This window comes from Rana temporaria, chromosome 1 (assembly GCF_905171775.1).
Source record: "Rana temporaria chromosome 1, aRanTem1.1, whole genome shotgun sequence".
Classification (NCBI taxonomy): domain Eukaryota; kingdom Metazoa; phylum Chordata; class Amphibia; order Anura; family Ranidae; genus Rana; species Rana temporaria.
In genome coordinates, this window is record NC_053489.1 from 541,104,495 (window position 1) to 542,257,927 (window position 1,153,433).

Below are 1,153,433 nucleotides of genomic sequence, written 5' to 3' on the forward strand. Positions count from 1 at the left end.
ACCCCTTCCCTGTCAGTGACATTTATACAGCCATCAGTGCATTTTTATAGCACTGATTGCTGTATTATTGTCATTGGTCATTGTCATTGGTCCCAAAAATGTGTCAAAAGTGTCCGATCTGTCCCCTGCAATGTCGAAGTCCCGATAAAAATCGCAGATTGCTGCAATTACTAGTAAAAATAGTAATAATAATAAAAATGCCATAAATCTACCGATGAAGAATATATACCGATGAAGATTTTTTTTGGTGGGGGTTGGATATTTATTATAGCAAAAAGTAAAAAATATTGTGTTTTTTCAAAATTGTTGCTCTTCTTTTGTTTAAAGGCCCCCTTCCAAAAAAACACAGAGGTGATCATATACCACTAAAAGAAACCTTTATTTGTGGAAAATAATAATAAAAATCACAGAAATCTATCCCCTATTTTGTAGACGCTATAATGTTTGCGTAAACTAATCAATATATGCTTATTGTGATTTTTTTTTACAAAAATATGTAGAAGAATATATATCGGCCTAAACCGATGAATACTTTTTTTTGGAGGGGGCATATTTATTATAGCAAAAAGTAAAACATATTGGGCCAGATTCTCGTACAATTGCGGCGGCGCAACATAACCCGTTTATATTACACCGCCGCAAGTTTTCAGTGTAAGTGCCTGATCCACAAAGCACTTACCTGTAAACTTGCGGCGGTGTATCGTAAACACGTCCGGCGCAAGCCCGCCCAATTCAAATGGGGCGTGTACCATTTAAATTAGGCGCGCTCCCGCGCCGGACGTACTGCGCATGCTCAGTTTAGAAATTCCCGCCGTGCTTTGCGCCATGTGACGTCATTTTTTAGAACGGCGACGTGCGTAGCATCCATTCGTATTCCCGGACGTCTTACGCCAAAACAAAAAAAAATTGAAATTCGACCCGGGGACGGCGGCCATACTTTAACATGGCTCGACTAAAGTTAAGCCATGTTAAAGCAGGTGTAAATTTGCGACGGGAAAAAATTACTAGCGACGACGTAATGAACGCGAAAACCGTCGTGGATTGCCGTAAATGCTCATTAGCATACCCGACACAGGAAAACGACGCAAACTCCACCCAGCGGCGGCCGAGGTACTGCATCCTAAGATCCGACGGTGTAAGTCAATTACTACTGTCGGATCTTAGGGCTATCTATGCGGAACTGATTCTATGAATCAGTCGCATAGATACTCTGAGAGGTACGACAGCGTATCAGAGATACGCCGTCGTATCTCTTCTGTGAATCTGGCCCATTGTGTTTTTTCAAAATTGTCGCTGTTGTTTATAGTCCAAAAAACGCAGAGGTGATCAAATACCACCAAAAGAAAGCTATATTTGTGGAAAAAAAATGACATAAATTTTGTTTGGGTACAATGTCACACTACCATGGAATTGTCAGTTAAAGCAACGCAGTGCCATATCTCAAAAAGTGGAGGGGTGTTTTTGCAGTGAAAACTGGAATTAAAGCATTAACTAAAATGAGAAAGCAAAAAGAGAAACTGCTGAAGAGAATAACCAGAAAGGTTGCTAAGAAGAGAACAGAAATTAGACAAGAGGAAAGTCTTTTTAAGACTCAGTCAGAAGACAGTTCTATATTGTGAGCAGGAGAGAATTAATTCTCTCTCCCCTGATTGGGAAGGGTCACAGGAGAATGGGGAAAATATACAGTTAATAGAAGAAGTTCACAAATGTTTACAAATTTATAGTATGCTTTTATCACATGTTATATTTTTTTGCTTGTTAAGACTTTGCGGCTTCTAATATCTATTGGTAACGTCGTGGAATGTGAAGGGCTCATATTATCGAGCACATTCCCAATGCACTGTTAAATTTGAATGCTTTATGAGAAACGTGACATCACTACTAAATTACATGTATTTAATGGTACCAAAATTCCTCTCCTAAGGAATCTGATCAGCTAGATTTAAATCTTAAAGTGGAGGTTCACCCAAAAACTTAAATTTTAACATTAGATTGATGCTCATCGCGTCATCGCGTCACAATTTTCCGAAAGTAGCCGAACGTCGGTGCGCAGGTGCCGTATAGAGCCGCACTGACGTTCGGCTACTCGTGACGCGATGTATGTGACCATCAGAAGCCTGTCGGAAGCCTGTCAATCAAATAGGAACGCCCAGTCCCGAAGACCATACCCGGAAGCGGCGGAGAAGATCGCTCTCTAAAACGGTAAGTACTGCTTCGATTTTAAAAAAACTACCCGATTGCCCTTGACAAAATGAGCATCAATCTAATGTTAATTTTTTTTTTAGGTGAACTCCAGCTTTAAGAATACTACAATTGAAAATTTTAAGGACAATTAAGTGTAAAATACTGTTTTAATATAGGTGTATCACAAATTTTATCATCGACCACACAAACGATGACACTAATCCGCTTATAAAATGGGAAGCACTTAAATGTGTTCTACGAGGCACGTTTATTAAACATGGCTCCAGATTAAAAAAAAAACGCCAGGCAGATACTAATCGCCTCTTGGCGATCATTGCTTCTTTGGAGGACTCTAATAAGCGTTCCCCTGATGCATCAAAAATTGTGGATCTGGTTAATGCTCGTCGGGATTTACTGCAGATTATTGCCGATCGATCTCTGGTGGCTAGAGACAAAGGACGATTTTCATATTATTCCCAGGCTAATAAATGTGGTAAACGACTGGCAAATGTACTAAACTCGCCCCAGATTAGGAAACATATCTTGTTCATTTCCTCCACGGGTAAGGGTAAACTGACGGCTAGCTCTGCTATTGCAGAGGAATTCCGCCAATATTACTCAGATCTTTATAACCTTCCTCCCCAGACCCCTCTATCTCCACCGGACCATAGTGGTCTACCACCAGATATGTCTGCCTATATTACTGAAACCTCACTCCCACCCATCGCAACAACGGACTCCGATGAACTAGAACAACCCCTTACAGATATTGATTTCTTATCTACCATCAAAGAATTCAAAAACGGTAAAAGCCCTGGCCCGGACGGGTTCACTTCCCGTTTTTATAAAACATTTGGAACACAACTGGCCCCTCTTCTAGCGAAAGCTTTCAATATCATTAGTGAACAATGTTTTCCGTCTCCCTCTCTTTTACTGGCACAGATAGTGGTTATCCCTAAGCCAGGCAAAGACCACTCCCAGTGCTCTAACTTTAGGCCGATATCCCTCCTGAATGTCGACCTAAAGTTATTTGCAAAAATTCTCGCAGACCGCCTCGCGCCATTCCTTTCAAATATTGTGCACGGAGATCAGGTGGGGTTTGTCCCTGGCCGTGAAGCCAGGGACAACACCACCAAGACTCTCCATCTGATTAGTTATGTTCAAAATCACCGGATACCGGCGTGCCTTCTCTCCTGTGATGCAGAGAAGGCATTCGACAGGGTCAGTTGGCCTTTTTTGCAAGCCACACTCACTCAGATAGGGTTGGGACCGAAGATGCTATCCTGCATTATGTCCTTGTACACTTCCCCTCACGCCACTGTGCTGGTGAACGGTGTTCAGTCAGGCACGGTGTCGATCGGGAATGGCACTAGACAAGGCTGCCCCTTATCCCCCCTCCTCTTTGTGTTAGTTATAGAACACCTGGCCCAGGCACTCAGAACAAATCCTAGTATAAGAGGAATACAAACACCATCCTCCAACTGTAAATTATCTCTATATGCAGACGACCTGCTTCTTTATGTAACCCATCCCCATACAAGTATCCCGTCTATTTTGCAAGAATTGGCCAGGTTTGGTAGGTTTAGCAACTATAAATTAAACCTAAACGGAAGCTTTAAACCTATCTCTACCTCAATCAATCCTCAATATCCTCAAATCTAATTTTTCATTTCAATGGAGGGAGAGCTCTATTTCTTACTTAGGAACAGCCATTCCTGCACAGCTATCGGAGGTTTATACCCTAAATTATTGTCCTCTTTTAACAAAATTAAGACGCCTTATGGAGGATCGTATAGACCTTCCCATATCTTGGTTTGGGAATGTTTTGAAAATGGACGTCCTGCCTAAGACACTATACCAATTTCAGGCACTCCCGATAGCGCTGCCCTCTGCTTTTTTTCGTTCACTACGATCAATGGCCATCCGGTTTGTCTGGAGAGGAAATACTCCAAGGCTAAAACATAAACTTTTATGCTCCCCTGTTACTAATGGAGGAACAGCCCTCCCTGATTTCGAATTATACCACACTTCTGCGGTACTTTCTCGTGTTCTAGAGTGGTTTCCTCGCCCCCTCTGTAAAGTCTCCACTATGGTGGAGCAAGATCTATCCCCTGTAGACATCAGGGCCCTACCATGGGGGTACGCCAAGACATATAGGTCTTTCAGAGGGTTGTCTCCTTTGACTTTAGACGCCTTGGATATCTGGTATAGGAAGAGGGAGGCATATGCCCTCTCAACTGACCCAGGGCCTCTGACTTCATTGTTCGACAATCCAGCCCTTCCGGAGAGTAGATGTATTTCGACAATAGACAACTACAAGAGAGACTCATGGCCTACTGCCAACTGCTACCTGAATGCTTCGTCCGGGATATTTATTACATCTAAACCCATGATCTCTTCTCGTGTGACCTGGCTTACCCGACTACACCTTTCAACATACTGTAAATCGCTTCATGAAAGCGGCCAGGTTCATAGACCATTGACTAACTTTGAGCAACTATGCTCGGTCTCACACACTCCGCTACACACCTTATCCCAGATATATAAATTGATCCTGGGTCATACACATGACTCCTTACCCAGGTTTGCCGCAGCCTGGTCGGAGGACTTAGGCAAAGATATCAGTGAGGCAGACTGGCGTAAATCTTTTTTTTATACACACAAGTCTTCCATTTCGAGCTATGCTCAAGAAAAAAACTACAAAGTATTGGCAAGATGGTATCGCGTCCCAGTCACCCTCAAGATCATGTTCCCTTCCGCTTCTGACTCCTGCTGGAGATGCAATCATGATATTGGTACGTATTGCCATACATGGTGGGACTGTGACCTAATTCGCCCTTTTTGGGAAATGATTTTTCAGATCTATGGAGACCTCTATGATAAAATACTAACCCCTTCTCCTTTTATAGCCCTCCTTTCCATCCTCCCCGGTTCTTTTAAGTTTTAAAATCATACCCTTCTGAAATTCTGTGTCAGTGCTGGTAGACAGTTGATTTCCAGACATTGGAGATCTGCTGCCCCCCCCGACTCTGGTCGAATGGGTAAGCGAGATGAATAATATTATGCTTATGGAGGAAATGCATGCCAAATCTCTTGACATCCAGGCTAGATTTCTTTCTATTTGGAGTGTATGGAAACAGTATAGCACCTCGGATAGATTAAAATCTAGGTTGAGCTCATCTTAACCCCTTGTGAATTACCAAAAATGCCGGCCTATACCATCTTACCAGGATGAAAGGCCGCCTTGAACTGGAAGACGCCGACTCCCCCCCCCCCACCCTCCCCTTCTTCTTTCCTTCATTTCCTTTCTCTTTTCTTTTCCTGCTTTTCTTTTTAGCCTTCTCTTCTCGACCCCATCATATATGTTTAGTTCTGTTCTATTTTTGTTATGTGGCCTCTACTTAGGGTTAATTAAATTAAATAGATCATACTTTGTCCTTATCTGTTGTCTGTGGGCTTGGTACTTTTACCAGGTTCCCAGACAACAGTGTTTCTATTTCTTGGTTCTCTCTTCGAGCCATGACTATATAAATACTATAGATATCTCCGCCCCAGTCTCGGCTGCAGTAGGTTCCCAGAGGGGCAGCGGGGACTGGGGTGGCTTTAATTTCATGTTTGGTTAGAACTTACCAGGTATTATCCATATATGTATACTTTATTAATCTGTTTACCAAACATTTATCTCCATGTATCTTTCTTTTCCAAGCACTGGCTACGGTAATTTAAATGTTATCCATATCATTTATAACAACATTTTCATCTAATTTTATTAATCGGGTAAACCGATGTTGGGTTTATGATCCGGTTGTTGTTGTTGTTATGTTTGTCTAAAAATTTGAAATTAAAAATTTATTGAACTCTTAATATAGGTGTAGAGTTACGCCTTAAGAGAGTGGGGGTTATTTACGAAAGGAAAATCCACTTTTCACTACAAGTGCAAAGCGCACTTGAAATTGCACTGAAAGTGCACTTGGAAGTGCAGTCACTGTAAATCTGAGGGGTAGATCTAAAATGAGGGGAAGCTCTGCTGATTTTATTATCCAATCATGTGCAATCTCGGATGTACAGCAACTGCACTTCCAAGTGCACTTTGAGTGCAATTTCAAGTGCATTTTGCACTTGTAGTTTGCACTTGTAGTGCAAAGTGGATTTGCCTTTCGTAAATAACCCCCAATGTCTTTATTTGTTTAAAATATTTTGTGAAATTGGGAAGTTAGCTTAGCTTAGTTTGTGTACTGCTTATGTAACTGCTTAAAGTAATAACTGTTTATATGTACACATGCAAATGGTATATTGTTAAGTAGATGTATTAATGTGACCCTGAGAATCCCAGATGAGAAGCTTGAGACGATCTGGGAATTTCTGATAATCAGCCAACTGAGGTAGGCTTTTTGCTTACATTGAGTTATCAGACTTCCTTGAACGGTAAAGCATTTTCGGGACAAAGGGTATCCATTTTATTCTCCTTATTCCAACTGTATTGATTGAAGTTTATATGTTATGTTAGGTTATGTTGTCACTGTCTACTGTCCATTGGGGTTTTATAGATAAAAAAAAAAAAGAATAGTGCTGTTAACAGGTCGTATGAAGCACACATCTGCTGTAATAGTAATTTAGAGGCAAGAGGCTATAGGTGCATGTACAGTATGAACCGGAGATGTGGTTCCACCTATACCAAGCCCCTAGATAGTGGTTAAAGTGGACAGGCACCCACAATGGGTAACAGGATTACCAAAGTTCACAGGGACTAAGACTCATGCATATTAACTAATGAGAGAAACATCTATGTGAGCACGATGGATACAAAGTGACATGAAAAAAAAATACTAGACATAAAGGGAAGTAGTGTTAAGTAGTCTATTTGAATTTAGGGTCAGGCACTACATCTAGAAAAATAAAATAAAAATGAAAATGCCAAAATAGAGAAATAAGGATCAAACTGTATGGGAATTGTGACCGATCTCAGATACCCCAGACCTGTGTCTCCTGTCCTCCAAACGCACCCGCAGCCTGCAGATTCGCCATAACCAGCCATTAACCCCTCAATCACGAGACAATCCACACAGGTGTTGAGGGTTAAACATGCAGAGCACAAAACTGTTTATTAAATCCAAGACATACGGTTTTACACACAGTTAGGGACACTCCCCTTAGCCTTGTCAAAGAGGGGAGGGGGACAAGGAACAACCAATGGGAACTGAACATTTGTACATTGAAACAGGCTACAGATAAACATAATGAGATTATGGTAAGCAGGCTGCCTCTCAATACACATCCCCTGCGGAGAGACGTCTCCAGTCCAGACCATTGTCTATGTGCAATGAATCAAGACAATTAGACACAGCAACAAGAGGGGGGGTGATGGGGGAGAAGGGATGTAGCATTACATTACATTATCTCAATGACAGCTTGTCTTCAGGTCTCCAGTATCTCCAGTATTCTGGGCCATAATCTGTGGGTTACAGGCCCGCCCACAGTCCCTTCCAAAACACACAGTGACAGTGGGTTCTGTCACAGGAATGATATCATTTTTGGCCCAGGCCCAAACAGAATACTTTATATGAGAAGGAAGATGGAATGAGCATTATGGCTGCCCGTCTAATTATAGAAGCTAGAGTTAAGTTTATTACAGTAGATGGCATCAAGGGCCTATTAGAACAAAATAAGGAAAGCAGATTTTAGAGAGGTAGGAGTAACTTAAAGTAGGGAAGTGTTGGAAGAGTTAAAAGAAAGTGATAGAATGATATGCATGTGTTGTGTACAAATGGGAAAAATTTAAGCAATTTTAGAGAGATAATCATGTATGAGTGTGAATAGTGGAACTCTTAGTTCTACATCTTGTGTGTGGGTCATGTCAGCTTGGTATATACAGTATGTATATATATATATATATATATATATATATATATATATATATATATATATATGTGTGGAAAGTTTATTTATATGGCATATCACTGTGAATTTGATTAGACTAATTATGATTAGAACAGCACACTGATTGGCTTCCTATATTCTTTTAACACATTCATGGAAATGTGAGAAGTGCTTGCGGCTGACACTGAAATGCATGTATATTCTTTGATGATTGCTCCCAATATTTTAGTTTCATTTACCGTATATACTCGAGTATAAGCCAAGTTTTTCAGCACATTTTTTTGTGCTGAAATTGCCCCCCTCGGCTTATACTCGAGTCACCTTTTTGCTCCTCATCTCCCGGAATTTGGGGACCTGGCACACATGTAGCCCCACTCTTCCTCTACAAGTGTGCAAAGTTTGTTGTCTAGGGGATCTATGGCTAGGGAGCTCCGAAGCCGGGCACCCCTTCCATAGACTCCCATGGTAAACGTCAGTCTGGTCATGGACACAGTGAGGCATGGGCACAGTGAGGCATGGGCACAGTGAGGCGTGGGCACAGTGAGGCATGGGCACAGTTAGGCATGCACGACGACACAGTGAGGCATGCAGATGGACACCCTAGGCTTATACTCGAGTCAATACGTTTTCCCATTTTTTTGTGGTAAAATTAGGTGTCTCGGCTTATATTTGGCTTATATTCGGGTCGGCTTATACTCGAGTATATACAGTACTTTACTGGGTACTGCAGCACTCTTGTGGACAAGCACAAATACTTGCTTAATGGACAGTGAGTCTTTACACATTGCAAAAATATTCCTCTTTCTTGTTTCCTTGGCCTCAATCAAACTGCTTGAATTTGAAGGTGTTTAATGCATTTTGGGGTTTTGTTCAACTTTTTACACAATCCAGCATGTTGCTGATTGAAGATCACAACAAGCTGACATTGATAGATAGATAGATATATACATTTTTTTGGCACAATTTTTTGTAAATGAAGAAATTAAAAAAAAAAAATGTTCTTGATTTTTTTTTTACATACTGTGACCCTCTAGAGCAGTAGAGTGTTACCATTGTGTCACTTTTCTGCTCTAGAGAGGTGATCAGGATTTTTTTTTACACTATGATTGCTTATTACAGTGATGATTACTATATAAAAGCAGTAATTTTTATTAATGGCATCCATTCATGTGCCATTGTGTGCTATTGTGATAGCTGTGACTTAGAACTGCTGTGCAGGGACTTGCAAGTTGCTGATTCCAAGTCAACATTAGGTACTTGATTGCATAAAAAAAATACATTTAATGTAATAAAAACAGAGCTGTGTTGTTGCTTTTTGTGACTTTTATATTTACCTGTAGTTTAACTTTGTATAAATGATTTCACTTTTAATGTACTTAAAGTGTTACTAAACCAAAAACAGTAAAATCAGTCTGTATATGCGGCATAGCATGCATGTTATACTCACTGTGGACCTTAAGGGGTTAATCCTCTGCATTGTGTAAAAAGGCTGTTTTATCCTGTATGAACATATCCTCCCCCTCCTGCATTGTCTATCTAGGGAAGGCCAGCTAACACAGGCAGTGTAGCCGACCTGCACATGCTCAGTTGTGTCTTTTATGTTGTAGAGAATAATTACTTGTTCTCAGAGATAGCCAGGTCACATGATATTGACATCACACATGTGGGCGCGTATACAGGCTGAAGTGGAAATCTCCTTCTTCCTAAACTCTCACCACTGGAGAAGCTGTGCAGTTTATCACTGACCGTGGTATACAGATCATACAAAAAGGTATATAGTGGCAGTATTTTAATAAAAAAATAACATTTATAAGCCGTGGGCACTGTGGGAGGCGGAAAAACTATTTTGATATTACTGGGTTTAGTATTTTTCTTTAATATTTTTTTGTAATTTTCAATTTTTATACTGCAACATGCTGCTTTGTATTACAAACGGATTTATTCAATAAAATATAGTCTCAATAACACCGTATAATTGTATGATTTGATTTGTTTACCAAACCTTCATTCATATAGATTGTATTGTATATACATGCTGTGTAAGAGTGTTATTATTTAGCAAGTTGAATTAGTGTTGTATAATAACTCATGTAAGACATGCTAGAAAGGATAAGAAAATATGGAATTTCTTGTGAAATAAAATATAGCACACAGAGTGTATTTTTCAATTTTATTTAAGAAAACACAATGGGAAATAAAAAAAATCTATTTTGAGGGAAAGGTCATTACATTTCTCCAAGGGCAAAATCACATACCATCAAGCCTGAACATAGAAAGAGTGACCCTGGAGCAGATGGGCTGCACATGTTACCTGGGCTCTGTGATGAATGAGAAGTTCAGCTGCTGTCATGAAAACTGCAGGAGTCTAGCAATTTCTCTCTGAAGCATCTCCTATCTTAAAACGAATTGTAGGGATGAGTGCAATATAAATGACTAAGAAACACCAAAATAGAATATTTAAAAATGCTGTACTGGTGTTAGGCTTATATTCAGGACACTTTATCACCATGGTGATATCATCTTAGTATTGTTTTTACAGGACATAATTTTCAAATTTGTAAAACTAAATTAAAAGTCAATAAATACAAAACATATTATTTCATTATCTGTGTGACAAAGTTGAAAAATGATCTGTGATTTCTGACTTCATTTTGAATTCTAAAATATTTTCCATTACCATTAATCCATTTTTCATGTAAACTACATGTCAGATGCACAGGAGGTTTCTTGTGTCCACATATTTTTATACTCTCAGTGAGCATCCTGTCTGCTCTTTTTCTTACTATGCACTTCCACACTGGGAGGCTGCCTTCAGCTTTACACAATCATGATTTGTGTAAGATTTCTTTCTCTACTGTGTTACAGCGAGTGAGTAACTTGTATAGCGATACAAATGCAAACTAAATCGCCTCAAGGCGCTGTATCCAATGTCGTCATCCAGCCACGCTTCAGAATAGATGGGTCTTACGGGCCAGATCCACAAAAGAGATACGCCGACTTAACTCGATTTTTCTAAATTTACACGGCGTGTATCTTTGCGCCCGATCCTCAAAACGAGAAGCGCCTGAAATTACGGCTTTTCCGTCCTACCTAAAATAATTACACCGGCGCATTCTCGGGCGCAAATTACGCTAGGCACGCCGCTTTATTTGATAGGCAAAGATGCAAATGAGGGAGATAGGGTGATCCACAGAATTAAGTGTGTGCGCCGTAGATTACGCCCTATGCGCACCTGTTAGTTTCCCGGTGGGAATTTACACTTTATAAAAGCAGCCCTAATTTTGCACATGCCGTCTGAATGTCTGCTGAAGCAACACCATTGAGGAAGAGCTCAGCACACACACACTTTCATGACTAAAATCTGTCTGCCAAAATGCCAGGACCATCAATGATCCTAGCTGCATTAGTGTCTATAGAGACACAAAGAAGGAGGAGGGCACAGAGGAGGAGGAGGAGGGCACAGGAGAGGGTATACCGCCCACGCCAAGATTTGTTTGGCATGCCAGCTTCTGAAGTATTCCGCAACTGCAGATTTACCCGTGAGGCCATCCTGGAATTAACAACAATACTTCAGGATGATCTTACCAGCCAAACACAACGCTCCCATGCACTGCAGCCACTCACCAAAGTACTGGCAACTTTGCATTTTCTTGCCACTGGCTCTTTCCAATGCACAAGTGGAGGCGTGGCTGGGATGGCACAATCCTCCATCAGCAGGTGTGTGCACCAAGTGGTCCCTGCAATCCTGCGGCGCATGGGAAATCAATTTCAAAAACCCACCCAGGAGGACCAGCGTTTAAAGACCATGACAGACTTCTATCACATTGCCAGATTTCCACGCACCATCGGGGCCATTGATTGTACCCATGTGGCACTACAACCACCCCATGATACTGAGCACATGTTCCGGAATTGTAAAGGCTGGCATTCCATAAATGTGCAGGTGATCGTAGATGCCCATGGCCTCATCTGGCACGTCTGTGCTAAATTTCCGGGATCCTGCCATGACAGCTATATTTTCAGGCAAACACAGATCTCCAGAGATTTGGACCAGAACATGTATGGAGACAGCTGGCTGATTGGTGAGTGACATGTGTGTCAGGTATGTCCCCCCCCATGATGCAGACATCACAAGGGGCACATGCATGACTAATATCCTCCTGTCTTTTCCCTTACAGGTGACTCAGGATATGCCTTGGGACCTCACATGATGACCCCATTCAGGAACCCCCAAACCCCAGGAGAACAACGCTACAACCAGGCGCACATACGTACCCGGGGAGTGGTTGAACGTACATTTGGGCTTATGAAGTCCCGCTTCAGATGCCTGGATAAGTCTGGGGGTACACTACTGTATTCCCCAGACTTTGTGTGCCAGATAATCGGGGCATGTTGTATACTCCACAACTTTGCCATGAGAAGGGGCCTGGAGATTGACTTATGTGATGACCTGACCCCCGACCCAGGCAATACCCCCCCAACCAACTCTACCCGGTCTGCTGAGGGCACAGCAGCCAGGAGACGCCTTGCAGAAGGCATTTTTTCCCAGTAAACGTACATGAATAATGTCACAATAAGAATGTATCTTTTCCCTGTAAATGCACATCAATAAAGTCACAATGATAATGCATAATGCAAATTAAATAAAGACACTTCGCAAAAACAAACAACAACTAGACTCTCCAACTCCTCAAACACTTTTCTCACAAACACAACTTACCAACACACAAACAAACAGAGCAGAAGCAAATTGCTCATGGAGGGGAAACAATGGGATATACTTTTGCAAGGGAAGTGTGTGTGTGTGGTGCTTTTTACACACAGGGCGATCCTCAAACTAAGTACACTTGGCCTTTTACCTATCTCACTGATTGCGCCGAGACCAGTTCTGCACATGCCCAGTGAGGTCCCGATTCGTGCGCGCATGCGCAGTACGGCCGGCGCCTCATTTGCATGGGGTCACGGCTCATTACAATGAAGCACGCCCACTTCCTTCCCACTTGCAAAAACCCCGCCTTAGGCCTCTGAATTTAAGTTACGCTGGCGCAAATTTAGACGCAAATGCGCTGTGGATACGGCACTTACGACACCAACTTAGGGCAACGTAACTTAAATGACATAAGTTAGGACAAACTAAATTTGCACCGCTGGCTGAGGATCTGGCCCTAAGTTTTTTTCTGAAGGCCCGATTGTTTTCTACCTTGTGAATGTCTGTAGGTAGAGCATTCCATAGCCGTGGTCCTTGGACTGCGAATCTTTGTTCTCCTTTAGATTTGTAGCGGGACTTGGGGATGTGGAGGAGGTTCTTGTTAGTTGATCGTAGGGCCCAATTTGGGGTGTAGTGTTTTATTTTCTCGCATAAGTATTGCGGCACGTTTGCTTGCGTGTATTTGTGGGTGAGGCAGAGGGTCTTGAATGTCACCCGATCCTTTACGGCTAGCCAGTGGACCGGAGTGATTGGTTCCCATGTTTTTTTACCCGTTACCAGTCTGGCTGCAGTTCTGGACGACTTGTAGTCCACCCCTAGTCACCTCTCTCCTTTGCAATGCAGCATTTTGCTATATGTCTGATTGTCTCCCTCTTTGTCATACTGTGTTCTCACTAGATCCTCACTAGATAGAGGATATACTAGGATATTGAGACTGTGGGTCACCTCCACCTACAGCATGCAGCAAATGGAATGGGCACACTTTCAAAAATGTAACCTTTTTAAATATGTGCTCAAAGCACAGGTTACACAAAGCATTATTTGTGCATTGGGAAACAAATTGTGAACAACATGCAACATGAGCAATACGTTTTGTAAGGCTAAAATGAAAACCTACATTCGCTTACATGGTGTCAGGTGGTCTATAATTTTCTGCAGCAGGTGGAGCTGGGATCAGTGGCCAGAGGGAAGCAGAAGGAGGAATGTCATGCTGTTCACTCACATTGCGCTATGTTGCCAAGGGACTGAGAGTTCCTGCCTGTAATGGGCCCTTGCTGAACTAGAAACATCCTGCTAGTTCCCACAGGAGTGAGCAGCAGGTGCTGTGCACTGGAAACCAAGTTTGTGCAGGAGGAAGGACAAACAAGACTTTTTGTAAATAGGGAAGAAGCTGTCGCCTTTTTCATAGTTCTGGACTTTTTCAAGTTGGGTATTCCACATTTCCCTACACCATCAGTTATCAACCCCTAATAAAACATCAAAAACAAGCCAAGAACTGTTTTCTGCATTGGAATGTATGAAGGAAATCCTGTGTGACTGGCTATACAGCAGTGGGGACCCGAGACATTAGCATCTCCTATGGGGGTAGTGCTACACATTGCTGTATCTTCTACAATATCTTATTTCTTGTAGTAAAATCCTAGCCTGTGCTCTTTTTACTGTAGTGTAATTTGGCTCATAATCCCTAATTAAAAATAACCTGCTACTGGCCAATGTTACTCTACTAGTGTCCAGAACCATTATATGCTGCCACTGAGCCTGTTCGTGAAGATTATATTGTTCTGTCATTCCATGTACAACTTTAAGGCACAAACATGTTTTTAAAGCATTTACAGTTTTGCCTTCACATTTTTTTGTACTTTTAGTTTTGCATTGTTACATGTCCTCCATAACCATGTCCAGCTTCACAATACTTATTTTTAGAGGCTTACTTTATTAGTTCTATTCAGTCACAAATGTGAATTTTCTAGACACCAGAATTTCTTCTAGGGATGACAAACTGCACACTTCAATATCCAGGAAACCCATTAACCCATGCAGTTATTTCTTCAGTTCCAGCTTTCATTACTAGGACACTTAGCAAGCCATTATACACCCTAGCCTACAAAGCCAAGCCACTAGATACCACTGCACATGCTCTGACCCAGAAGACAGAAATTTACATCTCAAAATACTAGCAGGAACCTTCTATAAAAAAAGTTTACAGCAACAAAACCATCTGTACAAGCATAAATGGTGCCTTGAAACCCAAAGAAAATATAAAGCAAATAACTGTGTTCCTCTAGTAAGCATATACAATCCAGCACTGGAAGGAATAAGAACGATAATCAATGAGCTGCAACCCATCATAACAGGGGATGGGATGCTAAAAGAAATCTTCCAGCAAACTCCAATGCTGGCCTTTAGGCAACCAACCAAACTCAGACATTTATCACCAGGAAACTTAATTCTGATTGCAAGGACTCCAATAAGAGAACAAAACAATGCAACAATAGATGCTGCAAAACCATACAGCCACCAAAATCCATAAAAAAAAATCACAAACACAAAAATAACCTTCAACATTACTGGAGCCTACAGCTGCACCATCAGTAATATGGTAAATAGTGTTGGGCGAACAGTTCAGGTTGAGAAAAAGTTTGGTCCGAACCTCACCTGTTCACCTGCCAAATTTGTGGGGTGCTCGGCTGGATGTTCGCCTGCCAATCGCCCCATAATGCACACCGCTGGTCAGCTGCAAGGTTTTGCCAATTAGGGCAAATAACACTGTCAGAGCTCTGACTGGACAAAGTTTATCGGCAAATACTGCACACTTTTTTGCTCTGAAAATCAGGGCAAAATCGTAGGTGCGCGTTATACGCCGATACTCGCTCCTGCGCTTAGTTTGAATGCCTGCGCCGACATATACCGAGCGCAGTACACTCGGGTACATTCGGCCAGGCTCGGCTTCGCTCGTAGTCACGCTCTGTGACGTTTATGCGTGAGAAGCTGAGCGTGCCCGAATATAGCCGAGTGTACTGCGCTCGGTATATGTCGGTGGAGGCTTCAAACTGAGCGCGGGAAGCAGGATTCGACACAGAGACAGCGCGGGAGAAGCCGGGAGGACACCACCGAGGCCGCAGATGGACGCTGGACCGGCGAGGCCGCCAATGGACGTCGGGCAAGACACCAAAACTGGAAGTAGTAAAATGTAATAAAATGTTTTTTTTACAGGATTTTAGGGTCAACATTAGGGGTGCGCGCTATACGTCGGAGCGCGCAATACCCAGATAAATACGGTATATTTATTTTGTTTTTATTTAGTCTTTTTTTTTCCTTCCCCTGCCTACCACTTTAAAATTGTCAGCTGCAGTTTTTCTGATGCGATGCTGGTGTTCCCATTTTTTTTATATATATTTCTACATTTATATCAGCATCAGTCCTCAATTTAAAGCGTACCAAGCATCACTTTTCATTCAATAATGTGTAAAAAATGTGGTAACACTGCGCTGTCAAGTGGACAAAAAAGTGAAAGATTGCTGCAGCTTTAAATGTGAGACACGCACAAATTGGATTAATAAAATATAAAATAAGCCGCGCAAAAAACGTGATACTTCAAACATAAAACCAATAAGCATGCATATTGCTATTCATTGTGCTATGGATATGTTGAAAACACTATAACGAATAGGTTACCCTATCCGCAATATATTCCAATAAGTCCCAGTGAAAAATTGCTATAAATAAACAAATCAATGTCCTATTTCAAAAGATGGACGCATCGGATGATGGTTTATTTGCTGAAAATACACTGCTCTCCTTCACATAAATTGGTGACATCAAACGAAAGGAAACCATAGAACAGTGATAAGATAGAAAGGAAATCCTCCACCTTCCAAACAGACTGCCTCTTACCGAAAGGGAAGATCCCAACCAGAGATCTTCTGTTGGCGTGTGGCTTTCTACCCAGCCTAGGGGTCTATGCAGCAGGATATCCTTTGACCAGTATCCAATAGATCTCTCACAGCTCACAGATGATCATTAATGATTATAGCCAAGGTGAGGAAGGAAAGAAGACTGACATAGCGTAATCCAGAAAAAACAATTTAATAAAAAATATTTAAAATCGCACTTACAATAAGTAGATAAAAATTTGCATGTGAAAGTATGTAGCCGGCTGGCTAACACAGCCCTTTCACTCCGGGACACTGTAAGTAGTCAGCACGCCGCTACCCTACGCCGTTTTGTCACAATTGACTTTGTCCTGGGGCACGAGCGGCATGCTGACTCACCGCTATTTATAAGGCAAATATAAGATCATATAAAATGATAAAAAACATAACAGGCTGTGTGCACAAGAGAAACAATCACACAGTCTCCAGTCGATCACGAAACCATATATCTGTACTCTCTCATACACATCCTGCCCGCCAATAAATGATCAGTTAGAAATTGGAAAAAGGTATGTGTGTACGTGAGATACATTGAAAAAAAGAAAAATAGGAGAGCATTGAACGTTGAAGTTTGAAAAAAGTGTTAACATTTGAGGATTATCCGGGAGCTCAGATAAGGTTCACAATCTTATAATCAGCTATTGTCTATAAATGCGTTGACATCTATGTTGATGTTCAACCCATAGGGTGTGTAGCACCGTACCCGATGGATCCATGCCATTTCCATCCTAGATATCTCTCTGACCAATAAACCACCCCTCCAATGAGGACTATACCGATCTATACCCAGAATAAGAGTGTTAGCAGGGTTGCGCTGATGGTAGAGATCATAGTGTCTGGAAACCGAATGGTCTTTATAACCAATTTTTGTTTGTTATATGTTCCCCTATGCGTACCTGCATTGCTCTTTTTGTTCTCCCTATATATTGAAGCCCACAAGGGCATTCCAACAGGTATACCACACCTGTGGAGCTTCAGGTGACAAATGACTCAATCCGGTGTTCCCTTAATGTACTGGTTGATCTAAATGATTCCGTTTTCCTATTTCTGGTTCTATTGAGAGTGCATAGCTGGCATTGATGGTAGCCGGTAAGTTCTTTTTGGAAAAAGGACACTTTTTTGGGGGGCAGATCTACTACATTAGGTGCCACCCTGTCCCTAAGAGAGGTGACACCTTTGAAGATCACCTCTGGTTTTGTTGGTAAAAATGTGCTGATGATTCTATCATTTTCCAGAAGATGCCAGTGTTTATGGATAATCTTATTAACCATAAAATGTTGAGAGGAATGTCTTCTGGTGAGCGTGTACATCAAATCCCATGTAACAGGTAGGAAACCATTTTTATTAGATGTGAATAAAATATATTTTTTTATCTGATATATAGACAATACTGACACCTAAGCCATAAGGAAAGTATGGGAGGATGTGTATAGGCCTTCTACCCATATCAGCATAAGTTTTTTTCCCTCTTCCAAGATGGCTACCATAGCTTCAGGGATGCTGGGAGCTCAGATGGGGGCAGTCCCATCTGTGTATAATAGATTTAAATAGCGGTGAGTCAGCATGCCGCTCGTGCCCAAGGACGAAGTCAATTGTGACGAAACAGCGTAGGGTAGCGGCGTGCTGATGTCATCACTACATACAATGTCCCGGAGTGAACAGGCTGTGTTAGCCGACCAGCTACATACTTTCACATGCAAATTTTTTTTTACTTATTGTAAGTGCGATTTTAAATATTTTTTATTAAATTGTTTTTACTGGATTACTCTGTCAGTCTTCTTTCCTTCCTCACCTTGGCTATAATCATTAATGATCATCTGAGAGCTGTGAGAGATCTATCGGATACTGGTCAAAGGATATCCTGCTGCATAGACCCCTAGGCTGGGTAGAAAGCCACACGCCAACAGAAGATCTCTGGTTGGGATCTTCCCTTTCAGTAAGAGGCAGTCTGTTTGGAAGGTGGAGGGTTTCCTTTCTATCTTATCACTGTTCTATGGTTTCCTTTCGTTTGATGTCACCAATTTATGTGAAGGAGATTTCAGCAACTAAACCATCATCCGATGCGTCCATCTTTTGAAATAGGACATTGATTTGTTTATTTATAGCAAATTTTTTTCACTGGGACTTATTGGAATATATTACAGATAGGGTAACCTATTCGTTATAGTGTTTTCAACATATCCATAGCACAATGAATAGCAACATGCATGCTTATTGGTTTTATGTTTGAAGTATCATGTTTTTTGCGGGGCTTATTTGATATTTTATTCATTCAATAATGTGCATCCAATCAGACATTTCCCATTTTCTATTAAATTTGTGCAATTAGCCCCTCCATCATGTCTGGGAGGCCAACAGGGAGAGGCAGACGTTCCCAATTCGACTATGAGTGGGGCAGCAGTGTCTGTGTCCACAGGCAAAGGGGGATGTGGTTTGTCCTCAGGCAGGGCACATTTGTCTCTGTTTAGTGATGTTGCCTGTGCTATCCAGCCACAGCATGCAGAGGAGGTGGTGAACTGGCTTACTAAACTATCCTCTTTCTCTTCATCCTCTATCACACAAGCTGGTGCGCAGTCCACCGCAGCGACTAGAGCGGCTTATTCTGCCTCCTTGTCCACAGCTATAGCCCCAGCATCATGCATGGAGGAGTCAGCTGAATTATTTAAACACAGCGTCAGCCACTTGCTTCTTGACGATGCACAGGTATTACTTGATTATTATGTTTGTTCTGAGGTTGAGGAAAGGAGTAACATGAGCCTACAAAGAGGGGAGAACATTGATAAACAACAAATTGGCAGTCATGTTCCCCCAGCCGCAGCGTATTGCCAAGTTGGCTCCAGTGATGAGGATGTCGGAGGGGATGATGATGGGGAATTCACTAAGTTTATCTAAAAAAAAATGTTAATCTTGGCCTGAGTGTACTATGATTTGGCTTCTTCCATGAGGCTTGCTAACTGTGGTGCAAATATTTGTTATTTCTATGCAAAGTCTGCCAAAGAGGCAACAGAATTTATCCAAAAAATCTCTAATCTTATTTCCGAGTACACTAAATTGTGGCCTCATCATACAGGCTGGCTCCCCAATCTGTTGTTTACAAAATTATGAAAGCTTGTAGGGAAAATCAATTTAAATGCAATTTTCTTTTCTTTTTTCCTATAGACTTCAATAGGGTTCAGATTTCGAACCCAAACTTTTGCAGTGTTCGAGAGTTCTGGCGCAAACCGGACCAGGGGGTGTTCGGTCCAACACTTATGGTAAACCTTATTCCACATAACAAGAGCAACCAGTACAAAGAAAAATCATAGAACACAAGGAAGGAGACTATTGCACACCTGTAGAAATTCATTTCTCCCAACCAGACCAATTTATGGAAGATAAATGTGGGGATTTTAAAAATTAAATTTTCACATTTTCGACTCTCTCTTTGACATGGGCCTGTAAGGGATTCGATTTTTTAGACCATAAAGGTATCAAATTATGTATATATATATATATATATATATATATATATATATGTATATATATATATACAATTTATTGAATATGGAATATTTATGAGTGATAGTGGATTATGAATTACCAATATATGTTTCAGATATAATTACATTTACCAAAATTTTTGTTGACCCATCGAGTACTCCATTCAAGGTCCTGCCTTTATGGTTTAACTTATACCTGTTGCTATAAATAGATTAGCAGAGAGTTGAACTATTCACAAAACAGCTCTGTAAGTCTCTGCCTATGTGGAGGGGGGTGCCTTTCCTCCAATCAAATGCCCAGACTTCACTTCCAGTGCTGAAGAGGAAGAGAATATATAAAGCTCAAGACAGCAGATATGCATGTAGGGAGATTTGTTTCATTTCTGTGTATCATCTGAGGCTGATTTTAATAATGCTTAAAGTGAAACAAGTGAAATATTCCTTTAAATTTCGTACCTGGGGGGTGTATAGTATGCCTGTAAAGCAGCGCTTGTTTCCCATGCTTAGAACTGTCCCTGCACAAAGTGTCATTTCTGAAGGAAAAAAAGTCATTTAAAATCACTCGCGGCTATAATGAATTGTAAAAGTGAAAGTGAAAAATCAATTGTAAAAAAAAAGAAATACGTGGGAGTCCCCCCAAATTCAACACCGTTGGGAAAGTCCTTTATTAAAAATAAAAAATAAAAATTAAAAAAAAAGATTCCAGCGGTGGTAATCCACTCTCGGTCTCCAGTATTTTTATGAATGGCTTTTCTCTGTATTTGCAGGAGCTGACAATTCAGAGTGATTTTAAATGACTTTTTTTCCTTAAAAAATTACACTTTGTGCAGAGACAGTTCTAAGCACAGGAAACAAGCGCTGCTTTACAGGCATACTATACACCCCCCCCCCCCAAATTTCCAAATTTAAAATATTTCACTTTTATTGTTTCACTTTAAGCATTATTAAAATCACTGCTCCCGAAAAAAAACATTGTTTTTTTAACTTTTTTTTGCATTGATACATGTCCCCTGGGGCAGGACCCGGGTCCCCAAACACTTTTTTATGACAATAACTTGCATATAAGCCTTTAAAATGAGCACTTTAGATTTCTCCCATAGACTTTTACAGGGTGTTCCGCAGCTTTTTGAATTTGCCGCAAACACCCCAAATTGTTCGGCAAACAGCGAACAGGCAATGTTCAAGTCGAACATGAAGTTCATCCCTACCTGCTATCTTGAGAGGCAGCGTGTACAGAGAACTGAATGGGAGGTAGAGGGTGGAGTTGAAGCTGAAGGCTGTATTTGCTATGTACAGTGGGTGGCTCAGACCAAGCGAGAGGTATCAAAAAGATGTGAAAGATATTGACCACTGACACATGCTTAGACGCCCCCACCTTTATTACTTTTAAACTACACATGTAAGTCAAAAGATACCAAGCCGATATCAGCCTTCAGTTTGGACACTATAGTATGTCCACCAGGTACTTAGTTGTTATTATTTCTTCATGTCATTCATTTTAGCCTGATCTTTTTTGTGCCTCCTGCAATCACGTGATGTGCTTCCTCCATGGCGGTGCGGATGGTCGTGTTGCTTATCTTTGGCAATAAAGTGAGTAGGCTTTGATTGGGGCAAACAGAGCAAACATTATACAAGGAATATTTTTCTACTTCAATCTAATATGTATATGAATGAATTGATGTTTACTAATTGTGCTATTTTTGTTATTTTGTTATGTTGTTGTTCACTGAAACTTATTTGTATATATATTTCTGTTATAGTTGGTTGACTATTGATTGTCTAAAATCCCCTGAGGAAGCCAACTTTTGTAAAACATGTTAGGATTATACATTATATAATTACGAATTAATCAAAGCGATCGCCGACTGTGAGCCTATACTGGATATGTGAAAAATTAAAATATAGAATTTCTATATCATGTTAATTATGTATGAAAAAAATGTCATTACGTTTTATATCTAAGACTGCTTTACATTTTTTGGCACTGTTATAATCCCACTGGTTACTCCTCACGCTGTCTATACAATTAAAGGGATGAGGTGCATGATGTAACATTGTCACCAAGCTACAATACTATCAATATTACAAGTGTATAATGACTCTTTCCATAGAAAACAACACATGCCTTTTAATTATTTACTACATGAGATATATGCTCAAAGGTTATAGCATGCTTGTAAATGTAAAAAAAATGCAAGGGAAGAGAAAGACCAGTTTGAAATATTGTTATGACTGCTACAACAATAGCAGGTATAATAGTAATTTAAATATATACATGATAGCGATTGACTTGCTTGTTTCAAGTTATAGACTGAATCATAGGGCATTCGCTCAAAGGACATTTTTTTTATCTAATTATACAGAGGAAGTGGAACAATCAAGATCAGTGTAAAACCTTTTTTTTAAAGGATTAATGCCTTATCTACAAATTTAACTACTGATCCAAAATCACATATTGCTCTGCAAACTGAAGATAATTTCACTTATCTCTATTAATAGATTAAAACACCATCGACCCTGGGCCTTTGTGAAGGATAATTGCTCTCCCAGCTCTTCGGACAGACATGAACAATATGCACATTGACTTTGTTGCCAAGGATGTTGATGCTTCCCATAAACTAGCCTGATACTCTATTAGTTGACCTGAAACATCTAGACAGGTGTGAAAGCTTTTTAGACATGTGTTGCAAAACCATTCAGTGTAAGTGATTCATGACAGTGATGTATCAGTAACATTTAGATTTCCTCAGAAGAGAATTTCTCATTACGTGATTAATTAAACTCATTGTGCTGATAAGCCACATAAGAGTCTTTCATGTCATTTTCTCTTTCACATTTGAGCTATAAAAATAGCTTAGGGTTTTTCAGGTAAATCCTATTTAAAGTATTGAGAAGAGTCTTTTAAAACTACATTAAAGACTTTGGTTATATAACTGTGCAGTGATTTGTGTGCATGTTCAAGGTGGGAATCCCTGTAAAACTACTCTGAGATGTACCTAAATACAGTGGGCCAGATTCAGGTAGAATTGCGTAACGTAGAGGCGGCATAACGTATCACATTTACGTTACACCGCCGCAAGTTTTACGGGCAAGTGCTTGATTCACAAAGCACTTGCCTGTAAAGTTGCGGCTGCGTAGCGTAAATCCGCCCGGCTCAAGCCCGCCTAATTCAAATGGGGCAGGGACCATTTAAATTAGGCGCGTTCCCGCGACGAACATACTGTGCATGCTCCGTACCTAAAATTTCCCGACGTGCATTGCGCTAAATGATGTCGCAAGGACGTCATTGGTTTCGACGTTAACGTAAATGGCGTCCAGCGCCATTCACGGACGACTTACGCAAACAACGTTAAATTTCAAATTTCGAAGTGTGAACAACGGCCATACTTAACATTGGCTAGACCACCTAGAGGGCAGCTTTATCTTTACGTCACGTATCTCTACGGAAACTACGTACATTTACTGCGAAGGGCGTACGTTCGTGAATCGGCATAACTAGTCGTTTGCATATTCTACGCTGACCGCAATGGAATCGCCACCTAGCGGCCGGCCTAGAATTGCAGCCTAAGATCCGACGGTGTAAGTCACTTACACCTGTCGGATCTTAGGGAGATCTATGCGTAACCTGATTCTATGAATCAGGCGCATAGATACGACCTTCGTATCTCAGAGATACAACGGCGTATCAGGAGATACGCCGTCGTATCTCTTTTATGAATCTGGCCCAGTATATTTTTTGCATCATAGCTAAATAAAAGAAGACTGTGGAGGCTCTAATTCTGAAATAATTTTTGCCTGGCTTTCATGCAAATCCAATTAATTGTTTATGTTCACTTTGACTTTTTAAGTTGCATGATTCTTTAAGGTCTGTGATTCAGAATGTACAGAAGCCAGAAACTTCAAAGCAACTTGCATTTTAGTGATCAGTGTTGACATGTAGCCCACGTTTCTTTATTATCTGTAAATTATTTGTGAATAATATCCCATTCATGCAATACAATTGCATACCATTTAGATAACACATTTCTTTAAATGTCCATACATCGATCAGTCATAACTTTATGAACACCATCTGATATTGAGTAGTTCCCCCTTTTGTCCCCAAAGCAGCCATGTCCCGTCAAGGCATGGAGACTACTAGACTTTTGAAGGTATGCTGTGATATCTGGCACCAAGCCATCACTAGCAGATCCTTCAAGTCCTGTAAGTTGCGAAGCGGGGTCTCTCCGTGGATGGGATGCAGGATTGGATTGAGATCTGGAGAATTTAGAAGTCAAGTCAACACATCAAACGTGTTGTTGTGTTCCTCAAACCATTAATAAACCATACTGATTCCATGAAGGGTGTACTTGGTCATCAACAATGTTTAGGTAGGTGGTACATTTCAAAGTAACATCCACACATGAATTGCAAGATTTCCCAGCAGAACATTGCCCAAAGCATCATGCTGCTTCTTCGCATACTGCATCCTGGAGCCATCTGTTCCACAGGTGTGACACACACACAGTCATCTACATGATGTAAAAGAAAATGTGATTCATCAGACCAGACCACCTTCATCCATTGCTCTGGGGTCCAGTTATGATATTCACATGCCCATTGAGGGTGCTTTTGGCTGTGGACATGATTCAGCATAGGCACCTGACCGGTCTACGTCAATAGCCTCATACACAACAAACTGCATTACCCATTTTTTATGCTTTCAACACATCAACATCAGGGACAAAATGCACACTTGCTTCCTAATATACCCCACTGCCATTCAGATGACATGGGAATGAGATGAGATTTTCAGTTAACCTGTCAGTGGTCATAAAGTTATGACTGATTGGTGTATTTCCTGATTGCATGTTGCCCTTTCTCCTTTTAAAGTCTTTAGCGAATTCTGAATACATGACCAGTAGGCCAAGAAGTCTGGCCTCTCATTGGCTCAGTAATCACAATGTTAAGATGCAATCAATAATGTGGAATGGGAGGGGCACCAAAATATATCATAGGTAAGGTTTTTTACACATCTTACTTAACCACTTACGGACCGCCGGCCGTCGTTATACGTCACTATTTTGAAGAGGAATACCGTTGTTATGGTAGAAGCTAGCTACCATAACCCCAGTACCCTCTTCAAGAGCGGGCGGTCCTCTTTCAGATAAAAGCGGTCTCTGCAGCGAATACTCTGCAAGAACACTTTTATTGGCAGAGGGAGAGGGGCCCCTCTCCCACCGCTCTCCGGTGCCCTCAATTGGATCCTCTCCCTGCCTGGGTATGGAGACGAGTGAGAGGAAGATGCTGTTGAAGGGACATTTTTTTTAATCACATTTTAGTCTAAATATGAGATCTGAGGTCTCTTTGACCCCAGATCTCATATTTAATGTCATGCTTTTTTATATTACAAGGGATGTTTATATTCCTTGAAACAGGACTAAAAAGTGACCCAATTTTTTCTTAAATAAAAAAAAAAAAAAAAAAAACTGTTTTAACTTGTAATACCACTAAAGGAAAGCTCTATTTGTGGGGGAAAAAAACAGACATAAATTTTGTTTATGTACAACATTGCATTACCGCGCAATTGTCAGTTAAAACAAGGCAGTGCCCTATCGCAAAAAAATGGCCTGGTTAGTTCCTTGTAAGGTTGCCACTAACACCAAGAACTTTGCAAGTATGCGTACCTTAAGTAGCTCAGCAAAAAGTATTTCATCAAATGGATTGCACACATTTTTTGCTTCATCTGGGGTGCTCAGAAGTGGGCTCTAGATCTGTCTAAGAGAAAGTTTTTACATGTCCTGAGTTAAAAATTTTAAAGCTGCACTCCATATTTTCTGAGGTATTTACAGTAAAGCTCATTTGTAGGTGAGGCCATTACCTTCTATAGAACCAACCATAGACGGTTGGTTCTCTTTTCTGCAACCACGGGTCAGTGTTGATGAGAGAATCCCTCCCGTGAAGCTATTGTGTGCTTCGTCTCAGCAGGGGGAACACACAGTAATTCTTTCTAGCGTCTATAGCTGCTGGCAATAATCACATGAAAAATCCATTGTTTGATCTATCAACTTGGGTACAATCAGATTGCCCATGCATGGTTTGAATCTCAGCCGGTCCCTGATTCAGGATTCAAACTGTCTATTGCCAGCTTAAGTTTTAGAACAGGAACAAAAAACATCAATGGGGTCTTAGTTTATGATTATGCCAGCTGGCCTTGAGACTTTTATTTGTGTTGATACTGTTACCACACAGCATGGGTGCACAATCTATCTTGATAATTCATTATTTAAACTTGCTTCGCAGAAATTATGAGGATTTGTTTTCCACTTATAATGAGAGTAAAATTACTTGTCTACCCAATAGTCATCTGTTTTTTCAATATTGATGATGTTATTATGGTTACATCAGGTTATTGATAGCGAAACAAGGCAAGCCATACTTTGCAGTAGATCTTTTTCCTCTCCTTTGTCTTGCAAAATAGCCATAAAGATGAGCATAGTGACACTGGTTATTTTGCAATTCTGATCAATCTGGTTGTGTCTTCAAACAAAGAAGCCTAAGCTCCTTGTTTTACTCTTGTTCAGTAAAACAGGAATTTTTACTTACCATAAAATCCTTATTTCGGAGTTCATTAAGGGGCACAGGGGGATAAAGTGTATGGGTTATACTGCCACCTATTGAATACTTGGACATTGGCAAAAAAAAACTGTTAGCTAGTATAACCCCTCCCACTCTCAACATGCTTCAGTTTTGGGCAAAAGCAGTAAACATATGGGGCCAGATCCTCAAAAGAGATACGGCGGAGTAACTGCTGTTACTCCGTCGTATCCCTGGTCCTAACTATGGAACTGATCCACAGACTCAGTTTCCCATAGTTAGGACGAAGATCCGACATGTGTAATTGGATTACACTGTCGGATCTTAAGGATGCAATTCTAGGCCGGCCGCTAGGTGGCGAGGCCATTGCGGCCAGGCGTAGAATATGCAAATGACCAGTTACGGCGATCCACGAACGTTCCGACGGGCCCGTCGCTCTAAATCTACGTCGTTTACGTCGAGTTCCGCCGCGTAAAACTAGGGCTAAGCCCTAGTTGTCTTAAGCCATGTTAAGTATGGCCGTCGTTCCCGCGTCGAATTTTAAATTCTACGTCGTTTGCGTAAGACGTCCGTGAATGGCGCTGGACGCCATTTACGTTAACGTCTAAGCAAATGACGTCGGAGCGACGTCAGTTAGCGCAATGCACGTCGGGTAATTTACCCGACGGAGCATGCGCAGTACGTCCGGCGCGGGAGCGCGCCTAATTTAAATGGGACTCGCCCATTTGAATAGGAACGCCTTGCGCCGGACGGATTTAAGTTACAGCGCCGCAAAATTCCAGGTAAGTGCTTTGTGGATCGGCACCTAACTTGGGAATTTTGCGGCGGAGTAACTTAAATCAGAAAAGTTACGTTGCGCCGCGGCTTTGTGGATAACCCCCAGTGATCCTAAGACAGAGGGTGGGACCTGTGTCCTTTAAAGCTGAACTTCAGGGAAAGTAAAAATCCTCCCTTAACCACTTCCTGCCGGCCGTACGACTTCGTACGGTAGCAGTGTGGATCCCAATTGCCGGGAGGCCGTCTATATATGGCCTCCAGCCACTGGGGGGTGCGCGAGCGCTGCCGGCAGCGGCGCACGTGTGCCCACCACATTACTGAGATGCCGATGCGCGTGCCTGCCGCGATCGGTGGTTACACAGACAAGGACGTGGATCTGTGTGTGTAAACACACAGATCCACGTCCTGTCAGGGAGAGAGGAGACCGATACTGTGCCCTTGTACATAGGGACACAGATCGGTCACCTCCCCCCGTCAGTCCCCTCCCCCCACAGTTAGAACATTCACTAGGCTACACATTTAACCCCTCCCTCGCCCCCTAGTGTTAACCCCTTCCCTGCCAGTCACATTTATACAGTAATTAGTGCCTTTTTTATAGCACTGATCGCAGTATAAATGTGAATGGTGCCAAAAATGTGTCAAAAGTGTCTGATGTGTCCGCTATAATGTCGCAGTCCCATTAAAAATCGCAGATCGCTGCCTTTACTAGTAAAAAAATAATAATAAAAAAAATAAATAATTCTGTCTCCTATTTTGTAGGCGCCATAACTTTTGCGCAAACCAGTCGCTTATTGCGATTTTCTTTTGATTTTTTTTACCAAAAATATGTAGAAATTGGGATATTTATTATAGCAACAAGTAAAAAATATGTATTTTTTTTTTCAAAATTGTTGCTCTTTTCTTGTTTATAGCGCAAAAAAAACCCGCAGAGGTGATCGAATACCACCAAAAGAAAGCTCTATTTGTGGGGAAAAAAGGACGTCAATTTTGTTTGCCCGACTACGCAATTGTCAGTTAAAGCGACGCAGTGCCGGAAGCTGAAATTTCGCCTGGGCAGGAGGGGGGTATATGTGCCCAGTAAGCAAGTGGTTAAAGTGGTAGTAAACTCTGTACTACCACTTTTACCTACAGGTAAGCCTATAATAAGGCTTACCTGTAGATAAAAAGAATATCTCCTAAACCTGCACGGTTTAGGAGATATTCCCCTTGCAATGAGCCGCTGACTGCAGCGGTGCATGCGCAGGGGGGTTCCTCGGCTAAAGGTCCGGCAGCCGCAGAGCCTTTGCTGGAAAGAAGTCTCCCGCGCCAGCCACTCACAGCGCTGGATCGGCGATACCCGGAAGACACGCGGAGGCAAGATGACATCTCCCTCGGCATGGACCAGGTAAGTTACAAGGTAAGTATTTCATAATGAGCTAGTTTGCGGTGCATACTAGCTCATTATGCCTTTTGCCTTACAGGTATGCAAAAAAAAAATGCTGCGGTTTGCTACCGCTTTAAATGCTTGTTTACATTTAGGGATTGGGAAAAACGGTTTTACTTACTCAAAGGTCCTCAGCACTGCAAGAACAGTCACTGCAGCCTCTACTCCCCTATGCTCCAGTGTTTGGATGCCCTCTGACATAAAAAATTCTATTTTTTTCCCTGCCCTTAGACATAAGCACAATTATTATAATCCCTATCAGATATTGTAAACCTTCATATGTGAGCCTTGTGTTTTAAAACTGCATAAGATGTACATTGATCATGTAGTAGTTTTTTATTATTTTTATAATACAGGTTATATATAGCGCCAACAGTTTGCGCAGCGCTTAAAAAAATAAAGGCAGACATTATAGTTACATTACAATTTGGTACAAGAGGAATCAGAGGGCCCTGCTCATTAGAGCTTACAATCTAAAAAGGGAGGGTCAATTGATACAAAAGGTAATAGCTGTGGGGGATGAGCTGATGGAGGAAGTAAAACAGCGTTAGTTAGAAGCAGGATAGGCTTCTTTAAAGAGAAGAGTTTTTAGGGATCGTCTAAATATGGATAGATAAGGGACAGTTGGACAGACTGGGGTAGGGAGTTCCAAAGAATGGGAGAAGCTCTGGAGAAATCCTGGAGGCGAGCATGGGAGGAGGTGTTAAGGGAGCTAGAGAGCAGGAGGTCTTGGGAGGACCGAAGAGAGCGGCTTGGTTGGCATTTTGGGACTAGGTTAGTGATGTAGCTGGGGGCAGAGTTGTGGATGGTTGTGTAAATTATTGTTAGTACTTTGAATTTTATTTGTTGGGTGAGTGGAAGCCAGTGGAGGAATTGGCAGAGAGGGGTGGAGGACACTGAATGTTTGGTAAGGTGGATGAGTATTGCAGCGGCATTCATGATGGACTGAAGGGGGGATAGTCTATGTAAAGGTAATCCAATGAAGAGGGAGTTGCAGTAGTCAAGGCGAGAGATGACCAGGGAGTGAATTAGAAGCTTGGTGGTGTCATTAGTTAAAAAGGGGTGTATTATGGATATGTTGCGGAGGCTAAGGCGGCATAAGTTTAACAGTGTCATTTGTTGCCCCGTATGCACAGCCTTTAGTAGAGCTCCAGTGTCAGCAGTTTATGTTTGTGTTCAAGCATGCTGCATGTTACTGCCCAGGTTAATGCATTATCTACTATGTGTCTGCACTGTCCTAAAAGTCTTTTTGAAGCTGCAGTAAACCAGTCTCTTCCAGTTGGGGCCGGAGTGAAGTTGATGATTATAGCCTCCTGTCATGGTTATGCAATAAAGTCTGGCAGCTTACCTGTCTCATTTGTCCATTAGAGGCCTGACCCTCTTTCTGGCTGTCTTTTATCACCTTCCACCCTGTATGGCCCTACCCAGGCCATCCCATGAAGTCTATATTAACTGTTGCACTACAGGTCTGCAGTGCTGTTCAACCTTTGTTTGTAGCTTGTTCATGTCTGCAGTGTGTTACCTTTACCTTCCGGTGTACCGACCTTGGCTCGTCTCTGACTTCTCCTGTTTGCCTGTTTCCCTGACCCTTGGCCTGTTCCTTGTTTACCCTGGTCTGCCAGTTGCCCTGATCTCGGCTTACCCATCACTATCGCTTGTCCTGGTTGCTGCTTCCCCTCTCTCCCTGCGGAGCGTGACCTTGGGGACCCCAGGGGTCGTGACCTGGGTCCTGCTGCAGCGAAGGCCATCCTCACCACCAGAGGCTCTGGTGAACACAAAGCTGGGTCTTAGACTCCGTGCCCTGGGACGCTTGGGCTCACGCTTCATCTCTGATCGCAGCAGTCGGCCATAGGGTTCACTACCTGTGGTGCATCCCTGACCCCAATGGGGTGCACTTGTCAGGTGACCTAACACCTCCTTCTGGAGGGTTTGGACAACCATCCTCAAAGATCAGTGGGTCCAGAAGACAGGTGGGAGTACAAGGGAGAATTCCAAAGTTGACCACTAAATTCATTTAATTTATGTTCAACAGATCTCAGAAGAGAAAATGTTTGCAAGATTTTTATACTGCTACAAGGCCATCATGCCAGTGATGCCAGAAACATAGAATCACCTGTGGGCCTTTCTCCCCAGTTGTTCTAGTACTTAAGGCAGGAGCCTTCTGGTCTGTTTCAGTTTGAGGGAATCGAATATGTTCATACACACCAAGAGGTTCAAGATGAAGTCCATGCAGACAGTCACAGGGTCAGTTCAGCAGGAGGACCAGTTGGTATCAATTGACCGGCCGACCCATACTTCCATGTACCAATCCATGCCAGGCACCAGAGGCGTGTGACATTTGCGGTGGCCAGATGTCACTTCCAGTTCAGGTGTCTGCCTTTTACAGAACTGGCACAGCCCCAATAATCTTTTTAAAGATATTGTTGGCAGAGGTGGTACCTTGGGCCAGGTGGCACATGGGGGCGTTTCAATTTGCCTTCTTTAGCCTATAGATCAGAAAATCTTTGTGCCTATACTAATTCAACAAGAACTATAATTTTGGACATCACCACTGTGCTTCTTTCGAAGGCATGCCTCTCAGCACAGGAGATAGGATGATCCATCTGATGCCACTCTCTGGGGCTGGGGAATCCAGTGAAGCGCAGACTCCCCAAGTATCTTGAATGGAAAGAAGTCTTTTCCTAGCATTGCAAGCCTTTCAAGATCTTCAAGGAAGCCTAAATAAGGTTGACAACAAGACAGTAGTAGCCTACATTGCCTGACAAGGGGACACCAAAAGTATTTTCTTGTTACATCTTGCATATAAACTTTTTGTGGGGCAGAGAACCACTTGCAGTCAGTTAAGGTTCGTCTTCTTGCCAGGGAAGCAAATCCGATTATTGGTTCAGTTAGGCAGAATATTGCTCTAGCTAATATCCTTAACATTTTACAGTCAGCGCCACAGGTTGGTCTGGCATACAATTCCATTTAAGGAACAAATCTATACCTAATCTTTTCACAGGTTGCAGATGGGTGCAAAAGCCAATAACCAGGTGCTTCTTCCAGATGATAATCTATATATGATCTTGATGGAAATCCTCGTTCCCTCTGTGGGACTTAGGCTTGGATCTGGGAGCACCCTTTGCTTCAATAGGTTTTATTTACATTAAAGTGTTTAAATAAAAGTGCAGCGCTAGGGCAAAAAGTGCAATTCATGCAAATCACATGTGATGTGCATACATCCAAAAAATTGTATAATAGTGCAATTGTGCAAAAAATATTACAGTTTGAAATGAAATAAATCATAACATATGTGCAAGGTAGTATCACATGTGCAAACAATGTGCAAACAAAAAGAAAAAGAAAAAGTCATATGCAGCTGATTTTCATCAGAAGGAGTCCCATGAAGGGGGATGTATTGAAAATGATGATCAAATGCTTGGCAGCGTGATACCCATCACCACAAATAAAATTAAGGCTTACCAGAAAGCCAGCGACCCCCCTTATTTAGGGAGGTCACAAAGCACTTTATTGGATCTGTAATCCACAGAAAAGGTGTCCTGATGTCTCTCCACAGTAGCCTTAGAAGAAACACACCAGGAACTTCACAGCTGATCAGGGCGTGGTGTTTTAGAAAAGCCTCAGAGCCGGAGTATATAGAGAGACAAAAAGACTCCACATAGTGTAATATTGTCTCCTCTGCAGTTCATTAGCAGCAGTGCATATACACAAGATAGCAACAGCTCAACTGAGAGCATGTCTCAATTCAAACAATCCAAAAACATCCTTGAAACTTTAAAATCCAGACAGCGATCGCATAAGCATATGTACATGTCAGTCCCGACGATCGTTTCGTCATAAATTACATCATCACCCCCGATGATGTCATTTATGACGAACTGATCATTGAATGATCATTGAATGATTCAGTGCCAATTTCAGTTTTCTCGTCTGTAAAAGGGTAGCACATCTTCATATTTGGGGTTTTATTTTGTGTTTGCAAAAACATTTGTATATGAACAGTTATGCCCTGTACACACAATCGGTTCATCCGATGAAAACGGTCTGATGGATTTTTTCATCAGATATCCGATGAAGCTGACTTTCATCAGTCTTGCCTACACGCCATCAAAAAAAATTATCGTGTCAGAACGCGGTGACGTAAAACACAACGACGTGCTGAGAAAAATGAAGTTCAATGCTTCCGAGCATACGTCGACTTGATTCTGAGAATGCGTTGATTTTTAACCGATGGATTTCCCCACAGACGATAGTTTTTTTCTATCGTTTTTTTAACCATCAGATTATTTTAAAACAGGTTCTAAGTTTTTTCACAGATGGGAAAAAAAACGATGGGGCCCACACACGATCGGTTCGTCTGATGAAAACGGTCCATCAGACCGTTTTCATCAGACGAACCGATCGTGTGTAAGCGGCATTACAGTTAAAGTGTTACTAAACCCAGGACCCTGCATTCACTATATCTGGTCTCCAAAAGTACAAACAACAGAACATGAAATTATCTTAACAGAAATGATATTAACAGAAATGCAAATATTTTAGTAAATATAAACTGCTAAATACCTTTTATCATCACCAGAAAGTCGGATCAAACAGCCTTTCGACACCATGCAGAGGATTGACCCCTTAAGTTCCACAGTAAGTATAACAAGCATGCTTTACTGCATATACAGACTGATTTTACTGTTTTGGGTTTAGTAACACTTTAACCACTTAAGGACCGCCTAACGCCGATATACGTCGGCAGAATGGCATGGCTGTGCCCAGGCACGTACAGGTACGTTGCCTTTAAGAGCCAGTAGTGAGTCACGCGACACGGTCCGAAGCTCCATGACCGCGCCCGCGGGACCCGCAGGCCCGATTGCCGCCGGTGTCCTGCGATCGGTCACAGGAGCTGAAGAATGGGGATAGGTGTGTGTAAACACACCTTCCCCGTTCTTCACTGTGGCAATGTCAGTGATCGTCTGTTCCCTGATATAGGGAACGACGATCACTGACGTCACATGTCCAGCCCCGCCCCCCTACAGTTAGAAACACACATGAGGTCACACTTAACCCCTACAGCGCCCCCTAGATGTTAACTCCTAAACTGCAATTGTAATTTTCACAGTAATCAGTGCATTTTTATAACACTTTTCACTGTGAAAATGACAATGGTCCCAAAAATGTGTCAAAATTGTCCGATGTGTCCGCCATAATGATGCAGTCATAAAAAAAAACGCTGATCGCCGCCATTAGTAGTAAAAAAAAAATATTAATAAAAATGCCATAAAACTATCCCCTATTTTGAAAACGCTATAAATTTTGCGCAAACCAATCCATAAACGCTTATTGCGATTTTTTTTACCAAAAATAGGTAGAATAATACGTATCGGCCTAAACTGAGAAAAAATAATGTTTTTTTGGGGATATTTATTATAGCAAAAAGTAAAAAATATTGATTTTTTTTCAAAATTGTCGCTCTATTTTTGTTTATAGCGCAAAAAAAAAACGCAGAGGTGATCAAATACCACCAAAAGAAAGCTCTATTTGTGGGAAAAAAAGGATGCCAATTTTGTTTGGGAGCCACATCGCACGACCACGCAATTGTCAGTTAAAGCAACGCAGTGCCGGATCGCAAAAACTGGCCAATAATTTGTAAATTTGACAAATACAGAAAAAACATCAGATCAGTAAAAGTCCAACATCCTTCTTTAAACAATCTTTTCTGTTTAAGCATAATGGATTTATATGTCACAATTATGTAATTTATTTTCATATTGTTTAATATGCCTTCTGATCCTAAAGCAGGGGCTGTTGTGAGTACCCCTGCTTCTCAATCCCTCTACCAATATCAAACTTACTCTGCTCAGTGTTATGCCTTCTCCTCTTCCTTTCAAGCAGATGAAATTCATTTACCATGTACACTCAAGGTCAAATTAATTTCCTAATGAGAAAAAGAATGACAGGTATGGGCAGTTAGTAAACTCTTTATAATAGGACCATCAATGGCAAAGATTCTCCAGCACAAACTATTCCCCAAAATCACTGTATAGTTACAGTATTTTGGTAATTACCACAAAGAGTCACGAGTGGTTACAAGAGTCTTTATTTTGCAAACTATACATAAACTGTATAAAAGAAAATGCATTTTTTTCTTCATTATACATAAGATAAACATTAAATTTAGTCAAGAATACTCTGTAAATCAAACAAAGTATATGCTTTGCAATAATGTGGAAAGAAAAATAAGAATTTTCCAAGGGACCAACTTTGAAAGTAAACTGTGTAGAAATACACAGCTGTTCCCACGTTTTGTGGGTATATTATTGATATACAAGAAGGTAGTGAAGTTTTTATAAAGGTCTTTACAATGAAACAACATGCCAACATAAATATAATGATTAAAGTAAGCCTTATACTGTTACAGATTTAATGCAAACATACACAGTAATCATAAACATTATCAATTTCACATGGTAGTTACATAACAAGAAAAGAACAAAAAAAAAAGTATTTTTTCCTTCGGCTTGGCTGTAAATCAGTAAAGTGGTAGTTTAGTTTGTGTCCAAAAATTTTTTTGGTGTATAAAGTTCCTAAAAAAAAAAATGTTTGATAAAAAACTATAAATGATGAAGCATTTGTTGTAATCAGCTAATTCATAGTAATACAATACCTGTATTGCATCTGTGAATTTTGATTAGCCTGTTCAACAAGTAACAATCTTTATTGACCAGTGAGCCAATACCTTCCAGAAAATGGGAACATTTATAAATTTTCCTTTACTGTCAGAGTGTCATGCATGATGAGATTAACAAACGAATGCATGTCGATTTCTCAGTTTTTTTAAATCCTATGGTCAAAAATTCACCCACAGTTATATTATTTATCAGCCTACATGTTATAATAGAACAACCACAAATCTTAAAATTTTTGTGCAACATAGGAAATGTTGCATTAATCTGGTCAATGGCCGCATGGAAGATGGTTTACTAAAGTCACATAGGTTGTTCCCTTTGCAAGGGAAGTAATTGTGGTGAGAATTCACTTTGCAAAGAATTGCCAATTTCGCCCAAGGAAAAGAGAAACAACACTTGTCTTTATTAAATCAACCCCATAGTCTGTATTGGTGCAGAGGATCTTTGTGGACTAACACCAGGGGGTTGATTTACTAAAACTGGAAATTCCAAAAAGTTAGAATCTGATTGGCTACCATGAAGAGCTGCACCAGATTTTACACTCTCCAGTTTTAATACATCAAACCTCAGGTCACACACTGAATGAATAGTGTGAGCAGTATTCTTATGTCAGTCCCACAGCAGAAACTTTAACCTTTTGTACGTATTTGTAAATATACTGTAAGTCCCCATAAAGTGCAACTAAACTCTAAAGAAATGAAGCTATTCTACACCTAAATTGGCCATAGAAAACATATTAAAGATTAATAAAAGTATAGGGCCAGATTCAGGAATAATTACGGCGGCGTAACCTATTCCCTTTACGTTACGCTGCCGCAAGTTTTCAGCGTAAGTGCTTGATTCACAAAGAACTTGCCTGTAAACTTGCGGCGGCGTAGCGTAAAGCCATCCTGCGCAAGCCCGCCTAATTCAAATGGGGCGTGTACCATTTAAATTAGGCGCGTTCCCACGCCGAACTCTCTGCGCATGCTCCGTTTGGAAATTTCCCGCCGTGCTTTGCGCGAAATTACGGCGCCCCAACGTGTTTTTTGAACGGCGACGTGCGTAACGTACTTTCGTATTCCCGGACGTCTTACGCAAAAAATTTAAAATTTAAAATTCGACGCGGGAACGATGGCCATACATAACATGGATGGTGTAATTTTACACCATCTAAATAGCACTCTTAACTTTACAACGCGAAAAACCGACGTAAGAGAATGCGACGAACGCACGTACCTTCGTGGATCGCCGTAAACAGCTAATTTGCATACCCGACGCTGGAAAACGACGCAAACTTCACCCAGCAGCCGTACGCCTGTCGGATCTTTGCCAAAAGCCGTCGTAGCTTGGTTTGAGGATTCCAAATCAAGATACGACGTGGCAAATTTGAAAATACGCCGGTGTATTACTGCTGTGAATCTGGCCCATAGTTCTTTGTGCAGGCAGTTCTACTGATTGGACAATGATGCTGACTCTGCTCAAGGCACCTTCTGCGCTTGACCCCCCTTCCATCCTGGGCATGCTCCCAGCCACAGCATCAAGTCTCAGAGAAAGCTTAGACTTGGAAACATTTTAATATTCTAGTTGGATATTTAGGAAAATGGGTGTAGAACAGCATAACTTTTTTGGAGTTTGGATCAACATTAACCACTGCAGACCCGGAAGGATTTACCCACTTCCTGATCAGGCCATTTTTTGCGATACGGCACTGCGTTATTGTAACTGACAATTACGCGGTCATGCGACGCTGTACCCAAATAAAATCAATGTACTTTTTTTCCCACAAATAGAGTTTTCTTTTGCTGGTATTTGATCACCTCTGTGGTTTTTATTTTTTGCGCTATAAATAAAAGAAGACCAACAATTTTGAAAAAAATTTAAACAAAATATTTACTTTCTCCTATAAAACATACCCACTATTTTTTTTTTTTAAAGAAAATCGAATTTCTTCATCAATATAGGGCAATTTGTATTCTGCTACATATTTTTGATTTAAAAAAAAAATATGCATATATTGATTGGTTTGCGCAAAACTTATAACATCTACAAAATAGGGGATATATTTATGGCATTTTTATTATTATTATTTTTTTGTTACTAGTAATGGTGGTGATTTGCAATTTTTAGCAGGATTGTGGAATTTCGGTGGGCAGATCGAACATCTTTTAAATGTTTTACACTTTTTTGGGGAAACAGTAACATTATTACAGTGATCAGTGCTAAAAATATGCACTGAAATTGTACTAATGGTACTTGCAGGGAAGGGGTTAACATCAGGGGCAATCAAGGGGTTAATTGTGTTCCCTGGGTGTGTTTACTAACTATACCACCCCCTATACTTACTAAAGTATAGGGGGTGGGTTGCCTAGGACAACACACAGATCCGTCTTACTGGGCGGGTGGACATCGAGTCCAATGGCCAATCAGCGCACCCACAGAAAGCCGCGTACAAGCCAACGTACACTTATGGTGATTCGTGCAGCTGAACCGACCTGCCGTGGTACAACTGTGGTGGCTGATCGGCAAGCGGTTAAACTGGACATGCATATGCATCGTAAATCTAAAGTGATCCTCCATTCTGGCCAATGGTGTTTACCATAATCCAAAGTCGAAGCTCAAGTGCAGCAGTTAGCAGCTGTTAAATGTTCTGTAGCATCTCCACTCTCAAAATATGCACTCTTTTTCTAGCCGTGACTTCACTTAAGCATTTGTCAGTCCTTTGTTGGAAGATATAAATGCAGTATAGATATATATACTGGGCTAGATTCAGATAGGTGAGCGGATCTTTAGATCCGCGTAACCTATCTCATTTACGTTACGCCGCCGCAAGTTTTTCAGGCAAGTGCTTTATTCACAAAGCACTTGCCTGTAAAGTTGCGGCGGCGTATCGTAAATCCCCCGGCAGAATTCAAATTCGGCGGGTAGGGGGTGTGTATTATTTAAATGAAGCGCGCCCCTGCGCCGACCGAACTGCGCATGCGCCGTCTTAAAAAACCCAGAGTGCATTGCTCTAAATGACGCAGCAAGGACGTCTTTGGTTTTGACGGGAACGTAAATTACGTTCATCTGTATTCGCGAACGACTTACGCAAACAACGTAAAATTTCAAAACTCGGTGCGGGAACGACGGCCATACTTAACATTAGCTACGCCTCATATAGCAGGGGTCACTATATGCTGGTAAAAGCCAAACGCAAACGACGTAAAAAAAAAAGCGCTGGGCGGTCGTTCGTTTCTGAATCAGCGTAACTCCTCATTTGCATATTCCTTGCGTAATAATACGGAAGCGCCACCTAGCGGCCGGCCTGGAATTGCAGCCTAAGATCCGACGATGTAAGTCACTTACACCTGTCGGATTCGGACTCAGAGATACGACGACGTATCAGGAGATACGCCGTCGTATCTTCTTTCTGAATCCGGGCCACTATATATATATATATATATATATATATATATATATATATATATATATATATATAGTGTCCTGGTAACAGGAGTGCTGTGGAGTAGTTTTTTCGGGTTATAAATTTAAAGACCTCAGCTGAGCAACATGATCTGAGAAGAAGCCCTTTACAATAAATGACTTACTCACATCTTTGACTTCACATTGTGCCTATCATCACTCAATCAATTGCTCCATGCAATACATGCTCAAGTTATTTTTATTTGTCATGACAATGCATAAATATAGAATGGTCTTTTTGTTGGAATGTGTAAATGCTAAAACATACCCAAACGGGAGGATCATATCATATTATATCAATATATAAAGTATCAAGTTAAAAATAAAAAAAATATAGAAAGCAAATAAGTGTTCCATAACCAGTATAAATGCACAAGGAAGTAATAACGCCTAATAATGAATGATTCATTTAAGAGATAGACAATGCTTTACAGTTTTGAATGACTTGAAAGGTACGCTACCTTCCTAATGTACCTTCTTACCCAGATATTGCCAGCTTTCTAATAAAATTGCGTAGGTGTTAATATGCATTAGTTTAAAAGCATGAGTCAAATATTTCATAACTATAATTTCCACTTAATAGTGAAGTTTAAAAATAGGTGTACATACTTCAGATTAACTAAGCAAATATGTTTTGAATTATAAATATTAGGTTTAATACTTTTTTTTTCTTCTAGGTTGAAAGGTATGAAAGTGTGCAGGCATAAACCAATAAAGCTTTTATTTTTTTTTATTTTATTTTTTTTACTACAACTCGTAACATTCTGGTGCCACTGAATATAATAAAAAACACTATATTAACATATACTAACAAAATGAAAAAGAAAAAATAGTAATAAGAAAAATACTTCTGGTTTTAAACACGCAGGCAACTTTTGCCAGCTGGTCCCAACTTGCCATTGCATTTGTGTAGGATTTAGTCCTAATACTGAAATAAAACACCTACTACAATCATTGCTAATTTGCATAACTAAAATTATAACATATAAAAATGAGAAAACAAAATGAAATACAAAAGCTCAATCTCAAACTGCTTGGACCCGAACAGTAAGTTTAAAATGTTATATTAACCTGTGTTTTCTTAACCACTGCTCTTGTTGTGGACCATTATTTCAATTTAGTAGGGATGTCATGGAAAAATGCAAGAAAGGCTTTTATTAAATATGGAGCAGAAAAATAATGGCTAACTGCATATGACAATACTTGTACATATTGTAGCATATTCTTGATTATATGACTGGTGCTGATTATCTGCTCAAGTAAACAGTTTTCAAAGAAGAATTGTGTTGGCTAGATTATACGTATCATCATGCTTCTCTGCTAATAACAAAAATCATACAATGCTTCTAAAATAATAATAAGAAAAAGCTAACATAATAAGACAACAAATCTAACAGCCCACTAAACAATAAACAAACACATTTCTGCATAATCTGAGGAAATAAATGTAATCAAAAATAAGGAAAAATTTTCATTGTCAGAGTTTTTCACTAACATAAGTTCTTACTTTGTTTTAGTACTCATTTGTCAGTAAGGAAACGCACAGGCGTCTAGTCAACGGCCACTACCTTTACACTTTGTTGAACTATTTTTTCTTCAACTGATGCGCAGGTTGTTTTATTTTCTTTAGGTTATAATTCCAATGCATTTTTCTTCTTTCCAAAAGCATAGAAAAGCTTAAAAGCACATAAATGACTCTGAAACATAAGTCTATGACTCCAGCTTTAATAACTGATATGATCATACAAAATATACATGTTTAGTTTTCTTTTCAAATCCTTTTTTTCTTGGTGGCGATGTGAGCAAAAGGTATTTCCTAGGGGATGTCTTTTTCTTTGTAGACATGAAAAATAGAATTATTTTGCATTATGTTATGTCAAATGTATCCATCTTCATCTTCATCATCATCGCCTCCTTCATCCTCATCATCATCTTCAATCTCATCTTCATCATTCATCATTTCGTCGTCGTCTTCATCATCAGACCAGTCATGAAAGTCTCCACTTCCAAAATCCCCTGATGTGTCCGAATCACTGCCTGCCATAAAATATTAATCAATAGATACATATTTAGATTAAAGAAACATTAATTTTTTTAATTACAATAAACAAAAACTATCAGACCATACATAGTTACATAGTTAGTCTGGTTAAAAAAAGTCCATCCATTTCAACCAATAGAAGGAAAAAAATATATACACTTAGCAAAATTATAAACACAACACTTTTGTGATTGCCCCTATTTATCATGAGCTGAACATAAAGATCTAAAGCCTCGTACACACGCTCGGTTTATACGACAAGAACCAGCAAGAAAACTGCTGGCAGAGCTTTCTTGTCGAGTATACCGTGCGTGTGTATGAAGCTTTCAGGTTTCTCATCAAGAAAACTGCCTAAAATCTTGACAAGAAAAATAGAGAACCTGCTCTCTATTTTCTCATCGTGATTCTCGGCAGTGTTTTCCTGCCGAGAAATCCGAGAGTGTGTATACTTACCTGTCGCCGTGGAAACCCACGCATGCTCGAAATGACTTTGACGCATGCGTGGTAGCTTCCTAGGCATAGGTAGGGTGCAGCAAGATGGCGGCGATGGCATCGAATGTGACGAGTGCAATGACTTCACCGCGTTCTTGCCATTCAAAAGAACCGTGGTTCTTTTGAATGGAGTGTCTGTATACTCGGGTGGCAAGAGATTCTTGCCAAGAATCTCTGCCAGTTTATCAAAGATTTTGGCCTGTGTGTACAGGGCTTAAGACTTTTTCTATGTACACAAAAGGCCTATTTCTCTCAATTATTGTTCACAAATCTGTCTAAATCTGTCAGTGAACACCCCTTCTTTGCCGAGATAATCCATCCACCTCACATGTGTGGCATATCAAGATGCTGGTTAGAGAGCATGATTATTGCACAGATGTGCTTTAGGCTGGCAACAATTAAAGGCCACTCTAAAATTTGCAGTTTTATCACAGAGCACAATGCCACAAGTTTTGAGGGAGCGTGCAATTGGCATGCTGACTGCAGGAATGTTCACCAAAGCTATTATCCTTAAAATTAATGTTCATTTCTCTACTATAAGCCATCTCCAAAGTCGTTTCAGAGAATTTGGCAGTACATCCAAACAGCCTCACAACCGGAGACCACGTGTAACCACACCAGCCCAGGACCTCCACATCCAGCATCTTCACCTCCAAGATCGTTTGAGACCAGCCACCCGGACAGCTGCTGCAACAATTGGTTTGCATAACCAAAGAATTTCTGCACAAACTGTCAGACTGACAGAAATCGTCTCAGGGAAACTCATCTGCATGCTCGTCATCCTCATCAGGGTCTTGACCTGACTGTAGTGTCGTCGTAACCGTCTTGAGTGGGCAAGTTCTCACATTCAATGGCGTTTGGCCCTTTTGAGAGGTGTGTACTTCACGGATGAATCCCGTTTTTCACTGTACAGGGCAGATGGCAGACAACATGTATGGCGTTGTGTGGGTGATCTATTTGCTGATGTCAACGTGTGGATTGAGTGGCCCATGCTGGCGGTGGGATTAGGGTATGGGCAAGCATATGCTATGGACAAGGAACACAGGTGCAGTTTATTGCTGGCATTTTGAATGCACAGAGATATCACGACGAGATCCTCATGCCCATTGTTGTCCCATTCATCCACAACCATCACCTCATGTTGCAGCATGATAATGCCTGGCCCCATGTTGAAAGGATATGTACACAATTCCTGGAACCTGAAAACATCTCAGTTCTTGCATGGCCAGCATATTCACTGGACATGTCACCCATTAAGCATGTTTCGGATGCTCTGGATTGACATATACGACAGCGTGTTCCAGTTCCTGCCAATATCCAGCAACTTCCCACAACCATTGAAGAGGAATGGACCAACATTCCACCGGCCACAGCCAACAACCTGATCAACTCTATACGAAGGAGATGTGCTGCACTGTGTGAGACAAATGGTGGTCACAGCAGATACTGACTGGTTTTCTGACCCCCAATACAGTAAAACTGCACATTTTAGAGTGACCTTTTATTGTGGCCAGCCTAAGACACACCTGTGCAATAATCATGTTGTCTAATCCGCATCTTGATATGCCACACCTGTGAGGTGGGAGGATTATCTCGGCAAAGGAGAAGTGCTCACTAACACAGATTTAGACAGATTTGTGAACAATATTTGAGAGAAATAGGCCTTTTGTGTCCATAGAAAAAGTCATAGATCTTTGCATCAGCTCATGATAAATAGGGGCAAACACAAAAGTGTTGCATTTAGAATTTTGCTCAGTGTATATATAATCCTATATATACATTACATAATCCTATGCTCAAAGTTGATCCAGAGGAAGGCAAAAACCCTAATAAAGCATGATCCAATTTGCTCCAGCAGGGGAAAAAAATTCTTCTTGATCCCCCAAGAGGCTATTCCCTGGATCAACTTTACCTATAAATATTAGTATCCAGTTATATTATGTGTATCTAGAAAAGAATTGAGGCCCTTCTTAAAACAATCTACTGAGATGGCCAGAACCACCTTTTGAGGGAGTCTATTTTATCAAAATATTTGTCTTTTATCCAAAACTCACGATAATGACAGTTTTTCTTATTATCTTTTTTAGATAAAACTAGAATTTTACTCAATGATTTGCAGATTGTGTATGTGTCTACTGTTCAGGATTTGGTACCAGTGGGAGATTAAATTACAAGCTGACCGTTGCGAAGAATTCAAGTACACCATTCCAAAAAAATATGAATTTTCAATTATAGATTGAGTCTAGGAGACTTAAAGTGTAAATTAATTATTTTTTCTTCCTTCCCCACCAGTATTAAAATAAAAGGTGTGAAAGGGAAACTTCCCCTTTGCACACCCCAATGCTGCCATCTATATTTTACTCTGCAGCCAACAGCTGGAACTCTTCTGGGTTAAATGATGGTCAGAAATGTTCAACCCATTGCCTGTAAGCCTGGGCTGTCATGGACACACCCCCTAGAAGTGCATCATAACATGGCCTAGGCTCACAGCACTCTGGTACTGAGCAGCAATCACATGTCCTTATGTAAACAATGCTTAGTACAAGAGGAAGGACTGCCAATTTGTGGAATTGTAAGAGAACAGGAAGAATCAATGACATCACTGGGCTTGCCAGGATACTGCAGGAATAAAGGTATATACATGTTTTAATTTTTAAGTAGCAGAACCTCATGCAGGGAAGGGAGGTGGGGGCAGTAGGAAGATGCTTTAACTACCTGTGGGCTTCTTATATCTTATTAGGACTGCAACATTGTCATCATTACTTGCTTAAGGCATGATCGGATAATCTGACAACAAATGTCAGACGGACGTGTTTTGTCTGACAATCCGACCATCTTTTTGCTTCATCGGACAATTGTTGTCGGAATTTCCGACAACAAATGTTGGCTGTACATGCTCTCAAATTGTCCGACAAAACATGTGTTCCGTCTGATCATCCAATCATGTGTACACAATTCCGTCAGACTAAAATCCAAAGTGTAAAAACCTGCATGCTCTGACCAATGCTAAACATCAGACAACAATACTATAAGTTGCCCAAAGGGTGGCGGTAAAGAGGTAAAAAAACACATGGTTTGGTGTATGTTGGCTAAAAAAGTTCTGCCGTGTGTATGCATACCAAGTTTATGGCCAACCCCCCCCCCCTTGCACAAAAATCCATGGAGAAATCTGATGGATGTCCGCTCGTGTGTATGAGGCTTAACACATACCCAGTGAAATGACTGGCCTAACGTGATACACAGAAATCAAACACATTCTCCTACATAAGTTATATATGTTTATCTGCAGTCTTCTCTTCTCATTAGCCAAAGTTATACTATGTAGAGCTCAGTGATGAGAGCTCTACAAGCTGATTGGAGAGAAGTGACACACCCTCCTTCACACAGCACATAGGAACATAGCTGAGGCTGTCAATTAGCTGGAGATATCTCCATGTCACCTTTTTTCTCTTGGTGTCAGGAAAACTTGTCAGAAGTGACTCATGCTGATAGCAGAGGAATAAAGCAGCAGCCATAAATTATACTGAGTGCTCTTAATTGAGACAAGTACTTACTATACAGTGATATGCTTTTTACATATTTTGTGTCTGGGGTTTAGAACCGCTTTAAATATATGTATAGTATCTGAATAGGTAAATCATTTTGTGCTTTAATTGTAGCACAGTATTTTCAGTTAACTCATCTTAGTGAACGTAAAAGAAAATTACCACATTCCACTGAGCCAACTTTTCTGGATCCTGTCACTTCATTTCCATATCTGTCAACGCACCAGCACTGACCAATGCTTGCATGACACTGAGCTGTTTTGTAATAGCCATCCTCATCACATGCTGGGATGTAATGTCCTTTGGAAACAAAACATTTGTAATGTATAGAATTAACAAAATTAATCAGATTTTTCTTTTGCAAATTAAAAAGGTTGACTTTAGAGACATGTTAAAATCGATTTTCAACTGTTAACATACTGCATATCAACAAAGATTCTACTACAGTCTAAATGAAAGATTACGCTTTGTTCGTTTTTATAAGATCTTTTAGAAAGGTCAACATTGTACTTGGAAATACTGGAATGGAAAATAGTAACTGTTCTGCTTCACTTCCCGCATAGACTGTACACTAAATGCCCTACCCCTCTCTAAACTCCTTTTCAAAGTTCAAAATAAATGCAAAGATGACTTCAGATGCAGGATATGATACTTTTGTGCTACTATTACATGTCCAGGTACTACAGTACCTTGTATTAATAAAGCCAGCCACAGATGGATTGAAATTTGGTGGTTCAGCAGGAACCGCCCGAATTTAGATCCATCTATGAGCAGGATGGTTGTACTGAAGCCGATTGACTTCAGTACAACCAGCCTGCCAGAGGGTCTTCTTCATATGCGATTACTTCCACCGGATATACAGTATCTGGCAGCAATAATCATTGTATTCTGACGGTGGGGAAACCTCCTGCCGTCAGAATACAATAGCAAAGTAGGAAGGATAAATGTGTTGATGGGGAATCAAGCAACTTTTAATTCCCTTCAACCCATGGTGGACCAGGGCCACTTACTGAAAAATGCAGACTCTAACTGCAAGCCACAAAAATTCTCAGATGAGGAAGGAGATCGGGACACTAATGCCAGGAAATCCCAAAGTCATTCAAAACCTTTGTACTTTGAGAAATTTGTTGAGACTCTTTAAATCAAAAAAATGGATGAGCATCTCCATTTGGCTTGAAATCATAAACAGGTATGAATAAAAGCTGAGAACCCCTTCCTGTTCTGGAAGTGGCATGATTACTTTCTTGAACAAACACGTGACAAGAGAGACACCCTCTTTCTTGGAAAGAAATGCAAAAGCCTGCAAACATCCCCCTACCTGAATAATTCGGGACAACTTTTCATATAGAGCAGGGATATGCAATTAGCGGACCTCCAGCTGTTGCAGAACTACAAGTCCCATGAGGCATAGCAAGACTGACAGCCACAAGCATGACACCCAGAGGCAGAGGCATGATGGAACTTGTAGTTTTGCAACAGCTGGAGGTCCGCTAATTGCATATCCCTGATATAGAGGAAGACCTCTAATCAGATCTTTGCTGCTCTCAATGACCAAGTTCTTTTGTGGGGATAAGGTTTGGAAATGGAGGATAAGCCCTGTGAGAGACAAAAAGGGTGCCTCGAGGAAAGCTTTTACAAGATAACCTTGCTGACCTGTATTTTCAGCCAAATATCCTATGTGTGTGTGAACGGACAAAATTCCCAAGCATAAAACCTGCTAAGTGGAACCCTTCAGGGCATCCATATTAAACCAAGAGTCTAGGTTAACTCTGCTAGGTTTCCACTTATGTCACGTTCACTGTCTGTGAAATACAAGCTCCTAGACAAGTGCTTCATGTAGCCCTAAGACTCTGACATACACCAAAACACTGCCACAGTATAGCTGGCCCAGCTATAGAAAAGGAGGCCTTCTGCAATGTTTTGAATCTCTTATTTGCTGGATCCTTGAAAATGGCAAAATCATCCACATGGCATGTCACATTCTTGTTAAGATAGCAAAACAGCTGCCTCAACTTCTTAACAAATTTTCCTCCATAGGATGCAGCTGATCGAACCCTTTTAAGAGGACATAACACCTTATCAGTGTGAGCCCCTTCTGCAAACATCCCCTCCTCTATGTAAGAGGAAGCAAAAAACTGGGAGCTTTGCGTTGGTCGTCATGAACTTAAGTTGCCCTAAAGGACTCTGATTCAGAAAGTAGTCAATTTAATCTTTAAGGACAATCCCAGATAGTGACTTTGCTAGGCCTCGCTCTACCTAAAAAAACATCTTGAACCTGAGGTTACTCAGACAACTGCAAACAACTGAACCTTCGGCATCCAGCTCCGCCACATCCACTATCTACCTGTCATCCACTCAATCCTTTTCCAAAAAGTAGAGGGGACCAGCGAAAGAGGGTGACCATGCTTCTTAGTACTTAGCCCCATTGAGGCAAACAGTCTGGCAAACGTATTCTCTACACTCACCAGAAGCTGACAAATCCTTCATAAGTCATGTAGACATCCTTCTTTTAGCCACAAGACTAGACTGGCATAGAGATTCAGATTATCCCGATACTTTTGGCCTTCATCAGCCTGAAAAGTAACAGGACCTGTGTCTAGCCACTTCCCGCCCAAGGACGTCATATGACGTCCTTGACTTTCAGTGGGGATATCTGAAAGATGCCTGCAGCTACAGGCATCATTCAGATTTCCATCTCTTCAGCCAGCGATTCTGTGCACAATAAGAATGATCATAGCGACAGTTCCACCGCTTGATCGTTCTTATAGGCGACGGGAAGGGACATCCCCCCTCCGCCGCCATCCGGTGCTTCTCTGGGCTCTCCCGTGCCATCGGAGACCTGGAAAAACTATCTGCCAGCACCGGATGGGAGGCATAGAGATGACTGGTGACCAGATGGTCACCAGTCATCTCTATGATCGTCAAAGACCATCACACCCGGGTATGGGAATGTAAACAAAGCTGCAATCGCGGCTGAAAGCATGAGATCCGTGAATTTTTTTTCACAAGCTCATGCTTTCCAGCCTGGAGGAGAGATGTGGGGTCTTCTTGACCCCGCATCTCTCCATAAAGAGTACCTGTCACAAACCATTCCTATTACAAGGGATTTTTACATTCCTTGTAATTGGAAAAAAGGGGCAAAAAAATGTAAAAAAAAGTGTAAAAATAAAATAAATTAAGTAAAATAAAAAATAAAATAATAAAAACATTTTTTTAAACGCCCCTATCCCCAGTAGCTCGCGCTCAGAAGCGAACGCACATGTAAGTCCCGCCCACATATGTAAACGCCGTTCAAACCACACATGTGAGGTATCGCCACGTGTTTTAGAGCACCAGCAACAATTCTAGTACTAGACCTCCTCTGTAACTCTAAACAGGTAACCTGTAAAAAAAAAATAAGTTGGAGCCATTCCATGAGTGTGCGCAATTTAAAGCGTGACATACTATTTACTCAACGTAACTTCATCTTTCACATTATACAAAATAATTGGGCTAACTTTACTGTTTTGTTATTTTTTAATTCATGAAACCGTTTTTCCCCCAAAAAAAGGAGTTTGAAAAATTATTGCGCAAATAACGTGCAAGAGAAGTGCCAAAATTGGCCCGGTATGGAAGTGGCTAGACAAGACAGCCCCCCTCAGCATTTTACAAGACCAAAAGAGAGTGGCTGTGGTCAGTTATGAAAGCTATACCATCCACTTTGTTAAGGACATGTAAAAGAAGGTCAGATGACATAAAGATCATGCAGTGAAGATATCTAAACTCTTTTCCATCCAGTTTGGTGTTTAACTACTGTGTTTCTGCCTCCAATGCCCTTCTATGTTATCTTCAATAATGAGAACAATAAGGTGCTGAAGGGCAATACAAAAGGCTTGGGTTTTGAAGCCTATCTGTAAGATCTTGAAATATTTGGTTGCTATTTCACACATTGAAAACCAGGAATCCAAAATTGAAAGATCCACAGAAAGAGGCAAAGCAAGCTGACTTGAAAATGAATGAACACAAAAGTTAACAATAGCTTCAACCAGCCAATTATTCTGTTTCTTGGTCAGCTATGTAATTAAAGATGAAAGTGTCACTGATGTCACATCAGTAGTAAAATATAAAAATTGGGGCAGCTTTTTTCCAACTGCAAGCAACCTCAAGAATATGTCAGCTTGGCAGAAATAATAAAGAGCAAATGGGTTTGGGACATGAAATAATAAAGAAAAAATTGTGAACAAACTACAGACGTTTATCAATATATCACTTAGCTGATTCAGTAATTTAAATCAGAAGTTGTCTTCAGTGCTGAATTTTGGCAGCTACGCACCAAAAATGTTCAAAGAATGAAGGCTGGTTCACACTAGAATGTGCGCATTTTTGTACGCTTCATTTTTGATAGCTCATTCATGTCAATGGTCTGCCAAATGCATGGGAGCACATAAAAATCCAGGCAGGCATTAATTTTTAAAATCATGACGCACCAAACAACATGGTATTGCACCACATTTGCTAGATGCGTTCAGGGTGGCATTAATGCTTAATGGCACCCGCACACCTTTATCTAAGGCAGTGTGTTCCGTCCAGGAAATGCATTTTTCCCACCTGCATTCTGGTGCGAGTGGGGCCTTAAAGTAACCATCAGAAACATGTACATCATAACCTCATGTTCAATTCAGTGCGTTGCGATTTTCAGCCTATTCATTTGAATAGGCAGGGTGCCAGAAAAAGTCCTGCCAGCAGCTTCTTTGGAGCGTATTAGCAGCGGTGAGCTCACCGCTGCTAATGCGCTCCTGCCAATTGAAATCAATGGTCGGCGCTGCTGTATCACCAGCAATACGGCGCTGTAGTGGCGCATTATGGGCGGTTTTAACCCTTTCTGGGCCGCAAGCGGGGGTTTAAAGCACCCCGCTAGCTGCCAAAATGCACCGCCGACGCTATATGCGGCACAGTGTGAAAGGGCTCTAAAAAGTAAAAGACAAATTTGAAAATATACAATTGAGTAAAAATTTTACTGTTCAAATGTATGTAAACTTTAAAACTTCAAATGAAAATTAATATTTAGCCAAAAACTATCATGCTTGCAGAAATGTACCACTATCTTGTCTGACATCTTATGCAAATTAATTAATTAAAAAAACGAACCTTTCACCTTTTAGTAGTGTCTTGGCAAATATGATAAACAACAAGTTAACTAATTTACTGTCAATCTATAAAGTTTGGTTCCCATAGTAAGGTGCTAATGAATTCTTAACAATTTAAATACATTAAATGCAGTGTTTTTTTTTTATGATATAGCCTAACAAATTTAGTAATTTATATTCCTGTATAATGTTAATTTGCAGAGAAAATGCTTGTAAAATTATTTTTTACAATTTGCTGATTTTATGTAATTTAAACTAATCATTATTTACAAAAGCTAATAATATGGAATTGAATGTTTAATGATTCGGACTTGGGCCTCATACACACGACCGAGTTTCTCGGCAAAAACCAGCAAGAAACTTTATGGGAGATATTTTTTTGCCGAGGAAACCGGTCATGTGTACATTTTCGTCGAGGAAACTGTCGAGAAACTTGACGAGCCAAAAAGAGAGCAAGTTCTCTATTTCCTTGACGGGAATGGAGAAACTTGCCTTGTCGAGTTTCTCGACAGCCTAACAAGGAACTCGACGAGGAAAACGATGTGTTTCGCCCGTCGAGTTCCTCGGTCGTGTGTACGAGGCTTAAGACTGGCACTGGATTGGCAGATATCATCTCAAAAACAGTAGGAGAGGAAATACTGTCTGATTCTCAAATGAGTAGGCTGAGTGACTGGCCTGCGATGATATCCACTCAATGTTGACAATGTAACATATTTGGTGACATAATTGACTTATTGAAAAGTTTGTTACCACATATGTTATTCAGAATATCCAGCTCTTTAGGCTGTGCTGTACATTGCATACTCCTGACAACTACAATCTGCAACCTTATTGAGAGACGATACCGCTCTAAAAACTGCTGATCCCTTGGCTTTGCTTCCGTCCCACTAAACCAAAAAGGTGCTGGCTATGCACAGGTGCATTGGATAGAAGAAGATCCTGGACTGCCGCACTCCTTAAAACGATGTCTTTATTGTTCAAATAAAATCCCAAAAACAACCAAAGCGATGCAGTCAAAATTAAGTGAACAACAGGAAAAAGATGGCTGACATGTTTTACATCATGTGTGAAACATGTCAGCGACCTTTTCAAAATATGGGGTGAACCACAGTTCAGTGTCATAAGGAAATGCTCCAGTGAACAGCCATCAGAATATACATAAAGCTGTGCATGTCTGCAAGCTAGTGCATGAGATATGTAAATAACCTGTCACTCAAGCAAGGACTTTGGTTTTCATCTGCAAGTCTGTTTTATTTCACTGAACAATAAAAAGAGGATTGCTCAGCGCTGGATTAACTCTGTATGGCAAGACTGGGCACAGATGATAGGAAATATTATTCTCTACATTGTGACATAAAAAAATTGGGGTTTACATCCACTTTAAGATTTAGTAAACCCTTGCAAATCTATACTTAGCTCAACGTGTGCAAAAAGTACCAGACCATCTTGTGCCCATATTGGTGCTGAATGCCAACTGTTCTGTGCCAAGATCTACAAAATTAAGGTCCCTTTCACAGGGGGAAGATTCCATCTCTGATCAGTAAGGAATTTGATCACAGATCCCCTGCTGATCAGAGCAAAGAAGGTGGATGACAGGTCCGCGTCCACTCAGTTTATGTAGCATTGACACGTTGAGGATGACCAGATATAAACGTGCAGCGATCCACCTAGACAGAGGAGGAGAACGTATCCCCTTCCATTTGTTTTTAGCAGACCAGATAAGATTGGAGGTAGGTGGTTGTAAATGAACACAAGTCCATTTACATCCACTGGTCCATAGGGATGAATGGACCATCTGACCAGGTCTGCCTGAAAAACTGACAGGCAAATGTGATTGGAACAGTTGTGTAAATGGGTGCTGAGAACTAATCATTTAAAGGTTGATTCAAATCAAGTGAAAAACATGCCTTTTCTACAGTTATTTTGGTAGGAGCATTTTAGGTGAAAAATAATACCAATTATTATTATTAAAAATAAAAAATAAAAAATAAATAACTTACCAAGAAGCTTCTTTAATCCTTGCTGCTTCTGAATATTACTGAGCTCAGTTTGACAAGGAGGATCTATGGCAAACGAAGAACAAAACAATGTTATTACCAATCCATTTGCATTAAAGTAAAATTAAATCACCACAGCAAATGGTAAATTCTGCTCCACAAGGAGTTTTTTGCCATATTATGCAAGTTTGCACAATATAGCGCACTTGAACAGAAAAACAATACCTTCCAGCACTGCAATGTTTGCACTCCACTCCATGGCCAGTGCGTCCATCATTACAAAATTTTTCCTGGGTTTTCAGTCTATGGCCGTCTTGAATGGCTGGCCTAGGATTACAAAACTCTCACGCATGCGCTTGATGAGACTGTACACTGTGCTGTGAATGCGCAGCTCAGTGTAAACCTATGCTGACAGGTGGATAGAATCATCTAAGACATACAGTACATTGTCTTTTCTGTCATAAATCCTACATATCATTTCTGTCTGAGAAATTAGCAAAAAATTGGGTGATATGGTGCACTCTGGTTATGATTCAATGATGAAAGGAGAAAATATGGGGAAGGGGAGGGAGAACGGGATGGTAGTAATGTTATTATTCAAATAGTTCCATGTAAGGTAAAGGATAACTGTTCAAAGAAGGCAGCCAGTTCAAAAACGTAGAAGTAAAAGAACTCATCCAATGCCTGAAGAAAGAGTAAGAAAACTCTGAAAGCTACCACCACCCCGCTGACCCAACCCGCAAGTGACCAGACCCAGAAGTGAAGTGGAGCCGTCCACTGTGCACCTCTGATCATGTTCCATCCAGCCGGAAGCATCGTCTCCAGCTTTGTTCCCGGAGGACAGACCCGACTACGGACACCCGTCTACAACAGCGACGCCGGACGCACATTCTCCTTCTCTTTGCACCCGGAAGTCGTAGCGGATGATCTTTACAATGCCTGGGCCAGATCCACGTACAGCGGGCGCAACTTAATTTTTGGGATTTAAGTTACACCGCCGCAAAATTTCTACCTAAGTGCCCGATCCACAAAGCACTTACCTAGAAATTTTCAGCGGTGTAACTTAAATCCGTCCGGCGCAAGGCGTGCCCAATCTAATGGGGCGAGTCCTATTTAAATTAGGCGCGCTCCCGCGCCGGACGTACTGCACATGCTCCCGACGCGATTTTCCCGACGTGCTTTGCGCGAAGTTACGTTGCGCCGAGTTTTGTGAATCGCGCCGGGTAAAAAAAGTTGCGTCGGGAAAAAAAAGAGATGCGGCGGGAGAAAAAAATAATAATTTTGACAGCGTCGCGGGAAAGAAGGGTCTACTTTTACATGGTGTACTAACTTTACACTTTGTAAAAGCAGCCCTAATTTTGCGTTTGCAAACTAACAACTTACGGAGACTTCACAAAGGGAAACCGCTTCGTGGATCTCCGTAAGTGCTAATTTGCATACCCGACGCGGAATTTCGACGAGAAATGCCCCCAGCGGCAGCCGAGGTACTGCATCTTAAGATCCGACAGTGTAAAACTATTACACCTGCCAGATCTTAGGAAAATCTATGCATAACTGATTCTCTGAATCAGCCGCATAGTTAGAAACAGGGATACGACGGCGTATCAGCGGATACGACGGCGTATCAGCGGATACGACGGCGTATCAGCAGATACGCCTGCGTATCCCTTTTGAGGATCTGGCCCCCTGTTTCCACTTCAATCCTGTGAGTGCAATCATTTCAATTGTGTCTTATTTATAAGTAATCACTGCACTTGGAGGGCACTGTTCTCTCTCCCCTTCTTCCTGAGAAATTAGCAAGCCAACCACACAAACAAGAAATTACATTTCTGAAGGAAATTCTGTATACCACCAGAGTAAAAAAACTCATCCAGGTTGCCATACTGCAGTAATTTTTTGTAATATTAAAAAAAATTACATTGGCTGTAGATGGAAATGGAAAGTTAAAATTGCAAACTGGCTTGTGCAGCAATTTACAATCAATATTAATATTTTTACTTTGCAGGTACTAATCCGACTTGTACCATATAGAAGGCAGTGGGGTGGATTTACTAAAGGAAAATAGACTGTGAACTCCACAAGTGTTGTTGCATCAATTTTCCCCAAAGCTTAGTAAAATTCATTTCCATCATCAAATCATGTGCAAGCAAAAATGCTGTTTTTCTTATTTTCCTTACACCTGTTTGGGTATTCATTACAAAGTAAAGCTTCACTATGTTAACAAAGCTCTGAGGAAAATTTGTGAGAGAGTCCAAAAGAACCAATTGTATCAAAACCAGTGGTCAGGGAATAGAGCTTAGTGTAGCATCACCTATAGTCCTATTCCTATAAAGCCTATAATGTCTACTGGTGTGTGGCTGTTCCCAGAAATGTCATGTTCATTGGTCAGGAATTACAGGAGGCTAAAGAAAGGAGAAACGAAGAGATGGCCCCTGCCCCCACCTATAACTGGCCTTTACAACAAGGAGCAGATGGAAGGACAGAAAAGTAAAGGTTATAGCTACACTGGTCTGCTGACAGTGTGGCTGGTATAGTGGTGATATGAGAATGGTGACACTGTAACTACTGCTACTACTACTACTAATGGTAGTATTGGGGGCATTAGTGGTAGGTTGACTAAAGCACATAAACCCGAGGTAAGTAGAGTAACAAGTACTAAATGCAATGTCGGAAAACCCAATAAGAGGACAGTATGTGACCAGTCTAAACTACATGGCATGTTCACCAATGCTAGGAGCTTGGCGGACAAGATGGGTGAAGTAGAGATACTGTTGAAGAGGAGGATTTAGATTTTGTGGGAATTTCAGAGACCTGGTTCAACAACTCTCATGATTGGCTGGCAACCATTCAAGGGTATTCCCTTTGTCGCAGGGATAGAGAGGGTAAAAAATGGGGAGGGGTATGCCTATATATCAAGAATAATTTACAAGTGAATGTGAGAGATGCCATCATTAAGTGAGCTAGGGATGAGGTGGAATCCTTATGGATAGAGCTCCAAAGGGATAAAGCTAAGAGTAAAATAATACTGGGAGTATTCTATAGGCCCCCTAACCTGAGGGAGGAGGGGGAGACAGACCTCCTATCACAATTTTAATTAGCAACAAGGATGGGAAGTGTTATCATAATGGGGGATTTTAATTATCCAGACATAGACTGGGCGGAGGGAACCACACATTCGTCTAAGGCTGATCAAAGACACTGCGACTGGTGCAGTGGGGATTAGGGACACTAAGTGGGTGTCAGTGGTTAGAAAACTGATTGTTGATATTATTATATTTATAATTATATAATTTTTACATTTATTTTATTTTTTTTAACTTTTTTTTACTATCACGAGAATAGTGCAGTGTCATCATATTCTCCGGGTGGGTGACTGTGATTTTTAGATTTTTGATCACTGAAAAGGAAATTGTTGTAACTGTCAGGAATGCCTTTCATTTATGATTCACTGTTTACTATTTTGATTGCTGTGATTGACCCCAGCTATCACATGGTACAGGGCCACGGTGTCTCACTGTGACCAATCACAGAGATCACAATATTAAACAATACTATCATGAATGGATACCATTAATGACAGTTGTTTCTAGTGGACATGTGATCAATGTGATTGGTTACAGCGGTCACATGGTATAGGGACACCGTGGCCCTGTATCATGTGATAGCTGTGACCAATCACAACAATCAAAGTAGCCAATCAAAGATCCACTGTGTCCGGTAGACAGCAAGCTGGAGGACCAACAAGTATGTAGTTGCAGAACTAGAGAGCACCTTCTCGTCCGTTTATATACATTGGCTGGGTGGAAAGTAGTTAAGTGTGGTGAAGGAAGTACTACTAGAGATTAGTTTGAGATTCACTGAGTGTTGTTCAGGATTGAAGAGCAGCTTTTTTTTTATTTATTTTTATTATTTTACACTATTTCACTGAACTTTTATTGAAGTTTTGCACATAGTCTTTTTATATGGACACATGATTTTAATATTTATTTTATGAAGTGGTTAATTTACTAAAACTGGAGAGTACAAAATCTGATGCAGCTTTACACTGAAAAATTTCATTTTTTTGTCAAGGCTTAATTGAACAAGCAGAAGTTATAAGCTGATTGGCTACCATAGTAAATAAACCCCATAATTTCTATCTTTTAGATATGTATTTGAAATTTTAATATTTCTTTCATTTTACATTTGTAGTAGAAGGATATAAACCACACTGCTTCCAGGCTGATGGTCCCTGTATCTAACCTTACAATTTATGAGCAAAACTGGTACTCCTTGCAAGTGACTTTTTTGACCAGGATGGACAAATAAGAATAAAGGAAAAAATACTGAAAGTGAACTTACTCTTAACCAGTTCACCTCTCACACCTGTATAATTCTTATAGACTTGAGTATTAATTGCATTTCAGCTATGGGTGATTTGGTGATAACATTTTCATTACATACAAAATTAAAATAATACATATATTAGTGTATATAGTGTTGTGGCATTCTCCTTTTTCACCATGGAGTGTGTACTACTGTCGGAAAACAATGCACAAAAGAACTGGCATAGCTGGCAAAACCCAGCGGAATCACAGATGTGCAAACAGAAATTTGAAAATGCTAATATGCATACGCACAGGGGCAAGAATATATATTCGCCAGTGCGCATGCGCGTACGCCAAAGAACATGCAATGCGTGACAGACTCTGGTGCCCAGTGGCCTATTTAAAGCCAGTAGCAGCAACCACTAATTGCTGGATGATCTTCAGCTCCCCAGTGTGTCCTGGAGTTATGTTCCTGTTGTTATTTGGATTTCCTGTTACTGACCCGGGTTGCCTTTGACCTGTCTTGTCTCCACTCCTGGCATTGACCCTTGGCTTGTTCCTGTAAATCCCGCTCCTGCCTGCTGATCCGTGTATGACCTCTGGCTTGCTCTTCTGACTCTGCTTGGTGCTACCCCTGACTGATACCCCGTGAATGATTTCTGGCCTGACTCCTGACTTTGCTCCTGGCTCTCCCTTGCTGTCAAGTCTCAACTGGTACTCCTGAAGGACGTCTGCCCAGCAGTGCATCCTGCTCATCAGCCACCATCTAGTGGTCATTGCCTCATCACCTCAGCCTATTGCAGCTGGCAACCCCTGCTTCTCTGAGCATAGCACTCCCTGTTACCACCTTCAGGGGCGGTCTGCACTTAGCTGCAAGGGAAGCCCTCTCAGCACTTCGGCCTGCGACCAGGTATGTGACAACTACACAGTACACACGGTTAGTGTAGGCCACCCTTTTTTGAATGGTTTGTTTGATTCTACTGTACTCTAATTTTTTTCACACTAATTTTTAGGTTTGAGTTGGTGTCCTGGGGGGAAGTGTTGGTTTCCATTGGATATTGGTGGCACCAGTGTTGGTTTTCATTGAACATTGGTGGCACTACTTTCTACAATCAATATAGTGTACGTTGCATGTCTATTCACCCTTGTTGAACAGGGAGTTATTGTTTTCCCTTTTTCATATTTTATTCACACACTATCTTTGCATTGACTGCAGTCCACGGACTGCCTATTTTTCTTATGGAACCACCTATTCCTGTTATTTAGTGCTGTCCTTTGGTATTACAGTCAGGGGCGGACTGACCATTGAGTCACTCGGGCACTGCCCGAGGGCCCCATGCCACTAGGGGGCCCCATCAGGGTTGCCAGGCTCAGTAAAACCAGGGACAGTATGTAAAAATCTGTGTTTTTTTTAGATCTGTCCCTGATATTTCCGAAACTGACATGCTTTTAATGTGAATATCCCAAGATTTTAGCTGCCCTGCCTCTGCACTGCCTCCTGGCGTGGTGGCCATCTGTAAGCCAGAGGGGCCCCATAATCTTCTATTGCCCGGGGGCCCCATGAGTTGTCAGTCCGCCCCTGATTACAGTATAACAATAATTTTGCCTTGAATACAGATAACATTGTTGATGAAATATATTTTCATGTGAGTAATGCCTGTAGTCTTTGCTGATCTTATTGTAATCTGGGTAGTATGTTTTATTGGAAACCATATATTGCTGTTTTAGAATCTACAATAATTGGGTATTATCTATACTAACATATATAGAGAAGTGATGGCCAATTCTTGCCCCAGTGTCCGGCCGCCAGACTTTTCTTTGTGTGGTGTCTCTCTAAAAGCCAAGAACGTAATGTGACCATATTATTTGGAGTTGATATTCTTACATATTGTATTTATTAATTTTTCATTTTGTCTATCCACTATCATGATGAAGCAACTCCCTTGTGAAACACGTTGACACAACATCTGGATACGGAGAAGCCTATCCTTACAAATGTTTGCTTTATATAAGTCTATTATTTTGAATTGTATGCTTTGATTTGGCCAGGAAGCAGATACCAAAAGCCGGACAGTTTGGTCTGGTCCAGAACAGTTTATTCAGTAATGGGTATTGCTTGTAACCTTGAAAAAAATAGGGGCTATGTTTCCTGAATGTTAATGGTTTATTTTATTTAAATGCGGTTTATTAAAAAATGTAATATGTGCCTTGTGTTGTGCCATTAAAGTCTGTCATCTGTAGGTGGTTTATTAGGGGGTTGGATTCACCTTTCTTTTATCCCACTGTATTTTCTCATTTTCATTTTAGGACAAATAAGGTTTTATCTTGGCAATATTATCTTAAAAAAAGTATTAAAAGTGTTTTAGAGAATTCGCATTCCTGCCAATAAAAAGCACATAATTTAATTTATAGTTCTACTGTGTATAATTACACTTACATTTTTTACCTTGAAACATTGCTTTAACTGACACCATATGCAGACCAAAGGATGACCTGCTGTGAATAAACCATAGAAGTTACATTGAAGCAATAATAATATTGCTCCATTGTAACTCTGCTTGACACTACATATGTTGTTCTATGAGTGTCAGTTTACACAGGAGCAGAAAGATCTGTAATAGGAAGAAAATAAGCCCTAGCTGTCATTTTGACATTTTTGACATTTTGGAATTGGTAGCAAATATGGCCAGAGTGCAAGTTAAGAGGAGGACTGGACATGACACACACACACATAGCAAAGTATATTAATTAATATATTTAGGCATGTGTAGTAATGTTCCCAACTGTTTAATCGCTTGACAACCACCCCACGTATATATACTGCGACAGGGTGGCCCTTAAGCGCAAGATCACCTACCTGTACGTGATTCCTCTCTTCAGCTCTGGGGTGCATGCACGTGCCACCGGAGCCCTGCTCCCGCTGTGATTGGAGCCAATCAGTGGGTATGGCTGCCAGGACCCACCCATCGTTCACAGGAGAGGCAGAACTGTGGTCTGTCTATGTAAACAAGGCAGACCACCATTCTGTGAGGGAGGAAGAGGGAGATCTTGTGTTTCTGTTAAACAGAAACACAGATCTCTGTTTTCCTCCTGTCACAGCATTCCCCTCACAGTTAGAAAGCACTCCCTAGGAGCACACTTAACCCTTTGATCGCCTCTGCTGATAACCCTTTCCCCTCATTTATACAGTGATAGTGCATTTCTTTGAGCACTGATCACTGTATTGTGTCACTGATCCCCAAAAAGTGTTACTTAGTGTCAGATTTGTCAATGTTACAGTCCCGCTAAAAATCGCTGATCGCCGCCATTACTAGTAAAAACATAAAAGTTAAAAAAATGTAAAGTCCATAAATCTGTCCTATAGTTTGTAGACGCTATAACCTTTGCACAAACCAATCAATATATGCTTGTTTGTTTTTGTTTTTTTACCAAAAACATGTAGCAGAATACATATTGGCCTAAATTGATAAAGAAATTATATTTTTTATATTTTTTTATTGAATTTATTTAAAAAATATTGTTTTGTTTTTTTAAATTGCCTGTCTTTTTTTGTTTGCAGCACAAAAAAATAAAACCGCAGAGATGATCAATTACAATCAAAAGAACGCAACGCATTTCAGTACCGCAAAAAACAGCCTGGTCAGGAAGGGGGTTAAACCTTCCGGAGCTGAAGTGGTTAAAACATTGTTTAACCACTTAAGGACCCCTTCACGCCGATTTACGTCGGGAGAATGGCACGGCTGGGCACATCAACGTTTATGTACGTTGCCCTTTAAGCCCAGCCATGGGATCGCGCATGCGCCACAGGCGCGTGCACGGGACCCGGTCCGAAGCTCTGTGACCACGGGCACGGGACTCGCGGACCCGATTGCCGCTGGAGTCCCTCGATTGGTCCCCGGAGCTGAAGAAAGGGGAGAGCTGTGTGTAAACACAGCTTCCCCGTTCTTCACTGTGGCGCCGTGATTGATCGTGTGTTACCTTATATAGGGAATCACAATCGATGATGTCACACCTACAGCCACACCCCCTACAGTTAGAAACAGACGTGAGGTCACACATAACCCCATCAGCACCCCCTTGTGGTTAACTCCCAAACTGCAATTGTCATTTTCACAGTAAACAGTGCAATTTAAATGCATTTTTTGCTGTGAAAATGACAATGGTCCCAAAAATGTGTCAAAATTGTCCGAAGTGTCCGCCATAATGTCGCAGTCACGAAAAAAATCGCTGATCTCCGCCATTAGTAGTAAAAAAATAAAATAAAATAATGATTAAAAATGCAATAAAACTATCCCCTATTTTGTAAACGCTATAAATTTTGCGCAAACCAACCGATAAACGCTTATTGCGATTTTTTTTACCAAAAATAGGTAGAAGAATACGTATCGGCCTAAACTGAGGAAAAAAAAATTTGTTTATATATTTTTGAGGGATATTTATTATAGCAATTTTTTAAATTGTTGCTCTATTTTTGTTTATAGCGCAAAAAATAAAAAACGCAGAGGTGATCAAATACCACCAAAAGAAAGCTCTATTTGTGGGAAAAAAAGGACACCAATTTTGTTTGGGAGCCACGTCGCACGACCGCGCAATTGTCAGTTAAATCGACACAGTGCCCAATCGCAAAAACTGTCCGGGTCCTTTAGCTGCCAAAAGGTTCGGGTCTTAAGTGGTTAAAAGGCATCCTTGCTAAAGCAAAGCATTTTCTTATGCCGCGTACACACCATCACTTTATGTGATGAAAAAAAACGACACTTTCTGTGAAGTAAAAAATGACGTTTTTGAAACTTCAATTTTCAAAGACGAAGTTGCCTACACACCATCGTTTTCTCACAATGATCTTGCAAAGTGAGGTTACGTTCCACCACGTTTTACCATTGAAGCTTGCTTCATAAGTAGCTTCTGGGCATGCGTGGATGAAAAAACGTCTTAGAAAACAACGTTTTTTGCTACACACGGTCAATTTCTGTGAAGTAAAAAGTGCACTTTTGAAAAACGACACATAAAATTGAAGCATGCTTCAATTTTTTTTGGTCGTTTTTTACAAGACATAAAACGACATTTTCCCCCACACACAGTCAATTAAAGTGACGTTTTTAAAAACGTCATTTTTTTTCATCACATAAAGTGATGGTGTGTACGCGGCATTAGAACACAATTGTCTGACAGGTTTATCACTGAGATGCCAAACAAAGCACTCTATTCTCTATGTACAGTATAAAAAAAAAGAACATAAACACGCTACAGATGTTAGAATTTCTGTTAAGCACTTCGAAAAAGCAATATTTTTCCTTTAATGAGAACAGTAAGTTTTAAAAGTCAATTTATTTTATTACTATAGTATTTTTTTTATTTTAGTTACCTTGCTGCCGCTGGAAGCAGTAGCACCACTCATTGTTGGATATTAAGCTGTCCTTGTATGTGTCACATGTATTGAAGAAAGCCTTGGTACATTGTTCATTCTTGTCAATATAAATGCTTCCCAGCTCAGACTGATCCAGTAGCAGGTCATAATTTCTATCAAGTCTATTAAACATCCACCCAAGAGAATCCCTGCATATTGGTAGAATGCTGGTATCAAATCCTGCAAAGGGTGATAAAGACACGTTAGCCTGTGTTCAATGTGTACATACATCATTGTTTAAAGGGCAAAATACCATACCAATGTTATATACATTTTACTTCATTAAATAACTATAACGTATATAAGTTCTCAAATACTCTGTCATGCTCAGTTTCATCTATTATGTATAACAGTTATGCTGCTTAAACTACACATACAATGCAAAACTATGAGTAAGGATTCAGCTGAAACGCATTAACATCTTATTGTCGTGTTGTTCCTATGGATGCTAAAGACTGCTTGAAATGGTAAAGAATAAAGCATTATTTAGGATTATATGTATACTTTTGCATTATTCGGTGAACATACAATACAGTAAAATCTTGGTTTGAGAGCGTTTTGCAAGACAAGCAAAATTTTTAAAGAACCTTGATACACAAGCAATGTCTTGATATACAAGTAGCGTCACATCAGTATAAAACAGGACAGATGCGCCTCTAAGTGTAGCAAAATGGAAACGTTTAATGAAGGTACAACATTTAGCAACTTACATGGTTGATGATTAAAACAGACACATCTAAGTATGCAGACATCCGGGATAAAGCTGTCCACATAGATCATCCTCGGCACCGCCATCTACATCATCCCTTCCATACTGCGCTCTATGAGCGCTTCAAGCCTCACTTTCAAATCGCTCTACTGCAGGGTAGTCTTCCTGGTCACGATTGCAGACTGACAGCGGTGAGAGCCGGCGATGCAGAGGATGGTCTATATACACAGCTTTAACCAGGATGCCTGCATACTTAGATGTTCCTCTTTTAACCACTTGAGGACCGCCTAACGCCGGAATACGTCAGCAGAATGGCACGGCTGGGCACAGGCACGTACAGGTACGTCGCCTTTAAGAGCCAAGCCGTGGGTCGAGCGCGCACCGCCGGGCCAAGGCTACGTGACCGTGCCCGCGGGACCCGATTGCCGTCAGTGTCCCGCGATCGGTCACAGGAGCTGAAGAACGGGGAGAGGTGAGTGTAAACACACCTTCCCCGTTCTTCTGTGTGGCAGTGTCACTGATCGTCTGTTCCCTGTTATAGGGAACAACGATGAGTGATGTCACACGTCCAGCTACGCCCCCCTACAGTAAGAATCACTCCCTTAGGGCACACTTAACCCCTTAGCGCCCCCTAGTGGTTAACCCCTTCACTGCCATTGTCATTTTCATAGTTATAGCACTTTTCGCTGTGAAAATTACAATGGCCCCAAAAATGTGTCAAAAGTGTCCGATGTGTCCGCCATAATGTCGCAGTCATGAAAAAAATCACTGATCGCCGTCATTACTAGTAAAAAAAAAATATTAATAAAAATGCCCTAAAACTATCCCCTATTTTGTAGACGCTATAAATTTTGCGCAAACCAATCAATAAACGCTTATTGTGATTTTTTTAACCAAAAATGAGTAGAAGAATACGTATCGGCCTAAACTGAGGAAAAAAAAAGTTTTTTTATATATATTTTTGGGGGATATTTATTATAGCAAAAAGTAAAAAATATTGGGGCAGATTCACGTAGAGCCGCGTAAAATTGTGCGGGCGTAACAAATCTGATTTACGTTACACCTCCGCAACTTACACGGGCAAGTGCTGTATTCTCAAAGCACTTGCTCCGTAAGTTGCGGCGGCGGCGTAGCTTAAATTGGCCGGCGTAAGCCCGCCTAATTCAAATTTGGATCAGGGGGCGTTTTATGGAAAACTACTGTGACCCAACGTGATTGACGATTTTCGGAACGGTGCATGCGCCGTCCGTGGAATTTCCCAGTGTGCATTGCTCCAAAGTACGCGGCAAGGATGTCATTGGTTTCGATATGAACGTAAATGACGTCCAGCCCCATTCACGGACGACTTACGCAAACAAGGTAACTTTTTCAAATTTTGACGAGGGAACGACGGCCATACTTAACATTGGCTGTGTGTACGTTCGGGAATTCGCGTATCTAGCTAATTTGCATACTCGACGCGGAAATCGACGGAAGCGCCACCTAGTGGGCAAAAAAAAATGCAGTTAAGATCCGACGGCGTAAGAGACTTACGCCTGTCAGATCTAATGGATATCTATGCGTAACTGATTCTAAGAATCAGGCGCATAGATACGACGGCGCAACTCTGAGATACGGCGGCGTATCTGGAGATACGCCGTCGTATCTCGGTTGTGAATCTGGGCCATTGCTTTTGTTTCAAAATTGTCGCTCTATTTTTGTTTATAGCGCAAAAAAAAATTTTGGTGGGAAAAAAAGGACGCCAATTTTGTTCGGGAGCCACGTCGCACAACGCATTGCCGAATTGCAAAAAGGGGCCAGGTCCTTAACCTGCATATTGGTCCGGGTCTTAAGTGGTTAATCAACAACCATGTGAGTTGCTAAATGTTGTACCTTCATTAAATGTAAGCATATTGCTATACTTAGAGGCGCCTCTCTTCTCTTTCATACACTGTAGCTCCTGCTGGATTTTGCTTCTAATCCCCTTGTGGAGGCTTCCATTTGTGGATGGACATTTTATGGTTACACAACCTATCACATTGCTATAATCTTTTTATATGGACTATAAACTAAAGGACTTATGAATAAATGGTTGTGGAACAAGTCGTCAGAGTTCCTATTATTTCTTATGGGGAAATTTTTCTTTGATATACAAGTGCCTTGAATTACAAGCATGTTTCCGGAACAAATTATGCTTCCAGTCCAAGGTTTTACTGTATACAACACTGTGAATAGGTGGTGACAACAGTGGCTGGAAGGAGATGTTTAATGTTGATAGAATAAAGAGATTACCATAGCTGATTTGTCCTTTTTGAAAATGCTTGTTATCTAGCTATCATGATGATGTGCTGGCCTCATTAATCTCTGAGATATTCACCTGGACCAATAATACACATTAGAAGTTCTGACTTTATTGACTTGTGTACAGTAGGTGCACGCGATATTGTGTCAATCTCACTCCCTTTCTCAGCGAGATTGAGCACCTACGAGCCCCATCGCGGGAGCCAGCGCCGAGCTGGCTTGCCGCGATAGAGACAAAGCCGTCATAGAAGCGACGGGAGATCCGACTTGGATTCCTGCCAATTCTACACGTGTGCGGCGTTTGTTATGAATCCTGAGGGGGAAGTCCCCGCCGGATTTTAAATAAAAATCCGGCATGGGTTCCCCCCTCAGGAGCATACCGGGCCCTTAGGTCTGTTATGGGTTGTAAGGAGAGCCCCCCTTACGCTGAAAAAACAGCGTAGGGGGACCCCCTACAATCCATACCAGACCCGTATCCAAAGCACGCTACCCGGCCGGCCAGGAAAGGAGTGGGGACGAGCGAGCGCCCCCCCCTCCTCCTGAGCCGTACCAGGCTGCATGCCCTCAACATGGGGGGGTTGGGTGCTCTGGGGCAGGGGGGCGCACTGCGGGGCCCCCCCACCCCAGAGCACCCTGTCCCCATGTTGATGAGGACAGGGCCCCTTCCCGACAACCCTGGCCGTTGGTTGTCGGGGTATGCGGGCGGGAGGCTTATCGGAATCTGGGAGCCCCCTTTAATAAGGGGGCCCCCAGATACCGGCCCCCCACCCTAAGTGAATGGATATGGGGTACATCGTACCCCTACCCATTCACCTGGAGGAAAAATGTTAAAGTCAATAAACACAACACAAGAGTTTTTAAAATAATTTATTAGTCTGCTCCGGAGGCCGCCCCCTGTCTTCTTTAGCTCTGTTTACCAGGGGGGGCTTCTTCTTTGACGTCTTCGGGTGGGGGCCGCTCTTCGCCGCCGTCCGGTTCTCTTCCACCGCCGGGGGGGGTCGCTTTTATAAAAGTGCCCACTCCTCGGCGGGTTTCCTCCGACGTCTTCGGCGGGGGGTGGTGTGCTTCTTCTTCCGCTATCTGGGGGGATCTTCTTCGGCTATCCGGGGGGTCTTCTTCACTCTCCGGGGGTCTTCTGCTATGTTCGCCGCTCTCCGCTGTTGACTCGGCGCACCCCGGTTCTTCCTCCAGCTGTCCGGTGCCTTCTCCTTCAGTGCTGAACGTCTATCTTCTTCTTCCGTGCTGTGACGTATTCTTCTTCTTCCGGGCTGTGACGTCATCTTCTTCTCTTCTCCAGATTAGGATGAAGGAAAAAAGCTGGGACAGCCGCACTCCAAAAAAACTCCTCCTTTAATTAAAAATCACAAAATACATGCCACAGCAAAAAACAGCACAACAAAAGAAAAGCTGACGTTTCGCACTATGCCTTAGTGCTTCTTCATAGCTATGAAGAAGCACTAAGGCATAGTGTGAAACGTCAGCTTTTCTTTTGTTGTGCTGTTTTTTGCTGTGGCATGTATTTTGTGATTTTTAATTAAAGGAGGAGTTTTTTTGGAGTGCGGCTGTCCCAGCTTTTTTCCTTCATCCTAACCTGCATTTTGATTGCACTGCCTGCACCCTTGGCTCGGACCACAGGAATCAGATTACCTGGTTCTCTTTGAGCGGTTACCCACTCTCTCTTCTCTTCTCCAGATGTTGACACGCCGGCTCTTCTCGCTGAAATGACGGATGCGCGGCTTGCATCGGACCTATATAGGCCTCACAGTCCCATCATGCTCTGTACCTACCCATGTGATACCTACCCACGTGGGTAGGTATCACATGGGTAGGTACCAGAGCATGATGGGATTGTGAGGTCTATATAAATCCGATGCAAGCTGCGCACCCGTCATTGCAGCGAGGAAAGGCGACGTGTCAACATCGGGAGAAGAAGAGAAGTGAAGAACATGATATCACAGCACGGAAGAAGAACTCACAGCACGGAAGGAGAAGAAGACGTACAGCACGGAAGAAGAAGGCACCGGACAGCGAGAGGAGGGGTGCGCCGAGTCAACAGCGGAGAGCGGCGAACATAGAAGGAGACCCCCGGAGAGTTGAGAAGACCCCCCGGATAGCGGAGAAGACCCGTCGGGATAGCGGAAGAAGAAGCCCCCCCGCCGAAGACGCCGGAGGAAACCCGCCGGGGGGTGGGGGCTTTTTTAAAAGCGACCCCCCCAGCGGTGGAAGAGAACCAGACGGCGGCCCCCACCCACCCGAAGACGTCAAAGAAGAAGCTCCCCCTGGTAAAAGAGCTAATAAAGAAGACAGGGGGAGCCTCCGGAGCAGAAAAATAAATTATTTTAAAAACCCTTGTGTGGTGTGTTTATTAACTTTGACATTTTTCCTACAGGTGAATGGTTAGGGGTACGATGTACCCCATATCCATTCACTTAGGGTGGGGGGGCCGGTATCTGGGGGCCCCCTTATTAAAGGGGGCTCCCAGATTCCGATAAGCCTCCCGCCCGCATACCCCAACAACCAACAGCCAGGGTTGTCGGGAAGGGGCCCTGTCCTCATCAACATGGGGACAGGGTGCTCTGAGGTGGGGGGGCCGCAGTGCGCCCCCCCTGCCCCAGAGCACCCAACCCCCCCATGTTGAGGGCATGCAGCCTGGTACGGCTCAGGAGGGGGGGGGGCGCTCGCTCGTCCCCACTCCTTTCCCGGCCGGCCGGGTAGCGTGCTTTGGATACGGGTCTGGTATGGATTGTAGGGGGACCTCCTACGCCGTTTTTTTCGGCGTAGGGGGGCTCTCCTTATAACCCATAACAGACCTAAGGGCCCGGTATGCTCCTGAGGGGGAACCCATGCCGGATTTTTATTTAAAATCCGGCGGGGACTTCCCCCTCAGGATTCATAACAAACGCTGTACACGTGTAGAATTGGCGGGAATCCAAGTCGGATCTCCCGTCGCTTCTATGACGCGCTTGCTGGGATGTGCTGTCACTATTCCAGTGAGTGCGAGATCTCGGCACCATGTCGCCGAGAATCAGCGCGATGCTGTCGTGCTAAAAACACAATATTACAAACACCTACTGTACTTGTTCCAGGTAGGAAAGTAGTATTCTTACAAAGAGGCAAGCAATGGTAGCCTCCTTATTTTTCTCAAAACAGGTTTCATTTATTGCTTTTTCCATGATTTAAAAAAAAATGTATCTTGAAAAGCAAATCCTAGCAAAGATTGGACTTTTATTAAGTACCTCCACTGCTGCTTATGTAAGAAAGTGTACTAAATGTAACTTATGCATGGGTCGATTTCCATTTGTTGAATGAAAGACGTAAATTTTGTTTTGTTTTGTAATCTGATGGTGCCACCATTGATTTTGAAATTCCACCAACTAAGCCTTTACTTTGCCCTCATGTTGTTACGTAAAAGAATGTTTGTGGCCGGGAATCTTCTGTGTTGCTCCATCAGTTACAGCTCAGTAATTGGACTCTTAAGCTGCCTAGCAGTATTCCCAAGTATGGCTCGGGGTAGAATTTCAGCACCAATAGAGGTAGCCCAGAGCCAGAATCGGGATCGCATTGCGGTATCCAGGCATGGAGTTACTTACCTTGTCCCCTGGATCCTGCGATGTCTCCCCGCTGTGTGATCGAGCTGTCTCCTCGCTCGATTCACACAGTGCCCTGTGCCGCCGAGCTCTGTTCCCTGTGACGTTACGACGCACGTGGGCGGAGATCAGCGCCAAATTTAAAAAAGTTAAAACACAGTACACATACAGTATACTGTAATCTTACAGATTACAGTACTGTATGAAATAAATACACACCCCCTTGTCCCTAGTGGTCTGTCCAGTGTCCTACATGCACTTTTATATAATAAAAACTGTTCTTTCTGCCTGGAAACTGTAGATTGTCCATAGCAACCAAAAGTGTCCCTTTATGTCAAAAGTGATTTTAGACCAGCTAGAAAACAGCGATAATTAATTAGAATCGCTTGCAGAATTGAGCAATAGCGATTTGTGGGGAAATTCGTCATCAAACACTAAATCTAATGACAGCGACAATTCTGCAACTGAGCAAATTTCAGTGTTTTTGATTTGATTACATTATTGAATAATTTGTATTACTATTATATTATTATTATTTGTTTTAATTATTTATAGTTATTTATTATATTATAATTTATGATTTTGTGTTTCAAACTTTATCATACCTGGGATGTCTACTAGACTCTTGCTTGGACAGAATTATTCCTAGGAATTACAATATAAAACGCCAAATTTCCATGTAAAATAATGGTACTGCTTTCAGCACCTAAAATCTGAAAGAATCATACCGCCAGGGAGGTTAATAGGCAAGAGTGGATGTAAATATAGGTGTGTATATACCACATTAATGGTTCATTTGGACAGAGTTTAAAACTTTTTGAGCATAATCATAGGCTCAGGAACCATGGGCCAGATTCCCGTACATCCTGCGGCGGCGTCGCATAAGCTATTTACACTATGCCGCCACAACTTACAGGAGCAAGTGCCGTATTCCCCAAACACTTGCTCCGTAATTTGCGGCGGCGTAGTGTAAATGGCCCGGCGTATGGCCGCGTAATTCAAAGGGGGTGGCTAGTATTCAAATTAAGCGCGCCTCCGTCGAACTGCGCATGCGCCGGGCTGAAAAATGGCCCAGTGCGCATGCTCCAGCTCACAACGGAAAACGTCAATGACGCCGACGTGAGCATCATTGACGTAAAGTCGTATTCAAGAACGACTTAGGAAAACTATGTAACTGACGGAAAAAGCCGACGCGGACCCGACGCCATACTTAACATGGCATACGGCGGACTGGCGTAAGGTTACCCCTCATATAGCAGGGGTAACCTTACGCTTACGGAAACGACGTACGCGACGAGTACGCAACGCAAATTCGTTCGGGAATCGGCGTATCAGGCTCATTTGCATAGTCAAATGAGACCTGAACGTAAACGCCACCTAGCGGTCAGCGTTGTATTGCATTTAGGATCCGACGGTGTAAGTGACTTACACCAGTCGGATCCTAGCCTAATTCCGGCGTATCTTGTTTTGTGAATACAAAACAATGATACGCCGGCGGGAATTTCGAATTATGCTGGTGTATCAGTAGATACACCGGCATAACTCTTTTGAGAATCTGGCCCCATGATTTTAAGGGTACCTGGTTTAGTTTGTACATAGAAATATGCGCAGTGGGGCAGTGTTAGAAAGCTGCTGCAAATATAACTCATATCAATCTAGATGGAGCTGGACACAGTGCTGAGCCCTTTGTGTTTTTTTTTTTGAGAAAAAAAAAAAACAGGAACACAGAGACAGAACATTACATTATAACTATGCAGCCACACTAAAAAGAAAATTGCAATATGCAAGTAATGAACACTACCACCTATTGGCAGACCTACTAATCACAGCATAATATATAAGAATTGTCGTTTTGCCTATTATTATACGAACAGCATGTCAACATCTCTAATCAACAACTTCTTCTCATGTAAGTCCCATCTTTTTTTGAAGTTCTTGAAACTTTGGCTTTGGCATTGGCCGCAATGTATACAAGTATTTGTTAAAAAATAATAGTGTCCTCTGATGTAGATCTATCGTTCATCATGATGTCAACGTCACCACCAGACCCGAAAACAAACCCGCTCTGCTGTCAACTTAGTCAAACCGCCAAATGCCTGGCTTGCCATTTGACGGTTCTTATATAGGTAAGGGCGGGCCACCTGGTGACACGACACCCCTTGTGATATCACTGACCCAGAATGCACCGGTTGGTGATATCACAAGTAGGGGTGGTGTCACCCGGTGGCTCCACCACATGCTTATATAAGAATTGTCAAACGGCAAGCCAGACATTCGGCAGTTTGCCTTAGTCTGGCGGTGGCGTCTGTGTCGTGATTGACAATGGATTTACATCGGGGGAACTGTTTTTTAATGAAGGAATTGTCAAAAACTGTCTCTGTGTTTTTATTACTTTTTAACACTTTTTTGGTGACTGGGTAAAATTTGCTTTGGGGTGGGGGGCGCAGAGCCCCCCACCCCCCATTTTGGGGTCATGTCACCCTCCTTTCCTGGCCTGCATGCTTAGATAAGGCGACCAGGTGATGTTCGGGCTGAACATTTGCTTGGCCCGAACCATTCGCCCAACTCTAGTTGAGAGATGTCATCTCTTCATCTGCAGCCTTAATCTAGATCTACTTCTTATGAACAGGTAGCTTTTGCACTTCTTTTCTTTTTGCTAGATCAGGCTTTGGTACTGTATAAACCATATATGACAAGCATCTAGCTGGAATTCCCTTATTGGATCTCATAGATTTTCTGACTGAGGTTGCAGGTGGTTCAGCTTCTTTCTTTTCAGAAGATACATAATCAATGCCAATTTCAGTGATGTTCTATTCCATTTTCTCTAGTATTGGTGGGGCTTCTTGCTCAGGCTGTTATTCTGACGGTGCTGACTGTGTCATTTTGTGAGGCTTTTGACACATACTGTAGGTGATTCACTAATGATTACACATCTGCTGATCATTAGCTTATTGGTGTCTGGATGCAGAATTCTGTAAATCTTTTGAGACTTGTTGTTGCCAATATATTCCTTAGCAGAAGGTTCCCATTTTGTATGCTTTTCTTTAGAAAAGTGTACATATGCTTTACTTCCAAAGGTTTTTTATGTGTTTTAGGTCACTCTTTGTTCCAGTTTACAGCTCATATGAAGTTTTTTTTTAAAGTGCTGTCATTTACAAACGAAAAGTGGTTTTACATTTCTAGCAATTAAATTAACCTTCTGGCTTCTATCAAAAAGTAAATAAAGCAGCACACATAACCCTCTAAAGGCCCCCCCAAAATACATAACAGCCTGCCATGTATTTTAGGAGACTTTTGGAGTGGTTTGTTTGCTGGTATTTCTTAAAAAGGAAGCCAGCAAATAAATGTCCTTTAAATTGTATGGCCCTGTACACACGGGCAAGAATCTCGTCAGGAAAATAACGTAATTTTCCCTGACGGGATTCTTGGCAAGAAACTCTTGCCGCCCGAGTGTACAGACTTTTATTTCAAAAGAACCGCGGTTCTCTTGAATGTAAAGAATGCAGTGACATCATCGCAAACGACGAGCATGCGCTCGTCACATTCGATGGCGTCGACGCCATCTTGCTTCACCCTACCTATGCCATGGAATCTACTGTGCATGCATCAAAGTAATTTCGAGCATGCGCGGGTTTCCACGGCAACAGGTAAGTATACACACTCTCGGGTTTCTCGTCGGGAAACAGGCCGACAAGAATCTCGACGAGAAAAGTTTCTCTTTTTTTCTCGTCGAGATTCTGGCCAGATTTCCTGACGAGGAACCTGAAAGCCTCGTAAACACAAACGATTTTCTCGGCAAGAAGCAGTTTTCTTTTGTGTACGAGGCTTAAAAGTTTGCTGTAGCACATCCTACAACAAGAATAGGAAACAAAATGCATAGAGTTCCCCCTAAAATGTTTACCAGACCCTTTGAGTTTGGTATGGATTAGCGCAGGGGTTGGCAACCTTAAAGAGGAGGAGATCTACCTGAACAACACAGGAGAAGTCAAAGACCACAGGGCACAGTATTGCCTCCTCACACTTGATTTGAAATTCTAATTGGAGTACTACTGTGTCGCAAATGTGTGCATTGCATTGCATTAATGGGTGGTGAGAAGGCAACATATTGTCTCCTCACCACCTATCAACACACACTCAGATCGCATTTCAGAGGAGCAGCACTTGAATGAGCCCTTAGTTGCATTCAGCACCGTAGGACTCGTTTACACGTAAAGTTGGGGGGGGGGGGTGGTAAAACAGTAGGATATAAAATAAATCTATGGCTAAGCGCAGCAAACCCACAGTAAAGCTGCAGGTGTATTGCACTACACCCATGGTGTGGGTAAACTGCAGCACATCAGTGTGAAAGCAGCACTATACTATTAAGCCCAGTCTATTGCTTCACTGACCTAAAAATCTTTTATTTCCTGCTGCTGGCACCACTCTGGAGGCAGCTACCTGACATAAGAGATAGAGTGCAGTTGGTATCATTCCGCATGGGACAGGAGTGGCACTACAGAGGAGATATGCGGCACTTGCTCCCTTCTACAGCTCTAACTTTATAAGTAGTTCCTCTGCATTGCACTCTGTTTGATGCTTTGAAATCTACCAGTCAGCTGTCCGAGATCTACTGGTAGATCATGATCTACAGGTTGCTGACCCCCGGATTAGTGGGTACCCCATGCAAACAAAAACAGAAAAAGAGTGCATGAGGTCCTCTTAAATACCCATACCAGACCCTAAAGCAGACACGCACGATTTTTTCAGTAAAATACAGCAAAAAAATGCTGGCAGAGCTTTCTTGCTGATTAAACCATGCGTGTGTACGAGGCTTTGAGGTTTCTCGTTAAGAAAACTGTCCAGAATCTCGACGAGAAAAATAGAGAACCTGCTCTCTATTCTCTCATTGTGAGATTCTCTGCAGTGTTTTCCTGCCGAGAAACCCGAGCATGTGTATATTTACCTGTCTCCATGGAAACCATGGAAACCCGCGCATGCTCAAAATGACTTTGACGCATGCACGGTAGCTTCCAAGGCATAGGTAGGGTGAAGCAAGATTGCGGCGATAGCATCAAATGTGACAAGCGCATGCTCGTCGTAGTCGATGACGTCACCCCGTTCGTTTCATTCAAAAGAACGGCGGCTGATTTGAATCGTACGTGTGTACACTCGGTCGGCAAGAAAATCTTGTGTATAGGGCTTTAATCTGAGAATACAACCTGACTGACCAGGAAAAGTGAAGGATGAGAGCCCCAAAACCATACTAGGCCAGATGCCCTCAGCATGGAGGTATGCTTTGCCAGGGGGGATTGCTGCCCTGGAAGAACAATGTGCATATTAGCAGAACTGTGCTCAGACATAATTCTGCTCTGGGCACACTTGAATGATGAGCTGAGTTTGTTAAGCTCCGGCCTTATGTGTCATGTGATAGACAAGCTATTGAGTAAATCAAGTGGTCTTTATAATATGAGATCCTTTAGAAAGCACTTTAAAGACCACCAGAAAATGAAAAAGATAAATAGTTTTGAACTACTGTATACAGATCCTTCTGACTTCAGTTTGCTTGCCAAATTTAGCCAAACATGGTCAGAAGTGGCCACAATTTGTAACGTTTGAAGCTTGGTTCTGCCCTCTGTAATAGTGTTGCAATTGGTGTGAAGTCAACTAAAATTTATACTTTATACATCTTCTCTGAAAACCTACCTTGGTTTTAGCTTTTATGCAAGTAATGATCTTTAATTTATGTTCAACTACTGTTTGCTATCAATTCTTTCAGAGGTAATTCAATTGTTCCTATCGCGCTTCCAAGTAACCTCTTTACATAAATGAAGCATATTAAGGCTAACAGCTGTTTTTAACAGATCAGTTAATGGAAAACTAATGTAATGTAAAAGATGATTGCCTCTTAACATCATATTAATTCACCAAGCAAATCTTTTTTTTTTTCACACAGCATTTATCATGCAATGGATGATAGCCTTATTCTGTGACAATATGTCCTTTTCTAGATTGTCCTCTTTACTCACCTCTATTCAATAAGTAGTAGCTTCCTATTCTGTTTTCAATGTTCTCCTAGTAGAAAATGTATTTCTGTGAATTAAACTGCAGCATCGCATTTGATGTGTTAAAGTGGCCCTGTAACCACATGGTCACTTGTATACAAAGCCATACAAAACCATACCTGCAGTTTCACTTTACTTTACTTCCTAACTTTGCCCCATGTACATTTACTGCAGCAGGGCAGCCCTTAAACGCAAAGTCACATACCTGTTCATGATTTTTTTCAAGGGCTTTGTGGCGCACGCAGCCTAAGCCCCACTCCCACTGTGATTGGACCCGGGGATTGTTCGGAGAGAGGCCGAACGGCGGTTTGCCTTTATAAACAAGGCAGATCACCATTTTGCCTGTAAGAAAGATGGAGATCTTGTGTTCCTGCCAAGCAGCCTTTGATCGCCCCTGAGGTTAACCCCTCCCTGCCGGTGTCATTAGTGCTGTGACAGTGCATTTTTTTAGCACTGGTCACTGTATTGGTGTCACTGGTTCCCAAAAAGTGTCACTTAGTGTCAAATTTGTCTGCCGCAATGTCGAAGTCCCACTAAAAATCACCGATCGTAAAAAAATGTTTTAATAAAAAGTCCATAAATCTATCCCATAGTTTGAAGATGCTATAACTTTTGCACAAACCAATCAATATACCCTTACTGGGATTTGTTTTACCAAAATATGTAGCAGAATACCTATTGGTCTAATGCGATGAAGAAATTTGATTTTTTACATTTTTTTATTGGATATGTTTTATATCAGAAGGTTAAAATATTGTTTTTCTTTCAAAATTGTCGACCTTTATTTTGTTTATAGGTATAAAAAATTGAAACGACAGAGGTGATCAAACACCACCAAAATGAAAACTCTATTTGTGGGAAAAAAAGGACATTGATTTTCTTTGGGTATAGTATCGCACCACCACGCAATTGTCAATTAAAGCAACGTAGTGCAGTATCGCAAAAAAGAGCCTGGTCAGGAAGGGGGTAAAACCTTCCGGAGCTGAAGTGGTTAATGAACAGCCACTACTAGTAAATCAACCCCACAAAATAATCCTTGGGTGACCTGCAGAAGTGTACCATGTCTGTATATTGTCAGTATTTTATAAAAAAAATGAAAGTTCATTCTGTGCAACTAGCAACTAAGTAACTCGAGTACATAACATGATGCACAAAGCAACTTGCAAATAACCTTGAAAGTGTACTTTTCATATTAATGTAACACAGATGGCAGCCATAGACTCTTTTGTATATACTTTCCTATGAGGTTTCAAGCAAGACAAAAGACTCTGTAACAGTGTGAACACTCTTAAGCATGCTCTAAATTGAACCTGTCATGCTGGCTTGAAAAATGTTATTTTGATAGGGAAATTCATCTTCTGTCATTTATATCACCCAGAAAGGTGTGCTTTGTTATATTTCTCTTGGATATGGCAATAGATAAGCTCGGATTAGATGTATGCATGTATCTATGCATCAGAACTGCTGCCACATATAAGGACAAAGAAAAGATGGAAATCTACTTGTTTTTTTTTGTAAATTTTAATTGAAATTTACATCTTTGCATGTACACACTGTTTGAGAAAGAACAGCTAGAAATATTGGTCCTTAATTCAGGAGATGAGAAATGATACAAACTGGAAAGTTACATTTTTAAGTCTTAAAGAGGAAGTTTAGGCCCAGATTCTGAAAGGGCTTACGACAGCGCAACGCAATGTACGCCGTCGTAAGTCCTAATCTGGGCCGTCGTATCTATGCGACTGATTCTTAGAATCAGTTACACATAGATATCCATTAGATCCGACAGGCGTAAGGCTCTTACGCTGTCGGATCTGAAATGCAATTTTTTTTTCTGCTGCTAGGTGTCGTCTCCGTCGTTTTCACCGTTGTGTATGCAAATGAGCAAAATATGCGAATTCCCGAACGTACGCGTGGTCGACGCAGTGAAGTTACGATGTTTGTGTTTGATCTGCGACGCGTAAAGTTGCCCCTGCTATATGAGGCGCAACCAATGTTAAGTATGGCCGTCGTTCCCACGTCGAAATTTAAAAATGTACGTTGTTTGCGTAAGTCGTTCGTGAATGGGGCTGGACGCCATTTACGTTCACAACGAAACCAATGACGTCCTTGCGACGTCATTTAGCGCAATGCACGTCCGGAAATTTTAGGGACGGCGCATGCGCATTACATTCGGCGCGGGAACTAATTTAAATGCTCCACGCCCCCTACCCAGCTCATTTGAATTAGGCGGGCTTGCGCCGGGGGATTTACGCTACGCCGCCGCAACTTTACAGGCAAGTTCTTTGTGAATAAAGCACTTGCCTGTAAAACTTGCGGTGGCGTATCGTAAATGACATACGTTACGCTGCCGCAGTTTTACACCCAGATACGAGAATCTGGGCCAAAGTCTTCCTTTTTAATTGTACCTGCAGGTAACCCTATAGTAAGGCTTACCTTTAGGTACGGTAAATGTCTCCTAAACTTGCACTGTTTAGGATATATTTACTATATACGCTGCCACCGACGTCATTGGTTCATGCGCACTGAAGGAACGACCCATTTGTGCCATTTCTTCAGTACCTGTGCCGTGACTGGCAGCACCAGCGAGCATGCATGCGGAAGTGATGTCATTGCGCCTCTGGCTAATCATTGCGCCGAAGCCCATCAAACCGGAAGTAACTCCAGGAAAGATGTTGGCCATGGGATGGGAGAGCGGGCGGCACTGAGGGCTTTGTTCTAAGGTAAGTATTTCATAAGGAAATAGTATGCAATGCATACTAGCTCATTATGCCTTTGTCTTGCAGGTTTTTTTATCTTTTTTATTTTGGAGGTTTACAACCTCTTTACAAAATAGTATAAACTATAATATTCCTCTTTCATTTTCTAAACATATTGTTCATCAATAGGGATGAGCCGAACACCCCCGTTCGGTTCACACCAGAACCTTTGAACGGACCGACCGTTCGCGCGAACATTTAGAACCCCATTGACGTCTATGGGACATCTAAGTTCGAATTCAAAAGTGCTAATTTTAAAGCCTAATTTGCAAGTTATTGTCGTAAAACGTCTTTGAGAACCCAGGCCCTGCCCCAGGGAACATGTATCAATGGAAAAAAAGTTTTAAAAACGGTAGTTTTTTCTGGAGCAGTGATTTTAATGATGCTTAAATAAAAAAGAAAAAAAAAGAAAAATTCCTTTAAATATTGTACCTGCTGGGTATCTATAGTGCACACTGCAGAGGACACGGGCAGTACACACTACGTAGCTTTAGGCGCAATCTGCAGAGGACACGGGCAGTACACACCAAGTAGCTTTAGGTGCAAACTGCAGAGGACACAGGCAGTACACACCAAGTAGCTTTAGGTACAAACTACAGAGGACAAAGGCGGTACACACACCACGTAGCTTTATGGTGCACACTGCAGAGGACACAGGTAATACACCATGTGAGAATACTGCAGCTAGCATAATCACCTGCCTGCCAGTAAATTAGGAAGAGCTGATCTAGCTAAACTATACAGTGTATAAATATATATACAACACCTGGGATGCATATATATCCTCTACACACTTTAACTTTAACTAACTAGCCTGCCTGCCTGCCTGCCTGCCTGCTCTATCTACCTACTAAAAATGACACTCTCTCTCTCTTCTCTCTTTTAACCACCGCAACACACTACACAAGGCCGACCTGCAGGCGGCCTTTTATAGTGTGGGGCGTGTACTAAACCCCATCATCCCTATTCATCAATACATTTAGTGGCAGCTCCAACATTTTCCAATACACTTAATTTGCCCAAAAAAGGCCGGCAGCCAAGAAGAACTCTGGGTGAGGCCTAGCCAAGTGACACCACACCTTTGAAAAGAGCCTGCTGACCAAAAGAGGGGCCCCTCCCACCAGGGAAAAATTTTGCTTGTCCTGTTTATTTTCCGGCCAGCAGGATCATAAACTCCTGCTGAGAGAAAAAAATGTGTGCCTTGCTATTTGTCTTTCTGTCAGTAGGATCATAACCCCCTGATGACAGAATGTGTGTACTGTTAGTTGGTAATTAGTGGTAGGATATATATAGTGTGTTTTTCTCTGTTTTGCAGGTATGTTGAGAGTGGCGGCTCGCCCTGCTATCAACAGACAATATCTTCCAGTGGGTGGAGGACTTGCTTTGGGGGGAGGGGCTCTGGCCTTTTGTGTATGTTTTGCAATACTGTAGCCAGGATGTATATGTGGTGTACATATATGGTTTTTCAAAAAGATGCTTGTATATATTTTTCTACTACTATTTAGTTGTATTATAGCCTTGTCCCAGTTTGTTCCCTCTTCCCCTTTCAAAACTGAATCTCTATAGTATGCCCTTGCTCCTGGGCCCAGGAGAATCTTTTTGTGAATTCCCATTAGGGGGGGGGGTCATTGTAGCACCCCCTAGTGTTGCTAGTTTTCTAGAGTTAGATTGTTTGTGAGTTGAGTATAGGTACATTTGTGCAGGTTGGGCTGGCAGCCAAGCCTGTGTGTTTTTTCCTGGGTGTGGCAGAGGCAGCATCACTGAGACTTCCCCCTTACATCTGGAACTCACTAGAGACTTCCAGAAGAATGGAAAGGGAATTAAGCTGGATCTGCCTGGAGTATTTATGAGGGCCCAGACCAATCCCCAACAGATTGGCAAGGGGCAGGCAGGATGGAGTGTTGGCTGTCTGAGGCCTTTGAAGGGTGAAGAAGGGACCCTTTTAATGACACAGGCAGGGATCCTGACCAAGAGGCATGGGAGCAAAGAGAGGACAGCAGGAGGACACTGCCAGGCAAATCTCCAGGGAGGAAGACAGTCAGTCAGGAGAACTGAGAGGCAGCCTGAGAGGACAGGGAGAGAGCAACCTGGGGTAAATACAGGCAGTCAGGATGAGTGTGGTGGAATGGGCAGCAGAAAGGGGCAGCTGGAGGTAGGTGGGCTGGCAGTGCCTGAAGAGGTGGTGGTGGGAGCAGTAGCCACAGATAGAACAGCCATGTACTAGGACTTTCTTTGCTACACCAAAGGGGCCTGCAGTCCCTGCCTGTAAAAAGGCATTTGCTACTGGTCTAACTGAGCTTTGTGTTAAACTATTCAATTAGTGGCATCTGGTCCTGGATGCTGTAGTTCCATGAGTAAGAGTTGTGCTAGAGGCGAATGAGTAGATCTGCAGGAGACAGAGGATTGCAGGAGGCAGAAGAGTGTGTGTATACTGAATGTATATAGTTGTCCCTTAAGACTTTACTACACTAATCAAGTGGGCATCCCATATTCCCTATCCCCATACACTTTAAATCCCCAATTAAAACAAAAACCAAACAAATGCTCAGACTGTTTCCTGACCCTGTGTGCTGTGGAAAATGCAGTGTGCCTGGCTGTGATGGGTGGGGGATCCTGTTCACCAGCGGCTCCTATGGGGTAGCGCTACATATATGCAGAAGTTAATCCCTGTACAGATATCATTCCAAAAATATTTCAAAGACAGGGGCCTACGGATGCATACTATGAGTATTAAAAAATATCCACGTGGTTGTGGCTGCCTTTATGTGAGAACTGATCTCAAAGTGGGTGTGAAAGAGGACCTTGCTTATGGAGAATGTGATGATGCTGAAGCATTATAGGTGGAGCAGTAAATAGGTGTGCGTCAGGGGTCAAGTCCTGGGGAAAAAAGTGTGGGAACTCCCATCCAAGATCCACTCCCCCACCAAAAAAAATAATAATTATTTGCTCATATGCATAATTACTAAACCGCATGTTTTTTTTTTTTCAATCCACTGTACCTTAGTAATCCTTTATGTTACCGGCCGCTTCATGTATTTGGATTCATCGGGTAGCAAGTTCTTTCTAAATCCCGCGATAACTCTTGGCAGACCTCCGCAATGTCTCCTGGGAACAATGATAAAAGCTCCCAGGAGACATTGCGGCATCGAGGAAGTGACAGAGTACCCGCACACTACTTGATGAATCCATATACAGGAAGCAGCCAGTAACATAATGGATCACTAAGGTTCGCCTGCCCCTGACAGTAACTCGAGCTGGGCATTGCCGCTTAGTGAAGGATTGGCTCAGGCGGCTCGGCTGCTCTAGTCCTGCAAAGGGAACTGAGTTCCTGCTGTGAAAAAAGTGCATGAACTCCGTTCCCACGCGTTCCCGCAGGACTTGAGCCCTGGTGTGCGTACTTTAAAATTAATAATTGGAGTTTTTTACAGACTACCCAGCATCAATGAGGAGGTGGAGCCTTGGACAGATAGAAAAGGCTGCAAGGGCTGGGACAATGACAATAATGGGAGATTTTACCTACCCTGAAATTGACTGGAATATTGGCCCCACTGGAACAGTAAAAAGGAGGACATTTTATAAAACTATTATAGGACCTGTTAATCGTAAACCACATGGAGCTTAATACTAAGGTCCAAATAAGAGAACATCTGGGTAGCAGTGGCCATTAAATGATTTCAGTTAATGTAAGCTATAAACAATAAACATATACTGGAAAGATAAAAACACTTTAAAGAGAGCAAATTTTCCAAGGCTACTCTGGCAACCTCATGATAATGCCATGAAGAAAGGCAGCAACACAACTGGTAATTTCTGGTCCAGACTGAGGCAGTGGATCACTGTCACCACTCCACGAAGAGGACATGACAGAGGAGTCATGAGCAATGGTGGGATCAAGGGCTCTAGATGTTGCCCAGATGGGCAATATAGTTTGACCAAAGATCAGGCTGTGACTATGACAGGACAATAAAAAATCAGTCATTGTGTTCTCCTGCAATCAAGTAACTTAGGTTGATAATACTGTGATAATACTGTGCACTGCAGCAGAGCTGACTAGCTTTTTCTCTTTTTCTATAAAAATACTTGTGATGAATTTTTACTGCATACATAACTGGACTGGTCTTTCATATCTTTCTTCAAATCTGCGGTAATTATCACATGCTCTAGGACAATAATATTATCTTACTGCTTCTTTCTGGTCTTGAAGTAGATTTAGTCTTCTTTTTCTGGAATCCACTTTCATGAAGTGCTTTAAACCATTCTCTTAGTCGGTTAGCTATTTCCCTGAACTCCTGATCAGTGCAAACTGAAAGAAAAAAAAATATAAAGAAATAATATTTTTTTTATTTACATAACGTATTTGACTTAAACAATAATATTCACATTAAAAATAGTCAGGGTACTTTTACATCACAACTCGGCATATGTGTTTTGTGAGTTGCCACCAGTTGCAGTGTACTGTGTTAAATTCTTTCATATTAAATAGGCTGGAATACACCTTAGTACATGAAAAAAATAGGTGCTGTCTGAGTTTTTTCTCCAACACACAAGACACCATGCATTTGCTGCACTGCAGACCATTACAGAGCACATACATTTTGGAGGTGTGTTGGGGGCCATTTACAATAAATGACACTGTAGCACACATAACCTGTATTACTGTGCTTTGTGGTAATGTTAACATTTGTCACAACATGATTGCCTTGAATAGTCCCTAACATACAAATACAATTAGTATACTCCCTTTTAACAAATGCATGTGTCAGTTTACCATACATACCACTATGGAGTAGGCGCATTGTAAGTGCTATAAAGCATAAAGGTCATTCAAATATTAAACATTTATTTTAAATATTTTACATTTTTATACTTTCCACATAGGCATAATTTTAATTAAAAGTATGTGTAAGATTCTTGCTTACAGTATGTAGCAAATACTATTTTTTTTTTACCAAAAAGGATAAATACTAACATCTTCAAAATTAAAATAAACTGAAAACATAAATCATAATTCATACCTCAAACCAGGAAAATACAGATAAGCTTGAAAGGAAGAGAACAAGTAAAGTACTTCAGTTACTTTGAAAACTTGTGTGTCCTTTCTTCCTTTTGAGTAACTACTGTACATGGCATTTGGAAATCTCACCAAAGAAAAGTGAATGAATTGGTGTTTTCTTATAACTGATTTTTATGAAGCTTGCGCAATAATGCAGGTTATTAATATCCACATAGGACTCAGTACAAATATCATTGATCTGGAAAATCTAATCAATCTGTGGCTATAGCACCTGCTTGAATGTTACAGGAGTTTGTTAATAAGAATTGTATATATTTTTCATTTTAAAATACATAGCCCTATTGTATTGCAAAATCTATTATTGTTTGCTCCCTAACTTCAAAATGCGTCATTCAAAGATCTCAAAACCCAAAGTGTAAAATACAGTGAAAAGGTGACAAACTTACAAACAAAAACACACAAAGAAAAAAAAAATGCAGGAAAATTTGTAAAAAATAAATAAAAATCTTTGATGAAATGTCCTTCCCTTAGCTCTTTCTCTTAAACATTATAGACTATGCCAGAATGATAACTTTGGGGAAAAAAGGCTATGGCAAAAAAAAGTAGAATACTGCCCAGATCAGTTTTAAACTGTTTTAAATAAGCAACATGAGTTAAAAAAAACTATAGGAAGGAAGCATGAAAAAATAAATCAAATACATTTGTCACATTAAAAAAATTATTGGATGAAAAACAGGGAGATATTCTTACACATTTCTACTCAGCTTTACTTCTGTAAGCTTCTTATATCATTAATTAGATGCTGCAACAAGTCAGAAAGAGTCCACCTCATTTCCTGGCTTTAGGATGTCCAGCTTCATTTAGCTATTTCCTCCCCGACCTTACTTTCTATGGCCTACGTCATTCACTGGATTTTGGTTCTTTCAATCATGGAGACTCAGCATCACATGTATGCTTTATCTAGGGAAGACTACATGCAAAGGCAACCAGACTACATGCAAAGGCATGTGTATGCGTCGGCCGCCTAGTGATGACGCGGCGCACAGGATTAGGATAGAGGACGCAATGGCATCCCATACCATGGTAAGTTTACATAGTTCCCTCCTTACCAGATTCCGGCTTTTTCCTTTTCCCGCCCGTCTACTAATTATGATCAATAGGAGGTGGTGATTACCAGCTGAATCTGGGACCATAGATAGTATTTAAGGACGCCAGTTTAGCATCCATTCCTCTCCTAGCTCCTGAAGGAGTGGGAGCGTATGTATCCCTGTGAAATTGTTCCAGGTCTTTATTGTGGGTGGACTGAGCTCTTTTGGAGCATTGCCCTCTCTTAGACTGGTAAGTGTATTACTTCCACCAACTCTTCCTTTTTTTGTTGTTGGATTTTTTATATACACTTCTTTGGATTCTTGGATACTTATAGGCATATACCTATATATTCCCTTTTTAGTTGCATTACAGGACAGGAGTTTTCTTTGGATGCTGACCATAAAGGAATTTTTTTCTTCATTCCGCCCCCCATGGTTTTGGAGTTTGGGCAATCATCGGCCCTTACACGGTGTGTGTATTCCGTGGCTTCCTCTGCTTGGTTCGGGGGGTCCCATATTTGGGTCCTAGGTGCATTCTCTCTTCCAGGAAATTGTCCTGCACGCTCTTAATCCAATCCTTGGGCATGCAGTGACATACAGTATTATCTTCACAGTTTTTATGTCTGTTTTTTCTACTTTTGTATTTTGAATATATTGATGTATTGTAATAAATAATAATTTTTTATGACCTCAGTTGTCACATATTTTTGTTGCCTTAAAAATCCCACCCACATGGAGGTATTCAGTTCTTTAAAAGGCAACCAGTCTAAGAATGTCCACTCCTCTGGATGGAATTTTTCCAAATAGAAATGTAATTCAATTGAGAATCAGCACCACATCCCAGGAAAATGGACAATACAAAAGAAAAAAAAGGATGGACTTTGCAAGTGCTAATAAACCTCCCTTTACAATGACTAATCGTACACCATATAGAGTAAAAATATAATTTTAATTAATAGATAAATAATGTGTCTCATAAGACACCACACTAAAAGACATTGTGAAAGCATCCCCATACACTCCCCCTAGCCTCCAATGGGTATTTGAGCCTCTGATAAAAAAATACAGCATGGCTAGCAAAAGGGAAATCGGTCGAGGGAAAATATGAACCAAGGAGACACCCACAGCCCAACATGTTTTGCCTTGTCGGCTTCTTCAGGGATTCTAGTGGAGGGTAGATGGTTAAGTAGAGATGATTCAATATATACTTATTCTGGGGAACCCAATGAGGGTATAGACACACTTTCACCAAAGCTATTAGATATGAATCAGGTGTCTGCTACATATCGAGTGGGCAAGTACATCAGCCCAAAAGGGGGTTCCTCCCACATAAGCCAAAAGAGAGGTCAAATGCATAAAGATTAGCAATTGGACTAATACAATTTCATATTCAAAACACAGACACTAAGTTCTAGTCACATAGGTGTAAAATTGGCTCTATCATCAAAAAGTACCTCCAAACAGAGACCCATGGTTTATCAGCACTTGCAAAGTCCCACCTTTTTTCTCTTTTGTACTGTCCTCTGGATGGAAATCTACCCCACAAGACATTTTATACTTTGCATAACGCCCCTAAAAGCCAGCCCACTGCTTGCCCCAGGCCATTGGGCTTTTGAGAGGAGTGCTGAGGCAATCATTGGTGATGTTTTCAGGAAGCCCTGCCAGTCCCAACTACCAGCCTGCATTATTGTAGAGAAGCACAATGACCCACTGATGACATCACTGGGATATAAATTAGGAATGGAATGAAAAGGGAAATGTTTTATAAGAAAAAAATATTTAGCATGTTGGTAATAGGGGGATCCGGAAGGCAAAATATAGGCAGATAAAACTTCAGCTCAGATATAAAAAACAGCTAATTTTTAATGCAAGCAGCATATACTTGAATTTTACCCACTATCTCTTGCAGCCCCTGTACAGTGAGCTGCAACGTGAGAGGAAGAAGCAGTAAAAGGAAGCAGTCAGTTCATGTACTGACAAGAAGCATGATGGTAGGAAGCAATAGCAAAATGAACAAAAGGTGAGCTCATTACTGTGCTGTTTCTCCTTTCACTGTCCATTCACAGGCATTAAGTGGTAATGAGAGACAAAGGAAAGGAGATAGACCGACAGTCAAGAGAGAGAGAGAGAGAGAGAGAGAGAGAGAGAGAGAGAGAGAGAGAGAGAGAGAGAGAGAGAGAGAGGAGGAGAAAAGTGCCAAGATTGTCAAGTAATTAATAAAAATGCTCTTATTTTTCATAATATCCAAAGAAGCTTTTAAAGTACAATCAATAATAAAAAGAACACTAATACTACAAAGCAAAGTTTTACTTGTTGTATAAGAATGTATGCTGAATTTTCAGAGTACTGTCAGAACAACAGAATTTCAACCCTTATGCCGCGTACAGACGGTCGTTTTTTGCGATGAAAAAAAAACGACGTTTGATGTGATGAAAAAAACGACGTTTTTGAAACTTCATTTTCAAAAACGAGGTAGCATACAGACCATCGTTTTTTGAAAAATCTCTAGCAATGCGCGCTGACGTCCATCACGTACGACGGGACTATAAAGGGTAATTTGCATGCGGAAGACGCCCTCTTTTGCTGATATCGTGTTGCTGCGTGTTAGTAAAAGTTTGGTGAGAGACGATTCGTGCTTTTCAGTGTTTGTGCTTAAAATTTCGTTTTCTGTCGTACAGTTTGTGTATTTGTAGTCGGATCTGTGATACAGTGCTTGTATTTAGGACGTATTTGTTTTGCAAGTGCGTTCTTGTGTGCACGTTGCTGTTTTGCAGGTCGTTCTTCAGAGGCCTTTCTGTACTTCAGGGCAGAATTTTTAGTCCGATCTGATTTGACGACCGTTTTCTAGCCATGTTGCGGGTACGTTCTCGTCGCCGAGATCGTGCTGTGCATGTTGTTATGATGTGTGCTGCATCCCGGCTCCGGTCCTTGAGGAGGAGGAGAAGGACTTTGTGGGCCAAGAACTGGTTTCTTTGCAGGGACCAGTTCTCTCATATGCCTCTGCTGCGGGAGATCCAAGAAAATAACCCTGATGATTTCAGGAATTTTCTTCGGATGTCTGACCCCGTATTCCAGCAGCTTTTGGCTTCGGTGTCGCCATATATCACCAGGCAGGACACCAATATGCGGGAAGCCATAACTGCTGAGCAGCGGCTAGTTGCTACGTTGCGATACCTTGCAACAGGGAGAAGTCTGCAGGACTTGAAGTTCTCGACGGGCATCTCCCCCCAGTCTCTGGGCGTCATAATCCCGGAGACGTGTTCTGCCATAATCCAGGTTTTGCAGGAGGACTATATTAAGGTAAGTTCTGTCCTTTAAATGCATAGACTATGTTTCTTCTTTTGTTTTTTAAACAGTCCCTAATTAACCTTTTTTTAATAATATGCTGGTAATGTTACCTTTGTCTCCATGCATGTATTATTGTATTTTTTTTTGGTCCTACATGCATTTTTTATCTAGCCCACATGTCCATTTTGGGTTATTTTGTTAGTGGCAAACCCACCTAGCTTAGTCCCTATATCCCCCTTGATTTTTTTCCTCCATTGTAGTGCACGACCAACCCCCCCCCCCCCCAATGTTATTTTTGTAACTGTCTATTTGTATTAATTTGATGTTAAACCATCATTTTTTGGAGGTCACAAACTGATCTTGGGGGGGGGGCCCCCATCACACTTTTATGTTAATTTTTCTTACCATGAGAGGGTGTGATTAATCTGCTTAGTGATCCCTTAATATTGTTGTTTTTACAATAATACCTGAACTAATATTTTTTATTTTTAGGATCCAATAATCTTTGCTGATATTCTGTTAGTAATGTACTATCTTAAAAAAAAAATTCTGCTTTATTTACAGTTCCCCACAACACCACAGGAATGGCAGACTGTGGCAGCGGACTTCTCTCAGCGATGGAATTTTCCAAACTGTGGAGGAGCTATTGATGGCAAGCACGTCCGCATCGTGCCACCACCCCATTCTGGATCCCATTATTTCAACTACAAAGGGTTCCACAGTGTCGTACTGATGGCGGTGGTGTCTGCCAATTATGACTTTCTCTATGTTGATGTGGGGAAAAATGGGCGGATGTCAGACGGCGGGGTCTTTGCCGAGACCGAGTTTGCCCAACGGCTTCAGGCGGAGGACCTTGCATTGCCACGTGCGGAGGATAATGAAGAGGGGCTGCCCTTCGTTTTTATTGGTGATGAGGCATTTGCCTTGGGTCCCCACCTCATGAGGCCATTTCCCCAACGTGCCCTCACCCATGAGAGGAGGGTCTTTAATTATAGGCTGGCCAGAGCCAGAAGAGTGGTTGAAAATGCGTTTGGCATTATGGTCAGTCGATTTCGCTTGTTTTTAACCGCCATAAACATGGCAGAATATAAGTGGAACAATATTATTTTATGTTGTTGTATATTACATAACTTTCTACGAAGACATTCTTCAAATTATTTGACATTATTGCCTGATGAGGGAGTTGATGTCCCAGAGGCGGCCCATGAGGCAGGCCATCCAGGCTTGGCCCCCCGAAACGCACGTGCAGTGCGCCAGGCATATGTTGACTATTTTATGGGTAGGGGGGCCATTCCAATGCCTGATCTTTGGTGAATGAACATAATAAATATTTTATGCAAGAAACATTGTATTTTTTGTTCTTATTGTTTTGAATGTTTGTGTATTTTCTTTGTCTCCTAGGTTATCATAGTTGCATGTGTTTTGGATGGACTAAATATCCTTCCTCGTTCTATGTTCCCAGCCTAAATTTCACTTTTTTTTAGGTTTAATGTCATCATTGATCTAAAATAACAAGCCACAAATATATTGATCTGCATAATTTTTATTTTACATATTTTGTGAAACCAATTTTTCAGTCTCACATGTGTTTTTTGGTTGGTCGAACAAGTAAAATCACATATTTTTTTTTTTTTTTTGTTTTTTTTTATTTAACAATCAACATATAAAATCATATTTTTTCATTTTTTTGTATTTTTTTGATCAATCAACATATAAAATCTTATTTTTTCATTTTTTTGTATTTTTTTGATCAGTAAACATATAAAATCTTATTTTTTCATTTTTTTGTATTTTTTTGATCAGTAAACATATAAAATCTTATTTTTTCATTTTTTTGTATATTTTTGATCAGTAAACATATAAAATCTTATTTTTTCATTTTTTTGTATTTTTTTGATCAGTAAACATATAAAATCTTATTTTTTCATTTTTTTGTATTTTTTTGATCAGTAAACATATAAAATCTTTTTTTTTTTTTTATTTATTTTTTTGATCAGTAAACATATAAAATCTTATTTTTTCATTTTTTTGTATTTTTTTGATCAGTAAACATATAAAATCTTATTTTTTCATTTTTTTGTATTTTTTTGATCAGTAAACATATAAAATCTTTTTTTTTTTTTTTTTTTTTTTTTTTTAAATTCAAGAATGAGATGAAATCATTTTTTAATTTTTTTTTTGGTTTTTTTCACACCCTACCCAAAACATCCAGTAAATTTTTCAACTGGACCTCAACACTTTTTGCATTTTTTATTATTTTCCGGGCTGCTATCTGTAGGTCTTCATTCTTTTCCCGGCAGGACCAAATTTCGGCAATGAGGAGCTGGGCAGTGTCCCTGTCAATTGAGGAGCCAGCACGAGTTGCTCCTGAAATGTGCAAGCAAACCATGTATTACAAATATGTTTCTCCTACATCTACATTACCTGGGTATCTTTTGAATATGATACTTTACCAGATGTGGTGGCAGCTTCACATTCATCAAGATCCCTCGGGGGTGTGGCTTGTGAACTTGCGTCCTGCCTTGATGCTTCCTTTCGCCCTACGAGATTGAAGAAAGGGAAAACACAATGGAAAAATTTTAGATGAAACTTTAGCTCACAATTTTCAAACAAATAAATCCCTATGTGTATAAATCCTCTGCTGAGTATACTGTCCTTTTTGTGCATATTTTATATCGAAATTATTAAGATCTAATTAGGTAAACATGTACATAAATGTTTACAAATTGATGTCACATTAAACCCAATAAATTTTTTGAAACTGGAATATTTGGGAACACAGGAAATGGTCGTATGAGTCGTCGTTCGTTATAACATAAATCAGACAAATACGTTTTTATTTGTGGCTGATACAGTGATTGCACTACAATTTGTCCATGTGAAATAGGCATGTTGCAAATTATCGGGAATCTCGTCGTTTTATATTAGTTAAATTAACGAATGAACGACAACACATACGACAATTTTTAGTGCCCACACAAATACATTTCAACCTGAATGGAAAAGCACATGGCACAAAGAACAAACACCTAAAATTAGGGAACATAAAATTCACTTACTTTTTGCTCGAATCAATCTTTTTATTGCCCGAAGTTGCTCTGGCTCTCTTTTTTTCAGGTCTGACCACCTCTTTCTTATTTGTTCTTTTGACCTGCATTCACCAAATTTCTGCCGGAGCCTTCTGATTACTTTATCAGTAATGTCCGCCTTAACCTTATTGGGGTGCAGGTAAGGCCCGTGCTTCCCATCATAATCTTCATTAGTGAAGATGGTGACCATCTCTACCATCTCCTGGAATGCCATGTTTTTGGCCTTGTACCTCCGCCTGGATCTTCCTGTTGCCTGGGCCTGGCCTACCTCATGTCTTGAGCCTGACATTTTTTGCTGCTTGTCTTCCAACACCATAAATCACACCCACAAAAAAAGAACGAGAAAGGGGCGTGTAAAGGACGAGACGGAACGTCAGGGGCGGGGTATCATGCGTTGCGTCACACGTGCGCAGTGTTTAAAGGGATCCGACGTCATTGAAAGCGACGTATACAGTCTGAAGAAAAAGGCGGAAGTAAACGATCGTGAAATACGACGGTACGTAACTCTATTTTTGACATTTCTATTACTGAAGAGTGGATCAGTTTGTGGGCTAGATGATATGGTGTAAAACAGGGAAATGCAATTCTCGGACCTCCAGCTGGTGCGGAACTACAAGTCCCATGATGCATAGTGAAACTCTGACAGCCACAAGCATGACACCCAGAGGCAGAGGCATGATGGGACTTGTAGTTTTGCAACAGCTGTAGGTCCACTAATTGCAGATCCCTGGGGTAAAAGCTTGTTGTAGTAGTAGTGGCTTTACTGACACTTTGTTTTTTATTTAATTTTTACATACAGAAATTATGGACCCCTTCAAGGAGCCAGAATTTTTCACGGAGTTTATACAACGCTGGAAAGAACTTCCTGTGCTCTGGCAAACAAAAAGCAAAATAAACAAAAACAAAGATGCCAGGAAGCAAGCACTGGAGACCCTGCTTGCATTTGTTAGCCCAAGGCTCCCACACGCAACTACTGACACGGTCAAAAACAAAATTAATTCGATTAGGGGCACCTACAGGACCCAACGGTCACAAGTCCTGGCCTCTATGAGATCTGGAGCTGCAGCTGACAGCATCTACAAACCCAACCTGTGGTACTATGGTCAGATGCAGTTCATTGATGACCAGCTCGAAACACGGGCATCCGTGTCTACCCTTCCCCCAAGGAATCAGTCCAGTCTTCCCGGCAGCCAAGAGCAGGCTACATCTGATGAAGATCTAGACTTCATGGAGGACACAGATTGTGACCCATCGAGCCAGGTATTGCATTTTAATACTAATTAATGAAATGCAAAGTATAATAATGATTAGAAATGTAGGTTACAAGTGGTGTAAAATTTAGCTGAGTTGTCAAAACATTGGTAAAATAGCAATAGCCAATACGGCCAAAACAGAATGGGGACAAGATACATAAATGCAGAGGTCATAATGATTGTGGGTAATTTTATGTTACGCCATTAGGGGGGTAAACGCTAGACACCTGGAAGGGGTCACAGATATCTAACAAACTTTGTGTTCATTAACATTTTTTCTACTTTTCTTTAACTAAACAGACATTCCTAGCTTTGAGAAACGCACCCTACTTAGCAGGTTCAGTCAGCATCAACCCCCCCCCCCCCCACACAACTCCAGGGGGCAAATATCTGAAGCTGGGTAAGGGGCAACATAATTAGGGATGGCGGGCCTCATTTAAATCTATTTCCGCATTCACTTCGCATATGTCATGATTTGTAAAATGTGTGTGATTAATGAAGCCAAAAAATTAAATAAGATCCTTTTTTTTGTAGACACACACAGAGCAAAGCCAGGAGGAGGCAGGCCCCACAGGGAGCCAGGGTGAGGCAGAGGCCACTCGGAGCCAGGAGGTGGCAGGCCCAACAAGGAGACAGGGTGAGGCAGAGGCCACTCGGAGCCAGGAGGTGGCAGGCCCCAGTGGGATACAGGAGTCACGCAGGCGGGATTGCATCTCCCAGATCCCTCCTTTTCGCGCTCCAGGAAAAAGAACAAGGAGACTGATGCAAATGGAGGAGGAGACCCAGGCCATTCTCCGTCAAGCAGCTGCGGCCATCAGAGAACAACCATCTGAGGAAGAGGGATTCGCAGCGCTCATCGCAGCCAAGCTACAAAATCTAGAGCGGGCCCAGCGTGTGCGCTGCGAATACATCATATTCAAGGCCATAAGCATGGCCTCACTGGGCAACCTACATGAAAATATAGATCTTGGGCTGATTCCCACTCCTGTGCTTTCTGCTCTTCCTGCTCCTTCTCCTGCTCCTGATCCTTCTCCTACTCCTGCTCCTTCTCCTACTCCTGCTCCTTCTCCTACTCCTGCTCCTTCTCCTGCTCCTGATCCTTCTCCTCCTCTTCCTGAGCCTGCTCTGGTTCCTGCCACAAACTTGGCTCATGAAACCCAGCCCCCGAGGAGGCAGACTGCAGGGAAGGCTGCAGGGAAGGCTGCAGGGAAGGCTGCAGGGAAGGCTGCAGGGAAGCCTGCAGGGAAGCCTGCAGGGAAGCCTCAACCAAAGAGGAAGAAGTGAGGAGATGGTGCCCCTAATCCCAAAACATTGGCATTGCCAGCCTGGATTATTTGCTTGCTGGACCCTTGCCTTGCAAAATCCAAGCAGGGTCTCCTTCACTTTATTGCGGGCTTTTTTTTTTTTTTTTGATATGTTTTGGTTTGACAGATGTGTTTAAGTTTATTTTATTTATTTTATACATGAATAAATGTATTTGTTTGTTTCTGAAAAAAGTTCACATGTGTTTTTTTTAAACATATATAGAGATCATTAGTGAGGAGGCAAACACATTTCACCAAAAAAAAAAATAAAAAAAAATTAACAAGGGACAACAACCTCCTTGTGGGTAATTTGCATAATAAGATATTATGTTGTTGTGGTGACTTCACACACTCCAAAATAACAAACATTAAACATGGTATTCATTTGCTCAAATACATTAAACAACCCAAAATAAAAAAGGGACATGGAGATGTGCATAAACAAAAAAAAAAGAAAATTAACAAAAATAATTCAAAAACAAAAAAGGTTGTCAGAACTATGTAACAAGATGAGCCACAACAAACTAGGGTTTTAGTGTAGCATTTAAATGCATTGTGTCAAATGCTGCGCAGTCTTTTCTTCATTACTATTAAAACGAACGAATGTGCTGAAGCCATTCTGGACAGTAGATTTACCACAACAAGCGCTCCCGTCTCAGAAATTGCTTCTGAGCAGGCGCGGGTTTAAAACGTCGTTTTCAACGTCGTTTTGCCCACACACTATCATTTTAATTGACACAGAAAACGACGTTTTGAAAAACGACACAAAAAATTCGAGCATGTTCGAATTTTTTTTTGGTCGTTTTTCTCAAGACATAAAACGACGTTTTCCCCACACACGGTCATTTGAAATGACGTTTTTCAAAACGTCGTTTTTTTTCATCGCAAAAAACGACCGTCTGTACGCGGCATTAGGCTTCCAGTTGTTCACCCATTTAAAAACTGTTTTGTTTCTCTAGTTGGTGCACATGAATTCCGTTATTCAACTTTGCCTGACACACTGTCAAATTCTTACACACAGTTTTGTGATATACAGAACAAATAAAATGAATTATAGTACAAAGACTGTCAAATTGATTTTAAAAGAAGTCTACTGGATTAAAAAAAAAACAGTCTTTGTAGATCTAAAATATTTATTATACTTAGCTTTAAACTGAAGAAAAATATAAAATGTTAATATTTAAGAAAGCCTCTAGTTTGAGAGTGTAAATGTTTATCAGTTGCTACAGTCTAAGGCCTTTTTACATTATGAGGTAAGTTCATTCATTTTTGTAGCTCCTCTTTATGGGTTAGGATTATATTACCTAAAATTATATTTTGCAAATCTAAGCTTCCAGGATAGAGATCAATATAAATTCAGAACTGCATTTATTTTATTGCCTTCATACTATATAGTACATAATAATACTACAATACGTGGTAGCAACATTTGCACCTTTCTTAACAGTGCAAGCTTAACAGAAGGTGGAGAGACATATATAGCGGAAGGAGAGAATGGACCATAAATGCATTCAACCAAACAGAGATTGGGGTCCTCAAACTTTTTAAACAGGGGTCCGGTTCACTGTCCCTCAGACCGTTAGAGGGCCGGACTATAAAAAAAAACTATGAACAATTTCCTATGCACACTGCACATATGTTATTTTGAGCCCACCCTCACCGTCATTTCAAGCCATCATTGCAAGCCCACCCTCACTGTCATTCAGACCATCATTTCAAGCCCCCCCCTCACCACCATTTCAAATTCAAGCCATCATTTTAAGCCCCCCCTCACCATTGCAAGCCCCTCACGATCATTGCAACTAGACATGTGCACAGAAAAAAAAATCTTTTTTTTTTGTTCTGTTTCGTATCGTTCCGTAGGTTCGTTTCCGTTCGTTTTTCGTAAGACGCCCGTTTTCCTGTTCGTTCCCGTTCGTTTTTCGTACGACAACATTTTTTCGTATTCCGATAGTTTCGTATTTTCGTTACCGTTTTATTTTCGTACATGCGGGATGGTTCGTTATTCTGTTTAATTCATGTTTGTTACTTGTTAGACAATAATTTTCGTGAATTTTCGTCAATGATTTGCATTCTGTGTTTTGGATTCCTTTTTCTGTTCGTGTTTTCCGTCGTGTGTTCGTGTGACATCTATGACAATTTGTTGTGGATGTCATGTGGGCATGCGACTGAAGATACGAACAGAAAAAGGATTTTCGTCATTTTGTACTTTCGTAAATATATCGCGGGGATTCGCGGCACTTTCAACACGCGGCTCATCCATATTAATGATTGTTAAGCCCCATACACTTGGTCAGACTTTTTTAACAACAAACATAAAAACGATCGTTTTCCGTTCGTTCTCAGAAAATTTGTTCGTTTTTAAACTCCATCAGAAAACCATTTTTGGGTTCAAAAGTCTGGCCAACTGATCTCCCTTCAGATGAAAATCCACAGAAAAGTTTATTTGGCTTTACTGTACTACTCAGCACAAAATAGAAGCTGCTTTAGCTGCTACACTCACTGCCCATTCAAAAAAACGAAAATTACATCTATAATAAAAGATTTATATTCTGTATTTTGGGTCCTTTTTCTTTTGGTGTTTTCGGTCGTGTGTTCGTGTGACATCTGTGGCAAAAGATTTGCATTCTGTTGAATCCAAAATACAAACAGAAAAAAGGAATTCAAAATACAGGGTGCGGGACTTTTGTTGTGGATGTCGTGTGAGCATGCGACTGAGGGTGAGAACAGAGAAGGGATTCAAACAAGATACAGAGTGCGGGTCTTTTGTTGTGGATGTCGTGTGAACATACGGCTGAGGATACGAGCAGAGAGGGGATTCAAACAGGATACAGAATGCAAATCTTTTGTTATAGATGTAATTTTTGTTCTTTTGCCATTTTCGTTTTGTCGTATTTTCGTCAGATCGTTCGTTCGTATTTGCGGTTGTTCATTATGCGGCTCATTCGTAATCCTGTCGTTTTCGTATTTTGGTGCTTTATTTTTTTCGTATGTACACATTATTCTGCGGGTACGAAAATGAAAATTTTCGTATGAAAATAACATTCGTACGAATGGGAATGCACATATCTAATTGCAACCCTCCCCCTTAATCATTATAAGCCCCTCATTGCAAGCCCCCCCTCACAATCATTAATTGCAAACCGATTATGATCATTGCAAGCCCCCCCCCACCTCACCATCATCATTACATTATCATCATCATCCCCTCATTGCAAGCCCCCCTCGCCATCATCATTGTAAGCCCCCTCATTACAAGCCCCCCCTCACAATCATTAATTGCAAGCTGATCAAGATCATTGCAAGCCCCCCCCAATCATCATTACATCATCATCAGCCCCTCATTGCAACCCTCCCTCACCTTTGCAAGCCCCCCTCGCCATCATCATTGTAAGCCCCCTCATTGCAAGCCCCCCTCACAATCATTAATTGCAAGCCGATCAAGATCATTGCAAGCCCCCCCAATCATCATTACATCATCATCATCATCATCATCAGCCCCTCATTGCAACCCCCCCTCACCATTGCAAGCCCCTCATTGCAAGCCCCCCCCACCTTCATCATTACATCATCAGCCCCTCATTGCAAGCCCCCCACTATCATCATCATTACATCATCATTTCATCATCATCAGCCCCCCCCCCACCATCATCATCATTACATCATCATCAGCCCCCCCACCATCATCATCATCATTACATCATCATCAGCCCCCCCCCACCATCATCATCATTACATCATCATCAGCCCCCCTCACAATCGCAAGCCCCCCCTCCCTCCCTTCCTCACCATTGTAAGCCCCTCACAGCGTTTCTCCTTACTGTGCCAAACTGCTGTGACGGTGCCGCTGTGTCATGAAGCTCACAGTGTTGGCAACAGTTCTGGCACGCTGTGATAAATGTCCTGCCCTCCTCCTCCTAGACCAGCTTGTGTGATAGACAGAACACTCGCTCTATCACACAAGCTAGTCTAGGAGGAGGAGGGCGGGACATTTATCACAGTGCACCCGAACTGTTAACACTGTCATCTCCGTGACACAGTGGGATCGCTGTGTTACAACCTGCAGTGTAACCGGCGTTGCCTGTCAGGGTCGGGTGGGCCGGTTACAAATCCTCTGCGGGCTGCATGTGGCCCGCAGGCCGTAGTTTGAGGACCCCTGGTATAGAGTATACAACAGAATGATGGATAAACAATGCACTGAAAAAGGTGGGCACATTATTGAGGCTAATTAAGGGGTAATTTTTTTGAGAAGGTAATGGGATGTAACTGGGGAAATAATGGGGAGTAGTCTTCTTAAATGTTTAATTATCTAAGGATCTGTAGGCCACCCAGTATAAAGGGGAAGTGGAAATTGAGTTAACACAAGCCCCACACAAAAGTCTTTTTTTGTATGTTCAGAACTACTTTAGCGAATATTACTTAAATATTTTACAGTGCTGCACAGTCAACCAAAAATATGTGCTGTCAGTAGACCACTACAAGTGTTGTCAGTGTGGCATCTTCGTTGTGTCTCCTTCACTATAACATGTGATCTCTCCATTGGCCCATAGACCAGTGTTTTTCAACTCCAGTCCTCGAGGCGCACCAACAGGTCAGGTTTTCAGGCTTTCCATTATTTTGCACAGGTGATTTGATCAGTTTCACTGCCTTAGTAATTACCACAGCCGTTTCATCTAAAGGAAATCCTGAAAACATGACCTGTTGGGGCGCCTTGAGGACTGGAGTTGAGAAACACTGCCATAGACAGCACACATTTCCCTGAAAAACACATTCCAAACTGCAAACTAAGTCGAAGAAAAGTATGGTCTCCACACTAGCAAGGAGATGTGGTTTCTCTGTGAGAAGCTTCTAGACTATCCTCAGGACTGCCTCATGATAGGGTAAGAAAAGCAAAGTTCCAAATCAATGGGCAAAGATGAATGATCTCATAAAACAGGGCAGGTGACATACTGGAAATATTAAAACAAACATAGTGATCAGGCCAGGTGGAAAACACAATGCATAGTGGGTTTCCAGGAGACGAGGGTCATAAGCAGGGGTGTCACATTCACCTAAGCAATGCACCCCAGGTCTTTTGTCTGCTGCCCTGCCTTCTTTAGGCATCCTTCTACAGGCTGATCTTCCATCCAGCTGTGCATAAATAGTTCTAGCGCTGACTGTATTTGCTTATCTCCTATGTACATCATCACTGAGACCAATGAGGAGGTAATCTTTCAAAATAATTATTTCTACCACTGGCAGCAATGATAAGGCATTGTTGTGCCCGCTGATCACTAATGCTTGGGTGTTTTTAATCCCACTTGCCACCATTTTATGTGGTAAGTAGGTTACATACTCCTATAAAGAATGTTGTATGCCACATACTCCTGACCACGGCATTCTATATGCTATGCTACTCACAAAGGATAAAGCTGCTTTTAAGACCAATGCAGTCCTGAACTCCAGCTTGCAGTTGCTTACTCGTCCAGGGGTCTGTTTCTCCTATACATCATTTAATAAAGCCCTGGAGCCACCCACCACCTCCAAGAAGGTAAAATCAAATTTATTATTCAGCACTTTTACAAACACTCTGGCCCGGATTCACAAAGGACTTACGACGGCGTATCTCCACGTAAGCCATCGTAAGTCTGAATGTGCGCCGTCGTATCTTTGCGACTGATTCATAGAATCAGATACGCCTCACTGTTGCCAAGATACGAGCGGCGTAAGTCTCCTACGCAGTCGTATCTTGGGGTGCATATTTACGCTGGCCGCTAGGGGCGCTTCCGTATATTTCCACGTTGAATATGCAAATGAGGTAGATACGCCGATTCAGAAACATACTTGCGTCGGATTTAGCTACGTCGTTTACGTAAGGCGTCGGTCCAGCGTAACTTTACCCCTCATAAAGCAGGGGTAAGTCATGTTAGGTATGGACGTACGGAAACGTTGGAACAGCGTCATATTTTACGTCGTTTGCGTAAGTCGTACGTGAATGGGGATGGGCGTAGGTTACGTTCACGTCGACTAAGCATTTAGCCGGCGTAACTTAGGGAAAAAATTCGATGTGATACTGAGCATGCGCACGTTCGTTAGGCGTGTCATTTACGTGGGGTCACGATTCATTTCCATACAACACGCCCCCTACCAGCCTACTTTGAATTACGCAGGCTTACACCGGCCCATTTACGCTACACTGCCGTAACTTAAGGCGCAAGTTCTTTGTGAATACGGTACTCGCCTCTCTAAGTTACGGCGGCGTAGCGTATATGAGATACGCTACGTCAGCAGAAACTTAGGCCATTCTTTCTGAATCCGGGCCAAACACTCCACCCAGGATCCCCACTCAGAGGGAGGATTCTAGTTGGAGTGTCTGTATTTGTGCATATGCTGAACAAGAAGTTGATTTTAAAAATCAGAGTCTGCGCTAGTGGTCTGTAACTGGGAAACTAGCAAGATATCAATATATGGTAATTTCCCAAAACATCCAACAAATGTAGCACTTACCAATGAAAATAAATATATAATTACGGGTGCATCTAAAAAAAATAGATTATCATCAAAAAGTTAATTTATTTCAGTAACGCAATTCAAAAAGTAAAAATCATATATTATATAGATTCATTACACAGAGTGATATATCTCAAGCATGTATTTATTTTTATTTTGATGACTATGGCTTACAGCTAATGTAAACCCAAAATTCTGTATCTCAGAAAACTAGAATATTATGAAAAAGGTTTATTGAGCCTTTAAATGGTCTCTCAGTCTGGTTCAGTAGGCTACACAATCATAGAGGAAGACTGCTACCTTGACAGTTGTCCATAAGGCCATTGCTAAAGAAGCTGTCTGTTCACAGAGTGCTGTATCCAAGCATATCAATGAAAGTTGAATGGAAGAAAAAAGTGTGGTAGAAACAGGTGCACAAGCAACAGAGATAACCACAGACTTGAGAGGATTGTGAAGCAAAGGCCATTCAAGAATTTAGGGGGAGATTTACAAGGCTTGGACTACAGTTTGTGTCAGTGCTACAAGAGCCACCACACACACAGACATTTCCAGGACTGTCACATTCCTTTTGTCATAGAAATTTGTAAGCAATCATTGGCGCAAATGCTGGATGGGAGGATGTGTCTACATGTAGCTTTAAATACTTTTAAGTTGATACCACCTTTATACATTAAGGCCATTCTTTCTGTACTCTGTGGCTGCATCATTCAGGTCCCTGTCCACATTTGACCTCAGTGCTCTCCACTGTCCTTCACCCCTGTGTGGGGTTAGCATCATGAGATTGCATCCCTATAATTAAATTACATTATGCAGTTTTAAGATCTATTGGATGATGAGCCATTTGAGCAAGAAGTTCTGAGATATAGTCCTCCTATGTGTTTCTTGATTTTTAACAAAATGTATGCAATGTTAGTCTGTGACACCACCATAAAAAAAATATATGATCCTAGCCCTCAAACATCCCTGAAGAAGGAGATACTTTTACTCTGAAATGCATCGTAAAAATTAGGATCATATTCACAATGGTGTAATCTGATACCGATATTTACTCATTACATTTTAAATGTTTTCTTCTGTTTTTTTATATTTTCAAAAGAAATACTACTTTTCTATAGTACATACTTTGTTTATGCAATCAGTACCTTAAAAGTCCAACCACAGGGGTATTTAGTTTGGCTCATTCCTTGTGTCAAGCCACTCCTGAACCAGAGGCATCAGAAGTGTCTTACCTGGGCTAAGGAGAAAAAGGACTGGACTGTTGCTTAGTGATCCAAAGTCCTCTTTTCTAATGAAAGTCAATTTTGAATTTCATTTGGAAATCAAGGTCCCAGAGTCTGGAGAAAGAGTGGATAGGCACATAATCCAAGTTGCATGAGGTTTAGTGTGAAGTTGGGGAGCCATGTCATCTTCTGGTGTTGGTCGATTGTGTTGCATCAAGTCCAAAGTCAGTAGAGAATCTGTGGGGTATTGTCAAGAGGAAGATGAAAGACACCAGACCCAACAATGCAGACAAGCTAAAGGCCGCTTACAAAGCCACCTGGGTTTCCATAACAGCTCAGCAGTTCAATCAGGCTGTTCGCCTCCATGCCATACTGCATTGATGCAGTAATTCATGTAAAGGAAGCCCCAACCAAGTATCGAGAGCATACTATACTGTACATGGACATACTTTCAGCAAGCCAACATTTCTGTATTAAAAATAATATTTTTATTGGTCTTATGTAATATTCAAATATTCTGAGACACTGAATTTGGGTTTTCAATAGCTGTAAGCCATAATCATAAAAATTAAAAGAAAGATATGGTTGATATATATCACTCTGTGTGTAATGAATCTATATAATATATTAAGTTCACTTTTTGAATTGAATTACCAAAATAAATTATCTTTTTGATGATATTCAAATTTTGTTAGATGCACCTGTATATAATCACTCCTGGCATCCATAAATTGAATTGAGACAATATATACTGTACATTGAATACATTAAATAAAACCAAGTATTATACCTAAAAAGGCAGATTTACTAAAACTAATGCACACAGAACTTTTGCGTATATGACTCCTTGAACTCTAAAAAAGGTGTTTCCCCTCAGTGTCATAAATTCACACATTTTTCTTTGAAAATAGTGAAGTGATGGGTGACATGGAAAAACAAAAAAATCCAGAATTTGCTGAACTCCTTGATATCTTTATGGTAATATTAAAATAACATCACAGGCACAGCAGGAACAAAGGTGGTTATGACTATAAGGCCTTATAGGCTGAAACGCATCAACTGTTCTCATTTGCGTTTGTTCACTGTGGCTTGTCAATCAATATGATGATTTTTTAAGAGCAACGACCAGAGTGCGGATCATCTTTACCTCATAGCAGGAACAATAGATGGTAATGCGTTTCTCGCTAAAAACAGCGATGTCTCCAATGGGGTGACATGGATCACATTGACAGTTGGTGCAGCTGTGCATAATAACCAAACAGATTCTAACTTCAGCTTGTTCAATTCAACTTTGACAATAAAACCTAGAAGCTGATTGGTTATTATGCACAGCTGCACCACATTTTAGTAAACCTCCCCCATAGTGTCCATAACCAGTTCATAAATATATCAATTAAATTCAATAAATGAAATAGCACCATGTTGTCATACATATATGGGCTGATTTACTAAAACTTTAGTAAAGTGCAAAATCTGCTGCAGTTGTGCATGGTAACCAATCAGCTTTTAACTTTAGCTTGTTCAATTAAGCCTTGACAAAAAACCTGGACATTGACTGGTTTCTATGAAGAACTGCACTAGATTTTCTAGTCTCCAGCTTTAGTAAATCAACCCTATAGCGTACAACAGTTCATAAATAAATTAATTAAACAAATCCATTGAAGTGTGACATGTCATCCACCAACAGGGGTAAAAAGTGCACCATGACATCCAAACCCTGGATCTACAGAGAGCAGGAATAAAGCACACAGACACCTGAAGGTAGGTATTACGCTTACTTGAATTATTACCTCCCAGAGACAAATAGCACATTGGTTATTATCCCTGGGATGGATGGATCTCTCTGTGCCTCATATACACTGAAGCCCAATCCACAACAGCTCCCACACAGCAGCCCTTCATTTGCAGCCTTGCCTTAGTGTATATATGCCACTCAATACCACAATCGACATTAATTGAGCTTGCTGACGTCACATGCTGCTGTCCGGAGAGGCAGAAGCGACTTTGTAAGTCTTTCAGATGGTGTTTATATTTTGTTTATTTGGTTGGTTTTAACAATTAAAGATTTTAATGCTGCACTATGAAAGCCTCCTTATCCTACATGCGTATTTAGTTTATTTATTGTTTCAATTAACTTTAAGGATACCAAGATTGATTATATGATTTCATGTTTTCTGCATTGCACTGCATATTTGATTTAGTTGTTGGGTGCTGCATTTGTTTTGAATAAAGTTGATGATACCCTTTGTAAGTGGTGTACAGCTCCAGGACGTTGCTAAATACTCCATATGCTATGTATTAAATCGAATGAAACTACACTAAGCACATTTTTTTGAGCCCAGGATATATCCCATCAAATAATGTAAACACACAAAAAATCAGCTGCTGTGTGAAACTGTGAAACAATATGCTGTCAGGTGTGAACACCCTTGTGTCCTCTTCACTGTAACATGTGATCACCCATAGACAGCTTACAGTTTCAGAAACTAGCAAAAATTCATAAAAATCTGCAACAAACAAATGAGCATTAGTCGGGTTAAATACTGGTTTACTTTTTACAAACATCTTTGTATATCCAATTTGTAAAGTATGTGATTTTTTTAAATTAAACATGTTTACCATTAAATAAATATGGGTCATTAATGCAACAGAGAACTAACAACATAAATAAACAGACAGGGAGTATGACGGTCTCATTTATGCCATCGCTCTCAGTGTAGCACAATTTAATTTCATTTAATTCTAGCTTATATGAGAACAAAAATATTCAATTGACAGCACATATGTTTTGCAGGAAAGATAAGGTACCAGCAGATGGGGTTTTAGGCTGGGTTAAATAATATCTACTTGTCACTTTGACATTTTAACAGTATATACATATATATATATATCTATCTATATATATATCTATATATATATATATATATCTATATACATATATACATATATACATATATATATATATATATATATATATATATATATATATATATATATATATATATATATATATATATATATATATATAAACACATAGGGTTTCTTTAACCTTTAATGCCTAATCGTAAATTCACTGACAGTAATTTGGATCTATTAAAGCTATAATTTTACTTGAGAGACTGACAAATTAATATTTAATGAAAAAAGACAAGTACCAAAGGTTATAGAAGGTTACATAGTAATCAAAAAATGCATACTTAATTAGATGAATTCCTCTGCCAAGAAGTATTTTTATAATAACTAAAGGTATTTCTAGTATTCAAACCAATTTTTCTAGCTATAAAACAATGTTGAATGTGGAAAAGGATAGTGGGACTTTAAATGAAGCACATAGGTATATGAAGATACATTTATTGATGATAATAATAACAGCAATATTCAAATATATAATAGTAATCATAAAGCATGATGGAATCACTACGGTTGATATAAATACACACAAATATAATAGAATAAAAACAAATCATCACATAAAATAGGCAGTTGATATCTCATAACAAGTAGAAACACGGTACTAAACATCTCTATGGGTTACATGGATTTATCCAATCTTCAGGAGCATGCATGTGACTTGGAGCATGTAATATATGATAGTAGAAATATCTATATGGTCTGACCCTGCCAAGGAAAAGGGATTGGTAATGGTATATATCAGAATATTGCTGTTACTATGATCATCAATACATTTATCTTTATATTCCTATGTGCTTCACTTAAGGTCCCACCACCTTTTCCCCATTCATTTAGGCAGGGATGGAGGCACTGGACCTTACCATGTCACCACCTTATATAAAGTCCCAAACTGTTTTTGTTCCTTTTATATAAAACAATGTTCATACAAGTCAAATTTAAACTAGTAAAATCATTATATATTGTAATTAATAGTTAACAAAACCACATTTTACCAGGTATCTTTTTTGTTCAGAATATAGATCAGCAGTGGGCAGCCACCTAGAATTAGGAGACTTTTAACCACTTCAATACTGGGCACTTTCGCCCCCTTCCTGCCCAGGCCAAATTTTAGCTTTCAGCTCTGTCACACTTTGAATGACAATTGCACGGTCATGCAACACCGCACCCAAACACACATTTTACCACTATTCACCACTGGATTTTTTATTTTTTGCTAAACAAATGAAACATTATTTTTTTTTAATAAAAGTTTGTCTTTGTTTCTGTTATAAAATGTTGTAAATAAGTATGTTTTCTCTTTCACTGATGTGCACTGAAGAAGCTGCACTGATTGGGATGCACTAATATGCACCATTGGTGGGCACTGATATGCAACACTGATGGGCACTGATAGGTGGCACTGATGGGCACTGATAGGTGGCACTGATGGGCAGCCTTTAGGGACACTGATGGGTGGCAATGATGGACACTAATAGGCAGCAGTGATGAGGAGGCACTAGCAGGCATCACTGATGGGCACCAATTGGCATCACTGGTGGGCATCACAGGTGGGCACTGGTGGAAATTGCTGATAGGGCTGCACTGATAATCACTGCATTGATTATAAGTGCAGATCCCCCTGACAGGAGAGACGCTTATTGGCTCTTTTCTATTCACACACTGTCAGCGCGAATAGAGGAATAACGATAACTAGCACTTTCCAGTCACACTGTGAGTGGACACAGCTGATCTCGTGGTAAAGAGCCTATGTCATAGGCTCTTTACCACTTGCCACCCAGGCCAATTCTGACATTTCTCTCCTACATGTAAAAATCATAGTTTGTTTTCTAGAAAATTACATAGAACCCCCAAGCATTATATATGCTTTTTTTTAGCAGCGACCCTAGAGAATACAATGGCTTTTTATCTTGCACGGTATTTGTGCAGCAATTATTTGAACACGTTTAAAAAAAACATTTATAAAAACAAACAAAGGGCCAGATTCACAGAATAGATACGACGACGTATCTCCTGATACACCGTCGTATCTCTTGTCCTATCTATGCGGCTGATTCATAGAATCAGTTCCGCATAGATAGCCCTAAGATCCGACAGGTGTAATTGACTTACACCGTCGGATCTTAGGATGCAATACTTCGGCCGCCGCTGGTGGGATTTCGCGTCGTATTCCAGCGTCGGGTATGCAAATGAGGATTTACGGCGATCCACGAAGGTTTTCGCGTTCGTTATGTCGTCCTTAGTAATTTTTTCCCGTCGCAAAGTTACACCTGCTTTAACATGGCTTAACTTTAGTCGAGCCATGTTAAAGTATGGCCGTCGTTCCCGGGTCGAATTTCAATTTTTTTTTGTTTTGGTGTAAGACGTCCGGGAATACGAATGGACGCTACGCACGTCGCCATTCTAAAAAATGACGTCACATCGCGCAAAGCACGGCGGGAATTTCTAAACTGAGCATGCGCAGTACGTCTGGCGTGGGAGCGCGCCTAATTTAAATGGTACACGCCCCATTTGAATTGGGCGGGCTTGCACCGGACGTGTTTACGATACACCGCCGCAAGTTTACAGGTAAGTGCTTTGTGGATCAGGCACTTACACTGAAAACTTGCGGCGGTGTAACGTAAACGGGTTACGTTGCGCCGCCACAATTGTACGAGAATCTGGCCCAAAGTTTGCAGAATTTTAAGTTACGCTGAGTAAATAGATACCTAACATGTCACGCTTCAAAATTGCACAAACTCGTGGAATGGCGCCAAACTTTAGTTCTTAAAAATCCTATGACTAAGCATTGATATCCAATGCAAAACGCATCAGCTGTTTTTCCCACTGTGTGCTGATACTTGTAGTGCATTTTTCCTTTGCCCAATAAAGGGCACGTCTTTTTTAAGAAATTGGAGTGCGGCTGTCCATATCTTTCTTCTTTTGCATATCCCGTGCATTGCCGGCACCCATTGGTTCCTGAGTGGACATTGATTGTTCTAGTGTGCTCACCTGGAGCGGCAGCCTTCCTACCTTAAAAATCCTATAGGTGACGCTTTAAAGATTTTTACTGGTTACATGTTTTGAGTTAGAGAGGAGGTCTAGGCCTAGAATTATTGTTCTCACCCCAAAGTTTGCGACGATATCTCACATGTAAGGTTTGAACACCGTTTTCTTATGTGGGTGGGACTTACGTATGCATACAGGGACGAGGGAGCTTTAAATGTTTTCTTTTTTTATTTTACTTTTCTTTTTTTAGTTTGACACTTTAAAAAACAAATTCTGATCACTTTAATTCCCATTACAAAGAATGTAAACATTCCTTGTAATAGGAATATGGAATCGGCTCTCTTTACAGTGAGATATTGGGTCAATAAGACCCCACATCTCGCCTCTAGGCTGGGAAGCCTGAAATAAAAAAAAAAAACAATCTCGGTTTCCCAGCCGAGGCAGCACCATTTTTTTAATGTAGAGGTCGTGCATGACGTCATAACATCGCGCCCGGCCTCTGAACGATCATAGAGACTCCGGCAACCATCTGGTTTGCTGGAAATCTCTATGGTAAACATCCGGGGCTGGCAGATCCTGTCACTGACTCATTGATGGCAGCGGTGAGTCGATAGAAGCACAAGAGGGCGGCGGGAGGGGGGTTGTTACCTCTCGCCGCCCGTAAGAACAATCAAGCAGTGGAACAGCCGCTATGATCGTTCTTATGGTATAAGGAATAGCTGGCTGAAAAAGCCGATATCTGTATGATGCCTGTAGCAGGCATCATTCAGATATACCCGCACAAAATCAAGGACGTCATATAACGGCGGGCGGGAAGTTGTTACCAGGATCTGAGATGAGGCGTGTCGGAGGGACACACCACACCACCAATCGCCGCACTGTATGCCGGTGGAGCCACCCCCTGGCCATGATTTTTCTATTGGCTGGTGGGAAGTGGTTAATTAAGCTTTTGAGACCTCCTCCAAAGGGTTGTAAATAGGTTTTCTAATTTTGCTTAGCATTAGATAAAATCAGAAAGAATATTGTTTTTAGTTGCTTCATTACTGATAACACCACACCTGCTTTGGAGTGCTGATTGTACAAAAAGTAACCAATTAGACTCATGCATTATTATTACAGGCATTGTAAACATTTCTAACTGCACCTTGTGTTTTTCACCTAAACAATATGTGCATTGATCATGTAGTTTAATGGTGTCATTTTTAGACCTGTACACACAGCCTATTGTAAAGTACATCTTCATATTTCTGTGTCAACAATTTTAGTTTCTGTAAACATTTTAGGCGTTTGGCATGGCACTGCACAGGTTAACTCATTACCTCTGTCTGTATTGTGAGGATTGACATTTCCTGGGAATAAACTACATTCCACAATCCCTGAGTCTCTCAGTCTCAGTCTAGTGATATGCAGGTGAGAGCTACACAGGATGCTTGCCATGCAGATAGAAGATGTGTTTTTCATATATTAGCACTCCCATATTTGTGATGCAACACAGAGGAGATGGAGAGGCATGAACTGGATGCTGTGTGACCCAGAACAGGAAGTTGTGCTGTCCACTTGGCAGATTGGTACAGGGTAGCTGAAGCAATATATGAACATATGGGGAATCAATCAGCCATGACGCTGCAAACTACAACGTGAGCCCATCATTACAAGCTAAGTTAAACAAACAGCACAGGAAATATAACTGCACTAATACCTAGTTAAAATAATGAGAGTGTACAATACCTGTGAATTCTCATTAGCAGTGCACTAAATGCTTGTTAGTGTTAACCACTTCAGAATATCAGCCTTATCCACATAAAGTACCAGAACGTTTTTCTTTATCTCAGAGTATGTAATTTTAAGCATTTTGCTTTTGTAGTTTGTTCCAAAATATTTGCGTGGTGTGCGTTCCTTTTTTTGGCTTAAAAGAGGATTTAAAAAAAAGTACCTAGGTGGATGAAGCATCTGTTTTCTGATGCCTCCAAGATTGGGAATGGAGTGATCTAACATGGCCAATTGCTTGGTTCTCAAAACTCCCTGAGCAGAAAACTAGTAACTGCCAGTCAGCAGCTCTCTGTTCTGCCCGCCCCATGCTCACTGGAGCGCTGGGCCATTAAGGGGGCTCAATAAGAGGCTGAGTCAGCTGCCAGTCCAGGCATTTGGGCAGATCCTGACTCCATTGTTGCGATCTTGCCCTTGGACGACTCTGTGATGCCAGCAGACAGCGGACTTCACTGAGTGCAGAATGGGCGGTGGCGTCACAAGAGGGTGGGGGCTCCAGATGACATCACCGAGTGGCCCGCCCCATAGCTATATAAGTAATGGCACACGGCAGCCCTAGCATAACAGTGGGAGAGAGCATTGGGAGAACATCGGAGGAAGGACAGAGGGAGAAGACAGCGGAGAGGGGGGCAGCAGAGGGAGAAGACAGCAGAGAGAGGAGAACCAGCAGAGGGAGAAGACAGCAGAAAGAGAGGAGAATCGGCAGAGGGAGAAGACAGTGGAGACATCAGTGGAGGGGTAAGAAATGGGAAAAAGAGACGCTGGAGCTGCTTTAATAAGTATATAATACTTTGTCAAAAACCTGTGTACTGTTTTTATTTTTGACACTTTTTTGGGGGCGAATAAGTAGGGGTACAATGTACCCCATTCTCATTCACATTGGGTGGGGGGCCAGGATCTGGGAGTCCTCTTGACCTGCCGGGCTGTGTGCTCAGATAAGGGCCTGGTATGGTCCTTGTTTTATTGATTGCATGTAATATTCTAATTTTCTGAGATTGTGGATTGGGGGCTTTCATGAGCTGTAAGCCATAATCATCACAATTATGACAAATCATGGTTTGAACTAGGGTTGTCCCGATACCGATACTAGTATCGGTATCGGGACCGATACCAAGCATTTGCCCGAGTACTTGTACTCGGGCAAATGCTCCCGATGCTTCACCCAATACTTGTACTGTCGGCGGTGATCAGTGCGCGGGGAAGTTACAAGCACCGATCACCGCTGATTTTAAAGCAGCTAAAAGCCCCCGTGTATGCCGCCGTGTATCCCGTGTATGCCGCCGTGTATCCCGTGTATGCCGCCGTGTATCCCATGTATCCCGTGTATGCCGCCGTGTATCCCGCTGTGTTTCTCTCCCCTTCCGTGCTCCTCCTCCACTCCCTGGAAATGTCAGGATGGAGAGCGGGGTAGGAGCCGACTCCTTACTGCTCCGAATGGACAGAGTCAGTGATCACTGACTATGTCCATTCACATAACTGAAACATTGTAAACTTTGTTTACAAATGTTTCAGTTTATGAATGAAGAGAAGACGCTGTCTTTACTCCATTCAATTTCAGCACAGCTGATGCTGCTGAGAAAGGGACTGGGGAACACGTGTCCCTAGTCCCTTTCCCTGTCTCAAAGGGAAGATGTCAGAGGTCTGTTAAGACCCCTGATATCTCACCAAAGCCCCCCCTAACAGGGCTGAAAAAATTAATAAAAAAATAAAGACTAAAAAAACAAAAGAATAAAAAAAATGATTGTAGAAAATAAAAAAAATAAAGAAAAAACACACTGACACTGTCAACCCTCCCCCCCTTAAAAAAAAGGAAGCATTATAAATAAAAAAAATGTAAAAAATTAAAAACAAATTGTTAAAGATAAAAAATAAAAAAAACATACTGACACATGTGCCGCTGTCACATGAGATTAAAAAAAAGTATCGGTATTCGGTATCGGCGAGTACTTGAAAAAAAGTATCGGTACTTGTACTCGGTCTTAAAAAAGTGGTATCGGGACAACCCTAGTTTGAACTATTTTGCTTTGCATGTAATGAGTCTATCTAATATATTAGTTTCACCTTTTAAGTTAAATTAGTGAAATAACTGAACTTTTGCACCATATTAAAATTTTTCAAGTTACACCTGTATTATTAACTAAGTTAGTGAGTATTCCTGCTGAAAGAAAATGTTTTTTCACATAAAATTTCCTTACAAATCTGTTGAGCTCTACATACAGTATGTATTACATTTGATAATAGCCCCTTGTAGTCATTGCCGATCCTGACCTCCCTGGGGCCCTAAGCACAATGACCTGGCACATTAAAGCGGGGGGTGCTGACGACAGTGACATGTCACATTAAAGAAAGTTGAGAAGCTGTCGGAAATGACATCTTACATTAAATTGAGAAGCGGGGGATGCTGACTTCTTACCTCTTCTCCCATGCAGCCAGTGAGTTGAGAAGCGGGGCGAAAATTACTTCTCACCAGGCGGGGCCACTAGTAATTTGGGGGGCCCTTTGTAGCTTTGCGGGGCCCTAAGCGGCTTGCATAGTGAGCCTATAGGGTGGATCGGCCCTGCTTGTAGTGCATATGTAAATCTAAGACTTTCATTTTTTAATCATTTAAAACTATTAGGCCTCATGTGCACTGGATGTTTTTGGACGTTTTTACAGCAGCTGTTTTTGGCTTCAGACTATTTTTTACAGTCAACAAACTCATCATGTTATCCTATGTGTCCCTGCACACAAAGGCTGTTATCAGCGTTTTTTGGCTTAAAAAAACCCCCAAAACTAGTGGGTTCTGAGAGGAGTTTTTCAGCTGTTTTCAGCTCAAAAACGAGGCTCACCAGAGTTTAGCGTTTTTGATCCATTAAAAAATTATATATTAAAAAAAAAAAAAAAAACGCTAAACATCACTAACGCGGAAAAACACTAAAAACGCTAATAAACGCTATTGCAAAAACATTAAAAAACTCACTGCAAAGCTACAGGCGTTTTTATAACGTTATTTTAATGTCCAGTGTGCATGAGGCCTGAATGTTTAAGCCCTTCACTTCTTTGACTGAGGAATTTCACATACCTAACCACCACTTCCTTCATGTTCTGCAATTCTGATGCCGCATACACACCATCACTTTATGTGATGAAAAAAAACGACATTTTCTCTCTAGTAAAAAACAACGTTTTTGAAACTTCAATTTTCAAAGATGAAGTTGCCTACACACCATCGTTTTTCTCACAATGTTCTAGCAAAGCGAGGTTACGTTCCACCACGTTTTTCCATTGAAGCTCACTTCATAAGTAGCTTCTGGGCATGCGCGGATGAAAAAACGTCGTTTTAAACTACGTTTTTGCTACACACGGTCAATTTCTGTGAAGTAAAAGTTGACGTTTTGAAAAACGACACATAAAATTGAAGCATGCTTCAATTTTTTTTGGTTGTTTTTTAGAAGACATAAAACGACGTTTCCCCCCACACACGGTCAATTAAAGTGACGTTTTTAAAAACTTCATTTTTTTTCATCACATAAAACGACCGTGTGTACGCGGCATCAGACTTTATTCGTAAAACCTGCCCAAAAAAAGTCTAATAGATTTCGACCATCCTTGATAGACAAACTACTCAATCAGCAACAGTACTCGAATACAGACATCTATAGCCCACTAAATTCCCTCTTTATGAAACCGTTACACCACTCCTCAGTTTAATCTTGGAGTAAAGATTTATCTGGAGAGGTTGCCCTAGACAATATTCTGCAAGGCTATGCTATTACACAAAAACTGGTAACAAATGAATCCTGGAGAGAAACTTCTTCACTAAATATTAAACCTCCTCATGGCACTTGTCCTTGGTGCTCAGTCTCGAGACCATCTTTATTTCACCGTCTCTGGACATGTTCATCCATCTCAGACTACTGGGATTGAGTGATAACATTTATCTTCAGAATAACCAACTACCTAAGGACCCCTTGCTTCTCCTGTTTGGATTTCCAAAGATGTGGCATCTTTCCAATGGACTTCAAACCTTAACCACTTAAGACCCGGACCAAAATGCAGGTAAAGGACCCGGACAGTTTTTGCGATTCGGCACTGCGTCGCTTTAACTGACAATTGCGCGGTCGTGCGACGTGGCTCCCAAACAAAATTGACGTCCTTTTTTTCCCACAAATAGAGCTTTCTTTTGGTGGTATTTGATCAACTCTGTGGTTTTTATTTTTTGCGCTATAAACAAAAATAGAGTGACAATTTTGAAAAAAATTCAATATTTTTTCCTTTTTGCTATAATAAATATCCCCCAAAAAATATATAAAAAACGTTTTTTTCCCCTCAGTTTAGGCCGATACGTATTCTTCTACCTATTTTTGGTAAAAAAAAATCACAATAAGCGTTTATCGATTGGTTTGCGCAAAATTTATAGTGTTTACAAAATAGGGGATAGTTTTATTGCATTTTTATTAATAATTATTTTTTTACTACTAATGGCAGCGATCAGCGATTTTTTTCATGACTGCGACATTATGGCGGACACATCGGACAATTTTGACACATTTTTGGCACAATTGTCATTTTCACAGCAAAAAATGCTATAAAAATGCATTGTTTACTGTGAAAATGACAATTGCAGTTTGGGAGTTAACCACTAGGGGGCGCTGAAGGGGTTAAGTGTGACCTCATATGTGTTTATAACTGTAGGGGGGCGGGGCTAGACGTGTGACATCATTGATCGCGTTTCCCTATATCAGGGAACACACGATCAATGACAGCGCCACAGTGAAGAACGGGGAAGCTGTGTTTACACACAGCTCTCCTCGTTCTTCAGCTCTGGGGACCGATCGCGGGACTCCAGCGGCGATCAGGTCCGTGGGTCCCGCGGCCGTGGTCACGGAGCTTCGCGACCCACGGCTGGGCACTTAAAGAGGACGTACAGGTACGTGCTTATGCCCAGCCGTGCCAATCTGCAGATGTATATGTGCAGGAGGCGGTCCTTAAGTGGTTAAAGTTCCAAAACAACTACCAGTGGACACTCATATCTCTTCTAGTTGCTTGTAGCATCATCTTTAAGCATTGGATTTCCTCAGCAACGCCCATCATCTCTGAAATCAAGAGAGCTCTTAAAACACTTCTATTCAGAGAAAAAATAGACACCATACTGCATAATTACATGTGTATCAAACCCTTTGAATCCAGGTGGAGCTCCTTCACTGACAAGAGCATAACGGCTTCTGAGGAATCCTCACTACAGACTCCATTCATGTTTGCATCTACTGTAGTGGTATTATGACCCATACAGAAAACTCTCCATAGTTAACAAGAATATGTTCTCTACTAGGTTATCTGGTCACCCATTTATATTGGTATACGAAATGGTAAATACTGCGCTGTCTGATAATGTGAAATAAAAATTGACTAATAAGCTGATGTGGCTAGTAATGTGAGATATACACAATAAAAACAATATAGAAAATAAAGAAGCTGCACTGCAATAGAGTGTACTCTAAATGATGACCGTGTACACCTAGATTCAAATGTGCCTAATAACACTAATGAAACATGAGTGAAAAAAAAACACATCAAATAATGAAATTGAAGTGCAACACAGTTCATTACTTTCTTTTACCTCCTATTCTTTCTTTATCCATCCATGTTTACACCTATAAACATTTTGAAAATGTAACGGGAGGGAGTAATTTGTACAGGGGCGGACTGACCATTCGGTCATTCGGGCAGTGACCGAGGGCCCCAGTCCACTAGGGGGCCCCATCAGGGTTGCCAGCCTTAGAAAAATCAGGGACAGATTGTAAAAATCTGTGTATTTTTACATCTGTCCCTGAATTGTCTGACACCAACATAATTTTGAAGTGAGATTTCGGAGGCAATAGCTGCTCCACCCCTCCACTACCTCCTCAGCCAATGGGAACATGGTGCACACGCCCCCTTCCCCCGCGCGGCTTCTTTGAATACAGAGCAGGAGATTGCCGACAGCTGGAGGAGAGGGAGGCAGGGACGCAGCATGGAGTGTGGGATGGACTTCAGGCTGATGCAAGGTAAGTTAAATGTCGTTTTATCAGTGCTTTCTCTGGTGAGGGGGAGGGGGAGGTTGTGTTTACTCTAGCAAAGCTCCTGTCTCTGAGGCAGTTCGATCGTTTTTCTGTGTGTGAGAAGTGCACTTCTCCTGGAGGAAGCATGTTCTGAACTTCTGCCCCAATCTCTGCTACATCTCCCTACAGATTACCTGCCCAACAAAACACAGGCTAAGCCTCCTCTCCTGTATTACCACCGAATGTGTCTGTATACTGCTGGGGAACTACAAGTCCCAGCATGCCAGGAGATGGGGGCAGCAGCAGTGTGTTCAATTAGGCTGATTTCTAGATGAAAAGTGTGTATACTGTGTGTGAATGTATATGCTTACTGTGTCTGTGTGTATACTGTGTGTATACTGTGTGTGTGTCTGTATACTTTGTGTGTGTGTCTGTATACTGTGTGTGCGTGTGTGTGTCCGTGTTTGTATATTGTGTCTGTATACTGTGTGTTTGTATATTGTGTCTGTGCCTGTATATTGTGTCTGTATACTGGGTTTGTATACTGTGTCTGTATACTGTGTGTGTCCGTGTCTGTATACTAGACATGTGCATTCGTTTTCGTCCAAATGCATTTTCGTCCGAATTTCAGGTATTTTCGTTATCGTTTAAGCACAGAAAACGAAAACCGAAAGATCCGACATAAAAAATGCTTTATTTTCGTTTTCGTTTTCTGGTCGAATGTGCCTAACCTTAACTATTAGTCCAATAGTGTTCTACATAGAGAGAAAAGATTCGACATAGAGAGAAAAGATTCGACATAGAGAGACCTGAAGAGTCAATTTTTTTTTTTTTTTTTTAAGATTCTATCGACCTGGGTCCTGTCCCAGGGGACATGTATCAATGCAAAAAAAGTTAAAAAAACGTCAGTTTTTTGGGAGCAGTGAATTTAATAATGCTAATAGTGAAACAATAAAAGTGAAATATTACTTTAAATTTCATACCTAGGGGGGGTGTAAAGTTAGCATGTGAAATAGCGCATGTTTCCAGTACTTAGAACTGTCCCTGCACAAAGTGTCATTTCTGAAAGGAAAAAAGTAATTTAAAACCGGCTTTGCGGCTATAATAAATTCTCGGCTCTGGCAATTCAGAGCGAATCCATTTATAAAAAAAAATAAAAAATAGCGTGGGGGTACCCCCAAATTCCATTACCAGGACCTTTAGGTCTGGAATGGATATTAAGGGGAACCCCGCCATCAATTTAAAAAAAAATGACGTGGGGTTCCCCCCAAATATCCATTCCAGACCCTTCAGGTCTGGTGTGGATTTTAAGGGGAACTCCACCCCAAATTTTTTTAAAAAATGGCGTGGAGTTCCCCCAAAAATTCACACCAAACCCCTTATCCGAGCACGTTAACCTGGCCGGCCGCAGAAAAGAGGGAGGGACAGAGTGCGCCCCCCCTCTCCTGAACCGTACCAGGCCACATGCCCTCAACATGGGCAAAAAACCCTATTCGACAGACACCAAAAGCCTTCAATGACAGATTCGACATAGAGAGAAAAGATTCGACATAGAGAGACATGAAGAGTCAACATTTTTTTTTTATTTTTTTTTTAAAGATTCTATCGAATCTTTTTTTTTTTTTTTAGAACATTCGACAGACACCATAAGCCTTCAATGACAGATTCGACCTTAATTTGGATTTTCGGACAAATGCATTTTTTTAACGAAAAACGAAATAAATAAAAACGAATTTCGGGAGTAACTAAATAAATAAATTTTTTGGACGAAAACGAAACTAAATATTTCAGTGTGCACATGTCTACTGTATACTGTGTGTCCGTGTTTGTATATTGTGTCTGTATACTGTGTGTGTGTGTCCGTGTTTGTATATTGTGTCTGTATACTGTGTCCGTGTCTGTATATTGTGTCTGTATACTGTGTGTCCGTGTTTGTATATTGTGTCTGTATACTGTGTGTGTGTCCGTGTTTGTATATTGTGTCTGTATACTGTGTGTGTGTGTCCGTGTTTGTATATTGTGTCTGTATACTGTGTCCGTGTCTGTATATTGTGTCTGTATACTGTGTGTCCGTGTTTGTATATTGTGTCTGTATACTGTGTGTGTGTCCGTGTTTGTATATTGTGTCTGTATACTGTGTTTGTATACTGTGTGTTTGTCTGTGTGCATACTGTGTCTGCATACTGTGTCTGTGTCTGTATATTGTATCTGTATACTGTCTCTGTATACTGTGTGTGTGTCCGTGTTTGTATATTGTGTCTGTATACTGTGCGTGTCTGTATATTGTGTCTGTATACTGTGTGTGTGTGTCCGTATATCTCTGTATACGTGTGTATCTGTGTCTGTATACTGTGTGTGTCCATGTTTGTATACTGTGTGTATGTTCGTGTTTGTATATTGTGTCTGTATACCCGGATTCACAAAGCACTTGCACCGACGTATCTCGAGATACGCTGCGTAAGTGCAAATATGCGCCGTCGTATCTGTGCGCCGTACCCACAAACTAAGATACGCCTAAAAACAGGCTTCATCCGACCGACGTAACTTGCCTACGCCGGCGTAGAGTGGGCGCATATTTACGCTGGACGCATTTGGCACTCCTATTGATTTTCTATTCAAAAATGCAAAAGAGGGAGATGCGCGTCTATCGAATCTTTTTTTTTTTTTTTAGAACATTCGACAGACACCATAAGCCTTCAATGACAGATTCGACCTTAATTTGGATTTTCGGACAAATGCATTTTTTTAACGAAAAAGGAAATAAATAAAAACGAATTTCGGGAGTAACTAAATAAATAAATTTTTTGGACGAAAACGAAACTAAATATTTCAGTGTGCACATGTCTACTGTATACTGTGTGTCCGTGTTTGTATATTGTGTCTGTATACTGTGTGTGTGTGTCCGTGTTTGTATATTGTGTCTGTATACTGTGTCCGTGTCTGTATATTGTGTCTGTATACTGTGTGTCCGTGTTTGTATATTGTGTCTGTATACTGTGTGTGTGTCCGTGTTTGTATATTGTGTCTGTATACTGTGTGTGTGTGTCCGTGTTTGTATATTGTGTCTGTATACTGTGTCCGTGTCTGTATATTGTGTCTGTATACTGTGTGTCCGTGTTTGTATATTGTGTCTGTATACTGTGTGTGTGTCCGTGTTTGTATATTGTGTCTGTATACTGTGTTTGTATACTGTGTGTTTGTCTGTGTGCATACTGTGTCTGCATACTGTGTCTGTGTCTGTATATTGTATCTGTATACTGTCTCTGTATACTGTGTGTGTGTCCGTGTTTGTATATTGTGTCTGTATACTGTGCGTGTCTGTATATTGTGTCTGTATACTGTGTGTGTGTGTCCGTATATCTCTGTATACGTGTGTATCTGTGTCTGTATACTGTGTGTGTCCATGTTTGTATACTGTGTGTATGTTCGTGTTTGTATATTGTGTCTGTATACCCGGATTCACAAAGCACTTGCACCGACGTATCTCGAGATACGCTGCGTAAGTGCAAATATGCGCCGTCGTATCTGTGCGCCGTACCCACAAACTAAGATACGCCTAAAAACAGGCTTCATCCGACCGACGTAACTTGCCTACGCCGGCGTAGAGTGGGCGCATATTTACGCTGGACGCATTTGGCACTCCTATTGATTTTCTATTCAAAAATGCAAAAGAGGGAGATGCGCGTAAGTTGTACATCCGGCGTAAAGTTAAGCCCCATAAAGCAGGTGTAACTCAGCAGCAGACATGGAAAGGTCTGCACCAGGGAACTCAAGCCCGCGTTTTTCACATTGGACGTGAATATGACTAGGCGTAGGTTACATTCACACCGTAGGCAGTGATCCGGCGTATCTTAGGCAGTTGTTCCGATGTGATTGTGAGCATGCGCATGCACTCAGAGGCAAGTTATGAGACAAGAGCGCTCGTTCTGGTAAAACTAGCATAATAATGGAATCGTAATGGAAATAGCACATTCATCACGCTATAACAGACTGAAAAGCGCGAATCCTCTCTCACCAAACTTTTACTAACACAAAATCAGCAAAAGCAGCCCCAAGGGTGGCGCCATCCGAATGGTACTTCCCCTTTATAGTGCCGTCGTACACGCTGTACGTCACCGCGCTTTTCTAGAGTATTTTTTTTTCACGATCGTGTGTGGGCAAGGCCGGCTTAACAATAATCGGGTTGAAAAAAACGTTGTTTTTTCTAGACCATTAAAAATGGTCGTGTATACGCGGGAATTAGCCTCAGCTCTAAAAACGCCCAACAAGACAAATCCCATTCATTTCAATAGCCCCTGTTCACATCTGAGAGTTTTGTCATCTGAAGCAAAATGTCTGATGCTCAAAAAAGTACAGGAACTTATTTTTTTGTCAGATTACAGCATTCTTTTAATGCAAAGCAAATTAAATAGTATGTTTATCACATCAATGTAAACTTGTAGGTATATCTCTTATGCCACACACTTCTTAGTCTGCTATTTTCTTTATATATATATTTCAGCTTGTCTTTTGAAGTTTTTCTATTTCATCTTGCCAGCAGGTAATTTTTTTTTTTTTAACCACTTCAGACGTCACCAAAAGGAAAAACACGAAACTTGCTCACGTTTTGCTTGCTTATAGCGTCTCTACTATGGTTTCGCATCATTTGTGGTTCACCTTTAATTCACTTTAGCTTTCCTATTTTTGTTTTCTCTTTTTTTTTCTCCTTTTTTTAACTTTCTCTTCTTTTTTTCACACTCTTAGGGCCAAATCCACAAAGACCCGGCGTAACGGCGAAATTCTAATTTAAGTTACACTGCCTTAAAATTTCTACCTAAGTGCCCGATCCACAAAGCACTTACCTAGAAATTTCTGGCCGTGTAACTTAAATTCCGCCGGCGCAAGGCGTTCCTCATTTCATGGGGGCGATTCCCATTTAAATGAGGCGCACTCCCGCGCCGGCCATACTGCGCATGCTCGTGACGTCATTTTCCCGATGTGCATAGCGCGAAATTACGTTACACCGGGCTTTGTGGATTGCGACGGGTCAATAAAGTTGCGTCTAAAAAAAAAAAAGATACGGCGCGAAAAAAAAATTCAAATTCGAAAAAAAAAAACGCGTCGCTAGACAGAAGGGTCTGCTTTTACATGGTGTACTAACTTTACACCATGTAAAAGCAGCCCTAATTTTGCGTATGCAACTTAATACTTACGGAGAAAAAACGAAGCAGAAAAGCTTCGTGGATCTCCGTAAGTGCTAATTTGCATACCCAAGGCGGCATTTCGACACAAAATGCCTCCAGCGGCGGATGCGGTCCTAAGATCCGGCAGTGTAATTCAATTACACATGCCGGATCTTCTCCCTAACTATGGAAAACTGATTCTGTGGATCAGTTCCATAGTTAGGACCAGGGATACGACGGAGTAACAGCAGTTACTCCGTCGTATTTCTTTTGAGGATTTGGCCCTTAATTTTTATTTTCCTTACTTCTCTCCTTCCAGTCGTAAATTTACAAATACAAGAGAATCAAAAATATATCCATTTACAAACATTTAAGGGAAAAAAAATAAAAAATATCAGAAGTCTACTCAATTTTATCCCTCAATACCTCCCCCCTCCCCCTGCTACCTCACCGTTACATCGCTTATGACCGTATTTTATTACTCCTTCCTACATTGGCCCCTATCGGATCTTCACCCTAGGGTCACTAAAGGATTTTTTTTTTAAGCTAAATAGCTTTCTTTACCTTACTGCAGTCCTGGTTTCATGTCCTCATTGTTCGTTTTTGCTCTGATGTTGCTGTAATCCTTCTCTGTTCTGAACAGTCTGTTTCCTAATGAAAAAGTCATGGGAGCTTTCTCTGTGTGGTCACTAATCAAGGAGGTGTGATTACTGTTTGTCTAAAACCCCTCAACACCAATCAGTTTCGTTTTACAAACCATCACTGCCCTGTATTTGCTCTTTTTCTCTGTTCATCACAGAAGCATGAAACAGCATGCCAAAACGAAACTGAAACTGTAGGTACATTATATGATTGATTTGTATCTATTTTTAACCATTTTTAAAAGGAATCAGTTAACTTTTATGTCTCTATACCCTGTAAACAGTCATTTCAGCAAAAAAAAATTTCCTTTACAACTCCTTTAAATTTTCCGCATAGCTCCATGATTCCTTAAATTCCTTCCAATGTTCCCATTTCTCTTTTTGAGCTATTTTACCCTCCTCTAGACTACTCCTTAGGCCTTCCATGTTATACGTCTCTTCTACCGAGTCGATCCACTCCCATATAGATGGGCTTTCTACCTCCTGCCATTTTTTGGGAATTAACCTTTTAGCTGTATTTAGCAGATGTGGTACTAGAGATTCCTTAAAAGATTTTGCCGCTTCCTCCCCTCCATGGAAAAGTACAGTCCACGGGTCATTCTTTATTTCCTTCCTGGTGATGACTTTTATAAATCCTAAAAAAAATCCCAATATTTTTTAACTTTTGGACATTTCCACCATAAGTGGGCCATTGTACCAGGGGACTTACAGCCCCGCCAGCAGTCAGCTGACTGGCCCTCTTTAAATTTACACAATTTGTCTGGCGTTATATACCAGCCTGTTATACACTTATAATTATAATTGTGATCTTATCCTTCTGTGTTCCTCATTCCCATTCCCATTTTTTGATTAATGGAGGCATCTCCAGTTCGTCCACTGCTAGTAGTATCTTGTAAAGCCTAGATATAATTCCTTTAGGTTTATCTGTAATACATACAGTGGGTGACTGCGATATTGTGTCAATCTCGCTCCCTTTCTCGGCGAGATTGAGCACCTACGAGCCCCATCGCGGGAGCCAGCGCCAAGCTGGCTTGCCGCGATAGAGACAAAGCCGTCATAGAAGCGACGGGAGATCCGACTTGGATTCCCGCCAATTCTACACGTGTGCGGCGTTTGGTATGAATCCTGAGGGGGAAGTCCCCGCCGGATTTTAACTAAAAATCCGGCATGGGTTCCCCCCTCAGGAGCATACCGGGCCCTTAGGTCTGGTATGGGTTGTAAGAAGACCCCCCTACGCCGAAATAACAGCGTAGGGGAGTCCCCCTACAATCCATACCAGACCCGTATCCAAAGCACGCTACCCAGCCGGCCAGGAAAGGAGTGGGGACGAGCGAGCGCCCCCCCCCTCCTGAGCCGTACCAGGCTGCATGCCCTCAACATGGGGGGGTTGGGTGCTCTGGGGCAGGGGGGCGCACTGCGGGGTCCCCCCACCCCAGAGCACCCTGTCCCCATGTTGATGAGGACAGGGCCCCTTCCCGACAACCCTGGCCGTTGGTTGTCGGGGTATGCGGGCGGGAGGCTTATCGGAATCTGGGAGCCCCATTTAATAAGGGGGCCCCCAGATACCGGCCCCTACCCTAAGTGAACGAGTATGGGGTACATCGTACCCCTACCCATTCACCTGCAAGAAAAGTGGTATAAACACAAATAAAAAAACACAGGGTATTAAAATATTTTATTAGTCTGCTCCGGAGGCCGCCCCCTGTCTTCTTTAGCTCTTTTCACCAGGGGGGGGGCTTCTACTTTGACGTCTTCGAGTGGGGGCCGCTCTTCTTCGCCGCCGTCTGGTTCTCTTCCACCGCCGGGGGGGGGGGGTCGCTTTTATAAAAGCGCCCACCCCCCGGCGGGTTTCCTCCGACGTCTTCGGCGGGGGGTGGTGTGCTTCTCAGGGGGGGCTTCTTCTTCCGCTATCCGGGGGGGTCTTCTCCGCTATCCGGGGGGTCTTCTCCACTCTCCGGGGGTCTTCTGCTATGTTCGCCGCTCTCCGCTGTTGACTCGGCGCACCCCGGTTCTTCCTCCCGCTGTCCGGTGCCTTCTCCTTCAGCGCTGAACGTCTTCATCTTCTTCTTCTTCCGTGCTGTGACGTCTTCTTCTTCTTCCGGGCTGTGACGTTGTCTTCTTCTTCTCCCGATGTTGACACGCCGGCTCTTCTCGCTGCAATGACAGGTGCGCGGCTTGCATCGGACTTATATAGGCCTCACAGTCCCATCATGCTCCGGTACCTACCCATGTGGGTAGGTATCACATGTGTAGGTACGGAGCCTATATAAGTCCGATGCAAGCCGCGCACCTGTCATTGCAGCGAGAAGAGCCGGCGTGTCAACATCGGGAGAAGAAGAAGACGACGTCACAGCCCGGAAGAAGAAGACGTCACAGCACGGAAGAAGAAGAAGATGAAGACGTTCAGCACTGAAGGAGAAGGCACCGGACAGCGGGAGGAAGAACCGGGGTGCGTCGAGTCAACAGCGGAGAGCGGCGAACATAGCAGAAGACCCCCGGAGAGTGGAGAAGACCCCCTGGATAGCGGAGAAGACCCCCCCGGATAGCGGAAGAAGAAGCCCCCCCTGAGAAGCACACCACCCCCCGCCAAAGACGTCGGAGGAAACCCGCCGGGGGGTGGGCGCTTTTATAAAAGCGACCCCCCCCCGGCGGTGGAAGAGAACCAGACGGCGGCGAAGAAGAGCGGCCCCCACCTGAAGACGTCAAAGAAGAAGCCCCCCCCTGGTGAAAAGAGCTAAAGAAGACAGGGGGCGGCCTCCGGAGCAGACTAATAAAATATTTTAATACCCTGTGTTTTTTTATTTGTGTTTATACCACTTTTCTTGCAGGTGAATGGGTAGGGGTACGATGTACCCCATACTCATTCACTTAGGGTGGGGGGCCGGTATCTGGGGGCCCCCTTATTAAAGGGGGCTCCCAGATTCCGATAAGCCTCCCACCCGCATACCCCGACAACCAACGGCCAGGGTTGTCGGGAAGGGGCCCTGTCCTCATCAACATGGGGACAGGGTGCTCTGGGGTGGGGGGGCCCCGCAGTGCGCCCCCCTGCCCCAGAGCACCCAACCCCCCCATGTTGAGGGCATGCAGCCTGGTACGGCTCAGGAGGGGGGGGGGGGGCGCTCGCTTGTCCCCACTCCTTTCCTGGCCGGCCGGGTAGCGTGCTTTGGATACGGGTCTGGTATGGATTGTAGGGGGACCCCCCTACGCCGTTATTTCGGCATAGGGGGGTCTCCTTACAACCCATACCAGACTTAAGGGCCCGGTATGCTCCCAAGGGGGGAACCCATGCCGGATTTTTAGTTAAAATCCGGCGGGGACTTCCCCCCTCAGGATTCATACCAAACGCCGCACACGTGTAGAATTGGCGGGAATCCAAGTCGGATCTCCCGTCGCTTCTATGACGCGCTTGCTGGGATGTGCTTTTACTATTCCAGTGAGTGCGAGATGTCGGCACCCTGTCGCCGAGAATCAGCGCGATGCCGTCGTGCTAAAAACACATTCTCGGCGGCAGGCACTGTAATCTTTCCAATGCTGAAAGCTGGTCCCCAGACCTTAATGGTTGGGGTAACTTTTGAACAAAGTGGCTTAGCTGTCGGTGTCTCCATTCATCTATTACCATTAAATCTTCATTGTGTTTTAATTCCTGTAGTGTTATTAATTTCCCTTTTTAAATTATATCCCTTAGCTGTGCTTTATCTTTTTTGATCCAATTCCCACCTACTGTATTTTTTCCTGGTGCAAAATATTTGTTTTCCTTTAAATCAATGAGAGGTGAGTTGTATTCCTTATCAATTTGTTTATGTAATGTGTCCCATATTTTTAGTGCGTTCCGTTACCTCGTGAGTGTTCTCATCTAGTGCTCGAAACTGAGGGGGGTTCCAAATTATACTTCCTAGTTCAACCTTAGACAGTGCATTTTCTAACTTTACCCATCTTTTTTCCTGGTTGTCTCTGGCCCACTCCACAACCCTAGACAGCACCGCCGCTTCATAGTATTTTCTGATGTCCGGGACCGCAAGTCCCCCATACTTTTTTTCTTGTTTTAAGACCAGGAAGGAAATTCTGTGTTTTTTATTCTTCCAAATATAATTCATTATCAAGTTTTTAAGTATTCTAAAGTAGGGTTTTGGCAATGCTTTTCTCAGGGTACAACAAGAAACAGTGTGGGTTATCTACTAAAACTGGAGAGTGCAAAATATGGTGCAGCTGTGCATAGACACCAATCAGCTTCCAGGTTTTATTGCCTAAGCTTAAAGTGGATGTAAACCCTAACATATACCCAGTGAAGTGAATAGCCTCAGATGATACACAGAGATGAAACAAATCTTCCTACATAAGTTTTGCATGCATATCTGCTGTCTTCAGGTATCTACATTCTTTAGAAAGTGCACATCATGTTAGAAATCTTTTTTTCTGTTTCAGCAGTGGGTGTGGGTGTGGAGTCTGGGCATACACTGTGTGAGAGCTAAATGGAGGAAAGGCACACACCCCCATTCCACATAGGCAGAGGAATAAAGAAACTTGCATAGCTGCAGTCTGAATAGACAGGGTCTCTGCTTATCTATCTGGAAGTACCCTCCCCGACACACATTTCCAGCTGCTGTGTCAGAGAACTTGTCAGAAGTAATCATGCTGTTAACAGAGGAACAAAGCAGAAGAAAGACACCAGACATAGAGCTTAGTTGTATAGTTGGGTAGAACTCTGCTTTAAGGTTAAGGACATGACTTATGTTCTTAAAACTATTTTTATCAATAGTAAAAAAAAAAAAATAATTGCTTAAATATTAACTTTACTCAAAAACAAAAATTATGAAAATAAAGCTGGAAGAGTCTATTAAAATACATCTCATGAGACAGACAGATAAAACCATATATATGGGACTGTTAGTATTTTACTGAGCTTTGCGTTTTTGTTTTTTTTTCATGCTGAAAAATAATCGTGTGTACGCGGCATCAAGCCCTGTACACACGGGCCAGAATCTCGTCAGGAAAAAAAACGTATTTTTCCTGATGAGATTCTTGGCAAGAATCTCTTGCCACCCGAGTGTATAGACACTCCATTCAAAAGAACCGTGGTTCTTTTGAATGGCAAGAAGGCGGTGACCTCATCAAGTACGACGAGCATGTGCTCGTCACATTCTATGCCGTCGCCACCATCTTGCTGCACCCTACCTATGCCTAGGAAGCTACCACACATGCGTCAAAGTCATTTTGAGCATGCACGTGTTTCCACTGCGACAGGTAAGTATACACACTCTCGGGTTTCTCGGCAGGAAAACACTGCCGAGAATCACAACGAGAAAATAGAGAGCAGGTTCTCTATTTTTCTTGTCGAGATTTTAGGCAGTTTTCTTGACAAGAAACTTGAAAGCCTCGTACACACACATTATACTTGACAAGAAAGCTCTGCCAGCAGAAGTGTTCTTGCTGGTTCTTGCCGAGTAAACCGAGCGTGTGTATGAGGCTTGTGCCTATTCAAATTTGTATTGGCCCTTAAGGCTAGGCTCACATCTCAAAATTGGCAAAATCAGCAAGTGTCATTTTCAGATGTGTGGATATATCTTGTAACTCTGATCTTCTCCTTTGCTTTTCTCATATTCAAATACATTGTATACATTGTCCATGGTTCCATCAATAAATCAACAAATAAACAAACTAGATTTTCTCTGCCGTCTATCAGGCTCATTGTCAATTTAATGCATACTGTGCAGCTGTAGGAATAACAGTAAAAAATGTGATGTGCGTTTAAATATCAGACAGACACTGCTCTATATTACATCTCAGAGGGTATACCATTATTTTACACGACTAAACATATTTGTGTTTAGAGACTTATTTTGTAAATGTAGCAGTGCATATGACAAGTAAAATGAGAGGTAGTCACTTTCTAAGATGTCTTAGTCGCTAATGAGGTGTGATTAATGAAAGACAAGACTCTGAATTATAAAAGCAGAAAGGTCGTGTAAAGAATTGTTAATTCTGTTCAGCATAAATATAATCAAGGCAGAAAAAGTATCTTCCAATACTTAATGTTTTTCAAAGCATTGAGAGGAAAAAAAATCGAAAACACTTAGAAAGATAATATTGTCATCGGAATTGGTAAAGTGATTACTGATTTAAACAGAACAATGTCATAATCATAATCTTACATCTTCTGATTGGCAGACCACTGCCACACACCATAAGATACACAGCTAAATGGTGTAACTAGTTTAACCTAAATTTAATTGAATGCCACTTCCTTATTCAAAGTTTTCGTTTCACTATTTCCCTAGATGTAATCTTTAAGCACTGTACATCAGTTAGTCTAGGTGGGTAATTTTTTTATTTTGTATAATATATATATATATATAACATAAAATCATTATTTCATTAATTTTCTGGATTATTAGACAAAAACAGCTACAGATCAAGTAGACCTGAAAAGACCATGCAGCTCTCCCTGGGAGACTGGAAGACATATTTAATCCTCTCCGTGGGCTAGATTCAGATAGGTTAGCGGATCTTTAGATCCGCGTAACCTATCTGATTTACGATCCGCCGGCGCAAGTTTTTGAGGCAAGTGCTTTATTCAGAAAGCACTTGCCTCTAAAGTTGCGGCGGCGTATCGTAAATCCCCCGGCGGAATTCAAATTCCGCGGCTAGGGGGCATGTAGAATTTAAATCAGGCGCCTCCCCGCGCCGAACGAACTGCGCATGCGCCGTGCGCTAAATTTCCCAGCGTGCATTGCTCCAAATGACCTTGCTAGGACGTCATTGGTTTCGACGTGAACGTAAATTATGTCCATCCGTATTCGCGACCGACTTACGCAAACGACATAAAAAATAAAAAATTTGACCCGGGAACGACGGCCATACTTAACATAGGATACGCCGCATATAGCAGGGGTAACTATACGCCGGAAAAAGCCGAACGCAAACGACGTAAAAAAAAAGCGCCGGGCGGTCGTTCGTTTCTGAATCCTCATTTGCATATTCGCGTATACAAACGGAAGCGCCACCTAGCGGCCAGCGTGAGATTGCAGCCGCTGTGGCTTGAATCCTGCTCATTTTGCGAGACAACACTAGCAAACCGAGTCAGGAATTTTAAAAATACAGTGCTCATATTGCAAAACGCTCGTTAACCGTGTTACTCGCAATCCAAAGTTCCACTGTACTATTTTTCGAAAAATTTGTCTGACAGGAAATATCCTTTAAGTCATAATGGCTTTATAAATGAAACCCTCTGTCCTCTCTCCCTAATCTTATTTAAAATACGGATCCCATTGTTAAAAGCATAAGATGCAACCCATAGAATAAATGAGATTGATAAATGAACGCACTGATAAACTTGGCCTATTTGCAAATTACATAATACTAATAGTCCGTGAACCAGTTCTTTCCCTAACTGAAATAAAGAACATTCTTAACTTGTTTGATTACTTTTCCTACTATAAAATTAAACTCAGACACTCTTAAATGTAAAAAAAGCCACACTCCTCCAAATTAGACCAACAGTCCTGTTAATAAACTTTAAAGCTATGTAATGAGAGGTAGGACCCTTAAAAAAAAAAAAAGATCTTAAAGTGGAGGTTCACCCAAAAAATACATTTTTAACATTACATTCAGCCTAGTTGTCCTAATGACAATCGGCTGTTTTTTTTTTTTTTTTTTGTACATACCGTATTTTTACCGCCGCTTCCGGGTATGTCTTCTGCAGGACTGGGCATCCTAATTGATTGACAGGCTTCCGACCGTCGCATACTGCGCGTCACGAGTTGCCGAAAGAAGCCGAACGTCGGTACGCAGGCGCCGTATAGAGCTGCACCGACGTTCGGCTTCTTTCGGCAACTCGTGACGCGCTGTATGCGACGGTCGGAAGCCTGTCAATCAGATAGGAATGCCCAGTCCCGCAGAAGACATACCCGGAAGCGGCGGTGAAAATACGGTATGTACGGGGAAAAAAAACAGCCGATTGTCATTAGGACAACTCGGCTGAATGTAATGTTAAAAATGTATTTTTGGGTGAACCCCCGCTTTAAGCGAGAGGTAAGATAAAGAGTGATGTGTAGAACGATTCCTATGAAATCTTTGTATTCACACATCAGTGCCTGGATCACCCACCACATCCTTGCTGGGTTTAGCCAGAAACAGCAGTGAAGGTACTGAGTTGATATTTTGTGAGTAACCTTCTACAGGGTAAGCTTTGCAGATGAGGTGTTGTATCCTGAAAATGTTATTATAAAGTATAATGAAAATTACATGACATTTTCACTTGGCTACTCTAAAGAATGCACACATTAATGGGCTGCGCTGAAGAAGATAAGCTGCACTTTGAAAGAAGCTTTAACTCTGTTTTCCTTAAATTCCTGTATTATGCATACCACACTTGAACACATTCAGACTTTTCAAAGTCTGTCTAAAGAAAAGGTTTTCAGCCAAAACCTTACAAATGGGTTTTGTTAAAGTTTAGTCATGCTCACAGTTCTTATATTTGTATTGTAACCATGGATTATATTTTGTTGTAACAAATTAAATCAGTTTTCACAAAGAATGCATTATTGGTTACATAGATCACTATCTATAAGGCATCCCACTTTAATATAAAACATGCAGATTAAGAAAAATAATTCAAAACAGCCCATGAGACAAAGTCAGCTATTGGGTTGTAACATTACTTGAAAACTTTGTTTCTGGCTTTATTCCACATCAGTACATTTTGTTCCTGTTATAAACTTTTGCCCCCTATTTTTAAAGGGTCCGTTCTCCTAAAATGTATATTTAAATTATGAGTTAACCCTAGTGGTCTGGATATTTAAAAAAATTACTATAAGGTAAAAATCATCTTCCATATGAAGATTTAATTTACACTACTTGTAGCCAGAAGCTGAAGTACAGTGGATATAAAAAGTCTACACACCGATGTTAAAATGGCAGGTTTCTTTGATGTAAAACAATTGAGACAACAATAAATAATTTCAGAACTTTTTCCACCTTTAATGTGACCTATAAACTGTACAACTCAGTTGAACAACAAACTGAAATATTTTAGGTGGTGAGAAGTAAATAAATAAATAAATAAATAATATGGTTGCATAAGTGTGCACACCCTTAAACTAATACTTTGTTGAAGCACCTTTTTATTGTATAACAGCACTCTGCCCTTTTGGGTATAAGTCTATTAGCATGGCACAGCTTAAATTGGCAACAATTGCCCACTCTTCTTTGCCATAAACACTCCAAATCTGTCAGATTGCGAGGGCATCTCCTGTGCACAGCCCTCTTCTGATCACCCCCCAGATTTTCAATGGGATTCAGGTCTGGGCTCTAGCTGGGCCATTCCAAAACTTGAATCTTCTTCTGGCGAAGCCATTCCTTTGTTGATTTGGATGTAAGCTTTGGGTCGTTGTCATGCTAAAAGATGAAGTTCCTCTTCGTGTTCAGCTTTCTAACAGAAGCCTAAAGATTTTGTGCCAATATTGACTGGTATTTGGAACTGTTCATAATTCCCTCTACCTTGACTAAGGCCCCTGTTCCAGTTAAAGACAAACAGCCCCAAAGCATGATGCTGCCACCACCATGCTTCACGTTGGGGATGGTGTTCTTTTGGTGCTGTCCAGTGTTCTTTTTGCACCCAACATATGAATTTTTTGGAACTTATGAATGTGAAACTTTTGGAATTATGAATAAAAAGTTCAGCCTTGGTTTCATCAGACCATAACACATTTTCACACATGCTTTTCGGAGACTTCAGATGCGTTTTTGCAATTTTTTTCTGAGTTTGGGATGTTTTTATTTGTAAGAAAAAACTTCCACCCTGCCACTCTACCCCATAGCCAGGCCCGTCGGAACAGGACAGGCAAAGCAAGCAACTGCTGGGGGCCCCCGAGCTGGCCAGGGGCCCCCAGCAGCCACTTGCTATAAGTGCTGCAGCCTGTAGTGTAGGCTGACCAGACATCCCCGGAGGACGTTTGTCCCCGCTTTGCAGGGTCGGGGAAGTCCGGTCACTGACAGATCGAGAGAACAGACTGATTCTGCCATCCGTAGGACAGGAGAATCAGTCTGCACATTACGGGCTGGTGGCTGCAGCTGAGTGGAGTGAGTGTCTCTGACAATCCTCTCACACAGCCCAGCGAGTTCACTCCCCCCTCCCAGCATCGAACATGAGACACCACAGCTCCTCCTCCTGTCTCACCTATCACGATGTACAGCTGTGTGCAGGAGAGAGAGGGGGAGATGTGCGCGGGAGATATGAAGAACTGCAGAGACCTGACTGCTACACATTCCAAGCTGTGTGTATGATGTCTGAGCCACCAGCTTCCAGCCTCGTCCATCCAATGAGTGAGCTCTGCATTTACACTTTGTTCAGTGAACTGTACTTTACACTCTGCATTTACACATTTACACTTTGTTCAGTGAACTGTCCCTATCTCCTTCCCTCCTCTATCTATCACCCCCCCTTGTTGTTCCATTTAGAACTTTTATGCAGCAAATACTTGTTGTTTGATTTTTTTTTTTTTTTTTTTAAATCAGTACACCAGTAAAAATATATATATGATCCAGTTCCCTCCAAGTGGATGGGAGAATTCTCCCACTTTTCACCAATGGCTGAACAATCAGGGTTTCGGTCCTACCCCTGTAATTGACAGCGCTGGTCTCTGTCTCTATGGCAGAACAATTAGGACACAGTGCTGGTTATGTTATGGGGCTGATAGGCACATGTGCAGAGCGCAAGTACAATTGGCTATAGACAGGCTATGTCTGTGTTAAGGATGAACTCTGGCGTGTTCGCATATAACACGTGCAGAGCCCGCCAGGAAGTGTGCACGACGCTGTGCTAATCACAGCCAGGGAGATATTGTCCCGATGCTCGGCTGCAGGGATCGTGAAATGTCTTCCTGGCTGTTATTAGCGCAGCACCGTGCACACTTCCTAGCGGGCTCTGCGCGTGTTCTATGCGAACACGCCAGAGCTCATCCTTAGTCTGTGTACTGTTGGGAACATTTCCATTTACTTCCTGTCACAAGGATGCAACAGGAAGTGAAAGGAACTCATAAAGTGAGGGAAATTCCCCTCTAGGGGCTCATTCGCATGTGCAGTATCCCATGAAAAGCAATCCACTTTGAATCATTCTTCATAGTGCATTTGGCAGGTGACGAGGTGTTATGTCACTTTCTCACTGCTTGATTTAACCCCGTAAATGCCGCACTAGTGTGCTGCAATCACATGCATTGCATTCAGTTGTGGGGCAGTTGCGGCACTCCCCCTTAGACTTGCATTGGTTGGTAACACCCACCTAATGTGACATGCTATTTAATTTTTGCCATGGCATTGGTACAGCTCTGAGCGGACAGACTAGCAGGCTCAAGGGCCTGGTTTTACCATCCCCCAGCTGCACATGTGAATGAAGCCTTAAGCCCTTTTCACATGGGTCCAGAGAAGAGCAGGCAGATGACATATTTGTGACCGCTTAGTATCTATGCTGTGGTTCTTGTAGGCTTTGCGTGCGGGGAGGGTTGGGGGGGCCTCCATGTCCAATTTGCTTGGGGCCCCCAAATTCCTTCAAACGGCCCTGCCCATAGCCCAGACATATGAAGAATGTGGGAGATAGTTGTCATATGTACCACACAGCCAGTACTTGCCAGATATTTCTGCAGCTCCTTTAATGTTGCTGCATGACTTTTGGCAGCTCCCTGACCAGTTTTCTTCTCATAGTTTTATCAATTTTGGAGAGACATCCAGTTCTTGGTAATGTCACTGTTGTGCCATATTTTCTCCACTTGATGATGACTGTCATCATAGTATATCTAATGCCTTGGTAATTCTTTTGTACACTTCTTCTGATTGATACATTTTTAACAATGAGATCCCTCTGATGCTTTGGAAGCTCTATGTGGACCATGGCTTTTGCTGTAGGATGCGACTAAGAAAATGTCAGGAAAGACGTACTAGAACAGCTGAACTTTATTTGGGGTTAATCAGAGGCACTTTAAATGATGGCAGGTGTGTACTAACTCCTATTTAACATGAGTTTAAATGTGATTGCTTAATTTTGAACACAGCTGCATCACAAGTTATAAGAGGGTGTGCACACTTATGCAACCACTTTTTTATTTTTACTTCCCCCCTAAAATAATTATTTTTCAATTTAGTTGTATAGATTCTAGGTCAAATTAAAGGTTGTAAAGGTTCTGAAATAATCCATCATTGTCTCATTTGTTTTACATCACAGAAACATGACATTTTAACAGGGGTGTATAGACTTTTTATATCCACTGCGTTTGAGGTAGCTCTTTATGCTTTCTGAGCCATTTTACTGCTACACTGTGAAAAGTCTGAATAATATATGGTGATTTGATCTCCCACTGTTCAGGTTTATTCCTAACACACATCAGCAGTGGTAAACATCCCATCACTGTCATATTCCATAGGAATTTATGTTTAGAAAAAAAATTAAATCTTACTTAAAAGACAAGTTCACCTTTAAAAAATAAAAATAAAAAACATTTACATCTTTTTGCAAGTAAAAAAATGTGCATTTATTATTATTGTTTTAATGAGTGAGTGAGTGAGTGAGTGAAGAACTTATATAGCGCAGCACATGCGAATTAAATCGCCTCTGGGCGCTCGTTGTTCCTGTCTCCTTTGATATCAAAAGAGATGAGTTTTGATCTTTCTTCTAAAGGCCAAGTGATTCTCCTCCAACCGAATGCTGGTTGGTAAAGCATTCCATAGTCTGGGGCCTTGGAGCGCAAATCTTCGCTCTCCTTTGGACTTGTATTTGGCTTTGGGTATCTGGAGCAGATTTTGGTTGGTGGATCGCAGAACGCGATTGGGGTTGTAAGCTTTTATTTTTTCGCATAGATACTGGGGGGTCTTCCCATGGATGCACTTATGTGAGCCTGCAAAGCATTGCACACATGATCAGCAGATCACAGATGCAATGCAGGACTCCTGCAGACTGTCAGTGTAAGCTATCTGCTAGTGCCTTATACAAACAGGCAGTTACACGCTCTGTGAATGAATGATGTGGCTGGGTGGGCAGAGCCTTTACTTTTTCAAATTAAGACAGCAGGCACAGAGAGAAGATACTCTGACTCAGAGGGGGCCCAGTGGAAGGTGCAACAGTAACATGTTACACCCTAAATGTGATTGTAACATGTTATAAAATGGGAACCTATCCTTTAAAAATCCTAGTATGCAACACAAAATGCTACAAAAACATTTAACATTATAGTAGATGAAACCCAAATCATTAAATTCTCATACAAACTTTCTATAATAATGGTATTTCAAAACTTTTTTTAAACAAATTTTATTAAAATAATACCTGGTGTTACAGTAATCACATAATCCCAGTCAGTCTTCCAGGATTTACAGTATTCCTAGGACCTCCACTACCATCAGGTCTTCCAGAATTTCCAGAGCCCACATCAGTCTGCATGTGCTAATAGCACTGGTCGTGTCCTCTGACCAGAAGTGTATTTGTGTCTTATTGCCAGCTTCCTGAGAACTGAAGAGCCAGTTGCCTGTTCATTGATGAACTATATTGACCTGACCACTCTCCTGCTTGATGCTCACCAAGACCCCTGCCTGGACTATTCTTGTCATGCAGCCTGCCAAGACCTTTGCCCATATCTAACTATTGTCCTGCACCCTTGCCTTGTGAACAGTATGGGCATAGCTCTCTCGTCCCAGCCTCCCATTGGTGGAACCATCCTGACGGCCATGACCTGTTCCCAGTTTTCAGCAAAAGACTGGTGGCCACAAGGGTCTTAGGGCCATCATCCCTCTGAGGTGCTCTAGTGAAGACCAACTATGACTAAACCCCACACACTTCAGGTAAACCTGTGCCATTTGCCAGGGGGCATCATAACAGTAAGACACAGCCATGCACCTAGCTACTAGAGGCAGTTCCCTATTTGATTAATTCTTAAAACAGATTTCTGAACTCAAGACTTCTATTGAGAATTATTTTAGTTAGGGAACCACATCCAATTCTTTGTTCAGTTCATCTGCATCTGTTGCCAGTCCTGTTGTTCCTTCTGCCTCAGTTTAATCTGCCTCACCTATGTCCAAGGTACAACTTCTAGAAAGGAGAACTGAATTTTGAAACTGACATTTTTGACAGCATCTCCTCCCAGTTTGAGGCACTGACCAAACTTTACAATGACCCTTGAGTTGTCACTGCAGAGTCTGCTCTAGGTAACCTTCATCAGGGCTGCAACTTATGGAAGAGTACATTTCTGACTTTCAGAGTGTGTTTGCTCAAATGAATGATGTTGCCCTCAAGCAACAGTTCCACCTCAGCCTCTTGAAACAATTAAAGAATGAACTAGCTTGAGTTGGAATTCCGGGTTACATTTAATGGGCTAACTCAACTAGCTAACCAGATCAACCATATTTTCAGAGGGCAAAATCAGGAGAAAATGGGAATTTGCAGCTCCTCCAGATTTACCACCTAACCTCCTGATTCTAGCATGGAGAATACACTATTCAGTCCCAGGGAGTGTAAGGGACTTAATGAAATTGTTGGAAAAGCAGTTTAACCACTTGAGGCCCGCGCTATAGCCGAAATGAAGGCTACAGCACGGACCTGAAAATCCAACAGGACGTCAATTGACGTCCGCCCCTTTCCTCGTTCCTTGGACACAGCCAATCACAGATCGCCGTGAACGGCCAATCGAAGTGGCCGTTTGGTAGGCTATCTGTGCGGCCAATGAGAGATGATCTCATATGTAAACATATGAGATCATTTCTCATTGCTGGCTCTCGCAGAGACAGCGTGCTGTCAGGGAGAGAGGAGACCGATCTGTGTCTCTTGTACATAGGGACACAGATCGGTCACCTCCCCCAGTCACCCCCCTTCCCCCACAGTTAGAACACTAAGCAGGGTACACATTTAACCCCTTCCTCACCCCCTAGTGTTAACTCCTTCAATGCCAGTCACATTTATACAGTAACTAGTGCATATTTATAGCACTGATCGCAGTATAAATGTGAATGGTGCCAAAAATGTGTCAAAAGTGTCCGATGTGTCCGCCATAATGTCGCAGTCCCAATAAAAATGGCAGATCCCCGCCATTATTATTTAAAAAAATAATAATAAAAAATAGTCGCTTATTGCGTTTTTTTTTTTTTTACCAAAAATATGTAGAAAGAATACGTATCGGCCTAGACTGAAAAAAATGTTTTTTTTTTTTTTTTTTAAATTGGGATATTTATTACAGCAACAAGTAAAAAATATTGTATTTTTTTTCAAAATTGTCGTTCTTTTTTGTTTATAGCGCAAAAAATAAAAACCGCAGAGGTGATCAAATACCACCAAAAGAAAGCTCTACTTGTAGGGAAAAAAGGACGTCAATTTTGTTTGGGAGCCATGTCGCACAACCGCGCAATTGTCAGTTAAAACGACGCAGTGCCGGAAGCTGAAATTTCACCTGGGCAGGAGGGGGGTATATGTGCCCAGTAAGCAAGTGGTTAAACTTAAAAAGGGTAGGGGGTTTTTCACTGTCAGAGCTGTATGGGTGTGGAACTCCGTTCCACAACTGGTGGTGTCAACTGGAAGTATAGATCGTTTCAAAAGCCTCTTACATGGCTATCTTCACGAACACAGTTTACAGGGATATGGGAAATGTTTTTTGACATGAACACACACAGGTTGAATTGGATGGACTGTTGTCTTTTTTTTTTTTTCAACCTTACCAACTATGGACCAGATTCAGAGAGAACTTACGCTGTTGATATGCCACGTAAGTTCTAAGATGCACCGTCGTATCTATGCGCCATATTCTTGAAACCAGATACGCCTGAATTCTGGCTCCATTGCTTCCGTTGATTTACGTGTCGAATATGTAAATGACCTAGATACGCCGATTCACAAACGTACTTGCACCCGTCGCAGTAAGCTACGCCGTTTACGCAAGGTGTACGTCCGGCGTAAGTTTACCCCTCATAAAGCAGGGGTATGTCATGTTAAGGTATGGGCGCGGGAACAGCGTCATATTTTATGTCGTTTACGTAAGTCGTACGTGAATGGGGCTGGGCGTAGGTTACGTTCATGTCGTACGCATTGAGCCCTTGTATCTTAGGGAGTATATGCAACGTGATTCTGAGCATGTGCGCGCATGCGCCGTTCGATCGGCCATTCATTTACATGGGGTCATGGTTAATTTCAATACATCACGCCCACTACCTGCCTACTTTGAATTAGGCGGGCTTACGCCGGCCCATTTACGTTACGCCGGCGCAAATATGGGAGTGAGTGCTTTGTGAATACTCAGCTTGCCTCTCAATGTTACGTCGGCGTAGCGCATATGAGGTGCGCTACGCCGGCACAAAGCTACGCCAATGTACCTGAATCTGGCCCTATGTAACTATGTTTGTAACTATTTGAAAACAAATTGAAGTGAAGGGGGAAATAAGAGCTTAATTTAGGAGATCAGAGGGTGTTACAAAGAGGTAGAATACAAAGAATGAAACAATTTAATTAAACATAGATTTCAGAGCCATTAAATACTGAATGTGTCTGGATTATTTTTGGAGAATAAGGATATTGTTTAGTGTCACTCTAAAGTTTTAAGAGAACATTGTGATCTCAAACATAGAGGCAAAATTCTAAGAAAAATCTGCACAACGTAGAATGTTAGAGGAAAATGTATCTAGTCATAAATGCACTTGTTAATAACAAAGCATGGACATTATTTGAACTAACTGGATGTGTTGATTATCAGCTCGATTGCTTTTAACTCAAAGGATCTGTCATACTCTATTAGCCGTGTGCTTCTTCTTAGCTCCATGCCAGTGACTCAACAATGAGTGTATTAAGTCCTACAACTGCATCACCATTCTATAGTGCTTGATAGATTTGTGAAACAGAGATTGATTGCTGTGTCATGATGACATCAGCAGTTCTTCACTCTGAAAGTAATCTATCTGCAGTTTGCGCCTAAAGAAAGAAAATAACAAATGGATCATCTTTTTATTGTGCCTGGGCCACGGCTTCAAATAAATTCATGAAAACCCACCAGGGAATAGTCGATATATCTTTTTATTTTTCAAGTTTGACAGTAGCTGCAAAACTATTTTTTTTTCATTTGTATATTTTTCCACCTGAGTTGAAAGTTTAATCAATATTGGTGAATTATTTACATTATCACAGCAGGGAGTTTTATTTATTCTAGGATAAGCAGTATAAGGCAGTAGAGTGTACTGTTGTACAGGGTGCTGCTTGTCATGCTGAAAAATGAAAATACTCGATGAGTGTCATTTACTATCAAGATGTTAAAAAAAAAAAAAATCAAAGATGGTCAAGATATTTTCAAAATATATGTCTACTTTAAGTTCATCTGCACCAAATTTTGTTTTTTTCTCAAATATTGCCAAGCTGCCCACACAGGAAGCGCATCATTAGACATAATACACTTTAATTATAGCTATACAGTTTCATCCACTGCTATTATCCAAACAATGATTACTGACCATTTACTGAAAAATACTATCTACTCTATACTGGACTGATAGATTACTTTAGCAAAGTAAACTGACATCTGAACAGACAGGTAAAGCTGAGCACAACATATATGGTTTACAGTTATATACATCTTTTCAAAGGAGGAGGAAGTTGCAATCAGTTTAAAGTAGAACCAAGAGAGACAAGATATACAAGTAAAAACTAATTTGTATCCTTAATATCCGCTTAGAGTTCATCTTTAATACTTATAAGCAAACTTGACAGTCCGGACATGTAGTGTCTGTAAAAGCCCTGCATTAACCACTAGAGGCCCGCGCTATAGCCAAATGACGGCTACAGCGCGGACCCCAATTGCCGGAAGGATGTCAATAAATGTCCTTCCCTTTGCACGCGCCCCCTTCAGGGCACGCACGGCGAGCGCTGTGATCACCGGTCCCGGCCCCTTACCACATGATCAGCTTTCGGCCAATGACAGCTGATCGCGTGATGTAAACAATGCTCAGGAATCGTTTTTTTTCTCCTCGCACTGACAGTGTGAGGATAAAAAAAAGCCAATCACCGGCTCCTGCATAGGAGACATTGGTCCCCAGTGGAAGAGGCGCATCAGCCTCATTAGTGCATACCAATGCCACCTGCCAGTGCCCACAGTGACCACCAGTGCCACCTGTCAGTGCCAATCAGTACCGCCTATCAGTGCCCACCACTGCCACCTATCAATGCCCACCTGTGGTGCCAGTCAGTGCCTCATCAGTGCCACCTAGCAGTGCTGCATATCAGTCTCACCTACCAGTGCTGATCAGTGTCCATCACTGCCACCTATCATTGCCCATCACTGCCACCTATCAGTTCCACCTATAAATGCCACCTATTAGTGCCAATTCTCAGTGCTCACCAGTGCCACCTATCAATGCCCTTCAGTGCCACCCATCAGTGCCACCTCTCAGTGTCACCTCTCAGTGCCCACCAAAGCTGCCTCTCAGTGCCCACCATTGCTGCCTATCAGGGCCCACCTGTGCCGCCTTAACGGTGCCCACCAGTGCCGCCTATCAGTGCCCACCAGTGCAGCCCATCAGAACCCATCAGTGCAGCCTATCGGTGCCCATCAAAAACTGTCTTTTTTATTTATTTTTTTACAAAAAGGTGATCAAATACCACCAAACGAAAGCTCTTTTTGTGGGATAACAATTATAAAAAAAATTCATTTGGGTACAGTGTTGTATGACCGCACAATTGTCAAGTAAATAGTGAGAGTGCTGAAAGCTGAAAATTGATCTGGGCAGAAGGGGGGTTTAAGTCCCATGTAAGCAAGTGGTTAATCTACCAGCATGTAAGAAAAAAAACTACCAAGTCAGTAAAACAGTCCACAAAATTGTAATGTTATCTCTTTTAGTGCAAAGCATCGTTCACTTCTTTCATTGAAGAACTACCTACCAAAAGTTTCAATGCGGTAATCAGGGCTCAAGTCCTGCGGGAACGTGTGGGAACGGAGTTCCTGCACTTTTTTCACAGCAGGAACTCAGTTCCCTTTGCAGGACTAGAGCAGCCAAGAGCAGCCGAGCCGCCCGAGCCAATCCTTCACTATGTGGCGATGACCAGCTCGAGTCACTGTCAGGGGCAGGCAAACCTTAGTAATCCTTTATGTTTCTGTCCCCTTCATGTATATGGATTCATCGGGTAGTGTGTGGGTATTGCATCACTTCCTAGATGCCGCAATGTCTCCTGGGAGCTTTTGTCATTGTTCCCAGGAGACATTGCGGAGGTCTTCCGCGAGTTATCGCGGGATTTAGAAAGAACTTGCTTCTTTCTAAATTCCGCTATAACTGGCGGCAGCCCTCCGCAATGTCTCCTGGGAACAATGACAAAAGCTCCCAGGAGACATTGCGGCATCGAGGAAGTGACGGAATACCCGCACGCTACCCGATGAATCCATATACAGAAAGTGGCCAGTAACATAAAGGATTACTAAGGTACAGTTAAATCGGGGAAAAAAAAAACATGCGGTTTAGTAATTATGCATATGAGCGTATAATTTTTTTTTTTTTGGTGGAGGAGTGGATCTTGGGTGGGAGTTCCCACACTTTTTTCCCCAGGACTGGACCCCTGGCGGTAATCATTCACAGTAATGTGATTGCCCCAACCCCGGAGCGCCTAAGATACTGGTTGATGCTCTTAAGAAGAAATAGAATAGCCCAGTAGTTGCAATCAATGCTCAAAATCAGAATCAACATATGCTTTTATTTCTCTTAATTTCTAACAGTAAGATTAGGAGCAAATGAGTTCAGAGATTGTAAACAGTGAACTTATCGATAGTGATGATGGGGTGGGTATTACCGCGCTTACCACAAGAGTGGGGGGAAGGGAAAAGGAAGGGGTACAGCTGCTGCACTAAATAGTGTATCAAACCAGGAACAAATGAAGAATAAAGGGGTAGTGCTGCACTGTGAATAGGGAGTGGGATAACGTGCAGAGGAAGTGTAGCCAATCCTTATATATGGAAAAAAATGGAAAATAGAGTCTGGCTACTAATCATGAGTAGCAATAATAAAAAATGATACTGGTATACCATACAAATAAATATCATCAAAATAAACGTGCTACAATGCAGCCAAAGCTAGCTGAAGAAATGTGAAATACAGAGTGACAGTGCTGGTGTCATATAGTGAAATAAATAATAACAAACGTACTGATACACAATAAAGTGTACAGCGTGCGAAGCACACCAGTGACTGTAATAAACTAGGTTAAATGTCCATGCAGCAGATAAGTATAAACATAGCAGCAGGCAAAATCCAAAATAAAAGTGCTGGTGTAGATGCCAAAGTGACGTGACAAAAGGGGTTGATTTCCTGTGTTTTCTTCAGAGTAAGTGAGGATGTCCCCTTACCTTACTGCTGTAAGGTAACAGCATAAAAACCCAGGTACACTTTTCTGGTCTTATCCACATAAGGTGTCATCAAAATGGACTGTAATTGGAAAAAAATAGATCCCTCTCGGTAGTCACGTCCAAACCGTGACAGTGACTCGCACCCAGGGAGATGAAAGTGCCAATAGTGCAGTATCGTTTTAAAATTGGGTTTATTCAAACAAAATAATACACTAGGTACTCACATTGTTGTGATAAAAGCAGGCATATAAAAACAGGGCGTTCGCCAACGTCACCTCCGGTACCTCTTGGTAGACTCTATGTAATACTCTTACGCGTATTCGTCACTTCTCGTAACTTCTTCAGGAGTGAACTTATCGATAGTGTTTTTATATTTTATTATTTTATCATCTCAACTCCCTCCAATTGTTTAGTGAACAGTCTTAGCAGTCTCTGCCAGGAGGTCTATATATGGTCTGTGGACCTTGAGTTGAATACAGCCGATGTATATCAAATACTGTACATGGTCATTGCTTTGTACTATTTAACAGTAGTTAATATTTTTGGCAACAGTCCATTTTATTACAATTACTAAAACATATTATCTTACCTCTTTTTTTATTTTTATTTACACTTCTTGATTTGCTTGAAGAACATGGACAGTGTCCCTCACATTTCACTGTTATTTGTTTACCCAAGATGCAGGCTTGATATTCTAATTTACACTAAAAAGTGAAAAACAAATCAGATAATTAGATTGCAGGTAGAGATGAAAGACCAACTAAACAAAACCACATTTCCCATACAATTGCAAAGATGGCCATACACAGTTCGAATCTCAGCCAATACAGCAGGGACCGTGCAAGATTCGAACCATGTATGTGCAGGTTGATTGTATCGATCAACTTGGGTACAACCAGCCTTGATTCAATTCGTAATTCCTACCGAGGAGCTATTGTGTTTTCCTGGCTCTCCCCGCCAGGAAAACACAATAGCTCCACAGGAGGAATTAGGAATCAAATTGAGTGATTTTCTTTTGCTTCATATATAGCCAGCTTAAGAAAAAGAAAGACAAATATATTATGGGGCTTTTTAGTGATATGAGCATGATTCCTTGATAACGCAGTAAGAACAGAATGGTTGGCAGTCGTTTATGGTAAAAAGTCACTAATTTTAAAAATATATTTTTCATATTTTTTTTTCAGGCATCATGTTCACAATTTAAGGAGAACTCAATGCTAAACATAAAAACAAAAAACAAAAAAACCCATAGTTCCAACAATAAATATCACAGTATAAAAAAAACTCAAAACAATTAAACGCTATAAAACACACTTCAAATAAAATCAACATTCGGGCCTTTTGGGATTAATGTTCTTAAATGATAATTCCATAATTTTTTGGTCTGAATAAACTACTAGATCACCAACCCTCCACTTTGTTCCTACTTTTTGTTTTGCTAAAAAATGTAATTCACTTGGATACACCCACATTATTAACAACACAGGGTCAGACTTTAAATTAAAGATTGCTTGTTTGCGTGGGGAGGTACTGATGAAGGTTAGCAGAAGTTTATAGATCTGTTAATAATAATAACTTAGAATTTACCACTACCTACAGCAAGCAGTTATGGATTGAAGATTTCCATAATGGTTAATACTAAGACCCCTTTCACACTGGGGTGGGTGTTGACGGTAAAACACTGCTAGTTTTAGCGGTGCTTTACCATAATTTTTAAAGGCGTTTTCGGGCGCTAGCAGGCCACATTTATCCCCGGATTGTGGCCGAAGAAAAGGTTAAATGTCATTGTGTAGCGCAGCTGCTGAAGTGCTTTGCAGGCGCATCGGCAGCGGTGCCCATTTATTTCAATGGGCAGGAGCGGTGAAGGAGCGGTGTATACAGCGCATCTTCACCGCTCTAACAATTACTTTTTTTAGCATCCTGCCAGCGCAGCATCCCAGTGTGAAAGCACTCAGGCTTTCACACTGGGACTGCAGGGGAGGTGTTTTTAAGGCGTTTATCAGGGGCTATTTTTAGCCAAAAAGCTGCTGAAAAACGTCTCACTTTGAAAGGGGTCTTAAAGTATAGAATGAATTGCTCTAAAAAAGAAGTCTATATACACAATCTGAAGGTCTTAAACAGACCTTTTTGGAAAACAACTAAAGTTTGGAAAAGGCCTTTAGTGGAAAAGGCCTTTAATTCTAAGTTACATTGTTAAAGGAAACACCTATTGGAAGATAAGAGAAATGAGAGTAAGGGTAAGAAAAATGTAGAGTGTGTTCTCTCTTACTGTAAAAATAAATAAAAAATTATCAATATCATCAGGAACTAAAAGGCCCCCCTTTAAGAGAAAATGTACCTCCTGTACCATTTTTTTTTAAAAGGGTATCAAACGGCGTTTGGCGTGCTATGGGGACCTCATTTTCATCCGTGCCTCACGGCAGGTGGAGGGGTCAGTTTGGGGTCCTCCCCTATGTCCCCCATGTGCTCCACAGTGGCCATCTTCTGACAGCCCTATGTTCCCCCAGCGTTGGAGTGAGTTTGCTGGGGTTTTTTTTTCGGGGGGGGGGGAGCTCATAGGAGGACCTGTGTTGGCCATCTGACTTGTTACCTATCAGGTGTGCCCAATTATAGCATGATACTTATACTACTAGATGGACTCTTTGGGATTCTTTGCAGATCCCAGACAGCCACCACAAGGAACAGATCCCTACTGGTATCTAGATGAAAGTAAGTAATGCCTGACACTTTAGGGCCTCTTACTAGAGCTCTGTTTCCTTGTATACATAATTTTTACTTAATTTATTTAATTACTTATCTTGGACCTTCCCTCTAATGGATTCCTTCAGGACAACCTGTTATTTCTTTACTTAATAGCCCAGCAGGTATCCCATTTCTTGACCCTCACACTATCTCTTTTTTTTTTACCATTCACACTCCAATACATTCTAGTCCCCACTTTTTTCATCATGCATTTTTGCAAATTTTTTTCATTCCATTTTCTCCTTACACTTTTGTCTCAGTCAACCACACTCACACTTTTCCACACTTCATTTCACTCATCACAGTCACATTTCACATGCACCATCTCTTCACTTACATTCTTCTCTGCACCCCACATTCACCTATCTCGATACTCTACTGGGTTTCTTTATTAATTATATTTTCCATTGCAAATTTTTACTGTTTGCTATGACATTTAATTATGGCTTCAATTATTTTTCCCATATATTTTAGTCTATCATTATATTAGTACTACATTTCTCCAACTATTTTTGCATACTATTTTTTACTTTATATTATTACTTCTACAGCTTGGGGTGCCCCCCTTTTCAGTTCCAGTCTTTGATGTCCACCATTTTGGTCTTTTGGGTCTCTCCCTCCGGATCCCCCCTCGCCCCTCCACGCGTGGGGTATCAGTGCGGCCCCCCCAGGCTCGGAGCCCTTTTTTGGTCTGCCCACTCAGCCAAGCTTTTTCCATCTCAGCTCCCCCGCCTCCACGGGGGTCGTGCTGTGTTTTGGCGGCAATCACATGGTTCCCAGTCGGTCCACAGTCGCAGCACATGGGAAAGTGCTTTTACCCTTTCTTTTAGCCGTTAAAGGGTAAATATATTCATTATTCACAATATTGTCAATATGGTAGATGTTTCTCTGTTGAGAGTGTTTTTGCTTGTTTTTTAACAATCTCACATATACAATGTATTTCATTCTAGAGCATCTCCTTCCTACCCCCTGAAGATGACCGCCCTCTACAAGGTCGAAACGCATTAGAGTTTTCTAATATGTATCATGTTCATTATGTGTACCATTGTTATAACATTATGCCATGCTTTTGCAGGTTTGCCCCTACGGCCTAATCAACATAGTGTTTATCTTGTATGTACATGTTTTTATTGCCATTACTTGACTGTGTTTTGGTTAAAAAATACATCAGATACGTTTCCTTGTGAGACATATAAAACTACATTAAAACTTTTGTATTAACTAAATAATATCTATTTATCTATTTTTTGCTGCAATACAAAGCCCCCCGGGGTAAATTTCCTTTCTCTTCTGCAACAATTTGGGGGTGTGCAGCACTTTGCCCACTTTTTAGTATCGCTTTTTTTTTGCTAAAAGTTTTAATATTAGAAGCCCAAGGTGGAGGTTGTATTCTTTATGTCATTATAGAAGCAGTGGTGTAATTCCTGTTAAGTCCATGCAGCCAGCTAACAGTACTGACCAGATGGAGTGAATATGAAGTGTGCAGAGAAAATATTACCTAGACTGAATGTACTGGGGAAACCCATAATGAGGTTTGGATAATGCAGACCACCTGTGTGGGAGCTGGATTGTAGTGCGATAACTTGTAGCTAGAGGATCAGGAGTTAAACTGTATGTTAAACCACAGTGGAGCAGTCGCAGCAGTATCTTTTATTGAGGTGATTGGGGGAAATGGAACACCTAAATTCTAAGGGGAACAGACTATGTATGCAAATAACTAAGCTATGATTATAGTGGCAGTTCCCTACAGGGTGTACTGCGCTTTATCTTTTTGTAGTTGCTCGTTTCTCTTTTGAAGCTGCCACAAAAATAACCATTGTCAGAGTCTAGAGGTAATGGTGACAACATCCCTCCATCATGTGACTGTATTTGGGTCTAACAATTGGCTGCTAGGCATTTTGCCAAAATTAACATTGCGCTGGAGTATAGGTGTTGGTGTCATTGTGCTTGAATGGACAAAGTGGCAGTGTCTCCTTAAGTAAAAAAAAAAAAACAATATACTGTAATTGGTTGTTCAAAGTGCTGCAACTAGCTACATTGTATTGGTGTTTGCTTACATTTAACACAAGACAAATATGTTTCTGCTGCTCAGCACTAAAATAGCAAGCAATAAAAGCTCTAACACACAAATCAGGACCTGAGCTGTCAAACTGACAGCAGGCAGCTACACATGTGAACCCAGCAGGAAAAAAAATCAGGATATACCTGGTGCTTAACTGGTCAAATAAACTTGAAATGCTAGACTGCACAGCATGTGCAATGAGAATTTAAAGATATTTTTGTAATAATACACTTTTACTTTTCAAGTCACAGACCTTGACCCACAACAGTAAAAAACATGACTGTTTTGCAAAATAAAAATATGATAAATGTGAACAGCACACAAGCCACTGTATCATTTTGAAATAAAAGTATTTGATTTTCCATTTCAATCTGTAGCCTTCTTTGATTTTCTAAAATTGCTTAAAAAAAGCATTTTTGTGTGCATTTTATTTATTTACCAATTACCCTCTCATAAGCATATAATGCAGAATCCCAGCATCTAGATCTTTAACCCTTTGTTAGGACAGGTAGTGTTCAAATATAGTTTACTTGTGATAATGATAGCTACCAGCATGGTACAGACAGGGTCACCTATGGTAAATATTACAACCGATCACCAAAAAAAGTGAAACATTCTTCCTTGCAGTGGGACTGCCCTTGCACTGCAAGGGTACGTGCTTGTTCAGGTCTAGGGCACTAGAAACAGCTGTTTTTACTTTACTTATCCTCCACTCTTCCATCAGTCCATGCTCTCCAGTTCTCCCCTACCCAGTGATGGTGGACTGTTCGACACCCTCCTGTCAATTGCAGGGCTATGGGCTCTGCAATGTATTTGATGATGTGAGGGGACGTGAAACCACTTGAGCATAGGGGAGAAGAGGCTGCAGGGACTGGTCTAGCAGCATGAAGTGAGTGAGTAAGTAAAGGTTCATTTTAGGATCCCAAAAACAAAAACTAGTTTTTAATTTATTTAGTATGAGGCCAAATGGAGAATTTTTCTTTAACAATCCAAAAAATGTGTTGCACTGTGAATATACTCAAAAAAACATGTATTCAACTAATTAAAATCATGTAATGCTCATACACTGATGAGAATAAAGTAATATAAGTGCAACAAAAAAATGCCTCCATATATACATATAAAGCTGCAAACATGTGTATTCATAAATTATATTTTTCAACAAAGTGCCAAGTAAGGTTTACAGATGGAATATTTTCAATTAAAGTGACAATTATTCTGTGCAAAGCATAAAAAACTCAAATAATGTTCATTCAAAATGCCAAATCTTTAAATGTGTACATTTTGTTTTGCACTTATACAGTATCACTTTATTCTTATCAGTGTATGAGCACTACATGATTTTGATTATTTGAATACACGTTTTTTTAAGTATATTCACAGAGCAAAACTTTTTTTGATTGTTATGGTTTAGTATTGGGATGTGCAATACAGTGAGTGCAGGCATTTATTAATCATTAATCAGTGATTTTAGATCATGACACTTATCGCAGATTATTTTCTGTGTTTAGAACTTATTTTTCCTAGGATTTCCACCTTAACTCCCCAGCCCCCTCCATACAACAGAGAAAAACCTCAGTTTTGGAGTTTTCAGAAAAAAAACAAGCAAAATTTAAGATTTTTTTAAGCTATGCTATGTGTATGAAAACATGTAACAAATATAAAATAAGTGCTATCCCTGGCTGTAACGGTGGAAATACACATTAAAAGCTTTACCAAAAAAACTGTTTACTGATCTGAATAGCTAAACCTCAAATTACACAAAGCTTAATGAATAAGATAAATTACAACCCTACTATACCTGCTCTGTTCTGACAGGACCAAGTAAAGATTTAATTAGAGAGACAGTAAAGGCTTCTGTTTTGTACTCCCTTTAGAAAAAAACTGAATTCTCTGCAAAAGCAATTTTATGAGTGTATACTGTTTTAACCTCCCTGACGGTATGATTATGTCAGATTTTTGATGCTCAAAACTGCATGGAAATTTGGCATTTTATATTGAAGGCCTGTAATTCTTAAGAATAACAAACTTAAATGGGTTCAAATAAGAGTCTAGTAGACATCCTGGGTATAAAATCATAAATTATAATATAAATAACTATAAATAATTATAACAAATAATAATAATAAAATGTATTCAATAATGTAATTAAATCAAAAACACAGAAATTTGCTCAGTTGCAGAATTGTAGCTGTCATTACTGTCAGTGTTTGATGATGAATTTCCCCACAAGTCACTATTGCTCAATTCTGCAAGTAATTCTAATTCATTATCACTGTTTTCTAGCTGGTCTAAAACCGCTTTTGACGTAAAGGGACACTTTTTGGTTGCTATGGACAATCTCAAGTTTCCAGTAAGAAAGAACAGTATATATAATATAAAACTGCATGCAGGGCACTGGTCAAAGCACTAGGAACGAAAGGGAGATGAAATAATTTGATACAGTAATGTAATCTGTAAGATTACAGTGTACTGTATGCATTAGGTGTTCGAAGGAAATTAAGCCCGGCACTGTGATAGATCGAGCAGAGTACACAGCCCGCCGTTACAGTGGGAGGACATCACAGGATCCTGGGGAAAAGGTAAGTAACTTGGCCTGGATCCTGCGATGCAATCCCGAGTGTGGCTCGGGGTTACCGCTTTTAGTAATGTAAATTCTCCTCCTGAGCCACACACGAGAATTTCCCTAGGGAGGTTAAATAACAATTTGTAAATTAAAGATTTTATATTAATTAAAATGTGCCCCTTACATTTTTTTTCCTATTTCAACAGTACTCCATTAGGATGATTTACTAAATGATTTGAAAATATTCACACAATAAAATGTGTGAACATCTATTCCTTTTTCTTTTCTGAATTCTTTATTTAGTCAGTTTAAAGTGAGATAAATAAAATATCCAGTCTTACATATCAAAATGCAAAGCAAGTACAGAAGGTAAAGCAAAGCATAGATTTTCTTTTCATATCACTGGATCACTGAGGTGAATCTTCACATATTTTATTGTGTAAGCATTCTCCAATCCTTTAGTAATCAGTCTATATGTACAGGACTTACCAGAATCCCAAAACATAAATAGTACATATTTTAATAGGAATCAATTTATTTCTAAAACGTACATTTTATTTCTCAGTCAAACAATAATTTCAAGTCTTCTCTGATGTTGAACAAATATTCTCTGATGTTTATACAGTGTCTATGGTGTACATTCTTTACTTCTAAATGTAAAAAAAAAAGACCCACCCAAATTCAAAATAGGATTTGTATAATGCTATTCAATCAAACTCAGCATTTAAAAAAAAAATGTTCAGTAGATCCAGAGATAAAGGATGCTAATGCTATATGCAAAACATTTCCAGTAGAAGACTTGTTGGGCCCAGCTCTTTTCATTCCCAAAACTTCCCTAAAGGTCGATAAGGTCTCCCAACACATTAAAGGTCAAATAGAGAGATTTCTGAGATTGAGTGGAATAGGGCCACATTCAGGTATAAAGTATTTACATATTTGATTGTTTTCAGCAATCCCATTATCTGTTGCGCTAAATATTAGATTGTCAGTCTCAGTCTGGAAATATTTTGCTAATTTTTGCATATTCATTTTATAATCCTACTTTAACCTTTTCCATGATTTCTTTCATGCTATGGCTAAACATGTCCTCCTGTCTTAGGGATTCTGATTAGAAATGGCAAAGGTTACCATTATAATGTGCTGATTTATGTGGAAATAACACATCCAGCTTAATAAGCCTGCTTAAAATGTGCTAGCATCAGAATCTAAAATTCCACACTATAGGACTTAAAAGCTGACATTCACTGATTACATTTCTGATTATTAATCAACTTCAATTTCTGTAATTATATAAAGTCTGTTGCCATTTGTAAAACATAAATGCAGTAACATACTTAAAAAAAGATGAGCTTTAATAATTTTGCTTCTTCATGAATTTGATTTTATTGCTTCTTAAACACAGTAGTGCTGACGGATTACAATAGGGATGACTTAGCTCTAGATTCACTTTGCAAGGGAATTATCCATCCATTCAGTGAATGAGGCGAAGCTCTGCTAATTTCCATAATCAAATAATATGAAAGTAAAAATATTTTTGTATGGATATTTTATTATGTTTTAATAGTTTTATTATCATTTTTTAATAATTCTAAATATAATTTTAGAAAGTTGCATACATTATAATTTTTATGTATGTGCATCAAAAATATATAAATTGATGTTTAAGTTTTAGAAAGGTAGTTGATTGTTGTTGTCAATAGGTTGTAGTCCCATTACAATCAATGTGCTAACTAGATGTATTTGAGGGAATGGTAGACCGGCTGGAGTGATTCTAGGTATCGGCTTGACGGTGACCCCTCCTACCTTTGCAAAAGTCCATTCTCAACATAACAAGTTAGGTAGGTGTGGCTTGTGATGTCATCACGCTGGGCAGAATTACTGCAGGACATACAGAGATTGCTGCTTGGCAACAATAGTGATTGGAGATACACTATGAGGCTGTTTTTTTTTCTAAATTGTGAGTTTTTATTTTATTGCTTCACTAAAAAAAATATATACAGTGAGCGCACAATGAGGTCTCTTTATATCCCCCCTATGAGTTATACTATACCTATATCATTGGTGAGAAACTGGAAGAGTAAGGACCTGGCTGCTGAGGGAGAGTCCTGAGGAGGTTGAATCTAATCCTGGTTTTGACCGTTTATTAAGATTGAGGTCCATCCTAATAGGTGAGAACGCATATGAAGAAGACTGTTATTTGGGGCTTGTTTATTAATGTGGACTTTGTGATGTAAGATTTCTCATGTTTTTTTTGTTTTGTTTTTTGCACAAGCTATATTCATTATTAGATAGTAATTCATTTGTTTTCCACTGCATGGCTATTCGAACACTGTATGTTTCTTTGCATGTGTGACATAATTTCGCAGAAATAATTTTTTGATATCATCTACTATTTATCTATTTTTACACTGGAAATATTTTTTACTGTTTGTTTATTTATATAGAAGGAGGAACATGGTTAAGTAAGGGGTCACATGGTATAAGAAGGAGCAATGCAGAATAATATTTGTATTCATTTATTATTAATATATTATTCTTACTATTATACCGCTCAGTGCTGCCTATCAGTGTCACCTACCAGTGCCAACCAGTGTCCATCAGTGCCATCCATTGGTGTCCATTAGTGCTACCTATCAGTGCCACCTATCAGCGCACTTCAGTGCCACCTATCAGTGCCACCCATCAGTGCCACCTCTCAGTGCCCATTGGTGCCACCTCATCAGTGTCCAATAAGTGCCCATCAGTGGAGCAGCATCAGCGCACATCAATGAAGGAGAAAATGACTAGTTTTCAACATTTTATAACAAACTATGTTATAACTTTTTTTTTTCTTTTTTTTTGCAAACAAAACAGCAAGTGATTAAATACCACCAAAAGAAAGCTCTATTTGTGTGAAAAAAATGATAAAACTGTAATTTGGGTACAGTGTTGCATGACCGTGCAATTGTCATTCAAAGTGCGACAGCGCTGAAAGCTGAAAATTGGCATGGGCAGGAAGGGGGTTTAATTGCCCAGGAGGCAAGTGGTTAAACATTTGTTTTAAAAATCAGTAAACTCACAAATACATATGAAACAAAAAAAAACCTCACAAATACAAAATGTATGCAAAACCAATAGATTTGTATATGTTGCATTCATATAGGCCAATGTGTGAATAAACATATCATTTTATAATCATCTAGTGCCTAGTGAATTTCAAAATAATGTAATAAATTATATTCTCATTTTGTATATCATAATCAGACATAATTCTAGGAAGTGTGGTGATAAAGTAATGTTTTCTTCAATGTTACTTCATTTGGCTTAGATGACTGAAATTATCAAAGAATGGCATGGAATCAGCTGACATGTCATCTGAATTCATGGTGTTTTGTTTCAAATACAGAAATACATATTTATCAATAGAAGTATTATTCTATGTCCCTAGTTATTGTTTTTAATGGCACATTTACTCAACTAGCTAGTTGTTTTGGTGAAATCCATCGCAACACATTTTGGGAAGATGTCTAGATAAAAAATGGTATCCAAAAAAATCTTACACCTGTGCCGGATGAGCAGGACCTCATAGGAGTCTCAGTAGACTAGCATTTCAAACATCAGGGGGGAATCCTTCGCATCCGTGGGGTGAAAAGAATGGGGCACTAGTCACTTTAGTATGTTAATGAGAGTTTATTACACTACAATAAATTCAGGAGAGATCGTTTGGGCACAGGACGTTGCGGGACGTCTCTTCCAGCAACAGTCAAATCATGCTATGGGCCTTTAAGCCAACACCAGCATTTTTTACTAGTAGACTAATGAACACAACAACATAACACATGTACCTCTTAGGACCAGCTGCCAGAACTTCCTGCCATGTCTATCCATCACAGTATGTATCCAGCTCTCTGATACTGTTCAGCAGGGAAGCCTCTTCCAAGATATAGGCAGTCATCTTTCACTTTTTCTGAATTTACCCTCCAGCAAGTCAGCATACATTCCCTAGAGCCTGGCTTAAACCCATTTTCAGTAAAGGCTCTTCCTAAGCAGCACGCCTAGGAGATACAGATTTCCAGCAAGAACCCTTCTCTAAGTGTGCACCAAAGGCAATAAACCTAGTGATCTGTCAGAGAGACATACGGTGCATATTCACAACTGAACAATATCTACCAGGGAGACTCCCAAACAACAACAAGATGCAAACAATATCCTGAGCCTGCGGTAAAACCAACGCATACAGAAACAATACCACCCAGATGCCAACTAAATTTGCACTAAGGATACTAAAGATTAAGGCAGGGTTCCTACAACTGTGAATATTTGTAACCATACTAATTCTAATAAACAAACTAACAGAAGTTAACGATTGGTGAAAAATATCAGTACATTAATGGGAAAGTTTGTTGCAGTGCATTATCACAGACAGTCTGACTGAACTTTTAAATATAAATGCAGTTTTTGTAAAAAAGCTGTTGTCGCAAAATGTAAGCTGTTTTTTTTTTAAAAGAGCATTGTCAACGTCTTAGCAATGTATATTAATCCTATGTTTTTAAATTCTAAAATATGTATGACCCTGAAAACAGCGTGAAGAATAATAACTATACAGAGTTTTTTTTTACAGATACTTTAGAGGCATAATTGTGCATTCTAGCTATATGTTTAATGAATAATTGAAGCTCTCAACTTGTTAATACAGTAAATGGCTGATTCTGATCACTCCATGTAAGCAACATATCCTGGGATTTGTAAGAAGTCAATCTTACTTTAGTTTTTGTGTCAAATTAACTAGTTGGAGAACTTGAAAACTCCCAGCTTGTTACAATGCTAAAATAATGAATCTCATTGAGACATGCGTTACTGTGTACCCAAGGGGTGCAGAGTTGGAGGTTGGGTAATCAAAACAGTTTTATTTTGAATGACGAGAAACCATGCAGCAGTTGACAGTGGAACTCTGTTCAATTAAACAAGGCAGCAAATAACGAGTTGGCAATGTTGGACTTGATTCCCTTAGAAAAGGAAATAAAGGGGGGAATTTCTTACTTGAAGTGCATTTCAGAGAAAAAATATGCATTACATCTCTGCAATACTTTTTTCGCCATGATTTATGTCAGCAGTGGGAGGGCTTTACATTTACACTTCTAAGTGCTATAGCAGCTGGGAATGCATGCAAAATTTTACAAGCCAACTGTCGGTTTTCAGATGGAAGTGCGCTGGTGGCTGTACAGCTACGCAATTTCTTCCAAGGGCCTCTGGAATGGCTGCATGCCCTGAAAGACGCCTCCCCCACCTGCTATGTTTTCTGGGCTCAGCTGCCTATCTGTGGGCTTGAGAACTGCAGGACAGGTAGAGGGATGAGAGATAAGTGAACCTCTGTTTACTATCTCTCCTATCTAGCATGAATCCAGAAGATACTTGGATTTTGTCATTTCTAGTTTCAGCTGTCACTTTCCCTGGCCAGGGAAAAAGCAAATGGAGCATGGGCTGTGCTATATTAGTTTCAGAGCCGAATCGCAAAATTGGGCCTGGTACTTTAGCAACAAAATGGTCGGTGGCTGAAGTGGTTAAATATGAGATCTGGGGTAAAAAAGATCTCAGATCTCATATTTACACTTAACTGCGAAAAAAAAAATGGCCCATCATTATCGGAAACCAGACCGCCTGCTGAAGAAGAGGATACCTGGGCTATGGCAGCTAGCTTCTGCCATAACACAGATATAAATCAACAAAAAATTGACCACATCCCGATAGGGTTGCTGCTGCATAGATCTAGGTATCCTATGAGTAGTCACTCCACCTATATGGGGTTACTGCCGTAGCCAAAACATGCATACAAAAATAGCTATCATACAGTGAGATTCCAAGATGCAGAGAAACCCTGAAGATAAAATAAGCTGCTAAGGCAGTAAAGGACTATACTAATATTTATGGAAAAAATATAAACTTTAATAATAGGTTTAGAAAATCCCTACATCAATAAAATGCCAGCAAGAGAGCTACCAATAGCCAATCACAAAGAACGGGCTACTAAATGCCAGGCAGTGTTGCACCAGCAAACAACCAAAGTTTGCTATGTACATGCAGACAAATAACCTGTAAGGACATAGACTAACATAAAACAAAAATAACAAAGACAGTCCGGACGCTTAGATGTCCGCACTTGTTGGGGTCCCCAACGGTAAATCACTGCGTGACTGCATTAAATAATAATGATGTATGAATATAGGGGACAAGCCAACAAGTGCGTCCCCGTGGGGATAATAAGGAGATGGCAGTTATATAATGAGGGTATTGGGGCTGTGATACTGTCAACACCATGGAAGCGCCACCTAGCGGCCAGCGTAAATATGCAGCCTAAGATACGACGATGTAAGATACTTACGCTGGTCGGATCTTAGGGAAATCTATGCGTAACTGATTCTACGAATCAGTCGCATAGATACGACCCCGCCACTCAGAGTTACGACAGCGACAGAGATACGCTGTCGTAACTCCTATCTGACTCCAGGCCTTTGACATTAAACTTGCTATGATTTACAAACATGCAAATACAGATACTACTTATTAGTTAAAGAAAACATTTAAATGTCAGAATCACAGTTACAGCGCCAAGCCTAGATGCTTCTGAAACCATCTGTATTTTGAAGTCTTTTAAAACTGCTTGCTAAAATCTAGCCTCAACAAAAATCACTTTTTAGTTTGTGACTTTGCATGAGAAGTGAGAAGGAAACTTTCTTTGAAGCAACTGTTATAAATAAAAGCATTGAATGTTTTCTAAATAAGAATAACTGCACAGCTGTAGGTTCAGTGTATCAAAAACAACCATATGGGATGCCCATCTCACAGCCGTCAATGTGTTCGCAATCTATTGCACATACAGAAGCTTTAGTTCTAAAACTAGATGGGGAACAAACATTTTGGAACATTTTTTTTCAGTTTAACCACTTAAGACCATTATGCAGGTTAAGGACCTTGCCCCTTTTTGCGATTACGCACTGCGTCGCTTTAACTGACAATTGCGCGGTCGTGCGACGTGGCGTCCTTTTTTTCCCACAAATAAAGCTTTCTTTTGGTGGTATTTTATCACCTCTGTGGTTTTTATTTTTTACGCTATAAACAAAAATAGAGCGACAATTTTGAAAAAAATGCAATATCTTTTACTTTTTGCTATAATAAATATCCCCAAAAAATATATAATTTTTTTTTCTCAGTTTAGGCCGATACGTATAAAAATAGGTAAAAAAAATAGCAATAAGCGTTTATTGATTGGTTAGCGCAAAAGTTATAGTGTTTACAAAATAGGGGATAATTTTATGGCATTTTTATTAATATATATTTTTTACTAGTAATGGCGTCGATCAGCGTTTTTTTTCGTGACTGCGACATTATGGCGGACACATCGGACACTTTTGACACATTTTTGGGACCATTGTCATTTTCCCAGCGAAAAGTGCTATAAAAATGCACTGATTACTGTGAAAATGACAATGGTAGTGCATGGGTTAACCACTAGGTGGCGCTAAGGGGTTAAGTGTGCCCTAAGGGAGTGATTCTTACTGTAGGGGGCTTAGCTGTAGGCGTGACATCACTGATCGTCGTTCCCTATATCAGGGAACAGACGATCAGTGTCACTGCCACACAGAAGAACAGGGAAGGTGTGTTTACACACACCTCTCCTCGTTCTTCAGCTCCTGTGACCTGATCATGGCAAATCGACAGCGATCTGGTCCGCGTGTCCCGCAGGCAGGGTCACGGAGCTTCGGACCCATGGCTGGGCTCTTAAAGGCGACGTCCAGGTACGTGCCTGTGCCATTCCTGCGATGTATAGTGGCGTTAGGCGGTCCTTAAGTGGTTTAAAGAAAAAAAAATTGTGTGAGTTGGAAAATCTCATTGTAATGCCCCGTACACATGATCGGAAATTCTGACAGCAAATGTCAGATGTGAGCTTTTGAACAGAAATTCAGACCGTGTGTATGCTCCATCAGACTTTTGCTGTCGGAATTTCCCCCAACAAAAGATTAAGAGCTGGTTCTCAAATTTTCCGATCATCTGTAGCAATTCCGACACGCAAAATTCCGACGCATGCTCGGAAACAATTCGACGCATGCTCGGAAGCACTGAACTTCATTTTCTCAGCTCGTCGTGGTGTTGTAAGTCACCGCGTTCTTGACGGTCGAAAGTTCAGGGAACTTTTGGGTGACTGTGTTTGCAAGCTGAGCTTGAGCGGAATTCCGTCGGAAAAAACATCCAAGGTTTTTCCGACGGAAAATCCGATCATGTGTACGTGGCATTAGTGTCATGCGCAACATATATTTTTAAAAACACTTTCTTTGTTTTAAATATAACTGTTGCATTTTTTATACAACAGAAATGCAAACGCTTCTTCATATTACTTTCTTGCTAAGACAAACAAAAATGTGAGGGTTATATACAAAAATAAATAGATGTCTTCATTGTTTATATCATTATTTGTAAAGGAAATGCAAGAAAATAAATATTTTGTGAAAAATATAGCTAATGCTTGTTAGTTTCATCAAGCTTCACCTGCTGCTTTATGTGCAATGATTTAAAAAGCATGTATCCTAAAAACAAAAGTAAATTAAAATACATAAAGCACAAACATTTCAACACTTTATTTTATGCATACACAACAAGCCTAAAATATGTGTTATAAAGTGATTTATCCTTTACAATATTACTGTTGCATTTACTGATAATACTGTGAAGGTTTGAGTTCTTTAAAAGTAAATCCGTCATGAAAGAAATATAGGGGGCTGCCATTGCTGGACTCCTTCGGTTGATTGCCTGAATGTTATGGCTTCAGTTTTATCTGAGTGATTGACTGAACAAGTACTCAGAAATGTCACTTCAAATGCTTTCATCTGCATTCTTCTTGAAAGCTCAGTTGGCAAAAGACAGCAGGCACGACAAGCATGGCACTTGCATTTTCAGAAGAGGTCAGCAATGGTAGTCACCACTGGTAGAACTAGGACACTCTGCAGATAGCAATGATCTAGTGCACCTGAAAAGGGGTGTACATGTCCCCATTGCACTTACAGTAGCGGGGGCTTAAAGGTACCTGAATAAATAGTACCTAAGTATACCCAGTATACCAACTTCCAGACCACCCACTGTATAAATTACATAGTTACATAGTTGGTGAGGTTGAAAAAGACACAAGTCCATCTAGTCCAACCTGTGTGTATATTTTTATGTCAGTATTACATTGTATATCCCTGTATATTTGGTCGTTCAGGTGCCTATCTAATACATTAGGACTTTGACGTTATATATATAAAGTTAATTGATATTTTCCTATATATGTGTTACTTTCTACAGTTGTCTTTACCTCTCAAATCTGTACCGAGATAGTCCAGTTGCCTCCTCTGTTCAGAAATTTGGTTTGAAGATCAAATAACTCAGATTTCTATATCAGCATATAGTACAGATTAAACACACTTAAACCCCGTACCCTTTGGGAGCCCCTAGCAGGAGCGTTCACATGTCCGCTGCACATGGCCAGTGGGCGCAATCGCGATAGTGTGCGTGAGTGCCAGCAATGGGATTTGTGTATGTAAACACACAAATCCATGTTCTGTCAGGGGAGAGGAGACATATCGTTTGTTCCTACTAGGAAAGAACGGCGATATGTCTCCTCCCCCAGTCAGTCGCACCCCCCTGCAGTTAGAAACACCAACGAGGGAACACATTTAACCCCTTGTTCGCCCCTAGTGTTAACCCTTTCCCTGCCAGTGACTTTTACACAGTAATCATTGTATTTTTATAGCTCTCATCGCTGTATACATGTCAATGGTTCCAAAAATGTGTCAAAAGTGTCCGATCTGTCCGCCGTAATGTCGCAGTCCCAATATAAATTGCAGATCGCCATTACTAGTAAAAAAAAAAAAATGCCATAAGTCTATCCCCTATTTTGTAGATGCTATAACTTTTGCGCAAACCGATCAATATACGATTATTGCAATTTTTTTTAACCAAAAAAATGTAGAAGAATACATATTAACCTAAACTGATGAATAAATGTGTTTAAAAAAAAAACATTGCAGATAGTTATTACAGCAAACAGTAAAAAATATTGTTATCGTTTTACAAAATTGTTGCTCTTTTTTTGTTTTTAGCGCAAACAATAAAAACCGCAGGAGGTTATCAAATACCACCAAAATAAAGCTCTATTTGTGGGGGAAAAATACGCTAATTTCATTCGGGTACAGTATCGCACGACTGCGCAATTGTTAGTTAAAGCGACACAGTGCCAAATTTTAAAAAGTGCTCCAGACAGGAAGGGGGTAAAATCTTCCGGGGCTGAATCAGTTAAATAAGGTGAAGCTACATTTATTGTGACTAGTCAAAGCATGCGCATGAGAAAAAAAAGCAGGCTTTTCCTTTGCACATGATTAGCTATTCAAAGTGAACACAGCTTTGCCCTATTTAACAATATTTACGTGGCTAAGAGAACATCCTCTGTTTCTTTAGTAAATCCACTCTTATAGATCCAGTGTGTGCCAGTTAAACTGCTGTTGTACCACAGCTTACAAAGCAATTCAAAGGTGCTAAACATCATGCAAAGATTGATTTTAGGGCTTTAGAAGTTCAAAATTAGTTTAAATAAAATCCTACCTGAGATAAATATGAATGTCCATCAGACCCACATACAGGATTTGTATAAGCAACTGGACATTGCTTGCAACTCGACGTAAGAGGAACACCTCTCCAGTACTTATACGTTAATCCAGCTTCTTTCATGCTGTAATAAAATAATATCGGTTAGATCTACCTATAAAAGGAAACAAATGGCAAATCCATACTTTAGCTGAAATTTCCATATAAAATGCTGCATTTTAAACACTAGCCACTAGAAGTTAGTCACATTGAATTTAAATGTTGCTAGCCACCATGTTGAATATGACAAACTACTGCTATATATGACATGACCTGGATAAATGAAAACTTTCTTAGACAATTCTAAACACTTATACATTTTTTAATATGCTTATATTAATAATCAATATATACATATAATATTACTTTATTAAAGTAACCAATCAGAAACACATGTCTGGTTATGGAAACAGCCCTCTTTCTGACTTTCCAGCAGCATGCTACTTTTAGGATACTTACAGTACAGTACATCATTTGGATTGAAGCTGAACAGCTTAATGAGAATGTATTACAATTTTTTGTTTAGATTTTGTTTAGATTTTATTTATTTAAATATTACAGTCAGCATGGGAAATTACAATGTATTCACCTCAAGACCGGAGACTTTCACCTCCTTCCTGCCCAGGCAATTTTTCAGTTTTTGGCAGTGTCACACAAATTTTTTTTGCTATAGAAACGAAAAAAATACCCGAAAAAAAAGTTTCTCTTAGGCCTCGTACACACGATAGGTTAACCAGAGGACAACGGTCTGATGGACCGTTTTCATCGGTCAAAACCGATCGTGTGTGGGCCCCAAAGGTTATTTAACCATTGGTTAAAAAAAGCCAACTTGCTTTAAACTTAACCGATGGATTCCTAACCGATGGGAAAAAAACGATCGTTAGTAGGCACAACCATCGGTTAAAAATCCACGCATTCTCAAAATCAAGTCGACGCATGCTTGGAAGCATTGAACTTAATTTTTTTCAGCACGTCGTTGTGTTTTACGTCACCGCGTTCTGACACGAATGTTTTTTTAACCGATGGTGTGTAGGCGCGATGAACCTTCAGTCAGCTTCATCGGTTAACCGATGACAACGATCCATCAGACCGTTCTCATCGGATGGACTGATCGTGTGTACGAGGCTTAAGATTCTCTTATAAAAGTTGGCAAAACTTTCCAATGGATGCATTCTCCCAGAATGACGCTTGTCCTGAACAACCACATATGCACAGTCCTCAAGAGGAAAGGAGTTAAAAAAACTAAAATTTTTAGTTAGGCAAATTAACATTTAGCATTTTCATTTTCAACAAAATATTGGAGCTTTTACTTCCTTACCACATTTACTTGTCTATTATTTTCTAAGTAGCTGGAAAGTCTATGGTTTACAGAGCTCAATAGCAAAAGCTGAAAATACTGAGCAGTAACTAGCCCCTTTCCTGTTTTATACAGTTGGCTTCCTGTGAAATTTCAATTATAAACAAGGAGCAAGCAGTGTATACTGTGCTGTTTTTAGAAAACCTCTAATGCTCTGTTAATGGGTGCATGTATTTGTTCAATGTTTATTTGTAAAACAAAGATGTTTTAGAAATAGTAAAAACATTTTTTTAAAGCATTAAAATGTATCTAAAAAGCATCTTAAAATATATTTCAGTGCACCAATAATGCTATTTTTTTTAGGATTAACAGCCTATGTATATTAGTTTTATTGTTATTAATATTATTTTTATATTACATAGCATACATAGTTTACTAAAAAACATTTTAGCAGGCATTAGATACTTCAAGTTTTGTGGATATTTTAAAGACACAGAAACATCTTTTTAGAAGTACCAAAGGACATATAAATATCACTGAATGAAAAACTTGGATCCCAAAATGTTAAAACACTGTGTTCTATAACAACTCCTTAACTAAAGTTTGAACTAAGGAAGCTTGTTTTGCATGCCAACATACACATAGGAGTATATTTATAATGAAGTAAATCTGGCATTTACCAAATATTTGTTGCAGGGGAATCTTCCTGGTCATGCTCTTTGTGATTGATGAGGGTCTAAATTGCTGGATGATGTGACTGACAATGGATTTACTTGGTGAGACTTTTTTTGAGGGTATTATTTTTTAAGAAAGAACTTATCTTAATTTACTGTATCCTATTTTGTGGATGAGTAGTGGTCAAGGAAATAGGCCCTTGTAGCCATCAACATGGGGACAAGGTACTTTTCCAAGTGTTCTCCTCTTAGTAAGGCACCCCCCATTTTGATGGCATGTGGCCTGGTATGGTTTGGGGGAAGCAAGCACATGCTGGTCCTTCCTCTTCCTGACCTATCAGACTACATGCTAGGTTTGGTATAGACTTTGGGGGAAAACAGATGTGTTTTTGTTAATTTTTTGGAGTTGCCCTTTAAAATAGACATTGTCAAGGATAAGGGTCCTGGTATGGATTTTAGGGGTGGAGCCCCCATGATATTTTATTATTTGTAAATTTTGCTGTAGGATGTATTACATCAAAATATTTTTTTTTAAATAAACAGTAATAGCCAAGTGCAAAGAAATCTGTGGTTAAATTAGGAGTCCATAATCATGCTCAACATCTGTTAAAGTGGATGTAAACCCTCCATACACCCAGTGAAGTGAACAGCTTCAGATGATACACTGAGATGAAACAAATCCCCCTACATAGGTTTTACATGTATATCTGCTGTCTTTACATTTATATACTGTTTAGAATGTTCAGATTGTGTTAGGAAATTTTTTCTTCCTGTTTAACACAGAGTGTGATGTCTGGGCATACAGCCAAGATAGTGAAAATTGCTGATTGGAGGAAAGGCACACACCCCCTCTCCACATAGGCAGAGACCCTAAGGCCCCGTACACACGATAGAATCTATCCGCAGATAAATCCCATCGAATGGGTTTCTGCGGATAGATTCTATGGTGTGTACACTCCGGCGGATATTTATCCGCGGATATTTCCGAATTCCAGCAGATAAATATTTGTCGACATGCACAGAATATCTATCTGCTGGAATCGGATCCCACGGATGGATCCGCTCGTCTGTACAGACTCACCGGATCCATCCGTCCAAAGGGATTCCCCGCACGCGTCGTAATGATTTGACGCATGCGTGGAATTCCTTATATGACAGCGTCGCGCCCGTCGCCGCATCATAATAGCGGCGACGGCGCGACACGTCATCGCCAGAGGATTTCAGCGCGGATTTCAATGCGATGGTGTGTACACGCCATCGCATAGAAATCTGCTGAAATCCTCGAGAGGATTTATCCGCGGATACGGTCCGCTGGACCGTATCTGCGGATAAATCCTCTTGTGTGTATGGGGCCTAAGAGGTGTTTTGTAACAGGGCCAGCTCCCTGTTAATCTATTTTAGCAACCTCCCCTGGCAGAAATTTATGGCTGCTTTTATCTGATGTGTCAGAGAATTTGTCAGGAGTTATCAGACTGATAACAGAGGAACGGTTCAGGAGAGAGCTGTGGGACTTAGCTCTTTAAAGAGAGATAACAAAATAATGCAGATGCATGAGCACAGCTCAAATTTCACAAGATGGGTTTACATCCACTTTAAGTAAAATCACTTGCAAAGTCTCAATTCTATAATATTGTTGGCATTAAAACAGGTACAGCTCCAAGCACACTAAAAAACATAAAGGAACAATGTTAACTTCAGAAAGAAGTCAGCTTCACTTACATTGGGATTGTGAACTGAGTGGTGTTTTAAACAGAGTACTTGTGTTTGCTGAGATATATTGAGTGCTTGATGACTGTTTTTGGTAAATGTGTTTTCTTCTTTGCAGTATTTTACCTGTCTCCTTTTAAAACAGCTTTTTATTTCATTTTATATCACTTTTTTTTTAAAACAATGTTTTTTTCCCCCATCCTTTCAGTCTTCCAATTATAGCCAGCTCTTCAATTCACATTTGAGCTTGCCCACATTGGGATTGTGAACTAAGTGAGATCTGTATGTGCAGAGTTTAAAACACAACAAGTCTTCAAACCTGTACATTTGAATTTTCCAGTAAGTAGTATAAATATTGTGACTGGGATTATGAGTGCTAGCATGGTTAATTGTTTTGTCCAGTGCAGATCGTGACACATGTTTACAATAATGGAGCACCAGCTCCAGAATGAAGATTGCAGTGACAGATGTGAGCAGATTGTCCATGTAGAAATCTGGGGATCTGGATCTGATCTGGACGAATGAATTGCAATATTACGGACAACTCTGAAAGAAGTGTTCTGATCACTAAACAGGGAATTATTGGGGTGGATGTAGAGGGTGAAGGGGAAAGCCAGAATGATCAGATAGAAAGCTGGAACCCATATTCTTATCAGATGGATTTTTCCTGATAGACTACGATATGCCCGAACCTGGATCACTGAAGAAAACCACGCTATGCTCAGCCATCCCACTCCATCCTGCACGGATCTGATGTGGTGCCAGCTTTACAGGACTTGCTGTGACTTGCAGTCCCACTTTCATCTCTTCAGCCCAGCAACCGGATTTGAATGCAACTTACCTGTTCTCCATGTGAGTGGATGTTGTTGTTTATTAAATTATTCTTATGATACATACTCAGAGGCGCCCCTCTTCTTGTTTTTTTCCTAGTATACCGGAACCGGCTTTTGGTTTTCTTGGTGGCTGCCCTGACTGATACCCTGCCATATAGTTCTATGTGTGCATATATATGTGTATATACACACCTTCTTACCTTTGCCCTTGGACTATTGGGTACCACTACTTGAGGTACCTGTGCTGTGCACCTTTTTTACTTGTTTAGAATTCCAGAGATATGCCCAGCACAATAGGAAGGTTGGAAGCTTTGGTGCATAAAAAGCACTATGATTTAACTGGTACTGCTCACATGAGTGGGCTGTAAATATTCTAGGATATGCTCTCTTTTGAGAGGGTAAAACAAAAAAGGTGGTGATATCTGTCTCTATGTTAAAAGTGATCTAAAAGTGAGCACGAAAGAGCACATTATTGTTGAAAAGTATGATGGTGCTGAGGCATTATGGGTGGAGTTGCATGTGAGTGTGCATACTGCAAAGATAAATAATGGAATCTGTTACAGGCCCCCTCAGTGTTAATGAGGAGGTAGAAATTCAGCGATTTAAACATAAAATAGGCTGCAAGGGCTGGGACGGTGGTAATAATGGAAGATTTTAACTACCCTGCCTTTGGCTAGTGTAATGGCAAAAGGGCTAATGTTCTGCTGGACCTGGTAATCTCAAACAATACAACAATACAGTGTTAAATACAAATGTCCATAAAAAAAAAAACATCTGCATAGTAGTGACCATAACATGGTTTTATTTAATTTAAGTTGAAAACAACCACTGCATATTGGAAAGATAAAAAAACCTTATTTGAAGATAGCACATTTTTCAATGCGGAGAACAGCTCTTTAAAGAATTAGACTGGGAGGGAATATTGTCATCAAAAACACAGAACAGAAATAGGAATGTTTTAAATCACCTATATGTAAACACCGCAAAATACATTCCCAAGGGCCATATGTTTAAAAGGCTAAAACTAAAACCTATGTGACTCACATCCAGTGTTAAAAAAGAAAAAGAAAAAGGAATTTAATAATGTAAAATTGAAAGCTACAAAGAAAATAACAAATTATGTAAAATCAAAATAGCAAAAATTCTAAATGAAAGACAGGTTTCAGAGGAGATTAAAAAAGCCCCACGGAAATCCTTTAAATAAAAAAAAATAAAAAAATTTGCTATAAATATAAAAGACAACTCAGAGTTGGCGACTGGCGACCAAGGGAAGGTAAATGTATTAACCACTTCCAGCCCTGCCTGGTGATGGGTTCCTGGTAAAAGTAATCTATACTAGTTCTATAGTCATCAAATCATTGTTATGGGGCATGAAAGGGGCCCCCTCCTGCCACCACCCCCTGCCTTTCTGGCTCTCCTATTCCACTGGGTATCTTGGGACACCCATAGACATGGAGAAATATCAGTTCCTCCCCTCCTCTTCCAGGTTCAGTTATTGGTTTACTGGATGTTACCGGCCAGGCAGGCATCTGCTCAAACCATTCTTGGTTTGATCAGGTGCTTTGGAGGGCAGCGGAGGGATCAGGATCTTATAGACCCCTGAACTCTCAATAAACCTGTCACTGTTCCAGCTATCACCAAGAATGTTGTTTATCCCTTGTGTTAGTAATAAAGTTAAAGAGAAAAATGGAAGAAACAGTGTAAAAAAAAAAATTTGAAAGAAAATAAATTTTAAAATGTAAAAAAAAAAAATCACATCTAACTAAACTAGTAACCTGTAAAGGCTGTTAAAGCATGTGGACTTTTAAATCTTGACGTGTTTGGTATGTGTTTACTCTGCACAACATAATCTTTTATATTTTATCAAAATTGTGTATTATATTTTGTTTGTGTGCATTAACCACTTAACCCCCGGACCATATTGCTGCCCAAAGACCAGAGCACTTTTTGCGATTCGGGACAGCGCCGCTTTAACTGACAATTGAGTGGTCGTGCGACGTGGCTCCCAAACAAAATTGGCGTCCTTTTTTTCCCACAAATTGAGCTTTCTTTTGGTGGTATTTGATCACATCTGCGGTTTTTATTTTTTGCGCTATAAACAAAAATAGAGCGACAATTTTGAAAAAAATTAATATTTTTTACTTTTTGCTATAATAAATATCCCCCAAAAATATATAAAAAAACATTTTTTCCTCAGTTTAGGGCGATACGTATTCTTATATAAGCGTTTATTGATTGGTTTGCGCAAAAGTTATAGCGTTTACAAAATAGGGGGTATTTTTATGGCATTTTTATTAATATATTTTTTTTACTAGTAATGGCGGCGATCAGTGTTTTTTTTTTCGTTACTGCGACATTATGGCGGACACTTCGGACACTTTTGACACATTTTTGGGACCATTGGCATTTTTATAGCGATCAGTGCTATAAAAATGCATTGGATTACTATAAAAATGCCACTGGCAATGAAGGGGTTAACACTAGGGGGTGGGGAAGGGGTTAAGTATGTTCCCTGGGTGTGTTCTTACTGTGGGGGGGGTGGCCTCACTAGGGGAAACACTGATCCTCTGTTCATACATTGTATGAACAGAAGATCAGCATTTCCCCCGCTGACAGGACCGAGAGCTGTGTGTTTACACACACAGCTCCCGGTCCCCGCTCTGTAACGAGCAATCGCGGGTGCCCGGCGGCGATCGAGCCCGCTGGGCACACGCACGGGAGTCGGGAGGAGAGCCCAGGAGAGCCGACCTGCCGCCGTAGAATGATGGCGGTTGGTCGGCAAGTAGTTAAAATAAATTTAAGTGTATTTTTTTCTGAAAAATGTAATTTGATAAATGGCTGTATAAGGAACACGTGACAAAAAAAAATGCTACAAAACCATTATATTCCTCAGGGCCCCTGCTTTTAGATAATATACAGTATAATGTTTGGGGGCCTTAAGTAATTTTGAATGTAGATTTTTACATATATGTGAAAAGTTTATAAATTGCACTGGGAAAAAAACGGTTAAATACCTTCTTCAGCTTGGTGTATACAAAGAAAAACGCGGAGTCAGCTCCATAATAGGGATAGCATTGTCACAGCCTCAAAATAATCAAAATGCTGTAGCTCATGCCGCGTACACACGATCAGTCCATCCGATGAGAACGGATCGATGGACCGTTTTCATCGATTAACTGATGAAGCTGACTTATGGTCCGTCGCGCCTACACACCATCTGTTAAAAAAACAATCGTGTCAGAACGCGGTGACGTAAAACACAACGACGTGCTGAAAAATACGAAGTTCAATGCTTCCAAGCATGCATCGACTTGATTCTGAGCATGCGTGGATTTTTAAATCGGTGGTCATGCCTACTAACGATCGTTTTTTTCCTATCGGTTAGGAATCCATCGGTTAAATTTAATACAAGTTGGCTTTTTTTTAACCGATGGTTAAATAACCGATGGCGCCCACACACGATCGGTTTTGACCGATGAAAACGGTCCATCAGACCATTCTCATCGGTTTAACCAATCGGCATCAAAGTTTATATGATCCAGAAACAGTTAGAAAAAAGGTGTATAATGCACCTGGATCGGATGGCTTACATCCATGTGTCCTCAAAGAATGGAGCACTGTTATTTTGAAGCCACTGTTTAATTTTTTAGAGACTTTTTAAACTACTGCATGATACCAGTGGATTGACACATGGAAAATGTGGTGTCAATATTTAAAAAGCGCTCAAAGTCTTTACAAAGTAAGTAAAGACCTGTTAGCTCATCTTCTATAGTTGGGGAGATTATCAACACTTTGATAAAAGACCATATACATGAGTTTTTGCTAGAAAGCAATATACTTAGTGATAACCATTGCATGGTATGGATGCACAAAGTTGACAAACAAATCTGATCTCTGAAAGAAGCACAAAAACATAGGAATCAAAAGCATGCATTTCTGAATATGCAGTGAAAAGCTTTGTAATTTATTTCACATCAGCATATACATATTATGATTATTGTTATATCAGTCATATTTAAACACCATATGTCACAAAAACAGTGTAATTCTCACATGGAGGACTTTACGTCTTTAGCAGAACAAAGGTAAATCATGAAGTGCCAGAATGCTCATTAGTTTCTATAGCAATAAGAATTCTCAGCAGGTGTGATATTGCAATAAAAACAGTATGGCTATCATTTTCAATGCACCCCTTGGGAGATTATACAGGTATGAGCAAAACCAATAGAATATAGCAGAATGTTGGTGCTATTTGTTGGAGCATTATGTAAATATTAATTAAACCTTTTTCATTGGAGGACCCCCAGGGAACACTTGTATTGAATCTTCACATGTATTGACCTTTTTAAGTTAAAAAGGAAGATAACTAGATGTTAAAATGTAAAGGTCTGTGCCTATGCAATTAATAAAATACCCAACTGATCTTATTTTTGCTAAGCAAACGTTAAAATGTATGTATGTGGGGGCATGTCTGGCCAGCTCAGTGGATGTTTGGCAAAACTCTGCCTGGACCCCTGCTCTTCAGTGGCTACATACCAGCTATTCAGTGAACCAGCACATTTACCCAGGGCCGATCCGCCCTATAGGCTCACTATGCAAGCCGCTTAGGGCCCCGCAAAGCTGCGGAGGGCCCCCCAAATTACTAGAGGCCCTGCCTGATGAGAAGTCATTGTTGGCCCTCCACCCCGCTTCTCAACTCGCTGGCTGCATGGGAAAAGGGGTAAGAAGTAGAGCTGCACGATTCTGGCCAAAATGAGAATCACAATTTTTTTGCTTAGAATGAAGATCACGATTCTCTCACGATTCTCACGGCGTAGAATCTTTTACATTTATACCAAAAAAATGGTCTAACTTTACTGGCTAGTTTTTTTTTTTTAATTCATTAAAGTAATTTTTTCCAAAAAAACTGCATTTAAAAAGACTGCTGCACAAATACAGTGCAACATAAAATATTGCAACAACCGCCATTTTATTCTCTAGGGTCTCTACTAAAAAATGATATATTTGGGGGTTCTAAGTAATTTTCTAGCAAAAAAAATAATGATTTTAACTTGAAAAGAGCTGTCAGAAAAAGGTTTGGTGTTTAAGTGGTTAAACGTTCCCTAATTTACATTCAGAAGTTTATTCCTATGATGTGATACAATGTTTAGACTTAACTTTCCACTGATAAAGAATGTTTTCAAAACTTGGCAGGCTGCCCAGACTTGGCAGATTGCCCAGACTTTGACTTTTGGCTGAGAGCAGACAGGAAATTCTTTGCATACCAAAGTGCAGAGAGAAAATTATTTTCATGTCAAAGATCATGAAACCCTGTGTCAAGAATTGCAACGGGAAAAAGATCGCGATAACGATTCTTGACGATTAATCATGCAGCTCTAGTAAGAAGTCAGCACCCCCCGCTTCTCACTTTAATGTAAGATGTCATTTCCAACAGCAGAACACCCCCTTTCCACGCTTAATGTGATATGTCACTGTCAGCAGCGCCCACCCCCCCCCGCTATTCAACTTTAATGTGACATGTCATTTTCGGCAGCCCCCCCCCCCAGCTTCTCAACTTTAATGTGACATGTCATTTTGCTTGGTCATGATTGGTACTGCATTTACCATGTTTGTGACCCATCTGCAACCCTTCACAACCAGGTTCAAGCAGCGAAAACTGACCAAGCAGCCACAAAAACTCACAGGGCCGGATTCAGATAGGTTAGCGGATCTTTAGATCCGCGTAACCTATCTGATTTGCGATCCGCCGCCACAAGTTTTTGAGGCGAGTGCTTAATTCAGAAAGCACTTACCTCAAAACTTGCGGCGGCGTATCGTAAATCCCCCGGCGAAATTCAAATTCCGCGGCTAGGGGGAGTGTACTATTCAAATCAGGCTCGGCCCCGTGCCGATCGAACAGCGCATGCGCCGTCCGGAAATTTTCCCAGCGTGCATTGCTCCAAATGACGTCGCAAGAACGTCATTGGTTTCGACGTTTACGTAAATTACGTCCGGCCATATTCGCAAACGACTTACGCAAACGACGTAAAAAATTCAAAGTTCGTCAGGGGAACGACGGCCATACTTAACATTGGCTGCGCCTCATAGACCCAGGGGTAATTATACGCCGGAAAAAGCCGAACGCAAACGATGTAAAAAAAAAGCGCCGGGCGGTCGTTCGTTTCTGAATCAACATAACTCCTCATTTGAATATTCCTCGCGTATACAAACGGAAGCGCCACCTAGCGGACAGCGTAAAATTGCAGGCTAAGATCCGACGGTGTAAGTCACTTACACCTGTCTGATCTTAGGGAGATCTATGCTGAACCTGATTCTATGAATCAGGCGCATAGATCCGACCGACGGAACTCAGAGATACGACGGCATATCAGGAGATACACCGTCGTATCTCTTTGTGAATTTTTACCCAGCGGTAGGTCCTGAGTGCAGCCAAGATGGCACTTGCAACTCACAGGGCTCCACGTTGCACCTCTCCTCAGCCAGCAGCCTGGGACTCGGATAGCTCCCAGCTTCTCCCCTCTTTAAAGCAGCTGACAGGGAGTCTACACATCCCTACCTACCCACCACTAGCAGCCCAGCTAAATCTAGGGCACAGAGAGAGGAACAATCTTTTGCTACTCTACTGTTCCCTTCGCCTTCTCTACTGCCACAGTGACCCAGCAGTCCTTCCCTGCCTCTGACCAACCCATTTCAGAGCAAACAATGAACTGCATGCTAATATCATTGCGGTAGACACTTCATGCTGATTTAACTGCAGTAGTTACCACTATCTCCACTACTATACAAGATCCAGAGAAGCATATCTGCCATATTGAATCCAAGATGGGCAATCTATTTTCTGCGCACAATGACCTTGTGGATGCCCATTCTGACAATGACTCAGAATTGCAGCAACTAAAATTAAAACTGGCGGACTAGAGGACCGGTCACACCGGAGCAACATTAAAATCAGGGGTATCCTGGACACAATTGCTAAAGCCGATCTGGTTCCCTACCTCCAACAACATATGCAGGCTCTGCTGCATTCGATAACAGACCTGAAATTGGCTATAGATACAGTAGGTGTTTGTGATATTGTGCTTTTAGCACGACAGCGTCGCGCTGATACTCGGCGACAGGGTGCCGAGATCTCGCCGACATCTCACACTCACTGGAATAGTGACAGCACATCCCAGCAAGCGTGTCATAGAAGCGACGGGAGATCCGACTTGGATTCCCGCCAATTCTACACGTGTGCGGCGTTTGTTATGAATCCTGAGGGGGAAGTCCCCGCCGGATTTTAAATAAAAATCCGGCATGGGTCCCCCCCTCAGGAGCATACCGGGCCCTTAGGTCTGTTATGGGTTGTAAGGAGAGCCCCCCTACGCCGAAAAAAAACGGCGTAGGGGGTCCCCCTACAATCCATACCAGACCCGTATCCAAAGCACGCTACCCGGCCAGCCAGGAAGGGAGTGGGGACTAGCGAGCGCCCCCCCCCTCCTGAGCCGTACCAGGCTGCATGCCCTCAACATGGGGGGGTTGGGTGCTCTGGGGCAGGGGGGCGCACTGCAGCCCCCCCACCTCAGAGCACCCTGTCCCCATGTTGATGAGGACAGGGCCCCTTCCCGACAACCCTGGCCGTTGGTTGTCGGGGTATGCGGGCGGGAGGCTTATCGGAATCTGGGAGCCCCCTTTAATAAGGGGGCCCCCAGATACCGGCCCCCCCACCCTAAGTGAATGAGTATGGGGTACATCGTACCCCTACCCATTCACCTGCAAGAAAAGTGGTAAAAACACAAATAAACCACACAGTGTATTAAAATATTTTATTTTTCTGCTCCGGAGGCCGCCCCCTGTCTTCTTTATTAGCTCTTTTACCAGGGGGGGCTTCTTCTTTGACGTCTTCGGGTGGGTGGGGGCCGCCGTCTGGTTCTCTTCCACCGCCGGGGGGGGGGTGGCTTTTAAAAAAGCCACCACCCCCCCGGCGGGTTTCCTCCGGCGTCTTCGGCGGGGCTCTTCTTCTTCCGCTATCCCGACGGGTCTTCTCAACTCTCCGGGGTTCTCCTTCTGTCTTCGCCGCTCTCCGTTGTTGACTCGGCGCACCCCGGTTCTTCGTCTCGCTGTCCGGTGTCTTCTTCCGTGCTGTACGTCTTCTCCTTCCGTGCTGTGATGAGTTCTTCTTCCGTGCTGTGACGTCATGTTCTTCACTTCTCTCCTTCTCCCGATGTTGACACGCCGGTCCTCCTCGCTGAAATGACGGATGCGCGCCTTGCATCGGACCTATATAGGCCTCACAGTCCCATCATGCTCTGTACCTACCCATGTGATACCTACCACGTGGGTAGGTATCACATGGGTAGGTACAGAGCATGATGGGACTGTGAGGCCTATATAGGTCCGATGCAAGGCGCGCATCCGTCATTTCAGCGAGGAGGACCGGCGTGTCAACATCGGGAGAAGGAGAGAAGTGAAGAACATGACGTCACAGCACGGAAGAAGAACTCATCACAGCACGGAAGGAGAAGACGTACAGCACGGAAGAAGACACCGGACAGCGAGACGAAGAACCGGGGTGCGCCGAGTCAACAACGGAGAGCGGCGAAGACAGAAGGAGAACCCCGGAGAGTTGAGAAGACCCGTCGGGATAGCGGAAGAAGAAGAGCCCCGCCGAAGACGCCGGAGGAAACCCGCCGGGGGGGTGGGGGCTTTTTTAAAAGCCACCCCCCCCCGGCGGTGGAAGAGAACCAGACGGCGGCCCCCACCCACCCGAAGACGTCAAAGAAGAAGCCCCCCCTGGTAAAAGAGCTAATAAAGAAGACAGGGGGCGGCCTCCGGAGCAGAAAAATAAAATATTTTAATACACTGTGTGGTTTATTTGTGTTTTTACCACTTTTCTTGCAGGTGAATGGGTAGGGGTACGATGTACCCCATACTCATTCACTTAGGGTGGGGGGGCCGGTATCTGGGGGCCCCCTTATTAAAGGGGGCTCCCAGATTCCGATAAGCCTCCCGCCCGCATACCCCGACAACCAACGGCCAGGGTTGTCGGGAAGGGGCCCTGTCCTCATCAACATGGGGACAGGGTGCTCTGAGGTGGGGGGGCCGCAGTTTGCCCCCCTGCCCCAGAGCACCCAACCCCCCCATGTTGAGGGCATGCAGCCTGGTACGGCTCAGGAGGGGGGGGGGCGCTCGCTAGTCCCCACTCCCTTCCTGGCTGGCCGGGTAGCGTGCTTTGGATACGGGTCTGGTATGGATTGTAGGGGGACCCCCTACGCCGTTTTTTTCGGCGTAGGGGGGGCTCTCCTTACAACCCATAACAGACCTAAGGGCCCGGTATGCTCCTGAGGGGGGGACCCATGCCGGATTTTTATTTAAAATCCGGCGGGGACTTCCCCCTCAGGATTCATAACAAACGCCGCACACGTGTAGAATTGGCGGGAATCCAAGTCGGATCTCCCGTCGCTTCTATGACGGCTCTGTCTCCATCGCGGCAAGCCAGCTCGGCGCTGGCTCCCGCGATGGGGCTCGTAGCTGCTCAATCTCGCCGAGAAAGAGAGCGAGATTGACACAAAATCGGGTTCACCTACTGTAGCGCCCACAGAATTCGAAGCCCCAATAATTGTGTGCAACCACGCCTCAAGACGTGTTTGCTTGCATCCATTTCTTTCACGTGAATGTTAGTGATGTTAGCAGCCAGACACAACCTGACACTACCAGATACCCTTTCAGGCGTCAAACTTTATGCTGCCCTCTCCCAACTAACGCTGCTCAACAGAAAGAAATTGACAACCATTACCAAGGCTCTTCACAACCACAGGATTAGCCACCAATGGGGCTTTCAATGAAATTGTTGGTCACTCATCATGGCAGATCTTTCACTATCTGGAGCCTAGAATCCGATCTCCAACTTATAAGAGAATGGAAAATCCTCCCATCTAATTTAAACTGACCATCTGCTCATTCTCCACACCTCATGGACACCAAATTGTCACAACCAGGTTAGTGGCCTTCCAACATGACAACACATCGCACTATGGGCCAGATTCAGAGAGACTTACAACGGCGTATCAGTAGATATGTAAATGAGCAAGATACGCCGATTCAAAAACGTACGTACGCCCGTTGCAGTAAGCTACGCCATTTACGTAAGACATACGTAAGATAAAACACCTCTGTAGGTGGTGTAGCCCATGCAAAGTATGGAGGTCAGAACTGCCGTCAGATTTTACTTCGTTTACATAAGTCGTACGTGAATGGGGCTGTGCGTAAGTTAGGTTCACGTCATACGCATTGAGCCGTCGTATCGTAGGGAGTATTTGTGACGTGATTCTGAGCATGTGCGCGCATGCTCCGTACCAACGGCCATTCATTTACATGGGGCCACGGTTACTTTACATGTAACACGCCCACTACCTGCCTGATTTGAATTAGGCAGGCTTACGCCGGCCCATTTTCGCTAAGCAGACGTAACTTAGGGAGCAAGTGCTTTGTGAATACTGGCCTTGCCTCACTATGTTACGTCGGCGTAGTGGAAATGGGATACTCTACGCTGGCCAAAATATGAGCCCAGGTACGTGAATATAGCCCTATGTGTTAAAATAAATCCGCTCAAGTATATTTAAAAACACCAGTAACAGCAAAAGTATTTGGTATTGGACTAGGTATGGTTGAAGGCGATCAGTGGACAGCTGCCTCTACTAATTGCTTCCACCTAAGTGGAGCAAGAACGTGTTGCCTGGAAACAATGTGACATCGCACTAGCCTCAGCCTACCTCCGCTGGAGTACTGCAGCCTTTTTCATATGTGCCTATTGTTTGAACATTACTGTTGCCCCAGATTAGCTTGCTTTTCTTTGTTACCCCCTCAAGTTACCCCCAGGTTTGCATTACCAATTACTGCTCATTGCTCTTGTCTTCCTGCTTTTTTATATATTTTTTTGTTCTGTTTTCCACTACGCCCGTACACTTCTTCAGTCGCAGATTCATGATTACAGTGCATCATCTTATCTAGTACATTCCATTTATTGCTGACTGTGCAGCTACAAAAGCACTGCACTCACTGAACTTATATTTCCTAGTTCCACAGAAAAACTATTTGCCTTTCTCAACCTCTACCTGGACGCTGAACCCTCCTGTTATATTTGAGTGCCTCCCTACCTTTCACCGCTCCACTACTGGATAATGGCATTTAAAATCCCATACTATCTATAAAAGGGTGAATTGAGAGTATGGCTGTTTATGTTCATGTTGCTGTGTTTGATAGTGGGTGTTTTGGTAGTAGGAGTTGTGTTGATTCTTCATCTAATCACAGATAGATAGGCATTACTGTAAACTGTAACATTTATTTCAAAAAATGTCATCGTTAATTTGTTTTCAACAAATACAAATGACCACTGGGAACTCAAACATATGAAAATGCGTTCAGTTTAATGGATTGTTTACCACCACCACAAATAGATTCGGATCCACTATTCGGATTCCTAACACGCAAACGTTACTTGCTCAACCAATAATAAATGACATACAACATGTAACTAACTGACTGAAGTTGTTATAAGGGAAGAAACATGAGTGGAAAGAAAATAGTTTCTTTAAATTTGCTGTCTACCACAAGTAAGGCCCCTTTTAGCACCTAAATACCGCCTGAAAAAATCCTGTCCTGCAGTTTCAATGTGAAAGCCCGAGGCTGCTATACCGCCACCACACATCGCGCCCCAGTGTGAAAGGGGCATTAATAAAAAAAATTATATTTTAATAAAATAGCACCAGGATCATTTAATAAACCAAAGAACCATGTGCAAAAGTGAAATCTGAGCAATAAGAAATTAGAATTCAGATTTTAATAATCTTTTTTAACCACTTCCGGACCGCCACAGCAATTTGAAGAAGGATATCTTTGTTATGGCAGCGGCTAGCTGCCATAACCCCGATATCCTCTTCTTTAGCGGGCGGTTTCTGATAATAGTGGTCTCTGCAGCGGATTTGCCACAAGAACACTTTTATCGGCGGCGGGAGAGGGCCCCTCTCCTGCCACTCTCTCGTGCCCTCCACCGCTTACCGGAGCCACCGGCAGTGGCGGAGGCGATCGTGTCCTGTCTCCTGCTTGGTATGGAGAAGAGTGAGGGGAAGATGGCCCCTACCTGTCTTCATACCATCGCAGGGCAGAAGCGACGTCAAAACGCCACTTCCACCCATAGCTCTTTGACACCAAATCTCATATTTAAGCGGTCCGGCCATGCTTTTTTCCTATTACAAGGGATGTTTACATTCCTTGTAATATGAATAAAAGTGACACCATTTTTTTAAAAACAGTGTAAAAAAAGGTAAAATAAATAAGAAAATAAATATTTAAATGTGCCCCGTCGAGTTTGCGCGCAGAAGCAAACGCATACGTGAGCAGTGCCCGCACATGAAAACTGTGTTTAAACCACACATGGGAGGTATCGTCGCGATCAGAAGAGTGGGAGCAATAATTCTAGCCCTAGATCTCCTCTGTAACTCAAAACATGCAACCTGTAGAATTTTGTATACGTCACCTATTAAGATTTTTAATGGTAAAGTTTGTCGCCATTCCATGGGCGCAATTTTGAAGCGTGACATGTTGGGTATCAATTTACTCGGCGTAACATTATCTTCCACAATATAAAACAATGTGCACTAACTTTACTGTTGTCTTATCTTTTAATTAAAAAGAAGTGTGCTTGTAAGACCGCTGCGCAAATACGGTGTAACAGAAAGTATTGCAACAACCGCCATTTTATTCTCTAGTGTGTTAGAAAAAAAATTATAATGTTTGGGGGTTCTAAGTAACAGTTTTTAACTTGTAAACAACAAATCTCAGAAAGAGGCTCGGTCCCAATTGGTTAAGTATGCTGAAATTTAATTGGTTATTATGGGTTACTAAACGTTACACGGGATCATTGCCTTTCACAATTTTTAACAATTAATAAAATCACTTGAATCTTATATTGTTTAACAAAAAAAATTCAATTTTTGAGAACATTTACACTGCTGAGAATTCACAGCCAATGATTGACTGATATAATCAAGAGGAAATAAAAATGCAATTTGTTCTTGTGGAATCCCCTGCAGCTTAATGCTTTCATTAGTGTACAACTCTCAAAGCTTTCATATTGTTTTATATGTGTGGACCACCTTGTATTTAAGTTAAAGACAAATCCTTTAAAACCCATTGAAAATTAGACTGTTTAAAACATTCAATTCAAATTCAATTACTGCTCTCAGCAAGGATTTTTTCATGTGAAATAGAAATTATACTTAATTTCTTCTATTTACATATTCAAAGCCTAATACACATTCCATTAATTCCAAGTTTTAGCTAATGTCTTTTTGAGAAGATATTAAATGCTAGACATGTGCACAGAAATTTTTTTCGTTTGTTTTTGTTCTGTTTCGTATCGTTCCGTAGGTTCGTTTCCGTTCGTTTTTCGTAAGACGTCCGTTTTCCTGTTCGTTCCCGTTCGTTTTTCGTACGACGTGATTTTTTCGTATTCCGATCGTTTCATATTTTGGTTACCGTTTTATTTTCGTACATGCGGGATGGTTCGTTATTCTGTTTAATTCATGTTCGTTACTTGTTAGACAATAATTTTCGTGAATTTTCGTCGTTTTGTACTTTCGTAAATATATCGCGGGATTCGCGGCACTTTCAACACGCGGCTCATCCATATTAACTATTGTTAAGCCCCATACACTTGGTCAGACTTTTTTAACAACAAACATAAAAACAATCGTTTTACCCAACGTTCGTTCGTTTTTAAACTCCATCAGAAAACCATTTTTGGGTTCCAGGTTCAAAAGTCTGGCCAACTGATCTCTCCCTTCAGACGAAAATCCACAGAAAAGTTTATTTGGCTTTACTGTACTACTCAGCACAAAAGAGAAGCTGCTTCACTAACTACACTCACTGTCCATTCAAAAAAACGAAAATTACATCTTATAACAAAAGATTTGTATTCTGTATTTTGAAACCAAATTACAAACAGAAAAAAGGAATTCAGAATACAGAATACAAATCTTTTGTTATAGATGTCATATGAACATACAAACAGAAAAAATATTCAAACAAAATACAGAATGAAAATCTTTTGTTAGATGTCATATGAACATACGACTGAAAATCAAAATACGAACAGAACAAGGATTCAAACAAAATACAGAATGCAAGTCTTTTTCGTTCTTTTGCTGCTTTTGTTTTGTCGTATTTTCGTCGGATCATTCGTTCGTATGTGCGGTTGTTCGTTATGCGGCTCATTCGTAATCCTGTCGTTTTCGTATTTTGGTGCTTTAATTTTTTCGTATGTACACATTATTCTGCGGGTACGAAAATGAACATTTTCGTACGAAAATAACATTCGTACGAACGGGAATGCACATATCTATTAAATGCCCACAAATGTTCATAAATGTGGCACATGGTAATTATCATATGTTTATATAGCACCATGTACATCCTTGCTTTAAAAATAATTATTATAAAACCATATATTTAGAATTAAAGTTTTATTCTAAATATATTCTACTTATTATAACAGACCCATTTAAAAAAAAAAATAACTAATATGCACATTTGACCTGAAAACTCTTTACATATCAAAAATAAATACTGTCTAGGATTCTATTTCTGTAAATAGTCAGTGAACTAAAAAAAATAACCTTTCTAAAATGTACCACTTAATACCAAATTTTCTAACTATGTGTGCATGAAAAACAGTTTAAATTTATTATCAAAAGGATCGTAACAGAATTAATAGATTGATTAGTAAAGGTTTTATAAATAGTTTCTTCCAGCTTTTTTGGTGCTGGTGCTGTTGAAGTGGTATACAGTGCCATTGAGACCATCTCTTTTATAGTTCAACATGGTTGTCTTCTAGAAAAATTGATTTCGAGATGAATATTATAATTTAACTATATCAGTTACCCATTTAAACTAAAAAAAAAAATGCCATAAAAGCTCTATCACATTCTGAAAAATCCTGGAAAGTGCAAATGTGCTTTTAAATTTTAAATTGATCTCTCAGTAGCTGAAAAAAATAGCAACGTCTTGAAAAATGACAGTTAATGTTGAACTAATAAAGCGAAATGCAAAACTGAATTGGGTCTTTGAGAATAATATGACAAAGAATAACTGAATAAAATCTGTTTTTATCTCTTCTTCTCTACAATTGCTATATCAAACAATTCAGTCAAACAATTAAGTTATGTTTTATTATTTGACCTATGTCTACATGCAGCTAATTTTCTTCAACCTACCGACTCTCATTTTTTTCTTTAACATAAAAATACCTAGTATAAATATTGATTTTTGGGAGGTAAATGTTATTTAGAATTTTATTTGCTCTACAATGCAATGATCTTGCCTTGTGAGTCAGGGATTCACTTTAATTTGAATACAACAGATATTAAAACTAGATGTCAATCCAAACTCTTGTTGCTACCCTTATCATGCCTTCTCTTATATCAGTGTATAAATTGTGTAGCTCATGGGCGGATGACAAGTTGTCTTCACTGTACCATGTTTTCTTGACTCTAATGCCCTGTACACACAGTGGATTTTTTCATCAGATATCCGATGAAGCTGACTTTTATCAGTCTTGCCTACACACCATCGGTTAAAAATCCGATTGTGTCCAACGCGGTGATGTAAAACACAACAACGTGCGGAGAAGAATGAAGTTAAATGTTTCCGAGCATGTGTTGACTTGATTCTGAGCATGCGTGGATTTTTGACCGATGGATTTCCCCACAGACGATCGTTTTTTTTCTATCGGTTTTTTAACCATACGAAAAATTTAAAACATGTTTTATTTTTTTTCACCAATGGGAAAAAATTCTGATGGGGCCCACACATGATCGGTTCTTACGATGAAAATGGTCCATCGGTCTGTTTTCATCGGAGGAACCGATCATGTGTATAGGGCATAACAGTTTTTGTAGAGTTGGAGAGAAGCATTTATGTCCAATACTTTGGGTCTTAGTATGATTAATGATTTATCAGAATGAACTGTTCTGTCACATGGGACTGCAGCCTTCCCAACTAAAAAGCGAAAGTTATATAAAGGAAAACAAAAAGAATACAGGAATACTTTTGATTTATAGCAATTCTACATGTTCAGTTAAATAGGTTTATATTGAAAGAAAATAGGTTTAATAGTTTAATATAAGGGATAGAGATGTCTACAACAGCCAAATAATATTAATTGGGATATTGATATTGAATAACTTGTAAGAAAATAAATGGCTTCACATCCAGGAATTCTGATTGCCTTTTATTGTTTAAAGTGATAACACTAACATAAAAGGCAATTGGAATTCCTGGGTGTGCAGCCATTTCTTTTCTTACTAGTTTCCCATGAAGCGGGCCAGGGCTGGAACTCTACGAGACATTCCACCTTAGGTTATCATCATACACCTGGAGCAGAGGCTCTTTTTTTGTATGTTAATATTGAATAAAATCTTCCTATGATGACGTCAGTTATGCTTTTATTTCTGCACTTGTCAAGTAAACATACAGCTAGATTCCAAATGTTCAATTCTGATACATTTTTGCATTTGCATTTTTGCTACATAAACATAGGGTTACATTGGGTGGCCCCTAATTTAATATGTATTGGGTACCCTTTTCAAAGCAAACTAAAATATTTAATATTAATAATTAAAGTGGATGTAAACCCAATTCCTGAAATTTGAGCTGGGCACATATATCTGCAGTATTTTGTTATCTCTCTACAAAGAGCTATGTCCCATAACTCTCTCCTGAACCGTTCCTCTGTTATCAGCCTGGTAACTCCTGACACATCAGATAAAAGCAGCATGAAATTTCTGTCGGGGGAGGTTTCTAAAACAGATTAGCAGGGAGCTGGCCCTGTTACAAAACACCTCTGAGAGTCTATGATGAGAAGGGGTGTGTGCCTTTCCTCCAATCAGCAATTTTAGCTATCTTGGTTGTATGCCCAGACATCACACTCTGTGTTAAACAGGAAGAGAAAATTTCCTAACACAATCTGAACTTTCTAAACAGTATATACATGTGAAGACAGCAGATACACATGTAAAACTTATGTAGGGAGATTTGGTTCATCTCTGTGTATCATCTAAAGGCTGTTCACTTCACTGTGTGTATGGAGGGTTTATATCCACTTTAAGGACTGTATGGCGAACCAAATTTATACACACTTTCAGATGGGGAGCATATAGCAATGATCATGCGAAAAATGCTTTACCAAAACAACAACTAATTTAAAACATATTATGACTAATATGACTTTAGTAAATAGGATAGGAACACAATTTCTGATCTGTTCTTTGTTCATTGCCATTGCTTTCTTTACCATCTTACTGAATTACTGAAGATAAACTGACACATAAAATAAAACAAATAAAAAGAAAGACTTGCTGTCCCTTTTATTGCCAATCTCACTAAAGAAACCCAACGTATCTCCATATTTGAACTTTCATGGTTGGGCCGCCTTGCCTCTTTCAAAATGTTCAAAAACTTTACCGATCCCAATCAAACGAGGATACCTGATGGCCCTAAACTCCCTACTTAAACACTTCATCCGGAAATCCACACGACCCAGATGTACACACATACACACACAACTCATAAAACTTAGAAACACAGGAGGCAAGGGCATGATTGATATCCAAGATTACTTTATAGCAACACATCTTACCCAACTCTAACATTGAATCTCCCCATCCCGTGAAATCCCATGGAGAGATATAGAATCAACTTTCAGCTCTGATGGCTCCCTCTATAACTCTCTTCTAATTGATATATGGCGCACGTACATTTAAAAAAATCTTCCTCTCACAAGTCAGGATTCACTGATGGCATGGAGAGCATTTCATGCTTCCACCACGTCTTCAGCCTCATACACACGACCGAGAATCTCGTCAGGAAATACCCGTTCTTTTCCCTGACGAGATTCTTGGCAAGAAACTCTTGCCGCCCGAGTGTACTGACTTTTGTTTCAAAAGAACCGCGGTTCTCTTGAAAGAAAAGAACGCAGTTCTTCGCGCATTTTGAGCATGCGCTCGTCACATTTGATGCCGTTGCCACCATCTTGCTTCACACTACCTATGCCGTGGAAGCTACCGCGCATGCGTCAAAGTAATTTTGAGCATGCGCGGGTTTCCATGGCGACAGGTAAGTATACACACTCTCAGGTTTCTCTTCGGGAAACCGGCCGATAAGAATCTTGACGAGATAAAAGAGAGCAGGTTCTCTTTTTTTCTCGTCGAGATTCTGGCCAGATTTCCAGACGAGAAACCTGAATGCCTCATACACACGAACGGGAATCTTGGCAAGAAGCAGTTTTCTTGCTGTTTTTTGCCGAGAAACCTGGTCGTGTGTACGAGGCCTTCTCCTCACAAAACCTTACTCCCCATCACACTTACAACCATAGAATCTACCATCCCCAATATAAAAGTGGTCCGGCAAAGGGATCATCTCCCTTACTAACTTATTTTCCCAAAGATCTCTCAAGCCTTTCTCCAAACTCTAATAGGAGTTCCAAATCCCTTCCACTGATCACTACCTCTATATACAACTCTCTCATTTCCTCAACTCACTAGCTTCCCCTGAAATATATATTTCCACACAAGTATGGCAATTCCTTCAAGACACATCATCTAACACGAAAGTCGTCTCCCTCTTTTACAATTTTTTTTCAGAATAAGTCTCCCTTTCGTAAGCCCACTCCATACACTAAATGGGAAGCTGACTGAAAGTGGAGGTTCACCCTAAAACAATTATCTAACATTACATCCAGCATCCAGCATACTGCCGACATGAACAGTATGCTAGTATATATTTTGTTCTCCATACATACCGTTATATTTTTTTTTTCCCCGGCTTCCGGCTTCTGATTCCCGCAGGACTGGGCGTTCCTATTTAGGAGGTAGATGATTGACGTCTGGTGAAAAACTTCCCAAGGCGCATAAGGCGCGTCACCAGTTTTCCGTAAATAGCCAACCTGCGAGTCGACGGCGCCTGCGCCCGCCGTGTAGAGCTAACTGCGCAGGCTTCATATAGAGCCGACTCGCAGGTCGGCTATTTACGGAAAACTGGTGACGCGCCTTATGCACCATGGGAAGTTTTTCACCTGACGTCAATCATCTACCTCCTGAATAGGAACGCCCAGTCCCGCGGGAATCAGAACCCGGAAGCCGGAGGGAAAATGACAAAATAACGGTATGTACGGAGAAAAAAAATACCAGCATACTGTTCATGTCGGCAGTATGATGGATGTAATGTTAGATAATTGTTTTAGGGTGAACCTCCACTTTAAGAGAAACTTTCACTCTCAAACTGTGGCAGCTTGCCTTTAGGACAATCTCCCAATCCTCCAGGTGTGTAAACCATTGGGAATTGTCACAAAAGATTGCCCTTAGGTGGTACTTTACACCTTAAAGAATCTCAAAATTTCTCCCATCTCAATCTCCCTTATGCTGGAGAGACTGTGGCTCAGTGGGCCAACTTATGCATATTTTCTGGACCTGCAAAAGCCTGACAAGCTTCTGGAACAAAATGTTTTCCATAATCCTGGATATCACTGGGACTCTTGCAGCTCCCTCTCCAGCATTGGCAATCCTAAACTTAGGTGTAGATTGATTTCCGCCGAATTGCAGAACAATTGTTACCCATCTGCTGTTAGCGGCCAAATCGCTCATAACCAGATGATGGGAAACAATTCTATCACCCAATATGTCTGAGGTACTAGACATAGTGAAGCAGAATTTTGTGTATGAAGGCTTGCTTGCCAATAAGCATGGTGGCAGGAAGGTCTTTGACTAATGCTGGAATTTGTTGCAGTCATGGATTAAAAATCGCTAAATGTAACTAATATTTTGATATGTCAAAATATATGTCACTCATTTTCAAAAATGAAGTTGCCTACCCTCTTTATACAATTGTTATACAATTTCTAATATAACGTCTCAGTCAGACCTAATCTGAAACTGTATTCCCTGTTGATGTTATGTTTGCTTTTTGTTTTTGTTTGCCCATTACATTCCAAAGATGAATTGTGCTTCTAATCACATGCTAAATTCTATTTCTACAACCCCCTTTCGGGACTTGTTCCTTATTTCATTTTCATGTTGTATTTCTACAAAATATTTCAAACAATAAAAAGGAATAAAACTAAAAAGTAGAACTAATACAACCAAATCTAAGAACTGGAAAGCTGCCATATATTAACCACTTCCCGACCGCCTCATGTAGATATACGTCGGCAGAATGGCACGGACAGGCACATCAACATACCTGTACGTGCCTGCCTAGACGTGGGTCGGGGGTCCGATCGGGACCCCCCCGCGCGCTACACGCGGCGGTCGGGTTCCCTCGGGGAGCGATCCGGGACGACGGCGCGGCTATTTGTTTATAGCCGCTCCGTCGCGATCGCTCCCCGGGGCTGAAGAACGGGGAGAGCCGTATGTAAACACGGCTTCCCCGTGCTTCACTATGGCGCTGCATCGATCGAGTGATCCCCTTTATAGGGGAGACTCGATCGATGACGTCATTCCTACAGTCACGCCCCCCTACAGTTGTAAACACACACTAAATCCTACAGCGCCACCTGTGGTTAACTCCCAAACTGCAACTGTCATTTTCACAAAAAAGAATGCAATTTAAATGCATTTTTTGCTGTGAAAATGACAATGGTCCCAAAAATGTGTCAAAATTGTCCAAAGTGTCCGCCAAAATGTCTCAGTCACGAAAAAAATCGCTGATCGCCGCCATTAGTAGTAAAAAAATGCAATAAAACTATCCCCTATTTTGTAAACGCTATAAATTTTGCGCAAACCAATCGATAAACGCTTATTGTGATTTTTTTTACCAAAAATAGGTAGAAGAATACGTATCGGCCTAAACTGAGGAAAACATTTTTTTTTATATATGTTTTTGGGGGATATTTATTATAGCAAAAAGTAAAAAAATATTGCATTTTTTCCAAAATTGTCGCTTTATTTTTGTTTATAGCGCAAAAAATAAAAACTGCAGAGGTGATCAAATACCACCAAAAGAAAGCTCTATTTGTGGGGAAAAAAGGACGCCAATTTTGTTTGGGAGCCACGTCGTACGACCGCGCAATTGTCTGTTAAAGCGATGCAGTCCTGAACTGTAAAAACACCTTGGGTCTTTAGGCAGCATATTGGTCCGGGGCTTAAGTGGTTAAATCATTGTTCGTGGGTTTTAGATATAACATCCATTTAGCTTTTAGACCACCTCCTGCTCATTTTACTGCTCTGTTTCCATGTGATATTTTGTCATGTGCAGGTTTTAAATTCATTCAAAGTCAAGTTACAATATATAAAAGTTTAAAACAATTATACAACAATTGAACACAGATTAATAGCAAAGTATATTAAACTAGCGTATATTAAAATATATATTACTTTTGGTATGGGCCTATTCGATTCCAAAGTTTTGACATTAGACAACAGAAGGGCAGCTCACCAATTCTCAGCTATTTGCTGCTTTTTTATGTTACAACCTGGCAGTCAGACCTCTGAATTATCATCAGTCATGGAAATTTTTCAGGTTCAGATGGGTCCAAGTGACAATAAAAGCACTTGAATGATTATCTCATGTACATGAATATAATGGGTACATAAAGGTATCCATATATGGAGAGACAGCCAACACTTGTTGCAGATTGGCAAGACCACAGCTAAGAAAGTGAGGATTTCAGGGACTGTGATGCATTTTCTCGAACCGTATATTAGCTGAACACGTTTAAAAAAAGTCAAAGATCAAAGAAGTTTGATCAAAGAATCAGTTCTTATAAACAATATATTTTATTATTACATACTTACTTACAGTATACAGTACTTTTACAATGCCCACAGTGAATTCATATTATATTTGCATATAAATTCATCCTACATATGTACAGTATGTGGATGGTCAGATTTTTTATTTATTAGCTATGAATCAATGTGTAGGTGTCTGAAAAAAAAAACGCCCAGGCATGTCATACTCACATAAAATATGACCAATTGAAAAAAAACATCTAGCTGAGAACACACTGTATCTTAAGAAAGCTGCAGTTATTGTACCCAGTATAAGTTCACCCAATAAATGTATCAGTTTGAACTCAGAGACAGCTGTCATTTCCTGGGATAATTCAGCAGGATCTTTTCTTTTACAGATATAAAATATAATTATAGGTATGTCATTCACTTTACATGCCCCTAAGCATGCAGTGATAGCGTTTGCTTATATACCAAAAATATTTTCAAAAATAGGCAACAAACTGACTGACACTATTGTTAATATCAAATAACACTCTGAGTATATTTTAGTACACTATCCAGGATGACATATTTCTATTTAATATGACTGTCATACTCATATTTTAATTTCACTGGCTCACTCATACAATATTTTTTATGACTTTGTTTTCTTCTCATGGTTCAAGAGTCATCATTGCATATAAAATTGAATTGACCAATTTTAAATTAGATGTGTTTTTGATATCTGGCATGATAATAGGTTTTTGGCTGCTGTTACAATTTTGTAATATTGTTTATTTTATGTGTATCATCTTCACAGTCAGTAAAATCTTGAAAAGCTTTGGGATGAGACTTCCTCTTTGTAGTGTAAATCCAAATCTTCCCTATGTATGAAACCAATAACAAATCAGCCTTTAAAACTAAATAAAAGTTTTTCTTTTTAATCTTTTACATCTACACTTGCTACAGCAATGGTGGTCATTTCCATAGGATATGAAGAACATATTGTACAGATACTAGAAAATCTAAAACACATGTAATGCCTAAAATTGAATATTTCCAGCAATGACACATATTCATAATAGAATGGATGCTCTGAATAATTTTTTGTGGATTAATTTCTAAAGGCAAAAAATACAAGATTAGAATTCTTCTCAGTTACTAGAATATATCATACAGACTTTTCATCAATATGCCCTTAGGTTTACATATAGAGCAAACCATCTTCACCTTGTGAATAGAAATTGTAATACTGTTATACTTATATAGCATCTCAGGTTGACTGACAATCTAGGCTGCAGAATTAGACATAGATTAAGCATTATTAAAGGCATTTTTTATTTTATTAAAGAAACAAACATGTTACACTCACTTGTTCTGTTTTTATTGGGGGGGGGGGGCAGAATTTATGGTTAATGCAGAATCCCTGAGACCAACATATTAAATATCATGACTGGGCTCTTTATGACGCTGTCATTCACAGGCAGCCTGGTCTCCCCTGCTGACCTGCCCAAGCCGGGCACGGCATGTTACATTTTATGGTGAAAATATTGAGTTGGAAATGGTTGTAAACAGTTTTGTAAGCATTGCATATCTGCCAGTGACTACTTTATGCACCACAAGACCTAGTATGTCTTCTTTGGAGCCGAAGCATTGACAGCTGATCAAACATAATGTCACCTAATGAGGAACCTTGAAAAAGTAAGTGTATTTGTCAATAAGAAAAACTGTACATGAGTAATAAAATGTAATTCATTTTTATTTAGAGAAAGTGCTGACATTAAGGCAGCAAGGTAAGACAAGGTTTATGAAAAAAGCTATCATACAAAAGGCAGTTAAAACAAATAAATATATGTGGTTGTCCTGTAGGGGAGAGCTTTTTATCTGACTTTGCATGAAAAGAAACACATTTTAAAGTGGTTCTAAAGCCTTAAGGTTTTTTACTTTAATGCATTCTATGCTGCAGCTGCTCCACAGATTACCCTTTTCCTTACCTGAGCACATCCGATCCAGTGATGTGCACATGCGCAGCAGCCCCTGCCGCTGTCTCTCTCCTCATTGGACAGACTCATAACAGTGGGAGCGATTGGCTCCTGCTGCTGTCAAACAAAACCAGTGACAGGGGAGCGGGGGTGGGGCCGAGTCCCACTGTCTGTGTCAATAGACTGAGCAGCAGGGCACGGGAGAGACAATGCATGGGTGCCCCTTGGGGTACTCGATGAAGAACAGAATTTGTAAATTCGAAAATCCAACTAACTTACTAATAATAACTAACTATTAAATTAGAGGTATTGTGAATTCCTTTAAAATGTGGCTGTTCGTGAACATAACGAATACAAATTTATTTGAAGTTGCAAATAATCTCAAATAACGAATGCCACATTTGAACGGATGTAACGTAGCAAATTAATAATAAATAATAATAATAAAATGTTTTTATTATTATTATTATTATTTATTATTAATTTGTTACGTTCAATTCGTTTAGACACGGCATTCGTTATTTCGTATAATTCGTAACTACGGGTAAATTCTTATTCGTTACAATTACTAATAGCCAAATTTGAAAGGAAATTTCAATGGCCCGAATTCACATACATCGGCGCATATTTATGCCGGCGTAGCGTATCGAATATACGCTACGCCAACGCAGCGCACAGAGGCAAGCACAGTATTCACAAAGCACTCGCCCCCAAATCTACGCTGGGTTTCCTCGGTGCAAGCCAGCGTAGGTGAAAGAGGGAGTGAGCCATGCTAATGAGACGTGACCCCATATAAATGATGGACTGAGCGTCATAAAGATACGAATAACGTACGGTGAATGCGCCGTCCCGTGGACGCATCCCAGTGCGCATGCGCAGAATCAAATCGGAACTACTCCCTAAGATACGCCGGATCACTGCCTACGACGTGAACGTAACCTACGCCCAGCCCTATTCAAGTACTACGTAAACGGCGTAAAATACGGCGCTCTGTTCCCTGGTCCATACCTTTGCCTGAGTTGCGCCTCATATATGTGGAATAACTTTACGCCGAACGTACGCCTTATGTAAACCGCGTATATTATGCGCCAGGCGCCAACTACGTTCGTGAATCGGAGTATCTCCCTCATTTGCATATGTGCATAGAAAATCAATGGGAGCACCCCTTGCGGCCAGCGTAAATATGCGCCCACGATACGCCGGCATAGGAAAGTTACGTCGGTCGTATGCAGCCTATTTTCAGGCGTATCTAGTTTTGTGGGCACGGCCCATAGAATACGACGGCGCATAGATAGACTTACGCGGGGTATCTCGAGATACGTCGGCGTAAGTGCTTTGTGAATCCGGGCCTATATCTATAATTTAATAGTTAGTAATAATTAAGTTATTATTAGTTAGTTATTATTTCAGATTTTCAAATTCTTGGGTTTTCACATTTTCGAATTTCGAATTTATGAATTTTCTAATTTACAGAACGAAATTAATTGCACATGTCTAATTAAGTATTCAATAATGTGATTAATAAAGAGGAACAAGGCATTATTTAGATTTAATCTGGTTTACAAGAGCAGCTAATTTACAGTATATATAAACTTTGCTCTCCTATCTGTGAAAGCGAAAGTAGATTGTACTTTTTGGCATTTAACAATCATCTCTTTAAATGTCTGCAAATCTTTGTCAGTGAGCTTAAAGAACAATTCTACTTTTAGTTTCAAACTATACGGCACAGCACAAATGCGTGCCGTATATGCATTTTCTTTCTTAATACACCTATATTTAACCTAATATGTTTCACCTTTGTAGCTATGTCCTCGGTCAACGCAGCTAATGGTTGGATCAGTGGGGCCATTCTCTAGTTAATTTCAGCTTAACAAAAGAAGGGATTTTATTTGTTTCTGGTTCACAGAAGCATAATCCTTAACAATTCTATGTATCTCACTAAATACCTCTGATTATTGCTTATAAACCCTAAATTAGACTAAAAAATATATGTTATCATACTGTTAGCTTGTATCATGACATACAGACATCCAGAAACATGACATTGTTGCTCAATACAGCCAAAAATGTCCTGACAATCTCAGGTCTGCGGGAGTCTATTGTTTCCCCACTGCCACCACCACCATAAGCCGGTACTTGCATTGACTTTTTACTCTTCCTTCCTGCCAAGCTGTATTGAACCTAATACTGGCCATATGTAGCTTGCATTTGTCTGATTCCTGCTGAATTGGCTGAAATTTGAGCTGTGAGTTACCTTGGTGGTACCCTAAAGCACACCCCTTCCGTACCTAACTAATCCCTGCAGCACCTCTATTATTATTATTATACAGGATTTATACAGTGCAAACAGTTTACTCAGCGCTTTACAATATAAAAGGGAGACATTACAGTTATAATGCAATAAAATACAAGAGGATTATGAGGGCCCTGCTCAGAAGAGCTTACAATCTAATAGGGTGGGGCAGGTGGTACAAAAGATTGTAACCATGGGGAATGAGCTGATGCAAGTGGTAAAAGATTAGTTGGAGATGTGATAGGCTTTCCTGAAGAGATGAGTTTTCAGTGATCGCCTGAAGGTACAAGAGTAGGGGATAGCCGGACAGGTTAAAGGTAGCGAGTTCCAGAGGATGGGAGAGGCTCTGGAGAAATCCTGGAGATGAGCATGGGAGGAGGAGATGAGAGAGTTTGAAAGTAGGAGGTCTTGAGAAAAGCGGAGAGGATGGTTTGGGTGATGTTTGGAGACAAGATTGGTGATGTAGCTTGGGGCAGAGTTGTGAATGGCTTTGTATGTTGTGGTTAGTATTTTGAATTTAATTTGCTGGGTGATTGTGAGCCAGTGTAGGGATTGTAGGAGAGGGTTGGCAGACACTAAGCGGTTGGTAAGGTGAATAAGTCTGGCAGCAGCATTCATGATAGATTGAAGAGGGGATAGCCTATGTAGAGGCAGGCCAATGAGAAGGGAGTTGCAATAGTCAAGCAAGAGATAACAAGGGAGTGAAAGAGGAGCTTGGTGGTTCCATTTGTTAAAAAGGGGCGGATTTTAGAGATGCTACTGAGGTGAACTCTACCAACTTTTGACAACAATTGGACTTGAGGCTGAAATGACAAGTCAGAGTCTAGGTATACACTTAGTACCCTGGCGTGAGGGGAGGGACTGATGGTTGCATTGTTTTGATGGAAAAGTCACAGAAGGGGGCACAGGGGGCTATTAGTTTTAGAGAGGTTTAAAGGCAACATTGAAGAAGCGCTGTGATAGATAGGCAGAAAACCAGAATAGAGCAGGGAATGTAGTTTATTGAGAAGGAGTGGGTGGTTAACAATATCAAAGGCCGCAGAGAGGTCAAGTAGTAGGAGAATGGAGTACTGGCTTGTGGTTTTAGCAGTTAGTAAATTGTTAGTGAGTTTTAGTAAGGCAGTTTCTGTGGAGTGCTGCGAGTGAAAGCCAGACTTTAAGGGGTCAAGAAGGTTATTTTCACTGAGGTAGGAGCTACGGTTGTAGACACAGGCCCAGATTCTCAAAGGAGTTACGACGGCGTATCTCCAGATACGCCGTCGTAACTCTGAGTGCGGGCCGTCGCAACTCGGCGCCTGATTCATAGAATCAGATACGCCTCACAGTTGCCTAGATACGAGCGGCGTAAGTCTCCTACTGTAGGTGACCACGATATTGTGTCAATCTCGCTCCCTTTCTCGGCGAGATTGACCACCTATGAGCCCCATCGCGGGAGCCAGCGCCGAGCTGGCTTGCTGCGATAGAGACAAAGCCGTCATAGAAGCGACGGGGATCCGACTTGGATTCCCGCCAATTCTAGCGTCAGCATTTGGTATGCATTCCTGAGAGGGAGAACTCCACACCAATTTTTAAATAAAAAAACCGACATGGGTTCCCCCCCAGGAGCATACCAGGCCCTTAGGTCTGGTATGGGTTGTAAGGAGACCCCCCCTACGCCGAAAAACCGACGTAGGGGGTCCCCCTACAATCCATACCAGACCCGTATCCAAAGCACGCTACCCGGCTGGCCAGGAAAGGAGTGGGGACGAGCGAGCGCCCCCCCCCTCCTGAGCCATACCAGGCCGCATGCCCTCAACATGGGGGGGTTGGGTGCTCTGGGGCAGGGGGGCGCACTGCGGGGCCCCCCACCCCAGAGCACCCTGTCCCCATGTTGATAAGGACAGGGCCTCTTCCCGACAACCCTGGCCGTTGGTTGTCGGGGTCTGCGGGCGGGGGGCTTATCGGAATCTGGGAGCCCACTCAAATAAGGGGGCCCCAGGTACCGGCCCCCCACCCTAAGTGAATGGATATGGGGTACATCGTACCCCTACCCATTCACCTGGAGGCAAAGTGTTAAAGTTAATAAAAAAAACGACACAGGGTTTTTAAAATAATTTATTAGTCTGCTCCGGAGGCCCCCCTGTCTTCTTTAGCTCTTTTAGCAGGGGGGGCTTCTTCTTCTGCTCTCCGGGGGGTCTTCTGCTCTCCGGGGGGTCTTCTCCGCTTTCCGGGGGTTCTTCTCCGCTTTCCGGGGGTCTTCTCCGCTCTCGGGGGGTCTTCTTCTATCTTCGCCGCTCTCCGCTGTTGACTCGGCGCACCCCGGTTCTTCTCGCACTGTCCGGTGCCTTCTCCTCCTTCAGGGCTGAGCGCCGCTATCTTCGTGTGTTAGCTCAATTACTAGCAGGTGGCCAGCCCGGCTCTTCTGTGACGTCGTCTTCTTCTTCTCTTCTCTTCTTCTCCCTTCTTCCGATGTTGACCCGACGTCTCTTCTCGCTGCAATGACAGGTGCGCGGCATGCATCCGACTTATATAGGCCTCACAGTCCCATCATGCTCCGGTACCTACAGACGTGGTACCTACCCACGTGGGTAGGTACTGGAGCATGATGGGACTGTGAGGCCTATATAAGTTGGATGAAGGGAGAAGAAGAGAAGAGAAGAAGACGTCACAAAACAGCGGCCTGAAGGAGAAGGCACCGGACAGCGGGAGGAAGAACCGGGGTGCGCCGAGTCAACAGCGGAGAGCGGCGAAGATAGAAGAAGAACCCCGGAAAGCAGAGAAGACCCACGGGAAGTGGAGAAGACCCCCCGGAGAGCAGAAGACCCCCCGGAGAGCGGAAGAAGAAGCCCCCCCTGCTAAAAGAGCTTAAGAAGACAGGGGGGCTCCGGAGCAGACTAATAAATTATTTTAAAAACCCTGTGTCGTTTTTTTTATTAACTTTAACACTTTGCCTCCAGGTGAATGGGTAGGGCTACGATGTACCCCATATCCATTCACTTAGGGTGGGGGGCCGGTATCTAAAAAATTGGCATGGAGTTCTCCCTCTCAGGAATGCATACCAAATGCCGACGCTAGAATTGGCGGGAATCCAAGTCGGATCCCCGTCGCTTCTATGACGGGCTCGCTGGAATGTGCTTTGTCTATTCCAGCGAGTGCGAGATGTCGGCACCATGTCGCCGAGAATTAGCGCGATGCTGTCATGCTAGAAATACATTCTCGGCAACATCTACTGTACACCGTCGTATCTTACGGAGCATATTTACGCTGGCCGCTAGGCGGCGCTTCTGTATATTTCCGCATTGAATATGCTAATTAGCTAGATACGCCGATTCACAAATGTACGTGCGCCCGGCGTAGCAAGATACGTCGTTTACGTAAGACATACGCCGGCGCAAAGTTACCCCTCATAAAGCAGGCTAAGTCATGTTAGGTATGGACGTCGGAAACGTACGAACAGCGTCGTCTTTTACGTTGTTTGCGTAAGTCGTCCGTGAATGGGGCTGGATGTAAGTTGCGTTCACGTCGAAAGCATCGACTATTTGCGGCGTAATTTTGAGCATGCGCACTGGGATACGTTCACGGACGGCGCATGCACCGTTCGTTAAAAACGTCAATCACGTCGGGTCACGTTTCATTAGCATAAAACACACCCACACTAGCCTACTTTGAATTACGCCAGTTTACACCGGCACAGTTACACTACGCCACCGTAACTTTGGGCGCAAGTTCTTTGAGAATACGGGACCTGCCTCACTAAGTTACGGCGGCGTAGTGTATCTGAGATACGCTACGCCTGCCTATAGATAGGCGCGTCTACGAGAATCTGGGCCTAAGCGTTCTAGAAGTTTAGAGGTGAATGGGATCAATGAGATGGGTCTTAAGTTGTTCAGATTAATGGGGTCAAGTGAGGGCTTTTTAAGTATTGGAGATCTGCGCATGTTTTAGAGGGAAGGTGCCACTAGCATAGGATAGAAGAAGATGGTGACCATAGTAGTTGTGAGGGAACAGGATCCAAGGGACAATTGGTTAGGTGGGCATCTGATTGGTTAAATGGGCTTCAGCAGTAGTCAATTCAAAAGAGGAGAGTGTTGAATGTGCTGTTAGACAAGATTGTTACCTCACTCTCTACACTTATTCTCCCACTGATCCTGACCCCCCTGCAAAATGATCCTTCCCTGCAGGTTGCAGCTTCCCTCCTCTGCCCCAGTATATGAATGAATGGGAGCCTCTATGCAGAGACTTAAATCCATTCATACAGTAATGCCGCGTACATACGATCGGTCAATCTGATGAGAACGGTCTGATGGACCGTTTTCATCAGACCAAACCGATCGTGTGTAGGCCCCATCAGTTATTTATCCATCGGTTAAAAAATGTGAAACTTGTTTTAAAATTAACCGATGGATACCTAACTGATCGCTTGTAGACACGTCCATCGGTTAAAAATCCACGCATGCTCAGACTAAATTAGGGGACGGGAGCGCTCGTTCTGGTAAAACTAGCGTTCGTTATGGAGATAGCGCATTCATCACGCTGTTACAGACATAAAAGCACAAAACGTCTTTTACTAACACAAAATCAGCTAAAGCAGCCCCAAGGGTGGCGCCATTGGATTTGAACTTCCCCTTTATAGTGCCGTTGTACGTGGTTTACGTGACCGCATTCTGACACAATCAGTTTTTTAACCGATGGTGTGTAGGCACGACTGACCATCAGTCAGCTTCGTCTGTTAACTGATGGAAAAATCCATCAGACCATTCTCATCGGATTGACCGATCGTGTGTACAGGGCATTAGTATTGCAGCTGAGCCTGCTGAGAAAGGAACTAAACTCTCTTCAATCTCTTTCTCTGTCTGAAAAAAATAGACATTAGAGGTCTGTTTAGACCCCTGATGTCTCTCCACAGACCCCCCTCCCCCCAAATAAAACAGAAAACAAAAAAATGAGCATTTTCATTCGATCATATCCGATCCACCAGACGGATGGAAAATAGGACCACCATCCGCCTGTTTATGCAGGCATGATTTGATAGCGGCGGATGTCAGCGGACATGTCAGCTCTGGCATCCACCACTTCATAGGGGGGAATGGAAGGTCCGATTAGGTCTGCCTGAAAAAACAAACAAACAGGCAGACCTGATGGGATAGCCTTAAGGGTAGATTTAGACATGTGGCTAAATCGCCATTGCCTCTGAAGCCTAAGGCCCCGTACACACGGCCGAGGAACTCGACGTGCCAAACACATCGAGTTCCTCGGCCAGTTCAGCCCTGAAGCCGCCGAGGAGCTCGGCGGGCCGAGAGCTCCCATAGAACAACGAGGAAATAGAGAACATGTTCTCTATTTCCTCGTCGAGCTCCTCGTCGGCTTCCTCGGCCGAAAGTGTACACACGGCCGGGTTTCTCGGCAGAATTCAGCCAGAAACTCGGTCGGAAGCTGAATTCTGCCGAGGAAACTGGTCGTGTGTACGGGGCCTAAGGCTACATTCCAAAGGCTACTGACAGTCTGTGAGGAAGCGATGCAATGCCTCCTCACCACCTGTTTTAATCCTATTTTTGCAGACAAATGCTCAGCAACTGTATGCATTGCATGCAGTTGTGGGGCATTTGCAGTGCTTCCCCATTAATTTGACTGGGTAGCGTTCGGCAGGCAGCATCGCTACTAGTCAGGTCAACTTTGCCATGGGGGCAAAGCATTGCAGCCCCAACATGTAAACACCCCCGTCCGTTGCCTATTGCAGCATGAGCGGTGTGGTTGGTGGATGCCAGAAACGCAGCTCAATCATGCATTTTTGTGCCCCCCGCCCCCACAACCATATGTCAGAACAAAGCATTGTTCACGTGGAGATCACTACTACAGGGCTGTGTTCATCTGCAGAGGGATGCACAGGCATTCTGTGCATCCCCATGCAGGCAGTCCTGTTGATTTCAATTGGGACACAGCAGCTGCAAGAGAATGCACAGGTATTCCGTGCATTCCCATTTATGTCAATTGAGACACAGCAGCTGCAAGGACACAGCCACTGCGCCCAACTTGACATCCATGTGGGTGTGTTTGCCTAAACCCATACTGTCTGCTTTTTGGGTCGACGCACCTACACCCGCATGGATGTCAGATCTGTCCTTGCAGCTGCTGTGTCCCAATTGACAGGAATAGGACTGCCTGCACAGGGATGCACAGAATACCTGTACATCTCTGTTCAGGTAAACATGACCCTTCATGGGTGTATGTATTAGCAAACCCCACTAAACGAGGCCTTAGTAGGAATTTAGCAGGAAATTCATAAGTTATATTGTCTTTATGTATGCAAATAAGGATTTTAGTGTTATTTTTAGTGAAAATAGTGATTTGATAAACATTTGCACAAATATCGCGGGGCCTTAAAAATCAGTAGTATTCTACAGGACATGTGCTTTCAGAAATTTTGTTTACAAATTCTTAAAGCTGTGAGGAAAAAATTAAAACATTCAGATATTTAGAGAAATTTGGATATTTACACTTTTGCGTTTGTTCAATTTTCACCATTTTGCAAAAAAGTGCAATTTAAACGTTACAGATATTTGTTATTTATTAACTCAATACAGGTTAAGCTTTTATATTTGGTAGGAATTAAGGAATATTTGCTGTGTTTTTATTTGCTAATAGGGGTTTTAGTGTATTTTTAGCAAAAATATTGTTTTTATACACAAATATCGTGGGTCCTTTATAATCAGTTGCACCTTCTTTTTATTCTACTGGTCCTGTACTTTCAAAAAATATATGGTTTGGGGGGGGGGGGGGGGGGGGCTTTTATGAACTCTGAAAGCTATAAGTGAAAAATAATAAAGCAAAGGAAAAATTGCAAAAATGGTTCAGCCAGCTGAGTTTAAAGTGAAGCACAAAGCGTGGCAGCAAAAAGGTTAAATGTCCTCTTAGCAGTTAAAATAGATACCAGTGATGCATTATAATAAGAAATATAGTCATTGTGATAAACACAATGGTAAGTAATTTAGCCTTTTTCTGTGGACATTAAATGAAATTGCCCAATTTTACAATTATGTTTCCTTAAATCGTTGCAGTCTGTGGTTTACCACCTGTTCTATTCATAATCTTTAATATATATTTCAGTTACATTCATTTTTTTGATACATATTTTTGTGCAGCAACAATTTTTTTTTTAAAAGCCATAGGCATTACTGAATCTAAGAATAAAAAAGGTTATATAATTAAAAAAAATACTGATGTGTATGAACAGCAGCGACAAAACTATGAGATATCTCAGTAAGACAAAAATATATGTATACCAAAGTCGTGCTTTGTTGAAAGTGAACTACAACATGTTATCAAAGGTAATCCAATTTGTGATAAAATAAGTGAATAAATAATATTGAATAAATAACTACAGTATATATATGACAATAAACAAATATATAAATTAATATAAGAGTCTCTACAAGATGAAAGTGAAAGTGAACTCTTGAATCCACCGGTGACTTCTCACAATTTAGAAAAAAAGTTCCAACAGGGTAAATGTTCCAAGATAATCCACCATCAAGGGAATTGGAGTGTTCATGAAATAGCCACTCTGGGAGTGGAAACTCTTACCAGAAACTGTGGACCTAATTTATGAGCGAGGTCGTGAGTTCTTGCAGATATAGCCCTCTGCAAGGTCAGATGTTTTGCCTCGTCCCGGGAGCTCCCTGGTAACCACCGAAGGTCTTCCACGACCCCCCGCTTGCATCAAAATCACATCTGGGGATCTCCATCAGCTGCACCTATTTGTGCATATCATCGATGCACTGCAGAATGAGTAGGTGCAGGAGATCCCCAGATGTTATTTTGATGCAAGCTGGGTATCGTGGAGGACCTTCGGTAGTTACCAGGGAGCTCTCGGGAAGAGGTGAAATATCCCTGGTGTGGTGAAGTGCTGTGGCCTGGAGACATCATAGGAGTGCTGGAGCTGAGATATCATCTGTATATATGCCTTGTTTGCTGATTCCATCATGCAGCTTGGCAGTTGGTGAGTGCATAGTGGTGCTGGTTGAGGACAAGCTTGGTGCTGTAAAACTAATTGGTTGTGGAAGCTAAGAATCAAGACACAACCATTGTTCTAAGTGTATTTTATTGATCTTTTGCTTAATGATTACCTGCACTATTTTACCCTGGTGGAAGATAATTACTGAATATATTAGTTTTACACAGTGGACTGGACATCTATTTTATTTTATTTTTTATTTAGTAGAATTATTATTATCTCCTCTTGTTGCTAAATGATTGTACACTTTAAATGAGTAGCTGCTAAGAAAATACAGGTTCTAAATTTTGGTGCTGCTTGTTTACTTGTTTACCATGTTTTTATTGTACAGGTCCTCTGCTTTTAGAAAGTGTATAGTTTGAGTTGTATTTTACACATTTTCAAAGCTGTAAGTAAAAAAATTGTGAAATAATAAAAAATAGCAAAAATGGTCCAGCCACCTGAGGTGAGATCAGGTCTTGAACAAGCAGCTCAATGTACATTGTGCAAATCCATTTATTTTATTGTATGTCTCTTCTGCAATAACGATCATGCCTATTCACATTTTTTTTTATTCCACTTTAAGTGCCTCCCTAGTCACAAGATTTTATTACTGAACCTTTATAAGAAGTTTTGGAGAGCAGAGAGCAAATACGATTTCAAACTCGTTCATTCCTCAAAGGCTAGAGGTTTTACTTCCTGGACAATGGTTCAATGTCACAATACGTGAAGTTCAAGAGCCAGACTTGTACGACAGTCATTAAACATGGTAAATCCTTACCCTATCCTATGTAGTTTTTCTATATTTGAAAAGAAAGTGGAAGAGAATAAGAGGTTTGGTTTTACAATATATAACAGAAAAGAAATATATGTGCAACACACTACTCATTTCAAGTTTTAAACAGATGCTTTATTGCAAAATTGCTAATTTATTGCAAAGTATCCTACAAAAATAGCAATAGCAGCTATAAAATCATATTACTGCTGAGGGACTGCATATATAATAAAAATATCATTATATTTCCATTGGATTTAAATTAATATTGAGTAGCCACTGGTTATCCTGGGTGAGTGACAGAGTAAGTGATCCAACATTGTAAAAAAGGAGATTTAATGAAATTGCAGAATAAATTACATTTTGTGAGTAACTTATAGCACAATTACAAGTGGAAAGACAGAAATTAGTAACAAAGGGCAAATTGGACTTGCCATAAGGACCTGTGCCAAGATATTTTAGATCCCATTTGTTTCAAAGTAAGTGACACCGAACTGTGGTTTAGAGACTTAACTCAAAAATGCATCTTCTATTTCTTTCAGCCTTCTCCAAATTCTTTTTTCTCCTGCTTCTGCGATTTGACTTCTTGTTAGAGGGTGGTTAGGTTTGTTCTTTATGGTCCCATTGTATGTAGGAACTAATCCACCCTCTCTTGCCTGCTTCTGAGATGACTATTGGCTATGGAACATGCAATCGGTAGTTAGCATAGAACACTGCACATGACCGCAACTAATGTCCACTGCTCGTTTAAAGGAAGTGAGAGAAAAAAGGTGAAGTTCGGGTGGGCATTACAAAGAGGCAAAATAACCCAGTAAGAAACAATTTCATTAAAAAATATATTACAGGGCCATTAGGTAGTGAATGTGTATAGATTATTTTTGGAAAAAAAGGATAATGTTTATCGACTAAAACCCTTAGTAAATAAGTAATGTTGTGCTTTAGTTGAGGTTTTTTTATTTTATCCTTAAAAAAAAGACCCCACAGGCTTGTACCCATGCTTTGGCTGATATGCTTTTTGGGCATGGCAAAAATAAAACAGAATGTTGCATTCAGCAGATGGAGTCACTGCTGAACATGGTCCTGTCAAGTGAATGGGGCAAGGCCACAACCATTATACAACCATTGAAAGAATGCAGCTGATCATGTTGGGGGGGGGGGAGGTGGCAATGCCAATGCAGCGTAAAGAGCTCATCACAAGTGCCGCAAAATCTCTGATACCTATTCTGTGGAAGAGCACAAATCCCCCTTCCATTCGAGATTGGCTCAAAAAAGTGTCTGACACATGTTATATGGAAGATAATTCGGCACAAAATTCAGACAACGTGGAATCTTACCACAACACATGGTCTGCGTGGCTCGCTTTCAAGGCCTCCCCAGAGTATGACTCACTGTCAACCCCCTGAAATACTCATTAACTAGCGGATGCCAAGGTCCCGGGTACTGACCAGAACTGCCCGAATAGATACTATAATCCTGCAGCAGTCACCAACTGCTTCCCCTTACCACACCCACATCTTCCCTTCTTTTTTTTCTCCCCTCTTTTCTTTTTTCTCCAAAGCTCTATAGACTACATGTTGTGCCATGTTTAAACGGCACCCTTCAATAATAGTGTTGAATGTTAAATCTTACCTTAATAATAGTAACTGCCCAGTGCCTTCATGGGCAAACAGGTAAACACAATTTGCCTCGCATTTGTTTTGACATGGGATGGACCTTTATAGGTGTACCAATAGAATCAAATGTAATGTTTTCTTTACACTGTCATTCTATGTAACACTGCATGACATGTCTATTTTATATTGCCTTATGTATCGCAATTTTTGGCCTTAATAAACTTTTGATGTTTAAAAAAAAAAGAGCTCATCACAATTTATATTTTTTATTTGTGCCAATTTTATTGAAATGTCACAAGTTCTATTGGCTTCTATGTAGTGGAATTCAGTGGAATGTTTCACATCAAGCTGTGCTGAAAAATGTACCACATGCTGTACCCTTTTTCAGTGCACACCAACACGGTAGTATTGGGATTGCGCTGGACAAGCTATTTACTGTTTCAAAAAACATTATAGAGAAGCAAAACCAAACACCTATTTATATGCAAGGTACGAAGACATGATCTACCTCAGCTTTTGTTGTAAAGCCATTTCTTAGTGAATCAATCTTTCAGACATTCTCTTTTATTAATACTGTCAGTGCTAAATTAATCCATGCTGATTGAAACTATACCAAACAATACTCCATTCAGACCATCCTAGTGACCTTGGAAATATGGTAAATTGAATGATATCAATAAGACTACTTATATCTCAATTGTATCTTTAGTCGCTACAACAGAACTTGCCAGGTTTTTGAAAGGATATACATTTTAAAACATGTTTTCCGATTTACTGCATAGTTGTAAGAATCATAGAAAGCAGAATCCCACTGAGGAGGATAGTTTAAGGCATTGAAGAATTTGCTTTTCATCAGTAAGCAAACAGCTTTTATGAAGTCTTTCATGCAGCCAGCAGGTGGAGCTCCAGGGTCTTTTCTTTACTCCTCTACTCTCTCTACTGTGGTATACATACGGTAGATACATTTGAAATGTACACACACATAGTTTACCAGTTAGAAACACATTCATATACAGTACCTTAATTTCTAATTTGATTGATGGCAGCAACATGTCTCAAAAAGGTTTGGACAGGGCAACAAAAAGCTGGCAAAGTACAACCTCAATTTCAAAAATTGTGACAGGGCCATGTTTACCACTGTGTAGCACCCCTCTTCTTTTAACAACACTCTGTAAATGTCTGGGAACCAAGGAGAGCAATTAGTGAAGTTTGCAGGGAAAAATGGGCCCCATTCACAAAAGTAGATTGCATGTGGTAATGGGGTGTTTTGCCAAATACCACATGCAATCCTGAAAATGTCAATTCACTATTGCTTTATGCAGTATTTGACGCAGAAAGAAAAAAATATTGATAAATAATGCAAAAAATATGAGTGAAACTCAATTTACAAAAGAAAAAAAATGCATGTGGTAAATAAGCTGTGGTCTCGGCATGTGTGGTCCCCACCAATGTGGGGACAAGGTGCTTTGGGGGATGAAAGCAACCCCCCATGTTAAGGGCATGTGGTCTGGTATGGTTCAGGAGGAGCTCCCCTCCCTCCCCTCTTTCCTGACCTGCTGGGCTGCAAACTTGGTTAAGGGTCTGGTATGGATTTTGAGGGAGCCCTATGCCATTTTAACATTTTTTTTTTACAGCTGATGACTCATCGGTTGTTAAGGACGTTGTTAACAATCATGTTTACTGGTTGTTAATGATAGCGGCAGCTACCCGCTCCTATTCTGCTATTTACAAGTTTTGTAAAGGACACCGGCTGCTGCTGACAGAACACTACAACCATATACTGCATGACTTCAGAAAATAATGCATGCAGTATTTTAGTAGCATTTTTTTGTAAATGCCAAAAAATGTCTGGATCATGTTCAGATAAGGCTTCTCCATTGCATAATATAACTTGTATTTTTGAATATCATGACGAACTGTGTTCACAAACAGTGATTTTTTAAAGCATTCCTGAGCCCATGCAGTGATGTTCATCACAGAACAGCGTAACTATAGGGGTCGCTGCAGTTGCACTTGTGACTGGGCCCTGTCGTTCGGCTGCTGTGGGGGGGGCAAGACCCGGCATTTCTCCTGCACCTCTGGCTGTCCATTTAACATTTATGTGGTGGGGGCAGGTGGAAGGTTGCAATCGGTAGCTGTATGGTGCCCGCGACCCCCGGGATCTCCCTGGTGCTTGTAGTTCCCTCTCTGAATATATACAGTGGAGAGGGGAGGGGCCTCTGACCTAGGCATGTATCGGCTTCACTCTTCAGTGAGTCGCTCTGCTTCTACACTGTTGCTGATACATGGCCAGGTCAGAGGCCCCTCACCTCTCCAGCCAGTGAATATAGTCGGAGAGAGAACTACAAGCCCCAGGGAGATCCCACCGCCCGTGGACACCGTACAGCTGCCGATCGCTGCCTGCTCCCTTCCCCCAGGTAGGGGGGGTACAGAGATGTGCTGGGGGTCCAACGGAGACCGGCCAGGTACATGGGAAACAGGGGAAGGAGGGTGACAGGGGACCCTGATATAAGGGGGGCTCTCTTGGTCCTCTAAAGTAAGTGGGACTCTCTGGGGACCCGGATGTAAAGGGGGCTCTCTGGGGACCCTAAAGTAAGGGGGCCCTCTGCGGAACCTAAAGTAAGGGGGGCTCTCTGGGGACCTTAAAGTAAAGGGGCCCTCTGGGGATCCAGACGTAAGGAGGGACCCTAATGTAAAGGGGGCTCTCTGGGGACCCTGATGTAAGAGGGGCTCTCTGGGGACCCTGATGTAAAGGGGGCTCTCTGGTGACCCTGATGTAAAAGGGGGCTCTCTGGGGATCCTGATGTAAGGGGGAGCTCTCTCAGGACCCTGATGTATGGGGGAGCTCTCTGGGGACCCTGATGTAAGGAGGGGCTCTCTCAGGACCCTGATGTATGGGGGGGCTCTCTGGGGACCCTGAAGTAAGGGGGGACTCTCTGGGGGTCCTAAAGTAGGGGGGATCCACACTCATATATGTAACAATATATATATATATATATATCTATATATATAAAACTCAACGTGTGTATGTATGTATGTTCCAGCATCACGTCCAAACGGCTAAAGATATTAACATGAAACTTGGCACACATGTTACTTATATGTCAGCAACAAACATAGGATAGGTGGTTTAACCCTTACCCACCCCCATTTGCCATGGTCGGGGTTTTCCTTTAAAGTCCCATTCAACTCTATGGGAAATACATGTTACTTCATAACTTCCAAACGGCTGTACATATTTCGATAACACTTGGTCACATGTTACTTATATGTCCACTTAAACTATAGGATAGTTAATTTATCCCTTAACTACCCCCATTTGTGAGGGTCAGGGTTTTTGTTTAAAGTCCCATGCAAATCAATGGGAAATGTATGTTCCCACATAACTTCTGTACGCCTGGAGATATTTCAATAATACCTGGTACACATATTACTTATATGCCAAATAAAAATATATGACAGTTAAATTAACCCTTACCTACACCCTTATATAAAAGATGGGTATATTTATATTACTATGATTTTCCTCCCCAAAAGGTTAAGATAGGAAGACCGGGCAACGCCGGGTATTCAGCTAGTCTATATATATAAAACTCAACGTGTGTGTGTATGTATGTATGTTCCAGCATCACGTCCAAACGGCTAAAGATATTAACATGAAACTTGGCACACATGTTACTTATATGTCAGCAACAAACATAGGATAGGTGGTTTAACCCTTACCCACCCCCATTTGCCATGGTCGGGGTTTTTCTTTAAAGTCCCATTCAAATCTATGGGAAATACATGTTACTTCATAACTTCCAAATGGCTAAACATATTAACATGAAACTTGGCACACATGTTACTTATATGTCAGCAACAAACATAGGATAGGTGGTTTAACCCTTACCCACCCCCATTTGCCATGGTCAGGGTTTTTCTTTAAAGTCCCATTCAACTCTATGGGAAATACATGTTACTTCATAACTTCCAAACGGCTGTACATATTTCGATAACACTTGGTCACATGTTACTTATATGTCCACTTAAACTATAGGATAGTTAATTTATCCCTTAACTACCCCCATTTGTGAGGGTCAGGGTTTTTGTTTAAAGTCCCATGCAAATCAATGGGAAATGTATGTTCCCACATAACTTCTGTACGCCTGGAGATATTTCAATAATACCTGGTACACATATTACTTATATGCCAAATAAAAATATATGACAGTTAAATTAACCCTTACCTAAACCCTTATATAAAAGATGGGTATATTTATATTACTATGATTTTCCTCTCCAAAAGGTTAAGACAGGAAGACCGGGCAACGCCGGGTATTCAGCTAGTATATATATATATATATATATATATATATATATATATATATATATATATATATATATATATATATATATATATATATATATATATATAAATATTCACACACACATATATGTTATATACATCTGTATGTATGCCTGCCCAAGCATATGACTTTTACTTTGCTGCTATGGGCTCTAGCCCATGATCTTTTGTAGACCTAGCAATGCCCCTGGTGGGGGCCCTTCAATGCTTTCTTGCACTGGGGCCCTGAAGATTCCAGTTACACCTCTGTCACAGAATCCTACATTTCAGCCTTATCTCCTGTGAACAGAGATTTCTCCAGATTCTCTTAATCTTTTTTATATACTGTAAATGATGATATATTTAACGTCTTTGCAATTTTACGTTGACAAACATTATTCTGAAATTGTTCTACAGTTTTTAGATGCAGCTTTTCAGATTGGTAAACCTCTGCCTGACTTCTTTATGTCTGAGACACTCATAACCAATAATGTTACCGATCTGTTGTCAATTAAACTCATTAGTTGCAGATATTCTTTCAGCTCTTGCTTGTTAGTACCACATACTTTAGCAGCTATTTGTTGCCCTGTCTCAAATTTTGAGACACGTTGCTGCCCTCAATTTCAAAATTAACCTATTTCTTTTTCTTTAAAATTTAACATTTTCTCAGTTTAAAAACATTTGCTATGTTTAATATTTTTTATTGTGAATAAAATATGGGTTTATGAGATTTGCAAGTCATTGCATACTATTGTTAGGTATATTTTACACAGCTTCCCCCCAACTTTTGTGAAATTGGGTTTGTAGAAGTCTTCACTTGCTTCTGGGTCTCATGTCGAGCCGCTTCCTTGCTACATTCTGAACACAGGAGGTTGGCCGCTCAGCGCAGGCATCATTCAGAGAATGCTTAGCATTTTCTGAATGAATGCAAATTGTTCTCCGATTGGACGAGGCAGTGGGCATGAGGTTATCATCCCACCTTTCTACCTTGTCCAGTCAGAGAATGCAATGTTTTTTTCGGAGAAAGGAAGAGGTATAACTAGGGTTGTCCCAATACCACTTTTTTAGGACTGAGTACAAGTACTGATACTTTTTTTCATGTACTCGCCGATACCGATTACCGATACTTTTTTTTAAATGTGTCCCCAAATGCAGCCATGTGTCCCCAAATGCAGCCTTGTCCCCAAATGAAGCCTTTTCCCCAAAGGCAGCCTTGTCCCCAAATGCAGCCTTGTCCACAAATGCAGCCTTGTCCACAAATGCAGGCATGTCCCCAAATGCAGCCATGTCCCCAAATGCAGCCATGTCCCCAAATGCAGCCTTGTCCCCAAAGAGAAAGCCAAGCCTTCCCCCGCCGCCGTTGTCGCCGTCTAGTTGATCAGCGCGGGGAACATTACAGCTTTCATCTGAATAGCTGTGTGTTCCCCACCGCGCCTCGTCATATATAGCCCCTCCCCCTTGTCTGGGCACTTTGATAGACAGATCACCCATCCAATCCTGGGATGGATGATCTGTCTATCAAAGTGCCCGGACAAGGGGGGGGCTACATATATGACGAGGCGCGGCGGGGAACACACAGCTATTCAAATGAAAGCTGTAATGTTCCCTGCGCTGATCAACTAGGCGGCGGCGGCAGGGGGGAGGGCATGGCTTTCTCTTTGGGGACTAGACAGCGGCAGCGGCAGCAGCTCTCCGCCCCCCTCTCCATCCGCTCTCCGTCCCCTCTTCACCCCTGTCCACCCCCTCTCCACCCCCTCTCTGAAAAAAAGAAAAGTATCGGTGAAGCATCGGGAGCATTTGTGCAAGTACAAGTACACGCTACGATTTTAATTTTTTTTACGTCGTTTGCGTAAGTCGTCCGCGAATAGGGCTGGACGGAATTTACGCAATGCACTGGGATATGTACAAAACGTCAATCACGTCAGGTCATCACACATTAATATAAAACACGCCCCCTTCCACATTTGAATTATGCGCACTTACACTGGCCCCATTTACGCTACGCCGCCGTAATTTACGAAGGAAGTGCTTTGTGAATACTGCACTTGCTCCTGTAAGTTGCGGCGGCGTAGCGTAAATACGACACGCTGCGCCGCCATTAAAATGCGTGCCCCTACCTGAATCTAGCCCTCTATATTTACTTATACTTTAACTCAACAAACAGATCTGGCTACTAGAGATTTAAAAAAAAAATTGGATTAAGGATGTATTCACATGAACTGTGGTAAAATAAATGGTTGAGCTACGCTTTTACAGTCCCCTTAAACCACAGTGGTGGCCAGACAGAGTTTTACACATGCTGCTTTGCTTTAGATGTGCACCAAAATTATACCCTGTGTGGTATTTAGTGTGCAGTACCACCTCTGGACTCCGACCCATTCAAGTGCAATACACAAGGTTTTAGTGAGGTGATGTGGGATTTTCAGGTTCAAAACAGGCTGTAAGGGGAGACATATAAACTTTCCTTGACCATCTGTAAAGCGATCCATCGCGTATTGTTTTTTAAAAGTATGGCAAAGGCCGCCACAAGCTTTAACGAGCCATAAAGGAACAGTCAATCCAAAAGCAATCCATTTAAATTTAAATGGAGCCTGTGTAAACCATGTACCCCTATCCTCTTATATCTCTTGAGGACTATGAGCTAGATTCATAAAGGAGTTACGTCGGCGTATCTCCAGATACGCCGTCGTAACTCCGAATGCGGGCCGTCGCATCTCGGCGCCTGATTCATAGAATCAGATACTCCTCAATGTTGCCTAGATACGAGCGGCGTAAGTCTCCTACGCTGTTGTATCTTAGGGTGCATATTTACGCTGGCCGCTAGGTGGCGCTTCCATTGATTTCCACGTAGAATATGCAAATGAGCTAGATACGCCGATTCAGAAACGACGGCGCATTGTTTTACGTCGTAAAGTTACCCCTGCTATATGAGGTGTAGCCAATGTTAAGTATGGATGTCGGGACAGTGTAAAATTTTGCGTCGTTTGCATAAGTCCATCGCGAATAGGGCTGTGCGTAAGTTACGTTCACGTCGAAAGCATTAACTATTTGCGGCGTGATTTCGAGCATGCGCACTGGGATACTTTCACGGACGGCGCATGCGCCGTTCGTTAAAAGTGTCAATTACGTGGTGTCACGATTAATTAGCATACAACACACCCCCTACCAGTCTATTTTGAATTAGGCGGGCTTACGCCGGCCCATATACGCTACGCCGCCGTAACTTTGGGCGCAAATTCTTTCAGAATACGGGACTCGCCTCTCAAAGTTACGGCGGCATAGCGTATATGAGATACGCTAAGCCCGCCTAAAGATAGGAGATTCTTACTGAATCTAGCCGTATGTTTGCAAAATGTCCTTTCTATAGTTCCAGTTACAGACCTTCTTCACTATGGTCACAGCCACTCTGCTCTCTGTGTTGCTGACAGTGGTTACTTATACTGTATGTGAAGATCAGAGGAATGTCCCTTGATCTGCACAGAAGGTCATTTTCAACAACTTCTTAGGTAAAAAAAAAATAATAATAATAATAATAATAAAAATAAATATATATATATATATATATATATATATATATATATATATATATAAAATAGCACTCTAATGCTTATTGATGAAAAAGGTAAATCCATTCAATAAAATAAAGCACAAACAGCGCTAATCATTAGGTGGCGTAATCGCTACCACCATGAAATCCAAGGTAGATGTAGAACAGCAGATGAAAATTTTTCCAAGAAAGAGTGTTTAAAAAGAAGAATGTAGCAGAGTGCACCTTCCACTAAAATCCTCTTAATCCACCACTGTGAACACTCGCCCCGTCGGGGTTCAAACTCACCACAATGAAATAAATGATAAGCCTTTCAATGAATCAAACTTCATTGACCATGGACCTCTGCAGACAGCATCTATCAAGGAGCCACTTATGATAAGTAGGGATGAGCCGAACATACCCGGGTTCGGTTCGCATCAGAACGTTCGAACAGACCGCGGGTTCGCGCGAACATTTAGAACCCCATTGAAGTCTATGGGACTCGAACGTTCGAATTCAAAAACGATCATTTTAAAGACCAATATTCAATTTAATGTTGGTAAACGTCTTTCAGAACCCGGGTCTTGCCCCAGGGAACATGTATCAATCGAAAAAAATATTTTAAAAACGGACGTTTTTGCGGAGCAGCGATTTTAATGATGTTTAAAGTGAAAAAAAAAAATGAAAAATTCCTTCAAATATCACACCTGCTGTGTGTCTCTAGTAGTGGCACATGTTTAGAAATGTCCCTGCACAACATTAAATTATTATAAGAACAAAGTAATTTAATACTGGTTGCGCACGTGCTGTCTGGGAACAATATCTCGATTATTTTAGGGGTGGTGGGGGGGTGGCATTATCTTTTTGGAAAAGCAAAATTGTAGAAAAAAGGGCACCCCTCAAACATACTGTAATTGTAGCGCAACAAAGAGCCACGTGCAAAGTATTGCATCAAAAATTGTTATTAGGCGCCCTTGTTACAAAGGGGCATAAAAATGTGTCCGTAGGCGCAACATAACACTGCAACCCCTCCCAATATCTGTAATTGGAGCGCAACAAGGAGCCACGTGCAAAGTATTGCATCAAAAATTGTTATTAGGCGCCCTTGTTACACAGGGGCATAAAAATGTGTCCGTAGGCGCAACATAACACTGCAACCCCTCCCAATATCTGTAATTGGAGCGCAACAAGGAGCCACGTGCAAAGTATTGCATCAAAAATTGTTATTAGGCGCCCCTGTTACACAGGGGCACAAAAATTGTGCCTTAGGCCACGTGCAAAGTATTGCATCAAAAATTGTTATTAGACGCCCCTGTTACACAGGGGCACAAAAATTGTGCCTTAGGCCTTAGGCCACATTCAAAGTATTGCATCAAAAATTGTTATTAGACACCCCTGTTACACAGGGGCAGAAAAATTAGGCCTTAGGCCACGTGCAAAGTATTGCATCCAAAATTGATATTAGGCGCAACATAACACTGCAACCCCTCCCAATATCTGTAATTGGAGCGCAACAAGGAGCCACGTGCAAAGTATTGCATCAAAAATTGTTATTAGGCGCCCTTGTTACACAGGGGCATAAAAATGTGTCCGTAGGCGCAACATAACACTGCAACCCCTCCCAATATCTGTAATTGGAGCGCAACAAGGAGCCACGTGCAAAGTATTGCATCAAAAATTGTTATTAGGCGCCCCTGTTACACAGGGGCACAAAAATTGTGCCTTAGGCCACGTGCAAAGTATTGCATCAAAAATTGTTATTAGACGCCCCTGTTACACAGGGGCACAAAAATTGTGCCTTAGGCCTTAGGCCACATGCAAAGTATTGCATCAAAAATTGTTATTAGACACCCCTGTTACACAGGGGCAGAAAAATTAGGCCTTAGGCCTTAGGCCACGTGCAAAGTATTGCATCCAAAATTGATATTAGGCGCAACATAACACTGCAACCCCTCCCAATATCTGTAATTGGAGCGCAACAAGGAGCCACGTGCAAAGTATTGCATCAAAAATTGTTATTAGGCGCCCTTGTTACACAGGGGCATAAAAATGTGTCCGTAGGCGCAACATAACACTGCAACCCCTCCCAATATCTGTAATTGGAGCGCAACAAGGAGCCACATGCAAAGTATTGCATCAAAAATTGTTATTAGGCGCCCCTGTTACACAGGGGCACAAAAATTGTGCCTTAGGCCACGTGCAAAGTATTGCATCAAAAATTGTTATTAGACGCCCCTGTTACACAGGGGCACAAAAATTGTGCCTTAGGCCTTAGGCCACATGCAAAGTATTGCATAAAAAATTGTTATTAGACACCCCTGTTACACAGGGGCAGAAAAATTAGGCCTTAGGCCTTAGGCCACGTGCAAAGTATTGCATCCAAAATTGATATTAGGCGCAACATAACACTGCAACCCCTCCCAATATCTGTAATTGGAGCGCAACAAGGAGCCACGTGCAAAGTATTGCATCAAAAATTGTTATTAGACGCCCGTTACACAGGGGCACAAAAATTAGGCCTTAGGCCACGTGCAAAGTATTGCATCAAAAATTGTTATTAGGCGCCCCTGTTAAACAGGGGCAGAAAAATTAGGCCTTAGGCACTGGTGGCGGAGCACAGAAAAACAAAATTTCTTACTAGCTAACAGCATGAAAAGTGAGGAGGAGAAGGATATTCCATCAGCAGCACAACAGGACAGTCACTCAGCATCAGCAGTCTCAAAGGGATCTGATATTTCAACACAAAATTCTTATTCAGTAACATCAGCATCAGGTGCTTGGTAGCCGGTGTTGATCCAAGCCTGATTCATTTTGATGAAGGTCAGTCGATCAACAGAGTCGGTGGAGAGGCGTACCCTGTGATCGGTCACAAAGCCTCCAGCAGCACTGAATGTACGTTCTGAAAGAACACTGGATGCAGGGCAAGCCAGTAGCTCAATTGCGTACTGTGCAAGCTCTGGCCAGTGATCCATCCTCAAGACCCAGTAAGCCAGAGGATTTTTCGTGGGGAAGGTGTCCAAGTCGGATCTTGCCGCTAGGTATTCCCGGACCATGTAAACCAGACGCTGGCGATGGTTGCTGGAACCGGTCAGACCTTGGGGCTGCGGACTAAAAAATTGTCTGAACGCATCGCTCAGACGGCCACCTTCTCCACCGCTCCTTCTCTGACTCACCGAAGCCTCAGCAAGACGTTGTCCAGGGCCAGGTTTTGGTAATCCCCCCGGTTCTGGGAACGCATTGCACAGACCCTTCTGCAAGGCCTCCCGCAGTAGTTTCATTTTCTGCTCCCTCTGCGATGGCAACATAAGATCCGTTACCTTACTCTTGTAGCGTGGATCAAGGAGAGTTGCCAGCCAGTAATGATCCCTCTCCTTGATAGCACGTACACGAGGATCCTTACGCAGGCTTTGCAGAATCAGGGAGGCCATGCAGCGTAGGTTTGCAGAGGCATTCGGGGCACAGTCCTCTGGGTCACTGAGGACGACAGGATCCTCAGCCACCTCATCCCAGCCACGTAAAAGTCCACGTGTTCCTTGGGACTGTAAATGATCCCTTGAAGACTGCTGCTGTTGATGCTGAGTGCTAGGCTCCACCTCCATGCTGCTGATACAATCCTCCTCCTCCTCCTCCTCTTCCTCATCCTCCTCCTCCTCTTCCTGTGTTCCAGGTGGGCAAGCAGGAACAGTGTCTGGATAAAGGGGGCCTTGAGAGGTAAGGAAGTCCTCCTCTTCCTCCCTCTGTTCTGCCTCAAGGGCCCTGTCCATTATTCCACGTAGGGTGTGCTCCAACATGTGAATAAGCGGGACAGTCTCACTGATGCATGCACTGTCACTGCTCACCATCCTCGTGGCCTCCTCAAATGGTGACAGGACAGTGCATGCATCCCTGATCAAGGCCCACTGGCGTGGTGAAAAAAAACCAAGCTCCCCTGAGCCAGTTCTGCTGCCATATTGGCACAGGTACTCATTGATGGCCCTCTGCTGCGTGTGCAGCCGCTGCAGCATGGCCAACGTAGAGTTCCATCTGGTGGGCATGTCACAGATTAGGCGGTTCTTGGGCAGGTTGTATTCCCTCTGGAGGTCTGTCAGCCGAGCAGTGGCATTATATGACCTCCGGAAATGCACACAGACTTTCCTGGCCTGCCTCAGGACATCCTGTAAGCCAGGGTACCTGCCCAAGAACCGCTGCACCACCAAATTGAGAACATGCGCAAAACAGGGCACATGGGTGAGTTTTCCACGTCGCAGGGCAGAGAGGAGGTTGGTGCCATTATCGCTGACCACCATTCCAGGCTTCAGCTGGCGTGGCGTCAACCACCTCTGAGCCTGCCCCTGCAGAGCTGAAAGAACCTCTTCCCCAGTGTGGCTCCTGTCTCCCAAGCACACCAGCTCTAGGACCGCATGGCATCTCTTGGCCTGCATTCCTGCGTAGCCCGTCGTACGCCTACGGAGCACGGCTGGTTCTGAGCCAACATCACCACAGGAAGAGGCCACAGAGGAAGAAGAAGAGGAGGGGTTGGAGGAGAGAGGTGTGTCACAAGCAGTTGTAGTGTTTTGGAGGCGTGGTGGTGGAACAACCTCCAAAACTACTGTGCCTTGACCTGCGTCCTTCCCAGCTGCCAGCAGAGTCACCCAATGGGCCGTAAAAGACAGGTAACGTCCCTGTCCATGCCTGCTGGACCATGAGTCAGCGGTAAGATGCACCTTACCACTGACCGCCCTGTCCAGCGAGGTATGGACATTGCCTTCCACATGCCGGTAGAGAGCCGGAATCGCCTTCCGTGAAAAAAAGTGGCGTTTGGGTACTTGCCACTGAGGTACTGCACATTCCACAAACTCACGGAAGGGGGCAGAATCTACCAACTGAAAAGGTAGCAGTTGAAGTGCTAGCAATTTTGCTAAGCTAGCATTCAACCGCTGGGCATGTGGATGGCTGGGAGCGTACTTCTTTCGGCGCTGCAGCAGCTGGGGCAGGGAAATTTGTCTGGTAATATCAGTAGATTGGCCGGATGTACTACCACTACTACGTTGTGACACACCTATTTCTACACCTTCGGTGCAGGCTGCAGAGAGGACTAGGGGTCTAGTGGGGTTTGAGGTCACAGAAGGGCAAGGGGAGGACCGCTTTGGTCTTTGGTGTGGGTCTTTCTGGTATGCCTGCCAACGAGCTGCATGGCAGGTCGACATATGTCTGGACAAGCATGTGGTGCCCAAGCGGGTGATGTTTTGGCCACGCGAGATACGCTTGAGACATATGTTGCAAACAGCAAAGGTAGCATCTGATGGACAGGTTTCAAAAAAGGCCCACACCAAAGAACTTTTGCTGTACCGTTGAGACACAGCAGCGCCACGTAATGCAGTTGGTGTACTGCCCTTAAGCTGACCCCTGGAGGGCTTCCTGCCTCTTTGAAGATGTGCCTGTGCCTCGTCCTCTTCCTCCTCCTCCTCTCTCCTACCAGGCACCCAGGTAGAGTCAATGACCTCATCATCCCCTCCCTCCTCATCATCACTGGCGACAACCTGGCAGTATGCTCCAGCTGGGGGAACATCACTCCCAGATTGTTGTCCCTCTCGGCCACCCCCTCTCCCTGGGCTCACATCAATGCCTTCCTCTATCAGTGTTCCGTCATCGGAGTCTTCAAAACGCTGTGCATCTTCAGCTAGCATGTACCCAACACTGTGTTGAAACAGTTCGGGGGACTCCTCAGGAGGACACGGTGGGACTAGGGAAGGATTGTGTGATCCCATTGTGCAGAGGGTAGAGGACGCCGTGGCAGCTGCTTTGCCAGACAAACTATAATCAGTCTGTGTGAGAGAGGATGAGGAGGATGAGGACGGCTTGGTCATCCACTCAACTAATTTCTCAGCATGTTGAGGCTCAACACGGCCAGCTCCCGAAAAGAAGGACGAGCGGCCACGGCCACGTGCTGAAGAGGATGCACCACATCCATCACCAGCGTTACCTCTAGATGCAGAGCCTGCTTGCCCTCGTGACTCTCTGCCTCTCTTTGTCCTTCCAGCCATAGTTATGCGTTCAGGTGTTATGTAACAAAATAGTCGCTGTCACACCAACTGCGTTCAGATGGTATTAAACAGCAACCACACAGTAAGAGCGACTTGGCTCAAGTGTAAAGTAACAAAATAGTCGCAGTCACACCAACTGCCTTTAGTTGCTATTAAGCAGCACGCACGCAGTAATAGCAACTTGGCTCAAGTGTAAAGTAACAAAATAGTCGCTGTCACACCAACTGCGTTCAGATGGTATTAAACAGCAACCACACAGTAAGAGCGACTTGGCTCAAGTGTAAAGTAACAAAATAGTCGCTGTCACACCAACTGCGTTCAGATGGTATTAAACAGCAACCACACAGTAAGAGCGACTTGGCTCAAGTGTAAAGTAACAAAATAGTCGCAGTCACACCAACTGCGTTCAGATGGTATTAAACAGCAACCACACAGTAAGAGCGACTTGGCTCAAGTGTAAAGTAACAAAATAGTCGCTGTCACACCAACTGCGTTCAGATGGTATTAAACAGCAACCACACAGTAAGAGCGACTTGGCTCAAGTGTAAAGTAACAAAATAGTCGCTGTCACACCAACTGCCTTCAGATGGTATTAAACAGCAACCACACAGTAAGAGCGACTTGGCTCAAGTGTAAAGTAACAAAATAGTCGCAGTCACACCAACTGCCTTTAGTTGCTATTAAGCAGCACGCACGCAGTAATAGCGACTTGGCTCAAGTGTAAAGTAACAAAATAGTCGCTGTCACACCAACTGCGTTCAGATGGTATTAAACAGCAACCACACAGTAAGAGCGACTTGGCTCAAGTGTAAAGTAACAAAATAGTCGCTGTCACACCAACTGCGTTCAGATGGTATTAAACAGCAACCACACAGTAAGAGCGACTTGGCTCAAGTGTAAAGTAACAAAATAGTCGCAGTCACACCAACTGCCTTTAGTTGCTATTAAGCAGCACGCACGCAGTAATAGCGACTTGGCTCAAGTGTAAAGTAACAAAATAGTCGCTGTCACACCAACTGCGTTCAGATGGTATTAAACAGCAACCACACAGTAAGAGCGACTTGGCTCAAGTGTAAAGTAACAAAATAGTCGCAGTCACACCAACTGCCTTTAGTTGCTATTAAGCAGCACGCACGCAGTAATAGCGACTTGGCTCAAGTGTAAAGTAACAAAATAGTCGCTGTCACACCAACTGCGTTCAGATGGTATTAAACAGCAACCACACAGTAAGAGCGACTTGGCTCAAGTGTAAAGTAACAAAATAGTCGCTGTCACACCAACTGCGTTCAGATGGTATTAAACAGCAACCACACAGTAAGAGCGACTTGGCTCAAGTGTAAAGTAACAAAATAGTCGCTGTCACACCAACTGCGTTCAGATGGTATTAAACAGCAACCACACAGTAAGAGCGACTTGGCTCAAGTGTAAAGTAACAAAATAGTCGCAGTCACACCAACTGCCTTTAGTTGCTATTAAGCAGCACGCACGCAGTAATAGCGACTGCGGTCAAATGCGATTTAACAGCACGCACGCAGTGACACCAACTGCCTTTAGTTGCTATTAAACAGCACGCACGCAGTAATAGCGACTGCGGTCAAATGCGATTTAACAGCACGCACTCTGTGACACCAACTGCCTTTAGTTGCTATTAAACAGCACGCACGCAGTAATAGCGACTGCGGTCAAATGTGATTTAACAGCACGCACGCAGTGACACCAACTGCCTTTAGTTGCTATTAAACAGCACGCACGCAGTAATAGCGACTGCGGTCAAATGCGATTTAACAGCACGCACTCAGTGACACCAACTGCCTTTAGTTGCTATTAAACAGCACGCACGCAGTAATAGCGACTGCGGTCAAATGCGATTTAACAGCACGCACGCAGTGACACCAACTGCCTTTAGTTGCTATTAAACAGCACGCACGCAGTAATAGCGACTGCGGTCAAATGCGATTTAACAGCACGCACTCAGTGACACCAACTGCCTTTAGTTGCTATTAAACAGCACGCACGCAGTAATAGCGACTGCGGTCAAATGCGATTTAACAGCACGCACTCAGTGACACCAACTGCCTTTAGTTGCTATTAAACAGCACGCACGCAGTAATAGCGACTGCGGTCAAATGCGATTTAACAGCACGCACGCAGTGACACCAACTGCCTTTAGTTGCTATTAAACAGCACGCACGCAGTAATAGCGACTGCGGTCAAATGCGATTTAACAGCACGCACTCAGTGACACCAACTGCCTTTAGTTGCTATTAAACAGCACGCACGCAGTAATAGCGACTGCGGTCAAATGCGATTTAACAGCACGCACGCAGTGACACCAACTGCCTTTAGTTGCTATTAAACAGCACGCACGCAGTAATAGCGACTGCGGTCAAATGCGATTTAACAGCACGCACGCAGTGACACCAACTGCCTTTAGTTGCTATTAAACAGCACGCACGCAGTAATAGCGACTGCGGTCAAATGCGATTTAACAGCACGCACGCAGTGACACCAACTGCCTTTAGTTGCTATTAAACAGCACGCACGCAGTAATAGCGACTGCGGTCAAATGCGATTTAACAGCACGCACTCAGTGACACCAACTGCCTTTAGTTGCTATTAAACAGCACGCACGCAGTAATAGCGACTGCGGTCAAATGCGATTTAACAGCACGCACGCAGTGACACCAACTGCCTTTAGTTGCTATTAAAAAGCACGCACGCAGTAATAGCGACTGCGTTTCTGTGCAATTCAATAGCCCAGTTGCATTAACAGCGACTGCGCTTCTGTGCAAATAAATTGCACACGTGCAGTAACAGGTAATGCGTCTGTGTGTGCAATTAACTAGCACACGTTAAATAACACAGAATAATTATATTTAAAGTAAATCCCTAATGCAGGCAATACAACACGTTAGAGCGCTGCATGTAGAACAATCTCCTGCCTGACAGATAATAATAGATAAACTAGCTGAGCTGTACAGTTTATAAATATATTGACAACACCTAAGGATGTGAATATATTCTCTACAAACTGTACTTTTAACTATACTGACTACACTTCCTACTCTATCTATCTATCTATCTATCTATCTATCTGGTTAAGACACTGTGTCTCTATCTCTCTCTGTCTGACTGACTGATCTTCTCTAGAACCGCCAACACACTACACTAGGCAGCCGTGCAGGCTGCCTTTTATAGTGGGGGGCGTGTACTAATCCCCCTGAGCCATAATTGGCCAAAGCCACCCTGGCTTTGGCCAATTATGGCTCTTCGTTTTTTGAGCGCTGTGATTGGCCAAGCATGCGGGACATACAGCATGCTTGGCCAATCATCAGCGCTCAACGCCCCAGTGAATTATGGGACGTTTTGTGTCATTCGAATTTGGCGCGAACGACCCGTTTTGTTCGATTTTCGACGAACGATCGAACGACCGATGTTCGATTCGAACATACGTTCGAATCGAACGCGGAGCTCATCCCTAATGATAAGGAACCTCAGGTGAGACAAGTAAAAACAGAAGAAGCCACCACAGCTCCTTTTATATTCATATCTATATATATGATATATGTTATTTTTCTATGTTTTTATCAGATATGTATGTTTAGATTGTGTTGCAATTCTACTTTGTCTGATAATTTATTCTATGATGAATTTTAAGATTGAACATTCGTCATTGCCAGCTATGGTATGATGAATGCTGTTTCTGCGGTATCCAGTTTATAAGTATCAATTGCATTAATTTGCTTTTTATAAACTTGCTTTTTTGAGCAGGCTGGCTGAATTTAAACTAAGTATGGGCCATTATGTGCTATATGTGCCATTAATGTTGAATAGATAATACCCAGAAATGTATGTGTATAACTTGTTCGGTTGTATATGTCTGATCCCTTTCCCCGCTCGTAGTAAGAATCATCCCGGACACACATTACCATGACGTGACGTGCACTCATTGTCACGCCTGGTGATCAGTGATTGGTTGCGGCGGAGTGGAGGGGCGGATTATGTTGAGCCAAATCAGTCGCGTAGCCATGCCCTCCGTAGAAGTCAGCGAATGACGAAACTAGTCAGGGCGCTGGCTACACGACACGCTGAAAAGATTCCTGCGCTCCACTGAAGCTGGACTAGGAAGCTTTGTTTCTGCCTGGTATCCTATCGGTGGTGTGAGCAGGAAATACGGACCGCATATGGATCTGGTGACTTTCCAAATGTTCATTTGAATGTACGTTCAATGTATAGGGAAGCCTGATGTGATGGGTCTTGAGGGTTTATGTTAATTAAAAACTGGATTACGCTATGGTGGCTTCTTCTGTTTTTACTTGTCTCACCTGAGGTTCCTTATCATAAGTGGCTCCTTGATAGATGCTGTCTGCAGAGGTCCATGGTCAATGAAGTTTGATTCACTGAAAGGCTTATCATTTATTTAATTGTGGTGAGTTTGAACCCCGACGGGGCGAGTGTTCACAAGTGGTGGATTGAGAGGATTTTGGTGGAAGGCGCACGCTGCTACATTCTTCTTTTTAATCACTCCTTCTTGGACATTTTTTCATCTGCTGTTCTACATCTACCTTGGATTTCATGGTGGTAGCGATTACGCCACCTAATGATTAGCTCTGTTTGTGCTTTATTTTATTGAACGGATATACCTTTTTCATCAATAAGCTTTAGAGTGCTATTTTGTATATGTTTTCTTTTTTAAACAGCTGCTTCCGTTTAGGTTGTCTGTTATTTAATCAGCAGATATTTTTATATTTATATTGTTATTTTTTACTCTTTGTTTATGCATTGGTATTTATATCCAGGTGGCGCTAAGCAGTGTATATTAGGCCTTCTTATACACTATTGCAATATATATATATATATATATATATATATATATATATATATATATATATATATATATATATATATATATATATATATATATATATATATATATATATATATATATATATATATTTTAACCATTGTATATATTTAACACCTTATTAACCCTAATTAATCTTCCTCCTTAAACTAATATTATGTGACAGCCCTATTCCCCTTCATTTGTAAATGTTTTAATTTTTTTTAAATATCCCTCTTTTGTTGTTTGTTTTGGTAGAATCACATTCAAAATGTAAAAATACAAGTCTTTCTAGAATTCACTTACTGATGTAACTGATGAAATTAGACTTCCTTTCATTTATGGTTAGATGGAGACCCATGCAGACAATGAACATGGATAAGTTTCAAAGGGAATGGCGGGGTGGGGGGAATGGTGTGGTAAGTTTATAACTGGCATGAATAAAATATATTTTCTTGAACAGCTGTGGAATGAAAATGCATGAATCAGCTAAAACTGAATCATCCTAGTTGAATTCTCATGGTCAATCACTCGCAAATCCTGCCTATGGGATTTTTTTGCATCTCAGCGCTGCTGTTCTCCTTTTTCAGTCATGTCCTGTCTATATGCACATGCTCAAGAGTTGGATTCACATCATAGCTTTGGACCTACTTCCTGATATTACAACAGTGGACCATGTGTGCTGGAACAGCTGCTTGTAGATTCCACCAGAGGGCACACGCAGGAACACAATTGGAATATAGTTGTCACCCCCTAACAAGAAGTGCCTTGATGGGTGTATCACAAAAAAAATTAAAGCTTCAGCAGAGACTGAAACCATTTTTTTAAAATAATCCAACCCAGGCTTCCTTTAAACTGGGTCTTTATGCTGGTTACTAAAGACTGGGAGATGTTTCAAAAGCTCAGTCACTGTGCTTGGAACACGCAGCGTGCGTATTCTCAGTACAGACACCTCAGAAATCCATGGAAGCATATGTGTGGCAGATGGGCGTTAAAGCCCACCCTCTTTACCATCGCACATATGCATTACAGATGTTGTAAACCTTCGTGTTTTTTCACCTTAATGCAGCCTATGCATTAAGGTGAAAAAACACCTTGCAGTCACCGCCCACCCCCCCAGCCCCCGTTTTACTTACCTTAGCCCCGAATCTCCGTGTGCACGATCCCGCGTTGCTTTCCCCCTGGTCTTGTCGGCTATTCATTGGATGATTGATAGCAACACAGCTATCAATCACATCCAATGATGCGACCACCGGGGGGGGCCGGGCCGAGACATTCAATTGGCGTCTATGGATGCCGATTGTATGGCACAGGAGTGTGCCTGCAAGCTAACCCCCTTGGGAGAGCACTTCCCAGAGGGGGTTAGCTCTTGTATGGAGGAGCCGCGAGAGCCACCATGGGACTCCAGAAGATGAGGAACGGGCCACTCTGTGCAAAACGAACTGCACAGTGGAGGTAAGTATAACATGTTTGTTTTTGTTTTGTTTTTTATAATCTGCAAACCTTTAGTACCCCTTCAAGTGGGCAGCAAGAGCTTAACATGTTGATGCCTATTTCATTATTTATTGATTGGGTTTAGATCTACTTAAATCACCAATTCCAGATAGAGTTATTTAAAAAAATTAGGTCAGCCATGGTTAAAATAAATAAAATGCAGCTGTTTCTGCAATATTCACCCCATAATATGTCTCTTCAGGAGCCAGTTAACATTTACATCTAGTAGAGAAAAATAACATCCAAAATGTTTCCATTGTAAGTTCCACTTCTTAAAATAGCAGCATGGATTCAAGGACTGATGCTGAGTTGTGACTGTTTTGACGTAAACCTTACAAAATAACTACATAACATACATATTTAAGTCATCAGAATGAAATCGAAATCATCACATACCTGTGGGTAAGTCTTCTGTGACTGACACACACTGCAGTTTCCTGATTCTGGGCAATGCATACTTTATGCCGATTGCATTTCATTTTTAAACATGGATCTTTTGCTGGATCCAGAGCTGAAAAAATAAACATTTAATAAATATTATATTGTGGTGTTTGATCTCTAGAGTCTTGGCAACAATAAAACCATGTTTCTACATTAATAAGGTATCTACAGTATAGTAAATTAATTATATTTAACATTTTAACTGAAAAAAAATATATAACACATTTCATACATTCTGAATGTACTATAAAGAAAGGAAGACATGGAATAATAAAGATACAACAACTATACCTGTACATTATGTCTCATATGTTTATTATGTTTACTATTTGTGTAGCAGAATGTACACAGTGTTCCAAGCACACATAGAAAAGCTTTGCAAAAATGGAACCAGCAATGCAATCTTCATATTCATTTGTTTGTTCTTTGTTGTTTTCCAAACCTTTTGCCCAGGGACTCTTAAGCCTTGTAATTATTTACAGATCATGCTACCAGTATTGCTTCCCTAATATGCTCTGATTTACTAATGTTAAAATATTCCTTGTATGCTTTACCATTTATATAGGGTCATTTATGGACATGCAAGTAATTATGCCATGATTAATATTATTATAAAGTGATATTAAAGTTTTTTTTTTTTTTTCTTGTTTAAAAATAACAAATATGTTATACTTACCTGCTCTGTGCAGTGGTTTTGAACAGAGCAGCCCAGATACTCTTCTCCTTGGGTGCCTTGCTGGCACTCCTGGCCCCTCCCTCCTGCCAAATGCCCCCACAGCAAGCAACTTGCTATGGGGGCACCCAAACCAAAGCGCTGCTCTGTGTGCCCATTCAGACATGAAGCCATGGCTTGGCCCAGGCCCCTCTCTCTCCTCATTGGCTCACTGACTTAGGTTGACAGCAGTGGAAGCCAATGGCGCCCGCTGCTGTCTCAATCAATGAGGAGGGAGGGTCCCGCACATTTGAGATATCACTGGATAGAGATGGGCCCAAGTAAGTATTAGAGGGGTTGAGGGGGGCTGCTGCACACAGAAGGTTTTTTATGTTAATAGAAAACATTATAGAATGCATTAGCATAAAAAGAAAACCTTCTGCCTTTAGAACCACTTTAATGCATATATTAAAGTAGAAGTTCTGCCTAAAACTAACCAACTCTAAATCTACTGGCAGTCACATTCTAAGACAAATGTATTTAACCCTGTAAAGCAAAAATAGCTATACTTACTTTTTCTGCAGCCGATCCGGCCTGGTCTCCAGCATCAGATGCAGTGCGTAAGAGACAGCTGACAATGGCTGGGAAATGCCTGGGAAGTGATGTCATCCAAAGACTTACTATGGGGCCTCCATTTTTGGCTGCCTCTCCTGCACAGAGAAGCCGCCGCTGATAGCTCATCATGGGACTAGACTGGATGGGATGTAGACAAGGTATGTATAGCGATTTTTTCTTTACATGTTTAGATAGATTAGTCTTAGAATGTGGCTGTGAGTGGATTTAGAGTTCGTTAGTTTTTAGGCAGAACTTATACTTCAATTTCTTTTTCACCATACCTGCAGTGCTCTCTAGCAATTTCTAGATAGGGATTACTACTTTTATTTATAATCTGTAATTCCAGTCGAAACCTAGCTAAGCTTAAATAAATTTACACCCCCTTCTGAGCCTATCTACCCTGTAAAGGGAAAGATTCCTATACTTACCTATTTGGAAGTCACATGGTCTGGTCACATGATCTCTCCAGTGGTGGTTTCAGTGTAGAGAAAAAAAGTAGCAACAAAAGCTGCAGAGCCTGGGCCATGACATCATCCATAGGCTTACTATGGGGCAGCTGTTGTCTCTCCTCTACACCAAAACTGGCACTGGGAGCTGATCATGTGACCAGACCGAAGCATTCTATATAAGTATACACATCTTTCCTTTCACATGGTACATAGAATAAGCTTAGAATAGGGGTGGGAGCAGGTTTAGGCTTCTTTAGGGTTTGACTGAAAATAACACTTTAAAGTAACAAATCTTCATTTTTAAAATTATAATAATAAAAACATGTTATACTTACCTGCTCTGCACAATGGTTTAGCACAGAGCAGCTTGATCAATTTCTTCTAGGGTTCCCGTATCGGTGCTTCAGGATTCTCTTTGGTGAGTGCCCCTATAGAAAGCTGCTGTCTATGGGGGCACCCGTGTGGGTTTGCTCCCAAGCCTCTGTGTCTGTGTCCATTGACACAGACCAGGCAGCTCGGCACCATGCGCCCCGCTTCCTCGTCACAGCATTTGATTGAGAGCAGCAGGAGCCAGTGGCCAAAAAAAGGTATGCAGTCCCTATTAATTCTATACAAGACCCTTATTCAGGCATGAAAGTAGGGACGAGATTTTACCCCAACCACCCCAAACCATACCAAGCCACCTGCCCTCAAAATAGGAGGTACCTTTTGGGGGGGCATGCAAATAACTTTTTCCCCAAGTTGGTGAGGACAAGGGCCTCTTCTCAACAACCCTGACCCAGTGACAGTGGGGGTCTGTGGGCAGAGGGCTTATCAGAATCTGGAAGCTTCCTTTGACAATAAGGGGGCCCGCAGATACCACCTCCTCATGTGAATGAGTAAGGGGTACAGATCTAGGGAAAAATCAAGCCTTTGTGTTCCACTGCCCAGGCCCTTCTATTGGGCCTATAATGAGATGAGCAGCTTCATTGACCGACAGATAGGCAGAAGGGCTGGGCTGAATTGATACACATCAAAATGGAGCATCTTTACAAAAAACTAAAAAAAAGAACAAATGGATCCAGGACACCAATAATGCATTGATAAAAGAACTATTGGCTTGATATGTTGATAAAGATAAGAAAAGAATAATCCAAAAAAAAAAACAATCACAACCTGTAATATTATTGTAAGGAACTAGCAGGCTTTTTTGAATTATACAACAAACAATATTATAGTAAAATACAATTTTCCCATTGCAGACAAGACGACAAAGTAATATCTAAAATGGCTTTAAAAAATAACCTGCAATATCTTTAAATCATAGCAAAACTGTATTTTAGGAATGTGATGACAAAATGGTTTCTAATTATAGAAGAATGCTGATACTATAAGCAACTGTCTAGAGACACTTTTGATGAAGATGTGTATGTATACACCATACTTTAAAGTTTATCAACCCTGTAGTACAGGGACTCCTGACTATTCCCAAGATCTTTCAGAACCTAGATAATTCCTCTAGAAATTTAAACTCACTTAAATTAAAGCAAGTAGCATGTGTTAAGTTTCCCCAAATGCATTTCAGTAACAGCATTCTAGATGTTTTAACAGTACAAGGGATATTGAAGAATGACAACCGACAACTGTTTTAATTTTTCAGGCAGTCTTCCTTATCACTACCCACTCATTAGTATTAGCACTCAGTTTGCCGCTGGTGCACTTGTTAATGGCCCTGCTTTTTATTGTGTTAGTCATAATCACTTCCACTCTTCTTATTTTAAACAGAAGTTAAATATATTTATAGCCATGTGGTAGACTGTGTCTGACCGACGTACTGCAAAAGTAACAGTTTATTCACACCAATGAGGTGTGAATGTGGACCCTGGTGAGAAAGGAATGTGTGTGATTGGGATCTATTGAACTTGCAGTGAAAATTGTTGTCTGAGAGGTTGCACTTTCATGCTACATTCACTCTAAGGCCCTTTTCACACTGGGGCGGGAGGCGCGGTGGCGGTATAGCGCCGCTCAAAATAGTGGCGCTATACCGTCGGAATTGCTGCGGGATTCGGCCGCTAGCGGTGCAGTATTAACCCCCGCTAGCGACCATTAAAGGGTTAATACCGCCCGTAATGCGACCTCCGCAGAGGCGCATTGCGGGCGGTATTACTGCGGCTTCCCATTGTTTTAAATGAGAAGGAGCGGTGAAGGAGCGGTATACATACCTCTCCTCTCACCACTCCAAAGATGCTACTTGCAGGAGATTTTTTTCTCTCCTGCCAACGCATCGCCTCAGTGTGAAAGCCCTCGAGCTTTCACATTGAGAAGGCTGGGCACAAGTTTTTCAGGCGGTATTTAGGTGCTATTTTTAGCGCTGTACCGCCTGAAAAACTCCTCGGTGTGAAAGGGGTCTAAGGGGCATAATTCTCCAACAGTGAAAGCACAGTGAAAGCAGCTCTTTTTATAATAGTCTCAGAAGAACTGAGACTTTTTTTATTACATCTATTTTACTTTTGAAAATCTAAAAACCAAGACACGTATACAAAAAAAATCCTTTTGACATGTTCTAAGAGATACATGACATCATCCCATTTCATTACTGTACTTGTACAATTCAACAGCTACTCAACTGCACAAGTATATCCAAAAATTAAGCCTAATAAGCTGACACTCATTGGCAGGTATCTTACTGTAACTGTCTCAATAAATATTCCAATTACACACCTTCCTGGAGAACGGCCAATAAGAAAAAAGGGTGCTGAAGCGATCACCAGCAGAAAAGTGCCTGACGAAGAGGTCCTGTGTGACTTCAAAATGTTGCTATTTTTGTGATGGTTTCTTTGCAATAAATCTTTTGGACGTTTTTTATACGATCCTCGGTGTGCTGGCGAATATATTTACATCTTACTGTAACTGACATCTTATTTATTAAACATGCAAAAGACAAGCTCACTGTTGAAGTATAATACAGGGAACGCAGCAATTTGTCTCAATAATCAGAAAATATGCTTATGCATATCGATTGTAAGCATAGATGGTAAACTCAAAAGCAAGTTTATAGCACTGAGACTTGTACACACCCACATGACAAATATGGCTTAATCGCACGCAGCTGGTAGCTAAGGTAAATTCATTGGATGACATTCCAAAACTTGAACTATACTGTTTAAGAACCTTACCACAATAATTCTAAATCAATTAGATATTATGAAGGAAATGTATAATTATCAATGTATGTACATTGATTTATATTACCTAACAGCCTCAATTAATGATGAAACTATATTAGCAATTTGTAAAGACGATTATTTGTTCTTTTATCATCTACATTGTTAGTTCTTTCTTTCTTGAAAGTATTCTGCAGACTCCCAAAAAGAGAAGCACCTTTTGAGTCAATTGCACAACGAGTGATAAGCATGTCATGTATGGGACATACATGACCATCTGTAAAATGCCATGTATGGGACATACATGACCATCTCTAAGCATCAGTCTTCTTTTTAGAAAACATATGTAATTTATGACCTTATTATGAAAATGCTAGGATTTGTGCTAATCCAGAGGCGGCCTTTATGCTTCCACAACACAGGTGTTTCTTTATTGTGAATGTCAAAGCAAGCCCTTGCACAATATTTGTTTAAACATGGGAGGATATGGTAGTCACCTGTCTGGGGTGAAAAAGCACTAGGCTAGAAGCTTGTGGGTAGTTTTGACTGTATCAAATGATTGGTATAGTGTGACATTTCTCTATGGGGCTCCTAGGGATGGAAATGGAAATGGAAAGAATGAGAATGAAAAGGGGGCATTAATTAGTGCCCACAACATGGGGAGAGTGGCTGGCAAAATAAATAAAAAATAAATAAATAAATTAAATTTACAGTAAACGTTATTATATGTCTGTTTAAAAAAAAAAAAAAAAAATGGAGTCCTGTCAGCTTCACTATGGCTGTCAGGTATAATTTGGGCGGGCAGAAGCCTGGTTTTGGGCGGCAAAAACGTGTTTTTGAGCGGGAAGGCTGAAGTCACGTTTTTCCCGGTCTTTTCAAGTCACGTTTTTCCCGGTCTTTTTCAAGTCACGTTTTTCCCGGTCTTTTTGGGGCTATATAAGCCCAGCACCCCGAGGCATTAACCAGCTGTAACCTGGATCAGCGTGGTGTGCTCCCCCCCCCTCGTACCTTGGAGTCATGGAGTCATTGGTCCGGAAGATCCTGGAGCGTGCGGCAGCTGAAGGCGGCGAGGAATGGCTGAGGAGATGCGTGTCTGAACCCGAGGCGGAGTTCCCTCTCGTTCCCGAGGAAGAAGAAGACACAGCGGGTCTTTCTGAGGTAACTCAGGACCCTCTCCCTCTGCAGCCATCTTTTCTCCCCCACAGGTCTCCTAGGAGCCAGCCGCCTGAGCGCCCGGCGAAAGCATCGGTGTCCCGGACGGAAGAGGAAGCCAGCATGAGCTCAGCCAGCGTCACACCTCGCAGCAGTCTCCGGATCCAGAAGAAGAAGCAGAAGAGGTCGGCCTCTCCCTCTCCTGTGCGCGTCACTGCAGGGCGGGGTAGAGCCCGTCAATCACAAGCAGAAGAGAGGCCTTTTTTATTTCCTTTGCAGGTTCCATCTTCATTGGAGGACTCCTCAGCGTCACTAGTCTCCAGGCAGAATAGGCTGGATGAGGTGATGGCTCAGCGTCATTCAGAAGCATCTGTACAAGCCTCAAGCTCTCAGAACAGCGCGTGCAGTACTACAATTTCACCACAGGTGGCAGCAGCGTCCTCTGTAGATGGTGAGTCTGCTGGCCATTCAATGCTAAATCAATTATTAAATTCTATTAACAAATTGCAAGATGTCATTAGTAGCCAATTAAATTCACAAGTGTCCCCAGCTAATGTGTGGTCTAATCAGGTTAACCCTTCGCTGATCCCTAGCATTTCTAACATTAATTCTTTGCAGGATCCCGTTTGTTCTTTGCCAGTCCCTGCGCAAGTCCCTGAAATTTGTTTTAAAGAACCCTTGCCATGCGATATTTCTCCGTTAGGTTTTCATCTGTCAACTAATATTAAAGAGAAAATTTGGAAGGGTGATTTTATTGATTTATTAACTTTACTTCCTGGCAAAGAATTTTCTGGGAAGTTTGATAAAAAATTAGATGAGGTTACTGATGATAGGCGTCGCACGGTCCCAAAATTTTTTTATAATTGGCTTCAAGCTTTTTGTATTTTTTCTGCTATTATGGGAGAAAAATTCCCTGATAAATGTAGCGGTTTATTTCAACATTTGGAAAATATTTTGGAAGCCTATCGGAATTTTGGCGGATATGGTTGGTTCAATTATGATGAATCTTTCCGCCAAAAAATGTCGGTTTACCCCAACTTGAAGTGGGGTATGAAAGACGTAGGCTTATGGCTAAATTTAATTCTTCCTCAAAAACCGGCTTTTGCAAGACAATCGCCGGCAAGTCAAAATAGTTCAATTAAGAAAGGTCTTTGTTACGCTTTCAATGAGTCCCAGTGCAAGTGGTCGACCTCGTGCCGTTACAAGCATGAGTGCTCCTTTTGTTTTGGGACCCATCCAGTCACAAAGTGTTTCAAAAGAAATTATCCACATTCACAACACAGGGATAATTCCAAAAGCTTGCACGCCGGTGAAGCTGGAAAGAATGCACCCTTGGCTAATGCTGTTCCCAGACAGGGAGAAGGCGGAGGCCTTAATTGAAGGTTTTTCCTTAGGTTTTAAACTACCAGTGTTTTCAGGTGTCGGTTGTACCATGGTAAGCAATTTAAAATCCGTTTTGATGCATAGCCAGGTAGTGAGGGAGAAATTGATAAAGGAGATAGCTGCCGGTAGGGTTGCTGGTCCTTTTGTTTCTCCTCCCTTTAAAAATTTTCGCATTTCTCCTTTGGGTGTTGTGCCCAAAAAGGAGCCTGGCTCATATCGCTTGATACATCACCTTTCGTATCCCAAAGGTGATTCATTAAACGATGAGATTGATGGCTCCTTGGCCTCCGTTTCGTATGCAAGTTTTGATGACGCAATACGACTCATTAAAAAATTCGGTAAGGGGGCCTTGTTAGCAAAGTCTGATATCAAATCTGCGTTCAGATTATTGCCTATTTCCCCTGAATCCTTTAGCTCATTGGGTTTTTGTTTTGAAGAAAAGTTTTTCTTTGATATGTGCCTACCCATGGGTTGCTCACTATCGTGTAGTTATTTTGAAATGTTTGCCACGTTTTTGCAATGGGTCATCACCCACGAGTCGGGTTGCGACGGCGTCATCCATTACCTAGATGATTATCTTTTTATTGGACCGCCAAATTCTCCCGTTTGTTTTTTATTATTGAAATTATTTTTAAATATCTCGCAATATTTCGGCGTTCCTATTGCCACTGAAAAAACGGTTTTGCCAGTTACAGTTATAGAGTTTTTGGGTATCTCCATTGATACCATGTTATGTCAGTATCAACTTCCTTTAACTAAAATAAATAAAATTCAAAGTTTGATTTTTCTTTTTCTAAGAAGAAGGAAGGTCCTGTTAAAAGAACTTCAGTCCTTTTTGGGATTATTGGCTTTTGCAACCAGGGTCATGCCGGTTGGCAGGATTTTTTCCAGACGGTTGTCTTTGGCAATGTCTGGATTAAAATCTCCTTTTTCTCATATTCGCATCACTTCCGAGCTGAAAGATGATCTTTTGGTTTGGTCTCAGTTTTTGGAAGATTACAATGGTCGTACCTTTTTTCAAGAAGATTTTATTTTTTCAGCGGATATGGACCTTTACACTGACGCAGCGGGTGCACATGGCTTTGCTGCAATTTGGAGCACCCACTGGTGCTGTGGTAGTTGGCCTCCTTTTTGGGTGGCCAATAAGGCAACCAAGAATATAGTCCTACTTGAATTATTCCCTATAGTGGTAGCCTTTGAACTGTGGGGGAATATTTTTGCAAATAAAAGAATTTTGGTTCATTCAGACAATAAAGGTGTTATTTTTGCACTAAATTGTCTTTCTTCAAAATCCATTTTGGTGATAAAGTTACTGAGATATTTTGTTTTATTATGTCTAAAACTTAATATCTGGGTTAAAGCGAAGCATGTAGCTGGGAAAAGTAATCTGATAGCGGATGCACTGTCTCGTTTCCAGATTGCTCGTTTCAGACAACTCTTTCCGGAAGCGGACCCAGTGGGCTACACTTGCCCGAGTCATTTATGGGATTTGATATAACTCCTGTTATATCAGCCATTAGAAGCTCTATTGCCCCCAAGACATGGATCGATTATTCGGTTGCATGGAGGAAGTGGCTGTTGTTTCATGAGGAAGTAGGTTTATTTGGTTTTTCCCCTACGGAACAGACAGTCCTGGCATTTCTTTGTTCTCTTATGCAACAAAGTTTATCCTATCACTACATCAACAAGAGTTTGGCTGGGATTTCTTTTTTCCTGAAGTTGCATAATTTGCCGGCCTGTAACAGCTTCTTTTCAGTACGTCAGGTCCTAAAGGGTTATAGAAGGCAGACATTTACACCAGATACGCGTAGGCCCATTTCCATAGAGCTTTTAAGGAATATTTGTTTAGCTACAAGTAAAGTTTGTTGTTCAGAATTTGAATCCTTACTATTCCAGACAGCTTTCGTGTTAATTTTCTTTGCAGCTCTCCGCATATCGGAGCTAGTTCCAAACAATAAAAAAGGTAATTCTGGTTTGCAAGTAGGGGAAGTTTGCATCTCGCAAGGGAAAGTACAAGTTTTTGTCAACAAGTCAAAAACTGATATTTTTGGCAGAGGGCATTGGCTTACCCTGCATGCCTGCGGTGATCCTATTATTTGCCCTTATATAGTTTTATCCAAGTATTTTTCAGTTAGGCCTTCATGTGCAGGTAATTTTTTGGTTCATCTTGATTTTTCTCCATTGACAAAGTTTCAATTTTCTACCATATTTCGGCGCTGTTTGGTTTCTTTAAATCTTGGTCATTTAAAATTTTCCCCTCATTCTTTCCGTATTGGAGCTGCCACGGAAGCTGCTAGAATGGGTCTTAACGATTCTGTTATTAAAAGTCTGGGTAGATGGGAATCTAAGAGATTTAGTATATATATTCGCCCTAATCTATCTGTTTGATTCTAGGTTCAATATCTTCCGTCTGGATAATTGGACATTCATTTGTTCACTGGGCTCACAAAAGGGCAGGTCAACGTTGCTACTCTACTAATCTTTCTTTACCCTCTGATTCTTTTAAAATCTTCTGGAAAGGTATTCGTGGCCTCCGGTGGAACAATCTTTTTCAGCATATTTCTTTGCTTTCTAATGTTTTGCCTTACCCGGATATTTTAATAATTCACCTAGGAGGGAACGATGTAGGTAAATGTTCAACGTTGGACCTAATTTTAATGATAAAAAATGACTTGCAACGTATTCATTTATTTTTTCCAGGTACCAGAATAATTTTTTCAGAGATGATTCCTCGTTTGATCTGGTTATCTTTGTCAGAGAAAAAATCTTTGGAGAAGATACGTAAACGAGTTAATCATTCAATTGAAAAATTCATGCCTGTGTTGGGCAGTTTTTCCTATAGGCATACTGAATTGGAGGGTGGCTTATCTGGCCTTTACAGGCCAGATGGTGTTCACCTATCTGATATAGGTTTAGATATTTGTAATATGGATTTTCAAAACATGATAGAAATGGCCACGGTGGTGGGGTAGGCCGCTTTTGTTAGCGGACAAAAGCGGCTGGTGGGGACTTGTATTTATTTATTATTTATGGTATTCGCTCGAGTTTTATGACTGAGCGAGATCTTGAGAGAGAATTTTAAGTTTGGAAAGTTATTTTAAGAAGTTGAATATTGAAAGTTTTATTTATTAAGAAGTTAAATTATTAATTGGATTATTTATTTATTTATATATATTTATATATTTACCAATAAAGGTGCCGCGGCCATTTCTATTACCAAAAAAGAAAATGAATAAAAAATAATTATTATCAATAAAATTATTTAAATACACTTTGGTATGTTGAGTTTTTATTTATAGGTATTAGTTATATTTATTTGGTACAGCCTACATTCCCATGAAAAGGGGGCATTAATTAGTGCCCACAACATGGGGAGAGTGGCTGGCAAAATAAATAAAAAATAAATAAATAAATTAAATTTACAGTAAACGTTATTATATGTCTGTTTAAAAAAAAAAAAAAAAAATGGAGTCCTGTCAGCTTCACTATGGCTGTCAGGTATAATTTGGGCGGGCAGAAGCCTGGTTTTGGGCGGCAAAAACGTGTTTTTGAGCGGGAAGGCTGAAGTCACGTTTTTCCCGGTCTTTTCAAGTCACGTTTTTCCCGGTCTTTTTCAAGTCACGTTTTTCCCGGTCTTTTTGGGGCTATATAAGCCCAGCACCCCGAGGCATTAACCAGCTGTAACCTGGATCAGCGTGGTGTGCTCCCCCTTCCCTCCCACCCTGTCGCAGCACCTGTTATGTATCATGTCACCCTTGAAGTCAAGGGGGGACTTGTATTTATTTATTATTTATGGTATTCGCTCGAGTTTTATGACTGAGCGAGATCTTGAGAGAGAATTTTAAAGTTTGGAAAGTTATTTTAAGAAGTTGAATATTGAAAGTTTTATTTATTAAGAAGTTAAATTATTAATTGGATTATTTATTTATTTATATATATTTATATATTTACCAATAAAGGTGCCGCGGCCATTTCTATTACCAAAAAAGAAAATGAATAAAAAATAATTATTATCAATAAAATTATTTAAATACACTTTGGTATGTTGAGTTTTTATTTATAGGTATTAGTTATATTTATTTGGTACAGCCTACATTCCCATGCCAAGCCATAGGATATGGTACAGATACACATTTTTATAAAAAAAAAAGAAGGTACTAGCAAACATTGACATACAAGGGGCCAGATTCTCAGAGGAGATACGACGGTGTATCTCCAGATACGCCGTCATATCTCTGAGTCCGGCCGGTCGTATCTATGCGCCTGATTCATAGAATCCGTTACGCATAGATTTCCCTTAGATTGAAAGGCGTAGGTCTCTTATGCCGTCGGATCGTAACTGCATATTTACGCTGGCCGCTAGGGGCGTGTATGCTGATTTACGAAATATGTAAATCAGCTAGATACGCAAATTCACGAACGTACGCTCGGCCGATGCAGTACAGTTACGCCGTTTACGTTAGGCTTTTCCCGGCGTAAAGTTACCCCTGCTATATGGTGGCGTAAGTGCGGCGTACCAATGTTAAGTGTGGCCGTCGTTCCCGCAACGAAATTGGAAAATTTTACATTGTTAGCGTAACTCGTCCGTGAATGGGGCTGGACGTAATTTGCACACTGGGAGATTTCCACAGGCGGTGCATGCGCCGTTCGTGAAAAGCGTCAATCACGTCGGGTCACATAACATTAACATAAAACACGCCCCCCTGTCCCACATTTGAATTAGGCGGGCTTACGCCAGTCGATTTATGCTACGCCGCCGCAACTTACGGAGCAAGTGCTTTGAGAATACAGCACTTGCCCGTCTAAGTTGCGAAGGCGGAACGTAAATCGGATACGTTACGCCCGCGCAAAGATACGCGGATGTACGAGAATCTGGCCCAATGCGTTTTGGGTATCATGTAAAAATGTCCCTTTATCAAGAATAAAATACAAAAGGTGTGTGTCCTATAACAGTAGGTATGGTAACACAGTTGTGTAAATACATAATTGTTTCCTAACAAATTCCAAAAAACATTTAAAGTGATACTAAAAACACACTATAAATCATTCCTTCTCTTTCTATATGTGGAGGACGGCACTATAATTATTTTAATAATAAAAAATAATAAATAAAAAATGTACAGTAAGTACCCTTTTTCCTAATCAATACACAGCTGTTACGTGACCCAACTCGTTCCCAGCCTGTCGGTAGGAAAAGAGTAGCAGGAGGAGCCTCTAGTCCTGTTATTGGTCACATGTTCAGAATAAAATAATAATAATAAAAAAAACAGCCTTTGAGATACAGAGTTTAATGAAATAATTAATATCAATACACTGTTTTAAATTTCATACAAGTATATATTTGAAATTAAATCTTTATTATTTTGGCAACAACATGGTATGGGTCGATTTCATAGGCTGTGTCATGCCCCTCCAGCCTGTGTCTTAGAATAACATGGAGGTGAGGCCACAATTATTCAAGATGTAATATCCTACCCTCATTGGTTTTACCTGATTGGTTGGCATGGAGAAGGGGGGAGGGAGTGGGCTGTCATTAATTACCACTGTGTAATGTCCACATATGTGGCTCTATAGTCAAATGGGCTGCTTAGGTGTGATAGGGAGGAAATGCTGGGGCTAGAAAATACACTGAAAAGTGGGGACCTGGACAGTGGGGACTGCAGTGGGGACCTGGACAGAAGATGTAGATAGAGAACAGCAGGATCAACCAGGTATTTTCAGAGTACAGATTGCAGAAAATGAATCCCATAGTGACTGAGTTAGTATGCACAGCATGTAATACACCATGTATTAATAGTTGTTAATGGTGTGGGTTTAATGACACTCTAAGACATGATTTCAATTAGCCAATTTCAAAAAATCAGCTTCCTGATGTACTTTTTTTGAACATAGGCAACTGAAGTCATGTTTTTAATTTGAGTCATGTTTTTAATTTCAAGAATTGTTTAACAAAATGTATGGCCCTGATGAAGAGGAATTTGTGCTTGACCCGCAAAACATGTTGGCTGTCAATTTCTAAAATACCTTTTCATTGTGAAAAATACAAATGAATATCTTGGCAAATCCCTATGGCTTGGCGCTCTCACCCTTTATCTTCATACCTGTCTATGTAAGGACAGCTTCATTTTATATTTAACGAACAAAGGTAAAGGAAAGTGATTGTGCGTAGACACAAACGACTTTGAAAAAAATCATACAAAATATAAAACCTGACTGTTGGTTAGATACTGGAATAATTCACAAGGGATTGTGGATACATTTTTCATTTTCTATTTATTTCACAAATACACATGAATCACACTTAATCAAAGCATAACTATATTTTTTCATAAAATCAATGATGTAGATATTTTATTTTGCAAGTGTAAAAATATGCAGATGTCACAACACGAATACAAAATATCCCAATGCATGTAATCCTTGTTATAAATACATATGCTATTAAATATTAATCTTTTAATCTTAGCAAGAGCAAAGAAAATGGTTATTATCTTTCTGAATGTAATTGCATATTCACTAGACTTATTCATGCATAAAAGAAGAAGAAGTGACCCCTAATGTCACCCTAGTTCAATATTTTATTCGTTTTAAAATAAAGCAGTTTTTAGATAAAAATAGTATAATTATTCTTACTTATCAAATTTACTTTTTTTCCTTCTCAGGTAGTCTTTGCCTGCAATAACAACTCAAGCATCTCTCAAAACAGGGGGGAAATTAATTAAAAACATCTGAGACAAGTTATATTTCAACTCCTGACTGTTGCCTATGGCAACCAATCAGCTTCTTTCTTTAATTTTTTTCACACAGCTTAGAAAATTAAAATGTAAAAGCTGTTTGACTTCAGTCCACGTTAGAAAAAAAATAAACACTTTTTATTAATCCCCCATTGTGTACATACTATTAGTGAAGCAGAATGTAGGTTTAGATGCAGTTGCTAGTAGTGAGAAAAAAAATAGTTTTACTTGTATACTGTAGTGTCAATGTATTACATACTACTTTATTATATGGTACTCATAACAGCATTGACAAAGACAGTAGTTTCTGTTAAAGCGGAGTTCCGGCCACAATTTCACTTTTTATATATAAATACCCCTGTAATACACAAGCTTAATGTATTCTAGTAAAGTTAGTTGGTAAACTAAGGTCCGTTTTGTTAGGTTGTTACCGCATTTAGACACTTTATAAAATAGAAATTGACTGGGGTCATCTTAAGTGTGGGCATCATGAAGCCAGACTGTATGACTTCCTGGATTTCAGCCTTGCAGATCTCGCACATGCTCAGTGCTGCACAAGCAGTGTAATAGGTTTCAGATCAGGTTTCAGCACCTGTACTGTCCAAGTCACATGATTCTTCGAGACTGGGGAGTGCACAGACTCCTGGAAAGTTACACCCACTACATTCCCAGGAGTCTGTGCGGTGTAGGTTAGGAAGCTTAAGCACCTAGGTGCAGGAAGAGGGAAGATTAACTATTCTGCCTAGCAACAACACTTTGAAGGCATCTAAAAAATTGTTTTTTTCTTAAAGGACTAATGACATTTTTTTAAAAACTACTGATGTAATGTTATATGTATGGGTGGAACTCCACTTTAAAGCGCATTTAATGTGACCCAGCACCTAAGCAATATCACTGGTGCACAGCACACTGGACTTACAGACACACTGTTTGGTGTTAACAACTACAGAAGCAATTGGCTGGAACTTCAAATTCAGTGGACCTTATTGTCTACTGGACATAGCCTTAGCAACTTCAACCTACGATAAGACTGCAGTCCCCCTATAGTATGGGCTTCTAATAAGATCATCTGATATTAGATTTATTTTCCAACAGTAGTGGTGCTTTCTGATATGAATCTATGATTCTGTTAACTTAGCTATGATTGAGGGAAGCATTTGGAGCATATGTGAATATATGGAAGCTATAAATTTAAATATGTAGGCTTAATTCACACAGCTAACACACCAAATATTCTCACCAAAAGTGACAGTTATTTTAAGCTTAGTCCAATGAAATTTGAAAACTGTAGTCATATACTGTAGATTAAAGAAATTTCTTCTTGTATTACATCTTTGTTAATTGTCTTAAGCTGCAATAGATGGGTTGAAATTTGTCCAGTTCAGCAGGAACAGGATGAATTTTGATCCATCTATGGCCATTCCTGTTCCAGAGAAGTTAATCTAAAAATTGGCTTCTCTCGAACACGCCTGCTGGAAAATTTTCCCTTGATCAGCGCATGCAGCCACTGATTCGTTTATTCTGACAGCAGAGGAGTCATTGGTGTCAGAATACCAGTCTGACAGACTTTTTCCATCGGAAAACATGTTCTCTTTTACTCCGATGGAATTCCGTCAGAATTCCGATGTGAGTTTGGTCGACCAAAGCCAGTCCGTGTGTATGGGGCATAAGAGTTATCCTGGGAAAAAGGTGTCTCCACTGAAGCTTTATCACTAATCCTTGTTTCCACAACAACCCAAAATGTTCAAAATCCAATTGTCACAGGGACAGAAAGTGAGGTGAAATCTTCTGAACAGGGGCACAGACAGCAAAGCCAATGTTACAGAGGCGTTAACACTTCCCTATGCTATCAAAAAAATGGAAAATCATTTTTTTGACTGGAGTTACACTTAAAAAATATACCTGTTCCGAGCTACATACAAATTCAACTTATGCACCGTACACACGATTGGAATTTCCGATGGAAAAAGTCCAGCGGACTTTTTCATCGGAAATTCCGACCATGCGTATGCCCCATCAGACTTTTTTCATCGGAAATTCTGAGGAATTTCGTCAGAGTTTAGATAGAGAACATGTTCTCTTTTACTCCTATGGAATTCCATCGGAATTCCGATGTGATTTTGGCTGGTCAAAAGTCTGAAGGTGTGTATGGGGCATAAGTCTTAAATCGTGTTTGTAACCTGGGGACTGCCTGTTATTTGGAAGGTGATTGTCTTGGTTAGATTCCATAACTATGACACATGCACAGATACACATTTTAGACCAGATTTTCATAAGTCAATAAGAGTAGCAGCTGCCAAAACAGAGAACCAGGAAGAAAGCAACACAAATATAGGGTAAAGAATATACAAACTCCATGTAAGTGATATGATGTTAACTCTGGATACAAAAAGCTGCAAAGCAATTATGCCACTTAACAAGACCACCTTTAACTTCATGGCAGTAAACTGCCAATACAATTCATAGTGAAATCAGAAAGTCTACTCAATTCTAATTATTCAAGGTATATAAAATTTCACCATAGCATCACTGATGCTATGCTAGAATCATGCTAACAGTGAATGGATAGCATGCAAGTTTGTTCCAAACTTCTTAAATGCAAATTTGATTAAGACATCATTACTGCCATGACATGGCTAATAAACACCTAATACCAGGTTTGATCTACAGTGCCATAGAACATGTAAACAATAAAGCATCCTGTTAGCTAAACTTTTGTCATCCTAGGGCAATTAATTATTACAACAAGATTACTATGCAGACATGATCCTGTAAATTACATGGATTAGTCAATGTGTTGACTGTTTTGGAACTGAATAATAAGTTGTTAAAAATCTCCTACAGACAGGTGATCTTTGGAATAATACAATTTAAAAGTGCCAAGGCAGAGCGGAATCCATTAAAATCCAGACTGAAAGTCTCCAGTTTTGAGAACATTATGAGAGATTCAAGTAAATTGCCGTACCATAATTGCAGCAGTCAGACCTCAGTGTCAAGAATTGAAAAGAGGGCAGTTGTGAAACATTAATCAAAAACAGGCTTTTGTCGATCACCTCTCAATCAGAGAAGTTTGACACAGTAAGAAAATAAGAGTGTTTGCTGGAGGTATTATGGAAAGGTGAATCAGATCACAGAATGCTTTCCATTTGATGGCCAGCCCTTACAAATTTGCCATGGCTGTTAAAATGATATGAATCCTTGTCTACATTGAAGGTAATGCTGCAATAGCAGATTTAGAAGACCAGGTGAGCAAATATGAGGAGGAATCTTTCTTATGGCAGGCAGTTTAAAGAGGAACTGCAGTCTGCTCACTTAATTTGTAATAAAAATATCTTTGCCATTTTGAAGCTTCCCTCCAACCACATATTATTTAATATATAATGTAATTCTGTACTTGCAAAATATGCTACAGAAATCTCCCTCCACGGAGTCTGGTTGCATCCATTTTAACTGTGGGAAGCTGAAGCTGCTGCCTGTTCACTTCCTGGGTTCACACAGACACGTCTACAACTCTGCAGCTCTCATTGGCCCTCTTATGACTCAGCCCACCTCCCTTCCTGGCAAACTATCACAAGAGTAAGAGCTGTGCATGATGTTATAAGCCTAGGCTTTTTTACCAGACAAGAAACAGGAAGTGGGCTGTATAAGGTATTTACTGGCATAAAAAAAAAAAGTTTTACTATCCAAAGTTAAAACAAGGGCAGAAGGTTTAATAGATGGAAAGTTGAAAAAATTACTGAAATTCCACTTTAAGTTAATTTGTTTCTTTTACACCAAGGCTTTTCTGCTGTTAGATCTCAGCACAGGAGTTTATAGTTTCAATGCTTTTTACATCTGATAAGGTAAGAACATATTTTTAGGGGCTCACTTGTGCAACTCTAAATTGGTAACCTGTAAAGGAGCTTAGGGCCAGATTCACATAGGAGAGCGGCGGCGTAATGTATCATAGATACGTTACACCGCCGCAATTTTTCATCGCAAGTGCCTGATTCACCAAGCACTTGCGATGAAAACCTACGCCGGCGGCCTCCGGCGCAAGGCGGGCCAATTTAAATAGGCGTGTGCCATTTAAATTAGGCGCGCTCCCGCGCCGGACCTACCGCGCATGCTCCGTTTCCGAACTCCCGTCGTGCATTGCGCGCCGTGACGTCATTTTTTCGAACGGCGACGCGCGTAGCGTAGTTCCGTATTCCCGGACGGCTTACGCAAACTACGTTGATTTTTAAATTTCGACGCGGGAACGACGGCCATACTTTAGACAGCAATACACTTGCTGACTAAAGTTAGGGCAGCTAAAACGACGACTAACTTTGCGACGGGAAACTAGACTAGCGGCGACGTAGCGAACGCGAAAATCCGCCGTGAATCGCCGTAACTCCTAATTTGCATACCCGACGCTGGTTTGCGACGCGAACTCCCCCCAGCGGCGGCCGCAGTATTGCATCCTAAGATCCGACAGTGTAAAACAATTACAGCTGTCGGATCTTCTGGCTATCTATGCGTAACTGATTCTATGAATCAGTCGCATAGATAGAAACAGAGATACGACGGCGTATGAGCAGATACGCCGTCGTATCTCCACTGTGAATCTGGCCCTTAAAGCGTCACTTATGGAAAATTATAAGCACCATAGTTTGCCGCCATTCCACAAGCAGACGCAATTTTAAAGCGTGGAATGTTATGTATCTATTTACTTGGCGTAACATCATCTTTCACAATATACAATACAATTGAGGTAAATACTGAGCAAATGCTGTGTGATGTAATTTTTTCTTAGCAATGTAGGTCCAGTTATCTCAAGATCACAAGAATGCCATTGTGATCAAAGATTTTCTGCAACGGGTCCAAAGCCCTAGGGTCTCCATCTTAGGCACCAATAAAAATTCAATGACATAGTAAAATACAAAAGAAGTTTATTATAATAGATTAAAAGCCAGATTATATATAAAATTGCATAAATACAACAGATACATATTCTATAAGAAAAACAAGAACTGGAAGAAGAACAGAGAGATCTCCATCCATCATTAAAACATTGAAACCCAAGGGGGATCCCTACAGGTTTCAACTCGCTGAGTCTTCTTCAGGGGGTTCTTTTAAACAATGTAATGGATAGATTGATGTATTGGTTGGAACCAAATGTATGCAGACACCACCAGATAGCTTAGCGTCCTGGAAGTGATTCAAGGGACAATGGCTTGATGGGTAAAATAGACCATGTGTGTCTAGACAGAAGGGATGTATATAACGTTGCTGGAAAAAGATTGTAGAGGAAAAGGCAGTAGTGGAAGCCAAAAAGAATGTGGCAGATTTATCCCAATAAACCATTCCAACCAAACATATTGAACATTCTGAACAGACAAGAAAAATGCTGCTGAAGAAAGGTTGTAGAGGAAAGGGCAGTAGGTGAAGCCAGAAAGGATGTGACAAATGTATTTCAAAATACAATTCCAACCAAACACACTGAATGTCCTGAACACACTGGAAGGTCCCAATGTGTGTATATACGATTTTACATTTTAAAAAGTTTTTTATTTTATTTTTTATTTTACCCTTTAACTTAGTGAATGAGGTGAAGCTCTGCTGACTTCCATCATCTATATACTGTATGTGAAAGATTTTTTTTTTCCTTCAAGCAAAGCGATTTTTTCCCACATTCACTAAGGTAACAGAAAATTCCCTTTCAAAGGGAACAACTTATTTACCTTCAGTAAAGCACTAACTGTAATAAATATTTCACTTCATAGGACAAGTTTATGTTAGCCCACCATCTGTCTTATCAATGCAGAACTTGCTGTAGGTGTATATGACTAAGGAGGACTGTTAGGTGTGAGACAGTTACCTGCATTTTTGGCATCTACAAGAAGGAATATAGATTATGTTAAGAAGTGACTTATTTTTAAAGCAAAATTCCAAGCATTGTTTTTAAACTGCAGTATAAACATAAATTAACCACTTAAGACCCGGACCATTATGCAGGTTAAGGACCTTGCCCCTTTTTGCGATTCGGCACTGCACCGCTTTAACTGACAATTGCACGGTCGTGCGACGTGGCTCCAAAACAAAATTGGCGTCCTTTTTTTCCCACAAATAGAGCTTTCTTTTGATGCTATTTGATCACCTCTGCGGTTTTTATTTTTTGCGCTATAAACAAAAATAGAGCGACAATTTTGAAAAAATGCAATATTTTTTAACTTTTTGCTATAATAAATATCCCCCCCAAATATATAAAAAAAACTTTTTTTTCCCTCAGTTTAAGCCGATACGTATTCTTCTACATATTTGTGGTAAAAAAAAAATCGCAATAAGCGTTTATCGATTGGTTTGTGCAAAATGTATAGCGTTTACAAAATAGGGGATCGTTTTATTGCATTTTTTTTTCTACTAATGGCAGCGATCAGCGATTTTTTTCATGACTGCGACATTATGGCGGACACATCGGACAATTTTACCACATTTTTGGGACCATTGTCATTTTCACAACAAAAAGTGCTATAAAAATGCACTGTTTACTGTGAAAATTACAATTGCAGTTTAGGAGTTAACCACTAGGAGGCACTGTTGGGGTTAAGTGTGACTTAATATGTGTTTCTAACTGTAGGGGGGCGGGGCTGGACGTGTGATGTCATTGATCATCTTTCCCTATATCAGGGAACAGACGATAAATGACACTGCCACAGTGAAGAACAGGGAAGGTGTGTTTACACACACCTCTCCCCGTTCTTCAGCTCCGGTGACCGACGCGGGACACCGGCGGCGATCGGGTCCACGGGTCCCGCGGACGCGGTCACAGAGCTTAGGACCGGGTCACGAGCGCGCAACCCCGCGACTGGGCTTAAAGAGACACATACAGGTACGTGATTGTGCCCAGCCGTGCCATTCTGCCGACGTATATCGGCGTGAAGGGGTCCTTAAGTGGTTAAGATGTGTATACCACTTCAAGTATGGTTGTATCTTGTACATTTTTACACTTTCATTGAGGCCTGGGATTATAGCTTTCATTTTTTTTAAACTCTACAAATATGATGCTGCATTATCTTTTGTCTGCTGTCTTCTCCCCATGCCCATTACCAGAACACTTTGTTTTCTGTGAACTATTGCACCCATGTTGCAATCTGAAGATGAACAAAATTTCAAAAATCTACTTTCACTTTTCTTTACAAGTTTTTAAAATGGAAGATCCAGGTTAAACCTCAGGCTATTGTGTATGCAAATATGGGAGGATCAAGGGTCCAATAACATTTCATCTGATTGGGTTTACTCATATCTGGTAGTTTTATTACAGAAAGTTTCCTACCAAACAGAGGTAAAAAATGTCAGACCACTTAGCCTAGATTCACACTGCTGTGATTCAGCACATTGGCATTCTGTATGGCTCAAATCAAACTTAATTGAAACACATCTGCACCAAAACGCATCCACGCCAAAATGGGGCAGGACCTTTTTTTAGCTGTACTGGAATCAGATTTCATAGGTGTTCACACCCATGCGATCCGACTCAGGCAAGCACATTGGGCCAGATTCTCAGAGACTTACGTCGGGCGTATCAGTAGATACGCTGTCGTAAGTCCGAATCTGCGCCGTCGTATATTTAAGTGTATTCTGGAAACCAGATACGCTTTAATTTGGCTAAGATAGATTTGACTAAGATAGTAAGTCTCCTACGCCGTCGTATCATAGGGTGCATATTTACGCTGGCCGCTAGGTGGCGCTTCCGTTGTTTTCCATGTTGAATATGCAAATGAGCAAAATACGCCGATTCACAAATGTACGTACGCCCGTCGCAATTAGTTACGCCGTTTACGTAAGACATACGCCGGCGTAAAGATAAAGCAGGTCTCTAGGTGGCGTAGCCCATGCAAAGTATGGACATCGGAACAAGCGTATCTTTTTACGTCGTTTGCGTTAGTCGTACGCGAATAGGGCTGTGCGTAAGTTACGTTCACGTCATAGGCAGTGTTCGACGTATCTTAGGCATTCTCTCCGACGCATGTGCATTGGGATACGTCCACGGACGGCGCATGCGCCGTACGTTCAAAACGTCATTTATGTGGGGTCATGCTTTATTTGCATAAAACACGTCCACCTCTTCCCAATTTGAATTAGGCGTGCTTACACCGGCACATTTACGCTACGCCGCCGTAACTTAGGACGCAAGTGCTTTGTGAATACAGCACTTGCCTCTCTAAGTTGCAGCGGCGTAGCGTAAATACGATACGCTACGCCCGTCCACACTTACGTCGGGGTACGTGAATCTAGGCCATTGTGTTCTGTCACCTGTATTTAGGGTGTCCCTAACTTTTGTTGACACCCAAAGCCGATCATATGAACACAATGCAACTGCTATGCGATCCGGGGAAACACAACAAATGTTATGCATTTCCTGCATTGTATGAGTATGAACCAGGGCTTAAGTTATTCTATTAAATGGATATAAGCTAAGCAGCAAGTGTTTGTTTTTGTCAAAGCTTAATTGAACAAGCTGAAGTTAGAAACTGATGGGCTATCACAGCCCTCAAAAAATCCACTCGCCTGCTCGCATTTTGCGAGGAAGGGCTGCCTGGGAGCCGGGGGGCGAGCACCACCGGCAGACTGTGTGTAATGGGAGTCCTTCTCCCAGTGACCGTGGAGGGGGAAGAGAGAGAGCCATCCGGATGTTTAGAGTGCAGTGCGGGGAACAGAGGATAACAGTTTTCATTTTAATTGCCGTGTTCCCCGCCGCTCGCTGTCAGATCCAGCCCCGCCTTTGTGACAGGTGATCTGTCAAACAAAGTTCCCCCGGCCAGGGTGCGGGGCTGATAATGACATTTAGCGGTGGGAACACGGCAATTAAAATGAAAGCTGTTATCACTGTGTTCCCCCTGCTGTGCTCTGATCACCTGGGCGGCTCTCCTGTTCCTCTCCTTCCTTGCACAGGTAGGCTGCATAGTGGGCACAGACTGCATTTGGTAAACACAGGCTGAATGGTGGACACAGGCTGCATTTGGTGGACACGGGCTGCATGTGGTGGACACGGGCTGAATGTGGTGGACACAGGCTGCATGGTAAAAACTGGCTGCATGTGGCGGACACAGGCTGCATTTGGTGGACACGGGCTGCATGGTAAACACAGGCTGCATGTGGTGGACACGGGCTGCATGTGGTGGACACGGGCTGCATGTGGTGGAAAAGGGCTGCATGTGGTGGACAAGGGCTGCATTTGGTGGACACGGGCTGCATTTGGTGGACACGGGCTGCATTCGATGGACACGGGCTGCATGGTGGACACGGGCTGCATTTGGTGGACACGGGCTGCATGATGAACTTGGGCTGCATGGTGGACACGGGCTGCATTTTGTGAACACGGGCTGCGTTTGGTGGACACGGGCTGCATTTGGTAGACACAGGCTGCATGGTGAACACGGGCTGCATTTGGTGGACACAGGCTGCATTTGGTGGACACGGGCTGCATGGTGAACACGGGCTGCATTTGGTGGACATGGGCTGCATGTTGAACACCGGCTGCATTTGGTGAACACGGGCTGCATTTGGTGGACACAAGGCTGCATTGGTGGGCATAGGCAGCCTGCATTGGTGGGCACGGATACAGTTGTTGTTAATATTTATTTTTATAACTTAATTCTGCATAAAACATTTAAGTGTCATTTCATGAGATAATTTATGAGGGCGTGTTTAGGGGCGAAATTAGGGGTGAGGGGGGGGGGCTGGGTGGGGCAACTGGTGGCAAGTAACCCTTGAGGCCTGGCTAGTAGCTCGGGACTTGAAATTTTTAGCCCTGGGCTATCATATATAGCTGCACCAGATTTTGCACTCTCCAGTATTAGCAAATCAACCCCTTTTGATAACAAAGAACGTGAACCGGCTGCCACAGTAAAAAAAAAAAAAGAATACTTTTCTGCAATGAGGCCTACAAATGGCAGAATTCTAAATATTAGTGTGAAGATTACAGTAAATTAAAACATATAAACCAAAGGCATGCACATGCATCTTTAACAACAGCCCATCTACTTTATAGAATGGTGTCGGGAGGAGATGTATGTATCTCAAGCAGTTTATCTGGAATAATTTTTTTAGTTTCTGAAGTTTACAGTGTTCTGGAGCAAATGCCATTTGTGGCCTTTGTTTTTGTTATTAACTAAGATTATACATCAGACAGGAGGCTCATATCTTATGCATTAATCCTTCTTTATTAATGCTCACAGCAGAAGTGTAAAACCTTTAACGAATGTAATAAAAGAAAAAACTGGTAGAACCACACCTCCCAGCAGTCCCATGGCCTAAACCACTCCCATTCTAGTCTCTATAAATGGACTGCTCTCACTAGAATCTTCCTCTTTCTTTCTGCTCACGGCGGAGCATAAGATAAGTATACCAGATTATTAGATATTGATATTATTATTATATATATTATATATTTCTATATCTATTGTGGTGCGATTTTGAAGAAATCCCATATCTTCTTGATACCAAAGCTTTTTTCCAAGCTCTTTTTACCTTTAGTGTACTGTACCTTACACCTCTTTATCCTTAGCATTTTTCTGTGCCTCTCTATATTTCTCCTTACCTCCGTTCCGCTGGGACCGCTGCTATTGTCAGATCTGTCAGCGATCTACGCACCCCTCCCTCCCTCTTCCTTCTCCTATGCGGCGCGCCATCTTGGGCAATCTCCCCCTTCTCTCCCCTCCATAGGACGAACGCGCGTCGCCAAGTAGGCGGAGCCTCCCCTCGCTCTACTCCTGCAGAGCCGCCCCCGCCGTCCTATCGCTTTGCGCGCTGGACCCGGGAGACGTGCTCTCTCACACCTTCCAACCAATAGACGCCTGGGGGCCGTAGTCTCGCGAGACTTCGCCCCCAGAGCGCAATCGCTCCCAGGCTCTCCTCCCGTCGCGTGCCAGTCGGCGCTGGTGACCGGAGGGAGAGCCTGGTATAGTCTGTTCACTGCACATCTTCTCCTGGGAATTTAATTCCCATCCTTACCCTGTGCCCACATTCTACTACCCCAAAAATTCTCACAGAACCTTTAGGTGTGCCTGCCTGCCATACATTATTTTCCCAGATATCTGCAAAACTTTCTGTGCATTATTAACCCTTGCACCGCTGCCTCTACTCTTTCATTACCATGACTGAAGAGGGCTCCCCCTCCCCCATAGGGCAGGAATTGGTCCTGGAACCTACTCACCTTCTCAGTACTTCCCAATTACAGGACCTTATTAACCAGTCTGTCCAAGCAGCACTAGCAGTAACTGCCGCTTCTGGACCTTCCCAATCCAACTATCCCCCTGTGCCCGTACCACTCGGCACAGAACCGGCCACAAAGAGGGGAAAATCCTCCTATAAAAGGAAGAACGTGGTGACGGTTTATGACTCCCCGGCAGGGGAAGCTAACAATATGCTGCGAGCAGATCCTTCCACGGACTGCCACCCCACGCATCCTACAGACCCTTTTCAACCTCTGAGCCTCAGAGAGTCAATAAAAAGGCATGGTTCCGCTAAGAGAGCCAAACCAGACTCTTACATCATAGAGTCAGACGACGATTCATCCGCCGAGTCGGATAAATCAGAGGTCTCAGGGTCTGATTGTTATGAGGAAGAGGATGCGGGGGCTTCGGCAATCCTCCCGGATGCCAACCCTGACAACCAGGGCAAGGACGTATTAGACGCCATGGGGGAACCCCTTTTCAACCCAGACACTATCTCACATCCCCGCTCGGGGGACTGGTCTCCCCTGCCCCATGTGTCCCAATATGTAGAGCTCTGGGCACGGAGACCATTGGATAAATCCAATCGCAACAAACTTAGAGCGGAGTGCCCCCGCCCGCATATCCCTATGAAAGCGGTTGTCACACCTACAGTGGACCCTATACTAATGAAATACCTGCTTAAAACAGGAAAGATGCCTAAGAAAGGGATTGATCGGTCCTTCACAAATATCCAGGATCGTATCCTGGACCTGTTCGGGCCCCTGACCAAAATTCTGAATCTGGCGGAACAATCCGCAACAACCGGCCAAGGGGTTGATCTAACTCAACTGCGCGGTTGGGCCCAAAGAGCCATATGCCTTACGGGCAACGCCAACACCGCCTGTTCAGTCGAGCGCAGGCGCTCAATTCTCATGCGCCTCGACCCGCAGCTGGCCCATCTAGCAGAGTCCGAGCCAGGCCCCTCAGCAGAGGGCATGCTTTTTGGCGAGTCCTTAATAAAGGACATTAATAAATTTGTTGGCATGTTCAACAGCCTGGACAAGGCACAAACATCCCTGAAGAAAACCAACAATGCCAGAGTTTTTCCCCGGGCCGGCAGAAACAGGGGCCGTTCTGCCGGCCGATACAACACGGGCAGACCCTTTCAGAGGTCTTCTGCCCAAACACACTATAACCAGGCTCCCGCCCACTATACCACCACCGTGCAACCGGCACCATTCTTCCCTCCCCGTGGAAGACCCTGGAGAGGACGCGGCCAAAGAGGATACCCTCGTTCACGCCCGTATTCCGGTGAGTACCACTCTCATTCCCTTTCCCCTCATACCGGTGGGAGGCCGCCTAATGTTTTTTACGCACGCCTGGTCTGCGATTACGGCAGATCCCTGGGTTCTGAACACGGTAACGGGTTTCCAAATAGACCTAGTTTCCCCACCGACTCTGGGGATTATACCACCCCCTATCCATTTTTCAGAACAAAATGTGACCCTTATAGACACCGAACTTCGGGAATTGTTAGCCAAACATGCGGTCACCGAAGTCGTCACCCCGTCCCCGTCTCCGGGCTTCCTCAGCAACCTCTTCCTGGTCAAGAAGAAGGGGGGGGGTTATCGCCCGGTCATAAATCTCCGGGACTTGAACCAACATGTCGCCTATCGGCATTTCAAGATGGAAGGCATTCACTGCCTCCGGGACCTACTCACCCCCGGAGACTGGTTAGTGAAGGTAGACCTAAAGGACGCCTACCTCACGGTTCCCATGCATCCAGATTCTCAATAGTGTTGCTCACGAATATTCGCATTGCGAATATTCGACTCGAATATAGCATATTCGAGAAATCGCGCTATATTTCGAAATTCGCGGTGAATATTCGCAATTCCGAATATTCGATTTTTTACAATTTTTTTTTTGAATCAGATCACATCCTAGATATCTCCATCGACGTCTAAAAGCATTGCTGGTATCATTAGAGACCCTGGGCCGAGTAGCTGAAGCGTTCATTGAATTTTCCAGAAAGATCGCAATGCGATTATTCGGCAAACGCAATATCGCGCGATTATTTTCCTCGCCCCGATCTTCCGCATCAGAGCGATTTTTACAGTTTCATTTTTAAAACAGATCACATCCTAGTGATCTCCATAGACGTCTGAAAGCATTGCTGGTATGATTAGAGCCATTGGGCCGAGTAGCTGAAGCGATCATTTTATATTGCCGAATATTCGCAATGCGAATATTCGGCAATAGGAATATTGCGCGATTATTTGCTCCGCCCTTTTGCATCAGAGCCAATCAGAGTTCTCCTTCCACACTCGTCACAGGTTAGCAACCAATAGGAACCTGCCTGCATGGACATTATATAAGCTCACTCCCAGCACCATTTCATTGCAGATTCAGAAGCTTGCTATAGAGTGTGGAGGCTGTTTCTGTGTTCCTGGTTTCCTGGTTTCCTGTGTCTTTGTTCTTGATTGATTTAGATCATCACCAGCATTGCTATTTAGTGATTCCAGTGGATCTTTTCCAGTATATCAACTGCTTTTTTCAAAGCAATAGACCCAAGAGCTTTTTTCAAAGCTACGTTTTGTGCTGTTTTGTGCTGTTTTTTTCATTTGTGTTACTGTTTGATCCTGCAATCCTCCCTGTTCAGTTATATTTGCAAGAGATTTCAGAACACATATTGATCTGAGCTTTATAAAAGAGCTTTTCTAAAAGCTAAGTTTTGTTCATCTTGTGTTACTGTCAGATCTTGCAGGTTCACTGTTCAGTGATATTTGATAGGCATCTCAGTTCAAATTTTGTTTAGTTTTCCCTAAAGAGCTTTTATAAAAGCTAAGTTTTGTGTTCAGTTTAGTTAAATTTTGTGTAGTAAGTGTACACACTGTTAGTGTACATTTATTTCATCTAGCTTAGCTTAGTGTGTGTTTAGTGTCTGTGTTTTGTGTTTAAAAAAAAAAAAAAAAAAAAAGTTAGTGTTTGTTTAGTGCTTTTTTTTTTTTTTCTTTAATTTTGTAGTCCTTGTCTGGTGTACTACTTTTCTTATAGTTTAGTAGCTGTCTGTGTACGTCTTTGTCTGCGTGCCTGTCTTGTAAAAAAAACACAAAAACACATTTTGTTCACATTTTCCCCCCCAATAAAGTTTAACCCCCCCACACACATATCAGCAATTATGAGCGGCATCCGTGGCCGTGGCAGTAGGGGTAGGGGAGTTACTCCCAGTGCTGGATCGCTGCCAGCACGGGGTACCTCTCGTGCCCCTACTAGTGGTAGAGGATCGGGTGCAAGGGGAGTACGCCTGATCCGGGAGTTCTTCCCATCGGGCAGCCGCCCGATATTGCCATCTCAGGCTCAAGTAGTGGTGGACTACATGGGGCACAGCAGTGCCACTGAGTCGTCGGTCCCGACTCACAGTAGTACCACCATTACACCGTTGCCTGTACTACCCCCCCCCAGCCCCCAAGAGTCCAGCATCTTACTGTTCGACAGCGACAGTGATAGGGATCTCTTGGGGGAGGCCATGCATCAGGCAGACCTCCAGCTCTGTCCTGATGGTCAGGACCTTTTTGAAGGGATGGATGAGGAGGATGGGATACCTGCTGGCAGTATCCCAGAGACATCCCTTCAAACTGGTGCTGCTGTTTTGGTGCAGGAAACAGCAGCACCTAGTCAGACCCAGGCGTGGGTGAGGGGACAGCGGAGCCAGGCTAGAGGCTCCATGTCACGTGGTTCCCTCAGACCAACACATCTCAGCCCTTGGTCTGACATCTCTGGGGGCGAAGAGGGTGACCCATCATGGTTGCCATCTGACGCGTCGGCTCACTACGTCAGTGACGACGGGGAAGGTAGGCACCCTGGTGAAACGGTGCGCCAGGTCACCACCAGGGAGACCATCGTCAGGGTCTCCACTGGTGATGGCAGCAGGAGGTGTCAGGAGGAGGAGCAGCAGCAGCAGCAGCAGCAGCAGGCAGCTCCACCTGTGCGCACCGAATCCCAGCAGGTGCAAGTAAGCGTCACCCCATCTGACAGGAGGGCGGTGCTGAAGTCACCTGTCTGGAATTTCTTTACCCTGGTGGCAGACAACCCTACCGTGGCCATCTGCCGGATTTGTAAAGTGAGGGTGAAGAGAGGGAAGTGTTTGGCTCGGGTGGGTACCACAGCCCTGAACCAGCACCTCAGGATAAACCACTGGGCGTTGTATGAGGAGATGAAGCGTGGTGGTGGTAGCAGCGCCACCACCACAAGTGAGCAGGGTACAGCAGCCCCTGCCACATCTTCATCTGTTTCCAGCAGGTCATGCCCCCCCGCTCCCTCTAGTAGAGGTACTGGTACCGGCAGCCAGACCTCTACTTCCACAGCACCCTCCACGTCTGTGTCCCGCACTGCCGTCCGGCGCCAGGCGTCGATTTCAGACGCCTTTGACCGCACCACTCCCTTCCCCCCTGGAGACCGACGTGTGCGTTCCCTCAATGGGCTCCTGGCAAGGGTTATTGCCCAACATCTGCTGCCCTTCAACATAGTTGACAGCAACCCCTTCAGGCAGATGTTGGAGCAGGCCCAACCCCAATGGCGTGTCCCCAGCCGCCATTTCTTTGCCAGGACTGGTGTCCCTGCCCTACACCAGCACATTGTTCAGAATGTAACCCTGTCGCTGGATCACGCTGTCAGCGACAGGGTTCATCTGACAATGGATGGCTGGACCAGCAGGCATGGGCAGGGACGCTACATCAGCTTCACGGCCCATTGGGTTTCCCTCCGAGGCGTCGGTGAGGGATCGTCGGCAACCGATCTTGTGGTGCCGCCCCGGGGTGTCCAGGGGAGAACTGCTGGTCTCCCTCAAGCCACTGTCTCCGCAGCTGCTGAGCCTCCCAGCAAGCGCCCCCGTAGCTACTCAAGTGTGGGGCACGTGCGCTGTCAGGCCGTGCTCCAGCTTGTTAGTTTAGGGGACCGGAGACACACTGCAGAAGAAGTGCTGAAAGCACTTCAAGCTCAGGTCCAGAAGTGGCTGACACCCCGAAGGCTCCAGCCAGGTATGGTTGTCTGCGATAACGGCAGCAACCTACTCGCCGCCCTCCATGCTGGCAGTCTGACGCACGTGCCCTGTCTGGCACATGTCCTCAACCTGGTGGTGCAGAAGTTCCTGCGCACTTATCCAGGGTTGAGTGACATTGTGGCAAAGGCGCGTAGGATTGCCAGCCACTTCAGGCGCTCCCCAACCGCTACCGCGTCCCTGTCCAAATTGCAGCGGAAGTACAATCTGCCCCTTCACAGGCTGATTGTGGACAGTGTGACGCGGTGGAACTCCACCCTCCACATGCTGAAGAGGTTGTGGGAGCAGCAAAGGGCGGTGAGGGAGTACCTGATGGAACTAGGCACTCAGAGGGCTTCACCACAACTCCCTTTCATCGCCTGTGCGCAGTGGGGGCAGATAAACCAGGTCTGCCAAGTGTTGTCCTCCTTCGAGCAGGCGACCAAGATGGTCAGCAGTGAGCAAATTGGCCTCAATAGCGTGCTGCCAATACTGTTCATGCTGGAGAGGACACTAGATCGCCTGCTCGAGGCTGGGGAGAGTGCCTTGGTGGAGCAGGAGGAGTCAGCAATGCTCCACCGAGACCAGGGCCAGGACCAGGAGGAGGAGGAGGAGGAGGAGGATGATGATGAAGAGGAGGAGGAGGTGGTTGCTGGTGTCGTCCCGGAGTCAGGGCCTGGTCAGGAGGGAGAGCCGGTGTTGGGGGCACCGATAGTCCGGGGGTTGGGCATGTCTGAGTTTGACCAGCAGCGCCTCAGGGAAGAAGAGTCGCACCTCATTCACCTGGCCAGCATTGAGGAGTCACAGCGGGCTGTGCTCTTCCCCATGGCTGCCCACATGCTCAGATGCCTCAGGAGGGACCCCCGGGTTAAGACCATCAAGACGAGGGATGATTTCTGGATGGCCACCCTTTTGGATCCCAGGTGCAAGGGGAAACTGGAGCAGTTCATCCCAGCCAGCCGGAGGCAGCACCGGATGGAGGAACTGCAGGCAGCCATTGTCAGACGGTTGGAGCAGGCAACTCCCCGGCCTCCAGTTGTCCCCCCTCATCTCACCCAGCAGGTGGCTGCACCCAGCTGCAGCCGAGCAGGGGACCTAATGGAAGAGATGAGGATGTTCTTCCAAACCGAGCGACCCAGTACCACCACCAGCAGCAGCAGCAGCAGTCACCACCAGCGGCTGGCCCACATGGTGGCAGACTACATGGCGTCCGTCGGTGCTTCTGACAGTATGAGCACCGACGACCCCATGGAGTACTGGGTTGCCAGATTGGACACCTGCCGCGAGCTCGCTCAGTATGCGCTGGAGTTATTGTCTTGCCCCCCCTCCAGCGTACTATCTGAGCGGACATTCAGCGCGGCAGGTGGGGTGGTCACGGACAAGAGGACCCGTCTGTCCACAGAGTCCGTGGACAGACTCACATTCATAAAGATGAATGAGTCCTGGATCGGCGGTGACTTTCTGGCACCCGTCGTCGGTTCAGGGCGCTGAAGGGTCCCTTGCCATGCATTCCCTGATGAAGCCCCGGACCTGATGTATTTACAGTGCTGAATATAACTATTTCAACATCAGAGAAAATCAATGTTAATATTTGGTACAGTAGGCTTTCTTTGCAATTACAGCGGTCAAAAATTTCTTGTAGTTTTACACCAGCTTTGCACACACTGGAGGAGGGATTTTGGCCCACTCCTCCACACAGATCTTCTCTACATCAGTCATGTTTCTGGGCTATCGCTGAGAAACACGGAGTTTGAGCTCCCTCAAAAGATTCTCTATTGGGTTTAGGTCTGGAGACTGGCTAGGCCACGCCAGAACCTTGATATGCTCCTTACAGAGCCAATCCTTGGTTATCCTGGCTGTGTGCTTTGGGTCATTCTCATGTTGGAAGACCCAGCCTCGACCCATCTTCAAAGCTCTAACTCAGGGAAGGAGGTTGTTGCCCAAAATCTTGCAATACATGGCCCCGGTCATCCTCTCCTTAATACAGTGCAGTCACCCTGTCCCATGTGCAGAAAAACACCACCAAAGCATGATGCTACCACCCCCATGCTTCACATTAGGGATGGCGTTCTTGGCATGGTACTCATCATTATTCTTCCTCCGAACACGGTTAGTGAAATTATGATCAAAAAATTATATTATAGTCTCATCTGACCACATGATTTTCTCCCATGACTCCTTTGGATCAGTCAAGACAATTATGTCAGCAGTTATTTCACACCCTATATACTCTTATTAAGACTGCTGTACATCATGGCAACTCCTGCCCATGTGATATGACTCTGTATCAACTACTACTGTTAATACTACTACTGCTGCTTCTGCTGCTGCTGCTGCCCAGTCAAGACACCTATGTCAGCAGTTATTTGACACTCTATATACTCCTATTCCTACTGCTGTTCATCATGGCACCTCCTGCCCATGTGATATGACTCTGTATCAACTACTACTGTTAATACTACTGCTGCTTCTGCTGCTGCTGCCCAGTCAATACACCTATGTCAGCAGTTATTTGACACTCTATATACTCCTATTCCTACTGCTGTTCATGATGGCACCTCCTGCCCATGTGATATGACTCTGTATCAACTACTACTGTTAATACTACTGCTGCTTCTGCTGCTGCTGCCCAGTCAAGACACCTATGTCAGCAGTTATTTGACACTCTATATACTCCTATTCCTACTGCTGTTCATCATGGCACCTCCTGCCCATGTGATATGACTCTGTATCAACTACTACTGTTAATACTACTGCTGCTTCTGCTGCTGCTGCCCAGTCAAGACACCTATGTCAGCAGTTATTTGACACTCTATATACTCCTATTCCTACTGCTGTTCATGATGGCACCTCCTGCCCATGTGATATGACTCTGTATCAACTACTACTGTTAATACTACTGCTGCTTCTGCTGCTGCTGCCCAGTCAATACACCTATGTCAGCAGTTATTTGACACTCTATATACTCCTATTCCTACTGCTGTTCATGATGGCACCTCCTGCCCATGTGATATGACTCTGTATCAACTACTACTGTTAATACTACTACTGCTGCTTCTGCTGCCCAGTCAAGACACCTATGTCAGCAGTTATTTCACACCCTATATACTCTTATTAAGACTGCTGTTCATCATGGCACCTCTTGCCCGAGTGATTTGACACTGTATTGTCAATGTCTACTACTACTATTACAGCTCAGTCAAGACACCTGTGTCCCAATTTTTTGGTACACTATTGACTACTATGACCACTACTGATGCTGTAAAGTATTCCCCAAGTGTTTTTATGCTATGTATTACTATTACCACTACTGCTTGTAAATCATGCCTGTGTGATACTTAGTGGGAATGCTTTAATAAGCATTCCTAGTATGGATACCCGTAAATGTATTAATCTTAATTAGTGTGAATGCTTTAATAAACATTTCCAGTATTGATATCCGTAAATTTAGTAATCTTATTATTCCTTAAGTTTTTTGGTTCTGCGTAACTTCGGCATACTTTCAACTATTGAGACCATTCAACTGTAAAAATGTTCGTCTCGTTCAGCTAATGATGGGACTTCTTCAAGTTTTTTTCTACTTTTTACACTTTTATAAATTTTAAGCTTTTAGACCCTTTTTTTAAACATTGAAGTCAATGAGAACATCCTTTTCCCCTTTGAATTCACATGCCATGCCAAAAGTTTCAGCTACTTCATACTTTCACTTACAGACACTGAAAAAACTTTAAAGCGGTCACAAAATATTTAGCTATCCGGCTATGACTTTTCAAATCGTTATCGTTTACAATTTTTTGGTGAAAACGCAATTTACGTTTTGCGAATTTTTCACAAAAATGCAATAGGTTATAATGTAATCCTATGGAGGGGATTTAGAGTCTGTCAGGTGACCTTAACATTGGAGATCTTTGTAATTAAAAATATCTTTACAAAAAGGGGAAACAAATTGGTCTCACGCCCACAAGATCTACTTTTCATACACAATTTTTAGATCAAAACGTAGCTATGCTTGTCTGGTTTATGGCAATGTGACCAATTCTGCGATACGTATTTTAGTTTTAATTATTGGAGCAACAGCCAGAAATTATGTCTCATAGACTCTCATGTGAAATTATCTAAAAAATGTTGCTGCAGAACTCACAAAGACGCTCTTTTCTAAATCGCAGAAATGGCCACATTTTTAAGTTTATCTACATAAATTTCATATCGATGCGTTTACAAGGGCCGTGTATTTCAAACGGTGTAGTCGTTGTATCAATTGCATGTACGTTTGAGGATTTATTAAGCTTTGTTTGGAGGCTTAAATCATGTATTAGATCTGTGAATTAAAAGCGTTTGTAATGTTATTTCTTTCCATAAATAACTTTCCTGACCTCAGTGCAATATTCCTCCTCACTGACCTGGGGGGGAGGGGAAACCTATTGAGGGGGGAGGGGCGACCAGGAAGTCAGCATACTCTATACTTTGCAGATAGAGAAAGAAGCTGTGTGTCCTAAAGATAGTGTAGTGGTTATGGTGAATGTCTTTGGCAAGGGGCTCACCAATTAAGCTATTCAGCATTCCCACTCGCATTTTCCTCAGGAAATGCATTGTCTAGTTATATTATATTTTAATACTCCTGCTGCTGCCTCCATGCTGAGTAAAGCTTCATGACCTTTCTGGCACAGCGGATCCACCAACAGCCTCCGCTACAAGCTACCAGACCGGACTACCAGACCGGATCTAAACAGCAAGTGTAACTATAACAATGAACCTTATGTTAAACCCTGTTTTGCGGCATTTATACTGCAACCATTGGGCTGACTGCAAGAGCTCATCTGCATTCTCTCTCTTTCTTGCTCTCCCTCTCTCTCTCTTTGTATATATATATATATATATTGTTGCTTTTGTTATGTTCATTTTTCAACAGTTTATTTTGTGTTCGTCGTGTCTGTGTCGTGTGCTTTAGTTTGTCCTAGGTTAATGTTAAATAAAATAATAGTATAAAATGTTTTTGCTTATTATGAAGTTAAATGTGTTGATGTTGATTTGTTTGATGTGAAGTTAGATGTGTTGAAAAACCTACAACTCTATCTCAAAAAGAAATGAAACATTTCCAAAAAATAAGTTTTTTTAATACAAAAATAAATTTAAATATAGCTCTCAATCCGTTTTTGAATGCGGTGCATATCCGCAATCTGACCCGATAGCTGCTGCTCTAGCAGAGCATTTTGTTGGTTGAGGTAGCTCATCTTACGCTGGTTCTGAAGGATCTTCTGGTGCGTCTTTTCAATGAGTATATTTTGCCTCTTCAGATCTCTTGATGCTTTTAGGATATAATAAAAAAACATTTGGATTTCAAATAACGTTACCAAATAAATAAATATTTTTTTTTGCTTATTAATCAATCATTATCATGTGTATACACTTGTTATGTGTCTAACACATCCCGGGAGTGCAGAATTATTAGGCAAATGAGTATTTGGACCACATCATCCTCTTTATGCATGTTGTCTTACTCCAAGCTGTATAGGCTCGAAAGCCTACTACAGATTAGGCATATTAGGTAATGTACATCTCTGTAATGAGAAGGTGTGTGGTCTAATGACATCAACACTCTATATCAGGTGTGCATAATTATTAGTCAATTTCCTTTTCTTTGGCAAAATTGGCCAAAAGAAGGATTTGACAGACTCTGAAAAGTCCAAAATAGAGAGATATCTAGCAGAGGGATGCAGCACTCTTAAAGTTGCAAAGCTTCTGAAGCGTGATCATCAAACAAAAGAAGCGTGTGGAAAAACAAAGGTGCAAAATAACTGCCCATGAACTGAGAAAAGTTAAGCGTGCAGCTGCCAAGATGCCACTTGCCACAAGATTGGCCATATTTCAGAGCTGCAACATCACTGGGGTGCCCAAAAGCACAAGGTGTGCAATACCCAGAGACATGGCCAAGGTAAGAAAGGCTGAAAGACGATGACCACTGAACAAGACACACAAGCTGCAACGTCAAGACTGTGCCAATAAATATCTCAAGAAAGATTTTTCTAAGGTTTTATGGACTGCTGAAATGAGAGTGAGTCTTGATGGGCCAGATGGAAGAGCCCGTGGCTGGATTGGTAAAGGGCAGGGAGCTCCAGTCCGACTCAGACGCCAGCAAGGTGGTGGTGGAGTACTGGTTTGGGCTGGTATCATCAAAGATGAGCTTGTGGGGCCTTTTCGGATTGAGGATGGAGTCAAGCTCAACTCCCAGTCCTACTGCCAGATTATGGAAGAGACCTTCTTCAAGCAGTGGTACAGGAAAAAGTCACCATCCTTCAAGAAAAACATGATTTTCATGCAGGACAATGCTCCATCACACGTGTCAAAGTACTCCACAGCGTGGCTGGCAAGAAAGGGTATTAAATAAAAAAAAGTAATGACATGGCCTCCTTGTTCACCTGATCTGAACCCCATTGAGAACCTGTGGTCCATCATCAAATGTGGGATTTACAAGGAGGGAAAACAGTACACCTCTCTGAACAGTGTCTGGCAGGCTGTGGTTGCTGCTGCACGCAATGTTGATGGTGAACAGATCAAAACACTGACAGAATCCATGGATGTCAGGCTTTTGAGTGTCCTTGCAAAGAAAGGTGGCTATATTGGTCACTGATTTGTTTTTGTTTTGTTTTTAAATGTCAGAAATGTGTATTTGTGAATGTTGAGATGTTATATTGGTTTCACTGTTAAAAATAAATCATTGAAATGGCTATCTATTTATTTTTTGGTTAAGTTGCCTAATAATTCTGCACAGTAATAGTAGTCACCTGCACACACAGATATCCCCCGAAAATAACTAACACTAAAAACAAACTAAAAACTACTTCCAAAAAAATTCAGCTTTGATATTAATGAGTTTTTGGGGTTCATTGAGAACATGGTTGTTGTTCAATAATAAAATGAATCCTCAAAAAATACAACTTGCCTAATAATTATGCACTACCTGTATACTTCTAGCATCAATACCATATTATGGTTATACAATCTGACAGGTGCGCTTTATATGTTGTCCATTTTTATATCTACATTTTGTTGTTGAAATGTTATTAATCATTGTGCACATATTTACCTTCCTGAATGAGGCTCACAGGACCGCTCTCTTCCTCCTGCTCTTCTGCTTGAGAAGTTGGGGTGGTGGGGGGGGGAAGCTCCTCAGCTTGCTCCTCAACAGGAGCTGGGGTTGGGGAGTGGGAGGGCCCTGGCTGCTCCTCCTCATCCATGTCCTCCTCTGCCGCATCCTCCTCTGCCGCATCCTCCTCCTCCTCCTCATCGGCCTGGCGCCTTCTGCGCTTGGCGCGGACAACTGGCATTGGAGCTCCTATAATAACACAATGTTCATATATTATAAAAATGTTTTCTAATGACGTATGCAAATTCTGTGTACTGTGCTGTATTGTATATGAATACAAATTGATTTATATAGACAGTTAACCAATGGGACAATGTTATATTAAAGGGTCTTGTGGGCACTACAGGGGACTGAGCGTGAGCTGGGATGCAACCATGTTAAAATGAGCTGTTTTTGTCTCCTTTGTTTTGTTCAGACCATCTCATGTTAAAAAAAGGGCCTGATGGAGCACACGGGATTACTATAACAACCCCACTCCTAACACAGGAATTTAGTGGTAATCTATATATATAAAACTCAACGTGTGTGTGTGCATAAATGTATGTATGTATGTATGTATGTATGTATGTTCCAGCATCACGTACAAACGGCTAAAGATATTTATATGAAACTTGGCACACAGGTTACTTATATGTCAGCCACAAACATAGGATAGGTGGTTTAAACCTTACCCACCCCCACTTGCCATGGTCGGGGTTTTTCTTTAAAGTCCCATGCAAAGCAATGGGAAAATTATGTTCCCACATAACTTCTGTGTTCCTGTCTGCTGCCCCATGTCTTTTTTCAACAGTACTATGAATACCTTGGCCGGTGGTGATATATGTTAGCACAACATGGCATCTTGGTTAACAACATCTGACCTTACATGAATTACATATGACCTTACATAACTGTCACCAAAGGAGCTGCGGTGGCTCCACGCGATTGCCACTGCACTGACAACTGATTCACCTCTGCAGCTAGGGGTTCGGATCCCGCTCTCGGCTACCTGTGAATTGAGTTTGGTGGTCTCAGCCCCGCCACTGGTGGGTGTGCTATGCGAGGTTGGGTTGGGAGGACCCCCTCACACCCGCCATTGCCAACCGGGGCATGGAGAAAGGTGGCAGATTGCCTCTGGGGGAGGCCTCCCAACTCCTGCAGGCCGGCTCCTCTCTCTTTCGAGTTCACGCACAAAATACACTTTTTTAAAAAAAAACATAACTGTCAACAATAACTTACCTGGATGATATTTAGCCCGAAGACGTCTGACATTACCCATTTGGCGCCTCTTGAGGTCAGACCACTTCTTAACAATGGCCTTGTGGTCATGTTGGCCGCCAAAGTCAGCGATTAGGGCGCTGACCACAGCCCTTTTCTGTGGCTGCCGCCGCAGGTCATCATATCCTGTTTCCAGGAACTTCTGCAAGATGAAGAACAAAGTATATTGTAATACTTCTGTTGACAGCCTTATGGATATATGACGTAAATGTATGCTATTCAACAATTGGAAGCATTCTCGCCTTATTAATCAATGACAGGGGTAACATGAAAGATTTTATATCCTGCCATTTCGGTCGCCACCTTTTTTGCATAAATATAGCAGCCATTATCATTTGCATAATTATGAATATATTATTAACAACACAGGATACACGTATAGGGGAGATATGCGTTGCTAACTCTTTTCCCTGTCAGGAGCCTAACGCCCCGGGGGGTCAGAGACGGGACCTTTTTCGGAGGACCACTGACGTATGTACCAGTCGCAGTTTTTTGTGATGTCACTCTTTAGGTGTGTGCACATTTTTCACTGCATCCGGGTGGAGTTTTTGGGTTGTGTTTTGCACGCCACAGGCTTTTCAACAGGAAAAAAACAGCTGGAGGCAGAATGGTTGCAAAACACTACGTGTTTGTTACTTAACTCTGGGTTTCAAGACCAGTCCACCTCCAGCTGTTGCAAAACTACTACTCCCATCAGCCACGGTCTGTCAGTGCATGCTAAGAATTTTACTTTTGCTGCATTTAGGGTGCCACAGTTTAGAGACCCGTGCATAAAGGCCTGAAAAATGGGGGCCTGCAGAACTTACAATACTAGAAGTGCCAGCATTCCCAGGCATGCTGGAAGTTGTAGTTCTGCAACATCTAAAGGGCAATATGTATTCGAACGTCCTTGGGCCTTGAGGACACTGAAGTCAGGACGTTCGCATACGTCCTATGTCCAAAAAAATTTTAAATTCATTATGCTAAATAACAAGGAAAAGTGCCAATATACACATTTGCCAACCAGGGTGTCTGCAGCTGTCCAGGCATGCTGGGACTTGTAGTTTTGTAAAAGCAGGAGACACATTTTTTGTGAAATACTAATATATGATCATATATACTAACTTTTAAACTAGACTTAAATGCTGGGCTGGGCTGGGACTTGTAGTTTTGTAAAAGCAGGAGACACATTTTTGGTTAAATACTAATATCTGATCATATATACTAACTTTTAAACTAGACTTAAATGCAGTTGAAGATGATGAAATAACAGTGGTCAAAATACTTACACAAATCAGCAACTTTTCCTCAGACTTAGTGAAATTGCTTCCAACCATGTTGCTGTGTGATTGCGCTGCGATCATAAGTTGGAAACTGGCAAGGCTCCAGGAAATGGTCGCGTGTTGTTCGCGTGTTGATTGCGCTGCTTGGACCGAGATGGGTCCATATGGCTTCTGCTGTATGGACCACAGTAACTCTTTTCCCTGTCAGAAGCCTAGGAGCCTAACGCCCCGGGGGGTCAGAGACGGGACCTTTTCGGAGGACCACTGACGTATGCAACCGTCGCAGTTTTTTGTGATGTCACTCTTTAGGTGTGTGCAAATTTTTCCTTGCACCGGGTGGAGTTTTTGGGTTGTGTTTTGCACGCCACAGGCTTTTCAACAGAAAATAACCAGCTGGAGGCAGAATGGTTGCAAAACACTACGGGTTTGTTACCTAACTCTGGGTTTCAAGACCAGTCCACCTCCAGCTGTTGCAAAACTACTACTCCCATCAGCCACGGTCTTTCAGTGCATGCTAAGAATTTTACTTTTGCTGCATCTAGGGTGCCACAGTTTAGAGACCCGTGCATAAAGGCCTGAAAAATGTGGGCCTGCAGAACTTACAATACTAGAAGTGCCAGCATTCCCAGGCATGCTGGAAGTTGTAGTTCTGCAACATCTAAAGGGCAATATGTATTCGAACGTCCTTGGGCCTTGAGGACACTGAAGTCAGGACGTTCGCATACGTCCTATGTCCAAAAAAATTTTAAATTCATTATGCTAAATAACAAGGAAAAGTGCCTAAATACACATTTGACAACCAGGGTGTCTGCAGCTGTCCAGGCATGCTGGGACTTGTAGTTTTGTAAAAGCAGGAGACACATTTTTGGTTAAATACTAATATCTGATCATATATACTAACTTTTAAACTAGACTTAAATGCAGTTGAAGATGATGAAATAACAGTGGTCAAAATACTTACACAAATCAGCAACTTTTCCTCAGACTTTGAGAAATTGCTTCCCACCATGTTGCTGTAATATTGGGAAACTGGCAAGGCTCCAGGAAATGGTCGCGTGTTGTTCGCGCAATTGCGCATGCGCGATCGAAAAATCGCAATCGCAATATGTATTTTGGTTAAAATATCATACATATTCGATTTCAGAGTGCTGCTACAGCAGTTTTCAAAATATCTGCAATAAATTTCGCATTCGCATGTTGCGATATTTCGATAAAATATCAGGAATATTCTGAGCCAATCAGAGCGCTCCTCCAGCATATCTCGAAATTGCGCAATAAATATCGCATTCGCATGTTGCGATATTTCGATAAAATATCAGGAATATTCTGAGCCAATCAGAGCGCTCCTCCAGCATATCTCGAAATTGCGCAATAAATATCGCATTCGCATGTTGCGATATTTCGATAAAATATCACGAATATTCTGAGCCAATCAGAGCGCTCCTCCAGCATATCTCGAAATTGCGCAATAAATATCGCATTCGCATGTTGCGATATTTCGATAAAATATCACGAATATTCTGAGCCAATCAGAGCGCTCCTCCAGCATATCTCGAAATTGCGCAATAAATATCGCATTCGCATGTTGCGATATTTCGATAAAATATCACGAATATTCTAAGCCAATCAGAGCGCTCCTACCGCAGTTATTAAAAAATCGCAATTATTTTCGCATTCGCAATAGCGAAAAATCGCATTCAATTAATTTCGATAAAATATCACGAATATTCGAATTTAGCGAATATATCTCGAATATTCGAATATATATTCGAGATATATCGCGAAATCGAATATGGCATATTCTGCTCAACACTAATTCTCAACATCTCCTCCGCTTCAGATGGTGGGGTCGCATCTGGCAATTTACGTGCCTACCGTTCGGCCTGTCCTCAGCCCCGTGGTGCTTTACCAAGCTCCTGAAACCGGTCGTGGCAGCGCTGAGGAGCAGGGGAGTTCGTCTGATCATTTACCTGGACGATCTCCTCATAATGACTTACTCCAGGAATCTGGCGCATCGTCACATGAACTGGACCATCGACCTGTTACAAAGCCTGGGCTTCGTAATCAACCGAGAAAAATCGGTTCTCGTCCCTGCACAGGAGATGGAATTTCTGGGTTTCTCAATAGACACCCAACTCGCTATCCTGCGACTTCCCAGCGAGAAATTGGCTCTAATCCGAAAAGAGATCAGGGCGGTTCTGCGCAAGGGTTCCCTATCCCTACGCATTCTAGCACGCATAGTCGGCCTACTAGCTGCATCCATCCAGGCCATCTTCCCGGCTCCCTTACATTACCGGGCCCTCCAGAGGTTAAAAATCTTACACCTGCGACGGGGCCTCCGCTACGCGGACGAAGTGTCCCTATCCCCAGAAGCTCAGGTCGAGTTACGCTGGTGGCTCCGCCACGCCACCAAGTGGAACGGCCGGACAATTTTCAATGCACAACCAGATGTAGTCATCGAGTCGGACGCGAGCCGACATGGCTGGGGCGCCCGCTTGGGGCTATTGTCCACAGGAGGGATCTGGTCCAGGGAGGAATCCCTGTTACATATCAACGCTTTGGAACTCTCAGCGGCTCTCTTCGCCATTCAGAGTTTCCTGGCAACACGGACCAACTGTTGCGTATTATTACGCATGGACAATATTTCAGCGGTTCAATACATCAACCGCCTGGGAGGTACCAGATCCAAGATTCTAGCAGACATCTCCGCGGAGATTTGGCATTTCTGTCTGTCTCGAGACATCTCTCTGCTAGCAGAATACATCCCGGGGGTCTCCAACACAGTAGCAGACTGGAACTCTCGATATCTGGTAGACTCCAGCGACTGGGGTTTGGACCGTTCGGTTTTCACCCAGATAAATTTACTTTGGGGACCTTTGGGCATAGACCTTTTCGCCTCTCGCCTCAACCACCAACTGCCCCACTTCTTCAGCTGGAGACCGGACCCAGGGTCCTCGGCAGTGGACGCTTTCCGCCACTCTTGGACAGGGGGTACACATTATGCGTTTCCCCCGTTCTCAATGATCCCCAGGGTCCTTCGGCAAATCGCCAATCAGAGAGCAACGGTGGTTCTGATCACACAGTGGTGGCCAGCTCAACCTTGGTTCCCTCTGCTGCTGGACTCGATCATCGACCATCCCAGAGTCCTTCCCCAGTTCCCTCGTATCCTGTTACACCCGACCAAGGGCATTCACCCCTTGGTGGAAGAAGGCAATCTGATGCTCCTAGCATGGCTGGTCTCTGGATGCCAGACCCGGGTGACGGCCTTTCAAGCTCGGCTAGAGACCTCCTCACCATGGCCTGGGCCCCGGGGACTCGGTCGGCATACCGATCAGCCTGGCAACTCTGGGTACGTTGGTGTGACCAACGGCAAGCTGATCCCTTGCGTGCCCCTATAACCATCATTGCGAACTACTTGGCGGAGTCTTTTTCCTCCGGCAAGGCTTACAGTTCCATCAATGCTTACAGGTCGGCCATATCGGCCTATCACTATCCAGTGGATTCCAGGCCTGTCGGCAAACACCCCCTGATCTGCAGACTCCTGCGAGGTATCAGGTTCAAACGACCCCCGCGGCCTAAGTATCAGTCCACTTGGGACGTTTCCAGGGTCCTTGTCATGCTCTCGGGCTGGGAAGACAACGAGTCGCTGTCTCTTAAGATGCTGTCATTCAAACTTACTATCCTGCTTTGTCTGATTTCTATAAAGCGCGTCTCCGATGTTAGAGCCTTGGACATCTCTAGGCGCCAATTTTCACCTCAAGGCGTCAAGTTCACGATAGTCCGCAGGACGAAGACCGGCCTGCACTCGGTTTTTTATCCCTTTTTCCCTACACACCCACGACTCTGTGTGGTTAGATGCCTACAAGCATACGAAGCTAGCACCGCGGACCTACGTAGTCCGGGCTCCTCTCAACTATTAGTTTCTTACATCAGACCTCATCATCCGGTCACAACCGCCACTCTAGCGCGCTGGGTTAGGTCCACCATGGCGTTGGCGGGTATAGACATCACGCTGTTTGGAGCACACTCGGCCAGAGGGGCCATGGCTACCAAGGTGATGGCGACCGGAGGCTCACTCTCTGAGCTGTTAATGGCGGCTGATTGGTCTTCTGAATCAGTCTTCCGCTTTTTCTATTTCAGACCGGAGGATCATGTTGCCATGTCTGTTTTATGATGTTTGATTGCTATGTAATGTTTTGATTTTTTCTTGGTATATATATATATTTATGCCGTGTTAGCTTTGAACTTGCATAAGATATGAGCCTCCTGTCTGATGTATAATTCGAGATTTTCCTAGCTTGTGACGGAAAATATTGATTATATGAAGACAGGAGGCGAGTATCTTCCCTCCCTTCCCAACCCTTTCATGTTTTGGGTCTTCTATTTCAGGCTACTGATTTTTTCGTTTACCTGGAGTCGTTCGTTCGGTTGACCTATGGTTAGGGTGATGTTCCCCTGTTCGGTTCAATCAACAAGTGCTGTGGGTCGACACAGTCGGGGCCTACGACCTTCCTCCTTTGAAAGTCTTCGGTTACAAATCGTGGGCCGGCTGGCCGAAGAGTCGGTAATCGGAGATTAGGAAACGACACCTCGTACTCATGCAAAGAAAGAGGAAGATTCTAGTGAGAGCAGTCCATTTATAGAGACTAGAATGGGAGTGGTTTAGGCCATGGGACTGCTGGGAGGTGTGGTTCTACCAGTTTTTTCTTTTATTACATTCGTTAAAGGTTTTACACTTCTGCTGTGAGCATTAATAAAGAAGGATTAATGCATAAGATACTCGCCTCCTGTCTTCATATAATCAATATTTTCCGTCACAAGCTAGGAAAATCTCGAATTGTTTTGTCTTACTTTCCCTCCACATTTTTAATTGAACATGGAAAAAGCTGACCAATTGACACAGGGACACAACCTGTTCTTTTGTAGAAAAAACTGATCCAAAATCTTTTTAGTAACATTTCCTAACTCATCTTTATGGTGTGGACATTGCACTCTAGCTTGCCTTTTGCTTTTTTCTGCTAGCTGTGCAACACTCATTCCTAAAAGGCCTCATCTACACTGGACGTTTTTACAGCTGCTTCTAGGTCAGTGTTTCTCAAACTTTTTTGTCTTGCTACACACCAAAAAGATCTTAAAATATCCATGGCACACCAGAAAAGATTTACATTTTTTTTGTGTCGAAGAACGTATTTATTTTTTACATACATATTAAATTTTACATTAAATGTGAAGGCACTGCGCCAACTGATTTGTGGCAGTTAATTGGGGCTAAAGTCTTTTTTTTTCATAAGCGGATGAAAAATACAGAATCCATCTGGGCCAAGTGTTGAGGCAGACTCCTATAGCCAGATTCACAAATAGTTACGCCGGCGTATCAGTAGATACACCGTCGTAACTCGGAATCTAAGCCATCGTAAGTTTAAGTGTATTCTCAAACTGAGATACACTTAAACCTAGCTAAGATACGACAGCCTGCGCAGTCGTACCTTAGGGTGCAATATTTAGGCTGGCCGCTAGCTGGCGCTTCCGTTGAGTTCGGCGCAGTATATGTAAATGCCTAGATACGCCGATTCACAAACGTACGTGCGCCCGTCGCAGTAAAGATACGCCATTTACGTAAGGCGTTTTCTGGCGTAAAGTTATTCCATCAAATAGCTGGTGTAGTCAATGTTAAGTATGGCCGTCGTTCCCGCATCGAAATTTGAAAATTTTACGTTGTTTGCGTAAGTCGTCCGTGAATAGGGCTGGATGTAATTTACGTTCACGTCAAAACCAATACGTCCTTGCGGCGTACTTTGGAGCAATGCACACTGGGATATGTACATGGACGGCGCATGCGCCGTTCGTAAAAAACGTCAATCACGTCGCATCACCCCCCATTAACATAAAACACGCCCCCTCATCCTCATTTGAATTAGGCGTGCTTACGCCGGCCCCATTTACGCTACGCCGCCGTAAGTTAGGAGGCAAGTACTTTGTGAATACAGTACTTGCCTCTCTGACTTAAGGCGGTGTAGCGTAAATACGATACGCTACGCCGCCTTAAAGATACGCGCCCCTACCTGAATCTGGCTATTAATCTTAAGTTAACACTGTAGTGTAGACAAAAGAGAAAAAGGTCTCTAATGCCGCGTACAGACAATCAGACATTCCGACAACATAACCGTGGATTTTTTTCTGGCGGATTGTTAGCTCAAACTTGTGTTGCATACACACGGTCACACAAATGTTGTCGGAAATTCCAAACGTCAAGAATGTGGTGACGTACAATGCGTATGACGAGCCGAGAAAAATAAAGTTCGATTCCGAGCATGCATGGATTTTTGTGCGTTGGAATTGCATACAAGCGATTGGAATTTCCGGCAAAAACTTTTGTTGTCGGAAAAATTGAGAACCAGTTCTCAAACATTTGTTGTCGGAAATTCCGACAGCAAATTTCCGATGGAGCATACACATCGCCAGAATATCCGACCAAAAGCTCACATCGAACATTTTTTGGTCGGAATTTCTGATCGAGTGTACGCGGCATAAGACACTAAGACAGTGTAATAGTATCTCACAACATTTATTAAAATAATCAACTCACATAAGGGAGGAAGTATACAGGCACATCATAAAATAAGTGCTTCTGTGGCGCTGGTGAAGTTGGTACAGAGGTTGGTACACAAGTACAGTGTTCGAAGAGATTGAGAAAGGAGCATTTTGGAGAGTTAAAAAAATGTCCAGTATGCATGAGGTGTAATGTTGACTTTTCTTAGAGAGTGTCCTTGGATTTTTTGTTTTCTTTGCATGTGTTACATTTTTCATGTTTTTATCTGTACTGTTTTAATTTTTTCCCATTTTACTCAAGTATTGTTTGCCTGATTTACATTTGTGCTTACAAGACAATAGAGGGATGCTAATACTTAAACAGGAGAAGGCTAATTATTTTGGTCAGTTTTGGAAACCACCAAATGTCGTCATGTTGCTTTATCTAACCCTTTGTTGATGTGTTATAGGTAAATGCATTCTGTGTTAAAAAAAAAAAAAAGCGATACTCTATTTCTTACACTTGTGCTGACAGCTCTGCAATGAAAGAAACCACAGCTGAGCTGTCTGTGGCAATAACTCATGATCTGATTCAACAAGCTTCCTTCTCTCTTTTCACCAGCATCCTCCAGTTCTGTAAAAAGTATACTTGGGAGACAAGAATGCAATATAGAGGTTTTCAAGGGCAAGAAATTTGTTGTTTAGCTGTGGCCTGGTCGCAATGTCTATTCCATAGTTATTGCACATCAAAATTACATTTAATTCTTAGGCAGAAAATATACTACTAAAATGCAACACATTGGGGCTGTAATACAATGAGACCCTGTATAGTTATGTAATGATAGAGGGGTATAGCCTCAGGCAAATGTGATTATGTTTCTATGTACTAGTATCAAGTTATTAAATTAAATACAACACATTTAAAGTTCTTTAGAGGCATTCTGCTTGTGCACATGAATTATTTAACCCAAACATCAAATGTATTCAACATATGTAAATAATTCATTTTATGTTAAGTAACTCTCTAGCAATTCCTGGTGATATACAATTTTAAAATGCTCATAAGTGCAGGCCAGTTGTATTATATTATCTGAATAAAAAAATGTATTTTTTTTTTTCATTTGAACTTTAAAAACGTATATATCATGCTCAAAGTGCACCTTTGCCAAGACTATGGACATTAAAATATTTATATAATCTTAGCCCACAATCACTCTCCTGTGTTTTGGCCTGGCAATGTGTAGATGGATAAAAATCAGTGGTGGGGTCCCAGAGATTTGCTGCATGAGGCAGTCCCAATAAAAGTACGGTAATGAAAGGCTGCCGACTTTGACAACTAACTGCAGCATCTCTCATGTAATTGCTATGTGGTGATTACCTGCATGCGATCTGCCATAGATGCAGTCTGCACTCAGGGCTGATTACTCAACGATAATTGCCACATAGGGATTGCCTGCAAAACCTGTAGGGGACAGAAGTCTCCCATTCCTTTCAATAGGGTAGCTAACCGGCCTAGACCCCACTCTAGGCCGGTTGGCTGCCCTATTGAAAGGAATGGGATTTAGATGCCCTATTGAAAGGATGTTGATGCGATTTTCTCGCATCTACATCCTGCCAAGCCAAAACACAAGTGTGACTGTAGAGTAAAAGTATATCTAAAGTCAAAACTTTTCTTTTACATTTTACATAGAGTGAAGGATGATTTGTTGCCATCCTGTACTAAAGAACTAAAAAAAACACTCTATTGAAAGATTTACTCTTTTAGGTTGCTAGGAAAATTAGGTTTTTCTATCTTTTTAGATCTTAAAAAGGTTGAACATCCATTTAACTACATCTCACTGGTTGCAACTGCTTGAATGTAAAACTTTGGTTCTTTAATGGTTTCCTTAATAAATATATGCTTTCTGCATTTTAACTGGTAAAATTCAGTGCTTAACTGTTGCTGTCACTTGTCATTTTATTCTTTGAAACTGAAATGTTACAGCTTGCACCATAAAAATACAACCAGCATGTAACACAAAAGCTGAACTTTTAAAACCTAGAATCTAAAATAGCCAGGATTTATAACCGCAAGACATTAGTTTAAGCTGCACTTTTAGACTGATCCATCCCCAGATGCAGCATACAATTATGTTGTAAATTGATGTCAATTGGAATAATTGCTAGCATACCACATCATGGCCTGGTGTGAATTGGGCTGGCATGTGAGAGCATTGCTAAGTAAAATCTTTTTTTCCCAAATTGTTTTAAATTGTGTCTTGTTATTCTTGTCCCACTTTTTTTTTCTAATTTCTAAAGCTCGGTACAATTGGTCTTGCAATTACAACATCTACCCTTTAGAAAAATGTCAAGACTGTGCTATACTTTTCACATTTCCAGGTAACAGTTTTAGGCCATTTTCATAAAATAGTCATGTGTTTTTTTATACATAAGCCAGATGTAGGTAAAGACATTTTAGTGGTAGTAATAAAGAAAGTGTAACTCTTAATTTGTACCAAAACTACAACTCATAGCATGAAATAGAAAAGCTTGGCTTAAAGATTTAGACCAGGGGCCTATACACTTGTTTAACTGCTTGCCGACCGCGCACCGCCATTCTACGTCGGCAAGCTGGCTCTCCTGGGCGAGAGCACGTCATTCTACGTCGGCTCTTTCAGCCGCCACTAGGGGCGCGCGCGCAGCCAGAGGCGCGTGCGCACGCCCCCCACCGGAGGCGCGTGCGTGCGCCCCCCGCTCGCCCCTGACTCCCGTGCGTGTGCCCGGCAGGCGCGATCGCCGCCGGGCACACGCGATCGCTCGTTACAGAGCGGGGACCGGGAGCTGTGTGTGTAAACACACAGCTCCCGGTCCTGTCAGCAGGGGAAATGCTGATCTTCTGTTCATACAATGTATGAACAGAGGATCAGTGTTTCCCCTAGTGAGGCCACCCCCCCCCCCACAGTAAGAACACACCCAGGCATACTTAACCCCTTCCCCGCCCCTAGTGTTAACCCCTTCACTGCCAGTGGCATTTTTATAGTAATCCAATGCATTTTTATAGCACTGCCAATGGTCCCAAAAATGTGTCAGAAGTGTCCGAAGTGTCCGCCATAATGTCGCAATACCGAAAAAAAATCGCTGATCGCCGCCATTACTAGTAAAAAAAAAATATTAATAAAAATGACATAAAAATACCCCCTATTTTGTAAACGCTATAACTTTTGCGCAAACCAATCATAAACGCTTATTGTGATTTTTTTTAACGAAAAATAGGTAGAAGAATACGTATCGGCCTAAACTGAGGAAAAAAAATGTTTTTTTATATATTTTTGGGGGATATTTATTATGGCAAAAAGTAAAAAATATTCATTTTTTTCATAATTGTCGCTCTATTTTTGTTTATAGCGCAAAAATTAAAACCGCAGAGGTGATCAAATACCACCTCTATTTGTGGGAAAAAAAGGACGCCAATTTTGTTTGGGAGCCACGTCGCACGACCGCGCAATTGTCTGTTAAAGCGACGCAGTCCCGAATCGCAAAAAGTACTCTGGTCTTTGGGCAGCAATATGGTCCGGGGGTGAAGTGGTTAAAGGAGGGCCACATTGTACATTAAAAATATTTGAGGGCTGAAAAAAAAAACAGTTTTAGGGTAAATTCACACTAGAACATAAAGTTGCCTGAGTGCTTTACCTCTCCGGCCAATGTCTATTCCTGACTGCGGTAGGGGCAATGTGGTGTGTGACTAAGCTCATCACACAGCTCCCTATTTTTCAGGTGTACAGAAGTACACTTCATTAATGTCACTCTACAGCAACACGATGCACCTCGCTGTTGTATAGTGTCATGTGGTTCTGTATAGTGTGCTGCGATAAAATGCAACATGCTACATTTTAGCACAGCTGCATTGCAGTGTGAATCACACACAGAAAACAATTGTTTTCTGTGTGTGCTTGGGATGACAGGTGTTTTACAATGCAGTAATGAATAATTGTAATGCATGAATTTGTTCTTATAACTGAATGAATAATATTGAAATATATGAAGAAGTTTTACTTGGAGATTGCTGTAATCAGCATGATATGATTCAGAACAACAAAAAAACTAAGAACTCCAGTAAAACAAAGCAAGGAAAGGCAAAAAAATCATAAGCCCATCAGAGTCCCCATCAAAGTCTTCCCCTATATCAGAGTCCCCATAATAGTCCCCCATTACATCAGGGACCCTAGCAGAGTTCCCCCAACAAGATCCTGGTCCCTCTAAACGTGAATGAGTATGGGGTACATTATACCCCTACTCATTCACCAAAAAAATGTAAAAAATTAATAAAAACAGAGACGGTTTTTGAAAAATCCTTTAAAACAACAAAAAAAATAAAACAATGTCCCCCAAGCTAAATCCAGCTTTAAACACAATGAACGCTGCCACCGCTGACCCAGAATAAAAAAGGAGGTCTGCATTTGACACTGACTCTCGCCATCTGACAGCTCCATCACCAAATAAACTAAGGGGTAGGGCCACCCGATGATGTCACTGGGTGGCACTGCTGTGATGTCAAAAACTGTGCACTTTCCCCCCCTTTCCTGGCCTGCCAGGCTGCAAACTCGGATAAAGGTCTGGTATAGATTTTGGGTGTGGGGACCACACACTTTTTTTTTATTTTGGCATGGGGCTCCCCTTAAAATTCATACCAGTCCCCAAGGGCCCGTTATGGATTGGGGGGCTATCACACAGTTTTTCTTTCTCAAATTATAATTGCCGGCAATTCTTTCGTTTACATTAAGCTGTCAGCAGGAAACCCCACTGACAGCTGAGTCAGCGGTTGTTAAGGATGCATTGGTCAGCTTGCTGGCTTATTCCTTAACAACCAGCTAAACTGCTAAGTGCCGGCAAAACACTCGCACACAAAGGGGAAACATGCCAACAAAAATAACTCATATTGAGTGTTTTTTTTACAGCATTTGTCCAGCTTTTTTTCAGGTTCTAGTGTGCATGGAGCCTTAACATTAAAACACCTTATTCACTAGGGAATAGCTTTTAGTCCTTTAGTAAATGAGTCCCAGTGTGTGTGGTCAGACAGGCCAGCTAACATGAAGATTTTAGGAGGTCACTGATCCTCATTCCCTTCATAATATCCATACCCATATTTCTATCATGACACGTTCCTTTAAATTTATTGACAAATCTATGTCATACTAGCAACTCACCCTCCATAGAATCACCAAGACAGCAGACAGAACACTCACCTGCTCCACTGACATCACTTACACTTTGCTCCATCATTGCTCCCTTGTTGGCAAGCAAGCCTGCAGCATTTTGGCCAGCAAAGTATTGATGTCATTGAAGAGCAGGAAGAGCAAGGAAGTACTCTCTTTAGCAATCCTGTAGGTGGCAAATTGCTCTCGGCTACAGGCTCCTGAGTGTGACATGACCCAAAAATGGCAGATGTGAGAGATCTGAATTACGCACCCCACACCCATCCTTTTCTCTCTAGTCTGAAAACTGTACTGTAACTCAAGTACCATTATACAAATTACATGAAGTCATAAAACAAGAAGTATATTAGGGCTTTTAATATTCATATCAGACACGAACAAAGGGAATTACAACACACTAAGCTACAGCCCCTTTAATGATTATCACTATAGCTTTTATTTTATTTTTTCAATTGCTTGTCACTTTCCATTTAAAGCAGACCATTTTCCATTACAGCAGAGATAATTGTTCTCTGTTACTATTCTTCTGTGATCATCATTTCACTCCTGAAGTTGTACTTAGCAATGGGGATTGACTTTACAATTACATTAACATAAACCTGCATCTTCTTTTGTATGCTCCCTGCTTCATGCATTGATAGAGTCACTGATCTGGAAAGAGGAAGCTCCTGTAAACATCAAAACTTGGGACTGAACTGTAGATAATAATATCTGGCCCATGCATACTGCCATGATTTATAATCTTACATGTCATTTTCTTCTTGACCTTTTCTATTCATTGCAACCTCATGCCTCTCAAGTGTCCCTGAATTATCATGTTATATTAATTGCCAACATATCTTCAGAGAGATTGCTCGCAAACTCAACTCTCATTCTGCAAATTAGTTCTTACATTTTCTCTTTCTCTCTGCCACCTTCAGCAAGACCTTTTGCCTCCTATTATCCTTATGTTTCATTCGATCAGTCACAAATATTCCTCCAGTAGGTTTTATCTTAAACACTCAACTTGGAGAAAATGAATTTCAGCCCATGGATGAGTGAGTGTTTTGAATAAAGTCTTAGTTCATAAAATGAACATAAATCATAGCTTCAGGTCAATATGTTTTGCCACACAAAGTAAACCACACATACAAAATTACAGAGTTTTAAAGAAATTAAAATAAATCTGTGAGAACTAAAATTTAAAAATATAGAATTTGCTATTGCTGACTTTAAATCTGCAGACTCCGGAGTCATCATCCTAATCATGGCTTTATTATTCCATGATTCAGTGACTAGGAACAAGCAGGTAGGGTGGACTTTAAAAGTTTAATTTTCCTGGGGTGCATGCTATTTAGTAAAGCAAGGGTCATGGTGATATCCATAAAGACTACACATGTGATATGCAGCTCCAGTCACGAAATACAAAGTTCCAAAGGTGCTAGGGTAATGCCATTTCCTTTCTTCATGAATCATACAAAGATAACTCATTTGTCTAGACTTTGGATTGACCAGTGGAACTCATTGGCACTTTAGAAGTTGGCTAGATTTCAACATGTATGAAAATGTTGAATAAACTACACATAATCATAACACAGTTGTACAAATGAATATTGCATTTTTTCTGCTGTGTTTTACATGTCCTCGGTTGACAGTTGTGCTGGATAGCCTCGCTTCACAAATTGTCCATACCTTTTCTCCCATTGTTTTAGAAGTTTATAGAAGTTTATAGAACCACATAATTTTCTCCCACTATGAATTTTAAAATGAAAAAAAAAAAAAAATAATCTAAATATCACAGCGCCCCAATCAAAAAGTTGTCAGGTAAAAGGTTAACATACCATAGTGGGATTATAATATGCAGATACAATAACACATCAGAGAAGTGTACTGTACAAGAAGCCATTTGTAAAAACGTCTGGCTATGGACCCTATGAGATCTATCACAGTGTCAAATAAATGGAAACACCAACCAAAACAATGTATTTGCTTTGGGTAGAGTTGAGCAGCATTGTGTCTTCCCTGACGTCTGAGAACTTGGCAGTGAAATCTCTGTCCCATCATGATGTAGCTAAGATATGCATGACATGGTAAGCCTGGTTGAGAAGCTAGGCAACTTGATGGCATTGACCTGTGGACACATTACACATTCTTGTGCGTTGTTTTATGAGTACACAAGTATGAACTTCACAAGGGTGTATCAGAAACACCAAGGCCAGTAACAGCAAGAAAGACCTAAAGGAGGAGTGAGCCTTTCTCTATCAAAACAGAGAAATTGTTTGTGTTGATTTTTAAATCAAAGTCAGTAATTAGCAACACTGATCACCAGAACATTTTCAAGATTGTACATTTATATTTCACATACAGTATCCATAAACAATATATGGGTGCATAAAGGCTTGCATGACCTTCGTTTTAACAAACAGGAATGCCGCGTACACACCATCACTTTATGTGATGAAAAAAAACGACACTTTCTGTGAAGTAAAAAATGACGTTTTTGAAACTTCAATTTTCAAAGACGAAGTTGCCTACACACCATCGTTTTCTCACAATGATCTTGCAAAGTGAGGTTACGTTCCACCACGTTTTTCCATTGAAGCTCGCTTCATAAGTAGCTTCTGGGCATGCGTGGATGAAAAAACGTCTTTGAAAACGACGTTTTTTGCTACACACTGTCAATTTCTGTGAAGTAAAAAGTGCACTTTTGAAAAACGACACATAAAATTGAAGCATGCTTCAATTTTTTTTGGTCGTTTTTTACAAGACATAAAACGACGTTTTCCCCCACACACAGTCAATTAAAGTGACGTTTTTAAAAACGTCATTTTTTTTCATCACATAAAGTGATGGTGTGTACGCGGCAGAAGACTGGCAGTCGTTGTTTTTTTGTGTATTACCATATTGTGCCGCTATTGAAATCAAATGATTGAAATGATTCTAGTTATTATCTACCCTTAATCATCATTGACTGATTATTTCTTCTGATTTTCCAGAAACATTGATTTTATTTACAAGACTGCAATGTATATAGCGCTTATTCATAAATCTCACTTATATAGAACATCTGTTCAAATCAGCGTTTATAGAAATAGATAAGTACGTTATAGACACTGTGAAGGTCATGTAAAATGTGAATGTTACCTGAAACATCTCTAGCTCAACCCTTTGTAAGAAGCTAAAGCACAATAACCACATCCTGCCATATTAATGAACACTTTAGCTTATCACAGTATGTTCATGAGATTTACATTAATGTGCAGTAGTGTGGTCACTATTCCTGTTCTGTTTTATAAATCTATTACAATGGATAACATGTTTACTTGTTTTACAACTACTATGAAGCATTGGAATCCTTAGCATTAGCTCAGAAACAAATTTCTGTTTAAATGTTTACTGTAAACCTTTTAACAGATATTGGGGGGTTTATTTACTAAAGAAAAATAGGCTGCTCATGTAGTAAATGTAATTTTCTTTGCAACAGGATTTTCTTTGCTTTTAAATGAGGTACGCTCTGCTGACTTCCATCATCCAATCATGTGCAAGTTAAATTATTTCGATTTACCGTATTTGCCGGCGTATAAGACGACTGGGCGTATAAGACGACCCCCTAATTTTCCAGCTAAAATTTTGGTTTTGGGATATACTCGCTGTATAAGATGCCTCACTGTGCCATTGCATACCTCACTGTGCCATTGCATGGCTCACTGTGCCATTGCATGCCGCAACAATCCCATACCTTATCCCTGTAATGCAGAGTCAGTCAGACTGCGGGCGTCCATTATTCAAAAGCCGCCGCCTCCTCCTCGTGCTGTTCCGTGATAGGCGGAACACTCAGTTTCCCAGCAGCGCCTGTGTTCGGTGATCCACCTATCACAGATGTCCTCTCGTCCGAGGATGAGAAGACAATCGTGATAGGCGGAACACCGAACAGAGGCTCTGCTGGGAAACTGAGTGTTCCGCTTATCACGGAACAGCACAAGGAGGAGGTGCAGCATTTGAATAATGGATGCCCGAAGTCTGACTGAGACAGGTACCGGCATATAAGAGTACCCCCGAGTTTTGAGGCAAGTTAAGTACAAAAGGTCGTCTTATACGCCAGAAAATACGGTACATTTTCCTTGAATGTGATTTGGTATTCTTTGAAAAGTGAATGTTAATTTCCTTTGCAAGTGGAGAATGCTTTAATCCTTTTGTAAGTCAACCCCATTTTGTCACCTTGAAAATTCAGTGCAAAGTGACAGTCTCTAAGATCGCTGCCTTCCAACCCAATTATACTCATCATTTGTGACTCTGTTGGAGTCCTTTTGAAATACTTGGTGACTCTGGATATTGAGGAGCATGCAACTACTTCTGAGGATGCAATTCACGGGCCTGAACAGACAATCACAAGGCTCGGACGCTGTCAGGGGTGGGCTTCCATTAACCCTTACGTACGCTCCAACAACATTGAACATGGTGTTTTCACAAGGTTTCAGTTCCAACTACAACAGAGAAGAAGAGCTGTGGGGAAGATGAGCATAGCTGGTAAGGGGGAAGAGATCAGTGGTTTCCCCAATAATTTAATGGTAAGCAGAATGAGGTCAAAGGTGCACTTATTAGGTACATTGCACCATTTAGCGCAAAATTTCTCTCACCTCTTGGGATGTTTTTGATCCTGAAAACTCAGTGAATGGTACCCTGAAAGCGTCACTCTCTGAGAAGGATAGAGTTTAGCAAATGTGCTGTCATCTGCCATTTCTAAAATAGGTATAGAAATTTTGAGAGGGCAGATGAGACTCCATGAAATCTGATCCAGCATAATATTAAATGTCAGCAAGCATAATGGAGAGTCAATAAACCAGTGGAGAATCACATAAAGTAGAGAGATGGCCAACACACCATTGTAACATGCCGGGGTGCAGAATAAGCACAAAAATAACACAGATAACCTTTATAAGTGTAGTTAATTAATGTTGACATGTTGGTTAGGTGCAGCCTGCCTTTCTTAAGACAAAATTCCTAATGATAACACAAGTTTCAAAAGTCAAAAGCCGATAAAATACATAAAAGTGCAAATATAACAAAATACAGCACTGTATCAGTGGACATAGGGGGTAATCCACAAAGATCCGGCGTAACGTAAATTTTCCCAATTAAGTTACATTGCCTTAAAATGTCTACCTAAGTGCCCGATCCACAAAGCACTTACCTAGAAATTTTTGGCGGTGTAACTTAAATTCCGCCGGCGCAAGGCGTTCCTCTTTTAATGGAGGCTATTCCCATTTAAATTAGGTGCGCTCCCACGCCGGCCGTACTGCGCATGCTCGTGACGTCATTTTCCCGACGTGCATAGTGTGAAATTACGTTACGCCAAGCTTTGTGGATCGCGACGGGTCAATAAAGTTGCGTCGGGAAAAAAAAAAGATACGGCGAAAAAAAAAAAATTCAAAACAAAAAAAAAATTGCGTCGCTGGACAGAAGGGTCTGCTTTTACATGGTGTAAACAGTTTACACTTTGTAAAAGCAGCCCTAATTTTGCGTTTGCAAACTAAAACTTACGGAGAAAAAACGAAGCTGAAAAGCTTTGTGGATCTCCGTAAGTGCTAATTTGCATACCCGAGGCGACATTTCGACACAAAATGCCCCCAGCGGCGGATGCGGTACTGCATCCTAAGATCCCGCAGTGTAAGTCCCTTACACATGTCGGATCTTCTGCCTAACTATGGAAAACTGATTCTGTGGATCAGTTCCATAGTTAGAAACAGGGATACGACGGCGTAACAGCAGTTACGCCGGCATATCCCTTTTGAGGATCTGGCCCATAGAGAACACTGATAAAAAACAAACTACTAACCACTCCCAGTCCACATTGGATGGTTGAGACACAAACATGAACTCCAATAAACATGGGTGTGTAGCACAGTGGGAGAAGTCAGCCTGAGATAGATTGAGACTGCAAAAAGAAAAAAGGCAGACGACCATAGGGAGGAATCCACATTTAAACTAACAAAAGCAACAAACATGCTGCCAAAAGTACAGTTTGAAAAGTGACATAAACAGAAAAATCTCACAGTATTCATAAGACCCAGCAGAGGAAAATATACAGACAGTTATAAAGAAACAACACTCAAAGTCGCCATAAAAAGTACCCAAAAAAGAGTAACCATAGAAGTAATATGAAAAACACTGTGTAAAAGGTAGCTACCTGTAGATATCCAAGAGGTGAAAACCCAAATCTCATGGGTATTGTAAGACAAACTTGTCATTTGGTAAGTTCTATTGCTTAAAGTGTAACTTCACCTTTACAGAAAAACTGTCTGGTGAACTTACACTGCCACCCCCCCCCCCCAGTCCCACTATACCAGAAGAGTCCCACAATCACCCGCTGCAACACATCGGGTCTCTACTTTACCGGTCCAGGGATATGAAATCCTGCGGCTTTCTCTCCTCTTCTCCAGCACTGACAGGACAGGCTAGGCGGGTCCTGGTAAGAATGGCTCCTATATGTACCTTTACGAGGTACCTTTAGGAGATTATTTCAAATCCCCTGACCGGTGAATCCGCGACCCGATGTGTCACAGTGGGTGACTGTGGGACTCCAGATCAGCGGAACAGAGGGGATGAAGTAGTCAATGTAAGTTCACCTTACAGATTTTCTGCAAAGGTGAACTTACCCTTTAAGGATTGCACCTGGTGGTGGAGGAAGCGTTCAGTGTCATTTGAAGGACAAGGAAATATGGTTTTAAAAGCACATGGATGTACTGTGTTAGGACTGATTTTGGACATTTCAATTCAATTCTGCCATTTTTTTCCACAGATTTATATGCCATTTGCACATGGGAAGTGTTTTATTCAGGTTTGATTTATTATATGAGGTTGTTATTTCGAATTGTTATTTATGAGCTATTGTTGTTTAAGTGTAGGCCAAAACCTATAACATCTGTATGAAATACATAAATGAAAACTGTTTTACCAGTCGAGACAGTTAAAGGGATACTAAACCTACAATATTTAATTGTCTAGATGCCATCTATTTATGTATAAACATCATAGAAATAAGCATCTTACTGTATAACCTAAGTACCTATTGCCACCTACCACCTATTGCCACATCTACTAAGCATGCTCCAGTTTTAGTTGCAGTTGACCATTCTGTTCAGCAGTCACATGCCGTTTCTCAGGTCTTCCCTGTCCTCATGGTAAGATCTGAGGCCCCGTACACACGACAGAGGAACTCGACGTGCTTGGCACGTCGAGTTCCTCGTCGAGTTTTGGGATGAAGCCGCCGAGGAGCTCGGCGGGCCGCCTTCTCCCATAGAACAACGAGAAAATAGAGAACATGTTCTCTATTTTCTCGTCGAGCTCCTCGGCGGCTCCATCGAGCCAAAACTGTACAGACGACAGAGTTTCTCGGCAGAATGCGGGTTTTGACCGAGTTTCTCGGTGAATTCTGCCGAGAAACTCTGTCGTGTGTACGGGGCCTGAGAGAGGAGTTTCTACTCCTGAAACTTGAGCATGCTCAATAGATGTGGCAATAGGTGGTTTACACAATCTCAGGGACAAAGACAAGCAAGGAACAGGGAACAGCAGAATCAACCAGGTATTCTCCAAAGGCAAAGTGAGCATGCAAAATGAATGCTCTAGTCGCAAAGTGAACATGCACACAGTGTAATATAGCATGTATTGACTAAAAAAAAAAATAGCTGCCAGAAATGCATCTAGCTCATAAGTCCTGTTGTAGGCTGGCAACACACAGTATTTTTGTGTAATGAGTGGAGTCGCCTAGTGCTAGTCCCTTGTGTTAGTGTCAACTGTCCTAGTTGAAATTTTCCATCCTCTGTTGCCCCAACACTAACAATCTTCTGGTGCTGTAGGGGTTAATACAGCCGATAGACCTGTCATAGGCACTCATCAAAAGGGCGCTGCCTTTTTTATGGAAGCTATACTATATACTTCCATCAATGAAAAGCGATGGAGGCATGAGTGTCCGCTCCATAGGGCAAAGGGGGGCAATTTACCCCCCCTGGAAAATTGAGAAGGTGTTGAAGAGTCTCGCGGCTGTGGGCTGTCTGAGCAGTCCCAGGCCAGATGTCACACAGACACAGCGAGCAGAGTGAAGCCGCCTCCCCCTCCAGTGTTTATGTGTACACAGGGGGAGGGAACCTGCTGTGCCCATGCCGTGCTGATGGCTGATCTGAGGTACTGAATTGGATGGGGGAGGGGGGTCTGTCTGTGCTGAAGGGGGGGTTTGTGCTGAATGGGGGTCCATCTGTGCTGAAGGGGGGGGTCTGTGCTGAATGGGGGGATGTGCTGAAGGGGGGTCCATCTGTGCTGAATGGAGGAGTTTGTGCAGAATGGGGGATCTGTGCTGAAGGGGGGGTCTGTGCTGAAGGGGGGGTCCATCTGTGCTGAAGGGGGTCTGTACATTCTCTAGGCTATATTTATATGGGCATAGAGTGAAGCTGAATTATTATTGTTTTAGCTGCGCTATTTGGCCGCTAGCAGGGTGCTTTTAACCCCTGCTAGCGTTTGAAGAAAGGGTTAAATGTGACTGTGTATCGCCACTGCGGAAGCGCCCCCCCCCCCTGAAAAAATTTCAGCGGACGCCCATGGATGAAGGAGGTGGACCGTCCTCTTTTCATAGAGTGCTTTTCTATACTATAGTATGGCTTCTATGAATAGAAAAGGGGGGCGGAAAGGGTGGGCATAGTTGTCACTCTCGACAAGTGCCTATGGCACATCCAACAGCTGTATTAACTGCACAACACCAGAAGATTACCTCTGCAGGGGTAAGGGGAACAGAGGACAGAAGAGTTTACCTAGGACAGCTGGCACCAGCACAAGGGACACTTATCAATAAATACAAATACTATCCCCTGTGCTGATTAAAAAACTAAAAACTAAATTTAAAATAATAAATAAATAAATGTATTTATAAATAAAATTAATTTTGACTGAACATAGGCTTTACAGAGAAAATAGGAGATTACTTGATAGTCTTTACATACACTTATATAGGTAGATTAAGTATAAGGAATATGAAATAATGAAATATTGTTATTGCTACTCCATTTTAGATTTAAGGTTCCATTTTGTATAACATAGGTCTCTTAAGAGACATTGCAATATGTACTTTATTCTTGTTTTTCTTCTACCATTTAAGCTTTGTGGTTTTTGTCATAGATACAAATAGATTATGTGTTAGACGGCTAGCTGAAACTTGTGAACTTGTTTCCCTTTTCTCTGAACATGTAAAAAAGGGGGAACTTCTGTATGTGTATATAAACTCTATGACAAATATAGCAAGTTGCAATTTTTAATACAGCATATCGTGTCTGTGTTTTAATTGACCAACCGGTGAGGGGGTTATACATCCACCTGTCCAAGGTCCAGCCTAGGCAACGGAACCAGAACCGAACCTTACATTCAGTAAGAGTTAGGCCGACTTATCAGTAGATAAGCCGACCTAACTCAGAATCTACGCCGACTTATGTTTAAGCGTATGCTCAAACAGAGATACGCTTAAACATATCTAAGATACGACGGCTTGCGCCGTCCTATCTTAGATTGCAATATTTTGGATGGCCGCTAGGTGGCGCTTCCATTGCGGTCGGCGTAGAATATTTAAATGAGGAGATACGCCGATTCTCGAAACGTACGCCTGGCCAACGCAGTACTTTCATGCCGTTTACGTAAGAGATAGGCTCTATTGGAATAGTAATGTCAAGTATGGCCGCCGTTCCCGCGTCAAAATTCGAATTTTTTACGTTGTTTGCGTAAGTCGTCCGTGAATCTGGATTTATGTCGTTTACGTCCACGTCAAAATCAATAGGCCCGTGCGGCATACTTAGCCGCAATGCACACTGGGAAATGTAGGCGCCCGGCGCATGCGCAGTAGGGAAAAACGTAAAAAACGTGAGGTCAAGCGCCATTAACATAAAACACGCCCCCCTCAAACACATTTGAATTAGGCTACGCCGACGTAACTTAGCAGGCAAGTACATTGCGAATCATGTACTTGCCTCGCTAACTTACGGCGGCGTAGCTTAAATTCCTTAAGCTACGCTGCCGCAAATTTACACCAACGTACCTGAATCTAGCTATGAATGTCTAATAGATGTGGGTCCTGTCTGGTTTAAATCTACCAGGAAACAGGAGTTGGAGTGTGTGATTCATTTACCAGTCTGTATCATCTGATCTTCTTAGCTCCCCTGCTCCTGAGCCATTTTTAAACTGCTGTTTTGCTTGGAGCTCATCACCTGCTTGCTACAGCTGGTACATATTCATATGTAATATTTTTACATTTAACTGATCCAATTAAATAAAATCCATATGCTTAAAATGTTATATTTCAGTTTTGAGTAGAAGGAATATACAAAACACTCTATGTATATTTCCATTAATATACCCTGTCATACTTATTTCATTTATTCACACACGTATTCATACAAGGTATTATTTATTATATACAAGTTAATCTCTGCATAAGTCATCCACCTTGGCAGTGCTATTTATTTTAAAATGCCATGGAATTCCATTACACTCACATGGAGTACCTGAATCCCAGATGTTACAGAGATCTAAACCCTGCAGCAGTCCATATATGATTCTGTTCAGCCATCAATGATTCCCATGCATCAGAGATTTTACAATTTTCTCTACATCAGTTGCCAGTATTATAAGATCCCCAAGCAATGCAGAAGATTGGAACGTCATTTTTAATACTATCTTTCCCTAGGAGGTGCTCAGTTATCCAGTGCTACATTTGTAAGAACACTGCATGGAGACTTTAACTGGAACTAATCCTTAAGGTTTGTTTTCTTTCATAGATGGAAAAGGTTGTTTTCTTAAACACATTATGAACATAAAGCTAGTTCCAAATTTAAGTAAAACCTGACATGACACAATCATGTGAGCTGCCATTCCTGACCTGCTTCTGAAATGGCAGTCGACTGTATCTAGTTTAACCGCTTGCCACCCAGCCGCCGCAGTTATACTGCGACAGGTTGGCTCGGCTGCGCAAATCATCACAGATGTACATTGGGCTTGTAAACAGCGATCTGTGGGCCCATTAGCTAGTGGGTCTGGTAGACTCGATGTCCGCCGGCCGCCTGCGATGGTTCCCTGCAGTGACAGAATGGGGATCTGCTATAGTAAACAAGGCAGATCTATGTTTTGACAGGGGATAACACATAGATCCTGTCTTTAGCAGGAAGACGGATCTGTGTGTTGTCCCAGGCAGCCCATCCCCCCACACAGTTAGAAACACACTAAGGGAACACATTTAACCCCTTGATCGCCCCTGATGTAAACCCCTTCACTGCCAGTATCGTTAGTACAATGTCATTGCATATTTTTAGCACTGATCACTGTAATAATGCCACTGGTTCCCAAAAATTGTGAGCTAGGTGTTCATTCTGTCCGCCGCAATGTCTTTCCCCTATTTTGTAGACGCTATAACTTTTGTGCAAACTAATCAATATACGCTTATTGTTTTTTTTGTTTACCAAAAATATGTAGCAGAATACATATTGGTCTAAATTTATGAAGACATTTTTTTATTGGGTATGTTTTATAGCAGAAAATAAAAAATAATGTATTTTTTGCAATATTGACAATATTTTTTTGATTATAGCCAAAACAATGAAAACTGCAGAGGTGAACACATAAGACCAAAATAAAGATCTATGGGCCTGATTCTCAAAAGAGATACGCAGACTTAACTGCTGTTCAGCCTGCGTATCCCTGTGCCTAACTTTGGAAACGATTCTCAAAAGGCTTTTTCCAAAGTTAGGCAGAAAATCTGACATGTGTAAGACACTTACACGGTCAGATTTTAGGATGCAGTACCGCATCCGCCACTGGGGGCATTTCTCATTGAAATGCAGCTTTGCGTATGCAAATGAGGACTTAAGCAGATTTTCAAAGCATTTCAGCACTGTGATTTCTGCGTAAGCTCCGAATTTGCCTGCGCAAAACTAGGGCTGGTTTTATATTATATTAATGTGGAAAGTTAGTCGCGCCTTGCATCCCATTTATATAGGCATCACCGTCCCATCATGCTCCGGCAGGTACCCACGTGGTGGGTGCCTACCCACGTGCACCCACCACGTGGGTACCTACCGGAGCATGATAGGACGGTGATGCCTATATAAATGGGATGCAAGGCGCGCTTCCATCATTACAGCGACAACAGGCGACGAGTCAACATCGGAAGAGAGAAGAACAGAAGACCCTGACGTCACAGAAGACCGCGCCGGCTGCCTGTTACTAATTGAGCTAACACACAAAGATAGCAGGCAGCCAGCGCTGAAGAAGAAGGCACCGGAGAGCTGCAGAAGAACCGGGGTTCGCCGAGTCAACAGCGGAAGAGGGGAGAAGATGGAAGAAGCCCCCCGGAGTCCGGAGAAGCCCCCCCGGAGAGCGGAGAAGACCCCCGGAGAGTGGAAGACCCCCGGAGAGTGGAAGACCCCCGGAGAGCGGAAGAAGAAGCCCCCCCTGGTAATTGAGCTAATAACGAAGACAGGGGGGGCATCCGGAGCAGAATAATAAATTATTTTAAAAAGCCTTGTGTTGTGTGTTTACTAACTTTTACTTTTTGCCTCCAGGTGAATGGATAGGGGTACGATGTACCCCATATCCATTCACTTAGGGTGGGGGGCCGGTATCTGGGGGCCCCCTTATTAAAGGGGACTCCCAGATTCCGATAAGCCCCCGCCCGCAGACCCCGACAACCAATGGCAAGGGTTGTCGGGAAGAGGTCCTGTCCTCATCAACATGGGGACAGGGTGCTCTGGGGTGGGGGGGCCCGCAGTGCGCCCCCCTGCCCCAGAGCACCCAACCCCCCCATGTTGAGGGCATGCGGCCTGGCACGGCTCAGGAGGGGGGGGGGGCGCTCGCTCGTCCCCACTCCCTTCCTGACCGGCCGGGTAGTGTGCTTTGGATACGGGTCTGGTATGGATTGTAGGGGGACCCCCTACGTCAATTTTTCGGCATGGGGGGGGTCTCCTTACGACCCATACCAGACCTAAGGGCCTGGTATGCTCCTGGGGGGGGGAACCCATGCCGTTTTTTTCTTTGAAAATTGGCATGGAGTTCTCCCTCTCAGGAATGCATGCTGAGCGACGCTGTAATTTTTTTTTTTAATTATTTGTTTTCCCGGCGTGTCTTTTTTTTTCACCCGTCGCAACTTTAGTGTCCCGTCGAAATTCTCAAAGCCGCCCGGCGTTAATTACGTTCGCGCGCTGCACGTCGGGAAAATTACGTCACACGCATGCGCAGTACGGCCGGCGCGGGAGCGCGCCTCATTTAAATTTTAAACGCCCCCAGGAGAGGAGGACCGCCTTACGACGGCGGCACTTAAGTTACACGGCCTGAAATTTCTACCTAAGTGCTTTGACGATCAGGCACTTAGGTAGAAATTTTAAGTCAGTGTAACTTAACTGCTGAAATTTAAGTTACGCAGACTTTTTGAGAATTTGGCCCTATATGTGGGAAAAAAATAATATACATTTCATTTGGGTACAGCGTAGCACAACCACACAATTATCAGTGAAAAAAACGCAGTGCTGTATTGCAAAAAATGACCTGGTCAGGAAGTGGGTAAATCCTTCTGGGCTGAAGTGGTTAGTCACTTTCCGACCAGTGACGTACCCGCACACAGTGCTGGACTTTCAGTAGTTATCCAGGGATGATGACGGTTTTTAGAGATCACTCACCAGCTGCTTGATTACTATTACAAGCAGTGGGAGGGCACGCCACCCCTCCCCCTTGCGACTCTTTGGGGCTCTCCCGTCCCACCGGGAGACCCGATCGTCAAGCCGACGCGTCTGATGGCAGGCCAGACAGCCAAACAATGCTGGGATCAGCTTTGATCGGCTGTTCATAATAGTACCCCAGAAGGAATAACATGACATCCCTTTCGGTTTACTCGGAAACCATTGGCACCATTTTCTGAGAACCAAAAGCATTCAGAAACACTGATCTTGGTGTTTTGAAGAGTTTAGCTCCAATACTGTGTTATTTTATCTTATAGCTAATAAAGTTAAAAAAAATCTATTATTAACCACTACCGCTCCCCCCTCCTCCAAGTCTCCAAATGCCATTTTTATGCTGCTGTGATCCAACTTCTAGTTGGAGGGTGGCTGAGTTCATCCTCTATGGGCCCACTGTACATAGGGGCATAGCCACCCTCTCTTGCATGCTCCGGAGATAGACTAGGGATGTGTAGTATTACATGGAGCAGTACACATGATATTTAATGTGCACTGCTTGTTCCAATCAAACTAAAGTGATGGGAAAATGAGAGGTTTGAGGGCTCAGAGAGAATGTTAGAAGAAAGCAGAAAACACAGATGGAAAGCATTTCATGAAAAATTGATTACAGGACCATTAAGTAGTGGATGTGTATGGATGATCTTTGGAGAATAAGGATATCGTTTAGTGTCACTTTAATAAATGCTTAACAAAGGATATGAATGCTGAATTATATCGGGATTTGACCAGGTTCACAGTAATTCACACAAATGCAATTTGGGAATTATACTTGTTCTTATTAATTAGGAGTTAAATAGTACCATCATCTCTTGGTATTCTGGCTCAGGTTCTGAATACAAATGAGGGTGAAAATACAGATAACAAAAATACATAAATTGTTCCCTATGACAAATACAAGCTTCACAAAAGTGTACACAAAAGCATAAAGATGCATGAGAATGGCCCTCAAATGTAAGATTTATGTACGATTTATTGTCACAGCATGCCCCTCCATTTTATAATATCACAATTGCAATAGCCGTACTTGTAAAATCTCCTTTCATGTTGTGAGTGTTGCCTGTCTGGTGGCCATCTCTTTCCACAACTTCCTGGATTCCCTTCATGCTTTGCAGCATGCCCTCTACTGTTTACTCCAGCCAATTTTCAGCGTTCAGCACTGTGGCACTTTAAACGATAATTGCGCTGTCATGCCACACTGTACCCATATGAAATTTCTCATCTTTTTTTCTACCCGCGCCTTGTCAGCCCGAATGGAGGAAAGCCGATTACGTGATAAAGTTGTTATTCTGCTATATGGCGGGCGGGAAGTGGTTAAAGCAATACATAACCCACAGTACCTTGCTACCTGCAAACAGTGATTCCTGTACTGAATCCGCCTCCTCAAACTCCTCCTCTCAGCACCTCTGTAGTTCAGAAGGCAGGCTCTGTGAAATGTGTGACACAGCAGTGCCTATTCACAGTACATAGTGAATACATGCCACAGAATTCAAGGAAGTTAATGTGTGAGGATCTTCACAAAGTATGGGGTAGATTCATAAAGAAGTTACGCTGGCGTATCTATTGATACGCCGCGTAACTTCTAGGATGCTCCGGCGTATCTTTTTTCTGTATTCAGAAAACAAGATACGCCGGAATTTGGCTAAGATCCGACTGGCGTAAGTCACTTACGCCGTCATATCTTAGTTGCATATTTACGCTGGCCGCTAGGTGGCGCTTCCATCGATTTACGCAAGGAATATGCAAATTAGGTAGATACGCCGATTCAGAAACGTACGTCCGCCCGGCGCATTTTTTTACGTCGTTTACGTTAGGCTTTTTCCGGCGTAAAGTTACCCCTGCTATATGAGGCGTATCCTATGTTAAGTATGGACGTCGGGCCAGCGTCGAATTTTCCGTTGATTACGTCGTTTGCGTAAGTCATTCGCGAATAGGGCTGTGTGTAATTTACGTTCAAATCGAAAGCATTGGCTTTTTGCGGGTTAATTTGGAGCATGCGCACTGGGTTACGTTCACGGACGGCGCATGCGCCGTTAGTCAAAAACGTCATTTACGTGGGGTCATGTTTTATTTGCATAAAACACGCCCACCTCTTCACAATTTGAATTAGGCGCGCTTACGCCGGCAGATTTATGCTACGCCGCCGTAACTTAGGGCGCAGGTTCTTGGTGAATACAGAACCTGCCTCACTAAGTTACGGCGGCGTAGCGTATCTGAAATACGCTATGCCCGCACAAAGTTACGGCGGGCTATCTGAATCTAGCCCTAAGTTTACAAACTTCAAGAGGTGACCAAATACCACCTAAAGAAAGCTCTATTTGTGGAAAAAAGGACAAACATTTTATTTGGTTACAGTGTTGCATGACCTTGCAATTATCAGTAAAAATATCACAAAAGATGGCCTGGTCATGAAGGGGGGTAAATATTCCAGAGCAGAAGTGGTTATATGTTTTTACATCTATACTAACTAAAGTGTTTGTATAGCAAAAAAAATAAAAAATTCTGTTGTGGTTAGCTTAGCAAAGGATTAGAAGCTTTGTCAAGTTTTTATTGCTACATGTGTCCTCTCTAAGTAGATTCACCCTTTCTATTTTTTTCTGGTGACCATTGATAGTAGGACTGAAAATTATGGGAAATACTAATTATACAATTGTTACCAGAAGAAGAGTTTTCAAATTTGCCAAATAGCCAACGTTCAGACCAAATCTCATATCGGTCTGAAACCAAACCTCATCCTATTGGTGACACCTTTCTCTATTTGCATGGATGCTCATATGCTTTGTGGTATGTACAAAGTAAACAAGCAGTCCCATTCATACACACATATAAAATAATCAATGAATCATCGTTTATAGGTTTTGATGAAATCCAACCGGTCTGCATCTAGGGACTTTGTAAGGATTTGGCTTCATTAATTATTTTTCAAATCATCATTCAATATTAAAATGGTTTACCAATTCCCACCCGCTGGCTGTCATATTACGTCCTTGACTTTGTGCAGGGATATCTGCAGCTACAGGCATCATTCAGATATTGGCTTTTTCAGCCAGTGATTCCCTACACCATAAGAATGATCATGCTGTCCTGCCGCTTGATCGTTCTTACGGGCGGCGAGAGGGGACGTCCCCCCTCCCACCACCCTCCGGTGCTTCTACCGACTCACCGATACGATCGATGAGTCGGAGACAGGATCCCCCAGCCCTGGATGTTTACTATAGATTTCCGGTGGACCAGATGGTTGCCAGAGTCTCTATGATCGTCGAAGGCCGGGCGCGATGTTATGATGTCACTCCCGGCCTCTACATTCAATTTTTTAATTCAGGCTTCCCAGCCTAGAGGTGAGATGTGAGGTCTTATTGACCCCAATATCTCACTGTAAAGAGGACCAATCATGCCATATTCCTATTACAAGGGTTGTTTACATTCCTTGTAATAAGAATAAATGCGATCAAACATTTTTTTTGTGTCAAACTAATTTTTTTTTAGCAAAATTAACAATAAAAAAAAAAAAAAATTTAAAGCGCCCTGTCTCTGTGTGCGAGCACGCAGAAGCAAATGCATACGTCATTTTTTTTAAAGCGTCACCTATGGGGATTTTTAAGTACCGAAGTTTGGCGCCATTCCACTAGCGTGTGCAATTTTTAAGCGTGACATGTTAAGTATCTATTTACTTGCCCTAACTTCATCTTTCTTATTATACAAAACATTGAGCCAACTTTACTGTTTTTTTTTAAAGCTCAAAAAAAAAAACGTTCGAAAAATTGCTGCACATATACCATGTGGGATGAAAAGTTGCAACGGCCCCCATTGTATTCTCTAGGGTCTCTAGAGTCTTTGGTAAAAAAACATAAATACAAATGTTGCTATATATAATGTTTGGGGGTTCTATGTAATTTTCTAGCAAAAAAAAATATGATTTTTACATGTAGGAGAGAAATGTCAGAATTGGCCTGGGTGGCAAGCGGTTAATGAATATGGCAAATGTGAGCAGGATATGCCCTAAATGGAAACTGGCAGATTAATAACATTGATACTAAGGCTAATTGTTTGCAAATCCTGCTATCTATACAGTAGTAGGCATGAAGAAAACCAGACTTGCAAAAAGATGCCGACATTCTAAAAGCATGAGCAGTCTTGTAAGGTTGATTTACATATCTGTGTCCTTTTACTATGATTCAATATACATTCACATTAAAAAAAAATATTGTAGGTCTGTAGGTCCCTACTGTGGATCATTCCTTGGATGAGCACACAACCTGTGAATGCTATGATATTCAATAAGCATTTTTACCCAACACAGTAAGCACCCTAATGCCGCGTACACACCATCACTTTATGTGATGAAAAAAAACAACGTTTTAAAGGAGTTCTCTAAGCTAAAACGTTTAATCCCCGCTGTGCCCGGGCTGTAAAACTATACAAAATAAACTTTCACTTACCTGCCTACGATCCCCCGTTGTTCCGATATCGCCGTCCCGTTCTCCGGTCCCGGTCTCTTCCACTTCCTGCGGGTCGGTGACTCACAGTGCGCTCAGCCTATCAGCGGGCGCGACGGGACATTGCTGCGGCCGCTGATAGGCTGAGCGCACTGTGAGTCACCGACCCGCAGGAAGTGGAACAGACCGGGACCGGAGAACGGGACGGCGATATCGGAACAACGGGGGATCGTAGGCAGGTAAGTGAAAGTTTATTTTGTATAGTTTTACAGCCCGGGCACAGCGGGGGTTAAAAGTTTTAGCTTGGAGAACTCCTTTAAATCATGAAATAAAACTACGTTTTTGAAACTTCATTTTCAAAAACAACGTTGCCTACACACCATCGTTTTTTCAAAATGCTCTAGCAAAGCACGGTTACATTCAACACTCATTTCCATTGAAGCTAGCTTCATAACTTGCTTCTGAGCATGCGCGGGTTTTAAACGTCGTTTTGCCCACACACTATCATTTTAATTGACACAAAAAATTACGTTTTGAAAAACGACACAAAAAATTGAAGCATGCTTAAATTTTTTTTGTCGTTTTTTACAAGACATAAAACAACGTTTTCCCCCACACACGGTCATTTTAATTGACGTTTTTCAAAACGTCGTTTTTTTCATCACATAAAGTGATGGTGTGTACGCGGCATGAAAGTACAACTTATGCCCTGTACACACGATCAGAGTTTCCGTCGGAATAAACTCTGACAGCTTTTTCCGACGGAATTCCGTTCAAGCTGTCTTGCATACACACGGACACACCAAATTCCAACCGTCAACATCACGATGAGCCTAGAAAAATTAAGTTCAATGCTTCCAAGCATGCGTCAAATTGTTTCTGAGCATGCATGTTTTTTTCTCCGTCGGAGTTCCATACAGACGGACATAATTTCCTATAGAATTTTTTTTGCGTCGGGAAAAAAAGAGAACATGTTCTCTTTCTAACTCCGTTTGAATTTCCGACGGAAAAAGTCCAATGGGGCATACACACGGTCGGAATATCCAATTAAAAAATTCCATCGGACTTTTTCCATTGGAAATTCTGATCGTGTGTACGAGGCATAATGTTTTCCTTTGGGGTTCGCCTAACTAGGAGAGGAGGAAATGTATCCATACAGATACATAACAGTCATCATACATACATGAAATCAAAGTGTTGAGGCTCAAAAGCTGTAACAATTGTTTTTTGTTATAATTACCACTATTTCCATCAATGACAGCTAAAAGTAGTGATCACTAAGTCAAATAACACATGCAGTAAAGCTGTTTGTTAATACCCTGAAGGTATCAATGCCAAAATACTGCTATTTTCATATATACAGTATGTAATATGTAATTAAGCACTTGTTTTCAATATATTATAAAGCAGATGGCTTGTGTAATTGTCATTAGTACAATTTGTTAGAGGTAACTTAATTTTTTTCTTCCAACCTTTAACTCAGCTAATTAAATAAATTACTTATATTCTAGTTCTATTCAGTTACATTTACAATCAAAGGTTTTCCACAAAAAAAAAAATGCACAAAAAATGCACAAAATAATCAAATGTAAATAAGCAATGAGCATTCATATGATCAATAGTAATTTGTTTTGTACATTTGGACACATTTAATTTTCCTAATCCTGTTACAAGTTTGAGTTATGGCTTCCTTCTAGAAAATGCTAGTTGTTTGGCTGTTTTTCTGATTTACTGGCTGCAATGCTTTCACTGACTAGAACACGTTGAATGTCCTTATCTGCATACTTGTGCCATGCCAATAATGCAAAGTATAGTAGCAAGATGCTCAGTCTGGCAGGTAAGCCAATTGCATTTTTAAAAGGAAGGATCAGTAACGTCAACATTCATGTTTGCACCGTTACAGGAGTGGGCTGATTGATAGGCTAAAACTTGTGAACCAGCAGTGGCAATGCAGATTGCCATAGACCCTGCAACAATTTTGTTCACCCCAGTGTAGTTCAAGCAGACATAGCTTACATGGCTGTCGCAATGCTGCTTGGAAATGAGTAGCAGTGCAGCAATGTTGCCACACCATAACAGGAAGCTATCTTAAAGTGGTTGTAAACCCACTTTTTGTACTTTTACCTACAGGTAAGCCTATAACAAGGCTTACCTGTAGGTAAGGAGAATATCTCCTAAACCTGCACGGTTTAGGAGATATTCCCCTCGCAATGCGCCGCTGCGCATGTGCAGGGTGGATCTACGGCGAAAGGACAGGCAGCCGCCGGACCTTGCCGAGTTTTAAATCTCCCGCGCGCACGCGCGGGAGTGACGTCATCGCCACTCCAGCCAATCACAGCGCTGGAGCGGCGATACCCGGAAGACACGCCGAGGCAAGATGAAATCTCGCTCGGCGTGAACCAGGTAAGTGCTACGCACCTCGTTCTGAGGTAAGTATTTCATAATGAGCTAATATGCGGTGCATATTAGCTCATTATGACTTTTCCCTTACAGGAGGAAAAAAAAAAAAAATGTCATGCGGGTTTACAACCGCTTTAACTGAACTTTACTGGCAGAATCAACACGTTTTTGTAGGACTTTGCAGGGGGCCAAGAGAAAACTGCAAGTGGAGATGCAACGCTGCAGCACATTTTTTGTTTGTTTGTCTACAGGAGACGATAGTAGATAGTAAACAATGAGTGGTGTGAAATGTACTATGGATAAGGCTACCTAAAAACTTATAAACCTATTCCAGATTCTCGCCTTTTGGGGAGAATAGGCATTTAATGCTAAACCTCTACTGAATGTAGGAAAAAATAAATGAATAAAAAATGCTACAAATGTAGCGCCTGTGTACTTTCAGTACAGGTGCTATCCTAAATTTAGAGGGGGATGAGAGAGTTAGTTAGCTCTCATCCAGGTAATTTGTGTAAATTGAGCCTCTGTTTCAGCTGGGCTCTATTGTGTGTTCATTCTGCATTCCTGAGGTGCTTTTCCACCCCGGGGCGACAGGTGGTGCCGGTTGAGTCTAGGTGGGAGTGCCTCTTGCCAGCAGCCAATGAGGAGGGGTTTTCCCTCGCGGGGCATGCTGGGGGAGGATACTTTAGGAACAGACGCCATTCTGGCGGGGGTTTCGTTTTCTTCTGGTTCCGGGTGCGGCACCCACCTTCAGGGTGACCACACATCACGGGCGCGAGCGATATGGCCGACCAGGCCGGGGCGCACGTGCTACGCGGTGTTCTTAGTTCCGGGACCCTGATGGCCCGGAGCAACTGAAGCTATGGTGGGGCCCCAGCAAATCGGCTGGGTCTCCAAATTATGAGAAGAGATCACAAGCGAGTTGTGCTGTTCGGTGGGGAGTCAGTCTGAGGAGAGCCAGAGAGGCAGGCGATCCAACAGGGCCTAGACAATCCACTGGGGATCAAGGTGACCGGACACTGAGAGGTTGGATGTCAGCAACCTGTCAGTCGGTGACCAAGTGAGAGCTACCTGAGGGAGATTCAGGCACTAAATTCACTGGGGAAGATTCACTTCATAATTCTACGTACGGGGGAAGGGCCGGTGGCAGAGGTTCTTCCCTGATATTCATTTGCACCAGGTCTGTGGCAGAGACTTGTTTTTCTTCCCAGTGCTCCAAGTGATACCCTGGCTGCCAGGTCAGTGTGAGAGGCCTGTCCAGGTACACTATACCCCCTCGGCTGGAGGGGCGACGAAAGTAGAGTGTCATTTTGAAGCAGGACTGCTTCTGTTCTGTTGGGTCTGAATCTGCTATTCTTCCTCCTCACCCATCTTTGATCTGTTTACCTCCAGTTTACTGTTTGCCGTGTTGGGCAGTAATAAAAGCACAAGAAAGACACCTGCTGTTTGGACATTCTGTCATTGCTACTCTCATCAACTACCCTAGACGTCAGAGCCATAGAGGTAACACGCCATCCCAATCTATAACCAGCGGCTCCTGCGGGGGTAGCGCTACACAAAAAAAAATATATATATATATATATATATATATATATATATATATATATATATATATAAAAATATGTTTGTAAATATATAAAAAAAAGCAGCTACCACCCCACTGTGCTATCACTACTATACCATAAAATGTTTTAAACTATTCAAGTAGTGAAGCGCTTTCAATCTCTTAATCTTTTCTTACTGTGACATATACTGATTGTATGTCATGCTTTAGCTTTTCACAGTAACTGCTACAGATCGCGTTAAGCTTGGCCTTATCCATAACAAATTTTTTCAGCATTTTTGCACTATACATTTGTATTGAACATTTCATGATAAAAGCTGATATATGATTCTAATGCCCTGTACACACGATCGGTTCATCCGATGAAAACGGTCTGATGGATTTATTCATCAGATATCTGATGAAGCTGACTTTCATCAGTCTTGCCTACACACCATTAGTTAAAAAACCGATCGTGTCAGAACGCGGTGGCGTAAAACACAACGACCTGCTGAGAAAAATTAGGTTCAATGCTTCCAAGCATGCGTCGACTTGATTCTGAGCATGCGTGGATTTTTAAGCGATGGACGTGCCCACAGACGATCAGTTTTTTCTATCGTTTTTTTAACCATCAGATAATTTTAAAACAAGTTCCTAGTTTTTCCACCGATGGACGAACCGATCGTGTACGCGGCATTAGCCCTTAGCTCATCGGTTATTTGTTATGGATCGGCCACTAGGGGGTGCTTATTGTACTGTGTGATGATGTTCATGTTGTATGGTTTACATGATTTTAATCTTTAGGGGCCAGATTCACAGAAGAAGTACGCCGGCTTATCTACTGATACACCGGAGTACTTTCAAATTTGCAGCGTCGTATCTTTAGTTTGAATCCTCAAACCAAGATACGGTGCAACGTCATTTCGCGCAAAGCACGGCGGGAAATTTCGAAACTGAGCATGCGCATTTCAATCGGCGCGGGGACGCGCTTCATTTAAATTAATCACGCCCCCTACCCGCCCAATTTGAAATACGCGCCGAGAAATACACTACGGCGCTGTAACTTACGGCGCAAAATCTTCCTGGATTCGACTTAGAGCCAGGTAAGATACGGCGGCGTAGCGTATCTCTGATACGCTGCGCCAGGGCAATTCTTTGTGAATCTAGCCCTAGGAGTTTAACAGACAACCTCAGTAAAGTCTCTTCTTTTTTTTTCTTGTCTTTGTGTCATGTTCTTGCATTGGATATTGAGATGTGGTGTAGGATCTATCCACTGAAACCTGCTGTTTTTCCTAAAAAATTCTTCAGATCCCCACTTGATCATCAATCATTTAGATTTAGACTGAAATTATTTTAGATAAATAGCTGTAAAACATTGTCAAAAATACCAGCTTAAGAACATAATTTAAAGCAAAAAAAAAAAAATATATATATATATATATATATATATATATATATATATATATATATATATATATATATATATATATATATATATTTTCCATCCTTTGATTTTTTCAACCAGGAAATAGATTTTTATTGAAAGCGGCAGCTATGACTTCTATTTTCATATTGTGCTTTTCATTTCTTCATTTTCTGTCAGATTTACAGAACAAAACCCCCTCTTCAAACACAGGGATAGCAGGGACTAATAGTCAATGACATAGATTTTAGATAAGCCTTCTATATATAAATGTACTATTTTCTAATAAAAAAAAACTAAGTTCAAGAAGAACCTGGAGGTAAGTGTAACTGTGCAAAAAATAATATGACACACGTTTCCCCTTACTAATATTCAAAGTTTAGAATTCTATTGTATCCAACTATAACGTAACATCAGACCTTGAACAGTATAAAAACTTGGCTTGTTGAATCAATAGAAAATATATTCCAGGTAAAAATCTTTAGCTGGCTTGATTTAAAAATAAAATGCCCAGAAATATTAAGGATTTGGATTTAACAGTGAAAAAAAGCTGACATTATAATATGCTCATACTTATTTTAATAAAAACATAAATGCTATAATAGAAAAATATACATTTAATGATTTTACAATTCATAAACCCAAACTCAGATGTAACTTCTATGTGGAAACATGAGTCTGTCTTTTCACAACTGGACATGTTATCTTTAGGTGGTCCCTGACATCACCAAGGCACATAATATTTAGGAAACGTAATGCTGCAGAAAGCTGTAAGAGACTGTAGACATGCATTAGGAGATGGTGAGAGACTATACAGTATAGACCTGAGATTCATTAAATGAGATTGCTGTAGATAACTGTTATTATTGCCCCTTTACAAATCAATGCTCCCACAATTGTGCTCCCTAAAGTCACCTTAGAATTTACTTGTGCCATGATTGATATTTTTCTCAGCAAGATCTAATATATCAAATCTGAGGGGAAAAATATAAAAAGAGTAAAAAAGATTGACAGCACAAAAAGTAAGATAGTATAAAATAAATAAATAACGGATTTAAAGCAGACCTTGAAGTAAAATGTAAGGCACGCTTACACTGTCTATGGCTCCACCCCATTATAAATAACCTACTATTAGTAAATGTAAAATGAAAAAAAGTTAGTGTATATACTTCTGCTTGTGATGCCTAGGCGAGAATGACATCACACTTCTTTCAGCTAGATTCCAGAGAATACACAGCAGTTGAAATCTTGGAGTGTCTCTTGTGAGAGTCGGCCTGCTCTGCTTTCCCTAAGAATCATTCTAAAAAGATGGTGATGGAAAAAAGGGTAAGGTAAGCATGGATCTAATGTTACAGCTACTACCAGTAGGTGATTTGTAAAGGGTGTGGGGAGAAGCAATCTCGGAGAGGGCCTTGCATTTTACTTACAAGGTCCACTTTAACTACTAAATTTTATTCTACAGAATATTTTCCTTTACTGGCTTAATTAGGCATACTTTTTTTGAAGCCGATCCTACATGATCCCACACTGAGCTGTCAGTGGTGGCTTTGCTGTGCAGGCAAATGCAGAGGAGGCAGCCGACAACGGAAGCCCCATAGTAACGCTATGGGTGACATCACTCCCCATTCATTTCACAGCTGTTGTTGGCTGTGTCCTCTTCATTGCTTCCGCCGCTGGGGACCGGATGGGATTGGCTTCAAAAAAGGTATGTATACTAATTTCTTCTTTACAGGGCTAGATAGGTTAGTATTAGATCTTGGATGTTTGTAGATGCAGGGATTTTAGTGTTAGGATGGACTTCTACTTTAACCGCTTAACGCCCGCCGCACGACTATTTACGTCCACAGAATGGCACGTACAGACAGAAGGGCGTATATATACGTCCTTGCCTTCTAGCGGGTCGGGGGTCCGATCGGGACCCCCTCCGCTGCGTGCGGCGGGCGGCTTACCTGCGGGAGCGATCCAACTCGAGGGGACGGCTGTTCTTTTCTGTCTGCCCCCTCGTGATCGCTCCCAGCCAATCCCGCGAGCCTCCGCCATGTCACTTCCTCTGCCTGTAAAATGTAAACATAGGCAGAGGAAGTGATGCAGCTCTCATCTCGGCGGTTTGAAAATATGAGAGAAGACTCTCACAGTAAGTCGCACCAACACTACACTGACACCACACACATAGGCACACTTAACCCCTTCCGATCACCCCACCCCCCTGTCACACTGTCACTGAATGCAGTGATCAGATATATACTGATCACTGCATTTAGTGTCAGTGTGATAGTTAGTATGACAGCCAGTTAGTGTTAGGTCCAGGGTAGCCCCGTACCCCCCCAATAAAGTTTTAACCCCTTGATCGCCGCCCTAGTTAACCCTTTCACTCCCTATTGCCAGTGTCACTAAGCGATCATTTTTCTGATCGCTGTATTAGTGTCACTGTTGCCGCTAGGAAGCTAAACTTTTAGTTTATTAAATTTTTCTAACAAAAAGTAAAAAATATAGATTTTTTTTCAAAAATGTCGCTCTATTTTTGTTTATAGCGCAAAAAATAAAAATCGCAGAGGCAATAAAATACCATAAAAAAAGCTCTATTTGTGGGAAGAAAAGGATGCAAATTTTGTTTGGGAGCCACGTCGCACGACCGCGCAATTGTCTGTTAAAGCGACGCAGTGCCGAATTGTAAAAACGCCTCTGGGCATTTAGCAGCATATTGGTCCGGGGCTTAAGTGGTTAACTAGGTACCTACTTAAGCCAGTAAAGAAAATATTCTGTAGACTACTTAAATGAAAACTGAAAATAATGAAAAGTATGGTCTAAAGAGGCCCCAAGGTGCCACAAACTAGAGTAAACCACAACTGCGGTTAGGGAAAGATTTCAATGCACTTCTCTATGCAATGTGATTTTCAGTACTGGACCCCAGGTGTCACTCTAATCAGAGAAAAAGAGTTTGGGGGTTCACTACATCATCTCTCTCACATATAGGAATGCATTGAGCTACTAAGGGAGGAGATATTACAACATACCTTCAACCCCTAGCCTTAAAAGTTTACGGTGAACGTGAGTGAAGCAGAACTGCGTTAAGCAAAAGATTTCAATACACTTCTCTATGTGAAGTGATTTTCAGTACTGGACCCCAGGCATCACTCTAATCAGAGAAAAAGAGTTTGGGGGTTCACTACATCATATCACTCACATATAGGAATGCATTGAGCTACAAAGGGAGGAGGTATTACAACATACCTTTAACCCTTATGCCGCGTACACACAATCATTTTTCGGCATGAAAAAAAACGAAGTTTTCCGGCATGTAGAAAAAACAAAGTTTTTCAACTTCATTATTAAAACGACGTTGCCCACACACCATAGTTTTTAAAAAATGCTCTAGCAAAGCGCAGTGACATACAACACTTACGCCTTTGGGCTGCTTTAGCTGATTCCTTGTTAGTAAAAGACGATTCGCGCTTTTCTGTCTGTTACAGCGTGATGAATGTGCTTACTCCATTATGAACGGTAGTTTTTACCAGAACAAGTGCTCCCGTCTCATAACTTGCTTCTGAGCATGCGCAGGTTTTTAACGTTGTTTTAACCCACACATGATCATTTTTACAACCCGAAAAAACGTCATTGTTTAAAAAATGCAGCATGTTCGAAAAAAAAAAATGTAGTTTTTCAGAACCCGAAAAATGATGTGAAGCCCACACATGATCATTTTTTAAAAACAATGTTTTTTTCATGCCGAAAAACGATCGTGTGTACGCGGCATCAGCCTAAAAAAGGTATAGCGAACATGTTCAGTATATTAGGCCGGGAGGCCGTATAGTATTAACAACAAATGTCAAGCATGTAGCATATGAGAATACTGCATGCAGGTAGCATATACTTGAGAGAAGCAACTGAAGATTAATTGGTTTAAGAGTGTATGTCCCTTTAGGATATGCCACAACTGTTATATGAAACCATAATAACTAATCCCAAGCAGAGCAGTAGTGTAAACTTGAACCAGGTTCAAAGACAGTACTTAGTTAATACAATATGTGAACAGGGTAATTGTAGAGCAATAAATGTAACGTAGTAACGGTACTTATCCGGTTGCAGAGAGGAGAGTTCTTCAAACATTAGCAGAGTATTGTAGCAGCAATGGGATTCTGTAATGGATGGTCTCCAAGTGGTGAATATCTTAGGGTGTCCCCAGAGCAATGGCAGTAAGCATGGCAGCGTGAATCCAGATAGATGACACTTAGTAGCGTTAGTTGTAGCCCAATGCTGGCATGGTTCCTGTGTGCGATGGCCCTCAGCTGAGGGGAAATACCACCAGTAGTTTGGTGCAGCGTGGATAATAGAACAGAGTGTAGTAAACACGCTGTTCTGTTTATAGGAGAGAGGCACGTGTGCCGATTAGAGCGTTGATTACACTCGGCACTTCTGCATTCCACGCTGGAACACACGCGGCGCCGGGTGATGACGTCAGTGGGAGCTCGCCGTATGCGTTCCATTGTGGAACGCAACACGGCGACGAAAGCGCTGTTTATACAAGGGCTGTACAAAAGGCCTGGTACACACGATCAGATTATCAGACACATTTTTTTGTTGCTACATGCTAGTCTCATTTTGAAAAAGTGAAGAGGTTACTCAACATATGAAAATTCACGTACGACTGAATTCAACTTCAGAAGTGATGTAATGTGTTAAATTGTTTTGTATGTGTTCTTTTGTTTATGAGCATGCGTAGTCTTGCTCTTATTTTTTTCTTTGGACGGAAACTGTACTAATCAAACGAAAATCGGACGTTGTGTTCACATACGACAAAAATTTTAAAGCCTGCACATCCAGTTTCTCATCCAAAAATTCGGAATCAGCTGTTGAAAGCACCATACTAACAATCAGAAAATTGGCAGATCGGACGAAATTTTATTTCCAATTTTCTGATCGTGTGTACGGGCCTTTAGGGTTTCAGTGTTAGGGTATTTTATTTTTCTGTCCTTGCATAGGAGATCAAAAGCATTAGTAACATCATAGTAGTATTTACCAAGAGAGAAAAAAAAACATTATAAAAAACTTTGAGTGTCGGGATTGAAAAAGCAGTTTGAAGCATATGGTTAGAGATAGGGAAATTAATGGATAAAATAGTATTTCTTAACTTTCGGTTCAATTAAATCACACATACCCATGGCTTGACAAGTCTAAGGCCTCGTACACATGACCGTTTTCCTCGGCAGAATCCATCAAGAAACTTGGTGGCAGAGCTTTTTTGCCGAGGAAAACGGTCGTGTGTATGTTTTTCGTTGAGAAAACTGTTGTGGAACTCGGCGAGAAAAAAAGAGAACAAGTTCTCTTTTTCCTCGTCGGGAGTTTCAATTTCCTTGTAGTGTTTCTCGTCAGGCTGGTTTACGATGAGAAACACGTTCGTGTGTATGCTTAGAAACCTGCGCATGCTCAGAATAAAGTATGAAATGGGAGCGTGCCTTCTGTAAAAGTAGGGTTTGTAATGGAGATAGCACGTTCGTTACACTGTAACAGACTGAAAATTGTGAATCGTCTCTCACCAAACTTTTACTTAACACGCAGTAACATGAGATTAGCAAAAGTAGCCCCAAGGGTGGCGCCAGTGGAATCAAGGAATGGGGGGCTGTTGGGGTGCTTGCCAATAATTATAACAAAAATAGTAACTAGCAATCAATATTATAAAGTGCAATGTGCTCACTGATAATGAATAAATTAATGCTAACCAATAATCCTGATGGCTATAACAAGACTACTGTCACTAGTGATTACCTAGTCACATATCGTTATGTACTCCTTGTCTTTTATGGATAACGCTTTCTCACACTTTGATTTAAAAAGTACACCCCACTTATTAGATTAGCGCCTAATTTGAGTTTAAAGGATGGGTTCACTTTTAGTAATATGTCACTTGTTACACCTGTATTTAAGGTGTAACATGCTACCAAAGAGCACCTGCCCGCACCCTTTCAATACACTGCTGTGACAGCATCATTCATTCACAGCGATATGTGACCACAAATACTGTCTGCCACGTGGCAGATGGCTTATAGTTCTCAATGATCTGTGAGGGCGCTGCTGAGCACTCTTGTAGTTTATTGATCTTCCCACTATCCAGTAACTGCCCGTATGGGAAGTAAGGGGCAGACAGCTATACTGAGATTCTGGAAGAATGTCTTCTGGACAGCCGCACTCCAAATAAAATTGTCTTTATTGTAAAATCCAACACAGCACTACAAGTCACAGCACACTGGAAACTGACGCGTTTCATACTATAGCTATGATTAAACACTAAGTACAGTGTGACATACTTCCTTTTTTTTTACTTGTACTTGCATTGCCTGCACCCGTGGTTTCTGTGAGCAGGAGCACCTTTGAAGATGACCACACCTGAGCGGCTTCCCTTTCTGTATACTGAGATTCTGCAGGAGCCTGGCATCGAACCCGTGATCTATTGGTTTGCAGGCTCCAAAAAATCAATATTTTGTTTTCACCTGCATAAATATGTGCATGTATTATCATTATACGAAAAAAGAGGAAAGGTCTGGTGTCCCCAGTAACACACTTCCATCCCTGTTACATATAGTCAAAACAAAAGGATTCGCCGCCAGTAAAGATAACAGTAATTGTATAGTATATAATTGATTCAAGTAAAATTGTTTACATGCGTAAAGTAAAATTGTTACATACATAGATAACACCAACAATTGCCAATTGAAACGATACATAAACAATAAATATTAGTACACAAGTATAATAGTGGACAGAGTACACGGGCATCGTACTACCCGACTAGCCTAGTTTCGCAAGATCCAGCTCTTCAGGGATGTGTAACACTGTACCTAGGATGAAAAAGTATATATGTTTGGCAATCTGGCACAGTATTAGTTGTAAAGGCACAGGGCAGGAGGGGTTGTGGGTCCCCATACTCACTACTGAGCTTGACCATGGCTACAAGTGTGCGGCCCCAAGACGGCAGCAGCAGGTGCCTCACCCGGGAGCTGAGGGGACGGAGTCAGAAAGGGACCCCCTTCAGGGGCCAAACAGAGAGCAGGCATGGCATAGGTATAGTGATGAGACCTCATTGGTCCATAAAAAGTAGTGGGCTGTGAACATAAGTATGTTTTATCAGACATCTAAAGTAGTAAAGTAGAATCAATCAATATTAGCATAGAATTATGTCTGAATGAAAGGCCTGGGCCAAAAATGGTAGCGAGATGGTTAGAAACATGAGATATCAGAGGGATACTAGCAGATGACAGGATAGAAGAGAAAGGTGAACTGTGATTGTGTGTTTTTTCTGTGTGATAAAAATCAAAAGACTATTGTTTTCCTGCTGTATGACCAGCAGTGTCTGCCCAGCACTAGGCTGTGCCAGATCCCTAGATAGGTTCCTGTGTGGTGAAGATAGATGCCCCAAGTGGCCAGGGTTTATTTTATGTTTGATTTTGTTTATGCTGTTTGGATGCTTGCACTTGTTTCCAGCAAGATGGAAGAATAAACCAAAATCTTTGTTTTCAACCGTCTTCGACTGCCTGTCTGTATAAATTCAGTGTGTGGTGAACCCATCCAAGGGGTCACACACCCTGCTACCGAGCTAACCCCTTACACATGGTGGAGTGCCGCGGGCAATTAAAGTAAACCCAAAATGGAGGAGATACTGAAACAGCTGGCTTTGGCAAATGCAAATCAACAACAGACGAATGCAGGTTTGCAGCGGAGCATTGCAGCTCAAAAACAGAGCCTTGCAGCTCAACAACAGATTTACCAAGAGAGCATGGCAGCTCAAAAACAGGCTCACGCAGCTCAACAACAGGCTCACCAAGAGAGCATGGCAGCTCAACAACAGGTTCACCAAGAGAGCCTTGCAGCTCACCGAGAGAGCATTGCAGGCTTGAAACAGAGACACCAGTAGCAAATGGAGGCCATCGTGAAACAGCTTCAGAGACAGCGGACCAAGGCTGGGAGTCAGGCCAGTAACATACCGACTTTTCAGGTACGACACTTATTGCCAAAGATGAATGCGGATGAGGACCCTGAGATGTTTCTGACCACGTTTGAGAGAGCAGCGGAAAGAGAGTTGGCCAAAAGACCAGTGGGCTGGACTAGTGGCCCCCCTATTATCTGGAGAAGTCCAAAAGGCATATTTCGATTTGGAGCTTGCAGACGCAAAAAAACTATGTTCGATTAAAAGAGGAAATATTGGCACGTTTCTGTGTAACCCTGGATGTCTGTGCTCAGCGGGTCCACAATTGGAGTTATCAACAGAGGAAGCCACCTCGGTCGCGGATGTATGACCTCATCCATTTGGCTAGGAAATGGCTGCAGCCAGAAACTCTGTCCGGACCAAATATTTTGGAGCGAGTAGTCATAGAAAAAATTCTTAGGTCTCTTCCTAACACCCTGCAGAAATGGGTGATGGTGGTCCGGAAACCGCAGACAAACTTGTACACCTGGTCGAAAGGTACCTAACAACTGAGAATTTGTCCTCTTCCACTAGAGACGCACAGACTTTTCACCCCAAGACCAGACCCTCCCCACCTATAGGTAAGACTGCATCAAGGGATGGGGGTGGAGAGAGGGACCAAGGAGCAACTAGAGGAATTATCGGGACTACTGCTAATGTTTGGCAAGAGCGGCCTGGAAGACCCATCCCACAGGAGAGGACCAAAAGGTTGATTTGTTACTGTTGCCGGGAAGAGGGACATGTAGCAGCGGTTTGCCCAGCGGGTAATGAACCCATGCAGTGTGACTATCTGATAGAGAGACGACAGTCCCTTTTTGCAACCACAGGGAAATGAGAAACCTTTATATATAGAATGTGCTTAGATGGTAAAAATGTTGTGGTATTGTTGGATTCAGGTAGCCTGGTCACCTTAGTGAAAAGTGATCGAGTGGTGGGAAAAACCTTACATCCTAGGAAAATGGCTGTAGTGTGTGTACATGGGGACACTCGAGAATATCCAGTGACTACGGTTTCCTTTGAAACCTCCCTCAGTAAATTGTGTCACCAGGTGGGTTTAGTTCCCAAACTGCCACATGACTCCATTGTGGGAAGGGATTTCCCAAAATTCTGGGAACTCTGGGACTGCCCAGATTCCCCAGTAGGTGGTTCTTCTGAGTCTGAACTATCTACTCCAGAAACCTATAACTGTGAGAATTCTCCTGAGTTTCCATTCTCAGTATTAGCAGGGGAAACACCAGTTCCTAGGGAGGAGCCTGCTACCTCAGAAGAGGAGCAGCGGCCGATAGGGTTTAATTGACCTCGAGGTGCACAGAGAAAACTTTGTCACTGAGCAATTGAGGGACCCCACATTGCTAAGAGCCCGGGAGAATGTAGTGAAGATAGATGTGGAGTTAGTTAACCCTGACGAGAGGGTTGCCCTCCCTTACTTCATTATTGAAAGGGACCTGTTATATCGGTGCTTAAACCGTACCGCAAGATGGTTTTGGAACTGGCCCATGGGCACATTCTTGGGGGACATTTGGGAGCGGAAAAAACCCGGGAGAGGATCACCCAGAGGTTTTATTGGCCTTGGGTCACTAAAGAAGTGGAATTGTACTGCTCTTCCTGTCCAGTGTGTCAGATTACTGCACCCATGCCACATTTCCGCAGTCCGTTAGTACCCCTGCCCATTATCGAGGTCCCTTTTGAGAGGATCGCCATGGACTTGGTTGGCCCCTTACTGGACTTCACGGGGTGAAGTCCAGTAGAGGGCACCAGCACATCTTGGTAATAATGGACTATGCCACCCGGTACCCAGAAGCGATTCCTCTCCGAAACACCTCTGCTAAAACAATTGCCAAAGAGTTATTTCAGGTTTTCAGCCGTGTGGGTCTTCCTAAGGAAGTCCTAACTGACCAGGGCACCCCGTTTATGTCTAGGGTGACCAAAGAACTTTGTAAACTCCTGAAAGTGACCCAATTACGTACATCAGTATATCACCCTCAGACAGACGGGTTTGTGGAAAGGTTTAATAAAACCTTAAAACAAAATGTTGAGGAAGGTGGTGGATAAAGACGGAAAGAATTGGGATTATCTGCTTCCTTATCTGATGTTTGCAATAAGAGAGGTTCCCCAATCGTCCACAAGGTTCTCTCCGTTTGAGCTACTGTATGGGAGGCACCCCCGGGGCCTACTGGACATTGCCAAGGAAACATGGGAGAGTGAGAGTTCCCCTCATCGAAGTGTGATTGAACATGTGGCCCAAATGCAAGACAGAATTGCCCAAGTGATGCCGATTGTGAAGGAACATTTAGCCCAAGCCCAATTGGCTCAACAAAGGATTTACAATCGTGGGGCCCAGGTCCGTTCCTTTGCACCTGGTGATAGGGTGTTGGTGTTGGTCCCCACGGTCGAAAGTAAATTCCTAGCCAAATGGCAGGGTCCATACGAAGTGTTGGAAAAAATAGGAGTGGTGAATTATAAAATTAGCCAACCGGGAAGACGAAAACTTGAGCAGCTCTATCACGTGAACTTGCTGAAACCATGGAAGGATAGAGAGTCCTTGGTCGCTAAGACTACCCGATTTTTTGCTCCATTTAACCTGGCTGTCCCTGAAGTTGGGATAGCGGATACTCTATCCAAAACCCAGAAACAGGAGGTTAAAGAATTTGTGCTCAGTAATAAGGAGAAGTTTTCAGACCTGCCAGGTTGGGTCTCCGGAGTTGAACATGACATTATCACCACACCAGGGGATAAGGTCACGTTGAAGCCTTATAGAATTCCAGAAGCCCGGCGAGAGGCAATTCCCAAGGAAGTAAAACAAATGCTTGAGCTGGGGGTGATAAAAGAGTCAAATAGTGATTGGTCAAGTCCCATTGTCTTAGTGCCCAAACCAGATGGAAGTTGGCGGTTTTGTAATGACTTTCGCCGCCTGAATCAAATCACTAAGTTTGACACCTATCCCATGCCCCGCATAGATGAACTGATTGATCGCCTAGGCACTGCCCGATACATGACAACGTTAGACCTGACCAAGGGTTATTGGCAAATTCCTCTCTCGGAGTCGGCCAGGGAAAAAACAGCATTTGTAACTCCAGACGGATCTTTCCAATATCGGAGGATGCCTTTTGGGTTACAAAATGCTCCCACCACATTCCAACGCACCATGGAATGCTGCATACCTCGATGATATTGTCATCCACAGTGAGTATTGGGAATCACACTTGCCAAAAGTTCAAGCTGTGTTGGATTCCATCTGGAAAGCCGGGTTTACAGCCAATCCAAAAAAACGTACCCTTGGGCTAGAAGAGGCGAAGTATCTGGGGTATACCATTGGAAGAGGTCGAATCAAGCCCCAAATAAATAAAGTTGAGGCTATTCAGGATTGGCCACGTCCCACCAACAAGAAACAAGTTTGTGCATTTTTGGGGATCGCGGGCTACTATCGCCGCTTTATCCCCCATTTTGCCTCACAGGCTGTTCCCCTGACCAATTTGATCAAAGGGAAGGAGTCTGTAATGACCAAATGGACTCCCGAAGCAGAAACAGCTTTTCAGGCTTTAAAACAGGCCTTATGCAGTCAGCCAGTTTTAAATTTGCCTGATGTTTCACGGGACTTCGTGGTTCAGACAGATGTGTCAAATGTGGGCTTAGGAGCTGTACTGTCTCAGATTATCAAGGGGGAGGAACACCCTGTTATGTACCTCAGCCGAAAGTTGAAAGCCCATGAAGAGAATTATGCCACCATTGAGAAAGAATGTTTGGCGGTGAAATGGGCTTTGGATTCTCTCCGGTACTACCTCGTGGGTAGACAGTTTGAACTGGTGACGGATCATGCCCCATTGAAGTGGATGGCACAGAACAAAGAGACCAATAGAAGAATAAATAGCTGGTTCCTGGTCCTCCAGGAATTTCGTTTTTTTTGGTAACACATCGCCCCGGTGCTAAAATGGGGAATGCAGATGGGTTGTTTCCCCGAGTGCATGCCTGCCTGGCAACCTGTGTCCCAACCCTAGGGTTGAAACAAGAGGGGGGGGTATGTGACAGGAAGTCAGGTAAATCTGTGGGTGTTGTCACAGACGGGACATACATTTCTGCCTTGTTTAGACAATACACCAATTGTTATTAGGCGTCGGCTGCAAATGTAGCCAGAAAAGGCTAAAGGCCGTTGGAAAACTTCAGCTGTCAATCCTTTAGTGATCCTTTAAGGCCTCTATAAGTAGTCCAGAGGATTACCACTAATTTGCTGCATCCTGAGACTTTGTGAGTAAGGAGAAGCAGTGTACTGAAAGTCTTCTGAGGAGGTGAGGAGAGGATTGATTTTTCTGTTTGATAAAAATCAAAAGACTATTGTTTTCCTGCTGTATGACCAGCAGTGTCTGCCCAGCACTAGGCTGTGCCAGATTCCTAGATAGGTTCCTGTGTGGTGAAGATAGACGCCCCAAGTGGCCAGGGTTTATTTTATGTTTGATTTTGTTTATGCTGTTTGGATGCTTGCACTTGTTTCCAGCAAGATGGAAGAATAAACCCAAATCTTTGTTTTTAACCGTCTTCGACTGCCTGTCTGTATAAATTCAGTGTGTGGTAAACCCATCCAAGGGGTCACACACCCGCTACCGAGCTAACCCCTTACAGTATATATATTGTGTATATATATATATATATATATATATATACACACACATATATATATATACATACACACACACATACACATACACACACGCGCAATTTTTTTATTTTTGAGGCGGGTGGGGAATCTTGGGAGAATTCCTACACTTTTTTTCCCAGGACTTGACCCCTGATGACACATATTAGCTGGGGCATCAAATTCTTTAATTTTTAGTTAGAATCCTGTAAAGGATCTATTGAAAATAGAGTTTACAATTTGCAGAACAGGTTGCATTAATGGAGCATGAGGGCCAGTTTCTGCAATCTGAACTGCAAATTACAGCACACAGAATAGATTGCACTTTTTTCCTGCCTATGGCTACTGCCTGTGACAGCTCTAAAAGTGTTGCATGATACAAAACAGGTTAGTTGGAACACATGGCTATATATCACTTGGGAGGTAAAGAGTCAGCAGCTTCATGCTCTTAGCAGTTGTTCATGACAAAGGGGTTTTCTTTTAATGTACAATCCGTGGAAGGCCAACATGCCTAATTGCCAAGTATTCAGTTAACAGATGAGTACTAGAATAAATGTAAACATTGTTAAGCTGCAGCAGCTAAAAATAATAAAGAATGTTTGTGCAAAACAGCATGTGCAAGGAAAGTGCAAATTGTGATATGAAGATTTATTGCTTTATTTTAGGTATATACATTTTTAATTGTTCATCAGTTAAATTGTTTTTGTCTCATGGTTCTTGACACTGGGTTTTCAGCACTAAAGTCAAAATAAAATAGTTCCCGTAAATGTTCCTAACCTCTGACCTATCCCTAAGAATTAAAGTATAACTGAAGAAAAATCTTTCTTCAGTTTTGGATAGAGTGGAGATGGATTAGGTCTCTATTGCTATCTGTGTCCCCATTAGGAAGATTCACTATCTCTTTTTGTCCTGTGACCATTGTTACCAAAAATGAAAGAAAATATCACATTTTGAGTGGGCAGAAAACAAAATTTGCCTTCAGGTCTACTCTAAGCAGGTCCTAACAGCTAAAGTGAGTGGTTGCATATTTGCGTGCAATAGCGCCCATAGAGCTGTGCTGAGAGGGTGCCCCCTGCGCACTCTGGGCACAGTGACCTGCAGCTCATGGAAAACTCCTGATTGCTGCTAGCGATTAGGAGTTTTCTGATCATGTGACCATCGTGACAGCCAATCACGGCAGTCACATGATCACAAGCCCCGCCCCACCTCCCGAAATTCCAAACCCGTTAAAGGACCGATGAGATTCAGTGCCAAGGGGTTAAAACTGAAATATCACGACAGTCTCTTGGCCCGCCCTACCTCCCGGAATTCTAAACCCCTTTAATGTCCAGCGGGAGTAAGCCCCAAGGGGTTAAAACTGAAATGAAAGGCACAATATTTGTGTATAGATTACATTACATTACAAATACCCTTTTTCCCCCTTTTATTATTAATTATTTATTTTTATTATAAGTGATCACATTCCCTCTGTTCTCAGCTGCATAAGAGCTTGGGGAGGAGAAGCAACAGCACACTGAGCTTACTAGTGAGAGGCTATGCAGAGGGGGCATATCAAGACAAGTCTGATTATAGGAGGAGAACAGGCTGAGTTTCCAGCATAGCTAAAGAACTGACCACGGTGTGCTCTCCTGCTTAGTGTAGTACGTTTTTAATAGGAAAGCAGGACTGGCAGGATCACCATGGATTTCACACAAAAGAAGCATTACAAAGAAAACAGGATACATTCTTATACAAGTACATGGTACAACAGGTACATATCAGCAATATGAAATGCTGGGGTAACAAACACTTGGTACACACTAGTGGTTTTATTTTGCTCCACCCAGTGGGCTGAATAAAAAAAAAAAGAAGCTTAGGAGTCTGATGTTAGTACAGCCATTTCCCCTCCTAAGCTATTTGGTTTTGAGAGGGGGAATCCCCCACCGCCACCCCTCTCTGGAACACACTGGTCAGTGCTGACTATTTTTGGTCACGCACCTTCGACAGAAACCAGACATTTGGCCCGACTTATGTTGGACTGGCTGCGGTTTCTATTGAACCAGCCAATGCCGTCCGATGTTTGGCCCGTGTGTACAGCCCTTTAATTTCCCCCCTACCCAAATCTAGCACCTAACTAATAAGATTAAATCTTAACTCCTAAACTACACTATCACTTAAAGTTAAGGGCCTGTTCACACATAAATGTGCATCAAAATGCATAGTAAATGCTATGCAGTTTTATGCACACTGATGCACATTTTAACGCCATAAAATTGCTTTGCATTTTGCTGATTATTTCCTCTGCTGTCACCTTCTTTTCCTGTTTGTGGGTTGAGATAAGGAGTAAGGGAGAAAAATGGAGAGAGACAGAGACAAACACATTTTTGTTTTGTAGAGGTATTGACCAATGGGATGTCTAGCACAACAGCCCAATTCATTGTGATTGCTCTACGTATATTGAGGAGGAAGGGGATGAGGTGATTGGGGCAAGCCAAACAATGCTATTGAGTGCACCCACTGCTCACACAACGTGAAAGTAAAGGGCAATTTTTTACCTTATACCAGGATTTACAATTTCACTCAACTATTTCTTTAAATCCTAATACTGAAAAATCTCACTAGCCAGCTTTCCATGGCACACTCTCTAATTCCTCTCTTAAGCCTTGTACACACGATTTGATTTTCCGCAGACAAAGCATCTGACTTTTGTCCGAAGGGCATTGGCCAGGAACTTGTCTTGCATACAAATGGCACACAATTGTCAGGTAACAAACAAGAACATGGTGACGCACTACATTTTCCGGCTCTTTAGCGCCACCCTTTGGGCACCTTCTGCTAATGTTGTCTTTAGTCTCGTACACACTGGAGAGCTTTTGGCCGGGAAAACCGGACGTGTGTATGCTTCCTCGCAGTTTTCCCGACAGGAAAACAGCTGGGAATACCGGCTGGAAAATAGAGAACCTGCTCTCTATTTTCCCGACAGGAATCACCGCCATTTTTTTTTTTTTTTTACCAGATCTACTACTTACCTATGGGAAACACAGCGAGACAGTGCCCATGGGCCATACACACGGCCAAGATTCCTTTTTTTTTTTCAAAATTGTCGCTCTATTTTTGTTTATAGTACAAAAAAAGGTGATCAAATACCAAAAGAAAGCTCTATTTGTTTGGGAAAAAAAGGATGTCAATTTTGTTTGGGAGCCACGTCGCAGGACAGCGCAATTAATACAAACGAAATAACTGCGCTAACCAAATAATAAAAAAATATTGTGCATCAATAAAGATCAAAGGCAGCAGTTTGATGAGATAAGCATGAACAACATAATATAAATAAAAACAGCGCTAATGCAGGAAACCAGCCACCACGATTAGCACCGGAATCAAAAAGAATAAAGTCTTTATATCCCAAACCTAAATGAATAGTAGGGAAAAATAAATAAAGTCCCAATTTGTTGAGTAAATCACATCAGAGCCCACAGACAGGATAAAACAGCACCACCGTGATAACGACTTCTGTGAAGAAACCACCACCTTATGGAAAGCCGCTTACCAGAACAACCAGATTCATAAGCATTAAGCATGAACTCCATCCATGGGTTAGGACACCGGACTGCAGGGATTCCAACGAGCAGATATCCAAAGATAAGCTCAATTGCTCATAGAAAAAGGTCCCAGTTCATAGGTATAGAAGAAAAACGGACCATAGTGTAATTCCGTAAAAAAATAATAATAAAAAACAAAGAAGAATCGTACTTACAAACATGTAAAGTTTAAAAGCATGTAAAACAAATGCCGGCCGGCACTATAGGAGCCCTTCCTCCTTCTGTTGAGCGCGGTAACGTCAGTTTACGCTGTTCCAGACGCGTTTCGTCATCAACAGACGTTCTCAATGGGGATGGGTGATGCACTGAATCACCGCATTATAACCAGACCTTGTTCTGACGTGCAAGGAAGAGGCTGACTGAAACCGCCATGATAGCTTTGGGAAAAAGCAGCGCTCCAGGCTATGACAATGCCAGAACTACTCGCCATCAAACAAAATAGACTTACCTAATATAACAAAAAGGCAATAGTGAGTTAGTACTGAAAAAAAGAGTAGATTACTCCTTAAAAAGGACGTGTTTTCAAACGCGATCCCTTAACAAGAATTATGCAACCAAAAATGTAATATTCCCAGACTACCACGGATCATCATAGGAGCTATATCTAGCAACCAACTACCCCTGCTGGAAAAATTTAATAAATGCCTGTATATGTTGTCTCATACAGACTAAGATTAAATCTGCACAGGCTGATACAACTCCGCCTCATACAGGTGGGGGGATATTAGAACTAACGGACAATCTTCATACTACTGTGTGGGTGATGAAACCTCTTGAATAAACTAAGTAGTTATATAGTAAAATTAAAAAAAACACAAAAAAAATGTGGCCCATAGATTACCCAATGTGAAACCAATCACGATGTGGTTGGGTGACTAAATATATGAAGTGAAAATAAAAATACAAATACAAATATAAAAATGTAAATAGATTACTTATGAATAGTAACCCTTAAGAAGTGAAAAGATGTATGAATATGAAGTGAAAAAATAAATAAAATGAAAGATCATAAGTCCACAAACAATTGGATTAGTGAAAAAATATTTTGTATGATTATGCGTGCAAAAACTGTCCATAATAAAAAGGGCCCATCCTTGCATGACACAACAGGTGCACAAAAAAATTAAATTAAATGAAGTAAATTAAAGGACATCAGGCATTATTAATAAATGCATTCGCATCAGTAACAATGTTTAGGCCGTACGGGTATAGGTCTTAAGACAGTGTATCCAAGCCATTTCAAGCTTGGATATCTCCCTAACAAAAGAACTCCCCCTCCAATGAGGCCTAAACTTGTCTATTCCATGAAACGGATCTCGATTATGAACTGTGAGATAATGTTTAGATACTGAGTGGTTTTTAAACCCTGTAATGATGTTCGTGATGTGCTCGTTTAGACGAACCTGGAGTGGATGTTTAGTTTGGCCCACATACTGCAGGCCACAAGGGCACTGCAGCATGTAGACTACCCCCTCGGTAGCACAAGTAATAAAAGGTTTAATACTGTGTTGTTTTTGGGTGGCAATCGATCTAAACACCGTAGTCCTTCTACCAGTGCAGGAATTAAGGGAACATACCCTACATCATCTGCACTTATAGTAACCAGTAAGTTGATCAAAAAAAAAAAACTAGTGGTCACCGGGGGGTTCAAGACGTTAGGTGATATACGGTCCCGTAAGGATGTTATCCCCTTAAAAATGACCCTCGGCTTCTTAGGTAGGATGTTTTTGCAAAACAGTATCATTAGTTGCAATATGCCAATGTTTGTTGATCAGCTGTTTAATGCCCCTATGTTGAATAGAGTAGGATGTAACAAATGGAACACCCAAAGGAAACTGGTCACGATCCCCGGGTCCCCTTTCAATCAGTAGGTCCTCCCTCACAGTACTTTTTACAGACTCCAACGTGTCCCTAAGGAACTCACTCTCATAACCCTTTTCAAGGAAGCGGTTTGTCAGTACCTCTGATTGCTCCAAGAACTCACAGGGATCAGAACAGTTCCTCCGAAGTCTCAAATACTGGCTCTTAGGAACCGCCCTGAGCCAGGAGCTATGATGACAACTGCTCACTGGGATGAAAGAGTTCCTATCCGTAACCCTAAAGAAGGTGGAGGTAGAAAAATGATTGTTTTTAATCTGTATTTTGAGATCCAAATAATGAATCTCTGACTGGCTGGCCTCAAACTTGAGTTGAATACCTCTCTGGTTGGAATTTAGGAGGAGGATGTAATCAATATACTTTGCCAAACAGGTCGAATTTATTATGATTTTGCTTGGTTTTGCAGCAGCCTCTAATTATTTTTGGTTCGAGGGATGTTTCTATAAGCAAGGAACAGGCGTGGCTATGGGGGCTAAATATGCCCCTGGCCTAGCCAATCTTTTTATAGCCAAATGGGAGGAGGATGTCATCTATTTGAAAAATATACCTCAAGTAGCCCTTTGGGCAAGGTATATTGACGACATCCTCCTCCTATGCGATGGCCCTTTAGTTGGTTTAGAGGAATTTATTACTAGTCTAAATTCCAACCAGAGAGGTATTCAACTCAAGTTTGAGGCCAGCCAGTCAGAGATTCATTATTTGGATCTCAAAATACAGATTAAAAACGATCATTTTTCTACCTCCACCTTCTTTAAGGTTACGGATAGGAACTCTTTCATCCCAGTGAGCAGTTGTCATCATAGCTCCTGGCTCAGGGCGGTTCCTAAGAGCCAGTATTTGAGACTTCGGAGGAACTGTTCTGATCCCCGTGAGTTCTTGGAGCAATCAGAGGTACTGACAAACCGCTTCCTTGAAAAGGGTTATGAGAGTGAGTTCCTTAGGGACACGTTGGAGTCTGTAAAAAGTACTGTGAGGGAGGGCCTACTGATTGAAAGGGGACCCGGGGATCGTGACCAGTTTCCTTTGGGTGTTCCATTTGTTACGTCCTACTCTATTCAACATAGGGGCATTAAACAGCTGATCAACAAACATTGGCATATTGCAACTAATGATACTGTTTTGAAAAACATCCTACCTGAGAAGCCGAGGGTCATTTTTAAGGGGGTAACGTCCTTACAGGACCGTATATCACCTAACGTCTTGAACCCCCCGGTGACCACTAGTTTTTTTTTTTATCAACTTACTGGTTACTATAAGTGCAGACGATGTAGGGTATGTCAGACTGACCCCTAGATGGATCGTACTGGGGTACATACTGACATGGGGGGATTATACTGGGGGACAGACTGACCTGGGAAATGGGAGGACTGTACTAGGTAACAGAATGACTTGGGGTGTGGGATTATATTAGGGGACATACTGGGTAATCACAGTGTGCACAAAAACAACCTAACCTCCCCACACAGATCAGTCTGTCACAGTGTACAAACCCCCCCCCAGATCAGCGAAACATAGTGTGCACCCCCCCCCAGATCAGCAAGTCACAGTGTGCAACCCCCCAGATCAGCAAGTCACAGTGTGCAACTCCCCCAGATCAGCAAATCAGTGTGTACAGCCACAACCTCCTCCCCTAGATCAGCGAGTGACAGTGTGCATAACCACAATTCTTCTCTCCCCCCCCCCAAGATCAGGCACTCACTCCCCCATCCATATTTACACACAGTATGTGGCATGTGTAATTTCTTCATGAGGAGCTTGTGTCTGTGTAGATTCCCCACCCCTCTCCCTCGTCTGCTCTCATGTGTAGAGCAGAGAGGGTTCTAAACAGCCGCTGACAAAGCAGAGCAGCCAGCAAGTGACCAGCGCAGGTTGAAGAACTCTGTATTAAAAAAAGACCTAGCGGTCAGCATCGTGGGTTTCAGTGCAGCTGCTTTGGGCCCCCAACAACGATTGGGCCCAGGGCAGCTGCCCTCATTTGCCCTGCGTTAAAGACGGCCCTGACTGTCCCCAGCCAGCGGAGTGCTTCCTTACATCTCAGGTGTCATTGTCCCCAGCCAGCGGAGTGCTTCCTTACATCTCATGTGTCACTGCCCCCAGCGGAGTGCTTCCTTACATCTCAGGTGTCAATGTCCCCAGCGGAGTGCTTCCTTACATCTCAGGTGTCACTGTCCCCAGCGGAGTGCTTCCTTACATCTCAGGTGTCACTGTCCCCAACAGAGTGCCTCCTTACATCTCATGTGTCACTGCCCCCAGCGGAGTGCTTCCTTACATCTCAGGTGTCACTGTCCCCAGCGGAGTGCTTCTTTACATCTCAGGTGTCACTGTCCCCAGCGGAGTGCTTCCTTACATCTCAGGTGTCACTGTCCCCAACAGAGTGTCTCCTTACATCTCAGGTGTCACTGTCCCCAGCGGAGTGCTTCCTTACATTTTAGGTGTCAATGTCCCCAGTGGAGTGCTTCCTTACATCTCAGGTGTCACTGCCCCCAGCGGAGTGCTTCCTTACATCTCAGGTGTCACTGTCCCCAGCGGAGTGCTTCCTTACATCTCAGGTGTCACTGTCCCCAGCGGAGTGCTTCCTTACATCTCAGGTGTCACTGTCCCCAGCGGAGTGCTTCCTTACATCTCAGGTGTCCCCCCCCCATTAGAGCCCTTCTATATCCCAGCAGGCAGCAGTAGTGTCTCCGCTGCCATTACTGAAGACTGAGGGGGAACAAATTAGAGGCAACCATTTTCCAGGCTATGTTAGTGCAGGGGGCGGCCGCGAAAGCCGAGAAGTCGGGAGCGGCCTGGCCTCGGTGGCCTTGTGGGAAATCCGGCCCTGTCCTTAGGGACATGTTGGAGTCTGTAAAAAGCACTGTGAGGGAGGACCTACTGATTGAAAGGGGACCCGCGGATCGTGAACAGTTTCCTTTGGGTGTTCCATTTGTTACGTCCTACTCTATTCAACATAGGGGCATTAAACAGCTGATCAACAAACATTGGCATATTGCAACTAATGATACTGTTTTGAAAAACATCCTACCTGAGAAACCGAGGGTCATTTTTAAGGGGGTAACGTCCTTACGGGACCGTATATCACCTAACGTCTTGAACCCCCCGGTGACCACTAGGGTTTTTTTGATCAACTTACTGGTTACTATCAGTGCAGACGATGTAGGGTATGTTCCCTTAATTCCTGCACTGGTAGAAGTGTGGTGTTTAGATCGATGGCCACCCAAAAACAACACAGTATTAAATCTTTTATTACTTGTGCTACTGAGGGGGTAGTCTACATGCTGCAGTATGTGGGCCGGACTAAACGTCCACTCCAGGTTCGTCTAAACGAACACATTACGAACATCATCACAGGGTTTAAAAACCACTCAGTATCTAAACAGTATCTCACAGTTAATAATCAAGATCAAGATCCGTCTAACACCCTGTTTCTTGGAATAGACAAGTTTAGGCCTCATTGGAGGGGGAGTTCTTTGGTTAGGGAGATATCCAAGCAGACCTATACCCGGTACGGCCTAAACATTGATACTGATGTGAATGCATTTATTAATAATGCCTGATGTCCTTTAATTTACTTAATTTAATTACATTTTGTTGTGCACCTGTTGTGTCATGCAAGGATTGTCTCTTTTCATTATGGACAGTTTTTGCACGCATAATCATACAAAATATGTTTTCGTTAATCCAATGTTTGTGGACTTATGATCTTTCGTTTTATTTATTTTTTCACTTGAGATTTTTCACTTAATTAATATTTAATAATTATAGTTCATACATCTTTATTATGTACATACTCAAATTTTTTTTTTTGTGAGATTGTTAGCACATGTTGAAATAAGGGGATTTTTAATATGCCCTTTTTTCACTTCTTAAGGGTTACTATTCATAAGTAATCTATTTACATTTTTATTTTTTTATTTTTATTTTCACTTCATATATTTAGTCACCCAACCACATTGTGATTGATTTCACATTGGGTAATCTATGAGCCACATTTTTTTTTATGTTTTTATTTTTTATTTAATTTTACTATATAGCAACTTAGTTTTATTCAAGAGGTTTCATCACCCACACAGTTTTTTATAATTTTTTTTAGGGAATTACACTATGGTCCGTTTTTCTTCTATACCTATGAACTGGGACCTTTTTCTATGAGCAATTGAGCTTACCTTCGGATATCTGCTCGTTGGAATCCCTGCAGTCCGGTGTCCTAACCGTGGATGGAGTTCATGCTTAATGCTTATGAATCTGGTTGTTCTGGTAAGCGGCTTTCCATAAGGTGGTGGTTTCTTCACAGAAGTCGTTATCACGGTGGTGCTGTTTTATCCTGTCTGTGGGCTCTGACATTTGGGACTTTATTTATTTTTCCCTACTATTCATTTAGGTTTGGGATATAAAGACTTTATTCCTATTAGGACCGCGCAATTGTCAGTTAAAGCGACGCAATCGCAAAAAGTGCTCTGGTCTTTGGCCAGCCAAATGGTGTGGGGCTTAAGTGGTTAACGAAACCTACACTCTATCCCTTAACCCCGTAATCCATTACCTAAAAGAGGATCTTCACCCTAGAAAGAAAAAAAAAGAAAAGTCAAAAGCTACAAATACTGTAGCTGCTGACCTTTAATAAAAGGAAACTAACCTGTCCAGGGATTCAGTGTCGTCCTCACCTAGGTCGGTTCTTCACCGGCATGCTTACTGTGGGAAGCCGGATCTGACTCCTTGTGGCTTCCCACGCATTGTGAATGGCCCTAAATGTCACATGTACTGAGCGCAATGATTAATATTCACGCTCAAATTTTTTTTTTATCAGAATGTATTTTTTTTCAAGTCCTGTACCTTTTTCTGAAACAGAACACTTATGCCCCATACACACGATCGGAATTTCCGTTGGGATAAACCCAGACGGATTTTTATGACGGAATTCCTTTCAAGCTGTCTTGCATACATACTGTCACACCTAATTCCGACCATCCAAAACGCGGTGACGTACAACACTACGACGAGCCAAGAAAATTAAGTTCAATGCTTCCGAGCATGCGTCCACTTGATTATGAGCATGCATGTTTTTTTCTCCGTCAGAGTTCCATACAGACAAATGGAATTTCCAATATACATTTTTTTCATCGAAAAAGGAGAGAACATGTTCTCTTTCTAAGTCCGTCGGAATTTCCGATGAAAAAATTACGTCTGACATTTTCCATCGGAAATTCCGATTGTGTGTACAAGGCATAACAGTATCGTATGTGATGTCTTTCAAAGCTACCTTTACATGTGGCAACATGAACTTTTCAAGAACTGGTAAAAATATAGTTAACTCATCATTAGGTGTTTCTTCTTGCAGTAGCATGCTAATTGTGCTCCACCAGAGCTCTTTGTGAGATCAGCAGAAACAATTTTCATTCCCAGTTCTCCTCAATCTGTTTGTGACTCAGCATGAGTAATTTAGTACCCAAACTCATTACAGCTCCAGTAGTTTTCTGTGCATACATCTTTCCTTATTTAGAGGTTTATTTCATATTTTAAAATGAAATAGCTTGTGATGAACGATCATATGATTTCAAACCTCATTTAATGAAAGTCCACATGGTCCTATATTTCCTTGCTTAGTGGCATCAAGCTTCCCAGAGACATTAATGGGGCACATACAGTAATAAGGTAAATTTACAAAAAAAAAAAAAAAAACACGTCACAATTTTTTTTTTTTTACTTTGCACTGTGAATTTTCACTTAGCTTAGTTAATGAAGTGAGACTAAGTGATGGTTTGCTTTGGAAAGAATACCCAATCGTGTGCTGGGAAAACATAAAAAAACAAACATATTTGCTCACACATGATTGGATGACTGAAGTAAGCATAAGTTCACCTCATGTCCTAGGGTAAGTGGCCGAGGGAGCATCTAAGCTCACTTATTGGTGTCTGTGTCTTTTTGCTAATTTTTACAACAGCTGCTGGCTGCTATGTAGTCACTAACTATGTTAATGACGTTTTTCTTCAAGGTAGGCTGTGTGCAGAAAACTATATGTATTGGAAAAGTTAAATTTTTTACAAGATTGTGCTGAGGTTTGTACTGGTCTGTTAGACCTTTGCTTGAAACATATTTAAATTAAATCATGAATAAAGAATATTTTGTGGGTACAAGGACTGTTGTATTTGTTACCGTATACAGAGTAGGTAGGCTCTAAACAGTTATAAGCCCCTCCCACTGTTAACACAATTTTGCAACTTTCTTCAGATGACTGTACCTGGACTAAAAAAATAAGTGACATCATCTAGAAAATTCCCCCTCCCTCACTCCTAAGTAACTTTTTTTAGCAATACAACAGGTTAATCATAAACAACAGAGGGGAGGGACCCAAATACTGGACTGTATTCTAGGAAACTTTAGGACATTTTACTGGTAAGTCAAAGATTATATTTTCTTAGTTGTACAGTACAGAGGACATTATTTCTAGTCTTTATCTCTTTGAGATTCAAAAACAGTCGAACTAAGGGGTAGTCAACACAGCAAACAAATACCAACAGGCACACATCACAAAACTGGGTTTCAACCTTGCAAATCTGAGAAACAGATCCTGAAACAACCAAGAAGCACTAACAAATCTGGCAGAGTACACAAGGAAGGGAGTAACCTTATACCAATGAATCAAATAGGGATAGGGAAGAAGAGGAAAGGAAACACCAAGACACAGGGAAAGGGAGGGCAATGGGCAGGGAAAGGGAAGGGTAGGACAAGATACACAAGGAAAAGCACTCACATTGGCCACATCCGTATACAGCAGAAACAAGGAAAAAACACAATCACTAGAGTGAATAGTGGTCGGACTTTGAGGCAAGACGGAAGTATGTATAAAATATATTATTTATTACAAAAGTAGAAAAATACAACATTGATGAAAAGTAAGTAAAACCATCTAGATGAATAATTCATTAATAATACACAAATCCTTTTAAGTCGCCATCTTGCCTCAAAGTCCGACCACTATTCACTCTAGTGATTGTGTTTTTTCCTTGTTTCTAACCCTATACCAAAGACTAGTGGTCTCCAAACTGTGACCTGTAAGCCAGATGTAGCACTCGGATTGCCTTTATCTGGCCTGTGAGGCACTGTTACTCCAACTTAAATGAGGCCCCATTCCTCCCACGTACACCATTAATAAGGCACCATTCATTTCTTTGAAACCAACACAGGGCCACTATTCTTCCCACTGTCACAAACGATAGTGCATATTTCCTTCTACTGACACCAACAATAGGGCACTCTTCCTCCCACTAATATCAATGATGGGGCACAATTCCTCCTCCCATTGACCACAGGCACTATGTATGGAAGAAAAATAAATTGGTTTTGCTGATTGCCCACTGCAAAACACAGATAGCATTGATGAGGAGGAAAGATGGGAAGTGCAAGTAGGCATCCCAAATGTCCAATGAAGACATAAAACTTGGCTTATTCAATACAGAACTTTTTAACCCACAGGAATAGGTTGTGAATGTTCCGATTCAAAATTGAAAGTATTCCTCCATCTGCCGGTGGTCGGTGTGTCCGGTGAGTTTATCATACAAAGTGGGGTTTAGGAGTAGGGAGGAAGCCATTTCCGGGAACTTCTACCCTGTGAGTCTACTTCAGCTGACTATAGCCGATTTCTGAATCGAGCTTGCCTTTTGGTAAGCGGCTTTGATACTTGGTGGTGGGTTTTTACTTAAGTGTGGAACATCTGTGAAGTCACTGGTGTGAAGTTTTGGAGTACAAATTTCAAGCACTGACTATTTGTGTACACATTAAATAGTGTACACTTGGACTATATACATATAGCTTAATATTTTGGTTTCAGTGGACTTTATGCTTGGTTCAGTGGCGCAGCTTTAACACTTTTCTATTTGCTTTTGTGTTATCGCACGCAAGCTGCCGCCTTCCCTATAAATCAAATTAATTCAATTTACTTTTCTGAGCATTTTTAATGTTCTGATTGTTATTAATTTGTAATTAGCGCAGTTTTTACTTTTTTCCTATTCCTCCATCTGGTTTTGGAACTGTGAACAGCTTCAAGTAGAAACCCTGAAAGCATTCCTCATGTAGTACAGAGGCAATGACCTACTGCAGCGTGAACTGCCTGAAAACTGCAACATAATCAACCCAATTTTCTGGGAAGCAAGGCAAATCTGAGAGCATGAAGCAAGGAGGCGGCAGTGTTACAAGATACAATTTAAATACCCTGAACGACATTCGGAGATTTCCTGGAACTAGAAGGCTAAAGGGTCAACGACAACAACAAACAACCCCCCACGTGTGGCTGTGCCCTATCACTGAGGAGAAGGTTTGGAGCCTGACTTGGATTGTTTGAAGTGAAAGTTTGTTCCAGATTTAGACTTGGAACTGAATGCCTGAATTTTTCATAACCTCAGGAGTAAAAGATATACCTGGAGAAGTCTAAACCTTCTTTTTCTGGGAGAGGAGTGTACTTCTACCCATTGTGATCTCCTTAATGTACTTAGGAAGGAAGAACCAAACAGACTTTCTCTTTAAAGGGTAGATGTTTCTTGCATGGGAGCTTTGCAGACAAATATTTGCACTAAGAACTCCTCCCTATATGAACAGATCGGGGGTTGTCCTGGAGATCTGGTGAAGTACATTTGCCTAGCTGTTCATGCAGTAGCATGAGGACACAGGTTAAAACTCTAGTGGATGATAAAAGGAAGATCTGTTAAGATAGAGCTATGGCCTTGGGCCATGTGCTTAGTCAGCAAGAGTGTGGAAAACTGCCATAAAAACAACCACTGATTGCAGAGTGGAGCCTGTTAAGGAAAGTAGGGCCTTATAGTGGTCCTACCTTTTGTAAACTGGGTCCTTAAAGACAGAATTATCCTTTACAGGGATTGCGTCTTGTTAAAAGATGGCAAGGTCCACTACAGGAATGACCCATTTTTGCATGAAGCTACCATCATTAAGGTATTGCTGCTTGATATGATATTGCAGTGTCCTGTATTGTATGCAACACTGTATCCTGGCCTAGGCCAGCACGGAAAGAGTCCCCGCTGGCTTGCACCACACTGTTAGTGTAACGCAAGCTGCTTCTAATTTTGACTGTCCTATCATCCTGGACCACAAACCTTCATCAATGTGCTATATGTTTTCTGCTGCACCATTGGCATGGTTATATCTTCTAAGTCCTCTCCAAAAAATTATCAGAAATTTGTGCTTAAAGTAGAACTATAGACAACACTTTTTTTTTCATTTTGGATAGAGTAGGGGAGGGTTATAGCCCCTGTCAGTTTATTTTTTACCCTCCCTGTCCCATTGCAGAGATTTCCCTTCACTTCCTGCCCCATAGTCAAACAGGAAGTGAGAGGACATCTATGCAAATTAAGGGAATCCAATGCCCCCCCCCCCCCAGGCCCTAAGAACTAGTATCCCCACTCGAAAATTTCAGAGCAGGTCTTAAACTGAAAGGGGTGTGGCATTGACAGGAAGGGGTGGATCATGTTTAAATTAGGGAGTGCACGAGTTTAGTCAGGCCTAGGGTGCCAAAAAAACGAAATACACTACTAATTGTATGTCTAAGCAAATCAGTTATTGGCTAGAGTTGTGCATATTGGGTTCACAGATCAAGTCAGTTCAAGAGTACAAGAGGATTCAAAAGCAGATTTCAGGTAGGATTGTAGTATTCACAGTTAGGTTTGGGTGTAGGTCTGAACTGTAAAACCAGACATAGGCAGGCCTTTACTATAGGTGTCATTCAGCAGGAAGTGCAGAAGTTTACTGCTCTCATCTACTTGTGCCAGGACTCCTAATGCTACTTTGAATCTTTTTGGTGATTTCCCACAGACAATTTTCATCAGTCATCAAAGCTTGCAATATATGTGAAGTTTAGGATCATAGTCTGTTTGCTGCCTGGAAGCCTGATGAATCCTTCATGCACGGTTCTAAAGAGTGATAGAGGAGCAAAGCTTTGCAATGACTAAGATGTTCCTTGCTCCAGGGGTTCCAGCCTGCTTTTCTAATACTTTTTCATCATGACAAATATATTAAAGAATATTAGTCTTCTATTTTTAAAAATAACTTTAACATGAGCTTTTAAGTATGCAGCACTTAACATTTTCTACTTCAAAACTACTTGTTTTACAATGAGCAAGACTGCTACAAAGGTAATCCAAGCATTTGTTATTCTGCTGAAGATGTTATAAAAACAAGGTAAGATTTACCTGATTATAATTCTAAACTTCAATGAAAGCAACATAAGGATTGCAGGACAAAAGTATTTGTCTGCCTTCAATAAAAAAAAGTGGAATCATGTTTTTTTTTAACCTAAAGCTGTTTATTAAATACAATAAAGCACATCACAGAATCAAAGATTGTGTAGCCTAATTTGATAAACTAGAACAAACTGAAAATTAAAATGTTATAAATAGCATAGATTTATGTCACATAGATTCCGAAATGGCTTTTATATGTTAAGGTGATCATCATAAAATACTCAGCATTGTAAAAAAGAAACACAGACAGTGAAAACCCTTACATTGGTGGTCAGTGATATGTCTCTTGTAATTGGTGGTCAGTGGAGAAATGCCCTCTTACATTTGTGGTCACTGACAGAATTTACATCTTACATTGGTGGTTAGTAGGAGAAGACCCCCACTACACTGGGAAGTCAGTGTACTCAGAAAAAGGCTACTTATATTGGAGGTCAGTAGTAAGAAAGCTTCTAACATTGAGGAACAGTGGAAAGAATGTTTCTTACATTAAATATCTTTTGGAATAATTCCTGATTATTGTCAATGGTAACAATTCCAGGAGTTATAAATCGCTTAAGGACCCCCTAGTGATCACCAATGAAACCCTAGAGTTCCAATGAACTTTGGTTTAGAAATACTGTTGCAACCAGTTACATGAAATTAATTAAAAACATAATAAAGATACACTTCAATCTAACATAAAATGTCTGAAGTGACTAATTTTCCTCCTAACATTCACCTTTTTCAGTCAGATTAATGTAGATTTAAATGCTAACTGGATACACTGTGTAACATTAACAATTGACTTTTATATTAAAGTGTTACAATTGGAGAGATTTCGCTTCACTTCCTGTCCCATAGCCAAAACAGGAAGTGAGAGGAAATTCCTTCAAAGTGAGGGAATTCAGGGCTCACCAGAACTAGTGTCCCCATTTGAAAATGTCCCCTCTATTCTTGTTCCAATTTTGCCCCAAAATATAGGCTTTTCTTTTACTTGCACTTTCCATGATGCCGGTTACAGCACAAATATAGAAGGTTAATCTCTCATGCCGCGTACACACGACGTGAAAGATGCAATTTTTTTAAATGATAATGAAAAATGATTGTGTGTAGGCTCCAGAGCATTTTTCTCGACGTGAAAAATGGGCATTAAAAATTTAGAACATGCTCTAATTTTTATCGTCGTTTTTCACTATGTGAAAAACAGTCGTGTGTAGGCTTTAATGACTGGAAAAAACGTGCATGCTCAGAAGCAAGTTATGAGACGGGAGCACTCATTCTGTTAAAACTAGTGTTCGGAATGGAGATAGCACATTCGTCACGCTGTAACAGACTGAAAAAGCACAAAGACTGAAAAGCGCGAGTCGTCTCTCATCAAACTTTTACTAACACAAAATCAGCAAAAGCAGCCCCAAGGGTGGCGCCATCCGAATGGAACCTCCCCTTTATAGTGCCATCGTACGTGTTGTACGTCACCGCACTTTGCTCAAGCATTTTTTTTCACAATCGTGTGTATGCAAGGCAGGCTTGACAAGTATCACGTCGAGAAAAAGATTGTTTTTTCTAGGACATTAAAAACGGTCGTGTCTACGTGAAATCAGAGTTGCTGATCTCTTCCTCAGTGTCGCTGATCTCTTCCAGCCTCTTTCAGGCACTTCCTGTCTACACGTACTTGCTCCAGTGTCATCTGCATTATGAATGGCTTCCTGTTAGGTAACATGACAGATCATGCCCATGCAATGTGATGATACAGCCACTTATAGTCTTCATCAGCCTGAACAAGGATCTTTTTGGCAGTATTGCCAGGTATTATTTTAATGAAAGCCTCATATTGATAAAGATTAAAAACAACCTTGGAAATTACATCAAGGCTTATATGAATGCAATTATTATTACATGAAATAAATGTTATTAATATTACATTAAGGCATATATGAGATTTTAGTTATTGGTCTTAACTCATTAATGTCCTATGATGGTCAAAACCTTTATTAAACTTTTCATCTATGGTTAAAGTAACTCACTATCATAACTACAGATACTGGTACATGATAGAGATGTTGTACAGATCAGACTTATAGGTCTAAAGTCCTACTCAAAAGCTCTGTAATAAGTCAGATGAATCACAATATGGAACTATACAAACTTTTTTACTTTAGGAAGGGTGGCCATAGATTTTTTTTTCTTTGGCAATGCAGTCCCCCAGGGAGCTAGCTACCTTTAGTTCTGCAGGCCCCAGCTACATCACAAACCTCATCTGCAGATATCGCCCAAACCTCCTGCTCTCTAGCTCCCTTGTTGCTTCTTCCCATGCTTGCCTCCAGAACTTATCCAGAGCTTCTCCCATCCTCTGAAACTCCCTTCCCCAGTATGTCTGGTGAGCCCCTACCCTGTCCACCTACCCTGTTTAGGTAATCCCTGAAAACTCACATAATTCTCATAAGAAATATACTCAAGTCACCTCCATCAGATCATCCCCTGCAGCTATTACCTTTTGCACCACCTCTCCCTCGCATTAGATTGTAAGCCACATGAGCAGGGCCCCCTATTCCTTCTGTCTTGAACTGTATTGTTATTGTGCTGTACAGGTGGTCCCCTACTTACAAACAACTCCTATTTACAAATGGAGGGAGACAACAGGAAGCGAGAGGAAATCTACCCCTAGGAAGGGAAATTCTCTCCTGTAATAGTTAATATGGAAAAAATGTGTCTCCACTGATGCTTTATCACCAATCCTTGTTACCCTAATCATTTTCAAAATCCAATTGTCATTGGGACAGAAAGTGAGGTGAAATCTTCTGAACGGGGGGCACAGACAGCAAAACAAATGTTACAGGGGTGATAACCCTTTCCTTTGCTTTCAAAAAGCTTAAAACTCGATTTTTTTGGGCTGGAGCCACACTTAAAAAATGTACCTGTTCCAACATACAAACAGATTCAACTTAATAACAAGCCTACAGTCCCTATCTTGTTTGTAAACCGGGGACCGCCTGTACTACATTGTAAAGCACTGCATAAACTGCTGGCATTACATAAATCCTGTATAATAATACATTTTTTTACAATAGCTATTGCTTATCCCAAGGTCAGGATAGGGTCGAGCATTTATGCTTGCTCTCTTATTGCCTTCTTCAAAGAAATAACATGCGTTTATTGGTGGTTTGTGCATGCATGTTAATAAGATAATTGGTAAAAACCTAGCTCATTTAGCAGTCAAATGTGGTCATATGTCTCACTGCCCTTTTTTGTCTATCAGCCAGGATCGAAAGCTAAAAGATATTGTGTCAAAACTACTCACCTTTCTTTATTTATTGTATCTCAAAAAAGCAAGTACACCCCTCACATTTTTGTAAATATTTTATTATATCTTTTCATGTGACAGCACTGAAGAAATGACACTTTGCTACAATGTAAAGTAGTGAGTGTACAGCTTGTATAACAGTGTAAATTTGCTCTCCCCTCAAAATAACTCAACACACGAAATAGGGCCAGATTCAGAAACAACTTACGACGGCGTATCTCCATATATGCCGTCGTAAGTCTGAGTGTGAGGCGTCGTATCTTGGCGCCTGATTCAAAGAATCAGATACGCCTCACGGTTGCCAAGATATGAGCGACGTAAGTCTCCTACGCCGTCGTATCTTGGGGTGCATATTTCCGCTGGCCGCTAGGTGGCGCTTCCGTTGATTTCCGCATCGAATATGCAAATGACCTAGATACGCCGATTCACAAACATAGCTCCGTCCAGCACATCTATATACGCCGTTTACATAAGGCGTCGGTCCGGTGTAACTTTACCCCTCATAAAGCAGGGGTAAGTCATGTTAGGTATGGACGTCGGAAAAGCGTCGTATTTTACGTCGTTTGCGTAAGTCGTCCGTGAATGGGGATGGGCGTAGGTTACGTTCACGTCTACTAAACATTGAGACGGCGTAATTTACGGACACACACACCTCTCCCCGTTCTTCAGCTCGGGTATTTGTGTCATTGCACGATAAGTCCTTTGGGCATCCGTTTCGGTTGAGAACTTTTTATATCCATTTCCATTGACCTATCAAGTTTCACCATAATACCACATTGGGACTTTTATTATTTGCACTGTTCACTTTGTGTTCCATATAGACCATCAGTGTCTTCTTATTATATCACTTAGCGCTACTTTTTTGTTTATTATGTTTTACCGGACAGTCAGAAATAATTGTATTTGTCAGTGAAAAACAAGAAATAGCAGTGGGAGTTCTGACACAGTACCTGTGATCATGGCAGCGCCCTGTGGCGTACCTTTCAAAGCAACTGCCCACTGTAGCTCAGGGTTGGCCACCTTGCCTGTGGGCCATCACAGCAACAGCCCTCCTGGTGGCCGAAGCTGACAAGTTGTTGCTGAGTCAGGAAACCTGTCCGAGTCCCACAGCAAGTACAGGAACTGATAGATTACAAGGGAAACCACTGGTTCACTAAAGCCTCATACACACGACCGAGGAACTCGACGGGCGAAACACATCGTTTTCCTTGTCGAGTTCCTTGTTAGGCTGTCGAGGAAATAGAGAACTTGCTCTTTTTGGCTCGTCGAGTTTCTCGACAGTTTCCTCGACGAAAATGTACACACGACCGGTTTCCTCGGCAAAAAAAATCTCCCAGCAAGTTCCTTGCTGGTTTTTGCCGAGAAATTTGGTCGTGTGTACGAGGCTTAACAGCTGAATGATCAAAAACCAGTTAAAATTCTGAAACCAGCCAATCTGCTTCCCCTCCCCCCTCACAAGGGTCCCCAACACATGATTGTCTCCAGGTAATAAATAAAGTCAATGCAGACTTGAAAGACAGCCCCTTTGGGAAAGCCAGCTGCTGAGTACTTCACTGATGGCAGCAGCTTTTTAAAAGATGGAGTCCTCTATGCAGGTTATGCAGTTGTCACACAGGAGACAGTGATTGATAATTTAAGCAGATAAAGGAATTGCAAAAGATAAACTGCTAAAGATACAGGAAGTTTTTGCAAACAGTATATGCTATGCTAGCTTTATTTATATTAAGATGGTGAAAGAAATTAGCTTTTGCAAGAGGAAGTATATTGTGACGTAACTGCAAGTTATATTTATGCTCATGGTGGACGCATTCAGGTACCTAGCATTAGCTGGAGCTGGGTGTGACACCGGCCGGTGTGAAATAAAAGTTTGTATTCCTTTGGAGTCTGTGTTCGGAAGTCAATCCTGATTATCTCCTGCTTTAGTATGTATACATTTTATGGGGAAGTTACTTGTAAGCCATTGAATAATCATAAGATATGCAGGCAGCTATCATTTTCAGAAAGAGAGATCAATAATAGTAGCCTACATATTTCAGTCAATGAAGGTTTCCTCTAAGTACGTCAATAATTAAAAGAGAAAAGCTGGCAACGCTGGTAGTGGGAGCCATAAAAAAATAGAAACGGAGGAAAGGATTGTGCAGAGAACACATTTCAAAAGGGCTACAGCTTAGCAACAAACCTCAGAACTTGAATTCTTATAAAACATGCATATTCCAATAAAGGTGTCAGCAGCTTTGAGACTTACGAAGTTCAGCACTATATCAAATAAATGTAAGAGGACTAATAAATCACAACATGAAAATTAAGCAGGTAATATGTCTATAGGATACTGCTTGTCTTGGAACTTTGGCTCATTGCTTTAGGACATTATGCTGTAGCTGGCCTTATATTATACGCTGCAATTTGCCCAACTTCAAAGTAATTGTTTCCTGCTGGACATCACCTCTATAATCAGTCCTGAGTCATTGAAATTCACCCAGAACATTCTATATTTAAATCTTTGCTTTCCTGGAAAATCTATTTGATCAGATTTGTGCTTAATATTAATTAAAGTATATTTACAAAAAAAGTATACAAACACACCTGCATTCAAATATTATCTTCCTTAGGGGATATAGCTAAATGAACCCAGCTGCTGCATAAAGATGTACCCATAGTACATCAAATAGCATTTATCCTAATGTGAGAGGTATGAGAAGCAGTGCCACTTTAAAATTATCGCTCATCGCACCGATTTGACCCCATACATAAAAAAGAAGGTCTTGATGCGCTTTAGAAAACACTTCAAGATTAGATTATGCTGCTTCTCATGTCTTATGCCTCGTACACACGACCGGTTTTCCTGGCAGGAAAACTGCCATGAGAGATTTTGGCTTGGGAATCCCGGCCATGTGTATGCTCCATCGCAGTTTTCCCAGCTTTGAGACTTACGAAGTTCAGCACTATATCAAATAAATGTAAGAGGACTAATAAATCACAACATGAAAATTAAGCAGGTAATATGTCTATAGGATACTGCTTGTCTTGGAACTTTGGCTCATTGCTTTAGGACATTATGCTGTAGCTGGCCTTATATTATACGCTGCAATTTGCCCAACTTTAAAGTAATTGTTTCCTGCTGGACATCACCTCTATAATCAGTCCTGAGTCATTGAAATTCACCCAGAACATTCTATATTTAAATCTTTGCTTTCCTGGAAAATCTATTTGATCAGATTTGTGCTTAATATTAATTAAAGTATATTTACAAAAAAAGTATACAAACACACCTGCACTCAAATATTATCTTCCTTAGGGGATATAGCTAAATGAACCCAGCTGCTGCATAAAGATGTACCCATAGTACATCAAATAGCATTTATCCTAATGTGAGAGGTATGAGAAGCAGTGCCACTTTAAAATTATCGCTCATCGCACCGATTTGACCCCATACATAAAAAAGAAGGTCTTGATGCGCTTTAGAAAACACTTCAAGATTAGATTATGCTGCTTCTCATGTCTTATGCCTCGTACACACGACCGGTTTTCCTGGCAGGAAAACTGTCATGAGAGATTTTGGCTTGGGAATCCCGGCCATGTGTATGCTCCATCGCAGTTTTCCCGACAGGAAAGCCTGCGGTAATCCCAGCAGGAAAAAAAGAGAACATGTTTAAGCTGCAATTTCCCTATGGGGAAAACCTGCGGTGGAGCAAACACACAGCTTGGTTTGCCAACCAAAGCTCTCATGGCAGTTTTCCTGTCAGGAAACCCGGCCGTGTGTAGGGGGTGAAGCCTCGTACACACGCTCGTTTTTCACAACAAGAAAACTGCTGGGAGAGCTTTTTGCTGAGAAAACCGTTCGTGTGTATGGTTTCTTGTCGAGAAAACTGTTGTGAATCTCGACGAGAAAAAAAGAGAACCTGGTCTCTATTTTCTCGTCGGGAGCAGGGCCGGATTCCAGACAAGGCCAACAAGGCCAGGCCTCGGGGCGGCAGTGGGTGCAGGTGCGGCACTGCGGCTGAGAGGAGAGGACACTTTTACTTTCCCCTGTCATGCGGATGGTGAGAGGAGAAAAAACAGAGGGAAGAGGAGGTGAGATAGTTCTTGGCAGCAGCAACTGCCCCTCCCAGTTCTCAATGTCATTTTGTCATTCATTTTCGGCAGCAACACCCCCCCCCGGCTTCTCAGTGTCCTGACGAAGAAGAAAAAGTCCCCCGGCGGATAATGCCCCCCCCTGCTGTACTGCGCAGGCGGGGGCGGCATTGAAGGACCTGGCCTTGGGGCGGCAAAGGGAGTAAATCCTGGCCTGGTTGGAGTCTCAATTTTCTCGTCGTGATTCCAGTCGGGCTGGTTTACGATGAGAAAAACGTTTGTGTGTATGCTTTTCCGAGTCTTAAAAACCCACGCATGATCAGAATCAAGTATGAGACGGGAGCGCACCTTCTGGTAAAACAAACGTTCGTAATGGAGATAGCACATTCGTCACGCTGTAACAGATTGAGAAGCACGAAGACTGAATCGTCTCTTACCAAACTTTTAACATGTAACATGTGTTCTACCTCACCACGTTTAAGAACGACGAGATTTTTTCTCGAGAGTGTGTATGCAAGAAAAGCTAGACAAGAATCCCGTCAAGCTTGACAAGAATCCCGATGAGAAAAACTTTTTTTTTTATGACGGGATTCTCGGCTGTGTGTACGAGGCTAAAAAGTTACAAAGCAGGTTCTCAGTTTTCCCCTCAGTTTTCCGGGCAGACTTTTTACTGCCGGGAAAACTGATCGTGTATACAAGGCATTAGAATAAAATACATTTAAACCCAAGAACAAAAATGTATATATTTCTGCTTACCAGTCAATAGATGTGAAGGCTGCTTTATTTTTCTATTTATTTTTCTATTTAGACCTCCAGTTGTTGTGAAACTACAAGTCCCACCATGCCTCTGTCTGTGGGAGTCATGCTGGTAACTGTAATGCCATGTACACACGATCAGACATTCCGACAACAAAACTCTGGAATTTTTTCTGACGGATGTTGGCTCAAACTTGTCTTGCATACACACAGTCACACAAATGTTGTCGGAAATGTCGAAAAGTCAAGAACGCGGTGACGGAAAGACGTATGACGAGCCGAGAAAAATTAAGTTCAATAGCCAGTGCAGCTCTTCTGCTTGATTCCGAGCATGCGTGTACACACACAATCGGAATTTCCGACAACAAAACTTGTTGTCGGAAAATACACCTGGATGGATCTTATCCAGAGAATGTTTGAAAAAGGCACACTCTCTGCTTTATAAAAATATATCTATGTGTTTATCTTGATATATATGTCAAAATGCAGTGGCCACAGTGGTGCAGAAATAAACCTGAGACCATTTATCTTCCCAAAACAACAAGGTATGTAGGCTAAAATTAATGGTAAGTACACAGTTGCTATCAGCGCCAATGTGCTCTTATTTGTGTTTGCACTAGTGGAAAGTGAGGCAGACTGTAATAGCAAGAAAGCTGTTCATGAAGAAAATGTCTGGCTCAGAGTATAATTGATAAAGATCTTTAAATTAAGCCAAAGCTGTTCTTGCATGACAGGTTCACTGCAGACTTTTGCTGGGAAAAAAACAACCAAATGGTATTAGAAAGGAAAAAAAACAGCAGTATGTTTGTTTGTTCTCTTTCACATACCTGTAAATAATAATCTCACATTAAACATTGCTTCTTGTTTTAATATCAATCCCTAAATCAAAAATAAATAGCAAAAAAGCAAAAAAAACCTCTTACGCTGGCCATTCATGTATCGCATTTTTGGCTGATTCCTGCAAAGTCATCCAAAATGTCTCTTCTATTGGCACCACCTGACTCAACAAAAGTCTGTTTTAAATCACCTTTTTATTCAGAGTAGCCAGGCAGAAAATTCTCAACTTTGTAGTGTCTGCATTCAATCAGATCCAGGTACTGACAGCCACAGGTGCCGCTGTTTAGTGCAGATGGGGGGATCAAAGTAATTTGGGGGAAGAGAAGTAATTTCTCTTGTGCATCCAATGTGAATGAATTAGAGAAATCTTAACATGTATGACCAGCTTTTACCAGATTTTAAATTGTGGTGTCACTGCTGGGGCCTAGTCTAAGGCCTCGTACACACAATTGGATATCCGTTAGACCAACCTGTGGATTTTGGTCCGAAGGGCATTGGCAGGGAGCTTGTTCTGCATACACACGGCCCAACATTTTCAGCCAACATTCACGAAACTATGTCGTTTTTATGCTCTTTAGCGCCACCCTTTGGGCAACTTCTGCTAATGTTGTCTGATAGTTAGCATTGGTTCGGAGCATGCGTTTTTGTACTTTGGATTTTAGTCCGAGGGACTTGTGTACACACGAACGGATAATCCGACGTAACACATTTATTGTCATAGAAAGAGGCCTAGGCCTTTTACGCCTAGAAAGTGGCGTAGATGAAGAGTACACTGCGTGGGTCATAAAAATAAAGCATAACACATAAAATACAGCCAACGTGATCCCCAGGAGGTAGGGAGTTGACTAAGGAAAGAGTATGGACTTTAGTGTTGGACTTCATTGGTTTTTCTATGGGGCCTCATCACACTTAGCTACCTTCCTGGTCTCTACTGTTGATGCAGTTAATGCATACTGAGTTCATTTTGACATGAATGATATTTGGAAGGTAAGAGGGTTCCATTTTTTTGTCAAGGAACATAGAAACATAATATCGTTTGCTTTTCAATTACAGGTCATTGCTTTATGTATGCACTAGAATACACATAGTACAAGGTTTGTTTTTTGGTTACCGGTGCCTTTGCTCTCCCTGACTCTTCTGTGACACAAAGAAAAATTCACTGAAATTCATGCTGAGCTGATAGCAGGTTTTTTCAGCTCAGCATGAGGAAAAGAAGCTGTGATTTTCAATTAAGAAAATAACATTGCATTAAACAGTTTGTTTCACCTTGCCCTTACACAGTATAACCCTAACAGTAACCAGTGCCTAAATATATTTCAAGCTGTCTAGGCAATGAGAAACTAAAGAAGGTGAGGATGGTGCTGATGATGACAGTCAAAATTAACATGAAGGTGAAAAACTATTCATTTAGAGAGAGTAAATAAGCTCTCCAGACATGGCAAGTACCGTAATATATATATATATATATATATATATATATATATATATATATATATATATATATATGCATTCCTGTATATGCATATACATCATGCATATACATCAATGAGCCACAAAATTTACAGGGCAAAATTTACAGGGCAAAATATTGAAGGTTGTATTTTTATCCTACCTTGATCAAATGGTCTTCCTGGATTCCAAGTGCGGAAGTAATCATCCTAAAAGATAAACAATAAACGCATAATCAATCAACATAAAAACACCTTTATTATGAGGTATTATGAGGTAGGTAAAACATGCAGTACATCAACAAGCATATGTATAAAAGCAAAAATGATACAAACCTCTACTTCCTGAGTGGGCAAGCAAGCAAAATAGATAAGAAAGTAAATGACAGTGAGAACAATACAATATAAAATACCCTTTAATATAAAGTGTTTTTCTTTCTTTTGCTGGTTAATTTTCTATTAGTCACACTGAATGTCAAACTGTTTCACTGTGTATTTTGATAGGGTGGCGATAGGAAGAAAATAGCACATAATAACATACTTAAATAAGATATCATTGATTATGCCTTGTTTCATAGAGGAAAATTTGCAACAATGGAATTCTACAAGAAAACATTGAACAATATAGCCAACAAGCTGCAGGAGACTGTGATTAAACGAACAAGGTATGTAATTTTACTGGTACAACTTTAATCATTTTAGCCACAGTTGCTCTTACACCCATGGAGTGTAGAAAATGATTGCTTCTATAGCTCAAAGACATGCTAGAACAAAGATATCTGCAAACATCTAGTGCTTGCACATTTCATTTAACTGGCCATTCTGGTTAACTGACCTAACTATGACAAGTCATAAGACATATTCGTATATAGACATACAACTACTCTTGTATCGCAGAATAATACTTTCTGTGACAAATCGTGTGTATGATGCTACTTTTTAGAGGGTAGTTAATAATATATCATAAAAAAACTAAAGACAGCTTTGACATTGATGTGACTTGAAATGAAAACGGACAAGAAGTAACATGAAATGCATACATTTTATTATATTAAAAATGTAGGGAATACTAAAACGTGTAAGGAAGGGTCTTCTTCCAAATGATGATTCCTGCAGGTTATAGTCAGCAACAATGTATACCACCTTGGATGCTCTCTCAGGGATTATGTAAAAAAATTATGCAGTAGCAAACCTATCGGACCAGAGGATAATGCCGCGTACACACGATCGGTTCGTCTGATGAAAACGGTCTGGTGGACCGTTTATCAGATGAACCGATTGTGTGTGCCCCATCATTTTTTTTCCCATTGGTGAAAAAACTTAGAACCTGTTTTAAAATTATCTGATGGTTAAAAAAACGATAGAAAAAAACTATCGCATGTGGGGAAATCCATTGGTTAAAACTCAACGCATTCTCAGAATCAAGTCGACGCATGCTCGGAAGCATTGAACTTAATTTTTCTCAGCACGTCCTTGTGTTTTATGTCACCGTGTTCTGACACAATTGTTTTTTTAACTGATGGTGTGTAGGCAAGACTGATGAAAGTCAGCTTCATCGGATATCTGATGGAAAAATCCATCAGACGTTTTCATCGGATGAACCGATCGTGTGTACAGGGCATTAGAGAAGATATGATCCACTCCCCTTTGCTGTACTATACATAGGGGTTGATTTATTATAGGCAAATAGACTGTGCACTCTGCAAGTGCAGTTGCTCCAGAGCTTAGTAAATTAGGTACTGCTTCACTTTACAAAGAGTACCCAATCACGAGCAAAGAAAAAACAAAAATTTTGCTTGCACATGATTGGATGATGGAAGTCAGCAGGGCTTCTGCTCATTTACTAAGCTCTGGAACAACTTGTTCTCAAGAGTACAATTGCACTTTGCAAAGTGCACATTGTATTTGCCTTTAATTTATCAACCCCACCGATCCACAGAGAACCAAGATCCAAAAAAATAAGTTATGTCTTGTACACACGGAATTTCCGATGGAAAAAGTCAGAAGGGATTTTTTTATCGCATATTCCGATCGTGTGTGTGCCCCATCTGAGTTTTTCAATCGGAAATTCTGACAGACTTAGAAAGAGAACAATTCCATTCGTCTGTATGGAACTCCGATGGAGAAAAAAAACATGCATGGTCAGAATCAAGTCGACACATGCTCGGAAGCATTGAACTTCACTTTTCTTGGCTCGTCGTAGTGTTGTATGTCACCGCATTTGGATGGTCGGAATTTAGTGTGACAGTGTGTATGCAAGACAGCTTGAACGGAATTCCATCAGAAAAATCCGTCGGAGTTTATCCCAACGGAAATTCCGATTGTGTGTACGGGGCATTAGGTAACACTTCTGAAACAAACATTGCATCCTCAAATACAGGTAAACAATTGCTGGTAAAAATACAAATTCACAATAGAGCATCAAAACAATTCAGAGTGAAGTCAATGCACATCTTTACATCATCCTGGGTCATCCAATTAACTGTGGTTTGATCTTAGATGACAGCATCCCACCTTTATTAGAATGATTTACTAAAGACGTTCTTTCTTACACTTAGCCCAGCTAACCTACATTTGCTTCAAGTATCATATCTTATTTTATTGCACCTTATTAGTTGTTTGTTATAAATACAGGTCCTCTAGGATAACAGACTTTTGTTTTTTTTGTTTTTTTTTTCCAAGAAATGTATTGGGTTTTATGCAAGCAGACTTTTGTGTGATGACAAGATCTTTTTTTGTGTATCAAATTACTAAAGCGCTGCTATGTGTGCTAAATAAACCATTACTGAAACACTCAGAACGGCTGCACCATTTAAAACAGTGATCAAATTAAAAATTGAGAAAAATTATGTGCTTATTTCACAATATTTGTGACAATGAAAAATAAAGTGATAAATAAGTATTAAAATTGACAATAATAGTCCCATATAAATAAAGTAAAATCCTTGTGTGGACTTTATGCTTCTTTGAGTGCCTCTTCAGGATAAAAATCTTCAGTGATATGTGACACCACCTCCATCATCAGGTGAATTAACCGCTCACCTTAGGGAGCGACCCCAATGGGTCTAGTCATGCCTTTAAGCTTAGATGTTCCTAGCGGGGAAATGTTGCTGCATATGGTCTCTTTACAGCCCCTTTGATGAAAAGCACCGGATATTCTCTGGAGTGGCTCAGAGTAAAAGAAAGGCTTTCATCGTGAAGAATTGTATATACAAATGGATTTATTTAAAATAAATAATTGCCCACTCACATAATAATCATCTTTTATAGAGCAGAAATATCCTAAAATCTTCCAAGGCTCTCCTCCTCATTGCTACTTTCCCCTTAAAAGTCACACGATCTGTGACGCAACACGTCAGAAGGAGTCGGTGACATCACTTCCGGTGTTGTGGGTACCCGGTAGTAGCGGTGAGGAGGATAGCCTCGTAAGATTTTACTTTATTTATATGGGACAATTGTCAATAATAATAATTATTTATCACTTATCACGTTCTGGCTGTTCACGTTTAATTTTCATGGTGAATCTATTTTAATTTTTTATTGTCACAAATATTGTGGAATAAGCACACAATTCTTTTGACCAACCAGAAGCACTGTTTCATTTTAAACTGCACTACAGAAATCAAAGCTAAACACTACTTGTTTGCTATATTTTACAGAAATGTTATAGTTAACAGTTTTACCTAAGTGAAACCCAAAGTGCAAACTGTATTTATAAAATGTATGATACTATGTGCACTGGGATAACAGGAAGTATTTTTACATATGCTTACCAAGTGTCATTGCTATACATTTTGAACTGAAAAACAGCTGATTTATGGTTCTGCCCCTCTGTTAAATACTATGGGCCAGATTCACAGAAAAAGTACGCCAGAGTATCTGCTGATACCCCGGCGTACTTTCAAATTTGTCACGTCGTATCTTGATTTGGAATCCTCAAACCAAGATACAACGGCTTTTGGCATTGATCCGACAGGCGTATGTCTTCGTACGCCTTCGGATCGTAGGTGTAATTCTTCGGCGCCCGCTGGGTGAAGTTTGCGTAATTTTCCGCATCGGGTATGCAAATTAGCAGTTTACGGCGATCCACAAAGGTACGCACGTTCGTCGCATTCTCTTACGTTGTTGCTAGTCGGCTTTTCCCATCGTAAAGTTACGAGTGCTATTTAGGTGGTGTAAAATTAGACCATCCATGTTAAAGTATGGCCCTCGTTCCCGCGTCAATTTTTTTTTTTTTTTTTTGCGTAAGACGTCCGGGAATACGAAAGAACGTAACGCACGTCGCCGTTCAAAAAACACGTCGGGGCGCCGTAATTTCGTGCAAAGCACGGCGGGAAATTTCCAAACGGAGCATGCGCAGAACGTTCGGCGCGGGAACGCGCCTAATTTAAATGATAAACGCCCCATTTGAATTAGGTGGGCTTGCGCCGGACGCAAGTTTACAGGCAAGTGCTTTGTGAATCAAGCACTTGCGCTGAAAAGTTGCGGCGGTGTAACGTAAATCACATACGTTACGCCGCCGGAATTCTATGTGAATTTGGCCCTATTTGCTTTTTACACCCTAAGTGAAAACGACTCCTTTTCAATCATCCTTCCAAGAGTTGCCAACAACAGCAAAAAAATTAGAGCTTTCACACGGTTGACCCAGTAATTTTGGTCCCATTATCTAATATACTTTTGACCCACTATACACACATTGTATGCATAACTTTGAGTCTCATTTCTGAATAGATGGATGAACATGCAATAAATGGAATGCAAAAAGTTTTGGTGAATTCTGAAACAAGCTTTATCTAAAAAAAAAATCACAAAAACTACACATACTAGACAAATTACATAATGACTATTTTATTTGAATGCATTGCTATGATTTTTCACATTCTACAACATAACTTTCAAAAGGTTTACATATTTTTAAGGCTTGAAAGTCCCAATAGTGCTTTGTAAATCTCATGTTGATGTAACAACAGCCATGAAAGCTATGGGTCCTATTTCAAAAATAGTTTCAACTACAACACACATATACAAATTAGTTTGCTTAACACATTACATGCAAATATTACCATTTGGTATAACAATTAAACAGTTGTAGACACCCACAGTGTTAAAGTTAATGTACATATACAAATTCAATAAGACAATAAGCTAAGCATTGACTTGATCAATTCTATAACACATGCATGCAGGGTATGTAATCCATGATGATATATGTTTTCCCTCTTTTACCCCCTTCTTGCCCAGGCAAATTTTCAGCTTTCAGAGCAACATTGTACCCAAAATATTTTTTTATCATTTTGTTCACACAACTAGAGCTTTCTTTTATGCCTTGTACACACGGTCGGACTTTTGACCATGTAAAAGTCCGCCGTGAGCCTGTCTTAAATCCGACAGAAAGATAGAGAACAGGTTCTCCATCTAAGGTCCGTGGGACTTTCAGCAAAAAAAGTCAGATGGAGGCTACACACGGCCGGACTTTCCGAGAAAAAAAGCCCGTCTGACTTTTTTCTTGGAAAGTCCGGCCATGTGTACGAGGCATTAGTGGCATTTAATCATCATTTTTATTTCTTTGCTAAAGTAACGAAAAAAGACCAACATTTGGGGAAAAAAGTTTTCCTTTGTCGAAAATCAATAAGCTTGCTTCATAAATGTAGACCAAAATGTAGTCTGCTACATTTATTTGGTGAAAATAACCCAAATCAGTATTTATTATTTAGTCAGTAGGAAAGTTATACAGTCCACAAACTTAGGTATATATCTGAAAATTGATCAGTCTTGATGTACTGACACCTTATCTAATTTCTTAAGGCCCAAAAATGTCAGGACAGTACAGATATAACCAAAATGGTTCCCTTTCTAGGAAGTAGACAGTCTAAGGTATTTAGTAATAGTAAATGTTTTGTCTTTGTTCTTTTTGTTTTTTTAATGTTTTTTTCTTTTTTACATACTGTCACCAGTGCAGTACAGCATCAAATAACTAGTGTGGCGGTGATCAGGGATGCTGACTGGTGACTGTACCGAAAAAAAAAATATAATTTATATTTTCTTTTTTACATTTTGACTAGAGCAATATAATGTTACCATAATATGGGAAGTGATCAGTATTTTACTGAATGAAATTGATTCATTCAGTTTGTTTTGTTGTGATTAGCTGTGATTGGCCACAGCTGATCACATGGCACAGGTGGGCTGTGATTGGCCCAGTTTGTACCATGTGGGCCGGTGCAGTAATCAGTCATTGGCAGTGACAGATGGAACCGCAGCGTGGCCCTGTGGGCGTGCGTGGGGTGCAATCCAAGAAGACTACATATTGCATCCACCCAGATCGACGGCTGGGCGAGAAGTAGTTAAATATAGATATTTTGAGCATGGTCTGTGATGCTTTTTTTTATTTGAACCAACACCCCCCCCCCCCTCTTTGAGACCCAAACAGTGCTAATGCAAAACGTTTTAGCAGAATGTTAGGTACGACAATCTGAGGAAGAAAAAATTCAACAAACAAATTAAATTAAATTAAACAGTAATTAAACTGGTATGTTTAGTAAGACCTGGAAGGGAGAGGGCTATGACTGGGAGAGGGAGCAACAGTCACAGAGTTGAGGGGGGTTCAGAAAACTGTTGGATAGGGATTTAGAAAACCGAGGTCCACATTTAGTCAATTATCTTTTGTGTCAAACAGAGTTATAATTCTTAGTTCAATAGTTTTCATTTCCTGAGTAGTTTTATTATTTATTTTATAAAAAAAATAACAATAACCCTGAACTTATGGATAACAAGCAGCTTGCACACAATACTGGCAGCAAAAGGTTACATGATGTTTTTTTATAACAATTACCCATTGGGTGAATCTAGGATGACGTGATGTCACCATCCACTGATGTCAGCTATCTTGTTGGTTGTAAACATCTGTTTTTATATATTGATTCACATGCAAGCTTTTTCTTCTGTATGGTGAGTGTGTATTTTGGAATCTGTTTTAAATACCCCCCTTTTTTGAACATACTGCACCATGAAATGTCTATCTGCTTTGTTGATATTATATATCTGGCAGAGTTTCTGTCTCATGGAATCTATCTGATGTGGAAGGAATTCTTTTGACGTTTCATATCGGAGTGACCTGCAGTGATCTGATTTGTGAAGAGTGCCAGGGACCACTTTATAGGGTGTTCCACAGTTTACGGTAAGAGACAGAATGTTCATATCCGCTGGTGGAGGATTCCTCACAAGATTTCTTGTTCACCATTTGGAATCACAATATCTGGACTCTTATCATTATGAACTTTATACTTTATATTCTCCTTTAACCACTTACCGCCCCCAATATAGCAAAATGATGTCGGCAAAGTGGTTGTGTTATCTTGACCGGACGGCGTATGACGCGGTCAGGATAACAAGCTACTGTGTGCCCCTGGCAATTGTTGCTGCGGCATGTCAGTCTGACACACTGCAACTCCGATCTAGGTAGAGTCTCTTACAATAACGGCTGATCACGATGTAAACAGGAAGAGCCGTTGCTCGGCTTTTCCTCACTCGCACCTGACAGACGAGAGTAGAGGAGAGCTGATTGGCTGCTCTCCTGACGGGGCGTCCTGCGCTGATTGTTTATCAGCGCAGCCCCCCCTTGGATGCCCGCCCAGGACCACCAGGATGCTGCCAGGGCCACCAGGGATGGACACCACACTGGACCACTAGGTATGCCATAATAGACCGCCAGGGAAATACCAATCAGGGCCCAGGCAGCTGCCAATAGGTGCCCAGGCAGCTGCCAATGAAAAATGCCTGCCAGTGCCACCAGTGATGCTCTTCAGTGAAATATATAAGTGCCAGCCATCAGTGCCACTTTCCAGTGCCTATCAGTGACGCCTATCAGTGCCCAGCAGTGCCTTCTATCAGTGCCACCCATAAGTACCCATCATTGCAGCCTTTCAGTGCCCATCAGTTTCACCTATTAGTGCCAATCAGTGCAGCTTATCAGTGACCATCAGTGAAGGTGAAAACGTACTTACAGTAAAACCTTGGTTTGCGAGCATAATTCGTTCCAGAAACATGCTTGTAATCCAAAGCACTTGTATATCAAAGCATTTTTTTTACAGGGTATAAAAGAGAAGACAGGCACCTCTAAGTGTAGTAATAAGTTGTTAAATGTTGTACCTTCATTAAATGTAACAATATTGCTACACTTAGAGGCTTCTCTCTTCTCTTTTATACTCAGTTGTGACATGACGCTACTCTTATATCAAGACATCGCTTGTATGTCAAGGCAAAATGTATTAAAACATTTTGCTTGTCTTGCAAATTGCTCTCAAACCAAGTTACTCTCAAACCAAGGTTTTACTGTATTTACAAACGTTATAACAAAAACAAAGAAAAATATATTTTTTTCAAAATGTTCAGTCTTTTTTTTATTTGCTTAGCAAAAAATAAAAACTGCAGAGGTGATAAAATACCACCAAAAGAGATCTCTATTTGTGGAAAAATGTATTTTGAACAGTGTAGCATGACTGCGCAATTGTCATTTAAAAAGTGAAAGCACTCAATGCTGAAAATTGGCTTGAGCAGGAAGGTGAACAAGTGACCTGAATTGAAGTGGTTAAAACACCCCTTTTTTAGAGCTGCACCTTTTGTGTTTATATTATTATTTATTTTGTTATGCCCGCAGGCTGGATTAAACCAATCTATTATTGTTTGTCCAGGTTTAGTTCAGCCTCCTTTCATTTAATTGTCAAATATATAGATATCCTTCTAGCCACGAGGTTGCAATTAAACCATCAAGAAACTTGGTGGCAGAGCTTTTTTACTGAGGAAAACGGTCGCGTGTATGTTTTTCGTCGAGAAAACTGTCGTGGAACTCGACGAGAAAAAAAGTTCTCTTTTTCCTCATCAGGAGTCTCAATTTCCTTGTCCTGTTTGTTGTCGGGCTGGTTTACGACGAGAAACGCGTTTGTGTGTATGCTTAGAAACCCGTGCATGCTCAGAATAATGTATGAGATGGGAGCGTGACTTTGGAAAAAGTAGGGTTTGTAATGGAGTTAGCACATTTGTCACGCTGTAACAGACTGAAAAGTGCGAATCGTCTCTCACCAAACTTTTACCTAACACGCAGTAACATGAGATTAGCAAAAGCAGCCCCAAGGGTGGCGCCAGTGGAATCGAACTTCCCCTTTATAGTGCTGTCGTACGTGTTGTACGTCACCGCGTTTGAGAACAACAAGATTTTGTCTTGACAGTGTGTACGCAAAGAAAGCTTGTCAAGATTCTCGACAAGCCTGACAAGGAACTCGTTGAGGAAAACAATGTTTCATTTACGACGAGTTCCTCGGTCGTGTGTACGAGGCCTAACTCCTTCAGCATACAGATACGAAGCATACCAAAGGTATTTGTAGTTACCTTATAGCTTCTAAGCATAAGCAGTACAGGTGATTTATAAATTCTGCAAACCATGACAGCTGTGCTTTCAATAAATCCTTCTAAGTATACTTACACACAATAACGTATTTCTTAGTGTGTTCTAGAGACTAAAATAAAAGAATTCAATCACATTCTTTCTAAAGCCTGGTTAGAGATATGTTTTAGTAATTATAGTACATAGAAATTTAGAGCAGATGTAACATTAATTTCTTCTCATTCCCTAAGGAAAGCTATCTGGAGTACTGTGAACATTTCCATGAATATTTAATTAAGAATGGTGAACAAATCAAAGCTACAGCACCTATGAAAATTCTGCATTTCCTGACTAAGCAAAATTGATCATGACCTATATACAGCACTCTACTGCAAACATTACGATACATTTTTCTCTTAGTTTCCACTATTACAGAAAATCTTCTAATACTAACGTATGGTTTGATTCACAGAGGCCAGTATTTTGTGTTTTACTAATGCAAATAGTGCAGTAAACATCTGCCTCTACCTGCGAATAAAAACAAGTGCTATTATCAATTGCTGTATGCAGTACATTAGACATAAATTACTAGGTGCCCCTGTCCTGTATTAACAATGGTATATGCACTGATGAACTGATCAATTTACTTTACAATTCCATACACAGAAAAATCTTTGCTATTAACATAAATATGATAAAACAATCAATTTAACCACTTGCTTACTGGGCACTTACCCCCCCCCCTCCCTTCCTGCCCAGACCAATTTTCAGCTTTCAGCGCTGATGCACTTTAAATGACAATTGCGCGGTCATACAACACTGTACCCAAACCATTTTTTTCCCACAAATAGAGCTTTCTTTTGGTGGTATTTGATCACCTCTGCGGTTTTTATTTTTTGTTAAAAATAATTAAAAAGACAGAATTCATTTTGTTATTATTATTTTTTTTTTTAGATTTTGTTATAAAATTTTGCAAACAGGTAATTTTTCTCCTTCATTGATGTACGCTGATGAGGCTACACTGATGGGCACTGATCGGCTGCACTGATATGCACCGATGGGCTGCACTGATGGGCTGCACTGATGGGCACCGATGAGGCAGCACTGGTGGGCACTGATAGGCGGCACTAGTGGGCACTGAGAGATGACGCTGAGAGGTGGCACTGATAGGCGGCACTGGTGGGCACTGAGAAATGGCACTAATAGGTGGCATTGATAGGTGGCACTGATAGTTGGCAGTGATGGGCACTGATAGGTAGCAGTGATGGGCATTGATGGGTGGCACAGATGGGCACTAATGGGTGGCAATAATGGGTACTGATCAGCACTGGTAGGTTACACTGATAGGCAGCACTGCTAGGTGGCACTGATTGGCACCAATGGTGGGCATTGATAGGTGGCACTTGTGGGCATTGATAGTTGGCACTTGTGGGCATTGATAGGTCGCACTGGTGGGCACTGTGAACACTGGCAGGTGGCGCTGGCACAAATTTATTTTAATAAAATGATTTTAAGATTATTTATCTAAAGATTTCTATTTAAGATACATTAATAATTGTGTTTATTCAGCATGAAATGGAGCTTAGTCATGTAGCATGAGGCTGTATATTCTGCAATATTTTCATTTTTGGTAACCTTATTCAATGAATTCAAGCTCTGCAATCTGAGATAACATGCACTGCATTGATACATTCATGCAATTTCACAGTTACCATGAAATAAAGCAAAGTTCAGGAATATTCCTTTATTCCATTGTTTTGCAAATCTATGTACACTGAAAACTGTATGATTGAATCGGTTCTCATATTGATGTTTTACTAACCTGTTAGCTTACTATTCTAAATAGGAAATCTTCATTTTATTTGCAAATATTAAAGATTCTAACTTCAAGCAAGAATAAGTCTTTACCTTAAAGGAGCACCTGTCATTTCAGATCCATCATGGCAGCGTCTGTTAGCGGACATCCACTCACCTGCTGCTGCCACGTCCCTCACCTTGTTGTGCCACTGCCGCATCACCAGTCGTCCCATTAAGGTGAATGGAACTGTTGGTCAACAGTGGGTCTAAGGAGGGGCCGCTGCAGGACAGAGATGACAGTTGCTCTTTAAAAATTATGATTTCAATCGATTTGATTTAAATCAAGCATTTTAACTAGTGATTTAAATTGACTTGATTTAAATTAAAGCCACCCTGTTAGTTCACAGCTCACAATATGTAGCAATACCCAAATTAATAGAAAACATACATTTATAGAAGGTATAGATTGTTATCCAGCTTAAAAATTCCCTAGAAACTGCCCAGAAATGTTCTGACTGTGGAAAACATATATTACACTTGCAAAGTAGTCATTCAACATGGACTCCTTATAAAGATTAATGCCGCTAGGCAGTTCTGTAACCATTCAAGGTACAAACAGCAACTATTTAATATAGTATATTAATATAGGATTCAATGGAAATCTGTGCAAAGTTGTATATGAAGTTCTAAGTTTCCTATACTGATTAACCACTTGGACTGAGCCTCTTTCTGAGATTTGTTGTTTATAAGTTAGAAACAAGTTTACTTAGAACCCCAAAACATTATACATTTTTTTTTCCGAAACACCCTAGAGAATAAAATGGCGGTCGTTGCAATACTTTATGTCACACCGTATTTGAGCAGCAGTCTTACAAGCAAACTTTTTGTGGAAAAAAATACACTTTTTCGAATTAAAATATAAGACAACAGTAAAATAATTAGCCCAATTTTTTTTTATTTTGTGAAAGATAATGTTACGCCGAATAAATTGATATCCAACATGTCACGCTTCAAAATTGCGCCCGCTTGTGGGATGGCGACAAATTTTTACCCTTAAAAATCTCCATACCTCACGTATGGTTTTCATATGCGGGCGCTGCTCACGTATACATTCGCTTCTGCACGTGAGCTTGGCGGGACGGGGCGCGTTTACATTTTTTATAATTTTTTTAGGCACTGTGGACACTGGCAGGTGTCATGGGAGAGAGGTGGGAGGGGGGCGATAACGGTGATCTACAGCAGAGACCACCATTATCGGAAACTGGACCGACGGCTGAAGATGAGGATACCTGGGTTATGGCAGCTAGCTGCTGCTATAACAGAGATATCCCTCATCAGATCCGACAGGTGTAATTGTTTTACACTGTCAGATCTTAGGATGCAGTACCGCGGCCGCCGCTGGGGGGAGTTTGCTTCGTAAACCAGCGTTGGGTATGCAAATTAGGAGTTACGGCGATTCACAACGGATTTTCGCCGCTAGTCTAGTTTCCCGTCGCAATTTTAGTCGTCGTTTGACCTGCCTTAACTTTACACAGCAATCGTATTGCTGTATAAAGTATGGCCGTCGTTCCCGCATCGAAATTTTAAAATGAACGTCGTTTGCGTAAGCCGTCCGGGAATACGGAATTACGCTACGCGTGTCGCCGGTCGAAAAAATTACGTCACAGCGCGCAAAGCACAATGGGAATTGCTAAACTGAGCATGCGCAGTAGGTCCGGCGCGGGAGCGCGCCAAATTTAAATGGCACACGCCCATTTGAATTGGCCCGCCTTGCGCCGGAGGCCGCCGGCGTAGGTTTTCATCGCAAGTGCTTGGTGAATCAGGCACTTGTGATGAAAACTTGCGGCGGTGTAACGTATCTATGATACGTTACGCCGCCGCTCACCTACATGAATCTGGCCCTTAGTGTCTTCATTTTCTGTCTACATTGTTTTGGAAAATCAACAGGGGTACGATGTTCATTAATATGGGGGAGGGGGCAATGTCTAATCGCGTACACACGATCGGTTAAACCGATGAGAATGGTCTAATGGACCGTTTTCATCGGTCAAAACCGATCGTGTGTGGGCCCCATCGGTTATTTATCCAAAGGTTAAAAAAAAGCAATCTTGTTTTAAATTTAACCAATGGATTTCTAACCGATGGGAAAAAAACGATCGTTAATAGGCACAACCATCGGTTAAAAATCCACGCATGCTCAGAATCAAGTCGACGCATGCTTGGAAGCATTGAACTTCATTTTTTTTAGCATGTCGTTGTGTTTTACGTCACTGCGTTCTGACACGATCGTTTTTTTAACCGATGGTGTGTAGGCACGACGGACCATGAGTCAGCTTCATCGGTTAACAGATGAAAATGGTCCATCGGTCCGTTCTCATCGGATGGACCGATTGTGTGTACGCGGCATAAGAGTTTTTAGAGTTGGCATACAGATTCTTCCAATTAGTCCTCACACACCTCACATCCACCAGGCTATGATTGGGGGGGGGGGTCATTTGCACATTTGCTGGGCATTTGTATTTCCCTGACGGCTTCTTTTTTGCATAAAATATAGCATGGGGACCTCAAGCTGTTTTTTTACTAAGAAAGCCAAGCGGACATTTACTAGCAATCTAAATGGCATTTTTTTTTCCATTGTAAATGTCACATTGGATGTATATTGTGTAAATTGTATAGGTTTGCCACTACACAGGCAGGTTTAGGGTACCCTAAACTGCCCCTGCCCATTGGAATGCATGGGCACGGGTGGTTTTAAATCGCAGCTAAAACGGTAATTTGCCACTAAAACAAGCAACGCTTTACCACTAACGTGGTGCGGCTGCAGTGTGAAAGTAGCCTTAGTGGTATGTTCATGAGTGAGTGTACGTGATAGATGTTTTCTTCATGATATTAGCACTGGTGTTAAAATATGCATTGGTACTTTTATCCTCTATTTTAAGTTTAAGAGCACAAAAAAAGTTAAGCAATGACATGAATGATTATTTAGTTTACAGAACCATTAATAGTTTATATTGTAGCTTCTTGGTAAATATGCATTCCTACTGTACTACCAGCATCATTTACACTCTGCTCATAAAAAAATGTTTCTCTAGCCAATCATGCAACACTGATTAACTAATTTTCTTAAACTAAATTGTATATTTCCATCCAGTCTTCCATAATTTAGGTTCATTAAGGCCAATCATGCAGCTGCTCAGAACATAACTATATCACATATGCAAGAAGTTTACATCTACCTTACACAAGTTTTTGCACTTGCTGTGCTATTGTGCCTTTAAGGAGTACAGGGCTACCTCAAAAACATGCCTGTTCTTATTTTTTTTCTATGCTATATATACTGTATGCCCAATTTTGGGAACTTAGATTTAAGGACCACACTTTAGGACCACACTTTAGAGCAGTGACTTCACACATCAGCGTGGCTTCACATTTACTTGCAAAAGTATGCAAGAAAAACACCTAGAAAAACAGAAATAGAAATGGGCGCACACCTAGTGCATTACCAGAGATAATTTAATAATAAGATTTTTTTGTGTAAAAGTGGGTACTCACAAAATGCAACTGACAAAAGGCCATAAACACAGTGCATGGACATGCACAGAACACAGGGTACAGCTAACGAGTTTTGGTGGCACACCCCCTTCCTCAGAGCTAGCCTAGCTCTGTCATTTTCAAATGTTTAGCACAATTGCTTGTTATCTGGGTTCTAGTCATTTTCAAACGTTTAGCACAATTGCTTGTTATCTGGGTTCTAGTCCTCTGCTGTCAGACACATGTTAAAAAAAAAAAAAAAAAAAACTTCAGAATACGGAGGAAAAATAGATGACTGATATCATGTATTTGAACTCAAATATTCATTATTTTTGTACCACAACATGTTGTGGGCAATCTAGGGATGATATGTCAATCACAGCCGGTTTCATACCCTTCCAATCTGTGTCTATTGTTTGTATGTAATTTGACTTACAGGGAGGTGATGCCGCCATCAATTAACATCCTACCCTTCATAGGGCCAGATTCAGAACGGAGATACGACGGCGTATCTCCGGATACGCCATTGTATCTCTGAGTGTGCGTGGTCGTAACTATGCGTCTGATTCAGAGAATCAGTTACGCATAGATTTCCCTAAGATCCGACCAGCCTAAGTCTCTTACACCGTCGTATCTTAGGCTGCATATTTACGCTGGTCGCTAGGTGGCGCTTCCGTATAGTTGCGCAATGAATATGCTAATTAGGTAGATACGCCGATTCAGAAACGTACGTCCGGCCGGCGCTTTTTTTTCCGTCGTTTACGTTAGGCTTTTTTTGGCGTAAAGTTACCCCTGCTATATGAGGCATAGCTAATGTTAAGTATGGACGCCGTTCCCGCGTAGAGTTTTGAACATTTTAAGTTGTTTGCGTAAGTCGTTCGCGAATAGGGCTGTACGTAAGTTACGTTCACATCTAAAGCAATGATGACTTGCGGCGTAATTTCGAGCATGCGCACTGGGATTTTTTCACGAACGGCGCATGCGCCGTTCGTAAAATACGTCAAATACATGGGGTCACAGTGAATTTACATAAAACACGCCCACATCATCCCCATTTGAATTAGGCGGGCTTACGCCGACACACATACGTTACGCCGCCGTAACTAAGGGCAAAAGTTCTTTCTGCATACGGAACCTGCGCCCTAAGTTACGGCGGCGTACCGTATCTGCAATACGTTACGCCGCGCCGACAGATACTGCAATGTATCTGAATCCGGCCCATAGTGTAGAGCTCTTTAGTGGGCATGGAAAAGGAGGAAGGGAGTGGACTGTCATTTAACTGGAGTGTATACATACACATGTGTGACTCTATAGTCACGTGGGCTGAACAGATAAGAAAAAAAGAGGAAATGAACAGCTTAGAAGGGAACTGAAGCCGGACATTGCTTAGTAGATATGGCAACTGTTGGTCTACACAATCTTAGGCTGCAACAGGGACACAAACAAGGTGGGAGGTACAGTGAACAGCAGGATCATACAGAAAATAATTCCCATAGTGACTGAAAGAGTATGAACAGCATGTAATACAGCATGTACTGAGAGTTTTTAATGATGTGGGTTTAATGACCTATTAACAATATATGTATAGCTATCACTATGGATCATAAGAAGAAAACATAGAAAGGTTGCAAAATATTTTTTAAATGAGAAATAGCAAAAATGAAAATAAAAAGTTTATGAAAAAAGATTATAATGTGACATTGTAAGCATTTTGAAAAAAAAAAAAGCTAGAACTGAAAAGAGTAAGCACAGCATAGAAATGAATAATAGAAAACAGGTCAGGGATAGATGTGTACAGGGCAAGCTACAATGGAAACAATATGATGAAGTGCAGTGTGGGTCCTTGAGGTTGCTATTGTTTCATTCCTTATTATCACTGCATAACTCTACGATGTGCTAGCAACACAGCTTGTATAAGTCAATGCATTTCTATGAATCAAAAGCTTAGGAATAATGTATTGGAAGTCAGTATTTTAAAGGACACTGATTATTAAACTAAATTAACTACACATGTGGGTAATATATGCAATATGTTCTCTACATACTGTTTTATATCATTTTTTTTTTATCATCCTAGTTCCTTCCTGATTTATTTTGTCAAGATACTGGTGGATCTTGACATCTCACACATACAGAGAATATGGGAATATGGATGGACTGTTTCACAACTTGGGCTCATGGTTTGGTCCGCTTATATTCATTAATAATGTTAAAAATGTACAGAAAACATTATTATAATTATATTATTAATGTTATTATTATTATAATACAGGATTGATATACATTATATATCTTAATATACAGGATATACAGTAAATACATTGGTAAACGTAACAGTCTCTTGGAGGAGAGATTAGAAACTGATGGAACTACATCACCTTATATATCAGCAAAAATAGACAGGCACCCCTCCAAATTATTAAATTCAGGTTTCTCTAGACATTTTTCAAAGGTTGTATGAGTCTGGCATGGGGATACTTGAAAGAACTACTCCATTAAAAACCTTTAGGATGAATTGGAATGCCAATGATGTGCCAGACTTTGTCATCCAACAGCAATACCTGAACTCACAAATATTACCATAGACTCCAACGTTTTGTGGAAACCTTGGAGGAATAGAGACTGCTATAATTGCAAAGGGGGGGGGGGTGTTGGATAGGGCAATACCATATTAAATGCTTATAGTTTGAGAATGGGAACTCTGACTAGCTCTTAATTGACTTTCTGTAAAAATGTCCAAAGCCATTAAAGCGGGGGTTTACCCTAAAAACAATTTTCTAACATTACATTCAGCTCAGTCTCGACATTGACAGTATGACAATTTTTTTTTTTTTGCTGTACATACCTTGTATAGCTATATTCTTAGCCGGCTTCCGGGTAGTGATTCCCGCGGGAGTGGGCGTTCCTATGCAGCAGTTAGTGATTGATGTGATGACAAAAACTCCCCCACCCGTCGCATAAGGAGCGTCACGAGTTGCCGAAAGAAGCCAAACGTCGATGCGCAGGCTTCTTTCGGCAACTCGTGACACTCCTTATGCGACGGGGGGGTAGTTTTTGTCATCAAGTCAATCACTAACTGCTGCATAGAAACGCCCACTCCCGCGGGACTTACTACCAGGAATCCGGCTAAGAAAATAGCTATACGAGGTATGTACAGCAAAAAATAAATAAAAAAATCGGCATACTGTCAATGTCGAGACTGAGCTCAATGTTAGAAAATTGTTTTTAGGGTGAACCCCCGCTTTAAGTCTGCATAACAGCTTTGCAGCTAAACATTTTACAAGTTAAACAATGCAAGACGCAGTCTTTTGCTCTTGACAGGTTTTCTTTAAAAACACTTAACCAACTTAAGTAATAGAGCATTGTAGGAGGTGATCATTTTTCAAACATATACTGTTGCTATTGCCTAGTACACACGTACGGGTTTACCCGCCGGCAAACCCGAGGGGGAAACCAAGAACCTGCTCGGTTACTTTGTCCCCCTACACACGGCAGGGTTTCCTGACAGGAAAACTGCCATGAGAGCATTGGTTGGGAAACCCGCCTATGTGTATGCTCCACCGCAGTCTTTTCCCATAGGAAAACTGCCGTCTTAAAAAAACGCCAGGAATCCCGGCGGAAAAAAGAGAGCTGATTCTCTTTTTTTTTTTAGGCAGTTTTCCTGTCGGGAAAACTGCGATGGAGCATACACACGGCCGGGATTCCCGGCCAAAAGCTCTCATGGCAGTTTTCCCGACGGGATACCCGTACGTGTGTACGAGGCATTAGACCTTTCTGTTTTAAACCTGTGCTAAAAGCTGCATTGTGTGATAAGGCAGGTAAACTGGTTTCTTAGGGCCAGATTCACGTAGCCCGGGCGCAGCGTAACTTAACCGATTTAGGTTACAGCGCCACAAATTTTATGGCTAAGTGCCCGATCCACAAAGCACTTACCTGGAAATTTGCGGCGTTGTATCCTAAATCCGTCCGGCGCAAGGCGGGCCAATTCAAATGGGGCGGGTACCATTTAAATTAGGCGCGCTCCTGCGCCGGACGTACTGCGCATGCTCCCAATGCAAATTTCCCGACGTGCTTTGCGCGAAATTACGACGCGCCGACGTTTTGTGAATCGCGACATGAAAAAAAGACTTGCGCCATTCTTGCGCCGGGAAAAAAAATTAATAAAAAAAAAATTCAAAAGCGACGCGGGAAAGACGGGTATACTTTTACATGGTGTACTAATTTTACACTTTGTAAAAGGTGCCCTATCTTTGCGACGGCAAACTAACACTTGCGGCGACGTAACGACGGGAAAACGTTTTGTGGATCGCCCTAACTGCTAATTTGCATACCCAACGCTAGTTTACGACGCGAACTCCCCCCAGCGGCGGCCGCGGTACTGCATCCTAAGATCCGACAGTGTAAAACTATTACACCTGTCGGATCTTAGGGATATCTATGCGTAACTGATTCTATGAATTAGTCGCATAGATAGAAACAGGGATACGACGGCGTATCAGCAGATTTTGTGAATCTGGCCCTTAGTTCTTATAGTATTGTGCCTGAAGATAAACCTGAGCTACCTTGAAGGCTTGCATTGTTGGAACAAAACGTAGCCACTAAATGGTATTATTTAACTTTACAATATGCTGCTTCTAATGACTACTATTCTTATACAAAGTTAGTTGAAGGTCACCCAATACTAGTAATTTCTGCATGTTTTACTGTATGTAAGCTGTAGGTGTACAAGCCTAAAGCCTGACCCTGGACTCCCCAGCCCCCCTTTCTTGTTTGCTTTCTCCCCTTTTGAAGCACCCTGGCAACATTAATTTAAAAAATAAAAATAAAGCTCTACACTGACCTTTTTCCAACTATGTTTGGTTCAATGACATCACAGGTCCTTTTAGTCTTTTTATTTTTTTCACCAGCAGTGATGGATCCTAAATGCTGCAGAAAATGGTGCCATACAATGTTGTGGCTCTGCTCTCTGCAGCATTTCTCGTATATATCCAGCGTAAGGGATGGACCCTTGATATCCTTGTAGTCAGAAAAAGAACAGAAGCTGGGTAAGTATAGAATCTGAAGCTGTTGCTTTTTTTTTTAAAGACTGCACTGAGGCATCTAATGTTGCCATCTGAACCTAAGCTGTGCTTGAGCTTTCAATTGTTCAGGACTGGAATTTTGGTCTCTTTCACTGCTAAAATACATCTTTACCAAAAGTTTGTCCTTTTTTTTTTTTTTTTGAGGATATACCTGTGTCCTCTAAAAAAAATTATATTCAGTTTTTAGCTGTCTGTTCCATTGGGAGATGTCTTGTTGCATTCTGTCTTTGAGACACAATGGGAAGTAGTAGGAAATCTATCCAAAATAAGGAAGAAAACATTTTTAGATAGTTGTCATCAGAACAACTCTCCCAATCGAAGATTTCCCCTCTATTCCAGTTCTGTTAAATCTTAAATATCCCATCACCTTCTGTCAGGTTAACAATGGTCACCAGGAAAAATAGAGAGGTTAACTCTTTCCATTAAAGTCACAGTGATCAATAAAAATCTCTCATAAGTTCTGACCCTTACACACTGTACTCAACCCCCCCCCCCCAAAAAAAAAACTTGGGATCCTTCCAGTAACAAACTTCCTGTCCCAAGGTGACAATACTCCCTTAATTGAGGAACTTTTCACACTATGACAGGACTACATAATACCCCCCTGCTTCAGATCTCCATTACATAGGGGGGGAAATTGTATAAGTCCCAGGGGGAACTGAGAACAATGCTAGCTAAAAACAATCACCACATTCTGCATCCAGGAGGTTATCCTGGAAATTGTTCAGGAGCAGGAAGTTATCAAAAGACTTTTGACATGATCAACAGGTATTTTTTTATAGTTATTTAATATATACAGTACTGTATAAAAAAAAAAAAAAAACACTTCCAATGCTATACACTATTGAACATAACAAAAGGGGTTTAAATATACTAATGCTGAATGGTCGAGAGAAAGTTTTGATACAAACAACTTTACATTTTAGAAATGTAAAATATTTATTTGGTAAGGATAACTGCCTAATGGTAGTCTGAATTAGTCAAAAACAAATTACCTCTAGCGGTACTGTGAATAATGTTAGGTTTTTTAATGAAATAGGAATTTGTAATAGTATATTTCAAAGTCAAACTTGCAGTTTAGGTATGTTTATTAGATCCATAGATATTTAATTCTACATGTTGGATACTGCTGAAATGGAAACACAAGGATCTACCAAATTTTCCCATTATTCAAACTAAAGTGATTACATTCTAAAGTTCAATCACTAAAATCCTTTACAACAGGATATTGCAGTTCCAATAATAAAATTAAATTCCAATCCAGCTTTCTGGAACATATGCACTATTATACTAATTAAACAGCGGCACAGGTGTGCCTCAGTAACTTGCCAGATTTACTTATTTTTGATCTTTTTTATATCTTGTACAGCATATTTTCCCTGTGATTGTCTAAGCAAGCATCATTTTGTGCACATTTGACAGAGCTGTTTCAGGGTATCATTACTGAACAAAGCACAGACAACGCTGTTACAGGCACAGACTACAGGGAGCTTTTCTGTGTTTTATTTATTTATTTATTTTTATTTTGGCATCTTTTTGTAATTCCTTTTCTTAATACTGTGTATGAAATGCAAATAGCTTCTCAGTTATAAAAGACGCTTTGGAATTTAGATTGTGAGAAATGGCAGCAATTATCTCAAACAATTCAGTTCAGTGTACAGTATAAAAAATATCAAATAGAGAATAATAATCATGTTCCTATTGAGGACTTAAAGGAGATCTTCATAAAAAATACATCTTGAAATATATACTTTTATTAAATCCTACATTGCAGAGATTCACCAGTCATTTAAGTTGCCTATGAACCCAATTACTAAAATCTCATATAAGGGCTAACATTTAATGTCCCTTGAAAATTCTAGTTTTATTATTTTTATGTTAACTAAATTTAGATTTCAAGCTTTTGTAAAAATAACACATGGTGAACCTGCCATGAAGTTGCTTGTTCAGAAACTTCCTGTTATAGAATGATATGCTCTATGTCTATCTCCCTATTTTGCTCACGTGTTGTCACTCTGTTACTTTCAAAATAAGTTTACTAGAACTCTTCAAATTCAGATATAGTTAGAATTGATGAATCTTAATATAATTCTCAGAAAGCCACCACAATACTAGTAGAGGGGGGGGACACCATAAACACACCCATTACAAATTAACTGTCTAATGCTAAATGTGTTACATGTGTTTCTTTCCTTCAAGCACTGCACACTTATAAAGTTCTCCAATGATCTAAGCACAAACCTTTTTATTTGGAGTCTATAACTAGAAGCTTTTGGGTGTACTCCTTTTTATGAATTCAAAAATCATAATTACAGATATAAAATTATGGCTAGGGTCGCACATGTCCAGTTGCGGTTTGCAGTCAGGAGGTGCGATTTTGTTCAATGGTTCAGGTGCGATTCAGGTGCAAATTTCTACTTGAATTCACACCTAAACTGGACCAAAAATCGCACAGGACCGATTTTAGAAATAGCCCCACACATATGTGAACCGGCTCCATTGAACGCCAGTGTAATTAACATGTTATGCGAATCGTATGCATTTAAAAACCCATCCGATTTGCATTTATGTGAACAGAGCCTAAAGCCTTGTGCAAAATAGATCACAGAAGGAAGTGGCCTTACCATGGCTCTCCAAATAGAAAAAAAATGCAGTGCCCTTGTAACATGTATTGAATTACACTGAAATCACAAACTAAGATATTTACCTTCGAAGATATTTTCTTTAAACTGCAAACTCCCCCCCCCCCATTTGTTTGTAGTTCAAATTGGGAGAGCAGGGAAAGTGTATAAACGGACCAGTAAACTGCAATGTATTGCTTATTTGTCTTTGGGTTTCAACAATTATTGTATTTATCGGTGTATAACACATACCTTAATTTTAAGAGGGAAGTTTCAGGAAAAAAACTACAATTTTAAATAAAGAACTTTGAAGCAAAATAAGGGTCAGTGCCCATCAATGCAGCCTTATCAGTGCCCATCTGCAGCATCACCAGTGCCCATCAATGCAGTTTCTCTATTGCCCTTCAGTGCCAATCTGCAGTCTCGCCATTGCCTATCAATGCAGCCTTATCAGTGCCCATCTGTAGCCTCGCCACTACCTATCCATGCAGACTCATTACTGAACATCTGCAGCCTTGCCATTGCCCATCAATACAGCCTTATTAGTTCCCATCTGCAACCTCACCAGTGCTTATCTGCAGTCTCGTATTGGCCATCATTGCAGCCAGCTCAGTGCCCATCTGTAGCCTCACCAGTGCCCGTTAATGCTACCTGCTCAGTGCCAGATTAGACAGAGCCGGATCTCCTGTGCAGTCGGCTTGGCTCACAGTCACACCTTGTCCCGCCTCTTGGCCAGCCTCCTATGATGGATATTACACCAGTCCAATGCTGAGACATGTGACGTCAATGCTAGGAGCCGTCCAGGAGGCAGGACTGGTCATGATTGCGAGCCCAGCCAAGCTGAGCCGAGTACACAGGAGATCCGGCTCTGTCTAATCTGGCGGCTCTCGCCCCCTCCTTCCCCTCCAAGGCAGCCTATATTGGCGTATAACATTTGCCCCCTATTTTCAGGAGGGAAAAGTGGGTGTTATATGCGGATAAATACGGTACTTGCAAAGCCAATGAATCCCAGGACTTTCCACCATTAAATTGTTCCTCGTAGTTGGAAACTACTGAAAGCAAACACAGGCTAACGTTGAATCAAAAAACACATTCAATGTCTAATTTTTTAGAACTGAAAATTATTGAGTGTCATCAGCATTTGTATTGTACCATTGCATTTGTTTTGCTCTTGAATAACAATAGCCCGCTCATGCTATGGGAAAATTGATTTTTCAAATGCATTTATAAAAAATAAGAACTTCTCATTCACGCTACTGAATGTTAAAAATAAACACAATTTCAGTGAGCTAAATGAAAATCCTTACTCCCTTAGTAAGCAATTCTTATATTTGTTATGTCAATGTAGCAGTATAATTCTATATGAAACTTAAGCCATAGGAAACTAAAATGTAATAATTGAACAACAAAAATGTGACGTGATATAAACATCATATTGTGAAGTACAGTACATCCAACTTTATGTATCAGGTCACCCATCACCATTCATAACTTGAGTTTGATGTCACAAGGTGCTTTTAGCATTGCATCTTACGTAAATTAAACAGGCAGCATTTAATGTGATTTGTCACACACGCAACGATTTGCAGCAGCTACATATTAACTCACTTTAGCATTTCAGTTGCTAGGAAAAATTGAACCACAGTCAATGAAAAGACTGTGTTGCTGCTTTTCCAACAATTTATAACTGAGTTGCTGGGTGATTGACTTTTTGCAGCATTTGGACATAGCTGCAAAATCACCTGTGTAGGTAGCTACAGTATCTATGTTATTAGAGTATAACAAAAGGCTACTGTGCCAAATCCAAATCCATTTACTATGTGATAGACAATGCTCACCAAGTAAACAAAAGCTTTCATTACCTTCAACAGCTGAGCCACATCTCCTCCAAGACAGTGCAGTGCAGTTGTTGTTATTCCAAAATGCAATGGGCAGGATTAGGTGTGGCCACATGCTGATTGGCAAGATACAGGCTTGTAAATCAGCAGTACTGTAACAATGCTGATAGACTCTCCCCCCAGCAAGATTTTTAAATACTGCTGTGTTACCTGAATGTTGTATGTTGAGATTTATCTGATTATATATATTATATAATTTGAGTCATTATACTGCAGCAGGTCGGCAAGATCCTGTGAACTGTCATAGCTGCACGCCGGTCCCTTTTAGCGAGATAGCAGGCACGCACGCTGCATGGCGGGGGTGCCTATGCTTGTGACCAAGCGATTGCAGATGCGAGAGCAGAACAGGGACATGTGTGTGTAAACACACAAATCCCTGTTCTGTTTTGTGAGGAGAGACAGAGCAGGAGTTCCTAATAGCTAGGAATCACGATCTGTCATTTCCTCTAGGTCAGTCTCTCCCCCCACAGTTATAAACACACCTAGGGAACACAATTAACCGTTTTATCAGCCCCTAGTGTTAACCCCTTCCCTGGCCATGACATTTTATACAGTAATCAGTGCATTTTTATAGCACTGATCGCTGTAAAAATGCCAATGGTCCCAAAAATGTGTCAAAAGTGTCCGATGTGTCTGCCATAATCTCGCAGTCCCGAAAAAAATCGCAGATCGCCTGCCATTACTAGTAACAATAAAACTTTTGCGCAAACCAATCAATATATGTTTATTACAATTTTTATTACCAAAAATATGTAGAAGAATACATATCAGTCTAAACTGGAAAAAAAATTGCTTTTTTTAAAAAAAAAAATTGGGGATATTTATTATAGCAAAAAGTTAAAAATAAAAATCGCAGAGATGATCAAATACCACCAAAAGAAAGCTCTATTTGTGGGGAAAAAAGGACATAAATTTTGTTTGGGTACAGCGTTGCACGACTGCGCAATTGTCAGTTAAAGCGATGCAGTGCTGAATTCGCAAAAATTGGCCCGGTCATTGAGCAGCCAATTCTTCCGGGGCTAAAGTGGTTAATATCTCTCAGATATGATTTGGGTTAATGAGAGTTCTTTGAACATGCGTGAAAGCTTTAACACAATAACAAAAATGTATTGGTAAGTAGTAAAAAGGTCTAAACTAATACACATCAACCTATCTATTGTATAGAAAAAGGGAGAAAATCATAGGTTTAATGAAGGAATACAGAGTATAATACTCAAAATATTAATATAAAAACAGCAAGACAAACAAAACAACCTGTAGGACAAGTATGTTACAAATAAGTACTAGTAAATGTCCTGATATTTACTAGTAGTTTAGATTGAGGGCCCCCTGTAGGGGTTGCTTCTTCTTACCCATCTCTGTTTAAGACATAAACCAGGGGTAGGGTACCTATGGCCTGCGGGTTGCCAGCACACATGACAAATTCACGTGTACCCGGCCTTCTTGGGATAACAACCGAACCGACTAAGAAGCCACTCAGCTGTTATCCCAAGCAGCGGGAGAAGACGTACCCCCTCCCGCCGCCTCCCGCAGCTCGCCTGGGCTCTCCCGACCCCAGATCCTTCCATAAAGAGTACCTGTCACTGTCCATTACTGTCACAAGGGATGTTTACATTCCTTCTGACAGCAATAAAAGTGATCAGAAATTGAAAGGAACATAAAAAAAAAAAAAAAATAAGAAAAAAAAATTAAGCACCCCATCCCTCCATGTTCACGTGCAGAAGCAAACGCATACATACATATGTAAGGTGATCAAACCACACATGTGTGGTATCTCCGCGATACCTAAAACAAGAGCAATAATTCTAGCACAAGACCTACTCTATAACTCTAAACTGGTAAACTTTCGAAATGTTTAAATCATCGCCTATGGAGATTTTAAAGTACCGTTGTTTTTCGTTATTCCACGACTGTGTGCAATTTTAAAGCATAACATGAGAGGGGCTGTGTAATGTAACGGGGTCCAGAGGTACAGGGGCTGTGTAATGTAAAGGGGTCCAGAGGTGTGGGGACTGTGTAATGTAAAGGGGTCCAGAGGTGTGGGGACTGTGTAATGTAAAGGGGTCCAGATTTTTATGTTAAAGTGGATGTAAACCCAACATTTTTTTTTTTGATGACACAATGTAGAGAATACAATTTCCTATCATCTGTGCCCAGTCTTGCCACACAGAATTAATCCAGCGCTGAGCAATCCTCTTTTTATTGTTCAGTGAAATAAAACAGACTTCCAGATAAAGACAAAAGTCCTTGCTTTGAGTGACAGGTTATTTTCATATCTCGTGCACTAGCTTTCAGACATGCACAGCTTCTTGTCTATGTATATTCTGATGGCTGTTTACACTGAACTGTGGATCACCCCATATTTTGAAAACATTTACTCAAAACACAGGAAAGACAGCCAATCCTGGGAGAGCTGGACGGGAGAGGAGAGGAGGAGAGGGGAGGGGGTGTGAATTGTGCACTTTACAGAAGCTGTGCATGTTTGCAAGCTAGTGCACAAGATATGTAAATAACCTGTCACTCAAGCAAGGACTTTGGTCTTTATCACATACATTAAATCCAGCCCTTAAGTGGAAAAAGGTTGCCGACCCCTGACTAATATAGACCTATCTCTCATGGACTTGCATGGGGCTATACCGATTTTTGGAACTATCTCACCCCTCTCCTACATCTAGGCATATCTCATCCTAGGATTGGACAATTTTCCCATCCCCTAGATTTAGCATAATTCATCCCCTGTGTCCCTGATATTTGTACTGGCTGGAGTTCTTGTCTGGGTTTCTTAGATCTACAAGCCTGAGGTCTCATCGAGACTGCTCAGAACCGTCTGTGACATCCCTCCTACGGTGTATCGACCTTTTCAAGCTCGATTGACCTAGTGGGTATATGCTCATCTGGGTTCAATCCCTTTGGTAAGCCTTATAACATACTGTATGGTGGTGGATCTTCTATCAACTTTCCCTAATTAGTCACTATTAGAATGTGTTCATTCACTTAAAAATTGGACTATTTATGGACTTGGTTTATACATTCTTCACAAGTCTTTTCACTATGGTGGTTACATGTGGTGATGACTACAACCACTTATTATAATGTTTGATATTTGTTATTAGATATTTGTCATATATTTAGCGCTGCACTTTCTTCTACCCATCTTCAGCCTTGCCCATCATTGGAGCATGATCAGTGCCCATCTGCAGCCTTCCTCATCATTGCAGCCCGATCAGTGCCCATCTGCAGCCTCGCCAGTGCCCATCATTGCAGAATGATCAGTGCCCATATGCAGCCTTCTCCATCATTGTACCATATTCAGTGCCCATCTGCAGCCTCATTGCAGCATAATAAGTGCCAATCTGCAGTCTCATCATTGCCTATCTGCAGTCTTGCTCATCATTGCAGCCTCATCAGTGCCCATCTGCAGTCTTGCTAATCATTACAGCATGATCAGTGCCCACCTGAACCCTTATTATTGGCGAAATAGACAGAGCCGAATCTCCTGTGTACTTGGCTCGGCTCACAGTTACAGTCGCGCCCCCTGTCCCGGCTCCTATGATGAACATAACACCGGTCCAATGGTGGGACGTCAGGCTAGGAGGCGGGGCTTGGCGTGACTGCTATCTATTTCTGTCTATTTCAGCGGCGCTCATTCCCTCCTTCCCCTCCGAGGCAGCCGATCGGTGTATAACACGCACACACGATTTCCCCCTGATTTTAAGGGGGAAAAAGTGCATGTTATACACTGATAAATATTTTAATTACTTCAGTCCTGTATAGTCTACGATATGGCATTTAATTTAGGTGTTGTTCTTTCTCACATATAGCTTTATGACTAGTAAATAACAGAGCATTGTCTGTGGCACACACACATCTTCAGTCCATCCTAACATTCCTGCACTTCAAAAGAAACTGGTGAATCAATTAGGTTCTCAAACTAAAGCCTGACAATCTTGTTCCCATAGATGTGTACATATAACTATATTAACACATAAAAAATACTAATTAACACTAATACTTGTTACTTATTTAAAAATATATAAAAATGTATTTATAGTTGCTAATGGAGACATAAACTCGTCATAAGGCAATAGCTGTAATGCAAGCGACACTGCCTACATGGCCTATATGAGAGTGGCTACTCTGCACTGAATTTTTAAGCAGTGCAACATTGTTACCATATCATGAGAGAAATTGCATTAGTTCCTGCAGCACATATTTTTTTTAAATATGAGACAATAGTTCTATTTTAAAGCGGAGCTCCACCCAAAAGGGGAAGTCTGCTTGTTTGCATCCCCCCCCCCCCCCCCCACTGCCACATTTGGCACTTTTGTGATGGGAAACAGGTACCTGGTTTTGACAGGTACCTGCTCCCACTTCAAGCCAGATTGCCACACAGTCTTCTGCAACACATCACAGGTCGGGCATGCACAGTAGGAAATCAGTTGTGAAGGCTTCACTGTTGGTTACCCTGGCGCCTGCACCCCAAGCCGATTGAAGAACTGGCTTGGTTGAGAACATTGCTGGATCCCTGGACAGGTGAGTGTCCTTATATTAAAAGTCAGTAGCTACAGTATTTGACTTTTAATCTGTTGAGCGGAGACTGGTGCTCCTCTTTAATGCAGTTGTTGATGACCTTAGTACATTTGATTTGTGATTTATAGCTCACAGACAAGTGTTATTACCAGCCAAAGCAATGTTTATGTTATATAACTGTAGCTAGCTGGAAATGAACAAGGGCAAAGATTGCTCTCACTGCTACAAAGTGTGGCATTTCTGTTCTCTGTTACCCTGTAATCAACCTGTATGTTGTCAGGCAAGCATCAAAGCATGTTATTTACTAAAACAGTGCTATATAGGTTGTAGAAAATTCTGTGTTTTGGATGTTAGTTGTACAATCTGATGTCCTATAACAAGAACACACCTAATGCCTTGTACACACGATCGGATTTTCCAATGGAAAAAGTCAGACTGACTTTTTCCATCGGATATTCCAATCATGTGTAGCCCCATCTGAGTTTTTTCATCGGATATTCAGAGGAATTCCGTCAGAATTTAGATATAGAATTTAGATATTTATTCTACTCCAATGGAATTCCGATGTGATTTAGCCAAGCAAAAAAACCTGATCGTGTGTACAGGGCATAACAGTAGCAAAGAGATGTTGTTGCGGTTGTGGCAGGGTCAGGTGGCCTGCTGTCATCCAGATGATGAGGAACTATAGAAATACATAGCTGAGAGATGTAGTATATTAACAGATGATTATGCACAGCTAGTATTAGAATCAGGACCACTATGTGTCTCATCTGTCCTCATTTCCATTATTTTTTATCAACAATTTAACTTTTTTCTTTAACTAGCTTAATTTCCACTTTTTCAAGAGTGTTTATTGATCTTCCTCACACAGAGCTTGGTAATAATGTACAAAATCACAAAAGAAAGCAGAGTCTAAAAATAAGTCTTTATTTTAAACGTCTCCAGAACAATATTACTAAATCAAAAGTCACACAAAAACCGCAGGAATGTGAGCAATAAATTCACCCTCCTGTCATAATCAATACATTTCTAGTACAGCCTTCAAGAAATCTAGTAGAGGCACTGTTGGGTTTTTGTGACAGCAAAGAAATGCATCATAGTGACTCACAGATCTGTCACACGTTAACTTCCTACAGCTTCTGCTTTCGTTATAGTACTGCCACTCAAATTGATTCTACTGCAGATGAAAATATCGAAAAGACTGCTTCATAAATACTGCTTCATGTGTCCTTATGTAGGAGACAAATAGTGTATTACTGCTATAGGTTTAATATATCACTTGTAAACTTACCTTATACATCAAAGCTATTATCATTTAGATTAAATCAGACTCACAACATACAGGGAGTGCAGAATTATTAGGCAAATGAGTAATTGGACCACATCATGCTCTTTATGCATGTTGTCTTACTCCAAGCTGTATAGGCTCGAAAGCCTACTACCAATTAAGCATATTAAGTGATGTACATCTCTGTAATGAGAAGGTGTGTGGTCTAATGACATCAACACTCTATATCAGGTGTGCATAATTATTAGTCTACTTCCTTTCCTTTGGCAAAATGGGCCAAAAGAAGGACTTGAGAGACTCTGAAAAGTCCAAAATAGAGAGATATCTAGCAGAGGGATGCAGCACTCTTAAAATTGCAAATCTTCTGAAGCGTGATCATCGAAAAATCAAGCGTTTCATTCAAAATAGTCAACAGGGTCAAAAGAAGCGTGTGGAAAAAACAAGGCGCAAAATAACTGACCATGAACTGAGAAAAGTCAAGCGTGCAGCTGCCAAGATGCCACTTGCCACCAGATTGGCCATATTTCAGAGCTGCAACATCACTGGGGTGCCCAAAAGCAAAAGGTGTGCAATACCCAGAGACATGGCCAAGGTAAGAAAGGCTGAAAGACGACGACCACTGAACAAGACACACAAGCTGCAACGTCAAGACTGTGCCAATAAATATCTCAAGAATGATTTTTCTAAGGTTTTATGGACTGCTGAAATGAGAGTGAGTCTTGATGGGCCAGATGGAAGAGCCCGTGGCTGGATTGGTAAAGGGCAGAGAGCTCCAGTCCGACTCAGACGCCAGCAAGGTGGTGGTGGAGTACTGGTTTGGGCTGGTATCATCAAAGATGAGCTTGTGGGGCCTTTTCGGATTGAGGATGGAGTCAAGCTCAACTCCCAGTCCTACTGCCAGATTATGGAAGACACCTTCTTCAAGCAGTGGTACAGGAAGAAGTCTGCATCCTTCAAGAAAAACATGATTTTAATGCAGGACAATGCTCCATCACACGTGTCAAAGTACTCCACAGCGTGGCTGGCAAGAAAGGGTATTAAAGAAAAAAAACTAATGACATGGCCTCCTTGTTCACCTGATCTGAACCCCATTGAGAACCTGTGGTCCATCATCAAATGTGAGATTTACAAGGAGGGAAAACAGTACACCTCTCTGAACAGTGTCTGGGAGGCTGCGGTTGCTGCTGCACGCAATGATGATGGTGAACAGATCAAAACACTGACAGAATCCATGGATGTCAGGCTTTTGAGTGTCCTTGCAAAGAAAGGTGGCTATATTGGTCACTGATTTGTTTTTGTTTTGTTTTTGAATGTCAGAAATGTATATTTGTGAATGTTGAGATGTTATATTGGTTTCACTGTTAAAAATAAATAATTGAAATGGGTATAAATTAATTTTTTTGTTAAGTTGCCTAATAATTCTGCACAGTAATAGTAGTCACCTGCACACACAGATATCCCCCTAAAATAGCTAACACTAAAAACAAACTAAAAACTACTTCCAAAAATATTCAGCTTTGATATTAATGAGTTTTTGGGGTTCATTGAGAACATGGTTGTTGTTCAATAATAAAATTAATCCTCAAAAATACAACTTGCCTAATAATTCTGCACTACCTGTATATAAAGTGAGTTTTTAAGTTAAGTTAGCATATTTTAAAACAACATCCATATATAGGTAATTCTATATTATTAAGGCCCCGTACACACCATAGAATCCATCCGCAGATAAATCCCAGCAAATGGGTTTCTGCGGATAGATCCTATGGTGTGTACACGCCAGCGGATCTGTTTCCGCGGATATATCTCCCCTGGGATGGATTCCAGCAGATCGAATATTTGCTGACATGCAGAACATATCCATCTGCTGGAGTCCATCCCAACGGATGGATCCGCTGGTCTGTACAGACTCACCGGATCCATCCGTCCGAAGGGATCCCCCGCATGCGTCGTAATGATTCGACGCATGCGTGGAATTCCTTATATGACAGCGTCGCGCACGTCGCCACGTCATAATCGCGGCGACGGCGCGACACGTCATCGCCAGAGGATTTCGGCGCGGATTTCAATGCGATGGTGTGTACACTCCATCGCATGAAAATCCGCCGAAATCTTCGAGAGGATTTATCCGCGGAAACGGTCCGCTGGACCGTATTCGCGGATAAATTCTATCGTGTGTATGGGGCCTTAGAGTTATAGCTAAAAAAATATAAAAATGTCCCTTACTTTCTTTTTATTCCTTTACTTGGTTACTTTACTCTTGCATCCATGGACATATGAGAATGACTAGGATGAACAAACGATACAAGACCAACTGCCTCCCTGTGGAATTTAAAGGTTGATGTTTTTTTTAAGAACACAGGCTGATTCTTTATTGTATGTTAGTTCCCTATATATCAACTGCATTTATTTAGAGATCAAAAGGAACATGTGGATGGTTTTATTTATCATGTTGGATGTCTATCACTTACAAAAGCCAGGCTTTCTTGCAGACTGTAAAAAGGTGTTCCAGTCTTCAGTCTACGATGACATGCAATGTTTTGCAATGCATTTATTCAGCATATCATTAGACAGAAGTGCAGATGTATAAAGATGATTGAAATATATGTGTAGAGAAAAATACATCTGACTAATTATATGTATTTTAAATGGGTAGCTTTTGAAAGAAAAGTATTCATCTGTCCCTGGGAATTTAAAATGTAATGTCCAACATTTGAATACAACTAGATTTTTTATTTATTTTCATTACTCTTGCAAATGCTTGGGTATTCAAAGTGGCAACAGGTTTACTTGTAGCATGGCATGATGGCAAAATGAACCCTAGGTTTGCTAAGTTAACAGCCTCCGTTGAAAAATAAACCCGACTGTATTCAAAGGGGTTTGAGAATTTACAATTGGCAATGTAAATGTTAATTAAGCTAGGTGTATCTGTGTTTAAATTATACATTAATGTGGTACCAGCAGATTGGAGAAAAGCCAATGTAGTACCAATATTTAAAAAGGGCCCAAAGTGCATCCCTGGGAATTACAGACCAGTTAGCCTAACATCAATAGTATGCAATCTCTTGAAGGGGGGTGATAAGGGATTATATACAAGATTTTAGTGATGAAAACAGTATCATCATTAGCAGTAATCAGCATGGATTCATGAAGAATCGTTCTTGCCAAACCAATCTATGAACCTTCTATTGAGGAGGTGAGTTGCCATCTAGATAAAGAAAGGCCTGTAGATGTGGTGTATCTGGATTTTGCAAAAGCATTTGACAGTTCCCCATAAACATTTACTGTAGAAAATAAGGTCCATTCGCATGGACCATAGGGTGAGTACATGGATTGAAAACTGGCTACAAGGGCGAGTTCAGAGGGTGGTGAGAAATGGGGAGTACACAGAAGGGTCAGTGGTGGGAAGTGGGGTCCACCAGGGTTCTGTGTTGGGACCAATCCTGTTTAATGTGTTCATAAATGACCTGGAGGATGGGGTAAACAGTTCAATCTCCGTATTTGTGCACAATACTAAGCTAAGCAGGGCAATAACTTCTCTGCAGGATGTGGAAACCTTGCAATAAGATCTGAACAAATTAATGGGGTGAGGAACTACATGGCAAATAAGGTTTAATGTAGAAATTTTTTAAATAATGCATTCGGTTGACAAAAATATGAATGCAATCTACTCACTAGGGGGAGAACCTATGGGGGAATCTAGGATGGAAAAGGACCTGGGGGTCCTAGTAGATGATAGGTTCAGCAATTGCATGCAATGCCAAGCTGCTGCCAACAAATCAAACAGAATATTAGCATGCATTAAAAAAGGAACTAGCTCCATAGATAAAGCGATAATTCCCCCACTCTACAAGACTTTGGTCTGACCGCACCTAGAGTATGCTGTTCAGTTCTGGGCACCAGTCCTCAGAAAGGATGTACTGGAAATGGAGAAAGTACAAAGAAGGGCAACAAAGCTAATAAAGGGACTGGAGGATATTAGTTATGAAGAAAGGTTGCGAGAACTGAACTTATTCTCTCTGTAGAAGAGACGCCTAAGAGGGGATATGATTTTAATTTACAAATAACATACTGGTGACTCCACAATAGGGTTAAAAAAATGCAGATGGGAGTTTAACAAGACACATGGCCACTCATTAAAATTAGAAGAAAAGAGGTTTAATCTTAAACTACGTAGAGGGTTCTTTACTGTAAGAGCGGCAAGGATGTGGAATTTTCTTCCACAGGCGGTAGTCTCAGCGGGGAGCAACGATAGTTTAAAAAAACTATTAGAAAAAGGACCTGAATGGCCACAACATACAGGGATATACACAGTAATTCTGACATATAATCACACACATAGGTTGGACTTGTGTCTTATTTCAACCTCACCTACTATGTAACCTACTATGTAACTACTGTATGTGCAAACAAAACTTCTTTTTTATAATCTACATTGCTCATGATTGGGAATTCACATAAGCTGTAAAGATAACAGTGCAGCGCTATAGCATAACAAATCCATAATTTGAACTTAAAAAAAATTAGGCTTTGGTGCCCAACAGTAACGTTTTACACTATGTGAGTATTCTCTATGTCTTATCTTAGAGCAAATTCGGTAGTTTATTCCATATTGGCTCTGGCGGAAGAAGCAAACAGGTTGATGGGAGACCTTAACTCCTTAGGCACTGTCTGATCATCTGTAATACAGGGTTCAATACAGTACATTCTGGTAAGGAGCTGCAACATTCTTTTGGTTGAGGTGCACTGTTCACCATTTTTTATTGCTATCACTGACTTTTCTTCAAGCATGAGGTGTACTTTATTCCAGATTGTGAAGGCTTCTTATTCCGTTTTCGCTTTTTCACTTATTGTCTGTGTACTCTATGTGTTGTTTCCTGTTAACACGTTGGACTAACACGTTTTTTTTTATGTTCTTCTTTATGTCATTGGAAATATTTATGCACATATTTCTTCACGTATTTATGGATTTTTTGTGCTATAGCACTGCTGTTATTTATACATATATGTGAGTTTTAAGTACCTGAACGTATAGTGCTGGTAGTTATTTTTTTCGGATATGTTAATTGAACCTGAGCGCAGTGAATTTCCTTTTTTTAAGGTTATTCACTAAGTTACTGTTTTCTTTGCTAAAAGAGCATTCTACTCCTTTAGCAAATCTCACTAGGGTTTATTTATAAAAGCCTCATATTAAAAACTATTTTCTAGTAGTCCAGCTACAGGACCTCAATGGGATGGAATGCGGACCACTAAGAGGACACCATTTGTGATGTACTAACATCCAGAGCTATGGATATGCCCATTTTACCATTTGTGGTCAAAATGTTCCTATTGTAGCACAGCTTGAGGCTGCCACTGGTAAACCCTTTAACCCCACCTATAAATATATATGGAGTTCCATTAAAGATTCTATGAAATGCAATCCTTCCACACCCTGATATAAAACAATACATGTTTATACTGAACCTGCTCAAAATTGGAGGGCTTGGAGTCCTGGATCTTTCTATGGCTCACATATCCATACCAATTATATAATGCTGCCATTTTAAAGCCCTTTAGTTCACAGCAGGAAGAAATGGAGCTTCATACACACAAATTCCACCAGTATCCCCAACTGCGACATGCCCTAAAATTCCAGGTTCAAAATGATCCCCTTTAGTATGTGTCAGGCATGCTTTTTAAAGGATATTATTCTTGCCACTCACTTCCACACCCCTGCCATGTAAAATCAGGTTGGAAGGAACCTACTTTTCCCCTATTCCTCCAGATGTTCCTCCAGAACTATACTATCAAACTGTTCAGGGCTTTAGCCTTATTTTTTAATAGTCATTTTTACTATAGCTTTTAGATCTGTTATGGCTTATGCATTCATTGGCTAATTCAGCCCTATTTCCGCTTGATTAAAAACAATCTGGTGTAGCAGCCATAACTACCTAAAAAGCCCCTTTTCACGTTGAAATTAACCAAAATTGAATACTGTATTTAAGCTAAGCTAAATGTAAAGACAAAAACAAAATAATATGTTACTCCAACATTTCATATTCCTGATATGTGTCTGTTGTATCATGTACCTGTATTAAAAAGTATCCTGTTCTCTTTGCATTGATTTGCATCCCTGCTTCCCTATTTCAGTCTGACCACACTAAGCATGAGAGCACATCTATCTCAACATGGTCAGCTTAAAGGCATTTCCCAATCACCTAATTTTAAATTAATGTTTGTTTTCTATGTTGCCCTTATCACATTAAAAAGGGCTTTATTCAATCTGTACAGTATTTAAAAAAAAAACATAATTTTCTTTCATAAATGCCCCCATGGCAGTACCCAGTTCCCCCTGCCCTATTTTTGACAACAGCTTGAGACAGTAAAAATGGCTTGAATTATGTATCAAGATTTGTCTCATAGACTTTAAAAGGATTCACCACTAGGTTTGGTTTTTCAAATATCAAATGGTTTTAGGGTTTAAAAAAAAACCACAAACCAAATTCGGGCAGATTGGCACATCCATAATTGCCACTTGTGCCTGCATGAAAACACAACATAACTGCTTCCATATCACTGTCACTTCTCATAAATGAGTATTGTATATATCTTGCAAATCTTGGTAACATTACTGTAAATTGAAAGTGCCATTTTAGTGAAAGCTAAATCATTTACTTTAAGGCCATTATTTTGACATAAATCTGACATGTTTCATTATAGCTGTAAACTGATAGAAAAACAGCGTCTGTTAAAAAATGTATATACACATTTTTCAGAATTAATGTTTGCTGCAAAATGTAGCTGGTTATGTGCTTACCTTACATAGATTATATTTGCTATATATCTTCATCTGACAATAAACATACTATATATATTACATTTGGGAAGAAACAGCATTTGACTTTTAGTTTTGTGTTTTTACTTTTTTCTTCTTGTTAAAATCTAGAGAATTAAAGAGAAGCCAGTGTTACAAGTTTGAACTAAGGGTATTTTTATTGTGACAAATAAGCAACAATATATAAAAGCACAAACTGCAAATTATGATATTTTAAAAATGTAACACCAGAAGAATGAGCACAAATATAATGGGCAAAGGCTGTCAGGCAACAGAGTGAGAACAATTTGTTAAACTCTCTAAATGGAATCACTAACTAGGAGTTTGCACCTGATACCCTCCACATTTGGCTTGACTGTATTTCTCTGTCTTAGAACTGGATTCTCTCTAATCATCTGGCTAGCAGTATAAGTGCTTTGGACTGTTATTTCTGTTAAACAAAAATAATGTATGCCCCCCAATCTCCTCAAAGGTCCATAGTCCTTGGTAAAACTAACAATTATCCACTAGAATAAAAACCCTGCTTTATGGGCTACTATAGACCAATGCACAAAATGTTTTTTGAAGTTGACTATATTTGTCCAAATAAAAAACTACCGTAGTTAGAGCTGTCTCTCATTAAAAAAATCTATTTATTCATACAACACACCATGGTAAGTTAAAACATAGTAGACTACTGGATGTCTAATCCTATATAATTATATATGTCCTAATCTTTTTACAGTATATATTATAGTTTTATATGGAAAAATAACAACTTTTTATAGTCCAAGGAAATAAACCTTTAATGGATGCCCAAAATTAACCTTATTGCGCTCCTTATTGAGGTATACAGTACCATGTGCTTAAAACTCTAAGCATAAGTAGGCATAAACATAAGTAAACATTATGTTAGTGATACTATGGACTTGTTTACACATGTGTCAATGTTCATGTAGTATTTATTCTGCATTTTTAAAGCCTCATGAGCACCCGTCGATGCCTGCCATGAATATTACAATGGAACCACACAGTGTGCTGGAGCGGTAGCGCTCTGTTGTGTCGCTTTCATCAGACATTGACACTTGTCAACCGCTTCCATTGATTTCAATGGTTAACGCTCTATAACAGCACCTTAACGGCACCTAGAATATTTATGGTGTGTTAGTGAATCAAATATGAAGTGTTAGCTGGGCATTGGAGGAGAGACAGAGGAAGCTCCAGTATCCCAGAATGCAAAGGGAAATAATAGAGAACTAGGACAGAGCAGTTCCAGACACTACTAGTTTATACAGAGCTACCATGTGGTAACATAATTTGCTTCTGTGTGCAGGTGTTCCATCAGATTATGTGACCCGTCAGAATTGGTAACGGAAGTGACATTCCATCGCCGCCATCTTGCTATACCCCGCACTCCTCCATAGTAATGATACACCGAGAAGGGGGCAAGCGGAAATCGTGTTATACCCACCGGAGTTTTGCATGTTATAGTTATTTTTAACAGGAAACTGAACATATATGCTTAAATACAGTAGTTGGAAATCCGACGGACTGTTTAGATTATTAAATTTTAAAAGCAGTGGCAAACTGACCTCACAGGTTTGCTAATATGACAGAACACCTCTGATTTTAAAATTCAACATGTAAACAGTCAGTCGGATTTGCAAATACCGTATTTAAGCACATATGCTCCGTTTTGTGTTAAAAATAACTGTGAAATGCAAAACTCTGGTGGGTGTACCAAGATGTCTGCTCGCCCCCTTCTCAGTATATCATTACTATGGAGGAGTGTGCGGTGTAGCAAGATGGCAGCGACGAAACATCACTTCCGTTACCAATTCTGACGGGTCGCCATATCTGAAGGAACCCCGGCAAAACTTCAAACCGGCCAGCATAATGACAGTGCCAGGCAGGAGCAGTGGTATTGAGCATTATTACCGGTGGCAAAGCTTTTTGTGCCAGCAAAGCTGAGCTGGACAAAGCCAAGTGTCAAAGAGATCAAAGTATACAAATCCATCTTGCAGAGAATTTGCACAACCTAACCATGCCTCAAAGTAGATAATTTCCTCTACATCACTTCCTCTTTAGTACATCCCACTAGAAAAGCAACACATTCTTGAAGTGTTTTCAAAGATTCATAAACATCACGAAAACATGTCATAAACACATCACAAATGCCATAGGAGCATTAATAAACATTGCTTCATTCTTCATAATTGACACACGTGTGAACGACCCCTATAGGTGGCACTCCTTGTTCCACTAAGGAGCTAATTCAAAATGATAGTTTTATTCAAAGAATCTGCTAAAATAGAAACCATTCCATAGATTTTTGGTCACACCAGTATTTAAGGGTATACTTGGTGGGTGAAGTGGTATTAGCCAATAGCTGTTTATGTTTCAAAAAAGGTTTTAAAACAAAGGCAGAGTATTTATAATAGCTTAAATGTCATATTGTCAGCAATCTGTAACTGAAAATCACACCGATATCAGAACAACAGCCTCTAAGGAAAAGATGATATTGACTATATGCCAGGGCTCAAAATTTCAAGTCCTGAGCTACTAGCCAGGCCTCAAGGGTTACTCGCCACCAGTTGCCCTACCCAACCCCTACCATGCCCCGCCCGAATAAATTATCGAATAAAATGACACTTACATTTTTTATGCAGAATTAAGTTATAAAAATAAATATTAACAACTTTATGTGTGTCCCCATTGCAGCTATGTGTCCCCAATTTAGCTATGTGTCCCCAATTCAGCCTGTGTCCCCAATGCAGCTATGTGTCTGCCAGTGCAGCCTGTGCTCACCAATGCAGCCTGTGTCACCAGTGCAGCCACGTGTCTGCCAGTGCAGCCACGTGTCCGCCAGTGTAGCCATGTGTTCCCAATTCAGCCTGTGTCCCCAATGCAGCTATGTGTTGCTAGTGCTTGACTAAGTATACAGTAAATATTCAAAACAACATACGTCCATTTAGTATACATTTCATTTAGAAAGTACATTTCAGTTTGCTCCACCAACAGACAAAGCTATGATCTTCCACAGTCATTCAAGATCTCAAAAACAGCTTGCTCCCTTCTACAGTGAATACATGCTTGCCATCCAAGATACATGAGGGGTTACCTCCTTTAGTGTACAGGCCACAGTCTGTCCACCTTCAGTAATATATCTGAGGGGTATTACCAGGCAGACAACACGCAAAGGTGTGACTTCCTTAAAGCGGGGGTTCACCCTTAGAGGGCACTTTTTCCCCTTAGATTCCTGCTCGTTTTCTCTAGGGGAATCGGCTATTTGTTTTAAAATATGTGCAGTACTTACCCGTTTACGAGACGCATCCTCTCCGTCGCTTCCGGGTATGGGCTGCGGGAATGGGCGTTCCTTCTTGATTGACAGTCTTCCAAAAGGCTTCCGACGGTCGCATCCATCGCGTCACGATTTTCCGAAAGAAGCCGAACGTCGGTGCGCAGGCGCAGTATAGAGCCGCACCGACATTCGGCTTCTTTCGGCTACGAGTGACGCGATGGATGCGACCGTCGGAAGCCTCTCGGAAGACTGTCAATCAAGAAGGAACGCCCGCTCCCGAAGACCCATACCCGGAAGCGACGGAAGAAGATGCATCTCGAAAACGGGTAAGTACAGCTCATATTTTAATACAAATAGCCGATTCCCCTAGACCGAACGAGCAGGAATCTAAGGGGAGAAAAAAAAAATTTAACAAATGGGTGAACTCCCGCTTTAAGCACTTTTGAAAGCGTGAAACGTGTCAGTTCCTAAATTCCGCTGTTTGCTGTGGCTTGTATTTTTTTGGATTATTACCTCTTTTTTAAATAAAGGCATTGCTTTTTGAGTGTGGCTGTCCAGAATTTTCTCTTCAACTAACTGCTTATGCTTAGCCTGCATCTGTTGTTCCTATCCTGAGGAGACACTACATTTACAGGCATCCTTCCTAGAGCGGCATTCCTTTTCCCCCATGTTTCTGAACTTTAAACATTCATGAGCTATTAAAAAATGATCAGGTAGATCACGACTAAAACCTGTTTTAGCTGTTTAGGATTTTTTTTAATTCAATTCCTCCTAAATGGAGGAACTTGTAGGATCTGGTGCAAGTACCCTAATTAGTTGATGCAATGCAGTACAGTGACTTTCTTCCTATTGTTTCCTTAGTATTTTGCTTAAAGAGTATGTAAACCAAATCCAACCCAAAAAATGATATATTGCAACTTACCTACCCTTAGATGTTTTGGCTGCATTGTTTTTTGTTTTTTCAAGAATTTTTCACCAGGTAATTTTACCAGTATCACACTTCCTGTTCTAGGGTGGCACAGTTCACACACCCTACTATATCAGGACAACAACTCTAAAAAAAAAATGGGCAATGTTCTGTAGTCGTAATGTAAATGATAACTTCCTGTGCTCTCTGTTGTGCTGCAGTCTTATTAGCAGACAGAATTTCTAGTAAGATAAACTGAGGCCTCGTACACACGACCGAGGAACTCGTCGGGCAAAACACATTGTTTTCCTCGTCAAGTTCCTTGTTAAGCTTGAACTCGACAAGCTTGCTTTGCGTACACACTGTCAAGACGAAATCTCCTCGTTCTCAAACGCGGTGACATACAACACATACAACGGCAGGGGAAGTTCGATTCCACTGGCACAACTCTTGGGGCTGGTTTTGCTAATCTCATGTGTTTGCGTGTTAAGTAAAAGTTTGTTAAGGGACGATTTGCACTTTTCAGTCTGTTACAGCTTGAAAAATGTGTTATCTCCATTACAAATGCTACTTTTCCTCCCGTCTCATACTTTATTCTGAGCAAGCACGGGTTTCTTAGCATACACACGCTTGAGTTTCTCGTCCAAAACCAGCCAGACGAGGAACACGATGAGCAAATTCAGACTCCCGTCGAGGAAAAAGAGAATATGCTCTCTTTTTTGCTTGTCGAGTTCCTCTACAGTTTCCTCGATGAAAAACGTGCACATGACCGATTTCCTCGGCAAAAAAGCTCTCCCACCAAGTTTCTTGATGGATTCTGCCGAGGAAACCGGTCGTGTGTATGAGGCCTTACAAACAAATGTAACCAAACACTTTCAATCCAAAATTTAAGGACTGTAGTGACCAGGGATAATAGCAGTGTACAGATTTAAAAAGCCTCTTCTCTGTCACTCACTGCATACCTTTAAAACAGCTATAGGAATGTGTACATGTGACCTGCATAACTGTATTCCTTATGCTAAACAATCAGTTGTTAGCTATAGGGAAAGTTGGGTGCTAACACATGAATAGAATTCCCTTGGGTAGCATAAATAGGAGGAAAGCTGCAATTAATAATTTTGAATGTTCTGTGTTGTTTGAATGACCTTACCAAGTTCTCTTAGGAAACTCAGACAATTTACTTTGAACTAAGGTACCTTTAAGATGGCTGAGCTATTTATTTAACTTTGAAATACATCTTTGCAGTTTTGAGCATTATAATTACATTTCAACACAAGTGTAAAATCTGTCTCCTGCTGATATCTGGTTCATATGACAGAAGGACAACAGAGCATTAGTAATTTAAAATTGAAATTATCTCTGTGCTGCAAATTATGTTTTAAATATAATTTTGGTATAAAACACATCATGACATGTTAGTTGGAGGAAAACGGAGGCTACAGATTAATATCCAGTGTTGTTTTCTTTTATATCCCAAGCTAACAATAACTTATACTTATTCAAATTGAAAGTATGAAACTGTTAATTTTCTATAAAACACTAAAATTTACAATTGGCAATAAGCAAAACGTACCTGTACATTATTATAGTCCGTTATTGGCATCTCCTGTATTTGTATACAAATGTGTATTAGTCTGTTGGCACCTTAATCATTGGCGTTGGCAATGCTTATCCTTTTTACCTAACCAATGTACACCATAATTAGTTAACCACGAACATCATGTCCCTGTATTCAAGGTAGGATGACAATACATATTGGGATCCTTACTTTTGGTGTGGCGGCATCAGCATAAAAGTTTGTAGTAGCTTTTCACATTCAAATTGATACAATCTGCAATGCTGAGGCTGTTTTGCTGCTTATCCAAGCAGCTTCTTCAGTGCTAATGAGTTTTAGGAACATAACAATTATTTATAGCCACAACGGCTATAAATGCTGGAGCATGTTTCTGATGGTCAATAGAACTGATAAAGTGGCTTAGATAAGCAGCGAAACATCATTACCATTAACACAAGTCCAGTTAAATGTGATGAACCTCTATTAGCTGTACCATGTTCTGGACAAATAAGAACCTTCACAGACACACTAGGAAAGGAAATTTGCAAATGCAAAGTGCCAAAGGATGCCAACTCCTTCACTGACATCCAACTATCATGTGGAGGATTTCCCCTCGATTCCTGTTTTGGGGACAACCTAAAATTTAGGGTTCTCTTTTACCTTTGCTTTTGATAATAACAGTAAAAATGACTAATAGGGATAGTGACTCTTCCTCACAGGGGCACAGACAGCAATGACTATCGGACAGATATTCTAACCCCTCCTCACTCTATACAAAACGAAAAAATAAAAGTATTGCTTTTAGTTGTACTTTAAGGCAAGGTGCTCTGTTCAGGAAGCTAGTAACACTCTACTAGCCCCTTAAAAGATTCTTAATCACTGGATCTAAAATAAGGTATGTAATGAAAATGTAAGGGAGAGAATTAGGCAAAATAATGTAACCATTGCAACTACGTGATCCCTGTTGTTTTACTAATTCCCTCCAGCATTCTCTGGAATTGTTAGGCCGTGTACACACAATCGGCCCATCCGATGAGAATGGTCTGATGGACCGTTTTCATCGGTCCAAACCGATCGTGTGTGGGCCCCATCGGTTAGTTAACCTTCGGTCAAAAAAATAGAAACCTGCTTTAAAATTGAACCGATGGACGCCTAACCGATAGGTCAAACCAATCGTTAGTATGCAAAAGCATTAGTTAAAAACCCACTCATGCTCAGAATCAAGTCGACGCATGCTTGGAAGCATTGAACTTCTTTTTTTTCAGCACGTCGTTGTGTTTTACGTCACCGCGTTCTGACACGATCGGTTAATTAACCAATGGTGTGTAGGCGCGACGGACCATCAGTCAGCTTCATCGGTTAACCGATGAGAACGGTCCTTCGGACCGTTCTCATCGGATGGACTGATCGTGTGTACCCAGCCTTACACTTCTGTTACAATTGTCACAACTTCAGGTTAGATTGCACAAAACGAAAATGCACAAATGGTTATGCTTTTTTTTAAATAAACCTCAGTAAGTTTATCCTGATTTTTTTTTAGGAAAAAATATATTTTTTAAACAGCATGAAACTCAAATTCGCATTTATGTATCTAAAAGGTGTAATTTTCCAGATAATATACCCAGTCTATTACTATGTGATTTGATGATTTAGAGAAAAATATGTGATAAAGGAAAACAAAAATTCCAAACAAAGCTATATATATTAAATAATTTTCTTTTTCATATGTCACAAGGACCTATTCATATGGTAGAAGACCTTTACCATATTTACAATAAAAGCGCCAGGAGTGTGTGGGTTTTATGAACAAGAGATAAATAATACTCACTTTTACACTCTTTGTATTGCCAGAAATTGAGTCACTGCCCACACATTTATCCTTCTGTCAGATCACAGCTGTTGTCTTGATAAGCCAATAGATACATTGGCAAAAGAGACATTATACATGACTATCAGGCTTAAAGAAAGTAATCTTATGCATTATAAATAGTAGAAAAATATTGGCGGTGTCAGGGAGTGTGTTTTTATTAAATTATTTTATATTGTGTTAGTAAAAGAAAGTTCTTTAACCACTTCAAAACCGCACGCCGTCATATGACGTTCAAAAAGGGGATCTCTTATCCCAGGTGGACGTCATATGACGTCCTGTACTTTGTGCAGTGATATCTGAATGATGCCTGCACCTAGAGGCATCATTCAGATATCATTTTGTTCCGGCGGTGATCCTGCACACCATAAGAATGATCATAGCAGCGAGAGATGATCGCTGTGCGCCGGATGGGAGGCATAGAGATGACTGGTGACCAGATGGTCACCAGTCATCTCTATGACCGTCGGAGGCCCGGGGTCGTGATGTGATGACGTCATGCCCGGGTACCCGTAAGTAAACAAACCGCAATTGCGGCTAGTAAGAATGAGATCTGTGAATTTTCTTTCACAATCTCAATCTTTACAGCCTGGAGGAGAGATGTGGGATCTTATTAATCTCTTCTTAAAGGGGACCTGTCACACACTATTCCTATTACAATGGATGTTTACAATGGAAAAAAAAGAAATAAAAAAAAGTGTAAGAAGCGCTCAGAAGCAAACGCACACGTAAGTCCCGCCCACGTATGTAAACGTCGTTCAAACCACACATGTGAGGTGTTGCCGCGTGCGTTAGAGCGTGTGCAACAATTCTAGCACTAGACCTCCTCTGTAACTCTAAACTGGTAACCTGTAAAAATTTTAAAGCATCGCCTATGGAGATTTTTAAGTAACTCATTCCATGAGTGTGCACAATTTTAAAGCATGACATGTTAGGTATCTATTTACTTGACGTAACATCATCTTTCATATTTTACAAAAAAACTGGGCTAACTTTACTGTTTTGTTATTTTTTAATTCACGAAACCATTTTTTTACAAAAAAAAGGCATTTTAAAAATTATTGCGCAAATACCGTGCAAGATAAAAAGTTGCAATGACCGCCATTTTATTTCCTAGGGTGTCTGCTAAAAAAAACATATATAATGTTTGGGGGTTCTGAGTAATTTTCTAGCAAAAGAATGATGATTTTTACATGTAGGAGAGAAGTGCCAGAATAGGCCCGGTATGGAGGTGGGTTTTAAAGCCCTGTATTGAAGTGGTTAAATTATTGCAGTTTAAAAAAAATCCTTTAGTAAGCTGTGCTTCCTTTAGTTGGCCACTGGCTGCCTATCAGGCCTATCAGGTTGCACAGGGGTTAACTGTTGTCACAAGGCTGGCTGATAATGCTTTTTATTGTGAGGCAGTGGCTTAATGTTTATAAAAGTAACCTTTTTATAGCCAAACAGTATTATAAAGTGATTATTTGTTTACATAGTTGCTCCCCCAAAACAATGAACTTGTCACTATTCAAATGCAACAAAAATGGGTGCAGAGGGATTATATCATGTTCCTTGTATGACCATATAACATGGAATAAAGTGAACATGTGCATAAAGTGCAATATTTACCTTATGTCAGACAATTAATCATATAATAAAGTGAGCATGTGCATAAAGTGCAACAAAGAAAAAAAACATATATAATATGAGAGTGATCAAAAATCATTAATCAAATTATATTTTATAAGTCCATAATATCCAATATTGGGTCTTGATTAGTGGACCCACAACGAAAGCAAGGGGGAATTCCTTTACCATATATGTTGAAAGCCACCCAATGGGCTCAGAATTAAAAGCTGTTACCAGATGGATGTGACCTCTTTATTTAAAAAGAAGGTTTATTGCGCTTTTGGGAAATCCTGGGTTGGAAACCCTAGTTTACCAGATGAATCCTCCAGATGACCCGGAAGGGACATGACCGGAAGCGCCTCGACGTATGTTTCGTAATCAATACGTCATCAGGAAGCGTACCGATCACTAAGCATGCTCGACTTATATGGCTAGGAAGTGGCTGTGATTGGTGGAGCATCAAATCTCTGCCCTCCACACCCAAAATATGTTTTAAACGGCTATTCATGCAAGATAATACACTCTGCATTAAGATGATCGTAATGGGAAAATAGGACTGTATGCAAACCTAATTCATTTTTATTTTTAGGAGAATGGAATAATTTTCATTCATTGGTCAGAAAACAGTTAAGGTCCAACTCAATGTTCATGCCAGCTGGTTGCATTGGGCCCAATGAATATAACCACTGGGTTTCGTTCTTGGAAACTTGTTTAAGATGTGTACCACTCCAATGTTTGGATATCTTATCTATCCCATAAAATGTTATTACTTTGGAATCCATATTGTAAAACATTCTAAAATGTTTGGATATACTATGTTTGGCTTAATTTTGTCAGCCTGCAACAAGGAGTGCTGCTAAAGCAGATCTTGCTGTTAAAAGGTGAGGCCTGCTTTTATGGTAGGCCCCTTCCACATTTTAGAAAAGCAGCATAAAAATGAAAGAAAAATCTGCGGTGAAGGGTGGTGAGATAGTTTAGTTACCTTTCCCCTGCTTTCAGCCACAGTGTCTAGGTGAGAGTGACACCAACCTACTTCCAGCAAGATCTTGGGAGACTATAGTACTCAAAATCTGACTCTCCCAGCAGTGTCTTCACATCATGGAAGCCAGGGGAGAGTTATCCCCTGTGCCCCTGGCTCCTTCTCTTAGTGCCAACAAAAGAAGCTGCTTCCTATCATGGCACAACTGCAAGCTCGATCACAAACTGCACTGCCTGTGTTCATAGACGCAGACAGCCATGCTCGGCCCCGCTGCAGATGGGCATAGCACTGGATCGAGTGAGGACTCAGGTAAGTATTAGGGGGAGGTGAGGGGGCAATACTTTTACCTAAACATTTTTTACTTTTATTTGCAAGGAATGCATGAGGGGGAAAAAATATTGGCTTTTGAACCACTTTAAGTATCTATTTTATCTTCACTCTGACCCACTTTTTAAAAAAAGTATGCTCCTTTTTAGTAAGAAGGGGGGGGGGGCACTTACAAGCAGACCTTGCCTAAAGTGGGAAGCAACTTTGCAATAGCTTCACAAAATATATTTTTTAGGATATTACAATACAAATATTAAAGTGGAGTTCCACTCAAAAATAGGAACTTCCGCTTAACCGTCCCCTCCCCCCTCCGGTGCCACATCTGGCACCTTTCAGGAGGGAGGGGGGAACAGGGACCTGTTTTTGACAGGTACCATTCACCACTTCTGGGCGATGGGGCCGCATCCCTGTCTTCCGGAAGTTTGGCCCCCTCCTCCTTCCTCCCCCGCTTCACTGACGGGTTCCCTTACCAGGAATGGTGGCGGCTGCAACCGTCAGATGATCCGAAAATCAGCTGGGGTGCCGACATTGTGGTCTTCCTGGATAGGTATGTGTCCATATATTAAAAGTCAGCAGCTGCAGTATTTGTAGGTGCTGACTTTTAACTTTCTGTGAGGGGGCTGGACCTCCTCTTTCAGTTGCTTTGTGAAATGCTAGAATGGATATTAACTACCGTATCTGTAAAAACTGCTGGAGCATATATACAAATTTTGGTTCTGTATAGCTAAATATAGTCATTTATAAGTGCACTTTTATTTTACGTCAGAGCAATTTTTATTGTACATACATTTCTTGCATTAAATAAATGGAACCCCAGGCTTAACCAACGCCAGTGAATGCCTGCTAGGAAACAAGAGACTAATCTCTTCTGGCCCTGGAATCAGAATCTGTATTGCACTCTACACAGGTTTGAAATTTTGCATTGGTTGGGTAGCGGGCTTACTTATAGTTATAAAATCTATTTTGAGAGAGTGTAGAACACTTAAAGTGCTGCCTCAGGTCACACAAAAAAGCAAAACACTCCTGTACTTCTGTTATGTCTTATCACAGTAATACCAGCTAGCATTCTAAATAAAGCAATTAAATATTTAAAAGATGCTCATTTCCATAAGACTTATTCCTGCAGCACTGCAGCAAAATTGTGTAGTCATATAATACAACACTCTATTGAAAATAGTAAATACAGTTTAATTGACTATGACAATTCCTTAAATCTCAATTTTTTTTTTGTGTGAAGACCCCACATTTTTTGAGAGAGTGTTAGGTTGTACTACCTATATACTGTATATGTAACAAATGATGGCCTTAAAATATATATATATATATATATATATATATATATATATATATATATATATATATATATATATATATATATATATATATATATATATATATATATATATATGTATATATATATATATGTATATATATATATACACATATAAGTAAAATGGTAATTTGCCATGTTATTCTTTCTAAACTGCATAAAATTAAAGTTGCAAATACAAATTGTAAATACACCAGATGTTATCACTACACTGTGTATATTGTTGTCTGCTGATTTTATATTTGTAATATCTTTTAATACTTGGTTAAGCAACCCTTTATCTAACACCCTTTATCTGACACTGTAATACAGTATTATGGGACTATGTCCATCAACAAAATAATGTTCTGTTATGTATTTCTGTTTTTACAATTTTTATCTATCAAAATGCTCCTGTATTCGCTGTAAAAACGAAAAAGCTAAATCTCACAGTGTTAGTAGAGGAAGTGCATGATAAAACAATAAAATTCAAAGTTTGTCATTGCACTGCACCATTGTACACCCAATTGTGTCCCCTTTTTCATTTTAGGACAACTTTCTTATGTCTTTTTTTTATGTATGTTTTTTTTCTTTATCTTTAATAAAACATTTGAACAAGAAAATTCAAAGCTGCCCCATTTATATAACATCATTATTAGCCCTTCTATAGCAGCGGAACACTAATTTGTGTTGCAATACAAGCTTTCTAGTAATACAGAAGTAACAATATAGGACACTTAGCAACTCATAGGTTAGTTGGTTCAGTTATAAGATAAATATTGGGGCATCCAGATTGGTAAAGTACAGTGGAATCTTGGATTATGAGCATAATCGATTCTAGGAGAATGCTTGTAATCCAAAGCACTCTCATACCAAAGCGAGTTTCCTCATACAAGTCAATGGAAATCAAGATAATTTGTTACGCATTGACTTCTATGGCATGCAATACCGCATGTGGCCAAAGGTGGGGGGGGCGCCTGAGAGCCTCGGAAATACTCAGGGACAGTTTGGCTTGGAAACTCTCAGAAAAGGTCGGAAACACTCGGGAACAGAACAATTGTGACACAGAACATAACCACAAACACATTGTTTATGATTTGTTTCTAAAATATTTACTATTTCTGTCAATTAAATGTTCACACAAACCACTTACTACTCTGTACTTTTAGCACTTATGTCATTGCCAGCTTCATGATGGTGGCATCCACGTCAGGGTTTACAGCCTTCTTCCTGTAATCTTGTCCAGCACTGTCTGTCTAGTAATTCCTCATAGACCTGAATGGAACCAAACCCATAGACCTGAATGGTCCCATTCAAGCCTATAGGAAGTTACTGCACAACGATGCATGAGATTTCAGGAAGAAGGTTGAAACACTGGAGGAGGCTACTGTTGTCTGGAGGAAATACAAAGGCATAAGTGGTTAGAACTTCCACCTAGCAGCATTAGGGTTGCCAGTTTGATTCCCAACCATGGCACTACTTGCATGGAGTGTGCATTTTCTCCCTGTGCCTGCGTGGGTTTCCGCTGAGTACTCCGGTTTCCTCCCATGCTCCAATGACATGCTGGTAGGTAAATTGGCCCTAGCATGTGATTGTATGAATTTGCTTTAGGGGCCTTAGTTTGTAAGCTCCTTGGGGGCAGGGACTGATGTGAATGTACAATTTATATGTAAAGCACTGCGTAGATTGTTGGAGCTTTATAAATACCTGATTTTTTTGTATTTTTTTTTTATAAAAGTGTGTGTGTGGTTGGTGGACAGGAGTTGAGGCCTAAATGGGGTTAGGAGACTGGGGGAGGGGGCTGGAGCATTATTTATAAGATTAACTTGTTTTTAAAGCAGTATTCAACCCAAAGGCATGCATTTATTATATTGCAAATTACCATTTCCTAGACATATTATCTGCATTAGCTTTTTTTTTTTTAGGCTTTCATTCTTCTATTTTCAGCTGATAATCCAGCCAGTAAGTCTATTGTTTTTCAAAAGAACAAGCTCTCTTCCAGATGTATCAGTTACAGGGAGACAAATATTTTACCACTGACAAGGGTGCTTACAATGTTCAGCTTTAATTTATGTATGTAAAATCTTTATACCAAAAGGAAAAAAAACTGCTGTAACTGCTTATAATGTATTAGCTGGAGTTCAGCTTCAATTTGTATGGCCCCGTACACACGACCAGTTTCCTCGGCAGAATTCAGCTTCCGACCGAGTTTCTGGCTGAATTCTGCCGAGAAACCCGGCCGTGTGTACACTTTCGGCCGAGGAAGCCGACGAGGACCTCGGCGAGGAAATAGAGAACATGTTCTCTATTTCCTCGTTGTTCTATGGGAGAACTCGGCCCGCCGAGGTCCTCGGCGGCTCCAGGACTGAACTGGCCGAGGAACTCGATGTGTTTGGCACGTCGAGTTCCTCGGCCGTGTGTACGGGGCCTTAGTGTTTCTGAATCTGCTAGAACCCATAACGCTCCCCGCCTGCAAACTAACAATGCTGCTGTCTGAAGAAGCCTCCTGTGCTCCTTCATTCAGAGTGGAGGCACCATAATACAGGAGGTGTGTTACTGGCCAGATTTCCAGGTGAAAATGAGGGAGAAAAGCCTATGAAAAGAAAAAAGATTCAGCCATCACATCTAATGATCAGTTAATGGACAAAGGTGGATGAAATAAAGAAAGATTCAGGTACATAAAGTGGTTGTAAATTCGAACTAAGCAAACATATCTGTAGTGTTTACTTGTCTCTCTCTCCAAAGCTCTAAGTGTTGTTTCTCTCTAGTGCTTCGTTCCTCTGTTATCAGCATGAGTCACTTCTGAGAAGTTCTCTGACATACAAGATAACATGAGCTAAAAATTTGTTTTGGGGAGGGAGCTTAGAGGGAAATAAGCACTGAGCTTGTCTAGACTACAGCTCTGCATGTTCCTTTGTCCTTCTGACTATGTGGAGAGGTGGGTGTGTCTCTTTTCTCCAATCAACTCTCACACAGTGTAAGTGCAGACTCTCCACCCTTCCCTATGTACTGCTGAAAGATGAAGAAAGATTTTAAGCACAATCTGCACTTTTGAAAGGGTGTATAATGAGGAAGACAGCAGATATGTAAAACTTATGTAGAGAGATTTGTTTCATCTCTTTGTATCATCTGAGGCTATTCACTTCACTGGGTATATGTGAGGGTTTATATCCACTTTACGGTAGCTGTATCTAAATATATATATATATATATGTCGTTATTTGTAAGAAATACAGAACTGCAATAAAAACATTTTTTCTTATATCTGCCTGAGTTTTGGGTAAAAGAAAATAGACATTTGCAAAAATCTCAATATAAACACCTAAATTGTTATAGAAATGTAGTCAAAAAAAATATTAGTTTGTATTCCATCCTATTCAGACTAGTAGAATTTGCTCATGTGGAGATAAAAGCCTCTACGGATGCTGTCTATTTCAGATTAGTGCTGAAAACAAACTGTTTGGGCTGCTGAAATATGGTAAAACTGACAACCTACAACCCTTTAGTTTTCATTAATGTAATACTTGCAGTAAATGTTATATCACAATTTTATTAGTATCTGTATTTAATAAGCTATGACAGGAGAATGAAAGCTGATTTGGATCATTACAAATGCGTGTTTGTGATTTGTTTTCTTTTAAGCTAAAACCCTATAAATACCATTTTGTCTTCTTTTCATTTACTGAATCAGTTTCTGATATTTTTCTAGTATTTTTATGACCAGTAACACTAATCAGAAGCAAATTTATGGTGATACATTAAATATATTTTACCAAATGTGCCCTTCCTGCAACAAAATATTTAAAACAAAAAGTTAAAAAGGAGGCAATATAAAAGCTGCATGAGATAAAATAAGAAACACAGCTTTCATATAACTTTGTTTACCGCTTCTAGTGCACTTCAAAAGCTACCAAGCAGTATGTGTTCCTCAATAAGGTGAACCAAAAAAAACTGTTCACACCTCCACACCACAGTCTTAAAAAAACACATACAAAAAGATCACATGTTTGTGGCGCCCTTCAAACTATGGAGTGGTCAATCACTTGATCACACCAGGACCTGCAATTCAATTTCACTGGTTATTTTGACCACTTACGTTGCGTAAAATATTATGGAATTTTGGATTGGTATGGGCATATTCCAGGGATAATCACCAATATAGGAGTAAAGTCAAACAGCTTAAGGCCCCGTACACACGACCAAACATGTATGCTGAAACTGGTCCACGGACCAGTTTCAGCATACATGTTCAGAAACTCATTGACCTTTTATACACACACACACACACAATAATTACAAACAAACAGATCACAGGTGAGGATGGTAACCATAGCCATTCAAACCCCCTTTGTGTCAACTTGTGTGTATGTTATCAGGCCAAAATCACCAGGGTAAGTAAACTTTGGATCAGGGTGTTTTTGGTAGTTTCTGTTTTTATTATGATTTAAAAAGCGTAAACGCAGTTGATTGATAATAAATGGCTTCAGCCAAACACAAACCATTAATGAAAGAAAAGTTTTTGCGTTAGTCTTATTCTCACAAAAATGGCCAAGACATCATAAATTCTGTCAGGGTATGTAAACTTATGAGCACAAATGTATATACATCTATATATATATATATATATATATATATATATATATATATATATATATATATATATATATATATATATCTATATATATATATCTATATATATATATAGATATATATATATAGATGTATATACAGAACTATATATATATATAGATATATATATATAGATGTATATACAGAACTTGTTTCCAAAATGCATCAGGCTTGTCTATATGTTCATTTGCAAAGTTCAAACACTGATTTTTGTGGTGAGGACGTAGAAGAGGTTTTCTTCTGATGACTCTTCCATGAAGACCATATTTGTACAAGTATCTCTTTATAGTGGAATAGTATACCACAACTCCAGTGCTTTTCTCACAATCCTATGAGCTGTCTGTTTTTCTTGGTCTTCCAGAACTTGCTTTAACTTCCACTGTTCCTGATGACTGCCATTTCTTAATTTTATTCCGAACAGAGGATATTCACATCTGAAAATGCTTTGCTATCATCTTATAGCCTTCTCCAGCTTTGTGAGCGTCAACTATTTTCAGTTTCAGACAACTGCTTAGAAGAACCCATGGTGCTGATTGTTGGGGCAAGGTCAGATGAGTCTGGGCATTTAAAACCTTTGAGATTGACATCACCTGGTCTTCCCAGACGATGATTGAGAACAATCCATGACACTGGCAGGTCTCAGCTTTGCAAAGGGGGCAAAAATCTCAGCCACCGTACACCATACAAAGCCCAGTGTGTAAAGTGATAGCAGCCTCAGCCTAACTCCATTCAGGCCACCCACCTCAATAGGGGACCTCAATGACTACGCTCCGTGAGTGGAGCAAAACATGTCGGGAGCGTGGCCTGTACAGAGATTGGCTGAGGCTACTATCACTTATTATACGCTGGGCTTGTATGGTGTGCAGTGGCTGAGATTTTTCTCTATTTATTCTGTGAATTACATAGAGTCAGGGCGGACTCCTTTGCCTGACCTGCACCCTCAGTGGAACACCCTGAATGTGGGACATGGGCGGTGACCCTAAAGTCGGTTTCTGCTCCATGTGTGGCCAGATTAAATCTCCTTTAAAATGGGATGCAGTTCAAGAAGCACAATTATATTAAAAGTTGACAGATAGCCCCAATAATTTCAATTGTTATGTTTACCACATATAATGCAAGTTTAACTTGATTCATTTCAGTTCTGCTGGAGGGATATTCAGTGTAAGCGCTCCTGTTTCCATGCCATTGATTTTACAACCTGACAACGTGCTATAAAGCTCATTCAGTCCATGTAAATTAGGTAGGAATACTAAAAACTGACACTTTAAATTCCCTAGAACCATTTTAAATCCAGGTATATCATTCCTTACAGATGAGTGCCACCAAGGCCTACATTTACTGTTAGTACGTATAATGATTTGATTTTCAAACACAGGGCTTTTCCACACCAGTGGCACTTGAAAACACATGCACATCAATGTGCATTGGTGAGTGTTATTCATTCAGAAAAACAGTTCTTTAGACACATTAAAAACGCTAAAAGGCTTAGTCTCAAACAGTGCAGGAAACAAGGTAACAAGCGCAAATTGCAGTAACCAAAAACAACCAGTTAAAATTCACTTAAATCTGATAGACAATGGACTTCAATTGGCTGCAATTAATGGCACATTTTAGTATTTACACCATTTTTATTAAAAAGTTCATAAAAAGTTCTTCTATAACAAAAAATTTCATTTATTTAATTTTGGTGCCAAGGTTTTGTGTTTATGTTTATTCCTGAAGCTAGAATGAAAGATACCTTCTGAGGGTTGAATCCCAAATGCATTGTGCTTTCTCTAAAACAAAAAAGAAACAGGAGAGTTTAACCAGTTTTAAATAATGGGGAATTTTTTTGTGACTGTAAAATTTGAACAAATACAATTTTTTGTTTGATCAGAAATGTTACTGGAAACATTTACATCATTGATGTTAGGGCTAGAGACAGATGATTATTTTGTTTACTGGCTTTTATTAAAAATTGCAAGATTACTACATAATTTCTGAACCAAAGCTGCAGCACATATTCCCTACAGCACAGAAAGACCCACAATGGACACATTCCTGATGAAAGCTTTTTAGGACATAAACAATACATTTAGAGCCAGTGACCTCAAGCAGCCTCTACTCAAAATGGTAAATTAAGACGAATGACCTCAAAGGACAGAGGAATATGAGGGTAAGTCCTTTTCTTCTGTCATACACACGGATTATAAAAAAAAGTGGCAGCTAAAGTGGCATTCCAATTAAAGTGGTATTAAAGGTTTGATAAAAAAAATAACAAACACGTCATACTTACCTTCGCTGTGCAGCTCATTTTGCAGAGTGGCACCAATCCTCATCTTCTGGGGTCCCACGGCGGCTGTCTCGGCTCCTCCCCACATCAGCTAAACCACTGGAAAGCGTTTTTCCAAGGGGGTTACCTTGCGGGCGCGCTCCCAAGTCCTGTATTCGCTGTCCAACTACAGGACTCGGCCCCGCCCCGACCCTCTTGTCATTGGAGTTGATTGACAGCAGCGCGAGCCAACAATGGCTGCGCTGCTATCAATCTATCCAATTAAGAGCCGAGAAGAGCCGAGAGGTCCAGGCGGAGAAGCCAGAGCGTTCTCGGCGCGGGACTTTCGAGGGTTCAGGTAAGTAAATGGGGGGCTGGGGGGCCTGTAAGCATCGGATGTTTTTTCACCTTAATGCATAGGATGCATTAAGGTGAAAAAACACAAAGCTTTACAACCCCTTTAAAGACCAATCTCTTCTCCATCAGTGAGGCTATCCTATAACACATGGCACCTTTGCAGGTAAACATAAAACCAGAGGTCAACAAATTTCTAAGGTGAATAATAAGGTCTCCTGGGATTTTTACAATTACCCTATGTATATCCAAAATATGGTTCACTGTTTCTATGGACTGCATCACAAATGCAGAAACATGATCCAGGTGTAATACCCTATGAAATTCGGGGGCTTTTTCAGTGTTACAAACTCAATAAACTCAAGTTAAAACAATTCAATGATTTTTGACTAAAAGGCAAGCCTCCGCTGTAAATTACGGTTAGCTAATTTGATTTTCTATAGAGGATTTACATGCTACGGGTTTACAGAAAATTTGAGAAAAAATACTTGTATTTACTTTTACTAAGTAAAAAAAAAATAAAGAACATTTTCAAACTGAATCTTCCTGGTGAAGAGTGCAGATCTACACCTAGTATCCAACTGTCCTCCACAGAAGAGTCAACCATAAGTGAATAAAAGAAGGTAGCCAGTTTGTGAAGAGTACCCAATCAGGGGAAAAAAAATATTTTTTGCTTGCTTGCTTGTGATTGGAGGAAGGAAGTCAGAAGACCTTTACCTCCATCACATACCTGGGAAATGTCTGTCTTTTGTCTGGAGACTTTGGCTTCTTGTACTGATTAGCTCCAGGTCTATAATTTCCAGCCCCACTTTCAGCTGATTGAGAGCAGTGACAGCAGTGACATTGCCCTGTGCCAGGAGCAAAAAGACCTGGCAGTGCAGATGCAGATATTTCAAGCAAATTAAGTAAAACAATGATGTAGGGGAACATAGTGCCATTATTCCCCAGTTGACTAATTCATGCTCTATTTTGAGATTAGTGTCGGAAGCATAAGTTCCAATAGCTGATTGATTCCTTTTTGTTTTCAGGAAGTCAGAGCACGCCAGCTGTTGTATAATGGTAGCTCTCTATGTTGTTTCTTTAAGCCTTGCCAGTTTTGGATGGCAGGGAGCGGGACACTGAATTGGGTGATGAGCTGGTAGGAGATAGAGAAATAGCTATTAATACAAGCAAACTCTTGTCAAGGCTGGAGCAGAGTACCAGTGCAGGCAAGCATATAACATTATGCTCCCTGGCTGTCTATTTTAAAGCTTTACCGATACAGAAAGCCTCTGCTTTTAGTGAAGCGCTGGGAGGTTTTAGAACTAGAGTATGCTCTCTGTATATCAAAGAACAAGAGGAAGCTGGACGGCCGTACTCTGGTGCAACACCTTTATTATGCTCTCTGTGTAGTTCCACATTTTTCATTTACTACCAGTTTAGTGCTATAGTGCCATGTGTGAGCCAAAGTCAGCACTGTTTGTTTAGAGGACCATATCACTATATATATATTTTTTATATTTTGTATTACATAGGTTTGCATTAACAGAGAATAAACATATCACATATCAATAAATCACATTGCATTCTGGTTCCTCAAGGAAGCATCTCAATGCATACTATAAAAAAAGCAAACTCCTGTACCATACAACCTTGCATAAAAAAAGAGTACCACAAGTTACTGGCTATGCACATGGTGAATGCGGCAAGACTCTAGAAGAAATAGAAAAATTGATTCACATCATCTACCAAGAGCGAATACAAAAATGTATGCATACATGGTCATGTTGGATTCATTTCAAAACCACTGAGTGTTTTCATTCTTACGTTCCTTCAACAGGCACCCATTTACTTTGGCTGAAGACAAATACCGCCCATTCCAGGCAGGTGTGTTAAAACAGGGAGTGGGTCTTACCCCTGCCATTTAACCTTTCCCTTTATTTCCCTCCTGCCTAGCCCTCCCCCCTGTTTTTACCTTTCCTTTTTTTTCTTCTTCCCCTTTCCCTCTCTCTTTCTTAGGTCTCTCTCAATTTCTATGCCCCACTACAGGAAACGTAAGACCCCCCATAAAATATACCCAGTTGGGATAGTATTATTTTACCTTGGAAGAAACTTGTATCTTTTTTGTTCTTCTCTGCTGAATTATTGTGTTACATACAAAAACCCTTTGTAAGCTTCAGTTTAAATTACTGTATTGTCTCTTACTAGTATGCCCCATGACTCATTAGCAATCTGTTTTCCATAATGTCCACGTGTGTCATGGTCTCTATATGAAACAATGCGATTTTTGTAATGTTTGTATTACTTTTATTGCTCTCAATAAATACGTTTGTGGAAAAAAAAGCACACAATATATCTCAAACCCCAAAAATTAGGTCGCAATTGCCCCCAACTTCTATCAAAGAAAAAACATTATACATGAATTCATATCTATTTCAAATAATCACCCAATTACACCCCATTCTGCATCTACTATTCTTTTACATTGCTATTAAAAGTTAAAGATATGTTTAACCATATATTCCAAATTGTATACCATTTCTGAGGGGCTTCTCCTCATTCATACATTAATTTTTCAAATTTGTTCACGAACAACTCGGTTCACGAACAGAAAGGTTCATAAAAATATGCTCCGGTTCACGAACTCCGCCTCGGTTCACGAACAGGAGCCGCGGCCATTTTAATGCTATTTCCAGGCTGTCACATGGTCGTGACTTCCTGTAGGAAGATCGTTGAGAGAAGAAGACACACAGAAAGAAGTACTGTGAGTACTCAGCAAACATTTTAAGTGATCTTTGGATTTTTGGTGTGCTTTTTAGCACATACAGTACTGTACTGTACTACAGTACTGTCCTTGCTGTATTGTACAGTTCACTGGACACCCAATATGGCTCCCAAGAAGCATAGTGGAAAGAAGAAAGTGGGGAGCAGCAATGAAGGTGACAAGAACAGCAATGCAGGTGACAATGTGGAAAGTGGAAATGCAAGTGATAATGTGCAAAGTGGAAATGCAAGTGATAATGTGCAAAGTGGAAATGCAAGTGACAATGTGCAAAGTGGAAATGCAAGTGACAATGTGCAAAGTGGAAATGCAGGTGACAAGAATGTGCAGCGCAAGCATGGTAGCAAAAAGAAAGTGCAGAGCAGTAGTAAAGGTGACAGCAAGGTTGTGAAGAAAATTTACATTACTATACTGTACTAATGTGTATTGTAATTTGTTTCATATTTTTGTGCTTCAAAAACCCCCAAAAAAAGGTCAGCACGGATTAACCGGATTTACATTGAACCCTATGGGAAAATGTGCCTCGGTTCGCGACCAATTCGGTTCACGACCAGAGTCAGTTCACGAATTAAGTTTGTGAACCGAGGTATCACTGTATTTGATTGACTACTAAGAGGACGTACAGGCTGCAATTGGCTTACGCACCAAAAATAGCACTTAATGTTTTACATACAGCTGAATCAGTTTATTATTAATTGCTGGTGATGCTGCTAAATCTCATCTGTCATAAACATGCAAGCAAACTGTCACTTCCTTTAAACCTGCAATGACCTGCAATAGAGCACCACATATCTTAACCTGCAATAAATGAGGCCTTTTGGTGCTTGAGATCTCAATACTCAAATTAAAGGGAAGTTTCATATCCTGGAATACTGACCTGCCCTTTGCGCTGTCCTTCACCACACCCTTATGCCGCGTACACACGATCGGTCAAACCGATGAGAACGGTCTGATGGACCATTTTCATCGGTTAACCGATGAAGCTGACTGATGGTCAGTCGTGCCTACACACCATTGGTTAAAAAAACGATTGTGTCAGAACGCGGTGACGTAAAACATGCTAAGTTCAATGCTTCCAAGCATGCGTCGACTTGATTCTGAGCATGCCTGGATTTTTAACCGATGGACGTGCCTACAAACGATCCTTTTTTTTTCTATCGCTTAGGTATCCATCGGTTAAATTTAAAACAAGATTGCTTTTTTTTAACCTATGGATAAATAACCGATGGGGCCCACACACGATCGGTTTGGTCCGATGAAAACGGTCCATCAGACCGTTCTCATCGGTTTGACCAATCCTGTGTACGTGGCACTGGCACCAGAAAGTTCACAAGAATGTTCAATCACCAAACTAAGAAAATTGTCTTGCAAAGTCAACAGCCTATTTCTTTAGTAAATCAACCCGCTAGTGTTTAAATCTCTCTGAATCAATATCCAGCAAGAGCCTCTGAATGAAGACAGGGACAGAGAACTAAAAAAGAAAACAAAAAACAAAGTCACATGGATAATTCAGACAATTCAGCATCACAGTCTGAGCCACAGATTCAGTAGCAGACAGTTACTCGAGCATACATATTGTAGAACTGGAAGACATCCCAAAAAAATGTATATATTGAAGCTTACCGGTCCCCTAAATGTGATGGCTGCAATTGTTTTCTTTTTTAAGGCTTTTTTCATTTATTTTACCTGGTCATCTGGCTCAGCAATGCAGTTCTTAGGTCTTAGGGTGTATCCTATCTGAATGGAAAAATAATAGAGACACATTTGGACAGCAGCACTGTCAATCTGGGGAGAGCATAGTGTTAGGCCTTGTACACACGATCGGTTTGTCTGATTAATACGGACCGATGGACCGTTTTCATCATACAAACCGATCGTGTGTGGGCCCCATCGGTTTGTTTCCCATCGGTGAAAAAAAATAGAACATGTTTTAAATTTTTCTATGGATAAAAAAACGGTAGAATAAAACAATCGTCTGTGTGGAACTCCATCGGTCAAAAATCCACACATGCTCAGAATCAAGTCGATGCATGCTCGGAAGCATTGAACTTCATTTTTCTTAACACGTCGTAATGTTTTACGTCACCGCGTTGGACATGGTCAGATTTTTGACTGATGGTGTGTAGGCAAGACTGATGAAAGTCAACTTCATCGGATATCCGACAAAAAAATCCATCGGATTAGATTCCATCAGATATCCGATCTTGTGTACAAGGCATCAGGTACACTGGATGGATTTAGATTTAAAAGTATTTAACTAATAAAGTACTGTTAAGCCAAACTCCAGATAACAAGTTTTAAGCAGTTACAGTAACAATTTCTTTCCTTTAAATATTGGATACAAGTTTTAAAAAAAATGAATAGGTGTCCACTGTAAGCATCCCTATCAGTTTTTAATGGTTTATCTAAGCCCTCTAACTGTCATTTCTCTTGGACAGCTTGGTCTGTTAAAGGAAATTGAAAGATAACAGACTAACTAGTTTGATTAGCAGGTAAAAATAAGGAACAAAAAAAGAAAACAAATGTAGCAGCTACATCTAAGGGCCCATTCATACCTGAGCATTTTGTAGCCTGAAGCCTGAAGCTATAAAACGCTAGAGGGGAAAAAATCCATTATTCTCAATGGAGATGGTTCACATCTCCACTCCAAAACGCCTGAAGCTGAACGCCTGAAGCTCAAACAAGTTCTGGACCCTTTTTTGTCGCTCGAATTGGGCTGATTTGGGCGTTTTTGAACATTTGCATTCCCATAGAAACTAATGGAAACGCTCGATTCAAGCGTTTTTACGGGCGTTTTGTCGCTTTAATCTGTTCTGTGAAATAGAATATTCACCCAGGAAGAAGATAAAAAAAATCTACAAACATAGCAACAAATCATGAAAGAGATGATAATTTTTCCTATTGGCTAAAAGGAAAAACGACAAACTTCAAAAATGTCGAACAACGCTGTATGCAAACATGCAAATACGTGCGAATACGCGCGACAAAACACCAGGAAAAACGCTCAAAAACGCTACGCTCAGGGGGCCTAAGAATTACCAAGCTACAATATAATATATTTTAGTTTTTGGATTTGATACCAATAAAGTAAGTTAGCCTGAAAGAAACGCATTGGAAACAAAGACACTAAACAGCATGACACTGTACACACGGGTTACCTCACACTGAGACTGGGTAACTGGAAGGAGGAAGGCCATAAACTCAGCATTCTTTTTTCACATATGCTAATTGAATAGATCATTTAGGAACTTAAAGTGGAACTTTAGTTGGAAAATTAAGAGCTTCTAGATCACTTTAGGCTGGCCCCTTTTGATGGTATAGCTATGTAAAACATAAAAAAAAAGTGTCTATACCGTTTAAAATCCAGTAAAAATTGTAGGCGCTGCTGAGATTACAGAGGCTGATCTGCTGATAGCCTTAAAGTGAAATTAAACCCTTCTATTATTTAGAGCTAATGAAGCTGCTTCTGTTTGATCTGTAGCTGCCACGGTACTGCACATGTGATCAGCTATGACACCAGCCATTTGATGGTTTGAAAGTTTGGTTGAGGACACAACCAATGTCACAGTTAGAAAATCCCAGCATTCCAGGAATGTAACTGTTTTTTAAACCATCAAATTGATGGGTTTAGTTCTGCTTTGTTATTTACTGCTGTTTAGGGGCTCAAGGCTTCACCATATGGCAGCTTCCAGCACAAACACACAGGAGCAATCCTGGAGGTAATTTACGCACACACTCTAATTTTGGTAGCATAATTATTAATGTGGAATGTATGTTCCTTGCTAAAGAACATCATTTTTATAAAGTTGTTATGGGTAAAGTTCTGCTTTAAACAAAAGAATGTCAATGTACTATAACTCATAGCAACTGTAAACAGTTTAGAGTAGGCAAAATATACTGAATCGGAATTATAATTGCATGATGGTTTATTGCTAGTAATGATCCAATCATGAGAACTGAGACTGCTGGAACATTTGCTTTGTCTGAATATTTTCATACAGAGATCTACTTAGGACCACACAAATCACAAGTTTGTGCAATAATATTAATTAATTCAGGAGTTGTATTATTCTCTGCAGACTGAACAGATCTGTATTCATAAATTCAGACAAATCAAAAATGTGCAATTCAATGATTCGCCTGATTTGAAAACTGAATCATTCACCATTACTATTAGCACTTGAGTCATTTTAATAAATAAGCACTTATATGCATTTTTTTGTTTCTTTCTTTTTTCATGTTTGAGCATGACTACAATCACAGATACATCTGCATTTTGTTCTTAGGCATCATCTCCATATTTATGTTTTTTTTTATGAGCAGAAGGAGTGCTATAAAAATCCTGCATTGTATTAATTTCACCTTTCAAAGCCATTGTGCATACTGAATAAAAATATAATTTGCATTTAGTAGCAGAAAACCTCTGGCAATATTTGAGCAGAATTTTTTTGTTGTTACATTGTCCCCATGCAGACTTATGGCACAGTAATATCTTTTTAGATATTTTAGTTCTACATGTGGAAAAGACAGATTATGTTCATGCAACAAGAAGATAATATGTGATTGATCTGTCAAATGCACTAAATCTTCAAAAAGTCAGCTTTGCTGGAGTCCCATTGTAATATCTATCATTGACATTTGAATGTGACATTTCTACTTGATGATTTATTACTTGTTCAAATAAATTAGAGCGACAATATCTAAATGTTATATTCAAAGCATCATTTTATTACTAAGAACCTTTAACAAGCTTTTATAAACTTGAAAATGTAAGATATGTAACATTCTTAATTGGCTGTGAAGTTGAGTGAATAATATCACTGACTATATAGTACTTTGCATACATTAAAATAGGCTATATATTCACTAGCCTACCATGACCACGGTCGTAGGAAAATGCAAAACGTTTTTGCTGTGTTTTGCATTTTCCTGCGGCCGGTGGACAAAATGTTCCGGATTAACAAAGCACTTGCGCCAACGTATCTCGAGATACGCCGTGTAAGTGCAAATATGCGCCGTCGTATCTGTGCGCCGTGCCCACAAAACTAAGATACGCCTAAAAACAGGCTTCATTCCACCGACGTAACTTGCATACGCCAGCATAGAGTGGGCGCATATTTACGCTGGACACATGTGGCACTCCCATTGATTTTCTATTCCAATATGCAAATGAGGGAGATACGCCGATTCACGATCGTACTTGCGCCCGACGCAGGCTACGACTGGTGCGCGTAAGTTGTACGTACGGCGTAAAGTTATGCCCTATAAAGGAGGTGTAACTCAGCAGCATCCATGCAAAGGGCTGCACCAGGGAACACAAGCCCACATATTTTACGTAGTTTACGTTGGACGTGAATATGACTAGGCGTAGGTTACATTCACGCCGTAGGCAGTGATCCGGCGTATCTTAGGCAGATGTTCCAACGTGATTGTGAGCATGCGCACTGAGATGCGTCCACGGGACGGCGCATGCGCCATTCGTTATACGTATCTGTATGGCGCTCGACCCATCATTTGCATGGGGTCACGCCTCATTTGCATGGCTCACACCCACTTCCACCTACGCCGGCTTACGCCTAGGAAACCCAGCGCAGTTTTGGGAGGAAGTGCTTTGTGAATTCCATGCTTGCCTCTCTGCGCTGCGTCAGAGTAGCGTAAAGGAGATACGCTATGGCGCCATAAATATGCGCCGCTGTCTGTGAATCCGGGCCAATGTTCCTATCCTGAACAGAATTCTTTCACGTTCAGGAGAAGGAGCTTTGACCTCACCAAATTGTGGCAGCTCCTAAACTCTCCTAAAAGTCTATGTGTACAGTTTAGGAGCTTTGGCAAAAAAAATCCTAAAGCTCCTAAACTCAAGTTTAGGAGCTGCCAGTGTACATGAAACCTTAGTTTGTGAAACCTGCTAAATATTATTTTTTTTGGCCACAATGTACCTCATCACATTATTACTATGATCAAATAGCAGTCCATTCCTGGTAGAAAACATGTACCCAAAAGTGTATTTCAATAGACTGGATAAAAATTGTTATAATCTGTGCATGCTAGATGACACTTGGTTTTTCATTCCTAAGGAAATGGTTAGATGACTAAATTCAATTGTTTTGTCTTCTGTTGTTTCCTTAAAGCGGATGTTCCACCCCAAAAATATATTAAAAGCCAGCAGCTACAAATACTGCAGCTGCTGACTTTTAATATAAGGACACTTACCTGTCCTGGAGTCCAGCGGTGTCCGCAGCAGAGTACGAGCGATCGCTCGTCACCCTGCTGCTCCCCCCTCCATCCACGCTGAGGGAACCAGGAAGTGAAGCGCTGCGGCTTCACTGCCCGGTTCCCTACGGCGCATGCGCGAGTCGCGCCGTTCCCGCCGATTGGCTCCCGCTGTGTGCTGGGAGCCGAGTGTTCCCAGCACACAACGGGGGGGGCGACGGGATGTGACGCAATGCCCGTCTTTTGCCCGTGAATGCCAGGCCGGAAGTGGGTGCAAATACCTGTCTTTAGACAGGTATCTGCACCCCCCTCCCCCCTGAAAGGTGTCAAATGTGACACCGGAGGGGGGGAGGGTTCCGATCAGCGGGACTTCACTTTAGGGTGGAGAACCGCTTTAAGAGAGGCTGGTTCCAAGGATATCTAAGCCATCTCTTGGGCGATCCAAGTGTTCACAATACTGCAATTACTCTTTAAAGCCGAGTTCTGCCTGAAAAAATTAAAATAAAGTCAGCAGCTACAAATACTGCAGCTGCTGACTTTTAAAATAAGGATACTTACCTGTCCAGGGCGCCCGCAATGTCCTTACCTGAAGCCGACCCGTCCCTTGGCTCTGAGTGGAGGCACCGGCATCTTCAGTAAGGGAATCAGGAAGTAAAGCCTTGCGGCTTCACAGCCTGGTTCCCTACTTGAGTGGTCTCTGCTATCTTCTGGGACCTATGTGTCTCTCAGAAGACAGCGGGAGATGGAGGGAGGAGTGGCCGAACATGGCGTTGATCGCCACGGATACTGCGGCGATCTTTCACTGAAAGTGGAAGCAAATACCTGGATTAGACAAGTATCCACTTCCCCCTCCCCCTGAAAGATGCCAAATGTGACACCGGAGGGGGGGAGGAATCGGATAAGCAGAAGTTACATTTCTGGGGTGGAACTCCACTTTAAAAAATGTGTGGTGGTCTTATGATGTCCCCATATCCAACTGCCCCCTACTATTTATCGCCATGCAGTTTTAATATGTAGCTTTATATTCGTTTGTGGATTAATGCATGCAGTAATGGCAAACTGTACTGAACATGAACAATACATATGAATACCAAGTAAATTCATCTTTTTCATTTAAACAGCAGATAAAGAAGGTATCTGGGATCCAGCAGGAAGTAAAAATTATTTCTTATAAGACACCGAAATAAGTGATGCCTGAGACATCTCTCCATTTATTATATTTAGATTCCCTATATTATAAGCTATGAGACAAAACTGACCTGCCACAGACCAAGCAATATACAGCTCTTAAAATCTTTACAGCTTGTTTCTCCATCAAATCTTCTTCATAGGTGTATTAAATAGGGTCTTGGTGGTAGTATATCTTGTCTTCCAAGCATCATTTATGATTTGATTTAGGGTTCTTAGTTTTATCCATTACTACATGCAGGCCAATATTTACAGAAAAGCATCATGGCCTGTTATCTGAGTTAGAAATTTTGTTTTCCCTTAATCCACTATCTTGAAAAAGTATGACTAAACAAGAGGTTAACAACAAGAGGTTGGCGAAAAAGAGCCAACAAGCACTCCATGTCTCACGTCAAACACACATCCAATAACAGGGTTTTGCATTACATTAATATCGTGCAGTGCAAATGGTTGCTTTATGCAAACGGTGTACCTTGTGCAAAACCAAAATTGAGATAGTATATTATGTATATTGTGACAGGAAGTCAGGTAAATCTGTGGGTGTTGTCACAGACGGGACATACATTTCTGCCTTGTTTAGACAATACACCAATTGTTATTAGGCGTCGGCTGCAAAAGTAGCCAGAAAAGGTCTAAGGGCATTGGAAAACTTCAGCTGTTCAGAATGAAGCAATTAAAGCCTCTAAAAGTAATCCAGAGGATTACCACTGATTTGCTGCATCCTGAGGCTTTCTGAGTGAAGGAGAGCAGTAGCTGAAAGTCTTCTGAGGAGGTGAGGAGGTGATTGATTTTTCTGTGTGATAAAAAATCAAAAAGAGACTATTGTTTTTCTTCTGTATGACCAGCAGTGTCTGCCCAGCACTAGGCTGTGCCAGACTCCCTATATAGGTTCCTGTGTGGTGAAGGTAGATGCCCCAAGTGGCCAGGGTTTATTTTATGTTTGATTTTGCTTATGCTGTTTGGATGCTTGCACTTGTTTCCAGCAAGATGGAAGAATAAACCAAAATCTTTGTTTTCAACCGTCTTCGACTGCCTGTCTGTATAAATTCAATGTGTAGTGAACCCATCCATCCAGGGGGTCACACACCCCGCTACAGAGCTAACCTCTTACAATATAAATACAAGTTCTTACATATAACCCAAGTTATTAAATTGGATCTAGACTGTCCTACAACATATATGCATTGCCAGTTGTGTTAAACCACTTTAACCACCTTTGACTTTGCATATTACATGGCTGCACTGTTCTCTATATATGTTTTCTGTTTATGCATCACAGTAATCAAAGCATTGCAAAACAATTAAAGGCTGCAAGATGGGCAAATTAATTTTGGCACATTTAATAGTGAGCATGCTTAGCAGTGACTGAAAACTTCCTGAGCAGGGATGTTCGAAATCTGAAGCATTGCTTACAAGTTCATGTGTGGACTGTAGCTATCGCTTTACTCCTGCCACTTTGACAGGAGATATGTGGTTGCTCTGTGACTGCCCACCCAACCCCTCTGCTGTCTATTCACGAAAGGCTTTGTATTTTCTGAAATTCCGGTTTCATGTAATTCCGATCCTTCTGTGACCGGGCAAGAGGAGAGGAGGGGTGGACAGAACGACTGCAGCTGCAGGATCTGATACAAGAAGTACAGTGACAGCACAGGACGTTTAGCGATAGATGTACTCCAAACGCTATGTAAAATGCAAGTTGTAAATAAAATAAATAAACCCATAATGTGACATACAGCTCTATGGCCTTAGCCCATTGTAAGCCAGTACATTTTAAATCGTGACTTCATTCCTAGAATTCCTCCTTAAAAAAGAAAAGGGAGAAAAAAAGCTGATATTTCAGTTAATTTTCTTTTTTTTAGTGAAGATGTTTTCAAACAAACTTTTTTCTCCTGTTTTATTATATAAATCTTATACAAGAGGGTTGATTGAGGTTAAATTTTCAGAACAAACTGCCTGCAGCATGTTAATTTAACAGCTTCACAATTTCCTCGTAATGAAAAACTCTTATCAACTGATATACACTAAATTATTGATTTGAAAAACAGCTGCTACCTCGTTTTTGAAAATAAAATAAAAATCTTAGGGTGCTACACACACCCACACAAACACACACGCACACGATTCATTAAAAGAAAGCTGTGAGTATAGAGGTATTAAGTCCGCTGTTGCTGTTCTGTTTTTAAAGGTATTAGCTTTGAGGCTTTTATTATTTCCCCATGTGGTAGTTTGGGTTTTATCAGGTATGGAGGTTTCTATGGAGTCTGTGGCAATTTGAAGGATCACTGTAATCCCCTCTGTTCAGCTTTCTGCACTTTTAAAATGTTTCTAACCCCGGGGGTGGGCCTCTTTGTTCTCTGTAACCCATCCCTGGGAAAAATGAATTAGAAGTAACATTTTGTAATAAATAAATACAACTTGAGTGGTCCAGGGCCACCCTGGCCTTCCTTTTCTGGCCACTCAAAAGGTTTGGTTGAAATATTATGAGGAACCCCATGCTGATTATTTTTTAATTACTACATATCCCAGACAGCTGTATGGGGGGTTTCAAGATACTAACTGTAGTCGGCCCCTTCCCCAAAATTAAAGTGCTTTTGCAATGCCTTAACTTCTGATGGCACTCCAAGCGAGCTGCGACTGGAACAGTTAACATGTGTTCCAATCACTCCCTGCTAACTAAACTAAAAGAAAATGTTTTGCCTTTAGTAATACAGTTATTAACTGCTTGCCGACCGCGCACCACCATTCTACGTTGGCAAGCTGGCTCTCCTGGGCGAGAGCACGTCATACTACGTCGGCTCTTTCAGCCGCCACTAGGGGGGCCCCCCCCGCTAGCCCCCGACTCCCGTGCGTGTGCCCGGCGAAAAAAAATCGCTGATCGCCGCCATTACTAGTAAAAAAAATATATTAATAAAAATGACATAAAAATACCCCCTATTTTGTAAACGCTATAACTTTTGCGCAAACCAATCAATAAACGCTTATTGCGATTTTTTTTTACGAAAAATAGGTAGAAGAATACATATCAGCCTAAACTGAGGAAAAAAAATGTTATTTTATATATTTTTGGGGAATATTTATTATGGCAAAAAGTAAAAAATATTCATTTTTTTCAAAATTGTCGCTCTATTTTTGTTTATAGCGCAAAAAATAAAAACCGCAGAGGTGATCAAATACCACCAAAAGAAAGCTCTATTTGGGAAAAAAAGGACGCCAATTTTGTTTGGGAGCCACGTCGCACGACCGCGCAATTGTCTGTTAAAGCGACGCAGTCCCGAATCGCAAAAAGTACTCTGGTCTTTGGGCAGCAATATGGTCCGGGGGGGTAAGTGGTTAAACCACTTGCCTACCCCACTTACACCCCCTTCCTGCCCAGGCCATTTTTCAGTTAACAGTGCTGTCACACTTTGAATGACAATTGCGCAGTCATGCTACACTGTACCCAAACACATTTGTTATCCTTTTCTTCACACAAATAGAGCTTCCTTTCGGTGGTAATTAATCACTGCTGGGTTTTTAATTTTTTAGAAACAAAAGACCAACCAAACATTTTGAAAAAAAAAATTTTTTTACTTTGTTTCTGTCAGTAAATTTTGTAACTCTGTAATTTTTCACCTTCACTTATGGACACTGATGAGGCGGCACTTATGGGCCCTGATTAGGTGGCACTGATAAGGAGGCACTAACATGCCGTACTCATAGGCACTGATATATGGCATTGATGAGCACCGATAGGTGGCACTGATGAGCACTGTTAGGTGGCACTGGTAGGCGGCAATGGTGTGGGACTGATATGCGGCACTGGTGGGCACTGATAGGCAGCACGGATAGGCGGTACTGATGGGCAATGATGGCCATTGACGGGTGGCACTGATGGGTGACACTGATGGGCATTGATTGACAGCAGTGATGGGCATTGATGGGCAGCAATAATAGGCGGCACTGATAGCCAGCACTGACTGGCATCGCTAATGGGCACTGATTGGTGGACAGTGGTGGGGACTGATTGCAGCCACTGGTGGGCACTGATTGGTGACACTATATTGCTATACTGTAATCAGGGCACTGATGATCAGTGTCCTGATTACATTCCTAGATGTCCCCCTGCGTGGATATGCCGCTGATCGGCTTTCCTCGCCACACACTCTGTCAGTGTGAGGCAATGATAGCCGATTGGACACAGCCGATCACATGGTTAAAGTGCCGTGGACGCGACTCTTTACATAGATCGGGGTCGCACTGTGTCCTAGCAACATGGCGTGCCCGCGATCGCCCCCCCCCCCCCCTGGGCGGGTGAGAGTTGTCATTAAATCCCATATCATTATAAAAACTATCAATAAATGCTTCATTAGATGATTTTCATACTCTTTCCCCCACAATGTGATTCATTTCAGTATGCTCCAAAAAAAAGCTTGATCCTGCTGTTTTTTGTCTCCCCATCCTGTCTGTGTCCCCACTGCAGTTGAGGATTTTGCAGAGCAGTGTTGGCAGCTAGTGCACATTCTCAGCTATTTCTACACTGAGCATTTCCTCCCTATCACATCTGAGCAGCCCATGTCACTATAGAATCACACATGTAGGCACGTACACAGTGGTAAATGACACCCCATTCCCTCTCTCAACATTCATGCCAACTAATAAGCTTAACACAATGGGGGAGGGATATCGTATGTGGATTGATGGAGGCTTCACCTTCATGGTATTCTAAGACACAGGGTGGTGGGGAGCGTGATACAGCCTATAACTGCCAGAAATCTTCCCACACCATGTATTGCCAAATAATATTCAAGATTTGATTACAAATATATATTTTTATGACTATTTCTAACGGTTTATTGATATTAATTATTTCTTTTTACTCTGTATTACAAAGGCTGGTTTTTGTTTTCTTTTTCATTTTAAACATGTGACCAGTAGTAAAGGACTAGAAGCAACTCCTGCCATTATTTTCTTACAGACAGGCTGGGAAAGAGCTGGGTCATGTTACAGCTGTATATCGATTGCAGTAGGAAAGAAGGTGGTTTTCTTTTTTTATTAAAATAATTACAGTGTCATCATCCACATACAGAAAGAGAAAGGAAATGTAAATAAAATAATAATAATAATAATAATAATAATAATAATAATAATAATAATAATAATAATAATGTGTGTTTAGTATCACTTTAACAGATATTTATTTCTAGCTTTCAGAACTGAATCTGTGTTGTTCAGGACAAATTAGGGGTTTTCATGAACAGCAACCCTAGTTAATAGTTCTCTTGGTCATGATCACCTTTAGTATAGAGAGAGCTCATGAAACAGACAAATGAGCACTCAAGTGCCCATCTACAACAGTATACAATGCTATGGTATGAAAAATATATGAACTTACAAAGTCCTAGGGGAGTAAATACTATAAATAAAATTATTAATAACACTAATGATTAATATCAACAGTGACCTAATTAAGGGCATAATTTATAATGAGCTCATTAACAAGCCATACATTGGTAAAAGCAACACAAGTCATTTTAAAATTAGTATGCATATTCTACTACTGAATTAGATACTCATTAACCGAGACCTATTAGATATAAGAATTGCAATATAAACATAAATGAAAAAAACACAGAAAACCATAAATTAAGGTTCCATAACAAACACTGTTATAATAATAAACCAATTGTTTTTTTTGTTTTTTTTTTCAGTTTTAAATGCATCAACAATTTATCCATGGTCTCTTCACCTTAACTTCTGAATCTATCATATCTTCTACCTCAAATCCTTTGTTCATTCACCTGACAAATGGAACTCCTTTTCCTTAAAAGCAGACATTCCAGCCGTTCCTTTGCAGCTGGAAATCCCAAATGAAAATCCATCATGTTAATAATAAAGCATTTCCATTAATATCTTCAAGCCCTGACAATGCTGCCTCTAAATATAACTTGACTTCCTGACAAGACACTACAAATCAGTGAACTCGTGTTAGTTCCCAGTCTCTGAGACATAATTGTGTTGATGGCTAAAAATTGTCTAGAGCTGAATACTTCCTAAAAACCTAAACTGACTCACTTACCTCTGGTATCTTGTTCAAGCTATATATATATATATATATATATATATATATATATATATATATATATATATATATATATATATATATATATATATACATATATAAAAAAAAAATATATATATATATATATATATATATATATATATATACATATAAAATAAAAAACTGTTAGAACATTGAATTTGATGTCACCTTGTTGATTTAAAATGTACCGTTTACAGATTTTTGAGGGGAATTGCCCACTGTGAAAGGTTCGGAAATCTGTTTGCAGCATTTGTACATATATTCATAGTTAATAATCAGGTACACATACACACATCCTTGACCTGGCAGATCCATCTTAAGGGTATTGTGACTGAACTTATTTTCTTAGGGCCCTGACAAGCATGTTTACTCCTACATCAAATTATCACAGGGTATTGAAAACACAGTCAGGATACTTGCATTGAAAGTAGGCCAAAGAACAGAAGCTGTTACTATTTGTTTGTGGTAACGTGTCAACCCAGGTGTCTCTGACATTACATGGCAATTGGACACGCAGGCTAATCTATTTGCAGACACTACTTTTCTAGGCTGTCACATAAACACATACGGTTGCATTGCCCAAACAAAAATGTTTATGCCGATGCAAGCAGATGGGAACACAACCAAGCACTTTCAGTGATGGCTGAGGAAATGAAAAGAGATCAGGAAAAAGGATATAACATAGTTGATCTCTGTTCTCTTGATAAGGTGACCAGATAAGTGAAAGAATCAAAATATATATGCTCTCCTGAACCAACAAACAATAAAAAAATGTGTATATTAACGTTTTCCAACCTTGTACAGCAAATGTGTTCACCAAAATGAGCCATGCTAAATTACAATTTTATATATATATATATATATATATATATATATATATATATATATATATATATATATATATTTCATCAAAAAACAAACAACAAAGTACAATATTAAAAAAAAGGCTTAACACTCATTGCAGAGAAGGGAGAGACCTGTGGCTCACCACCAGGGTTTACTCGGTTGGGCTGCACACTCCCAAAGGAGAAGGATCTCTGTGGGATGAATGTTCTTATCCTCTGTCCTACTTGTTATGTCAATTCGACTTTTTCAAGGGACTCCCTTCAGTTTTAATCATGCCATAGGCTGAGGCCTCGTACACACGACCGGGTTTCTCGGCAAAAACCAACAAGAAAACTGCTTCTTGCCGAGATTCCCGTTCGTGTGTACGAGGCATTCAGGTTTCTCGTCTGGAAATCTGGCCAGAATCTCGACGAGAAAAAAAGAGAACCTGCTCTCTTTTTTCTTTTCGAGGTTCTTGTCGGCCTGTTTCCCGACGAGAAACCCAAGAGTGCGTATACTTACCAGTCGTCATGGAAACCCACGCATGCTCGAAATGACTTTGACGCATGCGCGGTAGCTTCCACGGCATAGGTAGGATGAAGCAAGATGGCAGCGATGGCATCGAATGTGATGAGCGCATGCTCGTCATACACGATGACGTCACCGCGTTCTTTCCTTTCAAGAGAAACACGGTTCTTTTGAAATGAAAGTCAGTACACTCCGGCGGCAAGAGTTTCTTGCCAAGCATCTCGTCAGGGAAAACTAAGGGTTTTTCCTGACGAGATTCTCGGACATGTGTACGAGGCCTGAGTCACAGGAATTGTATTGTATGAAGTTTTTATTTCACGTTTTTTGAAGTAATTTTTTTCATCACAATTTTTTTTTATCACAGACTCCTGTTTGAATGAATCTCTCTTCAAATTTTTTTGAATTATTTAGACATTTATATTGTAGATTATTGTTTTTATTAAAGAATTACACATTAATATATATACACTTTATAATTTAGCGTGGCACATTTGGTGAACACAAGAGAGCCGTCTGGCATGCTTATCCCATATTATATCTGGGTAAAAAAATTGTCCAAAACACTCTGCACAATTTAAACTAAATAAATATATATGGTTTCTATGGTGTTTTTGGCTTCTCTAATCAGCAAGTGGAACAGGATGGGTAATCAGTCGAATGATCAATTAATGTAACTTGCCGTTTAATAATAGATGCAAAGTTAGACGCAATAATGCATACCAGGGTCAAAATGGTAAAGCACATGCATGAGGGAAAATTTAAGACCATCCGCCATGTGTTTACTGTCCCATGGCGGCAGGTGGCTACAACCATCAGGCAGGCAAACACTACATATACTGAGGTGAGATACTGCTGTTTGACACATTCTCGATGACTATGTTTATGTACTTTGCATACCTGGCTCTTGCTATTATTGTTTCTTTGGGACACCTGTAGTTCCCGGTTTGAATCCATTTGGAGTCTGGCTGTATATTTTTCATCTTATCCTAATCATTAACATCAAAGGAAGAACTCCATGTCATTACATAGTGATTAGAGTTTGAGGTATATACATAGCCTATAGGTCATTTGGAGGTCTCTATAATATAATCAAGAGTAAATCTCTTTTTTATCCATTTAAATTATAGGCTGTTGGAAAAGTGTCAACGTATTTACTTTATAATCTCACCACCTACCTGATACTGGAGATATATATTTATTTTAGTCCAGGACAACCATATGGATACCTGGTAATGTTTTTATTATATATGTATACTTACATTGATGTACTATTGTGTACAGCTATACTTTTAGTATAGTTTTATGTTTGGCCACCAATTTGGCATCTTTACTCTATTCCCAAGTGATGTTTGATCCTTTTACTATTGAAATATCTCTTCTCTGAATATATATGAGGAGCTCATATCATGGATGTCATATTATGTACATCCAATAAGTACTGTAACACACGTTTTATCATATTTCAGCAGATTAAGATTCCCAATATAATTTGGTCCTGAGGAAATTTAGCGAAATGCTTTAACCACGAATGAGGACCCGCATACCTCTATCTGTGGGTTATAGGATACGCTCCACAAGAGAGAGGTGTTTGTATTATGGTCCTAATTGGGGTTTATGTATCATATGACAACCCATGATACTACAGTACATGATTTTAATACAGTTTGTATGCGCAATGGGGTTTTTTAAATCATGTTGTAAGTAAAGATTGTTATATTTTTAAATACTTGTGTTTATCTCATGGGGGTGCCATTAAAGTCCATATATTGGGAGGACATGTTCCTGCAAATTTCCACATGCAAATACTGCAGATACATAACACAAAACTGCTTATGAAAGTATGGACTCTGTACAGCAATGTCTATGTGGCTCAAGTGGGGTTCTGTGGAACCCAAAAAGTCTGCAAGATGTCCCCAGCTACAGAAAGTTTACTACTCCCCACTGACAAGGGAGATGGAGAGATGCTTGAAGTGGCTCTCTGGTGATGTCATGCCAAACATCCCTATAACTATTCCAATCATCTACTGCCTGGAGTCCATGCACATGTGCATCTAAACCTGTTAAAAATTACAACATAGCAGCCCAAACCTATAAAAAAAAAAAAAAAAATGTGTCACTTAGGACACACATCAGGGTATCCCCACATTTTAACCATGTTTGCTAGATATTAAAGGTAATTTTCTAAGAACCTATGCAGAAAATATCCTACCCATACTGTGATATAGAATCTCAAATGTTTACATTTTTCATTAACCTATGAACCCTCCCCGCAATATATGCTATCCTCAGCTCATAAAATCCCAGCACAAATATACACAATGAATAGTTCTGCGTATCAATATACAGTAGTTTTGTGTATCAATATAGAACTTTATCTTTGAAGCCAGCAGAGAGGTGACTTTAACTATAATATCAGCCCTTGGTATTATATATATTGCATTTAAATGTACGCTCAGCTGTTTACACAGTTCCTTAAATTATCTTCCTTCCACTACTGTGCTGCACCATAAATAATATGTTATTGCCAGAAATAAACTTGTATGTTTATTGTATATAGGCAGATGTGTTCCAAAAGCTTGGTCCTCATTTTATACTGTACATAGCACAATAGTTTTCAAATAGAAGTAAGAGGTTGGTTTACATCAATTTCATTCAATAATCTATCAGAAAATATCAGATAATATACTTACCTCTTACCCATCTATAGGCATGGGTAATGCAAGTGAGCACATTCCTTGCTTTTTACTTCCTGCTTTACTCGCATTGGAAACTGTGCAGCAACGTGTGCAAATTGTCCAACTAAGCAAACATGGCAAGGGGCACGCAATACGGCTTAATGCATTGGCATGCAAATGAGAAATGTGTCAATAAAGATACTAAACTTATAAAGATGTGAATTACTTGTAGGCAATTCCTACAAGATCTAGCCCAGTGGTAAGATATCATAAATTAATACTTTCCATAGATAACCACAGAAAAACAGCTATCTGACTGGACATTGGGCTTGCCTTAGTGATGATTTTAATATAACAATGATGACACTGATTCCCACTTATTCGCGTACACATTTCTGGCCTGACTGCTATAACAAGTCAATGTTCAGGTCCCACTGCCATAACTGATATATGTTTAGTTTAGTTTCTAGTTTAAAAGAGAAGAAGGCTGGAATCATATGTACCTAGGTGGATGCAGCATCGGTCCAATGCTGCATCTGTTCCCCGCCGACTCTAAGGCCCCGTACACATGGTCGGACCAAACCGATGAGACTGGCCCGTCGGACCGTTTTCATCGGTTCACCTCTGAAGTGGCCGTACGGCCTGATATGTGTACACACCATACAGTCAAAATCCGATTGGGTCAGAAACACGGGTGACGTCAAACACACGACGTGCTGAATAAAACGAAGTTCAATGCTTTCCAAGCAGCGTTCGACTTGATTCTGAGCATGCACGGGTTTTGAACCAATGCTTTTCTGTACTAACCATCTGTTGGTCCGATTGGTGGCAGCGGTCCATCAGTTCGGTTTTTAAAGCATGTTTTAGAAATTTTGGACCGAAAGAAAACCAGACCGATAGCCTATACACACGGTCGGTTTTGGTCCGATGAAAATGAACTTCGGTTTCATTCTCAATCGGAACCAAACCGACCGTGTGTACGGGCCTCAGACCTAAATGTAACTGTATTGCTACACTTAGAGGAGTCTCTCTTCTCTTTTATACTCTGTAGTTCCTTCTGGATTTTGCTTCTATTCCCCCTTGTGGAGGCTTCCATTTTTGGATGGACCATTTTATGGTTATACAACCTACAACCTCACATTGCTATAATCTTTTTATATGGACTAGAAACTGAAGGACCTATGAACAAGTGGCTGTGGAACGAATCATTTGAGTTTCCATTATTTCTTATGGGGAAATTCGCTTTGATATACAGGTGCTTTGGATTACAAGCATGCTTCCGGAACGAATTATACTCGCAATCCAAGGTTTTACTGTACAGTTATTCCTAGGTTTATAGTTCATCTTATATCCCAATCCAGCTTAATTCGAGTATAATAGAAGTGGTAGTTGTAACTCTTTTGTATTGTTTAAATACATGGTTTAACCTGGAATTCCTCTTCAAGGAAAAATAAATAGACATCAGCTGAGCTCAATTACAGCCCAGGAAAATATGGCTTAGGATTGACACAGTAGAGCCAACTGTTGGGGCTAATACCGGATTATGCCTTACGATGCAGTAAAAAAAAAAAAAAAAAAAAACGTAATACAAAACAGGATTATGCAGCTAGCCCTTGGATTACTGTGCAATCCTATTTGCAAAGCTCCTTGTAGAAAACATTAAGTTTACCTCTACTTCTATTCACAAAAAGAGTTAACAAGATGTTTTATAATAGTGGTATACAGGTTATTTTACGTATGGAAGTCCAATCTTCAAGGTATCTAGCACTGAATACATTTAGTTTAAGTAAATTATTTACAAAAATGCTATGATTTCCTCTGAATGAGTTGGAAAGCATGGCATTCAGATAATGCTGAGTAACATATAGTTACTCCTAAACATTTACCTTTCCAGTCTAATCATTTTATTATTATTTAAGCAGTGATATGTAAAAATGTAAAAACAGCTCAGTATGTAGGCTGTGGTCCCTTTATGCATGCCAAGGCATCTTTTATAAAAAGCAACATCTATCGCTCCTCCCACACTAGGAATAAAGGTTTCAATTCACTAAGACTAAAATACTGCACACAAACTATCAGTAATATAATAGATGTGGTATCTTTCAAAAACTATTAATTCATTTAAATATGCTACCAAAATACTGCATGAGTTTTTTTTTTTTTAAATGGTGCAAGGTTTTACTCTTAAAAAAACCTTGGTTTTCCACGAAAACGATGGGATGCATCTCTCTGAGTCCCTACCTCCACAGTAAACAAAGAAATGGGGTCATCCAGGTGATGTCAATGATTCATCCGTCATCCCCACTTGTTTGCTTAATTTAGCAGCAGGGACATTCGGCACAGCGGAACCTACAGAATTGGTCGTGTATCAGTGGGCGTTGTTTTTTTTTTGTTTTCTTTCAAGTGATTTGTGATTGGCATGGACCTGCATTACTGGATGATGTGATTGACGATGGATGTATAACGTGAGACATTTTTAACATTTTTTAAATATAAAACTTGTCAAAAAGTTTTGGTGTTTTAATTTTTCTTGTGAATGAGTAGGGGGGCTATGTACTCCTTAACCATTTACATGGGGGCGGTATTTGGGGTCCTCTTATTGTTAAAGGGGGCTTACAAATTCTGATATGTCCCCTACCCTCAGACCCCCACAGCCACTGTGTCATGGTTGTAGGGGAAAATGTCTTTGTCCACATCAACATGTGAGCAAGATGCGTTGCTGGGGGGGCCCCAAGGTACGCCCCCATATCAAGGACATGTGGCCTTAAATTGTTTGGGAGGGTGGCACTTGCTCATCTATTCTTTCCTGACCTGCCAGGCTGCATGCTCAGATAAGGGCCTGGCACTGGGTTTCCCATAATATTCATATAGATCCAAAGGGCCTGGTACAATTTTTTTTTTAACACTCTTGCATCTTTTTTTTACTATCACCTGTCTGCTGAGAACGCAGGAATGAGTGCTTGTTAGGACACCAGCAGGTGTTGGCTCCTAAACCACTTAAGCCCCAGACCATTCGGCTGGCCAAAGACCAGGCCACTTTTTTCGATTCGACACTGCGTCGCTTTAACTAACAATTGCACGGTCGTGCGACGTGACTCCCAAACAAAATTAACATCCTTTTTTTCCCACAAAAACAGCTTTCTTTTGGCGGTATTTGATCACCTCTGCAATTTTTGTTTTTTGTGCTATAAACAAAAATAGAGCGACAATTTTGAAAATAATTCAATATTTTTTTGACTTTTTGCTATAATCAATATCCCTAAAAAATATATAAAAAAATATTTTTTTCCTCAGTTTAGGCCGATGCGTATTCTTCTACATATTTTTGGTAAAAAAAAAAAAAAAGCGCAATAAACGTTTTATTAATTGGTTTGCCCAAAAGTTATAGGCGTCTACAAAATAGGGGATAGTTTATGGCATTTTTATTAACAATTTTTATCGTGACTGTGACATTATGGTGGACACATCAGACACTGTTGACACCATTTTGGGACCATTGTCATTTTTACAGTGATCAGTGCTATAAAAATGCACTGATTACTGTTAAAATGACACTGGCAGTGAAGGAGTTAACCTGTAGGGGCATGAAAGGGGTTAAGATGTGACCTAAGGGAAGTGATTCTAACTGTTAGGGGCGTGGCTTGCCATGACACATCACTGATCAATGTTCCCGATGACAGGGAACAGGCGATCAGTGACATGTTACTAGGAAGAACGGGGAGATGTTGTGTTTACACTGACATCTCCCCGTTCTTCAGCTCTATGACCCGATTGCGGGACACCAGGGACATCGAGTCCGCGGACACGGTCACGGAGCTCGCTATAGGGTCGCGAGCATGGCCGGCGACGTACACGTGACCACACAACGGCAAATTAAAGGGTACGTTTATATACGCTCATTTGTCAGGCAGCTTTGCCATTCTGTCAACGTAAAAACTCGTCCGGTGGTCGGCAAGCTGGTTAATGACCATTTATTTTATACATTTGTTAAACAGTGCATGGCTAGACCACCACTTACTTTAATAAATGATTTTTTTTTTTTTATTTTTGTGAATTAACTTTTAGATCAGCTTTTATGTAGTATTTACTGTTTGTGTCTTATTTTTGTGATAAATACTGCATAAATTAAGATTTTCAATATTGCCTGCAATATTTGGATCAAATGAGTCATGTGATTCAATAATGCTATGCAAATTGTGCCCAAAGGTTGGTATCCATACAACTAAAGAGTTTAAGGACCATGTCTCATGTTTAGCAGCAAACCCGTTGCTTTGAACAGGTGCTTTCAGAAGTGTTTTTTTTTTTCTTTTTTAACAAAATGCTGTTGTGGAATTACAATTCCCCACCATGCTCTGGCTTTGGGAGTCATGCTTGTAACTGTCAGTGGCTTGCAATGCCTCATGGGACTTGTAGTTCTGCAACAGCTGAAGGGCTACAGGTTGAGAACCCATGAACCATAAAGGAGAAAACTACAACTGTGTTGTCTATACAGAAAGCCCGGAATGGTCTTCATAGCCATTGTAATACGCAAAGCCTGTATTAGATGTTTATTTATATATGTGATAAAACAGGTATAAAACATTACTTTAAAACAAAATATAAAATAAAAATTAGTCAAAAGTGATTTCTTACAGTACAGCATACTCTGAGGGCTGGTTAACACCAAAACATGGTGCAGGAAAGGCTTGTTCTGTACAGGGCTGTGGAGTCGGAAGTCGGAAGTCGAGGAGTCGGAGTCGGGGAAATTTTGGGTACCTGGAGTCGGAGTCGGCAAACAATGCACCGACTCCGACTCCGACTCCTACTAAATTTAGATTGGAATTGGAATTAAAAAAAAAAGCAAGTTTAAATGTCCCAATTCACAAAAAGTTATAATTAATGACTTCTCTACTGTAAGAATAAAGACCAATGCATGCCGTGCCTCACGTAACCGCAAAAATGAACACGTTAAGTGACCGTGAAGAAGCATGCTTTTCATGTGCTTCACTATATGGCACGCAAACGCACAATTAGGAGCTGCAATACTTCTACTTTCCATAGTGTTGTGTTTGACTTTGATTCCTTCTTAGACAACAATGGAAGTTGCTAAAGGAAAGAGACGTTCGCATAAGCGTTAGAGAACCAGTAAGTGTCCAAATAAATAAATATTCCAACAGGAGTTTTTTAAAGCACTAAAAGAAGTTGAAAAGTATGATCGCTCATCAAAACTTACTGTTGAAGAAGCCATCCTTGTTTATCCAGAGATCGTTAGTGATGTGGCCAGAATAGTTACTGCACTGCCACCCACCCAAGTCCGTGTCGACAGATTATTTTCAGCCCTAAAAATAATAAAGTCTGACTTAAGAGCCTCTATGAAAGAGGATCTGGCAGAGGCAATTCTCTTCCTATAGAACTATACATTGAATAGATTTGCATTTGCTAAGCCTATAACTACATTTCAAGATTAATATAAACCATTTCTAGGTTTTTACCAGATTTTGTTTTTGGTTCATTATAGATAAGCTTTGTTTTTGTTCTAAAACACCAAATAATGTGGTTTGTATTTTTGAAACTGTAAAGATCCTGTTCCTGATGTTTATGCCTGCTGCTACTATCCAGCCACTTGATTGTTTTCATTGTGTTTGTCTTTTGCTTAAACTGTGCAATACAGTAGACTGTTGGCTTCCCAGCCAGTAGTCCTGTGGTAGGTTGCGTTTCTTTCCCTCAAGGATTGTATAAAATACATTCGCATATTAATACAGAGGAGTCGGAGTCGTGGAGTCGGAGTCGGAGTCGGAAGTACATAAAACTGAGGAGTCAGAGTCGGAGTCGGAGTCGGAACATTTATCTACCAACTCCACAGCCCTGGTTCTGTATGCGTTTCCCACATCACAGGTGAATGCGCTGCTCTTTTCAAAAGCGCATGGGTGCCAATAAATTGTTAATGGCACCCCAAATGCATCTCGCAAATACAACGCATTTGAGACCACCAAATAGCATGGTATCTCAGTGCCATGCGGGTTGGTGCAGTGCGTTCTGAAAAATGTTTTCTGTTGCAGTGAGTTTTGCAGCCCATTCAAATGAACACGCGGGATTGAGTGTAAACCACATATCTTATGCAACAACTTGGACAGACTACAGATATTAATTAAGATCACCACTTTCTTTTAATATAAAGAACTCAGTAGAAACGAATTATATTAAAACAAACTTTTAGCAATATGGTACGTAACAGATTGATTTCATAATTAAAAATAATAACAAGATAGGCTAGAAAATTCATATAGACCATATCATTAGGCTGTCCTAAATTAAACCTATATATAGGCATAAGCATGTGTTTTGTGGTTTAGATTATTATTCTATATCGGATTTGGTATAATTCAATGCAGAAAAATCGTTCCACATCACCATGACAATTTTCCCAGTGCAATGTGTTTATTGATGTATCAGAGTGAATACACAGGGAATAAACCTGTTAATAAATCTGCCTGTAGAGGTAAGGATAGGTCAGCAGCCTCCATGTTCTACATCGCTATCATACTGACTAATAGAACTGGTCCCTTCTCCATATGTAAGCATGCTTGTTTGTGCCACGGGATTTCCTCGGCTTGTTTGTTAATATTTGATTTTAGTGTAAGTGGTGTCAGGGGGCATGTTGCCAGCTATGGCTGACTTTCAAATGATAGCTCTAGTAGAAATAATTACAACAAGTCCCTCTTGCACATTGCTCACATCAGTTCACAAGTTCACGTACTGGATACTGGAGAGGACATGTTAACCATCTAGATAAAAACTCTCTGAAACTAACAGTGTAATATTTAATGGTTTACTTTCCATCTAATATATGTTCCCCATTTGGTCTGTTTATGTTTGCCAAAAAGAAAGTTAATGTCATGGGTTTTCCTGTATACATTATTGAATCCAACTGAGGTATGGGGTCTTGTAACCCAGTAGCCATCCCCTTTTGTTTTCCCTTTGTTAGTATCGTAAGCCTGAGACCTTGATGGAAGCATGTGATGCATAGCATACCAGCTGATCGTTGTAAGCTTTATATGAAAATGAATGGGGCCAGTAGATATAACAAAGGGACAATAGTGAGTTGGCTGTCATTAGCGCTTAAATAGTTTCCAATGGCAGTAGTTAATAAATATGTTTTATTCAGTTTTCTGCATGTACAGAATAGTTGACAACTACTGTATTTTGTTGCCTGTTTTTAAACATTTTGTCAGCATTTGGGATGCCTAACAAACACTCTCTGGCCTCGTACACACGGCCGAGGAACTCGACGTGCCAAACACGTCGAGTTCCTCGGCCAGTTCAGCCCTGAAGCCGCCGAGGACCTCGGCGGGAGGAGAGCTCCCATAGAACAACGAGGAAATAGAGAACATGTTCTCTATTTCCTCGCCGAGGTCCTCGTCGGCTTCCTCGGCCGAAAGTGTACACACGGCCAGTTTCCTCGGCAGAATTCAGCCAGAAACTCGGTCGGAAGCTGAATTCTGCCGAGGAAACTGGTCGTGTGTACGGGGCCTCTGACACTTGCTAACTCTTTAGGAAATGGTAAGCTGTTGAAGTGGTTTTTTTTTATTTTAATGCATTTTATGCATTAGAATAAAAAACTTTTTGTGTAGCTGCCCCCCTCAGCTCTCCTAATACTTACCTGAGCAATGTTGCAAAAGTGTCTCGGCTGCCTGGGACTCTCTCTCCTCATTAGCTGAGATGGCAGTACTGCACCATTGGCTCCCACTGCTGTCAATGAAAGTCAATGAGCCAATGAGGAGGAGGCGGGGCCAAACCTCGGCTCTGTGTCTGAATGGACACACAGAGCCGCAGCTTGGCTCAGGTGCACCCATAGCAAGCTGCTGGCTGTGGAGGCACATGGCAGGAGGGAAGGACCAGGAGCTCCAGTGAGCTCCAGTGAGGGATCCGAGAAGAGGAGAATTTGGGCTGCTCTGTGCCAAACAGATGCAAAGAGCAGGTAAGTATGAAAAAAAATCCACGGATTTGTTGTCGGAATGTCCGATTGTGTGTGCGCGGCATAACAGTTCCTCTTGGTTGTGTTTTTCTTCTTTTCTTCAGTGAACTTTACATTGTTGCCTATGTCCACATTTGAAGTGATTTCTTTACATCTTTTTTTCTAGGTTATAGAAGTCAGACAGAAAAGAAAATGAGGCGAAATATTGTCAAAGATGACAAATTTGGCATATAAAATCTAACAGAGGTTGGATCCCTTTCCCTCCCCATACAAAACTAAAAATTGGCTACAATTGGCTACAATTGACATTTAAAAGCGGTAACTCCACTTTTGTTGAGAAAAAAACATTCCCCCCTTGGGGGATCTATAGACATTACAAGGATTTTAAAAAACTTGTTGCAGTATCCTCCCTTTTGCTATTCTGAAGAAATCCTGGATGTTTTTGTCCATGTGGAAAGTGAATCTAATGGGGGTGGTTTCATAATCATCAATCAGCTGTGCACCTGCAAGGGCTCTAATAAGAAAAGCTGCTAGCCCTGCATCTCTTTAGGTGTGATTTCCAATTGGAAGTAGTCTCACTGAAAATAATTTTTTTGTAGGCAGGGGATGCCTGAAAATGTGACTTGTATATTAGGGCAGACTTCTGGAAAAATTGGTGCGCCAATCTCCAACGGGCAATTATGATTCTGGGGGGTGTTCTGTACACAATCTGTGTACAGAACAATTCCAGGTAGCCATGATGCATTGCATTTTCAGCAAATTACAGAGCTGCAGATTAAAAAGGAAAGGTAACTATTATTAACATGCAATTACTTGAGTGGCAATTGTACTGATTATATGCTATATTTTTTTTCTTTATTTGCTACTTTTTTCCCCATGAAAGTAGACTTACCCTTTAAATGGTAATAGAACTACATTTAAAAAAATAGGGTTGAACATTCTATTTAGTAGCAAAGTATGTATTTCTAACATTTCATAGTAGTAAATCAGAATCTAAATGGCTATAAACAGCAATTCTAAGAGCAAGACAATGCATTTTACAATTGTTTTGACAAAATCATCCCATCGTTCTGTGAACATAAAATCTGCATAATGTATTTCTATATTTCTTTTACTGTATAGCTTTATATTTATGTTATGCATTAGGCTGCTGAAAATAAAACAGTTTGGTTTTTGGTATTATAAACTTGTTTATGTTTGCACATCTCAGTATGCTATGTGCATCGCTGATTGCTTCAGTATGAAGAAATACTGTGTACAGAAAAAACAAATCCTAGTTATATTCTAAAACAAATAAGCTCAGAATTACTAATTTCTATTGATCTCTACAGTTGGCATACTTCCAGAAAAGGGGGGTTCTACTATCAACAACATCACCATCAATAAGTGGGTACATGATTTCAGAAAAGGGGGGTTCTACCCTCAACAACATCACCATCAATAAGTGGCTACGTGATTTCTCACAGCTACACTACATACATTTATTGAAATGGATAAATGCTCCCAATATTATTATTATTATTATAGAGGATTTATATAGCGCCAACAGTTTGCACAGGCGGCTGTTACACATCAGTGAAGGACAGTACAGTAACAATACAATTCAATATAAGAGGGATCAGAGGGCCCTGCTCTTTAGAGCTTACAGTCTAGAAGGGAGGGGTCAAGTGGAACAAAGGGAAGTACTGTGGGGAATGATCAGATGGACAAAATGAAAATACAGTTGTTAGGTGTGGGTAGCATAGGCTTCTCTGAAGAGAGGGTTTTTCAGGGATCCTCTAAAAGCTAATAGGGAAGGAGATAGACGGACAGATTGGGGTAAGAAGTTCCAATAGGTTTGGAGAGGCTCTGTGAAAAGTCCTGGCGGGGAGCAAGGTGATGAGAGAGCTAGAGAGCAGGAGGTCTTGAGAAAAACAAAGAGAGCAATTAGGTTGGTATTTTAGAGACAATGCCCAGTGATGTAGCTGGGGGCAGAGTTGTGGATGGCCTTGTAGGTAGTTGTTATGTATTTTGAATTTAATTCATTGGTGAGCGGAGCCAGTGGAGGGATTGACAGAGAGGAGTAGCAGAGACAGAGCGGTTGATAAAGGTGGAGAGTCTGGCAGCAGCAATCATGGTGAACTGAAGGGGGGGGTAGAGTATGCAGAGGTAAGCCAATGAGGAGGAGGAAGTTGCAAGTATCGAGACGGGAGATGACCAGGGAGTGAATTAAGTGTTTTGTTGTGTCATTGGTAAGAAAGGGGCATATTTTGGAGATGTTGCAGAAGGTTGAGGCGGCAAGATTTGGACAGTGATTTGGCTTAAAAGGAGAGTCCAGGACTACTCCTAGGACCTTGGCATGTGGGGATGGGCCTGATAGTTGTGCCATTAATTTTGACAGAGAGATCAGGGAAGAAGCACGTGGGGGAGGAAAAATTATAAGTTCCGTTTTGGATAGATTACGTTGAGGAAGTAGTGTGACATCCAAACTGATATATCTCATAGTGAATTAGTGATACGTGAGGAGAATGAAGGAGTGAGTTGAGGGGCAGAGAAATAGATTTGAGCGTCATCAGCGTAGAGGTGGTATTGGAAGGCTATCAGCTGACCCAGGGAGGAAGTGTAGATTGAAAATAGGAGAGGTCCAAAAAACAGAACCTTGGGGGACCCCAACAGAGAAAGGAAGAGGAGAGGAGGAAGTAGAGTTGTAAATAATGCTAAAGGTGTGGTTGGATAAGTAGGTAGAGAACCAGCAAGAGTACAGTCACGGAGACCAAAGGTGTGGAGTTTTTTGGCGAGGAGGGGTGTTCAACCGTATCAAAGCAGCAGAGAGGTCCAGGAGTATGAGTACAGAATAGTGTCCCTTAGTTTTGGCTGTTAGTATATCGTTCGTCAGTTTTAGAGAGAGCAGTTACTGTGGAATGTTGAGGACGAATCCAGACTGAAGGGGATCAAGAAGGTTATTATCAGCAAGGTGGACGCTCAGTCGGTTGTAGACTAGACGTTCAAGGAGATAAAAAGGGGAACAAGGAGATGGGGCATAGGTTGTCAAGATTGGATGGGGTCCAGTGAGGACTTTTTCAGTATGAGGCTGACTAGTGCATGTTTCAAACGAGTTAGGGAAGAGCCAGAAGAGAGGGAGAGATTAAAGATGTGGGTTAGAGAGTGTAGAATAGAGGGTGAATGTAGCATTTGTGAGGGAACAGGATCCAGAGCACAGGGTGGTCAGATGGACATTAGCAAGTAATTTAGCAACCTCGTCTTATAGTGGTGGGGTTGAAAGAGGGTAGTACCGATTGTACCTGTGGGCATGAGGTGTAAAGCGTGAAGGGTATCTGAACAGTAGAGATCTCCTCACAAATTGTATCAATCTTCTGTTTGAAGTGATTGGCGATCTCCTGGGTGGTGAGTGAGTTAGTGGGTGGAGGCAATAGAGGACAAAGAGGAGAGTTGAAGGTAGAGAAGAGTTGATGGGGACGGGATGATACGTTTTTAATGAGGGTGAGGAAATAGGTCTTCTTGGCAGTGAGGAGGCCGGAATTGTATTTTTGGAGGGTATATTTATACTGGACGAAATCTTTCTGGGACTTAGTCTTACACCACAGGCGCTCGAGAGCAGGGCTGTGTTTTTTCAGACTTCTAGTATCATCTGTTTGTCAGGGTTGAAGGGGACGGGGCGTTAATCTACTTGTAGTGAGGGGGGCCAGTCTGTCCAGTGATGCTAGAAGTGAAGTGTTGTAGACAGAAGTGGCTAGGTCGGTGCAGGACAGGGGTGCAATTTTGTCATAGAGGTGGTCAGTCACAGATTATAGAAGAGAAGAATTTATTTAGCTAAGGTTTCTACGAGTAACCATTAGGCGTTTGGAGGGAGAGGAGGTGGAGGAGAAGGAGAGGGTAAAATTAATAAGGTAGCAATCAGAGAGAGGGTAAGGATAGTTGGAGAGGTTGCATGGAGTGCATAGTTGGGAAAAGACAAGGTCAAGTGTATTGCCTTCAGAGTGAGTAGGAGCATGTATCCATTGCTTCAGGTCAAAAGAAGGAGGTTAGACTGAGAAGTTTGGAAGTTGTAGGAGTGTTAGTATTAGTAGGGATGTTAAGGTCGCCAAGAATGATTGTGGGGATTTCAGAAGAGAGAAAGTAGGGTAGCCAGGCAGAGAAGTAATCAAGAAAGGATGATACTGGACCAGGGGGGGGGGGTGTGCGGGCGGTAGATTCACCCAGATTCTGAATACCAGGCCTCCCTATTCTGTCCAATCTCTTGAAATTCTACACACAGGCTTGGATTATAAAGAAAAGTTAGCCCTTATTTCCAAAAACTGCCTGTCTAATATCAATAGAGAATGCATAGGTCCAGCTTACCTGTTCCTGGTGGAGCAGCGATCTGGGTATTTTGGCCATTTTGTTTGTCTGGTTGGTAAACTGGATTGAGGTCAAATGTATGCTCGACCTGAACTAAAGCTCAACCCTAGGCAGCTCTTGATAGAAACCCATTGGCTTCCAGCTTTTTTGTCAAAGCTTAATTGAAAAGGCTGGTTAGAAGCTGATTGGCTATCATGAAGAAATGCACCAGTTTTTCACTTTCCAGTTCTAGTAAATCAACCCCCTTGTGTCAGTACGGTACATGCTGGAAAAAAAATGGATTCTGTATTGTACATGCAAAATAAGGCCAGGTTCAACACTTATGCGAATTAGATGTGGGTCATACAATTTGCATTACAGGAGATGGAGCCTGTTCACACAGCTCCAGGGTGGCCACGGTCCGACTTGGAAAAGGGTCCTGTGCATCTTTAGCTCCGAATCAGGTGCGAATTCAGGCAGATATTCGGACCTGATACACACCTGAATTGGGTGTACAGGGATGAACTAGACCCCTGCTGTAAGCCACGGCCGCAGCAAGTTTAAACTTAGCCTACGTCTGCATCTAATAGTATGCTTCTACAGTATGCAGTTGTTTAAAAGGAGTTGTAAAGGTACACGGTTTTTTCACCTTAATGGCATTCGCTCACATGAAGGGGTTAATTCTGTGCGGGGAGGAGCCGAGACAGCCGCCGAGGGACCCCCAGAAGACCAGGTTCGGGTCCACTCTGTACAAAATGAGCTGCACAGTGGAGGTAAGTATCACATGTTTGTTATTTAAAAAAAAAAAATACCTTTACATACCCTTTAATCTCAGCAGTCTAGGTAGACAAATGCAAAATGCTGTGTGTAAGCCCTGCATAAGCTGCATTTAAATATAGTGATATCTCTCATTGGCAAAACCTCTTATAACTTGTGAGTGTCTCTAAAAACATAGCAGTATCTCCACACTTAGCAACGTATTTGGAAACTTGGGAGTGTCTTTGATAACATGTCATTTTTCTTGCATTTGAAAGCAGCTATAAGAGCTTGCCAGTTTTCTCTGACACAGTCAGTGCCTCTAGCATTACAGAGTTTCTAATAGCATAGTTGTCTTTCCAGTAAACATGCCAACATTAATCAGTAAAAATGTGGCAATCCATCCTTGGCAACTGCAGGTACAAACATCAGTGGATATTTCGCACACTGGGGTGACAAGCCACACCCCCTTTACATCCATACCCATACAAAATGAGCCACACCTGTCAGTTTATGACTTAGTGAGTTATAGACACAGGGCAGATTCACAAAGATCTGCACCGGGCGCAGCGTAACGCCTGTCGTATCTAACACAGATGCCGTCGTATCTTGTTTGGTGGATACCATAACAAAGATACGACCGCGCAAAATTTGAAATTATGCGGCGTTCAACAGATACGCCGGCGTAATTTCTTTGAGGATCTGCCCCACAGTTATGTTTTTTCCTCTTTCTCAAGTCCAAATGTAGACAAATGTAGACACATTGAAGTGTTTTTTAATAAAAAAAAGGTGTTTACTTGCAAGGGAATTTGCATTTTGTAAGGGTATTTGTCCCAGAGCTTAGTGAATGTGGTTAAGTTCTGCTGACTTCCATCATTTAATAATGTGTAAGCAAAAATGCTATTTTTTTAATTCCCTTTGTAGATGATTGGGTATTTTTGCAAAGTGACACTTCACCACATTCACTAAGCTCTGGGGAAAATACCATTGAAAAGAGCACATTTCCTTTCAAAATGAACAAGTTGTTTGATTTCGTAAATCATCTCCAATGTCTAATCTGAATATGCACTGTTCCATTCGAATGACACATTCTTTTAATTCACATTGACATTTATAGAGCGATCAGTGCTATGGGGCGATCAAAGAGTTAACTGTGTGTTCCCTCACTGTGTTCCAACTGTGTGGGGATCTGACTAACTAGGAGAGATGACAGATTACTGTTTCTACACACACACAATCTGTCTTCTCTCCACTGACAGCACAGGGATTTGTGTGTTTACACACACAAATCCCCATGCTGGAGCTCGTGCACACGATCTGCGTGAGATATACTGGCTCTCCTGGGTGAAATGCTGTACATATATGGCATTGCCCAGGAGAGCCACCAGAGGGCACGTGAGCACCGGTGGAGGCACAGCAGGGAACCCGGCGGGTGCGATCACGTGCACGAGCTCCAGCACAGGGATGTGTGTGTATGTCGCAAGACTGCTAAAAATCTCAGATCAACCATTACTAGTTAAAAAAAAATGCCATAGATCTTTTTCATAGTTTGTAGATGCTATAACTTTTGCGCAAACCAATCAATATACCCTTATTGTGATTTTTTTTTTGCAAAAATATGTAGAAGAATACATATTGGCTGATAATGATGAAGAATTAAAAAAAAAAAACATTTTGGGGAATGTTTATTATAGAAAAAAGTAAAAAATTATATATTTTTTTTCAAAATTGACGCTCTTTTTTTTATAGCGCAAAAAAAAAAAAACGAGCCAAGAAGCTACACTAAACCTGGCCAACCTGACTGCCAAATATCTCTATAAAATCCTTTACCTTTATGGTAAATTGAGACAACTTTACAATTTATTTGTGTATATTAGAAGTTATAATTTTGAAAAGAGAATTTCAAAACCTTTATCCTTTAAAAAGCTGACACAGTTTAACTATCATGCGCATATCCCCAAAGTTCCTATGCTGCATTTCTTTGTGACCTCTTTTTTCTTTAATCCTTTGTTACTTTGGAAAAGGAAGTAAAGTCATTAAAGATTAAATGCCTAATGATGCCATCTGGTCATTGAGAGCTTGATATCATGTAACTCTAATATGGTCAGTCGCTTACTATAATAGGTTACAACTTGAAAAGAAAGGCTTTACTACAATTACTACTTATTATATTATATTTCAAATCACCTTGATGGCATTCTTTACAGAATAAAAGAAATGGATATGTGCTTTGGCACTTATTTTTCATTTAAATTGTTAAAGCCTAATCGAGGCCTCACACCTTTTTTTCTTTATAGTTCTGAATATTATGGTTTATAACACATTTTTACGTGAAAATGCCTTAAAATACCCCTTTGTATTAGAGAAAATCTGCTTCCTGCTCTCTCACTGCAGTGCACTATGCTGGAAGAGATAAGTATAGGCCATTACCCCTTAACCTAATGGTCCATATGCATACCTTGTAGTGCTCAGAAAAAGGGGAGTTATGTCCAAACAGATCTGCTAGATTACCAAGTGCACTGTACAGGATAGTCAAACTCTGGTAGCTATCCAAAGTAGAGGTATGTTTATGGAAATGGAAGTCTGCCTTGCCAATACCTATTTTTGTCACCTTAACCTCCCTGGCGGTCTTCCCGAGACTGACACGGGGTTAGATTTTCTGCTACTATCGGTAACCCCGTGTCAGTCACGGGCTTGCCTCGCTAGATCCACAGGCACTTATTACTTACCTTGTCCCTGGATCCAGCGATGCCACCGCGCTGTGTGAGCGAGCGGGACCTCGCTCGATTCACATAGTGCCTCCGTGTGACGCCGATCTCCGTTCCCCTGCGACGTTATGACGCACGGGACGGAGAACGGCGCCAAATTCAAAAACGTAAACAAACACTATACACACAGTATACTGTAATCTTATAGATTACAGTACTGTATGTAAAAAAAACACACCCCCCCTGTCCCTAGTGGTCTGCCCAGTGTCCTGCATGTCATTTTATATAATAAAAACCTTTTTTTCTCCCTGCAAACTGTAGATTGTCCATAGCAACCAAAAGTGTCCCTTTATGTCAAAAATAGTTTTAGAGCAGCTAAAAAACAGCGATAATAAATTATAATCACTTGCAGAATTGTGCGATAGCGATTTGTGGGAAATTCGTCATAAAAAAATAAAAGTAATGACAGCGACAATTCTGCAACTGAGCAAATTTCAGTGATTTTGATTTGATTACATTATTGAATAATTTTTATTATAATTATATTATTATTTGTTATAATTATTTATAATTATTTATTATATTATAATTTATAATTTTGTTTTTAAAAAAATGTAATACACGGGATGCCTATTAGAATCTTGTTTGGTCAGATTTAAGTGAGTTATTTCTAAAAATTACAGACCTACAATATAAAACGCCAAATTTCCTTGCAAATAATGGTACCCGCTTTTAGCATGTTTTTTCTGAAAGAATCATACCGCCAGGGAGGTTTAAAACTGGGCTTTATATATTTTATATATAAAGGGGTTAGGGTCCTCACACTTTTTTTTTTGTATTTGTCTTTTTGCAAGAGTTTTCCCCTTAAAATCATTACCAGACTTAAAAGGTCTAGTATGGACTTTGGGGGGAGTGGGGTCAGGATTTTTTCTCATGGGGTCTATCTTAAAAACCATACCAGACCTAAAGGGCTTGGTATGCATTTTAGGAGGATGGGCCTCACCATTCCAGCTGTTTATCATTTGTTATTACTTCCTTTGCTTGTTGTGTATTCTTAAGTCCCGTACACACGATCGGATTTTACAACAATAATTGTCTGATGGACGTGTTGTGTCAGATAATCCGACCGCGTGTATGCTCCAAATGTTGGCTGTTCATGCTCACCAACTGTCTGACATAAAATCTGTTACGTCGGGTTATCTGATTGTGTGTACATAAGTCCATCGGACTAAAATCCAAAGTACAAACACACATGCTCCGTACCAATGCTAACCATAAGACAACATTAGCAGAAGTTGCCCAAAAGGGTGGCGCTAAAGAGCAGAAAAAACACGTAGTTTCGTGAATGTTGACTGAAAAAGTTCTGCCGTCTGTATGCAGAACAATTTCACACCCCAACGCCCTTCGTCTGATGGAAGTCTGATCGTGTGTACGAGGCTTTAGAATATAGTGTTAGGATATTTTCTCTATTGGTGATTGCTCGAATGTTCTTACAGCTATTTTCATGGAACCTAATGTTAGGAATGTTATATTTGTCCTGTGAACAAGGAAACTATTGTTCATATATTGCCAAATTTTACAGGTATCATTCATTATGCTTGCACAAATGTTGAATTATTTACAAACTTTTTATAAATAGATCCTTTAGAGGAGTGGTCATCAACCTGTTCTCAGGGCCCACTAAGGCCTCGTACACACGACCGAACATGTCCGCTGAAACTGGTCCGGCGGACCAGTTTTCGCGGACATGTTTAGTCGTGTGTAGGGCCGACCGGACAATTTTCCGGCCGACCGGACAGGTTTCCAGCGGACAAATGTTTCTTAGCATGCTAAGAAACATGTCGCTGGAACCATGTCCGCCGGACATGTCCGATGGTCAGTATGACTCATCGGACATGTCCGCTGGCCCGAGAACCCGCGCATGATGTCGAAGTGATTCGACGCATGCGTGGAAGCTAGGGCCGAAACAACTAATCGATTAATCGACAACTAATCGATTTTGAAATTAATCGATTACAATTTTCATAATCGATTAATCGGCCAGTAACATAATGGGGGTTTAAAAAAAACAAAAAATTAGCCCTCTATAGTACAAAAAAGCAAATCGCTACTGTAAATATTACTTTCACTGTCCCACAATAAAAAAACAAACCCCTAACAGTAGCGATTATTTGCTCTTTTTGTACTTATTTTAGTTTTTTTAACCCCATTATGTTACTAAACATCTCAGGCCTGGGTTCACAGTGTTTTTTTGGTGCTTTTTGCAGAAACACACTACAGTTCATTTACATGTTTTCCTATGGGACACGTTCACATCCATGATTTCTTTTCAGCTGCTACGTACTTGGAAAGGGCAAGGACTTGTTCACGCAAAACGGTGCTATTTTGTTTTTTTTTGGTTCAATATACTTTAATGGAGAAGCTGCAGAAAAGCATGTAATGTGTTTTTGCGGAAATTTGTGTTTTGTAATCCGCAAAAAAAAAAAAAAAAAGCTTTTTTTTTTTAAGGCTATTATACGATTAATCGAAACAACAATCGGCCAACTAATCGATTATGAAAATAATCGTTAGTTGCAGCCCTGGTGGAAGCATTGAACTTCCGGGTTCGCGCACATCGCCGCCACGTCACCGCGTCGTAACCGCGTCGTCTGTCCGCGGGAAATTTGGTCTGATGGGGTGTACAGCCATCAGACCAAATGATCCCAGCGGACATGTCCGATGAAAACGGTCCGCGGACCGTTTTCATCGGACGGGTCCGCTCGTCTGTACGAGGCCTAACAGGCCAGGTTTGCAAGATAACAGAAATACATCACAGGTGATATAATTTGCGGCTCAGTGATTGCAGTATTCTAGTCTGCATTTCCCCAAGGTAGTACTTAAAATCTGGCCTGTTAGTGGGCCCTGAGGACAGGGTTGATGACCACTGCTTTAGAGTGCCTGCCCACTCGGTTAATATGTAAAGATTTTCGGGGTGGGATAGCATTTCAGACCTCACAGAATAGATATGTATGAGTGTAATATTATAAACTGAACTATGTGCTCTAAGAAAATACCCTTACAATGGGGCCTCTACAATGCATGGGTTAAGGGCCAGTTCACACCAGACGCAGTTCCGTACAGTGTGCTTTTGTTCTGCACGAAATGCATGCACAGTGTTTTCCATGTATTCCAATGGCTCTAGTTGGCTCTTGTTCACACCATGCAGTCAGTTTCCGGTCAGTTTCTGCACCGGGAAAATGACCGGAAACTGACTGCATGGTGTAAAACTAGAGACAACTAGAGCCATTGGAATAAATGGAAAACACTGTGCATGCATTTTTAGTACAGAAAAAATGCACACAAAACTGTACAGAACTGCATCTGGTGTGAACTGGCCCTTAATGTTTATCTAGGGGGTAAGAATAAGGAGTATTACTTACATTATTCCTAACTCCAGCATGCTTCCTCCCTTCACGTGACTGGTCCAACACTGCTGCTACTCCAAAACACTCTATTTTGCCTTTTGAGTTATATTTTTTTAAATTGCTAATTACAGGATTAAATGAAGAAAAACCTTTATGTAGTCCAAATAAGGAGAACAACCTGAATGAAAACAATGGTTTCCTCCATAAAAACACTGGAGGAGTGAGCATAGCCCCCCAAAGCAACAGGTAGTTCGAACAATCACCAGGTAAAAATAGAGGGAAAAAAACCTGATAAAAGAAGTCTAATGCAGCCACCACATCTAAGAATAAAACAGGTATATTGTACAAAAGACACCAAGCGAAATAACTGATGTCTGCACAGCACAACAAAAAAAATGACGTGTAGGCAGTGCAAACTGTAATTGTCTAAAAAGGTTTATTGATCGCATCATCCCTTTACATTGCAGGAAAGGCTATAATTGAAATTTCTTTTTCATGACAAGTTGTGATATAATTATTAGCTACAAACAGAATAAGAATCAGTAAGGGACAAAACATGGACACTTCAAGCTAGATAAGAAAAATATAATTACATTCCTATATTTTGAAAGATATATGAATATTCACTGTCCTTGCGATTTAACAATTCAGCGTCTCACAACAATGAATTGTTTTGTTCCTTACTGAAAAGACAAATAAGTGCTGTATGTCCTGAAGAGAAGAATGTTAACATTTTAAAGAGCAATTCTAGGAAGTAAAACTGTTCAGAATACTGCAAATGCTATCCAGTAAAGACTGTGCTATGTTCTTGAACAGACAATATTTAAAGCATTGCACTGCACTGAGGGAAATACAATGGCTGCTATTACTAGCCTCCTCTTAAAGTGACCTTGTCATATAAGTGAAACATGTTGATCAAGCATATGCCAGTAAATCAGAGATGAACTACTTAGCTTTTCCACTGCCCACACTGGTGGTCTGCACTCATTTGTGAGAAATGGTTCTACAAAAGTTTACTAGGACACCATCAATGTTGAACTTCAGAGCCCCTTGAAGCTTTCACTAGTTCCTTTTGCTGACCTTCATATCAATACAGGAGGCAGCAGTGACAATAAGCTCAGCCAGAGAAACAAGTAAGAGCCGAGCAGGAGCTAGTAGATTGGCACTCCTCAAAGTCTTTGTTTCCCAGCAGACTTTGGGTAAATTTCTTATGACCAGAGCTCACCATCATAGTCAACATGGTCACTATGGTCAATGCTTGCTTAGATATGTGTTTGCTTTATACATCCATTTTTCCATTTTGTAGTTACATAGTAACCAACCAAAAATACATGTATGCAGGTTGTGCTAAAAGTACACATATGCACACACATACACATGCCCATTTTGATTAAGAGCAACATGAAACAATAATAATGCACATATCCACTCTTAGTAAATTACATATTAAGGAATAGCCTATTTCCTGCATCAGTCTGCCAAGTTGGATTGCTAAGCACATTTGTCCCAGATTACCATAATAGAAATTTGTGGGGGCAGGCTCTACTTTTATTGATTAATTTGATTTTGGGGAAAAAACTTTAATAAACCCCACCCAGCTGAAAACATTTAAAAAGGCGATGCTTTAGGCCTCGCTCACACAGGGCATACATAACCATGTTTAACTGCACTTGGATGTACCCATGCGTCCCATGCACCCTATGCAGGCAGTCCTATTCCTGTCAATTAGGACCCCTGCATTTGCACAGACAGAGCCACTGCTCCCAATGTGACATCTATGCAGGTGCATGGCTTGAGTGCTTGGTGGTGCTGCTCCAGGCTGAGGTGTCGTGATGGCACTCAGGATAATAGAGATGCCAAGCATAAGAAAAACTCATCCAGTAAGCAATGCACATATAAGCATGAAATCGCTGCCTCAGCATAGCCGATCCTAGTGTGGAAAATATTCATGTAAAAGCCTCAGTCAATGCTGCAAGTGGAATTGACTGAGGCTTTCCATGAATACATGCACGCTAGGATCGGCTATGGTGAGCAGTGATTTCATGCTTATAGGTGCACGACCTTGAATGCATCAAGGATGTCAATGGGACTACTGGCACAGGGATGCATGGAACCCCTGTGCATCCCCGTGCAGGTAAACACAGTCCTCAATGGCCCTAAAGTTATGTACATCCCATGTTATCAAGGCCTTATGCCTTTAACTTATATGACAAGAAAATGTTTAGCCTGGCATTTTCTAAATGCAATACTTGGGGTCACTGAGAGCAGTAGGATCTTCTTATCAGCATGTCTGTTCCAGATCAGTGACTCAGGAAGTATTAAAGTATTTAAACCCATCAGACAGCTAGGCAACTAGCAATTTCAGGAGAGCTTCAACTTCCAAATTCCATTTTATCTCAGCACAGGTTTCCTTTAAACACTTCCGGCTGTGTGAAACGATTTTGTGCATGAGATACTGCGCATGGGTCCGGCGGACTCGATGTCCACAGCCACCTGCGATCGCTCCACAGAGAGGCAGAACAGGGATCTGCCTAAGTAAACAAGGCGGATCCCTATTCTGACAGGAGAGAATACTGAGATTGGCTGTTCCCAGTGATCAGGAACAGCGATCTCTGTGTTGTCCCACTGAGCCCATCCCCCACACACTGAGGGAACACAGTTAACCCTTTGATCGCCCCTAGTGTTAACCCCTTCCCTACCAGAGTCATTTATACATTGATCAGTGCATTTTTTTAGCACTGATCATTGTATTGGTGTCACTGTTCCACAAAAGTGTCACTTAGGATCAGATTCGTCTGCCGCAATGTCGCAGTCCCGCTAAAAATCGCCAGATCGCCGCCATTACCAGTAAAAACAATAAATAAATGAAAAGCACCTAAATCTATCCCCTATTTTGTAGATATATCTTTTGCGCAAACCAATCAATATACCTTATTGGGATTTTCTTTTTACCAAACATACAGTACAGACCAAAAGTTTGGACACACCTTCTCATTCAAAGAGTTTTCTTTATTTTCATGACTATGAAATTGTAGATTCACACTGAAGGCATCAAAACTAAGAATTAACACATGTGGAATTATACATAACAAAAAAGTGTGAAACAACTGAAAATATATTTCATATTCTAGGTTCTTCAAAGTAGCCACCTTTTGCAGCAGACACATCTCTAGAACTGTTAAGAGGAGACTGTGTGAATCAGGCCTTCATGGTAGAATATCTGCTAGGAAACCACTGCTAAAGAAATGCAACAAGCAGAAGAGACTTGTTTGGCTAAAGAACACAAGGAATGGACATTAGACCAGTAGAAATCTGTGCTTTGGTCTGATGAGTCCAAACTTGAGATCTTTGGTTCCAACCCCCGTGTCTTTGTGCGACGCAGAAAAGGTGAACGGATGGACTCTACATGCCTGGTTCCCACCGTGAAGCATGGAGGAGGAGGTGTGATGGTGTGGGGGTGCTTTGCTGGTGACACTGTTGGGGATTTATTCAAAATTGAAGACATACTGAACCAGCATGGCTACCACAGCATCTTGCAGCGGCATGCTATTCCATCCGGTTTGTGTTTAGTTGGGCCATCATTTATTTTTCAACAGGACAATGACCCCAAACACACGTCCAGGCTGTGTAAGGACTATTTGACCAAGAAGCAGAGTGATGGGGTGCTGCGCCAGGTGACTACCTCATGAAGCTCATCAAGAGAATGCCAAGAGTGTGCCAAGCAGTAATCAAAGCAAAAGGTGGCTACTTTGAAGAACCTAGAATATGAAATCTATTTTCAGTTGTTTCACACTTTTTTGTTATGTATAATTCCACATGTGTTAATTCATAGTTTTGATGCCTTCAGTGTGAATCTACAATTTTCATAGTCATGAAAATAAAGAAAACTCTTTGAATGAGAAGGTGTGTCCAAACTTTTGGTCTGTACTGTATGTAGAAGAATACATATTGGACTAAACTGATGAATACTTTTTTATTTTACATTTTCTTTTAATATGTATTATAGCAGAAATATTTTTTTTTATTTTCTTATAGCGCAAAAAATAAAAACCACAGAGGTGATCAAATACCACCAAAAGAAAGCTCTATTTGTGGGAAAAAAAAGGACGTACATTTTGTTCAGGTACAACATTGCACGACCGCGCAATTGGCAGTTAAATTGACGCAGTGCCAGATTGCAAAAAATGGCCTGATCATTAAGGGGATAAATCCTTCCTTGGCTGAAACAAATCAGTGTACTCCCCATGCTTTCTAGATACTCCTGCAAGTGTGCTGAAACTGGAAAGTCCCCTCTGTAATCCACTGCAGCCAATCTTCATACATAGTAGGAGGGTCTGCTTCCTAAAACCTGTGACCTCTATTCTCTCCTCCTGATATATTTACAATGAGGTTCAAACATTTAAGGCAGTCAAGAATTTGATGCTTTTGAAAATCTTCAGAGGAGAATTGACTCTTTCTACAGAAAGGACAATGTGCAGGAATCTCTCTTCTGAAATATAAAGAGGTTAATTAAGAGGGTTATCGTACCAAATAACGAGAAAGGGGTTGGTGTGTGCAGTACAGCACTATCTGCAAAAGATAATAGGCACACGGAGGTAGGCTGTGTTGTCCACATGTATTTCAAAGTGTTATATTCAATGTTGACAGCAGTGTACCTTTAACAATAAATATAGCTTTTTATTTGTATTGATTACAAATGGAAAAAAGATCATCAAGCCCACACAGTGACATTATGTTTGTGATAAAATATTCCTTACTGTGCTGTGTAAATGGAATGTGAAAAGGTCACATCAATGGATGTTTATTAGGTAATGCATTGGGACTACAACATACTAATCTGCCTTATGTGAGATCTGTAAAGACGTAAACAAATCACCATTGTTAAATAGTCAGGTTTAAACGGTTTCACCAAACAGGAACGGTGAAGGGGAATATGCAATAGAGACACAGCGAGAAATAAAAACAGGTGTTCTAGCATTCCCCTATATTACCAAAGAAAGGCATTTAATTTCTGTCTGTGTCACTGTTGGGGGAACTCCTCTTATCGATACAATTGAGCTTAAGACAGGTATTAGGTGCTTGCATTCTTAAAAAAAAATTTGACCCAGTTATTTTTTGGTTGGTTTCTGAATGTCTGGATCCTAAAAAAATGTTTGCCCTAGTATTGAGTTATTAGGTCCACTTTGTCTCTCATATTTTTATACCCCTTATGGATAGACCCGAGGAATTTTTACATTTACACCATGGGTCTGCTTATTTGGCAATAACTTTGTCATTACTTGAGATGACAAAAGTAATGCATACACTGATTTTTTTTTTAGGGGTTTTGGCAATATTTTCTTGCAAAAAGCATTTTATTTTTTAAATAACCTTTAGACAAGCAGTGAAAACAATTAAAAAGTTTTTTTTTCTATTTTGGCCAGCGTTATTTAAAAAAAGTAGTTATGCAGTAAATAAAAGACAATAAAATGTTATTCTAACATTGGTCCCATTTAAAAACTACAATAAAATAATGCTTCTGGAATAAAGCATTAGCAAAGTTATTTGTAAAAAAAAAAGTATTTTTAGTCTTAACATTTTTCATCTAACACTGGAAAAAAATAAAAAAAAAATCTATTAAAAAAAGAATAAAAAATGTAGAAAATAAAAGCAGTAACATCATTGATACAAAAAAAATTAGAAAATAAAAGACAGACAGAGGGTTTGTGAGAGAGGGTCTGCACCGCTCCTCTCCCTCTTTATACAAATTTTGAACTGCATCCATGACAGAATCTTTTTTGTCTGATTCTTGATTGGAGGTTGATTCAATTAAGCCCCCACAGTAGAAGGGTTCTTCACTGTTATTGTTCCATCCTGGGGTGTTTATTCAGCAAATACCACCTATGCTTTCCTTCCCTCTTAAATTTCAGCAGCTGAATACTCTTTTCATGGGGAAAAGGTACAATACAATTCAATACGATTAAGATGATCTTTTCTCTTGTCTTTTCCCTATGGTTGCAGTACGTCCCTCTCTGTAGGGGCACTCAATGCAGAGGAGGAGCCAGGAGCGCCGCTGGGGGACCCCAGAAAATGAGGATCGGGGCCGCTCTATGCAAAACCCTTGAGTAAAATTAGTATTTGATTTAAGTATGTAAACAGTAAAAAAGGGAGGACAGACCATATTGGCCCCGTAAAGAATGAGGAAGGACATCTGGTTATAAAGGATGGCGAAGGTATTGAATTTATTATTTTCCTCTGTCTTTAAGGGAATTGGGGGGCTTTAGTAACCAAAACTGCAGTGCTTATCCTCATGACACATCACAGGAAGCACTCTCATGGCTAACAGAGGACAGAATTAGAATTAGACTTGGGAAATGTAACATTAATAAATCATCAGGACCAGATGGCTTGCACCCGAGGGTACTTAGGGAACTCAGTTAAGTAATTGCCAGACCATAACCTAATTTGTACTGACAGTCTACTGACTGGAATGATACCAGCAGATTGGAGAAAAGACAATGTAGCACCAATATTTAAAAAAGGCCCAAAATACATCCCTGGGAATTACAGACCAGTTAGCCTAACATCAATAGTATGCCAGCTCTTGGAGGGGATGATAACAAACTATATACAAGATTTTAGTAATAAAAACATAAGCAGTAATCAGCATGGATTCATGAAGAATCGTTCTCGCCAAACCAATCTATTATCCTTCTATGAGGAAGTGAGTTGCCATCTAGATAAAGGAAGGCCAGTAGACGTGGTGTATCTGGATTTTGAAAAAGCGTTTGACACAGTTCCCCATAAACGTTTACTGTACAAAATAATGTCCGTTGGCATGGACCATAAGGTGAGTACATGGATTGAAAACTGGCTACAAGGGTGAGTTCAGAGGGTGGTTATAAATGGGGAATACTCAAAATGGTCATGGGTGGGTAGTGGGGTCCCACAGGGTTCTGTGCTGGGACCAATCCTATTTAATTTATTCTTCAATGACCTGGAGGATGGGGTTAACAGTTCAATCTCTTTATTGGCAGATGATACTAAGCCAAGCAGGGCAATAACTTCTCCGCAGGATGTGGAAAACTTGCAAGAAGATCTGAACAAATGAATGGGATGGGCAACTGCTTGGCAAATGAGGTTTAATGTAGAAAAATATAAAATAATGCATTTGGGTGGCAAAAATATGAATACAATCTATACACTAGGGGGAAAACCTCTGGGGGAATCTAGGATGGAAAAGGACCTGGGGGTCCTAGTAGATGATAGGCTCAGCAATGGCATGCAATGTCAAGCTGCTGCTAACAAAGCAAACAGAATATTGGCATGCATTAAAAAGAGGATTAACTCCAGGGATAAAGCAATAATTCTCCCACTCTACAAGACTCTGTTCCGGCCGCACCTAGAGAATGCTGTCCAGTTCTGGGCACCAGTCCTCAAGAAGGATGTACTGGAAATGGAGAGAGTACAAAGAAGGGCAACACAGCTACTAAAGGTTCCTATAGGATATTAGTTATGATGAAAGGTTGCGAGCACTGAACTTATTCTCTCTGGAGAAGAGACGCTTGAGAGGGGATATGATTTAAATTTACAAATACCGTCCTGGAGACCCCACAAGACACGTGGCCACTCATTAAAATAAATCTGCAGGGGATCAAATAAATATTTTCCCTACTGTATAATACTAAGGCCAAGTTTTTAGACAGGAACCAATTAACCTACTAGCATGTATTTGGAGTGTGGGAGGAAACCGAAGTAACCGGAGGAAACCCACACAGGCACAGGAATAACATGAAAACTCGGGAATTCGAACTAATGACCTTTGTGCTGCTAGGAGGAAGTGCTTATTTATGCCTATTTATTTCCTCTTGACAGCAGTAGCTGTAATTCAACAATACAAATGTTCAACACGTGTCTGTATTGTACTGAGAAAATTGAGGCAATTCAATTATCACTCAGAGCAAAGTAACAAATTTGCATGATAGCCCAGTCCCTCTGCTGCAACTTACTTTTTCCTGGGCTTCTTCCCATCTGTTCACCTGTTAAAGCCCTGTGATATACATTGTACATACAACTACGCATGACCATGTGACTCTCTTTCCACCCATGATGAAGCACTCTAGGCAGTCAATTCAACACTCAAGCTTTACTACTTTTATCCTCATGTATATATTTTTTTAAAAATCTTCCACTTGCTGTTTGTCACCATAGTGCATGTAATTTACATTTTTCTATATGCTTTCAGTCCTCTCTGTAAAAGTCCTCTATATAATACAAATTGTTTTTCTTAACAGGCTTCTTTTGACACCCAAAATGCCTTTTCTGATTTGCTAGCACATCAATTTATGCTATTGACAGATTTGTTAAAAGCATAGTTTAAACGTGCAGAACACTTGGGTCGGTGCTCAGTCTTCTAAAGTACTTTAAAATTGTCTAAATGTGGCTTTTAGATATTTTTGCACCAAAAAGAACTACACTCTGGAAGTAAATTAGTTAAAATTGCTTCTGACATCCTGCTATTGACAGACACATTTTCTGCTTTTTCATGGTGTTCTTTTTTTGACAAACATGAGAAATTTGCTAAATAATAATGCATGCCATATTAAATATATTTTAGATACAAAATGTTGAAGACATGTATCACAATAACATTGCAATAGCTGAGAAACATTAGTATTAGCACACTGCCAGTGATGGATTCTGTGTTGTTAACAATACATCAGACTAGAAAGCAAGTGTTTTTTGAGTGGCTTGGACCCAAGGCCACTGCTGGATTGTTATGGTCTCGCACAGGCAGATATTCCAAACATTATCAGTAATTCATAACTATGCTGCCCAGATTTCAGTAAGTATATATGGCTTGTTTAGGCTTTTTTAATTTTACAACAGTGAAATTTATGTTCTGTATGCTGTGCTCACTGTCTGAAAGTAACTTTGGGTTTGGTAATCGCATGGTAATTCCTTGCCCTCTGTTCAAATCGTAGTTTAACCCCCAACTCTGGGTTCAACCCCACCATATAACTCTCCCATCCCCCACTTGACTGAGTCTTCTTTCTTTTGTGTCCTCTGCCGATGCAAAGAAGGACAATGACTTTATAACAACAGTGGTGATCTCTTTTTTTAGGCTTTGAATGAAGGGTGCCTTGGTGACAACCCCCTAGGGAAAAAGGCTGCGTTTCCCTTCCAGGCCGAATGATGCAGAGTTTCCTTTAAAGTGAATGTAAACCAGATTCATGAAATTTGAGCTGGGCACATATATCTGCAGTTTTTTGTTATCTCTTTTCAATGAGCTAAGTCTTATAGCTCTCTTCTGAACGGTTCCTCTGTTATCAGCCTGAGAACTCCTGACATATTTTTTGATTTTTAGACAAAAGCAGCCTGAATCTTTTGTCAAAGGAGGTTGCTAAAATACATTAGCAGAGAGCAGCTCCTATTACAAAACAGCTATGAGATTGTCTGCCTATGATGAGAGGGGGTGTGTGCCTTTCCTTCAATCAGCAATTTTAGCTTTCTTGGCTGTATGCCCAGACATCACACTCTGTGTTAACCAGGAAGAGAAAATCTCCTAACAAAATCTGAACTTTCTAAACAGTATATAAATGTGAAGACAGCAGATATACATATAGGGCCTGATCCACAAAAGGGATACGCCGGCGTATCTACTGATACACCGTCGTATCCCTGTTTCTATCTATGGAACTGATCCACAGAATCAGTTTCACATAGATAGGCAGAAGATCCGACATGTGTAAGGGACTTACACTGTCGGATCTTAGGATGCAGTACCGCAGCCGCCGCTGGGGGCATTTCTCGTCGAAATCCAGCGTCGGGTATGCAAATTAGCACTTACGGAGATCCACAAAGCTTTTACGCTTCGTTTTTTCTCCGTAAGTATTAGTTTGCCATCGCAAAATTAGGGCTGCTTTTACAAGGCCTAAACTGTTTACACCTTGTAAAAGTAGACCCTTCTATCCCGCGTCGCTGTCATTTTTTTTTTTTTTTTTTTTTTTTTTCCCGCCGCAACTCGTTTTTTTTTTTTACGCCAGTCGCGATTCTCAAAACCCGGCGCAACGTAAAACCGCACAAAGCACGTCGGGAAAATGACGTCGGGAGCATGCGCAGTACGTCCGGCGTGGGAGCGCTCCTAATTTAAATGGGACTCGCCCCATTAAATTAGGAACGCCTTGCGCCGGACGGATTTAAGTTACACCACTCAAAATTTCTAGGTAAGTGCTTTGTGGATCGGGCACTTAGGTAGAGATTTTGCGGCGGTGTAACTTAAATCCGAATATTTAAGTTACACCCGCTCGTTGTGGATCAGGCCCATAAAACCTATGTAGGGAGATTTGGTTAATCTATGTGTATCATCTAAGGGCTGTTCACTTCACTGGGTGTATGGAGGGTTTACATCCACTTTAACCTAGATGTTTAAATGGGCGTGTGGTGGGGAGGGGGAGTCAGTTGCAGACTGAAATAATTACAGCCTGAGCTGTTTTTTTATGTTGTACCCAGCCTGTGGGTCATTTTCATAAAAAAAAAATGCCCAGCGTCAGAGTAATAAAAAAAGCTATATGTATAGTTACTGTACATACAGTAGTTAATCTAGTTGGAAAAAAAAAGTCCCTCCAGTTCAACCAACAGAGGGAAAAAAAAACACACACAAATAGAAACCCTCCCTATATAATATCCAATACTCATAGTTGATCCAGAGGAAGGCAACAAAAAAAACACTTTATAATGTTAGTATCCAGTTATATTATGTGCATTTAGGAAAGAATCCTGACCTTTCTTAAAACTATCTACTTGAAAACAATCTATTTCCCTCCAGAGTGCCCCTCGTCCTCTGTGATGATCTTAAAGTGAATAACTCTACACCAAGTTCACTTTATGGACCACATACAGAATGTACTTATGTTGTGACCAAAATTTGTATAAATCAATATCATAATTTACAGGGACAGACAAACTCTTCACTGGTGGCATGGTTTTTAACTAAAATCTGGGATTTTCCTTTTGTTGTGGGACTGTAGGCAGAACAAATTATAAACAATAGGAAACACTGGCCTCAAAATGATGGATTCAATAGCCCTTTATTATAGGTATTACATTAAATCACGTGTCAAACACAAGGCCCATGGGCCAAATCTGGCCCACCATCTTGTCCACCTCAAGACCCCGCACTTTCTTCCTCCCAGCTCTGCCATCCATCTTCTTCCTGGCAGCAGTGCAAGGTGGGGGGGGGGGTGCACTGTAATGTAAGGGAGCGTAGGGGGGGTTCTTGACATCTGATGTAAGGGGAGTGAGGTGTTCTGGACATCTAGTCTTACAGAAACAACTTGCCCTTTGAGGGCAACCATAATGCTAATGCGGCCCATGATGAATTTGAGTTTGCCCCCCCCCCTGCATTAAATCATTCCAAACCATAGCTTACAAATTAATTAATTAAATAACATATACGGCAAATACAGATAATAAATTATACCAGAAAAACATACTTAGTTTAGTTATTGAAGCTCAAGCTAACCATTACTATAATCTAGAGTCCCCTTTCATAAGAAAGGGACAAAACCTCATAAAAAGAGTTGCAATAAGGAATGGGAGGGCTGGTTGTGCCTTTCCTCTATATGACCACCGACTGTAACCCTTGTGACGCATCTTTCTCTTTATATAGGAGTCAGCTTGTACTAGGACCATTTAACCACTTAAGCCCCGGACCATATTGCTGCCTAAAGACCCAAGGGGTTTTTACAGTTCGGGACTGCGTCGCTTTAACAGACAATTGCGTGGTCGTGCGACGTGGCTCCCAAACAAAATTGGCGTCCTTTTTTCCCACAAATAGAGCTTTCTTTTGGTGGTATTTGATCACCTCTGCGGTTTTTATTTTTTGCGCTATAAACAAAAATAGAGCGACAATTTTGAAAAAAATTCAATATTTTTTACTTTTTGCTGTAATAAATATCCCCCAAAAACATATATAAAAAAAAATTTTCCCTCAGTTTAGGCCGATACGTATTCGTCTACCTATTTTTGGTAAAAAAAAATCGCAATAATCGTTTATCGGTTGGTTTGCGCAAAATTTATAGCGTTTACAAAATAGGGGATAGTTTTTTTGCATTTTTATTTTTTTTACTACTAATGGCGGCGATCAGCAATTTTTTTCGTGACTGCGACATTATGGCAGACACTTCGGACAATTTTGACACATTTTTGGGACAATTGTCATTTTCACAGCAAAAAATGCATTTAAATTGCATTCTTTATTGTGAAAATGACAGTTGCAGTTTGGGAGTTAACCACAGGGGGCGCTGTAGGAGTTAGGGTTTACTTTGTGTGTGTTTACTAGTGTAGGGGGGTGTGGCTGTAGGAATGACGTCATCGATCGTGTCTTCCCTATAAAGGGAATGACGCGATCGATGCGCCGACACAGTGAAGCACGGGGAAGCCGTGTTTACACACGGCTCTCCCCGTTCTTCAGCTCCGGGGAGCGATCGCGACGGAGCGGCTATAAACAAATAGCCGCGGCGTCGTCCCGGATCGCTCCCCGAGCGGACCCGACCTCCGCATGTACCGGGGGGGGTCCCGATCGGACCCCCCACCCACGTCTAGGCAGGCACGTACAGGTACGTGATTGTGCCTGTCCGTGCCATTCTGCCGACGTAAATGTACATGAGGAGGTCGGGAAGTAGTTAAAATATCATGTGACATTTTAACTACTAATCACAGGTAAGTAAATAATGGTTAACTTTAATCTCTAACCTTTTTTAGTCTGCCATGGTCCCACAGTTGTGATGAACTGAATCTAGAAGTCATCCTGTTTGCATATCAAAGCAGTAGAGGCACAGTGCAAAATATATGAACGAAAATCCCTTATGAACTGCAGAACATCCCTAATTGTTCTAATTTATGCAGGATTTCCCCTTCACAATGTTGAAGGCTGTTCTTAAAGCAGAGTTCCAGCCTTTTAATGTTTATTAAAAGTCAGCAGCTACAAAAAGTGTAGCTGCTGACTTTTAATAAACAGACACTTACCTGTTCCACGGTCCAGCGATGCGGCAGCCCGGAGCTCTGCTCCTCTCCCCGGCGCCTCTATTGCTATTCTGGGCACCCGGCCGTGACAGCTTTTGGCTTCACTGCCGGGCACACACTGTGCATGCGTGAGTCACGCTGCGCTCCCGGAGTGGACAGCCGATCTCCTGGGCTGCCTAGTGGCAGAGGAGGAGTCGCCTAGGCGGCCTGTAGGTGGAAGTAGGAAGTGGGACAGGAAATCCCACTCCTAACGAAGCCCCCACTCCCCCCCCCAAAAAATGGCATGCCAAATGGAGCGCTTAAAGCGGAAGTTCCAACTTTTGGGTGGAACTCCGCTTTAAGTAAAAATTACCTCTGCTTAGTTTAAAAATCACAATGTTAAAGGATTTTATATGAAACTTGGAAAAAAGGAATAATTTATAATCAATGTTACTTTTTTTTAATCAGTGGTTTTTATTTCATTTGTATCCTTATCTGTGCTTTATATTTACTTGGACAATGTTATCCAAACAATGAAAAAATTATACCTATGTAGCTTGCAAACAGCTATAATGACAGGTGGCTAAATGGGCAGCCCAGTCCTTTACAAGTATATAGACAGTACTTCTTGTGAGTCCCAGATTTCTAGCGAGACAATCATTCTAACTACTTCAATGGATTCCGCCTGACTACAAGAATTAAAACATAATACCCTTTCTCTATGATTATGATTGCTACCAAAGTTGAAATATTTGCAGATAGAGGTAGACTTTTACAGCACTGTGAAGGGGCACCTCCACCTTCTGCTATCACCCGTGATAGCTTCAGGGCTCTCCTGTTCCTGCGGGGAACCTGGGACCCTGATAAGCAGCTGGCATGGCTGCTTACCGGAGGGATAAAAGAATCAAAGCTGAGAATAATTGTCCATAGAAGTGGTCTTCACAGCCGATATTGCTCTAAAATCTTGCTTTTATTAGAAAAAACTGTGTAAAGTTGCAGTTATAGAAATGTGACATGTTTCAGCCTTCACAGCTTTAATCATTAAAGCCATGTAGGCTGAAACTCATCAACTGACTAATCTGCAACTTTTTACACTGTTTTCTAATAAAAGCAAGATTTTAGAGCAACTTCGGTTGTACGGATCACTTCTATGGGCATTTTTTAGGATATTCCCTATGCACAATTGACATTTCTATATGTTCCCTATTTACTGTATAGCAAATGTTCATTCTTTGAGTTTAGGTCCACATTAAAAGGTTGTTTCATTACATTACAATTATTATCACTTTAATTCTGGAAAACATGGTCTTCATATTTTATTAAATAATCGTGACCTTTATATTTGTAAGAGCATGCCTTCACCAACAAATTCATGAAAAACTAAGAATGAGACTTTTTACTTAAGAAATTATTATACTGACAGATGCCAAACACACAACAGTAAACAGCTATGTCTTTTGTTCCCTTAGCATGGCTCACTGCTTTTGGCAGGTTCCTTGGTCTAATGAGCAAGTTGCCTGGCTGAAAAAGATCTAAATTAAGCAACTGAAAGGCCAGCTGTCATTTCTGAAAATACTACATGTGTGCATTATCATTTTCAGATTTTACATTTATATTACTGTATCCAATACATTTTGTTTATTGGTAAAAATTGCTTTCATTGCAGTGATAATAAATCATTTGACCATGTTAGAAAAAACAAAATAATATATTTTCTGCAGTTACACATTAACTGGGAACTTTTGTCCTGCTGCAGAATAAATTTCGGGCCTATCACATGCCTCCCTAATGGTATGGTATGATGGATAAATATCTGCCTGTATTTTTCAACACTGAGGACACCATTGATTTAGTAAAGTTGAGGACCATAGATGCAAGGATTGAAAGATGTCCAATAGTGTCATCAGCACATAACTGGTGGAAACAAGTAAGGTCCAGGTACAACCATCTAATGTCCTGAGAAGTCTGGCTAGAAGTGGAAGAATTCATGGAAGAATTGTGGCCAAAAAGTCACCCCCTCCAATGTAGAAATAAGACTAAGTGAGTCAACTATGAACATAGAAACCGGAGTACAGAAAAATGCAGATGCTCTGGACTAAAACATTTGAAATATTTGGCTGTAGCAGGAGGCAGTTTGCTCATGAAGGGCTAATAAGTGGTACAATAATGAGTGTCTGCAGGCAACAGTGTAGCATTGTGGAGGTTCTTTGCAAGTTTATGGTTGCATTTCTGCAAATGGAGATTTGGCCAATCAAGATTAATGGTGTGCTCAATACTGAGAAATACGGGCAAATATTTATCTATTACCATTTACTGTATATATATTATTCATTTAGTATGTGTCAAAGAACCAACCGTGGAAGAACTGGCAGACCTGTCTTGCATGGACCAACGAGCACAGTGCGCATGCGCGCGCATACAGTCAACAACACCGTAAATTCAGTATTCTTTACTGCGCACGCGCGTGCGCCAGTACGCATGCAATGCGGGCGGGACTCCTGGCGTCAGTGCCCTATTTAAAGCTTGCTGCAGCAGTTACCAACTGCTGAATGATCTTCAGCCTTTATGTGATCCTGAGCTCTTGTTCCTGTTTTCCTGTGTTCCTGTTGACAACCCGGCTTGCCTGTCCAGACTTCTCCGTGCATGACCCCCGGCTTGTCTCTCTGCTTACCCTTCATCCTGTTCCTGTCTGCTTGTTCCAGTGTATGACCTCGGCTTGCCTTCTGACCTGCTCCAGTCTCTTCCTGCTTCCTGTGTATGACTACCGACTTGGCTCCTGACTCCGCCCCTGGGTTTTCCTGCCAGTCTACCTCATCTTGTACTTCCGTGGTACCCCTGTCTGACTACGTATCCTGGTATACAGCTGATCTCCAACATCTACTCAGCAAGTCGCAGCTGGCAACTCCTGCATCTCTGGGCATAGCACCCCCTGTGTCACCTCCAGGGGGCGTTCTGCACTTAGTCGCAAGGGAAGCCCTCTCAGCACTTCGGCCTCTGGGAAGGTACTTGACAGTATGGCAGATTATCCTCCTTCGGCTTTAAGAAAAACAAGGAGTCATGTAAGTGATGGTTTGGCCCCCTGATCACAATTCATCAGGTCTATTGGGGGTTAGATTTGAGGCATCCTACATCCACAGAAGATCTGAGGTTAGATCTCCAACATGTTTGTAACAATCTCCCTGCCCCGTTTCCTCAAAACCTGTGTGCAAGTGTACCTAGAAAATTGTATGCTGTTTTGAAGGCGAAGGGTGGTCACATTAAATTTTGAATTGATTTAGATTTCGCTTTTGTTCATTTACTTTTTTTACTCATTTTATTGAAAGATAATAAACTCTTAACACTTTTATTTCTGAAGGCTTTCTTTTGCATAGTATATATATATATATATATATATATATATATATATATATATATATAGATAGATAGATAGATAGATAGATAGATAGATAGATAGATAGATAGATAGATAGATAGAGACATACAGGGGTTGATTTACTAAGCTTCAACTAAGCTTTGACAAAAAAAAATCCTGAAAGCTAATTGGCTTATATACAAAGCTGCACCAGATTTTGCACGCTCCAGTTTTAGCAAATTACCCCCACAGTATATATATATATATATATATATATATATATACACTGTATATATACACAACATTTTTTCTATCATTCTATTTTTACAACAACTACTTTACGTTACAACTTCACTACTGCAAGAGCCCAGTGCCAAGGACTGTATGTTCTGCCCTTGTACATTTTTTTATATATAACTTCACAAGCATAAACAAATAGCTGGTCTAACCTTGGCCATTCTGCCTAAGCACATGTATATAACATAAAGTATTAAATGACAAGATGTAAGTTAATTGTCCAAACATTTTTTTCAAGAAAGAATCAATGGCAAACAGATTCTACACAATATTAAACCGCATGAATCAGTTGATTTTTCCGTTTCTAAGCCAGATTCTTGAAATAAATGCATTAGTTTAGCAGATTTGTCTAGATTTCATGCCAAAGTCAGAACTACATTTTTTCAATCACTGCTAAAGGTATAAGTTATACTTAAAGGTACATTTTAATGTAATGCGTTGAGCAAAAGATTTCAATATTATTTTAAAAGATAACTCCATATTGTTAGAACCACTGTGTGGCTTTTGTTACAGAAAGTTGCCTGATTTGTCTTGGTAATATTGTGGCACCAGAACAGGAGGCGGGGTGAAATTTCCCAAACTGGCAAAGACAGCAGTAAAAATTTTATAGAGGTTCTAACCCTTCTACCTCTAAAAAAAAAAAGTGTACTGCTATCCATGTAGGGGAAATTACTCTTCATTTTGTGCTTGGGGCACCACCTGTCACAGGAACTGGATGTGAGGGGAAATCTTCACAATAATCAAACAGTGAAGCAATAAAATCTGACAGAGGATCTAACTCTTCTGGTTGGAGTTATAATTCAGTTCGGAAAGTCCTATAAATTGGAATAATGTTGCACAGTTTCCTATAATTTGTAGGATATATATATACTGTATATAGTTCATAAGCACTTCTTGCTTAGGCTGCATTCACACCTAGGCGTAGGGCGTACAGGCGTTTTTACAGGCGATTTTTACCGACGTTTTTGTCGCGCGTATATGCGCGTTTGCACGCGTATGCGTGCGTTTTCGCACAGTGGCGTTCGACGTTTTTGTACTTTGTCTTTTTCCATATTAGCCAATAAGAAAAATGATCATCCCTGACATCACTTGTTGCTCTCCTAGGAATTTTTTATTCCTCTTCCTGGGTGAATATACCTCTTCCGGATTTCAGCAACACAGGCGTCAAAACGCTTGTACAAGCGCGTGTTTACGCGCAATACGCGCGTATCAGGCGTTTTACATTGACTTCAATGTAAAAAAAAACGCTCAAATACGCGCATATCGCGCGCTAGGAGCGACAAAAAAGGGTCCGGAACTTTTTTGAGCTACAGGCTACAGGCTACAGGCGTTTAGGCGTTCAGATGTGAACCATCCCCATTGCCTTTCATTACTTTTCGTCCCTCTGGCGTTTGTGCGCGTCGCGCTACAGGCGTAAAAACGCCTAGGTGTGAATGGAGCCTTAGTAGTACAGAACAGCGTTTTAACTTACTACAATTTTAGGGATCATTCCTAGCCATTAACCTCCCTGGCGGTATGATTCTTTCAGAAAAAACATGCTGAAAGCGGTACCATTATTTGCAAGGAAATTTGGCGTTTTATATTGTAGGCCTGTAATTTTTAGAAATAACTCACTTAAATCTGACCAAACAAGATTCTAATAGGCATCCCGGGTATGACATTTTTTTAAAAACAAAATGATAAATTATAATATAATAAATAACTATAAATAATTATAACAAATAATAATATAATTATAATAAAAATTATTCAATAATGTAATCAAATCAAAATCACTGAAATTTGCTCAGTTGCAGAATTGTCGTTGTCATTATTTTATTTTTTTTATGACGAATTTCCCCACTAATCACTATCGCACAATTCTGCAAGTGATTATAATTTATTATCGCTGTTTTCTAGCTGATCTAAAACTATTTTTGACATAAAGGGACACTTTTGGTTGCTATGGACAATCTACAGTTTGCAGGGAGAAAAAAAGGTTTTTATTATATAAAATGACATGCAGGACACTGGGCAGACCACTAGGGACAAGGGGGGTGTGTTTTTTTTTACATACAGTACTGTAATCTATAAGATTACAGTATACTGTATGTAATGTGTTTGTTTACTTTTTTGAATTTGGCGCCGTTCTCCGTCCCCGTGCATCGTAACGTCACAGGGAACGGAGATCGGCGGCACAGGAGGACGCTGTGTGAATCGAGCGAGGTCCCGCTCGCTCACACAGCGCGGTGGCATCGCTGGATCCAGGGACAAGGTAAGTAAACACTCCCTGTACATCCAGCGAGGCAAGCCCGAGTCTGACTCGGGGTTACCGATTTTAGCCCAAAAATCTCAGACTCGGGAACACCGCTCAGGAGGTTAATGATCCACTGAACATAATCTTTAAGTGATTTAACATGCAAGTGATTTTATGCCAACAGTTATTCTGCAACATCAGCCAGAGAGTCTCTAATGAAGGAATTTCAAATAATGCAAAGAGGGATGATGTGGCAGAGGAGATGGTGGCAGCATCCGTGGACAAGTAGAGATAAGTGAATCTGTCTGTAATGTTTGAGCCAGGTTTTGAAAACCAGGTGGGGAGTCTGCAAACCCCGAACTTAAAGCTGAAATCCGTTGAAGTCTACTGGGGACAAAATTTGCTAGTTTTTCTGGAATTTTTTGAGACTTATAGGCAAACTATTGTTCAAAAAGAACATGGCTGCTGGGCATTGGCATGCTGACATGTACCGATGCAATTTTTTTTTTTAATAAATACCATTAAGGTGGAAAAGGATATTTTCATATGACTTAATAGAAAGCATTGTAAAGAAACAAATTATTTGATTAACCAGCCTAGGAGATGCCTTAAAACAGTGTGTGATGTTATAGAACAGTGCTTGAAAAAAAAAAAACATTGTAAAGTTTTCCCTTAAATTCCACCCAAGCCCTAATCCGGGCAGCCCTGGAGAAGGAAAATCCTTTTGAATCCTAGCAGGCTACATGCCATATGCCATTCAACAATGGGGGGGATTTGCAAGGGGTGGAGGGTGGCACCATTAGGACAAGGCACCTTGTCCTAATGGTGAGGGAAAAGGGTTCCTTCCCACATCCAATCCACCAAAAAGAATGTGGTAGTTTTTTGGGGAGCTCTGGCTTCCTTATTAGCACAACTAAATTCAGACCAACTAAAGGAATTACAAAAAAAATACTTCTTGCAGCATCCCTCTCCCCACAATGCAAGGGTTAAATGCTCAATATGATCAGGCAGGTGAACTGTTCAATTTGGACCAAATAGTTTGCTTGGTCCACAAATACTGAATGGCCAGCCTATACCTCGAACCCAGGTCCAAACTAACCCAAATCTCATCCCTAGTGGCAAGGAATACTGTAGCACAAAACTGTCAGCATTGGAGGAGGGCAAACACATAAGTCTACCATAATAGTAGAACTCCTCTAAAGCCCTGTACACACGATCGGTTCGTCTGATGAAAACGGACCGCCGGACCGTTTTCAACGGACGAACCGATCGTATGTGGGCCCCATCGGTTTTTTATCCATCGGTGAAAAAAAATAGAACCTGTTTTAAATTTTTCTTATGGTTAAAAAAACGATAGAAAAAAACGATCTTCTGTGGGGAAATCCATCGATCAAAAATCCATGCATGCTCAGAATCAAGTCGATGCATGTTCGGAAGCATTGAACTCAATTTTTCTCAGCACGTCATAGTGTTTTACGTCACTGCGTTGGACACAATCAGATTTTTAACCGATGGTGTGTAGGCAAGACTGATGAAAGTCAGCTTCATCGGATTCCCGATAAAAAAATACATGGGATTAGATTCCATCAGATATTCGATCGTGTGTACAGGGCTTTACAGATGTGTATTTTAGGTGTTTATTTGTTAACTATAGCTTTAATGCAAGTAACTAAGCAAAAAAAATGCAGTAGATCATTAAAAAAAAAAAAATTCCCTTAAATAACCAGTTGAGTGGTACGGTGTGATGGAAAAGTTCTCAGTGTTTAGTCCAGCTGGACTACCAGTTAATTGATGTACTTGCTCAGACAATAAAGAGTTTGGTCAGTCATAGAAGATAAAACTGTGTTACCACCTTAATTAAACTATGCTACCGTCAAAGGCAAAAAACTGGTTTTATGTTAATAAACAGAGTGGAAACAATGCATCAATAAAATTTACTTTTGCTAGATCATCATGGTTTTAATTAAAATGCATATTTTTTTCCGGCATCATCTTTATGCTATTTATCATCTAAATAAAGTGATGTTGGTTTTTTAATACAATGTCCCTTTTCATCTGGGATTCATCGAGCGAGTGGGTTTAGGATAGTAATAATACACTGTAATCAAACAGCAGGAGTCTGATTTTCTATGATAGGTGAAATTGGAAACCTGGTTTGTAAAGCACAAATGTGGATGGGACCCGCTGTGCCAGAAGACAGCCTTTTAGTAATGAGCACTGATTACACTCATATTTTAAGTTCTGCAATGCACAAATAAAGGACATGTGTGAAGGTCAATGAAAGTTCCAAAAATCTTGAACATTTACTTAAAGCAGAGCTCTAGCCAAAGAGCTTTTTGTGTGAGAGCTTGGTGTGTAAAAAAGTTACCCGTACACCACGTCCAGAACTCTGCTCTGCCCTAAAATGTATTATTTTTCTTTATGCCAGATAACACAGCTCATGCTGTACTTCCGGCACACTGCGCATATGAGAGCAAAACGGCTGCAACCATTAAAGAGATTGTAAAGTCTCATCTTTTTTCCTATAAAAAGAAACAAACATGTTATACTTACTTGCTCTGTTGTAGTGGATTTGCCCAGAACCTCCTCTTCTCTGGTCCCTCTTTTGTGATCTGGCCCCTCCCTTCTGTTGTGTGCCCCCACAGCAAGCAGGGTGTTATGGAGGCACATCTCCCTCTGTCTATTCAGACATGGAGCCCCGCCCCAGCCCCCTCCATCTCCTTATTGGCTATCTGACTTTGATTGACAGCAGCCGGAGCCAATGGCGCTGCTGCTGTGTCTCTGCCAATCAGGAAGGAGAATATCACACAGTTGAGACACTCATGGACATCGCTGAACAGAGAGGGGCCTCAGGTAAGTATTAGGGGGGCTGCTACACACAGAAGGCTTTTGATTTTAATGCATAGAATGCATTAGGATACAAATCCTTCAGCCTTTACAACCCCTTTAATCAGTGTATTTTGACAGTAGCGGGTTCTGTTGTCACAATGCCCCATTCAGCCACCTTGCTGAATGAAACAAACTAACACTGCATGGTCAGCTTTAAAGGGGTTGTAAAGGTAAATTATTTTTCACCTTAAAGTGGTTGTAAACCCACTATTTTGACTTTTACCTACAGGTAAGCCTATAACAAGGCTTACCTGTAGGTAAGGAGAATATCTCCTAAACCTGCACGGTTTAGGAGATATTCCCCTCGCAATGCGGGCGGCGCATGCGCAGGGGGGAATCCACGGCGAAAGGACCGGCATCCGCCGGACCCTGCCGATTTTAAATCTCCCGCGGGAGTGACGTCATCGCCGCTCCAGCCAATCACAGCGCTGGAGCGGCGATACCCGGAAGACACGCCGGAGCAAGATGACATCCTGCTCGGCGTGGACCAGGTAAGTGGTGGTCACCTCGTTCCGAGGTAAGTATTTCATAATCGGCTAGTATGCGGTGCATACTAGCCGATTATGCCTTTTGCCTTGCAGGTTTTTAAAAAAATAAAAGTTTATGCGGTTTAAAACCGCTTTAATGCAGCCTAGGTGAAAAAACATCCGACAATACCGCCCCCCCCCCCCCCGGGCCCCCGTTTTACTTACCTGAGCCCTCGAAAGTCCCGCGCTCGCCCATCCTCCTAATTTCTAAGCCTGGCCTTTAATGGGCTACACTGGATGGATTGAAAGCAGCGCAGCTGTCAATCACATCCAATGATGCGGCACGCTGGGGGGCGGGGCGGAGTGATATAGTGAGCGGCAATAGCCGCCGGCTGTATCACTGGAGCGCGCCCGCAGGAACTTAACACCATGCAAGCGCGCTCGCATGAAGGTGTTGAGTTCTTGCGGGGAGGAGCCGAGACAGCCGCCGAAGGACCCCAGAAGACCAGGTTCGGGGACACTCTGTGCAAAACGAGCTGCACAGGGGAGGTAAGTATAACATGTTTGTTATTTTAAAAAAAAAATATTTACTCTACAACCCCTTTAAGCAATCTATTGCAGTGCATTAACATGTATTATGATGCACATTAGCATGATCTGCTTTAAGGCCGGCATTCATTATAAATGGGCTCTCAAAAAATACAATAATGCAGCAGGTGATTCTACCCACCAAAAGTCATTCTAAACACTTACGACAAGATTTGCAAACAACATTGTTACAATGCCCTTTACTGCTTTTCCTGTCTACTTTGGTTTCACTTATGAATATCTCAGAATATCCATTATAATATTGTAATGAGGTAGAAAGCATCTATGCGCAGCCTGCAGCTTTGTTTCCATATTTAAACAGGCAAACTCTTTCCTCTCCTATTCTAAGAACTGTACATGTTAGAATGTTGTTGTAATGAAAACCTGTTTAAATGTACTTTGAAAATGGAAGTTTAACCAGTCTTGATACTGAATTTTATATTGGTTGCTGTTAAAGGAAATATGAACTAAGAGATACAGTATGCAGGTGTTCTCTGACTCCCCCTATCTTTAATACCTTCTGACTGAGGCTGGGTTCAAACCTAAGACGTATGTGGCTAACAACAGGGGAGCTGATGATCATACACAAGGTTTATTAACCATTTGTCCATTTCACCTAGTGGCCATAATGTGGTTTTTTTCTGATTCCTGCTCTTATGAATGAAGAACAGCTGACCTGGAGAGAAAATAGCCTAGCATCATTCAAATTTGCCCGAATTTGCACGCATGTACATGCAGTTTCACAGGATAAATAACTCTGTAATTATTTAATTTTTTTTAAATACACCTTTTAGAGTTATTGCTAACCATCACACAACACATGGTCATAACAGAAAGAAGTTATCTGGTTTAAGGTGCAATTCTGCTCTCTGTCAGGGTGTAGTTGGATGTGGTTGGCCAACAGCACTTGTGGTTGTCAGACTACCAAGCACAGATGGATTCCCTAGAAAAGTAAAGCAGCAATCAACCTGTACATGTTTTTCAGGGTGCAAGTGAGCTTGTGTACTTTTGAACTATTGGCCTACTGTTCTAGTGAGCACACTAATGTGCAGCCAAATTTTCTTCTCAGATAATTACTTTAGGTCCCCTAGTCTATGGCCCTGCCCTTTACTAAAACAAAATAAAATAAAAACTTGGAGCAGCGAAATGCTAACCTATGCGCTACTGCAGCCACAATCAGAGGAAGGCATTCAGTGGCTGTCTAACATAGAGCTGTGGGTGTACAGGCAGAAGCAGAAGGGAAGACAGTATTCAGTGTGACCCAGGCTGATATAAAATGAAACAGAGAGGATATAAGGGCGGTCTGGTGGAGGTGGATAGCTGTTCAGACAGATGATAGTGATGAAATGGCATTTCTAGCAGCACTTTGGTTAGAGGAGAAGCAACTCTGAAGATATAAAAAGGAAAAGAAAAGCACCTCTAAGTGCAGTATGCAAAATGTAATAAAGTGCACACAGGGTTAAAGGCACTTACAAGATCCTTGAGTGTTAAATAACATGATAAAATCAGCAGTCCTCATCTGTGGCATGTGTCCATCCTCGACATGGTCGTAGAGAGCAGTGTAGAGCCGTCCAGCAGCTGTAAAGCGTTCTCCTACATGCTGGAGAGAGGAGGCAGCAAGGAAGACTGTATTCCGGGACACACGAGGCTTATGGTGTCAGTGGGGAGAAAGGGGCGGTAATGCGTTTTAAAGCATGTGCGGCTCCGTCATCAGACCAGGGAGCTGCACATACCTCTCTCCAGCGCGCATTAGAACACTTTACAGCTGCTGGATGGCTTTATACTGCTCTCTCCCACTGTGCCAAGGATGGACACATGCCGCAGCAATTGGCCGCTAGGTTAGGGTTTTTTTGCCTTCCTCTGGATCAACTGAGGGGGGCGGGTTAGGCCGGGCCACCATCTTCTTTTTTTGCAGCAATCTCGCCGATCCACATCACTGGCACTGAGCGAAGTCAACGGGACCTTCCGGGAACATCATCAATCCCCCCCTCCCGACCACCATCCTCATCATCGTTGGATCAACAGGACCACAGTATCAGCACATCTCCAACAAGTCATCTCCCACCATGCTCTTCTTCAAGTACGCAGCGGACACCCTCCGCAACTTAAGGAAGGCGGCCGCAACGCTACCAACCTCCATTCAAAAAACACTACGGAAAGAACAACTTCTAAGAATCCACCGCCAACCAAACCCAAAAAACGAGAAGCCACCGCAGCGACTACAACACTTAGAATGCGCCCTGATCAACACAAGATCTGCAGTCAAGCACAGAAAGGAAATCCACGACTTCGTCGTCCAACACAACACAGATTGCCTCTTTATCACGGAAAGTTGGCTAACACCCGACTGTAACCCCGTCCTAGCAGAATTGGTACCCGAAAATTATAGCATCCTAACCGAGCATAGGACAGGACAAAGAGGAGGAGGCCTTGCAGTGATCTACAAATCCCACCTCGCTCTCACCAAAACTACTCTACAGAACTCACTGCCCTTTATGGAAACACTCACCCTGCAACTTCAAACAACACCCGAGGAAACCGTCCACATACTACTATGCTACAGACCGCCTGGTCCAAAGACGCATCTCCTCACTCCCTTCACCGAATTCTTCTCGACATACACCTTGAAAACTAAAAACCTGCTGCTACTTGGGGACTTCAACCTCTGGGCTAACTCAACTCAGGATCCCATCGCTACCGCCTGCATCGACCAACTCGAAGAACGCGGTCTGCAGCAACTGATAAAGACTTCAACACATACGTCAGGTCACACTTTAGACCTCATCTTCAAACAAAACGTGATTATCAGAAAATTGGACAACAGACCTTTACCTTGGACGGACCACCACGCCATCAAATTCATATTAACCACCGATACCATCTTTCAAAAACCCAAACCCCCTACAACTATACACTGGGCAAGATCGCAGAAGAAACTACACTCTGAGCTCTTCAAAACCACCCTAGCGACAAAAATAGAAGTACCAAATCGGAACCACTCAACGGAACAAACACTCAACGCTTTAAACAAAGCGTTACTACAAACAGCAGACACAGTCGCTCCGAAACGCAGAGCTCTCAGCCGGAAAAACAACTCGGGCTGGTTCAACGACACTCTCACTCTACTGAAACAGGATCGCAGAAGAGCTGAAGGAGCCTGGAGGAGGAACCCATCAAAAGAAAACCTCACAAAGTACAAAACCCTCACCAAGAACTACCACAAAGCGATTTTTAAAGCTAAAAAAGACCATTTCGCACACAAAATCTCCAAAGCCCTAAACCGTCCACGGGAACTTTTTCAACTAGTCGCTAAGACTATGAACCCCTCCTGCTTGGACCCCCCTGCAAGTGAAACACAGGAATTCTGCAATGAGCTATCTGACTTTTTCATCGACAAAATCGAAACGATTCGGGCAACAGTTCAACAGAAAAAGCACACCGACCACATTCAGATACAGCTAGAAGAAGAAATCAACATAAATAACCCACGATCGACGATTTTTGAGCTGGTCCCAATTACAATCGACACCACAAAAAACATCATCGGAAGCCTCCGAGACAACACATCACCCAATGACATCATTCCTACAAAACTTTTGAAAGAATGCACGGACATTTTGGCACCCACCATAACGCACATCATAAACCAATCATTCAGGGAAGGGATAGTCCCTAACAACCTCAAGCAAGGCATAATAAAACCCCTCTTAAAGAAACCCAACCTCGACCCGAAAGACCCAAACCAGCGCAGACCGGTAACAAGCCTCAACACGATCTCCAAGATCATGGAGAAAGCAGTAGTACAACAGCTTCAGCCACACCTGGACGATCACAAACTCCTAGATCCTCTACAATCAGGTTTTCGCCCAGGCCACGGCCCAGAAACGGCTCTTCTCAAGATATGGGATGACGCCCTCGAAGCAGCAGATGATGGAGAATCCTGTCTCCTAGTGCTGCTGGACCTTAGCGCAGCCTTCGACACGGTAGACCACAACATATTGCTCACACGACTCAAAGAAGTAGCAGGAGTCTCGGACGCGGCCCTACCGTGGTTCGCATCTTTCCTAGGAAATCGCACTCAGACCGTGAAACTTGGAGGTTTTACATCAGAAACACGGACCGTTACATGCGGAGTCCCGCAAGGATCGCCCCTCTCACCCGTACTCTTCAACATCTACATCCGCCCGCTCCTCAAAATCATCAGCAAACAGGACCTGCGCTACCACTCCTATGCTGACGACACGCAGCTTTACCTTCGAATCACCAACAAAAAAGAACAATTTCATGAACTTGGAAAATGCCTCACACTGATCGACAATTGGATGACTGAAAGCTCCCTCAAACTCAACGGATCCAAAACAGAGCTACTCACCCTGCACGCAAATAGGAAATCCATTTCTAGGACCACATGGATACCACCCACCATCCTCGGACAAACCATTGCGCCAAGCAACAAAGTCAAAAGCCTCGGAGTCATCTTTGACGCAGACATGACGATGGATGCACAAATAGGATCAGTTGTCAGCAGTTCTCATCACCTGCTCCGCATGCTACGTAGACTCATCCCCTTCATCCCGGAAGAAGACAGAGCTGTAGTGGTTGGAACTATCATCAATTCACGACTCGACTACGCAAATTCCCTCTATTTAGGACTACCGAAATACCAGATGTCACGTCTACAAATCGTCCAGAACACGGCAGCCAGACTGGTAACAGGTAAAAAGCCGTGGGAATCAGTCTCCCCGGCCTTGAGATCCCTCCACTGGCTGCCCGTACAGGATAGGGTGACATTCAAGACACTCTGCCTCACCCACAAATGTATACAGGGGAACTCTCCCCAATACTTAAGCGAGAAAATAAAACCCTACGTCACCAAGCGCGTGCTCCGATCAACCAACCAAAACCTTCTCCAAATTCCTAAATCCCGCTACAAATCGAAGGGAGAACGCAGATTTTCGGTCCAAGGACCTCGGCTCTGGAATGCTCTACCCACTACCATCCGCCTGGAGGAAAACCATCGGGCCTTTAGGAAAAAACTAAAGACCCACCTCTTCTGAAGGACCGGTACGACTCTGGATGTCAAGCGCCTTGAGGCGATTAAGTTCGCATTTGCTGCGCTATATAAGTCACTCACTCACTCACTCACAGGTGAGGACTCCTGATTTTATCATGTTTTTTAACACTCAAGGATCTTGTAAGTGCTTTCTTTGTTCATGTTATACAATTTGATCTAAAATTAAGTGCTTAAAGTAGCTTCAGCTGTCATTTTGTATGAACTGTCACATTCAGTACTTGTGTGCCATCTTTATAAAAGGTATGCATTATCTATGCCTTGATGAAGTAGTGCTGCTTGGCTCTAAAATATTGCGACCCAAAAACCTGCATCGTGTGCCACTCAGGCTGCCTGAAAGGGGTGCAAGTCCTAAACGGTCAGTGATGAGAGTGCTGGTTCAAGAGGGAGCTCGTCCCAGATCCTGTAATGGCTTGAAGTGAAGAAAGGCCTCCCTATGACCGCACATCCATACCATCCCTGAGATGAGTGTGAGTGGCAACCTCAGCCTGGACTCTGGCCAGGCCACACCCCCAACGTGTTTTGCTCTGACCCTCTGAGCTTAGTCATGGGGAATGACTAAGCTCCGCGGGGTAGAGTGAAACACATTAGTGGCATGGCCTGGTCGGAGTCCAGGCTGAGGTTGCCACTCATCTGAGGGATGGTATGGATGTGTATTCAAAGGGAGACCTTTCTTCACTTCGAGCTCTAAAATATTGTACATTGTGATTATATCATGTTTCAAAAAATGTGGACTTAACCACTTCAGCCCCGGACCATATTGCTGGTCAATGACCGGGCCACTTTTTGCGATTCCGCACTGCGTCACTTTAACTGACAATTGCGCGGTCCTGCGATGTGGCTCCCAAACAAAATTGGCGTTCTTTTTTCCCCCACAAATAGAGCTTTCTTTTGGTGGTATTTGATCACCTCTGCGGTTTTTATTTTTTGCGCTATAAACAAAAATAGAGCGACAATTTTGAAAAAAAAAGAATATTTTTTACTTTTTTCTGTAATAAATATCCACAAAAAAATATTAAAAAAAACGTTTTTTTTTTCCTCGGTTTAGGCCGATACGTATTCTTCTACATATTTTTTGTAAAAAAAATCGCAATAAGCGTTTATTGATTGGTTTGCGCAAAAGTTATAGCGTCTACAAAATAGGGCATAGTTTTATGCCATTTTTATTAATATTTTTTTTTTACTAGTAATAGCGGCGGTCAGCGATTTTTATCGGTACTGCGACCTTATGGCGAACCCTTCGGACACTTTTGACACATTTTAAAAATGCATTGATTACTAGAATAATGCCACTGGCAGGGAAGGGGTTAACACTAGGGGGCGAGGAAGGGGTTAATTATGTTCCCTAGGTGTGTTCTAACTGAAGGGGGGGTGGGACTGACTTGGGGAAATGACTGATCACAGTTCATACATTGTATGAACAGACAATCAGGCATTTCTCCCCCTGACAGGACTGGGAGCTGTGTGTTTACACACACAGCTCCCGGTTCTCGCTCTATAACGAGCGATCGCGGGTGCCCGGCGGTGATCACGCCCGCCGGGCATGCGCCCCTATTGGCTGAATCATGAGATGACGTAATATTATGAGATCTCGCGCAGCCGAGGTGACCTGCCGCCGGCGGCTGGTCGGCAAGCGGTTAAAGTGCACTGATGACATATGATGACATAGATGTTGCACACAATGTCAGTCATTACAGCATCCACACAATGGTTTATGCCAGTGTGGGGTACATGTTTATCTATCTTTCAGGAAGTAGCACCAATCAAATCTCTGCATGAAAGGCCTCAAGGAGAGGTAGAGTGGCTGCCAGCAATGGCTCATAACAGATATCGTCTTTTAAGAAAGAATAACAAGTGAAGCTTATGTTTAGGCTAAAAAAAAATCAGTACAAGGAACAGTACTTGTGAAATGTCCCTTGTGCTGCTGTTTGCAGTTTTATTCTAAATTTTTAGTCCTCCGATATTCCTCCTACGCCTGAAGTGCTAATCTTCTAGTGCTTTAGGGTTTAATGCAACTTACTGGACCTATCGTACACACTCATCAGGAGTGACAACCATGCCTGCCCTTTCTGGCCCCCTCCTCCATTCATAGAAGCTGTACTATATCTTCCATCAATGAAACATGATCTATGAATGAAGGAAAAGGACCCTTCTTTCATCTGCCCATCTTCCATTGACGAGTGGCATTTCATTGATGGAGGCTGGAGCACAACTTCTATGAATGAAGGAGAGGGCATAAAGGACAGGCATAATCTGCACTCTTGATGAGTGCCTATGACAGGTCATATAAACCTTGCAGCACCAAAATATTTTGACTGTAGGGGTATGGAGGGGAAGAGGATTCCAATTAAAACCAAAGCAAGCAGCATAAGGGAAATGTCACATGGACTGTAAGCACAATCCCTTGTGCTGATTGTTTTTTTAAAGTTTTGTCTAAGCTTAGGTTTTAGAGGGAATATTTTTTCTCTGGATAACATATAATTTCCACTATAGTAGGGAAATTTTAATGTGTACAACACTGTCCTATACTGAATTAGCAATAGAGTAGAAAACATCATATTTTTCAGGATTATCCAATGGTTTACATTCTCACAGCAGTTGTTAAGTAAACATCTGGCCCCATAAATCTCAATCTGTATATTGACCTTTTACCAGAAAAATCTGGCAAAAGCTTTCTAAAATGATAAAGAAATATAAAAAAATAATGTTTCAAGGTAAATATAACATCACAAAGACAACATGCATTTTTAATACAAGAAAGGTCCCCTTTATTGAGCAAGGACGTACAGTTGTAGAATACAATTTACTACAAAGTATTCAGTATAAAACAAGCTGAGCTGAAAAGCAGTCATGCCATCTTCCAATGTTCAGTGACATTTTTATCTTTTATGTTTTATTTTTGAGGTACATATCTTCTGTCACCATAAATATGTCTGATGCGTATGTACACAATTACATTACATTTTTTATGCTTCTGTAAATATGTCTATTTTTGTTAAGCTGGCAATAGGAAGACATATAAAAAAAAAAAAAAAAAAAACTGAAATCTCTGTGCATGCAGCTATTATGCCGCGTACACACGATAATTTTTCGGCATTAAAAAAACATTGTTTTTCAAAAACGTTATTTAAAATGATTGTGTGTGGGCTACACATAATTTTTCAGGTTCTGAAAAACGACCAAGAAACATTTTTAAACGTTGTTTTAAACAATGTTGTTTTTCGGGTTGTAAAAAATGACCGTTTGTGGGCTAAAACGACGTAAAAAACCCGCACATGCTCAGAAGCAAATTATGAGACGGGAGCGCTCGTTCTGGTAAAACTACCGTTCATAATGGAGTAAGCACATTCATCACGCTGTAACAGACAAAAAAGCGCGAATCGTCTTTTACTAACACGGAATCAGCTAAAGCAGCTCAAAGGCGAATGGAACTTCCCCTTTATAGTGCCGTCGTACGTGTTGTACGTCACCGCGCTTTGCTAGATCATTTTTTAAAAACGATAGTGTGTAGGCAACGTCGTTTTAATGATGAAGTTGGAAAAACAAAGTTTTTTGGACATGCTAAAAAACAACATATTTTTTCATGCTGAAAAATGATCGTGTGTACGCGACATTAGAAATTGAATGCTATAAAAATCCAAGTTCTTTTACACACAGGGAAACTGCAATTTTATGCTTTTGAAAGCTAAACGTTTGCATAAAATCTCGTTAAATTTAATGTCAGTGTTAAGCAATAACAGTCATATTTTCATTTTTACGTTATTCTATAATTCAGTTTAGTGATGAGCAGAATGACCTTGGAGCACCATATAAGAAATTAATAGAGAGAAAACAAGCAGACAGCATAGTAAGACCATTCCACGTATGCAGTGCTATAAAGTAGATGTCCGAGATTGACCTAATACATCAGTCATCATCTAACAGACCTGGTCAGATTCCCCTTTTCTCTTCTTTTACACTACAGTGTCTGTTTTAAGTCGCCTATAATGAGGGCTTTCCAAAAGGAGAAAATTGGATTTTATTGGACTTTACCAAACAAACAGATTCTCACACTAAATAACTGATGGCAAATCCAGAAAGTAATTGTACACTTCATTTGTAGCATGTGTGGCCAGCTTAAAGCGTAACTTTACCCATAACAACGTAATAAAAAATAATGTTCTTGTAGCAGGGAACATACATTGAACATTAAAGCGGAGTCCGGATGTTTTTTTTTTTATTTTTTAGATAAAAATTACCCCCGTTATTGTCACTGCATGTTCTTTCACAATTAGCTATCCTCAAAATGGTGCCCAATTCAGTAGTTGTGCAGCATTGATTACTTACTTTGTGCTTCTTCTGCACAGTGTGGCCATCCTGACTGTGGGCATGTGAAGCCCGCTGGGTCTCTCTTATGGGATTAGGTGCATGCAGGCTACCCAGCATGCACCTCCCGATCTCACGTATGTGCAGTGTGAAGGAGGCATGCCCCACTGCATGTACATGTACTACATTCCCTATTTAACCACTTGCTTACTGGGCACATATACCCCCTTCCTGCCCAGGCGAAATTTCAGCTTCCGGCACTGCGTCGCTTTAACTGACATTTGCGTGGTCATGCGACGTGGCTCCCAAATAAAATTGACGGCCTTTTTTTCCCACAAATAGAGCTTTCTTTTGGTGGTATTTGATCACCTCTGCGGTTTTTATTTTTTGCGCTATAAACAAAAATAGAGCGACAATTTTGAAATATTTTTTACTTTTTGCTATAATAAATATCCCAATTTTTTTTAAAAAAAATAAACATTTTTTTTTCTTAGTTTAGGCCGATACGTATTCTTCTACGTATTTTTGTAAAAAAAAAAAAAGATTGCGCGCCCTCCAGAGGCTATAGACGTCCTCCCGGCAATTAAGAGCCGTCGTTTGTCAATTGCTGGGATGTCAAGTGGTTAAAAATGGCGCCGATCTCTGCCAAGCATCGCATAATTTCTGGTTTTGAAAAACCGCAATGCTAGCAGCGGAGGATGCCAAATGACTACTGGGATTGATGACATAACGATCCCAGGAGCTGATGTGGAAATGACGTACCTCGCAACTGCGAGGTTAGGATGGAAGTACACCTTCAAAACACTAGAAGAGGTACAAAACAGGAAAATAAAATTGGGTGGTGTGGTCTATTGCAGTGGTTCTCTACCCTGCCCTCAAGTTCCCCCAACGGGCCATGTTTGCAGATTTTCCTTTATCTTACACAGGTGCTTTAAATAAGTCAATGGCTTGGTATTTTGGACAGTTATTTTATCTAAGAGAAATTCCCAAAACATGGCCTGTTGGAGGTACTGAGGACAGGTTGAGAATCACTGGTCTATTTTTTAAGACCTAGTTGTATTTTTGCCTGGAACTCCGCTTTAATAATTATTCTACCAAACTCAGTGTGGGCTGTACATTACCTCCATCATTGCTCCTGGTTCTTCTTGCTGAAGCCCAGAGCCCCAAGCAGCATTAAATCTTTAGGCTGTTAGTGGATCGGCCTCTACATTTTCGAAACAGTGCCGAGAAATAGAGAGCAACCGAGCATGTTCAGAGCAGGGTGAGATATTGTATTACTGGATTTTAAGGGCTCTTTCACACTGAGCGGCCGTACAGGTCCGTCTGTCAGTTTTTTTGCCGACCTGTACGGGTGCTCCATGCTCCTCTATGGAGCCGCGGATGTCAGCGCTGACATCCGACCCGCTCCGATCCGCCAAAGTGTGACGGAGGAAAAACCTACTTTTCCTTCCGTCTGGCGGATCGGTTGAACACCGACATACAGTGTGCGGGGACTGCCCTGTCATTCGCCGGCTCAGCGGGGATCAACGGAGCGATCCCCGCTGAGCAAGCGGAGGTGCACGGGCGGATCATTACTGATCCGCCCAGTGTGAAAGAGGCCTTATTTTTCATATCATTCATAGTTAGACCTGCTAAGGTGGAAAGCCAGCAGTGATATAGCAGGACTTAATATTCTGACTAAAGTTATACGTTAATAGATCCTATGTAAAGAAAATCTAACCATTTCATCACCAAGTTTAGATGTGGCCAAATGCAACTGCACATAGAACAATCAACAAGATAATATCATGCCTGCACATAAAGATCCATGTGGTTGAACTAATACCTCTTTTTCATAAAGGAGAAACATTTGAAGCCATTATTGGCAGATAAGGTTTATAATGATGATTATATTTTGTGTAATTAGACAACTTTAACTACATGGGCCAAAAATGAGCTATGCCTTGAGCTCATTTACAAATAATTAGAAAGCACACTAATCAATTATGTCCAAAGTTTAATGACACAGAAATTAAAAGTCTGTCTACTGTAATAACATTAAAGAAATATGAATTTTGATTTCTTGCACAGATAGTACCTGTATTTCTAGCATTACAGATCACCAGAAATGGACTGGATGATCATGGAAAAATACAGTGCATCCGGAACTTCTCAAGGATGATCAATGGAAACAGGATTTACCTGAGTTCAATTTTAAGTGTCATGGCGAAGGCTGTAAATACTTATGTACATGTGATTTTTTTTTTTCATTTTTTTTTTTATAAATTTGCAAAGATTTAAAAAACTCCTTTCACGTTGTCATGGATGTAAACCCAATTATTTTTTATTTTTTTATGTCACAATGTAGAGAATAAGATTTCCAATAATCTGTGCCCAGTCTTGCCACACATAGTTAATCCAGCTCTGAGCAATCCACTTTTATTGTTCAGTGAAAATTAACAGACTTCCAGATAAAAACCTGTCTAAATAAAAAGTCCTTTCCGTCCCCTTGCTTCGAGTGACAGGGTTTTTACATATCTTGTGCACTAGCTTGGACACATGCACATTCCTGGATGTTTACCATAATATGGGGGGTGATCCACAGTTCATTATGAGAGGAAATGTATGTCACTCGAAGTAAGGGGACAGAAAGGACTTTTTATTTAGACAGGTTTTTATCTGGAAGTCTATTAATTTTAACTGAACAATAAAAGAGGATTGCTTAGAGCTGGATTAACTCTGTGTGGCAAGACTGGGCACAGATGATAGGAAATCTTATTCTCTACATTGTGACATAAAAAAAAATAGTTTGGGTTTACATCCACTTTAAGTGGTATTGTTTGTAGAATTCTGCGGAACATAATTAATTGAATCAATTTTGGAATAAGGCTGTAACATAACAAAATGTGGAAAATGTGAAGCGCTGTGAATACTTTCAGGATGCACTGTAGGTGTAAAATAAACTCAAATGCAAATGATATAGTAAATGTTTCCTTGAAAATAAAGCATTAAAGCGGGGGTTCACCCTGTTAAAAAAAAAAAAATGTTTTTTTTTATTAGACCATTACTTTCGGCATCGTAGCGCGAGCTACGGTATGCCGGTCTTACATTTTTTATCCCCGTACTCACTGTGCTATCGATGATTGAAGAATCCGGGGAATGGGCGTTCCTATGGTGAGAGAAGGTGATTGACGGCCGGCCCTGGCACGTCACGCTTCTCCGGAAATAGCCGAAATAGGCTTGGCTATTCACGGCGCCTGCGCATAGCCTGTGCGCAGGCGCCGTGAATAGCCGAGACCTACTCCGGCTGTCTTCGGGGAGCGTGACGTGCCAGAGCCGGCCGTCAATCATCCTCCCTCTCCATAGGCACGCCCATTCCCCGCGGGAGTCAGAATCTTCAATCATCGATAGCACAGTGAGTACGGGGATTAAAAATTTAAGACCGGCATACCGTAGCTCGCGCTACGATGCCGAAAGTAATGGTCTAATGCTGCGAAGGAGGGTGAACTACCGCTTTAATACAAATAAAGAAAACAACATAAAACAACAGTTTATGAACATGTATACTTTAAAAAATAATAAAATGATTATAGTTTCACCTTGAAACCAGGGGTCAAGTCCTGGGGAAAAAAGTGTGGGAACTCCCACCCAAGATCCACTCCCCCACCAAAAAAAAAAAAAAATGATACGCTCATATGCATAATTACTAAACCACATGTTTTTTTTCTAAATCCCGCAATAACTCGCGGCAGACCTCTGCAATGTCTCCTGGGAACAATGACAAAAGCTCCCAGGAGACATTGCATCATCCAGGAAGTGACGGAATACTCGCACACTACCCGATGAATCCATATACAGGAAGCGGCCAGTAACATAAAGTATTACTAAGGTTCGCCTGCCCCTGACAGTGACTCGAGCTGGGCATCGCCGCTTAGTGAAGGATCGGCTCGGGCGGCTCGGCTGCTCTAGTCCTGCAAAGGGAACTGCATTCCTGCTGTGAAAAAAGTGCAGGAACTCCGTTCCCACACGTTCCCGCAGGACTTGAGCCCTGCTTGAAACGCAATAAACTCATTAAGATAAGCAGATTATGTGAAGTCCGACATCTTTTTTTTTTTCAATTTACCCCTCTTAAGAAAGACTGATTGTTGGGGGACGTCACATCACAGATACTTATTCAGTTCTATGTCAGAACAAGTATACTGCCACACAGCTAACCCCACTAGCTACTCTTTGGAAATTACGGGGCAGTAAATGAATAAACATTCCCATCTGTGGAAGCAGTTTTTTTATAGACATTTATTTTTAAAGTAAAAAAATACACATTTTGTATGCTCAAAAAAATTAGCGTATACTTGTGTTTTTGGAATCACCCTTATTTATTAAAGATAAGTAGTTATTGATATAAGTATAACCACTGTACAATCACAAAGATGGCCCCTTTATATTTCAGATTTCAGCAAGGTGAAGAGGTAACTCATACTGGATGTTGGAAGAATGCCAACATGATAGACACTGCTGAAATGAAATTTAGTTACGGTAGAGAATGAAAACTTAAACAGTCCCCGAAGAATCAGGCTGGCAGAAATAAGAATGGCACATTAGATTAGGACAGAGGAGGAAATGTCTATTGGAAAATCCTCAGATTGCAACTACAGCACTGATAAGCTGTCACCAAGGACAGGTGCCAACTTGCTCTTTTAGAGAGCAAAATCTTCCTAGCTTTGTGCACAGTTCAATCCAAATAAAATCCTGAATCTAGAAGACACATCATCCTCTAGCCTTATGCAAATGTACTATTCATTTTTAAGCATTTCGAGAAATGACTGCAACAAGTCAATTAATACCTAAATTACAACAAAACACATGTTTTACATGAATCCCATTCTCCCTACTCATTACAAATGTACAGTATCTGACAAAAGTTAGTACACCCTTCGCCGTTTTGTAAATATTTTATTATATCTTTTCATGTGACAACACTAAAGAAATTACACTTTGCTACAATGTAAAGTAGTCAGTGTACAGCTTGTATAACAGTGTACATTTGCTGTCTCTTCAAAATAACTCAACACACAACCATTAATGTCTAAACCGCTGGCAACAACTAAGTGAAAATGTCCAAAGTGTCAATATTTTGTGTGGTCACCATTATTTTCCAGCGCTGCCTTAACACTCTTGGGCAAGGAGATCACCAGAGCTTCACAGGTTGCCACTGGAGTCCTCTTCCACTCCTCCATGACGACATCACGGAGCTGGTGAATGTTAGAGACATTGCGCTCCTCCACCTTCCGTTTGAGGATGACCCACAGATGCTCAATAGGGTTTAGGTTTGGAGACATGCTTGGCCATCACCTTTACCCTCAGCTTCTTTAGCAAGGCAGTGGTCACCTTGGAGGTGTGTTTGGGGTAGTTATCATTTGGAATACTGCCCCTGTGGCCCAGTCTCTGAAGGGAAGGGATCATGCTCAGATTCAGTATGTCACAGTACATGTTGGCATTCATGGTTCCATCAATGAACTGTAGCTCCCCTGTGCCGGCAGCACTCATGTATCGCCAGACCAAGACACTCCCATCACCATGCTTGACTGTACTTGTCTTTGTACTCCTCACCTGGTTGCCGAAACACACGCTTGACACCATCTGAACCAAATACGTTTATCTTGTTCTTCAGTAATCCATGTCCTTAGTCTGCTTGTCTTCATCAAACTGTTTGTAGGCTTTCTTGTGCATGAAGGCTTCCTTCTGGAACAACGGCCACACAGACCAATTTGATGCAGTGTGCAGCGTATGGTCTGAGCACTGACAGGCTGACCCCCCACCCATACAACCTCTGCAGCAATGCTGGCAGCACTCATACGTCTGTACAACCTCTGGATATGATGCTGAGCATGTGCACTCAACTTCTTTGGTCGACCATGGCGAGGCCTGTTCTGAGTGAAACCTGTCCTATTAAACTGCTGTATGGTCTTGGCCACCATGCTGCAGCTCAATTTCAGGGTCTTGGCAATCTTCCTATAGACGAGGCCATCTTTATGTAGAGCAACAATTCTTTTTTTCAGATCCTCAGAGAGTCCTTTGCCATGAGGTGCCATGTTGAACTTCTAGTGACCAGTATGAGAGAGTGAGAGCGATAACAAAACATATAACACACCTGCTCCCCATTTCACAGCTGAGACCTTGTAACACTAACAAGTCACATGACACCCGAGAGGGAAAATTACTAATTGGGCCCAATTTGGACATTTTCACTTGCCAGCGGTTTAGACATTAATTTCTGTGTGTGGAGTTATTTTGAGGGGACAGCAATTTTACACTGTTATAGAAGCTGTACACTCACTACTTTACATTGTAGCAAAGTGTGATTTCTTCAGTGTTGTCACATGAAAAGATATAATAAAATATTTACAAAAATGTGAAGGGTGTACACACTTTTGTGAGATACTGTATGTACTAGTGGGCTAGTTTAACCGGTTAAGGACTGCCACACGACTATTTACGTTGGCAGAATGGCATGGCTGGGCACATGGACGTACAGGTATGTACCCAGGCATGGGTCATAAGCGTGCCGCCAGCGGAGTGCTCGCGACCCGGTCCTGTCCTCCGTGACCATGCCCGCGGACCCGATCGCTGCCGGTTTTCCGCGATTGGGTCACAGAGAGGAAGAACGGGAAGAGGTGAGTGTAAACAAACCTTCCCCTTTCTTCCTAGTGTGGCTGTGTTAGGTAAGACGGTCAGTGACGTCACACGCACAGCCACGCCCCCCACAGTAAGAACACTCCCTTAGTACACACTTAACCCCTACAGAGCCCCCTCCTGGTTAACCCCTTCACTGCCAATGTCATTTTCACAGTAATCAGTGCATTTTTATAGCACTTTTCGCTGTGAAAATGACAATGGTCCCAAAAATGTGTCAAAAGTGTCTGATGTGTCCGCCATAATGTTGCAGTCACACACAAAAAAAAAACGCTGATCGCCACAATTAATAGTAAAAAAAAAAATTATTAATAAAAATGCCATAAAACTATCCCCTATTTTGTAAACACTATGGGCCAGATTCACAAACAGCGGCGCAAATTAAGTTACTCCAAGCGTATGTCATTTAAGTTACGGCGCCTTAATTTTTTGTCGTAAGTGCCGTATCCACAGCGCATTTGCGCCCAACTTAGCGCCAGCGTAACTTAAATCCTGAGGAGTAAGGCAGGGTTATTGCAAGTGAGAAGGAAGTGGGCGTGCTCCATTGTAATGAGCCGTGACCCCATGCAAATGAAGGGCCGGCCATACTGCGCATGCACGCACGAATCTGCACCTCACTGGGCATGTGCAGAACTTGGCTCGGCGCAATCAGTGAAATAGGAAAAAGGCCAAGTGTACTTAGTTTGAGAATTGCCCTGTGTATAAATAGCCCCAGACAAACACACTTCCCTTGCAAAAGTACATCCATGTGTTCCCCTTCCTAAAGCAAGTTGCTTCTGCTCTGTCGTCTGTTGGTGTGTGTTGGTGAGTTTAGTGTTAGTTAAAAGAATTGGAGGAGTAGTAGAGTGTAGTAGCTGTGGGCCAGATCCACTAGCAGCGGCGCAAATTAAGTTACTCAAAACGTATGTCATTTAAGTTAAGGCGCCCTAATTTTGTGTCGTAAGTGCCGTATCCACAGCGCATTTGCGTCCAAAATTGCACAAGTGTAACTTAAATTCCGAAACGTAAGGCGGGGTTATTGCAAGTGGGAAGGAAGTGGGCGTGCTTCATTGTAATGAGCCATGACCCCATGCAAATGAAGGGCCGGCCGTACTGCGCATGCGCACACGAATCTGCTCCTCACTGGGCATGTGCAGAACTTTGCTCGGCGCAATCAGTGAGATAGGAAAAAGGCCAAGTGTACTTAGTTTGAGGATCGCCCTGTGTATAAATAGCCCCAGACAAACACACTTCCCTTGTGAAAGTATATCCCTGTGTTCCCCTTTCCTAGAGCAAGTTGCTTCTGCTCTGTCGTTTGTTGGTGTGTGATGGTGAGTTGTGTGTGAGATAAAAGTTTTGGAGGAGTAGTAGAGTGTAGTTGGTGTTTTTTTTTCCTAAGTGTATTTTCTGATTGTTTTTTTTCTGAGTGTACTTTCTGTTTGTTTTTTGCGTGTTTGTTTTTGAATTTGTAGTAGCTGTCTGCTTGTGTGTTTAGATTTGTGTGTGTGTTTCTTCTGTGAGTTTTTTTGTTTGTTTGTTGTGTGAGTATTTTTGTTTGTTTGTTGTGTTTGTTTTTTGTTGGTGCTGAGTGGTGGCTGTGATGGCACCCAAGCGCAGAAAGTAAAATTTTTCTGTGGTAGAGAAGCAAATACTTGCTCGGGCCATCGTCCAATATGGGCGTTATTTACATGGCCCTGAGAGCCGGAACACCTCCCCGGCCCAGAGGAAGGAGATCATTAAAAAAATAACGGATCAGATCAATACGGCGGGGGGGGAGACGAGGACCACCAGTGGCATACAAAAGAAGATCAATGATCTTAGGAGCCTGGTCCGTGACAAGATGGCCAGGATCAATGCCCATGCCACGGGCACTGGAGGAGGCGGACCCTGCCCCATCAGGCTGACTGAGGAGGAATGGGCAGTGGCCCGGTGTTTCCACCCACAGCAGGTGGTGGGCCTGCATGGCTATCAATCAGATGTTCCTTTGAGGACAGGTACGTTTTTGTGTTTTTCTATCTGGTGATTAGCATGTGTGGGTGGGGGAAGGGAAGATGTGCCAAGTGTGTGGATCCTCAAACCTGTGATTGTTTTGTGTCCTCCACAGATGGCCAGGAGATTGCAGGCCCATCAGGCCAGGAGGTTGCTGGCCCATCAGGCCAGGCTGCTGCACCATCCCCAGGACAAGAGGCTGCTGAGGAGTCCCAAGAAGGGCAAGAGTCCCCAGGGGAGGGGAGTGGCCACACCTCCCCTCATGAGGAGGTTGAGGGGAAGGAGGATGAGGGGGTGGAGGCTGAGGATGAAGATATGGACATTGCCAGGGAATTCCTTTTGGCCTCGGATTTGTTTACCCCTGAGGCTACCGCTGAGGCTGGCAGCAGTCAGGCCACCATCAGGGGTAGCCCCTCCCACTCCTCCCCCAACAGGCCTCCCCCACAATGGTCTCTCTCTCCCCTCCTCCAGGGCCACAAGCCTCAGCAGCAGGCAGGATGGCGACCCAGGAGACCAGGGGGGTGGCCGAGCGTCTGCCGGCCAGTCTGCAGAGGGACAATGCCCGGCAGACCCACCATCTGGGTCAGATCAAACAGACTCTGACCCAGAAAGAGGACAGCCTGGGCTCAATTAAGGAGGCAATCACTGATGGGGCCACAAACTTCTTGGCGGTCATCACATGCATTTGTGACCTGCAGACCGCCACAACAGGCGTGGCCCAGGAGGTGAGTGCCCTGACCCAGGCTGTCCAGGACAATACGGCTGCCCTCACAATCAGTCTGAACAGAATTGCAGTGGCCTTGGAGGGCAGGCCAGCAGGAGGACAGTCACCAGGCGAGGCTCCTCCTTCCTCTGCTCACCCCCCCCATGAGTCTGCTCCTTCCCCTGCTTACCCCCCCCAGGGTAGCCGTGCCCGTGGGCGGCCCAGGCGTAGCTCTCGCCGCCGCCATTAACTTTTGGGGTACTTTTGTTTTTTTTATTTTTATTATTTTTTTTATTCTACTGTACTTATGATTTGTTTTATGTGTGTGAATGATGTGTGAATGTGGGGGTGGCATTCCTGATTAACTTTGTGGATCGCCTTATCTCCCTCATTTGCATCTTTGCCTAGCAAAACAGTGGTGTGTCTAGCGTATTTTGCGTGCGAAGAAGCGCCGGTGTAAATATTTTAGGTAGGACGGAAAACCTGGATTTCAGGCGTATCTCGTTTTGAGGATCAGGCGCAAAGATACGCGCGGCGCATTTTTCAATTACGCCGCGCATCTCGAGTTAAGTCGGCGCATCTGCTTTGTGAATCTGGCCCTATAAATTTTGCGCAAACCAATCAATAAACGCCTATTGTGATTTGTTTTACCAAAAATATGTAGAAGAATACGTATCAGCCTAAACTGAGTAAAAAAATATAAAAAAACATTTATTTTTTGGGGATATTTATTATAGCAAAAAGTGAAAAATATAGAATTTTTTTTTAAATTGTCGCTCTATTTTTTTTATAGCGCAAAAAAAAAAACGCAGAGGTGATCAAATAACACCAAAAGAAAGCTCCATTTGTGGAGTAATCAGTGCATTTTTATAGCACTTTTCGCTGTGAAAATGGCAATGGTCCCAAAAATGTGTCAAAAGTGTCCGATGTGTCCGCCATAATGTTGCAGTCACACACAAAAAAAAAACGCTGATCGCCCCCATTAGTAGTAAAAAAAAAAATTATTAATAAAAATGCCATAAAACTATCCCCTATTTTGTAAACACTATAAATGTTGCGCAAACCAATCAATAAACGCCTAATGCGATTTGTTTTACCAAAAATATGTAGAAGAATACGTATCAGCCTAAACTGAGTAAAAAAATATAAAAAAACATTTATTTTTTGGGGATATTTATTATAGCAAAAAGTAAAAAATATAGAATTTTTTTTTAAATTGTCGCTCTATTTTTGTCTAATAGCGCAAAAAAAAAAAAAAAACGCTGAGGTGATCAAATAACACCAAAAGAAAGCTCCATTTGTGGGAAATAAAAGGATGCCAATTTTGTTTGGGAGCCACGTCAGTTAAATGTCAGTTTAAGCGACGCAGTGCCGAATCGCAAAAAGGGGCCAGGTCCTTTACCTGCATATTGGTCCGGGTCTTAAGTGGTTAAGGTGATAAGAACATGTCTATAAAGGAAGACAATACATACTGGCCTTTCCTGCAGCTCATGCTGCTGATCACCACGTGATTCTGGGAAATCTTTTACTGAAGTTGGCACTGAAACCAACACTTTCTAAAGTGTAAATCACCTGGGTATCCTGCAGCTTATACTGGTTCCTCCTGCTGATCTCCACAGCACTGCTGTATCCTGCAATGGGTAAAGGTCAGGGGGAGAAACTATTGAGAGCCACAGAGGTCCCAGAAGATTAACACCCATAAGTGTCCGTTTCAGATTTTTCAGACTTGAAGGGGATTCTGTGGTGCAGAATAGGTAATGGCCCCTTTAAAGTCACGGGCATCTAAAAGCCGCGTTTTCTTTTTTCTTTTTTTAGTGCAACATTTTTTTTTTGGTGGGGAAAGCGTGAGAGTCATTAATTTATATGCAAATAATGCATGTGTAGGAATGTAATATTTTAGTTTTGGTTGTCTTTTTCTTGATTCATTATAACACTTCATTTTTAAATGCTGTATTGAAAAATACATTTCACTATATAATTTTTAGAGAATCATTTAAAGTCTGTATGCACTGTGTTGAAAAGTAAAGCGAACAGTAATACACTTCTCAAAAGATTGGCTTCCTAATCTTTTTGCAAAGAAGATAATGCCATTTCATCTTGCCTTGATCTTCTTTCTGTGAGCAATAATCTTTGTTTTACTAGCAGAAAGGTTACTTAGCACATATGGAAATCCACCATTCATCTTGTCTTACCTCCTAAATCTTATTGGGATTGACTGTAGCCATCTGTGCTGATTATCACACAGAGTAAATAGCTCCATAATATTAAAGGACCTTTCAAAATGAAATAAATTGTCTCATAAACCATGATTTTGTATAAAATAAATGCCAGTATGGGAAATGTTTTATTGTAATGTTTAACAATGTTTATTCTTATACACCATTTTTTTTTTCCAATCTGTGCAGAGATTTTTACAGAGTTCCCACCCAACGGGGCTTGAAATCTAGTTTGCTTCTATGGCACCTGGGACAGCGGGAAACAGGCTTCTTCTCTATCTAAATGTCATTTTGGATTATGACAACAACTTTATTCAAACACACGGCATGAGAAGACCTATGAACTCCAATCATTCGAAGACAACAGATGGGAATAAACATGTTACATCTATATTATAATTCATATTAAAGCTTCAGTTCCTATGTGTGATTGTGGCTTAATGTAAATCCTAACAATGAACTTCTCTTATTTGCTCCCTTTTGGAAAAAACATTTTGCTATATCTATTTGACACGTGCAAACAATAACCTTTAAAGGAGAAGTGTGGGAAATAAAGAAAAAAAAATACATACTCATCTCTATGGCTGCAGTATCGGTCTGATGCTGCAGATGTCCCCCACTGCCTCTAATACAGAGAATTGAGTGATCGCATGACAGTGAATCGCTCAGTTCTGCTCTGAGCAGAGAGCAGTGACTGTCAGTCGCCGCTCTCTGTTCTGACCTGCCAGCAGGGCTGGACTGGAACAAAAATTTGGCCCTGGACTTCATCCAGACTGGCCCACTTTGATAGGTCTCTCCTATGGCGGCCGGACAACTCCCGCCCCCCCCCCCCCCCCCAGCCACCCAAGCCCCCTCTCCCCCTTCACTAGCCACTAGCCTTTCTACTTTATTAGAGTAAAACGGCTGGTACTGGTACTCTTATAGGCAGTACCAGTGGGGAAGCTAGACATTATTTCACCTGGGCAAAGAATCAGTTCGGTGCCCCTCCCCCCCATGGGACAAGATTAGGCAGAAGTGATAAACTCCCAGGCCATAGCTGTTGAGTCAGCTGTCTGTCCCCTCCCCCTGCTCCTTCTGGTCCCCCCCATGCTCCTCTGTCATCCCCCTGCTCCTCTGGTCCTCCTCCTGCTTCTCTGTCCCCCCCCCCCAGGTGAGCACTGCGGGGAGGGAGAGGAGGTAAGCGCTGCAGGGAGGGAGAGACAGAGGAGTGGAGGGGGGCAGCGGTCCGCTGTCACTGAAGCCGGCCCACTAATCCATCAGCCCACCAGGAAACTCCCTGTAGTCCCAATGGCCAGTCCATCCCTGCCTGCCAGCGCTTACTAGAGTGCTGGGCTGGGATGGAGAGTGAACAGCTGGCTCAGGTTTTCAACAGTGAGTATTTTGCCTTGCTCCCTCCAGAGCCTGGAATGACAGCAGACGTTAGCCCGCTGCCTTCTGATAAGGGGGTTTCAGTAAGTGCACTCCTGTGACATTTAAGAGAAGTATGGCAAAAAAAAAGCTTTGACCAGACTTCCCTTTTAAAGTGGAAGTAAAGCCAAATATATATATATATATATATATATATATATATATATATATATATATATATATATATAACTATTTTTAAAAATGTTCCCTCTAACCTCCTACCGACCAAACTGAATCAAAAATAGGAACGTACACATTTTTTTTAGGGTAGACAGGATAGGTAGGAGGAGAGGGGAGGGAATATTTTTATGAATAGTTATAGACAGACTTTTCTTTTATTTCAATCTTTCCTGAAATCTTATGAGTTAAAGAGGTTGTAAACCTCAATCATGGAATCTGAGCAAAGCACATATATCTGTAGTGTTTACTCATCTCTCTCCAAAGCTCTAAGTGTTGTTTCTCTCTGGTGCTTCGCTCCTCTGTTATAGAAACATAGATAAATGACGGCAGAAAAAGACTGACAAGTAGTCCATTAAGTTTGCCCATATCAGCATGAGTCACTTCTGAGAAGTTTTTCTGAAGATACAATTGTGTCTGGAGGGGCGGGAGAGCTCAGCAGACATCTTGTCTATTTAGGACACAGTCTTTTTGCTGCGTAAGGGGGGGGGTGTGGCTTTCCTCACAAACTGTTACTGCAGCTTTCCTTCCCCCTCCTCTGTGCTCCTGACAGACGAAGAAAAATTTGAATACTTTTCTGCCCTTTTGAAGGGGTGTAGGGAAGGGAAGACTGCAGGTAAACAAGTAAAACCTATGTAGGAGGATTTGTTTCATATCTGTGTATCATCTGGGGCTATTCACTTTACCAAGTATATGTGATGGTTTACATTCACTTTGATAACTGTCTGAGTTGACTGTTATCAATTAGTGTTGTTCCCAGGTACAGAACACCTTCCCCCTATGTTATGGGGGGCATTCTGTTTCACTAGCACACTACTAATCCTAGAGTGGCAATGATGCTCTTCTATACAGGTGGTTCTCAAAAAATTAGCATATTGTGATAAAGTTCATTATTTTCTGTAATGTACTGATAAACATTAGACTTTCATATATTTTAGATTCATTACACACAACTGAAGTAGTTCAAGCCTTTTTATTGTTTTAATATTGATGATTTTGGCATACAGCTCATGAAAACCCAAAATTCCTATCTCAAAAAATTAGCATATTTCATCCGACCAATAAAAGAAAAGTGTTTTTAATTAAAAAAAAGTCAACCTTCAAATAATTATGTTCAGTTATGCACTCAATACTTGGTTGGGAATCCTTTTGCAGAAATGACTGCTTCAATGCGGCGTGGCATGGAGGCAATCAGCCTGTGGCACTGCTGAGGTGTTATGGAGGCCCAGGGTGCTTCGGTAGCGGCCTTAAGCTCATCCAGAGTGTTGGATCTTGCGTCTCTCAACTTTCTCTTCCCAATATCCCACAGATTCTCTATGGGGTTCAGGTCAGGAGAGTTGGCAGGCCAATTGAGCACAGTAATACCATGGTCAGTAAACCATTTACCAGTGGTTTTGGCACTGTGAGCAGGTGCCAGGTCGTGCTGAAAAATGAAATCTTCATCTCCATAAAGCTTTTCAGCAGATGGAAGCATGAAGTGCTCCAAAATCTCCTGATAGCTAGCTGCATTCACCCTGCCCTTGATAAAACACAGTGGACCAACACCAGCAGCTGACATGGCACCCCAGACCATCACTGACTGTGGGTACTTGACACTGGACTTCAGGCATTTTGGCATTTTCCTCTCCCCAGTCTTCCTCCAGACTCTGGCACCTTGATTACCGAATGACATGCAAAATTTGCTTTCATCCAAAAAAAAGTACTTTGGACCAGTGAGCAACAGTCCAGTGTTGCTTCTCTGTAGCCCAGGTCAGGCGCTTCTGCCGCTTTTTCTGGTTCAAAAGTGGCTTGACCTGGGGAATGCAGCACCTGTAGCCCATTTCCTGCACACGCCTGTACACGGTGGCTCTGGATGTTTCTACTTCAGACTCAGTCCACTGCTTCCGCAGGTCCCCCAAGGTCTGGAATCGGTCCTTCTCCACAATCTTCCTCAGGTCCGGTCCGGTCACCTCTTCTCGTTGTGCAGCGTTTTCTGCCACACTTTTTCCTTCCCACAGACTTCCCACTGAGGTGCCTTGATACAGCACTCTGGGAACAGCCTATTCCTTCCGAAATTTCTTTCTGTGTCTTACCCTCTTGCTTGAGGGTGTCAATGATGGCCTTCTGGACAGCAATCAGGTCGGCAGTCTTACCCATGATTGCGGTTTGGAGTAATGAACCAGGCTGGGAGTTTTTAAAAGCCTCAGGAATCTTTTGCAGGTGTTTAGAGTTAATTAGTTGATTCAGATGATTAGGTTAAGAGCTTGTTTAGAGAACCTTTTCATGATATGCTAATTTTTTTAGATAGGAATTTGGGGTTTTCATGAGCTGTATGCCAAAATCATCAATATTAAAACAATAAAAGGCTTGAACTACTTCAGTTGTGTGTAATGAATCTAAAATATATGAAAGTCTAATGTTTATCAGTACATTACAGAAAATAATGAACTTTATCACAATATGCTAATTTTTTGAGAACCACCTGTACAGTATAGTGAGTGAGTGTTGTCAACCTAGGATAAGAAGTTTAGATCACCAGATGAAAATAAAGAGAACAATAATAATCATAAAGTCAAATGCACCCACCAAATGTAAGAACTGGTTAACTGTAATTAATATATATATATATATATATATATATATATATATATATATATATATATATATATATATATATATATATATATATATATATATATATATATATATATATATATATATATATAAATAGCATTTTTTCCTGAGTTTAGATATTATTAGCTATGAGGAACAAAACTGATGGAATGGAAACAAAATCATTGCCTTGCGCATTGCAACCAATTAGGTTTTTCATTTGTTTTCAAGTTGCAAAAATATATTAATCTAATTTGCTCGCATTCATGCAATTGCCTTTTGTCATCGTAAGTACCAGCATGCATCTGATGTGCTTCCTTGAGTGTTGTAGAATGGATATTTACCAGATGATTCCATATACACAACTCACAAAAACTCAAAGCACCCATGCTAAATGTCTAAGTTACCCTGTGAACAAAACAGCAGGCAAACGTTATCCAAATAACGATCTCAATAACAGGATTTACGTTATTCACACCCAAAAAATAAACAGGCGATCAGGTGCTCAGAATGGCAACGTGACTGTATGTGTGGCTGTATGTGGCAAGGTTGGGGTTGCAGTGTTCAGTTTTTTCCACCAAGTGATGAGCTCCTATAGTTAGATATGTTAACAAGAACGCAAATTCTATTAAATTTTTGTTTTACCTTGTACATAATAAAATTTGGTGGAATGGATCAATGTTTGCTTTTCATTTACTTTGCATTAAAACTACATGTTCTAACAACATGAACCGGTATATCCCAGGATTTTCATGAGTTCTAAACGAATCAATACAACTGAAAAACTAGCCACTTTTGAAACATCAATAAAATGTCAAAAATCATAATTGAAAAATATCTCGATCTATATAGAAAAGGTAATATCAACCACACTAAGAATTTTGCAGAAGTATAAAAACGAAAGCTTCGATCCTATTTCACATACAAATTACCTAAAACAATGGCACGCAATTATATCCTAAAAAGCTGTGCAAAGTAGGACATTTTAGTCATAAAGGAGAAACAAGTGATATTTTAAACAGTAATATTACTGAGAACCACAACTAACACTTAGCAGAAACAGTCTCTAATTGCTACCTGTCAGGCTTTCAACATAGTTAAGTTAACTGCATGGTGAATAAAATAATTTGTTCTACTCAGTGTTATTATTGTATCATTTTGATGGCCTTTCCTTACATGTGGGTGTTCATGGTTGCTGAACAGGGCTTAATATTGTTTCATATCAGTTCATTTATTTATTTATTATTTTCTTTTATAGAATTATGCTCTCCAAAACTAAGATACGTATATATTGTTGGAAAGATAAACCTCCTAAGGTTTTTTATCCACACATATTCATGCATAATGCCACGTATACACGTTCGGAAATTCCGACAAGAAATCCGTGGATTTTTCTCTGATGGAATTTTGGCTCAAACTTGTGTTGCATACACACGGTCACACAAAATTCCGACTGCCAAGAACGCAATGACATACAACACTACAACGAAAAATTATGTTCAATGATTCCGAGCATGCGTAGGATTTTTGCTCGTCAGAATTGCATACAGACGATCGTAATTTCCTCCAAGAACTTTTCTTGTTGGAAAATTTGAGAACCAGCTCTTAAATTTTTCTTGGCGGAAATTCTGACAGAAAAAGTCCGATGGGGCCTACACACGGTCGGAATTTCCGACCAAAAGCTCACATCGAACTTTTCCTGACGGAAATTCCGATCGCGTGTACGCGGCATTAGTGCATGCATCTTTACACTGCACTGACATACATTTAGCTAAGACTCAAACCAACAGACTCAAACTAATTTGCAAGGCCAGTGATGTTGTTGGATTGATGTTGGTGTCTTTAACAACATAGTCACAGAGGAAAAGGTTGTCCAAGGTAGGTTCAATCTTGGACAACTCCTCCCACCCCCTCCACAATATGCTGGTCAGTCTGAGGAGTAGCTCCAGTGGTAGATTGTTAAAACCACGATGCACCACAGAGCAACACAGGAAATAATTTGTGTCCGTGGCCATCAAATTATATAATTCTTCTTCTTCTTTTTTTATTATATTGGTATTAGGTTAACTATAGTGTAATGTTTTTGGGTAATGTTAGAGAAAGTGGTGTAATTTGCATGTTGGCAATTTGACGTTGTATTCATTTCGTTTTTTTTTTGTGGTATTAATTGATGTTATTGGTAATCTTATTGTTGTTATGCCTTGTTATAGTGATCTTTGTGTTGTCTTGTTGAATGTAATTGTATATTAGTAATTTCCCTTTGAGATTAATAAAGTATTCTGAATCGGTTTGGCCACCCCAAGGCACCAAAAAACACACCTGCACAGTTTTGGGAAATGCAATTTTGTGTGCACTGTAGTTCAACATTTCAGGTGCATTTAGGACTACTATATATGTGTGCTGAGGTGACATTCAGAAAGTAGGGTAATGTGCTGTAACACACATACACCGTGCACTACCACACATTGCAAAAATGCTTATTAAAATGTGGGGTTTTACCACAACATAAACACAGTTTCTTGTGCATAAAGTGTTCAAGCCAAAATATTCTCAACATGGTATAGAACCCCTCTTAGGTTACACAAAATCTATCCTTCGCTTTTCCTAAACTGTTGGAGATGTGAGGGCAAGCTGGGATTGCTTTTACATATCTGGTGGACATGTCCCAAATTACAACCTTTCTGGAAAGAGTTTCACCGACTTACAAACCAGGTAGCCATTTACATGCTCGATTACTCACCAGCACAATTTTTGCTACACCACTCTTCGACCCCGTTCAAAATCTTATCTTCGCTCACTTGCCATGCATATGATAAATGCATATCCCAGCTAAATGGCGCTCCCCAGAACCACCGTCTGTAGCACACTGGTTTAGACACATACAACAAAAACGCGGAAATGGAGGAACTAGTACATCAAGCAAAAGACACCCCCTCCAAATTTAGCAACATTGGTTTTGCTGGTTACACTTCATCACGACGGACGAATACAAACAAGCTCTGACCTGAAATGACCTTGGATGCTGTGGCAGGGAGACGGAAGAGGTAACGCTCCAGGTTTCCTCTTCCACCATTCTTTTCAACATAATACCAGAAAACAACAAAATACTCTTTAGTCACCCTCCCTGACAAATCCCCCCCCCCCCATTATACACCTAATCCTAACCCTTTATCCCAACGTCTCAGATCCCCACACCAGAATTTAGATGTAAGACCCGCTATAAAACACGACTATATTTCATACCACCTGTCGATCTCTGAAAGAAGGCAGAAATACTAAATCTTTTTTGACCATTTGCCTATTACCGAGTGATATACGTTATATTATTCCATATGTATTCTATCTTGAACGGATATAGTGTTCCATCCGTATGTTTATCACAGGGGCTGCGCCAGCGTTTATGCTCTCATCTGTTATGTCTTTCATGTCTTCAATAAAAACTTTATAAAAATAAATAAAGGGTTCAAGCAGTGAGGTCCTAATCCTAAATACATAACAAGAGCCAGAAACTGTGGCAGGAATGTCTTGCCACATGAGCACTTAAGTGTCACTCAGTACTCAGATGGTAACTAAGGCCTTACTACTCCATACATATAACTAAAACACCAGTTGTAATGACTGAACCTTTATCTAGACTTCGATGAGTTCAAAATGGAAGTTTCACATGCTTTATATAAATATTTAGCATTTCCTGATAGTGTTCCAGATACTCCAGACAGCTTTGGAAAAAATACTTGCAGTACTAATTTCTCATGGATCTCCTACATTCTCATGGATACTGTACACCAGGGGTCCCCAACCGCTGAGCCTCAGACCAGTGCCAGTCTGTGATCTACTGGTAGCCGGGCCACGCAGCAGGGGTTAGCGACAGGCAGAGCAAGCCAACACAACCTGCACTGCCACCCTCTGGCCACCAGAGGGCACCCACTCCCCTTCTCCTAGTACCACTACTCCTCTCCCTCTCAATGTTGATGAAAAAGGCGAAGGGCAGGCAGGGCATCCGGGGACAGGTTCTATTAGCACTGGTGAGACCCAAGCTGCACTCCCCCTCCCCAAGGTGACAGGCTGCAATACCCCTCCCTCCAGTTGACAAGTTGCAAACCCCCATTAGCCAAACCTCCCCCCATGAGGTGACAAGCTGCACCCCCATAACAGGCTGCAACCACCACACAGACATCTCATCACTCACAGGGCCCAGGGGGAGTGTGAGGGTTAGTTCACCTTTTCACTTTTTCTGAAAAAGGTGAACTTACACTTTAATATACATTTTAAATGTTTGGTACAGTAGACCTCTAAATGGTTTCATATTTATACTTTGAAACATAGAAATTAATCATTCCAAAGAAGAATGAATAACACAAGCACAAAGCAAGCATTTAAAACCATTAGTACATAGATTTGTATAGCAGAATATATACAGCAAAAACAAGGCACAGTGGGAATGAGTGCCCGTGAATTTACATTCTAGAAATACATAAACATAGACACTTTCCTTTGCTTCTAATCGATTAAAACATAACTTTAAAGCGGGAGTTCACCCATTTATTAAATTTTTTTTTTTCTCACCTTAGATTCCTGCTCGTTCGGTCTAGGGGAATTGGCTATTTGTATTAAAATATGAGCAGTACTTACTCGTTTTCGAGATGCATCTTCTTCCGTCGCTTCCGGGTATGGGTCTTCGGGAGCGGGCGTTCCTTCTTGATTGACAGTCTTCCGAGAGGCTTCCGACGGTCGCATCCATCGCGTCACTCGTAGCCGAAAGAAGCCGAACGTCGGTGCGGCTCTATACTGCGCCTGCGCACCGACGTTCGGCTTCTTTCGGAAAATCGTGACGCGATGGATGCGACCGTCGGAAGCCTCTCGGAAGACTGTCAATCAAGAAGGAACGCCCATTCCCGCAGCCCATACCCGGAAGCGACGGAGAGGATGCGTCTCGTAAACGGGGAAGTACTGCACATATTTTAAAACAAATAGCCGATTCCCCTAGAGAAAACGAGCAGGAATCTAAGGGGAAAAAGTGCCCTCTAAGGGTGAACCCCCGCTTTAATCTCTCAATCAAAATGGACTATTTTAAATGCTTATGCTTCTAGCATTAGTGAATAGATACTGTAGGAATGTATATAATATTTACGTGTTTTAAACCTTGTTTTACATTTTTTTCCGTTACTTCCTGGTTTCCACGCCTAGGGAAATGATGTTATACATCCCAGAAGTCTTCAGGAGGGGAGGCAGAGTTTTCTAAGCTAAGCACACCCTACTTCCTGACAACCAATCAGCTTCTACTTTTCATTTTCAAAGATTAACTGAACAAGTTAATTGGTTGGCATGCAAGTTAATTGGTTGGCATGCACTGCTCTCTCTGTTCCAATTTTGATAACTTATGCCGCGTACACACGATCGGAAAATCTAACAAGAAAAAAAAAATTTCTGACGGAATCTTGGCTCAAACTTGTCTTGCATACACACGGTCACAAAAAATTCAGATCGTCAAGAACGTGGTGACGTACAACAATGCAACGAGCCAAGAAAAATTAAGTCAAATGATTCCGAGCATGCGTCAAATTGATTTCGAGCATGCGTAGGATTTTTGCGCATCGGAATTGCATACAGACATTTGGAATTTCCTCCAAGAACTTTTCTTGATGAAAAATTTGAGAACCAGCTCTATTTTTCTTGGCGGAAATTCCAACCGAAAAATTCCGAAGGAGCCTACACACGGTAGGACTTTTCTTGGTGGAATTTCCAATCATGTGTACGTGGCATTACTCTACTTGCAAAGCTAGGGATGGCATAAGAAGATTATGTTTGTGATGAGCATTCAGAAGGAGGTGGCATGTACAGGGGTGCAGTTGGGACCATTGTTCTTACTCTCCGGGATGTATTAAATGTTTTTGCACATTTAAAATGTGCTGAGGAGAGTCACTTCATTAAAGCAGGCATGGGAGCAAAAGAGAGCAGGGAAACAGACACATACTGTATGTCATATGATACATCAAGTGTATCTATATTGTAAGACATTCTTGTGACAAAAGTTCTGATTTTAAGTGCCAACAATTTTGTAAATCTGTCCTAGTGGTCCATATATGCTAAGAAGTATTCCTATACATGTCTGTCTCACCCCCCAGGAATCCCAGGGATTAGCTGTACATCTGATCCATATTGACAAAGCACACATACAAGATTCGGTTAATTTTCTACTTTCTGATTATCAGACAATAAGTATGGCTTCAATTTCCTCATTGCAGTGGATTGGAGCTGAGTACATACCATCTGGACAGTGTAATGAAGATAAATGCTCATTTGAATACAAGGTAATGATATGCATGATAAGTATGCTGAAAGTCAATATACAAATGTTCATTAACAATCATTTACATAATCCCTTGTGACAGCAACAAAAACTTACTGCAGCTGTGAATGTTGCTTTAATACTGCCCTACTCCTACTACTGCACTATAAAGTCCTTTAATCCTAATATGCCTCAGTAAACTGATCACTTACAAGTCAAACTACACATTTGTGATTACATTTTTTTAATGACTGCCTTTATAGCAACCTGTTCCCTATTCCCTGGTGCGTAAATCATAAGATACCTCCATCACTGTCTCCACGTTGGGCAGCGCTGCTTCCCTGAACTTCCAGGAAAAGAAATGCTGAGTATCCCACATGCACTGTTCAGAAGAGGTTTGCATTGGGACTGTGTGTTTGAGTTGATGCACACAGCGTCTGCACTAGTCTTGGCTTGGAACATACACACAAGGGTGTTCATAGAACCCCACAAGCAAAAGAAGCCACCCTAAATCTGGAAAGTATGCTGGATTTAAAGTCAATTTATAGGCAAAACTTATTTTGTTCATATTGGATGCAGCAAGGAAGGGGCATAACCCCTGTCAGATTTTTTCCGCCATCTTGAGTCCCACCGCAGAGATTTTCCTTTACTTCCTGTCCTATAGCCAAGTGAGGCCTTGTACAGACGAGCGAACATGTCCGCGGACCGTTTTCATCGGACATGTCCGCTCGGAGATTTTGGTCTGATGGTTGTACACACCATCAAACCAAAATCCCCGCGGACAGACAGCGCGGTGACGTGGCGGTGACGTTGACGCCGCCACGTCTGCAAACCCGGAAGTTCAATGCTTCCACGCATACGTCAAATCACTTAGACGCCATGCGCGGGTTCTCGGGCCAGCGGACATGTCCGATGAGTCGTACTGACCATCGGACATGTCCGACGGACAGGCTTCCAGTGGACAAGTTTCTTAGCATGCTAAGAAACTTTTGTCCGCTGGAAACCTGTCCGCTAGGCCGGAAAATTGTCCGGGCGGCCCTACACACGACGAAACATGTCCGCGGAAACTGGTCCGCGGACCAGTTTCAGCGGACATGTTCGGTCGTGTGTACGAGGCCTAAGAGGCAATTCCTGCAAATTAAAGAAATGTTTTGGGGACCCCCAGGTTACCAGAACTAGTGTTCCCATTGGAAGATTTCCCCTCTATTACTTTTCTGGGAACAACCCAATATTTGGGATCTTTCACTTTCAACTTTCAATGATAATGGTAAACAGGACAAAAAGAGAGGGTGAATCTGCTTAATGGGATTGTAACGAGCCCATGCTCGCTCGCTCAGTTCCCCTCTCCAGGCACTCCTCTGCTGCTATTGGATCAGATTACAGATCCCAACATCTGATAGATACTGATCACTGTATTGGTGTCACTGGTCATGAAAAAGTGTCACTTAGGGAGTTGTTTACGTAAGGCAAATCCACTTTGCACTACAAGTACACTGCAAGTGCACTTTCAAATGCAGTCGCTGTAGATCTTAGGGGGACATGCACATGATTGGATGATAAAATCAGCAGCGCTTCCCCTCATTTCAGAGCTTCTCCTCAGATTAACAGCGATCTACAGTGACTGCACTTACAAGAGCACTTGTCGCGCAAAGTGGATTTGCCTTTGTTAATAACCCCCATAGTGTCAGATTTGTCAGGCCTAATGTCGCAGACCCGCTGAAAATCCCTGAATTACTAGTAAAAACATAAAAAAAATCCCTAAATCTATGCCATAGTTTATGGATGCTATAACTTTTGCGCAAACCAATTAATATATGCTTTTTAGGATTTTTTTTACCAAAAAATATGTAGCAGAATACAAATTGTTTTTAATTTCTTAAATAAATTTGATTTTTTTAATTATTGAGAATGTTTAATAGTAAAAAGTACAAAATATTGTTGTCTTTTTTTCAAATAGTCGGTCTGTAAAAAAAAACTCCAAAAGAAATCTCTATTTGTGGGGGGGGGGGGGGGGCATCAATTAAATTTGGGTACAGTGTGGCACGACCCCACAATTGTCAAGTTAAAGCAACGCAGTGCTGTATCGTAAAAAATGGCCTGGTCAGGAAGTGGGTAAAACCTTACGGGGCTGAAGTGGTTAATGGGTGGATACCAAGCACACAAAGTGTAATAATTTACATGTGTTTTAGTATTACCCCCTGTCCTTTATCCCCTAACAGCTCTCTGCTCCCTGTTTTTATTCCAGAATTACCCATTAAAAGTTCCATTTTATATGTAGACTACAGCCTGAAGCCTCGTACACATAATCGGATATTCCGCCAACAATTGTCCGACGAATGTGTTTTGTCGGACAAGCCCACCGTCTGTAGGCTCCATCGGACAATTGTTGTCGGAATTTCCATGGACAAATGTTGGCTGTGCATTCTCTCAAATTGTCAGACAAAACATGACAAAAATCCAAAGTACATACACGCATGCTCAGAACCAATGCTGAACATCAGACAACAATAGCAGAAGTTGCCCAAAGGGTGGCGGTAAAGAGCTGAAAAACCATGTGGTTTGGTGTATGTTGGCTGAAAATGTTCTGCCTTGTGTATGAATACAAAGTTCACGGCCAACGCCCTTTCGGACAAAAATCCACGTATTTGTCCGATGGAAGTCCGATTGTGTGTATGAGGCTTAGATCAACCAGTTTGGTATAATACTAAACGGTTGTAAAAAGGTGTTAGTAAAGCCTCATACACACGATCAGACTCCCATCTGACTTTTCTGTGGATTTTTGTCCGAAGGGGCGTTGGCCATGAACTTGTTATGCATACACACGGCAGAACTTTTTCAGCCAACATTCACCAAACCACGTGGTTTTTCAGCTCTTTACCGCCACTCTTTGGGCAACTTCTGCTATTGTTGTCTGATGTTTAGCATTGGTTCTGACATGCTTGTTTGAACTTTGGATTTTAGTCCGATGGACTTGTGTACACACGATTGGATTATCCTCCATCAGACATTTGTTGTCGGAAAGTTTGAGAGCATTCGCAGCGAACATTTGTTCGTTGAAAAAAACAAAAACAATTGTCCGATGGAGCATACAGACGGTCGGATTGTTCGATAAAACACGTCCATCGGACCGTTGTTGTCAAAAAGTCCGACCGTGTGTATGGGTCTTAAAGGGGTTGTAAAGGATTTTTTTTTTTCATAATAAGCATCCTTTACCTGCAGACATTCCTCTTTTCACTTCCTCAGTGTTCCTTTTTACTCATAAGTTGCTCTAATTCTTCTCTGTTCTGTTCACTTCCTGCCTGTCTGATTTTACTGACCACTGTGAAGGGAGGCTTTACTGCGGTGGTCAGTAACGTGCTCACCCCCTCCTGGGAACTACATCTGTGCAGCAGGACGCTCTCTACGTGTTAGAGACTTCAAGGAGGTGTGAATTACTGGGGGTGCCACAATGCATACTGGGAAATGTAGGGCCAGATCCACAGCCCGGCAGCGCAACGTAACTTTTTAGATTTAAGTTACACTGCCGCAAATTTCCTAAGTTAGGTAAGGATCCACAAAACACTTACCTGGAAATTTGCGGCGGTGTAACTCAAATCCGTCCGGCGCAAGGCGGGCCAATTCAAATGGGGCGAGTCCCATTTAAATTAGGCGCGCTCCCGCGCCGGACGTACTGCGCATGCTCCCGATGCTTTTTTCCCGACGTGCATTGCGCGACATGACGTCATTTTTTGAACGGCGCGGCGCATAGCGTATTTCCGTATTCCCGTACGGCTTACGCAAACGACGTAAAATTTAAAAATTCGACACGGGAAGGACGGCCATACTTTACACAGCAGAACGCCTGCTGTGTAAAAGTAGGGCTACCTCACAAAAGTGTAACTAAGCGACGGGAAACTAACGTAGCGGCGACGTAGCGAACACGAAAAAGCTTTGAGGATCGACGTAACTCCTCATTTGCATACCCGACGCTGGATTACGACGCAAACTCCCCCCAGCGGCGGCCGCGGTACTGCATCCTAAGATCCGGCAGTGTAAAACAATTACACCTGCCGGATCTTAGGAATATCTATGCGTAACTGATTCTGTGAATCAGTCGCATAGATAGAAACAGGGATACGACGGCGTATCAGTAGATACGCCGGCATATCCCTTTTGTGGATCTGGCCCATAGTTCTTACATGAACGAGCGCCGCAAACCAGGAAGTGAATGAGAGAAGAGAAACTAGAACGCCGGAGGTGATATAGATGAAGGAATTTAATAGGTATTTACCCATTTTTAACAGAATCATTACACTATTCTGTCTGTCTACCTTGCAGACCTTAATTTTAGGATTTTTTTTTTTTTTCCTTTACAACTCCTTTAAGAAATTATCAGTCTTCTGAACAGGTGATTTAATTGGTTGGATAACTATACATCTAGGCTTTTTTTTTTTTTTTTGTATAATGACTTGCTGGATACTCCTACATGAGTGCTACTTAAATCGCTCTATATTTGTACTTTATTTTTTGCTATCAATAAATATAGTCCAGCTGTTGCCAATGACGTTTCCAGTTTCAGCTGTGAAAGCTGAACAGTAATCATTATGCAGATAATCTACCATGGCTTTGTCTCCTTCAATACATCTTTGTTTTTGGTGGAATATACAAATCAAGGTTTTTAAATAGGCTTCATTACTGAAGAGCCTGGCTTTAGCAGCAAAGTAATTGATGCCAGTTTTTTTTCTTTCTTAATTATAATCTGTCTAAATAAAACACATTTATAAGAAGCTGCAAGTCATTACAAGTTATTATTTGTGAATGTACCAAAATGTTTAGACGCATGAACTAAACATTATAGGGGTAAAAAAGTTGTATTCTTCTGCCAAATATCTGACTACCAAAACGCCTTAGCCCAGTGTGGGTACGATTTGCTTCGATTTGAGATGCGATTTCACATGTGAAATCGCATCTCAAATTGGCGGCATTTGCCAGGCAATTGTCGGCAATGACACCGTCCTAATCGGTGCGACGCCACATCTGCGGCGCTGCACCGATTTCAAAAAGTAGTTCCTGTACTACTTTTGGCGATTTCGAGCCGCGATTTACATTGACATCTGTGCAGAAACCTGCACAGATGTCTCTTAAATCGTGGCTGAAAATCGGGACTGCCGGCGGGAGTGAAGCCGTGCGAGTTCAGCTGAACTCGCACGGCTTCACTCCCGCAGCCCAGTGTGAACCTGGGCTTAATATAGCAATTTTCTTCTAAACTCTGCTGGGAAGCCGATGCTAAATCTCCTGGGTCCCCCGCAGCTCTGGCCTCCTGCTGAATTTCCCACCACTACTGTATGCTGTATTTGGGTGGAGATCAGCAGAAGGAATCAGTGAGTGCTGCAGGAGACCCAAGGAGATCTACACTCCTGAAGGTGTTGCTTTGCTTTCTTTTACAGGTATGGCTGGATTTATGAGTTTTATTATAGCAACAGGGTCTTTTTTTTAAAAGAGCCCTTGTTAAACTCTGTCGTTTTTTCAGACAGTTCAACTCACCCTGACCCCTGGGTTCTAGAACACTTATTCTGCATTTACATTGGAGATTAAAAGGTTTGAAAGCTGCTGCCTTACTGCTAAGTGGAGAGAGGAGATTGGAGCTGCTAAGAGATCAACATCAGTGCTTCTGCTGTAAAAAAATTTAAGCTGAATTGTTGCACAGTGCCTGCAGCTACAGATGTCAGTGAGGGCTTGTCTTTTAAATGTCTGCTTACTTAAAGTCGTATTTAAGTCAAAACCAAAAATGTAATATATTGCAGCTTACCAATTATTAGATGTGGTGGCTGCATTTTTATTTTTTTTTAGGCTTTTTCCCCTCTGTTTTTACCTGGTGACCTGGCCAGTAACACACCGCCTGTATTAGAGTGCCCCTACTCTGGATGGAGCACCTTTGGACAGCAGTATTGTCAGTCGGGTGGGGGGGGGATGTTAGATAGACAAGCAGATTTAGATACACTAACAAATTGAAGCTAAACTCTAGCTCAATCATTAGTTATGGCATACAGTTTTTTCCCCCTTTTGGGATAACATTAACCTATATAAATAAAATCTGATCATTGTAAGCACCCTTGTCAGTGCTAAAAATGGTTTGACTCATCCCTGTAACTAATACATAAGCAAGAAAAACAGACCTACTGGCTAGATTACATGGCAGGTCTGTGTCCACTCATAAAATGCAGAGCAGACAAGAACAGAGCCTGCTCTGGTCTATGGGTGGCCAGGAGTAAACAGACTCCACTGTCCATTAACAACTGGGGGCTTTGATCTGGTCGGCCCAAACTGAAAAGGTCTTCCTTCATTTATTTTTTTTGCAGACCTAATTGAACCCATAGGTAGGCGGGTGTAAACAGACACAAGTCTGTTTACACCCACATGTTTAGAGGAATGCATAGACCTTCTGATCAGGTCTGCCTGAAAACTGACAGGCTTACTTGATCATATTGCCCATGTGAAAAGGCCCTTAAAAAGGACATTGTTACATATTTAGCCATGTTGAAAAAAATACACAAGGTCAATAGGTTCTACCAATAGAAAACAAAAATAAATGGAATATCCACAATCCTATACCCGCAATTGATCCATGGGAAGGCAACCCAAAATCTCAGTAAAGCACACTCCAATTTTCAAAAATGAATTCCTTCCTGATCCCCAAAAGGCAACAGGATAATCCCTGGATCCCCTGTATTACCCCTGGTATTATCCAGTTAGTATAATTGTGACAATTACACCCTCAAATCCAATTCAAGCACCATCAAATTGAGAGAGGTCATCACTGGAGCTGGTTAATGGAACAGTTAACCCTTTACACAAGCACAGTAGCTGCCTCCATGTGTTTTAATGGAAACACACTGTTCATATGATCTACTGTTGCCATTGTGATCTTTAAAAAATAAATGTTTGTATCACTTGCTGCCACACCCAGACAGGAATGAAACTGAGTTTACAAAATGGTAGCTTCCTCAAAATGGCATTAGTTTCTTTATCATCTGGTTAGAGCATTCAAAGATTCAGCTTAAAACATTTTAAATATCATTTTAATGAAATATAAGAAAAGCAGTGAAAAGAATAAAATCACAAAAAAAAAAAAAATTCTTCAGCAAGGTTTGACTGGTCTGTGAGTCCCAGTTGTTTACACAGTAAATACAATCTGATGTTTCAGAGTCATTGGTGTTCAGAAACATGGCTCTTAGGATCAAGAGCAGTGTTTGACGTCAAAAGAATACAGCAAAGCTTCAAATTCAGCCATCGGTTCCGGTTCCCGAATATGGCATTTACATAACTAACACAACCAAACAAAGTGTGAGCTGAAAGGTTTTAACCACTTCCCGACCTCCTCATGTACATTTACGTCGGCAGAATGGCACGGACAGGCACATCAACGTACCTGTACGTGCCTGCCTAGACGTGGGTGGGGGGTCCGATCGGGACCTCCCCCCCGGTACATGCGGAGGTCGGGTCCGCTCGGGGAGCGATCCGGGACGACGGCGCGGCTATTTGTTTATAGCCGCTCCATCGCGATCGCTCCCCGGAGCTGAAGAACGGGGAGAGCCGTATGTAAACACGGCTTCCCCGTGCTTTACTGTGGCGGCGCATCGATTGAGTGATCCCTTTTATTAGGGAGACTCGATCGATGATGTCAGTCCTACAGCCACACCCCCCTACACTAGTAAACACATACACAGTGATCCCTAAATGTTACAGCGCCCCCTGTGTTTAACTCCCAAACTGCAACTGTCATTTTCACAATAAACAATGCAATTTAAATGCATTTTTTGCTGTGAAAATTACAATGGTCCCAAAAATGTGTCAAAATTGTCCGAAGTGTCCGCCATAATGTCGCAGTCACGAAAAAAATCGCTGATCGCCGCCATTACTAGTAAAAAAAAAAAAAAAAAAAAAACTATCCCCTATTTTGTAAACGCTATAAATTTTGCGCAAACCAACCGATAAACGATTATTGCGATTTTTTTTACCAAAAATAGGTAGAAGAATACGTATCGGCCTAAACTGAGAAAAAAAAATGTTATATATGTTTTTGGGGGATATTTATTACAGCAAAAAGTAAAAAATATTGCATTTTTTTCAAAATTGTCGCTCTATTTTTGTTTATAGCGTAAAAAATAAAAACCGCAGAGGTGATCAAATACCACCAAAAGAAAGCTCTATTTGTGGGGAAAAAAGGACGCCAATTTTGTTTGGGAGCCACGTCGCACGACCGCGCAATTGTCTGTTAAAGCGACGCAGTCCCGAACTGTAAAAACCCCTTGGGTCTTTAGCCAGCATATTGGTCCGGGGCTTAAGTGGTTAATATGTTCCAGTGGACAGTTCCTTATTCCTCTCCATTCAATCCTGATGAACAGCTTTTTCTCTGCTTGCAGTTAAAGGAGTTGTAAAGGAATTTTTTTTTTTTGCTGAAATGACTGTTTACAGGGTATGGAGACATAATAGTTAACTGATTCATTTTAAAATTGATTAAAAATAGATAAAAATCAATCATATAATGTACCTCTAGTTTAGTTTTTGCATCTAGTTTCGTTTTTGCATATAGTTTTCGTTTTTGCATGTTATCCTGCCTCTGTGCTAGACAGAGCCATAGAGCACTGATGGTTTGGAAAATGAAACTAGAATCTTCCAGTACTGTAGTCATCAGGAAACAGACAACCAGGAAGTGTCCAGAACAGAGAGGAATTACAGCAACATCAGAGCAAAAACGATCAATGAGGACATGAAACCAGAACTGCAGTAAGGTAAAGGAAGCTATTTAGCTAAAAAAAAAAATCCTTTAGTGACCCTTTAAGCAATATAAGCTCATCGCCACCCTGACCCTAGCCTGTGAATGGATAATAAAGGTGCAGCTATATCCGCATACATCTGGGTCTGTTCAGGTTTGGTGGATCACACACAATAGGTTTATGTATAAGTTTGATTTTCCTAACCTGATTGGATTTTTTCCATCTAAAGATGCAGGAAAGAACACATATGTCACATATATGGCATTCATTTCTGTTCTGAATCATTGTTGAAAGGAACAGAGGGTGCCAATGTGAATGGGGCCTAAGGCTTTTCCTGCCTAAGTTGAGGCTTTTGTGGCCTTTCCAGAGCTTTGACCTAAGTGACAATACAGCACAGAGTTGGGAGTTCTTGTCATAGATCTGTGCCTAGATACTGCAGTAAATATCCAACAAGGCTGCACCAAAGATACACTTTGGATCACATGGAGGAAACATGTTATTTTATATGTTTTGTTAACAGCTGCATATCCAAACACTCTTTTCTGATAACGGACTCCTTTCAAATGGCCATAATATTTATTAAATAAAATAAGACCTAGCAAAGAAATGTTATATTTATTTTGCATCCATGTTATATTGGTATATGCGTTACAGGCATACCCCACTTTTAAGTACACAATGGGGTTTATTTACTAAAGCTGGAAAGTGCAAAATCAGGCTCACGTCTGCACAGAATCCAATGAGCTTCCGGGTTTTATTACCAAAACTTTGTTGAACAAACTGGGGTTAGAAGCTCATTGGTTTCTATGCAGAAGTGAGCCTGATTTTGCACTTTCCAGATTTAGTAAATAAACCCCATTGTGTACTTAAAAGTGGGGTATGCCTGTATTATAATAATTTTTACAATTGTTTTTACTTTCACTATCTATTACCAGATAAACACTCTCACTTGCCGATGGGCTCACGCTGTTATACGTCGACAGAATGGCACTCCTGCGCAAACCGATGTACCTGTATGTTGCTCCGCAACAGCAGGATTGTAGGCGCGTGAGCCGCTGGCAGCCTGCGATCGCAGTGAGGAGAGGCAGAAAGAGGAACTGCCTATGTAAACAAGGCATTTTCCCGTTCTGCCTAGTGACATGACAGGGATCTACTGCTCCCAGTGATCTCTGTCATGTTTCAGTAAGCCCACCCCCCTACAGTTACAACATGCTGAGGGAACACATTTAACCCCTTGATCGCCCCCTAGTGTTAACCCCTTCCCTGCCAGTGTAATTTTTACACTTGCATTTTTATAGCACTGATCAATGTAATAATGTCACTGGTCCCCAAAGTGTAATTTGGGGTCAGATTTGTCCACCGCAATGTTGTAGTCCGGCTAAAAATCGCAGATCGATGCCATTACCAGTAAAAACAATAAAAATAAATACAAGTCTCTAAATCTATCCCGTAGTTGGTAGACACAATGACTTTTGTGCAAACAAATTAATATATGCTTATTGCGATTTGTTTAACCAAAAATATTTGGAAAAATATACAGTATAGTGGCTTAAACTGATGAATAAATATATTTTTTTGTATTTTTTTGGGATATGTATTATAGCAGAAAGGCAGAAAGGCATAGAGAATTTGGCACCCAGGGCGGATCCTATATCTGGCACCCCTACCTTAAAATGTAAAAACACGACGCTGTGCCCCCTGCACACCTCTGCATCCTTCAATATCTTTTTGTCAATTCTGTGTACCCCCCCTCTCCACAACTGCACCTCTGGACCCCTTCACATTACACAGCCCTTGTACCTATGGACCCCTTCACATTACACAGCACCCTGCACCTCTGGACCCCTTTACATTACACAGCACCCTGGATCCCTTTACACTACACTGCACCTCTGGACCCCTTTACATTACACAGCACCCTGCACCTCTGGACCCTTTGCACTACACAGCACCCTGCACTCCTTTACACTACACTGCACCTCTGGGCCCCTTTACATTACACAGCACTCTGGACCCCTTTACATTACACTGCACCCTTGTACCTCTGGACCCCTTTACATTACACTGCACCATGCACCCGTTTACATTACACAGCCCTTGTACCTCAGGACCCCTTTACATTACACAGCACCCTGCACCTCTGGCCTCCTTTACATTACACAGTACCCTGCACCTCTGGACCCCTTTACATTATACAGCACCCTGAACCTCTGGACCCCTTTACATTACACTGCACCCTGCACCTCTGGACAACTTTACATTACACAGCACCCTGCACCCCTTTACACTACACTGCACCTCTGGACCCCTTTACCCTGCACCCCTTTACACTACACTGCACCTCTGGACCCCTTTACATTACACAGCACCCTGCACCTCTGGACCCCTTTACATTACACAGCCCTTGCACCTCTGGACCCCTTTACATTATACAGCACCCTGCACCCCTTTACATTACACAGCCCTTGCACCTCTGGACCCCTTGGCTTAATACCAAGTCACAGGTAAAAAGATCCCTAATGAGAGTGGGTGATTGGTATTGGGCATGGCGGTCAACAGCATATACTGTCTTGTAAAATAAATGTCTTTGTGATGCATTTAAAGTTATTGCTATGTCTCTAATTGTATTTCGCTCTATGCAGTACGACATCTAATTGTCCTCAAACATCCCCTAAGGAAGCCCCAAGTGGTGAAACATGTCGGGATAAGTCACTCCAATTTTTCTATCAATTTAGTCTGTGGATGTTATCTTGTACTTGCGTACTCTATGTATAGCCAAACTTTTTTTTAACTCTGTGTTTTATGTAATAAAAACCTTGTTATACTTTTTATATATTGTAGTATTGAAAAGTTTGTTCTTTGCTGGCACCCCCCAAAATCCCACCAAAAACCTCCCCTTTGTCTATACTGTACATATTAACAGGGTTGGTGCCACTTCTTTGACACTGTCGCCCATCCATATCACCACCCTCTACTAAATAATGTACAATCTTTACATAATACTTTACAGCAGAGCTGTCCCTGCATTCATAGTAAGTATAGCAGACATTGTATGGTTATCACATATCTTTTATATTCTATTTTCATAATCCAAAAGACAAAATAACTTTATTTTTGAATTGTCTTCAACTTTATTTTTTTGACAAAATGGTTAGGGGCAAGAAAGAAATTCACATTATTATTTTCTAGTATCAATCTAATTTTATAAAAACAAAATTCAGTTTGTCATCAAAATTTCCCAATATTTCTATCAACTGTACTAGGAAAAGATAAGGCCAACGCTGGCATTCCTCATGTATAAGAAAGTTTATCGTGCAATACTGCAGGCAAAACTGTCTATTTTATTGTTAGCAATAATTTCCCAGTAGTTCAGGGCATTTTATTGCAATCAAGTGTATTTATTTCAGCACAAATGTGATTGCATATTTCCCTAAACTGTGTCTCGTTAATTTAGCCTGGTCCCTGGTCACACCTGTAAGCCTACACATGACAACACTCAACAATAGGAATACCATTCTTGTCAATACAAGCTGTTCACATCTCTGCGCTCAATTGCTCAAAGCCAAAATTTGAAAAGATACATGAGCTTTTTTAGGAGCTGTGTCACCTACTTTTAGCCCCTTAGACTTAAATGGAAACACCTATAAATACGTGACAATAGTGCTGTCACATGTGTTTTTGCACCTGAACATCTGTTCTCCTCTCCCCCCACCCAAGAGCTTGCATACACATTACTTAACCCCTTCCCAAGGCCTATACACATATATGTGGCCTCATGGAAGTGGGACAGTTTGGGTGGATATATGCGTACCTGTGTTTGTGCTGGGAGCGTTATCTCTGAGAGCCCCGTGTCTTGTCCTAGCAATCGGGGACCAGGAGGCCTCGTTCCCAATCATCTGATCATTATAGCCTCTGATTGGCTATCACAGTGATCAGTCCCTGTACAGGTCGCCCTACTGTTTTTTTCTCCTCTTGAATAGAGAAAAAGATACATTGGCCCGGATTCACAAAACACTTGCGCCAACGTATCTCGAGATACGCCGCGTAAGTGCAAATATGCGTCGTCGTATCTATGCACCAGACTCAGAAACTAAGATACGCCTGAAAATAGGGTTCACCCGACCGACGTAACTTGCCTACGCCCTCGTAGAGTGGGCGCATATTTACGCTGGACGTATTTGGCGCTCCCATTGATTTTCTTTTCACATATGCAAATGAGGGAGATACGCCGATTCACGAACGTACGTCCGTCCGACTGGTGCGCGTAAAGTCATATAAAGTTATGCCCCATAAAGGAGGTGTAACTCAGCAGCATCCATGCAAAGGGCTGCACCAGGGAACACAAGCCGACATATTTTACGACGTTTACGTAGGACGTGAATATGACTAGGCGTAGGTTACGTTCAGACCGTAGGCAGTGATCCGTCATATCTTAGGCAGTTGTTCCGACGTGATTGTGAGCATGCGCACTGAGATGCGCCCACGGGACGGCGCATGCGCAGTTGGCGATACGTATCTGTCTGGCTGGCGATACGTATCTGTCTGGCGCTCGGCCCATCATTTGCATGGGGTCATGCCTACTTCCACTTACACTGACTTACGCCTTGAAAACTCAGCGCAGATTTGGAAGCACTGGCTTTGTGAATTCAGTGCTTGCCTCTCTGCGCTGCGTCGGTGTAGCGTAAAGGAGATACGCTACGGCGGCATAAATATGCGCCAGTGTCTGTGAATCCGGGCCATTGTATCTTTTTCTCATTGCTAGAGGAAAAACATAAACAAACAAAAGCGTGTGTAAAAAAATTAAAATAAATAAATATATTTTTTTTTAAATAGCTCGATCTAAGTCAGGGCCAGGGATAGGGTTAGGATCAAGGTTGGGGTCAAAAGTCAAGGTTAGACTCAAGGGTCAGTGTATTTTAGGTAGCATTATAAAAAATGCATTTTTTTTCCATTCGTATCCGTGTGAAAAAAATAAAAAAGCGAAATGTTTCTGGGCCCTACTACGAGTACAAACAACAGATAACATCAGCATTTGTGGTATCACTGTGATCATTTCAGTGGATGTAAACCCACTCTAATCCATTATAAACTACTGCCATAGTGCTGATCTATAAGGATATAACTGCCTCCTGCATTAATCCTCACCGGTCACATGTCTCCCCTCTGTCTGTTATAAGAACTGAAAAACTGCAGATTCTGTGGGTGGATCTGTTGTCTGGAGCTCGGTGGGTGGAGTTGTGATGTCAGTAGACTCCCCGCCCTCCTCTACACTCCCCTTATCAGCATGCATTTTCTCCTGTGTATTCCTTACACTAAATTCTGCTATGATCACTAACATCCAGTCAAAATCCAGAAAACCACATGACTTCAGAAAAGGAGTGGGGGTAGGAATTAAAACATAATGCCTGTCTCAAGCTAGTGTATGAGATATGTAAATAACCTGTCATTCACAGCAAGGGGGAAGAACGGACACATGTTTTCTCCTGTTTGTCCGTTTATCTCACTGAAAAAAGAAAAGGGGATTGCTCAGAGGTGTATTAACTCTTTGTGGCAAGACTGGACACAGATGATAGGAAATCTTATACTCTACATTGTGACAGCAAAAAAATAAAAAAAATGGGTTTACATCCACTTTAACCACTTCCAAACCTGCGCACGACGATATACGTCCTTTAAGCGTGACATGTTGGGTATCATTTTACTCGGCGTAACATTATCTTTCACAATATATAAAAAAATTGGGCCAAATTTATTGTTGTCTTGTTTTTTAATTACAATTTTTTAATTTTTTCCAAAAAAAGTGCGCTTGTAAGACCGCTGCGCAAATACGGTGTGACAAAAAGTATTGCAATTACCACTATTTTATTCTCTAGGGTGTTAGAAAAAATATATATATAATGTTTGGGGGTTTTAAGTAATTTTCTAGCAGAAAAAACTGTTTTAGTCTTGCAAACACCAAATCTGAAAAACACCTAAGGTCTGGAAGTGGTTAAGAGCAGGGGAATTTATTTTGGGTTGTTCTTTGGTGGTAAGTTATGGTAATCGCAAGAAATATACAGCTACATTTTAAAAAAAAACATGTTTTTTGTTTTTTACTATTTTGTGCCAGTTTTTTTTTTTTATAATAAAAAATTAGGAGATATCTGCTACAATTTACCACCAAATCAAAGTCCAAAGTCCAACAAGCACTAGAAAAAATACTTTATGAGGTTTACTAGATATAAATGCAGGCTTCAAGCAGAACTTCAGTGTTTCATTGTTCCATCTATTAAATCTTCGGCCCTTTTTGTTTTAACTTTGGATAAAAAAAAAAAAAAAAAAAAATTGCCAGTAAATACCTTATACAGCCCACCTTCTGTTTCCTGTCTGGAAAAAAAGCCTAGGCCTATGACATCATGCACAGCTCTCTATCTCGGGTGAGAGTTTGCCAGGAAGAGCAAGGGGGGGGGTGAGTCCTTAGAGGGCCAATGAAAGCTGCAGAGCTGGAGGTGTGCCTCTGTGTAAATCCAGGAAGTAAACTTGCAGCAGCTTCAGCTGCCCACAGTTAAAAAAAATTCAGCTAGACTCAGTGGAGGGAGATTTATGCAGCTTATTTGGCAAGGACAGAATCACAGTATATATAAAATAATATGCACAGTGGTGGGACTTACATCCCAATCACATGACCATTGACACATCGTCATGGTACTAGGGTGCACAGTGAGCGCACTCTCAGCACAGAAACTTTGAATGTCCATTGGCACACTTGCGTCCCATGTGGGCATTAAAGCCCCCTATCTTTGCCACCACACATATGTGCTACATGAGCAGCAAGAGCTTAAATTGTCTCTAAACCCAGAAAGCAAAACTGCTTCAATAGCTCACATATAGTAAATACTGTTATTTGCAATTTCCCTTACCTAAATGATCTAAAATACCTGTTGATCCCGCCAGTTTCCTGGTGAATCCTGGAATAGGGATACAATGCTATCCACAGGCTCCTAATACTGTGGTTTCATTGTCACCCCGCCATGTGTGCTCCCGTTTGTGGACTCCAGCATAACCTGCCTAAAGGGGTCCCATAATCATAGCATTTCTGTGATAAAAGCAGCAAAAGAACCTGGTGACGTAACCAGCACCGGTAACCAGAGCCAGTGAAAAGGCTTAAGTGCGCCCCCTTCCTACATGAGCCGCAAACTACATTGACAGTATAGGTTGCAGGTCTTGTTGTTTTTGCACCCCCCCTCCTGCAAAGGTGCCCAAAACACATGCCCCCTCTGCCTCCCACTCTACCCAGTCCCGCTTCAACCAGCTGCAGCTTCATCCAGCGCCAGCTCTGGCCCCCCCAGATTTAAAGGGAGGCCCAACAATCATGTGATCATTAAAATGTTACTAAACCCACAACAGTAAAATCAGTCTGTATATGCAGGAAAGCATACTTGTAATACTCATTGTGGCTGTTTGATCCTGTCTTTCCTGATCTGACCTTTCTGCCACTGTCCCCAATCCATTTCTGCATAGAATAGAGCTTAGGGGGTACTTTGCACGTGTTCAGTTTGGTGTGTTTAGCTAGAGAGTTTTTTTTTTCCTGGGAGAGTGCCAATCAGCACTGTCCAGACAGACGGTCAGGGGTCCTGCAGCCTCATAGGACAGTCAGAGGAGAATGTAAACTCTTCCTACAAGCTTTAACCATTGCTCGGCCAGACACTGATAGAAGTCACAAGACTGCTGATAAGAAAGGGTATTTAGCATGTTATATTTACTAAAACGATTGCATTTCCATGTTCTGTGTACTGTGGGAGACCAGATATAGTGAATGCAGGGTCCTGGGTTTAGTAACACTTTAAAGCGGAGTTCCACCCAAAAATTGAACTTCCGCTTTTCAGCCCCCCCCCCCCCCTCCGGTGTCACATTTGGCACCTTTAGGGGGGAGCAGATACCTGTCTAATACAGGTATTTGCTCCCACTTCTGGGCATAGATAGCTGAGCCACCCGCGGCTATTTACGTCACGTCCCCCCCGCTGTCTTCTGGGAGACACACAGGTCCCAGAAGACAGCAGGGATCATGCAGCACGAGTCGTGCATGCGCAGTAGGGAACCGGGAACCTTACCAAAGATGGCTGAGACGGCACCTGAGACAGATCGGCTTCGGGTGCCGACATCGCAGGTGCCCCGGACAGGTAAGTGTCCTTATTTTAAAAGCCAGCAGCTGCAGTATTTGTAGCTGCTGACTTTTAAAAAAGAAAAAAAAATTGGCGTAACTCCACTTTAAGGACTAAAAGATTTATTTGTTTCGATTTTTTTTTAATGCCAAAATTTACATACAACACTTACTGAATTTCTTCCCTGCAATAGCAATGTTTTAGAACAAGATTGTCCAGATGATATTCGGAATATACTTTACAGCCCAGTAAAATATTACACAGAGATGTTTGTTCATATGCAGTGCTAGACACAAAGTAGTTGAGAAAACGGTAGGAGAGGAAATTTTATATAGTCCCCCCGTGAGTTGCTAAATGGACTTTCAAACTTGGCATACAGGGAAAATGTATTTCTTCGGTCGCCTCTACTGTTACCAGCAGCTGCCCGAGCCAAAATAAAACAGTTTATATACTCCGCTGAGGTCCTTGTGGAAACATCTGTATTTTCTCTGCCTCCTCCACGCCACAAATGGTACCACACAGCTCTGAGAAGTCAATCCAGCCCTTGGAAGTGAATGTTCACATGCGGGCAGCTCTATCCACTAACACCTATGTGCTGCATTCTACAGCTCATACACAGTCTATTCCATGCATCAGCCATTCACTGAGCCTTGCCCAGCTCTGCACCCAGCATCGTCATCTCAGCCATAGGCTCAGTGAAGCAGGGCAGGCAAGAAGTATTTAATAAGAAAAAAAAAGCCGTGTAAATGTAGCCATGCAGAACAGGCCTAGAAATGATGCTGTAATACCCACTCGCTGGCAAAGGTTAATAATGCAAAGAAATGAAATCATCAGCTCAGCAATGGACTACGGCACAGACGTATTTGCAGCTAAATGCATTCTCTATTAACACTCATTACGCGCTGATCACTCCAGGTAAAAAAAAAATGCTCGGGTACCACCAATCAGGGGGGGCATCAATCAACACCTCTGCAAAAGGGCACCAATTAGCTTTCTTTTCCAAGCTGGCACCCAGACCGGAAAAGCCTAAAATAGGGCTGGATGAGTTTGTTGGGTGACCTCTATGGTGCTGAAGTTTTTAATTGTGTTAAGAAGAGATCATTTCTTCCCATCTGATATAGAAATAGGCACCTAGCGGCAGAACGGTACCAGGTAATATTAAAGTTACATACCACAAGGTATAGCTATGTACTAAGGGGTGGATTGGAGGTGAATAAGGGGGGCGGGGGTCACTGCATAATCCAAGTTAAAGGGCAGAAGGATAATCGAAGACAGATGTGAACTTACGTCTCGGAACCGATTCCAGTGTCCGGCGTCCTTGTCGTACTGGGATATGGTGGTTAGCCATTGTTTATCATCCAGAAAATTGCCTCTGTCTGACTTGCCCGTTGCCGCTGCTGCAGCTGCTGCCAGAACCCCACTGCAGGCTGCTGCATAGACACATAGGAGGGCTACCTTTGCCATCATCTGCTGGGGAAAAAACACAAAGAGGAGAAAAAGCATGATATGAGAGAGCCAAGGCTGGCTGCTGTGTCACCTTCATAGGGAACACCAGAGAAATCACACAAGCCACCAGTCTTAGTCACCTTGCTGGAAGAGCCTGCGCTGCCTTCTTCAACTCAGAGCTGCCAACTAGTAGGAGCCGCTGCCTACCACTGCCTGCCACTGCCTGCGCTCGTCTGGAGCAAGAGCTCAATGTGCTCAGTGCACCGGAGTTATATGAAAGCCGGCATCCCCGGCATCCCTTTACACGTGCACTGCCCGTCCCTGGCAGCCGCTGGGTGGTGCAGCCTGCCGATCACTGCTACCTTCTATCAGCACAATGCAGTAAATGGTCACCATCGCCTTCCCGACATACTATTAACGGGATATTTATTCTTAATATAATGCAGCACGTCAAATGTCATTTAGAGAAGTACAGGTAAAAACTGAACAAAAATAAATGCAGACCTGTAATCATTAAAGTTTAAGTGGTAGAAAATTCTTACTATAAACTTATAGCTGCAGGTAAACTTATAATAATGACCAGTACCATAGGTATGCGCAGCCCACTGCCGGGACAAGCTCATCAATCGCCAAGGGCAAAGATGCCAACTTGCACCCCCCCTTAGGATTAGGGTCAAGGTGCCTCGATCCCTGCAATAAACCAATGTGCCTAAACCAGCCGTACCTCCTGCCCACCCCTTGTCCTGGCTCCTGCGCAGCCTATTGCATTAGGGTGTGCACCCCAAAGCTCAAACACATACCCGTGTGTGTGTGTTTGTATATATTGGGCCAGATTCACAGAACAGATACGACGGCGTATCTCCTGATACACAGTCATATCTGTTGTTCTATCTGTGCGGCTGATTCATAGAATCAGTTCAGCATAGATAGCCCTAAGATCCGACAGGTGTAATTGACTTACACCGTCGGATCTTAGGATGCAGTACCTCGGCCGCCACTTGGTGGAGTTTGCGTCGTATTCCAGGGTCGGGTATGCAAATTAGCAGCTACGGCGATCCACAAAGGTTTTTCCCGTCGTTTCGTCGGCGCAAGTCTTAGTTTCCCGCCGCAAAATTAGGGGTACTTTAACATGGTGTAAAATTACTCCACCATGTTAAAGTATGCCCGTCGTTCCCACGTCGCTTATGAATTTTTTTTCCCCCGGCTTAAGTACGTTACGCACGTCGCGATTCACAAACACGTTACCCTGCCGTAATTTCGCGCAAAGCATGTCGGGAAAATTGCGAACGGAGCATGCGCAGTACGTCCAGCGCGGGAGCGCGCCTAATTTAAATGGTACCCGCCCCATTTGAATTGGGCGGGCTTGCGCCGGACGTGTTTACGATACACCGCCGCAAGTTTACAGGTAAGTGCTTTGTGGATCAGGCACTAACACTGAAAACTTGCGGCGGTGTAACGTAAACGGGTTACGTAACACGGCCGCAATTCTATGTGAATCTGGCCCATTGTGTATATATATATATATATATATATATATATATATATATATATATATATATATATATATATATATATATATCATACCTCCCAACTATCCCTGATTTCGAGGGACTGTCCCTGATTTGGAGCAATGCCCCTCTGTCCCTCATTCTCCTCATTTGTCCCTCATTTTGGTCTGATCACTATAGATGTATATAAAATGCACTTTTTATCTATCAAAAAGTGTTTCCCAGTGCTAAACCTTTCATCTGATTTCTAAATTGCTGCATTTGTAAATTCCAAAAGCCAATATAAAGAAATATTAGTGGTAAAAAAAAGCACTTGTGGGTTTAACCAATCTTATTTTTTTTTTACAATTCTCCTTTAAGGGGGCGTGGCAATGGGTGTGTCCTATGCCTACATACTTTTGCTGATAGGTGTCCCTCATTCCCATCTCAGAAAGTTGAGAGGTATGATAGATATATATATATATATATATATATATATATATATATATATATACACACAGGCATACCCCACTTTAAAGTACACAATGGGGTTTATTTACTATTACTGGAGAGTCCAAAATCTGGCTCACAGAAACCAATGAGCTTCCAAGTTTTATTACCAGGCTTAAGCTGGGGTTAGAAGCTCATTGGTTTCTATGCAGAAGTGAGCCTGATTTTGCACTTTCCAGCGATGGTAAATAAGCCCAATTGTGTACGTAAAAGTGGGGTATGCCTATGTATATATATACACAGTAAACCCTTGGATTGCGAGCATAATTCGTTCCAGAAACATGCTTGTAATCCAAAGCACTTGTATATCAAAGAACATTTCCCCATAGGAAATAATGGAAACTCAAATGATTTGTTCCACAACCATTTATTCATAAGTCCTTCAGTTTATAGTCCATATAAAAAGATTATAGCAACGTGATAAGTTTTGTAATCATAAAATATACACAAATGGAAGACTCCACAGGGGGATTAGAAGCAAAATCCAGCAGGAGCTCCAGAGTATACAAGAGAAGAGGGGCACCTCCAAGTGTAGGAATAGGTTGGTAAATGTTGTATCTTCATTAAATGTAACCATATTGCTACACTTGTGAGATGACGCTACTTGTATATCAAGGGTTTTCCCTTGCGTCAGAGGGGGCGGGGTCATGTGACGGGGTCATGTGACGGGTGGCCCCGCCCTCACCTACATAAGAGATGTCACTGGCTCCCGCCGCATCATTCCCGGGGTGTCTCCAGTGGGGACAGGTGATGCGCTGCGGACATCTCATTGTTGAATCCTGGACCTGAATGAAGAGATCTTCTCATTGCTGGACCCCGGAGAGCAGACAGCGTTGGAGCGGAGACCAAGAGTGGTATGCCACCGCTGGAATCTTTATTTTATTTTTATTTTTTTATTTTTAATAAAGGACTTTCCCAACAGTGTTTTTTTTTTACAATTTGATACACTTTTTTTGTGAAATGGTAGGGGTACAATTTACCCCATTACCAATTCTCATAGGGGGGTCCGGGATCTGGGGGTCCCCTTTGTTAAAGGGGTCTTTCAGATTCCGATAAGCCCCCCGCCTGCAGACCCCCACAACCACCGGGGCACATGGTGCTTTGAGTGGTCACAGACCCCCAAAGCATCCTCCCAATATTGAGGGCATGTGGCCTGGTATGGTTCAGGAGGGGGGGGGCGCTCTCTCGTCCCCCCTCTTTTCCTGCGGCCTGCCAGGTTGCATGCTCGGATAAAGGGTCTGGCATGGATTTTTGGGGGAACTCCACGCCATTTTTTTTTAAATTTGGGGTGGAGTTCCCCTTAAAATAATGGATATTTGAGGGGAACCCCACATAATATTTTTTTTATTTGACACAGGGTTCCCCTTAATGTCTATACCAGACCTGAGGGGCCTGGTAATTGAATTTGGGGGGGACCCACACATTTTTTTTTATGAATAACTTTTCTCTGTATTTCCGGGAGCCAACAATTCATTATAGCCACGAGTGATTTTAAATGACTTTTTTTCCTTCAGAAATTATATTTTGTGCAGGGACAGTTCCAAGCACGGGAAACAAGCGCTATTTAACAGGCGTACTACACACCCCCCAGGTACTAAATTTAAAGTGAATAGTAACATTTTTAAATATTTCACTTTTGTTTCACTTTAAGCATTATTAAAATCACTGCTCCCGAAAAAACTGCATTTTTTAAAACTTTTTTTTTCAGGACCGATCCCCAAAACTTCCCCTGGCGCGCCACCAGTTTTCTGTAACTAGCTGACCTGCGAGTCGGCTCTATATGGCGCCTGCGCAGTCAGCTCTACACGGCGGGCGCAGGCGCCGTATAGCGCCGTATAGAGCCGATTTGCAGGTCGGCTAGTTACGAAAAACTGGTGATGCGCCTTATGCGCCAGGGGAATTTTTTTACCAGACGTCAATCATCTAACCTCTGAATAGGAACGCCCAGTCCCGTAGGAGCCAGAACCTGCAAGCCGGGGGAAAAAAAAAAAAGCATACTGTAGATGTCGGAAGTATGCTGGATGTAATGGTATATAGATGTTTTTTAGGGTTGACCTCCGCTTTAAGTGCACCAACAAAAGTGGCTAGCTGAAGACACCAAATCTTCTCTTCTCTTCTAAAGGACTGAAGCTACTAGTGTCATACGGATCCGCACACATATATTCAGGGCTCTGCATTTGCATTAGGTGTGTGGGACAGTTTATCTAGAAAGTTAAACTATTACTTGTTGACTTGAATAAATGTGTAAAGTTGGGCTTGTGGTGTCAGGGGACAGGAGAGAGAGGCCAGGCACAAAGGGAGTCATTTCTCTGCCCTCCTCCTGTCTGGACTCATAGAGCTAATCTGAGTAAAGGTAACCAATCTAATTTGAAGTGTCATATTGTGCTTTATTTACCATTAAAGTGTGCCTCTGCTCTTGGGGACATTCTCAGGTTTGGAATCTTCTGAAAACAACTTAAATATAAGATTGAGAGCTATATTGCTCCTAAATCTCAGTTATTGCTCTCTAGTTGATTACTTAAATCTATACTGTTATGCCCTGTACACATGATCGGTTCGTCTGAGGAAAACGGACCGATGGACCGTTTTCATAGGACGAACCGATCATGTGTGGGCCCCATCAGTTTTTTTCCCATTGGTGAAAAAAAATAGAACCTGTTTTAAATTTTTCGTATGGTTAAAAAAAACGATAGAAAAAAACTATCGCCTGTGGCGAAATCCATCGGTCAAAAATCCATGCATGCTCAGAATCAAGTCGACTCATGCTCGGAAGCATTGAACTTCATTTTTCTCTGCAAATCGTTGTGTTTTACTTTACCGCGTTGGACACGATCGGATCTTGTGTAGGCAAGACTGATGAATGTCAGCTTCATCGGATATCTGATGAAAAAATCCATCGGTTCGTTTTCATCAGACGGACCGATCGTGTGTACAGGGCATTACTGTCTGTTATCCTTCCACAGAAATATTGCAGTAAAGACAATTTCTGTGTTTTATCATAACGTGTGTGTTTCTTATTGGTCGTTGCACTTACACTATTGCCTGGTGTACCAAAGGGGACTAAGGCTATTGTTAGGGCTGGAGGCAGAGTAACGGACTGAACATACTTAAAGCGAAGTTCCACCCAAAAGTGGAACTTCCGCTTAATCCACTCCTCGTCCCCTTACATGCCACATTTGGCATGTAATTTTTTTGGGGGGGGGGACTTGTGACTTCCTGTCCCACTTCCTCCTTCCGCCGAGGGACTGCTAAGGCGAATAGCCTAATCGCCTTTTTGGCAGCCCCTCCCTGTAGGCGATCGCCTGGGACACGTGACAGGTCCCAGGCGATCGCCTGTCCAATCGGATGGCGCAGTGCCGCTCGCGTATGCGCAGTGGGTGTCCAGCCGTGAAGCCGAAAGCTGTCCCGGCCAGGTGCCCACACTTAGAATGAAGACGCCGGCCGGAGAGGGGGGGAGAGGAGCGGAGCCCTGGCACGTGGAGCAGGTGAGTGTATGTTTATTAAAAGCCAGCAGCTACACTTTTTGTAGCTGCTGACTTTTAATAAACATAAAAAATGACTGGAACACCCCTTTAAGCAGCCCCTGAGGGGGTATCGCTATATAAGTATGCAGTAAATATTATACCTGAGTTTAAAGTGGAACTTTACTCTCTCAATCAGCACTAACATATTTAATCTTCAAGCTGCTAGTCTTAGTAATTAGATAGGATGGTGTATTATATTTACTTGTTTTAAATTTTTTGTTTTTTACATTTCAGTAGCTTCCTGGTTGTTGGCCCTGGAAAAATTATATCATACATCCCAGAAATCCCTGTGACAATTTTTTTATTTTATTTGGAGAAGGGGCTCCTTAGCTAAGCACCCTTGTGCTTGTAAGCCTAGGCTAAAGGAAGATGGATTCTAGGAAGTAAATGCTACATGGATCATCTCAAAATGGCCTTGGGTAGAAATGCTATGGGGGGTGTTTTTGAAAGTGGTTTCTCAACAACATAAAGCATAGAAACATGGATGGATTGGGTGAGTGTGCTTTGAATTTTCAAAAATGTTAACTAGCGTTTTTGGTTTGTGGTGCTCTGATATAGGTAAAGTATATGTAAACGATCACCTTGTAAAATAACCCATTTAGTTTAAAATAGAAAGGCAAAACATTTGTGTATAGATATTAAAAAAAAAATTATAAATGTATATTTTTTCCCTTTTTTATAAGTGATCACATTCCCTCTGTTTTCAGATGCATAAGAGCATAGGATACTTTCTCATACAAGTACATGGTACAACAGGGATATAGTTTAGAAATAAGAAATATTGGCCCGGATTCAGATCCATTTGCGTATCTTTCGGCGGGCGTAGCGTATCTCAGATACACTACGCCGCTGTAACTTAGGGCGCAAGTTCCGTATTCAGAAAGAACTTGTGCCCTAAGTTACGGCGGCGTAGTGTATATGGGCGGGCGTAAGCCCGCCTAATTCAAATGTGGATGATGTGGGCGTGTTTTATTTAAATTACTTGTGACCCCACGTAATTGACATTTCTTACGAACGGCGCATGCGCCGTCCGTGAACGTTTCCAAGTGCGCATGCTCCAAATTACGCCGCAAACTGTCAATGCTTTTGACATGAACGTAACTTACGTACAGCCCTATTCGCGAACGACTTACGCAAACGATGTAAAATATGACGCTGTTCGTACATTTCCGACATCCATAGCTAACATGACTTACCCCTGCTTTATGAGGGGTAACTTTGCGCCGGAAAAAGCCTTATGTAAACAACGTAAAAAAATGCACCGGGCGGACGTACGTTTCTGAATCGGCGTATCTACCTAATCTACATATTCTATGCATAAATATACGGAAGCGCCACCTAGCGTCCAGCGTAAATATGCAACTAAGATACGACGGCGTGAGAGGCTTACGCCAGTCGGATCTTAGCAAAATTACAGCGTATCTTGTTTTCTGAATACAGAAAAAAGATACGCCGGCGCATCCTAGAAGTTATGCGGGCGTATCAATAGATACGCCAGCGTAACTTCTTTCTGGATCCGGGCCAGTGAGCTTACATATTTTCAGATGTTTAGAGGAAAAAACTTTGTGGTATATAACTAATGCTGATTCAGAGAGTATCTGGTTGCCTTTCGGAAGTTTTTTTTTTTTGTTACCCTTGGCTTTAAACAAACTGTACCATGCTTTATAAGGGGTTTATTTATTTATTTATTTTTAACTTTCTCTGGTTTAGCTACAGGTTTAGAATCGCAAGAATGCAAATGTATTTGTTTTATTGGTTGAGTTAATGGAAATATGTCTCTTTTCATCCTGTTTAACCATGTAACTATGTTAAAGTGGAATGGGCTGCTATTTCAGTGACTACTGGTGCTGCAACACAAAGGGAAATGTTTGCCAAGTGCAAGTCTCTAATGAGACAATTTGCTGTAAAAAAAGCTTCTACACCAAAAGCGGAGGGCTGCTGGAGTGTGCCAGGGATGTGCACTGAGGGCTCTATTTTGGATCAATTAAGTGTACAAAAGAGCAACTCCAGGGATGTAAAACATTAGCTTGCAAAAATGAAAGTTAACTTTTGATACTTTGAAGGTACTTTGTGCATTAACGTACACTGCATTAAGGCAGCTGAATACAATTTAAAATCGCAACAGATGAAACAATGTACCTGCTCCATTTTTAATGCACTGAACCACAGCACACAACATGTTCCTCCTTTTTTTACTTTTTTCTATTTTTTATTTATTTATTATTATTTTTAATAATGTAACTGTATCTGACAGTTACATTATTAGATAGATGGTGCCACAGATGAATACTGTAGCTTAAGGGTGGCAGTGTTAATCTGCCAGCTGAAGGCCAATAGTGTTATCAGCGAAGCCTGCATGTAATTGTTACGTTGGAGCCGACATGATCAAGAACCACTCTGGTTAGCCCCCGATCAGAAATGGGAACCTTGGCTGTGGTTGAGAGCTGATAGTCTCACTAAGTGGAAGCTGCTGGCTTTCAAAGGGAGGGATGTATTTTCAGTACAGAGCATTTTGCTGGGGAATGTTAATAAGCAGATTGCAGACAGGAAGGGATTTATATGCTAGGAACTTTAGGGGACTTCTTCTGAAAGACTGCAATGGCAGCCATTGCTGTTCTCTTCTTCTGCTAGTGCCTTGTCTGTCATGTTGACCTAATAGCATCAGAAATGTTGGAATCATCAATCTGGAACAAAAAGGCGTATAAGTTCTTTTAGCTTTGTATGCTGGTGTAAACGTGTTAAGTCACCCAGAAAGTACTGAAGCAAGGGGGTATAATAACATTTGTATTTTCAGATGTAGGTCAACAACATCAGGCAATACAGGTTTCTTCTTTATATTGAAGTTGCCAAATCTGTCATAGTGATGGTCCAACAGTGAGGAGTAAGGCCTCGTACACACGACCGAACATGTCTGCTGAAACTGGTCCACGGAACAGTTTCCGCGGACATGTTCGGTCATCTGTATGGCCGACCGGACAATTTTCCGGCGGATCGGACAGGTTTCCAGCGGACAAATGTTTCTTAGCATGATAAGAAACATGTCCGCTGGATGCCTGTCCGTCGGACATGTTCGGTCGTTTGTACGACTCACCGGACATGTCCGCTCGGCCGAAAGCCCTCGCATGCGTCAAAGTGATTCGACGCATGTGTGGAAGCATTGACCTTCCAGGGTCGCGCACGTCGCTGCGATGGCGCGGCCATGTCACTGCGTTTGCTGTCCGGGGGAAATTTGGTCTGATGGTGTGTACAGCCATCAGACCATAATCCGCCAGCGGACATGTCCGATAAAAACGGTCCGCGGACCGTTTTCATCGGACATGTCCCGTCGTGTGTACGAGGCCTAAGAGGCAGTAGGGGACAGAGCCAAGTGCAGTTTCAGGAGCAAGAGGAGTGTAGAAAAAATAACCAGAGGAAAAGATTACAGCGCACACATACTAAAATGACATTTAAATCCCGCAAGGCTATTTAAAACATCTGAACATATTCAGCAAATAAGCAAAAAAAATATGGGGACTTGGTCACACTATATGGCCACATTGGGCTTAAGCCCACTACTGCGTCAAAGTACCCCATTATCAGTGGGTCCTATGCTATTCATAGAATGGAAGATCCTGCTTCTCAACCATGGGAGAACTAAAGGATTCCTCCTATAACACAGGTGGCCACTAAAGCCTCGTACACACGATAGGTTAACCAGAGGACAACTGTCTGAAGGACCGTTGTCATAGGTTAACCGATGAAGCTGACTGATGGTCCATCACGCCTACACACCATAGGTTAAATAACCGATCGTGTCAGAACGCAGTGACGTAAAACACAACGACGTGCTGAAAAGTTCAATGCTTCCAAGCATGCGTCGACTTGATTCTGAGCATGCGCAGATTTTTAACGGATGGTTGTGCCTACTAACGATCGGTTTTGACCTATCGGTTAGGAATCCATAGGTTAATTTTAAAGCAAGTTGGCTTTTTTTTAACCTATGGTTAAATAACCTATGGGGCCCACACACGATCGGTTTTGACCAATGAAAACGGTCCTTCAGACCGTTGTCCTCTGGTTAACCTATCGTGTGTACGAGGCCTAATAAGAGCTAATGGCGTAGTGTTTTAAATAGCCTTGTAGGATTTAAATGTAATTTTAGTACGTGTGCTCTGTAATCTTTTCCTTTGTTTGTCAGTCTTAGAGCGGCACCATCTAATGATATACATCGCAGAATGGCAGTGGTGGGCAAATGGACGTACGTGTCAATCCCCAGCCCGTGATCGTGTCACGGAGAGGCAGAACGGGGAGATGCCTATGTAAACAAGGCATCTCCCTCTTTTGCCTAGTGACAGGATAGTAATCTACTGCTCCCTGTCATCGAGAGAAGTGATCACTATCATGTCACTGGTAGCCCTGCCCCCCCCCACAGTTAGAATCACTCCCTAGGACACACTTAATCCCTTCAGCCTTAGTGTTTAACCCCTTCCCTGTCAGTGTCATTTACACAGTAATCAGTGCATTTTTATAGCACTGATTGCTGTATAAAGGAAAATGGTCCCAAAATAGCGTCAAAAGTGCCCGATGTGTCTGCCATAATGTCGCAGTCACAATAAAAATCGCAGATCGCCACCATTACTAATAATAAAAAAAAATATTGAAAAAATGCCATAAATCTATCCCCTATTTTGTAGACGCAGACCAATTAATATACGCTTATTGTGATTTTTTATTACCAAAAATATGTAGAAGAATATATATCTGCGTAAACTGAAAAAAAATTGCCTTTTTTTTTTAAAAAATAGAGGATATTTATTATAGTAAAAAGTACAAACTATAGATTTTTTTTCAGAATTGTCGCACTTTTTTGTTTATAGCACAAAAAAAACGCAGAAATTATCAAATACCATCAACATACCACCAATACAGCCTTATTTGTGGGAAAAAAAGGACGTCAATTTTGTTTGGGTACAGCGTCGCACCACCGCACAATTGTCAGTTAAAGCGACGCAGTGCCGTATCGCAAAAAATGACCTGGTCATTCAGCAGCCAATTTTTCCGGGGCTGAAGTTGTTGGAATGGTTGCAAAATGGTGCAATAAAGAAATCTGATTTAAATTAAAACAGATGACTCCGACCCATTCTTAGACATCTAATCAGAACACCGATGGGTTATTTTTGCAGACTCTTCCTGTACTTACCAATACCATATACCCATATAACCCCATATAACCAAGGATGGGAAACCCTGAGGCATAGGGAGCGACCACCCTTATCCTGTTGGCAGGACTGTCTTAATGAGAGGGCACACATGGGCACTGCCCAAGGGCCCCAGCCCAGGGGCCCCAGCTGCACTTTCTCCAAAGCAGCTGGTCCTTGAGCTCACGCTGTCCCGAAATTGGCGGCCCCTTGAGGGCACGGAGAGTGATAGATACACAGGGGAGGCAGTCTACCTCCTACCTACTCGATGTCTGTTTACCTGCACTGTCATCATTGTAGGGGCCCCAGAGCATTACTTTGCCCAGGGGCCCATTAAGGTATTAAGACGGCCCTGCCTGTTGGAAAGGTTAAACCAATGTATGACGCCTAATGTGAAAAACATAAAAACTAAAACATAGAAAACGAAGCTTCCCTTTTTAAAAATGGAATAAATCCATCTGCGACATGAAAGTAAAGCAAAAGGTGTGGCGCTTACATACATTTTTTTATAACATATATCCGCAATAGTGAAAAAGTGGATCAAAACAATCGGTCCAAGGTAACATTTTTCCCAGCACCAAAGAAATCTTCCAATGCAATTTTTCATTTCCTTCCCTTCCAATTCCCATGTGACATCACGTCCGGGCTAAGATTAGAGAGCGAGGCTTGGAATGCAAGACGGCTCCGTGACAGATCCGGCCTAGCCATTCCATTCCATACACGCTGTATATACTGGTGCCGGTTTACAGGCACTAATACATGTGAGTGTAACTATTATCTTTTTTTATTATCAACCAATTTTTTATAAATACTACACTAGGAAACTATATTTTATATCTCCTATCTGGTCATCTTATGTATAATAAATGTAAGTAACATGCTGAAGCCTATTCCCAGGGGGATCTCAAGGAGGCAAAAAAAAAAAAAACGCTTTTTTGACCTACCTGTAAAAAGTGGGCAAACACCTCTGGTGAGTGTACATCTTTTGAGCACAAGGAAATAAAAAATATTGTTTAAAGATTTATTTAGTGTTGGGAATTATGTCACATTACACTGGTGGTTTTAATCCAATTTTTCACTATTGCAGATATTTTATAAAATGATTGTATGTAACTGCTACCTTTTGATTTACTTTCATGTCACCCTTATCCTATGCGGAGACACACATGTACTTAAAAGATTGCGTGTTCCCACCCCTTTGGAGTGATGGCAACTTCAACAGATGTGCAATAAGTTATTTTTTATTTCCCTTTTCCTATTTTGGGAGCACATTTCAAGTAATTTCTAAAGCATTTTATCTATTTAGAAGCAATTTGCTACACTATATGAACTTTCCTGCCTCCCTCTTTTCTTTTTAGATGGACACTATGAGCAACGCCATAGACCACCTTTTTCAGGATCGAACTCTTGGGGCAACAATTGACCATCACACCCTAGATCTAGTTTCAGGGACAGACATTTCAGCATAAATTAAACTTTTTATTGTCTATTTCTGCCCCTTCCCTTTGTGAAATGACTGCTTTTCTATTTGGTATTTATACAACATAGGGGCAATTTAAAGAACAGCTGTGATCTGAAGGTTGAATGGTCTTCTTAAAGTCACTACTGTTTGAGAACACCTGGGAAGCTCTACAGTGTGGAACATGTGTTGTCATGTACACGGATGTATAAAGGTTTATAAACTCTAAAAAGTGCAAAGGTCACTGGATGGGTGAAGATCATTAGGCTGCATGGCTATCCATAGACAGAAGAGCAGTTGTTTTTTGGGGAACAGTCTGGTGTCTGGGTCTGCTTTTTCAATCCTTATTGTTTAGCAATGGTAGTTTGAATGTTAAAAAAAATGTAAAAGCAGTGTTTTTTTGTTTGTTTTTTAATTGAGTCAAAACACTGTTTTTTCTTTGTATATATCAGGCATCACTAAATGGCGGCCCGCGGTCCGCGTCCGGCCCGAGCTGTTGCTCTTTCCGGACCGCGGCGATCGCGCCATTTAGTCGCCGCTTTGGTCCCCAGCCTCCTCCGCTATTATTAGCAGAGGAGCGGACAGCGGGAGGCGGGACCAGAGAGGTAGCTGCCTGTCGTGTTAGATGGGAGGTGATTGGCTGCTAGGAGGCGGTCCTAGCAGCCAATCACCAGTTCGCCGAAAAGTCAACCCGACAGCTCCCGCGCCTTCAGTCCACGACTGTCCCGCCTCCCGCCCCGCGCTCTGTGAAAGGTAGGAGTGGAGAGGGAAGGGAGGAAGGGAGGAAAATGTATGAAAATGATAAGGATGGGGAGCGGGGGCAGTGCTGTGTGTGTGAAGGGGGGGTCATGTAAAGGGGGCATCATGTAAAGGGGGCAGTACTGTGTGGGGGGAATTATGTGATGGGGCAATATTGTGTGTGGAGGGGGGGAATATGTGATGGGGCAATACTGTATGGGGGGGGGGGATCTGTGATGGGGGTCATGTAAAGGGGCAATACTGTATGGGGGGGATCTGTGATGGGGGTCATGTAAAGGGGAAATACTGTGGGGGGGGGATATGTGATGGGGCAATACTGTGTGGTGAGATATGTGATGGGGTCATGTAAAGGGGGCAATACTGTGTGGGGGATATGTGATGGGGCAATACTGTGTGGTGGGATATGTGATGAGGTCATGTAAAGGGGGCAATACTGTGTGGGGGATATGTAATGGGGCAATACTGTGTGGGGGGATATGTAATGGGGGGATATGTAATGGGGCAATACTGTGTGGGGGGATATGTGATGGGGCAATACTGTGTGGGGGATATGTAATGGGGCAATACTGTGTGGGGGGATATGTAATGGGGCAATACTGTGTGGGGGGATCTGTGATGGGGCAATACTGTGTGGGGGGATCTGTGATGGGGCAATACTGTGTGGGGGGATATGTGATGGGGCAATACTGTGTGGGGATATGTAATGGGGCAATACTGTGTGGGTGGATCTGTGATGGGGCAATACTGTGTGGGGGATATGTGATGGGGCAATACTGTGTTTGGGGATATTAGATGGGGCAATACTGTGTGGGGGGATCTGTGATGGGGTCATGTAAAGGGGGCAATAATGTGTGGGGGATATGTTATGGGGCAATAATGTGTGGGGGATATGTGATGGGGGTCATGTAAAGGGGGCAAAACTGTGTGGGGGGATATGTAATGTGGTAATACTGTGTGGGGGGATGTGTAATGTGGTAATACTGTGTGGGGGATATGTGATGGGGTCATGTAAAGGGGGCAAAACTGTGTGGGGGGATATGTAATGGAGCAATACTGTGTGGGGGATATGTGATGGGGCAATATACTGTGTGGGGGGGATATGTGATGGGGCAATACTGTGTGGGGGGATATGTGAAGGGGGTAATACTGTGTGGGGGGATATGTGAAGGGGGACAGGGCTGTGGTGGGGAAGATGTGAAGCGGACAACCAGCTGCGCACAAAATGAGGTGCTGCACAGAAAACGTAAAGGGGTACCATTGACTCCTAAATGCACTAAAATGCAAAGTGCAATTTTCTGCACATGGAAATTGCATGGTACAAACGCATCATGCAGTTTCCTTGTGGCTGCCTTTTTAAAAAGATGCCAGGACCTTTTCCCAGCAGAAACACAGGCGCAGCAGCCCATTCAAACGAATTGTGTGTCGTGCCTGCACCCTTGGGCTGCAATGTAAAGAATTGGGGTAATTGCACGAAACTGCGATGCGGACCTCGGCTGGAAGAAAATTTTACTTATCGGACCTCCATGAATTTTAATTCAATACCCCTGGTATAAATGATAGATTGGATAATTTATTTCCCATATTTATAGTGGGGACTTACAAATATAGTGATTTACAGGGAGTTGTTCACGTCATTCTCTGCTCCTGGAGCAACGTGCAGCTAGCTATACACCAGTGATGGCGAAATTTGGCATCCCAGATGTTTTGGAACTATGGGCCAGATCCAGGTAGACTGGGCGCAACTTAACTTTCCCGATTTAAGTTACACCGCCGCAATTTTTCCAAGTTAGTGCCCGATCCACAAAGCACTTACCTGGAAATTTGCAGCGGTGTAACTTAAATCCGTCCGGCGCAAGGCGGGCCCAATCGAATGGGGCGAGTCCCATTTAAATTAGGCGCGCTCCCGCGCCGGACGTACTGCGCATGCTCCATCGGGTAAATTACCCAACGTGCATTGCGCTAACTGACGTCGCACCAACGTCATTTGCTTAGACGTTAACGTAAATGGCGTCCAGCGCTATTCACGGACGTCTTACGCAAACGACGTTGATGTTTAAATTTCGACGCGGGAACGACGCCCATACTTAACATGGCTTAGGAGAACTAGGGCTCAGCCCTAGTTTTACGCGGCGTAACCCGACAGAAACTACGTAGATTTAGATCGACGGGCCATTCGGGACGTTCGGGGATCGCCGTAAGTCTTCATTTGCATATTCTACGCCGGCCGCAAAAGCCTCGCCACCTAGCGGCCGGCCTAGAATTGCATCCTTAAGATCCGACAGTGTAATTCAATTACACCTGTCGGATCTTAGGGCTAGCTATGCGTAACTGATTCTATGAATCAGTCGCATAGTTAGAAATAGAGATATGACGGCGTATCAGTAGATACGCCGTCGTATCTCGTTTGTGGATCTGGTCCTATATTTCCCATGATGCTCAACTACACTGCAGAGTGCATGGACATGTAGTTCCAAAACATCTGGGGTGCCAAAGTTTGCCATCACTACTACACACTGTGCAGATTCGTCCTGCCATACTCCGACATTACTCTCTTCAACAAAAGTCGATTGTTCAACCAACTTTTGTTACAAGAGTCTGCTGGAAAATTTATATCCAAATAGTGGCTACACCCAAACTGAAGCAGAGCAACAGTAATTCTTGAGGCTCGGTTCACATATGAGCTGCATGCGGCTCACAGCACGGGTCCAGTGCGTGCTGGTTCACTGTTTCAGGCCCTATTTCAGCCCGAATATTTGGCTGAATTCGCACCTGAAACGTACAAGAAAATGTACAGCGTTTTTCTGCAAAACGCACCGGACCTGCTGCGAAGATATGTGAACCGACTCCATAGAGAGCCAGTCAAAATCTCCTGCTATTGCGAATTGGATGCAGAGAGTATCTGTGATCTCCCGAGTCTTAGTAACTCGGCGATCACAGCGCGCGCCGCGCACTCCCTGCAGGGGGCGCGCGTTGTGCGTGAAAAGGGGAGGATGTCTATTGATGGCCTCCCGGAAATTGGAGTCCGCACTGTAGCTGTCATTTGGCTATAGTGCGGATGGGAAGTGGTTAAATCACCAATAATACATTTACTGGTATACAGTCTTTTTCTAGCCAAAAACCTTTTTTGGATTTATACCGGTGAAAAATGCAGCTTGCCTTCTCTAATTATCAGGGTAGATTACATTCATGGGCCAAATGAATCAAATATAAAAAAAAACTATTCGTATGGCCAAAAAGTTTCAGACTTTAACATTTCTTCATGTTTAGTGCATTGGACAGTGGCGGTGCGTGTATAGAGGGCGCCGGAGCGCCGCCCCCTCTGGCTCTCGCACCGCCACTGACAATACATAGATTAATGCATTGCATGAATCTATGTATTGTTGCCGCTGCCGCCAACTATTCAGATGGCCGGCCCCCTGGCAAGCGCTGGCCATCTGAATAACGGCAGCTGGTTGGCTGCGGAAGTGCCCTCAGGCTGTAATAGGCTTCCACAGCTTATCCCAGGGACGCTCGGGGGGTGGAGTGGTGCGTTCCTTGGATAAGACTGACAGGCGTCTCAGCCAATCAGGTTCACCGGTTCTGGTTACCGGTAACCTGATTGGCTGAAGCGTCATTGAGGGCGGGAGAAGACATCAAGGGACGGAAGAAGCAGGATGGCTGACCCCAGAAAGGTAAGTGCCAGGCGGGGGGAGGGGGCATTTTACAGGGCACAGTGGCAGCATTTTTTCCAGGGCACAGTGGCTATAATTGATGGGCACAGTGACAACAATTGATGGGCACAGTGGCTACAATTAATGGACACAGTGGCTACAATTGCTGGGCACAGTGGCGACATTTGCTGGGCACAGTGGCGACAATTGATGGCACAGTGGTAACAATTGACGGCACAGTGGTAACAATTGATGGCACAGTGGCTGTGTTTGATGGCATGGCACAGTGGCTGCGTTTGATGGCATGGCATAGTGGTGACAATTGCTGGGCACAGTGGTGACAATTGCCGGGAACAGCGGTAACAATTGATGGCACAGTGGCTGCGTTTGATGGCATGGCACAGTGGCTGCGTTTGGCATGGCACAGTGGTAACAATTGATGGCACAGTGGCTGCGTTTGATGGCACAGTAGCTGCATTTGATGGCATGGCACAGTGGATGCATTTGATGGCACAGTGGCTGCGTTTGGCATGGCACAGTGGTGACAATTGATGGGCACAGTGGTGACAATTGATGGGCACAGTGACGACAATTGATGGCACAGTGGTGACAATGAGCACAGTGGCGACAATTGATGGCACAGTGGCTGCGCTTGATGGCATGGCACGGTGGCTGAATTTGATGTGTACAGAGGCTGCATTTGATGGGCACAGTGGCTGCATTTAATGGGCACAGTGGTTGCAATTAATGGGCTGCAATTGTTTGTTTGTTTTTTCGTTTGTTTGCGCCTCCCCAAAAATTTTGAGCACCAGCCGCCACTGGCATTGGAGTTCATCAGATGGACAGCTCATAGCATCAGCTATTTTTTTATGTTGAGTGCATACATACTAAGCAATTTGTGAGTGTATCATTTACTGGTACTGTATCTATTTTCAGAGATTACAGTACCTCTGACAATGCCATTTTCTGCTTTTATCTATAAAACAAACAAAGTAATCTTAATTAAGGCAACATCAATTTCAACATCCTGGTGCCTGTGCAGTTCTTTTTCTGTCTTTATGAATGTCTGACACAGATTTGCCCTGCCTATAGCCTCTCACCTGCTACAAAGTTACAATGTAAAAAGGTACAACTTTTTAAAAAAAATATTCTGTTGCTTTATATTGTCACATAACAAGAATGTATTCATCCAGATTTGTAAAAGTCCTGCCTCACTTTATGTTGCTACAGTACCATCTGAAGTTGCCTAAAATTACAAAACCATCATTATCATTGGACAGAGAGACCAGCACTGCACTGTGTGATGAAATAGAGGGCAAGGATTTTGTGCAAAGTGCAGTTCCAGGGACTTACTGGGTTCTTGGAAGTTTTCCTGACAACTAAAGGCTTATTATCCCAGGTTTACCAACTAAAGATAACAAACCAATAAAGAGAGAACTATAAAAGTGGCAATTCCCATGCAGCAGAAATGAACAGGTTCTTCCCCTAACAGTGCAGAGGCAGCCAGGCACACAGCAACAGTCTATTCACTCCAGCTCAGTAAACAGTCTTGGAGACGTCTTTACTGCTGAAGAAATTTGTAACAGGAGGAAGACAATGGGGAATAAGATACTCCAAAACACTTGAGCACACTTCTGCGGAAGACATTTCTCTCTCAAAGCAGCAGTAACACAGTCTTTCACTCACAGCTGGGGACCATGAGATAGTATGCAGAACAGTCTATTTGCTCGCGACTGGGGACCATGGGGTATTTGGCAGAATAGTTAACATCTCACAGCTGGGGACCATGAGATAGTATGAACAGAACAGTCTATTTGCTCGCGACTGGGGACCATGGGGTATTTGGCAGAATAGTTAACATCTCATAGCTAGGGACCACGAGATAGCTTGCAGGACGGGTGTAGCTAGACTGGAACAAGGTATAAGTTCATGGCTGGAGACCATGAGGTAAATTTAAAGAGGAAGTAAACACTGATGGGTTTTACTTCCTCTTTTGTTTCCCGCAAACCCTGCAAAGTAAAAGCATACATGGAAAAGTGGAAATGGATGGACAGCCACACTCCAAAGGAACTTGAAGAAGTAGTCTTTATTAATAAAAACTGGACATGCAAATCCAAATATACAGTCACATAAGGGGACAGCCGACGTGTTTCGCACACAGTTAGTGCAAGCGAAGCCCACGCTGTCCCCACTGCAGAAAGAATCCATCTTTGCCCCTCTTCCTTCCTGGGCCCAGGACTCCAGCTGTGTGAATGGCTGGAGCCACGTGACGTCACTCACGTGCATGCGCGCCGGAGCCGCCAGTCACGACACGCGCTCAGAAAAGAAAAACGGCACACTACAAGGTAAATATCTCCTAAGCGGCGCACATTTAGGAGATATTTTAACTACCTATAGGTAAGCCTTTTTCTAGGTTTACTATGTAAAAGTTAAAATCAGGGGGAACATCTTCGGTGGGGGGAGAGTCAGTACCTCTCAGGTGTTCCTGAAAGAAGGGCTTCCCTCTTACCTTTTTCCTCCGACGAGATTGTCGGTCCTCCCGGTCAATCCAAGTATCCCAAGGGTTACTTGGGATACACTACTGCTACTTAGCAACATTTTTGTGATTTAAAACCTTGTGGATTGCTCCGAAAAAAAATTACATTTATATTGACGGGGCTGCTACTTGAATGAAGATGTACACCACAACATTAAGGGCCAGATTCTTAAAAGGCTTACGACGGCGCAACGCCATTTGCGCCGTCGTAAGTCCTAATCTGGCCCGACTTATCTATGCGATTGATTCTTAGAATCAGTTACGCATAGATATCCCTTAGATCTGACAAGCGTAAGGCTCTTACACTGTCAGATCTTGAATGCAATTGTTTTTCCCGCCGCTAGGTGTCGCCTTGTCGTTTTCCCCGTCGTCTATGCAAATTAGCTATTTACGCCGATTCCCGAACGTACGCGCGGACGACGCAGTGAATTTACGACGTTTCCGTAAGCGTAAACTTGCCCCTGCTATATGAGGGGCAAGTTTACGCAGGTCCGTCGTATGCCATGTTAAGTATGGCGTCGGGTCAGCGTCGTCTTTTTCCGTCGTTTTCGTAAGTCGTTCGCGAATATGACTTTACGTCAATGACGCTCACGTCGGCGTCATTGACGTTTTCCGTCGTGAGCTGGAGCATGCGCACTGAGCTATTTTTATGTCCGGCGCATGCGCAGTTCGATCGTCGCGGGGGCGCGCTTAATTTAAATTTGCCTGACGAAGAGGTCCTGCGTGGCCTCGAAACGTTGCTCTTTTTGACATAATAGATATGCATTAAATCTTTGGACGTTATGATTCCTGGTGTGCTGGCGAGTATATATATATATAATTTAAATACAAGCCGCCCCCTTTGAATTACGCGGCCTTACGCCGGGCCATTTACACTACGCCGCCGCAAATTACGGAGCAAGTGCTTGGAGAATACGGCACTTGCTCCAGTAATTTGCGGCGGCGTAGTGTAAATGCCTTACGCTACGCTGCCACGGATTATACCAGAATCTGGCCCATAGAGTACAGCTATTGTAATGTACAACATAGCATATAGAGTGTAGTGGTAAGGACTGTGGAGATATTGTGCCAACTTAATTGTGTAACATACAACATGGTTAACCCCCCTGACGGTAAACCCGAGCGTGACTCGGGGTTGGTTTTTCATGTTAGGATCGGTAAACCCGAGTCACGCTCGGGCTGGACGGGCTTACCTTTCGCTGGATCCACAGGCTTGGTTTACTTACCTTGTCCCTGGATCCAGCGATGCCACCCGCTGTGTGAGCGAGCGGGACCTCCTCGCTCGATTCACAGTCCCCGTGTGACGCCGATCTCCGTTCCCTGCGACGTTACGACGCACGGGGATGGAGAACGGCGCCAAATTCAAAAAAGTAAACAAACACTTTACATACAGTATACTGTAATCTTATAGATTACAGTACTGTATGTAAAAAATACACACCCCCCCTTGTCCCTAGTGGTCTGCCTAGTGCCCTGCATGTACTTTTATATAATAAAAAATGTCATTTCTGCCTAAAAACTGTAGATTGTCCAAAAGTGTCCCTTTATGTCAAAAATGGTTTTAGATCAGCTAGAAAACAGCGATAATAAATTATAATCACTTGCAGAAATGTGCGATAGCGATTTGCGGGGAAATTCGTCATAAAAAAAATAAAATAATGACAGCGACAATTCTGCAACTGCAAATTTCAGTGATTTTGAGTTGATTACATTATTGAATAATTGTTATTATAATTATATTATTATTTGTTATAATTATTTATAATTATTTATTATATTATAATTTATAATTTTGTTTTAAAAAAAAAAAATCATACCCTGGATGCCTACAAGACTCTTGCTTGGTCAGATTTAAGTGAGATATTTCTAAAAATTACAGGCCTACAGTATAAAACGCCAATTTCCTTGCAAAATAATTGTACCGCTTTTGGTACGTAATTCCAGACAGAATCATACCGCCAGGGAGGTTAATAAAGTGCAGGATTTAGGACTGTGTCATGCACAGTGCACAGAATTCAGAAGGAAGGATTAGGCAATTGCACAGCACAGATAGCAGAGTGCACTGGTCAGAAGTGTTCCTTTATGTTGGTGGTCTGTGTGCCTTCTTCATTGCCGGTCCGTGGTCCCTTTTACACTTTTGGCCAGTGTTCCTTCTTACACCGATGGTCAGTAAGCTCCCTTGTATTGGTAGTCAGGATGCTCCTTTAATTGGTGGGTAGATTTCCACCTTTATTGGTGATCAATGTTTAGGGTGCCCCAGTACATTGGTGGTCACTGCATCTCTTCTTTATTGGAGTTCAGTTTACTCCATTAAAGTGGAGTTTCCATCCCAACATTTTTTCTTCATTATTTTGCTCATTAGACCTAAAAAGGAAAAAAAAAGAAAAAACATTTTTTTACTTCACAATGCCCACAAGCAAAATGACAACGGTGTGGACACAGTTTTATAAACTATCTTTTTTGAATAACTATGCGGAGCGGCGGCGGATTGTAAAATAGTAAGTGACCGGATTTATATTATAAAAACGCAGGATGAAAGGACATACATTTAAAAAATGCCATTTGTGGTTGGAGACCCTCTTTAATTTGTTGTTGGTGTGCCATTTATTGCATTGATAGTCAGTAGTTTTTCCCTCCCTTATACTAGTGGTCAGTGGGAGATTTATTACTTAAAGCGGAGTTCCGGCTACTATTTCACTTTTTAAATATAAATACCCCTGTAATACACAAGCTTAATGTATTCTAGTAAAGTTAGTCTGTAAACTAAGGTCCGTTTTGTTAGGTTGTTACAGCATTTAGACACTTTATAAAATAGAAATTGACTGGGGCCATCTTAAGTGTGGGCATCATGAAGCCAGACTGTATGACTTCCTGGATTTCAGCCTTGCAGATCTCGCACATGCTCAGTGCTGCACGAGCAGTGTCAGATCAGGTTTCAGCACCTGTGCTGTCCAAGTCACATGATTCTTTGAGACTGGGGAGTGCACAGACTCCTGGAAAGTTACACCCACTACATTCCCAGGAGTCTGTGCGGTGTAGGTTAGGAAGTTTAAGCACCTAGGTGCAGGAAGTGGGAAGATTAACTATTCTGCCTAGCAACAACACTTTGAAGGCATCTAAAAAAAAAAAAAAAATTCGTAAAGGACTAATGACATATTTTTAAAACTACTGATGTAATGTTATATTTATGGGTGGAACTCCACTTTAACTCAGAGATAATGCAGAGGTCCCGCACAGCTTTCTCCTAGATCCTTTGGCCAGTTTGAAGTTGGATATCCCTTCTCCTAGCACTGTTTTCATAGAACAAAGCAAGTGTGACTCGGGGCACTGGACAGGGGGTGCCGGGAACATGTTCACAGTGCTGGGGTCTAGTGACACCTATGGTTGTAAATGCCTAAAGGGTGTTAGGAGGAGTTGGATATCAGGTGCTGTGTTTTACTATCAAACTAGCTTGTTTGCTACTATACGAAAGTAAATAACCACAGTCTTATCAGACAGAAGGTGGAAACACTGTATATCAGTATCCAGCCACTATACAGAAAGCTGAAGACAAGTCTTCAGCCTAGGCTCTTTCCAGAGGCGGCTCTTTAATTAGGCTGTCGCCTAATGCCTCGCACTCACAGGGGCCTTGTGGCCGCCTAATTTGCCTCTGCTCAATCACTGTGTGATAGATCCGTGCAACTTTCTGCAGCCATTTTTATTTGCTTGAATTTTTATTACCCATTATGGGCATGAGTGGGTCCCCGGGTCTAAGTTTTTGCTTAAGGCCTCACAAAGCCTAGAGCCGCCTCTGGCTCTTCCTGACTACACTCATCTGACATGTTTCGCCTCACCCATGGGGCTTAATCATACAGATATTGAGAGAGTGGCTGGGTTCTGGTGTGTGGTGTTTCCACCTTCTTGTCTTTTGATTTGCTTCTGCTCACCCGGACGAGCTTGTTTTAATGTTGCCACTCATTTTGTGCTTTGGACTGCAAGGGGAGGCTTTGTAGCGCTTTGTAGGCTTTCAGCAGCCCTCAAGTTCTTTGCATATAAGTCACACTCAGATCATCATCTATATTTCTTTTTCCGCTTGGTGAAAAAGTTTTGTGAATCAAAGTAAATATCCCAAGTGGACAATTTAAATTGATAATAATGCTTGAAGTATTTCCTTTGCTTTCACCTTTGATGAATCAAGTGGTATTATCCCACACTATAGTTGGAATGGAACACTTGAAAAATCACATTTCATTTGCAGTTTAAAACATTGGAGCTTTTGCAGCATATATATTGCCTGACTCTTCTCCCTGAGGTTGATATTGATCAAAGAAGTTAAACATCTCTGATTAGCTTGATTACGTCCACCTTTGAGATGGGTTAGATCATTTACAGATACACAGTGACAAAATAATAATTCAATTAATGATGTACTCTTGTTTTCTCATCCGTCTGGTGGCAACACATGCTTCAATTGTATTATCTAATCAATGTGCAATAAGATCAATGATGGAATCTACAATCGAATAACCATAACTTACCTTCTGACTGGTTTAGGCTTAAAGTGGATTTTTTTTTTTTTTGTCACAATGTAGAGTACAGTATACGATTTCCTATCATCTGTGCCCAGTCTTGCCACACAGAGTTAATCCAGCTCTGAGCAATCCTCTTTTATTGTTCAGTGAAAATTAACAGACTTCCAGATAAAACCCTGTCTAAATACAAAGGGCCAGATTCCCGTACATCCTGCAGCGGCGTTGCATTAGCTATTTACACTACGCCGCCACAACTTACAGGAGCAAGTGCCGTATTCTCCAAACACTTGCTCCGTAAGTTGCGGCGGCGTAGTGTAAATGGCCCGGCGTATGGGCACGTAATTCAAAGGGGGCGGCTTGTATTCAAATTAAGCGCGCCCCCGCGCCGATCGAACTGCGCATGCGGCGGGCGGAAAAATAGCCCAGTGCGCATGCTCCAGCTCACGACGGAAAACGTCAATGACGCCGACGTGAGCGTCATTGACGTAAAGTCGTATTCGTGAACGACTTAGGAAAACGACGTAACCGACGGAAAAAGCCGACGCGGACCCGACGCCATACTTAACATGGCATACGGCGGACTGGCGTAAGGTTACCCTTAATATAGCAGGGGTAACCTTACGCTTACGTACACGACGTAAACGACGACGACGCAACGCAAATTTGTTCGGGAATCGGCGTATCAGGCTCATTTGCATAGTCAAATGAGAACTGACCGTAAACGCCACCTAGCGTCCGGCGTCGCATTACATCTAAGATCCGACGGTGTAAGTGACTTACACCTGTCGGATCTAGGCCATATCTATGCGAAAATGATTCTATGAATCACTCGCATAGATACCCAGGGCCAAAAACAGAGATACGCCGTCGTACTGTAACTCTTTGGAGAATCTGGCCCAAAGTCCATTCCTCTCTCCTTGCTTTGAGTGACAGGTTATTTACATATCTAGCTTGGACATGTTTATCATATGTTATGTTTATCATAATATGAGGTGATCCACAGGTCATTGTATATTACCAGGATGTGTTATGTGGGGGAGGGGTGGATTTTTCACTTTTTAGGCTTCATTTCCATGGACGTTTTTGGACGTTTTTACAGCCACTTTTCTGAGCGTTTTTTGCAGCTTAAAAACAGCTCTCCATGTTAGTCTATGGCCTCATACCCACCATGACGTTTTTGAGCTGTAGATGGCTGAGCCGTTTTTAGGCTGCAAAAAAAAAACCAGGACCAGTGCGTTCTGAAGCTCCAGCGTTAGAGCTGTAAAAACGCCAGACGTTAAAAAACGCGCAAAAACGCTACCGCAGCGTTTTTGAGCTCCAGCTCAAATTTAACAAAAAACAAAAAACAAAAACGCGCAAAAACGTTTTTTGAGCTCCAGCTCAAAAAAAAAAAACATGGACAGCCGTTTTTAAGCTGTAAAAAAGGCTAAAAAAAGTGGCTGTAAAAACGTCCATGGAAATGAAGCCTTATACTGTGGATCACCTCATATTATGATAAACATAACATAACATATGATAAACATGTCCAAGCTAGATATGTAAATAACCTGTCACTCAAAGCAAGGAGAGAGGAATGGACTTTGTATTTAGACGGGGTTTGATCTGGAAGTCTGTTAATTTTCACTGAACAATACAGGAGGATTGCTCAGAGCTGGATTAACTCTGTGTGGCAAGACTGGGCACAGATGATAGGAACTCTGATACTCTACATTGTGACATAACAAAAAAAAAAATTGGGTTTACATCCACTTTAATTTGGATCAAACTGCATCAATGAGCCAGGGTGGAAAACTATAATTTTGCATCGATTGGCAGCGCTGAGATACGTTGTTCATGAATACTATCATATTTTGAATTATTAGATTATGGGATTAAATGGTGGAAACAGAGGCGTGGTTACTAATTTACAAGTTATGATTGTATCATATCGATCAGTCGAAATCCACTTCCCCCATATATAGGATATTGATTGAATGGGGGGGCGACTATAGATCGATTATTACAGAAGAGATTGATCAGAAAATAAATTGAACATTTAACCATTTGCCGCCCGCACTATAGCCAAATGATGGCTACAGAGTGGTCTCCTAGTTCTGGGAGGGTGTCATATGATGTCCTCCCGCACAGCTGATCACAGATCGGGGTAAAGAACCAATCACATCGGTTCTTTACCACATCTGCTCTTTACCAGCTGTGTCCAATCCCAGTTAAACATGATGTAAACACACTTGCCAGTTATTGGCATTCCTTTTCTCTCGCTGTCACAATGTGAGGAGAGGAAAGAGCCGGTAACCAGCTAGTGTGAAAGGGGACATCTGCACTCATAATCAGGGCACTGATCACCAGTGTTCTGATTATCAGGGCAGTCCCAGCAATGCTCATCAGTTCTGCCTATCAGTGCCCATCAATGATGCCAATCAGTGCCCATCAGTGCTAATCATTGCTGCCAATCAGTGCTCATCAGTGCTGTCAATCAGTGTCTCATCATCAGTGCTGTCAATCAGTGTCTCATCATCAGTGCCGCCTATCAGTGTCCATCAGTGCCACCTATCAGTTCTGCCTATCAGTACCCATCAGTGCCGCCTATTAGTGTCCATCATTGCTGCCTATTAGTGCCCATCAGTGCTGCGTATAAGTGCCCATTAATGCAGCATATCAGTGCAGCCTCATCAGTGCCTCCTCATGAGTGTCCACCAGTGCTGCCAATCAGTGCCCATCAGTCAATGAGTGACTCCACATCAGTGTCGCCTATCAGTGTCCAGCAGTGCACCCTATATGTCCCACCCTTCATTGCTGCCCATTAGTATCCATAAGTGCTGCCTACCAGTGCCTGTCAGTGCATCCTAACAGTCCCCATCAGTGCTGCCTATCAGTGCCGCCTCATCAATGCCTATAAGGCCGCGTACACACGGTCGTTCCAAACCAATGAGAATAGGCCGAAGTTCAGTTTCATTGGTCCAAACCGACCGTGTGTATAGGCTATCGGTCTGTTGTCCTTCGGTCCAAAATTTTAAAACTTGCTTTAAAATCGAACCGATGGCCCGCTGCCCGATCGGTCCAAACCGATGGTTAGTACAGAAAAGCATCGGTTCAAAACCTGCGCATGCTCAGAATCAAGTTGACGCATGCTTGGAAGCGTTGAACTTTGTTTTTTTCAGCACGTTGTGTGTTTTACGTCACCGCGTTCTGATCCGATCGGTTTTTGGAACAATGGTGTGTACGCACATCAGACCACTTCAGCGGTGAACCGATGGAAACGGTCCGTCGGACCATTCTCATCGGTTTGGATCGACCATGTGCTGCCTCATCAGTGTAGCCTAATGCCGCGTACACACCATCACTTTATGTGATGAAAAAAAACGACACTTTCTGTGAAGTAAAAAATGACGTTTTTGAAACTTCAATTTTCAAAGACGAAGTTGCCTACACACCATCGTTTTCTCACAATGATCTTGCAAAGTGAGGTTACGTTCCACCACGTTTTACCATTGAAGCTTGCTTCATAACTAGCTTCTGGGCATGCGCGGATGAAAAAACGTCTTAGAAAACGACGTTTTTTGCTACACACGGTCAATTTCTGTGAAGTAAAAAGTGCACTTTTGAAAAACGACACATAAAATTGAAGCATGCTTCAATTTTTTTTGGTCGTTTTTTACAAGACATAAAACAACGTTTTCCCCCACACACAGTCAATTAAAGTGACGTTTTTAAAAACGTCATTTTTTTTCATCACATAAAGTGATGGTGTGTACGCGGCATAACAGTCCCCATCAGTGCTGCCTATCAGTGCCCATGAGTGCCGCCTCATCAGTGCCACTTCATCAATGCCCATTAGTGCTGCCTCATTAGTGTCCATCAGTGCAGCCTATCAGTGCCCACAAGTGCTGCCTCATCAGTACACATCAGTGAAGAAAAACAGAAACTAAGAAAAACTTTTTTTCTTCAACTTTTTTTTATTTGTTTAGCAAAAAATAAAAACCCAGTGGTGATTAAATACCACCAAAAGAAAACTCTATTTGTGTAAAAAAAAAAAAAAAAAAAAAAATGTTACAAAACTTTGTGAAACACATTTTTTTTTACATGGGTACAGGGTTGCTTGACCACGCAATTTTCATTCAAATTGCAACTGCGCTGAAGGCTGAACATTGGTCTAGGCAGGAAGGAGGGAAAAGGGCTTTGTAAACAAGTGGCTAATGAAGTGTGTATGGATGCCATTAGGAGGATGTCCTCAGTTCAGACTTGATTGGCAAGGAAGGACCACATCTTGCTTGAATAACCGCGACTAATTGTTGTTGCTTGTTAAAGCAATGTTTTATTTCATTCTGTTTTCCTTCCATTTTTTTTAGTTTTAAGTTGAAAGCTAAAATGGGACAGACATCTAATTAAAAATGAATATTGTATATACAATCAAATTCTAGTACAAGAATCAAAGGTACAGCCTGACAGATCTGCGTGTTTTAAAAATCAGAAATGGATAAAGTAGGCAGACAAAGATTGTAGGACTGTGTAATTGATAGGCACGTGTACAGCATCGCCTAGAGGTGGTACCTAAGAAGGAATTTCTTCATCTGAGGGGATACCGGGGATGCCTTCTATTACAGAACACTGGCCAAGTGCCTTTGCCCTGTTCCCCCAGCCTCCTCCTTTCTCTCCTGCATGAGCTGGCGCCAGGGGTGCAACCACAAAGTGAAATTTGGGGAGGGGGTGATTATAAGAGGTGTATTAAAATGTTCAAGTACTACAGGGACAGCTTGGTACATTTACAAGTGTTGCTGTAAAAATGGGATACGATTTGTCACAGTGCTAGGCAAACAGTGTGTTGTATTCAGCAGCTTTATTGCATTTAACGCATTCTTTTTGTTACAAAGTAAGTCACTTCAACTTCCAGACAACTCCCTATTGCTTTTGTACTTACATGAATATCGTACTTCAATCAACAAATATCTAACTTTCTTCTCTCTAGTTTCCTTTATTTATTTTTTAATTTCCTTTCTTATAATGCCTCTCCCGGTCTATTTCCCTCCAGAATTTATAAACATGGGGCCAGATCCACATAGAAATGGATAGGCGCAGCGTATCAGAGAGACGCTACGCCGCCGTATCTTACCTGGCTTTAATTCTAATCCAGGAAGATTTTGCGCCGTAAGTTACAGGGGCGATTAAGGGGCATGCTTCATTTAAATGAAGCGCGTCCCCGCGCCGACTGAACTGCGCATGCTCCGTTTCTAAATTTCCCGCCGTGCTTTGCGCGAAATGACGTCGCAACGACATCATTTTTTGAACTTAGACGTGACTTATGTCCATCCCTATTCACGGACGACTTACGAAAAAAATTCAAATTTCGACGCGGGAACGACGGCCATACTTAACATGGCAAGTCTATCTATACGCCGCAAAATAGCAGCTTTAACTATACGCCGGAAAAAGCTGACTAGAGACGACGTAAGAGAATGCGACGGCCGCGCGTACGTTCGTGGATCGTCGGAAAAAGCTCATTTGCATACCTGGCGCGGAAAACGACGCAAACTCCACCCAGCGGACGCCGAAGTATTGCATCTACGATCCGAAGGCGTACGGAGCCGTACGCCTGTCGGATGGAACCCAGATGCCGTCGTATCTTGGTTTGAGGATTCAAACTAAAGATACGACGCAGGAAATTTAAAAGTATGCTGGCGTATCAGTAGATACGCCGGCGTACTCTCACTGTGGATCTGCCCCAAAGTGATGCACAAAGCGTTGTAACCCATATGGCGTGGCCATGCGTTACAGTGCTTTGCTTGGTGAGCACAAAGTTTATACCCACCTGATCCGCTGATCCTCCGGAAAGCTGCTCTCCCCTATGGTCCAGTGGTGGACTGTTCCTGTCTATGGAGTGTGCTCTGAGTGTGCTGACATCAGGAACAGTCCATTTTGAAGACTGTTAGGCCTCATACACACGATAGGTTAACCAGAGGACAACGGTCTGAAGGACCGTTGTCCTAAGTTAACCGATGAAGCTGACTGATGGTCCGTCGTGCCTACACACCATCAGTTAAAAAAATGATCGTGTCAGAACGCGGTGACGTAAAAGACGACGACGTGCTGAAAAAAACGAAGTTTAAAGCTTCCAAGCATGCGTTGACTTGATTCTGAGCATGCAAAGGTTTTTAACCGATGGTTTTGCATACTAACGATCGATTTTGATCTATCGGTTAGCAATCCATCAGATACATTTTAAAGCAAGTTGCTATTTTTTTAACCTATGGTTAAATAACCTATGGGGCCCACACACGATCGGTTTGGACCGATGAAAACGGTCCTTCAGACCGTTGTCCTCTGGTTAACCTATCGTGTGTACGAGGCCTTAGAGTGTGGGGGTACAGTTAACCCGTGCAGTGGGGCTATGCCCGCAGTTCAGCTTTAACCACTTGCCTACTAGGCACTTTTACCCCCTTCCTGCCCAGGTCAATTTTCAGCTTTCAGCAGTGTCACACTTTGAATGACAATTGCATGGTCATGCAACACTGTACCCAAACAAAATGTTTATTTTGCAAACACGTAATTCTTCTCCTTCACTGATGTGTGCTGATGAGGCTGCACTGCTAGGGAATGATAGGCTGCACTGAGGGGCACCGATGAGGCAGCACTGATGGGCACTGATGAGGCGGCACTGGTGGGCACTGATGAGGCTGCACTGATAGGCGGCACTGATAGGTGGCACTGATAGGCGGCACTGATGGGCACTGCTAGAAGGCACTGACAGGTGGGCACAGATTGGCAGCACTGGTAGGCACTGTTGGGACTGCACTGATTATCAATGTAGATGTTAGAGAAGCCGGTAATCGGCTCTTTTTTCCTCTCCTCATGCTGTCAGCATGACAAAAAGTGGCTTCTGGCTTTTGTTGACATCCGTGACCATCTGTGATCGGAAATAGTAAAAGTCGTTGATTGGCTCTTTATCTCAATATGTGATCAGCAGTGTCCTTGGGACACTGCAATCACAGAGCATACCGCCCGTGCCCCACATCGGGCGCGATCACGGGATGCCATCATGTGACGGCATCCCAGAACTAAATGACAGTGCTGTAGCCATCATTCGGCTATAGCGTGGTCCCAAGTGGGTAAAATGCACTAAACAATATATTTTCTCTAAAAATAATCCATACACTCCCACTATCGAATGGCCCTGAAATATATTTTTATGTTTACTGTTTTTATGTTTCTCCTTGTAATATCATCCGTCGGCTCCCAGACCCTTTCTTTCTCCCTCTCACTTGTATTTGATTGGAATGAGCAGTACACATTCATTGCGATCATGTGCATTGATCTATGTACACTACAAATCCGATAGTCCTTAGTTTATCTCTGCAGTGAGCAAGAGACCTTGGCTATGCTCCTACCTACAGTGGGACCATGAAGAATGAATGTAGCCTCCCTAACAGGGAATTACTGTATATCATATAGGCAAACAATAAATATGGATTTGGAGGAGGCTGAGAGCAATAGAAGGTACTTTTTTGAGACCCTTCTGAACCCTGTACGTGGTAGTGACGTCATCTCAGCTTCCGAATGGCTCAGAGCACCGCCTAGTCCACTGGAAGATCTGGGAGCCACCAGCGTGGCAGGACCCGTGGCAGCATCTACAGCCATGGACACATGGATGTCCTCCTGTGATCGATCTGCCCGTGTGCCTCCTTCGGGCTCAGCTGATGACAGATCAGGGTAAAAGACCAACCACAGTCGCCCTTTTCCACATGATCAGCTGTGTCGAATAACAGCTGATCACACATGTAAACACAAGCCGGCTATCGACTTGACAGTGTGAGAAGAGAAGAAGAGAGCCAATAACCAGCTTGTGTTAAAGGGACATTGGTACTGAAAATCAGGGCACTGATTATCAGTGTCCTAAATATCAGTGCAGTCCTAACAGTGCCAAACTATGTTGCCAATCAGTGGCCATTAATGCCTCCTCATCGGTGTCACCTATCAGTGCTACCTATCAGTGCCCATCAGTGCTGCCTATCAGTGCCCATCCGTGCTGTCTATCAGTGCCCCTTAGTGACACCTATCAGTGCCCATTAGACACTAGACTAATTTGCCTCTCTGCCCAGTCCGCCCCATAAGACTGGCGCTACACTAACAGTCTAGCGTAAGCCGGCAGGGACTCTTTCTGTGCTGCCCCCCTTGCAAAGTGCTGCATTAGGCCAGGGCCTTGTTTGCCTATGCCAGGATACACCGTTGGTTGTGGTGCATTTGTCAGCAAAAATAGGGTTAAAACAGGTGGTGAGGAGGCATTGCATCGCTTTCTCACCCCCTTTGAGTAGCCTCTGCAGCATGATCCAAACACAAATAGGGCTTCAGAGGCAAGGGAGATTTAGACACATGTCCAAATCCACCCTAGGAAAATATACTCTTACGGTACATAATCCATATTTATATATGTCCATTTATCATTCATATGCAAAAAAATGAGTTAAAAGAAGACCCATGGCACTTGATCGAAGACCCGGGGCGCAGGTCCTGGGTACCATGGTCTAGCAAGGCCCCCAAGGGTAGCCCAGTTAGCACCTTACATATGCAAGCAGTTTAACAAAGCAGTGATTGTGCATTACAATTTCTCTTACCTTGGTCAATGCTCTTTGAATAGACCAGTGCAGAAAACTGTAGTCTCTAGGTGGCTTATCCTGTTTGATTTACTAATGTTAGTCATCTAACAAGGATGCCAACTGCATTTGACATACTGTGGAAGACAAAGCATGAAAACACAATACAACATAAAAAAAATCATAATAGTGTGAAGGATAAAATGGTAGGAATCAACACATGCTTTGCCAAGAACTGAAATACAACAGTTTCCTATTGCTCACACTCAATAGTTAACTGTGACTATAAAGTATACAGTTACAGTTCTGATATCAGCCTAACTACACTACGATATGTCTTCATGTTTTACTTTATTTCCCATAGTTACAAGATTCAATAAAAGCAAGACAAATCTAAGCTATGGCTAACGGCAAAAGAGTAGACAAACTAGATGTGAAATACATTGCCTCCAATCTTCTTGTCTGCTGTGACTATTCCTTCTACTATAATCTATATTTGTGTTTAATACAGTGTAGTCAGTTCAAAGAAATAAACGTAAAACAAACCTGTACGGCAAAGAGACAAGTTTTCTTTATACCCTACCTCTTCCCACCATACTTACCTTTTCTTCACTTTTTCAGCACTGTGTGTGCACGTGAGGCCCCGTACACACGACAGAGGAACTCGACGTGCTTGGCACGTCGAGTTCCTCGTCGAGTTTTGGGATGAAGCCGCCGAGGAGCTCGGCGGGCCGGCTTCTCCCATAGAAGAACGAGGACAACGAGAAAATAGAGAACATGTTCTCTATTTTCTCGTCGAGTTCCTCGGCGGCTCCATCGAGCCAAAAGTGTACACACGACAGAGATTCTCGGCAGAATCCGGGTTTTGACCGAGTTTCTCGGCGAATTCTGCCGAGAAACTCTGTCGTGTGTACGAGGCCTGACAGTGCTGGGCTGAGGGCTCCATACCCATTGTAAACACATTCTTCTGGTAACTTATACCTTTAACTCCTTCCCAATAGTTGCTGGTGGCCCTTTAAATGGGATAATGTTGGGAGGCAAAGAGGCTTCCTGATCATATGACCACCATAATTGGTTCTGACAGTGGTCACATGATTGTGAGCCTGTTAAATTTAAATAGCTCTGTGATGTCAGGCTAGGGTTAGCATTTGTCACCATTGTTAGGGTTTCTGTCTCAGGAAAATGGGCATCCCAGTATTCATTCCTGGAAGCTGGATGCCGTAGTACATTGCAGTGCACAGCCTCCAACTTAAAGAGTTAGTTCACCTTTACAGAGACCCCCCACCCCACACACCTCCCTGGTCCCCATTTGACTTACCTCCCACGATCCTGAGCTGTCAACGCTTCTGCAAGCCTCTTCAATGATCCAGAGATTCAAAATTCCTGATGCTTTCACCGCTCAGCACTGCTGGTACAGACCAGGCAGATTCTAATTGGCTAGTACCATCAAATGGACAGAACTTTCACTTTAAGGCATATTGAGCAATTGTCAATTGAAAATACCACTAACTACTATACTGTTACTACTATTACCTCTAATAAAAATAATATTAATAATATCAACAATAGCAATAATGTGACATACATTCTGCTGATTCATATGAGATGTGAAATTTAGTGGTAGGTGAAATTTGCCAAGCACGGTGCATGGAATGCAAACGCCTCATATGGAGGGTGTGGAACATTTCTGAGCCCAACACAGCAAATTCAAAGTGGCTATGTGCAGCTCATTTCCTGCTGGATCAAGGACAGGGAGGAGTTTCTGGGTTAAGAGGTTAGCCAAAACTTGTCATAGATAGCTGATCCAGCTGTTAAAAGGTAATTTGGCATAAATATGCACACTTAAGAGAGGGATAAGTATTCTCCAATGCCATTCTTATCTAAGGATCATTGGCATAGTCAAATGACTGCAGTGCTGTTTATAGGTTAGCTTTGTAGGTTTACTGCCTATCAAAGTACACTTTATTGTCAAAAGTAATGGGACAACTGCCTTTACATGCATATGAACTTTAATGCCATCCCAGTCATTCTGTACAGTTCATCATTGAGTTGGCCCACCCTTTGCATCTATAACAGCTTCAACTCCTCTGGGAAGGCTGTCCACAAGGTTTAGGAGTGTGACTATGGGAATGTCTGACCATTCTTCCAGAAGCGCATTTGTGAGGTTAGGCACTGATTTTGAATGAGAAGGCCTGGCTTGCAGTCTCCGATCAAATTCATCCCAAAGTTGTTTTATTGGGTTAAGGTCAGGACTCTGAGTGGGCCGTCGATTTCCTCCACCCCAAACTCGCTCATCCATGTCTTTATGGACCTTGTTTTGTGCACTGGTCCAAAATATTTGCTGGAGGGGGGATTATGGTGTTTTTTTAGGGGTTGGGCTTGGCTCCTTAGTTCCAGTGAAGGTAACTCTTAAGGCATGAAAAAAAGGGCAGGAGATACAGGAGTCACAGACCCCCAAAGCCTCTTCCCAATTTTGAGGGCATGTGGCCTAATACGGTTCAGGAGGGGAGCTCTCTCGTCCCCCCTTTTTTCCTGCGGCCTGCCACGTTGCATGCTCGGATCAAGGGTCTGTTGTGGATTTTTGGGGGGAACTCCACGCCATTTTTTTTTAAAATTTGGGGTGGAGTTCCCCTTAAAATCCATACCAGACCTGTAGGGTCTGGAATGGATATTTGGGGGAAACCCCACGTAATTTTTTTTTAAATTTGGCGTGGGGTTCCCCTTAACCACTTAAGCCCCGGACCAATATGCAGCCTAAAGACCCAAGGTGTTTTTACAGTTCGGGACTGCGTCGCTTTAACAGACAATTGCGCGGTCGTGCGACGTGGCTCCCAAACAAAATTGGCGTCCTTTTTTCCCCACAAATAGAGCTTTCTTTTGGTGGTATTTGATCACATCTGCGGTTTTTAGTTTTTGCGCTATAAACAAAAATAGAGCGACAATTTTGAAAAAAAAGCAATATTTTTTACTTTTTGCTGTAATAAATATCCCCCAAAAACATATATAAAAACATTTTTTTTCCTCAGTTTAGGCCGATACGTATTCTTCTACCTATTTTTAGTAAAAAAAATCTCAATAAGCGTTTATCGATTGGTTTGCGCAAAATTTATAGTGTTTACAAAATAGGGGATAGTTTTATTGCATTTTTTTTTTTTATTTTTTTTTTACTACTAATGGCGGCGATCAGCAATTTTTTTCGTGACTGCGACATTATGGCGGACACTTCGGACAATTTTGACACATTTTTGGGACCATTGTCATTTTCACAGCAAAAAATGCATTTAAATTGCATTCTTTATTGTGAAAATGACAGTTGCAGTTTGGGAGTTAACCACAGGTGGCGCTGTAGGAGTTAGGGTGCACCTAGTATGTGTTTACAACTGTTTGGGGGTGTGGCTGTAGGAATGACGTCATCGATCGTGTCTTCCCTATAAAGGGAATGACGCGATCGATGCGCCGCCATAGTGAAGGACGGGGAAGCCGTGTTTACACACGGCTCTCCTCGTTCTTCAGCTCCGGGGAGCGATCGCGACGGAGCGGCTATAAACAAATAGCCGCGCCGTGGTCCCGGATCGCTCCCCGAACGGACCCGACCTCCGCATGTAGCGGGGGGGGTCCCGATCGGACCCCCCACCCGCTAATAGGCGAGGACGTACCTATACGCCCATGTGCCTGTACGTGCCATATTGTGGACGTATATGTACATGCGGTGGTCCTTAAGTGGTTAATATCCATACCAGATCTGGAGGGCCTGGTAATTGAATTTGGGGGAGCCCCACGCTTTTTTTTTTTCTTATGAATGACTTTTCTCTGTATTGTCGGGAGTCGACAATTCATTATAGCCGCGAGTGGTTTTAAATGACCTTTTTTCCTTCAGAAATTACACTTTGTGCAGGGACAGTTCTAAGCACGGGAAACAAGCGCTACTTCACAGGCATACTATACACCCCCCCCCAGGTACGAAATTTAAAGGAATATGTCACTTTTATTGTTTCACTTTAAGCATGATTTAAATCACTGCTCCTCAAAAAACTTACATTTTTAAAACATTTTGTGGCATTGATACATGTCCCCTGGGGCAGGACCCAGTTCTCCAAACACTTTTTAGGACAATAACTTGCATATTAGCCTTTAAAATTAGCACTTTAGAATTCAAACATTCGATTATTATAGACTATAATGGGGTTCTAAAGTTCACACAAACTTTTGATCTGTTCGCAGGTTCTGGTGCGAACTGAACAGGGGGGGGTTCGGCTCATCCCTAACGCCCACTAACACACAGCTCCTTTCTCTATCTGCAACGTAGAGAGTGTCCTGACTCTCCTGTAGTCCAAGGGAGGGGGCGAGCACGACACTCCACACCGGGGAGAAAGCCTCACATTACTGTGTGGAGTTACAGACAGAAGAACAGGAAGTGAAGATTTCTCAGAAGAAATAAGGACATTTAAAAGCAAAATCAAAGGATGAGGTACAGTAAGTGAAGGAGGATTGCACTAAGGTAAAGGAAGCTATTTAGGAAAACAAGATTTTACCTTTACAACCCCTTTAAGCTGCAAGTATAACTAATCCTGTGCAAATGATGCAAATAATAATGCAATAAACAACTCCTGTGCAAATATGCAATAAAGGTGCAATTAATAGTTATAAGATCAATCTGTGCCCAAAACTTCATGTGCAAAGATGCAAAAAATGTGCAAATAAGCAAACATCAACTGTGCAAACAAGCAATAGTGCAAAGAATTGTGCAATTTTTTTTTCCAAAATTCCAATCACAGGAAATGTGTAGGTAGATAAATAAATGAGTCCTCTGTGCTAAAACATTAGCAAATCACAATTCTTAATTTCCAAGCAAAAAAGTGTGTGTGCAAAAAAAGTCTCTGTGTTGAAAAAATAATTCAAATCCAATATTGAGGTAATCTCAAATAAAGTAAAAAAAAGTTCCAAGTGGCAGGTATTGAATCCAATAAGAATTTCCTCAGATGCAAAGTGCATGTGCCTCCATCCAATGTAGGTGCCCACATTTCCCCCAGCCTCTCACCTAATTTGGCTCATAAATAAGCCTTTTTATTGAATCCACACTGGCCAAGCGGTCCCAAGTAAAGTAATTCCCTGCTCGTTCAAAATACCGTCAGATTCCCTGGATTTTCATGCTCAATGATATAAGAAGGAAGAGGGGGGCTTTTTCATTTATTATTAGTGTGTGAACACCTTTTTGTGGCTGCTGCTTGTAAATTAGGTTATTCGATCAGTCATTACCCTTGTGGTTTGCGCATTAGTACCCCCCCCCCCCATTTACACAACTTCCTGTTCCAAGATGACTGCGCACCAGTGCACAAAGCAAGGTCCATAAAGACACGGATGAATGAGTTTGGGATGGAGGAACTTGACTGGCCTGCACAGAGTCCTAACCTCAACATGATAGAACACCTTTTAAATAAATTAGAGCGGAGACAGCGAGCCAGGCCTTTTCACCCAACATCGCTGCCTGACCTCACAAATGCACTTCTGGAAGAATGGTCAAAAATTCCCATATACACACTCCTAAACCTTGTGGACAGCCTTCCCAGAAGAGTTGAAGCTGTTATAGCTGCAAAGGGTGGGCCAACTCAATATTGAACCCTACGACTAAGACTGGGATGCCATAAAAATTCATGTGTGTGTAAAGGCAGGCGTCCCAAGACTTTTGACAATATAGTCTAGCTAGCTGTCTTTATTTTTAATGTAAAAAAAAACAAAAAAACAGTTAAAGGTGCTATATTTTAAATGTAACCCAAAAATAATTGCATGAAATGCTTTTATTTAGTTTTACACTCCTAGAATTCCCTGTATGCTAGCTGATATTTCAAAGACAGTGGAAATGCTTAAAATGAGAGGTGGGGGAGTACTAATAGTAAGGAATGTGTCTGGATGTGAGTCTGTGACAAAAGGAGTTAATTGAAGGCTCTGGAAGTGTTGTCACACCCTTCAGGTTAAATCAACTATATAGCGCAGGGATGATATTAGAACAAAGTATTGTCTGCACAACTAAGAAATAATTTTGCAGTTAGACAGTGTCAGTTATAACTTGAAAACACCTTTCTTTATTAGCTATTTACCGGTGTTCAGTCAAACAGTGTTAGTACCGTTTTATATATATATATACTATCTCTGTCTAAATTATTTTCAGATCAAGATTTTTGAAAAATATGTATAAAAGTTTTTCAAATAAAATTTGCTTCTTTTTCATCCTTAAACACATAATTGGGATATCTAACCCGTTTCTGTATGAACCTGCCTCATACATAACCTTCCATTTAATTGTTCTATTCAAACTTCTGTCTGTAGAATGTCTCCATAAACAAAATGGCAGTTGAGTGTTAACACTGCAGAGTAATTGAGGCCTGGAGGCAATGCAATGTGTTGTATGCCATTCTGTAACATAATGGTGCCATTATGTCATATAAAAATAAAGACGGTAAATTAACTTTGTCAATAAAATACTGTTGATCATTAAGTTTTCAATGGCACAACTGTTTTTTTTCTTCAGCTACTAAATTCGTCTACACAATTGTACATTTATTTTCAGTATATGGAATACATTTTCTAAGCATTTTGCCATTTCATATTAATACCTTGGCAAGTTAAAGGGGTTTTATGTTACACAAGAATAGAGAGATTCAGAACGGCTGTAATTTAAATACTGCTTTATTAGCCAATAATGTATAGTTTTAAAATAACTTTGGGGCTTTTGCAAACTGTTAGTGCTCTGTAACTCAAGCCGAAACAAAAGCTTATACAGCAGTGCAAGATTCTGAATACAAACTCCGGATTATGAGTGTGAATAGACTTTTTAAGTACAAGGCAGGATACAACAAATACAGCGTACTGAATGCTTTTCAAGTTACAGTTTAGTAAAGTTTTCTTGTAAAAAGTATTTTATAGAATGTTTAACAAGACAAGGCTTATTTGTAAGAGAAATAATTAGCAGAAGCAAAATTACTTGTATTGTTTATAAATTTAAGGCGCAAATCAGCAGACATATATACTTTTATCAGTATTATGTTGCCCTACATAGCCAAATAGAAACCAAAGACCCAAAAAAACTTAAGAGGTTATTTATTAAAAGTAAAGTACAAAACAAGACTAGGTTGACCAGAGGAAATCTCTATGGAACTGCATCTCAATATCAATATGCTACAGGAAAAATTCCCCCCCAAAGGAGAGCTGGGTTTTTTAAGGTGCCAGTGCAAAAACATCAATTAAAATTGATATAATTGATTGAATTCATGTTAAAAACATTAGAAGAAATGTTAAAAACTTTAAATCATAATGGGATTTAAAGTCCACAATATCATTTATCTACATTTCATTGTTAGGGTGTAGCAATCCGATATGTTTTGCCAATAAGTAGGCTTCTTAAGGAGATATATGCTACCACAATAATCAATTTTAAATAGAGAGAACCAACTTCACTTGACGGATTCAAATCCAGAATAGACTCAGCAGGAAGACCCTCATCCAGGAAAGGGGGCGGTATACGGGTGGCCACAGGAGGGACAAGTAATAACTTAATTCTCCAAATAGAGGCTTGCAAGATATAGGGGTATGCAAGATATTATCAGACCTCATAATATCACACAGGGGTTGCATCAGAGGCTTCAGAAGGGCCATCGCATCACTTTATAAGATGGTATTTTCTGAATCTCCAGTTTACTGCAACATACATCACACAGTTCCCGCTAACATGTCCTGAAGAAGCCTACAAATCGATGAAACATGTCGGAATTGCTACACACTGACAATTGTAGATAAATGATATTGTGGATTTCAAATTCCATTATGATTAAATGTTTTCAAAAGTAAAGTACAATGAACTTACATTCACGTTATAACTTATACACCCATACATATGCAGAGAATAATTGGATGTTTAAAGTGAGCTCAATTTCTCTGCAAGTAGATAAAAAGCCGGATATACAATGGTCATGAACAGAAAAAAACACTGGTGGGTGTCATCCCTAAATAGATCCTGGGGACCCTTAACTACAGCCTGGAGGCATCAGTCCAATTTGGGGGCTCTCTGTGTATGGTTGATGTAGTGCTGGCAATTTGTTATTGCTGTACTTTGGTTGGGATGTAACCAGGAAGGTAACATGTTTAGAAGTTCTGTGGCGGCCACCTTCCTTTTTTACTATACAATGCTGTTTTTACTATGGATATAAGTGCAATATTTTATATTAAATGCAACCCTTTAGAGGTTTTACACTGTCCATCGTTTTATGTTTTATTTGAATCTGACCACACGATCGTCGGTTGGGTGGAGTCCCCTGGATGCTCTGGAGCTGTTCCTGACGTGGTTCTTTTCTACAACCCGTGCTGATGACCCCTAACGGGACATATTCATCAAGCCTGATTGACCCTTTCGTAATAAAGGGTACAGGCTCTGTAATACGAGATCAACCTATTGTGGTGTTGGCAGCGTGTTTACTAGGGGAATGGAGTGGATAACCTTATCCACAGTTGAATAATGGAGTTTGCCATTTGACCATTATGGTCCATTTGAGAGACAGATTTTTATCTGGACTGGATATTTGTATATTTTTATCTGGACTGTTTATTTATATATTGTTTTCTGTAATTTTAATATCAATCACTGTAGCCAAACACACCTTTATTTTGTTCCATTAATGTAACATATCTGTCTATATACTGTATGTAGTGCCCATATGTAAATTTTTGAAGTTTCTCTTCTGTTCCTTATGGTCTACATTTCTTTCTCCCTTTTTATTTGAAGAGTTAAAGAAAATTCTGTCCTGTAAATACTGTTTAAAAGTTGCTATTATATCATTCCGTCCCTTTATTTCTCCTGTACTCCCACCCATGGGTTGGGTAAGGGGGACTTGGTGGGAGCGCAGTTTGTATCCTGGCTGGTGTGTGTCTTTACGCCTGTTGATCAGAGTATATGTCAGGTGGGTGTCATGTGGATATTTTTTATTTAGAATTTTGGAATTTTGAAGTCCATATAGATCTATAATTTGTTGATGTTAATGTTTGTTAATTTGCTTCAGATGTCTTTGTATGTATTGGATAGCTTCATCAAATGTCCCGAAGAAGCAAAAAAAAAAAGCATGCAGACAGAAGATGACACGTCTAGTTTGTATTACTATACCTAAGATAGCTGGAATTCCATTTTTAATATTGGATTTTTTATTTTGTATGAATAAAACAACGTTTTTATTGAATTTGGTGTTATGTTTTGTACATAACATTGGTAAGGTATATTAAAAAAACTATATTTGTGTTTGGTGGATTATTTGTTGATTACTCAAATTCTCCTCACCTCAGTTTATTTACAATACAGATGGCAGCACTAGGAGTGAGACTACCCTGTTGCACACTGTGACTTCCCCCCATGATGTTTGCATCCAAGGGAAAAGACAGTATGACTTCCAACTGTATAACATTGCCACCATGGCTCGCATATTTAACATTAAGGCCCCTTTCACACTGGGGTGGGACGTGCGGTTGCGGTATAGTGCCGCTTTTTATAGCGGCGCTATACTGTCGGAATTGCCGCGGTATTCGTCCTCTAGCAGTGCGGTATTAACCCCTGCTAGCGGCCGAATAAGGGTTAATATCGCCCGCAATGCGCCTCTGCAGAGGCGCATTCCTGCCAGTATTACCGCGGTGTCCCATTGTTTTCAATAGGAAGGAGCGGTGAAGGAGTGGTATACACACCGCTCCTCTCACAACTACAAAGATGCTGCTTGCATTTTTTCTCCCGCCAGCTCATCGCCTCAGTGTGAAAGCCCTCAGGCTTTCACATTGAGAATGCTGGGGCAGGAGTATTTCAGGCGTTATGCAGGGCTTTTTTTCAGGGGGAACTTGGGGGAACTCAGTTCCACCACCTCTGGCTCAGACCCTTTGGTGCCTGCTCACCACAATCACTTATAAACGCAGAAGTCTGGTTTCTGTGTTTACAAGTGACAGCTTTGTAACCCCCTGAACTCTGCACTCTGTATGTAATGCAATTCTGGTATTTAATGCCCCTTTAAGACCCTTCTACTGTTTGTGAAATCTGAACGGGGTCGTGGTTGAGTTCCTGCACCTATTTTCTGAGAAAAAAAGCTCTGGCGTTATGTATGCGCTATTTTAAGCGCTAAAATGTAGTCCCTAAAGGAGCACTGTCACATGGAGATGAGTAGGCTGTGAACATCATCACCCAGAATCCCCTGCAAACAAAGAAGAGGAGAGTACGTTTTTCCTGGGTAATTGACCAGATGTCTGAGCAGTCCAGTGTGGAGAACCAGAGGGTGTGGACCTGTGGTGTATGTGCATGAAACCAGGGAGACTGAGTCTGTGTGGAGAATGAGGTGCTATTGCTGTGTTCTGCATGCTCAGGCCTCTTACAAACGACCGTTTTTCTCGACAGAATCCATCAAGAAACTTGGTGGCAGAGCTTTTTTGCCGAGGAAAACGTTCGTGTGTATGTTTTTCATCGAGAAAACTGTCGTAGAACTCGATGAGAAAAAAAAACAACAAGTTCTCTTTTTCCTCGTCGGGAGTCTCAATTTCCTCGTCGTGTTCCTCGTCGGGCTTGTTTTCAACGAGATAAAAACACTCGTGTGTATGCTTAGAAACCCGCACATGCTCAGAAGTGTGGCGCCAGTGGAATCAAACTTCCCCTTTATAGTGCCGTCGTACGTGTTTTACGTCACCGCGTTTGAGAATGATGAGATTTGGTCTTGACAGTGTGTACACAAAGAAAGCTTGTCAAGATTCTCGACAAGCCTAACAAGGAACTCGTTGAGGAAAACGATGTTTCATTTACGACGAGTTCCTCGGTCGCGTGTACGAGGCCTCAGAGAGCTGGAGGACTGAGCCACTGAAAGGTTGTTTACTGTGTGGGGACCAGAGCTGGGGGGACCTGCTGCCATGTGTGTGTGCACCTACGGCAGGAGAGTATCACATTTTTTTATTTGTAGGGGCACATTTTAAAATCTCATTTTATTTACTGAGTTTCAGACAAAAATCTAACTACACAGATGAAATATGTATAAAGGATTTATATTACCTGCCAAAATATTTGTGTTCTATCCAGTCCTAAGATTTGCACAGAACAGCCCTGTCTGGCTGGACAAAAGACCTGGATTTACTCTGCAGCAGCAAGTAACACTTAGGCCCCGTACACACGACCAAACATGTATGCTGAAACTGGTCCGCGGACCAGTTTCAGCATACATGTTTGGTCGTGTGTAGGCGCGAGCGGGCCGAATTCCAGCAAACATTTGCCCGCCGGGCCTTTTCCCAGCGGGCAAATATTTGTGGACTTGTTTTAAAACCGTCCGCTGGAATCCTGCCCGCTCGGACATGTACGGTCGTCAGTACAGACCTACCGTACATGTCCAGGCGCCCGCCGTCCCTCGCATGCGTCGAATGACTTCGACGCATGCGTGGAAGCCTTTAAATGGCAGGCCCGCCCACGTCTCCGTGTCATCGCCGCGTCATCGTCGCGGCGACGACGCGGAACCCGCCCCGCGTATTGTTTATGCGCGGACTTCTGTACGATGGTGTGTACAACCATCGTACAGAAGCCCTCTGGCAGGCATGTACGGTGAAAACGGTCCGACGGACCGCTTTCATCGTACATGTTTGGTCGTGAGTACCCGGCCTTACAGGCTCCCACAGCTTGTGTATTTAATATCTGTATGGAGTTTAGTTTTAAGGCAGAACGGAGCACTGCAAACTGAAATGCTATGTAATTCATTTTTAATATTTCAAGCAAACTCACCCATCCATTCATTTTTCAGTGTTTTATTTTGTTGAGAAACCAGTTTGAAAAACAACCTCCTAGCATTTCTAGTCATCTTGAGGAAGGGCAGATGATTCATGTAGCATTTACTTTCTGGAAGCATGCGGACAAGAGGGTGTGTGTAGCTAAGCAAACCCCTCCCCAGAGGAAAGGAAAAATTGCCCATAAAGACTCCTGGGATGTATGATGCCATTTTGGACTAGGCAATAAACCAGGAAGCAACTGAAAAAATTTAAAATGTAATGCTTCATTTATAGTTTTTAGTCATACACAGAATGCTTAACCAGTTCAATAAACAATTGCAAGGCAAGCAAGAGACAAAAATCTATTCTGAGAAGAAGTAGGGAAGAAAGTACATCAAACTATCCATAATACCAGATGACGGTAATATATTATTCATGTAACATTCTACTTTCTATGATAGTGTCTCCTTAGTAGACATGTGCATTCGTTTTCGTCCGAATGCATTTTTGTCTGAATTTCAGGTATTTTCGTTATCGTTTTAACAAACGATAACGAAAGCACAGAAAATGAAAACTGAAAGATCCGACATAAACAAATGCTTTATTTTTGTTTTCGTTGCGGTCGAATGTGCCTAACCTTAACTCTATTAGTCCAATATTATTCTACATAAAGAGAAAAGATTTGACATAGAGAGAAAAGATTCAACATTATAGAGACATGAAGACGAGTCTACATAGAGAGAAAAGATTCGACATAGAGAGAAAAGATTTGACATATAGAGACATGAAGATTCGACATAGAGAGACATGAAGATTTGACATAGAGAGACATGAAGATTCGCCATAGAGAGACATGAAGAGTCGACATTTTTTATTTATTTTTTTCAAAGATTCTGTCGAATCTTCTTTTTTTTTTTCTTAGAACATTCGACAGACACCATAAGCCTTCAATGACAGATTCGACCTTAATTTGGATTTTCGGACTAATGCATTTTTTTTACGAAAAACAAAATAAATAAAAACGAATTTCGGGAGTAACTAAATAAATGTATTTTTCCAACGAAAACTAAATTACAAAACAAAATATTTCAGTGTGCACATGTCTAGTATTCCCTCACGATTGCCTGTTTGACCCCCGTGCTGTAGGGTACAGGTGTTTCCATCTTTTCTGGTAAGCCTGCCTGCAACCTTACCTTTTTGTTTGATTGCACTTTTAAGATCAAGTCTTTTTCACCTTGAAAAACACAAGAAAGACTTTTTCACCTGATTGTCTATTCACATTTGTCTATTTTAAGATGGACTATTTTAGGACGTTCACTTATTCATTTTAATCCATGATATTGTTTCACTTTATACTTTTTATGTTTCAATATTTACATTAGCAGCCACCTAGATTGGTTGTACACTTACAGGGAGTGCAGAATTATTAGGCAAATGAGTATTTTGACCACATCATCCTCTTTATGCATGTTGTCTTACTCCAAGCTGTATAGGCTTGAAAGCCTACTACCAATTAAGCATATTAGGTGATGTACATCTCTGTAATGAGAAGGTGTGTGGTCTAATGACATCAACACCCTATATCAGGTGTGCATAGTTATTAGGCAACTTCCTTTCCTTTGGCAAAATGGGTCAAAAGAAGGACTTAACAGGCTCAGAAAAGTCAAAAATAGTGAGATATCTTGCAGAGGGATGCAGCACTCTAAAAAAAGTAAAGCTTCTGAAGCGTGATCATCGAACAATCAAGAGTTTCATTCAAAATATTCAACAGGGTCGCAAGAAGCGTGTGGAAAAACCAAGGTGCAAAATAACTGCCCATGAACTGAGAAAAGTCAAGCGTGCAGCTGCCAAGATGCCACTTGCCACCAGTTTGGCCATATTTCAGAGCTGCAACATCACTGGAGTGCCCAAAAGCACAAGGTGTGCAATACTCAGAGACATGGCCAAGGTAAGAAAGGCTGAAAGACGACCACCACTGAACAAGACACACAAGCTGAAACGTCAAGACTGGGCCAAGAAATATCTCAAGACTGATTTTTCTAAGGTTTTATGGACTGATGAAATGAGAGTAAGTCTTGATGGGCCAGATGGAAGAGCCCGTGGCTGGATTGGTAAAGGGCAGAGAGCTCCAGTCCGACTCAGATGCCAGCAAGGTGGAGGTGGAGTACTGGTTTGGTCTGGTATCATCAAAGATGAGCTTGTGGGGCCTTTTCGGGTTGAGGATGGAGTCAAGCTCAACTCCCAGTCCTACTGCCAGTTTCTGGAAGACACCTTCTTCAAGCAGTGGTACAGGAAGAAGTCTGCATCCTTCAAGAAAAACATGATTTTCATGCAGGACAATGCTCCATCACACGCGTCCAAGTACTCCACAGCGTGGCTGGCAAGAAAGGGTATAAAAGAAGAAAAACGAATGACATGGCCTCCTTGTTCACCTGATCTGAACCCCATTGAGAACCTGTGGTCCATCATCAAATGTGAGATTTACAAGGAGGGAAAACAGTACACCTCTCTGAACAGTGTCTGGGAGGCTGTGGTTGCTGCTGCACGCAATGTTGATGGTGAACAGATCAAAACACTGACAGAATCCATGGATGTCAGGCTTTTGAGTGTCCATGCAAAGAAAGGTGGCGATATTGGTCACTGATTTGTTTTTGTTTTGTTTTTGAATGTCAGAAATGTATAGAGGTGAATGTTGAGATGTTATATTGGTTTCACTGGTAAAAATAAATAATTGAAATGGGTATATATTTTTTTTTTGTTAAGTTGCCTAATAATTATGCACAGTAATAGTCACCTGCACACACAGATATCCCCCTAAAATAGCTAAAACTAAAAACAAACTAAAAACTACTTCCAAAAATATTCAGATTTGATATTAATGAGTTTTTTGGGTTCATTGAGAACATGGTTGTTGTTCAATAATAAAATTAATCCTCAAAAATACAACTTGCCTAATAATTCTGCACTCCCTGTATATTGATTGAACAATGCACATATATTTGTTCATCATTGAGCTCCACACTATTTTATTGTTTTAGGATCCCTGATCATCACATGACTAGCTGGGAGACCTTTGGGATTAAAGTGGAACTAAAGTTCCACCGTAACCACTTCCCTCCCGGTCAATAGTGAATTGACGTCCCGGAAGTGGTTTCATTATCCTGACTGGACGTCTATCGACGTCCTGCAGGATAACAGCCGCCACGCTCCTGGGGGGGCGTGCATCGCGGTGATCGGTGATTCGGTGTTTCAGCCTGACACACCACTACACTGATTTCGGTAAAGAGGCTCTTTACCATATGATCAGCCATGTCCAATCACGGCTGATCACAATGTAAACAGGAAAAGCCGCTGATCGGCTTTTCCTCACTCGCGTCTGATAGACGCGAGTAGAGGAGAGCCGATCAGCTGCTCTCCTGACAGGGGGGTTTGTGCTGATATTTTATCAGTGCAGCCCCCCTTTGGACCACTGCACAGGACCACCAGCATGCCGTCCAGGACCACCAGGGATGGGCATCCACACTGGACCACCAGGTATGCCCCCTAGACCACCAGAGAATGCCAATCGTGCCAAGGCAGCTGCCAATCAATGCCCAGGCAGCTGCCAACCAGTACCCATTCAAAATCCCTGCCAGTGCCACCAGGGATACCCACCAGTGCTGAATATCAGTGCCGCATGTCAGTGCCCATTAGTGCCCATCAGTGCCATGTATCGATGCTCATTAGTGCCCATCAGTGCCCAGCAGTGCTGCCTATCAGTGCTTATCAATGCTGCCTATCAATGCCACTCATAAGTATCCACCATTGCAGCCTTTCAGTGCCCATCAGTGTCGCCTATTAGTGCCATTCAGTGCCCACCAGTACCACCCATGAGTGCCCATCAGTGCCGCCTATCAAAGCCCATCAGTCCTGCATATCAGTGCCACCCAACAGTGCTGTCTACCAGTGCCCATCAGTGCTGCATATCAGTGCCCATCGTCAGTGGCCGTCAGTGCCACCTCATTGATGCCGCCTCATCAGTGCTGCCTTATCAGTGCCGCCATATCAGTGCCCATCAGTGAAGGAGAAAATGTACTTATTTACTACATTTTATAACAGAAAAAAAAGAAAAACTTGAATTTTTTCAAAATTTTCGGTCTTTTTTTATTTGTATAGCAAAAAATAAAAGCCCCAGAGGCGATCAAATACCACCAAAAGAAAGCTCTATTTGTGGGAACAAAATGATAAAAATTCTGTTTGGGTACAGTGTAGCAATTGTCATTTAAACAGTGACAGCGCAGAAAGCTGAAAATTGGCTTGAGCAGGAAGGAGCGTAAGTGCCTGGTATTGAAGTGGTTAAGGACCGAGCCTATTTTTCAAACTTGTTTACAAGTTCAAATCCATTTTTTTTGCTACAAAATTACTTAGAACCCCCAAACAGTATTTATATTTTCTTCTAATGCCGCATACACACGATAATTTTTCGGCATGAAAAAAAACTTTGTTTTTCGGCATGTAGAAAAAACAAAGTTTTTCCAACTTCATCATTTAAACGATGTTGCCCACACACCATCGTTTTTTAAAAATGCTCTAGCAAAGCGCGGTGACGTACAACACGTACGACGGCACTATAAAGGGAAAGTTCCATGCGGATGAAGCCACCCTTGGGGCTGCTTTAGCTGATTCCGTGTTAGTAAAAGACGATTCGCGCTTTTCTGTCTGTTACAGCGTGATGAATGTGCTTACTCCATTACGAATGGTAGTTTTACCAGAACGAGCGCTCCCATCTCATAACTTGCTTCTGAGCATGCACAGGTTTTTAACGTCGTTTTAGCCCACACACGATCATTTTTTAAAACCCGAAAAACGACATAGTTTGAAACGTCGTTAAAAAATGCAGCAAGCTCTAAAAAAATTTTTGTCGTTTTTCAGAAGCCGAAAAATTATGTGTAGCCCACACACGATCATTTTAAATGAAATTTTTTTAAAACAACGTTTGTTTCATGCCGAAAAATAATCGTGTGTACGCGGCAACACACTCTAAAGAATAAAATGACGATCATTGAAATACTTTTTGTCACACCGTATTTGCGCAGCACACTTTTCTTGGTAAAAAAATAACTTTTTGAATTAGAAGATAAGACAACAGTAAAGTTAGTCCAATTTCTTTTTTTATATTGTGAAAGATGATGTTACGCCATTAAATTGATATCCAACATATGCTTCAAAATTGCACCTGCTCGTGGAATGGCGGCAAACTTTTACCCTTAAAAATCTCCATAGGCGATGTTTAAAAAATGTGTTGCATGTTTTGAGTTACAGAGCTAGAATTATTGCTCTCCCTCTACTGATTGTGGCAATACATCATGTGTGGTTTTAACACCATTTTCTTATGTGGCACTACTCATGTATGCGTTCGCTTCTGCATGCTGAATCGGGAGTGTTAAAAAAAAAAAATTCTTCTGATTTATTTTACCATTTATTTTTACACTGTTCTTTAAAAATGGTGTCACTTTTATTCCTATTACAAGGAATGTAAACATCCCTTGTAATAGAAAAATAGCATGGCAGGACCTCTTAAATATGAGATCTGTGGTCAAAAAAAACCTCAGGTCTCATATTTACACTAAAATGCAATAATAAAAAAAAATGGCAGTGTCCCCAACAGAGTCCCCGTTTAGATCAGGTGTCCCCAGCAGAGTCCCCCCTTAGATCAGGTTTCCCCAGCAGAGTCCCCCCTTAGACGACAGTCCATCAGCTGGCACCGCTGGGGTCAACAATCCCGGCGCTGCCCATATTAGATAAAAGGACCTTTGGTAGAGCAATAAGCAGACCTGAAGAAGATCACGCCCTCTGAAACCCGTTGTCATAGAAAACCCCAGAGTGTCTTTTGTAAGCTGCCACTTTTTCAAGTCACGTGATCATGGAGCTGGACCAGTCTTACCAAGGATTGGGACTCCCTGGCTGGAAGGAGCGGTTGGCGTGCAGTCTGCTGCTGCTGCAAGCTGGATCCCTTCTCTCCTCAGTATTTGCTTTCCTACCATCTGGAGGATTGCATCCTGTAAGCTGGCCATGACTATCCACATGAACTCTGTTCCATACAACCTTTGTGAGTGAAAACTGTTTTTAATTGTTTTTAGGTAATTTAATAAAACTGTATTGCACAAGGAGCCGGTGCACTCTGCCTTTTCCTTTGATGTCTCACAGCTTCCAGACCTCCCGCTGGCTGATGGAGCTGCATGGTCCTGTGCAGTAGTGCTGTTTTAACCTTTTTTTGGGTGGATTATAGACTCAACTTCTGACCCCATAGACCAGTGATGGCGTACCTTGGCACCCCAGATGTTTTGGAACTACATTTCCTATGATGCTCATGCACTCTGCAGTGTAGCTGAGCATCATAGGAAATGTAGTTCCAAAACATCTTAGGTGCCAAGGTTCACGATCACTGCCATAGACTGTGTTTATTTTTCATTTGGGGCAACTCAGAAAATTTAGGGGTTTGACTGAAGAAGGTCTTAACCTTCATTTGGTCTAATTTATATCTCATTAGAGACTTTCCCAGACATTTCTTATACGGTATATATTTTTTTTCCACTTGGAGTCACTTAGACGAAGTCTAATGCCGCGTACACATGATCATTTTTCGGCATGAAAAAAACGTTGTTTTAAAAAATATATCGCAAAAACTAAAAATAAAAAACAGAGTCATGAATAAATACCACTAAAAGAAAGCTCTATTTGTGTGAACAAAATTATAAAAATTTCATTTGGGTACAGTGTTGCATGACCGCGCAATTGTCATTGAAAATGTGAGGGAAAAATATTTTTCTAGGCTATGTACATTTATGGTTGCAGTATATTGTATTGTGGCTGCACACTAGCGCCTTCCTTTTGTTTATTGATGCACAGCATCCTTGCCCACCTTTCCTCTGCAGATTTAGCGGGCATCATGGAGGAATGTGACCCGTCATACATGGGCAGGGGTGGACTGACCATTTAGGCCCTCGGGGGCCCCATCAGGGTTGTCAGACTCAGTAAAACCAGGGACAGTATGTAAAAATCTGTATTTTTTTACATCTGTCCCTGAAATGTCCCTTACCGACATCCTTTTGGTCTAAAAATCCCAAGATTATAGCTGCCCCGCCTCTCCAGTACCTTTTCAGTGTGTGTATTCTGTGTGTGTATATTGTGTGTCTGTGTGTGAATACTGTGTATGTATACTGTCTGTGTGTGTATTCTGTGTGGCCCCATAATCTATTGGCTGGGGGCCCCATAATCTCCTATTGCTCGGGGGCCCCATAATCTCCTATTGCCTGGGGGCCCCATAATTTCCTATTGCCCGGGGGCCCCATAATCTCCTATTGCCTGGGGGCCCCATAATTTCCTATTGCCCAGGGGCCCCATAATCTCCTATTGCCCGGGGGCACCATAACCTCCTATTGCCCGGGGGCCCCATAATTTCCTATTGCCCAGGGGCCCCATAATCTCCTATTGCCCGGGGGCACCATAATCTACTATTGCCCGGGGCCCCATAATCTCCTATTGCTCGAGGGCCCCATAATCTCCTATTGCTCGGGGGCCCCATAATATCCTATTGCCCGGGGGGTCCCATAATTTCCTATTGCCCAGGGGTCCCATAATTTCCTATTGCCCAGGGGCCCCATAATATCCTATTGGCCGGGGGCCCCATAATCTCCTATTGTCCGGGGGCCCCATAATCTCCTATTGGCCAGGGGCCCCATAATCTCCTATTGCCTGGGGGCCCCATAATCTCCTATTGCCTGGGGGCCCCATAATCTCCTATTGCTCGGGGGCCCCATAATCTCCTATTGCCCAGGGGGCCCCATAATCTCCTATTGCCCGGGGGCCCCATAATCTCCTTTTGCCCGGGGGCCCCATGAGTTGTCAGTCCACCCCTGTATATGGGAACAAAGGAGACCATGAAAGTGTTTCATCCACTATATATCTATCAATATCCACACTACATACCCATTGAGTCTTCTGTTTTCTAGGTTGGGCAAATTCCATGGAAACATACAGCAGCCACATTAATGCAGCCGCGTAGGAAAGCCCCAACCCTCTTTAGTCTTGTGGTCATCTTGGATGGGGAACCTTCCAGCTGGTCAATGATCCCCCCTTCCATAGGTGTCTGTTTATCATTGGTGTTAAGATGATAAACAGCTCTTTTGCGGTGGAAGAATCTCATTGTGAAGAGCACTGAATCACACTTAAAGCGTGGTGGAACCCTTTCTCTAACTTTTCTCTAACTTCCCTTCCCATATGGTGGATCTTGTTGAGATATTTCCTCACGATTGCCTGTAACACGTACGCCTGTAGGTTCGATCCCAGATGCCGTCGTATCTTGTTTTGTAGATACAAAACAAAGATACGACGCGGGAACTTTAAAATTACGTGGCATATCACTAGATATGCCGGCGTAATTCTTTTGTGGATCTGCCCCAAGATTTGTATACCCTTTCTTGAAACCCTGGTGGAAACTGAGGATGCCCTAACACCGAAGTCTTATGAGAAGGCATGTCCTGTTTAAACAATTTAAGTGTGAAGCCTATCACTGGGAGATTATAGAAGGACCAGGGAAGGTCATGAGACAACTAGAGGAGACCCCCAAGGTGTATCTCTAAGGGGTACATTTACTAAAACTGGCGAGTGCAAAATATGGTGCAGCTCTGCATAACAACCAACCAGCTTCCAGTTTTTTGTCAAAGCTTAATTGAGCAAACTGAAGTTATAAGCTGGTTGGCTACCTTGCACAGCTGCACAAGATTTTGCACTCTCCAATTTTAGTAAATCAACCGCAATCTGTCAAGTCAGCAAGCTCTCATACTATCCACAGAGTTGTCTTATGAGGTATGTATTTTGTACAAAGGGACATTTGAGCCATAACATTAGTAATTTATTAGTTCCTATTATTTCTTTATTATATGCTGGATACTGAAACAATAGTATCTGATGTAGAGGTACATTTTTCCAAGACTTACAAATTAGCAATTACAACATCTTTTTCTGTTGTAAGAGTTTGACTGATTTAAAAAATTGTTGCCTAATTAAATACAAACATAAGATTTATCATAAGCATTTCAGAGACAGAAATCAAAACCTGTTTAATAACAATGTGGGTTAAAATATTCATCTGCTATGGTGAATGCTCTCTACACTGAACTATGACATGTGAAGATATTTAATTAAAAGCAAACACAAGGAATTTTGTGTTGCTATTCCACAATACATTTATTCAACATTTTAATTATTTCTGTAGGAGTTTTACAGCACAAAGTTATAAAATGTGATTGTGAACCAGCTAATCTCCATTACCAGAAGCATATTGCAGAACCTTTTTTTTAGTACATCACTTGCACAGAAATTTTCAATAATAATTTAGAAAGCCCCTACTGTTATAGTGCCCCTTTCCTAAAACATGAAATTAATCAGTGCTCTGAATGCTGGCCATAACACAAATGAGCTGTCCTAAGGCCAGTACATCCACTTAGTTTACCTTTCCTTTTCCATATGGACAGCGCTAAAGTCAGATTCAAGAGAGCTGTTAAGTTGTGGGGAGAGTCATTCTACTTCCCATTTCTCTGCCTGATGTTTCACTAATCAAGTTCAAATCTCCAAAGCATTTAAGTGAACATATAGTCAATGCTTCCAAGCATGCGTCGACATCATTCTGAGCATGCATGGATTTTTAACCGGTGGACGTGCCCACAGACGATCGTTTTTTTCTATCGGTTTTTTAACCATCAGATAATTTTAAAACAAGTTCCTAGTTTTTTCACCGATGAAAAAAAAAAGGCACACTTACCAAGCGCTTGCAATAAATTGCTAGGTGTAAATATCATGGGCTAGATTCATAGAGAGTTACGCCGGCGTGAATTTAAGCGTATTCTGCAAACCAGATACGCTTAAATTAGGCTGAGATACGAGCGGCGTAAGTCTCCTACGCCGTCGTATCTTAGGGTGCATATTTACGCTGGCCGCTAGGTGGCGTTTCCGTCGATTTCAGCATAGAATATGCAAATGAGCTGGATACGCCGATTCAGAAACGTACATGCGCACGGCAGATTATTTTACGTAGTTTGCGTAAGGCTTTTTCCGGCGTAACGTTACTCCTGCTATATGAGGCATAGCCAATGTTAAGTATGGACGTCGGGACAGCGTTGAATTTTGCGTCGTTTACGTCGTTTGCGTAAGTCGTTCGCAAATAGAGCTTTGCGTAAATTACGTTCACGTCAAAAGCATTGACTACTTGCGACGTGATTAGGAGCATGTGCACTGGGATACGTTCACGGACGGCACATGCGCCGTTCGTTAGAGACGTCATTTACGTGGGGTCATGTTTTATTTACATAAAACACGCCCACCTCTTCTCAATTTGATTTTGGCGTGCTTACGCCAGCAGATTTACGCTACGCCGCCGTAACTTAGGGCGCAGGTTCTTTGTGAATCCAGCCTCACTAAGTTGCGGCGGCTTGGGGGACCTGAGATACGCTACGCCCGCACAAACTTACGGCGGGCTATATGAATCTAGCCCCATGTGTCCATATAATATCACAATAAAGTGGCAATAAAGGTGTGGTGGGGTCATCCACAGCTGACAACACAAACCAAACAGCCTAAGATGGAAGCAAGGACTAGGGTAGATCCAAGGGGAGGCCAAATGAAATGGGCTAGCTATTGGTATAAATCAGATCTGTGATTCATGCAAAAGAAACAAGGATGGCAAGGCACTTAATCAGTAAAACATATCAAAGTTTATTACCACAACACATATTCAAACTTACACTGAAGCAAGGGGATAGCAGCTCAATGGTAGAGGGTGATCATCCACAGCAGCAACTACCGACGGATCGATAAGCTAGGTGATGAAGAGCCAGACCAGCTAATAACCATGCCACTGATGCATCTGTACCGGCCTCCCTCAGACACTCTCTGCTACAACTGATGCCAGGGACGAAAGTGGTAGGTATAGGCGTTTCAGGGCTCCACCCTTTGTCAGGACCAACTCACCAATCGGTAAAAGACTGGCTTTAAAGCTGTCGGAGAAAGGAAGCGTTTGGTGCAACTGTGGAGGACAAGCACTGCAATAAGAAGGAGCGGGAATTAACATATGTCAAAGAAGGGGAACTAAAGGAGGCCACGACAGAAACAGCAGCAGGAGACAAAAATATAGGCACTATATATATATATATATATATATATATATATATATATATATATATATATAAGAATCGACCCAAATCGACCCAAAATCCCAAAAATAAAGCCAATAAAAGAACATCAAAAGCTGGTAACAATACGTCTGATGAAAACGGTCTGATGGACCGTTTTCATCAGATGAACCGATCGTGTGTGGGCCCGGTTTTTTTATCCATCGGTGAAAAAACTAGGAACTTGTTTTAAAATAATCTGATGGTTAAAAAAACGATAGATAAAAACGATCGTCTGTGGGCACGTCCACCGGTTAAAAATCCACGCATGCTCAGATTGAAGTCGACGCATGCTTGGAAGCATTGAACTTCATTGTTCTCAGCACGTCGTTGTGTTTTACGTCACCGGGTTCTGACACGATCGGTTCTTTAACTGATGGTGTGTAGGCAAGACTGATGAAAGTCAGCTTCATCGGATGAACCGATCGTGTGTACAGGGCATTAGGAATAACTCACTTACTGTAAATCTGTCCAAACAAGAGTCTAGTAGACATCTCGGGTATGAAAAAGTTTGAAAAACAAAATCATAAATTATAACATAATAAATAATTATAAATAATTATAACAAATAATAATATAATTATAATACAAATCATTCAATAATGTAATCAACTCAAAATCACTGAAATTTGCTCAGTTGCAGAATTGTCGCTGTCATTATTTTTTTTTTTTTATGACGAATTTCTCCACAAATCGCTATCGCTCAATTCTGGAAGTGATTATAATTTATTATCGCTGTTTTCTAGCTGGTCTAAAATCACTTTTGACATAAAGGGACACTTTTTGGTTGCTATGGAAAATCTACAGTTTGCAGGCAGAAAGAACAGTTTTTATTATATAAAAGTACATGCAGGACACTGGGAAACAAACTATTTTATACATACAGTACTGTAATCTGTAAGATTACAGTATACTATATGTATTGTGTTTATTAACTTTTTTGAATTTGGCGCCATTCTCTGCCCCGTGCGTTGTAACGTCGCAGGGAACGGAGCTCGGCGGCACACAGGGACACTGTGAATCGAGCGGGAAAGACACCGCTCGATCACACAGCGGAGAGGCATCGCAGGATCCAGGGACAAGGTAAGTAAACCCTGCCTGTTGCTGCTGCGAGGCGATCCGGAGTCTGGCTCAGGGTTACCGCTTTTGGTGCTGAAATTCCACCCGAGCAAGACTCAGGAATACTGCCAGGGGAGGTTAAGAGCCATAGCAGGCGCGCGTGCCAGCTGCATAGCTGGGGATCTGATGCGTGTGGCGGGCAGGTGCGATCGCCGCCGGCTACCCGTGATCGCGGGCAAGAGAGCCAGAGTGGGGATTTGTTTACTCCCCTTGCCTCAGTGAAAGTTTGGTTGTGGTAATAAACTTTGATCTGATTTACTGATCCAGCGCTTTGACAACCTTGTTTCTTTTGAACCTATAGTCATGCTATGGACATGCAAGTATTTACTTGCCATTAAAAAGCACTGAAAAAATACAGCCGTGCACTTGAGTGCCGGTAGCGTAAGACTGATGCCATGTACACACGATCAGAATTTCTGACAACAAATGTTCGATGGGAGCTTGTTATCGGAAATTCCGACCGTGTGCAGGCTCCATCGGACATTTGCTGTTGGAATTTCCACCCAAAAAATTTGAGAGCTCGCCGATCATGTGTACATAATTCCGACGCACAAAATTCCACGCATGCACGGAATCAAGCAGAAAAGCCGCACTGCCTATTGAGCCGCACTGCCTATGTAAAAACAGAGGGTTTATTTAATCTAAAATATGCACTTAGAACAGAGATAGTAATAGGCATCAGAGAGTAGATGATCCAGCATAGAGATCACCAAGAAATCTGAATGCTCATTATGTCACAGCTCCTGTTTCCTGCCAGCATGTTTCCCCTTAACAGGCTACGTTTGGGATTAGAGGATCTGCCTGTTGTTGTGGAGCACTCTCCAGTAGATGGAGCAAGGAAAAATAAGGTCATGCATTATGAATTTTTATTTTCTCTCTGGCAAGTCACTAAAAGGGTTTATTGTCAGTGATGCATGCTGATGAAGGGGATACATATTTGAGGTAACTTTTCAGAAGGATCTTAGCCCCCAGGCTTTTGTCTGGAAAGAATGCCAGTGTATGAGGAGTCTAGTCTTTGTCTTAGGCCCCATACACACTATTAGATTTTCTATAGATTTTTGTCTTCAGATTTACCAAAACCATATAGTGCAAGGGCCTGCCTGATTGCATACAAATTTAAACTCTAATGCCGCGTACACACGACCATTTTTCATGACGAGAAAAATGCCATTTTATAAATTGGTTGTGAAAAACGGTCGTGTGTAGGCTCCAGAGCATTTTTCGCAACTAGAAAAATGGCCATTAAAAACTTTAGAACCTGCTCTATTTTTTCTCGTCGTTTTTCATGTCGTTGTTTTTCTTGTCGTGAAAAACGGTCATGTGTAGGCTTTAACGACAGGGAAGAAACTGCGCATGCTCAGAAGCAAGTTATGAGAAGGGAAATTTGCATAATCAGCCCAAAGGGTGGCGCCATTCGAATGGGTCTTCCTCTTTATAGTGCCGTCGTACGTGTTGTACGTCACCGCGATTTGCTTGAGCATTTTTTATCACGATCGTGTGTATGCAAGGCAGGCTTGAGAGGAATCACGTCGAAAAAAACTTGTTTTTTTCCATGACATGAATAACGGTCATGTGTACGCAGCATTTATGTTTGACCTCATATTATATGGTTTGGGTAAATCTGAAGGCAAAAATATGCAGGAAATCAAATAGTGTGTATGGGGCTTTACAGGTCTTCTGTCTAGGGAGGATGCCTTTAAGAGAAGGGCCTGAACTTGGGCCTAATCAAACTGAAGTTGGCTTGTGCCATAGGACCTAAAGCACTGTCCTGATGTTTGTATGTAGAATTTTGGAGGAGAATCCTGTGCTGAAGGATGTCATGGGTAGCTGGATAGAGGCTGCCACTAGTGGATATTGCAAGAATTACTCACTACTCATCCTTTAACCACTTAAGGACCCCTTCACGCCGATATACGTCGGCAGAATGGCACGACTGGTCACATCAACGTACCTGTATGTTGCCCTTTAAGCCCCGCCGTGGGGTCGCGGGCGTGTGCCCGCGACCCGGTCCGAAGGCGCGTGCCCACGACCTGGTCCAAAGCTCCGTGACCGCCACCGCGGGACTCGCGGACCCGATCGCTGCTGGAGTCCCGCGATCGGTCCCGGAGCTGAAGAATGGGGAGAGCTGTGTGTAAGTGTCCAAAGTGTCCGCCATAATGTCGCAGTCACGAAAAAAATCGCTGATCGCCGCCATTAGCAGTAAAAAAAAAAATAATAAAAATGCAATAAAACTATCCCTTATTTTGTAAACGCTATAAATTTTGCGCAAACCAAAAATAGGCAGAAGAATACGTATAGGCCTAAACTGAGGAATTTTTTTTAATATATATATATATTTTTGGGGGATATTTATTATAGCAAAAAGTAAAAAATATTGCATTTTTTTTCAAAATTGTCGCTCTATTTTTGTTTATAGCGCAAAAAAAATAAAAAGCGCAGAGGTGATCAAATACCACCAAAAGAAAGCTCTATTTGTGGGAAAAAAAAGACGCCAATTTTGTTTGGGAGCCACGTCGCACGACCGCGCAATTGTCAGTTAAAGCGACACAGTGTCGAATCGCAAAAAGGAGCAAGGTCCTTAACCTGCATATTGGTTTGGGTCATTGGTTCGTGGCATAGCACTAGTCTGTCACTATATACCCTATTAGATTGTAAGCTTTGATGAGGAGGGCTCTCCTAGCCCTCTATTTTATTGTATTGTAACTGTACTGTCTCCCTTTATATTGTGCAGCCCAAACTGTTGGCAATATACACTGTAAATCCTGATATATATATATATATATATATATATATATATATATATATATATATATATATATATATATATATATTATACCCAGTGGCGGAACCACCAGAGTTGCTGTAGGCCTCTTTGTAGCCTCTCTGACCAGTTTTCTCCTGGCTCTTTCATCCAGTTTGGAGTGACATCCTGATGCAGGGAAGGTCCGTGTTGTACCAAATAACTTAAATTTCTAAATAATAGATCTCACTGTGCTTCTAGGCATTGATAAAACCTTTGTTGTTTTGGATCTATCTCCTGACTTGTGTCTGTCCACAACTTTATCCCGAAGATCCGGTGACAGTGCCTTGCCACCCATAGTTGATTGTTTGCTTCAGTTGCCCTACCAGGAACTGAAATGCTCCAGGAAAGCTCTTTTCATGCTGGGCTAATCAAAATGACCACAGCTGATCACAGTTGAATGTAAAACGGCTTTGTGAGTCATTGGGAAGGTGATTAGCTGCACCTGATTGAGTTTAAAAGTCCTTCTTAGGAGGGGTGATCCTTTTTCTAACTCAGTGGGCCAAATTCTCAGAAAGTCTGCGTAACTTAAATTTCAGCAGTTAAGTTACACTGACTTAAAATTTCTACCTAAGTGCCTGATCGTCAAAGCACTTAGGTAGAAATTACACGCTGTGTAACTTAAGTGCCGCCGTCGTAAGGCGGTCCTCCTCTCCTGGGGGCGTTTAAAATTTAAATGAGGCGCGCTCCCGCGCCGGCCGTTCTGCGCATGCGTGTGACGTCATTTTCCCGACGTGCAGCGCGCGAACGTAATTAACGCCGGTCGGCTTTGAGAATTTCGACGGGACACTAAAGTTGCGACGGGTGAAAAAAAAAGACGCGCCGGGAAAACAAATAATTATAAAAAAAAATGTCAGCGTCGCTCAGCATGCATTCCTGAGAGGGAGAACACCATGCCAATTTTCAAAGAAAAAAACGGCATGGGTTCCCCCCCCAGGAGCATACCAGGCCCTTAGGTCTGGTATGGGTTGTAAGGAGACCCCCCCACGCCGAAAAATTGACGTAGGGGGTCCCCCTACAATCCATACCAGACCCGTATCCAAAGCACGCTACCCGGCCGGCCAGGAATGGGAGTGGGGACGAGCGAGCGTCGCCCCCCCTCCTGAGCCGTGCCAGGCCGCATGCCCTCAACATGGGGGGGTTGGGTGCTCTGGGGCAGGGGGGCGCACTGCGGGCCCCCCCACCCCAGAGCACCCTGTCCCCATGTTGATGAGGACAGGACCTCTTCCCGACAACCCTTGCCATTGGTTGTCGGGGTCTGCGGGAGGGGACTTATCGGAATCTGGGAGTCCCCTTTAATAAGGGGGCCCCCAGATACCGGCCCCCCACCCTAAGTGAATGGATATGGGGTACATCGTACCCCTATCCATTCACCTGGAGGCAAAAAGTAAAATTTAGTAAACACACAACACAAGGCTTTTTAAAATAATTTATTATTCTGCTCCGGATGCCCCCCCTGTCTTCGTTATTAGCTCAATTAGCAGGGGGGGCTTCTTCTTCCACTCTCCGGGGGTCTTCCGCTCTCCGGGGGTCTTCCGCTCTCCGGGGGTCTTCTCCGCTCTCCGGGGGGGGCTTCTCCGGACTCCGGGGGGCTTCTTCCATCTTCTCCCCTCTTCCGCTGTTGACTCGGCGAACCCCGGTTCTTCTGCAGCTCTCCGGTGCCTTCTTCTTCAGCGCTGGCTGCCTGCTATGTTTGTGTGTTAGCTCGATTTCAAACAGGCAGCCGGCGCGGTCTTCTGTGGCGTCAGGGTCTTCTGGTCTTCTCCCCTCTTCCGATGTTGCCTCGTCGCCTGTTGTCGCTGTAATGATGGAAGCGCGCCTTGCATCACATTTATATAGGCATCACCGTCCCATCATGCTCCGGTAGGTACCCACGTGGTGGGTGCCTACCCACGTGCACCCACCACGTGGGTACCTGCCGGAGCATGATGGGACGGTGATGCCTATATAAATGTGATGCAAGGCGCGCTTCCATCATTACAGCGACAACAGGCGACGAGGCAACATCGGAAGAGGGGAGAAGACCAGAAGACCCTGACGTCACAGAAGACCGCGCCGGCTGCCTGTTTGAAATCGAGCTAACACACAAACATAGCAGGCAGCCAGCGCTGAAGAAGAAGGCACCGGAGAGCTGCAGAAGAACCGGGGTTCGCCGAGTCAACAGCGGAAGAGGGGAGAAGATGGAAGAAGCCCCCCGGAGTCCGGAGAAGCCCCCCCCGGAGAGCGGAGAAGACCCCCGGAGAGCGGAAGACCCCCGGAGAGCGGAAGACCCCCGGAGAGTGGAAGAAGAAGCCCCCCCTGCTAATTGAGCTAATAACGAAGACAGGGGGGGCATCCGGAGCAGAATAATAAATTATTTTAAAAAGCCTTGTGTTGTGTGTTTACTAAATTTTACTTTTTGCCTCCAGGTGAATGGATAGGGGTACGATGTACCCCATATCCATTCACTTAGGGTGGGGGGCCGGTATCTGGGGGCCCCCTTATTAAAGGGGACTCCCAGATTCCGATAAGTCCCCTCCCGCAGACCCCGACAACCAATGGCAAGGGTTGTCGGGAAGAGGTCCTGTCCTCATCAACATGGGGACAGGGTGCTCTGGGGTGGGGGGGCCCGCAGTGCGCCCCCCTGCCCCAGAGCACCCAACCCCCCCATGTTGAGGGCATGCGGCCTGGCACGGCTCAGGAGGGGGGGGGACGCTCGCTCGTCCCCACTCCCATTCCTGGCCGGCCGGGTAGCGTGCTTTGGATACGGGTCTGGTATGGATTGTAGGGGGACCCCCTACGTCAATTTTTCGGCATGGGGGGGTCTCCTTACAACCCATACCAGACCTAAGGGCCTGGTATGCTCCTGGGGGGGAACCCATGCCGGTTTTGAATTTAAAAATTGCCGTGGAGTTCTCCCTCAGGAATGCATACCAAATGCCGTCGCTGGAATGGGCCTTTACAAGGTTTGGCTAACTTTCCACATTATAAAACCAGCCCTAGTTTTGCGCCGGCAAATTCGGAACTTAGGCAGAAATCAAAGTGCTGAAATGCTTTGAAAATCTGCTTAAGTCCTCATTTGCATACGCAAAGCTGCATTTCAATGAGAAATGCCCCCAGTGGCGGATGCGGTACTGCATCCTAAAATCTGACCGTGTAAGTGTCTTACACATGTCAGATTTTCTGCCTAACTTTGGAAAAAGCCTTTTGAGAATCGTTTCCAAAGTTAGGCACAGGGATACGCAGGCTGAACAGCAGTTAAGTCTGCGTATCTCTTTTGAGAATTTGGCCCAGTGATTCTGTTTTCGATTTTTTTTTCCTGACATGTTGGTGTTCTTTACCTTGGATGCTATAAGTTGCACTGAATAAATACAGCTGGATGAAACTAAAACTGTGTCCGTCCTCATTTCTGGCTGTTTTAAAATGTGATTACCATATTTATAGGGGTGGGAGGGGTGATTCTTTTCTATTCCCCCTCTACATATCTTAAATATTATTGAACAAATATTGTAATTTAATCCTACAAGAGGTGAAAAGGAAATGTAAAAAATGTTATAAGATAAGTTTTAATTACCTCTTATTTTGTAACACTTTCCATTCACCCGGGAAAGATGCTGAAACTGTAGAAAGTACATCTGTTGACCTCAAATTCAGCAGCTCGCACTGCACACTCAATTTTGATTTGCATAAAAAAAAAAAAATTGTGTGTTGAAATGTATAAATACATGGATCCCTTGCCTTGACAAACTGACACTACAAACACCATGCCATCTGCTCTAGGTATATTATTTACAGATTTATTACTTAATTAATTTATTAAGTATTACTGTGTACTTATTGGATATTAAAACACATTCTTTGACTTTCTGTTGCTCATTTATAATAACTACATAAAATTCATGATAATATATTGTATCTACGAGGTGTGTCTAAAAAATTTGGTAAATGGTTCGATATATCAACAGCAACATGGACCTGGTGCACGCTCATGCACATGGCTATCCAGAGAAACGTTGAGAAGCGCCACCTAGCATGAAGTACACGTGACCATTAGGGTAGACACGCTGCGGGCAATTGAATGTAGTCAGTGTGAGAGGGAGGGTCACAGTGCAACGAAGCAATGAGTGAACATCAAATTTTGCTACAAATTAAGGAAAACTGAAACAGGAAGCAATCGACTAAGGATGGGCCATGTTCGGGTTGGGCATCGATAAGCAGAACCCCAGAGGTGATCGAACGAGTGTGACAAATGCTGGCAATAGATCAGCGATTGATTGTGGAGGAATTGGGCATTAACAAGGACACGGTATGCACCATCGTCCGCAAAGGTTTGGGTAAGTGGTTTGTGCTGCACAAGCTGACAGACGATTAGAAAGCAAACAGGATGCAAACCTCTGGAGTATCATTACCATGTGCTCGCATCCTTTCTGCGAACCATCTTCACAGCTACCAGCTAGATCCGGGATTCAAGCAGCAATAGATGGAATAACGTTAACTGTTTTCCCCACGACCCAAAAAGAGTCTCCTGTAAAAGTCGAAGGTCAAGACAATGTTTTGTAGACATGTGCACACTGAAATATTTTTCGACAGTTCGTCGAAATACGAACGTTACGGGCCATTCGCGCCAAATTCGAGTGGCGTGTCGCGGCCCATAATTCACTGCGGCATCGCAGTGCATTGCTGGCTGATGATTGGCCAAGCATGCACTATGACCTGCATGCTTGGCCAATCATAGCGCGCAAAAAGAGCCATAATTGGCCAAAGCCAGGGTGGCTTTGGCCAATTATGGCTCAGGGGGTTTAGTACACGCCCCACAGCTTGTCCTTGTATACTAATCCTACAGCTAGAGTCTACTCCTCTAGCCTGCTATCTGACCTTTTTACGCTTTCTAATGGCACCCGTCAAGGCTGCCCATTATCCCCGATCATCTTCTCATTAATTATAGAACCACTAGCGGAATATACCAGATCCAGCGACAAAATAATGGGCATAGAAACTAGCTTTGGGAGTCATAAAATAGGTCTCTTCACTGATGATATTATTCTTACTATTTCAAATCCGGCAGACTCCCTACCTACAATCCAATCATTAATACACAGGTTTGGTCGAACCTCCTTTTACAAAGTCAACACAGCCAAATGTTATGCTCTGACACTCAATATACCTAGAGATGAAAAAACTAGATTACAAAATAGCTTCCCTTGCAATTGGGACCCTCCCTCAATCACGTACCTGGGTGTACAACTAACTGCCTCTTCATCTAAAATGTAACTATCCCCCTCTATTAAACAAAATGGAAGCGGAACTTAACCAAATTGGCACTCTACATCTTACATGGCTGGGGAGGATAGCTGCATACCAAATGCAGGTGTTACCTAAACTTCTGTACCACTTCAGAACACTGCCCATCCGGATTCCACAGAAATGTTTCACTCAACTAGAGATCTCTCTTAAGAAATGTATCTGGGGAAGTAAGAAGCCCAGAGTTGCATTAGCACAACTTTACAAACCTAAACACCTAGGTGGAGTTTACCCAATGCTCAATTATACTGTAGGGCTGCGGTTTTAGATCAGATGCGCTACTGGTTCTCCTGCCAAGCGGACAACCGATGGTCAGAAATTGAATGCATGGTCACACCTGGCAACAACCTCCAAGCGCTGGCAATGGCTGCTAGCATGCACCACAAACCAATCACACTACCGTACCCGACCATACAAGCATCTATTAACGCCTGGTCTTCACTAACCAATACCCATTTTACTGATACCCCTATCCAAAAACAAAAAATTCCACTGGCAACTTACGAATATCTCATTCCTAACTTCACGGCCCAACCGTGGAGGAAGTTGGGGGCGCACTACTCCACGCCCCCTCCGAATTAACAAAGTGCCCTAGACAGGTATAGAATATTCCAAATACAGTACTACTCACATGCCAACCCAAACAGGCCCATAGAACTCCCACAGATCCTCTGTGACTTTTTGTTAAGCAAACCCTCAAGCAAACGCAAGGGGATATCCCTCTTCTACAAGTTTGCATCCCCTCTATATGTTCAGACAAAAAGCCCTAGCATGTTGAAATGGGAACAAGAGCTGCAATTAGAGTTCCCCCTACACCAATGGCATGAGGCAATAAAATATAATGGTAAATCCTCTGCATGTGTGGACCACTGGGATAATGCGCAAAAACTATTGCATAGATGGTATTTTATCCCTGTCTGGTTACATAAAATGAACAGTACTGTAACACCACTATGTTGGAGAAACTGTCAATCAACGCGTAGCCTGCTCCATATTTTTTGGAACTGTAATGTTATACAGACTTTCTGGTCAAAGGTCCAATTGCTAATTGTAGACGTCACTAAAGTTAGTTACGCACTTACTCTAGCATTTAGACTACTGAGCCTAGGCATTGAGAACTTCTCACCGCTAATGAGAAAAGTAGTCATTCACATTCTGTTTGCGGCACATATATCAATAGCAAAAGAATGGCGCTCCCAATCACCCCCCAGTGTCACAGAGGTGAACTCACAATACACCATGGATAAGATGCTTGCTTACACAGAAAGGAGATCTCAAACCTTTCATAAACACTGGGAGATATGGAGGACGTCTAAATATGCCCCCTCAGACTTGTGAACTCACTGATTCTAATGTATCAGCATCCCAACATCTAGTGGTAGGACTCAAAGATAGGTATGACCAAGAATGCTTGTTTATATTTCTAATTATCAATGTTAAAACGTTCCATGGTTTTGTTTACTATTGGTTATTACTACAGCTTGAGAACTCTTACCATACAGATATGCTCCAAGGACCCTCATTAAGGTCCAGGATGGGCTACATGCTACCGTCTTTGCAAAAAGCCTGCTCACAGTTTGAACCCAAAGGGGTGACAGGCCTAACCTCCTGCGGAGGTCAATCAAATTAAGATGTTTGTAGCTCAAACTTCTGCACTGTATTTTCTTTGTGTAAGATATATACTTGTTTTTTCGCTTTGTATATCTTTGTACTGAACCAACTGCATTATTTTCTGTATACATTGTGTAAATTCAATAAAAATCTATTGTTTAAAAACAAATTGTAAAAACACCTTTGGTCTTTAAGCTGACAAATGGTCTGGTGCTTAAGTGGTTAATGGCATCTCCCAAGCATGTAATTTAAAAGATTGGTATTTTCCCACATCACCTTCATTAGTAAAATACTCCCAGGGCAGTGCACAGCTCCACAGCTCAGTGATAAAAAATGCCCAGAAATAATTTTCAAGATTTGTTACCCATTGACCTCGATGATGTTTGGATTTAAGTTTGTATTTTTCAAACTTGATGATGTGGTCTATGCGTGCTCCGCAACCCAAATGATTATAAGGGTTAAAAAAGGGTTATTATTGTGTGGTAATCTGATGGAAACTTGAGAATTTATTTAGTTGGTGCTTCCTGAATCGTGGAGAATCTTTATTTTTATGTTATACAACCCAACAACTCTTTAATGTGATGCAAACAGGCTTAAGTACTACTTGTGATAAGGAAATAAGTTTGCAAAGCTGGCCTGGCTGTACATGTTTTAAGCCCCTAAAGATATGCATGGTGATTTGACCAATTTGTGTAGAATTATAAAATGCAAACAATCAACCTGGATTACCAAATTCCACGATTCCCTGAAGATCAGGACCTGGACCTGCATGACATATTTATACGGATCGAAAGTTGTGTTTCTGATTCAGATTCTTGGTTGGATTATCATTTATTTTTAAAATACTGTTACTATTGAAAAGTAGACAATATGATCACTCTGGACACGTAAGCTCTAATGCCCCGTACACACGATTGGTTTTCCTGTTGGAAAAAGTCTGATGAGAGCTTTTGGTCGGGAATCCCGACTGTGTGTATGCTCCATCAGACTTTTTCCAACGGAAAAAACGCTGGAAAAAGATAGAGAGCGGGATCTTTTTTCCCATAAGGAAAAAACTGATCTGAATTTCCGATCGTGTGTACAAATCCCAACTTGCAAAATTGCTACGCTCAGAAACAATTCAAAGCATGCTCAGAAGCATTGAACTTAATTTTCTTGGCTAATTGTAGTCTTTCACATCACCACGTTCTTGGCAGTCAAAAGTTCACCAAACTTTTGTGTTACCGTGTGTATGCAAGGCAGGCTTGAGAGGAATTTTTCAGACAGGAAAACCGATCGTGTGTACAGGGCATTAAGAATAAAAATGTACCTTACTGTTTTCTTCAAAGATCTTCGAAGTCATTGGGCTGTGTGAAGAAAATTAATGAATTTGTTTTTCAGAGAAATTATCATTAAATGAAGAGATTGCAGTGCATTGACCATAACCTAATATTACCCAAGTTCATCAGCAAAAATTAGCTGGTGCAGGGTTTGGACTTGAGTGATTACCATATACTGTACCAGTTTATACCAGCACAACTAGACTGGTATATAAAGCATCAAAAACATGTGAACTGTGCTAAAGTATAAAATAAATGTAAAGTTTATCAAAGCAGATATGAATATGGGAAAGCAGCAATTATACCACACAATATCAACATAGTCATACAGATATTAACCGCTTGCCGACCAGCCGCTGTCATTATACTGCGGCAGGTTGGCATTATCCCGCAAACCATCGTAGCTGTACATCGGCCCTTTAAATGCCTATAGCAGGCGCGTGTGAGGGGGAGCTGATGCGAGTGTTCGGCGATCGCGATGACCGATGGCCACGATCACGGGCACGAGAGCAAGAACAGTGATGTGTATGTGTGTGTAAACACACAACTGCCTATTCTGTGAGGAGAGGCAGATCATCTGCTCCTACTAGCTAGGAACAACAATATGTCTCCTCCTCTAGTCAGTTCCATCCCCCCTCAGTTAGAAACACAAATGATGGAACACATTTAATCCCTTAAACGTCCCCTAGTGTTAACCCCCTACCTGCCAGTGACATTTATACAGTAATTAGTGCCCTTTTATAGTACTGATCGCTGTATAATGTCAAAGGTCCCAAAAATGTGTCAAAAGTGTCCGATTTGTCTGCCGTAATGTCGCAATACCGCTAAAAATCACTAATCACCGCCATTACTAGTAAAAAAATAATAATAATAATAAAAATGCCATAAATCTATCCAAAAGTTTGAAGACAAAGTTTGGGGAGCACAAGTAGACCACATGTGAACAAAAATCAGGGTAGAGAAGCACTGCAGCAAGGAGCTTCCTCTCTATTTTTTACTGCCGAGTTACACAGTTACACAGATGAGAAACCTTTACTTGCCTGCTGAAGTAGCCCGGACTCTTCTGGTCATTTCTGTATTCTTTCAAGCTGTTACCTTACAGCGGTAAGGTAAGGGACCACCTTACACAGAGGTGTAACTGCACTGAAAGAAATTAGTCACTATATACATTCCTTGATCTGCACAGAGTGTTATTTGGAGGCGCACTTCACGGCTCCAGTTCACCTTTATATGGACTTTTTTCCTGCTAGTAGCACTTTAAATATTTATTTGAAGAAAAACTTGTGTGGACATTTTTATCACCACCACTTTAATATTATCCTATTTGAAGATTGTATTTCACTATTGTCACTTTTACCACTTGCACTTTATATATTATAATTTATCCATCTATAGTGGTTATTTTCTAGTATTGTGAGATTAGCATTTAGGATTTATTCCATATGTGTTTTACTGTGTACCCACTATTATTATTGTACTTATTATAGAGCACCACTCATTAATTTGTATTCCATTTATTTTTTGGGGTTATGGTTGACCTATCTGGTGTTTGCTGCAATTAGTATCCTTATCCCTGTAAATACGAGCAGCGTGGCAATACCCTTTTTTCTTTTTTAATAGTTTGAAGACGCTAAACTTTTGCGCAAACGATTGCGATTACAATTTTTTTTTAGCAAAAAATGTAGAAGAATATATATTGGCCAAAACTGATGAAGAAATTTGATCTTTAAAAACATTTTTGGGGATATTTATTACAGCAAAAAGTAAAAAATGTTGTTGTGTTTTTCAAAATTGTCGATTTTTCCCATCCCCTAGATTTAGCAAAACTCAGCCCCTCCCTACCACCTCCTCTCTTGGGGAGAAAATTAATTATGCCATGTGATAACCATCTCTTGAATAGGGCATTAGGTACGCAAGGTCATATCCTGTACAACTTGTTCATTCCTGAACAGATGACCATATTCTCTGCATACCAAGAGCTCATCCTTTGAAGTGGATATAGTGTTAGTTCAAAAGACCTGGTCTAGATAATTATTTCGGCCCTGTATAGGCTGCGATAAGTAACTTAATTGAGGTGTTGTCCTTTCTCACATATAAGTTTACGACGGGTAACTAGCAGAGCATCTCCTGTGACACACATACACATTTAGCCCAATCTAACATTCTTGCACTTCAAAAGGAACTGGTAAATTAATTAATTTCTTTATACTAAAGCCTGCACACCGTGGGCCTGATTCTCAAAAGAGATACGCAGACTTAACTGCTGTTCAGCCTGCGTATCCCTGGGCCAGATCCACAAAAACCTGACGTAACTTAAAAAATCCAATTTAAGTTACACTGGCTTAAAGTTTCTACCTAAGTGCCTGATCCACAAAGCACTTATCTAGAAATTTCAGGCTGTGTAACTAAAATTCCGCCGGCGCAAGGCATTCCTATTCAAATGGGGCGAGTCCCATTTAAATGAGGCGCGCTCCCGCGCCGGCCGTACTGCGCATGCGCGTCGGCCGTACTGCGCATGCGCGAAGTTACGTTACGCCGAGTTTTGAGGATCGCGACGGCTTAAAGTTGCGTCGGGGAAAAAAAAAATGACAGCGGCATGCATTCCTGAGGGAGAACTCCATGCCAATTTTCAAAGAAAAAACCGGCATGGGTTCCCCCCCAGGAGCATACCAGGCCCTTAGGTCTGGTATGGGTTGTAAGGGGACCCCCCTACGCCGAAAAATTGACGTAGGGGGTCCCCCTACAATCCATACCAGACCCGTATCCAAAGCACGCTACCCGGCCGGCCAGGAAGGGAGTGGGGACGAGCGAGCGCCCCCCCCCTCCTGAGCCGTGCCAGGCCGCGTGCCCTCAACATGGGGGGGTTGGGTGCTCTGGGGCAGGGGGGCGCACTGCGGGCCCCCCCACCCCAGAGCACCCTGTCCCCATGTTGATGAGGACAGGACCTCTTCCCGACAACCCTTGCCATTGGTTGTCGGGGTCTGCGGGCGGAGGCTTATCGGAATCTGGGAGTCCCCTTTAATAAGGGGGCCCCCAGATACCGGCCCCCCACCCTAAGTGAATGGATATGGGGTACATCGTACCCCTATCCATTCACCTGGAGGCAAAAAGTAAAAGTTAATAAACACACAACACAAGGCTTTTTAAAATATTTTATTATTCTGCTCCGGACGCCCCCCCTGTCTTCGTTATTAGCTCAATTACCAGGGGGGGCTTCTTCTTCCGCTCTCCGGGGGTCTTCTTCCACTCTCCGGGGGTCTTCCGCTCTCCGGGGGGGCTTCTCCGGACTCCGGGGGGGCTTCTCCGGACTCCGGGGGGCTTCTTCCATCTTCTCCCCTCTTCCGCTCTTGACTCGGCGAACCCCGGTTCTTCTGCAGATGTCCGGTGCCTTCTTCTTCAGCGCTGGCTGCCTGCTATGTTTGTGTGTTAGCTCGATTTCAAACAGGCAGCCGGCGCGGTCTTCTGTGACGTCAGGGTCTTCTGGTCTTCTATTCTTCCGATGTTGTCTCGTCGCCTGTTGTCGCTGTAATGATGGAAGCGCGCCTTGCATCCCATTTATATAGGCATCACCGTCCCATCATGCTCCGGTAGGTACCCACGTGGTGGGTGCCTACCCACGTGCACCCACCACGTGGGTACCTACCGGAGCATGATGGGACGGTGATGCCTATATAAATGTGATGCAAGGCGCGCTTCCATCATTACAGCGACAACAGGCGACGAGACAACATCGGAAGAATAGAAGACCAGAAGACCCTGACGTCACAGAAGACCGCGCCGGCTGCCTGTTTGAAATCGAGCTAACACACAAACATAGCAGGCAGCCAGCGCTGAAGAAGAAGGCACCGGAGAGCTGCAGAAGAACCGGGGTTCGCCGAGTCAAGAGCGGAAGAGGGGAGAAGATGGAAGAAGCCCCCCGGAGTCCGGAGAAGCCCCCCCGGAGTCCGGAGAAGCCCCCCCGGAGAGCGGAAGACCCCCGGAGAGTGGAAGAAGACCCCCGGAGAGCGGAAGAAGAAGCCCCCCCTGGTAATTGAGCTAATAACGAAGACAGGGGGGGCGTCCGGAGCAGAATAATAAAATATTTTAAAAAGCCTTGTGTTGTGTGTTTATTAACTTTTACTTTTTGCCTCCAGGTGAATGGATAGGGGTACGATGTACCCCATATCCATTCACTTAGGGTGGGGGGCCGGTATCTGGGGGCCCCCTTATTAAAGGGGACTCCCAGATTCCGATAAGCCTCCGCCCGCAGACCCCGACAACCAATGGCAAGGGTTGTCGGGAAGAGGTCCTGTCCTCATCAACATGGGGACAGGGTGCTCTGGGGTGGGGGGGCCCGCAGTGCGCCCCCCTGCCCCAGAGCACCCAACCCCCCCATGTTGAGGGCACGCGGCCTGGCACGGCTCAGGAGGGGGGGGGGGGGGCGCTCGCTCGTCCCCACTCCCTTCCTGGCCGGCCGGGTAGCGTGCTTTGGATACGGGTCTGGTATGGATTGTAGGGGGACCCCCTACGTCAATTTTTCGGCGTAGGGGGGGTCCCCTTACAACCCATACCAGACCTAAGGGCCTGGTATGCTCCTGGGGGGGAACCCATGCCGGTTTTGTTTTTTACAAATTGACGTGGAGTTCTCCCTCGGGAAAGCATACCAAATGCCGTCGCTGCAATGGGCCTTTACAAGGTGTGACTAACTTTACACTTTGTAAAACGAGCCCTAATTTTACACTTGCAAAATAACACTTACGGCGCAAAAAAGAAGCTAGAAAGCTTTGTGGATCGCCTTAAGTGCTAATTTGCATACTAGCAACGGCATTTCGACTCGAAATGCCCCCAGCGGCGGATGCGGTACTGCATCCTAAAATTAGGCAGTGTAAATCAATTACACATGCCGGATCTTCTGTGTAACTTTGGAAAAAGCCTTTTGAGGATCGTTTCCAAAGTTACACACAGACTGAACAGCACTTAAGTCGGAGTATCTCTTTTGAGGATCTGGCCCCCTGTGCCTAACTTTGGAAACGATTCTCAAAAGGCTTTTTCCAAAGTTAGGCAGAAAATCTGACATGTGTAAGACACTTACACGGTCAGATTTTAGGATGCAGTACCGCATCCGCCGCTGGGGGCATTTCTCATTGAAATGCAGCTTTGCGTATGCAAATGAGGACTTAAGCAGATTTTCAAAGCATTTCAGCACTGTGATTTCTGCGTAAGTTCCGAATTTGCCTGCGCAAAACTAGGGCTGGTTTTATAATGTGGAAAGTTAGTCACACATTGTAAAGGCCCATTCCAGCGACGGCATTTGGTATGCATTCCTGAGGGAGAATTCCACGGCAATTTTTAAATTCAAAACCGGCATGGGTTCCCCCCCAGGAGCATACCAGGCCCTTAGGTCTGGTATGGGTTGTAAGGAGACCCCCCCACGCCGAAAAATTGACGTAGCCACGTGCACCCACCACGTGGGTACCTGCCGGAGCATGATTGGACGGTGATGCCTATATAAATGTGATGCAAGGCGCGCTTCCATCATTACAGCGACAACAGGCGACGAGGCAACATCGGAAGAGGGGAGAAGAAGAACCTGACGTCACAGAAGACCGCGCCGGCTGCCTGTTTGAAATTGAGCTAACACACAAACATAGCAGGCAGCCAGCGCTGAAGAAGAAGGCACCGGAGAGCTGCAGAAGAACCGGGGTTCGCCGAGTCAACAGCGGAAGAGGGGAGAAGATGGAAGAAGCCCCCCGGAGTCCGGAGAAGACCCCCGGAGAGCGGAAGAAGAAACCCCCCCCCGGAGAGCGGAGAAGACCCCCGGAGAGTGGAAGAAGAAGCCCCCCCTGGTAATTGAGCTAATAACGAAGACAGGGGGGGCATCCGGAGCAGAATAATAAATTATTTTAAAAAGCCTTGTGTTGTGTGTTTACTAACTTTTACTTTTTGCCTCCAGGTGAATGGGTAGGGGGTACGATGTACCCCATATCCATTCACTTAGGGTGGGGGGCCGGTATCTGGGGGCCCCCTTATTAAAGGGGACTCCCAGATTCCGATAAGCCCCCGCCCGCAGACCCCGACAACCAATGGCAAGGGTTGTCGGGAAGAGGTCCTGTCCTCATCAACATGGGGACAGGGTGCTCTGGGGTGGGGGGGCCCGCAGTGCGCCCCCCTGCCCCAGAGCACCCAACCCCCCCATGTTGAGGGCATGCGGCCTGGCACGGCTCAGGAGGGGGGGGGCGCTCGCTCGTCCCCACTCCCATTCCTGACCGGCCGGGTAGCGTGCTTTGGATACGGGTCTGGTATGGATTGTAGGGGGACCCCCTACGTCAATTTTTCGGCGTGGGGGGGTCTCCTTACAACCCATACCAGACCTAAGGGCCTGGTATGCTCCTGGGGGGGGGAACCCATGCCGTTTTTTTCTTTGAAAATTGGCATGGAGTTCTCCCTCTCAGGAATGCATGCTGAGCGACGATGTCATTTTTTTTTATAATTATTTGTTTTCCCGGCGCGTCTTTTTTTTTCACCCGTCGCAACTTTAGTGTCCCGTCGAAATTCTCAAAGCCGCCCGGCGTTAATTACGTTCGCGCGCTGCACATCGGGAAAATTACGTCACACGCATGCGCAGTACGGCCGGCGCGGGAGCGCGCCTCATTTAAATTTTAAACGCCCCCAGGAGAGGAGGACCGCCTTACGACGGCGGCACTTAAGTTACACGGCCTGAACTTTCTACCTAAGTGCTTTGACGATCGGGCACTTAGGTAGAAAATGTAAGTCAGTGTAACTTAACTGCTGAAATTTAAGTTAGGCAGACTTTTTGAGAATTTGGCCCCGTGTTCCTATAGATGTGTACATAGAGCTATATCAAACCATTAGTAAAAACAAAACCCAGTATCTCATATCACTAAATATGTAATAATATATATATTTACAGTTGAAAATTGAGATTACACATTAACTCCTCATAAGGCAACACAATGAAGAAGAAAAGTTACACTCTTGGGTAACACAGTGCATTTTAAAAACTTAAGCTGCAGCAAAAAAAAAAAAAAAAACAACAACCTGTAAAACAAATATTTTAATTTAAAATCAGAACACATCTGTGCTCTGTACTGACATTCTCCCAGCTCTACTCTACTGCGTGAATGTATTTTAAATTCTAAACTGCAGCATGCCATGAACTATACAAAGAGTAGATACTAATATTTTTTTGTTTTGTGATCTCAAAAGTGACCTATGTTCTCGTCATTTAAACATTTTTTGTACTATACATGAATTTCCATTCCATCAGTAAATTGTAATGCACATAATAAATTCTAGGAACGCAACCTTCACTGCTCACTCAAGGCAAGAACAGAATGTATATTTCTCGTAATTACTTCTTTGTTTTAAATCACTTAAAGCTTTCCCGATTTTGTAACTGTTCCAGCATAACAATATAGTTTAATTTCTTTCCTGACCTTGCCAGTTTTTGCATTTCCCCCCTTTTGTTTCTTGGAAAAAGACCTGAAAGAGATTAAAACATAGTAAGGATACAGACCAGGGTAATAAACACCAGCACAATGCACAGCACAATATATTGAATCCATATGAGTTTTAGAAATCTTCAATACACAGTACATAAAGACTGTCATGTACCAGTTCTAACATTCTTTATTATTCACTTTGAGAAAAACAAAGGGTGAGACGGTTATGCAGGCTGTAAATTGATATATACATACACATTTCAAAAGAGGATCATTTTCAAACTGAAATGCTCTGAATTTGAAGTGACCTAAGAGAAATCAACTAAGGAAGCTTCTATTGTTAATTGACTTTAAAATATTTAGGCTCAGTGCTGTAATTCTGAGGATTTATTCACTTTTATTAGTGACTTGGTAGCCTTCAAACCTGTTAATCTCTAATGTAAACACAGCAGTTTCTCCGTGAGGGGGAACAAGGTAGGCAGAGCTGCTAAGAGAACCAACAAAGACTTTAGTGCTTCTGCTCCAAAATTACAGGATTATTCACTTCACAGTACCTGCAGCTACTAAGGTTAGTGAAAGTTTTTTTTAAGAATATAAAAATACTCAAATATCCATAATCTGGCCACAGCTCCATTTTAGGACCAATGAAAACAACAGACACTGTATTTGCTTTGAACATAAGTGGATGCTTGAAATTAATACTGATTTGCTGTTTCAGCATAAAGTGTACTTTTTTATTATGTTTTAAGTGTATTTTTGAATATGACATCATCCTTTAATACACTTATGCCCCATACACACGAGCGGAATTTCCGCCAGCAAAAGTCTGATGTGAGCTTTTCATGGGAAATTCCGACCATGTGTATGCTCCATCAGACTTTTGCTGTTGGAATTTCCGCCAGCAAAAGTTTAAAAGCAGGTTCTTAATTTTATTAGATTTATTATTTATTATCAGAAAATCCGTTCGTCTGTATGCTATTCCGACGGGAAAAAAACATGCATTCTCAAAACAATTCAACGCATGCTTGGAAGCATTGGACTTCTTTTTCTCGCCTCGTCATAGTGTTGTACGTCACTGCGTTCTTAACGCTCGAAAGTTCAGAGAACTTTTGTGTGACCGTGGTGTGTATGCAAGCCAAGCTTGAGCGGAATTCCGTTGGAAAAAACATCCAACTTTTTTCCGACAGAAATTCCGCTCGTGTGTACAGGGCATTATAGGCAGATTGAACTCCTCTAAAAAGAATCAACAATCTATCAAGCGTGTGTGTGTGTTGTCGCATGCCCACAATTGGGGGGACGTTTCTTTACATAAATCATTTTGGTCCACATTTCACTTAGACTAGATTAAAATCGAAATATGTCACATTTAAAGGTGCAGTACTATCTTGGGATCGGATACATGACCATTGTGGTATTTAGGGAGGGGAGGGTACACAGAGGACAATAGGGGCGACATGATAAACAGGTTTTAATAAAAATATTTGCTTACTACAAGTCTCCAGTGTCCAGGGTACATTTGCTTATCAATTTATATATTTTTTTTAGATTCTAAAAAAATAACTAAATTCCATTTATGTTGGCATTACTATAATTTAATTTATCAAGTAAATTAGCCTAATGGTTATTGACTGATTAGCATCGAATAGCAAGTAATGCATTTATGGTAATAACTCCAGTTGTTATGTTGTGTCTATGTAATCATTTTTAATAATGTTTACAATGATGCTGTCAATATTAACAATGCAAAACACTAGTCAAAAATCATACACATAAATAATTCATGGCCAGGCTTTCATCATTTCGGTGTGTATTTTTAAATAGAATTAGAATGTGTTACTTTATTCTATGCATGCTGGAGTAATACATTGCATATAACATTAATAAATATTGATAACTGAAAACTCATCTATTTATTGGGGTGTGTATATTGATATCAATTTGATAATTATGACATACAGTATGTATGCATAGTTCACTGTATTTTTTGCTACGCTGCTAAAAGATCATAAACAGATTTAGATCTGACACTTCTTGGGGGGAATAAAACATTCCCTAACAGAGACCACATTAAGACAATGCAACAATGCAATATTTCATAAAAGTTGCTGCTGTCCGTCCTTTTTTTTTTTAATCAGAAGTAGTTCTAAGCAGCGTATAATAAAGATTTGAAATAAATGAATCACGTGTGCAAGATCCTGGAGATGTCTGCAATGGTAAAGTTTCTAGCAACAAAGAGCCCAATAGAACACTTCATAGAGGCCACTACAGAAGGGGTAAGGTTCTGGTCTGATTTCACTTGTACCAAACCTTTCAATTGTGAGTTGTATAGGGCACTAGAGTTAGAGCTGTTTCATATACTTTCATGTATATAAAATAACTAGGATTAGGCACATTAGGGTAAGGCACATTAAAGAACAAAACTGTCATTTATAAAATACAAGGCCGAGGGGACATCACCAACATTTTAACCCTACAAAGAATGCAATAAAAAATACAGTGCAATGCCCAAACAAGGTCCATAAAGACATGGATGAGCGAGTTTGGAGTGGAGGAACATGACCTAACCTCAACCCGATAGAACACATTTGTGATGAATGAGAGTGGAGACTGCAGACCAGGCCTTCTCGTCCACATCAGTGCCTGACCTCACAAATGCTCTTCTGGAAGAATGGTCAAACATTCCAATTGACACACCCCTAAACCTTGTAGACAGCCTTCCCAGACGAGTTGAAGCTGTTATATCTGAAAAGTGTGGTCCAATTCAATATTGAACCCTACGGACTAAGACTGGGATTCCATTAAAGTTCATGTGCGTGTAAAGGCAGGCATCCCAATACTTTTGGTAATATAGAGTATTTCCATCCCACTATAATGCAAACATGCTACATGAGAGTGGCAAGCTCTAAACTCTAGAGCAGTGCAGTATCACATCACATTGCAGAAAGCTGCATTAGTGAACTTAGCCAGCAGGCTCAATAGTTATTAGAGTACTGAGAGAAAACTGCAGATGCAGATGCACTGCAGCACATTTATATATGTATATATATATATATATATATATATATATATATATATATATATATATATATATATATATAGCAGGACATAGCTCTACTTTAAAAGACAGAACTGCTTTAAAATTGTCAGCTTCATCTAAAATAAGAAACACTTTGTGAAACATTTAACAAGTATTATGTGTCCTCTAAAACCTGTAAAAATAACTAAGCGCATTTACTATTCACAATGTTTATAACACAAATTGATTTATTTTCAGAAAATCTCTGCAGTAAAGAAAGAACAAATCTTCTATTAGAAAACATATAACCCCAAAATGTTATTCCTACTTTTACAAACTACTGTTAGAAAAGAAATGTTATATAGCATAACCATTTAGGAAATGGCAATTGGACTTAAAAGGTAACTCCATTTTTCATTGGAAAAAGTACAAAAAATTATATAGTATATACAATTGCTACACAAGTCATATTGTAATTGAATGGTATTAAAAATGATCTTTACTTTTCAATCTGCAGTGCTGTATTTTTCTGTAAAATGCAATATGGCAACCTAAAGGCATTCTGTATACAGATGGTGTATAGAACCCCCCCAGAAATGTAATTTCCTGCTGGTGTGATTGGCTTACTGTTTTTTCCAGAAGCCTGCACTAATAGAAGTTATGCTTTAGACATTCTCTGCAACAAAACATTTATTTTTGATGAGATACTCTGAAAGGGAAGTCACGTCTAAAAGGATAAGGACCCTGCCACTTTCCTCATTAGAACCATTCATGTGCAGCAGCTGATTGATAATTATGAAGTCGCTCCTATTCACATTCACTTTGCTCATGCACACAGACAAACAAACAACTATTTCTTCAGAATAAGAAAACAAGGAATCTGCAACAAGGTTTGTTTAAATCTCTGCACTGTACATAGATCATCGGGGGGAAGGGGGGGTTCAACCACCCCAAGCCTTGGTTGTGGTGTAATTATGCAGGAGCAGAAATGAAGGCTTTTTTTTTTTAGGTGATTAAAGGCATACATTAATCTGACCAGGATTTGCAGTTGGCTCACGTTTTGGTGGGGGCAGTGATGGGTGCTACAATGCTGGAGTAATCTTTGATAAACTGTGTACAATAGTTGGTAAAGCCTAGACACATTTAGATCTCTTTCAGTCCTCACAGCAACAGCCACTTCCAGACCATGGAATCCATTAAATTCCATGGAGTCATGGAAAACAGCATTAAGAATATTCTGGATAACTGAAGGTGTATTGCAGAGCCCAAATGGCATAACAAGTATTCATAGTGACCATATAGGGTATTGAAAGCTGTTTTTTACTTATCACATTGATGCGGATAAGGTTGAAGGATCCACGACGATTTAATTTTCATAAAAAAATTATGGCACACTGGAGATGAGCAAATCGTTCAGGAATTAGAGAAGGAGGGCATCTCTTTTTAACTGCTAACCCATATGGAAAGTGGGTTGGTCATAAAATACCATATATACTCGAGTATAAGTCGACCCAAGTATAAGCCAAGGACCTAATTTTACCACAAAAAAAAATGAGAAAACGTATTGACTCGAGCATAAGCCGAGTTTGAGAATGCAGCAGCTACTGTAAGCGGAAATAAGGGTTAACAATGCCCATTTGCAGCCTGACTTCACTGTGCCCATTTGCAACCTGACCTCACCGTGCCCATTGCAGCCTGATCTCACTGTACCCATTGCAGCCTGACCTCACGTGCCCATTGCAGCCTGATCTCACCGTGCCCATTGCAGCCTGACCTCACCGTGTCCATTGCAGCCTGACCTCACCGTGCCCATTGCAGAATCCGATCTGTGTACCCGAGTCTGTGACATAGACGGCGGCCTTGCAGTTTTAAAAAATCGCGCTCCTCCTCGTGCTGTTCCGTGATAGGTGGAACACTCGGTTTCCCAGAAAACACTGTGTTCAGTGTTCCGCCTATCACGATCGCCCTCTCGTTCGTGATAGACGAGAGGACAAGAGGCCGATCGTGATAGGCGGAACACTGAACACAGTGTTTGCTGGGAAACTGAGTGTTCCGCCTATCACGGAACAGCACAAGGAGGAGCGCGATTTTTTAAAACTGCATGGCCGCCGTCTATGTCACAGACTCGGGTACACAGATCGGATTCTGCAATGGGCAAGGTACTGACTCGAGTATATGCCGAGGGGGTCATTTTCAGCCCAAAAAAAGGGCTGAAAAACGTGGCTTATACTCGAGTATATATGGTAGATAGGCTATAGATTTGCTGTACTATTCGACCACCAAAATGGGAAATGGTTTCTATCAGCAGAATTTGGTGCTTAGAAGCTAGGCTTTGATCAATGAAATGAGCAGCAGCTCTGGAATCCAGGTAGGCTTCAGCCCAGAAGGTCTGTTTACGGAAGAGCTGAGTAGTGTAGGTAACCTTTTTAGAGGGAGGGAGACATGGTAAACCTAAGAAACCCCCCTTATGATGCCATAGGCCAGGGCTTTTGGGTGCTTGAGAAATCAATTGCTCTTGTAATGGCTCTAAACTCCACAAATCAGGCATGAGAAAAGACCTCCTCTGGCACCAGGCTCACCTCTCCACCAGGTAAATTGCTCCTCAGGGTGACCATGCAGAAAGTGAACCCTGAAAGCCTTGTAGCTGAATCCCACAACTTTAGAGTGGACTTCCATCAGTATACATACAGACAGAATAGATCCAATGCAGATAATATGTAATAGGTAGTTCATCCGGCTCCTACTCATTGTTTTTGGGGGAGCGGGAAGTTAGTTCTACCTTCAATACTACAATTCCACAAGCCCTGATAGATAAACTGGCACAAATTACAATGTGCTCAATTTTGTGAAACAGAGTATTGGATTTTTAATAAACAAGCCCTAGTCAGTTAGAATTCACATGATTTCATCATCTTTCATCATTCTCAATACTGGTTACCCCCAGGGATGCATCGTTAGCCTTACCGTACACACTGCTCACATACAATTGCAGTCTGCCACCATCAATAATTTTCACAACAGCTGGTGTAAAAAGAGGACCCTTATTATTATAAAAGACTTGTCCCATCTCGCTCATGGACTGTTTGTCCCTTCGCTTCAGAGTTTACAAAGCATTGGGCTAGAACCATCAGACTTAAAAACAGCTTTTTCCCTGATGCTGTGAAATTGAAACCTCTGCATCACCCTGAATTATTGTTGCAATTTGAGATTGATAACACTGCACTTTCTGCCAAATAATGCTGACTCCAAGAGATGGAGGGAGATGGAGGGGTGGGGGTGCTCCAGCACACAGCCTGTGTTTAACAGCCTCAGCTGTGCATGTTTACCTATGAACTTGTGTAAAGGGAGATGTGTCCCTTTCCTCCATTCAGGTGTCAGGTAACAGTCAGTTCCCTGCTATGTGCCCTGCAGTGAGTGTCAGCTTCCTGCATCTTACCTGCCAAAACTCCTGCCTGCCAGAACTAGAGATGCTTTGTAAAATGTATGCTTTAGAAGGCTGATGAGAAGAGATGGCTGTAGATGAATAGGTACAGTGTATGTGGGAGGATTTGTTTTGTCTCTGTGTATCACCCGAGGCTTGTCACTGCAGTTGGTATATGTAAGGGTTTACAACTGCTTTAACCATTTCAGAACCAGAAGGTTTCATCCCTTTCATGACCAGACCATTTTTTGCGATACAGCACTGCTTTGCTTTAACTGACAATTGCACGTTCATGTCCTTTTTTCCCCCACACATAGAACTTTCTTTTGGTGGTACTTGATCCCCTCTGCAGTTTTTATTTTTTTGTGCTATAAATAAAAAAAGACAGACAATTTTGAAAAAAATATATTTTTTACTTTCTGCTATAAAACATATAATATAAAACTTGTAGGCAAGAGTGGATTTGTCTTTAGTAAATGAAGAGGCCTGCTCCTGTTGGGCTAGCGCTGCTTTAAATTTAGAGGGAAGTCTGAGGGTTAGTCGACTCAGACATGTATAATTTTGGGCAAATTTGGCCTCTGCTCCAGCCATGGCTGTTCTGTGAGTTATCACCATTGTTTGCCTGGGGTTTCATTACCACCCCAGGCCAAGGGTGGCAGCAGCTAGGTCAAGGTGATTTGGGTGTTCCCCCTCGGCAGCCAATTAGTGGGGGTTGATCGTCCTGCTGTGCTTGCTGGGGAGGGGTACTTAAGGGACAGACGTCATTGAAACGAGGTTGTCGGTCGCTGGTCTGTCGTCCCACCACCCCGTGTGTCGCCCTCCTGGCCGGGGGTGTGTGTTGCTGTAATCCTGGCTCCGGGACCATGTTGGTCCGGGGTTGTGATCCGTTTAAGTAAGCCCAGTAGTCAGATTGGGTGGCATTATGCATATGAACCTATCTACCTGTTACCCTTCCACCTCTTCAATTACTCCTTTTATTTATTTACCAAATTCAGCAAATAAATCTTAGAAAAAGAAGTGCAAAGTGTAGACATTGAATTATTTCCACTCTCATCTATTACCCTGGACAGCGAGGAAATAGAGGTAACTTGCCGCCCGAAAATATCCAGCAGCTCCTTCGGGGGTAGTGCTACATAAATAAACCCCTTTTTGGGGACCAGTGACACTAATATAGTGATCAGTGCTAAAAAAATGCAATCTCACTGTACTAATGACACTGGCAGGGAACATCAGGGTAGATCAAAGGGTTAAGTGTGCGCCCAGGGAGTGATTACTAACTGTGCAGGGGGTGGCTTAACTGAAGGAAGACAGAGACCCGTGTTTCTGCTTAGGCAAAACACAAGATCTCCATCTTCCTCTCTGACATCGGTCTGCCTTGTTTACATAGGCAGACCGCCATTCTGCCTCTCCTGTCAATGATTGGCGGGTCCCAGTGTCCAATCACAATTGAAGCAGGTCGCCGGCAGCCTGCACGGATGCCCCAGATCAGGAAGAAGACACATCGTACATGTAATGTTGTTTGGAGCAGCCGGCCCGCCCTGTCGCACTAAATTTGCGGTGGGCAGTCCGGTAGCGGTTAATATTATTTTTTATCTTCACACTTTTATCTTTATATGTACATTTATATACGTATTTAAACAGCTCATAGCATGGGCCAGTGGAAAGGCAGTAGCAGAAAATTAGGAATGTGAAATAACCTATATTGATGTCCACAAACTTTCACTGTTCACAGACTACTGGAGCTCTAATATAGACTCCCAGTTGCTCTCCGGGCAACCTGCAGGGGGTCTAGAAGAAGGAGTCCAAGTGTCTGCAGCTTGACAGAACCAGAACACTGCAGGTTTATAGAGGAATTCTTAAGGTTTGAACAAGTATATTGTCAAGCGAAAATCAACCAGTTGTATTGAGCCTTATTTGTACACAGCATGTGCATTCTCTACCTTGGTCACTGTCCAGGTGGCTGTCTAATATAACTTACTGGACATGCCACTCCCTCTTTTTGGTGTTGACAAATAAGTGAGCAGGATGTCTGCCAAAAAATACCCTCCCTTATGGCTGCATATTACCACACAATAAACAGTCAATAAAATCTCATATACATGTTAGTATAATTTAGAAAGTGATTGTCAGTGTTTATAAATTTGTAGCTTTATTTAACATAATACCAAGAGATACTGCCACTAAACTCCTGTTTCAATTATGTGCTTGCTTTGTCACTCGGGTTTCTGGGGGAGACTACAAATGGCCCTTTCAACACAAATTATGCAGGCCAGTGTCACAAACAGTAAACCAAATGCCATGCAACTATTGCTGGAGTGCACGCATGTAGACAGAAAGGGGTTGCAAAAAGACTAGAGAAGATCATACATATTGGGATACATGAAAGGATAAAAAAAAAGGTGCAGTGAGATTTCATGAGAGTGGAGAAGTCTGAACTTGATTACTAAATGTGAATCAAGGGTTAGAGCAACAGTGATGGTAGAGATGTTTGCAGTCTCCTTATCTGCAGGTATGAGTGCAATTTGTACTGGTGTAAACTATTTTTTGCATTGGGGTAATACTGGAACCAAAGACTTGCTACTCAAAATTAGGGATGGGTGAATGGTTCGGCCCGAGCATAAATTCGGCTGAACATTGGCTGTTCGCATGTTTGCCAAACAACCGAACTATCAGGACGTTTGACCGTTTGTTCGGCCCACCGAATGACCACAATGCAGTGCGCCACTGCACAGTGCATTGAAAGTCCTGATTGTCTGAAACAATGAAAGCTTTGCCCAATCAGGGCACAGAGCACTGTCAGAGCCAAGATTTGACACTGTCATGATGTCTCTATGCAATTATGGCTTATAGCTGTTAGTCCCGCCCCACATTATAAAATTAGTCTTTCAATAGCGACCATTTTCAGTGTGATATCAGCATGGAGAGAGATAGAACAGGGCTCTGTTCACTGCTATTAGACAGTTAGTGTGCTATAGTGCACTATTCTGATTCGATTGTCAGTGTAGAATATCAGTTTAGTGTGAATCTAGGGATAGCTCAGTGTGAGTGTAGTGACCACCATTCATCTTTACATTCGTGTAAATGCAGGGATAGTTCAGTCAGTGTGAGTGTAGTGCAGCGCTTATGGTGTGAACAGTGAAGACGGGGGAAGGGTTAGGCTGTGGAGAGCACTTCTGGGTTGTGTTAAAGAGAGGACTTCTGGGTTGTGTGTGAGGACTTCCGGGTTGTGTGTGAGGACTGAGTTAGATACGCCAACCTAACTCAGAATCTGCGCCGACCTATGTTTAAGTGTATTCTCAAACAGAGATATGCTTAACCATATCTAAGATACGACGGCTTGCGCCGTCCTATCTTAGGTTGCGAAATTGAGGCTGGCCTCTAGGTGGCGCTTCCATTGCGGTCGGCGTAGAATATGTAAATTAGTAGATATGCCTATTCACGAACGTACGCCTGGCCGCCGCAGTACATTTACGCCGTTTACGTAAGAGATAGGCCGCCTAAAGTTATTCCATCAAATAGATGCAATAGTAATGTTAAGTATGGCCGCCGTTCCCGCATCGAAATTCGAAAATGTTACGTTGTTTGCGTAAGTCGTCCGTGAATAGGGATTTACGTTGTTTACGTCCACGTCTAAATCAATAGGCCCGTGCGGCGGACTTAGCTGCAATGCACACTGGGAAATGTAGGCGCCCGGCGCATGCGCAGTTAAAAATAAAATGTCCGTTACATCGGGTCAAGCCTCATTGCCATAAAACACGCCCCCTCAGACAAATTTGAATTAGGCGCCCTTACGCTTGCCCGCTTTAGGCTACGCCGCCGTAACTTAGCAGGCAAGTACTTTGAGAATCAAGTACTTGCCTCGCTAACTTACGGCGGCGTAGCCTAAACACGCTAAGCTACGCCGCCGCAAAGTTGGGCCAATCTCTCTGAATCTACCTATAAATATTTTTGCTACCTGTGTGCAAATTAATAGTTCTATGACTTCATTGTCACATATATTGATGTAATTACTTGTTCATTGCTGTTACTATTTCTTCACTATTCACACCAAAAGTGCTGCATTGTTATTTAAATTAAACTGTTTACATAATTTGTCTAGTGAGTGCTAGCTGCTTTCTATTACCTCAGAGTGCAGTTTTTTATTTTTATTTAGGGTGAGTGTAGTGACCACCATTCATCTTTACACTAGTGTGAATCTAGGAATTGTTCAGTCAGCGTGAGTGTAGTGCGACCATCATTTATCTTTACATTACTGTGAATGTAGGGATAGTTCAGTCAGTGTGAGTGTAGTAACACAGTATATTTCTGTGCGTAAGTTTAACGCTGTATATATATCTTCCGTTTCATGCAGTACATTTCTGGGCATTAGTTCACTCTTAACACAGTATATTTCAGTGCGTTACGTGGCATTTAATACAGTACATTTCTGTGCGTTACTGTACGCTTAACGCTGTATATTTCTGCATGTTACTGCTAGTTTAATGCCGTATATTTCAGTGCATTATCTTACATTTAACACAGTGTAGTTCAGTGCGTTACTGCAAGTTTAACGCCGTATATTGCAGTGCATTACCTTTCGTTTAACGCAGTACAGTTCAGTGCGTTACTGCAAGTTTAACACCTTATATTTCAGTGCGTTATGTTCGTTACGGTGCATTTAAAGCAATACATTTCTGTTCGTTGCTGCATGCTTAACGCAGTATAGTTCAGTGTGCTAGTGCAAGTTTAACGCCATATTTGTTTTGCGTTATCTTCTGTTTAACGCAGTATAATTCAGTGCATTGCTGCAAGTTTAACGTTGTATATTTCAGTGCATTACATGCCATTTAATGTAGTACATTTCTGTGCGTTACTGCACTGTAAGTTCATATCGTATATTGTAGTGCGTTATATTACATTTAACACAGTATAGTTCAGTGTGTTACTGCAAGTTTAACGCCATATAGTGCAGTGCATTACTTTCCGTTTAATACAGTTAATTGCAGTTAATTGCATTACTGAAAGTTTAACGCTGTATATTTCAGTGCATTACATGCCATTTAATGTAGTACATTTCTGTGCGTTACTGCACACTTAATGCAGTATAGTTCAGTGTGTTACTGTAAATTCAACACTGTATATTGCAGTGCGTTATCTTCCATTTAACTCAGTATAGTTCAGTGCGTTACTGCAAGTTTAACACTGTATATTACAGTGCATTACTGCAAATTTAACGCCGCAAATATTGCAGTATGTTACCCTCCATTTAACACATTATAGTTTAGTGCGTTACTGCAAGTTTAACACTGTATATTGCAGTGCATTACCTTCTGTTTATTGCAGTATAGTTCAGTGCATTACTGCAAGTTTAACGCCGTATATTTCAGTGCATTACGTGCTGTTTAATGCAGTACATTTCTGTGCGTTACTACATGCTTAACGCAGAATAGTTCCGTACGTTACCTTCCATTTAACGCAGTATATTCCTGTGCGTTACTGCACGTTTGACGCAGTATATTACAGTGCGTCAGTGGAGTATGTCTGTGTAGTGAGTACTCAAGTTAAAGTGCACAAAACACCACTTTCCATTGATTACAGTGCATCCATGTACACATTTCTACATCTATATTACATTTTATTAACCTGCCTAGCGGTATTCCCAAATCTGTCTCGGGGTGGAATTTCAGCATCAATAGCGGTAACCCCGAGCCAGACTCAGGATTGCATCACAGGATACAGGCAGGGAGTTACTTACCTTGTCCCCTGGATCTTGTGATGTCTCCCCGCTGTGTGATCGAGCTGTCTCCTCACTCGATTCACACAGTGCAGAGTGCAACCGAGCTCCGTTCCTTGCGACGTTACGACACACGTGGCGGAGATCGGCGCCAAATTCAAAAAAAGTTAAAACACAATACACATACAGTATACTGTAATTTTACAGATTACAGTACTGTATAAAATAATTACCCCCCCCCCCTTTGTCCCTAGTGGTCTGTCCAGTGACCGGCATGCACTTTTATATAATAAAAACTGTTCTTTCTGCCTGGAAACTGTAGATTGTCCATAGCAACCAAAAAGTGTCCCTTTATGTCAAAAGTGGTTTTAGACCAGTTAGAAAACAGCAATAATAAATTAGAATCACTTGCAGAATTGAGCGATAGCGATTTGTGGGGAAATTCATCATCAAACACTAAATCTAATGACAGCGACAATTCTACAACTGAGCAAATGTCAGTGTTTTTGATTTGATTACATTATTGAATAATTTTTATTATTATTATTATATTATTACTTGTTATATTTATTTATAGATATTTATTATATTATAATTTATGATTTTTTGTTTCAAACTTTATCATACCCGGGATGTCTACTAAACTCTTCGTTGGACAAAATTAAATGAGTTATTCCTAGGAATTACAGGCCTACAATATAAAACGCCAAATTTCCATGCAAAATAATGGTACTGCTTTCAGCACCTAAAATCTGAAAGAATCATTCTGCCAGGGAGGTTAAGAAGCACCCCCCATCATGTCTGGGAGGACAAAAAGGAGAGGTAGATGTTCCCATGGCACTGTGAGGGGGCCAGCAATATATGTGTCAACAGGCAAAGGTGGACGTGGTCAACCCTCAGGCAGTGCATAATTTCCTCTGTTTAGTGATGTTGCCCGTGCTATCCAGCCACAGCATGCAGAGAATGTGGTGGACTGCTTTACAAAACCATCCTCCTCCTCCTCATCCTCTGTCTGGTGCACAGTCCACTGCAGCTGCCAGAGTGGTTAAATCTGCCTCCTTGTCCACAGCTATTCCTGCCATAACCCAAGAATCAGGCATTGAGAAGTCAGTTGAGTTATTTGTAAACAGCGTCAGTCACTTGCTCCTTGATGATGCACATCCATTACTCGATTCAGATGTTGGTTCTGAGGTTGAGGCTGAGGATGGCAGGAACATGAGCCTACAGAGAGGGGAGAACACCGGTACACAAATTGGCAGTCAAGTTCCTCCAGCTGCAGCAAATTTCCAAGTTGTCTCCAGTGGAAATAGGGATGGAGGAGATCATAATGATGAGGTCACTGATGCGACTTGGGTGCCAGATAGAGCAGAGGAGGAAAAAGAGGGTGAGGCACAACCCCAACGAGGCAGCCATCATGAAAGGATAGAGAGAAGCCACCCTATTCCATCACATTGTGTAGCTGTTGTATCCCAGCCCACTTCCCACAGCTCAGCTTTCTGGGCCTTTTTTAGCACATGTGCAGCTGATCACACTGTTGGAATTTGCAAACTTTGTCTCAAGCACATCAAGTGTGGCAAAAACACCAGCCGGTTGGGTACCATAAGGCATTTAACCTCCCACCACAAAAGGGGCACAAATCTGTCCCTCCTCCTTACTCAGTCTGTCCCTGCTATACCTCATGGCCTCTCAACAGCTTACACTGACAGGGATGATGGTATAGCACAGGGTGTCCCAGGTTCTTGCAGCACATGTGCCAGCAACACACCACCAGCTGTAGACTATAGATGGAAATACAGTCATTGCCACCCACATGCCCAGCATCTAAATGCAAGCTTGTCAAAGCTGCTGGCTCTAGAACTTCTGCCTTTCCATCTGGTGGATTCTGCCCCCTTCTGTGAAATTGCAGAATGTGCTGTACCACAATGGCAGGTTCCCAGTCACTATTTCTTTTCACGTAAGGCCATTCCATCTCTGTATCATCATGTGGAAGGCAATTTTGTGGCATCGTTGGGCAAGCAGTCAGCTGCAAAGTTCATGTTACTGATGTCGCTGATTAAGTGTTTTTGGGATGTGGAATCTTTGCAGGACTTCTAGGGTGCCTAGTGTTATGGGTGTTGATTTCATCTGGAAGATTTTTTTGGTGTAGGTTTCATGGGCACAATTAACACCCAAAGAAAGACCAATTTTTCTGCACCTGTTTGACAAGTGCATATCATTGCAATTTTTGACAGCAAGGCCGATTCTTGCTTTCATCGAGAGCACATCTATAGGGTTACGATGTAAAGGCACCAATGACACCCAAAGACCAATTTTACACAGTACAGATGTGCCACTTTACAGGTAGACTAAAGACTAAGCACTATATTGAAAGGAATTTTTCATTTTTATGGTTTGACTTTAAGCATCACTAAATCATTGCTCATTAAAAAAATTGTTTTTTTCATTGATACATGTCCCCCAGGGAAGTACTCTGACCCCCATAACCATTGTATGCCCATTTACTTGCATATAAGCCTTCAAAATGGGCACTTTAGATTTTTTTCACTTTCGGGTCCCATAGATTTCAATGCGGTTCCGTACTTTTGCGATGTTCGAAAGTTCTGGTGAGAACTGAACTGGGGGTCGTTCGGCCCATTCCTACTCTAGATAAAAAAAATCTTAGAAGCACAATTTTGTCAGTTTCAAACCATTTTTTCTTTCATCTTTTTTACTGGGTTTGTTCAGAGTCCAAGTTAGAGCAGAAATAGAGATGTAGTGGCTTTTCAAATTGCATCAAATTAGGGCAACTTTTATGAAGCCTTGGGTCAGAACAGTGTATAGACATTTCACTGTAAGGGCAGAACATTAGGCTTTGATTCCCCCCCCTCTTAGTGAGAAAATATAATTTAATTCATATTATTAAATATGCAAAATAAATCATTGCCAGTGCACAATATGTGCTTTCCTGTCTCTGAATTTGAACTTCATGAAATGATATGTTATTTGTTTGATCAGAAAGACATAATATAATTTGGCTGCATATCATTTCTAATTGTACTTGTCAAAAGAAATAGACAATGTAATATCTATATTTGTCGGCAAAAAATAAATCTTCCTCTAGATGAAGTGATTCATGGGGGATCTCTGATTTTTTTTTTATCCTTTCAGGCAATTTAGCCAAGCATAACTGAAAAATAAAAAGAAAGAAAAATTACACTATTTAGGCTAAGCGAGAGAACAGCATGGAATGACAATTATGTGCAAAGTTTTCAGCTATGAGAGTTTCCTGCTGATTGAAATGTATCTGCCACCTTCACAGAAAAAACAATGATTTAACGTGTGGTGTTAAAACAGTTTGTTAAGAAAATTATATAAATATGTAATAATTACACATGTTGCGTAGGTGAAATAAGTTATAGGCAGTTAAATATGCATTAATTGTGCAAGCGAGAAACATCAATGCTTAACGTGAAATATAAATGGCATATTTAGTAACAAAGACATGTGGCGGCAGACAAAAACATTCTTGTCTATCTAGTAAGCGGAATTACTTATCTATGGCAGGAATATGCTGTTAATGCTTCTTCAAATTGATTATTTGAATAGACTGAAGTCTGTATCAAGCATTTTCAGTGCAAAGAGTGCTCAACTCTTTCTATAACGAAATTAGAGTAGGGCATATTTAGATGTCATGCTGCCATTAAGAGATGTCGGGGGTTGCATTTAACATTGTATCAAGTCTATTTTCTATGAATGAGTTACACTATAATGCCTTAGATCATTAGTATCCTGTCAGACTAGTATGTTAATGTATTATTTTTGTCAAAATTATATTTCAGGAAACAATCTCTCACGCATTCAGAATAAATGCTCTGGCCCTGTCACATTGACTAACAATATACATAAATACATTGTTACAGGGCCAGGACAGAAGTTGGTTATATGCAATTTAAGGTTTTTAGTAATTATTAATCAGTGTGTCAATGTGGTTTAGAAATTTGCAAAGAAGAAAAAAAAAGGGTGCACAGTCCTAGTACAGTGGGGAATGCACTTTTCATTTTGTTTTTTGCTACAGTCTGTGAAATACCCTTTTCCACTGGATAGGAGTTGCTGGACCAAGTGCTGTTGTATGATTCTCTCTCCTTTTGCTCCTATTGCCCCTTTATTTATTATGAATATTGTGGATACAAGACAACTTGTATTTTCTAGTCCATGATTCTGAAATTGCCTAGTCTTACCCCACTCTTGGGGTGTGGCTATTTAACTACTTGCTTACTGGGCATTTAAATCCCCCTCCTGCCCAGATACATTTTTAGCACTGTCACACTTTGAATGACAATTGCGCAGTCATGCAACACTGTACCCAAATTACATTTTTATGATTTTTTCACACAAATAGAGCTTTCCTTTGGTGGTATTTAATCACTACTGGGGTTTTTATTTTTTGCTTAACAAACAAAAAAAGTTTGTTAAAAAATGCAAACAGGTCATTTTTATCCTTCATTGATATGCGCTGATGAGGCTGCACTGATGGGCACTGATAGACTGCACTGATGGGCACTGATGAGGCTGCACTGATAGGCACTGATAGGCACAGATAAGGCGGCATTGATGGACACTGATAAGGTGTCACTGATGGGCCCTAAAGGGTGGCATTCATGGGTGGCGCTGAGGAGGCTGCACTGATGGGCACTGATGATGTTGCACTGATGGGCACTGATAGGCTGCACTGATGGGCACTGATAAGGTGGTGCTGATGAGGCGGCACTGATGGGCCCTAAAAGGTGGCATTGATGGGTTGCACTGATGGGTGGCACTGATGGGCACTGATAGGTGGCACTGATGAGCACTGGTAGGTAAAACTGATAGACAGCACTGGTGATGAGGCACTGATTGGCACTGATAGGTAGCATTGATTGGTGGCACTGATGGGCATTGATAGGTGGCACTGATAGGTGGCAATGGTGGGCACTGGTAGGCGGAACTGTTGTGCACTGGTAGGTGGCACTGGCAGGTGGGCACAGATGAGGGCAGCACAGTGGTGCAGTGAGTAGCACTTTCGCCTAGCAGCAAAAGGGTTGCTGGTTCGAATCCCGACCACAACACCATATGCCTGGAGTTTGCATGTTCTCCCTGTGCCTGCGTGGGTTTCCTCTGGGTACTCCGGTTTCCTCCCACACTCCAAAGACATGCTGGTAGGTAAATTGGATCTTGTCCAAATTGGCCCAGTATATATATGTATATCTGTGTGTATGACTGTGTGTCCCAAGCGTGTCACGATCCTACGGGGTAAAATGACCGCACCAGCCAAGCAGACTCTGGCTGGAAAAAGCGCCCAGAGGCGATTAAGTTTGCATGAGTAGCGCTATACAAGTCATTCATTCATTCATGACTCCGGTCTGTGATCAACTGAGTCTCATTGACTCGCTGATCACAGAGCGCACCGCCGGGCCCTGCGCAGGTCACTCGAGCACAGGAGGATGTCATATGACGGCCTCCCGGCAAAGTAGGTCATTCGGCTATAGCGTGGACGGAAAGTGGTTAAGGAATTTTGATTGTGCTATATTATTTAAATTATCTGGGTTAATATGTGTAATCTCCCCAAATTTTTTCCTTGTCCCATGCAGTGCCTTGAAAAAGTATTCACACCCCTTGAAATTTTCCACATTTTGTCATGTTACAACCAAAAACATAAATGTATATTATTGGGATTGTATGTGATAGGCGAACACAAAGTGGCACATAATTGTGAAGTGGAAGGAAAATGATAAATGGTTTTAATTTTTTTTTTTACAAATAAATATCTGAAAAGTGTAGTGTGCATTTGTATTCAGCCCCCTTTGCTTTGATACCCTTAACTAAAATCTAGTGTAACAATTGCCTTCACCAAGTCACCTAATTAGTAAATAGAGTCCACCTGTGTGTAATTTAATCTCAGTATAAATACAGCTGTTCTGTGAAGCCCTCCAATTGTTATTAGAGAACCTTAGTGAACAAACAGAATTGTGAAGGCCAAGGAACACACCAGACAGGTCAGGGATAAAGTTGTAGAGAGTTTAAAGCAATGTTAGGTTATAAAAAAAATCCCAAGCTTTGAACATCTTACGGAGCACTGTTCAATCCATCACCCAAAAAGATCAAAGCATATATATGTGTTAGAATTGCCCAGTTAAAGTCCAGACCTAAATCCAATTGAGAATCTGTGGCAAGACTTTAAAATTGCTGTTCACAGACTGTTCGCTCTCCATCCAATCTGACAGAGCTTGAGCTTTTTTAAATGAAGAATAGGCAAACATGTCATTCTCTAGATGTTCAAAGCTGGTAAAGACATCCTTAAAAAGACTTGCAGCTATAATTGGAGAGAAAGGTGGTTCTACAAAGTATTGACTCAAGGGGAGCTGAATACAAATGCACACCACACTTTTCAGATATTATTTTGTAAAAAACGTTAAAAACTATTTATGATTTTCCTTCCACTTCACAATTATGAGCCACTTTATGTTGGTCTATTACATAAAATCCCAATAAAATACATTTATCTTTTTGGTTGTAACATGACAAAATGTGGAAAATTTCAAAGGGATGTGAATACTTTTTCAAGGCCCTATAAAGGGTCGTAAAAGTGGCCAAGGTTAGGTACAAAATCATAGATTGTCCTTTTGGCATAAACTAACAAATTTAACCTATTAACATAATAAGTTATTATCTGCATTTTACAATTGCCCAGTCTTTTTTAAAATATCTCAATAGCTTAGACCTCTAATGTGGCATTTATATCCTCTCCTGGTTGTTAAATAATGCAGTGAAAAGTCATGTCACTCAAAATACTCAGGGTAGTAAATGAATAACAAATAATTTACAGATGAACATTGTGTTACAATTCTTTACAACAATCATCTATTAGGCTGAACCCACTTAGAGAAATACGGGAGGTGCTTTAAAAGAAATTCTAAAGTATGTCCTAAACAATGGGGCTAATTTAGTGTACTGAGCTGAATGAGTTAGTGGTTAGAGTGTGCTGTAGTCTAGCTGCCTGGATGTTTGCAGCATTTGATCATAATTGGACTTGAGAACACCCACTCAATTACAGTTGAATTAAAAGTGGTACACTTACCCATTGCTTTGTCCATCCTAATAGAAGTTAAAAAGCACAGTTTGGATTCATGCAGAATAATGTGGGGCATTTAAAGAATTTTTTTTTAGTATAGTGTAGCTTCAAGAGGAATGAATGATACCAAATGGAATAGTCATCAAATTTAATGAATAGGCAAATGGGACCTTTATGTTAAAGTCAACCCATTTGCCTTTTAGCATCATGAACACACTTATGAACACACTATTTTTCTGATTCTGTTTTTTACAATGTTTCTTGTGAAATAACATAAAGGCTACGTTCACTTTTAGGAACGTGTTACACCCGTATTTGAAATGTAATATTTAACATGCTCCGCCCTTTTCCCCTGCTCCCCCCCCCCCCCCGTGACAATGCAATTTTCTTCTGCAAAATCAAGTATATTGATTTATTCATTTATGTATTTATTTATTTATTTTGTAACGGTGAACTTATCCTTTAATATGGTTGATTTGCTAAAAGCAGATATTCTGTTTACTTTGTAAGGTAGGTTTCACGATGCTTAGTGAATGTGGTGAAATTTTAGTCTGAAAAGAATACTTAAGCACATCAACAGGAATGCAGACAGTAATAAAAGTCCTCCAACATTCTTTTACTCGATTAAAAAAATATTTTTTATTTTTGTCTGTTTTGTTTTTGGAGATTTACCTGGTTAGTTTCTGTCAGTATAATGTGAAGTGAGGGACTTCTCTTTGACATAACTGCCCCTGCTTGGTACCAAATGGTAACATCAGATAGGTACTTTGGGAGAAGGATGCTTTTTTAAGGGGGAAGCCCTCTCAAAGCATCCCTAGTGCTGACCAAGGGCGGGTACCAACATAGTATATGGGCATTCCGACCTGCATGCCTGAAGTGCTGGGCAAGTTCACTCTAGGAAGGCCATTTTTTTCCTAGTGCTGAAATCATGTATAATCACTGTTTCAGCACCATGGAGAGCTTCTGTCAACAGATTCACCTGCAGGGTTAATGTTATCCTTCACTAATAATGTGAGATTTGATTGCTGTTCGCTGGTAGCCAATTTCGCTTAGTGCATATTCATCCTATTGTAAGTAGAATAAAAGTAAAAGGAACTGAAGGTCGAATCCTGTAGAATATTGCTTAGGTGAACGCTTAAATATTTTTAATTGGGCATAGGCCTCGGAAATCTTTGATAAATAGTACATTTGATTGAATTTCTAACATAGATATAAATTACAATACAGTGGGGAAGATTTACTAAAGCTGGAGCATGCAAAATCTGGTGCAGCTCTGCAAAGAAACCAATCAGCTTCCAGGTTTTAGTCCGCCTTCACACTAAACACGACTTTGAAATTGTCATCTGAACTCGTAAGATTTGAAAGCCGCATTTCAGTCTGACTTTGGAGGGCAACTTGAAAGACATCTGTGTGGGTCCATGCAAAGATGTCTATTGAAATCACCCCCAAAGTCACCAAAAGCAGTGCAGGAACCTTTTTCAAAGTTGCACCAACTTGTGACAGACCAGTTAAGACGGCTCTCATAGGGAACCATTCATTTATACACGTCATGCGACATGTGCTCCCAATGTCAGTGCGTTTGTCGTACCAGTTTGAACCCGGCCTTAGTGTCAAAGCTTAATTGAACAAGCTGAAGTTAGAAGCTGGCTACCATGCACAACTGCACCAGATTTTGAGTGCTCCAGTTATAGTAAATCTTCCCTAATGTGTGTGTGTATATATATATATAGCGAAATATAGCGAACTAGATATCTATAGCTATATATATATATATACATATATATATATATATATATTAAATGAATGGGATAATCTAAACCAAGGTTAAGGATTTTCAGAAATAGTGTATTCTTTCTTCATTCCCTTTGCATTTACATTACTTTTACTACTCCATGGCCATGCTTATTTAAAGGATTCATTCATCTTACACATATTTAATATTATACTTCTATTATTGTGTACATCTACAGCAAATGTTCACACTAGTGTACTTAATTCATTTTTTTATTTTTTTGACATATTTTATTTGGTGAGGAGAATACTTTGTTCATTTGGCTTAGTTTACAAAAAGAGAGCCTGTGGAACATAATCATGCTTTGAAGTATTTCCAAGTTAATTACACAGACAACACTGCTAGTCGAGTAAACACTACTTCTCTTTCATCTTTTTCCTGTCAGCTCTCTTATTAAGATTCCTACAACATTTTGTAATCCTGTTTGCTGCATATTCATTTAAAAAGATTTAAAACAATACTTGGAAGTGGCAGGCTTATTTTCTATTACAAACCAACCCTTTTAAGAAATGACACTATTTAACAGAAATTAGACCTCTTTTGCACTGAAAAATATATACTCTGTTGATATAAAATGATAAACCTTTGATGAAGCTGTAGTATCACTATTCACAATAACAGTTTGAGAAAAATATTTTAAACAGAGATATTTATTATTCACTCAAAGGCCACTTTGTTAGGTACACAAGGCTTGTTAATGAAAAATGTTAATGTTTTGATTAATTTGTTTTTTAACTGATGTTTTATATTGGTATTTTATATAAGTAAAACTATACAGTATGTAGCCAATGTTTTTTTTACAGGTCATTAAATACATGACCAAATACAACCCAGTGAATTGTGGGTTAGCTAAAGAAACAACACAGCAGAAGCAGCCAACTATTAGGCTCACTTTGACTCATTGGGTTGAAATTCTATAGGATTAGAGGCTACTTACCTAGCATAGTGAATGCTAGCAAACAAGATTTTTTTTATAAATTAGATTCAGCATCTGAAGTGAACACATGTTCACCATATTTACTAATATTCACTTTGCAAATTGAACAGCCCCTATTTCTTTATCAAATCAACCTACAACTGCTCTGAAGCCTCCTGCAATATATACGTCGCATAACTCAGGATGCTTTACTTTTCATTCACAGCGGCGGAAGGTCAGGTGAACCAGTGCTTACTTTGCACACACAAACAGGTGCAAAGGAAATAAATAATATACTTTTCTTACACAAGATTAGATGTTTGACAATTTCTGTGGCAAAGTCCATACCCTTATCCAACATTAGATCTATGACTATCTATCCATCAGCATAGCATTAGAGCAGGTGCCATGCTGCTACATGTATTATTAAATTCCTACTATTACAATGGGTACTTGAAATACAATGTTTCCTTTAATACAGAATACAGAATGTTTTAGTTTAGTTTTAGCATTTACTGAACACTGAAATGTTCAGTTAGCATAAAACAGCAAATGTTTAAATTACAGCTCATTAAAATGACAATATCCAGGCTCTCCCCAAGCTACAATAAGTAATTAAAGCAACATTTTTACATGAAAAGAAAAAACTTAAAAAAAAAACGATGGTTACGTAATACATTATTTTTGGAACAATTATCTTATACAATAAAAACATAGTTACAGTCAAATACATAAGACTTAAAGACATTAACTTGTTTTCATTTAAATGGACAATGACTCTGCCAAGCTCTAACACAAGGTATGGTATTTTGTTTGTAATGTTCTTATTAAATATTTCTTGCAGTGGAGGTAGAATTGTTCCCTTGATTGCCTTAACTTAAAAAGTTTGCCATTTTTGATTATTTAAAAGTCCAGGATAAAATTATAACAGAGTGTAATTGTCAGATAGGAATTGCTGTATCAAAATTCAAATGCTTTATGCAATCAAAATGACTTTCACTTAAATATATTTGTAATATATGAATTATTATAGCTCTTAAAATTAAATAGGATATCCAATTTATATACATGCCTGTGCATTGAACACCTTTATATGACTCACTTTTACAGTGCCTGCTCTAGGTGGGTCATGACAGAAAACTTCAGAACAAAAGGTTGAAGAAATGAATTTGAGCAAATTGATATTTCAAGTGAATCCACATTATCCACCATATCAATTGTATTGACACAAGAAAGAAGAATACGAGTTGTTAAATTCTGTTCCTGATTACTTTTTACTGTCAAAGGCAGAATACAGGGTGTATGCTACTGCTCTTGTTGGTGAGAACAGTCTTAAATATTTGACCATCTGTTCCCAGTGTGCCTTTAGGGAAAGAATCTTTCTAATGGTAACATTAATAATGGCTCAACTTTCCTAAGTATTTTTTTTTTCAATAGGTGAATCAGGTGCTGTAATTGGACAGGGCAAGAATGGGTGGTTTGTGCTTAACCTCGAAGTCAGAGAAACCTGGAACTCGACTAATTACAAGTTCACTCTTTATTCTATGCAACAGAAAATGGCACCAGGCCCCTTAAACAGTGAACACACAATCCAATGAGACATTCCAGGCATTTAGTAAGATCAAATGAAAATCCTGCTTTTAATGCCATGGCAGAGATATGGGGAGACAATGCTTTATTTTTGATTATTGCTTTTATTATTGTTAGTAAATGCTTTTAAGTTGGTGTCTACTCCAGATGACCATGTTTAGAGTATTTCTCCTAGAATTAAGTCTCTCAAGGTCTTTCATCTTTGCAGCAATAGGTTCACACTAGCCTTTAGTGTTGTGCTACTGTCAATATTGGTTGAATGTTCTTCAACTCTTCTTGACAAATGTTCTTAAGGCTGTTACATTTACCCTGGAAAAGTTGCGACTATCATTGCACACATATTACAAGTAGGGATGAGCTTCGCCTGTTCAGCGAACAACGAACAATTAGGGGTGTTCGCGGCAAATTCGAAAAGCCGCAGAACACCCTGTTAAAGTCTATGGGAGAAATCTAAAGTGCTAATTTTAAAGGCTAATATGCAATTTATTGTCCTAAAAAGTGTTTGTGGACCTGGCTCCTGCCCCAGGGGACATGTATCAATGCAAAAAAAGTTTTAAAAACGTTTTTCCGGAAGCAGTGAATTTAATAATGCTAAAAGTGAAACAATAAAAGTGAAATATTACTTGAAATGTCGTATCTAGGTAAAGTTAGCATGTGAAATAGCGCATGTTTCCCGTACTTAGAACTGTCCCTGCACAAAGTGTAATTTCTGAAAGAAAAAATACATTTAAAACTGACTTGCGGCTATAATGAATTGTCGGCTCTGGCAATTTAGAGAGAATTCATTCATAAAAAAAAAAAAAATAGCGTGGGGGTCCCCCCAAATTCCATTACCAGGCCCTTCAGGTCTGGAATGGATATTAAGGGAAACCCCGCCGTCAATTTAAAAAAAAAATGACGTGGGGTTCCCCCCAAATATCCATTCCAGACCCTTTAGGTCTGGTGTGGATTTTAAGGGGAACTCCACCCCAAATTTAAAAAAAAATGGCGTGGAGTTCCCCCAAAAATTCACACCAGACCCCTTATCTGAGCACGTTAACCTGGCCGGCCGCAGAAAAGAGGGGGGACAGAGTGTGCCCCCCTCTCCTGAACCGTACCAGACCACATGCCCTCAACATGGGGAGGATGTCCCCATGTTGATGGGGACAAAGGCCTCATCCTCACAACCCTTGCCCGCAAAGGAACCGACCTGCGCGCTCCTTTTTCAAGTGACACTTGAAAAAGGAGCGCGCAGGCCGGTTCCTTTGCACATGCTCTGAAACGCGTTGTGGTCCTCCTCGGCCCCCGTCCAAGCTGACGCTACGCTCCAACAGACGAACTCCCAGCTAGCAGTGAGACATCTACCACGGACATAGCCGGCTCCTCCGGCTCTCCTCGGGTCCTATCAGCTGCATTCCATCTGGATACGTGGTCCACTAATGGTCAGACTTCTGCCAGCTTCCCTGACTGCAGCATAATTATTATGATGTAAGTGTTGGATTATTTTATACATTATATTAAAATACAGTTTACTCAGTGGCGCTTTTCTCCTTACTTTTTTTACAACCACCGGGCAAGGGTTGTGGGGATGAGGCCCTTGTCCCCATCAACATGGGGACATCCTCCCCATGTTGAGGGCATGTGGCCTGGTACGGTTCAGGAGAGGGGGGCCGCACTCTATCCCCCCTCTTTTCTGTGGCCGGCCAGGTTAACGTGCTCGGATAAGGGGTCTGGTGTGAATTTTTGGGGGAACTCCACGCCATTTTTTTTCAATTTGGGGTGGAGTTTCCCTTAAAATCCACACCAGACCTGAAGGGTCTGGAATGGATATTTGGGGGGAACCCCACGTCATTTTTTTTAATTGATGGTGGGGTTTCCCTTAATATCCATTCCAGACCTAAAGGGCCTGGTAATGGAATTTGGGGGGGACCCCCATGCTATTTTTTATTTTTTTTTATGAATGAATTCTCTCTGAATTGCCAGAACCGACAATTCATTATAGCCACAAGTCCAGTTTTAAAAGACTTTTTTTCCTTTCAGAAATGACACTTTGTGCAGGGACAGTTTCACATACTAACTTTACACCCCCCCCCCCCCTAGGTACGAAATTTAAAGCAATATTTCACTTTTATTGTTTTACTTTTAGCATTTTTAAATTCACTGCTCCCGAAAAAACGGACGTTTTTAAAACTTTTTTTTGCATTGATACATGTCCCCTGGGACAGGACCCAGGTCCCCATACACTTTTTAGGACAAACGATATTATTTGTGAGTTTTGTGTGAATGCTTAGACAGTTTTTTTGTTTTGTTTTTATTAATAAATAGACCCCTAAGATTAAGTTAAAGGATTATGGTTAGAGGCGATGGGCCTCTAACCAAGCACTTTTTTGTACACTTGCTTTTTGAAGGTCAGGAATTGTATGAAATATGGCCATTTATTTACAGTAAACTAATAAAATTGTATTTAGACTTCTTCACAATTTCAAAAAAGCTGCTGGAAATCCAGGAGTATAGACTTCCTGTCTCCTGCAATCATTTTAAATGAGATATCAAGAAACCATGGGATTTTCATACTTTGTAACAATATCGTAAAATAGAGAAGGATAGAGAAGACAATGCTCCTGCGTCTGGCAAAGCAGGCCCTAGGAGTTGCTTTTTTGGAATGGTAAATTGGGTTTATTTTTTATCTCTTATTGTATGTTCTGCCTTTAGTAATAACTATAAAACTATTTGGGTAACATTTGGTGATGCCCAAAAAAATTATTTTACGCGAAAATAATGACACCATTGGGGTTATTTACTAGAGACAAATCCACTTTGCCCTACAAGTGCACTGCAAGTGCACCTGAAAGTGCACTTGGAAGTGTAGTTGCTGTAGATCTGAGCGGGACATGCAAGAAAAATTTAAAACAGCATTTTTGCTTGCACATGATTGGATGATAAAATCAGCAGAGCTTCCCCTGATTTCAGAGCTTCCCTTCAGATTTACAGCGATCTACAGCAACTGCACTTACAGGAGCACTTTCAAGTGCACTTGCAGTGCAAAGTGGATTTGCCTTTCGTAAATAACCCCCACACCATGTATACATGGAGGTTACTGGAGCATCTGGCAAACTCATTACCTACCCAAAAAAGTTTGAAGACTACTGTTTATTAGAAGGGGTTGCCCCTTATTGGCTAGAATATGTTTCTAATATTGAAAGCCTTTAAAGCAGGTTAGCATTTTTAATTTGGCATTCATTTATGATAAGAAAGTCTAACTATGAACCTTCTGCATTGATTGATGGCTAACATGGAGCAACATTCTTCTAGAAAACAGAGCTAAAAGATACACAAACGCTTACAAAATTGGATATTGCAAGAATAAATTCCATGTGTTGGGAATCATGTTTTTCTTTTCTTTCTTAAATTTCTCAATAGAGCTTGGCTACAAAAATGGTGCTGTGCTATTAGGTTGCCTCAAACCTGAGTAACAGAAGTCAGTCACTGTAGTATTTAAAATGTGATACCAATGAAGAAAAATTACCATTGCCTTGATCTGAACAGAAAATCAATAGCTATATGTGTAGCGCTCGCTTCCAATAAATGGCGCCATTCCAGTGTTAGTCTGAATGTGAGACACACAAACAGCTTGCATTTCTCAGTCTGTCATCCTATTATCTTGTAGAAAAAAGTTTAAATGAAAGATTCAATTGCTTTGTTTTTCTTTTCAACTTTTATAGCTAAAATCCCCAAGAATGACATAGTGCTACAGCTAATATTCTATTTTTCAGGTACCTTTTATTTGTAACCATTAACAGCTAGAACAAACAAAATAAAATCATCACATGAAAACTGTGCCTTGTTTAACCTGAGGAAGCCAAGAGAGGAGTAAACATGTTGTTAATACTTGATAAAAGTTTGTGCATTGACAGATTGTGCCTCCACTTATCCATTCTCTGCAATAATGAGTACAATACATCTCAAAACCTGGCACTGCTGATCCTGAATAATATTTTAGCATGCTGAAGCATGCATATTGACTGAGCTAAGGTTATTGATAAGAAAACATTTTCAGTGATAGTAGAGATGGAATTGGAACTGTAAATGTCACTATGATTGATAAGTAACTTATGTGAAATCAGTAAAGACTTGGGTTGTACAATTTCCTTTGCCACAATAGCAATGCTGATTCTATTCTGCATTGCATTCACATAATCCCTAAAGATCACAAACTGCTATTGGCAGAAAGCTGTAGTATAATTTTACCTACAGTAAGAGCTCATTTACACCAGCTTCGGCAATGCAATGCAGCGACTGGCCTACGGTGCTGATCTCAGCGCATCACACTGTTTCCTTTTTTTTAAATTAACTTTATTGAGATGCCACAAAGACATTTAATGAATTTCAATTGCCAGCCACATGGTGTGAGACAGTGAATTGCCTCATACTAAAATTGCATGGAAAAAAGTGCTTCATGCAGTACTTTTTTCAGCATATACCACCGCAACGTAGTGGTGTGAACTGGGAAGATAGGAAGACAAGCCATTTTGCCTTGTCATGTGGTGGGACTGTACTGGAATAGCTAGGTTTCCTTGCAAAGTAATTTTTCACCATATTCACTGAGCTAAGTTAAACTTCCCAATGTGAACAGATTATTTGTCTTTCATAAACCAACCCCATTCAAATAAAGAGGTGGATCAGATGCCTTTTCTATTCTCTGTTCTTGTCACAGAGAAAGAAAAGGCAGAGGTAATAGGTTATATTTGCAAAGTTGCCAGGTATTTCTATATATTTAACCACCTCAAGTCACTCTCTTACAGCCCAATTTCCAGCTTTCAGTGCTGTCACACTTTGAATTATTCAGTCAACACTCTACCTAAATAACATTTTTAGACAGAGATTTCTTTTGGTGGTATTTAATTACCAATGGGTTTATTTATATTTAGCTATATAAGCAAAAACAATGTTTTTATTTGTTTTTGCTATAAAATAATCTTTCTTCATAAATGTAGGCCAACATGTATTCAGCTACATTTCTTTGGTAAAAAATAACCCAAATCAGTGTATGTTATTTAGTTTGTGTAATTGTTATAGAGTTTATAAACTATGGCATTTAAATATGAAAATGAATAGATCCTGATGTACTTACTGCCTAATTTTTTGAAAGTAGACAGTCCGAGGTATTTAGTAAGAGACATGGCAGGTTTTTTGAAGTTGTAAATGTTGGCAAAATTCTTTGGAAAAGAATGAAAATAAATAAAATAGTCTTTTCCCACAAAATTGTAATTTTTCACACACAGCATAGGCATACTTGCAGGTAACAATTCTGCTATGCCTCTTGAGTATGGGGATTCCACATGTGTGAAACTTTTGCAGTCTAGTCACATAGAGATGCCCAAAATCCAAGGAGAACCCAGAGGCATTCTAGGGCATGTTACACATCTAATTTCCTGACTACCTATCACATTTTCAGAGGCCCTGAAGCACCAGGACAGTAGAAACACGCACAAAATGACCAAATTTTGAAAAAAAAACACTATAATGTATTTTCTAGGAGGTGTAAGAAGTCTTTTAAAGATATCATTTGTTTGCCACAAGTTTTTGGAAAATATCAAAAGAAAAAAAATGTATTTTTTTTTAAGCAAAGCTATCGATAAATAGGATATTTCTAATACACAGCAGAGGCATACTTAGAATAACACCTCAAAGCTCATTCTGCTACTCCTCTTGAGTATGGTGATACCACACTCGTGAGACTTTTTCAATGCCTAGCCACATAGAAGGGAGCACCTTCAGGCATGAATATCAGATATTAAGTGATAAGGTGAAAAGGGTTCATTTTCAAAATTAATAATATTAGATTTTACATGGTTAGTAGATGCCATTGCATCGGTTTGCTCACAGTTTTGCAAATTTACATATGGGTCATGTTGAAGAGCAATATACCTCTTCCTCTATGAATCCCTTTTCCACAATATTATACTGTATAGGAGATATATTGATGATTTCATCTTCATTTTGGCTGGATGAACCTTCATCAATTGCCTTCTTTGTCCAATATCTAAATGGCAAAACTTCTAGACTTTCATTTACAAGCCACACTCATCCTACATCTATGGAATATCTGGATGTAATTCTGACAGGCAATCAAAAGATGGAAAGATCAACACTAAAACTTTTTTTAAGAGTCTTCATGGTTTAGCACACCACCTAAGGAGCCACAGATGAACTGGATCCCCCACTCATGCACAGCCAGGCACACCAAATGTTCACAGGCACTCCAGAGACAGTGAAACATTGAGTGACTTTGTTTTTTATGTTTTATTAGTGGGTCTCAACTTGGATAGGGATGGGAGGTTATGGGATGCCCACTTGACTTCAACAATAAAATGTTGGCAACAACTTCAGGGACATCTTCCTATATACAGTCTATATACAGTCTCCTTGACACTCCTCCTGCACTTCACTTGCTTGCTGTATCCAGATAAATCACTGTTACAAGATCTGACAAATTCTCAGTCAGATTTAAGCAATGGACCTTTACAGACAGGAACAGGAAGCACATTGTTGTGTAGCAAAATACAGTGATCAGCTTGCACTTCTCCTCCTGTTGCTACTGGTCCCAGAACCACCTTTTCAGTCACTGCCAACCCACCTGTCTGCAGCTGCCTTTTTCACTAGCCCTCCAGGCTAAATTTCCTCTCCAGTACTCCAGACTGATTCTTCACGAGCCCACCCAGCTGACTCTGCAGGAGATCTCCTGGGGAAGGATGAAGACTTAAGCCCACCACTGTCTTTAGGGAAAAATGGCTACATGTGACAGTACCTCACCCTTGTAAGTCCCCAGTAGTGCTGATCTACTCACACTTCCTCTCTCTTGCCTCCAGGAAGAGCTTCCTCCATGTGTTGTGGCATTATCCTTCCAGCACCCGACCCCGGTCCAAGGCAGATAATCCCCCCAGACTAGGGGGTACCCCTGAGGGCCACTGATAGCCTCCTCATCATTATATCTCCATATTCCACCCAACTGCCCTGCTGGCATGGCTCATGCCTATTTATGAGGCAAGATCTGCTTCCTACCAGCCGACTACTGGGGATTGACCTGGGTCTCATAAATATTCCAGGCAGCTCCTCCTAACCTCCTGGCTCTAGAACATTCTCCAATGTCCCAAAAACAGGGGACGACACCAGGAGAGCTGTCAGGATGAGTCATCCAGCCCATAGTCACTGAACAATGACCCAGATTCAACAGCTCAGGCTTAGCCCTGAGCTAACTAAATTTTCCTACACTAACAAAACCTATTTGCCATTACAAACCTTGGAAAATAAAAAATAAATAAAAACCAGACTGAGCTCAACCTCAATGTGAAAAAATGTGCAGTGTATCCCATGATAAATATATTATAAAGAGGCGTAACAAAGTAGTCCGACAAATGACCCAGTATAGAAAATAACTTCATTGAACACTAATAATCGAGAAAATACAAAACCCACTATTTAACTAAAAACGAAATTATAATTGGCCAATAATTAAAAGCACAACCATTGCAGCTGCAGGGAAGTTATGTAAACATCCCCCTCTCGCCAAAAAAATGGGGGAGAAAAGATGTGATATCACCTGTTCGTAGAGGTGTGTGCCCCAGTGGGAGGGACAGTCTACATAAACTGTATCAAAAACATAAAAGTTCCTCCTCTTTATTATAATATGTAATTTATAGTCCTTTGGTAGAATATATTCCTGAGCTAATGTATAGTTGAATATTGTAAGTCGATTAAAGGATCTTCTCATAGATTATAAGAAAATCCAATCCCCATATAGGCAATATTAGTGGGCCCCTCCATATGGCCAGTGGTATTAGGTTCCTTTGGGCTGTAGTATGAGATCAACCCACATATGAACAATATGATGGGCCACTATATGTGGTTACTGGCATTTAAAGTCCATGAAAGTGGAGGTCCGGGAATTTTTTTTAAATAAAAGCCAGCAGCTACACATACTGCAGCTGCTGGCTTTTAATAAATGGACACTTACCTGTCCTGAAGTCCCTCGATGTCGGCACTGCAGCTGATGTTTCCATTAGCAGTCTGGTGCTGCCGCCACCATTGTGGGTAAGGGAACCCGGCAGTGTAGCCTTTCAGCTTCACGCTGGGTATCCCTACTGCGCATGCGCGAGGCCCCGCTCCTCTCTCCTCATAGCCCGGCGGCCAGGGAAGGAGAATTTTTTTTGCATCTTTGGTTTGCAACTGGGCTTCAGCTGCATGTCGAAGTTGAAGGTATCTGAAATTCCATGCGTCCATAATGCTCAACTGTTGTTTTAACATTGTAAAGGATTTAAAGGAGCCTTGTGTATAAAGCTGATAAATGTACTTCAGGCCCTTTTATACCCACAGACAAGCAGTGGACAGAGAATAGAATTGTGGATATATAGGATTAAACCATATAGGTTAATTTGGTGAGGAGAGCCGTGCAGAATCAGACATCAAAGACAAGCATTGGCTAAATGTTTGCAATGATACTTTCAAAATACTAGTGTCCTTCACTGTCAGCAGAGTCTGTCTGTAGAAAGACAGAAGGAAATGCAAATGACACTTACCAGCTAGCTGTAATTTATTCTGCTTCAACGTACGTCTTACATCCTTTGCAGTGAAAGTGTTAAGTTACAAATAGATAGATAGGAACAGGAATGAAAATGAACAAGAAAATACATAACTCTGGAACATAAACTTAAACAGAGACAAATCATTTTCGTTCTACCCTGATTTTCTGCCAGCCATCATTCCAGGCACATCAACACTTCAAAGGGACTTTACAAAGACTCACCCACTATCCTGAAACACTGATCTATATCTATTTATCATAATTATTCTAGCACTTAATTCCACTCATGCCTGTTCGCCGAACAACGAACAATTTGGGGTGTTCGTGGCAAATTCGAAAAGCCGCAGAACACCCTGCAAAAGACTATGGGAGAAATCTAAAGTGCTAATTTTAAAGGCTTATATGCAAGTTATTGTCATAAAAAGTGTTTGGGGACCTGTATCCTGCCCCAGTGGACATGTATCAATGCAAAAAAAGTTTTTAAAAAAATGCATTTTTTTCGGGAGCAGTGATTTTAATAATGCTTACAGTGAAACAATAAAAGTTAAATATTCCTTTAAATTTCGTACCTAGGGGTGTGTGTATAGTATGCCTGTAATGCAGTGCTTGTTTCCCGTGCTTAGAACTGTCCCTGCACAAAGTGTCATGTCTGAAGGAGAAAAAGTCATTTAAAATCACTGCTCCCGAAAAAAAATCAGTTTTTAAAACTTTTTTTGCATTGATACATGGTCCCCAGGGCCATGACCCCGGGTTCCCAAACACTTTATAGGACAATAACTTGCATATTGACCTTTAAAAATAGCACTTTAGATTTCAAATGTTCGAGTCCCATAGACTTTAATGGGGTTCTAAAGTTCACACAAACTTTTGGTCTGTTTACAGGTTCTGGTGCGAACCGAACAGGGGGGTGTTCGGCTCATCCCTACTCATGTGTGTTAGGTTGATCACATATGTATCTCTTGTTGTTTTGTGTATAAAATGTCATGTTCCCTACAATTCATATTGCCTGAAAAAGTGGGCAGCTTGCCTCTAAAGCTGTTCTAATGTGTGTATATATATTTATATACCGTATTTGCCGGCGTATAAGATGACTCGGCATATAAGACGACCCCCTAACATGCTGCTAAAAACGGTGGTTTTGTAGTCTACTCACCGTATTAGACGACCCCCTTGTGTGGAAGTAATGAAGAAGCTGCTCTGTACAGCTGTATGTAGTTTGTAAAATGCGCGCCGCGCTCAGCGCCGCGCTCAGCCAATCCCTATGCTCGATCGATATCAGCTGCCGGGTGCTCTGTACGGCTGCATGTATTCTGTATATGCACGCTCAGCCAATCCCGATGCACTGTGTTGATGACAGAGCATGCTAAGCCTGCTCGGATTGGATAACAACCTCTGCCAATCCGAGCAGGCTACATAAATGTAGCCTGCTCGGATTGGCAGAGGTCGTTACTCCAATCTGAGCAGGCTTAGCATGCTCTGTCATCAACACAGTGCATCGGGATTGGCTGAGCGCGCATATACAGAATACATGCAGCCGTACAGAGCACCCGGCAGCTGATATCGATCGAGCAGCTGCTATACCCGGCGTATAAGACGACCCCCGGATTTTGGCTGTGAAATTCCAGTGTAAAAAGTCGTCTTATACGCCGGAAAATACGGTGTGTATATATATATATATATATATATATATATATATATATATACACATATATATATACACACACACATAGGGGGTTATTTACAAAAGGCAAATCCACTTTGCACTACAAGTGCAAAGTGCACTTGGAAGTGCAGTCGCTGTAAATCTGAGGGGTAGATCTGAAATGAGGGGAAGATCAGCTGATTTTATTATCCAATCATGTGCATGCTAAAATGCTGTTTTTTATTTTCCTTGCATATCCCCCTCAGATCTACAGCGACTGCACTTCCAAGTGCACTTTCAGTGCAATTTCAAGTGCACTTTGCACTTGTAGTTTGCACTTGGAGTGCAGCGTGGATTTGCCTTTAGTAAATAACCCCTATAGTGTATATAGCTATTAAATAGTATAGGTAAGTTCTTCTTTAATTGAAAAAGTATTCCTAGCAAAGCAGAAAATAATGACACAAAAAAATGGTATCTGCACATATGCAACTATGACCTTCTACCTGTGGAATACTCTCTCTTGGCACCAGGGTGTAATTTAAACATACCAAATTGGCTGTAAGCAAAGACAGTCATCTCGGGAAAAATAGCTCAACAACTCGGAGTTCTCCCTTGACACATTAACTGTGATAGTCACTACTGGCAGGGTGCTAATTACCCCCATGATGTGATCCATTTTCTAAATGATGGGAGCATCAATAATTCACTGGTAGAGGCTGCTAAAAAATGTAATGTCTCACAATTGAAGCATAGCAAATCAAAAAATAATCTTGTGTTGCCTGGTTGACATTCAGATGCTTTCTATTCGTTATAAAAAATAAATGTATTGTTCCTACTCCAGGCAGTTTAGATTATAAAAGATGGCAGATGTATAATGTGTCTGGATTTGATTGTTTGCACTACTGAGGCAATGCCCAGCAGAGAAGAGCACAGATGCCGAATTTTTAATGAAAATGAGTTTTACTTGTGGTCTATTAATGGGGTCTCTTGGATGTGCTGCACTGTTCCCTTCTGTTAGAATTTGAAAATCTTTCACAAAATGAACACAGAATTCACAGTTTTCTTTTTTTTTTACTCAAAGATGTATCTGATGTATATAGCTCTGCAGCTTTAATTGAATAACACAAATCTTAAAGGAGTTAGGCATGATTTGCAGCTAAACATGTCATAATCCTGTGCAATTTTAGAAAAGTAACCACCTTACCTGTAAAGAAACACTGTCTTATTCAAAAAATATACCATGTAGTTGACCAAAGTATCCAATTAGTATTCAACTTCCTAGGGTTAGATCACTGACTGTATTTTGACTTTCCTTACTGTGCTTCAGTTATTATGAAGTGATGGCTTGGGCATGTAGCACAGCTTCCATTGGCTCTTGGTGCTATTCAAACAGGGCAAGTACAGAAATCATGACACTCATTTTTAGGAGACATGCTAATCCGTACGTTGGCATTGTTAATAGGTAATTATTTTATTAAATATTGTACTAAAAAACATAGGTTACTGGGTTCTTGGTTTGCATTGCATACTGCAATTAATCTTTATAGTGGTCGGTTTGTCAAAGTGACCTTTTTTTGTCCAGTCTCTTCTCTGCCAGAAAAATGTCAACTACTGACAATATGTACAAGTGCCAACCTTAGTTTTAGGCCCCATTTTTCAATATGTACAAGTGGTTGAATAAGCATGGGCAGGAATGTTTTGTCATCTTCACTGAATGCCGGGCAAGTAATATGTTTGCTTGCAAGGATGCCTGACAAGGCACGAGGTTGTAGCTAGTGGTGCCAACCTGCAAGGACCTAGATCTGAACCTGCAATATCTATTGTTTCTGACAGAACCTCTTCTTCCTGAGCAACCTGAGAGGCTGAACAGCTCTCAACAACCTTATGTTCTTGCTTGTTTCTTGCAAACCTTGAACTCCTTTATCCTCCCGCAAACTTCATATTTAAACCATGTATTTTCACTGCCTGTTTGCCATATTATTGTGCTCTTTTCTAGTTTCACACCTGTTTTTTTTTATCTTCACTGGTCATGATTAAGCACAAGATGTGTGTATGAAACGCGCCTACGTGATTTCGTGTTGGTGTCTTTGGTGTTATCACTTCGAACAATATAAGGCAATCGGAATTCCTGGATGTGCAGCCAGCCATCTCTTTTCTTACAAGTTTCTCACAGAGGCGGGCCTGGGCTGGCGCTCTACGAGACATTCCACCTCAGGTTCTCATTTTACACCTGGAGCAGTGGCTCTTTTTCTTTGTATCTTCACTACCACGTGACCCTTGGCTTGTTCCTCGACTATACTTCTGCTTGATCCCAACCTGCAACCACGTGTTACTGATCGTTGGCTTATTTACAGACTATGCTTCTGTGTGACACATACTTTCTACATCTGCTACCGGACCCCAGCTGGCTCACCTGGTGGGGAGCATGCAGCAAATCTTCACCATCAGGAGCTCTGGTGAAGCCTGGTCATTGCTTAGAAACTGCATCTCAAGTGATCCTGAGCCATCCACCAGGGTGACCTGCTCAAGTACTTATACTGCTGGTTGGTGGGAATGTCTCTACTGCTATAACTACTGGTCTCTGATTCTGAAACCTACATGTGACACACCCCCTGTGTCCTGCACTTTGTGATGGAGTCATCATGGTTACCGCTCCCCTTATCCTTAATGGCCTTAGATGTTCACACCTAAGAACCACAAGTGCCCCAGGAGTCCCAGACCCTTTTCAGTTGGTATGCCTGAAGAAGAGGAGCCACACTGGTCCATAGACTCTGAAAACTTTCCACAGACAGACAGGCTGAGAGACCATGCAAGCTTTTGTCAGGTCAGAGTTGATCAGGATAACAAGCCATGATGAGAATAATAATGCCTATGGTGTTCCTGCCAAAATAGACACTAGGTGGCATGGGCGTCCGCAAGGGGGGAACGTGCTCCTCGGAATTGTCAAAGTGTTGCAGCAGGGTCCACTGCTGCCACACCCACACTGCAGACTTTTTTTGAGTCTGCGGACTGCTGCACTGGGCTGGCTGCTCTCTGACCTCTAACATCCCCCCTCACCCCGGCCCAATTATCCAATCCTGGTTCAGCTGCTTTGCTGCTCTGCCTGCCAGTGTTGTTTAAATCCACCTGGCGCCGCCCACTCAAGTGGAGTGGCCCTGTCAGTGATACGGTGCCAGTGCCTGAGGTCGGGCCTAGGATCATTAATCATCACAGACAGTTGCAACAGTGACAGCAGGACTCAGGAGGAGCATTTTGGTATATATTGCTTAACTTTGCTTGGAAAGTTGGACAGCTGAGCTTTAATTGCTGGAAAGATATGTGTGTATTTAAAAGATAATTCAGCTTTACTTTGTAATGGATTGGAAGCAAGGTTACTCTGGCGGCTGTGAACCATGCCCATATAGCCTAGAGAGAATTTACATCTTTTTATATTGCAACATATTGCAATACATCTATTGTGGCCATATTTTGATCTTGATGAAAACAGCTATATACGAAAATTCTGTTGTTTAAAAAAAGTCTGAACTGTTAGTCTCGGTTCAAACTGGGGCAGCTTCAAAGTCCCCTGACTCTGAAGCCTTCCCGCACAATGCGACTTCTTTAAAATAAGTCAATGCAAGCCACTTTGAAGTCACCCCAAGTAATACAGGAACCTTTTTCTAAGCCAGGAGGCTAAGTTAGAACGGTTCCATTGCACTGAATGGAGTGCGACTTGTCAGGCGGCTAAGTCACCTGACAGGTCACTCCAGTGTGAACCGGGCCTAAAATACTTTACAGCCCATTCTCCAGGTTTCCTCCACAAGACTGAAAATGTTTTAGTACTCACTATAACATGAGGTCTATTAAGTTTTTGCATCAGGTTTCTCAAACCTTTTCATGCCTGCGCTTTATGTGATAATGACTAAGCTCCTCCCCTTCATGACATTGTTAAAAAGGGGCGGAGCATGGGTGACTTTAAAATGATGCCCCCCCTGAAAATATTTCTACCCATACTGGGTGGTGTAATGTCATAGCCACTGGAAACATATCAACAGGAGGAAGTGGGGACTTTGTTTTAGGGTCAACAAGATCCTTTGTCAACTGCCTCCATCTCTGTGAGGCAAAGGTAACAGGAGCCATAAGTAATTAAAGGAGAAGGGTTTGGGTGCTGCCGAAAAGGAGAAGCATGGTTGTTCTGCTGGTAGTGCAGAGGAGGAGGGTTGGCAGTGCTTGAAGTAAGAAGGATGAAATTGTTAGGTGCTTGAGGGGGACATTTCTTAAAATTTTCTATTTGTATTTTTTATTGTATTATTATTTTTTTTCTCATAAAACTGTAAAACACCTACGAGAAATCAATCCAATAGAATATGGCTAGTGACCCAATATCCTCTTGAGTTACTAGCCTGCATGTGTCATGTCAGAGAGGACCATCAGCACAGATGGGGAGGGGAGGGAATTTGTGACTAAAAGCTGACTTTTAATAAAAAATAATTAGACCTGGATCACAGAGTACCAAGCACCCACTGCAGATATTACTGATAAAATCAATACATTTATTTTATATACGTTGGACTAAGGGAAGACCAAGCACTCTTTGGATATATTGAGATACAACAGGGTATTGTGGTGCACCTGGGATGGTGTTTTTGCACACAGTATTTTTACTTTTTTTTTTTCAAAGGATACAATGAGATGCTACAAAAGAAGGCATCTCTTTAATGGACTATCAGTAAAAACTGCCTGATGGGTTTTAAATATATGAAATACCTTCCCTTGTTTCCCTCTCCCCCTGATAAACATACAATTAACAATTGTAAATGGCATGTCATTCTGCCTTAGATCTATTTCAAAGGTATTACCCAAAATAAAAAAATAGGTAACCAGACAAATTTTGATCCATGTGTGGCCAGCCTAAGAATTTTTTTTGGTGTAATACCTTTGAAATAGATCTAAGGCATAATGACAAATTTCTACCTTTCTACCAATCACCTTCTGTACAACCACCTTGTAAGTCTTTTTGCCACTTGATTAGCTCTGCAGGCTACAGCCAGCAGTGCTGATCAGTGTATTCTGATAGTGGGGCGTTATCATCGGGGAGGATTCCCCCATCCACATCAAGGGTGTGGATGGGGAAATCAAGTCAGTTTTTTTTTTGTTCAACCTACTGGCTGTGTAGTCTGCTGATTTGTTCGCTTTTGATCATGCACATCTAAAAGGATGCCAAGTATATTCTCTTTTACATCTAGCTCTGTAAAACAAATATTGATGGCAGAGAGAGCTAATAGGTGTGGAGGAAAGGGGGGATGGGGGCAACCACCCATGTTTTTACAATTTAAAAGCCAGCTATCTATCAGTTGTTGTGCACAGATATCAGTTCTTAAAATTAGTTTTGAATGTACAGATCTGAGTAGATCTGCTGATCTACTCACTGTCTCTTCTTGCTCTATCCACTGCCTCTCCAGCTTGAATCCATCCTACAGTCTGCTGTGGAGGGATCCTTCCAGGCCAGCCTCCCGAGCTCCAGCCTGAGGTAAACTACCCCCCGTTGCTCTTCCCAGTCCTCCTGACTCTCCTGATACTCCCCAGGGCAAGGTTGGATGAAGACTTGACACACTGCTATCTTCAATAGAGGGGCCCCTCAAGAGCCTCTAACAGCCTCAGAGCCCCTGGTGACAGCTGGCTCTGTCTGGACTGGGGATGGGGCAGGGGAACAACAGGGTAGGGAGTTGTTATCTGTCTGTCTGTACAGATGTATGTGGGCTGCTGCTGCACCTCCGCCACCCACTCTGCCTCTTCAGGGGTAACAGAAATCTCACCCCGCTCTCCCCTGGGCATTCCTGCTGGCAGACTCTCAGCTTCCTGAGCATCCCTCCCAAGTCCACTCTTCTTCCGACTCACACTCTAGGGACCACTTGGCCTCTACTTCTAGGGGCCCAAACTCACCCTCCAGTCTGGAAAACCCCCAATCTATTTCACCACCACTGCCACTCCCCTCTAGCTCACCTGAAGACTTGTGGTCTTCAACAGCTGGCTCCTTCCAGGTGGGGCTGACAGGTTGGACCTCAGCAGTCGACTTCTCTGCTCGGACATCCCGATCTGGCCTTGAATCTCTCACCTCTGGCTGTGGCTCTTGTGCTCTGAACCGTTGCAATTTTCTAGCCTCTCCCACAGGATAAGTGGCGGAAGGCCAACAGACTATGGGCCTGCAGGCCACTCACCCCTGAACTCCCTCTGGCCAGGAATCCTCTCTCCACTCGACATATAGTTCTGCCAGCCAGGTTAACATGCTCGGAAAAGGGGTCTGGTGTGAATTTTTGGGGGAACCCCACGTCATTTTTTTTTAAATTGACGGCGGGGTTCCCCTTAATATCCATTCCAGACCTGAAGGGCCTGGTAATGGAATTTGGGGGGACCCCCACGCTATTTTTTTTTTATGAATGAATTCGCTCTGAATTGCCAAAGCCGACAATTCATTATAGCCGCAAGTCCGGTTTTAAAAGCCTTTTTTTCCTTTCAGAAATGACACTTTGTGCAGGGACAGTTCTATGTACTGGAAACATGCGCTATTTCACATGCTAACTTTACAACCCCCCTAGGTACGAAATTTAAAGGAATATTTCACTTTTATTGTTTCACTTTTAGCATTATTAAATTCACTGCTCCCGAAAAAACGGCTGTTTTTAAAACTTTTTTTGCATTGATACATGTCCCCTGGGACAGGCCCCAGGTCCCCAAACACTTTTTAGGACAATAAATTGCATATTAGCCTTTAAAATTAGCACTTTAGATTTCTCCCATAGACTTTAACAGGGTGTTCCGCGGCTTTTCGAATTTGCCGCGAACACCCCTAATTGTTCGTTTTTCGCCGAACAGGCGAACAGGCAACGTTCAAATCGAACATGAGTTCCATTCGAAATTGAAGCTCATCCCTAGTCAGAGGTAATCTGTTCTGGTTGACACTATTTCCAGACCCTGATACCATCTCCAAAGCATTGTCAGAATTCCTCCAGTTTAATAAGAATTCTGCTAGCGCAGATACTGTATGGGATTCTCTTAAGGAATTTTTGAGGAGACTCAGTATCTGGGAAATGACTAGTATTGAAAGGAAATCTAGAGAGTTGAAGGATACTGTTTGTACTGAGTTGCAGCTGAGGGAGGAGGCATTGGTGGCTAACCCATAACAAACTGCTCACAACAGCTGGGCTGAAGCCTAGTCTATGTATAATAATGTGGTTTTATCAGCAGCAAAGAAAAAAAATATTTTCTACAGCAGAGTTACTTAGGATACTGAGGATGGAGAGAAAACAGGACACCTACTGGCCCTGGTGGCTAGAGCACAGTGGGAGGGTTCCTCCATAACTGCGATTCAATCTTTGACCAGAGAAACATGCACAGTTAACTCTGACATTTTGGATGTATTTCCGCACATTTATACTGATTTGTATGCCACTAAAACTCATGCTACACCTTATGATCTAGCACTCTTCTTGCAGCCTTGCCTCTTTCCTCTGGTATCTTCTGAGGATAGGGAATATTCGAATTCCCTGATTACTATTGACGAGCTGACCGTGGGCCTTGGCGAGTGAACCTGCTCACAAGTCTTCAGGCTCAGATGGTCTCCCGGCAGAAGTGTATGGGTATGGTAATAGGTATGGTCTGTTCTTCTCCCACTGCTTTTGCAGGCTCTACACAAGGCGGCTAAAACAGGCCACTTGCCTGATTCTATGAAGGAGGCCATTATTGTGGTGCTCCCTAAGCTGGGCAAATACAGACTCTTACCGGACTCATCCCATCCCATTCTATTACTGAATATGGATGTAAAACTCCTTGCTCGAGTTCCAGCTAATAGGTTTTCAAAGGTAATTGGTCAACTGGTTCATCGTGACCAGTCCGGGTTTATCCCTACACGCTCGACTTCGAATAACATAAGACATTTGTTCCTTAACAAGCAGGTACCAGCTGATAACCTTGGAGGTAGGGTCATTCTTTCTTTAGACCCTGCCACAGCCCTTGACAGTGTTGAATGGCCCTATCTCTGGGAAATCCTTTCCCTATTTAGACTGGGGGACAACTTTATAAACTGGGTGCAGGTTCTCTATTACATGCCTCAAGCTTGGCTTCGTATTAATGGCTCTCCCTCCTCCCCATTCCCGTTACGTAGGGGCACTCGACAAGGGTGTCCATTTTCCCCTATTTTATTCACCTTAGCGGTGGAACCCTTGGCCATACTGATTTGTGAGAACCCTGATATTGTAGGCATTCGCAAGGGTCAGTTGGAGGACAAAGTGCCCCTTTATGCGGATGATGCGCTGTTGTACCTGAGAGACACTGGCCGTTCTCTAGAAAAATTAATGGAAACTATTACTAGATTTGGTGAATTCTCTAGATGTACAATAAACTGGTAAATATCTATTCTTATGCCTCTCGACCCACTGGTTCCACCCCTTCCTGCCATTGCCTCCCAGATTGTGATGGCTTCTTCATTCAGGTATCTGGGAGTTGTGGTGTCACCGAACCCGTCTGAATATTTTAAACCTAATTTAACCCCCCCTGTTGGATAAGCAAAGGATTAAGTGTCAAAGTTGGTGTAAACTGACATTATCAGTCGTGGGACGAATAAATTCAATAAAGATGATCTGGGCCCCACAGCTCTTAAATATTTTTCATAACTCCCCTATGTGGATATCTAATCAATTGTTTAAATGTATTGACTCACAATTTCGTGATCTTATCTGGAGAAGGAAACAGGCCTGTATTAGCTTGAGTACCCTGCAATATGGTAAGGATAGGGGGGACTGGCGGTTCCACATTGCAAAACGTATTTCTTGGCGTCTCAATTGCAACAGTTTGCTGGATGGGGACTTGGAGAAAATTCAGATCCTATAGTTTGACTAGTCTCCCTGTCCAACTCTAAATTGACAGCTGATACTCATTTGTAGATGAACCTCCCGAGTATTCCCCCAACAGCAGATCTGCTTAGGAGATTCTGGCGCAACTAGGGAGGCATTATCTATTAATGGCCCCATGGAGTTTACTCCCCTGTGGAACAACCCTAATAATAATGAACTATGTAAACTATAGGGATTTTCCTCATAGAGGCAGCAAGGGATATGGAACTTTAACCAACTGTATACTGGTAGTACCCTAAAGGTGTATGATTGGCTTTGTACAGAGTTCTCATTAATACCTAAACATTTTTATCAGTATCTCCAACTTCGACATGCAATACAGACACAGGCACAAACTCTCCCCCTAGCTATATCTAGTTCCTCACTACTGCGGGGGATCCTGCAGGCTACCGCTCACAGGGGTCTGATTTCACAGGTCTACTATTGTTGTCCTCTATTCAAGATCATACATTATTAAAAAGTAGAGTTCGCTGGGTCACTGAAATTGGTGCCATAGATGATGATCAATGGGACATGGCCCTAGAGGTGCTCCCTGCCGTGTCTGTGTCAGCTGCACATAAACTCTCACAATTATTCATCCTACACAGAGCTTATTGTACGCCTTATAAACTATTCAATTGGGGCTGTCGAGACTCTCCTTTTTGTCCAAAATACTCGGTGGTCAGAGGAGGCTTCATACAAATAATATGGCGCTGCCTGAAGCTTACCTGCTATTGGGTGGAGGTTGTGCAGGTTATCTCTGACCTAGCGAAAACACCTATACCTCTTGATCCTTTGGTGTGTTTGTTAGGGGCAATTGATGCTGAAATGTATCAAAAAGGTATTTATACTATAGTGACTAGGTTATTGTCCCTGGCTAGAAAGCTGATCGCCCAGTTTGGGAATTTTTACATTTTATATCTGAGAGTAGACAAAATAGGCGGTCTTGAGCAATCGTCCCTCAATAAACTCGGCTGTTTTTTTTTTCTTCTACCTTTTTAATGTTTTTTTTTTCTTTACAAAAAAAAATGTTTTGTATTTGCTACGTATATAATGTGACAGTCTGTATCTCATTATCTACCTTATTTACAATCTTATGATGTTGGTTGTCATGTATATCCTTTACTCCTGAAATGTATGGTCACGTTATTCTATATTTCCTTGTCAATAAAAAAAGTTTGGATTAAAAAAATATATATATAAAGGTTGTAGAAAAGACCCAAGTGCCTTGGGGCAAATTGTTACAATCTTAGGCCCCTTTCACACAGGGCGGATCAGTAATGATCCGCATGCTCCGCTTGCTCAGTGGGGATCGCTCTGCTGATCCCCGCTGAGCCGGCGGATGACAGGGCAGTTCACGCACACTGTGCAGGGACCGCCCTGTCTTTTCTCCGCTCTCCCCTATGGGGGGATCAGATGAACACGGACCGTTTGTAAAGGGGCCTTACATGATCTTAAGTAGAGTTGAGCGGACACCTGGATGTTCGGGTCCGAACCCGAACTTTAAAAAAAAAGTTCGGGTTCGGGAACCCGAACTTCGAACCCCATTGTAGTCAATGGGACACGGACTTTTAGAAAAAAAAATGCGCGGATGTCCCCGCAAATTCAATAACCAGACCCTTTAGGTCTGGTATGGATATTAAGGTGAAAGGAAAATCCAACTAGGAGCGCAGCAGCATCCCCGACCTCCTCATCGCCGGAAACAGCCCAGCGGAATGACACGCTGGAGCTGTGACATTACTTATGTAGAGGAGGCAGGGCCACCCGTCACGTGACCCCGCCCCCTCTGACGTACCCTCTGCTACGTCACTGGGGAAGCCCAAGAAGAGGGAAGACTATGGGCTTCGCCAGTGACGTAGCAGAGGGTCTCCTCTATATAAGTAATGTCACAGCTCCAGCGCGTCATTCCGCTGGGCTGTGTCCGGTGATGAGGAGGTCGGGGATGCTGCTGCGCTCCGGATGGATATTCTCATTGCTGGAGCGGAGATCACCCGCAGCCATCGCAGGATCAGGACAACGCAGGAAGCCGGGAACGAGTGGATTTCTCACCGCTGGAGGTTTTTTTTTTTTTTTTTTTAATAAAGGACTTTATTCTACGGTGTCAGTGTGTTTTTTTACAATACTTTACACTTCCTTCGTGAAATGGTAGGGGTACAGTGTACCCCATTACCATTTCACACAGGGGGGGGCAGGATCTGGGGGTCCCCTTTGTTAAAGGGGTCTTCCAGATTCTGATAAACCTCCCGCCCGCATACCCCCACAACCACCGGGCAAGGGTTGTGGGGATGAGACCCTTGTCCCCATCAACATGGGGACATCCTCCCCATGTTGAGGGCATGTGGCCTGGTGCGGTTCAGGAGAGGGGGGGGCCGCACTCTGTCCCCGCCTCTTTTCTGCGGCCGGCCAGGTCAACGTGCTCGGATAACGGGTCTGGTTATGGATATTTAGGGGGAACCGCACGTCATTTTTTTTTTAAATTGACTGCGGGGTTCCCCTTAATATCCATACCAGACCTAAAGGGTCTGGTTATTGAATTTGCGGGGACCTCCGCGCATTTTTTTTTCCCGAACTCCGATCCCGGACCCAAACTTTTTTCAATTATTCGGGTCCGGGTTCGGGAAAAACACAAAGTCCGTACCGAACCCGAACTTTACAGTTCGGGTTCGCTCAACCCTAATCTTAAGTGATCAATTTTTTTTCTGTTTCTAGGTTGTAACTTCTGGCTATATTTTCACTGTCGTCTTCATGTTTTCTCATGCTGTGTACTAGACTTGTGTTAACTTGAGCAAGAAACGATGTGTTACTTTGTGTGTTGATGTGTTATTACATTTTTTTCTTATCTCTGTACTGATTTGTAAAATTTTTAGGCAAAGTATTGTGTTCTGCTTGAAATAAAATAGCAAAGTACTGACTTTCAAATGATGTTCCAGTGAGATGGGATGATATGCAACTACAAAAACTTCCCTACCATGGTTGTAATGCCACCACCAATACCAAATATCTCCACTTTGACAAATATGCCTGGAATCTTCTGTTGTTTGTAATGATCCAAACAGCATTTCTGCCCCAGAAACACCCATTTAGACACTAAAATAAGAAAATACATACACCTAGCTGATACTTCTAATTTTGTGTTTCATGTATTCTATACAAAGTGAATGTACACCTCAATAAGTTTGGTATTATGTTTCACTGAAGACCATTTTCTTTTAAGCCAATTGTTTTTGTGAAGCTGTTGCAATTACATGCATGGATATGTTAATAACAGAACTTCCTGTTGTAGACTGATAAGCCTCTAACTTGCAAATATCAACAGTGGGGTAGATTCAGAGAGAAATTACGCCGGCGTATCCATAGATACGTCGCGTAATTGCTAAGTTGCGCCAGTGTATCTACTTTCTGTATTCAGAAAGCTAGATACGCCGACTGTAGCCTAAGATACGACTGGCATAAGTCTCTTACGCCGTCGTATCTTAGGGTGCATTCTGCCGCTGGCCGCTAGGTGGCGCTCCCGTAGTTGTCAGCGTAGAGTATGCAAATTGCATACTTACGCCGATTCACAAACATACGTGCGCCCGGCGGTAGTTTTTTACGTCATTTGCGTACGTAGTTTTCGGCGTAAGGCTGCTCTTGCTATTAGGAGGCGCAGCCAATGTTAAGTATGGCCGTCGTTCCCGCATCGCGATTTGAAAATTTAACGTCGTTTGCGTAAGTCGTCCGTGAATGGCGCTGGACGCCATTTACGTTCACGTCAAAACCAATGACGTCCTTGCGACGTCATTTACCGCAATGCACGTTGGGAAATTTTAGGGACGGCGCATGCGCAGTATGTTCGGCGCGGGAACGCGCCTAATTTAAATGATCCACGCCCCCTACGGGATCATTTGAATTACACGCACTTACGCCGGCCCCTTTTACGCTACGCCGCCAAAAGTTTACAGGCAAGTGATTTGTGAATCAAGCACTTGCCTGTAAAACTTGCGGCGGCGTAACATAAATGTCATACGTTACGCCGCCGCAGTTTTGCGCGCCCCTACCTAAATCCACCCAGTGTTGTCAGCCTGTTATATGAGCTCCTTCATTTGATCACTGAGTTGCCTATATGAAAGACCTAATTAGGCAGCCAAAAGGTCAACAATGCAGCCAGCTCACAACACTGTTTGTTAAAGTGGAGGTTCACCCAAAAAATAAATTTTTAACATTACATTCAGCCGAGTTGTCCTAATGACAATCGGCTGTTTTTTTTTGTTTTTTTTTCGTACATACCGTATTTTCACCGCCGCTTCCGGGTATGTCTTCTGCGGGTCTGGGCGTTCCTAATTGATTGACAGGCTTCCGACCGTCACATACTGCGCGTCACGAGTTGCCGAAAGAAGCCGAACGTCGGTGCGCAGGCGCCGTATAGAGCTGCACCGACGTTCGGCTTTTTTCGGCAACTCGTGATGCGCTGTATGCGACGGTCGGAAGCCTGTCAATCAATTAGAAACACCCAGTCCCGCAGAAGACATACCCGGAAGCGGGGGTGAAAATACGGTATGTACGGAAAAAAAAACCAGCCGATTGTCATTAGGACAACTCGGCTGAATGTAATGTTAAACATTTATTTTTGGGTGAACCCCCGCTTTAAGTGAGGGGGAGCTCAATCCTTCTTTAGGGAAATGCTATCATCTAAATCTTACAAGAATGCAATCCTGCACTTTGCTGAGGTATCTTCTTGTGGTACTCAGGATCTCAACAAAAAGCAATATGATATCACTCCTCAGAAATGCCAGGAAATGGGTGAGTATATGTACTAATTTTTTTTCCCCTAAAAGTTTTTTTTACTGTACAGAAATGTCATACAGTGAAACGTGATGTAAAACGTACTGAAAAATAGACTTTGGGTTTCTATACAGTTTAACTAGTTATTCTTGACAGAGATTTATCGGACAAAGGGCTTTTATTACTATTCATGTACAATAGATTATTCGTTCATACTCCGAAAGATGTTTATTGAAAGCTTGCCGTTATCTCATTTCTCCTGTATCATGGACCTTATGCTTAAGATTGCTTCCCTTTCATTTTATGTTTCTTTGTAACACTCCTTTTATTGTACAATAAATTCTGCAATATAAAAAAACAAAAACAACAACACAGGAAGGGTTATGAGAATTTTCATTCCACTTTGAAATGAATGTAATGTCACATAATATTCCCTAAGTGCCTATGATTTGCTAGAAAGGGGACAGCTTGATATTATTAATAACAATAATTTTCCCAATGGATTTAAAGCACTTTATGAAACACAGTTAATATAAAAAACAAAAAAATTGTTACTGTTTAAAATTATAAATTCTTTTTTTATTTTGCTTTTGTCTCTCCTCCCACTTTCCCTCCCTTTTCCCCAGAATTCCCCTAGGTTATTAACAGTTACAATTATAGCTAAAAACAATATTTTTTTTGTTACAGTATGATTGAATACCTTTCTTCATTTACACGTTACTTATAGGTCTCAATATTTAGCCGGCACAATAATGGGAAATGTTTGTTTTTTTACAAAACACAAGAGAGATTATTTAGTAATGGTTATATGAATTTGTTACCTTTAGGGATTTTTTTATTATTTAGCTGTCATCATTAAATATTCAAAGCAATGGATTGACAAGGCTAGCTTAAATAACTTTAAATCCATTTATGCTTTTGGCAGCAAAAGGACCTATTGTACAATTCCTATTGAAAGAAATAAGAATGCATTTCCCAAAACAGCAGTCAGCTTAAAATATGTAGCAATTCTGAATTTAATAGCAATATCCTATTATTTTAGTGACTTTGTAGTTTCCCAGCTGTACCAAAATGAGATTTAGGGAGAGTTGGAATGGTACCAGGAATTTCATAATATTCTGTTTATTTCTATAGTGAATAAAAAAAATTTGATAAAAATCCTTACAACTGTCAAATCCTGGAAAATGTTCATTGTATATGCATAATATTTACAACTGTGTTTTTCAGAGGTAGAAGTTGATCACTACAATGCCATTTCTTATAAAGAGAGAATGGAGAAGGCATAATCAAGTGCTGCCTTTTTAGCATAAGCTTTAAGACCAACTTTATAAGTTATCTCAAATGTCCTTTTGTGAAGCCATCCAATTTATGTATTTAAAAAGACAGCACATGTTATTAACTACCTGCAAAAACCAAACTGTATCAAAGGAACCTATTCTGAAAGCTTCATTTTCAATTAAGCCAATGGCTCCCACTGCTGCCTTAGTCCCCTGTGAGAACAGAAAGAGAGGACACAGGATTGCAGACGGGCACAGCGCTGAATCAAGAGAAGCAGGGGCGTAGCTAAAGGGGTCTCAGGGGCCCCAATTGTGACTTGGCCCCATGCTCCAGGGGCCCATGCAGCTCCCCTGTGCCAACATCCCTAGTACCCAGCACAGTGTGAGGGAGCATTGGAGGAGGTGGGGCGGGTGGTTTTGAGCAATATGAATGTGTGGTAGTGCAGGAGATGAGCAGACAGTAGCCCCCTGGTATACAAGATATACCAAAACATTCCTCTGCTAGTTATTGCTTTATGACCTACACCAGACACCAATTTTTATCTATATTGCCGGGAGCCGGCAATACATTACAGCTGCAAGCATGTTTAAATAGTAAGTGTAAATATGCGCCGTCGTATCTATGCGCCATATCCCCAAAACGAGATACGCCTGAAAAATCGTTTTTTTCGACCGACGTAATTTTTCTACACCGGACGCACCATTGTTTTGCTATGCAAATATGCAAATGAGGGAGATACGGCGATCCACGAAATTACGTTTGTCAGGCGCAGGCTACGCGCTGTGCGCGTAAGCTGTACATCCGGTCTAAAGTTACCCCTCATAAAAGCAGCTTTAACTTTGCACCAGACGTGTGCAGGTCAGATTCAGCAGCAACGTTAGGGACGAGCTGAGCAACCACACTTGCAGGACAACAATCTGTATGCCAACATGCCAGGGGCATCCATGGTCATAGCTATACTACTGGCTTTAGATGCGCGTAGAAGGAGGAGGGCACGGAGGAGGAGGGCACGGGAGAGGATATACCGACCGCGCATAAACGTCTTTGGCATGGGGGATTCGGAGGTGTATCGCATCTTCAGATTCAGCCCTGATGCCATCCTGGAATTAACCACAACCCTGAAAGATGACATCACCAGCCAGACACACCGCTCACATGCAGTGGAGCCACTGGTCAAGGTACTGCCAACACTCCATTTCCTTTCCAGTGGCTCGTTTCAGCGTACAAGTGGAGTTGTGGCTGGGATGGCACAATCCTCCATTAGCAGATGTGTGCACCAGGTTGTCCCCGCAATCCTGAGATGCATGGCCAACCAAATCATCAGACCCACCCAGGAGCATCTGTGGTTGAAGGCAATGCGGGATTTCGTCAGAATTGCTGGATTCCCACGCACCGTGGGGGCCATTGATTGCACACATGTGGCACTACGGCCCCCCCATGACACAGAGCACATATACCGCAATTAGAAGCACTGGAATTCCACAAAGGTACAGGTGATATCCGATGCCCAATGCCTCATATGGCACGTCCGTGCCAAACACCCAGGGTCCAGCCACGACAGCTACATATACCGTCAAAGCCCCATCCCAACAGAATTTGAACAGAACGTGTATGGGGACAGCTGGCTGGTTGGTGAGTGACATGGGTGTCAGGCATGATTGTCCGCCCCCATGATGCAGACATCACGAGGGGCACATGCATGACTAACATCCTCCTGTCTTTTCCCTTCCAGGTGACTCTGCATATGCACTTGGACCCCATCTCATGTCTCAGGGGAGACTCATGGGGGGGGGAAATCAGGAAGAGGAGGAGCATCCCCTGGTCTCTGCACACCTGGCGGCCTGCCTTCCAACGCCAGGGCGATGCGGGTGAGGACCACATTGGTGTCCTCCTGCAGCCTCACCCCCGCCTGGATGGCTGCCGTGTTGGCTCTGACAGCCTCTGTCAGGGCACGCACCTCCTGACCCACGCCTGCTGTGGTGGTCTGCAGATCAGCCATGCAGGTGATCACAGCTGAGGAGTTGCATGCCACATCCTGCACAGACTCCTTTATGGAGGCCATGCTGTCTGCCATGTGCTCCATACTCCTCACAACCTGACCCAGATGGCGGGTCTGGCGGGCCTGGTCCCTCCGGAGGTTTTCTGGCAGAATGTCTGCCACCCCCCTTGTCTTCCTGGTCGCCTTCCTGGGTCCTGATGTGACTTGGGGCCTAGGAGAAGGGGAGACCCTTGGGGGGGAAGCCCTTTTGGGGGAGGAGCGGGAGGGGCTACCCCTGATGGAGGCCTGACTGGTGCCAGCCATAGGTGAAGACTCCTCCAAATGGAGAAGGACCTCATTGCCACTCATCACCTCCTCCTCCTCAACCACCTCCTGATGAGAGCTGTGGCCACTCCCTTCCACAGATGACTCGTGGCTTGCCAGGGGTTCTGCCTCAGACTCATGTCCGGGGGATAGTGTGGACTGGCCAGATGGCCCAGCACCCTCCTGCACATCTGTGGATGACACAAAACATTCACATGTTGGAGGATCCACACACTTGTCACATGTTCCCTTCCACCCCCACACATGCTACACACCAGAAATAAAACACACTTACCTGTCCTCAAGGCATCCGCAACAGAGTCAAAGCCAGGAACTCCCTCCACTTGATGCCTGTGGAGGCACTGGGCAACCACCCGCTCCTCAGCAGTGAGCGTTAGGGTAGTTGCTGATCCCCCTCCAGTGCCCCTGGCATGAGTGGTCAACTTAGCCAGCTTACCTCGAACCACGTGCCGCAGATCATTGATCTTCTTTAATATCTCATTGGGGGTCCTGGCCTCACTCCCCAAAGCATTCACATCATCTGCTATCTGTGCCAGGATCTCCCTCCTCCTGGCCTGGGTGGTGTTGGCACTCTCTTCCCCATGGAGATATCTATCATACTGGGTCATGGCCCTGACAATGATAGCCCTCTCCTGTGGGGAGAAATTGAGCTTCCTTTTCTTCGGAGCTGCTGACATGGCTCTAAAACACACACCTACAAACAACAGAACAAAAGCACCTTGCTTCAGGGGGAGAAACAAGAGGATGTACTTTTGCACTGGACGGGCGCATGTTTGGGCGTATTTATGCCCTGGGCATATATCACTAATTACGCCGGGCCTAGTTCATATCTCACTGATTACGCCGGGCCGAGTTCTGAGCATGTGCAGAGAGGTGCTGAACATAGTCAGCGTCATTGCGCATGCGCCGTCCGGTCGGCCCTTCATTTGCATGGGGTCACGGCTCATTTCAATGGAACACGCCCACTTCCTTCCCACTTTCAATTACCCTGGCTTACGCCTCGGAATTTACGTTGCGCCGGCGCATCGTCGGGCGCAAATACTATGAGGATACGGTACTTGCCTCTCTAAGTTGAGGCGGCGTAACGTAAATGAGATGCGCTACGCCGGTCTATATATGCGCCGATGTACAGGGATTTATCCCATTGTGTTTCCTGACATTTTAAGCTATTTAATAATATGTTTACAGTAAAAGAGACAGAACATATTAATATGTTGGACCACTGTACCCAAACAGTTTAAATGTGAACCTGGGTCATAACTGTATTATTGCTAATGTTGATTGATTCATTATATTAATATTGTCATTATCATATAATGAGGGTGTTTTTGGTATAATGATTTTTTTATGACACCATATTTAATAGTTGACTGTATTGGAATGAAAATATTCCATTTATAGCCAACAGCTGTTCATTATGATTATTATTATTATTATTAGAAGCATGCTGTATTAAGTAGGGAAATGGGTTTTAGACAGAGTTTTACTTATTCATGCAGACCTCTATATTTTATTTACAACTCATTATTGTATATTGTTGCTATAGGAAACATGATATTTTAGGTTAGTTAGTCAGTAAAAGTTCTTCATCTCTACAAGGAAAAAAGGGCATATACTTAAAATATTATTTTTTTATTGTGAATTTTTCCCCACTCCTGTCTTTTTCTGTTTCTTTATGTTTTTAATATTGGCAGAACCTCCCATTCACGTAATTCCTGACATTCCCATAGATTTGTTTATATTGCTCTAATGGCAACAGTGAAGTCAGTTATATAAGTGTCCTGATGGCGTCTGACCCTTACCTACTGAAAAAGTGACAATTGGCTGGATGTAACACATATAGGGGATGGAGTTACATGCCCATGACATAATCACGCTTCTATTGTCAGATCTAATATACTGAGTAGTTTGCAATCAATCTATGGGAACTGACAGTTTTTAGCGGAATATGCCATGTGATAAGTAATACCTGTTATTGTATTTATCTTTTGTGAGTGTTTTTTCTTTACTTATTAAAAAAAAACAGGAATGAGCACTATTAATTTTCATCTTTTTATACATGTTCTTAAAGCGGAGCTCCGCTGTAATTTTTTTTTATTAAAAGCCAGCAGCTACAAATACTGCAGCTGCTGACTTTTAATAAATGGACAGTTACCTGTCCTGGAGTCCAGCGACGTCGGCAGCAGAAGACGAGATATCGCTGGTCTCTCTGCTGCCCCCACCGCCATCCTCGGTGAGGGAAACAGGAAGTGAAGCGTTGCGGCTTCACTGCTCGATTCCCTACTGCGCATGCACTAGATGCACTATGCTGTCCTCACTGGGCCCCTGCTATGTTATGGGAGCTGTGTGTTTCCCACAACACTTGGTGGGACGGGAAGTAACGTACTACCCACAGGTCCCCTCAGTGTGTTCCCGGAAGTGGGTGCAAATACCTGTCTGCACCCCCCTCCCCCTGAAAGGTGTCAAATGTAACACCAGAATGGGGAGGGTTGCGATGAGCGGAAGTTACACTTTAGGGTGGAGCTCCGCTTTAACCAATGGGCATGTGTTGGAGAGCAATATAGATAGAGTGAGAGACACCATCTTTGCCAGTATTGAGATCCCTGTTGAGGGAACACGCTGTTTTAACCTCCTTTTATTATGATGTTCAAAACCTGGACTTGAGAAGTTTTATTTGTCACTGGGGGAAGTGAGTTTTTTAATGTGCAATGGGAATTGTTGAATAGAAGATTTTCAACTTTTCACCCTATCTTGGACTTTTCTCCTCTGGATTTTCTTCACTCTGAATTATTATTGGCATGGATATTTTTTTTGCTATTTGGGGATCATTATATTTTGTGGATTTTATGTTAATTAAATGTGGCACTGTGTTACATTTGTATTATTGTTTTGTAATATTTTATATGTATAGTTTTTGGGGGGACCGCTATACTATATGTGATATTATTACTTATTTATATAGACCTTTCGATTCCATTCAAAGCCCACTGTTGTTTATTGTTGCTATGGAGAACATGAAGTATTACATTAGTAATTATTTATTTTTTCAGAAATTCCCTTTATTGCTCACCATGACTAAATACATATATACAGTATATTTTTCTAAAGTGGATTATTATTATTATTATTATACAACATGGTAGTTATGGGAGAAGGATTAATAATGTTTTTGTTTCCTTTGTTGCTATGGTTACCAACTTTGATACTCTAGACCAGTGGTTCTCAACCTGGGGGTTGGGACCCCCTCGGGGGTCAAATGACGATTTGCCAGGGGTCCCCGGATCCCGGGCTGTTCCTGAAGCCTGCATCGCTCTACCAGCCTTTTCACAGCTGCCCCTGGAGTCTGTGGCGGTCCAGCTGGGCTGTTCCTGGAGCATGTGGCCGCCCACTCAGCTTCATTGGGGCCGCCCACTCAGCTTCATTGCAGCCGCCCATTCAGTTCAGGGCATGGCTGGGGGGAATGGGATGAGTGGCAGTGCAGCGGGGGGTTCTCATCAGCCAACTTTGGTGCTCTTGATCTGAGAACTGTAGTGGAGGCTTTTAATGGCAACTATAATCACAGAGACTAGAGGTCAGCTGACTGGTAGAGACTAGAGGTCAGCTGACTGGTGAGGAATGTGAAGTGGGGGGGGGCTGGAGGAGACCCTATCTCCTCATTTCGGCATAAGTGTCACTGCTACAAGACACCACAAAGTCAGAGACACAGTGAGTAACACTACCTGTGATTATAGTTGCCATTAAAAGCCTCCACTACAGTTCTCAGATCAAGAGCACCAAAGTTGGCTGATGAGAACCCCCCGCTGCACTGCCACTCATCCCATTCCCCTCACCAAAGAGTAAGAGACGGAATAAAGAATACATGAAAAGAGGGGAAGGAACAAAGAAAAAGGGAGAGAAAGAACAAGAAAGACGGCTAGAGAACGAGGTATGTGGGGGCGGGGGAACAACAAGAAATTAGAATAGAGAGAGATAAAAGGGAAAAAAAAGAGAACAAAAGAGAAAGTATGTACCATAAGAGGTTTTAATACTGTACGAGTGGAAGGGACTCCGTGGGTTAGGGGCGCAAATTACTTGTCTTGCCTTGGGTGCCGACAACCTCCTCTACAAAAATAATTTTACTGTTAGGGGTCCCCACAACTTGGGAAATTTTATCAAGGGGTCACGGCACTAGAAGGTTGAGAACCACTGCTCTAGACATCTGCAGTTAATTGAGTTTTGGTAGAGAATAGTTACTTATTTTGGGCAGCTAAAGAAGCAGGATTGAAGTGGCATGAATAGAACTCGCTCTTTATTTCTAGCATTCTATGGGTTATGTTAACTAATATCTGGCATGGGTAGGACACATGTGGCTATTTTCATCCAACACACTTCTCCTGAGGATGTCAACCAATGATGATGAAACATGTTGAGCATAGCTATAGCAGGGCTCAAAATTTCAAGTCCTGAGCTACTAGCCAGGCCTTAAGGGTTACTCACCACCAGATGACCCAACCAATCCCTACCCTGCACCACCCCTAATTCCGCCCCTAAACACACCCTCATAAATTATCTCATGAAATTACACTTACATGTTTTATGCAGAATTAAGTTACAAACTTTATCAGTGCAGCCACACCTGTGCCCATCATTGTAGCCTCTGCTCACTGTGCCCACCATTGCGGCCTCTGCTCACTGTGCCCACCATTGCGGCCTCTGCTCACTGTGCCCACCATTGCGGCCTCTGCTCACTGTGCCCACCATTGCGGCCTCTGCTCACTGTGCCCACCATTGTGGCCTCTGCTCACTGTGCCCACCATTGTGACCTATGCTCACTGTGCCCACCATTGTGGCCTCTGCTCACTGTGCCCACCATCGCAGCCTTTACTCACTGTGCCCACCATTGTAGCCTCTGCTCACTGTGCCCACCATTGCAGCCTCTGATCACCTGTGCAGAGGATCGCCCCCAGGGGAAGAGGAGCTGGGAGTGGGGGGGGCACGGGTCCGCCGGCATGTGGGGATTGATCGGGAGCCGTTCTCCCATCGATCACCCCGGGAAGAGAAAAGCTGCGGGTTTACAGAGCCGATAGCCTGCTGTTACAGCTGAGTTTACATTGCAATTGCCTCTGCTCAGCTCGTGGTTACACACAACCCCACACTCCCTCTCCCCCCCCACTCCCAGCTCCAGAAAGGCGAGTGGAAAATTTGAGGGCTGGCTATTGGATAGTGCTAACATGCACATAGGAATCTAAGAGGTGTGTCACTCCCCTCATAATATTTTCGCCATCCTTTCTATCCTAAGCTTTTAAGCTGAATTTTAAAACTTGTTTTATTGAATTTATAGATATATATAAAATTAATTCAGTGTTTTTTTTGTTTATTTGAACATAGGAGAGGTGTTGAGTGTATATATATATATATATATATATATATATATATATATATATATATAGCACTACCCCCGGAGGAGCTGCTGGATTTTTGGGCGGCATATTACCTCATGGCTCCTCCAAAATTCCTAGGGATGAATGTTGCACATTGCATATAGTAGAAGTAAAGGAATGTCCACGACAGGTGCTCTTTGCAGTGCTCTTTATTACCCAGCCAGGTAAAAACAGTAACTTATGGTGAGGAAAGTAAAGTTGAAGAAGAATGGAGAATAGCAGATTCAGACGTGATAATAGGAAACAGTCCTGCTCCCAAACGTAACCCTTCTATGTGCCACTCCCGCCGGAATGGGCTTAGCGTACCCGGACAGGCCTCTCTCAGTGACCTGGCAGCCGGAGTATCACTCGGACAATTGTAGGAAAAAAGTCTCTGCCACAGACCCTCCTTAGTGAACTTGAACTTGAGAAAGATCCTCTGCCACAGACTCCCCTCAGTGAGCCTCAGAAAGACACCTCTGCCACAGGTCCTCTCTGGATTGAATTCTTGGACATATCCCTCTAGATGAGTTACGCCTGGATCTCCTTCAACTTGTCGCCCAGGTACCAACTGACAGGTGGTTAATCCCTCAGTGTCCAGCTACCTCGATCACTGGTGGTTTGCCCAGGCCCTTTTGGACCGCCAGCCTCTCAATGGCGCTCCTTAGACTGAATCCCCACCGAACAGCAGTACAGCTTGGGATCCTTAAAGGCGGGAACCCAGTCACTCACTGGGTCCCCGTCGCTGTTCAGATAGGCCAGGTAGGCCATAGTGCCGGGGCGCAGTGGTGTGGCCACCCTGAAGGTGGATGCCACACTGGACGAAGAAGAACCCAGAACCAATGGCGTCTGCCCCATAAATACCCCTCCTCAGCAGGCACAGCGAGGACAAACCCTCCTGATTGGCTGCTGGGAAAGAGCACCCAAACCTTGACTCCACTGCTGCCACCTGCAACACCGGGGCTGGAAGAAAACCCCAGTACAACAGAATGAGCCCGCAGCACAGCCAAGCTGAGACAGAGACCCTGCTTTGCATTTAACAATCTGGATCAGAGTTTAACTACACTCTGATCTACCCTTAAATTTAACTAGCACCAGTACTATAAAGTACATAAGCGCTACACATATATTTATATAAAATCTATAGTTGGGAACCAAGGGCCAGATTCACAAAAGGGTTACGACGGCGTATCTGCTGATACGCCGTCGTATCCCTGTTTCTATCTATGCGGCTGATTCATAGAATCAGTTACGCATAGATATCCCTAAGATCCGGCAGGTGTAATAGTTTTACACTGTCGGATCTTAGGATGCAGTACCGCGGCCGCTGCTGGGGGCATTTCTCGTCGTAAACCAGCGTCGGGTATGCAAATTAGCACTTACGGAGATCCACAAAGGTTTTTCCCTTTGTGAAGTCGCCGTAAGTGTTAGTTTGCCGTCGCAAAGATAGGGTACCTTTTACAAAGTGTAAAGTTAGTACACCATGTAAAGGTATACCCGTCTTTCCCGCGTCGCTGATAAATTTTTTTTAAATGTTTTATTTTTCCCGCCGCAACTCTTTTTTACCCGTCGCAATTCACAAAACCTCGGCGCAACTTAACTTCGCGCAAAGCACGTCGGGAAAATAGCGTCGGGAGCATGCGCAGTACGTCCGGCGCGGGAGCGCACCTAATATAATAGAATAGTAGTCAGTTGACAGCGTGTGTCAGGCTCATAGTGTAAACTGTGCCCACTTGCCCAGTGCCACCACTCATATATCAGGTGGCATAGTATATTAAATTTAAAAAGAAAAAACACAATTGTGACTGCAATAGAATAGCAGTTAGTTGTCTGCAGGCGTGTGTCAGGCCTACAGCGTCTACTCTGCCAACTTCTGCCAGTGCACAGTGCCACTCATATCTGGTGTCACAGTAGCTTGCACGCATAGTACAACCAAACAAATAAAAAAGGGACTCACAGTGGGCGATACATTTGACTAAAGGCCTGATGAGATGAGCTTCCTTGGGATACAAATGGTCTACACGCTGCTGTATTTTATCTCTGCATGCCGGATGACTTGCGGGACTTATCCGCCACCAAATAGGGTTCAAGCCGAAATGTTTTAGTGTACTTTCTGCCTGGAAAACATCAATTTTTCTGGCCGCTGCTACAGCAGCAGCTGCAACAATACCTTTTTTTTCAGTGTACATGCCTAATTTTTCTGGCCTCTGGTGCTGCACTGTGGCTGCAAAAACAAAACAAAAAAAGGCACATACATGTGTCAATTCCTCTTTGTGATCGTTACCTTGTTGTGGTGAAGGGGCTTGCGTATCACAATGAAGCGACCACCTCTATGAGTGTGTTGGCAATAGCAATGTTGGCCCACCCCATCAGTGCTACCTGCCAGTGCAATCTGCCATCAGTGCCACCTGCCAGTGCAATCTGCCATCAGTGCCACCTGCCAGTGCAATCTGCCATCAGTGCCATCTGCCATCAGTGTTATCTGCCCATGCCATCTGCCTGTGCTATCTGCCCGTGCCATCTGCCCGTGCCATCTGCCTGTACCACCTGCCATCAGTGCTACCTGCCATCAGTGCTACCTGCCATTAGTGCTACCTGCCATCAGTGCCATCTGCCTGTGCCATCTGCCCGTGCCATCTGCCCGTGCCACCTGCCATCAGTGCTACCTGCCATCAGTGCTACCTGCCATCAGTGCCATCTGCCCGTGCCATCTGCCCATGCCATCTGCCCGTGCCATCTGCCCGTGCTATCTGCCAGTCCCATTTGCCGTCAGTGCCACCTGTCAGTGTCATCAGTGCCACGTGGCCATCTATTATTAGCGTCAGTAGTGCCATGTATCAGTGTCATCACCAACGATGGCTAAAAGATCATTTTCAGCCGAGGAGGCGTAGAAAATTCTTGAGGCCGACGGGAGCAACAGGGAGCTCTCCGATTCGGATTCCTCCGCAAATTGAGACACCGAATCTGACGTTAACTACGAGCCGATAGTAAGCAGTGGAACAGTGACAGCCTCGGAGGAGAAGGAGGAGGAAGAGGAGGAGGAGGAGGGTCTTCCCGCCAGAAAAGGCGTATTGCTAAGGAGGCAGTGCCATCCACCAGAACCGCTGTGCCATCCACCAGGACCGCAATACCTCGGCAAGCAAGGTCACGTACCAGTGGGGTGTCACCTCAGTTCCAAAGGGTTAGGTCCCATGCCAGCCTTCCCTATTCCCTTCAGAACCCTTTGTGGCTTCCTCCTAATTCAGGAGAAGCCAACATTCCCCCTTTCACTGCCCAGCCAGGAGTCCAGGTGGACACAGAAAATTTTGCCCCGATTGACTTTTTCAATTTAATTTTTACTGAGGACATGCTTGCCTCAATTGTTGCCCAGTGCAACCTTTATGCAAAACAATTTATATCCAGTAACCCAATGTCCTATTATGCCCGTCCCTTTCAGTGGAGAGCCCTAACAGTGGAGGAGTTTAAAAAAAATGTGGGCCTCGTATTCTGTATGGGACTAAACCATAAAAACCAAGTACGTTCATATTGGTCATCCCGCCCCATCTACCACATGCCCATCTTTTCCTCAAAAATGCCCAGGTCCAGATATCAAATTATCATGAGATTCCTACACTACAATAACAATACCCAGTGCCATCCCCGAAATGACCCAAATTTTGATAAACTTTATAAAATTCGGCCACTACTTAATTATTTTTCTGAAATTTTCCCCCAGTTGTTTACCCCGGACCAAAACATATGCGTGGATGAGTCCCTTATAAAATTTTCTGGCAGGCTGGGCATAAAACAATTAATTCCCACCAAAAGGGCCCGCTATGGGGTGAAGCTCTTTAAATTGTGTGACCGAGCCACAGGCTATACGTATGCCTTCAATGTATATGAAGGAAAGGACAGCCAGCTACACCCCCCTAATTGCCCAGACTACGTAGGAACCAGCGGGAAAATTGTTTGGAAACTCCTAAACACACTCATGGAGAAATGCTACCACTTGTATGTGGACAATTTTTATACAAGTTTGCCCCTGTTCCGAAACCTTTTCAGAAAAAACACACCAGCATGCGGCACCGTACGGACGAACCGGAAGGGCTTTCCTCAAAGCCTCGTCACCAAGAAATTAAGAAAAGGGGAGACGTCGAGTTTACGTAATGAGGAAGTTCTGGCTGTGAAGTGGAGGGACAAAAGGGACGTGTACGTGCTTTCTACCATCCACAACAATACATTTGTTGAGATCAGACGGAGGAATGGGCAAATCCAAAAGCCAACATGTATTCAAGAATACAATAAGTTCATGGGGGGTGTCGACTTGAACGACCAAATGCTGGAACCCTACCTTTCCACAAGAAGATCATACCAGTGGTATAAGAAAGTTTCAATTTATTTGTTTAATTTGGCCATGTACAACACTTATGTAACCTATCGGAAATCCACTCGAAGACCCAAATCCTACCTTTACTACCAGGAGGAAATCACCACTGCCCTTTTATACCCCAGCACCCCACCAGTAAACATTTGATCCGATGTGGTTAGCCGACTCTACGAGCGCCACTTTCCAGATAAACTCCCTCCCAGACCAACAGGCCAAAAACACCAAAAAAGATGCCGGGTGTGCTCCAGAGGAGGACTGAGAAGAGACACCACTTTTTATTGTGCCCAATGCCCTTCCCAACCAGGCCTCTGCGTAGTTGGCTGTTTCCGCCGTTATCATACCTCACTAAATTATTAGTCACTTCCTGCCATTTACCTTCACACCCCTTATGCCTCTGCTTGCTCTATAACTGACCCTGGCTTGTTATTTGACCACGCTTCTGCCTACCGATTCTGTTTATACCTCTGCCTGATCTGGAACTGACCCTGGACTGTTTGACCATTCTTTTTGCCTGCCTCTTGGACTGATCTTTTACCCTGCCAGTGGACTAGTGGGATTCATAGCACAGGGGTCTCACATATGTGAGGGGCTCCAGAATTGTTTTTCTGAATGAAGAAAACAATTGTTTTTGTTTTCTCATCCTAGATTAGGGTCTGGTTGCCCGGAGGCTTCAAAGAGATTTGGGTGGGAGAAGCCTCTACCCCTGTCCCCATTCTGTCCTGAACGAGGCCCTACTTCTGCCTGCTGCCTGTAGGACCTATGCCATCATGCCTCTGCCTGTCGCATGAACTGAACACACCACATGGACCTGCCTACTACCAGGACCAATATTTTGGCACTGCTGACAATATCTGCCTGCACTGACCCTGGACTGTATATGGACAGTATCCCTGCCTGCTGCCTGTACTGACTATGGACAATATCCCTGCCTGTTGCCTGGACAATTGCGTTTGCTTTTGCTGACCAAGTCCCTGCCTGCTGCCTAGACCAGTGCTCACCTCCTGTGGACAACTGTGCTACTAAAACCACAGGTACATTTTTTGTTTACCCTTTGCTTAGCATAATGTATTTTGGGGTGTAATTCTTGGCATGTGCATGCTATGTGTCCCTAGAACACCTGTTGGTGTTCCTTGCATGTTGGGCCTCTGTATGTGGCCAGGCTGTGAAAAAGTCCCACACATGTGGTATCGCCATACTCAGGAGGAGTAGCAGAATGTATTTTGGGGTGTCATTTTTTGCTATGTACATGCTATGTGTTGGCAATATCTTATAAATAGACAACTTTGCGTAAAAAAATTGTGTTTTCATTTTTTTTCCACATTTTCCAAAAACGTTTGGAAAAAAATGATTCATTCAAAAGACTCATTATGCCTCATAGATTATACGTTGGGATGTTAGCTTTCCAAAATGGGGTCACTTTGTGGACATTTCCATTGTCCAGGTGCTCCAGGGCCTTCAAAACTGTAATAGGTAGTCAACAAGTTAGATGTGTAATTTTTGCTCCTAGAACACCTGATGGTGCTCCCTGCATATTGGGCCTCTGTATGTGGCCAGGCTGTGAAAAAGTCCCACACATGTGGTATCGCCATACTCAGGAGGAGTAGCAGAATGTATTTTGGGGTGTCATTTTTGCTATGTACATGCTATGTGTTGGCAATATCTTATAAATGGACAACTTTGCGTAAAAAAATGCGTTTTCATTTTTTTTCCACATATTCCAAAAACGTTTGGAAAAAAATGAATTGTTCAAAAGACTCATTATGCCTCATAGATTATACGTTGGGGTGTTATCTTTCCAAAATGGTGTCACTTTGTGGGCGTTTCCATTGTCCTGGTGCTCCAGGGCCTTCAAAACTGTAATAGGTAGTCAACAAGTTAGATGTGTAATTTATGCTCCTAGAACACCTGATCGTGCTCCCTGCATATTGTGCCTCTGTATGTGGCCAGGCTGTGAAAAAGTCCCACACATGTGGTATCGCCATACTCAGGAGGAGTAGCAGAATGTATTTTCAGGTGTCATTTGTGGTATACACATGTCATGTGAGAGAAATAGCCTATTACAATGACAATTTTGTGAGGGGGGGGAAATAAAAAAAAATTCATTTTGCAAACAATTGTGGGAAAAAATACAACATCAAAAACCTCATCATGCATCTTACTAAATACCTTGGAATGTCTTCTTTCTAAAAAGGGGTCATTTGGGGGGTATTTGTACTTTCGTGGCGTGTTCGGGTCGCAAGAAATGAGATAGGCCACCGGTACAACAGGTGTGATAATTTTTTTATGATTTGCACCATAGCTTGTATACTCTCTAACTTTCACAAAAAAAAAAAAAATATCCACTAATTTGGGTTATTTTTACCAAAGATATGTAGCAGTATAAATTGTGGCCAAAATTTATGAAGAAAAATTAATAATTTGCTAAATTTTATCGTATAAACTAAGAAAAATGTGTTTTTCTTTCTAAATTTTTCGTCTTTTTTCATTTATAGCGCAAAAAATAAAAAGTCGAGAGGTGATCAAATACCACCAAAAGAAAGCTCTGTTTGTATGAAAAAAAGGACAAAAAATTCATTTTGTACAATGTTGTATGACTGAGTAATTGACATTCAAAGTGTGACAGCGCTGAAACCTGAAAATTGGTCCGGGAACGAAGGGGGTTTAAGTGCCCAGTAAGCAAGTGGTTAAAGGAACCTATTTAGAAAATAGAAACTAACCTTTACAACCCCTTTAAAGCTATAGTCATCTCCTCTTATGTTAGGGTACATACATCCCTAAACAATCTTTAGAAAAACAAAAAAGCCTAAAAAGTGGAACATACAGTAGGTGAACCCGATATTGTGTCAATCTCGCTCTCTTTCTCGGCGAGATTGAGCACCTACGAGCCCCATCGCGGGAGCCAGCGCTGAGCTGGCTTGCCGCGATGGAGACAGAGCCGTCATAGAAGCGACGGGAGATCCGACTTGGATTCCCGCCAATTCTACACGTGTGTGGCGTTTGTTATGAATCCTGAGGGGGAAGTCCCCGCCGGATTTTAAATAAAAATCCGGCATGGGTTCCCCCCTCAGGAGCATACCGGGCCCTTAGGTCTGTTATGGGTTGTAAGGAGAGCCCCCCTACGCCGAAAAAAACGGCGTAAGGGGTCCCCCTACAATCCATACCAGACCCGTATCCAAAGCACGCTACCCGGCCGGCCAGGAAGGGAGTGGGGATGAGCGAGCGCCCCCCCTCCTGAGCCGTACCAGGCTGCATGCCCTCAACATGGGGGGGTTGGGTGCTCTGGGGCAGGGGGGCGCACTGCGGCCCCCCCACCTCAGAGCACCCTGTCCCCATGTTGATGAGGACAGGGCCCCTTCCCGACAACCCTGGCCGTTGGTTGTCGGGGTATGCGGGCGGGAGGCTTATCGGAATCTGGGAGCCCCTTTAATAAGGGGGCCCCCAGATACCGGCCCCCCACCCTAAGTGAATGGATATGGGGTACATCGTACCCCTACCCATTCACCTGTAGGAAAAATGTAAAAGTTAATAAACACACCACACAAGGGTTTTTAAAATAATTTATTTTTCTGCTCCGGAGGCCCCCCTTGTCTTCTTTATTAGCTCTGTTTACCAGGGGGGGCTTCTTCTTTGACGTCTTCGGGTGGGTCGGGGCCGCCGTCTGGTTCTCTTCCACCGCCGGGGGGGGCCCCCCCTGGTAAACAGAGCTAATAAAGAAGACAGGGGGGGCCTCCGGAGCAGAAAAATAAATTATTTTAAAAACCCTTGTGTGGTGTGTTTATTAACTTTTACATTTTTCCTACAGGTGAATGGGTAGGGGTACGATGTACCCCATATCCATTCACTTAGGGTGGGGGGCCGGTATCTGGGGGCCCCCTTATTAAAGGGGCTCCCAGATTCCGATAAGCCTCCCGCCCGCATACCCCGACAACCAACGGCCAGGGTTGTCGGGAAGGGGCCCTGTCCTCATCAACATGGGGACAGGGTGCTCTGAGGTGGGGGGGCCGCAGTGCGCCCCCCTGCCCCAGAGCACCCAAACCCCCCATGTTGAGGGCATGCAGCCTGGTACGGCTCAGGAGGGGGGGGCGCTCGCTCGTCCCCACTCCCTTCCTGGCCGGCCGGGTAGCGTGCTTTGGATACGGGTCTGGTATGGATTGTAGGGGGACCCCCTACGCCATTTTTTTTGGCGTAGGGGGGCTCTCCTTACAACCCATAACAGACCTAAGGGCCCGGTATGCTCCTGAGGGGGGAACCCATGCCGGATTTTTATTTAAAATCCGGCGGGGACTTCCCCCTCAGGATTCATAACAAACGCCGCACACGTGTAGAATTGGCGGGAATCCAAGTCGGATCTCCCGTCGCTTCTATGACGCGCTTGCTGGGATGTGCTGTCACTATTCCAGTGAGTGCGAGATGTCGGCGAGATCTCGGCACCATGTCGCCGAGAATCAGCGCGATGCTGTCGTGCTAAAAACACAATATCACAAACACCTACTGTAAGCTGTGTTGATATAACTTCATAGATTCAGTCTGTCTGAACAGTATTCTCACCTGCTGACTTGGGACCATCCATAGGCAGCCTCACTCTTTAGAAAAACACAGACGTTGAAATTGACCCAATTTTACTTCAGATAAGTGCAGTACGGAGGATGTTTTTACAGTCCTTTGACATGCCAAAAGATGAGAGGCCATGGATGAAATAGGGTGGGTCTAGTTAGGAATGTGCAAACTAGCCCTAAACAGGAAGAAACAGAGGGATGTACCAAATCACAAGTTGTAGTTGTTCTAAACCAACAATAGATGTCATCATACAACAGAATAATAGTAACCTGATACTGTTCAATACAAAAACAGGAAAATACTGTAGGTGGAAAAGAACGCAGCTGATTGCAAAGCATGTTTAACATGTCATAACAGTAAAATCAGCATTTTTTATTGTGCATTATTACAATAGGTTTTTGTAGCATAAAAACCTTGAAAAAAACTTATATAGTGTATGCTTCAAACTGCAAATTTGAGAGTGCAAGAAATGTCAACCTATTTGTAACATTTTAAATGTCACCCCCATATATATTTGACTGGTGTAGTGTTTTGGGGAACAATAGGTCTAATTTTTCACATGTACAAACATTTTAAGGAATAATCTCAATGTGCATAAAATTAGATGGAACTCTCTCATATAATGCCCATAATGGTACCATCCTTATTTAAGTGGAGCAAGGGATATAATGGAGGAGACAGTGTGGCTGAATCCTGTAAAAGTTGTTCCAAATGAGAATAAAATCCCTAATATTTTTACTGAAAAGAGGTGTAGGCACTAAAACACTGCTCCCAAGCCTTCAATGGTGTTCATACCTGCTCCCAGTTGTAAGATCTTCTAGGTACATGTGTAGGTGATACCAGAATGTGCACAGTCTTCCTATATTGATTAAAATATGAAAATCCCATACTATTAGCACTTTCAACTGCCACAATTCCATAGACATCTTTGATATGGTTCTGCTGTAAGCTGTAATGTTGTAGTCCTATGTTAGGAAGAAATATGAGCTTATTTAAATGGTTAGCTAGTCTGATATTTTTCTGGAAAAAAATGCTTTTATTTGGGAGACACAGTAAACCATTAGTGCTTACCCTGAGAAAAAGAGGCTGGACACCAAGAAGTAAAAAGGGTCTACCCTCTTACCAGCATATCCCCCTTCACAGGAAGGCAGCCTCAATTTAGTCATTAAGTGGATAGGAAATAGCTGTCAGCTCTGTTGATGCAAGACTGAATATGTATTGTCCTAGGAATTGTCACACCAGATCGCAGGGTCTTTAACCACTTCCTTACTGGGCACTTAAACCCCCTTCCTGCCCAGAGGACTTTTTGCGATTCAGCACTGCGTCGCTTTAACTGACAATTACGCGGTCGTGCGACGTGGCTCCCAAACAAAATTGGCATCCTTTTTTTCCCACAAATAGAGCTTTCTTTTGCGGTTTTTAATTTTTGCGCTATAAACAAAAAAAAAAAAAAAATGTTTTACTTGTTGCTATAATAAATAGCTAAATTTTTTTTTTATCCTCAGTCTAGGCCGATACGTATTCTACATATTTTTAGTAAAAAAAAAAAAAAAATCACAATAAGCGACTGGTTTGCGCAAAATTTATAGCGCCTACAAAATAAGGGACAGAATTATTATTATTATTTTTTTTTTTTACTAGTAATGGCGGCGATCTGCGATTTTGATTGCGACTGCGACATTATGGCGGACACATCGGACACTTTTGACACATTTTTGGCACCATTCACATTTATACTGCAATCAGTGCTATAAAAATGCACTAATTACTGTATAAATGTGACTGGCAGGGAAGGGGTTAACACTAGGGGGTGAGGAAGGGGTTAAATGTGTGTCCTATATAGTGTTCTAACTGTGTGTGGGGAGGGGGGGTGACTGGGGGGGGTGACCGATCTGTGTCTCTATGTACAAGAGACACAGATCGGTCTCCTCTCTCCCTGACAGCACCGCTGTCTGTGAGAGCCGGCAATGAGAAATGATCTCATATGTAAACATATGAGATCATCTCTCATTGGCCGCACAGATCGCCTAGCAAACGACTACTCCGATTGGCCGTTCACGGCGATCTGTGATTGGCTGTGTCCAAGGGACACGGCCAGCACAGCAGTTCCCCGCTGTGCGCTCGGGAGCGCAGGCGTGGAACGCGGAAAGGGGCGGACGTCAATTGACGGCGCCTCAGAGAACTAGAACCACCCTGCGGCCGTCAATAGTCGTACGGCCGTCGGGAAGTGGTTAAAGCGAGGTTCCACCTGCGATTTTATTTTAAGTCAGCAGCTACAAACATTGTAGCTGCTGAATTTTAATGTCGGCGCCCCGAGGCCGATCCCAGGATGCTGCAATCCTCACTAAGGAAAACAGGCAGTGGAGCCTTGCGGCTTCACTGCCAATTTCCTACTGTGCATGCGCGAGTCTCGTGGCACTTTGTGAATGAGCGGCTGCTCAGTTCCCAGAAGACAGCATGCCCCATTGACCAGAAGACAACGCGAGGATGAAGACCTGCCGCGGACTAGGAAGAGACAGATTAGGTTTATCCGCATAGCAACCGGAATTTCTGGTAAGTAAAAAAACATTATTTTTTTGCATTTTGGTGTAATTTTTTTTAGGGTGGACCTCCACTTTAAGATTCACAGCCTATAGCATGCTTTAGGCCAGGGGTCTCCAAACTTTTCAAACAAAGGGCCAGTTTATTGTCCTTCAGACTTTAGGAGGGCCGGATTGTGGCCAGCGGGAATAGAAAATGTCCCGGGCCCAGCACCAGTGAGAATAAATATAGCCTCAGGGTTGGTGGTCAGTAGAAGGCGGAGTAGGGCCCCTATCAGTAGGAGGAAATGTATCCCATCATTGATATCAGTAGAAGAAATAGTGCCCCCTTGTTGGTGTCAGTTGGAGGAATAGTGCACCAAAGGGCCTGATAAGGGCTAGCAAAGGGCCACATCTGGCCCTCGGGCATCAGTTTGGATACCCTTGCTTTAGGCCAACCATAGACTTCTGGGTTTTACTTGCAGTTACTGCTAGCAGCTGTTATATCCTATAGTAATAATCATGGTCTTCTTCCAGGGGAAACGGCTTTCCTTGCCCACTGGGAGAATACAATGTCTCGGCACAAGGGATCCCTCTGTCAGCATGAAAATGGGGGGGAACTAATGCGCAAATCAACCTAACCAAGGTGATAATAAACTAAAAATAAAATAGATAACATAAATAACAACTAATAAGCAGCAGCCACTACTAGAAATGCTCACGCACTAAAGGTAAATGAATAACAGGTTGGGTGTAGTAGCGCTTGCCCAATTAAATAACCTAATAAAAATATAGATATAATAATAAGGTGACAACCCAAAATAGATGAAGGTAAAAACGTCAATCCACCACCGACTGTGGGTCTAAAAGTGTTCCACTCAAATTAGTAACCAAAGGATGACCACCCAACATTTAGAAATCAAATGTGGTAAGTCATGATGAGTGGTAAATAATAATGGATAAAGAAACAACAATTATGCCAATCTCAGCACAATGTAAATCATTAAGAACAGTGATCACAATAAAGATAGTGACATCCAAAAAGTGCTTCAATCAAAAAAGTGCATGGTGCAACATGATGTAATAAAAAATATATCCACAAAATAGTCCACAAGATAATCCAAAAAAGTAGCATGCATAAGTGGGCATGAACAAAAATAATTAAAATAAATAATGTGCCAATCACAAAGAAAATCAGATGATGATCAATACTGACAGTGCAGTGTTAAAAAAATTTGTCCAGTGCACAATCCGTGCAGAAAATAAATAAAGTTCTTAATAAGATCTTTCAATCAATAAAATTAAATAAATAAATATGTGAAAATCTAAATATCAAATATAAAGTGCAAATAGTGCTCCAATGAATCCATTAAAGAAACTTGAGTGGTTGATGCTGAACGTGCAATCGTGCTTGTATAGAATCCTTCAGGCTCCCCACAGTGTCTGGAGAATAGTGTGTTCCAGCCCCGTACCTTTGGAGGGCTTTACATAAAGCCTCTATGTAAATAATCCCAAATACGGCGGCTTGCTGCTCCACTCCCATATAACACGGCTCATGGGTTAAAGATGACTCTCAAATGACAAAAGGGAAGCCTCCATAGCATAAAATCTTACGATTTATTAGGTAAAACAAAGTAAAAAACACTCACAAACAGATGAATGTAAACAGCGTGTCTGTCGTTGTGTCTCCGCTCTGCGGCCGCGAGCGGATGACGTCACCAGCAGCTCTCCACGTCCTCACGCGTATCGTGACTGACAAAACGTCACTTAATCATAGGATGTCACTATCTTTATTGTGATCACTGTTCTTAATGATTTACATTGTGCTGAGATTGGCATAATTGTTGTTTCTTTATCCATTATTATTTACCACTCATCATGACTTACCACATTTGATTTCTAAATGTTGGGTGGTCATCCTTTGGTTACTAATTTGAGTGGAACACTTTTAGACCCACAGTCGGTGGTGGATTGACGTTTTTACCTTCATCTATTTTGGGTTGTCACCTTATTATTATATCTATATTTTTATTAGGTTATTTAATTGGGCAAGCGCTACTACACCCAACCTGTTATTCATCCCTCTGTCAGCGCTGTCTGTGTTGTTGGGGGAATCATGTGAATTTCTTTCCAGCAACCCGTGGTTGCAGGAAAGAAATTCATACCATCTATGGCCTGCCTTAGTCACCAAACCTTGGACATTCTTTGCAGTCTTTGCTACATTGTCAGTATTGACACAAGACCCTCAGCGAGCTTAAGGCCCCATACACACGATAGAATCCATGCGCTTGAATTTATCCGCGGATCGGTTTCAGCGGATCGGCGGATTTATCTGTTGATCCGCTGTCACGTACACACTAGCGTATAAAAATCCCCGCGAACCAGAACGTATGCAGCGTAAACCACGTAAGACGTCACTATAAAGGGGAAGACCAAAGTCAACGGCGCCGCCCTCTGTTCCGCTTTTGCTAGTTCCGTGTGACCGCGTGCTAGTGAAGGTTTGGTTAGAGCCGATTCGTGCTTTTCAGTCTCCGTGGTTTGACAGGTGGTATTCTTGGGTTCAGTGCGTGTGCTTGCGGGTTTGCAGTTGGCATTCGGGCACAGGCTTTCAGCACGTTTCCGCGTACTGTGCGCTCGTATCTGTGTGTCGTGCGGGCTTAGCAGGTTGTGCTGGATTTGGGGGTGCTTTCTGTTGGAGTGTGTTCTTGACTGACCAGCCTGTCGGTTTGAATCCATGATGGAGCAGCATCGTCGATTCTCGCAAATTGGTGGTGTTTATGGGTTTGCTTATGGACAGGCTCAGCGAATCAGTTGTTTGGGCAGGAACACTGGGAGGAGGCGTTTCTGGTCCAAGAATTGGTTGCGCCAGCGTGACCATTTTTCTCATATGCCTCTGCTTAGGGAACTCCAGGAGAATAATCCTGATGATTTCAGGAATTTTCTCTGCATGACGGACCCCGTATTCAACCGTCTGCTGGAACTTCTGTCCCCCTATATCACGAGGCAGGACACTGTGATGCGGGAATCCATCACGGCCGAGCAGAGGCTTATTGCCACGTTGCGGTACCTGGCGACTGGGAGGAGCCTGCAGGACCTCAAGTTCTCGACAGGCATCTCTCCGCAGGCGCTTGGGGTCATCATACCGGAGACGTGTACTGCCATCATACATGTTCTGCAGGAGGAGTATATTAAGGTAAGTTCCCTAATTTTAACATCACAATGTTTTTTTTTTAAATGTGTGAGAAAGTCTAATTTATTTTTCTTCCATAATAACCATGAGATTTGAATCTGCTGTGTGTGGGATGTTCCCTTTTCTCCCCATGCATGTTGTTAACCTTAAAAAAAAATTATTTGGGCCTACCTGCATATTTTGTCCTTACCCACCATAAACCTGTCCAGCATGCTTTGCTAGGCCCAAACACACCTAGCCAATTTTTGAATTTGTGGCTAATCAATTGTAGCTCTGCCCCCCCCCCTCCTCCCCCCTGAAATTACTTTATTGCTCTATCATCAGAGGGATGTGGAGTCTGATAATTAAGTGGGCCTATATTGTTTTAACTAAATACTCACTTCACAATGATGGTATGAAATTAGAATCCTGTTGTTGAAGTTGCACAATGTGATGGTTTTTGTATTGTGATTGCAATGTTTATCTGATAAATTACTAAACATTTTTTTTGGTTTGTCCCCACAGCTACCCTCCACACCACAGGAATGGCAGTCTGTGGCTTCCCAATTTGCCCAGCGTTGTGATTTTCCGAACTGCGGTGGAGCAATAGATGGGAAGCACGTCCGCATTGTGCCCCCACCCCACTCGGGGTCCGACTATTTTAACTACAAGGGTTTTCATAGTATCGTGTTGATGGCGGTGGTGTCGGCACAGTATGAGTTTCTCTATGTGGACGTGGGGAAGAACGGCCGGCTGTCAGATGGGGGAGTGTTCTCACGGACTGAATTCTACGATCGTCTACAAACTGGTGGTCTGGCACTGCCACCAGATGAAGATAATGTGGAAGGACTTCCGTTTGTGTTCCTAGCGGACGAAGCTTTCGGGCTTGGACCTAACCTAATGCGGCCTTTTCCCCTGAGGACTCTCACCTACGAGAGGAGGGTGTTCAATTATCGGTTGTCCAGAGCTCGGAGGGTAGTCGAGAATGCCTTTGGGATTCTCTCCAACCGGTTCCGCCTGTTCCTGACAGCTATACATCTGGCGGAATATAAATTGAACACCATTGTATTTGCCTGCTGCATTTTGCACAACTTTTTACGCAGGCATTCCCAGACGTACCTACCCGACAGCGTTTCTGAGGCAAGACTACTCTCAGATCCTCTCCCTGGGCTGGTCACTGGTCGCGCTGGCATTGGCACCCAATCTGCTCGTGAGGTACGCAACAAATATGTTGAGTACTTCATGGGTCGGGGGGCCATTGCTATGCCAGATGATATTACTTTCTAATTCGGCCCCCAAAAGAAAGGAATATTCACAGAAATAATAAATAATTAGACCATTGGACTTTATACAGTTGTTTGTCATTACTGCTTTTTCTCTTTTTATCTGTCTTCCTGGTTCTCACCAAAAATAGTGCACTTCTAGTGCCAAATGTAGGGTTCAGGTTTTAGTAAATAAACACAATTGTACATTATTCACTCATCTACAAACTGGGTATCCAGCATATAAAAGAAGAAAGCCACTCATTGTTTGTTTTTTGGACAAGCTTTTTTTATTTTCAGCTTTTTCATTTTCCTTGCTGACTCAATCAAATGTTTCTTAACAAACATGTCAACTTTGATTTTTTGCATTGATTTTTTTTCTTTTTATATTTTTGAGTTCTCGAATTCTTGGAGTTTTAACAATCATTATTCTCCTATATTTTTGGAGTTCACCAATGTATTTAAAATTTACATTTTTCCCACAACTAGAATATTTCACAATAGTAAACAGAACACAATTTTTGTGTGTGAATTTTTTTCTAAAAATATTTTTTTTTTTTTTTTTTGGGAAAATAATTCAAATCTTCAACAAACATTTGTGTTAAAATTTTTACTGTAATTCAAAAAATTTTAAATTTTTTTAGTTTTTCTTTGATTTTAATATTAATTTTTTTTTTTTTATTTGTAATTTTTCGGCTTTTTGATTGAAGCCTTTATTTTTTAAAAAACATATAAAATGTGTAAAACATGTAAAAGACAAAAATGTTTCACTTGTACATCCCAGTCATGGTGTGAGTTCACACCTGAACACGCCAAAATTTGAAGATGCACACACCAATGGACAAATGTCAGTTCTACAACATCTAAACACCAACAAAGGGCGACATGTGCTATCTGCCATCATGAGTGATCAATGTCTGTGTTATGTGGGAGCAAACCCTTCCTCCAAAACTACTTGAGAATGGAGGAGGGGGTTGTACCCACAAAGCACAGATAATCAAGATCCTGTGATGGCAGATAGCACATGTTGCCACACTGTGTGTGCATCTTCAAATTTTGGCGTATTGCTGACTAACAAAATAAAACAGGTTGGGGGATGGGCGGGTGGGGGGGGGGGGGTGGTCAGTCTTTGACCCGGCCCATCATGTCAATGATGTTTTTATATTTCAGTTCTATGGCACTCATTTGTTGGCGCATAGTTTCCAGCTCGGTGCAGCACTCTAAAAAGTAGGATTTAACATTTTGTTCCATGAGATGCAATCTTTGGCGCATGTTGTCCATCTCACTGCTGCACTCCATCACTTGCTGTATAATGATTCCAGCACTGGCGGCCGAAAAATGATGATCAACATCTTCATCCCCTACAAAATGAAGACAAAAAAATACTATGTGAGAAAAAGCCTGTCTAGATCTATATAGGGTTGCCACCTCATCCCTTTAAACCACAACACATATTAATTTAACAGGTTCTGTGGCTGATTAAGGTGGTAATTAAACTCATCTGGTGCCATATCAGCATTACACTAGCCACAGAACATGTGTAATCCATATGTGTTTGTGAATAAAGGGATGAGGTGGCAAGCCTATCTACATCTGTTTTTCCATATCAAGCTGGTGTGACACTGACCTGATGGTGTGCTCCTTCCAACCTCCACATCTTCGACATCTTGAATCACTCCTCCTTCTTGCACCACTTCCCCATCATCCTCCACGACTCCTCCTTCCATCAATCCACCATCTTCTAAATTGTTAAAATCATCCTCATCAAATTCCCCTTCCTCATCCACAAGTACCAGATCCAAGATGACTCCATCCTCCTCTCTTCCTTGCACATCCTCCTCCTCCTCCACATCTTCCTCTCTTCCTTGCATATCCTCCTCCTCCTCCACATCCTCCTCTCTTCCTTGCATATCCTCCTCCTCCTCCACATCCTCCTCTCTTCCTTCCACATCCTCCTCCTCCTCCACATGGCGAGATGTTTGATGTTGGCCTTGTCTGGCCCTCTCAGCCTCCTCAAACTGCAGGCGTCTTCTTTCCCCTTAAATAAACAATGACAAAAAGGTATACTCATCAACACACAGATATTGTAGAGCAGAAATCGCATACATTGCTTTATTAAGGAAGAGGCTTTTTTTTGGGGCTAAATTGGGTCTTCTCCCCCCCACTCCTACATTTTGGATGACTTCTATGGCAAGCTCTGATTCGGGCCCTTTTTGGCAAAGTGACACACATGGATGTCCCCCCCCCTTAAATTTTAACACGGACACCATACTAATTACAATCTTAATATTTAGGTGGAGACACAGGTGCTCTGGATTTCAGATATGAAAACACCTGCTTAGTAGCACTGTTGGCATTACACAGTCTTGGATTTGCATTTTCAACAACTCTATTTGTACACAATGTTTACAAACCATGTTTTTGACCAGAGAAGCATGTCCAGGTGTTTTGTTCCTGGGCCAACATCGTATTTGGGAGAAATAAGCTGATGTCAAAGATGTTTACTATTAACAGTTGTTGCCCAAGAAAAATGTTTGAGAACAACACCTTCTATTTCAACATGAGCTCAGAAGTACAACCAGGCCAAGGAGACAGATGTAGAAATGTACCTGACCAAGCTAAAATTCAAAAAAGGTTCCCCCCCCCCAACTAATATAATTAACTTACTTTTCTTTAAGATTTTTTTGATCCTCTTGTACTGATGTGGCTCCCTCAGTTTCAAATCAGACCACCGCTTCCGTAGCTGCTCCTTGGACCGGGTGATCCCAAACATTCTCTTCATTTTTCTTGCCACCTTCTCCATTATTTTCCCCTTTCTGCGTTTGGGGGTCTTGTATGGCCCATATTTGCCATCATAGTCCTTCCTCCGCATTATATCCACCAGCTCTATCATTTCCTCAAAAGCCATATTAGTGGCCTTATACCGTTTGGGACGGGATCGGGACGTTCCTGCCTCTCTCCCCTCACTTCTGGCCTGAGAGCTCCGTGCATGGTCGCCTGTCATCGCCATCTTTCATCCCCACAGAGATTAGGGGCGTGGAAACCAGGAAATGTCCCGTCATGGGCGTGTACGAGGGCGGCGGTTCATGCATACGCGGAGTGTAGAGAATGAATAAAACGTAATTACGTAGGTTACGCGGAGATTCTTCGCTCGTTTCACAGAAGTTACACAGTTCACGCCATATTTTTTGGAGTTAACATTGATTAGGGGGCATGGCAAAGGCGGTGTGTCACGCACACGCGGAGTGTCTAGAAAGGAAGCCACGTGGTTACGTACGTTACGCGGAGCTGATTCTCACATTTGACAGAAGTTACCCACTTAACGCCATATTTTTTGAGTTAACATTGATTAGGGGGCATGGCAAAGGCGGTGTGTCACGCACACGCGGAGTGTCTAGAAAGGAAGCCACATGGTTACGTACGTTACGCGGAGCTGATTCTCACATTTGACAGAAGTTACCCACTTAACGCCATATTTTTTGAGTTAACATTGATTAGGGGGCATGGCAAAGGCGGTGTGTCACGCACACGCGGAGTGTCTAGAAAGGAAGCCACGTGGTTACGTACGTTACGCGGAGCTGATTCTCACATTTGACAGAAGTTACCCACTTAACGCCATATTTTTTGAGTTAACATTGATTAGGGGGCATGGCAAAGGCGGTGTGTCACGCACACGCGGAGTGTATAAAAGGGAACCTACGTGGTTACGTACTTTACGCGGAGATTAATTGAAGGTGCTTCACGAGGAGCTAGAGATAGTAAGGTAAGAAAATTGGAACATGGGATCAGCAGAGGCCTAAAAAATATAGAGCCATGGGATTGGGGTTTGGTCTGTTGTTTGCACCCTTTTAACGCTACTTATGTTTCTTGTGTCCCCAAAACGTTAATTCCTTCTCACAATGCTTTCACACATCACTTTAATGTAGATGTGAAGAATGCTCTACGTATTTGTAGTTTTTGACAGGTGTATTGTGATCATGCAAGTATTGTTCTGTGTTGGTTGGCCAGAGGTTATTATGAAGTGTATTTCTATGTCAGGAATGATGAGGGGCATGCTAGGTACACATGAAATAGTGCCTTGAGGAATGGTCAAAATATAAAAAATGGAGGATGGTTAGAGATGACACGTATTTAGGCAACTTTTTGGTAAAATGGGCTGCATATGAAATAATTTTTGGTCACAACAATGGGGCAGAGCTGGGCAGCATTTTAGCTGCAGGAGACACTGTGTTTGCATAGTAGTTTTGAAATCTGTGGGCCAAGAGGCGATCAGTCGGCTTATAGCAAAGTATCGGGAGACGCCCCTACTTTGGGATAGTAGACACCCCCTCTATAAAAGTCGGGCGCGCAGAAGGACAGCACTTGCTGACATTGCAACATATATGCAGACATTGGTTCCCGACTGCACAGGCAACATGGTCAAGAACAAATTGAACAACCTGAGGGCCGCATTCCGCACAAAAAGAAGACAACTACGGGCGCAACGATCAGGAGCAGCGGCAAGACAGTCCACGGAGCCAAGTCTGTGGTACTACCAGGAGCTGGAGTTTTTGGGGGATCAAATGGATGGCCGGCGATCAATGTCAAGCCTTCCACCCAGACAGCAGGGCAGCAGACCTTCCACGGATCACCCTAGACAGGAGGAGAACAGTGAGGGGCTGGCTGGCATGCGTCCAGAACTTCGATTGAGCACTTCTTCAGATGAGGTAGAGTATTTTACACCAAATTTTTGGGCTGCTAATTATGGTTTAATTCTTGAGTTGATATTGTAAGCACAAACTAAAAAATGGCTGAGAAAATTCGGGGTCTGAAAAATAGGGGTCCTGGATGACAAGTACAGGGATCAGAAGGAGAGTAGATTAAACATTAAAGTAAGCTAAAACAAACCAGTCTAGAGCCTTGAAAATGTGTGTGATTTGCTGGTGTCAAATTGTAAAAAATGTCCCTTTTTTGCCACAGGAAGAAGAGACCAGCCTGGATTTGACGGCTACTGAGGCCGAGATGCATGCCAGCCAGGAGGAAGGGGTCATTGCCAGCCAGGAGGAGGAGGCCGGGCCAAGCACTAGTCAGGAGGGCCCCAGGCCCAGGGCTAGCACAAGCCCACATGTCCCTCCCCCCCAGGTCAGGCAAGCAGGCCTAATGAGGCGCAGGAGGGAAGTGGAGGATAGGAGCCTTGAGATGATAAGGGAGGCAAGCGCCATAATGAGGGCCCCCCTCACCCGCACTGAGGCCTACAGTGCCTATGTTGCACACGAACTAGCAACAGGGGGGGAGGAAGATCAGAGGCGTGCCAGGAACCTATTTAATCAGGTCATTCTATGGATGCAGAGGGGCTGGCTGACGGATGACACCGAGATCAGTGACCCGGCCCATCCTGCCCAACATCTCTTACCTCCTCCTGCTGCCACATCCTCCCCATCTGCAAGAGGCCATTTCCGGATCCGTGGAAGATCTGCTGCAAGGAGGGTTAGAAGGAATAGGAGACGATGATTCCCGGCCTTCCATTTGATCCCCCAAAAACGTTTTGCTTTTTGGACTACCACAGCCTGGGCTCCATTGGCTCGCTTGCTGCTGCTCCTGGTTTTTGTTTTTTGTAGTTGTTCTCTTTAGTTGTCGGTATGCGGTCCTCAAGGTTTGCCATTTTGTCCTTGACTATGTTGCCTGTGCAGTCTGGAACACAAGTCTGCATGTATGTTGCTATCTCAGCAAGTGCTGCCCTTCTAGTTATTTTTGTGTTGAATTATTTTTGAAATAAATGGTGAGTTTATTTTCAGAAATACCTTGTCTATTGTTTTTTTACACTGTGTTGATTAGGCATGAAACATTTTTGGTAATATGTGTCATTTAGAAAGGACACCAACTCCTTGTGGGGGGGGGGGGACATTTGGTGTACCAACTTGGTGAAACCAAAAAGGAAAAACACACGCATAACAAAAATGGTGACATAACCTCACCCAAAAAAATACACAACAAAATGGGCATGAAAAAACAATGGTGCCAGAAATTGCACCAAAAAAAAAAAAAAATGTGCATGAAAAAACAATGGTGCCAGAAATTGCAACCAAAAAAAAAAATGTGCATGAAAAAACAATGGTGCCAGAAATTGCACAAAAAATATTAAGAAAATAAAACACCAAACAAAAAAAATTCCCATTTAAAAATTAAACACAAAACATAGACATGTGGAGGACTACAATAAAGTTACAACATCTGGATAGATAGCATTAGCAAGAAAACGGGTTTATTCTAGCAAGAGAACGCAGAGAAAAAAAGAGGCAAGAAACAACACAATAGAGCTTTAACAGGACGAATGTGCCATATCACAAACAAACGAGAGTTTTACCTGAACGAGTGCTCCCATCCCCTTATTTCGTCTGAGCATGCGCGGGATTTTTATACGCGGATAATGTGTACTAACCAACGGATATATCCGTCGGATAGCTTCACAGCGGATATATTTGTTAAGCATGTCAGCAAATATTTGATCTGCTGAAAAGCGATTCGACGGAAAAATATCCGCGGATAATTATCCGCTGGAGTGTACACACCATAGAATATATCCGCTGAAACCCGTTTGCACGGATTTATCCGCGGATGGATTCTATCGTGTGTATGGGGCCTAATAGTCAGGATTTCCAGGCCCTGAGGTTCATCTGTAAGATCTTCTACTGTTATCTGAGAAAGAAGAATCCTATAGCTCAGTGTAACATCTGACTGCATTAGATTTCTGTCAGGATCAACAAGTATTTGCAATTATCAAACAAATATCAAAAAACATAACATACATTTAATGAGAACACTGTTTCCTTTAAAATGTTTTTATTGATAAGTTTTCAAAATACAAGACAAAGTAAAAAGTACAAATAGCATCAAAAGTACAAACTGCAAAGTGCAAAGGGGGGAAAAGTACATTATAACAACTACAAATATCCCAGACTTCATGGTCCATTGACGAGGCAGCCAAGAGCTCTGCTCCTTTCCCCCCCCCCATCTCCGGCCGGTGCCTCCATTCATAGTGTGGGCACCCAGTCGTGACAGCTTTTGGCTTCACGGCCGGGCACTCACTGCACATGTGCGAGTCGTGCTTCGCTCTATGAGTGGACAGGCGATCTCCTGGGACCTGTCACGTGTCCCTGGAGATCGCCTAAAGGGAGGGTCCGCCTAAGGCAAGAAGAGAAGTTGCTGAGGTGGTCCCTGGGCAGAAGGAGGAAGTGGGACAGGAAGTCCCACTCCTACCGAACCCCCCCCAAAGAAATGACATGCCAAATGTGGCACGTAAGGGGGTGAGGAATGCTTAAAGCAGAAGTTCCACTTTTAAGGGACTGTTTGTAACTTCATTGATACTTCTTTGAATAAGTACATTAATAACCAATGCAGTTATGAAATTGTAAAATATTTCCTCTAGAAGGGATAGGTAGTAATAGGATCAGCCTTGATACATTTCACACATGCTTTAACACATGAAATGTCAAAAGTTGTTTTCATCTGTTTAAACCTGCATCTTGCATTAAAAAAGATAACCATAAAGGCTTGTTAAGGCACCTCCATGTTTAGTCATAAAAATGCCTACATCCGCGATGTAGGCGCATGAGCTATACACTCTAGGGCTGGATTCACAAAGAGTTACGCCGGCGTATCAGTAGATACGCCGACGTAACTCAGAATCTTTTTTATTTTTTTATTTATTTTTTTCCACCTCAGACTTAACCGTTTACAGAGGAAGGTCGCGAGACTTGCCCGCCTTTCATTTACCCGCCCTATCTCCTTCCTGGTTTCGCATCATATGTGGAAGTTTTTATATGTGGATTTTTTTTTTTTCCCTCTCGTATCCAAAAAGAGCGAATATATATTTTATCTATTTTTACATATTTTTAAACATTTCTACTTTAATTCTTGTAATCCTTCTACCCCACCATTCCCCCCCCCCCCCCCCCCCCCGCCCCTCCCCCAGGACCTCCAGTTGCCTTTCTGTGTCTTCTAATCATTCTTCTTCGTCTTTTTTTTTTTTTTCCTTCCCTTTCTTCTATCTTAATTTTGATACTTTCTTATATTGGATCCCTCCTTAAAAATCTGAAAAAGTCTTACCAAGTACTATGCCCTATGCACCCATTAGCTCCGCAAATGTCATGGAATTTTTAAACTCTGTCCACTTAGACCAGATCTTTTCAAATTCCTCTAAATCGTCTGATTCACTTAACCTTAGGAATTCTAAATTTTGAATGGAATTCATTTTATTACACCATTCTTTAATGGAGGGACTTTCCCTTTCTTGCCAGTGAGTGGCTATCAGACTTTTAGCAGCAGTTAGCAGGTGGGGTAAAAGACTTTTCTGATATTCTTTCATAGGTAATCTTATCCTCTGATGTAGACATCCCCAGGGGTCATCTGGAATCTCTGTGTTCGTTATTTCAGTAATTAATTGTCTAATTCTTCTCCAAAAAATTTTAATTTTTGGGCACTGCCACCATATATGAGCCATATCTCCGATCTGCCCACATCCGCGCCAGCACAACTCTGAAGCCTCTTTCTTATATTTGTGAGCCTTGTCTGGGGTGATATACCATCGCAATAAGCATTTATAATTTAACTCTATTATTTTACTATTTGCTGAAGAGGTATGCACTCTTCTCCATATTTGTTTTAACTCGGAATCTAAGCCCGTCGTAAGTTTAAGTGTATGCTCAAACTGAAATACACTTAAACCTAGCTAAGAAACGACGGCCTGCGCCGTCGTATCTTAGGGTGCAATTTTTCTGCTGGCCGCTAGGTGGCGCTTCCATTGATTTCGGCGTAGAATATGTAAATGACTAGATACACCGATTCACGAACGTACGCTTGCCCATCGCAGTAAAGATACGCCGTTTCCGTAAGAGGTACGCCACGTAAAGATAAAGCTGCCCCCTAGGTGGCGTAGCCAATGTTAAGTATGGCCGTCGTTCCCGCATCGAAATTTGAAAACTTTACGTCGTTTGCGTAAGTCGTCCGTGAATGGGGCTGGACGTAATTTACGTTTACATCAAAACCAATACGTCCTTGCGGCGTACTTTGGAGCAATGCACACTGGGATATGTACACGGACGGCGCATGTGCCGTTCGTAAAAAACGTCAATCACGTCGGGTCACCAAGCATTTACATAAAACACGCCCCCCTCATCCTCGTTTTAATTTGGCGCGCTTACGCTGGCCCCATTTACGCTACGCCGCCGTAAGTTAGGAGGCAAGTGCTTTGTGAATACAGCACTTGCCTCTCTGACTTAAGGCGGCGTAGCATAAATACGATATGCTACGCCGCCGTAAAAATGCGCCGATCTACGTGAATCCAGCCCTTAATGTAGAATATACACCAAACACATACATAGGCATTTTCTGCTCATTGTTCAAATGTCCTGCTTCTTATTTGTATCATCATACACTAGCTGTTTTATTTTTTTTCATTTCTCATTGTATTGTGTAGCTTTGCCCAGTGAAAAGCAACGCAATGTATGAGAAAATTACAACTACTACCTGTCTTCAAGCCCTGCAATCCAATTTGAATTGTAATGGCATATCTTTAGAATGATACATTAGAATATCCTTTCTTTACACTTTCAACAATCAGTTTATCTCTGCATTCTTTTTCAGAGAGCATCTACTTATTGTATACAATCAGATTTTCACTCAGTATTTGTTGTTTTATTTTCATATCTGTTGAGAGTTCTAAATCTGTATTTTCTTGCATTTTATGAATACATATTGCATTGAAAATTCTATAAAGAATTGTATAACATAGTTGGCAGTATATATCGCAGACATACTGCATGTTTTCTATTTGGATGATTTTCCTTAAAGTTTATGTTTAGACAATTACATTTTCTTATATATAGTTCCAATGATGTAAATATTTTCAGTATATATTAACGTTTTCAATTTTTTTTTTTGTTTGTTTGTTCCATATGCAGGCAATGCATCCTGCTTTGTTGTGCTGCTGAATGAATGTGTCAGCCAACTGAATGGTTACAGTATGGTATAACAAATTGTATTTAAAAAGATTGTAAAAAATCAGTAGGTATCAGTACAAATTTCAACCAAGTGACTCATACTAATATACTGTATTATCTCAACAATGAGCCACTTACAGATCTCTAATACAATAGTAAAAATATGTAAATGCAATCATATTGACCATGTAAGTCACATTATAATTAGTGTTGAGCAGAATATGCCATATTCGATTTCGCGATATATCTCGAATATATATTCGAATATTCGAGATATATTCGCTAAATTCGAATATTCGTGATATTTTATCGAAATTAAATGATTGCGATTTTTCGCTATTGCGAATGCGAAAATAATTGCGATTTTTTTGATAACTGCGGTAGGAGCACTCTGATTGGCTCAGAATATTCGTGATATTTTATCGAAATATCGCAACATGCGAATGCGATATTTATTGCGCAATTTCGAGAAATGCTGGAGGAGCGCTCTGATTGGCTCAGAATATTCGTGATATTTTATCGAAATATCGCAACATGCGAATGCGATATTTATTGCGCAATTTCGACAAATGCTGTAGGAGCACTCTGATTGGCTCAGAATATTCGTGATATTTTACAATACAAAATAATTGCGAATATTCGGCAAATGCGGAAGGAGCACTCTGATTGGCTCAGAATATTCTTGATATTTTACAATACAAAATAATTGCGAATATTCGGCAAATGCAGAAGGAGCACTCTGATTGGCTCAGAATATTCTTGATATTTCACAATACAAAATAATTGCGAATATTCGGCAAATGCAGAAGGAGCACTCTGATTGGCTCAGAATATTCTTGATATTTTACAATACAAAATAATTGCGAGTATTCGGCAAATGCGGAAGGAGCACTCTGATTGGCTCAGAATATTCGTGATATTTTACAATAGAAAATAAAAAGTGTTTTGCATTGGTGGTGATTCTTTACTCTATCCATCTGTCACAGCCGTTTGTCAATCAAACACCTTGAAGATTGAACACGTTCATGCTGCATGCTTTGGACTTTTTTTCACTTCACATATCAAAGACATTTTTATGAAAGATTATTTTTCTATTATTGGGACTATATTTCTTTATATATTTGTTTCACTGTGTATTTCACAAGTTATTTGCGCTTGCTTATTTTATAATTTGCCCACATGTCTTGTCACTAGACATATTTTTTATTCTTGTAGAGCGACTCCATTTTCTGTCTTGTATTAATTTATGTTGTATAACATTTTTGAGTTGCTGCTGTATTCTCCCCTTTTTTAAGGTATGCGCAATTTTTTCCTTCTTACAAAAAATAATAATATCAAACATACAAATATTCATAACATACACATACACAAAGCCCCCCCTCTTTTGCATCAGAGACAATCAGAGTTCTCCTACCACAGTTATCGAAAATTCGCAATCATTTTCGCATTCGCAATAGCGAAAAATCGCAATTTTTTTTTTTCAATTTGGCAACATAAAAGGATCGCCTCAGCTTAGCTACTCGGCCCAGGGTCTCTAATCATACCAGCAATGCTTTTAGACGTCGATAGGATGTGATCTGTTTTAAAAATCAAATTGAAAAAATGCGAATATTCGGAATTGCGAATATTCACCGCGAAATTCGAAATATAGCGCGATTTCTCGAATATGCTATATTCGAGTCGAATATTCGCAATGCGAATATTCGTGAGCAACACTAATTATAATCACTTTAAAGTGTATTTCCACTTTTTGCAGCCAAATTTGCGAAAAAATAATTCATACAGAGTGTTTAAGACACTCTTTAAAATTCTAATATGCCTCTGCACAACAAATGTCAATACAAGTGAAAAATTAATGCACGGTTTGCAACCAGGTACACAAATCTGGGGTAAGCATTGTGTGCGGAGGTGCACTGAGACCGGAAAACTCAGTCCTGTGTGCTGCTTAGCTTCTTCCTGCTGTTGTGGCTGTTGGGGGTGATTAGGATTTCACACTGTGATGGCTTATTAAAGTGATGATCACTGTGATAAGCAATTGGTAAAAAACTATGTAGCGCCTGGCTACTTTCATAGCAGGTGCTGCTGTAAATTTAGAGGGGGTCAGAGAGTTAGTTGCCTCTGACCATGTTTATTTGGCTAAATTTAGGGCCTCTGCTCCAGCTCTGGCTGTACTGTGTGCCCATGGTTGTTGTCTGGGGAACCTCTCACCCCCAGACAACAGGTGGCAGCAGTAGGGTCAGGGTCGTGTGGATGTTTCTTCTCGGCAGCCAATCAGGAGGGTTGATCGCCTCGCTGTGCATGCTGGGAGGAGGCATTTAGGGGACATACGACACTGGTTCTGGGTCGTCGTCTGAGCCGCCATCTGCCTGGGCAGTCATCCCACCACTCCCGTGTGTGGCCCTCCTGGCCGGGGTGTGTGTTGGAGTGTTCCTGGCCCCAGGACCACGTTGGTCCGAGCAACTAAACTACCTGTAGGCCCAGTTGGTAGACTGGGTCTGCACTTTGCAAGAGGTCCTGTGCTGTCCTTCCCGAGGGAGGAAGCCGACCGATGAAGAACATGTCCGGGGGAATACCAAGCATGAGGTTGGTATCTCAGGAGAGGCCTGTTGCTTCATCGAGGTGCCCATCGTTTCTGGGAGGCTGGATGATGGTCGCCTACCAGTTCCAAAATCAATAAAGCTGTTTGAAGGAGATCCAGGTTCTAAATCCAGTTGAGAAGGATTTCGGACCAAGAATATCTCCACCCTTTGGGAAGGTCCGTGGCAGGGACTTTGCTAAAGCTCCAAGTGATACCCTGGCTGCTAGGCTGGTGAGAGAGGCCTATCCAGGTGCACTATACCCCCTCTGGCCATAGTGGCGAAGAAAGTTGTCGTTGGAAGCAGTTAACCCTGAATCCGCCATCTTCCATTTCTTCTATCCCTTCATCTATTACTACTTTTATATTTCAATAGTTTTTATTGAAAGAAAGAATATTACAACAATACAGAAGCATCGCCACAAATTCTGAAAGTGTCTATGAACACCTGAGAGGTCTCGATCACAGTACATAACACCTTATATTGTTTGGCATCATCATCATAACAAATAAAAAGAATACATAACAAAATACTCGAGGGTAAAACACGGAGTGTAGTCCCCCCCAAATATTCAATGACCCAACCTTAGTAGGCCCAAGACCCGTCGGTCAAGGGTCCCGGACCTGGAGACCCCAAATCCATCCTACCACCAATATTGCTATCCAAACGGGAGGACCCGCGTTGAAAATCTTCCGTAGGAAAGGTGGAGGCATAGAGAAATGGGCAGAAACGTATATAGAAAAGAGAAGGAAGAAAAGGAAGAGAAGAAAAGAGAGAGAATAGATAGGAGAGTGACCGGCCAGCCCCTAGGAATCCGCCAAATGGAACCATAACCGTAGCTCACATCTCCAGCGATCTTAGATCGTTAGTTAAATAAGCCAGCCATGGATCCCAAACCTTTTTGAAAATCTCCAGCTTGTCCTGAACCAGTGCCATTAATCTTTCATTTAACATTAACCATGACAGTTTCCTTTTAAGCTGTTCAAGCGCCAAGGAGGCGGAGCGCCAGTTTCTAGCTATTGTGATTTTAGCTGATATAAAAATAAACATAAGCAAGCGCCTTTGGGCTTTAGAGGCCCCCACCACCCTGTCGCCCAAAAGAGCCTGTTTCGCAGATTTAGCCATGTTCAACTGGGTCATTGAGTAGATAAAGTTATATACCCGAATCCAAAATCTTCTGACCTTTGGACATGACCACCAGATGTGATAGGCAGTCCCCACCTGGCCACATCCCTGGAAACAGTTAGGGGTGGCCCCATGAACAAAGGTGGCGAGTCTGGCTGGCACCATATACCATCTAAGCAACACTTTATAGTTGGCTTCTATTATGGACGTATTTATAAGGGACTTAGAAGCTGTCTCCGCCAACTCACACCATTTATTTAGATCGAAGGTTTCCTGCAGGTCCTCCTCCCACCGGAGCATGTAATTTAGCTTAATTGAAGAAGACATCAACATCGCATATAACTCAGAAATATGTCCCCGTACTCTATCGTAGCGAACGCAAAGATACTCCATGGGAGAATGAACCTTCAAGTCGCCCTGGCGTGCCAACGTTTGTATAAAATGACGTATCTGAACATATCTGTAACATTCTACTAATGGCATTTGATACTTCTCCTGCATAACCTGCTCCGATAGAACCTTCCCTCTGTCACAAACATCCGCTATGCGCAGCAGTCCCTTGTTTGTCCACCATTGAAAAGCAGCTGGATCGAGACCTGGGGTGAATGCACGATTTCCCAACAGGGGAGCCAATGGGGAATGAGGTGATTTGAAAGTCTGTATACTAGAGACCCTATCCCAAATATCCAAATAAAAAGACAAGGATGGGCATAGAATGGTGGGTCTGTCTTTAGGCGACAGAATATGAGAAATAGGAGACGGACGGCAAGCGTAGGATTCCATAATCATCCAAATCGCCTGCGACCTCTTTGAGTGGAACCTGGAGAGTTGGGCTAATTGAGCTGCATAAAAATATTTCTGCAGGTTAGGTAGGCCCAATCCTCCCTTCCCCTTCAAGGTATACATAGTACGTTTATTCACCCTAGGCCTCTTCTCTCCCCAGATGAATTCAAGGATTTTTCTTTGCAACATCTCCAAATCACTGCGTACCAAGGCTACCGGTAATGTACGGAATAAGTACAATATCCTCGGTAAGACATTCATCTTAATTGAGTGGAGTCTGCCGAACCACGATGGGGGGTGAATTCGCCATCTCGCCAGGTCCTCGGTTATCTTTTTAATTAGGGCTGGGTAATTCTTACTATACAAAGTCTGGAGAGATGAGGTCAGATTGACCCCCAAATAGGAAAGTGTTTCAGATTCCCAATGGAACCGATGTGTTCGTTCAATCACTGACTGGGCTGAGCTGGGCAAAGAGATATTGAGAGCCCTAGATTTACTGTGGTTTATTCGCAAGCCCGAAATATCTGAGAATGGCTTAAGGATATTATATAAGTTGGGAAGGGACGTGATTGGTGAGGACATTGTTAGTAATAGATCATCGGCGAAGAACAAGCATTTATGCTCATAGCCACCCCCGACGATCCCCCTAACATCCTGGCAGTCCCTGATTTTTATTGCCAACAGCTCTATCGCCAGGACAAACAAGAGTGGGGACAACGGGCATCCCTGCCTAGTGCCCCATCTGATGTTGAAAGATTGAGAGGGGTATCCCCTAATCATCAATGAGGCTGTCGGTGCATCATAAAGCGTTCGAAGGAGAACCAGAAAGCGCTCCCCAAATCCGTATCGACGTAACACATCGAACAGATAATCCCAGGAAAGGGAATCAAATGCCTTCTGGATGTCCAACGAAAGCAACATCCCAATTAGATTGAATCGCCGAGATCAAATTAATAACTCTACGAGTTTGGTCTGACGCCTGCCTATTAGGCACAAAGGCAGCCTGGTCTGGATGAATATATTTAGGGAGAAATGTGTTCAGTCTCAGGGCTAGGACTTTGGTCAATATTTTCAAGTCAGAATTAATCAACGAAATCGGGCGATAATACGCACAATCCCCATGGTCCTTGCCCGGTTTCGGTATGACATGGATGAATGCCGCGTTGTCGTGTGTAGGGATTTTGCCGTCCCTGCGTAAATCATTAAAATATTTACATAAATGAGGGGTAAGAATGTCTCGATATTTTCTGTAGTAATGACCAGAAAAAACATCCGGTCCAGGGGCCTTCGTAGGATTCAGAAGTTTAACCCCTTCCCGACCGCCGCATGTACATATACGTCGGCAGAATGGCACGTACAGGCACATTGGCGTACCTGTACGTCCCTGCCTAGACGTGGGTCGGGGGTCCGATCGGGACCCCCCCGCGACTTGCGGCGGTCGGGTCCCCTCGGGGAGCGATCCGGGACGTGTTTTTAGCCGCTCCGTCGCGATCGCTCCCCGGAGCTGAAGAACGGGGAGAGCCGTATGTAAACACGGCTTCCCCGTGCTTCACTATGGCGCTGCATCGATCGAGTGCTCCCTTATATAGGGAGACTCGATCGATGACGTCATTCCTACAGCCACACCCCCCTACAGTTGTAAACACACACACAGTGTACACCAAATCCTACAGCGCCCCCTGTGGTTAACTCCCAAACTGCAACTGTCATTTTCACAATAAAGAATGCAATTTAAATGCATTTTTTGCTGTGAAAATGACAAAAATCCCAAAAATGGGTCAAAATTGTCCGAAGTGTCCGCAATAATGTCGCAGTCACGAAAAAAAATCGCTGATCGCCGCCATTAGTAGTAAAAAATTTTTTTTTTATAAAAATGCAATAAAACTATCCCCTATTTTGTAAACGCTATAAATTTTGCGCAAACCAATCGATAAACGCTTATTGCAATTTTTTTTACCAAAAATAGGTACAAGAATACTTATCGGCCTAAACTGAGGAAAAAAAAATTTTTTATATATGTTTTTGGGGGATATTTATTACAGCAAAAAGTAAAAAATATTGAATTTTTTTCAAAATTGTCGCTCTATTTTTGTTTATAGCGCAAAAAATAAAAACCGCCGAGGTGATCAAATACCACCAAAAGAAAGCTCTATTTGTGGGGAAAAAAGGACGCCAATTTTGTTTGGGAGCCACGTCGCACGACCGCGCAATTGTCTGTTAAAGCGACGCAGTCCCAAACTGTAAAAACACCTTGGGTCTTTGGGCAGCAATATGGTCCGGGGCTTAAGTGGTTAATGGCCGCCCCTACCTCTGCCTCAGTAATTGCATCGTCCATCAGGTCCGCATGGTCCCGGGAGAGCTTGGGTAATTTAAGGTCATGGAAAAATGCTTCAAGCTTAGCCTGGTCCAATCCGTCCCCCCGGAGATACAACGACGAGTAAAACTTGTAAAATTCCCTAACAATCCGCTCAGGATTTTGTGTGAAGTGGCCGGTCGGTAAGCGCAGTTTCGGTAGCGTCGGAGTGTACGGTCGGGGTACCAGTTTCCTCGCTAACAGCGTAGACGGTTTATCCCCCATCGTGTAGAACCGATGTTTGGACCAACTGACGTGTTTCTCAGCTTGCGTGGTCAGACTAAGATTCAATGCCAATCGTGCCTCGTCAATTTTAAAACTCAAGTCAGTCTGGGGGTTCCTATGTTGTTCCGACAGTAAAGCTTCCAAATCGTCCTCTAACCGCAAAATCGTTTGCTCCCGAGTCCGCTTCACTCTACTCGCTATTTGGATCAGCTTGCCCCGTATCGTTGCCTTATGGGCCGCCCAGGTGATCGCAGGGGAAGTGTCAGTTGATTTATTAACTTCAAAGTATGCCTCATCTATTACTACTTTTAACATTTTACCCTGTTGGGTAATAAAGTACAGAAAAGACATCGACAATGTGGACATTAACTTTATTACAGCTCTCATCCAGTACCCTAGATGACGGAAAGACATAGGTAACGTGCCACCCAAATCAAACCAGCAGCTCCTTCGGGGGTAGTGCTACAACTATGTAAAAGTTAATTCATGAAACCTTGTGTACTACTTTGGTTCTGTAAATTTTAACATCTATCATACAGTACAAGGCTGCTGTGATTGGCCCTGTTACTATCGCTATGTGATTACTGTGACCAATCACAGAACTCACACAGTAGTAAACAATGATAACATTGCTATTGTTCATTTGCTCACTGTGATTGGTCACAGCTCAGTGATTGGCTTTATCCAGTGGACATAGCGGGTCACAGATCCCACTGCTGTACACTCTAGAGCCTGCACACAAGCGGGAGATGTGAGAAAACATATGGGTACATCCACCTGCATTTGTGCTACTCTCTCCTATGTACTTTGGCCGGATGGGAAATGGTTAAAGGGCCATACCACCAGAAGAGTGTTGCTAGGATTATTTGAATGAACAGTTTTTGTAAAAAAACAAAAAAGGTTTGAGTATCCCCAGGTACTATGGGACTTTATGGGCGAACTTTTGTACACAGTATGTTTTATAAAAATATGCACGTTATTAATATTTAGACATTAAAAACATTTTAGTGGTGTAACATCACACCAAACAGTGTATGTGATTCCAGCTTATATATGGTACCATGCTCAAAAGGAGCTACATAGACTTTAAAAGAAAAAACATTTCTCCTATAGCCCAGACGCGTTTTGGGAAAAAGGCGTATATCCCTTCTTCAGGGGCATATAGGAGTTGGTATCACAGTACTCAATGCTGTATCATGGAAACATATATATCTCTAATGAAAGTTTCTAAGAAGAGATTATTAAGAAAATAAGGAGAGAGATCTTTCCGACATGTAATGGTCAGTTGGATGAGCGACCCCTCGAAGCTCACAGAGTCCCACACAAGGATCCCCAAAAAGGAACCTTCACAGCTCACTCACAGGACGCCCAATATAAGATGGAAGAAAGGTAGTATGTACCCCTTAATTGGAGATTATATAATGAGACGTCAAATGGTTCTCTTGTGTACACACAGCTTGTACCTTGTATACCTGTTCCTGTGATCCTTATCTGATTCCTGTGTTTGACCCGGCTTGCTATCCATTATCCTGACCCCAACTTGCCTTGTCTTTGCTTATACTCTCCTCTGCTTGATAGCCTGCTGCCAAACCTTGCCTGCATCCTGACCATTCTTTTCCTGTTGTCTATGCCAGCATCTGATCGTCTGCTACCAATCCGGCTTGTCTGACCACACATCCTGTGTCTCTTCTGCTCTGCATGCACCTGCCTGGTCCCTGCTTCCTGCTGCCACCAGCCCAGGATCTGTTGACCTGCCAAAACCTGCCATTTTTGGTCCACCCTGGTGACACATCCGCCACACAGAAGATGATCCAGGCACCCACACACCACCACGCTCTCGCGCAGGGCCGCTGATAAGGCAGTACAGCCAGCCCTGTTTTACCGGGCCCCAGCCTCATAAACTCCACAGGGGGGCCCGGTTAACGCTAAAATGTATTTCTAGCAAAAATAAAAAATAGGACTTTATAACCCACACCCACTTTATTGCCAGGGAATATAGTAATTTCCTGGGCCCCCTCAGGTCAACAGAGGGGCCAGGAGGTGAGAGCAGAGGAGGGACTATTTCTCCATTTTCGGGCGCAGGCACACAATTCCCCACTACATGATGCTCTTAACCTGTGCACCTACACAGATTATAGTTCCGGCCATTCACTGTGTGCCTTCCCTGGCGGATGGATTCTATTGTGAAGTGGCTCTCCTGCATCAGAGTCCCGGCGCTGAAGCCTGAGGGAGAGAGCAATCACTGTGACTAAGGAGGCTCAGAGTTCAGCAGGATGAACTTGTGGCAGTGATACACAGGCAAGCAGTCCCCTTCAGATGACACACAGGCTACTCAGGCAAGTGCAGTCCTCAGACTCCCTGCTGTGTGCTAATGATGATGATAGAGATCACAGCACAGCAGGTTCTCTGTGGTTCTCTCAGTGTCACATGGCTATTGGATGCTGACATTGCTATGTGCTGTGTTATAGTCCCACAGTACAGCCATAAGTTAACAATGTCAGCACCCAACAGCCATGTGATACTGAGAGAGCCACAGAGAACCTGCTGTGCTGTAATCTGTATCATTATCCTCATCATCATAAACACACAGATGCTACTTTAAACTTTTGTTTGGGGGGAGGGGGGTAAAAACACACAGCTGAGCTGCATTTTTGCCACCCCCAAACCACTCCCCTTTAAGAACGTTTTACCCCAGGTTTCCAATTAGATCCGCCTGTTAGTTTTTCCTTCAAACCTGCTTGATAGCTCAATGCACGTCTAGGGATGTATGTGGACACACACTGAATGGGCATGGACATCAAAACACTGACATCTGTCACATTCAGCTTCAATTTTGATTGGTGGGGTGCTGTGACAGCTTCCTGGCAGGATAGCTAAGGTGGTTTCAGACTAGAGTCCGAACACACCCAAGCTCATCCCATCAAATTAGTTGTGAAAAAGTTATAAAATAAGACATCTGTGCTGCTTTAATATATGTGTAATATATTTAGAATATTAATGGTTACTAAAGAATAAGTTCACCTTTTGGAACATGTTACATGTTTCACATGTTTTTACGGTGAAATATGTAACATGCCCCAGTTTCCCGATTTCCCCCCCCCCCCTCTTGACAGCATGGGATCAGGGGTGGGGTCGAGTGCGGGATCGGGAGGGGCCCTGTCAGGTAGGCTGTACGGGGGCCCCATGATTTCTAACAGCGGCCCTGCTCTCGCGGCCACTGTTACAATATCAATGGTCCCTGAGCAGGGGTTGTATGAGAGGCCTTCCCTCTGAACATCAGGCTCAACCATCAGGTACATGACACTAGGTTGGAATTTCTGCCATTATCTCTTACTATCCTGAAAAGCTAGTCTGTTTTTTCCTTTTCTGTATGTGCTCCACTTCATGCTTCTGACAAATATCCTTGAGATATCGTTCTTTATCTTTCCGAATTTGGAATTTAAAACACTAGGTTAATTTGTGATAATTTTACTCTATCACCAGAAATACTGGCTTGACTTCTTTGTTCTTTTCTAGTTTCTTCTGAAATCCAAGGTGACTTCTTGGCTTTTTCCCTCATCTTTAATTAGCTTCTTCACTAATTATGGTTTTGATGTTGTTCCATAAGTCTTCTGGCACTCTATCTCCTGTATCAAAAACTGTGAATCTGTTGTTTAGTTTAATCCAGTAATCTTGTGGAATAGTTTTAATGTTATATCTTGGAGGGCCTCTAATGAACTTCTTGCAAAGCTTTACCTTAATCTTGCATGTCAGAAGCTTGTAATCGCTTCCACAATCAGCTCCTGGCTTAGTCCTTGCTGTCAAAACTGCGATTTCTAAAATGAACAAAACAAACAAAAATTCCCGACTCACTTACAAGCCAGTCTACAACAAATCCAAATTGACCATGTCAAACAGTTCACATTAAAAACAAGGGCCCAGATTCAAGAAGCACTTGCGCCCGCACAACCATAGGTTACGCAGCGCAAGTGCTTACTTGCTCCGGTGTAACGAGTGCTCCTGATTCAGGAACCTCGTTACACCGACTGCAGGCTAAAATCTGCGCGGCATAAGGCTCTTATGCCTCGCAGATTTTAGGCTGCATTCTTGCGGGGGCCGCTAGGGGGCGCTCCCATTGTGTATCAGCGTGTAGTATGCAAATTGCATACTACCACTGGTTCACAAGCTTGCGCGGGCCCCGCGCAAGCCAGGTACGGAGTTTCCGTACGGCTACTTTTAGCGCAAGGCTGCCCCTTCTAATAGTAGGGGAAGCCAATGCTAAAGTATAGCCGGCCTTCCCGCGCCGTGAAATTTGAATTTCACGGCGTTTGCGTAAGTGAAACGTGAATGGCGCTGGACGATTCAATTTTCAAATTTTTGAATGTTTGAATTTTCTAATTTTCGATTTTCAAATTTTTAAATTTTCGAAATTTCGAAATACGAAAATTCGGAAATACGAAAATATTCGGAAATACGAAAATTCGGAAATACGAAATTTCAAAATTTCGAAATTTGAAAAATTCGAAATGTGAAAAATTCGAAATGTGAAAAATTCGAAATTGGAAAAGTGAAAAAATTCGAAATGTGAAAAATTTGAAAATTCGAAAATTCGAAAATGGAAAAATTCGAAAATGGAAAAATTTGAAAATTCGGAAATACGAAAATTCGTAGATTCGTAAATACCAATTTACGAAAATTCGTAAATTTGAATTTTCGGAAATACGAAAATTCGTAAATTCGTAAATTCAAAATTTCCAGAAGTCCAAAAATTCGTAAATAAAAAATTTGTAAATACGAAAATTCGTAATTAACGAATTTTCGTAAAAAAACAAATTAGAAACAAAACTAATTGCACATGTCTAGTGTCTACCCAGCAGTAGGCTGTGCTAGACTCCTAGATAGGTTCCTGTGTGGTGAAGGTAGACGCCCCAAGTGGCCAGGGTTTATTTTATGTTTGATTTTGTTTATGCTGTTTGGATGCTTGCACTTGTTTCCAGCAAGATGGAAGAATAAACCAAAATCTTTGTTTTCAACCGTCTTTGACTGCCTGTCTGTATAAATTCAGTGTGTAGTGAACCCATCCAGGGGGTCACACACCCCGCTACCGAGCTAACCCCTTACACATGGTGAAGTGCTACGGGCAGTTAAAGTAAACCCAAAATGGAGGAGATACTGAAACAGCTGGCTATAGCAAATGCAAATCAACAGCAGACGAATGCAGGTTTGCAGCGGAGCCTTGCAGCTTAACACCAGGCTCACACAGCTCAACAACAGGCTCACCAAGAGAGCATGGCAGCTCAACAACAGGTTTACCAAGAGAGCATGGCAGCTCAACAACAGGCTCAGGCAGCTCAACAACAGGCTCACACAGCTCAACAACAGGCTCATCAAGAGAGCATGGCAGCTCAACAACAGGTTCACCAAGAGAGCCTTGCAGCTCACCGAGAGAGCATTGCAGGCTTGGAACAGAGACACCAGCAGCAAATGGAGGCCATCGTGAAACAGCTTCAGATATAGCAGACCGAGGCTGGGAGTCAGGCCAGTAACATACCGACCTTTCAGGTACGACACTTATTGCCAAAGATGACTGCAGATGAGGACCCTGAGATGTTTCTGACCACGTTTGAGAGAGCAGCGGAAAGAGAGAGTTGGCCTAAAGACCAGTGGGCTGGACTAGTGGCCCCCCTATTATCTGGAGAAGCCCAAAAGGCATATTTCGATTTGGAGCTTGCAGACGCAAAAACTATTAAAAGAGGAAATATTGGCACGTTTCGGTGCAACCCTGGATGTCTGTGCTCAGCGGGTCCACAATTGGAGTAATCAGCTGAAGAAGCCACCTCGGTCGCAGATGTATGACCTCATCCATTTGGCTAGGAAATGGCTGCAGCCAGAAACTCTGTCCGGACCAAAAATTTTGGAGCGAGTAGTCATGGACAAATTTCTTAGGTTTCTTACTAACACCCTGCAGAAATGGGTGAACCATGGTGGTCCGGAAACCGCAGACAAACTTGTAGACCTGGTCGAAAGGTACCTAACAACAGAGAATTTGTCCTCTTCCACCAGAGACGCACAGACTTTTCACCCCAAGACCAGACCCTCCCCACCTATAGGTAAGACTGCATCAAGGGATGGGGGTGGAGAGAGGTACCAAGGAGCAACTAGAGTAATTATCGGGACTACTGCTAATGTTTGGCGAGAGCGGCCTGGAAGACCCATCCCACAGGAGAGGACCAGAAGGTTGATTTGTTACCGTTGCCGGGAAGAGGGACATGTAGCAGCGGTTTGCCCAGCGGGTGATGAACCCATGCAGTGTGACTTTCTGACAGAGAGACGACAGTCCCTTTTTGCAACCACATGCACTGCAGTAAAGGGAAATGAGAAACCTTTATATAGAATGTGCTTAGATGGTAAAAATGTTGTGGTATTGTTGGATTCAGGTAGCCTGGTCACCTTAGTGAAAAGTGATCTAGTGGTGGGAAAAACCTTACATCCGAGGAAAATGGCTGTAGTTTGTGTACATGGGGACACTCGAGAATATCCGGTGACTACGGTTTCCTTTGAAACCTCCCTCGGTAACTTGTGTCACCAGGTGGGTTTAGTTCCCAAACTGCCACATGACGCCATTGTGGGAAGGGATTTCCCAAAATTCTGGGAACTCTGGGACTGCCCAGATTCCCCAGTAGGTGGTTCTTCTGAGTCTGAACCATCTACTCCAGAAACCTATAACTGTGAGGATTCTCCTGAGTTTCCATTCTCAGTATTAGCAGGGGAAACACCAGTCCCTAGGGAGGAGCCTGCTATCATGGGCACATTCTTGGGGGAAATTTGGCCTGGGATCACTAAAGAAGTGGGACGTCCTCCCAGAACAACTCGACCACGCTGTAGATGTGTTTTGTCTATAGCGCGGTGGTAAAGAGGTTAATTAAATGTATGCAGCCTATTACTGAGAGGGGACGTTTACAACAAACTCCTACTTTTCATTTGAAATCTTGTCAATAATGGGGCAATATTGTCCGCTATATATGACGGGGATGTGGTCATGGTAACTCCCAGGTATTGTAAAGAGGAAACAATAACAAGTTGTGGGCTTATTGATGGCAAATCCTTTGGGAGTGGATCCAACAGCAGAAGCACAGACTTCTCCCAGTTAGTAGCAAGGCCCGAGAACCTAACAAACTCATCCATATAGCTCATCCATATTTCCTCTTACCAGGCCCGTTATGTCCGAAGCCACCCGTAGAATGGTTTCCAGTGGTTCAATGGCAATGGCAAAAAGGAGGGGTGACAAAGGGCACCCCTGCCTTGTGCCACGAAATAACATAAAAGAGGAGGATTGCACACCATTAACCCTAGTCAAAGCCCTAGGGCTAGGGTATAATAATTGGACCCATTCACAGAATATACCCCCTATACCAATTTTTCTCATAGATAGGGCCATTCAACACTATCAAATGCCTTGATGGCATCCAGTGATCAGGATGAATAATATGTGTTATCATCCTTTTCAATCTATTGGCTAAGACCTTAGCTAGTATATTTTGACAATAAGGAAACAGGGCGATATGATTCTGGAAAAAGTGGATCTTTATCTTTTTTCGGGATAACTAAAATCGTGGCTTTGGACATTGAGTCCAGGAGACTCCCCTCCACAAAAGCTGAATTAAATGTTTTTAATAGGGTAGGTAACAACACTTCACCATATTTTTTATAAACTTTAACTGGAATACCGTCCACCCCTGCTGCTTTATTATTCGCAAAACTAGCCACCGCAGCTTTCAGTTGCAATCGGGTCAAGGGGGCATTAAGCATCTTGTGATATCCCTGTGATGCGTATATTACTTATGGTAATCAACCCCTTGCCCCCCAGGCCAATTCTGACACTTCTCTTCTACATGTAATAATCATAATTTTTTTGCTTGAAATTTACTCAGAACCCCCAAAAATTATATATTGTTTTAGCAGACATCCTAGGGAATAAAATGGTGGTCGTTGCAACTTTTTATGTTACACGGTATTTGCGCAAAATTTTTTCAAACTTTTTCATGAATAGAAAAAAAAGATAACCCGATTTTGTTTGTATAATGTGAAAGATAACATGTCACGCTTTAAAATTGTGCACGCTCGTGGAATGGCGCCAAACTTCAGTACTTTAAAATCTCTATAGGCAACGGTTTAAATTTTTTTTTTTTTTTTTACAGATTACGGGGCAGATTACGCCGGCGTATCTCGAGATGCGCGGCATTAGTGTAAATATGCGCCGGCGTATCTATGCGCCGTATCCCCAAAACAAGATACGCCTGAAAACTAGGTTTTTCCGACGGACGTAATTTTTCTACACCGGCGCATCGTGGCGCAAAAATACGCTGGACGCACCATTGTTTTGCTATGCAAATATGCAAATGAGGGAGATACGTCGATCCACGAAAGTACGTTTGATCAGCGCAGGCTACGCGCTGTGCGCATAAGCTGTATGTCCGGTCTAAAGTTACCCCTCATAAAAGCAGCTTTAACTTTGCACCAGACATGTGCAGGTCAGCTAAAGCAACACCGTTAGGGACGAGCTGAGCAGCCACACTTGCAGGACAACAATCTGTATGCCAACATGCCAGGGGCATCCATGGTCATAGCTATACTCATAGGCGTGCGCACAGGGTGTGCCAGGTGTGCCCAGGCACACCCTAAACACTCCCTGTGGTGCAGATTTCCCCTGCTGCCCGGTGCCCCCTCCCACAGCATGGCTGGCTTCCTTCCTCTCCCATTGGCTACTGCAGTGGGCATACATAGATAATAATTCAGGATAAGTGGGGGAAGGGGTAATGTCATTTACCGGCCCCTTCCCTTTCTGAATGAACACAGTGAGAGATCGGTACATTTTTTTTGAGCTTTCAGGTGCACACCCTAATGCAACAGGCTGCGCACACCTATGGCTATACTACTGGCTTTAGATGCGCGTAGAAGTAGGAGGGTACAGAGGAGGAGGAGTGCACGGGAGAGGTTCTACCGACCGCACATAAACGTCTTTGGCATGTGTGATTCTGAGGTGTATCGCATCTTCAGATTCACCCCTACTGCCATCATGGAATTAACCACAACCCTGAAAGATGACATCACCAGCCAGAAACATCGCTCACATGCAGTGGAGCCGCTGGTCAAGGTACTGGCAACACTCCATTTCCTTGCCAGTGGCTCTTTTCAGCATACAAGTGGAGTGGTGGCTGGGATGGCACAATCCTCCATTAGCAGATGTGTGCACCAGGTTATCCCCGCAATCCTCAGACACATGGCCAACCAAATCATCAGACCCACCCAGGAGGACCTGCGGGTGAAGGAAATGCATGATTTCTACAGAATTGCCAGATTCCCACGCACTGTGGGGGCCATCGATTGCACACATGTGGCACTATGGGCCCCCCGTGAGACAGAGCATCTATACCGCAATCGGAAGCACTGGCATTCCATCAACGTACAGGTGATAGTCGATGCCCAATGCCTCATATGGCACGTCCGTGCCAAACACCCAGGATCCAGCCATGACGGCTACATATTCAGTCAAAGCCCCATCCCAATGGAATTCGAGCAGAACATGTATGGGGACAGCTGGCTGGTTGGTGAGTGACATGGGTGTCAGGCATGACTGTCCCCCCCCATGATGCAGACATCACGAGGGGCACATGCAAGACTAACATCCTCCTGTCTTTTACCTTCCAGGTGACTCTGCATATGCACTTGGACCCCATCTCATGACTCCATTCCGGAATCCTGAAACCCCAGGAGAGCAAAGATACAATGAAGCACACGCACGTACCCGTGGAGTGGTGGAACGCACCTTTGGCCTCCTGAAGTCCCGTTTCCGATGCCTGGATAAGTCTGGGGATACCCTGTTGTATTCCCCAAACTTTGTGTGCCAGATCATCGCTGCATGTTGCATGCTGCACAACTTCGCGGTGAGAAAGGGCCTGGAGATTGACATGCGTGATGACCTGACCCCCAAACCAGACAATCCCCCCCCCTAACCTTGGGTCCCCCGTCTCTTGAGGGAAGAGCAGTCAGGAGATGCCTCGCAGTAGGCATGTTTGCACGTTATACACACACATTAATCATGGCACAAGCAGAATGCACGCATGCACACCACTGTGGTCCCTAGCACACGCACCCCACATCCTCATCTAATTGGATTAGCAAAAGTCCACCATGCAGGACTTGTGAGCAGCAACGCCACGCCAAGGCTCCAATTATGTCACTGTACATTCATGCACCATTCACACGGACCTGGGGATCACTTCTCCCTGGTCCTGGGGATCCCTTCTCCACCACAACCGAGGGTCACACCCCTTTTCCGGCAGGAATGTCACCCCCACATTCAAACATCATTCACACTGTAGCCTGCCTTGGCTACAAAAAAATAAAACAAATCATAATCACAGTAAAATAACAAACAAACATAAAACACTCATCACCTGAGTCACAAAAACCACCAAAAAAAACCTAGCGGCGCTGGCGTGACCCACGGCCACGGCCCCGGCTCCTCAGGGGAGACTCATGGGGGGGATCAGGGGAAGGAGGAGCATCCCCTGGTCTCTGCCCACCTGGCGGCCTTCCCTCCAACGCCAGGGCGATGCGTGTGAGGCCCACATTGAGGGTTGCCGTGTTGGCCTGGACAGCCTGGGTCAGGGCGCGCACCTCCTGACCTACGCCTGCTGTGGCAGTCTGCAGGTCATTGAAGCAGGTAATCACAGCCAGGGAGTTGCAACCCATGTCCTGCACAGACTCCTTTATGGAGGCCAGGCTGTCCTCTATGCGGCCCAAAGTCTCGGTAACCTGACCCAGATGGGGGGTCTGACGGGCCTAGTCCCTCCTAAGATTTTCGGGCAGAACCTCTGCCACCACCCTGGTCTTCCGGGTCGCCTTCCTGCCTCCTGATGAGGCTTGGGGCCTAGAAGAAGGGGAGACCCTTGGGGGGAAGCCCTGTTGGGGGAGGAGTGGGAGGGGCTAGCCCTGATGGAGGCCTGACTGGTGCCAGCACCAGGGCTAGACTCCTCCAAATGGAGCGTGACATCATTCCCAGACAGCACCTCCTCCTCAACCTCCTCATGAGGAGAGCTGTGGGCACTCCCCTCCTCAGAGGACTCCTGCCTTGCCTGGGGGTTGGCATCAGACTGATGTCCGGGGTATGGTGCGGACTGGCCAGATGGCCCAGCACCCTCCTGCACATCTGTGGATGACAAAAAACATTCACATGTTGGAGGATTCACACACTTGTCACATATTCCCTCCCCCCCCCACACATGCTACACACCAGATATAAAACAAAAAAAACACTTACCTGTCCTCAAGGCCTCCTCAATGGAGTCAAATCCAGGCACTCCCTCCACTTTATGCCTGTGGAGGCACTGGGCAACCACAGAGCCTTATAGCAGTTGCTGGTCCCCCTGGCATGAGTTGAAATCTTTGCCAGCTTACCTCTAACCACGCGGCGGAGATCATTAATCTTTTTCAAGATCTCATTGGGGGTCCTGGTCTCACCCCCCAACGCATTGATATCATCTGCAATAATCTGCAGGATCTCCCTCCTCCTGGCCGGGGTGGTATTCAGACTCTCAGGCCCATGGAGATAACGATCAAATTGGGTCATGGCCCTGGTAATGATGACCTTCTCCCGCAGGGAGTAGTTCAGCTTCCTCTTCCTCTCTGACATCTCTTGAAATCACTCTCCAAAAAACACTCTCCAAAAAACACATGCTCCAAAAAACACTCCGACACAAACCAACAAACACCAACAGACAACGGAACAAAAGCACCTTGCTTCAGGGGGGGAAACAAATGTATGTACTTTTGCAATGGACGGGCGTATGTCTGGGCCTATTTATGCCCTGGGCGTATCTCACTAAGTACGCCGGGCCTAGTTCCTATCTCACTGATTACGCCGGGCCGAGTTCTGAGCATGCGCAGAGAGGCGCTGACCATAGTCAGCATCATGCGCATGCGCAGTCCGGCCGTCCCTTCATTTGTATGGGGTCACGGCTCATTTCAATGGAACACGCCCACTTCCTTCCCACTTTCAATTACGGCGGCTTACGCCTCGAAATTTAAGTTGCGCCGGCGCAACGTTGTGCGGAAATACTCTGTGGATACGGTACTTGACTCTCTAAGTTGAGCCGGCGTAACATAAAAGAGATGCGCTACGCCGGTCTATATATGCGCCGATGTATGTGGATCTGCCCCTACATGTTTAGTGTTAAAGAGGAGATCTAGTGCTAGAATTATTGCTCTCGCTCTAACGATTGTGGCATATGTAACTCGTGTGTATCTAGCTCTGATACTAGCCAGTACCTCGCTGCACATCCCTAGACTATACTCAGGAGTTTGCTGATGAAAACAGTAGCACTAGTAGTAATTATCATTGATTTATTCTTGCCAGACCAATCTGTTAACATTCTACAAGGAAGTGAGCTGCCATCTAGATAACGGAAGGCCTGGGGATATAGTGTATCTGGGTTTTGCAAAGGCATTTGATACAGTTCCTCATAAATGCTAAAATTATACATTGAGATCTGTTGGCATGGATCTTAGGGTAGGTACCTGGATAGAAAACTGGACACAGAGGTGTGTTCAAAGGATGGTGATAAATAATGTGTACTCAAAATGGTCTGAAATGGTAAGTAGGGTGCCCCAAGGCTCTGTCTGAGCATCAAGGCTGTTTAATTCATTCATAAATTATATAGATAAATAGATAAATTATATATTTAAATTGTTTAATCCCAGTGTTGGCTAATGATACAAAGCTAAGCAGGGCAATAACTTCACAACAAGGTATAGACCAGGCATGTCCAAAGTCCGACCCACAGACAAATTGCGGCCCGCATTCCGGTTTAATGTGGCCCCCCTGGTAATTTGGATATATATATCTTTTGTGGCCCCTAGGACCACAAAAGATATAGGGGCAGATCCACATACCTTTGCGCCGGGCGCAGCGTATCTCAAGATACACTACGCCACCGTAACTTATTTTTTTTTTAATCCACAAAGAATTTGCGCCGTAAGTTACGGCGGCGTAGTGTATCTCTTGCGGCGTAAGGGCGCGGAATTCAAATGGATGTGATGGGGGCGTGTTTTATGTAAATATGTCGTGACCCGACGTAAACAACGTTTTTTAATAACTGCGCATGCGCCGTCCGTGGGGGTATCCCAGTGCGCATGCTCGAAATTAAACCAGAACCAGCCAATGCTTACGATGGTGACGTCATTCTACGCAAATTCCTATTCGCGAACGACTTACGCAAACAACGTAAAAAATTCAAAATTGTACGCAGGAACGATGGCCATACTTAACATTGAGTACGCCTCATAACAGCAGCTTTAACTATACACCGGAAAAAGCCGAACGCAAACAACGTAAAAAAATGCGCCGGACGTACGTTCGTGGATCGCCGTAACTAGCTAATTTGCATACTCGATGCGGAATTCGACGGAAACGCCACCTAGCGGCCGCCGAAAAATTGCAGCTTAGATCCGACGGCGTACTAAGACGTACGCCTGTTGGATCTAGCCGAGATGCTGTTGTATCTTGTTTTGTGGATACAAAACAAAGTTACGATGCGCAAAATTTGAAATTATGCGGCGTATCAAGAGATACGCCGACGTAATTTCTTTGTGGATCTGCCCCATATAGTGTATTTATCAGCGCTGCCTCGGAGGGGGAGGGATGAGCACTGTCTGATTACATACAGGAGAATCTCCTGTTTACTCAGCGGCCTCTGTAATAGGAAGTCCCGTCTCCTAGGCTGCCATTAGACAACTGTTCTGTCTATCATAGGAGGCGGGACTTTGTATTAAAGAGGCCACCGTGTAAACAGGAGATTCTCCTGTATGTAAATCTGTCGGCACTCGTCCCGCCCCACTCCATGTCCCCCCCCCTAGGCATTGATCAGGCTGCACTGATGGAAATGGTGAGGCTGCATTCGTGTCAATGGTGAGGCTGCATTCATGCCAATGGTAAGGCCGCATTCATGGCAATGGTGAGGCTACAGATGGGCACTGATTAGGCTGCATTGAAGGGCACTGACCCTTATTTTGCTTCACAGTTCTTTATTTAGTGAAGTGAAGGTGCGTGTTATACGATAAATACAGTATATCCAAATAACACTCTCAAGCTCATCTCTTCACCACACACAGCCAAAAAGGCAAGAGAATTCTTGTTAGGCAGTGTATTAGTGCTCGGATAAACAAACTTAGACCGTATTTTAATGGTTGAAAGAATGCCAGGCAAAATGGTCGGCCCTCATGCATGTTCACTTAATCAAATCTGGCCCTCTTTAAAAAAAGTTTGGACACCCCTGGTATAGACACTTTACAAGAAGACCTTAATAAAATAAAGGGGTGGGCAACTACATTGCAAATTGTCTACATGTCCATTCCTTGTGTTCTTTAGCCCAAACAAGTCTCTTCTGCTTGTTGCCTTTCTTTAGCAGTGGTTTCCTAGCAGATATTCTACCATGAAGGCCTGATTCACACAGTCTCCTCTTAACAGTTCTAGAGATGTGTCTGCTGCAAAAGGTGGCTACTTTGAAGAACCTAGAATATGAAATCTATTTTCAGTTGTTTCACACTTTTTTGTTATGTATAATTCCACATGTGTTAATTCATAGTTTTGATGCCTTCAGTGTGAATCTACAATTTTCATAGTCATGAAAATAAAGAAAACTCCTTGAATGAGAAGGTGTGTCCAAACTCTTGGTCCGTACTGTATATATAAATTATATATATATATATATATATATATATATATTTATATATATATATACATACATACATACATACATACATACATACACACACACACACACACACACACACACACACACACACACACACACACACACACACACACACACACATATCTGCTGCTATTTTATAATATACTTAGTTAAAAAAGGCTAATAAGAAAGACATGTTTTATATAAAAATGTATAAGTGTTAAAAATATATATATATAAAATAATAAAAAGTGCTATTATTGTAAGTGACTGCTATCATAATTCTTCTTAACTCTCTGTCAGTATTATCGATTTATCAAAACAACAACAAAAATTAAAAGAGAGGAGGAAACACATTTATGGTTTTAGTGGTTAAATTATGGTGCTAACCTCCAACTCCCCATTTAATCCTCTCATGGGCCATAGAATCAAGCACAAAGTTTCAAAAGGTTTTCATCTCGCAAAGTTTGTAAACCCTTTGCCTTCTATTTTTATTTTTTATAATATTTTTTATCATTTAATAATTTTTACATAAATCTTTTTTTTCTTATTAGCCTTTTTAACTAAGTAAATTATAATATAGCAGCAGATATTTGTTAGTGTTTTTACCTTATCTCTTGTAGTAGTCCATCTAACTTGTCCATGTAACATGTGGCAGCAATCTTTCCTGTTAGTCGGCACAGAATGAGTTAATATGGTCAGCAGCTATATGCTATACAAGGTGGCTCCCTCCCTCTGAAACATGTTTTCATAGCAACCAAATTATCCTCAAATCAGCTGCCTATCTTCTTCTAAGCATGGGCCATGCGTGGAGCCAGCCAGCTAGGTGTCTGGGAACGATCACTAGTCTCGCCATGCGGCTTGTCAGCTGAAGTAGTGAGATATCCATTGCAGCTGAAGCTGCTGGCAATCATTCCCTGTGCTTGTGAACCAGCACAAGAAGATTGTTTATCGCAGTTACTGTAATGGTGGGAGTACAATTGACCTTTAAATTGTGAGTGTGTATACCTATATGTTTTTATCTTTATTAAAAGGTTATTACTATTGTGTGCTGGGATTGGCCCACAGCTATTATATGGTACAGGGTGCTGTGATTGGCTTAGGTACCTTGTGATAGATTTGGACCAATCACAGCATTACAATACTAAGCACAGCGATCACATGATACCCCAGTCACTCAAAGTGGGCGTGTACCAGGAGTCACAATCTGCTGTGTCCAGTGTATGCAGCAGTTGCGGGATTGGTGCACCCCAGGGGGCGTGATGTGCACCAATTTGCTGATGATGTGCATGTACAGGATCCAGTCTGCCCGTACCGCCCTCCCACATTAAATGTACTGCGGTGTGCAGAATTTTATTTAAGAAGTAAGGTGAGTTTTTTTAAGTTCAAATTGCCACAATTTATTGAAAAATTAAAAGGTAAATAAAAATGTATTTATTTCACAAAGTTGCCATTTCTACAAGATATTATTACACACAGAGCATGGGCATACTTACAATTACACCCTAAAACACATTCTTCTATGTCTCCTAAGTATTGTACGAGAATTAATTGCTGCTGAGTTGCATAGAGAGGCCCAAAATCCAAGAAGCACATTCAGACTTTCAGCATACATTTTGTATCTGATTTCTTGACCACCTATCAGGAGGCCTAAATTTCCAGGACAGGAGAAATACCCATTAAATGACCCCATTTTGCAAAGTAGACCCACCAACGTATAAATTAGAGGCATTGTGAGTCTTTTGACAATCAAATTTTTTTGCCACAATTTCTTTGAAAATTAATATTTTTACACACTGGGCTAGATTCAGGTAGGGGGACGTAAGTTTATGCGGGCGTAGCGTATCCTATTTATGCTACCCCTCCGCAACTTAGACGGGCAAGTGCAGTATTCACAAAGCACTTGCTCCGTAAGTTGCGGTGGCGTAGCGTAAATCTGCCGGTGTAAGCACGCCAAATTCAAATTGTCAAGAGGGGGGCGTGTTTTATATAAATAAAACATGACCCCACGTAAATGACGTTTCTCACGAACGGCGCATGCGCCAGCCGTGAACGTATCCCAGTGCGCATGCTCCTAATCACGTCGCAAATAGTCAATGCTTTTGACGTGAAAGTAATTTACGCAAAGCCCTATTCGCGAACGACTTGCGCAAACAACGTAAAATTTTCAAATTTTGACGCGGGAACGATGTCCATACTTAACATTGGCTATGCCTCATATAGCAGGAGTAACGTTACGCCGGAAAAAGCCTTACACAAACGACGTAAAAAAAATCTGCCGGGCGTACGTACGTTTCTGAGTCGGCGTATCCAGCGGCCAGTGTAAATATGCACCCTAAGATACGACGGCGTAAGAGACTTACGCCAGTCGGATCTTAGCCCAATTTCGGCGTATCTTGCTTTCTGAATACAGAAAGAAGATACGCCGGCGCAGCTTTGAATTTACCCGGCGTATCTATAGATACGCCAGCGTAAATTCTTGCTGAATCTAGCCCATAGCTGTCAACTAATAGGATTATTTCTCACATGCAGCATGGGAATACTTAAAGCGGGGGTTCACCCTTAGAGGGCACTTTTCCCCCTTAGATTCCTGCTCGTTATTACTAGGGGAATCGGCTATTTATTTAAAAATATGTGCAGTACTTACCCGTTTACGAGACGCATCCTCTCCGTCGCTTCCGGGTATGGGCTTCGGGAATGGGCGTTCCTTCTTGATTGACAGGTTTCCGAGAGGCTTCCGACGGTCGCATCCATCGCGTCACGATTTTCCGAAAGAAGCCGAACGTCGGTGCGCAGGCGCAGTATAGAGCCGCACCGACGTTCGCCTTTTTTCGGCTACGAGTGACGCGATGGATGCGACCGTCGGAAGCCTCTCGGAAGACTGTCAATCAAGAAGGAACGCCCGCTCCCGAAGACCATACCCGGAAGCGACGGAAGAAGATGCAGCTCGAAAACGGGTAAGTACTGCACCTATTTTAATACAAATAGCCGATTCCCCTAGACCGAACGAGCAGGAATCTAGGGGAAGAAAAAATTTTTTTTTAGAAATGGGTGAACTCCCGCTTTAAGGCAACAAATTTTCTAACTACCTATCAAATGTTTGTTTCCCCTGAAGCACCAGAATAGTAGAAACACCCACAAAATAGCCACATTTTGGAAAATAGACACCTGAAGGTATTTTTAAGATGTATATTGAGGCCCGGATTCAGAAACATCTGCCTATCTTTAGGCGGGCGTAGCGTATCTCATATACGCTACACCGCCGTAACTTTGAGTCCTGTATTCAGAAAGAACTTGCTCCTAAATTTACGGCTGGCGTAAGCCCGCGTAATTCAAAATAGGCTGGTAGGGAGCGTGTTGTATGCTAATTAACCGTGACCCCACGTAATTGACGTTCTTAACGAACGGCGCATGCGCCATCCATGAAAATATCCCAGTGCGCATGCTCCAAATTACGCCGCAAATAGTCAATGCTTTAGACGTGAACGTAACTTACGCACAGCCCTATTCGCGTACAACTTACGCAATAAATGTAAACGACGCAAAATTCGACGCTGTCCCGACGTCCATACTTAACATTGGCTACGCCTCATAGAGCAGGGGTAACTTTACGCCGGAAAAAGCCTTACGTAAACAACGTAAAAAAAATTGCTGGGCGGACATACATTTCTGAATCGGCGTATCTCGCTAATTTGCATATTCGAGACGGAAATCAACGGAAGCGCCACCTAGCGGCCAGCGTAAAATTGCACACAATTATACGCCAGCGTATGCTAGTTACGTCGGTGGAGGAAGCCTATTTTTTCAACGTATCTGCCTTTGAGAATCGGCGTAAAGATACGACGGCGCAGATTTGAAATTACGGCGGCGTATCTGGAGATACGCCGCCGTAAGTTGTATCTGAATCCGGGCCTGAGTCTTTTAAAGATCTAATTTTCCTGCCACCTTTTTTGTAAAATGCTTTAAAAAAATGTAACTGCAATGTTAATCTGTTATGATGATATGGTGGCAATTACTGTAGGAACATGGTGGCTGGCTGCTGGGATAATGGAGATCAAGATCACTGTGGTCTGGTGATGCATGTGACTGGCATGGTGATCAACAGGAAAACTGTCTCACACTGGTCTGGTGGACTGGGAGTCATGTGGTTGTAATCAGGAGCACTCTTGCAGGTATAGGCTGGGTTCACACTTGTCGGACAAACGTTCCTACATTGGGAGCCTTATGTAGCATGACGTGTGAAAATCAATGTTTCCCTATGAGAGCCATCTTAACTGGTCCTACACAAGTCGGTCCGACTTTAAAAATGCTCCCTGTACTACTTTTGGTCCTACATTGATCCTACTTCAACCCATTGAATATCATTGAAGTCGGACCAAAGTAGTATCCTGTTCATGAAAGTAGGATGGATGTAGGACCAATGTAGGATAAATGTAGGACCAATGTAGCAGAGCAAAGTAGGATGAAAGTAGTGTAGTAGTGTGAACCCAGCCTAACACTAGTCTGGCTACCCTGGGAATCATGTGATGGAGATCAGGGACACTATAACTGGTTGCACTGTTCTAGTAATATTAGGAATCCTGTCGTGGAGATCAGAAACACTGTTTCTGGCTGCATTAACCACTTACCCCCCGGACCATATTGCTGCCCAAAGACCAGAGTACTTTTTGCGATTCGGGACTGCGTCGCTTTAACAGACAATTGCGCGGTCGTGCGACGTGGCTCCCAAACAAAATTGGCGTCCTTTTTTTCCCACAAATAGAGCTTTCTTTTGGTGGTATTTGATCACCTCTGCGTTTTTTATTTTTTGCGCTATAAACAAAAATAGAACGACAATTTTGAAAAAAATGAATATTTTTTACTTTTTGCTGTAATAAATATCCCCCAAAAATATATAAAAAAACATTTTTTTTCCTCAGTTTAGGCCGATACGTATTCTTCTACATATTTTTCGTAAAAAAAAATCGCAATAAGCGTTTATTGATTGGTTTGCGCAAAAGTTATAGCGTTTACAAAATAGGGGGTATTTTTATGGCATTTTTATTAATATTTTTTTTTACTAGTAATGGCGGCGATCAGCGATTTTTTTTTCGGTATTGCGACATTATGGCGGACACTTTTTTGACACATTTTTGGGACCATTGGCATTTTTATAGCGATCAGTGCTATAAAAATGCATTAGATTACTATAAAAATGCCACTGGCAGTGAAGGGGTTAACACTAGGGGGCGGGGAAGGGGTTAAGTATGCCTGGGTGTGTTCTTACTGTGGGGGGGGGGGGGGTGGCCTCACTAGGGGAAACACTGATCTTCTGTTCATACATTGTATGAACAGAAAATCAGCATTTCCCCTGCTGACAGGAACGAGAGCTGTGTGTTTACACACACAGCTCCCGTTCCCCGCTCTGTACCGAGCGATCGCGTGTGCCCGGCGGCGATCGCGCCCGCCGGGCACACGCACGGGAGTCGTGCGCCCCTAGTGGCGGCTAAAAGGCAGGACGTCATAATACGTGATCTCGCCTAGGAGAGCCACCTTGTGGACGTATTATGACGGTGCGGCGACGGCAAGTGGTTAATATATATAAATCATGTTTCATTATTTCACATCAATCAAAGTTATTAAAGATAAAAATACATTTTATTATTATTATTATTGTTACTTTCAGAACTGTAGTTATTTGATTAACAGCTTTAAAACGTAACATATATCACTTGGAATTAATTACAATATTTCCAACACTTTACTCAATCATGCACATTAAAAAGGCTTGATATTGTTAAGAAAGTGCTCATTTTCTCTAATGTGTGGCATGAATTTCAGCAGTTTTGCTAATCTACTTTCAATAAATATACGTACTGTAAAGTGAAAATATTTTCAGACATTATTTTCTGATATGGTTATTAAATGCCTGCTTGCGGAGTGAAATGTTTAGGAAGAAATCAATGCCACTGAGAAAGGAAATATTTAGCTGATGTCATCACCCAGCTGGATATTTGCTGCACTGCTTTTGCATTGTGTAAGATAAAATATTAACCTTTTAACTACTTATTCTTGCTAAGTACAATCTTATTTTGTAAACCCCGAATCAACTTATTTACTGTATAAACAGCATATTTCACCTAGGTAAATTACATTGTTAACCCCCCTCCTACTAAAAAATGTATCCCCACTCCCTAAAACTGATACAGTATTTCAGCTATAAGAGAATGCTGGTTTTCTTAACCACCTGCTTAAATGTTATATCTCTTCAGAGTTCCTGTGGTGATACATCAATTTGGTGAAATATTAGGAATTTGATTAACTCCTACACTATAAAATATTTTTATAATAAAATTAAAATAAATGCTTTGTGAATGTCTCATTATTTATGTAAAAATAACAAATAATACCCCTAATATTTGCATTACGTAATGTCAGTTTCTATTTGTTGCCTTTTACAGGACCATGTATCATTCCCTAACATTAGATCCCAACGGAAAAATGCATGTGACCGGCGATCGCGATGACTGCCGGCCACCCGACACGAGAGACAGAACAGGGGTCTGTGTGTGTAAACACACAAATCCCATTTTTTTTTCAGGAGAGGAGAGACAGATTGTGGGCCGGATTCAGGTAGATCCGCACATTGTTACGGCAGCACAGTGTATCGTATTTACGCTACGCCGCCGTAAGTCAGAGAGGCAAGTTCTGTATTCACAAAGCACTTGCCTCCTAAGTTACAGCGGCGTAGCGTAAATGGGGTAGGCGTAAGCGCGCCTAATTCAAATGAGGATGAGGGGGCGTGTTTTATGTTAATTATTGGTGACCCGACGTGATTGACGTTTTTCCCGAACGGCGCATGCGCCGTCTGTGGAATTTCCCAGTGTGCATTGCTCCAAAGTACGCCGCAAGGACGTCATTGGTTTCGACGTGAACGTAAATTACGTCCAGCCCCATTCACGGACGAGTTACGCAAACGACATAAAATTTTCAAATTTCGACGCGGGAACGATGGCCATACTTAACATTGGCTACGCCACCTAGGGGGCAGCTTTAACTTTACGCGGCGTATCTCTTACGGAAACGGCGTATCTTTACTGCGACGGGCAAGCGTACGTTCGTGAATCTGGGTATCTAGTCATTTACATATTCTACGCCGAAAACAGCGGAATCGCCACCTAGCGGCCAGTGGAAAAATTACACCCTAAGATACGACGGCGCAGGCCGTCGTATCTTAGCTAGGTTTAAGTGTATCTCAGTTTGAGCATACACTTAAACTTACGACGGGCTTAGATTCCGAGTTACGTCGGCGTATCTACTGATACGCCGGCGTAACTCTTTATGAATCCGGCCCAAAGTGTTCCCATTAGTTAGGAACAGCGATATGTCTTCTCTAATCACTCCCATCCCTCCCACAGTTAGAACACACACTGAGGGATCACATTTAACCCCTTGCTCATCCCCTAGTATTAACCCTGCCAGTGACATTTATACAGTAATCAGTGGCTATTTTAAGCTCTGATCGCTGCATAAGTGTCAATGGTCCCAAAAAAGTGTCAAAAGTGTCCAATCTGTCTGCCGCAATGTCGCAGTCATGATAAAAATCGCTGATCGCCGCCATTACTAGTAAAAAAATGAATTAAGAATTAAATAAGATAAAAAATGCCATAAATCTATCCTCTATTTTGTAAATGCTATAACTTTTGCACAAACCAAACCAATCAATATACGCTTACTGCAATTTTTTATGTAAAAAAATATATATCGGCCTAAACTGATGAAGATATATATATTTTTTTTGCTATCTGAATCCCATGGAGGAGATTTCCCTTTACTTTGTGCCTCATAGCCAGTGAGGAAATCCCAGGGGTTTCACCAGGGTCAGCAGAGTTTGTGCCCCAGTGGAAATGTCCCCTCTGTTCATGAGCTTTGATGTCAACCCAAAAGTTGGGATATTCTTTTACTTTCAGTTTCAATGATAACGGTAAACAAAACAATTAGAGAGGGTAAACAATTTAAGGGGCAACAGGCAGCAATAAAAAAATGACAGGTGTTCTAATCCTTCTACATTCTATCCAAAACAAGATTTAATTTGCCTTTAGTTACACCTTTAAATGTATCCTGGCCTCAGCACCTTAATCTGATTCATTTTAACAAGTTTTTTTTTTTAGGTAGCTTTGGCTGTGACACTTGAACTTTTATCTAGCAATAACAGACCTAAAGCACTCAACTTCATAGAAATTGGGCAGTGGCACTTAAATTTAATAGGATATTTTTCGCTAAACCCCACTTTTTAGTAAAACGTCAAAAACGAGTGCACCAAAATACCTCAAAACCACACCCCCTACCTTCCACAACGCCCTCCCAACCCCTGTGTCCCTAGTTATTCTCAAAATATTCAAAATCGAAACTTATAATTTTCTATTTAGTAGAAATTGGCTAAGGTAAGGACAGTGTGCAAGCTTGAATGGGCAGCAAATAGAAAGAGTCAATGCAGGCTTTCCCTTGTAACACAATTAGAGCATATTATATGAAAGATAATAGGTACAATTATTCTATAGTGGCTTGACAATGCAGTAAGCAATAATGACCACATGGAGCTGCAAAAAACTGCACTATAACCAATCTCAAGTTCAAAGCCCCACTTTGACCAAACTTTTTGTGTGGCACATAATCCAATGAAAAATTCCTGTTTTTGTTGACCTAGAGTGTCAAATTCCCAGTTGCAGTTTTTCTCATATGTATTTGATTTTTCTTGTTTTTATTTTTTTCTACATTTGTTTGCATTAGTTAAGTGATTGTGACACACACAGCAGAGGTCAGGTACTAGTAATATCTACATTTTTCCAGCATTATCTTTTACTTTTCAGACATTCGGCAGCTATTTTAATTTTTAAAAATGTTTTTATTTAATTTCCATAGGCTTCCTGCCCTCCCACAATGCAGGCAGGAGGAAGGGCAGGTAGCAGCATATTTAACAGGAAAATTCTACAACCAGAGGGTTGGGCAGGTAGCAGAAAAAAATAAATGTAGTATCCTACAACCATAAACTGCCCACCTGTCCCCAAATAAGAGCCATCTAAAACAAAATCATAGGCAAGAAAAAGGAGAAGTAGAGGCCCTGTCATAGAGATAGTAGGTGGCAAGCCATGCTGATGTGACCTCCTCCTCCACTTCAACCTTCACTTGTTCCTCCTCAACCTCCTCCCCATCTTCTACCCACCTCTCCTCCACCTCCATCTTCCTCACCTCTCTACATCTTCCCCCTTTCCTCCCGCATCTCTTCCTCCATACCCCTCTACCTCCTTTTCCTCCTCCTGTATTTAGGGCACAAAAAAGGCCCCACTCCTCCCCTGGGCATTCCAACAATAACATATTTCCACCTGCCTTTACAATTCTTTTATGTAGTTAAATTTTTACAAAAATAGTGACATATTTTCTTTATTATAGTAATACTTATTATTATGTATATTTGTAATTTTTTTGGATCCTATTTTATTTTCCCCCTGCTCGAAAAAATACAGGCAGTGATGGTAATGGGTGTATATACCCACTGTGCTATAGGCAAAATCTTACTACAATGGATGAGAGAAAGAAGTAGCCAGTACATAGTTACATAGTTAGTCAGGTTGAAAAAAGACACAAGTCCATCCAGTCCAACCTACATAAATATAGGATGGCAGTGCAAAGTAGGTAAAAATAATGGCAGCTGGGAAGGAGAGCTCATTTTAATCCTCCCTTGGTCTGCATTAGCCTTTTCCTGTGAGTTTTTTTTTTCCATTGAGAAGAGTAGATGGTCAGGCATTAAGCATATAATCCTATGGCCACAGGCTGTCCACCCTTGAGTGAAGAACTCAAAGCAGCATACACTCTAACCTTAAACTGCATAAGGGGTTCTTTAATGTTAGAGCAGTAAGGATGTGGCACTCTCTTGTACTCTCTTACCACAGTTAGTGATGTCAGTGGGTAGTTTAAAAAAAAACGTATAGATGGGCATTTTAGCGAAGGCAATATACAAGGACATAGAAAGTTGTAGTGACATCATTACTTTCTTTTGTATTTTCGTAAACAATATTTACAGGTTTACTCATGGTTTTATTTTTTTTATTTTTAAATTGTATTTATATTTTTTTTCCCCATAAGACCATCCCTGTCTTTGAAAAACAAACAGGTACAGGAATGCCAATGATGTAACTAAAAAGTGATCATATATATGATCTACTTGGGATTAAATATTTGTTACTGTCTGGAAGTGGCTCTATATGTGCCTGAGGTACTAGCCTGCCCTGCTGCATTAGAGCGACTTTAGTGCAGCAGAGAGGAATTGTGACTGGGGACTACTAAACAATCACTGCAGATGTTTTTGATAAAATCACTGTATTGTTTTTCATAGGTTTAACTAAGAAAAGATCAACACTTTGGGGTTCATGGTGATGCGATGTGTGTATGTGTGTGATATTTTGGATGTATAATGTTTTAACTTTTTTTTTTTTTTTCAAACTATGCAGTCAGGTGGTGCATAAAAGGGCAGCTCTTGAATTGACTATCAGCAATAATTGTTCTATAGGCTGTAATCTCCCTGAGCTAAAAGTTATACCGTAATTTTAAAAAGGTAAAGGTTGATAAAAAAAACTTGCTAAGGCATTGACAAGAGAAGAGCTAGCTATTAGTCAGTCGTTGCAGACAGATATTAGACTTTAAAAGGATTTTTGGATGTACAAATCTGTGCAAACAAGCAGGGCAGCCAGGAAAATATACTCCAGCACTGAAGTTCAAATAACTTACAGTTTGTTAATGTAGAAGTAAACTCAACCACTAAACCTTGCACCACCCTTACCTTAATAATATCACTTTGAAAGCCTATTTTTATTTTATTTTCTAGCTTTAATGAAAATAACAACTGGTGATACTCATATAAAGATACCTGTAGGTCCGTAGGTCATCCAGCCACTTGCTCTCCCAAAGGAGACTATGGGGCTGATTTACCAAGCCTTTACTCCATGACTCATGGAGTAAAAGCAGGAGTAGCAGCCGTTTGGTGATTTACTAAAGAAATACGCTGCTAGTGCAGTGTATTTCCCTAGTTACTAATGTTACTAACGGCACATTAAACTGTAAATTGCGGGGGTTTGGGCGGGAGTTTATTAGGGGGGGAGGTGGGGGGATGCAGGGGAAGTGAAGTGACATGTGTTTTGAAGTGTTTGGCGGGCCGAATTGAAAGGGAAAGTGTTTTTTGAAAACAGATCCCCGTACGCTTGCACAGTGCGCCTGAACCTCGGGAGGTTCATTTGCATACTGGGCATGCGCAGAGAGAAAAGTCAGGGATTCCCGTGCGCCTTGTCAGTACGCCGTGAAAATCTTGGTAAATACCAAGCGGCGTACCCGGGATTGCGCTGCGTGACGCGGCGCACGGGAATCTCCGAGCTGTTTTCAGCCCTGAAGGGGAACTCCGCGCCAAATTTCAAACTTGAAATCGGCGCGGGTCCCCCTCCAGGGCTACATTAGGCTCTTAGGCTTGGTCCGGAACGTGAGGGGTTAAACCCGCGCCGATTCGGCGCGGGGGTCCCCCCCAGATCCAAACCAAGCCCTCATCCCAAGCATGCAGTCTGGCCCGGACAGGAATGGGGGCGGGGACGAGCGAGCGCCCCCCCCCCCTCCTGAGCCGTACCAGACCGCATGCCCTCAACATGGGGGAGTGTGTGCTGTGGGGGAGGGGGGCACTGCCCCCCCACCCCACAGCACTCTTGTCCCCATGTCGATAGGGACAAGAGCCTCTTCCCGACAACCCTTGCCATTGGTTGTCGGGGTATGCGGGCGGGGCTAATTGGAATCTGCGAGCTCCTTTAATAAGGGGGCCCCCAGATGCCGGCCCCCCACCCTATGTGAATGAGTATGGGGTACATCGTACCTCTACCCATTCACATGGGGGAAATGTAAAGTAAAATAAAACACCACACAATAAAATATTTTATTAATCAGCTCCGGAGCCCCCCCTTTCTTCTTTAGCTCTCTTAGAAGGGGGGGTTTCTTCTCTCCCGATCTTCCGCCGGGACCCTGGGCTTCGGTGATTTCTGCCGGGGGAGGGCGCCATCCCTCGGTCCTCTCCGGAGCCTTCCACCGGATGCCCCCACCCCATTTAAGCTCTTTTTCATTAGGGAGGGGCATCCGGACTTCGGGGTCTTCTGCCGGGGGATGGCGCCTATCCCCCGGTCTTTCCGGTGCCTTCCGCCAGGGTTCCGGTCTTCCTGGTCTTCTGCCGGGGGTGCGCCAACCCCCCGGTCTTTTCTCTGCTCCCTCTTCTGCCTGGCTCCCCCGCGGAGCCAGGGCTTTCTTCCGTCTTCTTTCTTCTCTCTTCCTTCTTCTGCCTGTCTCCTCCGGGAGCACAGGGCTTGTCTCCGCTGTCTTCTTGCTTCTCTTCCATTGGATGTTGACACGACGAGGTTCCGCGCTGACATGCCGTGTCAGCGGCGGGCATGGACTTATATAGGGTAATGCCACCATGTGACCTCAACCCATGTGACATCACATTCCCTGGGCATGATGGGAATGTGATGTCACATGGGTTGAGGTCACATGGTGGCATTGCCCTATATAAGTCCATGCCCACTGCTCAGACGGCATTCCAGCACCGGACCTCGTCGTGTCAACATCGAATGGAAGAGAAGGGAGAAGACAGCGGAGACAAGCCCTGTGCTCCGCGGAGGAGACAGGCAGAAGCGGAAGGCATCGCAGAAGCCCGGAGAGTGGCGCCCTCCGGCGGAAGACACCGTACAAGCCCGGGACCCTCCCCCAAAGGCAGGAGCCTCCCTGGTGAAGGGGGTCCCGGTGAATTACGTCGCTGAAGACGGGGGTGGGGTGCCAGTGCACCCCCCCCCGCAGAAACCGTCGTGGAAGCCCGGGACCCTCCCCCAAAGGCAGGAGCCTCCCTCGTGAAGGGGGTCCCGGTGAATTACGTCGCTGAAGACGGGGGTGGGGTGCCAATGCACCCCCCCCGCAGAAACCGTCGTGGAAGCCCGGGACCCTCCCCCAAAGGCAGGAGCCTCCCTGGTGAAGGGGGTCCCGGTGAATTACGTCGCTGAAGACGGGGGTGGGGTGCCAGTGCACCCCCCCCGCAGAAACCGTCGTGGAAGCCCGGGACCCTCCCCCAAAGGCAGGAGCCTCCCTGGTGAAGGGGGTCCCGGTGAATTACGTCGCTGAAGACGGGGGTGGGGTGCCAGTGCACCCCCCCCGCAGAAACCGTCGTAGTAGCCCGGGACCCTCCCCCAAAGGCAGGAGCCTCACTGGTGAAGGGGGTTCCGGCAGAAGATGGCGAAGCCCGGGGCCTAATGGGGTGGTGGTGGGGGGCCCCGGCAGAAGACCCCCGGCTGACTAATAAATTAATTTATTCATGTGTGGTGTATTATTTTTTTCCATTTTTTTCCCCAGGTGAATGGGTAGGGGTACAATGTACCCCATACTCATTCACATAGGGTGGGGGGCCGGAATCTGGGGACCCCTTTATTAAAGGGGTCTCTCAGATTCTGATAAGCCCTCCGCCCGCATACCCCGACAACCAACGGCCAGGGTTGTCGGGAAGAGGCTCTTGTCCCTATCGACATGGGGACAAGAGTGCTTTGGGGTGGGGGGGCAGTGCCCCCCTCCCCCACAGCACACACTCCCCCATGTTGAGGGCATGTGGTCTGGTATGGCTCAGGAGGGAGGGGGGCGCTCGCTCGTCCCCACCCCCATTCCTGTCTGACCAGACTGCGTGCCTGGGATAAGGGCTTGGTTTGGATCTTGGGGGGGACCCCACGCTATTTTTTTTTGCGCGGGTTTAACCCCTTATGTTCCAGACCAAGCCTAAGAGCCTGGTATGCACCTGGAGGGAACCCACCTTATTTTTTTTTTGGGGGGGGGTCTGGAGTTCCCCTTCATGAACAGCGATCTGTCATTTACACATGTCAGTCCCCCCCCTACAGTTAGAACACACCCAGGGAACATATTTAACCCCTCCCTCGCACCTAGTGTTAACCCCTTCCCTGCCAGTGGCATTTTTACAGTAAGCAATGCATTTTTACAGCACTGATCGATAGAAAAATGCCAATGGTTCCAAAAAAGTGTTCGATGTGTCCGCCATAATGTCGCAGTACTGATAAAAATCGCTGATCGCCCCAATAACTAGTTAAAACAAACAAAAAAATATTTTGTAGACGCTATAACTTTTGCCAAAACCAAACACTAAACGCTATTTGCGATTTTTTGGAACCAAAAAGATGTAGAATACGTATCGGCCTAAACTGAGGTTTTTTTTATTTTTTACAATATATATTTTTGGGGATATTTATTATAGCAAAAAGTCAAAATAATTTTTACATATGTGGGCGGGACTTACGCAAGTCCCGCCCACATATATAAACATCGTTCAAACCACACATGTGAGGTATTGACGCGTGCCTTAGAGCGAGAGCAATACTTTTACCACTAGACCTTCTTTGTAACTATAAACTGGTAACCTGGAAAAAAAAATAAAAGGTCGCCTATGGGGATATTCACGGAATTCATTTTGGCCCCATTGCAGGAGTGTTTCCAATAGTAAAGCGTGACATGTAAGGTATCTATTTACTCAGTGTAACATCATCTTTCACATTATCCCCAAAAATTGGGCTCACTTTTGTGTTTTGTTAATTTTTAACCACTTGAGCCCGGACCATATTTCTGGTCAATGACCGGGCAAGTTTTTGTGATTCGGCACGGCGTCGCTTTAACTGACAATTGCGCAGTTGTGCGACGTGGCTCCCAAACAAAATTGGCAACCTTTTTTTTCCCACAAATAGATTATTAAATGTGCGTGTTTACTTCTGTCTTTAACACCTCCCCTTCAGGCTGGAAAGCATCAGATCAGGGGAAACAAAAAAAAAAAAAGCTCTCATTCCATTGCAGCTTGGTTCCTACATGTGTGATGAACTGAGCATGCTCAAACACTTAGAAAAAAAATATCCTTTCTTTTTAAAAGGTGAAAAACACTCCTTGGATGCTCATAGAGCGTGGTTTGGGTTAATTGCAGGTGTGCCCAATTACAAGCTCACCCAAACTAGAGACTGCAATTTGTTCATGTGATTTCAATTGCTTCATTACTAGCACTGTTATAAAAAGCTTGGATCGATCAGTCCTCAGCTGCCCTCAGAAGGGGCAGGCTGGCAGAAATGCTGTTGCTAAACACAAATGTGGTTTGTTGCATGGGTTTTGTTTTATTTTGCCAATGGTTTTGGTTTATTTTTAAATGATGTTCACTTTGATGTATTTGTCTATGTGGCCTTATTTTATGAAAAATGTGTGAAGCTATGGTTATTTAGAATTTTGAAATGTATTTTTGTTTGTGTTTGTTTGTCTTTTTTCGCTTTCCTTGTTTTGTTGACCAATAAAAATTACTTTAAAATTGTTAAGTTTGTCTTGTGTTACTTTTTCATGCTACATATGTTGACAGCTGCAGCTGAAATCGGTTTGGGCCTAACAAATTATGTGTGTCTAAGCTTCTTTCCTGGTGTGTAATCATGAAATGTTTGCCATGTTTATTCCCCATGACTTTAAAGACAAAAACTGGTAAGTATTTTATTTTTTCTGCAGTGGTCCTCAGCCCTCAAGTACCCCCGACAGGACATGTTTTGTGGATTTCTCTTATCAAGAATTGCTGTCCAGACTGTATTTTAAAGCACATGTGCAAGATGAAGGAAAACCTGCAAACATGGCCTGTGGGGGGGGTTTGCTATTGGTGGACAGGCTTGACGTGCTGATTTACAGCACTGTGCTTAAATCTAGCGCAAGGCAATCCTATTCAAATTGTGGGTGTTTGAGGGAAGCCAAGTGAGTGTTAGAACCCCTGCTTTGTGTTTTTTTATTTTTGTGTTGAGCTTTGTGTCCCTTTTCTTAAAATTGGCTTCACTTCCTGTCACACAGCTGAACAGGAAGTGAGGTTAAAACCCTACCAGTGTCATTTCTTGGGGACACAGGTCAATCTAACTAGTGTCCCCATTAAGCAAATTGCGCTCCAGCACTACTGTGTACACCCCAAATCATGGGTCTTCAAACTACGGCCCTCCAGTTGTTCAGGAACTACAATTCCCATCATGCCTAGTCATGTCTGTGAATGTCAGTGCATTACAAGGCCTCATGGGATGTGTAGTTCTAAAACAGCTGGAGGGCCGTAGTTTGAGGATCCCTGCCCCAAATGATTATTTAGTTTGGGGTTTAGTAAAGGCAAAGCCACTCTGCAGTACAAGCATAGTTGCTGAAAATCAGAGAGGAAGCACTGATGGTTTTAACATCCAATCCTGTAGAAGCAAAGTTGTTTTGTTTTCTTTCTTCCTTGCTTTGCACTTGTAGTGCAAAGTGGATTTGCCTTTAGTAAATGGACCCCAAAGTCCACGATCCCTAATAATTTGGGGTGTACACAGCAAAATGCTAGAGTGCAATTTACATAATGGGAAACTATTTAGATTGATCTCTGTGTCCCCAAGAAAAGATATTAGTAAGGTTTTACCCTCACTTCCTGTTTGGCTATGTGACAGGAAGTGAATGAATTAGAAAGGGTGAAGACACCTCACAAATGTTGTCACTATCAGGGGTGCAGACATCCCCAAAAAAATGAGCAGATAATACTTATTTGCAAATTAATAATTTTTTAGTTAACATTGGGTGGGGTGCTCTAACACACACATTCCTACATATTAGCAACGCTCTATCCTGGCCTATTGGCATGGTTATATTTTCTTAGGGCTCTCAATAAAACTCTATGAAATTTGTGCTTAAACTAGAACCAGGGGCGGACTGACAACTCATGGGGCCCCTGGGCAATAGAAGATTATGGGGCCCCTCTGGCTTACAGATGACCACCACGCCAGGAGGTAGTGCAGAGGCGGGCAGCTAAAATCTTGGGATATTCACATTAAAAGCATGTCATTTTCGGACATATCAGGGACAGATCTAAAAAAAATACAGATTTTTACATACTGTCCCTGGTTTTACTGAGCCTGGCAACCCGGATGGGGCCCCCTAGTGGCATGGGGCCCTCGGGCAGTGCCCGAGTGACTCAATGGTCAGTCCGCCCCTGACAAGAACTATAATCAACAAGTTTTATTTTCTTTAATTTTGGATAGAGTGAGGGAGGGTTATAGGCCCTGTCAGTTTATTTTGTATTATCTGTGTCCAATTGGGGAGATTTGCCTTCACTTCCTGCCCCATAGCCAAACAGGAAGTGAGAGAAAAACTATGCAAATTAACCACTTCCCGCCCAGCCTATGGCCGATTTACGTCCGGGAAGTGGTTACACAATCCTGACAGGACGTCCTGCAGGATTTCATGCCGCACGCGCCTGTGGGGGCACGCAGCGCGGCGATCGGTGATGCGGGGTGTCAGTCTGACACCCTGCATCTCCGATCTCGGTAAAGAGTCTCTCACGGAGACGGAGACTCTTTACCACGTGATCAGCCGTGTCCAATCACGGCTGATCACGATGTAAACAGGAAGAGCCATCGATGGCTCTTCCTCACTCGCGTCTGACAGACGCGAGTATAGGAGAGCCGATCGGCGGCTCTCCTGACAGGGGGCGTTCGCGCTGATTGTTTATCAGCGCATCCCCCCCTCGGATCACCACACTGGACCACCAGGGATGCCCACCCTGGACCACCAGGGTGTGCAAAAACAAAAAAAATATAGAACAAAAAAACAAAAAGCATTAAAAAATAAGAAAAAAGATGCCAATCAGTGCCCACAAATGGGCACTGACTGGGAAAATCAGTGCCACCCCACAGTGTCCATCAGTGCCACCCCACAGTGCCCATCCATGCACAGTGCCCACCTATCAGTGCCCACCTGTGCCACCCATAAGTATCCATCAGTGCCACCCATAAGTGCCGCCCATCTGTGCCGCCCATGAGTGCCCATCAGTGCCGCCTATGAGTGCCCATCAGTGCCGCATAGCAGCGCCGCCAATCAATGCCACCTCATCTGTGCCCGTCAGTACTACCTCATCGATGTCCATCAGTGCCATCTCATCGGTGCCCATCAGTGCCGCCATATCAGTGCCTGTAATTGAAAGAGAAAAACTTATTTACAAAAAAATTAACCTAAAAAAATAAAAACGTTTTTTTGTTTCAAAATTTGCAGTCTTTTTTTAGTTGTTGCGCAAAAAAAAAAACGCAGAGGTGATCAAATAACAACAAAAGAAAGCTCTATTTGTGGGGGAAAAAGGACGCCAATTTTGTTTGGGTACAGTGTTGTATGACCGCGCAATTGCCATTCAAACTGCGACAGTGTTGAAAGCTGAAAATTGGCTTGGGCGGGAAGGTGCGTAAGTGCCTGGTATGGAAGTGGTTAAGGGAATCCAGTGCCCCCCCAGAACTAGTGTGTGGGTCCCCTGAAAATTACTGGGCGGGGTTATACAAAAACAGGGTGTGACCTTGACAGGAAGGGGTGGGTCATTTTTCTATTAGGAGGTGCAGATATGTAGTCAGGCCTAGGGCAGAACCAAACCTAAATATACTACTGCATATTAGGGCTTATTTAGACCGGAACCGATTTACAGCGTGTTTTTATATTGTGGGAGGAAACCCACGCAGGCACAGGGAGAACATGCAAACTCCATGCAGATGCTGTCACGGGCGGGATTCGAACCAACGACTCTTTTGCTGCTAGGTCAAAGTGCTATACACTACACCACTGTGGTGAACGAACATGATTGCAGCTGAAAGCATGAGATCTTTTTTTTTTTTTTCAATACCATGCTTTCCAGCCTTATTGACCCCGCCTCTCTCCATAAAGAGGACCTGTCACACACTAGTCCTATTACAAGGGATGTTTACATTCCTTGTAATAGGAAGAAAACTGATCATTTTTTTTTTATTTTTTTATTTCAGTGTAAAAAATTATAAAACGAAATAAAAATAAATAAGAAAACCCCAAAAAAAATTTTTAAAGCGCCCCGTCTCGACGAGCTCGCGCACAGAAGCAAACGCATACGCGAGTAGCGCCCGCATATGAAAACGGTATTCAAACCACACAAGTGAGGTATCGCCGCGATCGTTAGAGTGAGAGCAATAATTCTAGCCCTAGACCTACTCTGCAACTCAAAAAATGCAACCTGTAGAATTTTTTAAACGTCGCCTATCGAGATTTTTAAAGGGTAAAAGTTTGACGCCATGCCACGAGCGGGCGCAATTTTTAAGCGTGACATGTTGGGTATCATTTTACTCGGCGTAACATTATCTTTCACAATATATAAAAAAATTGGGCAAAATGTATTGTTGTCTTATTTTTTAATTCAAAAAAGTGATTTTTATCCAAAAAAAGTGCGCTTGTAAGACCGCTGCGCAAATACGGTGTGACAAAAAGTATTGCAATGACTGCCATTTTATTCCCTAGGATGTCTGCTAAAAAAAAATATATAATGTTTGGGGGTTCTGATTAATTTTCTAGCCAAATAATTGTGATTTTCACATGAAGGAGAGAAGTGCCAGAATTAACCCGGTGGGCAAGTGGTTAAAGTACTCATGGCTATAAAGAATAGAGTCATTGCTCATTAAAAAAAAAAAAAAAAAGGGGGTCCCTCCAAATTAAATTACCAGGCCCTTCAGGTCTGGAATGGATATTAAGGGGAACCCCGCCGTAAAAAAAACCCCAAAAAATGGCGTGGGGTCCCTCCAAATATCCATACCAGACCCTTCAGGTCTGGTGTGGATTTTAAGGGGAACTCCACCCCAAATTGAAAAAAAAATGGCGTGGAGTCCCCCTAAAAATCCACACCAGACCCTTATCCGAGCACGTTGACCTGGCCGGCCGCAGAAAAGAGGGGGGGACAGAGTGCGGCCCCCCCCCCCTCTCCTGAACCGCACCAGGCCACATGCCCTCAACATGGGGAGGATGTCCCCATGTTGATGGGGACAAGGGTCTCATCCCCACAACCCTTGCCCGGTGGTTGTGGGGGTATGCGGGCGGGAGGCTTATCAGAATCTGGAAGACCCCTTTAACAAAGGGGACCCCCAGATCCTGGCCCCCCCCTATGTGAAATGGTAATGGGGTACATTGTACCTCTACCATTTCACCCCAAAAAAAATGTCAAAGTGTTAAAAATGACAGTAGCCGGTTTTTGACAAATCTTTTAATAAAATCTTCTTTTCTTCTTTCCTTCGGGTTTCTTCCGCTGCTTCTTTCTCGGGTCTTCTCGTCCACATCTTGCCCGACGTCTTCTTCTATCTTCTCCGTCCGTCCTTCAGCCTTCTGGTCACGCATCTTGCCCGTTGTCTTGTCCTGTCTTCTTCTCCGTCCTTCCGCCAGCCTCCTCGCATCTTGTGTCTTCTCCGGTCTTCTTCTCGGTCCGCCAGCCTTCTCGTCCCCGGACCCAGCGTTTGAATTTGAATTGGGCCGCCGTGTTCCCGCTCCTGGGACCCGCCCCCCTCTGACGCCACAAGTAAACTCCTTAGAAGGTCATGTGCGTCAGAGGGGGCGGGGTCACAGAGCGTCACACAGCGGGGGAATTCAATTTCAATCGCGCCGCCCGGAGAAGAAGTTCCCGCCGTGTCACACTCATGTGACCCCGCCCCCCTCTGACGCACATGACCTTCTAAGGAGTTTACTTGTGGCGTCAGAGGGGGGCGGGTCCCAGGAGCGGGAACACAGCGGCCCAATTCAAATTCAAACGCTGGGTCCGGGGACGAGAAGGCTGGCGGACCGAGAAGAAGACCGGAGAAGACACAAGATGCGAGGAGGCTGGCGGAAGGACGGAGAAGAAGACAGGACAAGACAACGGGCAAGATGCGTGACCAGAAGGCTGAAGGACGGACGGAGAAGATAGAAGAAGACGTCGGGCAAGATGTGGACGAGAAGACCCGAGAAAGAAGCAGCGGAAGAAACCCGAAGGAAAGAAGAAAAGAAGATTTTATTAAAAGATTTGTCAAAAACCGGCTACTGTCATTTTTAACACTTTGACATTTTTTTGGGGGTGAAATGGTAGAGGTACAATGTACCCCATTACCATTTCACATAGGGGGGGGCCAGGATCTGGGGGTCCCCTTTGTTAAAGGGGTCTTCCAGATTCTGATAAGCCTCCCGCCCGCATACCCCCACAACCACCGGGCAAGGGTTGTGGGGATGAGACCCTTGTCCCCATCAACATGGGGACATCCTCCCCATGTTGAGGGCATGTGGCCTGGTGCGGTTCAGGAGAGGGGGGGCCGCACTCTGTCCCCCCCTCTTTTCTGCGGCCGGCCAGGTCAACGTGCTCGGATAAGGGTCTGGTGTGGATTTTTAGGGGGACTCCACGCCATTTTTTTTTCAATTTGGGGTGGAGTTCCCCTTAAAATCCACACCAGACCTGAAGGGCCTGGAATGGATATTTGCCGGGAACCGCACGTCTTTTTTTTTTTTGGTTTTTACGGCGGGGTTCCCCTTAATATCCATTCCAGACCTGAAGGGCCTGGTAATTTAATTTGGGGGAACCCCTACACATTTTTTTGTTTGTTTTATGAATGAATCCCTTTAGAATTGTCAGAGCCGACAATTCATTATAGCCGCGTGTGAATTTTTAAATGACTTTTTTCCTTCTGAATGTCACTTTGTGCAGGGGGAGTTCTAAGTGCGGGAAAAATGCGCTATTTCACATGCTGACATTACACCCCCCCTAGGTACGAAATTTAAAGGAATATTTCACTTTTATTGTTTCACTTTAAGAATTATTAATTTCACTGCTCCCGAAAAAACGGCCGTTTTAAAAAATAAAAAAAGCATTGATACATGTTCCCTGGGACAGGACTGAGGTCCCCAAACACTTTTTAGGACAAAACTTGCAGATTAGCCTTTAAAATGAACACTTTTGATTTCTCCCATAGACTTCTATAGGGAGTTCGGCGCGGCTTTACATATTAGTTTCAATGCGCCGGCTGCTACGCTGGTTCATGCGCCCAATTAAGCCTCCACCCTGAGTACTAATTAACGCATGAACCAGCGCAGCGCACATAGCATAGTAAATCAGGCCCTATAAGTTTCTGTGCTGATGTACATTGCCCATTCTGTAGAGATTCCATGGAAGGTCCGCTCTGTTGAAAACACTATCTCCTGAACCCAAGTCACTTGCAAAAAAAACTTTAAAAAAAGCTGTTGCTAACAAAAATAAATATCTATTTCATCGTCAGCACTTTCAGAAGGCACACATGATATCACTGCGTCTCACTGCTGTCTCCTGGGATATCTGGATGTTCCTAATCCCATGAGTATACACTCCAGCCCATTTAAGTGGTATACTATGTAGCTTTTTTAAGCACTTGTCTATTTCAAGGAGCAGCAGTAAGGCCCCTCCTGGAAAACCTTTAAAGCTGAGACCAAAGTAAGTGTGATTTTTTTATTTATTTTTATTATCTTTGACAGGTGATTCCTGTCTGCCTCCTAGTAACTGATGATGTCACTGGTTTCCTGTCCTGGTGGAGTTAACCAAGAATTATAGCCCTAGCATTATTATTCCCAATCCAGTGTTCACAGGAATACTTCACATTTGTGGTGTTCTTGCTTTTTAAATATGCAAACAGGCTCTACGCCCAAGTTTGCATTTGCATGTAAGCATGGGGGGTCGAGGGGGTCGAGGGTGCTTTACATTTTTCGTTTAATTACATTTTTTTTATATTTTAATATTTTCTTTTAATTCAACTTTATTGCTATCATAACAAGGCTAACGAGTCTCTTATGTAATATTGAATTATTTTAAATGTTTTAGTTTTGTTTACTGAACCAGTGAGTCAACACGCTAGCCAAACTCTTAGCAGGAGCGCTTTCAGATTTTTCTTTTTCCTGAAACCCCACCTATCTGCCATTGTTGGCTTGCATTCAGTGGACTTTGTGAGATATATGGATGTGATGTGAGTTATAAATATTTAGCAACTAACCAATCCCTGTGAGGTTTAGATCTGCCACTTGGGTAAAAGAATAGTTGCAGCAACTTTCTGTCCTTTTGGTTGCGGCAGCTCTACTCTAGCTTTCTGATTTGTGATGTGAAGCTGCTTTTGTTTTGGAGGCACTCTAGATGCACACCTGGGAAGGTACAGCAAAGATGCTAGGGGCAGTGGACCTGACAGAAAAAACTTTAAATTGCAATCTGACTATCTCCTAATTCCTACTATCTCCTTTACCTAAAGTGACTGTAACACTGAGACAGTTAGGCCTTGTACACACGATCAGTCCAAACTGATGAAAACGGACTGAAGACTGAAGTCTGATGGTCTGATGTACTGATGGTCTGATGGTCTGATGTGCCTACACACCATCATTTCAAAATCTGATCGAGTCCAACGCGGTGACGTAAAACACAACGACGTGCTAAAAAAAAACGAAATTCAATGCTTCCAAGCATGTGTCGACTTGATTCTGAGCATGCACAGGTTTTGAACCGATGCTTTTGTGTACTAACCATCGGTTTTGACCGATCGGTCATCAGTCCATCAGTCCGATTTTAAAGCAAGTTTTAAAACTTTGGTCTGAAGGACAAAAGTCTGATGGGCCATGCACACGGTAGGTTTGGACTGATGAAACTGAACATCAGTCCGTTTTCATCAGTTTGGACTGATCGTTAGGCATGTGCATTTTGTTTCGTTCCGAATCGAAATTCGAACAAATTTTTCATTATTCGGACATTCGGATGCATACGAATTCCCGAATTGTAATATTAGCGAATTTATCTAATCCGAACGAATGTCGAAAACCCACAGACGAAATTCGATCGAACATCGAAAACAAATTCTATTCGTATCGAATTCGAAAACAAATTCTATTCGAATTAAATTCGAAAACAATTCGATTCGAAAACAAATTCAAATGAAAATTGAACGCAAATTTGAATCAAAATCTAAAAAATATAAATCAATTTCTAAAAAAGAATACAATAAAATAGAATATAAAATAATAAAACAATAGAATGAAAATCAAAGAATAGTAAAGAACAGAATGGAATTTAATATAATGTAATCAAATACAATAGAATATGACCTGGCTTCTTGTATCTATCTTCTATCTATCTATCTTCCATTTTCTGAAATTCGAAATTCATATAGAATGGACTAAAATTCGAATAGAAAAATATTAGAAGAGTAGAAAAAGAAAAAAAAAAAATATATATATATATATATATATATAAATATATTTTTTTCTGCTCTACTCTAATATTTTTCTATTCGAATTTGAGTTCATTCTATATGAATTTCGAATTGCAGAAGATGGTTATATATATAAATGTAATTTTATATATATATATATATATATATAAAATGACATTTATATATATAACCATCTTCTGAAATTCGAAATTCATATAGAATGAACTCAAATTCGAATAGAAAAATATTAGAATAGAGTAGAATAAAAAAAAAATATATATATATACAGGGAGTGCAGAATTATTAGGCAAGTTGTATTTTTGAGGATTCATTTTATTATTGAACAACAACCATGTTCTCAATGAACCCAAAAAACGAATTAATATCAAAGCTGAATATTTTTGGAAGTAGTTTTTAGTTTGTTTTTAGTTTTAGCTATTTTAGGGGGATATCTGTGTGTGCAGGTGACTATTACTGTGCATAATTATTAGGCAACTTAACAAAAAAAATATATATACCCATTTCAATTATTTATTTTTACCAGTGAAACCAATATAACATCTCAACATTCACAAATATACATTTCTGACATTCAAAAACAAAACAAAAACAAATCAGTGACCAATATAGCCACCTTTCTTTGCAAGGACACTCAAAAGCCTGCCATCCATGGATTCTGTCAGTGTTTTGATCTGTTCACCATCAACATTGCGTGCAGCAGCAACCACAGCCTCCCAGACACTGTTCAGAGAGGTGTACTGTTTTCCCTCCTTGTAAATCCCACATTTGATGATGGACCACAGGTTCTCAATGGGGTTCAGATCAGGTGAACAAGGAGGCCATGTCATTAGTTTTTCTTCTTTTATACCCTTTCCTGCCAGCCACGCTGTGGAGTACTTGGACGCGTGTGATGGAGCATTGTCCTGCATGAAAATCATGTTTTTCTTGAAGGATGCAGACTTCTTCCTGTACCACTGCTTGAAGAAGGTGTCTTCCAGAAACTGGCAGTAGGACTGGGAGTTGAGCTTGACTCCATCCTCAACCCGAAAAGGCCCCACAAGCTCATCTTTGATGATACCAGCCCAAACCAGTACTCCACCACCACCTTGCTGGCGTCTGAGTCGGACTGGAGCTCCCTGACCTTTTCCAATCCAGCCACGGGCTCATCCATCTGGCCCATCAAGACTCACTCTCATTTCATCAGTCCATAAAACCTTAGAAAAATCTTTCTTGAGATATTTCTAGGCCCAGTCTTGACGTTTCAGCTTGTGTGTCTTGTTCAGTGGTGGTCGTCTTTCAGCCTTTCTTACCTTGGCCATGTCTCTGGGTATTGCACACCTTGTGCTTTTGGGCACTCCAGTGATGTTGCAGCTCTGAAATATGGCCAAACTGGTGGCAAGTGGCATCTTGGCAGCTGCACGCTTGACTTTTCTCAGTTCATGGGCAGTTATTTTGCGCCTTGGTTTTTCCACACGCTTCTTGCGACCCTGTTGACTATTTTGAATGAAACGCTTGATTGTTCGATGATCACGCTTCAGAAGCTTTGCAATTTTAAGAGTGCTGCATCCCTCTGCAAGATATCTCACTATTTTGGACTTTTCTGAGCCTGTCAAGTCCTTCTTTTCACCCATTTTGCCAAAGGAAAGGAAGTTGACTAATAATTATGCACCCCTGATATAGGGTGTTGATGTCATTAGACCACACCCCTTCTCATTACAGAGATGCACATCACCTAATATGCTTAATTGGTAGTAGGCTTTCGAGCCTATACAGCTTGGAGTAAGACAACATGCATAAAGAGGATGATGTGGTCAAAATACTCATTTGCCTAATAATTCTGCACTCCCTGTATATATATATATATATATTTTATTATTCTACTTTTCTAATATTTTTCTATTCGAATTTGAGTTCATTCTATAGGAATATCGAATTTCAGAAAATGGAAGATAGATAGAAGAAGCCAGGTCATATTCTATTGTATTTGATCACATTCTATTAAATTCCATTCTGTTCTTTACTATGCTTTGATTTGATTTTCATTCTATTGTTTGATTATTTTATATTCTATTTTATTGTATTCTTTTTTAGAAATTGATTTATATTTTTTAGATTTTGATTCAATTTTCATTCGAATTTGTTTTCGAATCGAATTGTTTTCGAATTCGATTCAAATAGAATTTGTTTTTGAATCCGATTGAAATGTTAACGAATCCGGTCAAAATATTTTCGGAATTCGTTAGTTTTCGACCGAATTTCGAAAAATCCGGTCGAAAACGAACGAATTCTGAAAACGAATTTAACACATGTAACGAATCTAACTTAACGAAATAAATTAAATAACGAATTAAAACTAAACTAAACTAAACACATTTTTCCCTTTTGCACATGCCTACTGATCGTGTGTACAGGGCCTCAGGGGCCTTATTATTAAAAAAAAATGCTTCATGATGAGTCCAATATGTATATATTGGGCACTGCCAAGAGATATTTTTTAAAGACACTGGGGTAGATTCAGGTAGCAATTACGCCTGCGTATCCATAGATACGCAGCGTAATTGCTAAGTAGCGCCGGCGTATCAACTTTCTGTATTCAGAAAGCTCGATACGCCGACTGTAGCCTAAGATACGACTGGCATAAGGCTCTTATGCCGTCGTACTGTATCTTAGGCTGCATTCTGACGCTGGCAGCTAGGTGGCGTTCCCGTAGTTGTCAGCGTAGAGTATGCAAATTGCATACTCACGCCGATTCACAAACGTACGCGCGCTCGGCGGTCGTGTTTTACGTTGTTTGCGTTCGTCGCTTTCGTCGTAAGGCTGCTCCTGCTATTAGGGGGCGCAGCCAATGGTAAGTATAGACGTCGTTCCCGCGTCGCGATTTTTGAAATTTACGTCCTTTGCGTAAGTGGATCGTGAATGGCGCTGGACGCCATTTACGTTCACATTGAAGCAAATGACGTCCTTGCGACGTCATTTACCGCAATTTTCCCGACGGAGCATGCGCAGTACGTTCGTCGCGGGAACGCGCCTAATTTAAATGATCCACGCTCCCTACGGGATCATTTAAATTACGCGCGCTTACGCTGGCCCCTTTTACGAAACGCCGCTGCAAATTACGGAGCAAATGCTTCGTGAATGAAGCGTAGCTCAAGTAATTTACGGAGGCGTAGTGTAAAAACGGTACGCTGCGCCGCCGTAGCAGTGCGCGCCCCTACCTGAATCTACCCCACAGTCCCATATTTTCAGGTTTGCTAGGGCTGAGTTAATTTTGTTCCCAAACTGTGCCTCAGAAGTCTGAGGGGTGTTTGATGGACTTTTGAATGGGAAACTTTCATTGCAACACAAGAAATCGCTGCTGCCTCAGCAACCTTGGTGCATACTAGCAGAATATTGACAGTGCATATTTCTTAAATTGCATAAACATTCTCAAAGGGGAATGACATTTATTCTATTTGTCCAATGTTTGGATGCAGATTCACATAGTACGTTCTACATTTAAAAGGTCAGGGCACTGTTATCTGCATCCAGAAGCACACTTCTGTCCACAGCCATGGGTAAACTCCTGCTGACAATTCACTTTATGATGCTTGTCACTCAGATTTGATGCATTCATAGAATTGAGAACATGCACAAAATTGTACACGCTCCATTGCCGGCACTAATATCACTGCAGTGATAAAAATGGAAACCAATAACTTTCATTCCCAGCTGTGAAATTCTGCCAGTTGCAATAAAAAATATTTAAAGCTGAACTTAGGCAAATATAGAAATCAATTCTTTAATCCAGTCATATCAGTTTGTTAAAAATCATAGAAGTCTTTAAATAAAGCTAGTATAAGTGCTTGAGTCAACATTAATATTAGCTTCTTGTAATTCCCTGAAGATAAAAGGTCAGATGCAAAGAGGGAAGGCAAGCAGTGTTAAGCCTCGTACACACAACCGGTTTTCCTGCCAGGAAAACTGCGGGGGGAGCTTTTGGCTGGGAAAACCGGCTGTGTGTATGCTTCCTCGCAGTTTTCCCGACAGGAAAACTGCCGGGAATCCCGGGGGGAAAATAGAGAACCTTCTCTCTCTATTTTCCCGCTGGGATTCCCAGCGGTTTTCCTTTGGGGAAACACTGCAAGGGAGCATACACACGGCCGGAATTCCCAGCCAGAGCTCTCCCTGCAGTTTTCCCGACGGAGGGCCCTGCTGAGACCAGTACTTGATCTGGCCAGGAGGACGGGCTGCACCTATCGCTGGGGCTACCCCCTGGCGGCCACATTCCGCAAGATATCGTCGTCCTTCACTTTGCGCACCCCCAACAGACCTGGAAACAGACCCGGTGAATGTGTCGGACTGGCGGATCATTCTTCTCCGCCAGTCGAACCCGCCCAAGCACCGTGACCCACGGGAGCGGTCAGGTCCCTCATCAGCAGGGGTCCACCAGGAGAGCGCGAGCGGCATCTTCCGTAGAGGGGTCACGTGAGTCTTAGAATGCCAGACACTACTCTGCCATATTATATCACACTGCACAGATCTCTGGGATCCCTCACTCACTACCTGTTTTGATGCTCACTGGCGGTGCTACTTCTATCATTGCTGACACCCCCCCTGCATGAACCCCTTCACCCCTTTTGCCCATCGCCTCCCCTGCCTCCTTCATGCTCACATGCAAGGCACCTGGAGCGTTTCCTGATTCCTGCAGTGCTCATTGCACTGAACCACTGTGCCCACAGACATCAGACAGGAACCCTGCTCTCAAGACCACGTCTGAACTTTTTGGGGCCGGGTGGTCTTCAGACTCAGTGCTTCCTGAGGCCAATGTCACTTGGAGATAGACAGGTTTTTTTTTGTGTGGCCCCCCTTTCCCGTGACGTGCCCTGGAGGAGGGTTTGACAATGAATGCTCCCAGGCCCCTCACTTTGTGACTCTTGCCATTGTGCTGATGCCTGATGTTTGGGCCCTTCGGGGGCGGGAGGGATAATGTGTTGCTCACAGTGGGGGATCTCCGTTAGCCCGACGCCAGCCTCTAGGACGGGGGGAGGTGGTACTGCATACACTGGCCCCATGTGGAGGCACATTTAGCACGTAGCCCCATGTAAGGTGATGTGATGGGGGGGTCGACCAAGTTCAGAGGCTCGATGTTTGTTTACCTCATTATTCTCTGTGCAACGCAACTGTTTAACTGTTTATGGTAGTTCTTATCTGATTTCAAAATAGTATATGCATGCATGCTAATGTTCCAAGTCGTTAAAATATGTTATTATGTTCTGATCTAGACCTGCGGTGGCCGTTGAGACTCTCGCTGGCTGTTTCTTTCCATTCCCCCACTTAGGCCGACGCTCGTTGCCTTCATCCAGGAGACTCATTTGAAAAATTACAAATTACCTATTCTTAAAAGTAGGTTTTTCCCTCTGACTTACCACTCCACCAACCCTACAGCTAAATCCAAGGGTGTCAATATTTTGATATCCAATAAACTGCCGTGGAAATGTCAGGCGGAACTGATAGACCCCCGGGGGACAATTTGTATTCCTAAAGGGCCTTGTGGGTAACACACTACTTACTCTAGTGACAATGTATGCCCCGAACGACTAACAGGCCAAATTCATTTCGCACACCTTAGACAAACTGTCGGACTTCAAGGAGGGCCAGTTAATCCTTGGAGGGGACTGGGTGTTCTGTGATACTCCTGACTCAGAAGAAAAGAATAGCCAACTCTTAACACAAGGCCCAACTGATAGATGTATGGCGATTGCAACACCCTGGAGAGCGAGATTATACATTCTACTCCACGCCTCACAAATTATACTCCAGGATATAAATGATGTGATATAAGGATTGCGCTACCCTAGCAGGTTACCTAGATCAGCCTGGCCTTATGCAATATGCAAAACTATTTATCATCTATGAATATCACCATGTGCCTCCATAAGGGTGTACACCTCTGTGTAGAACTATATATACACTATAAAAAAGTTTATTAATAAATGACTAAACACACCAAAAAATATATATATATATGTACTTTTTGTTTACCAAGTGCCTATGTGGGTATTTTCTTCTTAAAAAATAAAAATAGAAATAAAACTTGCATGTGTTTATAGAATTTTCAAATAGTGTTTTTCGAATCCACGAAGATATCCACAAATCTATTACGGATTTACAAAAAATATTATATCTCGAAAACAAATGTGCTCAAACTTTGTGCCAACCACTAAAATAAAGCACAACAAGGGGGATTCTTATGTGGGTCCCCTTCCCTGTGTTTATTATTCGTTATGCAAAGTCCCAGTGGATAACCAAGTGCTCCAAAGCGATAAGTGTTCCTCCTATGGAGTGTTTAAATACAGCGTGATTTCACTACTTCCGTGATAATCCCATCACCTTCAGAAATGGCCACTTACCAGATCCTGCTCAATTAATGCCTTTGGTTCATTCCCAGGATAACAAATCCTATTTGCACTACCAAAACTGTCGCTTTTCTTGAATTAATTATTATGGCCCCTTTTTCTCTATAAATGCTCATAGGAAATACATGGCCATCATAGTGTAGTAGGTAAAATAATTTATTGGTTTAAAAATACAAAAAGTGTATTGCACTTAAATTATTGTGTGCCTCTATGCCGGCACCAAGCTTCTTCAGCCGTGTATGCATAATTTGAGCGAAAAATGCGTTCCTCTATCACGTTCCCCCCAGGCCTTTCATACGAACGGCGTGATGTCCCGTGGGTACCAGCAGCCTCGTCACCATAGAGTGACTTGTACCTTTTGATTGCAGCAAACCATATAATATAGAACGAACTTATAAATAAAAATATTTGTATTTTTTCCAATTTGCGCCAGTAAAAACCCATTCCATTTATACTCCAGGATAGACTTCTTTTTGATCCCCCATAACCAGTTGCATGCTGAATCCGACTCCTCGATCGGCCATATTACCTGGTTGGACCATGCCCCCATCTTCCTGACATACACTTTAGACGGGGGCATCTCAACTAGACCCAGATTGAGCCTCCTTCAGACTATGGAGGTCCTGGCAGATGTCTTGAAAGAGCTGCCCTTGTACTTTTGGGAAAATGACACCCAAGGCTGCGACCCTGGATCCCTTTGGGAGGCTCACAAGACATAAACACGACCCCACACCGGACTTGGAGACTTACGCAAACTGGGGACCTTACGCAAACAAATCACTGACCTACTTCACTACAGAGCAAAAGCAGCGGTACAAATCTGTCGGAAAATAGGTGAGGAATCAGGAAATAAATGTGGTAGAGTATTAGCCAGATGAGTTCAGGAACAAAAATCAGCAGCCTACATTCCCCACATTAACGGCCCAGAAGGGAGAAAGGTCACACTACCGAAACACATATCACGTGAGTTCAAAGACTTCTATCATTCTGTTATGTACGAACGTACCTGGTAATCAGAGCCTAGTTGCAGGAGAAGGCCTCTCTTACAGCCCTGGCTCGTGAGTTACTGAAGTGGGAACAGCAAGCTCAGGAGCGCAGTGAGGTAGGAGTGCCGGAGTGATGGTGGTAGTCAGGCGCTGGATGGTGATCCTTCAGGAACGGCTGGAACCGAGAAGGGCTGGAGCAGGAGAAGTGGATCAGCAGCCAGAAGCTGGCGATACTGGTACAGCGGCACAGGAGCTGGTGAGGCAAGCTGGGTTAAGAGCAACAGGCAGTAGCAGAGTCAGGCAAGGGGTCCGGCAGCAGATAGGCAAATCAGGTGAGCAAGGTCAAACATGCCAAGGGTCAAAGGTTTGAGAGGTACGGGTAGTCAGACAGAGGTAAAGGTAAACAGGAATGCAGGATACAGGTATACAGCTGCAGACCAGACAGCACTGGATCAGTGCTGCTCGTGGATTTTTAAAGGGGAAATGGCGCCAAACCGTACTAATGTGCACGCGCGCGTCCCCTGCATGCGTCGGCGCACAGACGCGGATAGCTGCTGCTGCCTAATTTGTGCAGCAGCATGCGTGTGCATGTGCGCACGCCATTGTCGGGCAACAGATCCCTGACACATTCACTATACAACCTACTGAATAGAGACCCTCCACAATCGGAAATCGACGACTACATATCAACTTCACAAATGCCCTCCCCACCCCTAGATGCCCTAGAGGACCTGGAAGCCCCGATCACTTTGGAGGAACTCCAACTCGCCATTGGGTCCATGAAACCAGTACTACAAATCTCTCCTCCCGATCCTCCGCCCGCGTATGGTGACACTCTTTAACGCAATAGGTACAGGGACACAATTCCCCAGAGACACCCTAAAGGCTCATATCACGCTGATCCATAAGGAGGGTAAAGATGCGGGGTTGTGTGGGAGTTATAGGCCAATCTCTCTTTTAAATATTGACCTAAAGTTATTCACCAAAATTTTAGCCACCCACTTAGCGCAACATCTCCAATCCCTGTTGCATTTAGACCAGGTGGGATTCATCCCTACAAGGGAGGCCAGGGAAAACACCATTAAGGTACTGAACTTCGTCCATTTAGCAAACGCGAGCCGTACCCCATGTGTCTTTGTTAGTACAAATGTCAAAAAGGCATTTGACAGAGTGAACTGGAACTTTTTGTTCTCTGTCCTCCGTCACTTTGGAGTGGGAGAGCGGATGTTGACCTGGATAGGTGGGATTTATTCCAACCCAACAGCCCAGGTAAAGGTGAGCAGACTCTTATCCGACCCTTTCCCTATTGCAAACGGCACAAGACAGGGATGCCCGTTCTCCCCTCTCCTTTTTGCCCTCTCCTTAGAACCATTTTTATGTAAAATCAGACTAAACCCCAACATACAAGGGCTCCCGGTTGGAAACTCACAGTGTAAAGTCTCTGCATATGCAGATGATCTCCTTTATTCCCTGATGAACCCAATGACCTCTCTACCAAACCTAATGAAAGAATTCAACATAAATGGCGCCATTTCGAATCTCAAAATAAACTTTGCTAAATCGGAGGCTATGGGTGTAGCTGTCCCTCCTCAATGCATCTCAACCATCCAGGCGAGTTTCCCCTTTCAGTGGACGAATACAGCCCTCAAATACTTAGGAACATTTATCCCATCGGACATAACATGCACATTTGGTCTTAACTTTCCAACACTGCTGACAAAGACCCGTTTTCTGCTTGACACCTAGCACAAAGGGCTACACTCCTGGTTCGGCAGATGCAATCTGATAAAACTGTGCATCGTCCCCAAATTCCTGTACCTGGTCCAGGCCCTCCCCATTCAGATTCTTGCTTTTTTTCTTAAACAAGTACAGGTCCTGTTCGCCCGCTTTATTTGGGCTAAAAAAAACAACTAGATTGAACAGACTCCAAATGTCTCTCCCTAAACAGAATGGAGGCCTTGCCGTCCCTGACATCTGATGATATTATCAGGCCGCTCATTTGAGCAGAGTCCTAGACTGGAGACGAAACAGCACACATAAGCTTTGGACTCAAATAGAACAATCTCAGACCGCTGTCCCTCTAAAAAGCGCACTGTGGTGTTTTGGCGCTTTACCCCCGAGGTTGGAATCTCATCCATTGATCGGGACTACACTAAGACATAGCTCCCATGTAGCCACACAAGCACTATTGACGTCAGAGTCTTCACCACTTTTTCAGATTCTCAGACATCCGGACTTCTCACCAGGCCTACACCAGGCAGAATACTCAAGTTTGAGGGATCTGGGATGGGAACAGGCCTCCAAGTTTGTGACGTCGGGTCGTTGGACGTCCCTAGCCGAATTGACAGACACGTCAGGTGATTACAACCTCCCCTTTTGGAAGGCGGTGCAATTGCACCACTTCCTTCATTTACCCGCAGGCGTTCTCACGCCCACTGATGACTTTTGAGGAGTGCTGCTCGGGGACTGGGCCGATATCTCAGACTCTATCACAAATGTACTCTCTCCTAAATTCGCCTCCCACGCAACCCAGCCTAAGGTGCTTGGAAAGATGGGAGACTGACCAAAATACAGGAAACCAATTTTAACATTTTCTCCAGATGGAGAAAGTAACGTAATGAAATATATGACATTAAACTTGCAGTAACGCACAGAACTATATGGGATTAAACTTGCAGTAATGCACAGAACTATATAGCATTAAACTTGCAGTAACGCAATGAAATATATAGCATTAAACTTGCAGTAACGAACAAAAATTTGTGTTAAACGGTCACTACACTCACACTGACTGAGCTATCTCTACATTCATGAATGGTGGTCGCACTACACTCACAATCGCTGAAGTATCCCTACATTAACACAAATATAAACATGAATGGTCACACTACACTCACACTGAACTATCCCTAGATGCACACTAAACTGATATTCTACTGACAATAGAATGAGAATAGCACACTAATGCCGCAATACACATGATCGGTAAAAACAGTCTGATGGACCGTTTTCATCAGACAAACTGATCGTGTGTGGGCCCCATTGTTTTTTTATTCATCGGTGAAAATACTAGGAACTTGTTTTAAAATTATATGATGGTTAAAAAAACGATAGAAAAAAAACGATCGTCTGTGGGTATGTCCATCGGTTAAAAATCCACGCATTCTCAGAATCAAGTCGACGCATGCTCGGAAGCATTTAACTTCATTTTTCTCAGCACGTCGTTGTGTATTACGTCACCGTGTTCTGAAACTATTGTTTTTTTAACCGATGGTGTGTAGGCACGACTGATGAAAGTCAGCTTCATCGGATATCTGATGAAAAAATCCATCAGACCGTTTTCATCGGATGAACCGATCGTGTGTACAGGGCATAACTGTCTAATAGCACTGAACAGAGCCTTGTTCTATCTCTCTCCACGCCGCTATCACACTCCAATTGGCGCTATGTGGGGGCAGATTTAAGAGCAGTGAGCCATGATTGGATACAGTCATAACAGCATCCAATCATGGCTCTGACAGTGCTCTGTGCCCTGATTGGTCAAAGCTTTTATTGCTTCAGCCAACCAGGGCTTTCAATGCACTGTGGTCATTCTGCGGGCCAAATGACCATTTAATTTGGTTGTTCAGAGAACTTTTGAATAGCCAATGTCCGGCCCGAACTCATGCTCATTCTGAACTGTTCACCCATTCTTATTAGGCACCATCTTTGAGGAACATATAGTGATATCATAAATAAGTTTACTGAAGCTTGCCCATGCACATAACATTAAAGTGTCTCTGCATACAAAAATAGATAATTTTCATGAATATTAGTAATACTTACTGAGCTTTACTTTCTATCTTTGCTCTGTTTAAAAGTTACAACACCCCCAAAAATGTCAGCATATGACAAACTTCCAGGAATGTCAAATGACTGGTCCCCAACCGCACACTGGGATTCCACCAGCCAGCCACTCTATCACTTAAGGATATAGTGGGGCTGTAGCAGCCATGGGATGTAAGGAGAAGGAGAAGACTGGAATTCTGATACTCCCCAAAGCATGTTTGTAAGCAGGGAAATTTGCATGGCTGTATTATAGAGGTAAACACACTGTGTGGTATAGTAAATGAAGCAACTTTAATTGCCGGATAAGCAACATTGGAAAATGATATTTACAAAAAAGTGGAGTAAACAGTTCTCTTGTTAGCATATAAGGCACAGATTCATAGTCCTTTCACCAAAGATACAGAATGAAGCTCAATAAACTGGCACTGTAGTTCATATTGCTCTCTTCAGGCACGTCAGTGGCAGAGGCGTAACTAGAACCTTCAGGGCCCTGGTGCAAGAAACCATGGAGGGCCCCCCTGACCTCCGGCCAGGGCCCTTCCTACTAATCCCGGCAGCAGCAGGACCTGAATAGGAGGGGGAAAAAATCCTCTTTATTTTCCTCCTGCTGCCACTGAATGTCTATCGGAGGGAGAGGAGGAGAAGCAGACTTTTGGTGGCGGCAGGAGAAAAATGGAGGGGATTTGTTCCTCTAAATGCCCCCCATCCAGGTGTTTAGGGGCAACATGTGCGCTATTGCAATTGTGACCCCTGTAGTTACACTCCTGGGATGAGTGGCAGCGGTGGTGATGGGGGATGGGATCAGTGGTGGTTAGGGAGGGATAGGATCAGTGGCATCGGTGGCGATGGTGGGGGATGGGATGAGTGACAGCAGTGGGGGGGGGGGTGGGATCAGTGGCAGCAGTGGTGGTTGGGTGGGGATGGGATCAGTGGCAGCAGTGGTGGTTGGGTGGGGATGGGTCAGTGGTGGTGGGGTGAGCATCAGTGGCAATGATGTGTGGGGAATCAGTGGCAGTAGTGGTGGTTATGTAGGGGGGGGATCAGTGGCAGTGATGTGGGGTGATATGTGGGGTATCAGAGGCAGTAGTGGCGGTGATGTGCTGGGGATCAGAGGTAGTAGTGGTGGTGCTGGGTATCAGTGGCAGTAGTGGTGGTGATGTGGGGGTATCAGTGGCAGTAGTGGTGGTGATGTGGGGAGGATCAGAGGCAGTAGTGGTGGTGATGTGGGGAGAATCAGAGGCAGTAGTGGTGGTGATGTGGGGGGATCAGAGGCAGTAGTGGTGGTGATGTGGGGGGATCAGAGGCAGTAGTGGTGGTGATGTGGGGAGGATCAGTGGCAGTAGTGGTGGTGATGTGTGGGGATCAGAGGCAGTAGTGGTGGTGATGTGGGGGGGGATCAGAGGCAGTAGTGGTGGTGAAGTGGGGGGATCAGAGGCAGTAGTGGTGCTGATGTGGGGGGATCAGAGGCAGTAGTGGTGCTGATGTGGGGGGATCAGTGGCAGTAGTGGTGGTGATGTGGGGAGGATCAGTGGCAGTAGTGGTGGTGATGTGGGGAGGATCAGAGGCAGTAGTGGTGGTGATGTGGGGAGGATCAGAGGCAGTAGTGGTGGTGATGTGGGGGGATCAGAGGCAGTAGTGGTGGTGATGTGGGGGGTTCAGAGGCAGTAGTGGTGGTGATGTGGGGGGTTCAGAGGCAGTAGTGGTGGTGATGTGGGGGGATCAGAAGCAGTAGTGGTGGTGATGTGGGGGGGGTCAGAGGCAGTAGTGGTGGTGATGTGGGGGGATCAGTGACAGTAGTGGTGGTGATGTGGGAGGATCAGTGTCAGTAGTGGTGGTGATGTGGGGGGATCAGTGACAGTAGTGGTGGTGATGTGGGAGGATCAGTGTCAGTAGTGGTGGTGATGTGGGGGGATCAGAGGCAGTAGTGGTGGTGATGTGGGGGGTTCAGAGGCAGTAGTGGTGGTGATGCAGGGGGGATCAGAGGCAGTAGTGGTGGTGATGTGGGGGGATCAGAGGCAGTAGTGGTGGTGATGTGGGGGGTTCAGAGGCAGTAGTGGTGGTTATGTGGGGGGGGGGATCAGAGGCAGTAGTGGTGGTTATGCGGGGGGGGGGGTCAGTGGCAGTAGTGGTGGTTATGTGGGGGGGGACCAGTGGCAGTGATGTGGGGGTGATTTGTGGGGGGATCAGTGGCAGTGATGTGGGGGTGATTTGTGGGGGATTAGTGGCAGTGATGTGGGGGTGATTTGTGGGGGGATCAGTGGCAGTGATGTGGAGGTATCAGTGGCAGTAGTAGTGGTGGTGGGGTAAGTATCAGTGGCAGTAGTGATGGTGATGTGGGGATTCAGTGGCAGTAGTGGTGGTGTGGTGGGCATCAGTGGCAGTAGTGGTGGTGATGTGGGGGGGTTCAGTGGCAGTAGTGGGGTGGGCATCAGTGCCAGTAGTGGGGGTGGGGGGGGGAAATCAGTGGCAGTGTTGATTCAGATGGATGGGTGCCACTCACTTGCAGATCTCTTGGTTCCCCCTCCTTGCTAGGTCTTCCTTGGGCGAGCAGAGAAGACGGGCGGGCCTGCGAGTACCAGTTTGTGCAGGCGTATTCTGAGACGATCGGCGGAGCGGGCGGGGACTGTGCCCGTAAGTGTGGGTGGAGAGGATGGGCAGAGAGGATGGGTGGAACGGGCAGAGAGGATGGGCGGAGCCGGTGTGTACTGTGCCGTGAGTGTGGGAGGAGATAATGGGCGGAGCGGGCAGGGACTGTGCTGTGAGTGCGAGAGGAGAGGGCGGGGACTGTGCCGAGGATGGGCGGAGTGGGTGGGCACTGCAGTGTGCTCGCGAGTGCGGGCGGGCAGCTGTTTAAGTAAATGACCAATGTGAATGTACTATCTTCCGGGCGGCGGCGGGCCCCCCTACAGGGGCCCGGTCGCAAGTGCGACTTGTGCGACCATGAAAGTTCCGCCACTGGTCAGTGGTATACAAGGCACATTTTGATTACTTGCCGTAGGCTGGTGTCGGTGTCCATAAGCAAGTTCCACAGATGCAGCAGAAATGATTTAACAGGAAGCCACACTGTCTTAGATGATCTTCTATCACAAACACAACAGAAGTGCTGATAGGCAGGACTCCCGAGGATCCCTGTTTTGTACCTGTAGGCTGGAACACTATCCCTGAGTAGGGCCTAGCTTTCCCTCACAAGCAAGGCACCTTTCCCTCACTCATTCCACAAACATGTCTCTCAAAATTGTGACTGGGCCCTCTTTTATATGGAAGCTAACAGAAAAATGGTGGACAAAATCTCGAGAGAACTTGGTACCAATCAGAACACGACACTTCTCCAAGATGGCTGCTGGAGACAATTTAGAGAACAGTTACAGGCTCAACAGATTTTCACAAAACACAAACACATTCTGAATATAATATGAAATTTCTGCATGAGAAAGTAAGTATAATACAATTATAGTCCCACTTCTTCTCTCAGCCAGCAAGACTGTCACAGTTAACTGTATGTGAGGAGGCTACCTACATTTTTATTGCTGAGGACTGTTTTATCACTGTAGCTCTTCAAAAGAGTGAAAATCAAAGCATGGGCAGCAGGACAAGCAGTTTTTGATAATCTTTTGCTGGGTGCTATTTTTTTATGTGGAGCCAGTTGCTTTAACAAGTTGAGGACAGTGTAGGAGTTACACGTGCCCAAGAAAACTTCAAAGTAGTAGTAGTAGTAGTGTAGCGCATCCAGTCCTTCTGCCCTAATGATGCCCCCCCAACTTGCTGTTAATTCCTGACTCTTTAAATGAAATCTGGAAATTGTTGTGTAAATACAGAAGCTCTAGCACAAGGGGTAGGCAACCTCGGCCCTTCAGCTGTGGTGAAACTACAAGTCCCTTGAGACATTGCAAGACCCTGACAATCACAGGCACGACTCCTAGAGGCCGAGGCATGAAGGGCTTTGTAGTTTCACCACAGCTGGAGTGCTGAGATTGCCTACCCCTGCTCTAGCAGCTGCTACTGTCAAAAAAGCACCAATTGGCACAGTGTTTATCACACTGTTCAGATGCAAAATAAAGAGCTACAACAAAGCACTGTTACTTTGTATTTACTTTGTTTTATTCATCTACAGATCAAAAGGGATAAGCTTCGATCTTCAGGTAATGACAGTTAAAGTAATCTGACATGTAATTTTTGATTTAAATAAAATTTGCTTTTGTTTAACCCCTTTTTAACCCTTAGTTTACCATATTCAACTATAATTAACTCATTCTTCCTTTTCTCCCCTTAACTATCGTTTTTCTTCTGTTTTATATCTATTTTATAAGCCATTAACCACTTTCCGCCCGCCGTATGCAGAATGAAGGCCGGGAAGTGGTTCTGTTATCCTGACTGGGCGTCATATGACGTCCAGCCAGATAACATGCCGGCGCCCGTGGGGAGCGCCCGGCGAGTGCGGCGTATCAGTCTGACATGCCGCATCTCTGATCGTGATGAGGAGCCTCTGTCAGAGGCTTCTTACCATGTGATCAGCTGTGACCAATCACAGATGATCATCGCTTGAACCAGGAAGTGCCGGAAAATGGCATTCCTCGGTTCATGCTAACAGGGAGAGCCGATTGGCGTCTCTCCCTGTCAGAGGGGGGTCTGTGCTGATAATCAGCACATTGATTATCAGCACAGCCCCCATCAAATGTACTAATAAGATGCCAATCGGTGCCCAGTCAGTGCCCCATCATAACCCCCTGCCAGTGCCCAATTAAGTGCCAATCAGTGCCCACCCCAGTGCCAATCAGTGCCCATTACAGTGCCAATCAGTGCCCAGCAGTAACACCTGTCAGTAACTAATCAGTACCTTATCCTCAATGCTGCCCATTAGTGCCACCTGTCAGTGCCAATCAGTACCACCTATGAGTGCCAATTAGTGCCGCCTGTCAGTGCCCATCACAGCCACCTGTCAGTGCCCATCAGTGCCGTCTATCAGTGCCAATCAGTGCTTCATATCAGTGCCACCTATTGGTGCCCATCAATGCTACATATCAGTGCCACCTATCATTGCCCATCAATTTTACATATCAGTGCCCATCAGTGCCACATTATCAGTGCCAACTTATCAGTGACTATCAGTGCCACCTCATCAACGCCTGTCAGTGAAGAGGAAAACAAAATTTTATGACAAAAACTAGGGAAAATTATTTTTTTATCAAAAATTTGGTGATCAAATACCCTCAAAATAAATCTCAATTTGTGGGAAGAAAATTATAAAAATGTAGTTTGGGTACAGTGTTGCATGGCTGTGCAATTGTCATTCAAAGGGTGACAGCGCTGAAAATTGTCCTGGGCAGGAAGGGGTGAAAGTGCCTGGTATTGAAGTGGTTGATATTATTACAGTATTTACCTTTTTTTGTATTACATTGTTACATTAAACTTTTTAATTATAGGCAGGACAAATTATAGAATACAAATTATACATTTTATCTACAGTAAAAGTATTGTTTAACTAATTCTCTGAACCAACTAAACTCTCCTTGTTTTTCAACAGTGAATTGTCACTGTCTCCTCTGCAGGAAAAAAAGACTCCAACACTCACTAAGTTATTCTGCCATAGCCTACTGAGGTGAAATACTGACCAGTAGCTCGCCTACAGCTGTGACACTTTCCCATCTACTTTTTTGCATACTTTTTTTGCATTTCTTCTTTAACTAAAGGTAGGCTTTCACATATAGGAAAAAGAAAAATACACCATTTTGTAATATACCCTGTTTTTGATGTCTCATAGAAATGTAAGATCCCCCTGAGGAAGACCTAGAATTCCACAGGTCGAAATGCATTGGGGCCTTTCCTTGCATCAAACAGCGTTGAAGTTGATTCATTTGTAATTCAATGCTATATGTGTGTCTGCCTGCAAAACCATTGTTTGTTTTTCGCTTTTTTTGTACTTACCAGAGCTCATAAATGTTTTATATTTGTATATGTGTCATTTGCTATTTCCCCTTTTTCCATTGCTAAAATCAGTATATTTTACATAATATTATTTGCTGCTAAAAAAAAAAAACATGGGGAACTGTTCCTCTATTATCTATTTAAGTACCAAATTGGGGATGTGCAGCTCTCTAAAGCCCTGTACACACGATCAATGTTTTACATTTTTCCTATGGATAAAAAAACGATAGAAAAAAATTATCGTCTGTGTGGAAGTCCATCGGTCAAAAATCCACGCATGCTCAGAATCAAGTCGATGCATGCTCGGAAGCATTAAAATTCATTTTTCTCAGCATGTCGTAGTGTTTTACGTCACCGCGTTTGGACACGTTCGGATTTTTGACCGATGGTGTGTAGGCAAGACTGATGAAAGTCAGCTTCATCGGATATCCGACAAAAAAAATCCATTGGATTAGATTCCATCAGATATCCGATCGTGTGTACGAGGCATCAGACCTTTATATGTGTCATCTCATGTTATTGTTTTTTTGCATATAGAAAAAAGTAACCGCATCTTGGATGAGGTGTTCCCATACTGCTCCTGGTGGCCTTTAAAGCCTATGCACCCCATTAAATGTACAATCATACAATATTGCACTGGAAAACTTAAGATTTGTATGTTGTTAGAAGCTAATATCTTTACTGTTGCAGATCTGAGTAACTAAAAAATGCAGGGGGATGCTGTAGGAAAAGCAAATAACCAATTTCCTTCTTAAAATGTTAAACTTGGTGGCGCAGTTGGTATTGCATATACACTACGAATAGTATTATTATTTTGTGGACTGGTCTAACTTTCAGACATACATAACAACTCTCTTACAGCGCTCTACCTATTGTAAGTGCAGAAAGAGGTGACATTGTGCCAAAACACCAACTTGGCAAACTAAACAAAAGACACTTTCTTCTAATGCTTTGCTGCTTGTTTGCAGTAACATTACCATTTTAAATATTATAAACATCAGCCAAGAAAGACTTGCTTAACAATATATAGCGATACAACTTACATTGATTAAAATTCTATAACTGTCATAATTTATTTCTTCACATTAAAATGCATAATTGCGGTGTTATTTTGTATGAGAATTCTGTTGGCTTTTGTAATAAAAATTTGATCTCCTGGAGCTTTCCCCTCTGCCCAGAGTCCTGTCTCAATCAGCAGAAAATTCACCGAGGAGGTTTGCTCTGAATTCCTGTTTGGCTCGGTCATACTCCACCGAACATGGAAGTCTGTGATCACTGAAGGCCACTGATATTGTTTGACGGATTTATGGAAGTGCTCCAGAAAAACTCCATGCTTACATTTCATGTTGCCTTAATACTTAGGAACCTCATTATTTTGTCTGTTTTAAACTGTTTCATAATTCATATGTTGGGGGAAAAAAAATTAGAAACTCTAGTCAGTCAAAATACAATGTATATTTATCTTGAATAGCTCTTTCAGATGTATATGTTGTTTTAAATGTTTTGCAATTGTTTTTTTGTTGTTTTTAAGTACAAAATGGGTAAAACAAAGGGGTGCAATCAGCGCAAAAATATATAAATAAAATCAAATATATAGATCAAAATAAACCCACTAATTAGTGCAAGTGAAAAACAATTATGATTATTTTGAAATTAATCAAAATAAATAATTAATAAAAATAAATGTGTTGAATATCAAAAAATGCGACCTCCAAGTGGCATTGTTAGGAATGCTAGCTGAACACTAAAAAAGGACATCCACAAAATCCCAAAGTGATACAAAAATATAGAGGGCAGTGCAGCGCAAACCAAATATAAACAATTGGTATATATATGTGAAAAAAATAATAATAATTGTCCAGAAAAAGGAAAAAAGTATCCAGTAATCCAAATCCTAAGACTCTTTACCACGTGACTAAAAGCACACCAAAAAACGTGATTCCTCCACCAGTTCTGTGATCACGTCCATCTTCTTATGGTTGCTGGCTGGTCTGCCACGGTTCTCCAGTAGTCCTTGTAGCTGTCCTTTAAGCGATGGAATTATCCCGCTGCTAGCCACCAATTGTAACGGTCACCACCGTTTACGACCTTCCATCCCATCCACGACAGCTTATCGACACTCCATCCAACAGGCAGACCCGATCCTGTAATTTAGGACATAATTTCTCAGTCACCCTATGGCCCTATCGGACATAAGGTGACCCTAGACATAAGACTCCTTGGTGACGCCGGTACAGGAGTACCCCTGATCCTTACAAACTCTCTGGGTGTCCCGGGTCATTCCGTTACAATATACACAAGCTTATTTGACCATCTGGTAACGCAGTGGTCTTAAGCTGAGGTGAGAGTACCCAACTTAACCGGTGGAGGGATCACATTTTTTGGTGTGCTTTTAGTCACGTGGTGAAGAGTCTCAGGATTTGGATTACTGTATACTTTTTTCCTTTTTCTGGACATTTATTATTATTATTTTTCGAATATATATATAAATTGTTTATATTTGGTTTGCGCTGCACTTCTCTCTATATTTTTGTTTTTAATCAAGTATGAATCTGTTTTGATTTATTATGAAATATAAAAATTTGAATTTGACAAAATCATAGAAACCCCACATAACCAAGGAGTTTAACCGTATAGCTACTATAGTGATCAAACCTTAATTACAAAAGCAGCTGCCATGTGTCATGGAAAACAGTATTCTATTAATGACAGCATGTTCAAACACAGCCAAACTGCATCACTAATAAGAAAGAAAAATGCAGTTTGAAGCTTACCAACAGTGCTAGACATTAACTAGGCACTATTTTGGATAAATACAATAACAGTACTGTCCTAAAAACCAGTAGTTCAATCAGTACCTTTGAAAGCTAGTCTAAAGAAACTGTTGTAAGCTTCACAGTGAAATTAATAGCAGTGCCAAAATGTGGACACCCATATATCCAAGTTAATATGTAAAACATAAAGCTCTGAACAGATTTTCTCTTTTCTTTTTCATTCCTAAATTAAATGGAGTCTTTTCTTCCTAAGGAATGGTGCACCATACCTCTACATGTAGTTTGTATGACATGAATGTATGAAGGAATGAAGGCATCATAATATGTTTCCATAACAACCACATATGCTGAATTTAAGAAGTACTGTATGTCCCTATGTGGTTTAAATTGACTACAGTAGACAGCTGGCGTGATGAGGACGTGACGTGCGTGAGGGTGGGAGGTGCCGGAGCGCTCCATGGCTCGTAGCAGCGTGTGGCGAGGACCCGACAAATTCAGCATCGGACCGGTGGATGCCAGTGTGAGAGGCTGACACCCCGAAGACTGAGTCGATGATTCAGCCCCGCTCAGCCAGGCGCAAGACCCGACATACCGACGGGACCCAGGACGTAAGCGAGACCCCGGGTAACTGACCGAAGGAAGCCTCTGAATCCTACGATCCCCCAGCCCTGCGCTAGACGCTGGCGGGGATTAGCGGTCGCATAGCTGCGCTGCAGAAGGAGTAGCGGGTTACAGCAGGAGATGATCCATGGAGGTGAACCGAGCAGTGGCAGTGGCTTGAAGAGAGGGTCCTAAGGTTTGGTGAGACGCTCAGTTGAGCCGAGTAGAGTCGGGCGCCATCCCACTCCCCCCCCCGGAGTCCCCCCCCTCCCCTTGGTCTTGTGTTCCCACGCGGATGTAATTTTGATGCTCAGCTCTGGGAAGACATTCTGGGCAGTGAATTACAGCTGAATCTGTTAAACTAACCCTGAATTGTCAAATTATTGAGGAGCAGAAGTGTTTCCATTTGAGTGACTGTCTTTTTTACACAACCCCTTATGACATATCTGGTGTAAGATTTACAAGCTATTGAGAAACTTGAGTAAAATACCAGTGTCCATGATACAAGGGTCAGTAAAGAGGAATATTAAGATCCTTCCACACATAAACGTATCTCTTGCTTTATGAATACTAGTGGAGGTCGGCCCTCCTTCCTACGAGAATAGAACTGGTCTGATGACACACAGGAAGGCCTAGACCTACCATCTCTGGGTAACAAGGCAAAATAGAACAGAAGTATCGTAGGAAGTCTCCAGATATTTGAATACCCTACATACTCGATAAACCTTGATAAATCTACATACATTGTGGGCATCTCCTATTGTAAGGATAATCCTGTAAGTACAGCAGTCCTGTTCAAAAGTAATAGATGAACTGTGAAACTGAGGGGAAATTTAACACGATTTTCGAAGAAAACAGGATTAAACGGCCACGAGGTGCACCCTCCTTTTTTTTTTTTTCTCTCTCTCTTACCACAGTCGGGTCAGTATATCCGGCATTCGGTACGCTGAACGCCCTTACTAGCATAGAGTGCAAGATAGCTAAAATGGTCTGACTACTGGGGGCGAGGGGGAGAGAGAAAGGGGAAAGAAAAGAGGAAGAGGGGGAAAGAGAAAGATAATCAGGCCCTGGAGTAGTGGACTGAGTAAGGCAGAGAAAAAGAAACACATTTTAAACCGTAACATCTTCAAACTGGGGAAGAGAATTAGACCCACCAATAAAAGCAAGATGAACAGATCAACGAGGGGCGTTACCACAAAAACACCTAAAAATAATTCTGGGAACAGCTCAATACAGCATTATATGACTCAAGAAGGGAGTCTCAAAAGCCCAGGACTTGCAAAAAAAAAAGAAAAAAAAGAAGAGTGAGACAAAAAAGGGGGAAAGTAGTGCAGAGAGCTCTAAAGGAGAAACGACAATAGAAAGTGAACACAAGCACAGTAAATCTGAAGAGCAAGCCCAAGACACACAACCCCCTACGAAGGCAGAGATGAATGCGATGCTACTGAGGATGGAAAATGTCATAAAAACAGAAATCAATAGGATAAGAACAGACCTAGGAGGGCTCCTTGAAAGAGTAGAAGAGACAGAAAGGAGAATAGAAGAACAGGACCAGGAATTAAATATACTGAAAAAGCAAGTCAAGGTAATGAGCGATAATCAAAGAATGACAGCATACCGGATAGAGGACCAGAAGAATCGCAACAGGCGACAGAACTTCAGAATCCGTGCAATAGTGGAAGAAAAGGATGAAGACCTTAGAGCAATTATGAATACAATATTCAACCCACTGCTAGAGAAAACAGCAGAAGCGAAGCCCCTCAAGATCGAAAGAGTACACCGTGTGGGTAACCCCCAACAGACAGAAAGATACGGACCAAGAGATGTCATTGTGCGATTCAGGAACTACGTAGATAAACCGGAAATCTGGGGATCGGGGAGGAGGGGGACACAGGGGGGGGGACCATCTGAACGACTCCACAAGAATTATTTCAACTCCAAAATACCCATAGATGACAGAAATTAAGTTTCTTTCGTATAATGTGAGAGGATTAAACTCTCATGTTAAGAGACATAAAATCCTCTGCGAACTAACGCAGTATAAGGCAGATGTTGTCTATTTACAAGAGACCCACATAACTTTAGAGTCTAACATAAAGCTGTACTCCCCCAACTACCCTACATGGTACTATGGAGACACAATATCATCACGGTCCCGCGGGGTAGCCATAGGATTTGCAAGAGATGTACGATTCACATTGGTGGATGGACAGACAGATCCCAAGGGTAGATTTTTATTTCTGAAAATTAAACTGGGAGGGGAGGATTACACCTTGGCAAATGTCTATGCCCCCAATGTGAACTCGGTTAAATATATTAGTAAAATACTTAGAAAACTAAAAGACTATGAGGTGGGACACGTAGTGTTGATGGGAGACTTTAACCTTTGCATGAACCCGGCACTTGATAGTACGTCTCCGGCACAGGGGACAAATTGTGAGCAGCTTAAGGCACTGAAAAAACAAATGCTACATAATCAAATGGTCGATGTATGGCGAATCATGCATCCCAAAACTCGCGACTACACATTTTTCTCCCCTGTGCATGGGACATATTTGAGGATAGACTATATTCTCATAGACCATAGACTTCTTGAGAGGGTAGCTGAAACGGGCACTGAGACCATGCCCCTATAACCATAAAAATAAGTACATCCATACAGAAAGCTAACCCACCAGAGTGGAGACTGGATGAAAGTCTGTTGGGAGACAAGGAGGTAGTCGGGAGAATACAAAAGGAATTGGAATCCTTTGGGACACGCACAAAGCCTATATAAGAGGGATTCTTATTGCAGAAGGGGCAAGAAAAAATAAAGCAAGAACGAGGAAACTAAAATCATTAATGGAAGAAATATATAGGTTGGAACAGGAACATAAAAGGCAGGGTCAAAAGAGAGAAACACTTCATGAACTAACTATAAGAAGAGACGAATACAGAGCACTTACCGAGCAAGAAACTAAGAAATTTATAGATAGGACGGTGAGAGAAAGATACGTTTGGGAAAATAAACCCAGCAAAAATCTGGCCAGAATGGTACAAAAAAAGAAAACTAGAAATTTTATCGATAAAATTTAAAATAAGAACGGGGATTTTGTTCACGCGACAGACAAGATAGCCGACTCTTTTAGAAGTTATTATGAAGGCCTATACGACGTACAACAAAAGCTCTGGGACCCGGGCGAGAAAGAGGCTAAAATAAGGGAAGTACTACAGAAAGCTAATCTGCCCAAGATAGAAGAGCACGAAACTGCTAAAATGGATGAACGCATAACAGAGCAGGAAATTAGCGATGCCCTAAAAAATACTCCCAAGGGGAAAAGCCCTGGGCCAGATGGCTTTACGACTTCTTATTTACAGAGGTTTAGAGCCATTCTGGTACCCAGACTCTGCCAATATTTTAATGGGCTGGGGGCAGAATACGGGATGAGCAGAGACGCATTAACAGCAACCATCACAGTCATAAAAAAAGAGGGAAAGGACAATACGCTCTGCTCAGGCTTTCGTCCCATTTCACTCTTGAATGCAGACACCAAATTGTATGCTAAAATTCTCGCTGAACGCATGAAGGGGATAATGCCAACCATGGTCCATCCTGACCAGGTTGACTTTATACCCGGAAGGGAGGGTAAGGACAATGGGGTCAGGGCACTCCTCCTCATCCGGCAGATTAAAAAAAGAGGGACCCCCGGTCTACTCCTGTCAGTTGATGCCGAGAAAGCGTTTGACAGGGTAGACTGGGGGTTCTTGATGCAAACATTAGAAACTATTGTAATCGGCCCGAGGATGATTGAGTGGATCAAAACTCTTTATTTCCATCCCTGCGCAAGGATCAAAATTAATGGATCCTTGTCTGCTCCCTTTGAGATGAGAAACGGGACCAGGCAGGGATGTCCCCTGTCCCCCCTCCTTTTTGTTCTATCATTGGAACCCCTTTTAGCAATGGTGCGACATAATCCCGATATTTGTGGAGTAGCAGCAGGAGAAGAGGAGCACAAACTGTCCGCTTTTGCCGATGATATTTTATTTTTTAGAAGCAGCCCAAGAACCACTCTTCCTAATTTAATGGCAAACTTAAAACAGTATGGCGAGGTGTCAAACTTCAAAATGAATATATCTAAGACGGAGATTCTGAATGTTAATATCCATAGGGAGGAAGAACAATACCTCCAGAAGAAGTTCAACTTCTCTTGGCAGAAAGAGATAAACTATCTGGGTATAAAATTGGCAAATTCCCTTAAGAAAATGTACAGAATAAACTTTATCCCCTTGCTAGATGAAATTAAAAGGGAAATCAAAAATATATATAATAGACCAATTTCGTGGTTTGGAAGGATAAACGTGGTAAAAATGGTCCTAGTTCCAAAAATTATATATAAATTCCAAATGGTCCCAGTATCCCTGCCACAGTCCTATATTAAAACAATAAATTCCCTATTAATGAACTATATTTGGAAAAACAAAAAACATAGGATCTCCGCCCAAATTTTAAAACAGACTAAGAAAAGGGGCGGATTAGCGGTACTAGACATAAGAAAATACTACTATGCTTCGGTCCTCTCACGGGTCATAGAATAGGCTAAAGAGACCCAGGACAAAAGATGGATTAATATCGGATGTACACTAGCTAGGGCATAGTTAGGGAGATTAATTTGGAACCCACCACAATATAGATCTTTACACACGTCTGCACACGCAATCACATTTAACGCTTTGAGGTTTTGGGATAGATTACACAAACAATTAAAAACAAAATTTAACTCTCCACTTATAGACTTAAAAGATAATGAATATTTGGCACCAGGGACAAAAGGGGTAGGTGGAAATTGGATTAGAAATAGAACACAGTTAAAAGATATAATTCAAAAGGGCAAAATAATGACACTTCACGATATTAAACATAAGATAGAATCCATGACGCTTGACGAGTGGAGATACTTACAATTGTCATCATTCGTCAAGCGCCTACCACATCCATTGTGTCCACGAGAGGAGTACACCTTATTGGAACAACTTTGTATCACCGAAAGTTCTAAAGGAAACATTTCCAAAATATATAGATATTTGCTTAAAGCGGATGAGTTGGATACGCCAAAATATATCCAAAAATGAGAAAGAGAACTAGAAGTCCCAAGGGGGAAAACGACAGTAGGACGAATCCTTAACATGACTCACACCTCGGCGGTCGATGTAAGAACCGCCGAGATGAATTTTAAATGTTTAACGGGCTGGTATGCCACCCCAGATAAAACTTGCAAATTCAGAGAAGGGCAGTCAGTGGAATGTTGGAGAGGTTGTGCGTTAAGGGGAACGATGGCCCACCTATGGTGGGACTGTCCGAAGATAAAAAATTTACTGGAAAAAAATCCTGACCGTGATAAAAGTCATAACTAAGATAGAGGTAGAAGATGACCCATGGGTAGTTCTTTTTCATGGGGGGGAAGTGCCCTTGAATGAATATAAGGGATCTTTGACCCCCCATCTGCTCAACGCAGCTAAGCGTTTGATACCCAAAAAATGGAGGGATATGGAAAGTCCACAAATGTGGGAGTGGATGGACTCCGTTGAGGACACGTACAGGAGGGAGGAGTTGAAATATGGTACAGACAAGGACAAGGCAGGGTCTAAGGACATCTGGGCAATTTGGAGAGAATTTAAAAAATCCTGGAGTTTCGCAGAAAACTTGAGAGAGGAATAAGAAAGTTATAGCAGTACTGGGAATAAATTTCTAAGCGTGGAGGCGTGAGATGTTTTGCCGTTATAATTTTCCGTACTCTGCTTTGCCTCTCAAGATCTTGTACCCCGCAAATGAGGAGGGGGAAAAGGATAACAATAATAATAAAAATAAAAAATAAAAAAAAAGAGAGCAAAAACATATAAACATATAAAACATATAAAATAACATTTGAAATACCACAAATGATGCAAAACCAAAAGTGGAGATGGAATTATGAATAAAATCATGAGCAAGTCTCTTGCTGTGGTGGAGTCTGAGGTGGAACAAAAAAAAAAAAAAAAGAAAAAAAAAATTGACTACAGTATTTTGAAAATGTATTGGATGGTTCTTTTACAATAAAACCAACAGTACTAGTAAGGTATTAAACAGATTGAGGAAATACAACACAGACACAGAGTGGTGTTTGTACATCTCTTCATGTGACCACGGCAGCCCCAGGGTAGCATGAAACCAGGGACACTGTAAGACACTGGTTTCAATACCCCCTTAAATTTCAAAGCCTTTCCTACCCTCAGCTTTCTGGCTACTTCTATGTGCACATCATTATGATTGGTGACCTTGATAGCCATTAGCGAAAAACGGGAGTCAGGAAGAATTGAACAGGTGTCTTACAGTATCATGAAGAGTTGAAACTGGTGTATTGCAAAGGCACTGTAGGGATTACCTAAAATTATATATAGGTGCAGTACACTGCAACAGCCTGTTCAGTGTCTTAACGTGAGGTAAATGCCACTTTTGACCTTGTTCCTGTACGCCTTTAATAGGGCCTACCTGCAGGTACAGTGAATATCTCCTAAACTTACACTGTTTAGGAGACATTCACAAGCGCATGCGTTTTGAAAGGACGACATACCTGTGCCGTACCTTCAGAGCTCCATGCTAAAGCCTAGGGCTCCTGCGCACATGTGCGGGAGTGATGTCATCCTGGCTCTGACCATTCATACACCTGGATCCCTCAAACAAAAAGGTTACCAGTTTAGTGTTACAGAAGAGGTTTTGCACTAGAATGATTTCTCTCACTCTAACGTTTGCTGCAATGCCACACATCATTTAGATATGCTGGCGCAACCTACATATGCATGTGCTTCTGCACACAGGGATGGGGGAGCTTTATTTTTATTTTCTTTAATGTTTATTTTCTTGTTTTTCAGCTGCATCTTTCATATTCTCATCAACCTGGTACCAAAATGGATACCTAAAGCCATTCTGCACAAATCTTTAAAAATGTATTTAAAGCAGAGTTCTGCCCCCCCCCCCCCAGAAAAACATTTTAAGTCAGCAGCTACACATATTGTATCTGCTGACTTTTAACATTAGAACACTTACCTGTCCTGGAATCCAGCAATGTCAGCACCCCAGCCAATGTCTCCATTGGCTCTCGGGTGCTGCCATCGCCATTGCTTGTAAGGGAAACCGTCAGTGAAGTCTTGGGGATTCACAGTTGGTTCACTACTGCGCATGAGCTGCTTTGCACTTCCTGAATGGCCCAGCGGTGGGGAAAGGATGGGTGCCTGTCAAAAACAGGTACCCGCTACCAATTGCCAATTGTGGCTCTTCTGTGATGAGAAGTCAACTGCTCTAATCTCAAATTCAAATTGACTGCCAATATCCTTGTTCTCAGTGTCGGTGAATGTGGCAAACTCCACTTTTGTGTAATCAGTTTCTTGCAAAAATTGATTTTCCATAATTGAATAACATAATTCCAATATTTTATCAACTTAGGAGATCTCCAGAAAACATGTATGAAATTGCTCACATTGTCCACATCTAGTACAACTAGTACTAAAAGGCCAAGGGCCTTCTCTAAAAAAGTGAATGGAGAGTTCTGTACATCATAAATATCTTCATAGGATCTCTCTGAGAGATTGACATTCAGACAGTGAAAATTACCCTTAATATTTTTGACCATTGATCCTCTTCAATACTAACTTTATCCCGAAAGCATATCTTATGCTCCACGGCTCAAGTAAATTTTTCCTGACATCCATCATCCAATTATGTGCAAGCAAAAATGCTGTTTTTTATTTTCCCTGCACATAAATGTGTCTATTATTTGTAAAGTTTTACTATGTTCACTAAGTTCAGGTGAGAGTTCCCATACAAAGTCAACTTCCCTTGCAAAGTGAGCAGCCATTTCAAATCAACCCCAGGATCTTTAAAACAGTTTTCATTATTCTATAGTTATTCTATACAATACACACTGGTGAGTTATTGAGAACATAAATTAAGGAATCCATGTCATGTTTATAAGGTTGGATTTGCCAACTATAGTTGTATTTGCACCACAAATCAACATAATTGTAACTGCTACTTTACTTTTTATTAAATCCGCTTTCAAAATGGTATCACGCTATGGGGTCTTCCCTTATTTTTCATTCCATGGGAGTCTGAATTCATCACATACCTCTTGGAGCGAGCACATTCTGGATTTGTCGTTCATCACATATGCCTGGAGATAGTCTATTTGGGAAGACTATAAATATCCCTGTGCCTGATTAGACCGCTGTAACGACGGTCAATTATATGTGGTAAGGAGACTACATCTCACGATTTGGGTGTCCTTTCGGTGGAGGGATCTTTCTTTTTTAATTTTGATGCAGATTACTATCTATAGATTTATTCCATTCATTTTATTATGATGTGTATTATATTCTATGGACTTTCTTATTCCTAAACTGGAATTCTTATGTCACAGTTTTATTTTTTACACCAATCCATTTTCACAAATTACACAATATCTGAAATCTGACCAAAGTGGATCTATATTTAATGTATACATTACTAAATTAGACCATTTAACACTATTAGAGGCGTAAGTTGCATCCAAAGGTAAAATCTTCTCACTCCCATATTATCCAAAGGTATATGTACATTTAGAAAACTTTATTAAATATTAACCACTTGAGACCCGCGCTATTGACAAAAGACGTCAACAGCGCGGCTCTCAGGTGCCAACTGGACGTCTTTGGACGTCATTTAAAAGCATTACCCACGCGCGCCTCTGGGGGGCGCACAGCGGGTAAACACTGTGCCGCCGCATCGCTGGGGAGCCGATTCGTGTACCTGGTGGCCGCAATGTCCGCCGGATACACGCGATCGTCGGTGACACAGCCGGTAACAGCAGGGACGTGGAGCTCTGTGTGTGAACACAGAGCTCCACGTGCTGTCAGAGGAGAGGAGACCGATCTGTGTCTCTTGTACATAGGGACACAGCATCGGTCACCTCCCCCAGTCAGCTCCCTCCCCCCACACAGTTAGAACACACCCAGGATACACATTTAACCCCTTCCTCACCCCCTAGTGTTAACCCCTTCACTGCCAGTCACATTTATACAGTAATTAGTGCATTTTTATAGCACTGTTCGCTGTATAAATGTGAATGGTCCCAAATTTGTGTTGAAAGTGTCCGATACGTCCACCGCAATATCGCAGTCCCAATAAAAATCGCAGATCGCCGCCATTACTAGTAAAAAAAATAATAAAAAAAAAAAACATAATTCTGTTCCCCATTTTGTAGGCGCTATAACTTTTGCGCAAACCAGTCGCTTATTGCGATTTTTTTTTTTTTTACAAAAATATGTAGAAAAATACGTATCGGCCTTAACTGAGAAAAAAAATTGTTTTTAAAAAAAAAAAATTGGGATATTTATTATAGCAACAAGTAAAAAATATATATATGTTTTTTAAATTGTCGCTCTTTTTTTGTTTATAGCGCAAAAAATAAAAACCGCAGTGGTGATCAAATACCACCAAAATAAAGCTCTATTTGTGGGGAAAAAAGGACGTCAATTTTGTTTGGGAGCCACGTCGCACGACCGCGCAAATGTCAGTTAAAGCAACGCAGTGCCGAAAGCTGAAATTTCGCCTGGGAACGAAGGGGGTTTATGTGCCCAGTAAGCAAGTAGTTAAGGACCATAGATTTATTAAGCACCATTTATAATTGTATGCATTACCACAACCAAGTGATTTGCTAACATTTAGCTATTAATTAAACATCTACTGCAAAGTAAGGGCCAGATTCACGTAGGTGAGTGGCGGCGTAACGTATCGTAGATACGTTACACCGCCGCAAGTTTTCATCGCAAGTGCCTGATACACAGAGCACTTGCAATGAAAACCTACGCTGGCGGCCTCTGGCGCAAGGCGGGCCAATTCAAATGGGCGTGTGCCATTTAAATTAGGCGCGCTTCCGCGCCGGACCTACTGCGCATGCTCAGTTTCGCAATTCCCGTCGTGCTTTGCGCGCCGTGACGTCATTTTTTTGAACGGCGATGCGCGTAGCAAATGACGTTAAATTTTAAATTTCGACGCGGGAACGACGGCCATACTTTAAACAGCAATACGTTTGCTGAGTAAAGTTAGGGCAGGTCAAACGACGACTAACTTTGCGACGGGAAACTAGACTAGCAGCAACGTATCGAACGCGAAAATCCATCGGGAATCGCCGTAACTCCTAATTTGCATACCCGACGCTGGTTTACGACGCGAACTCCCCCCAGCGGCGGCCGCGGTACTGCATCCTAAGATCCGACAGTGTAAAACAATCACACCTGTCGGATCTTATGGATATCTATGCGTAACTGATTCTATGAATCAGTCTCATAGATAGAAACAGAGATACGACGGTGTATCAGGAGATACGCCGTCGTATCTCTTTGGTGAATCTGGCCCTATATTCCCACGGGCAATAAGTTTAAAAGGCTAAAAATAAAACCTATGTGGCTCACGGTCAAAGTTAAAAAACTATAAACAATAAGAAAATAGCTTTTAAAAAATATAAAAATGAAGGAACACTAGTGTCGTTTAAATGTTACAAAGAATATAACAGGATATGTAAAAAGGAAATCAAGGATGCAAAAATTCAAAATGAACGACAGATCGCAAAGGATAGTAGGACAAACCCCTAAAAAATTATTTAAATATATTAATAGTAAAAAGGTGAAGTCTGAGCATGTAGGCCCTTTACAAAATAATCTAGAGTGGGTGACTGGGGACAAAGAGAAGGCAAATTTATTAAATGCTTTCTTCCGCTCTGTGTATACAATGGAGCATGGGGGAGCTCATGTCCATAATGGGGGTGGGAGTGACACAGCCCCAAATCCACAATGGCTCAAAAGTGATATGGTCCAGAAATATTTAGACAGAATAAAGGTGGATAAAGCACCTGGACCAGATGGCATCCACCCACAGATCCTAAAAGAATTAAGCTCTGTAATTTCAAAGCCATTGTATCAAATTTTTAGGGACTCATTAATGACAGGAATAGTACCACTGGATTGGTGTGGTGCCTATATTTAAAAAGGGAACAAAGTCTTTACCAAGTAACTATAGACCTGTTAGTTTAACTTCCATAGTTGGGAAGATACTGGAACGTTTAATAAAAGACCACATGGATGAGTTTTTGCTGGAAAAAAAACTATTTAAGCAGCAGACAGCATGGATTCATGAAAGACAGAAGTTGTCAGACAAACCTGATTTCTTTTTATGAAGAGGCAAGTAAAACCTTGGACAGAGGCGTGGCTGTGGTATACTTGGATTTTTGCAAAAGCGCTCGATACAGTTCCGCACACACGGCTCATGTGTAAGGTAAGGTCTACAGGATTGGATATATCAGTTTGCAAATGGATAGAAAACTGAAAGACAGAGTTCAGAGAGTAGTGGTTAATGATTCTTACTCTGAATGGTCGAAGGTTATCAGTGGTGTACCCCAAGGTTCAGTGTTGGGACCCTTACTTTTTAATGTCTTTATAAAATGATATTGGGTTTGAGATCAAAAGTAACATTTCTGTCTTTGCAGATGACACCAAGCTTTGCAGTTGAATAATGTGCTTACAGGATGTCTCCAATTTACAAGCCGACCTCAATGCTCTGTCTAATTGGGCGACTATGTGACAGATGAAGTTTAATGTTGATAAATGTAAAGTTATGCACTTGGGGGCTAAGAATATGCATGCATCATACATACTAGGAGGAGTACAACTGTGGGGATCTGTAGTGGAGATGGATCTGGGGGTTTTAGTTGATCATAAGCTCAATAATGGCATGCAATACCAAGCTGCAGTTTCCAAAGCGAGCAAAGTCCTTTCTTGTATTAAGAGAGGTATGGATTCCAGAGAGAGAGATATAATTTTGCCCCTGTACAAATCATTAGTAAGACCGCATCTGGAATATGCAGTTCAGTTTTGGGCACCAGTTCTCAAAAAGGATATGGGGGAACTGGAGAAAGTGCAGAGAAGGGCAACCAAACTGATAAGAGGCATGGAGGCGCTCAGCTATGAGGAAAGATTAGAAGAACTGAATTTATTCACTATTGAGAAGAGGAGAATAAGGGGGGATATGATCAACATGTACAAATATATAAGGGGTCCATATAGTGAACTTGGTGTTGAGTTATTCACTTTACGGTCAACACTGAGGACAAGGGGGCACTCTTTACGTCTAGAGGAAAAGAGATTTCATCTCCAAATACGGAAAGGTTTCTTCACAGTAAGAGCTGTGAAAATGTGGAACAGACTCCCTCCAGAGGTGGTTCTGGCCAGCTCAGTAGATTGCTTTAACCTCCCTGGCGGTATGATTCTGTCTGGAATTACGTACCAAAAGTGGTACAATTATTTTGCAAGGAAATTTGGAGTTTTATACTGTTGGCCTGTAATTTTTAGAAATAACTCACTTAAATCTGACCAAGAGTCTTGTAGGCATCCCGGGTATGATTTTTTTTTAAAACAAAATTATAAATTATAATATAATAAATAATTATAAATAATTATAACAAATAATAATATAATTATAATAAAAATTATTCAATAATGTAATCAACTCAAAATCACTGAAATTTGCTCAGTTGCAGAATTGTCGCTGTCATTATTTTTTTTTTTTATGACGAATTTCCCCACAAATCGCTATCGCACATTTCTGCAAGTGATTATAATTTATTATCGCTGTTTTCTAGCTGATCTAAAACCATTTTTGACATAAAGGGACACTTTTGGACAATCTACAGTTTTTAGGCAGAAATTACATTTTTTATTTTTATAAAAGTACATGTAGGGCACTGGGCAGACCACTAGGGACAAGGGGGGTGTGTATTTTTTACATACAGTACTGTAATCTATAAGATTACAGTATACTGTATGTAAAGTGTTTGTTTACTTTTTTGAATTTGGCGCCGTTCTCCGCTCCCGTGCGTCGTAACGTCGCAGGGAACGGAGATCGGCGGCACACGGGGAGACTGTGAATCGAGCGAGGAGGTCCCGCTCACTCACACAGTGGGTGGCATCGCTGGATCCAGGGACAAGGTGAGTAACTTGCCTGTGGATCCAGCGAGAAGGTAAGCCGCGCCGCTGCACACTCTGCACGTCCACCCCGAGCGTGACTCGGGGTTACCGATCCTAACATGAAAAACCAACCCCGAGTCACGATCGGGTTTACCGCCAGGGAGGTTAAGAAAGGCCTGGATTCTTGATTCTAAATGTACATAATATAACTGAATACTAAGATTTGTAGGTAAAGTTGATCCAGGGTAAATCCGATTGCCTCTCGGGGGATCAGGAAGGAATTTTTTTCCCCTGCTTTAGCAAATTGGATCATGCTCTGCTGTTTTTTTGCCTTCCTCTGGATCAACTGTGGGTATGGAGTTGGGTGTATGGGATTGTACTGTGTTTTTTTATTTTATTTGTTTATTTTTTTGTGGTTGAACTGGATGGACTTGTGTCTTTTTTCAACCTGACTAACTATGTAACTATGTACTGTAAGCAAGGATATTGAGCAGTATGAATCTGGATTTTGTCTTATATACATCCGTTGGAAGTCCATCTTCTCTAGGGCCCCCCTATATTAGAAATGTTTCTAATGTTGCTTCTAACGCTTCCAAAAATAAAGAAAATCTAAGTAATCTATATTCCCCTCTTTGGAAACTGATCATTTTATCTTTTCTAAACAACTCTAATAGTAAAATAATATTTTATAATATTTTTTTAATTATTTTAAATACATACCTCGCTGCTTGTTTGAATATAAACTTCTATGGGCATATAAATAGCTATATATAGCTATACAATTGTTAGAATGAGTCTGTTATATCAGAGGTAGAAGAGACTACTATTTTCTATTGCCCCATGAATGCAGGCCATGTAATAAATCTAATATTAGTGGACAAATGTCAATTGTCTTAGCACCTCGTCCCATTGCATTAGGAAGGGAAAAGGGTACCAGTAGAACCCGGGGAATGTTAATCGGTGCAAATAAAGATGCAAAAACCAAAAAATGTAGAAAAATAGAAAAAAGTTTTATTTTGACAATTAAATAACATCAATTACGATAAATAAATAAGATCTCCAATAGGTTATATATAGAAGATCAAATGGAGCATTGACTTGTACATTTTGCTCCACATGTTTCGCTCAGTATGGAGCTTCTTCAGGAGCGTTATAAAGCAATGCTAGGTATCAAAAGAGAATATATAAATGATTAATTGACTGTAATGATTACATAAAATATCAACAAATAAATGCAAGCATTGAATACATGAAGTCATCACATTGTATAAAGGGAAATTCACATGATATAAATTAATGCGGAAGATATATGTTAAACCATGTTATAGTGGCTATCTAATGCCCTATGTTACCCCCCTATTCAAAATAATGCTGCTTTGAAAGAAAAAAAGCCTAAGTTCGGTTTATTTCATTACTAGATCGTGTGCTGCTTCCCATGTTTATAAGATATTCCTCTTTCACTCTATTTTTAGATTCCTCTCCTATTTCTTTGTATTATCTCTAACAACTGACCTTTGTTTCACAAGTAGCCCTCAGAGATATGCTTTAAAGGCATCCCTGGCTACCAATAGAGATTATTCCACCCCAAAATTTCATTCAGATCAGAAAGAATAAAAGAGGAATCTGGGAACAATTTTAACCAATGGGGATTTACCCCCCTGGTAGTAGAATCTTTAAAATTCCTTTTAAATCACACTACAAATAGAGAATCATCAGAAATTCCCCTAGCCATATATTCACTCCTATAAATAAATGGTACAATATAAGTAAAGCCACCACCAAATTTATTCTAGACAATGTTGTATATGTTTTAGAGAAACAACATTTATTTTTTCTTGATTGTGTGTATTATACACCATATTACAGCTCTTTTAGTAACTTTGCCAAAGGAAAAAAAAGGCAACTTGGGGACTGCCCCCTAGGAAGAGGATGTCTAGTCATTTTTGGGCATTATAAACATTTTACATTTCCTACTACACTAAATCTGTTAAATATTTTGAATATGAACTTCATCACTTCATTAGAATATGGTGGACAATGTGAATATGAAAACTAACAACAATGTATATCCTGAGCGAAATTAAACCTTAGTAGATACTTCACTGTATCTGGCAATATGTATCTTTTGCGAACACATTACTGTAGACTGGTATTTTTTAATAAGTAAAAATTTGCATTCTGCATTCAAACTTAGTAACATTAACCATCCACTGTACATTCTGGAAAAACACATACCTGTTCATGTTCCAAATAACCATTCACAAGCTTGTTTTAATTCACTGGAACTGAACCCCTTTTCTTTAAACCTCTGCAGATAAAAATATGGATATAATGATATATTTGCAAAGTTTTTTTTAATATCCCTACGACAGCTTTTCTTCAGAATAGTATCTCTTTCCTGATAAATAAAGAACCTAGCCAGGATTGTTCCCCAGGTGGAGGAGGGGGGGGGGGGGCATGGTAAGCCCTCTTTACTGCAAACACAGAGGTACTGTAAATGCATCTATCTCAAACACAGAAAGAAGTTATACAGATGGATCTTGCTAAAACACAGGGCAACTAACGCTGTGAATGCCAATGTAGCAATGTACCAACGTCCCGATAATATGTAACTAGGAATAGAGCTGGGCTAATGAGATGGACTTTAGATGGTACAAGTAGATATAGTAAAAATACTATGGGTATATTTATTCATAAAAGTAGAAAATTTACGGAACAAGAAATGATATACAAAACTTTGTGAACATAATACTATAATATTGGCATATTATTCACAATACATACATAGGAAATTTCATAAAAGTTGATACTAATGCATGTATGTTAATGGAACAGAAATCATACAGCACCAGAAATTATATAAAAACTTTTAGATCCTTAGAACTGTATTGAATATGCGGAGTGATGGGGGTTGCTTTTACTCGCTTTTACTCAACATGTTTTGCATTGAAAAAATGCTTCATCAGGAGCATAACGGTAAGTACGATAAGTCTCCGCAGGAATGTGTGAAATAAACCATCGAGAATGGTCATATGGCATATATAGTGATGTTACCTGGCCTGCCTGGTAGGCTAATGACAGGTTGTTTAAAACATCAGGATATATGCGTGTAAAAAACTTTGGGCTAACGCACAAAAATATAGGAGGTAAAAAACGGTTAATGTCAGGTGACAAGAAATACTCCAAAAGAGGTCCCAATAGCAAATCCAGAATGGGTAGCCAACAAATATGGATAGCTTGTAGGCTTAATATCCAGCAGGGCATGGAAAACCGGTCCGATTGGGAGCCAACAGGAGTGTATGGTGTCAGTGTCGCACCAGACATGTGCAGCCCCAGGGCATGTGCGCTGCACATGTCTGGTGCGACACTGACACCATACACTCCTATTGGCTCCCGTTCGGACCGGTTTTCCATGCCCTGCTGGATATTAAGCCTACAAGCTATCCAGATATATCCAACAATATACAGTACACACAACCGTTTTCCTCGACAAAATCCATCAAGAAACTTGGTGGCAGAGCTTTTTTGCAGAGGAAAACGGTCGTGTGTATATTTTTCGTCGAGAAAACTGTCGTGGCTCTCGACGAGAAAAAAAGAGAACCTGCGCATGCTCAGAATAAAGTATAAGACGGGAGTGCACCATCGGTAAAAGTAGCGTTCGTAATGGAGATAGCACATTTGTCACAATGTAACAGACTGAAAAGCGTGAATCGTCTCTCACCAAACTTTTACTAACACGCAGTAACATGAGATTAGCAAAAGCATCCCCAAGGGTGTCGCCAGTGGAATAGAACTTCCTCTTTATAGTGCCGTCGTACGTGTTGTACGTCACCACGTTTGAGAACGACAAGATTTGGTCTTGACAGTGTGTACGCAAAGAAAGCTTGACAAGATTCTCGACAAGTCTGACAAGGAACTAGTCGAGAAAAACGATGTTTCTTTTACGACGAGTTTCTCGGTCGTGTGTACGAGGCCACAGATTTGCATTAATGTCATATGTGCATTTAAAACATACATTTTATATATTTATTCATTTGCTTTTAAATATTGCCTGGCATGCCAAGCTTTTTTTTTTCTAAATCATTAGTTTCTGTATTTATTTGCATTTCTTTTGGAAGCCATTTGAGTTTTAAAAATGTTTGCTCAGTTTTATAAAGATAATTGCACAGGACACAAGGGCATTTAAGAGCATGTATGCTTAATTGCACTTTAATTGCTTTCTAATATGACATCATTTAAGTATTCATCATCATCATCATAAAAAATGGATAAAAAAAATTGCAATATGCAAAACAGCAGCAACACTTTTTTAAATGGTTAATATGGGTTAGATAGAGGTATTGAGGTGTTTTAAGGACACATTTCACATCCTAAATTTGTCTGAATAAATAAAAAACTTCTATAGAAAAGGTTGATAACTTTGTACCTTAAAAAGCTGGATACTGACTGTACACACACTCACACTTTGATAAATAAATGTTGAAAAAGAATTCCATTTATAATAAAAGTGAACATCCTAAAATCGCTGAAATAACTAGCTATACATAATAAAGATTTTTTTTTTAATGCCTAATAAACAAGCTAAAATGTCTGCACTTAGGCAGGCCATACATCATGCGGTTTATTATCTCACAGTCTCACATGTTGATGGGGGTATCTCTCCTGATGCTCTATTGTATTCCAACAGCAGGAGGTTTCCCAGCCATCGGAATACAATGATTACTGTCGATAGCTATAGCTGCCGTAAGTGATCGCACAAAAATCTCAACATGCAAGTTGTACTGAAGCCAATCGATAGATCAACTTTATTACAACCATCCTGTCAATAAATGGATTGAAATTCAGACAGTTCCTGCTAAACCTGACAAAGTTTGATCGGATTTGGCAGACTTTAGCCAATTTCCCTTTATTATGCTAATGAACAGCACAACTTTTATAGAGCAGAATAAAGTGGGATTCACTTCCTGCATTTCCCAACTAGTATAGCCCACCACATTCAATTGCGTTGTGCTGAGTAGGAAGAGAGACCAAACACGTGATTAGATTCAAATCTAGGCAAAGTAGTTGATACCTAGATGCTAACATGCACCATACAAGTAAAATAATTTTCAATGAAAATGCTATAGATTTTCCAGAATTATAACAGGATTGTTAGAAGTGCCCATTTATAATCCAAGTGATGGTTAGAGAAGATATACAGTATGTATTAACCACTTAAAAACTAGAGGTTGTTTAGCCCCATGGATAAGTCTAAGGCCCCATACACACGAGAGGATTTATCCGCAGATACGGTCCAGCGGACCGTATCCGCGGATAAATCCTCTCGAGGATTTCAGAGGATTTCTATGCGATGGCGTGTACACACCATCGCATTGAAATCCGCGCTGAAATCCTCTGCCGATGACGTGTCGCGCCGTCGCCGCTATTATGATGCGGCGACGGGCGCGACGCTGTCATATAAGGAATTCCACGCATGCGTCAAATCATTACGGCGCGTGCGGGGAATCCCTTTAGACGGATGGATCCGGTAAGTCTGTACAGACGAGCGGATCCATCCGTTGGAATGGATTCCAGCAGATGGATTTGTTGTGCATGTCAGCAAATATCCATCTGCTGGAAATCCATCCCAGGGGAGATTTATCTGCGGATAAATATCCGTTGGCGTGTACACACCATAGGATCTATCCGCAGAAACCCATTTGATGGGATTTATCTGCGGATAGATTCTATGGTGTGTATGGGGCCTTATATTTACATTTCATTGACTAAAATAATGATTTGGAAACATCTTTGTCAATACCTACAATATCAAAGTAATTCATACTGTACTACATAATGTTTGGGTGATAACAATGACTTTCCTTTGGTGAAAGTTATGCCGCATACACACGATCGGAATTTCCAACAACAAATGTTTGAGAGCTGGTTCTCAATTTTTCCGACAACAAAATTTCTTGTCGGAAATTACATATCGTCTGTAGCCAATTCTGACGCAGAAAAATCCTACGCATGCTCGGAATCAATTCGACTCATGTTTGGAATCGTTGAACTTCATTTTTCTCGGCTCGTCGTAGTGTTGTACGTGACTGCATTCTTGATGTTCAGAATTTCCGACAACATTTGTGTGACCGTGTGTATGCAAGACAAGTGTGGGCCAACATTCTATCTGAAAAAAATCCACGGTTTTGTTCTTGGAATGTCCGATCGTGTTTACGCGGCAAATTTATCCTAAATATTTGCATTTGATATGGATATTAATGACAAAAAAGAAAAAAACAAGCGATAAGTACATTTAAAACAACTAAAGTTACTTTAGAAAGAAAACGTAACATTTATTCTGCTATTTGTTCAGTTTTTTGTGGCCATAAGAAAAAAAAACTGGCTAAGGAAATAAGAGGAGGAAGGGTTACATAAATGAAGTACTAACTTTGGCTAGTAAATAAGAAGTTAAAGTTTATCTCAGGGCAAAAAAATATAAAAAATCAGTGCATCACTTCAATAAATGCAATTCTCCCATGTGTTATGCCTTTATATGCAAACAAGTACAGAAAAATACCTGCTGGTCCTGTCAGAAATGTGCTCAGCTACTAATTTCCTGAGATAACAATGCATAGGGGACAGGACAGCACTGTATTTCTAGCAGCTGTACAACAAGTATACCAGTCTTTTATTGGTGAATTTAAAAGACCAAAGGGGAGCAAATGAGTTCATTGTTTGGGTTTATATACCCTTTAACTGGAGAAGAACATGTAATAAAGAAAAAAAACTTTTTTTTGCTTTAAAACATAAATCATTATTATAGTAGTTTACAAAAAGTGTTATGCTGACAGTGGGGCCCTACTGGGAACATTTAAGTGTGTGCACACCATTGGGGAAAATTGAAAACCACCATTCATTAAATTTTTCATTTTCTCAACAATTGAAGTAAATATATATTCTCGTTTTTTTTTTTTTTATTATTGTAATGTGTTTTCATTCACTCATCTTTATTAAAATGACCCTTGCAACTGTGTCTGTTGCAATGACCTACTGTGTGTTCAATGTATATCACAGCCTATGAAAGTGCTGACTAGAGATAAACAGAAAGGTGCATCTATCACTACATTTCTCATATTGTGAGTCTGGCGGATTCATGTGTCTGCAGAGACACTTCACCTTTTACTACAAGCAAGGAACTGCTGGAACAGTCTCTATCTCCAGAAAATGTTAGCATAATAGTAATCAGAATAGTACTTATTGCAAACATTACACAATACAAGATAATTCTGTCTAGTGAAAGAAACGGCATGATATAGATTGAAGATTAATTAACTAAAGCACCACATCCCAACAAATTTACAAAAGAAATTGGAAGCAATACAGAACTTCTTTGGTGCTTTAATGACAAAAATGTATTCATATATTGTATAAAATCATCAACAAATGTATTCATAATTCATATTAAAAACAGAATAACACCAGTAACAGTGTCATGGTCTCTTTTTGCTAGAAACAGATTATAATGACATGTTACAATAGTGTTAAATTCTCAACATTCTTAAAATGTTTCGCCAATACATGGATTCCTCTGGAGAAACATTATTGTAGAGCTTTAAACTAGCTGACTTGGTTACTTTTAGTAATAGATAAAGTATTGATTCAAGGGGCATGGCCTGGACAGGACTCGGAATGGCAGCATAGATGAAGCTCTCCCGCTGACCGAGGACGAATCTGCACTATCCCGGGCTTGATTACTGCCGATCCAACGATGGGGAAGTAAAATAGGAGTGCCTCTACCCCCCGCACGGGGAAGGAGCTGGATACGCTACCCAGCCAAAGCATCCTGGACATCTTCCGCTCACGGACCTCAAGAAAGTCCACGGCTTCACAGGCCTCACAGGCCTCACAGGCCTCAGCTCCACTCTCGCCGAGTAGCGGATCTGAAATACAGCCCGACAACAGGGATACAGTCGCTGAGAGATCCTGCCCATGGTAAGCCTCCCTGAATTGCAAGTTGTTGCTATGGACATTAAGAGCTCACTGGCGGCCGCTATATCTGACCTTAAATCAGAGATGCAGGCGATAGCTCACCGCATGGACAATATTGAACAGGCCTCACAGCTACATACAGCGGCCATTAAACAAGTGCAACACACTTATGATATGCAGCTGCCACATCTTTTAGAGCTACATCACCATGTGGAGGACCTTGATAATCGCAGTCGCAGGCACAAGAGTCGCAGGCACAACATACGGGTGAGGGAATTGAACCGCCGGCCATACAGTACCATAGACTGTCTGTGCTATCTTTAACCACTTAAGGCCTGCTGCATGTACATTTACGTCAGCAGAATGGCACGGACAGGCACATCAACGTACCTGTACGTGCCTGCCTTGATGTGGGTTGGGGGTCCGATCGTGCCCCCCCAATACTTGCGGCAGTCCCGTTTGCTGTGGGAGCGATCCAGGATGAGGGTGCGGCTGTTAGTTTCTGGCCACCCCCTCGTGATCGCTCCCAGCGAATCACCTTCCGCCTCTGCCTGTGTAATTTAAACACAGGCAGAGGAAGTGATGTCATCTCTCCTCCTGGTGGTCTTTTCGTTCGACGAGAGGAGAGAAGACATCACAAGTGAGTTGCACCAAACAGCACACTAACACAGTTACACATAGGCACACAAATCCCCCCCAGTCACCCCCAGATCACCCCCCGATCACCCCCCAGCCCCCAGTCACAGTGTCACTGATTGCAGTGATCATTTATTTACTGATCACTGCATTTAGTGTTATTTGTGACAGTAAAAAGTTGCAGGGCAGTTAGTCTTAGGCCCCTTTAGGTTCAGGGTAGCCCCCTACCCCCCCTAATAAAGGTTTAACCCCTTGATCGCCCCCTAGTTAACCCTTTTACCCCCTATTGCCAGTGTCACTAAGCAATCGTTTTTCTGATCGCTGTATTAGTGTCGCTGGTGCCGCTAGGTAGCCAGTTATTTTCTTAGGTTCGCCGCCAGTTTTTTTTAGCGTTAGGTACCCCCATACATTTTCTAAATAAAGGTTTTAACCCCTGATTGCCCCTAGAGTTAACCCTTTCACCAGTGATCACCGTATAAGTGTCACTGGTGACGCTGGTTAGCCAGTTAGTTATTTAGTTATTTAGGTTCGCCGCAAGGTTTTTATAAAGCGTCAGGTACCCCCATATATTACCTAACAAAGGTTTTAACCCCCTGATTGCCCCCTAGTTATCCCTTTTTTTTACCAGTGATCACCGTATAAGTGTTACGGTTGACGTTGATTAGGTAGTTTGCTGTTTATAGCATCAGGGCACCCGCCGTATATAACCCAATAAAGGTTTAACCCCCTGATCGCCTGGCGGGTGATATCAATTAAATGTTAGCGTCGGTCAGGGTCTGCGTCGCACCAGGCAGCATTAGGTTAGTGACAGTAACGCTTACACCCACGCGCAAAGCATACACCCCCCTTAGTGGTATAGTATCTGAACGGATCGATACCTGATCTGATCAGATCTATACTAGCGTACCAGCATTTTAGGGTACCCAAAAACGCATTGTTAGTGGAATCAGCCCAGATACCCGCTAGCACCTGCGTTTTGCCCCTCCGCCCAGCCCAGCCCACCCAAGTGTAGTATCGATCGATTACTGTCACTTACAAAACACAACACACATAACTGCAGCGTTCGCAGAGACAGGCCTGATCCCTGCAATCGCTAACAGTTTCTTTTTTAAGCGTTTTCTACGTTTGCTGACAGTCAGGTGCTTTTTTTACCTGTAAATTATCACTACATTTAGAGCCCAAAATGGCAAAGCGAATGTACACTAGTGAAGAGGCCTACACGTTTCTGAGCCTGACAGATAGTGAAGAGGAGGTCATGCATCTTTCAGATTCTGGCTCAGAATACGATCCTGTAGACGACAGCGGCTCCATGCCAGATAGCTCTGACGATGAAGTCCCTGCTAAGGCCAGGCGTACCCGACCCCGTTCTGATGTTGTTGAGCAGCAAGAACCGCAGTTCCCTTGTATGGAGCAGAGAGCCAGTACTAGCGCCGCTATATCTTCTGGTGAACCTAGTACACCCTGATCGTTAATCCAGCACTGCAGTATCACGTGGTGACGTGGCGAGTCCCATAAGTGCAGTTCAAGCTGGCGAGGTGGCAAGCCCAAGTAGTGTCCCGCTGCCACCAAGAAGAAGAAGACAAAGACAGGCCCGTCGTGCCCATATTGCCCTTCCTGCAGAATTCGCCTATCCTGATTGGGTCCCCACCACTTCTGCAGAGCCCGTACTTCCCCCATTCACTGGCCAATCCGGTATTCAGGTGGAAACAGCTGATTTTACGTCACTTGATTTTTATTCGCTGTATTTCACGGAAGATCTTTATAGATCTATTGTGGACCAGAGTAATTTATATGCTGGTACTTACATTGCCGCTAATCCCCAGTCCGCCCTTGCCAGAGAATGGAGACCACTTACGGTTTCCGAATTTAAAACCTTTCTGGGCCTTTCCCTCAACATGGGCATACACCAATTTCCGAAGTTGCAGACTTATTGGTCCACACGACCATATGCCCATATTCTCTGCTTCCATGGCCAGGAAACGATACGAGGCGATCCTGCGGTTCTTGCATTTCAGTGACAATGAGCTTTGTCGTCTGCGTGGAGACCCTGAATACGACCGGCTCTACAAAATTCGGCCCCTCATAAACCACTTCAACGAACGTTTTGCAGCCTTGTTTAATCCCCAGCAAGTTGTCTGCGTTGATGAGTCCCTAATTAAGTTTTCTGGCCGCTTGTCTTTGAAGTAGTACCTTCCCAGCAAGCTTGCCAGATACGGGGTCAAGCTCTATAAGCTTTGTGACAGGCAACAGGCTATACATGGTTTATGAGGGAAAATAGTCAGGTAGAGCCGGAGGGCTGCCCAGATTACATGGGGAGCGCTGGCAAGATTGTGTGGGACTTGGCGTCACCCTTATTCGGAAAGGGGTACCACTTATACGTGGATGATTATTACACAAGCGTGCCACTTTTTAGTCAATTGTTTGATGGTCAGATTGGAGCATGTGTCACCGTGCGACCTAATCGCCGGGGCTTTCCCCAGCGGCTTGTAGATTCCCGTCTTAAGCTGGGGGCGAGAGCCTGCTGCAGGTGTAATAATTTGCTCGCTGTGAAGTGGCGGGACAATAAGAATGTTTTCGTTCTTACCACCCTTCACGCAGACATGACAGTACAAATTCGTACGGTGGCTGGTGTTGTGGAGAAACCCCTCTGTGTCCACCAATATAACCAAAATATGGAAGGGGTGGACCTCAACGACCAGTTGATGGCGCCGTGTCATATTGCCCGTAAAGCGTGACGCTGGTACAAAAAAGTGTCTCTGTACTTATTCCAATTGGCTTTACTGAATGCTTATGTCTTATACAAAGCTTCAGGACGGACTGGATCCTTCCTTCAATTCCAGGATGAGATCATCTTAGAACTCCTGTATCAATGCAGTAAGCCGACTGCATGAGAGACATTTTTCACATGTCTTCAAGAGTACCCCTACCCAACGAGCCCCCCAAAGAAGATGTCGTGTCTTTAGCAAGCGCGGATATAGGCGTGACACCCGTTATTTTTGTCCTCGCTGTCCTGACGATCCTGGTCTTTGTATTGGTGAATGTTGGAACGCTTCCACACACGAGTGAAGTATTAGCGTAGGGTAAAGCATTTCACAGGCTTTCGTATTTTGAGAGACTCAAACCTGGAACCGAAAAGTTGAACAGTTACAGTTACAAAAAAAGTGTTAAAAAACACAAAAAAAAGTAAAAAATAAAAACACAAAAAAATATAAAATAAAAAAAACAAAAATAGTTGTCGTTTTATTGTTCTCTCCCTCTCTATTCTCTCTTTATTGTTCTGCTCTTTTTTACTGTATTCTATTCTGCAAAGTTTTATTGTTATTATGTTTTATCATGCTTGCTTTTCAGGTATGTAATTTACTTTACTGTTTTCAGATACGCCATTCAGCTGTTGCACGGACTTATTTATCTTGACAGCAACAGCGTTTGCTCCCACGATATATAAAGCCGTGACTCCAGTGCTGTAGGAGGTGATTTCACCACCACAGTAAAAAAAGAGCATATATGCCGAAGCATGGGGGCATTAGGGGTGGAGGAGCGATTTTGCTCCTAATGGCACGTACATACGGTCGACATTCCTACGTAGGCTTTCCCGTGGAAAAGTCCGACGTGTATACGCAGCATAACTTTTTATGCCGCGTACATACGGTCGAAATTCCGACGGAGGCTTGCCCATGGAAAAGTCTGACCGTGTGTACGCGGCATAACTTTTTTGCGGGAGGATGCCCCCATGCTTCGGCATGTATATATTTTAGGCACAGGTTGCATTAAAAAATTTCTTATTTTTTACTATGGTTTTTTTTTTGGTATTTGCTTTGCAGGTATGGTATGATCTTACTGATATACTGTAATGTTACTTTGTTTTAATGTTAACCATCATTTGCTTAGCAGTTACGCCATTCAGTTGCAGCACGGATTTATTTAGCGTGACAGCAACAGTGTTTGCTCCCACGATATATAAAGCCGCGACTCCAACGCTGTAGGAGGTGATTTCACCACCACAGTTAAAAAAAGAGCATATATGCTGAAGCATGGGGGCATTACGGGCGGAGGAGCGATTTTGCTCCTAATGCCGCGTACATACGGTTGACATTCCTACGGAGGCTTTCCCGTGAAAAAGTCTGACCGTGTGTACGCAGCATAACTTTTTATGCCGTGTACATACGGTCGAAATTCCAACGGAGGCTTGCCCGTGGAAATGTCCGACCGTGTTTACGCAGCATAACTTTCTTGCGGGAGGATGCCTCCATGCTTCGGCATATATAAATGGTGCATGTATGCCCATCATTAGAAGTGGGTGGATGAAGGGAGGTATTCTAATGGTGGGCATACCCACCGATCAATCTTTTTCTGTTCTCACTCTATAACATGAAGTAATTGCACATGGGCCTTTCTGGTGAGATAACCAGGTCTTATTTCCATGAAATCTGCGGATATAAAATATTGAAATGACTTTAATATGTTAAAGTTTATATGACATGTTAGTGAATGTGTTTACAGTTCCAATCCCATGATGGAGGTGTAAAGTAATGGTGTTATGTCTGTGTAAGTGATGATCCAGAACAAGTGGTTGCCCTATGATGGATGCATTAAGCAAAAATGTAATCACATTAAAGTGTAACTCCACTGTTGTTGAGGAAAAAACATTCCCCTCTGGGTGATCGATGAACATTGCAAAGAGTTTAACAAACTTTGTTGCAGGTTCCTACTATTTGTTATTCTGAAGAAATCCATTTGTGTTCGTCTCTGCCTCTGTTCTGAGTGGGTCTAATGGGAGTGGTTTCATAATTAACTGTCAAGTGTGGCAGCAGCAGAGCACTGATGAGGAAACCTGCTGGACCTGCATCCCTTTAGACAGGTTCCCATTAAAGGAATCTCTCAAAAATTGACATTTTTGTTGCAGGGGATGCCTGAAATCGGACTTGTATCTTAGTGCAGATTTCTGGGAAAATTGGAGAGCCACTCACACAAGCAGGAAATTATGTTTCTGGGGGGTGGTCAGTACACACTCTGTGTGCAGAACAACTCCAGGTAGCCATATTGCAATGCATTCTCATAAAATTACAGAGCTGCAGATTGAAAAGGAAAGGTAATTTTTAATAACATTCAATTACAATATGATTAGTGTCGCAACTGTATGCATTATATTATTTTTTCTTTATTTTCCCCACGAAATAGGAGTTACCCTTTAAGCTTTAGAGCACACAGTTCCTGAATTTCCACTTATCACATGGACATAAAAATTACTGGGCCAGAAGACATTTGAGGATTTCAGAAGCAGAAAACAGCCATTAAGCAACTATGTAGCTTGGAAATAGGAAGCAGCCGATGAGGTACTAATAATAAATAAAGGTGGAGCATGGGCTTGGTGTAATGGGATATAAGTATTGGTAATATTAATGAACCTACTTTTTGGAGTTTAATAAAATAGTAGGAACTGCACACTTATCAAAGTAAATTATACCCAGTCCATACCTACCAACGTTTTGAGATGATAACGAGGGATACCTATTAGCAAAAGTATGTAGGCATAGGACACATCCCCTGCCACGCCCCTTAAAGGAGAATTATAAAAAAAAATATTGGTTAAACCCACAAGAGTTTTTTTTTCACCACTACTATACCTTTTTACTGGCTTTTTAAATTTACAAATGCAGCGATTTAAGAATTGAATGAAAGGTTTAGCACTGGGAAACACTTTTCAAAGATAAAAAGTGCATTTTATATACAACTACATAAAACAGAACACAATGAGGGACAAATGAGGAGGAAAGAGGGACAGAGGGAGTTTATTCCAAATCAAGGACAGTTGGGAGCTATGCCAGTAATGTGCAAATGAAAATTAAAAATACTTTTTTTTTTAGTGTAGGATGAAACATAATTTTTCTTCTCGCACCTGAATAGATAATTGAAGTAAACACATTACATTATTTGTTTAGCTCAGTGAACATTTATTTTGTAAAGTGAACATTCTCTATTTTTAGAATATGAACCCCACAGTGTCAGCAATCATAAATGTGGGCGCTTGCTGAGTTCACATTCTAATAAGTACCCACTCTGCTCCCTGAAAAGAGCATTGGAATTGGCTGTGTGGCAATGATCACAACAATCAAGTTACTGAAACCAAGAGGAACCCTTTTTCTCGGCTGCTAATTCAGTCTACTGAGAATTACTTACCGGTATGTGATATCATGAACTGTGTTGAACAGGATTTCAGCCAGTGGACAACACAGAAGCGAAGCAGAAGCCTACCTTCTTACCTTCCCTGTAGCCTGGGGTTATGAATGTGCTACAGGTCAGGGATTTTATGGAATAGCTTCCCTGGTGGATTTTTAATTGAGTAAAAGTTGACTTCTAATGTTGCAAGTTTAGCAGGTGTCTGACCATAACAGCTTGTTTAAAATATGCCATATGACTGGCATTTGTCGACTACCATTAATAGTAAATACTTGCAAATATTTTCCTTTGTTTTACTTGACAGTGTGGGGGGAAGATTGATTGTCTGATTCTGTGAAATACTGAACGTCACTGCAAGAACAAACTGCCAGAGAAATATTTTTGTCACTGCAACCTAAAAGTTGAAAAAAAAATATGTGGAATCGAATGGTTTACTTTTGAGTTAGAACTTTGCAGAAAGTACATGACATGCATGACATGATTCATATTTGTCTGCAAACAGGAACTGGAGAAAACTTGTAAATAAATGTATATTTTTTTGTATTTTAACTTACAGCATATGTTGGAGATTGTCTGACTGAATTACTGCTAAAGGAATATCTGGTCCCTGTGACCTAAAAATAGAAACGTTGATAACGTTTGGATGGAATAGGCTGCTTACATCAATGCAAGACATGTAATGCACAACAAGTTCAGTTTTTTCTCCGAATTACAACAGCAACAATGCCCATTGTTTTTGGAGAACACCTTTGGAATGTAGACAACTCATTGTAGACAACCATGCAGGTGGGTAACATTCAAATATACCTGCTGCCAATGAGAATACAAAGAAAATATAGAAAATATATATACTACAAATTATATATTATCTCTAAACGAGTGTTCATAAGTGGTCATCCAAAACCCACACCTAAAGTGTGGAAAGAATAAAAAAAATCAAGTCCATACGTTGTAGTGTTTTTCCAAGTGCTTCAAACTTCGACAAACGTGCAATCTTCTCCATAATAAATTGATATAATGCTTCCACCACACCAATTGTGTTTCTGTGACTCCGCCCCCTTAAGGATTTGCACTCACCACAAGAATGTGCCTTGCATTGACATGCTTGGCATTAAAGCTTAGTAAAAACTCTCCAAAGTCTCCTAGGCAGTTCCAACAGTGTTCAGTAAACCAGTGTTCTCCACATGTAAGAATAAATAAGTGCTTGCAATAGTGAAGTACTGTAAAACCATTTATTAAAACAGCACACATAAAATCTCCAAATATTGCACTCACATCCTTCCAAGAAAAACAAGGCACTTTAAACAAAATCCTTTTTCAGAAGCAAGAGACTAGCAGCGGTGCATGTGATATATAGTGGTCACGGCAAACCCGGAACTGAACCTATAACTCTCACCCTCACTTGCTTGTCTCTCTGCTCCTAGAACGATTTCACACACAGTGATTGGTAAATTCAGACGCTAGACACCACAGTTGATTGCCGTGTAGCTCAGCCCAGACATGTTTCATCAAACTGATTTCTTCAATGGGATTCAATGTTTCTGTGTTTTTTTTACACTTTCTTTGTGAAATGGTAGGGGTACAATGAACCCTGTTACCCCTGAAGGGTCTGGTATGGATTTTAGGGGGACCCGGCGACATTTTTTTTGGTGCTGTGTTCCCCTTAATATGCATACCAGACCTGAAGGGCCTGAAATGGAATTTGGGGGGGACCCCCACACTTTTTTTCCCCTTAATATTCATACCAGACCCAAAGGTCCTGGTAATGGACTGGGGGGGAGGCGTTTATTTCAATGACTTTGATCTATATTGCTGGAACCCGACAATTCATGAATAGCCGCGAGTAGTTTTAAATGACTTTTTTTCTTTTAGAAATTACATTTTGTGCAGCAACAGTTCTAAACACGGGAAACATGTGCTACTTTACAGGCATACTATACACACCCCCCAGGTACAAAATTTAAAGGTATATTTATTTTATTGTTTCATTTTAAGCATTTTTAAAATCACTGCTCCCAGAAAAACTTCAATTTTTAAAACTTTTTTTGCATTGATACATGGCCCAGGTCTCCAAACACTTTTTTTGACAATAACTTTCATATTAACCTTTAAAATTAGCACTTTAGATGTCTCCCATAGACTTTTAAAGGGTGTTCTGCGGCTTTTCGAATTTGCCGCGAACACCCCAAATTATTTTCGCTGTTCGAGTCGAACTAATGTTCGACTCACACATAAAGCTCATCCCTATTTTTGAGGGCAGGTTTAACTTTAAACAACAGAAAACAAATACTCCTGCGCACAAGTGGACTGTCAAACAATCAAAGGTCCATAGTGATACCAATAACACTGGCCTTGCTGCCCTTGATAGATGGGGATATACTAATAGCAAACAAGAAACAAACAACAAAGGCGCACCAGCTTAGTGTATTACCGTTTGACAAATTTATTAAAATACAATATAAAAAACCTACTCACAATTGTGGTAGAAAGATTTGCAGTAAGAAGCTTATTCCATACAGGCTGCAGCATGTAGAACCTGAACCATGCTCCAAAGGGTCACGGAGGAAGTGAAGAGGGTCACCACCGGCTGACGCGTTTCAAAGCATAACACTTTTTCATCAGAGCTGGGCTTTAAATAATGTAGACTGTATATTACAGAGATAATATATACATATTGTCCAAATGAACAGGTCATTTTAGGAGAAAGCAATTTAGGGTGCAAGGAGATGCTATAAAATACAGTATGTCAGCCAGCAATTATCAATCATACTGTTATTTTTCTGATGCATATTTTTATGAATAGAATGTAAATAGTTCTCATCAGAAGCAATTCAAAGGGATAAGAGCAGGCAGGCTACATCTGTAAATCCAAAAAGTGAGTTTTATTCTCCCTGGATTAAGGAGAAAAATGTTTTAAGGAATTATCTGCACATATTTCAAAGCATGTTTTATAGGCCAAATTTAAGAGGTGTGACAATGTATCCCAAGTTTCACACCTGAGGAGCAGCATAAGGAAGCATTTTTAAAGATGATGCAATGCAATTTGACCAATAATGATAATGTCTTTAAAAGAAGCTTTTTAAAAATTAGGTTTCAGGTATGAATAGAGAAAAAGTAACACCCACCAACACAGATAAAATCCTGCAGAGCACTGGATGTACCCTGTTTTAATAAACATTCACTGAATCTGCAACTGTCACACATCTGTGAACAAATCTTTACGTGTTGGTGGTGCCCAAACACTGTAACCCCACAGATAAGATTATTCAGAGTATAAGATGGACTTTGTTAAACAGCTGATAAAAAATGGGCTGACGCATTATTATTGACCCCATTTGGATTGTAAGGGTAGAAGACCTTCAACCATGGAAGGATATGTTTACAATGGCAGGTAGACATGTGCATTCATTATCCTCCAAATGCATTTTCATCTGAATTTCTGTGATTTTCGTGTTTATTTTAAAGTGCAAAGTCTGAAAGATCCAAAATAAAAAAAAAGCTTTATTTTCGTATCCATTATATTTTCGTATTGTTGCGACAACAGTTCGATATAGATAGATAGAAGATTCGATATGACAGTGACAATAGCGATCTGTGTCTTTTGAACCTGCAGTCAAATGTGCCTAACCTAACTCTATTAGTTCATGTTTATTCGACATAGAGAGAAAAGATTCGACATTATAGAGACATGAAGATTCGACAAAGCAGCTAAAAACATACGACCGCCGCAAGCGGACATTTACGATCAAATGCTCCGTCCATAGGCTATAGAAGAATTGTAATGTTGTTTGACTAGTAATATTACTTAATAATTATAAATATTACTAGTCAAACATCATTAGAATTCTACTATAGCTTGTGGGCGGAGCATTTGACCGGAAATTAGGGATGAGCTTTGTGTTTGACTCGAACGTATGTTCGACTCGAACATCGCCTGTTCGACGAATTTCGTACAAAACGGGTAGTTCGCGCCAAATTCGAGTGACGCGCGTCGGCCCATAATTCACTGCGGCGTTGCGTGCTGATGATTGGCCAAGCATGCACCATGACCCTGCATGCTTGGCCAATCACAAGGCGCAAAAAACGAAGAACCACAATTGGCCAAAGCCAGGGTGGCTTTGGCCAATTATGGCTCAGGAGGTCTAGTACACGCTCCACACTATATAAGGCCGCCTGTAAGGCGGCCGCGTGTAGTGTGTTCCAGCTTTGTTAAAGAAAAGAACAGTCAGACAGTTAGAGAGAGAGAGATAGATAGAGACACAGGGCCAGATCCACAGTGAGAGTACGCCGGCGTATCTACTGATACGCCGACGTACTTTCAAATTTCCCGCGTCGTATCTTTAGTTTGAATCCTCAAACCAAGATACGACGGCATCTGGGTTTGATTCGACAGGCGTACGGCTTCGTACGCCTTCGGATCGTAGATGCAATACTTCGGAGTCCGCTGGGTGAAGTTTGCGTCGTTTTCCGCGTCGGGTATGCAAATTAGCTATTTCCGACGATCCACGAACGTACGCGCGGCCGTCACATTCTCTTACGTCGTCTCTAGTCGGCTTTTTCCGGCGTATAGTTAAAGCTGCCTTTTTGCGGCATATAGTTAGATTTGCCATGTTAAGTATGGCCGTCGTTCCCGCGTCAAAATTTGAATTTTTTCTTTTTTTTGCGCAAGTCGTCCGTGAATTGGGATGGACGTAAGTCACGTCTAAGTTTAAAAAATGACGTCCTTACGGCGCAAATTCGTTGTGGATTTGAAACAAAGCAAGTAAGTTACTGCGGCGTAGCGTATCTTAGATACGCCGCGCCAGTGCCAATCTATGTGGATCTGGCCCACAGTGTCTTTTCTACCAGATAGATAGATAGATAGATAGATAGATAGATAGATAGATAGATAGATAGATAGATAGATAGAGCAGGAAGGCTAGTCAGTTTAGTCAAATTTACAGTGTGTAGAGGATATATATACATCCTAGCGTTGTACATATATTTATACACTGTATAGCTTAGCTAGATCAGCTATTCCTATTGTTAGGCAGTAGATTGTGCTAGATGCAGTGCCCTAACGTGTTGTATTGCCTGCATAGTGTTTAGTTTACACCTAAACATAGTACTCAGTGTTAGTGGACGTGTGCTATTTAATTGCCCATAAACGCATTAGCTGTTACTGCACGTGGGCTATTTAATAGTGTATAAAGGGATATTATGTGAGTGAGAACATCATTCGCAGTCGGTAGAAAACGTTGTGAAAACGATCATGCAGTACGACGATACGAAACTTGATTTTTGGACTTTATGATCAGTGGATGAGTTTGTGGGTTTGATATGGGGAGAAAGCTAAGGCTTGACTGACATTAGTTTTTTTTTTATACATTTTGACTTGCAGAAATAATGGAGGCCTTCAGAGAACAGGATTTCTTCACAGAATTTGTTCAAAGGGGGCCCCGGATGGCAACCCCCCTTTTTATTTTTTTCTTTCCCAAAAAAATAATTTATTGAGCCAAGATCTGGCATTGTAATGCCCTAAAATAATCCACATATTGTTGCCACACAGCACGTGCACTTTGGGGGGCCAAGCCTGTATGGACAGTCTCACGGGCCACCACCACTGGAACATCAGTGGCCTCATCAGGCACAAGTGTCATGTAGTTTTTTGAGGGTCTCTTTAGGAAATTTTGCAATATGCAGGAGCAAAGTATGACATGGTTCTGATTCTACTTAAGAAACCTACAGTCCTTATCTTGTTTGCACCGCCTGTATACTGCTGTTCAAAGTATATACTGTAGGGCCAAACGGTCTTGTCAGGGCCGATCCTTGCTATAGGCTCACTATGCAAGCCGCTTAGGACCCCGCAAAGCTGAAAAGGGCCCCCCAAATTACTAGAGGCCCCGCCAGGTGAGAAGTCATTTTCGCCCCCTCACCCCGCTTCTAAACTCTCTGGCTGAGTCATTTCCGACAGCAGAACACCCCCTCACCACGCTTCTCAACTTTCTTTAATGTGACATGTCACTGTCGTCAGCGCCCCCCCCCCCCTATTCTCATTTTTAATGTGCCATGTCATTTTGCTTAGGGCCCCAGGGAGGTCAGGATCGGCACTGGGTCTTGTAATGACTTGGGGGGAGTGGTGGCGGGGAAACTCATGCTATTTTTTTCAATGATTTTTATCCATATTGCGGGGACCAAACATTAAATTAAAGCCGCAAGCAGTATTAAATTACTTTTTTCTGAGAGTAATCTCATGTTGTGCAGGGACATTTCTAAACACCTGCCACTACTATAGACACCCAGCAGGTACCATATTTAAAGGAATTTTTTTTTTCACTTTAAGCATCATTAAAATCGCTGCTCAAGAAAAAAACTACAGTTTTTACAACTTTTTTTTCCATTGATACATGTTCCCTGTTACAACAATAACTTGCATATTGGGCTTTAAAAGGAGCACTTTTGAATTCGAACGTTCGAGTCCCATAGACTTCAATGGGGTTCTAAATGTTTGCGCGAACGGTCGGTCTGTTCGAACGTTCTGGTGCGAACCGAACCCGGGTATGTTCGGCTCATCCCTACCGGAAATGTATGATCGTGGTATTGTACAGTTTAGCTGCTTTGCTGGATTTTCTTAGAACATCCGACAGACACCATAAGCCTTCAATTGACAGATTCAACCTTAGTTAATTCGGATTTTAGTACAAATGCATTTTTTTAACAAAACAAAATAAATACTAATGAATTTCGGGAGTAACTAAATAATTAATTAATTATTCGGACAAACCAAAATTCCAAAACCAAATATTTCACTGTGCACATGTCTAATGGTTAGATGAGCACAAGAATACTGGACATGGCAATGGTGGCAGCATGTAAGATATTTTTGTGGCCTACAGCAGTGAAAGAAGAGGCTTTGGATGCGGGATATAAAAAAAGGAGGGTTGCAGTATCCCACAATATTTATAGCTGCTTGGTAGATGCTGCTAATCAAAATCTAGTTCATTTTCACAACTGTCAGACAGGGCTTCCCAGCAGCTTACAAAGCTTTGCTCACACTTGTAATCCTAGCTCCAGCATTGCTCTGTGATGCTGCCATTGCTGGTCAAGGATACTAGAACAGCATATTAAGTGTATTAGGTGTTTGAAAAGACGTCCTGCAGCAGCTGTATCTCCTCTTTACAGGGATGCACACCCAGGTTCTTCTTGGTGGCTTTGGTTACTATACAGTAAGTAAGCTTCATACTGTGGTCCTAAGACAAAGCTGTTGCAAGATAACTGACAAAAGGGTGGGACTGTCCCAAGAAAATCTGAGACAATTGATAAATATGCAAAATAGTTAACTAGGAGACCTGCCAATTGTGCATTTCCTCAATTGAACCCAGTAAAATGTCTGCTGTTTCCTTCTGGTCCCTCATGTTTCAGGTATCTGAAAAATTGTGCAAGATATTGTTTAAACAATTTTGATAATCTCACCTCTTGAGAAAATACTCCATCAATAATCTCATGTGGCAGACATCCACAGCATCAAGCTTCCAAAGCTATCTGCCACCGGTATAATACTCTGTAGCTCACACCCCCATCCAAAAGGCTAATCAGGAGAATGTCATAAATGACTCTTAAATGCATAAGCACAAATTAGACAACTTGTCATGCATCCACACTCGATATCCAGAACCATTTAGTGTAACATTCATTATATAGCAGAGTTGTTTAGAACAGTCTCAAACATGCACCACTGTATTAGTGTGTATTAGGCCTCGTACAGACGAGCAAACATGTACGATGAAAACTGTCCGCCGGACAGTTTTCAGCGTACATGTCTGCCCGGAGATTTCTGTATGATGGCTGTACTCACCATCATACAGAAATCCGCGCGTACTCGATACGCGACAACGAGGCCGTGCCGTCGCCGCGACGATGACGCGGCGACGTGCGCGGCCCTGGCAGTTCAATGCTTCCACGCATGCGTCAAAGTCATTCGACGCATGCGAGGGATGGCGGCCGCTCGGACATGTACGGTAGGTCTGTACAGACGACCGAACATGTCCGACGGACAGGATTCCAGCGGGCATGTTTCTAAACATGTTTAGAAATATTTGCCCGCTCGAAAAAGGCCCGTCCGCTCGGCTGTACAGACGACCGAGACATGTTCGGTCGTCTGTATGGGGCCTACGTGTGAGATGATGGCACCTATAATTTAAGGGCATAAGACTGTTTGTCTGCTTTTAACATTTACTGTTTACTCAATAAAAAATGCTATACTATGAGCACTTCTATCCCTCTGGTTTATCTATACCTCTATATGAGTATGTGGTGGTATTGTGGTAAAATTACCTGGTGTTAAAAAAAACTAAGAGCTGGGCTGATCCTGACATATAGAGTGGAGTCAAAATCAATTGCTTACTAACCACTTTTATATAAAGGGGTTGCATGCCATCTGGTGAGTGTTTTGTGTTTTCACTGTTCAAAGGGTGAATCAACTTGCAATTTGAAGTGGGAAAAAATATTTATGTTGGTTTCTTTATGGACTTACCGGTATATTTATAGTTTTACAGTGACTGCTTTTGTACTATTGGAAATTGGTGTCACTTTTTATTAATTCACTTAGGCCACGTACACACGATCGGTCCATCCGAAGGACCGTTGTCATCGGTTAACTGATGTGCCTACACACCATTAGTTAAAAAAACGATCGTGTCAGAACGCGGTGATGTAAAACACAACGACGTGCAGAAAAAAAAGAAGTTCAATGCTTTCAAGCATGCGTCTTGATTCTGAGCATGCGTGGGTTTTTAACCAATCCTTTTGCATACTAACCATCGGTTTTCAGTCCATCGGTTACATTTTAAAGCAAGTTCTAAATTTTTTAAACGAAGGTTAACTGACCGATGGGGCCCACACACGATCGTTTTGGACCGTTGAAAAGGTCTTTTAGTCCGTTTTCATCGGTTTTGACCGATCGTGTGTAAGTCACCAGTTTGACATTTTATAATTTTTAAAAATACCCTATTATATTATTATTTGTAATTGGACATGTTATTCACTGAATTACCTTTGTTAGTTTATTTTGTGAATCACTTACAGATCGTGAACTTTTGCGCCACCAATTTTGATGTGATGTAAATATGTATATGTACCTTAAAGTGTACTTTAATCTATCTAATACTAAAATGGAAATACATGTATGAATATCTATGATTGTGGAATTGTGGAGAAACTTTTGTAATGTCAATACAGTCTTGATGTATTTATTTTTCTTTAAAAATTCAATAAAGATTTGTAGTTTTATAATTAGCACACACTGGTCATCTTTAAAAAAAAAAAAAACATTTTGAACATTTAGCTACTGTGTTCATAGTAAAGAAGTGTACACATATGCCACTGTACTTGAGAGTGCACAAAACTTTGTTGAAATTCACATTGGATGAGCTGGCACAATCTGGGATAAATTCCAGTTTGGACCATAGAGTTTACTTCTCTACTGTCGTTTAAACATGGATATCTTGTTTCATTATAAATTAGACTGGCCAGCTGTGTTAAATGGATCCCTCTTGTTCTAAACTCATACAGTCATACAAAAACTGTTTTCTAATTGAAACTGACACATTGACAGCTCTGAGGTTAAGGTGTCCTAAAAATATTTTTCTGAAATGACTAGCATAAACATACAGACCTGAAAAGAAGGAATGGAGTTGCGCTAAAAAAAACGTGACTTATCAAAAAATAGTGAACACTATAAAGTCCCAAGGAAAGAAGAAGAGAAATCTTCTTTAATCAAATATAAACTCTGTGAAAGTTCTGTGCATAATCAAATATTCATTTGGAATCACAACGTGTGGAAATATCTGGATCACTGTTCCCTGAGAATGCTGACCCTTACCAGATTTTCAGATCCAAAGGATCAAGCCAAGCAGATTAGCCACACACCTGGGCTGCACAGGAGATCAGGATCTTGATAAAATCTTCCCAGCAGTGGATCAGTGGAACATCCAGAAAGCAAACAAAGAAATAAAACTAGATAGTGTGATATTGTCAGGTAATCACACACAGGAACTCCCCTTGTGACTGGCAGACGGACAGTGTGACATGCAAACCACCACCTATATACACACTGACCCTTACCAGAGCTCTAAGTATAGACAAATCGAAAGCACAGGGGGGATATGGGCAGCCACTGGAAAGAACTTCTCCCACAGACAGTCCTCGGATTCACCAAGATGCACCAGACAATCAGCGGTCATGGAGAAGAAACTCACAATGGTGTGATAACGCTTAAGGCATTTATTGAGCAAAAATGTAGTACACTTACATAGATAACTTTAAAAACAGCAAAAAGGATCCGGCCGGTAGTAGAACGTGTAGTCCTCAAATCTCGGTGACGTCAGTACGTCTCCTCCCGACGTTTCGTCTGCTAAGACTTGCTCACGGGTATGGATATTCATTTTTTGCAAACATACAGACCTATTTGACAATACATTCAGTATACCTCTTTCATCCATTCTCTGTGCCACTCACTTGTCATTGCTTCTACTTTAAAAGTTATCCGCTGTACTTGCTGTTATTGCTGAAATGATTTTCAATTTAAACTTAGAAGGGAAATTTAAATTTACAACTTTGATATTTATAGCCGAATTACAGGCCACTGTGTTAGAGAAAGGGTTAGGTCAAGAGTTTACATACTTGACATTAATCAAACTGCACTGCACTGTAGACTTTTAGGCAATTATGTATTTCCATTTTGAAGAGCTATGATCTCAAGGCACTACATTTAACGACAGATTAAAAAAACTAAGGAAAAAAACTTTAAATACATGAAATGTCACAGAAACTTACAATAATTTTAACTAAATCAACTTTTAACTGTACACAATTACATCTTTTTTGCAGGTAACAAAATTTGCATGTATTATTTTTTTTTACTCTGCAGCCTGTAAGACTTTGCAACTGCTTTCAGAAGATCGAGGGTGCAATGTCAGGATCCTGCAGACTCTCAGTACACTGACTGACCATGCCTCCAATATGGACAGGCAGTTACTGAATGCCAGGAACATCCATTGGACTACAAGAGCACTCACAAGCACCCTCGTAGTTCATTGAGAACTACAAGCCATCTGCCATGGTGGGTGATGCTACCTGTAGTTCATTCAGCCCTGGTTCACATTGGGTACGATTTGGAACGATTTGAGATGCGATTTGACATGTCAAATCGCATCTCAAATCGGCGGCAATTGTCGGCAATGGCACTGTCCTAATCAGTGCGACGCCGCATCTGCGATTTCAAAAAGTAGTTCCTGTACTACTTTTTGCGATTTCGGGCCGCGATTTACATTAAATTGCGGCCGAAATTGCGGCAAAATCGCGGTAAAATCGTGCATTTTACCGCGATTTTTAATTCGCAGCAGTGTGAACCTAGGCTCATTCAAAGAACTCTGTAATTGAATGATGTGGCTGTGTGGGTGGAGCCCTGCACAGCTGTACTGTTTTTAAGTTCTCATAGCGGGTGCAGGGAAAAGGTCTCTTACCCACTGTTACAGGGAGGGGGGAAGCCGGAGGAGAGGAGAAAGGGGTTGGAACATGTTACACGTTCACTTTAAATACGGGTGGAACACGTAACATGGACCAAAGGGGAACTTATCATTTAAGACTAACACCACTTGCACGAACAATTAGGAAATGCCATCGGCATTCATGTTAAATCACAAGTGATTTTACCAAAACCTGCCTATGCAGATAAGAGGCAGCTGTAGATAAAAACAAACTGTGAAACTTTGACTATAGCCATTTACGAACATCATAAAGTCTGACGGAAGTCTCCCAAAAGGTTGTTAGGGCATTGATAAGCGAGGCCCGGCTATTACTGTTCACCTTTACCATCACAGAAGTGAGCTCTTAAATTCTGATCTCAGAGCTATTTGTATTACAAGTGGGTTAAAGTTGATTACTGATTACATGTTTCAGTGAGTTAGGGGTTAATATCTAAACTCATGTGTCGCAAGATAGAACTTTTTGCATACCTCCATGAGCAATATCTCACATAATTAACCTCACACAATTAACAATGGAAAGACCTGTGTAAGGTGTTACGATCGGTCACTTGTGTCTAGGGATGAGCTTTATTTTCGAGTCGAACATGAGTTTGACTCGAACATTTGCCGTTCGCCCGTTCGCCGAACAGTGAACAATTTGGGGTGTTCGCGGCAAATTCGAAAAGCCGCTTAACACCCTTTAAAAGTCTATGGGAGAAATCAAAAGTGCTCATTTTAAAGGTTAATATGCAAGTTATTGTCATAAAAAGTGTATGGGGACCTGGGTCCTGCCCCAGGAGACATGTATCAATGCAAAAATGTTAATAATGCTTAAAGTGAAACAATAAAAGTGAAATATTCCTTTAAAGTTCATACCTTGGGGGTGTCTATAGTATGCCTGTAAAGTAGCGCATGTTTCCCATGCTTAGAAAAGTCCCTGCACATAATGACATTTCTAAAGAAAAAAAAGTAATTTAAAACTACTCGCGGCTATAATGAATTGACGAGTCCCGGCAATACAGATAAAAGTAATTTTAAAAAAAAAGCATGGGTTCCCCCCTTAGTCCATTACCAGGACCTTTGTGTCTGGTATGAATATTAAGGGGAACCCCGAACCATAATAAAAAATGCGTTTGGGTCCCCACCAAATTCCATATCAGGCCCTTATCCAAGCATGCAACCTGGCAGGCCACAGGAAAAGAGAGGGGGACGAGAGAGTGCCTCCCCCTCCTGAACCGTAACAGGCCACATGCCCTCAACATGGGGAGGATGTCCCCATGTTGATGTGGACAAGGGCCTCATCCCCACAACCCTTGCCCGTTGGTTGTGGGGGTCTGCGGGCAGAGGGCTTATTGGAATCTGGAAGCCCCCTTAAACAAACCCCATGTGAATTGGTAACAGGGTGTATTGTACCCCCACCATTTCACAAAAAAGTGTCAAAATGTTAAAAAACAGTTTGGGACCATTTGGGACAAGTCCTTTATTAAAAAAAAAAAGATTCCAACAATGTAACTCAGCCTCGAGCGATACAGAAAAAAATCTCCACCGCTACGAACGATAACGCCTCCATAGGAGGCGCCCGGCCGAATGACTCTCTCCCGATGTGACAGCTCTTTTATAGCTGAGGGCAGGGCCATACGTCACATGCACGGGTGACTCCGCCCCTCTCTGATGCAAGGAGAAAGACCAGGCTTACCTATTGACATGTATGGGTGACCCTGCCCCCTCTGATGGGCCACATGAAACCCGCATCATGCCAGAGGGGGCGGGGTCATCTGTACACATCATTGGGTAACCCCGGCTTTCTCCTTGAATCAGAGAGGGGGCGGGTTCACCCTTAGCTTTAAAAGAGCTGTCACACTGGGAGAGCGTCATTTGGCTGGGCGCCTCCTATGGAGCCAGTATCATTCATAGCGGCAGGTTTTTATTTTTCTCCGTATTTTTAAGGACTTGTCCCAAACTGTGGTTTTTAACATTTTGATACTTTTTTGTGTGAAATTGTAGGGGTACAATGTATCCCATTGCCAATTCACATAGGGGGGTGGGATCTGGAGTTCCCCTTCATTCCCCTTCATTAAAGGGGGCTTCCAGATTCTGATAAGCCCCCCGCCCACAGACTCCCACAACCACCGGGCAAGGGTTGTGGGGATGAGGCCCTTGTCCCCATAAAAATGGGGACATCCTCCCCATGTTGAGGGCATGTGGCCTGGTACGGTTAAGGAGGGGGGCACTCTCTCATCCCTCCCTATTTTCCTGCAGCCTGCCAGATTGCGTGCTTGGATAAGGGTCTGGTATGGATTTTTGGGGGGAACCCCATGTCTTTTTTTAAAACAAATAGCGCAGGGTTCCCCTTAATATCCATACTAGACCTGAGAGGCCTGATATGGAATTTTTTTTTATTTTAATTCAGGGTTCCCCTTAATATTCATACCAAACCCAAAGGGCCTGGTAATGGACTAAGGGGGAACACTTGCTGTTTTTTTTTAATTGATACATGTCCCCTGGGACACGACCCAGGTCCCCAAGGGCCGCGTACACACGGTCGGTCCATCCGATGAGAACGGTCCTAAGGACCATTTTTATCGGTTAACCAATAAAGCAGACTGATGGTCTGATGTGCCTACACACCATCAGTTCAAAAACCGATCGAGTCCAACGCGGTGACGTAAAACACAACGACGTGCAGAGAAAAATGAAGTTCAATGCTTCCAAGCATGCGTCAACTTGATTCTGAGCATGCGCGGGTTTTGAACCGATGCTTTTGCGTACTAACCATTGGTTTCAACCTATCGGTTAGGTGTCCATCGGTTGAATTTTAAAGCAAGTTCTAAATTTTTGGATAATAATCTCTTCTGGTCTTTTAAAACCCTTATCAAGAAATTTTTTATCTTGTATAAAAATCTATGTTGCGAGTAGTGAAATGTTATCTATGTGTGTTGAACATGTTCTTCCAGATTACTGTTTTAGGTTTGAAGATGAGCACATATATAACTGCTCATTTATACTGCAAAGCATCTGCACATTTTATTAACTCTCTATAACCACCTTTATTCAGAGTTAGGAGCTGGTCAGTAACAGTGGAGTAGCGTGGGTTGTCAGCACCCGATGCAAGGTAAGTAATTTGCCCCCCCCCCCCAACCTGTGGACTTTTAGCACTCCCTGAGTCCCTTCAAATACAATAGTACTGACCAACCTGATTCCAACACTGACCTATCTGATACCCATACTTACAACTATACTATATTGTCCACTACACTACACTGACCACCATACTATACTGTTCACTACACTGACCACTATACTGACCACTACACTACACTGACCACTATACTATACCATCCACTACACTACACTGACCACTATAACTATTTTTCCACTACACTGACCACTATACTATACTGTCCACTACACTACACTGACCACTATACTGACCACTACACTACACTACACTGAGAACTACACTGAGAACTACACTGACCACTGTACTATACTGTCCACTACACTGACCACTACACTACACTGAGAACTACACTGAGAATTACACTACACTACACTGAAAACTATACTGACCACTATACTATACTGTCCACAATACTACACTGTGCACTACACTACACTGACCACTATACTGTCCTGCAGTAACTTTCTCTCTCTCTGCCTGTCTCTCTCAATGCCCGTCTCTATCTCTCTCTCTCTCTCTCTCTCTCTCTCTCTCTCTCTCTCTCTTTCCCTCTGCCTCTCTCTTTGCCTCTGTTTCTCTCTTTGCCTCTGTTTCTCTCTTTGCCTCTGTTTCTCTCTTTGCCTCTGTCTCTCTCTCTTTGCATCTGTCTCTCTCTCTGCCTCTCTCTCTCTTTGCCTGTGTCTCTCTCTGTCTCTATCTCTTTGCCTCTGTCTCTCTCTCTTTGCCTCTGCCTCTCTCTCTCTCTTTGCCTTTGTCTCTCTCTCTTTGCCTCTGTCTCTCTCTCTGTCTCTCTCTATTTGCCACTGTCTCTCTCTCTCTCTCTCACTTTGCCTATGTCTTTCTCTCTTTTTGCATCTGTCTGTCTCTCTCTCTTTGCCTCTGTCTCTCTCTCTTTGCCTCTGTCACTCTCTCTTTGCCGCTCTCTCTTTGTCTCTGTATCTCTCTTTGCCTCTGTCTCTCTCTGCCTTTCTCTCTATTTTCCTCTGTCTCTCTCTCTTTGCCTTTGTCTCTCTCTCTCTTTGCCTCTCTCTCTCTCTTTGCATCTCTCTCACTCTGCCTCTCTCTATCTGCCTCTCTCTATCTCATTGCCTCTGTCTCTCTCTCTTTGCCTTTCTCTCTCGCTCTCTCTTTGCCTCTGTCTCTCTCTCTTTGCCTCTGTCTTTCTCTCTCTCTCTTTGCCTATGTCTCTCACTCTTTCTGCCTCTGCCTCAGTTTCCCTCTCTGCCACTCTCATCAGTCCGTGTTCCTCCTCACCTGCTTGTCCTGCATCATGACATTGGTCCGGAGGATAGGAGGAGGCGGCCGCCATGTTTGTTCAGTGTCCGGCGCACTGTGATTGGGCGTATGGAGGTCATGTGCAGAGGCGGGAGTTCAGGATCACATACAGTCCAGCCCCACGCTGCACATGACGCCCATGGTCCAATCACAAGGCGCCGGACATTGAAAGATGGTGGCTGGAGCTTCGGGCGGCCAGGGACAAAGGAAATTAAATTTAGGAGGACACAGCCAGTAGTGACACACACTGGCTTGAAATTGTGCCCCCCTAAATATCGCGCCCGGGGCCACGGCACCCCCTGCACCCCCCACGCTACGCCACTGGTCAGTGATTTGCATCACTCAGTCCATTAAAGTGAACAAATTTTACCTAATAACTAATAAACCATAGACAGTCATGTAATATATCCAAGAAAAAGTGATGCAAATGGCACCAAACAATCTACTCTACTGTGATGCAATGACAAAATAAAAATACAAATACCAGCAGCTACCCCTTTAAGTGAGAGTGTCACTTTGAATAAAAAGTAACCATAAAAAAAGGTATGGCATACCATATATATATAAATGCATGTATACTTTTATAAGTCCTTCACAGCTTTTCCAATCACTGTGCTTCAAAAATAATGTGACTTGTAAATTCATACACAAGTGCTCCACTACAGTGAAGTAAAAAAATGCTCACTCACCAACCACCACCGCCAGTATTCATTATGGTGATTGGAAGAGCTGTGAAGGATTTATACAATTTTACACACATTTAATATATATATTTATTTATTAATTTGAACTATTTAAACACTGTTTGTCAATAAGTAGTGCCTGTATTTTCAGATATCTTATGTAGCTCCCCGCAAATCTGGGGATTGGAGTGGTTCAGTTCCTTAGGTTATGCTTAGCCCACACTCATATACAATTTGTATCATAAAGCTTAGTACATGCGGGCTGAATGTCGGGCTACATCTGCTATTTAATAAAAACCTGCTGACATTCGGCCTAAGTGTATGGCAGCCAGTCTGACAGAAGCCAGTCATTCAGCCACTTTTGATGGACGAGCATGCAGCAGATGACCGGCTACTGATCAGCACTCTCACCAATGGCTGACTGGAGTATTCTAAATATTCTGAAGGGGGGGTGGCCCCCTGTCAGAACACAGAACACAATAGAACAGCAGGGGAGGTCACTGTACTAACATTGGATTGTAAAAACAGCGGCTCTAACTGGATGGGTTGAACAAAAAAAAATATCGGTGTGTACTACAGTATATCACTATCACTGACAGCCTCACTAGCCAACACTGAAGAACTAGATAAGGAGGATGTGGAGTCAAAAATGACTTTAAGAGCTTAAGTTGGTGAAGAGTGGGTGGGAAGTGGGGAGGATTAGGGGGAGGGGGAGGGTACAGGGGAGGGGGGAAATGGTTTGTCAAAAGAGTCCCCAAAGAGGGAGGGAGAGGCCCCCGGCACATATCAGTGCCTGGGATCTCTCCATCCCAGTACAAAGGGAAGAAATAAAGAGACGAGGAAAGGAAAAAAGGAGGAATGGATTTGATAAAATGTATTACGTACAATGTTAGAGGGTTAAACTCTCCACAGAAGTGACATACTGTGCTACGGGAACTATAAAGAATGGGTGCAGAAATAATATTCTTACAAGAAACCCATCTGGCATTGGACACTAATATTAAACTATATTCCAGGAAGATTCCTACATGGTATTTTGGTGATTCCCCTACAAAAAGGGCAAAAGGGGTAGCAATAGGCTTTGGAAATAATGTTGGCTTTGAGATAGAAGATAGGAAGGTGTATCCTGAGGGCAGATTCCTGTACCTGAGAGGAACTATATCAGGCATAAAATACACCTTGGCAATAGAAATAGCCACAATATCAGATCATGACCCAGTAATAATGAAGATAAAATTAAAAAGGGAAGCGCCAGAGAGAGGAGCTTGGAGAATAAATTAAGATTTAATTGAAGATCAAGAAGTAGAGAAGATTTTAAAAACAGAAATTGACCAGTATTTTCTGACCAACGATACACCAGAGATAAGCAAAGCTACAATTTGGGAAGTACATAGACATTCCACAGAGTTTTTTTAAGACTATTAAATCAATGCTGATAAAATATATATGGAAAAATAAAAAGTCGAGAGTAAATTTTGCCACAATAACAAGAGGAAAAAAACACGGAGGACTAGCAGCACTGGATATAAATAGAGAATATAAGGCCATGATTATAGCTCAAATGGTTTAATGGGGGAATAAAGACAAAGGGCCAGATTCACGTAGAGCGGGCGCAATTTTACGTAGCCGGTTTACGTTACACCGCCGCAATTTTTCCGATTTAGTGTCCGATCCACAAAGCACTTACCTGGAAATTTGCAGCGGTGTATCGTAAACAGGTCCGGCCCAATTCAAATGGGGCGGGTACCATTTAAATTAGGCGCGCTCCCATGCCGGACGTACTGCGCATGCTCCTGTCGCAAAATTCCCAACGTGCTTTGCACAAAATTACGACGCGCCAACATTTTGTGAATCGCAACGTGAAAAAAGTTACGCCGGGAAAATTAAAAAATTGAAAAATAATTCAAAAGCGACGCGGGAAAGACAGGCATACTTTAACATGGTGGAGTACTTTTACACCATGTTAAAGGTGCACTATCTTTGCGGCGAAAATCTAACACTCGCGACGACGTAACGACGGGAAAAAGCTTTGTGGATTGCCGTAACTCCTAATTTGCATACCCGACGCTGGTTTACGACGCAAACTCCCCCCAGCGGCGGCCGCGGTACTGCATCCTAAGATCCGACAGTGTAAGTCCATTACACCTGTCGGATCTTCTGCCTATCTATGCGTAACTGATTCTATGAATCAGTCGCATAGTTAGAAACAGAGATACGACGGCGTATCAGGAGATACGACGGCGTATCAGGAGATACGCCGTCGTATCTCTTTTGTGAATCTGGCCCAAAGAGAGAGAGAAAAAATGGATTTGAATGGAAAATATTATAAGTAAAACAGCACTTCACAAAAACTTATGGATATCACAAAAGTATAGAGTGTTGGATGCAGATACACACGGATTAACAAAAAGTGTTTTCAAAGTTTGGAATATAATTTATAGACAGAATAAATGGACTTATAATTCACCTTTAATTTCACTCATGGAAACTAATTTTTTTATCCCTGGGAAGGGGACCCGGTTGGGAATTAAAATGGGAGCAGCACAATTAAAGGACATCACAGAACAAGGAAAGATAAAAACATTCCAGGAGATAAAAGAAAAAAACACGTGGGATATCAACGAATGGGAATATCTACAATTAAAACATCTGGTAAACTCAGTACCCTCACCTATCAGAGATAAAAAAATAAATGAACAGCACTAGAACAAAATGTTCTACACAAACCCCACTAAGGCATGTGATATCAAGAGTATATCAAATCTTGACAGAATCAGAACTACAAGGAAAACCCTATTTTATAGTGAAATGGGAAAAATAAATAAACAAGAAATTTGAGGACCAACAAGTTGAAAGAATAATAGCATCCATACATAATACAGCAACTGACATGAATACAATTGAAAGGACTATAAATGTATTTCGAGATGGCACAGGACACCTGAAGTGATTTATACATTTAGTAAAGTTAAATCCCCATTGTGTTAGAGAGAATGTGGACAGATTGGAACAACAACACACATATGGTGGGACTGTCCAAAGATAAAGGAATACTGACAGGAAATTTAGGAATATGTAGAAGTAATAACTGGCGAAAAGATATCTAATAGCATACAGTCGTGTGTGTTTCATGAATCAATAGAATCAAATATAAGTTATAGGAAAAGATTAATTTCACCATTAATAAATGCTGCAAAAGGATTGATACCAAAAAAACTGGCGAAGTACAAAAGAAAACAGATATAAAAGAATGGTTCGAAAGAGTGGAAAACTATAGTAAAATGGAATATCTATGTAGCTGTGATGCGGGCCAACTCAATTTATACAATAAAAGATGGACACAGTAGAAAGATTTTAAATTATCGGAGGGATATCTTGGAAAAATAATAGAAGACAATAGAAGATGAAAAGAAGATAAAAAGGAACGAACAAACCATTAGGGGATAGGGGCGAGAGGAGGGGAAGAGAGGAAAAAAGAAGAAAGGGGAAAAAAAAGACAAAATATAATAAAGTAAAAGATAATTATATAAATTAGTATTTGGAAAGCCACAAATGATGGTAAACCGAAGAAGAGACAATATTAAAGAATGAAATCATGAGCAAGTCTCTTGCTGTGGTGGAGTCTGAGGTGGTTTAAAAATAAAAAAAAAAGAGCTTGGCACTTGCAAGTTATAACTCAACAAGCACTATAGATATCTAAACAAGTGGTTTTACTGGTTGCATGATGGCTCCCACTGCTGCTGATTCTCTTATGAGAAGAGAGAGAGCAGAGAAGAGCAGCTGCAGACAGGCACAGCACCGAACAGAACAAATAAGTAATTGAAGTGGAAGTCCATGCAAAAACTAAAATCCCTACATCTATAGACACCAGGGCCCGGATTCAGGTAGATCCACGCATTTTTACGGCGGCGTAGCGTATCGTATTTACGATACGCCCACGTAAGTCAGAGAGGCAAGTGTTGTATTCACAAAGCACTTGCCTCCTAAGTTACGGCGGCGTAGCGTAAATGGGGACGGCGTAAGCGCGCCTAATTCAAATGAGGATGAGGGAGCGTGTTTTATGTAAATTATTGGTGACCCGACGTGATTGACTTTTTTTAAAAAAGGCGCATGCGCCGTCCGTGTACATATGCCAGTGTGCATTGCTCCAAAGTACGCCGCAAGGACGTATTGGATTCTACGTGAACGTAAATTACGTCCAGCCCCATTCACGGACGACTTACGCAAACGACGTAAAATTTTCAATTTTCGACGTGGGAACGACGGCCATACTTAACATTGGCTACGCCACCTAGGGGGCAGCTTTATCTTTAAGCGGCGTATCTCTTACGGAAACGGCGTATCTTTACTGCGACGGGCAATCGTACATTTGTGAATCGGCGTATCTAGTCATTTACATATTCTACGCCAAAATCAACGGAAGCGCCAACTAGTGGCCAGCAGAAAAACTGCACCCTAAGATACGACGGCGCAGGCCGTTGTATCTTAGCTAGGTTTAAGTGTATCTCAGTTTGAGAATACACTTAAACTTACGACGGGCTTAGATTCCGAGTTACGTCGGCGTATCTACTGATACGCCGGCGTAACTCTTTGTGAATCCGGCCCCAGGGATCTAACACTAATGTCACTATCCCTGTAAAGAAAAAATTTGATTACATACCTTTTTGGAAGTCGAACAGACATTTAAGACAACATTGTTGATAACGTATATCTAAGCCTTAGTTTAACAAGTAGGTAAAACATTTCTTACTATTTACTTTTTTCCATTTCTTCCGGTTATTTTCCTTTAACCTATTGATCCTGCCAATTACAGCCTCTTTTGCACTTTCTACCTTGATAAGGGCTCCAGTTCATACTTCGTTATGTTTGAATATGCACCATATGTACACATAGGTAGTGATTAGTGAAGCAGTACAGCGCTATGTACAGTACTGTAAATGTTATAAATTGTAAAATATAAGCTTCTAGTTACACTGTTTTTATTTTTATTCCGGCAGATTGTTTTAATTTAGAAACAAACCGCTTAAGCCCCGGACCATTTTGGTGGTTAAAGACCGGGCCACTTTTTGCGATTCTGCACTTTGTCGCTTTAACTGACAATTGCGCGGACGTGCAACGTGACTCCCAAAAAAATTTACGTATTTTTTTCCCCCCACAAATAGAGCTTTCTTTTTGTGGTATTTGATCAAAATCGCAATAAGCATTTATTGATTGGTTTGCGCAAAAGGTATAGCTTCTACAAAATAGGGGACTGTTTTATAGCATTTTTATTAACCACTTCCCGACCGCCGCATGTAAATGTACGTCCACAGTATGGCACGTACAGGCACATGGGCGTTCATGTACGTCCTGTCCTTCTAGCGGGTGGGGGGTCCGATCGGGACCCCCCCTTCCCCGCTACATGCGGCGGTCGGGTTCGCTCGGGGAGCGATCCGGGACGACGGCGCGGCTATTTGTTTATAGCTGCTCCGTCGTGATCGCTCCCCGGAGCTGAAGAACGGGGAGAGCCGTATGTAAACACAGCTTCCCCGTGCTTCACTGTGGCGGCGCATCGACCGTGTCATCCCCTTTATAGGGGAGACACAATCGATGACGTCAGTCCTACAGCCACACCCCCCTACAGTTGTAAACACACACTAGGTGCACCCTAGCGCCCCCTGTGGTTAACTCCCAAACTGCAACTGTCATTTTCACAATAAAGAATGCAATTTAAATGCATTTTTTGCTGTGAAAATGACAATGGTCCCAAAAATGTGTCAAAATTGTCCGAAGTGTCCGCCATAATGTTGCAGTCACGAAAAAAATCGCTGATCGCCGCCATTAGTAGTAAAAAAAAAAAAATTAATAAAAATGCAATAAAACTATCCCCTATTTTGTAAACACTATAAATTTTGCGCAAACCAATCGATAAACGCTTATTGCGATTTTTTTTACTAAAAATAGGTAGAAGAATACGTATCGGCCTAAACTGAGGGAAAAAAATGTTTTTATATATGTTTTTGGGGGATATTTATTATAACAAAAAGTAAAAAATATTGCATTTTTTTCAAAATTGACGCTTTATTTTTGTTTATAGCGCAAAAAATAAAAACCGCAGAGTTGATCAAATACCACCAAAAGAAAGCTCTATTTGTGGGGGAAAAAAGGACGCCAATTTTGTTTGGGGGCCACATCGCATGACCGCGCAATTGTCTGTTAAAGCGACGCAGTCCCGAACTGTAAAAACACCTTGGGTCTTTAGGCAGCATTTTGGTCCGGGGCTTAAGTGGTTAATATTTATTTTTTACTAGTTATGACGGCGATCAGTGATTTTTATCATGACTACAACATTATGGCGGACACATCGGACACTTTTGACACCATTTTGGGACCATTGTCATTTTTACAGCGATCAGTGCTATAAAAGTGCACTGATTACTGTAAAAATCACACGGGCAGTGAAGGGGTTAACCACTAGGTGGCGCTGCAGGGGTTAAGTGTTCCCTAGGAAGTAATTCTTACTGTTACTTACTGTTCCCGATCACGGGAATGGTCATCAGTGACAGTGTCACTAGGCAGAATAGGAGAATGCCTTGTTTACAAAGGCATTCCCCCATTCTGCTCTTGCCGACCGCAATCGCAGGACTCCCGGGTACATCGAGTTCCCGGGAACCGCAGCCGCACTCGAGAGGCACGTGGCGGGTGCACGCGCCCGCTGGGAGGCAAATTCAAATGGACGTACCTGTACACCAATCTGCCTGCCCGTGCCATTCTGTCTAGGAGGGTATATGCCTCACATTGGTAAGATATCCCCTACTTTTTTGTTGAACCTACAGGACAGAATTTGGAGGGAGACCTTTATAACAACACACAGATGGAAAAAAAATGCAGTGGTTAAAACTGCCCTTTCCCCAATTACGCTCGCTATACCCACAATGTTAAAAAAAAAGTTTTGCTTTGAATATATTTTAATGTAGCAAATAATTTTCCTAAAAACACACACATTACAATTTTTCTTTACAATGTCCTTTAGATCTAACAAAAATTAAGTTCTACAAGGACCTACCTTATTAGATACGGATTGACTAGACACAGAAGTGCTGATATTACATAATTTTAGTAAATCTAAACTTGATTGTACAGTTAGATTGTTACATGTATAGTGACGTTGACATTTGTATAAATACATAAAAGATTGCTTTGCTACCATTTTATTTTGTTATATTCAGTGGGATATGGCAAGTATCTCTACTTCTAAACCATGCAATATGCCTGAATTGAAGACAGCTCTCTTTATTTGTATTCTGTACTCATAAAATGTGGTCATACTGTATATTATATTATTTACTCTGTTTTTGTTTCTACTGTCTATACACTAAATAAATATGCAGTGCAGCATTTTGTATAAAACTCAGCCTCTTGTCTGCTAGTACATTCTTGCTATGCAATTAATTATTGTTTTAACTAGGGGTCCCAATGTGAATATTCATAACATACCTTTAAATCATATAAAGTAATATTGGGAAATGTGATAGCAAAAGCCACTTGCATTTTTAAATGGGATAATAAATCATTTTCTATATTAATCTATCCCTCTGAGTATTTCCCATGTCAATATTTCTTGTGCTTGAGCTCAGTCGTTTCTGGGGCCAATAACAGTAATTCTAATAGCTGTTAAGTCACATGCTGTCTGCTAATATTACCTAATGCTTGCCTAATGGGGAATTAAATATGCAGACATGTTAATATGAAACTAGATAAACAAAAATATATTCAGCATTATGCATAGCTAAAATTAGAAAATCATAACTGCAACAGTTGAAAATTATAAAATTTTTAAGCAATTAACAGTCATTTCAAACCAGTGTTATGCTTAAGGCCAAGCAGCCAGTCCTTGAATATAATGTATATGTCTGAGATTGCCCTTTTATTTATCCATTTATCATGTTCCTATTCATGTATGTTGTTTGTCATATATGATGAATTAGTGGTAACAGTCACTACAAAAATAAAGCGGCATGCAAAATGCAGGATCAGCATTTACTATACAATGCCTAAATTGTGTCCACTTGTGTTGTGACAAGCAATACAAGCTTTGCTAAATGCACTGCATAGGACCTATATCTGAAAGGCTAGGAAAACTATACTCTGTATTTTTGAATACGCATTAGATTATTTATATTGCATTGGTAAAGATTTTTAGATAGAACCTCCAGTAAGCGAATCTGTCTGTACTTGGTTTGTGACGAACCTGCAAAGTTTTCACCTAAAAGTTTGAGATTTGCAAACGTAACCTGAACCTCCAATGGCTTTTATATACTAAGCAGTGTATTTATAATACCTGCAGATTACAGCATATATTAGATAATGACCTATTTTTTAAGGTTTTTTATTATCTAAAATTTGCATATCGTTTATCCAGAATTCACCCTAGTAAGTTGCACTGAGAGAGAGGACCAATTATGTGTAGCATAAATGTCTACATGAATAGAAAAATATATTTTCCCCTTTGTAAACAAACAATTACACAACCTGTGGTTGCAGGTGTAGCACTACCCCCGAAGGAGCTGCTGTTTTTTTTTGGGTAGCATGTTACCTCTATCTCTCCGCCGTCTAGGGTACTGGATGAGAGCTGAAACAAAGTCAATGTCCACATGTTGCGTTCCTTTTTCTCTGCTTTATTTACCGAACGTGGTAAAAGAACGAACAGTAGATCGAAGAGGTGAAATAGGGTATAGGTAGTGGGTTCAGGTGAAGAACTTGATCGGAAGCACTCCTGCTTCCAGACATGAACTCTCGTCGCCACTCTAGCCAGAGTGGGTAGTGTGCCCCTGGATAGGCCTCTCTCACTAGTCCTAGCAGCCAGGGCGCTACACGAAACCTTGGTACAGTCTCTGCCACTGACCTTCCCAAAGGTGGAGATAAGTTTGGTCCAGAATCCTCTCAATTTAGGATTAAGCACTGTAGTTACTTGTGAAATCAGGAAACTGACTGGCGATCACTGCTCAGCCTTTCAGTAGCAATGTGTCCTTTAATGAAGTTCAGGCCTCCCCTGAGTGTACCAGCCTCATACTGGGTGCTCTCCAGACAGGTACTTCATTCGGCGGCTTCCTCCCTCTAGGATGGATAGCGCAGGACCACTTCGTCAATGCGAACCCAGTCTGGATACTGGGCCTGCTCAGCAAGACACGACTCCAGACCAACACTCACCCCTGGCCAGGAGGGCCACACACATGGGTGGTGGGACGACTGCCCAGGGCGTATGACGACCCAGAACCCGTGACGTCTGTCCCTTAAATACTCCTCCCAGCATGCACAGTGAGGTGACCAACCCTCACTGATTGGCAGCTGAGAAAGAATACCCAACACACCTGGATCTGACTGCTGCCACCCTTATCCTGGGGTGGAACTGATACCCCAGACAACAATAGTGGTCACCTGCAGTACAGTTACGGCTGGAACAGAGGTCCAAATTTGACCTCTAAATTTAAAGCAGGGCCAGCAAAGAAAACAACTGCCTGCTACACAGGAAAGAAATTCACACCGTTTATGGCCTGCCTAAAGCTCCATACACACAGGCTGAATATCAGGACTGCCAGTGACCATTCGATGTGTTCTGGCAGGTAGCCACCCCCCTGTCAGAACACAATAACTCATAACTCAGCGGGGAGATCACTGTACTGATATCTGAAACATCGGAAGTTCATAAAGTTCAGTCTGCTGGATTGAATGGGATGGCATGGCTTTTTTTCTGGTGGAACGCGCAGATACGATTTTCCAGCACCTGCCCAAGAGACAGTATGGGAGACACTGGGAGTAAAGCTCACTGCCACGCCAATGTGATCATACAGCGGGGTGGGTGAGCAGGAGATACAGCTCAACTCTGGCTGCAGCCTGAGAGCATGGAAGCAGAGTGATCTGCACTTCGCTCCACCTCTCCCTGCAGACAAGAAGCTCATTATGGCGCACCTGCACCAGTGAAGTCGCTGTGTAGTAGAGTTGCAGAGCGAATCTACCATGTGTCTCCATGGAGACAAGTTTTTAGCCTTTTTTTGGTCAATGATTTGACAATGCTTCTGGTTGGCACTGTGCTGTGCCTGTGATTGTCTCTTTGCTGGATTGGGCTGTCTTTTTGCTAGATTGGGCCATCTCTGTGCTGGATTGAACCATCTCTTCGGTGGACTGGGCTGTCTCTTTGACAGATTAGGCTGTCTCATTGATGAATTGTGCTGTCTATTTGCTGGACTGGGCTGTCTGTTTGCTCGATAGGGCTGTCTGTTTGCTGGATTGAGATGTTTGTTTGCTAAATAGGCCCGTCTCTTTGTGGAATATGGGCCTGTCTCTATTCTGGACATGGGTGATGTCTCTTGCTGGATATGGGGGATGTTGCTTACTGGATATGGGCCTGTCTCATTGAAGGATATGGCAATGTCTCTTGCTGGATATAAGGGATGTCTCTTGCTAGATATGGGCCTGTCTCTTTGCTGGATATGGACATGTCTCTGCTGGATATGGGGGTGTCCCATTGCTGTATATGGGGGATGTCTCTTTGCTGGATATTGGCCTGTCTCTCTTCTGGATTTAGAACTCTTTCTTTTATATGGGCCTGAATCTCTAAAGGGGGCAATGCTTGAAGGTGTGTAGGGGTGGTCACAAAGAGCGGTCTTAGGGGTGGTTCTAGGGGTGGGTAGGGGGCAGAGATGGGCATGACCTAAGAGAGGGGAGTGAGTTTCTGCACCTTTTCTCTGGGCTATAGTAATAAATGTTTGAAATAGGCTCATTAGCAGGCAACTTTGATAATTGGACAGGAGCTATTATTGGAATCAAAAAGACGTAGAGTGTCAAATGTGACATGCTTAGGATACATTAACACCTGCGAAAGCACCTACACTCTTGTTAGATGCATGAACCTCAGAGGGGGTTTCTATGATTAACTGCAGGAGGCAGTTCCATAGAAAGCAATGGGTGGCTTCCAGCTTTTGCAGCTAATTATGGGCACTTCGTAATCTCTTATGCAACAATCAGAGGTCGTCTGAATGCAGGGCCAATCACTTACATGTGATCTTGGCATGAGAGATTATATGTGAGTGGCCTTGAATAGCTATGGGAGCTGGCAGTCCCCCATTGCTTTCAATGAGGTTGCCTCCTGCAGTTAATCACAAGAAACCCCCACTGGGGTTCTTGCAGCTAACAGGAGTGCAGGTGCTTTTGCAGGTGTGAATGTTGATTCAAATGTAGCCAAGTTCAAGTCCTCTCCAGGCCTAATCGTGACCTCCAGAGTCAGGGACCACCGACATTCTTCTATATAGAGTGGTTTACGAGGCATGGTGGGTGCAACGCAAGGTAGATTAATGGGTGCCAGACACTTCTTGAATGCAAAGAGATTTATTTTCTCTTAAACAGAGTTGTGGGCAAGAGGGTTAGGGCCTTTAGTCGTTGCAATGTTAATTAGCAGACTTCAAGTCTTCTATAGGTAGACAGCCATGCAGGGAAAAGCACCCATCCGGACACCACATCTGCATCTGTCTCCTATGGCAACGATCTTGAACAGATTCTAACACAGGTTGTAATGAACTCTTTCACTTCCTTCACAATCTCCTTTTTAGATCTTCACTCAAATGGGTCTATCACTTAGACCCACTGATCCACTGCCACTGGATCTCCTTAACTCTTCCAATCGTCTCACTGAGCATCTTCCTTGAGTTTCACCCCTGCATCCCTGCTGGGTCCCTAGCTTGGCACTCACAGATATTCCTCAAGCATCACCCCACTGGCCTGCTTGGTCCCTGGTTTTGCACACAAGACACTTGGCACTGCAAGCGTCACCTTCTCTGGTTGGGTCCCTGGCTTGACAACTTGCTGAAGTTTCCTAATTCTTCACCGTGCCCAGTTGGTGAGAACACCGCTCTGGTACTTGCTTCAGCTACTCACTGTGGTCCCCAGTAACAAGGAGGATGGTCCCTTAGTGGCAAAAGGTTCCCTTCCACTTCCGACCACGACAGAACCATCACTTCTGCAAGCCGCAGTTACAACCCTACACTGCTCTCTTGCTTCTGGATAGGCCCGCAGACAGCCTAGTAGCTAGATGGCCCCGGAATAGGCCTCAGGCTCTGGCCTAGCAGACTGGGGCAGCAAAACACACATCCAACCAGACAGCAATCCAGATGGCACAGAACCTCGATCACCTGACCTCACTCAAATACATAGACTATCCCAGCAGGTCAAGGGAACCAAGAAAATCCCTGCCCATTGGCTGAGACACCCCATCTATTGCTAATCTGTCCTTGCATTGCCCTTGTCTTACTTAATGCCATCAGTAACTCGGCCATCTAATGACACAAGAGAAAAGTGCAGCAATTCCAGAATTAGGGTGAAATCAATTGACCTCCTATCCATTCGACCAAGGAAACTATCACTTGGCAGGTAAACTTGCTAGCAACCCTGCCTAGATATCAGGGTGCTACAGAAACAATAGCTCCTGTCTAGTTATCAGATATGCCTGCTGATAAGCCCATTTCAAACATTTATTATTATAGCCCAGGGCTTTTTCTCTCAGAGAAAAGGTGCAAGAACTCATCCCTCTCCCCTAGGATACGCTTGTCTCTTCCCCCACCCACCCCTAGAACCACCCCTAGGACCGCCCTTGTCTCCACATCTACACACCTTCTAGCACTGCCCCCTCAGACTATTCACAATATTATAGGGTAATATTAGCATCTTTTGAGGAGATCCAAAATTTCCAATATATATTAGAGCTGCTCCTGTTCTAGATTTCAGATAATCTCTATTGATCCAAGAATGTTTAGTAAGTAGTACCTATATTAAAACTATTAGAGGAGATTAGTGTCAAACCACTGACACCATTAAATGTGCAGTGCTGATGGATAATGGAAGGTGAATCTGAGATGTTAGCAAATAAAGAGACATATAGGTCATGCCACTTTATGTTGTGTGACGCACAAGGACTTATATTACCTGCATTGTACACTACTGTGCAAAAGCTTTATGCATGTGTAAAACAAATCTGTAAATTAAGAATGCTTTCAGAAATAGAAATGTTAATAATTTATTTTTATCAATTAACAAAATGGAAAGTAAATGAACAAAAGATTAATGCAGCCAGGGAGAACCAGACTCTCCCTGTCTCCATGACCAAAGCTAATATTGTCTTACTGTTAAAACCCGGGAAGGACCCTCTAGACCCGAGCTTGTACAGGCCCATATCCCTTTTACAGGTGGATATTAAGATTCTGGCCAAAGTGCTGGCCTTAAGGTTTAATAAAGCTATATCCACAATTATATACCTGGACCAATCAGGATTTATTCCTGAGAGATCCACCTTTATTAATTTGCGCAGGCTCTTCCTCAACATATAAATAAAGTGAAAAAGAGAGGAGTGAGGCTATTGATATATATCTCATGTGTATCAAGTCAGTGATTCAGTCTTTTACTGCATAAATGAAAAAAATATTTCAGTCAAAGAAGACCAAAAAACAAGAAAGACTATTATGAATACACTGACTATGTGATTTATTCAAAAAGTATACATTTTAATTTTTAGTTACATAACACATGATATGAGGACAGTTACTTGGTGAAGGTCTAAAATCAATTACAATAAAACCTGAACCAATAGAGGTGTTTAATCAGATTTGCATTGAAACATACACGATTATGACATTAGACATAACATAAAACATACAAGGGGGACCATCCGGACGTCAGATTGCAAGGGAAGGTGTCTATCTCTAATAGGGAAATCCCTAGTGGTGTACAGTTATTAAATTGAGATTAACGGGATAGGCTATCTTCCCTGGCCCTCTGGAGCTCGAGCTGATGGAAGGAAGAGATAGTCAAGGACAGAATAGATGGAAGGGAGAGAATCAGATTATGATTCGTAGGGCTGCAGCTATTATAATGAAAAAATGAGAGTTGGAATGTCCTCATGTGGATTATGGTGTAGTCCAATGGGAAGGATGTATATGTTTTCCCTTTTTCCCCTCATAAATCTCCATGTATGAGGAGGGTCATTATAGGTGTATTAGTCTACATAAGATTAAATTAAGTTGGCTTAGAACCACAGAGTTATATGGATGCGGCAATTAGGGTATATTACACATGTATTGCAAAGGAGACAAGGTTTCGTATAAGGTACGTTACTGCTCCTGAGATGTGCTCTTCACCCGCTGAGTATCAGGTTGGTTCCGATATATGGTAACACCTCAATGTCCGTGACACATACTGTGTAGCGTCTTGAAGTATACACTTAAGTGGTTGCAGGTGTACCGTGTCTGGAGCCCAGCAGAGCAGATAATTACTCAGTGCTGCAGGTGGGATGGATGGTCTGGATGTAATCACAGGGTGGGGGTCAAGCCATAATCATCGCTCCTGGATCCAGATATTGTCCAAGCACATTAGTGGAACTCCGTGTAAGCAGCCATTCCGTTAGTCTGTCATTTTAGTAGGTTTGTCTCTATAGATTTCAGCAGTACTCCAGCGTCTCAATGGAGGGATCCTACAGGCATTAAAGTCTGTGTGGCGGCCGGATGGTCGGTTTAAACGCTGACTAGTTTCGTAGCTTCATCTGGGCGTGATGACGCAAGACAGGGATTTCCTCTTTATAGCGTCCTTCCCTGGTTGTCATCGTAATTGCTTTTTTAATTTAGAGAAGAGGAAAATAGAGGAAAGGAAAGATAATAGTGTATGTGGAGCGAATGGTGCACATTTCTGGGATAACAGTTCATGCAGCGGCTTTTTCTGAAAAGAAAGGAAATAGATACATTTTGCTACTTCATCACTTATTGGTATACCATGTATATAAGGCTGAGGGAGAACAAAAGATGCCATTAAGGAAGAGGAAGAAGAAGGCAGAGAGGTAAATCGAATCAGTAGACACGCATATATTTCAACTAGACATTTCACTATCTGATTCCTCAACATGCAGTCCCAAACAGATAATATGGGGAATAGGGCCCTCCTCTCCCTGGATGCCCATAAGGCCTTCGATTGCATAGAGTGGCAATACCTGTAGGCCACCATGTATAAATTTGGGTTTGGCCCCACCTTCCTAGCCTGGGTGAAATTTTTATACAGCTCCCCATGGGTGGCCATTAGAGAAGCAGGACGTGTTTCCATGCCTTTTCCTTTACACAGAGGCACACAACAGGGCTGTCCTTTATCCCCTCTTTTGTTTGCGATTGCCATTGAGCCAGTTGCCGCCTTGATCCGCTCGAATCCCTTAATTTGTGGCTTCAAATATGGTAAGATGCAGGAAAAACTCATGCTCTATGCCAACAATGTTATGTTACTTCTGGGGGACACATCGGATTCCCTGAGAGAGGCTATGGCAGTCGTCACCAAGTATGGCACTTTTTCGGGTCTGGTGATCAACTGGACCAAATCCTCGCTCTTAATGCTAGACTCCTCGGCTGACGGACAGGGTGACACACTCCAAAACATCCCAGTGACCTCCTCTTTTAAATATCTAGGGGTGCATTTTACCTCACAGCCCGCGATTACATTACCCCCAATCTATCGCCACTGTTGGGGCGAATAAGGGGTAAAACCAAAATATAGTCCAAACTTAAAATGTCATTAGTAAGAAGAGTGAACCTCAAAAAAAAATTTTTATGCCTCAGCTTCTGTACATCCTGCACAATACCACCACGGTTGTCCCACTTAAAACTTCTTGCATCATAAATTTGCTGCACCTTTATCTGGCTTAATAAACCTTTGAGGGTCAGGCTTAAGCAATTGAAAAAAACAAAAGAGAGTGGGGGGCTGGCTTTACCCAACCCTTGGCTTTATTACTTGGCAGCTCAGCTGCAACATACGGACTGGTGGGTGTGGGACGGTGTGGCTGCTGGCTTGGAGGTCCTAGGCTAGCCTACACTAAATCCAACAAGCTTTTCCCCACCTTTGTGTTGATGCAGAAGGTGTAGAACGGGGCCAGGCAGCTGCAAGAGGTCACGGGATTCATGGGGCATAGTCCTATTTGGGACAATGGGCATTACAAGGAGCTGCAATCTTTGCAGTATGATTCAAGCTGGAGGCAGTACGGGGTCACAAACCTGGTACACATCTTCTCCAACGGCAAACTTCACTCCTTTTCATCCTAACAGACAAACTTCAACCTCCCCCAAATGATGTATTTCCCATATCTGCAGTTACACCACACTGTCCAGGCACAATCGGAGGGGTTCCTGTGGGCCCTGTCCCCGACCCCAATCTTTCATTATATGACAGAGATTTCCAATTTTAAGGGATTTATATGCCGATGCTACGCCATGCTTACTTCCACATACTTGAAGGGCTTCCCGACCAAAGTGGCACCCCTGTGGGAGAGTGAAGTGGGGGAGTTTGAGGACGACCCTTTGACCGGGAAAACTGGCTGTGTGTATGCTCCATGCCAGTTTTCCCAACAGGAAAACCGCCAGAAATCCTGGCGGGAAAAATGAGAACATATTCTCTTTTTACCTGCCGCGATTCCCGGCGGTCTTTTTCCTGGCAGTTTATCTATGGGAAACACTGCGTTGGAGCATACACACGGTTGGGTTTCCTGGCCAAAAAGCTCTCATGGCAGTTTTCCTGCCAGGAAAACCAGACGTGTGTAGGGGGAAAAAGCTGCCAAGTCGGTTCCCGTCTTTCCCCTCAGGTTTCCCGGCGGTAAAAAGTCTGCCTGAAAACCCGTAAGTGTGTACGGGGCATTATGGTCAGTAAGAATGAGAACCAGCACAGAGGAGGAAAACAAGAAAAAAAATATTCTGGACCAAATGGTGTACTAAAATATTCACCAGTGCCCATGAATTGCAGCCTGACCAGTGCCAAATAAATGCAGCCTTACCAGTGCCCATGAAATTCAGCCTGACCAGTGCCAATTAAATGAAGCCTGACCAGTGTCAGTTAAATGCAGCCTTACAAGTGTCAATTAAATGCAGCCTTACCAGTGCCCATGAAATGCAGCCTAACCAGTGCCCATGAAATGCAGCCTGACCAGTGCCCATGAAATGCAGCCTGACCAGTGCCCATGAAATGCAGCCTGACCAGTGCCCATGAAATGCAGCCTGACCAGTGCCCATGAAATGCAGCCTGACCAGTGCCCATGAAATGCAGCCTTACCAGTGCCCATGAAATGCAGCCTTATTATTCCCATGAAATGCAGTCTGACCAGTGCCAAATAAATGCAGCCTTACCAGTGCCCATGAAATTCAGCCTGACCAGTGCCAATTAAATGAAGCCTGACCAGTGTCATTTAAATGCAGCCTTAGAAGTGTCAATTAAATGCAGCCTTACCAGTGCCCATGAAATGCAGCCTTACCAGTGTCCATGAAATGCAGCCTGACCAGTGCCCATGAAATGCAGCCTGACTTGAGCCAATGAAATGCAGCCTTACCAGTGCCCATGAAATGCAGTCTGACCAGTGCCAAATAAATGCAGCCTTACCAGTGCCCATGAAATTCAGCCTGACCAGTGCCAATTAAATGAAGCCTGACCAGTGCCAGTTAAATGCAGCCTTACAAGTGTCAATTAAATGCAGCCTTACCAGTGCCCATGACATGCAGCCTGACCTGTGCCAATGAAATGCAGCCTTACCAGTGCCCATGAAATGCAGCCTTACCATTCCCATGAAATGCTGCCTGATCTGTGCCAATGAAATGCAGCCTTATGACAAAGAGCTCTGTCACGTCACGGATTCAAATATCCCGGTGCCCACTGTAACAAAGTCCTGTCTCCTATGATACACGTCACACTGATTCAATGTATCTTTGGATCAGTGTTCCATCTATCTAGGAGGTGGGACTTTGTTACAGTCCTCCACCTCACACAGATTGACATTCCCTGGCAAGGAGGTCATCACTAACACCTGTCACTCAGATAGAAGAGCAGCCCCAGTGGCGGCACTCCATTTGGCCGCTCGGGCTGCTCTGTCTTCTGTCTGTAGCTGAGTGTCAGGCCTACCCGGGAGATCGCCCAGCGCTCGTGGGAGAAGGCCCGGCCCGGTATTATAACATGACGCTGATGGCGGCGACGGGGGGAGGCCTGGTCAGTATTCGCTCTAAAAGAATGCACAGAAATTTCTAGAAAAATGCACCTTATGGAGCGAAAAATACGGTATCTTGCAATCACAGCAACAATGCATTTTGCAGGATATAAGTTTGGCTGAATGTTTTAAACACTTGCCAAAACTTTGTGGTATATGGTAAATGTATGTGAGCATTATACAATATATACAGCTGTGGTACTATCAGTGAAAATCCATTTAATTTACGTTTATGGTAAATTTTGTAAAATTTTATATTATTGTACAGTATGTAAATAAAAATATATTTATATATATTTGTTATGATTGATGGTGTGACGCCTTTTAAAGTGGTGCAATTGATACAATAGTCTATTACTGGGATGTAGTGTTAAATTAAAAATAGATAAAGGGACACTAGCTTTTGAACTTTTTCAATATCGGTATGAATACTATATTATAAAGTATACACCTGTTTTGTTTCATGGAATCCATCTTGATGTTACAGTATATTTTAAACAATAAAATAAGTGGAGTTGACTTTAAAAACTAGAGAAAAAAGCAGAGTCCTTAGAAACCGTGTTACTTTCTTTATTTCTACACTAGAGGTTGAAGAATAAAACAAGTAATGTGTTTGGGTTGTTGATATGACATTTGATACGATAGTTTGTAAAGAAAAAAAATTTGGTACTGGATGTGTGTTGTAACTTTCTTGATGTAATATTCTGCTCACTGTAACATATAATGTGGCAGCGCCATTGCTAGGGGGGCGGGGAATGCGGGCTGCATCCAGTTGACACCCGCCAGATGGGTGACACCTGTGGGCAGAGGCATTGCACGGTCCGCACACCCCTGCACTGATCTGTGTCTCTCTCAGTGGAGCAGACCGGAACCGCCTCCTCGAGTCCTGCCTCTTCTCTGCTTACATGTACACAGGACAGGAGGAGGGAGTCTGAGGAGGGACACACCGCTGAGCTTATGTCGTGTTGTTCTGAGGTCTGAACAATGCATTGTATCTTAGATAAACATGTGCTGGTGGCGCTATGTGAGGGGGGACTACTAGCACAAGTGGAGAGGGAGGGCTGCACTGGTGGGTGTCTATGCTGATAGGGGTCTGCACTGGGAGTGTCTATGCAGGGATATTCACTTAGGGGGGTTTATGCTGATGGAGGGGGGTCTGCACTGTGGGGGTTCTATGTGAGGGTCTGCACTGAGGGGGTCTATGCTGATGGAGGGTGGTCTGCACTGAGGGGGTCTATGCTGATGTAGGGGTACTGCACTGAGGGGGGTCTATGCTAATGGAGGGTGATCTTCACTGAGGGGGGTCTATGCTGATGGAGGGGGGTCTGCACTGAGGGAGGTCTACGCTGATGGAGGGTGGGGGCTCTGCACTTAGGGGGTGTATGCTGATGGAGGGGGGGTCTATGCTAATGGGGGGTCTGCACTGAGGGGGGGTCTATGCTGATGGAGGGGGGTCTGCACTGAGCGGGGGTCTATGCTGATAGAGTGGGGTCTGTACTGGGGGGTGTCTATGCTGATGAAGGGGGTCTGCACTGGAGAGGTGTCTATGCTGATGAAGGGGGTCTGCACGGGAGAGGTGTCTAAGCTGATGGAGGGGGTCTATGCTGATGGAGGGGGGTCTGCACTGAGGGGGTGTCTATGCTGATGGTGGGTCTGCACTGAGGGGGGTCTATGCTGGAGGAGGGTCTACATTGGGGGGGTGTCTATGCTGATGGAGGGGGGTCTCCACTGAGGGGAATTATGCTGATGGAGAGGGGGGGTCTGCACTGGGGGGTGTCCATGCTGATGGAGGGGGGTCTATGCTGATGGAGGGGGGTCTGCACTGAGGGGGGTCTATTCTGATGGAGGGGGGTCTGAACTGGAGGGATGTTTATTCTGATGGAGGTGGGTCTGCACTGAGGGAGAGGTATATACTGATGGAGTGGGGTCTGTACTTAATGGGGGGGTTATACTGAGGAAAGAGGGTCTGTACTTGGTGGGGGGGTCTTCACTTAATGGAGGGGGTTCTGTAGTTAGTGGAGGAAGGTCTGTACTGAAGGGGGATTACAGTTGGTGGAGGAGGGGGTGACAGCAATTTTTTTTCGCACCGGCTGACACTAATCTTAGTGATGCCACCCTTTCCTCCTCCCCCCAGTAACAGAGTGCAGGGTTTCCTCTCCCCAGCAACCACTCTCACATTTAAAATCAATGCAGCTGCCACCACAGCATACAGACTTGTAGTTCTAGTGGTAGTCAGTGCACTCATAGTCCATTGAATCTTCATTTAGCTCTTAAAATTACAACCTGTACAGAGGTACAAGGGCAAAGAGCTGGAGAAAGACCTTGCAGGAGCCTGACATTGCACCTACAATCCATTGATTTGCGAGTGCAATGCTTTGAAGCAGGTGCTCAATTTTCAAGGGGGCCACCCCCCAGCCAGTCAGCCAACTAAACAACCACAAAGCCCCGCCGCACCGCTAATTCGATTGCCACTCCCCCAAACCCCCCCGTTGCATGATCGTCGCATTGCTCATCTGTTGCCCGCCATCCCCTGCGCCCTGCATGAGCGGCTACTGCTTTGAAGGCTCCTGTAATCCTGTAAAAAAAATTATATTATAAATGCATTTTTTTCCCTGCCAAAACATGTGCATTTATAAATTTTTATTCAAAGGTGAACCTAGCCGTTACAACATTTGCAAACTTTTCTAACTTTCTAATTACAGTTTTGAAAAGCTATTTGTGTGACTACGCCAGTATCTAATTTCCTATACATTTACGATAAATTATTAATGGTGCATTATATCATTAGGGCATTTTTATATATGCACATATTATTCTATAAAATATATTTTTACAATTTCGGCAAAACATGCTTGCAGTGGTCCACTGTAAATATGTTTTGGTTTATTGCACTCAGTATACTATATTAATTAAAAACATTATTTTACAGTAGTCAGATTAATTTCATTTCACAGAATGGTGAGCAAGAGTTTTTCAACTAATTTAAATTAGTGGGTTATCAATTATTCATAGTACTGTATTTTTATTTTTATGTTTACAAACTGGGTTTTTTTTTTTGCTTCCCTGAAGAGAAAAAAATGTATATGTAAAAATTATGACTATTAAACGCTAGGATGCTATGGACTGAAACAAAGCACATTCAGGCTGACCGGAGCAGAGAAATGAATTATGTCTTGGTAGTATTTGTTTTTGTAGATATAAAGCTCCAACCGATGGTACTGTTCTTTTTCTTGATATATTGAATGTGTGACATACTTTTTGCAGTCAACATTTCCAGATCATCTTATTAAAAATGTGTTAGACCTGCAGTATTACAAAGTAAGCCATTACATAATTTCTGTGATTACATTTTTAAACAAAAACAGCAACATCATTTAATTTTGAACACAAAGCTTTATTAATGTAATTTTTACATCCTCATTGTTCTTTAAGAAGTTAGCAGCGGTAGCCTCCATGTTTCTTTCATGATAGGTTTTCAGGTGAATCTGCAATCACTTCAAACATCAAATGATGTAAAACATTATTTTTAAATCCCCCCCTGAACATAATTGGATACTTAGGGCCAGATTCTCGGCGTATCTTTGCGCGGGCGTAACGTATCCGATTTACGATATGCCTCCGCAACTTAGACGGGCAAGTGCTGTATTCTCAAAGCACATGCTCCGTAAGTTGCGGCGGCATGGAACAGGGGGGCGTATGTTATGTAAAGTAACCATGACCCGACGTGATTGACGTTTTTCACGAACGGCGCATGCGCCATCCGTGGACATATCCCAGTGTGCATAGCTCCAAATATGCCGCAACGACGTATTGGTTCTGACGTGAACGTAAATTACGTCCAGCCCCATTCACGGACGACCTACGCAAACGACGTAAAATATTCAAAATTCAACGCGGGAACGACGTCCATACTTAACATTGGTACGCCGCATGTACGCCACCATATAGCAGGGGTAACTTCACGCCGGGTAAAGCCTAATGTAAGCGGCGTATCTGTACTGCGTCGGCCGGGTGTATGTTCGTGAATTTGCGTATCTAGCTGATTTACATATTTCTAGGCGTAAATCAGCGTACACACCCCTAGCGGCCAGCGTAAATATGCAGTTACGATCCGACGGCGTAAGAGACTTAACGCCGGTCGGACCTAATAGAAATCTGTGCGTAACTGATTCTAAGAATCAGGCGCATAGATATGACGGCACAACTCAGAGATACGACGGCGTATCTGGAGATACGCCGTCGTATCTCCTTTGTGAATCTGGGCCTTAAAGTGTAAGTAAACCCCCCTATCGTTTTCAGCTAAGGAAGCTGCCATCTTTGCCTCTGTTTAATCTACAAATGTCATGATGCTGCACATGTGATCAGTTATGACACCAGCCATTGGATGGTTTGACAGTTTGGTTGAGCGTACAACCAATGGGAGTGTTACATTTCTGGCATGTGCCGGAAATGAAACTGTTTTATGGATAGGTTTACTTCTATTACTTTACTACTTTCAGTAATCACATGTTCATTCAGCTCACTTTACACTTAAATCTGCCCCAGGATTACTGCAGGTTTTTTTCCTTAATACTGATCTTACCACACTTCACACTTAGGCCCCATACACACAACCGGATCTGTCTGCTGGGATTTATACGTGGATCAGTTCCAGCAGATAGATCCGGTCGTGTGTAGGGCCTAGCGGACATTTTTCGGCAGAGATTTCTCCAGCCGACGGTTTTCCAGCGGATAAAAATTTCTTAGCATGCTAAGAAATCTATCCGCTGGAAACCTGTCCTTCGGACTTATCCGGTCATTTGTACAGACTCACCGGATAAGTCCGTCCGATCCCCATCCCTCGCATGCGTCGAAATGATTTGATGCATGCGTGGAAGTATTTACCTTCCAGGGTCCCGCACGTCGCCGCGTCATCGTCGCAGCGACGGCGCGGACACGTCACCGCGGATGTTTTCCGCGGGGATTTTGATCTGATGGTGTGTACAGCCATCAGATCAAAATCCGCCAGCGGACATATCCGATGGAAACGGTCCGGTGGACCGTTTTCATCGGATATCCCCTCGTGTGTACAAGGCCTTAAAGAGATCCTGTTACTTTGCCCATTCTGGACAAAGTACAAAAGGTGGTTGTTTACTAAAGCTGGAGAGTGCAAAATCAGGCTCACTTCTGCATAGAAACCATCTTTCAGGGTTTTTTTCCAAAGCTTAAGCAAGCAAGCTGAGATTAGAAGCTGATTGGCTACCATGCACAGCTGCAACAGATTCTGAGTGCACCAGTTTTAGTAAATCTCCCCCAAAGTCTCTTCAAAGCCCAACTCCTACCAATCCTGCCCATATTCCCCCACGGTTTGCTTCCTTCACTTTCCTAACCAATGTGAGATGACGTTGATTCTTCATATGACAGTGTTCAGGCCTGGAAATTGATTGCTAGGCCCCAGCACTGCATCATAGATGGAGGCAATGGGTTCCTAAATGTCCAGAAGCACTAGATGTTTTGCTGTAGCTCCACTGGAGTGACAGAGCAGCATGGGAGTGCCGGAAGGTCAAGGAGTGGGGTTCCACCAGTTACAGTAAGTTTTTAAATGATGGTGCTGGATATCAGTTGTACTTTTAGGTGGCAGACATTTAACTAAGGCCAGTCCTGGTCACAGGTTGAGCCCCACACTTTAAATGGCTACTGTTGATTGTAGGTTGTACCTGTAAGTGGGAGACACTTAAAAAGACTGATATCAAATGCAGGTAGAGCACAGCACTTTACATGGCTGAGTTGGTTGTAGGTTGCACCTTTAAACACCTCAATACTGAACACTTTCACCCCTTTCCTGCCCAGGCCATTTTCAGCTTTTAGTGCTGTCACACTTTGGGTGACAATTACTCAGTCATGCAACACTGTACCAAAATAAGAAGAAATATCTTATTTTGAAACAGACAGCTTTCTTTTGATTGTGTTTAATCACCACTGGTTTTTTTTTTCTAAATAAATAAATAAAAAGAGACTGAAAATTTAGAAAATATGTGTTTATCTTTCTTTCTGTTATAACATTTTGCAAAGAAATAATCTTAAAGCCGAGTTCCACCCAAAAGTGGAACTTCCACTTTTCGGAACCCCCCCCCCCCCTTCCGGTGTCACATTTGGTTGGCACCTTTCAGGGGGATGGGGGTGCAGATACCTGTATAATACAGGTATTTGCACCCAATTCCGGGAGAGACTCCCACAGGAGTCACTCCACTTCCCATCCCCCCCGCTGCCTTCTGGGAAACACACTGGTCCCAGGAGACAGCGGGGACCACTGGGAACAAGCCGCGCTACTCGCACATGCGCAGTATGGAACCGGGAAGTGAAGCCACAAGGCTTCACTTCCTGATTCTCTCACTGAGGACAGCGGCGAGGGCAGCAGAGAGACGAGCGATTGCTGGTCTTCTGCTGACGTCATCGCGGGCGAGCTGGACAGGTAAGTCAGCAGCTGCAGTATACCAGTAGAAAATTTTACTGAGGAAAAAAATAAAAGCAATCAAGAACACAATGACAAAAGAAACAAGAAAGGTGAGAAGAAAAGGAAAACAAATAAGGACTTTTCTTCTACTCTTAAAAAGAAAAAAGATGAGTTGCGCTAGGAGTCGCAACTTAATGCGAAAATAATATAAATAAATAAATGCATAAATGAATAAATGAATAAAGTGCTAGTGCAAAAAATAGCAAAAAAAGGGATGATGCCCAAACAGTCATGGGAAAAACCTTTCGGGGTAATTACAACAATCTGCTATTTGGGACCAAACGCTTAAAAAACTTTGTTAGTCCATTAGAATTGCATACTAATCAATTGTTAGGCAGTCCAAAAAGAGAGGGGAAATCAACAGCAGAACCCCAAAACATATGAATGTCCAAATAGATGGGCAAAAAACAGTTGCAGAGTAATAAAATGATCCAAATATTGAACAGCCTCTGGTCTCTGGTCAAAAGAAACATATATTCCCACCGAGAGGTAAGTAAGGGTGTGCTCTTACCAGATCCACGATCATAAAAAGCGTGTCGATCCACTCAGGTCATGGAGAAAACTCGGTCACAGCTGACAGGCAGAATATCCTCTCCAATGTGTTTAACGGCTCCACGTCCATCCGGCGAACCAGGGGAAGAAATAGGCTCAGAATGTGAAGTACCATCAAATATTTATTAAAAATTGTGCAACATATACACAGCGGTACATATAATTTAAAATTGCCGGCTAAAACAAGCAAACAGATACAAATAAAAAACGTGCGCCCGTGCATCCGGGGTCACGTAAAACGCAATGACGTTCGGTGCGTGGCTCCGCCCTGATCGATTTCACCACAGATGGCGTTGTCAAAGGGCACGGGCGACGCACCGAACGTCAGCCTTATATGCCTACAGAGCAGGCAACCAAGCCTCTCTCTCAGCTAGCAGCCTCCAATCAGGAACGGCCGCAGGATCAATGAACCCGGAAGGGGAGGATCTGAATGACCCGGAAATTCCTACCAGTAAGACCGCCCTTGACATAGATAGGACTATCCTATGTCAGCAGGGTAAGGTCCTACCTCATGAGGATATTCTCAATGGTCAGCAGACATCCCACCATTCATTTCATATAAATGTTTTAGTTAAAGAGTCACTGTCTGTCACATCGTATGTTCTTACTATACATAAACAGATAACGCCATATTAACCTAAAAACGGGTAAATTCATGTCACCACTTTATAGCATCTATTAAAAACGCCAGAAAGATAGCAGCATGAACATTATACCCAAATTAATATCATATCAGCCAAAACAGGGATTTTAATATCTGAAAGAGAAATCGCAATTGGCCGACATCTGTACTCTCCCTATACATTAAAATCATAAAGGTCAAAACATAAAAAATCTAAAAATTAATAAATCTAATATATCACATTGAGAGCCCTCTAGTGGTTGATAAAAAAATTACATTGCCATTTAACCAGCATCTGTGAGTATTACAGGTAGGTAAATCCCTATTGGAGACAAGAACAATCCCCAGAAGGGTAACCTACCTCCCCAAGGGGTCCCACACGGATCTTAAAGGCAAAAAATTAAACCGATAATCGTATACTATCCTCATCTTTAGTATCAAATTTCAATAGTATACAATCCTCAGATGGACCCAGAAAATTGGAGTGGCAAGAAAGGGGGGAAGAAAATTAATAGTTCAGCAAGAGATCACTAAGAATTGTCTAAAAAGGCATTGACCTCTATGTCCACATTCAAACCCTGCGGTTTAAGACATTTCATGCGATATATCCAACTCATCTCGAGTTTTGATATCGCTATCCTTTTTGATCCACCTCTCCAGTGGGGTTTGAGGATGTCAATGGCAATAAAGGAAGTGCCACTAGGATCCCTGGCATGCACCTCCCTATAATGCCGAGAAACAGAATGTTCTCTAAATCCTCTCCTTATGTTCCCAATGTGTTCATTGACCCTTACCTGGAACTTTCTTACAGTACGTCCAACGTACTGTAACCCACATGGGCAGATAAGTAAATAAACTACATGGGTCATAGAGCATGTAATAAAAGATTTGATGTTAAACACTTGTGAGGTGCTATTTGAAATGAAATTCAAGGTCTTGCGTTCTTTAATGGCATTGATTTTACATACCGCACATTTTTGGCATTTATGGTAGCCAATTATATTTTGAAAGAACATGGGTTTATTCAATGGTGGATCCACGACTCCTGGAGCCAGAGAATCCCTTAATGAGGGGACCCCTCTAAAGACTACCCGAGGTTGTTCTGGTAACGCAGGGCCAAGGATAGCATCCTCTTTGATGAGATGCCAATGTTTCTTAACCAGTTTTTTAATTAGATAGTGCTGATTTGAATAACTAGTGATGAAAGGAGATATGTATTGATTATTTTCCTCACTAGAAACGCATTTATCCTGCAACAACACATTTCTATCGATAATTTTAGCTTCTCGCGTTTGTTTAAAGAGGTCTGTTTCCTCTTTAAACAAACGCGAGAAGCTAAAATTATCGATAGAAATGTGTTGTTGCAGGATAAATGCGTTTCTAGTGAGGAAAATAATCAATACATATCTCCTTTCATCACTAGTTATTCAAATCAGCACTATCTAATTAAAAAACTGGTTAAGAAACATTGGCATCTCATCAAAGAGGATGCTATCCTTGGCCCTGCGTTACCAGAACAACCTCGGGTAGTCTTTAGAGGGGTCCCCTCATTAAGGGATTCTCTGGCTCCAGGAGTCGTGGATCCACCATTGAATAAACCCATGTTCTTTCAAAATATAATTGGCTACCATAAATGCCAAAAATGTGCGGTATGTAAAATCAATGCCATTAAAGAACGCAAGACCTTGAATTTCATTTCAAATAGCACCTCACAAGTGTTTAACATCAAATCTTTTATTACATGCTCTATGACCCATGTAGTTTATTTACTTATCTGCCCATGTGGGTTACAGTACGTTGGACGTACTGTAAGAAAGTTCCAGGTAAGGGTCAATGAACACATTGGGAACATAAGGAGAGGATTTAGAGAACATTCTGTTTCTCGGCATTATAGGGAGGTGCATGCCAGGGATCCTAGTGGCACTTCCTTTATTGCCATTGACATCCTCAAACCCCACTGGAGAGGTGGATCAAAAAGGATAGCGATATCAAAACTCGAGATGAGTTGGATATATCGCATGAAATGTCTTAAACCGCAGGGTTTGAATGTGGACATAGAGGTCAATGCCTTTTTAGACAATTCTTAGTGATCTCTTGCTGAACTATTAATTTTCTTCCCCCCTTTCTTGCCACTCCAATTTTCTGGGTCCATCTGAGGATTGTATACTATTGAAATTTGATACTAAAGATGAGGATAGTATACGATTATCGGTTTAATTTTTTGCCTTTAAGATCCGTGTGGGACCCCTTGGGGAGGTAGGTTACCCTTCTGGGGATTGTTCTTGTCTCCAATAGGGATTTACCTACCTGTAATACTCACAGATGCTGGTTAAATGGCAATGTAATTTTTTTATCAACCACTAGAGGGCTCTCAATGTGATATATTAGATTTATTAATTTTTAGATTTTTTATGTTTTGACCTTTATGATTTTAATGTATAGGGAGAGTACAGATGTCGGCCAATTGCGATTTCTCTTTCAGATATTAAAATCCCTGTTTTGGCTGATATGATATTAATTTGGGTATAATGTTCATGCTGCTATCTTTCTGGCGTTTTTAATAGATGCTATAAAGTGGTGACATGAATTTACCCGTTTTTAGGTTAATATGGCGTTATCTGTTTATGTATAGTAAGAACATACGATGTGACAGACAGTGACTCTTTAACTAAAACATTTATATGAAATGAATGGTGGGATGTCTGCTGACCATTGAGAATATCCTCATGAGGTAGGACCTTACCCTGCTGACATAGGATAGTCCTATCTATGTCAAGGGCGGTCTTACTGGTAGGAATTTCCGGGTCATTCAGATCCTCCCCTTCCGGGTTCATTGATCCTGCGGCCGTTCCTGATTGGAGGCTGCTAGCTGAGAGAGAGGCTTGGTTGCCTGCTCTGTAGGCATATAAGGCTGACGTTCGGTGCGTCGCCCGTGCCCTTTGACAACGCCATCTGTGGTGAAATCGATCAGGGCGGAGCCACGCACCGAACGTCATTGCGTTTTACGTGACCCCGGATGCACGGGCGCACGTTTTTTATTTGTATCTGTTTGCTTGTTTTAGCCGGCAATTTTAAATTATATGTACCGCTGTGTATATGTTGCACAATTTTTAATAAATATTTGATGGTACTTCACATTCTGAGCCTATTTCTTCCCCTGGTTCGCCGGATGGACGTGGAGCCGTTAAACACATTGGAGAGGATATTCTGCCTGTCAGCTGTGACCGAGTTTTCTCCATGACCTGAGTGGATCGACACGCTTTTTATGATCGTGGATCTGGTAAGAGCACACCCTTACTTACCTCTCGGTGGGAATATATGTTTCTTTTGACCAGAGACCAGAGGCTGTTCAATATTTGGATCATTTTATTACTCTGCAACTGTTTTTTGCCCATCTATTTGGACATTCATATGTTTTGGGGTTCTGCTGTTGATTTCCCCTCTCTTTTTGGACTGCCTAACAATTGATTAGTATGCAATTCTAATGGACTAACAAAGTTTTTTAAGCGTTTGGTCCCAAATAGCAGATTGTTGTAATTACCCCGAAAGGTTTTTCCCATGACTGTTTGGGCATCATCCCTTTTTTTGCTATTTTTTGCACTAGCACTTTATTCATTTATTCATTTATGCATTTATTTATTTATATTATTTTCGCATTAAGTTGCGACTCCTAGCGCAACTCATCTTTTTTCTTTTTACTTTTTGCGTGTATATCACATGTTTAGCGTTGCTGCTGGAATTACTCACTATTTATTTATTCACTTATCCATTTGAAATTCATTTATATTCATTCTCCTAGCGCGAGGAAAACCCCCCCTCTTTCCTTTACTTGTCTTTTTGATATATTTTTTCCTTGCTGCTTGGTTTTTTTGTTCACTGTGTGCAAACATGGATGTGTTCGAATATCGGTCCTCACGCACCATTGTCAAAGATGGCGTGTTTGAGATCAACAAAGAACCAGATAATGATCTTGGTGGCCTATTCATGAGATTAAAGAATCTTATGGTTGCTGAATTGCATACTCAGTGGGATATTGCTATGTTAGACCAATATGTAGCTGACTCCATGGTTCCAAGGAGCTTAAGATGGGAGGTCAGCCCCCAAAAAGGTGAATTGGAATTGGCTGAATGGTTCCAATATTTTAATGAGGCGGGCGTAAAATTTTTGCAGTTTTTGGCTCAGCGCAAGAAGTGCAAATTAACACGCTTGGATGATGAAATTAAACTCATTAGGGTTAAACTTGGGCCCCTGACTGATAGTGTGGAGTATAAGGAGCGATCCTTAGTTCTTAAAAAACTGTTGGAAAAGGAGGAAACTGAACAAAAGAATAAGAAAAGAAAAAAGTTTAACAGAGATATAGCAGATTATAAATCAGGTTTGGTTTTTGACTGGCAGAGCAAAATCCAAGAAAACGAGAGTAATTCACTGGACATGGATACAGCTCCTCCACCCAATCAAAATATGGGTGCTGTAGCTGCTTCCGGCTCAACTCCTCATACACCTAATAGACCTATCCTTCGCCCAAGAAGGGTCTCCTATAAATCACCGGGGAGGGAGAGATCGTCTCAGTTATCTCAACCTCCAAAACCCAGGGATGTACAGAATAAAGGTCCTTCTGCTAAATCTCCAGGTTGGAGAAATAAAATTAAAGTACGGAAACCAGAAACCCCTCGTCGGGAAGTAAGAGATTTTGGGAGACCTTCTTGGAGACCCCAGGAAGGAGCCAGATATGATTATCCTATTCCAGTGAGTAACCGTTTCCAACCTTTACAGGAATTTCGATCCTTCGGGGGACCCTATCAACAATTGGGTGCCTCCGGTGGATGGAATAGAGATGATAGGTCATCTTCTTATTACTATCCTTCAATGCCTCCTACCTCCTTCTACCCCTCTAGACCTGTTAACCAATATGACCCTTATTACCAACAAGACCAATGGAGAGATCGAGAACCGAATCAATATCAGGATTTTCCCAGGTCCAATCAAGACCAACTAAGAAGGGTAGACAGAAAAGAGGAAGTAGAGGGGGGAAAAAAGCAAAGAATAAAAAGAAAGAGAACACAATAGGTCAGGGGATCTTCAATCTCAGCACTGTCACGCTGACCTCAGAGGAGGTTACTCTCCTCGATAAAGGATTGAAGTTTGCCCCACCTAAAACACTAAATAAATTTGAGACGCATATGGACGTACATAAATTTTCTAGGAAATTAAGTATGAAAAGGTTTTTTCTTTCTAAACCTGCCATAGCGTCCACTAACATCAATACAGATGTGGAAATTCAACATTCCAATCTTTCGAATGCCTCCTTGTTCAACCCCCCTGGAGGTATGGCACCTAACATCAAGGTTTTTAGGGATGTACTTTTGAGGGATCTCGAAAAAATTGATGTTAGGAAAACCAAACTCAATAAACCCCTGCAGGCTGGTTTTGACCAACTTTGCGAAGAAAAAAGTATTGTGATCCGCCCCGCTGATAAAGGGGGCGGAATTGTGATACTTAATAAGTCTGATTACCTCGAGGTACTGGGTAATATAGTTGGAGATAGGGATACCTATTTACCACTCCCCAAGGACCCCAGACCATCGTATAGGAAAGTCTTGACTGGAATAGTAAAGAAAGGTTATACTTCTGGAGTTCTCAATAAAAAAGAAAAAGCCTTTTTGGTTCCAGCTTCTTCAAGGATCCCAGTGATATACTACCTGCCCAAGATCCATAAAGATCCGGTCCACCCTCCCGGGAGGCCGATAATTAGTGGAATAGATTCCATCTCTTCTAGGGCAGGTAAGTATATCGATGGGTTCCTTCAGCCGTTGGTTAGGGCCTTACCGGCCTTTATCCGCGACAGTAAACATGTGATTAATATAATGAACAACATCCCACATGAGGAAGGTTTATGGTTGGTTACAGCAGACGTCACGTCTCTGTACACCATCATACCCCACGATTGGGGAATTTCATCTGTGAAATATTTTTTGGAAAGGGATTCTGCTCTGCTGGAGATCCAGCAAAGATTCATTATGGATCTTTTACAGTTTGCAACCACTCACAATTTTTTTTGGTTCGGTGGCAAATACTTCCTACAAAAGAGGGGGGTCGCTATGGGGGCTAAATTTGCCCCTAGCCTGGCCAACCTCTTTATGGGGAAATGGGAGGAGGATGTCGTCTATGCTGACCGCAGACCAGAATTGGTCTTGTGGGCTAGATACATAGACGACGTCCTCCTCCTATGGAGAGGATCCAGGGAGTCTCTGGTTGACTTTATGGATTGTCTCAATACCAACAATAGGGGGATTGAATTTAAGTATGAGGCAGATCAGGAGAAGATCAATTTTTTAGATCTGGAAATAAGGGTGGAGGACGGTCAATTTGTGACGTCCACATACTTTAAATCAACAGATCGCAATTCCTTTATTCCCCGTGACAGCTGTCACCATAAGGCTTGGCTGGATTCGGTTCCTAAGAGCCAATACTTGAGGCTTAGACGCAATTGCAGCAAGATGGAAGACTTCGATGAACAAGCCAAAATGTTAACTGCAAGATTTTTAAATAAAGGGTATCAGGAAACAGACCTCTTTAAACAAACGCGAGAAGCTAAAATTATCGATAGAAATGTGTTGTTGCAGGATAAATGCGTTTCTAGTGAGGAAAATAATCAATACATATCTCCTTTCATCACTAGTTATTCAAATCAGCACTATCTAATTAAAAAACTGGTTAAGAAACATTGGCATCTCATCAAAGAGGATGCTATCCTTGGCCCTGCGTTACCAGAACAACCTCGGGTAGTCTTTAGAGGGGTCCCCTCATTAAGGGATTCTCTGGCTCCAGGAGTCGTGGATCCACCATTGAATAAACCCATGTTCTTTCAAAATATAATTGGCTACCATAAATGCCAAAAATGTGCGGTATGTAAAATCAATGCCATTAAAGAACGCAAGACCTTGAATTTCATTTCAAATAGCACCTCACAAGTGTTTAACATCAAATCTTTTATTACATGCTCTATGACCCATGTAGTTTATTTACTTATCTGCCCATGTGGGTTACAGTACGTTGGACGTACTGTAAGAAAGTTCCAGGTAAGGGTCAATGAACACATTGGGAACATAAGGAGAGGATTTAGAGAACATTCTGTTTCTCGGCATTATAGGGAGGTGCATGCCAGGGATCCTAGTGGCACTTCCTTTATTGCCATTGACATCCTCAAACCCCACTGGAGAGGTGGATCAAAAAGGATAGCGATATCAAAACTCGAGATGAGTTGGATATATCGCATGAAATGTCTTAAACCGCAGGGTTTGAATGTGGACATAGAGGTCAATGCCTTTTTAGACAATTCTTAGTGATCTCTTGCTGAACTATTAATTTTCTTCCCCCCTTTCTTGCCACTCCAATTTTCTGGGTCCATCTGAGGATTGTATACTATTGAAATTTGATACTAAAGATGAGGATAGTATACGATTATCGGTTTAATTTTTTGCCTTTAAGATCCGTGTGGGACCCCTTGGGGAGGTAGGTTACCCTTCTGGGGATTGTTCTTGTCTCCAATAGGGATTTACCTACCTGTAATACTCACAGATGCTGGTTAAATGGCAATGTAATTTTTTTATCAACCACTAGAGGGCTCTCAATGTGATATATTAGATTTATTAATTTTTAGATTTTTTATGTTTTGACCTTTATGATTTTAATGTATAGGGAGAGTACAGATGTCGGCCAATTGCGATTTCTCTTTCAGATATTAAAATCCCTGTTTTGGCTGATATGATATTAATTTGGGTATAATGTTCATGCTGCTATCTTTCTGGCGTTTTTAATAGATGCTATAAAGTGGTGACATGAATTTACCCGTTTTTAGGTTAATATGGCGTTATCTGTTTATGTATAGTAAGAACATACGATGTGACAGACAGTGACTCTTTAACTAAAACATTTATATGAAATGAATGGTGGGATGTCTGCTGACCATTGAGAATATCCTCATGAGGTAGGACCTTACCCTGCTGACATAGGATAGTCCTATCTATGTCAAGGGCGGTCTTACTGGTAGGAATTTCCGGGTCATTCAGATCCTCCCCTTCCGGGTTCATTGATCCTGCGGCCGTTCCTGATTGGAGGCTGCTAGCTGAGAGAGAGGCTTGGTTGCCTGCTCTGTAGGCATATAAGGCTGACGTTCGGTGCGTCGCCCGTGCCCTTTGACAACGCCATCTGTGGTGAAATCGATCAGGGCGGAGCCACGCACCGAACGTCATTGCGTTTTACGTGACCCCGGATGCACGGGCGCACGTTTTTTATTTGTATCTGTTTGCTTGTTTTAGCCGGCAATTTTAAATTATATGTACCGCTGTGTATATGTTGCACAATTTTTAATAAATATTTGATGGTACTTCACATTCTGAGCCTATTTCTTCCCCTGGTTCGCCGGATGGACGTGGAGCCGTTAAACACATTGGAGAGGATATTCTGCCTGTCAGCTGTGACCGAGTTTTCTCCATGACCTGAGTGGATCGACACGCTTTTTATGATCGTGGATCTGGTAAGAGCACACCCTTACTTACCTCTCGGTGGGAATATATGTTTCTTTTGACCAGAGACCAGAGGCTGTTCAATATTTGGATCATTTTATTACTCTGCAACTGTTTTTTGCCCATCTATTTGGACATTCATATGTTTTGGGGTTCTGCTGTTGATTTCCCCTCTCTTTTTGGACTGCCTAACAATTGATTAGTATGCAATTCTAATGGACTAACAAAGTTTTTTAAGCGTTTGGTCCCAAATAGCAGATTGTTGTAATTACCCCGAAAGGTTTTTCCCATGACTGTTTGGGCATCATCCCTTTTTTTGCTATTTTTTGCACTAGCACTTTATTCATTTATTCATTTATGCATTTATTTATTTATATTATTTTCGCATTAAGTTGCGACTCCTAGCGCAACTCATCTTTTTTCTTTTTACTTTTTGCGTGTATATCACATGTTTAGCGTTGCTGCTGGAATTACTCACTATTTATTTATTCACTTATCCATTTGAAATTCATTTATATTCATTCTCCTAGCGCGAGGAAAACCCCCCCTCTTTCCTTCTACTCTTAAGCCTCATACACAAGCCTAGATTTTCGGATGACCGAATGTCTATTTTTTGTGGCATGCTAGTCTCATGTCGAAAGTGAAGAGGTTACTCACAATGCAAAAATTTGCATACGACAAAATACAACTTCAGAAGTGACATAATGTGATGTATAATTTTGCATGTATTCTTTTGTTTCTGAGCATGCGTAGTCTTGCTCTTTCATACAAAAAAACTTACTAATAAAATTAAAATCTGACCCTGAGTTCACATCCGCCAAAAATGTTATAGTCTGCACATCCAGCTCTTGTTTGACGAAAAAGCGCAATCGGCTGTCAAAAGCACCATAATAACGATCCGAAAATCGGCAGACAGCTCGTCGTACAAATTTTTCTATCCGATTTTCATATCATGTGTACAGGCCTTTAGACTGGCTACATGTCATTTTTTTTATTAATCAAAGCCTGCCAGCAGATTTTTTGGTGTGTATCATTTAAAACTGGTTAATTTTGGCATATAGCATATTAGATATTCGTTTATAATTACTATCCTTTACTTTACTTAATAAACTTTCGTTAAACCATTTACTGACTGTGCTTTTCAGGTTTCTCCAACACCCAGTTTAATGGATAAGAAAAAAAATGTGAAACAAAAAAAACAAAAACAAAAATACTTTTTCTAGCAATATTATTTATGTGTATTATTTTTAATATAATCTGCTGGAAATGTTGTGGTTTTATTTATATTGTAGAGTCAGGTTAGACATTCTGTTTCATAAATGTTTTAACCTGTGACAAACCCACTGTATGAAGCTCACCTTTTGTCCATAACCTTTAAAAAATGCTAGTAATGTGAATGAATGTTATTTGATTAAAATGTATGCGTCATCTTTTTGATGGATTTGAACCTGTTTGTTTATAATTGTGCGGAAATCATACAAATCAAATCAGATAAGGAATGATACATCAAAGTCAAGGACAATGTTAATCAGAAAGCTTGAAAAATTGCTATTTGAGACAAAGTTGCATCAGTTAGGTTGGAAAAAATACATAAGTCCCCTTAAGCCTCGTACACACAAATTTTTTTGACCGAAGGTTAAATAACCTATGGGGCCTACACACAAACTGATGAAAACGGACTGAAGGACCGTTCTCATCGGTTAACCGATGAAGCTGACTGATGGTCTGATGTGCCTACACACCATCAGTTAAAAAAACGATCGAGTCCAACGCGGTGACGTAAAACACAACGACGTGCTGAAAAAAACTAAGTTCAATGCTTCCAAGCATGCGTCGACTTGATTCTGAGCATGCACGGGTTTTGAACCGATGCTTTTACGTACTAACCATCGGTTTTGACCTATCGCTTATCAGTCCATCAGTTCAATTTTAAAGCAAGTTCTAAATTTTTAGACTGAAGGATAACTGACTGATGAGGCCCACACTCGGTCGGTTTGGACTGATAAAACTGAACTTCAGTCCGTTTTCATCAGTTTGGACTGATCGTCAGACCATTCTCCTCTGGCGATCCTATCGTGTGTACGAGGCCTAAGTTCAACCAATAGAGAAAAAGCAATAAATAAAAATACATGGGAAACCTCTATTTACAGAACACTGCTCCCACAGTTCACCCAGGGGAAGATAAAAACCCTAAAGCCTCGTACACACGATAGGTTAACCAGAGGACAACGGTCTGAAGGACCGTTGTCATAGGTTAACCAATGAAGCTGACTGATGGTCCGTCACGCCTACACACCATAGGTTAAATCAGTGTTTCTCAATTCCAGTCCTCAAAGCGCCCCAACAGGTCAGGTTTTCAGGATTTCCCTTTAGATGTTACAGCTGTGGTAATCACTAAGGCAGTGCAACAGATCAAATCACCTGTGAAAAATAAAGGAAAGCCTTAAAACATGACCTGTTGCGGCGCCTTGAGGACTGGAGTTGAGAAACACTGGGTTAAATAACCGATCGTGTCAGAACGCGGTGACGTAAAACACAACTACGTGCTGAAAAAAACGTTCAATGCTTCCAAGCATGCATCGACTTGATTCTGAGCATGCGTGGATTTTTAACCGATGGTCGTGCCTACTAACGATCGGTTTTGACCTATCGGTTAGGAATCCATAGGTTAATTTTAAAGCAAGTTGGCTTTTTTTAACCTATGGTTAAATAACCTATGGTGCCTACACACGATCGGTTTTGACCGATGAAAACGGTCCTTCAGACCGTTGTCCTCTGGTTAACCTATCGTGTGTACGAGGCCTTATAAAGCACGGTACAATTTTCTTCACTGGGGGAAAAACAGTTAGTATCTAGTTATATTTTGTACATTTAGGAATGCATCCAGCTCTTTTTTTAAATGAACTACTGAGCTGGCCAGAACTAGTTAATTTTCACAGTTTTCACTGTAAAGTAGCCTTTCCATATGTGCAGGATAAATCTATTTTCTTTCAAATTTAAAGAGTGCCCCCATTGTCCTTTGTAATGACCTAAAGCAGGGGTAGGCAGCATTTCAGAGGTTGAGATCCACCTGGACATCATAGAGAAAATCAAAGATCACCGGGGGGAAGAAGGGCACCCTTTACAAAAAAATAACTACCAAGAGCCCAATAAAAACACAGCATATTGTCCGGTGTCCCACCACTACTCCCACTCATGTCCCACACTCCCCTGCACATAATCCCCTCCCAGTAGTATCCTCTGCCCCATATACGAGGGGGTGCTGATAAGTATTAAACCTTACCCAGAATAAATTGAGTGAGGAAGCTGTAAATTGCAGGGTGTACTGGCCAATTTGTCTATATTCAATGGTGCAAAAATCAACTACCTATGATTTTAACTTATCTTTCTTGCAGGTCCAAGGTGAACATGGCAGCACCTCCAGAAAAAGTCAATGTGGAAGAGCATAGGAACATAATCAAGTTCCTGTATCTCCAAGGGAAAGGTGAGAAGCAGATCCATGATGAAATGCAACAAACTTTGGGTGACAGTGACAGTGGCCCAATTAATTAATTTCTTAATTTTCCAAAAAATAATGACAAAAAATTACAACTTCCAAAAACTCACCATGTCTCTTACTAAAAATCTAGGACTGTCTACATTACATAAAGGGATCATTTGGGGGATATCTGTACTGTCTTGACATTTTTGGGCCTCTAGAATTGAGAGAGTCCATCAGTACATCAGGATTGATCAATTTTCAGATATGTACCACAGTTTGTGGACTGTATAACTTTCCTACAGACTAAATAATATACACTTATTTGGGTTATTTTAGAAATGCAGCAGAATACATTTTGATCTAAATTCATGAAGAAAGATTATTTATTTGCAAAATGTTATAACAGAAATAAAGAAAATTGTTTTATTTAGAAAACAATTAAAAACCCAGTAGTGCTTAAATACCACCAAAAGAAAGTTCTATTTGTGTGAACAAAATGATAAAAAATGTGTTTGTGTTCAGTGTTGCTTGACCGTGCAATTGTCATTGTGTGTCAAAGTGCGACAGTGCTGAAAGCTGAAAATTGGTCTGGGGAGGAAGGGGATAAAAATGCTTGATATTGAAGTGGTTAAACGGTGCATTGATGTCTGTTTGCAAGATTGAGACATTCTGCAAAGATGTTATTATATTGCAAAATATGAATCATTAATTATCCCTCTCTGAATACAGTCTTTAAGCCTTGTTTCTATTTATTTATGAACTGGATTTTTCTTTCAAGTCCAAGTAAACGATATCCACAACCTAAATGTAAAGGGTATATCCATGCTAGGAACTGTAATGTTCGGGGAACCAGCTTGATCGCAGGACACAGGCTTTTAAATCAAAACTGAGGTTTATTAAACTTAAATGGCTTCATAACAGCAAAAACAAAAGAAATAACAGTCTCAACGACTTGTACAGCTCAGAACTGCTATCGCAGTTAAACAATTCTTGCAGGTAAGTTTCCCAGTAGCAGGCTTCCAGGCAGGACACTGCCAAGTGCTTTTACAGATTTTCACAGCTTCCCACAGCTTTTCCTTGTTCACCATTCACCATGCACAGCCTCCACTATGCTCCTTCACTCTCACCTGCAACTTCCTGTCTGCTTTAAACCACTTCCTTAGACAGGTGTGTTAACCCTTTCCATTCCCTTAAAGGCACCACAGTCCAAACAGAGGGGAAATATAACGTCCTTCCAGGACCCAGCCACAGCGTCCTGTACAGAACTATAATGTAATAAGCAGCTGTGCACTATAACACAGACACCATTCACAGATAATGGGCTCGATTCAGCAATGATTTACGCCGGCGTATCCATAGATACGCCACGTAAATTCAAAGCTGCGCCGGCGTATCTTCTTTCTGTATTCAGAAAGCAAGATACGCCGACATTAGCCTAAGATCCGACTGGCGTAAGTCTCTTACACCGTCGAATCCTAGGGTGCATTCTCACTCTGGCCGCTAGGTGGCGCTTCCGTCGTTTTCTGCGTAGAGTATGCAAATTACCTAGTTACGCCGATTCAGAAACGTACGTGCGCCCGGCGGTAGTTTTTTACGTCGTTTGCGTAAAGCTTTTTTGCCGTAACGTTGCTCCTGCTTCTATGAGAGACCTATTAGAAGAGATCCAGGCTTTAGAAATGCAACATAAAAAGATACAGACAGCGTCTGTGGGTAGGGAGTTGGGACATCTGAGAAGACAACTGTCCGAGATTTTACGGTTTAAAGCCAAGGCCATAATCTAACGAGGAAAAAAGGCAAACTATGAAATAGGAGACAAATGTAGTAAACTGCTAGCAGGGAAAATCAAAGAAAAGAACAGGTCAACTTATATATCGCAAGTAAAAGAGAAAGAGGGACAATTAACACAAGTACCTAAAGATATTGCACAGACATTTGGGAAATACTATTCTGCCCTATATAACTTGACACATACTACTACCTCTCAGTCCACGATAGCTGAATACCTTACCTCAGCTGGCCTTACTAGGTTACCCTAGTAAAAGCAACAAAATCTGGGAAATCCCCTGGGCCGGACGGCTTCAGTATAAGCTACTATAAAGAATCTTCTGAGGTATTATGTAAACACATGACTAAAGTCTTTAATGCGGTGGGTCTGACCTCCGCATTCCCCCCGGACACTCTGAGAGCACAGATCACGTTAATTCCAAAAGAGGGGAAGGATCCGGCAGAATGTGGAAGTTACAGACCCATCTCACTACTTAACGCGGATTTAAAAATATTTACGAAAATATTAGCAACGAGATTACAACCTTGGATTTCCCAAATAGTAGATTTAGATCAAGTAGGATTTATCCCCACAAGAGAAGGAAGAGATAACACAACAAGGGTGCTTAATTTGATTCACCAGGCAAATGTAACAAATACACTGTGTGTGTTTTTGAATACCGATGCCGAGAAGGCATTTGATAGGGTCAACTGGCGGTTCCTATTTGAGGTGCTGAAGTAAGTGGGTCTGGGAGATCGTATGATCAGTTGGATCAAAAGTGCTTATGTGAACCCTCAGGCCACGGTGAAAGTAAATGGGGTCCTGTCAAAACCCTTCAGTATCTCAAATGGCACCCACCAGGGTTGTCCCCTTTCACCCCTTCTCTTTGTTCTTTCTTTGGAACCTTTGTTGAGCAGAATACGCCAAAACCCAGATATACGGGGAATCAGGGTTGGGGAGGGAATCCATAAGGTTTCAGCCTACGCGAACGATATGCTGTTCTCCGTCACCTCTCTACACACTTCACTCCCTAATTTGATGAGAGAGATTGAGAACTATGGTTCTCTATCTAATCTTAAAATAAATCAGAGTAAATCAGAGGCTATGAGTGTGTCAATATCACCCATTTCTTGTAATACTATTCAATCAAATTTTGGTTTTAAATGGAAAACAACACTTAAATATTTGGGTACAAATATTCCCTCAAAAGAGAAGGACATTTTTAAAATGAATTTTCCACCAATGTACAACCTATTACGATCTCTCCTCGACAAATGGGGACATGGTCTCCATTCGTGTTTTGGTCGTATCAATATAATTAAAATGTCTGCACTACCAAAAATGTTGTACCTATTTCAAGCTTTACCAATTAATATCCCAGTGATGTTTCTGCGCCAGATACGTAGTTTATTTATGAACTTTATCTGGGCAGGGAAACGTCCCAGGATCCATCGAGATCTGTTGACTATACCAAAGAATTTTGGTGGAATGGCGGTCTCTGACATATTTAACTATTACCATGCAGTACACCTATCCAGATTAGTCGATTGGTGTAGACACATTAAACTCGAGAGATGGATTGATATGGAACAGCAGTTGAGTACAGTCCCTCTGTGTAGGGCACCTTGGTGCTACACAGCCTTACCGGCTACTCTTAAAAATCATCCTACAATCGGCACAACTCTTAAAATTACAGCGGGATCTGTAGAAATAGGAAATTCTCCTTAACACAATCACCTTTATTCCCTATTTTGGAAAATCTAAGTTTTAGTCCGGGTCTGGAGAGCGGGGCATTTCAGTCCCTTAAAGAGAAGGGAATATATCAGGCCTCACATTTTATCAAATCAGAAACTTGGCCATCGATTAAAATATTAACATAAGTAGGAGGTCCCTTTGAAGTCAACCTCTGGCAGGCTTTTCAAATAAGCCACTTTATGAGATACTTAGGTCCTGGAACTAATTTTCATTGTCAGTTAACAACTTTTGAGTTTTACTGTAATGACATAGAACCATTTTCGAGAGGGATTTCTAAAATGTATGGATTATTAAATAAGCCTTCAGATGATCTTGAGATACCAGGTATTAATAAGTGGGAGAAAGACCTAGATACAGTAGGTCCTTCACACCACTTCAACGCAAACAGATTATCTACTTGACTCTAAATTCTTCAATCAGTACACAAATCCAGGAATTAAATTATAAGGTTATGATGCAGTGGTACTACACCCCAGTGCGACTTAAAAAATGTAGCAGTGAAAACTCGGACAGGTGTTGGAGATGCCGAGAAGAAAGCGGGACACTGATCCATTTATTTTGGCTATGTAAAAAAATAAGATCCTATTGGACGACGATTTTGAGAATTTTACAAAAAAGTTCAGATTTAAACTTACCCAATGATCCTGCATTTCTTTTGCTTCACTGCTCTCAGATCCCAGTCCAGATTTATAGGAAATCAGCTCTCTGTCATATGGTTAATGCAGCCAAAGCAGGGATCCCCTTATATTGGAGAGATACTAGGCCGCCATCAGTTTCAGATTGGATGAAAAGAGTTGGAGACATAGAAGCTATGGAAGACTTAGTTCTCTCCGCTAAGGGTAAGAAAAAACAATACGAAGAAACATGGAAGAAATGGAAACTATTTAAGAATTCAGAGGAGGGGAAGATACGAATGGGTAACATTAATTATTGAGGAGTAAGGGAAGAGTAGGGAAGAATATTGGGAAGGAAAAACTTTGGTCTCTTTATTATGATGTATGGTTTAAAAGTTGGAGAGAGGAAGGGAGAATTATAATAATCATAATAAAAGGAGAGGAGGGGAGAGAGGGAACCTTTTTAAAAAGAAAAAAAATAATATACAATCAGGGGTAGACTGAAAGCACTCAGGGCCCCCAGGCCAAATATAGCAAGGGCCCCCTGTCAAGCTCCATTGATGACCCGCTCCTAAATTTGCACAAAGTACAACTTCTGCCTTTTTTTTATGGGACCTGGAGGGGGGGTTCTCTCTAACAGTGTCCACTAGACAGTTTGTTAGAAACCGTCCCCTCCAGGACTCATTAGAGTCTACAACAGAGTCTAATGGAACCTGGAGGGGGGTCTCTCTCTAACAATGTCCATTAGAGAGTCTATGTTAGAGAGAGACCACCCTCCAGGACCCATTAGAGACTAAAAAGGAGTCTAATGGGACCTGGAGGGGGTCTCTCTAACAGAGGCCCTTTTGTATCTATTATAGAGTCTGTTGTCTCTAATGTGACCTGGAGAGGACTTTTTCTAACAGACTCTATAATAGATACAAAAGGGCCTCTGTTAGAGAGACCCCCCTCCAGGTCACATTAGAGACTACAAAGGAGTATAATGGGACCTGGAAGGGGGCCTCTTACTATCAGAGTGTGCAATGAACACATTCATTCACTCTGGTCCTTACGGGACCCCCTCCTTGTGCCATCACTCTCACCTCTGCCCCAAACTCTCACAAAGTAGGCCTGTAAAAGGAGCTGAAGCTTCGGGTACGTAGCTTGCCGTCTGATCTGTACAGTACTCCTGGACATCTCCTGGCTTCCTGTGATGTCACTTCCTTGCGCTCCACGCTGGTTCCGTCTGACCTTTTGATGGTTACAGGACGTGCAACGGAAAGTCTACTATCTCAGTAGCCAGACGCTAGAAGATACCCAGATACCAACTACAGATGAGCCTGTTTTTAATTCCTATCTTGTGAGTGTTTCTTGTATCTTGCCACCTACACTCAGGTGGCGTTTCCTATGTCACCCTTTCTTGTCCTAGTTACAAAGTTGGCTTTCTTTGAGGACAGCTGCCTCCATCACTATTTATTGATTTCATATGGACTTATGGACTAATTACTAATGTATTATTTATGATCGTAACCCTCTTTATCTGCATGTCCACAGTAACACGGTCTCTTGCGTCTACAGTTATTGATGTTTCCATAGAAATAAAATTGACACTGTGTAGTGCTCCTCATACCTTAACTGTGGGCACTGTAGCTGTGGCTAGTTCCCGCTTCCTCTGTGGCTGGCTCCCATGTCCTCTGTGGCTGGCTGGCTTCCGCATTGTCAGTGGTTGGCTCCTGGGGGTGGCTGGCTGGCTGACTGGCTGGCTTCCTGGTATAGGTAGGTCACCATGTGAGGCTGGCTGGCTCCCTGGTGTGGGTGGGTCACCATGGATGGCTGGCTGGCACCCTGGCCCTGCTATAGGTGGGTCGCTGTGGGCGGCTGGCTGGCACCCTGGCCCTGCTGTGGGTGTGTTATCAGCAATGGGTGGCTGGCTGGTACCCTGGCACTGCTGTGGCTGGCTGGAGTGTCCTCTCCTCTTCCGCTTAGGCGAGTGAGGGACTCAGAGGAAGGCAGCTGCCTTTGCCTATCTGGGACAGTAGAACTAGAAGGTTTGCAGCAGGCCCAGTACACGGAGGCACGTGGTACAACACATAATGACACCACGTGCATGTGTGGGTCCTCTCTGTGTCCATTTGAGAGTCTATGTTAGAAAGAGCCTCCATCAGTGCCCATCAATGCAGCCTCCATCAGTGTCGAGCAATGCAGGCTGATCGGTGCCCATCAGCGCAGCCTCATCATTGCCCATCAATACAGACTCACCAGTGCCCATCAGTGCAGCCTGATGCCCATCAATGCAGCCTCACCAGTGCCCATCATTGTAGCCTAACCAATGGCCATCGATGCAGCCTGATCAGTGCCCATCAGTGCAGCCTCACCAATTGCATGGGGATTAGAGAATGGAGTGCTGCCGGATCAAACAGAGCGTCCCGATTGTCACAGAGTGTCTCACTGTGACACAACATGGATTTGAATTAATTACCTGGAGGTCAAATTAACTCCTGCCTCCTGGACCCACTTCTTTGATAGACATCACATGTCCCGGCATTGGACCAGTGTGACATCTAACAAAAGAGCCAGTCCAGGAGGCAGGACCCCTGGACCCCAGACCGGCCCTGAGAGTTCCAGCCTGTGGCGCCAGCAGGCCCCCTTCAGCGACCGGGCCTTTGGACCACGGCCAAAGTGCCCGACCGGTTAGTCCGCCCCTGGGCAAATGAACACATAGCAGACAGGCAATAGAAAATTAATCCCAATCAGCTTCTATTATACCACTGCAGCACTTCCATGTCTGTTTAAAAAAAAGCAGTGTGTTGCATTTTTCTGGGCAGCAAATGCACATGAAAATGCGCAAATATGACTTTGGCTGGGATTACATGAGTGTGGTGCATTCTTTTTCCTGTCACATTTTCTATGCACACTTTTGGGCACTTTGCCATTAGATCAGAGAGCGTATTTAATGAAAGTGCATGAAAGAGGCGGCATGCAGGAATTTGATGCACTTGAAAACATTTATTCCAATAGAGTTTAATGGTAGCGTGCCTGAAAACATGTGTAATTGTTCCATAAAACACACCGCAAACGCACTGAACATACAGGTGAACGCACAGGGAGTGCAGATCCTGTGATGTAAACAGACCCTCAGGGAAATCTGTCCATGTCACTGACATCTCCCTCTAGAAATGCTGATTTTCTGTCTGTCACCATGACCCCGGTCCTTTTACTCTGCCATGACATGCTGAAAGTTGTAGTGCTACCAAACCTGAGATTTGTTGTTCCTCTGATTCCATTCAGAGCATACCTGTAGCCCCCCCATCACCTCTTCAGACGGCCCTTCAGGTCCCGGATCTAGAGTTGGTAGAACTCCTTGCTCTCCTCGGTGACAGGCCACCCTCTGGTCCTCTCCTCCACCTTCTTCTCCTTCATCCCGCCCATGCTCCCTTTCCCTTTCTTCTTCTTGGGCGTCATGGCCACCACTCTGCTGTCTACAGCGTCCCACTGCTAGGCAACCACGGGAAGGAGCCGTGGCCGGACACACTTACTGGGAAGGTAGAATGGGCAGGCTTCAGTAGGGGCCTGGGGTGGGATTTTCTGAGCAGGGGGCGATGCTGGTTCCTATGATGAAGACAACACTAGGTCCCGTGCACAGGCCCTAAAAAGTTGGTCACTGACTGGCAAGTTCCAGCAGGTGGCGCTGGCGGGGCCCCTTCCTTGACCAGGCCCTCGGACCGCGGCACAAGTGTCTGACCGGTCAGTACACCCCTGTATACAATTGATTGTCTGTATATTAGTATATTTGATTATATTTGATCAAATGCACTTTCATATTTTTTTTAGCGCTACACTCTTTTTACATACAGTATCTCACAAAAGTGAGTACACCACTCACACCCCTAAATTTGCTGTCCCCTCAAAATAACTCAACACACAGCCATTGATGTCCAAACCACTGGAAACAAAGGTGAGTACATCCCTAATTGAAAATGTCCAACTTGGGCCCAAAGTGTCAATATTTTGTGTGGCTGTCATTTTCCAGAAATGCCTTAACCCTCTTGGGTATGGAGTTCACCAAAGCTTCACAGGTTGCCACTGGAGTCCTCTTCCACTCCTCCATGATGACATCACACAGCTGGTGAATGTTAGAGACCTTCCATTTGTGGATGCCCCACAGATACTCAATAGGGTTTAGGCCTGGAGACATGCTTGGTCAGTCCATCACCTTTACCCTCATCTTCTTTAGCAAGGCAGTGGTCATCTTGGAGGTGTGTTTGGGGTCAATATCATGTTGGAATACTGCCCTGGGGCCCAGTCTCTGAAGGGAGGAGATCATGCTCTGCTTTCAGTATGTCACAGTACATGTTGGCATTCATGGTTCCCTCAGTGAACTGTAGCTCCCCTAGTGTCGGCAGCACTCATGATGCCCCAGAACATGACACTCCCACCAACTTGCTTGACTGTAGGCAAGACACACTTGTCTTTGTACTCCTCACACACACTTGACACCATCTGAACCAAATCAGGTCTTGGTATCATCAGACCACAGGACATGGTTCCAGTAATCCATGTCATTAGTCTGCTTGTCTTCAGCAAACTTTTTGCAGGTTTCCTTGTGCATCATCTTTAGAAGAGGCTTCATTCTAGGACACTAGCCACACAGACCAATTTTATGCAGTGTGTAGCATATGATCTGAGCACTGACAGGCTGACCCCCCAACCCCATCAACCTCTGCAACAATGCTGGCAGCACTCATAAGTCTATTTCCCAAAGACAGCCTCTGGATATGATGCTGAGCATGTGCACTCAACTTCTTTGGTTGTCCATGGCGAGGCCTGTTCTGAGTGGAATCTGTCCTGTTTAACTGCTGTATGGTCTTGGCCACTGTGCTGCAGCTCAGTTTCAGGGTCTTGGCAATCTTTTTATAGCCTAGGCCATCTTTATGTAAAGCAACAATTATTTTTTCTCAGATCCTCAGAGAGTTCTTTGTCATGATGTGCCATGTTGAACTTCCAGTGACCAGTATAAGAGAGTGAGAGCGATAACACCAAATTTAACACACCTGCTTCCCATTCACACCTGAGACCTCGTAACACTAACGAGTCACATGACACAGGGAAGGGAAAATGGCTAATTGGGCCCAATTTGAAAATGTTTACTTATTCGTGTAATAACTTTTGTTGCTAGTTTAGACATTAATTGCTGTGTGTTTAGTTATTTTGAGGGGACAGCACATTTGCACTGTTATACAAGCTGTACACTCACTACTTTACATTGTAGCAAAGTGCAATTTCTGTGCTGTCACACGAAAAGATATAATAACATTTTTTACTAAAATGTGAGGGGTGTACTCACTTGAGATACTGTATATATTAATATTGTTTTCTAGCAAAACTATTCTATATGGTCTTTTATCATACTCTTTAGTGTTTTCCTAACTATAGAAGTTAAAATAACTGGTCTGTAGTTACTTTGTAAAGACTTTGATCCCTTTTTAAATATAGGCACCGAATTGGTCTTGCCCCAATCTAATGACTGGTACCAAGGCAGTCATTAAAGAGTCTCTAAAAATTAGAAACAATGGCTTTGAATAAAAACAGAGATTTAGCTCACATAGGTATATGCCCTCTGGTCCAGGTGCTTTACTCACCTTTATTTTGTCCACATTTTTCTTTTCAGGCTATATAACTATGATCCTCATTATGGACTTGAGCTCCCCATTTTCCTTTTGATTACACAGAGTTGAAAAGGGATTTGCTTGTAAAGGGCATATATGCTCAGATCTGAACATTTTACTATTAACATATTTGAAGATATTTTTGGGGGTTGTTCTACTTTCTCTTGTAGCCTGTCATAAATTGTTTATATTACATATTTTGTTATATTTTTTGTAGCTTGTGTTCCTTCATTTTTTTATTTTTGAAATTCTCTTTTCTTATTTTTATGGCTTTTTTAACCGAGAGCCACATATGTTTTGTTTTTAGCATTTTAAACTCATTGCCCATGGGAATATATTTTGCAGAGTATTAGCATTAAGTCAGTTTTTTGTTGATGTTTTAGAGAGAAGCCGTCGAAAATTTGCTTTCTTAAAATTAAGTGTTTTAATCTTTCCAGTATGAGCTTGTTGTTTACAACTTACATTAAAGGAAATCATGCCATTTTCAATGCTACCCAGATGTTTTTTTTTAAATGAACATTAGTAATAAGGTCTGCATTGTTTGGGATTACCGGGTCCAGTGGAGCACCATTTCTTGTTGGGGCATTTAAAACGGTACCATAATAAAATTACAGGATTTAAAGCATGTGCTGTTTCTGTTCCCAAAGCGCAATTATTCTTGTCAATTTAAGTTAGTTAAAATCTTCCATTATTACCACTTTGTAAGCCTGTGCTGCCCTTTATATCTGTATGAGGAGTTGAGTCTCTACCATCTCATTAAAAAAATCGCAATAAGCGTATATTGATTGGTTTGCACAAAAGTTATAGTGTCAACAAAATAGGGGATAGATTTCTGTCATTTTTATTATTATTATTTTTTTTTACAAGTAATGGCGGCGATCAGCGATTTTTATTGGGACTGCAATATTGCGGCGGACAAATCGGACACTTTTGACACATTTTTGGGACCATTGACACTTATACACCGATCAGTGCTATAAAAATTCACTGATTACTGTATAAATGTCACTGGCAGGGAAGGGGTTAACACTAGGGGGCGATCAAGGGATTAACTTTATTCCGTAGGTGTGTTCTAACTGTGGGGCATGGGACTGACTAGGGGAGGAAACCAATCGATGTTCATACTTAGTATGAACACATAATCTGTCTCCTCTCCCTTGAGAAAACTGGGATTTGTGTGTTTACACACACAGATCCCAGTTCTCGCTCTGTCACGAGCAATCGCAGGTGGCAAACACTCACATTGGCTCCGGGGACATGCTGTTTGCAAACCCGAGCACCTCCAGTGGGAAGCGTGTGCCTCCTACAGCATCTTAAAGGCCCGACATACAGCTGCATTGGCTCGCCCAGGGGAGCCAACTTGCCAACTTGCCTCAGTGTAACTGCGGTGGCTGGTCCAGAAGCGGTTTAAAAATGAAACATCCGAGCCTGGAAATAGAAAATCCTGGACTTATTTGGATTGGAGCTCCCAAAGCATAATAATAATAATGCAGATAGAGAAAGGAGCTGTGTGTTAGTGGGGGTCCTGACTCTCCTGTAGTCCAAGGGAGGGGGCGGGCACGACACTCCACACCAGGGAGAAAGCCTTGCATTACTGTGTGAATTTACAGACAGAAGAACAGGAAGTGAGGATTTCTCAGAAGAAATAAGGACATTTAAAAGCAAAATCAAAGGATGAGGTAAGTGAAGGAGGACTGCACTAAGGGAAAGGAAGCTATTTAGGGAAAACTTGTTTTACCTTTACAACCCCTTTAAAAATTCTCTGTCTTACATATATTCTGTTATTGGTTCCAACATGAACCAAGACTGCTGGGTCATGATTCCACCTTCTTCAGGTGGGGTTTTCAAAAAATAAAAAAGGACAAATCTATAGTTCACAGTACACTGTCTGAACTATATAATACTGTATGATCAAATGTAATGTGAGGTATAATTATGGTTCTTTTTATTCTTAACAATCCTCATGTCTATTGGTAACTGAGTGGAATCCTATGATAAGCAACTAGCTGCTGATGGATTTCTAACAAACACAATTTACCACTATTTTTATGTAACTAAATAAGTATTTTATGGAACACAGTCAATTGTTGGATAAGTACTATTCACTTGTCTCTGGAATTAAATATAAGCACACGTTTTAAAAAGAGAAGATCCATGTGTTTGCAACTTTGACCATTTTTTTTACATCTTATTTATAGCAAGGCATGAAAAGATCAATAATATACCCCTTCTTAGACTCAGCGTATCCCCTCCAAATTGTATCTTAGACAAATCGATGACCTGTGCACAGTGAATTGTGTTATATGGCTTTTTATAGTCATTGTGCAGTGGGCACTGATGTGTAGCAACTTGTAAACACTAATACAAATGCCAGTATTTCCCATTCTAATGTGGTTTAAAAAAAAAAAAATTCAATGTCTGCATTTTTTAAACAATAAGTTACAGTAACTTAAAGCTTAGCTTTTTGTGTTAACAATATGTGTTACAAATACAATGTCAGCTTACTATTTTCCTAACCAAATATGCATATGTGTGTGCGGGTGCATGTGTATGTATGGTACTGTACAATGTATCACAGCAAACATGACATTTGTTTTAATGTTGTGAGCTAGATTACCTCCTTTGGCTTAACCTGTTATCTTCACATTATACAATTTGTTGAATCATTAGTAAAAATCAAATCTGTTTCCTGTGCCAAATTGTGACACATGCTTATACAATTTAGTTACATTTATCTGCAAATAATTTCAACTTTACTAACACAGCAATTTTACAAATTCAGATGAACCCTTGGGACAACTTTATAGTGCACAGAAAAAAAACATTGCTACTGCAACAGTGGTAATGACTATGTCAGACTATAGCTTAATATAAAATTCCAATTGTAGCTAAAAAAAAAAGCATACCTGGGTGCCTAGACAGTTTTCAACTGATGTGAGCTGATATAATTGTATTTAAAAAAAAAAATATATATATGGATATATAAATGTATGTTACTCTTGAGGAAATGTAAAAGTTATGTTTCTGATCACACCTGGTTAATTCAGTGGTGGAATTATTTCTTAACAACACAGGTTTTAGTGATTAGCCTAAATACATGATCAAGTGTCTATATAAACATACAAAAATAGAATGGCAAATGGAGGTAGAAAAAGAGAGCTGCAATATTTTCTGTTATTGTATTAAAAAGAAACTTGCAACATTCCAAGATATATGCAAGTACAGTGCCCATCACTGACCATCAATAAGGAGCTAGCCATGCACAACTGTATGTTTATATAAAACCAATTACTGTATTTATTGGCGTATAACACTCACTTTTTTACCCTGAAAATAGAGGGTATACTGTGCCTGCGTGTTATACGCAGGGGGCTGTGGAATGTTTTATCCTGAAACTTCCCTCTTAGGCATTGTACACACGGTCGGACCAAACCGATGAGAATGGTCCGACGGACCGTTTTCATTGGTTCACCGCTGAAGTGGCCTGATGGTCTCATGTGTGTACACACCATCGTTCCAAAAACCGATCGGGTCAGAACGCGGTGACGTCAAACACACGATGTGCTGAATAAAACGAAGTTCAATGCTTCCAAGCATGCGTTGACTTGATTCTGAGCATGCGCGGGTTTTGAACCAATGCTTTTCTGTACTAACCATCGGTTTGGACCGATCGGGCAGCGGTCCATAGGTTTTTTGAAGCATGTTTTAAAATTTTGAACTGAAGGAAAACAGACCGATGGGCTATACACACGGTCGGTTTGGACCGATGAAACTGAACCTCCGTCCATTCTCATCGGTTTTGTCCGACCGTGTGTACGGGGCCTCAAAGTTAGGGTGCGTGTTATACGCCTGTGCATGTTATTCACTGATAAATATGGTAATTAAATCTTATATTAACTTTTAGGCCGGGTACTCACGAGCAAACATGTACGGTGAAACCGGTCCGTCGGACCGTTTTCACCGTACATGCCTGCCAGAGGGATTCTGTACGATGGTTGTACTAACCATCGTACAGAAGTCCGCGCGTAAACACTACGCGGGGCGTGTCCGCGTCGTCGCCACGACGATGACGCGGCGACGTGGGCGGGCCTGCCATTTAAAGGCTTCCACGCATGCGTCGAAGTCATTCGACGCATGCGAGGGACGGCGGGCGCTCGGACATGTACGGTAGGTCTGTACTGACGACCGTACATGTCCGAGCGGGCAGGATTCCAGTGGACGGTTTTAAAACACGTCCAGGAATATTTGCCCGCTGGGAAAAGGCCCGGCGGGCAAATGTTTGCTGGAATTCGGCCCGCTCGCGCCTACACACGAGCGAACATGTACAGTATGCTGAAACTGGCCCGCGGACCAGTTTCAGCATACATGTTTGGTCGTGTGTACGGGGCCTAAGGTGTAAATGTATTTTTTTTACATTTTAATATCTGTAGCTTTAGTTTAAATTAATCAATGGTGTTTATGCAGGCACGTTGCACTGTTGACACCATTAGGAAACCTACCCTGGGAAAGGCCATGCAGCCTTTGCTGGAGTAGATGTATGATGACAGGAAGTGGCTCCAAGAAGGCTATGGGAGATAAACAGCACTGAGATTCAACAAAGCAGCTGCTCCGGAGCTGTGTGAACCATCTCCATTGAGAGCTGGTCACAGTCTCCTGACATGCAGATTGGATGCGGGGAAACCCACATCCAATTTGCACCAATGTGAACCCAGCCTTACATTTATTTATATATTTTTTTACTTACATCATGGTTTCCATGCCTAGAAATGATATCATACATTACTGGAGTCTTCAGGAGGGGAGGAAGGGAGGAGAAGTTTGCTCAGCCAAGCACACCCTCCTGCCTACATGTCTGAACTATGGGTAGATGGATTCCAGGAAGTAAATACTACATAAATCATCTACCCTTACTCAATATGGCCATGGCCAGAAATGGTAAGGGGGTTTCAAAGTTTTTTCTTAGCAAAAAAAAACAAAAAAACAAGGAGACATGGATGTAGGCATTCGTTTTGAATATTAAAAATTAATTAAATAGCATTTTTGGTTTGTGGTGCTCAAACACAGTGTAGTTCTGCTTTAAGAGTGCATGTCCGGGTGGTTAGTGAATGCACAGAGTTTAATTCTTTCCTTGAGTACCTTGTTCATAAACATGTTTTCTCAAATTAATGAGCAGTGAAATGGAGATTAAGTAGCTTTTTCTGTATTGGGAGTTAAACACCAAGCAAAAGTACAGATCATTAAATCTTAACTTTGATTTCAACAGAATAACATAGTGTTATGATTGTCTAAGGGGTATCTTCAGGCGCAGTTGATAATTTAAAATTATCTTCCTCAAAGGAAAATGTTGCATCTTGATTGTATTTTTTTGGCCAGTAGTATGCTGGTCACCCAAGAAAGAAATGTGTGATCAACAAGAAAATTAATAGCATGCGATAGAATCAGACCGCTTGCTTTCTTTTTAACTTTCATATGATGTCTGCAGAAATACAACCTATCAATGTGTAGTAACTGTGGGCTAGATTCAAGTAGCCCGCCGTAAGTTTGTGCGGGCGTAGCGTATGTTATTTACGCTACGCCGCCGAAACTTACACGAGCAAGTGCAGTATTCACAAAGCACTTGCTCCGTAAGTTGCGGCGGCGTAGCGTAAATGGGGTCGGCGTAAGAGGGGGCATGTTTTATGTAAATGGTTGGTGACCCGACGTGATTGACGTATTTCCCGAACGGCGCATGCGCTGTCCGTGGAATTTCCCAGTGTGCATTGCTCCAAAGTACGCCGCAAGGACGTCATTGGTTTCGGCGTGAACTTAAATTACGTCCAGCCCTATTCACGAACAACTTACGCAAACAACGTAAAAAATTCAAAATTCGACGCGGGAACGACGTCCATACTTAACATTGCGTACGCCTCCTAATAGCAGGAGCAACCTTCCGCCGAAAAAGCCTACGTATGTGTTGCGGCGTAAGTCCGCCTAATTCAAATGGGGATGTTTTATTTAAATTTTACTTGACCCGCGTTTTTGAAGTTTTTTTTTTAACGGCGCATGCGCCGTCCGTAAAATATCCCAGTGCGCATTGCTCCAAATTACGCCGCAAGGACGTATTGGATTCGACGTGAACGTAAATGACGTAAAGCCGTATTCGCGAACGACTTACGCAAACAACGTAAAAATTTCAAAACTCGGCGCGGGAACGACGACCATACTTAACATTAGCTACGCCTCATATAGCAGGGGTAACTATACGCCAAAAAAAGCCTAACGTAAACGACGTAAAAAAATGCGCCGGCGTGACGTATGTTTCTGAATTGGCGTATCTAGCTCATTTGCATATTCCTCGCGTAACTATACGGAAGCGCCACCTAGCGGCCAGCGTGATTATGCAGCCTAAGATACGAAGGTGTAAGACACTTACACCAGTCGGATCTTAGGGATATCTATGCGTAACTGATTCTCTTGAATCAGGCGCATAGATACGACCAACCGCACTCAGAGATACGACGGCGTATCAGGAGATACGCCGTCGTATCTCGGTTCTGAATCCGGCCCTGTGTATTTAATCTTCCTTCTTGCTTCAGCAATCAATATATCATTGTGAGATCTTGAAGGTCTCATTAAAATGAGACCCCCTACATGTTTTACTTATACATCATTAAGCATAGAAGGAAAAAATGGCATTGCACTTTCTAGAGATTATTTATTATACATACTGTAGATGTAGATATTATACATACACTGTAGATGCAATTTTATGTTTTGCCCAATGAGTTTAATAGCCCATAATGTACAGATTTCTTGACTTAATTTTGAAACACAGATTTTTTTTGCAACCAGCATATTTTTTTTTTTTAGGTAAGTCTTTTTTATTTATAGTTGTATTACAAACACTACAATAGGCAGAAGTAACACAAAAGTAGACATAAGAGGCCACGGTATTTTCTATAAATGTCCTCCACAGAGTACTTTTCTATAAACTCTCCCCTTTTGTCATTAAAAACACCCTGATCAATAAATCTACTTCTATTCAGGAGGTAAAACAACAAAGGAATCACCAAAATAATCACAAATATTTTTCTATTTCTAATTAAAAGTTGTTGACTGGATAACAAACCTGTACCGATAACAACCACTCTCTAGACAGCCTTATAAAATCTTCTTGTTCAATCTAACTATTTTAAATTGAATCTAAAACAAATGTGCTGAGTATGTTATCTTTTTATCCATTATTGGATCCATTGGGGATGTTTCTGCTTTTGTCATTAAATATATTAAAGCATTTTTAATGTATTTACATGTCGTAGCTTCAGGAAATGTTTTGTTTTTACTGTTGCAATGACTTATTTGTTTGATGAGAAATAACAAGAGGCTACATTATGATCACTTCTAATGGATAAGAAAGGGAAAATTCTAGCTCACAAAAAGAACATTGTATAAAGTAATGTTTAAAAGAAAAATTGTCTTTCTAATCAGGTAAAAGAACATTCTTTTGGCTTTTAGGTAGCAATATTTATGAAAAAGTGTACTTATTTATTTAAAGAAAACTTGTCATGCAGCAATGAAATACCTTCCATTCAAGAAGAAGTTGACATTTGATTTTTTCAGTTTCATTGTTTCTATGCATTATGTTCAATTATTCATGTACAGTATATGTAATCTCTTCCCTATGTTTAACTTTATCCCAAAATAAGTGTCATTAATGGAGAGTGTACAGCGTATGAACTGACCCACTAATATGATTTTGACAAGCAGATTCTATGTGATAGAGATGAACTTGGGTTCACAGTGAACCCAATCCATTCATATAGGTGGATTCAGAAAGACTTAGGCTGGCGTATCAGTAGATACGCCAGCCTAAGTCTGAATCTGCGCCGACGCAAATTTAAGTGTATTCTGGTAACCAGATAGGCTTAAATTAGGCTCAGATACAAGTGGCGTAAGTGTCTTATACCGTTGTATCCTAAAGTGTACTTTTTAGGCTGACCGCTAGGTGGCGCTTTCATTGCGGTCGGCCTAGAATATGTAAATGAGTAGATACGCCGATTCACGAACGTACGCTTGCCCGACGCAGTAAAGATATGCCATTTACGTAATGCACTTTCAGGCCTAAAGTTATTCCATCAAATAGCTGGAATAGTAATGTTAAGTATGGCCGTCGTTCCCGCGTCGAAATTTGAAAATTTTACGTTGTTTGCGTAAGTCGTCCGTGAATAGGGCTGGACGTAATTTACGTCCACGTTGAAACCAATATGACCGTGCAGTGTACTTTGCCGCAATGCACACTGGGATATGTACACGGACGGCGCATGCGCCGTTCGTAAAATACGTCAATCACGTCAGGTCACCCCCCATTAACATAAAACACGCCCCCTCAGCTGAATTTGAATTAGCCGCGTTTACGCCCTCCCGATTTACGCTACGCCGCCGTAAGCAGGCAAGTACTTTGTGAATCATGTACTTGCCTCGCTAACTTATGGCGGCGTAGTGTAAACACAATACACTACGCAGCCACAAAGTTAGGGCGGTCTATGTGAATCTAGCTAATAGTTTGCAGACAGGCAAACTAATGTGGTTGACCAAGTGAAAAACAATTTGCTGCACACCAACATCCATCCAACAGGTTTATTGAAGGACTGCCACCAGGACTAAAACAACGGACCAAGGGGCGACGAAATTTCACACATACCTTGTGCTTCTTCAAAAAAAGCACAACGTATGTGTGAAACATCATCAACACTTGGTCCATTGCTTTAGTCCTGGTGGCAGTCTTTCAATAAACCTGTTGGACAGATGTTGGTGTGCAGCTAAATTTTCTCACTAGTTCTTGATGTTTACGGTTGCAAGCCAGACCTAGCACCCAGCCCTTCCATTTTGTTTTTTCAAACTAATGTGGTTGTTGGTTGCCACAGTAACCAACTACCACTTCTTGGCCTCTGAACTTGGGTCAGGTGGCTTAGAGTAGGCAATAATTTGGGTTTTGTTTTGTGCCAACCCCTCACAAAACAAGTTATTTTATATCAGTATCACCAGCTGTTAAACCTTATATGACATTTTAGTGGTTGGGTTTACATCTACTGTAACAAACTATGCTTGAAATCTTCAAATTCAGTTCCCAATTCATTGATAGCTATCCAATTCTCAACACCTGAGCTACTTTATTCTACTAAATGTGATACTATTCCTATTATATTTTTATTGTAATTTTAAGATTGAGGTAATTAGTGTGCATCAGGCATTTGACAGTCTGTCCACCTCATATCACATCACACACATTTTCCACACTTCTTTATACAAAAAATAAAAGTTAAGCATGCATTAACCAGTTCAGCCCCAGACCATTTTACTGGTCAAAGACCTGGCCACTTTTTGCGATTCGGCACTGCGTTGTTTTAACCGACAATTGCGCGGTCATGCGACGTGGTTCCCAAACAAAATTGATGTCCTTTTTTCCCACAAATAGAGCTTTCTTTTGGTGGTATTTGATCACCTATTTTTTGCACTTTAAACAAAAATAGAGCAACAATTATGAAAAAAAATTCAATATTTTTTACTTTTTGCGATAATAAATATTTTTTTAGGCAGATATGTATTCTTCTACATATTTTTGGTAAAAAAATTGCAATAAGCGTTTATTGATCGGTTTGCGCAAAAGTTATAGGGTCCACAAAATAGGGGATAGTTTTATGGCATTTTTATTAATAATTATTTTTTTACTACTAATGGTGGCGATCATTGATTTTTATCATAAATACGACATTATGGCGGAGACATTGGACACTTTTGACACATTTTTGGGACCATTGTCATTTGTACAGCAATCAGTGCTATAAAAATGCACTGATTACTGTGAAAATGAAACTGGCAGTGAAATGGTTAACCACTAGGTGGCGCTGTAGAGCTTAATTGTGCCCTAGTGAGTGAATATTACTGTAGGGGGGATGGGCTACATGTGACAAGAGAGTGATCACCACTTCCGATTACAGGAAGCAGTGATCACTGTCATTGTCACTAGGCAGAGCAGGGAGATGCTTGTTTATATTAGCATCTCCCCGTTCTTCCTCACCGTGAGACGATCGCGGATATCACCACGGTGATCGAGTCCGCAGGACCTGCGGTTAGGCTCGCGGATCGATCTTAAAGAGGATGTATATAGGCATCCCTCTGCCTGTCCGTGCGATGCTGCCGACGTATATAGCCATGCGCTGGTCGGCAAGCAGTTAATTAGACCTATTTTTCCTGAAAAAACTGTTTAAATACTTAATAATTTTATACTGCTATATTCTCTTAATTAACAAAAATTTAAATTCTGTACACCATTAATAATAGGCAAATAAAAATAGTCAACAAATGTTATAAATTTTCACACTATTTTGAGTCTCATTTCCTTCACATATTTCGGTCATTTTGGAATGCTAACCGATGGGACGTCTTTAAATCCTGAGGGACTTACTGCTGTTTATGCCAAAACACGAGAGTGTGAGGCAACTTGTGCTGGTGAGTGTACATCTGATTGGAGAAGCGGAGACACGTTTGCTCACGTGGTGTGATGTCAGATCAAGCATAGCTACTGAATCTCGGTTCACTGAATTATTGTCTTAAATATTAACTTTTCCACTAATGGACTATTAGTTCTGAACATTTTTTGGGTGTGTTATATATATGTTTGTGTCATTACTAGCCTCAGTGCCACTGTTTACCTTAAGGCCCCTTTCACAAGTGCGGACCGTATGTCCGCTTTTTCATCCATCCGTTTGCGGATGAAAAAGGGACATACATTGGTCCCTATGTGATTTCGGGTGTCAGCGGATAAACATCCGCGGACACCCATAATCGGCCGCCTCCGCAAACATCCGATTTTGCAGACAGAAGAAGATCCTATTTTTTCTTCCATCTGCAGAGCGGATCGGATGAACACGGACATACGGTCCGTGTTCATTCGTTCCCCCCATAGGAGAGAGCGGAGAAAAGACAGGGCAGTCTCTGCACAGTGTGCGGAGACCGCCCTGTCATCCGCCGGCTCAGCAGGGATCAACGGAGCGATCCCCGCTGAGCTTACGGACATACGGAGGTGGATCATTACTGATCCGCCCCGTGTGAAAGGGGCCTTAATTGCACTTTGGTAGATTCTGTATTAAAATGTTTTTAGCTTTCAGTGCTTAATACTGCATCACTTTACCCAAATGAACTTTTTTTTTTAAAAGATTTCTTTATTCATTTTTTTTTCCAACATTACAAACAAATAAATAAATAAATAAATAAATACACATTATTTAAAAAAAAACACACATTATACAAACACACATACACGGTCTCAATATAACCCCTTGTTAAAAATTTGACTTAACTACTTGCCGACTGCGCACCGCCATTCTACGTCAGCAAGTTGGCTCTGCTGGGCGAGAGCACGTAGTATAACGTCCTCTGTTCAAGCCGCCACTAAGCGATCGCCGCCGGGCACACGTGATCGCTCGTTACAGAGCGGGGAGCTGTGTGTGTAAACACACAGCTCCCGGTCCTGTCAGCGGGGGAAACGCTGATCTTCTGTTCATACAATGTATGAACAGAGGATAAGTGTTTCCCCCATGTTAGGCCACCCCCCCCCCACAGTAAGAACACACAAGGGACATACTTAACCCCTTCCCCGCCCCCTAGTGTTAACCCCTTCACTGCCAGTGGCATTTTTATAGTAATCCAATGCATTTTTATAGCACTGATCGCTATAAAAATGCCAATGGTCCCAAAAATGTGTCAAAAGTGTCCGAAGTGTCCGCCATAATGTCGCAATACCGAAAAAAAATCGCTGATCGCCGCCATTACTAGTAAAAAAAATATATTAATAAAAATGACATAAAAATACCCCCTATTTTGTAAACGCTATAACTTTTGCGCAAACCAATCAATAAACGCTTATTGCGATTTTTTTTATGAAAAAGTGCCACTTCGGGTATTTTCGGAAGGCGTGACGCGCTTTAGCAGCCCATCAATCAAATCCGCTTGGCTTAGGAATGCCTATTCCCCGCAGAAATCCCCGCTTGGAGCCGGATAACAACGGCTGATAAAACGATAAGTACAAAAAAAAAAAAGCAGCATACTGCAGATGTCAGCAGTATGCTGGATCTAATGGCAGAAAGTTGATTTTTGGGTGAACCTCCGCTTAAACAACTAATTGTTGTTATTATAATAACCTATCCCCTTATCTCCTACACATCATCTCAAGTCCTATTCCTTCTCACTTCTCCATCTATATTAGGCCATATGTCGGGAGATAATAGACTAGAGAGAGAAGGGACAGGCAAGACAGGGGCCAAAGAAAGGCAAGGTACAAAGGAAAGAAGGAAAGAAAGAAAGAGAGAGAAACCAGGGGGGGGGGAACCCTGTCCCCTTCCTCAAAAAAAAAAAAAAGAGGTAAAAGAGAATAAAGGGGAGACATATGACCCTTTAAAAAAAAAAAAAGTGATATCTAAATAAGTGTATATTGCTTTGGAAAGGCTTTCCCACCCAAGCCTATATATGTATATATAAAAATAAAAAGAAGAAAAAAAAATTCTCAGTGCAGGTAAAAGGGAAAGGAAAGGGAAAAAAGGGGAATAGAGGGGAAACATGCACCCCTGCAAAAATGTGATAACTATTACGTGTTTATTACTTTAAGAAGGCCTGCCCATCCAGACCTATACATATATGTTTGAAAAGAGAAAAAGAGAAAAAAATAAATAAAAAACCTTTATTAACATAAGTGAACACACTTATGTGTAGTGGAAAAAAAAAAAAAAGAAAAACCCCAAAAGAGTGATATCCAAATAAGTGTATATAGCCCTGGGAAGGCATTCCCGCCCATGCCTATATATATATATATATATATATATATATATATTATATATATATATATCAAGAAAATTCTCAGTGCAGGTAAAGGGGAGAGGAAAAGGGGAATAGAGGGAAAACATTTGCCCCTCTAATAAAAAGAGAAAAAAAGAGAAGAAAGAATAAAAGGGGGGGAACCTAACAGAGGGAAGATACAAAGGGGAATATGTCCCCTCTGCCTCTGCCCTCCCCTATCCCCAGCCTCCTCTATTTAACCCTCCAATTCCTTAAATTCTCTCCATTTACTCCATATCCTGTCATATCTTGGCCTACTTTTATTATGAATTGACATCAGCTCCTCCATCCTTCTAGTTCTGTCTATTTCTTTTATCAATTCTCCCATTGATGGAGCTTTCTTTTCTTTCCAGTTCTTTGGAATTAATGCTTTAGCTCCATTCAATAGGTAAGGGACCAAAGACCTTCTATACTTTTCCCCTGTCATCCCCATATTATGGAACAAACAATGCCAGGGATCTTGTTTCACCTCCAAACCGCTTATCCTCTTAATCATCTTTAAAACCTCTCCCCAGTATGCCTGTATGGAGTTTCGTTGGAACAAAGTACCATTTGGTAAGAAGTTTGTAATGCATCTCTTTTACTTTTGCATCTGTTGATGTAGAGTGGACAAGGTTTAATACTTGTCTCTTCCTATCTTTGGATATAGATTGATGTAATTTTTTTTCTCACAATTTTTTTAACATTAACCTTTTCCCAACCAGCCTCCACAGTTATACTATGGCAGGCTGGCACAGCTGCATGAGCCATGGGCAGACAGTGCTGGTCATACAGCAGAAAAACAATAGTTTTTTAATTTTAATCACACAGAAAAATCAATCCTCTCCTCACCTCCTCAGAAGACTTTCAGTACTGCTCTCCTTACTCACAAAGCCTCAGGATGATGCAGCAATCCAGCGGTAATCCTCTGGACTACTTATAGAGGCCTTAATTGCCTCATTCTGAACAGCTGAAATTTGTCAAAGGCCTTTAGCCTTTCTCTGGCTACGTTTGCAGCCGACGCCTAATAACAATTGATGTATTGTCTAAACAAGGCAGAAATGTATGTCCGTCTGTGACAACACCCACAGATTTACCTGACTTCCTGTCACACCGCCCATAGAGGAAAGCAGACTGTGTCCATGTCCGCTGCGCAATAAAAAACACTGTGGATCTCTTGGCAAGCCATGGTAGTGAGAAGATTATTTGTTTAACACCTAAGGTCTGTAGTGATATTCCAAAGTTATTAGAAGGGGTAGGTACCTATTAAATAGTACAAGTTGATTGGTCGGTTTCATAGAATTTTAATGGTTGTGGCTTTCCAATGATTGACATAAAGCACATTGGTTATTGCTGCATTTTATGCAGGGTCGAGTTTTATTTAGAATTTGTATTTTTAAGAAAATCTATTTTGCTTATATAATTAGGTTTAGTTTATTAAAATAGGCAGTTGATGTATAGCAATTTACACATTAGGGGATTGCATTTGATTTTATATGAGTGTGCTCATAAGTTCATGTGTACATGGATTTAAAGTACAAGTACAACACCATGTGAATTAAATTTAGTTTTCCAAGATACTGTACATTATAAACAATTTGCTGGGGCATGGTTAATAAAACCTGAGTCTACTTGCTGTATACACAGCACCATAGGTTCACCCAGCCTATTGCATTAGGGCCGGGGTGCCCAACCTTTTGATGAGTGAGGGCCACTTAACCCCCCTGACGGTAAACCCGAGCGTGACTCGGGGTTGGTTTTACATGTTAGGATCGGCAAACCCGAGTCACGCTCGGGCTGGACGGGCTTACCTTTCGCTGGATCCACAGGCTTGGTTTACTCACCTTGTCCCTGGATCCAGCGATGCCACCCGCTGTGTGAGCGAGCGGGACCTCCTCGCTCGATTCACAGTCCCCGTGTGACGCCGATCTCCGTTCCCTGCGACGTTACGACGCACGGGGACGGAGAACGGCGCCAAATTCAAAAAAGTAAACAAACACATTACATACAGTATACTGTAATCTTATAGATTACAGTACTGTATGTAAAAAATACACACCCCCCTTGTCCCTAGTGGTCTGCCCAGTGTCCTACATGTACTTTTATATAATAAAAAATGTCATTTCTGCCTAAAAACTGTAGATTGTCCAAAAGTGTCCCTTTATGTCAAAAATGGTTTTAGATCAGCTAGAAAACAGCGATAATAAATTATAATCACTTGCAGAAATGTGCGATAGCGATTTGCGGGGAAATTCGTCATAAAAAAAATAAAATAATGACAGCGACAATTCTGCAACTGCAAATTTCAGTGATTTTGAGTTGATTACATTATTGAATAATTTTTATTATAATTATATTATTATTTGTTATAATTATTTATAATTATTTATTATATTATAATTTATAATTTTGTTTTAAAAAAAAAATCATACCCGGGATGCCTACAAGACTCTTGCTTGGTCAGATTTAAGTGAGTTATTTCTAAAAATTACAGGCCTACAGTATAAAACGCCACATTTCCTTGCAAAATAAATGTACCGCTTTTGGTACGTAATTCCAGACAGAATCATACCGCCATGGAGGTTAAGCGACTTAGTAACCAGTTGTGGGACATAATAAGCAAGTGACAGGTCTGCGTCCACTCTGCGTATGCAAAGCACAGACACAGCCCACTCTACTCTATGGACCCTCTCATCTGATCAAATGGAAGTGGACGGATCCACTTCTGTTTTTTTAGCACATCAAATTGGAAGGAGGCAGGTGTAAATGGACACAAGTCTGTTTACATCCGCCACTCCATAGAGGTGAATGGAGGGTCCGATTGGGTCAGACAGATCATGTTAAAGGGGCCTAAGGCTACTTTTACACTGATGGTCTGTGGTCTATACACAGTGGATGCAGCGCAGTGCACCTGTGGCTTTCCTGCAGGTTAGATGTACTTTGCCATAGAATTCTATCATATCCTGCAAGTGTGGTGTACTTTCTGAAAGTTTACCAAACCCACAGGTAAAACCAGAAGTCTATGGCTCAGTGCAGGCAAGCTGCAGGTACACTGCACTACACCTGTGGATCAGTTAGAAAGCAGCCCAGTAACCACTGCATGTACATGTATACACTGTTATTTTAGTAATAAACTTGGTGTCCCAGGCAGTGCTATACAGTAAGCATTGGCTTATGTGGCTCTGCTCCGCAGCTGCTTGCTTCCTCTACCGCTGGCTTCATTCACAACATTGCCAACCCGCCATCCCAGAGCAGGAGGTCGCAGGCTACATCAGAGGGCTCCGCAGGCATTAGGGTGTGCACCTCAAAGCTCAAACACATATGAGGTGTCAGTAGAGCAGTGAATGGTGTCATAAGGTCGGAGATTGGTGTCAGTAGGGCAGTGTCAGTAGTTTTTATTTTGATTATTTTATTTTCTATTATGTTTTTACATTTTTTTTATTATTTATTTAGCTGTTTGCATTTTTTTAAGAGAAATCTGCACCACATGGAGTGATTATGGTGTGCCCAGTCACACCAGGCACACCCTGTGCACACACCTATGAACAGCACACCTATGCCACAGTTCTTGCACCCATGCAATATGCTTTAATTACAAAGACAAACACTCAGCACAAGCGTCACATATGCTTTTCAACTTACCTTAAAGAAGACCTTAAAATAAAATTCTCCGTAACGATTTAGCAACTAGCTACTGTTCAGACAATAAACACTTTGGAAAGGAGTATGTTATGTAAAATGTAGCATACAGAATGCAGTGGTCAGGAATATGACATGTACAACCAAGTGTACATCCTACAGTGTTCAGGAATGCATGCAGCATAGGCTTCAGAGCACAGAAGTGAATGTTGCATAGGGTAAAGAGGACCGATGGGTGTGTTGCCCAGGGTGCAGGGCTCAAGAGTGCACATCACACAGGCACGGGAGTCCACACAGAATGCAAGACTCAGGAGCAGGGGCGGACTGACAGTTCATGGGGCCCCCGGGCAAAAGGAGATCATGGGGCCCCCTGTGTCTCCGCCCATGTGTCCCCGCCCACGTTAAAGCTACATTCACACAAAGTCCCACCTACATATTGCACTGCCCACATTGCAGGCGTTCAAAGAATTTCTCTACACACTGTTCAAAATAAATGTTTATTATAGGAATTAAAACATTCTTCCCACTGATCACCAATGTAAGGAACATTCTTCCCACTGATCACCAATGTAAGGGACATTCTTCCCACTGATCACCAATGTAAGGAACATTCTTCCCACTGATCACCAATGTAAGGAACATTCTTCTCACTGATCACCAATGTAAGGAACATTCTTCCCACTGATCACCAATGTAAGGGACATTCTTCCCACTGATCACCAATGTAAGGGACATTCTTCCCACTGATCACCAATGTAAGGAACATTCTTCCCACTGATCACCAATGTAAGGAACATTCTTCTCACTGATCACCAATGTAAGGAACATTCTTCCCACTGATCACCAATGTAAGGAACATTCTTCCCACTGATCACCAATGTAAGGGACATTCTTCCCACTGATCACCAATGTAAGGGGCGTTCTTCCCACTGATCACCAATGTAAGGGACATTCTTCCCACTGACCACCAATGTAAGGGACATTCTTCCCACTGATCACCAATGTAAGGAACATTCTTCCCACTGATCACCAATGTAAGGAACATTCTTCCCACTGATCACCAATGTAAGGGACATTCTTCCCACTGATCACCAATGTAAGGGACATTCTTCCCACTGATCACCAATGTAAGGGACATTCTTCCCACTGATCACCAATGTAAGGGACATTCTTCCCACTGATCACCAATGTAAGGGACATTCTTCTCACTGATCACCAATGTAAGGGACATTCTTCTCACTGATCACCAATGTAAGGAACATTCTTCCCACTGATCACCAATGTAAGGGACATTCTTCTCACTGATCACCAATGTAAGGGACATTCTTCCCACTGATCACCAATGTAAGGGACATTCTTCCCACTGATCACCAATGTAAGGGACATTCTTCTCACTGATCACCAATGTAAGGGACATTCTTCTCACTGATCACCAATGTAAGGGACATTCTTCTCACTGATCACCAATGTAAGGGACATTCTTCTCACTGATCACCAATGTAAGGAACATTCTTCTCACTGATCACCAATGTAAGGGACATTCTTCCCACTGATCACCAATGTAAGGAACATTCTTCCCAATTTTGTTTTTTAAAAGTCTTGCAAACAAAAAGCATAAAATCACTATATATAAAAAATACATAAATATATACATATTTTCATAAATGAAAATAAATATAGCAAATCTGCTCTCAAACAAAAGACTTTACAGCAAAGCAAAAATTATGTAACCACTGGTGAAATAAATCCTACTACAACTCACACCACTACACCAGACAAACCTACAAGGTCAAGAAACAAACCCACACCCATTATGCATGCAGCCCTTCTTCAAAAAGATACTAACCAACAAAAGCTAAGGGAGTGAAAGAGACAGAAAAGGAAAAGAACTCCTCACTCAGAGACGGGCAGCTCACCAAAGGCAGGTCTGATATTCCTCCACGCCCTCTTCCAGACCGCCCGAGGTTCCCTGCCCTTCTCAAGACCCCGAATTTTCCCAACCTCACCCAGAATATCGTGCACCACCACCTCGACAGAGAGGACTTTCTTCCGCAGGGTAATCTGGCACCGTGCATTCCATGTGAAGTAACGGACAACTATACTAACTAGAAAAAGTGTATTGAAATCAAAATCCCAGCAAGTCGGGAGTGCCCCGTACACCCACTCCGCATAACTCATGCGATAGAAAAAGGGAATGCCTAGAGCCCTCCCCACCCTTTTATACACCTCTATGTTAAAGGGACACTGCAGCAAAAAGTGGTCCATAGACTCCACTTTACCAACACACTCCGCTCTAGGACAATCCCGATCATCTACAGAGCGATTCTTCAGGTTCCCTCTCACATAGAGCCTTCCATGGAAAGCGAGCCAAGCTTGATCCCTAAACTTCAGAGGGATTCTTTCTAAATTGATTAAACGCAATCCCTCCCTCATTACAGAGCCTGGGCAATCCCTTAAGGCCAGTGACACACTGAAAGCCGAGCTCAAAATTCTCTTCTCCAGAAGCTTCCTGGGGAGGGACTTGATATCCTCCGCTGTCACCTGCCACTGCCGAAGTATTTTCAGACACGGGGCAACATAAGCCGGGAACTTGCCATGTTGGACTCTCAGACTTTTCACTGGCCCGCCATCTTCCCAGCATCGCAGAAAAGGCCTAAAACAAGACTGAAAAATACCCACCCATCCCGACGGGTTCTCTGCTAGCATGTTACCAAGATTGTACTTTAAAAAGAGCAGAGAAAAGAAAACTATTGGGTTGACCATTCCTAGGCCACCCTCCCGCCTAGACAGGTAAGTTACATTGCGTTTGATCAGGTTCAGCCTATTTCCCCATAACAGTTGGAAAAAACAGCTGTACACCCTTGCATAGAGAGATGATGGCAAGATACAGACGAAGCTGACATATAAAAAGATTGGGACCAGGTACGTTTTGATCAAGTCAACCCTCTCCCTCAAGGAAAGCCTCCATTTCTTCCAGCTTGCTACTTTGGCATTGGCACACACCAACCTGCTTTCCCAATTTCGATGACCATAGTCACCAGGACCAAATTTGATGCCCAACATTTCAATTTCCTGCTGGGGCTCTGGGAAGGCATCCGGAAGTTCGAAGCTTTCACCCTCCTCACCCATCCAGAAAACTTCACTCTTTTCATGGTTGACTTTAGAACCAGAGGCCTCCGTGTACTGCTCTATCATAGAGACCACCTCCTGCGCCTCCTCCGTCCCAGAGACAATAACAGACACATCATCGGCGTAGGCCACGACCTTCAAGGGCGGCACACCAGCAATGCCCAAAGGCACCCCGCACAACGATCCACACTCTAGCCTTTTTATGAAGGGGTCAATTGCGAATACATATAGCAGGGGGCTCAGAGGACATCCCTGGCGCACACCAGAGCCAACCCCAAAAGGTCATCCAACCCAACCATTAACCAGTGGGAAGCTCTCAGCCCCTCTATATAATGTCTTCAGCCAATCTATAAACCTCCCCTGCAGGCCGTATCTACCAAGTAGCAAATACAGGTACTCGTGATTGACTCTATCAAAAGCCTTCGCCTGATCAAGTGCCAGCAAGTACTTTCTCCATCCAGCAGCCCTGCATCGTTCCAAAGCCTCCCGGACAGCTAAAATCGCTGAAAAGGTGCTTCTACCTTGGACTGAGCAGTGCTGATGACTGGACAACAAATCGCCTGCCACTGACGACAAGCGCCAAAAAAGAATCTTCGCCAAGATCTTTCTATCAACATTGAGAAGACTGATGGGGCGCCAGTTCTCAATCATTGAGGGGTCTTTACCTTTTGACAGAAGAATCACAGCGGATTGCTTCATGGAGGGAGGGAGCGAACCCTCTTCTAGACAGCGGTTATAAACCTCTGCTAAAAAAGGAGCCAGAATGGACTTAAAACACTTGTAGAATTCAGCTGTCAACCCATCTGGCCCAGGCGATTTTTTGGTAGCCAGCTTGTCTATAGCATGAACTACCTCATCCGCTGAAATTGGTTCTGTCAAATCCATCAAAGGCAATGTACCATTTCCCAATCCTGGAGTAGAATCCAGAAAGCTTTCCATCTTGTCCCGACAAAGGTCCTTTCTCCCCAGAAGGTCAGCGTAATATGATCTGAAGATCTCCAGGATCCCTGATCTGGACTTCACCAGGGAACCCGTACCATCCCTCAGGCCTATGACCGTCTTAACTGCTATGCCTTGCTTACAGTTCTGGTAAGGATCAGGCGAGTGATATTTTCCATAATCCCTCTCCAGAACCAAGGAGGCACGCCGGTCGTATTGACACTTCCTAAGAAGAAACTTCACCTCAGAGATCTCCCCTGGATCTCCTCCATACGAGACAAGACGATCAAGCTTCCTCCGCAAATGCTGGTAGGCAATGTACATACCAAGCTGCTTCTTCTTACCTATGGCCTTGAAAAGTCCAATTGCCCTTTGTTTCACAAGCTCCCACCACTCTGACTTACTGCTGCAAAAGTCCAGAATAGAAACCTGTGCCTGAAAAAAATCCTCAAAGGATTGTCTTACCTCTACATCTTCCAGGAGAGCCGAATTCAGTTTCCAGGTACCCCTTCCCCTGGGTGGAGTGTCCGAGGCATTCAGAGTCACAGACAGCATACAGTGGTCAGAGAACTCCACCGCCCTCAACTCAGGAGCCGAGAAAGCAGAGTTCTCCTTTAAAAAAAACCTATCTATCCTACTCTGACTATTCCCTCTCTGAAATGTGAATCCCGTGCTGCCAGGGCAGTGCTTAATATGCACATCTACCAGGCCTGCTTGTCTCACCATATCTCTAAGAAAAACGCTATCGTATCCCAGCCTGTCTATGGAGCCTCTCCTGTCTTCAGGCCTAATGATGGTGTTAAAGTCACCTCCAAAGACAACCTGCTGGGACGTAAAAAGGAAGGGCTTGATCTCTGTGAGGAGGCATTTCCTGCCCCACCTTGACTGCGGCCCATAGATATTGATCAGGCGCAGGTCATGCCCCCTAACAGAAACGTCCAACACCATGCATCTACCTATTTCTACCTCAATTACCCGCCGGCACGTTACCATATCGGTTTTAAAAAGTACCGCAACTCCGCTGCAGGGCTCAGCCGCAAGAGACCAAAAGGAGGGACCGCATCTCCACTCCCTTTTTGCCAGATGGACATCGGCCAAAGTATGGAGCCAGGTCTCTTGCAAAAATAAAATCTCGGCATCAAACTCGCTGAGCCAAAATCAGGCCATTTCACCAACTTCCTACAGATTTAATGCTGGCGACATTAATGGCCGCCACCTTTATCGGAGGGGGAACTGCCATCAGGATGATTGGGGTAGTCGTTTCTTGACCTTCACCACACTCTCATCACCAGAAACCGCTCTCTTCAAACTACGTGACTCCCCCTCATCCATAGATGATAAGGGAGAAGACAAAGACATCTCATCACCCGACAACACAGAAAAGGTGTTACCAAGGGGAACCCCTCTTGGATCCGACTCTGAGGAAGAGACGACTGGTTTTCTAGCCTTTCTCTTCTTTTTTTTCTTCCTCCTGATCGTCTCCCACCCCTCCTCATCTGAATCCCCATCAACTGAATGTGAGACATGGGGTATGGACACCCCTCCATCAGCCCCACCCAGCACCCCCACATTCCCCTGACCACGCTTGCGCTGCCGAGGGGCAGGGACTGGAGGCTTAGTGGGAAGATCTGCTAAACCTGCCCCCCCAGCAGCCTCCGCCAGTCTGGAGGATCTACGAATAGATGTCACAGACACAGAAGGGACAGATTTAGGGACCACATCTCTAGGGGGAACAGAAACAGATGTCACAGACACAGAAGGAACAGACTCAGGGACCACATCACTAGGGGGAACAGAAACAGATGTCACAGACACAGAAGGGACAGACTCAGGGACCACATCACTAGGGGGAACAGAAACAGGTGTCACAGACACAGGAGGGACAACAAGAGTTTCAGTGGCCTCATCCTCCTTATCCAGCCTCTGCAGCTCAGCCTCCAACCCTGGCAGGTTATGTAATGCCTCCGGGCATTGACTGTAGGGGTGACCAAGTTTTTGGCACAAATTGCACCGAATGTCAGTACAGTCTTTAGCCAAATGGCCGAGCTCCTGGCACAAAGAGCATTTCTTGCGGGTGCAGGTGGAGGCAAAATGGCCCTTGTCACCACATTTATTGCACACCTTAGGCTGACCCTGGTAAAAAATGGTCAGCCTGTCCCTCCCCAGAAAGGCTGAACAGGGCAGATGTTGAACAACATTTCCCTGTACCCCCAATTTTAGTGACACTGTCCAGGCCCCTGTCCATATCCCATGCTGATCAAGGACCTTCCGCAGTGGAGCAAGGACTTCACCATATCGGCGTAACCATACTACCAAATCAGCCTCTGGGATGGATTCATTACGCACGAGGATCGTCACTGATTTTATTAGAGGCTGCCTGGAAACCACCTTTGGCATCCAACCATTCCACTGCGGAAGGTCCCTGCGCCCCCTAAAACGTTCCCAAAATAAATCCAGACCCTCAGGCTTTACAAAGGATAAATCAAATTCCCAACTCCCAACGGGACAAATCAAAGCAAAAATGTCAGCGACTTTGAACCCCATTTCCAGGATCAACTCTGCCACCCTCCCCCTTACTGGTGGGGTCCCCTCCCCCTCCAACTGGACCACGTTTCTTCTCTTATACCCACCAACCATCCCACCACTAAACCCCCCCAAATTGTGACCACCAACATTTGCACCATTCCCCCCACCCTCCTTGGTGCGATTCCCCAAAACTGCTGCATAGCTGCCGTTGTTCACAAACCTCCCTGCAGAGGGTCCAGTTGTGCGTTTGGCAGATGATTGCACAGCTAAGTCTTTCCTCTGCTGAGCAGGAGGAAAAATGTCATTGTTAACCCCTTCACCACCACCCACCACATCCATTGCTTCATCAATAATATTACGGTCATTATTTCCTGGCACATTAATAATTCCTGCCGTGTCCACATTCACAGCGGTATCCACACATACTTCACCTCCAGGCAGACTCTTCTCCATCAGGGCAGGATTGTCAACTGAGCAGGGTGAAGGTTGTTGTAATACAGCACCAGGTGAACCAGTGCAGGAGGCTTCCATCGCTGCTTCCACTCCACATGCTGCACTGTGCTGATCCCCTCCCCCACCTGCATCAGTCAGCCCAGGTGAGGCTGAAACTGGCTCTTTGGAGCTGGCAGCCATCTTGGTTGTAGAACCACAGATCCCAGCAGTCACAACAGAATCCATTTGCAGGGCACATGATGTAGATCCATCCATACTGCTCTGGTGGGCTGGTGACACCTCTGCCAGGGGTTTTCCCTTCATGTCTGCAGAGGATTTCTCCACAGCAGAAACACCACTCACTTTAGCCGGGACACCGTCCACTTTAGCCGGGACACCACTCACTGCAGCTGGAGGGGCAGACATGTTGGAAAGCTGCACAGTACACTGGGATTTCTCCACCAGTGCCGGTCTGCGACCCCTCTGCGACTCCACAGCGACCTGTCTGCCCTTAGGGGTGACTCCATCTGCTGGATGAAACGTAAGGTGCCATGTTGACCCTCAACCCCCTGGCTGGTTGCCGCTGGCGATTCCCCAGCCTGACATGGGGGGAGAGGCGCAGAGGCAGATGGACCCGGGTTGTCTGTAACTTGCGACTGCCGCTGATCCACAGAGGTCTGGCTGGCAAATCTCCTCTCATTTTGAAATTTTTCTGAAAAAGCTCCACTTTTATCTTTTAACTTCTCCAATAGTAAATATTGTACCTTCACTTTCTCCTCCATCTCTTGTAGCTCAGGCTTCATGGCTGAACGGTTCTTACTCCAGGCCTGGAAGTACTTGGTTTTGAAGTTTTTATGTTCAGCTTTCAAACTTTTAAGTTTCTCCTCCGCTCTTCCGATCGCCCGAAAACGATCAATTACCTTTTGTCTGAATACATCCGTATTCTCACCAGGGCCTGGACCCACAGTCAGATCCTGCACCACCTCCTCCTCCTCACTAGGCCCCGTATCATCAGGGGCATCCGTCCCAGGGCCTCCCCCAGGATCAGGCATTATTCCTGGGCCAAGCTAGCAGGCAAGGCCCAGGCTTGAAAAAAGGTTGGATCTCTCAGAGAGCTCCTTGGGTGTGTCCTCCTCCTTCTTCCCACTGATCACCAATGTAAGGAACATTCTTCCCACTGATCACCAATGTAAGGGACATTCTTCCCACTGATCACCAATGTAAGGAACATTCTTCCCACTGATCACCAATGTAAGGAACATTCTTCCCACTGATCACCAATGTAAGGGACATTCTTCCCACTGATCACCAATGTAAGGGAAATTCTTCCCACTGATCACCAATGTAAGGGGCATTCTTCTCACCGATCACCAATGTAAGGAACATTCTTCTCACCGATCACCAACGTAAGGAATATATATAGGGAATAACACTCACTTAGGCTGGATTCACACCTATGGCATTTTTAGTGCTTTTTGCATTTTGCAGATTTGCACTACAGAATGTGTTCCATAGGAAACCATGTTAAATGGATTGTTGTGCAAATCTGCAAAATGCACAAAAAATGCCATAGGTGTGAATCAGCTTTAGTCCAGGTTCGCACTGACAGCGGGAATGAAATTGTGCGAGACAGTTCAGCTAAACTCGCATGATTTCATACCCGCATATCAGTGCGAATTTGGGGGGTGATTTCAGAGACATCTGTGAGGGTTGCTGCACAGATGTCTATGGAAATTGCACCAAGAAGTCGCCAAAAGTTGTACAGAAACTACTTTTGGGAATCGGCGCCACGAATGGGGCATCGCACCGATTCGGTTAGTGCCATTGCCATGCGATTTGACATGTCAAATCGCATGGTAAATTGCTTCAATGTGAACCAGGTCTAAGTGCTATTCCCTATATATAACACTGATATCTATACTGTACACTGAGTGGCATTCAGTGTACCAGATATCAGTGTGCAGGGGCGGATTGACCAGTCAGTCGGTAACTGCCCGAGGGCACCATGGTGGCAGGGCCCAGGCCGGCTCAGTCCGCCACTGGAGGTGCCCGCAGCAGTGGCAGCTTATCATACACAATAAAAAAAACTGAGTCTGTACCCCCGAGAAAGCAGTGCCTTGAACCATTAAATCCCACTAGCTAGGTTGATGTGGCTGTTGTATATGAGGGAGTCGGGAGGTATGAGCTGGCCGGTGTCCTGACGATATGGTTCCTCTATCTGATAGTTTCCGACCTCAACTGTGCATGCTCAGTCAGAGTCTACGGAAATCTCCGAGGCTGAACAGCTGTTTGTCCGCTGTAAATGGAGCATGCGCAATGCGCTCGCTCCCAACCCGATGCTTGGGGCTGGTTATACACGGCTCCTCCACTCGATGGCCAGTGCTTTTGTCAAAGGGGTGGATGTCATATTGAGAATATCAACAAACTGGGGGCGTGTGTAACCAGCACCAAGCATTGGGTCGGGAGCGAGCGCAGTGTTCATTGCATATGCTCTGTTTACAGCTAACAAACAGCTCTTCGGGCTTGGAGATTTTCGTAGCCTCCGACTGCGCAAGTGCAGCGCCTGCGCAGTCGAGGTGGGAACCTATCCGATAGGGGAACCATCTTGACAAGACACCGGGATGGATGGCTCATCATGTGCACTAGTGAATAGCCCCTGACTAGTGAATAGCCCCTGACATGACCTGGTAAATAAGCACAGACACAGCACAGGGCAAGAAGGTAAAGAAACAATCAGCATGGGCATGGCTCTTATAACACAGATTAGACACTGTCACTGCAATCACAGGGCTTTCATTATTTATGACACTGACCTGCTAATCTGCACACAACACAAGGCAGGTCATTGTGAATGCCATTCGTTCCTGTGTCTTTGCAATTCAGTGTGCTCTGCCTCTCCAGTCCAGCAGCAGCAGCTCCTTCACATGCAGTCCTCCGAGGCAGTGACTTATGGCCCCGCCCCCTCAGCTGAACCACAGGGGAGAGAGGTGGCCGGAGCGCCTGTCACAGTGTCACTGTACATCCCCACACGCACGGCTCACGGCTCTGATGAGCCATCCATCCTGGGAAGCTCATAACTCCCGAGCGAGCCTCTTATACAAGGCATCTCGGGGATACAGAGTACAGACTCCGTTTTTTTAATAGTGTAGAAGCTGACGCTGCTGTGGGCACCTCCAGGGACGGACTGAGCCAGCCCGGGCCCCCCCCACCACGGGGCCCTCGGGCAATGACCGAATGACCGAATGGTCAGTCCGCCCCTGCTCAGGAGTGCATATTGCACAGGGCCCAGGGATTGTTTCTCGCAGAGAGCACAGAGCACAGGGTTTTGGAGTGTATGTTGCTAAGGACATAAAGCCCAAGAGTACATGTTTTACAAGGTACAGGGTTCAGGAGTGTATATAACACAGGGCACATGGGTCAGGAGTGCATGTCACACAGGACATGGATCTCAGAAATACATATCTTGTGAGTGCATATTGAAAAGGGTGCAGGGTTAAGGGGTGCATGCTGCACAAGATTCAGGGTTCATTATTGTGTTTCACACAGGGTGCAGGAGTCAGGATTGCATATCACACAGAATATGCCAGTGTACAACCAAAAAGTTCCCCACCTACAACTAGGATGACCCTTCCCAAAAATCAGCTTGTGCTGTAACGAATCACAGCACAGCAATTGGACACAATAGGCGGGATTTATGATTTCTCCAATCACAAGCAGGGGGCGGGGATTGTGCTCCTCCAGGCATTCCAGGCCAGGGCAAGTACTGTCAGTGAGTAAAGCAGTGATGTGGCGGCTTTTTTTGGGGGCATCAGATTGGCCCGGGGGGGGGGGGGGTAGCTGTGTCAGTTTCATTCTGGTACACTGTATTGTCTTGGAATGAAGGTTCCCGGGACATACCTGCAAAATGCTTGACTTGAACGGGCAATCCGGGACACGTGGTCACCCTACCCGCAACCCCCAATACAGAGCTCTCTCCCAAAATCTCATCCATTACAGAGGTTTTTCTGCAAATCCCTCCATGTACAGATCTCTCATCCCCAGATCCCCCCAGTCCAGAGCTCTCTCTCTCATCCTCCCCAGTACAGAGAGGAGCTCAGTGAACAGAGGCTGCAGGCTGGAAACTGTACCTGTATAGGCAGGCTACCAGCTCAGGGTGATTTGGATCAGCAAGAGAAGACTAAATGACAGATCAAGAGGGACAATCATTCACTGTCAGGTCTCACTGAGAAGGTGAACCCATGTCTGCATAGTATGTGTTGAAACTGCCTCTTGTCGTCTCCATTGAAAGCCTGTGTTACATGGCCACAAGGCAGGAGAACAATAGGTAGATAATTAGCTGGATCACATCTATTAGTTCAATAAATTATGCAGATTAAAAAAAAAAGTACTCTTTAAATTTCTTTAACAAATGAAATTGTATGTATAAGATATTTTAATGATTAAGTGTATATGAACTTTAAAGTAACTCTGTATATTACTATTTCCCCCACATTTTGTGAGAAAGATGTATTCTTTTTTATTATTATTATTATTCTAGGGATATTCTTCATCACATTTTTAAATGTCTTCCGTTGAAAGCGATTGCGCTATGCTCTGCTGGCTTGAAGTGATAAACAAACCTGATCCATCACTAATAAAATATACAATATCTAATAAAGTTTAGTATCCTCATTTCAGCTAAAAACAGTCTGACTGGTTCAAAAGGAAAGGAGATAATAATAATAACAGCAATATTTCAATACTAAGGTACATTTTCATCATAGGGATGCTGCTTACATCCTTGCATCCTAGTTATAGTCACCACTACTCTGCTATGCATTTACAGCTTGTGTCATCTTAGTATCATTTGCAAGATCAGCAAGAACATGAATCATAGATTTAATTAAATGTTTACACATTGTTATAGGTATAAAACAAATTGATTTAAAGATATCTCTGGCCCTTATGCTGTTCTTGTTATTGGATGTTACCAAAAGGGAGAACAATGAATTCCCAAAAGTGGGATATAAAAATAATGTTGCACAATGCTGATCTCAACAGCTCTTATAGAGATGAAAGGGTAGTATTAATTATTGATGCTGCTAGTGATTGACTGGTTCAATAAACTGAGAGCACACAATATTGTAAATGAATCATTTGCCATACTCTGATAGTGTTTCAGTTGGGGCCAACATCCTGTAAAATACTGAAAAGCAACATGCGTTTTCTTCCCAAGTAAAACTATATTTAAAAAAAAAAAACATTTGTTGTGATTCTGTTAGTTAAAGTGGATGTAAACCCACTCTCGTCCTTTCTAAACTACTTCCATAGTGCTGATCTATAAGTATATATATGCCTCCTGCATAGGTGTGCATTAGCATTATCTACCAACAGAGCCTCCTCCCTGTGACAGCAGGTGGCGCTCACATGTGTTTGAGCTTTGGGGTGCACACCCTAATACAATAGGCTGCGCACACCTATGGCCTCCTGCATGTATCCTTTCCTTTCAAATGTCTCCCCTCTGTCTGTTATGAGACCTGAAAAACTGCAGATTCTGTGGGTGGATCTGTTGTCTGGAGCTCGTGGGTGGAGTTGTGATATCAGTAGACTCCCCGCCCACCTCTACACTCCCCTTGTGAACATGTATTTTTTCCTATGTATTTCTTACACTGAATTCTGCTATGATCACTAACAGTCAAAATCCAGAAAAGTAACCACATGACAGGAGTGGGGGTGGGAATGAAAAAATAATGCCTGTCTGAAGCTAGTGCATGAGATATGTAAATAACCTGTCACTCACAGCAAGGGGGCGGAACGGACCAAGGTTTTTCTCTGTAAAGGCTCATACACACGGTCAGACATCCAACAAAATTTCCCTTGGATTTTTGTCCTAATTGATTTGTCCGGCCACACCCATAGCATACACACAGTCAGACTTTTCTGCAAACTTTTCTAAAACTTTCCTAACATCACGTGTTTTTTTTTTCTCTTTTCTGCTCTTTACCGCCACCCTTTGGTTAACTTCTGCTATTGTTTGTTGCTTTTAACATTGGTTTTGAGCATGCGTATTTGCACTTTGTCCAAAAGTTGGTTGGCTTGCTGTACACACAGTCAGACAAGGCACCATCGGACTTTTGTTGCCGAAAAGTTGGTCCGTTTGCAGACCCAACTTTTTGTTGGATGAAACCTGAAAAAGTTGGTCCGATGGAGCGTACACACGGTCACACAAATTAGAAAAGTTGACGATTTTGGAGTTGGTTGGCAAAAAGTGTGACCGTGTGTATGGGGCTTAAGTCTGTTTTATTTCACTGAACAATAAAAGAAGAATGTTTAGAGCTGGATTAACTCTGTGGCAAGACTGGGCACAGATGATAGGAAATCTTATACTGTACATTGTGACATCAAAAAAACAATGTTTTTTTCCTGACGAGATTCTGGCCCGTGTGTACAGGACTAATGTCGCGTACACACGATCATTTTTCGGCATGAAAAAAACTTTTTTTTTTCCAACTTCATCATTAAAACGACGTTGCCCACACACCATCGTTTTTAAAAAATGCTCTAGCAAAGCGCGGTGACGTACAACAAGTACAACGGCACTATAAAGGGGAAGTTCCATGTGGATGACGCCACCCTTGGGGCTGCTTTAGCTGATTTCCTGTTAGTATTCACTGCTGGAAGGCCCAGCATAATTGGCAGGCAATTAACATTTTCAGAAAGAGGTAAGCAATGCCATTCACATTGTATTTGTGCTTAGCTTAAATAAAATCTTTTTAAGGATGTTTTCTTTTGCTTTGGATAGAGCTGGGAAAGGGTTGAAGGCTCTGTCAAGTTTTCATTGGCATCTGTGTCATTATTTGGGAGGTTTTCGGTTAACTCCTGTCATTGTTTTTACAGGGAGCTGCTTTATTTTTTATTTTCAGATTGGCGATAAAATCACTTTAACCCTTTTGCCAGTACCCTTTTTGCACACGTTTAAAAAAATAAATTAGGCCTGAAAATTACATAAAACCCCCAAACATTATATATTTTCTGATAACAGACACCCTATAGAATACAATTGTGGTAGTTTCAATTTGTTATGTTGTTTAATATTACCGCAAAGGTGAATTTTAGGGCAAACAAACACAATAAACAACTCTAATTTTTGGTAAAATATAAAAGATGAGGTTGCACTGAGTAAATAGACGCTCAATATGTCAAACCCAAAATTTGTATACGCCTGTGAAATGGCAAAAAAACTTCAGTACCCTATATTTTCTATAGGTGACACTTCAAAGGTCCCATATAGGTCATCAGCTTAGTGTTGCAGAGGAAGTATTGTGCTAGAACTATTGCTCTTACTCCACCATGCACGGTGATATGTAATTTTTTTCGCAATCAACGGTTTCACGTGTAGGCTCCCGCAATGTGTGTGCTTTTGTTCAAAAGTACATATATGCGGGGGTGCCTTAAAATGTTTTTGAGGGGATTTTATGTGTTAGGGTGTAACACTAATTTTTTGTAAAAAAAAATGTTTTCTTTGCTTTTTTCCCCATCACATAGGGGACAAAAATCCCCTATGTGTTTTTTTTAGGTGACAGGTTCTCTTTAATGAAACATGCAGGACCTAAAAGACCAGAGTCCTAAGCTCAACCCGATACAACACCTTTGAGATGAATTAGGGTGCAGACTGCAAGCCAGGCCTTCTCTCCAACATCAGTGCCTGACCTCACAAATGCTTCTGGAAGTATGTTAAAACATTCCCATAGAAACACTCCTAAACCTTGCAAAACTATTTTTTATGGGTACAGTGCTGCACATGATGACGCAATAGTCATCCAAAATGCGCCAGTACTGAAAGCTGAAAATTGGCCTGGGCAGAAAGGGGGTAAAAATGCCCAGCATTGAAGTGTTGTCACATGTTGACCATTCATTGGCAGGTTTGCATAATGTGTTTTTACATGCTTGGGACTACACAAGGAAGTAGCATTTTTCCAACAGAGAGAATAATGTTCACTACATTGAGCTTTGTAGCAAAATAAAATCTTCTTTCCGGATACCTTTTAAAATTAAGCTGTTAAATATAAACATTATTTTTTTTTTGTTATGTTTCAAAATGCAACTATATGGAAACGGCACAAATAGTACATTCCAGATTATGAACACTAACACCTCTGACCCAAAATACACTTAAATTAAAACGCTAAGTAGCTTTCTGCGATATACTCAGTTTGCCATCTGAATGCCAATCATTGCTTGTTTTCTTTCTCATCTCTTTGAGTGTACATGTTTCTGCTATATTATGAAGGTTACTCATTCAAAGAAAAATGTCAAAAATATATTGTGAAATTCAAAATATTCGGGTGTTATAATCTGTTTATATGTAACAAAAATCCTTGCTACACTTTGTTTCAGTGTCTGAAAGCATAATGTGAACTCGGAGGTTATTGTAAACATTTTTACCTAGCGATTTTGATCAGATCCTCACTTCATTTCTTGAATCACAGTAATGTACAGTACCCCAGAGGAGAAGTTTGTTGAGAAAGAAAAAGAATTCTTCTATTACAAGGATCATTAAGCAACATGCTTAGTTCAGTTTGTGCTCTAAATACAGACATTATAGTTGGTGCTGCTCCACTACCTTACAAAATAACTTTATATTGCTTTCTGCTTTACTACCGTTTCTGCTCTATAATCCTCTTGGTTTTAACACTTTTACTACCAGGAAGCCTGAAACATATTTCTGAATGTGTTTAGCTTGGCATTTGTCCTACTTCCTGAAAATTATTCCATATGAATGCAGTCATTATTGCTTGGTAAAAACGCTAGGGCAAGTAAAATACACTATACTTCTGTTGTGTTCATATGCTTGCTAAATAAACTATGTTCTTCTAAGCAAATTGTAACTCAAGAGGCTTCTGTGTGTTAGATAACCATATATATTTTCTACTTTTACACATAAGGCTTTCTTAAAGGGGTGGTTCCCCCTAAAACAAATTTCTAACAATACATTCGGAAGACTGCTTACACTGCGGGTAGGCTGGCTTTTTTTTTTTTTTTTCGTACATACCTCGATCATATCGCATATCGCCGTTTCATCCCTCGGCTTCCGGGTATGAGTCTTGCTTGACCTAGTTGATTGACGTTCCTCCGACCGGCGCATACTGCGCGTCACGACTTTCCGACAGAAGCCGAACGTCATTGCGCAGGCGCCGTATAGAGTCGGCTCTATACGGCGCCTGTACAGCGACGTTCGGCTTCTTTCGGAAAGTCGTGACGTCAAGTATGCGTCGGTCGGAGGAACGCCAATCAACTAGGAACGCCCACCGCCACAAGACTCATACCCGGAAGTCGAGGGATGAAACGGCGATATCGAGGTATGTACGAAAAAAAAAAAAAAGCCAGCCTACCCGCAGTGTAAGCAGTCTTCCAAATGTATTGTTAGACATTTGTTTTAAGGGGGAACCGCCGCTTTAAATAGCCACTATACATACATTATTTTTTAATTTATTTTTTAAAAAGGGGGGTTTAAAAACATCAATATATACTAGATGTAAAGGTTTTATGGGGTTTATTGAAAGGACAAGGTCCCCCAGTGCCCATGGCAAATATGTCAAACTGAGATGCCCCCCCCCCCCAGTCCACACCGATAGTCTTTTGCAGCAAGGTTCTCAGGCACAGCTACCATTATGCTTGTCTCAGGATCACTGTGTCCACCCGTTTGATCCTGCTGTGTATAAACAAGGGCTAAATTTAACGTGTATCCCTTCAGGGTGATACTGAGGATACACTGGTACCAGTGTGCCACCGTTCCAATATTGTATGAATTCTGATAGATAATTTATTTTATAGAGATGTCATAAAAAAGAGTTACAAATATAAAATCAAAGAAATTAAATCAATAACTGGTCCACACAGGTTGTCACAATCATAATACAGTTCTATCATAAAAGACTCAGAAAGGAGTACGATCAAAGGTTAGCTGTGTGATGTGTAACCAGGCGGTGGATCCAGAGGAAAAGCAGGGCTCACTCTACATGTTACGCGTTTAACGAACAGGCGTTCTCCATGATCCTGGGACACAACTCAGCGGTCCTTTATGATAACAGCTGCCAAAGGGCCTTTTTCCTGAACCCACCTATAAGTGGATTGGAAGTTTCTAGCCAGCCCTCTGTCATTGAGGGTTATCCCCCCTCTGTCATTGCTCTCTGGCTTAACACTATAGCTACTGCTGCTTTACCAGCCTTGTATCCCCTGCTGATCGGTTCATTGCTTACCAGCTCTTGACCGTCCTGCTAACTGCCATCATAACTTCATTTATATGATAAAAAATCCCCCCTAGCTGACTAATGGTTTTGAAACCACGGCAAATACTAGGGTAAATACACCGATTGTTGTTTATCTCCAGCGCAGTTACCATATCGATATGTCTATGCTCCTGAGGAAGCGTTGTTTTTAATTGCGTAACATGTAGAGTGAGCCCTCCTTTTCCTCTGGACCCACCGCCTGGTTACACATCACACAGCTAAACTTTGATCGTACTCCTTTCTGAGTCTTTTATGATAGAACTGTATTATGATTGTGACAACCTGTGTGGACCAGTTATTGATTTAATTTCTTTGATTTTATATTTGCAACTGTTTTTTATGACATCTCTATAAAATAAATAATCTAGTTTCTTATCATACTTATCGTGATCCTGCTGTGTGTTCTCTGCCTATGAAAGTCCTTTTGCACTATGTGTAACTAGCCCCAGACTGACCAGAGGCAAATAAAAAAACAGGGCACACATGTGTTGAGCATTCCTAGTAAAATTTGGAAGTGGGTAAGTCTGAGATTGGTAGAGGGGATAATAGCAATGCTAAGAGCTGGGGACTATGGACTTTCTTGAACAAACTCAGGCCATCCTAGGCTCTACCCTCAAAATCGATCTGACCCTCTTATTGACAAACCCCTAGGCACCCTATTGGCATATAACATACTTAACCCACTGGGAGATCCTATAGCAGTGATGGCGAACTCATGGAAAGCGTGCCACAGCCGGCACGCCAAGCCCTCTCTGTGAGCATGCCAGGAAGAAAGGAGAACAGCACTCTGACCGGCCATCCATACAAGCCGATTTGTCCACACTGCACTGCACCTCCCATCGAACCACATCTCCCACAGGTCTCTAGGGCCAGCGGTGACCTGTCCAAGTTGGGCGTGACTGAGAAGAAGTGGCTCCCACATGGCTCTGGGGGCAGGGGTGACGTGCGGGCCGAAATTCATTCACACAAGCTGTCTCATCCACACTGCATCTCCCATCAAACTATATCTCCCACAAATCTCTGGAGCCAGCAATGACGTGTCTGGGGTGAGCTTGTCAGAGAGCATGGCTCCCACATGGCTTGGATCGAGCAGGGGTGACGTGCAGGCGGGAATGAGTGAGCTGCCGGATCGGGAGATACTGGAGACAGGTGAGATGTTTATATGAACAAAAAATAGAAAACTGGGAACCACACTTTGCTCATCCACTCACTATCCAAAGGAAGTGTGGCTCAGTGGCCAAAAAGCTGAACACATGGGAAAAGGACTGTACCAGGGAGAGGGAACAGTCAAGATGCCACAAAATAGAGCCACAGGAATATAGCAATAAAAAAAAATAGAAAACAAAAATTATGGAAAATGAATGACAAAAATCTATTAATAAAAACAAGTCAAATACAAAAAGATTCTCCTCCACCTAAAACCATCTAAAAAGACAACGCTGTCTAAAACAAAAACATCTAGGCGCCATTATGCATCCACATACCCAAACAATCTTGCAGTAACCATATAACCATGGAATGTATGGCTGGGTATACACCCAATGCCCAGCAAATTAATCCTAACCAATGCTCAGGAAATGCATACTTACCAGTGCTCAGGAAATGCATCCCTGCATTCTGAGTGTAACGCACTCCTGATCCCTGCATTCTGAGCATAACGCATTCCTTTGAAAAACCACAAAACAAAATCGTCCATTTTTCCCTTGGGGCTTAGGGCTTATTCAGAGGGATGATCAGTCCCATCCTCTGTACAAAGCCTCTGGTAGGTTTAATTCTGTGTTGGCACTTTGAAATAAATAGGTTGGTTTTGTGTCGCTGTTTGGGAACTCAAAAAAGTTTGCCATCACTGTCCTATAGCTACCTAGATAATGAGATCCTCTGAGCCTGACAACTAATGTCTTGTATTGAACGGCACCCATAGTTCTAAATGCTTTATCGCCAGTTCTAAATTGTATACACTTTGTTGTGCATATGTTTCTTAACCTATATGTTATTAACTAAACTCTTGTTTCCTAATAAATAATTTGAACAACAACAATATCAGGCCATATGCCCCCAACATAGGGAGGGTACCTTGTTGACGAGGACAAGGGTTTCTTCTCCACATCTCTGGATGTAGGGGTCTGTGAGTGGAGGGCTTATCAAAATCTGGAGGCCCCTTCTAATATAAAAGGACACCCAGATATATGTCAACCCCCTACACAAATGAGAAATGGTTCATTGTACCCTTGTAGCTCATTTACAAACAAAAAAAAAATGAATGCAAATAATCACAGTTCATGTTTGAAAAAGTCCTTCATTAAAACATAAAAAAAAATCCCATGATGTAAATCCATCATCAAACACATTGTCCAGTGAGGGAGATCCTCATCAATCACGAAAAAGATGATCCTGTTGCCTTCATCTTAGCAGTCAATGATGTTGTGTAACCTGCACAGTGGGATGTATTCATTTGTTGGTGGGTGGTCAGGCTGGCAAATCTGCCAAATAGTTTGGCTGGTCCATGAATGTGAAGTCTGTAAGGTTTAGGTCAAAACTTGCAATGGTCCATACCTGAACCTCACCCCTTGTCAATAGGAGCGAAAGTGAAAGAAAATCCCAAAACATGTTAATGTCCCTGGAACAGAAATAGAGTTAAAGTGGAGACACTTGTTCCAGTGACAATTATCCAAGAGAAGATTTTCCTCACTCTGCAAAAATTTCCCCTTACTTCCTACATAGCAGGAAGTGAAGGAAAAGTACTAGGATATAGATGCATACCCTACTCTGACAAAACTAAGTAAAAAACATTTTTGTTTTAGATACTCTTTAAGAACACGTGCATTTTAAAATATAAACATAATATTAGCATTTCCCATAAAAAGGAGTCTATATACAGTAGATCAGTGTTTCCCAACTCCAGTCCTCAAGGCACACCAACAGGTCATGTTTTCAGGATTTCCCTCAGATGAAACGGCTGTTGTAATTACTAAGGCAGTGAAACTGATCAAATCACCTGTGCAAAATAATGGAAAGCCTGAAAACATGACCTGTTGGTGTGCCTTGAAGACTGGAGTTGGGAAACACTGCAGTAGATCATAGATCCACATAAATAATATATTACATTATATTTAAAATGTTCTATTAGTCACTGATTCCTAGAGCATAACTGCAACATAATTATCTCCTATTGCAGATGAAAAAAAAATGGTCTCATTGCCCTTTTTTCATAAGAGGTAAATTTAAATCTCAATTGTATGTGCTTATGCTCTTTATACCAACAAGATGTTATTTGCTTTCTAAAAGAACATTTTACAGTTTACGGCATCCTGGGCCTTCAGTTAATGTTTCCCCTACAGGCAGACTTTTTATAAATTAGAAAGCAATTCAATTAGTGAACTTCAGATAACTTATCACTATAGAATACAAATGTATAGTTAAATGCGAGCTTACTCAAAGGTACAAGCCTGGACATTTGTGCAGTATGTGGAAGCAAGCATAAAAACAATAAACAGAAATAATGATACAGAGCTAATGTTTAAAATTTTTATCACTTGAAAATGGATGCATTGTAGGCACACTGATGATTATTTAAATTTTGATATTTCAAAGACAATTGCTGAACCCTGAAGCATTGGTTTCATGAGGTTTCATTAAAGGAAGATTTCTCAAATCCTCAGTGCATCATTAAGGCATCAGAGCATTTAATGGGCACATTTACTAAACTCCCTTTACGTTTTTCCTATGCAATTTACACAGACAACACATATGCAAAAAGATCCCATTTATTTGAAAGAGGATGTCTGCATTCTGTGAATAAGTGAACAATTCATTCTGCCTCTCAATACCTAACTCAAGTTTCTATTGAGACATTTTTCTGTCAGATTCTACAGGCCACATTGGACATTTGGGTTTTTCTAAAAACCATCACATGGACATGAAATGAGGGGAAATCTCTGAATTGGGCTATAAATTCCTGACAGAGGTTCTATACCTCTCTCTTCCGTGTAGACATGTTTGTTTATTTTGTTGACTGTGACCTTGTTGGGGTAAGCCCTTTCCCTTATTTCTGGTCCTGTGATGTGGATTTTCCCCCACTTCCTGCTTTCATATAGACAGGAAGTAGGGACAAATACCTACAAATGGTTCAGATACAGCAATATAAACTTGACAGGGCTTCTATTCTTTACTCACTCTATGCTAAACTGAACAATTAAGCTTAGCATAAAGAACCCTGTGCCAAAAAAAAGGCACAGGGCCCAACCCATCCCTTATCCGAGCATGCAATCTGGCAGGCCACAGGAAAAGAGGGGGACGAGAGAGCACCCCCCTCCTGAACCGTACCAGGCCACATGCCTTCAACATGGGGATGGTCCCCCCAAAGCACCATGCCCCTATGTTGATGGGGACAAGGGCCTCATCCCCAAAACCCTTTCCCAGTTGATGTGGGGGTCTACGGGCAGGGGGCTTATTGGAATCTGGAAGCCCCCTTTAACAAGAGGACCTCCAGATCCAGCCCCCTATGTGAATTGGTAATGGGATACATTGTACCCCTACTATTTCACCCCAAAAAAATATCAACATTTTTAAAAAAGACAAGCTTGGGAAAAAATCCAGCGATGTAATCCATCTCGAGTTCCGGAACAAGGAAAAAAAGAGGGCTGCAATAGTTCTGCCTCCATGGGTGGCTCCTGCTGAGTGACGCATCTACCACTGTGACAGCTGTTATATAGCTAAGGGCGGGGCCGCCCGGTTACATGTTTGGGTGAAGAGAAGAAGAGGTGGATGAGACAGAGGTCTCAAATAATGTCTTTGTCAGCAACAGGGTCGGATGGAATGGTAACAGAAACTTTATTGATGAATACATACACAGTTTAATATATACAGGTCCAACTGTTGTGGTACAAAGGCCTCCCAAGTGGGACCTGTTCCTCTAATGTAGAGTTATCTATAAAAGCTACATGCAAAATGACAACGTTGTGTGGTTAAAGTTTGCTCTGTCTCATCCACCTCTTCTTCTCTATACCTGTTACACAGTGTCTATTGGGAGGTATGCCATCTTGTACAGACATATCAGAGGTTTGGAATATAAATAACACACCCCAGGTTGGATTCCATTATTTTTATTTTATAATTTACATGTGACGCCAGGGGAAACGACAAGGGGTTATCCAGTGAAGCATGTGGGTGACTCTGGGTTTCCTGTGGGCATCATAGGGGGGTGGGGTCACCCGCACACGTAACCGCGTGGCCCGCCCTCAGCTATATAATAGCTGTCACAGTGGTAGACGCGCCACTCGTCGGGAGCCGCCCATGTTCCAGAACTCGAGATGGATTACATCGCTGGAATCTATTTATTTATTTATTTTTTCTAATAAAGGACTTGTCCCAAGCTGGCTCTTTTCTTTTACAATTTTTGATTTTTTTTTTGTGAAATGGTAGGTGTACAATGTACCCCGTTACCAATTCACATAGGGGGGCAGGATCTGGAGGTCCCCTTGTTAAAGGGGTCTTCCAGATTCCAACAAACCCCCCACCCACCCCAAAGCAACCTCCCCATGTTGAGGGCATGTGGCCTGGTATGGTTCAGGAGGGGGGCGCGCTCTCATCTCGCCTCTTTTCCTTTGGCCTGCCAGGTTGCGTGCTCAGATAAGGGTCTGGTATAGATTTGGGGGGGGCCTGTGCCATTTTTTTATTTTGGCGCGGGGTTCCCCTTAAAATCCATACCAAACCTGAAGGTCAGGCGCAGGGTTCTCCTTAATATCCATACCATACCTGAAGGGCCTGGTATGGATTTAAAAATGTTGGTTCGGGGAACCCAATGCCGTTTTTTCAATGACTTTTATCTCTATTGCGAGACCCGACAATTCATTATAGCCGCGAGTAGTTTAAATTACTTTTTTTCCTTTAGAAATTAAATTTTGCTGCAGGGACTGTTCTAAATACAAGAAAACGTTACAGGAATACTATATACACCCCCCAGGTAGGAAATTTAAAGGAATATTTAACTTTTATTGTTTCACTTTAAGCATTATTAAAATCACTGTTCCTTTTAAAAATGCCAGTTTTCAAACACTTTTTTAATGAAAATACCATGCATATAAGCCTTTAAAATGATCACTTTTGATTTCTCATGTTCGTGTCCCATAGACTTTAACAGTGTTCGAACACATTTTTTGACTGTTCGGCAAGTTCTGGTGCGAACCGAACCAGGGGGTGTTCAACCCATCCTTAAAAATCATAAATGCCTGCTTGTAAAATCTTATGTCACACTCAGAATATTTGCATATGGTCGACATCTGAGGCTCTTACTAATTTTCTGTCCCATCCCATGTACATTACAGACCAAAAGTTTGGACACACCTTCTCATTCAAAGAGTTTTCTTTATTTTCATGACTATGAAAATTGTAGATTCGCACTGAAGGCATCAAAACTAAGAATTAACACATGTGGAATTATACATAACAAAAAAGTGTGAAACAACTGAAAATATATTTCATATTCTAGGTTCTTCAAAGTAGCCCCCTTTTGCAGCAGACACATCTCTAGAACTGTTATGCCCCGTACACACCATCACTTTATGTGATGAAAAAAAACGACACTTTCTGTGAAGTAAAAAAATGACGTTTTTGAAACTTCAATTTTCAAAGACGAAGTTGCCTACACACCATCGTTTTTCTCACAATGTTCTTGCAAAGTGAGGTTACGTTCCACCACGTTTTACCATTGAAGTAGCTTCTGGGCATGCGTGGATGAAAAAACGTCTTACAAAACAACGTTTTTTGCTACACACGGTCAATTTCTGTGAAGTAAAAAGTGCACTTTTGAAAAACGACACATAAAATTGAAGCATGCTTCAATTTTTTTTGGTCGTTTTTTACAAGACATAAAACGACGTTTTCCCCCACACACAGTCAATTAAAGTGACGTTTTTAAAAACGTCATTTTTTTTCATCACATAAAGTGATGGTGTGTACGCGGCATTAAGAGGAGACTGTTTGAATCAGGCCTTCATGGTAGAATATCTGCTAGGAAACCACTGCTAAAGAAAGGCAACAAGCAAAATAGACTTGTTTGGGCAAAAGAACACAAGGAATGGACATTAGACCAGTGGAAATCTGTGCCTTGGTCTGATGAGTCCAAACTTGAGATCTTTGGTTCCAACCCCCGTGTCTTTGTGTGACGCAGAAAAGGTGAACAGATGGACTCTACATGGCTGGTTCCCACCGTGAAGCATGGAGGAGGAGGTGTGATGGTGTGGGGGTGCTTTGCTGGTGACACTGTTGGGGATTTAATCAAAATAGAAGGCATACTGAACCAGCATGGCTACCACAGCATCTTGCAGCGGCATGCTATTCCATCCGGTTTGCGTTTAGTTGGACCATCATTTATTTTTCAACAGGACAATGACCCCAAACACACCTCCAGGCTGTGTAAGGGCTATTTGACCAAGAAGGAGAGTGATGGGGTGCTGCTCCAGGTAACTACCTCTTGAAGCTCACCAAGAGAATGCCAAGAGTGTGCCAAGCAGTAATCAAAGCAAAAGGTGGCTACTTTGAAGAACCTAAAATATGAAATATATTTTCAGTTGTTTCACACTTTTTTGTTATGTATAATTCCACATGTGTTAATTCATAGTTTTGATGCCTTCAGTGTGAATCTACAATTTTCATAGTCATGAAAATAAAGAAAACTCTTTGAATGAGAAGGTGCGTCCAAACTTTTGGTCTGTACTGTAGATATGGGATGATTCCTGCTTGCACCTACGCCTGCCACACTTTCAAACAGCAGACAGAGTATCTCTCCCATGCTCCTGGTTACACTTTCCCTTGAGTTAATACTCATTATTACTTTCATATGACATGCCTGAGTCTTGTTTGGTTACTATTGCTAAGGTCCACGCACTTCTATTTTTGTTGAACGTAGCTTATGGGTTGGGTGGTTTACTCCACTCTCCATGACACTGCTAGTCCCAATTAGTGGCATCTGGAGATAGGGGGCCCTGACCCGCCTCCAAATACATGTTTGGGAATAGGCTACACTCCCAAGGACTTTCTCGACTTTTCTCTTGTTAACTGTTATGTTAGTTATTATTGTACTATGGATTTAATAATTTAGCCTTGAATTGTACAACAGACTGTACCAATGTGGTTTCATGCCTTCTGAAAAACCAAATAAAAACAATTGAAAGTAAAGAAAGGATGTTAATTGACAGCTCAGAAGAATGTGCAGTCTGCAGTGTGCAGTCATGTCTGGCCAGCCAGGGTTTGCCTGCCTGAAATTCAGGGACAAAACAACCACCTGCCTGCCAAATGCCTGATATGTAATATGCCCACATGCAGGAACTTGGCCTTTTGGCCATGCTGCAACACTTGCGCTTGCATTAGCAGGTTGTCAATGATTATTTGTATAAATAGAGGACACTGGCTCTGGAGAACTGTTTTTTATCACATCAGTATCTGATGTTTATCATTAAGGATGAGTTGCCACTGTTAAAGGAAGTGACCAGAATGGTGTGCTGTGCCTAAACTGGTTTAACTAACACAATACCGTTCTAGCTGGAGAAAGCACTGTGTGGTGTAATAGACAAGGCAATGGAGTAACAGCAGTTATCCTTTTACAACTGACTGTATCTCTGTGAGTCAACCACAGGAGAAGTATGAGGTGGAGGGTTGCAGTGCCAGCAGTGGAAAGAAGGAGGACATGGGACAGGCTTCCAGGGATAAGTTGCGCCCCTCCCAAATGCCAGTGATTGCACATAGGTGGGGTGAGATCATGAAATCAGCCACATCAAGCACTTGGGTTCCTTTGCCACTGAAAAGTTTGTATTAAATTGGCTAATTCATGCTGCAAGGACTACCAGATTCTGTGTGCTCCAGTTTAAAAAAATGTATTTCTTTATTAAAAGTGCATCACTTTTCCCTTTTTAAAGCTAGCCTACTAAAATGTTATGCATGTACTATATTTCTGGCTTTTGTCTCTTACATAATACACGGTCAATATTATTTTACAGTATAACCTGCCTTGTCTCTCCCGCTTACTTAAAGCATTTGATAACCTCAAAAAAATAAAATAAAATACCCTGTAACCTTAAAGCATGTTATACAGCACAGTGCTTGTGCTGTGTAATTTGCCCCCTTCTATCACCTAAAAAAACTAGCTGATCCTGCCTGGATATGCCCTCCCCCCTGTAAACTGACCATCATGGCTGCTGAGTCCTGACACCATGGTCAGTTAACATTTCTTCATCATCCGCAGCTCTCCTGTCCTCCTCTGTCCTCCCCCCGCCATTCAGCTCTGTGTCAGTGCCTACCCCTCCCCTCTTGCTGCTGAAGTTTCATTTAAAGTTTCATACCATCCTCTCTGTTCAATAATCCTATGTGCCCCTGTGTCCGTGCCTTATAAAAATAAGCTGTTCTTTACCTGTTTTCAGAGCTCCAATTGCCATTTACGTGACCCGCCACCTCTCTCCTCCTTCCCTTCCGACTGAAGTCAGTGGGAAATCATTGGCCCCACCCACTGCAAATGTCAGACAAGAAGAGCAGAGGGGCGGCGGGTCAAGTGAATGACGATTGGCACTATGAAAACAGGTAAAGAACAGCTTATTTGTATAAGACACAGGGGCACATAAGATTATTAAACAGAGAGGATGGTATAAAGTGCATAAAGTGGCTTAAAAACCTCTAAAGTTCTACATCAGGGGTCTTCAAACTATGGCCCTCCAGTTGTTCATGAACTACAATTCCCATCATGCCTAGTCATGTCTGTGAATGTCAGAGTTTTACAATGCCTCATGGGATGTGAAGTTCCACAACAGCTGGAGGGCCGTAGTTTGAGGATCCCTGGACTACATGATGTGTGGTTTGTCTGTGCTATCTTTCTGGTGATTGTCTCTTACAAAATACACTAAATTCTATTTGATAAAACCTGTCTTGTATCTCCACCTTACAAAACATCCTATTAAAAAGGCTTTGATGATGTGCAATGTGCCTGTGCTGAGCTATTGTATATTACAGAATACTCTGTCATATTTATTTCACAATTAAATCGTGTCACTCCCTCTTATATTGCTGCCCAATCAACCTGCTGACATATTCTCTAGCTGCTGTGCTATATTTCTGGCTATTGTTTCTAAAATAGGACTCTGTAAATTGTATTCGTTCATAACAACTGTTTTGTCTATGTAATATGTTATTATGGTTCTCAAGTGTTTTGTGCACTCTGCGTTAACAATATATCACTGTTTGAAGGTCAGCATGTTAAATCCCTAATCCCTAATTTAATGGATAATTACTCGGTCATGCAACACTATACCCAAAATAAATTTGCATCTTTTTTTGAAACAGAGCCTTCTTTTGGTGGTATTTAAACACTGGGGGCTAGATTCAGCAATGATTTACGCCGGCGTATCTATAGATACGCCGCGTAAATTCAAAGCTGCGCCAGTGTATCTTCTTTCTGTATTCAGAAAGCAAGATACACCGAAATTAGGCTAAAATCCGACTGGCTTAAGTCTCTTACACCGTCGTACCTTAGGGTGCATATTTACGCTGGCCGCTAGGTGGCACTTCCATAATTTTCGGCGTAGAATATGCAAATGACCTAGATATGCCGATTCACAAACGTACGTGCGCCCGCCGAAATTTTTTACGTCGTTTGCATAAGGCTTTTCCGTCGTAACGTTGCTCCTGCTTCTATGAGGCGTACGTAATGTTAAGTATGGACGTCGTTCCCGCATCGAATTTTGAATTATTTATGTCGTTTGCGTAAGTCATTCGCGAATTGGGCTGGACGTCATTTACGTTCACGTCGAAAGCAATGACGATTTGCGGCGTAATTTCGAGCATGCGCACTGGGATTCTTTCACGAACGGCGCATGCGCCGTTCGTTAAAGACGTCATTTACGTGGGGTTATGTTTTATTTACATAAAACACGCCCACCTCTTGTAAATTTGTATTTGGCGCGTTTACGCCAAACAAAAACGACGGAAGCGCCACCTAGCGGCCAGCGTAAATATGCACCCTTAAGATACGACGGCGTAAGAGGCTTACGCCAGTCGGATCTTAGCCTAATTTCGGCGTATTTTGCTTTCTGAATACAGAAATAAGATACGCCGGCGCAGCTTTGAATTTACGCGGCGTATCTATAGATACGCCGGCGTAAATCATTGCTGAATCTAGCCACCAGTACTTTGTGAATACTGCATTTGCCCGTCAAAGTTGCGGCGGCGTAGCGTAAATAACATACGCTACGCCCGCACAAACTTACGGCAGGCTACTTGAATCTAGCCCAAGGTTTACTATGTTTTACTATGTAAAGAAAAAAACACCATGACAGTAAAAACACCCCAAAAATTACCAATTTTTGAAAAGTAGACACTCCAAGGTATTTACAACATAGTAAGAAGCATAGTAAGTATTTTCAAAATACCAGTATAGAGATAGCACAGACTATAAAGGAAAAAACACTGCTCCAGGTTGTTCCACACCCAAACTGCCCCAAAATATCAGTTGCTAGTCCAGCTTGTCACTGCAGGATAAATATAAAGTTTAATAGATGATTTCACTGATAAAAGCCAACTAGTTTATTTCCACAAATGATTATACAAAATCCACAATCATGCATCAGAAAAAGTGAGACTGCTAAGGTGTTTCATGCTGTATAGTGCTTAATGATAGCATACTATCACTCTATTTAAATACACATAATCATTTAAAACACTCATTGTGCACAGCTGAGCACAATTGATGGATAATAGTCTCAGTCAATTTACAAAGCAACATTGTCACTTATATAACAACAGTTCTTTACCAGCAGGTCACAAGGAACTCAAATATCACATAAAAGAGAGGGAATGTTAGAAGTATAAAGAAACAAATACATAAATATATAGCTCCACTTCTAAATGATCATAACATTAACTGAAAGATAGTTACACATAAATGTATAAACCACTGAGAACCGGTTGGTAAAGGACACGTCCCATTCAACTTTTAACCCTCCTGTTATTGACTTTTGTAATTGGAAAATCCAGCACAGCTCCCTCTTATACATCATTTGAAACACATCTCCATCTCTTGGGAGTAACAACTATCTTCGCTCCCTGATTCCTGACCTCCCTGAGTTACACACCAAAACAACTATGTGAGTTTTTTTATTTTTTGTAGCCTAACTTAATGAAGGGGCCCAAAATCCATGGAGTGCCTTGGAGCTATCGTGGGGCATTGAATTTTCTGACTACTTATCACATTGTTGAAGGTCTTGGAGCACTAGAACAATAGAAGAACCCACAAAATGACAAGGTATTTTTAGGAGACATACAGTAGGGGTAAATTGACTAAAGGATTCTGCATGCAGTATGAAGATCACGTGACTTATTCGGAAATAATGCTATGAGGAAGGCTTCAGCCGAAACGCGTTAGCTCTTTAGATGTAGCACTGCTGTTAGTGCCCAAAAACTATATACACTGGGCTCACTTCACAAAGAGTTATTTTACTCTTTGAAATCTGAGATAAAATAGCTCATAGAATTGAAAAAATAGATTTTTGCAATTCACAAAAAAACGCTACTAAAATAAAGCATGAGTTATTTCATCAACATGTGAAATATTTATCTTATGAAACCATTCTGTATTTTATCTCATGATGTGAAATTCATTGGGATGGATACTGTGGATCAGGATTAGAAACCCTGTCAGTTTTTATTGCTAATAAAAAGGTAAAATGTTTTAAACTGTAGAATAATGCCAACAGTGTGGTCCCTGCAGCATACAGTATGTATTAATATAAAAGAACTAGGTGACTAGAATGCCAGTCAAAGGAAATATGCTTTCATAGGGCACTTGTGCATTATCAAAAACAACTAAGTTACATTTATTAAACAGAAAATATCTTTATAAATGTCAAATATTGAATGAAAATAGTATAACACACATACTGTATATAAATATATTTTCCACCAATAAAAAATACAGTGTTGTCATCGGGGAGATTTTGATTCACTTCCTGTCACATATCCAAAACAGGAAGTAAGAGGAAATCCCTACATCTCCACTCTATCCAAAACAAAAAAAAAGTAAATCAACCCCAATGCTTTTTGTGTTTTTCCATATTTAGGTTTCTATGCAAAAGGTAAAAAATACTCTAAATTGGCTATTATATTTTTACATTGCTTAACGTCTTCTGCCTGCCCACCGTCAAATGACGGATGGGCGGTGCGGCTTTCATTCTGGTATGACGTCATATGACGTTGTCCCAGAACAGCGGGACCATGCCATGTTGCTAGGACACAGCGCGGATGTGGCTCTTTAACCATGTGGTCGGCTGTGTCCAATCACAGCCGGTCACATGTAAACACAGATATGCCAGTAATCAGCTCTCCTCGCCACACACTGAAAGAGTGTGTGGCGAGGAGAGCCAATCTGCGGCATCTCCTCCCAGGGGAGATCAAGACATGTAATCATAACACTGAGTGCCAGCAATCAGTGCCCACAAGTACCACCAATCAGTGGCCATTAGTAATGCCATTCAGTGCCGCCTATCAGTGCTGCCCATCATTTCTTCCCATACATGCACATAATTTCTGCCCACCAATGCCCATCAGTGTCACCCATCAATGCCCATCAGTACCCTATAGTTCCCTCCATCAGTGGCACCTATCCGTGCTACCTATCAGTGCCCACCAGTGCTGCCTATCAGTGCCCACTAGTGCCACCTATCAGTGCCCACCAGTGACACACATCAGTGCCACCTATCAGTGCTCATCAGTGTCACATAGCAGTGCCACCTATCAGCGCCCATAAGTGCGGAATATTAGTGCCTCCTCATCAGTGCCACCTAATCAGTGCCCATAAGTGCCGCCTCATCAGTGCCCATAAGTGCCACCTCATAAGTGCCCACCAGTGCAGCCTATCAGTGCCCATCAGTGCTGCCTCATCAGCATACATCTGTAAAGGAGAAAAAATACTTTTCAACATTTTCAGACTCTTTTTTTAAATAAAACCCCCCAGCAGTGATTAAATACTACCAAAAGAAAGCTCTATTTGTGTGAAGAAAAATTATAAAAATTTCACATGGTTACACTGTAGCATGACCGCACAATTTTCATTCAAAGTGCGACAGCGCTGAAAGCTCAAAATTGGCCTTGGCAGGAAGGGGCTGAAAGTGCCCTGTGAGGAAACTGGTCGAATACCTCATGTCTGGACCACTACTTATTTAACTCACGCATTTATTTATTTAATTGATTTAGTGAATTGACTTTAACACCATTGTATGAGGTATATACCAAGGTGAATACCTCATACGGTTATAATGAATTGACATTTTCAGCATCTCATGAAATAATTGGAAAAAATGTGTCATGTGATTCAATTATTTCATGAGATCTTCTTTAGTGAATTGAGCCCCCAGCTGACACTGATCCAGTGACACTGGGACTGGTGTGGTGGCAATCAGGAACCCTGTTGCTGGCTTACACTGGTCTGGCAACACTGGAATGGATGTGGCAGTGATCAGGAACACTGTCGTTGGCTTACACTGGTCTGATGACACTGGGACTGGTGTGGCGGTGATCACGGACGTTGTTTCTGGCTGCACGGGGTGTAGTGACACTGGCATTGGCGTGGCAGCGATCGGGAACACTATTGATAGCTTACACTGGTCTGGCAACACTGCACTGGGGCGGCTAGTGACCAGGGCTGCTGGCTTGCTGCTTTAGTGACACTGTGTAAAAAAAAGATATCACTGAGTGTTTGTGACAGTGTCAATACGCTATTGTAGAAAGAAATGTTTGGACAGCCGCACTCTGGAAAAACCTTCTTGGTTGCCTTTTATTGATAAAAGTTTTCAAACACCATACATCACAGCGTCATACAGCGTCATACAGCTGACGTTTCGCACTACAATCAGTGCTTACTCATAGCTCATAGTGTCAATACGCTGTAGGAGAAACTCTGCTTCCCTTTACATCATGTGAGAGGAAACAGAATGCTGGCTGCAGAATGCAGAATTTGTTTGTGTAAGTGATCACTATGATTGGTCACCCCAATGTGTGTCTAAAGGACACAGAGGTCTCAGAGTGCACCACTAGAGGTCACGCACAAGTGCTGGGAGTAGAAGAACATTTACTGTATATAAGCCTTCCTGCCCTCAAGAATGAGCCACTCAGCCATTCATGTCTAACGGCCAGATGGCAAAGCTTTAAACTTTGTAGGCAATAAAGTGCAGTACTGCATTAAGCAATTCACATCTAGCAATTTCTGCCCGTGATTCCAAATCGCACTGAAATTCTAGAAAAATGTAGCATGATTGTTCGGGTGTCATTCATTTTCAATGACACCTAAACGTGGTGTGGTTTTGTCACGATTGTCTCCCAATAAATCACACTGAAATAGTGGCTAATCACATCGCGTGAAGCTTGTCGCCCAAAAGAAGCTCCTGCTTCATTTTGTGGCGACACGCTTTGAGCAATGCGGTTTGCCGTAATTGCAGGACGATTTATCACATGACAATTGTGGCAAAACTGTATGGTGTTTAGGTGCCATTGAAAATGTATGGCACATGAACAAACGTCTTGCATTATGCCAACATTGCAATGGACTTCATAGAAGAATTGCAGCCAGAGAGCAATACCTCTAAAGTGGAAACTAGGCTAAGTGACTCAACTATGCACAATAAAATAGGAATTGGGGTGCAGAAAAATGTCATCAGGTGCTTTGGACTGATGAGCCAACATTTTAATATTTGGCTATAGCAGAAGGCAGTTTGTTTGCCGAAGGGCTGGAGAGCAGTACGATAATGAGTGCCTGTAGGCAACAGCGAAGCATTATACAAGTTCCTTTCTGAAAATGGAGTTAGAGATTTGGTCAGGAATCGGGATGAATGGTATCCTCAATTCTCACTGCTGAGGCAGATAATTGTCTGCAGGCAGGCAGATAATTATCCATTATCCATACAGGCAGATAATTATCCATTATGCCATGCCATCAGAGAAGCATGTGATTCACCCTAAATTTATTCTGCAGCAGGACAACAACCCCTAAGGCCGCGTACACACGACCAGTCGATCCGATGAGAATGGTCCGACGGACCGTTTTCATCGGTTCACCGTTGAAGCAGACTGATGGTCCATTGTTTTCAAAACCGATCGGGTCAGAACGCGGTGACGTAAAACACACGACGTGCTGAAAAAAACGAAGTTCAATGCTTCCAAGCATGCGCCGACTTGATTCTGAGCATGTGCGGGTTTTAAACCGATGCTTTTGCGTACTAACCATCGGTTTTGACCTATCGGTCAGCCGTCCATCGGTTCGATTTTAAAGCAAGTTCTCTTTTTTTGACCGAAGGACAACAGATCGATGGGGCGTACACACGAGCGGTTTAGACCGATGAAACTGAACTTCAGTCCATTTTCATCGGTTAGGACCGATCGTGTGTGCGTGGCCTAACATACATCCAAAGCTATTAAGAACTGTCTTCAGTGTAAAAAAGAACAAGAAGTCCTGGAAGTTATGGTTTGGTCCCCACAGAGCCCTGATCTCAACATCATCGAGGCTGTCTGGGATTACATGAAAAGACAGAAGGATTTGAGGCAGCCTACATCCATAGAAGATCTGTAGTTATTTCCAAAGATTTTTGGAACAACCTACCTGGTTCAAAAACTGTGAAGAATAGATGCTGTTTTAAAGGCAAAGGGTGGTCACATTTGATTTCTCATCATGTTCATTTACTTTCCATTTTGTTAATTGATAAAAATAAACTAATAACCCTTCTGTTTCTGAAAGCATTCTTCATTTACAGTATTTTTTGACTTGCCTTAATATATATAATCTATTCTTACAGTAGAGAAATGTGAACAATATATTTGTGTGTAAGTTATAAAAAATGTTGTATGTCTATGGTAGCAAGTGCAAGATACAATAGAGCAATTGAATATTATACATCTTCTGCTCAGAGACTACTTCACATGCTTGATTTAATACCAATTTCACATGCTAAATATGGAACAGTTTCTGACCTTGCCATAACTTGCTGCAAACTGACATCATGGTTCCATTTTCTCAGTGCTTAGAGGGCTTACATATTTTTTGAGAAATTGGAAAAGTGATGGAAATCATTACTGTTATTTCAAATAATGTATGATTTGGATTGATCTACAGTAAACTCTTAGACAAGGTAATAATGGTCAGTTTAAAGTTACAAATGCATAAATCCAAAAAATGTTAAACAATCAGAAAACAAAGCGTGGAACAAATTTACTCTCATGTCTGGTAAGTGACCAAAACACAATCCCAATATGGAACAGGAATAAATTATCCAAAATGTTTCACAAATCAGATTATATTATTTCAACAAAATATGCTACAGGGCACATATTACGAAAGCTGAGCTCAGGTTTGTTCCCGAATCAATGTCTTCTTTGTACTGAAGCTTGAAAGCTGATATGAGTTTTTTTTATTAAGAAAAAAATTATAGCCTTTCAGCAAAATATGTATTCCAGATGGTCTCTTTGTGCCAGATAGTTAGTTGAAAACTTGCACAGTATAATATTCATTAGAAAATAAGTGTTACACTATGGCCATACAAGGTTTGTTAAAATAGATCAGCTTTGGGGACTGGAACCAAGAGGATCATAAAGGGGAAGACTAATATCAGTTTGGTCCCTGCACAACATTTATTATCAGTAAAATAAGTAACACAACTATATAAAACATGTTTGAGGGAAGAAAACAGAAATATATGTTTACATATATATATATATATATATATATATATATATATATATATATATATATATATATATATATATATATATATATATATATTGTATATACAGTATCTCCCCCAAAGGTGATGCTATCTATCCATCTTGTTTTCTGTCATTCTCTTCTCCTTTTTTCTTCCATGTTTCCCAGCATCAGGGTCTTTTCCAATGAGTCTTCTCTTTGCATTAGGTGGCCAAATTATTTGAGTTTCAGCTTTAGGATCTGTCCTTCCAGTCATCATTCAAGGTTGATTTCCTTCAAGATTGACTTTTGATCTTCTTACCATCCAAGGGATTTTCAAGAGTCTTCTCCAACACCACAGTTGAAAAGCATAAATTCTTCAGCGTTCAGCCTTCCTTACGGTCCAACTTCCACAGCCATAGGTTACTACTGGGAATACCACAGCTTTGATTATACGACACTTTGTCAGCAGGGTGATGTCTCTGCTTTTTATAATGTTGTCTAGGTTTGCCATTGCTTTCCTCCCATGAAGCAAGCTTGTCATGACTACAGTCACCGTCTGCTGTGATCTTTGATCCTAGGAAGATAAAATCTGTCACTGTTTCCATTTCTTCTCCTTCTATTTGCCAAGAAATGATGGGACCTGTTGCCATGATTTTAGTTTTCTTAATGTTCAATTTCAGGCCTGATTTTGTGCTCTTCTCTTTCACCTTTATTAAGAGACTATTTAGTTCTTCTTCACTTTCTGCCATTAATGTGGTATCATCTGCATATCTCAGGTTGCTGATATTTCTCCCAGCAATCTTAATTCCAGCTTGTGATTCGTCAATCCTGTCGACGCATACTCAGAAGCATTGAACTTCATTTTTCTCAGCGCGTCGTTGTGTTTTACGTCACCGCGTTCTGACACGATCGTTTTTTTAACTGATGGTGTGTAGGCAAGATTGATGAAAGTCAGCTTCATCGGATATCTGATGAAAAAATCCATCAGACCGTTTTCATCGGGTGAACCAATCATGTGAACAGGGCATGAGTCTTGGAAAGTTTGCTCTCTTAAAATAAAAAAGGTTTTATTATTGCAGTATGTGCTTATTGCTTAAAGCGGAGCTCCACCCTAAAGTGGAACTCATGCTGATCAGAACCCTCCCCCCCTCCAGTGTCACATTTGACACCTTTCAGGGGGGAGGGGGGTGCAGATACCTGTCTAAAGACAGGTATTTTCACCCACTTCCGGCCACACAGTTTCGGGTAAACTGCGGGCAGAACGTCACCTCCCGTCCTCCCCCGTTGTGCTCTGGGAACACTCGGCTCCCAGAGCACAGCGGAGCCAATCAGCGGTGCAGCGCAACTGGCCCATGCGCCGTAGGGAACCGGGTAGTGAAGCCGGAGAGCTTCACTTCCTGGTTCCCTCACTGAGGATGGCGGGGGGAGCAGCAGAGTGACGAGCGATCGCTCGTCCTCTGCTGCGGACAGCGCTGGACTCCAGGACAGGTAAGTGTCCTAATATTAAAATTCAGCAGCTGCAGTATTTGTAGCTGCTGGATTTTAATATTTTTTTTTCATGGCACATCCGCTTTAACCACTTCCATACCAGGCACTTATGCACCTTCCCGCCCAGACCAATTTTCAACTTTCAGTGCTCTCACACTTTGAATGACAATTATTCAGTCATGCTACACTGTATCCAAACCAAATTTTTATCATTTTATTTTCACAAATAGAGCTTTCTTTTGGTGGTATTTAATCACCACTGGGTTTTTTATTTTTTGCGCTATAAGCAAAAAAACTGCGAAAATTATGTCATTTTTCTTCATAAATTTGTGCCAAAATGTATACTGCTACATATCTTTGGTAAAAAATAACCCAAATTAGTGTATATTATTTGGTCTTTGTAAAAGTTATAGCATCTACAATCTATGGTGCCAATCACTGAAAATTGATCACATCTGATCACACCTAATGTACTGAAGGCTAATCTCATTTCTTGAGACAATAACAAGCCAGGAAAGTACAAATACCCCCAAATTACCCCTTTTTGGAAAGTAGACACTCCAGAGTATTTACTAAGAGGCATGGTGAGTTTTTTGAAGTTGTATTTTTATCCCACAACTCTTAGTAAATTTAAGATTTTTTTTTTAACATAAACTGGTCATATTAACAGGTTAAATAAACTGAATAAATGATAAGCGCTCCAGGTATGTGATGAATCACAATACAGTGTATAAATAAGTGAATGAAACACAATCAAAATGAAAAAAGGGGGGGTGAGTGACCAGACTCAAAATGTGCTGTGCATGTCAAAATTAACACTAGAATTAACTAAAAAGTCGTCTGTGTTAGGACACCGTGAAACTTTTTGGGGGTGTCGCGTCCCCTGTGAGTCAAAAGTCACTACACTGTGCACATATGCATATAAGTAGTGTATGAAGGTATATTAATAGTAAGCGATCTCTAAATTGGATCTATAATAGACAGCAATAGTGATGGTGATAAGACAGTCTATTGGTGAGGATGATGGGATGTTCACATATGACGATTCCTGTAAGGAAGGCAGTGATAGGGGGATCCTTATTGGTGTTGCAGTGCCCTTACCATGAAGGTGCTATATGTGCGCATATAGGGATGTCCCTCCGGGTCTCCAATCGCCTTTCTCCTGGGATCACTCAGAACAGATATTTCAACTGGTGTGTGCCTTGAAGGTGTTAATAGTGTTGGTCCTCCGGGTCTCCAATTCCTTTATCTTGGGATCACTCGGTTGGCTGCAGCTACTGCATAGCTCCAAAAGGGTCCAAATAGTGTTGTTCCAATAGGTAAAACAGTGGGATAGGGAGAAAAAAAAGGATTGCCTCCGATTGTGTAGTGGGTTTAGGGATCCAAAAAGTATTTATTAGGAACATAAAAAGCAGGTGATACAGAGGATAGCTCAGGAGACGGTTTTGTATTGCCAAACAGCGCTGGTGAATACAGTGCAGACGTGGCGTTTGAAATTACCGCCTACGTCCTGTGGCCTCCGGCTTGTGTGAGTGTTTTCCTCGGTCTCGGGACGTAGGCGGTAATTTCAAACGCCACGTCTGCACTGTATTCACCAGCGCTGTTTGGCAATACAAAACCGTCTCCTGAGCTATCCTCTGTATCACCTGCTTTTTATGTTCCTAATAAATACTTTTTGGATCCCTAAACCCACTACACAATCGGAGGCAATCCTTTTTTTTCTCCCTATCCCACTGTTTTACCTATTGGAACAACACTATTTGGACCCTTTTGGAGCTATGCAGTAGCTGCAGCCAACCGAGTGATCCCAAGATAAAGGAATTGGAGACCCGGAGGACCAACACTATTAACACCTTCAAGGCACACACCAGTTGAAATATCTGTTCTGAGTGATCCCAGGAGAAAGGCGATTGGAGACCCGGAGGGACATCCCTATATGCGCACATATAGCACCTTCATGGTAAGGGCACTGCAACACCAATAAGGATCCCCCTATCACTGCCTTCCTTACAGGAATCGTCATATGTGAACATCCCATCATCCTCACCAATAGACTGTCTTATCACCATCACTATTGCTGTCTATTATAGATCCAATTTAGAGATCGCTTACTATTAATATACCTTCATACACTACTTATATGCATATGTGCACAGTGTAGTGACTTTTGACTCACAGGGGACGCGACACCCCCAAAAAGTTTCACGGTGTCCTAACACAGACGACTTTTTAGTTAATTCTAGTGTTAATTTTGACATGCACAGCACATTTTGAGTCTGGTCACTCACCCCCCCTTTTTTCATTTTGATTGTGTTTCATTCACTTATTTATACACTGTATTGTGATTCATCACATACCTGGAGCGCTTATCATTTATTCAGTTTATTTTTTCTCATTGTGTTATGTGAACACTTTTAGATATAGCCGCCTTAGGTATTATTTGCACACCACTTTTTCATTATTCTGTTTACTCACAGTAGCGCAGTGGAATTTATTATTTAATACTCACCGCATATTAACAGGTTATTTCTCTCACACAGCATATGCATAATTGCAACTACACCCCAAAATACACTCTGCTACTCCTCCTGAGTATGGCAATACCAAATGTGTAGGACTTTCACACAGCCTGGCCACATAAAGTGGCCCAACATTGAAGTAGCACTTTCAGGAGTTCTACAAGCATAAATTGCACATATCCTTGCTCAACCACCTATTTCACTTTTGAAGGCCCTGGAGCACCAGACAATGGAATTGTGCACAAAATTACCCAATTTTGGAAAGCATTATGAGTCTTTTGAACGGTTCATTTTTTTCCAGAAGGTTTTGGAAAATGTGGAAAAAAAATGAAAATGCATTTTTTTTACACAAAGTTGTCCATTTATAAGATATTTCTAACACATAGCATATACATAGCAAAAATGACACCCCAAAATATATTCCACTACTCCTCCTGAGTATGGCGATATCACATGTGTGAGACTTTTACACAGCCTGGCCACATACAGAGGCCCAACATCCAAGTAGCACTTCCAGGCATTCTAGCAGCATTAATTTCACATATCAGTTTCTGACTACCGATCACATTTTTGAAGGCCCTTCATATATCTAACACATAGCAGGTACATACCAAATAATAAAAGATTCCCTGTGGTTTTAGAAGTGCAGTGGTCTACAGAGGAGAGCATCGGTCCAGGCAGCAGGCAGGGATGAGGTCAGCGACAACAAAAGCAATCATTCAGGCAGCAGGCAGAAATACTGTCCATAGTTCGTACAGGCAGAGATACTGTCAGCACAGCCAGAGCACAGCCAAAGCACAGCCAAAGCACAGTCAAAATCACAGTCAAAGCACAGCCAGAGGTCCAGGTAGCAGGCAGAGGTGTCCCAGCAGAAATACTGTGCAAAGTCAGTAGAGGCAGCAGGCAGATATATGATCAACACAGCCAAAGTATTGGTCCAATCAGCAGGAAGAAACATGGTCCATAATGTCATGGGTCATTACAGGCAGTAATATGGTCCAGGCAGCAGGAAGGACCATCAAGCTTAGGGCCAGGGGGAAAGGGGTAGAGGCTTCTCCCACCCGAATCGCTTTGAAGCCTCCGGGAAAACCAGACCCTGTTCTGGGAGCACAGAAAGCGAAAAACTGGTTTTCTCTACTCAGAACGCTTTTCTGAAGCCCCTCACATATGTGAGACCCCTGTGTACTAAAAGTAGAAGTGGAAGTCAGAAACGTGGTTTAAATCGGCAGGCAGAGGCATCGTCAGGAAACAGGCTGAGGTTGGTACACATGGAGGTCAGAAAGCACCCACCCCCCCATGTTGAGGCCAAGTGGCCTGGTATTGTTCTGGGGGGGTGCTTGCATGTTTCCTCCCCTTTCCTGACCTGCTGTGCTGCATGGTATGGACTGGGCAGGGGGACCCCATGGCGTTTAATTCTTTCTTAATTTTTTTACAGACACTTTTTTCAATTCAACTTTCAGAGGGCAAACCCATTGACAGCTGATAAATCATCGGTTGTTAAGGACGCCGTGGCCAACTTTCTGACCCCACTCCTTAACCACTTAAAGTGGAGTTCCACCCATAAATATAACATTACATCAGTAGTTTTAAAAAATGTCATTAGTCCTTTAAGAATTTTTTTTTTTTTTTAGATGCCTTCAAAGTGTTGTTGCTAGGCAGAATAGTTAATCTTCCCTCTTCCTGCACCTAGGTGCTTAAGCTTCCTAACCTACACCGCACAGACTCCTGGGAATGTAGTGGGTGTAACTTTCCAGGAGTCTGTGCACTCCCCAGTCTCGAAGAATCATGTGACTTGGACAGTACAGGTGCTGAAACCTGATCTGAAACCTATTACACTGCTTGTGCAGCACTGAGCATGTGCAAGTTCTGCAAGGCTGAAATCCAGGAAGTCATACAGTCTGGCTTCATGTTGCCCACACTTAAGATGGCCCCAGTCAATTTCTATTTTATAAAGTGTCTAAATGCTGTAACAACCTAACAAAACGTACCTTAGTTTACAGACTAACTTTACTAGAATACATTAAGCTTGTGTATTACAGGGGTATTTATATTTAAAAAGTGAAATTGTGTCCGGAACTCCGCTTTAAGGACCACCTCCTGCACATATACATCGGCAGAATAGCACGGCTGGGCACAAGCACGTACATGTACGTGAGCGAGGCCACGGGACCCGCGGACCTGATTGCCGCTGGAGTCCCACGATTGGTCCCCGGAGCTGAAGAACGAGGAGAGCTGTGTGTAAACACAGCTTCCCCGGTCTTCACTGTGGCGCTGTCATTGATCGTGTGTTCCCTGATATAGGGAAGCATGATCAATGATGTCACACGTCCAGCCCCGCCCTCCTACAGTTAGAAACACATATGAGGTCACACTTAACCCCTTCAGCGCCCCCTAGTGGTGAACTCCCAAACTGCAATTGTCATTTTCACAGTAAACAATGCATTTGTATAGCATTTTTTGCTGTGAAAATGACAATTGTCCCAAAAATGTGTCAAAATTGTCCAATGTGTCCGCCATAATGTCGCGGTCATGAAAAAAAACGCTGATCACCGCCATTAGTAGTAAAAAAGAAATTATTAATAAAAATGCAATAAAACTATCCCTTATTTTGTAAATACTATAAATTTTGCGCAAACCAATCGATAAACGCTTATTGCGATTTTTTTGTACCAAAAATATGTAGAAGAATACGTATTGGCCTAAACCGAGGAAAAAAAATGTTATATATATTTTTGGGGGATTCTTATTGTAGCAAAAAGGAAAAAATATTGTTTTTTTTTTCAAAATTGTCGCTCTATTTTTGTTTATAGCGCAAAAAATAAAAAACGCTGAGGTGATCAAATACCACCAAAAGAAATCTCTATTTGTGGGGAAAAAAGGACGCCAATTTTGTTTGGGAGCCACGTCGCACGACCGCGCAATTGTCAGTTGAATCGACGCAGTGCCGAATCGCAAAAACTGGCCTTTACCTGCATTTTGGTTCGGGTCTTAAGTGGTTAAAAACCAGCTTTTGCCCTAATTGGGCAAAGCTTTATATACAGTAACCTTATATAACTTAGGTTCTACAGCCCTCAACCCTTGTATCTTATATGAAAGGCCCTACATTTCCAGCTACATTTTTCAGGGTTGCATAACACAGGAAAACTGGAAAAACTGTACCAAATATTACCTTAAAGCATTTGTAAATGTTTGTATTTTTTTTTTTTAAAACAAACATGTTATACTTTCTTGCTCTGTGCAATGGACATAGAGGGCAGAGCCGATAAATGACCTTACCTGTGTGATACCCCTTCATTGTCCAGTACCAGGGTGGGTACTTCTGGACCACGTTCTATTGCTTCCTTATAGTTAAACCTGCACAGAGGTTCAGGACCTGGTTGTGCTATTTGGTTGGGGTGCCTAGCAGTGATAAACAGGCAATTTCACTACTGACATACAGTAGTGATCAATGACTTTTGATAAACAAAGCCAAGTGATTTCCATTTGTTGACTAGCTGACTCCAAGTTGACTCCAACATATACAGTATTAGCAAAATGGCCAATTTCACTGCAATGTTCTGATTTCTCCCCAAATTTTGTTTCTTAGTTCCTAGATCACACAACACAATCTAATTACAACTCATAAAAAAAGAAGTTCAATAATGTATTTCATTTGTGAAGTTTGCTATTTCCCTAAAGTGCAGATTTGCTAAATTCTACAATTACATTGGAAATCGGAACATTGAAATTAAAACTGAAACATTTTAGTTCTGCAGATAAGAGTATTAAAAAATATATTAATGTGAAACACTTTTTCTACTTTCTAAGGAAAAATTCCCTGTACTCTGAATACATTTTTATGTCCCTCTCTCATATTGTTACTTGATTAGGAAAATAAACTCACAATAGAAAGTTTTGTAAATGGAGTCTAAGGTCAGTTTATGCCAAATGGATTGTCTCAGACTGGTCAGCTCAGCTTAATAAAGCCCAACCATAACTTAGCAACTTCTCCTATCACAGTGTCAGAGGAACAATACTCGCACAGCTAATTGTACGTGCACATGTACCCAGTGGTGTATTTAGGTTTTGTGCTGCCCTAGGCCTGACTAAACTCATGCACCCCTAATTTAAGTATGACCCACCCCTTCCTGTCAAGGCCACACCCGCCCTGAACATTTAGAGTGGGGACACTAATTCTGAGGGCAAGGGAGTCCCTTAATTTGCATACATTTCCTCTCACTTCCTGTTTACCTATGGGGCATGAAGTGAAGGGAAATCTCTAAAAAATAAACTGACCGGGTCTAAAACCTTCCCTTAAGACCTGTACACACGATCGGATATCTGATGGAATTTAATCCGATGGATTTTTTCGTCGGATATCCGATGAAGCTGACTGTCATCAGTCTTGCCTACACACCATCGGTCAAAAATCAGACTGTGTCCAAACGCGATGACGTAAAACACTACGACGTGCTGAGAAAAATTATGTTCAATGCTTCCAAGCATGCGTCGACTTGATTCTGAGCATGCGTGGATTTTTGACCGATGGACTGCCACACAGACGATCGTTTTTTTCTATCGTTTTTTTATCCATAGGAAAATTGTAAAACATGTTCTATTTTTTTTCACTGATGGAAAACAAACCGATGGGGCCCACACACGATTGGTTTGTCCTCCTGCCTGCTTCTCTGGTACTGACCTCAGCCTGCTACCTGGCCACACTTCAGCCTCACCATGTATTACCCTGGCTCACCCTGAAAATGTCTTGTCCCTGGCAGTTACCTGCTACCAAGCTGCCAGCACTGTGCTTTTTTGAGCCTTCTACCCCAGTCACCACCTTTGGGGGAGCTTGAACCAAAGCCGCAAGGGATACCCTCTCGTCAGCTCGGCCTCCAACCAAGGTACATGACACACAGCAGTATACTAAACAAAAGACAGTTTTTATTTTCCATAGGATGTCCACGGGGCTACCAAATTGTTCAGTACCCTAGTATAGCTATCCAGCACAGCGTTTAGGAATGCATCATCTATTTATCGACTTTCTAAAGAAAAGTTCTAGTTCCAATAGAAACAATTTATATTATAGCACATTTTGTTAAAAAAAAAAGTTGTTTTAAGCACATTTTGTTGACTTCTAGAGTTCAAAATGAGGCAGTAAAATAAAAAATGCTGTTGAAATACATATTAACCAACTAAAATGAATTTGTCCAAGAGAAAAGTGGCAGTACAGCCTGTCAAAATGTATGCTGAGATTCTCTTTTTACAGAAAATAAATCTTGGGAGCAACAGAGCTGAAATTATTCCTTGATAATGGATTTGTTGTATTAGTCACACTACATAATTCCCTTACACTTCTTTATAAACTTCAACACTGCTATTCTCATTCATTCTCAAATAAAAAGCATATTTTTTTGTAAAAAAAAAAGGTAGCAATTTATTCCCATCACAAAGTTGAATGCAATTATACAAGAAGTAAAGCCCAGTAGTTACAGTAAGTTGAGTTTTCAACGATTTCTAATTTTAGACACACCACACATTGACTTGCATTAACTTTCACAGTTTACCGACTGAGTTTTTTTTTTTTTTTGCTACCTATAGTCAATACACAGCTAGATAGAGAGACCTATTCAATAAGCAGTACAACGTGAAGTGATAATGTGCAAAGTACAACAGAGCATAACAAGTAGCAAGCAGTTAGGTATCTTTTGTCTGTTTAAAATAGACTAGTGATTGCTTTGCCTATTGGTTACTGCAATATATATTTAGTTTTTGTATTTATCTTCTAGTTATTCAAAAGTGATATGTTCTTTTCAGTCACGGAAGTACAGGATTTATCGAAAAGATCGCTGTCCCTGTACTGTTCTAATAAGGAAAAAACTATACCTACTTTTTCTAAGAAAGACCTCATGAAATGTTTAATGTTTGCTTATTAGGTCAATGGCATTAGAACAACCTAGGGAATTCCACATCACAACCTAATGTGCCCCTTGTGAAAAATCTAAATAGGGATCCCCTTGGGAACATGTTCACTGCTCTATTACACTTCCTATTTGTCAAAAATTAAATATTTGTGGCAGAATAAATTTAAACTTTAAAGGGGTTGTAAAGGTACCATTTTGTTTTCCTAAATAGCTTATTGTGTGGCTTATCCTGTAACTAGTAGCTGAAAAGCCCTGGTTGAGCAAGGGAAAGTTTGTGCTGCCTGGGAAAAGGTTTGAAAGCATACCTGTTGCTTAACCCTAGGTATGTTTTTCTAGTTTACAAGACAAAGCACTTCTCCATGTTTTTTAGAATGTGTGTTTTTTTTTTAAAGCACTGTTTTCGTAGCCCCATGTATAAGGTTTAACTCAAATATTACCATGTTTGGCTTACTTTTTCTAAATGTTCCTTGAACCAGTCAAGTGATTTAGTGTGTTTTATTAAAGATGTGCATATCTAGTTCACTTACTATAAGTGGTCCAAATGTTAGTGATGGGTGAATCTGTCTGGTAGGGATAAACGTGCCTGAGTTTGGTTTGTAGGCCATTTCAATTCAAACCCTATTGAAGTCTACAGGGGTTGACTCTTAAAAAAAATTCTTCACATTTTCCAGCCTAAAAGGGAAAAAAAACACAATTACAGTGGGAAAGGGTCCTCTTTTTATAGAACTTTGAGGGTGACAAGAAAACATAAGTTTGACTGGAACATCAGGTGATCGTCCATTCGTCGAATTGTGGGGCGTTCGCAGCACATTTGAGAGCCACAGAACTGGAAGACCCCTTTAACAAAGGGGACCCCCAGATCCTGACCCCCCCTGTGTGAAATGGTAATGGGGTACACTGTACCCCTACCATTTCACGAAGGAAGTGTAAAGTCTTGTAAAAAAAAAAAACACACACACACCGTAGAATAAAGGCCTTTATTAATAAAAAAAAAAAAAAACTCCAGCGGTGATAATCGACTCGTTCCCGGCTTCCTGCTTCAACGTTGTCCTGATCCTGCAATGGCTGCGGGTGATCTCCAGCGATGAGAAGATCCAGCGACGGGTGATCTCTGCTCCAGCGATAAGAAGATCCATTCATCCGGAGCGCAGCATCCCCGACCTCCTCTCACCGCTGGACACAGCCCAGCGAATGATGCACTGAAGCTGTGACACTGAAGCTGTGACATTACTTATATAGAGGAGGCAGGGCCACCCGTCACGTGACCCCGCACCCTCTGACGTACCCTCTGCTACCTCACTGGGGAAGCCCAGGAAGAGGGAAGACTCTGGGCTTCCCCAGTGACGTAGCAGAGGGTACATCAGAGGGTGCGGGGGTCACGTGACGGATGGCCGTGCCTCCTCCATATAAGTAATGTCACAGCTTCAGCGCGTCATTCGCTGGGCTGTGTCCAGCGGTGAGAGGAGGTCAAGGATGCTGCGCCCCGGATGAATGGATCTTCTCATCGCTGGAGCGGAGATCACCCGTCGCTGGATCTTCTCATCGCTGGAGATCACCCGCAGCCGTCGCAGGATCAGGACAACGTTGAAGCAGGAAGCCGGGAACGAGTGGATTATCACCGCTGGAGTTTTTTTTTTTTTTTTTTTTTTATTCTACGGTGTGTGTGTGTTTTTTTTTACAAGACTTTACACTTCCTTCGTGAAATGGTAGGGGTACAGTGTACCCCATTACCATTTCACACAGGGGGGGGTCAGGATCTGGGTGTCCCCTTTAATAAAGGGGTCTTCAAGATTCTGATAAGCCTTCCGCCCGCATACCCCCACAACCACTGGGCAAGGGTTGTGGGGATGAGACCCTTGTCCCCATCAACATGGGGACATCCTCCCAATGTTGAGGGCATGTGGCCTGGTGCGGTTCAGGAGAGGGGGGGTCGTACTCTGTCCCCCCCCTCTTTTCTGCCGCCGGCCAGGTCAATGTGCTCGGATAACGGGTCTGGTTATGGATATTTAGGCGAACCGCACATCATTTTTGTTTTAAATTGACGGCGGGGTTCCCCTTAATATCCATACCAGACCTGAAGGGTCTGGTTATGGATATTTAGGGGGAACCGCACCGCACGTCATTTTTTTTTTTAAATTGACGGCAGGGTTCCCCTTAATATCCATACCAGACCTAAAGGGTCTGGTTATTGAATTTGCGGGGGCCTCCGCGCATTTCTTTTTCTAAAAGTCCGTGTCCCATTGACTACAATGTGGTTCAGAGTTCGGGTTCCCGAACCCAAACTTTTTTTTTAAAGTTCGGGTTCGGACCCGAACATCCAGGTGTCCGCTCAACTCTACTCATAATGCACTGCGACATTGCAGTGCATTGGCGTCATAAGATTGGCCAAAGCATGCACCTGACATGCATGCATTGGCCAATCACAGCGTGCTCTGCTGAGAGAGCCATAGTTGGCCAACCATGTAAGGCTGCTTACACATCGGTCATACATAGTGTAATGAATGAGAGCAGCAAAATTTAATTTCTAAAGGAAAAAATATCATTTAAAACTGATTGTGGCTGTAATGTATTGTCAGATCCCAGCAATATACATAAAAATCATTGCCTTTTTTTTTTAAATGGTGTGGGGGTCCCCCCAAAATCCATGCAAAGCCCTTCAGTTCTGGTATGGATTTTAAGGGGAGCCCCGCACCAAAATAAAAAAAATTAGTTTTGGGGTCCTCCCCAAAATCCATACCAGACCCTTATTTAAACACACAACCTGGCAGGCCACAGGAAAAGAGGGGGTGAGAGAGCACCCCCCTTCAACCGTACCAGGCCACATGCCCTCAACATGGGGAGGGTGCTTTGGGGTCCCCCCAAAACACCTTGCCCCCATGTTTATGGGGACAAAGGCCCTATCGCCACAACCCTTGCCTGGTGGTTGTGGGGGTCTGCGGGCAGGGGGCTTATTGGAATCTGGAGGCACCTTTAACAAAAAACAAAATAAAATGGAAAAACGCTGCCTCAATGGGAGGTGTCCCGCAGACTGCAGCCTTTTCTTGTTGACAGCTCTTATATATCCAAGGGTGGGGCCACCCGGTGACATAAACTTGTGACCCCGTCCACTCTGATGTCACGTGACATCACATGACATCAGAACGGTTATACAAGAGCTGCCATTGCAAAAAGGCTCCAGTCGGCGGAACGCCTTCCATCAAGGTTTTTTTTTTGGAGCGTCTGCACTGTGATTGAAGATGGATGGACATGGTGGGACCCTTTTTTAAAAAAAAATAAAGGAATTGTGAAAAATCTCCTGTCATTTTTACTTTTTTGACACTTTTTTAGCCAATGCATCCCAATGGGAAATATATTTATACAAACTAACAAATGCTGCATCTAAACAAATTGAAGGGAATTAATTAATAATAAATAATAATGATACAACGTTTTTGTTATTATCATTATTGTTATTTATTATTATTGGTTAATTATTTTCCAATCGTTTACAATTTACGAATTTTCTAATTTACGAATTTTCGAATATTTAAATTTAAGAATATTCGGAAAAATTTGTTAAATGGGTTTTCATTAATTCACAAACAGCTGTAGGGACGTGTGTTCCTTAAAGGGCTTGTAAACCCCCATGTTTTTTCAGCTTAATGCATCCTAGCAAGGTCCATAAAGACATGGATGAGCGAGTTTGGGGTGGAGGAACTTGAATGACCTGCAAAGGGTGGGCCAACTCAATATTGAACCCTACGGACTAAGATTGTGGTGCCATTAAAATTCATGTGTAAAGGCAGGTGTCCCATTACTTTTTGACAATATAGTGTGTGTGTATATATATATATATATATATATATATATATATATATATATATATATATAAATTTTATGGAGAGTCCCATCTAGATCACAATTCTTATCCAAGCTTGAGAAAATGCAGGGACTTTAAATATGTTTAATAGACATGTGCACACTGAAATATTTTATTTCGGAATTTCGTTTTCATCCGAAAAATAAATGTATTTAGTTACTCCCGATATTCGTTTTTATTTATATTGTTTTTCGTTAAAAAAATACATTTGTCCGAAAATCCAAATTAATTAAGGTCGAATCTGTCATTGATGGCTTATGGTGTTCTAAGAAGATTCGATGGAATCTTAAAAAAAAAAAAAAGGAGATTCGAATCTTAAAAAAAATAAAAATAGGGGGGTGTAAAATATGTGTGTGAAATAGCGCATGTTTCCCGTACTTAGAACTGTCTCTGCACAAAGTGTCATTTCTGAAGGAAAAAAAGTCATTTAAAAATCACTTGCGGCTATAATGAATTGTTAGCTCCCGGCAATTCAGAGAGGATTCATTCATAATCATGTAGCGCTACCCCCGAAGGAGCCGCTGGTAATTGATTGGGCCTGTACTCTGTTTTAACACCCCCCAATAATTTGGTCTCACTCCCCTTGACACAGCTGTGGTGCAGTGCTGGTGTAAAGCTCAATAATAAAAGACAGGTAAATAGACACAGATTATATTCACTTTGCCTGTGTTGTCACCTGGGCATACACTGTTACACCTGCTTGGAGAATTAACAAGCCTCACAACATATTATGTTAAAGCAAAAGGTAACTTTACTAGAACAGGCTTTAACGTTAACATGGAATCACAATTGGTAGACAACAATGAGACAAGAGGCTATAAGTGGCAATCGCCCGAGAGCCTCCTGTATTGCTCCAGCAGGGGTGTCTCCAAGTGGGATTAATGCTCAGGCAACAACCTCAGCACTGAGCACCTTCCCACTTCCAGCACACCATGTAGGCACTATAAACCCCACTATGCGGCACACAGTATTTGGCAAGAATGATATATCACAGTATAATTAACTCAATATCCCTCACTTACAGTCTCTAGTAACTGGTAACAGCACTGCAAGGCCTTGCGATAAGAATGCAGTATAGTCTCTGGTCTTCTTTCTTCTGCTAGCTATCGTGAGGCAAAGATTGTAATCCAAAGGGTTCTCTGATCAATAAAGCAATGTAGAACAACATAGAACTGTAGCTTAAATGGTGAAAAGTATCTGTGCACTCCTTCCTAGAAATAAATCTCCAGTGGCAGTCACCAAACAATCAAGTCAGGCTTGAGGCCTATGCACATGTGACTCTATTTCACTGAACTGTTCCGTGGGACTACCGGTCCCAGCAACACTATGCACTCAGTCTAGGTGTGTGAAAAGCAGTACAAAGTTCTGGGCATGAGCCCTCTCACCACACGAGGTCCAGGCAGATGGATGCCTCCGCTCCACAGGATCTCAGTCTGTTTGCTGCGACCACACTGTCACGCTGTCCTGTTTCACAGACGACCGGGAGTTCTCAGTTACCTCCTCCAAGAGTCGCTGGTTTGATCACACTGCTGCGTTGTCCTCTTTCACAGATGACCGGGAGTTCTCAGTTACCTCCTCCAAGAGTCGCTGGTTTGGTCAGCAAAGTGTAGGCCAGAGCTCTGTGGAACACACACACATACAGAGCTCTCCTGGCAGGCCATGCGTCCCAGGAACAAGAGACCTAAGATGGCCGCTACAGGGCTTTTTATCTCCTTCCCAGCATGCACTTCAGCCCCAAGTGTTCATGGGTAGGTAATTTGCATAATTCACCGTGCTCTTGAAAAACAAAAATGAATGAAGTCCATTTCACATTTTAACCACTAGATGGTGCCAAATACCAATTTATAGAATTTATAGCATTAGTCATGAAACAATACTGCACAACATTAACACAAGATTAAAAGGCAAAAATGCCCCCGCTACAATAATAAAAAATAAAAAAAAGCGTGGGAGTCCTCCAAATTCAAATACCAGGCCCTTCAGGTCTGGTATGGATATTAAGGGGAACCCCACCGTCAATTGAAAATAAAATTACGTGGGGTTCACCCCAAATATCCATTCCAGACCCTTCAGGTCTGGTGTGGATTTTAAGGGGAACTCCACCCCAAGTAAAAAAAAAATGACGTGGAGTTGTCCCAAAAATCCACACCAGACCCCTTATCCGAGCATGCAACCTGGCCGGCTGCAGAAATGAGGGGGGGACGAGAGAGCGCCCCCCTCTCCCGAACCGTACCAGGCCACATGCCCTCAACATGGGGAGGATGTCCCCATGTTGATGGGGACAAGGGCCTCATCCCTACAACCCTTGCTCGGTGGTTGTGGGGGTCTGCGGGTGGGGGGCTTATCAGAATCTGGAAGACCCCTTCAACAAAGAGGTCCCCCAGATCCTGGCCCCCCTATGTGAATTGGTAATGGGGTACATTGTACCCCTACCATTTCACGATGGAAGTGTAAAGAATTGTAAAAAAACACACACACCGGAAAAATCCAACAGTGGTAATGCACTCTCGGTCCCCGCTCTCCGCTCCAACGTTGTCAGTATCCAGCGACGGGTGATCTCCTCTCTGCCGGGGTCCAGCGATGAGAAGATCATCCAGGTCAGGGATCCAGAGCGCAGCATCGTAGGCCACCTGTCTCCATTGGAGACAGCCCGACGAATGATGCGGCTGGAGCTAGTGACATTTCTTATATAGGTGAGGCGGGGCCACCCGTCACATGACCCCGTCCCCCTCTGATGCACCCTCTGATACATCACTGGGGAAGCCCAGGATTCCCCCTTGCATCAGAGGGGGCGGGGTCACGTGACGGGTGGCCCCACCTCACCTATGTAAGAAATGTCACTAGCTCCGGCCGCGTCATTCGCTGGTGGAGACAGACGGCCCGTGATGCTGTGCTTTGGATCCCGGACCTGGATGGACATCTCATCGCTGGACCCCGCTGGAGAGGAGATCACCCGTCGCTGGATACTGACAGCGTTGGAGCGGGATGGAGAGTAGATTACCACCGCTGGATTTTTTTTTCTCTTTTTTAATAAAGGACTTTTCTCCACGGTGTGTGTGTGTGTTTTTTACTATTATTTACACTTCTTTAGTGAAATTGTAGGGGTACAATGTACCCCATTACCAATTCACATAGGGGGGGCCAGGATCTGGGGGTCCCTTTTGTTAAAGGGGTCTTCCAGATTCTGATAAGCCCCCCGCAGACCCCCACAACCACATTCCTCCCCACGTTGAGGGCATGTGGCCTAGTACGGTTCAGGAGGGGGGGCGCTCTCTAGTCCCCCCTCTTTTCTGCGGCCAGCCAGGTTGCGTGCTCGGATAAGGGGTCTGGTGTGGATTTTTGGGGGATTTCAACGCCATTTTTTTTTAAATTTGGGGTGTAGTTCCCCTTAAAATCCACACCAGACCTGAAGGGTCTGGAATGGATATTTGGGGGAACCCCACGTAATTTTTTTTTAAATTGACGGCGGGGTTCCCCTTAATATCCATACCAGACCTGAAGGGCCTGGTAATTGAATTTGGGGGGACCCCCACGCTTTTTTTTTTATGAATAAATTCTCTCTGAATTGCTGGGAGCCGACAATTCATTATAGCCGCGAGTCATTTTTAAATGACTTTTTTTCCTTCAGAAATTACACTTTGTGCAGAGACAGTTCTAAACACAGGAAACATGCGCTATTTCACAGGCATACTTTACAATTGTTTTTATCTACTTAGTCGAATCTTCATGTCTCTCTATGTCGAATCTTTTCTCTCTATGTCGAATCTTTTCTCTCTATGTCGAATCTTTTCTCTCTATGTCGACTCTTCTTCATGTCTCTATAATGTCGAATCTTTTCTCTCTATGTTGAATCTTTTCTCTTTATGTAGAATAATATTGGACAAATAGAGTTAAGGTTAGGCACATTCGACCGCAATGAAAACGAAAATAAAGCATTTTTTATTACGGATCTTTCGGTTTTTGTTTTCTGTGCTTTCGTTATCATTTGTTAAAATGATAACAAAAATACCTGAAATTCGGACAAAAATGCACATGTCTAATGTTTAATAACATTTCTATTGTGGGACCATCCCTACCCAGGTAAACACGGGTAGGGCTGACAATGCAGCCTTGAAAAATAAGCAATTCTTATGCCGCGTACAGACGGTCGTTTTTTGCGATGGAAAAAAAACGACGTTTTATGTGATGTAAAAAACGACGTTTTTGAAACTTCATTTTCAAAAACGACGTAGCATACAGACCATCGTTTTTTCACAATGCTCTAGCAAAGCGAGGTTACGTTTCACCACTTTTTTCCATTGAAGCTCACTTCATAACTAACTTCTGGGCATGCGCGGGTTTTAAAACGTCGTTTTATACGTCGTTTTTTGCTACACACGGTCAATTTCTGTGAAACAAAAACGACGTTTTGAAAAACGACACAAAAAATTCGAGCATGTTCGAATTTTTTTTTGGTCGTTTTTTTGAAGACATAAAACGACGTTTTGCCCACACACGATCATTTTAAATGACGTTTTTTAAAACGTCGTTTTTTTTTCATCACAAAAAACGACCGTCTGTACGCGGCATTAGGCCTAGATTCTTGTCCCTTTGCAAAAATTGAAAAATAGGTTACAAGATAAGGCTGCAAGCTGAGACATTTGCTAGCTAGAAGGCTACAAGAACTTGTAGGAGAGAGGTCTTCTACTCAAAAATAGTCCAAAATATTAGTCCAACTTCAGCAGGTTTTTGCTGAAGCGGACACCTTGGGCCAGATTCAGGTAGGACTTACGCCGACGTATCTTCTTATACGCCGCGTAAGTCCACGGATGCGCAGTCGTATCTATGCGCCGTATTCTTGAAACCAGATACGCCTGAATTCTTGCTCCATCTGACCGACAAAAGTCTCCTACGCCGTCGTATCTTGGGTGCATATTTACGCTGGCCGCTAGGGGCGCTTCCATTGATTTACGCGTCGAATATGTAAATGACCTAGATATGCCGATTCACGAACGTACTTGCGCCCGTCGCAGTAAGCTACGCCGTTTACGTAAGGCGTATGTCCGGCGTAAAGTTATCCCACCTAAAGCAGGGGTAGGTCATGTTAAGGTATGGGCGCGGGAACAGCGTCGTATTTTACGTTGTTTACGTAAGTCGTACATGAATGGGGTTAGGCGTAGGTTCCGTTCATGTCGTACGCATTGAGCCGTCGTATCTTAGGGAGGATATGCGACGTGATTCTGAGCATGCATGCGCATGCGCCGTTAGTACGGCCATGCATTTACATGGAGTCACGACTCATTTTAATACAACACGCCCACTACCTGCCTACTTTGAATAAGGCGGGCTTACGCCGGCCTATTTACGTTACGCTGGCGTAAATATGGGAGCAAGTGCTTTGTGAATACTCAGCTTGCCTCTCAATGTTACGTCGGCATAGCGCATATGAGATGCGCTACGCCGGCTCAAAGATGCGCCGATGTACGTGAATCTGACCCATAATTATTCATTTTTGGTTTAACGATGAGCTGCTGCATTGGTTGAGCAGGAGAGAAACATCTGAGGCCCGGATTCACGTAGAAGCGCGCATCTTTGTGCGGGCGTAACGTATCCTATTTACGTTACGCCTCCGCAACTTTGACAGGTAAGTGCAGTATTCTCAAATCAAAGTTGCGGCGGCGTAGCGTAAATAGGCTGGCGTAAGCTCGCCTAATTCAAATGTGGAAGATGTGGGCGTGTGTTATGCGGCATGCGCCGTCCGTGAAAGTATCCCAGTGTGCATAATATAAAAACGGGGGGGAACTAATGCGCAAAACCAACCTAAACAAGGGCACAACAAAGCTAAAATAAGAAAATCAAACTAATAATGCAGCTGCCACGACAAATAGTGTTCACACACTTAAAACAATTAATGACAAGGGGGGGTGTAATGGCGCTTGCAACAGGATCTAATTAAAACTAAATACCAATAATGATTTCCATAATGTGAATAAGTTGTCAGGAAAATGTGCTCCACTGGTTCCTGTGTAAAATGTGTTCCACTCTGAATAAAATCAAATACCCACCCAACATTAACTGAGTAATGTGGAGAGTAATAAGAGTGGATAAATGATGATAAAAAAAGACAAATGTGCCAGTGACCCGCACAATATTAATAGCAAGTTATCTGGAATCGTTCAGATAAAATTAACAAGCAGTAGCTATATTCATAAACATAAATTATATATAGTGCAAATATGCAAATGAGCTCAAACCAATCCAAAGTGCATAGTGCAATAAATGAATAATATCCATAAAAGTGAAAAAAAACATCAAAGAGTGGAAGAAATATAAATAATAAAATTCCAATCCATGCATAAAAGTGAAAAAAAATCAATCCATAAATGACTGCAGTGAAAAATGTCCCATATAATTCACCAAGGAATTCAAAAAATAAAAATATCAAGAAATGTCAATATAAAAAAAAATATATATATAAAAAAATATATATATATATATATATATATATATATATATATATATATATATATATATATATATATATATATATATATATAAAGAAACGTGTCCAGTGCAATAATAACAAAGTGAAAATGAAAAACAATCCAATCCAATAGTCAAGAACACAATATCAAACAAAGAATAAATGAATATAAAGTGCATCTGTGCTTCACTTCTATTAAGATTCCATGATGAGTGCTTCAGTGCAAAGTAAAAAACATGCTTCCAAAATGACAGACTCCAAACCTTTCCACAGTGCAGTAGTGAAGATGGAAATAGTTAATACAAGCCCCTTACCTTGAAGCGGCTTGTATGTTATATACATATTAGTCCATTAGTCAAAAATCCACGCATGCTCAGAATCAAGTTGACGCATGCTCGGAAGCATTGAACGTCATTTTTCTCAGCACGTCGTAGTGTTTTACTTCACCGCGTTGGACACGGTCAGATTTTTGACTGATGGTGTGTAGGCAAGACTGATGAAAGTCACCTTCATCGGATATCCGACGGAAAAATCCATCGGATTAGATTCCATCAGATATCCAATCGTGTGTACAGGGCTTAAGGGGCCCTAATTTAAAACTGCATTTCATTTGCTTCATTAGTGACTTGTAAATAGATGTTTAGGGAGTTTTAGTTTAACCACTTAAGGACCACTTCACGCCGATATACGTCGGCAGAATGGCACAGCTGGGCACAATCACGTAACTGTACGTGTCTCTTTAAGCCCAGCCGTGGGGTCGCGAGCACGCAGGACCCGCAGACGCGATCGCCGCCAGTGTCCTGCGATCGATCACCGGAGCTGAAGAATGGGGAGAGGTGTGTGTAAACACACCTTCCCTGTTCTTCATTGTGGCAGTGTCAGTGATTGTCTGTTCCCTGATATAGGGAAAGACGATCACTGACATCACACGTCCAGCCCCGCCCCCCTACAGTTATAAACACATATGAGGTCACACTTAACCCCTATAGTAACCCCTAGTGGTTAACTCCTAAACTGCAATCGTCATTTTCACAGTAAACAGTGCATTTTTATAGCACTTATTGCTGTGAAAATGAAAATGTTCCCAAAAATGTGTCAAAATTTTCCGATATGTCCGCCATAATGTCGCAGTCATGAAAAAAATCGCTGATCGCCGGCAAAAAAATTATTAATAAAAATGCAATAAAACTATCCCCTATTTTGTAAACGCTATAAATTTTGCGCAAACCAATCGATAAACGCTTATTGTGTTTTTTTTACCAAAAATTGGTAGAAGAATATGTATCGGCCTAAACTGAGGAAAAAAAATGTTTTTTTATATATTTTTGGGGAATATTTATTATAGCAAAAAGTAAAAAATATTGCATTTTTTTCAAAATTGTCGCTCTATTTTTGTTTATAGCGCAAAAAATAAAAACCGCAGAGGTGATCAAATACCACCAAAAGAAAGCTCTATTTGTGGGAAAAAAAGGACCCCAATTTTGTTTGGGAGCCACGTAGCATGACCGCGCAATTGTCAGTTAAAGCGTCGCAGTGCCGAATCGCAAAAAGGGGCAAGGTCCTTAACCTGCATAATGGTCCGGGTCTTAAGTGGTTAATCATTTGTGGGTTTATGATTATAATTGTGGATTTTGGATACATTTTTATGGGATTTGTTTCTAAATATTAATATATAAAGTATTTATTTTTCATTAAAAATTATTTTGGGAGATTTTATAAAATTTGATGGGTAGGCTGCAATACAAACCCCTGGTTTAACACATTCTTATCTTATTGCTTAGATATATACATATTTTTTTAAATCACTGAATTATAAAAACTCAATGTAGATTACTTTATGCCAGTTGATTGCATTTTTTTTGCCAACTGATATTCTTTTAATTAAGTTTTTATGTCCTATGGATTGTTTTTTATTATTTGTATTTTCATTCATTTTTATGATTGTTTTAGCCATGTTTGAATGCTATTATGGGCTGATGCAGATTTACTAAATGTATTAGGGAGAGGCATACCTCTTTAAAGGTTAATGCTTTCTTGGCTTAGGAAAATACATTTAACATACACATAGGGTGACCTTAATCTTTGATAAAGTTGTATGACCAACGAAACGCGACGGGGTGTAATAGTTTAACACACATTGACAGTTGCTGAGAACAGACAGGAGTGCTGCGCTATTAAAAGATTGTTGGACTTCCGCGCTAGGACTGGGTAGATGAGCTGCTGCCCCCTGGATGGCCCCCCGAAAGAGAGGCAAATTGTAATAGATAGAGTTTGTGTTCAGGGTGTTGGCGCTGCTTGGGTATAATATTGATGCGTCTTCAATAAGGCCAAAATAATAGTGTGTAGATGTTACAATGTCGAGCACCTAAGTGCGGAGTGCTGCGCTGCTGCTTGTTAGTTGACTATATTAATCAGTTTTTATGTAAATGCAATTTTTTATAAAAAAAGGCACTTTTTTGCACTACTACACTATTGTGGTTTTAGTTGTTTTGGGACATCCATATATCCATTATAATGAGATAGGGTTGTGACACACCTGGTGTGAAAGTGGAAGGAGAATATGCTGTGAGGTTCTGAGCTGTCTATCCATCCATGCAAAATCTCATGTGTTTTTATTATTATTATTATTATTATTATACAGGATTTATATAGTGCCAACAGTTTGCGCAGTGCTTTTTTTAACATTAGGGCAAACAATACAGTTACAATACAATTCAATACAGGAGGAATCAGAGGGCCCTGCTTGTTATGCCACATACACACCATCACTTTATGTGATGAAAAAAAACGACATTTTCTGTGAAGTAAAAAACGACGTTTTTGAAACTTCAATTTTCAAAGACGAAGTTGCCTACACACCATCATTTTTCTCACAATGTTCTAGCAAAGCGAGGTTACGTTCACCACGTTTTTCCATTGAAGCTCGCTTCATAAGTAGCTTCTGGGCATGCGCGGATGAAAAAACGTCGTTTTAAACTACGTTTTTGCTACACACGGTCAATTTCTGTGAAGTAAAAGTTGACGTTTTGAAAAACGACACATAAAATTGAAGCATGCTTCAATTTTTTTTGGTCGTTTTTTAGAAGACATAAAACGACGTTTTCCCCCACACACGGTCAATTAAAGTGACGTTTTTAAAAACGTCATTTTTTTTCATCACATAAAACGACCGTGTGTACGCGGCATTAGAGTTTACAATCTAAAAGGGAGGGTCACACAATACAAAAGGTAATAACTGTGGCTAATGGAGAAAATAAAAGTTGTTGGTTTGAGGCAGGATAGGATTCTCCAAATAGAAACGTTTTCAGAGATTACCTTAAAGTGATTAGATTGGGAGATAGTTGGACAGTATGGGATAGGGAATTCCAAATGAAAGGAGAGGCTCAGGAGAAATTCTGGAGGTGATCATGGGAGGAGATGACCAGGGAACTAGAGACCAGGGTCTTGGGAGGAAGGAAGAGAAAGATTGGTTTTCTATTTTGAGACTAGGTTAGTGATGTAGCTGGTGTGCCAAGTTGTGGATGGCTTTGTAGGTTATTGTTAGTCTTTTGAATTGAATTCATTGAGTGAATGACAGCTAATGGCGGGATTGGCAGAGAGGGGTAGCAGACACTGAGTTGATGAGCCTGGCAGCAACATTCATTATGGACTGAATAAGGGATAGCCTATTTAAAAGTAAACCAATAAGGAGGGACTTGCAGTAGTCTAGGCGAGAGATAACAGGGAGTAAATTAGGAGCTTTGTGATGTCATTGGTTAGAAAGGGGTGTATTTTGGTGATGTTGAGGGTGTTGAGGAAGCCCCATATCCAATCACTTTGGAAAGTGATTGGATATGGGGCTAAAAGAAAAGTTCAGAGTCCAGGATAACACCTACAGTACCACCCTGGAATGTGAGAACGGGTTGTGCCATTGATCTTGGCAGAGAAGTCAGGGGAAGAGGCACATGGGGGATGAAATATTATGAGATTAGTTTTAATCACATTGAGTTTGAAGAAGTGGTGCCACATCCAGCCTGATATGTCTGTTAGTAAATTAGTGATGCTTGAGGAGACTGATGAAGTGAGCTGAGGGGTAGAGAGATAGATGTGGGTGTCATCAGCATAGAAATTATATTGAAAGCCAATAAAGCCCATAGATGTTTACATATTACAGTATTTGGGCATTTGCATTTATATCTTTTATGAGAAAATATTACTGTGGCAAAGTAGGAGAGAAGATTGAGTTTTTGATAAGAAGGAATATGGGAGCTGCAGAGATCTGTAAAGCATTTATAGACCTCACACACACACTAAGGGGGCCACCTAGGGAGGTGAGGGCACACCTAAATAACACTTGATGCATGAAGAGTGTGAAGGACAATATTGGAAAGTTTAAGTGATCACAGAAAAGTGGAAAAGGTGTACAGTTGTAAGGATATGGAATATGTTTATGAATGTTTACCCTGGGAAATTTTCCTTTTATTGCTCACTCTTTTATTTATTTTTAGTCACATTTTGGATATTAGCACAATATTGAACAAGGTATGGCCATCTTTTGAAGACATATAATGTCTCCTTTTAAAGAGAGGGTCTCTTTTTTGGAGAGCTCTCCATTTATAAGGACTATCCAGTGGAGGTTAACCCAGTATAAGTATAGTACCTGCAATGTGCTTGGTGCCTGAAAGGAGGGGCACAGGAGGGGCCTTAGACCAAGGTCCTTCAACTAGTCCAGAGATTGAGTCCAACACAGCATAAGGTATCTAGTACAGTGCCCAAACTGAGGTAGGAGGAGCCTGAAAACAACAAAAGAATGTTAACTAGGGAGACAGTACAAAAAAAATGGAAAAAATAACAGGGAGTGGGCTAGATTCAGGTACGAGATACGACGGCGTATCTCCAGATACGCCATCGTATCTCTGAGTTGCGGCGTCGTACCTATGCGCCTGATTTTTAGAATCAGTTACGCATAGATTTGACTAAGATCCGACCGGCGTAAGTCTCTTACGCCGTCGTATCTTAGTTGCAATTTTACGCTGGCCGCTAGGTGGCGCTTCCGTCGATTTACGCAAGGAATATGCTAATTATTTAGATATGCCGATTCACAAACGTACGTTTTTTTACGTCGTTTACATTAGGCTTTTTCCGGCGTAAAGTTACCCCTACTATATGGGGCGCACGCAATGTTAAGTATGAACGTCGTTCCCGCGTCGAATTTTTAAATTTTTACGTTGTTTGCGTAATTCGTTCGCGAATAGGGCTGTACGTAAGTTACGTTCACGTCTAAAGCATTGACGATTTGCAGCGTAATTTCGAGCATGCGCACTGGGATTCTTTCATGAACGGCGCATGTGCCGTTCGTAAAAACGTCAAATACGTGGGGTCACACTAGATTTGAATAAACACGTCCACATCATCCAAATTTGAATTAGGCGGACTTACGCCGGCGCATATACGTTACGCCGCCGTAACTTAGGGCGCAAGTTCTTTCTGAATACGGAACTTGCGCCCAAATTTACAGCGGCGTAACGTATCGAGGTTACGTTACGCCTGCACAACATTACGCAGGGCTATCTGAATCTAGCCAATTATGTGCAACAGGAATACCATACTGAAAAATCATGGAGAGAAGAAGAGTTCAGTAGAAAAGTAAAACATTGTAATTCAATTGGCCAAACTTGTGAGGAAGGCCAGGAAAGGCACAATAGTGGTGTAGTAGGGTAGAGTAGGGAGTGCCCCAATGAGCGATGCAATATTTCAGGACCAGTCCATCAGGATTTTCGAAGGAGTCAGTTTGGGATGAGGATATCAGGTGCCAACATGTTTCATTCTTTCAGGAGTTTCATTCCTTTTTCAAGGGAGTGGACAGTGTGAGATTTGATTTATCTGGAGATCAGCAGGTTGGTGGGGTGGCCCCACTTGCATGTGATTTGATGATTTCTCAGTGCTTTTGTTTTGGTCAGGAATTGCTTCCTGGTTTGTATAATGGTGTCTGGAGAGGTCAGCATATAGAGAGACTCCTGTAAACTTCTCAGAGAGTGCTGGGTTGTTTCTGGTAGCATTCATCATTTTCTCTTTAATGTGAAAGAAGTGAATCCGTGCAAAAACATCACATGGTATATTATCTGGTAGGTATTATCTGGTAGGAAAGAGGGTTTAGGGGTGCGGTGAAATCTGTCTATGAGGTGTTCCATCTCTGTAGCCTCAGGGAGCAGCTCCAACATTAACTGATGCACAGAAATCACAGAGAGGCTGAGTTACCATCTGAGATATACCTCTGAATTTAATGTTGTTGTAGGTCAACAAGTTTACCATTGATTCATTGAATCTCCAGATCATGCTCCATGTGTGCATTAATCATGTCAAGCACAGGGTATAGCTCCTTAACTGTGTGCACTTTTTTTTTTTTTAAAAGTCAGTGTCCTTGGTCATCACCACACCAGTCAAAAAATAAATTGTGAAAAAAGCTAATTTATTCAAGTTCTTAATTTCCCCAACAGTTTTGACAATATATTTAAACGTAAAAAACACACAATTCCTCTTAATAAATAGGTTGAGTTGGAGTACCCACTTTACAAATTTGTTTTATTTTGGGGGTATTTGTACTATCATGGCATTTTAAAGCCAAAAGGTTGGTACATCAATATTGATCCATTTTCAGATATACATATGTAGCGCCTGGTTACTTTTCAGAACCAGTGCTAGTGTAAATTTAGAGGGGGTCCGAGAGCTAAGTGACTCTGACCAGGTTAATCTGTTTAAATTTGGAGCCTCTGTCCCAGCTTTGGCTGTGGGTTCATGCTGACGTTTCTGTGGTACTGGTCACACCCCAGGCCAACAGGTGGCAGCAGCAGAGTCAAGGGTTTGGATGCTTTTTCCCGGCAGCCTATCAGGAGGAGGCTTCCTCGCTGTGCATGCTGGGAAGGGGTATTTATGGGGCAGACATCATTTTCTTGGGTCCTTCTTCCCGTGTGGTGCCCACCTTCAGGGTAGACATTCCACAGCACCCGCGGCAAACGGCCTTCTGAGCCGGGGTGTGCATGCTATGCAGCGATCCTGGTTCCGGGACCACGTTGGCCCGGGGCATCTGATCTGATAGTGAATGACTGGGTCCCAAGTCTGCTGAGGTCCTGGGCTGTCCGTCCTGTTGGAGGAAGCTGACTGGTGGAGAGTCTGCCTGAGGAGTGCCAAGATAGGCTGGTGTTCAAATAGGGACCTGACTATCCATGGGGGACCAGGAAAACTGGGTACTAAGAGGCTGGATGTTGGTCGCCTATCAGTCGGTAACCTAACCAAAACTACCTGAAGGAGATCCGGGTGTTGAATCTAATAGAGAGGATTCTGGACCACTTTGTTTCTTCAACCATTGGGAGGGTCTGTGGCAGAGACTTAGCCCCAAGTTCCGAGTGAAATTCTTGCTGCCAAGCTTGTGAGAGAGGTCTGTCCAGGTGCACTAAACCCATTCTGGCTGGAGTGGCGAAGTAAAGTGTCGTTGGAAGCAGGACTGTTTACCATCTACATACACCTGAATCTGTTGTTCACCATTTCTGCTATTCCTTCACCTTTTAATTGTTTGATTGTTTTTACCCGGCTGGGTAATAAAAGCACAGAAAAGACACCCGTTGAGTGGACATTCCATTTACTACAAATCTCAAGTACCCTAGACGGCGGAGGTACAGAGGTAACACGCCACCCAAAACAAATTAGCAGCTCCTTCGGGGGTAGTGCTACACATATACTGCCGCATACACACGATCATTTTTCGGGTTGTAGAAAACAACGTTTTTTAAAAATGTAATTTAAAACGATTGTGTGTGGGCTTCAGAGCATTTTTCGGGCTCTGAAAAACGGGCAAAAAAAAATTCGAACATACTCTATTTTTTCACAACGTTTTTAACGTTGTCGTTTTTCGAGTTGTAAAAAATGGTCGTATGTGGGCTTTAAAGACGTGAAAAACCTGTGCATGCTCAGAAGCAAGTTATGAGACGGGAGCGCTCGTTCTGGAAAACTACTGTTCGTAATGGAGTAAGCACATTCATCACGCTGTAACAGACAGAAAAGGGCGGATCGTCTTTTACGAACACGAAATCAGCTAAAGCAGCCCAAAGGGTGGCATCACCTGAATGGAACTTCCCCTTTATAGTGCCGTCGTACGTGTTGTACGTCACCGTGCTTTGCTAGAGCATTTTTTTTTAACGATCGTGTGTAGGCAAGGCCGTTTTAATGATGAAGTTGGAAAAACGTTGTTTTTTTCTAGAGCCTGAAAAACATTGTTTTTTACAACCCGAAAAATGATCGTGTGTACGCGGCATACTAGTTTGTAGACTCTATAACTTTCACACAGAGTAAATAACATACATTGATTTGGGTTATTTCTTACCAAAGAAATGTAGCAGAATACATTTTGGTCTAAATTTTATAACAAAAGATTATTTATTTGCAAAATTTATAGCAAAATAAAAAAAACAGTGGTGATTAAATATTACCAAAAAAAAGCTCTTTCTGTCTCAAAAGATGCCAGTAATTTGCATTCCAAGTGTAACAGTGCTGAAAGCTGAAAATTGGCCTGTGCAGGAAGGGGGTGAAAGTGTCTGATATTGAAGAAGTTAACTACTTCAGCCCCGGAAGAATTTGCTGCTTAATGACATTTTATGTGATACAGCACTGCGTTGCTTTAACTGACAATTGCACAGTCATGCAATGCTGTACCCAAACAAAATCAAAGTTGTACTTTTTTTCCCCACAAATAGAGCTTTATTTTGGTGGTATTTGATAATCTCTGCGGTTTTTATTTTTGCTATAAACAAAAAAAAGCGACAATTTTGAAATACATTTTGCTATAATAAATATCCCCAAAAATGTTTTTTAAAAACATATTTCTTCATCAGTTTAGGCCAATATGTATTATATATAAGCGCATATTGATTGGTTTGCGCAACAGTTATAGCGTCTACAAAATATTGGATAGATTTATGGCATTTTTATGGTATTTTTATTATTTCCTTTTTTTTACTAGTAATGGCAGAGATTGGCGACATTTAGCGGTACTGCGACATTGCGGCAAACAGATCGAGAATTTAGACACCTTTTTGGAACCATTGACATTTTTACAGCGATCAGTGCTATAAAAATGCACTGATTACTGTATAAATGTCACTGGCAGGGAAGGGGTTAACACTAGGGGGTGGGTGTTTCTTACTGTGGTTGATGGGACTAACTGGGGGAGGAGACATATCGCTGTTTGTATTTACTACAAACAGCAGATTTGTCTCTTCTCTCTTGTCAAAATGAGGATTTATGTGTTTACACGCACAAATCCCCGTTCTGGCTCTTGTGCCCACGATTGCGGCCACGCACCTCAGGTCCCCCTCCATGCAGCGTGCAAACGCTTGCGCCTGTAATGCCCCTTTTAGAAGCCAACGTACCCATATGGCAATTCATGGAAACATGCCACTTTGCCAACGTATATCAGCGTGAGCCAGTCGGCAAGCTGTTAAAGTGGTTGTAAAGGCTAATACCGAGTACACACGATCGGATTTTCCTGTCTGATAGACCTTGGATGTTTTTTCCGACAGAATTCCGCTCAAGCTTGGCTTGCATACACACGGGCACACAAATGTTCTCTGAACTTTCGACCGTCAAGAACGCAGCAACGTACAACACTACGACGAGCCGAGAAAATTAAGTTCAATTCTTCCGAGTATGCGTAGAATTGTTTCCAAGCATGCGTTGGAATGTTGCGCTTTGGAATTGCTACAGACGATAGAATTATTTTGGGCGGAAATTCCGACAGCAAAAGTCAGATGGAGCATACACACGGTCGGAATTTCCATTCAAAAGCTCACATCGGACTTTTGCTGTCTGAATTTCCGATCATGTGTACGGGGCATAAAGTTTTTATTTTTATTTTAATTCATTTCTGCATTAAAGCGGGAGTTCACCCTAAAAAAAAAATTAAGATTAGATTCATGCTCGTTTGGTAATAGGGGAATCGGGTAGTTTTTTTAAAAACGAAGCAGTACTTACCGTTTTAGAGAGCGATCTTCTCCGCCGCTTCCGGGTATGGTCTTCGGGACTGGGCGTTCCTTCTTGATTGACAGGCTTCCGACGGTCGCATCTATCGCGTCACGAGTAGCCGAAAGAAGCCGAACGTCGGTGCGGCTCTATACGGCGCCTGCGCACCGACGTTCGGCTACTTTCGGAAAATCGAGACGCGATAGATGCGACCGTCGGAAGACTGTCAATCAAGAAGGAACGCCCAGTCCCGCAGCCCATACCCGGAAGCAGCGGAGAAGATGTATCTCTAAAACGGTAAGTACGGCTTTGATTTTAAAAAAACTACCCAATTCCCCTAGACAAAATGAGCATGAATCTAATCTTAAAAATTTTCATTTCCGGGTGAACCTCCACTTTAAGGTAAAAACCCTTTATGTGCAGCTCCCCACCAGGCCCCCTAAATACTTACCTGAACGCTATCTCGATCCAGTGCTGTACCCGAGAGCAGTGCCTTTCTCTCTCTCTCTCTCTCTCTCTCTCTCTCTCTCTCCTCAATGAGAGCAGTGGGAACTACTGACTCCTGCTGTCAATCAAATCCAATGATGAGGGAGAGGGGCAGGGGCTGAGCCACACTGTGTATGTCAATAAACACACACAGCCCAGCTCAGGATTGAGCCTGCACATGTGCCACCATAGTTGCTTTCTATGGTGGCACATTGAGAAGAGGAGGTGCCCAGAGCGCTGGAGGGGATCCCAGAAGAGTGGAATTGGGGCTGTTCTCTGCAAAACCATCAAACAGGGCAGGAAAGTATAACCTTTACAATCACTTTAAACTACTCCACCACATAATAACAAGTGGCTTCTGAGAACCCTTATTGAGGAACACATCTGTGTGTGCATTTGGGTGTGCACCCCAAAGTTCAAACACACATGCGTCTGTGTGTGTGTGTGTGTGTATGTATATATATATATATATATATATATATATATATATATATATATATATATATATATAGTAAACATTCTGCCTAACATTTTTACATATAGGGCAGAGGATGTGTCAGTATGGAAGTGGATGGTGTCAGTAGGGCAGTGGATGGTATCAGTAGTTTTTTTTATTTTTGTAATTTTATTTTTGTAATATTTTGTACAATATTATCTTTTTACAGTTTTTTATGAACACTGTTTGGGGGCTTGTTAAAATATCTCACTTTTGAGACAGAGAAAGGGACTGAGGACATATTTCCCAGACTCTTTCTCTGCAGCCTCAGCTGCACTGGACAGTGAACAAATGGGAAATGCTTTGTGCTGAGCAGCTTCCTGTTCATTCAGAAACTAAAGCATAGCAAGTTTACAATATTTTAGGTATGAATGAACACATGAGTGATTGGTACCTTCCCTGCTCTCTATCCTAAAATTATCCCCCCTCAGCAGCCAGAAGGAGAGGAGAGGAGGAGAAACCGGCAGCGCTGCTGGGGGGGGGGGGGGCCAAGAGAACACAGAGGGGAGCCTGGCCAGCAGAAATAAGAGAAGCAGGGACAAGAGGGGTGTTACCATATACTGGTACCAATACCTTGCATTCTATTCCTGTTGCAGAGGAATGACAGCAAGGGAGAGAGAAGGAGAGGCCTACTTTCAGCTGCTGCAGGAGTGAAAAACATATCAATTTCCAGTAAATGCCACCCCTGCTGTTCCTCCAGTCCGGGGTGGATCCCTATCTACACATCACCTATCTGCGATTGATGGCTAGATCATGATTGATGAGTTGCCCACCCCCAAATAGGGTGTGTCCAGGCACATCAGGCACACCATGTGCACACACCTATGGAGGAATATAACAAAGCCCCCATTATTGACTATTGTAATCCTGTTTAACATGGTTAAACACACAGGGGCAGATTCAGGTAGATCTGCGGATCTTTAGATCCGCTAGATCTACCTGATTTGCGATCCGCCGGTGCAATTTAGCGAGGCAAGTGCATGATTCATCAAGCACTTACCTCGCAAACTGCACCGTCGGATCCTAACTCCCCCCGGCGGAATGCAAATTCCGCGGCTAGGGGGAGTGTACAATTTAAATCAGGCGCGTTCCCGCGCCGATTTAACTGCGCATGCGCCGGGGCGAAAAAGCCCAGTGCGCATGCTCCAAATGACGTCGCTACGACGTCATTGTTTGCGGCGGGTACGTCGTTTGCGGCCATCGGTATTCCCGATCACGGTACGCAAACGACGTAGAAAATGTAAAAATCGGCGCGGGAACGTCGGCCATACTTAACATTAGCTACCCCTCATAGAAGCAGGGGTAGCTATCCGCCGGAAAAACCCGAACGCAAACGACGTAGAAAACGAGCGACGGGCGGGCGTACGGACGTGAATCGGCGGTTTTCCTCATTTGCATATGCGACGGGTAAAAAATCGCGACGACACCTAGCGGCCGGCGGGAGATTACAGCCTAAGATTCGACTGGTGTAAGTCACTTACACCAGTCGGATCCAAGGGAGATCTATGCAGAACTGATTCTTATGAATCAGTCGCATAGCTCCGACGGTGGGATCTCACAGATCCGACCGTCGGGTCTCACAGATACGACGGCGGATCAGCAGATCCGCCGTCGTATCTATTGATGAATCTGCCCCACAGCATCCAATGCAATCTGATTAACTGAATACATATATCCAGACCTCAGAGAATACAGAGTGCATTCATCTCCAGACCAATGTGATTCACCATCCACTCGAACGATCATTGAAATTACCAAAATGCTCCAACATCATACAGGGTTAATTTACCGATAATTGATGCCAATTTGTGTATTTCCTATGAGGGGAAATTGCTTTTCCATCAATAGTGAACTTTATTTTTAGTTTACTATTCTCTCATTCACTGGCATAATCATCAATACCTGCTGCAGTCTTATTTTCCAACTTTCCTCACCCCCCTCCCCTCCTTCCAGGGCTCAGTCATTGGTGAGTGCACCCTTAGGGCCATAGCTCGGATGTCAGGTATTACCTTCCTGACTACCCTTACATCAAATAACTTTCTCACCATACCACCCGAATTATAGTGCCGACAACCAATGACTGACCCCTGTATAGTCTGGACAGCGTTGTGTGTTTATGTTGTCTATTGTATGTCTTGTACGTTATGTGTGTTCATGGTCAGATACCAGTCAATCAATACCATGTTCTTTTTTAAACTGTGTTGTGATATCTGAATTGATCCTTATTTGATTATTTAATCTTTAGAATAAACTTTCTGATACCTTATTCTTGAGTTTGCCATTACTAGGATCAGGATCACTACAGTGTGGCCTACAGTAACCCCTTTTTTTCACGACCTTATCTAAGGTTATTTTCTACTTCATCTCAATTACTGATCTTTTTCATCTGCCAATTCTTTGATGGTTGAAAGGTTAGCAGTGTAAAGAATTGTTTCAGCTGAATTTTCACAACAATTCACTGGGACCTCAAATTTCAAGCCCACAGAATCTGTTGTGAATCCATGATAGTGGTGAACTCAAACCTCATTCCAACTAACCACTACTATAGTATGATAACTGTATTCATATTAATGAAGTCTATATCATTTACTAGAACCACCTCACTTCTGCTTGCTGCCGTGTTAATGCATAACAGAGGTGAAAAATCTGAAGCTCATAATAAACACACAGCTAAAATACTGTCCAAGCAATACTGTCCAAGCAGTGATTCATTCATTTTCTGCCAGTGTAAGGATTATAATTCCTGAAGTTACTGGAGATTGCTGTGTGTTTAAACATATCTCTACCAACCAACCATATAATTGCTGTAAAATATGATTGTTTATTTTATAATCTCCAGAAACTATGACAGATTCACTCATTAGCTACTAAAACACTTTTCAAAAACTAGTTTTTTTTTAATTATATACCGTATTTATCGGCGTATAACACGCACTTTTTTCCTCTGAAAATACAGGGTAAACAGTGCCTGCGTGTTATGCTCTAATATCGTGTTTTACCAATAGAGGGCGGGCTTGGGCAGTCCGCCCCAGGAGCCACCCATTGGGGGGGTGTCAGTCTTGCTGTCCTGCATCCCCTGGCCCTGGAACAATGCTCCCTGCATAGTCTGAAGTTGAGAAAAAAAAAGTCACTTGCCAACCCCTTCTACACCACTCCTCCTGTGTCAGTGTCATTGTAAAACAAAGCTTTTAAATATCTTTATAGCTCCGTTTTTTTTCTAGCTACTCTCCTCCTCTTCCTCCTCTGAGTGTAGCTTTGATTGGAGGAGGAGAGCAGTCACATGACCTACTGTGTAACATCAGAGGAGAGCAGTCATGTGACCAGGTCAGTGAAAAAAACGTAGCTATTGAGATAGATGGAAGCTTCAGTTTGCAATAGGAGTGACACAGGAGGAGCAGTGTGGAAGGGGCTGACAGTGATTTTTTTTTTACTTAACTGTAGAGAATGCTGGCAGCACTGTCCCAGAAGACTGTGGGTCTCATGGGAGTGCAGTGTGGCTGTGTACTGGATGGGGGAATGTATAATGGATGGGGCTGTATAATGGATGGGGGGATGTATAATGGATGGGGGGATGTGTACTGGATGGGGGAATGTATAATGGATGGGGGCTGTATAATGGATGGGGGGGATGTATAATGGATAGGGGGATGTGTACTGGATGGGGGGATGTATAATGGATGGGGGGATGTGTACTGGATGGGGGGATGTATAATGGATGGGGAGGTTGTGTACTGGATAGGGGGATGTATAGTGGATGTGGGGGAATGTATAGTGGATGGGGGGCTGTGTACTGGATAGGGGGATGTGTACTGGATGAGGGGCTGTGTACTGGATGGGGGATGTGTACTGGATGAGGGGCTGTGTACTGGATGGGGGATGTATAATGGACAGGGGCTGTATACTGGGGAGGGGGGCTGTATAATGGATGGGGGGATGTATAATGGATAGGGGGATGTGTACTGGATGGGGGGATGTATAATGGATGGGGGGGGCTGTGTACTGGGGAGGGGGCTGTGAAAACATTTTTTCCTTAAACTTCCCTCTTAAAATTAGGGTGCGTGTTATACGCCCGTGCGTGTTATACGCCGATAAATAAGGTAATTTAGGTTTTGTGCCTTTTAAAAAATAATATGCATGAATAAATTATCCAGAATGCGTTTGCTACAATTGACTTAGCATAGCACAAGGTAGTCTAACAGTTATAATTTAAATCCAGGTCTAAGTGTGTGTAGATTAGTACCCCAAATAATAACTATGCTGTTTTTGTAGGACTGTGTGGAATTGCTCTTTAATTAAACGTCCTAATTCTAACAGTAGGTCCCATAATAGTATTATTACTACTAACGGTCAAAACCAATAGATACTATTCTGTACTCCTACGCCTGAACCTCTCTGTTGCCTTTAAAACAGCTGACAACCCCCTCCTCCTCAAAAAACTTCACTCTACTTCCTCCTCTCCTTTTTTTTATCTGTTGTGGTCCCCCAAGGTTTTGTTTTTTGGACCTCTCCTATTTTCAATCTACACCTCCTCCTATGGCTTCCAATGCCATCTGTACGCTGATGACATTCAAATCTATTTCTCTACCCCTCAGCTCACTCCTTTTGTCTCCTCTCGTATCACTGAATTACTATCCGATATATCAGTCTGGATGTCACACCACTTCATCAAACTTAATCTAAAACCAAACTCATCATTCCCCCCCTCGTACCTCTTTCCCTGATCTTTCTGTCAAAATCAATGGCATAACTATAAGCCCATCCCTACATGACAAGGTCCTAGGTGTAATCCTGGACTCTGAACTCTCCTTTAAGCCCCACATCCAATCACTGTCCAAATCTCGCTGAATCAACCTCCGCAACATCTTCAAAATAAGCCCTTTTATGACACAACAAAGCTCTTAATTCACTCCCTGTTCATATCTTGCCTCGACTACTGCAACTCCCTCCTCATTGGCTTACTTCTACATATCCCCCCTTCAACTCATCATAAATGCTGCTGCCAGACTCATCCACCTTGCCAATTGCTCTGTGTCTGCTACTTCTCTCTGTTAATCCCTCCACTGGTTTCCGCTCACCCAACAAATTAAATTCAAAATAGTAACTAATTACAAAGCCATCCACAACTCTGCCCCAGCTACATCACTGACCAAGTCTCAAAATACCAACCTAATCATTCTCTTCCTTCTTATCAAGACCTTCTTCTCTCTAGCTCCCTCATCACCTCCTCCCCTGCTCGCCTCCAGGACTTTTCCAGAGCCTCTCCAATCCTATGGAACTCCTTACGCCAATCTTTCTGATTATCTCCTACTCTATTAGCTCTTAGAAGATCCCTGAAAACACTCCTCCTTGGAGAAGCCTCAGCTACTACCTTTTGTTCCACTTGACCCTCCCTTCTAGACTGTAAGCTCTAACGAGCAGGGCCATCGGATCCCTCCTGTATTGAATTGTATCGTAAGTGTACTGTTTGCCCCCATTTTGTTAAACGCTGTGCAGACTGCTGGCGCTATATAAACCCTGCATAATAATAATAATAATGCACTACTAATATACAACTCTAGTAAGTTCAAACTGAACCTGCAGAAAGGTGTTTAGTGTGAACAGACATACAAAAAATATTATTTAGTCCTAGATTGGATAGTTCTCTGTTAAGCACATTACATTTTCTGTATATTGATGACTGAAAACCACTTAATATTCTGTAACTGTACAGAGAAAAAAAAAATAAATGCACAACTCTTAGGGCCATTTTAGCTCATTTAAAAGTAAATTGTTACCTTTCACTGCATATAAGCAAAAAAATCAATATATCTACACTGGGCAATATTGTTTGTGAAAATGTAAAAGGTAAATCAATAATGAATATTTCATTAATTTATCCTTACTTCATCCTCTTTCTTTTGCAGTAAGCTATTCGCAAAGCCAAGGAATGTAATGGCCTTTTAATATATCTGTAACATGCTCTGGGTGTACTGCCATAGCATTTGCAGCTATTGCACAGCACTGGTTATTTTCAGAATAGCAATTGACTGCTCTATTAGTATTGTTACCCATTGTTTACTTAACATATTTTGTTTAAATGCGTTACTTAAAGATAAGGTTTGAAGATTCAGTAAATACACAGCTATTTCAATGTCTTTTGAGCTTTAGATAAGAAGACTAGCAAGTGCAGCAGGATAGTAAATACATTATATTCTTTAAAAAATAAAGAAAAGAAAAAGGCTAAGTATAGTGCAAATTCTGCTCAAAACCCGAAGTAAGCCTATACTTAAAGATGTCTTTTAAAATGGATATTAGTTGTCATATGATAACTGTTTTCATATTTTCATGACAAGTCTTAGAAAGTGAGCTCAACACTACCATTTGACCTCTAGTTTTTGACCCAGGTCTGGACTTTCTATTATCCATGTCTACTACCCACTAAGTTTTCAAGGAACCATATAGAAAAAGATTGATATAAAGCAATTAATTATGTTTTCGATTTTTTAGGCCATTTTTAATAACAGCATCTATCTCTCCCTTACACTTTTTTTTATGTGCTATTTTCAATCTCTCTTCTTAGCCTTTTAGCAGCCTTCATCGCATTGCATGAAATCTGTATCTCCTTATCATTTTTTACCATTTGTCTTAGGAACCACTGTTCCTTTTTCCTTTTTTGCACTGTCCACAGGTTGTGTGTTCTGCTTTTACTGTGTAATCATAGGATAGTATGAAATATGCAGGGCTGAGCCACTTAACAACATTACTGTATTACTACAGCTGAATAATAGGTACTAAACACTGATACCAATGCCAAAAACGAAGTCCTAACACATGTTTTATGAAACACTATAATATAAACATATAGAAATATAAATACTTAACATTTTTAACCACTTGCTGCCTGCAAAACCTAAATATACGTCATACGGCTTGCAAGTTTACCGGGGTTATAGCTTAAGCTGTCAGCCATAACCCTGGTATTTTTTTTTCAGGTGGTGATTGGCTTTCTCATGAAAATGGTTTGAGTGGCTAATTAGCCGCTGGATTGCTTTTAGAAGAAGCAGCAGAAGGAGTGGTGACGATGTTTCTTGGGCTTACTGTTTTTTCTGGCGCACCTGGGAAACGATCCGACGGTTTGCGTGGCTGGCCAAAGAGGTGAACAGAGACCAGATGCTCTCTGATCACCTCTATGATCTTGGAAAACCAGAGCGATTTTATGACGTAATTTCTGGTCTAGGGCAGAAATAACTTTTTTTTAAAGCAAAAGTAAAAAAAAAATAAAGGTAGAGGAGAGATTTGGGGTCTTATAGACCCTAGATCTCTCTGTAAAGAGGATCTGTCATCTTTTATTTCTATTACAAGGGATGTTTACATAGGAATAAAGTTAAAATTTAAAGGGATAGTGTAAAAAGTTGAGCACGCATATGTAAACGGTGTTCGCACCACACATGTGTGGCATTGTCTTGAATGTTAGAGCAAAAATTCTAGTGCAAAACCTCCTCTGTAACTCTAAACAGGTAAAAATGTTAACGCTTTGTCTATGGAGATTTTTAAGTATCGTCATGTGTGACATGTTAGGTATCTATTTCCTCAGTATAACATCATCTTTTAGATTTTACCAAAAAATGTAGTTAAATATTGTGCTTTTTTGCATTCAAATTCATTAAAGTGTATTTTTCCCCCAAAAATGCATTTGAAAAACTGCTGCGCAAATACTGTGTGACATAAAGAATTGCAATGACTGCTATTTTATTCTCTAGGGTCTCTGCTAATATATATATATATATATATATATATATATATATATATATATATATATATATATATATATATATACATACAATATATATAATGTTTGGGGATTCTAAGTCATTTTCTAACAGTGCCAGGGGCATGGCCAAGATGGCGCACTGAGTGGACATCTGTGCCGGAGCTCCGCTGTGACCAGGATCTAATCTCCTCTGATTAGCGGTCTGATTAGTGGTCGTGGCCGATCCTCGTGGCCGATCCTCTGGGGCAATGAGAGGATGAGGTAAGAAGCTTAATTTCCCCTCAAAACCAGAAGAGCCTTCTCCGGAATTTATCTCTAGGATATCACGTATTAAGAGAGAGACCGTTCATTTATTGAAGGGATTGGAGGAGAGGGCAGCTAGGCTGGAGGCGGAGTATGTTTCTGTCTCGGACAATGATCTCTAACGGGCATGGCAGCCGCAGGTACTTTGTGATTTGTCCACTGATAGGGTGACCCAGACTGAGAAGGCCCTTTTATACTTGGCCCAGAAGGTCTTTGAATTTGGAGGGAAATGGCAAATTGCTGGCATGGTTGGCTAAAGGTAACATTCTATCCCGCTTCATAGAATTCTTTAGTGAGTTGTACACCTCCCAGCTTGATTTCTCAGACTCTGATATTTCCACCTTTCTTGATCCTATATCCATTTTTGCACTATCGACAGAGGATAGGGAGAAAACTTGTTAGTGAAAAGGAGTTTAAAAGACATGCTGCCATTCACTGAAATTGGTAGTTTAACCTTAAACTGCATAGAGGGTTCTTTACTGTCACAGCGGTAGCGATGTGGAATGCTCAAGCAGTGGTATCAGCAGAGAGAGTTGATAGTTTAAAAAAATGATTAGATGGGCACCTTAACAATCACAACAAGCACATTCACAAACCACAGGCTGAACTGAATGGACTCAGTGGCGTCACTAGGGTTGGTGTCACCTGGTGCGGTAAAACATGGTGTCACCCCGCCCCCCCATCGTCTAAGGAACTATGTGCAAACAGAGCACCCCTCATCCTCATATACCCCCCCAGCACAATTCCTCTTTCTCCTTCCCTTATTCCCACTCTCATCACAAATCTCCCCCCCCAAATATTCCCCCTCTTAACAAAAATCCTCACCCCAATATGCCCCCTTCCAGTAAAAATAGCCCCCCTCAGCACATTACTTCCCCTCTACCAGCACAAGTCATCACCCTCATATACCCCCTTTCAGCACAAATCCCACTTCTCAACACAAAATGCCCCCCATATGCCTATTCCCAGTATAAATCCCCCAAAAACTCTCCTTCCTATACAAATTATTTACCCCCCAAATCCCCCCTCTCAGCACAAATCATCCCCTCATCTCCCCCTCCCTGCACAGATCCCCCCAGCACAAATCCCTAATTTTAGCATAAATCCCTCCCAAACTCCTCCTTCTTATACAGATGATCTTATGACCCCCCCAAATCTCCCCTCTGATCACAAATCCCCATCCCCAATATACCCCTTTCTTTATTAAACCCCTTGTTTAATATCTCCCTGCCAATTCCCCCCTACAAGCACAAACCCCACCCCAATACAAAGGCACTTGCCTCTAGATTTTCACATAAAAAACTCTTAATCCCTCTCAGCATAAATCCCCCCTTCCTTTTATTCCAAAAGTCCTCAGGTTCTTGTCCCCAGACTTACCGGTTAACAGTTACCGGGACCTCAATGCCGGGAGATCTCCTTCCCAGGCTTCTCCTCCTGTCCTGTCAGAAGACATGCCAAAGCACAGGAGGAACCTGAAGAAAACTTCTCTCGGCGCTCTGACACTGCTAACATTCAGCCATCTGGGACAGGTACCAGCTGCTAAAGTGTCGGCAATCACTGCGCTGGAGACCTGGAGAGACCACGCAGGAGATGTCGGCAAATGCTCCGTGCTAGTGATCGCCGACACTGCACCAGCCCACTGGCGCTCCCCTCAATGCTGGCACACTGTGCCCAAGACTGGAGCCCCTGCCTAGTCCCGACCCTGGTGTCACCCCTCTGGCGGTTGTCATCCGATGTGGCCCATACCCCCCGCACCCCCATAGCAACGCCACTGGATGGACTGGTGTTTTTTTTTTTACAACGTTATCGACTATGTAATGGAATTTTCTCTTTGCAAATAGATTTTTTCACTTGGATACAGCAAAGCAAAACTATGAAAAACATTGATTGAATGGTACTAATTTAAACATTCCCAAGGTAAATATGGAGTGTACGTTTTGTACATAAAGGCAGGATATAGCAAGCTTGTTTGCAGTAATAGAGTAATAGTAATCTTTCAGATCTGAGTATTATCTTTAGTAATAGAGTCACAGAAAATTTCCACTTGAATTATAACTTTGTAGGTGATTCCAAGTACTTCAGCCCTAGGTTATATTGATTCCACCCTGAATTCTTTCTTTGTCTAGCTTTGCTTTAAAAAATATTCTCCATTCTTATATTCTTAGCTTCAAAAAATATTCTCCATTCTTATATTCCTATTCAACCTTTTTTAACCTTCCAACAAGAACGGTTCTTTGACTTGCCAATTGTTTTCTCTATGTTTATACCTACTGCAACAGCATATGAGTCTAGGAATTCACTATGATTTTGGTATATAATGAACAGAGTTGGTGTTCATGTTCATGGCTACCAACAACTTTACTGTACAGTGTTCGCAGTTCAGCAAAGTGGCTAATTAAATAAGGTATTAGCCCACCCACTGAAGCAAACCTCAGCTGCAACCAGAAGTCATTCATTAAGTTACAGTGAAGCAGTCCAAGGTCAAACAAGAGCAATGAATAATTACAAGGGTTAAACACAGAATAGTTAAAGTTGAAAAACAAGGTTCTAAACTAGCCATCCAATCTACAATAATGTTCAAATCAGCTATCAAGAGACCAACCAAATACAATGTATAGTAGTGTGATCATCTGTAAAATGAAAACAATTGCAATAAACATGTCTGATACCTTTTCATGCCCATATCTCTATTGGTACTTCTAGATGCCTAAGGGTAGTGTATTTAGTATTATAATAAATAGGTCTCTAGGATATTTACAGTATGTCAGATGAAAAAATCACTTGTTGATCTGTTTTCCAGTAGAACTAGACAACTCAGGTAAGTAAATATGACTCATGACGTTTGTTGTGAAACAACAAGAAATCACATTTTCAAGTATAAAAGGACAGTAACAATCTAACAGGTAATTCAGGCAACTTTCTATTAGACAGTTTTTTTTTTCTTTTTTTAGTTAACAACCCCCCAATCTAGCAGTTCAAAATCCTAATCCTAATAATTTGATCAGGAAAATAAAAAACAAAAGGGAAAGTGAGGAATATCAGTCCCCAAATTGTGAAATATACCCCTAGATCAATTAAATAGGATAATGTGTATATGAATTGAGAACTGTGTTTTTTGTATTATGTAATAATGTTTATAAAAAAATGAATAAAACGATATTGAAAACAAAAAAATTCCAGCACACTTACCAGCTAGCCAGCACACAAAACAATAAATATATACACACAATGAGTTAGAATCAGAGGTTTGCATCAATAAAGGATGTTTGAAAATATGAGTGGAATTCAACTGCCTCATCAGGCCCCCTTATTTTTGTTTAACCCCCCTGGCGGTATTCCCGAGTCTGACCCGGGGTAAGATTTTCATACCAAAAGCAGTAACCCCGAGTCAGACTCGGGCTTGCCTCGCTGCAGCAGCAGACAAAGTTACTTACCTTGTCCCTGGATCCAGCGATGCCACCGCGCTGTGTGAGCGAGCGGGACCTCGCTCGATTCACACGAATCCTCCTGTGCCGCCGATCTCCGTTCCCTGTGACGTTACGACGCACGGGAGCGGAGAACGGCGCCAAATTAAAAAACGTAAACAAACACATTACATACAGTATACTGTAATCTTATAGATTACAGTACTGTATGTAAAAATACACACCACCCTTGTCCCTAGTGGTCTGCCCAGTGCCCTACATGTACTTTTATATAATAAAAACGGTTCTTTCTCCCTGCAAACTGTAGATTGTCCATAGCAAACAAAAGTGTCCCTTTATGTCAAAAATGGTTTTAGAGCAGCTAGAAAACAGCGAGAAGAGGGAAGACTATGGGCTTTGCCAGTGACGTAGCAGAGGGTACGTCAGAGGGGGCGGGGTCACGTGACAGGTGGCCCTGCCTCCTCTATATAAGTAATGTCACAGCTCCAGCGCGTCATTCCGCTGGGCTGTGTCCGGCGATGAGGAGGTCGGGGATGCTGCGCTCCGGATGGATCTTCACATCGCTGGATCGGAGATCACCCGGCCGTCGCAGGATCTTCTCATCGCGGGAGATCAGCCGTCGCAGGATCAGGACAACGCAGGAAGCCGGGAACGAGTGTTTTTTTTTTAAATTTTTTTAATAAAGGACTTTATTCTATGGTGTCAGTGTGTTTTTGTACAATACGTTACACTTCCTTCGTGAAATGGTAGGGGTACATGGGGTACCCCATTACCATTTCACACAGGGGGGGTCAGGATCTGGGGGTCCCCTTTGTTAAACCGGTCTTCCAGATTCTGATAAACCTCCCGCCCGCATACCCCCACAACCACCGGACAAGGGTTGTGGGGATGAGACCCTTGTCCCCATCAACATGGGGACATCCTCCCCATGTTGAGGGCATGTGGCCTGGTGCGGTTCAGGAGAGGGGGGGCGCACTCTGTCCCCCCCTTCTTTTCTGCGGCCGGCCAGGTCAACGCGCTCGGATAACGGGTCTGGTTATGGATATTTAGGGGGAACCACACGTCATTTTTGTTTTAAATTGACGGCGGGGTTCCCCTGAATATCCATACCAGACCTGAAGGGTCTGGTTATGGATATTTAAGGGGAACCGCACGTAATTTTTTTTTTAAATTGACGGCGGGGTTCCCCTTAATATCCATACCAGACCTAAAGGGTCTGGTTATTGAATTTGCGGGGACCTCCGCGCATTTTTTTTTCTAAAAGTCCGTGTCCCATTGAATCTTTTCTCTATAATGTCTAATCTTTTCTCTATGATGTCGAATCTTTTCCCTATAATGTCGAATCTCTCTATATTGAATTTTTACCGCAACGAAAACGAAAAAAAAAAGCATTTTTTATGTTGTATCTTTCGGTTTACGTTTCTTGCACTTTCGTTATCGTTTGTTAAAATGATAACGAAAAAACCCGATTTTCGGACGAAAATGCATTCTTTTTTTTTATAAATCTCTTTATTTAAATTTTTTCTTTTTTCCATACAAAAAGTAAAATCAAACACATACATTACATTCATATTTTACTTAAATTCCAATGACATTAACATTAACCTTCTTCTATTTCTCCAAAGCATTCATACAATATCCTTCCATCCAATACAATACATTCTTCTTCCTCCCTTCCCCCTCCCCCCTCTCCCAATGGTGTGATTATCTCCCCAGTTTTTCCCTTTATCCTGACGCTGTTATAGAGTTCTCTATCCAATTTGCCCATACTCTTCTATATTTCTCCCCGTATCCTCTATTACAATATGTCTCTCTGTATAATATCAGGTTGCTATTTACTAAGTTTTTCCACTGTGCTATTGAAGGAGCCTCTGTTTTTTTCCAATTTAGCACTATTACTTTCCTAGCATAGAATAGCAGCAGGCCTATCTGCGTTTTCCTTTCTTTTGAAATAGCATTACCCCCTATTAGTCCCAAGAGACAAATCTCCACTTCTTGTTCCAACCTTACAGATGTCACTCTTGCTATCATTGTCAAAATCTCACTCCAAAACGCTACAATTTTTGGACAAAGCCAAAATATGTGTATGAAGTCCCCTGGCGCCACTACACACCTCCAGCATTTCTGAGAATTGCTTGGTGAAATCTTATGCAACTTGTATGGTGTATAATGGCTTCTATATATGATTTTATATTGTATCAGTTTATCACAAAGTGATACTAGAATCTGCAGTGGGAACCTCCATACTTCCCCCCAATTCTTCAAACCCGGGGCTTCTCTCTTCCAATTTTCCTTTAGTTTGCTTATATCATAAGGTGTGATGTTTATCAGGTATCCATAGAAATTTGAGATTGTCCGCTTCCCGCCTTTTACCATTTGTTCTACCTCAGGTTCCATCAATTGCGGAGTCCCATCTGGGAACTGAGCTATTATGGCATGGCTGAGCTGCCTATACCTGAACGCATAACTCTTGGGAATATTCCAAAGCTGTCTCATTTCCACATATGATAGGAACTTTCCCTCCTGTATCAACTGTGATATTTTCTTCACCCCGTATTTAGTCCATGCTCCCGGGTCATGAATTGAATCCAGATGTGGCAATTCAGGGTTCCTCCACAGAGGGGTATTTGGAGATAGATTATTTTTTTTTCCCCCTTCTCTTCCTATGACAGCTTTCCATACTTTAACTGTTGTTTTCATTGCTGGCGTTAAATCTCTCCTAGTTTTAATACCCCTATATAACAATCCCTGCAATGCTTCTACCGATTGGACCACTGTTGCTTCCAACATAGTGGCCGAATCATATCCATCCAGATTTAACCATCTCCCTGCTGTCACTAACTGTGCCGCTGTATAATATTTATGGAAGTCTGGAAATGCCAATCCCCCCTGCTCTTCCGGTCTCATAAGTGTACTTAGTTTAATTCTAGCTGGTTTATTGGCCCATATAAATGCAGATAGCATTCCATGTAGCTGTGTAAAAAAACTTTTTGGGAGCCACTGTGGAGAGTTTCTGAAAGCGTATAAAAACTTGGGCAATACCTTCATCTTCACTAGGTTTATACGTCCCAGTAAAGACAGAGGCAGTGTTGCCCAGATTTTAATTTTCCTACCAAGTTCCTGTACCTCCGGATCTAGATTTAATTTTCGAAAATCTTCAACCTGTCTAGATATTTCAATGACCAAGTATCTAAATTACAATACCCATTTCAATGGCGTATTTGGGGTCGCTGTTTTTTTTGCTCCTTGATCTATAGGAAATAATATTGACTTACCCCAGTTTACTTTAAGCCCTGTATATACCGAATATACATAGAAAAAACAACCACCTATCTCCCATTCACTTGTGCGGCGGGCTCCTCTACTCAGCTACATATTTCAACTACACACCTGTGTTATCTATATTATTCCGTATCTTGGGACCTTCCCAAAAAAAAAAAACCCCTACAGATGACAGAGTAAACAGAAGGAGAAGAGAGAGTAGTTCCTGTCCGCTCCCCAGATACCCAAGTGCTCATTATTGATTAAATTGTAACAAATATACCAATCAATACTAATCAATACTCATAATCCGTCACTTATTCCTCGTCCATATCCCCTTTTTTCCCCTAGGGGAACGTAACATAAACATTGTACAATATTATCCTCCCTATGCCCTTTTATACCTTCACCCCCCCCCCCAAAAAAAAAAAAAAAAACCCTCCCAACCCCCTCCCCATCTCTATATCGTTCCTCCTCTTCCCTCTTATTACATACCATTGTATTACTTCATATCTATAAATTAACAATAAATATTTGTGTTTTCCTTATTTGTCTTTAACCTAATTTTAACATGATTTAATAATTCCTTATATCTTTCCTTTAATGAAAAAAAAGAAGAGAAAAGAATAAAAAAATAAATAAAAACCCTTTCCCTCTTATTACATACCCTTGTATTACTTTGATTCTATAAGTTAAAGTAAATATTTGTGTATTCCTTGTTTGTCTTAAACCTAATTTTAACGTGATTTTACTATTCCTTGTAACTTTTAAATATATAAATAAAAAAAATAAATAAAAAAAAAGGGGAAAACCCCTTTCCACCCTCAAACAGATGACATATTGAACGGAGGGGGAAAGGAACAATTTCTCTCCACCTCCCCTCATTCACGTATTCTTAAGTGTCCAAGTGCTCATGTGCTTAAGTGCTTATTAGTTATTATTAATCAATTATAACCCAAATTTCCAATTCCAATTAATTTTCATGATCAATCACTCATTCAAAATATATGTTCCCTTCTTCCCTAAAATAAACACTATACAATATCATCTCATGTACCCCAATTTATACCTTCTCCTCCCCCCTCCCCTCCTCCCCCCCCAAAAAAAAAAAAAAAAATTTCAAAGTTTCAAATTTGTACATAGAGTTGGACCCGTCAGCCCCCCTGTCATGGGGAACCTCAAAACAAAAAAAAATTAAAACAAAAAAAAAAGGTCTCACAAAAATCGCACAGCCGGCCTGTCTATTTGGTGTCCAGCCATTCCACCGCTTGGGTTGTGGTCTCAAAAAAAAAGGGTGCGTGTCCCATCCGTCACTCGTAGTTTACTAGGGTATAAAAGACTGTATTTTAACCCTTTTTCTCTCAGTCTTCTACGGATCTCTGTGTATTCTCTTCTTTGCTGCTGAATCTCTATCGGGTAATCAGGAAAAAATAGCAGCTTGACGTTCTCATATTGGATGTCTGCTCTTGCTCTGGCTGTTGACAGAATTTGATCTCGATCTCTATAGTTCAGTAAACGCACCAAAAACTGGCGGGGAGGTGCCCCCGGTTTGGGGAGGCGGAACGAAATTCTATGTGCTCGCTCTACCACAAACATTGTAGTTGCCTCTGCCAATTTCAATACTTCTGTTAGTAGTTTTTCCGCAAATTTGATTGAATTTTCTCCCTCTGCTCGTTCTGGCAGGCCTAGAATGCGTACATTATTTCTCCTTAGGCGGCTCTCTGTATCTATGGCCCTGTCCTGGAGTTCTTGTATTTGTTTTTTCAATATATGCCATCCTTTATTATCCTTTTTTAATTCCTCTTCCACTTTGGAGATGCGGGTTTCTATTTCTGCCGTTTTTTTTTGTATTTTGTCAAACTCGCGTTTTATTGAGCAAACGTCTACTGCCAGGGCATCAATTTTGTTTAACAGCACTTCGCTACTTGCTTTGATTGCCTCTAATATTTCCTTCCCAGAGGGGCCACAATTCATTTCCCCTTCTCTCCCAGTTTGAGTCTCTGCTGGTATCCCTTTTAATGGGGAGCTCTGAGGGGATTGCACAGACGGGTGGGGGCCATCTTCCTTTCACTCATCTCCATAATCAGGCATAGACAGGACCAGATCACATTGTAGGCAAAGGACAAGAGCAGTGCTCTCAACAAAGGACATTTCCGACAAATATGAAGTGGAGTCTTTCCACTGGGTGCACAGGCTTAAAAGGATCTCCATCGGACGAAAATGCATTCTAACGAAAACGAATGCACATGTCTATTGCTATATATGCTCCAAGATACAAGCTCACAAAGAGCTAGAACCACACCACTTGGCGCGGCCATGACAAAGTAGTGTGGCTTCCACATACTGCATATTTGCAATATTGTGCTACTAATTTTTTTCAACAAAGCCGCTAGCTATAATCACTGTGTTCTCCCAGCAGGGATAAGTCCCCGCGTAATGGAAGAATACAATAGCTCCACTGGAGGGATTCCAATTTTTTTTAGCAATTTTCTTTTCAGGAAATAAAATCAAATCATCTATGGCCTTCCTTAGATCTAAGGAACCAGAAATAGCAGTTTTACCTGCCAGATTCTCAAGCCTGCAGCCAGCGCTCTTTTATTCCCCTGTGCTCTGGTGATAGAATGTTCTGGACCTACGACCATCAGAGCATAGGGAAGAAGAGGCTTCAGGGACTGATCTAGCTGTGCTGTGGGTATAACATTTTTTTCTGGGCTCCTATATCTAGATAAGCATTTAACCCTTAAAGTACAGGTTAATGCCGCTGCACTGAAAATTTTTTGCCTTGGAATACAGCTTTAGGTCACGGTGTGAAGATTTTTACTACTGTGAAAAAAAATCAAAATCTGTGGAAATGTGTCGTTTGAAATATGTTTACAGTTACTGTAAGTCCATTACAGCAATCCTTTATCCACCATTGTGATTACCAAAAGAGTGCCCAACAGTCATATACTAATTGGACTCCCACGCTCTGAAACGAAAAGACCACCTGCATAGAAAATTCATATTTATCTATAATAACTTTTTACATCAGAAAGTGATAGAAGTTCACGCAAACAAAGCAATTCATCATCTCGTCTTTTTTTTCAAGATTCTTTGTGACATCAAAATGGTGCATTTACTTTAATTGTAGTGTACATCAATTGTATTACTAACTACTGTACTCTTGATGGAGTGACATGGCACACAATGATATTAACGATATACTTGTGCACCCCACTGGTAACTGAATGTTAATTAAATATTTTCTGTAGCTTGAATCACCAGTAAATTTGATTGGCACCAGCAAGCTGTGGGGAGCTGCAACAATATTGTTTTAAATACCATCACCATCATTCAACATAATTTACAAATATGACAATAATGTTCAGAAGAAAAAAAGCTTCTGTCTATGGTTGTGGCAATTCTGTATGTAATCCTTAGATTAAGCACAAAGAAAATAAATATTTTATGGTTTAACAAGCATTAGCGAAATTGAGCATTTTTTTTCTTTTCTAAATAATTTAAACCCACACAAAATTGTAAGTAGACTGGGCATTACACATGGATATATCAACAATCAAAAAAAATCATAATATATCATGTTTCATGCTCTAAATTGTAAACCATTGTACTGCATTTCTTTTGCAGGGTTAGGTTCGATAACGTTTACAATAAAATATGTTTATACAACTTGTATTTTATCTAGTTTGGTGTAACATATGTGTTTAAAAGGAATGATGTTATAGATATTTAATTTCTTCATTTACTATTGTCAGGACTAGAAAATATATGTTTATGGGGGAACTGGCCAGAAAATGTGAAATGTTACGTTTGTAATATGGTACAGTGCATCCAGAAAGTATTAACAGCGCTTCACTTTTTCTACATTTTGTTATGTTGCATCCTTATTTCAAAATAGATTAAATTTATTATTCTCCTCAAAATTCTACAAACAATACCATATGATGACAAAGTGAAAGAAGTTTGCTTGAAATCTTTGCAAATTTATTAAAAATAATAACGAAAAAAAAATCACATGTTCATGGCACCAATTACAGCCTCAAGTCTTTTTGAGTATGATGCTACAAGCTTGCCACACCTATTTGTGGACCTCTCCAGAGATATTCAATCGAATTCTGGGCTCTGGCTGGGCCACTCAAGGACATTCACAGAGTTGTCTCATAGCCACTCCTATGTATCTTGACTGTGTGATTAGGGTCATTGTCCTGTTGGAAGATGAACCTTCGCCCTAGTCTGAGGTCAGAGTGCTCTGGAGCTGGTTTTCATCAAGGATGTCTCTGTACACTGCTGAATTTATCTTTATCAATCCTGACTAGTCTCCCAGTTCCTGCCGCTGAAAAGCATCCCCACAGCATGATGCTGTCACCGCTATGCCTCATTGTAGGGATGGTATTGGCTAGGCGATGAACGATGTCTGGTTTCCTCCAGACATGACGTTTGCCATTCAGGCCAAAGATTTTGATCAGAACAGAGAATTATGTTTCTCATGGTCTGAGAATCCTTCAGGTGCCTTTTTGCAAACTATACAAGTAAAGACGCAAGGAACTAGAGCAAAGTATTCCACAATATTAAATGGATAATAAATCCATGAATCATGGAAATATTATATAAGAGGGGTGAACAAAAGTCCATGATCTTTCAATAAGGTAAAAAATCCAGGGACCATAAGGATGAAGATGGAGGATCCAGCACTCAGGGCTGCCATCATAAGGGGAAAATAAAAAAATGTTCCAGTTGCACTGAGAAAAACACAATGAGATGGGTGCAGATATAGGGCAATCTTAATAGACACTAAATACAGGCAACTCAAGCTTTCTAGTGACACCTTTCAGCCTCTCTCTTTGTGCCTTTTGGCAGACACCAAGCAGGCTGCCATGTGTCTTTTACTGAGGAGTGGCTTCCGTCTGGCCACTCTACCATACAGGCCTGATTGGTGAAGTGTTGCAAAGATGGTTGTTCTTATGGAAGCTCCACAAAGAAACATTGGAGCTCTGTCAGAGTGACCATCAGGTTCTTGGTCACCTTCCTGACTAACGCCCTTCTCCTCCGATCACTCAGTTTGGTCGGGAGTCCCACTTTAGGAAGAGTCCTGGTGGTTCCAAACTTCTTTCATTTACAGATGATGGAGGCCACTGTGCTTATTGGGACCTTCAGTGTTGCAGAATTTTTTTGTACCATTCCCCAGATCTGTACCACGATACAATCCTATCTCGGAGGTCTACAGACAAATCCTCAGACTTCATGGCTTTGTTTGTGCTCTAAACATAAATAATGATGAGCGCAACCTCCCAAATGTCCAAATGTCCATCAAATAAAATATATATAAGTGATAAACATGATTAAAAGTGTCCAAAACGTTCAATCAAATCTGAATCCAAAATTGAATATATCTGAATATATGCAGTGAATTCTAGTGTTGCTCACGAATATTCGTATTGCAAATATTAGGCTCGAATATGGCATATTCGAGTATTCGCGAATATTTCGAATTTCACGGTCAATATTCGCTATTCCGAATATTCGATTCAATTTTATTTTTAGAACAGATCACATCCTAGAGATCTCCATCGACGTCTAAAAGCATTGCTGGTATGATTAGAGAGCTTGGGCCGAGTAGCTGAAGCCATCATTTTATATTGGCGAAAATTCGCATTGCGATTATTCGGCAATAGGAATATTGCGCGATTATTTTCTCCGCCCTTCTTTTGCATCAGAGCCAGCAGTTGTCGAAATTCCGCAATCAATATCGCATCCGCATTTTGCGAAATTTCGATACAATATCACGAATATTCTGAGCCAATCAGAGTGCTCCTAGCGCTGTTGTCGAAATTCCGCCATCAATATCGCATTCGCATTTTGCGAAATTTCGATACAATATCATAAATATTCTGAGCCAATCAGAGTGCAAAATATCACGAATATTCTGAGCCAATCAGAGTGCTCCTTCCGCTGTTGTCGAAATTTCGCCATCAATATCGCATTCGCATTTTGCGAAATTTCGATACAATATCACGACTATTCTGAGCCAATCAGAGTGCAAAATATCACGAATATTCTGAGCCAATCAGAGTGCTCCTTCTGCTGTTGTCGAAATTTCGCCATCAATATCGCATTCGCATTTTGCGAAATTTCGATACAATATCACGAATATTCTGAGCCAATCAAAGTGCTCCTTCCGCTGTTGTCGAAATTTCGCAATTATTTTCGCATTCGCAATAGCGAAATTTCGCAAAAATTTCATTTCGATAAAATATCACGAATATTTGAATTTAGCGAATATTTCTCGAATATTCGGCTATATATTCGTGATATATCGCGAAATCGAATATGGCGTATTCTGCTCAACACTAGAATTCCTGCAAAGAAATTCCAAACAGTGCTTCTTTCAATAATCCTCCTTACAGTAAATGCTCACAGAGCACTTACCTCAGAGGAACCTGATTGGGTGTTGGAGCTTTCCTTAAATATGCTCAAAACGGAAGTCACTTGACGGCCATTTTTACAGAGCATATGTCTCCCATCATGGTGGCGGCCATTTTGTTGGTAGGATATTCACAGACTACGGCGGTCCACTCAAAGATAGGTCTTCGCTTTGCTGGCGGCCATTTTGATACAGAAAATAAATATATGCTAGCAAGCACTGAAATCAGCACTAAACCAGACAATTACATTTAATATTAAAATGCATACTTGGATAAAACATATTACAATGATCATAACATCCTAAATATGACTAAAACCATACCGGAAATGTCTTTGGAATGATCCATTACAAAAACAGCAGAGTAAGATCAACGTAATACAGATAAGAGTCCAGAATAATCTAATATTAAAAATGACTGAGCATTGGCACTAGAATTGATATAGTGGAAAAGAAAATGGATGAGGTGATTACCAGAGCTAACCACAATACAGATGAGGTAGTTGCTCTACATGAATTGCTGGATAAAGCTTATCTGAAAATCGAGGACCTCGAGAACAGATCTCGTCGCTGTAACGTGCGACTTAGAGGTTTACCAGAATCGCATACTGATTTGGAAGGTGCAGTTCATACTCTCATGATGGAACTGGTCCCTAATATTCCCGCACATCATATGGAAATCGATAGGATCCACAGAGCCCTGACGGCACCCAGATCAGATGGTCTCCCTAGAGATGTTATTTTTAAACCTCATTTTTATATGACAAAAGAGAATTTGATGTTTGCATCTAGAAATCGACAAAACCTGACTCTTTTTGGTAAATCTATCCAACTGTTTGCGGACTTGGCTCCATCGACAGTCCTGAAGAGACGCACCCTGAAGCCACTGTTACAGCAGCTGCAGAGCTGTCATGTTAAATATCGCTGGTCTTTCCCTTTCCGGCTTTCATTCACATACAAGGGTAATTCGCATTCCTTTACTGATTATAGTGATGGGGAAGATCTTTTACTGAAGTTGGGTATCTTACCAACGGACTGGATGTTTTCTTCGAAGTCAACACTACCTAGTCGCCCCATCTCCCCCGTCTGGATTCCCCATGGCAACGCCAGAAATAGGAGAGACTTGCCGACCACCTGAGATGATGAGGATCTTCGATTCATCAACTTTATATGTTGCGGTATCGCCCATTGTTTTGTTTTGTTTTACTTAACAGACTTTTTGTTGACTATTTGGTTAAGGCAAATGCCTCTTGTTCCTATTGTGATTTGAGGACTTGAACACCATGATCCTCGACAGTTCTACTTGTGGACTCCAGGGACATGCTGAACGTTCTGATAACATACGGAGCTCCTTTTTTTTTAACTAAAGTGGTCCTGTGCCTGTCCTTCTGTTATTTAGTAGATGTTTAATAGTGAAGTTGGGGTGGACTCGCAAGCCACCTTGTTGATATTGTCCCTTTCCTTGAGATGGAGACAACGTCACACCCTTTTTTCCAGGCCGGTAGCCTGGAATGGGCTTTGTCCCAACTAATTGTTTATGTGCTTTTCTGTTTGCACAATGTACTGGATTGTAGGTACTTTTTTCCTTATTTTTTTCTCTTATTTTATGTTCTTTTTTTTTCTTATTTAGTTGCTTTTTTTATTTTTTTTGTCCCTATCTCCGTGACCATGCTAATGGATCGACATCGGAATTCTCGCCTCCGATATCAAGATAGCTGCATTATACAGGTATTAAATGTCTAGGATTTCTCAATCTAAATATTCTATATTAACGCATAACGTACAAGGGTTTAACTCGCCCCTAAAAAGGAATAAGGCATTCCATTACTACCATAGACAGAAGGCGGATGTCCTGATGTTACAGGAAACCCGTTTTTCCAAAGAATCTGCTCCTAAGTATCTTAGTGCTCATTATCCACAATTTTATTTATCGTCAGGCGAGGAGAAAAAAAGAGGGGTGGCTATATGTTTCTCACGCAATATGCCTTTTACTTCTACTTCCGTCATTAGAGACGACATGGGCAGATATGTTCTGGTGGTGGGTCATATTAATGACCAACCGGTCACGTTCATTTCGTATTATGCTCCCAACTCTAACCAATTGGAGTTTTTTTTTACTATGCTCTCGAAACTACTTCCATTGGTGCAGGGTCAACTTCTTTTAGGTGGGGACAGCAATTTGCCACTGGACCAAATGCTCGATAAATCCTCTCCTGATAGGCCTCAATTAAAACATGTGCCTAAAAACAGTATTAAATTTGCACGATTGCTTCATAGTAATGATCTGATCGATGCCTGGAGGGAGAATAATCCCTCTGCTAGAGATTATTCCCACTTCTCACATGTGCATGGCACTTATTCACGAATTGACCATATATTTGTGAATTCGGCACTGGTTCCTTTTGTGAATTCGGCTAAGATTCTGTCAACGCCATGGTCGGATCATGATCCGGTACTAATGTCTCTTTCCAATTTATGGAGACGGCCGGGCCCATCCCCCTGGCGTCTCAATGCGTCTTTGCTGAGTGATCCTATTGTAGTGGTAGAAGTGGAAAAAGAAATACGAAATTTTTTCAGTGAAAACTTACCTCAAGACACTTCACCGATCATTAACTGGGCAGCCCATAAATCTGCCATTCGTGGTAAACTGATTCAAGTAGCGTCCAGAATAAAAAAAGCTAGGAACATGGTGATTTCGGATAAAGAAAAAATGTTACTTGATCTACTATCTGAACAGAAAAATTCTCCACAGGTTGATATTAGACCTAAAATCGATGAGGCTAGGTTGTCACTAAATTTAAGTCTAACCACATGGGCGGAAAAAAGTTTGAGGTGGACTCGCCATAAATTCTACACAATGGGGGATAAACCTACTAGATTATTGGCTAGGAAATTGGTCCCTCGCTCTTATACTCCAGCATTGCCCAAGCTTAGAATTGGTAATGGGAATCCAACCCAAAATCCTAAACTCATTTTGAACGAGTTTAGGAATTTTTACTCGACTTTATATAGTAAGCCAGCGACTTTTGACCGAGACATGGCGGACCGTTTTCTTGACCAAATTTCTTTGCCCAAACTGGCGCGGGAACACTCGGAGCTGATGGACCGTGAATTTTCTGAAGACGAGATAGGTTCAGCGATAAAATGTATAAATCCCTCTAAAGCCCCAGGCCCCGATGGGTTTTCTGGTCACTATTATCATAAATTCAAGGAAGTCTTGATCCCCCATCTATGTAAATTTTTTAATGCTATTAGACGTGGAGATCCCCTTCCTACCCAGGAGAACAAGGCTTATATACATATTATCCCTAAAGCGGGTAAAGACCTGGGACTCTGTGCTAACTATCGCCCTATTTCTTTAATTAACTCGGACTTGAAAATAATGACAAAAATTTTGGCCTCGAGACTTAATTCTTTTTTGGTTCAATATATACACCCAGACCAGGCGGGATTTGTCCCGGGTAGACAGACTACCGATCAAATTAGAAGGGTTATAGATGTTATATCTGCGGTCCATTCTAATTGGGATGCTGGGGGACCACGGAAGGGCATGCTTTTGTCATTAGATATGCACAAGGCATTCGATTCCCTATCTTGGGATTATCTTTTCTATATTTTACATAAATTTGGTTTTGAGTCACGATTTTTGACTATTCTTCAAATGCTGTATAACTCCCCTTCGGCATCCTTGATGGTTGGTGGATATTCCTCCGATCCCATTCTGATTCATAGGGGAACGAGACAGGGTTGTCCTTTGTCGCCACTACTCTTTGTCCTGGCCCTGGAACCACTAGCAATCAAAATTCGATCTTCTCCAGATATTTTGGGTATTAAATGTGGTATCAGTGAGCATAAATGTGTCCTTTTTGCTGATGACATCCTAATGCTGATATCTTCACCAATCACTACTCTTCCAAATTTGAATATTATTCTTGCATTATTTTCCTCTATTTCTGGCCTAACTGTTAATCAGGAAAAATCTCAAGCCTTGAATATTTCATTGGACGATGCCACGATCTCCTCACTTAAGCAATCATTCTCCTTTAATTGGCATACGGATTCCCTCCCATATTTGGGGATCAACATCACTCCATCAATACGCACGTTGTATTCCCAGAACTACCCTGCTCTATTTAAAAAACTTAGGGCTGATTTGGACAAATGGTTATTTCATCCACCGTCATGGCTGGGTAGATTATTTTCTATCAAGATGAATATCCTCCCAAAATTATTATACTATTTCCGCTCACTTCCGGTGGCATTAGTTCAATCAGACCTCAAAGCTTTTCAATCCAGAGTTATTTCGTATATATGGGGGAATAAGAAACCTAGAGTAGATAAACATACCCTACTTACTCCCAAGGCTTATGGGGGTCTGGGCGCTCCTGATTTAATCAAATATTACTATGCTGCAATACTGGCACAATTGACTAGATCACACTCTTCACGCCCCGGTCCTATCTGGATGGAATTGGAAAGCCACGCATGTAGAGGTATGTCTTTATCACACATGCTTTGGTTGCCACCTGGTGATAGGCCGCCGATATTATGCCCAACTTTATCGCTATCTCTTAATATCTGGGATAGATTGTCCAGAACATATAAATTTAGATCTCTTCACTCCCCGATGGCGCCTATTTTTGGGAACAGAAAATTTGCCCCGGGGCTTGTTCACAATAATTTTGAATGGTGGAAAAATAAAGGTCTGATACGCATTGCGGACGTCTGTGATACTGATGGAATGCTACGTTATAATATCCTGGAGGAACGTTTTCATATTCCAATTTCTGAAAGATGTAATTATGATCTAATAAAACGTTTTTTGGAAACCTTGCCATGTGATTCCAATTTAACGTCACTGTCAAAAATGGAATATTTATGTCGTAAATTCGACAGTATGCAAGGTCTTATTTCAAATATTTACTCTATTTTGACAGCTTCTTCAGTTAGATTGAAATATATGGTAAAATGGGATGAGGATATCCAGGAAAGTATTGAGCTTTCGGACTGGTTAAAATTGGCTCAGGGAGCTTCACGTTCGCTTATGAACACTTCAATAATTGAAGCAAATTACAAAATACTCTTGAGGTGGTACATGGTTCCCTTTAGACTGGCTTCCTTTGTACCTGATGCTTCTCCTCTTTGCTTCCGTGGATGTGGACTTGAGGGAACAATGTACCACATATGGTGGAAATGCCCCAGAGTGAGGCGCTATTGGATCAGAGTTTATAATTTTATATATACTCTTACTCAAATTAATTTAATTAAATCTCCGAAACAATCGCTGCTGGGGTGTGATGTGAAAAACGCCTCTAGACCTCAAAAATGCCTTATAAGATTTATATTTATTTCAGCTAGAATGGTTATAGCAAAATCGTGGAGGTCGGCCATGCTTCCATTCGACCACCTTAAAAACAAACTCTCCTGGATCATGCTCAACGAACATATGACTGCTATCCTTCATGACAAACTAGATTTCTTCAAAGCTGTCTGGGATCCATGGATCAACTATTTGTCATATGATCCTAGGTCTCTTCTGATCTAGATATTGGATGTTTCATTGGCTGGCACGGAGATACTTTCCCCCTCATACCATTTTTTTTTTTTTTTTTTTTTTTTTCTTCTTTTGATTTTACTACATTTTTTTTTTCCTTGCTTAACTTATAGTAATAGGTTTGGAATACCTGTATCTTTGACACGCGGTCCCAATACCTAGCCTGATATTCTATATATTGGGAATGGTGTTGGGCCCCTGTAATTCGTTTTAATTTATTCATTTTTATCGATGATAATACTGTTCTGCCTTTCCACGCATTTGATTGTTCAATTACTGCCTTGAATTTCGTTGGCCTTGACATGTGTTTTGTTAACTGACTTCTGATTGATTGGCATACTACTGTGTATGCCGAATGGTGAAATCTACTGAGAATTCTACATTGTATACGTAGACTACCACCATATATATTACAGTCGAGGATACGTTCTGTGTATGTTTTATACTGCTTTTGATAATATGGCTTCCTTATACGATTTTATTTGTTCCGTTTTGTTGTGTGGAGATTGAAAATGCCTTAATAAAAATATTGAAACAGAAAAATGACTGTTTAAATCAAATTCGACATTGAGTCCGTAAGGTACAAGAGTATGGAGGGAATATTTCCACTTAGATTCCTTTTGGCTGATAGATCTCACCATATGGGCCCCCTCCAAGGTCTATTATACCTTTTTATTCCCCAAAAACTGAGTTGTGTATGATCATTTTTATTAAACTGTGCAAAATGCCTACTGACATTATGCTTGGGGAACCCTTTAATGATGTTCTGGGCATGTTCCCTGATTCAAACCATCAAGGGTCTTTTAGTCCTACCCACATATTGCAAGTTACAGCTGCATTGTAAGACATACACCACCCCTTCAGTGTGACAACTGATAAAATATTTAATGGGGTAGCAATGTCCAGTCTTAGTAGAAATAAACTCAGTCCTATTAAAGGAGTTGTAAATAAAACAATTAGCTGAAATGACTGTTTACAGGGTATAGAGACATAATACTAAACTGATTCCTTTTAAAAACGATTAAAAATAGATAAAAATCAATCATATAATGTACCTGTAGTTTCTAGTTTCGTTTTTGCATGTTTCCTGCTTCTCTGCTGTACAGAGCCACAGAGCCAATACAGGGCAGTGATGGTTTGGAAAACAAAACTGATTGGTGCTGTGGGGTTTTAGACACACAGTAATCACACCTCCTTGATTAGTGACCACAGAGAGAAAACTCCCAGTACTGTGGTTATCAGGAAACAGACAACCAGGAATTGTGGAGATCAGAGAAGAATTACAGCAACTTGAGAGCAAAAATTAACAATGAGGACATGAAAACAGCACTGCATTAAGGTAAAGGAAGCTATTAAGATAAAAAAAAATTCCTTTACAAACCCTTTAATTTGTACCCACTTCGCGGAGGAGGCTCAAACTAAATTTTTAACTAAGATGTCTCGAGATGTCTCGAATAGTAGGTGCCATAGTAGTAAGCCATTAGGTGTAGAATATGAGCAAAGCATGCAGTGAGAGGAGAAGATCAGCAAAGTTCATTAGAAGATGGTTATATTCTTTCTATGTTATTCTATTATATTCTCTTTGTTTCTATTATATTCTAGTATATTCTGTTCTTTTATTTGCTATTCTATTTTGTTTTACTCAATTATATTATATTATTTTATTTTCTGTTATATTCTTTTCTATTCTATTATTTTTTTTATTCTATTCCTTTATTTTCTATTTTATTCTCTAGTTCGAAAACTATTCAAATTCGAAAACTTTTCAAAATCGAATATGAAAACTATTCAAATTCGATTTTTTTTTTAATTTAAATTTGAAAACGGATTCATTTAAATTCCGAACTATTGTAATTCAGATACATCCAATTCTTCCAATTTCATCCAATTCGGAACAAAATGAACCACACGTGTCTAATGCTTCTTTCATTCTACACTGGGCTCTCCTGATCATCATTAGGTTGCTGCTTTTGCTGCATTATGTCCTAGTTCCTTGTATTTTCCAGGTTCTCTTCCTCAGTTCTGGTGAGTACATTCTCACTTTATTAATCCCCTCAAGAAATCAATACATGTGAAGGGACACAACTATTTTACATGCATGCTGGTGGGTGTCATCACACCTCATAAAGGGCAGACTTCATACGCTGGAGCTCTGTTGTAATATTGAGTTGGCTTGTGGGTGCAACTCTTTTTAACCACTTGCTTCACAAGCCTATTCTAAAACTTCTCTCCTATAAGTAAAATGTATATTGTTTTACTAGAGAATTACAAAGGTAAAGGCCCTGGAGAATAATATGGTGTGTGTTGCAATTTTTTATGTCACATGTTATTTACACAGCAGTTTTCCAAAAGCACTGTTTAGATATGCGTGTGGGACCGACGAGTTAGTTTGCCACTGCATGTGAGCCCGGAAAATGCAGTGGCGGGAGGGGAGTGTCACCCATTTCTTCCACCTGTATAAGTATTCCAGTGGCTTCTTAGCCGCTCAGATTATTTTTACTTGAAAGAGACTTGCCGGCACTAAAAACTGATACCAGAATCATGGTTGTAGCATCAACTATGATCCTGGTATAACCGCTTCTCTACTGCAACGTATATGTGGCCGGTAGGGATGTGGTTAACCTAAATGCTTACTGTGATAGCTAACTTTAACTACTTATTTTGGCATTGATGTACAGTTTTTATAACTGTTGGCACATTATGTTGGTATTGATGACACTTGTCTGGCTTGTCTGTATATATATATATAGATATAGATATATCTATATATATATATATATATATATATATATATATATATATAGATATATATGTATGTATATATCTATATATATCTATATATATATATATATCTATATATATATATATATATATATATATATATAGATATAGATATAGATATATATGTATGTATATATCTATATATATATCTTTATATATATATATATATATATATATATATATATATATATATATATATATATACTGTATGCCTCAAACTAAATACAGTGCCTTGCAAAAGTATTCACCCCCTTGGCATTTTTTGTCTTTTGTTGCCTCACAACCTGGAACTAACATGGATTGTTAGAGGATTTGAATCATTTACAGTAATTTACAGAACATGCCCACAAATTGAAGATTTTTTTTATTGTGAAGCAAACAACAAATAGGACAAAATAACAGAAAAAGTCAATGTGCATAACTATTCACCCCCCTAAAGTCAATAAAGCTACCTTTTGGGACTTTTTTGTCATTTTACTATTTTTAATAAAAACAGGATTACGCTATTTGGTTCCTCCACATTTTTTTTCAATTTTTTTTATCTCTAACCCCTATCGTGGTGAGGAATTGATCCATTCTCCAAGATTGCAGCAGGCATTATCTTGCTAAAGCCTGATTTGACCTTCTTTTCATTAAAATGGTTAATACCATCTGGTAAGCAGACACCCATTTATTAAACGCTTTGGGTGACAGCCTAGACGGTGAAGGTGGTTTATTCATTCTCAACATTGGAAGATTTTTCAAGAGTGTTTATCACATTGGACTTTCATCAATAGTTGTGGCACTGTGTTTGATTATACAAGGAAATTGTTACAGGATAAATTATTCACTATTGCTATCACTTTTTTAGGTTTTGTTACACTTATGTGTGCATAATCATTTGTTTTTGTGATTGTGATTTTTTTTTAGCAGGTTTCATTATTTGTTTTTCTGCATGGTACTGTATTTGCTGGCGTATAAGACTATTTTTTACACTTAAAAAAAATGTCCAAAAGGCAGGGGTCGTCTTATATGCCGGGTCAACTGCTCGGATGCCTGCTGGATGTGCGATAATACTGTATGTAGCTTCAGCTATATACATTATATACCACTTAGCCAATCCCGGTGAGTGATGTATTCAAATTAATACAGAGCCTGCTTGGATTGGAGTAACAACCTCTGCCAATCCGAGCAGGCTACATACAGTAGCCTGCTTGGATTGGCTTTGAGAGTCAGAGAGGAGTGGGCTGATGATGCTACAGCCTCTGCCAATCCAAGCAGACTTTGTATTCATTAATAGAATACATCGCTCACCGTGATTGGCTCCAGCTCCAGCAAGAAGGAAGAAGAATATAGCTCCAGAAGGAAGAAATATGAAGTGTCGGAAGCCTCGGAGGGGGGGTCGTCTTATACGATGAGTACAGGCACAAAATCTTAAAAAAATATGTAAAATTAGTGGGTCGCCTTATACGCCCGGTCGCCTTATACACCGGCAAATACGGTATATCACAGATAACTTCAGGTTATCACTACCTTTGATTGTTAGACTGGCACATTTGTTATTTAGTAATAAGCATTCACTGAGGTATTGTTTGGATTTCTTTTTTTTTATTCTTTATTTCATTTTAAACAATTTTATACAAACAAACATACTTCAGTTGCATGTGCATCACATATAACATATCACAGATCGATTCTATAAAGTATAAACTTTAACCTCTCCTAAAAAATGTTTGGATTTCAATTACCACTAGCACCTGTCAATTATTTAATTAATCACATTAGTGCCCCCTATCAACCCATTTCAATTTGCACTAGTGATATAATCATTTAGTTTAGGGGCAGCAGCTTTTTATTTATTTTATCATTTTTTTATTTATTTTTTTCAATTTGGCGCAAGATATTTTCCTTTTCTATTGTCGTCCTATGTACAGATACTCCAGTCTCTGCTGTGGAACTCTGCAGCTCCTCCAGGATTACCTTAGATCTCTGTGCTGCATCTCTGATTAATGCCCTCCTTGCCCGGTCCCTGAGTTTTGGTGTGCGGCCGTCTCTTGGTAGGTTTGCTGTTGTGCCATGTTTTTTTTAATTTGGTTATGATAGATTTGATGGTGCTCCTATGGATCATCAAAGATTTGGATATTTTTTTATAACCTAACCCTGACTTGTACTTCTCAACAACATTGTGCCTTACTTGTTTGGAGAGTTCCTTGATCTTCATGGCAGTGTTTGGTTAGTGGTGCCTCTTGCTTAGGTGTTGCAGCTTCTGGGGTCTTTCAAAAAGATGTGCATATGTAATGAGAGATCATGTGGCACTTAGATTGCACACAGGTGGACATAATTTCACTAATTATGTGACTTCTGAAGGTAATTGGTTGCACCAGAGCTTTCTATGGGCTTCATAACAAAGGGGGGTGCATACACATATGCCAATTATCAGTTTTTTTTTCCTGAAAAATGTATATATTTTTCTAATTTTACTTCACGAATTTAGATTATTGTGTTCTGATCCATCACATATAATTCAGATTAAAAAAAACTTTGAACTAAAGGCTGTAATGTAACAAAATAGGTAAAAAGCCAGGGGAGTGAATACTTTTGCAAGGCACTGTAAATAGATAGATAGATAGATAGATAGATAGATAGATAGATAGATAGATAGATAGATAGATAGATAGATAGATAGATAGATAGATAGATAATGTAATAAAAAGAAAGGCTCCTTTGACTCTTTTTATTTTAAGACCCAATGTAACCTTTTTTTGGCCCCGATGAGTCATTCTCTTGAAACCTTAACTACAGGCGTTTCTTGCCTTTCTGGCAGCTTGTCATTGCCATCTGAACCCCAGGAATACAACACTCAGTATACATAATCACTTACTAAGACACTGTAGGAAATATTTAGGCACATGGTTATTTATTTTCCCTTCCATGACATTCCAAATTTAAATTTCAATCAGTGCATTTACCAGCAATGTAAATTTTCATCTGGTTTCCCTTCAAACAGAATAGGTGAAAAACTTAAGTTAATTTTCTTCATTTTAATAAGCAAGAATAATAAGCATTTAAGCTTGACAGCATAATAAACAGCTTCAGGGAGCCCAGCTAGAAGAGCAATCAGTTTTACTTATTCTCAAGCCTGTGATTTTTAAAAGGTCAGGTCTCAATTGTTCTTCTTTTGTGCAGCTGTTTTTCCTAATGTATCACATTGCTACTCTATATTTAGACTGCCTGTTTATCCAGCTATGATTATTATGTTGCAAAGTATTGCAAAGCTATGATGTCCTTTCTTTTAAAGTTTAGAACATAAACATTTTTGGCCATTTTGTCCTTCCTTAACACTATGTATACAAATGCAGCAGCTCTCTACACATGTAATGGAGATATCAAACTGTGAAAATGATAACTTATAAGGAACAGATCTTAATTTTTATTCCACTCCAATGACAAATAAGTAACACTATAATAATGCTGCATAATAATGCTACAATTATCTTGTCTAGAGTATGATTCCGTACTGTCTGTCTGTAAAGAAAAGACTGGTTAACCATCTCTCCAGTTTCCTTACTCCTCCCTATGCTGCAATCTCTGGTAAATTTAAAACTGAAATGTTATATGCAATCATTTTTTAACATTAACAAAACCAGGTAAAGTACCTAACCAGCCTCAAAAATGTTGACTAATCTCATTACGCAATTCAAACTTGAACATACAGTATATGGCAACATTTTGGCTAATCACCTGTTGGAAATTAAAGGCCCTGACCAATTTGCATTTGCAAAAGAGAGACAAGCACCTGATAGCACCAGAAGATTGCTAAATCTGATTGTGGAATCTCACAAAATGCCTTAGATGCAGAAAAGGCATTTGATAGGATTCAATAGGGATATTTATCCCAAACCTTGCAAAAGTTTGGTTTTTGTTTAGCTTTATCTTCTTGGCTACTATAGCTCTTCATATGACTCCTAATGCACATTTATACAGCATGTCCAACATGCTATTTAAAAGCTTTGGCATATCCAATCATATTCATTAGGGATGCTCCTTATTCCCTTTATTTTATTTTTTAGTGATTGAGATTTTTGCTGTTGCCATAAGGTTGAAGATTGAATCTCTTCATTATGTGAATAACCATTGGGTGTTATGATCACAAATTTGGTCTTTTCACTGATGATATCATTATGTCACTGACTAACCCAATTACATCTTTGAAAGAAGTACAGGCCACCACTGAAAGGTTTGGTAAGGTGTCCCATTATAAGATAATTGTAAATAAAACCAATACATTGAATATGAGCATTCCACCTATAGGTTATAGCAGATTTGCCTTCCATCTAGGGATACAACCTACCTTTCCATTCAATAAGATGTAGCTTCTAATTTCATTCCATTTATGAAAAAGATCACTCAAGAATTGCATTCTTTAAGGAAATTTGTCATGGATAGGTGAGATAGCAGCATTTAAGATAAAACTCTGGAAATACTGTCCTCTGTGCTTTTGGGCTTCTGAGATCACATCTAGTCAGCCCTTTGAGGTCTAATCATAGTGTACATATATGACATCTGCAGATCAATTTTAGGAGCACTTTGTCAATGTTATGTCGTATGTGTTTCTCGCCACTATCCCAGTGGTCACTCTGAGGCAGTCCTTCTAAATTTCTATTTATATCTGGATCAATCATGGCAGCAGACTTTTTTTTATCAAGCTGGTGTTAGAGTCAGTGTAACACCTTACAATACTGTTGTTTCATTATAAAAAGGAGACTACCCAATAGAAGAAGTGCGGTCTAAAACCCCAGCATTAAAGGACATAGTAAAGGTTTAATGAGGAAACTGTTTCAAACAGTTTCCAAGTGTTAAGGGAGAGAAGACAGATAGGAATGCCTTTGGAGTGCACTGTGTAGATTATTAAAGATTTTATAAGGGTTTATCTGCCTTATAAGTACTAGGAGTTTTGTGTTCTGGAAATGTTTGAACTTTTCCTAATAAAGTCTTTCTTTCTGACAAAAGAAAATTCTCTACAAATATTGTCACTGGCTTGGTGTAAGGGAATAAGCCCCACTTTATGGATCCGAGAACCAATAACGGAGTTGAGGCAAATCGCTAATGCCCTGTACACATGAGCGGTTTTTCCGACAGAATTCCACTCAAGCCTGCCTTGCATACACACGGTCACCCAAAAGTTTGGTGAACTTTTGACTGCCAAGAACGCAGTGACGTAAAAGACTAAGATGAGCCGAGAAAATTAAGTTCTATGCTTCTGAGCATGCGTCGATTTGTTTCCTAGCATGCCTCAGAATTTTGCATGTTGGGACTTGTACACATGATCGGAAATTCCGATCATTTTTTTCCTGACGGGAAAAACAGAGATCCTGCTCTCTATCTTTTTTAAACAGTTTTCCTGTTGGGAAAAGTCTGATGGAGCATACACACGGTTGGGATTCCCGACCAAAAGCTCTCATCAGACTATTTTCAACAGGAAAACCGCTTGTGTGTACGGGGCATAAGACTTTGGCTAAGAGTTTGTCTAAGAGAAGGGATATGATTCTAAAGTTGGACCACAACATGTAGTCAGAGTTTAGTTTAAGGATCATAGTAATAATTACAGTCAAGGTTTCTGATCGGAAGTGTTTCAGTTTAAGAGTCAGGGGATGGTGAGAAAGGTGAATTATCTACGTATGGATACAAAACCTGGTTAGAATTCACACAGACTATCAAGGTATCCCATTTATGAGAGGGTAAAAAAAGAGATAGGGTTCATATTAGGTGCATAGTAAGAGAACACGGTAACATAGGAGTCCCGTAGGATCAGATATTGACCTTCTGGGTCCTTATGGTCTGATTAAGGATGAGCTCAGGTGTGTTCACAACTCCACGTGCCCGCGGATCGGGAAATGCCTCACTACCTGTTATTAGCGCTGCAGAGGGTCAGCTTCCTGGCGGGCACAGGCATGTGGAGTTATGAACACGCCTGAGCTCATCCTTAGTTATGATGTAGGTACAAATGGAGCTCTACAATGGAAAGCAAGGACTGCTCTATGCTTGGTCTGTGCAGTGGCCTGGGGGTAATGAGGGCCAAAATATTTAGGTGTAAAGTGTGACTCAAAATGCATTTCCTTGAGGCACACTATATCTGCAATGAGGGCAACAGAAGTTTTAAAGGCCTTGACTCACTTGTTGAATTTGAATGTGAATTTAAACCCTTAACATTTTGTGTCAGCACATTTAGAGGTGCCATTTAATAATATCAATAATATCAAAAAGGGAAAAAGAACTCTGCGCTTAACCTAATGAAAAATATATGATAAATAAAGTGAATTGATCAAACAAAACAATGGTGCTGCTACTCGTGAGAGCCTAAATACTTAAAGCCCAAAAAAGAATTATATAATAAAATATAAACAAGCGCGCAACCACTATGAAAATCTGTGAAACAAAAAAGTTAAACAAAAAAATTAAGTCCACAATAGTTATATGTTTGGAAAATACTGTGTAAAAAACAGAAACAAAGTCCAAGAACATGGAAGTGAAGGAAAAAATTGCAATGGGACACTTCTAGTGATCAATCCAATAATTACTACAGTATTCAATGAGGTATTCAGAAGAAGCCTGGATCTATTTTCAGCCAAAGAATGTAATATTACGGCCGCTTACCGGACTGAAGAGATCTCAGGCAATAGAGATCTAAGAAGCATGTGCATCAGCCTGCCGGCCACGATAGAAACCACCTCGATCACAGAGGAATGCTTTTGTCTAGTTGGATGAGGATATCACCTTCAGCTGTTCATCACACAGGAAAAACACAGGCAGAATCCACTCGGCTTTACCAGGCACTTAATCTGAGAATGGTAACTCAGCAGGAAAAAAACAATAGAGGCTTCATAGTGTAATATATCCCAAAAATACGGAGGTTTATTTAAAAACACAGTCAAGTGTCACAGCAACCAAAAATATATAAAATTACAACAGCAGGTGTCCTAAGCAAAATAATATAAAAAGTCAACGGTAAAAAAAAAAGTTCTCATATCAGTCAAGGAACGAACATAAAGGCTGCGTACTATGAGCATGATGGCGTTAGGAAATAAATGCTCCACCCGACGCGTTTCCCAAAAAATAGCTTCAACTTCAGTAAAGAGGGCTTATACCAAGTGTATACCAAAGAACTGAGAGAGATTATGATAGAGAAGGAAGAGGAACAACGGATTAAAAAAAGAGAAAAAATACTTAAGGGACGTGGAAGATTATAAAACTAATAACGTCTTTAAATGGCAGGAATTATATAAAGGAAGCCCATGTTAGTAGTGTAGATACTGTAGGGGTTGAAAAAATGGAAGACAGTGGAGGAATCCAATTTTATCCATCCCCCAATGGGAATAGAGGGGAAACAGATTTGCAAACCCCAGTATATCATGATGTTGGACTATCGAAGGGGGGCACCCCGTACCACCTAAGACAAAGGGAGCGAATGCTCCTTATAATAATACCTACCCCCCCAAGAACCAAAACCAATATCCTTCAGCAAATAATTACCCGAGAAATGGGGTGAAACCACAACACTCGAATCAAAATAGAGGAAATAGACCTCCTCACACACCATTGAATTATGGGAATCAACATATCTACCCTCCAGGAAGACCCTCACAAATGGACTACACAGGGAGATATGAGGATCCAAACCAGAGGAGACCTCCTTGAAATAATAACTATGAGGGACCCCAAAACTCACCTGTGGCTCCCTGGAAATATGATGTGAGGGTGGAAAATCGTTATAACTCTCTTCAGGATTATGACAGTGAACATGAGGGAGAGCACATAAGAGATGGTTATGGACCTCCACGGGATAATTATTCCAGACCATAAGAAGAATCATCATATAAAGCCCCTCTTAGAAATAAGTCAGATGTTTTTTTTAGGGAAAGGACAGAACAAAAAAGGAAGATTAAGAGAGAATTCAGGGGAGGAAAACGGAACTCCCCCCAAAAAAAGAAAATAAATAAACAATGAAGGAATTTTTAATCTAAGTGGGATAACATTGACAGAAACTGAACAGAGTGTTCTAAATAAAGGCCTAAAATTTGCACCCAAACAAAAGTTAAATAAATTCCAAGTATTGATTAATTTACAGAAATTTTAGAGAAAGTTGAGCATCAAACGATACTTCCTTTCGGACCCTATAGTGAGGAACTCGGCTCCTACTATTACTGTTTTTAAAAATTTGGTTTTACAGGATTTACATAAAGCACAATTTAGGAGTGAAAATCAGAAGGATATACAAGAAGGGGTAGAAACTCTATGCAAAAAGAAAGAATTAATAATCCGTCCTGTGGATAAAGGAGGGGGCATTGTACTACTCTGTAGGCAGGATTATTTAGAGGAAATGAATCGATTGTTGACTGATAGGGACACATACATCATTCTCAATCGAGACTCTACCTGGGGATATACTAAGCAACTGGATGGGTTGATACAAGAAGGCTTCAGAAAAGGTATTCTTAATAAAAAGGAAATGGAATGTTTCATTCCTTTGGCACCCAAAATGCTGATTATTTATTACCTACCTAAAATACACAAAAGCCTGACCCAACCACCTGGTAGGCCTATTGTCAGTGGCATAGAATCCCTTACGTCAAGAATCGTAAAAAAAATGATTTTTTTTCTACAGCCGGCAGTTATTAAGACAGCTTTCCTTAGGGATTCTATGCAGCTGATAAATGAAATATCTAAATTAAGTGTTGAAGATGATGTGCTGTTGGTGACGGCGGACGTGTCCTCTTTATACACAAATATTCCTCTTGTCCTAGGCTTTCAGGCAGCACGATATTTTTTAAATAAAGAGGTGTCGGTGAATAAGTCCACAAGGGAATTTGTTCTGAAACTACTCAAGTTCGCTATGGAACATAATTATTTATTTTATGATGGAAATAATTTTTTACAACAAACTGGTGTGGCGATGGGGGCAAAATGCCCCCAGCCTCGCCAACCTCTTTATGGCCTTATGGGAAAATTATCATATTTTTTCATGGAGATGTCCCCGTTTATTATATTGGCGTAGATTTATTGATGACGCCTTTTTTCTCTGGAAAGGTGAGGTCGAGTCTCTCAAAACCTTCATGGACATGGTTAATGATAACCAATGGGGTATTAAATTTACCTATGAAGCAGACTTTTTTTCTGTCATATTTTTGGATTTGGTGATCATGAAGGAGGGGGGAATGTTAATCACAAAAACTTTCTTCAAAACAACAAAAATGGGTACATACCAGTAGGGAGTTGTCATCATCCTAATTGGTTAGAAGCGATACCCAAGGGACAGTTCCAGAGGATAAGAAGAAGCTGCTCACGTATAGAAGACTTTGAGGAACAAACAAATGTTCTGAAAAGTTGCTTTATAGATAAAGGATATAATCCTGACACTCTTGAGAGCGATCTTGCTAGAATTACTAACATTGAAAGAGAAACACTTCTGAAACCCAAAGTTAAAAATCCAAATGATAATAGAAACTTTGAATAGGCATTTATTACAAATTTTTCATCCCACCATTGGTGGGTGAATAAAACAATGAGGAAACATTGGAATGTCCTTAAAGGGGATGGGGTATTGGGATCACTCCTGCCTGCTAAGCCCAATATTGTATAAAGGGTAACATCTACTTTGAAAGATAAACTAGCACCTAGTGCAATTGATGTACCTCCTAAGATTAGCATGTTTGGGAATCGGAATATTTCCCATGTAAGAATTGTAAAGTCTGCAAAACCTTTCAAACTATCAGAACGTCCACCCTTAGTTCACATGTTACATCTAAGTCATATAAAATCAAAGACTTTATTACTTGTGGAACTATAGGAGTGAATTATCTTTTAATTTGCCCTTGTGGGTTACAGTATGTCGGCAGTAGGGATGAGCTTCGAGTTCGAGTCGAACTCATGTTCGACTCGAACATTGCCTGTTCGGCGAACAACGAACAATTAGGGGTGTTCGCGGCAAATTCGAAAAGCCGCGGAACACCCTGTTAAAGTCTATGGGAGAAATCTAAAGTGTTAATTTTAAAGGCTAATATGCAAGTTATTGTCCTAAAAAGTGTTTGTCGACCTGGGTCCTGTCCCAGGAAACATGTATCAATGCAAAAAAAGTTTTAAAAACTTCAGTTTTTTCAGGCGCAGTGAATTTAATAATGCTAAAAGTGAAACAATAAAAGTGTAATATTACTTTAAATTTCGTACCTGGGGGGTGTAAAGTCAGCATGTGAAAAAGCGCATGTTTCCCGTACATAGAACTGTCCCTGCACAAAGTGTAATTTCTGAAAGAAAAAAAGGCATTTAAAACCGGCTTTGCGGCTCTAATGAATTGTCGGCTCTGGCAATTCAGAGATGATTCATTCATAAAAAAAAAACGTGGGGGTCCCCCCAAATTCCATTAACAGGCCCTTCAGGTCTGATATGGATATTAATGGGAACCCCGCCATCAATTTAAAAAAAAAAGACGTGGGGTTCCCCCCAAATATCCATACCAGACCCTTCAGGTCTGGTGTGGATTTTAAGGGGAACTCCACCCCAAATTTAAAAAAAAAATGGCGTGGAGTTCCCCCAAAAATCCACACCAGACCCTTATCCGAGCATGTTAACCTGGCCGGCCGCAGAAAAGAGGGGGGGACAGAGTGCGCCCACCCCCTCTCCTGAACCGCACCAGGCCACATGCCCTCAACATGGGGAGGATGTCCCCATGTTGCTGGGGAGAAGGGCCTCATCCCCACAACCCTTGCCCGGTGGTTGTGGGGGTCTGCGGGCGGGGGGCTTATCAGAATCTGAAAGACCCCTTTAACAAAGGGGACCCCCAGATCCTGCCCCCCTATGTGAATTGGTAATGGGGTACACTGTACCTCTACCATTTCACGAAGGAAGTGTAAATAGTTAAAAAATGTCTTTATTAATAAAAAAAAAAAATCCAGTAGTGGTAATCCACTCTCGATGCGGCTCCCTGCTCCAACGTTGTCTTCTATCCAGCGACGGATGATCTCTCCAGCGACTGGTGATCAGCGGTCCGGTCCAGCGATGAGAAGATCCATCCGTCGAGAGCGCAGCAGGCGAGCTCCTCTCTCCGCTGGACACAGCCCAGCGGGATGACGCGCTGGAGTTTTGACATTTCTTATATAGGGGAAGCGCCACCCGTCACGTGACCCCACCCCCACTGACGCACCCTCGTACGTCACTGGGAAAGCCCGGGGAAAAAAGAGAAGGGGAAAGAAAAAAACACAGACAAATTTACACATAGGATTAGCAAAATTACCAGGTCAATATGTATGGGTATGGAATAATCTAAACCGAACTCTTCCATCAAATAAAGAAGGCCCCAAAGGGTTCCCAGGCTGGTATCCCGACCCCTCCACACTTCACTACAGGTCACCCCCCAAAGAAGCAGAGTGGTCACATGTAGCTTACAGGAAATCACCGGATAGGTGTGGCACCCCTAAAGGGGGTAGGCCGGGGAGAGGGTCAGACACCAGTGGCAAAGCATTTTTAAAAAAATATATAATTATTTATTGGCATGTATATTTGTATGTGAATATATGGTTGGATCATGTTAATGGGATGGCATAAAAGTGCCTTGGGGGGGGGGGGGGGGACACTACACATCAATTAATTGTGTTTCATATAGTCAAGGAGAATTAAATGGATAAATAGTTCCTAGGAAATAAGTATTAAAAGATTTAAATTAAATTATTACTGTATTATTTTCTATTTTTTTATTTTTTTTTAAATGTATTAATTGTTTAATTTTTTAATTGTTTTATTATTTGTTTATTCAAAACTTAATTTTTATCATTTAAAATGGAATGTGGAGAGTGTAAAATAATACGAATGGTGCTAGAAGAGATGACAATAAAAGAGTGGTTTAATTGTAACGTGCATGTGGAGTTGCAAAGTGTAGGCTGGTGTATGAGATGAGATATAAACATAATAGTGTCAACAATTATAAACAGTGTATGGGATACTAATGTATTGGAAAACATAAAACTATAAAAATGTGTCAATGTATGGGTATAAACCATTAGAGTATGTATGTGTGGATGAAGTGCAGGTAGTGAGTGTGAAAGGAGGGGTGTGTTTACTGTAGTGATGAAGGAAAGACCAATCATTTAATTAAAAGTTATAATTATATTATAGCAATAGTGTGTCAAATAATGGAGTGGTGAATTAAATTAAGTACAAAAGAATTCAAATATTCCCAAGATTTATAATATGTATCAAAAAGGAAATATAGTTACCTTAGCAAACAAAATGTAGTGGCATATCCATTAGTTTTGCCGGATTGATAGGAACCAGGTTTCATAGAAAGAAACACAAGGTTCAAAAGAAACACAAGGTTCCACAATCTGCAGATAAGGGGGAGGAATAGGTCAACCTTAGGTTCCTATAGTTGAAATTGAGTTCATCTATGAACTCCACCAAATGCAGTTCAGTGCCCCCCCAGATCATGAGAACATCGTCATTGAACCTCAGCCACAGATGACTGTGGCTGAGGTACAGAGACGATCGATAGACCACCTCCTCCCACAGGCCCAGATGGAGACAAGCATAAGAGGGTGCCCACGGGGCTCCCATAGAAGTCCCCCTGAGCTGCTATGTCATCCCCAAAAATTGGAAACAGTTATGCTCCAACATAAATTCCAGTATTTCCACAATGAACTCATTTTTTTGCACCCAGAAGTGGGAATTTCTTTTCCAAGAAATGTTGTACACTCTTGAGTCCCCATTCGTGGGGAATTAACGTGTATAAAGATTCCACCGACAATTCCCTCGAGCATAGTTCCTTTCGGAAAGTCAACATCCTCCAACTTGCAAAGGACATCTCTGGTATCCTGGAGATTTTGCCAGGGTGACGTTCGTGGCCATCGCTTTTTACCCATTTAAGAACAAGCTTGATTTTGTAAGTGTGAACCCCTCTTTTTTTAAATAAAATACCTCACAGTATTACACTATGTGGATCCATTTGTTTTATATGTTCAATGCCAATGAAACAATCTAACATTTGCTATATGCATTGGAGTTTGCCGGTCTGAAGTGCGACCATCCACTATTTACCCCTAAGGTCTACTCTCTGCTCATTGCTCCATTGAGACAAAGCTCTAATTTTGCCTGATTGACCCATGCACTGTATCTTACATATGTCCACCTCATCTGGTAAGCGTGCCAGCCTTTCTTCACTATACGATCAAGCACTTTTCAAGATTCATAATTTTCATGTGTTAATTTACTTTAAACCATGGTGGTATCTCCTAATAAGATGGACTAATACGTTGTGTTATTACCCCTTTTATTTGCACATGTTCATTTGCATTTCAATATTTACTATATTAATTTTATTTATTCACTGTTTGAGCACTACACTGTTTTGTTACTATTGTTTCACTTTGTGTGTCGTGGAGTGTTGGCTGCTCGCCCATTTTTTCCTATTTGTTTATTCATAATAAGTAAAGTCTAGAGAGGAGGGGGCTTTTTTAATAGGAACCGTCTCTCTACTTAGTTACGAGATACCAACACCAAACCCAATGAATGGAGGTGTGTTCCTCTGAATCAATAACGGCATATAAACAAAAAGGAATATAATCCAAAGAGAGATTCTTCAAAAAGGAACATGGTATATATCAAAAAACTTTTAATTGTATTTTAAAGAATGATCCACATAAAACAAAAAACATAAATTGTACTCCCACCACTTTAAAGAGTTAAAATTTGACAACGTTGTCATGACACAGGTAGCTACCGCACACTCTCAACTCACATACTGTCTAATACCTATGTTGTGACAATGTTTTCAAATTTGAACTCTTTAAAGTGGTGGAGGATACAGTTTATGCTTTATGTAGATCATTCTTTAAAATAAAATACTATTTTTTGATATATACCATGCTCCTTATTAAAGAATCTCTCTTTGGATGCTATTCTTTTTTGTTTATACTAGTAAACCTTGTCTTTATTACTAATAAACAAAAACCAAAAGGTTGACGCTGCGCTAAATTAAATATTGAATTATAAATGTAAATAGCTGCTAGCACTAAATTGTGTACAACAACTTGGTAACATAAAAAAGAAAAAAACAGTGCAGCGCTAGTGAGTGATATTGTGCTCATATAAATTAATAATAAACAAAAAAAGTCATTCTGGAATAAACTGAAAATTTAGCCAGAATAGGAAAAAACATAAAAATGCAGATGGATATATGAAGAAAAAGTCTTAAAAAGCCACGAAACAAAGTTCATATGACTCTATCCAGTAATTTTCCTTGTGAAAGAGAAGTGGATTGTGCAGACAATGTGAAAGACTCTTGATTGATGTGAGGTAAGCTGTCACCAATACACCCGTGAGGAAGGATAAGATTGCCTGCTTACCAGATGAAAAGACTGTTTTGCATCAGTCTAATAGGGCCTGTGGGAAGTCTGGTCTCCCAATACCTTAGCCGTCAAGATAACCACGGTATAGCTCAGCATACAATCCGAAGAGTCATAAATAGTGTTGAGCAGAATATGCCATATTCGATTTCGCGATATATCTCGAATATATATTCGAATATTCGAGATATATTCGCTAAATTCGAATATTCGTGATATTTTATCGAAAGTAAATGATTGCGATTTTTCGCTATTGCGAATGCGAAAATAATTGCGATTTTTTGATAACTGCGGTAGGAGCGCTCTGATTGGCTCAGAATATTCGTGATATTTTATCGAAATATCGCAACATGCGAATGCGATATTTATTGCGCAATTTCGAGAAATGCTGGAGGAGCGCTCTGATTGGCTCAGAATATTCGTAATATTTTATCGAAATATCGCAACATGCGAATGCGATATTTATTGCGCAATTTCGACAAATGCTGGAGGAGCGCTCTGATTGGCTCAGAATATTCGTGATATTTTATCGAAATATCGCAACATGCGAATGCGATATTTATTGCGCAATTTCGACAAATGCTGTAGGAGCACTCTGATTGGCTCAGAATATTCGTGATATTTTACAATACAAAATAATTGCGAATATTCGGCAAATGCGGAAGGAGCACTCTGATTGGCTCAGAATATTCTTGATATTTTACAATACAAAATAATTGCGAATATTCGGCAAATGCAGAAGGAGCACTCTGATTGGCTCAGAATATTCTTGATATTTTACAATACTAAATAATTGCGAATATTCGGCAAATGCGGAAGGAGCACTCTGATTGGCTCAGAATATTCTTGATATTTTACAATACAAAATAATTGCGAATATTCGGCAAATGCGGAAGGAGCACTCTGATTGGCTCAGAATATTCTTGATATTTTACAATAGAAAATAAAAAGTGTTTTGCATTGGTGGTGATTCTTTACTCTATCCATCTGTCACAGCCGTTTGTCAATCAAACACCTTGAAGATTGAACACGTTCATGCTGCATGCTTTGGACTTTTTTTCACTTCACATATCAAAGACATTTTTATGAAAGATTATTTTTCTATTATTGGGACTATATTTCTTTATATATTTGTTTCACTGTGTATTTCACAAGTTATTTGCGCTTGCTTATTTTATAATTTGCCCACATGTCTTGTCACTAGACATATTTTTTATTCTTGTAGAGCGACTCCATTTTCTGTCTTGTATTAATTTATGTTGTATAACATTTTTGAGTTGCTGCTGTATTCTCCCCTTTTTTAAGGTATGCGCAATTTTTTCCTTCTTACAAAAAATAATAATATCAAACATACAAATATTCATAACATACACATACACAAAGCCCCCCCCTTTTGCATCAGAGACATTTAGAGTTCTCCTAACACAGTTATCGAAAATTCGCAATCATTTTCGCATTCGCAATAGCGAAAAATCGCAATTTTTTTTTTCAATTTGGCAACATAAAAGGATCGCCTCAGCTTAGCTACTCGGCCCAGGGTCTCTAATCATACCAGCAATGCTTTTAGACGTCGATAGGATGTGATCTGTTTTAAAAAATCAAATTGAAAAAATGCGAATATTCGGAATTGCGAATATTCACCGCGAAATTCGAAATATAGCGCGATTTCTCGAATATGCTATATTCGAGTCGAATATTCGCAATGCGAATATTCGTGAGCAACACTAGTCATAAACCAAAAAAAAAAAGAGAAGAAGGACCTCTCATAGCGTATAACGTTTAAAAATAGAAGAGGGTTTAATAAAAATTGCACTTACAATTAGGCAATATAAATACAGCATGGATAGCAAAACGTCTCCGATCTCTTGTTCCGATGCTTCTCGCTACTCGGTCAGGAAAACACAGCCGGCGTTCAGGACGGAACGCGATGACGTCACGGCACCCTACGATCGTTTCGTCGCTAATGGACTTCAACGGGGGAGTAAGCCGGCTTACTCCCCCGTTGAAGTCCATTAGCGACGAAACGATCGTAGGGTGCCGTGACGTCATCGCGTTCCGTCCTGAACGCCGGCTGTGTTTTCCTGACCGAGTAGCGAGAAGCATCGGAACAAGAGATCGGAGACGTTTTGCTATCCATGCTGTATTTATATTGCCTAATTGTAAGTGCAATTTTTATTAAACCCTCTTCTATTTTTAAACGTTATACGCTATGAGAGGTCCTTCTTCTCTTTTTTTTTTGGTTTATGACTCTTCGGATTGTATGCTGAGCTATACCGTGGTTATCTTGACGGCTAAGGTATTGGGAGACCAGACTTCCCACAGGCCCTATTAGACTGATGCAAAACAGTCTTTTCATCTGGTAAGCAGGCAATCTTATCCTTCCTCACGGGTGTATTGGTGACAGCTTACCTCACATCAATCAAGAGTCTTTCACATTGTCTGCACAATCCACTTCTCTTTCACAAGGAAAATTACTGGATAGAGTCATATGAACTTTGTTTCGTGGCTTTTTAAGACTTTTTCTTCATATATCCATCTGCATTTTTATGTTTTTTCCTATTCTGGCTAAATTTTCAGTTTATTCCAGAATGACTTTTTTTGTTTATTATTAATTTATATGAGCACAATATCACTCACTAGCGCTGCACTGTTTTTGTCTTTATTACTGACTTTGTGAACTTTCCTGAATAGGATAGAAAATTAATGAACTATGTTTGAATATATTGTTAACACCCTCAGTATGATTGATGGGCAACATTAACAAATAATAACCATTTCTTAAAACTGTATTGTAGTATACATCATTAGAGGGAGTGTTAAATGATAAAGGTATTTATTTAAAAGGTAAAACAATAAATGAAAAATGTGCTAAATGATTTATTTACCTAATGATTTATCAATTCATTAGTGCTGAGTGAATCCACTGTCAATTAACTTAGGTAAATATAATCCCTCCAAGAAAGTATTTTTTGATTCTGGAGAATATGCATGCAGACTGAGTTGTTCGATCCATAAAGAATCTCAAAACTCATAAATCCGGGTTGTCAGGATACATGAATTGCTTGATTTGGAGCTGATAAGGTAAATCAACATACCCATATTTAGAAGAATTGTGTTTAGTTGTTAATAACCATTCTGTCAAGTATGACAACCTTTCATCTTTTATACATTTGTGCCTAAATTTATTTTTGAGCACAAGTTTTCAAGAGATGTCCACTTCTTGAGGTTACACCATTTTCTCTTGGAAAGAAGTGAGTATTAAAACAACAGAAACTTTTTTAGTTCAGGATCAGAAGAAAATGATAACAGATGTGCAGCATGTATAGATTAGTAATTGGTATAAATATTATTAGTATTAGTAGTAAGAATAGTAGTAGTAATAGTAATACATGTTGCAGTAGTAGGTGTAGAAGTAATAGAAATGCTAAAAAGGGCTGTTTGTTAAGGCACCACAACTAAGGACTGTGATGCCTTGTACACACACGACCAGTTTTCCCATCGGGAAAACTGGCATGACAGCTGTTGGCTGGGAAAATTGGCTGTGTGTATGCTCCATGGTTGTTTTCCCGACAGAAAAACCGCCAGGAATCCTGGCAGGAAAAATGAGAACATGTTCTCTTTTTTCCTGCCGCGATTCACGGCAGTCTTTTTCCCGGCAGTTTCCCTATGGGAAACAATGCGGTGGAGCATACACACGGCCGGGATTCCCGGCCAAAGCTCTCACCGCAGTTTTCCCAATGGGAAAACCTCTGGTGTGTACAGAGGGAAAGTTACTGAGCAGGTGCTCGGTTTCCCCCCGGGATTCCGGGCGGACTTTTTACCGTTGTGTGTACAGGGCTTAAGATGTGATTACTGTACACATTAAACGATAATCAGAAGATGTGTTCACTCACGATAAAAAAAAATCTAGTTTGCACCTTTGTTTTTTTTCATCCAAACAGTCAAAATTGGCTGTCGAAAGCACTCTACTAGCAAATAGATAATAGACCAATCATTCCTCGTATGGATATTTTTCTGCAATTTTCTTATTGTGTGTATGGGCGTTTTGATTCTGGTATTTGTCTGGATGTTTACCTAATCATATCATACTCAGTGCAGCTGGAACACTCTTTACTGGGAAACACGAGGAACTCAAATTTATATACTGTAGTATGAACTATTCCAATGGCTGTTTTACATAGATGTACCATGCTTTATCAAGATCAGTCATCAGGACTGCAGACTACACTGCCCACCTTGAGTAATAGCTAAGGGTCATGTACATCAATCTCATCCTAAAGACAGACTCCAATAATTGTTAGAAATTAAACAGACTTGAAAAGTTTTAAGTATCTGTGTTGGATAGCGAAAAGCCTGCATGCCACTGAAAAGTGGATAAAAAACGGCAGCCTATAAATTGGTCCTTAATGAAAGGTGAAAACATGTATGTGCCAAACACAATAGCTAGGCTCAATGATAAGCAAGAGTCGCATTCAACCTAAAACAATGAAATTAATATTTATTATAGGTAACCTCTTTCAAAAGGGGTAATAATATATGAAGCTTCAGGAGTTTCTTTAAACATTTTAATAAATATCTTAGTAATATTTCAAATTTTTTCCAAATTTTTTGTTATATTGACAATAAAGTCTTTTTTTGTTTACATAGTTAAAAGGGGTTGTAAAGGTACAATTTTTTTTCCTAAATAGCTTCCTTTTCCTTAGTGCAGTCCTCCTTCACTTACCTCATCCTTTGATTTTGCTTTTAAATGTCCTTACAGTATTTCTTCTGAGAAATCCTCACTTTTGTCTGTAACTCCATACAGTAATGCAAGGCTTTCTCCCTGGTGTGGAGTGTCGTGCTCACCCCTCCCTTGGACTACAGGAGAGTCAGGACACTCTCTACATTGCAGATAGAGAAAGGAGCTGTGTGACTCTCCTGTAGTCCAAGGGAGGGGGCGAGCACGACACTCCACACCAGGGAGAAAGCATTGCATTACTGTGTGGAGTTGCAGACAGAAGAACAGGAACTGAGGATTTCTCAGAAGAAATAAGGACGAAGTAATTGAAGGAGGACTGCACTAGGGTAAAGGAAGCTATTTAGGAAAAAAATCTACCTTTTCAACCCCTCTAAGTAGTTTAATGAACACCCAAAGCTTAATACAACATATATATTATTACCTATTATTACCCCTTTTATATTAGTATTCTAATGGCAGGGGGAGCTTTCTACATCCTCTATACAGCAACTAAATAATGTTGTGTTAAAGTACTTGAAGATCTTAATATTTAAACAAAGTTTTAAAAATAAAGGAAATCAATGTACCAGTATATTGTGATATGTTTAAAATACCTTACACAACCACCTGCTCAACAATTTTCCACACGATTCCATGGTATTTTCCATAACAGGCAGCTCTTCTAAAGTGCAAATTCAGAAGACTGCAGTAAAGAAGTAAAAACAATATGGTACAATTACTATGATAAAGGGCACAATGATTTTGGATGGAAAAGCAAAGTGTCTGAAATTGTGCATTGTTAAAAGAGCATGAAAAGAGTCAGTGTTATAAATATGTTAATGAAAAGGCAATAAATGTAGATAGGTCACATTTGCAAATGTGAAAAACGAAAGTTTATTGTTAAATAACTTTAGGTGAACTAGACAAGGGTAATGTAGCTGCTCACCTCCTACAGCTTCCTAAAGACTTTTTACTTTTTATCTTATTCCTGTACAAACTGGTAGATATTTAGTGATGCAGCAGATTCTGACTGGTTCACAGTTTTCTCCTTACCTCTCCAAGACTGAGCACTGTTGTAGAGGAATTAGAAAAGACATTAAGCAAAAGTCAGGAACTCACTCTAATGCCGCGTACACACGATCCGACATTCTGACAACAAAACCGTATAGATGTTAGTTCTAGGCATGTGCATTTCGTTTCGTTCCGAATCGAAATTCGGACAAATTTTTCATTATTCGCACATTCGGATGCATACGAATTCCCGAATTGCAATATTAATGATCTTACCGAATCCGAACGAACGTTTTCGATTCCGAATCGAAAACCCACGGACGAAATTCGATCGGAATTCGATTTTTTTTTTTTTTCGAATTCCGATCGAATTTCGTCCGCGGGTTTTCGATTTGGAATTCGAAAAAAGTTTTTTTTTTTTTTTTTGGAATTCCGATCGAATTTCGTCCGCGGCTTTCGATTTGGAATTCAAATTTTTTTTTTTGGAATTCCGATCGAATTTCGTCCGCGGGTTTTCGATTTGGAATTCGATTTTTTTTTTTTTTTCGAATTCCGATCGAATTTCGAAATTATATTCGAAGAGAGAATTTTCGAATTCGACCGGATTTTTCGAAATTCGGTCGAAAACGAACGAGTTCCGAAAACGAATTTAACACATGTAATGAACCTAACTTAACGAAATTAATTAAATAACGAATTAAAACGAAACGAAACGAAATTTTCCCTTTTGCACATGCCTAGTTAGTTCAAACTTGTCTTGCATACACACGGTCGCACAAATGTCAGAAATTCTGATCACCAAGAATGCGGTCACGTACAACATGTACGATGGCACTATAAATGGTTTAATACCAAGTGCGCCACCCTTTGGGCTCCTTCTGCTAATCTCGTGTTAGTAGAAGTTTGGTGAGAGACGATTCGCACTTATATGTCATATGCTGCTGTTCCCAATCTCTCAGAGGCTCTGAGAAATCAGTTTGTCAGAACTCTGTGTGAATATCAGCAGCAAAACAACTTCATTATTCTAGCATTATAAGGCCCCTTTCAGACGGACGGATTTAGCTGCAGATTTTAAATTTTTCTACTGCAGCTAAAAGCACACAATGTTTTCCTATGGCCCCATTCACACACAGCGTTTGCGTGCGATTACGTTACATGCGGTTTGGTGCGAATAGAAAAAATAGAATTGAATGTGTCCAGGTGCGATGTAGCGCAGCTATATGCACATAACCGCAGGTAATCGCAGTCTTTTTTTGTCAACTGCGAATAGCAGTGTTTTAGAATTCAAGGGACCCAAACAAAAACAATAAAAAGGGTTGCTATGGAAATGAATACCGCAGCTAAACGCGGCTGCAATTAAACGCACGTAAACGCATGTAATCGCAATGTGCAAATGCAGCTAATCGCAGTGCCTGGAGCCTTGAATTTCACAAAACATTTGTAGTGCTTTTAACTGCGGCAAAACAGCCGTCCGTCTGAAAGGGGCCTAAAGAAGAAGAGAATGCGCTGCATTAAAAGATAAAAACAATTGCAGCGTGACGAATGTGCTAACTCCATTACAAACGCTAGTTTTACCAGACCAATTGCTTCCGTCTCGTACTTGATCAGAGCATGCGTGGAATTTTATGCATCAAAATTGTCTGCACACGCTCGGAATTTACGAGAACGTATTTTGTTGTCGGAATATTTGAGAACCAGCTCCGACACTCGGACAGCAAATGTCCGATGGCGCCTACACAGGGTCGGAATACAAGCTCCCATCGAACATTTGTTGTCGGAAATTCCGAGCGTGTGTATGCGGCATTAGGGATCAATGTCCATTAAAAGGATGTATACATTTTCAAAATACAATTTTAATATAATTTTTTGTAAATCCTATGTCTCAATACAGGGACCCCCCATATTTAATTTTGTAAAGCATGTTTGTTTCCTTAAAAAAAAGATTAACCTAAAATTCCACCTGCTTGCTTAAAGCGTAACTCCACTTTTGTTGAGAAAAAAATATTCTCCCCTATGTCACCGGATTTGATTGACAGCAATGGGAGCCAATCACTCCTGCTGATATTAGTCTGTCCAATGAGGAGAGAGACAGCGGCAGGAGCCACTGCACTCGTGCACATTACTGGATCGGATGGGCTCAGATATGGAAAGGGGGGATCTGGGGGGGGGGGGAGCTGCAGCACAGAAGGTTTTTCACCTTAATGCAAAGAATGCATTAAGGTGAAAACCTTAAAGTGGTTGTAACTAGAGTAGTGGCTAACCGTGTGCGTTCAGTGATTACAATCAAAGACGTGTGTGATACCTCTGAGTACTCTGGAGCCCATTAAGCAAGGGTTGCCGGGTCATTCAACCATTGGTCCCAGACTTTGTTGTATTTAGTAGGGCAAACTATGTTGTAGTATAGAAATTATTTATATGGGAGGCTACATTAATCTCAGATTTCCATTCTCCAAAAGTGGGGGGTGTCGGCCTCATCCACTGCCTGGCAATAACTTTCCTGGCTAAGAAAATCACTTCATGTAGAAAAACTTTCATAAATGTATCCATCTCTGAGTCGGGGAATATACCCAATAAGCACGGTTTTGGGTTCAGAGTGAGAGGCAAGCCCATGGTATCATGAATAAAGTCAGCAATTTGCTTCCAGAATCCCTGAATTCTCAGGCAGGACCGGATTAGGTGCATGCACATTGAGCAAGAGTTGGGATGATCCGTTTTAAATCTGGAGACCCGTTAGGGTGTAAGGTATGACCGGTGCAAAATATATAATTGTGTCAACCTATCGGACAGCTTGGGGGACACTGTCTTACAAGCGTACAGGGCCTCACTCCATTCCTCCCACCTTTCCCAGCGTGGTTGAATAGCATAGGTTAGTTTCGTCGAGGAAGGAGTGATAAGCATGTTATAGAAAAAATATATACGTTTTTGGGGGTCTGTACTCTTAACTATAGCAATGATAGAGTTGGGAGAGGGCTTTGGGGCTGCATCTGGAAATTGCGCAGTCAGGGCATGGTGCACCTACAGGTACCTGAAGATCATAGTGTGTGGGAGTGCAAATTCCTCCTGAAGGGCATGGAAGGCCTTAAGTTCCCCGTCTGAAAGAAGATGGTGTAAGTAGTGTATCCCACTTGTGCTCCAGATTTCTGCATCAGAATTTGAGTCAGTTCTAGCAGGCATTCATTGTGCCACTGTCATTAAGTGGGGTGATCCCTAGCTTATCCATGGCAATGTCCCAAATTCGTCTGTAGTGGTATAGGAGGGTGGTCCTTCCGGCAGACTCAGTACCCTGTGAACCCATCGCTATTACACTAATAGGGTCTACCGAGTGTTGCGCCCAAGTGGGGCAGCTAAGAGTGCTAAATATCTCTCTCTCTCTCTCTCTCTCTCTCTCTCTCTATATATATATATATATATATATATATATATATATATATATATATGTGTGTAAATAAAAATAAAAATCACAAAAATGCATGCTAACAAAAGCACCATGCATTTTTTTTGAGAATCGTGAGAGAATCATGATCTTCATTCTAAGATTCTTCGTGATTCTCATTTTTCCCAGAATCGTGCAGCTCTACTGCCTTTAGGAATTAATATGAGAAACACCTGCAAATCTATTGACGTGGCTTTAGGTGCACACTGTACAGAGGACACAGACAGTACACCACGTGAAAATACTGCAGCTAGCACAATCACATGCCTGCCAGTATATTAGGAAGAGTGGATCTATCTAAACTCAATACAGTGTATAAATATATACACAGCACCTGGGATGCATATATATCCTCTACACACTGTAACTCTAGCCAACTTCCAGGCAGCATTATATAGTGTGGGGCGTGTACTAAACCCCCTGAGCCATAATTGGCCAAAGCCACCCTGGCTTTGGCCAATTATGGATCACCGTTTTTTGAACGCTGTGATTGGCCAAGCATGCGGGTAATAGTGCATGCTTGGCCAATCATCAGCAAGCAATGCACTGCGATGCCGCAGTGAATTATGGGCCAAGACACGCTACTCGAATTTGGCGCGAACGGCCCAAAACCTTCGTAATTCGACGAACGATTGAACATACGATGTTCGAGTCGAACGTGAGTTTGACTCTAAGGCCCCATACACACCATAGAATCTATCCGCAGATAAATCCCATCAAATGGGTTTCTGCGGATAGATCCTATGGTGTGTACACGCCAACGGATATTTATCCGCAGATAAATCTCCCCTGGAATGGATTTCCAGCAGATAAATATTTGTCGACATGCACAGAATATCTATCTGCTGGAATCCATTCCAACGGATGGATCCGCTCGTCTGTACAGACTTACCGGATCCATCCGTCCAAAGGGATTCCCCGCACGCGCCGTAATGAATAGACGCATGCGTGGAATTCCTTATATGACAGCGTCGCGCCCGTCGCCGCGTCATAATAGCGGCGACGGCGCGACACGTCATCGGCAGAGGATTTCAGCGCGGATTTCAATGCGATGGTGTGTACACGCCATCGCATAGAAATCCTCTGAAATCTTAGAGAGGATTTATCCGCGGATACGGTCCGCTGAACCGTATTTGCGGATAAATTCTATCGTGTGTATGGGGCCTTATACGAAGCTCATCCCTAATCACCAGAAGTCTGTATTGACTATTTCACAAACTCATTATACCTGGCCACCTCTCCATTTATAATCTGTTACCACTCAACCAAGACCTTAGCGATCTCAATTATTAATTTTCAACAACCTTTATGGTTGGCAAGGGTAAAGACCAAATACTCATTGTGTTCTGTGCTTTAGTTCACACTTAGCATTGATCATAGTGGATCCTCTGTTATCTCTGCTTGTTGTGGTGGTAAAAGCATATACAGCAAATCATTAAATGTAGGCCTTGTTAAGGAAGTGTTAAGGTGGGCTGAATACATAATTTGTTAGAGAAAAAGAATAAACTGCAAATTGAAAATAAGTTTAAAACCTAACATAATAAATTGTAAATTTAGAAAAGGTCAACACTCTTAAAATGTATGGATATTTTTTACCAACTAATTTGCTATTGTTCCACTGAGATAACAGTTAACTTAGTTACCGGTAGTTATTTTGAATACAGTTTTTTGTTTATTTTTAGAGTTTGATTATTTTCTGTGGTAGAAAATGTATATAATTTTGGATATAAAAAGATCTTCAGCTCCTGCTTTGATTTTAAAAATGCTGTGTGAATCAGGAAAAAAATGCTTTTTCTTAATCTTATTTTGTAAATTTGAAAATTTAATATAGATTTAATATTTGTGCATATTTTGTTTGTAGATTGAGATAACTTGTGACCTTCATCTAAGCCAGTGCTTCTCAATTATTTTCTGTCATGCCCCCCCTAGGAAGAAGAAAACATTTCGCGCCCCCCGCGCGACTGTAAATAGTATAATTTGTCTATAAAATTGTTATAAGTACTACACCTCTGCATAACACTGTATCCACATATCCCCCCACACAGTATTGCCCTTCTTCACATATCCCCCCACACACAGTATTGCCCTTCTTCACATATCCCCCCACACACAGTATTGCCCTTCTTCACATATCCCCCCACACACAGTATTGCCCCATCACATATCCCCCCCACACAGTATTGCCCCATCACATATCCCCCCACACAGTATTGCCCCCTTTACATGACCCCATCACATACCCCCCCACAAAGTATTGCCCCCTTTACATGACCCCCATCACATATCCTGCACACAGTTTCCCCCATCACATAACCCCCCCCTTTCCCCCCACAGAACAGCCCCCACTCCTCGTCCTTAACATTTCCATATATTTTTCCTCCCTTCCTCCCTCTCCACTCCTACCTGTAACTTTTCAGCGCGGAGAGCAGGAGGCGGAACATTCGTCAAGTGAAGCCGCAGCAGCACTGGGCGGGGCGGGGAGACTTTTGGGCGAACTGGTGATTGGCTGCTAGGACCGCCTCCTAGCAGCCAATCACCTGCCGTCCAACATGACAGGCTGCTACCTCTCTGGTCCTGTCCCCTAGTTCAGAAATGTCCCGCCTCCCGCCGTCCGCTCCTCTAACTAGCGGAGGAGGCTGGGGACAGAAGCGGATACTAAATGGCGCGATCGCCGCGGTCCGGAACGAGCCCCCCTTTATGGAGCCTCGGGCCCCCCCTGGGGGGCGCGCCCCACTATTTGAGAAGCACTGATCTAAGCTAATGCATGAATAAATACATGCAAACTGTGAAAAAAAAACTTAGTATGGCAAATACATAGGCCCAGATTCACGTAGGAGATACGACGGCGTATCTCTGAGTCTGAGGCGTCGTATCTTGTCGCCTGATTCAAAGAATCAGATACGCCAGAATTTGTCTAAGATACGACCAGCGTAAGTGGCCTACGCCGTCGTATCTTAACTGCATATTTACGCTGGCCGCTAGGGGCGTGTACGCTGATTTACGCCTAGAATATGTAAATCAGCTAGATACACCAATTCACGAACGTACGCCAGGCCGTCGCAGTTCAGATACGCCGTTTACGTTAGGCTTTTTCCGGCGTAAAGTTACCCCTGCTATATGAGGCGCAGCCAATGTTAAGTATGGACGTCTTGCCAGCGTAGAATTCTCCGTCGATTACGTCGTTTGCGTAAGTCGTTCGCGAATAGGGCTGTGCGTCATTTACGTTCACGTCGAAAGCATTGGCTTTTTGCGGGTTAATTTGGAGCATGCGCACTGGGATACTTTCACGGACGGCACATGCGCCGTTCGTAAAAAGCGTCATTTACGTGGGGTCACAATAAATTAACATAAAACACGCCCACATGTTCCACATTTGAATAAGGCGGTCTTACGCCGGCCTATTTACGCTACGCCGCCACAACTTTGCTTTGTGAATACTGCACTTGCCTGTGAAAGTTGCGGAGGCGTAGCGCAAATAGGATACGTTACGCCTGCTCACAAATACGCGCTCCCTACGTGAATCTGGGCCATAGAGTGTAATCCACCCATGCTATAATCATAAGTTCATTTTTGAAGCACTAAACCACGTTAACCACTTGTCGACCAGCGCATGCACGTTTACGTCGGCAGAATGGCACAGACAGGCAAATGGGCGTACAGGTACGTCCCTTTAAATTTGCCACCGTGTGGGCACGCGCACGCCAGCATGTGCGTGCCCCCGACGCAAGCTCCATGAGTGTGCCTGCAGGACCTGCAGACTCGATGTCCGCCGGTGTGCCGCAATCGTGTCACTGAGCAGCAGAACGGGGTGATGCCTGTGTAAACAAGGCATCTCCCTGTTCTGCCTAGTGACAGGACACTGATCGTCTGCTCCCTGCCATCGGGAGCAGTGATCAGTGTCATGTCACAGTAAGCCCAGCCCCCACACAGTTAGAATCACTCCCTAGGACACACTTAACCCCTCCTAGCCCCCTAGTGGTTAACCCCTTCACTGCCAGTCACATTTATACAGTAATCTGTGCATTTTTATAGCACTGACCGCTGTATAAATGTAAATGGTCCCAAAATAGCATCAACAGTGTCCGATGTGTCCGCCATAATGTCGCAGTCACGAAAAAAAATGCTGATAGCTGCCATTACTAGTAAAAAAATTGTGTTTTTTTTTTACCAAAAATACTGTATGTAGAAGAATACGTTTCGGCCTAAACTGAGGAATTTTGTTTTAGATATATATTTTTGTGGGATATTTATTATAGCAAAAAGTAAAAAATTATTGCTTTTTTTTCAAAATTATCGCTGTATTTTTGTTTACAGCGCAAAAAAAATGCAGAGGTGATCAAATACCACCAAAAGAAAGCCCTATTTGCGGGGAAAAAGGATGTCAATTTTGTTTGGTAGCCACGTCGCACGACCGCGCAATTATCAGTTAAAGCAACGCAGTGCCGAATCGCAAAAAAGTGGCCCGGTCATTTGGCAGCCAAATCATCCAGGGCTGAAGTGGTTAAATAACCAGGAAAGTGACACCGCTGTCTCTATTGCAATTAATAGCTACAATGGTATCATCCCAATTTCTAAAGTTCTATGTTGCTTTATTGGACAATAAAAAAACAGGATTTAATAGATTTTTTTTCTAAAATTGGATTACAAGCCTAAATATTGCTTGAGTGTGTAACTGTTATGCCCTGTACACATGAGCGAAATTTCCGCCAGCAAAAGTCTGAGAGCAGGTTTTCAATTTTTCAGACGAAAAAAATTCCTATCAGAAAATCAGTTCGTCTGTATGCAATTCCGACGGGAAAAAAACACGAATGCTCTGAAACAATTCGACGCATTGAACTTGTTTTTCTCGGCTTGTCATAGTGGTGTACGTCACTGTGTTCTTAACCTTCGAAATTTCAGAGAACTATCCAACTTTTTTCAACGGAAATTCCGCTTGTGTGTACAGGGCATTACATTTTCACAAGAAACAACCATTTTCCTGTCATTTTCCTATAAATCATTATTTTGTTTCAAAATGTGTTATTATTATTATTATGTGTTACCGTCCAATACGACTAATTTTCCTGATTTTTTCAAATAACACATATACAATTTCATTGTTATTTTAAAGTGTAACTCCCAAAACTATCTTTCAATATACATCTGCATACTCTATTGCTGTCTGTTTTTTATGTTTTTATTTAGAAAATGTAAAGCATTTAGCTATTTACTATTTCAGTCTAGACACTTCCTTTTCCAGGGTGACAAGACTCACCCTATATAATGTCATGTGACATCACTGGAGTCACATCACTGGAAGAGACATGATCATTAAGATTCTTGCCAGCCAGAATACCTCCAGACAGTCAGAAGGCAGTCAAGTGGCCAAAAAAAATCACAATAAAGTTTTTGTTTTTGTGTACTCTAAAAAGATCTGTGTTAGCATTGTACAATTCACCTAATTACAGTTTACATTCTTTGTTTACATCTGTATTAAAGGAGTTGTAAAAGTTTGTTTTTTATTTTCTAAATAGGTTCCTTTAACCACTTCATTACTGGGCATTTAAACCCCCTTCGTGCCCAGACCAATTTTCAGCTTTCAGCGCTGACGCGTTTTGAATGACAATTGCGCGGTCTTACAACACTGTACCCAATTTTTATTTTTATTATTTTTTTCCCACAAAGAGAGCTTTCTTTTCGTGGTAATTGATCATCTCTGCGATTTTTATTTTTTGCGCTATAAAAAAAAGTAAAAGTAGTAATGGCGGCGCTCTGCGATTTTTTTGTCAGGCCTGCGATATTGCGGCGGACGTATCGGACACTTTTGACACAGTTTTGGGACCATTCACATTTATACAGCGATCGGTGCTATAAAAATGCACTAATTACTGTATACGTGTGATTGGCAGTGAAGGGGTTAACACTAGGGGGTGAGGAAGGGGTTAAATGCGTATCCTTGGTGTGTTCTAACTGTGTGGGGGGAGGGGACTGACTGGGGGAGGTGACCGATGCTGTGTCCCTATGTACAAGGGACACAGATCGGTCTCCTCTCTCCCTGACAGGACGTGGAGCTCTGTGTTTACACTCAGAGCTCCATGTCCCTGCTGTCACCGCCGATCGCGGGTACCTGGCGGACATCGCGGCCGCCAGGCACACGCATCGGCTTTCCAGCGATGCACCGGCACAGTGTTTCCCCGCTGCGCGCCCCCAGCGGCGTGCACGGGGAATGTAAACAAGAGGACGTCCAAAGACGTCCACTCGGCACTTGAGAGTCGCGCTGTGGACGTCTTTCGTCTATAGCGCGGATCTCAAGTGGTTAAGCTAGTGCATTGTTGGTTCACTTACCTTTTCCTTCGATTTCCCTTCTAAATGTTGTTTTCTTTGTCTGAATTTCTCACTTCCTGTTCCTCCTCAGTAAGCTGTTCTGGCTGACTATCCACCGCTCGGATGATGGTGGAAAGCTTACTGAGGAGAAACAGGAAGTGAGAAATTCAGACAAAGAAAAAAAAAACATGTAGAAGGAAAATGGAAGGAATAGGTAAGTGAACCAACAATAGCTTAAATAAAGGAACCTATTTAGAAAATAAAAAAACAAACCTTTACAACCCCTTTAGGAAATCACACCCTTTGTGATAATCTGTGTGACCTGGCATTTAAATAGATTTTATCAGAACTCCTTGTAAAATAACATTGATAATAATATAATAGCAATAGTAGAAGTAAAACGCCACTACTTAAAGCGGGGGTTCACCCTATCGACGGGAAAAAATTTTTTTTTTTTTCTTTTACCCTAAAATCAGGCATTGTAGCGCGAGCTACAGTATGCCTGTCCCGAATTTTTTACCCCCGTACTCACCTTGTAGTCGTCCATCGAAGATACCGGGGAATGGGCGTGCCTATGGAGACAGAGGATGATTGACGGCCGTCTCTGGCGCGTCACGCTTCTCCGGAAATAGCCGAAATAGGCTTGGTCTTCACGACGCGTGCGCATAGCCTGTGCGCAGGCGCCGTGAAGAGCCGAGACCTACTCCGGCTGTCTTCGGGGAGAGTGACGTGCCAGGGCCGGCCGTCAATCATCCTCCCTCTCCATAGGCACGCCCATTCCCCGCGGGAGCCGAAATCTACGATGGACGACTACAAGGTGAGTACGGGGTTAAAAAAATCGGGACAGGCATACTGTAGCTCGCGCTACAATGCCTGTCTCGATGGTAAAATGTGTCGGGGGGGGGGTGAACTACCGCTTTAAACTGGCCATAGATGGTTTGAATAAGGGCCAGTTTAGAAGGGACAACCCAATTGTACCCAAGTCGATCCATCAAATGACTTGGGTGCATCCAGCATTTCAAATTTTTACATGTGATTATTGACAGTGGTTATAGCTTCTAGCAATAATTGCTGTGTTCTCCCAGCAGTGATGGCTCCCCACACTGGGAGAACATAATAGTTCCACTGGACGGACTTCCCCATCAACTCTGACTGTGATGGGGGAATCATGCCATTTTCTTTCCTGCAATCTGTGGTCCTTTAGCTCCCAATCAGAATGACCAGAGTGTTCGGTCTGGGGGCCGTCCCCCTGTCAAAACATAATAGCTCAGCAGGGGGAGATTGCTGTACTAACATTGGATTGTTGGGACAGAGACTCCTCCTGAGCTCTTCGTGTGTACCAGGCTTAAATAATCTAAATGCAGCCCAATGTTTGTTAATGGTCCTTTACATTGATCATTTAAAAAAAAGCAAAAATCTGCAGTCTTTTACACTCGCAAATATCTGCATATACGCAATTATACATCAGACAGGAGGCTCATATCTTATGCATTAATCCTTCTTTATTAATGCTCACAGCAGAAATGTAAAAAACATCTTAACGTAAGTCTTAAAAAGAAAACTGTAAGAACTACATATCCCAGCAGCCCTTGTGCCTTAGCCACTCCTATCCCAGTCTCTATAAATGGGCTGCTCTCTCCTGATTCCTCCTCTTTCTTTCTGCTCACGGCAGAGCATCTAAGATAAGTAGTCACTGATTTCATATTGATAATCTTGATATTATATATATGTATTATTAATATTTATATTAATATTTATATTTGTATTACGATTATGATTATTGTATGATTCTTGATATTATTGCGATCAGAAGTGTTGTGTGCTGGATGGTATTTGCTGACTCATACCCATGAGTGGTCACTTGCATGGTACTATTGCCAGGGATCCTGATCCCTGCATTGCCCCATCGCTTCACTGTGCTTTTCTGACAGTGATACCTTTCTACAATCGTTTAGCCTAGCCCACCTGGTGACGCTGCGATCGGCGGTGTCCCACATCCGCATCCACACACTTCCCTTCCCCCTCTCTCTCGATCGAATCTGCGCCATCTTGTCATCGGCTTCTCCCCTCAGGAGAGCTTTGGCGCGCGTACAAGGAGGCGAGTCCCGCGCCTCCCTGTAACCAATCCACAACGCCGCTCCCCCGTCCAATCGCGACGCGCGCAGGACTCGGGGGGTGGGCTTCACCTTCTCCTCTGACCAATAGGAGCCCTGGGATCGTAGTCTCGCGAGACTTCGTCCCTGGAGGGCGATTTTGAGCAGGCTCTCCTCCCACCGCAAGCCAGTCAGCGCTGATGGTCGGAGGTTGTGCCTGCTAGGAAGCTGCTAGTGAGTCCCTTACTATATCAGATAATATACAGCATCTCCTGGGAATTTATTCCCCTCTCTTACCAATCCCCTATCAGTTAGCCTGGGTCATTCCTTTACCCCTGAATGTTTTCCCTGCATAAAAAATAGCAGCATGACAGAAGAGGGCTCCCCCCCCCACCACAGAGCAGGAGCTGCTGCTGGAACCAGCACAAATGTTAAATGCTGCCCAGCTCCAGGACATCATCAATAGGTCCATCCAATCAGCATTAGCTGCAGCTACCAGCTCATCTAAAGTTATTCAAAACCCCCCCCCATGAGCCCACACCACAGGGCAATATACCGGCCGTAAAGAAGGGTAAAGCTTCCCAAAAGAGGAAGCATACGGTGACAGGTTATGACTCCCCGGCAGGGGAAGCAAAGAATATGCTCGGAGCAGATCCCTACACGGACTGCCACCCCACGCATCCGTCAGACCCCCTTCAACCCCTGGGCCTCAGGGAGTCATATAAGAGGCATGGGTCCGCCAAACGGACCAAACCAGACTCGTATGTCATCAAGTCAGATGACGACTCGTCCGAGGATGCGGGGGCACCGGCACTCCTACAGGATGCCAACCCTGACAATCAGGGCAAAGACATTATGGACGCCATGGGTGAACCACTATTTAACCCGGACGCCATTTCCCATCCACGATCTGGGGACTGGTCTCCCCTTCCCCACGTGTCACAGTACATTGAACTCTGGGCACGTAGACCCCTAGAAAAATCAAACCGCAATAAACTTAGGGCAGAATGTCCTCGCCCCCACATTCCCATGAAAGCGGTCATTACACCCGAGGTTGACCCCATCCTAGCAAAATATCTGCTAAAAACGGGAAAATTCCCCAAGAAAGGGATAGACAGGTCTTTTAAAAACATACAAGACCGCATTCTGGATTTATTCGGTCCCTTGACCAAAATCCTAAACCTGGCAGAACAAGCCGCAACGACTGGCCAGTCAGTTGACCTAACACAATTGCGTGGCTGGGCCCAAAGGGCCATATGCCTAACGGGCAGCGCCAACACCGCCTGCTCCGTCGAGCGCAGGCGCTCAATCCTCATGCGGCTTGATCCGCAACTGGCCCATCTGGCGGAATCTGAGCCAGGCCCCGCAGCAGAGGGCATGTTATTTGGTGATTCCCTTGTGAAGGACATCAATAAATTCGTGGGCATGTTTAATAGCCTTGACAAGGCACAAACGTCTCTCAAAAAAGCGGGTATCGCTAGAGTTTTTCCCCGGGCCGGCAGAAGTAGGGGCCGTTCTGCCGGGCCGCTATAATAGCGGCAGACCATTGCAGAGATCAGCCGCACAACCTCACTACAACCAGGCTCCCACTCCGTACACCACCACGGCACAACCTGCACCCTTCTTCCCGCCACGCGGCAGACCCTGGAGGGGACGCGGTCAGAGAGGATACCCTGGTTCCCGACCGTATTCTGGTGAGTACCACGCACATCCCCATACCCCTCACACCTGTGGGGGGCCGTCTAAAATTTTTTATCCACGCTTGGTCTGCGATTACGGCAGACTCATGGATACTGAATACGATTGCAGGGTTCCAGATAGATCTTTTATCCCCACCGAATCTGGGAGTAATACCGCCCCCTATCCAGTTTGCGGAACAAAATGTGTCTCTGATAGACACCGAACTCCAGGAACTTATATCCAAACATGCAGTGATCGAAGTCGACCCTTCTTCCCCGGGGTTCCTCAGCAATCTCTTCTTAGTCAAGAAGAAAGGGGGGGGCTATCGTCCGGTCATAAACCTTCGGGGCTTGAACCAACATGTCGCATATCGACACTTCAAGATGGAAGGCATCCATTGCCTCCGAGATCTCCTCGTCCCGGGAGACTGGTTGGTGAAGGTCGACCTAAAGGACGCATACCTCACCGTCCTAATGCACCAAGAATCTCAACACCTTCTCCGTTTCAGATGGTGGGGACGCACTTGGCAGTTTACATGCCTTCCATTCGGACTGTCATCCGCCCCATGGTGCTTCACGAAGCTCCTGAAGCCGGTCGTAGCATCGCTGAGGAGCAGAGGAGTACGTCTGATCATTTATTTGGACGACATCCTCATAATAGCTTACTCCAAGACTCAAGCATTCCGCCACATGACTTGGGCGATCAACCTTCTACAAGGCCTAGGCTTCCTGATCAATCAGGAAAAGTCGGTTCTCATCCCAGCTCAAGAGATGGAATTCCTCGGCTTCTCGGTAGACACCAAGCTAGCTGTCCTTCGCCTGCCCAGCGAGAAATTGGCTCTGATTCGCAAAGAGATCAGAGCAGTACTTCGCAAGGGGTTCTTATCCCTACGCGTACTGGCCCGCATAGTAGGCCTGCTAGCAGCATCCATTCAGGCCATATTTCCGGCCCCCCTGCATTACAGGGCACTCCAGAGACTGAAAATCCTACACCTACGACAGGGTCTCCGCTACGCGGACGAGGTACCCATTTCTGCTGAAGCCCAGGTCGAACTCCGATGGTGGCTCAAACATGCCATCGAGTGGAATGGCAGGACAATCTTCAACTCACGTCCGGACGTCGTCATAGAATCGGACGCGAGCCGCCGAGGTTGGGGCGCCCGCATAGGGGAGACCTCGACGGGAGGGACCTGGTCCAGAGAAGAATCCCTCTTACACATCAACGCTTTGGAACTCTCAGCAGCACTCTTCGCTATTCAGAGTTTCCTAGCGGAACGGTCCAACTGTTGCGTTTTATTACGTATGGACAATATTGCAGCGGTTCAATACATCAACCGCTTAGGAGGCACCAGATACAAGATCCTGGCGGACATCACTACAGAGATATGGCACTTCTGTCTGTCTCGAGACATCATCCTGATGGCGGAGTACATTCCGGGTACGTCCAACACTGTCGCAGACTGGAATTCCCGATACCTTATCGACTCCAGCGATTGGTGTTTGGACCGACCAGTCTTCGCCCAACTGAATCGACTTTGGGGCCCCCTGGACATAGACCTTTTCGCCTTCCGCCTCAATCACCAACTGCCACGGTTTTTCAGCTGGAGACCGGACCCAGGGTCCGCGGCAGTGGACGCTTTCCGCCAATCTTGGACAGGGGGAACACACTACGCGTTTCCCCCATTCTCGATGATCCCCAGGGTTCTGCTGCAGATTGCGAACCAGAAGGCGACTGCGGTTCTGATCACGCCATGGTGGCCAACACAACCATGGTTTCCTCTTCTACTGGGATTGGTCATCGACTATCCCAGGCTTCTCCCCCAGTTCCCACACATCCTCTCCCACCCGACCAAGGGCATTCATCCCCTGGTGGAGGAGGGCACACTGACACTCCTAGCATGGTTGGTCTCGGGGTGCCGGACACTCACGACGGCCTTTCAAACTCGGCTAGAGATCTCCTCGCCGTGGCCTGGGCCCCCGGGACTCGGGCAGCATACCGATCAGCCTGGAAACTCTGGGTGCATTGGTGTGACCAACGGCAGGCTGATCCCGTGCGTGCCCCTGTAACCGTCATAGCAAATTACCTGGCAGAGTCCTTCAACTCCGGCAGGTCATACAGCTCCATTAATATATACAGGTCGGCCATTTCGGCCTACCATTACCCGGTGGATTCTCTACCAATCGGCAAACACCCCATGATCTGCAGACTGCTACGAGGCATCAGGTTCAAAGGACCCCCTCGGCCTAAATACCAATCCACCTGGGATGTCTCCAAGGTCCTTGACATGTTCTCAGGTTGGGAGGACAACGATTCACTGTCTCTCAAGTTACTGTCTTTTAAACTAACAGTACTGTTATGCCTGATCTCCATCAAACGTGTCTCAGACGTTAGGGCCTTGGACATTTCCAGACGCCAATTTTCACCTCAAGGGGTGAAGTTCACGGTAGTCCGCAGAACCAAAACGGGCCTTCATTCGGTGTTCTACCCCTATTTTTCTGCACACCCACGACTCTGCGTGGTTAGGTGCCTACAGGCTTACGAGGCAAACACGAAAGATCTACGATCCCCGGGGTCTTCCCAACTCCTAATATCTTACACGAGACCGCATCACCCGGTCACCCCGGCTACCTTGGCACGTTGGGTTAGATCAATCATGGCAATGGCGGGTATAGACGTTACCCTGTTTGGAGCACACTCATCCAGAGGTGCCATGGCCACCAAGGTGGTGGCGACCGGAGGTTCTCTTTCTGACCTATTACTGGCGGCTGACTGGTCTTCTGAGACCGTCTTCCGCCTGTTTTACTTCAGACCGGCGGAGCATGTCGCTATGTCTGTCTTATGATAATATGTTCTGAGATATCATATTTGTTCTAATAATACTGTGAATGTCAGGTTAAGCTTTGAACTTGCATAAGATATGAGCCTCCTGTCTGATGTATAATTCGAGATTTTCCTAGCTTGTGACGGAAAATATTGATTATATGAAGACAGGAGGCGAGTATCTTCCCTCCCTGCCCAACCCTCTCATGGTCTTGGGTTTTTTGTTTCAGGTTATTGACGGCGTTCCTGTTTGGTACATGATTGCGACCTGTCGTTCGGGTTATGTTCCCTGGCTTCTGGATGTCCAGTGGGTCAAGGTCGCTCAGTTGGTCCATCCTGTTGGGACCTGTTGATGTTACCGCAGAAGTCTTCAGTTAAGAAGTCATGGGCCGGCCGGCCGAAGAATTGACAGTTGAAGACACGATTCACGTAAGGATCCTGATAAAGACACCTCAAGGTTCACACAAAGAAAGAGGAGGAATCAGGAGAGAGCAGCCCATTTATAGAGACTGGGATAGGAGTGGCTAAGGCACAAGGGCTGCTGGGATATGTAGTTCTTACAGTTTTCTTTTTAAGACTTACGTTAAGATGTTTTTTACATTTCTGCTGTGAGCATTAATAAAGAAGGATTAATGCATAAGATACTCGCCTCCTGTCTTCATATAATCAATATTTTCCGTCACAAGCTAGGAAAATCTCGAATTATACATCAGACAGGAGGCTCATATCTTATGCATTATCTTTCTTTAATAATGCCCATAGCAGAAATACAGTAAACATTTATTGTAACTTAAAAAATTCAAAGAACTACCCTTCCCAGCAATCCCTGGGCCAGTGTAGCCCCTCCCAGACCGTAGCCTATATAAGGGACTGTCTGAGGTAACCTATTCCTCTTTCTTTCTGCTCATAGCCAGAACTCAGATAAGTACATTACTCTATGTTTATATTTTTTATATAGGCTTGCTTGTTATTTGGTTATCAGCAGCCTTTTTTAATTTGTGTAGATCCTAATGTCACATCGTCTTTCCACAGGGTGCTGGGGATACCCCCCCCCTCCCACCCCGGCTTTTATTACAGCTACGGAGGTTTTTCCCTCCTCCGCTATTCCCTTCAACTTCCACCTGTATCTGTATATACCCTCTGATCCCCTCAGACCTTCATCTGTGTGTTGTTCTATCAACCTTCTGTCTTATGAAGCACAACTGATATTTCTAAAAATGATAAACGTTTAGTTTTTGCTGTATGTTTTTCCCACTTTGCTATCTGTGCCACCCGTTTTGTAGAGAACGCGGTTTCCTCTGATGTGTACATCTTACAGTCATTGGGCTTCTTTATTTGTTTATTTTACAATATACCGCTGCTTTGCTTCTTTTGTTTCCCCCCGGTGCGCTCTGCACACTGCTCGTTTTCTGACTGGAGGTAGGACGGCGCCATTTTAACATCTAGGCGCCTTTTTTCCTACCTCCCTTCTTCTCCTCAGAGCGTCTCATCTCTGAGGGGGGCGTGGCGGTGAGGATCTCCCTGCACCAATCGCGCTATTGTCGCGAATCGACGGCGCCATTGCTGCGGACCTGTCCTGGGGACCCCATCCTCCGTGTGCTAGGCCGTCTCTCCCCATCGCCGCCACGCCAGGGTGCGGGCGGCTGTATGGTTGGAACTCTGTGTAGATCTCACTGATCTATGCGAATCACGTTAGGCCGTAGTCTCGCGAGACTACGGCCCCGAGCCTCACGTCTAGCTCCCCTTGTGGTGGGGAATATCTCCCCTCATCTAACTTCTGTCACTCACACCTAGCTGGTGGGGAATTCCTCCCCTCCCCTGCTTCTGTCACTCCTTCACCTTCAGTCACATTAAACATCAGTTCTTGTTCTGGGAATTTATTCCCCTGTAGTCTATTCTACATATAATGAATATATTAATACATGTAAATAAATAATAAATTTAAATAATTATACGAATGAATAAATTATTGACTTATTAAATAAATATAAATAAATCAATGAACATAAATGTCTATAAATAAATAATTTATACAATCTATATGATTGAATAAATAAATAAATATATAAATATATATAATAAACACATTTTAAATATAAACTATTAAACTATACTTTATATATAATTGAATAAATAAATACATATATATATATATAAATAAATAAACAAATTATAACAATAATTGAATGAATTATAGAAATTACTATACAAGTTATAGTACATAACTTCCGTATCTTCCTGTGCTGCACGGCCGTGCTGTCCGCAGACAGCTGACTCCTCTCCTGTGGCTGGCGACAGATCCTTTACTCCCTACTGGTGCCACTGAAGTGGTGGACGCAGCCCTGGAAGGCCCTACCTACCTCAGTGCTGCACTGGTTCCTGAGCTGGTCGGTAGGTCCGTCCAGACTACCAGGGCATCGGTTGTTCCAACCCACATGCACCCCTATGTCCGGATCTCCCGGCAAGGATATAACGCCCCTGAGTAGGGCATGGCGTCCCGTATGCGCCGTCACATTAATGTGGCCTCCGTCTCCCCGGCAGGGGAAGTAATTAACATGCCCCAGGCAGTACCCTCCCAGGACTGCCGACCCATTGACTCCCCGACAGGGGAAGTAAATAACATGCCCCAGGCAGTACCCTCCCAGGACTGCCGACCCTCTGACTCCCCGGCAGGGGAAGTACATAACATGCCCCAGGCAGTACCTTATCAGGACTGCCGACCCACGGACTCCCCGGCAGGGGAAGTAAATAACATGCCCCAGGCAGTACCCTCCCGGGCCTGCCGACCCACTGCCTTCCCAGACTCCAATCGACCCCCGAGCCTCGGGGGGATGCACATGCAGAGGCAGCGATCCGCTAGACGGACTGAGCCAGACTCCTCGTGGACTCTTCCAGAGTCGTCCGTGGAGTACGAGGCGGCTAACACCTTTGAGTCTGAGGATGAAAATGATGATGATAATGATGATGATTATGTGAGCAGTGGGCACATGGAGCTCCATGACGACGCCAACCCTAGGTCCCAGGGTAAAACCTTATTGGACTCTTGTGGAGTACCATTTTTCGATCAGGAGGTGATTGGCCACCCACACTCCGGTGACTGGGCACCTCTACCTGAGGTGATCCAATAGATCGAATGCTGGACCCGGAGATCGATCGGTACGCTAACCGGACAAGTTGAGGGTGGAATACTCACCCTTCCATTACCAAATACGGTGGTGATCACTCCAGAGGTGGATCCCATAATCATTCAGTATTCCAGGAAGGGAATAGAGAGGGCCTTTGGGACCTCACAGTACTGGGTCTTAGATCTCTGGACCTATCACCTAACCCTACGCCTTAGTGAGCAGGCTACCGCCTCTGTAAGCCGGTTGACCTAGCACAATGGGATCACGCTAATTGATGATATCTTTAAGACGGTAGGACAAATGGAGTTATATTACCAGGCGTATACCTGGTTCACCATCCCATTCGGTTTTTCAAACCTAAACACCGTCCTAATGGACAACAGGTTGCTAGACCTTGGACCAAACAGCCGATAGTAGAGATGGACCCGCTCTCTTTGAACTTCCTCAACAACATCTTCCCGATCAGGAAGAAGAAAGGCGGTTTTTCGTCCGGTGGGAGCTTGAGAAATCTCACCAACTTACTGCCCTGTGGAACAAGGGTGAGGTTGAACATCTACTTGAACAACCTACTTCTAATGGCTGGTTCCCCTCGCCTAGCGAGCGAACACGCCTCCTGGATGGTCGGATCGCTTCGCGATCTGGGACTCCTCATAGATCACGAACACCTATTATCTCCCCATTTCAGGAGATAGAGTTTTTGGGGTTCTTGGTGGACACCAACCGAGCGATCCTTCGGCTACCCATACCCAATTAGCCGCCATCCGCAAAGACATCAGTATCATGCTGGGCAGCAGCGGGTGTCCTTACGCGGACTGACTCGCTTAGTCGGCCTGTTCCCGGTGTCAATCCAGGCCACTCTCCAGCCCCTCTTCACTGTCGAACCCTCCAGAGACTCGAGACTCTACATCTTCGCTAGGGGCTTCGCTATACAAACTAAGTGAAGCCATGGTGGACCTACGGTAGTGGTTACGTCATGCCGTCAAACGGAACGGCGAGACATTTTCAACTCCTCACCGGATTTCGTCATAGGGTCGGATACCAGCCGCCTCGGCTGGGGTGCTCGGTGCAGTCCCTCGTCCTCCGGTAGGACGTGGTCCGCAGAGAACCCTCGGCTGCACATCAACACGTACACCCCTGACAGCCTTTTTTGCTATCGGAAGTCTGTTGCCACGCACGTCCATCTGCTGTGTGCTATTGCGTTCGGACAACGTACCCGCAGTCCGGTACGTCGATCGCTTGGTGGGCCCCTGATCCAGAATCCTAGCGGATCTAGTAAGACTTCGGGCACTTCTGCCTGGAATGCAACATCGTCCCGATTGCGGGATATGCCACAGACTATCCCTATAGGGTGGCAGATTGGATTCTCGTTACCTGACCGATTCCAACGATTGGCGACTGCACCAGTCAGGGTCCCTGATCCTCGCTCACTTCGCGGATCCTTCTCTATGGACCTGTTCGCTCCCCGTATCAACCACCAGTTTCCGCGCTCTTACAACCGGAGGCCGGATCCGGAGGCGCACCATGTGGACGCCCTCCACCAAACGTGGTCACAGGGGACACATTACGCGTTCCCCTGTTCCCGGTGACCCTCAGGGTCCTCCTTCACTTAGCGAGCCGGAGGGCATCAGTCGTGCGGTTCACTCCGTGGTGGCCGACGCAGCCATGGTTTCCCCTCCTTCTGAGGATGACGGTGGAACTCCCCAGGTTGTTCCCTCATTCCCCCCACCTCCTCGCTGGTCCGAAAGGGGATCTGCACCCTCTACTCACGAAGCACATCCTACCTCTCCTCACATGGTTAGTATCGGGGTTCCGGTCGCAGACTACGACCTTTCGGGAACAGCTAGGGATTCCCTGACCTTGGACTGGGCCCCGGGACTAGATCGGCATCTCGATCTACCTGGGGACTCTGGGTTACTTGGTGTGATCAACAACGGGTCGACCCCGTTCAAGCGCCAGGGTCTGTAATAGCCAATTATCTGGCGGACTCTTTGGATCCGTTGGTGTGTCAATTTTGAAGGCGTTAAGTTTAAATCGCCCAATGTACCAGCACACTTGGGATTTTTCCAAGGTCATGATCATGTTCTCGGGCTGGGGGACGTTGACACTCTGTTTTGAGGTTACTGTCTTTCGAGCTTACTGTCTTCTTGTGTCTGATTTCCATCATCGTGGGTCAGACGTCAAGGCTTTGGACATATCCAGGCGTCATTCCTCGCCTCAGAGACTCAAGTCTTTTTCCGTCGTGCGTTGGACCAGACGGTACTTCGATCGGTTTTCTACCCGTTCTTCCCCGCACATCCACAACTGTATGTGGTCCGCTGTCTACAGACTTATATGTCCTTGACAGCCTCGCTGCGATCTTCGCAAGTCTTTCAACTCCTCGTTTCCTACGTTAATCCTCTCTTCCCGGTTTCCTCTGTGACTTACTATAGCGGCGGACTGTTGTCAGCGATCGCTTTTCCGCCAATCCCGCTTGGAACAGGAGGTACACATATCTATGTCAGTGTTGTGGATTATTTTGATTGTTATTGGTCATATGCATTGTTATAGCTTTGAACTTGCATAAGATATGAGCCTCCTGTCTGATGTATAATTCGAGATTTTCCTAGCTTGTGACGGAAAATATTAATTATATGAAGACAGGAGGCGAGTATCTTCCCTCCCAACCCAACCCTGTCACGAGGTTGTCTCTCTCTCGTTCTAGACTGATGAACCACGCACCCTGCAAGTCGGAGGCTGGTACGCCCCGGGAGTTCGTTTTCACTATGCCTGTTGGGATTGCTGTCCGTTTCGATCCATGGGTTTAGTTCACCGCAGATGGAGGTTCCTACTGCGTTCCAGATCCGGAGTCGGGATGCCGTTGACTGAATCCGTTGGTCCATGTTCCTGAGGACAACTGACCGGTCGGCTCCGAATGGTTTGGGTTTCCTATAGTCCCCGTTGGGATGAAGTTGGTCCGGATGAAGTTGGTCCGTGTTGGCCTTGTCCTTTCGTTTCCTCCAGATTCGGATGTTGTGTTCCGGTCGGAAGGTTCCAGGCAGCCGCGGAGATGTCTAATTGGACTTTCGGTTCCTGTTTACACTAATTCGCATGAAGAAAGAGGAATAGGTTACCTCAGACAGTCCCTTATATAGGCTACGGTCTGGGAGGGGCTACACTGGCCCAGGGACTGCTGGGAAGGGTAGTTCTTTGAATTTTTTAAGTTACAATAAATGTTTACTGTATTTCTGCTATGGGCATTATTAAAGAAAGATAATGCATAAGATACTCGCCTCCTGTCTTCATATAATTAATATTTTCCGTCACAAGCTAGGAAAATCTCGAATTATGACACAACCTAAGAAAGGCTAGAAGATATGTTATTCTTGTGTATGCATACACGTAAATACGCACATTTACTATACAGTACATCTTCACATTTTTATCCAGGATTTTTTGCAAGGAATCTGATGTTTATACAGTATATCAGTACAGTGTGCAAATACCCTAAACAAAAACAAATGTCTTGTCTTAAAACAGATATAATCAGTATGGACGCAAATGGATGACATTCATTTACATGTGTTTACATATGTCTAAATCTGGGGTCGCCAAACTTTCTAAGCAAAGGGCCAGTTTACTGTCCTTCAGACTTTAGTGCCCCATTGTTGATATTAGTGAGAGGAATAGTGTCCCATCATTTGTATCAGTGAGACCAAAAGTGGCCCATCATTAGTGTCAGTGGGGGGAATAGCGCCCCATCAGTAGTATTATTGGGAGTGGAAGGAACAGTGCCCCATCTATAGTGTCAGTGGAAGGAATAGTGTGCCATCTATGGTCTCAGTGGAATTATTAGTGTCCCATCTATGGTGTCAGTGGGATGAATAGTGATCAATCTTAAGTGTCAGTGAAAGGAATATTTCCCCATCTATGGTGTCAGTGGGATGAATAGTAATCAATCTTTAGCATCAGTGGGAGGAATAGTTCCCCATCTTTGGTTTCAGTGGGAGGAATAGTGCCCCATAGTTGTTGTCAACTGGAGATATAGGGGCAGATCCACGTATAGCGATGCATTATTACGCCGGGCGTAGCGTATCTTTTTTTTTTTAATCCTCAAAGAATCCGCGCCGTAAGTTACGGCAGCGTAGTGTATCTTTGGCGGCGTAAGGGCGCGCAATTCAAATCGTTGTGATGGGGGCATGTTTTATGTAAATACGTCGTGACCCGATGTAAATGACGTTTTTTTTTAACTGCGCATGCGCCGTCCGTGGGGGTATCCCAGTGAGCATGCTCGAAATTAAACCGGAACAAGCCAATGCTTACGACGGTGACGTCATTCTACGCAAATCCCTATTTGCGAACGACTTACGCAAACGACGTAAAAAATTCAAAATTGGACACGGGAACGACGGCCATACTTAACATTGAGTACACCGCATTATAGCAGCTATAATTATACGCCGGAAAAAGCCGAATGCAAACGACGTAAAAAAAAACGCCGGCCGGACGTACATTCGTGGATCGCTAATTTGCATACTCAACGCGGAATTTGACGGAAACGCCACCTAGCGGCCGGCGGAAAAATGCACCTACGATCCGACAGCGTACTAAGACGTACGCCTGTCGGATCGAGCCCAGATGCAGTTGTATCTTGTTTTGTAGATACAAAACAAAGATACAACGCGGGCAATTTGAAATTACGCGGCATATCAATAGATACGCCGGCATAATTCTTCTGTGGATCTGCCCCATAGTGTCCCATAATTGGTATCAGTGGAAGAAATAGTGCTTCATCTTTGGTATCAGTGGAAGGAATAGTGCCCTAAGGGCGGGATACAGGCAAGCAAAGGGCCACAACTGGCCCGCAGGCCGCATTTTTAAGACGACTGATCTAAATAAAACAGGATGCAGCCTTGTTCTGTTTAATAAATTGACCTGGATGAAGAAGGATGTAGTCAGATGTAAACAAATAATCCACCTACTCATAGACATACATTGTGAGACAGTCAGGACCCATATGAAAAACGGACAGATGGATCCAAACTGAACATCCATGTGAAAAGGCCCATGCAGCTTTTTTTACTACGCTAAGTGAACTTTCTATTCTTTGGTTAAAGCCCTGCAAATAAAAAATATTTTTATGACCTTCTGATATAGTTAAGAATCAGCAGCTCATTTCCTGCATTAAAATCATGCATGGCTTTTTGCTATGACCAGTCTTTATATGGCAACAAAATGTGGCTGTTGTTTTATGCATTTGGGTTCATTGGGAGCCAGTAGTATTTATTTTCTTTGCAATTCCCTCTTGCTCTAATGATCACCCTCATTTACTTGCATAATGAATTTCACACATATTGCGCCTTAAGTTGTTTTAAATATGTCCTTGATGACCACAAGCACCAGAAGGAGGTAGAAATAATGAATGTATGTGTACACAGGTCAAACACATAATTTACTTAATGATGAAAGTATTTAATTTGTTCTTTGCTTAGTCTGCATCTCAGTGAGCACAAATAAACAAGTCCTAAATAGATATTTACACTTTTCAGGTCATAAACATTATATATATATATATATATATATATATATATATATATATATATATATATATATATATATATATATATATATATAATATACACACACACTGTAGATAGATAGATAGATAGATAGATAGATAGATAGATAGGTACCGTATTTATCGGGGTATAGCGCGCACCCCTAAAGTTGCCCCGAATTCCTGTGGAAAAAAGTTTTTTTGTACTTACAGTTTTGGTGTCTTGCGCGGCGTCCATCGGCGGCCTCGTCGGGTCCGGCGTCCGTCTGCGGCTTCGGGTGTCCTCTTTGTCGTGTCCGGCGTCCTTCTGCGGCGTCCTCGCGTCCTTCCCGCTCGTTTCCCGCGCCGAGTTTGAATACTGCGCCGACATATACAGAGCGCAGTACACTCGTGTATTGTCGGCAATGCTCGGCTACTCTCGCGCTGACGTCCTGTACGTCCAGGACGTCAGCGCGGGAGGAGCCGAGACTGCCCGACAATACACGAGTGTACTGCGCTCGGTATATGTCAGCGCAGTATTCAAACTCGGCGCGGGAAAGCGGGTATCGGCGTATACCTCGCACCCACGATTTTGCCCTGATTTTCAGGGCAAAAAAGTGCGCGGTATACGCCGATAAATACGGTAGATAGATAGATAGATAGATAGACTCACTGGCCACTTTATTAGGTACACCTTGCTAGTAGGGACAGACCCCTGCTCTGTTCGCACCAGAACTTTCTAACATTCGGACCCGAAGAACGAACCCCATTAAAGTCAATAAAACCTGAACGTCAAAAATCAAAAGTGCCCATTTTGAAGCTTAGATGCAAGTAATTGGGCATACAATGGTTATAGGGGTCTGGGTCCTGCCCTGGGGGACATGTATCAATAAAAAAAAGTGGGTGACACTTGTAATGCCCCGTACACACCATCACTTTATGTGATGAAAAAAAACGACGTTTTTAAAAACGTCACTTTAATTGACCGTGTGTGGGGGAAAACGTTGTTTTATGTCTTGTAAAAAACGACCAAAAAAAATTAAAGCATGCTTCAATTTTATGTGTCGTTTTTCAAAACGTTGTTTTTTACTTCACAGAATTTGACTGTGTGTAGCAAAAAACGTTGTTTAAAAAGACGTTTTTACACCCGCACATGCCCAGAAGCTAGTTATGAAGTGAGCTTCAATGGAAAAACGTGGTGGAACATAACCTCGCTTTGCTAGAACATTGTGAGAAAAACGATGGTGTGTAGGCAACTTCGTCTTAGAAAATTGAAGTTTCAAAAAGGTAGTTTTTTACTTCACAGAAAATGTCGTTTTTTTTCATCACATAAAGTGATGGTGTGTATGCGGCATAAGAGGCAGGTAGTGATAATTCAAAGGTCACCGGATTTATCATTGACTTGATCTTGAAAGGCCCAATAAACTTTGGGCCAAATCCACAAAGCAGATGCGCCGACTTAACTCGAGATTTCTAATTTTACTCCGTGCGTATCTTTGCGCCCGATCCTCAAAACGAAAAATCCTGTTTTTCCGTCCTACCTAAAATAATTACTCCGGCGCATCCTCTGACGCAAATTACGCTAGTCACGCCGCTTTATTTGATAGGCAAAGATGCAAATGAGGGAGATAGGGCGATCCTCAAAATTAAGTGTGTGCGCCGTAGATTACGCCCTGTGCGCCGTAGATAACGCCCTGTACGCACCTGTTAGTTTTCTGGAGCAAAATTAGACTTTATAAAACCAGCCCTAATTTTACACCAGCCCTGTAAAGGTCTGCTGAAGCAACACCATTGAGGAAGAGCTGCCAACACTTCTTTGCTGGACTTCATTGTGACTGCCAAAATGCCCGGGCCATCCATGATTATAACGGCACTCGCAACTTTACAGGCGCAGAGAAGGAGGAGGGCACAGAGGAGGAGAAGGAGGGCACAGGAGAGGGTATACCGCCCACGCCAAGATCTCTTTGGCATGACTGCGTCTGAGGTCTTTGGCAACTTCAGATTTAACCAGGAAGCCATCCTGGAATTAACCAGGATCCTGCAGGATGATCTGAACACCCCAACCCAACGATCCCATGCCCTGCCAGCTCACATTAAAGTTATGGCCACCCTGCATTTTCTTGCCACTGGGTCTTTTCAAAGAACATGTGGAGGTCTGGCTGGGATGGTACAGTCCACGATGAGCAGGTGTGTGCACCAGGTTGTCCCTGCAATACTGAGACGCATGGGCAGTCAATTTGAAAAGCCCACCCAGGAGGACCAGCGAATGAAGAGCATGGCCGACTTTTATCAGATTGCCCGATTCCCACGGGCCATTGGGGCCATTGACTGTACCCATGTGGCACTACAGCCCCCCCATGATACAGAGCACCTGTTCAGGAATCGCAAAAACTGGCATTCCATAAATGTGCAGGTAATCGTAGATGCCCATGGCCTCATCTGGCATGTCTGTGCCAAATTTCCGGGTTCGTGCCATGACAGCTACATCTTCAGGCAGACCAACATATCACGTGAATTGGAGCAGAACGTGTATGGAGACAGCTGGCTGGTTGGTGAGTGACATGGGTGTCAGGTATGACTGTCCCCCCCCCCATGATGCAGACATCACAAGGGGCACATGCATGACTAATATCCTCCTGTCTTTTCCCTTCCAGGTGACTCTGGATATGCCCTGGGACCTCACATGATGACCCCCTTCAGGAACCCCCAAACCCCAGGAGAGCAACGCTACAACGAGGCTCATATTCGCACCCGGGCAGTAGTGGAGCGCACATTTGGGCTGCTGAAGTCCCGCTTCAGATGCCTGGACAAGACTGGGGGTACACTGTTGTATTCCCCAGACTTTGTGTGCCAAATAATAGGGGCTTGTTGCATTCTTCACAACTTTGCAATGAGAAGGGGACTGGAGATTAACTTACGTGCTGACCTGACCCCCCACCCAGGCAATCCCCCCCTAGCCCACTCTACCCGGTCTACTGAGGGCACAGTAGCCAGGAGACGCCTCGCAGAAGGCATCTTTTCACAGTAAATGGCCATAAATTATGTCACAATGATATTATTTGTTTTCACTGCAAACGCACATGAATTATGTCACAATGATATTATTTGTTTTCACTGCAAACGCACATGAATTATGTCACAATGATATTATTTGTTTTCACTGCAAACGCACATGAATTATGTCACAATGATATTATTTGTTTTCACTGCAAACGCACATGAATTATGTCACAATGAGAATGTTGCTTTGCACAGTAAACGCACATGAATAATGACACATTGAGAATGTTTTTGTCTCTGGAAACGCACATGATTTATGTCACAATGAGAATGCATGAATGCACACCACTGTGGTCCCTAGCACAGACACATCACATGCACATCGAATTGGATTAGATCCAAGTACCCCCCCCCCCTTTGGTACTTGGGAGCAGTAACGCCACGCCACGGCTCCAATTATGTCACTGTGCATTCATACACCATTCAGGAACCTAGGATCACTTCTCCCTGGTCCTGGGGATCCCTTCTCCACCAAAACTGAGGGTGACACCCTTATTTTGTCAGGAATGGCACCCCCCCACATTCACACATCATTCACACACATAAACCAAATCATAAGTACAGTATAATAAACAAAATTATAAAACCAAAAAAAAAAAAAGTACCCCTGGTATTTAAGTCCAGCGGCGAGTGCTCCGTCTGGGCTGCCCATGGGCAGGGGCACGGGCACGGCCACGGGCACGGCCACGGGCACCTGGAGGATCTTCACGGGGGGGGGAGCAGGGGAGGGAGTATCTTCATTGGGGGGGAGCAGGGGAGGGAGTATCTTCATTGGGGGGGGGGGGCAGGGGAGGGAGGATCTTCATGGGGGGGGGAGCAGGGGAGGGAGGAGCCTCCCCTGGTGTCTGACCTCCGGCTGGCCTGCCCTCCAAGGCCACTGCTATCCTGTTCAGGCAGACAGTGATGGCAGCCGTATTGGCCTGGCCAGCCCGGGTGTTGTCCTGCACAGCCCGGGTGTTGTCCTGCAGAGCTCGGGTGAGGGCAGTCACCTCCTGGCCCACGCCTGTTGTGGCGGTATGCAGGGACCACAAACAGGTGATGACACCCAATGAATTGGTGGCCACATCACTGAGTGACTCCCTCATTACATCCAGGCTGTGCTCCATCTTGGCCATATTTTTTTTCATGTCACCCAGACTGCGGGTCTGCTGGGCATTGTCCCTCAGCAGACTGGCCGGCAGATGCTCAGACCCCCCCCCTGGTCTCCTGGGTCGCCATCCTGCCTGCCCCTGAGGCTTGTGGCCAGGTAGGAGGGGATAGAGTGACCCTTGTGGGTTGCGGCATGTTGTGGGAGGAGTGGGAGGGGCTACCCCTGATGGTGGCCTGACTGGTGCCAGCCTCTGGGGTAGCCTCTGGGGTAGCCTCTGGGGGAGCCTCTGGTGTAGCCTCTGGGGGAGCCTCTGGGGTAGCCTCTGGGGGAGCCTCAAGGGGAGCCTCAAGGCTAGCCTCAAGAGTATCGTCAAATGTCATGAGATCAGTGGCAATAATGATTTCCCGGCCAATCTGGAGATCTTCTTCCTCCTCCCCCTCATCCTCCTCCCCCTCATCCTCCTCCCCCTCAGCCTCCTCATGAGGGGAGGTTTGGCCACTCCCCTCCCCTGGGGACTCCTCAACAGCCTCCTGTCTTTGGGGTGGTGCAGCAGCCTGGCCTGATGGCCCAGCAATCTCCTGGTCATCTGTGGAAGACACCAAACAATCACAGGTTTGAGGATCCACACACTTGGCACATGTTCCCTTCCCCCACCCACACATGCTAATCACCAAATAGAAAAACAAAAACCTTACCTGGCCTCACAGGAACATCAGACTGATAACCAGGCAGGCCCACCACCTGCTCTGGCTCGAAACAACGGGCCACTGCCCATTCCTCCTCAGTCAGCCGGATGGGGCATGGTCCCCCTCCTCCAGTGCCCCTCCTATGCGCAGTGAGCTTGGCCACCTTATTGCGGACCACGCTCCTCAGATCATTGATCTTTTTCTTAATGCCAGCGGGGGTCCTCGTCTCCCCTCCCCCCGCCGCATTTATGTGATCTGTAATTTTTGCATATATCCTCTTCCTTTGGGCCGGGGAGGTGTTCCGGCTATCAGGCCCATGTAAATATCTTCCATATTGGATGATATACCTGGCAAGGATTTGCTTTTCAACATGGGAAAAATTCAGCTTCCTGCGTTTGGGAGCCATCACAAACACCACACAGCAACAAGAAAACAAACAGGACAAACACACAAAAATACACACCAAACAAATACACAAAAATACACACACAAGCAGACAGCTACTACAAAGTCAAATACAAACACACAAAAACCAAACACAAAATCCAAGCAGAAAAAAAAAAAAAATTAGCAGAAACAATCAAACAAAAAATACACTTATCACAAACAAACAACAACTACTATCTACTACTCCTCCAACACTTCTCTATCACACACAACTTACCAACAAACACTGACAAACTAAGAGCAGAAGCAAATTGCTCATGGAAGGGAACACAGGGAAATACTTTTGCAAATGAAGTGTGTTTGAATGGAGCTAGTTAAGCACAGGGCGATCCTCAAACTAAGTACACTTGGCCTTTTACCTATCTCACTGATTGCGCCAAGCAAAGTTCTGCACATGCGCAGTGAGCAGCAGATTCCTGCACGCATGCGCAGTACGGCCGGACCTTCATTTGCATGGGGTCACGGCTCATTACAATGAAGCACGCCCACTTCCTTCCCACTTGCCATAACCCCGCCTTACGCCTCCGAATTTAGGTTACGGCAGGCGCAATTTTGTGCGCAAATGCGCTGTGGATACGGCACTTACGACACCAACTTAGGGCGCCGTAACTTAAATGACATAAGTTTTTCAAAACTTATTTTGCGCCGCTGGCTGTGGATTTGGCCCTTTGTTCCTAACTTCCTTGATGGGCAGGAGATTTTATGATTTACAGCAGACAGCCATACTTCATCTCCTACTTTGAAAACAGGGTTGTCTCTTCTTTATTTGTCGTGGTATTTTTTACTGTTTTCTTGGGTCTTTTGCATTCTTCTTGGCTTTCTTGGCTTTCCAGAGTTGCTCGTAATTGGTCTGGATGAAGTTTATCCGATCCTGGACCACAGGTACTAAAGCTTCTGGTATGGAATTGGGTAAAAAGGAGAAATGGAAATCATAATTTGCCCATTTGATTGGTGGCAGTATGCAAGGAATTATTATAGGCCAACTCTGCACACGGAAGAAGGGACACCTAGTCGTCTTGAGAGCAGGTACAAAAACACCGTAGGTATGGCACCTATGTTTGATTTGTCCTTTCTGTCTGGCCATTGCTCTGTGGGTGGTATGCTGATGAAAGAGATACTTCTATTGCCAAGGATTTGCAAAGATCTCTCCAAAACCTTGAAGTAAATTGTACTCCTCTGTCGGAAAAAAAAATGTCGGGAACCCCATGCAATATAACAATCTCTTTGATAAAAATATTTGCTGTGTCTGGGGAAGAGGGTGTGCCAACCATTGGTAAAAAATGTGCCATCTTTGAACCAGGATGGTAGTGAATCCCTCAGAAGGAGGTAAGTCAACAATAAAGTCCATGGAGATCTTCCTCCAGGTCTGTTCTGGAATGGGCAAATGCCGTAATAGACCCCAGGACTTGGCATTGGACCCCTTTTTTGCGTTGGCACATGGTACAGGAACTGACATAATTTTTACAATCTTGCTTCCAACTGCACTACCAAAAGGAGGGCTTTATACGGTCTGATGTTTAATGTCGACCTCCTTGGCGGCACAACCCCAAGGAGGCCGACATCAAGAAAGAGTAGAGAGCAGCCACCCTATTCCATCACATTATGCAGCTGTTATCTCCCAGCCTACTCCCCAAAGCTCAGCTGTCTGGGTCTTTTTTAGCACATTTTTACCACTATTGCTATTTGCAAACTGTGTCTCAGGCACATCAAACGTGGCAAAAACACCAGCCATTTGGGAATAAAATGCTTAACAAGGCATTTAACGTCCAACCACTCAGCCCATTGGCAAGAGCACCTAAAAGCCACACAAAAGGGGCTTAAATCTGTCATTACCTCTCAGCTGCCTCCACTGACAGGGATGATGGTATAGCACAGGGTGTCCCAGGTCCTAGCAGCACATCTGCCAGCAGTACACTACCAGCTGTAGACTGTAGCCGGAAAATTTCTCTGCCCCATCTGATGCAGCAGAAAAATAATACAATCCCTGCCACACACATGCCCAGCATCTAAATGCAAGCTTGTCAAAGCTGTTGACTCTCCAGCTTCTGTCTTTTAGCCTGGTGGATTGACACAAACTTATACTCGGGCCAAACTGTTCGCCCATCCCTACTTGCTAGTACCAGGTTGGACCCCTTTTGCCTTCAGAACGGCCTTAGCTCTTCGTGGCAAAGATTCAACAAGGTGTTGGAAACATTCCTCAGCAATTTTGGTCCATATTGTTATGATGACATCGTGCAGTTTCATGATGTGAATCTCCTGTTCCACCACATCCCAACGGTGCTTTTTGGATTGAGATCTGGTGAATGTGAAGGCCATTGGAGTATAGTGAAATCATTATCATGTTCAAGTAACAAGATGATTTGAGCTTTGGGGCATGGTGCATTATCCTGCTGGAAGGAGCCATCAGAAGATGTGTACACTGTAGTCATAAAAGGATGGACATAGTCAGCAACAATACTCAGGAAGGCCATGACATTTAAACATTGCTCATTTGGTTCTAAGGGGCCTAAAGTGTGCCAAGAATATATCCCCCACATCATTACACCACTGTCACCAGGCTGAACCTTTGATACAAGACAGGATGGATTCATGCTTTCATGTTGTTTACGCCAAATTTTGTCCCTACCATTTAAATTTTGCAGCTGAAATCGAGACTCATTAGACCAGGCAACGTTTTTCCAATCTTCTATTGTCCAATTGTGATGAACCTGTGCGAATTGTAGTTCTGTTCTTAGCTGACAGGAGTGGTATTCTGCTGCTGTAGCCCATCTGCTTCAAGGTTTGATATGTTGTGGATTCAGAGATGGTATTCTGCATACCTTGGTTGTAACAACTGGTTATTCGAGTTACTCTTGCCTTTCTATCATCTCAAACCATTCTACCCATTCTCCTCTAACCTCTAACTTCAACAAGAAATTATCATCCACACAACTGTCGCTCACTGGATATTTTCTCTTTATGGGACCATTCTCTCTAAACCCGAGAGATGGTTGTGCATGAAAATCCCAGTAGATTAGCAGTTTTTGAAAAACTCAGACTAGCTCGTCTCGCACCCACGACCATTCAAATCCCAATTACTTTTCCATTCTAATGCCGTGTACACACGATCATTTTTCAGCATGTAAAAAACAACGTTTTTCAGCCTCTAGAAAAAACAGCGTTTTTTTCCAACTTCATCATTAAAACGACGTTGCCTACACACGATCTAGAATAAAATGCTCTAGCAAAGCGCGGTGACGTACAACGCGTACGGCGGCACTATAAAGGGGAAGTTCCATTCAGATGGCGCCACCCTTTGGGCTGCTTTAGCTGATTTTGTGTTAGTAAAAGACGATATATACACTGTATATACCCTAGTAAAAATTCATTATTAAAAACATGCGCCAACATCATTGAAAAAATAAAACACACACTGGTACCTTGATGCCCACTGCTGTTCAGAAGAATTGACTGCATAAATTTGTTCCAGGTAATAACAAAAAAATTGTAAGTGAATAATTTATTTGAATTATTTCTTCTGAAAGGACAGCTCTCATGTCAGCTGAACTACTACAAAGTTATTTTACTGTTTCAGGATTGTAATATAAATGAAACATAACATACAATGGTAAATTTCAACTACCAAGGATCGTTGTAGAATATTTGTTCTTAATTAATCTGAATAACAATTGCTCAACTCAAGGACTGAAGAAAGTACAAAAAAAGTTAAAAGGATGATTATAGAAGGTAACAAAGTGTTGGCAGAATGCAAAACATTAACACAAATGCTTAAAGTGGAACTTCATTCTCTCAATTAACATTGACAATTTTTAATCCTGCTGCAAGCATTAAGAAATAGATAGGAACGTATATCATACTTACTTGTTCTAAACTTGTTTTTTTACATTTCTTCAGTTAATTCCTGGTTTCTAGGCCTAGGCCAGTGGTTCTCAACCTTACTAGTGCCGTGACCCCTTGATAAAATTTCCCAAGTTGTGGGGACCCTTAACAGTAAGACATGTGATTTGCGCCCCTAACCCATGGACATTTAGCGCTTCCTGAGTGCCTTCCACTTGTACAGTATTAAAACCCCTTATGGTACATTTTTAGGATGTACCACTCTCTCTCTCTCTTTGTACAACTCTTTCTTTGTTCTCCTTTCTTTCCCTTTTCCCTCTCTCTATCCTAATTTCTTGATTTTTTTTTTCCCCCTCTCTTAAGCTGTTTTTTTTTTTATTCTTTTGCTTATTCTTTCTTTGCTCCTCTCTCTCTTTTCGTGACTCCTGGCAAATCATCACTTGACCCCCGAGGGGGTCCCGACCACCAGGTTGAGAACCACTGGCCTAGGCAAATGATATCATACGTTCCAGAAGTCTTCAGGAGAGAAGGAAGGATTTTCTCAACTAAGCACACGCCCTTGCCTTAATGCCTGAGCTAAGAGCAGGGGGATTCAAGGAACTAAATGCTATATGAATTATCTGCCCTTACTTAAGATTGCCATGCCCTGAAATGCTAGGAGGGTGTTTATAAAAAATGATTCCTCTGCAAAATAAATCATGGAGACATAGATGGATGGGTGATTTTGCTTTAAATATTAAAAATAGTGTTGGACAAATGGTTCGGGCCGAGCATAAGTTTAGCCCGAACATTGGCTGTTTGCCCGTTCAGCGAACAACAGAATTGTCGGGGCCTTCGACCGTTTACTCGGCCTGATGAATGCCCCCCAATGCACTGCGTGCCGCAGAGTGCATTGGAAGCCCTGATTGGCTGAAGAAATTAAAGCTTTGGCCAATTAGGGCACAGAAAACTGTCAGAGCCATGATTGGAGAAAGTAATGACTGTGCCCAATCATGGCTCATTGCTCATAGATCCACCCTACACTATAAAAGGTTCCTTTCCCAGAGTTGCCATTTGAAGTGTGAGATTGGAGTGGAGATAGATAGAACAGGGCTCAGTTCATTTTTTACAAGCAAGTTAGTGTGCTATTGTGATTCTATTGTTAGTGTAGAGTGTCAGTGTAGTGCGAACATAGTGATAGTGCAGTGTGAGTGTAGTGTGGCCTTCCTTTTTTACTTTAGTGTCAGTTTAGTGTGTCTGGTCAGGTTTACTGCGGTATATTGAAGTTAAACAGTTTAGTGTGTCAGGGCAGGTTTACTGCATTACAATATATTGAAGAGTATCAGTGTAGAGTGTCAGGGCACTTTTACTGCGGTTTATTGAATTGTGTTAGTGCAATTTTGCTGAAGTGCGTTGGTGCACATTCACTGCAGTATATTGAAGTGCGTCAGGGCACTTTTACTGCAATATATTGAAGTGCATTAGTGCAGTTTTACTGCTGTATATTGAAGTGTGTCAGTGCAGTTTTAATGCAGTACATTGTAATGTGTCTGTGTAGTGAGTACTCAAGTTCAAGTGCACCCCACTTTCCATTGATTAACTACTTGTTGACCAGCCGCCGTCGTTATACGACGGCAGGTTGGCTCTCCTGCGTATATCGCCATAGGTGTACAGTGGCCACTTTAAGGGCTATAGAGGCACGCGTGCTGCAGAGCCGATGCGTGTTGCCAGCGGCCACGCTGTCCAGCAGCGACCCGCGATCACTCCTCAGAGAGCCAGAACGTGGATCTGTCAATGTAAACAGATAGATCCCGTTCTGTCAGGGAAGTAGAGAGAGCTATGCTGTTCCTAGTGATTAGGAACAGCAATCTCTCTGTACTCTCAGTCAGTCCACTCCCCCCCCACAGTTAGAAACACCTCCTGAGCACACAATTAACCCCTTGATCACCCCCTAGTGTAAACCCCTTCCGTGTCAGTGACGTTTAAACAATAATCAGTGGCTCTGATCACTGTATAAATGTCAATGGTCTCAAAAAAAGTGTCAAAAGTGTCCGATCTGTCTTCCGCAATGTCGCAGTCCAGTTAAAAATGAGCTGATCACTGCCATTACTAGTAAAAAAATATATAATAAAAATTACATAAATATATCCTCTATTTTGTAGATGCTATAAGTTGTGCGCAAACCAATCAATATACACTTATTTTTTTTACCAAAAAAAATGCAGTGCAAAGTGGATTTGCCTTTCATAAATAACCCCCCATGTATGAGAAAATAGTAGAGAATGAGAATGTGGGACCAATAAATAAGGTAGAAAAGAGTGCTATTTAATGATACTCTAAAGTATTTACTCATTTGCAGTGAGAAGGGAGCCCCACTGCAAAGGGTTGTTTTTTACAATAATCTGGAGCTTTTAAAAAAAAAATCTGGCAGTAGTTTAAAGGAGGGCTTCAAATTTTTTAAAGTCCATAACATTGACAGTTAATGACAAAGTAATAAGTGAACCTCTTCATTGAAGATGCATGTTGTATGTAATAATAATGTAAGAAATTCTGTAGTATTAATGTAAGAATTTCTAAGGCTAATAAAGAGCAATATACATTTCCACAATCATCTGTTTTTTTCAGTTCTTGTATTTATTTTTCAATTACAGATATAGGCTTAGGGGTCAGAGCAATACATGTGATCATGCAAGGATTTTCTCTGTGATTTGGGTAATGAATAATAAATAATGGAAATGCAGCCAGCCAGTTTCACCTAGGTCAAGTTAATTATGTTTTTAATTATGTTGTCAATACATGAAACCATAGTGTAAAAAAATCCAAAGATATGAATGAATTAATATAGAAATTACAGTAAATATGTTCCTTTAAAACATAAAATGAATAAAATGTAAGCCTCTAAATCTAGACATATACATAGTTATATTTATACTTCCATTCAGATTTATTTTAGTTATTTTCTCATCTAACAAATATAGAATCTTTGAAGAGAATATGAAGAATGATCCCGACCTTATACCCATTATTTTCACGTTGCTTCCAAATGCTTTACTGTAACATCTAGTAGAAATATCCCAGTGGATGATATTTGGGAAGGAGGAAAGTAAGAACGGCAAACCTAGTCCAGATTTATGGTGTAGAGCCATCCTACAAAATACTGGCCAATGCTGCGTACAACAGGATCGGGCATTCCGTCAACAAAACCGTGGATTTTTTTCTGACGGATGTTCACTTAAACTTGTCTTTTATACACACGGTCGCACAAATGTTGTTGGAAATTCCGATCGCCAAGAACGCGGTGACGTACAACACGACAAGCCAAGAAAAAGGTAGCTCAATGATTCTGAGCATGCGTCAAATTGATTCCGAGCATGCGTAAGATTTTTGTGCGTCGGAATTGGATACACGCGATCAGAATTTCCAACAAGAACTTTTGTGGTCGGAAAAATTGAGAACCAGCTCTCAAACATTTGTTGTCCGAAATTCCAACAGCAAATGTCCAATGTGGCCTTCACACAGTCGGAATATCTGACCAAAAGCTCACATCGAACATTTGTTGTCAGAAATTCCGATCGTGTGTACGTGGCATAAGAGTGTGAATTTGTGGATGAATACATCTCTTACTGGGTATCCATCCCACATTGCCGTGGAATGGCAATTCAGATTCTAACCACTTCTTGCTCCATTTTAAGTCTGCTTGCTTTCACAGTTGAAGTCTCTCATTTAATTTTCAATCTGAGATGTACAAGGCTATAAAAGAGCATTGAACTGTTATACTTTGTCATCTTCGACTGCATACCAATAAAGCAGCTTAAAGAATGCTGTGACTCTGAAATAAAATCCATAACTCTTTGTAAACAAATCTATATGTTCTTCAGAACAATTATTGCTCCAAGGATTGTGTGCTTCTGCTTATGTTTTCAGAGCAATGTCATTTATAATTAAATATGTTTCATGATCTCATTTACTGAAATGTGAAATGTGAAACCTTTTCACGTTCCCAAGTGTACAACACATAAAATAGCAGCCCTAGTTAGCAAAATAAGCAAGGGATTTGTGTAGTTTAAATTATTTTAACCAATTAACTTATCAACATTTAAAGTGCCTTTAAAGTTAGTTGCTAAAATCTCATATGACCATTTACATATTAATGTATTTTCAAAAGTAATTTTTAATATTCCTAAACCTGCAGCTAGCGCTAAAATAGCATCTAGTGATTCTGCCGTTAATGTCTATGTTCAGGTACTTCCTGTTATAGGGTTACAACACTCTGTCCCTGTCTGTACTGTATCTGTTTTTCTGCATTGCCACCCTGTCACATTGGATCCCAAAGGAGACTACAAGTGACCATTTTATCATACAATATTTAGGCATGGCCCACCATTGTCACCATCAGGAAACCTGCCCTGAGTTACCATCCAGCTGGCATAGCCGTAGGACACTTTTTTATAACATTAATAGGAATAATATACTTGTTCTTGATAATCTGTACACATTTACATTGGAGGAGAATTTATTGAGGCAGTGTGAGAGGGTTCACATGGGCAGGGCCGGATTTCCCACAAGGCCACCAAGGCCAGGACTCGGGGCGGCAATGGGTGAAGGGGCGGCGCTGCTCCTGTGGCGACTTCTCGACCGCCCCCGCACTAACATAGCCCCCCCGCGGGCGGCGGCACTGTAATGTACTATTTTTCGCTGCCCGCCACCGCCGCTGGAGGTCCGCGGCTGGCAGAGATAATGTCTCTGCCGGCAGCCATTTTCCAGAAGACCACAGACTAGTTATAAACGAGAAGGGAGCCTGCCGAGTGGCTACAATAGAAATGGAGCTGCGGCACCCAGCGTCCTCACCGTAGATGCAGATTTAGGAAACTCCCCACCTTTGTCAGGCCATGATAACACCCAAACCTCTCCCATGATGTTGCCGGACCGCAGCACCTCCGTTTTGGCCTGGTTGAGCTGAAGGAAATTGAGCCCCATCCATCTTTTGATGGCGTCCAATCCCTGAAATCAGCCTCAGCCGCAGGAGAGTCGGCCGAAATTCTGGAAAAGAGTTGGGTGTCGTCAGCATATGACTGAAAACGGAGTCCCATCCCCGCCATCAAGGCGAGGAGAGGGCGAAGGTAGATGTTAAATAGGAGGGGGAGAGGGGAGAACCTTGGGGGACACCACACCTTTTTAGGGTCGGAGTCGTGAGCCCCCATTTTCACCCTATCCTTAAAAAACAAAGCGAACCAAGCCAAGGCTGGATCACTTACCCTCGTCACCTCCTGTAGTCTCGAAAGAAGGATTTGATGGTCTATCGCAGGGGTCTTCAAACTATGGCCCTCCAGTTGTTCAGGAACTACAATTCCCATCATGCCTAGTCATGTCTGTGAATGTCAGAGTTTAACAATGCCTCATGGGATGTGTAGTTCTGCAACAGCTGGAGGGCCGTAGTTTGAGGATCTCTGGTCTATCGTGTCGAATGCTGCGGACAAATCTAAAAGGACCAAGATGGAGTGAAAAACCCCCATCTGCATCCACCAGTAGGTTGTCCAGAACATCGACTAAGGCCGTCTCCATCCCATGTTTGGGACGGAACCCGGATTGACACCCGTCCAGTAGGTCAAACTCATCCACATGGGGTTGAAGCTGACCGCAGACTACCTTCTCAATGATTTTTGCCTGGAAAGCAAGACCAGCAATGGGCCTGGATTTATTTGGTCTAGCGGGTCGGAGCCAACCTTTTTCAAAATAGGCGTAACAATAGCCTTCTTAAAATAAGAGGGGACCATACCTTCTAAAAATGTAAGATTAATAAGTTCAGCGAGGTCGGGAGCCAGAACTAGTTTGGGGCAGGGGTCACTCGGGGGCGCAGAATCCTTGGCCTGAGAAATAAGTCCCAGGACAAAGTCCGCTGTCACATCTTTAAAAAAGAACTGAGGGTGATCAAGTAAAGCTGTTGGTTGTTTTTCCAAAATTGAAAATACTGCAAACAATATACTAGGTTTTCTGCTTCTCCTCTTTGGGTTCATTAGACGTCTACCTTTTACTCACAATTTCTGATGTAGTATGAAAGTGAATAAACCTATGGAAGGATTTCAAGGGAGTAGCTCACCATCAAAATGTATATCTGATGTAGCATGAATGTGATCAAATCATGGAAACAAAGGATACAGTATCAAGGGAGTAACTTTATTGAAGTTTTGTAGTATATTCTCTTGAAAACATAGAAATAATTTTATATTATTTTTTTTATTACCAGTGGTGTGCACAGTAGAGCTGCACTAGGTATGCGTGTATGTGTGTGAATACATTACAAAAACACTATTAGAAGATGCAAGCTTCTACTCTGTAGGATCATAGGCCAGGATTGCATGTTCCTAAAACAGCAGATTATTGGCAATCAGAGGATTTTACAAAATCTATGGTCATCTAAAAAGTACTGAAGAGGTAGGCCGCATCTCCTGTATAATATTTTTTTTAATTTGTTAAGATTGACTATAATGTACCTTAGAAGGTACAAATTAGTAAGAAAATAAAATGAAGGTTTGAAATGTAATACAGGAGACAGACGTATCCAGGACTTCTCTCTTCATTGCAGCAAAGTTTTAGTGCATTTGGTCCTATCAAAGCGGAGTTCCACACAAAAGTGGAATTTCCACTCATTGTACTTCTCCCCCCTTCCGGTGCCACATTAGGAACCTTTTGGGGGGACAGTATACCTGTCTTTCACAGGTATGCTATCTCCACTTCCTGGATCCTCAGCTGCGGGTATTGATGTCACTGCGGGGCTCCCTCCTCCTCCTTCCCCGGTCGCAGGGCCAGTAGGAGAGTGGAACGGTGCCTCCTACATGCACAGTAGGGTTCCCGGAATGAAACCGTAAGGCTACACTGCTGGACTCCCTTATTCACAATGAAGGGGGCAGCACCCGACAGCTGATGGAAACATCAGCTGCGGTGCCGACATCGCTGCACTCCAGGACAGGTAAGTGTCCGATTACTAAAAGTCAGCAGCTGCAGGATGTGCAGCTGCTGGCTTTTAATTTTTGCAGCGGTGGGTGGACCTCCACTTTAATGCTAAAAATCCCCCTGCTTGTAACTAAAGGGTAACTAAAACAAAAAGCAAAAATAACATGCTAATTCCCTTCACTTTGGGGAGATTCCATCTATTTTTTTTCCATCTCCAAGAGAGAAAGTAAGGGAAATCTTCCCAATAGGACACTTACACTAAAAAATAAATCGATACAGGTTTTAACCCTTCCCTATTCTATATAAATAAAAAACAAATGTTTTGGCTTTACATACCGTACACTGTAATGTTAGCCTAACCCTTGCCTCAATCCCTGAAGTGCTGGGCTGATCAGTTACGAAATACAAATGTTTTGACATTATTTGGTGTATTTTCAAGGTATTTGTCTCAATAAGTAGTTGAAAATATGTAAAATGCTGCTTTACAGAAAAAATCCATCAGTTGGCTTAAAATACATGCTGTGCATAAGCTCTCAAAATGGCATTGTCATTTTATTTGTTCTCATTTGTGATGAAACTTTGAAAAAACAGCATATTTCACTAAAGAACATTTGTATGCTGTTATGTTTTACCCCTCTGATTTCTTCTTTCAGTTGATCTTTTTATGTTTTTCTGCTCAGTTCTCCACTTCATTTAAAAAGACCTGTCCCACCTCTAAGGCCCCTTTCACACTGGTGCGGCAGCCGCGGTGGCGGTATAGCGGCGCTAAAAATAGCGGCGCTATACCGTCGGATTTACTACGGGATTCGGCCGCTAGCGGTGTGGTATTGACCCCCGCTAGCGGCCGATAAAGGGTTAAAACCGCACGCAATGCGCCTCTCCAGGTATTGCCGCGGTTTCCCATTGTTTTAAATGGGAAGGAGCGGTGAAGGAGCGCTATACATACCGCTCCTCTCACCGCTCCAAAGATGCTGCTGACAGGAGATGTTTTTCTCTCCCGTCAGCGCATCGCCTCAGTGTGAAAGCCCTCCGATTTACCGCCTGAAAAACTCCTCAGTGTGAAAGGGGTCTAAGTGTCAGTTAAATAATTTTTTAAAACATAACTATTCAACAGTTGTTATAAATTAATGCGTTTAACATGTGTTTATTTAACTTACAATTATTATCTTATAGGTAATAGAATATGATTTTTATTTTCTTCACCATAAACTCAAAGGGGTTGCAGAGGTTCATGTTTTTTCACCTTAACACATCCTATGCATTAAGGTGAAAAAACATATGTCATTTACCGGCCTCCCAGCCCTGCGGTTTACTTACCTGAGCCCTGGAAAGTCCTGCATCACGAACACGCTCTTCCTTTGCTCGGTCTTCTCAGCTCTTCATTGGCTAGATTGATAGCAGCGCAGCCATTGGCTCGAACCGTTGTCAACCAACTCCAATGACACGGGCGCCAGGGGGCGGGGCCGAAGCCTGTACTTGCCAGCTATAGATGCTGTATACAGGACTCAGGAGAGTACCCGCAAGGTAACCCCCTTAGGAGAGCTCTTCCCAGAGGGCGATATCAGAAGCAGGGAGGAGTCGAGACAGCCGCCGTGGGACCCTATAAAACGCTGTTTGGGGCCACTCTGTGCAAAACGAGCTGCTCAGTGGAGGTAAGTATGACATGTTTGTCATTTAAAAAAAAAAATTCCAACCTTTACAACATAAAGGCAAATATACTGCAAATATACTGTGCACTGCAAGTGCACTTGCTCCAGAGTTTAGTAAATGAGGTAAAGCTTCACTCTGCAAAGAATACTTAATCTCATGCAAGAAAAAAAAAAACTGCATTTTTGCTTGTATGGGATTGGATGATAGAAATCAGCAGGGCTTCCCATCAGATCTAGGGCAACTGCAGTGCACAGTATGTTTGCCTTAAGTAATTCTACCTCCCTGTGTTACATGCATCCATGATTATGCCAAACATCTTCCTTAGATAATTTAATCAAATTACGTATTCTTTTGTGGTGTTTTCAATATTTGAAATGTATACTTTTCCCAGTCAACATAATGGTTTAAAAGGTCACTTTCTAGATCACTGCATATTTTAAAGACTAATACAAAGTGTTAATGGAAGTGTGGGGGTTGTAAAGGTTTGTTTTTTATTTTCTAAATTGGTTCCTTTAAGCTAGTGCATTGTTGGTTCACTTACCTTCTCCTTCAATTTCCTGTCTAAATGTTTTTATTTTCTTTATTTTCCTTGTCTGAATTTCTCACTTTCTGTTCCTCCTCAGTAAGGTGTTCAGTAAGCTGTTCTAAATGACTTTCCACCGCTGGGATGATGGTGGAAAGCTTACTGAGGAGAAACAGGAAGTGAGAAATTCAAACAAAGACAAAAAACATTTAGAAGGGAAAGGTAAGTGAACCTACAATGCACTAGCTTAAAGGAACCTATTTAGAAAATAAAAGACAAACCTTTACAACCCCTTTAATGCTGAAGTTTAGCGATTGTGTCCTCTGTTTCATTTGCTGTGGGGGTTAATACATGTGGCTCCTCCGGTCAAAGGCACTTATAAAAAGTATCTATTTTATCTGCCCTTCCTGCCCACAATGGGAAGCGCTGTATAAATGGAGGATGGGTGGATAGATTGTTTTTCATTGTGGGAACCATGTACAGCTTCTTTTAAAATAGGAGTAAACCCTTTATTTTTACATGTACCTACAGTATAAGTAAGCCTATAAAAAGGCTTACCTGTAGGGCAGGGGTGTCCAAACTTTTTTCAAAGAGGGCCAGATTTGATGAAGTGAACATGCGTGAGGGCCGACTATTTTGCCTGACATTCTTTGAACCATTAAAATCCGGTCTAAGTGTGTTCGTCCGAGCACTAATACACTGCCCAACAAGAATTACCTTGCCTTTGTGGCTGTGTGTGATGAAGAGATGAGCTCGGGTGTGTTATTCGGATATACTGTATTTATTTATTTTGTGGCCCCAACGAATCCCAGAGCGCTGCTCAGGACTAAGGATGAGCTTGGGGAAAGGGAATAGCCGCTCCAGGTGGGAACCCAGATGAATATCCTCCGTTGTAGACAACTCAGGTGCAGGCAATGCACTTAGCAAAGCAGGAACAAAGCAGCACTCTGATCAAATTGTAGCCTTTATAGTGCTGTCCTTTATTCAATAAAGGCTACAATTTGCTCAGAGTTAAGGATGAGCTTGGGTGTGTTATTTGGATATACCGTATTTATCGGCGTATAACACGCACAGGCTTAGCATTGGCATGAATGCAGCCTCATCATTGGCATGAATGCAACCTCACCATTGCCATGAATGCAGCCTCACCATTGCCATGAATGCAGCCTCACCATTGCCATGAATACAGCCTCACCATTGCCATGAATGCAGCCATACCATTGTCATGAATGCAGCCATACCATTGCAACCAATGCAGCCTTACCATTGCAACCAATGCAGCCTTACCATTGCAACCAATGCAGCCTTACCATTGCAACCAATGCAGCCTCACATGTGCCATAAATGCAGCCTCTCATGTGCCATAAATGCAGCCTCACATATGCCATAAATGCAGCCTTACCATTGCAATCAATGCAGCCTCACATGTGTCATAAATGCAGCCTGACATGTGCCATGAATGCAGCCTTACCATTGCCATCAGTGCAGCCTGATCGATGCCCATCTGCAGCCTCGGAGGGCAGAGGGAGGGGGGCGGGACGAGTGCCGACAGATTACAAACAGGAGAATCTCTTGTTTACTTTGTGGCCTCTTTAATACAAAGTCCCGCCTCCTATGATAGACAGAACAGTCGTCCAAAGGCATCCCGGGAGACAGGACTTCCAATACAGACGCTGCTGAGTAAACAGGAGATTCTCTTGATGTAATCTGACGGCGCTCGTCCTGCCCCCTCTCTGTCCCCTCCAAGGCAGCGCCGATAAATACGTTATATATCTTTTGTGGCCCTGGGGGCCACAAACAATATATATATATATCCAAATCCCCAGGGGGGCCATAGTAAATCAACAGAGGGGTCGCATTTGGCCCGTGGGCCAGACTTTGGACATGCCTGCTGTAGGCACTGTGAATATCTCCTAAACCTGCACTGTTTAGGAGATATTCACACTGCATGCAGCAGGTGATTTCACTGGTGCATCGCTCTGAAGGAACAGCATACCCGGGGTAGCCACTCCTAAAAATCCCTGAAACACTGTAAGATCACAGCTGTGGGGTTATGCAGCAGGGCTGAATATAAAGAGATTTTCGTAGGACTGCCCCCCCCCCCCCCCCCCAGATTTCAGTAGCTTCCAGCTTAGTCCAGTGACATCAGGAAGTGGAGGGGTCAGAGAAACACCATGCAGCCTCAGCAATCGTGAGGTAGATTTGATGCACAGTGCTTGTTCCCTGGCCACCACATCATCCCCCATAGTGTGTGTGTGTGTGTGTGTGTGTGTGTGTAGGGGGGGGGGGGGCAAGGGTACATGGCATCACCGGTTGCTATGATCCCAGTGGCAATTTTGAAGCAGATGATATTGACACAGGACAGCCATTCATATGATGTTGGAAGTCCTGCCTTGCCTTCCACCCTGTGCCATATAGCAGCAGCCATGGTAAATATTAGAGGGTAGGCCTCTATTTGTGAAGGGGGACTGATGAATTTGTTGTAAGGGGGAACTCCAATGTGATCAGGGCTGACTCTGAGGTGAAGATGAACTTTGGGGAGAAAGGGGAACTGTGACGTGGTGGGGGGAACTCTCGTGGTGTGATTGGTGACTCTGATGTGAAGGGGGGGGGGCTCTAGTAATAATTTGTTCCACATTGACTTCTATGGCATGCAAGTCCGCATGTGGCCAGAAGTGGGGGGGTGCCAGAGAGACTCTGAAATACTCAGTGACCGTTCGGCTTCATTTGGAAACCCTCGGAAAGGCTCGGATACACTCAGGAACGGAGTATTTCCAAGTATTTCTGAGTGTTTACGAGTATTTCCAAATGGCTCCAAACAGCTCCGAACGTATTTCCAAACAGCCCTGGCGCCCCTGCACCTCTGGCCAAATGTGGTACTGCACACTGCAGAGGCTTGAATCTGGCTAGTTTTGCGAGACAACATTCGCAAACCGAGTCAGGATTTGAAAAAAAAATGCTCGTATTGCGAAACGCTTGTTAACCGCGTTAATCGTAATCTGAGGCTCCACTGTACTTATGAGAGCATTTTCAGGAATAAATACATTATACAATATAAATGTTACTTATAAACCTGTTTACATCTTTAATTTTATTTATTTATTTGGTCAGTCTCAAATGAATCCAGTCGCTCTCAGTTTCTATAGCGAAAAGCCCATAATGAGTTCTGTAAGCACTGACACTTCTCACAATTTATTTCTTGAATATTGCAGTTTAACTGTGCAAACAGTGAGCTTGCATATTATTTTTTAGCAACTCAGAGCTTAGTCAACAAGGAGAAGCCCTGCTGATCGCCATCATCCAATCATGCGCAAGAAATTTTTATTTTTTATTTCCTTGCACAGGACTTGGTATGATTTGCAAATTGAAATTTCACCTCATTCATGAAGCTCTGTGGAAAATTTACATGCAAAGTGCAACTTCCCTCACAAGGTGAATGACCTGTTTGTATTTAGTAAATCAACTCCATGGTCAGCATGGCCTTTTACAAAATCATCTAAAATGCATAGGTATATTATTGATAACCACCAGAATCCTACAGTTATTTTGGAACTTACTGTAAATAGATAGAGTCACGAATTGAAGGCCACCCAATACCCCGGCCTGAATTTAGCTTTAACCCCCTTAGCGGTAAACCCGAGCGTGACTCGGGGTGGGTTTTCCATGTTAGGATCGGTAACCCCGAGTCACGCTCGGGGTGGACGTGCAGAGTGTGCAGCGGCGCGGCTTACCTGCTCGCTGAATCCACAGGCAAGTTACTTACCTTGTCCCTGGATCCAGCGATGCATCCCCGCTGTGCGAGCGAGTGGGTCCTCCTCGCTCGATTCACAGTGTCCCTGTGTGCCGCCGATCTCCGTTCCCTGCGACGTTACGACGCACGGGGGCGGAGAATGGCGCCAAATTCAAAAAAGTAAACAAACACAATACATACAGTATACTGTAATCTTATAGATTACAGTACTGTATGTAAAAAATACACCCCCCCCCCCTTGTCCCTAGTGGTCTGCCCAGTGCCCTACATGTTCTTTTATATAATAAAAACTGTTCTTTCTGCCTGCAAACTGTAGATTGTGCAAAAGTGTCCCTTTATGTCAAAAATGGTTTTAGATCAGCTACAATTCTGCAACTGAGCAAATTTCAGTGATTTTGAGTTGATTACATTATTGAATAATTTTTATTATAATTATATTATTATTTGTTATAATTATTTATAATTATTTATTATATTATAATTTATAATTTTGTTTTAAAAAAAAAAAATCATACCCGGGATGCCTACAAGACTCTTGTTTGGTCAGATTTAAGTGAGTTATTTCTAAAAATTACAGACCTACAGTATAAAACGCCAAATTTTCTTGCAAAATAATTGTACCGCTTTTGGTACGTAATTCCAGACAGAATCATACCGCCAGGGAGGTTAAGCATCAGACCGTTCTTGGATGTTTTTTTTGGGGGGGAAAACAGAACATTTGATGTAAATGTTTTTCTTTGGTATTAGTATGTATATTTATTATGTCTAATGTTTTGTTGTGATTGTGGACAACTCAAAATGGTTTTATAATTGTGAATTTTGTATTCCTTTAAGTAGTATACTGTGAAAAGGTAGATGCACATCCTTTGTATCTGTAGGCTCTGGGGGATCTGGCCAGATGCCCAGTACACCCAGCCCCCACACTTGATCAATCCAGGTGGTGGGGGATTTTTTGCCATTCACTCCCTCATTTAGCCAATTTTCATCCGGGCTACGTGGGTTGTTGCTTCCTTTGTACCACCATTACCTGCCATCAGATGCAGCTTATCACTTGCCCCGTCACCTGCCACCAGATGCAGCTTGTCACTTGCAACGTTGCCTGCCACCAGATGCAGCTTGTCACTTGCCACATCACCTGCCTTCAGATTCAGTTTGTCACGTCACATGCCACCAGATGCAGCTTGTCACTTGCATATCACCTGCCTTCAGATGCAGCTTGTCACTTGCCATGTCACCTGCCACCAGATGTAGCTTGTCACTTGCCATGTCACCTGCCACCAGATGTGTATTGTCAATTGCCACATTGCCTGCCAAAAGATGTGGATTGGCACTTACCACATCACCTGCCAACGGATGTGGATTGGCACTATCCTGCCATCAGCTGAAGCTTCCCACTGTTGCCTGCCTCCAAAAAATATCAGATGCAGTTTGTCACTTTTTAAATAGAAAGACAATTTGGTGGCAGGCAGATCTGGCAATCTCCTCCCAGTTTTTCAGCACATGGCTCCCAGAGTGAGGGCAGGCAGTGATAGAGGATGTAATCTCTCTGTTGCCCACTGCACAGTAAAGCCAGAACTGCAGTGATGCAGGGTGGGCAGCATGTGTATTTAGGTTCTGTGCTGCCCTAGGCCTGACTAAACTTGTGCACCCCCTAATTTAAATATGACTTACCTCTCAAGGTCACACCCCTTGTTGCTTAAGACCTGCCCTGAAGTTTTTGAGTGGGGACACTAGTTCTGAGGGCCTGGGGGGGCAATAGATTCCCTTAATTTGCATAGATTTCCTCTCACTTCCAGTTCGGTTATGGGGTAGGAAGTGAAGAGAAAGCTCCGCAATGGGACAGGGATAGTAAAAAAAAATTGACAGGGCCTATAACCCTCCCTTACTCTATCTTAAATTAATAAAAAAAAGTGTTGCCTATAGTTCTACTTTAAGCACAAATTTCTGATAATTTTATGAAGAGAACTAAGAAGATATTACTATGCCAATGGTGCAGACATATAGCACAGTGAGGAAAGTTTGTGGTCCAGGATGATAGGACAGTCAAAATTGGAAGAGTAGCCCACCCACAGCTGCAGAATGCTGGCCGTCTGATTATTGAAAGCATTGCGGCCGCTTTATGGGTGCACTAGACTAATTTGCCTAACAGTGTATCGCAAGCTGGCGGGGACTCTTTTCGTGCTGCCCCCTGGGCCTGGGCCTTGTTGACCTAGGCCAGGATACAGCGTTGGTGGGCAGTGAGAGATGATGTCATCTCTCTGCTCGCCCTCCTGCCGGCCGACCCGCTCACTCATCCGCTGGATCATCACATTCGCTGCCAGGCCGCAGCCCAGTGGTTGGTGACCCCTGCACTAAGGCATTTTAGCATACTGCTATAAAAGTGCACTAATGCACTTTAATATACTGCAGCAACAATGCACTAATGCAATTTAATATACTACAGTAAAACTGCACTAAGGCACCTCAATATACTGCAGTAAAGGTGCACTAACGCACCTCAATATACTGCAGTAAACATGTTCTAACGCACCTCAATACACTGCAGTAAATGTGCACTAACATACACCAATATACTGCAGTAAACATGCACTGATGCACATCAATATACTGCAATAAAGGTGCACTATTGCACCTCAATATACTGCAGTAAGCGTGCACTAACGAAACAGTAAAGAGCTGCACTTCAATGTGAAGGACCAATGTTAAAGTCAGTCCATTATAAGCCAAGTGCATATGAACCAAAATAAATCATATAACCATGAAGGGTTGATATTGGAATCAAATATAAAGCACTTGGAATGCTAATAAAAACTATTAAAATAAAGCAAACACATCCAATGAACAAGGAAAGTGACATTCCCAATTCCTCATGTTCAGAGAAAATCTGTATAGAGTGAGTCTGTGATAAAAATAGGTGTTGATGAAGATAATTGAGGGATGAACCTCCAAATATTTGTGCAAACACCCGTGCTCCACCACCAACCAAAATCACTGCTTACCAGAGGCAAGAGGATAACAATGGGAAAAAGGTATATTGCGCTTATTCAGTAATAGCAAGCAAGCAGCTAAAGTGTTATACTACACAGATGCAAGAAAAAGGGAAAAACAAGCTGCGCTAGAAATTTAAATGCATACATAAATATCAAATATATGCCTGTGCATAAAAGTAATATACATACATAAATGGCAAATAAATACCTGTGCAAAAACGCATGTAAACCAAAGCGAATATAAACATAGGTATAAATAAATATGTGTGATCAAACACTCTCATTAATGAACCAGAGAAAATATGTGAAATAAATTGGATAGACCAATCAAGTCCATAAGTGAGAATTTAAAGTGAATTCAATAAAGTCCAAAAAATGATTATGATTAGACTTCAATCTCCAAGTGGGGAGACCTCCAAAAGGGTACCACCAATATACAAGTGATGAGGAAAAAGCCTCAGGAGGTTTTAAAAATCATAGCTAGGACTGCAGTTACACAGAGTGCCTTGACGCTTGGCCTGCAGCTTACCAGTCCCCCTGTGGAGACTGTCAGTTATTCTTGGGGACACACGTCAGACCCGCACATGTGTCCATATACTTCAGCTTCCATGATAAGAATTTCCAGTGGTCTCTATACTACTGTACCATCTGCTCCTATACCCTAGTCCTATGCTGTAATCCAATGACGCTGTTCATGGTGGACATCTAATCATCATACATGCCTATTATGATCTCCTGACAAGAGATCAATTCCAGCTGGTAAGAGGCAGCGTATTAGTAAGGTGGAGATGTTTTCCTATCAACACATTCTGGGCTATTGCTTTTTCCACATCACTTGGATATTGGTGGTACCCTTTTGGAGGTCTCCCCACTTGGAGATTGAAGTCTAAAGAGGATAACAAGCCTGTCATGCAGTCTTAAATCCTCCAATGGATGTACGAAGTTCAATTCGGTGGAAATCGATGTATGTATTTAACCCTTGGCGTTGGCAGACCCACTGTCAACGGTGGCTGATCCCCAGCGGTGTGGCTTCTCTTAGTAGCTGGGTTAAAGTTGCTGTTGAGTTCAGATCCTCAGCCAACGAAGCGTGCACTAACGCAGTTCAATATACTGCAGTAAAAATGCACTAGCGCATGTCAAAATACTGCTGTAAACGTGGACTAATGCAGGCCAATATATTGTAGTAAATGTGGACTAACACATGTCAATATACTGCAGTAAACGTGCACTGACACACATCAATATACTGCAATAAAGGTGCACTAACGCACCTCAATATACTGCAGTAAATGTGCAGTAACGCATGTCAATATACTTCAGTAAACGTGCACTAACGCACCTCAAAATACTACAGTACACATGAACTAACGCTCCTCAATATACTGCAGTACACATGCACTAACCCACCTCAATACACTGCAGTAAACGTGCACCAACGCAGTTCAATATGCTGCAGTAAACGTGCACTAACGCACTTCAATATACTGCAGTAAACGTGCACTAAGGCACCTCAATATACTGCAGTAAATGTGCACTAACACATGCCAATTTACTGCAGTAAACATGCACTGACGCACATCAATCTACTGCAATAAATGTGCACTAATGCACCTCAATATACTGCAGTAAATGTGCACCATTGCAGTTCAATATGTTGCAGTAAATGTGCACTAACGCACCTCAATATACTGCAGTAAATGTGCACTAACACACATCAATATACTGCAGTAAATGTGCACTGACACACATCAATATACTGCAATAAAGGTGTACTAATGCACCTCAGTATACTGCAGTAAACGTGCACTAACGCATGTCAACATACTGCAGTAAACGTGGACTCATGCACATCGTTATATTGTAGTAAATGTACACTAACACACGTCGATATACTGCAGTAAACATGCACTGACGCACATCAATATACTGCAATAAACATGCACTAACGCACCTCAATACACTGCAGTGCACATGCACTAACGCTCCTCAAAATACTGCAGTACATGTACACTAACCCTCCTCAATATACTGTAGTACTCGTGCACTAATGCAGTTCAATATACTGCAGTAAATGTGCAATAATGCACGTCAATATACTGCAGTAAACATGCACTAATGCACGTCAATATACTGCAGTAAAGGTGAAGTAACGCAAATTAATATACTTCAGTAAACGTGCACTAACGCACCTCAATATACTGCAGTACATGTGTACTAACGCAGTTCAATATACTGCAGTAAAAGTGCACTAACGCACCTCAATATACTGCAGTAAAGGTGCACTAATGCTCCTCAACATACTGCAGTACACATGCACTAACCCACCTCAATACACTGCAGTAAACATGCACCAACGCAGTTCAATATACTGTAGTAAACGTGCACTAACGCACCTCAATATACTGCAGTAAACGTGCACTAACGCACCTTAATATACTGTAGTAAACGTGCATTAAGGAACCTCAATATATTGCAATAAAGGAGCACTAACGCACCTCAATATACTGCTGTACACATGCACTAACGCTCCTCAATATACTGCAGTACACAAGCACTAACCCACCTAAACATACTACAGTACACGTTCACTAATGCACGTCAATATACTGCTGTAAAGGTGCGCTAACGCAGTACACTCACACTGCACTATAACATTATTCACACTAAACTGACACTCTACACTCAGAATAGAATCACAATAGCACAATATAGTACACTAACTTTCTAGTAGCAGTGAACAGAGCCCTGTGGGAAGAATCCTTTTATAGAGGGGGTGGGTCTATGAGCAATGAGCCATAATTGGGCACAGTCATTACTTTCTCCATTCATGGCTCTGACAATGCTTTGTGTCCTGATAGGGCAAATCCTTCATTGCTTAAGCCAATCAGGGCTTCCAATTCCCCTACCGGCGCACAGTATATTGCGGGGTGCTCAGCGGGCTGAACAAAAGGTCAAACAGCCCAACAATTAGAGAGTGGGTAACCGCTCAAAGAGAACCAGGTAATCTGATTCCTGTGGTCCGAGCCAAGGGTGCAGGCAGTGCAATCAAAATGCAGGTTAGGATGAAGGAAAAAAAACTGGGACAGCCGCACTCCAAAAAAACTCCTCCTTTAATTAAAAATCACAAAATACATGCCACAGCAAAAAACAGCACAACAAAAGAAAAGCTGACGTTTCGCACTATGCCTTAGTGCTTCTTCATAGCTAGTCAAAACTAGCTATGAAGAAGCACTAAGGCATAGTGCGAAACGTCAGCTTTTCTTTTGTTGTGCTGTTTTTTGCTGTGGCATGTATTTTGTGATTTTTAATTAAAGGAGGAGTTTTTTTGGAGTGCGGCTGTCCCAGTTTTTTTTCCTTCATCCTAGCCCAACAATTAGGGTGTTCATTGAACAGCCATTGTTCGGCCCGAATTATGCTTGGGCCGAACGGTTCGCCTAACACTACCTCACAGCTGTTCACATTCTCCAGTCTCATCTATACTCCTCCATCCTACTCCTACAACTTGCTATCTTTTTTAAACCTACTTCCTATGGCTAGTGAATTAACCCTCTTTTTCCCTTAAAGGGACCACAGTCCAAAGAGAGAGGAAATACAGCATCCTTCCAGCACCCAGCCCCAGTGTCCTGTACAATATGTAGCCCTCTTTTGGGGTTACGGGGGTAATGAGAAATGGCGGCCCCTAAACAGCATATTGCACTTTCTGTTTTATGCAATTTTCTGCTTTGCTTGCCTTAATGTGGTTCCGAGGTCTGTTTATAAAGTATTGCATTGTAAAACCACAGTTTCATCAGGGTAAAGTTTTTCAGCGTATTTTATTGCAATTTACAAATACCACACTGGTGACCTCACAATAGGGATAAAACTGTTCCGTGGAAGGGAGTTTAATAAGACACGTGGCCACTCATTAAAATGAGAAGAGATTTAATCCTAAACTGCATAGAGGGTTCTTTACTGTAAGAGCGGCAAAGATGTGTATTCCCTTCAACAGGCGGTGGTTTCAGCGGGGAGCATTGATAGTTTAAAAAAAACTATTAGATAAGCACCTGAACAACCACAACATACAGGAATATACAACGTAATACTGACATTTAATCATACACATAGTTTGGACTTGATGGACTTGTGTCTTTTTTTCAACCTCACCTATTATGTAACTATATGTAGAGTGACTTTGTCTGCAATAGCATTTTTCACTACCTAGAATGCTGCCTCCCGTACGTCTGTCTATTCCCAGGGTACCTTTTTATGTGCTAACTGTCTCAAAGTCTCACACATATCAGGGAGATGCTTACAAATTTTGAAAATGTAATTAAACATGCCCAGGAATCTCATAAATCCCCATACAGTACATCTGTAGGAGTAGGCATTTCTTGTACAGCTTACAGTTTTTCTAAATCTACTTTTAAATCATTTAAAGTTAGCAGATGTCCAATGTATAGCACTTCAGTCATTTTTATTTGGAATATATCCAGGTTTATATTCATTTGTTTTTCTTTACATCTCTACAAGAATTGCATCATCTTCTGATTAAGATCTTTTGTTTAAGATTCTATTCCATCACCTTTCCCCGTCATTAGCATATCATCTGCTATTGTCTTTACTCCAGGGAGTCCTTCTAGGACTCGATTTAGCATTTGTTGAAAAAAATGGAGCAGAACTTGCTCCCTTGGGCAGTCTGAGGCATTGATAATATCAATTTGGCATAAAAATTGTTGTCAAGTAACTTAATTGCTCATCTAGTTTAATGTACCAAAATCCATCTTTTACATCACATGCTAAAATTCTTCTATCTTTTAAAAAAAATCTGGTTAAAATATCTTCTACTGTAGGCACGAGGTAATGCTTCCTTTTCAAGACTTTGTTTTGTGCTTTGGAATTCATGCATATTTTTACTTTGCCTGATGGTTCTTTCTACTATCACTAAACTACTTATTGAAACTGTGCTTTTCTGTACTAGGGCTTTAATACATTTGGCCTGTAGATCCTTAAGTGGTTGCATTAAAGATTCAGATACTTTTCTTTCTGGTAATCTAGTGGGCTCTATTGTTGAATCAATTGCAAGTTTGTATGTGCACCCATCACTTTCATAGAGGTCTGCATAATGTGCCTGCATGGTCTATAAATCCAAACTTAGAAATGTGACTAGTGTTCTGAAGTTTTAGCACTCTGGAAGACGTTTGGAGCCAGAATGTCATGAGAGTGTACATTTATCAAGTCAATAGCTTAAACTGCTTTGATTCAGAGGAATTTGATCACCATCATTTACTAGGCCAAATTTAAGTATGTAACTTTTTTTTTTTACAAGAATGTATTAACTTAAGTGCGCCTGTACCTATGGGTTTTTCGAGTTGTTTTATTGTACATCATGATTATTTTGCAAGCTGAATCGATACTTATTTTCAATTATTCAAGGAAAAGCATTGCACTTTGCTCCGCAATTTAGCTCAAACCTAATGCGCCTTCATCCTGCAAGAAGGTTTGTATCAATAGTTGCCTGTTGCTTTACAATATTGACACTTTCTTCTGCTGGCTGTAGTTATAGCCACAACATGTCTTCTGAACAGTCCATGTTTTTGTGTTACTTTTGTTTTCATGTCTCAGCTGCTGTTCTCTTTATAGTCTGCACTGAGCTGCAAAATGCCATAGATTCTGCATATCTGACCATATGATTTATGTTCCCCTGTAACAGGTATTAAATGCGCTTTGCCATCAATTAAACCTTCAATCATCTTTAGATTGTCTCATGTAAGTTGAAAGGCTCTGCATTCCCTATTACATTTCTGTAGACCCAGATCATTCTCTCTTAACTGTCTTTCTTTGAGGTGAGAATCTTGCATTCCATGCTATCCTGTCTCTGATATCCCCAATCTCATAGCTTGCTACTTTTCACAATCTAATGTCCACAATCTCTTTAGTTTCTCTTTAGTTTCTTAATCAAAATCCAGTTTCTTAATCGTATTCTAGAAAAAAAAATATTCTTCCAAAGGTTTTTTTTTGTGTGTGTAACAGTGTTTAAAGTTGTAGTAAATTCTACAATTTTTTTTTCAAATGGGCCCCTGCAGATGTATGCCATAGTGTGCTAATATGCACTGCATACCAGCACATTATGACAGACTTACCTTTCAAATGGAGCCCTCCAGCACTGAGCTATCACCTTTCCCAGTGCTAACATCTTCATTCTGTCTTCGCTCTCTCTGGCCATTTAAATGGCCGGGCTGTGATGACGTTACTCCCACACATGCGCGCAGGAGTCACTATAGTGGCATGGCTCTCTCTGCATTAACGTCACACTCATTGTGCTCTAAATGCAGAGCACACTGTGCACATGTGCAAAGTAAATATCTTCTGAACTAGTCAGGCCCCATACACACGTCCGAGGAACTTGACGGGCAAAACTCATCGTTTTGCTCGTCGAGTTCTGTGTGAAGCCGCCGAGGATCTCGGCGAGCCAACTTTCCTCATTGAACAATGAGGAAATAGAGAACATGTTCTCTATTTGGCTCGACGAGGAACTCGTCGGCTTCCTCGGCTGAAAGTGTACACACGGCCGGGTTTCTCGGCAGAATTCAGCTCCGATCGAGTTTCTGGCTGAATTCTGCCGAGAAACTTGGTCGTGTGTACGGGGCCTAAGAGTTTACAACCACTTTACCAACAGCTCTATAACAGTCAGGCTCTGAAAAAAGTCAGTAAAACATATCTGCCTTTTCCCCAAATTAAGTAATCTGCCAAATTTATTTTATACTTGTCATCACTGGGTACTACTCCACATATAGAGGACATTTTCTTTCTAATGCTGTCGTATTTTAAACATTAGAAGAACTCACATCTAGTCTCCCAGGGGTTTTCAGTTCACTTTCCATGGTGTCATTATGGGGGAGATTTACTAAAACCGGTGCACACAGGAACTGGTGCAGCTCTGTATAGTAACCAATTAGCTTCCAGGTTTTCTTGTCAAAGCTTAATTAAACAAGCTGAAGTTGGAAGCTGATTGGTTACTATGCATGTACCAGTTTTAGTAAATAATCCACTATAGGTCCACTCTCCATTGTGTCTTTATACAGTGGGACTGATATACTAAAACTGGAGCGAGCAAAATCTGGTGCATCTCTACATAGAAAGCAATCAGCTTCCAGGTTTTATGGTCAAAGTTTAATTGACAAGCTGAAGTTAGAAACTAATTGCTTACTGTAACGACACCCCCAGTATGAGAGGGTTTAAAGTCGTTTAGGATATTCCATTCCCGAACACAGGGCAGCTACCAGACACTCCAACCAGCCGAATAAGACCCCATACTAATAATTCTCCCCCAAATATGAGACTTAGCTCCGTGTTGAGGTTCAAGCAGGAATCACAATCTTTATTGAAAGACTACAGGCTTATATACAGTAAAAGAGGAGGTGCATACATATCCTGCTCATATTACTCTAAAAATACACCTGTGACCAGACCTAATTAACATGAGCTAATTAACTAATCCCTTTAAGCAGCCAAGATGACTCAGAGACATGACCTTTAGGCTAGACTTGCCGTCTTGTAGCTCAGAAGACACAGTCAACATTATCACCAATCAACACAGAACTCCTACTCACAATTACAGGGTCAATTAGCACAAGCCACAATGAAAGACCCTTAGAAGTTATCCTAGACTCATTTACATTATAACAGACAGACAGGTGGCTGGAGGTGATGCCATTAGCATCTCCTTACAGTATGTCCCAACAGTATGAATGAGTCACTCTTTCTAATATGGCATATATCCTGGGAGATATTGTGGATAAATATCACTGTCCCATTTTAAATAATCCAAGACATATTCCTAATGTCCATTATTCTCTTGCTCACCCTGTGCCCCTAATAGACACAGGGTTATTTAGACATAAGAGGTGCATGGGGAGCTGAAGCAAGGATATCCCATACTTTCCGAAGGGATTCTTGGTTTCACAGGCCCTCCCGTTACAGTTACCATGCAAAGCTGCACCAGATTCTGAGTGTTCTAGTCTTAGTAAATATCCCCTAAATGTCTACCCTCTATGGTGTCTTGAAAAAATCCATTCTCCATGGTGTTTTTAAACGTCCGCTCTCCATGATGTCTTTATAAGTATACTCTTCAAGGTGTCTTTATGCCACGTACCTGGTCTTAAAGCTGAAATGCTGAGAAGGCTCTCCTTGCTGCTAAGTGCTCGGTGACCCTGAAGGTGGATACAGGGAACATGAAGGCCAAAGAAGCAGGGATTGCTGACTGTGCCACAGATGAGAAATGTAGGTAGGTATAGAGATCTCTCTGTAGGTGGATACCAGATGAGGTGAGCAGTAGGACCCAGAACAGCTGATGGTTGTACAGGCTGCACACAGCAGAAAGCAAGTTGCAGTGGTAAGTGAAGCAGGCTGGATACAGCAGGTAAATATTGCAAACTGGAGCAACAGGTGAGTACTGCAAATAGGTACAGCAGGCTGGGCACCACAGGTAGGCACCAAGGTGGATCACAGCAGACAGGGCAAAGCAGAAGGTGTAGTCAGGGACAGATGCAGAGATCATTAAGCCAGTGGTCAGCAGACAGGAGATCAGAGACGTGTCAGGCAGGCCAAGGTCATACACAGGACAGGAGACAAGAGCAGATCTGTTGGCAATTTGGGTTTAGAGCAGGGGGAGAGACAAGAGGTATCCAAAGGCAAGCTGGGTCGGTAACAGGTAATCAGAAGCTCTTTTAAAGGACAGAAGGTGCCAGGATCCCCCATGCATTGCATGTGTCGTCGCACACAGGTGTGCACCATGGTGAACAATACCTGTGTGCGCATTCGTGCGCACATGCGCGCAGCCATATTGGAAATTGCCCACTGTGCCAGGCCTACGGGCAATTCTCCTCCAGCTAGTTTCCTGACACTTTATATGTCCACTTTCCATGGTGTCGTTATATGTCTAATCTCCCTTGTGACAGTTCACACGACAGTTGTCATGTCTTCATGTGTAAGCTCCAAGTGATTTCAGCTAGTCATTTTGTTTATTCAAAGTCCTGCTGCCACCATGTTTAAATAGCTACCTTTGCTTATAATTTGTGAAAAATAAGTGTAGCGCCAATAAGAGAACCACCTGTATGGCGGAACCAATATATTGGCCCAATGACAGATAATGTTCATAGACCGTGAGCAATGTTGCTCCTCCAATAGTGAACCATACACACTGTGATTGAGTATAGTAAATAAAGTGCACTAACAACAGCTATGAACTATTGTAGCAAATTGGCATAGATTAACCCTGTGAGTGAACAGGTAAATCTAAAAACGTGAAAAAAAATATAGATAAGTGTACCGCCAATAAGATGACCGCCTGTATGGCGGAACTGATATAACGGCCAAAAGACAAGTAATGGTCACAAATCGTGAGCAGTATTACTTCTCCAATAGTGAATCACACACACTATAAGTGAGTATAATAAATTAAGTGCACTGACAACAGCTATAAATTATTGTAGCAAATTGGCATAGATAAACCCTGTGGGTGAACAGGTGAATCTAAAAAACATAAAAATATAAGTATAGTGCCAATAAGAGAACCACCTGTATAGTAGAACTAATATGGCAACTAAGTGACAAATAATAATCACCAATCATGAACAATGTTGCTTCTCCAATATTAAACCACACACACTGTAAAGCCTCGTACACACGGCCGAGGAACTCGACGTGCCAAACACATCGAGTTCCTCGGCCAGTTCAGCCCTGAAGCCGCCGAGGAGCTCGGCGGGATGAGAGCTCCCATAGAACAACGAGGAAATAGAGAACATGTTCTCTATTTCCTCGTCGAGCTCCTCGTCGGCTTCCTCGGCCGAAAGTGTACACACGACCAGTTTCCTCGGCAGAATTCAGCCAGAAACTCGGTCGGAAGCTGAATTCTGCCGAGGAAACTGGTCGTGTGTACGGGGCCTGAGTGAGAGTAGCAATTAAATACACCAACAACAGCTGTGAACTATTGTAGCAAAGTCCCAATCAAAGATGGAAAAAATAGTCCATACACCATGGAGATAGTATGAATGTAGTTCCCACTTCAGATGGACTTGGACCAAGTATATTTTTCAAGATGCAATCCCCAGGACTTAGAAACAGGTTAAGTTAGGTACTCTTACCGGATGGAGTGAACCCCCAACTCACCATAAGGTGGGGGTGGGGGTGGGGGTCTCAAAGGCTCTTATGGGCCGATTGCCCTCTCTGGTCACCATCAGGGTTTCAAACCCTTACGTTGGTTATCCCGGACGTAGTCTGTGTCTGGTGTATTCAGGATACACTCGTGGCCAGATGTTTCACTCCAAACTGGATACCATGCACCGTAATACCAAATCAATGAGTTCCAATCAGGAAAAAAGCTCCTCATAGTGTAAAATTGTAAACATTTTATAAAATTTCAAAAAATCACACTGGTTACTGCAAAAATTCATATCCAAATCCAAAAAAAGGCACACATGAAATATAGAAACACACAGCAATCCCCCACCTTGAATATGGGCAGATTGTAGTCCAACAGTGTGCAGTGGAAAAATGGTAGGACCAGCGTACCCAACCGGTTTCGTCTGATATGGACTTCTACAGGGGTGTACAACTGGGCCCCACTTCTCACCTGCACTTAAATACCCCACTATTTTACACTATGAGGAGCTTTTTTCCTTTTGTTTCCCCTGATTGAACTTGGTATTACGGTGCATGGTATCCGGTTTGGAGTGAAACATCTTGCCTCGAGTGTATCCTGAATACACCAGACTACGTCCGGGATAACCAACGTAAAGGATTGAAACCCTGACGGTGACCAGAGAGGGCAATCGGCCCATAAGAGCCTTTGAGACCCCCCACTGTATGGTGAGTTGTGGGTCCACTCCATCCGGTAAGAGTACCTAAGTTAACCTCTTTCTAAGTTCCTGGGGATTGCATCTTGAAAAATATACTTGGTCCAAGTCCATCTGAAGTGGGAACTACATTCATACTATCTCCATGGTGTATGGACTATTTTTTTTCCATCTTTGATTGGGACTTTGCTACAATAGTTCACAGCTGTTGTTGGTGTATTTAATTACTACTCTCACTTACAGTGTGTTCCGCCATACAGGTGGTTCTCTTATTGGCACTATACTTATATTTTTATGTTTTTTAGATTCACCTGTTCACCCACAGGGTTTATCTATGCCAATTTGCTACAATAATTTATAGCTGTTGTCAGTGCACTTTATTTATTATACTCACTTATAGTGTGTGTGATTCACTATTGGAGAAGTAATACTGCTCACGACCTGTGACCATTACTTGTCTTTTGGCCGTTATATCAGTTCCGCCACACAGGCGGTCCTCTTATTGGCTGTACACTTATCTATATTTTTTTCACATTTTTAGATTTACCTGTTCACTCACAGGGTTAATCTATGCCAATTTGCTACAATAGTTCATAGCTGTTGTTAGTGCACTTTATTTACTATACTCACTCACAGTGTGTATGGTTCACTATTGGAGGAGCAACATTGCTCACGGTCTGTGAACATTATCTGTCATTGGGCCGTTATATTGGTTCCGCCATACAGGTGGTTCTCTTATTGGCGCTACACTTATTTTTCATGTTTTTTCACAATTATCCTTTTGTTGTGTTGGCTGCCTACAGTTTAGTTTAGTTTGTTTATTTCAGTTTAGCACAATATATTTATTATATATTTTTTGCTTATGATTGCTGATACACGTGATAATAATGTACAGATTATCTTCACATGACATGTATCTCAGGTTGAATAGCATACCAACAGATTTTACACACAACCTTGGTTTCATAGTAGTGAGACACCTAGTGAAGAACTACTATAAATATATAATATACTGGTACAGCTTCCATTAAAGGCTATCATTAATAACCTACAGTGTGGAAGTCTGAGTCTATCATTACTCACTGTATAACGAGGTGAAATGTAGCAAGTGAATAATATAGCAATGTCTGCTGAAAGTTTTAGCCTCAAAAAGAGGATTATGGCATCCCAAGGCATTTCAAAAAAGTGATTAATAAATCAAAATAGAAAAATAGGTTTATTCAATGTTACTATAAAAGAATAACTGAACAAAAAATATATAAACACTGAAGGAGCTCGAGACAATGTGCACTTTTGTGTGCACATACAGTACACTGTGTTGACATGTGCTCTCTTGTGTATATATTTTGCAGAGATGTGAGTTAATGCAGACTAGAATAAAACAGTTTATTTGTGGCCTCTGGCTTTATACAACCAAGGAGAATGTGATTATGCTTATGAACACTTCTTCTGTTGGGAGAAAAAACAGAAATGATGGATGAATTTCTCAGAACTCGGAGCTAAAGAAACTCTTCTATGTTATATTTTCTTTTTTTTGCTCAGGCAGCTTGCTAAAAAGTTGTATTAACCTCACAAGAGCTGAAAGAACATATACTGTGTGCCATAGACTGGATTCTGTTAAATAAATGCATTTCTATTAAAGCGTTATGTCCCAGACAAAGCAAAGTAGCATATAGAGAAATTATATTAAAATATACTGAATTTACTTAGACTTTGCAGAAAAATCTAGCCCACAGGTAGAGTCCCATAATCAATACATAGAGTTGTCGAATGATTTCTATTTTTTTTTTTTTTTTTGGATGGTACATAAGATCTTTCGGTACTTCCAGAAAATTACTCACTAATATACAGGGTTCTAGGGTTAACTTACTATATAAAGCAGAAGTGCACTATGCAAATTTCAAGTTTTAGTTATGTTTTCCTACACCCTATTATTGATTCATGTGTGCTCGGACCCTCTGTTCATGATGCTAAAAGACTATAGTATGTCAGGTAAATCACCCAAAAAGGACAAATTCACAGGTGAAAACTGTCTAAGGCCTCGTACACATGGGCAAGAATCTCGTCAGGAAAAAAACGTTGTTTTTCCCGATGAGATTCTTGGCAAGAATCTCTTACCACCCGAGTGTACACACTGACCTTTTCTAAAGAACCGCGGTTCTCTTGAAAGGCAAGAACACAGTGACGTCATCGCGTACGACGAGCATGCGCTCGTCACATTCCATGCCGTCGCCGCCATCTTGCTTCACCCTACCTATGCCGTGGAAGCTACCGCGCATGCTTAGAAGTGATTTCTAGCATGCACGGGTTTCCACGGCGACAGGTAAGTATACACACTCGTAGGGAAACAGGCCGACAAGAATCTCGACGAGAAAAAAGAGCGCAGGTTCTCTATTTTTCTCGTCGAGATTCTGCCCAGATTTCCTGATAAGAAACCTGAAAGCCTCGTACACACGAATGGTTTTCTCAGCAAGAAAGCTCTGCCAGCAGTTTTCTTGCTGGTTTTTGCCGAGAAAAACGGTTGTGTGTGCGAGGCCTAAGGTGAGCATCCCCCTCACTTTATGGAGATTTTTTCTCATTGCTGGTTGGCCCAGCACAGGAAGTAGAAGGCAATCTCACCAGCAGAGCACAAACAGCAAAAAATTAACTGATAGAGATTTTAACCCTTCCCTGTTCTATCCAATTCTTTACAAGGGCCTCAAGTGTTTATAGAAGATTCTAATGATCAGCAGGAGATGGAAAGGTTCTTACTCCATCCACTAGTGGGTCCGTAAACACAGCCTGCCACAAATTATTTGTCTGCTTGTGTATAGCATCTAAACACACTATGAACTAGAGAAAAAAGGGAAAAAAGGTAAGTAGGAGTAAGATGACATTCGTGTTTAAAGTATACAGTAGGTAAACCCAATTAATAAACCATATAAATATTAACATGTTAATTTCATTTCAAAGGTGATTTTAAAGGCTAAATTCACCTTTGATAAAAAAAAAAATACCATTACAATACAAAATGTCCATTTGTTATTTTTTTCCCCAAGGAACCTGCAAAGCATTGTACCCACAATCACTGAAACATGGATGCAATGCCAGGCACCTGCAGACAAGTTCTACAGCTTCCTGCCTGTACCTCTCTCAGTTTGAAAGCTGCGGGGTGCAGCACCCTTGCAGTTCTGTTATGGGGTGACAATGTCTGTCCTTTACTTTTTCTCCTTTATTGCCACCCTGTGCTCCTTTTGTTGATATACAAACAAATATTAGATGAAAACAGTATTTTTTAATGACAATTAAATGATATATTGTGGTTTATAAATTAAATGTCATTCAGTTATGATTTGTATATATTTAGATTTTTCATAAAGAGAAAGGTGAAACCTTAATAGCCATTTTCAACCCCCCCCCCCCCCAGTATTTATGAACCAGTCTCTGTGGGCTAATTGTGATTTTAATGGTTTGGTGTTGTAAGTGTCAGCAGTATACCAGACACTTGCACTTAAAGCGAAGGTTCACCCTAAGAAAAAAAAATAGCCAAAAAGTCTCCCAAAAATGTGAAAAATAAAATGGCTGTTGCTAGGCAGATCATCCTAATCTGCCGCTTGCTCGGTAGCGGTGGTCTTCTCTCTTCTCCTTACCTGCGTTGCCTCCTGGGAAGTGGGGTGCTGTCTTTTGGGAACTGTGTGTCTCCAAGAGGACAGCCGCCCATTCACAAAGAGCCACGTGACTCGCTCATGCGCAAGGCTTCACTGCCTTTTTCCCTTAGTGAGGATGACGGCGCCGGCACACAATCCAGAGAATGGATCGGCCTCAGGTGGCCGACATCGCGGGAACGCTGGACAGGTAAGTGTGCTTATTAAAAGTCAGCAACTACAGTGTTTTTACCTGCTGACTTTTAAAAAAAAAATCCCAGCTGAACCTCCACTTTAAGTCACACTCATAGATTTCTGAGTGAACATTGATTGCTCCAGGTAAGACAACAGAATGAGCAGGGTTCATTTTCAGAAATGTATTCTGTCTGGCATTTTTAAAAACAATTGTTATTTTATTGTAGTAGTTCCTGTTTGGTAAATTAAATTTAAAGTTTTGGTAAATACCATTAAAACTGATATTAGAAAGTGAATGTAGTTCATTAAACTCTTTAAGGAGGGTAATTTAGGAGGGTTTGCATATATATCCCTGCATCCAATTTGCATGACCTGCGAGTGTGATTGGCTCTCAATGGAGCCAGTTCACTCAGGTCCAGGGTAACAGCGGTCTGCATTCCTAAAGTCCTAAGTCCTGTATGTGTTTGGGTCCAGTTCAGGTGCGAATTCAGGCTAAATATTGGACCTGATTCACACCTGAACCCATGAACAGGAACACATCGGACCCCATGCTGGAAACCATGGCTCCACACATGTGAACCCAGCCTGAAGGTAAAGCTGGAGTTCAGATTTAAGTCACTGCTTTCCAATAAGCAGCAGTGGTGTTAGCCTGCTATGTGCACTCTGTTATTTGGCCTTTGGGTAGCCTATTATGCAACGCTATATCCTGGCCTAGGCCAACAAGGCCCAGGCCTAGGGCAGCACTTTGCAGGGGGGCAGCACAGAAAGAGTCCCCGCCGGCTTCTAATTTTGACTGTCCTATCTTCCTGGACCACAAACCTTCCTAACTGTGCTATATGTTTTCTGCTGCACCATTGGCATGGTTATATCTTCTTAGTCCTCTCCATAAAATTATCAGAAATTTGTGTTTAAAGTAGAACTATAGGCAACACTTTTTTTTTTTTTTCGTTTTTGGATACAGTAAGGGAGGGTTCCATTCACTTCCTGTCCATAGCCAAACAGGAAGTGAGAGGAAATCTTTGCAAATTAAGGGAATCCACCCCCCCAGGCCCTCAGAACTAGTGTCCCCACTCGAAAATGTCAGGGTGGGTCTTAAACAGAAAGGGGTGTGGTCTTGACAGGAAGGGGTGTGTCATTTAAATTAGGGGTGCATGAGTTTAGTCAAGCCTAGGTCAGCACAAAACCTAAATACACTACTGCTATTATGTCTATCAGATAGGCAGTGAACATTCTGTGAAGCTCTATGCAATAAAATGCATAGCATATACACTGTGTATTATACACGTGTTATGTGAAAACACATTTATGGCGGGTGTGTTTTTTGGAAACTGAAAGAAACTTGTACCTAATTTTCCATAAATTTTTGATGCAGTTTTAAGTTCATAGGCACATATTTACTTGTGAAATTTTAACAAAAAATTCAGACACTTTTTTGTATGATTGCTAAGGTTCATTCACATTAAGATACACAAGGTGGGCTATGCATGAGGGTCATTTGCTATATGTATTTTTTGGTAAGTAAAATGTAAAACTTTTTTTAATCTTAAAATTGTATAAACTTGTTTCTGTCATCACTAGAATTTCAAATTGTATTATGTTTTACATCAGTGTGCTGAATAATACAGGATACCCTTATTTACCATGGACAACTTATCTTGTTGCATCAATAAAAGACCAACAATAACCTTCCAGGAACAAATGTTTGAACAAATTCTAGCTTGCATGGGAATTGTTTGCATGCTCACTATATTGGTAGTGTAATGCACACAGTTTGATGTGATATTAAGATCTGGTGACCCCAAACTGAGTGAGTACCAAAAAGAAATACAGGTTCTTTTGCCTCAGACAGGGACAGCAATTTTTAATTTGGTACGTCTTTCTACCACCAGAACAAAGCCAAAGACATGAAGTAGCCTTAAAGAATTGTTTTTTTTTTCCACAGCCTTTAATGAGCACAATCAAGTCAAATAAACAAACCTTCTAGAAGAATTTCAAATGAAAATGTTTGTTTTTTACAAAGATTATTTAAGTTTTTCATGGTTTGGGGGGTCAAATCAGTGGTAATTTTCATCCGCAGTGAGCTCCTTCCAATGAACCCTACATCACTACAAAACATAGTACTGATATGGGAGCCAGTATCTGGAACCACAGTACCTATTGGGAGACATGCTAGTCGACACACAGGCCAAAAGGTCACTTTAAAGGATTTCAGCAAAATCCAGAATTTCTTAAGACAAGAAAGGTTTACTCACCACCCAACTGTGTACAGCTTGTTCTTTTACATTGTGATTTGATTTTTTTTGTAGCCACACAATTGTTTTAAGTTAGAAAGCATGCTAAAACATCAACGTCATGTATTAACATATACATATATATAGATGTCCTGTACACTATCCATTTAAGGCTGCTTTCAGACAGGGGCGGGAGGGTATTGACGGTAAAACGCTGCTAGTTATAACGCTGCTTTACTTTCGTTTTAGCAGCACGATTCAGCCACTAGCAGGGCACTTTTACCCCCTACTAGTGGCCAAATAAAATGTTAAATGCACCCGTGTAGCACCGCTGCCGAAAGGGCTTTGCAGGCGCTTCGGCAGCGGTGCTTCATTAATTTCAATGGGCAGGAGCGTTGTATACACCGCTCCTTTACTGCTCCAAAGATGCTGCTTGCAGGACTTTTTTTAACGTACTGCCAGCACATCGCCCCAGTGAGAAAGCCCTCTGGCTTTCACACTGGGACTGCAGGGGAGGCGTTCTTTAGGCGCTTTACAGGTGCCATTTCTTAGCCCAAAAGCGCCTGAAAAACACCTTTGTGTGAAAGGGGTCTTAGGGCCAGATTCACATAGAACTGCGGCGGCGTAACGTATCGTAGATACGTTACACCGCCGCAAGTTTTCATCGCAAGTGCCTGATTCACAAAGCACTTGCAATGAAAACTACGCTGGCAGCCTCCGGCACAAGGCGGGTCAATTCAAATGGGCGTGTGCCATTTAAATTAGGCGCGCTCCCGCGTCGGACCTACTGCGCATGCTCAGTTTTGCAATTCCCGTTGTGCTTTGCGCGCCGTGACGTAATTTTTTCAAAAGCCGACGCGCGTAGCGTACTTCCGTATTCCCGGCCGTGTTAAGCAAACGACGTTAAATTTTAAATTTCGACGCGGGAACGACGGCCATACTTTAAACAGCAATACGATTGCTGAGTAAAGTTAGGGCAGGTCAAACGACGACTAAATTTGCGACGGGAAACTAGACTAGCAGCGACGTAGTGAACGCGAAAATCCGTCGGGAATCGCCGTAACTCCTAATTTGCATACCCGACGCTGGTTTACGACGCAAACTCCCCCCAGCGGCGGCCACGGTATTGCATCCTAAGATCCGACAGTGTAAAACAATTACACCTGTCGGATCTTATGGATATCTATGCGTAACTGATTCTATGAATCAGTCGCATAGATAGAAACAGAGATACGACGGCGTATCAGGAGATACGCCGTCGTATCTCTTTGGTGAATCTGGCCCTTAGTCTATTTATCTCCCACTTATTTTTAAATTAGCATTATTAATGTTCTGTCTTTTATTGCTAAAACTAAGGCCAAATAATTATACAAGCAGTGAAATTTTAAAACTCTTCTTTCTCATCAAAAAGGGCATAGACAGTTTTATGATTGCCTTCGTATACTATTAGCATAATTATCAACTTTTTGATTAGTTATCTTGCAAACATGTTTTAATATGTCACTTTGTCCTGTTTTATTTAGGGTGTGCATAATATTATAATGAAATCCTATTTTAGAATTCACAACCGAAATGTCATCATCTGGAAAACTGTGGCATCATATAAAGGCAGATGTTATATAAGGTTAAAAGAAACTCCTAAATGATTTTATCTTTTTGAGTTTGTCAGATAGTCACTGAAAGAGTGTCTTCATCATTTCCAATGGTACTTTAATTTTAGCTCTCCTGAAAAGGTCAGTTTGTAAAACCTTTATCTGTGTAGCTGAAAAGCATTTTCTTTATATTAATGTACTGTAAAACAAACAGTCTTTTTTTCTATCACTAGAATTATAGAGGAAGATATTTTTTTTGTTATAGTAATAACACAAGCAGTGTTCACAAAATGCACAAGTTTAAAATAGAATAGAATATGAATTTTCACATACTTAGTGTGAACCCAAATAAATTTGTATAACAGGGAATGGATCATATCTATAGGTAATAGACACATACACCAAACATGCCACATCTGAAGATTAAAGCTATGCAAAGCTAACTAGTCTCATCCAGATCCAGTGGCAATTGAGCCATAATCAACTGCTATTTTGCTTCACAGACAATGCAATGATGAACCTTTGATTTGATATAATGTATTCTGCCACCCGGCACTTCATATCTTGCTTACCACAAATACTAGATTTAGTAAGATTATGTAGGATTTTGGTCAGAAATGAAAAATGCTGACCATACTCTGGACAGATTTTCAGAGGACATAAAAAAGACATAAGCAAAATAGGCCCACAGCATATGACAAGCAGCAGCAGTTGTAAAAATGCTGTTATGTAAAAAGGTTCTATTTATTGGGCAAAGAAAAAGACAATTTGAATCATGGTAGCAATTTATAATGCAAGCACTTAGCAGTTATTAAAATAGATATGGCCTGATATATCTAGAATGGAAACATAAGGTTATACAAATAAGCTACTGTATGTTGATTGATGGTCCTACTGCTAATAAGATAAATTGGACAGCAAAGGGCACCCACTGAATGAAATGTTTTAATAATTTAGGCTTGAAATCCAGTAACTGAAATAAAATCATACATGCAATAAGTACAGAGATGAGCTCACCACATATTATACTTCCATCTGTTCATCATTTTTATTTAATTGTTGGGGATTGTTTTGAACTAGAGTAAGAAATAGCTAAAACCCCAGTTAGTATTATTTTTTTGTTGGGGGGGGGGGTGGATTTCCTTCCCTTTTTGTGCTGGTAACATAACAGGAAGTATGAAGAAATCACTACAAAATGAGGGGAATCAGTCTTGGACTGCTGTCCCAGAAAAGTTGTCTCTATTGAAATTAAAAAGATTAAATTAAAAAGTTTCATATATTTTCCTGTATCTGTTTTTAAAACAAAATCTTTTACACATTTTGAAAATTCAAAGGAAACATTTGATGAAAAATGAATCTGAAATTTCCTTTAGTAGATACCACATATCAAAATGGATATTTGTTCCAGAGTTTTAGATAAATCTCATATTTTCCTGCAGAAGTCAAGCCTAACCCTGTCTTTGTGTCAAGCCTTTCTACAAAGGACTTTAACCACAATGGAAATCCTCATCGTTGACCAATGGGAAAGCTTAGGAAACGTTTACAACAGGTCAAGGTTTGTATTTACTGTATTTATTGGCGTATAACACTCACTTTTTTACCCTGGAAATAGAGGGTAAACTGTGCCTGCATGTTATACGTAGGGGGCGGTGGAAAGTTTTTTTCCTGAAACCTCCTCCCTCTTAAAGTTAGGGTGCTTGTTATAAGCCTGTGCGTTTTATACGCTGATAAATACGGTAACTGAATGTAAGATGAAGTCTGATCCATCTTTCGATACAAATATCATGTCAATAAACATATTTTCAGTCTCACAAACAAAGATTCTTATAGTAAAAGCAGATTTTACTACATCGGGAATATTACTATAATATCCATAATATAAAAACAGATTCACTAACATAGAATAAATATAGTAAGGTTAGATATACAGCTTGACAATCTGCTAAACTCCAAGGGGTCCTTTAACTGAGTTTGCATATTCATGTGCTCTACTGTCATTTTTAGAGCTCTCCGGTGATTTCACTTTATTAGCAATATTTTATGGTCATTTGTTTCTAAACTGAGACGGTAGTCTAGGAACAGCGTGTCACTGAAACCTTTGTAGACCTTTTTATTTACATAGAATATCCCATTCGGTTATATGTGGAACTAAGCATATATTTGTTGGTATGACCTTAAATCATTTTTATTATCATGTTTCCCATGTTAGCAAATCAATTTACAAAGTTCACATATTTATAAGCAGTCTTTCAGTATGTGGGTTATGTTTTATGAAATTTGGGAGCAACATTACACATATTTATTCATAAAACCTTCATGGAATGTTTACCATACTGTAATTCATCTAACACCTTGTTGGCCACAAGAGAGAACTTTTCCATCATTGCTCCATCACCAAAGTGTTGATTTTTCCAGCTACACTGATTGCTTTATATAACAAGCTTTCCTCCTTTAAAACATTTCATATGGAATTCTGTGTTTTCCAAAGTAGCATTGAATGCAGAATAATTGACATATTTTGAAAAAATAAATCTTCATTGTATAAAATACACCCAGTGATTAGTTAAACTAAAATTTCCTCTGAGAACATGAATGTCACACTGTGTATATGCACTTAACATTTTTACCCTGATTAGGAAATGCTAAAGTTTTCTTATTTTTGCATTGATGTTATTGTTGAGGGCATAGATTTATAAGTGCATGTGTATTGGTTTTCTATGACAGTCCAGTGGCCTTTCAAAACAGGGCTCCTGCACATTCAAGAGATGTTTAGGTATTTGGTACATTGGGTACCCCACCACCCCACATGTAATAATGCAAAGCTCGGTGCTATAACAACCTATTGAGAAACTAAAGCTGACCGTACACTAGTAGATTTTTTAATGAACATTAGTATCAAAACATGTATTAAAATTCCCAGTTCATTTGACAGCTTGTCAAATGTTATTCAAAAATACTGTATTTATTGGCGTACTCACTTTTTTTACCCTGAAAATAAAGGGTAAGCCTGTGCATGTTATACGCTGATAAATACGGTACTTGAAAAGTTTGCTTTTTTTAACATTCAATTTCGGAGAGAATGGACTCTCCTGAATGAAAACTATACACATTGGGGTTTATTTACTAAAGGCAAATCCACTTTGCACTACAAGTGCAAACTATGGGGCAGATCCACAGAGAAATAGATTGGCGCAGCGTATCAGAGATACACTACGCCGCCGTTCCTTACCTGGCGTAATTTCGAATCCTTAAAGATTTTGCGCAGTAAGTTACAGCGGCGTATGGTATCTATGGCGGCGGAATTCAAATCGGCGATTAGGGGGCGTGATTTATTTAAATGATGCGCGTCCCCGCGCCGAATGAACTGCGCATGCTCCGTTTCTAAATTTCCCGCCACGCATTGCGCGAAATGACGTCGCAAGGACGTCATTTTTTAAACTTAGACGTGACTTACGTACATTCCGATTCACTGACGACTTACGCAAAAACGTGAACGCCACCCAGCGGATGCCGAAGAATTGCATCTTAGATCAGAAGGCGTACGAAGATGTACACCTGTCGGATCTAACCCAGAAGCCGTCGTATCTTGTTTTGAGGATTCAAAACAACGATACGACGCTGGAAATTTGAAAGTACGCCGGCGTATCAGTAGATACGCCGGCGTACTCTGTCTGTGGATCTACCACTATAAGTGTGAAGTGTACTTGAAATTGCACTGAAAGTGCACTTGGAAGTGCAGTCGCTGTAGATCCGAGGGGGACACACAAGGAAAATAAGAAACGGCATTTTAGCATGATTGGCTGATAAAATCAGAAGAGTTTCCCCTCATTACAGATCTACCCCTCAGATTTACAGCGACTGCACTTCCAAGTGCATTTTTTGTGCAATTTCAAGTGCACTTTGCACTTGTAGTGCAACGTGGATTTGCCTTTCGTAAATAACCCACTTTGCCTGTTAAAAAAAAACATTTTCCATCATTACTAAACATCAATTTGACCTCACTAACATTTATAAAATTGAAGAAATGTTCTTAAAACAAAAAATTTGAATGATATTCTGTTAGCGTATAGCCAGCTTGAAGCAGAGATAAGCTGCTGGATTTTTTTTTAAACTTGCAAGGCAAAGTTATAATGTGCTAGTATGCAACGTATACTAACACATCATGTGAAACTTACCATAAAACAAAGCCCTCCAGTGGCTCACTGTCATCGCTGATGGGGCTTCCATCTTCACTCGGTCTTCCTTCCAGGTTGGCAGGCTCTGGTCTTTTGATTGGACGAGCCTTTATGACATCACTCCCACGCATGCATGCAGGAGACGCTGTTCGCGGCACAGGACTCTGAAGGAACAGCGCGGGTATACTGTTCCTTCCGAGCAAGTAAATATCTCCTAAACAGTGCATGTTTAGGAGATATCTACTGTACCTAAAGGTAAAAATCAACCAGGGGAGTTTACTCCCACTTTAAAGAGGAACTGCAGTCTGCTCACATAATTTGTAATAAAAACTTATTTGCCATTCTGAAGTTTCCCTCGAATCACTTTGCACATCATTTCATATATATACTGTGATTCTGTACTTGCCAAATATACTGCAGAAATCTCCCTCCACTAAGTCTGGCTGCAACCATTTTAATTGTGGGCAGCTGAAGCTGCTGCCTGTTCACTTCCTGGATTTACACAGACACACAGAGGCAAATCTCCAGCTCTGCAGACCTAAAGCTCTCATTGGCCCTCTTATGACTCACCCCTCCCTTCCTGGCAAACTGTCATGAGAGTGAGAGAAAGAGCTGTGCATAATGTCATAAGCCTAGGCCAGTGATGGCGAACCTTTTTGAGCCCGAGTGCCCAATCCGCGACACAAAAAACAACTTTTTTTCAAAGTGCCAACACAGAAACAAACCTACCAGCGGCTCTGTACAGAGACTGATTATCCCTCTGAATGAGCCGTAAGGGAACCAAAAACGTAAGATTATGCCAGATTTGCTCAGAAAACAGGGTCTAGGAATGTGTTGTGCTCAAAATGCACTGTGCAACATGCACTTACTTACCTGACCATTACACTCATCTACCTGACACATACATTCACCTACCTGACCATTACACTCACCTACCTGACACATGCACTAACCTACCTGACCATTACAATCACCTACCTGAGCATAACAATAACTTACCTGACCATTACAGTCACCTACTTGCGCATTACAATCACTTACCTAACCATTACACTCACCTACCTGAGCATTACAATGACTTACCTGACCATTGCACTCACCTACCTGAGCATCACAATCACGTACCTGACCATTATACTCACCTACCTGATCATTACAATCATCTACCTGACAAATGCACTAACCTACCCGACCATTACGCTCACCTACCTGGCCATTACACTCACCTACCTGACCATTACACTCACCTACCTGACCATTACACTCACCTACCTGAGCATTACAATCACCTATCTTACACATACATTTACCTACCTGACACATGCACTCACCGAATTAACGCCTTTATTGTGCAAAATTTAGTAAAGTCTGTAACTGTACTGTACATGTCCACTCCACATTGATCTTACCTGTCTCCAGTCTCTCTGGCAGCTCATTCCCACCCGCAAGTCTCCTCTGATCCCGGCCGTGTGTTCTCTCTGACCCCAGAGATTTGTGGGAGATGTAGTTTGATGGTGGCTGTGCGCTGAGCATTGGACAGCTTCCATGATTGGATTTCCACCCGCACATCACCCCAGGCCACTTCTTAGTTACTCCCACCTCGGACACGTCACCGCTGGCCTAGAGACCTGTGGTAAATGTAGTTTGCGATGGGGGTGCGGTGCGCGATTGCATGTTAGTGTTTGCAGTGAGCAATTGCATGTCACCACCGTCACCGCTGGCCTAGAGACCTGTGGGAATTGTAGTTCTCGATGGGGGTGCAGTGCGCGATTGCATGTCAGTGTTTGCTTTTCTAATTTCTCCTGGCATGCCCACAGAGAGGGCTCGGCGTGCCGGCAATGGCACGCGTGCCATGGGTTGACCGTCACTGGCCTAGGCTAATGATCTGACAAGAAAGAGGAAGTGGGCTGTAAAAGGTATTTACTGGCAGAAAAAAAAAAAGATGTTACTATCCAAAGGTAAAACAACAAGGGAAAAAGATAAAATAGATGGAAATTTGAAAAAATTACTGAAGGTCCGCTTTAAGGTATTGTCATGTGTAAGTTTGGGGAGTACACTACCTATTCTCTGACTTTTAAAAAGTACGAATTAGCATAAGCAATAAGAAAACTGCACTGTTTTGCCTGCAAGCATCACACGGTTGCTAGATCTTAGCACTAAACTCTGCAATTCTTTACACTAAATGCAGTTTAACTTTCATTTGCTACATTGTCCTATTTTTTCTTTATGTGTTAACATTGTGGGGCAGATCCTCAAAGAAATTACGTGGCGTATCTCTTTATACGCCGCGTAATTTCGAATTTTGCACGTCGTATCTTTGTTTTGGTATCCACATACGTCTTCGTATGCCGTCGGATCTTAGATGCAATTTTTCGGCGTCCGCTAGGTGGCATTCACATCGTAATACGCATCGAGTATGCAAATTAGCTATTTCCGACGATCCACGAACGTACGACCGGCCGTCACATTTTTTTACGTTGTTTCCGTTCGGCTTTTTCGGGCGTATAATTAAAACTGCTATATGGTGGCGTACTCAATGTTGAGTATGGCCGTCATTCCCACGTCGAATTTTGAAAATTTTACGTCATTTGCGTAAGTCGTCCGTGAATGGGGCTGGACGCCATTTACGTTCACGTTGAAAACAATGACGTCCTTGCGATGTCATTTGGAGCAATCTACCCTGGGAGTTTTTACGGACGGTGCATGCGCAGTTCGTTCGGCGCGGGGACGCGCTTCATTTAAATGAAACACGCCCCCTACCCGCCCAATTTGAATTCCGCCGCAAGAGATACACTACGCCGCCGTAACTTACGGCGCAAATTAGTTGAGGATTCAAACCAAAGCCAGGTAAGTTACAGCGGCGTAGCGTATCTCACATCTGCGCCGGGCGCAGTCTATGTATGTGGATCTGCCCCTTTATCTTTAGCACCCAAATGCTTATTGCCCCAAAAACGAATTACCAACAAAAAACAGAGGTCAGAAGAATTAAGTACTATCTGACTATAACAGACTGACAAACAGCTGTAGCAGTCGGAATGGTTCAAAAGCAACGTGTATTTTTGTAAGGATTAGTTTGGATCATTTTGGCTAGATTAACCTCTTCCTTACCGGGCCATTATAAAATTACGCCGGCAGGAACCCTCCCTCTATCTGAGTGGACGTCATATGACGTCCTTTCATCCCGACAATCTAGGGCACGCGCGCCCGCGGCTCCGCCCTCGACTCGGCACGCGTGCCCGGTGGCCGCGATGTCCGCCGGGCACCCGCGATTGCCGGTGATCACAGATCCACCTCCTGTCAGAGGTGAGGAGACCGATGCTGTGTTCCTAGTACAGAGGAACACACATAGGTCTCCTCCCCTTGTGAGGCCCCTCCCCCTACAGTTAGAACACACTTTAGGGAACATATTAACCCTTTCAGCGCCCCCTAGTGTTAACTCCTTCCCTGACAGTCACATTTACACAGTAATCAGTGCAGTTTTATAGCACTAATCGCTGTATAAATGTGAATGGTCCCAAAAACGTTTCAAAAGTGTCTGATGTGTCCGCCGCAATGTCATGGTCACAATAAAAATCGCAGATCGCCTCCATTACTAGTAAAAAAAAAAATGATAAAAATGCCAGAAATCTATCCCCGATTTTGTAGACGCTATAACTTTTGCGCAAACCAGTCAATATGTGCTTATTGCGTTTTTTTTTTTAATAAAAATATGTAGAAGAATATGTATCGATCTAAACTGAGGAAAACATTTTTTTTTTTTAATTGTGGTATTTATTAAATAAAAAATAAAAAAATGTGTTTTTTTTTAAATTGTCGCTCTTCTTTTGTTTATAGCGCAAAAAATAAAAACCGTAGAGATGATCAAATACCACCAAACAAAAGCTCTATTTGTGAGGGGAAAAACATAAAGATTTCATTTGGGTACAGTGTTACATGACCACGCAATTGTCATTCAAAGTGCAACAATGCTGATAACTAAAAATTGGTCTGGGCAGGAAGGGGGTGAAAATGCCCTGTATGGAAGGGGTTAAGCACCAATTGTTACAAGCACATTGAGCATATCTGATGTTCCTTGTCACAAAATAAATCAGATGGTTGCATTTTCTTGAATCCTTTTTCATACCACCAAAAGGGATTTAAAAACATATTAAGGGCTCGGTTACACTTCAAAACATGGCCTCAGGCACACTTTTTTGAAGCTCTCTGAATGCCAGTCAAAGCCCCCATCACTAAATAAAATGGTTAGCTTACAGTCCTGTTTACACCTTGCTTTTGCTTTGCCTTCGCTTCAAAAATGATACCCCATGTCACTTTAGTGGTGCTTCAAAGCATCTTAAAAGCCTCCATATAAGTCTATGGCAAAGCTCGCTTGAAGCACCTGCAGCTTTTGAGAGGCTTTAATTCAGCTTTGCTTTGTTTTGGAAAAATTGCAGGTATGAGATATATATACACACAGGGCATCTTCCACCTTCATTAAAGTTTCAAAAAAGCACCACGAAGAGCCACAAAGTAACATTAAAGCACCACCGAAGCATCACCAAAGCACCAAAAACACATACATTTTTTTTTTTTAAAGTAGTAGGCGCTTTAATGTGTGTTGAAGTCATAGCAAGTGTAAATGAGCCATAGGAGAGTGTATACAGAGTGGTGAATATGTATCTGTATTAAAAAATATATATATTTTAGTGGATATATTGTGCCTGTACATGGGAATTTTGCTCTAATATATGTGAGTGCCTACAATGGGACTTATATGGAAAATGACTAAATTTAAAGCATGTCTGGTTAGCGGAGTCAATAAGAAAAGATACTGCAAACTATAGGAGGACCAGACCCACTCTATTCAGCTGTAGGCCGGATATCAGTTAAAGTTAAACATACCAAACAGAAATGTTAGTTTATAATCTACAACCTGTAAAAAATCGGATTCAGGCCCCGTACACACGTCTGAGAAACTCGACGAGCAAAACACATCGTTTTGCTCGTCGAGTTCCTTGTGAAGCCGCCGAGGATCTTGGCGAGCCAAGTTTCCCCATTGACTAATGAGGAAATAGAGAAAATGTTCTCTATTTGGCTCGATGAGTTCCTCGTCGGTTTCCTCGGCCAAAAGTGTACACACGACCGGTTTCCTCTGCAGAATACGGCTCCGATCGAGTTTCTGGCTGAATTCTGCCGAGAAACTCGGTCGTGTGTATGGGGCCTCAGTTAAAAACAGAATTCAGTTGGAGTGAGACAAAGCTTCAATATACATGGGCATTTAGTTATGACTCAGGCAAATTTACATAAAAGGCTATGGATTCTGAACATTCCTGTAGTATACATTATGGGGCAAACTTAGCCACAGAAATAACAATTTTCTATTACATGCCTTAACAGAGGGCATGTAATGTAAGCATTCAACAAGCTTGGAAAAGTTACCTTGGCTCTAAAGTGACAATGAACAGTAACCCAGCCACAAAAACTTCACTAAGACCTCTTTCTCACTCAGACCTCTTGAGTGTTAGCAGTAAAGCGCCGCTAGATTTAGTGGCACTTTACGGGTGTTGTGTTTGCGGGAGCAGGGCAACTTTTAATTCTAAATAAAAGGTCAACAAGGAGTTAAAAGTGTACGAAAAGCGCCACTGCCGAAGCACTTTGCAGGCACTTTGGCAGCACTGCCCATTTAGGAGCAAAGTATACACCGCTCCCACACCGCCCCAAAGACGCTACTTGAAGGAATTTTTTTCCGTCCTGCAAGCCCAGTGTGAAAGCAGTTTTCAGGCACTTTACAGGCACTATTTTTAGCGCTAAAATGCCTGAAAAGCACCTTCAGTGTGAAAGATGTCTAAACCATTGCACAAGCAGTGACTAATATTATCTAGGTTCCTGTTAAGCTGTATTAAACCGAAAAACAAAAGTGTAACATATTGCAGTTTAACAATTATTAGATTCGTTTTCTTTTTCTAGGCTATCTTTCCTCTGTTTTCACCCAGTGATCCGGCCAGTAACACATCTCCTGTATCCTGTATCCCTTAACGAGCACAGGGGCACCTTTGGACAGCAACATTGTTAATCTGGTGGGAGGGGAATGTTAGAAGCACTAGAAGATTCAAATACACTAACTCCAGCTCAAGCCCTGTACACACAGGCCAGAATCTCGTCAGGAAAAAACAGTAGTTTTTCCTGACGAGATTCTTGGCAAGAATCTCTTGCCGCCCGAGTGTACAGACACTCCACTCAAAAGAACCGCAAGAGTGGCAAGAACACAGGGACATCATCGCATGCGATGATCATGCACTCGTCACTTTCGATGCCGTCGCCACCATCTTGCTGCACCCTACCTATGCCTAGGAAGCTACCGCGCATGTGTCAAAGTCATTTCAAGCATGCGCAGGTTTCTACGGCGACAGGTAAGTATACACACTCTCGGGTTTCTCGGCAGGAAAACACTGCCGAGAATCATGACGAGAAAATAGAGAACATGTTCTGCTGTAACTGCTTAAAAAGTGTTAAGCCTCATACACAGGCACGGTATACTCGGCAAGAAAACTCTGCCAGCAGTTATCTTGCTGGTTCTTAAACCGAGCGTGTGTACGAGGCTTAACACTTTTTAAGCAGTTACAGCAGCAGGGTTTTTTTAAAAAAGGTTTCCCATAAATGAATAAAAGCTAACCATTGTAAGCAACCCTGTCCATGTTAAATGTTTGCCTCACGCCTGCTACATCCACAGGACATCTTGGTCTGTTGAGAAACAACAGACTTACTTGTTAAAATAAAACCAAGGACGTCATATGACGTCCTGGACTTTCAGTGGGGATATCTAAATGAAGCCTGCAGTTACAGGCATCATTCAGATATCCATCTCTTCAGCCGGCGAATCTGTGCACCATAAGAACGATCATAGCGGCAGTTCCGCCGCTTGATCGTTCTTATAGGCGGCGGGAGGGGACGTCCCCCCCTCCCGCCACCATCCGGTGCTTCTCCGGGCTCTCCTTTGCCATCGGAGACCCGGAGAAACGATCCGCTGGCGTCAGATGGAAAGCATAGAGTAGACTGGTGACCAGATGGTCACCAGTCATCTCTATGATCGTCGGAGGCCCGGGCGCAATGCTATGACATCACGCCCAGGTCCCGGAATGTAAACACAGCCGCATTTGCGGCTGAAAGCATTAGATCTGTGAATTTTTTTTCACGATCTAATGCTTTCCAGCCTGGACGAGAGATGTGGGGTCTTATTGACCCCGCATCTCTCCATAAAGAGTACCTGTCACGAACCATTCCTATTACAACGGATGTTTACATTCTTTGTAATAGGAATAAAAGTGATAAAAAAAAAAATAATAATTTGAGTAAAATAAAGAATAAAATAATAAAAAAAAAAATTAAACGGCACTATCCCCGGTAGCTCGCGGTAGGAAGCGAACACACATGTAAGTCCCGCCCACACATGTAAACGCCTTTCAAACCACTCATGTGAGGTACTTCCGCGTGCGTTAGAGCGCCAGCAACAATTCTAGCACTAGACCTCCTCTGTAACTCTAAATTTGTAACTTGTAAAAAAAAAAATAAGCGACGCCTATGGAGATTTTTAAGTACTGACGTTTGGTGCCATTCCATGAGTGTGCGCAATTTTAAAGCGTGACATGTTAGGTATCTATTTACTTGGCGTAACTTCATCTTTCACATTATACAAAAAAATTGTGCTAACTTTACTGTTTTGTTATTTTTTAATTCATGAAACCGTTTTTTTCCTTAAAAAAAGGCATTTGAAAAATGATTGCGCAAATACCGTGCGAGATAAAAAGTGGCAATGACCGGCATTTTATTCCCTAGGGTGTCTGCTAAAAAATATATATATAGGGCCAGATCCTCAAAAGAGATACTCCGACTTAACTGCTGTTCAGTCTGTGTGTAACTTTGGAAACGATCCTCAAAAGGCTTTTTCCAAAGTTAGACAGAAGATCCGGCATGTGTAATTGAATTACACTGCCTAATTTTAGGATGCAGTACCGCATCCGCCGCTGGGGGCATTTCGAGTCGAAATGCCGTTGCTAGTATGCAAATTAGCACTTAAGGCGATCCACAAAGCTTTCTAGCTTCCTTTTTGCGCCGTAAGTGTTATTTTGCAAGTGTAAAATTAGGGCTCGTTTTACAAAGTGTAAAGTTAGTCACACCTTGTAAAGGCCCATTCCAGCGACGGCATTTGGTATGCTTTCCCGAGGGAGAACTCCACGTCAATTTGTAAAAAACAAAACCGGCATGGGTTCCCCCCCAGGAGCATACCAGGCCCTTAGGTCTGGTATGGGTTGTAAGGGGACCCCCCCTACGCCGAAAAATCGACGTAGGGGGTCCCCTACAATCCATACCAGACCCGTATCCAAAGCACGCTACCCGGCCAGCCAGGAAGGGAGTGGGGACGAGCGAGCGCCCCCCCCCCCCTCCTGAGCCGTGCCAGGCCGCATGCCCTCAACATGGGGGGGTTGGGTGCTCTGGGGCAGGGGGGCGCACTGCGGGCCCCCCCACCCCAGAGCACCCTGTCCCCATGTTGATGAGGACAGGACCTCTTCCCGACAACCCTTGCCATTGGTTGTCGGGGTATGCGGGCGGGGGCTTATCGGAATCTGGGAGTCCCCTTTAATAAGGGGGCCCCCAGATACCGGCCCCCCACCCTAAGTGAATGGATATGGGGTACATCGTACCCCTATCCATTCACCTGGAGGCAAAAAGTAAAAGTTAATAAACACACAACACAAGGCTTTTTAAAATATTTTATTATTCTGCTCCGGACGCCCCCCCTGTCTTCGTTATTAGCTCTTTTACCAGGGGGGGCTTCTTCTTCCACTCTCCGGGGGTCTTCCGCTCTCCGGGGGTCTTCCGCTCTCCGGGGGGGCTTCTCCGGACTCCGGGGGGGCTTCTCCGGACTCCGGGGGGCTTCTTCCATCTTCTCCCCTCTTCCGCTCTTGACTCGGCGAACCCCGGTTCTTCTGCAGCTCTCCGGTGCCTTCTTCTTCAGCGCTGGCTGCCTGCTATGTTTGTGTGTTAGCTCGATTTCAAACAGGCAGCCGGCGCGGTCTTCTGTGACGCCAGGGTCTTCTGGTCTTCCGATGTTGCCTCGTCGCCTGTTGTCGCTGTAATGATGGAAGCGCGCCTTGCATCACATTTATATAGGCATCACCGTCCCATCATGCTCCGGTAGGTACCCACGTGGTGGGTGCCTACCCACGTGCACCCACCACGTGGGTACCTACCGGAGCATGATGGGACGGTGATGCCTATATAAATGTGATGCAAGGCGCGCTTCCATCATTACAGCGACAACAGGCGACGAGGCAACATCGGAAGACCAGAAGACCCTGGCGTCACAGAAGACCGCGCCGGCTGCCTGTTTGAAATCGAGCTAACACACAAACATAGCAGGCAGCCAGCGCTGAAGAAGAAGGCACCGGAGAGCTGCAGAAGAACCGGGGTTCGCCGAGTCAAGAGCGGAAGAGGGGAGAAGATGGAAGAAGCCCCCCGGAGTCCGGAGAAGCCCCCCCGGAGTCCGGAGAAGCCCCCCCGGAGAGCGGAAGACCCCCGGAGAGCGGAAGACCCCCGGAGAGTGGAAGAAGAAGCCCCCCCTGGTAAAAGAGCTAATAACGAAGACAGGGGGGGCGTCCGGAGCAGAATAATAAAATATTTTAAAAAGCCTTGTGTTGTGTGTTTATTAACTTTTACTTTTTGCCTCCAGGTGAATGGATAGGGGTACGATGTACCCCATATCCATTCACTTAGGGTGGGGGGCCGGTATCTGGGGGCCCCCTTATTAAAGGGGACTCCCAGATTCCGATAAGCCTCCGCCCGCAGACCCCGACAACCAATGGCAAGGGTTGTCGGGAAGAGGTCCTGTCCTCATCAACATGGGGACAGGGTGCTCTGGGGTGGGGGGGCCCGCAGTGCGCCCCCCTGCCCCAGAGCACCCAACCCCCCCATGTTGAGGGCACGCGGCCTGGCACGGCTCAGGAGGGGGGGGGGGCGCTCGCTCGTCCCCACTCCTTTCCTGGCCGGCCGGGTAGCGTGCTTTGGATACGGGTCTGGTATGGATTGTAGGGGGACCCCCTACGTCAATTTTTCGGCGTGGGGGGGTCTCCTTACAACCCATGCCAGACCTAAGGGCCTGGTATGCTCCTGGGGGGGGAACCCATGCCGTTTTTGTCTTTGAAAATTGGCATGGAGTTCTCCCTCAGGAATGCATGCCGCTGTCATTTTTTTTTCCCCGACGCAACGTTAAGCCGTCGCGATCCTCAAAAACTCGGCGTAACGTAACTTCGCGCATGCGCAGTACGGCTGGCGCGGGAGCGAGCCTCATTTAAATGGGACTCGCCCCATTTGAATAGGAACGCCTTGCGCCGGCGGAATTTTAGTTACACAGCCTGAAATTTCTAGATAAGTGCTTTGTGGATCAGGCACTTAGGTAGAAACTTTAAGGCAGTGTAACTTAAATTGGATTTTTTAAGTTACGTCAGGTTTTTGTGGATCTGGCCCATAGTGTTTGGGGGTTCTGAGTAATTTTCTAACAAAAAAAATATGATTTTTGCATGTAGGAGAGAAGTGCCAAAATAGGCCCGGTATGGAAGTGGTTAAAAAAGAGAACGAATGCAGTCATCACATCTAAGAATTGGTAAGCCGCAATATAATAAATACTTGCTTTTGGATTTAATACCCCTTTCATTTATGTACTTTGTAACACGACTCTCTATTATGTCTTCAAACTTGGAGGTTTTGACCTAAGATATATTTCATTTTAAGCTATTTCTTTTATGAAAGGAAAACGACTTTGTGTTTTTATTTGACTGTCAATGGTATTTCATACATGTAATCAATATTGCAACAGTTATACTTGAATTTAAAAAAAAAGGTCATCACTGTAATTAATAGTATAAGTAAGATAATGAAAAGAAAATAATGTTACTGTAAAACATTGAGAAATGGTTTTCCCAAGAGTAATAATCTGGACTCAAAGCAGTTAAGTTTCCACAGATAGACATACTTTATGATATGAGTAAGTGATCCTATAACCACACGTAGAAGGTATGTAAGCAGATGTCTGATCAACTACTTATGGTGGACAAATGGATATGAAGTAAACTGAAGCTTTTTTTTTGCATTCAGCATAATTTAAAGTTCTTATAGCCTCACTTGCTGCTCTTATAACACTATCAACACAAACTGAACTGCAGCACATCTTTAATAAATTAGGACAGTCAGCTTTCCATTATTATTGCTATAGTTAATATGACAACATCAGCCAGTTATTCAGGAATAAAGTGGAGGGAGCTTGAACTACCAGCTACATATTTAATAAGTTCCATGGACAAATGGCTGTAATAGATTACCTAAGGAGACTGAGGTTTGAAAAGTGAAGGAAAGTAAAAAATGTAATTAATGGCTGCAGCTTAATTGCTTATGCATAAAAAGGCTTCTGTTAGGGCATTGCTACTCCAGCCTTGATACAATGAATGGCAAGGCAGAAACTTTCCAACTCTGGCTGTAAATATCTGTGTAATGTTTAGTAGAATCGTTTTATAATTATATATAATATATCATAGAATTTGCTCTGCATATTACACCTACTAATTACTCAAACCCCAATTCCAGCTAACTTTTTTTTGGTAGATGGTAATATTAATGTCAATTTGTAGCTTGCCAACAACCTTGTGCTCAAATGTTTCCCCTTTCAAAAATGGGACTTGCACATTGTTCATTGTGTTGTGTAAAGAATATTTCTGGAATAAAATTTTCCATCACTGTACAGCCTTTACATGCACATGAACTTTAATGGCATCCTTAGTCCATAGTGTTCAATATTGAGTAAGTTTGGGGTGGAGGAACTTGGCTGGCCTGCACCTCAACCCAGGGGTGTCTTAATAGCATCATGGGCCCCTGGGGAAAGTAATGCTATGGGGCCCCTACAATGATGACAGTGCAGGTAAACAAAAATCAAGTGGGTAGACTGCCTCACCTGTGTATCTATCACTCTCAGTACCATCATGGGGCCCCCAATTTTGGGGCAGTGTGGGCTCAAGGACCAGCTGCTTTGGGGAAAGTGCAGGGCCCCCCATGCAGCTGGGGCCCATGGGCGGTGCCCAGGTGTGCCCTCTCATTAAGACAGCCCTGCCTCAACCCAATAGAACACCTTTGGGATGAATTAGAGCGGAGACTGTGAACCAAGCCTTCACAAATGCGCTTCTGGAAGAATGGTCAAACATTCCCATAGACACACTCCTAAACCTTGTCGACAGCCTTCCCAGAAGAGTTGAAGCTGTTATAGCTGCAATGGTTGGGCCAACTCAATATTGAACCCTACAGACTAAGACTGGGAGGCCATTAAAGTTCATGTGCATGTAAAGGCAGGTGTCCAAATGCTTTTAGTAATATAGGGCCAGATTCAGAGAGACTTACGCCGACGTATCAGTAGATACGCCGTCGTAAATCCGAATGTGCGCCGTCGTATCTATGCGCTCATTCTTAAAATGAGATAGGACTGAATTTTGGCAAGATACGACCGACGTAAGTCTCCTACGCTGTCGTATCTTGGGTGCATATTTACGCTGGCCGCACGGGGCGCTTCCGTTGATTTACGCGTCGAATATGTAAATGAGCTAGATATGCCAATTCACGAAAGTACTTGCGCCCGTTGCTTTAATCTACGTCGTTTACGTAAGGCGTTTTTCCGGCGTAAAGTTATACCACCAAAAAGCTGGTCTAAGTCGTTTAGGGTATGGACGTCGGAAGTGCCGTCTGATTTTAACTCATTTACGTAAGTCGTACGTGAATGGGGCTGGGCATAAGTTAGGTTCACGTTGTACGCATTGAGCCGTCGTATCATAGGGAGTATTTGCGACGTGATTCTAAGCATGCGCGCGCATGCGCCGTTCGTTCGGCCATGCATTCACATGGGGTCACGATTCATTTGAATACAACACGCCCACTGCCTTGCTACTTTGAATTAGGCGGGCTTACGCCGGCCCATTTACGTTACGCCGGCGTACATATGGGAGCAAGTGCTTTGTGAATACAGTACTTGCCTCTCAATGTTACGTCGGCATAGCGCATATGAGATGCGCTACGCCTAACTAAAGATGCGCCCGTCTCTCTGAATCTGGCTAATAGTGTATATAGGTATATAGTTGCATATTGTAACTGAACGGCTCATAAACTAATTATATATATATATATATATACATATATATATATATATATATATATATAGATATATATATAGATATATATATATATATATATATATATAGATATATATATATATATATATATATATATTTATATCTATACATAGATATATCTATATAAAGGCAGTCCTTGGGTTATGTATGTTTGTTCTTAAACTGAATTTGTATGTACGTTGAAAAAGGTACATTTTTTAAGTGTACATCTTTTGGATAGCATAGGGAAGGGTTAACACACATTTAATGTATGCTTTACTGTCTGTGCCCCTGTTCAGAAGACTTCACCTCTCTGTCTGTTCCTGTGACAAATGAATTTTGAAAATTTTGGGTTGTTGTGGAAACAATAATTGCTGATAAACTTCAAGTGATTGTAAAGAAGGGGTGCCCAACCTTTTCAAGAGCAAGGGCCACTTACACGACTTGGTAACTGGTCGTGGGCCACAATGAGTGGAGTGGGTGGATGGCAGGCCACTCGGCTCTATAGAGCCCACTTTACTCTCAGCACACCAAACTCGCAGGTAGTAGAAGTCTGCACCTGCGGATCAGTTTGAAAGCAGCCCAGTAACCACTGCAGAACAGATATGCCCATATATACACTGTGATTTTAGTAATAAACTTACCTTTAATAACAGTATTCTATTGTGTTCCATCCCAGAGCAGGAGGTCGTGGGCCACATCAGAGGGCTCCGCGGGCCACATGTGGCCCCTGGGCCTCTGGTTGGCCACACCTGTTGTAAAGGTTCATTATCTGTACGTGTGAGATAAACACTTTAGCTGCTGTTCTTCTATTGTTCTATTCAAAAAACAGCCATTTAGGGGAAAAAATATTTTGCAGTATTTCCTCCAGTACTTTCCATGCTCTTACCAACATGTTGCTGCCATTTCCAGCCCTCTAGCCCTTTCCATGACTTTTTTAGAGACATTTTAGTACTCAAAAGTTTGGGTCCCCATTGACTTCAATGGGGTTCGGGTTCGGGGTCAAGTTCGGGTCCCGAACCCGGACTTTTTTCCGAAGTTCGGCCGAACCCGTCGAACCCGAACATCCAGGTGTCCGCTCAAATCTGAGGCCTTGTACTCACGACCGGATCTGTGCGCTGGAAACTGTCTGCCCGACAGTTTCCGGCGTACAAGGCTGATTTGTGTTTTGTTCCGCTGGCGTGTACACACCAGCGGACCAAATTCCCGTCGTACCGGAACGCGTGCACGTAAACTACGTACGACGTCACTATAAAGGGGAAGACCAAAGTTAATGGCGCCGCCCTCTGTTCCTCTTTTGCTAGTTACGGGTTTGCTCGTGTTAGTGAAGGTTTGGTTAGAGCTGATTCGCGCTTCTCGGTCTCCAGGCTTTGACAGCGTGTATTCACGGGTTCAGTGCGTGTGCTTGCGGTAACGTAGTTGTCATTCGGCTATAGGCAAGCAGGTTGTTTCTGCTTTAGCAGTTGCATCCTGTGCGCTCGTATCTGTTTGTCACGCGTTTGTCGCAGGTAGTGCTGGATTTGCGAGTGCTTTCTGTTTCAGTGTGTTCTTGACTGACCAGCCGGCCGGTTTGAAGCCATGATGGAGCAGCAGCGTCAATTTTCGCGAGTTGGTGCTGTTTATGGGATGGCTGCTGGATATGTTCATTTGTCCAGTACTTTGGCCAGAAACAGGGGGCGGAGGCGTTTCTGGACCAAGAATTGGTTGCGCCAGCGTGACCAGTTCTCACATATGCCTCTGCTTAGGGAACTCCAGGAGAATAATCCTAATGACTTTAGGAATTTTCTCCGCATGACGGACCCCGTATTCAACCGTCTGCTGGATCTTCTGTCCCCCTATATCACGAGGCAGGACACTGTGATGCGCCAAGCCATCACGGCCGAGCAGAGGCTTATTGCCACGTTGCGGTACCTGGCGACTGGGAGGAGCCTGCAGGACCTCAAGTTCTCGACAGGCATCTCTCCGCAGGCGCTTGGGGTCATCATACCGGACACGTGTGCTGCCATCATCAAAGTTATGCATGAGGAGTATATTAAGGTAATTGGCTCTAATAATGTGGCCAACTAACTTTATTTTTATTTTCCCAGATATGCTGTGTGTTTAACTAACGTTACCTTTTCTCCCTATGCATGTTGATATCAGCTTTACATGTTTTATTCTTGGCCTACCTGCATATTTGTCCCTTACCCAATATTAACCTGTCCAGCATGCTATCCTAGGGACAAACCCACCTTGCCATTTTTTCAAACAGGACTTTTTGGTTTTTGTGTCCCCCCCCCCCCCCCCCTTCAAACTTTTATTGTCCCCATCAGAGGGCTGTGGAGTCTCTTAATGAAGTGGCCCTATATATTTCATTTCCCAAATTCTCCATGCACATTTTTCTAATGCAATTTTAATACTGTGAACTGTCACAAGGATGCTTGTAGGATGTTTTTGTTACAAAGTACTAAATCTCTTTTTTTGTTTGTCCCCACAGCTACCCTCCACACCACAGGAATGGCAGTCTGTGGCTTCCCAATTTGCCCAGCGGTGTGATTTTCCAAACTGCGGTGGAGCAATAGATGGGAAACACGTCCGCATTGTGCCCCCACCCCGCTCGGGGTCCTACTATTATAATTACAAGGGTTATCATAGTATTGTGTTGATGGCGGTGGTGTCGGCACAGTATGAGTTTCTATATGTGGACGTGGGGAAGAACGGCCGGATGTCTGATGGGGGAGTGTTCGCACGGACTGATTTCTATGATCGTCTCCAAGCTGGTGGTCTGGCATTGCCACCAGATGAAGATAATGTGGAAGGACTTCCGTTTGTGTTCCTAGCGGACGAGGCTTTCGGGCTTGGTCCTCACCTCATGCGGCCTTTTCCCCAGAGGACCCTCACCTCAGAGAGGAGTGTGTTTAATTTTCGGTTGGCCAGGGCTCGGAGGGTAGTCGAGAATGCCTTTGGGATACTCACCAACCGGTTCCGCCTGTTCAGGACATCGATACATCTGGCGGAATATAAATTGGACACCGTTGTATTTGCCTGCTGCATTTTGCACAACTTTTTACGCAGGCACTCCCAGACGTACCTACCCGACATCGGTTCTGAGGCAAGACTACCCTCAGATCCCCTTCCCGGGCTGGACACTGGTCGCGCTGGCTTGGCCCCCCAATCAGCTCGTGAGGTACGCGACAAATATGTTGAGTACTTCATGGGTCGGGGGGCCATTGCTATGCCAGATCATATTTCTTTCTAATTCGGCCCCCAAAGAAAGGAATATTCTCTCAAATAATAAATAATTAGACCATTGGACTTTATACAGTTGTTTGTCATTAATGCTTTTTCTCTTTTTCTCTGTCTTCCTGGTTCTCTAACTAACTTCTTCAATTGTAATGCATAATTGATTTCTCCACTTTTAGTAACTAACCACATTTTGCACAGTATTCACTCATCTACAAACAGGGTATTGAGTCTAGAAATAATAAGCAACTCCATTTGTAAATTTTGAGGTCAAGTATTTTAATTTTTGCTTGTTCATGACCCCAAAAATTATTTTATATTTTTTTCATTACTCCCTGCTTTTGTACTTAGGAGTCAAAAAAATTTTTTTTTTTTTTTTTTTTTTTTTCAGGTAATTCAACCAAAAATATTATGCAGATTATACATTTATTAACAAGTTCACTTTTTTTTTTATCAAATATAGTTAGATTTATTGTTTACATATATATATATATATATATAGATTATATTTGGTGGGGTGTTTAGCGCCTTAATTTTTTTTTTGGGCATATTTTTTATGCACAAAAAACAATAATTTTTTTAACATTTTTTTTGTTTTTGGTGTGTTTTTCTAAAACTAAATTTTTAGGTGAGAATTTGGAGTCAAATCTCTACTTCACTAAATTCAGTGATTAGAGAGATTTATAATTCTATATATATATATTTTAAATTTTTTACCGTTGTTTATTCTTTATGGTCTAAACTTTATAGTATCCCAAAATGTTCAACATGGTCAAAAAGTAACAAAATCCTATTCCAAAAATATAAAAACTCACAACAGCAGTCAGTCATGGTGTGCTTTCACACTGGAACACGCCAAAATTGGAAGATACACACATTCAGTGCAAACTCGCCAAATGTCATTGGTTCAACAGACAAATGGCCACATGTGCTATCTGACATCATGGGTGATCAATGTCTGTGTTTTGTGGGAGCAAACCCTTCCTCTCAACTACTTGAGGATGGAGGAGGGGGTTGGACCCACAAAGCACAGACATTAGATATTCTGTGATGGCAGATAGCACATGTTGGCACACTGTGTGTGTTTCTTCAAATTTTGGCGTATTCATTATTCAAACTGTAAAAATGTTTGTGGGGGCGGGGGATGGGCGGGGGGTGTTTCAGTCTTTGACACGGCCCATCATGTCAATAATGTTCTTAAAATTAGATTCGATGACCATCATTCTTTGCCGCATATTGTCCATTTCCGTGCTGCATTCCAAAAGCACATTTGTTACATTCTGTTCCATGAGAAACATCCTTTCACGCATATTGTGCATTTCAGTGCTGCACTCCATTACCTGCTGAATAATTATAGCAGCACTTGCACGTGAAAATATTGGCACACCATCCTCCTCCCCTAAAACCAACAAAAAAAAGGCATTTACAACATTATTTTTCGATGAGGCCTATCTACATATGTTTTTTTGAATCAAGCTAGGGTGACACTGACCTGATGGGCTTCTCCTTTCCACCTCTTCGACATCTTCTATCACTCCTCCTTCTTCCACCACCTCCCCATCATCTTCAATCACTCCTCCTTCTTCCACCACTTCCCCATCATCTTGGACTCCTCCTTCATCCATCAATCCACCTTCTTTCAATTCGCCAAATTGTTCTTCCGCCACTTGCCCTTCATCTGCTATGACTTCTAAGTCCAAAATTACTTCTTCCTCCTCTCTTCCTTCCTCCTTTCTTCCTTCCTCCTCTCCTTCCACATCCTCCTCTCCTTCCACATCCTCTTCTCCTTCCACATCCTCTTCTCCTTCCACATCCTCTTCTCCTTCCACATCCTCTTCTCCTTCCACATCCTCTTCTCCTTCCACATCCTCTTCTCCTTCCACATCCTCTTCTCCTTCCACATCCTCCTCCTCCTCCACATGTTGAGATGGCAGATTTTGGCCTTGTCTGGCCCTCTCTGCCTCCTCCAAATGCTGGCGACTTCTTTCCCCTGAAATAAAACAAAAAAAATGTAGACTCATCAGCACACAGATATTGGAGAGCATAAATCGCACACATTGCTTAGAAGATGCTTTCATTTAGTTACTTTTATCTTTCACCAAACCTACATTTAGCAATTACTTCTATATGGCAAGCTCTGATCCTGCCCCTTTTTAGCAAAGTGACACACATGGATGTCCCCCCTAAACTGTATTTCTGGGAGACCCTACCAAAACCCATTTTTTATTTGTGGAGACACAGGTGCTCTGCATTGCAGATGTGAAAACATCTGCTTTAGTACCACTGTTTTTAGAATGTATCCTGTTTGCCTTTCCCATTCTCATACTTTTTTTTTCTAGAACTAGCTTTTACACAATGTTTACAAACAAAGTTTTTGGCCAGTGAGCCATGTCCAGGTGTGTTGTTCCTGGAATAACCGAGCCTTTCTGATAAACTATGTGATGTTACGTTGTTTACTAAGAACACTGTTTGTAAATATGTAGTTATTTATGTCCTAAAAAATAAATGACAACATGTCTTTAAAATTACAAGCAGGCCAAGGAGGCAGATGGTGAAATATACATGGCAACACATTATTGCAGACAATCACCCCCCCCCCCCCAACCCCAATATATATTTACTTACTTTTACGCAGAATTTTAAGTATTTTCTTCATCTGATGTGGCTCCCTCAATTTTAAGTCTGACCATCGTTTCCTCAGCTGTTCCTTGGACCTGGTGATCCCAAACATCCTCTGCATTCTCCTCGCCACCTTGTCCATAATATGTGCCTTTCGGCGGTTAGGGGTCTTGTATGGCCCTAATTCACCATCATAGTCCTTCTTTCGCATGATGTAAACTAACTCCACCATTTCCTGGAACCGCATATTAGTGGCTTTATATCTTCTTTTCCTTGATCGGGACGTCCCTGCCTCTGTCCCTTCACTTGTGGCATGAGAGCATCGTGCCCGCTCGTGTGACATCGCCATCTTTCCTTTCCCACAGAGATTATGGGCGTGGAAAAGATGAATTCTTACGCCATGGGCGGAGAAGAGGGCGGCGTTTAATACATACGCGGAGTGTAGAGAATGCAAACAACGTGTTTACGTCGGTTACGCGGAGAATCTTCGAGCGCATCCAGAACATACACAGTTAACGCCATATTTCCTAAACTCATTGATTAGGGGCCTCGCAAAGGTGACGAGGGCGGGGTTTCATAAATACGCGGAGTGTTTAAAAGGTTTACGCCGTGATTACGCATCTTACGCGGTAATTAGGCGAGCGTGAGAAACGAGGAGCGAGAGACAGGAAGGTAAGGAAATTAAAAATGTGATCAGCAGAGGCCTTGAAAATGTAGACACATGGGATGGGGGTTTGGGCTGTTGGTTGCACCCTTTTTAAGCTATTCTGTCTATGGGGTACCACAATGTTATTTTGGTATCCAAATGCTTTTGGACACCTCACAAAATAGAGATGTGAACAATGCTGTACCTCATTGACAAGTTTTTGAATGGTGTATTCAGATCAGGCAAAGTATTGTTCAAGTGTTGGTTGTACAGAGGTCATTAGGAAGTGTCTTTTATGTCATCCATTGTCAGGGGCATGAGATTTACACATGAAAGAGTGCCTAGATGAAAACTGTCATTTGTAAGCATTGTTTAATTTTATATATTTAAAATATTTACTGCAATGTGAACAATGGCTCTGCATCTAGCAAATCAATGTTTGGTACAAGCAATGCGGCCGAGCTGCCAATCATTGTTTAAACAAGAGAGACTGTGTTTGTAATTAGATATAGGTAATAAATTTGAAGACACATATTAGATCAAGGTCAACGCTGATCCTTTGGAATATTTATTTTTCTGTGGTTTATGTTTTTGTAATCTAGACTCAAAAAGAAATATAATTTGGGAAAAATTACAATGGACCTCCTACAAAGCAAGGAATCTATAGAGGCCTTACTTCAAAAATACCAGGACACGCCCATCCTGTGGAATTCAAAGCACTCTTTATATTGCAATAAAGAGGTACGAGCGGCAGCACTAGAAGAGCTAGCAAATTATATGCAAACTTGGGTGCCAGGATGCACTGCCAACATGGTGAAGGATAAACTTGCCAACCTCAGAAGCACATACAGGAGAGCATACAAAGCTAATAAAAGCCAAAAATCGGGAGCAGCAGCAAGACAAGCAAAGGAACCCAAACTGTGGTATTATAAACAGATGGCTTTTTTGCGGGACGAAATGGAAGGCAGGAAAACGATGTCCAGTCTTTCTTCCAACCTTTCCTCCATGCTACCTTCCAGCGGACATTCCCCAGATGACCACAGCCCTGCAGAGTCGGAGGAAGAGGGCCTGGCTGACAGAGATGCAGATCTGCCACCCTTCGATGAGGAGGTATAGTAGTTTCCTCTATATTTATGGCGTAAATAATTCTTGGTGGATTAATGATTAGATATTGTAAAAAAAAAACCAAGCTGGGAAAAAGCAAACAAAAAGGTGTACAGACAAATAGGTGTCAGGGATGACAACTGCAGGGGTCAGAAGTAGAGTGTATTCAAGTAATAATGAACAGAAAATACTAAACGAAAAACATGAAAATGAGTGTGGTTTTATTTAGCGAAATTGTAAAAAAATTCCTTTTTTTTCCACACAGGAAGAAGAGATCAGCCAGGAGGTGGCAGATCCTCAGGTGTCTGTCAGCCAGGAGGAGGCCGGGGTCAGTGGCAGCCAGGAGGAGGCCGGGGTCAGTGGCAGCCAGGAGGAGGCCGGGGTCAGTGGCAGCCAGGAGGAGGCTGGGCCCAGTGGCCTGCAGCAGGTCCACCCGGCCAGGAGAACCACCACCAGCCAGTCTTCTCCCCCCCAGGTGAGGCCATCAGGCCGAAGGAGGCAGTTGAGGCCTGTGGAGGAGGCAAGCCTCCGCATGATCCAGGAGGCAAGCGCCATCATGAGGGCCCCCCTCAACCCCACAGAGGCCTTCAGTGCCTCATTGGCCCATGATTTAAATGAAGGGGAGGAGGACCAGAGAAGACTGGCAAAGGCCCTGATGAACCAGGTCCTTTGGTGGATGCAGAGGGGCCTGCTGACCCCAGACACTGGGCTATGTGATCCAGCCCGGCTTGCGGAACACCATCCTCCTGCTGCCACATCAACCCCACCTGCAAGACCCCGTGTTCGATCCGCTGGAAGGCTGCCTGGAGGGAAGGCTGGAAAGAGGAGGAAACGTTGATTTTCTGCCTTCCATTTCCTTCCACATAAAGGACATCTTGTTTGTACTACCACAGTTTGGGTTCCTTTGTTTGTGTGCTGCTGCTTCATATTTTTGTGTTTGGCTCCTGAGGCTTGGAAGTTTATCCTTCACCATGTTGGAAATGCAAGTTTGCATATAGTTTGCTATCTATTCTAGTGCTGCCGTTCTTTTTATTTTTTGTGATGACATTTGCCTGAATAAAAGGCCTTTTGCTTTCATTTGAAAACATGCCTATTGTTTGATATACTGTGGGGATTATTAGGCAGCAAACCTTTAATAAATATACAATGGGTAATTTACAAAGGACACACTCCTTGGGGGGGGGGGGGGGACATTTGGTGTGCCAACATGGTTTAATATTCTCTAATGAAACACCAAAAAAAAAAATTAATTTAAAAAAACATGTAAAAAAAAAATTGTTTAAATGGTGACATAACTAGAAACAAAAAAAAAATAAAAAAAATGCACATTCCTTTACAAAAATGACTACTCTAAATTATGGAGGACCACCAACCAAAACACACGTCTGGCATAGAAAACATTATTAAAGGATTACATCACAAGCAAGAAATGTGACATTTCAGTATGGGACAACTCTATTGAAATTGCATCAGCAAGAGAACGGGGTTATTCTAGCAAGAGAAGAATTAAGAAAACGAGGCTTTAAAATGTGGTTTAGTGCGCCTTTTTAAGACATTGTTCTCTTGCTAGAATAAAAGGTTTCTAATGACGAATGTGCCATATCCCAAAGAAACGCGAGTTTTACCTGAACGAGCGCTCCCGTCTCCTCATTTGGACTGAGCATGCGCGGGGTTTTTGTACGCTGCTTTTGTGTACAGACGACCGAACATGTCTGACGGACACGATTCCAGCAGACTGTTTTAAAGCAAGACCAGGAAACAGTTGTTCGTTGGAAAACGGTCTGGCCGACGATTGTTTGCTGGAATTCTGTACGTTACTGCCTACACACGAACGAACATGTCCGCTGAAACTGGTCCGCGGACCAGTTTCAGCAGACATGTTTGGTCGTGAGTACGAGGCCTAATAGTGTGCAAATAAATAGTCAATTCTAACTGCAGGTAATCTTCACATGTGCTGTTGTTGCTAGATAAAGCCAAAGTGCTGGAGTGCTCTAATATCCACACAGGTAATCCGTGCTCCACACCCCTCCTAAGTGGTTAGACTCACCAGATGAGATGGATCCCTCAGTATCTCTTGATTTAATCAGTAAAACACTGCTTTACAAAGTACATGAATATTTTATTTTTTGTTGAATCTTCTACAAACTCTAAATGAGCTCAACAATTTTGGTGGTCAGCTTCTAGCTGATATCCAGGTTAAAATGTTATGCTAGCAGGAGTATTGAGTTTTATTTTAGCTAAAGACCTTGACTAGGGATGAGCTTCGTACATGAGTTTGACTCGAACATCGTATGTTCTATCGTTCGTCAAATTCCGAACCTTTTAGGCCGTTCAAGCTAAATTCGAGTGACGTGTCACGGGCCCATAATTCAGTGCTGCATCGCAGTGCATTGCTGGCTGATGATTGGCCAAGCATGCACTATAACCCACATGCTTGGCCAATCACAGCTTGCAAAAAACGGAGAGCCATAATTGGACAAAGCCAGGGTGGCTTTGGTCAATTATGGCTCAGGGGGTTTAGTACACGCCCCACATGCCCCACACTATAAAAGGCCGCCTGCAGGTCGGCCTTGTGTAGTGTGTTGCGGTGGTTAAGAGAGAGAAGACAGAGAGAGAGTGTCATTTTTTGTAGGTAGATAGAGCAGGCAGGCAGGCAGGCTAGTCAGTTAAAGTTACAGTGTGTAGAGGATATATATGCATCCCAGGTGTTGTATATATATTTATACAATGTATAGTTTAGCTAGATCCGCTCTTCCTAATTTACTGACAGGCAGGCAGGTGATTGTGCTAGCTGCAGTATTCATACGTGGTGTACTGCCTGTGTCCTCTGCAGTGTGCACCTAAAGCTATGTGGTGTGTACTGCCTGTGTCCTCTGCAGTGTGCACATAAAGCTACGTGGTGTGTACTGCCTGTGTCCTCTGCAGTGTGCATCTAAAGCTACGTGGTGTGTGTACTGCCTGTGTCCTCTGCAGTGTGCACTTAAAGCTACGTGGTGTGTACTGCCTGTGTCCTCTGCAGTGTGCACCTAAAGCTACGTGGTGTGTGTACTGCATGTGTCCTCTGCAGTGTGCACCTAAAGCTACCTGGTGTGTGTACTGCCTGTGTCCTCTGCAGTGTGCACCTAAAGCTACGTGGTGTGTACAGCCTGTGTCCTCTGTAGTGTGCACCTAAAGCTATGTGGTGTGTGTACTGCCATTGTCCTCTGCAGTGTGCACCTAAAGCTACGTGGTGTGTGTACTGTCTGTGTCTGTGCTATTTTTCTCAATGATTTTCATCCATATTGCAGGGACCAGACATTAAAGCCGCAAGCAGTTTTAAATTACTTTTTTCTTATAGTAATCTCATTTTGTGCAGGGACAGTTCTAAACAGGTGCCACTTCACAGGCATACTATAGACACCCAGCAGGTACGATATTTAAAGGAATTTTTCTTTTTTTCCTTTTTTCACTTTAAGCATCATTAAAATCACTGCTCCAGAAATAAACGACCGTTTTTAAAACTTTTTTTTCCATTGATACATGTTCCCTGGGACAAGACCCGGGTTCTCAAACCCGTTTTACGACAATAACTTGCATATTAGGCTTTAAAATGAGCACTTTTGAATTTGAGTCCCATAGACGTCAATGGGGTTCTAAATGTTTGCGCGAACGGTCAGTCCGTTCGAAGGTTCTGGTGCGAACCGAACAGGGGGGGGGTGTTCGGCTCATCCCTAACCTTGACACATGGGTTACTACAAATAGTTGATATCACAACCTTTGTTGTCCAAGTATAGCTTACTACATTCATTCATGGCTGTAGGGCAACAACTTTAGGCAAAATAACTAGAATTTCTGGTCAAATGGTGACATCTACTGGACTCAGAATTTTAATACACTTCTGAATTATTTTGAGTTTTTTGTCAGGGATCTCTTGAGAATGGATTCTAGCAGAAATTGTGAGATGGACAGAGAGGCAGCCAACAGAAGGTTCGAGAAGACACATTGACAAAATATCAAACTACTGTTTTTGGCATACACCAAAACCAGTGGTCTTATTTGGTGTGCCTTCCGTGAATTTTGTGATTCAAGTTTTGCAATAAGGTATTTAGGATTAGCATCTATATAATATAATTAGTTATGGGATTTTGTATTTATTTTATAGCTGACCTTCAGAGTTGGAACTACTATTTTGCATGTACTCCTTTTAGTGTGACTTCATATGTCTATCACTTGTTTAACCACTTGCCGCCCGCCAATGACAAATTGACGTCGGCAAAGTGGTTGTAGAATCCTGACCGGACGTCATATGACGTCCTCAGGATTCTGAGCCGGGGGCGCGCATCGCGGCGATCGTTGTTGCGGGGTGTCAGTCTGACACCCCGCAACACCGATCTCGGTAAAGAGTCTCTCACGGAGACTCTTTACCACATGATCAGCCGTGTCCAACCACGGCTGATCACGATGTAAACAGGAAGAGCCGTTGACGGCTCTTCCTCACTCGCGTCTGACAGACGCGAGTAGAGGAGAGCCGAACGGCTGCTCTCCTGACAGGGGGGGTTCGCGCTGATTGTTTATCAGCGCAGCCCCCCCTCGGATCGCCACACTGGACCACCAGGGAAGCCCACCCTGGACCACAGGGAAGGGCAAACTGAAAAAAATGCCACAAAAAAAAAAAAAATGCTAAAAAAAAAAAAAAAAAAGCTGAAAAAAAAAAACATAAAAAAAATAAAAGATGCCAATCAGTGCCCACAAATGGGCACTGACTGGCAACATAGGTGCCGCCCCACAGTGGCCATAAGTGCCACCCCACAGTGCCCATCAGTGCCACCCCACAGTGCCCATCCATGCCCAGTGCCCACCTATCAGTGCCCATCTGTGCCACCCATAAGTATCCATCAGTGCCACTCATAAGTGCCACCCATGAGTGCCCATCTGTGCCGCCTATGAGTGCCCAGTGCCGCCCATGAGTGCCCATCAGTGCCGCCCATGTGTGCCCATCAGTATCGCCTATGTGTGCCCATCAGTGCCGCCTATGTGTGCCCATCAGTGCCGCCTATGTGTGCCCATCAGTGCCGCATACCAGCGACGCCAATCAGTGCCACCTTATCTGTGCCCGTCAGTACTATCTCATCGATGTCCATCAGTGCCATCTCATCAGTGCCGCCATATCAGTGCCCGTAATTGAAAGAGAAAACTTACTTATTTACAAAAAAATTAACAGAAAAAAATAAAAACGTAATTTTTTTTCAAAATTTTTTGTCTTTTTTTAGTTGTTGCGCAAAAAAAAAATCGCAGAGGTGATCAAATACCACCAAAAGAAAGCTCTATTTGTGGGGAAAAAAGGACGCCAATTTTGTTTGGGTAAAATGTAGCATGACCGCGCAATTGCCATTCAAAGTGCGACAGTGCTGAAAGCTGAAAATTGGCTTGGGCGGGAAGGTACGTAAGTGCCCTGTATGGAAGTGGTTAATGACATGAATTACAATAATATCATAAATTTGTACACGGTTTTTTAAAATAATTTTCTCACAAGATTCATGCAAGTTTTCTGCCAAGATTCACATATTTGTGTAATTGGATTCAGTTTGAAAAACATGTGAATCCTGGGTGAAAGTTGTGTGACTCTTGGGTGAGTATATTTATATTTTGAATCTATCTTCTAAATTATCTTCAAAGTGATGTCATTTCAGCTTTTGTAGTGCAAATTGTATGCAAATAAAAAAAAAAATTGAGAATTTGAAAATGATAACTGTTGTTCATTTACATTTATTATTCTGTGTGGTCTAAAGATTTTCATGGCCTCAGGTAACACATCTATTGCATAGAAACTTGTTTTTTTGCGACAAAAGAGCTCTAAGAGGGCTGTGCTGGTGCTTAAGAGGAGTTAAACTTGAAGAGAAAAAAATAATAAAAATAAATTTGTAAATTAAAAAAAAAAATATATATATATATATATATATATATATATATATATATATATATATATATATATATATATATATATATATATATATATATATATGTGCATAGATAGATTTACAATTCTTATTAATTGATATTTTTTTTCCTTTATTAAATAATTAAAATCTCTGTGTGCTCTATTATTTAACATCTGTTCTATGGTCTACTGTAATACTAAAAATATTTTTCCTTATTCGCTCTCTATTCGATAGGACTCTATTGGGCTTTTTGTCTACTTTGCTGATCTTTATTTCTTATAAAATTATTCCTTCTAATTTTGTCTTTCCCGTTTTTCCCCCCTCTTTGTTCCATTTGATGTTCCATGATCTCCTGTCATGTGGATTCCCCACCTCTCTCCCATGTATCCCTCACTTGGCGCACTGGGGGGTCATTTGGTGCTTTTTGGCGCTGGGTGCCCCTTTATTTTTCCCAGCTTCGGCATGAGCGAACTCTTTTTTGAGTGCTGCTCATGCCTGCCTAACTGTGTTCCTTAAGTGTAGGGCGCTGTCACGCCCTTTTGGGGCGGCGTCCTTCGCTTGGGGAACAGTTGGTCCCGGACACCCATTAGTTGCACATGCGCAGTGCCATTTTTCGCCGCTGGGGCATGCGTCATGACGTCGCCATGCCATTGCGCATGCGCAGACGTTACCAGGGCATTTATCAGAGCCGTCAGTGGCGGGCAAACACAGCTGCAATGGCTCTGATTAGAGGCACACTCAGCGTGCAGCCTAATAAAGGTAAGCTGCAATACTTTAGATCTCTCTTTGCTTTTTGATTCAATTGAGAGACATAGGCAAACCCTTTATATTTTCTTCCATGTGCATCCCTACAGGCATACTCCCTGGGCTGGACTGTCATTGGAACTTTTCAGACAACTTTGGGATTGGCAAATAAAAGGATGTGTTTTTGGTCTTGGGTGACACTTTCTTATATGCTCATCTTGGAGGTATGTACACTGACTGTGCCCCAGTCTGTATAGATCTATAATAAAAAATTATGTTTGTAATTACGTGCAAGCAACATAGTATTATACTATACTCTGTCCTTCTTTTCAGATCATTCAATCAGATTTTTTGTTGGGGGCCTTTTTCTCTTGGACCTTCGCTGAGGTATCCATGCGATTGTCGGGGTCACACAGGAGCCTCGTGTTACCCACCCAGTCTGTTTGACACATGGGACCCTTTCATCCCTTAAAACAATTTATGGTTTACTGACACTTTTTGGTATGTGACTCTTTCTGCCCACTATGTTCTTATATAAATATATTGTTTTATGTACAATTAATGCCTGTATAATGATATATATGCCCTTTTAATAGACACCTGGCTCTGTATGTTAAAAAAACCCTGAGGAGGTGTATCAAGCCGGAAACGTCGGGTTAATCAGAGAGCTCATATGTGTCTGTATATGTATCGTAATCCATACAATTTTCATGCTTTTGTACACTTTTGTCTTTTATGACAACGTTTTTATTGAATGGACTACTTTATAATAAAAACTTTTTACATTTACAACCATTGTTTCTGGTCACTTTCAAAGTCCCACCTGTCAAAGGGGGTTTTCTTGTTCTTTCTTTACTTTGGGATGTTGTGACCTCAAACACTTTGACTCTGCAGATCTCAGAATTCTTTTCTCGATATGTAGCAGTATGCAGTGTACCAGTCAATCAGGCACTTACACTCATATGCAAGTCCTTGCATTACGGTTTTTGTTAGCTGGCAGATACCAACCAGAAATTCTTCATGTTCTAACTTACAAATGAAGAGTGCTATGAACACATTCATTTCATCCTTAAGATAACAAAACTATTAGGCAATTTTAAACCTGTAGGCCCAGATTCTCATACATTCGCGCTGCTCCTGGGCAGCGTAATGTATGAGCTCTACGTTACACCGCCGCAGGTCTACAGGTTTAAATCCTGATTCTCAGAACACTTACCTGTAAACTTGCGGCGGTGTATCGTTAGATTGCTCGGCGCAAGCCCGCCCAATTCAAATGGGGCGGGCACCATTTAAATTAGGCGCGCTCCCGCGCCGAGCGTACTGCGCATGCTCCGTCGGGTAAATTACCCGACGTGCATTGCGCTAAATGACGTCGCCCCGACGTCATTTGCCTAGATGTATACGTAAATGGCGTCCAGCGCCATTCACGGACGTCTTACGCAAACGACGTAATTTTGATTCAATTCGACGCGGGAACGACGGCCATAGTTAACATTGGTTGCCCCTGCTAATAGCAGGGGCAACCTTACGCGCCGGGTACGCTACGCAAACGACGTTAATTCGCTGCGTCGACCTCGCGTATGTTCGGGAATCGCCGTACTTACCTCATTTGCATAGATGACGGGGAAAAGCGACGATGCGACACCTAGCGGCGGGAAAAAAAATTACTTTTAAGATCTGACAGTGTAACAGCCTTACGCTTGTCAGATCTAATGGGTACCTATGCGCAACTGATTCTAAGAATCAGTCGCATAGATACCCGGGGCCAGATGAGGAGTTACGACGGCGCTAATGGTGTTGCGCCGTCGTAACGCCTTTGAGAATCTGGGCCGTAGTGTCTCTCGCACACACAGAAAAAATAATAAAGGCAAGCAACCCCAATATTAATATTTTCATCATCTTGGTCCCCAGGTTGCTCTATTGTTGCCATACTCTGTAAAAAAAATTTAAATAAAACGTAAAATACCTTTTTTTTTTTCAAAGAGTCATTCTGCTAACAGGCCCATGGATAGAGAGTGTATTATTTGGGTAATGCTACACTACATGCTGGACCCATGTTGGATCATGTTGCCTTCCTTAAACAGTAGATCTATGCTATGGAATGACAATTTGGGCTACATGCACACTAGACATTTAGACCATTTGTGTCAAATCTATGTGTTTTTGTGTGCAAAGGAGGCACAGGTTTAGTGTCCACATAGTTGTCAGCAGCCTGTCAAAATCTATGACCGGCTGAAATATCCAGCAGGTAGATGCTGTACCGTACGGTACTCACATTTAGGGTTGTACGCATTGAGGGAAATATTCCTGAAATGCATATGGCCCTAAATTTAAGTACCACTGAGTACAGCATCTACATATATACATTTTTACAGGCAGACAATGGGATTGGACACGCACCTGTACCTCTGTGGCAAATGAAAAAGTCAGGATTTTATGCACAGAGACTAAACATCAAGATTGCCTAAAGTTGGCCATACACTAATTGAAATTCAACCAGTTCAACAGAGACCAGCTGAATTTTGATCAATGTGTGGCCATCCCTACTAAACAGTAGTTAAAAGTTTGATTGACTTCTGTCAAAGAAACATGTTGGAAAATGTTCCTTGATCAGTGGCTGCTGGTGGGGGAGATTACTTTGTATTGGGTTTTTTTTTGTTCAGCCCACTGGCTGAAGGAAAAAACAAACCATGTATGGCCACCTTGAGTTCTTACACTGCACTAATTCATCAGTCTTGTTTATTTGCACATGTTGCAGGCTCAATGAAAGCAGACAGCAAAGTAACCTGCAAGTTCAAGCCAGATTTTTTGCAGGCAAAAGTCCAATATTATGTTTAGCCTTCTCTAAATTTAAATTTCAGCCCACAGACTTGACTTATTCTTTTGAGACGCGCTTCACCTAAAATTACAGCTATCATCAAATGAGCTAATCAATGATTGGATAAGGCTGTGTTCACACTGGTACGACAAATGCTCTGATATTGGGAGCTCATGTCGCATGACATGTGAAAATCAATGTTTTCCTATGAAAAGTTGGTCCGACTTTGAAAATGCTCCCTGTACTACTTTGGTCTGACTTTGATCCTACTTTAGCCCAATGAATATCACTGAAGTTGGATCAAAGTAGGATACTTGTCCTTACCATCCAACTTTTGACATCCGACATGGTGATTACAGCAGCAGTAAAACTAATTTATCTCACATTGGGATTGTTTTGATTGGTCAAAAGACAAGTCAGACTATCACAAAGTTGGATCAAAGTACTATCCTGTTCATTCAATTTAAATGGGTGTAGGACCAATGCACAGTAGGTGCCTCCGATTTTGTATATCCAGCGCGATGGGATCACGCTGGATATCGCCGCTGGAGGCTGTGCTTCTCGTTGCCCCCACGAGATGCCGCACTTCCATAGGAATCTATTAGGGGCAGCTAAGTGGGAGGAGCAACATAGCTCAGCGCTGGCTCCTGCAACGGGGATCGCGGGTGGTCAATCTCGCCGCTAGCAGAGGCGAGATTGACACAAAATCGGTGGCACCTACTGTAGGACCGCTGTAGGACTGAAGTCGCGGTGCAAAGTAGGATGAAAGTCGTATATGACTGTCGTGTAGTATCAGTGTGAACCCAGTCTGAAAGTCAAAAGTAAAATTGTTGTAAGATATGTTCCTTTTAATTTTGTTTATATTGTTTGTAACTCTTTTATTAAAAAAAAAAAAAGCATTTTATATGAGATTCCTGGCTCCTTTAGACAAGAGAGGAAATAACATAAAAGCCTTGGACACCACAATTTGTATCATACAGTCTGTAAATTATTGTGCAGTTTACTACAGCACATAATCCACAAACTGCTGATGTCATACCTTTTTTTCAATTTGTACTAACAGAAAAAAATCTTTTAAAGACCAAAAGATTAAATAAGACAGCACTGCTGGGTAAAGTGAAGTATTAACAGGATATTTAGAATCAAAATAAGTAACGTAAAAGATTTAATAGTGCCTCACAGAGTTATTTAAATAGTGTGACAGAACCCACTGTCACTGTGTGCTTTGGAAGGGACTGTGGGCTGGCCTCTCACCCACAGATTATGGCCCAGAAGAGACTGGAGACCCGGGGACAAGCTGGCATAGAGATAATGTAATTTAATGTAATGTTACATCCCTTCTCTTCCCCCCCCCTCCCCCTCTTGTTGCTGTGTCTAATTGTGTTGGTAAATGGCACATAGACAATGGTCTGGACTGGAGACATCTCTCTGCAGGGGATGTGTATTGAGAGGCTGCCTGCTTACCATAATCTCTTTATGTTTATCTGTAGTCTGTTTCAATGTACAAGTGTTCAGTTCCCATTGGTTGTTCCTTGTCCCGTACCTCCTCCCCTGTATGACAAGACTAAGGGGAGTGTCGCTAACTGTGTGTAAAAGTGTATGTCTTGTATTTAATAAAGAGTTTTATGCTCTGCATGTTTAACCCTCAACACCTGTGTGGATTGTCTCATGATTGAGGGGTTAAGGGCTGGTTATGGCGAATCTGCAGGCTGCAGGTGCATTTGGAGGACAGGAGACACAGGTCTGGCGGAGGTGCCCACCTGGGGTATCCGAGATCCATCACAAATAGTATTTAAATTGAGATGAAAGTACAATATAAAATATGTTTACACTCTGTTTTATTATTATACTGAAAACTAAGTTATGTTTCCTGAGGAAGAGAACAAAATGTCAAAGTTGAAAATTGTAGAAATAGTAATATAAAATGCAGTATAATGCACACTTCTAAGAAACTGTATGACTGTACTGCAAAATAATTAGCAAAATAACTAGTTAATATATATATATAGTGTCTCATCTGCATTTAAAATACTGTTTATAATGTTTGTTTCTTATAATAATAGGCTTTAATAATAGTTTAATTACTATATATATATATATATATATATATATATATATATAGTAATTAACCTATTATTAAAGCCTATTATTAAAAGAAAAAAAACATTATAAACTGTTTTTTAAATGCATATGAGACACAATCAGGGGAATTCATAAAGTTTGTCTAAGACACTCTTTAAAATTTCTGATGTGCCACCACATGACAAATGTCAGGGTGTGCAACGGATTTATGTACCAGTTGTAGATATATTGTGGAGTGCAACTGTGCTTCCACACCTGTCATCAGACAACATAGCAGCAGGAAGTTTTGTACCTGGGGGGAACAGCCTGGCTGTGATTCACAGACACTAGTCTCCCATCAGATCCACTCCCATTGTGATTGACAGCAGGCAGTGGGTGGGTCCTTAGCTAACAGACAGCCTTTTATTGGCTATAGAATCCACCCACTGCCTACTTTCAATTATAAGGCAAAAGCGGAACCTGATGGGGAACTAGTGTCTCAGCTACATCATCAGGCTCTGGCCACTGCAGCATCACTGGTTTCTGTGAAGCTGGCAGCATCGTTAACAACCAGTGATGGGAAGAGGGCAGTTGCGACAAATATGCTGCTCCACTAAACTGTGTACAGGGACAGGCACTCTACCTGTTTCTGTAAACCAAGTTAGAGTAGTTCTTAACCACTAGAGGGCCGCGCTATAGACGAAAGACGTCCACAGCGCGGCTCTCAAGTGCCGAGTGGACGTCTTTAGACGACCTGTTGTTGTGATTCCCGGTGTGCCCGGCGCATCGCTGGGATGCCGATGCGTGTGCCTGGCGGCCGCGATGTCCGCCCGACACCCGCGATCGTCGGTGACACAGCAGGACGTGGAGCTCTGTGTGTAAACACAGAGCTCCACGTACTGTCAGGGAGAGAGGAGAACGATCTGTGTCCCTTTACATAGGGACACAGCATCGGTCACCTCCCCCAGTCAGTCCCCTCCCCCCACACAGTAAGAACACAATGAGGGAATACATTTAACCCCTTCCTCACCCCTAGTGTTAACCCCTTCACTGCCAGTCACATTTATACAGTAATTAGTGCATTTTTATAGCACTGATCGCTGTATAAATGTGAATAGTCCCAAAATTGTGTCAAAAGTGTCCGACATGTCCGCCACAATATCGCAGGCCTGACAAAAAAATCGCAAATCGCAGCCATTACTAGTAAAAAAAAAAAAAAAAATCATAAATCTATCCCCTATTTTGTAGGCGCTATAACTTTTGCGCAAACCAATCAATATACGCTTATTGCAATTTTTTTTAACAAAAATATGTAGAAGAATACGTATCGTAACCGAGGGAGATTTTTTTTTTTTTTTTTTTAAATGGGATATTATTATAACAAAAAGTAAAAAATATTGTGTTTTTATTTTCAAAATGTTCTGTTTTTTTATGTTTATAGCGCAAAAAATAAAAATCTCAGAGGTGATCAAATACCACCAAAAGAAAGCTCTATTTGTGGGAAAAAAATTATATAAATATAATTTGGGTACAGTGTTGTATGACCGCGCAATTGTCATTCAAAATGCGTCAGCGCTGAAAGCTGAAAATTGGTCTGGGCACGAAGGGGGTTTAAGTGCCCAGTAATGAAGTGGTTAATTACCTTCAGTTTCACGATCTACAAACTGGAGGTAATAATTTTTGGATCTGGTGAAATAGTTTCACCACTTTGTAAAAACAATGCTATTAAGAACTACCTGAATTTGCCTCACATGCTGGTAAAGTTACCAAAATGGGCCAAAGAAATTTTCGAATTTGCTGCAGTCTATTTGAAAGGGGCATAGCACCATTAAACTGTTGGTAATGCTTTATTAAATTACCCTAAATATTTTTTCTCTGCATTAAAGTTCCTTACCTGCCTGTCCACACTGTATAATAAGCTACATACACACAGCTCAGTGTACAACTGCAGCATCTGTCAAGTGAAGGAAAACATCTGAAGATTGATACCTGGCTGAAGATGTCCATGGCTGGTAAAGAAGCTCCTGGACACCACACCATTGGAGTAGAGGTGAGTAAAGTTCCACTTTAAATAAAAGCTTATCATATAACCTATTTATAGATTAACAATATCTGTTTTTACATAGCATCATACTCATGTACAGTAAACATAAATTGGCTGCAATGAGGTTGCAGATTAGCAGCACTAAGATGTGACAAAAAGTGAAAGCCACAAAAAGAAAATGGCAATTGTGGCCAGCACTGCAAAATAACAATGGGTTCCTGGTAAGGAGGATCATGTGACCTTTACCCATAATACAATGCTTGAGTCTACGCCAGAACACTGTCACATGACAAACACCATCTGACATTGAGTATAGCAGCAGGTGAGTGTAAGTTGGTAATGGGAGTGCTCTACACAGACAATGTTACTTTCTTCCTCAATAATGGTCAAGGTGGCAGTGAGGGACTGAATGAAGCTGAGTTGAATGCAGGACCCCCTCTAGTGGTTAAACTATACATTTCTTTAGTTGATACAATACAAATATTGAGGAGCAGACATTTAAAACGGTGAAAACCACATCAAAATAACTTTATGGTAAAAACTGCAATAATAACTTAACATATGTTTTCTCTATAAATGAACTACACTTTTGCTTTAATAGAGTTTTAACATAGCAACTTTTTTATCTTGAGTTTACCAAATCATGTTCATTCAGACGTTTCATCCCTCAAATTCTTCAAAGAAAATACTTTTCCTCCCGTTTAAATCCATTAAAGGCAAGGGAGGTTTTTCTTTTCAAAAATTGCAATTTAAACTGCATACAAGAGTGCCCATTGTGACTTTATATACAAATCTATTATGCTGCAGCATCTGTTCCATTGTAATACATACAATCACATTACATTTTCACCATTTTCTATTGAAGATGAAGCTTTTCTTTCTCTTTTCATTCCCTACTGATGACATAAAAAAGAAACACAGATTTTCCCCTTGCATCTGGTTGTATAATTAAATATTGAATAAGGTGAGCATGATCTGAATTAGTGAAACACTAACATGTTGTCTAAAGGCATTCATACAATTCACATTTTTTACCACAGGACATGTTTACTATAATTTTGCATAGATACATGGAAAAATGAAATATTTAATCATCCATGGAAGTCTTTGCTGTGAAAGAAAAACTTTTTTCCTCATTTATAAATCAAGAGTAAGACAAAATGAATTAACAGATGGATTATTTTCTTTTTTTATTCTCTACCTATTTACAACATGTCACCCTATTCTGCAGCCAGGAATAATGAAAAAACATACAAGCCAACAATTCTAGAAGTGTTACTGCATCTAACACAAAGAAAAAAGGTGATAAATTATAAAATATCAAGGTGAAAGAAAACTAAGACAGTCAGCAAAAGATTCCCAAACCTGACAAACTTTCTGGTGGCCTGGAAGATAACAAAAAGCCATTGGGCCCTGTTTTAAAATCTAACTGGGGACTTTTCAAATCTCACTCATACATTTTTTTCAGGCATTGTTCAATCCTTAGGCTGATAAAAGAGGTTATAGTTTGTTCTCTATTAAAAAAAAAAAAAAAACCTCTAGAGCTTCTTTGTAGAAAAGAATGACATGACTGTTCGATGTACTCTGAAAAACATGTAGTTTCTTAAAACTGTATACAAATGGTGAAAAAAAACTGAAATGTTATCTTCTCTCTTTTTCTGCAGCAAGGACTACGACCGGTGCCGCAATCTACTGTACTCTGAAAAACTCATAGCCTTTTAAAAAATTAAAACATTTAAAGCCCGTATATTCGAGAGATGGTTTATTTTTATTTTGACATCTTTGAACACATTTATAATATTTATAAGGTCATCATGTTCATAGTACAAGTCTTGTCATTCTCTAGAGACTGTAAACAAACAGTAAGTGCTTGTAAGCTGTTAGAAACCAGCTAAAATCTGACTTCAGATTTCAGAACCGTCTCCGTCGTGATCTTTGAGACTAACATACTTTACAGTGCATGCAGCAACAAAGGTCATTGAGGGCTTGTTTTAAAGCTATTTTACTGCTTGTTAGAATAAGTAAACACTTTTATGTTCATAGTCTAAGCACATGTGCACCTTAAAGAAGCAAGCTTTCCTAGTACTTCTTTTGTTGAATACTAACAATGTTCATGCCAAAACAAGGATTTAAAATTTAGTATGCCACTTTATGATACTTCTGTAGACCAGTTGGCTGCTAGTTGGCTGCCAAATTGGTGGGGCAAGCTCAAAACTTAGAATGACACTCCTCAATGCCACTTCCCATCCACTGCTATCCTTCTCTGTCTATTGAAAAAATGTGAGTGGGGGTGGTGGCGCTGCCTGCCCCTAAACCCCCTAAAACAGGCAAGGTAAAAAAAGACCCCAATCAAGGGTCAAATAATGTGAGCTACTAGTAAGTGAACTTATTAAAAATATTCAGTATGCAAACATCCAAACCAATAACAGTGACTAAAATAGTGAAAAAAATATATAATCATCAAATAGTGTAGTACTGTAGCATGTAAGTGAACCTGCATCAACCCTTATACAGGTGCGTGCTATATACTACCAGCACAATCCCAAACACAGTGACAATCCCTTATTAGTACAATAAATGTGTCATAAAGGACTTATAGTCCAATGTGCCCTATTAGGGTATATTGGAAGTGAGTAATGATATATAAATAAGACATATAATAGTAATGATAACCAATAAATAAAGCAAGAGAAATTGCAACATCAAAACATCAATGCTATATAATGCAGCAAGCGAAAAATTGCATCAAGGGAATCGCATTGAAGGGAATAATTGTCTCTTATAGATCTAGGAATAAACATTATTTTATCCTAGGTAATTACTGGAACATTTTTTCGTTTTTTTTTTCCAATAAAAATAGCAAACATGTTATACTTACCTGCTCTGTTGCAGTGGATTTGCACAGAGCCGCCTGGATCCTCCTCTTCTCAGGTCCCTCTTCTGTGATCCTGACCCCTCCCTCCTGTTCAGTGCTCCCACAGCAAGCAGCTTGCTATGGGGGCACCCAAGCTGTCACAGCTCCTTGTGTTCATTCAGACATGGAAGCCCTCCCTCGTTCCCTATGAAGGTTATAAAATCACGGTTTACATAACTCAAAGAAGTGCCTAATTTTGTAGACTGGGAATTTGTACTGTTAAATAAAGACATCAAAATTAAATATAAAATAAAAAAAAGTTTAAATCAATGCAGTAGCAGCAAATACATAGCTTATGGGAACACAGTTTTTAGAAAAACAAGGAAACCAATATGGGTAAATAGGAATATTTTACATATGATAAGGCATAAAAGGAAAGTATTTAAATTCCCAAAGGTTGAGGAAAGTAACCATGCATAAGAAAATATAAGGAATATAATTCAAAATTCAGAAAATAATGAGTGAAGTTGAAGAACTGATTGTTTGTAATGTTAAGTTAAATCCCAGAAGGTTTTAAAAGTATACAAAATCTAAGAGCAAGGAATAACAAAGGCCCTATAACATATACATGAGAAAATATAATTGTGGAAGGCATAGCAAAGGATGAGATACATATTGTTCCTGCTTTCTCAAAATTTTCAAATCTACATAGTAGGGGGCAGAGAGACAAAGGGTTGATTTGCAAATATGCTGTTCAATTTACAAGAGAATATGCACTTTGCAAAGGAATTTACATTTACCTTTGTAAATGTGGCGAAAATTCACTTGAAACAGAATCCAATCGTGTGCAAGGAAAATAAAGAATAGATGATGGAAGTAAGAAGAGTTTCACCTCATTCATTAAAGTGGTTGTAAACCCAATTCATGAAATTTGAGCTGGGCACATATATCTGCCTTATTTTGTTATCTCTCTTGAAAGAGTTAAGTCTCTTTTGAACTGTTCCTCTGTTATCAGCCAGATAACTCCTGACAAATTCTCTGACACATCAGATAAAAGCAGCCTGAAATTTCTGTCGGGGAGGTTGCTATAAACAGATTAGCAGGCTGTTGGCCCTATTACAAAGCACCGCTGAGGGTCTCTGCCTATGATGATAGGGGGGGTGTGCCTTTCCTCCAATCAGCAATTTTAGCTATCTTGGCTGTATGCCCAGACATCACACTCTGTGTTAAAAAGGAAGAGAAAATCACCTAACACGATCTGAACTTTCTAAACAGTATATAAATGTGAAGACAGCAGATATACATGTAAAACCTATGTAGGGAGATTTGGTTCATCCCTGTGTATCATCCGAGGCTGTTCACATCATTGGGTGTATGGAGGGTTTACATCCAATTTAAGTTAAAGGAACATTTTCATGTAAAGTAAACAGCCTATTTAACTTTAGTAGATCAACCCCAATGTTTCTAAATACAATCAAGCTGATATGTTAAGTATAGGTTGCATCCTTTTCCACATCGTAAAGGAGTTAAGTTTAGCAACTGATGGACCACTATATTTTATTTCAAAGGGTCACTTCCAGAAGATTTGGCTCAACAATCCGTTCATTAAGAAAACTCCTGATCACTGTCACATTTTCAATATATTAAAAAATACTTCCTCTACCCAACCATAATCAACAATTTAAAATACTATAATTATCTGCCTAAAAGGCTGACTATAAATTTGCAGATACACAAAAACAAGATACATGACCATCTTCACGCAAGTATTGGAATCCGCTGCTTGACCATGGTGTTATTTCTGTTCTGCCATTCTTTATAATAGAAAGGTAAACAATTAGGAGACATTCACAAGGAGATATCCAATATAATTGTAAAGGAGTTTAATGTGATAACAGTATGTGAAAACAAACACAGCAATTGATGAAGCAGGTGTGACACAGCAAACAACAAATAAACAATGAATAGAACACAAATGACTAACTACACAACAATACTAAAGCACACATAATAAATACTAAAATGAGAATGCATAGAAGCAAGGCATAAGCAGGGCAAAACTGGAGATTGCCAAGCCAGAACCAGACTAGCAGAGCAGATCAACTCTACGAAATGTCAAGGAAAAATATAACATTACAGGGAAACCAAGGGGCCTGAATAACAAAGAACACAGTGGGTTAACAGGCTTAAGACTAAAGACATCCAACTGCTGAATACGTTACATACTCCCAGCTCAGTAGTAGGGATGAGCCGAACCCAAACTGTCTCCTGTGGTTTTTAAAATTTTTACACTTTTTTTGTGAAATGGTAGGAGTACAATGTACCCCATTACCAATTCACATGGGGGGGGGGCCGGGATCTGAAGTTCCCCTTTGTTAAAGGGGGCTTTCAGATTCCGATAAGCCCCTGCCCGCAGACCCCTACAACCACCGGGAAAGGGTTGTGGGGATGAGGCCCTTGTCCCCATCAACATGAGGACATCTTCCCCATGTTGAGGGCATGTGGCCTGGTATGGTTCAGGAGGGGGGTGCTCTCTTGTCCCCCCTCTTTTCCTGCGACCGGCCAGGTTGCATGCTCGGATAAGGGTCTGGTATGGATTTTTGGGGGGAACCCCACGCCATTTTTTTTTATTATTTGGTGCGGGGTTCCCCTTAAAATCCACACCAGACCTTAAGCTAAAGCATACTGCACCTGCAGGTAAAACTTGAAAAACATTCCTAAAAACATGATATCACATGCAAGGCCTTCTGGCAAGTTATACCATTGCTTGCTAGTCCATTGATGACAACTCAGCAGAGCCATAATAAATTAAATATAACTTTTCATGCATTGCCAAGCTCATGAATGAGACTTTTCATACAAAGCAAGACTAGTGAGCACTTAAGTATACTTTATCTACAAAAGCACTTTTATTGTACATCACAGTTTAATTTCACATTGTTTTCTCCCAACAAGCCGTCTAATTTATTATTATTTTTTTTTTTCCTATCAGAACAGACAGATATACATGGACCATCTAATTAAAGATCACACAAGTTGCAATTTAATTATCCAGTGGAATGCATAAGTCATTTAGTTCACCTTGTCATGTTCATATTTTTCTAGGATTCAGTTTATTTATGTATATGCAATTTTAGCTTCTGAATTACACAGTTAATATATTACTTTTTCTTGGCAATGCTTTCTCCATTATAAAAGTAATTTGTTCCAAAGCACTAATGATTCATACTAGCTCACTCCACCACACCTTTAGATGTTATTCATTTATTTAGATTACTCTGAGTTGGGTAAATTTGTTTAAAATAACACTATTCTGTTTACCTAAAAGCAGATCCATTTACATTTCATACTACTTTTTGCACCAATAAAACAATTATCATAGTTATACAACATATTTGCCTTTAGGTGGTTAAAACTACTATAGATAATGCGGAATATATTTAAAATTAGATGAAATGTTATTCGTTTGTTGTTGGACAATGCAGGATGTGATAATCTTTTTTTTTTCTGGAAAAAGGTTCAGGCCTCGTACACACGACCGAGAAACTCGTCGTAAATGAAACATCGTTTTCCTCGACGAGTTCCTTGTCAGGCTTGTCGAGAATCTTGACAAGATTTCTTTGCGTACACACTGTCAAGACCAAATCTCCTCGTTCTCAAACACGGTGACGTACAACACGTACGACGGCACTATAAAGGGGAAGTTTGATTCCACTGGCGCCACCTTTCTGAGCATGTGCGGGTTTCTAAGCATACACACAAACATGTTTCTCGTCGAAAACCAGCCCGTTGAAGGTGGCATTTCCGGGGGAGGAGTCGGAGGCATGGCGGGCTAGGCGTCTTCGCTAGGAGAGTCTAGCGGTTCCCCCGGTGCTCACGAGCAGGAGAGCGACTTATAACGGTGGCCCCTACCCCCCACCTGGTCTCTCTAAGAGTGGAGAGAAGCGTAGCCGCGCAAGGAGGCAGGAGAAAAAAAAAAAAGTTCACTCACCGTAGCTGCTGATGTCGCGGCGAGGTCGGAGCGGTGCGAAGTGTTGCAGAGGACCACCCGTTCAGCCCGGCCATTCATATATCACACGCTACATGACAGTTAGAGGAGAGCAGCAGAAACAGCACGTGGATCACGGGGTAAGCAGAAGGAGCTCTCTCACAGAGAGTGTATTACCCGCACCGCCACCGTCAGCGTCTGCGGCATCCGGAACCTTTGATACAACAGCTGTTATACGGCCGACAGAGCTTAAGGAGAGACCTGCTGGGGAAGCGCCTGAGCCATCGAGAAGGCAGGTGAGAAGCACCACACACACGGAAGGGTCAGAAGGGCGGACAGATACTCAGATACAATACCCCTTATCCGGACAGTTGGCGCAATACAAATTCAAGGCGCAGCTAATTCCACCCTCCCCAACAGGAGCTGTACACCGGCCAGATAGGTTACTAGAGCCTATAATTGGGACACTATCGTTGCCGCTGACTAGTGACAAGGAACATAGTAGCCAGGTCCAGGGAACTGAAATGTCTAATCAGAGTGAGACCAATGACATAGCAGAGTTACCTACCTTGGCACTATCACAAACTTCTCAGCAAACAAAGAGGGAAGAGATGGAGCCCGCCCCAGATAACAGGCAAATTAGTAGGCTTATCCAGGCACTCCCTACTAAGGAAGATATTCAACAAATTGTAGCAAGTATCACCGCTGCAATGATGGGTGAGATTGAAAAAGTGCGCATAAAAGTGGTTGAGGTAGATCAAAAAATTGAGAGGTGTGGGGAGCAGCAAAGCTCAATGGAGGTCAGGCTGGTCGAATTGGAGGAGAGAGTCCAGACCCAACAGTACCAATTAATCAGACTGCAGTTACAAGCAGAAGAAACAGATAATAGAAGCAGAAGAAACAATCTGCGTATAAAGGGAATACCAGACAAGTTTGAAGGTCTGGAATTGAGAGTTGTGGTAACCTCCATAATGAACAACATTTTGAAAAAACCCCCAGAAACATTAGTGGAATTAGATCGTGTGCATAGAATCCCTTCAGGGAGGTATCAAGACCAAGCGGCTCCTCGTGACGTGCTCTGTAGAGTGCATCTCTACAGGATAAAAGAGGAAATTCTCAGGGTGGCCTGGAAGGAGGGAACAGTGGGGGTGTTGGAAGATGCAGACATTCACATATTCCCTGATCTTTGTCCGCAAACCAAGAGCAGAAGAAGGTTATTAAAACCCCTATTAGACCACATTCGAAACAACGGAGCCACTTACCGTTGGGGTTTCCCACTAGCGTTAATAGTGAAGAAAGAAGCAACGAGTTATTATTTGAACGAGCCCTCACAACTTCCAATGCTTTTTCAATTTCTGGGAGCTGAACCAATAAGTGTGCCTAACTGGCTAGATCTACCTAGTGTCGGTGAAAGAAAGAAAAATATGTAATTCAATTTATTAGTATTAAGCGGTGGTCAAGTTGGATCCACAGAGGAAATCACATAGCCATGTTTTTTTTTTTTTTTTTTTTGGTCTGTTCCCCTTTTTTTTTGGGAGCTGTTCCCCTTTTTTTTTTTTTTTTTTTGGATGAAGAAAAGAATAAGTAGAACAATACAGGAGCGCACTAACAGGAAGGGGTAGAGAGGAAGAAGGAGGGAAGAACTGGTTCTCGGGCCTCGCATCCCAGTAGACATGGATTTTTATTTTTTATTTTTTATTTTTCTAGAGCGGCAAAGGAACTCTGAGCGGACATAGATAATTGTAGATAATTGTAGTTTAGAGGACTCTATATGGACTCTATATGTGAAGTTCCGGGGGGCAGGTTGTGGATATTACCCGTTACCCACCACGTTTTCCAATGTGGCTTTCTCTCCCATGTCCCCCCCCCCCCCCCGTTTTATTTTTTTTTATCTCCCCCCCTTTTTTTTTGTATGCTCATACGTACGCAGTAGGAGTCACTATAGAAGGTCTATAGGGTCTCAGAGCGGATAGGTTGAAACATCGGATAATAGATAACTGTACAAATGTTTATAATGCTGGATGTGTAAACTCAGAGTAGAGACACACAAGAATACTAGTGAACCCCTAATTTAGTTAAATTCCCAGAGTTTATGGTAGTTGCCCCGGAATTAAAGTGGGTAGGGAAAGTTGGGTCTGGGAGGGGGGGATTGATAGATCACTGGACACGAATATTAACATAACATGAATGAATATGTAGATTTTTTTTTTTTTTGTGTTTTGTCTGGTTGTGAGGGGAACTAAGGGGGTGGGAGGGCACAGCTTGATAGACACAGTGATACTCATGGGTATCACTATAAAAATTACACTGTGTTTTTTTTTTTTTTTTTGGGGGGGGGGGGGGGGGAACAGGGTACATTGTAGATGTGGCTATTAATTTTTTTTTTTTTTTTTTTTTGGGGGGGGGTTGAACAGGGTACAGTTTTTCTATTCTTCTTTTTTGGGAGGGGAATTAAGGGGAGGAGGGAGGGCATAGCTTTAGAGACACAGTGATACACAGGGGTGTCACTATAAGAATTACACTGTTTTTTTTTTTTTTTTTTCTCTTCTCTCTTTTTTTTTTTTTTTTGGGGGGAGGGGTGGAACAGGGCATTTTGTAGAGGTAGCCATCAATTTTTTCCTTTTAGTGGGCGGTTCATGAAGTGTGCAAGGGTGTGCGTTATCAAGGGCTGTGAGGTACGGGGGGGGGTAGGGGGGAGGTAGGGGTTAGGGAGGTGGGGGGATAGGAAGTAACAGGGAGGGGGATAGAGGGGCAACACGAACCCAAATCGGAAACTAGGGGAGATAGGGAAAGTAAGAGGGAGATTGGAAGGTGGGAGGCGGGAAGCAAGCCGAGAAGTGGGGAGGTTAGAGGGGAAGTGGAGGAGGGGGAGGTGGGATAGGGAAGTGATGGGGTACATATCCATGATTCAATTATCCAATACTTAATTACATAAATATGGTTGAACGTATAGTTACGGGAGAAGTCCAACGGAAGAAGAGAACGGGCTCGGTAATAGAAAGAACGGGTCACATAGGAAATAAGATACAGGTTCTTAGTGAGATGGGTTGCGAGGAGACGAGGGCTAACATATCCATGAGCATAGGTGTATGAAATTATGAATCTATATCTCTCTCGCCTGCTGCCATGCTTGTGGTTTCCTGGTTATTAATCATGTGTAATATGTGTAATATATCCAAAAAAAGCATAAATCATGTATTATCGAGGGGAAATGATTAGAATAAGACGAGTAGACTGTATAGAAGGGATCTAACTGGCTATTAGCTAATCGGCCTAGGAGTGATGAAATACGAGGGGGGACTGGGGGGGGGGAAACGGACCTATAAAATAAAGAGGGTGAGCACCTGCCCGGGAACCGGGTGAGACTCGCCGCTGTGCTTTCACACTTTCCCCAACAAGCGTCTCTCCTCCTTTTGGAGGGAAGTCGGAGATGCGTCGGGGTTCTTTTTTTTTTTTTTTTTTATTTAGACCGAGGACGAATTTGGCTAAGAGGCCATCACGGTCCGGGATTTTTTACAAATTACTCGGACATCTGGACGGAGGTCTTGAGTGCGAGCTACAAGGGGGGGGGGGGTTTTCCTTTTTTTTTTTTTTTTTCCGGGTGGCTCCGGTCAGTCTTCTCCCTCTCTTCTCTCACGCCACCTCCCTTGGAGATAAGGTTCTAGGACCACGCAAGAAGGTGGGTGGGCCGGGAAATTAGTACATAAATTAGTATATAAACGATAATAAAAAATGAGATCAGAAATGCATAGAATAAATATAACATCGTACAATGTGAAAGGGCTAAATATCCCGGAAAAAAGAACGAAATTGATGTTGGAACTGGGGAGATTAAAAACACAAATCGTCTTCCTACAGGAAACACATTTCAGGAAAGATAAGATTCCAAAATGGAAGAACCAGAGATTCCCAGTGGTATACATGGGGGCATCCCAGTCCTCAAAAGCAAATGGGGTAGCTATTTTATTAGCCAAAAACATAATTTGGAAAGAATCTAAAGTGGTGACAGATGAGGAAGGAAGGTTCCTATTGATAAAGGGGACAATTAATGAACGAAAGGTCACATTGGTAAATCTCTATCTCCCCAATGAAGACCCTGTGGCCACGTTGGGTAAATTTGCAGAAACGATAAAAGAAAACAAAGAAGGGGTCTTGATATTAGGAGGAGATATGAATATGCTACTAGATCCTAGCCTGGACTCCTCCAGGGGGGCCTATGGCATATCTAACTCTAAATTGAGACAAGCAAGAAATATGCTGTATGACCTGCAGCTAGTAGATAGCTGGAGGTCCCAACATGCCCATGATAGAGACTATAGTTTCTATTCCCACAAACACAAAACTTACACACGAATTGACTACATCTTCCTAGACCGAGCGGTTTTGCTGAACCTAAGGGAAACGTCAATTGGTTCGATTACAATCTCGGATCATGCCCCAGTTAACTGTTGTATTGACTGGGGAGTTTCAGGACCTAGAGAATGGAATTGGAGGGTTAATGAAACCTTAATTAAGGACCCAGAATACGAGGAGACGATAAGCCAGGAAATAGACACATTTTTCGAAAGGAATAGTGACGATGAAACTTCCCCACTTTGTAAGTGGGAAGCACACAAGTGCTATTTGAGGGGAATGCTGATTTCAATGGGGGCCCATAGGAAGAGAAAGCTCGGGGCAAAGGTAGATACTTTACTGAGAGAGATTAAAATAGCGGAAAATGAACATAAGAAAGCGCAGAAAGCGAGAAATGAGGAGAGGTTGATGTCTCTGCGAGAGAAACTAAATTTATTATTGATGGATAAGGCAAAAGCTCAGTTGAGTAGATGCAGAAGGGCGTACTATGAATTTGGCAACAAACCCAGTAAGATGCTAGCGAACGCACTGAGAGAGTCTAGATCCAGAAAACATATAGAGAAAATAAAAACACCGGGAGATAACCTAGTGAGCCCCTCCCATTTAATAGCGAAAGCGTTCAGGGATTATTACAAGGGTTTATACCAATTAGATAACCAACCCACCATAGAGAAAGTACAGAACAGAGAAGAGAGAGTAAAAGAATATCTAGTGAAGTCAGAAATGCCTAAAATCCCAAATGAAAGTATAGAGAGTATGGAGTGTCCGATTACAGCAAAAGAATGTCAGGAGGTAATAAAGGAAATGAAACCAGGTAAATCACCAGGGCCAGATGGGTACACGCTCTTATATTACAAAACCTTTCAAGATAAATTAATACCTAAATTTCTAGAGGCCTTTAATTCACTGAAAGAAGGCTACCCGATGAGAAGAGAAACACTAGGGGCCCACATAGCCGTCATCCCCAAGGAAGGGAAGGATCCCACAGTTTGTGCAAGTTATCGACCGATATCTTTGTTGAATATAGATTTAAAAATATTCTCCAAGATAATCGCTAATAGACTAGCAACATTTGTCCCACCACTCATACATCCAGACCAGGTAGGCTTCGTACCCGGAAGAGAAGGGAGGGAGAATACGCAAAGAGTGCTAAGTACCATTCACCTGGCCCAATTCCATCATAAACCAATAGCACTCATTTCAACCGATGCGGAGAAAGCCTTCGATAGGGTAGACTGGGGGTTTCTGAAGGTTACTTTAAAGCACATAGGGCTAGGAGTTGCTATGCAGAATTGGATTGCAAGCCTTTACTCTTGCCCTTCGGCAAGAGTAAAGGTAAACGAGGCACTATCTGACCCATTCCCAATTCGGAACGGGACTAGGCAAGGTTGCCCGCTCTCCCCGATTATTTTTATTTTAACACTGGAGCCACAGCTGAGGACAATTCGATTAAATGCAGATATTAGAGGTTTTCAGATTAAAGGAACTGAATATAAAGTAGCTGCTTTTGCAGATGATCTGTTGTTCTCAATAGCGGCTCCAGAACTATCATTGCCACCCTTGATGAGAGAGATAAGGGAATATGGAGATCTCTCTAATTTTAAGGTAAATTATAGCAAGTCAGAGGCGATGGGGATAGAAGTAAATAAACAAACTAAGGACCAATTAACAGTAAATTTCCCCTTTAAATGGACGGACTCTCACATACTCTACCTAGGGACAAAAATTTCAAAAAACTTAAATAGAATTTTTGAGTTGAACTTTGTTCCGATGGCAAGGCAAATTAAATCTGACTTCACTAGATGGGAAAAAGAGACCTACTCATGGTTTGGGAGAATTAGCATCTTAAAAATGAATGTGTTACCAAGATTAATTTACTTATTCCAAACCTTACCGTTAAAGATCCCCCTGAGTTATTTAAGGGACTTAAGATCTAGGTTCGCGAAGTTTATATGGGCAGGAAAAACGGCGAGATTACGCAGGGAAATACTAACTTTACCCAAGGAAAGGGGAGGAGTGGGCTTCCCGGACCCTATGGGATACTATGAAGCAGCTCATATGTCAAGGGTGGTCGAATGGTGTATTCAGGAGAAGCATAAACCATGGATACTCATAGAACAAAAAATTACAAACATCCCCTTGGAAGGAATGGTGTGGATACAAGAAGTAGATATACCAGGGGAGGTTAAGAAACATCCAACAATAGGTGCAACCCTGCGGGTCATGAAAAAAGTATTCAGGAAAACAAAACTTTCGACATTCCCAAGCCCACTTACTCCGGTCTTGGGAAACCCGAAATTTCAAATAGGGCTTCTAGATTCACACTTCAAAATGTTAAAACGATTAGGCTGGAGTAGGGTAATACATTTTGAAGGGGAGACTCTAAGAGCTCGTAGAGAGGAAAGAGACGAGGCAATAAGAAAAGAACTCGACTTAATGAGACAAAATCAACTAAAAACGGCCATTAGAGCAATGAACCCAAAGGGGAGACCGCTCAGAGACCTTTCAGGATTTGAGGAACTATGTCTAAAGGGAGAGGAGATTAGACACGGTCTCTCACTGATGTATAGTCTCTGGGTGGAGGCGGAAGCACCAAATGACTTACCGTTTATACGAACCTGGGAAAGAGAGCTAAATGTTGTTTTCTCAGAGACTCAGAGAACAAAAATCTTTAATTTTACGCATAAAGCATCATTGGCTACCAGATACCAAGAGGGAGGGTACAAAATCTTAACCAGATGGTATAAAACCCCGGTAGTACTAAACCGGATATTTCCGGAAGTCTCAGACAGATGTTGGCGATGTTGCAAGGAGAAGGGTACTATGCTACATGTCTTTTGGTCATGTTCAAAGTTAAGGGACTTTTGGAAAATGGTCATGGACACAATTAGGGAAATTGTGGAGGTGGATTTGGGAAGCAATCCTGCCACTTATTTACTACTCGATATACCAATTTCCATGGCCAGGTTCAAAAGGTCCCTGATAAGACATTTATTGGTTGCAGCAAGGGCATGTATTCCAATCTTGTGGAAAAGTACAAATATCCCAAATAAACAACAATGGCTAGGTAGAATATCGGAAATTCAACAAATGGAGAAGCTCACCATGGGCATAAGAGAACAAGAGGAGAAGTATAGATTGATATGGACACCCTACACAACGTACAGAGAGGGAGAGCTTTGAGGGGGGGCTGGGGAGGGGAGGGAGGAGAGGGCCGGAGGGACCTAGGTTTTTTTTTTTTTTTCTTTTTTTTTTTTCTTTTTTTGGGGAAGGGGAGGGAAGAGGGGGGCTCCTAGGGGTAGAGTTGGAAACTGGTAGATGTGTTATAGGATTGGACTACTTATATTAGGTAGTCGCTAAGTGAAACATTAAAATACAGAAACTCTGATGTAGTTAAGAAGACTGTTCTATTGTATGTAGTGATATACAGAAGCCAGATTTGTTTATTTGTTTATATATGTAATAATATACTACTTATCAGTTGGAAAAAAGAAGAATTATAAAATAAAGAATTTATAAAAAAAAAAAGAAAACCAGCCCGACGAGGAACACGACAAGGAAATTGAGACTCCCGGCGAGGAAAAAGAGAACTTGGTCTCATTTTTTCTCATCGAGTTCCACGACAGTTTTCTCAATGAAAAACATACACATGACCGTTTTCCTCTGCAAAAAAGCTCTGCCACCAAGTTTCTTGATGGATTCTGTCGAGTAAAACAATCGTGTGTACGAGGCCTCAATCTTGGGTACCCAGAGGAGAATAATTATGCAGTGTACACACGATCGGAATTTTCGACAACAAATGTTCGATAAAGAGCTTTTTGTCAGAATATCCAACCATGTGTAGGCCCCATCGGACATTTTCTGTTGGAATTTCCGACTGCAAAAATTTGAGAGCTGGTTCTCAAATTTTCCAACAACAAAATCTGTTCTCATAAATTCCGAGCATGTGTAGACAATGCCGACGCACAAAATTCACACATGCTCTGAATCAAGTACGAGACGGAAGCGCTCGGTCTGGTAAAACTAGCGTTCGTAATGGAGATAGCACATTTGCCACGCTGTAACAGACTAAAAAGCACAAGGCTGAAAAGTGCAAATCGTCTCTCACCAAACTTCTACTAACACGACTGGTATTGAACTTCCCTTTAATAGTGCCGTTGTAAGTGTTGTACGTGACCGCGTTCTTGGAGATCGGAATTTCCAACAACATTTGTGCGACCATGTGTATGCAAGACAAGTTTGAGCCAACATCCGTCAGAAAGAAATCCATGGTTTTGTTGTCGGTATGTCCGATCATCTGTACCAAGCATAAGATGGCATGTTGCACATGTTGCAGCAAATTTTGGATACTTTAAAATTGTACCAAAAATGGTAGAGACTTAAAACTTGAGCCTACTTACTATACACATGCTAATTAATGCCACAGCCCCTGTATCAAAAAAACAAATGCTTTAATTACTAAACGTCACATTCAAACTTCAGCACAATCATTAGCAAAGAATGTCAGTCTTCTATTAGATATGTTTTGTGCATGCAGCCTACCTTAAAGTGGAGTTCCACCCAAAAGTGGAACTTCCGCTTAAACCACTCCTCGCCCCCTTACATGCCACATAGCATGCTATTTTTTGGGGGGAGAGTGGGGGCTTCAATAGGAGTGGGACTTTCTGTCCCACTTGCTACTTCAGCCCAGGGACCGCTAAGGCGACATGTCATATCGCCTTCTGGCGGCCCCTCCCTGTAGGCGATCACCTGGGACACATGACAGGTCCCAGGCGATCGCCTGTCCACTCAGGTAGCGCAGCGCCGCTCGCGCATGCGCAGTGAGTGCCCGGCCGTGAAGCCGAAAGCTGTCACGGCCAGGTGCCCACAGTTAGAATGGAGACACCGATGGAGATGGGGGGGAAAGGAGCGGAGCTCTGGGCCAGCGCAACGCTGGACAGTGGAGCAGGTAAGTGTATGTTTATTAAAAGCCAGCAGCTACACTTTTTGTAGCTGCTGACTTTTAATAAACATAAAAAAAGCCTGGAACTCCCCTTTAACCACTTCCCACCCGGTCAATAGGAGATTGACGTCCGGGAATTGGTTGTGAAATCCTGACTGGAGGTCTATTGACGTCCTGCAGGATTTCATGCTGGCGTGCGCCCGTGGGGGCGCGCAGCGTGGCGATCAGTGATGCGGGGTGTCAGTCTGACACCCTGCATCTCTGATCTCGGTAAAGAGCCTCCGGCGGAGGCTCTTTACCACGTGATCACCTGTGTCCAATCACAGCTGATCACCATGTAAACAGGAAGAGCCGTTGACTGGCTCTTCCTCACTCGCGTCTGACAGATGCGAGTAGAGAAGAGCCGATCGGCGGCTCTCCTGACAGGGGGGGTTCAGCGCAGCCCCCCCTCGGATCGCCACACTGGACCACCAGGGAGTGCCCCCAAGTGCTCAATAGAGCACAAATAGATATTTAAAAAAACAATTAAAAAAAAACTGGCACTGACTGGCAACATTGGCACTGACTGTGCCCAGCAATGCCATCAGTACCACCCCTTAGTGTCAACCAGCGTCCATCAGTGCCACCCAGTGTCCATCAGTGTCACCTCTTAGTGCCCATCTATGCCCAGTGCCCACCTATCAATGCCCATCTGTGCCACCCATAAGTGCCCATCAGTGCTGCCCATGAGTGCCCATTAGTGCCGCCAAAGAGTGCCCAGTGAGCCTATGAGTGCCCATCAGTGCCGCCTATGAGTTCCCATCAGTGCCTCCTATGAGTGCCCATCAGTGCTGCCTATGATTGCCCATCAGTGCCACCTATGAGTGCGCATCAATGCCGCCTATGAGTGCCCATCAGTGCAGCATACCAGTGCCACCTATCAGTGCCCATCAGTGCCGCCTATCAGTGCCCATCAGTGCCACCTCATCGGTGCCCACCATTGCCACCTCATCGGTGGCCACCAGTGCCGCCATATCAGTGCCCATAATTGAAGAAGAAAACTTATTTACAAAAAAATTAACAGAAAAAAAATAAAAACATATTTTTTTCAAAAATTTCGGTCTTTTTTTAGTTGTTCCACAAAAAAAAAAATCGCAGAGGTGACCAAATACCACCAAAAGAAAGCTCTATTTGTGGAAACAAAATTATAAAAATTTCATTTGGGTACAGTGCAGCACGACCGCACAATTGTCATTCAAATTGCGACAGTGCTGAAAGCTGAAAATTGTCTTGGGCGGGAAGGTGCGTAAGTGCCTTGCATGGAAGAGGCTAAAGAAAATGTTCATAGAAATAGGCAGTGATTACTTAGCAACAAGCAACTATTGTGCAATATAAAGTGTGCAGTGGTCATAATTGTGAAATCAGGTATACAGTGAAGATATCAGGTGTGGTTGGCACACAGAGCGTAGGGGTGAGGAGTGTGTAATGCACAGAGTGCAGGAGTCAGGGATGCATAAGATACAGAGTGTAAGGGTCAAGAGGGTGTAGTACACAGAATGCAGGAGTCAAGAGTACATAAGACACATTGATAGGAGAACAGAGTACAAAATGCACAGAGCACAGGGATTGGGGTATTTTAATGCCCAAACTGTAGTGGTCAGGAGAGCATAATGCAAAGGTCAGTAGAGATCCTTTCCTAAAACCATGTACCCTCAGTACAGATTGTTGTGGAAAATGTTATATATGTGGACATTTTATTCTAGGATGTGTGTTTTATAGATTGTCATCTGTCTCCCTGTGTCTGATGTTTAATCGAGGAGCGCTCTAGCAGAGCGCACTTGGGTTGAATCAAGACCAGCAGTAAAAACGGTCAGTATGAAAACCTTCTTATGGGATTGAAACGTGTTCTCTGTGTGTGTGGGCATTTATTGGTTTGTAGATATCAAGCGCAATGCGCTGGACTGCTTGCTTTCCAATGACTATACACATTAGAGAAGCGAAGTCCGCATAACAAGAGAAACCTATTATATCTCTCTTGCAGACTTCGTGTGAGAGGACATTGATATCTGCCTTGTTGGTGTACTTGTACCGTATATTGACAACAGCAGTAGCGATGTCCCCGCAGATTGTCTGAAGCCTATATGAACACGTAGAATGATCTTTATTCAGATATTGTTTTACTTTGAACAATGTCTTAATGGGATCCATGCTGGCCAAGATGGGGTGTGTGCACTTCCTTTCCCCTGCCTTTCTTTGAGTGCACTCCCCTTTTTGTTTGTCATTTCCTGTCATGTGATTTTGTATTAAGGGAAGTGATTCGCTGTTGGGGCCATCACTTCCTGCTTTGTTATTCTTTTGTTTCCAATGAATAAAGGATTTTGAGTTTCCTGTGCTGAGGGCAGAAGCTTGAGATTCCAGCTAGAAGCAGCATTGTTTTCTGATTCTTCCTGGTGCCATGAAGTGCTTCACATTCCTTGTACAAAGAGCTTGATACAAACGTTCTTTTAAGCATGAAGGAATTGTTTGGTGCTTTGGGTGCATTGAGACGCTGGAAGTGCACATTTTGGCGTGGTGTGGATTTGCGTACAAAGCCCAAGGGAATTCTTCCACAACAAGATCTCTATTCCCCCGCTTTATACAGATCCTGATGTGTGCTAACTGTCAGCAATAGCTGTATTGCCACAGATGCTCTGAGTGGGTTTGAACCCCCTTCTCCCACATTACCTACACCCCTAGGACAATATGCTTCTCATCTTCTTTACTGAAAAACTATAGCAGTAGCGTAAGCTTTGGGTTAAGTGTAATTTTTAAGGTTAGGTTAAATGTGTGTGTGTTTATGTGAGGGTTGGGGTTGTTGACCAGTTAATGTTACACTAAACTCACATTTGTTATAAAATACAATACATGCAATATTTTAAATATAGATAGAATGTGCATTCTATCTCTCTTCCTTTGCTTTTTGCTATCCTCAGACATCTAAAGGATCTTCTACAATCAGATTGTAAGATGTGTGGAGAGGGATTCATTTTGGGAGATTCACTCAAACTTACTGTTGCATCTCTAGAACAGAAAGTGAAGGAACATGTCACCTATATAGACCTATATAGACAGCCACCTAAATAGCATCAGAGAAAATGGGAAAAAGATGTGAGAGATATTTCCAAATTTCAGGGAAATAGAATCCTTAAACTGGCCCCATTGGTTTTTCTGTCTCATCTGTTCTTATTATATAGAACCTATTATACCCCATATAAACCGTCGGCCAGACCCAAGATGCCCCAGGTGTGGGGATTTAGAGGGGGATATGCTCCATATGTTTTGGAGATGCCCGAAGCTGTTCCGCTACTGGACGGAGGTGATGGGAAGTATCGACTGGTTGTTTAGAACCTCCACTTGGAGGTGAAACATTGTCTACTGGGATTAGTGGAGGGAGTGGGAAAGCCAGGAAATATCCAAATAGCAGTTTGGAGATGCTTATTTCAAGCAAGTAACCTGATCACTCGGAGATGGCAGTCGGTGTCACCCCCGTCCAGAGAAACTAGATTATGAGGGAGTGAACGATGAGTGAATGAGAGGAATGGATGGTGATATGAGGGTGAAGTGAATGGGTGGGAATTTAGATCCAAATAAAACACTAGATAGGTCTTCCCGTAGGACACCCACCCCTCCCAGGCAACACCCAAAACATGTAAATTTTATCTATTGCTTGTCAAGGGGGTGGAAAGAACTTGGGAGGAGATGTTTGTTTTGATACATTTTGTAAAACAAGAAACACTTTTATAAAGAAATAAGGGCTCTTTCACACGGAGCGGATCCGTATTGATCTGCTCCGTTAGCCCGTTTGGCTCAGCGGGGATTCCTCCGTTAATCCCCGCTGAGCTGTCGGCGGACAGGGCGGTCCCCGCACACTGTGCAGAGACCGCCCTGTCTTTGCTCTGCTCTCCCCTATGGGGAATCGGATGAATACGGACCGTGTGTCCGTATTCATCCGATCCGTTCTGCCAGACGGAAGAAAAATAGGATTTTCTTCCGTCTGAAAAAGCGGAACTTTGCGGACGCGGATCTTTACGGACGTTAGCGGATGCATCATCCGCTAACGTCTGCAATCCCATAGGGATACATTACAAGTCCGTAAACGGATTTGTAATAAACTGTCCATTCGTCCGCCCGTGTGAAAGGGCCCTAAAGCTTAAAAAAAAGCAACTTTCCACAGCTTCCCAGTCCACTTCCTAAAGGGATAATGTTGCTCCCAACTTTGAAAATAAATTAGGTACTCACCCCTATACCATGGGATGCACTTTTATATGAGCACTCCAAAGAAGAAACTTTAGGCACCAATGGTATTCCCGATAGGGGCGGAGCCTGGTGACAAATTCAGTACAAAAAACATAACACATACAGTACACTGTAATTTTACAGATTACATTACAGTATCAAATCATTGCATCTCCCTTTTGTCCAGAGTGCTTTGTCCAGTGCCCTGCGTGCAGTTTTATATTATATATACTGTTCTTTCTGCCTGAAAACTTGAGATTGCCAATGGCAACCAAAAAATTTCCCTTTACATCAAAGTGATATTAGACCAGCTAGAAAACAGCAATAGTAAATTAGAACGCTTGCAGAATTAAGCAATAGTGATTCGTGGGGAAATTAATTGTATTATATATATATATATATATATGTATATATATATATATATTTTTTTTTTTTATATAATTATCCATCGGAATTTTTCTGTATGAATTTCCACCAAGAAAAATTTGAGAGCTGGTTCTCAAATTTTCCGACAACAAAAGTTCTTTGAGGAAATTCCGATCGTCTGTATGCAATTCCGACGCGCAAGAAAACATGTATGCTCGGAATCAATTAGGCGCATGCTCAGAATCATTGAACTTCATTTTTCTCTGCTCGTTGTAGTGTTGTACGTCATTGTGTTCTTGACGGTCGGAATTTGGTGTGACCGTGTGTATGCAAATACAGAAAAAAATCCACGGAATTTCCGATCGTGTGTACGCGGCATAAGAATTACAGATCTACAATATAAATCGCCAAATTTCTATGCAAAACAATGTACCGCTTTGAGATTCAAAAATCTGACATAATCATACCGCCAGGGAGGTTAAAGTACACTGGCCAGTGAAAGAGGTTTTGAGAGACTAATGCCTCGTTTCCACTGAGCGGATCGTTTCGGTACGGTTCGGTTCGGTACGCTATTTTGGGTGTTTCCATTATGAAAGTGTGCGATTCTGGGTCATGCTTCAGATGTGGGGCCATAGAAATGGAACGGTTCCATTAGGGCGGACCTACAAATACATCTCACTGATTGGTGGACGCGCTAGGCATTTTTCCTATATCCTGTATGGTCCAGACGTTCCGATTTGCAGTGGAAACACTCACGAGAATAGACCGGTCCATTCTAAACCGTTCCAAACATACTGACCCGGACCATTCCGTTCAGTGGAAACAAGGCATAAAGGACCTTTAGCTTCCAGTACCACCCCTTTAGTTAAAGCGGAGGTTCACACAAAAGGTGAACCTCCGCTTTTTGGATCCCTCCCCCCTCCCGGTGACACATTTGGCACCTTTCAGGGAGGAGGGGGGTGCAGATACCTGAGACAGGTATTTGCACCACTTCCGGGTTCTGATCCCAGCGGGGAATCCAGCCTGACACATCACCCAACCCCCCCCCTGCTGTCTTCTGGGAAACACTGTTCCCAGGAGAGAGCAGGGACCAGTGACGGCGCGCCGCGACCAGTGACGGCGTGCCGCCGCAAGTCTTCACTTCCTGATTCCCTCACCGAGGATGGCGGCGGAAGCAGCCGAGGACCGAGCGATTGCTCAGCCGAGGCTGCTGACATCGCGGGCGCGCTGGTGTAACAGGCGCTGTTGCGCCACCTGTCTTCGTGAAACAGGCAGTGTTGCGCCAGCTCTCTTTTGTGAATAGGCGCTTTCGGCGCCGTATTGCGTTCCATGACATCATCACCCGGCGCCGTGATGCGTCCCAGCGTGGAGCGCAGAAATGCGCCGCACACTTGTTTGAATCAGTGATATGCACTGCACCTGTTTCTATGCCTATAAAGGCATACATTTGATAAAGGAATGTTGTGCTATTATTGCCAGTCGTATGCCAGCCATATACCAGCCGTATGCCAGCTGCATCCCAGCCATATCCAGCCGTATGTCAGTCGTGGAGCAGTGCTAGTGAGAGCTACAGCTTGTTAGTATGGAGGACCTATTACACCAGCCACTTCTTCAGCTCCCTATGCTGCAACACCGTTCCTGGAATCCACTACTCCTTTGCTGCTGATGTCTTCTCTGCAATACAGCTCTCTGCAAGGCAACTACAGGGCATTTGGCAACCATCCTCCTTCATGAGAACTTTGTCTCCAATCTATAGAAGCTACAAACGGATAAGTAACCTTTGCTACATTTATAGTCCTATAGAAGATCTACTATTATGCTGCATACACACGATCATTTTTCAGCATGAAAATAAACTTTGTTTTTCAGCATGTCCAAAAAAACGACGTTTTCCCAACTTCATCATTAAAAACGATGTTGCCCACACACCATCGTTTAAAAAAAATGATCTAGCAAAGCGCGGTGACGTACAACGACGGCACTATAAAGGGGAAGTTCCATTCGCCTTTGGGCTGCTTTAGCTGATTCCGTGTTAGTAAAAGACGATTTGCGCTTTTCTGTCTGTTACAGCGTGATGAATGTGCTTACTCCATTATGAATGGCAGTTTTACCAGAATGAGCGCTCCCGTCTCATAACTTGCTTCTGAGCATGCGCAGGTTTTTTACGTTGTTTTAGCCCACACACGATCATTGTTTACAACCCGAGAAACAACATAGTTTAAAACGACGTTAAAAAATGCAGCATGTTCGAATTTTTTTTTGTCGTTTTTCAGAACCTGAAAAATGATGTGTAGCCCACACACGATCATTTTAAATGAAGTTTTTTAAAAACAAAGTTTTTTTCATGCTGAAAAATGATCGTGTGTACGAGGCATTAGTGTTTCAACTGCTACCATAATGTTACTACATATGCCGTCTGCTTATCAATATGTTATATGGGAGATACTACTATGCTAAATCCTGCTTGCTAAATACTAACTACAAGGCTCAGCAACCTACAACATACCAATGCTATGTCTATCTAATATACTGTATGCAGCTATAAATACCTAATCTATGCATAATACATACCTGAGCTATACTGCCTCACTCAAGCAATACTAACGTCTCAATAAGAATTACTACAAGTATGCTACTGTAATTACCTAATCTACTTTCTTACGTATATGCAGGTGCTACTTTGTTACTATAGTACATGTGATATACAAGTACCCAGTTGTTACTACAACACTCAATATACAAGCTTGGCATAAGTACAAATGTCTTATAGGCCTCGGCCTAATAGTTCAAACTTGTTCTCTTTAAAACTTTTCTTGGCTAAGGGTTGATGCTATTTCCTGGCATCACCCTTAGTAACCCAATACATTCCTGCATGCTGCAGGTGATATGATGTAGTGAACCTCCAAACTCCTGTTGCTAGGAGCGACGCCTGCGGTTCCCTACTGGTAATCACGCGCATGAAGAGGTGTATTGGAAATAATCCTTGAAGCTAAAATATATTTAAATCGCTAAGGTCTGGTCGCATGTTGTAATGCTTCCATCCTTAGTAAATCAAAGCCCTTCTATATGTGACAGGAAAATGATGTAGAGACCCCCCAAACTCCTGTTGCTAGGAGTGACGCCTGGGGCTAATACAGAAGCGCATTGAGGTCCTTGTAACCGCAGTTGTGATTCACTCCCGTTTCTCCAGTGCTGTTACAGCTAGACAGGTAAGTGTCCATTTTTTAAAAGTCAGCAGCTGCCGTATTTGTAGCTGCTGACTTTTACAAAAAAAAATTGGCGGAACCTCCGCTTTAAGACCTTCCTAGTTTCAGGAATTGGGTGCAGATGCAATCAGTCTTTTTATTATTTGTGGTGTTGTCACAATTTATTAAGTGCCAGTTCACACTACAGCAACATGAAAGTCGGCGTGACTTTGCAAGGCAACTTGAGGCAACTTCGAGGCAACTTCAAGACAACTTCAAGGCAACTTCAAGGCAACGTCAAGGCAACTTTAAGGCAACTTCGAGGCAACTTCAAGTCGCCTCCAGGACAGGCAACTTTGCCAGTGGCCAATCAAACAATAATCAGGGAGGGGTTTGCCTGAGAAAACAATTTTCTCTTCCTGTAAAGTTGCTTCAGTTAAGACACTGATCCGACTTCGGAGGCGACTTCCATTAAAATCAATGGGTACAAGTCGCCTAGAAGTCGCCTTGAAGTAGTACAGGAACCTTTTATGAAGTCGGAGCAACTTCAGTAGTGTGCATTAAGACGGCTCTCATTCACTTCCATTTAATTTCTCATGTCGCGCGACTAGGGATGACTTGGGGCAGCACAAGTCGGATCCCAAGTGCTTTTTTGGAATTATTTCCCCCAAAAATTCTTCTTAATTAGCCTTGGTGTGTCAGAGATTCAGGGGACCCAAACAAAAGCAGCTCCTTAAGGGTAAGTGTTAAAAATAGAAGCCAGAAGAGAGCTGCAAATTACCAACAATTTAAAACCATTGGGCCAGATCCACAAAAACCTGACGTAACTTAAAAAATCCAATTTAAGTTACACTGGCTTAAAGTTTCTACCTAAGTGCCTGATCCACAAAGCACTTATCTAGAAATTTCAGGCTGTGTAACTAAAATTCCGCCGGCGCAAGGCGTTCCTATTCAAATGGGGCGAGTCCCATTTAAATGAGGCGCGCTCCCGCGGCGGCCGTACTGCGCATGCGCGTCGGCCGTACTGCGCATGCGCGAAGTTACGTTACGCCGAGTTTTGAGGATCGCGACGGCTTAAAGTTGCGTCGGGGAAAAAAAAAATGACAGCGGCATGCATTCCTGAGGGAGAACTCCATGCCAATTTTCAAAGAAAAAACCGGCATGGGTTCCCCCCCCAGGAGCATACCAGGTCCTTAGGTCTGGCATGGGTTGTAAGGAGACCCCCCCACGCCGAAAAATTGACGTAGGGGGTCCCCCTACAATCCATACCAGACCCGTATCCAAAGCACGCTACCCGGCCGGCCAGGAAGGGAGTGGGGACGAGCGAGCGCCCCCCCCCTCCTGAGCCGTGCCAGGCCGCGTGCCCTCAACATGGGGGGGTTGGGTGCTCTGGGGCAGGGGGGCGCACTGCGGGCCCCCCCACCCCAGAGCACCCTGTCCCCATGTTGATGAGGACAGGACCTCTTCCCGACAACCCTTGCCATTGGTTGTCGGGGTCTGCGGGCGGAGGCTTATCGGAATCTGGGAGTCCCCTTTAATAAGGGGGCCCCCAGATACCGGCCCCCCACCCTAAGTGAATGGATATGGGGTACATCGTACCCCTACCCATTCACCTGGAGGCAAAAAGTAAAAGTTAATAAACACACAACACAAGGCTTTTTAAAATAGTTTATTATTCTGCTCCGGACGCCCCCCCTGTCTTCGTTATTAGCTCAATTACCAGGGGGGGCTTCTTCTTCCGCTCTCCGGGGGTCTTCTTCCACTCTCCGGGGGTCTTCCGCTCTCCGGGGGGGCTTCTCCGGACTCCGGGGGGGCTTCTCCGGACTCCGGGGGGCTTCTTCCATCTTCTCCCCTCTTCCGCTCTTGACTCGGCGAACCCCGGTTCTTCTGCAGCTCTCCGGTGCCTTCTTCTTCAGCGCTGGCTGCCTGCTATGTTTGTGTGTTAGCTCGATTTCAAACAGGCAGCCGGCGCGGTCTTCTGTGACGTCAGGGTCTTCTGGTCTTCTGTTCTTCCGATGTTGTCTCGTCGCCTGTTGTCGCTGCAATGATAGAAGCGCGCCTTGCATCCCATTTATATAGGCATCACCGTCCCATCATGCTCCGGCAGGTACCCACGTGGTGGGTGCACGTGGGTAGGCACCCACCACGTGGGTACCTACCGGAGCATGATGGGACGGTGATGCCTATATAAATGTGATGCAAGGCGCGCTTCCATCATTACAGCGACAACAGGCGACGAGGCAACATCGGAAGAAAGGAAGAGAAGACCCTGACGCCACAGAAGACCGCGCCGGCTGCCTGTTTGAAATCGAGCTAACACACAAACATAGCAGGCAGCCAGCGCTGAAGAAGAAGGCACCGGAGAGCTGCAGAAGAACCGGGGTTCGCCGAGTCAACAGCGGAAGAGGGGAGAAGATGGAAGAAGCCCCCGGAGTCCGGAGAAGCCCCCCCGGAGTCCGGAGAAGCCCCCCCGGAGAGCGGAAGACCCCCGGAGAGTGGAAGAAGACCCCCGGAGAGCGGAAGAAGAAGCCCCCCCTGGTAATTGAGCTAATAACGAAGACAGGGGGGGCGTCCGGAGCAGAATAATAAACTATTTTAAAAAGCCTTGTGTTGTGTGTTTATTAACTTTTACTTTTTGCCTCCAGGTGAATGGATAGGGGTACGATGTACCCCATATCCATTCACTTAGGGTGGGGGGCCGGTATCTGGGGGCCCCCTTATTAAAGGGGACTCCCAGATTCCGATAAGCCTCCGCCCGCAGACCCCGACAACCAATGGCAAGGGTTGTCGGGAAGAGGTCCTGTCCTCATCAACATGGGGACAGGGTGCTCTGGGGTGGGGGGGCCCGCAGTGCGCCCCCCTGCCCCAGAGCACCCAACCCCCCCATGTTGAGGGCACGCGGCCTGGCACGGCTCAGGAGGGGGGGGGGCGCTCGCTCGTCCCCACTCCCTTCCTGGCCGGCCGGGTAGCGTGCTTTGGATACGGGTCTGGTATGGATTGTAGGGGGACCCCCTACGTCAATTTTTCGGCGTGGGGGGGTCTCCTTACAACCCATGCCAGACCTAAGGACCTGGTATGCTCCTGGGGGGGGAACCCATGCCGATTTTTTCTTTGAAAATTGGCATGGAGTTCTCCCTCAGGAATGCATGCCGCTGTCATTTTTTTTTCCCCGACGCAACTTTAAGCCGTCGCGATCCTCAAAACTCGGCGTAACGTAACTTCGCGCATGCGCAGTACGGCCGACGCGCATGCGCAGTACGGCCGGCGCGGGAGCGCGCCTCATTTAAATGGGACTCGCCCCATTTGAATAGGAACGCCTTGCGCCGGCGGAATTTTAGTTACACAGCCTGAATTTTCTAGATAAGTGCTTTGTGGATCAGGCACTTAGGTAGAAACTTTAAGCCAGTGTAACTTAAATTGGATTTTTTAAGTTACGTCAGGTTTTTGTGGATCTGGCCCACTGCTCCCGGTCAAATAGAAGTTTTAAAAAATTGTACCCAATTCATTAGGGAAGTACCCAACCCCCCATGCTTTTTTTTATAACCCTTTGCCTATTAGCCCAGAAAATTGACATTTTTGTTTTGACGGATTTGGCTTCGAATGATATTAATGGAGTTCAGGTTAGGCATCCAAAGTTCACTGAACCCTGTTTGAATTTAAAACCAGGGTAATTCAGCTCAGCCTTAGGGCTCTTTCACACGGGAGGCCCGTTCAGGTCCGCCTGCCAGTTTTTTAGGCGGACCTGAACGGGCGCTCTGTGCTTCTCTATGGAGCCGCGGATGTCAGCGGTGACATGCCCGCTGACATCCGACCCGCTCCGATCCGCCAAAGTGTGACGGAGGAAAAACCTACTTTTCCATCCGTCTGGCGGATCGGATCAGGTGAACACGGACAACAGACGGTCCGTGTTCATCCGATCCCCCCATAGGGGAGAGCGGAGAAAAGACAGGGTGGTCCCTGCACAGTGTGCGGGGACCGCCCTGTCATCCGCCGGCTCAGCGGGGATCAACGGAGCGAATCACGGGGGTGCACTGGACGGATCATTACTGAAAGGGGCCTAATTGTTTTGTACTTGTCAATTTACAACTGCAATCATAGTCATTGCGTATCGTTGAGAATGCTGTGATTGTTCACAGTGATCACACGGTACAGAGCATGCACAAGCATAGAAAAGAAAGGGCGTATGGGTATGTCCACACAAAAGGTGCTCTGACCACCCATTTAATTACAACAGTCAATTTTGAGGAGGTTAAACATATATTTTGATTGTTCGGTGTAGTTTATTGCACTTTGCACCTTTTCTTCATTACATAGCTTGTAGAGTACAATTTTTACAATGGCAACCAAACTAAGCACCCCTAACAATATTTACTTACTTAGTAAGAGAGAAGAAGGGGAGCATGCACAGTGTGGTGGCAATGGTGCAGAGGCTCCATGATCCCACAGATCATTTCCACCGCCACCAACAAGCTATGGGTGGAACTTGTTTAAAAATAAAGATTTTAGCCCTAAACAAAAGACACAAAAACATCATAGTGATTATTATGAAGGTTTTTTTGTGGTGGTGGATTAAAGACACTTTAATGGCAATAATAGCATAAAAATAATTGAAATGAATCTGTTCATAACTGATATTTATAAAATAATTTGATATTATAGATATATATACATATTTATAAGAGGGGAATCTTTTACCAGTGTTCATACATTACTGAAAAACAAAGAAAAAAAACTGTTATTTGCAAAAAATAGGACTAAATGGTATTTTCAAGTATAACTGAAATGTCCCTTTTGTATTGCGGTTTATATTTTTTTATGCACCAATACTCTCTTTTACATTGAAATGTCAGAAACATGTTCCCCCACTGTCTATGGCTTCTTTATTCTTCCAATATATTGGACAGTGAATAAAACATTTAGTTTGATAGCTCACCAAGTGTTTAACTATATATAAAGACAATATTTTCGGTTTCATAACTGCCCACAATAATAGTAATTTCATGATTGTGTAGATTGTGAAGAATACAATTTGTAAATTACCTACATATAAAAAAAAAAAATATTCAAACAATATGGAAACCACGTGACTCTGTCTCTTTTATGGGAACTTGTTCGCCCTTGTTTATTAGCCATCACAGTATGTGATTATTACTAGTATATCAGTAGCAGTAATGCATGTCTGGGTGGCCTCAGATCTTCCTTTTAAAGGTAACCTGTCACGAAATTATACAATGTATGCAGATAAATGTACACATTCAAGAAATTAAGTGACAGCTTTCCATGAGTCAAAATTAATATTAATATTATATTATATTATATATTATATTATATTATTAATTAATATTACAGTATAATACAAAAACCCCTTTACTGATTAAGAAGCAATGGTGAATCTACAGATACATAGTGCAGAGTAAACCATTCCTAACTGAATGTAGCATTTATGTGGCTTTATACAAAAATTTAAATAAAATATGCAATCAACACGGAATTTCCCCATGTTGATTGGAATGGCAGATGTGAAAAGTAGAAGCAAATTCTTCCAAGTACAAAACCATGATCTTGCCGCATATCATGGGTAATCATTACCTATTATAGCAATACTAGGTGTACTGCTTAGCTTCCTTGCCAACAATAATTATCAACTTCTTCCTCATAAGTTAATTGATATGACTAAAAATGATTTAAAGGATAACTAAAGGAATTTTTTTTTTGTTTAAATAACAAACTTGTTATACTGACCTCCACTGTGCAGCTCGTTTTGCACAGAGTGGCCCCGAACCTGGTCTTCTGGGGTCCCTCGGCGGCTGTCTCGGCTCCCCCCCGCAAGTGCTCAACACCTTAATGCGAGCAAGCTTGCATGGTGTTGAGTGCTTGCGGGCACGCTCCCGTGATACAGCCGGCGACCATAGCCGCTCACTGTATCAGTCGGCCCCCGCCCCCCCCCCCCGGCGCGCCGCATCATTGGATGTGATTGACAGCAACGCAAGCCAATGGCTGTGCTGCTTTCAATCAACCAATGAATGAGCTGGGAAGACGGCAGAGAAGTCTGCTCGCTCACGGCATGGGACTTTCGAGGGGTCAGGTTAGTAATCGGGGGGCTGGGGGGCCGCTAATACTCAAATGGTTTTTCACCTTAATGCATAAAATGCATTAAAGGGTCACTAAAGGAAAAAAAATGTTTTGCTGAAATGACTGTTTACAGGGTATAGAGACATAAAAGTTAACTGATTCCTTTTAAAAATGATTAAAACTAGATTAAATGCAATCATATAATGTGCCTCTAGTTTCACTTTCGTTTTTAAACTGGTTTCATGTTTCTGTGAAGTAAGGAGACCCACAGAACAAAAACAAACAAATCCAGGGCAGTGTTTTGTTTTTAAAATGAATCTGATTGGTTCTGAGGAGTTTTAGACACACAGTTTGGACCACAGTGAAAAGCTGCCATGAGATTTTTCCAGACAAGCAGGAAGTGTGGAGATCACAGCAGAATTACAGCAACTTCAAAGCAAAAACGAATAATGAGGACATGAAACCAGTACTGCAGTAAGGTAAAGGAAGCTATTTAGCTAAAAAAAATAAAATCCTTTAGTGATCCTTTAAGGTGAAAAAACATTTACCTTTACAACCCCTTTAAAGTGATTGTAAAGGTAACACGTTTTATTTACCTTACTGCATTGCAGTGTGCAGCAGCTCCCCCAGTAGCCCTTCCTAAATACATACATGAGCTCGATCCAGCAATGTGCATGAGACCCGAGACTTTCTTGGCTCTCTCATTCCACACTGGCTCAGATAAAGCAGCAGGAGCCATTGGCTTTCAATCAGAGCCAGTGACGAGGGAGTGGGGGGCAAAGCCGAGCCCTGCTCTGTGTGTTTTATTGATACACTTTACGCTTAAGGGGCACACGATGGAGGGTTGGAGCTAGGAGCGCTGGCAGGGGACCCTAGAAGAGGAGGATTGAGGCTGTAAAATGGTGACAAACATCTGTACCCACAACTTTCCCTAGGCAATGTTTCCAAAGCCTTCACAAGTCATCAATTTAGAGTTAACCACTAATAATGTCTGTAGAATTATTTTTCTCACTCCAGCGTGTGTGGGGAGATATATTATGTCTGGTGCAATCATCATATTTGTACATAGGTACATCCAAAGTGTACTGGAAAAGAAGTCCTGCAGAGGCTAACCTCATCATCTACAAGGCAATAACAACACGATATCATAAAGAAATCTTCAAAGCCAAGAAACATAATTTTTCTATGGCGATTAACAGCGCCCTAAACCGCCCCCGCGAACTCTTCAAGATGGTCACCCAGACCATGAATCCAGGATGTCTTGAAGTCCCCAACTCAGACACCCAAGAGTTCTGCAATGAACTATCGGATTTCTTCATCAACAAAATTGAAAGAATCCGGGAAAGCATCATGCAAAACAATACCCCCCTCAACCCCACCGTCAATCAACCACAAAACACCCACAGAAACGCTCTACAATCAACAAAGTTCACTCTGGAACCGATCTCCATCGATACCACAAAAAATATCATTGGTGCTTTGCGGAACAGCACATCGCCCAATGATATCATCCCCACCAAACTGCTGAAGGAATGTGCCGACATCCTGGCACCACCCATCACACGGCTTATAAACCAGTCATTTAAGGAAGGCACAGTGCCATCCCTGTTGAAAGAGGGCACAATCCAGCCCATCTTGAAAAAACCTAACCTGGATCCCAAGGACCCAACTCACCGCCGTCCCATAACAGGCCTAAATGTTCTCTCCAAGATAATGGAGAAAGTAGTGGTACAACAGCTGCAACAGCATCTAGATACCCACAATCTACTGGATCCATTACAATCAGGCTTCCGTCCCGGACACGGGACAGAAACGGCCTTACTCAAAATATGGGACGATGCCCTCGAGGCCGCAGACGAAGGAGAATCTTGTCTCCTGGTTCTGCTGGACCTAAGCGCAGCCTTTGACACGGTAGACCACAAACTGTTACTGATGCGACTAGCCAAGGTAGCAGAAGTCGCAGAAGGTGATTTACCATGGTTTTCTTCCTTTCTTGAAAACCGATCACAAACAGTTAAATTGGGTTCTTTCACGTCGGAAAAGCGCACGGTGTCATGTGGAGTCCCCCAAGGATCCCCCCTGTCACCGGTGCTTTTCAACATCTATCTTCGCCCTCTCTTTGATATTATCAGTAGCCAAGAACTACTCTATCACTCTTATGCAGACGATACGCAACTGTATTTTCGCATCTGCAACAAAAAGGATCATCATCCCAGTTTAGAGAAATGTCTCTCTTTGATAGAAAACTGGATGACTAAGAGTTATCTTAAACTCAACAGTTCAAAAACAGAACTCCTTATGTTTCACGCCAGCCGAAAGAGTCAACTGGCAACAACCTGGACACCCCCGCCCATTCTGGGCCAAATCATCACCCCTAGCTCCAAAGTCAAAAGTCTCGGGGTCATCTTCGACACCTTCATGACAATGGACGCACAAATAGGGTCAGTAGTCAGCGGAGCGCACCATCTGTTGCGCCTACTACGCAGACTTATTCCATTTATCCCCAAAGAAGACGTAGCAGTCGTGGTGGGAACAATCGTGAATTCCAGACTGGACTATGCTAACGCCCTGTACCTCGGACTCTCAAAGTACCAAATCTCCCGTCTGCAAGTCGAATACGGCCGCCAGACTGGTGACTGGGAAAAAAAAATGGGAATCAATCTCACCTTCGTTGAGAACCCTTCACTGGCTGCCAGTAAAAGACAGAATTGCATTTAAAGCACTCTGCCTGACACATAAGTGCATCCAGGGGAAGGCTCCGCAATATCTTTGCGACAAGATAGAACCTCACAATTCGAATCGCGTTCTGCGATCCACCGACCAAAATCTGGTCAGGGTACCAAAAACCAAATACAAGTCCAAAGGAGAAAGAAGGTTTGCTTTTCAGGGTCCTAGACTATGGAACGCTTTACCAACCAGCATTCGGTTGGAAAAAAACCACCTGACTTTCAGAAGACGGATCAAAACTCTGCTCTTTTGATGTCATGAGACACGAACAACTAGCGCCCAGAAGCGATTCAGTTCGCATGCGCCGCGCTTTATAAGTTTTTCATTCATTCATTCATTCAATTTACATAAGTATGTGCATGTACATGGGGGTTGAAGTGCTTGAAAGTACCTTTAAGTATTTATCATTTTTTCACTTACCTTTATTGCTATCACATGTGGAAACATTAGCTACCTATGTGATGGCATGTGTACTGTGACAGGTTCCCTTTAATGAGGCATTAGTGCTATATTACCTTCTTGGCTACAGCAGCCAAAGAAAGTGACAGAAGAAACCGTAAGTGACTGTGAAGGATCCTATCCCACACTCTGCTGAGTACTTCCGTCAGTAATACCGCTTCCTCCAATCTGACCATAAGAAAGATATATTATTACAGCTGCATTGAATACAAGTCTAGTCGTAAATAGCTTGTAGCATCTAGCAAGGTTTATTGGCAGAATCCAGACTTTTTATACACTTTTAACACAATGGGTTGGATAACGAGGTAGGGCTGACTCATGGATACAGTACTCCCCCCTCCCCTCTCTCAACACCTTTAGCACACAACTATATAATTAGCATGTTAATTAACACAGCACAGCCCAGGTGACCAGACAGCCCGTCTCCGGAGGTCAATGTGATCAGCTCTTTCAATGTTAATGTATTGTTCAGAATTAACAACTAAGAATAGTCTTTGGGCAAATCCAAGAAAACAGTCTCTCAAAAATGTAACAATAGATTCACATAGCAATAACAAATAACAGGGTGAATATGGCAGAAAAGGTGCCTGCAGCCAGTGTCCACGAACAGTGACAATATCCTCATTGCTTCCAGGTTCTTATTAGTTAGGAGATATCAGTGAATGGACATTCTCTGGTCTCCCTCCCCTCTACCCAGCAATGCCAGTCAAGGGAGTCCTGGGGCCTGCAGATACGATAACAGAGCCCAATAATAATGGTGGGGATGTCACATGGGGGAGGGACTAAATACTCAGACAGTCTGTGGAAGCGATACAGTGGCTGTATAGCTGGATTTCTTCCACCTAAATGCTGACAGTCGGCTTGACAGATGTATATGCATTCCCAGCTGCTATGCACCATACATTGGTGGCAGTAGAAGGATATACTTGCTCAGTGCAATGAGGAAGATTCTGTTCCCCTGACCTTTTTTTCACACATGAATCACCTGAATTTTATTAAAGGTTTTGTGGGAGGAAGACATCTTTTGCACAGGGGGAGATAATGAATAAGAATAAAGCATGGAGCATGGTGGGAAACAATAGACTGCTTCTGCAGAGACTCATATGCAACAGCAACAGCACGGGTCAGTGAACTATGACAGTCCTTGTCCATTAAGCCATGGAAACGCAACCCCATAGTGTCTATCTCTCACTTTCAGCCTCAACAGCACCATTTAGGTACCCCTTTACATTCATAGACAGTGTGAGAAAGTTAGAGAGAGAACAAGTGCAACTTACATTGGTGGTCACTGAAAAATGCCCACCTAGAGTACATTGGTGGTCAGTAGCAAGAATGCCCCATTACATTGGGGATCAATGAGAACAATCCTCTTTAGAATAGAGACCTATGGGGAAAATGGCAATCTTTCAGACTACTCAAAAGATCATTTTTGTTAGTGGCTACTTCTCTGAGATACAAGAGTCTCTACTGGTACCACTTTGCAAGCTATGTCCAAGAACAATGCAGACACCATCAAAATGGGAGATCAGTCCACCACTGCAGTAAAATTCTAATTCATCTGTCATCTATAGATAAGGTAGTCTGTAGTAGCCATTTTTAACCCACTCACTGTCCAACTCTTATCTGAATCAGCTAAAGTGGAACTTCACTCTCTCAATTAACGTTGACTATTTATAAGCTGTATTCAGCTAGCATTAGTAACTACTGTGTTTCCCTGTAAATAAGCCCGGGACTTACATTAATCTTGGCAACAAAAGACCCCAGTAGGGCTTATTTTCGGGGTAGGTCTTAATATATTCACTCTCTCCCTGTCTGTCAGGAATCCACAGCTTGAACAAACTTAAAATGCCCAAATTATTTATTTTACAGCAGTAGCACACAATGCAGAATGTGTGTGTGCTTCTGCAATCCAACAGTGCTAAACACCTCAGCCTTCCTCCACCTCTCCCAGCCACCAGCGAGGGACCCCAGCCCCCCTCCCTCTGCAATGCTCCAAGCAGGGAAGAGGGCACACCAGCATGTGAGGAAAAAGAAACTGTAAATACCTTGTGATTATCCATGCTGCATACCACACACGTTGATTGCAGAGGCTCTGCACCGTGGATTCAGTGACACGCAGAAGCTCTGTGAAGGGAGGGGGACCAAGCTCCCCGCAGACAGACAGGAGAAGAGACAGGAGTTCCCGTGCTGCATTGATTGCAGAGGCTCCGGATCGTACAGTGCTTTCAATTACCCGCCGAAGCTCTGTGAAGGGAGGGGGACCAAGCTCCCCGCAGACAGGCAGGGGAAGAGACAGGAGTTCCCATGCTGCATTGATTGCAGAGGCTCCGCACCGTACAGTGCTTTCAATTACCCGCCAAAGCTCTGTGACAGGCAGGCGGGAGAAGAGGAGACCAGGGGAGATCAGCTGAGCGCCGCTCTGCATTAAAGGCACATGACACCCGACACCGCTACAGACACACAGCACACTGCACACGCCGTACCAGGATTATACCGTGTTTCCTCAAAAATCAGACAATCACCTCGAACTAGGGCTTATTTTTAGGGTAGGGCTTATATTGCAGCCCTCCTGGAAAATAGCGCTAGGTCTTATTTTTGGGGTAGGTCTTATTTTCGGGGAAACATGGTAGATAGAAAAAAGTATATCATATTTTCTTGTTTTAAACTTTTTTTAACATTTCTTCAGTTACTTCCTCGTTTCAATGCCTAGGAAAATAATGTCATACATTCCAGGAGTCTTCAGGATGGGGGGAGGGGTTCTAAGCAAAGCATGCTGCCCTGCATACATGCCTGAGCTAAAGACAAATGGATTCCAGGAAGCAAATGCTATATGAATCATTTGCCCTCACTCAAGATGGCCACGGCTAGAAATTCTAGGGAGGTGCTTTTTTACAGTGATTTTACAGCAAAATAAAGCATGGAGACATGGATGAATGGATGAGTTTGCTTTGAATATTTAAAGAGATTTAAATAGTGTTTTTTGGTTTGTAGGTTTCAGATGCAGTGTAGTTTAACTTTAAGTACAGTGATTATTACTTCACCTGCATGCATACATCACAAAATAATGAACACAGATTAAAACAAAATTGAACATTGTTTCGGGCAAGTCTGTTAAGCTAGTCATGTTTACAGTCTACAGGGATTTCCTATCTGAAGTTATTTTCCATATTATAGATTTGTTTATTCTTTGTCAATGAAGGTGATCATGCCTCAAATTTGCAATTAAAATCAACAGCGTAAAACAGGCTACCTAATTTCAAGCTTCTTTGCACGCAAGTTGTATGTTGGCTTACACAAAGGTTGTGTCAGTGCAATCCAGAGGTTACAAAATACGTATATATATATACATACCTTATAATATATATTCTGCAGTTTTAAATGCCTACACTGTCACAATTGTTTTTTATTAAACAACTATTATATATACATTGTTGCACAAAGTAAGTAGGACTGAGTGATTTGGGTTTAATTCATGGTTAGGTTTGTAAAATCCTGTGTGAAGTCGTCAAAACGCAAACCTAAAATTGAACCCTATTGAAGCCTAGATGGTATGAATTTTGGATATTTTTAAGGCTAATAGGCAAGTATTGTCAAAAAAGAACATGGAAAGCCATTGGGGAAATTTAACAAAGTTAAAAAAGCTACAAAAAAACGTACAGCTGCAAGAGAGTCCTCCTTTTTTTTTTGGACTTTGTAGCAATGTGCAACATTTTTTACTAACAACATCAGCAACACTAGAATTTGGATGTCCATTTTTTTTTTTTTACTTTTACATTTAGCTTGAATTAACCACTTGATCACTGGGCACTTAAACCCCCTTCCTAACCAGACCAATTTTCAGCTTTTGGCGCTCTCACATTGTGAATGACAATTACTCAGTCATGCAACAATGTACTCATATGAAATTGTTGTCCTTTTTTCCCCACAAATAGAGCTTTAATTTGGTGGTATTTAATCACTGCTGTATTTTTTATTTTTTGTGCTATAAAAGAAAAAAGATTGGAAATTCTATAAAAAAAATGCATTATTTGTTTCTGTTATAAAACTTTGCAAATTAGTAATTTTTCTTCATAAATTTTGGCCATTCGTGGTCGAGATTCGAACCAGCGACCCTTTTTACTGCTAGGTGAGAGTGCTACTCACTACACCACTGTGCTGCCCGCTGTGCTGTATATATGCAATAAAATGTTAAAAGTCCAGAAATAGAGTGAGAGAAATGCAAAACTCCCATAATCGCAATTCACCATATACATGAAGTGTAGTCCACCACCAAGAATCATAAGATGGCCGCTCACCTTAAAACATGGCCCCATAAACATTTAAAGGTTAAAATGTGTTTTGTTTTTTATATAAAACTTGGGGGAAAAACACCATCAACTGTGACAATAGTCCACCACCTGCTATCACAATGGCCTCTCACCTTCAGATCTGGACCCTTGATATCAAATGTCAAATACACATGATTTTCCTCTAACAGCCAGGATGAGCCAGAGATGGCAGGTGATGGAAGTATGGCTCATAAAATCAGAAACAATAATGCTCTCTGTCTGTATAAGTGTGAACCAATGATTATTTTAAATAATAAACACTCCCAGCGGCTCACTGCTCTCCCGTAGTCTTCCGTCGGTAGCTCTGACAGTGTTAGATTGTACTGCACCTTCTGGTGGTAGTGAGAGAGGCAGGGCTTTGGACCCAGAACAGACAGAAGACTCCACTCTACGCATTATGTCTGGGTTGCCTTCATCAACTGTGAGGCCCCGTACACACGACCGAGTTTCTCGGCAGAATTCAGCCAGAAACTCGATCGGAGCTGGATTCTGCAGAGAAACTCGGTCGTGTGTACACTTTTCAGCGAGAAAGCCGACGAGGAACTCGTCGGGCCAAATAGAGAACATGTTGAAGCCGCCGAGATCCTCGACGAGGAACTCAATGTGTTTGGCACGTCGAGTTCCTCGGACGTGTGTACGGGGCCTCATAGACAGGTACATGAATCTGTCTGTGTCTGCACTGAGGTTAGATGGTCCACAATGGATTGGACACCATAACAGATTTTGTCATTTCATGATTTCCCCTCAGCTCCTGTGCCTGTGACATATCCAAAATTTTGGATTTACACCTCACTAGAAGAAAGCACATATTCTCCAATGAATAAAATGAACAAAACGCAGCACTAATGAAATGATAGTGCACACACCACTATACAAAGTAAGGGGGATATGTGTCCAGTAAGTGATGTATTTATGTACAAACAAATAGTACAAGTAAATATATATAAATAATGATTCAAACAATTTAAATTGCATGATTAAAATAATTGTGCATGATTAAAAAAATTGCATCAAAAAATCGCATCACACTAAGGTGCATACGTGCATAAACATGCATAATAAATAATAGTGGTAAATAGTCCAATCCTTAAAAATGACACACAAGTCCATATAAAAGTATTCTAAGGTGCTTCAGTGTGGATAAAAAATGAATGAAAAATTCCACAGTGCTTTAGTGCATGTAATCAGTAGCAGCAATCCAAGGGTGATGTATAATACAGTTCATACAACACACGGCCCAGTGAGTGATCCAAAAGTCATGTCAAGGTGTAGTCACACAAGTGCTCCCCTATGGTAATGGACGCTCACATTAGAGCATGCGACCTTGCAACTAAGCTTGGTCTGTGCACGCTTATGAACCACACCTGGGTTCTAATGGATAATCCTGGGTTTCTGGTTCCTTGGCAGGCAGCTCCAGATCATAAAATATATAAGAAAAAAACCCGGATGGTGCAAGTAACGTTTTAACAATAGTTATTAAAATAAAAAGAGAGATCCCTTGTTGGGGTACTTGCAGGTGTGACAGTGCACCACTCTATAACAGGCTCATAGCGAGATGTACAGATCGGGATATGGTAAACAGTCCTCTCAGCCTCACACAGACTCTCCTGCTGTCCTGTCCCCTCGTGGTGTGTGCACACGTCATCATTTCATTAGCGTTGCGTTTTGTTCATTTTATTCAGTCTTTGGCATGATTTATGAGACGTGTTTCACGCTAGCAGCTTTATTTCTATACCTTAGCTGATAGGAGTGATGGCTCGCAGGATTGTTGCATTTTTATTTTATACATATTTTCCAATGGTTTGGATTAGGGTTGGGGAAATTAAAGATTAATTCCTTGATTAATCTTTAATTTTTTTGATTGATCAAAATTCTTTTGATCGATCAAAATTCTTGACGTCACTGGACAGCCTGGACAGTGAGACTTACCCTGCTAAATGCGAGCAAACTGCACCCATTGGATTGAGGTACCTTTGCATCTGTGGAGCAGGAGGATGCATCAGGCTCCATCAGGGGAAGGGGGCAAAAATAATCATTGTTTTCCTGTCCTAAGCAGTTTTGTGCAGACAATTCTTTGTGTATCGGCAACATATGTTCCGTGCGAAAGACTGTTCAGTTCTTCAGGGTATATTGTCAATAAAATGCGATCATGTCTGCTTCCAGAAAATGTAAACACTCTGGTATGTCTGTGTGACTGGCTAAAGTGATGTCTACTTGCCTACTATAAAGTGACTGACAGTCAATATACTAGATACATTTTATAATTAAAGTTAAACTAACTTTCTATGTTTTTCTTAAAGTTTAATAAGAAAAAATTACTTAGGTCAGTGCTACAATTTGAATTTAAAATGTATTTGTGTGAACTGTGAAGCTAAGTCATGGATTGTGGAAACTAACTAGTGACGGGTGATTGTATACAGTGTATACCACATTTACTACTGACTAATGCAGAGTTGCAATGCAAGGAGATCAGTTAAAAGTAGTTGGATCTGTATGTGCGTTATAATTAATCGAAATTAGTCGATTAATCGATTAAAAAAAACAAAAAACGATTAGTCGAACACGAAAATTTTAATCAGTAACAGCCCTAGTTTGGATTGTTTCTCTCATTACCTTGGGATAATGCTGCAACTCAGGTTAAACCCTGGTTCACACTGGGCTGCGGGAGTGAAGCCGTGCGAGTTCAGCTGAACTCACATGATTTCACTCCCGCCGGCAGTCCCGATTTCGGCCGCGATTTAAGAGACATCTGTGCAGGTTTCTGCACAAATGTCTATGTAAATCGCGGCCCGAAATCGCAAAAAGTAGTACAGGAACTACTTTTTGAAATCAGTGCAGCGCCGCAGATGCGGCGTCGCACCGATTAGGACAGTGTCATTGCCGACAATTAGCGGCAAATGCCGCCGATTTGAGATGCGATTTCACATGTGAAATCGCATCTCAAATCGAAGGAAATCGTACCCAGTGTGAACCTGGGCTAAAGGGTTGATTTTTTTTTTTAAAGAGCAATTTTCACTTTAACCTCTGTTTTCTTAAAATACCCAATCAGGATTACAGCTAGTTACATGTAGTTTATACATTTCTCTTAATTCCACTAAATCTGATTTCTATTGATGTGAATATATTCTACTCTAGGGTCAAAAAGTCTTCTTTAGAAAATCATGCCTTGGAATATGAACGAAGTGTCCTGTACACAACATAACATGTATTATACCTTGTGATGTAATTACAGAGCATGTAAAGTTTTCAAAGCAGCTGCAGCTGGAAGGGGACCAAGCTAGGCACCTTACATGTCTTCCATTTGCTGCAGGTTCCTAGAGTTATTTCCCAGTATCTTTGTATAGAACATCTAGTTTGATCTGTTATAGGGAAGTAATAAAATGCAATAGAATGCTATCTTCTCGTTGTGTCTTTTGCTTTTTAGCAGCTGTTATCTTTCACCTTTTATTATGCTTTCTCTACTACCGCTACCTCTGTATCTATGTTTTCCTCATATCCTGGTTCTCAAGCAATTTTTCCTGTTTTTCAAATTCCTTTTGTTATAAAGTACTATGTTTCAGGCTTAACACTGACCATACAATTATGCCTACTGTACATGATACAAACGGCTACAATCAAGATGAAAATTCAAATCGATTCTATTCCTTTATCCTTTTGAATTTAACTTTCCATTCTTATACTACAATCATCATTAATGACAATTCTTCTCTTTTCTTTGATCCTTTCCATATAAATAGGATGTTATCCACAAACCTCAAGAAAGTCATAACCTTATCAATCTTCTTAAAAAAGGACCATTGATGAAATGTATCTCAGTATCTGATACTGTAGTTACTACTAGAGCCCCCATGACTTTACCTGGCAATTAGTATTACCAGGTTTAATCAGATTTGAAGACTGTGTAGGTTAATAATAACAGAGGACTTTTACTTTTACTCACTAATAATATGATATTCAGGTGTATAAATTTACAAAACAAAAAAGTGGCAAACTATGGGCCAGATTCATGTACTTTTACGGCGGCGTAACGTATCCCGTTAACGTTACACCGCCGCAAGTTTTCAGCGTAAGTGCTTGATTCACAAAGCACTTGCCTGTAAACTTGCGGTGGCGTAGCGTAAAGCCGTCCGGCGCAAACCCGCCTAATTCAAATGGGGCGTGTACCATTTAAATTAGGTGGGAACGACGGCCATACTTTAACATGGGCTGTCTAATTTTACACCACCTAAATAGCAATCGCAACTTTACGACGGGAAAAGCCGACTAGCGACGACGTAAGAGAATGCGGCGAACGCGCGTACCTTCGTGGATCGCCGTAAACAGCTAATTAGCATACCCAACGCGGAAAATGACGCGAACTCCACCCAGCGGCCGGCAAAGTATTGCATCCTAAGATCTGAAGGCGTACGAAGCCGTACGCCTGTCGGATCTTAGCCAAATGCCGTCGTATCTTTGTTTGAGAATTCCAAATAAAGATACGACGCGGCAAATTTGAAAGTACGCCGGAGTATCAGCAGATACTCTGGCGTACTTTTTCTGTGAATCTGGCCCTTTGTATCCTATCCTTTTAAACTCATCCAAAGCTATTTTTTTTATTTTGTTTTTAAACAGAACAGAGATGAGTTAAACCCCTTTTCATGTCCCTATTGGAGAGATTTCCCCTCATGTCTTGTTAAGACAAATTATAAAATAAATTGGCTCTAAGAAATGTGCCACATCAAAGCCTATCATATACTTTTCAAGAAATGTACAAAGAAATGTACAAAAATGGCAGGACTTTTCAGGTACTGTATAACACCAGATTTTACATAAAACATGTAGTATTTTACTTAAAAGTTTCAATAGTATTAAAATTTTGACTCCCATGAATTTATCTATCTAGGTACCTATACCTATACCCATAATGTTTACAAATTCTCTTGATGCAGATGTAATTGCGAGTTGCAAAGCTCCACACATTTCTCAGATTTTGTATGTCTGCTTCAGCAGGAGTAATAAAATAAGGTCTACAAATTCTTATGCATTAAGGAAGTCAGGGAACCCAGACCCCAAAGGGGTTGGGGGGGGGGGGCAATGGAACCCAAAAAGATCAGGCTCAGACACAAGAGCACAGTTTCAGTATAATCACTTGTTCTCCATAATGGATGAGTTACAGTGATACATCTTAGGTACAGCAGTTATATTCTCTCAATGGGGCAACTCCCAAATTTGGAGTGGAACTAAAATATTTTACGCTGAAGCCTCGTACACACGACCGAGGAACACATCGCTTTCCTCGTCGAGTTCCTTGTTAGGCTGTCGAGGAACTCGACAAGCCAATTTTCTCCATTCCTGTCAAGGAAATAGAGAACATGCTCTCTTTTTGGCTCGTCGAGTTTCTCGACAGTTTCCTCAACGAAAATGTACACACGACCGGTTTCCTCGGCAAAAAAATATCTCCCAGCAAGTTTCTTGCTGGTTTTTGCCGAGAAACTCGGTCGTGTGTACGAGGCTTTAGAAATTACTCACACACACAATGTGCCCAAACTTGTGCCTAAGGTGCTCTTGAGACTGCACCACAAGAAAGGAAGTGACGGGAAACCTCTCCAATGTTTTTGTTAGAATGAGGATGGTTTAGAACTCCTGAAAAATGTTTGTTGCTGTCTGTGGTCCTCCTGTTCCTCCTTCACTTTTTGTCCTAATGTTGTTTGGGACAGGAAGTAAAGATGGTCATACATAAACAAAACAGAAAATAACGTTCTCTGATGTTGACATAAGTGTGACAAAAGGACTAACTACTTCTGTTAAATGGGGATGGCCACACACTGATCGAAATTCAGCCGAATCAGCAAGCAATGTCAATCAATCTATGGCCAGCTTAAAAGAAAATCTCTCCAATGAGGTTGCAGACAGAAATAAAACTTCACAGAAATGTTAACTCTTCTATCCAAAACTGAAAATGAAAAAAAATTATAGCTGGAGCTAAAAATTGTCACCTAAATAGGTGTCCCCATTTGAATATTTCGCCTCATTTTCTGTTCTGGTAACAACTGTAACAATTTGGTTTTCCAACGCTTTCAATTCCAGTGTCAATAAATACCAGATTTAACAGATGGGTGCATTTCTCCAATGATGATACAGGAAACAATAAAAATCTGACATAGGTTCTACCTCCTCCCTACTGTATCCAAAAGTAAAACAATAAATTATGGTTAGAGATTAGATTTAAATAAAATATTATCTAAAATATGTTTTTGTTGTACTGCTGATGATATAACTTTACTAGTATCATAGTTTGGAGTTTAGTATTGGTGATAATAGTTTTAATTTAGTAATGTAAATTGTCTAAAAGTGATTCTGATTAATTCACATTAGAATCCATATCACCACATCAACATATGATGGGTAATACTATTGAGTTAAATAAGTGTTCCTGTTAATTAATCAAAACGTTCTGATAACTGATCATTTTAAGCATTTTAACAACACAACACTCCATCTACCAGGGTTTTAATAGAGTTTAATTACTATGCACTGGATGCTAAAGGCAAAAATGTTGCTCTTCAGAGATACATTCAGTTTATAGTTTAAATGATGCATCTACATTGAATTTTAATCAAGTATATGTATATGTTAGGCAGAGTTATAGGCAATTATACATTTAGACATCTCATTAGCAATTTATTTTTACTACAGATCAAAAGTTGTAAACTATAAATTAACCAAATATTCTTTTGTTCAAAGATAAATGTGTATGTACAGCATATGCTTAATTTATAGCAACACAATCTAGCGTCTTCACTACATAAAACATCCTTCCTGCACAGAACAAACAGTAAACATTCTGTGATTGGCTTTCTTAAAAGGTATAGGTATAACTTACACTTTTGCAAAGAAGTATTTTGCTGTATTGTTTTAAAGGAAAATTATTAGGTAGTGTTAAAAGTGCATGATTGGTCATTTATTTATGCCTATATTCTGACCACATGACATGTAGGATTCTCTTCCTCCTTTCTCCTTGTCAAACATCTGGTGGTCCTGCATGATGCAAAGATAGTTGCTGATGTAATGATGACAGCATCATTGTACTGTTAGCACATAGTACAGTGATCACACACATGCTGGGGTGGTTCCTCGATGCCCTGTACTCACAGGAAGTAGGTTAAAGTGGAGTTCCAGTCTTTTTTCAGTTTATTAAAAGTCAGCAGCTACAAAAAATAAACTCACCTCTCCCATGGTCTAGCAATGTGGTCACCCAAAGCCTCGCTCCTCTCCCCCCTCTCCACAGCACCATCATTGCGCCCGGCTGTGACAGCTTGCGGCTTCACAGGCGGCAGGCACTGCGCATGCGTGAGTTGCGCTGAGGTCTTCTAGTGGCCAGGCAATCTTCTGGGACCTTTGACGTGCAGAGAGGGAGGGGCTGCCTAGTCCCCTAGGCAGCCGAACGACGGAAGGAGGATGTGAGACAGTAAGAAGCTGTCAAAACCAAGTACCCACTCACCTAAAAAAAAAATCCATGCCAAATGTAGATTGTAAGGGGGTGAGGAATACTTAAAGCAGAAGTTCCACTTTTGGGTGGAACTCCACTTTAAGGCCTCATGTATACTGCTGCTGGTAAACGGGCATTTTTTTTCAACTGCTCCTGAATTCTCCTCTATATTATCTTATCAGTACATGTACACAGGGTCGTTTATAGTCATTTCTAGGCAGTTGAGTTTCGAGGCTTTTTCTGGAACCCAAAAAAATGCATTCAGATGCTGTGTTTAGAGGCATTTCTCGCGTTTAGCAGCGTTTTGTTTACAGACGTATTTAGTTTAACCCCAAAAAAATATTCAAACGCTTCTAGACGCAAAAGCGGCATGTAAACGTGGCTAAATGGTTGTTTTTTTACGCCGGTTTCTAGCTAATCAAGTTAATTCGTTCAGGAGAGGTTGAACAACGCCCCGTGTACATGAAGCCTTAATGATTGGTTGATTCAGTACTTAAAGGGAGGTATATACTGGAACCCAAAAAGAATCTGATAAATACTTTCAACATACCTAAGCAACTCCAGTACCAGGACACTGTCTCCTGCAGTCTGCTGATACAATTGTTCTCATTTCATACACTTGTAGATTAGATTTAAAACAGCTATAGAATGCCATTAAAAATGAAACTGGAATTAGGCTTTTAAGCAGAACAGTGACCATGCTATGAATATGATGAGTATACTTTCAGATCCCACTGTTGGAGACCAAAATTTGATATATAACATATATTACACACCAGGCCTCCTCCTGTTCAGAGACCTTCCTGACCTGGAACAGCAATCAATTACCATTAAACTGAGAGTGATCATGGGGTAGTCACCAATATGTTTTAATGGCAACAGACACCATCCACTGCATCTACTGTTGCAGTTCTAACTTTTCAAAATAAAAATATCTATGTCACTTGCTGCCATGACCAGACAGGAATGTAAAGGAATTTACAATACAGTCACCTCTTCAAATGATCTTATTAGAACCTTCTGAGATTCAGTTTAACATGAAAATAAAGACATATGCAAAAGTAAAATAAAACTGATGTAATTTCAGTCTTTCTTTATTAAGAATTTATAGAAGAGGTACAAAGCACAACAGAGAGGTCATTTACATACAGCATAGAAGTGAATAATAAGCAAACACAGCAGAGTTCGCTGACTAATGCCCTGTACACACAATCAGTTCATCTGATGAAAACTAACCAATGGATTTTTTCATCAGATATTCGATGAAGCTGACTTTCATCAGTCTTGCCTACACACCATTGGTTAAAGATCTGATCGTGTCCAAAGCGGTGACGTAAAACACAACGACGTTCTGAGAAAAATTAAGTTCAATGCTTCCGAGCATGCGTCGACTTGATTCTGAGCATGCATGGATTTTTGACCGATGGATTTCCCCACAGACGATCGTGTTTTTTTCTATCGTTTTTTTAACCATAAGAAAAATTGAAAACAGGTTCTATTTTTTTTTCACCGATGGGAAAAAACTGATGCGCATGCGCGCAGGAGATTTCAATCCAGCATGGGTCAGCAGGGCCGGCCCTTCAGCCGAGGATCCCCCCTGCAATCAGCGGTTCATTGCCAGGGGAATATCTCCTAAACCGTACAGGTTTAGGAGATATTCTTTATACCTACAGGTAAGCCTTATTATAGGCTTACCTGTAGGCAAAAGTCAAAAAAGTGGGTTTACAACCACTTTAAGTCGGGTCTTTGGATCCATGCAGAATCCCATTTACCAGCAATATGTTGTTTGATATTTCATAGCCACTGGCCTTCATAAATGGCTTTTTAGAATTCCTTCAATGATAAAACAAGAGCTGCTGGTTGCAAAAGCATGTCTGTGGGATGTGTTGAAGGAGGCCAGAGGGTATTTTATTGTGCGCAGCAGACAAATAGGGTTAGGTCAAACTACCCTCAGTTGAAATCAATAGGAGATGAATCTATCAAATTAAAAATGTCTGTTTTCTGGGCTATTGGCCAAGGGGGATCAAAAAATAACATAGATGGTGGACACTGCCCTCGAAAACATCTACCAATGATTCCATCAGGATCAGTTAACTTTTAAATGTTAAAAGCGAAACAGAAAAAATGCATAATTCCTTTAAATAACATGTCTGGGTGGTGCACCTCTGTGACATGCAGAAAATGCTACAGCAGCATTGACATTTACTAAGCAAAAACATATAAAAAAAAAACCCACAGACCTTTTCAAGGGTCTGCTATGTATTTTGGGGGACATTCGGAGAAGTTTGCTGTTTAGAAACAAAAATGAAGCTGGAAATGTATGTTATTCGCTGGGACCTTAAACTGTATCGTTTTCTTTGTGTAGCACTACCCCTGAAGGAGCTGCTGGTTTGTTTTGGGTGGCATGTTACCTCTGTATCTCCGCCGTCTGGGGTACTTGATGAGAGTTGTAGTAAAGGGAATGTCCACACAACAGGTGTATTTCTGGGCTTTTATTACCCAGTCGGGTAAAAACAATCAAGCAGTTGAAAGGTGAAGGGATAGCAAATAGAAGACAGCAGACCAGGTGTAACTGCATACGGGGAAACTGTCCTGCTTCCAACAATACTTTACTTTAGTGGGTGTAGCGCACCTGAACAGGCCCCTCTCACCAGCCTGGCAGCCAGAGTGTCACTCGAACTTGGGATCAAGTCTCTGCCACAGACCCTCCCAAAAGAATTATGGTCCAGAATCCTCTCTCTGTAGATTCAGCACCTGGATCTCCTTCAGGTAGTTTCTTTTGCAAGTTAGCGACTGACAAGCGACCAACATCCAGCCTGTCAGATTACAGGTAGTCCCAGATGAATGGTCAGATCCCCTCCTGGAACACCAGCCTTGTGCTTGGTATCCCCTGGACAGGATTCTCATCGTCCAGCCTCCTCCAATTGGATGGACAGCTCGGGACTCCTCCAAGTTGGGGACCCAGTCAAACACTGGGTCCGCACAGCAGATCAGTTGCTCTGGGCCAACATGGTCCCGGAGCCAGGAACACTGCTACCCATGCACACCCCAGCCAGGAGGGCCATATGCAGGGGGTGTCGTGAAGTGGCTACGCCAATGGTGGGCGCCACACGAGGAAGAAGACGAACCTCGAGGCAACGCGTCTGCCCTCTTTATACCCCTCCCCAGCATGCACAGCGAGACTGCCAACCTCTCACTGGCCACTAAGGAGTGGCACTCAGAACACTTGACCCCACTGCTGCCACCTGCCGTCCGGAGGGTGACCTGAGTCCCCGGACGAAAGGTTAGCCCACAGTACAGCCAAGCTAGAGCAGAGAACCAAATTTAAACAATCAAATTAATCCAGAGCCAACTATTTCTCTGAATACTCCCCCTAAATTTAACATAGCACCGGCTCTGAAAGTAGCCCGGCGCTACATTTGTAAATGTCACTTTTGCTTTAGCACATCCTACAGCATGAATTTAAAAAGTTATGTAGGTCTTCCAGAATATCTTTGAGTCTGGTATGGATTTTAGGGGGTATTTAAGCAAAAAAATGTGTAATGTTCCCAAAAAATCCATATCAGACCCTTAATCTAAGCATGCACCCTTGCTGTGCTCCCTGAACCATGCCAGGTCAGAAACCATCAACTCCGGCAAAGCACCTGGTCCCCATGTTGATGTGGAAAATGGCCTCTTTTCCACAACCCTGGCTGGTGGTTGTGGGGGGTATGTGGGTGGGGGGCTTATCAGATTTAGGAAGCCCCCTTTAATAATAAGGGGGTCCCTAGATACCCCCCTACATGAATGAAAGTGGGGTGAATACAGGCTGCGATTATCTGCCTGTAGGCAGGTGCAATCTACTTTCTCCACAGCAGGTGAGGATCTTCTGCAGCTGCACTGCAGTTATTAAGGAAGTCAAGGGGAATATGGTAACTATATGGTTCCCTGGGTCACTGGGGGAGGCTATCGCAATAGATGCTGCCACCCCATGTGACACTAGCAACCATCTTAGAGTCAGGCAGAGTCTTTTTAAGGCCCTGGGTTCCATGTTTGGCGTGTATTTTTCCAGTGGGTAGAGTAGGGACATGTACCCCACCTGGTAAGGACAGAACTAGTGGCAGGGAAAGGTTCCTGACAAGGAGGGAAAGTGTAGGCTTTTGCAACTTCTCTGGATATCTTCCTGCTTGAACATAAGACGGTCAGGTTGCATTCTGTCCTTGTAAACAGGCTCTGTCAGTTTGACTGAAACCTGCTCTCTGCACGCTGTTGGACCTGTGAGTGTTCCCAGCTGGGCTGCCTTCCCACTGGGTAATTGTGAACTGTCTTTGCATTATTTCAATATTATTTCAAATATTTCAAAAGTTCTTTCATTGCACTTGGACTGTGTGTGTTGTTGCTGCTGCACCGTGCTGCACTTTTAAGTAAAGGGAATGTCCACTGAGGTATAATGGAATAATAAACATCAGGTGAAAAGAAGCTTGCCTGCCAGTTTATTAACCACTTAAGGACCCCTTCACGTTGATATACGTTGGCAGAATGGCACAGCTGGGCACAATCACGTCTCTTTAAGGCCCAGCCGTGGGGTCGCGAGCGTGCCGCCGCCGGCGCGCTCGCGACCCGGTCCAAAGCTCCGTGACCGCGCCCGTGGGACCCCATCGCCGCCAGTGTCCCGCGATCGGTCACCAGAGCTAAAGAATGGGCAGAGGTGTGTGTAAACACACCTTCCCTGTTCTTCATTTTGGCAATGTCAGTGATCGTCTGTTCCCTGATATAGGGAAAGATCACACGTCCAGCCCTGCCCCCTACAGTTAGAAACACATATGAGGTCACACTTAACCCCTTCAATGCCCCCTAGTGGTTAAATCCTAAACTGCAATTGTAATTTTCACAGTAATCAGTGCATTTTTATAGCACTTTTCGCTGTGAAAATGACAATGGTCCCAAAAATGTGTCAAATTTGTCCGATGTGTCCGCTATAATGTTGCAGTGATGAAAAAAAATTGCTGATCTCTGCAATTAGTAGTAAAAAAAAATATTAATAAAAATGCCATAAAACTATCCCCTATTTTGTAAACGCTATACATTTTGCGCAAACCAATCGATAAACGCTTATTGCGATTTTTTTTACCAAAAATAGGTAGAAGAATACGTATCGGCCTAAACTGAGGGGAAAAAAATTATATCTTTTTTGGGTATATTTATTATAGCAAAGTGTAAAAAATATTGCATTTTTTTCAAAATTGTCGCTCTATTTTTGTTTATAGCGCAAAAAATAAAAACCACAGAGGTGATCAAAAAAGGATGGCAATTTTGTTTGGGAGCCACGTCGCACGATCATGCAATTGTCAGTTAAAGCGACGCAGTGCCAAATCGCAAAAAGGGGCAAGGTCCTTACCCTGCATAATGTTCCGGGTCTTAAGTGGTTAACAAATGATAATATCCCACAGTGTATGATCACCTTTACATTTTTTTTTTGTATTAGGGAAAATGTGTCTTAGATAAACTGTGCTTCAACATTGTTTTCTTCTTGTATAATTATACCTTTGTCTTGTTTTCCATTTTTACTTCCATTTTATTAGTATTTCTAGTATATCTTTGTTTTAACAAAAACATTTTTAACATTTGTTTTCACCTTTATACTGTATGTATAGAACACCATTATTCTGAGGATACTTCAAGAAAACAAAGAAAAAAAGCGCCAACGATCTTTGAATCTGAGTTTTTTATTTAAAAAAACAATCTCTACACATGGTTTTTTTTTGTTTTGTTTTTTAACAAAAGGTTTTTATGGAAAAATTGACATATACAATAGGTACATAGGTACATGAATGTTTTCAAGACAATAGATCTGTTACATGTGTAAAAATAAAGTTCTATCACAGATACATGGTGAAGTCCATTTTAAACCATAATACAAACAGAGACATATCTATCAGGACTCTATACACATTGGGCTAGATTCAGGTAACCGGGCGCATTGTTACGGCGGCGTAGCGTATCGTGCAAAATGGTTGAAGAAGATGAGGACAGCCGCACTCCAAAAAAGCGCTTCTTTTTAATAAAATAGGTCAGAAAACTGACATGTCACAGCAAAAATCAGAAAAACACACTGACGCGTTTCACACTGTCATACAGTGCTTAATCATAGCTTTACGTAAATCAGAGAGGCAAGTGCTGTATTCACAAAGCACTTGCCTCCTAAGTTACAGCGGCGTAGCGTAAATAGGGCCGGCGTAAGCGCGCCTAATTCAAATGGGTATGAGGGGGGCGTGTTTTATGTAAATGGGTGGTGACCCGACGTGATTGATGTTTTTTACGAACGGCGCATGCGCCGTTCGTGTACATATCCCAGTGTGCATTGCTCCAAAGTACGCCGCAAGGACGTATTGGTTTAGACGTGAATGTAAATTACGTCCAGTCCTATTCGCGAATGGCTTACGCAAACGACGTAAAAAATCTAAAATTCGACGCGGGAACGACGTACATACTTAACATTGCGTACGCCTCATAGAAGCAGGAGCAATGTTACGCCGGAAAAGCCTTACGCAAACGACGTAAAAAAATTCCGCCGGGCGCACGTACGTTTGTGAATTGGCGTATCTAGGTCATTTGCATATTCTACGCCGAAAGCGACGGAATCGCCACCTAGCGGCCATCGTAAATATGCACCCTAAGATACGACGGTGTAAGAGACTTACGCCAGTCAGATCTTAGGCTAATTTCGGCGTATCTTGCTTTCTGAATACAAGATCCCGGCTTTGTTTACTTCCCCGGCCGGATGTGATGTCATAACATCGCGCCCAGGCCTCTGTCGGTCATATAGATGACTGGGGACCATCTTGTCACCGGAAATCTCTATGACTACCGTACGGCTGCGGCAGATTCTTTTCCCCGGGGTCGCCCATGGCACGGGTGAGCCTGAAGAAGCAACGGAGGACCTCCCACCGCCTGTAAGAATAATCAAGTGGCTGGACTGGCGCTATAATTGTTCTTACGGTGCACAGAATCGCTGGCTCTAAAAGCTGCAGGCGTCATTGCGATATCCCCACTGAAAGTCAAAGATGTCCTTGGCTGGAAGTGGTTAAGGTGAGATATGATTGACATGTATAAATACATAAGTGGTTCATATAGTGAACTTGGTGTAGAGTTTTTCATTTTAAGGTCATCACAGAGGACAAGGGCACACTCTTTACATCTGGGGGGGGGGGGGGATATTTAATCTCCAAATATGGAAAGACTTCTTCCAAGTAAGAGCTGTGAAAATGTGAAATAGACTTCCTCAAGAGCTTCTTCTGGCCACCTCAGTAGATTGTTTTAAGAATGGCCTGGATTCTTTCTTAAATACACAAAACATATCTGGATACTAAGATTTATAGGTAAAGTTGATCCGGGGAACATCCGATTGCCTCTTTTGGGGTCAGGAAGGATTTTTTTTAATTATTTTTATTGTTTTTTATTGTTTGTTTGTTTTTTTTGTCTTCCTCTGGACCAACTATGGGTACTGGATAGTGTATTTGTACGTTTTCTAAAAAAAATTCTATGTTGTTGGAACTGGATGGACTTTTGTCTTTTTGTTAACAAGATTAAATATGTAGCTATGTAACTGTTCCTAACAAGCTGCAAGTAAGAAAAAGCAAAAATACAGTAGAAAAGCCTTAATTTAACCACAATGTGCTAAAATACAATGTATAATTAATGTGTACATGTATTTTTTACATATCCTGTAAATAAATCTAGCTCACTGAGTCACAGCCAATGATGGCATCTAAAGGTTGCACACAGAAAATATTCAGACAAAAAAAAAAGTTCAAGGTGAGTTTACATATGCGTAACAAGCGATAATAACATAGTAAACAAGCGATGCTTAAATCAACTAACAGGACTAAATGAAAGAGAATGAAGAAAAGGTAAAGGGAGCACAGAAAACAGGGAATGAGGATTAGCTATTTAAAATCAGTGGGTACTGAATACTACGTAAGAAGTTCAATGCACCAAACACAGGATACTGGGAAACTACTCAGGATATTCTGACCTCATTATAATCCACTCAGATGACAGAATACAGAGCACCTGAATAGATCACTCACAGAAAGCTAATGATCAAATCACTAAATTGCATTCATATTTAAATGTATGTATTATTTTACATCACAGTTATTTTCTCATAAGTTTGTTCACCTTACAATCATCAAGATAACATAGCAGTGAAATCATTATTTTTTCACATGAAAGCCTCTGGCTTTCACAAATTTCTGTTTTATCTCACAAATCACCGTTTTATCTTCACCTGAAATGGTTCCTTTTCTTGCTGTTCTCAATAGATACCTCATAGAACCTCACAATTATATCTAGACAGAAGCTAGTGTCATTTTATTCCTGTGAGATAAATTTGGGAACTGATTTTTCGAATACATGTTTATGGCAGTAAGCCTTAAAGTGGTTTTAAAGGCTAAGGTTTTTTTTACCTTAATGCATTCTATGCATTAAGGTAAAAAAAGTCTGTGTTGCCCCCAGCCTCACCTTATACTTACCTGAGCCCAATCCCAATCCAGCAATGTGCATGAGAGCCGCGGTTCTCCTTGTTTTTTCCTATCTCATGCACTGAGTGATAGCAGCGGGAGCCAATGGCTGTGTCAATGGATACAGATAGGGTGGCTCATGATTTAGCACACAGATTCCTCCCCTGTTGCACACTAATCCACCACAACAGACTCAGCCTGCTATGACATTCATACACCCTCCCCTCCATAATTCACATACCACACAAAACAAACCTCTTTTGACACCCAAACGTACCAATAGTCCCAGGAAGAGACCCAAACCTCACACAGATTGCACAAGTCTGATTTGTTCATCACCTAATCTTGACTGTGCCCAAATCTCCAAGGAATCTCATAGTGCACCCCCCACCATAGAACTCTACTGTGCTACCAAGATATCTCAGATATCACCTAGTACTACCCATCTGGTTGACAGTACGGTTGATTTAGAACCTGTACTTTTATCATCTACTACCACTAACCCTAATATGCTCTTGGTTGACAGTATAACCGATCCAGTACCTGCAATATCCACATATATTACCACCAATCCAGATACGCCAGTGTATTTTTTAGTCCTAACCCTCCTACCTGCCATAAAAAGAAAACACACACACACATGGGGCAGAAGAGGGGGAAGAGTATTTAGAAAAGTAAGTATTTAGAATTTGTAAGATCCGCAAACTGTGAAAATCTTCAATCTGTCCAGCCATATCCTTTCAGAATCAGATAACTCTTTATTAAGTCAGAGACTTAACTTTCTGCCCATCATCCCGCTGAATCCATTCACTCTTTTTGTGGAACTAAATAAATTCATTAGGAACCTCACTGTGAGACACTTTTACACCATACAAGCAGCCAAAAAAGGAGCTAATGATACTGACCTCCATACACCTCCTTCAAAACCAATGACATAGAAGGAAATATAACCTTCTCAGATGACATGGCCCTAGCCTGCCTAGAGGAGCTTTACAATAATGACAATGAGGATTATTTTATACCTCACACAACATATGGCCACTTCACCTCCAGTTAAACATACCAACTTTCAACCTAAATCAATTTTTAGTCCCACACATCCCAAAGGTCCTTATGTTCAAAGTTTTTACCAGGTGGTCTATTCAGAAGTAATACGCATGTGCCATAATGCCAAAAAACCCTCTCACTCCAATCTCACTCCATTAAACACAGAGGGGTTTATTTATGTGCAGTCACTGTAGATCTGTGTGGGACATGCAGGGATAATAAAAAACAGCATTTTTGCTTGTACATGTTTGGATGATAAAATCAGCAGCGTTCCCCCTCCTTTCAGATCTTCCCCTCAGATCTACAGCGACTGCAATTCCAAGTGCACTTGTAGTGCGAAGTGGATTTGCCTTTAGTAAATCAACCCCTCCACCAACTATCTCACAATTTCAATCTTATTATAAAGCCTAGGGATAAAGGGGGAGCCATCATAGTACAGGACAAGTCTGATTACCTTATAGAATCCACACAACTTTTTTCTGACAAAAAAACATATAAGTAACTCCGGAGTGATCCGTTACCACAGTTTAAAATAGAGGCCCACACCCTTATCAACAGAGCATTAGATGAGGGTATTATCAACACTATGGAGAAGGCTTTCCTAAAAGGAGAATTTTATAAGAGACCCTATTTTTACCATCTCCCCAAAATCCATAATGACCCTATGCTTCCCCTGGGCCGCTACCTATATCTGGCTCTCATTGGACGTGAGCTAAATTGTATACCTCAATATTCCATGACAATGGGGTGAGAGCAGTTGCACACTTTCTTGCTGAGTTCATTGTGGAGGCCACAGAAATTTGCTTAACACATAACTACTTTAAGTTTGACAGAGAGTACTATCTGCAGACCCATGGGACAACCATGGGTGCACATTTTACACCCACATATGGCAACCTGACCATAAAACGAATGGAGCTAAATTTCATCTGGCATAACAATCCCTAATAGAAAATATAATTTTCTATGGCAGGTATATTGACGATATAGCCATTATTTGGGATGGATCTACCACCCTGGTTAACAACTTTGTCCAACACTGTAACAACAACGACATGGTACTCTCCTTCACCTTTGTATGTGATCCAGACAAACTAGCCTTTTTAGATGTAGAATTGTGCCATGAGGGTAGTGACATCTATGCCCACAACTATACAAAGCCAACAGCTGGCAACTCTTATCTCCATTATGAGAGCTGCCATCACCCTCGTTGGCTGAGCAACATACCAAAAAGTCAGTTCTGTCACCTCAAGCACATTTGCACCCGCAAAGAGGATTATATTTCACATAGCCATATACTCATAAACAATGTTCCTGGAAAAGGGGTACCCTGAGGCACTAATTGAGGATGCCTTTTTACACTATCTGGATATACCTGTATGTCACCAATAACACTGAGCCCCAACCTCTCAGATTTACCACCAGGTTCCACAATCAGTTTAGACAGATGGAATCCATTCTACACAGGCATTGGCCTATCCTTTTAGAGGACATACATATTAAAAGCCAGCAGCTACAAATACTGCAACTGCTGACTTTTGATATTAGGACCTGTCCTGGAGTCCAGCGACGTCGGCAGCAGAAGACGAGCAATTGCTCATCACTCTGGTTCCCTCACCAAGTATGACGGTCATCCTTGGTGAGGGAACCAGGAAGTGAACCTACGGCGCCATGCTCACTGGTCCCCGCTGTGTTCTGGGAGCTGTGTGTTTCCCAGAACACAACGGGGGGACGGGATCTGACGTTCTGCCCGCAGTCTACCCTCGGACTGTGTGGCCGGAAGTGGGTGCAAATACCTGTCTTAGACCCCCCCTGAAAGGTGCCAAATGTGACACCGGAGTGGGGGAGGGTTTCCGATGAGCGGAAGTTTCACTTTAGGATGGAGCTCCGCTTTAAGTCCTCCCTGACTGGAAGTCCTAACTTTCCCCACCAGTCTCTAACATTTCTTAACCTAAAATGGATGTACCAATGCCGTAAACTCAAGTGACTTACGTGCAAACATGTCCAGCATGGACAGAAAGGCTTTAAAGATAAAGGAAAAACATGCACCTTTCCCAAATTTTTCAACTGCTCTACAGAGTTTTTAGCCTACTGCATTTCTTGTCCATGTGGATTGCTGTATGTAGGACGTACCATACGTACGCTTAGGAAAAGATTTGGTGAACACCGTAGATTTGTAGAAGAATGGTTTGAATAGCACAGTGTTCCCCATCATTTTTCTGACCGCCATAGCAAATCTTCCGATGGTCTATTTGTTTGGATCCTGGAAACAATACCCCGCTCTCTCCTGGTAGCGGAGCGCTGTAAGCGTCTCTGCGAGAGGGAAACTTTCTGGATCTATTCCTCGTATACTTTGATTCCAGGAGGCCTGAATGAAGAAATAGAGGTCCATACAATATTATAATAATTCTCCATTCATAACCACTGGCACTTTTATAACCACCCACGTGTAATTCTCTTTCATTTTATTTTTATTATTTATTTTTATAATTATTATTATTTTTATTTCCTTATTTTTTCTTATGATTTTTTATGTTTATTTTTTATTATTACTATTGTTATTATTTTTATTTTTCTATTATTATTTTTTTTTATATTTATCTTATTTTATTTTACGCACAGTACATATGCTTTTAGATTTGTCTAATTGAACCTACTGTTTATTCTTACTCTCATTTTTAGTTTCAATAAGTACATTGATCACTAATATATTCATCTATTTAACTAAGGACCCTTATGTTTTTTTTATTAAAAAAATGTTAAAAAAAGGACCCTTATGGTCTGAATTTATCTGTATACAATCCTTACACTATCAATTTAGAATCATCACACACGTAGCCATACATGAGTTTCATTGTTTTGTCTTTATTTCTGTATATATGTGCTTGCACACATCGATCCTATCCGCATCTATGTGTGTGAATACATAACGTTTTTATTCAATTTTTTCTGCTTAACATTTGCTTGTCACTGGTCATGCAGTCGCCAATAGTTTCCAATATAGTTTTTATTTGTAATTCTTATTTTAAGTCTAGTTCTCTGAAACATTATTTGCCTTATTATTATCATTACCATCACTTTGAGCATTGTATTGATCTTTTGTAAGTTAGTGTCGCGCATGTCTGGGCATACACATTATTCTCCCAGCACACATAAACTACAACAAAGATGGCACCCTGCATGGCCTGAGGAAGGAGAATGCATGCTCTGAACGTGAAGCCGCCTTCCCTGCTCTGTGGACCGGGTGTGACCTCGCTCCTGAGTCTCCAGCGTCCCTCGCTACCCGGATCAAGCTGTGAGTGCCGAAAACCACTGTACATGCCGCCAGCTGGACTCCAGGGACACAAATTGACTCCCCCCAGATCTACACGACAGAATCATTATGATCACAATGCGCTTGCCTTCTTTTCCCTTGTGAGTAGCTGATTGTATCCTTACCATCATTAAATGGTCTACTGCACTCAGAGGTGCCATACTTTCTTTCCCTTGTTTGCTACAGAGTCTCCTTGGCTGGCTTATGGACCCACTTTGTCTCCGAATGACTTTTAATGCCAACCATTCCAGGAATATATACTATCCATATATTATCCCTCCCACTGAGAGACACTATATTGGAGATTAAAGCTTTCTCCTCTTGTTTTTAAACAATTTTTTAACTGTTTTGTACTATCCCCATATTAATCTCTATACTATTGTGAGGGTCAAGTACATTGTCTCCTCGTTGCCCCTTCCCCGAATATGAGCACAGAGTGTTTTTCCTGTTTGCCCCCATGGTAAGCAGCTTTCTATAGGGGCACTCGCTGAAGAGAAGGAGCCAGGAGAGCCAGTGGGAGACCCCAGAAGAGGAGGATTGGCTGCTCTGTGCAATTCACAACAAAGGTTTAATGTTACATTAAGCTACTGCATGATTTGATAACTCACTGCAAGAAACTCTGCATGCAGTTTTCACATTGATTTAGTGAGGTAAAAGTTTTGGAAAGTATCTAATGCGATATTTGTAAATTATTTTGAAAATAATGCCACTAAAACAATGGAGGCATCCAGTTTATAGAAATGGAAATATCAAGCTATCAAACTTTAAGGACCTACACACACCATTGTGCTGTGGTAACATGCAGTGCAACAAGCGAATTATTGCAATCTATGCTAGTATGCTAGTGGAGTTGATTTACTAAAACTGCAAAATCTAGTGCAGCTGTGCATGGTAGCCAATCAGCTTCTGACATCAGCTTGCTCAATTAAGCTTGACGCTGGAAGCTGAGTGGTCTCTATGCAGAGCTGCACCAGATTTTACAAACTCCAGTTTTAGCCCAGGTTCACACTGGGCTGGGGGAGTGAAGCCGTGCGAGTTCAGCAGATGTCCCGAAATCGCAAAAAGTAGTACAGGAACTACTTTTTGAAATTGGTGCAGCGCCGCAGATGGTGCCATTGCCGGCAATTTGTGGCAAATACCGCCGTTTTGACATGCGATTTGACATGCCAAATCGCATGTCAAAACGCACCAGTGTGAACCAGGCCTATCTAAATCAAATACACAGTTTAACGTGGCAAAATGAATAGCACCCCAAGGCAACTACAGAAAACACCTGCACTTTAGCCCACCGCAGCTCATTACAATGCATATTGGGGTAGTATACTGCTGGAATATTTTTTTTTAAATTAAACAGGATTGATTTTTTTTTCTATGTCAGTGTCAACTCAAAATAAATAGGCTATGGTTAGTTAGTGTAGTGCAATACATAAAAAACAGACCATGATGTAAAAATTGCTCTAGGGGGGTTCTGTATGCTCAGTTCTAAAGCTGACAACAGGTGAAGTAGTACAAACCTGCAGCCGTGACAACAAGCAGTTAAAACATGGGGGTAGATTCAGGTAGCAATTGCGTCTGCGTAACCATAGTTACGCAGCGCAATTGCTTAGTTGCGCCGGCGTATCGAGTGCTCCTGATTCAGAGAGCTCGATACGCCGACTGCAGCCTAAGATATGACTGGCATAAGGCTCTTATGCCATCGTATCGTAGGCTGCATTCTTACGCTGGCCGCTAGGTGGCGTTCCCGTAGTGGTCAGCGTATAGTATGCAAATTGCATACTAACGCCGATTCACAACCCTACGCGAGCCCTGCGTATGCAGTTTACGTCGTTTCCGTTCGTCGGGTTCCGCGTAAGGCTGCTCCTGCTATTAGCAGGGGCAGCCAATGCTACGTATACCCGTCGTTCCCGCGTCGCAAATTTAAAATTTAACGTCGTTTGCGTAAGTGAATCGTGAATGGCGCTGGACGCCATTTACGTTCACTTTGAAGCAAATTACGTCCTTGCGACGTCATTTGCCGCAATGCACGTCGGGAAAGTTTCCCGACGGAGCATGCGCACTACGTTCGGCGCGGGAACGCACCTAATTTAAATGATCCACGCCCCCTAATTTAAATTACACGCCCTTACGCCGGGCAGTTTTAAGGAGCACCCGCGCAAATTACGTAGCTACTGATTCATGAATGAAGCGTAGCACAGATAATTTGCGTAGGCGCAGGGTAAAAACGGTACGCTGCGCCTCCGTAAGAAGTGCGCAGCGGTACCTGAATCTACCCCACGGTTCATGTATTGATACACCAGTCATTTTAAATGTATTATGATTTTTTACTGCTATGTTTATGATCTAATGCCGCGTACACACGATCGGAATTTCCGATGTACTTTTTTCATCGGAAATTCCGATCGTGTGTGGGCCCCATCGGACTTTTTTCCATCTGTGTTTAGAAATAGAACATGTTTTATTTTTTTCCGATGGAAAAAAAAACGATCGAAAATTCCTATCGTCTGTGTGCAACTCCGACGGAGAAAAAACCCACGCATGCTCAGAATCAAGTCGACGCATGCTCGGAAGCATTGAAATACATTTTTCTTGGCTTGTCGTAGTGTTTTACACCACCGCGTTTTGGACGGTCAAAATTTAGTCTGACAGGCCGGGATTCTCAAAGGAGTTACGCCGGCGTATCTCCAGATACACCGTCGTAACTCTGAGTGCGGCCCGTCAAAATTCGGCGCCTGATTCATAGAATCAGATACGCCTCACAGTAGTCTAGATACGAGCGGCGTAAGTCTCCTACGCCGTCGTATCTTAGGGTGCATATTTACGCTGGCCGCTAGGTGGCGCTTCCGTATATTTCCGCGTTGAATATGCTAATTAGCTAGATACGCCGATTCACAAACGTACGTGCGCCCGGCGTATCAAGATACATCATTAACTAAAGACACACGCCGGCGTAAAGTTACCCCTCATAAAGCAGGGGTAAGTCATGTTAGGTATGGACGTCGGAAACGTACGAACAGCGTCGTATTTTACGTTGTTCGCGTAAGTCGCCCCTGAATGGGGCTGGACGTAAGTTTCGTTCACATCGACTAGGCATTGAGCGGGCGTAATTTAATTTGAAAATTCAACGTGATACTGAGCATGCGCACGCATGCGCCGTTCGAAAAGAGCGTAATTTACGTGGGGTCATGAATAGTTTACATAAAACACGCCCCCCTGTTCCTCATTTGATTTAGGCGCGCTTACGCCGTCACATTTACGCTACGCCGACGTAACTTTGGACGCAAGTGCTTTGTAAATACAGCACTTGCCTCTCTAAGTTGCGGCGGCGTAGCGTAACTACGATACGCTACGCCCGCTTACATTTACGCCGCCCTACGAGAATCTGGCCCACAGTGTGTATGCAAGACTGATGGAAGTCAGCTTCATCGGAATTCTGACGGAAAATTCCATCAGATTTTATTCCATCAGAAATTTTGATCGTGTGTACGCGGCATAAAGCAATATATCCTAACGAGTCTTTAATACTTACTAGAACTATGAGTAATTACTTTGCAAACACTTAAACAGTAAACACTTTTATTGTTTAGAACATTTTTTTTACTAAAGTTGTCTTCTTTTAATCCAGGCTGTGACAAGGACATCCTGATGAATATTCCTACCCAGTGAGCTAGTGCACAACAAATTATGACTGCAGAAGCCTATGGGAGTTTTTTATGGCAGGGTACAAAATGTCTAAATATGTTTTACACAATTAAAAAATGTAATCTACTTTGACATGTGAGTGCTACTTCTGAGGGAGACTACCGTTTATAAAGAGATATAATTCATCAGGTTGCTGGATTATTCATTTTACCAGATTCACAGTGTAGGAAGTGGAATCACAAAGTTCTGAAAGATTCTCTGACATTTATTTCAAAATCATGTAGGCATATGACAAATGATCAGCATTTGAAAGTCTTAACTCAATTGATGATCAGCTGTCATACCTGCTTATGCAGTTTTAACATGTTAGGGTTGTTTATTCAGAGAGATAGTTTATGTAGCTATTTACAGAAAAAAGAAAGAATGGAAAAAGAAGGAAGACTTTATTCTTCATTGTAAACCTAAGGCCCCGTACACACGGACGGATAATCTGCTGATAACGGTCCGCCGGACCGTTTTCAGCGGACATGTCCGCCCGGAGATTTCTGTCTGATGGTACACACCATCAGACAGAAATCCGCGCGTAAACAGTACCCAGGGGCGTGGCCGCGCCGTCGCCGCGGCGATGTGCGTGGCCCTGGAAGTTCAATGCTTTCACGCATGCGTCGAATCAGTACGACGCATGCGAGGGATGGCGGTCGGTCGGACGTGTCCGGTGAGTCTGTACAGACGACCGAACACGTCCGACGGACAGGTTTCCAGCGGACAGATTTCTTAGCATGCTAAGAAATTTTTATCCGCTGGAAACTGTCCGATCCGTGGGACAATTGTCCGCTCGGGCCTACACACGGCGGACCAGTTTCAGCGGATCGTTCCGGTCGTGTGTACGGGGCCTAAGGTATTTTCAGGGGATGCACATTTTGATTCGTTATTGTAACACTAAGGCCTCGTACACACAACAGAGTTTCTCGGCAGAATTCAGCGAGAAACTCGGTCAGAGCCGGATTCTGCCGAGAAACTCTGTCGTGTGTACACTTTCGGCCCGATGGAGCCGCCGAGGAACTCGTCGAGAAAATAGAGAACATGTTCCCTATTTTCTCGTTGTTCTATGGGAGAACTCGGCCCGCCGAGCTCCTCGGCGGCTTCAGGGCTGAACTCGCCGAGGAACTCGACGTGTTTGGCACGTCGAGTTCCTCGGCCGTGTGTACGAGGCCTTACATTATGGACATTGTTTATGTGACTTGCACATTTTACATTCTTGCTGTGCCATATTTCGATCATTTTAGTGCATATGCAGCTTTGTGTGGGTTCTGACTCTGGTGAGAACCTTCCTCTATTGGAGTAAGGTTCAGTTCACCACCCTAACAACTACTTGGATAAAAATCTTAGCCATAATTCGTTGTCATCATTGAATTGCATTGAGAGACAAAAATAAAGCAGAGCTTGCAAATATATTTAAGAAATAAGGATTCCCCCATATTCACATATAATTACAAACTATGAGGCAGATCCACAAAAGGATTACGGCGGCGTATCTATTGATACGCCGGCGTAATTTTAAATTTCCAGCGTCGTATCTTTGTTTTGTATCCACAAAACAAGATACGACGGCATCTGGGATCGATCCGACAGGGGTACGTCTTAGTACGCCATCGGATCTTAGATGCAATTTTTTGGCGGCCGCTAGGTGGCGTTTCCGTCGAAATCCATGTCGAGTATGCAAATTAGCTATTTACGGCGATCCACGAACGTACGTCCGGCTGGCGCATATTTTTACGTCGTTTTTGTTCGGCTTTTTCCGGCGTATAGTTAAAGGTGCTGTTATGAGGCGTACTCAATGTTAAGTATGGCCGTCGTTCCCTCGTTTTGAAATTTTTACGTCGTTTGCGTAAGTCGTTCGCGAATAGGGGTTTGCATAGAATGACGACACCGTCGGAAGCATTGGCTTTTTCCGGGTTAATTTCGAGCATGCGCACTGGGATACCCCCACGGACGGCGCATGCGCGTATTAACATAAAACACACCCCCATTACATCCATTTGAATTCCGCGCCCTTACGCCGCCAGAGATACACTACGCCGCCGTAACTTACGGCGCAAATTCTTTGTGGTTCTAAATATAAAAATAAGTTGCGGCGGCGTAGTGTATCTTAGATACGCTGCGCCCGGCGGAAGATTACGCGCAGGTACGTGGATCTGCCCCTATATATTGAAACAAGTTTAAAAAAAAAAGTAACCTGTGGTGATACAGCATGCAACCTACCATTCCCAGTCCCTATTTCTAAAGATACTAGTTATTTGACTGTAATGCCGCGTACACACGATCCGTTCGTCTGATGAAAACGGTCCGATGGACTGTTTTCATCAGACGAACCGATCGTGTGTGGGCCCTATCAGTTTTTTTCCCATCGGTGAAAAAACGTAGAACCTGTTTTAAAATTATATGATGGTTAAAAAACCGATAGAAAAAAACGATCATCTGTGGAGAAATCCATTGGTTAAAAATCAACGCATGCTCAGAATCAAGTCGACGCATGCTCAGAAGCATTGAACTTAATTTTTCTCAGCATGTCGTTGTGTTTTATGTCACCGCGTTCTGACACGATCGTTTTTTTAACTGATGGTGTGTAGGCAAGACTGATGAAAGTCAGCTTCATCGGATATCTGATGAAAAAATCCATCAGACCGTTTTCATCGGATGAACCGATCGTGTGTACATGCATTAGGCTAATCCTGTGGCTTCAGTTCTTTCCAAGTTACTGACTCGGAGCAAGTATGCAGATTAGTAGCCGGATTCATAGAGACTTACGACGGCGTATCAGTAGATACGCCGTTGTAAGTCCGAATGCGCACCGTCGTATATTTAAGCGTATTCTGGAAACCAGTTATGCTTAAATTTGGCCAAGATACGACCGACGTAAGTCTCCTACGCCGTCGTATCTTATGTGCATATTTGCGCTGGTGGCTAGGGGCGTGTATGTGGATTTACGCATTGAATATGTAAATGAGCAAGATACGCCGATTCACGAACGTACGTACGCCCGTCGCAGTAAGATACGCCGTTTACGTTAGACATAATGATAAACCACCAAAAAGATGGCGCAGCCCATGCAAGGTATGGACGATGGAACAGCCGTCGTATTTTACGTTGTTTGCGTAAGCGTACGTGAATGGGGCTATTCACGTGACGTTCACGTCGAAAGCAATGAGTATTTGCGACGTGATTCTGAGCATGCGTGCGCATGCGCCGTACCAACGGCCCTCATTTACATGGGGTCACGGGTACTTTACATCGAGCACGCCCACTACCTGCCTATTTTGAATTAGGCTGGGTTACGCCGGGCCATTTGCGATACGCCGACGTAAGCAAGTGCTTTGTGAATACTGGCCTTGCCTCTCTATTTTACGTCGGCGTAGCTCAAATGAGCTGCGCTACGCCAGCTTAAACATACGCCTATGTATGTGAATCTGGCAATAAGAGTTCTGACCTCATTATGACTTGTTTGCTAATCTGTGTGTTTGTTTCAAGTCAGCATTTAAATGTATTAAAGGGGTTGTAAAGGTAAAAAAAAAATCCCTAAATAGCTTCCTTTACCTTTACAACCCCTTTAGGGTCCTTTCACATGTGCGGACCGTTTTTTAGATCAGTTTTTTATCATCAGTTGATCCGTTTTTTCATCCGTTTTTCATCCGTTTTACATCCATTTTTCATCAGTTGTCATCTGTTTTTCATCAGTTGTCATCCGTTTTTCATCCCTTTTTCATCCGTTTTTCATCCGTTTTTTCATCCGTTTTTTTTTTTGTTAGAACTTTATTTTTATTACATATTTTGATGAAAAACGGATGTTAGCGGATCGGATGTTAAACGGATCGTCCGCTAACATCCGTTTTTCGTCCGTTCCGTTTTTTTGACGGAAGAAAAATAGGGCTTTCTTCCGTTCAAAAAAACTGAGCTTAACGGAGACGGATGTTAACGGAGGTTATCGGATCATCCGCTAACGTACGCTATCCCATTGGAAAGCATTGCAGTCCGTAAACGGACGTATGAAAAAACAGACGAACGGTCCGCACGTGTGAAATAAAAATAATTTTGGCCAATGTAATTCTTTTAGTACAGGTTTTCCTAAACATGTGTTGATGTGATATACGACAGACTGATCATGGATGTAAATCTAAAATACAACATTTCAATCATGTTAAATATGTCAAAACCTGTCTTTTACCTTTTTCTTTCGTATTCTCTTGTTTACTTTTAATTAAATAATAATATGGTAAGCATTGTTTATCATAAGAAAAGACAGAAAGATGTAGTATTCTCTATAATTATTCTATAATGCACTGGAATAATTCCCAGTTCAATGTAACTAACTACTACCAACTCTTGTATAATATAATATATTATATAGCACATTCAACCAAATTGCAATACATTCAATAAATGACTAATTTAATGCCATGTGTTTATTGTCTTACATTTTGGGTTTAGTGCTATTGGTATTGTATATTTTGTGTGCAAGGATCTCCTCTAAGTGAACCCGTTTCTTCCCAGGTTGCAAAGCGTGTTGGTAGCTTTTTTAGTGTCTGTTTAAATCTGTCATTGTATGAGTGAAGCTGTAGTAATTACATGATGATATAAACTCCACTGGAAATCAGGTTAATGTTGAAGTCTCACACCTCATTAGATTTTCCTTGTTTCCATCTTAGATGCAACTCATCCCTTAAGAATTGTTTTCAAAGTGCACTTGACTGAACTAGTCCCCTTCTTGTGGCTGCTTATCAGAATCACAACATTGACATGCCAGCAGGAGTTATGTCATCATGTCAAGAGCTATGTTATCCAGATTATAGTAACAATTGTTAAGGGATAACATGCATTTTTTTTCAAGATCCAAAATACCTTGGATTATGCAGTAGAAAAACCCTTTCGTGGATGAATGTTCACTGCAACCCATAGTGAAAAAAGTTGTTAATTTGAAAATAAGGTTTCATGAGAGGTTATATGGCTTTGGTTACTGTCCACACGTGTAAAAACTAGGATGCTAGGGTCTTATAAATATTAAAGTGATCAGAAAATAAAATAAAAAAGATGTTTATATCTCTTCTGAGGTTCTCCACCAGGGCTGTCCACTTCTCCTCTAAAATGTGTGGCCCTATAGTGAGCTTCTTGCTTTGGGGACACATGTGTGGGCTTACTCCGAAACCAGGCTGTGTGCATCCATAGACACAAACACTGTGTCTTAGCCCCGCCCCCACCCTCTTACACGATTTGACGGACAGCAGCAAGAGCCAATGGCTCTCACTGCTCTCATGAAGGCCTGTGAGAACAGAGAGACAGGAGAGAAGACCAGCAGCTGGTCACAGCGCTGGATCAATACAGGACACAGATAAGTGTTAGGGGGAGAGGGGGAACTAGTATTGAATGTTTTTTACTTCAATGCAGAAAATGCATTATGGTCAAAAACCTTCAGGCCTCGTACACACGACCGAACATGCCAGCTGAAACTGGTCCGTCAGACCAGTTTCAGCAGACATGTTCGGTCGTGTGTAGGGCCGACCGGACAATTTTCCGGCCGACCGGACAGGTTTCCAGCGGACAAAAGTTTCTTAGCATGCTAAAAAACATGTCCACTGGAAGCCTGTCCGCCAGACATGTCCGATGGTCAGTACGACTCATCGGACATGTCCGCTGGTCCGAGAACCCGTGCATGACGTCGAAGTGACCGTTTTCATTGGACAGGTCCGCTCGTCTGTACGTGGCCTTATAGTTAAGAACCATTTTAAAAAGTAAAATCATCACATCCAGAATCAGTTTGAGATTTAAATATACTGCACTGGCTATGAAACATTTTGCACAGTGACACGTATCTGTCATATTGTATCAGATCATGCAATTTTCTTATTCTGACAGTGTTAAATCATGCCTGTGAGAGTTTCATGTTCAGAGATGATCATTTTGTCTTCCAATGCCTCTTTTCGTAAGTTAACCTGTTCCTCGTAACCTTATTATGCATCTTTCTGACACATAAAGGCTGCAACTTATAAAGCACGTTGTGGGTGGTAAGATATAAATGGTTAAATGGTTAAATGCGGTTCTGTTTGGTAGAGTAAAGTTTATTTCATAATTAAAACGGATTTAAACCCAATGAAGGGGACACGTGCTAAACTTCCCATAATCCTTGTGTGTTCACTTTATTATTATTTATTATTATTATTATTATATGTTGTTCTGGTATGTTAAATATTAATAGGGCGTACAATTCCATGCTATTTTCATTGCTGAAGTTTTTGCATATGAGTGCACGCGGGTGCCCGGCGATGATCTCACCCTTGGGCATGCGCGTCGGGATCAGGGGCGAGCCCCTATTGGCTGAATGGCGAGATGACGTAGATCTACGTGATCTCGCCCAGCAGAGCCGACCTTCCACCGTATAACTGCGGCGGCTGGTCGGCAAGTAGTTAATAAACCTTTGTTGGATTCTACATGCTGCACTTAGTTTGGCAAACCTTGTTGTTCAACCATTTGTCTTCCAGAGGATTGCGTCACTCTTAGGGCCCTTTCACACGGGCGGACCATAGGTCCGCTTTTTCATCCATTCGTGTACGGATGAAAAAGGGACATACATTGGTCCCTATGAGATCGCGGGTGTCAGCGGATGTTCATCTGCTGACACCCGATCTCGCCTGCTTCGGCATTCCTCCAATTCTGCAGATGGAGGAAAACTCTATTTTTCACAGTGTGCGGGGACCGCCCTGTCATCCGCCGGCTCAGCGGGGATCAGCGGAGCGATCCCAGCTGAGCAAGAGGAGGTTCATGAGGCGGATCATTACTGATCCGCCCAGTGTGGAAGGGCCCTTAAGGGAGCTGCTGCAAGTGTTGTCATAGCATTTCATTGGACTTTATAAATTGTTTTGTTGCTTCACTATAAACATCTGATTTACCAGGACCCTTACTGTATGCTTATTAACCACTTGCCGACCCGCCGCTGTCGTTTTACGGCGGCTGGTCGGCTCCCCTGCTCGAGACCATGTAATATAACGTCGGCTCTCGCGCAGGCCACTAGGGGCGCGTGCACGCCCATCGCTCGCCTCCGACCACCGTGCGCGTGCACGGTGGGCGCAATCACCGCCGGACACCCGCGATTGCTCGTTACAGAGCAGGGACCGGGAGCTGTATGTGTAAACACACAGCTCCCGGTCCTGTCAGGGAGAGAAATGCTGATCGTCTGTTCATACAATGTATGAACAGAAGATCAGTCATTTCCCCTAGTGAGGCCACCCCCCCTACAGTTAGAACACACCCAGAGAACATACTTAACCCCTTCCCCGCCCCCTAGTGTTAACCCCTTCACTGCCAGTGGCATCTTTATAGTAATCCAATGCATTTTTATAGCACTGATCGCTATAAAAAATTTGTCAAAAGTGTCTGAAGTGTCCGCCCTAATGTCGCAGTACCAAAAAAAATCGCTGATCACCGCCATTACTAGTAAAAAAAAATATTAATAAAAATGCCATAAAAATACCCCCTATTTTGTAAACGCTTTTGCGCAAACCAATCAATAAACGCTTATTGCAAAAAAAAATTATGAAAAATATGTAGAAGAATACGTATCGGCCTAAACTGAGGAAACATTTTTTTTTTATATATATATATTTTTGGGGGATATTTATTATAGCAAAAAGTAAAAAATATTATTTTTTTTCAAAATTGTCGCTCTATTTTTGTTTATAGCGCAAAAACTAAAAACCGCAGAGGTGATCAAATACCACCAAAAGAAAGCTCTATATGTGGGAAAAAAAGGACGCCAATTTTGTTTGAGAGCCACATCGCACGACCGTGCAATTGTCAGTTAAAGCGACGCAGTGCTTAACCATTTAAGCCCCGGACTATTTGGCTGGCCAAAGACCAGGCCACTTTTTGTGATTCGGCACTGCATTGCTTTAACTGACAATTGCGCAGTCGTGCAACGTGGCTCCCAAACAAAATTGATGTCCTTTTTTTTTCCACAAATAGAGTTTTTTTTTGCACTATAAACAAAAATAGTAATAGTTAATATTTTTAACTTTTTGCTATAATAAATATCCCCCAAAAATATATAAAAAAAATGTTTTCCTCAGTTTAGGCCCATACGTATTCTTCTACATATTTCGCAACAAGCGTTTATTGATTGGTTTGCACAAAAGTTATAGCGTCTACAAAATAGGAGATAGTTTTTTAATGGCATTTTTATTATCGTGACTGCAACATTATGGCGGACACATCAGACACTTTTGACACCATTTTGGGACCATTGTCATTTTTACAGCGATCAACGCTATAAAAATGCACTGATTACTGTAAAAATGAAACTGGCAGTGAAGGGGCTAACCTGTAGGGGGCGCTGAAGGGGTTAAGTGTGACCTAGGGAGTGCTTCTAACTGTTAGGGGGCGTCGTTTGCCATGACACATCACTGATCGATGTTCCCGATGACGGAACAGACGATCAGTGACATGTCACTAGGAAGAACAGGGAGATGCTGTGTTTACACTGACATCTCCCCGTTATTCAGCTCTGTGACCCAATCGCGGGAAACCGGCGGACAACGAGTCCGCGGGTCCAGCAGGCACGGTCATGGAGCTTGCGACACGGCCGCAAATTAAAGGGGACGTATATATATATATGCCCATTTACCCAGCTGTGCCATTCTGTCGATTATAAGTGCGTGCGGCGATCGGCAAGCGGTTAAGTGTTTTTTTTTTACATTGCTTTCAACTATTGCGGTATTTATCTGTACCAATTCTTGTGCCATTCTTTTTCTCGCTTTTCTCATTTGAATGGTGATTTTAGAATGCCTTAATTTTAGCATGTTTGAACATACAAACACAAGTAAAAGCAAAAGTCCATCTCTGGTCAAAATTTTCCCCTTCTCGTCATCTTTTCCATCCACCCTGCTCTTACTCATTTACATTTTTTTAAATAACCTTTCCCAAAAAGGTCTGCTGTCAATGTCACTTGCTGGTGCATGTTCTGACCAGTGCTACAGTCCATGTCCACTGCAAACTGGTCCTGTTGATGCTACTCTCCATGACATCTGTAGTATTATGGAGCATCAGAAAGCCTTGTATTTGCTACCCTCCGGGACGTTGTACACACCACACATACCCACTTTATCTATGAATCTACCCTGACATTACGCCATAGCGACAAGACACAACTCCTCAGGAAATGGCAACTATGGACTGAATGGATAGACTCATCAGGATTGACAGACACACTCTCCTCTTCTCTTTGATTGACTTCTTCTAGAGGCTCACGGCATAGCACTAGGTGATACCCTCGCCCTATAGGGGCTTAACTAGGAATCGGAGATGGCATGGGGGGAGGGGGAGGGAGTTCCCTACCTGGGCACAGCATAGTGCCCGAAAGGGGTGCTCAGGGGGAGGGGGCCCTCTCCCATACCCTGAGGAATCTCAGTAATTGGCGAGTACTCTCCGATCCGTCTCTTCTAGTCTGTTTTGATATGTTTCAATATATGTTACTATGTTTGACTATGATAATTGTCAGATTGCCAATCTCGGGGCTAAGGCCCTTCATATGTCGTGTTCTATTATATTGATTCTTATTATCTTTCTGTAAAGTTCGTATAGGAAAATAAATGTTATGTACATGCGATAGTAACTCTGTATGCCTTATCACTTCTTAATAAAAACCTATTGAGTAAAAAAAGAAAGCCTTGTATTTGGCTAGCCAATTGGACATGTTCATATCACCCATGCATTAAAGTGAGGAGCCAAAGAATGACTGACTTTGAAACTGGCATGTCATATGACTATTCCAAGTATTTGAAAACATTTGTGAAGATTATTTATTAGTGCAGAGATTGGCAATTGCGCAGTGAACCACTGGAATGAGGGATTTTTGGCTCCTTCAAAAGAGAGACAATAGAAACGTGATTACTGAGACTTGTGACTTACTACATTCAATGTTTTCATTCAATAAAACCAGATAATTTGCCTTCTAAGTTGTGTTATATTTCTTGATGTATATGTACAGCATACAAAATATGATGATCAAACACATAAGATCAAAAGCTAACAACTGTTACAGAAACGTAAAAAAAAACACATGAAAGAGTAAAATGTATACATTAAAATTTAAAGAGTAACGGATGAGAATTACATGTACTACATTCCTAATATGGCTTATAAGAGCATATTAAGCAGCACGCTGCATCTTCTTTGCTTTGTTAAATAATTAAAGTGTTGTGTTGACAAAATGGGGGATGTGATGGCGCTTACAACAACAAATAATATAAAAAATCAAAAAAATATATATGCTCCGCCTCCAGGCAATGATTAAAAGTGTATCACTCTGAACCGGAATACCATCCAACAAAAATATCCATAATGTGGGAGATATTAAGAGTGAGAAAATAATGAAATAAGTGTGACCAACGTGCCACTACCAGCACAACAGTCTTAATTGAAAAGCAAACTTCAAAATCTATGCATACAACATTCCTTTCAAAATAAAATCCATATACTGTTACATCCACAAATCGTGCAATGTGTAAATATATACATAAATAAATAAATAAATATCCAGTGACTGATTGTCCACAAACTATAAAAAAATGTGAATAATTCCAATTAAAAACAACAATCCAAAAAAGTGCTAGAAGTGAAAAAATGTGTAAAATTGTAAATATAGTCCACACAGGGATCCCTAGGAAAATAATGCAAAAAAGGGGGTCCCAATAAAAAATTAAAAAATTAAAATTCCATGTCCAGTGCACAAACCGTGCAGAAGTGAAAAAGACTAGATTCTAGTGACTAATAAATAAGAGTTTCTAAAGTGCATCTGTGCTCAAGTTGCTGTAACATGCGGAGTAAAGTGATTGCAATCAGCCCGATTCTCCACGGTGACCAGGGATGTGAGTGCTAGCCCCTTACCTCAGGGAGGCTAATAAATAGCCTATGTGAATCTTTCCCAGTAACTCCCACAGCGGCAGATCGATCAGCTCCACAGAAATCACAGGCTCAGCGCGATGTTTCTCAGAATAAAGCACAAGAATGCCTCCATAGTGTACGATTATTGACAGTATTTAATGAAAAAAAGTAAACACTTACAAGCAGTGCTGTAAGAACAGCATGTAAAGTGGCGTGTGCGTATTCCAGTGTCTCCCGCTCTGCGGCCGCAAGCGGGTGACGTCACCAACAGCCCTCCAACGTCCTCACGCGTATCGCAACAGCCAACGTTGCTTAATCATAGGATTAGTCACTAGAATCTAGTCTTTTTCACTTCTGCACGGTTTGTGCACTGGACATGGAATTTTAATTTTTTAATTTTTTATTGGGACCCCCTTTTTTGCATTATTTTCCTAGGGATCCCTGTGTGGACTATATTTACAATTTTACACATTTTTCACTTCTAGCACTTTTTTGGATTGTTGTTTTTAATTGGAATTATTCAAATTTTTTTATAGTTTGTGGACAATCAGTCACTGGATATTTATTTATTTATTTATGTATATATTTACACATTGCACGATTTGTGGATGTAACAGTATATGGATTTTATTTTGAAAGGAATGTTGTATGCATAGATTTTGAAGTTTGCTTTTCAATTAAGACTGTTGTGCTGGTAGTGGCACGTTGGTCACACTTATTTCATTATTTTCTCACTCTTAATATCTCCCACATTATGGATATTTTTGTTGGATGGTATTCCGGTTCAGAGTGATACACTTTTAATCATTGCCTGGAGGCGGAGCATATATATTTTTTTGATTTTTTATATTATTTGTTGTTGTAAGCGCCATCACATCCCCCATTTTGTCATTTACTGTCAGTGTGTGAGCACTATTAGTGGTGGCTGCTGCATATTTATTGGTTCTATTCGTATCTTGGTTAGGTTGGTTTTGCGCATTAGTTCCCCCTTATTTCATAAAGTGTTGTGTTATTTGCTATATTATTCATATGATCCTTAAATAATATAATATTTACAAGAGGTAGCCCTCTCATCTGTTAATTTTAAAGGGGAACTTTGTTGGTTTTGAATTACCCGTATTTATCGGAATATAACATGCGCAGGCATATAACACGCACCTTCATTTTAAGAGGAAAGTTTCAGGGAAAAAAATGAAATTTTAAATAAAAAACTTTAAAGCAAAATAAGGGTCAGTGCCCATCAATGCAGCCTGATCAATGCCCATCTGCAGCCTCACGATTGCCCATCAATGCAGCTTAATCAATGCCAATCTGTAGCCTCACAATGGCCCATCAATGCAGCTTGATTAAAGCCCATCTACAGCCTCCCCATTGCCATGAATGCAGCTTGATCAATGCCCATCTCAGGGAGGGGAGCGAGATGAGTGCCGTCAGATTACATACATCGAGAATCTCCTGTTTACTCGGCAGCCTCTTTAATAGAAAGTCTTGCCCCCTGGAGCGCCTTCTATGATAGACAGAACACTGGTCCAATGTCGGGCCAGTAGATGGGACTTCCTATTACAGAGGCCGCTGAAAAAACAGGAGATTCTCGCTGTATGTAATCTGACGGGGCTTATCCCGCTCCGTCCCCGTTCTCTATGAGGCAGCCCAAATTGCAGAATCGGCGTATAACACGCACACACTATTTGCAACCAATTTGCAGGGTGAAAAAGTGAGTGTTATACGGCAATAAATTCTGTACTTTTTTCCTAATTATGATGTTTTATACAATGTACTGTTTTCCTTTATACGTATGTAAAACTTAAAGTATAACTAAAGGCAAACTTTTTTCATTTTTTTTTTTGGCAGACTGCAGCGGGGTTAGAAGCCCTGTCTGTTTTTATTGCTGTCTTTACCCCATTAAGGAGATTCACCCTCTCTATTCGTCCTGTTTACCATTATCATTGAAAGCGAAAGTAAAAGAAAATCCCAAATTTTGAATTGTCCCCAGAAAAGCAATAGATGGGAAAACTTCCAATGGGAACACGAGTTCTAGTGACCCCAAAGAATTAATTTTCAGGGATTTCCTCTCACATCCTGTTTGGCTATGGGACAAGAAGCGAAGGGCAAGATCAGCAATGGTACACAGATGGCAAAACAATCTGACAGAGGTTATAACCTTCCCTTGCTCTATCCAAAATGAAAAAAAAAAGTTTTGCCTATAGTTCTACTTTTAGGAATATGTAAACCCATATTTCATATTCCTGATATGTGCCTGCTGTATAATGTGCTATGAAATAAATATCCTGTTCTGTTTGTAGTGCTTCCTTTATGTGAAATCCCTGGTGACCCTGCCAGTCTTTCGGCTTTCCTATTAAAAACTGACCACACAAAGCAGGTCAACTCTCCTCCAGATTAAACTTGTCCTGACACTCCCCCCCTCCCCCCCGTTCATTTGCACAACCATTCACATCAGTGTTCTGCTGTTTCTCCTACCCCAGCTTTCTGAGATCCTTATGCAGCTGAGAACATAGGGTATGTGATCATTTATAAAAAGAGGGAAAAAAAGGTATTTATAATGTTTTTCGATGTATACACAAATGTTTTGCCTTTCAATTCTATTTTAAACTTAATGGGTTGTTTTACAAGGTGAGGGATTACATACACAGTACTTTCATTTTACAAGCAAGCATTCAATACAAGGTTTTGTAATTCCGAGCAATATGGTTTTTTTTTAAGGAGAGTAGCAGTAGCTTTTTTTCTTCCACTTTGCATGGAATAATACAGCACGAAGGGAGAGGAGGGCAGAGAACAGGAATGATGTACTCCTCTGGCTTATTTAGCAGTTTGTGTAAAGTGAGCTTCAGCTATCTCCCTAAACAAGCATTTTTCAAACAGCCAGATACATAAACACATTTGCTGGATTTTTTTGTTTTGTTTTGTTTTTTATTCTTGGTGCTAACAGGTGTCTTTTTTATCCTATCTCAGATAATTGTGCACTAGTAAAGACATTTTGGAATCAGGACCCATCCTAAAATTCATAATTTAGTCTATGAACAGTATATGAATCAGTATGCATGAAAGTTACAGTAACTTCTATGTTTGAGATGCATATGAAATAAACACAAGTATTCATTATATTGACTTTTATTTTATGCTATTTTTTTTACAAATGTAGTTTTTGCATCAGTAAACAAACAGGAAACGTGTATATTTTCTCTTGAGAAAATGTATATCATATTTATCCTATTTATAGGCTTTAGAAATCTACAATTCGAGTTATCTAGGCTTGAAAGATGAGATTTTCTTTCCCTGTATGCATTAAAAGGAGTAGCCATAGTTTGCCAAAATAATAAAAACCTAAATCCAAGCTGGGGTTAAGGTTTGAACTCTTTAACTGTCCCAACGTAACTACTACATTAGTGACAGAATAGGCATGTAAATCAGCTCACAATCACAAAACCATGCCATTAATAGACTGCAGGCTATATTGTAAAAGTGATACAGCATCTAAATAGCCAGTCAATTACTTCTATAGTGCTTCTTTATTTACTGTGCCCCTCCATGTATGGGCACCCAACCTCCTCAGTTTCTGGGCTAACCTACTTCACTTGAGAGTTCAGTTAGGGCCCATTCACACCTGAGCATTTTGTAGCCTGAAGCTATAGAACGCTAGAGGGGAAAAAATCCATTATTCTCAATGAAGATGGTTCACATCTCCACTCCAAAATGCCTGAAGCCGAACGCCTGAAGCTCAAACAAGTGCGAATTGGGCTGATTTGGGCGTTTTTGAATGTTTGTATTACTATAGAAACTAATGGAAACGCTCGATTCAAGCGTCTAGCATGACAACAAGCGTTTCTATGGGCGTTTTGTCGCTTTAATCTGTTCTGTGAAATAGAATATTCACCCAGGAAGAAGATAAAAAAAATCTACAAACATAGCAACGAATGATGAAGGAGATGATAATTTTTCCTATTGGCTAAAATAAAAAACAACGAAGTTCAAAAACGTCAGACAACGCTGTATGCAAACGCGCGAATACGTGTGAATATGCGCAACAAAACGTGCGACAAAACGCCAGAAAAAATTATCAAAAACGCTACGCTCAGGTGTGAATACAGCCTTAGTGTGAGTTAACACTAGCGTAATTGTCAGTTAGTGTCACTTTAAGTGTCAGTTAGTGCCAGTGTCGGTTTGTGGCAGTATCAGTTAGTGGCAGTGCAAGTGGAGGTTAGTGGCAGCGTTAGGACTAGATCACAGTTGACTACATTTCTAATGCTCAACAAACACTCCTATAGCGTTTGTATGGCGTTAGTATGGGCATCAGACAGGTGTCAATGAGCTTTAGTATGGACATTAGACAGGCGTTTTACAAGGATTAATGAGAAGTTAAAAATGCTCCCCAAATGCCCTATGCGCAGTTTTGTAGCGTTTGATGAGCATTAAAACTGCTCCACAAATGCCTATTCCATTACAGGAAAATAAACAAAACTTAATGCCCCGCAACCGCTCCATATTTCCCTTCCAGAGCATTTGTGAGGCATTACCATAGATTTGAATGGGGGACGTTGAAAGGCTTCAAACACCTCCTGACTCAACATGGGGTTTCAATTTTGAAGCGATTCGCCATTAACGAATAATGTAAACGGCACTATGTGCTGTCTATTGTATCTTGTGCATAGGCAATTGAGGAGCCTTTTTAAAGCCTCTCAAATGCCTCTCAAATGCATGCTCTTAATGCCAGTGTGAACTCAGCCTTAGGCCCCATACACACGATAGAATCCATCCGCTGAAAAATCCCAGCGAATGGGTTTCAGCGGATAGATCCCCTGGTGTGTACACTCCAGCGGATCTGTTTCCGCGGATATTTATCCCCTGGGATGGATTTCCAGCAGATAAATATTTGATCTATCCGCTGGAATCCATCCCAACGGATGGATCCGCTGGTCTGTACAGACTCACCGGATCAATCCGTCCGAAGGGATCCCCCGCATGCGTCGTAATGATTCGACGCATGCGTGGAATTCCTTATATGACAGCGTCGCGCACGTCGCCGCGTCATAATCGCGGCGACGGCGCGACACGTCATCGCCAGCGGATTTCGATGCGATGGTGAGTACACTCCATCGCATGGAAATCCGCGCAAATCCTCGAGAGGATTTATCTGCGGAAACGGTCCGATTGACCGTATTCGCGGATAAATCCTCTTGTGTGTATGGGGCCTTAGTGTCAGTTAGTAGTAGTATTAGAGACAGAGGGGGTTATTTACTAAATGCAAATCCACTTTGCACTAAAAGTGCAAACTACAAGTGCAAAGTGCACTTGAAATTTCTCTGAAAGTGCACTTGGAAGTGCAGTCGCTGTAGATCCGAGGGGGACATGCAAGGAAAATAAAAAACAGCATTTTAGCTTGCACGTGATTGGATGATTAAATGAGCAGAGCTTCCCCTCGTATCAGATCTACCCCTCAGACTTACAGCGACTGCACTTTCAGTGCAATTTCAAGTGCACTTTGCACTTGTAGTTTGCACTTGTAGTGCAAAGTGGATTTTCCTTTCATAAATAACCCCCAGTGTGTTTAAGGTAAGAAAAACGTTTTTTTATTTAGTGTCAGTGTGAGTGTTAGGCCTTGTACTCACGGCAGGACATGTCCGATGAAAACGGTCTGCAGACCGTTTCCATCGGACATGTCTGGCCGGGGACTGCCCGGGGACTTCTGTTCGATGGCTATACACACCATCGAACAGAGGTCCGCGCGTAAACAATACGCGGGGCATGTCCGCCTTTAAAATGCTTCCACGCATGCGTCGAAGTCATTCGACGCATGCGAGGGATGGCGGGCAGCAGGACATGTACGGTAGGTCTGTACAGACGACCGTACATGTCCGGGCGGACAGGTTTCCAGCGGACTGTTTTAAAGCAAGTCCAGGAAACAGTTGTCCGCTGGAAACCTGTCCGATCCGCCCGAAAATGGTCCGCTCGGGCCAACACATGGCCAAACATGTCTGCTGAAACTGGTCTGCGGACCAGTTTCAGCAGACATGTTTGGTCGTGAGTACGGGGCCTCAGTGTGTTTAGGTAGGACAAAATAAACAAAGAACAAAATATGCACTATTTTATGGCCCTATCATGGGTACAAAGTACACACACATATATTGTATCGCTGTGATTTGCAGAAGTAGAATAATTTATTTGTCATGCTTTGTTTGGTGGTGGGTAATGGTAATGGCATAGAAAAATACAGCTAAATGAAACAAATATAGAAAATAAATAAATATGTTTTGTACTAGGATTGCACCAAGTATCGGTACTCGTGGAAATACACCGATACCTGAAACTGATACTTTCAGCCTGGGTTCTTTGAGCTGTCAGTGGGGATGAACAAATATTCCTCTCTTTCACCCCTTATTAACCCTCAATTTACTCTAATCAGCCTTAATTAACTCCCTATTCTCCTCCATTTAATTATTATTTTCCTGCTTTTTTTTAATTATATTTTTTAAATGATAACCAATTAAAACTTTTTTTGTTTGCTTTGTTAGTGAATATTTTTACACATATATATTAACATATATTTACACAAATTTTCTGCTCATGTCATCTGATTGGTTAGTCTTGTTTTGTTTTTTCACTTTTCACTACACATATTGCCCTTTCTCCTCACTTTTCCTCTCTCCCCTTTTTTCTTTTTTTTTGCCCATTATTGTACACACATTTGTACTCCCAAACCCATACATGGTGCATTAACATGCACTCTGTACCTATACACGCACACGCACGCACGCATGCATACACATACACACACACACATTACTTCTGCACCACACATTTTCTGTCATTTTTTCAATCACTTCATCCACCAGCAGCATGTTGACTTTGCATTTACTTATATATTATACCTACCATGTCTATGGTTCTGGTATATTTAAAAACAACAATAACTTAATATTTTGATTTTAGTATCAACATTACCTTCATACTCCATCATATTTCCTTTATACATATTTATGCCAAGATCTTATTAGTAATGTAATTTTAGGCTGGAACCCTATATGTGAGAGAATCACCATCAAATGTTTCCATACTACTGTCAAAGGCCTTCCCTGCATCAGTAGACACAAGACGGTGCTTGACTGTGCCTAATGCACTGGCATGGATAATATTCATAGTCTTTATAGCACTGTCCCTAGCCCCCTTTTCCAGCATAAATCCCACATGCTACAGGCAAAACAGTTTATTTAAGTAAAGTTTGATATAGTTCACCTTGCATCTTAGCTAAAAGTTTAAAGTTAATGTTCAGTAAGGATATTACCTATAGTTAGTGCATTTGTGGGTGTCTTTCTTGGGTTTACAAATCATAAAGCTGTGGGCTGCAAGGAATACAAGGCTTTTAATAATAGTGTTGTAAGTAAAATAGTAAAGGTGTTGTAATGCTGTGAGGAAAGGCCTCCAAGTCCTGGGCTTTTACTTGGTTCTAATTGAGTCAATTCTTCTTCAAATAAAGATTGATCTAATAAAGACACATTTCTATACTTTGTGTAATTATTAAGGATTTGCATTCATGTTCCTGTAGTGTACGCTGGTCTGTGCTGTGGTGGTAAGTTATATAAGAAATTCACTGATTACTGTACACAAATATAAAGTACAATCAAAAGCTAACACGATAAAATGTATGTGTCATGGATCGGCCACCTAAGGGTTAACATAGTGCAGTGATTGGCAACAGGCTGCTTTATTTAAACACCTCAGCAGCACCGTGTCTTTGCTGTCTGATCTGCAGCTCATACCTGTTTCCCTGACTTCCTGTTCCTGTGATCCAATCTGTTTCCTGTGTTTGACCCGGCTTGATTGATGTCTGCTATCTTGACCCCGGCCTGCACTTATCTCTACACTGCTTGATATCCTGTTGCCGAACTTTGCCTTTATCCTGATCATTCTCTGCCTGTCGTCTATAGCTACATCTGTCCTTGGCATTTACCGCAATCAGTGGGTAGTAAAGTGGTATATGTCTGAATAGTGTTTGTGGTGGTAGAGAAATCAAGTTCCAATAAATCGCAGGAACAAGAAAAAAGAAAAGCTCACCACTGTGAAGACGTTCAATCTGTAATGCCGGGATGAAAACAATGTCCTCACTGAATGAAAAAGGAAGGGGGAAGGAGGAAAGCCGTCTCACTCCCAGGCTTGCCGTGTCACTCCCCAACGGCTCTGACATATATCACTTTACTATTCGCTGCGGAGTAAGAACTTGCACTAGCTGCAATTACTACAGCGCTCTATACACATTAGGAGGATACCATATTGCCTCAGCACAGGGACTTTGCTCTGAGGAACAACTTAACCTCAAAATGATCAAATGTCCATTATTGGATCACACTTCTCTATCCTACACTGAAGACTTAAAGGGTCACTAAAGGAATTTTTTTTTTTTAGCTAAATAGCTTCCTTTACCTTACTGCAGTCTTGGTTTCATGTCCTCATTGTTCGTTTTTGCTCTGATGTTGCTGTAATTCTTCTCTGTTCTGGACACTTCCTGGTTGTCTGTTTCCTGATGACCGCAGTACTGGGAGATTCTAGTTTCATTTTCCAAACCATCACTGCTCTATGGCTCTGTACATGCACAGAGGCAGGATAACATGCAAAAACGAAACTAGATGCAAAAACGAAACTAGATGCAAAAACGAAACTAGAGGTACATTATATGATTGATTTTTATCTATTTTTAATCAATTTTAAAAGGAATCAGTTAACTATTATGTCTCTATACCCTGTAAACAGTCATTTCATAAAAAAAAATGTTCCTTTACAACTCCTTTAAGATGGACTGTGTCAAATAATATACTGGGCTGTGCCCTATCCATTTTAGCGGTTGCTCTTGAAATATAACAGATATCAACTTTATCATATAAGTCTATTTCTATCTAGTTGTTTAGGATGAGTGTGTGAAGTTTGAATGAATGTGGTAGCTACCTGTATCTTGACAACGTTGTCAAATTTTAAACGAATGTGGTGGAGGTGAAATTTTATCTAATTGTTGAATTAGTTTTTTTCAATAAAATGTTTTTTTCTATCACGTTGTTTCTTTTTGAAGATACACTTTGGATTTTAATCCATGGTTCTTGATACAGTGGTATGCATGGTTGATAATGTTCTCACCAAACTCAAGTTAGTAAAGTACTTTGTTGTTGGTTTCATCAAATTTGTATCTGAAGGTTCTTTGGTTAAAGAAATCCTGGTGTACGAGAGCCATGGCATAGCAAAAGGTTTGGAGAATACTAGAGAATCAGATAACAGTGAGAGCAAATCCTTAAGCCTCGTCCACACGCCCGAGAAACTCGACGGGTGAAACACATCGTTTTGCTCGTCGAGTTCCTTGTTAGGCTGTCGAGGATCTCGGCGAGCCAAATTTCCCCATTCCCGTTGAGGAAAAAGAAGACATGCTCTCTTTTTGGCTTGACGAGATCCTCGGCAGTTTCCTCGTCTAAAAGTGTACACACGACCGGTTTCCTCGGCAAAAAAAAAATACCAGCAAGTTTCTTGCTGGTTTTTGCAGAGAAACTCGGTCGTGTGTACGAGGCCTTAGGATTAAGGCAATTTCAGGTTATTTCTGAGATACTTCAAGGAGCTAGCAGCACTGGATCGATATAGGAGATAGGTAAGTATTAGGGGGGGGGGGGGCACACCAGAGGATATTTTTTACCTTAATGCAGAAAATGCATTAAGGAAAAAAACTTTAAGGCTTTAGAACCAGACCAGGTCCTCCAATTTGAATATATTTTTCTATGAAAAATTTTGAACGGTAGCATTAATATCATACAACTATAATTGCAACTATCATTTTTTTTTATTCTGTTAGTCCTTTCATAAAATATATAATGTTTTGGGTTTTTATGCGTCTTTTCATGTAAAAAATTAGCATTTTAGCATGTGTGTGAATTTTTTTTAAAACATAGCCTGAGCAGCAAAAGTGTTAAACTAAGAAAAAAGGTCCATTCGCACTAATACATGATTACATTTTGGCAAAATGAGGCACACTGAGAATCTTCACTGTATCCACTTGCCACATCTTTTTATAACAATAAAAATAGCAATGCTCAGTGTGGACATTTTTAATTTGCTGTACAAATTACCTCTCATTAGCACACCTCTCAACCAACAAAATGGCATTGGGAAATAATTTAACAGCATGAATAGAGTTTCCTTTAAAAATGCAACACACTAAAAATGCATCATCCTTATTGCACTAAAAGTCATTCAAATATGCATTACATAGTACTGTATATTCTAACAAAAGTAGAGCTGTGAACAAAGCAGACTTATTTCACCCAAAGGAAATTTGTTTAGTATGTTTTCAATAGCCTAATTGCTCAATAAAATTCTTCATTGCCTAAGGAAACATTTACACTGGTGCTTGCTTCTGCGTGAATGCCAGTATCTTGATACTCTCCAAAGTTAAAAACTTCTACTGCAGATAGTTGCGTTGTATTACTGCGATTTAGTTTGTTTAAAAGTGGCTGCCTTTAACTGCGTTTTTTCTTGTATCCTCTGAAAGCATTTTTTATTATACATGATGCTTTCACACTACCCATGATCCCCAGCCCTCTTTTTCTTTGTGGGTAATTTTCTAAGCGAGGAGAGTATGCTGTGCATGGAGCCAGATGGAATACGGAGTAAAGCTCCTATTTACAATTATAAGTCTGTTTCAAAGGAAAATTAAATTGATGCAGAGGGCTAGAGAGGCTCAGTGAAGATGTTGAGGAAACTGGATACATCCTCCAATATCCCATTACCTACCTAGGACATACTTTGTCCTTATATATGAGGAAATTAGAAGATATCCTGACAAATTCTTTAACCTTACCGGAAAGTGTCCACCTTTGACAGCTTGCTCATAATTATTAGACCACATCTCAAAAAAATAATACCAACATAAGGACTTGTGTACTACCTAAGAAAGGTCACAGGTGACATTGAAGTATTTTTTTCTTTATTATATAATTGTGTTATTTAATTTGAATATAATTTTCATGACAAACAACTAATATTGTGTTCACCTTTTTGTTTTGTTTTTTTCAAATTTCTTGGTATTGGGACTTCATTTACATCTAATTCCTTTCTGCTTGGCATGTCTCCTGTATGTGCAATTATGCATGACACATGTCTAGCTATGTTGGAAGGATTAAAGAAGCAGGTAACAACTGCGACAACTGCACAGTAGTTGGAAGACATCTCCAAAGAATTTACTACTTGTATAAGCACATTGGACAGCAAACACTTGAGAGTTATAAAGCCACCCAATGCAGGAGCAAGGTATTACAATAAAAAGAAATACTGTATTTATTGGTGTATAAGGTCTTGTACACACGACCGAGTTTCAAAAACCAGCAAAAAACTTGCTGGGAGATATTTTTTTGCAGAGGAAACCGGTCGTGTGAAAAAAGAGAGCAACTTGCCTTGTCGAGTTCCTCGACAGCCTAACAAGGAACTCGACGAGGAAAACGATGTGTTTCGCCCGTCGAGTTCCTCGGTCGTGTGTACGAGGCTTAACACTCACTTTTTTACCCTGAAAAAAGGGTAAACTGTTCCTGTGTGTTATATGCAGGGGGCTGTGGAAAGTTTTTTTCCTGAAACTTCCATCTTAACGTTAGGGTGCGTGTTATACCTCTGTGCTTGTTATATGCTGATAAAAATTGTACTTTTCATTTGATACCGTTGGACTTTGTGATGCAAACATGCGCTTCATCACAGGAGGTGTGGGAACAGGAGTCCATCCGAATCTCAGATTTTAAGATGTTTAAATATGGACAGAAGGTTCAACATTGGGAACACTTTTAACATTCCAGTTGGAAGGCATTCTGCCTGGAATGTCTAGTCCCAAATTACCACTGTTTTTTGCAGTTGATAAAGCCTTTGGCTTATCACAACAACTGTTGAGGCTCTACAGCTTGAATTTAATTACTAAACTGTAATTGGTAGGGGTGGGTGTGTAAGCAGGCAAGCAGTGATATGGAAATATGAATATGCTAACATTACGAATATGTTACCAATGTATTTTTATCAATCATCCTGTTTTAATGATGCATGTTTAAAACAAACTGCTTCTGGTTCTCAACAAATGTTTTTATTGCGACTGACATTACAGATTTTTATAAGTTTAATAAGGCGATGAGTAAAAGGGGGTTAGAGAAGGTTAATGTGAAAAACGAATTGGTGGTAGAGTTTTGGAAAAATCTTGTTCCTTTGCTATGGACAGGTGGTCCTATGTTTTGGAACATATTGGATGGAGCAGCTATATGTGAAGCTATTGGAGGGGAAGACCTATATCTCAATGATTTACATTCTGAAGTGCATCCAGTGCTACTTGGTATTGCAAAGCCGTGCTCCGAGCGCTGGAAGTAGGGATAAGTCTTCCCTGTTGAGAAGTGGATACAATGTATATGGTATAGACACATACTGTAAGACACACTTTGCCTATGTATGCTTCTCAGGAGAAATATTCTTCAGAGAAGAGAGAGTGATCTTTGATAGAAAGTTTGACATAAAATAACATCAGGTTTAATGAGATTATCAGGAACAAAAGCTCCTCTGAATAAGAGTTGGGCCTTTGCATTGCTTCTCCATTCTTAACCCTCTTCATTGCTGCAATCACATACTCACGTTATTTGTCCCTCAGGGACCTCACCTCCATTTGCTTTCCTGTCATGCGTAAAAAAGAGAACATTTACTATGACAACAATATTCATAAATATTAGGGATGTTACTGATCAAAAATTTTCTGTTCGATTAATCATTTTTTTTTTTTAATCGATTAATCGACTAATTTCGAATAATTATAACGCACATACAGATCCAAGTACTTTTAGCTGATCTCCTTGCAGGCTGATTCCCAGTGCAGCTACCACCCACTGGAAAAATGGATAGCAGGAAACAAAAAAGACACAAAGGCAGTGCTCGATGGGAATAGCATTAAAACTGTTATAGTCTTCAAGTAGGTAACAAAATAAATATTGCACTGGAGATAGAATCGATGTAGCTACATAAACTGTAAAAATGGTGCGAGTAATACCAAACGGTACCAAAAGCAGTCATAAAAACATGTAGCTAAGTATGATACTGGTATAAAAATGTGTACAACGATACCACTGCTGAATCCAGATGAGGAGGGGTTAACATCAGTCCGTCGGCATGTAGATGTCCTGTGAAGGGAACTATCACAACTCCCAGTGGATGGTTGTAGAATCCCAGGTTGATAGAGGGAAGTGATAGAGGGAAGTGTAACAGCCCTTGTGTGTGGCAGATAGTAAGGTCCCGCCGGCATGCAGATATGAAGGCACAGCAAAGGAGCCCTTCAGATGGACACGGCAAGCCCCGCCGGTGTCCGTGACGTTACTGGATCTCCGACGGAACTCCATGAAGGCCCAGAAGCCGGCGGAGAGGCGAGTACCAATCAAAAGAATTTTAATTGACCAAAAAGATATTGATCGATCAAAAAAATTAAAGATTAATCGATTAATTAAAAGTTAATTTGCACAGCCCTAATAAATATATATATATATATATATATATATATATATATATATATATATATATATATATATATATATATATATATATATATATATATATACAGTATACACACACATATGACTCACCTCCTAATCAATGAATTCAAATATTTCACCCATAGGTGCATAAATACAATCACATGATATCAAACTTTACAAACATTTGCAGTATCCACTTCTCAAGTGCTCAGTTATTCAAATCTGTCATAGGTTGCCACTTCTGGAATAAGGCCGTTTGTGAAACTTCCCTGCAAGATCTGGCCTAGTCAAATTTGGTAATACTGAAAAGTGCATCTTAACAACAGCAACCCAACCATGAAGTGGATGACCATGCAAAGGTGTATAGTGCATAGATAGTGTATTTACAACACTTATAATTTTCGCCTCCCACTGCAGAAGAATGCATTGAGCAGACACAGAGCACAGATGATTATTTTTTATAAGACAAAACAGTGGATGAAAAATGCATAAAAAGATAGAAAATAAAGCTTCTGATTCACAAGCACACCTATTGGACTGTGACTTTACGTGTCCTCATTGCAGATGCAGCTCAAAGTCCTCTTTTGCTTATAGGTTGTGTAAAAATCAATGAAATGCAAACACCCTGAGGAATAGCTCAGTCTTTTAGAAACTTAGAGTATATAGAACAGTAAAATATTTTTTTGTAATCTCTGTGGTTGTGCATTACTTGTATCTTCCCTCCTTTTAACCTTTTATGTGATATCACTTAAGACCCGGACCTTTAGGCAGCTAAAGGACCCGGCCAGTTTTTGCAATTCGGCACTGTGTCGCTTTAACTGACAATTGCGCAGTCGTTCCAAACAAAATTGGCGACCTTTTTTCCCCACAAATAGAGCTTTCTTTTGGTGGTATTTGATCACCTCTGCGGTTTTTATTTTTTGCGCTATAAACAAAAATAGAGCGACAATTTTGAAAAAAAACAATATTTTTTACTTTTTGCTATAATAAATATCCCCTAAAAATATATATAACAAATGTATTTGTCCACCGTTTAGGCTGATACGTATTCTTCTACCTATTTTTGGTAAAAAAAAAATCACAATAAGCGTTTATCGGTTGGTTTGCGCAAAATTTATAGCGTTTACAAAATAGGGGATAGTTTTATTGCATTTTTATTAATTATTTTTTTTATACTACTAATGGCGGCGATCAGCGATTGTTTCCGTGACTGTGACATTATGGCGGACACTTCGCACAATTTTGACATATTTTTGGGACCATTGTCATTTTCACAGCAAAAAATGCATTTAAAATGCATTGTTTACTGTGAAAATGACAATTGCAGTTTGGGAGTTAACCACAAGGGGGCGCTGATGGGGTTATGTATGACCTCATATGTGTTTCTAACTGTAGGAGGTGTGGCTGTAGGTGTGACATCATCGATTGTGATTCCCTATATAAGGGAACACACGATCAATGACGGCGCCACAGTGAAGAACACAGCTCTCCCCATTCTTCAGCTCCGGGGACCGATCGCGGGACTCCAGCGGCGATCGGGTCCGCGAGTCCCGCGGCCGCGGAGCTTCGGACCGGGTCACGTGCACGCGCCCGCGGCGTGCGAACCCACGGCTGGGCTTAAAGGGCAACGTACAGGTACGTTGATGTGCCCAGCCGTGCCATTCTGCCGACGTATATCGGCGTGAAGGGGTCCTTAAGTGGTTAAAAGGTTGTTATTGCCTGTTATAAGATATTTACTGTGTATGGAATATTATGCACTAGTCTTCATTGTGATTGTGCGCTGATAATTTCATCCCTTTAGATATTTGATTAAATGGTTTGCATGCACGTAAAGGATGTTTTATAAAATACACATGTGACCTTTAAAATAATATGCAAGCAATTGTTTCTCTTCTGGAACATGGCAGCAATCTGGCCCAAGATCTTTATTCTGGTACCTCAGGGCATTTTAGAGATGTTTTAATAAATCTGGCACAGGTATTGTGCACTGGCTTGCTTGTATTATAAATGTATAAACAAAAACCAGGATACATTCAAAGCGAGCAACATATGGATCACTAAGTAAGTCTGAAAAAACAATGTTTCTATAGCAAAAATAAACATTTACAGGCAACACAAGTGAAACTAGCAAAATGGTTTGTAACTCTCTAGTCTTATTATACTATCTTTCCACTGCTTCCATAGTTCAAGGGATGATATCATTACCCCCTGACAATATCCTGGGGAATGTTAACCATTCCAAATCTCACTAGACTAGACTGAAGACTAGTGCACTAGAAGACATTGTAGTAAAGGACTGGGAGCATTTTGTGACCTTTGCCTAGGCGCCAAGGTTGAAATCCGGGAGGCAAGCATAGACAGCCGGCCTTGGTTTTAGTTGCAAGGTCCACTTTAAAGGGGTTGTAAAGGTTTGTTTTTTATTTTCTAAATAGGTTCCTTTAACCACTTCAGCCCCGGACCATTTTGCTGGTCAATGACCGGGCCACTTTTTGCAATTTGGCACTGCATCACTTTAACTGACAATTGCGCCGTCGTGCGACGTGGCTCCCAAACAAAATTGGCGTCCTTTTTTTCCCACAAAGAGCTTTCTTTTGGTGGTTTCTTGATCACCTCTGCGTTTTTTATTTTTTGCGCTATAAACAAAAATAGAGCAACAATTTTGAAAAAAAATTAATATCCTTTACTTTTTGCTATAATAAATATCCCCCAAAACTATATAAAAAAACTATTTTTTTCCTCAGTTTAGGCCGATACGTATTCTTCTACATATTTTTCGTAAAAAAAATCGCAATAAGAGTTTATTGATTGGTTTGCACAAAAGTTATATAGGTAGATTCAGGTACATTGGCATAAGTTTTGGGCGGCGTAGCCGCCGTAAATTAGTTAGGCTAGTAGTGATTTTCAATCTACTTACCTGCTAATCTACCGCGGCGTAGCCTCAAACGAGCGGGCGTAAGGGCGCCTAATTCAAATTGGTTGGAGGGGGGCGTGTTGTATGGAAATGAGGCTTGACCTCACGTTTTTTGACACTGCGCATGCGCCGGGGCGCCTACATTTCCCAGTGCGCATTGCGGCTAAGTACGCTGTACGGGCCTATTGATTTCAACGTGGACGTAAACAACGTAACTCCCGATTCGCGGACGACTTGCGCAAACGACGTAAAAAATTCGAACCTCGCGGCGGGAAGGGTGGCCATACTTTAACATTGTTATTCCACTTCATAGGTGGAATAACTTTAGGCCGCCTAAGGCCCTACGGAAACAACGTAATTCGACTGCGGCGGGCTGGTGTACGTTCGGGAATCAGCGTAAAAGCTCATTTACATAATCGACACTGGCCGCAATGGAAGCGCCCCCATCCGAAAAATTGCAAGCTAAGATAGAACGGCGCAAGCCGGCCTATCTTAGCTTTGTTTAAGCGTATCTCTGTTTGAGCATACGCTTAAACATACGGCGGCGTAGATTCAGAGTTAGGTCGGCTTATCTACTGATAAGCCGGCCTAACTCTTTCTGAATCTACCTAATAGTGTCTACAAAATAGGGGATAGTTTTATAGCATTTTTATTAATATTTTTTTTTTACTAGTAATGGCGGCGATCTGCGATTTTTATTGGTACTGCGACCCTATGGCAGACACATCGGACACTTTTGACACATTTTTGGGACCATTGGCATTTTTATAGCAATCAGTGCTATAAAAATATAAAAATTGATTACTGTAAAAATGTCACTGGCAGGGAAGGGGTTAACACTAGGGGGGCGATCAAGGGGTTAATTATGTTCCCTCATTGTGGGACTGACTAGGGGAAATGACAGATCGCTGTTCATACATTGCATGAACATACGATCAGTCATTTCTCCCCTGAAAGAACCGGGAGCTGTGTGTTTACGAGCTCTGTCACGAGCGATCGTGGGTGCCCGGCAGTGATCGCGCCCACCGGTCACTAGCATCGGAACCAGGGGTGAGCAGAGGGCGCGCGCGCCCCTAGTGGCTGCAATGCAAAATCACGTTATATTACATGATTTTACGCAGCCGAGCTGACCTGCCGCAGTAAAACTACGGTGGGCGGTCGGCAAGCGGTTAAGATGCATTGTTGGTTCACTTACCTTTTCCTTTGATTTCCCTTCTAAATGTTTTTTTTCTTTGTCTGAATTTCTCACTTCCTGTTCCTCCTCAGTAAGCTTGCCCCCATCATCTGAACGGGGGTTAGTAAGCCAGAACAGCTTACTGAGGAGGAACAGGAAGTGAGAAATTCAGACAAAGAAAACAAAGAAATAAAAAACATTTAGAAGGGAAATTAAAGGAAAAGGTTAATTAACCAACAATGCACTAGCTTAAAGGAACCTATTTAGAAAATAAAAAACAAACCTTTACAACCCCTTTAGTGTGAATACTGCGATAACTGCCAATATTAGGAACGCAACTTAGTGCATGGTGTTCCAAGTTGAGTGGTGTGATATATAACACAGTGTACAATGCTGAGCAGTGTGGAATAATGAATATCACAGCATGGAGCAGAGTGGTTTGGAATATATATAATGTACTAAACAGAATACTGAGTGCAAATATGTAAAACTATCACAAACAGCAAAGTGTAAATGGTGGAGTGGTATGGGGTTTATAATATACAGCATAGTGTATAAAGTGATATTGTTTGGAATACATGACATACAGCACATATAGTACAATGTATAGATTGGTGCTGTGTTGAGTATACTCTATAACAGTGGTTTCCAAACTGTGGCCTGGGAGCCAGATGTGGCCATTGACTTGCCTTTATCCGGTTCTTGAGGCATTATTCCTCTCATTGACACCCACTATGGGACACTATTCTTCTCACTGACACAATGATGGGACACTATTCCTCCCACTGATACCAATGCTGGGGCACTATTCCTCTCGCTGACACCAGTAATTGGGCACTATTCCTTCCACTGACACCAATGATGCAGCATTGTTACCAACACCAGGATATTTTCTACTCCTACTGGCCACAGCATGGCCCCTATAAAGTATGAAGGATAATAAACTGGCCCTTTGTTTAGAAGGTTTGGAGACCCCTGCTTTATAACATACAGCACAATTCAGCAATGTGAAGTATATAATGTACAGTACAGTGTAAAGTAAATATTGTACAATACAGTGACCATAGTGGAGCAGTGTGAAGTCTATAATCTATTCTACTGCAAAGCATAGTGTACATTGTGGAGAGGGGGAAAGTATGTAAGGAACAGAACAGAGTGTTGAGTGGAGCAGTGCAGAGTATTCGCAAACTGTGTACAAGAATCAGAGTATATATATCCTACAACACAGTGTACAGTTTTGAGCCATGTGTAGAATGTAATTGTGCTTGCTACAATATGTAGTACCTCACAAATATTCCAACCATAACCCATTATCGTATATGTGACTAATTAAATGAGAGGAACCCACAGGCTTTAGGAGTGAATGATAGCCATGTGCACACTGAAATATTTTGTTTCGGAATTTTGTTTTTGTCCGAAAAATGTATTTACCAGTATTTAGTTACTCCCAAAATTATTTTTTATTTATTTTGTTTTGTTAAAAAATGCATTCGTCCGAAAATCCGAATGAATTAAGATTGAATTTGTCATTGAAGGCTTATGGTTTCTGTTGAATGTTCTAAGAACGATGCCGCAATCATACATTTGCGGTCTAATGTTCCACCTACAAGCTATAGAAGAATTCTAATGTTGTATGACACTAATAATAATTATATTTATAAATTATTATTACTAGTCAACCAACATTCAAATTCTTCTATAGCCTATGAGCCGAGCATTTGACCGGAAATGTACGATTGTAGCGACGTACAGTTTAGTTGCTTGTCCAATCTTCTTAGAACTTTCGACAGACACCATGACAGATTCGACGTTGTTTTTCGACGTATGTTTTTCGCTGCTTCGTTGAATCTTTGTCGTTCATGTCGAATGGTCTACCCCAACACTTTCTCTATAATGTCGAATCTTTTCTCTCTATAATGTCGAATCTTTTCTCTCTATAATGTCGAATCTTTAATCTCTATGTAAAATAATCTTGTACTAATAGAGTTAGGTTAGGCTCATTCTAACACAGGTTCGATAGACGCAGATCGCTATTTTCAGCGTCATGTCGAATCTCCTATCTATATCGAACTGTTGTAGCAACGAAAACGAAAATACAATGTTTTATGTCGGATTTTTCGGATTTCGGATTCTGCGCGTTTGTTTTTGTTTGTTAAAACGATAAAGAAAATACCCGAAATTCGGACGAAAATGCATTCGGACGAAAACAAATGCACATGTCTAGTGAATGGAGAAATTCCCCATTCCCAGCTTATTTTATTTGTATCCCAATGAGGAAAATGGCAGAATTGTAGTTAGTTGAACTAAGCTTCATAGAAAATATAACGCAAAGGCCTTTATTTGCTATTGCTGTTACAAATTTGCCAATACTGTGCTACCTCACAGAAACCTAAATAGACACCTTTATGAAGTGCTACTTGAAGCTCTAGATGGCTGTTACTAATATGACTTAACTGCACAGCATAGGAACATCAGATTTATGACAGCAGTTCTGAATATATTGTCTACGGCTTCTAAAAACTCACCAGCTAAGTAGTAGGGGTTCATCTTTTGAAACTGGGTTTGTTTGTAGACTGGTTGCTTTTCTAGCAGAAGATTGATAGCAGTAATTATCAGGGTGGTATACATCTCATAAATACAAATTACAGTATGTTTTAGCTTGAAAACATAATTAACAGACCTGAATCTAATACACTTTCCCAAGCTAGAGTTGTAATAAAATTGTTTTTAAAGATGTTTTTTTTTTTTTAAGTTTGTGCTGCTGTTGCATGATTGATTGATTTTTTACCCCAGATATACCTAGTGGGTGGACCTTTGCACAGGGCATTTAAAGCGGAGGTTCACCCTAAAAACATGTATATAACATTACATTCTGCATACTTCCAACATTTACAGTATGCTGTTTGTTTTTAATTTTTTTGCTGTACTATTGCTATTTTCCACCCGGCTTCTGGGTACACACTCCCGCGGGAGTAGGCGTTCCTATGCAGAGGCGCAGTGTCATGTGGGACTTCGCCCAGATGATTGACGTCTTGAGAAAAACGTCCCCTCGGCGGATAAGGCACGTCACGAGTTTCCGAAAGTAGCCGAACTGCGAGTCGACTCTACACGGCACTATACGGCGCCTGCGCACTGACTAGGAGCCATGTAGAGCTGACTGCGCAGGCGCCGTATAGAGCCGACTCACAGTTCAGCTACTTTTGGAAACTCGTGACGCGCCTTATCCGCCGAGGGGAGGTTTTTCTTAAGACGTCAATCATCTGGGCGAAGTCCCACATGAGACTGCGCCTCTGCATAGGAACGCCTACTCCCGCGGAAGTGTGTACCCGGAAGCCGGGTGGAAAATAGCAATAATCCGGTATGTACAGCAAAATAAAAAACAGCATACTGTAATTGTTGGAAGTATGCAGAATGTAATGTTATATGCATGTTTTTCGGGTGAATCTCCGCTTTAATGCATGTGCAGACGTTTTGAAGTTTATTTACTAAAGGCAAATAAGCTGTTAATTTTGCAAGGAATGTTGTATTTTGCAAGTGAATTTTGTTAGTGCTTGTGAATGTTGTATAATTTCACTTTGCAAACAAAATTCAATCACATGCAAGGACAATGTACAAAAAAAAATTGTTTTTGTTTTCAGATCAATGAATGATGGAAGTCAGCAGAGCTTCACTTCACTCACTAAGCTTTGGGGGAAATTCCCTTGCAAAGTGAACAGTCTGTTTGCCTTTAAAAAATAAATCCCTGTGTCTCCTAGTGTTATGATGGCTACTTCCAGCAACTCCTAGCCATGGGTAAATAGCTGTTATGTGTCTTATGTATACAGTACCGTATTAAAAATATGGTAACACAAGGCAATGCATATAAATGAAAATTATTTATTTATTCATGGCAACACAACCTTACATATTACAAAAATAAAAAGGTAACAATAGTTATTACAGAACTATTGCGGTGCCTGACTCTATTGAGGAATACAGATCACAGAAGACAGTAAGAGAATTCCTCTTCCACCACCTTACACAAATAACCCGCCATGTGCTGAAGTTTAGAAGAAGAATTCTCAAGTACACTGCTGATTTGCTTGTTTGTTGAGAATATATGTAATAATAAGCAAGCATTATTCATATTTTAGAGTGTATGATTTACAGAAGTCCTTCTTTGTCTCCTGCTAAATTTATAAGCATTTAACAAATTAATTTATATTAATATATGATTTATATTTATCAATTTATAATTTTGGTGACTCTCACATTTGCCTCGAGACATGTTTACACACATACATGCACATATGCCTAAACATATATAGGTGCCCATGACTCTGCAGCTATGTGAACAGTACATTGAAATGACTTTCAGAATAATATTGTGTATCCGTATGTAGAAGATTCTGTTATATAAATGCAATTTCCTCTTGGGATTATGCTATACTCTATTATTCTGCAAGTTGCTTGAGGGTGAATGTATTACTGTAAAAAAGACATTGTACATAAATGCTAGTGCTTCTGTTCTACAGCAGTTTCATCTTCTTTTGAGCTGCCTATTGTCCGCAGTGTTACCATGGAGAGATATATATGTACAGTATAGTATATATTTATGCACTTTGGTTAGTTATTTAAAAGTTAAAGAATAATGTTTTTTCAAGAAACGTTTCTGATGGAAGCCAAATAATATACTACCTCCAATTTGCTAACCACATTTATCCTAACTGACTAATAACATCTCCAATTCAATAAATATTAAATTGTTAGCTGCTCAACTATGATTTATTACATTACTACATATCCTAAGCAGATGTAAAAATATAAATGTATAAATGCAGTTGGCATAAAAATCAATTAAATATATAAAATGTTAAATACAAAAACATATAAATATATTTTAAAAGCAGGGAAGGATTACAAGCCAATTAGACTTTGCAGCTTGCACATATGACAGCAATGATAATGCTGACAAACCGAGACAATAGAGAAATAGCTTCATCAGATAGGGTCGTGTAAATCAAATTATATCTTCACTTCAAATGAAAAGCTCCCAGTGTAGCAAAACGAAGAGGGTTTCACAACCTACAGAAACTGAACCCACTGTTATCTAGGCCCCCTAAATTAGAGACTTTCCACAGATATAACGATACTCGTATATGCATTCATTTGTGTAAAAACACGTTATGTTACTATAATATTTCACCAGCTTTGTGAAGCAGGTGGGTTGGTGGAGGGTAGAGGTCTATATCTCTACAAAAAGAGGTCTCTCCTTTTTTATTAACATTAAATCTCATATAGTGGCAGCTGGTGCTAAAAAAAACTTGAGGGGGGCGTAAAAAAAAAACTCTAGGTCCGTACTCACCAGAGCTGTCACGGCTCCTCTGATAGTGGGCGGCTTCCGTGTTAACCCGGACTTCTTTCCGGGTTCCAAATCTTCAACCTCCTTATTAGCCAGGACGAGAAGCCGGAAACTGGAAGATGCACTGGAGAATATTGATTCTAAAAAATCAAAAGGGGTAGGGTGAGAGGACGACCTAAGACAAGCCAATTAGAGCCTCAGGCCTCGTACACACGACCGAGTTTCTCGGCAAAATCCAGCAAGAAACTTGCTGGGAGATATTTTTTTGCCAAGGAAACTGTCGTGTGTACATTTTCATCGAGGAAGCTGTCGAGAAACTCGACGAGCCAAAGAGAGAGCAAGTTCTCTATTTCCTTAACGGGAATGGAGAAACTTGCCTTGTCGAGTTCCTCGACAGTCTGACAAGGAACTCGACGAGGAAAACGATGTGTTTTCGCCCGTCGAGTTCCTCGGTCGTGTGTACGAAGCATCAGGCTCAAATCACATGCTTGTCAAAAATTGATGGACCTAATAGACAGTCATAAGTCTGGCGCCCCGCACAGTGCACACTCATGATTTTTTTCCAAATAAATGATAATATCACAAAAAAATATTTTTTTTAAGATGTTAACAAATGTTAGTTATATTATCATTTATTTCAAAATAAATCATTCTATGATTAGCTTTTCCATTTGGCAAAACTTTGGACCCCTGCACCCCTTATGGACTGGCCGCTCCTGATCTTATGTGTAAAATCTGTGCAGTCTTAACGTAAATTGTTAGAAAGTGCCAATTTGTTTTGTTACAGGCTAGCTAGTAAGTGTTCTAGGAACTCTTTTGTATGTTTGAGCTGTGCAATGTCCTTTTATTTGCAGCTTATTTCAAAAGCTAGTTATACATTTTGGGGGTTGCCATTTTTGTATAGCTTGCTCATTTATTTTGGTGTGGGCATACACTGGGGTTTATTTACTAAAGGCAAATCCACTTTGCACTACTGCAAGTGCACTTGGAAGTGCAGTCGCTGTAGATCTTAGGAGGACATGAAAGGAAAATAAAAAACAGCATTTTTGCTTGTACATGATTGGATGATAAAATCAGCAGAGTTTCCTCTCATTACAGATCTTCCTCTCAGATAACAATGACTGCACTTCCAAGTGCAGTTGCCTTTAGTAAATAACCCCCACTGGATACCTTCAGGGGCCACTGTGCTCTTGCTAGGCTTCTAATGTGTCCCTGAGCCTTTAGGGAGCTCCCTCCAGGCATATCTGCTGCTATATATATGCTCCAACTAGCACACACAGTTTTTGACAGAGCCCCCCTGCCCCAAACCACCCCCTCATGTTGAGGGCATGTAGCCTGGTATGGTTCAGGAGGGGGGGATACTTGCACACACCCCCCTTTGCTGGCCTTCCAGGCTACATGCTTATATAAGGGTCTTGTATGGATTTTGGGGGGACACACGCCATTTTTTTTATTGTGGCTTGGGTTTCCCTTTAAAATCCATACCAGACCTATAAGGGCCTGGTATAGATTGGGAGGGCCTTGCACACTATATTTTTATTTTATTTTTTTAGGATCTAATTCAACATCACACATGCTCTCATCTAGCTTTAGAAATGTGTGCATAATTTAAGAACTTGTCCTCATGTGTACAGAGGTCCTCATAGATGACCCAGAACAGTCCTCTTTGTTCTCTTTTTGTGATGATGGGATGGACGCAGTGTTGACGCCTCTTCTTTATACTCCTCTCTTCCACCAGCAGCAAGAAAGGAATTTATGTCACAACCGGTATTGTTTTGATTGATCAAAGGACAAGTCGCACTCATCTCAAAGTTGGTTGCAAAGCGGTAAAGTTTTGCATATTGGGACATGAAAAGCCACACAAACTTGTATAAGATAAGTGAGATTCACCAAAAATGTATGTGTTTTGTGTGGTTTTGTTTACAAAGATTTATGGACCTTTCTCTTTTGAGGGAAACACTGTTACAGGACATACCTATCTTGAAAGGCTGAAATACTGGCTTTTCCCACAACTTAATGAAGACTTAATGAAGACTCTGAAGGTTTCATTTTGCAGTAAGAGGGAGAACCACCACATTGGCAACCAAGTTTGTCGGTTTCTAATTGAAACTTTGCCTTCATGTTGGATAGGTCACACGGGACCCCAAGATCTCCAGACATTACAACCTGTAACTTTTTCTTGTGGAGATATGTAAAATATGTAAAACAACGTGTT

At 42.0% G+C, this 1,153,433-nt stretch overlaps 1 protein-coding gene across 3 annotated transcripts; it reads right to left on the reverse strand.

Moving 5' to 3' along the window:
* Nucleotides 1-39,260: 39,260 nt before the first annotated feature.
* On the reverse strand, nt 39,261-501,675 carry SPOCK3 (SPARC (osteonectin), cwcv and kazal like domains proteoglycan 3). Of its 3 annotated transcripts, none has more exons than XM_040332877.1 (12): nt 501,544-501,675; nt 501,245-501,424; nt 333,771-333,779; nt 333,599-333,644; nt 219,453-219,567; nt 157,913-158,039; nt 140,521-140,635; nt 81,546-81,665; nt 61,948-62,169; nt 52,282-52,344; nt 45,318-45,455; nt 39,261-41,114 (listed from the first exon to the last, which is right to left on the reverse strand). In XM_040332877.1, exons 2-12 carry the CDS (start codon nt 501,422-501,424, stop codon nt 40,954-40,956), a joined length of 1,296 nt encoding a protein of 431 aa, XP_040188811.1. In that variant the 5' UTR covers nt 501,544-501,675; the 3' UTR covers nt 39,261-40,953. The 3 variants fall into 3 exon arrangements, with proteins under 3 accessions (XP_040188811.1, XP_040188818.1, XP_040188826.1); XM_040332884.1 differs by having other exon boundaries at nt 501,245-501,427; XM_040332892.1 differs by lacking the exon at nt 333,771-333,779 and having other exon boundaries at nt 501,544-501,674.
* Between the last annotated feature and the right edge of the window lie 651,758 nt (nt 501,676-1,153,433).

Coding starts and splice junctions, on each gene's coding strand:
- SPOCK3 (XM_040332877.1), bottom strand. CDS start 501,424: ATGATGGCAAAGGTAGCCCTCCTATGTGTCTATGCAGCAGCCTGCAGT. Junction 62,170..81,545: donor TTCAAGACCAGAAAGAAGCA/GTAAGATAATAT, acceptor CACCCTTTGCAG/GATTTGATACCAGCATTCTA. Junction 45,456..52,281: donor AGGATTAAAGAAGCTTCTTG/GTAAGTTATTTA, acceptor TTGTTTCCAAAG/GACATTACATCCCAGCATGT.